This window comes from Lissotriton helveticus, chromosome 7 (genome assembly GCF_964261635.1).
Source record: "Lissotriton helveticus chromosome 7, aLisHel1.1, whole genome shotgun sequence".
Taxonomy (NCBI): Eukaryota; Metazoa; Chordata; class Amphibia; order Caudata; family Salamandridae; genus Lissotriton; species Lissotriton helveticus.
In genome coordinates this window covers 166,736,126-167,889,558 of record NC_136068.1, presented here as the reverse complement: position 1 = coordinate 167,889,558, position 1,153,433 = coordinate 166,736,126, and the positions used below count along the sequence as shown (strand labels likewise).

At 44.2% G+C, this 1,153,433-nt stretch overlaps 1 protein-coding gene across 1 annotated transcript; it reads right to left on the bottom strand.

Annotated features, from left to right (window-relative positions):
- Positions 1–258,352: 258,352 nt before the first annotated feature.
- Positions 258,353–1,032,866, bottom strand: PREX1 (phosphatidylinositol-3,4,5-trisphosphate dependent Rac exchange factor 1). Its single transcript, XM_078651860.1, has 41 exons — positions 1,032,615–1,032,866; positions 1,030,943–1,031,568; positions 748,039–748,110; positions 730,125–730,247; positions 669,777–669,881; positions 653,988–654,089; positions 607,407–607,568; positions 600,320–600,453; positions 585,613–585,728; positions 558,744–558,893; positions 532,252–532,399; positions 513,964–514,064; positions 500,132–500,235; positions 496,106–496,155; positions 474,012–474,087; positions 467,411–467,483; positions 446,049–446,191; positions 432,964–433,056; positions 421,265–421,413; positions 418,912–418,997; positions 407,792–407,928; positions 406,630–406,798; positions 402,424–402,608; positions 400,830–400,991; positions 398,171–398,381; positions 396,108–396,381; positions 395,366–395,572; positions 318,182–318,270; positions 302,970–303,052; positions 302,226–302,316; positions 301,454–301,582; positions 299,961–300,002; positions 284,401–284,618; positions 279,986–280,085; positions 278,884–279,027; positions 277,876–277,993; positions 275,189–275,246; positions 274,593–274,780; positions 270,314–270,416; positions 261,531–261,598; positions 258,353–260,277 (listed from the first exon to the last, which is right to left on the bottom strand). The coding sequence occupies exons 2-41, from the start codon at positions 1,031,078–1,031,080 to the stop codon at positions 260,235–260,237; spliced, it is 4,944 nt and encodes a 1,647-aa protein (XP_078507986.1). The 5' UTR covers positions 1,031,081–1,031,568; positions 1,032,615–1,032,866; the 3' UTR covers positions 258,353–260,234.
- Positions 1,032,867–1,153,433: the final 120,567 nt, after the last annotated feature.

Below are 1,153,433 nucleotides of genomic sequence, written 5' to 3'. Positions count from 1 at the left end.
CCTAACTTTATTAAAAGCAAACTTTTAGTCTGTCTGACATTTAGGCATTAATTAATTCTTTATTCAGTAAAAATCTTAAACTTTATTTCAGAATGATCATTTCATTCAGAGCTCACAAAATAGTCATTTTATTTAGAAATCAGTTAAAAGTTTAGCAAAGGATAGATAGTTCCAAATTCATTCTCTCCTAACATCCCTAACTAACGCCCTCATCTTATCCTTCAGTGTTGCAAAGAAAACAAGAAATAAATCAAAGTATCTTACATCCAGGAATCGATCTGCAATCCGACAGCACTTCGAGATGAAATCAAAAGAGCGACCCTCTCGAAGCAAAATCAGGGGTTTTTATACACTAATTTCCTAACTTAATCTATCTAAAAAGTATCTAACATCACCAACTCGGTTTCTGATTGGACAAATTTGGGATGGGTGAGCATCTCCTCACCATTATAACATCATATTCACGGTGAATCAGCAATTTAATAAAGGGGTATTGTTTAGGAAAATCTTTGGCCTGGTCACTTCCTTGACTTGTAACTTCACGTTTCTTTCCCACGTTCAGAACATTCGAGTGTCCATGTTTTGGCAACCATCCTGACTTCCAGGGCACAGTAGCCTTGAACTTCCTATCCGAGCTCAGGCAGTTCACTCTCTCTTGCAGGCTTTTTGGGTGCGCCTGCGCAGTCCAGCACTTGCTCGCAGTTTACCAGAGCAGCCATGTTTTCACTAGGCCTCAGAGGCCACTTTTGGAACTATCATAGAAACAAACACAAATTCATGTTAAATATGGAACTAAAGCCCTTCTGTTTACCTCCCACCGTACTAATGTTTCCCTATTAGTTATTACCTAGCAAATAAGCCACATAGATGCATTTCATACTTACATATCCAACGACTTTCTGGCACAATAACGTGTACAATAAGCACGTACATATTGCGTTTATTTATGTTTAAGCTGTGCATTAGTTCACATCACAATAACAATACAAATTAGTTAATTATATTGCTTCATGCAAGCAAAATTAGTATTCCCCCGTGTGCATTTGTGTGCATCTTATACTATTGTTGGTTATTTCACCACAACACACATTAGTAAAAGTTAACGTTATGGAACATTGATTTTACAAGGGGTACACAAAATTGTGTTTTGCCACCTTGCTCCATCACAAGCAGGTTGATTCTGGTTCTCAGAGCAGTTTTTAGCCAAAAAAAATCAAAAAACAATGTTTTGGCTTATAGCTATCAGGGCACCATTAGCACCACCACCAAGGGTCTAGGACTGGAGGGGTTCTCACTCAGTCTGAGCCCAGATGTAGATTCAAGTTCATTGGAGCCCTTTCTGTTCCTGGGACTCTGATCAGGAGGTCAGCCAACTAGCCCTTGGTGTCACTCTGGTAGTCCTGGGTTTAAGAAGTGGAAAAGGGCTCAAGCAGAATGGCACGCCTTTGAGGGCTCAAGGCAGGCTTCAGGCAGCAAAACAGTCCTTCCTGGTGCAGCAAAGCAGTATTTTCAAGTACACAACAGGCCACAGCATCAGGCAGTCCCCTGAGAGTCCTTCCACAGGTCCATAAAGTGAACTGAAGAGTGGGTCTGAGGGTTCTATTTTTATACCTGGTGCCTTCTTTGAAGAAGGAAGAGTTTCTAGAGAATTGTCTTTGAAGTGCAAACAGTTTACTCCCTCCCCTGCCCTGATTCCAGGCTGGCTGTATGAACAATCAAGTGGTGTTCAGTTCTTTGTATGAAGGCTGAGCACAGCTTATTGAATTGCAAGTGGGGCTCTGCTCAGCTCCCCCCATTCTGCCAGTGATGGCCCATCGAGGCACACCTAATCCCTTTAGTGTGTGGATGTCTGTGAGGATTAAACAATGTCCAACTGCCAACTACACCCAGTCATGTGACCCAGGAACAGGCTACAGGCAAAAATTATTTAGTGCAAGAAAATTACATCTTTATTAAAATTATATTTTAAAAATTGTAACTTAAAATCCGACTGTGCCATTAAAGAGGATTTTAAATTACTATTTCTCAGACACCAAACATGAAGTATTTACCTGTTGCCGATCAAAAGTTAGTCCTTATTAAATGTAATAAGGCAACCCAATGTTATCCTATTGAAGAGGTAGGCCTCACAGTAGTGAAAAAGGAATACAGGACTTTTCACTACCAGGACATGTAAAGCACACGTCCAACTTTTTAATTACAATACACCCTGCCCTTTAGGCTACCAAAGGCCTACCTTAGAGGTGACATATGTAATAAAAAGGGAATTTAAGGCTTTATAAGGGGTTTACTTTGCCAGGTCGTACAGGCAGTTTATAACTGTATTCAGACTGCAATGGCAGACCTGAGACATGTTTTAAGGGACTACTTAAGTGGGTGGCACTTAATTTACAGGCCCTAAGTATATGGCATATAACTTTACTAGTGACTTATGAGTAAATTAAATATGGCAATCAGGTGTAAGCCAATTTTGCAATGTTTTAGTCAGTGAGCACAAACACTTTAGCACCGGTTAGCAGTGGTACAGTGCACAGAGTCCTTAAGCCAACAAAATCAAATACAGCAAAAATATAAGGGGAAAAGGCAAAATGCTTAGGGGTGAGCCTGCAGAGAGGGTCAAGTCCAACATGGTGCAAAGCAACTTTAGTACTCTAGCTATAAAATTGTTTCTTTGTAGTATGACAATCAACATAGGGAATCCGCAGACACCGAAAACAACATGGTCCACATTTCAGCAAACAGGACAATTAGATCTTCAGTAGTCTGTCATAAATGCATAAGTTACAATTTATTAGCAAGGCTACTGGAATTATGTACCAATTGCTGCATGATTTGCCGATTTCAATGAAAAAAATGCCTAGCTGAAACAGATCAAATATGCTAATTAAACACAAGTGGTGTCAAACAGTCGCGCGTTGGACAGGTTAACCTTTCAGTTGCTGATTGGTGCATTCAGGAATCAACCCGGTACAGAGGGGAAACTTTGGCCGAGACAGTATTAATGTGTGTTAAATTAACAAAATAATTACATTTTACCTCTACGGATTTAGACTTACGCTACATACTTTGCCTTTTCTTGCTGCATAATTTAGGCAATTATGACTGACAATGTGGTTTTCCCTTGCCACGCAGTTCCAGTGACACTGATTGTGAGTTACAATCATTTGTTACCCTGGGGTCAACCAGCCTGTGGGACGACGGGCAGATTTCATGACAGCCAGCACCACTCCAAGGCAAGTAGGGCTGTACATTCTGACACATGACTGATGGTTCCCTAGGAATATCGGCCTTCCAGACTGTTGAGCGATCCCTCGAGTTTCCTACAGGCTAGTCTTTCTTTTATGTTAACGACTGATACATAAAAGAACTCCTTTTACCTTTAAACATTTTAATTGTAAATACATTTTAAACAGCGTTTTTTTATAATATATACCGCATAACTCGATCCAAAGGTATTGTAGGATTGCACTTTACACGAGCACCAATTAAATGACACAAGGGCACAGTCATGTTTTGGGGGGGGGGGGGGGGTTTGTCACTTGGAGTTTAAATGGTTTTTCGAGCATCACAAGATGTTGAGACCGACGTCAAGACTCAAACCTGGTTCCACAGTTCCAAGATCGGCAGCTCTGACCGTAACACCACATCACTCCCTCTGCAATGAAAGGATTCTTTAAATATTACAAAACAGGTTAAATCAATCTATTTTAGCGAGCTTTGGTGTCATCGGTCTTTCTAAACAAAAAAAGTATATGTCTTTTTTTTTGTACGCCAAAGGGCAGTAAACATGTTCACACTTTAACAATGCTAACAGAAGAAATTAGGTTTACTTATTTACTTTTCGAACCTACCCTTACAACCCTAACCCTCTTACATCCCTCCCATCTGGGTGGGGTTGCCACCATACCCAGAAACAAATACCAGCCATCTGTTTTCATTTTAGCTTTGTGCAAAGGCCCGGACATGATTACCAAATAGAACTTTATATTAAATCGTTTGTATTAAGTTTCAACATGCCTTTTACATTTTTGTTTACTTTAATTATCAGTCTGGGTTATCAAGGCAGCTGGATAACACATTTTAAAGTGTTTTCTTGCATTGCTCCTTTTCTCTTCCCGATCTTCACTCTTCATAACTATGGCAATGACACTACCCGACACCGTATTACCCTCAAATCGCTTTTCCAAATCAGGGGTCAATGCTTTCAAGATAACATACCCATCCAACCTTTCTAAACACACTACATCCCGATGGTACATCTCCTTACAAAATAAATTTCGAGTCTCCTCAATGTCAAGCATTCACTTTGGACAAATAATGAAAATCACCTGCCCCTTTAGCTTAGTCAGTAACTAAGACTGGGCGGAGTTCGTGGTGAAAACCTCTGCCGTGCTCTGCGGAGTTCCGTCAGCGGCAGAGTCTGTTAAGTCATGCTGATCGCACTGATTTGTAGCGCCAGGACTTTGTCCCGCACTTTAAAATCAGTGCAAAATGCACTACGCGTCTTGCCAGAGGACGCTGCTGCTTTCTGCTGCTCTAAGAGACATTCTACTCGAGTGGCAGCTTCCTCAACGCAGATGGCAGATTTCTCAATGCGAGCGACGCGACCTGCCATGACCACCCGCAATGAGAACTCTCACCTGGAGGAGATCTAGCTCGTGATTTTTTTCTCGAAAGCTCTCGCCAACTTACTGATGGCGAACCGCTCGAGAGGAAAAAGCTCTGCGCGAAGTGGGCAAAACTCAGTGAACTCCGATGGTGGAGCCAAATTCTTCACCTCCTCCTTACCAGTAGCCTCGCAATATTAATCTTCGATAATGGGTAAATCATGTTCCCAGTGAACTCACATCCCACCCCATCTGGTCTCTCCCCCTCGTACCCCTTCCTCAACTCCCTCAACATTAAACGCTTCTCACCTGTGACTTCTCCACTCAACACACCTTCATCCTTCTCCAATACCTCACACACTTCCTCTTGCCCTCATACACCCTTTTGCTTCCTGGTCTCACTCTTTCACCTGCCAAACATACATTTGCAAGACCTAGACAACCATCCCTTCTCCCAGGACCAACAAAATAAGTCTGAACAGAATTCAAGCTTGGAAGGCAGACAAGCACAACAAACTAAACCCAGTGAAAACAGAATTTTTTCTTATCTTTCAAAACAAAACTAACTCTTCAATCCAAGAGTGGATGGCACTCGATTGGACATTGACGGCTGCCCCTCCATAATTCAGAATGCCAAATCACTTGAATTCACCCTCAGCAGATATCTTAACCCGCGGAGCCAAACCTCCTCCATGAGTGCCCAGTTCCAGCTAAGATTGCTTTGAGGACCAGGAACCTCATCCCAGCACAAGACCCCATATCTGTTGTCCAGGTACTCATGCACTCAAGACTCACTCCGGAATCGCACCATTATCCGGCATTCCCAAACAGAACCTAAGTCCACTCAGAGCAGTCCTACATGTGTCAGCCCATTTCGTAACAGAAAATAAGAAATATGAACACATCACGCCCATTCTACGTTGTCTTCCCATAGAGGAGAAGCTCAATTAAAACTGCTGGCACCACTCATAAAGCTTTCACTTATCTTTACCCTAGGACCTCTCAGAGAAACTGAAAATTTCAGGTACCAATTGAGCTTCAAGAAACACTCAATTGCACCCAGTGGTAGAAGTGGGCGGGAACCGAAGGGCACGGCGTGCCCCTACTTCTAAAAATAATTTCAGTCCGTTCCCCTACTTCTTACTTTCAAAAAAGAATCCCGGGACGGCAAGAAAAAAACGACTTAAAAACAATAACTTTTTTTATTAGATTCCAGGGGCTGCTCGCACTTGCCTGTGAACTCCAGAGGCTGCAGCAGCCCCGCCCCCCCACTGAGCTCGCACAGACCGAGGGCAGGCCCATTGTCATTCCGATTGAGGCAGATTACCCCCTTTCGAATGACAATGCACCCGCCCTCTTCCTTCAGCATATCAAGTGCAAGTGAGATCGGAGTTGGTGATTACAGAGGAGCTTTCCCAAGACAGAGTATGTGGGGAACTTGACACCATGTGTAATTTGTTAATGTTGTACACTGAGTGAATTGGGCAGGAGTGGTGACCAGACAGAAGAGGCGACAGGAGCGACAGGAAAGGAGAGATACTAGGGCAGGAGAGGTGACTGGGCAGGAGAAGTAACGGATAGGAGAAGTGACGGGGCAGGAGAGTTGACGTGTCAGGAGCAGTGATGGGACAGGAGAGGGGACAGGAAAGGAGAGGTGACGGGGCAGGAGAAGTGATGGGGCAGGAATAAGTGAAGGGGCAGGAGCCGTGATTAGGCATAGGCAGGAGCGGTAACCGGCAGGAGCAGTGAATGGATAGGGGCAGTGAACAGATAAGAGCAGTGAATGGGGCAGGAGAAGTGATGGGACAGGAGCGGTGATCGGGCAGGAGTGCTGACCAGACAGGAGCAGTGAACGGGCAGGAGCAGTGAACGGGCAAGAGCATTGAACGGGCAGGATCGGTGACGGGGCAGAAAAAGTGACGGGACAGAAAAAGTGACGGGGCAGGAAAAGTGACGGGGTAGGAAATGTGACGAGGCAGGAAAAAGTGACGGGTCAGGAGCAGTGACGGGGCAGGAGAGGCAACAGGAAAGGAGAGGTGACTGGGCAGGAGAGGTAACTGGGCAGGAGAGGTGACTGGTCAGGAGAAGTGACGGGTAGGAGAAGTGACGGGGCAGGTGAAGTGACGGGGCAGGAGAGGTGACGGGGCAGGAGAGGTGACGGGGCAGGAGAGGTGACGGGGCAGGAGAGGTGACGGGGCAGGAGAGGTGACAGGGCAGGAGAGATGACTGGGCAGGAGAATTGATGGGGCAGGAGAGGTGACGGGGCAGGAGAGGTGATGGGGCAGGGGAGGTGATGGGCAGGAGAGGTGACGGGGCAGGAGAGTTGACGGGGCAGGAGAAGTGACGAAGCAGTAGAAGTAATGGGGCAGGAGCGGTGATTAGGCATGAGCAGGAGTGGTAACCGGGCAGGAGCAGTGAACGGGGCAGGACCAGGGAATGGGGCAGGAGCAGTGAACGGGGCAGAAGTGACGGGACAGGAGAAGTGAAGGGACAGGAGAAGTGATGGGGAAGGAGAGGCAACAGGGCAGGAGAAGTGACCGGGCTGGAGAAGTGACCGGGCGGGAGAAGTGACCAGGCAGAAGAAGTGATGGCAGGTGATGTGACGGGCAGGTGACGTGACAGGACAGGAGAGGAGAGGTGACCGGGCAGGAGAAGTGACCGGGCAGGAGAAGTGATGGGCAGGAGAAGTGATGGGCAGGTGACGTGACGGGGCAGGAGAGGTGACGGGGCAGAAGCAGTGATTAGGCATGAGCAGGAGCAGTGAACGAACAGGAGCGGTGAACGGACAGGAGCGGTGAACGGGGCAGGAGCGGTGAACGGGGCAGGAGCGGTGAACAGGGCAGGAGCGGTGAACAGGGCAGGAGCGGTGAACAGGGCAGGAGCGGTGAACAGGGCAGGAGTGGTGAACAGGGCAGGAGCGGTGAACAGGGCAGGAGCAGTGAACAGGGTAGGAGCAGTGAACAGGGCAGGAGCAGTGAACAGGGCAGGAGAAGTGACGGGCAGGAGAAGTGACGGGTCAGGAGAAGGGATGGGGCAGGGGAATTGATGAAGCAGGAGTGTTGATCGAGCATGAGCAGGAGTACTGACTGGACAGGAGCAGTGAAAGGGCAGGAGCAGGCATTTCCCAGGGTGACTTGAAGGGTAGGGGGCCAGTTTAGTTTGGAGGAACCGGTTTTGTAGAAGTGCAGGAGTTTTAAAAACACTGCAAAGTTCTTTGTATATTCAGCAGGTTTCGGTCAACAATACAAGTGCCAAGATAACTTTGGTGATCAATGTACCTGCTGGAGAGAGATGGGAGCATGTTTTGTCTAGTGGCTGTTTTACTCATCTAAGGTAGTGCCGAGGGGTAATATGCCTGCTGCAAATAACATGTACCATGCATAACAATGAGCAATATGTTATGTGCATAGTTCAGTGGGTCAGTGGCGTAACGAAACTTGAGGGGGCCCCCCTGTGAAGCACATGGAGGGGGCCCCTCCCCAGTGGCCCGGCCCACCACCTACCACTTTGCCCTACCACCCAGAACTCTAGTATATTTTGATTTGACTTCAGCATGACATGGCCACGTTTTCTATCATGTTCACCAGTCCACTGCGTAGTGTACCTCGTTATTGGTTTCACTGCTTTTAATAAACATTATCTGATTCAAATAGAAATACCAAACTGAAAGCAGCATATGCAAAGCAAAAAAACAGGTTCTCTCGAACTAGGAGTCACTAATGCAGACTGAGGGAGGGCCCAGGCCAGCTACTGTTCCTTACTCTTTGTTGCATTGATCATTTATTTCTAGTTTCATTTAGTGCCTACCAGACCCAATTGTGACCAAGGCAAGCGCTTTATATAAAGAAAGGTCAAATATGTGCATATCTATGTGATGGAATCGGACAAAAGCGTTTTAGACTTGGAATCCTAGGAGATATTGCTGGAACAGTAGGGGGTCTGCGTTAATTTTTGGAAACCTCAAAAGAGGTCTGTGCGTCGGATGGAGGAACGTTTCCACTTCCTGAGTGAAGGCCTCGCCTGGGAATGCATCCAAGCCCCTCTCAGCCCGAGGTGGTTCATGTTTGTGCCAGGTTGGGTGCATGTCTCTGTACTCGATGCTGGCCAGATCAGATGCCAGTAGAACCCACAATGACATCGCAGGCAATGAAAGGGGATGTATGACGCTACAATGCATACTTTTACAATGCATACCTTTACAATGCATTTTTTACAACACAACATCCATTACAACACATTCCATTACAACGCATGCCATTACAACGAATTTTTAAAAACTACCTTTACAACGCATTCCATTACAACGCATACTACCTTTACAACGCATACCATTACAACGCATAACATTACATTGCATGTATGGTAAGTATTGGATAGTGTAGGGATAAAAATTACTATTCTAACTCCAGGGGGGTGCAACAGTAGGGTAAGTGTTGGATAGTGTAAGGGTACTATGCGTTGTAATGTTATGCGTTGTAATGGTATGCGTTGTAATGACATGAGTTGTAGTGGTATGCGTTGTAGTGTCATGCATTGTAATGGTTGCATTGTAATGGCATGCAATGTAATGGATGTTGAGTTGTAAAAGTTTCATTGTAATGGTAGTGCGTTGTAAAAGTTGTGTTGTAAAGGTTGTTTCCCATGAAAGGACAACGTCCTTACTAGATAATCCCGAAGGTCTCCATTAACAAGATATAGATTACGTCTGCGAGGTTTACATTTCACTGGTGTGATTAAACCGATGTATTTGTTTTTTGTGGTTTTGCAGAAATATTCCAGACTATGCCCAAAAAATCTCCAGAATGAGTAGATTGGCAGGCTCCTGGCTTAGTGAGTTCCCAGGCCAGGTGTGCAACACCCATTGGGCTCTCCGGGCTTCAGCCCCCCCTCGTTGTGTGTGTCTGAGACAGCTTCGCGGGCTACCGGACCATTAATTGCAGCCATACCCGAGTACTTCACAGGTCTTTAAAAGACTATTTACTTGTTAATGAGGCTTTTGTTGTGTTTTCACCCCTTCTTAGAGCCACTCTGCCTGTGGCTGGAAGAATCCCCCCTCTGAAATCCTTTTCAGCCCCCCAAAATTTGTCTCTAGTTGCCCGTCTGCCCCAGACCCTACACGTGCACAGTGTCAGTGGTAAGACAAACGTGCATGGCCCTGTTGGTTCCTTGTTTACACCCTAGTCCACGCCCCCTTAAGTATCTGAAGTCGAGTCTGGTGGCTTAGTGGATTAATACATCCACTGTGGGGGCCTGTGTTCTTGTGGTGACAGGTTCAAATCCCAGTGGTCCTTTTATCCTTCTGAGGTTGATAAAATAAGTTCCATTGAGTTGGGTAATGATAAACATCTCTTATTCAGCGCAAAGATACAATTGGGTGGATGTGCGCTTTTCAAATACACTTTGTTATCTGCACATCAAGGTTGGACACAGGCCGGTTGCAAAGTTTGGATGTCACACTCGGCATAACGCCAGCCCCTCCGGTGGCACCTGCTAGCTCTGCGCGGAGGAGCCTTTGTATGCCTTAAACATTAAATTTAGGACTACAGAAAACCCACCCACGCAGCTCTGGCTGCACCTTTGTGCATTGTGCCCCTATGCTGAGACCCGCCTGAGTCTAAGAGTGTGCAAAAAGTGGCACTCGCAGGGTGCCGGTGTCCAAGTGGTTCATGAACATTGAAAGCATCATCAACTCTCTACATTTAAAGGTAGTCTGAAACTGGCAAGGGAGATTTAAGTAGTAACACTACTGGCAGGCAGCTGATCGATTGGTGCGCGCTGCAGCTGACACTAAAAAGCACTGCACGCACTGCAGTCTACAGTGCAGAATCGGATTCAGCTTTCCAGGCCATGAGCTGCGGCGGTGGGTAATTACCACAGAGGCGGCTGACCGGGCCTGGTCGCCCGCCTCCTCAGATCCCAGAAGGCCACAACTCTGACTGCACCCTCTTTGTGCCACTCATAACTGTCGAAGTGTGTTAGTCTCACTGTGGCCCCCCTTTATGCCAGGTCTGTGACCTCAGACCGCCGTGCCCCCATCTTCAGTCTGCCTAGAGAGTTAGCACCACTGAACTCTGCTCTAGGCCTCACTTTAAGGCCCCTTGGCCCCTCTCTATTTCCCAAGTGTTTCACTGGCAGTAGCCTCAGGGTGCCTGTCTGCGTTCACCTTTTCTCTCTGTCACTCTCTCCTCCATGTGTGTCGCTGCCCGCATGTCCTCGCTGCAGGCCACCCATCTCCCTCTGCCCCGTGCCCTTCTCTGCAGGACGTGTGTGTCAGTCCTAACAGCTTCTCTGTGCACATCACGTCTCTGCCCCAACACAGTCCGCCGGAGCTAGTTGACTTGTACTGCACCCTTCATGCACCCTTCTTCTCTAGTCTAGACCCTCTCTCTAACCCCTGGTGCTTTCTGCTGCACAAGTGTGCCACAAAGACCCCACGGTGCGTCAGACCACTCATCTCTTTCTCTGCCCCCTCCTGCCCTAGTCTGTCAGCACTAGTGAGCTTATTTTGCAAGCTGCTAGCACTTTTCTATAACCCCCTGGGCGCCCTGTGCTCCACAAGTGTGTGCTGACTGTGACATATTGGTGCAAACCACACATGGTTTTCTCCCATCCTCTCTCCCTTCTTCTTTTGTCCGAGTGAGTCCATGCTAGGGAGCTCTTGCTGTTTCTCGGACAACACCTCTGCACTAATCCTCTATTATGACCCCCCCAGCCCCCATCTCTGCCTCACCCTTTATCAGATGTCCAGGTGTGTCAGTGCCAGTGACCTGCCCCTCTCTGCCCGAGTGAGCCAGTGTGCTCTCTCTGCCCCAGTCACTGGCACCCCTCTCTCTCTATCACTGGGCAATCTTTTAGAGAGTGCCACACCTCCATCTCTCGCCAACCTGCCCTCCCCTGCAGCCCTAGTGTGACACTGACACGGATCTGCTGCATGCCTCGGACCCCTCTCGGACCCCCCTCACACTCTACCCCAGGGCCGAGCTTGCCATGGGCGGTGCATTCTGAATGCAGCCTCTCTCTTTCTCTGCCACCTGGCCCTCTCTCTGCCATTCTCTAAGTGGCTGCAGTGCTTACTTTCTCACTCACCCTCTTCCTGCCACTCCCCGCCTTCTCTGCTGTCCCGGTATGACAGCACTCGGAATCGGCTTCATGGCGCTCTCTGCTCTTACACCCCCCTCATGCCCGAATGTGCCAGTGTGCTCTCTCTGCCTACACCCCTCTTATCTCCCCCTGCACCAGCTGCCTGTTGTGACCTGAAAAATAATATTGTTATGCACTCATTGTAATTCACCTACCTACGTCTGCCATATCAGAGCTGCACAAGGAGTGCCCCCAGGCTGCGCTGAGGTCACATACACACACACTCACTGCATGTGGGGGCGTGGGGCCCTTCAAGAGATTCATCCCCTGTCTGATCTGGGCTGCGCGAGGAGGGCCCCAGTCCTGAGTTAGCAAAGGCGTGTGTTACGCCAGGGCCCGGGCGTGCGCATGCGCACCAACCATTTAATTAACTAAGAGGCCGGCTGGCAGGGCGTGCACACAACACCATTTTATTACTGAACTTGAATAGGCCATGGCATGTGTGCATCGAAGAGGCTTGGTTGCCAGCTCCACTGAGTGAGGGGGCCTCTGGAGCGCGGGGGCTCCCCACACCGTGGGGGCTGCGGGGCCTGTGTTACACCCCTGCAGTGGGTACTGCTTTGTGTTCACTTCCCAAATGAAAGGACACTTGAATACATATGGCCTGGCAGTTCGGGCTAGACTGTTCCCATTGGGCGCAGAATCTAGACTGATTTGCATATGGCTGGATCCAAACTGGAATGGCATGGTGAGCAAAAAACGATGGATTTAAGCCCCGATCTCTGAATTGGGGAGAATGTATGACATTGTTCTGCATTCTGTCCATCAATTGTTCTTTTTTGCATTTGTCACCCGAGTGGGACAGGTATGCTCAGACATGAGTCCTGTGCTCTCCATGCCACTGGAATCAAGCTATCCTGGCTGATGAGGGCTGAAAGCCCGAAACCGGTCCTAGGATGCTTGTTTCCAGTCCAGGGAGGACCTGGCCTGGCAGTTCGGGCTGGACTGTTCCCATTGAGTACAGGATCAAGACTGATTTGGATATGGCTAGGTCCAAACTGGAATGGCATGGTGAGCACAGAAACAATGGATTTATTCCCAGATCTCTGTACTGGGGTGAATGTATGATAGTGTTCTGCATTCTGTCCACCAGTTGTTCTTTTTGCTATATTATAATTGAACAGCTAGCTGGCTGACATGAATATGAAGGAGCCTTTGTGGGTTTCCGTGAGTCTAGATTCTCCGGAAGAGTCCCTTTCTCTTCTGAGCCCTGCTTAACACATGTGTACAGGAGGAGCCCTGTATTCATGCCCTCAATGTTTGAGACAAAAAATACTCATGGGTTTCTGAAGAATGAGAGTAAAAGCATTAAGGTAACATGTTGTTCCTGCTTATATTTCACACGCTTTACATAAACCTGTATTTCCTATGAGTGTTTGCTTTTTCCTGAATTAAACCTCAAATAAACATGTTTATCCATTGTTTTAATTGAATAACGTTATAAGCTGTAACTGGTCAATGAAATGCTAAACGTACAAAAAATTGGTATGTTTTGCTATTTCTAGCCACACCCTTGACTCCGCCCAATCTTCGGTTATTCCTGCCCCCTGATTCTCCACCCACAGTTCCCCTACTTTTTTTTCGACCACTGATTGCACCTCCGGCCTCCTTGAACTCCCTCACCTTCAAGCATGAACAATACATGAACCAGTCCTTCTCTGGAAGTGCCACAGGAATCTGGAACTCCCTCCCGCCGAGCCTACGCCTGACCACGTCATGTCACCTTCAAAAAATACCTCAAAGCTCTTCTCTTTGAACAACACCTGGCCTGAACCCGCTCCCACCTTCTCACGCTCCCTCCAACCTCCTCACGTTCCCTCCAATCGCTTACCAACCTCAACCTGCACAAACTAGTGATGAACCTCAGGAGTTACTGTACCACTTACTTTTCGCCGGTATGATTTGTTATGTGTATGTGTGAAGCGTTCTGCCTCCCGGGAGACCCTACCCCGGCGATCACTGTACCTTTAATGTATATGTATATCTTCTAATTGTTATTGATATGTTCTGGCTATATCATGCCTCCAGACCATGTCGGCACTATATAAAATCACAAAAATAAATACACTTTTTGCTCACAGTGAAATGTGCAGCCACATAAAAAAAGAATATAACTATATTTACTTTAAATAATTTTAGTACAAGGCACATAAAACATTTATCACTAGCCTAAGGCAGCCAGGTCATATTCATAATAAAGAATAACCTGGGCCATCATGTTCTCCTGCTGAAATTGCATTTTGGCAATACTTGTCACGTTTACTGTCTGGATTACTAGTCCATCACTGCCCTCTGCTGCCTGAATTGGGAATAAAGCTGTGCCAATAATCCTGCATTAGCAAGGACTGCAGATGGTGATTGCATTTTGACTTTCCATTCTCTCTCTGCCCTTGCAGCCCTGTTTAATGCGCAGGCACTGCTAAGAAGATTTGTTGCGATGCAGCCCCTCACAATTTAATTTTATATAAATAAAAAAGAGATTTACTGCCAAGTGCGCGCCGAGTTCATTTGGCTTTGTGAATAAATGGATAACGAAAAGGTCACGGGTGAAACACTGCGTGTTATAAAAAATGAAAGAAAATAGATAAAAAGGTAATAAAAATACAGGCAATTGCAATTCCTTTAAACATGCCAATATATTTAGTGCTTAATTTGTAAAGGAATGAGAGCTGGTGGCCTAAAATGTATCTAGAAGCCTGTTGCGGGTGCAATTAAATATCTACGAGCCCGGTATCAAGGCTGAATCAACGTCAGGCCTCTTTGTTCCACTGCCAGACATTCCCTGCCCTTTTACCTCACTCTTGTAGGATTCTCCTATTTCCATTTATGATGAATGAATGAATGAAATAGCTTTTGTATAGCGCAACGTACACTCCAAGGAGTATCTTGGCGCTGTATGCGGAAGGGTGGGGCGGGGGGGGGGGGGGGCGGGAACGGCACCTTCCAGAAGAAAAGAAGCTGTCATGGTCTCAAATGATAGATGTTCAGAGGAAAGACCAAACCGTATTATCTGGGATACCAAAGATCCATGGAGCATATTAGCAAGGCGGGCGATATGAAATTATCGCCGCTTTTGCGGCTGTTTTCGGCCGCAAAGCGGCGATAATTTCATCGCCCTATTAGCAAGCTGTCGCTAACATCAGTTAGCGACAGCTTTTAGGTGATAGTGAGCGGTTTGGGGCCCGCTTTGCATGTCAGCGATATTTATCGCTAATGACATGCAAAGTGGGCGTACCCAACCTGTTAGCGACTGAAAGCAGTCGCTAGCAGTCGCTAACATCGCTATCGCCTATTATCAATGCAGGCGTAGCGATGAAAAAATGTGCGCTAAGCACGAATATCGCTGAAAACTAACGCCTGCTCAGACCACTTCTTAACCTGTATATCCAATGGGATTTGTATATTCAGGTTAAGACCCTATTGGCGTTAATGCCTGCACGTTATCTCTGCGATAAAATCCGGCGATGCACAGCGATAGAAAAATTGTCGCTAAGCTTATTTAGCGATAAATATTGCTAGTTGTTGATAATATGCCCTCATGTTTTTAAGAACTTCCTAAAGTTAAGTTCAGTTTGTGTGTGTCTGAGTTGAGTTAGCAAGGAGTTCCAGGCCTTGGTCCCTATGGCCATCAGAGTCTTGTCGCCCTTGGTTTAAGCGTTTACGTTGAGTGATGTATGGCTTAGTTCTAACATTGAGGTATTCTGGCCCAGTATTGTTTGCTGTTTTATAGATGATGGTGAGAACCTTAAAGAGAATCCTCTTATGGACGGGCAGCCAAAGGAGGATCTTTAGTGCTGTTGCAGAGGAGGAATCGCTCGGCAAATTGAGTACCAGCCTCGCTGGGGTGTTCTGGACCACCTGTTGTGTTCGTAGGACTTTTTTGTTTGTTCCTGCATAGAGATTATTACAGTAGTCCAGACGGGATAGCACTAGGGCTGCTAACACTGTCTTTTTGGCCAGCGTTGCGAGTAGATAAAAAAATGGATGGTTTTTCCATCTTTCTCTCCTTCCTCCAATCCACTCGGTTTGTTTTTCCCTCTCTTGCTAATGCTTGTGGTTAATGTGTGAGGCAGAAAAACAAGTGCACGTCCGCAAAAATAAGTGCCAGGGGCCCAACCGGCCTCCACTCGGGAAACATCCATCACAACGCAACTTTTACGATGCACTACCATTACAAGGCAGGATTTACAATGCAAGTCATTACAACGACTTGCGCTGGAGGGCGCTGTAAGATAGGGAATAGTTTAATTTACTATCCAAAACCTTCCCTACTATCCACGGGGACTTGAGTTGGAATAGTAATAGTAAATTAAACTATTCCACTATCCAGCGCCCCACAACGCAAGTCGTTGTGACGACTTGCGTAGTAAAACCTGCGTTGTAAAGGCATGCGTAGTAAAAGCATGCTTTGTGATGACATACATCCCTCCACTCTCTCAAATTAATCACTGCATATATGTTTAAGAACACCTCCTCACAGCTGCAATAGCAGAATATAAGCGATAGCATAAAAAATCTTTCTAACTCGTTTTATAAAAAACAAAACTACCTTAGTTACATCACATCATAAAAAGATGACCATAAAATCAATGATGTCATTAGATATATAATAAAATCCTACATTTCATTTGGTTTACAGAACGTTTCATTACACAGTGATTTATAACAAATGGGCAATTACTTACCCGAAAGTTTTATTAGCCTGCATTGCCACGCAGACAAGGAGTGGGAGAGAGAACATAGTACTGTGACAAGGAAGGCTAAGACTGGGAGTAACACCAATTTAGAAGCTAAAGCCAGATGCATTTCTATGGGCACAGACTCTGTGCAACTGTAAGTATGATTTTCAGATATACTAATCTCATTTTTGGAGTCATAAAGCTTTCTGACTCCTAAAATGGGATTGAAATGAATAATAATAATAATAGGAAAGCTTAAAAAGTGCCTGGTTACGCACACCGGCATGTCCCCGCGCTGTAGTGAGTGAAAAGCTACATGCCTCCAACTATGCTCCAAGCGCCCTAAATTATTGAAGGAACAGATATGTCTTGAGCTTTCGTCTGAACCTGGCTTCCGACAGTTCCAGACGGAGCTCAAGCGGGAGTTTGTTCCAGCTCCTCGCTGCCAGGAGCCGAAAGGATCTACCACCCATGCGGGCCTTTTTGGTTTTAGGGATCACTAGCAGGCCAGTTCCCGTAGATCTCAGGGACCTGCCAGGCCTATAAGGTGTGACAAGGCTCTGCAAGGGCCTTGGTCCGATGCCTCTAAGAATTCGATGACACGTACATAAAGCCTTAAACACGATTCTCTTCCTGACAGGAAGCCAGTGAAGAGCCTCCAAGGCAGCCTTCGAGGCAGCTCTTCTAGCAAGCCTCAGGACCAGCCGGGCTGCAGCATTTTGCAGCACCTGCAAACGGTCTAGGCTCCTGACCGTGGCACCTAAATACAGTAGGTTGCCGTAGTCTAATCGTGCGGTAACAAGGGCGCGAACTAGCTTCCGTCTAGCATCAGTAGGAAGGAGGTCCATGATTTTACAGAGACCTTTCAGGACACCAAAACACGCCCCCACCACACGACTGATCTGCGGTGCGAATGTGAGGTCCGAGTCTATCCATACGCCCAAGTTCTTAGCCTGTTGACATGGCATGGGGGCTGGTCCTAAGCAGGATGGCCCCCATGCCCAGGACCACACAGACGCCCCCCCTCCCCCATCACGAGCACCTCTGTCTTGCTACCATTCAACTTCAGGAAGTTGTTAGCCATCCAGGAGGCAAGCTCCTGCATGCAGGCTCTGAAGTTGGGTGCCGCCAGATCAGGTGACCGCGACAGCGAGATGACCAGCTGTGTGTCATCGGCGTATGACACAATTCGCATTCCATAGCCCTCAACTATACTTGCCACTGGGGAGACGTAAAGGTTAAACAAGGTGGGACTCAGGGCCGAGCCCTGGGGCACACCCTGATCCAGATTGATCACTCTAGAGTAGTGATCACCCTGTCTAACCTGGAACCCATGATTAGTCAGGAAGGATTGAATCCACTTTAGCGCCGCACTTGAGACACCGCCCTTATTCAGACACTGCAGCAAGGTGAAATGTGCTACAGTGTCAAAGGCGGCGCTCTGGTCCAGGAGGATGAGAGCCATAGTGTGTCCCTCATCCACTCCCTGTCTAATGGTCTTGACGGCCATAAGCAGAGCTGACTCAGTTGAGTGGAGTGACCTAAACGCAAACTGTGTGGGATGGAGAAGATTGGCTTCTTCCACGTAGGCCATGAGTTGAAGATTGACGGCCTTCTCCGCCACTTTAGCCAAATAGGGCAGCAGCGAGATGGGGCGGAGATTATCCAATTTCTCCAAACTAACGTTGGGTTTCTTCTGAAGTGGGAGTACCACCGCCTGCTTCCAGCCATCAGGCACCGTGAGCGTCCTAAATGACACATCTAAGAGATGACTAATATAGGGCTCAAGGATATCGAGACTTTCCGCAAGCAATTTAGGCGAGGCGGGATCCCTGGGAGACCCTGACAGATCTTTCGTAGCGTCTCGGGGGAGGGGTAGTAAAATGATCCAACCTATAATATCCCCCATCATCCCACTTGGACTCCACAAATTCTGACTCCATTTTTTTTGCTCCCGAAAAAGAGGAGTAAATCGTGGCCACTTTCTCTGAGAAGAAGCCAGCAATGCGATCGCAAGATTCCTCTGAGCTTTCTGTGGGCATAGCAGTCACTTTAAGTGAGGACATTTCCCTACAGATCTTAAATAGTTCCTTCGTAGAGTTTTCTGCTTCTCCAATTCTCTCTGCATAATAGGTGGCCTTGGCCCATCTGATTGACCCATGGTAGACCCTACGTTTATCTTTATATTCCAGCTTGGCCTGACTAAGATAATCCATCCTCCACTGCCTCTCTAGATGTTTGCACTCTGCCTTTGCTAGGCGCAAGTCGTCATTATGCCATGGGGCTGATTTTTGAGACCTACTCTGTAAATTATTCAAACGTACTGGGGCAGTGCTATCAAGAGCATCGCTTATGCGCCTATCTAAATTCCGGCAGGCAGATTCTACATCAATACCGCCCGGCTGCCCTCCCTTAGCCAGAGCTGCATTGAACTTTGACTGGGAGAAACGAGCCCATTTGCGACTCGGATAGTTTAATGTCAGCTGTTCCGGGGCTCTAGGTTCTGGGATTCTCACCATAAAGGGCACAAAAAAGTGATGAGACCAAGGGATGGGAATGGGCATGTTCACTTCAACTTCCCCCCAGTTTGCAAATACAGGGTCCAGTAAATGACCATGCTGATGGGTAGGGAGAGATCTTTGAATTCAGGTTAAGTTGAAGTGCCTGTAGTTCCTGACACAAGTCTGTAGCCCCCCTGTCGAGAGAATTCTCTAAATGCATATTAAAATCTCCTAACAGAAGAAATGTATCCCTGCGTAGGGCAGATTCCATGATGCCTTCCAGCAGACTTGCTGTGAACCGAGTATAGGGGCCCGGAGGTCTATAGACCAAGAGTTATTTTATCGTAGTGCGCGGACTCACCCTAATGGTGAAAAACCCAGCCTCGCTATCAGCTACAGTCAATGATTCCAGTTGACATCTTAGCGGTTGTTCGAAGGCAATTACTATTCCTCCCCCTCTACCAGAGGCCCTGTCCAGCCTGACAAACATGTACCCCCTAAAGAGCGCCTCAATTATGTCTGGCTCCGAGTTCAAGTCCAGCCATGTTTCCGTCAGGAATAGGAGGTCGAGCTTATTGTCAGTAAGTAGATCAAAGATATCCAGCTTATGTTTGCACATTGATCTAACATTCAGTAGACCACATGCAATTTTGGTTTCCTCGTGCTTAGTCTTGTCTGCCACACAGAGGGTGTACTGACACTCTTTACAGTCCATATCCTCAGCCACTTTCAGGCTGCGGTAATATGCATAACAGATTTTAGGGTAAAGTTCATGAAGTTGATTAGCACTCCACTGAATTCTTACCGCATTTTGTCCAGGGATTTTGGCCCCGGTCCCCGCACAGCCGCGGACGGGCGCAGATGGGCTTGCCTTTGGCACGCCGCCGGCGCGCCCGCTGCGCGGCCGAGTAAGCATCTTACTTTTATCCCTACAAGCGTCTAGAGCTCAGGAGCACTAGACCGCTAACCGCCCCCGCCCACCGGAAGTAGCTGTCTCTACCCTTCCTCGCCCTCCGCGCAACGGTGCAAGTCACCGCGTCGGACAGTCAAATTGGTATCTGGATGTGCGTGTCTTGGGTATCCCTTCTAAATATCGTCTCGATGTGCTATGTATCAACGTTTTGTCAGCGACATACAGTCGCAAAAAATGTTAAAAATTTAGAGACCTCAAACCTGTTCACAAATGGGAAAGGGTCACTAGGGACACACTTCGTATGGAGTTTGAGGGTTTGGAAATAGAGGGCATGATTCACAAAGGGCCTCTGCATTCGTGGCGGAGGCCCCGCAGTAGTGGGGGAGTCTCCGAACTCGCGCTTGAATCTCGGCAATAAGAATTCTCATTGCGGAGATTATGTCCCAAATGCATAGACTCCCCCAGACTGCGGGCCTTCCGCCACCAGTTCGGAGGCATTTGTGATTCAGGTTGGTAGAATGATTGCAGTATGGAGTATTGACCCCAGAATATTTCGGAACAAGAATATTGAGGACAGATTATCGTGGGACAAAGTATAGAAAGGTAAGTGCATATAGGGAAGCATAAACACAATATTCCTAACTATTCCTAACTCCACATCTACATACCTTGAACATATATGTACTGCATATATGTCGAGCTAGGTAGAGAAAATCTAGACTTACTTGTCTATATTTTTTTCTGATATTTCTTCCTCTATATTATGTCCCATCACGATTCACCAGTCAATATTCAGGCAGCATACTGGTAGAAAAATATCTTGTTCTGACTGAAACTGTGGGACTACTTTTTGTGACAAAGACGAACCTGGTTTTAGAATCACACTAGCTGGAAACAAAATCTAATGTATGGAGCTCTTGGTAAAGTGCTCCTATATCCCCAAACCTTTGGGCTGAATTAATTGGCACAAGGAATAATAACTTATAAGTACAAAATTGTAATTAAACCAACTCCATTGTTTCAAAATGAACTACCTGAAGAGCAGTTAGAAATCCCTGAAGGTCACCCAGAGGGGACAGAATGAAAAGACTCAGATTTCCGATTTTCATTTTTTTTTAACAATCCTGCTGCTTACATTTCTAGCTGAAAAAAAACATTCCCATCTCTCACTAAATATGCCAATATTGATTCACTGCCCTTCTCAGGGAGAAATGGATAAACCAATAAGGAAATAGCCCTTAGAAAATCTAAGGCTCAGAAAGGGTCGCGTGAACTAGCCTCCAAACCATGTGAACCCTCCATTTAAAAAAATGATTCCAATGTTTGCTATAGACCTTCAATGTTGCTGGGCATAAGGATCTCATTATATCTACTGCAACCACATAGGAATATATCAGTTTCCAAGATGCCAGGCAAAGATGAGCAGTGCCTTCCTTTATAGGGCCAGAAATATTGGAAGAGGTGGATCGATCAGCAGAGTCCATGGGAGTTCTACTGTCATTTGTGTGTGAAATGTAAACCATGGGCGAAGAGGCCACCATGGTCCTATCAATATTACTTATGCTTTCTCATGCCTGAACTTCACCAATACTTTGGGAAGGGGGAAATGCACATAAAAGTCTCTGAGACAACTGTGAGGTGGGCGAAGAATGCTTGTCTTCTATGGAATGTGCGAGGGAATGTTGATGTTTGTTTGAGCAGTGAATGAGGGAAGAGATCATCCTTGTAGGCACCTTGTGTTGGTAATGTTTTGAATTTACCAACCATGCCTTGATCTCTTTAACAGCCATGACCAAGACATTGCATTCCACCTCCAGGCTTTGAGACTCAGTTGAGCTGAGAAAAACATTGGAAGCAGAGTATTTCCCTAACTTCTAAACATATCTAAAATCAATAAACCAGACTTCAACCTGATCTACTGAAATAAGGTGAGGTGGAGCTAAATGTAAACCAACCAGGGGAAAATCCTGTGCGGTCTCCCAGAATGTGCATTCTCCCACCCTAGAACCTGTACAACAAAGAAACTATCCTCAACGCGCTCAGCTCTCTGAATCCTTCTAACCATTTCACTGACCCCCTCCCAGCATCACACCTGAAGACCTTCATGCCACTGCTACTGCCTCCATGGACGAGGATCATAAATTCCTCCCTCATGCAAGGAACCATCCCTGACATCCTCAAAGCTGGCCAGGTATCCCCCATCCTTAAGAAAGTATCAGCGAACCCATCTGACTTAAATAACTATCGCCCAATATCCAACATCTCAACCCTTGCCAAACTACTCGAAAAGTGTGTCCACATGCAGCTTAGTATCCACATAGACCGCTTCAACCTTCTAGACCAATTCCAATCAGGCTTTCGATCAGGTCACAGCACTGAATCAGCCTTGACCCACATAATTGATGATGCACTACAAATACTGGATCAAAACAAAGCCTGCCCGCTAATCCTCCTTGACCTTTCCTCAGCCTTCAATACAGTCAAACACGACAAATAACTGGACCTCCTGAAGCATAGAATGGGGCTATCTGGAACAGTATTAAACTGGTTCACCTCTTTCCTCCAAAAAAGAACACAGAGATTCAAGATCAACCAATCATTATCTAATTCCACCCCTGTCACTCTAGGAGTACCTCAGGGATCTTCTCTCTCCCCAACACTCTTCAATCTGTTTATGGAACCACTCACAGAGCTTCTAAAACTCCGCAAATATCCAATATCACATGTACGCAGACGATACACAGCTCTACATTAAAGGTCAAATATTTGAAGACATCAAGTCCCTTAATGCAATGCTCCAAGATACACAGATCTGGCTAGCCAAGAACCATTTAAAACTAAACACACTAAAAACAGAATTCCTCTTAATCGCCCCTCCCAACCAAACAACGATCATCCGCAAGTGGATGGAACAGCTAACGGCACTCGACGGGCAACCTCTCATCATTGATTCCGCTAAATCTCTGGGAATAACCCTAGATGATAAACTAAACATGCTGAAAGACATCGGCGCTGCAACAAAGGGTGCACATTTTCAGATTAACACACTAAGAAAACTGAAACCCTTCATTCCCACAAATGACTTCAAACAGGCAGTTCAATCTCTAGTAATTCCCAGAATTGACTATGGGAGTGTCGCACTCAGTGGTCTACCCTAATCATCAACTGCTCATCTCAGAGCTGCTTTCAATACAGCCGCTAGACTCGCCACAGGCACCAAACGCAACTGCCACATTTCCCCTCACCTTCAGGCCCTCAACTGGCTACCTTTTGAGGCCAGAATCCAGTTAAAAATCACCTGTATGGCACATAAGGCACTTCATCACAAAACCCCGAGATACCTAGCGGAGAAACTAGTACTTTCAGGTGGCAACAGATCTACCAGGAGCTCTAACAATCTTCTTCTGAAACCTCAACACTTCTCCAAGAAAAAAACATACAATCGTACCTTCTCAGGAATGCCACCCAGGATATGGAACGCTCTACCACCAGAAACGAGACTTAACCCATCTACGGCCTATTTAAAAAAAGAAGTGAAATCAATTCTCATGGCCAAATTCACCTGAACTTGTCCTATACATTACTGCAGCTTTGTGCTAATCTTTAATGGTTCCCAGTTCTTACTGTATTCATATATGCCACTGTATTTATATTGATATGTGTTTATATGCCATTACCTATACCTGATCTGTAAAGCGCTCTGATACCCGCAAGGGTCTTGTTCGCGCTATACAAAACCGCCAAAATAAATAAAAATAAATAAATGGCTTCTAAATGCAACTCTGCCCATATTAGGACCTCCATGCAAGTTGTTCAAAGATGGTGATTGAGACCTCTCGTTTGTTGATATGGGAACTTACCACCTGATTGTCTGCTCAGACCAACATCTTGTTCCCTTCCCCCAGTGGATGATTAAATGTAGCAAGTTTGAGAATCGCTGTCAATTCTCTCCAGTTGGCAGACTGACAGGTCTCTTCCTGAGACAACCTTCCTGTACTTTTAATCAGGGCCAGTTTTAGGGCGTTGCGGCCACACTTGGTGCTGACCTGAGGGAGGGGGGCACTGACCTAATGGGGTGTGCAGTGTTTAGCAATAACTAAAGATTGAAGAGCACCTGCTGCAGAGTTCCTTGTGCATCCAGCTTGCAGGAAGCAATACAAATGTCAAGATTACTCTTATGATTAAATTGCTGATAGAGAGAGGGATCAGAGTTTTGTCTAGTGGCAGTTTTGACTTGCCATGAAGTAGCGCAGAGAGGTTATCATGCTTGCTGCAACGAATAGATCTGTATGTTATGTTGATATTTGAGTGGATTAGTAAAGCCAGGCTCTACCAGCGCTTTAAAACAAATGAAATGTATGTGAGGCAAGGGCTATAGAGAGATGAGGGGCCTTTTTGTTGGGTAGTAGTGAGGGAATCCGAGGAGGAGGTCATAGGCGTGGGGGGTGCCAAAAGTGATTGTCGCACTTGGGAGCCACTAGCACTAAAGAAGTATGTACTTTTGGTCTCATACCAATGCCCTCATCCCCATAGGACTGGCATCTGTTGTTAAAACCATTTAGGAAGTAGAGCTAGAGGGTCTTTCTTCATTATGTGCTTTATGACCAGTTAGAGATTCATTTTTTGCTTGATGCTGTTTGATAAAGGAATAAGGCATTTATAGGCATGTGCTGTTGGACACCACCGGACCAAAAAATGGGACAGTGAGGGACTCAGATAAATTCTGACCCATGGTACTGCAGCTGTTCTTGCCATCACACTTATATTGAGACCATGATCTGTGCCTGAGGGGGAAGAGATCTGTCTACCGGGAATAGACCTTGGACCACGTCCATCCTGAAACAAGCTCCAATGACCTGCACATCTTTTGCTGGGATCAAGGAGGACTTTTCCCATTTCACCAGGAGGCCACGCCGTCGTAGAGCTGTGCATGCCAGCTTCACATCCTCTTCTGCCGTTGAAAAAAGAAAAAAGCAGATATCAGCTAGAAAAACCCTAGCCCTGAAATCATGTAAATAGAATATTAAAGGTGGTATTACCTTGATAAGACTCTGCAAATGTTAAGAACTGCTGTCGCATGACAGAATTTGAAGGTAACTATTTGCATCTTTGAGATCCCGAGCTGTCAAGAAATTTCCTGGTTGGATCAGCATTGGAAGAGTCTGTAATGTCATCGTTCTTAAAGGTTTAATTTAGTTTAACCTGTTGTCAGGGAGTAAATCAAAAAGCGGTCTGAACTCTCCTATGGTTTATGGTCCAGAAATAACAGGGAATTTTCACTTTTATCTTCCTCCCCAGAAACGACTGGTCCCTCAGTTTGTTGGCTATCAGTATTTCTGAAAATTCAATTTAATTCTCATTTCGTATGGTTTGCAGTACCCAGCCATCCCCGATTGAATCATGCCATTGGTGGCAAAGTGCTTTTGATGGCCTCCCACAGGCATCTCCTGATGCTTGGCATACTCATGACTTTCCAGGAGGCCGCGGGGTGGTGAGTAGAGTTCAGTACTGAAGCCGGTATTGTTCTGAGAAGAGGACACCCATTCTTGAGTTCTCCCATATATAGGATGCCCTGATTGAGTCAGAGCAGGAGGCTGTCCTTTGAGCCCTGCAAAAGAATATCCTCTTCTAAATTTTTCAACGAAATGGAAGATCTTCCTTTGTTATTTTCACCTTCTCATCTAGATGTTCTCCAAATCAGTGCTCTGCCAGTGGTCAATCAATCAATCAAATAGTGTTTGGAAAGCACTGCTTATCACTGCTGGGGGTATCCAGGCACTGTGCAAGGGTTCTCAGTCGACAAGCCAGGTCTTGAGTACCTTCCTGAAGAGGTGCAGCAAAGATGCAGTGCATAGGAGTGTGTTCCAAGCTTTGGTGGCGAGGTGAGAAAACTAATGATTGGAAGGTGCATTACCTGTTTTTGCCATGCATTATCTCTCTTCCTTGGATGTAACCACATGAGGATGAGTTGCTGCTACAGCTCTTGCTACAGAAACCTCTGAACAAATCTTATCAAATGTAAAGTTTGATGATAGCTCGACTTGTTGTTCCATATTTCCCGACACTTGAAGACCATCAAATGTATTAAATAAACCTCAAACGTCTTGGTCAGTAGGTTGAGATGCCTTTAGCATAACCAATGATTGATGCACCATATTGACTACCAATTAATCAACTTTAGGTACTGGTAGAAATTCAAATTCAAAATTCTCCAGTGGGTACCACTTAGGCAGAATGCAAGGCAATGTAGATTCATCTATTTCTGACCAGTCCTTCAACATAATGTACCAAATGGCTATACACACAGCAAAGCTTTAGGGTATACTGATTGGTTATTGATCAAGCAAAACACTTTCTTGGGCAAGAGTAGGTGTTTGAAAATCTACTTTAGTTTTGATTTGTTTTCTTCCATTTGAGCACCCTGAACATATTTACCCCCACATAATGTTTCATCCATCTATTTATCAACTTGAACTCCCTGCATCTGGACAGATTGGAAAGTTTGTGCCACCGCTTTATCAATTATTGCTTATAGCTAGGTTCTCTGTAATTATGCAATATTGCTGCTGAATTTTGAATTTTCCGAATTTGCCACATAATCTATCATCTGCTGCATAATCTGCAGAATGTAACAGAGAAAATGTATTTCTAGCTCAAACAGATCAAAAGTTACTATAAATGCAGAAACACGTGTTTCCGTGCAGTTGAAGGCCCTTCACAAAGGTTGACTGGGTCACTTTCTGTTGCTTATTGCTGTATTTGGGTGTTGAACTGGTGCTAATAAGGCGAAACCTGGGCCCAGAAAGTGTTAGCATGTAAAAATGAGGAAATTAATTAAAACTATCCCAAAAAGTGCATCATTACCCCTCATATTTTGTCTCTTTTTGCCACATACTTTAGTCAACGCTGCCATATAATTTGGCCCTCTTCTGCCACACAATTCTCTGCCACCTAATTCCAGTGTCCCTGCTTATATTTGTCTCTCGCAGAGCCATATGTCTGCCTTGCTCTTTAGAGTCCTCCAACGTTGGATAGAAATGCTGTCTCTTTGTGGAACACTTGCGAAGCTCCATTTTTTCACATGATCAGAACAAGATACTCAGGGGCATATAACCAAGGATTTATCTCCGCCTTTTTGGCTTTAAAAGCCAAGATAGCGGAGATAAAATGATCTCCCTATCAGCAACAGGGTGCTAACACGCAAATTCGCATGTTAGCACCCTTTTTCTCTACGCTTCCCCTTGCATCTCTAATGAGATACAAAGGGGGTGTTCTAGAGAAAAATAATAGGAGAAATGTTGTTAAGCGACATTTCTCCTATTAACAAGGATTTCGCTAACCCTGTTAGTGATAAAATACAAAGCAGCGCTAACCGTGGTTAGCACTGCTTTTTTTACACCTGGTATTTTCCTGACTTAAAACCAACATAAGCAGATCCAACTCCTTGGTCTGTCTCCCTGGGCACTGTGTTTACTGGATCTCCAGATTTTAATCAATGAAAGATACTGAGAATGTTTCTTTGAATTCTTTACATCATATTATTCCAATTATTTCTTGAACGATGTTGCATTCACATCAATTTTTTAAGCTTTTCAACATTGTATGCTGGTAATGTATTCCATTTTTATGCATCACGTTATAAAGTCATTAATCCCAATGCATTTCGGCGTCTAGCGCCTTCTTCAGGGGATAAATCTGCAAAAATAACAATGATTGTATGACTTAAATGCATATGAATTCCCACCACTAAGTCATGTAATTTAACCTTCATATTTGCTCTCTTTATACCTATTTCCAAACAATTCTAAACGTCAATCATGTATTGCGATAACGAATCCCTTCACTTTGATGACTGTGCGTATACTTAACAATACAAACAAATGAATATTTTATGGCGTATTGTCCTATTTGAACTCAAGTTCATGCACTTCTTAAAAAAACTAACAACTCTGTGGTGCCTCATGAGTTTAGAAACTGTAGTAATAATAGCGGTCTCAAGCCGTACAATAATATGTTCTCGCTAGTCCTAATGGAGCTACATTATAATTCTAACTTACTCTTGTGGGTTTCGCCTGTCGCTTTACGCGCGTACGATGTAAAACTGTGCTTATCGCGTTCGTCTTTACAGCTTCTTCGTGTTTGGCGTTCTGAGGCTGCTGCCAAAGCCGTGTGTGCGGATGCGCACGTCAGCGTCTTAATATCATAGAAAACAGACTATTCAAAAACAGAAAGCTGTTCTTAAAGAGGTATTAGCTAAAGCTAAAGCACGAAGTGCATTCAATTTATTGGTGCTTTATAACTACACTAAAATAAACAAAGCAAGTGAATGAGTATGCGCTGCCATGTTGAATGGATTACGGGAGTGTGGTTACGCAAAATGATGATTAATAAATGCCGACACGTCAATGCCATGTGATATATATTCAACAAGATAATAGCCATCTATAAATAACACAAAAATTCAATCCGTTCATTCAGTCCTTTGGGTTTCATGGTTTCCAAATAATAAATCCAGTGATTTTCTCGTTTTAAGAGAGTCTTTTTGTTGTCTGTTCCAGTTTTTCTTTCTATCACCTCTAAAATGCAAGCTTTTAATTCATCTATTCTATGTCGGGCTTCAATAAAGTGCGTGGCTATTGTAGATTTCAACATCTTGGTCCGTATGTTACTTTTATGTTTGTTAAGTCTGATTTTGAGTTTCCTTTCAGTTTGTCCCACATAATTTTTACCACATGGACATTTAAGAAGATAAATGATGTTGGTAGTATCACATGTTCCATTCGCTTTCAATTTGATCTCTTTGCCCGTGACGGGATGCGGAATGCTGTTTCCTTTCTGAATATTCTCACAATTGTGACAGTTCAAACATGGTTGTGTACCCCTATATTTCATGATTGGTGCTTTTGTATAGGTGGATTTTAATAGTTCTCCTATGTTTTTAGACCTGGTGTGTACAAATAGAGGTTCCGTAAGAAACGTATCTTTAAAATCTGGTTCTGCCGCCAATAAAGGCCAATTTTTTTATGATTTTTTTTTAATTGGTGGCTTTTCGTTGAAAATTTGCTCACACAGGTGATCCTTGACTCTGTTTTTTTAGGTTGTGGTCTAAACAAATCTTCTCTCTTAGTATTCTGAATTCTGTGTTGGGCTTCTTGTAGTATGTTGTCTGGGTATCCTCTTTTCCTAAACCTTTTAATCATTTCATTAGTTTGTATTTCCAATTATTCTGATTCCGAGACTACTCTTTTTACCCTCGTAAGTTGTGAGTAGGGTAGATGTTTTTTCAGTGATGAAGGATGGTAACTTTCAAATCTTAGGATGTTGTTTCTATCTGTGCTTTTTCTGAATAGATTGGTTGTAAATCCCTTGGGCGTGTTTGTTATTTTCACATCCAAAAAATGTATTGTGTCTTTTTTTATTTCCCACGTGAATTGAATCCTGGTGTCAATAGAATTTAACTCTTCAATCCGTCTTGTTAATGTTGCTTGTGGTCCCTGCCATACGATGAATATGTCGTCTATTCTAACTGTGTTTTTTGCAATTTTCACCCCGAGTGGGCTGGGTCTGCTCAGACGTGAGTCCCAGGCTCTCCACACCACTGGAGTCAAGCTATCCAGGCTGATGAAGGCTGATAGCCAGAAACCGGTCCTTGGATGCTTGATTCCGGTCTGGGAAAGACATGGCTTGGTAGTTCGGACTGGACTGTTCCCATGAGGCACAGGGTCAGAGCTGATTTGCATATAGCCAGTGTCTAACCCAGGGTGGTGTGGAGTGCAAAAAAACGATGGATTTAGGCCCAGATCCTTGTACTGGGGTGAATGTATGACATTGTTCTACATTCTGTCCATCAACTGTGTTTTTTGCAATTTTCACCCCGAGTGGGCTGGGTATGCTCAGACGTGAGTCCCAGGCTCTCCACACCACTGGAGTCAAGCTATCCAGGCTGATGAAGGCTGATAGCCAGAAACCGGTCCTTGGATGCTTGATTCCGGTCTGGGAAAGACATGGCTTGGTAGTTCGGACTGGACTGTTCCCATGAGGCACAGGGTCAGAGCTGATTTGCATATAGCCAGTGTCTAACCCAGGGTGGTGTGGAGTGCAAAAAAACGATGGCTTTAGGCCCAGATCTCTGTACTGGGGTGAATGTATGACATTGTTCTACATTCTGTCCATCAACTGTGTTTTTTGCAATTTTCACGCCGAGTGTGCTGGGTATGCTCAGACGTGAGTCCCAGGCTCTCCACACCACTGGAGTCAAGCTATCCAGGCTGATGAAGGCTGATAGCCAGAAACCGGTCCTTGGATGCTTTATTCCGGTCTGGGAAAGACATGGCTTGGTAGTTCGGACTGGACTGTTCCCATGAGGCACAGGGTCAGAGCTGATTTGCATATAGCCAGTGTCTAACCCAGGGTGGTGTGGAGTGCAAAAAAAACGATGGATTTAGGCCCAGATCCTTGTACTGGGGTGAATGTATGACATTGTTCTACATTCTGTCCATCAACTGTGTTTTTTGCAATTTTCACCCCGAGTGGGCTGGGTATGCTCAGACGTGAGTCCCAGGCTCTCCACACCACTGGAGTCAAGCTATCCAGGCTGATGAAGGCTGATAGCCAGAAACCGGTCCTTGGATGCTTGATTCCGGTCTGGGAAAGACATGGCTTGGTAGTTCGGACTGACTGTTCCCATGAGGCACAGGGTCAGAGCTGATTTGCATATAGCCAGTGTCTAACCCAGGGTGATGTGGAGTGCAAAAAAACGATGGATTTAGGCCCAGATCCTTGTACTGGGGTGAATGTATGACATTGTTCTACATTCTGTCCATCAACTGTGTTTTTTGGCATTTATTAATCAGCATTTTGCGTAACCACACTCCCGTAATCCATTCAACATGGCAGCGCATAGGTTTTCCAATCTGTACAATCCCTTTTGGAATCCCATGGGCTGCTGGATGTCAGGGGGGCAAAATTTCCTCAGGATTAAGGATTTACTTATTTTTCTAATCCAGCACAAAGGTACACAAAATTAGACTATTTTCTCATCTCTTCATCTGAGCTACCTAAAGTTGACATTATTAAACTCCCCAGAGTGGTCTCTGACCATAACCCTTTAGTTTTATCATATAAATTAGGTTATAGGGAAAGGGGAAGAAATGCTTGGTCGTTTGAGAGGAAGCTACTCAGTGATATAAGGTTTACAGATCATCTGAAAAAATGGGTTTCACAGTTCTTCGCGGCAAACAGGTATAGCACCTCCTGGAATATGGTTTGGGAAACTTTTAAAGCGGCGCAGGGGCGAGACCATTAGCTGTTCTGTTAGGTTGAGAAGGGAAGACAGGGGTAAGGTGGAGGCCTTAATGGCGGAATTAGTGAAGGCAGAAGGACAACATATTAAGGATATAGCCACCGGGGTAAATAGTACTGAAAGTCAGGAAATCCTCTCAGTAGTTAAAGCAGCACTTCAAAAAGAGGTAGCTAAGAAGGTTGTAGGGGAGTATCAAACCAATAGGGTAAAAAGGTATGAACAGGGGAGCAAGTAGGGAGTGCGCTTGCTCTCCGGTTAAGGCAGGAAAAGGCCAGGAATTCCATTGTCCGTATCGAAGAGGATGGGGTTGTACGGAAGTTAAGGATATCCTCACGGTATTTGAGAATTTTTATCAGCGGTTATATGACCATGAAGGATCTAGTAAAAAACCTGGGGAGGGACTCAGAGACTCTGGTCCGTTATTAGAGGATTCAACTAAAAAAGGACTCGATGAGGACATTACGTTATCAGAGGTTACGGCAGCATTACATGAGCTAGCCTCCGGGAAGGCTTCAGGTCCCGATGGGATTCCCCTTGAAGTGTATAAAGTTATAGAAGCAGAAATTGCCCCACTTTTATTAGATCTGTTTAATGGGGTTAGGTGTTCAGGTGTGATACCTAACTCATGGAAAGAGACAAATATTGCAATATTTCATAAAAAGGGGAAACCAGTAGAAAAAGCAGGATCATACCGCCCCATATCACTGATTAATGCAGACACTAAACTGCATTCGAAAATATGGGCAAAGAGGTTGGGCAGGGTCATTGGTAGTCTCGTATCCCCGTGGCAGCATGGGTTCATCCCTGGTCGTGGAACAACTGATCATACTTGTAGGGCAATATCACTATTTGACGCCCAGGCTGCCGCGGGGGGGGGGGGAGATGGCCATGATCCTGCTCGACGCAGAGAAGGCTTTCGATCGGGTTGATTGGAGCTTTCTCTCGAGTGTTTTAGCAGCAAGGGGATTCGGTTCTAATATTATAGGAGCCCTCAAGGCAATGTATGTAGACCCAGTTGCTAGGGTGACGGCTATGGGCGAGAAATCAGGGGTGATTAACATCAGGAGGGGAACCCGGCAGGGGTGCCCCTGCTCCCCTATTCTTTTTGCCCTGTATATTGATCCCCTTATTCAGGGTATTTTGGCGTGCCCTGGTATAATTCCAGTGATTTGCAATGGTCACCCAAATAAGATCTTGGCGTATACTGATCATCTGGCCGTTATAACAACTAACCCACAACAGTCCCTTCCTTTCTTGGTGGAGATGGCGAAAACGTTTGGTGTTGAGTCCGGGTATTTATTAAACAAAGCAAAAACGCAGATCATTTGCTCCAAAAATATTACTAAAACTGACTACAGATTCGTTGCATCTGCTACATACCTAGGGGTTAAAATCAATGCCACTGTGGGGAAGATTGTTACTGAGAATTACCTGCCGCTTATTAAGAATATGGAAAGGGAATTAAAAAGAATTCATGTGCTATACCTCTCATTGATAGGTAGGGTGAATGCAGTTAAAATGTCTATGTTCCCTAGAGTGCTATACCTGTTCCGTGCTATTCCTCTATTAATAGAGGATAAGATCATGAAACATCTTGAATCTGTGTTTATTAGGTTCGTCTGGAAACATGGAAGGGTAAGGCGCACTACAAACATAATGTCGTTACCCACAGAACGCGGGGGAATGGCTCTCCCGAACTTGAGACTATATCATTGGGCCTGTCTCTTGGGTCAAATGACTACCCTATTTCAGGATGAATCTTTCACTGTTACAGGACTTGGAATTGTAGATGGTCAACACCCCCCCAGATTTATAGGATGTTATTGTGCAGCAAGGCTGCAGGTTTGCTGCAGTGTGAGTTGGAGCGGTGTTTTTCCAAAAAAACTAGGCTGAAGACTCTGTATGGGGTATGGCAGGTGTGGAAAGCTATAATGAAATTGTTTAATGTTCCGAAAGTAAATCCATATGTACAACTGTGTAACTCGTCTCTTCTCCCCCATCTGAATACTGATAGAAATCTGCAGATGTGGAAGAGAAGGGGGATAAGATCTTTAGGAGTATAGTTGAAGGGGACGAAATCCTGCGATTCGAGACGTTGCAGGGAAGATATGGTATTCCAGATAATTACTGGCTCCTATATGGCCAAGTTACTCGCATGATCAGATCTGTTAGACCAAGGATTTCATCGACAGTGGATTTCCCTTTGATGGAGATACTTTATAAAGGATGTAGAAAGATTAAGATTATCTATAATTGCTTGCTAGAACGAATCCAGGATGATATTGAGAAAGTGGAGACTAACTGGGCCTTAAAATTGGGAGACTCTGATGTTGATGTGGATCTTGCTCTGTCACTAAACAAAAAGGTTTTCCGAACATCTAATTTACGCGCGCAACATTACATGACTATTTTCAATCTATATCATACACCCGCTAAATTACATGCCTGGGGTATAGCTGAAAATGATAGTTGTCCTAGATGTAATGAAAATCAGGCCGATATTATACACATGTTCTTTTCTTGTAACAGGTTGAACTCTGTTAAAAAGGAGATAATGAAGTTCTGGGAGGGGCTGCTAGGTCATTCCATCGACCTATCCCCTACTCTAATGTTGATTGGTATAGACTCTAAATTGGGTTTGGGGGAAGATGAAAGATCTTTAGTGTTTTTATCCGTTGCAGTACTTCGAATTTTAATTGCTGCAGCTTGGAAGGAAGCGACCCCCCTTCCTTTCAGATGTGGATGTTTAGACTGTTGGGTATCCATAATATAGAATCATGTGTTTATGAATTTAAAGGTAGGAGTAAACGTGAGAAGGGCGAACGCCTTTGGGCTCCTGTAACAAACTGGAGAGCAGCCAGAATAGGAGGGTCTCTGATCTAGTTATCTGTTTTACAGACTGTCAGGCCTGCTCTTTTAATGCCCTAAATATTTTTTGTCCTTCTTCTTTTTTTTTTTTATCGTTAGGCTTCATTGCAAATTGTGTGTAAATATATGAATTGTTTGACGTGTATTTTAATATCTCTAATATTGAATGAATTTTGTCCTTGTATGTACCACATTCTCAATAAAAAATATTTTTTTTAAAAACAGAAAAACAAATTTCAAAATATGACAATCAAAGAACGTGAAACAATAAAGTCGATCAGCAACAACGAAAATATTGTATGCCAAAAAGCTGACAAAGGGGGTGCACTAGTGACATTGGACAGGACATATTATGAAACACAGGTAAAAGAACACCTGAAGGATGAAAACTTATACATGAAGTTAGACTCGAATCCCACTCAAGAAATACAAAACATTTTACAAATGATCCGAAAGAAAGCAGCAGACACATGAATTATACAAGACCTTGTGAAGAAATACCTCACACAAAGTTATCCCAAAGCCCCCAACTTTTATATGACACCAAAAGTGCATAAGGATTTGAAACGACCACCCTGCCGACCTATCGTGTCCACCAGAAACAGCATACACGAGCCCATTGGTAAATTCCTTGATAAATATCTGCAACCACTGGTCATCTCAGCTCAATCTTACATCAAAGACACCACAAATTGTCTACAGAGATTATCCAGCATTCAAATAACAGATCCTCAACAAATTTGCATGGCAACAATAGACGTTAAAGCGCTATACACCTCAATATCTCACAATCAAGGCCTAGAGGCGGTAGAGAAAGCATTATTGGAAAGTGATTATGAGCAAGACATGAGAATATTTTTAATGGAATTGCTAGAATTCACTCTAATGCACAGTTACTTTGTTCACCAGGACAAATGGTATTTACAGAAAAGCGGCACATCAATGGGAAACTCGGCTGCACCAACATATGCCAATATGTTTATGAAAGAAGTTGAGGAGGTACATATCCTACAGAAAGAAGATTGGAACAGACACATTTGTTTGTATGTACGTTTCATAGACGACATATTCATTGTATGGCAGGGACCACAAGCAACATTAACAAGACGGATTGAAGAGTTAAATTCTATTGACACCAGGATTCAATTCACGTGGGAAATAAAAAAAGACACTATACATTTTTTGGATGTGGAAATAACAAACAAGCCCAAGGGATTTACAACCAATCTATTCAGAAAAAGCACAGATAGAAACAACATCCTAAGATTTGAAAGTTACCATCCTTCATCACTGAAAAAACATCTACCCTACTCACAACTTATGAGGGTAAAAAGAGTTGTCTCGGAATCAAAACAATTGGAAATACAAACTAATGAAATGATTAAAAGGTTTAAGAAAAGAGGATACCCAGACAACATACTATAAGAAGCACAACACAGAATTCAGAATACTAAGAGAGAAGATTTGTTTAGACCACAACCTAAAAAAACAGAGTCAAGGATCACCTGTGTGAGCAAATTTTCAACGAAAAGCCACCAATTAAAAAAAATCATAAAAAAACATTGGCCTTTATTGGCGGCAGAACCAGATTTTAAAGATACGTTTTTTACGGACCCTCTATTTGTACACACCAGGTCTAAAAACATAGGAGAACTATTAAAATCCACCTATACAAAAGCACCAATCATGAAATATAGGGGTACACAACCATGTTTGACCGGTCACAATTGTGAGAATATTCAGAAAGGAAACAGCATTCCACATCCCGTCACGGGCAAAGAGATCAAATTGAAAGTGAATGGAACATGTGATACTACCAACATCATTTATCTTCTTAAATGTCCATGTGGTAAAAATTATGTGGGACAAACTGAAAGGAAACTCAAAATCAGACTTAACGAACATAAAAGTAACATACGGACCAAGATGTTGAAATCTACGATAGCCACGCACTTTATTGAAGCCCGACATAGAATAGATGAATTAAAAGCTTGCATTCTAGAGGTGATAGAAAGAAAAACTGGAACAGACAACAAAAAGACTCTCTTAAAAACGAGAAAATCACTGGATTTATTATTTGGAAACCATGAAACCCAAAGGACTGAATGAACGGATTGAATTTTTGTGTTAATTATAGATGGCTATTATCTTGTTGTATATATTTCACATGGCATTGACGTGTCGGCATTTATTAATCAGCATTTTCCGTAACCACACTCCCGTAATCCATTCAACATGGCAGCGCATACATATTCACTTGTTTTGTTTATTTTAGTGTGGTTATAAAGCACCAATAGATTGAATGCACTTCGTGCTTTAGCTTTAGCTAATACCTCTTTAAGAACAGCTTTCTGTTTTTGAATAGTTCGTTTTCTATGATATTAAGATGCCGACGTGCGTATCCACACGGCTTTGGCAGCAGCCTCAGAACGCCAAACACGAAGAAGCTGTAAAGACGAACGTGGTAAGCACAGTTTTACATCGTACGCGCGTAAAGCGACAGGCGAAACCCACAAGAGTAAGTTAGAATTATAACGAAGCTCCATTAGGACTAGCGAGGACATATTATTGTACGGCTTGAGACCGCTATTATTACTACAGTTTCTAAACTCATGAGGCACCACAGAGATGTTCGTTTTTTTAAGAAGTGCATGAACTTGAGTTCAAATAGGACAATCCGCCATAAAACATTCATTTGTTTGTATTGTTAAGTATACGCACAGTCATCAAAGTGAAGGGATTCGTTATCGCAATACATGATTGACATTTAGAATTGTTTGGAAATAGGTATAAAGAGAGCAAAATATGAAGGTTAAATTACATGACTTAGTGGTGGGAATTCATATGCATTTAAGTCATACAATCATTGTTATTTTTGCAGATTTATCCCATGAAGAAGGCGCTAGACGCCGAAATGCATTGGGATTAATGAATTTATAACGTGATGCATGAAAATGGAATATATTACCAGTATACAATGTTGAAAAGCTTAAAAAATTGATGTGAATGCAACATCGTTCAAGAAATAATTGGAATAATATGAAGTAAAGAATTCAAAGAAACATTCTCAGTATCTTTCTTTGATTAAAATCTGGAGATCCAGTAAACACAGTGCCCAGGGAGACAGACCAAGGAGTTGGATCTGCTTATGTTGGTTTTTTGTTCACTTACACTCCAGAGCAGGGAGTGATACCCGGGAGCACTTCAAAGGTTAAGAATTGTGACAATTTCGCAGTGCATGATAACCACCCATTTGTATTTTCCTGACTTAGCCATGATATCCTATGATATCCCATGGAAGATGGATATCATGGCTAAGTTTGTGAGCCCCTATCATCAAGCTAACGCCAAACTTCGAGAGATTATCGTTGGTTTTCCAGCGATAATCTCTCATTTGGCAGTTAGCGCGAGGATTTTTATCACTTCTGAGATAAACCTTGCTAATAGCAAGTTATCTCTGCGATAATTTCCAGCGATGCTTAGCGTTAAAAAATGTGTTGCTAAGTATCGTTAGCGGTAAATATCGCCCATCGTTGGTAATATGCCCCTCAGTACATGACCTTGTCGATAGCTTCACCCTTCCCATGAGGCGGTAGCGGTGACGCATTTCTCACAAGACATTGCCCGTTGAAGCAAGGCATCCCCATCTAACAGAAAAATGTGTTTCAGGGCTGAGCACAGCTGTGTGGGATCCTTCTGCAACTGCACACACAACGGTAATTGCTAATTTACAAATATTGCGTCAGCTTCATTAGGAACGTGCAGGGTTCGAACCCATCCATCCATCCTCTGGAGACAGGAACAAACGGCGAGGAACAGGAGAAGGATCATTGAAGAAGGAACACGCTATGTTCAGTGAAGTAAAACTAATAGAGCATGTATTTAACGAAGGTTGTCTTTTTTTCAATCAGAAGAAAGGGGGCAGTTATAAAAACCTGTCTGGGGAGGAAGCACTTTTAAATAATGAGGAATGTGATGAGGAAGGCAGATGAGGAGGATATATATTTAACTTTTATTTTTACTTGCGTTGTAAATCTTGTTATGCAGAGATGGAATATATTCCAGGGTGAAAAAAATCTAATTTGCGCGCCCTGGCTATTGTTAGCTAATATCAACCTCTCCAGATATTACCTGTCAAATGCTTGTAGGAAAATAGTGTGGGTTACACAGTTTTATGCAAGACAGGAGGCTAGCATTATGCATAATACTTTTATTTACCACTTCAAAGTGCTAGTTGGAAATCAGGGGCGTGGTTTAAAGGGGGTTTTGGTGTTTAACATCCCTCTAATAAATGCCGAAAGTCGGGTTCTGGGAGCAATGTCGAATTTGCCAGTGTCTGTCAGCTATCACACGAGTTCAATCTATCGTATGCCGACCAAACCTCTGTGGACACTAAAATAAAACATAATGCTTGATTTGTATTTGAAGCACTCCTGAGAGTGTGTGGCTTGGTGCCTGCCTACACACACCGAGTTACTGAGGACCTCAGAGACAGAGCTGAGGTGCATGTGCTGAAGTTTGGTGCTCTCCACTAGGCCCTGCAAAAGGAAAGGAAAGGAAAGAAAGAAAACAAGGGGCTGATCTACAAGAAAGGGCCGCAGAGCGGCACCGCAAGCCCTTTCGCTGCGCCACACTGCGGCACTTTCAAAGCACAAGAATGTGACATATTTACAATGATAAGTCGCATTCCTGTGCTCTCCCCTGCGTTGGTGCACAAACAGTTGCCATGCGCCAGCATAGGCACCCTTGTGCAAGGATGCCTGCATCATGGGAAGATTGTTTTTGTACAGGAAGGGGCACCTTCCTGCACAAAAACAATCACTACTGGTATTTTCCTCTTTCAATGCATGCTGTAGAATGCAGGACACATTGAAAGAGGAAGAAACATGGAGAAATTAAAACATTCCTCCTCTTTGCGCATCGCTACACCACACCTAGGGTGGCGTATCATTCTAACGCATTTCCAGGTTTACGATTCCTCGTAAATCTTGAAATGTGTCAGGTTCCATGGGTGCTGCGTGGGAACACCCACAGAAACACTCATGGAATGCCCCTTTCACGCAAATTGTTGCCTGTAAAAGGGCCGTATTTACAAGGACAGGAAAAGTCACGCAGGGTCGCTTTTTCTGTCCTTGTAAATATGGAGCAGTGAAATGCGCCTCCGGTGCGTCACGAAAAGTGACGCACTGGTGGCACAAGGGGCTTGTAAATCTGCTCCCAAATATACTGCATGGCCTGTAAAATCTGTGGGAGGGCAGAAGACAAGGAGTTCAGTTTTGTAGCCCAGCATATAGATAAGAACTTTAGTTAGTCAAGCTGAGAAATAAAGAGATGCACTGTGTACCTGTTAACACTGTGCCACTTTGAAAAGACATCCTGTTGGAAATTATACGGCCCTGACTATGGCATGATCGTCCACGACATTATGCCGCACACAATGGATTTAATAAATCATTGAAATTAAAAAAGAACATGGCAAAGTGTTCTGCAAAGCAGGTGCTAAATTGGTGCTTTGCAACAGAAACCACAAGAAGTTGCAGGATCTGGTGGAGAAACTGACCACTACCGAGAATAAAGTCAGTATGTAAGACTCTCATAAAATGACCTTTCACCTTGTCAATATTAACGTAGATAGGAATTCCGCCGAGTTGATCCTATCCTACCCTACATGGAAACTGTGGACATCGTCAACTCCACTGGCTTAAGTTATGGAGGCTCAAACTAGATCCTGGACCGGAGGTGGGCAAAATGGTGAGGGTAAACATCTATTTTGGGCCTAGAACTTAATCAACATCTATTTGCCTTCTATTATCGAGAATGCTGCCATGTTAACAGATTGTTGTGCATTCTATGAATGATATTGAGAGCGTGTTGCATGTCTCCTTCATATATATAAATTGTGGAACTCTCTTCCCAAATCTGCCTTCTTGCGTTCTGCAAAGGTTTGAAGATATGGCTATTCTAAGTAGACAGTTCACTTGTTCCATCAAGCTAAGCGTCGGGAAACCCTTAGAGGTAGTTGTGCACTTTACAAGACTATAAAATAAATACATAAATGTATCATATAGAAACAGATTCTTGAGCTGTTCTGTTTCCATTATCCTTTTTCAGGTGTAGGGGTAGATGGAATGATGATAGAGGAGAGTGTGTGGTGGAAAAATCCTCCTATCGTGGCAGGGCTGCTGTAAGTAGTTGCAGCTCTCTTCTGCCCCACCCACTCCTTCATCTGCCCGTGGGAGCTAGAGGCCCTCTTCCCATTAATTTCTCTCTAAAAAAATGATATGTTGGTGAGGGCCCAGCTGCTCCCACAAAAATAAAGCTTTAAAAAAACTATTTAAAAGAAATTAGGGATGCATTAACAAGGTCAAAAGTCTGGCTGCCAAAGCCAGCCCTATTGGTTTTGCCAATGCTTGGTTTTTGTTGGGTACACAACAGTGCGTTTTGGGTAATCTAAGACTCACATCGCCTGGATTCTACTGACTAAGGTACGCCCCTGTGGAAAAAGAGGGGTATTTTCATATTCAGAATAGTGAAATCATTTGTTTTTTGCCAGTAGATCTTTTAAATACAAGGCTTGTTATAATTTCTGGTGCCCTTTGAATATAAAATATGGAAAGTACTTAGCACATAAACGAGTTATAAATTGCTTAAAAGTTTAACCAAACTGTCGTAACTTTTCTCTGTGGTTTGGTAAATTACTTCATCTGGCATATACTTTTTAATAAGCCGGTTTCTGCAGTTCAGTCTTAACCATCCCTTATTTGGGGGCAAACACAGAACATTGTATCCATGAGCTTAACTAGATTAATCAACTAATTTCCTTCTTGGCGATTGCCTAGTGGGCGCATAGCCTAATAAGTACGGCATACATTTGTCCAGGTGATTGGTGTTGGGGTGCTTTACAAATGTGTTCTGGATACAATATCAGTAATTTCTTTAGACTCTGAGGCTCTCTAGATTGGTGCAAAGTCGGTTAAGGGTCTTTACACTTAAGTGTATTGCCTACTTAATGCCCTCTTTTGAAGGCATTAACAGCTTTTAATTTCCCCTAATATGATTAGGGGCCTGAGCTGAAAGAGGCAACAAATAATGAAGGGGTGGGCAATTAACAGACATTAATGTCTGAGATCAAACTGCACAAAGGCAACTAGGACCTGTACCTTAAACATCACCCAAATAGAGGCAGAAACAGATGGCACATGTTCTTTATGCTCTCACTGAACTTAAATATAGGCAAACAATAATAGTAGTTAATGGTAGCTTTGTATGCTTCCCTACTCACTGAGCTATACTCATAGTCACATGAAGGTTGATAATCTAATTTTTGGATATGAACAACTTAGGTAACAGACATATAAACATGAGACAACTTTGGCCAGTTGAGACTCTTGATCACCTGTAGGCCAGCATTAAGTCGCTATTTGACTCTCTCATAAGGAGGATCACCAAAGAGACCTAATTCTCACTTTAACTTATTTATGCCTTCTGATGCCCTTCAGCTTGTCTAAACTTATTTTCTTTTGATCCTGCTCCCTTTCAATAGTACTATCTTACTTAAGAGATGCCTCAGGTTCAATAGTAATTTGTCCAAAATTAAAAATCAGTGTCGGTCATCCTATCCAAATGGAGATAAACAGTAACTGGATGCAGGTATTCTAATCAGTACCGCCAGCTACAGGACCTGAGTGACTAGAAGACACCCCCGCTAACACGGCACATTGCACCTGACTGAGTTACCTGCAGCTTTACACAAGTACAAACTTCTTGAGGAGTGCTTTAAATGGAAAATAATAAGTGCAGGTACTCATTAAATTGTGCTAGGGGCGTGGCTAGTGGGCGGGGCTAGAGGCAGGGTTAGACATGATGATACAAGAACATTTCTATTGAGTATTGATTTTTCCCTTGTGTGTCTAAATGTTTATTTCGGAAATTATTCCATAGAACCTAACATACATAACACATGTCATTCTATAAAATAATCCAACAATAAATACAGCTTTAAAATGTCAACTTCTATCGGCATTTTTTCCCTTGCATTTCTCTTGATAGTAGTTTCAAACTTCCCATATGTACAGTTCAACAGCTGCATATGATAATAAAGAGTGGTGTGAAGACCTGCTTGGAACACGCCCTAAATCTTAATGGAAGGAGCTTTTGAATGAATGCAGTCAATTCATCAACAGGACTGTTCAGGCTAATAATCAGTGTGCCTCAGAACAAAAGAGACTTCGGAATAGCAGCAATAATAATGAGCACCCGTTGCAGGACATACCAAAACATGTGAGAAATGTATCAATATAAACAAAACGTGTTAACTCATTACACAAAATGAAGGCCAAACACGATATGTTAATGTTTTCTTGTTTCACAATATTTGCAGCTTCTAACTGTCATCCTATTCATACTTGGTTGCATTTGGCACAATACTTACATATTCTTGATTGCACGCATACACTCAGAAACAAGCAGACATGCACACATAAAAGCATTCCATGCTGAGAAGTGGTCAAATGTTGACGAACGTGTTACCCTACTGGAACAAAATGTTGTTTCTCTCAACTCTTCTGCTTCCAAGGTGGACCCATTATGTGCACAGGTTTCAGCTCTCCACAAGCAAATCGAAAATTTAGAAAATAGGAACAGAAGGAACAACCTACACATTTATGGTCTTCCGGAAGGCTCAGAAGGTTCCGATCCCCTTGCCTTTTTCAAATCTTTCTTACCAAAACTTCTTCAACTGCCAGAAAGTACTACTCTCAATCTACAAAGAGCACATTGTCTGGGCCCTCCTCCCAATGCCTTGTCTGCTTCTGCCGTCAGAAACTCGAGGGGTATCATCATCTACTTTCTTGAATACACTGATCTGCTTAAAGTTGTATCATCTGCCAGAGCCATGAATCCAATTACCTGATCAGGAAATTCTCTTTTCTTCTCGCAGGACTATGCTAAACCAACTGCAGACCGTCGCAGGGAGTTTTTATCTCTTCGACCGCAGCAATGCTCCATGGGAGCACGCTTTGGGTTATTTCACCCTTGCCTATTCACAGTGACTTTCAATAATAAAACTACCACTTATGATGATCCGTTAAAGCTGAAGAGCTTTCTTTATTCTCACACTATTGTCACGATGGATACTGCCTCTACATCGAGTTCTAAGTAACTTCTTTACGCTGTTGTTTTTTTTTGGCTCTACTGAACTCAAATTATTGTTTATTATTGGCTTTTTTTTCATAAGAATTGCTTCATGATGTATTCTTAATGTGTTTCTTAGCTCACTGATGTTCTTGTGCATTGTTTACTTTTTCTTCCCTTCTTACAGGTTCCCTTCCTGCATATTATCTCCCTTCCTTATGTCTCCGGAGTTCGTTGGGACCGCTTCCCCTTTCCCGCCCTCCTTCCTGAGCTTAGGACCCGTCATTGTTCTGTGTGGCCTCCATCCTCCCACCCTTTGTATGTTTTGGACGTTATGTAAGTTGACTACCCTTTTCATTATCTCATTTTATCCTGTTTTCCATTTTCTTCCTTGTTTCTTTCTTCTCTCATATATCTTCTTTGAGCAACATTTCAGCTTCACTTTCTCTTCTGCTCTACTTCTCTTTCATATTCCACAATTACTATTTTCTTACTTTCCTTTTCCCTTCTTTCCCTCCTTCTTCATCTATCTTCTGTTGTTTCTCATTACATACAGATTGGATGTTGCTGAATACAGCCTTTATCTTCTATGATATTGCTTTTATTGGCTTTTAATGCTTTTTTACAGTCTTTATCCTTTACGATTTTACTTTAATTGGCCTTTAATATGTATTCACAGTTTTCTTGTATGCCTCTAAAAATTATATCTTGGAATGTCAGAGGTTTACACTTGCCTATTAAGTAAGAGACAGAGAGTTTTAACACATCTTGCCAAACTTGGTGCTGATATTGCATGTATCCAGGAGTCGCATTTGTCTGCTGAAGAATCAACCAAACTGAAGAGGGGTTGGGTGGGGGAGGTTCTCTTTTCCCCGGGTGATGGCAAACAAAATGGCGTCCTCATTTTCTTTAAGAAATCCCTTTCTGTTAAGATAATAACTCATTCGACAGACCAAGTAGGAAGATGGGTTCATGTTAAATTCACAGTAGACAATTTCCCTATCTCCCTTTTGAATCTTTATGCTCCCATGTCTGGTGACGCCTCCTTTTGGACCTCCCTAGCTCCCCACATTACGCAGCACTATGACGACAATTTCATATTGGCTAGGGACTGCAACGAGGTTTTTGATCCCTTTTTAGATAGACACTCTTCTAGTTCTTTCATCCCTCATAAATCTCATAAATCCTTCACACAAATCATTAATCAATATAAACTTATTGATGCATGGAGGCTATGCAATCCCACTTTGAGAGAATACTCCTTTTACTCACCAACACACCACACTCAATCACGGCTAGATTATTTTTTCCTCTCCCATCATCTCTTCCAATCACTCATAGGTGCAGATATTGGATCCATTTTGATCTCTGATCACGCTCCCGTCACTTTACTTTTGGATGTACTGCAAAAACCCACACTTCGCGTAAATGGCGCTTTAATAACTCTCTGCTTCTGAATTCGGTTTTTACGACCTCTTTTACCTCTTTCTTGTAGGAATACTTCCTTTTCAATCAAACAGAAGCTGTTTCTTTCCCTGTTGTCTGGGATGCATTCAAAGCATCAGCTAGGGACTTTATTCTCAGATATGTTTCTCGCAAGCGGAAAAGGGCACAGCAAATTTCTACTGACCTATTATCCAAAATTAAACGTCTAGAACATTCCTATTATTCATCTAAGTCGCGCGAATCCCTATCTGACTCATTCAAACTAAATTTCAGTTTAATAAATAAACTACGAATAATGCCTCCAATTTCCTGTTACGATCTAGTGCTAAATTTTATGGTGGCCAGAACAGAGCTGGGAAATTGTTGGCCAATTATCTAAAAGTCAAACAAAATAAACTCAATATAGATTCTATTTATGGCCAGGATCGCTCACTGAAACGCAATGATGATGAGATTCTCAATGAATTCCTTCACTTACGAATCACTATACTCTTCTGAAACTCTTTCTTCCGACACTTGCACAGCTCAATTTCTCTCCAAAATCCAACGTTCTCCCGAACACCCTCCTGATCTTTCATCATTGGAAACTGATCTTACACAGAAGGAACTTTTAGCTGCATTGAAGACTTAAAAAAGACAAAGACCCTGGGCCGGACGGCTTCACGGTAGAGTTTTTTACCCACTTCTCGCATTTACTTATCCCTAAACTACATATGCTTCTGTCTACCTTTCTACAATCAGGCACCTCTTCAGGTTCTTTTTCAGATGCTCTTATTTGCCTTATTCCTAAGGAGGGCAAGGATCCGCAATTCTGCAAGAATTATCGGCCCATTTCTTTGGTCAATATTGACTACAAAATTTTCTCTAAAGCTCTAGCTCTCCGCTTGGAATCCCTGTTGCCTGACCGACTGGGCAAAGAACAATCCGGTTTCATTAAGGGTAGACTGCTTACGGACAACACTTGTTTGTTCTTTGATATCCTTCCCAAGACCTCACATTCCTCTCAACCTCTGGCAGCCATAGCTCTCGACGCAGAGAAAGCGTTCGATAGAGTTGAATGGCCCTATCTTTCTCGTACATTAGATTGGTTTGGTTTCGGCCCGAAAATCTCCGCTTTGATTTCTATTTTGTATTCCCATCCTAGAGCAGCGGTTTCGGCGAATGGTGGTATTTCTCCATATTTCTCTCTTGGTAGAGGAGTACAACAAGGATGCCCACTTTCGCCCTTTCTCTTTAACTCCTTGGATGCTCATGACGAGCTCAGCTCGTCATGAGCGACGGCGCTCCGGTGCTCATGACGAGCTGAGCTCGTCATGACCGCGCCCGTCCCATGGAACACTCGCACGCTAGGCTGATTCCCCTGCTGTGCTGAATGTTCCATTGGAACGGGCGCAGTCATGACGAGCTCAGCTCGTCATGAGCACCGGAGCGCCGTGGCTCATGACGAGCAGACCTCGTCATGAGCATGGGGGCGCTATACGCGCCCCCCGCCCCCCAGCACAGCGGGATAATACCGCGAGCAGCGAAGGGGTTAATCTCGCCCTAGAACCATTTTTGTTAAGGCTACGCCAAAATGACAAAATTCATCACTTTAACTTTCAAAAGACTGAAGTCAAAATGGCAGCCTATGCTGATGATGTTCTATTATTCTTATCTCAACCCCAATCGTCCCTTCCTGCTTTCTTGGATGAGGTTAACTCTTTTGCATCTGTCTCGGGGTACAAATTGAATAAGGACTATTGTGAAATTCTGCCTCATACCAAATATACATTTAAAGCGGATTGTGCGACTTCGGGTTTTACATGGAATTCCAATTCCGTCAAATATCTTGGTCTTCACTTCACACCCTCCCTTTCCAGTACAGTAGCTCGTTGCATGGATGATTGCGTACAACGATTAACTACCCTGACCACGAAATGGCATCCTTTATATTTATCTTGGTGGGTCAGATTGGACACTATTAAAATGATGCTCTCACCTATAGTTCTCTACACAATATCCAATATTCCATTAACCATTCCTTTAAAACATTTTAAGAAAATTAATTCCATCTTGTCTGCTTTTTTATGGGGCCACAGGAAATCACGGATGTCCATTTCAAGATTAATTAGGCCTAAAACAGAAGGGGGGGGGGTAATTTTCCTGATTTTTTCTTGTACCATCGGTCTTTCTTACTAAACCAAGCGTCAAGATGATTATCCGAACCCTCCGCCATTTACCCCCTCTGGACTACTCTTGAACAATCATATATTTTTCCATTCTCCTTTCAGGAATATCTTTCCTTTTCCCGTAAACCACAATCCCTGTCGACTCCTATCCTAAAGTACACTTCTAAGCTTCTTCCACCCCCCCCCTTTGCTTCCATTCTTTGATCATCCTATCTGGCATAATACTTCCATCTTAATAAATAATAAACCAATTTTTTGGAAATCCTGGAGACAACGAGGCCTTATTTGGGTACACCAGCTTTACAATCAAACTCAAGATCAGATTATTTCCTTCCCACAGGCAGCTGCCTCTTTCCATCTTCCATCTAGCTTTCGCTCTCAATATCTTAAATTTGTACGGACACTTCAACTAGCTCAAACTAATTTCATTACTTCCTCCTCTGCTCCTTCTCCTGATCCTACCCATTTGACTGCTTTACGAGCCTTATTACTCCACAATAGCACCACTTCCAAGATTCATAAACTCCTAAATAGTTCATCTGTTCCAAGAATCAAAACCAAGGCGGAGGCTGCTTGGGAGGAAGACCTGGCAGTTTCATGGACTGTGGAACTTTGGAACAAGCTTTGGCTTAAGCTACGCAAATCTTCTAGAGCCGCAAACACTACCCAGACCCTCTTTTTCGTGTACAATCGACTCCTATTGTCGCCGCTCACCCTTAGCACCAGGCACCCTGACACCTCAGACAAATGCTGGATCTGCTCCTCACAACGTGCAGACCTATTTCATTTGCTTTTTACATGCACTCTCACACATCAGTTTTGGACTAGAGTGTGGTCTCAAATTTTCTCTTCTACCCATCCCTTTTCTCTCACTCATATTGTTTTAGGCAGTGTTTCTCACATTTGGGCGGATTGCGACTTTAACACTAAAATAATAGACTTGCTATTAGCAGTAGCTTTCCAACAAATAGCTACTAATAGGAAAGATTTTACCAAGTTATCTTATCAGGCATGGTGGTATGCTATCTGCTACAATCACCGTCTAGACACCACTTTTGTGTACCCACTCCATTTAGCACCAAAACGAGGAGACCTCTGGGACCCAGTTACATTATTCATAGATGCCAGTGCTGGTTGTTCTCTCTCTCAAACTCCCCTCCAGCAAGAAGTACCTAAACCCCCATGACTTCCCTCGAGTTGATACGTTCCATTTATATATATTGTATGTTACTTTCCATTTTATATTTGCTTAATTTTTCATTATTCATTACCAGTCTTTTATGGCATATGCCTATGCTTTTTCTTGCTGAGTTGTATGTTTGCCAATTTTCATTGCTGTACTGTATGTTCTTTTTTATTCATTATGTAATTATCGCTTACATATTGTTATCTTACTTTTTCCAATAAACTTGCTTTGAACTTAAAAATAAAAGCATTCCATGCATTTATTTGAAGCCACCTCCTGAGAGTGTCCCGATTCTCTTCCTCTCTGAGCTCGCTTTTTCTCACACACTTTAACGTACACACAAGCAGGAAAACACACACACACAGTTAGAAAGATACTCACAAAATAAGGTTCACTTTGGAAAATTCCTGCGCTACTGCACAGCAAGCGACAGTATGAATGTGATTGACAGAGCAGGGCCTGTGTGGCCAATAATGTATCAAACTCAGCAGGACAATGACTTTTCTAACTCAGAGACATCCCTTGCATAATGCAAATGAGCCGCTGCTGAATGGATCAGCAGTGACTCAGCTAAGACGTAGAGAGGTGCTTTGGTTGTCAGAGTGCCATACAGATCTGCTCCACTCTGACAGCCTCAAGCTCAGGAGCACTAGCACTAATGAGCTTACCTTGCATGAGTACTGGTACTCTCCTTGGCAATGGAGAAGTATCATATTGGTAAAAATAGGAAGTGCTGGTACTCAGTACCTGTGGAGTACCGGTTCATTTAAAGCACCGGCACGTTGACTCCTAGAGCCTCTCTGGCAAGAAGCAGTTTTTGTAGATGTTTATTAGGTGATGAACATAGTTCTCTGGACTCAACTAACAAGACATTTACTAGGCAATATACAGAAGTGTAGATGATGACTACAAGGACCCAGACTCAATTGACTAGGTTTTCTGAACACGTTTTTGCTGGCTTTTAGGATTCTTTGCACTTTGCTACTGCTGCTAATGGGCCTGCAGCACTGATTGTACTACCCTTTCAAACATGTCCCAGCCCTGCCATTGTAAGCAGTTTTAAAATGTCATTTGACCTGGTAAAATAAACCTTTTGCCATGCCTAAACCTTCCATTTTAATGTATTTAACTCACCTCTAGTTTAGCCCCTAACCAGCCCTTACGGCAGAGAGCACTGTATTTAAAAAGATGGATATGTAATTTGATGTTTTACATGTCCTGGTAGTGAAAAACTCCTAAATTTGTTTTTCACGAATATGGGACCTTTCTTTCCAATAGGATAACAGTGGGTTAACTTATTACATTTAATACATGATAACTGTTGATTGGGAACAGATAGGAATGTCATCTTTGATGTCAGAGGAATTATAATTTGAAACTCTTTTTAATGGTAAAGTTGGATTTCTAACCATTTGGTACCTGCAGCCTGTTTCTGTGTCACATGACTAGGTCTAGGTGACAGTTGGTCTGTGTGAATTCCTCCTAGACAATATCACAAATGAAAGTCTGTGTGTTAATGGGATGGGCCATTTCTGACTTGATAGGCGGGTGGAGCTGTCACCTACCACACTTGCACTTAAAAGGCACTGGCTCAGTTCACACACAAGGGACTTCACATTAGCCTATTGTGCCCCCAGACAATGTGGAACCAGGGCAGGGAGGAAGGAAATTCCAGAAACCTCTGCAGAGGGAATAACCTCAACTCATTCAGTAAGCTGAAAAGGTGAAGAAAACACATCTGCTCAATATGACCCCAAGTCAGTGACACCCCTGTGGAAAATGAAAGAGAACAGCAAGCAACAGAAATGAATAACTGTCATAGACAATATGCTTCCAATAGTTCAGTGAAGCATATTGCGAATAGTGAAATCAGTTCACCATTGTACTCCAATAGAAACATATACCAAACATGTAGAGTTATGTCACTCTTACAGGTAAAGCTCTTTCAATATAAAGTTAGAGGCATAAGGTCCACCCCATACCTTTTAGGTCTTTGGCAAAATTCCCCTCGCATGAACTCCGTAAACGAATCAGGGGGGAGTTCGCCAACGTATGGAAACGAATACCAAATAGCATGTAGAAATTACTCCCCTCGCATGAACTCCCTAAACGAATCAGGGGGGAGATCGCCAACGTAGGGAAAGAAATACAAAATAGAATGTAGAAGTTAAGTGCACTCAATCCTCAAAACACGGTAAATCACCACGAAGGTTATTAATGTAATTGAGCACAAAGATAAGAGCCCCAATCCCTTCGACATCCGAAGAGTAACTGGCTGTGAAAGTTATGAGCTCTGATACCAGGTTACGTCTGATAACTTCAGTGCACACTCCCCCGTAGCAATCCAAAAGCGGGGCGAATATCGCACTGAAGGTCAAGAATCCAACAAGCAAAGGTAGGGAAACAAGCGGTGCCACAGGCACCCTTACCCCAACCAAGAAACAGAATACGGCCTGCAAAATCCAGAAACTCCAAGAATAATCGGCAGCTTCTTTCCTCTCTGCCTCGCAATATCATCGCTTCTGCGTCCAGTGGGTGGCGTGGTGTGTGCGTGACGTCCATCGTCAGGCGGCGCAGAGGATGCCGGGAAAAGTAGTTTTTCCCATCCTCAGCACCTGCCTGCGCGAACGATGCTGTCCCTTGACAGCGCTGGACCTAAGAAGATAACTTTTTCTGAGGAACTAACCTGATCCATGTATCTGGTCCACACTCCTAAGTGCTACCAACCTGAAATCTTTAAAATTGCATATTTCCCAGTCTACTGCTTGGATTTTTGTAATTTTGGCATAAAACAATGTATTAACCCCTTCGCTGCTAGGCCTTTTCCCCTTCTGTGCTAAGCCTTTTTTTGGCGTTTTGGGGTAGTGCGCGCTTAGGCCCCTGTAACTTTTTGACCACATAAGATATCCACGCCAAACTTGCGTCCTTTTCTTCCAACATCATGTGGATTCTAAAGGCGCCCAAGCTTTGTGGATTCCCTTGGAGGGGTCCCAGAAATTAACCAAAATATAGTGAAATGTTTGTTTTTTTCAGAAAAATTGGAAAAACCGGCTGCAAATGAAAGCCTCTGGGTTTTTCCCTGAAAATGTTATCAAAAAAGGGTTTGTGGCGCTGAAATTTCCATTTTCTCAGCTTTTAGGTAATGACAGTCTTTTGTCAGAGAACCGACATTTTTCACACAGTTTTGGCATTTTTCTGGGACATAGCCTTTTTTTGCTATTTTTAGAGCTTTCCACCTCCTTCCAGTTAATGGTAGAAATGAGTTTGAAAGCAATAATGGATCCTGGAAAGCTGTACATTTTCGAAAAGTAGACAGAATTTTTAATTCAGAAAAGGGTCATTTGGCTAAATCCATGAAGGTTTCTTTATAGAAACTAACAGTTAAATATTGGAATAATTGAAAATTTGTTGAAAAAAACAGCCTTTTGTCTCAACGTTTTCACCTATAACTTTTTCTAATTTTGACAGCTCTTGGAAATCAATATACCGTTATATCCGTTAGACCTTCCTGGTTGTGGGGATATATAGGACTTGTAGTTTCACCAAGAACCCGACGAACCCAGATCCAAAAACTGAGAAGCAACTTGCAATGGTATTTTTTTATTTACTGGGTATAGAGCACTTTGTCTTGGAAAATGTATACATGGAAAAATCTGTATGGAAGACACCTATGTATTTCTGAATTGGGTACAAATTATAGAGTTCAGAAACAGTATATAATTGCACATTTTCAAAATTGGGAATACTCATACTAGCATGAGAATTATTGGTCATTTTTCAAAAAGATTTTTTTTTTACACAATGCCTTTCATTGAAAGGGAGAAATGCATGAAAGCTCAATTGGTAATAACAGTTGATTTACAAATCTGGATTACCCTAAGTCTCCTGATAAAAATGGTACCTCACTTGTGTGGGTCGGCCTTGTGCCTGCGACAGGAAACGGCGCAAAATGCAACGTGGTCACACCTCAATTTTGCAGTTACAAATTGACCCTTTTATGGCAAAGCCCCTACCTGTAGTTTTTGCACCCTAGCTCTGCCGGCACCTAGGGAAACCTAGCAAACCTATACATTTTTGAAAAGTAGACACCCAGGGGAATTCAGGATGGGGTGACTCAACTGCCTACCACCAGGTTTTGTTACCCAGAATCCTTTGCAAAGCTAAGAATTTGACAAAAAAAACCATTTTCCTCACATGTCTGTGGTGGAAAGTTCTGGAATCTGCTTGGATCAACAAATTTCCACCCACCCAGCGTTCCCCCAGGCCTCCCGAAAAAAATGGTACCTCACTTGCGTTGTTAGGCATAGTGGCTGCGACATGAAACAGCGCAAAACGCAACGTAGTCGCACTTCAATTTCCCAGTGAAATCTTGCGCTTTTTGGACAAAGAGACTACCTTTTGTTTTTGAGCCCTAGCTCTGCCAGCACTTAGGGAAACCTAGCAAACCTATACATGTTTAAAAAGTAGACACCCAGGGAAATTCAGGATGGGGTGACTCGACTGCCTACCACCAGGCTTTTTTACCCAGAGTCCCTTGCAAAGCTAACAATTTGACAAAAAAAACACATTTTCCTCACATTTCTGTGGTGGAAAGTTCTGGAATATGCCTGGATCAACAAATTTCCACCCACCCAGCGTTCCCCCAGGTCTCCCGAAAACAATGGTACCTCACTTGCGTGGGTAGGCATAGTGGCTGCGACATGAAACAGCGCAAAACGCAACGTGGTCGCACCTCAATTTCCAAGTGAAATCTTGCGCTTTTTGGACAAAGAGACTACTTTTGTTTTTTAGCCCTAGCTCTGCCAGCACCTAGGGAAACCTAGCAAACCTATACATTTTTGAAAAGTAGATACCCAGGGGAATTCTGGATGGGGTGACTCGACTTGATACCACCAGGTTTTGTTACCCAGAATCCCTTGCAAAGCTAAGAATTTGACAAAAAAACACATTTTTCTCATATTTCTGTGGTGGAATGTTCTGGAATCTGCGTGGATCAACAAATTTCCACCCACCCAGCGTTCCCCCAGGTCTCCCGAAAAAAATTGTACCTCACTTGCGTGGGTAGGCATAGTGGCTGCGACACGAAACAGCGCAAAACGCAACATGGTCGCACCTCAATTTCCCAGTGAAATCTTGCGCTTTTTGGACAAAGAGACTACCTTTTGTTTTTGAGCCCTAGCTCTGCCAGCACCTAGGGAAACCTAGCAAACCTATACATTTTTGAAAAGTAGATACCCAGGGAAATTCAGGATGGGGTGACTCGACTGCCTACCACCAGGCTTTTTTACCCAGAGTCCCTTGCAAAGCTAACAATTTGACAAAAAAAACACATTTTCCTCACATTTCTGTGGTGGAAAGTTCTGGAATATGCCTGGATCAACAAATTTCCACCCACCCAGCGTTCCCCCAGGTCTCCCGAAAACAATGGTACCTCACTTGCGTGGGTAGGCATAGTGGCTGCGACATGAAACAGCGCAAAACGCAACGTGGTCGCACCTCAATTTCCAAGTGAAATCTTGCGCTTTTTGGACAAAGAGACTACTTTTGTTTTTTAGCCCTAGCTCTGCCAGCACCTAGGGAAACCTAGCAAACCTATACATTTTTGAAAAGTAGATACCCAGGGGAATTCTGGATGGGGTGACTCGACTGCATACCACCAGGTTTTGTTACCCAGAATCCCTTGCAAAGCTAAGAATTTGACAAAAAAACACATTTTTCTCATATTTCTGTGGTGGAATGTTCTGGAATCTGCGTGGATCAACAAATTTCCACCCACCCAGCGTTCCCCCAGGTCTCCCGAAAAAAATTGTACCTCACTTGCGTGGGTAGGCATAGTGGCTGCGACACGAAACAGCGCAAAACGCAACATGGTCGCACCTCAATTTCCCAGTGAAATCTTGCGCTTTTTGGACAAAGAGACTACCTTTTGTTTTTGAGCCCTAGCTCTGCCAGCACCTAGGGAAACCTAGCAAACCTATACATTTTTGAAAACTAGACACCCAGGGGAATTCAGGAATGGGTGACTCGACTGCCTACCACCAGGTTTTGTTACCCAGAATCCCTTGCAAAGCTAAGAATTTGACAAAAAAACTAATTTTCCTCACATTTCTGTGGTGGAAAGTTCTGGAATCTGTGTGGATCAAAAAATTTCCACCCACCCAGCGTTCCCCCAGGTCTCCCAAAAAAAATGGTACCTCACTTGCGTGGGTAGGCATAGTGGCTGCGACATGAAACAGCGCAAAACGCAACATGGTCGCACCTCAATTTCCCAGTGAAATCTTGCCCTTTTTGGACAAAGAGACTACCTTTTGTTTTTGAGCCCTAGCTCTGCCAGCACCTAGGGAAACCTAGCAAACCTATACATTTTTGAAAACTAGACACCCAGGGGAATTCAAGATGGGGTGACTCGACTGCCTAACACCAGATTTTGTTACCCAGAATCGCTGACAAAGCTAAGAATTTGACAAATAAAACACATTTTCCTCACATTTCTCTGGTGAAAAGTTCTGGAATCTGCGTGGATCAACAAATTTCCACCCACCCAGCGTTCCCCCAGGTCTCCCAAAAAAATGGTACCTCACTTGCATGGGTAGGCATAGTGGCTGCGACATGAAACAGCGTAAAACGCAACGTGGTCGCACCTCAATTTCCAAGTGAAATCTTGCACTTTTTGGACAAAGAGACTACCTTTTGTTTTTGAGCCCTAGCTCTGCCAGCACCTAGGGAAACCTAGCAAACCTATACATTTTTTAAAAGTAGATACACAGGGGAATTCAGGATGGGGTGACTCGACTGCATACCACCAGGTTTTGTTACCCAGAATCCCTTGCAAAGCTAAGAATTTGACAAAAAAACACATTTTTCTCACATTTCTGTGGTGGAATGTTCTGGAATCTGCGTGGATCAACAAATTTCCACCCACCCAGCGTTCCCCCAGGTCTCCCGAAAAAAATGGGACCTCACTTGCGTGGGTAGGCATAGTGGCTGCGACATGAAACAGCGCAAAATGCAACGTGGTCGCACCTCAATTTCCCAGTGAAATCTTGCGCTTTTTGGACAAAGAGACTACCTTTTGTTTTTTAGCCCTAGCTCTGCCAGCACCTAGGGAAACCTAGCAAACCTATAAATTTTTTTAAACTAGACACCCAGGGGAATTCAGGATGGGGTGACTCGACTGCCTACCACCAGGTTTTGTTACCCAGAATCCCTTGCAAAGCTAAGAATTTGACAAAAAAAACACATTTTCCTCACATTTCCGTGGTGGAAAGTTCTGGAATCTGCGTGGATCAACAAATTTCCACCCACCCAGCGTTCCCCCAGGTCTCCCAAAAAAAATGGTACCTCACTTGCGTGGGTAGGCATAGTGGCTGCGACATGAAACAGCGCAAAACGCAACATGGTCGCACCTCAATTTCCCAGTGAAATCTTGCCCTTTTTGGACAAAGAGACTACCTTTTGTTTTTGAGCCCTAGCTCTGCCAGCACCTAGGGAAACCTAGCAAACCTATACACTTTTGAAAACTAGACACCCAGGGGAATTCAGGATGGGGTGACTCGACTGCCTACCACCAGATTTTGTTACCCAGAATCCCTTGCAAAGCTAAGAATTTGACAAAAAAACACATTTTCCTCACATTTCTGTGGTGGAAAGTTCTGGAATCTGCGTGGATCAACACATTTCCACCCACCCATTGTTCCCCCAGGTCTCCCGAAAAAAATGGTACCTCACTTGCGTGGGTAGGCATAGTGGCTGCGACATGAAACAGCGCAAAACGCAACGTGGTCGCACTTCAATTTCCCAGTGAAATCTTGCGCTTTTTGGACAAAGAGACTACCTTTTGTTTTTGAGCCCTAGCTCTGCCAGCGCTTAGGGAAATCTAGCAAACCTATACATGTTTGAAAAGTAGACACCCAGGGAAATTCAGGATGGGGTGACTCGACTGCCTACCACCAGGTTTTTTTACCCAGAGTCCCTTGCAAAGCTAACAATTTGACAAAAAAAACACATTTTCCTCACATTTCTGTGGTGGAAAGTTCTGGAATCTGCGTGGATCAACAAATTTCCACGCACCCAGCGTTCCCCCAGGTCTCCCGAAAAAAATGGTACCTCACTTGCGTGGGTAGGCATAGTGGCTGCTACATAAAACAGCGCAAAACGCAACGTGGTTGCACCTCAATTTCCAAGTGAAATCTTGCGCTTTTTGGACAAAGAGACTACCTTTTGTTTTTGAGCCCTAGCTCTGCCAGCACCTAGGGAAACCTAGCAAACCTATACATTTTTGAAAAGTGGATACCCAGGGGAATTCAGGATGGGGTGACTCGACTGCATACCACCAGGTTTTGTTACCCAGAATCCCTTGCAAAGCTAAGAATTTGACAAAAAAAAACATTTTCCTCACATTTATGTGGTGGAAAGTTCTGAAATCTGCGTGGATGAACAAATTTCCACCCACCCAGCGTTCCCCCAGGTCTCCCGAAAAAAATGGTACCTCACTTGCGTGGGTAGGCATAGTGGCTGCGACACGAAACAGCGCAAAACGCAACATGGTCGCACCTCAATTTCCCAGTGAAATCTTGCGCTTTTTGGACAAAGAGACTACCTTTTGTTTTTGAGCCCTAGCTCTGCCAGCACCTAGGGAAACCTAGCAAACCTATACATTTTTGAAAACTAGACACCCAGGGGAATTCAGGATGGGGTGACTCGACTGCCTACCACCAGGTTTTGTTACCCAGAATCTCTTGCAAAGCTAAGAATTTGACAAAAAAACTAATTTTCCTCACATTTCTGTGGTGGAAAGTTCTGGAATCTGTGTGGATCAAAAAATTTCCACCCACCCAGCGTTCCCCCAGGTCTCCCAAAAAAAATGGTACCTCACTTGCGTGGGTAGGCATAGTGGCTGCGACATGAAACAGCGCAAAACGCAACATGGTCGCACCTCAATTTCCCAGTGAAATCTTGCCCTTTTTGGACAAAGAGACTACCTTTTGTTTTTGAGCCCTAGCTCTGCCAGCACCTAGGGAAACCTAGCAAACCTATACATTTTTGAAAACTAGACACCCAGGGGAATTCAGGATGGGGTGACTCGACTGCCTAACACCAGATTTTGTTACCCAGAATCGCTGACAAAGCTAAGAATTTGACAAATAAAACACATTTTCCTCACATTTCTCTGGTGAAAAGTTCTGGAATCTGCGTGGATCAACAAATTTCCACCCACCCAGCGTTCCCCCAGGTCTCCCAAAAAAAATGGTACCTCACTTGCATGGGTAGGCATAGTGGCTGCGACATGAAACAGCGTAAAACGCAACGTGGTCGCACCTCAATTTCCAAGTGAAATCTTGCACTTTTTGGACAAAGAGACTACCTTTTGTTTTTGAGCCCTAGCTCTGCCAGCACCTAGGGAAACCTAGCAAACCTATACATTTTTTAAAAGTAGATACACAGGGGAATTCAGGATGGGGTGACTCGACTGCATACCACCAGGTTTTGTTACCCAGAATCCCTTGCAAAGCTAAGAATTTGACAAAAAAACACATTTTTCTCACATTTCTGTGGTGGAATGTTCTGGAATCTGCGTGGATCAGTAAATTTCCACCCACCCAGCGTTCCCCCAGGTCTCCCGAAAAAAATGGGACCTCACTTGCGTGGGTAGGCATAGTGGCTGCGACATGAAACAGCGCAAAATGCAACGTGGTCGCACCTCAATTTCCCAGTGAAATCTTGCGCTTTTTGGACAAAGAGACTACCTTTTGTTTTTTAGCCCTAGCTCTGCCAGCACCTAGGGAAACCTAGCAAACCTATAAATTTTTTTAAACTAGACACCCAGGGGAATTCAGGATGGGGTGACTCGACTGCCTACCACCAGGTTTTGTTACCCAGAATCCCTTGCAAAGCTAAGAATTTGACAAAAAAACCACATTTTCCTCACATTTCCGTGGTGGAAAGTTCTGGAATCTGCGTGGATCAACAAATTTCCACCCACCCAGCGTTCCCCCAGGTCTCCCAAAAAAAATGGTACCTCACTTGCGTGGGTAGGCATAGTGGCTGCGACATGAAACAGCGCAAAACGCAACATGGTCGCACCTCAATTTCCCAGTGAAATCTTGCCCTTTTTGGACAAAGAGACTACCTTTTGTTTTTGAGCCCTAGCTCTGCCAGCACCTAGGGAAACCTAGCAAACCTATACACTTTTGAAAACTAGACACCCAGGGGAATTCAGGATGGGGTGACTCGACTGCCTACCACCAGATTTTGTTACCCAGAATCCCTTGCAAAGCTAAGAATTTGACAAAAAAACACATTTTCCTCACATTTCTGTGGTGGAAAGTTCTGGAATCTGCGTGGATCAACACATTTCCACCCACCCATTGTTCCCCCAGGTCTCCCGAAAAAAATGGTACCTCACTTGCGTGGGTAGGCATAGTGGCTGCGACATGAAACAGCGCAAAACGCAACGTGGTCGCACTTCAATTTCCCAGTGAAATCTTGCGCTTTTTGGACAAAGAGACTACCTTTTGTTTTTGAGCCCTAGCTCTGCCAGCGCTTAGGGAAATCTAGCAAACCTATACATGTTTGAAAAGTAGACACCCAGGGAAATTCAGGATGGGGTGACTCGACTGCCTACCACCAGGTTTTTTTACCCAGAGTCCCTTGCAAAGCTAACAATTTGACAAAAAAAACAAATTTTCCTCACATTTCTGTGGTGGAAAGTTCTGGAATATGCGTGGATCAACAAATTTCCACGCACCCAGCGTTCCCCCAGGTCTCCCGAAAAAAATGGTACCTCACTTGCGTGGGTAGGCATAGTGGCTGCTACATGAAACAGCGCAAAACGCAACGTGGTTGCACCTCAATTTCCAAGTGAAATCTTGCGCTTTTTGGACAAAGAGACTACCTTTTGTTTTTGAGCCCTAGCTCTGCCAGCACCTAGGGAAACCTAGCAAACCTATACATTTTTGAAAAGTGGATACCCAGGGGAATTCAGGATGGGGTGACTCGACTGCATACCACCAGGTTTTGTTACCCAGAATCCCTTGCAAAGCTAAGAATTTGACAAAAAAAAACATTTTCCTCACATTTATGTGGTGGAAAGTTCTGAAATCTGCGTGGATCAACAAATTTCCACCCACCCAGCGTTCCCCCAGGTCTCCCGAAAAAAATGGTACCTCACTTGCGTGGGTAGGCATAGTGGCTGCGACACGAAACAGCGCAAAACGCAACGTGGTCGCACCTCAATTTCCCAGTGAAATCTTGCGCTTTTTGGACAAAGAGACTACCTTTTGTTTTTGAGCCCTAGCTCTGCCAGCACCTAGGGAAACCTAGCAAACCTATACATTTTTTTAAACTAGACACCCAGGGGAATTCAGGATGGGGTGACTCAACTGCCTACCACCAGGTTTTGTTACCCAGAATCCCTTGCAAAGCTAAGAATTTGACAAAAAAAACACATTTTCCTCACATTTCTGTGGTGGAAAGTTCTGGAATCTGCGTGGATCAACAAATTTCCACCCACCCAGCGTTCCCCCAGGTCTCCCAAAAAAAATGGTACCTCACTTGCGTGAGTAGGCATAGTGGCTGCGACATGAAACAGCGCAAAACGCAACATGGTTGCACCTCAATTTCCCAGTGAAACTTGCTCTTTTTGGACAAAGAGACTACCTTTTGTTTTTGAGCCCTAGCTCTGCCAGCACCTAGGGAAACCAGCAAACCTATACATTTTTGAAAACTAGAGACCCAGGGGAACTCAGGATGGGGTGACTCGACTGCCTACCACCAGGTTTTGTTACCCAGAATCCCTTGCAAAGCTAAGAATTTGACAAAAAAAAAACATTTTCCTCACATTTCTGTGGTGGAAAGTTCTGGAATCTGCGTGGATCAACAAATTTCCACCCACCCAGCGTTCCCCCAGGTCTCCCGAAAAAAATGGTACCTCACTTGCGTGGGTAGGCAAATCTGATTTTTTTTAGCTATAATCTAGGTTTGCAAGGGATTCTGGGTAAAGGAACGTTGGAGGATCCACGCAAGCCATACCTCCTTGGAAGCCCCCGGGTGTCTACTTTTCAGAAATGTGTGAGTTTGGTAGGTTTCCCTAGATGGCCGTCTCGCACGGGGCCAAAAACTCAGGTAACCCCTCTTGCAAAAGCTGGTGGTTTTGACAATGGTGACAATGTCAAAACCACCAGCTTTTGCAAGAGGGGTTACCTGGGTTTTTGGCCCCGTGCTAGTCGGCCATCTAGGGAAACCTACCAGAACCCACACATTTCTGAAAAGTAGACACCCGGGGGCTTCCAAGGAGGTATGGCTTGCGTGGATCCTCCAACGTTCCTTTACCCAGAATCCCTTGCAAATCTCGATTATAGCTCAAAAAAATCAGATTTTTCACACATTTTTGTGTGGGAAAGCGTGGCATTACTGGGCTCACACAAATTTCCTCCCACCCAGCGTTCCCCAAGGTCTCCCAATAAAAATGGTACCTCACTTGCATGGGTAGGCATAGTGGCTGCAACAGGAAAATGTCCAAATCGTACGGTGGTGAATGTACAATACCCTATAGCAAAATACCCTTGATTTTTGGGGGGGCACCGGAGTTTTTGGCCCGGGGCTCGGTGGCCATCTTTGGAAACTACCAAACCCGAACAGTTCTGAAAACTAGACACCCGGGGGAGTCCAGGGAGGTATGGCATGCGTGGGTCCCCCAATGTTTTCCTACCCAGAATACCTTGCAAACCTTAAAATTAGGTAAAAATATCACTTTTCCAAACTTTTTTGCGTGGGATCTCCGTGCCGGCAAAAATGTCCTACCACCCAGCGTTCCCCTTGTTCTCCCGAGTAAAATCATACCACACCTTAACAGAGTTACTCAAAAGGCAAACATTCAAGCACGGCTATCTATTCCTCAAAGACACACACATACAGGTTGGATTTGGCACGAGGGCGAGTGATGGTTCAGTATATAACATTTTATTAACAAGATATTTCAAAAAAATGAAATGCTCTGTCAATAAATAAATGCATAAAAACCGAACCAGTGACTCGCAACTCGTGAGCTGTAAAGCCACAAAAAGGCACCAACCGTTTTACAGGCCATTCTCGCACCTTTCATACCTGATACAAACCAGACCATTGACACCATCCGGAAGGAAAAGCAACACATAACAACAATCACAATAAGGGACAAGGTACACCCTACTTCAGAAAGAGATAAAAGACAAATATCACTGCACAGCCATCTAATCAGTAACCCTGGGCGTAGTTCGCGGAGCCGCACTCCGCGGAGCTACGCGAAGACGCACTTGCACTCCGCGAGCTACGCGTAGCTGCGCGGACATGCGTAGTTGCTTGCTAGACCCGTTCGCGCGCCGTTTTTCGTCTTCGGGAGCGCGGTGCGCGTGTTCGGGTGCGCTGCCTGCATGCTCGGGATGGCTAGCGCGCTAAGTTACCCAAGAGGTTTGTCCCGCCCGCTTGCGTTCCCTTATTTCCTGTTCCGGGTCACAAGTCACGTGTTCGCGTTGTGCAAGACATGTTCGGGAACTCATCTTCTCGTTCGCACTACAAAAGTGCATGATCGCGCTAAATATCGCGCGAACCTACCCACGCGGTCGCGACGGGCGCAGCCATCTTGGATTTCACACCCTGGCTATGGTTTTGGGCCTACTTTAGCATCTAGCTGATATCTCTTCAATCCTGATCTTTTTACCCACTTTTTCAAACTTTCTTTAGTTATTACCTATCTCTCTCTGTGCCTAGGTTTATATTTTTCCTTTTATTTCTACTTTTACAACTTTTTTTCACCTTTTCTATTGTTTTATTTTACTTCCTTCTTTTACCTTGCTTCTTCTTTCCCCTACCTTTTTGTCTTGAACTTTTCTTCTCCCCTCCACCCAGAACCATGGTGAAGGGCGCCAGCAGCATCGGCGGCTCAAAGGGCAAGGCGCCTGTGCCCCAAAAAAACCGGCTGCCTTGCGGCAGAATGCGCCCCTCAGGGGTGACGGCCCGCCAACTTTTTGGGGAGGAGGAGGTGGCTGCCATGGTCTTTTTTCTCCAGCGCCACCTCCCCTTGACCTTGGCAGCAGGCGGCAGGCCCCGCTCCGGCTACCAGATTGAAGAGCGTCTCCGGCGGTGGGCGAAGGTGCGCCGGGCAGTCTTCCGCTGCTCCGGTATCCGGCGTACCCACCATCAGCTGCCCCACCACTGGGCAGACATTTTGGACCGGGAGCAGGACCTCTTGGACCTGCTTGGTGTCGAGGTCGTTGGTCTTGGTGAGTGGCTACCCAAAAAAAATAAGTGTGTGTATAATTGTGTATATATATATATGTATATATATATATATATATCTCTATTGTAGTATAAGTATTGTTATTGTATCTTTCTAAATCTTGGCTGAATAAGTAACGCGATGAGTGGTGCTCCTAGTTACATTTCCGATGTATTCCGTTATATCTACTGTAATTGTATGACACTGGTCTGTGCTGCTCTTCTTCACTGACTCTTGCGTGTTGTTTCAACTTGGCGCTAGCTTTTGCTGTTTATTGATGTGAGATTTTCTTTATTGTAGAGAACTGAAGTTAGTTAATGCTATTAATAGAGTCTTGTCCTTCCTTTGTCCGTCAGTGAAATAGCGGTGGATGGATAATTGTACGTAGTTTGCATATTGTATCATTTTTTTCACGGCCTTCTCTTCTGCATGAATCCTCCTCTGGCAATGAATGCTAAAGTTACTTTACCTCAGCCAGGGCCGGCTTTCGCATGTGCAAGCTGTGCAAGTGCACAGAGCCACCAAACGCCAGGGGCCACCACATCAATATATATCCTTAATTTTATAATCCTCTGAGGATGGATGGATACATATTTGCGTGGCGGCCCCTTGCAGGGATTTGGTGCCTCCGGCTCTGTTCCACTTCCAAACACCCTGACTCCCCCCACTTCACTGGCCTCCGTGCTCCGCCCCGACCTCCTCTTCCGGGGTCCCCTACCTACGCTCCATGCCCAGGACCACCATGAGCCTAGAGCTGCCCCTGCCTCAGCCCTCCATAGAACTGATGTAGTTTGTTTAGTGAGTGGGTAGGCTTAGCAGCAGGAGCATTCAGTCAGTAGCCGAACTATCTATGCATTTTGCTGGGAAAAATAAAAAAGAAATGCCTACTTACAGATAATTGCTTACCCCATTCTTGAATCGGTGGTGTTGTTCAGGTGTTACTGCCTCTGTGTTACTTAGTAATCTGCAAGCAGAATGTTTATGGAACATTTGAGTTGTTTTCTCCAAGTATACACTATACAGTCAGTGAATCCTGCAAGGCAGTAGTCATGGTAGATCAATGTTTGTTTCTTTTAATGTTCTAGCAGTGGTTTTTGAAATGATGTCTATGTTTCACAGCACTCAATGTTTTTCTCTTTCTTTATTATTTCTTACATGAACCACAGAACCCAGGGGCAAGCAGAAGGCACAGAGCTCCTCTACTGAGGATCCTGCTGCTGTCCCCAGTAAGTCCAACAGTGCTTTCTTTTGGAACAATGATATTTCCCTAACTTTCTAACGGAGCTTTTTTTTCCAACCGATTAATGACATTTCCTTCCTAAATAAATTTTGACAAATGCTTTTTTGATTTTCATTATGTTTTCAAAATTTGGGGTATCTGTCCCTGCCTTTCTGTTCCTTCAAAGAGCCTCTGCTATGACTCTCTGTGCTACTACTAGTATTAGACTGTCTGTAGGTAAGCTTGCCCTGTTGCCCACTCTTTACTTAAGGTATTAATCTTTTCAAAAAATCTGTGATAGAATAGCTGTAGGCACAGGGTCCACTCCTGTCTTATGCTTTTTCCTCTGTAATGTCTCTGCTTTGCCAATTGACACCAACCAAGTATGCATCCAGATGTTGGTCTAGTATTTTGTAAACATTAGTATACCACTACTACTCTTGTGGGTATTCTTCTATGCAGTCACATACATAACTATGTATGCACCAGAAAATTGGATGTTGGTGATAGGCAGGTTGGACCTTACTTACACCTCAGTCACAGAACTCTGAGGAACCCACAATTCACTGAACAACAACCTATATGGGCTCAGTCATTGGTCAATTATTCAATTATCCCACTCCTGAACCCCAATACCAAGATGCCCAATGCTTTTTTATTACACAATCCATAACCTAAGTAACCCCCTTTTGCTCACTCACTCGTGTAAGTCTACAAGACAACAGACACTGAAAATATACTTCAGAGTCAATGTGGTACTTCAAAAGCTTTATTTTGTTAGAAGTAAGTAAGTAACATCAATGTTTTTAAGTTGTTCCGTGAAATACGTCAAGGGGCCCACCAGAAAAAATCCAGAGTTAAAAAGGCTGAATAAAGTAATCTACATTTGTACAGCTAATAGTGCACGATAGGGAAATGTGGGAAATGTCGGAGACCCCTCACCATTGAACGTATACTGGTTACATATGCCTCTTTTTGGTAACCTCTGGAAATCTCTGCTTCGTAGAAGGAAATCTTCTGATCTGCCGAAAAATAATGACAAAAGTGGTGCACATTAGACAGTATGAAATACATTTATGCAAGTTTTTTCCAGTCATGCTAAAAAAAAGTTGTAACCTTTAAGCAAACTCGATTCCACAATCCACATAAAAAAAGTAAATACGGGCCTTTTTATTTTCCAACCTCTTCAGGTGTATGCATTGAACAATCATGTGGCCTCAAAGGCGTCTTCTCGTACTGCGCAACAAGCTGCGAGGTAGCATGCGCAAAACTGTATACATTGATGTACAAAGGTTACATGGTTCAGTTCAAATTTCCAAGGACTAGAGTAGCAGATGAGATGAGCTTGGGTACCATACCATAACAAATGACTCTGCTGTACTATGCAATGTGGACTACAACTGATTACGTTGTACTTAACTGTTTTGCAGAACTCCATTCTTGGTGAACAAGTACAATGGGGGCTGTGCATCCATCTAAAAAGGTGTACTTATTTGTATAGGTGCAGAACCGGTACCATCCACCAGTGCCGACGGGGACAGCGGCGCAGCGTCAGCAGAGGCGATCCCGGAGGGGACAGGAGGACCAGAGGCACCTACACGAGAACCAGCAGCAGTGGGGGAGGATCCAACAGCGGTGGGCGATGGTAAGTTACATTCAATAGTGATCCGCATTACTTGGTGGGAGGGGAAAACTTCCTCACTGTACTCGAACTTGAAGTTCTACTGGACAGTATATGACGCCACCTTTATTTGTCATTAGCGAATTTACCATGCTTAGCATTACCACCGGCGAGAATTGATAAAATAACAGGCCTCTTCTATCTGACTACAACTCAGCTGTGAAAGGTTGGTGGCAGACTAAGTCTTATCCACAACATGACCGCGATGGATTAACAACACTAAGGAGATCGATTTTAAGTATGATGAAAGGACCAAGGAAAAAGCACCAATCATCTAATATAGAAGGATACTTTGGAAACAGCAATGCAGGTGGCTGATAGCAGTCGGATGCATGGGTTGTTGTGGAAGCATGGAAAGGGGAAAACACAGCTGCCTGCGTGGTTGGGAGACACACCCAATATCGGTGGCTAGTATAGTCTCAGCAGCGGTGTTTTGGTCAAAGGCAAGGGAAGGAGGGGACGACTGGATGTATGGGTCGTTGCTGGTGAAACGCAAACCACCTAAGATTTGTTGCGCGATATAAAGAATGATAGTCTCTACTAGACATTTACTACTAGCTGCCCCCTGTTAATTAATGTTAGTTTGAGACTGTTCCCGGAAGCAGAGTATATGATATAAAACGAGATATGAAAAAGACAGTTGTTCGTATGTGTGTGACCGTTGAAGTACACCCATGCTAATAGGGCAGGCTAAAATGCCGTGCCAAAAAGTCCAACAAATTAATTATAAAGGCCGTAGATGCAACACAATTTTTTGTACTCAGCTTGCTTGCTAGTGCTACTGTACTGTGTCACTATGTGTTGAATAAATTTTGTGTTCTTGATTTGCTGGGATTTTGGATTACAACAATTCTGTTTCTTTCTTTATAGTTACTCCTTCAAAACCAACAAGAAAGGAGTTGGCAGTCCGGGCCCGGCAGCGGAAACTGCAGGCCATCGTTGAGGCCTACCGCCGGCTGGTGGCTCAGGCCGAGGAGGAGGAGGAGGCGGCGGCAGCAGCTGCTGCCTCTTCCAATGCCCCGGCCCCCAAGCCTGCAGGAGTATGTCGCCGTGGTCAGGCAGCAGCCCGCCGCCGGATTTTTTCATCATCAGCCGTCCCCCCACAACATGCATGCCAGTGTAGGTGCCGTGATTTTCAAAAAAAGATTCTCCTCCGGGTAGCGAGGCTCGAGGATGAAATGGAGGAGCGGGTGAAGCTCATTGTGGACAAACACTTGAAAGCCCGCCGGCTTTGAGATGGACCCTGTTTGTTTGCCCCTTTTTCAATCCTTTTGTTGGTGGGTGGGAATTGGGTGTTGGGGTTTACATTGAACTTGGAAATTTGGTTGGGGTTAGGGGAGGGTAGGGACAGCTGTGGGGTAAGATTTCATATATATTTTATTTTTGTATCATCTTTCTTTATATTATGGTAAAATAAATGAGACACAAAGTTATTTTCAAAAGAAAACATTTGAAGTTCATTTGTGTTTGTTGGGGGGGTGGAGGGGGGACTGTTTCACCGAATAATGTACGTTGTGCAACATCGCAAGGTTTAATTGGCCATGCAGGTCAGCAGACAGTGCTTTCGAATAAAAAAATATATTGGCCACATCTTTAACATGCAGACAGATAGATGCGGTCAACCCTCACCGAGTTATATTTGTAGTATAGAAGAACTACCAGTCTGTCTTGCGTTATACACCTCACAGCAAACTTATCTTACCTGTGATTGCTGATGATGATTGATGATGAAGTGTGGCACTGCAAGGGCTGCATTTGTTTCCCAAGACAATGGAGAAGAATCTGTGGTTCTGAACTTCTGTGATAGTAGTAGTAGACAGACCCTGCCAGTAGCATTTTGAGACAAAAAGAAAGAGGCAGTCATTTGCGTGATAGACAATGTGGGGGTAGAAGTACACTCATTACATCACTGATCCAAAACAATATTGCAACTGCTAAACTGAAACAAAACAATGCTTTTGGGGTCTGGAAAATAAGTGCAAGAGAAGATAAGAAGTTAAACTGTAGTTGTAGTACTACTCACGTCAACGTCAAACTTTTCTAAATCATAATGCTGTAAACTTAAACCCAAACAATGACGCCAATTAGATGTATTCGTTGTTTGATGGTAATGGTAAATTATTTGGCATTATACACAGAGCTTGAGTTGGGAAGCAGAAGAAGATCCTGGCCATGCCTTGTTGAAATTTCACTATTGTTGCTTTCACCACATCTGCCCCAGCAAGCGCGTGATCAAATTGTTGGTGTGTATTTAATGTAACAAACATCACACCTCAATGAAACCACGCAGCCCTGTGGAAGAGGGTTAGGGTTTGTTGAGTGGATGGGTACGGGGGTTTGGGAAAGGTTTGAGAAAGAAAAACAGTACGCATGGAGACAACAAAAGCAAAACAATGAAGACGATGATTTATGATGTTGATGATCCACTAGCCAATGAATGTAAGGAATACGTAGGAAAAGGACACGCTGAATATCATTCTTGGTTTCCCGCCATCCAATTGCTTGATGATGAGGATTAGTGGTAAGGGTGAGTTGATGCTCATAATAGCAGTGGGTGAAAAACGTCCAGCCTGTGTGGATTGGAAAAGAAAAGGCAAATACCAAAGAATGTGAATGACCTAAACAAATTGTATTTGTAATACAGTGAAGATCAAAAAAAAAATACAAGCGGAGTAGTCGTAAGAGAGGACTTTCAGACTGAGGCGGCTTCGATACAATATGTTATGTATAAGTCTACTAGTTGCACATCATTATTAATCTAGAAGTACAAGAAAAGACAGGAGCCAGCACAGAACAGACCCACGCCCCGACACAGGGTGGCCCGTAACTAATAACACAAACTGCATTTCCCTAAAAATTTGACTGAGCCAGAGAAAGGGGCATAAAAAAGCAACCTAGCGTTTTCAAAATTAATCAACAAAATCAATGCGTCATTCTCAGTCATCAATCATACCACTATTGTACTCTACCACTGCACAGTGCACACACATGAAGTAGCCTGGGTCTACTGTGCTGTGCCTCTTATTTGTATTTACCTTGTATTCCACTCCAAGAAACATTGTACATCAATCAGCTCAGATCCAACTGCCTGACAGCTTGCAAAGATATGGTGGTGTCACCATCATTATCAGGTGTGGCACGTCTAGTCCAACAGCAACAGCAACTCAGTCTGTAGTGAGTGACTACGATACATTAAGTCCTGAGTGCACCTGTAGTAGTAGGAACACAAGTGCGTAAATAATTTATATTATTAAATAACATGGAAAAATTGGCTATCACGTGAGTCTGAAGTTACTAGTATACTTCAATTCCATGCACATTTGCTCAGTCAGCTAAACATCCAATGCAATGCATTGCATCATTCATTTAATATACCTGTCTTGCTCTTGTCTTTCACTGTCAGATGATTGATCACAGATGCTGCCGAGTGCCGAGCCTTTTAAAATTAATGACGAGTCACAACAAGTTGACTTCAGTTGTGGATGCCTGCTCAAGTTTTGACACTGAAGAGTCGTTTATGAATGCCTGCAGACAGAGGTGGTAGCCTTAAGAGTAAGACAGTGATGAGTTGAAGATTTCAAATGAAATAGAGGATGGCTGTAGTCATGACTGTACGGTTCACTTGTTATGGAGGGACTGTTAGAGGCTACATTATTGTACTATACTCCATCTACAACATCAAATGTATGGCTGGCAAGATGGAATTGTATTGACTTGAGTGAGAGTCAAGAAGATGGAGCAAGACTCTGAGGAGTGCAGTCAACAAATGCACAGGCGTGCAACTCCAGTAGGTAAATAAAAAGATACAGTGAAAATAAATGCACAGGCGTGCAACTCCAGTAGGTACATAAAAAGCATCAGTGGTGGGGATGGATTTGGTTGTGGTTTTTATTTGCAGTTTTGCACCAGAAAGCCATTGTTAAGAAAATAACACAAATAAAGGAAGGGAGAAAGTAACAATTTAAAAGCCTAGTTGTCAGGGAAGAGGAGCTCGTCCTCAAACTCTGGGGGTTCGGACAGAAGTAGGTCATGTAACCCAGTAGTGATGATGTCTTCGGACTCGCTTTCTTCATCCTGCTCTGATTCACGTACTTTATAGTCTGGTGGTATGAAGTGTTGATTCATTTTTATCATTGTCAGCCTCTCCACGCTTTTGGGGGAGAGACTAGTCCTTTTCGATGTCACAATGGCACCAGCAGCACTGAAAACCCGCTCAGAAGAGACACTGGCTACAGGACAAGCCAGATACTTTATCACCAGCCTGCTCAGCACTGGCCACTGTCTCCTTCTTTCATACCAATAGACCAATGGGCTTTGCTCCATGAACACCTCTGTTGTGTCATCCAGATAGGCCTGAACCATCCGCTCAGTGTTCATTGGGGCTCGGCTTTGCTGGTCCTCTTTCCCCTTTGCAACAGCAACGGACTTACCCATCCCTTTCTGTAGAAAAAAAGCAGTTATGCTTTTGGTTGTGTCTGCTGAATCATATCGTGTAGGTGCTGCTTTTGGTACTGTTGGTGCCTGCTGGGAAGCAGCCGCACTGCTCTCATGCTCTGAAGAACTTGCCTCAGGAGTACTTTGACTGGCCTGGGCTGGCACTGGCAGGCCTTTAAGTAACAGCCGTTCAGTTTCTAAATCACTAGCTTCCGCAGCTATGGAAGTTTTGTACTTGGCAACATCCCCATCTGAAAAAGGAATTACTGCGCTACTGCTGACAAATAATTTGTACCATGGATCCAACATTGTTGCAGTTATGTAATGTTGACCTGACACAATCATTTGAAGCCTTGCGTTTAGAGATAAGCGGTTAGCTAAGGCCTTGGCCAAGGTATATGCATCAACTTTTTCTTCGTCACCTTCGTATGTTTCACAGACCTCCTTCAGCTGTTGCTCAAGCATGTACAACAATGGGATAGCTTGGCCCATAGTACAGTCCTCCCTGCTAACTGCACGTGTGAAGACCTCAAAAGGTAGTAGCATCTCTGTGAAGCATTTAATGAGGTCCCACTGCCACATCTCAACGGTCAGGGCTTTAAGATTAACAGTAGGATCCCATAATCTTCTTGACATGACATAAGCATTCAGTGGTATGTACTGCTCAAAGAGACGCTCAAGCATTAAATAAGTAGAGTTCCAACGTGTTGGGACCTCCTGGATCAGTGCTTTGACTGGCAAATTATGCTCACGCTGAATGACCCGTAGCAGCTTCCGTGCTTTAAAAGAATGGTTAAAATGCGTGCATATTCTTCTGCAGATGGTCAGTATGTTGCTGACTTTGGCTTCAGTTTTCAGAAAGTCTTGCACGACTAAGTTAATGCAGTGTGCCAAACAGGGTACCCTGAAATAATGTCCTTCTCTCATTGCCTTCACTACATTACTGCCATTGTCGGTGGCAACAAAACCAATCATAAGGCCTCTTGTTTGCAGCCATTCAAAGACCTTGGTGTTAAACTCAGACAAAATGTTTTCAGCAGTATGACTTTTCTCCATAGCAAACATGGCTACAGTTGCATGTCTGGGAGTATAATTAAAAATCCCAGCAACGTCAAGGCCTGAAGTTAACTTGTCTTTAACACCTGCAAAAGAGATCCAGTGTGCGGTGATGCACATGTAATCTGTAGCATCGCAACTGCTCCACATGTCTGTTGTCAGGTGGATACAATGGACAACACTCTGTTGTAAGGCTTTCCCAATCAATTCCAGCACGTCGTGGTGTAGTGCTGGAACAGCAACTCTGGCAAAATAGTAGCGACTGTGAACGTTCCATTTTGGGCAGAGTGTTGCCACTAATTCCCGAAATCCCACAGCCTCAACAAATGAAAATGGGAGAAGGTCCAGTGCCAACATTTTTGCAAGTTTCGCATTGTACAAACGTGCTATTGGGTGATTCCGCTCGTACTTTCCCTCCTGCCTAAACATGCTAGTAATGGTACGCTGCTTTGTATTTCTTTCAGTTATGCTAGACGGACCACCTTGCATCGCAGACTTTGCACTCCTTGGTGTCTCCGGCTGACTCTGGTGCCACTGAGAAGTTGCTGATGCGGAGGATGTGGACTTTACCACTCCAGTGCTGGCGACAGGGCTCATTTGTGTACCACTCCCAGATAGAAGGTCATCGTCTCCCTCTTCTTCTACCTCCTGGTCAACCATGAGTGGACCTTGTAGTACTGTATCCCCACTAACACCAGTGCTCAAATTTTTTAAGCTTGCAAGGTGGTTCTCCCACCTGATTAAGTGTGTTTTTTTCAAATGGGTCGTTTGGTCTCCAGTACCATAGTTTGTACCAATCTTACCACGACTAACATTGACATGACAAATGGTGCATACAGCAATGTTCTCCTGACCTGGGTGAACCGTAAAGAAGTCCCACACTGGGGAGGTAAACTTTTGTCTCCTGCCATAGGAAGAGGAGGACCCACTTCCAATGCCGGATGGACTGGAGGATTTTTGTTGAATTTCCCTATGTGACAGCTCAGTCCTAGTACTGCCACTACCTCCTTCTGTTGAAGTGGTGCTTGTGCTGGATGTCGGATGCTGCCGGGCCTTCGCTGATGAAAAAATGGGAGCAGGTGTTACTTTGGGTGTTGAGTGTGTAGGAGTTATGCGTGCTACCTGCTCATCACTAATGGCAGCCTTTCTGGATAGGGTGAAAATGTTGGTCTCTACATCCTCTGCACCAGGAATAACGCTCGTGATGATGACAGTGTCAGACCCGTCTTTATCACCAGCAGTATCCTGCTCACCTACATCTGCCTCCATAAGTTCAAGCCTTGCTGGAAACTTCCTTTTTCCTAGCCTGGTCTTGGGATGTCTCTCCTTTGAATGCTCAGATAGTTGTGGCTGCCAATCCTTATCAAGGTCATCGGAAGGGATGCTTGGCGAAGAACTCGATGCACTAACCCTCCTTTCCCTTGGTGAATTGCAAGACAATAGATCACCTCCAGAAGTGGCTTCCTCTTCCTCTTGCTCGGAATGAGGCTCTACTTCCTGAACTGCCCCGACTTCGGGAGGAACAACTACTACTATTGCGTGCGGAGATGGTGGTTGTTGTTCTTCAGGAATTACTATTGCGGGCTGTGGTTCTTCAACAACTACTATTGTGGGATTTGGTTGTTGTTGTTGTTGAACAACTCCAATTGCGGGCGGTGGTTGTGGTTGTTCAACAACTGTTGCGGGAAGTGGTTGTGGTTGAACAACTCCTATTGCGGGCGGTGGTTGTGGTTGTTGAACATCTACTGCTGGCGGTAGTTGTTGAGCACTTCCATCTTGCGTGGATTGTGTACTACTTTGAGACAGCGATAAGTTTAGTTCAGGCTCAGTATCACTGCTTCCAAACATTAGGCTGGCTACCTCTTCGACCCTCATCATGTGCTTGGCCCTGGGTTGGTGGCTTGCCCCCACTAATGCGGATGTGCTGGCCCCAGCTTGCACCCCGGACACCGCTGCTGCAGGCGTACCTTTTGGGGTCCCAAAAAAGGTTTTGGGGTCCATACCAGACTTAAGTAACACTTCCTTCTTCTGTTCCTTCTTCTCAGCAACTTTCTTGGAGGTGGAGGACCTGGTAGCTTTCTTAGGGCCCATCTTCTTCTGATGTCAGCACACAGCAGCACAAATTGCAGAGATGTCTGGTCAGATGAGTCACACACCACACGTGGCGTACAACTGAAGGACGTCCGTCTGGCAGTAGAACGGGCGATGGATGGAAACAACCAGCACCTCCTCAGTCTTTTTTTGTGCACCTACAAGCAAAGAAGGCAGAACAACATCAGTCAAACAAGCAGTAAGCCAACATTAACAATTGAAAGACACACAGGCCAATGTATAAAAGACAAAACAGAAGACTAATACTACCAGCACCACAGCTCCCAGCCACATGAAGTCCAGAAAGAACCAATAAAGTCAAGCAGGCCTATATAATATGGACAGAAAAAGGAGGATGCCTGCTAGACATGACAGGTTAATGCAAGGAATAAAAATAAAATACCCCAAGGCTAAGAGGTTGTAAACCTACACCGCAAACACACATCCAAAGGCATAAAATTATTAAACACACAAACAGTTACCTACACCCCTGCCCAGACAACACATTTGGGAATGCAATGCCATACACACATGCCCTAATGATGTTAATTGAATAGACCGAATGGAAACAGCTACATAAAGCACCCCCGCTAACTACTACCTCTGGGACTCTGGCCTACTGTCAGATCAGACCAAAAGCTGGGAGGCCAATGATAAATGCACAAAGGAAGTACACACAAAATGGCCGCCACCACATGGCCTGGCCACCCACAACAACATGAAAAGAAAGAGAAGACAGACAATAAATGCCTATGGCAAAGGGACAATGCTTTGCTTCACAAAATGGACACACCACCGCCCAAATTGGTCACCACACCCATAAACAAGAAATCATTACAGAGGACAGAAACTGGAAGTGGTCCATGCTCCAAAAAGAGAAAAGTACAACCAAATGACAACATAAATGAGGACTTTTTGTAGCACAAGAAACACATTCAACATTTTCAAGAAACTTTTATGCTACTCGGGACATATTGTTCGCGAGATTGCAAAATCGGCGTGTTCGGCAGCGCGAATGGAATAAAACGTCGTTATCGCGTTCCCGAGCAAGTACATTGAGCGCGCGAACAAGACAAAAAATGTAATGTCGCGTGTCCACACTGTGCGAAGTTACCAAAAGTACGCGAGCTGTATTCCTAAGGTTACCTACTGGCAGGGAGTGCCATATTAGTTACACACACCCAAAAGCTGAAAAGTACCCACATAAAAAAAAAAATTGAAGCAATCCAAAGCCATACACGATGTACAAATTAAAGATACACCACAAAAAGAGTTGATTAACTTTAATGCACCTATGGCTATGAGTAGTAGTACCTCTGCCCTACTGCCAGAATAGTCAAAAACCTTGGATGCCTATGGCAAAAGCACAAAGGAAGGACACACAAAATGGCCGCCACCATAGGGCCTGGCCACCAACAACAACATGGAAAAATCACAAAGGATGTATACACAAAATGGCCTCCACCACATGGCCTGGCCACCAACAACAACATGGCAAAATCACAAAGGAAGCATACACAAAATGGCCGCCACCACATGGCCTGGCCACCAACAACAACATGGCAAAATCATCACAAAGGAAGTACACACAAAATGGCCCCCACCACATGGCCTGGCCACCCACAACAACATGAAAAGAAAGAGAAGACAGACAATAAATGCCTATGGCAAAGGGACAATGCTTTGCTTCACAAAATGGACACACCACCGCCCAAATTGGTCACCCCACCCATAAACAAGAAATCATTACATAGAGGACAGAAACTGGAAGTGGTCCAACCATGCTGCAAAAAGAGAAAACTACAACCAAATGACAACAGAAATGAGGACTTTTTGTAGCACAAGAAACACATTCAACATTTTCGAGAAACTTTTATGCAACTCAAGACATATTGTTCGCGAGATTGCAAAATCGGCGTGTTCGGCAGCGCGAATGGAATAAAACGTCGTTATCGCGTTCCCGAGCAAGTACATTGAGCGCGCGAACAAGACAAAAAATGTAAGGTCACGTTCTCACACTGTGCGAAGTTACCAAAACTACCCAAGCTGTATTCCTAGGGTTACCTAATGGCAGAAATTGACAGATTAGTTAAACACACCCAAAACCTGAAATACCCCACACATAAAAATAAGATTTTCTAAATCAATCCAAGCCATCCATGATTTTAAAATTAAGGGTACACCACAAAAACAGTTGATTAACTTTCATGACCCTATGAGTAGTACCTATGGCCTACTGGCAGAGTAGGCCACAAGGTTGGAGGCCTATGGCAAGAGCAAAGTGGCTGGAAACATAAAATGGCCGCCAACACATGGCCAGGCCAACCACAGAAAGTTAATACAATGAACTCAAGCATGCCTACACACTAACTACATGGAGTACTAGGGTCAGCTATTGGCTTAAAAAAAATAAAAACATTTAAATTACACAAACAGAAATTCCACAACAGACATTGCTATTGCATAATGACCATAATCCAATGCCATCCATGATGTTTGTTTACAAACTGGAATAAAAAATAAAAATTTAAACACAGACCACAGAAACATGATTGGACCCATGGGTACCTCTCTATGTAGCCTGGATGAAATAAAAAAAAAATACAAGTTGGGACCTCATAAAAGTACAGGCCTCCATCAATAATTTAAATCCAGGATTGAATACTGTAGTTAAAAAAAATCTCAAATCAAACAAACACAAGTCTACATCATACTCACTCATACATTACTCAAACTTACTTGAAAAAGAGAATTCCAAATCCAAAATTCCTCAATAAATCCAAGAAAAAGCAGTAATGCAGCCAACACACACAGAAAGTGATCCTTCCAGCTCAAAATCCAAATGAAAGTGAGCACCACATGGACAAAGCACTGGGAGGAGCCTTGTGGACAGGAACAGGAAGTTGTAAACTCAAGGGCCCTTCCTCCTTACTCTTCAAAAAAAGAGTAGAAAAAGAGGACTCCTTCCCCCCAAAAAATACAGCCAAAGGTACAACTTTAAGGGGTTTTTCACTTTTTTTGCTAACCAAAATGGTAATTTATTATGGTTTTAACATACTCGTGAGTTATTCTGTGCAAGATTGCAGTTTCTGCGTGTTCGGCAACTCGATCTTACCAACAAGCATCCTCGCGCGTCCTTATGACGCTATCGCGCATCCAAATGACGTTATCGCGTTCGCACAGTCGCACGGGGTTGTGCGGGAGGGTTTACAAACATGGTGGCACGCGCGACCGGGAAAAAGCGAACGCAGAACCAAGGTAAGCCATTGCCGCGCACGTGATAATGTTATTCAGCGCGTGAGAACTACGCTACGCACCGGATCGCGGAGTAATCGACAGCTACGCGTTCTCCGTTGAACGCGGAGTTGCCGAAACTCCGCGAACGGAGCGTAGTTCTTCGCCCAGGGTTACTAATCAGCAAGCACACACACATACTGGTTGGATTTGGCACGAGGGCGAGTGATGGTTCAGTACATAAAATTTTATTAACAAGATATTTCAAAAAAATTAAATGCTCTGTCAACAAATAAATGCATAAAAACCGAACCAGTGACTCGCAACTCGTGAGCTGTAAAGCCACGACAAGGCCCCAACCGTTTTACAGGCCATTCACACACCTTTCATACCTGATACAAACCAGACCATTGACACCATCCGGAAGGAAAAGCAACACATAACAACAATCACAATAAGAGACAAGGTACACCCTACTTCAGAAAGAGATAAAAGAAAAATATTACTGCACAACCATCTAATCCGCAAGCACACACACATACTGGTTGGATTTGGCACGAGGGTGAGTGATGATTCAGTACATACAATTGTATTCGCAAGTAATTTCACAAAAATGAAATACACTGCGTATAATTGAAAGTATGATAAACTGAACCACTGACTCACAGCTCGTGAGCTATAAAGCCACGTCAAGGCACCAACCTCTTTACAGGCCATTCATACGTGTGACACATACAAAACATTCACACCGCCAGCCGCGGACCCATCACATTTCAACACTCACACCAGCAGACAGCGCCATTCAAGGGCCCATCACTTTCACACGCCCACATTTCTGACATTGCAACTACACAAAATGATGGACTGCGTGGAGTGTCACTCAACTAGCAGTGTGTGTAGTGACCAACAGAAAGTTACTACTCACACACCGCCAGCCGAGCGCCAGTCCACCCACACCACCATTCAAGCACCAGACCATGCACACCGCCAGCCAAACACCACTCAGCGCACACCGACAGCCATGTCCCACTCCACACACACCACCAGCCAAGCATCACTCCACCACACCACCAGCCAAGCGCCACTCCACAAACACAACACCAGCCAAGCACCACTCCGTGCACAGACAGCCAAGTACCACTCAACGCACACCACCAGCCAAGTGCCACTCCACACACACCACCAGCCAAGCGCCACTCCACGAACACACCGCCAGCCAAGCACCACTCCGTGCACAGACAGCCAAGTACCACTCCACGCACACCACCAGCCAAGCGCCACTTCACACACACCACCATCAAAGCACCAGACCATGCACACCGCCAGCCAAACACCACTCAGTGCACACCGACAGCCAAGTACCACTCCACACACACCACCAGCCAAGCACCACTCCACGCACACCGCAATCCAAGCGCCACTCCACACACACCGCCAGCCCAGCACCACTCCGTGCACAGACAGCCAAGTACCACTCCACGCACACCACCAGCCACGCGCCACTACACATACACCACCAGCCAAGTGCAACTCAACACACACCACCAGCCAAGCACAACTCCACACACCCCGCCAGCCAAGCACCACTTCACGCACACCACCAGACAAATCCAAACACAACACCAGGCAAGCGCAAGAGAACGCACACCGCCAACCAAACACCAGACCACGCACACCGCCAGCCAAGCACCAGTCCACAGACACCGCCAGACAAGCACCAGTCCACAGACACCATTAGCCAAGCGCCAAACCATGCACACCGTCAGACAATGGCCACTACACGCAAACCAACATCATACTTTAGTTTTTTTCTTAAATAAAACAAAAACAAAAACAAATTGCAAATTGATACAAATCTACTAACTCAACAACTAAATCTAAAAAGACTACACAAATGCAAACTTTGAAACTGAACAATAAGTTTTAAAGAATAAAGGCCAACCAGTTCACTTTACCACTCATTGATACTCCCAAAAATTCTTTTGCGTGTGGTACAATCTAAAACAAGCAGGTACACACAGCCGGGGTTTGAAGGGCAGTCGGGGCAGTACATACGAACCTCCTTCCGCAAACCTCTTCGCCAACAGACTCTACATCTCTGACTGGGAAAGTCTTTTGAGGTTGTAGGAGGAATTGTATCAGGAAAGTGGCGATCTTTCAATCTGGCAACATCCTCCACCACTCCAACTCTAGGAACACTTGCCTGTTCCACTAAAACAAGGCTGCCTACTACAGACTCCTGAAACTTCACAAAAGTCATCTTTGACTGGGGACAAGATTTCTGGAACACAACAAAAGGATTAAAGATTGCCAAGTGGAAAAAATGGAAAGCCAACTTCTTGTACCAAATGTAAGCCTTACGAAGAGCAGCATACGGTTCCAACCTCTGATCTACTCTGTCAACACCACCCATGTACTTATTGTAGTGCATTATGCACACAGGTTTGCGCACTTCTGCAATCTGACCCCAAACAGGCACCGGTTCAGTGCTTTCATCATGTATTGTAGTCAACATGTAGACATCTCTCCTGTCTGAAAACTTCACAGCTAGAATCTCCTCACAACGCAATGCACTGCACTGTCCCCGAGCAAGCTTTTGACAAACAAGTTCTTCTGGGAAACCTTTACGGTTTGAGCGGATGGTGCCACAAGCAACAGTGTCCACTTTGGCCAATTCCCTGAACAACCGCACACCAGTGTAGAAGTTATCGACATACAAATGATGGCCTTTGTTAACAAATCCACGACCAAGTTCCCACACAATTTTCTCAGTCACTCCAAAAGTCGACGGACAACCAGGGGGGTTAATCCTGGATTCCTTACCAGTGTACACCCTGAAATTAGAGACATATCCAGTCTCACTGTCACACAGCATATACAGTTTGATTCCATAGCGAGCCCTCTTACTCGGAATGTATTGCCGAAATACCAAGCGGCCCTTGAACAACAGCAAAGACTCATCCACTGCAATTTCTTTTCCAGGATAAAAGATCTCAGGAAATCGATCGACAAAATGATCAATGACAGGCCGAATCTTGAAAAGACGGTCACATTCAGGGTGATCTCGTGGCAAAGCAAGACTATTGTCAACAAAATGCATCATCCGAAGCAGAAGCAAATACCTATCACGACTCATGACTGCCGGAAATATAGCTGTTGCCATCAAGGGACTAGTAGACCAATATGAAGCCATTGATGGTTTCCTAAGCAAGCCCATCAAAAAAGATAAACCCAAAAACTTTTTCATCTCCTCCAAATTTGTGGGAGTCCACCGGGTAGCTCTAGCGTGGGGCTTAAGGCTGGCACTGTTCACCCTCAAAAAATGTTCAGCATACAAATTAGTCTGCTCTACAATCTCTGCCAAAAACACATCATCCATAAACAACTTGAAAAAATCAATAGGCAAAAAGTTTTCAGTGTTCACCCTACACCCTGGAACACCAGTAAATTCAGGCAATGCCGGCTGCACCATGCCTGGTGCAACCCAGAGGTCAGAACTTTCAAGGTCAAGTCTTCCAGCCGCAGGCTGCCGCACAGCTGCCTCTTGTCTCACTACACCAACTGGAAATCTAGCAGCTCCAGGCTGCAGCCCAGATGTCTCTTGCCGCACTATTGGCACAGCAATGTCCTCCGCAACCACAGGCACAGCAATGTCCTCCGCAACCACAGGCACGTCATCCACACCAAAAGTAGCTTCATCAGCACTCAGAGTGTCTTCATCATCAGATGAAGCCATGTGTAGAGAAAACTCACTACCTGAATCTTCACCTCCCACCTCTGGCTCAGATTCAGAGTCAGTCTCTGGACCATGGTCAGAGGAAGAATCAAAAAGCATTCCAACAACTTGCTGAGCAGTAATCCGGTGGCTAGCCATTATCCTTACAAGTAAAGGAGTCTGCACAAACAACTCAACAACCCCAACACTGCGCAAAGTAAGATAAAAAATGTAAGCCTTTTCACAAAAAACTATATTTAGAAAAAAAATACAATTCACTTACAAGACACAACTACACTCACCAGCACCTACTCTGCCAAGACACAGCAAATAGGCAACGATATCCCACTAGAAAGAAGAAAAAAAAACTTACATCTACAGAAGGACACATCAAAAACAAATGCAAAACATGTTTTACAATCACAGCAAACAGAAACCAAACATACTTGTATTACTACACACTTTGCAAAATAAACAATTACATTACAATTGAACAAAAAAGAGGTCTCTTACCAAACACATGCAACTACAGAAACAGCAGAACAACAGAACCACCAGTAACGGAACGGCACACTGCAACAATCTAAAGAGAGAAAAAAACAATACACATTAGAAGAAACATTACAACAGGGTATGTCACAAGGTATGTCACAAATGGGGTGTCTGTCCCAAAGGGGGGAAGATTATAAATCATTAAAAACGTGGGCACCCTGGAAGCAACCCTACGGAGGGCAGAGAGGCCAAATAAAGACACGATAGAACATACTTTAGAAAACAAATGGGCCCAAGGAAGCAACCCTTGGCCAAGGGGTCGCTCCCTATAAAAAAAAACCTGTCTAGTGGGCTTTTCTATCCCCCCTGGGTCCAGAAACGGTAAAAAAAAACAGTCGACCTGCCCCCAGGGGGGGCAGAACAGTCTACAATATTTATAATGCCCCCTGGAAGCGACCCTTGCCCAAGGGGTCGCTTCCTTTATAAATATAATAAAATCCCTGGTGTCTAGTGGGCTTTTCTACCCCCCCTGGGTCCAGATGCGGCCCAAAAAACGGCTGTTCTGCCCCCAGGGGGCGGCAGACAAGTCTAAAAAAAAATAAGGGCCACTAGGAAGCGACCCTTCCCCAAGGGGTCGCTTCCTTTTCAATTGTAAACAAATCCCTGGTGACTAGTGGGCTTCTCTGCCCCCCCCCCTCTGGGTGCAGATCGGCCAAAAAAACAGCCAATCTGCCCCGGGGGGGGGGGGGCAGAAAAGTCTGAAAATATTTTATCCCCCTAAGGAAGCGACCCTTGCCCAAGGGGTCACTTCCTTTATAAATATAATTCAATCCCTGGTGTCTAGTGGGCTTTTCTGCCCCCCTGGGTCCAGATGCGGCCCAAAAAAAGGCCGATCAGCCCCCAGGGGAGGCAGAAAAGTCTAAAAAAAAATTAAGGCCACTAGGAAGCGACCCTTCCCCAAGGGGTCGCTTCCTTTTTCAAATATAATTCAATCCCTGGTGTCTAGTGGGCTTTTCTGCCCTCCCTGGGTGCAGATCGGCCAAAAAAACGGCCGATCTGCCCCAGGGGGGGCAGAAAAGTCTGAAAAATATTGTGGCACAAAAAGGAAGCGACCCTTGCCCAAGGGGTCGCTTCCTGCACAAATACATATGGCCAAAAACAATCCCTGGTGTCTAGTGGGGCATTCCTGGTGCATGATCGCGACGCTGTGCGCGATCGTGCACCAGGAATGCCGTGCATTGGGACATCAGGGGTAAGCATGGGCGTAAAATCCGCTCCGATCGCGGATTTTTCGGATTTTCGGCAAATTCGCAATCCGCGAACTCTCGCGAATTTGTCAAAAATCCGTGAATCCGCTCGCGGCGGATTTTTTGCTTGGTTGCGGCGCGCGGCGTGGTGCACGGCGTTCACTTTCCGTCATTAAGCGTTTGCTGAGTTGTTTTTCTCGATCATATTTTGCAAGTGCCGCACCATTTTAGATCTTGCTGCGTGATCCCGCGGGAGTTTGGCGCCCGCGAATACGTAATCGCGGCTTGCCACCTTGCACAGCACACCTCGCGAGAGTTCGCAATTGCGAACACGTAGTTGCGGCGGAAAGGAACAATCTCGCACTCGCGAAATAGAGATTTTGCAATTCTGCACAAGAAAATCACCAGCAAACAGGATAAACCTTCAGAAAATTATGATTTTTATCAGAATCACTCCTCAGGTTGACATTTGCATGGCCTTTTTTTTTGCAAGGAGTCCATTTTTGGGGGGGGGGAGGAAGGAAGTGCCCCACAGTCTCCAACTTCCTGTTCCTGTCCAGCAGGCTCCTCCCAGTGCTTTGTCCATCTCCTGGTCACTTTCATTTGGATCTGGAGCTGGAAGGATTACTTTTTGTGGGTGCTGCTGGATATTTGGATTTGAGGCCTTTTTGACTGTCTTTGGATCACTTTTGGATTAGAAATCAACTTTCACAAGTAAGTTTGTTTGGGGCATTACAGTTGCTGCAAGTACAATTTTGGAACTTTTTCAGAGCATTAAATAAATTATATTGTGGGTAGCCACAGTATCCAGTAGGACCAGGGTTGGTTAGGGGTGCATGATACAACTGTTTTGTTGAATTTAAACACCATTGAGGCCATGGATGGGCTGGGATTGTGCTGATTTTTGTCGTTTTTTTGGGCCTGCTGGTGTGGCCCTTTGCCCAGGGGTGGTGAGTGTTGCATGGGCCTAGTCTTTCTGTGGGGTGTCTTCTTGAATTTAAACATCATTGAGGCCATGGATGGGCTGGGATTGTGCTGATTTTATTGTTTTTTGTCGTTTTTTTGGGGCTGCTGGTGTGGCCTTTTGCCCAGGGGTGGTGGTGCATGGACTGAGTGTGCCTGTGGTGTGGTCTCACTCTCTTTAATGTAAACATCATGGATGGCATTGGATTGTGGTGATTTCTGGCTGGTTTTCTGTTTTTTGGGGGTGTACTGTTGATGTGGACTGGCCATGTGGGTGGTGGTGGTGGCCATCTTGAGTGCTGGCTGGTACAGGCAACATGTGCTTGGGGTGTAAGGGGCCATTTTGAAGAGAGGCAGTGTCTGAGGCCTGCACTTATTTTGCCTACTTTTCATCCATTATGCCCAGGGGTAGTGAGTGTTGCATGGGCCTAGTGTTTCTGAGGGGTGTCTTCTTGAATTTAAACACCATTGAGGCCATGGATGGGCTGGGATTGTGCTGATTTTATTGTTTTTTGTCGTTTTTTTGGGGCTGCTGGTGGGGCCCTTTGCCCAGGGGTGGTGACTTGCATGGGCCTAGTCTTTCTGTGGGGTGTCCTCTTGAATTTAAACACCATTGAGGCCATGGATGGGCTGGGATTGTGCTGTTTTTTGTTGTTTTTGTCGTTTTTTTGGGGCTGCTGGTGCGGCCTTTTGCCCAGGGGTAGTGGTGCATGGACTGAGTGTGCCTGTAGTCTGGTCTCACTCTCTTTAATGTAAACATCCTGGATGGCATTGGATTGTGGTGATTTTTGGCTGTTTTTCTGTTTTTTTGGGGTGTACTGTTGATGTGGACTGGCTTGGGGTGTAAGGGGCCATTTTGAAGAGAGGCAGTGTCTGAGGCCTGCACTTATTTTGCCTACTTTTCATCCATTATGCCCAGGGGTAGTGAGTGTTGCATGGGCCTAGTCTTTCTGAGGGGTGTCTTCTTGAATTTAAACACCATTGAGGCCATGGATGGGCTGGGATTGTGCTGAATTTTGTGTTTTTTGTCGTTTTTTTGGGGCTGCTGGTGGGGCCTTTTGCCAAGGGGTAGTGGTGCATGGACTGAGTGTGCCTGTAGTGTGGTCTCACTCTCTTTAATGTAAACATCCTGGATGGCATTGGTTTGTGGTGATTTTTGGCTGTTTTTCGGTTTTTTTGGGGTCTACTGTTGATGTGGACTGGCCATGTGGGTGGTGGTGGTGGCCATCTTGAGTGCTGGCTGGTACAAGCAACATGTGCTTGGGGTGCAAGGGGCCATTTTGAAGAGAGGCAGTGTCTGAGGCCTGCACTTATTTTGCCTACCTTTCATCCATTATGCCCAGGGGTAGTGAGTGTTGCATGGGCCTAGTGTTTCTGAGGGGTGTCTTCTTGAATTTCAACACCATTGAGGCCATGGATGGGCTGGGATTGCGCTGATTTTATTGTTTTTTGTCGTTATTTTGGGGCTGCTGGTGGGGCCCTTTGCCCAGGGGTGGTGACTTGCATGGGCCTAGTCTTTCTGTGGGGTGTCCTCTTGAATTTAAACACCATTGAGGCCATGGATGGGCTGGGATTGTGCTGTTTTTTGTTGTTTTTGTCGTTTTTTTGGGGCTGCTGGTGTGGCCTTTTGCCCAGGGGTAGTGGTGCATGGACTGAGTGTGCCTGTAGTGTGGTCTCACTCTCTTTAATGTAAACATCCTGGATGGCATTGGATTGTGGTGATTTTTGGCTGTTTTTCTGTTTTTTTGGGGTGTACTGTTGATGTGGACTGGCTTGGGGTGTAAGGGGCCATTTTGAAGAGAGGCAGTGTCTGAGGCCTGCACTTATTTTGCATACTTTTCATCCATTATGCCCAGGGGTAGTGAGTGTTGCATGGGCCTAGTGTTTCTGAGGGGTGTCTTCTTGAATTTAAACACCATTGAGGCCATGGATGGGCTGGGATTGTGCTGATTTTATTGTTTTTTGTCGTTTTTTTGGGGCTGTTGGTGTGGCCTTTTGCCCAGGGGTAGTGGTGCATGGACTGAGTGTGCATGTAGTGTGGTCGCACTCTCTTTAATGTAAACATCCTGGATGGCATTGGATTGTGGTGATTTTGGGCTGTTTTTCTGTTTTTTTGGGGTGTACTGTTGATGTGGACTGGCTTGGGGTGTAAGGGGCCATTTTGAAGAGAGGCAGTGTCTGAGGCCTGCACTTATTTTGCCTACTTTTCATCCATTATGCCCAGGGGTAGTGAGTGTTGCATACTTGCATGGCCCTAGTCTTTCTGTGGGGTGTCTTCAATGTAAACATCATGGATGGCATGGGATTGTGCTGATTTTTCTGTGTTTTGTCGATTTTTTGGGGTGTATAACTGAACTGATGTTCCTCTGTCTTCCATTGCTTTTAGGTGCACAAGACTCAAGAGAACCACCAGTGCCAGGAAGAAGTCCTGCAGCGGTGTGTGTGTGCAGCATAACGTCACGCGACGTCACGTCTGGACACAGACAACTCTGCAACTCGTGCAACTGCTGCCTGCTGTTCTGACCTGCTCTGAAGAAGATGGCCCCAAAAAAAGTTACCCGTAGCTCCTCTAGCAAGAAAGGTGCCAGTAAGGAGCAGAAGAAGCAAGTTACCAAGGAGACTGGTGTGCCGCCCGCCCCTTTTTTTGGGAGTAAAAAAAAAAGTATGCCTGCAGCAGCGGGATCTGCTGGGGACCAAGCTGGCAGCAGCACCCCCACTCCATTGGGCTCAGTGCCACCACCACCACCACGCCAACTTAAGTCCAAGCCCTTGAGTGCTGCAGAGGCAGCCAGTATAGTTCTTCAATCACCATCGACCAGTGATGTTGGCTCATCGCAAGAAAGCAGCAGCAATGTCCCTCAATCAACACAGGTTGTTGTAGCTCATCTGACGAGTGTTGAACAACCACAGCCGCAACAACAATCACATGTGCAAGTACAAGCCCAAGTACATGTGGAAGGAGAGGCAGCGCAAGGAGATGCGCAAGCAGAGGTGCATGGAGGGTCACAAGTGCCCACAATAGTTGTTCCTCCCGAAGTAGGGGCACATCAGGAAATCGACAATCAAGGCGAGGTATCATTTGAGGAAGCCACTCCTCCTGATGATCATTCATTGTCTTCCACACCCCTAGCAAGGAAGAGATCAAGGGTGGTGTCTACATCTTCTTCAAGCACACCTCCTTCTGATGATACGGATCAAACTTGGGAACCAGCACCACTGCCGTCTGAGAGTGAGGCACACCATGATCTGACAAAGGTAGTTAAGCGTAAAAGGAAGCTCGTCCAAAGTCTCAGAGTTATGGAGTGTGATGAGGCTCAACAATAAGTGGCGGATACTGCTGCTGATGAAGACTCTGACAACGACGACCCAGTCATCATAAAGGTCACTGCAGCCCCAGCGGGCATGCAGCAAACAGACATTTTGACCCTAGCCCGAAGAGCTGCTGAGCGTGATGATGATGATGTTGTCGATGAGGAGGCAGTGGAAACACCACAATCATTGGAGTTAAGTAGTACACCAACTCGTCCCGCTTCCATATTTCTTTCTGGCAAGAAGGGACCTCCATCCACCTCGACCTTAATTAGTGGCGGTGAAAGTGCACAACGTACAAAAGTTGGGCAATCCAGATCCTCCACTTCATCTGGCATTAGCTTCATGACCACCACCACCAGTATCGCCGCCTCCTCCAGGCCCCACAGACACTTCAAGTCCCCAGTTTGGGACTTCTTTACTGTTTGCTAAAAAAATCCAAAGTTTGCCATTTGTACCCTTTGTAAGCTTGCAGTTAGTCGTGGTAAGTCAGGTACCAACTATGGTACCGGAGGCCAGAGAGGTCATCTTGAGAGAAAGCACACTGTCAAATGGTTTGCGCACCTAGATGCGATCAAGGAAGCCCGAATTGGAAGTCAAGAAAACGTTGATGTTGCATCTGATGATGACGAGGAGGAAGAAGATGTGTCAAACACTTCCCTTACACCCAGTACCCCTGTCAGCAGCACACCCAATGTGAGGCACACTAAGAGTGTTGGAGCGAGTGAGACACCAACGCACAAAAGTTCACCAGCGAGCAAAATTGGGTCAACGAAGTCATTATCAGCCCGTAAATGCTTGGTCCAGGGCAACATTAGAACCATGTTTTCTTCAGACGTGCCAAATGAACGCAACCACCCACTGACGCGTCTGTATAACACTAAGCTGGCTAAAATGCTAGCTGTGGACCTTCTCCCTTTTTCTTTTGTAGAAGCGGTAGGTTTTAATTAGTGGCAACGCTCTGCCCTAAATGGAAGGTTCCTAGCCAGTTCTATTTTGCCAGAGTTGCGGTTCCAGCACTACATGAAGATGTGCTGGAGGCGATTGGGGCAGCTTTGCAGAAGAGTGCTGTTCACACAATACATCTGACAACAGACATGTGGACCAGTGGCGCAGGCGCTGATTACATGTGCATCACTGCACACTGGGTCTCTTTTTCAGGTGTTAAAGCAAAGCTAAACGCAGGTGTTGACCCGGACCAAGTTTTCAAAGCTGCTCGGAAACATGCAACACTAGCCATGTTTGGCTTGGAGAAAAGTCACACATCCGAAAACATTTTGGACGAGTTTAACAAAAAGGTCTCGAAAATGCTATCCCCAAAAAAACGCCAGATTGGTTATGTTTCCACGGATAATGGCGCCAATGTAGTTAAGGCCATGTCGCTGGGTGGCTATTTCAGAGTGCCGTGTTTGGCGCACTGTATCAACCTGGTAGTTCAAAAATTCTTGAGTGATAGAGACAGTGCAGCGTTCGCGGTAATGGCCACCTGCCGCAAAATGTGCAACCATTTCAGCCATTCTTTTAAGGCCCGGAAGCATCTGAGGAGGCTGCTACTTCAAAGTCGAATACCAGTGAAAGCACTCATCCAGGAGGTGGCAACACGTTGGAACTCAACCTTCTACATGCTTGAGTGTCTGTATGAGCAGTATACGGTACTCGATCACTATTTCTTAACAGAGGGTACATCTCAGAAGGAGGACCTGCGGATGGGTGCGGCGCAATGGGACATAGTTAAAAGCCTGACAGACATGCTTCGTCCTTTTGAGTTCTTCACGCGTGCAGTCAGCCAGGAGGACTGTAATTTGGGAAAAGCTATCCCATTGTTGTGCATGCTGGAGCACCAACTGATGGCGGTGTCTTCTGAGTTTGAAAAAGATGTAAAAAAAAAAGACCCTTTTATTTTGTCTGAGAAATTATTAGAGCACCTACGTGGTGATGAACGTCTTCAAAAGATCAAGTCAGAACAGCATTACATTTGTGCTACTATTCTGGATCCACGCTACAAAAAGGCGCTGGCAGGCGAAGCATTCTTTCCTTTTACTGATGAAGATGTTCAAAAGTACAAACATTGGCTAGCCTGGTCAGCCAAGAGGTTTGAAAAAGAACGGCAGGTTATTGAAGGAGAAGGCAGTACATCAGCATCAGCAGGCCATCCCCAGTCACAAGAATCCACTTCTGCACCTGTGGCTGGGGCACAAGTGACCTCTCAGCCGTTAAAGACACCGGCAACTGGATCATCTGCACCACACACAACAGTAACAGTGGCTGCTGTAGAGGATTGGCTAAGTTTGCTTGGGTATGGTTCTCGAAAAAATGTCACAGGCACAGCAAAAAGTAAGCAAAGTGGAGGAAGCGTTGATGACCTTGAGTCGATGATGCAGGACTATCTGAATGACTCAACAGAGGTCTTTCTTAATGATGAGCCATTGCAGTATTGGCATGGCAAAAAACAATTGTGGCCACAGCTCTCCAACCTGGCTATAAACTATTTGTCTTGCCCACTCGCAAGTGTGTCTTCTGAACGTGTTTTCAGTGCTGCTGGTGGCATTGTAACTCCCAAACGGAGCCGCCTCTCGCCCAAAAATGTGCAGCGGCTGACAATGATCAAGATGAATCAGCACCTCATACCACCAGATTACAAAGTACGAGAAAGCACGCCGCATGAAGACAAGGAGGACGGCAACGTAGATGAGGGGATTTGTTCTCTGTTCGGTGGCACTGACCTCATCCTGCCTGAATTCGCAGAGTATGATGACGAAATCTTCTTCTTATTCCCTGACACCGAGCCCTGAAAATGAGACAATGAATCAATAACTTCCTTTTTCGTCCTTATTCACTTTTATTCCTGTGTGTCTCTCTTTCTTTGTTTTGCACAGTTAATTTAATTCAAACTTTAATCACCTAATCCCAAAAACAAGACCATCAGCAGAACTGTCTTCACTTGTTTGCTTATTGACTTGAAGGTGCCGCAGTCTACATTCCTCAGGTTCACAAGTTCTGAAGAACATGCTCCTCTATCCTCCTCCTCCAGACTGCGATTTCCCTCAAAGCAGAGTGCTGGATTACGCCCAATGAAGAAAGACTCAGCACTTGTGGGGGTGTTCTACTTCTTTGCGGGTGAGTTGACGGCTTTGGGCCCATTGCTGTCAAGCTCTAATAATGGATAAAAGTGTTTTGGACCAAAGATGAGGTGGAAATTTCTTGCCGTTTTTGCTGACTTGCTTGCCTTTGAGGTGCTCTTTGGCGGGGTTCCGGGTGTTTGTGGGTGAGTTTTGGGGTCTGGGAGCACTGCTGCGACAGTCTCATCTTGATTGCATTTGCTTTTCAGGAAATCCGTGGTGGAAAACAGGAGTTATGATGATTGGTGACCTAGCTGCACAGCGCGTTTGGACCGAAGGCCGAGAGATATTGTAAGTATGAGATTTAGCTTTTTTGCTGTTTGGGGGTGTTGTCGAGTGCTTTTTTGCGGGTGGGTTGGCGGGTCTTGGCTGGGGCATTCCTGGGAAGGTCTAATACCGGATAGAAGTGTTTTGGACAAAATCCTTAAGGAAAAGCCTTTTTTTTGCTATTTCTTCTGACATCTTGCTCAATGTAGCGTTTTGGGGGGCTTCCTGCTGTTCGTGGGTGGGTTGCGGCCGGGGTCTCTGTCGAAGCACTGCTGCGACAGTCTAATCTTGATTGCATTTGCTTTTCAGGAAATCCGTGGTGGAAAACAGGAGTTATGATGATGACCTAGCTGCACAGCGCGTTTGGACCGAAGGCCGAGAGATATAGTAAGTATGAGATTTAGCTTTTTCGCTGTTTGGGGGTGTTGTCGCGTGCTTTTTTGCGGGTGGGTTGGCGGGTCTTGGCTGGGGCATTCCTGGGAAGGTCTAATACCGGATAGAAGTGTTTTGGACAAAATCCTTAAGGAAAAGCCTTTTTTTTGCTATTTCTTCTGACATCTTGCTCAATGTAGCGTTTTGGGGGGCTTCCTGCTGTTCGTGGGTGGGTTGCGGCCGGGGTCTCTGTTGAAGCACTGCTGCGACAGTCTAATCTTGATTGCATTTGCTTTTCAGGAAATCCGTGGTGGAAAACAGGAGTTATGATGATGACCTAGCTGCACAGCGCGTTTGGACCGAAGGCCGAGAGATATAGTAAGTATGAGATTTAGCTTTTTCGCTGTTTGGGGGTGTTGTCGCGTGCTTTTTTGCGGGTGGGTTGGCGGGTCTTGGCTGGGGCATTCCTGGGAAGGTCTAATACCGGATAGAAGTGTTTTGGACAAAATCCATAAGGAAACACCTTTTGGCACTTTTTGTAAGTTAGGGTTCGTTAGGGTTAGCCCTAGCAGCAGGATTGCATGTGTTTCGCGGTGTTCTATTGCAACGCAGTTCTGGGGTTTTAGAGCACTGTTGGAGCGATGCTGGCTATGGATACTTTTGCTTGCTTGCAAGTGGTTTGAATACAATCCACGGTCGGTAAGGGTGTATTTGGGCCTACTGTTACTTTCAAAGTACGTTTTGTCACCATTTTTCTGCTAGGCATCGTTTTTGGAGATCTGATTGGGGGTCTTCTACATTTTTGCGACTGGCTTTAGTAAGGGTCTTGGTGGGAGCATTGCTGGGAAGGTCAAATTGTGTTCTAAAACACAGTTTACAGTACACCTACCTTGAGGGGAAAGATCCGCTATAATATTTTGGCCATACTTATTTATCCTTAAAAAGGTGACTCAGACAGAGCACGCAATTTCAAAAATATTGTACTGTCTATTAGGGAAATCAAAGTGTGACATTTCGCACCACACAGCGTACATACCTTTTATTTATTTATCAGTGGTATTGTAATAGCACTTCCTGTTTTCCGTTCAATAATTACAGGCCGGGTTTCAGTCAACATCCGCCAGGCAGGCAGTGGACAGGGTGTCTTCTGTCAGTGGTCACCAACATTGATGGACGAAGCGTCAGCTGGAATGGAGGAGTGCCGCTAATAAGAGGAATTGTTTGCTGCATGCAACTTACTTACCAAATTCAACAGGACAACTCCAACAACATACAGAATACAGATACAGTATCCATTGTTTTCTTCTTTGAGTGTGACTGCATGTGCTTAGCTTTAGTTTGTACCCAAAGATTTCTTTATCTTCAATTATTGTTTGTCCAGGCTGTGCATTTTTTTTCTTCGCTCAACAAAACCTACCCAAAAAGAAACCCCCATTCCCATCCATTTTCCAAACCCTAACCCTCTTCCCCCGGGCTGTGTTGTTTTGCTTGATGTCTGACTAAAATGACATCAATAATTCCACACACTTGCTGGGGAGGATAAGGTCATAGCAACAGGCTGGTGAAGGAATACGAGGATATCTTCTAGACTTACTCAGCTTCAGTACTATTTCTTCTAGTAGTAGGAGCCAATGTCAAATAAATTCAACGCAAGTACTAGTTATACTTGCAAGCAAATACTGTACCATTTGTTAGGCTACATTATGGCACTGTTCTAGTGTACTGTCACCTGCTATATTCTCGATCGTACCGTAACTGTTGTAATGCTACAGTAAGGACAAACCAGGAAACGTTTTCCTTTTTTTCCATAGGCATGCAACTGCCACTGTGTCACACCACTAGTACCACCGCAATGAGGAAATTTCACCCGCCCAGGATTGCCAACGTTAATCCCCATTTCACGTGGAGCCAGCCCTGGGCCTAGCCCTAATTTCTAACACAAATTACAGGTAAGATAAGCGTTTGGTGGGAGGTAGTATAATGGAGTATTAGGACCAGACGAGAGATTGACGGTAGTACTACTAAAGTCCTACGACTGTTCAGGAAAACAAACTTACTGTTACACCCCCGTCCCCCACCCACCAGACTGAAAAGCAGTAAAAAACAGGTATGGTCAGATAAAGTTCAAAAAAGTATATTTATGTAGCCCTAACAAAATAATCTCCCTCAAGACCCTCCCTAACCCCAACGATTGTCTTTGAAAAGTCCCAAAAAGAACCCAACTCCCAAATCCCACCCCCCAAAAGTCTCTAAAAAAAGGGCAAGGGTACTCCACTACTGGAGGGTGCTGGTGAATTTTGCGGCCAGGGCATCATACTCCTTGCGGAGGGTGGCAAGGTCGAAGCGGAGGCCCTCCACCAAGTTCTTGTACCTAAGGACCTCCTGCTCCAGGTAGGACATTCGGACTCCTAGGCGGCGCTGGCGTGCCTTGCAGCTCCTGTGGGGGGCAGCTGGTCTTTCTGCTGCTTGGCGGTGGCGGTTGGCTTTCTTAGCCCGGCTCCGTACCGCTGGAGCACTGCGCATGCTGGCGGCCCGTGGGGTCACGGAGGAGGATGCAGCTGTCCCAGTCGAGGATGTTGTGGTTGCACCGGTCGACTGCGTGTCCTCCTCCTCCTCCAGGGCCACCAGCCACCGATATTCGGCGACAGTGGCATCCAGCCTCCGTTGCCGGGCCATTCGAGCCTGCTCCCTCCGTGATGTCGATTTGGAAGGAGCAACTATATGAAGAAAGAAAGACATAGTCTGTAACCAATGCTCCTTAGCATTCATAACACAAAGTGATTGAGCCGAAAGTTGGGTTACAGTACAAGTAGCAAATTGAAAGCACAGTACATAACTATTGAGGACAGTATCTATGTAACCTCCCACTTCTGCATCCTTGCTCTAACATTAGTGGTAGTTTAATGAACAAATTCTACGACCACTATGGACTTCCATTACAGTCGACTATGACAGTACACCAGTCTTATTCTTCTTCTTCTCTCTTGTTTAGGAAAATTGGTACGTTATCTTATGCAAGCCGGCAGAATGGCAGCACAGTGAACTTGCACCCGAGAAAAACAGTTGCACACCATGATGAGTGAGACAGACTGGCGTTACTGTACCGGTCCAGTACATGCAGGTGGTGAAGCTATTACTTTTCTATTACGGATGGCACTGAGAATACTCTGTTACAAGGGCTACTGCTTAATTAATTTACCTTTCACCCTACAGTGCAAATGAGTACTAGAAAAGGAAAATGAAGAAGCTAAATAATTTGATTATCTATCACTTCACATGGGACGTATTTGATGACATATGAGATGACTTTAGGTGCTTTGCTTAATATTGAGTGAACAGTGATACACCCACACATGAATGACGTACTACAACTAAACTAAAGTTATTAAGAGAGGTACGGAGTGTCCACCGTAATAACCGGATATATGCTGTGCTTGCAGTTGCAATACAAAGTACTGCTACTATTCATGGTAGTATTGGACACATTTACAATTTCTTTTCCTTGCCTTCCCTACACTGGAACGGACGTGCGGGTGCGGTGGTACATGCTCTTCAAGGTAACACTTAGTTCATCCAGCGACCATCTACTCTCTCTAGATACACATGTGCTATCTAAGAGTCAGAGAATACCATGCTCCAGGCATCCATTCATTCAAAGTATACGCACACATACAGTTTCTGTTTCACCCACCCAGGCTGCGGTCCTTCCACCCATCCTTGCTTCATCATTGACCCAGCCATGCACCATACCATATTCTTTCCTTCCCAGCCACCTCGGGGGCCAAGCAAACACATATCGTTCTTCTTTGCCAGCCATCATAAAATTTCGCGTCCCACTTACTTACACCCTTCTTTCGCTTTTCGTTCATCCCATCCATCACGTTCATCTAAGATCTTATTGGGATTACACCCGTGCAGAAAGCACACTATGCAGTCTTCAATCTCAATAAGTAAGGAATATATAGCTTACCTGTTCCCGCCACCACCGTGCGAACCCCCACAGGACCGTCCGCCGGCTCTTGCACCGCTTCCTCCCCAGAGTCCTCCGAGTCCTCGCCCAACACCGCCACCTCCGCGCTGGCCCCGCCACCAGATGTTCCACCTACAAAGTACATTTAAGAATGTTAGAATACACCACTCACTACTATATAATATTTGGTCTAGGAGTAATAAAGAAATGTTAAAAAAACAGAATACAATGTAATAATTTGTGACTGTCTACTCTAAAGTAAAAATGTCCCTTTTTCCAGGGAAGGCTGTTGTCTTGCTGCACTTTTATGCACAACTGATGAATGCTTGCTTTTTATTTTTAACACACACCACTTTTTCTCCTAACAGACAGAAGCTTGACTTCTAAGAACACGAGTCCAGGATCAAGTTCAAACCAGGTGAGAGCTCGGCTCGACCACAAGAAATGTGTCCAATTAATCGTCAGCACTAAGCACTTTTCCGTTTTCAGTTAAATAGTTTTATGACAAAGTTGATTTTAATAAATGTGTTTACTTTTAATAAAGCTTTTAAACTTAAATAGACTCTGTGGTTTTTGGTCCTCCAGACTAGAGTGGATGAGCTAAAGGTTTTGGAATTTTTGCAAGCATGAGTGCCTCTGACACTTCTTGACTGTGACTCCGTACTCTTGTCCTGCGTAGGATAATCTAAAGATCATTGGAGATCAATCATCGGTGACTTCGGGAGCTAAATGACTCTGTCACACTATCTAGTCAGTAAGGAGACAGTGCATAGAGCTATTGCTGAATAGAATGGGAGTCCAATGGAATTGCCAAATGTCCAATCTTAGTTAGCTACACAGACAGACTAATAAGAATAATCTAGTAATACCACATGGAGTCATATTCGAGGCAGGATAAGAATTTATATCCAGTCTACAAGAAGATCAAAGACGATTTAGAAAAAATCGAATGAGGAACGCTAGGAAAAAATAGGTACTCTTTATTAAAATTAAACTTACTGGGGCCAGCAAAGGAGCCCTCGCCTGCCCGATCCTGGCCTGCATCCTCCTGAACAGCACCCTCCTCCTCCTCCTGTGTCCGACTCCTCTTGCCCTTGGGGGGAGTTGATGTACAACATGAAAGAAAGAAAGACCAGAAAACATGGATGAGATTTGTCAACCAAATCAAACATTTCAAAAGAACAATAACAAAATATTTTGGAGAAATAGCAAATAGATAGACAACTATTCCACGGGATCTATCTCATGTGGTATACTACGTTATTCGTATTGCCTGATTTGCGGACCGTTGACTTAGAAAGTTCCTATGTAACTCAATAAACAGACTACTAAAGAGGTTTGCCTAGGCCTGGCAGGCAGCAGTCCGCAGCACGCGAAGTGACAGACAAAGTCCATCCTGCTTGCAGATCAGTGAATACTCAAACTATCAATCCACCGACCACCGCCACTATTTCTTCTTATAGCCATGTGTCTAAAGGAAGGACTGGACTTCAGTCTGTTGGGGCTGATTTAGAAGTCCCTTGCGGCTCATTTTCCTCCATTGTTGCGTGACTTTTGTGACACAGCGGCAGAACAAAAGACTCGCCATGGTGTTGGTGCGGCGTATATATGCATCACGTTGTAAAGCCCTGCGCCATCAGGGGGCGTTCCGGCGCAAGGGAGGGCGTACCTGCGCAGGAACGAATCCTAAAAGTGGCTGAGGGAAATCTACAAGATGTCAATCAGTCACTTTTAGGACAATGATGCATGACTCAAACCCTGCACACTTGAAGCCGACGTACGGCTTGATGCAGCATTGGGGAGATAGGGTACCCCAGAGCATTGCTGGAGCTGCGCCATCGTTGGCACGCAACTCCAGCAATGCGCCGCCTTTACGGCACAGATGCGTAAGGCTTCTGTGACGTTTTGGGCCAATGGGTGGTGGTGGCATGGCACACAATTACTGCCGCACCCCTGCTACTTTGCAGGGATGCGCCGGTAATTGAAAATATGACCCTTAGTGTCTAGCATTACGCAGTTCTTATCTTCACACTACACTCATACATAATTTCTCAGGCCAATGAAATGAACACAAAATACAAAACAAATAAGCATAGTAGCAAGCAAGGCTACTGAGAAGGAGAGCAGTGCACCTGAAATGCATAGAAGATTTTGAAATATAATTTACCTACAATGTAATCGGCAGCATTATTGCTCTTGGTAAAGAACAAAGATTTGCAAATGACAGAGCCGGATAAAACAGAGTAGTGATGAATAGCTACTACTACTCACCAAGCCCGGGGACCTCTACGCCGAGCGCGTCCAGCAAGTCCCGTTCCCGGTCCATGACATCTGTCCAGCGGTGGGTGGCCTGGTTATATGTGCGCCGGACCCCAGAGAGCTTAAACATGGCCCGGCACACCTTCTCCCACCGCTTCCGGCGCTCCCGGATGCCATAGCCGGTTGCGATCTTGCCGCCTCCCAGGATCGTCTTGGGGAGGCGGCGCTGGACGTGGAAGATGAGTGCGGCCACCTCCTCCGCGCTAAAGATCTCCCGTGGCACCACTTGCTCCCCCCTCAAACGCCCGCACGGGAGCCGGGCACGGGGTGCGGGACCCTTCCCCTTCTCAGGGTGCTTCCCGGCTCCCTTTACCATGGTCTAGGCAGAAATAAAGTTAAATGATAAAGAAGAAATAGAATAGTGAAGAAGAAAAGAAAAGAGTTTAAAAAAGTAGTTTAAAAGTAACTAAAAGCAGCAGAAAACACAAAAATATAGAGCTAGAAAAATAGAGGGATAGATAATAAGTAAAATAGATCAAATAAACTTCAAACAAGCAAAGGATGGCAGAGATTCAGAGAGGATACAGAAAGCATGCCCAGAACCATAGCAATGAATGAGAAACAAGATGGCCGCGCCCGTTCACGACCGCGTGGGTAAGTTCGCGCGAGATTTTCCTCGCGAGCACGCGCGAAATTGTACTAGCGAGCAGCACAGTTTGCGAGATTACACATAGCGGCCGGAAACGGAATTACGTCACGCAAACAAGATGGCCGCGCCCGTGTACGACCGCTAGGGTAACTTGGCAAACGTATAGCTACAAGCGCCTCGCGAACACGCACAAAATCACGCGAACATACACGTCGCAAAAAAAATGTTGTGTATTCGCAAGCATTCGCGGCTTCCGAAATCGATCTCGCACGGATTCGCGCCCCAAAAAACGCGCGAAATTGCAGAAAAAACTATTTTTGCTAAACTGAAAGCAATGAGCAGGTGCAAAAGTTCAAACTTAACATTAGTAACATTCACTCTAGTGCTTCCTGAGGGGCCCCTCCAGAGTTTGCAACTATTCTATGACCCTGCTATGACCCAAACAGCAGGCTCATAGAATAGCTACAAGTAGACCATAAAGGTCCTGTGAAAAAAAATTGCACTGCAACAGAAAGCAAATTACAGATAAGGAAGGAAGCAGGTGCCAGCCAGACTGGAACTTTCAAAATAACTGACACATTAATCAACCCCAAATTAATTCATGGCAGTTGAAGTAGGGGAGGTGTGCTTGCTTTTTTCAACCCCCATAAACTACAGTGATAAACAAACCTAATGGGTGGCAGTGAGGATGTACCAGAGGGTGGCATGGGTGTCCCAGAGGGTGGCAGTGGTGAAACAGAGGGTGCTGTGAACCTGTGATGATAAACCAGACGTAGAAACAACATAGTCGCGGCCGTTGCGAGCCGAAAAGTAAGTTCGCAATTGCGAAATTGTCCCAAAATCCGCGCGAACGCTCGCCAACCCAAAAAACGGGAAAATCCGCAAATCCGCGAGAGTTCGCGTATTGTCACGGATTGCGAATCCGTAAATCCGCAAATTCGCATACGCGAGATCCGCTAGATCCGCCCATGCTTAATCAGGGGAGAGGAAACACAGTTTCTTCCCCCCCGATGCCTCAAGGCACCGAAAAACGCCCCCCCCGCCCTACCGGAGCAGCACAACACCCACCTCTGTGCTGGACGCGCTGGAAACAAATGGCTTCCAGCGCGTCCAGCGCTTCCTGATGACGTCGGCGCGCGCTGTGCGCGCTGACGTCACCAGGAAGCGCGGGGAGCCAGGGGGTGGCAGCGGAAAGTCTTCCGCTGCCACCCCAGGTACAAACACCACAATCGATGCCCCAGGGGGGGGGGCGCCAGTGCTTTCCCCCAGGGCTGTACTGATGACGGAGCGGTTCCGTCATCAGCACAGCCGAACCGATGCTGATGACGGAACCGCTCCGTCATCAGCATCGAAGTGGTTAAAATGTACTCTATTTGTAAACTAGTGTGGGATTATTCTTGTGCTGTGTTATCCATCACTTTATTACTTTTTTTCTGTTTGTGCACAGCATAAATACTTTACACAGTGCCTCTAAGTTAAGCCTGACTGCTTTTGTGACAAGCTACCAGAGGGTTAAGCACTGGTTTATTTGGTGACTTTTTTGTTTCACCCTGCAATAGATTGTGGTTTTTGCTTGAGAAGAGCTCACACCCCCTCAACCAATAATGTAATTTTTCGGAGGGGCCAAGGAGGGGTCGTTGCCATGATTTGCTTAGAGCTCTTGGAGGCATTCAATATTGTCCCCTATTCCATCAAATCATGCTCAAGCATTTCTATTGGTTCAGTATTCTATGTTGGGCTTTGGCATGGCAGATATCCTTATTCCTGGATCACTGCCAGGCCATTCATCTCACTCCTTTCTGTTCTATCTTTTAAACCTGGATGTAGGGAGTGCCTAATGACACTTTCCTATGTCCCACTCTTTTCAACGTATAATAAGTTTCTTTGCCAAAACTTATTTGCTATTGTGACCACAGACTTTTTTCGGGCTTTGAAGACATCCAAATTATCAATAGGCTATAAAGTAGCAGGGTGCACGCTTCTTTGACAATGCCTTTCAGCTATCACAGTCCAGATTAGTGCCAACTCTTTGAAGAACCTTTTTTTTTTTTAAAAAAGGATTATTATGGTGGTTTGGGAGTCCCTGAACATCTGATTCCCTGAATAGTGGCCTTCAGGCACCTCCCCAACCTGGCAAGCTTTGTTTGGAATCCAGGCTTCCTCTTTAATAAGTCTCTCTATCCCTTTCCTCTGGTAAAGAATGACTGCACCTGCTTTTTGACATCATCAAACTTTTCTACAAGTTAATTCTTGCGTTTCCATTGGCCTGGTGGAAAATAGTAGTCACTCTAACATTTCTTCTAGTATAGATACCAGGAACTCTACCTCTTTGGGTTTTCTGATCTACCTGACCTCCAGACTGTTCAAAATACAGGTGCCAGGCTGACTTTGGACATACTCTGCCACACGCTCATCAACTTTCATCTGGCAAATCTCTATTGGCCGTATGCACTAAATGCTCTAGGATCCATGGTCACAATCGTGACGGATATCCTGTCCGCTAAATTCCAAGTGCCACATATTATAATGTACTTGGAATAAGGAAGACAGGATATCCATCACATTTGTGGCGTAGTAACCCTTCCATCAAACTGTAAATCAGGCACTTAGGGGCATATGTTCAAGGAAATGCCAGAGCGCAGTGTTACGGCAAATTTGGCAATGCTGCACTCCGACATTCCCAAAATTCAGGGATGCGCCAAATTTACTAAAATACAGCGCACCCTGTGTTTTCCCCAGCACAGGCAGTAAGAAATCTGCCTAGGGTCAATGCAAGCACCCTGCCACCGTGTTGCAAGGGTGCCTGCACTTTTGATTATTTATGTGCAGGAAGGTGTCCCTTCCTGCATATAAACAATCAATAATGGCGAATTGCTCTTTCTTTTTGTGTTGCAGAATACAGCACACATAGAAAGAGCAATAAAAAGCAGAGATTAATAATTTCTCCTCATAGCGCCAATCTAAGACCAGGTATTACCTGGCCTTATTTGTTGTCGTTGCCCCAGCCTTGTAAATCTGTGACAGCGTCAAAAAGCAATTGGTGTTGCAGTGGAACGCCCACAGCAACACCAAGTGCATGCCCCTTTGTCGTAGCAGAGTGCAGCGGAAAGGGGCATATTTACAAGGTGGCGTTAAGCCACATTAAGTGGCCTAGCGCCACCTTGAAAATATGGAAAATGTCACAAGGCCACCAGAGCGTTGAAACAAGTGGCTCTTCAGTGGCGAAAGGGGCTGTAAATATGCTACTTAGCCATTTAGGAGCCTCGGCTTCTGTCAAAGGACAATTAGCTTGGGTTCATTCCTTACAGTCCATCCCACTCTCTTCACTCTTTTTCTGAGAATCGCCACATTCACCCTAAAATATTTTTTTTAAACGGTTTGTCGATTAAGCTTCCTGTTTCCACACAGCCATGTTTTTCAAGTGACTCCCTTTTCTTTTACATTCTCAGCAAACACATCAGATCCTATTCAACTTGCTGAAAAACATGTCTTTTCACTGGCTCAGTGTAGTTCCTTCATGTTTTATCTGGTCCATCTAGTGCCAGGACACCCTTTGGCGTAACTGGGCCCTTGTGCAAGCAGAACACCAAACCTCAAATTTTAATACACTTCACAATTCAGATCACCCCAAAATTTACCTCTAGAAGTTATGCTACATCACCCCTGATATTGTGTCAAAGAACATCTTCCTCAACATCAGGCCCAACGTTAATATAGCAGAGTAATAAATGAGTAACTGGGACTACTTAATAACTGAGTTCTAGATCACGGGAAAAGTTAAAGGGTTTTATTATAACATTTAAAAAAAATAAGCAGTACAAAGTAGGAATGTAATCTGCCTTGAAGGCTCAAAGGCAAATGACATAGCCAAAATCAGAATAATTATAAGTCAAGTAAACAGTAAAGTCATTAGAGAAATGGGCAGCCTCCATGGTGAAACAGGAAGGAAAGGCTTTTGGCTCCCCTCAAAAACCAAGGGATTGATAAAAAATGTAAGCAAATCAGAAAATTATATTTCAGAATAAAATATATAACAGTAACCCATTTTTAAGAAAGCTTCAAGCAACTTCAGCACTGTTGCTGTCAAGAGATGCACAACAAAATATGTAACATTACTTGAGCAATGATCCATAAAAAATGTAAGCAAATCAGAAAATTATATTTCAGAATAAAATATATAACAGTAACCCATTTTTAAGAAAGCTTCAAGCAACTTCAGCACTGTTGCTGTCAAGAGATGCACAACAAAATATGTAACATTATTTGAGCAATGATCCATACACCAGTGTATTCTACCAGGCCCACATTGGAACCAGAGAGGAAGTGCCCTTGGATATTGATTGGGTTCCCCAGGGCCTATAAGGCTCTGGTGGGGGGGGCTATGGGACATTTCTCTCCATTAATAAAAAAGGGCCTGGGGGATTGGGTCCTATGTGTCTTATAAAGCTCTGGGGTGAAGGCCATGCTAAAATAAAAAAGCCCCCCCTTTAAAATAAATAAGACCCTGGGAGATGGGGTTCCCAGGGTCTAATTAGCTTTTGGGAGGGGGGATATACAGCTACCTTCCCCTTTAAAATATATATATGGCCCTAGGGGGATGTGGTCCCCAAGTAATCGGGCCTGTGGCCTACCCCTCGCTGTGTAAGGCCAAAGTGTGGTTGGATGCATGCGGGTGGGCGGCCCCGGGCAAGGCTTGGCCAACCCCCCTGTGAAGAACCGGGGTTTAACCCAGCGGCGTCAGGGACACGCCTAAGATGTTCGAGTTCACCTGTCTTGATATTCAAAGACACGGAATACTTCTGGATGGCATCAGAGACCAAGTTTATTAGCTGCAGCAAGTAACAGTGATCCTAGAAACATATCACGGTGTAAATTCTCAGGAGACTGCTCATTTTACTAAGGTGAGACGTCTCCTTTTATACCCAATATTCACATTATAAATGTACACCCACTGCACAAAATTCTAGCCAATAAGATACATTTTCAAACAAAGTATCACATAGCAAAAACTCAATTTACAGTTTCCCAACCCAAAAGTTAATTATTAGGAATGTGCCAAATTCAATCTCCACAAGCCGGACAAACCTATAATTGAAAGCATAACCCATGTAATGAAGAAACATAAAAAAGAGAAACAGTAACAGATGCTGAACAAGATAAAGCACGTGCAAGGAAACTAAAAAGTTAACGATGTCCTGAACATTGATTGACAATCTCAGATAAAGATCGATCAGGGAAATTGGCTTTGCGAGGTCAGTTTCAGGTGAAGAGGTCAGTTTCTTACAGTTCATTTCAGAGTCAAAAAGAAACCTAGTTAATGTATACATGAACTAAGAAGGCCAGGCCACTTCGTTCGCCAGGTTACCTTTACAGGCCTACGTGAGGGCAACACAAAATGGTGGCACAGAACAAATTGGAGTCAGACTCGAGAATTACAGAACCTCACCTGTCATGCACAACCAAAGGCCCTGCACAGTGTGGGATTGGCTGCTTTTACAGGGGTTGGCCACTGCCAGGCCCTGTAGCCAAATTGAAGTGTATGAAGGGGTCCCAGACAAGGAATACACAGAATATATAAAATCAACTGGATTTTCACACAATTATATAAGATCAAACACACAAAGTAACGGTTGACAGTGTTTTTATTTTCACTGAACCCACAAAACCATATAGTGGTTATATATTCACTAGTATTTATACACAATTGTCAAATGCGCCCACACAAGGGAGGGGAAAGGAGTGCAAGGGGAGGGGAAGTGCTTCAATTAGTTAACATCACTAATTAGAAAAATCGTTAAGCACAAGTCCACAAATGAAACCATCATTGTCATTGATCTATGAATCGGAGATCAAGAGAAAATACATGTTTTACAAAAACATTCCACATAACAGAGACTCCTGTAATGATTATTATTATCAATCTTGGGGTGAGGAGTTCGTTTAAGTAGAAAACGGTCTACGTTTCGACCCAGGGGTGTAGGATGATGGATCCTTACTCGCGGGTCTTCTTCAGGGCGTGAGGGGGGTGTGGTGAAGGAAGCGGTGGGGCCGAGTCCTAAATATAATAGTAGAGAAATGCGCAATTACTGTTGCGGTCTCAAAAGAGTCCCGAAGTACATAGATTAAAAAGGCCAGAGGGCCAATAAACAAGATACTAAGCGTAAGAGGGAAGTTAAGAGTTAAAAAAGGAGGGTAGATGCACTGAGGGCAGGACAAAAAATGATTACCTGGCACGCAGGTAGACAGGGCCAAAGGCCTACTGGGCGTGTTATGTCTCCAGACGCTGTCCAGTCCAAAATTATACTAGCGGTGTCTGAAAATATGGAGATAGTTCAGTACAATGCCACCAAACACATAGGGGCACCCGTTACAAAGCAAGAAAAGGGGGTAAAAGGCGTCAGGCGCCTACCTTGTATTAAATGGCTCACCCGTTCTAGGAGGTACAGCGGGTGAGGTCCTTCAATTGCCCAAGAGTATTGTTAGAATTAACCAAGCGCTCGTCTACAAAACATTAAATGAAGAAATTGTGTCAAAAAACCAGAGCGCTGTATATGCAGGCAAAGCTAGGCCCTGTAGCCAAACCTCTGCTGCACACAGCATTCAGTTGGATTTTCGTAATAAAGTAGAAATTGGTAGGGAACAACTATAAAACTTACTACTTACCTCTATTGAAGACCCTAACCCAGGACACAGCCAAGGTGTGGTGAAAACTACATGGCTGCCTTTTACTTTTATAAATATACTGCCTTGTGATAAGCATGTGACATGGTGTACAATTGCCCAATATACAAAGAAGTGTTTTGTCACTTAAAACTTTTAAAGTACCTAACCAATTTTAAGCTAATATCAAACATTATACTTTCTACATCATAATATAGATATGTTCCTGCCAAATGTCATCTTCATCTGTTCAGCCACTTTCACACTACTTCTATTTAAACTATACTGTACAATACCACATGCCACTCTACACTACTCTACGCCACTCCACACTATGACTGAAGGCCACTATTCTCTACGCCATTCCACTCTGTGCTGTTCGACTCTAAGCCACTCCACTCCATGCCATTCTACTATATGCCACTCCACTCTATGCCACTCCATTTAACGCCACTCCACTCTACGTTATTCCACTCTATGCAAAGCCACTCTTTGCCACTCATGGAAACTCCACTCTACACGTTTCCCATCTATGCCACTCAACTGTATGCCACTTCACTCTATGCCACTCTACTGAATGCCTCTCCAGTCTACGCTTCTACACTCTACGCTATTCCACTGTACACCACTTCATGCACTCCACTTTACGCCACTCCACTCTACGCCACTCCACTCCACACTACTCTAGGCTATTCCAATCTATGCCACTTGAGGCTATGCTACTCCAAGCTACTCTATTCCACTTCACACTATTGCACTCTAAGCCGCTGGACTCCACATCACTGTATGCCACTCCACTCCAAGCAATTCCAATCTACCCCACTCCACTCTATGGCACTCAGCTCATCACTATTCCACTCTAAAACACTTGACTCTACACCACTCTACACCACTCCACTCCACTCTATGCTATTTCACTCTACACCACTCCAGTCTTGGTTATTCTACTTTACGCCGCTTCACTCTACTCACACTCAACTGTATGCCACTCCACTCAATGGCTCTGCACTCTATACCAATTCACTCTAGACTATTCCACTCAACGCCACTCCAACCTATGCCACTCCAGTTTACGCTGTTCTTCTACATACCGCTTCACTCCACACCACTTCACTCTACACCACTTCACTCTACACCACTTCACTCTATGCCACTGCACTCTTTGCTATTTACTGTATGTCACTCCACTCTACACAACTCAACTCTATGCTCTTGTACACTACAGCACTCCACTTCATGCCACTTAACTCTATGCCAATCCACTCTACCTAACTCTACTCTGTCATACCATTCTACGCTATTCCACTTTATACCACTTGATTCTATGCCACTGTATGAAACTACACTGTACAGTATTCCACTTTACGCAAATCCACTGTACTCCACTCCACTCTATGCCATTCCACTCTGTGCCACTCCACTCTACGCCACTCATCTTTATGCTGATCCACTGTACTTGACTCCACGCTATGCTATACCAGTTTATGCCACTGGGCTTTATGCCACTCCACTGTACGCTACTCCACTGTTCACCACTTGACTCTACGCCATTCTGCAGCACTCCAGTCTATGATATTCTACTCTGTCACTCCACTTTATTCCACTCTATTGTATGCCACTCATCTCTACGCAACTCCTCCCTATAGAACTCCACTCTCTAATACTATTCCATTCTATGCCACTTAACTTTATGCCACTCCACTCACAATACTTCATTCTAAGCCACTGCACTGTGCACCACTCCACTCTACACCACTGCATTCTACACCACTCCCCTCAACCATACTTAACTCCACTCAATGCCACTGCACTCTACTTTATTCCAGTCTATGCCACTCCTCACTAGGCCACTCCACTCTACACAACTCTGCTCTATGCTATTCCACTGTATGGCACTTCACTCTACGCTACTCTACTCTATGCTATTCCACTCTACACTACTCCACTCTATGCTATTCACTCTATGCTACTCAACTGTACGGCACTCTATACCACTCCTCTATATGCTATTCCACTCTACGCCACTCCATGTCACTCCACTCTACTCTGTTCTACTGTACACCACTCCAATCTATGCTACTCCACTCAACGCCACTCCTCTGTACTCTACTCCACAGTTTGCCACCCCACTCTACATCACTCCACTCTACATCACTCTACTCTATTTCACTCTATACTACCTGACTCACAGCCACTTTACGCCACTTCACTCTATGGCTATTCTACTCTACATCACTCCTTTTTATGTCACTCTACTGTAAGCCACTCTACTCTCCGCAACTCCACTCTTTGCCTCTCTACTGTATGCTATTGCATCTAAACCACTCAACTCAATACCACTCTACTCTGTTATTCCACTCTACACCACTTGCTTCTAAGCAACTATAAGCCCCTCCACTCTGTTCTATTCACTCTACGCCAATCCACATTATGCCACTGAACTCCATGTCACTCAAAGTACTCTACTCTACATCACTCTATGCTATTTCACTTTACGCGACTCCACTCTAATTCACTGCACTCTTTGCTACTCTACTCTATGCCACTCCACTCTATGCCACTCCACTGTATGCCACTGAACTCTATGCCACTCTAATCTATGCCAATCCGCTCCACATTATTCCACTGCACATAAGTCTACTCTACGCCATTCCACAGTACGCCATGCCCCTCTAAGCCACTTCAGTCTACGCTATTCCACTATACGCCACTTCACTCTATGCCACTTCACTCTAGGTCACTCCACTCTGCCACTGCACTCTTGGCTATTCCACTGTATGCCACTACACTCGACTCTCTTCTATGCTACGGTACTCCACTTTATGCCAATTAACTCTATGCCACTCCACTCTACCCAACTCTACTCTGTGTCACTGCATTCTACGCTTTTCCACTCTACGCCACTGTAGAACACTACACTGTATGGTATTACACTGTATGCCACTCCATTGTACACCACTCCACTCTATGTCACTCCACTCTACCCCACTCCACTCTACAGTTCTCAACTTTATGCCACTCCACTGTACCTGACTCTAGTCTACGCTATAACACTTTATGTCACTGCACTCTAAACCACTCCACTGTATGCTACTCCAATGTACGCCACTTGAATTCTCGCCATTCTGCACCACTCCACTCTTTGCTATGCTACACTGTCACTACACTTTATGCCACTGTACTGTATGCTACTTATCCCTATGCAACTCTTCTATACACCACTCCACTCTACATGATTCAATTCTATGCCACTTGACTCTGAGCCACTCCACTCTATGATATTTCACTCTTCACCACTACACTGCATGCCACTCCATTCTACTCCATTGCACTCTATGTCACTCTACTCTATGCCATTCAAATGTTGCACCACTCCACTCTATGCCACTGCACTGTACTTTATTCCAGTCTACACCACTCCTCTCTAGGGCACTCCACTCTACCCCACCCCACTCCACTTTATACTATACCACTGTATACCACTTTGACCTATGCCACTTCACTCTATGCTATTCCACTTTACACCACTGGACTGTACGCCACTCCACTCTACCAACCTCCACTGTACGGCACTCCACTGTATGACACTGTACAACACTGCACTCTACAACACTCCACTTAAAAACACCCCACTCGATGAGAGAACTGTACGATTTGAAACAATTTTTTATGAAAAAATAAAAACCATTGAAATTCAATGAAAAAAAAAGGTTAAAATGTAGCTATAGTTAGGAAAACTTATTTATTTTTTCTATATAAACCAAACTTAAATTACACGAATATTATAAACTCCAAAATCCAAAGTTTTAGTTATACCTTAATATATTTATATATATATTCACTGAAAAACCAAAGGTTACAAGGACGTTATACTTAAAAACACCTTAGAAATTCAATGCAAAAACCAAAATAATCATAAAATATGAATTGATTTATCGAACATGGTTAAACAAAGACGAAGAATTAGCAGTGCATCTGGGATAAAGTTGAACTGAGGTTTTAGAGTACTTCTGTTTTTCGAGATAATGAAATTTCTGTAAATGTTTTCCTATGCAAGTCCACAAGAATAAGTTTGCTTATTTTAAATATATAAAGTCATGTTTGATCTTACACTGTTTTTAGGTCTCACCAGTCAATGCGCATGCGCATTGAGCAGAGCGAGACTATAGGGGCATAAACAGAGCTTACCTAGACTGGCGATTTGATGCAGTGCATGTGTACTTTTAACTCAATGCGCAAGCGCAATTAGTTAAAATGCGCGTGCACAGCATCAAATCGTCAGCTTGGTGCTGCCAGCAGATCTTCCTGCTCCGCCCCCTGCTGCATCAAAGGTTTTGAGCTCTGCCTCAGCACAGCCATTCTCCTCCCCTAATTACCCCCTGCTGCATCAAAGGCTTTTTCAGGCTGGCCGGCCGTGCCTTCAGTTTCACGGCCGGCCGGCCGTGTCTTCTTTTTTTTTTTCATTAATTGAATGCCCTCACAGCTGCAAAGGTCTGCGCCCTGCCCTCCGTCACTGGTAATCTCCCCATCTCTTGCCCACAACGAATGGATAACCAAAATGTATAAAACCGCCTCATGCGAGACCTATTGCATTTCCAATGCTTGTTTATATTGTAGGTGACATGGAAAGAATGGGGAGAAGAGATTAATGCAAAAGAGCCAACATACACCCAAGTCAACTCAGGAAAGCTGAGTCCTGAGGTTTTTAAAAAAGTATTCAGTCTGAAGCAAGATTGGCCCACTGGGGCAGAATTAATTCAAGACCTCAGATATAAATGTAGGAGGATTTAAATAGCCCACTGGGGCACATTAATGATGATAAGGTTAAGAATTGGTCATTTGTAATTGTAATGTGTTAAACAAGAGAATTCACAGTATGTAATTTATCTCTTACAGTAAGGTCAGATGCAGCCTGTTGTGTAATGATTGCAAATGGCGTGTACAGAACATGACATTTGTATGCAATATATGTATATTTGGAAGGAGAAATACAACACAAGGAAATGTTTGCAGCCAGTAACTTGCAGAATAATGTTATAAGATTTCTGCCATGAAAATCTCCCCAAAATGTACATCCAAGTAGTCCTACTTAGATGGTGGTGCGGAAATCACATGTTTATATGATATGTGAATGAAAATACAACTGACCCGTGAATAAGTAGCAGAGGCTTCAAAATGCATCAGGCGTTAAAATTGCTGCTTTGTAATAACTAATACCGCAGAAAGAGTTATGGTAAGGCTCATATTTCACACACACAAAGACATAGAAATACAGTTACCTGAGCTATATGACCTCACATTTTACATCACTCATGACATGGTGAGTGATATCTCAAATGACATCACTGATGACATCTCAAATGACATCACTGAAGACATCATCTACAGAACCATACACACCCCCACTCACAAACCCACAAAATCACTCATACACCCATATGACCACTCACACACCCACTCACACAACCAAACAATAACTTACACACCAACTCACAGATCCATACAACTGCTTACACACCAAGTCACACACCAAGTCACACACCCATACAACCACTCACACATTCACTTACATACCCATACAACCACACAACCAGTCACACTCACACACTAACACATGTATAAAACCACTCACACAGCTACTCACAGACCTATACAACTACTCACACACCCACACAACCTATCACACACCCATTCAAACACCCACACAACCACTCAAACACCCTTACAACCACTCACATACCCATACATCCACTCACATAGCTACTCACACACTCAAAAAGTACTCACAAACACATTCACAGACCTATACAGCCACTCACATACCCACTGACAGTTCATACAGACCTTCACACACCTACTCACACCCCAAACTGTCCCTCAGAAACCCACTCACGCACCCATACAGCCACTCAGATGACATAGGTTAGAAATAGTATAACTCAGTAGTACAGAAAGAATAGTAATTTAAGTTATGCAGTAGCCTAGTATATATACATTTCAGTCTCAGAAACATTTATGAAACACTTATGCTCACTGGATGATGTCATCACTAATGTCATCAGTGATGTCATCAGTGATTTCACTGACCATGCCATGAGGGATGTAATATGGGACGTCATAAGCAGCGCATTGCGGGAGCATTAGTTATAGTTAGCTATAGTTTACTGCTGAATTTCTATGGTTTTGTGCGTGTGAAATCTGAGCCTAACTATAAGGCCCCTGTAACCTTGGTTTTGTTCAGTGAATTTCTAAGTTTTTTCTAAATTCCTTTTCCCAACTATAATGTCCCTGTAACCTTTGTTTTTTCAGTGAATTTCTATGTTTTTTAAAATTTTTATTTCATAACTATAACATACCTGTAACCTTTGTTTTTTTGTGAATTTCGAAGATGTTTTAATTTTATTTTGTAACTGTAACCTGTAACCTTTGAGAGGGGGTGTGTGAGTGGCTGTATAGTTCTGTGAGTGGGTCTGTCAGTGCCTGCATTGGTCTGTGATTAAGGTCTACTTGCCCAGATGCGTGCCTTGGTTGTGTCAGTACTTGAGTATATATCTGAGTGAGTGTATCATTTTCTCTGTGGATGTCTCATTGGATGTGGAAGTAACTATGTCACTGTGTGACTGTCTTTCTTATTAACTCTGTGGGTCTATAAATGTGTATGTAAGTGGCTGTATGGATTGCTTACTGGCTGCCGTAGTGTGTGCTGGGGTGTGTAACTGTGTGTGCAACTGGCTCTGTTACGGCTGTATACATACGTGTTATGTGAGTGTAATATGTAAGTGTCTCTGTCCCTGTCTGACTGGGTGTGTTAGTGGCTCTATTTTTTTGCTCATAGGTATACGACACACAGTATGGGTGATATACTGAATACATAACTGGGCACATGGGTCTGTAAGTGCGTGTGTAACACTCTGACACTTCAAAGTGCATGTCTTACCTTTTAAGCACATAACACCCTGCCCTATGGGCTACCTACAGCCTACCTTAGAGGTGACTCGTGTGAAGAAAAAGGTGGTTTTAAGACTTGACAGGGGTTTTAAATGTCAAGTCCGCCTGGCAGTAACACTGTAGATACAGATTTTGCAGCAGACATGGTTAAATGACTACTTGCCTGGATTGGAGTCTAGAAGTGTCAGTACTTTAATGCATATCTGAGTGACTTATCAGACCCTCTGTGGGTGTTTTACTGGATGTGTAAGTAACTATGCTGATATATGACTGGCACTCTTAGTAACTCTATGGGTCTGTAACTATGCATGTAAGTGGTTGTATGGATTGCTTACTGGCTATATTAGTGAGGGTTGGGGTATGTACAAATTATATACTATTACATTATCTACTATAATCACTCACCCACATCTTCTCCCAAACACCTTCTTTACCAGTACCTTCATAAAATACCTCTACTTTCTCTTTAGATATTTTCCTACCTCCTTTGCTACTCACTATGCTTTTCCTTATCATCATCATCTTCTAACCTCCCTTTTGGTTTTCCTTTTATTGTTGTATACAACCTACTCACTTTCTTTTACCTTATATACACTCATTTGATATTTGATATTTATGGGATTTTGTAAAGCGCGACTATCGCTCCGGAAGGAGCATCTTGGCGCTGAGCGTGCAGAAAAAGAAACGTAGTGATGAGTGAATCAGATGGCTGCGAAGACTGAGGAGTCGGATTGCTGGAATACCCAGGTTTTCAAGAGTTTCCTGAAATGGCTTTCAGTAGCGGCTAGCCTGAGGTTGACGGGAAGGTTGTTCCAAGCTCTAGATACTAGGAAGGAAAAAGTCTTCCCCCCTCGCGTTTTTAACTTAAATCTTGGGATAACGACAAGGTGGGTTCCTGAGGATCTCAGGCAGCGCGTAGGATTGTAGTACATAAAGCGCTTGGTAAAATACAAGGGACCGGTTTTTCTAGTGGCTTTAAATACAGTGAATAGGAGTTTAAACAAAATTCTTTTGTGAAGAGGTAGCCAGTGGAGGGTGTTGAGGGCTGCTGAGGCTGAGGACCTTCTGGGGAGTTTAAGGACGAGTCTGGCAGCCGCATGTTGAACACTTTGCAGTTTCCTCAAGGTGGACTTCTTCACTCCTGCCATTAATCCGTTGCAATAATCAAGTCGGGAGAGGACTAGGGCAACCACGACTGATTTTCTGGCTGAGATGGGGAGGAAGTCGAAGAATTTCTTCAGTGTTCTAATAAGACTAAAACAGCTCCCGGCAGTGATGCGAACATGGTCATCAAAGCTGAGGGATGCGTCGAATTGGATGCCGAGATTGCGTGCCGAGGAAACAGCATTCGGCGGGGCTTCTGAGTTTTTTGGCCACCAGTCTTTTGGGGAAAAGGACAAGTCTTTCCCTAGGGGTATGATCTCAGTCTTGGCACTGTTACATCTGAGGTGGTTACTGTTCAACCATAGAAAGACCTCGGAGAGACAGTTCTTAAATCTAAAGACTGCATCCGTGCATTTTTTATCGATGGTAACGACAAGCTGAGTGTCATCAGCATACGATGTAACGAGGATTCCGTGGGATTCTATCAGTGCAAGGAGGGGGGTCATATAAATGTTAAAAAAAAGAGGGCTAAGTATGGACCCCCGGGGGACTCCTGATGTAATTGGTTTTTCTCTAGAGAGGTAGGGACCTAATGAAACCGTTTGGGATCTATTGGACAGGAACGATGTAATCCATGTCAGCACAGTATCTGACACACCAATCTCGCGCATTCTGTTGATAAGAATGACATGCGAGATGGTGTCAAACGCTGCTGTTAGGTCAAGCAGAATGAGTACAGCCTGTCTCCCCTCATCCTGCAAGAACTTGATAGAGTCAGATAATGCAATCAAGGCGGTTTCAGTGGAGTGGCCGGGACGGAATCCTGATTGTTGGGGGTGCAGAAGGTGATTGTTCTCTACATAGGTTTTTAATTCGCCGTAAACTAGCTGCTCCGTGATTTTGCCAAGCGCAGGTAGTAAAGAGATTGGGCGCATGTTAGTGAGGTCAGTAGGGGATTTGTTATGCTTCTTCATTAAAGGCTTTACTATAGCCTTTTTCCAATCATCGGGAACGATGCCTGATTCGAGGGATTTGTTGATAATGGCGTTAATCGAGGGATTTACAGCCTCAATGAGATAATGAAGAATGCTAGGGGGGCATGAGTCCGTGGGGGCTCCCGATTTGCAGGCCAAGATGGCCTTATGAGTTTGTTGAAGGGAAACTGGTGGGAAACTGCCAAAGATGGAGGGAATTGTAACGGCGTCATGGGTGGTAGTAGGGGGTTGAGGGAAATCTTTCTGAATGTTGGCGATTTTATCTATAAAGAAATCCGCAATTTGGTTGCATAGGGTTTGGGATGGAGGAATTTCAGGTAGGAGGGCTTTGGGATGAGTGAAGGACTTAACTATAGAGAAGACCATTTGCTGTTTCTGCTTGGCTTCCTCTATGGCTTTGGTAAAGTACTCTTTTTTTTGGCCGCTTTAATGTTAGAGAGATAAAGTTTCCTCTGTAGGATGTAGAGTAGCCTGGGGGCTTCGTCGTAAGTTTTTCTCCATTTCCTTTCTAGGATCCTACATTGGAGGTGGCTTTCAGTGAGGGACTGGGTATACCAGGGGGCATTGGGCTTTCTTTTACGGCGGATTGGCTGGCGGCGATTCGGACTGGAGTTGTCTGAGACAATTTTGTCAATCCAAATGTGGAAATTACAAGAGTCGGACACTACATCCCCAACTAAGGTGGGGGGCGGGGCCAAAAGCTGGGAGTCTGACTTGATACGTTCGGCCACCTTCCAATTAATCGAAGAAGGAGGGAGGAGGCCCTTGGCGCTCGGTGGCATGAAGGAGTTTACCTTGATGGCAAAAGGGATAAGGCAGTGATCAGTCCATATTTGCGGAATCGGGGGGAATGTGGTCATGGTTGTCAAATTGGAACAAATGCCGTCTAACGTATGTCCAGCCCTATGTGTCGGGGAAGTAACAAGTTGGGAGAGACCAAAAATACTGAGAGATTGTTGGAAGATGATGGTATGAGGGTCTGTGCCTGATTCCAGGTGCAGGTTCAGATCACCTAGAAGGGTGAAGGTGGAATAATGTGTCAGGAGTGATCCAAGTGTATCGTCGAGGAAGTCCAGGAAAGGGGTGGCATTTCCAGGGGGGCGGTAGATAAGTCCCCCTGAGAAGGAGGAGGAAGCATTAATTTTGATTGCAAAGCCTATGCCCTCACAGTCCTTGAGGTGGCCTAGGTCGAAGGTATGGCAAGTGAAGGATTTCTTGATGGCAAAGGCTACCCCCCCTCCCCGCCCGATGGGTCTATCCCGCCTAAAGATAGTAAAGTCTGGTGGTAGGGCGGTTGCAAGATCGGGATTTGATGAATTATTGAGCCAGGTTTCTGTAATAAAAAGAGCATCTAAATCATGATATTGTATGAGGTCATGGATGTCTTGATCGTGACATGCTAGAGACCTAGCATTGATGAGCCCTCCCTTAAAAGTATCCAGCTTTTGCTTAGATAGGAGGGGCGGTTTAGGTGCTCCGGTGGTGAAACCCAGGGACGTCCACCTACAGAGACGACACGAGAAAGGGCCCCAGAGTAGGTTGCTGCGAAGGCAGCCCTTACTGCGTCTGGCCGCCTTGCACATTTTATAGGAAGGTAAGAAGGCGGGAAGGACGGCCCGACTTGAGCGCTGTCCCCACCTGCCTCACTCAAGATGGCGCCCACCGCCGCCGAGTATCGGCTGAGAAGCGGCTGGGCTGAAGGCGAAGAATGAAAGGTGTTAGAGGTGTCAGAGTACCTAGCAGTTCAATTCCCCTTATACTGACATCCCCCAAAGATAAAATAAGGCGATTTTAAAATTGATTAAAAACGCTCCAGATACGCTATTAAAAACACAATTCTAAATATCACATTGGTAAGATTCCTCTGCAGCTCGCAGCCCCAGTTCCCCTCACCAGGGAGAGCTTCTGAAAGGCCTCATAACTTACTATATACATATACTATTTTAAATGAACACCCTCACTGGCATACCTGTGAAATGTCATTGCTGTTGTCCAATTTTTTTCTCAGTGTCACTTAGAATCGCTTTTTAGTGAAAATCTGAAGCCAGTAGTACTAGAAAGTTATAGAAGACCCAATAGACCCAATAATGGCAACCACTCCCACTCTCCTCTCAGTGATACTGATGTAAGGAAATCATAACCTTTCTTTCTTATTTTATTTTTCTTATTGCACTTCTGAATGGCCAATCGTTATTAACTCCTTATTAGACTCCTGTCAAGAAGCCCAATTTAGTTGAGCTTCTGGTTAGATTTGCCGATCCACTGCAGTGCTCAGCGTGGCACCCCTGAAAATACATGAATCCACACAGAAGCCAGTACTTGCATTTATTTTTGTATTGTCTATGGTTTCCATGTACATTTCACTTTCTAAGAATCTAGTGATTTTGAAGGCAAACAGTTCGCAATAAGCAGCCTGTCTACAACACTCTCCTTTTGAGTGTGATGGTACAGTCTTTTTATGTCCCAACCACCACACCCTTTTAGCTCAGTTTCCTTAGTAACCATGTATAAAATTCTCACAGCTAGCAGCAGGTCAAAAGTTCACAACCCTTTCTGTGAGCACCTTACTACCTTCAAATTGAACTGCAGCAGGTATGGTTGACTGTTTGGAATAATAAGCGTATCTCACACAGCATAACTGTTTTTATATTTTTCCAAAGCCAATCACAAAAATAATAATTTTTTTCTCAAACTCTCTACCTACTTTTAGCTACCTGCATATTAACAGCATCCAAACAAATATGTTCATTTTAATTTAGGTGCTGTCTTCTATTTAACTCCCTTTCATATCAAGACATTACTTGGCTTGGCCAGAGAGGATTAAAATGGCTTCAATTGCTATCTTTGGTTGAAAGCATTGTAGATTGCCAACATCCAGACCTCATGATTGTGCACTGTGGTGGAAATGACCTAGGCGCAATCACTGGGGAAGAACTGGAGATCCTTATGAAGGATACCCTTGGTCAATTAATGGCACTTTTCACTCTCCCTGCCTTGGTGTTTTTCCAACATTTGCCAAATGCAGAAGTGGAAGTGGTCAACTGAATTCTGTCCACAGATAGACAAATCCAGAAAACATGTGAATAAAACTGTTTTTGCATTCCTCAGACACCACAACATGGGCTCCATATATCATAATAATGTACGCTTTGATATGGATGGTATGTATAGAAATGATTGAGTTTATTTGAAAGAGAAAGGCAACAGGGTGTTCCTAAACAACTTGAAAGACTGTATCCTGTTTTATGTGTAGCTACCATCTACAGACCATGAACACAAAAGCTCTTTTTAGAGCTACACTTTTTTCAAAACACTGGGTCTTCTTCTTCTTCATAAAACTTTTTTTAAACATTTTCTTGACTCTGCAGATCCGTTGCACTTCCACAAACCAAAAGCACAAATTCAATACAAACCAGCACATCCAGTATTCACTTGTATGGGTTTGTGAGTAATTGTGTGACAGTATGTCTGTCTGTAAGTGGGTTTGTGAGTTTCCCTTTGGCTCTGTGACTGGGTGTGTGAGTGTCTCTGTGGATCTGTGAGTGGGTGGGTGAGTGGCTGTGAGGACATGTGACTGTGTGTGAAAGTGTCTGTGTGGGTGTGTGAATGGGTGTGTGAGTTTCTGTGTGGGTATGCAAGTGTATTTGTGGGTCTGTGAGTGGGTATGTGAGTATCTGTGTTGATCTGTGAGCAGCTGTGATAGGCTGTGTGGGTCTGTGACTGGATGTGTGAGTGTCTCTGTGGGTCTTTGGGTGGGTGTGTGAGTGTCTCTCTGGACCTGCGAGTGAGTGTGACAGTGCCTGTGAGGGTCTGTGAGTTGGTGTGAGAGTGTCTGTGTGGTCCTGTGAGTGGGTGTGAGAGAGTCTCTCTGTGAGTGGGTGTGAGAGTGTTTGTGTGGGTCTGTGAGTGAGTATGAGAGTGTCTGAGTGGGTCTGTGAGTGAGTGTATGAATATCTGTGGGTCTGTGAATGGCTGTGTGAGTGGCTGTATGGGTGTGTGACTGGATGTGCAAGTAGTTCTGTGGGTCTTTGCATGGGTGTGTGAGTGTCTCTCTGGGATTGTGAGTGGGTGTGAGAGTGTATGTGGGTTTGTAACTGGATGTTTGAGTTTCTATGTGGGTTTGTGAGTGGGTGTGCTGTGCTGGTCCTTATGAGCCAGGTTCACGGCATGATTTTGCAGTGATACAATGTTATGGTTGCACCACACGCTTTAGTTTGTCGCCCTGACATTTCGTTTGGTGGTAAAAAGAGGGGTTCCACACAGTCTTTGAAATAGGTTGGCTTCTACACACATTCTGGAAATGACCAGCCTTGTCACAACCATGAAAGGTTCTCTGCACTGCTGGGCAAGGGGCAGCTGCATCAATTGTAGGCATGTCTGGGGTCTTTATTTATGAGATGAAGGTCTTTTATGTGGTTGATGGGTTCCTCCTTAGCTTGCCAAATGTTTTGCTGACTCATTGTTTCAGTTCCTTGGCACAAGTCATAATTATGATCTCCCTTAATTTATTAGATAGATTTTTTTGCAGGGGTTTCTGGCAAAATGTGACAGATTTGCAGCCTGTAATGATCAGGGAACGATGGGCCTCTTCATATGATTTGTTTTCAAAATCAAAGTTCAGTAAATAAGAATTTATCCCTTAGGTTGAGAAAAAAAGACTGGAGGAACTTAATCAGGAAGTGGATGGATATAAAGAATATCTAATCAATAAGAAAACCATTAAACTTAAGAAAGATATAAACAAGTTCAGTCTAGAACTAGTGTATCCATACACTAAAAACGATTATTACCAACAATCGAGGGTAGAGAGAAATTTTGAACAAAGACCCGTTTATAAAAGAGGGGGGAAGAAGGGGGTCACCTTTTCGGAGACCTCCGGATCTGGGAGTGAGGACAAAGGCCCCTCTAATAATGAAAATGGAACACATGCGGGTGGTTCCAATGGAACACATATGGGTGGTTGCAATGGACCACAACCCTCCTCTTCCTCGTCCTCTTTTTTAGAAAAACGCCAGTCAAGAGGTGGGAAAGTAGACCGGAATCCCTACCAATACAGAAGGCACTATCAAAGGATCAACAGGATTACCAAAATGGACAGAGGGGCAATTATCAACACAACCAGGCACCTCAAGAATATCCAAACACACGGAGTCAGAGATACAGACGGTAGATAACACAGATACAAGAAAGTTTCCCATCATTAATCTCTCATCATATACCCTAAGCAAAGACGAATTGGCAGTATTGGAAAGAGGTTTCACCTTTGCACCTACGGCCAATTGTAATAAATTTAATTTGGAGAAGGATTTAAAAGCTTTTTTTCGTAAAATTAGATTGAGAGACTTTTTTGAAAATAGGGACTACAATCCAGCTGAGAATGCATCAGGCCTTCGTGAAAAGTCTACTTTCACCCCAGCAATCACACAGGTGGATAGAAATATTGAAACTTTCGAGAAAGTGATAGAAACTAAAGTTAGATTGATTATCAGTGAAGCATATCCAGATACAAATAACATGTCAAGAGAATTACGTAAGGCAATGATGGACCTTAAAAATAACCTGTCACTCACGATTAAACCAGCCGATAAAGGCGGGGGAGTGGTAGTGTTCGATACAGAAGATTATGAAAAGAGGATACTGTCATTGTTGGATGTTAAGGAACATTATTCTAGAGTACCCTTCTCAAAACTAGAATCATTAAAAAGAGAAGTACTACAGAAAATCAATACAGCTCTAGATGAAGGCTGGATCTGTGCAGCAGAACATAAATTTTTAAGCAACACTAATGCCAGAATTCCAGCGATTTATGGCCTTCCTAAAATTCATAAATGTTTGAACAATCCCCCAATGAGACCGATAGTGAGCTGCATTGGTTCCTTGCTGGAACCATTGAGCCAATATGCGGATACTTTCCTAAAACTGTTAGTCGCTCAACAAAGTTCTTATGTCCGTGACTCTGCCCATATCATCTCTATGATCGAGGGGACACCATATAACTCTGAAACTCAGATTTTGGTGACCCTCGACATAGAGGCATTGTACACAAACATACCACAGGACGACACCATAGAGGTGATTAGTGACATTTTAGAAACAGCAGACCTCAATGGAGCCAATAAAACCTTTATATCCCAATGCATAAAACTAGTCCTTAAGAACAATATGTTTTTGTTCAAAGATGACCTGTTCATTCAACGCAAGGGCACCAGCATGGGAGCCACATGTGCCCCAAGTTTGGCATGTCTTTATGTGGCACGCTTCGAGGAGAGGCATGTCTTCAATGAGGCGGCGCCATTCTTTGAAAACATTAGGATGTGGCGCCGCTTCATTGATGACATCTTCTTCATTTGGGAAGGCAATGTGGAAAACTTGAGGGAATTCTTAGAGTGGCTTAATCTGGGTGATAGCAATCTTAGATTTACAGCAGAATACGATGCCAACTCTGTACACTTTCTGGATATCATGATTAAAAATGAGGAAGGCTTTTTAGAAGTAGAACTATATACCAAATTAACAGATAAGAACACTCTCCTCCATTGTAAATCATATCACCCAAGGTCCCAAAGAGATAATGTGCCGTTTGGACAATTTCGCCATCTTCGGAGAAATTGCACAAAGATGGGAGACTATCTCAAACATGCCGAAATCTTGAAGGCCAAACTAAAAGACAGGGGTTACCCAAGAAGTTGATTAAGAACTCTTGTAAACGGGCACGTTTTTACAATAGAGAAAGTATGTTAAATCCAGATCCTAATGAGAAAACTACTAAAGCTCCCGCAGACCCCAAGCTGGTGTTTGTCAGTCAGTTTTCAAACATCAGCAACAGACTAAAAAATGTGATCCACTCCAACTGGAGTATTCTGAATGATGGCAGGGAGGTAAAAATTCCCAAACCTATATTTGCATTCAGACGGAACGACAACCTTCGCAAGAATTTAGTTCATACATATAGATAGGGAAGGGACCCAGAACAGTCAGCTAACCATTACTGGAGCTAAAGCAGTTGGAAATGCTAGATGTGGTAACTGCTCAATCTGTGAAAATTGTTGTGTGGCAAAAACTTTTACCCATAACAACTACACTATAACGTCCAAAACTTTGAATAATTGCAGGAGTAGCAATGTAGTCTATTTAATTCGTTGCCCATGTGGCTTGGCATATGTTGGAGAGACAGGCCGCGAATTGAGACTAAGCATGGGCGGATCTAGCGGATCTCGCGTACGCGAAATTGCGGATTTACGGATTCGCAATCCGCGAAGATACGCGAACTCTGGCGGATTTGCGGATTTTCCCGTTTTTTGTGTTGGCGCGCGTTCGTGCCGATTTTGGGACAATTTCGCAATTGCGAACTTACTTTTCGGCACGCAACGGCCGCGACTATGTTGTTTCTACGTCTGGTTTATCATCACAGGTTCACAGCACCCTCTGTTTCACCACTGCCACCCTCTGGGACACCCATGCCACCCTCTGGTACATCCTCACTGCCACCCATTAGGTTTATCACTGTAGTTTATGGGGGGTGAAAAAAGCAAGCACACCTCCCCTACTTCAACTGCCATGAATTAATTGGGGGTTGATTAATGTGTCAGTTATTTAGAAAGTTCCAGTCTGGCTGGCACCTGCTTCCTTCCTTATCTGTAATTTGCTTTCTGTTGCAGTGAAATTTTTTTTCACAGGACCTTTATGGTCTACTTGTAGCTATTCTATGAGCCTGCTGTTTGGGTCATAGCAGGGTCATAGAATAGTTGCAAACTCTGGAGGGGCCCCTCAGGAAGCACTACAGTGAATGTTACAAATATTAAGTTTGAACTTTTGCACCTGCTCATTGCTTTCAGTTTAGCAAAAACCGTTTTTTCTGCAATTTCGCGCGTTTTTTGGGGCGCGAATCCGTGCGAGATCGATTTCGGGAGCCGCGAATGCTTGCGAATACACGTATTTTTTTTTGCGACGTGTATGTTTGCGTGCTTTTGCGCGTGTTCGCGAGGCGCTTGTAGCTATACGTTTGCCAAGTTACCCTAGCGGTCGTACACGGGCGCGGCCATCTTGTTTGCGTGACGTAATTCCGTTTCCGGCCGCTATGTGTAATCTCGCAAACTGTGCTGCTCGCTAGTACAATTTCGCGCGTGCTCGCGAGGAAAATCTCGCGCGAACTTACCCACGCGGTTGTGAACGGGCGCGGCCATCTTGTTTCTCATTCATTGCTATGGTTCTGGGCATGCTTTCTGTATCCTCTCTGAATCTCTGCCATACTTTGCTTGTTTGAAGTTTATTTAATCTATTTTACTTATTATCTATCCCTCTATTTTTCTAGCTGTATATTTTTGTGTTTTCTGCTACTTTTAGTTACTTTTAAACCACTTTTTTAAACTCTTTTCTTTTCTTCTTCACTATTCTATTTCTTCTTTATCATTTAAGTTTATTTCTGCCCAGACCATGGTAAAGGGAGCCGGGAAGCACCCTGAGAAGGGGAAGGGTGCCGCACCCCGTGCCCGGCTCCCGTGCGGGCGTTTGAGGGGGGAGCAAGTGGTGCCGCGGGAGATCTTCAGCGCGGAGGAAGTGGCGGCACTCATCTTCCACGTCCAGCGCCGCCTCCCCAAGACGATCCTGGGAGGCGGCAAGATCGCGACTGGCTATGGCATCCGGGAGCGCCGGAAGCGGTGGGAGAAGGTGTGCCGGGCCATGTATAAGCTCTCTGGGGTCCGGCGCACATATAACCAGGCCACCCACCGCTGGACCGATGTCATGGACCGGGAACGGGACTTGCTGGACGCGCTCGGCGTAGAGGTCCCCGGGCTTGGTGAGTAGTAGTAGCTATTCATCACTACTCTGTTTTATCCGGCTCTGTTATTTGCAAATCTTTGTTCTTTACCAAGAGCAATAATGCTGCCGATTACATTGTAGGTAAATTATATTTCAAAATCTTCTATGCATTTCAGGTGCACTGCTCTCCTTCTCAGTAGCCTTGCTTGCTACTATGCTTATTTGTTTTGTACATTGTGTTCATTTCATTGGCCTGAGAAATTATGTATGAGTGTAGTGTAAAGATAAGAACTGCGTAATGCTAGACACTAAGGGTCATATTTTCAATTACCGGCGCATCCCTGCAAAGTAGCAGGGATGCGGCAGTAATTGTGTGCCATGCCACCACCACCCATTGGCCCAAAACGTCACAGAAGCCTTACGCATCTGTGCCGTAAAGGCGGCGCATTGCTGGAGTTGCGTGCCAACGATGGCGCAGCTCCAGCAATGCTCTGGGGTACCCTATCTCCCCAATGCTGCATCAAGCCGTACGTCGGCTTCAAGCGCGCAGGGTTTGACTCATGCATCATTGTCTTAAAAGTGACTGATTGACATCTTGTAGATTTCCCTCAGCCACTTTTAGGATTCGTCCCTGCGCAGGTACGCCCTCCCTTGCGCCGGAACGCCCCCTGATGGCGCAGGGCTTTACAACGTGATGCATCGCCCATAATTTCTTTTTTTTTAATATATACGCCGCACCAACACCATGGCGAGTCTTTTGTTCTGCCGCAGCGTCACAAAAGTCACGCAACAATGGAGGAAAATGAGCCGCAAGGGACTTCTAAATCAGCCCCAACAGACTGAAGTCCACTCCTTCCTTTAGACACATGGCTATAAGAAGAAATAGTGGTGGTGGTGGGTGGATTGATAGTTTGAGTATTCACTGATCTGCAAGCAGGATGGACTTTGTCTGTCACTTCGCGTGCTGCGGACTGCTGCCTGCAGTGCCAGGCCTAGGCAAACCTCTTTAGTAGTCTGTTTATTGAGTTACATAGGAACTTTCTAAGTCAACGGTCCGCAAATCAGGCAATACGAATAACGTAGTATACCACATGAGATAGATCCCGTGGAATAGTTGTCTATCTATTTGCTATTTCTCCAAAAAATGTTGTTATTGTTCTTTTGAAATGGTTGATTTGGTTGAAAAATCTCATCCATGTTTTCTGGTCTCTTTCTTTCATGTTGTACATCAGCTCCCCCCAAGGGCAAGAGGACACAGGAGGAGGAGGGTGCTGTTCAGGATGCAGGCCAGGATCGGGCAGGCGAGGGCTCCTTTGCTGGCCCCAGTAAGTTTTAATTGTAATAAAGAGTACCTATTTTTTCCTAGCGTTCCTCATTCGATTTTTTCTAAATCGTCTTTGATCTTCTTGTAGACTGGATATAAATTCTTATCCTGGCTCTAATATGACTCCCTGTGGTATTACTAGATTATTCTTATTAGTCTGTCTGTGTAGCTAACTAAGATTGGACATTTGGCAATTCCATTGGACTCCCATTCTATTCAGCAATAGCTCTATGCACTGTCTCCTTACTGACTAGATAGTGTGGCAGAGTCATTCAGCTCCCGAAGTCACCGATTATTGTCCCCAATGATCTCTAGATTATCGTACGCAGGACAAGAGAGTACGGAGTCACAGCACAGTCAAGAAGTGTCAGAGGCACTCATGCTTGCAAAAATTCCAAAACCTTTAGCTCATCCACTCTAGTCTGGAGGACCAAAAACCACAGAGTCTATTTCAGTTTAAAAGCTTTATTAAAAGTAAACACATTTATTAAAATCTACTTTGTCATAAAACTATTTAACTGAAAACGGAAAAGTGGTTAGTGCTGACGATTAATTGGACACATTTCTTGTGGTCGAGCCGAGCTCTCACCTGGTTTGAACTTGATCCTGGTCGTGTTCTTAGGAGTCAAGCTTCTGTCTGTTAGGAGAAAAAGTGGTGCGTGTTAAAAATAAAAAGCAAGCATTCATCAGTTGTGCATAAAAGTGCAGCAAGACAACAGCCTTCCCTGGAAAAAGGGACATTTTTACTTTGGAGTAGACAGTCACAAATTATTACATTGTATTCTGTTTTTTTAACATTTCTCCTAGACCAAATATTATATAGTAGTGAGTGGTGTATTCTAACATTCTTAAATGTACTTTGTAGGTGTAACATCTGGTGACGGGGCCAGCACGGAGGTGGCTGTGTTGGGTGAGGACTCGGAGGACTCTGGGGAGGAGGCAGTGCAAGAGCCGGCGGACGGTCCTGTGGGGGTTCAAACGGTGGTGGCGGAAACAGGTAAGCTATATATTCCTTACTTATTGAGATTGAAGACTGCATAGTGTGCTTTCTGCACGGGTGTATTACAAATCAACCAGGTAGTAGCCTCCTCGAAATGTACTTCGACTTAGCTGTGAAGTTTTTGGTGAGAAGAATCCCAATAAGTTCTTAGACGAACGTGATGGATGGGATGAACGAAAAGCGAAAGAAGGGTGTAAGTAAGTGGGACGCGAAATTGTATGATGGCTGGCAAAGAAGAACGATATGTGTTTGCTTGGCCCCCGAGGTGGCTGGGAAGAAAGAATATGGTATGGTGCATGGCTGGGTCAATGATGAAGCAAGGATGGGTGGAAGGACAGCAGCCTGGGTGGGTGAAACAGAAACTGTATGTGTGTGTACACTTTGACTGAATAGATGCCTGGAGCATGGTATTCTCTGACTCTTAGATAGCACATGTGTATCTAGAGAGAGTAGATGGTCGCTGGATGAACTAAGTGTTACCTTGAAGAGCATGTACCACCGCACCCGCACGTCCGTTCCAGTGCAGGGAAGGCAAGGAAAAGAAATTGTAAATGTGTCCAATACTACCATGAATAGTAGCAGTACTTTGTATTGCGTCTGCAATCACAGCATATATCTGGTTATTACGGTGGACACTCCGTACCTCTCTTAATAACTTTAGTTTACTTGTAGTACGTCATTCATGTGTGGGTGTATCACTGTTCACTCAATATTAAGCAAAGCACCTAAAGTCATCCCATATGTCATCAAATACGTCCCATGTGAAGTGATAGATAATCAAATTAGTTAGCTTCTTCATTTTCCTTTTCTAGTACTCATTTGCACTGTAGGGTGAAAGGTAAATTAATTAAGCAGTAGCCCTTGTAACAGAGTATTCTCAGTGCCACCCGTAATAGAAAAGTAATAGCTTCACCACCTGCATGTACTGGAACGGTACAGTAACGCAAGTCTGTCTCACTCATCATGGTGTGCAACTTTTTTTCTCGGGTGCAAGTTCACTGTGCTGTCCATGTCATTCTGCCGGCTTGCATAAGATAACGTACCAATTTTCCTAAACAAGAGAGAAGAAGAAGAATAAGACTGGTGTACTGTCATAGTCGACTGTAATGGAAGTCCATAGTGGTCGTAGAATTTGTTAATTAAACTACCACTAATGTTAGAGCAAGGATGCAGAAGTGGGAGGTTACATAGATACTGTCCTCAATAGTTATGTACTGTGCTTTCAATTTGCTACTTGTACTGTGACCCAACTTTCGGCTCAATCACTTTGTGTTATTAATGCTAAGGAGCATTGGTTACAGACTATGTCTTTCTTTCTTCATATAGTTGCTCCTTCCAAATCAACAACACGGAGGGAGCAGGCTAGAATGGCCCGGCAACGGAGGCTGGATGCCACTGTCGCCGAATATCGGCGGCTGGTGGCCCTGGAGGAGGAGGAGGACACGCAGTCGAGCGGTGCAACAACAACATCCTCGGCTGGGACCGCTGCATCCTCCTCCGTGACCCCACGGGACGCCAGCATGCGCAGTGCTCCAGCGGGACCGAGCCGGGCTAACAAAGCCAACCGCCACCGCCAAGCAACAGAAAGACCAGCTGCCCCCCACTGGAGCTGCAAGGAACGCCAACGCCGCCTACGAGTCCGAATGTCCAACCTGGAGCAGGAGGTCCAGAAGTATTAGAACTTGGTGAAGGGCCTCCGCTCCGAGCTTGCCACCCTCCGCAAGGAGTATGATGCCCATGCCGCAAAATGCACCAGCACCCTCCAGTAGTGGAGTGTCCCTTGCCCTTTTTTTATAGACTTTTGGGGGGTGGGATTTGGGAGTTGGGATCGTTTTGGGACGTTTCAAAGACAATCGTTGGGGTTAGGGTGGGTCTTGAGGGAGATTATTTTGTTAGGGCTACATAAATATACATTTTTAAACTTTATCTGACCATACCTGTTTTTTACTGCTTTTCAGTCTGGTGGGTGGGGGACGGGGGTGTAACAGTAACTTTGTTTTCCTGAACAGTCGTAGGACTTTAGTAGTACAACCGTCAATCTCCTGTCTACTCCGAAATAATACTCCATTATACTACCTCCCACCAAACGCTTATCTTACCTGTAATTTGTGTTAGAAATTAGGGCTAGGCCCAGGGCTGGCTCCACGTGAAATGGGGATTAACGTTGTCAATCCTGGGCGGGTGACATTTCCTCATTGCGGTGGTACTAGTGGTGTGACACAGTGGCAGTTGCATGCCTATGGAAAAAAAGAAAACGAAACCTTGTTTGTCCTTACTGTAGCATTACAACGGTTACGGTACGATCGAGAATATAGCAGGTGACAGTACACTAGAACAGTGCCATAATGTAGCCTAACAAATGGTAAAGTATTTGCTTGCAAGTATAACTAGTACTTGCGTTGAATTTATTTGACATTGGCTACTACTACTAGAAGATATAGTACTGAAGCTGAGTAAGTCTAGAAGATATCCTCGTATTCCTTCACCAGCCTGTTGCTATGACCTTATCCTCCCCAGCAAGTGTGTGGAATTATTGATGTCATTTTAGTCAGACATCAAGCAAAACAACACAGCCCGGGGGAAGAGGGTTAGGGTTTGTAAAATGGATGGGAATGGGGGTTTCTTTTTGGGTAGGTTTTGTTGAGAGAAGAAAAAAAAAGCAGAGCATGGACAAACAATAATTGAAGATAAAGACAATCTTTGGTTACAAACTAAAGCTAAGCACATGCAGTCACACTCATAGAATAAAACAATGGACACTGTATCTGTATTGCGTATGTTGTTGGAGTTGTCCTGTTGAATTTGGTAAGTAAGTTGCATGCAGCAAACAATTCCTCTTATTGGCGGCACTCCTCCATTCCAGCTGACGCTTCGTCCATCAATGTTGGTGACCACTGACAGAAGACACCCTGTCCACTGCCTGCCTGGCGGATGTTGACTGAAACCCGGCCTGTAATTATTGAACGGAAAACAGGAAGTGCTATTACAATACCACTGATAAATAAATAAAAGGTATGTACGCTGTGTGGTTCAAAAAGTGACACTTTGATTTCCCTAATAGACAGTACAATATTTTTGAAATTGCGTGCTCTGTCTGAGTCACCTTTTTAAGGATAAATAAGTATGGCCCAAATATTATAGCGGATCTTTCCCCTCAAGGTAGGTGTACTGTAAACTGTGTTTTAGAACAAAATGTGACCTTCCCAGCAATGCTCCCACCAAGACCCTTACTAAAGCCAGTCGCAAAAATGTAGAAGAACCCCAATCAGATCTCCAAAAACGATGCCTAGCAGAAAAATGGTTACAAAACGTACTTTGAAAGTAACAGTAGGCCCAAATACAGACCGTGGATTGTATTCAAACCACTTGCAAGCAAGCAAAAGTATCCATAGCCAGCATCGCTCCAACAGTGCTCTACAACACCAGAACTGCGTTGCAATAGAACCCCCCGAAACACATGCAATCCTGCTGCTAGGGCTAACCCTAACGAACCCTAACTTACAAAAAGTGCCAAAACTGATGTTTCCTTATGGATTTTGTCCAAAACACTTCTAGCCGGTATTAGACCTTCCCAGGAATGCCCCAGGCAAGACCCGCCAACCCACCCGAAAAAAACCACCCGACAACACCCCCAAACAGCGAAAAAGCTAAATCTCATACTTACAATATCTCTCCGCCTTCGGTCCAAACGCGGCGCTGTGCAGCTAGGTCATCATCATCAATCATCATAACTCCTGTTTTCCACCACGGATTTCCTGAAAAGCAAATGCAATCAAGATTAGATTGTCGCAGCAGTGCTTCGACAGAGACCCCGGCCGCAACCCACCCACGAACAGCAGGAAGCCCCCCAAAACGCTACATTGAGCAAGATGACAGAAGAAATAGCAAAAAAAAGGCTGTTCCTTAAGGATTTTGTCCAAAACACTTCTATCCGGTATTAGACCTTCCCAGAAATGCCCCAGGCAAGACCCGCCAACCCACCCGGAAAAAACCACCCGACAACACCCCCAAACAGCAAAAAAGCTAAATCTCATACTTACAATATCTCTCGGCCTTCGGTCCAAACGCGGCGCTGTGCAGCTAGGTCATCATCATCAATCATCATAACTCCTGTTTTCCACCACGGATTTCCTGAAAAGCAAATGCAATCAAGATTAGACTGTCGCAGCAGTGCTCCCAGACACCAAAAATCACCCACAAACACCCGGAACCCCGCCAAAGAGCACCCCAAAGGCAAGCAAGTCAGCAAAAACGGCAAGAAATTTCCACCTCATATTTGGTCCAAAACACTTTTGTCCATTATTAGAGCTTCACAGCAATGGGCCCAAATCCGTCAACTCACCCGCAAAGAAGTACAACACCCCCACAAGTGCTGAGTCTTTCTTCATTGGGCGTAATCCAGCACTCTGCTTTGAGGGAAATCGCAGTCTGGAGGAGGAGGATAGAGGAGCATGTTCTTCAGAACTTGTGAACCTGAGGAATGTAGACTGCGGCACCTTCAAATCAATAAGCAAACAAGTGAAGACAGTTCTGATGATGGTCTTGTTTTTGGGATTAGGTGATTAAAGTTTGAATTAAATTAACTGTGCAAAACAAAGAAAGCGAGACACACAGCACACAGGAATAAAAGTGAATAAGGACGAAAAAGAAAGTTCTTGATTGATTGTCTCATTTTCAGGGCTCGGTGTCAGGGAATAAGAACAAGATTTCGTCATCATACTCTGCGAATTCAGGCAGGATGAGGTCAGTGCCACCGAACAGAGAACAAATCCCCTCATCTACGTTGCCGTCCTCCTCGTCTTCATGCGGCGTGCTTTCTCGTACTTTGTAATCTGGTGGTATGAGGTGCTGATTCATCTTGATCATTGTCAGCCGCTCCACATTTTTGGGCGAGAGGCGGCTCCGTTTGGGAGTTACAATGCCACCAGCAGCACTGAAAACACGTTCAGAAGACACACTAGCGAGTGGGCAAGACAAATAGTTTATAGCCAGGTTGGAGAGCTGTGGCCACAATTGTTTTTTGCCATGCCAATACTGCAATGGCTCATCATTAAGAAAGACCTCTGTTGAGTCATTCATATAGTCCTGCACCATCGACTCAAGGTCATCAACGGTTCCTCCACTTTGCTTACTTTTTGCTGTGCCTTTGACATTTTTTCGAGAACCATACCCAAGCAAAACTTAGCCAATCCTCCTCAGCAGCCACTGTTAGTGTTGTGTGTGGTGCAGAAGATGATCCAGTTGCCGGTGTCTTTAACGGCTGAGAGGTCACTTGTGCCCCAGCCACAGGTGCAGAAGTGGATTCTTGTGACTGGGGATGGCCTGCTGATGCTGCTTCTCCTTCAATAACCTGCCGTTCTATTTCAAACCTCTTGGCTGACAAGGCTAACCAATGTTTGTACTTTTGAACATCTGCATCAGCAAAAGGAAAGAATGCTTCGCCTGCCAGCGCCTTTTTGTAGCGTGGATCCAGAATAGTAGCACAAATGTAATGCTGTTCTGACTTGATTTTTTGAAGACGTTCATCACCACGTAGGCGCTCTAATAATTTCTCAGACAAAATAAAATGGTCTTTTTTTCTCATCTTTTTCAAACTCAGAAGACACCGCCATCAGTTGGTGCTCCAGCATGCACAACAATGGGATAGCTTTTCCCAAATTACAGTCCTCCTGGCTGACTGCACGCGTGAAGAACTCAAAAGGACGAAGCATGTCTGTCAGGCTTTTAACTATGTCCCATTGCGCCGCACCCAACCGCATGTCCTCCTTCTGAGATGTACCCTCTGTGAAGAAATAGTGATCGAGTACCGTATACTGCTCATACAGACGCTCAAGCATGTAGAAGGTTGAGTTCCAACGTGTTGCCACCTCCTGGATGAGTGCTTTCACTGGCATTTGACGTTCAAGTAGCAGTCTCCTCAGATGCTTCCGGGCCTTAAAAGAATGGCTGAAATGGTTGCACATTTTGCGGCAGGTGGCCATTACCTCGAACGCTGGACTGTGTTTATCACTCAAGAATTTTTGAACTACCAGGTTGATACAGTGCGCCAAACACGGCACTCTAAAATAGTCACCCTGCCACATGGCCTTAACTACATTGGCGCCATTATCCGTGGAAACATAACCAATCTTGCGTTTTTGGGGGGGATAGCATTTTCAAGTCCTTTTTGTCAAACTCTTCCAAAAGGTTTTCTGCTGTGTGACTTTTCTCCAAGCCAAACATGGCTAGTGTTGCATGTTTCCGAGCAGCTTTGAAAACTTTGTCCGGGTCAACACCTGCGTTTAGCTTTGCTTTAACACCTGAAAAAGAGACCCAGTGTGCAGTGATGCACATGTAATCAGCGCCTGCGCCACTGGTCCACATGTCTGTTGTCAGATGTATTGTGTGAACAGCACTCTTCTGCAAAGCTGCCCCAATCTCCTCCAGCACATCTTCATGTAGTGCTGGAACCGCAACTCTGGCAAAATAGAACCGGCTAGGAACCTTCCATTTAGGGCAGAGCGTTGCCACTAATTCTAGAAAACCTACCGCTTCTACAAAAGAAAAAGGGAGAAGGTCCACAGCTAGCATTTTAGCCAGCTTAGTGTTATACAGATGCATCAGTGGGTGGTTGCGTTCATATGGCACGTCTGAAGTAAGCATTGTTCTAATGTTGTCCTGGACCAAGCATTTACGGGCTGATAATGACTTCGTTGACCCAATTTTGCTCGCTGGTGAACTTTTGTGCGTTGGTGTCTCACTCGCTCCAACACTCTTAGTGTGCCTCACATTGGGTGTGCTGCTGACAAGGGTACTGGGTGTAAGGGAAGTGTTTGACACGTCTTCTTCCTCCTCGTCATCATCAGATGAAACATCAACGTTTCCTTGAATTCGGCCTTTCTTGATCGCATCTAGGTGCGCAAACCATTTGACAGTGTGCTGTCTCCTAAGATGACCTCTCTGGCCTCCGGTACCATAGTTGGTACCTGGCTTACCACGACTAACTGCAGCCTTACAAAGGGTACAAATGGCAAACTTTGGATTTTTTTGACAAACAGTAAAGAAGTCCCAAACTGGGGACTTGAAGTGTCTGTGGGACCTGGAGGAGGCGGCGATACTGGTGGTGGTGGTCATGAAGCTAATGCCAGATGAAGTGGAGGATCTGCATTGCCCAACTTTTGTACGTTTTGCACTTTCACCGCCACTAATTAAGGTCGAGGTTGACGGAGGTCTCTTCTTGCCAGAAAGAAATATGGAAGCGGGACGAGTTGGTGTACTACTTAACTCCAATGATTGTGGTGTTTCCACTGCCTCCTCATCGACAACATCATCATCATCATCACGCTCAGCAGCTCTTCGGGCTAGGGTCAAAATATCTGTTTGCTGCATGCCCGCTGGGGCTGCAGTGACCTTTATGATGACTGGGTCGTCGTTGGCAGAGTCTTCATCAGCAGCAGTATCCGCCACTTCTTGTTGAGCCTCATCACACTCCATAACTCTGAGACTTTGGACGAGCTTCCTTTTACGCTTAACTACCTTTGTTGGATCATGGTGTGCCTCACTCTCAGACGGCTGTGGTGCTGGTTCCCAAGTTTGATCCGTATCATCAGAAGGAGGTGTGCTTGAAGAAGATGTAGACACCACCCTTGATCTCTTCCTTGCTAGGGGTGTGGAAGACAATGAAGGATCATCAGGAGGAGTGTGGAAAATTAGTACGGTTTGGTAAACATTATCTGCGCCATCTTGCCTTTTCCCCGGATGCCACACTTTTGTCGTGTGCACCCGCCATTTTAGGTGCCTCGATCAGAACCACCCTCTGCACACCACTGGCCCCCCAGCATAGCCCTTAGTCCTCGCAAAGCCCACACGCTGACAACCCCCACACTCGCATGCCTTGGGTCATAAACCCCCCCTTCAGCGCAGCTCTGCCTCAGAATCCCATCCTGTTCCCAACGCGACCCCTCCCCTCATTCCTTTCATGGTCCCAGGCCCTTTTGATACAAACCCCCTTTCCTGTGTGCCCGTTTGTCTTCCTCTTTCCCAGGCCGACACCTAGCTCTGCCGATACTGCTTATTGCCCCTCCCCGTACAGTAGAAAGCTTCCCTCATCAAAGGACCCCCGAGTTGATCAAAGCCCCCACCCTATGAGATCCGATCAAACCCCCACATTCTGTGAATCGGCGGAATGTCCAGCTGCGCGATAATCATCACCTGTTGTGACCGGGGTGGGGACTTCAACTGTAAATGTGTGTGGGAACGGGCCTGTAGGGGAGATTCAGAGGATGTCCTTTCATACTTCAAAGCATTACAAGACTGTGTTACCTGCAATAAAATTCATTTAACTGTGTATAAGAGGCCAGGCCTCAGAGATGCGGTTAGAGCACCTCGTGACGATACCTGCTGTCTGAACTGATGTGTTCTCCTCCGGAGAGAATAAACCTTGTTTCCTGCCTTCCAGTCTCCAGCGCCTGCCTCTTCATTGATTAATATTTCGTGGGTTAAAGAGGCGATACCGCCGGGCAAATATTGATTGTCCATCGACCTTTAGTTTTAACAATTGGCGTCCCAAGCGTGGGGCCCATCAGTGACTCGTGGATCCAGTGGGAGAGGTCCTGACGACAGAGTGAACGACTGCAACGATCGGGAGAGCTCTTGCCCAATAGACCCTCGTCTGGCAGCCGATCATCCGAACTTCACTGGCTCCGAACAGACCTCTCTCGAGTGATCTACGGTCCTGACTGGGAACCATCAGGAGTGCTGCGAGGAATACGAGAAAAAGAGGACGATCGGGCGCTGGATTCGGAAGACAAAAAACTGTCCATACGGTCCGGGTAAGGTCGTGTAAACACGACGAACTGCGAAATAATTGTTTAATTGTTCAGAAAATACTAGTATTACTCTTTGTTGACCTATTTGGAGATTCACTGTCTGCACACGGAGAAACAGTAGGCTCTTTCTCTTTGCAAACAGTGAAGGATAGGTAATGCAGCCGTCGTGCCTATCTTTCTCCCCCACTGATTGATTATTTATTAACGGTTTACGGGAGATTCCCTCTCCCACACTGATTAACTGTTTTTTGACCCTGAGCTACTGTTCGCGGATTGTTTTCTGGAGATTCTCTGTCTACAAACAGAAAAGAACAGGTTCCCCTTTGCAGATAGTGAAAAGGTAGAGGACGCAGACCTTTGCGGATCTACTTATTCTCCCCACTGGTCGTTCTTTATTGTTTTCATATTGGTTCATGAGGTATTCACTGCCTGCAAACAACGTAGAATAGAAATATTCTGTCTAGTCTTTGCACGCAGTGATAAGATAGGCAGTGCTGACTTTTTGTCCTCTTTGCGAGCCATCATGTCTGTCTTCTCCCCACTGGTTGATAATTGGTTCAGCCCGGACCGTTTATTAGAGGTGGATCATCTAGCTCCGCTGGAAGGCACCCCTAATAAAGACATGTTCATAAACTATGGATTAGTTACCATAGCCTATAGTAAACTGTGGCACAGGTATACCAAAGAAAATCAAGAGAAACAGTGGCCACTGATAGGATCCTTCGATCTTGATAAAATAGAAACGTTAGAAATAGCCCTTCGTAATAATAAGACAACGCCTATTATGCTCCACAGTCTCTGTATGTGGCGCAAAGAAGCAATGCAACGAAAGAAAAGAGACGAGGACAGAGTAGGTAAAGGAATATATCGACAGGACAACCCCAGGACACAACGACCCGAAAGTAATCCCCCGACACTGCGCACAGGGCGACCAGACTTAGGACAAAACCAATGTGCTTTTTGTAAATATGCCGGGCACTGGAAAGCCCAATGTCCGACTCTACTGAACGAGAGTAGGAGCAGAGGGCCGACAGGAATAACAGGCCGGCAGAAAGGGAAAAGGCGCGAGACAAAGATGAATCAGACTGACATTGACAGGCCAGATAGAACCACCACGTTCAATTATGCCCGATGGCACAGATTTCGCCAGGCCGATTTCAGCGACATGTTCGAGTCCTCATAGATCAAACAACGCTAAGACGGGAAACCCAGTCTAGCTCTAAAATTAAGAAACAGGTAAAAAGAACTCAGAACAATAAGTATGCGCAGCATACAGAAAAAGATAATTATGGCCAATAACTGTTTTATGTTTGTATTGGGTCTTTGTATATAATACTTGTACTGTCTCCCCGTCTGAGTTTGTGTGTACGTGATGCATGAATCTACGTCATCCCTCTGCCTGTGTTTCCGTGTTACTCAACTTCTGTTAACAGAAGCTTTAGCATGAAACAACCTGGAAAGAAAGGAATGGGAAAACGAAATCAGTAGGCCACTGATGAACATGAACTTTTATTTAACATAACGAGCAAGAAACAATAACAATACGTAATAATAACACCTATTAATGCCCTAACAACAGGAAACGTTAGAAACAAGAACGGTAAACTGTAGAAAATGAAAGTCAGCAGAACATCAGCCCCCCCACTCTGGAAACTTCCAAGGTGGGGCAGGGTTGCGGCTACGCCCAGCCGGCAGCAACCCATATAAGGCGGGTCCTGCTGCCAACAGTCGGCCAGGAAATCGTAACATAGGGTGGAGCCGGAGGAGAGACAGGGGCCAGCGGGACCCAGCCAGGGGATCGCCTTGACCACACTGGAGAGTTGTAGGGGGGGGAATGTCTATGTCCTCGACCCTCCCCTCTCTCTCCCAGTCCGGCCGCGGTGGCACGTGACAGTTGCAGATAGTCCCGCCACATGCTCTCCCGGTCCGGCCACCAATGGCCAGGGACTGGGGCCAACTGGATCCGGCTGCAGCCGATGAGCCAAGGAACCCGTTCATGGGGCCAGAGCAAGGGGCGTCCGGCCGACATCCACCGGAAGCCCGGCCCAGAGACGGACGGGACATTTTTTCTTTTCTCCTCCGTAATGGCAGCAGCAACACGCCAGGCGCCACTTCTTTCTTGAATAATGGCTGCGACAACTCTGGGGGGATGTCTTGTACATACCTCCGCGAAAATCAGTCCAGGTCGGGCTGGGAGGGAGAGGCGACGCGGACGAGCCTCTCCCACCTCCACAGGTAGGAGGCTTCCCAGCCCCAGTCCGGCCATCACAAATACCTCTGCAGAAATTTATCCAGGTTGGGCTGGGAGGGAGAGGCGATGCGGACGAGCCTCTCCCACCTCCACGGGTAGGAGGCTTCCCAGCCCCCCGGCCCGGCACCGAAATCCCCCAGGTGGGGGCGCCACAGCTGCACCCTAGCCGAATGTCCTGCTCCTATGACACAGAGTTCCTTTTCTTTCACTCCAAAGGGTCTCCTCCACTCTTGCAGACTCAACGAAGGGCGGCTGCTGCAAGGCCTCAAAATGGCGTCTGGGCCCCCTGGAAGGCGGGTCTAGGCCGCTAGAGTAACTTTGACCAGCAATGTAACTCGGACGCTTGCCCACCGGGGCACGAGCCCCCACCTCCGACAGCATCTCCACAGCCTTGAAGATTCTACAAAAGTCCCAGGAGCCCTCGGCCCCTGCAGGCTTCCGGTGAGGAACAACTGCTTTGATCGCTAACGAAATAAGCATGACATAGCCACTCCTTCTGTTAGCATGAATTCTTGAACTGCCGAAAAGGACTCTGGTCCAACTGCCGGTTGTAGGAAACATGTTTTCCCTGATGCTACTTCCGGACTAACCCGGCCCCACCCAAAATGGCGCCGGAATCAATGAGAACTTGCGAACGCCTCGTGGTGTTTTTAGCTAAAAAGACTCGATGTTCTGAAATATGTATATGATCCTTTGTACACTTGACGAAAAAGAGGGAGGGTTCACTCGACGAACATGTAAAAGGGCCCCGTGAAAAATGTTTTTTTCAAATGTACAATTTATTTTGATGTTTATTGTAGCCGATACATAACCTCGCTTACGACACACGCCCACGGTATACATATAGGAAAGTTGATTGCAACTAGTCCAACTATACTGCCAACTATGAAATGAATGCCCCTTGATCCCTCAACTATCGATAGACATTTTAGTTCCCTGCAAATGACTGAATAAGCCATTTTAATATTCTAAATATTCCCAATACTGCAAAATAACCCCCTACTGTACGCACTTTAGCCATTGCCGTGTCCGGCCAAACCGAGATCATACTGTCATATCAACATGCTGAACGATTGTGCAAATAAAGGTTTTCCAAACTATGAACTGGGTATTGCATGCTTTTTGTAAAATGTGGGATCAGCGGGAGAGATTTTCTGTGCACCCTGCTTTGTTCTCTTTTCAAGGTTATTGAAAGATGGGTGCCCAGCCCCGGGTGAAGGATCGAATCTACGACACGATACCCTGCCCCCAAGTATGCGACTGACTCAGGAACTAACGCACGGAGAAGGACCTCGACTTCTGAGGACGGGTAAAGTGAAGCGGTGTAAATGATAGAATGTTGTAAAGGTACGGCACTCGAAGGTACTAGGGAACAGAGTTGGCCGAAGAGCCGATATGCCTTAGAACACCACAGCGTTGGAAGGGGATTTAAGGACCCCGATAGCTAGATACATCTACAAACTAGATACCTCGCTCTAAGCGCTTCTGATTTTCTTTAACGTTTCCCTATACACGGCCTATGATATCACATTCGGCCCGTCTCCCTCATGAACTACCTACCGCTTGCCATTCTTGCCACACTACCCCACCCCTCCCCCGGCTTCAGAAACCAAGACCCCAGGGATTCTATCCCGAGGAGACAAGACGAGTATGAGGTAAGTAAAGAACTTTCGTGCCCATGCATTTGAAATGCGCGAATGTTGTCCCCCTCCCTTCCCCTCTTTTCCTCCCCCTACAGGTTACACTGGAAATCACGACCGAGGTATGGTGAAGATCTGAAGCCCCGCCATGTCTGATACACGAAGCGGACTAACGTTGCCAGATGGCACCTAAGCACACCCACAAACTGCTCTTGCAACGAAAGAGCTAATAAGTTATATAATGTGATAAAACACGGTCTCCCCTAATCCGTGTTGCGTGAATGGGCACGTGTCACGTATGTCTGAACCTAATCCGTGTTGCGTGAATGGGCACGTGTCACGTATGTCTGAATTTATGAGAACATTTTTTTGTGCGACTGAGGCGCTGACTTGACTGGTCGGCGGACCGAGAGTGCGAGAAGTGCGATACAATGATGTCTTTTACTCAATGCATGCCCCCTCTACCCTGCCTAATGCTCGTCCGTCCCAAACTGCATGTTTTCGAAATTCTAACACGGACCCGTAATGTCTTATGTTGTGTAATGCGCTGAATAGCCTATCTTAATACATGGCCACCCCCATGTCGCACGTGTACTATTTAGCCTATTGTTGCACATCTCTCTCTCTCTCTCTCTCTCTCTCTCTCTCTCTCTCTCTCTCTCTCTCTCTCTCTCTCTCTCTCTCTCTCTCTCTCTCTCTCTCTCTCTCTCTCTCTCCCTCCTCTCCACACTCTCACTCTTCCGAACGACTAGCACCAAAATTGGCAAACCGCCACCCCTAGTGCACCCCCCAATTGGCTCCAAATACCGCAAGTATTTGCACAAAATTTGTCTTAAATAATCACCCTGATGCCGTGTCACTACCTCTCCTTTCTGCTAAATATTGATGAAACCTAGAATTGGCCAAACGGGAAAGGACAGGTAAGACGACTAAGGTTCCCTAATCTGGCCCGTAATAAGGGAACTACATGTCAGTGGCTTCTATAAAAAATTGCCTCAGATAACGCGACCTTCCCCGTCCCGAATTGTCGCAATCCCCAAACAGTAAAAAGTGATCGAAATATCCCCGTCTTCCCAGAAACCCCTCCGTTTTGTATCAGCTGCCCCGGACGAGAGTTTTTAAAAATGTCCCTCACCCCCTGTTGTAAGAAACAAGTCGACTTACAACTAACACGGGCCAGCCGTTGTTCCTAGAAATGATCTGTTGGTGAGCAAGCTACGGAGTTTTAGAATTCGAGAAATGTCACTGAACGCTTACCAACTGAACTGTGGCCTTCTGCTAAATAACGCCCTTATGACACAAAGCAAGCCGAAATGAAGAAATCGTTGCAATTAACCCTGTTGAAAGTAAAATGTTTAGCTGAAAGATAGGATGCATTTATAGAATGGAAATTGTTTAGCCTATGTTCGTCCCTCAGAAAGATACCCATCAGACCATGGTGATAGCACGTTGCACTTTTTTCGAAAAATATAAAGCCCTGGAGAACGGTATAGCTTTGTTAGGCTCGTACTAGGAAGGTGGGTCTCTGTCAGAAGAACTGACGTAACTGTAATACACAAAATACGATGAATAGGTACTAGATTTCGTACCACGACAATGAATGTAACGCCAACAAGCACCAAAGAAATAGTTACGAAGGAAAGTTATAGGAAATCCAACAAGCCCGTCATCAATTATTTATATGATGGTTGTGAACCCCAATGTAACGGATGTTTTTCATTTGCATGGAGCTGGGAGAGAAATAGACTTATGTGATTACCTTCCTCTGCCAATTCTCTAAAGACTGTCTTTTCAAACTCATTTAAGGGTACCGCTGTCGGAGGAAAGAGAGACCGGATGTGGGAGCACGTGGCCTGACTACAGATCGTGGAACATCTGCGATATTGGCCAAGGCGAGACCGCGACAGAGAGGAGTTGCAGGACGAGGCACTGTTTCCGACAAAATGAGAGGAAAGGGCTGACCTGATGCCCCTGCTCGATGTTCAACGTGTGCCGAAAAGTCCCCGCTCTCTGAATTCGGTCATGAGCCCGCCTACCTGAAATTTTCAGCCCCCCTGGTCTGTTCCCGATTTGGCCCTGCTCCATCCCCCTTTTTCTCCGACCTACCCTATGGACTACTTACACACACTCTTCTTCCACCTGAACTTTTTGACAATCGACTCAAAAAGACACAGGGCGAAGAGGACCTTCTTGACCCGGAAAGCGAGGAAAAGGTCATGCCCTGCAACGCGGAGCTCAGAAGAGAGCTGGACTCATCGCTCCACCACGCCAACAGAAGACGACAAAGAATGCCGAGAACTCACTAATAACGGTCCATGACAATAGGACCTCCCCTTCGAACAATGGCGCCTCTGATTATTGTTTTTACTATGTCTCATTTTCTCTCCCAGCCACCATTGTATTGATTATGCTCCAACTAAAAATGAACAGAACTTACATATGTAATAGCCTATCAGTTCACATTCCAAATGAATATAAGTATCTATGAAATGTACTCGATGCTCTCACTACAGAATGTTTACCCGATATTGTATCACTATGACTTTCCTGCGAACGAGTTTTTCCATAGACCCGCCTCCTAAGACGAAAAGATTTTAAATGTAATGTTTATAGCTCCTTCACCTGGGTACCTACTTCTTTGCCTATGATCACCGCAGTAGACATGGATAGGAAATAGGCCAGCAAGATGTCTTGGATATGTTAAAGGGAGGACTGTGGAAAATTAGTACGGTTTGGTAAACATTATCTGCGCCATCTTGCCTTTTCCCCGGATGCCACACTTTTGTCGTGTGCACCCGCCATTTTAGGTGCCTCGATCAGAACCACCCTCTGCACACCACTGGCCCCCCAGCATAGCCCTTAGTCCTCGCAAAGCCCACACGCTGACAACCCCCACACTCGCATGCCTTGGGTCATAAACCCCCCCTTCAGCGCAGCTCTGCCTCAGAATCCCATCCTGTTCCCAACGCGACCCCTCCCCTCATTCCTTTCATGGTCCCAGGCCCTTTTGATACAAACCCCCTTTCCTGTGTGCCCGTTTGTTTTCCTCTTTCCCAGGCCGACACCTAGCTCTGCCGATACTGCTTATTGCCCCTCCCCGTACAGTAGAAAGCTTCCCTCATCAAAGGACCCCCGAGTTGATCAAAGCCCCTACCCTATGAGATCCGATCAAACCCCCACATTCTGTGAATCGGCGGAATGTCCAGCTGCGCGATAATCATCACCTGTTGTGACCGGGGTGGGGACTTCAACTGTAAATGTGTGTGGGAACGGGCCTGTAGGGGAGATTCAGAGGATGTCCTTTCATACTTCAAAGCATTACAAGACTGTGTTACCTGCAATAAAATTCATTTAACTGTGTATAAGAGGCCAGGCCTCAGAGATGCGGTTAGAGCACCTCGTGACGATACCTGCTGTCTGAACTGATGTGTTCTCCTCCGGAGAGAATAAACCTTGTTTCCTGCCTTCCAGTCCCCAGCGCGTGCCTCTTCATTGATTAATATTTCGTGGGTTAAAGAGGCGATTCCCGCGGACAAATATTGATTGTCCATCGACCTTTAGTTTTAACAGGAGTGGCTTCCTCAAATGATACCTCGCCTTGATTGTCGATTTCCTGATGTGCCCCTACTTCGGGAGGAACAACTATTGTGGGCACTTGTGACCCTCCATGCACCTCTGCTTGCGCATCTCCTTGCGCTGCCTCTCCTTCCACATGTACTTGGGCTTGTACTTGCACATGTGATTGTTGTTGCGGCTGTGGTTGTTCAACACTCGTCAGATGAGCTACAACAACCTGTGTTGATTGAGGGACATTGCTGCTGCTTTCTTGCGATGAGCCAACATCACTGGTCGATGGTGATTGAAGAACTATACTGGCTGCCTCTCCAGCACTCAAGGGCTTGGACTTAAGTTGGCGTGGTGGTGGTGGTGGCACTGAGCCCAATGGAGCGGGGGTGCTGCTGCCAGCTTGGTCCCCAGCAGATCCCGCTGCTGCTGCAGGCATACTTTTTTTTTTACTCCCAAAAAAAGGGGCGGGCGGCACACCAGTGTCCTTGGTAACTTGCTTCTTCTGCTCCTTACTGGCACCTTTCTTGCTAGAGGAGCTACGGGTTACTTTTTTTGGGGCCATCTTCTTCAGAGCAGGTCAGCAGGCAGCAGTTGCACGAGTTGCAGAGGGTTCTGTGTCCAGACGTGACGTCGCGTGACGTTATGCTGCACACACACACCGCTGCAGGACTTCTTCATGGCACTGGTGGTTCTCTTGAGTCTTCTTGTGCACCTAAAAGCAATGGAAGACAGAGGAACATCAGTTCAGTTATACACCCCCAAAAATCGACAAAACACAGAAAAATGAGCACAATCCCATGCCATCCATGATGTTTACATTGAAGCCACCCCACAGAAAGACTAGGGACATGCAAGTATGCAACACTCACTACCCCTGGGCATAATGGATGAAAAGTAGGCAAAATAAGTGCATGCCTCAGACACTGCCTCTCTTCAAAATGGCCCCTTACACCCCAAGCACATGTTGCCTGTACCAGCCAGCACTCAAGATGGCCACCACCACCACCCACATGGCCAGTCCACATCAACAGTACACCCCCAAAAAACAGAAAAACTGCCAGAAATCACCACAATCCAATGCCATCCATGATGTTTACATTAAAGAGAGTGAGACCAGACCACACCACAGGCACACTCAGTCCATGCACACCACCACCCCTGGGCAAAAGGCCACACCAGCAGCCCCCAAAAAACGACAAAAAACAATCAAATCAGCACAATCCCAGCCCATCCATGGCCTCAATTATGTTTAAATTCAAGAAGACACCCCACTGAAAGACTAGGCCCATGCAACACGCACCACCCCTGGGCAAAGGGCCACACCAGCAGCCCCCAAAAAACGAAAAAAAACAATAAAATAAGCACAATCCCAGCCCATCCATGGCCTCAATTATGTTTAAATTCAAGAAGACACCCCACAGAAAGACTAGGCCCATGCAACACTCACCACCCCTGGGCAAAGGGCCCCACCAGCAGGCCCAAAAAAACGACAAAAAACAATCAAATCAGCACAATCCCAGCCCATCCATGGCCTCAATGGTGTTTAAATTCAAGAAGACACCCCTCAGAAACACTAGGCCCATGCAACACTCACTACCCCTGGGCATAATGGATGAAAAGTAGGCAAAATAAGTGCAGGCCTCAGACACTGCCTCTCCTCAAAATGGCCCCTTACACCCCAAGCACATGTTGCCTGTACCAGCCAGCACTCAAGATGGCCACCACCACCACCCACATGGCCAGTCCACATCAACAGTACACCCCCCAAAAACAGAAAAACAGCCAGAAATCACCACAATCCAATGCCATCCATGATGTTTACATTAAAGAGAGTGAGACCACACCACAGGCACACTCCGTCCATGCACCACCACCCCTGGGCAAAAGGCCACACCAGCAGCCCCCAAAAAACGACAAAAAACAATAAAATAAGCACAATCCCAGCCCATCCATGGCCTCAATTATGTTTAAATTCAAGAAGACACCCCACAGAAAGACTAGGCCCATGCAACACTCACCACCCCTGGGCAAAGGGCCCCACCAGCAGGCCCAAAAAACAATCAAATCAGCACAATCCCAGCCCATCCATGGCCTCAATGGTGTTTAAATTCAAGAAGACACCCCTCAGAAACACTAGGCCCATGCAACACTCACTACCCCTGGGCATAATGGATGAAAAGTAGGCAAAATAAGTGCAGGCCTCAGACACTGCCTCTCCTCAAAATGGCCCCTTACACCCCAAGCACATGTTGCCTGTACCAGCCAGCACTCAAGATGGCCACCACCACCACCCACATGGCCAGTCCACATCAACAGTACACCCCCCAAAAACAGAAAAACAGCCAGAAATCACCACAATCCAATGCCATCCATGATGTTTACATTAAAGAGAGTGAGACCACACCACAGGCACACTCAGTCCATGCACCACCACCCCTGGGCAAAAGGCCACACCAGCAGCCCCCAAAAAATGACAAAAAACAATAAAATAAGCACAATCCCAGCCCATCCATGGCCTCAATTATGTTTAAATTCAAGAAGACACCCCACAGAAAGACTAGGCCCATGCAACACTCACCACCCCTGGGCAAAGGGCCCCACCAGCAGGCCCAAAAAACGACAAAAAACAATCAAATCAGCACAATCCCAGCCCATCCATGGCCTCAATGGTGTTTAAATTCAAGAAGACACCCCTCAGAAACACTAGGCCCATGCAACACTCACTACCCCTGGGCATAATGGATGAAAAGTAGGCAAAATAAGTGCAGGCCTCAGACACTGCCTCTCCTCAAAATGGCCCCTTACACCCCAAGCACATGTTGCCTGTACCAGCCAGCACTCAAGATGGCCACCACCACCACCCACATGGCCAGTCCACATCAACAGTACACCCCCCAAAAACAGAAAAACAGCCAGAAATCACCACAATCCAATGCCATCCATGATGTTTACATTAAAGAGAGTGAGACCACACCACAGGCACACTCAGTCCATGCACCACCACCCCTGGGCAAAAGGCCACACCAGCAGCCCCCAAAAAACGACAAAAAACAATAAAATAAGCACAATCCCAGCCCATCCATGGCCTCAATTATGTTTAAATTCAAGAAGACACCCCACAGAAAGACTAGGCCCATGCAACACTCACCACCCCTGGGCAAAGGGCCCCACCAGGGCCCAAAAAAATGACAAAAATCAGCACAATCCCAGCCCATCCATGGCCTCAATGGTGTTTAAATTCAACAAAACAGTTGTATCATGCACCCCTAACCAACCCTGGTCCTACTGGATACTGTGGCTACCCACAATATAATTTATTTAATGTTCTGAAAAAGTTCCAAAATTTTACTTGCAGCAACTGTAATGCCCCAAACAAACTTACTTGTGAAAGTTGATTTCTAATCCAAAAGTGATCCAAAGACAGTCAGAAAGGCCTCAAATCCAAATATCCAGCAGCACCCGCAAAAAGTAATCCTTCCAGCTCCAGATCCAAATGAAAGTGACCAGGAGATGGACAAAGCACTGGGAGGAGCCTGCTGGACAGGAACAGGAAGTTGGAGACTGTGGGGCACTTCCTTCCTCCCCCCCCCAAAAATGGACTCCTTGCAGAAAAAAGGCCATGCAAATGTCAACCTGAGGAGTGATTCTGATAAAAATCATAATTTTCTGAAGGTTTATCCTGTTTGCTGGTGATTTTCTTGTGCAGAATTGCAAAAGCTCTATTTCGCGAGTGCGAGATTGTTCCTTTCCGCCGCAACTACGTGTTCGCAATTGCGAACTCTCGCGAGGTGTGCTGTGCAAGGTGGCAAGCCGCGATTACGTATTCGCGGGCGCCAAACTCCCGCGGGATCACGCAGCAAGATCTAAAATGGCGCGGCACTCGCAAAGAAAAACAACTCAGCAAACGCTAAATGACGGAAAGTGAACGCCGTGCACCACGCCGCGCGCCGCAACCAAGCAAAAAATCAGCCGCGAGCGGATTCACGGATTTTCGACAAATTCGCGAGAGTTCGCGGATTGCGAATTTGCCGAAAATCCGAAAAATCCGCGATCGGAGCGGATTTTACGCCCATGCTTAATTGAGACTACGTCTTCTTGAACATAGATCAGCCCTTAAAACATGTAAACCCAACGCACCAATGGTAGACCATTATGGCAAACTCAAACATAAACACACAGAATTCACTTGGTTCATAGCTGAAAAGATCACATGCTCCAAAAGAGGAGGAAATGTAGAGATTAAGCGTAAAAACAGGGAGCAGTGGTATATTTCTACTCTGGACACAGTGAATAATGGACTGAACAGTAAAGAAGACTGGATGAGAATCGCAGTATAATGATAGATGGGGCAGTAGATAAGATCTTAGGTGCCTCCGCCTTATTCAGACTGAGAACTGTAAATAATTAAATGATGAAGTTTGATAAGTTGAAAAATTAATATGATGCATTAGCAAAAATACTGTGAGACCAACAGATTAAATTTTCCCTATGGGTTTCGGTATTCCATCTATTCAAATGAGAGGCGGTACTCTGTAACAAAACATAGCAAGATGCTAGATCTTGGTTTATGACAATATAAAATGGAAATTTTAGTCGTTAATTAATGAGACATTTTAAAACAGAGATCAGACCCGACTATAGGAAGATACTCGAGTACTGGATTAACGTATCTGTTAACGCTTGTATTGTTATCAATAAAGTTGGCCACAAGAATAGGGTGTTGTGTTTACTTTAAATTTTAGAAAAAATCGCTGGTCCCGTGAAAATGACGTCAATTTCTGACGAGGCATAAAGAGCCCGTCACCTGGTGTTGTTCCGTTTGCAACTTGAAATAAACTAAACAAACGAGGCCGAACGGGGAAATACAGTGGACCAAACTAAAGGTAGGCATAATACCGACGTTTAGAATGAAACTAGGGCACAGTTAACTAAGTTCGTGAATACGAACCTTGAAAATGGAGGGATTTCTCAAAATGAGAAGCATAGTTGGGTAATTAGAACTGTCAATATAAAAATGTTTCTTACAGCGAGCGCTTTTTTAATAATTAATAGTTAAAAACATACTGTGTTTAAATAGTAGAATAAATCATTAATTGCCACGAAATTACAGTTACTATACGAGACTAATGGACGGTTTGTATTCCGTGTTTTGCCGCCATTTTAGTAACAAATCTACAGTACCCGCGGCGTGGACCCAAATGAATGGAAAAGGAATCATACCATAACGGTGAGCAAATAGAGACCTTTCCCGACGATTAAAAACTATGGGGGAGGCTTTCACGAATAGTAGTGGGAATGAACTCCCGTTAATATTGAGGGTCGCAAATGGTAATTAAAATATCTCTCCTTGGTTGCATTAGTAAGGACCCTTAAAATCAAGAAGTGGCTTACAACCTCAGTGGAAAGAGAAATAGCACGTCATTCACGTACATTATATAAGGTACTAGACAAGCGTCCCACATGTTAATTGGATTAAGTAGAAATGAGAGAGGACACATTAATCTAACGGCATCCATTGTCCTGTGTATATTAGGAAACACTAAATTCTGACCTCGGGGAGTGAGTTAAAAACAAGAAAGTAACCCCACGGACCTCAAGAGGAACTTTACATTTTAGTAGGTACATTCTCAATTTTTGATCAATTAAGAAATGCAGATGTCATATTTACGCAACTGTTAATACTTGCTTTTTTATCTTCTGAAGATAGATAGGGTCCCCGACATATAATTAAGAGGATACCCATGACCATATATCGACACACATGTGGGAAAATATGGGTGAGTGTAAAGACACTGTTGCAATCAGCTAGAGAGAATGGGGTGAATAGGTATGAATGAACATGATGAACTCGGTGAAATTATCATAAAAACAGAAGGTATAATAAATGGGGATGAGTAGAATATTTGAAATAACATTGAAACATAGGATGTAATATTGAATATAACTAATTGAGTAGATAGAGGGTGAGCTCTCTGTAACACAATATGTGATATCTGTGAGAAAAAGAAATGAATAATGTGCTGCTTTAAAATATATCGCGCTAAGTGAGATAAGACAAGATATAACACAGTAGAAACTCGTGTGAAATGGAAGACTCTAGATTAAGTGCCCCATGAAATATTTGAAAGATTTGTATTATATCAACTGGAAGGGGGGCGAGCCGCTTAGAGTACTAGGTACTGTAATAATATGATAATCCTCAATTGTGTAAATAGCTGTATAAAATTTTTGGGGGGGGGGATAATAAGACAAATGAATATTTTATCTTTGTATTAGGTTATGCTGATTAAAAAGGAGAAGTTATATTAATTTGTCCTGAAGAAGGTGGTTAGAATAATTCAAAAACCGCCGAAACGCGTCGACGCCTTATTGCAAGTAAAATTTGTAGTGGTCAACATTCATGAGGGGATGAGGAAGTGTTTTCCAAACCTGATGTTGAATCAACTGTTTCTAAATTAACTGAATATAAGACAGATTTTATTGTCTTTTTGTGATTTCTCCTGTATTACTGTATGTTTCGCCTTATTATTATTATTTGTTAATTGACTTGATGTACATGTTATTTCCTTTTTTTTAAAAATGTGTTTTTTAATTTTCTCAATAAATAGTGTATATATATATACATACATATATATTTTTTTTTTATATAACTTTTTCGATTATCAAATCTTTTTGTGAGTATTTCACTGTAGTCCATCAGGTTGTATGGGTGTAACCGAATGATCAATGGTGTAGTGTGTTGATGGTACTTAATGATATAATTCTCAACCTAAGGGATAAATTCTTTTTTACTGAACGTATATTGATGCTCCATTCCCTTTGGGTTCATAAAGGAGCAACTCTCATTGTTTTTTGAGATTTCAAAATCAAAGTGACAGAGACATTCCTTGAGTTGTGTGAGAAAAGAATCAAAGGTTTCTCCAGGTTTCCAGACTTCTGCGCAGGTGAGTGAAACTAATTTCTTTCATAGTCAATGTTTTCTTTCCAAAGGCTCTGCGCCATTATAGTCTCTTCCAGCTTTTATTAGGGATCTCTGTCACCTTCTTCTAATTGATATATGATCTCCCTGGTGTCCAGGCCAACACAGTGCATGAGGAGGAGACAGAGCAGATATTTCTCACATTCGATACCCCGAGCACCAATGTATATGTGTTTAAAACGCCTTCACCTACTGTAAACGCCTGGGCCCTGATTATCCGTGTCTCCGCCAGTGAAGGGCGGGCGCAGTCAGTGATGGTGAGTCAACAGGACCGAGTGCACGCAGAGTAGGAAAGTAGTCATCAGCAGCAATCAACGTGGGCTTCAGTGGCGGCTCCTCTGCTAAGGCGGGGGAGCGTTGCCTCACTACCTTCAAGGAGTAAAAAAAGGAAAAAATAAATTTATAATAACCTAATATTATTATTTTATTTTGTCCTCCTTCTGTGGCAGACTTGGGTGGTGGGGTGGCGTGGGGCTGCAGTGCATGGGAGGAGGGGTAGAACCTCCTAAGTGCTCGGTGACTGTTTGGTCAGCCCTCTCGAGCCAGTCAAAACAGTCATGCACATGTTCCCTGTTCTCCATGCACGCTGCATTACAGCCTGCATTCTCAACAAGCCCAGGCCCCCAGTTCCTGGCTGAGCTCCGAATCACGGCACTCAGACCCAATCACAATGATGCATTGCAGCGATGTGATTGGTATGGGGTGCCTGGCTGTGTTTCCTGGATTCCGAGACGGAGGAGAGCAGGAGAGGACACACGGGACACAGCGGCAAGGTAAGTGTATTTAACCCCTTCCGTGCTCATGATGAGCTCTGCTCGTCATGAGCCACGGTGGCCGTGTGCTCATGACGAGCTGAGCTCGTCATAACCTCCGCAAAGCTCGCACACAGGGCTAATTCCCCCGCTGTGCTGAGCCTTCTAAAGAAACGGGTGTGGCCGTGACGAGCGGAGCTCGTCATGAGCACGCGGCCACCGTGGCTCATGACGAGCTGAGCTCGTCATGAGCACCGGAGCGCTGTGCGTGCCCCGCCCCCAGCACAGCAGGGGAATAAGCCAAGCAGGCAAGAGGATAATTTTTTTGTATTTTACATTGTGCCCCCTCCCACTGCGTCCCGTCGCATGCACACCATGCCAGCCACCACTGGTGGGCTTTTTGACAAGGGGCTTGTGAATAAGTCCCATCCTGCCTAGTTCTGCCTTTACTTCAGTGTTTTCTCCTGAGGATATTATTTACCAAAGTCGACAAGCTGTGGTTTTATATCGAGAAGGTACAAAATTCGAGAGATAGCAGAGTATCACGAGGGGGTCGAGAACCGTCTCATTGGCAGAGTAGTGTCTGCAAGCCCAAGTTGGTTAAGGCACACTGCAATAAATATTCAACAGCAGTGCATAATTTGAACCAGTGTTTGCCTGTGGGGGGCACGGGCGCATATTTATAGGGACGGACCAGCGCTTATTTTCCCACATCAGAAATGCACTGAAAGCAAAGGAAGCAAAATACATAAAGCAGAAAGACGGAGGAAGAGAAGGACATAAAACCCGTCGCAAAGGGAGAAAGCAGGAACATGTAAGACTGAAATAAACGGGTACAGGGTGTCTGGTAGTGGATTAAAAAGGCCTGGAGTGGATTTTAGACTACCAGCCTTGGTATTCAGCGTGCCCACATTTGATTGCTTCTGAGCAGAGCTTCGGGCACCGGCAGGGCACAAGTCGTAAAAAAAGAAGTGGGGGGAGGCTGTCACCGGAAGTGACGTCACGACAGGAAGTGACGCCATGAAAGGTGCCGAGCTCCTCGTCCCAGAGAGGCCAAAGAGTGAAGTCCAGCTGTTTGGCAGGGGGAATGGCGTCCCCCGGTAAAATAAGTGGGGGGATGCCATCCACCCGCGTCGTACCCCGACTCGAGCCCTGGGCGCCGGCACACTTTCTTTTACAAATTGAGCGCTGTTAACAGATGTTTTTATTCAATCGTCCCACCTTTAGCAGTGACTGACAGGCGAGAGTCCAGAGTGGCATCAGGAGATCACACAGCTGGCATGCACGTGATCCCCACACAGAGTTGAGCAGTGAGACTCCTTTTCCTCCAGGCTCCAGCGCTGTTTATCCCCTGCCCGTGTGAACTTACTGAGTCTGCCTGACGGTCTCGGATGTACCCAAGAAGCAAAGCCTATACCAGGCAGCATGCAGAAGACCTCATGGTGCATAATTTGGCTGTAAATACATATTTCTAGCTCAAAGGGAGAAAAGGGTACGTAAAAAAGCAAACGGCCCAATTGTGAATGGAAAAAGGCCTTTTCCTATGCATGTAAGTTTTGGCATTCGCAATTTAGATTATCGCAATTAGTGGCGATCGCCTAGATTGCAAATGCATTTAGGGAATCATAATTTGCGATTCCCTAATGCCGATGCATGTAGCCTTTCCTAAATGCGAACTGTGCATTTAGGAAACGCTAATTACCATCAACTTCAAGTTGAAGGTAATATGTGCATCGCAATTAATGGCGATCGCCTAGATTGCAAATGCATTTAGGGAATCATAATTTGTGATTCCCTAATGCCGATGCATGTAGCCTTTCCTAAATGTGAACTGTGTATTTAGGAAACGCTAATTACCATCAACTTCAAGTTGATGGTAATATGTGCATGCTTTGAGAAATGCACAAAAAGGTATTTTTCAAAGTGCAATGTAGCGCACACATGCCTTTAGGGCACGTGTGCTAAAGGCATGTGTGTGCTTTACATGTTCACACTTACCTTTTTTTGTGGGGTGCTTCACGGGGTTTTATGCCCCCGGGCACCCTTTTCTTTGCATTCACTATTTGTGATTACCAATTTGGTAATCGCAATTAGTGAATGCAATGCCTTTCATTCCTATGGGCCTACAGGCATGGAGTCACATTACCTAATACAGACAGGAATGGAGTCACATTACCTAATAGCGATTCGCAATTTCCGAATTGGTATTAGGTAATGTTAAGGAATCACAAATTTTCTTGCGATTCTTACATGCATAGCAATTTGAGATTCACAAATAGCGATTAAGTAAAATTCGATATTTGGGATTCGCAAAATGAAGGCTTTATGCATGTGCCCCCTAAAGGTGCAGAAAATTCACAAAAGTTAGTCACCTTTTCGTTGCTGATGGCTGTATTTAGGGTTAACTAGTACTACTTACTGATGGCAAAATAGAGAAATAGTACTGTACAGAATTGTCGCAATTTGCCACATAATGTGCTTTTCTTGCTGCTTTATTAAGTCACATAATTTTGTCCTCCACTGTCACATAATTACATCCTTCCTGCAAATAGTGCACTAAAACTGAGGAAGGCTCAATAAATCTGAAAGCGTTTCTGCATACAAAATAGTGGTCGTGCACTGAAGTACTGCAAGCTTTCATATAGACAGGCGTGTAGCACCACCTACTGGAAAAATATGAAGTTATAACTCGCATCTTGTTTCTTGTCTGTTTCTGTCGGCCCATAATGTACTTGGAAGCAAAGGTGCTATTGTCTTTTAGCCAGAGTTAAAATTATCTATGGAGCAGCGCTGCTCATTTTACGTTAACGTTAATATTTGTGTATATATGTTCGTGTTGCAGTACAATCCAATCCAGTGGTTACCATATACTGGATATTTTGAAACCCAGCTAGAGAACATTATTTTAATATTGTGCATTTGGGTGGCAAAAAACAGGACTTTGTTGCAGATATTTATTCGTCATTTTAATACTTTTACATAGCTTGTAAAAGCATAAATGCCTGGGACTAGTTTTATCTCAGAAGTCTGCTGTTGCCAGTCTACGCTGCTGCCAATTGTCAGGAATGCCCCAAAACAAGGCTGTATTTCATCTCGTCTCTTTCTTCCCCTGCCCTACTCTCCAGCCTCTCCCTGTCCCTTTACATCACTCTTGCTAGCTCTTTTTTGTGTATGCTGTTGTGTCCTTGGTCCTATACCCGCATGCTGAAAGTATGACTCAATCAATCAATCAATCAATCCATTTGTAGAGCGCACTACTCACCTGTGAGGGTCTCAAGGTGCTGTGGAAGGGACGGGGGTGCTGTTACTGCTCGAACAGCCAGGTCTTGGGAAGTCTCCTGAAGGTTAGCAGGTCCTGGGTCTGTTGCAGGAGGATGGGGAGGGTGTTCCAAGTCTTGGCGGCGAGGTGGGAGAATGATCTGCCACAAGCGGTCGCTCGTCGAATGCGGGGGACGGTGGCGAGGGCGAGGTCAGCGGAGTGAAGCTGGCGGTTCTGGGTGTAGAAGGTGAGTCGTTTGTTGAGGTACGCAAAGAGTGCCTTGTTAGCGTGGATGAGGAGCTTGAAGGTGATCCTCTTGTTGATGGGGAGGCAGTGCAGGTCTTTCAGGTTGGCTGTGATGTGGCTGTGGCGCGGGATGTCAAGAATGAGGCATGCAGAGGTGTTCTGTATGCATTGTAGTAGTTTCTGGAGTTTAGCTGAGGTTCTGCGTACAGGGCGTTGCTGTAGTCCAGTCTGCTGCTGACAAGGGCCTGGGTGACCATCCTTCCGGTGGGGATCCATCTGTAGATATTGCGTAGCATGCGTAGGGTGTTGAAGCAGGAGGAGGAGACGGTGTTTATTGGGTCATTGACAACGAGGAGTCCAGGAAGACCCCCAGGTTGCCTGCATGGTCGGTGGGCACAGGCACCAGTGGAATAGAGGTAAAACTGGTCTTGAGGGCATGCGACCAGCCCCCTTTATTATCAGGGTCACTTGACTGATGACACCTGTGATGGAGGTGTGGGTGGGTGTAAATACAGCCCTAGGGAGGGGAGGGGCTGCTTTGTTACATGTCAAGCGGGACACTACATTCATCCCAAAATCCAAAAGAAAAGACAAGTCCAACCTTTAGAAACAGAACAAAACTTTATATCAGATAGTCTATCAGCCTCTGGAGTCAAACAGCAAAATGTCAGTGGATGCATGGACTGATGAAGCTGGCAGCTTGCAGCAGGACATCTGCACTCACATTCATAATGTAACCTTGTGTGAAACAGGACACAAATACTGGTGCAAAGAAGTCCAAGACCTTCTGGAACCATGTACATAATATAGAGTTGGTTCACTCTGCTGATGCTCAGGATGATTTGTGGTTGGTGTCAACTCTACAAAAGGGGTGCACCAGGAGCATTGTTGGAGTCCATTGCGAAGCTTGTTTTAGTGGTATTGCTTGACTCACTGTAGACAGCCTTATCGTGACTCGGAAGATCGTCTGCAATCTGTTGAGGTCTCCACTCTGAAGCCTCATTACCTCCTGGCACCTGTCGGTGGAACAGTGTCAAGCTCATCTCTTGCTTGTGGAAGCTCCTTTGACAGATTGCCACAGGACTGTGTAAGGGCCGGCTGCCTTCGACTGCGTGGGTGCCACATCTGGGCACTGCAATAACGCCAAGGACCCGCTACATAGTCATCCATGCAACCACAGGGGTAGAGGGGTCTTGGACAAGGTGTGGTACAGCCAACAGGATCTGGGTATGGACGAGGTGAGCAGCTGGTCTCTGGTTAACTGGTTTTTCAGAGTGTCATTGGTGCATTTGGTCTTTGAAGAGGTTTGCAGGACATTCTCTTGTCTCCTTTTATTTTGAACTGTGAAAGTTCGAATTGTGACCGTAATACCCCAATCTACCAGTGGGGGCAGCACACAACCCAGTTCTATAGTAGCTAGGTACTATTTAATTTGCTTGTGTTGGGTCACTGATAAATTCTGCCAATGATGTGGTCACACTAGTTAAAAGTGAAATGACTCAGGGGTGCCTTTGGGCCTGTCCAACACAAATTTTTGCTTGAGGCGGGAGCAGGGTACCAGCACACTTCATCTTCCTTTCTTTTGGTTCCAGAGCGCTTGGCAGGTTTTACTATAGTAGATGTAGTCTCATGTGAGTTAGCAATGACGAAACCCTTGTGGCTCCTGATGGAGTCTGTAGTACTGTGACATAAGCATTAGCACTGTTCCAACGCCATGGCTTTATCCCATAGTGGTAGTACCAAAAAAGGACAGTGAAGGAGCTGTACGCGTCTGCATGGATATGCATCAAGTGCAACAGGCAATTGAAAGAGAATGACATCCCGGTCTGCATACTGCTCTCATGATAACCCAATTAAATGTTGCGAAGGTATTCTCTCGCCTTGATTTGAATAAAGGATATCATCAATTGAAAGTTGAGGAGAATTGCAGGTACATTTCAACCTTTTCTACACATATTGGTCTGTTCCTCTACAAAAGACAAAAGGCCTCGTTTATGAGCCCATTTCGCCACCGGTGCATCACTTATTTTGATGCAGCGGCAGCTTAATGAGCTTGTGCATATTTTCAGGGCCATCTAAAGTCGCCCACCGTGACTTTTCATGGTCATGTTAATATGGGCCCCTTTCATGCATTACTCTGCTTGAAAGGGGTGTTCCATAGGTGTTGCTATGGGTGTTTCAACACAAAATCCATAGAACCTGACACATTCCCAAATTTACAACGTTTTGTAAAGTTAGGAATGCGTTGGAATCCTACGCCACCCCAGTGGAGGAGTAGGAGGCATAGGAGTGGCACAATAAGGAGAAAATCTTCTATTTCTTCTCGTATTTTACTCGTCTGCAGCATGCATAGAAAGAGGAAAATGGCATCAATGATTGGTATTGTGCAGGAAGGTGTCCATTCCTGCACAAAAATAATCATCCGCACAATGCAGGTACCCTTGCAACATGACTCAAGGGTGGGCGTATTGGCGCATGGCTGCTGATTGTGTCACAAGGTCAATAGGGAAATTGTCGTTTTCACTAAGTTAGCATGAGCACGTTGCAGTTTGCCTGCTGCTTTGTGCACGTTACAACACATCCTTATTTTTGCAATATTTGTTATGCCTGTTTTCACTTGAGAACTCATCACTGAGTTCACTCTCTGCATGTTCCTGGGATTTATACTGAGCATTATGTGCAAGGTCGAACAACTATGCCTCTTTTTAGGTCGAGCTGACGTTAGCATTCATGCGAAGCATGAATGCTGTCAGCTCGACAACTAATGTGATCCGTTTTCAGGAGAGTGGACACCAAAGTGTTACGAGCGTCGGATTTGACCTCGGGAGCGAGCGTTTGGTAGCTGCGCATGCGCAAAGCCGCTGCGCATGCGCAAAGCCCTTGCTCACACACAGGCAGCCCCCACCTCTCTGCATGCACGCACGCACACACACACACAGGCGCGCGCATGCACACGCAGGCATACAGCACCCATACAGGCACACATACAGGCACACTATCCCCTACCTCGCATTCTCTCTCAATCACACACAGTCACGCATGTGCACACACGTTCCCTCGTTATTTTGTTCTGGCCAGGCCTTAGCCCTTAGACAAAACATACCTATGCAGCTGTTGTTTGGACAACATACTTTGTTTTTTTAGAGGGATACACGAATGGGTAGCACACTCTTGGAGAAAGACCTTTCCAGGGAGAAGAGCAAGACGGGACCTATGATGTAGATCTATCATCTATAGGCTAAGGCATGGGGTCTGCTGAGAAAGTCCAAAGATCTTCTATTATATAATAATATTTCTTGTTAGCAAGGGGAGGGAGGTTAGGCTGTTAGACCTGACACCTTTGGCGTGGTTCTTCCCCCATCTTTTTGCCTCTGACTTATGTGTTTTGATGCTGTGCTGGATTTCGTTTTTGCTGGTTTAGAATGCTTAGGACACTCTGCCACTGCTGATCAGTGTCAGAGTGTAAGTGCTCCCTCTGTAAATTGTGATATTGATTGAATATACCTGATTGGCATATTTGTATCACCACGAAGTCCCTAGTAAAGTGCACTGTGTGTGCCAGGGCTGGTGATGACAGATGCTACTAGTGGGCCTGCAGCGCAGATTGCGCCACCCACATGAGTAGCTATAAAATGGTGACTCAGGCCTGCCAGCGCAGGGCCTGTGTGCAGTCAGAGACTGCCTGTCCCCCTGGCCAGTGTCTCCACTGGCTGAGCCTAACCCTTCCCTGTCTGTGCACATCAGTCACCCCTATGGAAGGCTCAAGGTACCCCCCTGGACAGGGTGCAGTGTATGGATAAGGTAGAGCATGTACTAGTGCAGGTCACATGCTCTGGTAGTGGGCTGCAGCCATTTTATGTGCTCACTGCTGTAAGGCTATCTTGCTCCATAGAGTAACATGGAGGAGGCTGGGCCCATGTGATACCAGCCTATCTTCCCATAGGAACAAGATGGGACATAAGTGAGAGATATCCCTGAACTCAGAATTTAACGACACATATTTTAGTGAAGGGTGTTTTTAAATCCTGTAATGGAGAATAGCACTTTTAGAAAGTGGCTGTTCTCTTGTCTAAACCTTTCTGTGTGCCTGGGTTTGTGGAATGCCTGTCTGGCCTGGGTGTGACAGGGGGGCTGCAGAGCCCCCGGAGGAGAGGGTCGGAGCCAGCCCGGGGATGAAAGGGCACATCTGCTGCCCGGGAGGTGGGAGGAAGAAAGGCCTGATAAGTGCTGGGCTGTGCCTGCCTGGCCCCCCCATGCTAGCTCCCTCCTGCCGGCCAACTGACACCTCTGGCCCTGAAGCTGACAGGAAGAAGAAAACCAGAGACACCTCAGTGCTCCGCAACCCCCAGAACTGGTTTAGACTGGACTCAGGGCTGCTTGCACAAAGACTTCAAAGGACTTCAAAGACTTTGAGGGGTATAAGGAAAGGACCCCTGACTACAGAAGATTAGATTCTGAATTTCTACAATCAAGGAGGAACCTCTGCTGGAAGGAGGACTGCCGGGGAACTAAAGGAAGATTGCCTTGCTGTGTGCTCTAAGGGCTGACCTGCTCTGCTGTCTAACTGGAAGCTGAGGAGGAGAAAGGGTCTTTGCTGTGTGCTGTGACCCTACCTGCTTGAAACTGCCAAGACTTTGCTGTGTGCTGTGTCTACAATCTTGAATCTCCAAGGCCCTGAGAAGAGCTGGCCCCCTGTCTGCAACCCAGGAACATAAAGGTTGCCCAAGGAAACAAGACTCTGCTGTGCCCCCTGAAGCTGCTGTGTGGCAAGGAGATCACGAAATTGCTGTGTGCAGGGAAACTCGGGGACTGCTGGACTAAGCCTTGCTGATTGCCCCGTGTAGCGCGCTGGCTGCTCTCTGTTCTGCTTGAGAGCGCCGCGCTGACTGCTAACTGCTGTATCTCGAGATCGACGTGTTCATCGACACGTGCTTGTGGGGGCCAGAGGGTTCTGAAGCGCTCCAGCGTGGCGCGGGCTAATTCCGCTTGACCCGCCTCAGCATCGCCGCGGGCCCGGGCCCTGAAATCACCCCCGAGGGTCTGCTCGCAGCCACGAAGGGGCCGCGCTGTGGTTGGCTGCCGCCGTAGGCTGAGTGAGAAACGCCGCGACCGGATTGGTCGATTTCCCCAGAGCAGGCGGTGACGTCACGGGAGGCTCGGCAGAAGCGCCGCGACCGGATTGGCTGATTCCCCCTGAGTGACGGTGTCGTCACGGGAGGCTCGGCTGAAGTGCCGCGACAGAATTGGTTCCCGTCGTCAAGGACCTCGTCTGCCTGCGTAATCACCGCCGGGACCGGGGAAGACTGACCCGACCTCGCCGAGGGAATTGTAAGAGTGCTCGAGCCCCCGGCCTGCCGTCTCTGCTCCTCGCCGCCCCCGAGAGACTGGGAGCGGGCGGAGAACCTGCTGAGACCGGCCGGGCCCGAGCGCGAGTGAGCGCTGGCAAGGGAGGCTCGCCTGAGGCAGAAAGAAGTGCCGGGGGAGGGAAAAGGAGTCCCCCCAGCCTTCGGGTGAGACGCGCTGCCGCGCTTGGCATTCCTGGCATTAGGGGCAGATCGGCTTGGCTATTTTAAGCGCTGACATTGTTTTCCTGGCTCGTTTTGGGAGCAAATTAATTATAAATCAGTGGCACTATTTTTTTTAACTGCTGATTAAGGAGACTTGAGACATTTGTTTTACATGAGAACTTCCTGAAACTACGTACCACCATTAAGATTAAGTGCATCATTTTTATAACCAAGTGATTATCGTGCAACTGCCTTATTTACATTGCTGAAACTAGATAAAGTTATATATTTTTCTAAAATATACTTACCTGTGTGGTCTCAGTTTGTAGGGGATTGGGGATTACTGTTGTGTTAAGTGCAAATGTTATCCACATTGCCTCTGTTTAGCCTAGACTGCTCGCGCCATGCTACCTAGAGGGTGAGCAGGGGTTATCTCAGAGGGTTATTCCTTCACCCTGACTAGAAGCAAGGGTCCCTACTTGGTCTAAGGTACTTACCTCTGCCAACTAGAGACCCCCGGTTCTAACACTAAGTTAGCATGAGAACGTTGCAGTTTGCCTGCTGCTTTGTGCACGTTACAACACATCCTTATTTTTGCAATATTTGTTATGCCTGTTTTCACTTGAGAACTCATCACTGAGTTCACTCTCTGCATGTTCCTGGGATTTTTACTGAGCATTATGTGCAAGGTCGAACAACTATGCCTCTTTTTATTTTGTTCTGGCCAGGCCTTAGCCCTTAGACAAAACATACCTATGCAGCTGTTGTTTGGACAACGTACTTTGTTTTTTTAGAGGGATACACAAATGGGTAACACACTCTTGGAGAAAGACCTTTCCAGGGAGAAGAGCAAGACGGGACCTATGATGTAGATCTATCATCTATAGGCTAAGGCATGGGGTCTGCTGAGAAAGTCCAAAGATCTTCTATTACATAATAATATTTCTTGTTAGCAAGGGGAGGGAGGTTAGGCACTATAATCTCTTCTCCATTGTCTTTCTATAATGACATCTCCCTTCATGTCTTGTGGACTAGCTGCTGTGCGGACTGTATTTTTACTATGCACTTTCTGCTTGTTGTGGCACATATACTGCATGTTAGGACATATTAGTTAAAATAACTATTTTAAACAGTTTTGTTTCTCTGTCAGATCTTATTGTGGACAAGTACAAGAGTGCGAGCGAAAGGGTATGTCTGGGAGTGTTGTGTTCTGGGGTGTCTAATCATTTGTTTCTCTGTGAGTGAGTATGAGAGCAAGTGAGACACTAGAGCTAGTGGGTTCTGGGCTTGTGGGTACTAAGGTGGTAGGAAGACTCAGTACCCATACACCAAGGTCCCAAATTACCGTGCATAGTTTTATATTTGTGCAGAATTCCTGCAACAGTTGTGCACAGCCGCAGGGGAGAAGGACAGGAATGCGCCTTATCTTGAAGATATGCCGCATTCCTGCCCTTTTATTTTGAAGCATGGCAATGCAGCATGAAAGCTTGCCTCAATGTCGATCGTCAAAATATTGTAAATGAGGCCCTCAACTTACATCTATCATCCGCTGTAGAGCTGTTTCAAGATGTCAGTGATTCTTGATGGCACTATGTTGCCCGGTTGGCCACCAGTTTGCCACCAGGTGAAGCCTTTCAGGGGTGAGGCTGATTGAAAGGGGTGGCGGACCTGCCAGTGTCCTTAGGCTTCTTGCCCTACCATAGGTACCCCGGAGATTATGGGCCCGAGTCACAAAGAACCTCTGCACTCATGCCGGAATCTCCGAAGTCATGGCAGGATCTCCACATTGCAGTTTGCCATTGTGGAGGTCCGGCCACGAGTGTAGAGATCCCGCCATGACTGCAGAGGCTCTTTGTGAATTGGGCTCTATGTGAGACGAGACCAAGAGTCACAGAATGCCCCGTTAAGGACCAATGTGCTGGGCGGTCTCTGGAAGTGTCAGAAATGTTTGATGTGTCATGCAAATAGGATATGTGCAATTTCATGTTCCGGTTTGCTCTGTATTTTGTCTTTTGTAATGTTAATTGTTGCAGTTGTTGTCATATCCCCATATCCCCTTCTGTCATGTGCAATAAATGTCCTACGTCCTAACCCAAGAAGTTGTCTATTGCCTTTGCTGAAAAAGAGAAGACTGCACAGTTTGTGTAGGCCCATCCCTGTTGCAAAAGTGGGCGCACTAAAGGAATTTCAACTGGTGACTTACCACAAAAGACCAGGGATACCCAAAAAACTGGAAAACCTGGGTATGAAAAGGGTGGAAAGAAACTGGGACAGAAACTCTCTTCAATCTGCAGGAAATTCAGCAATGACACTGGAGCACATCTGGCAGACTCCCCACCACCACGAAGCCGACAGGGGCGTAACGCAGACCGATGCCCTCCCAGCAGTGCAGTGGGGCCCCCAACCCATCACAAGGCCTCTATTGAGCCTAAGACCAATACGTATCTGTGAGATGTGGGCGACTAGGGGGTCCCAGATCACATTCTGCAGGGGAGGACTACCATTTTGTGCAATACCACTAGAAGCCATAGCAGAGGCCACAGTGTTCAAAACTAACACCAAGTAATATTATATCACACACTGATCTATCTGTGCAGGGAGAGCTCAACCTACTCAACTAACCCAACCAGGCAGCGATGAGGTTTGGGGTCTAGAGAGATTAAAATACATGGAAGCTATACCTTTAAATTAAAATAGGTGGCAGGTAGCTAGTTAAGAAGGCCCTCGGGAAGAGTCCTCACTGAAGATTGGAGAAGTGCCAGCTATTGAAGGAGAAGCAACTTTTGGGGGCAGCAGGCTCCACTTTAAACTCAGAATACAAGTTGGGGGGGAGTTGGAGGAGTAAAGGCTAAGTCGTCCCTCTGACATATAGATTCAAAAGAAAACCCAAAGTGTTGGGTTTAGAGACCTAGTCCACAGACTAATGGCTCTTGACTCGTGGAGTCAGAAAAAAGCCTTGAAGAAAGAAGAAAATGCTTTCTTTCTAGAGTCCCCTCACTCACCAGGGTTTCCCCACGGTGACATGCTTCATCATTGGGGCCATCCCAGTCCTCTACGAACTGGGGCATGCTGCGACTTGCGAAGTTACGTAGGAGCACTTGTAGGTAGACTATGTGTAGTGTAATTTTTGGGGGAGTGGATGGAAGGTGATTAAAAATACCTTGCTAGTGGGCATCAACAAATGTTATTCTTGATCCTAGGTTGGTATGTCTAAAAAGGGGGGTACACTGAGGAACCTAACTATAATGAGTTGGACCACAGTGTGAGATCAACATGTTTTGAGCTTCCCCTAGCTCTTCTTCAGGACCACAGAGGGACCAGCCCTGTGTTTGCCACCCCTAATGTACCTATATATATCAGAAACAAACAATCGTGAAGTGAAGAAAAATGATTAGATAAAGTGAACGCTGCTACTAATAAAGCATGCGCTGTTGATACAGTCTTTCCCTATGTCACGTTGTATATCTGAAATGGTAAAAATGAAGAGATTGCGTTTGAAAACAAAGCCCCTCTCCTTCTTGAGTAGGGGTGGTATTTATTTACTTCCAATGTTGCAGTGCTCCTTATGGGTGAGTTGCTCCTTAATGGTGCCTGCAGTCTTCCCAGACAATTGTGATTGTGCCTAGAAATATTAAAAAACATGCTTGGTAGACTTTCCCAGGTAATCGTGATTGTGCTTAAAAGGAATCAGAGGCATGCTTGTCTGACGCGCAGCGTACGTGTTTTTACACAGACATCAACATTCATTCCCAACTTTAGCAGAGCGATATAGAAAACACACTTTGGGCCAGATGTAGGAACCCAAATACCGGTCGATAACCGCCGATTTCGGCCGTTATCGACTGGTATTTGGGTATTGTAATGTAGGGGGCTAGAAAATTACAGAATCTGTATATTTACCGATTCGGTAAAATACCGAATCGGTAAATATACCGATTCTGTAATTCAATATGTAGGTGGCACAGTTTACAGTGCCACAGGCCCTTAGAAATTCATTATTTACCACCTAATACTATTGGGTGGTAAATTACGAATTTCTGTGTACATGCACATCTGTGCATGTACAACTGTGCCATGTGTGTCACATGGCACACAAGCCTGAAACAGGGGTGCAACAGGGTGTCAAAGTGACACCCTGTCCCCCTTGCAAAAACGGTAATTGTACCGATTCGGTAATTACCGAATCGGTATTTGCTATTGAATCCTGTGGGCTTCAAGGCTCATAGGAATCAATGGCAAATACTGGTAATTACCGAATCTTACTTATTCGGTATTTTTACCGATTTTTTTTCCTACATAGCAATTACCGATTAGTAAATACCGAATCGGTAAAATTCGGTATTTACCATTCGGTAATTTGCTATTACCTTAATAAGATTAGATAATTTGTTACTTTTTGGTTTGAGAATTCTTGCTCCATGGACTCGGGGGGGGGAGGGGGGAGCAATGTCTCCCTATAAAACAATCCTGCCGAGAATGAAATATAACGAACGTTAGCAATCGTGCTGGCAGACATAAAGGTTTGTGGGGCATGTCATGGCCACAAACGCTAGAAATAGAAGTCAGTAATTTTGCATGACTAAAGGCAGAGAAAAAGCGTCCATAGATCGTTTCATAACCGAAGGCTATGACGGACTACATTAGTGCCAGCTGTACCTGTGGAAAAACAAACGGGCAGCAACTTTGCTTGCTGCCCTGCGTTGCATGAAACATTACTAAATATGCCCCCAATGGTTATGAGGACATGTATTGCTTGTGCATGTAATTGCTGGAGTGTTTATCTCTATACACATGTTATTGGAAATTACGTCATTGATAACATCACTGATTACATTACGCATTACATCATAACAGACATCCTCTATGACATCAAAATAGCAAACAACTGCTGTGTCCAAGTGTTTGTTGACAGTGGAAATTTAGCCTTGAGTCTATATGCGGCCTTTTTCTGACATCTAGCGGTTAAAAGTGATATTGCAGCCTTCGAGAAATACACGCCAATCTGTGTTGCTTGTCTCCTGAACTACAGCAGTCTTTGGTATTTCTAACAGATGGCACTGAAAATGACGTCATTGATGACATCACTCGTGCCATTACATTTCATATCACCAGTGACATCATTGTTATCACTGACCCCACAATTCATCTTTAGGCCATCTGCTTGCTGTGGAGATTCAGCTTGCTTCTATCTGTATCCACAGCAAGGACATCATGATTTTGAAAGTGGGCCAACAACTTTCAAACTGCAACTAATATGTATGCCAATATGTGTTTTAAACATACATATACATATATATGTGACATGCCCAGCCATGAAAAAGGAATGTGGTAAAGCAGCCAGCAAAGAGAAGGCAGGGATCTGTGCAAGAGAGCCCAGGCAAGGACGGGGTCGACTGAGACAAAAAATAGGCATGGGCACCAAAATAAAACTGGCACCCATTAGCGAACCACATAGCTAAAAAACATGGACTGCAAATTGGGCCATATTGAACTTGTGAAGACTCGCTCATTGGGTATTTTGCAAGGTGTGGGAGATTGTATTGCATTTGTGCTTGATGAAGGAATTGTTTGTGGTAATATCAAGGAAATCAGCAGTACAAATTGACCACCTGACCATAAAACAGGCCCACAAACTGCTCAAAATATCCACCCACATGCTGATCTGTCAGACCAGCCCGTTGGGCACTGCCTGATGCTCCAATAGGCCAGTCTGACCCTGGGCAGAGATACCAGCAGGGGGAAGGAACAGAGTAGGGAATGGCGACTTTGTGTCTGAATCGGTTCAGCTGACAAGTGCCAAAAGACCGCCCCTGGAGGTAAACCCCTTTCTCCTTGTGCATGCTGATTAATACTAACAAAGGAATGCAGGCAGGGAGGCCGCTTCATGGGAAATCATTTAATCTAACATTGGTGAATGTAATGTGCGGGCATGGTTGCTAAAACATTTTGAAAGGCTTGTAAAGCTAAATTCAGAGACATTAACACCTCTACAGTTTGAGGGAGCATGGCATCAGAACTCCATGCAAACAGATTCCAGGTGCAAAATGTATTCTCTGGATCAGGGGTCTCATACCTTTTCTTTAATGATAGCTATTTATGTTCAATCAACTCTTTGAGAGCTACTAATATTATTAGCATTGTAATAGTGGCCACCATATGCAAGGTTTCTAGCAGTTTAGTACCAGTGATCACCTCAGTGCATCAGGCATGGTTGCCAGCAGTAATCTAAAAAAGGCTTTGTCAGTATGAAATGCCTCTATATGGCTAAGCCATAGCTGCAATGCCTCTACTACCAAGATAATAACATTCATAAACGGTCTAATCAATGCCACATGATTTATCACTCAAATATCAGCCTTTAATATATTTTGGAAATTCAGCCATTTTCCTAAAAATATCTGTTCATGAATTCTGAAAATAAACACATTTTCATCTCAAATATACATTCTCAATTCTGGTATATGTAAACTATTTCAGCTAAGCAATAGCTTCTAAGTAAGTAGGGTTGGGTACACACAGGAGAGCTACTTCTAGGGAGCTGGAGAGCAGCCAGTAGCACACGAACTACATGTTGCAGAAGCCTCCTCTGAATCAACATCAAGAAGCAGAATAATTACATATCAAACTGGCAGTGATAAATATAGAGCAATGTTAACACAATTAAATAGACTGAAAAATGCTTTCCAAGCAAGATTGAAGCAAGACGTGGGAGACTACCTCTAATTATGGGGACAAGGGCTCAGTTTCCAGGGTCTTAAGAATTTTCATATCACCATCATATGAAAGTTCTGAACCCAGGATGCTGGAAGGGTGGACTACAATCTCTGTATCCTGTTCTGAAAGAACACTTGAGATGCTTAGAAAATGTGCATGGAGTTACAGAGAAAAAAATCTTTAAAGAAATTAAAGAAATAGTGGACTGGTGAAGTCAACCAACAGATCAGATATAGAAAAATATAAACAAGACATGCATAAAAGGTTGGATATATTGGAGGATAAGATAAAAATGAAGAAACAAAAAGTTTGTGATTGATCTGGAAGATTTTGAAACAGGAAAGATCTTCACATTCAATACAATATTTAATGGACTGCATGAGTATGGTAGCCACAAAAGAAGTCAAGTACTGCATGACAATGTCGCATTGGACAGAGGATCTGGCTCTGTTGATGATAGCGATACATCAGGAATTGGGCAGACAAGTACATCAGGAGATCAAGATGATGGAGCAAGGACTCATAGAAAAGAGACTTGCTCAGAAGCAATGCTCTCATTTAACTTCTAACCTTGTATTAACTATGTATTGTGTAAACTAATATGCAGCACATTTGACATAAAAGACAGAGAAGCTTGCCTACGTGTTTTACTAATAAGTAACTCAAGCAAAATTTTAAAATGGCCGCTAAAGGCGAACATTTTATTGCGCATGCGTCAACTTCATCTACACAGTATGACGAGCTATCACTTGGAGGGAATTTCTTGCGCCTGCGCAGACGCTATTAAAATGGCTGCTTGAAGGCTCACATGATTAGCATCTGCTTTGCCGAAACGTAACCAAGCTATTTTTCTAATGCTAACGCTAGGAAAGCAATAATGGTTAAAGGGGGTTATAGTAGAGATAAGTGGTATACAGTGAAACCATTTTATTTTGAAATTTTTGAAATATTTGTTTTTCTGACTTTCCTATTAGTATGCATTTGGGCCTCTTGTACGAATCCAGAGTCTATAACCCACCTGAACCTCCACACATGCGTGGTGTGATTGAGACCGAAGAAGTGATGTGACTCTTGAACGCAGTCCAAGGAACCAAAAGATACATTCCCGGGGAACCAGCTCCACAGTCCTCCACAGTCCTCTGAATGAATGGGAATACATGAAAACTATACTTTTGTGTCTAATAAAATGTGAATACAGGTGGGAATAAAGATTTGTGAATACAACTTAAGGGGTGGGATCTTTAAACCATAGACTGATAGACTAAGATGAAAAATAAGCATTGTGTAATGATCATCCTCCCCTTGCCTGTCCAAAAAGAGTTAGTATTTTTAAGATATTGAATTATTAATGGGTGGTACATGAATATTGTAGAGTATAATTGAGGTAGTCTAAGTGCATGAGACTGGGATGCTGTCGGAGAGAGGAGAAATGCTGAAGAAGAATAGAATGCTGAACCAATTACTTTAACTAATTAATTTAGAAGAAGATCGCGGAAGAATCTCGAGGAGGAAGAGAGTGTCAGAGAGGGGTGCTACGCAAGTGTCGGTGTTAGAGAGGTTCTCTACCCTGTCCTGAGTCCTGTCCTGAAGCCTTTATCGCCTGAACTTTCCTGGGGGAACCTTCCCAGCTCATTGGCCAGGGGGTTGGTTTTCACACCATCCTAGGTAACTATACTTTCATGAATGCGTCTGTTCTTTTCTCTCTATCCTCTCCTTTCTGAGCAATGTCATTGTGGAGTATGATATATTTGTTTGATTGATTGATTAATTACGTTTTCCTTTCTATGAGTGACAGAGTGAAGGAGTCTGTACTGTACTTTGAGAAATGGTTTACATGAAATAATTTAGATAAAGATTTAAAACTTTTCCCGAGTCCGCGATTATTTCATTATAAAAGAAAATAATTGATGTCATTTCACCATCATCTACTTCAGCTAATGGTCCATTGACCAGAGGAAAGCACTTTTTGATCAGTGAAAAGATTACTTGAGAACAAGAGATAACTAATCTTGAAATGATAAAATCACAAAACCTTGACTCCAGTGGTTAGCGCCAGGCTGTGTGTGAATTGTGGGTTTTATGGGCCCAGGTGAGTATATGGTATTGGAGTATCTGTTACTGGTTCACTGCGGGATCAGTTTTCTGGTAGCAGAGGATGGTTTCGATCCATCGACACTAACCCGACTCCAGTACATTCTTTAAGGTACTGGTGTCTCTAAGGTGCACTCTCATTTGGAGAAATGGGCAACGCCGCATGGCCATACCCAAACTGCAGCCCCCAATAGGTCAAGGAGGTCTTGACGCCCTGTCAGTCGAGGTGTACATTTTTGCTGCATAATTACAACTGCTGTCTTGCTGGACAGTGGGGCACTATTTTAATGAGATATGCACTGAGACGGGAATCCTGCAGGTATCCACAATCCATGGCTTTCACCTCCCAAGGATTTTGTCCCCTCTCCCTGGCCTTTACAGGTTGTGTTGGTCCAAGAATGCATGGCCCATGTTCACCACATTGCGCTGGGGACCCCAACATACACGCCTTGATACCTCGAGTTGGTCTTCCTCACTCTCTGAACTTCTACACTTGTTGAGACATGGTGCCCTGGTCGGAACGCTCACTGCTTACAATGAGCGACATCTTTTCTGACTGACAGTTTTTCTCATTTGACCAATTGACCACAGACTACGATCTCCCCTGGGGCAATTTCTCCTACATAGACCATTCAGTGTCACATGCCACACCCTTTGGAACTCTACAGAGGTGGAGCCTGCCACACACCCAGTAATACAAACCGTACTTACCATGGAAGATGGGTGACACCTTATCACCTGGGTATATATGGTCATCCGTGACCTGTTGACAATGGCAGTTTCCCTTGGCATAGACAAGGCTTCTAACATGTTTGAATGGGACTCCCTATTTTGAACAATCAAGGAACTGATCTTGGACCAGGATTTATCATCAGGTAAAAATGATTATATACTAAACCAATAGCACAACTCAACTATGGAGGTTTTCTGTGGAGTACGTTTATCATTGTTAGATAAACAAGGCATGGGTGTTCTCTCTCCCCATGATTGTTCCTAATAGTTTTGCACCATGTAGCAGGAGCTATGCCCCAAAATGTTACCATAAAATGTGTCTCCACGAGAGCCAAATGTTCTGAGAGCATGTAATATGCTGATGACATACTCCTTACCCTTACATAATTCAAACTTGATCATGCTCATTACCACGTTCTTGTCCTTCTCCAGATATCAGATAAATTAAAGCAAATGTGAGGTTTTACGTATATCGTGGGGGACTACATGAGCATCAGTGGATGGTTTTGGATTTAGATGATTAGTATCAAACCTAGACTATCATGGCAATCTCGTTAATAGAAAACTGTTTAGTATGACTTCCAACAACTTATGCCCACTTTTTGCAGAAACAGGTAACAACTTTTCCAGGGGGTTGTCCCTGCAACTGCACTTATGGAGTTGTATACGGAGCGTGAAAATGATTATGGTGCCACCTTGTTTGCCATGTTAAACCTACCAGTCTTTTCCTCTCTTCTTGGAATCAAGGAAAGGTGTATCAGGGAATTCTTATAGGAAGGATCGAAACATAGGGTTAAGACTGCCAACATTTATGTTCCCACTGCTTCATGTAGGATACGCCTTATCAACATGGACATCACCCAACTAAAACACTGCCTCTCACAGTTGGTCTTCTTGTCTCCTGACATTTTGGATCCTCAGAGGTGGACGTTCATAGAAAGCTTTTGTCTTAGGATGCTTCCTGGACTTAAGATTCTGTATTGTAGGGGTCCCTGGTGAAACACAAACTTGCCTCCAATGGTCAGGGCAATATTACATGCTGTAATTTCTGCTCACAAACATCTAAAGAAAAAAGCACAAAGTGTGCATGCATTAGTTCTCATATTGAGAAATGTAGAACTTACAATATTACATGAGATTGTCCATTAGTCATTTGGTCCTCATGGGCTGGAATCAAATTGAAGACCTGTTCTTAGATGATTCTATAAAATCCTTCAAGGTTCTGTATTCAGACTTCAGCCTGCTAATGTCCAGAAGTGGAATTACCACCAACCCACACACTGCATTAAATGCCAACATGGTGTGCTGGTCCACAGAAGATACAAAGACACAGGTAAGAGTTGAATCCAGCTTTAATGTAGTTAGCTCCATCAACTGACACACTTCCTCTCCCAGCTCTCTCAACTGCTTGTGACTTTTAAATAGCTATATTCCAATCCACACCACATAATACTGGAAGACTAAACCCACGGTCTTCTAGTATCTGCCAGTCATGAGATGCTGAGACATAACATACAGTCCCTGCCCTTACATTCTACACTAACCGCCACTTCTCTCTTACTTCAGACTATGAGGTCTGTAAGAACACCTGTTACTAGTTGGGGAGGATGTAAGTTTAAAATCCCGGTGCATTAAATAAGCAAATTCAATAATTTACACCAGGGCTCAACCTCTGCTTGATGTGGGGTAGAGGAGACAGGCTTATGTTAGAAAAAGTGTGTAAAATATTTAGCAGTACCAAAACAGTTAAAAAGTCAAAACACAACACAATAAAAATTCCACAACCAATTTCTAAGAATCAAGAACAAAATTTAAGAAAACTTATACAAAAATGACTAAAACCCAGTTAGGGAACTGGAGATATGTACTTTTAAAGTTTTTAAAAATAAAAAAGTGCCAAGAAAAAGCATATGGGTATGGGAGACCTGGACATTGACACAATTTGACAATGACCATAATGCCCCTGAGGCTGACTAAGCCTAGTACGAGGGTCCGGTCAGAGTAGTTACTTTTTTAAAATTAAAATCCTCCAGTCGAGCAAGGTTGAAGGCTGTATCTGACAAAACCTCTCAAAGTTGTATAGAAGTTGAACAAGATCCTGCTGAAGCTGATGTTTTAGTGGGAAAAGCGCTCAGCTGGAAAATTCTAAATTTGGCCCACCAAAGTCCTATTGTTAGCTGGACCCTTTCCGCACCTTTAGCCAGCCAAGAATTTTACTTTCAAACTTCCGGGCATATTTACAAGGGCTTATCGCAACAGGAACATCACTTTTTGCAACGCTCCTGTGGCGATAAGCCCTTTGTCTTATTTACAAGGTGGCATTAAGCCACTTAACGTGCCCCCGCCTTGTAAATAAGGACCCCTTTCAGTCTACTCTTAGCGTGAAAGAGGTGGGCAATGAGTGATGAAGTGGGTGTTCCGCCGCAACACCCATTGATTTTGAAGTTGCCCTCTATTTGCAAGAGTGGCATGAATATGGGACTGCCCCAAAATTAAGAACAGGGAAAAGCTGATCTTAACATGGCGAAACCAGGAAAAAAGTTACATTTCTCCTCGTTTTTGCTGTTTCTATGTGTGCTGCATTGTGCAGCACACCTAGAAACAGCAAATCGTCATGAATGTTTGCTTATATGCAGGAAGGTGTCCCTTCCTGCACATAAACAATCATTAAAAAATGGTGATTTACAACGTCTATGTGTACTGCACAATGCAGCACACATAGGAATTACAAATCACCATTAGTAATTATTTATGTGCAAGAAGGGACACCTTCCTACAAATAAACAATCATTTCCTCAGCATAGGCACCCTTTCACTATAGTGCAAGGGTGCCTGCGTTGGCCCTAGGTAGCTGAATTGAGCACCAGCACTAGGGAACACAGAGAGATGGGCTGTGCCATTGTAAATACGCTGCATCCCTGATTTTGCAGAGTGGCGGTGTGTGGCATTAGCAGTTTTTGCTTAACGCCACACCGCCATTCACTTGTAAATATGCCCCTTAGTGTCTTTTTTTGGAGCTAAAAATCCTCCACTGGAACAAGGTTGAAGGCTGTATCCAGTGAGGCTGTGCCAAATCAGATACCTTTGCCAAGAGGTCTCACTTAAATCGCTGGAGGTCTGTAACTCGAAATTTCTCTAAGTTCAACTTTTTCCAACTTTTTGAAGTAGCTTCTCCTAGTCACGTTCAAGGTTCCCAGGACTTCAAGAACAGCACTTCAGGGCCAGGATGCTCAACAAAAGAGGCCCCAGCAGCGTTCAGTCACAGCTCAATTGTAACTGGTCACACCAGGAAAAGGGGTCTTGCAGCTTTTGATGTCCATATTGTCACACAGGAGGTGGCCAACTGACCCTTAGAGCCCACATCCGGGGTACAGCCATCAGGTCTACACACAGGTCACAGACAGTAGGCTTCTTCTTCTTCTGTTCATCCACAGGTCCAGATGTGCTCTTCTGAGTGGAAGTGAGGTTCCACTTTTGTATAATTCACTCTCTAACCAGTGGATGGGAGGAACTCCTGGCCACGCCCTAACCAACAGGCACAAAGTTCCCAGGCACAACACTTCCCTCATTTGCAATTAATTCTGTTTGTCTTACTGTAATCTATCCCACAGTGCACCATTTCTAGTTAAATCTGCTCTGGTTGTAAATTGCCTCCATGACTACTCTCACTAGATGGGGATGTGCTTCTAGGCACAATGGGCTGTAACCAGGGTGATTGGAAGTATGCGATTCTGCAGCATTTTCTGCTTAAACACGGATTTGCCACATAATCCATCATCTGTTGCATGATCAGCAGATTTTAACAAAAGAAATGTTTCTTGCTTAAACGGAAAAAAAAGTTGCATCCATAAAGTGGAATGAGTTGGATTTAGCACAGTGAGAGCATTGATGGCACGTGACAGAAACGTTTTCTCGAGCTTCAAGTAGCTAGAGATGGAAGGCATTCTGATAAGGGCAGCCACACAAATGGGTTAGAACAGCTTACTGGAGGTGGGCTTTCCTAGGAATATTGCTATGGTAGAAGGCAGATAGTAATGGTAGTACAGATACACGTCATGACTTCATCTTCACCCATGGATTCAAATCCATTACTGCCACACTAGCACTGAATTTACTATAGTACTTATGGATCAATGAAGCATGCCATGTTCATCCTTCAGCAGAACTTTGTAGATGTTCAGTTTTCTATATGATAAGTGTATCACTGTCACTGCACATAACAGGGGATTGGACATATGCTACACTGTCACAGACTACCCTGGGTAGGAAAACATTGGGGGATCCCCGCAAGACATACCTTCCTGGACTCCCCCGGGTTTACAGTTTTCAGAAATGTGTGGGTTTGGTAGGTTTCCCTAGATGGCTGCGGAGCCTGAGGCCAAAAACTCAGGTGCCCCCCTTGCAAAGTCAGGTTGATTTGTGATATGTAATTCTGATGACTCCTCAATGCGTTTTGGGCCCTTCCCTGTTGCGGGCACTTGGCCCACCCACACAAGTGGAGTTCCATTTTTATCAGGAGATTTTGGAGAATGCAGGGCGGGTGCAATTTTGTGGATTAAAGCAGATTCCAGAACTTTCCTTCAAAGAAATATGAGAAAAATGTGTTTTTTATACAAAGTTTAAGGATTGCAAGGGATTCTGGGTAATAGAACATGGTGAACGCCACATAAGTCAACCCAGCCTGGATTCCTCTGGGTGTCTAGATTATAAAAATGTATAGGCTTGCTAGGTTTCCTTAGGTGCCAGCTAAGCGATGGTTCAAAATCCACAGATCGACAATTTGTAAAAAAAGGGCCAGCTTTTACTGCAGAAATATAATGTGTCCAAGTTATGTTGTGGGCTGTTCTCTGTCACAGGCTCTAGGCCTACCCACACAAGTGGGTTTTATGGGGAGACTTTGGGGAATGTGGGGTGGGTGGAATTTTGTGGATCCACGCAGTTTTCAGAACTTTCTGTCACACAAATGTGAGGAAAATGTTTTTTTTTTACAAAGTGTGAGGTTTGCAAGGGATTCTGGGTAACAGAACCTGGTGAGAGCCACACAAGTCACCCCACCCTGGATTCCCCTGGTGTCAACTTTTCAAAAATGTATAGGTTTCCCTAGTTCCCACCTGAGCTATGGTTCTAAATCCACAGCTAGGCACTTTGCTAAAAAAAGGCCAGTTTTCACTGTAAAAATGTGGTGTGTCCATGTTGCGTTTTGGCCCCTTTCCTGTTGTGGGCTCTAGGTACCATTTTTATCGGGAGACTTTGGGGGATGAGGAGTGCATAAAAGTTTGTGGATCCACGCAGATTCCAGAACTTTCCATCACAGAAATGTGAGGAAAATGTGTTTTTTTTTAGAAAGTTTGAGGTTTGCAAGGGATTCTAGGTAACAGACCCTGGTTAAAGCCACACAAGTGACCCCATCCTCGATTCCTTTGGGTCTCTAGATTTAAAAAATGTATAGGTTTGCTAGGTTTCCACTGGTGCCAGCTGAGCAATGGTTCAAAACCCACAGCTAGACACTTTGCAAAAAAAAGGTCCGTTTTCACTGTAAAAATGTGGTCAGTTCAAGTTGCATTTTGGCCCCTTCCTGTCCTGGGCTCTAGGCCTATCCACACAAGTGAGAGTTTTTATTGAGAGACTTTGGGGAATGCGGGGTGGGTGGAAAATTGTGGATCCACGCAGATTACAGAACTTTACTTCACAGCACTATTAGGACAATTTTATTTTTGTTTCCTACAAAAGTTTGAAGTTTGCAAGGTATTCTGGGTAACAGAACCTGGTGAAAGCCACGCAAGTCACCCCATCCTAGATTCCCTTGGGTGTCTAGGTTTAAAAAATGTACAGGTTTTCTAGGTTTTCCTTGGTGCCAACTGAGCTAGACTCCAAAAACCACAGCTACAAAAAGAACAATTGATGGACAGAATGCAGACCAATGTCATACATTCACCCCAGTACAGAGTTCTGGGCCTAAATCCATCATCTTTTTGCTCACCATGCTATTCCAGTTTGGACCCAGCCATATGCAAATCAGGCTTGACCCTGCGCCCAATGGGAACAGTCCAGCCCGAACTGCCAGGCCAGGTCCTCCCTGGACTGGAAACAAGCATCCTAGGACCAGTTTCGGGGTTTCACCCCTCCTCAGCGAGGATAGCTTGACTCCAGTGGCATGGAGAGCACGGGACCCACGTCAGGGCATACCCGTCCCATTCGGGGTGACAAATGCAAAAAGAACAATTGATGGACAGAATGCAGAACAATGTCATACATTCACCCCAGTACAGAGATCTGGGCCTAAATCCATCATATTTTTGCTCACCATGCTATTCCAGTTTGGACCCAGCCATATGCAAATCAGTCTTGACCCTGCGCCCAATTTGAACAGTCCAGCCCGAACTGCCAGGCCAGGTCCTCCCTGGACTGGAAACAAGCATTCTAGGACCGGTTTTGGGGTTTCACCCCTCATCAGCCAGGATAGCTTGGCTCCAGTGGCATGAGGAGCACGGGACCCACATCAGGGCATACCACAGCTAGGCACACTGCACAAAAGGTTCTGTTGTCACTGGAAAAAAATGATGTGCTCACATTGCGTTTTGGGCCATGTCCTGTCGCGGCACTATGCCTATCCACACAAGTGAGGTACCATTTTTATTGGGAGACTTATGGAAACACAGAATAGTAGAATAGATGTTATTGCCAATTGACTTTGACTCAACCAAACCTATAAAAGTCATAAAGAGCATCTATAGGGCTAAGACGCTCTCTGCAACTATTTATGGAGCGGGGTGTGGGGTATGTCTCAAATCGAACAGTTGCAGATCACTGAGGATACATTTCTGAAGCGGCTGATCTCCCACCCGGCATCATGCTCCAATTTTAATTGCCATGCGGAATTGGATTTCCCTTACATAACTGACTTGGTAAGGTTAGCCCCTTTAGTTTTTTGGCATTCAACTTGGAGGAATGACACGCTATTCTTAACACAACACATTTTAAAGGATTGCCTTGAGTTAGATAATGTGCATACAATAGGATGGTTGCATTATGTAAGGTCGACCCTGAGAACTTTGAGTCTCGATGATTTGTACAGAAACCCTAGTGAATGCCTCCAAATATCTAAGAAGGTCTTAAAATAATTTTTGGGGCTAAGCTGATGTGAGAACGTACAGAGATAAACAAAGTTAAACCATCGGTTAGGATATATCGAAACCTCCCTGCTCTAGGAGAGGGTGATTATCGCTATCTAGAGGAAATCCAGAACCACCAGTATAGATTTATTCTAGCAAGGTACTGCATGAACCTGTTTCCCATGATGGTGGGTTATCCGGCAGGGAAATATAATTCTTGCGACCTGACCGTTTGCCCATGTGATGGAATCTCAGATCAATCAGACCTTCATATCATCTTATTTTGTGAACTGTATAAAATGGAAAGACCTAGATACATGTTACCAGCTCCAAGACATTAAAACGTTAGACAATGTAAAGTGGCCCTCTGATGTCTAAAAAAACTCTGCAATCCTTTTATTAGTTTTGGAGTAGCTAACTTCCTTAGGGCTTGTATAAAGAAAAGGATCATTTCCTAGCCATTTATAGTAATATTGAGATGTACTTGGAATTTTATGGATTTTAAACTATATTATTTGATGAGTTTTATGTTTTTATTATTGATGTATTGTGCTTTTATGATCTTTGTTTTGTTCAAGATCGAATGTAGCTTTATGATGATTATGATGACTTTCTATGCATGTATCCTTTCCAAATGTAAGACAGTATGTAAAAAAGAAGTCATTTTTAAAAATTCCCTCTAATTCACATGCTGGTATAGGTACCCACATATATGGGGTTGTGCAAATACCTGCTGCTTCTAAACTCCATATTTTGTTCCCATTTCGGAAATAAATAGTTTTCCTTGATACCTATTTTTCGCTCATTATATTTTACCAAGTGATTTCCTGTATGCCCTGTACACAATGAAAAACAATAGCAAGGTGCAGCTCAGTTATTGGCGCCGGGCATTTCGGGTTCTTGGTGAACCTACAAGTCCTATATACCCCTGCAACCATAAGGCTCCAGTGGACATAACAGTATAGTGCTTGTAAAAATCTGCCATACTGAGAAGAAGTTACAGGTGAAAATGCAGACACAAATGGCTGTTTTTTTCAACTCGTTCTCAATATGTTTTAATTTGAACTGTAACTTTCTATAGGAAAACCTTGGAAGATCTACACAAATGACCCCTTGCTGAATTTAAATTGTTGTCTACATTTCAGAAACGTATAACTGTCTGGGATCCATTATTAGTTTTGTATCAATTTCTAGCACTAACTGAAAGGAGCTTGAAAGCACAAAAAAAATAGGCTATTTCTCACCATAGAAGCTGTATTGATACCATTTGCAAGAAAAAAAAATGATTTCTTCTTCAGCACTTTTTTTCCAATTTTTCACCAAAACCCCTAAATGTTGCTGTATTTTGGATAGTTTCTGGGTCCCCTCCAGGGGAATCCACAAACCTTGGGTACCTTTAGCATCCACAGGATGTTGGAAGAAAAAGATGTACATTTGACATGGATGCGCTATGTGGACAAAACGTCACAGGGGCCTAAGAGCGAACTACCCCAAATAGCCAAAAAAAGGGCTCACTAGGGGGGGGGTGGGAAAGGCCCAGCAGTTAAGGGGTTAATGAATCAATCAATGATTGTGTTATTACTTGCACTGTGCGCAAACTTTGGAATAGAAAAATTTCAGAAAAAGACAGCATTTCCAGCAAAAGTATTTCTTTCTTTTTTAGATTCATTTCACAAGGGAACAAATGAAGGAAAGGAGAGTAAAGAGAGGATAAGAGCCGTTTCTTGAAGTCAGGGTTTTTCATTCAGCAAGTGAGGAGGAGCTAGACAGAGACAGAAAGAGGGAATAAGAGAAAGAAAGAGAGAGAGAAGGGGGTGAAGCTGCCAGCGGCAGAGCAGAAGTGGAAACAGTCCTTGTCTTCTCTGGGCTAGAAGGAAGGGACAGAGTCCTTTTCCGTCTCTACCTACCCCAAAAAAGTAGGAGGATTCTATTATATTAAAATAATATGGGCACACTGTGCCCTGCCGATCCCACCCACTTCGACCATTGGTGTTAGGTTGGTAGAACACTGTGCTGCACCATGTACAATGAGTACAGAACCCAGGGGCTATTTTTTACAGAGTGCAGGATGGGCTGAGCTGAAATCTGGGGAATGCATTACTCACAGGACTGGATCATTTCATGCTTTCTGTGACCGGTTCCTCTGCTTCAGCTGCATGGTGATGTGCTGCTTCCTTCAGGGCAGTGATCGCTGACCGTGAGCAGGGATTCTGGAGTCCAGCTTATGGCATGGCAGTGACAACCTAACAGTGACTAACACAAACTGTGTGAACAGTGCCCTACACATAGTAAATGGACTACGCAAACATGTCTTTCACCCTTAGTTAGGTGATGCGGAGTCACGCTTGTTTTAATTAATAACCCATGTGGCCATGTTTGAAAGGCAAATGTTCTCTATTAAAACTAAACATTGAATTATGTTGAAGGCAGTAAAGATATTAATCTAAGACTTATATATTTACTTAAAATAAAAAGAGAATATTATGTAGGATTTGAGCTAATTTAAAAATTATATTAAAATATAAAGTGGATATATCTGGGGTAACCTTTGGACTTGTTTACCCTTTGTTGCAAATGTTACAATCCTAGATAACTTTACTTTCATGAAAATGTTTCTGTGAAACTGAACATATAGGACATGCGGTCTAGGAAACTATATGTGCTAAAAATTGCCATTTTATTTGTTGAGAGGTTTCCTTTATTAGTGTGTTGCAATTTGTATTAGTCTCTCATTTGTTTCAGTAGCACGTAGCTTGGAGAAAACAGCTGCAGCCTGTGGGGGAATCATCTAGCCAACGTTCTTCTGTGAAAGAGGATTTTTTTCCGGGCCACGGACAGTGGGTTAAAAGTAGAGGCACCAAACAATAAGTGTGGTTTTAATGCTTTAACATCTTTATTACAGTTAACTTATTCTTATAAATGTAAATGTAAATGTATTTATATAGCGCAAATCACCGACACGGTATCTAAGCGCTTGCTTAGTGAACCCGTCCTGGTATTCCCCTGTGAGATACCCCGGCAGGGTATCCACAAGGTGAAAGCCAGGCATCCCGCTGCGAGGGGCCATAGTGGAGATTAAGCAAGCTATTGCCCAGAGTCGCAGAGTGTGACCCCATGAGTCGAGTAGGCACCGGAGCGAGAATTATCGAGTCCGTGGAATTTTAGAGCCCGAGACCCGCCGAGGAGGGGAATCGAACCCTGGTCCACGGCCGATCTCAGCTTCCGGGTCTGCCGCCTCTAACCACTGAGCCACTCTTCTTATGATAATATGTAAATAAAGCAAGTATTATTTAAATACCTCAAATTTCATAAAAACACACACCAATGAAATAGTGGGAGAATTTTACATTTTCTTACCTGGAACCTTTTTTTTTTTTATGAGGACAACTTTATTGTATGATTACCAGTGGCAGCTGGTGACATTTGAAAGAGGGAGGGCGTAAAATAATTGTGGTACTGCACCTACGGGGGTGGGTTTGGGGGGTTTTTCCCCGATGAGAACATTTTGAAAAAAGAGTGTACAAATGGTGCATTTTCAAGCAGATTTGAGAAAGCAGGAAGGTTAATAAAGCAATTGTGAATCTGCTCTAACAAAGATAGTGACTGGCAAAACTGTCAGTCTAATCTGATGCATATCAGACGCCGGCCTACCACATGTTCTGTCCATCTGTGCCACTGTGTGCTATTCTTTCACAAGTGGTGGTTTGTACTAAACTGAGCTAGTATTCCTTGACTTTCACGAATACAATTCCTGCAGATAATGAAACACTCTGAGCCCTTAATTCACTTCGGACGCAAATTACCAAGTAAAACAGGATATGCCTAGTATATGTTCCTGTTGCAGTTACTTGCATGGCTCTTACCTTCTGCATGTGAATAGTACATCTTTTTGTATTTTGTATGAACAGTATAAACCTGCTTTATCATAGAAATGGTATGAAGAGGACCCATTTGCTGCCAAAGACCCCTCAAACCTTCAGAAATGCAGAAAGCATTGAACTACTACCTTGATCATTCGCTTTGAAAGAGCAGGAGGCTGAAAAGCTACCTTTGGGGGGCAGATCTCAAGGAATGCTTATTAAGAACCGCAAAACACATTGGTCATCTGTAGACAGAAATTATATGCTCAGATTTCACCCTATTCACCTTAACAGATTGTGATGAAAATAAACAAATGTGGCACAAAAGGGAAATGCTGGAGAAGAAAACACTTCAGTTGTGCTGCACGATTTCAATATTTGTAAGGACAAGTAATTTACAAGAAAAATCAGAATAGCATCCTATTTATTCCGCAGTCTGACTTTAAGGGGATGGAAGAGGCGCTAACCTCCAACACGAAGCCTCAAACATTTCATTACCGGAGACATTCACTCCCTGAATGCAAACACAAGTGAAGTGCATTGCACGATTAATTCCTATTGGTAGTAATAATGTGATCACGCATGCCCTCTGTTTTTGTCTGTGAAGAAGTACAGGACAGTACCATCCTGCGAATGTGGATGTGTTCAAAGACCAATGTTCAGCATTTCAAAGCTGTAGTTAGTGTAGATGGGCCAATAGAGCAAGAAAGCAGAACATTTGGAGACAGGGAAGCATGGGAACAGAAAGGGGGGTTGGAGTGACATGTGTGCTAGAGAGGGGCTAGCACAAATAAACTACAATCTACTACGCCATACAGTAGCAGTGATGTGGTATTAATTCATCTGAATTTGATAACGGCAAAGAAGGGCTACAAAACCTAAATTTCACCTCAATTCAAACTTTCAAATGTAAAAGGCTTTTTGGGCAAAGCTGACCGCACAAACTCTGGAGTTCACAGTGACCCCACCACAAAAGCCGCTGTGCCACCCTGTATTCGCAGCAGCCTCCAGTATGTGGTCCAATTCAGTATTTTTCCCAGGACTGATTTGGATTTCAGAGTTTTTGGTAATCTGCGTATGACGCACTTTGTAGAAATGCGTAATACATATTTTAATTAGTGTTTTAATGCCCGGTTTTGATTAACTTCCCTGTATAAGATTCATTTCCACTTGTGAAAATCTAATTAATTCACTTCTCCCCTTCCTCCCCGGATCCACAACCACCAGTGCTATTTATGAGGCCAGCTTCATTCACATTAGCTTCCCAGAGAGAGGAGGATGCGAAAAGTGGAAAACATATGCCACTCCACATGTCCAAGGTTGAGCCCCTCAATACATGATTAATACCTAACTCTAATGCCTTGCTGTGCGAGCGATCCTTCTTTTTATTCTGACCCTAATGGCCCCTCACGTTTCAAGTAAACAATATTTTGACTAATTGTTTCTTTGCACAGTTGTGAATCAATGTCCCATTTCAAATACCTCAAAGAAAACTTGTCAAATTGAGCCAGGCTTCGGGCCCTCATGACGCTGGATTTCCCCCACCCTCGCAGTTACCAATAAGGGGGGGTTAGGGGAGCTGGGGTGGTATCAGTTACTCCAGAAGTGAGGGCAATTACAAGTGGGACGAATGTCCAAAGATTGCAAGCCCTCGGGCGACTTTCCAGAGTTCAGGGAGACTAGCTGCATGAAGAAAAGGTAGGACTCGGCGCAAGGGCTGTGGGGCAGCAAAGTGCCCTCCGAGTTCGCAGCAGGCCCTAGCGGTCTGTTGTTAATTATTGCTCGGAGCCAGAGTTCAGCAGTTACCGAAAGAGTCGCCATACAGAAATGCTAGCTACAGTTTACAGCCCCTTAAGGTTGAACGGTGCTATCATGCACTTCGGGATTCCAGCCACAAACTAATGCCTGACAGGGGGGAAACAAACACAATTAAACACTGCTAATCGATATCATGGCTTGCTGAGAGCTGAAACAGGCACATGCATTTTGAACACTTTATTCTGGAAATATATTCTTTTTAATTTTCACTTACCAGAGGTGCGAGGAATCATGGCGCAGCTTCTTTATTTTCACTTTAACCCGCCCTTATTTGATTGGTCACAGGGCATGGTAGGGTGGGGTTAACAGTGAGGCCTGCTGAAGAGTGATTGACGTCTAGCCCTGGCCTCTGCAGAGCTGAAGCAGACAGCACCCAGGGATACCTCTATTTGCGGGGGAGGTCCTTCAGCAAGTAATACAATGGCTTTGCCGAGCTGGTGACATCACGAGCCTCAGGGCTCTGAGCTCATCAGCCCGGCAAATCTCGGATTGCTGGCGCATGCTCAGAGAGCATGATTTGTGCCTGCCATAAACCGGACTTGAGAACTGCTGCCTGAAGTGCATGTCTGCGTACCAGACGGTCAGAAGTTTACTCGCAGAAATTATTTTTACTCGTAGCTAATTGTAGAATAAGAAGCACAACTAGGGGGCAGAAAAAGGACGAGGGTGTAGCCCCTCCGCCCATATAAAAGAACCGCCACTGATGATTACTTAAAATCCTTTACAGAAGCAGAGCAAAATAAATACAAATTAAAAAGGGGACAAATAGAATAGATAAAATCTAAAAGGGGGTAAAAATGCAAACATCCAGTCCCACTTGACGACCAATTTTTCCAGTGAGCTCTATAATCTTGTATTGGCAAAGTTAAGAGCCTCACCATCATGGCATTTTGTAGAGCCTGCCTTCCCAGTCCTGCTTTTAGGTAGGGCTGGCATGCAGTTGTTTCATATGAGTTAATAAGCCCCTCTTCACCCGAACATGTCTGATCCGTTCAAGGTCTTGTTGCCTCGAGATGTTCTTGCCACACTTTTTTAGACTAAGCTTTGTTAATGGTATGACTGTTAAAAGATCAGCTGGTATTCCTAATGTTTTTTTGGCCATCAAGAAATACCTTGCCCAGCGACTGTTGTTGTCTGTAAAAACCACCAGTAGCGCTGCCCTGATTGTGCCCGGACATGCATTAGTCATATTATAATTAAATGTGACTATGGGCCATATGTATCAAGCAAATTTGCATTTGCAAACGCCGAAATTCTGCGAATTTCAGCGTTTGCGAATGCAAATTTGTAAAATGGTATGTATTGAGTAAAATTGGTGCAAAATAAGGAATCGCAAAATTTGCGATTCCTTATTTTGCAATTGCATTTAAGGAATCGCACATTTTGCGATTCCTTAAATGCAATGTATGTAGCACAAAAAAAAGGCAAATTGTCCTTAAGGATTTGCAAATTACCACCAACTTCAAGTTGGTGGTAATTTGCGAATTCCTTGAAAAATGCACATTTGTGCATTTTTCAAAGTGCCATGTGATTCACATACATGCCCTTAGGGCATGTATGTGCGCCACATGTGCACCCATGCTTATTTCAGGGGTGCAACAGGGTGTCCTTTAGACACCACTGCACCCTTAAAATTATTCTCAATTTGGGATTCTCAAATTGTGAATCACAAATTGAGAATAACTTCCCATTCATTCCTATGGGTCTCCTGGCCCATAGAACTGAATGGGAAAGTATGCCTTAATTGCGATTCGCAATTTTCTAATCGCAATTAAGGAATACTAAGAATTCACAAAAAAATTGAGAATTTGTACATACATCCCAATTTGCGATTCTGAAATAGCTATTTCTAAAAAATCACTATTTCAGATTTGCAAATGTGTACCTTGATACATATGGCCCTATATCTTTTTTGCATTCAATGTCCATTGCTGTGATGTTAAACTCTAGTCGGATCAGTGAACGCCTAGTTGAATATTGGAGCTTGAAAACTTTTCTACAAGCCATTATGTTTAGGCCCTCCAATTTTTTGATCCGCAAACCAGGTAAAGCAAGGTGGCCATAGCTGAGTGTGGGCATTAGCTTGGCTTGCAATACTCATCGGATCTCCTCCGTCGAGTGGCTTTGTAGCTTGTAGTGTCATTTACACAAGCCAAATGTGAGCTTGGCTGCTTTTGCCTCCAGTGCTTTGACCTGCAGTACTGGTCTGCAGGTATCTGAGAATTGTACTCCCAGGTAGGTGCACTTGTTGGTCGTGGCTATCCTTAGAGGACCCAGCTGCCATACCAGTGATAGTTTCTTTTACCTGGGACCTGTCCCCTGCAGCCTGACATCTCCAAAGTTCCTGCAACACTTACTGCCGGCCGTAAATCCTTTTCCATGTGGTCTTAGATATCTGGATGAATTCTCAGATGACCAGCTAATCCAAGGACTGGCGAGTTCGGCAGCACGGGCATAAAAAGTACTGTTGTGAAAAGCGCAGCACGAAATAACAAGTAGACAGGTGCGCTTGTGAAAAGCACAGCGCTCTCAAACAAATAATGTATGCAGAAGCATACAAAAGTGGGCGTCCCCATATTGAAAGTGAAAGCGCGAAGCATTAAGTGTGGTCTAGATAAGTAACTTGACCCAAGAAAAAAAAAAGTAGTCCTCGGAGGAATACTTAAACACTGACTTGTCCTGTGCTCCGTAGTTGAAAAATGGAAACAGAAAGGAGGTAAAAGAGGAACATTTGCCCAGTAGCATGGATGGATTTCAAAAGCACAGTGGCACAGACAAATAAAAAGCAAAGGCAACCAGCGGGTGGAGTTTAACGCCACAAATCATCTACAACAGGTCGCTAAGCAACAGCGCAAGCGCTGTTACGCTCGACCTAAAAATAAACTGGTTAACCACATAGATACTTCAAAGTGTGAAAAATTTTGCTTGCAGTTCTGGGAGAGATATTTTGAACTGAAACAGCAGACCCTTCTGTGTTCAGGAGAAGAACAAAGCAAATATTTCCTTCAGAAGGCTTCAGAAGAAGCAAATGATGAGCATGCTTCTAGTCAAACAACACATGATTCAAATGCCAGCTGCATGAAATCACTCAAATGAACATTAGAACAATATAATGTTTTGGGGGAAATATATTCATATAAGAAGTATGCACAGAGGAGCTCTGCATATACACATGGTTGCCAGTCAGAAAATGTGTTTTTAGTCTTTCATCTCCCGTCTGAGTTTATTCTAGTCCGCATGTGTCCCACTCTGGAACACTTAAAACAAAGTAAATCATCTGTTTTGAGTTTGCCCTAGCAGAATATTATTTATTCATTTAAATTCTGAATGTACGCAGTGTTCAAAATGCAATGCTTTTCCCTGTCAGTGGCTTTAAAAAGGATTAAGACTATTTGGTCTAATGACAACAATTTTAACACTGTTGGAGTGTACTGCTTTTAAGGACAATGGTTTAGTTGGCACTTAGTTATTTAACTTAATTTATAGAGTAGGATTAACAGCCCGGTGTACCAGAATCCCCTGTTCTATAACAGGAAAGCATCAGCATTTATAACGCTGTATTTGTAACTGTGAGATAACAAAAACATGCACACATTTGTCTTCATTTTAAACACCAGTTAAGACTTATCCTCACTGCTAAAATGTTAAGTTATGGTGTTCTAATGTTGAGTAAGAAAACGAAAGAGTCAAGGACTACCATACCATAATTCTATGATGCCTTACTGGGGTCTAGCTTGCTGCTCAGTTTTAGAAAGTGTGTGTGTGTGTCTGTGTGTGTGCATGTGCGTGCATGTGGCATGTGTCGTGCGTGTGCGTGTGTGTGTATGCACGTTCCTCACAAGACAGTTGATCCAAGGTAGATAAACAATGCCATGAAGAGGCAACTCTTCCATTGTGTAGAGTCAGTAAAGTGTTTCTGTTGACTACCAAAAGCTGACAGTGATAATGAAAACCTATGTATTTGCTAGGCTATTTAGACTGAAAAGTCAAATGGAATGCAAAATTAGACTCAAAATCAACTTTGTGATGTTTCGCACCAATCACAATTATGCATCTGAATTGCAGATAAGTTTGAAGTGGGAAATTCCTAGGAATTCTCTGACAAAGCCATTTCCATTCATAAACTTTATTTCAGCCGTAAAAGACCATAAAAGTCACAAAATAACACATCACAAAGATAAAAATACATGAAAAAGTAGTTCTCCATAAAAAATTTAAAAAGTTTATTTACAAGTTACATCGACTGATAGCAGCTCATTACATTAAAAAAGAGATATAAAAAAGTTAATTACACAATTGCAATTATTTTTTCAGCAGCTTTTAGCGCCTTTTCCACATTGAGAGAAGAAAGCGAGAGACGGCAAATACCACAATAGTTTTTGTTTCGGTTCTGAAAATTCGATAGGAAGCAATACATTGAGTGAACCTCAGATTTTTTACAGAGTGGAAGGCCAATATTTTCTTAGTGATCTGTATCCAGAACAGAAAAATAGTACATGTATCACTGTCTCATGGGGGCATTACAAGCTGGGAATGTATTTACAGTGGGATTTGCCCAATTCTTTGTAAAATCAAATAGGGGAAGGGTGCCGAGCCTAAGTAGTATAAATAGCTTCCTCGCCAGTGCAGGTTGGATTTCATTCATATAAGGTTCACACATATATTGATCTTTGAACTCCAAAAAGTCTATTGTAAGTTGGCAAATTGTGTTATTTTCCTGCATGACCCTAAGCCTGTACTGTCTCTAGGATTTCGCCAGGTCAAGAGGGAAAATCTGCGTACAATAAACCTCTGGGCTAAACCAGAGGTCAGAATGACCAATTTTGACACAAAGATCTTTAATATAAGCAAGCCAAGAAAATTTCACTATCCCAGTCAGCTCCAGGATCGAGCAAAGCTCAGAGCTGAATGAAGCTACCTCAGGAGTCAGCCAAATTCTACGCCAAAAGGTCAATGGGCACAGTCCCACGTCTTCAAAAATGGGTCTAATGCCCAGATCAAGACGGAGAGGAACAAGGGGAGTGCTTGACTGAAGATTCGGCAGATGTCTCATATACTTATTCTCAGCTAGAGTCAAGCCCTTCATAGGACAATGACCCCAGAGTTCTGCCGCATATAGTGCAGCGCTTCTTACCTGCACTTTATATATCTCTGTGGCAGGGCCAGGGACCATAGTACTTAAGGACTTGGCAACTTTCATAACACCACCAGACAACTGAACCGGCCTTAAAACCGCATTTTCCATTTGGGGTCCCCAGGAAAAAGACTCACAGAGAATGACCCCAATATAGTCAAAGAGTGACACCTTTTCTAATGGAATGCCATTAAGTGTAGGGTTGGGGCGGGATGATTTTACTGGATTAAACACCATAAACTTGGTCTTGGTTGCGTTTATTTCCAGGCCCTTGTTTACGCAGAATAGGGCAAATCTATCTAAAATTAACTGTATCCCCATTGGGGACTTAGATAGCAACAAGGTGTCGTCCGCAAACAACAGTGCGGGCACCTTCCTTTGATCTACTTTCGGGGCATCACTGTACTCGACCTGGTTTAGTTGGGAGACCAGGGCATTGACATAAGGGCAAAACAGGGTGGGGGCAAGAACACAACCCTGCCTTACCCCTCTGTCAACCGGGAAACGTGATGTCAGTTCCCCTGATTTCCCAAATCTAACCTGGACAAAATTCCCAGAGTGTAGGCGAATGATCATAGCTAGTAGGTCTGGGGGTATTCCCAGTTCACCAAGAAGTGCCCACAACTTGGCTCTGGGCACCATATCAAAGGCTGATTTTAAATCGACAAATATCAGATAGAGGCTACCACCCTCTATTGATACGGTCTTCAAATAAAGGAGTTGGAGCCCAAAAAGTTGATCAATGGTCGATACATTTTTCCTAAAACCAGCCTGATAGTCACTCAGTATGTCATGATTTCCATCCACATATGTAGACGATCGAGTAAAATTCTCGAGAACAACTTCTGAGAGACATCAATCAGGCTTATTGGCCTATAGTTTGTGGGCAGTAAGGGAGAGCCCTTTCTATAGATCGGAAATATTTCCGCTTTGAGTCATGTGTCTGGAATTTTCATCCCCCGCACTATAGCATTAAATACCATTCAAAGGTAGGTGCCCCAGATCATTGGTTCCTCCCTGAATAGATCCCTAGGGATCTTATCCAAACCTGGGGCTTTACCAAGGGGGAGTGACTTAATTGTACCTTGAACCTCTAGAAGAGGCGCAGAAGATTGATTGGTTTCCACAGGCGCTAATGCCAGATCACTAGCATTAAGAGATTTAAAATGTGCTTCTCAGGCTGAAGCAGAAATATTCTGTTGTACCGGAGAACATTCGGCAGAGTTGTGGAGATTAGAGACTAAGAGGCCGATTAGGATTGCGGACGGATGCATGACCGCTGGGCTGGATGCGGCGGAAAATGCACCTCATCGTCCACCAGCAGCGGGCCTTCCGTCCGCCATATTAGGAAGGGGAACTAGCCACATTTACCGTCCACCGCGTAAAAACGTGAACCGCCACGGGAACACACCAGACACCACGGCGGACGGAGCCAATCCAGGCTCACCGCCGTGCGGAATGACGTCCCGACCGTCCGCAATATTACGATGTCGAAAACACACCAGAACACCGCAGCGGAAACACCTCCATCTCATAGACAGCGGAAGCACCACAACGGAGAGGGAAAGCATTGCCACGAGACCCACCGCATGGACCCGAGCACCATGGACCCAGCCCTACACGCCTTCCCGGCCCTGTTCCTACTTCACTACCAGCAAGTCATGCACCGTCATGGATGCCGCTGCAGGTACGCAAGCATTGCAATACACACATACCACGCCACAGCATGCATGAACACTGACACCTGTCAACACCAGACACCCTGGTGGGGACAGGAACACACACAAGTGCACCCACACCAGTCCCACCTCAGCACAATCACCCCCCCACATCAGGCACACGCCGCCCACGCAACACCACAGCCAGCCCACGGACGGACTCTGCTGCACTGTCGGCGGTTGGGCCTGTTAACGCGGCCACTACGTCCGCGGCGGTCGGTTTTACTATGGTTCGGTCCGCAGTCGGCGGTCTTTGGAGACATCCGTCCACCACGGTCGGGTTTTGTTGGAGGGGAATCCTAATAGCACCGCCGGTTTCCCCACAGTGTGGTCGGACGGTCATTTCCCGCGAGACTGGCGGTCCGGATGCTTTCCGTCCGCCATCCTAATTGGCCCCAAAGTACCAGAAGCCCTTCATGTCCCTATTGTGTAGGGCTACTCTAATGCTTTCCCATCTAGCACACTCCCAAAGTTGTTTGGCTTGCTTGATAGTTACGCCTTGCAAATGCCTCTTTATTTTTATTTGTGGTCTATTCTCACTCCGTATTGCCTCAATAAGAGCACCCTTGGCCGTTTGACAGGATTTGTCAAACAAGGAAAGTTTATGGGTCATATTCACAGGGGGCTTAGAAACAGGGTTGAAAAATGTATTAAGGTCCACCGTTAGTTCGGCGTGGGTTATTTCGACCACGTTCCTAACCCAATTAGTAGGAAGTTGATTTACCTCTTCCACGACCTTCTCAAGAAAAGGGATGATTAAAATGTATAAAGCTGCCAATTTCTCCGGGGCTAACCTGACCGATTCCTACCTTATCCTTCTTTTTTTATTAGCCAAGACTAAACTAGTACAAGCGTTGGGAAGACTCATCGTTGACATTTGATGGTCCAGGATCCGAAGTTCCAGGCAAAGCTCATGAGAGACTACCTTAGTTTCCAACACTTTTTTGTTGAATAAGTGGCACTAAACAGGAGTTATCAAGTCCAGAGTTATCAGTGTCATATATGCATCTTATAATGAGCTCACTGGAGCCATATGCTGTTAGAGGGATTTCTATTTGTTTGAAACTTGATACTTTCAGGGACAGTGCGATGCACTGAAGAGATTTACCCCATGTATGAACAGGTGCATACATTTTTTTTAAATTGTCCTGCACTATTCAAAGTAAGCACCACCTCACACTGTTGTGTCAGATGATCTTTAATGAACTGGAACATAATAATGCTAGGAGATGACCTCAGTGGAAACTGAACTGCGTTAACTGTCTAAAGGAAGGAGATTATCTACTTGAAAATGTATCATTTGTACTGATAAAGAGTGAAAGGGAAACGAATGCTGCAAAGACTACATCTTACTCAAGTCTATGATGTCTTACTGAAGGTAGATGAGCGCTGCCTCATTCATCAACTGAAACATTTTCACTTCCATCCTCATAAGCACAGAGACTCACTAATAAATGCAGTAGTTCTTCCACTTTTTGGAAAAAGCACCGATTTTCATTCAAATATAAAACTGCACTGACATAATAATTTCTTGTCAACAGCGGCAGTCGATAAAATTGATTACTATATAGCAAAATAACAGCAAGTCTGTTAGAAAAATGCATTTGGTGTTGCCCAACTAGGACAGAGATACCCATAAAACAGAATTATGACAACAATATAATTTCATATCATTTTGTACCATTTGAAACATTCTAGATTGCCCACCTATTTTGAAAATTGTGTATGTCCTACAATAATTTGTCCAGCATTACAGTAAACTAAGGATACTTTAAGTCTAACCAGTTAAATGTGAACAATAGCAGAACTTTATCGGCAGTCACAAACATGAACCCTGCCTGCACTACATCGAGGGACAACGCGACCTGCAACGTTATTTTTTCTGCATCGCGACGAACACCGGAACCGGCTCGCACATCTGTGCCGGCTGCATCAAGTAAAAGGTACTGTGACAGAGTCTGTCGACATTTGAGTGGAGCCGTACCGACGCAGTCCGCTGGATTTGTTAGACTCTGTGTTATTTCAACAATGCCGTAGCCGGACAGGGCTACCAACTCTCACTGAACCTTGATTTAAGCCTTTTCACCCAGAACTCTTGAATTCTAATAGTATTGTGGATTATTTTTGTCGTTATTGGTCTTGTGGTAACTCTATATAAAATATACTTATTTTTGATATAAAACCTTGTGTGGTGTCCATTTGTAGTGTTGTCACTTGATTACTGTATGTGTTCACAAGTGCTTTGCACACTGCCTCTAAGATAAGCCTGTCTGCTCGTGCTAAGCTACCAAGGAGATGAGCAGGGGTTATTCTAGGAGTGTACCCCCCTTACTCTGACGAGAGGAGAGGGTATCTATTTGTCACAAGTACCTACCTGTGCCAACTAGAGACCCCCAATTCTAACATTGGTGGTCAGCGGAGGGATTCTGGACTTGCATTTGTGACTCATATACAGTGATTGGTGAACACTACTTAGTGAGTGCAGACCATAACGTAACCACGTACTTCTGATACTTGTTTTTGCCAGGGATCTCCATTTTTGCAAAGTAATGCCTGGTTCAGTCAGAATGGAAAAGGCAGCATCCATTGCATCTGTTGACTGTGATTGGGAGGAAGAAAAACTAGAAAGCTACACCAATTCCTAGCTCAAGGGCTTCTGCAAAAAGTTTAAAATTTCCGTGTCCGGGCTTACCAGAAAGGAGCAGTTCCAAAAGGCGCTGAAGGCCTGGATAGAGGCAAGGAATGCCCCTGGAGATCTGGTGGAGTATGAGGATGCAGAACAGCAGCTTGGTAGACCACTGGGTCTTGGAAGAGGGGGTGCACCTTCCCCAGTGGGTAGCAGTGTTTCTGACGAAGGTCTGTCCCCAGAAGAGTTAGCAGACAGGAAAGAAAACAGGATGCATGAAATGGAGACGGCCAAGCTCAAATTGAATGGGCAACTGGAGTTAGAAAGCAAGAAAATGCTACTAGAGGAAAAGAGATTGCAGTTAGAATATGACAACGTTTTGAGGGAGTTGGATTTAAAAGCCAGGAGCCTAGAGATTACTCCCTCTGGTGGCAGCACACTGTCAGCACCTGTGGAAGGTAAAGTGTATATCCCCAAAGATGTGGTAAAATAGTTTTTTTTAAATTATGATATTGGGCAGTGGTTCAGAGCCTATGAGGTAGCCATGTCTTCCCACCGGGTCCCTGAGAGAGATTGGGGAGCGGGGTTGTGGGGAAGGTCCCTTAATGAGGGGCCGGACACACTGTTGGACTTGCCTTCTGAAGTGCATAATTCCTGTAGCCACATGAAAGAGGCACTCATGACTAGGTATGGTTTGACCCCTGAACTCTATAGGCAAAGGTTCGGGAAGTGCAAGAAGATAGAAACCAGTACCTGGTAGAATATGTCACTTTCTTTCACAGAGCATTGGATGGTTGGGTGAAGGGCAGCAAGGTTAATGATTTTCAAGGTCTCTTGGATTTGATTGCATGGGACCACTTGTCTGATAATTGTTTTCCAGAGCTGCGCCAGCACCTGATTGATAGCAAGTTGACTAGCCCTTGGAAGCTTGCTGAGGAGGCGGACCGCTGGGTCAGAACCAGGGTCCACAAGGGTCATGTGGGAGACTCAGCCAAAAGTGGGCAGGGTCCCCAGCAGATGAGTGGGGGGACAAGGGTAAACAGAAGGAGTTCCACAGAGGGCCCCAAAGTAATTCCCAAGGGAACCAAGGGAAAGGTTTCCAGTCTCCCCCGGAGAGAAAGTGAGGGGTCCCAACAGGTAATCCTGATCCACAGGGACCCCTGAGATGTTACAAATGTGGGCACCTGGGTCCCAAGGTGAGTTATCCCAGGTGCGGCCTATTTGGAAAAGCAGCACCCCCTGGTGCTCCGCCCAGGCAGATGGCAAGTGTAGTCTTTGGGGAGGAGATTGATGTCCAAGGTGGGTGGGGTCCTGTAGAAATGTCCCTTGTCTCTTTAGGAGACTGTGAGGTTGTTCAAGAGAACCAACTGCCCAGGAACACTAAGAAATATGGGCTGTGGGTGACCATCAATTGCCACAAGGTGGAGGCTCTTAGAGTCACAGGAGCCAGTGTGACAGCTGTCATGTGTCGCCTGGTCTCTCAAGAGCAGGTTGTCTTTCACGCATTTTGGCGAGTTGTTAACGCAGACAACACAGAGAGCCATTGTCCTATGGCTCAGGTTCCCTTTGAGGGGGGGGGGTCTCTAGTACTCTTCAGGTAGCTGTGAGGCCGCCATGCCTGTTGACTGTTTGTTGGGGAACGATTTGGAGAGCTCACCTTGGGAGAAGGTGGAGAAGAGTACTCACGTGAGGATGGTGGGTCTGCCTGACTGGGCGTGCATGACCACCCGGTCAATGGCAGCCTGTAGGGGTGCTCAAGAGGACCTGGAGCCTGAGAGAGAGGCCCGGGAACCTGCCTTAGAGAAAAGTGGCAGGGAGTGTGGGAAACTGGCCCCCAAAGTTCCCACAGCCCAGGAGGAGGTAGACCCTGAGGGGGATGCCCTGGAGCCTACCGGGGAACAGGTAGCTGAACTGGGGGACGTGCATGAGCTGACCCATTGGCAGCAAGAAGGAGGTCCCTCCAGGGAAGAATTCTGCTGGGAGCAGAGAGAATGCCCTTCTCTTGAGGGCTTGCGGCAACAGGCTGCAAGCCAGGAAGCAGGTGATCAGTCTTGGTCACATTGAATCTACGGGGAGAATGGTCTCCTGTATAGTGAGCCTAAGGTTGCTGAGCCTGAGTCAGCCCGTGTGCTGGTGGTACCCCAGAGCTTCAGAGCCTTCCTACTGGGGCAGGCTCATGATGTGCCATTGACAGGACATTTGGGGCAGGACAAGACCTTTGAGAGGCTTGTCACCCACTTTCATTGGCCCCAAATGCGCAAGAGTTCAGACACTCATTGCAGGACCTGTCAGACTAGCCAGGCAAGTGAAAAAAGTGGGAGGCAGCAGAAGGCTCCTGTCCAGCCATTCTACTGGACCCCAAGACAGCCATGGGCAACAGGTTCATTCTGGTCTTGGTGGACCATGCCACCCGGTACCCGGAAGCCATACCTCTGAGGACAGTGATGGCCCCTGTGGTGGGACGAGCACTGATGGGAATTTTCTCACGAGTAGGATTCCCTCGAGAGGTAGTGTCTGACTGGGGAACCAACTTCATTTACAAGTATATGAAGTCCCTGTGGCAGGAGTGTGGGGTAACCTACAAGTTCACCACTCCTACCACCCCCAAGGAAATGGGTTGGTTGAAATGTTCAACCGAACCCTAAAGGGCATGAATATGGGTCTTGAGGAACCCCTGAGGCATAAGTGGGACGTCCTCTTACCATGCCTGTTGTTTGCATACCGGGAGGTGCCACAGAAATCTCTAGGGTTCAGTCCCTTTGAGCTTCTCTATGGGCGCCCAGTCAGAGGACCTCTGAGTCTGGTCAAGGAAGGCTGGGAGCAATCTCCCAGGAAACCTCCCCAGGATGTATATAGCTACAAGCTGGCCTTCAGGAACCAGACTAGGTGTTTCAGGCAACTCGCTGAGGCGAATCTTGAATCCAGCCAGGAGGAGATGAAGCGGTGGTATGGCCAGATTGCCACTCTGGTAGAACTTCAACCTGGTCAGAAAGTGTGGGTCATGGCCCCAGTGGAGCCCTGTGTGCTCCAGGATAAGTGGACCAGACCATTTGAGGTTGTGGAGTGCAAGAGTCCAGTTACCTACTTGGTGGACTTGCGGTCTCCCATGAACCCCTTGAGGGTCCTGTATGTCAACCGCCATAAGCCCCACTTAGAGAGGTCTGAAGTGGGCATGCTCTTGGCGACAGATGTTGGAATGGAGGGGAGACTGAGGCTCTTCCTGACCTCCTGTCAGCCACAGAGCAAGATGGGTCTGTGGATGGTGTTAACCTCTCTTCCACCCCGACCCATGAGCAACAGAATGACTGCCCCCAGTTGCTGGGACAGTGTTCTGATCCGTTCTCCCTGGTTCCTAGTATCACAGATTGGTGCTTCCATGATGTGGATACAGGAGACAGCTTACCTGTGAGGCACAAGTCTTCCAGAGTAACTGACAGGGTAAGGGCTTGCATCAAAGAGGAGGTCTCAAAGATGCTTGCGCTAGTGGTGATTGAGTCCTCCAGCAGTCCTTGGGCCAGCCCAGTGGTCTTTGTCCTGAAGGCTGCGGCGTCGGGTGCCACACCCGAACTCCGGTTCTGTGTGGACTGCCCAGGGCTCAATTCGGTCACGAAGATCGACGTGCACCCCATCCCTAGAGCTGATGAGCTCATTGATCGGTTATGGGCTGCACGGTACCTCAGCACATTTGACTTGACGTCTGGGTACTGGCAGATCGCCTTGACTGAAGGGGCAAAGGAGAGGTCAGCATTATCGACACCAGATGGGCATTTCCAGTTCCGTGTTATGCTCTTTGGGATGAAGAGTGCCCCTGCCACCTTTCAGAGGTTGGTCAACCAGGTGTTGGTTGAACTGGATGAGTTCAGTGCCGCCTACCTGGATGACATCACAGTGTTCAGTGTCAGTTGGGAGGAACATCTGTGCCACCTCTGGGAAGTTTTGTTGGCTCTGCGTAAGGCAGGCCTCACGATCAAGGCGAGTAAGTGCTAGATCGGGCAGGGTTCTGTGGTTTACTTGGGACACCAAGTTGGGAGAGACCAGGTTGCGCCCCTACAACTCAAGATTGAAACCATCCTGGCTTGGGACCCCCCCAAAACCCAGACAGAGGTGGGGGCCTTTTTAGGACTCACAGGGTACTACAGGAGGTTTGTCAAGGGGGAATTAATGTTTATCACTGACCAATCATTATCTGACATGGACCTCGGGCACCACCACTTCAGTACACTACTGGACCTGTGGATACTCTGCTAGGAAGAAGGACTGCTGTGCTGCTGAAGGTTTGCCACTCTGCTGGACTGCACACTGCTTGACCCCTGCTTTGCTATGCTGATCTGCTGCCTGCTGTCCAATTGCCTGGGTGAGAAGAACTGGAACTGCGTCACTTGACCCCAGAACACAGAGTGACTTGAAGGGATAGTTGACTGCCCTCCTGACCAGTTGCCTCAAAGTCATAATATGCTTCCAACTCCTGCACCTAGACTCTGCCATCTGTGAGTCTGCCCTGCTAATTGGTGCCACCCAAGTCCTGGACCTCTGGAAGTGGACCTAAGGTGCTTGCCAGAAAAACCGATGCATCTTCTCGGCTGTGCAATGCACCCCCAAGCAGAACCAACATCTCCTTGGCTGTGTCTCGCATCCCGAGCAGAACGGACGCATTGCTGTTGCTGTGAGTACTGGACCAGTCACAAAAGAAATGCATCGCCACTGCCTCCTGCATCTCGGCACTGATGTACTGCCCTCAGAACAGCCACTGTCCAAAAACCTTTCTGAGCGCAAGCTCCTGCATCCCCCGTCAATGGCTTGACGACAATGCCCAAACTCTGCATCGCAGCTTCATCACTCATCAGAACTGACGCATCGCCTCAGATGCACCTCACATCCTCAACATAGGACTTCACATCGCAAGGATGTGACAGGATCCTCGACATTGATGCATCAGTACCTCATATCGCAGCCTAGCCACATACTGGAAATGACGCATCGCCTTGGCTGCATGTCTCATTTTTGGCGCAGATCCATGCAACACAGGCTCCATAACCAGGATTTAAGGTACTTTGTACAGCGGGACGATCTGGGTTCCTGTAGTCAGCCAAGGCTCCATCACGGTTGGCTCAAACTTGTGAATTTGTCCATGTCTTGTACGACCAGATAGCTCTAATGGCACTTTGAGATTTTTTGCATTGTTTTTCACTATAAACTTTCAAAATCAAGATCTTCGGTTCTACTGATTGGATTTTTGTCATTTTAGTCTTGTTTTATTTATTGAAATCATGGCTATTCTTCTAACCTGGTGTGAAATCATCTTGTGTGGTGTTGTCACTGTTTTACTGATTGAAGTGTTGCACAAATACTTTACACACAGCCTCTAACTGAAACCTGACTGATCTGTGCCAAGCTATCAGGGGGTGAGCGGCAGTTAATTAAGGGTTTGCCTGCCTCTTACCCAGACTGGGATTGTAGTTGGTGCTTGACCAGGGGTAATTGCCCAGTCAACCAGTAACCCAATTTCTAACACCATGGAAGATTTCTCTTAGTGTGAAAATATAGGTAGGGAGATATAGGTGTTCACATGAGCAGTTTTAAGGTTAGTCTGCTTGGTAATGTTATTTACAGCATAAAGAAGTATTAATCTGTTCAAAGTACATCCTATGACTTTCAGTAGTGAACTAGAAATCATTTTGCATAGATCTTACCATCTTAAATGAACCTGTCTGTAAGCTTGTCATTCCAACTTTGTTTTTTAAAAAAATCTGCAATTTTAGCTTTGTCCTGGAATGAAGGGTCTTTTCTTAGGAAATAGTCCTTTCTGTTGCTTCCCACAAATGAATTCAAGTTTCCCAAATGCTTTTATAAAGCTCATCACCAGCCTCTTTACTATTATGGACTTCCATTTGTCTACTAGCTCTTGTAGCGAGTCTGACCTTTCTGGTTCTATAGCTGCTTGCAGGTTATGTTTAGGGAGCTCGATGCTTCAATATATTCTTTATCTTCATTAATTGAAGACATATATGTATCCTTATAGAGATTTCTGTCATAATCTCAGAAGTTGCTAGTGGATAGAATGAGTGAGAGAATGAGATTTTGGTCTCATTGCGCTTAATTTTGTGTGCAAATATTTTGTCCACCCTTCCCTTTGTTTTATTGTTTGCTCCTTTGATCTTCGTTTGGAGACCCCCATAAAGAGCCAAATCAAAGAGATATCCCTATCTATTTTACCCTTAACTCTATCCCAGTGCATGGTTCTGTGCGCTCAGGGCAGATGAATTATTTTTTAGTGTAGAGAAAAGTACATATTCTATCTGTTCCAATGAATTCCACAAGGGGGAGAAAGCAGTGCAGAGGAACACTTACTAACAAGCATTTACAATGCAATGGTCTCGGCAATATTATAGGTAGAGCTATTGGTATTGCTCATTATTTTTTTATCTTTTTTGTATCCCTAAATAAATGGCATTGTAATTTCTATTGGCATTAGCTTTTTTTTGCATATGTGGTACCTATTGCATTAGCAGAGAGAGAGTGAGGTAGTGAGATAGAGAGAGAGTGAGGTATTGACTTAGATAGAGAGTGAGGTAGTGAGAGAGAGTGGGGTAGATAGAGAGTGAGGTAGTGAAAGAGTGAGGTAGTGGGATGTTGTGAGGTAGTGAGATATAAGCATAGAGTGATGTTGTGATGTAGTGAGATGGAGAGAGAGGTAGTGAAAGAGAGTGAAAGTGAGTTAGTGAGATAGAAAGAGTGAGGTAGTGAGATAGAGAGTGATTGAGGTAGTGAGTTAGAGAGAGAGAGAGTGAAGTTGTGAGCTAGAGAGTGAGGTAGTGAGAGAGTGAGGTAGTGATGTTTTGAGAGAGAGAAGTTGTGAGATAGTGAGGTAGTGAGATAGATAGAGTGGAGTAGTAAGGTAGAGAGAGTTATGTAGTGAGGGAGAGGTAGATAGAGAGTGAGGTAGTGAGAGACAGAGAGTGAGGTAGTGAAAGAGTGAGGTAGTGAGGTAGTGAGGGAGAGGGAGGTTCTGAGGTAGTGAGATAGAAACAGTGAGTGAGTTTGTGAGGTAGTGAGATAGAGCGAGGTAGTGAGATAGAGAGAGAGTGAGGTAGTGAGTTAGAGAGAGAGTGAAGTTGTGAGGTAGTGAGATAGAGAGTGAGTTAGTGAGAGAGTGGTGTAGTGAATTTTTGAGGGAGTGAGTCGTGATATAGTGGATTGGAATAATATACACTATAGATTTGACTTAGGACTGAGGTCAGTATGTCTCTATCGAGTACATTAAACTTAATTACTTGTGTGTGCCAGCTAACTCAGAGGTCACTAGAAACTTTCTCTAATGAACAGGAAGGGATTAGGTACTGACAACCGCATAAACATGATAACTTTGTTTCCCTTAGAGTCGGAACAATATCTTCAGAGTTGTGGAAACAATAGATTACAGTTTCACTCAGTCAATCATGCATCCTTCGTTTCTACAGAGTTGCACAGTAATAGAGAGACATGCGTTTCAATAAAAGGGTTTATTGAACAGTCTTATTTCTCATGCAAGAGATATGAACTGCTACAATTGTAAGACAGAATGCAACGCATAATGTGTACAGTGTTAGCAGTAATATAAAATAATACTGCAATAGCATGGTCTGCAGCTATGACATATATAAAAATACATACATAAATAACACAGGCTAAAATATTCAACTGGTGCTTCTAAAATAATCCTACACCAGTGTACCTAACCTAAGTCTAGTATGAGGGAAGAAGTAGGTGCTGTTTTAGCTATTGTTTAGTTTAGTTGTGCCAAGAATTGCCAAAAGTTTCTCTAGGTTCTAATCAGCTCCATACCTTAGAATGAGAGAGGTTGGTATCTCTTTCTTGGGACTCGATCTCTAACACCTTGCAAAAGGAGCCAGATGCACAGGAGCTGGATTCACGGCGAGGAGGATGATAGTGTCTGGTTAGTGCGTCAGTTGGGGAGTTGACTTCCTTCGGGACTTGCTGTGGTGAGCTGCGTCGCTCAAGTAGGTAGCCGAACCACACTGTGCCTTGCCATAGCAAGCGAAGGTATATTTATACCTCGAAGGTGTTTAGGAATGCCTGTATTGACGTACAAGTCAGGCATAAGGACATCATGAATGAACCTTGGAGAGATTAATATCCAGGCAAGGGGAAGTCCTCAAGGCTTAGGAGTCTGGTTTTCCAAGAACTCATTGTGACGGAGAGGATCGGATGTAGTTGACCATGCCTGTATTTGGTTAGGATGAGCAATGCCTAAATACGGCTGGATTTCTATGCCTAAATAAGGGCAATGTGAATTGTACCTATATAAGGGCATGAATCGGGGAAATCTATAGACGGTATCTAAATCGACACACAACACTTTCACTGATCAAAAAGTTCTTTCCTCTGGTCAATGGACCATTAGTTGAACTAGTTGATGGTGAAAATGACATAAAAATTAACTATACTTTTATTTCAATGTAAATAACCACAGACTCAAGAAAGTTTTAAATCTTTATCTAAATTAAAGCATGTGAACCACTTAAAAAATGCACAGTGCAGTCACTTTCATTCATAGGAGAGAAAATTCGATTCATTAGACACTAAGCATATACTTCGGACTCATACAATGATCAATGCTCAGAAAAGGAGAGGACAGAGAGAAAAGAACATCTACAAATAATAAAAATGTCATAATTACAAGGAATGGTGTGAACGCCAACCCCCTGGCCAAAGGGCTGGTAAGGGTCCCCTGGGATAGATCAGGTGACAGAGACTTCAGGACAGGATGCTTACATGTTATTAAATTCAGTTAAACCATTATTCACAAACCCATCCCCTTAATTTGTATTCATACATTTATTTCACACACCCATTCACGTTTTATTTGCAACAATTTTGTCAATATTCTGAATGTGAGTCCACATTGTTGAACTTTTCACCCTCCGTTCCCAGGGTAGAACACTTTGTGACCTTGGCTTTCATTCAACATTCAAGTCATCGTTCCGAGTTAACTTTCAGTAGACATGCACTGTCGTCACATGACTCAGCTTACTTCAGTTATACATGAGAGGGCCAAATACGCACTAGTGATGAAGTCAGAAAGACAGATGTTACTTTCATAAATACATGGTTTCAATGTATACCACCCACCTCTACTCTATCCCAGTTTATTTATTAGACTTATTCCTGAATTAGCATTAGTAAAATAGCGTGTTTTAATTTCAAGAAAGAAGATGCCATGCACGTAAGTCTTCAAGACTCCATTTTAGTGCCTTCTGTTCATGCGCAAGAATTTCCCACCAAGCGATAGCTCGTCATACTGCGTAGATGCAGTTGATGCATGCACAGTAAAGATTTCCCGTATAAAGCAGTTTTAGTCCTTTGCTCGTGTTATTCACATTAGTAAATACATAAGCAAGCTTCACTAACACGCGTATTCATGTGGTGCGCATTAGTTTTACACAAAACAATTTTAATAACTTGTTAGTAAGTTAAAGGAGCGGCTTGCTTTCAAGCAAGTCTCTAATTTATGAGTCCTTGCTCCATCATTTGCAATTTCCTATTTTGAGTGTACCAAAATGCGCTTTTTACAAAGTAGAAATCTAAATTTGCACCACAGTGAATGCGATCCGAACATTCGGAAATCCAAGTTCCATTTATATATATATATGGACCTTGGTTCCCATTAGCCTTTAAACACAGATCAACTTTGTACACCTCAATTTGTTTCACTGTGAGTACAGTGAACTGCTGTTAGATAATGAATTCCTTTTAATATGGCTCAAGCATTATTGTTTAAAATGTACAAGTTATTCGTTTCAATGAAACATAAGAAAAAGAGGAAGTTCATGACATTCAAGAATAAAATGTTGCTTATAAAGAAATACATTTGTTAAACCAGAATATTCTACTTCTGACAACATTTTCTAAGCATGTCAAAATAAGGTCAAGCTTCTAAATCTGGTTGTGCACATTTCAGCAATATTAAGTCTGCTTCTTGTTAAAGATAATTGCTTCATAGCTTTTATATGGCCTGCACGGGTAACTGCCTATTGCAAATCAGCACATTTCAAATGTGTATCTTTTCTACAATACGTTTTTATATTTATCATTGCACATTCAACTACTAGATTAATTATTTTTTATGTTAATTAATTTGCTTTCCCAATTACCCCAACTGATGGTTACTTTAACCTTCACACTATTATGGTTTCACATGTGAGTTCTGTTTCAAAGGCAGTTTCAGCATCCATTGACTCCCTACTCTATCTTTTTAAACTTTGAAATATCATTGACTTTTTAAAGTCATCATTATTAATTTGATTTAAAGTTAAGTTATTTTTCAAATCTTTTTTCTCTTTTTTGTGTCTATGTAATATCCACAGCCTTTAAATAAAGCAAAATGCATAACAAACAAAGCCCTATTATTAGAACTGGTTTAGGTATAGCCTCCAAAGTACCTTCTCCTGCTGTCGTAATCTAATTTACAATTGCGTGAATTCCTTTTCCAACATTTTTTAAGATATTAGGGGTAATAAGGGGTAATATTTACAAAATAATGATGCAGAGCGGAGTTGCAAGGCATCTTGCTGCGCTATTAGGAAAGTGGAAGGGTGTGTCATATTTAGAACAATATGACGCATTCCTGTGCTTTCTCTGCGCTGGGGCTCAATAAGCTGCCCATTCCAGAAACCCTGCGAAACCTTGTTAATCAGGGAATGTGCCCAATTCCATGGGTGTTGAGTGTGAACAACCCTAACAACACACATGCAATGTCCCTTTCACACAGAGTAATGCATGAAAGGGGCCATATTTACAAGGCCATGAGAAGCCAGACAGGGTGGCTTTACTTAGCCTTGAAATATGAGACAACAACACGGCGCCTCCAGAGCATCACAGCGTAAATGTGCCACCGGGGCATTGTAAATATGCCCCTCAGTGAGGGCACTTGGAGTTTTCCACATCAAATCACCATCTTTTAGGGAGTTCTGATGTGAAATGTGTTGTAACTACAGGCTTCAGTGGGATGTTGTTAAGCTTCTCAATTAGGTTTCCTACGGTGGGTCGTACAAATCATTGAGATGGAGTACAAGGCCATCTGATGTCCCACCAGCCAGATGATTGACCTGTAGCAGTACCTTATGAGCAGCTGCTCAGAGATTTAATGGTTTGGCTTAAACAGTAGGTTTTGGGGTTCAGGAGCGCTTGGCCCTGTAGTTCTGACTGTAAATGTTGAAAACAGTATAATGCATTTTTAAACCATTTTAATACAGTGATGAGTCTCTGATGGTGAAATACTAGACCTCAATTTTAACATTATCATAGGTGCTTATCAGTGGCTCTCAATTAATTTCTATTGTGAAGTCCGTAATCCAAGAAAACCAAATTGATATTTATACCTATCCATCAAATAGCTCAAATTAAATGGTACTGGTTAGGAAACGTATCTGGTGACTTCTTTCAAACTCTACCTGGCATTCTGGGGTTTATTGCTCTGCCGCATTACAAGTGGCACAGTGTTCTGGCACCTGATAGGTTACCAAGTGTGAGAACACTGAGCCAGGCTTTACTGTGCAAATCCACACCTTGTGGGTGTTCCGGGCACTGGTGGTCAGCCCTGGCACAGCCTGACCTCTCTCTGGCTTCCACCAACACAATGTGAGGAACAGGTAATGCTCCTACAGCCAGGTTGTGACTTTGGCTCTGGATGGCCCCTCGGCCTCTCCAGCCCCAAACCTGCAACACTCCACCACATTTATTTATCACTTGTTGTGAGCTGGACTCTTATTAAACATAGGGCATACTTTTCCTGTTGTGCCACTGTGGCCTCTTAAATAGGTATGCTGTGCGCAAACAGGGACAGTGCACCATATTGCAGTGAAAGCAGTGCCGGCAGGGCAGTCACAAACTTTTGCCGCCCTGGGGGCAGTGCATTCAAGTGAAATACAGAGCGGTTACTTCAAAGCCTGCAATGGGATCCCTTTTCCTCTCTCCAGAGGGATGCCATTAGGGGGCGCACTGATAGTGCACCAATTTTTTGTGCCACACTTTTAGTGCCTGACATCTTCTTTGCCCCCAAATCCATAACATAGCAAGGGCGCAGTAGCAAAAAGATTCCATCATTTGGATGGGGCCACATCTCCATACAAATGAGAGAATGCCCTCTTGAGATAGTGCCAGTGCTACATGTGGACCAGCACTACCTGTATTACAGAAGGAGTCGCACAAGCATCTGCAGCCCCTTCTGTAATACCAAAATGCCCTGGGGGTGCACAAAGCGGGCGCACATGCACGTTGCACCCAGAGCTGGACTGGCCGTAGCAGGCATCGAGTGTTTCCTAGGGAGGCTGGAAGGGTGGGGGCTGGTTTTTCAGCGGTGGCGGATGGTTTTGTTCCTAGGGGTCAGTTTTGAAGCGGTGCTGCAATATCGGCCCCCAGTAACAAAAGCACCAGTGCACACCTGCGCACCCCCCAGGCGCTGGTCTGACAAAATTGCTTGGGCTGCTTTGGGTTCTGTCTGGCACTGGTGTGGCCCCAGGGGCAATTTTTGTAATACAGCTCCTTATGGTTAATGTCAGCAGAATAGTTTCCATAATCAGGGAACACGTGGATTTTAACCGACCTGCATTGTTCTTCCTACCATTCGCAATGGTTGGATTTAGGTATGAGGGTACTGGCCGGAATCTGAGACTCCGGACTCGCGGTCCCCTCCCTGCACCTAAATTAGGCCAACTTGCAATGAAAGCCATGGTGAGCAAAATAGTTTCGTAAATAGGAGGAAAAATACACCACATACAGCTTTGTTCAAGGCAAATTATATTGTGGTTGCACTCTCACAGTTCCGGATAATTCTGTTTGACTTTATTTAACTCACAAAAAAATGTGTTTTCAATTCTTCAAATTCTACCCTTTGAAAGGTGCGTGCACTTTAATGCTTCCCACATGGCTCTGCTCATTGCTGTGAGGCAGATGCTTCTACTGTTACACCTGTGGTCCTATTGGTGCCAGTTGTGTTTCCATTGTAAAACTGCCTTCAAGATCACATGTCACATTTTGTTGGCCTTGCTGTCCATGGAATGTCTGTGGTACTTACATCAGCATGTTTAAATATGCCTGTGACAGGATCAGCTTTAATTTAACCCTCAAAACAACCAGAGAAGCTTTTCCCAGATTTCCTAACAAGGTACTGCTCTTTCAGAACTTTCCACAGATTATTTTACTGCTTATTTTTCATACTATCTACCACATTTTGGATTTGGGAACCACCGCTCTGTGAAGGCATATTTAACTATCATGAGACGACGTGTCATGTCCTGTCTGTGCTACTGTTTGCTTTTGTCTGTAAGGTGACTCCTACTGAAGCCTATGTTGGTATTATGAACAAGGCTGCTGTTTTTGTGGATGGGGCTGAGTGATGAGGAGGAATGGTTGTTCCAACAACCTGGGGCAGTAAATGGGCTATATAAATCTCTTTGCAAAGCAGTAGCATCTATAAAGAAATTCCTGTATGTGGGGTGAGTTAATTTTACGCTTGGCACACATTTTCACAAAGCTTATATCTCAATTATCAGTATTATATGAGACTGAGTTTCAGGCTCTCATTCTAAGGATCTCAAAAATCCAAATCTTGCAAGTAATGGAAGTTACCGGCAGAATCTGGGGCCTCATTTATGAGGCCTTGCGTCAGTTTTGCGTTTCCGATGCGTCACTGTTTGTGACGCATCGGTGGCATAAAACATGCCTCCTGTTGTGCACTATTTACAAAGTGATGCATCTAAGCAGATGCGTCACTTTGAAAACTCTTGCGCTATATTTTACCTGCGTCAGGTATAATGTATGCGGTGAAGTGACGCAGTGAAATCTATGAGATTTTACTGCGTCACTTCTAGGGCGCCGTTGTGTCAAAATCTTACGCCTGCCTCACAGAAGGCGTAAGACTGACGCAGGCCCTTTCACATGAGGCTTGCCCCATGTGAAAGGACGCATTGCTGAAGTTGCATCACTTTTGTGACACACTCCAGGAATGCGTCACTTTTGCGCCATACAGATACGTCAGAAATGCTGACGTATCTGTAACTCCTTGCAACATGATGCGTCATACAGTAAATATGACGCATCAGGTATGTCACAAGGAGTGCGCACTGAGAAGTGAAGCATCGCCGCTTTCACGCAGTGACGCGTCACTTCTCATAAATGAGGCACCTGGACTCTGAGATGTGGGGTAATTTCTCATCCTCTGGTGTTTTTCACGGGTACATTTAATCGAATGAAACTATAGCTGCCAAGTTTTCAGATTTCTTATATGTGACATTTGCATGCTTTCAGTGTACTTATGAGTGACATTGTGCAGCAAAAGATGTGACAGGTCGAGTGACACTTTAATTGTGCGTAAAGCAATTTTAAAATGCTGACTTTCATAATCGTAGTGCTTTTTCAGAAGCAGTCTGGGTCCTCGTAGCACTGTTAATAAACAATTAACTATTCCACACTGTGCAAGCCAGGATTCAGTTCTCTTTCTCTTTGGTTACACACAGAAGTGCTAACTGTCGCTGTCAATGGCACACATATTCCCTGCGTTGGTAGTCCCGTCAAAAGCGGATCAGCACCTGTCCTGCAATGTTCCACACCCTGGAAGTTGCAACTCAGTGCACCCCTACTCTCAGGGCTGGCTTTGGCGCTGATGGCACCCTCTGTGACAATCACTTTTGGCGCCCCCACATCCCATGACCACCACTTCCGATTCTCTCCCTACCACCTGCCAAAGTGCCCCTTATCTCTCCCATCATAAGATATTGCTAAACACAGCGCCCCCTGAGGTCACAGCGCCCCTCTCCACAGGTCAGCGCCCAGTGCGACCGCACCAGTCGCACGGCTCTAAAGCCGGCCCTGCCTACACTCCTTGGCCAAGAGGAAAATCTGGTACTCGGGATGGGGAGTCAGAAGTGCTGGCACTCGGCAACGGTGTGTAGACGTATATTTAACACACTAATCTTAGACTGAACACTTCACAAAACCACAAAGGCCTAAAAGGTACCTCTATACATAATAGCAGCCAAAATATCTGCAACTTAAATCAAAGACAAGCGTTGAGTTGTGTTTTCAAGTTTTATGCTGTTATTGGTATCCTTTAAAAAGGCAACATCTTAGAAGAAAAGCGTTTTTTTAAAATAGCCGTATACGTCAGATAAAAGGTTGCTTTACTTCTAAGCCAGGTTCATCCACGAGCTAATATGGTCATAAATGCAAATCATTTTACCAAAATAGCATTTTCTGTGAAAAGTACATCTTGGAAATGCTGCTGGAACCAATGACCTGCAACCGGTGCCAGGAAAACAATAGGGGCTGATCCACTTGATGCAGGTTGGGACGCTTGCTTGCTGTTTGTTTATGTATGTTGTTTAAGTCCACTCTTGTTACAATGTGCCACCCAACGCCGGATCTCATCCACACTACTATCTCCCCGAGAAACGGGCCCCTGCTAATTTAGAAATACCGCTTTAAATTAATATACATTCATTTGAATTATAAATGTGTGCAGAATCTAATAACACTGAAGTAATGTGGCGAATTCTCTCTCATGCCACTAGGTGGCAGTGTATTATTGTCATTAAAATAGTACTTGATGATAGCGAGCCTATGGCCCTATGCAGAACTGAAATGATGCCGGTTGCGCCGAAGCGTGTGCGAGGCCAACTTTTGTTAATAATTATTCCTGCAGCAGTGGAGCCTCTCATGATCCCAACTGCGTGACTAATGCATTTTAGTGCGGTAATGCGAATACCAGCACTAAATTGCGTTAGTCTAACCCTTGTAGAGTGGTAATTGGCAAGGCTGAAACCTGGTACACTATGTCAGTGGAAAGTGACTTGATTTGTAGGACCTACCTAAGGAGATTGTGCTGAAACATTAATTCCAATGGTAACACACCATTCTTTAGAGGAAATCTCATAATGTTGCAAGAATAGAGCACTGTGAAATACCACAACATGTGGTATCAGAATTGTCAGGTGCAATTTTATTGCATCACGAGTCCTTCATATCCCGTGAGAAGGGCCTTAGTTTGTAAGACATTCTAGGGCTTCTTTACAAGCCCTTTGCGCTGCCGGTACATCACTTTTCCCATATTAAAAGTGACGCACCGGCGGCGCAAGGGGCTTGTAAATAAGCCCCTCTGTTTTTCCCTCTGCCATATCGTTAAGGGGTTTTAAACCTTCATGCAGCTCCCGTTTCTTTCTTCAATTGGGAATCCTACATTGTTCGCGGTCACACATCTATTTCCACCACGTGAATAACGAGGGCAAATATTAGGAAGATGATATGTTAACTGAGACACACAAAAAGAAATTTCAGGATTTTTTTTAAAATCTGGACCTTTTAGCAGAAAAAGCATGCCATTACATGACATAATTGCAGCGTAGAATACTAAACAATAAATCTTAAATGAAATGTGAGTACAAAGCTAATAATAATTAAAGACATGCTCTGAAGAGTATTAACCAGACAAAGATGCAGATATCCAACAGACATAACTTCACTATAGTGATGAAAAAACATTCCCATCAGAAGATTGAAAAAGCGAATATATGCTGTTCCTAATCAGTGTGAAAAAAAAGGATGTACTTTCCACCCAAAATAGAGCATTGCCACAAGAGTTAATTTAAAGGTAAGAATTAAGTTGACTTTACTTCTCGTAAGGCGCACTTGCCATCCACATTCCCAGGACCCTTCGGACATTTGGGTCTGGAATTGACAAACTGGAACTCTTCCTGTGGAGCCTCCAGATGGGATCCCTGTGAGATAGATATATCTAGATATATCTAGATTCATCACTGCATTCAGTAACCAGGAGAAAAAGATTAGACAAATAATCAATCGCAATTGGCCCACTATTTTGACGGACACGGTGCTAGGAAGCATGCTGCCAAATAAACCTTTGGTAACATTCCGGAGAGCACAGAGCATGGGGACAGTACTAGATCAAAGTAGCCCATAATTGAAGCAAAAGGCTGTCTGGTTACAACCAGCATCGGGGTTTCGTAAATGCTCTACTTGTAGAGCGTGCCAATTTGGCATCAACAAAACTCATTATAGTACCCCTTTTAAATCAGAAGAAACGCCTATTGTTGGAAATCACACATACAAGACTGATTATGCTGTGTACGTCCTGACGTGCACCTGCGGCCTTAACTATATTGGCAGTACCAAGCAGCAGGTGCACGTCAGAATTCTACAGCATATCAGAGCTATTCTGCATTGTGATCAATCTTACCCGGTGGCCCGTCATTTCCAGAGCACACATAATAAAGATGTTAACTGCCTATCGTATTATGTGGTAGCTTCAGTCCCCCCTCTTAGAAGTGGTGGTAATTGAGAGTTAAAATTAAGGCAACTAGAATCTCGATTTATTCTTGAATATGACAGCAAGTGGCCAAGTGGGCTCAATAACACTGAGGATTTGCGTAATTTTCTGTAAAAACTGTATCCCGTGCTTTAATAAATTCTATTCCTCTGGTAGTCAGGTTCCCTGTTACCTAGAGTTGATTACTCTTCATACTGATTCATGAATCCTGATTTTTTCTGGAAATATTCTGTTTTCTCTATCAGTCTATATGCCGTGGTTAGTCAAGTTCCTTGTTAGCCACGGCAACACTAGTCGCCAACTCTTCACCTCTATATAGTTATTTTTATCACTATTTAGGATTTTAGCACTTTTTATGCATGGGTGTTTTTATCACTTTTTAACATGATAATGTCTTTTTACCTGTATCAAATGTTTTATAATGATGCTTTTTATAAATGACAAAATTATTAGGATTCCCAATTGTCAATTCAAGCATTTATGAATTTTTCACACAGGTCACTTTATCATGTACTTGTTATAATCTATATATTGTTATTACCTATAGCACGTATGTTTGCACTTTTTGCACAGTTAGACACTGATCTAGTTCAGCACTGTAATTTGCACTTTATCTTTAACCTGCCCTAACAACACTTGAAATTTTACTATGGACTTAAAATGTTCTTTTGGCTTTTCTTGGATTTATCCTGTTATATAAACATTCTTTTATATGTAATTTTATTATAAAATTGCATTTTAATACATTGTGTATAAAAATAATTCAATCAATGTAATGATAAATGATATATGTTAATAATTAACTGACATATGTATAACTATGCCAGGACGTTTTTTGCATATTTGCACAAAGAATAACTTTGCTTCATAGAAGATGTTGTCTATGTCTATGGTCATGTGACTATGGGAAGGGCGGTGTCTAAGCTAGTCACTTGAGCATTATAAAATTCAAAAAGCTGCACTAGTTCTTTGCATGTGAACAAGGGCTCTTGTAGCCCGAAACGCGTATTGCCCTCCTATTTTTATCAGCTGCAATAAAGTGAAGAACCTGTGAATTCCGCGGTCTGTCTCCTACTTTGCCTCGTCGGTCCTGGGTGGATCAGGAAGTGGCGTTTGTGGAGTTTCTGCATATATATATATATATATATATATATATATATATTCACTGAAAAAACCATAGGTTAGAGACCATATATAGTTAGGAATTAGCATTTAAAAAACCTTGAAAATTCACTGAAAAAACCATAGGTTATAGACCATATATAGTTAGGGATTAGCATTTAAAAAACCTTATTTTACTCACACAAAACCATTGAAATTCCATATATAGTTAGTTGCACTAACTATATATCGCGCACCCGCAATCCACTGCTGATGATGTCACATATTACATCGTTCATGACATGGTCAGTGACATCACTGATGACATCACTGATGACATCTCAAATGACATCACTGATGACATCATCCAGTGACTGTGTGTTTCTGTAAAGTTTAAATATGTTTTACATATTGAAGAATGAGTAGATGTAGAAGTGTCTGGATGAAGGATTTAGTAGGTGCGTGACTGACTGTATGAGTGAGTGATTAAATGTGTCTCACTGAGTGCATGGGTTAGTGACTAAACTGTCTTAATTTTCTGCATCATTATGTCTGTTGTTCTGTAAACTGCTGCATGTGTTGGTCAGTAGCTATATGAGTAACTATATGGGTTATTGATTGATTGCCCAAGTATTTGTATGGGAGACTGAGTGTGTGTGTGGCTGGCTGGGAGGTGTGTGACTCTGTGCAGATCAATGTGTACTTGTATCAATGATTGTATAAGAGAGTAAGTATGTGTTAGTATATGTTTCAAAATGTAAGGTGCTCTATGTTTAACTGTATAGATTAGAAAATGGAAGTGTGATTGATTATTTACAGGACTGACTAGGTGTGTGAGTAACTCCATGGATGAGTGACAGAGTGTGAGAGTCTGTATAGGTGTATGAGTGCATATGATAGTGTTGTAAAGATGAGTGATTGTATGTATGAATGATTGTATGGGTAAATGAGTGAATGTGTGTGTAAACATAGGAATCACTGAGTGCGTATGTAGTAACTAGTATTGGTGTGTCAATGGTTTCAAAAATTATACTCTGTATTTAACACTGGGTGTAACAGAGGTTATATTAAAGTGTGAGGAGATGCATTGTATTGTCACATGAATGATATCATCAGTGATGTGGTCATTGATGTCAAATGAGATGTCATCAGTGATGTCATCAGTGATGTCATTTGAGATGTCATCAGTGATGTCATTTGAGATGTTATCAGTGATGTCATTTGAGATGTCATCAGTGATGTCATCAGTGATGTCATTTGAGATGTCATCAGTGATGTCATCAGTGATGTCACTGACCATGTCATGAATGATGTAATATGTGACATCATCAGCAGTGGATTGCGGGTGCGCGATATATAGTTAGTGCAACTAACTATGTATGGAATTTCAATGGTTTTGTGTGAGTAAAATAAGGTTTTTTAAATGCTAATCCCTAACTATATATGGTCTATAACCTATGGTTTTTTCAGTGAATTTTCAAGGTTTTTTAAATGCTAATTCCTAACTATATATGGTCTCTAACCTATGGTCTTTTCAGTGAATTTCAATGGTTTTTTAATAGCAAATATCATAAGCTGTCGAATGTCAAGTACGTGGTAAGTAAAAACATTTTCGTGTTTATGCACACTGATCTGCTTTGAATGCTGCCCCCCCTCCCCCTCATTTCTATTACGAGTACTCTCTCTTTGCAGATAGTGAAGGGTAGTTAACGCAGGCCTTTGCCCCCGTTGTAATCCGTCGTGCCTGCTTCTCTCTCCATTTGATTGATTGTTATCCAAGCATTTACTGTTTTAGAATTGGTTCTCTTTGGTTCATTCTCTATTTACAAACAAGCACAGAGTCGCAATACTCTGTTTAGTCTTTGCAGATAGCGAAAAATCGTGTAAAAAAACAAAAGGAATCGAGCAAAATCAGTAGGCCACTAATGGGATCTCTTTTTGACCTCGCTAAAATAGAAACATTAGGAACAACCCCTCATGACAAACACGAAACTATTGAGATGAACTGAACTCCACACCATGATGGCTGCAATACAGCTCGGCTCCGCCACCCACCCCGCCCAAAATAACGATAAACTCTATGCAAATATTACAAATATATACAACACACCAGCAAAGTAACAGGGTAAAACATTTTATTAAACAACTATTTACATAACTATTTTATACTTTTTGTTGCCCGATCCGGCTAGCTCAATCGATCGAGCATGAAACTCATGCACTCTGATGGTTCAAAGTTTTGAGGAGTGCTTGTAACACTGTCTGAAGCCTATTTGCACTTGCTTCAGCTTCACTATTCTCAAAGTAAAGTGGGGGCTGTTTGAGGACGTGACTGCATTTGTGAACAATGTAATGCGGTGCCACCCTGAACCGCTTGACGGAGGCCCCCGAGGGACGGTGTGATGGCGCGGACTCGGAGGGGGGCGCTTGGCTCCGGCTCCCTCCCCAAGTCGTGTTCTCCTGGTGTGGCCTGAGATCGCCCCCGACATAGGTGGCCGGCTCCCGGGATCAAGCGGAACTTTTTGCCTTTTGGTAACTCTTCCATTCTTGACCTTGTCCCACAATCCGTTTCACCTAAAGACACGCTGTAGTGGGGCGCCCCTTTACCATTTCAGTTGCCATTCCGCCCGCTTTTGCTACACTGTGCCTCTTCCGCTATTCAGCTGTTTACCGCCCGCTCTTTCGACTACAGCGTCTCGCTCACCATGTAGTTGAGTTGCTCCCGCTCTTGCGGTGCAGCGATAGCCGGCTGCCACAGTACTCTCAAAATGGCGGCCGGCTCTTCAGATTTGGGCGTGGTCCACTAAAATTGCCCTGCGACACCTTGGAACTCGGACGCTTGTCTGCTAGAGATTGGGCTCCATTCTCGAAAGCGTCCCCTCAGCCTTGAAGATTCTACAAAAGTCTTGGGGGCCCCCGACTTCCGCAGGCTTCTGGTGGGGAGCGGCTAGCATTATTGCTCGTGGAATGGCCACGACGGAGCTACCAAATGGTGGTGCTCTCATGCTAACGCCAGCTTCAGTCTGAAACATCCAGAAACACTGTAGACTACCAATTCGATCAGTTCCGGTAGCGCCCCAACGTGACCCGGTAGAGAAGAACTAGCCCTCCCCTCTTTGACTGATGGTTCTTGTTGCCTGTCCCTTCTGTTGTCATTTAACAGAACTATTTAGCCTGCTGAAAGGGGTTGTGTTCCGACCGCTGGTTGGTGGAGACATTTTGACTATATTCTGGACCTGCGTTGTCGCGTAATGCGTCATATGACGCGCCGCGTTAGCGCATCCGGAAGTGATCCGGGGCGTGACGCGCAGCGCGTAACGTAAGCATAACAGGTCATGTGACTTGTTAATAAAACTTTTCATTGGTTCATTTTACTTTTCTTATTCTAATGATGAAAGGCTTGGTCATATGACCTAAAAAGTACGCTTTTTATTACTTTCGAACATTATTTTTTCTTAAATATATGTTATAATGTTCCAGGCTAATGTACTTTCCCGGAAAATTTACAACTGTCGTGCAAGTAAAATATATTCCTTTTTCGAGAAAAAGGGCGTTTCTTCGTCCCATGACGGAGCCGTTGAGCAAAAGAGGGTCGGCCTGCTGTCTTAGTCGCCGATACGCCTGAATATGAGATTCTTATCGATCACTTTATGTTGCAGGAGTAGAAAACACAACAGCCCTTGACCATTTATCTTTACTGCGTTCCTGCGTATTATACCTTTTACCCTTCATGTAATTGGTCTGCTTTATTTCACTTGCCTTTTACTGATTCTAAAACAGTGACTATTATTAAAAACTTTACCAATGTATATACTACTACCATGTTTTCTTTTAAAAACCTTTATTGTGAAAATGTCATTATACAAATACGGGCCTATAACCACGTGGGCCGGCCACGGAGCAAACTATAATCGTATATGATGAGTAGACATTTACACTGTAGAGGAACGTAACGGGCGGGCCATTAGGTTGCAAGAACTAAAGTGTCTAACAGTTGCGGAATCGGTGGACGTACATTTTATAATTAAAATACGACAGGGCCAGTTACAATAAAATTATCTAGATATACATTTGCGGGCAAGTACCATGGGTGACGTTAATTCGAACTTTCAATAGTACAGTAATCAATAACACATCAGAACTTAATATCAATAGGGATATCGAAATATTCAATCTATTCTCGTCCCCGCCCTCCATGTGCTTCAAAACTGCATACGTATCTCGTGATATCAAGGTTGTGCAACCAGTACACAACAAGGAGTTACGAGTCCCATTTATTCCGGCGCCATTTTGTGCGAGGACGGGCAGGTCCAGGATATAGTCAAAATGTCTCTACCAACCATCGACTATGATGATGTTCATATGCTGTATTTATTAGAGTAACACTCATCTGTCCACATGAAATTAATTTGCCACAATCTAAACATGTCATTTTAATCTTTCCAAAGTTCTTCTAAATATTTGGGACCGTTTCCCTTGCCTCTGATGCTGTCAGTGCCACTTCTTTGATGAATGTACTGGCAGGTCGGGGGTTCTCCTCCAAATCTCTCTTTTATGCAGCACTATAATTAATCGGTGCCACCTCTCCATATGACGATGCATGGTATAGTTACCATAACTATATTTTTTTTCGGTTCCTCTGGAGAGTACATCGTGGCAGATGAAGCGTGTAACGTACCGGGCATTTACCTTTTTTTGCATGTAGAGGAAAGGAAAAAAAATTCGAGCGTCCGAGTTCTAAGGTGTCCCAGGGCCATTTTAGTGGACCAGGCCCAAATCCAAAGAACAGGCCGCCATTTTGAGAGTCCTGTTGCAGCCGCCTGTCGCTGTAGCATCAAGAGCGAGCGGCCGAAACTCAGCTGAATGGCAACTGAAACGGTAAAGGGGCGCCCCACTACAGCAGACGAGCCTCCACCTAGGAAGGCCCGTTCACGCCGCCTCCCCCCCCCTCCCCCCTTCGGGCACCCCACGCCGTTATTCGGAGCAGGATTGTAGGATGGCCACACCAGTACGGCAACTTGCTAGACACCACCTCGGTGCCTACCGAATCTCACCGCCTTGTGGTGTCTTCTATTCAGAAAACATTGTTGTGCTGCCTTCGACCTATTCGCCGCAAGTGCGCACGCAACTCAGCTGCATAGCTTGCTAGACACCACCTCGGTGCTAACCGAATCTCAGCGCCTTGTGGTGTCTTCTATTCCGAAAATATTGTTGCGCTGCCTTTGGCTCCATTCGCACATCGGTCCGCTACTGACGCCATCTCACAGGCCAACGGGGCGCCCCACGCCGACTTTCAGCATTGTAGGATGGCCACACCAGTGCGGCAACTTGCTAGACACCACCTCGGTGCCATCCGGATCTTGGCATCTCAGCGCCTTGTGGTGTCTTCTATTCAGAAAATATTGTTGCGCTGCCTTTGGCCCCATTCGCACATCAGTCCGCTACTGCCGCCATCTCACAGGCCAACGGGGCGCCCCACGCCGACTTTCAGCATTGTAGGATGGCCACACCAGTGCGACAACTTGCTAGACACCACCTCGGTGCCATCCGGATCTTGGCATCTCAGCGCCTTGTGGTGTCTTCTATTCAGAAAATATTGTTGCGCTGCCTTTGGCCCCATTCGCACATCGGTCCGCTACTGCCGCCATCTCACAGGCCAACGGGGCGCCCCACGCCGACTTTCAGCATTGTAGGATGGCCACACCAGTGCGACAACTTGCTGGACACCACCTTGGTGCCATCCGGATCTTGGCGCGTTGTGCTGCCTTCGGCCTATTCGCACATCGGTCCGCTACTGACGCCGCCTCACGTGCCAACGGATTTTCTACGCTTTTTATACCCTATGCCGCATAACAGGTCATGTGACTTGTTTATAAAACTTTTCATTGGTTCATTTTACTTTTGGTTTCCTAATGATGGAAGGCTTGATCATATGACCTAAAAATAACACTTTTCATTGGATGAAAACTTTTTTTTCTCCCAAACGATGAAAGCCCCACCTTGTTTCTGGATGTTTCAGACTGAAGCTGGCGTCAGCATGAAAGCACCACCATCTCGTGGCTCCGTCGTGGTCATTCCGCGAGCAATCATGGCAGCCGCTCCCCACCGGAAGCCTGCAGGAGTCGGGGGCCCCCAAGACTTTTGTAGAATCCTCAAGGCGGAGGGGACGCTTTCGAGAATGGGGTCCAAGACCTAGCAGACAAGCGTCCGATTTCCAAGGTGTCCCAGGGCCATTTCAGTGGACCAGGCCCAAAAAGGAAAGAGCCTGCAGCCATTTTGAGAGTCCTGTGACAGCCGCCTATCGCTGCACCGCAAGAGTGGGCGCAACTCAGCTGAATTGCGGATTTTGACACAGTGGACCAAAAGCGGACGGAATGGCAACTGAAACGGTAAAGGGGCGCCCCACTACAGCAGACGAGGCTCCACCTGGGGAGGCCCGTTCACGCCGCCTCCCCCCCCCCCCGGGGCGCCCCACGCCGTTATTCGGAGGGCGGCAACTTACTGGACATCACCTTGGTGCCATCCACATTTCAGCGCGTTCTGCTGCCTTGGAACTATTCGCACAACAGACCGCTACTGACGACCCACCCCCCGGGACGCCCCACGCCGGATACCCAAATCAGTGCGGCACCCAGGCAACATCACCTGGGTGCCGTCCAGAAATCTGGACGTTGTGCTGCCTTGGGACTATTCGCACAACCGACCGCTACTGACCATTGTTCCTTCTTTTTCCCTAAAAATGTTTAAATGTTTTTACTGTTTTTGTTTTGTTGTATATATTTATAAGTTATTAAAGTTTTATAATCCTACTACTTTGTTGGAGTGCTATATATTTTTAATGTGACACATAATTGTAAAAACTTTGATGTACAAAGAGTCATCCCTGGAATCTTCCGCTTCAGGCTCGGTCCCCTCCCCAATCACAATACAGGATGGTTTTCAGATAGTAGGAACGCGTGTGGTGTGACGGATCTCATCGGGTGTGGGCCTTGATCTACTATAACTCCTTTGAAGAGGGGTGATTCTTTACAGCTGGGGCCATAAACTACATCTGCAAGGCTAGCTGATAGCCTGGGACCGGCCTGGACAATCGGACACAGAGGAAGAGGAGTGTCAGAGGGTGCGGTAGTGAATAGGGCGAAAGGGAGGTGTCGGGCGGGCACATGGTGTGATTCTCAGGGAAGAGCAGCGCAGATGGGGGGGAGGTTTATTGCCCATGCATAAGACAGAGAGCGGGGGTGACCAGTGCCTGGGGGAGATGCTTGCGAGGGTGGGGAGCCATGCTAAGGATCGACAGCATGCAGAGAGTGGGTCTGGTCAAGTCATCTAAAATGGCTGCCGTGCACGACAAAAGTGTGGCATTTGAAAAAAGGCAAGATGGCGCAGACAATGTTTTTCAACACTTCCTGATTTCCTTCGAATCGAACGTTAACAGATGTTGGGGCATATTACCAAAGTTAAGCGATATTTATCCCTAACGATGCTTACCAACGAATTTTTTACCGCTAAGCATCGTCAGAAATTATCGCAGATAAACCTTGCTATTATCAAGGTTTATCGCAAATGCGATAAAAAACGGCCGCAATGCATTAATATCGCTGAAAAGTCAGCGATATTCATGCATTACCAAGCTAATGCTCTTAGCCATGTTATCCACCTCCCATTGGATAACATGGCTAAGAACTGCTCAGGGCAGGTGTTACTTTTTGGAGATATTCGCGCTTAGCGCGAATATCTCCAAAAGTTGGTAATAGGAGATAGCGATGTTAGCGACTGTTTCCAGTCGCTAACATCTTGGCATGCCCACTTTGCATGTCATTAGTGATAAATATCACTGACATGCAAAGTGGGGCCCAAGATGGTCGCTATCTCCTACTAGCGGTCGCTAACTGGTGTTAGCGACAGCTAGGTAATACGGAGATAATTTTATCTCCGCTTTCTTGGCTTTTAAAGCCAAAAAAGCGGAGATAAACCCCCTTGATAATATGCCCCGTTATCTCTCCCACACTACCGGTCCCCCTGGGCTTAAACGCCGAGATGGTAGGGACTGCATCCCGTGAAGATAGGCCGAGACGTCACTCAGCAGAAAAAAAAGTTAAAAAAAGTCTATAAACATACAATAAGTTAAAAGTCAATCATTCTTCATTCCTTGTAGTACGCTCCCCAGTCCGCTTCCCGTTACGCTAACCGGGCGCACCCCACCAAAAAAACGAGCCCTTTTAAAGCCTCCACATCAAACCTATGGGGTCAGGGAGGATCTACTATGCCCCCTTATGGTCATTTGCCCCTTCGCTTTGGCCTCCTCTTGTCTCTCGATCCTACCGAGAGACAAGATGGCGGCCGCTACGGACTGTTTGGAATGTTTACAGACGCCGGAGAACCAATCAGCTTCGCTTCACAAAGCTCCGTAACGCGAAAAGTACGCAAAGTGGAGCGCTGCCCGGAGCACTGTTACAGATATATATCTTTTTTTGAACGTTAATTTCTCAAAATCCACTGGAGCACATATATTGAGACCTAGCAAAGGCACATCGGGCTACCAGTCCCTACAATTTTGCCAAGTTTCGTGCAAATCCATTCAGCCGTTCGATTATTATTATTATTATTTTTTTTGCCCCGCGGGGCCCTTTTAAAACCTCCACATCAAACCTAGGGGGTCAGGGAGGATCTACTATGCCCCCTTATGGTCATTTTCCCCTTCGCTTTGGCCTCCTCTTGTCTCTCGATCCTACCGAGAGACAAGATGGCGGCCGCTACGGACTGTTTGGAATGTTTACAGACGCCGGAGAACCAATCAGCTTCGCTTCACAAAGCTCCGTAACGCGAAAAGTACGCGAACTGGACCGCTGCCCGGTCCGCTGTTACAGATATATATCTTTTTTTTAACGTTAATTTCTCAAAATCCACTGGAGCACATATATTGAGACCTAGCAAAGGCACATCGGGCTACCAGTCCCTACAATTTTGCCAAGTTTCGTGCAAATCCATTCAGCCGTTCGGGCTAAAAGTGAGGCCAACCGCCCTATGGAAAACTCAATGTTAAAAACACGTTTTGGGACCCCCCTTTTTTCTCGGCCCCCCCTTGACGAAACCCCCCCAAATTTTCAGGGGCTGCTCAGAAACAAAATGTACAATTTTCCTGAAAATTTCAGCCAATTACGTCCACAAACGCCTAAGTTATTAGACATAGAATTTTCAAAAATCCCATAGAGAAAAAATCCTAACTATATATACCTACTGGCGACCGCCAGTAGGTAATATATATACTTTTTGAGATACACCCTGCAAGGATTTGTTTACACTACTGATAAAGATCGTTGTGAATGCTATTTATGTACTGGAAATCCTATTAGGAGTTTCCAGTAGGGACTCTGTTAATATACTTCCGTGATTTGACATCGTCATGACCCCTGCTAATGACTTACATTGCCCTGAAGAAGTTCTTTTATAAAGAACGAAATGTGTTGGCTGGAGTATGACTGCATGTTCTACTAAATAAAAGAAACTTAAAGGATTTCCTGTTTAGTGTTTGGACTCTTTTCCTGGTGCACCTTCCATTAGTTTAGAATTTCGTGTCTGGATTCCAGTGGAGCCCTACTGCGGTGGACTTCGAAAGTGTTTTGCACAGGACTCTCATATTTATTGAACAGGGATTGAGGTGCTGAACTAAGGGTCAGCCGCAGTTTTGGAGTTTGTAAAGAATCAAGTTGGGTGTTTGACCATTTCCATCTTTTGGGAGAACCCTGCCTGAGGAGCAGAGCATTATAGGCACAGTTACGTTATTGCTCGTGGGGGATGCACAACACGTCATCAGAGAATTTCAGCCCTCTGGGGCTAACAAACTGCAGCCAATAAAAAGACACAAATTATATTTCCTGTCACAGTCCATTCTGTAAATTCCTTCTGATGCGGATTTTAACATTGTGGGAATTCCTAACCAATAACAGAAGATCATGTTCATTAAAGCCTGAGCTCAGCAATACACACTGACCCATGAGCAGGATGTGCAGTCCCTGCACCACTTTATTTCTTATAGTCCGTGGTGGCTGGTAGTGAACAGGTATGGCGGGGAAGTGGCGTTCGAAAAATATATTTTTAAAAAACAATTACGTCTCCCACCATCTCTCCTCGTAGTCTCTCCCCTTCTCTTCCTGATTCAGAGTCTGGAAGAAGCGGGAAGCACGCAATACAATGCAGCATTGTGATTGGTCTGATCGTCATGGTTCGGTGTGCAAGTTCTTCTCCCAGGCTGTGTATTACAGCCCGGTGGAGAACATGCAAAGTGCGAATGACTGTTTGGCCATCCAAGAATGCCGGCCAAACTGTCATGTGCACTTAAGTGCATGACCCACTCCTCCTCCCTGTACCACCAGCCCCACCCCGCCCCAACCCAGCCCAGCGGCAACAAAAAATAAAATGATCATATGGCTGTTGTGATCATTTTATTTTTCCACTGCTCTGAAAGCATTGGGGCGATGCACCTCCACCTTAGCAGAGGAGCCACCCCTGCTTATAGAAACAAATGTTCATAACTTGTATACTTGTATGACTTGTATACAAAAGACTTGAAAGACTAATTTATCAATCTGATGGCAACCAATGACATCAAGAACACATCTCACAGCTAACCTACAGCAAGGACAGAATCTTAGATCTTTTTTGCACCTCAATTACCATAATCACCAGTCTCCCACGTATGATTCTGAGATGACAGTCCATGCTTCCATCACCATCATTCATGCCTGCACCGCGCCAACCAGCCAGGTCCAAAACAAGTTATCGGAAGCTACCTCCAAGAGGATTTCTACAAAGCAGTCACAGCATCACCAGCTTCAATCACTGATATTGATACCCTTCTCCTTCAACCAACAATAAATTCTTCATGATAAACAAAATCTGACACAATACTGGCAGCACACCTCTGTGCTGAGCCTTCCCTCAAAAATCCATTCATGAAAACAATCTATATGCAAGCATAGTTGGGTCATCTCCTTTACCTTCCCAATCATTCTGCTCTTCCCCCTCAACATTGTCAGCCACTTGCCCTCTCCTTACCATCCAACCCTGGCTTTCTGTTGCTTTGTGGTGAGGTTAGTTGTGTGTAGCAATCTACTCGGTTGTTTCTGCTCGACTATTAGAGTGTGGGTATATAGTATGGTCCATGTGAGATGAGTAGGGAACTGAATTGATAATGAACATAGCATCAAATTTGATATGAACAATGACTGAGCTCACACAAACTTGAAGAATGTCGTACATAAAATGTAAAGCAGGTCTCTGTGAGAAATTCTGGGTTTACACTTCTTAGCTGTGGCCTAGTAACAACGTTCTCTCAGGGAAATTGAAAGTTAAGTATGTTTTCAGTACCCAAGTAATATTAAAGTTAAAAGAAATCACATAGGTAAAATATCAAAAACAAAAACAAAATGAAAAAAAATTAGGAACAGAACAACAGTAATGAAAGTAAATAGGTTAAAGGCACCAGCAGCTATGAATTCTTAAAGAAGTATAAAGTAACACCTATAAACAGAAATCAATGCTGGAGTGAAATGTAACTTTTAGTCTATGAAGTACAGGTGACCAAGTCCGAGGCACCTTTCCTGGTCAACAGTGATGGATCGAGGGTCCATAAAAACATAGAAGTAGTCTGGTCCTCAGTTTTCCCTTTTAGTTTGAAGACCAAAGGTAAACTCCTCTAACAGGACAAGGTAGGATGCTGTGTCCCAAGGTAGGTGTCAGGTGCTCATATATGTCAATTTCAAGTTCTAGCAGAAACCATGAACTGTATCAGCTGAAGTCACTTTATCAACTTCTTTTAGAGTTTAGAATCCATCTGCGTGGCAAGTTTATGAGCCACGGTTGGGCGGTATTCCACCAGGTTTGATACCTGGTTTCTAAGGTACTATTGGAGCTTCAAGCTTTGCTGCAAAACGTCAGAGAGAAATAAGCCACGAACTCTTGCCCACGGAGAGATCACCTTAGGCGGATGGTCAAGGCGCCTTGTCCCAGACAGACCTCAAGGAGTCAAAAATATTCAATATTATAATTTTCAAAAGACTGAATATCTTTTTTTCTACTATTCAAGTTTCCCTGATACTATGTTTTGATATGAGCACTTAGATGTTGTTCTTTTCCATATGTAAGGAAACATTATGTCATTATATATAAGACATTAGATTATGACTACTAGGGAATGTTTAGTAAACCTGAATTATGTATATGAATCACACTGTTGATATACTAAAAATCAATTGCTAATACATCCATTGCTATATTTGGATATAGTAAGTTTGTTTAAATGTTGTAATATGATGTACTTATTGATGTTGATTAGCAACAATTTTGAATGTTTTTTATTACTGTTTTTAGGTAATTCTGTGGCTTTTCCTGAAGAAGTCATTTTGACCGCGCCGAAACGCGTGTCGATATAATTGATAAAGAACATAAAATTGCCACCTTTATACATTTTGTATATTTTATCGAATTACAATGAAATGAGAAAAATCAATCTTTCTAATGTGTAATTAATGTTGTTTTTAACTTTATGCCTTTTTTAATATGATTAAAAATACTATGCTTTTCTACATGATTCTTGTAGTTTACTTTTCCCTGATTTATGTTTTGATATATGTATTGACCGATTGAAATTGCCTAGGAAGTTTTTTCACTTAAATGATCTTCTTAGTCACATCTACAGTTCCCACATTTTCTTGAACACCTTTTAATCAGACCACATAAAGCAGTGTCATCAACCACTCTCTTCACCAAGGGCTGCACCCAAATTGACTTTGGTATTTCAGCTGCTTGTGGACATTTAGTAGGTGAGCTGTCTGGGTCTTTAAAATGGCTTTCCAGCTCTAGAGGTTAAAGTCTTTCCTGTGCTACTACCCTTCTACGTTTCAAAGTTTCTCTCTACTAAGGGCCAAAGACATACCAGAAAGCAATATTCCAAAATGGCCGAGGAGAGGATCAGGTCTGTTCAGCATCTAGGCTCCAAAAGGCCAGCCCATGGTTTTGACTATTCTAATCAGTCAGTCCCCTCTCCAGAATCAACTGTGGTTAACTTGTAAAATAAAGAAATAAGTGAAGTTGATCAAAGTTTTTCTTAATAGCACTCCACTGGCGCTGGTCAAATACCACGGCTGCCTTGTCTTGATTACACCTCTTTTCTCTTTCTTCCACCACCTAACTCTTCCTTTCTTCTTATCTCACTCATACTGGTTCCTTTTCATCCCCCTTTGCCACTATTTACTTCATTTTTCTTACTCCTTCTTTCTCTATTTTCTGTCTCTCACTCTCTCCTACTCTGGTAATGAAAATAAGTTCGGGTCTTGAAGAGTGTGTGCTGGTACTCACCTGCAAACACCAGCACAAATTAAGGACTATTCACTATATAATTTGGTATGAACCATAAACGAATGGAATAGGGGTGTGGCTGACTAAAACAAGGTTGTGCCAGCGCCAAACACAACAAAGGACAGGGGGTTTAGAATAAAAGAAAAGTATTTCAGAATTATTTGGTAATTCTGAAAACGAGAGGGACCACACAGCTGGAACGTTGCATTTGCAGGCTGTAAAAAGTTGAATCATTCAAAGGAAAACACCTAAAGATGTGTCATAAAGTGTTAAACCTGACGCCACACTTACTGAGGATGTGATCTCTGCCTTCTCACTTTATTTGAGAGCTAATGCATCTTGAAGTAATGAAGGCAATAAAACAGAAAGTGGAAACCACATTACAGTTGCTGTTGGCTATTGATTTTGCATTCGTGGGATGACAAAAAGCTCTTAGACCAAGGTTGTCCATTATTACTTGTCATTATGTCTGAAAAGCTGGTGTCAGAGACGGTGGGCTTTCCATCCATTTATTGAAAACTAGGACTGTCATTACAGTGATGTGGGTCAGTGCTTGTTAAGGACTTAGTTGATGATTTTTCAATCAAAATTCCATTATCAAGTGAATATTACGGTACCTCTGTGAATTTCTAACACTGTCAACTGTTTACACTGCTGATTTCTTTCCTAAACAGGTACTGGGGTAGTATGTTTCTGGTTGCATGGCACAACCACGCTTTCCCACACATTCCTGAACACCACAGGCGGAACAACGAATGCACCTGAACCACACATTCCATTGACAACGCAAGTCGTTATAATGACTGGCCTTAGGGGTGGCGCTGGACTTTGGAATAGTATCAATTACTGTTCAAATTCCAGTTCTCGCAACAGATGGGAAAGTGTCGGACTTTACCTGATGCATGTGGTTGTAACGACTTGCGTTGTAAATGGAATGCGTGGTTCGCTTTAGTTGTTCAGCCTGCGTTGCAAAGGCAACGGGTTGTTCGGAGGTCGTGGTATTTGCTGTTTCCCTATGTTTCTTAGGAGGTGGTAGCAAGATATTCCGATTTACTCATCTAATTCTTTAAACTTTATCAAGAAGGTAGCCGCTTTGATACCAAATGTAAAATATTCTACCTTGACAGCGCAGCTGCACAGATACGATCCAGTGCATAATTTGCGCTGTGGTCGAGGGTGGAGGCTCCTGCACTTATTTATAGCAACCAGGACTTCTTTTTCATCATCAGACTTTGACCCATAGGTAGAGAGAGAAAGGCAGAAAACAGAGAAAGGGCGAAAATTAAGGTCAAAACAGTAGGGATGAAAAAGAATCTGCAGGAGTGAGATATAGCAACAGGAAGTGTGGTCACTGAAAGTATTGGGCAACTCAGGCATTCAGCAGAATGCTTTTAAAAAGACATTTTAGGCCCCTAGACGTATTATTATAAATGTATTAATTAAGCACCGGTACCATCCTCATGCTTGCATTACTGGAAGAATGAGTGAATTCTGATAAGACAGCCAGGATATTTGCAAAAAAATAATACAAATTAAGGTTCCATTTTATGTTAAAGGAACTTCTAAAGGGCACATACACCAGACGGTTTTATGACGTTAGAGTCCAAGTGACACTACCACTTAAGAGATTTAGACATATGCCTGGCGGAACAGCGAGGCCTTTAGAAGTTTCCTGAACTGAACGGCGGATCATGTCCGTCGGGTAATTACTTTATTTGATTTTGTTAATGTCAGTCAGGAGCCTTTATGTTTAATTTTATTAGACGTCGAAAAGTCGTTCGATCGGGTCTCATGGTGCTTTTTATGGGACGTAATGAGGCGCAGGGGGGTCGGCCCTGATTTTATTACTTCCCTATATATTGAGCCTTTTTTAAGAATGCTGGAATCCAGTTCTAAGATCCCTCCGGTTATGATACAAAACTATTCCTTTAAAGTCCTAGCCTATGCGGACGACGTTGCAATTGTCACGCCATGCCCTGCTGCTGCAATGCAAGAAATTGAAAGTTTAGCTTTGAAGTTTGGGACGGTTGCGGGTTATAAATTGAATGCTGCTAAAACTCAGCTATTATGTGCTAACCTGCCAAAAATACTCGGATGTGCGGGTTTGTAAAGAGGTAATTTATTTGGGGATTAAGCCAAGGACCTCACCAATGGCTTTGGTTAAGGCTAATTGGGAGGTTCTAATATTAGGAGTACGGAAACAGTTAGACCAGGCGGAATGTCTACATCTCTCGTTAGTTGGTCGTTGCAGTCTATTAAAAATGATGATATTGCCACAAATATTATATGTTTTAGGTGTCTTCCTTTAGAAATCTCTATAGCTAGCCTGGCACAGTTACAAACTCTCTGTATGCGCTTTATGTGGGCCGGAGGTAAAGCCAGCCGTGCTGGTCGTTATATGACCTTACCAAGAAATGTAGGAGGTTGGGCGGTTCCTGATTTCACATTTTATTACTATGCTTGCATGCTGCAAGGCATGAATGTTTTACTAACAGGGATAGGTCCTCCGAACCCGGCAGAGAGTCCGTCAATCTATCAGATGTTATTAGGCTCAAAGGCTAAAAATTGCTTATTTCTTTATCAGGATTGGAGTTATTATAAACGCACACGTTTTAAGGTTTTGATCGCTGCATATAAGATTTGGTGAACATTACGGAGAGTGTTGGGTATAGAGAAAATGTCATGGTATACACCATTAACATCCCCGATATTTTTGCCAATTGATTTATGGGATAGGGTTGTGTATGTATGGTGGAAAAAAGGATTAAGATTGCTGGGGGATTTTTATAGAGATGGTTCTCTTAAGTCCTTTGAGCAACTACGAGTGCAATATCATCTGCCCAGGGAGGATTTCGTAAAATATCTGCAAATCAGGAATTTCCTGTCTCAGAAAGCAATAATTCTCCAAGCGAACGCACTAATTGAAGACAATATAAAAAAGGCTAAAATAGGAGTGTTATACGGTCATATGTTAAGTTCTAAGTCTGATGACTTAGTTCAACAAAATATCAAATGGGGTAATAAATTAGGGAGACAGGATATACGGATAGAAAATTCTCTGGAGATGGCTTCGAATTTATTTATGTCAGCAAAGCTATCTGCACAGCATTATAAATCCACATTCAATCTATATTACACACCCGATAAGATTTCTAAATGGCAGGGCGACAATATGGGGAAATGTTTTCGTTGTGGATACTTATCTGCGGATGACCTTCATATTTTTTTTAATTGCCCGAGATTAACAACTTTATTAACTCAGATTCAGAATTATCTTTCTATTATTTTGGGAAGTCAAGTACAACTAAGTGCAACACAGATATTATTAGGTGTAGAAATGGGCGCATCAGTTCCAGTTGCACTACAACAACATGCAAAATTAATATTTTTAGTGACAGCCCTATATCGGCTGGTAATAGCTTCCTGGTGGCTACAACAGGAACCGCCTTCTTTCGAATTATGGAGGGCCCGCTTTTTCGCAGTTCATAATATGGAGTACAGTTTATATGCACTTAAAGGGCATAGGAAAAAGAAGCTCGGTTCAGAAATTTGCGACAGAGTTACCAATTATTTGGAAGCTGCAACTTGATTGGTGGTCCTATTACTTATTTTCTTGTCTTGATTGTACTGATATTAGTTGCATTAATGGACTATCTTACTGTATGGCTAACTCTGATTTGGTTCAACATATGTTTCTGTATGTATTATTAATGATTTACTAAGTGTACCTTATTTATTTATGTAATTTCTGGTGTATGTAATGGTAATCTAGGCTATGTATTCTGTTAATTTCGAGTTATTTTCCGACTAATCCATGTATTTTGCAAAAATAAATAAAAAATTAAAAAAAAAGAAGTTTTCTGAACTGAACATAGGAGGTCAGTGATCTGATGTCCAGAGGGAGTGAATTCCAGAATTGAGGGGCCAAGACCGCAAATTTTAGTACCCCCAATGTCTTGCATTTAAAGGATGGGACGACTAGGAGATTCAGATGGAAAGACCTAAGATCCCGAGAAGGGACGTAACGCTGTACCCGAGAGGATACAAACACGGGACAGTTGCTGTGAAGAGCTTTAGAGGTGATGCAGCCCAGCTTAAATGCGTGCGTTTGGCTACCGGGAGCCACTGTAATTCTTTCATTTATGGGGTGACATGGTGCCATTTAGGCTGGTGGTAGATTAGTCTGGCCGTCTGGTTTCAATGCAGATATACATGTCTTAAATCCTCTTATCGTTTACCATTTAATTCACTCTGCTTCTCTAAGGGCAACAGAGCTACCATTAGGACTCGTCTTACAGACAGTTTGGGAGGTCAGTCATCGAAGACCCATTGTCAATAGTACAGCAAATATATCAGTAGAGGTGGGCGAGCCAACAAATTAACATGGCGAGCCAAGCAAGAAGCCAAGGGTCTGGCTTGGATCTTAGAGCCGTACATAAGCCAAGCCCAGCAAATATTTTCTATGTAAATCATTGAAAAAAAATCGGTAATGATAAAGTCTCTTCAAAACTCAAAAAGTGTATTTCTTTAACATGTGTAAACTTTGACATTAATATATCATATTAAAGAATTGCAAAGAATAGTATTTATTAAAAGTAATAATTTTTTAACCATGACCATAGAACTATTCCCTCTCCCGTCCCCATGCTGGTAACAACAGTTAGTGTCCAGGGAATCTCTGCCACCCTCCCAGTCACCAAAGAGCAGCAGTATACCCGTGAAAGGAGCAGTTAGCCCAGTGTGCTGTCAGGAGAAATCCACTGTATTGCAGTTCACATTGACAAATCTTTAGGTTTTTATATTTGTGGGATGTGTGCAGTAATTAATTTGAACCTGTGGTTTCCGGTGCTCAGCACCTGCACTTAATTACCTGAACCTACCCTTATGACATCTACCACATGGTGGCGCTGTTTGTGTAATTCAAAGGTGAGCAGAAAAACAGTTGTTTGTTAATTTAATATATATTAACAACAACTAATACCTGCCACCCAAGCCATTCTTAAAGCGCCGGTGCCCTCGAACAGTCTGAATTGTGACACTTCAGTGTGATGGTTAGTAGTTGTGTAAGTACAGTGGCAATGTGCAGTGAAAACTGTCGTGGCCTCCTGATGAGGGCCCCGGCACGTACTTTTTTTTTAACAAATTAACCACTGGCTTCGCGAGGTGTGAGAAAAGAACCGACAAGGCGCTGGCAGCCTGCCGAAATAGTGAGCGAGGACTAGAAGTGCAGTCTACCTGAAATTCTGCTTTAAACAAATACCTGCATCATCACTGGCAGAATCAGGAGTTTCCATCATATGACAAAACACTGCAAATAGTGGCTCTGCTGGTGTAAAGAAAGAAACAAACAGATTAAAATACAGCAAGATGCCAACTTTGCAACAGCAATTCCCACTTTTATGCATCTTTTACACTGGTTACATGGACTGTGCTGTAAATGTCAAGAGGATGGTCTGAAAAGGGGGTTGCACGAGCTTCTCTCTTGCATTTAAAAGTTGGTAGAATGCACATTGTGTAAAGAAATGGGACAGAGGACTGCCTGTAATAGAGAGACTCAATCAAATTGCTGAAGGGGTTAATGCACCTTTGGAAGTGTGTGAGATTGCAGACAGAGGTTCTGGGTCTGGCTCTGTGTTTGCCACCAGCTCAGGTGTCTCTCACCAGCACAATTTGTTGCTCAGGCACCCTCTCACTCCCTATGAAGCCGCCGCCACTGTGCACACAATGTGTTGGAATGGCACAGGAGGGGGTCAAGAAGAGGATAATTTCAACCCCAATGGGAGTTGAATCTGCTGAAAACAGCCCTCCACCACCAATGCGCCTGGGTTCCAGGAAGGCTGCCCCTCTTCTATCAGCACACAGCTGTGTGCTCATAATCACTGGTGCAAGATCACCCACATGATAATGGAATAGCCCAGCAGGGGGTGGGTGAAATACACTGACATGTCCTGAGACGGTAATCAAGAGGATGGCAGAGGCCTACCTGCCCTTTGCCGCCAGAGATGGTCTAAAGGGCAGAGACAAACCCCCTTCTTACCATTCCGACCTTGTTTGATAATGCTTTCACATGCGATTGTGAAGTTAAGGAGTTTTGATGAAATAAGAGATATGCCTAAAATCACACAATTCAAGCAGGGAACCCGCGATTTAGCCAAGTCTTTGGTTTCACTTGAAAAAATCAGCCACTAAATAGGTATCTGTCCCTCCTTTTTATGTTAATGCTTGGGTTTTACCTCTCTATTTCTCTGCAGTTTTTATACAGCGCAAACACAACCCAAACGTGTTGGAGCGCTTTTCATGAGCGTCCAGTTACAATGCACATCACACTTTCTTTTTAGCAGAGGGGAGATTAAGTTATTTGCCAGAATCACAGGATTTTCAGCCGATACGGAGACTCAAACCTGGTTCCCCAGTTCCTAAGTCAGCAACTCTGACCCTAACACCACTTCCTGGGTACAGCAGAGAGTGGCACCCAGAAGCCACATAAAACTCGGCTAGCTTTGGGCTCGGGGTTCCAACAGGACCTCGAGCTGAGCCAGAGCCAGATTTCAGGCTTGAGGTTTCAGCGTTAACAAGGGAGCGGGACTTTAATAGCCGGTATAGCCCAGCTACGAAGGGCTATAAAGCTATTAGAACATTCTGCCACTAGAGGGCAGAATGTTCTAACAATTAAAACGAAGGCCTATCGGAGCCCGAGGGGATTGAAATTCCCTGGGGCTCCGAGAGGTCTTTGTTCGAACAACATTGTTGCTCTGCGGGCCTTTATCGGCCCGTAGAAGCTTGGAGCACTCTATTCTATTCAATAGAATGCTCCAGATTCCAATGTTCTAATATATGGTAAGCCCCTTGCTAATGCTTGGATAGCTGTCATATCTACCTCAGTCCTCTGCCTCTTGTCTTAGTTCCACCCCACAGCACCTCTTCTTTCCCATTGTATTGATTGACTCACTTCCATCTTTCCACTGCTGGCCAAAGGGTGGTGAATTTGCTGTACTCTGTGGAAGTATTTACAACAAGGGGTGGTGATGGACAGAGTCTCTGAATTAAGCAGAATACTCTCACCCAGTCAAGAGATCAGGGCTGGATCCAACACCGTTTTTTAGCTCATTGCACCATCCCAGTTTCAGAACCTGGCTGTATGCAAATTAGTCTGTCCCTGGCCCAGTGCATCATGGGAACAGGGCAGACCAGACTACAAAAGCCAATTCTTACACTGGGAAGGAAACAAGCTTCCGGGGACCGGTTTCTGGCATTTCAGCCGTCTTCGGCCCGGCTTGCTTGAATCCTGATGGTGCAATGAGCAAGGGACTCACATCTGAGTATACCCTTCCACGCTTAGGGTGGACAAAAATATTTACAACAAGGGGTGGTGATGGACAGAGTCTCTGAATTAAGCAGAATACTCTCACCCAGTCAAGAGATCAGGGCTGGATCCAACACCGTTTTTTAGCTCATTGCACCATCCCAGTTTCAGAACCTGGCTGTATGCAAATTAGTCTGTCCCTGGCCCAGTGCATCATGGGAACAGGGCAGACCAGACTACAAAAGCCAATTCTTACACTGGGAAGGAAACAAGCTTCCGGGGACCGGTTTCTGGCATTTCAGCCGTCTTCGGCCCGGCTTGCTTGAATCCTGATGGTGCAATGAGCAAGGGACTCACATCTGAGTATACCCTTCCACGCTTAGGGAGGACAAAAATATTTACAACAAGGGGTGGTGATGGACAGAGTCTCTGAATTAAGCAGAATACTCTCACCCAGTCAAGAGATCAGGGCTGGATCCAACACCGTTTTTTAGCTCATTGCACCATCCCAGTTTCAGAACCTGGCTGTATGCAAATTAGTCTGTCCCTGGCCCAGTGCATCATGGGAACAGGGCAGACCAGACTACAAAAGCCAATTCTTACACTGGGAAGGAAACAAGCTTCCGAGGACCGGTTTCTGGCATTTCAGCCGTCTTCGGCCCGGCTTGCTTGAATCCTGATGGTGCAATGAGCAAGGGACTCACATCTGAGTATACCCTTCCACGCTTAGGGTGGACAAAAATATTTACAACAAGGGGTGGTGATGGACAGAGTCTCTGAATTAAGCAGAATACTCTCACCCAGTCAAGAGATCAGGGCTGGATCCAACACCGTTTTTTAGCTCATTGCACCATCCCAGTTTCAGAACCTGGCTGTATGCAAATTAGTCTGTCCCTGGCCCAGTGCATCATGGGAACAGGGCAGACCAGACTACAAAAGCCAATTCTTACACTGGGAAGGAAACAAGCTTCCGGGGACCGGTTTCTGGCATTTCAGCCGTCTTCGGCCCGGCTTGCTTGAATCCTGATGGTGCAATGAGCAAGGGACTCACATCTGAGTATACCCTTCCACGCTTAGGGTGGACAAAAATATTTACAACAAGGGGTGGTGATGGACAGAGTCTCTGAATTAAGCAGAATACTCTCACCCAGTCAAGAGATCAGGGCTGGATCCAACACCGTTCTTTAGCTCATTGCACCATCCCAGTTTCAGAACCTGGCTGTATGCAAATTAGTCTGTCCCTGGCCCAGTGCATCATGGGAACAGGGCAGACCAGACTACAAAAGCCAATTCTTACACTGGGTAGGAAACAAGCTTCCGGGGACCGGTTTCTGGCATTTCAGCCGTCTTCGGCCCGGCTTGCTTGAATCCTGATGGTGCAATGAGCAAGGGACTCACATCTGAGTATACCCTTCCACGCTTAGGGTGGACAAAAATATTTACAACAAGGGGTGGTGATGGACAGAGTCTCTGAATTAAGCAGAATACTCTCACCCAGTCAAGAGATCAGGGCTGGATCCAACACCGTTTTTTAGCTCATTGCACCATCCCAGTTTCAGAACCTGGCTGTATGCAAATTAGTCTGTCCCTGGCCCAGTGCATCATGGGAACAGGGCAGACCAGACTACAAAAGCCAATTCTTACACTGGGAAGGAAACAAGCTTCCGGGGACCGGTTTCTGGCATTTCAGCCGTCTTCGGCCCGGCTTGCTTGAATCCTGATGGTGCAATGAGCAAGGGACTCACATCTGAGTATACCCTTCCACGCTTAGGGTGGACAAAAATATTTACAACAAGGGGTGGTGATGGACAGAGTCTCTGAATTAAGCAGAATACTCTCACCCAGTCAAGAGATCAGGGCTGGATCCAACACCGTTTTTTAGCTCATTGCACCATCCCAGTTTCAGAACCTGGCTGTATGCAAATTAGTCTGTCTCTGGCCCAGTGCATCATGGGAACAGGGCAGACCAGACTACAAAAGCCAATTCTTACACTGGGAAGGAAACAAGCTTCCGGGGACCGGTTTCTGGCATTTCAGCCGTCTTCGGCCCGGCTTGCTTGAATCCTGATGGTGCAGTGAGCAAGGGACTCACATCTGAGTATACCCTTCCACGCTTAGGGTGGACAAAAATATTTACAACAAGGGGTGGTGATGGACAGAGTCTCTGAATTAAGCAGGATTCAAGCAAGCCGGGCCGAAGACGGCTGTAATGCCAGAAACCGGTCCCCGGAAGCTTGTTTCCTTTCCAGTGAAGAATTGGCTTGGTAGTTTGGTCTGCCCTGTTCCCATGATGCACTGGGCCAGGGACAGACTAATTTGCATATAGCCAGGTTCTGAACTGGGATGGTGCAGTGAGCTAAAAACGGTGATGGATCAAGCCCTGATCTGTTGACTGGGTAGGAGTGTTCTGATTAACTCAGATACTCTGTCCATCACCACCCCCTTTTTGTAATTATTTTGGCCACCATGAGTGTGGAAGGGTATGCTCAGACATGAGTCCCTTGCTCATTGCACCATCAGGATTCAAGCAAGCCAGGCCGAAGACGGCTGTAATGCCAGAAACCGGTCCCCGGAAGCTTGTTTCCTTTCCAGTGAAGAATTGGCTTGGTAGTTTGGTCTGCCCTGTTCCCATGATGCACTGGGCCAGGGACAGACTAATTTGCATATAGCCAGGTTCTGAACTGGGATGGTGCAGTGAGCTAAAAACGGTGATGGATCAAGCCCTGATCTGTTGACTGGGTAGGAGTGTTCTGATTAACTCAGATACTCTGTCCATCACCACCCCCTTTTTGTAATTATTTTGGCCACCATGAGTGTGGAAGGGTATGCTCAGACATGAGTCCCTTGCTCATTGCACCATCAGGATTCAAGCAAGCCGGGCCGAAGACGGCTGTAATGCCAGAAACCGGTCCCCGGAAGCTTGTTTCCTTTCCAGTGAAGAATTGGCTTGGTAGTTTGGTCTGCCCTGTTCCCATGATGCACTGGGCCAGGGACAGACTAATTTGCATATAGCCAGGTTCTGAACTGGGATGGTGCAGTGAGCTAAAAACGGTGATGGATCAAGCCCTGATCTGTTGACTGGGTAGGAGTGTTCTGATTAACTCAGATACTCTGTCCATCACCACCCCCTTTTTGTAATTATTTTGGCCACCATGAGTGTGGAAGGGTATGCTCAGACATGAGTCCCTTGCTCATTGCACCATCAGGATTCAAGCAAGCCGGGCCGAAGACGGCTGTAATGCCAGAAACCGGTCCCCGGAAGCTTGTTTCCTTTCCAGTGAAGAATTGGCTTGGTAGTTTGGTCTGCCCTGTTCCCATGATGCACTGGGCCAGGGACAGACTAATTTGCATATAGCCAGGTTCTGAACTGGGATGGTGCAGTGAGCTAAAAACGGTGATGGATCAAGCCCTGATCTGTTGACTGGGTAGGAGTGTTCTGATTAACTCAGATACTCTGTCCATCACCACCCCCTTTTTGTAAGTACTCTGTGGAAGGGCATCACTTTTCTCACTCTTCTTTGCCCCTTCAATCCTGCTTTATTTTTTCATTTATTGTCTCGTTTCTGTTTTTTTTTGGTAGGTCCAGGTAGATGCAACATTTTACAAAGCCACTTGCTTTTGGAACCTGCTTCAACCTCCCCACATCCCACTGTTTGCTTTCTTAATTCCGTCCATTTGTTGTTGTTTTGTTCATTTTAGTTTACCAGGGGCCTGGCAGTGACACTCTGCTACCGACCACTTGCTTTCGAATCACTGCTCTATGACAGTCCTTATTTTGCTTTAAAAAACTTACAGCCTGATTCATCATTCTCCCGTTTTGCGAGCCCCTAATAGCGATTCATAACGAATCGCTATTAAGGACTTGCAAAACGGGATTCATGTAGAAATTGCATAAAGAGATGCGATTCCTACACATTCCTTATTTGCGATTAGCAAATTGCTAATCGCAAATAAGGAATAACTCCCCATTCATTCCTATGGGCCAAAAGGCCCATAGGAATGAATGGGGAGTATTCCTTATTTGCGATTAGCAATTTGCTAATCGCAAATAAGATAGCGATTTAAAGGGTGCCAGGGGTGTCCAAAGGACACCCTGTAGCACCCCCTAAATGCAAATCGAAACAGGTGTTGCGCACACACATGTCCAAAGGACATGTGTGTGCAACATGCAACTTAGAAAAATGCTTTTAAAAGCATTTTTCTAAGTTTTCGCTATTTACCACGAGGTTTGACCTCGCGGTAAATAGCGGCCCGAAATTGCGAATTAGCAATTTAAAAATGGTTGATGAATTGCATTTAAGGAATCTCAAATAGAGATTCCTTAAATGTAATTCCTCGCAATTTAGCGAATTAGCAATTACCGATTTTTGCATTTGGGATGATGAATCCCAAATGCAAAAATTGCGCTCGCAAAGGGCCAGATTCTCAGAATCTGGCCCTTTGCGAGCGCGATTCGGCTTGATGAATCAGGCTGATAATTCTATGCAAACTCGTGCACAACTGGCATCTTGTGATTAAAAAAAAAATGTACTCTTAATTTACTGCATCAAGATGGTAAACAACAAATGGTCATCTCAGAATGGTAAAAAAAAAAAAGAAACAAGCATTGCCGACGCCAGCAGGTTTCAAGGCACATGCCAATGCCTTTAATTAGATCTGACTTTTACTGACCAAAATGGAAAACTATTTACACAGGAATGGTCTGTGGTTATCAAGACCACTGCATATAACAAGCATTAGCGAAGCCAATAGGCCTTGTCTAAATGAGAGCCATTGGCTTTGCCAGTGTCTTTTTGCCTTGTTGTAAATAAGTTTGGCTGCTGAACAACATGTTTAAACGTTATTAAAAAAAAGTGATATAAAAATTATTTTTAAAAGGCACTGTGACACAAGAAGGTTAAAGAAAAGGATTAAAGCACTTTTTTACATACAACCTTTTGCATACTCTTCAGCGGCCACACTGCTCTACAACATGGCTAAAAGACATTGGTAAAACCAATAGTTCCCACATGGGCCAAACCTATTTACTTTGCCAGTGTTTGCATGAGTTTCCCGAAGTTTCAAACATTTAGGGCCAGATGTAGGAGCCCAAATACCGGTCGGTAACGGCCAATTTCGGCCGTTACCGACCGTTATTTAGAAATTGGCATGTAGGGGCCTTTATTTTACAAAATCGGTAAATTTACCGATTCAGTAAATTTACCGATTCTGTAAAATACTGAATCGGTAATTTTACCAATTCGGTAAATCCAAATGTAGGTGGGACTCTTCTGAGTCCCAAAGGCCTTACAGATTCGGTATTTTACCACCCAATCCAATTGGGTGGTAAAATACCGAATCCAGGTGTGCATTCACATGTGTGCATGCACACCTATGCCATGTGACAGACAGACATGCCCTTAGGGCATGTCTGTGTGCCACATGGCACACGTGCCTGAATTCGGGGTGCTAGAGGCTGTCAAAGTGTCACCCCCTGCACCTTTGCAACATTCGGTATTTACCGAATCGGTAAATACCGAATCGGTAGGTCCCATTGATTCCTATGGGCTTCACAGCCCATAGGAATCAATAGGGAATACCAATTCGGTATTTACCGAATCGGTAAATACCGAATGTTACCGATTCGGAATTTCAATGTTGAAAATTAGCTACATCTCCCCCCTTCATATTTACCGATTCATAAATACTGAATCGGTAAAATTCGGTATTTATGAATCGGTAAATACGAATTACCTACATCTGGCCCATAATTCGGAATTTTTCTAAGTTAATACATGAACTTTAACCCCTTGCGTGCTCGTGACGGAACCATTCCGTCACGAGCCACGGTGGGGCTGTGCTGGTGACGGAATGGTTCCGTCACGGCCCGGCCGCCGCGCCTGCGCGGGCTGATTCCGCGCCTGCGCTGAGCATTCCATTGAGCGGGCGGGGCCGTGACGGAACCATTCCGACACAAGCACAGCACCACCGCGGCTCATGACGGAGTGGTTCCGTCACGAGCATGGTGGCGCCGCACGGACCCCCCTGCCCCTAGCGCCGCGGCAGAATTACCGCCGGGCCAAGGGGTTAAACAGAACAACTCGGAAACAGTGATTAGAGATTGCCTACCTCTGTTTTCTACTTGTTATTTCTACAGTTCATACATAGGCTCAGAGGAATTCAGAGCTATATGTTTGAACTTCAGACATGTCAAACACAATAAAAAACAGGCATTCAGCTTTGCGCAGAGCCATTATGATACAGCCCCTGGTTTCCAAATCATTACAGTTATCCGAATGGAGCAAATTAAATTGAGAGTGCTCAGAAACCAGCAGCTCCTCTCCTAAAATAAGCACTATGTAAATAGAAAAGGTACACTTCACAGTACACATCCCAAGGTTCTCTATCAAACCTCTCAAATACTTCCCCATTTCTTCACTATCTAATCTCTCCACCTCCCATCCCTTTCTATATCTGTTCCCTCTACCAGCATCGTACCTCTCTCGCTACTTCTTTCTCTATCTCTTTTCGTCATTCTTACCTTATGCATGATCTCTCAGTTGGCCTCTGTCTATACAATTTCTCTCTCAGGAAGTTGTTGGCAATTAAATGGCAAACTATTCTTCCTGTCTCCCTCCTCTTACTCACTGCCTCTACTTGTCCCTTCTCCACCTCTTTCGCTATCCCGCCTCTACCTCTTTATACCAACTCCAACTCTCTCTCTCAACCTCACATGTCTACCTTACCCTACGTCTCTCCATCATCTCTCAGTTGCTCTCTCATGTCCTCACGTTTCTATCTACTTTCTGTGCCCATCTCTACATCTTTATCTCTAATGCAGCTCTCTCTTTAACCCTCTCTCATTGTGTGGCTTCCCCGAAGTGCACATCTGGGCTTGCTGTAAAGGGGAAAGATCTGCATAGCATTGTACGTGTACCTCTATCAGCCCCATCGCTACCTCACCACTTTCTATCATACCTCTCTACTTAGGACATTACTCACTACCTCAATCTTGCTCCATCCCACAATTCTCTCTCTAACCTCTCAAGTTACTTCACTGTTTTTTCACTATCTAATCTCTCCATCTCCCATCCCTTTCTAGGTCTGTTTCCGCTACCTTACCTCTACCAGCATCATACCTCTCTCGCTACCTCTATCTCTTTTCTCCATTATTACCATCTCCTTTATCTCTCCATCGGCCTCTTTCTATACCATTTCTCAACAACCGCTTACCTATTTCAACTCATCCTCTCTACCCGACCCGCTCTCACGTTTCTCTACACATCCTTCTCCACATAACCTCCCTGCTGTTGAAACTTCTCCCTCTTTATAAATCTCATTAACACTCTTTCTACCTCTGTTTATCTAACAAATCTATGTCACCATCTTTCTACCTCTGTATAACCTCGTCTCTCGTTGTCTATCTAAACTCTTGATAGTTCAACTGTTATACATCTATACATCATCTCTTATACACCTATACATCATCTGTTTCAACTCTTCAATACACTGTCAACTTTTATCTTTTCCTCACTACTCCCTTAACCAGACCAGTCTTTCTGTACCATTTCCGTTTGCGCTTCTTCCTTCCTCACCCTATTCTCTACCTTGCATCTCTGTACACTTTTCTACCTCATCTCTTTTCATTTTTCTACCTCACCTCTATACACCTAGCACACCTCATTCAACATTACCCCTCTCTCTTAACTACACGCCTCAGTGTACTCCACCACTCTCCCTTTCAACATTTCCTTCTCATCTCTCTTTTTAACTCTTGCTGAAACCTTTTGCCTATCCCTCTGCCTAATTCAATACCAACCTCCTCCTTTTACTACCTCTCTTAGTCTTTCTTTCTCACTGCCTGACCTTCCTCTCTTTTCATAATGTCTCACCCTACTTCTCATAGTGAGAGGTCTAGCCAAAGATATGTTCACATGGGCAGAAAGAACAGTGATGAGGCAAAGAAGCATCATCAAGAAGAAAGATAGAATATTAGATTTTACCCGATGGAGTGGTGAAAATCATTGGAGCTTTGATATTCACTGTTTCGGTAGGAATGACAATGGTTAAGGAATATTATTTGTGATTATTAACAACTGGCCATTCAATCTATGAGCATATGTCTTTATTTTACCATTATGCACTAGCTAACTATACATCCATCACGTTATGCTAAATATTTCTTTCCTAGAATTAGAGGAAAAGCCTAGTTAAGCACTGAATCCCGCCTAAAATATTGCAGGCCAAACAATTCTAGATCCAAGCACAAAAATAAATGGCTTTATCAATGCTTGCTCAAGCTTTTAGTTGTTTCCAGTCCAGTATTGGATGATGGGCAGCTTGGACCTTGACCTGTTTATGAACTGTTATAGGTAAAATGTAATATTGTTTGGCATCACAAGGGCTTGAATGAGCTGAAAGTGGGCAAACATTTCGAAGTTGTTTTCAAGAGGTGGCCCAACAATATGTTTTCATTAGTCCCAAGAAACATCACCAAGCAAGTGCACGTACAAAACATAAGACTTGACGAAAACCTACCGCTTTCTGATTTGATGTGGGATCAGCTATTTCTAATGATCCGTCTGCAGAACGGTGGAATCCTAAACACCTCTTTGAGCAGCGCCAAGACACAGAACTTGAAACAAGTCTCCCTGGCACTTGGGATGAAAGCATCCTACTCTTGAGTATTCCTTTCCAGGGTAGGCTTGGGCTAATTTAATATTTTTTCAATGTTCTATGTATAAAATTCTGCATTAGGAAGCAAATGTGTAATTGGAATGTGTTTGAACAATTAGTTGGAGGGATGTGAGATTATAGGTGGCTCTCTACATATTTTGCACCGTGCCTGGTCAATTGTTGGTTGACAAACGGTCAAAGCTTTTTTTGATCCAGTGCACGTTTGTACACCTGACGACTCAGAGTATTATATGGAGCCCTTCAGTGTCCAATGGTCAACACAATTGGCAATTTGGTGCCAATATGCATAAAAACGTGATTATCATTGAGAAGGCAGCCTTTCTTCCATGCCTAATAACTCATAGCATATAGCTCAGGCACTACTTTTTCTTGATTCAGCATTGACATGTGCCTTTCTACCAGAATCCTCTGGCGAGACGGCATTGAAACTTTGCAATAGATGCACAAAACACATCAAATCAATTTGCAAAAAACTGCAAATCCATTTGCTCAATTTTTTTGTGCGTGTCCAATACCAAATGCCTTCAAGGAATTTATTTAGCTATACTTATTCAAAGTTTTGTACTAAATTCAGAAGGTCAAATAAATGATAACCTAAAATAGAAATACATTCCTACTATTTTGTGCCTAAACTTGGCAACAATAGACAATTCGGAACCGTCTTGGTTTATTTCATACAATTTACCACAACAATGTGTCTAATGATCTAAACAAAACATTTCAAAAAAAGCTTCTAAGAAAAAACAATGAGAGGGTGTATATAGAAAAATATTTGATTTTATCTTATTCAAAAAATGCAGGGTACAATTATAAACATTCAATGGACAATGTGACAGATAGGTAACAATATTAATCAGAAACCCTCACTGTAACATTATTGGACACCTTTCATCTTAATACAAATTAAAATTAATCATTTTGGTGCTGAATGACCTAAGAAACCCGCGAGAATCAAAAGAACAAGATTCAAACATTCTAAACAAGAAGTTGCCGCAATAGTGCAGTGTTTCCATCCGCACTTATAAAGTAATTTTCCAAGACTGGTCAATGCGTGGCTTTGCTTCACTTCTTGGAAGCTTAACACATGGCAAATTCAGAAAGCCGCAAACAAGATCTTTTCTGTACTTTATTTCCAAACACGATTGGCTCGTCGTGAATTAATCTCTACGAGTAAAACGAGACCCTGAAACCTGCTTTGGCCGTACAAACTTTGTGCCTTCTCCATTTCGTTGAAGTGAAGTATCACCAGACTTCGAATTGTATAAGCGCCAATATACAAAAATTAAGGGGTCAACATTAACATTTAATCCTGAAGATGGTCCCGTGTATGACAACGTAGAGACCGAAACGTCGACCAACATCTTCTCTTCTATGATTTATTTTAATTTATATTAAGAATAAAGGTGTCCAATAATGTTACAGTAAGGGTTTCCGATTAATATTGTTACATTTCTGTCACATTGTCCATTGAATGTTTATAATTGTACCCTGCATTTTTTGAATAAGATAAAAATCAAATATTTTTCTATATACACCCTCTCATTGTTTTTCTTATAAGCTTTTTTTGAAATGTTATGTTTAGTTCATTAGACACATTGTTGTGGTAAATTGTATGAAACAAACCAAGACGTTTCCGAATTGTCTATGTTACCAAGTTTAGGAACAAAATAGTAGGAATTTATTTCTATTTTAGGTTATCATTTATTTGACCTCATGAATTTAGTACAAAACTTTGAATAAGTATAGCAAAATAAATCCCTTGAAGGCATCTATACCTTATCATTTATTCTGCCCAAGCCCTCAAGGGTTGTTTGGGTTGCCCATTGTTCCGTATCATAATACCAAATGCAGCAAAGAGATTGTAGTCCAATTTAAATCTTGACTGTTGCACCAGGACAAAAAATTAGAAAATGGTTTGTGAAGCTATATGCAACTGAGCTATTGTGCATGAATCGTTGTGAAAGGGTCACTTAGATGTTAACGAAAAATCTTAATACATGTTAATTCTTTTTATAATACAAAATTAAGAAAAGTGTTTTTAAAAAAAATATTTTTGATACTTTTGTTATAAAAAACAGACTGTGTGTTTTGCATTAAATACAGATCCATATTTCACATTTTTAAAGTGGAGGAGATGCATTTTGTTAACTTCGTAGTGAAAAAAGCAGCCAAATTGTGCAAAATCAATTTGGTATATGTTTTGTCTCCATGTAAAACGAATATTTGGCCCATATTACATCAAACAAGCATCCAAAATAAAGACATGGATTTGCTCAATGTTTTCTCGGGTGCAAGGTTTCGGTCATTTAGACATGTGAGAAACTCCCCTGATAGAACATTATGTGGGGCTTTGTTCTAGCAGATCCTCCACCAAATCAGTTTCCCCACAAACTGCAGCAGCAAACCTGATTATTGATGAAAAATAGACTTATTAAGATCATTCTATAAATGTAAGGTATATTTTTGGAGTTATTCCAGTCTAAATTAATAAAGCTCCTGCTGACTCGAAGGCTAAAATTGCGCTCTATACGCATTTCTAGAAAAATGAATCCATCTGTCATGTTAAACCCTGGCCACATTCACTGTGCCAATGCCTATCCCACAAAAAAACATAAAAATGGCAATTGACACAGACACTTCGCAAAGGAATGGCAAGAGCAACATCTTTATTATTGTGCTAAATTCAGGCGTGTATCTGCAACACTTATTTCTTGTTACATTTGTTTTTAATTATAAACAAATTATTAATGGACATGTTCTGGTCAAATATGAATATTTAGTTGCTGTCAATCTCAAAGCAAAACATTATAAAACTGTAGGCAATTATGAATGCATCAGCAGTGCTTCTGAAATCCTTTTGCCTATAGGACTACACAAACTCAGTTTTATAATCGCTACACTGTCTCACGACAGCAGGATGAAGTGCCTGTAATCCATCGTTTAAACATGGTTAAAGTCGCTTATTCTTGATTGGCTCCTTCAACTTACATGTACGTCCCTATATGGTGAATATAGTGCACCCAGAGCCTGGAGGTTCAATTGTGGACAGAGACGCATATTGTGGCATTCACTTCAGCGGCAGTGCAAACACAGCTGCTGGCCCATCCAATGTAGTCTAACTGCTGCAGTGGAAAGCCTGCAGTGAAACCTGTCAAAGTATCCCTTTTTGACAGGTGAAGGCCATCCTTTTAAATATTAATAAGTCACCCCTATGTCCGCCATGCAGCCCACAAGGCAAAGTGCATGCGATTGGGACAGAACGTTGTAGAGAATTAATATTACCATGTCCCTACAGTGAAAGTGCTCAAAAAACTATTTTCCCCCTAGCACAGCCTAGCTGTTCTATGTAGAAAAGCAGAGTGCAGATTTAAATACTAATGGTGCTAGTAATGTCTACTGGTTTCCGTCACAGCAAAATCAGCAGTTCACTTTAATTGAGGTTACTGTCTGTCTTGGGCAACCAAACTGCACTCGACAACTGTACAGGGTCCAGCAGATTTGGGTGCAACTGTTAGGCATCAAGACTCAGTCTCCCAGTCTCTGCTTCAGCGGTCAGTGGTGATCAAGCAATTGTGGCTACCAACTCGCCAGAGCAGACTTCTTCAACTTTTGTGGTCCTGGAGCTGTAACAGGAAGTCGATCAACTGACTAGTGGAGTTCATCTCTTCTCTCTGGGGCTCAGGGACGACTTTCCTCTACAGTTTTTTCTTTACTTGCCCAAGGACCAGCAGGTGCAGTCCAGTATTTGGTTCAGCCTCTCTTCGCCTGGTCTAGGGAAAAGCAGGGCAGTTTTTCTTCGGTCCACTCTCCAATGCAGACATGATCTGAGGTCTGGATGCCACTTTCATGCTCACAACTTGCTCTCAGGGGACATGGTAACTACCAGCCAATGGGCTACAAGATCCATCTTGACTGGTGATGATTTCCTGAAAAGTGTGGCATCTGGCTATCCAAGAGTGCAAAATTCTGCCCACTCCCAAGGTGACAGAACCCTTCTCCTGGTATGTGGAGGCTAGTAACCCACCCTAGAGGTATGGCTACATACCCACGGAAAAGCTGGTTTGGCAAACGTTTCTCCCTCTGTCCCCTGTGGGGCTTCTTGTCAGACAGAGGTAACTCCTCTTCCAATGGCAGGCCTCTATTTTGTCCTTTACTAGGAGTCACTTACATGTTTTCCCAAGAGGGCAGATTACTTTCTCAAGACCCGCATCTGTAAATGGTCACTAGAAAACTTGGGCAACTGAGTGGCAAACTTCTAAAGTCGCTGTTAACTCAAAAACTATTTTTATGCAATAATTCTTATTTTGACTTGAAGTACCAACTTTAGTAGTCCCATTCAGAAGTTAGCACAGCAGAGCTCTCAGTGTACAACTCTGTACTTGCCAATGGGGCTACTAGCTTTTCTACAACAAAAACAATATTTGGAGGGTTTTACTGTTAGAACATATAAAAACACTTGTCCTACATTTTAATATAAAGCACCCTGCCTTAGGGCCTGAAGGCCTACCTTAGGGGTGACATTTATCAAAAAGGAAGGGTCAAAGCACTGGTAAGAAGGTCTGATTAAAAGGCCTCTGTGCACTCGGAGTCAAAAAACCAGCAGCATCAGTCTAAAACTTTGAGGTGATCATGCAACAAGAGGCATTTCCTTGAATCCATTTTTTATCCTTGCTTACAGAGACCTCACTACATTACTTTTGAATCAGGAACTAGCTTCACTTTAAATCTATTATGTACTTGATCACTACAACTTTGATACCTATGTCTGTGTGCATAACAACATACTGTTTCAATTTTCAGAGAAACTTGTGGGTATTATTCACAGGTACCAGACAACTCTTTATATGTGCTATTTATCCAATTTACTAATACCATCGATTACCTGGTAACAATCCAGTTCACTTGATAAAGCCTACTTTAGGCTAACTTGCCTAACCTCCCACTGCTAGCTACTTCTCAATTAGGACACTTGATAGAATCTATGGGATTTTATTTTCTTCACCGCTAGTATTTCACTATCACACACTTTTCTAAACATTGTTTGGTGAACATGTGCTGTATCTCACCTGTGTTGCTCATCTCAGGTTCTAAATTATAAAGCCAATTAGCATTTTTATGTATAAATATTTTGCCGGATGTATGTTTCTCTGATACGGTTTTCATTATAGCATACATATAGAGCACCAGTCCTGCACACTGAAAGCGTCAAAACCTGTGCTGTCTGTACTTTTTAGCTGTGCTAAAGAAGAATTAAAGAAGCACCCTAACACAACCCATTGATTGTCTTATTTTGATAGAATCCTGTTCAGGATGTTACTCTCTGGAAGGATTCAGAATATTAAAGGCCAAAATAGGAAAGTGTTTGGAATCCTATTGTTATAAGTATCTAGTAATGTGTGGGATATGGGCTTTACCAACAGGTGCTATTAAACACAAACTCAGCCACTTTTTTTAAATTACATCAAGAATTCTAACTTTCACATTAAACATGGAGAGTTTCACAAGCGGGCGGAAATCAGGCACGTTGCGCTACTTGCACTGATTTTCAGTGCCGGGAGCATGTTCCGCGCTGTAAAATACACCTGAACAACACCGCGAGCCGCGACAGAGAGCAATGCTTTTTTTCTGCTGCTCGAGTAGATTTTCTACACGAGCAGCAGTTTTCTCAACACTAATGGTCACGACCTGCCGTGACCCCCTGCATTGAGAAATCTTGCTGGGAGGTATTCCAGCACCCGACAATTGTGCTAGGGGATCCAAATTCTTGCTTGCGCACTTAACTTGGGCACGCCTTACACAAGACAAATCTCTGCAGCAGTTAGGCAAAACCCAGTGAACTCTGCCGGTGGAGAAGCATTATTCGCCCACCCCAAATTTTCATTTTGTATACCAACACAAGAAGTGCTTCTGACTGCTACCTGCTCCGAATGAATATGTTGTCTAATCTAATTTTAGCAGGCAATAATTGTAGTGACCATGACCTGGGAAGTTAATGAAGGATTTCAGAGACTAAAGAGGACACAGATTGATGCTATATGCATAGGAACACTAGTCACACCGTTATAGAATGCTCTAATATGTTATACACCAACTTTATTGGCCAAGCAACAAATAAATACAATGAGGGCTGATTTCTTTTCTGTGAAGGGACTGTACCCGAAGCTTCCAAGAATAGCTCCAGATGCCACAATATGCCTAGGTCAAGACCTGGGATGTTTCTTTGAAAAAGACTATTTGACACAGCATCCAATTTATAAAAAGAACAAAATGAAGGCTGTCCCAATAATACCCCTTGTACCCTCAATGCATTTCAGCCTCCTTCTCAACTACGAATGGGAAGCAAACCATCATGGTGGCAATCAACACAAAAGCATTAAAAATGTTAACTTGATCCCTTTTATGACAAAAAATTCACTAAGGAACACAGTAACACCATGGGTTTAGGCATGAACAATGTGATAAATTCCTTCCTCATATTTATTTAATTCATTAAAAACCCCAACATGAGATAGAATAAAATACTGTTGGTCCAAAGGTCTTAGCCAACTATTGCCCAATTTGCAACCTACTGCTCACAAACAAAATGATAGGCGGCAAGGTAGTACAGCAGCTCCTTTTTACAGGAAAAAAAACTGCTGAAATTTGGATCCTTCCAGTCATCACTGCATCATGCAACACAGTAGTCAATGCAACTCTCATCAGCTACCTGGCAAAAAGTCTTCCGTCTCAGGAATACCGCTATAGACAGGAACCAAGAACCAACTTATCAGAATATGTCAATTCGCCTCAAGGACTAAACCCATGTCCTACTGTGTGCCCCAAAGATTTTAGATCGCATGACATTGCTTCAACATTTACTAGCTCCTTTGAAAAAGATCCTGGCTGCACAAATTGCAGTTCTAAATTAACATGGATAACACATCAACATCCAGGTAAAAATAATGAGGTGGAGTTTAAACCTGCTTAAGCCGCATACACCATTGTTTAAAAGAAGATTTTCAAGGTCTCAATCGGTGAGTTCCTATTTATCGGAAAAGTAGTTGTCCATATGGTGTTTTTAGATTCGCCTCTAAAACTGGAACTACCAGAAGATCAATTTTGATTGAAATAAATCACAGGTATACAGTTGTAATGGTTTTTTCCCTTTCACTACATATATGGACTTTAGTTTTGCATTTACCTTGGACTTTGTACTGCTTTGCTCTTTCCTGGAGACATAAGGCACCATATTCCACTGAATCAGACATTGTAAGAAGCTGTCAGTGATGGAGCTTCTCTGGAGTGTGGGTAATCGTGGCCACCTACAAACCTTACACCAGAGGCAGAAACCATTACCTTGGGGATCGCCAACTGGCAAGTGGAGTCTGAATGGATCCTGGCATTGGGAACTAGGTCCAGGATTGAGGTGTGGCATCCTTGCTGGGCTTTCTGGAGTCTGATCGTCTTCGCTGTGCCCTCACCCAGTGGAGGTTTGTGGATGGTATGCAGCAGGCTGTGGGTACAGCTCTGCTGGCTGGTCTGCACCACTGGGCCAAACACTGCTCTGCCTCTTGCTGCCTATGGATGCTATTCATACTCTGGACATTTTTGACTCCACGTCTTGATCCCCAAATACTTTAACACATGGAAGGATTACTCCAGAGATCAGCCTTTCTGAGATGGTCTCCTTTGAAGCAGATGGAAATCCAGGAATCTCAGGCTCCAATAAGAAAGACTACAATGAGAAATTCATTCAGATAAATCTCGACCCCTTTCTCACACTAGAATGTGCTAACCCCTCCCCACTCTCCTCCCACCTCCTCCACCAAGGATAGGAAGAATCCAGGTGTCAAAACACTGCTATGAAAATTATATTCCTGCCTGTGTCATATTCATATATTTCTATATTGCATAGGGTTAAGCACAATGAATACAATCAAGAATGTACCAATCTCAACTAAGGATATCTTTTTATAGCAGTTTGAAGATTCCTGTTCTATTGAATATGTTTGCATATACATGGCCCAAGTGTGCCCGGCAGCCAGAATGCTCAGGGTTGCACATTTGCAAGTTTCCTAGAGGTGAAGACTTGCTTTTGAACTTGGCAAGTGAAATCAGGATTTATTAGAATAGTGAGCCTAGTATTGTATGTATGAATGATATCTTCTCCTCAAAGAAATCCAGTTTAGGAGATGATGGGAGAATAAAAAGGAAACCTTGTTGTATATGTAGGACTGGTAAGAGTCCAGACAAAAAGGAAAAAGAGCATCAGTGCGAACCCAAGGTAAAGAGAAACGTGGGCTCTAGAAGAAGTGCTAGCGGGGACAACAGGCAGGATTGCCAGGACCTCGAGCACAGACCCTTAAAGAATAAACATGTGAGAAATAGAAGCCCTATGATCCGTTTTTCTGACATTTTTATGAGACACTCCAGATGTGGACTGAAGGATCATTGAACGCAAGGAGCTCTTTGGGTGTGAGTGCACAATATCTTCCCTAACCTCAACCCTGAGATCATTTAGGAGAGAAATAAAACTGAAGGGAACCCAATCCCATTTTTAGTTTCCTTCCCTCCATTGGACAATCTGCGAAATGATCGGTAGGACATTAAAAATGCACCATAAATGATATTTCCTATATTGAATTTATTACATGTCCCGAAGCAGGCATCAGAGAAAAAAACAGGATGTGCAGGGCAACTGGGCTTACAGATGGAAGTTGTCAAGTTTAGGCATGGAGATTAATGTGGTGCCTCTCAGAAAGGGGTGAGGAATCTCCAGAACAGTCCTTTATTCAACTGTAATGCTAACTCTGATATCAGAAGTGGATGTCCTACTATCAGCAGGTTTACCAACCTAAGGGGTCATAGTATGACCCGGCCACTATGGGTCCAAGGCTGCAAATAAGCTGCGCTCAACATGAGGTTATCAGAAGGATAACAGAATATGGCACCCATAGGGAAGGTGACTGGGTCATTCTTTCCTTTCTTGGAAGATCCGGTCATGGGACCTAACAGATGCATGGGAGAAAGGTTATTATCCCCTAACAAGACCTCTACAACTCGGTGGAGGTAAAATTAATGCACTAGACCTGCCTAAATATAGAATTTTTTATATAATTGCATTACCCTTATATAAAGCAGGTTACCATTGGCTGGCCGACAGTGTAAATCTGTTGATAGTTTCTTAAAAATCTTAAACTGGAATATAGCAGGCCTTGCACAGAAATTAAGATTGGTGTTATTATGAGTCAATTTTTCTATCTGTATTTAACAATCAAACTTGGCAATTGACCCGGGTCATAATTTGGGGTACACTGAATTTAGTATCCCTGCTGTTAAGGGCTCCAGAGCTATATCCTCAGTAGGGTTGACAGACTGGGTGCGTGCCAGCTTGAACTGTACCACAAATGAAACAACTACACATCACAAGGATATTCGACAACTGCTGTCAACTTCTAAAAAACTGGAAAGCAATTGAAGGTATTTAAAATCTACAATATAAGGTAGAGGCTGCAATTGTATCTACTTGATTCCTGTTTTAATTCATCATTACATGTTTGCTCCATCAATGGTACAATATAGCTGGATCTAGCAGGCGATTTTAATACTGCCTTTGAACCACCGAGATACTGCAGATGATTCTGTGCCTCTGGGTGGCTCGCCCAACCCCAGCCCATGGGCATGAAATGGCAGAGCCAAATCAGATAGATTCACTATCACACTATACTTTCCACACTGGTTTGTGTAAGAGCATCATAGATTATACAATGGTTGGTCTCTATGTAAATGTTTCTAAATGTATTGCGACTTATATAGCGCACGTATCACCCGAAGGCATCAAGGCGCTTGCCTTGGGAACCCGTCCTGGCTTTTCCCTGTGAGATAACCCCTACTGGGTATCCCCAGGGTGAAAGTCAGGCATCCCGCAGCGGGTGGGCCGCCGTAGTGGAGATTAAGCAACTATTGCCCAGAGTTGCAGCGTGGGACCCCATGATTAGAATAGGCACCGAGGCGAGAATTATCGAGTCCGTGGACATTTTTGGGGTCAGGACCCTGCCGCGTCGGGAATTGAACCCTGGTCCCGGGCCAGACCTCTGCATCAGGGTCTGCCGCTCTAATCAGTGAGCCACACTCCTCCTATCTGGCGCCTAGTCCTTAATGTGTCAGTGATAGAAGGCCTACAAAGTGATAACAGCCCTTTAGTTTTACAACTGGCCCCCAAGCTTTGATCTCACAGTCTGGGAAGCCTGAAGGACCAGTAACAGTATTTAGGCCTATACATCAAATAATTGGAAAATAATAAATTTGGATCAGGAGCTGTTTGAATCTATTGTCAAACCAATAAAGAATTCGTAGTCCATATTTGTCACTCCTTTACCATTAGGAAAGCTTGAAATTGTACATGATTTGGTTATTTTTAATTATATATTGAACCATTATCCGAAAATATTTTGTGCGCAGTTCATCTATCAGACAGGGCTTACACTTCTGGTTTAATAAAGACTGCAGACGTGCAAAGGCATTACTATTCACGCCTTTAAAAAGTAACAATAAAATCACAATTATTGACAGCAGAGCAAGGGACTACTGAATAACCAAAAAAGTAATGGAAACATTCTAAATGGCACGCTCATAAGCCTCCTGTTCATTTGAAGGACTTCTGAACCATTTGGCATATCGTAGCCCATGGCAGTAAAAGTAATCTGGCAAAATCAGAAGTTCACATCACCCAAGACCCTTGGTTTGAACATTTCGCAGGTCTATACTGTACCTTGATCATTCAAGACTGGCACAGAATGGTCTGGACTCTCAAGTTTATTTTTGGGAATCGGTGTGGTGGTTTGGTAAAAATAGAGCGTTTCACACTAAAATAAAATTTTGCTGCTATTAATAAACAAAAGAGGGGGTAGGCAAAGTTCCAGCTGAAATATATAGCTTTATGGGGGCTTTCTCAATGCCCAACGCTATTATATTATGAGGGGCTCTGATAACACCTTCTCGGCTTGAAGCTGAAATAGGACCAATGTACAAGAAAGGTGAAAGATCTGTTCCTGACAATTGCAGCAGATCAATCTTTTTATTAATTTAGAAAAAAATGCGTTTTGTAGCACTGTCTAGACATGGGGCTAATCTTACTCGATCTGGTCTATAAATCAGGCTTTGTCTAGCAACAAAGACATGCAGAATTGAATAGGTTTCATTGAATTTTGAAAAAGTTTGCAAAACTGAAGAGAGTACATGTCCCATTTGTGGATCTTTTATCCGATTTTAATAATGTGCAAAGGGACTTACTTTGCAACTCTCTTCAGAAGATGGGCATTCTTCTGGACCTTTTAAAGATCTTAAGCCTCCATGATAGGAGCTTGCCAACCTTTAGCTGAGAAGTTGTATGGGAAAACCAGCCAATCTTTGTCAGTGAGCAAAGGCATCCACCAGGGTTATTCTTGGGCTCCCCTCCTTTTATGTTTGGATATAAAACAGGTAGGTGAGGAGGTATGCCACTCCACTAATGATGCCCCCAGCCTTGGCGGAATGATGATTGCCACCTTAGTATTGGACAAGTCTCCTACAGGCTTTCAGACTCTTCTAGACAAATTTGCAATATGCTGCACAAGTAAGGCAGATGAGACCAAATCAATGGTGTTCAGACCACATAAAGGTGCAAGACCTGAACATCTCTAGCCTGAAGCAGGTGTTCCTTTATCTAGGGATTAATCAGTCATCTCCTATTACTTGGAAGCCACATACTTCATAATGACACAGGAGCCGTTCTGGCTGAGAGGGTGTGAGCAATGGCCCACTTCATGGAAATATGGGATGCAATCAGCTCCCGGTCTCCGGATATCTCCGGATATCTGTTTTTTAACAGAAACATGGCTAAATCCCTCTAATCTCCTAGCTATTGTGTTAGCAATCCCAGATAATTACAAACTTATTAAACTTGATCGAGGCTTAAAAACAGGTGGTGGTATAGCCGTAGTTTTTGCAAACACTATCAATGTGACATGGATTTCAACCTTCCTTTCCGACTGTATGGAGTTAGGTATTTTTTAAATAAAAGTCACCACAACTGATAGTTGGAGTGGAGCCTTGATATATCGCCCCCCTGCGTCCAAGACTGACTTTAGTCAACAGCTGGTGGAAAAAATAGCCATATATGTCCTAGCTTCAAATAAATTCCTTCTCCTTGGTGACTTTAATTTCCATGGGGAGGACCTCACCAACCCGTAACTAATGAAGCTACTAATTTACCTAGAGACTCTAGGACTCTCCCAAAGACTTAGAGGTCCCACACATACAGCTGACCACACACCTGATCTGTTATTCTCCAACTTTGACAGTTTGGATTGTATGACTCCACTACCTCTCATATGGACAGCTAATCCTTTTTGATGTTCAGTCCTCTCATACCCTGTCTACTAGGAACCGTAGACGGGCAGGTTACACCTACAGACCATGGCATATCTTCACTGTTGATGCCTTTCAGGCAGCTTTCCGTCTGAGCTTGACACAAAATAATCGAACGGTCTCGAAGCTGTTGGAGTCTTAACTCTGCTTTGATGGCTGCATTGGATATAACTGTCCCTCATAAAACCTGCTGTTAAAAACAGAAAAATCAAAATGCAGGAATTTAGAGCAAGAGACCCCTAGACAAGGATTTGTATTAACAAGCGCTGACCTACTACCGCCGCAACATCAAAACAGCCAGGCATAGCTTTATTATCTATCAAATCGACCGGGCAGTAATTCTTCCGAAGCCCTTTTTAATATAGTCCATTATTTTATTACGCCTCTGGAATGCTCCCAGTCTCTGTCTGAATCCCAGAGTTTCGCCAAGCTGTTGGCCAATTTCTTTCAGGATAACATTTTCTATATTTATTCAAAATGTTACATTGTCCCCCATCAAGACTCCGGGATCTCTACCTTTAAGCCTAAGCAGTTAACAACTACCTCTCACACTCGAGATAGTTTTGAGCCTTTTTCAGTTGAAGAAATCCATAGCTCTTTGGTATCAGCAAAGTCTGGTTCACCGTTGGATACCTGTCCACCCAAAACAATGTCTCTGTTGGCCACTCTTTGCGACCCAGGGATTGCAGAGATTTTTAACAGTTCAATCAAAACAGGTACCATTCCGCCAGAGTGAAGGACGGCCTGTGTACGTCCCATTCTAAAGAAACCTACATTGGATCGAAAATCACTAAGTAACTATCGCCCTATACCTTTATTACCTCTTTTGGGTAAACAGCTTGAAGGTCTTATTAATAAGCACCTCAGTTTGTATCTTGAACTTAATCATATCCTTGATCCTACCCAATTTGGCTTCCCCCCAGGCCATAGCACCGAGACGGTGCTCTTGGCAGTAACTGACTCTCTGCATGTTGGAGTGGATGCAGGAAACCTATTGGTACTTGTATTATTGGACCTCGCCTCAGCCTCTGACACCATTTCCCATACGAGGCTGATGGAAACGCAACAAGAAATTGGCATTCAGGGTCTGGCATTAAAATGCCTCCAACATTTTCTGGCTGATAGACATCAAACTGTCATGTTTGGTCCTTATTCTCTACCAAAATAATCTTAGATAAGGGCGTGCCACAGGGTTCATGTCTAAGCCCCACCTTGTTTAATATCTATATCACTCCTTTGCCTGTGACCGCAGAGCTCTTTGGCTTTGATATAATCTCATACGCAGACGTTACCCAGCTAATGTTTACGCCAGGCCATGACTTGGTGGCAGAAAAAGAATGGTTCTCGTCAGGCATGTTAGCCATGTCAGACTGGATGAATGAGAACTATCTCCAGCTGAATGCAGATAAGACCGAGCTCATGCTGTTCGGTAAAGCCTCTTCCATCTGGGCTTATGATTGGTGGCCTCAGCAACTGGCTGCCACCCCTGTGCCCAATCAAGCAGTAAATAATCTTGGGGTAAAATTGGACCAAGCCTTAACTATGAGAGAGCACATTCTGGCCACCACTGGCTCATGTTACCATTACCTATGCTTATTACGCAGAATCTTTCCTTACCTCCCTATGTCCGCCTGGAGAACTGTGGTTCAGGCCATCCTAAAAAGCAGACTGGATTATGGCAATGCCCTGTTGGCTAACGACAGTAAAACGCTGATCTCTAAACTTCAGGTTGTTCAAAATACGGCAGCCAGGTTTGTGCTCAACTGCCCTTCTGGCACTTCTTCAGCGCCTCTGCTGAAAGAATGACACTGGTTGCGCCCATGAAGAAACGCTCTTATTTTAAAATCTGCTGTCTCACATATAATGCCATAAAAGGCAAAGGCCCACTTTACCTTCAGAAAAGAATAAAAGTTTATGCCCCCTGACGTAATCTGGCTAAAAAGCCCTGCTGTGGGTCCCTCGCATCCCTTTAACACACAGCGGTGGAAAGGCTTTTTCCTATCTCGCCCGTGTACTGGAACAAGCTTCCTCTTCACGTCCGTTCTTTCCCAAATTACTGTAAATTTAGGAAACAACTCAAAGCCCACTTAATTTAAACACCCTCATCAACTCCTGTTTTTGATCCACAAGCAGTCCCGAGATGCCCTAGGGTGATTTGTGCGCTATACAAAGTCAATTTAACATAACTTCACAGCATAAAACAGAAGAGCACTTCATGCCTCTACTGTGGGAAAGCATACAAAGCATGGTGCCAGGATGTTTTTCTTTACAGAGAGGAACTTTGGGGCCATTCAAATCTTGCTGACCAGGTGGCCTGTAAAGAGAGTTCTTAAAAAGATTGCTGATAATTCCAACTTGTTTGCCAACCCTTCACTTATGTTAGAATTTGAGAATCACAGATATTGCTTGGTGCATCAAAGTTAGACCCCTTACTACTGGATAAGATTTTGGGGCACACCTGAACTGGGCCATCTCAAAGATATTCTTGATGAGATACTATGTTACTCTGGCCGGTTTAGGTATGATTAGGTACATTTTATACAAACTGTTTATCCATATTTTTGGGAATATCCTAATACTATAACGGTTGACAGTGCCTCAGACATAAAGCCAGCATAGAAGCCTGGTCCTGAGTAAAAACATTTTCTTATTAATGATCATTACAGTTTGAACAAGGCATTTTAACGACATACATGTACATCTAAATGTTAGGCATTTTTAGATGATGTTACTTGTTTTTTGCTAAAACTTTCTATCTAAAATTCAGGATGGGTAATTTTGCCCAAGCCACACTGGTTGTACCAAAGACAAAAAACTTTTTTCTAAAAATATTTTCCATTTCATACGTTGGCCCAAGGCATACATAGTTGCTAATCTTCACAGGTGTCAACATTTGAAAACTGCCTTGGAGACACTGAAGACTTTTATACAAAGTGAAATGGTAGTTGTTTAACTCATTGCTTTTTTTAATACGTGGCTCATCAGGCGGCAGACTGTTGGCTTGTGATAGGAATTATTATTAAAAAAAATGTAATATGTTGTTTATAACAGTGTCTGTATAATCTGTATGTGTTTTATGGGTACAACACAAAATAAACAAAATAAAATATATTACAATTATGGGTACTAGACTTTGGAACAAACTGAATCGCTCCCTGAAAAGCCTACGCAGCCTCACAGCCTTCAAGGAAGAGTTGAAGACTTGCTTAATGAAGTTAGCGTTCAGCTGCAGGCACAATTCCATCATCTTTTTCACTAATGATGACCAATCACCCACCTCCCATCTTCACCTCAGGAGTGAGAGAGATTTGAGGTAACTGTCTGAAGTCAATGAATCTAATAATCAGTTACTTGTACCTATGTGAAAAAGGGAGGAAAAATGGTTGGAGTGCCCGGCTCTGAGGGGGCCCGTGGAGCATTGCAGCACCGGCCCCACGAGGAGGAAAAAGCCCAATGATGAAGCATGACATGACACCTACATGGGTGTGTGAGGACAACAGTTCCAAATAAGGAAGATCCCCCTCAGAGCCGTCTTCTCCAACCATTATTCCCCCCTTTTCTCACATAGGAACAAATACCCTGATTAATTATATACATTACCTCAACTATGGAGCGTAGGTAACGGGCCTTTAGCTTGCTCCTAATCCCCCTCTATGTGATTTATGAAGTCAATGAATCTTCATCTCATTTTGTTGACTCAACTGACACTACCTTACAATTAATTGCAGTGCAGTTAAAGGAACGCAACGCTCTGGTAACCTATAAAATGCATTAAATAAATATGAATTTCAAAGATTATTTTCACTGGGTGGTGGGAGACTTTCCTTCTTCTGCTATATCATGGCAACAGTGGGTACTTAAGCTCTCTTGCAAGAGCAATACTGCACCTTTATCTGCACAGAATGCTTTCGCCATACTGAATAATAAAGCAGTAATTAAATCATATCTCTCAAGTTTGCTTGCTAGCAGCTTTGAGAATTTATTTTAAGGCCATTTAGGTTCACAGGTCTTTTACTTAGGTGCTCATTTTGCAGAGTTGAAGGCCAAGCCTTTTGAGTGGCAAAAACAAAATTAAAATTGCTGTCAATTCATTTGAGAAGTCACATTTGTTAGAATTTCGAAAAGGCTGGGGAGTCGCATGAGCCAAGATCCTCCGCCTCCCGCTGAACTGTAGCGAAGATTGCCCTTCATCTACGATTATCTACTATAATTAGTCTAGCCTTACAGCTTCTGCCAGTTCACAGAAGCTTTCTATTTCCAGCACATGTTGGTCTTCTGCTCCCTGTGCCTTTCCTTACCAGCTTGGTGGAGTTGTCTGCACTGGACTGCTCTCTGGTGTGTGTGCAGGTACTGCTGACTCTTCCTGTAAGGAGGGTAGAGAGACTTTCATTAAAGGGTGCGCATGTGGCCTAGGCCACTCCCACAGTTAGTTTTAGCTGGGGCACAGCATATTTGCATGTAAGATTTTATTCCTGCTTACCTGTCTCTCATATAATATTGTGGCTGCAATTTGTTTCCCATTATTATTTATTATTTCATTTTGGATATGGATGGCAAAAACTACTCAAGTTATGTCTACTAAATGCAAGCAAAATATTTCTTCTCCACCAGGTTAAGTCTAAATTAGTGGAACTTATGAACCTTCATTATCCACTTTGAAGTTAAAAATGTACGCAAGGATATGGCTGGCCTTTCCATGAAAAATAATGACAATGCAATTAAAAGTTAAAGATAATAAAACTAAAATTGACCACCTTATGCCTATTGCAGCAAAACAGTACCAATGAATAAGTAAGTACTGGACTTAGAAAACCACAATCGACAATATAACTTGCAAATTTTTTATGTACCAGAGGATGTGGAAGGTAATGACTGCAGGCTATATTTGGAAAACTTATTACCAGGTCTTTTATTTATAAAGTTTACTGGAAAATTTGAGATTGACAAGGCGCAAAGAATTCCTTACCATCATAGCCCAAGACAGGATAAGTCTAGCCAAATGATATTTATAGTCTTGCGTCATCGCCATTTAGGTTTTGATAATAAAGGCAGCCAGATACATTCCTTATTTAATCGTTAATGAGAATAAAAAATGTATTCGTCAAGACTTTGCTAAAGAAACTGTTAAAATTCGCAAATAATTTGCTGATCTTTGACCAAGATTGAGAAGTTCTGGTTATAAATATGGTTAGTTTGATCCATCCACTATGCGAATTTGGAAAGATGGTTCTTCACAGTCTTTTCTGCTTCCAGATCTTCATAGTTTTTTGATCAACAGTCACAATTTTCCATGAAAAAGAACACGGGATACTTGAACTCTATGCTAGAGGACTTCCTTTTTCCTAGCCTTTTGAATTGGATTGTATTATAAGGGCATGTAGAATGAAGTCTTCCTTGACATTTGTGCGTGATTCAAGGGTACTATTTATGCTTACTTGTTGTTTGGTCTTTATTTTCTGTGTCTTATTTTGTTCTATTTATCGATATTATGGCTACTTTTCTTTTCTCAATCTATCTGATTCGTCACTTCTTTTATCTATCTTTTTTCTTTTTTCATAATGTTGAATATTAATGGTATTAAAATTGGTTAATTTAACGTGAAAGGTTTAAGCCACCTTGTTAAATGTACTGAGGTTTTAGATTACTTAGCTAGACATAAGGCAACTATATGTTTATTTCAGGAAACAAAATATAGATGATACGGTTTTATCTTCGTGCTCTCAATAGGCAAAATTGAGTTGCTATTCTTTTTGTGAAAAAATGACATGCATAAATGTTCGGATTCTGATGGTCGTTTCAGTTTAGCCAATATCAAAATTGACAATAATGTTTTATATCTAGTTAATGTATATGGGCCCACAAACAATGATCCTGATTTTTGGACCCAATTTACTTCAAAAGTACTAAAATTGGGCAATGTTCCTCTTATTACTGGAGGTGACTTTAATCTTATTTGTGTTCCATTGTTGGATAGAATGTCCCAAACCAAATACAGTCCTCCAAAAGCTTTTTTCACTCTTAAATCCTTCTTTAGAATTACCAAAATGGTAGATGTTTGGCGTTTACATAATCCTACAGACAAGCAGTTTACTTTTTTTCTAACCCGCATATTCCATAACCGAATACCTTCAATTTTTAAACCAGCTATTCAGAATATTGATATTTCAGACCATGCACTTATATCCTGCATTTTATATTTCAACTCCCATCAGCGTGTTCAATGTCGATGGCGCATGAATATCAATACTGCTCTTAAAGAGAAAAATAAGCCAAAGTTTTTTTTTCTGCAATTCAGGATTCTTTTTCATTTAATCCTGAAAGTTTTATGCCTATTATTAACCAATAGGAGGCATATATCAGAGGATAAACAATATCTATTATGGCACATAATAATGAATCATTTAATTCTGCAATTAAAGATATATAAACAAAAAACTAAATATGAACATCTATATATCACATCTAATCACATCAAATAGAACACACAATTGCAAAAACTTCGTTATGAATTGAATTTTATATTCAGCAATAGAGAAGGCATAAAAATATACAATTAAAAGCTAAATTTTGTTTTGGTGTTAAAAGATCTGGTAAACTTCTGGCAAACTATCTTCGTATTAAAAAACATAAAAATCTAATTAATGCTATTCATACATAAAATGGTTCAGTTGCTTTAGCCCTTGAAGAGATAATTAATGAGTTCATGAATTTTTATTTAACTTGTATAACAAACCACCTCTTAATAATCTTTTGCATATTGATACATTTTTGGACAGATGTGGCTTACCTAAAATTTCACTATCAGACAGAACTAAATTAGATCTTCCAATTACTATACATGAAATACGTTCCGCGATTAAATCTCTGAAGTTATATAAATCTCCAGGCCCGATGGTATTCCTGAGGAATATTATAAGGAATTTTCACCTCCCCTTTCATCTTGCTTCCTTTCGCTATTTACTCGCTTTAGTAGAACTGGATCAACTTCGGGGTCGTTCTCTGAAGCTTTGATTATAGTCCTTCTGAAACCTGATGAAGACCCTTCTTCGGTTAATAAATTGTCACCCTATTTCTTTAATCAATCAAAACTGTAAAATGTATGCAAAGATTATTGCAACTAGATTAACTCATGTGCTTCCTCATATTGTTCAGATTGACCAATCTGGCTTTATGAAAAACAAGCATTCGACAAATAATATTAGATTATTATTTCATGCAGTTGATTCTGGGTCATTACTGCCTTTTACAGCAGGTTTCTTGACCCTAGATACGGAAAAGGCTTTTGATAAAATCCTTCGTCAATACCATTTTCGCACCTTGTATGCTTTTAATTTTTGCACTTTGTTTGTTCATAGGATTTCAGCTTTATACTCCAGTCCGTCTGCCAAACTTTTAATTAATGGACGATTTTCCTGTAAATTTTTTATTTTTAGGGGAACTAGGCAAGGTTGTCCACTATCACCTTTGCTTTTCCTTCTTGCAATTAAACACTTATTAATCGCTATTAGAAATTGCGTAGAAATTGAAGGCCTTCTGATAAACAAAGTCCCTATTAAAACTTCAGCATATGCTGATGATATTCACTTAATATTACTTATCCAGAATCGTCCATCCCTCCATTATTAAGTTTAATTTATATGTATTCTAAGATGTCAGGTTATAAGCTTAAATGTTCATTGTTCATCTGATATGCTCACCAATAAAGAAATTGTTTGGCAAAAAGATAAGCTTATCTAAGCACATTATTTGCTAGCACCATAAAACAATCACTGTTATTGAATTTTTAATCTACTTTTGCCTATATTAAGGCTACATTTAAAAAATGGTCCATATTACGTTTTTCTTGGTGGGGAAGATTAGATGCAATTTAAATGATTATGGCTCCAAAACTCATTTTTCTATGATACCTATTGAACTCCCTCTTAAATGTTATAAGGCTACTGACAAATATTTCTCTAAATGTATTTGAAATAACAAATCTCCTTGGTTAAGTTATAAAAAACTAAAATTGTCTAAAAACAATGGTGGGTTTGGTTTACCGGATTTCCTCATAAAGCATCTATTTTAAAACAAAGCACTTTATGGTTTCAGCATATAGATCCTAATAATCCTCCTTTCTGGCCTTGCGTTGAACAAAGTTTATTGGCACGGTTTCCTTTACCTGCTTTACTCACAAAGTCCAATTATTCTGCTTTGTTAAAGAAATCAGTAATGTTGTAATCTACAAAATTGATATTACAGGATTTGGGTTTTCAGTGTTCTATTTCAAATATGTTAAATGTATCATTGTAGCATGATCCATTATTAAAATTAGCTAGCCACACATCTTTTTGGCTTTCATGGGTTTAAGCTGGTATTTTGTATTTAAAAGATATTTACCATAATAATGCCCGTTTAGGTTTTGATGATTTACAACAAAGATTTAATTTGCAACCTTCAGATATTTCTAAATATGAATTGTTATGTAACTATTGTTGATTCATTTCTGAAAGATTTTCCTTTAATTGCTGCTTCTGATTTGGAATCATATATCCAAACAATAGCTCCTTTCAGCCCATGTAGTGTCATTGTTATACCAAAAATTGAATAATTCTAATGGGGTAATATCAATTTTCTTTCTGCGTTTTGGAATAAAGAATTAAACTTGTTGTTATCTTTTAATATATGGATGAAATTTTGGTTGAAATCTGTTTCGAGTTGGCTGCCTCTTTCTTTCTATCAAACTAATTCCTTTATACTTTTTAATTGTCTATGGACGCCCGTAAAACTATATAATGCAAAACTTTTAAATTTGTCTAAATGTTGGAACTGTTCCTTAAATACAGGCTCATTGAGGTATATACTATATGATTTCCATATTGTAACGAAGTTCTGTAAAGAAGTTTGGCAGGTTACTACTCAAATATTAAATGTCACAGATATTTATCATATACTATAGGAATTTTGAAATCCTCCTCACTCTCCACTAAAATGTCTCTAATGACCAACAAACTTTTTGATTTCTTAATATCTGCAGCTTTAAAATCAATTACGACTATGTTGGAAAAGTGCCTCATTATCAGTTCATGCGTGGTGGGCTTGAATAATTTTTACTAGGAGAGGTGTTAATTTGACGTTATCTGGTATCATTTATAATACTACGAATTATTAAACTTTTTGGAAACCAATAGATGATTATCTAGGTTTAAATAATTAAGTACGTTTTATTATAGTTAATATCTTTCTATGTATAGGTTTAGCACTTAACTTTAGGAACTATCAATTTATAGATATAGAGTTTCTGAATTTGTCCCCTTTTCATTTCTCTTACAGAGATATGATTTTAGTATTATAGGTGCTTTATCAATTATTCTTGGTGTGTATTTATAATATATAGTGTTTATTTGCTTACATACGGTTTTAGTTGATTTCTATTTGTACATTTTCAGAACTCTTTTTTGTATGTACTCTTTTGTTAAAAATTTAATAAAATATTTTGATCCCACAATTTTGTAAATGCTGACTATCTGGCTATTTACATTTTGATGACTTATTTATTTAAAATGTATGATGTAATCAGAGTTTTGCTAAATTCTGCATAACTTAAATCAATGACTTAAAAAAGACACCGCCAATGTAACATGTCAAAATTGAGTTACCAATTTAAATATGATTAGTCTCTTTTGGGAAGTTGAAGTTTGAGCCACTCAGATGACCTCCAATAAAAATGTGCAGATTCTTTATCCGAACTACCAATTGCTTAGCTTGCAAACATGGAGCTCTGTAAATAGCAGATTTCCCATTGGTAGAGATACCACTGTCTCTGCCTATCCAGTCTGCCAAGGTGCAGAGCAAGAGATGGTAGCGGTCCTCTCAGTAGCACATACAACCACCATGTTTTGAACGGTCAGCACCAAGAAAAAATACCAAGAAAAAAATGGTAATAAATATTGTTCTCCTAAAATGCAGGGAATTGAACTAGCTAGTTAGAAACAAGACAATGTACCCCACATTTGAGTGTATATTACAAGTGTCCGCAGTAGGGGTGGTGGATGTTCCATCATCTGACACTGGCAGAATGTCCACCTGAATTTTCCCCAGTAAGGTGGTTTACCTCCCAGAGGCAGCATTTTGGTGGAGAAACCTCAGTACAGACCTCTATGCAGCACAACTGCATGACCGAAATGTTCTACACTGCTAAATGGAAATTCAACCAGAAAAAAACTAAATTATCTTCTAATGTAAAAGGCATTCAATAAAACATTCAATCACACTAACTGAAATGTGTTCTGTAGAATGCAAAACTGGGTTTATGAAAGAAACAAACATGACACATATTAAGATACTATTTATTTACAAAACAAACTGTCCAGAAGTACATTGTGCCGACCTGTTTTGTGAACATGGTTATAATGATCTTCTTGAAAAGATACTGGTGAATATTGTGCTTGTGATAGGTGATGGAGTAATGCCACTCATTTTACGGGTTCACATTAGCGATACAATATAAGCAACCACAGTGTAAACCATCCAACTCCACAAATACCTTTCAACCTTTGTTTGGTAATGCCACCTTCAGAGCTAAAAATGCATATGCCTTTCATTACCGATAAAATCATTCACATCTCTGATGAGAATATGGAATGAAGTCCCAGACATTGCCAGATGTATTGGTGTTTAAGTGGAAGTTAGGAAATGCATTAAAATCTACTAATTCCACCAATGTTGCAAGAGAACACTGACATGATAATAGTGACCAGGCCCCTTTTGAGGAGCACTGGGCTCGAACCAGCAAGTTTGATAACAAAAGCTCTGTCAAATATATGAACTTAACTTACCAAACTGCCTGGTTCCACCAAAGTTGTTTTGCAGTTTAGAATGATGTGGCAACATTGATATGATAAAGGAATGTTTACTTCTTTCCCTCGGGGAAAACATAACATTTTGATAGGGAGATGAATGAACAGGGCTAAGGCACAGTTCATATCAACATTCCTTTTGGTCTGGAACAATAGAAGGTGTAAAGGTTTGAAACTGAAATGGAAATGTAATTACATGGCTAAATTTAATACTGATAAAAATGAATATCTTTCAAAATAAAAAATGCAAATATATACAGAATGTGTTTCCCTTCTCAAACTTCCTATCACAATTTAATAGATTGTATTAAAGAGATTAACTTAAATACTGACGGGTTGTCAATGTTAAATAATGAAATAACTCTTTGTAAACTGGGAATATTCGTATAATTTAAAGAAGGGTGGACGCATTCTGAAAATATAATCTTTAAAATCTGACGTTCAGTTCTGTATAGAATAACTTGATGCAGAACGAGTCCGTGAAGCAAAATAAATAACTATAATTCCAATTTTCTTTCAAGCATGGTTGAACCTTTATATGATTAGACAACAACTACAGTGTTGTCCATTTTCTCTTCAATGCACTGTCTAAAATCCTTCATTTCTTGTCCTCCACCCCCAAATAAAATATCACTGTATTTCCAGAGTACATTTTGATGTATTAGTTCAAATGGTTAGTCTAAAATTGGAATGCCTGGCAAATTGCAATGTCAGCCTGAGGGATTAAGGAATGTAGAGTAGCAAAGACACTAATTCTCACAACGCATAAAAGAAATCTGGAATAAATACTTGAGTTAAAAAATAAATCATGAAAACTTGTGCTATTTAGGATTCCAAAAGTGCAGTTTGAAATATTTTAAGTGGTGTTCATGATCAAATTTGGCTGCCAACTAGATAGATTCAAGACGTGTGCTCTTTCAGGATAAAGATGTTTCTTCCTGCATCGATGATGTTCACCCGTGATGGAAATCCAACAAAGTGTAGTCAACAGCACAGCCACTCAACTAACGTCATGTTGCTCTTCCTTGGCATAACCTTGTCACTGTCCATCAGGCCTTTGGCAGAAGAACAGCTCTGTCCTAGGTCCCAAACATGCAGTCTATGAAATATCAACAACAGACCAAGGTAAGCGCGGAAAATGCCACATTGGTAGGCTTTGAGAAGTTCTAGAAATTGGGTGCCAATTCATCAGCTTTCCTGAGAGAAAGTCCATTGCAAAAACAGCACCATCCCTTTTCTCTGGTCCTCACAGTTCAGTCTGAAACAACAGACGTACTGCCACACAGTGCCAGGGTTATCACAAGGTGGCTTCACTTGCACTGAATGTCCATTACACTCTACGAAGAGTTTTTCTTTTGTTATAGGTCTCCATCAAGTGGGGGCTGGCACAGCTTATAGATCCTAGGCAAAACAGGAATAACATATTACAACACCAAAATGATACATAGTATTTACATATAAACCCTTATTCAAGGAGTGCACAAATAAAACAATGATTTCATAATGGTCAGATACCAAAGAAAAATCTGTACTGTAAGGAATATACTTTAATAACTATCAAAGAGATGATAATGTAGCATTTGGAGATCATACATATTCAGATTACCATTGTCAAGTGTCACATTCTGCATGCACTACCCAATTCAGATACTTGAAATACTACTTTTCTTTGCCCATGTTCGCCTAAGATATTGCTAAGGGCATATTCACTTTTCATAACTATACTGCAGCTTTGGATGATGTCACGCAAGAATTAAAGGGAGCGATCAACGGTGCTGAATGAGGCTGAAAAGTCAGGAAGAAAGAGAACATACATTCTCTTTTTCAGGAAGCCTAGTATTTCCACCCAAATATTTAATCTTATAGTCTTGTGGATGAACTTATTTTAAAGGAGGTGGGAATTGTTCCCAGATCAAATGAGTTCTTGCTTGGAGGCTGGACTGTGGTGTTTGTGTCGATGCAATCAGTTTAATCCAGGCAATACACCAAACATTGATGTTTCAAAACCCACACAATGTTTGTAGATTATATCCCAAAAATGGACACAATGTGTGTACATTATACAACAGATTTTTCAAATCTGAGTTACTTATTTCATTGTCCAGTATTAACACATTCCGTGCTCATGACGAGCTGAGCTCGTCATGCCCGCCATAGCGCTCGCTCACACGCGGAGATAATTCCCTTGCTTTGCAGAACGTTCTGTGGAAACTGGCGTGGTCATGACCAGCTCAGCTCGTCATGAGCACAGCGCCACCGTGCAGCGCGACGAGCCGAGCTTGTCACAAGCACCGTGGCGCTGCACGCGGCCCCGCTCCCCCCAGCGCCGTGGGGGAATTAGCCCCGCGGCGAAGGATTTAAAAAATAAATATCTTGCAAATGTACAAGTAGAAAGTTAAATGAGTGTAATTAATAAAATCACGTGCAACATTGCTCCATTAACTACTTTTATGGCTGACTAACTGCAAGTGACTTGTAAGCACACTTACTAACATTAATTTATGTATTAAAAATTAACGTTAACTATCACTATTACATACTTAATAGGGAACAGCAAGTCCCTTTTGTCAAATCAACATGTAAATCAATTATACCTATTTGCAAAATAAAATGTTCACCCTAATCCTGAATGGGCCTATTATGCATTACCATACCTTGGTGCAGATTCCGGCATTTGATCCATAACTTTCAGGTTTTTAGCAGAGATTTCAACCCTTGGACCCTGAAAAAAAGACAAAATGTGGTTTGGAAACTTGATCAAGTGAGTTTGTTCACCCATGCCAAAATAAGACTACTGGAATCTTTTCTCCACTTAAAATATATTGACATTTAATTAAGCTTAATACACTTCTATGTGGTGGGTAACCCATTATTTAGCATTGACTTCTCAGGAAGCGAGCCCAGTCTGACAACACAAATATCCCTGTCATACTAATATAGTCAAGCAGCACTATGCAAAGAATTAATATGTGCCAAATTAGTTTTACTCCTCTCTTGATCAGCTCAGAGAATTGAATTTCTCTATAACAAGATACACAATTTATCACAATATTCTCTGCAGAGGTGGTGAGGCTTAAAATGTCTATGGTATCTGATAAGGCTACATAAGTGTAACATTTGCATGGAGGATATTCTCCAGCAAAGAATGGTTGCATTTAGACTCACTTGGCATAGGCTCAACCAATACTTCATATTATCTATGCCACCCCTAGGTTACATTAACTGCAGATTTTCTCATCTACTTCTTTTGCCACTAACACTGTTTATGGCTTCAAGCACAGCCGTAAGCGCTTGGGTCTTTTCTTTACCTGCATAATATGTTATGTTATGTTATGTTAATATTTGTTAAAGCGCGACAGCTGCCCCAGCGATGAGGCGTCCCGGCGCTAAGAAGACCGGGTCAGCACATGAGGGAAAGAGGAGGAGAGGGCCAAGGGGACTAGGGGGAGGGGAACAGGTGGGTTTTGACTGCTTTTCGGAAGGCAGTCAAGTTGTCCAAAGAGCGGATGTGCAGAGGAAGGGTGTTCCAGAGTTTGGCTCCCAACGCCTTAAAGGAGCGTCCGCCAGTGCGGGCAAGCCTCGTCGGGGGGACAGTCAGAAGGTGTTGACCTAGCGAGCGAAGGTTGCGTTGTGGCACATAGGGTGTTAAAAGTGGGCGAGTAGTTCTGGGCGTCCAGTTTTAAGTATCTTGAAAATCATAATAAGAATCATAATCGAATAGTGGCTCTGGCTGAGCATCTGCGGGGGAGACCGACTAAGGCTCTTGCCGCAGTGTTCTGCACGCGTTGAAGTTGTGCGATTTCCGCTTTGTTTGCGCCCAGTAGCAGAACATTGGCGTAGTCCAAGCGAGATAGGATTGTGGCTTGGACAATCAGCTGGCGAGTCTTGGGATCGAAGAATCCAAGTATAGGATTGAGGCTCCTTAGCAGGCCCACACAGGTAGCTGCCACTTTTTTTGTGTGGGTCTGGAAGCTAAGTGCAGCGTCCATCCAGACACCAAGGTTTTTGACCAGGGATTTAGGAGGTGGGATAGTGCCTAGTGACGTGGGCCACCAGTGTTCGTTCCAGTAGTGGGTGTTCTTACTGAGGAGCAGCACCTCCATCTTTCCTGCGTTAAGCTGCAGGCAGTTGTCCGTCATCCATTGGGCTACGGCAGCTAGACCATCTTTAAATCTTGAGGCCGTGGTGGAAGGGCCTTCAGTGAGAGTGATGGCTAGTTGCGTGTCGTCTGGGTAAGACACTAAGGAGAGATCCCATGCTTTAGCCACTACAGCGAGTGGTTGTACATATAGGTTAAAAAGAGATGGGCTGAGGGCAGAGCCAAGGGGGACACCCTGTCCAATGGGATGGGGCTGGGAGAGAAAAGGAAGAGCAGACACCCTAAATGATCTGTCTCTTAGGAAGGAGCGAAACCACTCCAGGGCAAGACCTGAGATTCCTACATTGGCCAGACGATCTAGAAGAATGTTATGGGAAACCGTGTCAAAGGCTACGCTGAGGTCTAACAGGATCAGCGCAGCACTCTGACCGGCGTCTAGTATCGTCCGTATGTCAGCATTGCGAACCCCTCCATACTTACATCATGCAATACATACATACTTACTCAACTTGTGAAAGGTACAAGACATAGCTGTCTGAACATTCTCTGTACACTGTTTTTATCAATACCACTTTTTGGAAAAACGTCAACTGTGCCACTACCTGTTAGATTACATATGTGATTTTAAATCACTTCCTACCATGTTCAGCATCATGTGCACATAGTGTGAGTATACTGAATATTATATAAGCAATATGTCTTTCACGAGCACTATCAGTTCTGTGTTCCACAACCTAGCATTAACAGTTGAAGTGTTACATTATGGTCACAGTCTTCCTGTATTTTGAGGATGTGAACTTCATGTGTGCCGTGAGCATATGCTTCTATCGCACTCCGAATGTCACAGCATACTGCCATAATTAACTGTGTGTAGCATAGTTCTTGGACATATACAGTCTGCTGTCTCTTCTCATGCACACAATCAGCTTCAAGCACTATATTTGATCATAGCTGTAATGTTATCAATGTCATTGGCGATGTCACAAGTTTATTTCTACCGAATTTCTGGGGTTTTGGTAAGCATATGTTAACACGCTTGGACAAATATCGAAACTTACATTTAACACATTTTTTCTGGGGTTTTCATGATATACTTTGATACAATTCCAAGAATACATAAGTCACTATTCATAGCCTTGCACCATCCACAGCTACAAATGGCCACAGGACCTGATCAATCGCCATGTCCTGTGCTCAACTTTTTCATGTTCATACATTACATGGATTGAATACAGGATGTTGGAGTTATGGGGTGTTCAGGAAGGTCTTCCCCTGGATTCCTCTCTCCGCCAGGAAAACCCTTATCCAGTCACTCCTGGTGAGTCCACTTGATTACGGCAACTCATTGCGCGTGGGAATAAGGGAAGATCTACTGCCCAAACTACAGGTGGTGCAGAACAAGGCAGCCGGCCTTGCTATCAACAAACCGGCGCAGACGACTTCTGCCCCCCTTTTGAGCCAGCTTCACTGGCTCCCGGTTAGGAAGCGAGCTATCTTTGAGATGCTCTGTATGGTCTTTAGAGCACTACAGGGAAAAGGACCCGCCTACCTTAAAAATAAACTCATTTTGTACCAACCGGTCTGACAGCTAAGATCAAGTTACTACAATCTCCTGTGCATCCAAAGAATACACAGGGTTAAGATGGGGGCGGGGGGGGAAGCCTTCTCCCATCTGGCTGCCAGTCACTGAAATAGTCTGCCACAGAACATTAGGGCCTGCGTGGAGCTAACCAGTTTTAAAAAACTACTTAAGACCTGGCTGTTTTAGATGAGTATGGCCTAGGAACACCCATTTCTCAAAGCACCGAGATAGCCCCCTGGGGATGATTCCCTTGCGCTCTATAAATGAGTAAATAAATAAATACATTGTGCAGGGCTAAACACTCTGCGCGCTCAAAAATGTCAACATGAGGGTTGGGCTTTAGATTTGGCTGACGGGAAAGCCCTTACGTCTACCCCTGCTATGCTAAGCCTTGAACTGTGTGATTTCTTGATATACAAGTGGTCCTACAGCCCAGGCTACCTTCTATTTAATAGATTACAATTACAAGATCATTCGAAAAGACTGCACCGTCCAAACAGGAGGAGTCATCGCCATCGTCCATAAGAACACCATCCGAATCACGACCAGCTCCGACGACAACCTCGCGCCTGCCGAACACCTTCACTTCCAGATCCACATCGACCCCAGGACCACATTGAGAGGCACCCTCATCTACAGACCACCAAGAACCCGCACACAATTCACCGAAGACATCACTGACTTCATCAGCCCACATGCCCTCACTTCCGAGAACTACATCCTACTGGGAGACCTCAACTTCCACCTGGAAAAGAAAATTGACAGCAACACCACCACCCTCCTGGACAACCTGGCCAATCTCGGACTCAAACAACTTGTGGACACCCCCACCCACTTAGCCGGACACACTCGACCCTATCTTCACCTCCAGCAAACACATCTTCTTCGACCACACCTCAGCTCTTCATTGGACGGACCACAGCTGCGTCCACTTCAGCTACAAGAAGACCACGACTCACAACCCCCCACAACCTATTCCTCGAAGAAACTGGAATAAAATCACCGCCGACCAACTCACCACATCGCTTATCCAAAACCCTCCTACCATTTCATCGGACCCAAACCAAGCCGCCACAAAACTCACACAATGGATCACCCACAGCGCTGACGAATTAGCACCCTTGAAAAACCACCAGATCAAACAAGGTAACAAAAAGGCCCTCTGGTTCAACGATGACCTCAAAAAATCCAAGAAGTTATGTCGCACCCTCGAGAAAACCTGGAGAAAAACCCCAAACACCGACAACCTGACCACCTTCAAGGACGCCACCCGCAAACACCACCAATTGATCCGATCCACCAAGAAATAAGCATTCAAGGATCGAATCGACAACAACGCCCACAACAGCAAGGAACTTCAACATCGTCAAAGAATTTACCAACCCCACCGCCGGCACCAACGACATCACTCCCTCCCAAGACCTATGCGACTCTTTATCCTCTTTCTTCCACAACAAAATCGCCGACATACATAACAGCTTTGAAAACCAGTCCGAAGAACAGTCCACTCCACCCACATCCGAACCAAAACATCACTCTCACAACCTTTTCACCTGGAACCCAATCACTACTGAAGACACCATCCGCCTGATGAACTCCATTGACTTAGGCACTCCAACCGACCCATGTCCCGACCACATCTTCAACAAAGCAGACTCCATCATCGCACCCCATCTTCGCGATGTCATCAACTGTTCCTTCAACTCCGCTACCTTCCCGGAAAGCTGGAAACATGCCGAACTCAGCGCCCTTCTGAAGAAACCCACAGCAGACCCCTCTGAACTTAAGAACTACGCCCCATCTCACTCCTCCCATTCCCCGCCAAAGTCATTGAGAATGCCGTCAATAATCAACTCGCCGCATTCCTCGAATCCAACAATTCCCTCGACCCCTCACAGTCCGGCTTCCGAGCCAAACAGCACCGAAACCGCCCTCATCGCAGCTACAGACGACATCCGAACGCTACTGGACCACGGAGAAACAGTTGCCCTCATCCTACTTGACCTCTCCGCCGCCTTCGACACAGTCTGTCATAGCACCCTCATACAATGCCTCAGCAACGTCGGAATACAAGGAAAAGCTTTGGACTGGATCATCTCGTTCCTCGCCGGAAGAACCCAAAGAGTCCGCCTCCCCCCATTCAAATCAGAGGCCACCGAAGTCGTCTGCAGCGTACCACAGGATCATCTCTCAGTCCCACCCTCTTCAACGTTTACATGAGTCCCCTCGCATCCATCGCGTGACAACACAACCTCAACATCATCTCCTACGCAGACGACACCCAGCTGATCCTCTCCCTCACCAAAGACCCAAACACCGCCAAAACCAATCTACATGAAGGAATGAAAGAAGTAGCCGAATGGATGAAAAACAGCAGTCTAAAACTAAACTCCGACAAAACAGAAGTCCTCATCTTAGGACCTTCCCCCTCTGCCTGGGACGACTCACGGTGGCCACCGGCCCTGGGTACAGCACCCATACCTACAGATCACGCACGTAACCTGGGCTTCATCCTAGACTCCTCCCTCTCGATGACCAGACAAGTCAATGCAGTCTCATCTTCATGCTTCAACATCCTACGCATGCTCAAAAAAATCTTCCGTTGGATCCCCACCGAAACAAGAAAGACAGTCACCCATGCACTGGTCACCAGCCGACTAGATTATGGGAATACCCTTTACGCCGGAACCACAGCCAAACTTCAGAAAAAACTCCAACGCATCCAAAACGCCTCTCGAAAAACAGGAGAGGGGCCCTGAATCTAGAGTAAATATCAAGGAGGGGAACAAACCGCCAGGGCGAGAAAACTAGCATGTAAAACATGAAAAGGGTGTTCCCTAAATACCAGGAGAACAAAATTCTATTTTCACTTTCAACCAACCCACACAATCACAACAGAAGTAAATTTATTCAAAAAATGTTTTGTTTTATTTTTTTATTTATCCAAAACGCCTCTGCCAGACTCATTCTGGACATCCCCCGTCAAGCTCACATTTCCAGTCACCTGAAGGAACTCCACTGGCTCCCCGTCAACAAGAGAATAACGTTCCGTCTCCTCACCCACGCACACAAGGCCCTCTACGACCTAGGACCCGAATGCCTCAACACTCGACTGTCCTTCTACAAACCCACCCGCCAATTACGATCTTCCAGTCAAGCCCTTGCTGCAATCCCGCGCATCCACAGATCCACCATGGGAGGAAGATCCTTCTCCTACTTAGCGGCCAAAACCTGGAATTCTCTCCCCACTCACCTTCGCCTTACTCAGAACCATGCCACCTTCAGAAAGCAGCTAAAAACCTGGCTATTCGATAAATAATGCGCCCACCATCCCTCAAGCGCCTTGAGACCCTCTGGGTGAGTAGTGCGCTATACAAATACCTGAACTTGAACTTGAACTATTTATGATCTATAAACTAGCAATCATGTATTACAATAAGAGGTCATATTTCAAAATTATTAGAAATAAGGAAGCTTATACAAAATTGGGATATATGAAGAGGGAAGACAATAAGGGAGCAGTTCTGATTTTCCTCAGTATAGGAGGTTCAGACAAGAACTGTTTTGAAGGGGAAGGCAGTTTCCTCTTCATGGTTTTTCTTGTTTTGTGTTTTTAATTAGTTTAGCTTTTTTTCCTTCAAAACCTTTTAAGGAAGATGTCTGCTAGCTTGCATTCTGTCGGAAAGAGGTCCAAGAGAAATATTATGAAAAGTAACTCAGGTTAAGCCCAGTTACTTAAACTAATGTTTACAACTCTTAAAGTGTTTGTCTCACTTTAAAACAATTTTCAAATTTTGTTCATTGTACCATACATGTGCCTTGCAGTGTACACAGTCGTCTCTCCCTCTCTCTCTCTCTCGCGCAATGACTTCTTACAGTGTTGGATGGTGGGATTCTTCTTCCATTACGTATTAAAAAAATGAATATGCTTTGTTTTTAAATTTCACAAACTTACGCAGAGTGCTTTGAAAGTAAAATATTTATGCACGCTTGAAGTTCCAAAATAATATTGCCCCGAATTCCCTCGTATGAGTACTTAACCATATTATTTACAAGTGACTGTGGTCCATTGAGTCTCTTCATACCTGTTGGGAAAGTATAATCATTCCATGCAATGGACTCATTTGCCTGTTTCTTTGGTGGGTTTTTTGTCTGCTCAACGAGGGAACAACTGTCTTCTGGTGTATGTTTCTCTGTTGGTCCTTTAGATGTAATCCTTTGTTATGCTGAAGGGATCTGCTCTTCTATAAACAAGGTCAGCCACCTTCTTCTGCAGTTTAAGTTGATGATGCCACTCTGTCCTTTTCACAGGTCAGAAAGAAGTACATTTAAATGTACTGAGAACCCTATGCATAAGTAGTTGCCTTTGCACAAGGGGCAGTGCATTTATAATTATCACCAATGAAATTCTTTATTGTTTTTAAGTTTTCTTATAAAACAATGGTGCTCTGCAAAGTTTGGATATGTGCTTCTGGGTCGATAGGGCATGAAACCTTTGGGAAATCTTTTCTTTTAGCTGTGAATAGTGTTTGATGGCCACATGCACCTGCCAATCGCTACACAGTCTTCAGTTCATTTTCTTTTCATTTGTGGTCTTGTTTGCGGTTCAAGGGCATTTCTTTGTGGAGATCACGGGTTTTGCCAAATCACCACGATTGTTCATGAAAGGGAGTCCCGTCCACAACAATCAGAGGAAGCAGCAACTTCCTGAACAATCCATAGATTTCTTTTATGCATGTGGGGGGAACTTACTGCTTTTGACCCGAAAAGTTACCATATGCAGGTGCAGATATCCTAAAAATTAGTATTAAACTTTGAGTCCAGCTTTAACCATGGACTATCAGGGAGATACAGTTTAAGAACCACAAGCATTGCAAGAACCTCCAAGCATGAGAAAGGAGTTGCCATCTACCTCCACTACAGCTGCACCACTTACTCCATCTTGAATGATGCTGTGCCACTAAATATACTGATAAAAAAGAAGATACCATGGCAAGCTTTGCCAGTATGTAGCACACTACTGCATGGTATTTGCCAAATATAAAACCTGTGAAGAACAGAACAGCAACATCCGTCCCAGCTCCTGGCTGCAAACATTAATCTCTGCAAACCTTTTATTTTTTAGGCCTTCTTTCTACTCTTCCGTTTTTAAAGCTTTACATTTTATTTTATCTGTTCTAAAAAAAAAATGTAAAAAAACATAGTAGAATCAAAATAAATGACTTTTTAGTGCAACTTTTCTTGTCCAAGAAGAGAACGCTAAATTTGTAAGTGGAAGTTTAACTCCACCAAGTTTTATACAGGGCACCCACATACTCTCTGCTTGAATGCACTTTAAAATATATATATATAAATAAATGAATATATTTTCCTTTCAAATGATCCAATTTAATACAGAAAATGGTATCTGAAGCAATAAGCATGACAAATCAATAGTAGCCGTGGATAAACGAAGACGCAAATTTAAGTATACACAACTTAAAAAAATAAAGAACATTGTCAAGAAAAGATACTACAGACATTTGAGGGAAAAAAGAACAAGGTGATTTCTACCATGTTTTCCTTCTGAAACCAAACTTGCTATTAAATATCTTTATAACAAGAGTGCACATTGTTATACAGCTATCGTTGTTCATTAGACGCGATGTGAAAATGACGACGACAGCCATTTTAAAAGCAAACACATTCTAAAAATACGAGAACGTGATTTTAATCCAGCGTTGGCTCCCAAAGCACTACGACAATATTGCATATACCTGCTTTCTCATGATGTCCGTGGCCTGCATAATGCATTTTGGTAATAAACCATGACTTCGTGCTAGCACGGCTGCTTGCTCCAGGGATACACTCAACGTACTCCTAGAAAAGAGATATGTACATGCGATCATCACTAAAATCACAACAAGCCGGACATCAGACATGAGTCCCTTTAAAATGAACATAAGTTATACAATGGAATGCAAATGTTTGTGGCACTATAAACAATTACAAGTATCCAGGGAGACTTGGGAGCAGTAATCATATTGGCATGATTCAAGCCAAGAGCAATGATTTGTGGTCTGTCTGTTGCTAGTGATGGCAAACTCACTGGTTTCAGAAAAACTTCTCAAGAGAAGGACACAGGAAGGCATCTAGCCACCATCTCATGGATTTGCCGCAGCAGTGGCATTCGATTTTAAAACCTGGTGAATCAGTGAGTGCAATAGGGTAACATCCATCTACAACACAACTCCCGGTCCAGCCTCTCTGCATTCACATTGGTTGACCTAGAGCGCAGGCATATAGTGTAAATTAATAAAGGGCACAGAATGTGAGATGGCATGATGAAGGCTTCAAACTCCTGATGCTCATCCAGTGGACCACATCTCATGAGCACACCACCTTCAACTCGTAAAATCTGATCATGAGCCTAACACTGGGTATTTTATTTTGGTTCCTTTTGCTTTTAACTCCTCCCCGCAATGCGAAGTCTTAAAATTCATGCAGCATAATCTATCATACAATACAGGAAACAACACAGTTATCTATAACTCGCCAAATTGGAAAAATAAAATAATCCAGACACAGTTTTAGCACCTCCTTGATAATCTCCTCGTGGTGCGCCTACACTGCAATAGTTGCAAAGTCTAAACCCCCAAAACTGCCACAATATAACTGTGGATGAGGCTAAACTCCAATCACTGACTGTCGTAATTCTAAATGACTGAGGGAATGCAGTGAGTGACTGCAGGGTACACTACACCCCAACAGCTGAATACTTGTGAGTGATTACGTTATGTTATGTTATATATTCTTGTATAGCGCGCAGCTGCCCCAGCTAAGGGGCGTCCCGGCGCTTTGAGAAGCAGGAAAATCGGCCGCTGCAGGAATGGAATCGCGGCTGTAACATAACAAAGCAGTCTAGCGAAAAAGATGGGCGACTTTATACCCTTAGTACTTGACTGTGGGTGAATAGCTAGGGCCAACTATAAATCTCTTATAGCCAACTACCCCCAGCAGCAGATTGTGGATAAACTTAAGGCCCAATATCTTTCTGTGAATAAGTAGTTGTGGAGAAGGACTGATCCTCAATAGCGGAATATTTGTGACTTCGGGTAAGGCTAAACACAAACAGCGGACTAGGGGGCACATGCATCATTGTACGATTTTGCGATTCTTAATTTGCGAAAATTACCGAATCGCAAATTAAGAATTGCAAAATGGTATGCATCATTTTTTTCACTATTTATTTGCGATTCGGTAAAAATCGGAATTTTTACCGAATCTCAAATAAATAGCGAAATCCAAAGTGCATTTTCGCAATTCCCATTGATTCCTATGGGCCGAAAGGCCCTTAGGAGTCAATGGGAAGGCATTTAAGAATTCGCAATTTGTTGATGCATTCCATGGGTGCAGGGGGGGGGTCCAAAGGACCCCCCCCCTGCATCCCTGAAATGTATTTGAAAGTGCATGTTTCACACACACATGTCCTAAGGACATATGTGTCTGTAACATGACAGTTAAAAAAATTCATTTTTTTCCTTTTTGAAAGATTTTCGCAAATTAAGACGAGGGTCAACCTCTTGTTAATTTGCACTTCCTATTTCTTAATTCGCATTTTTTTTAAAATTGATGCATTGCATTTAAGGAATCGCACAAATGCGATTCCTTAAATGCATTCGCATTTTTTAGAAATGCAAAAAAATGCAAATTAAGAACAAAAGTTTGATGCATTCCAAAAATGGTTTTTGCATTCGCAAACGGCCGATTTTTCCGATTCGCACCGTTTGCGAATGCAAAAACCAATGATGCATGTGCCCCTAGGTGAGTGATTATCCTCCAATAGCTGAATATAGGTGAAGATGAAACCCCAATAGCTGGCTGTGGGAGACTGTGGGTTAGGTTATACTATAACATTTGACAGCGATATGGGCATGGAGTTAAGGGAAGGGGACTGGTCATCTATATTGAGTAAATGCAAGAGAGTTACATGTAATGCAAGACTAAAACGTATACATTATAAATGCATACATAGGGATTACGTCACACCACAGTAGCTGCACAGACTAGATTCTTTCAGATCAGAACAGTGCCCCAAAAGCAGAATAACAGAAGGAACCTATATTCACATGTGGTGGCCATGTCCAGGTGTGAGTGCTTTTTGGGGTGAAGTAATCAGACTTTAGGAATACCAACCGAATTGTAAATATAGCCAATGATACAGATGTGCTTACTGGGACTAACCGCCCATAATAAACACACTAAATGTGTGGTGAAGGTATTGGTACTAGGCTTAACTGTGGCAAAGAAATGTATAGCACTAAGATGGATGTCCAAACGACTGCCCACACGAAAGAAATGGTTATGGAAGTTTGCGAGGGGGGTACGAGCTGAATGTGGGGCATGCCACAGGTTGGTTTACAACAGAGTGGAAAACAAGAGGGGGAGAGTAGAGGTGTCTCAGATAGAATCTACCTCCTGTACCGCGGCATGGAGGCTCAATAATGGAGTGTGTACCAGCGGTAATTGGCCGTCTGAGAAACTGCACCTCTGATGCCAAGCTCATGGGGCACTATCACGTATAACAAATAGACCAAATTTGGTTATTTTTTCATGTAAGGGCTCATTCAAGCCTTTAAAACAAACAGACTAGCCGATTTTTGCTAGCCTGTTTTAGGAAAGTAGGCATATGACACAGATTATCATCTTTCTAGAGTGTAGTAGGGATCAACATAGGTCCTGATGAGTAAAGCAGTGGGCACTGCTTACGAAACTTGTCGAGTAAATATCCCTACCACAACCCCATTTTAACATTCTCAGCTAGAGAAGTGAATACATTGTTTTTTCTACTAGCCAGGGAATTTTTAAACATCTTAATTCTTGCACATATTTTCACCCCTACCACTCACTTTCTTCACAACACACATAGCCTGACTCCATAAACAACAAGTGCTCCCGCATAGTTCGCAGGTGGAAGCACGCCCGCCCCGTAGAGGGACGGGAAGACCCCCATGATGAAGCATGACACTATGGGATTCATAGTGTGTGAGGAGTATTTTAAAAACACATAGTGCTTCCCTTGTCATCAACAAGGTTTAGCAATACCACTGTTTTTTCACCGTTTATTTAATTTTAAAAAAACTAAACAATTTATAGAATCTTATTGATTATAAAAAATTACAACAGAGTGGAACAGGGAGGAAGAATGGAATGGGACTTAGTAGAAGTCCGGATTCAACAGGAAATGGGAGACCCTGAATCGGGACAAGATGTGGAGAGGACAGTTGATTAATAGTCTTTAGATATGTCATTGATGCTGAGCTACTGTAATTTGACGCAATAATACCAATTATGCTGTATAAGGGATCCAATGTTATGTACGGAATTATATTTATTTGCACATGGTGTGACTCTTAGCACTTTCCTTGTTTAGGGGTGTGGGAGGGGTGTGGGACAAGTTAATGAGCTGTAATGTTATTTTTTTTCTAAAATCAATCAATTTAATTAAAAAATATTGGACTGTGTGAATGATTGCTGGTGACTAGAAATGACCAATAGCTAATTGTTGGTGTGGCTCAACCACCAACCACAGCCTCAACAAAATTAGTAGAAATCATGCTGCAAAAGTCTTGGGTGTCCAGCAAACTCTTGTTTAGTTCCATATGTGGTATATATGATGAAGGACTGATGTTCATAATATAGAAGTCCATCGTGTAAAGAACAAGGCTAAGAGACTGTGAAACAAGCAACTGCATGGTGAGACACTCTTAGATCTTTTTAAGGCATTGCAGGAGGAGTGTGTGGTTGGCAGCAGATTGGTCAACCGAGATACTAAAGATGGTCAGCATGGGTGTCCTTGGTTATCTGGTAATAAAAGTGTCACTCATACTGGACTTCTGCAAAGCATACCTAGGGTTTTAATGACAACAAACCACACTAAGCCGATGTGTCTTATTTGAAAAAACTAAAGAGCTATGGGAATCCCACTTTTAATCAGAAAACTCAAAGAAAACAGCAAAGGTGTGCCAACAAGAATCAACAATGGCAGCATCTTACCTCTGCATTCCTGTGCCGCACATTACAATCTGACAGGATCCGAGACGATAACAAAGTTCTGAAGAAATGGGTAAGAGTCCAGCTCCCGAAATATTACTACTGGAGACACCAGTCACAGGGTTTTTTATATTTATGTAGGACTTCAAGAGTCTGCAGAGCTCATCCATTGCATTTATGGGGCGAATAAGCTATAAAGTAACGAATCAAAACATAGATTTCACTTTCAATTTGATGCCAAACATGGTAATGTGAAGACAGAGCTAAATAGATTTACATAAATTAGGTATTTATCAAGTTTCTCTAAAGCTAAAAGTGTAAAGTACCCCTAACAAAAGCACACATTTCCCTGAATCCTTGGAGCATTCACTTGCCGTGACATCTTGAAACAAATCACATTCTCAGTGGGTGGTATGTTCTAATAGCCGTATAGCCCTTCTGCCTCTGGTTATAACGATTGGTAAAGTCCCTCCTCCTCGTTATAGGCTATCGCCTGTGGCTCGGGCCTACAACTCGTTTCAGGGCCTTTAATAACCGGTACAGTATAGTCCTTGCCAGCAGGATATAGGGCTATATTATGGTGTACAGACTGAACATACCTGATCAATTTTTACAGCTGTTGTATTGGAATCCGTCGATTTCTCAAGGTAAAATGTCCTACAAACAAAAGAATTGCTATGTCAATGTGATGACAGCTTGAGGGAGATCATTTTTTTACATTCAGTTAGAAAATGTTACAAAACTTTAAAGTACGAGTTTCAGTGATGATTGCCCTGCCACTGATGTGCTACTTCTGCTTTGATTACTTATTGCGCAAGTCCCATCAGTGATAGTTCAACATTCATGAATTATGACAAATCCTGCTTTTTCTTAATTCAGACTTAATCATTGTGCCCCTATAGGGAACTCAGGAATCCATGTTCTGAAAATACCCTTTTTTGGATAATGATTTGAAAAGGTGCAGTTGTTTTCTTGATAATTACTTTAGATATATGACTTGGCATTATTAAAAGTTAAATGTTGTAATTTAGCAGGTACAATACATCAAAAATATGGTACCCATGTAGACACTTTATTGATTTGTGCAAAGAGTCCAACTAACTGCTGATTTGTTAGAATACGATATTAAAATTACCATATGTTATTTTTCTTTATATTTAACAACTGAGTATGGGGTGGTGTCACTTTGGTGTACACAGACAGCAGGATTTGTTTTAGGAATTATGCTTATGTGGTCCTCATTAAAATTACAACTTTTGTGATACATACACAGTATATAATTCTGGCTTAGGGATTAGTATATGGAGAGGCTGTTTGACTCAAATTAGAATTTACCTTTTTTTTATAAATATTTATTTAATGTGTTCATTACTAATTGAAAACAACCACATACACATGGCATCTGTTAAATAAACGATTCAACATTCATAATTAAAAATACACTAAAATATCCAGAATAACAATATTTTTGTGTTAACTTAACTGCAACTTATAATAACGTACAAAGATCCTCTGCTACCAATTTCGGAATTAGTCCTTACAAATCAGATCACACATGTACTCCTGTGGGTTTGAAATCTTACTTTGACAAGCACACCTTTTCATAGTGTATTTTGCTAATAAGCTTAATGTAATTTTCTCAAAAAAATAGGAAAAAACTAAATTTTGCCAAAACAGAATTCTGTAGGATGAAATTCAGACTTTGGTTGGTCAATGTCAGACTTTGGTTGGTCAATACTACAAAACCTAAGCCGCACATTTGGGAAGGGCAAAATGCCTGTTGCAAATGCGTAGCCAGATGTTTGTGGCTGCAGATTCAGAATCACAAAGGGGACTAGGTACCTGAGGACAGCTAGGCTGCACGTGCAGATGCTGTGCTTGCATTTTTTCACTTCGCACTGCAAGCAGAGTAAAGTAGTGAGTGACCACTGCTCAGTTATTCATTGGCTCACATTAGCCACATGATGACAAAAAGGACCTACTGATGTCAGCAAGTTCTCACCGCTCTACACCCGCATCGTCAAGGGTAAATCTGGGCAGTGAACTCCGCTCTGCTTGCGGAAATTGTGGAGTTTTCTGCACTCTGCATTGCGCGAAGCTCGTGGAGTTACAAAAAACTCTGCTCCGCTCGCGTTGACAAACTGTCCGTTTGCATTGAGAAAGGTGCCGCCCGAGTAAAAATCTACTTGAGCAGCAGAAAGGAAGCAGCGCCCACTTGCGCTGTGCATGGTGCCATTCGCAATGATTACACAGTGCGGACAAGCACCTGGCACTGAAAATCACCACAAATGGCATTGAGCTCCACGTAGTGCGGCGGAGTGTTTTTTGCACTTTGCCCAGGCTTTGTCAGCGGAGCCACTATCAACAGGCAAGGGTCATTTAAAGTCATGTTACCTTCATGCTGAAATGGAAAGAGACACATAAGGACAATAGTCAAGCATATTTCTTTCGAAGGAAGAACAATGTGCCCTATACCCCTGGCATGCTCTCCCTAGCTCAAAGAGCAAAATCAGAGTGGAGCTAAATTTGCCTATGAAGCAATTTGTGCACACCACCTTCATTGTACAAAAAAAGTGTGTGCACGCACATATGTGTGTGTGTAAAAAGCATTAAGGGCCTGATTATGAGTTCGGCATTCTGGCACAAGGTCCGCCCTGCTGCTGCACGGCCAAAGCTGTGGTCGGGCCACCCGCCAGATCAGGAGTCTTCTCTGGTCTGACGGGCTTTGTTTGGCGTTCCCACGGGGGGTACCTCTTAAAATGGGCACTACAATGGCAACGGCAAAAACTATTCCTGAAAGGCCTGGGCTGTTAAGTTCAGGATGTTTAGGAACTGGTGTGCATGCAGGGGGCACATGTTGTGCCCCCGGTGTGCATCTACATGGCGTGAGGCACCAGGACGCCCTGTAGGAAGGAGGAATCGCAATGAAAACCGTGGCGTGGAGGAAATTTGTAATATGCTTAGCGGGACTGCACGTTCCTGCTTAGCACAATAGTGCCTCAACACCGCAGCAACAGAGCCATGTAACTCATTTTCCTGGCAACTGCAGTGGGGCAATGGCAAGCCGACCACCCTAATTGTAATAAGTTGGCTGGGAGACCGACCCCCGCAAGTCTGGCAGTCCATGGACCGCCAGACTCGTAATCAAGCATTCACTCTGTTGTAGCACTGAACAGGAATCTCTGATCAGGCCAAGATGTACTTGTGACCAACTTATCTGCGGCACTAGAGGAAGCTCAGATACATGTAGGTCCAATTTTCCATGTACAGCAGTAAAGATCTTTACCTGAGCTTGCGGTAGTAGTGTTGCACCTTCTCCAGTGAAACAGCATTAATCTGTTGCTGAAGTTCTTCAAGACACACACCACCATCTGTCTGAGACGGAGCTTCAAAGGATTCCAAAGCTATGGAGAAAAATGGGCAAAGTATTTTTCCATCAGCAACTTTTCCTGTTTGGGTTACAAACTGACGGACATGTAAAGAGCTATTCGTAAGAATTCAACTACTGCATACTCACGTAACATTAATTTCGAAATCTATAGTTAGACCAACGTAAACTGCCATATGTCACACACGCAGGCCCACTTTTATTGACACTGACAACAGAAAGTGATGTAGCCATGTTATTTTTAATAAGTGCAACAATACTCTAGGAACTTTGATATCCGTAGAGTTCAACTAGGAATAATGTTACAGTGATTATGTAACACAGTTTAAACGAGCACTGACAAATCAAATAGGTTTGGCCTTGGCAAGATTGTTTTTCTTATTTTGCAAAGAAAAGCAATTTGTCCCAAAAAAATATATAATTTAAAAATAAAGGAGCTGCACCCCAGCCTTGGCAGTGAAGTGCACCGATATTCCGGCAACTGTGCACGTGTGTTGGGCATAAGCACTAATTCACAAAGCACAACGGCCTATGGATGAAGTTAGCTGGTCTACTGCTCTTGCTGTATGCTGTGATGGGTGGAAGTAAAACATAAATGAGATGTGAACATCTAATGGATGAAAAGAGCTGGCCAAAAGCCTTTGTATGTATACATCAATTGTGCGGTCTCTAGGCCACACCTAAAAACAGACCATGCACCTGCACAGCTCTTCTAGCAGAGACTGTAATAAAGCCCTCTCTATCTCTCCACCACCACCGTCAGAAAATTCCTGACCCTGCCGCTTGATGGCAGTGTAGCATTCAAGATGAGGATTTAAGAGAGATTCATGTAAGAAGTGGTTACTTTGAGACTGTCAATCTATCAACAGAGTCGAGGAAAGATCTCGAAAAGAGCAATCCCAGTACCTTTCGTAAACAACACTGAATGAAGTTTCAAGCTTCCTCCGTTTTGAAACCTGGACGCTAGTTTGGAGAAATGGAAGCTGTCCAGATACAATATGACTTTTAAGGACTGCCGGCTTCCTTCGATGTGATAGAAAACGCTGGTGTCTGTGAAAACAACAATAAAGACACTTAGTTTCACACAAAAAAACTTTCACAATATAAATTTCCACCATTTTGTTTTTACTTTGTGACTCATTCCAGTGGTCCACGCAACATTAAGCAAAGCGCACAATCTCTGATGTATCAGGCGGTACCCGAGGGTGGCATGATATGTAACTGCCAATCCCACCACCCTGCAATAATCAGAGAGCGACAACATGTATCCCCGCAGGAGCAAGAATGAAAACACTGAGGCAGCAAATCAAACTCCTACTTGTCCTTACTTGGGACCATTAACCCCTCCCATGCTCGTGACGGAACCGCTCAGTCACGAGCCTCGGGTGGGCTGTGCTGGTAACGGAGCGTTCCGTCACGGCCCGCTTGGCGCGCCTGCGCAGCGCATTCTATTGAGCGTGCGGGGCCGTGACGGAACCATTCCGTCACAAGCACAGCCCACCCGAGACTCGTGACGGAGCGGTTCCGTCACGAGCATTTGAGCACCGCGCGGCCCCCCCCTCCCCCTAGCGCTGCGGGAGAATTGCTGCTGCAGCGAAGGGATTAAACAAAACAATTGGTTCTGTTGGGAATTTCAATTACTTTTAAATGTTCAAGACACATACAGTTTGCTTGTAACACATATCAACAATTTTAAGAAAGAAGAGGGCATAACACACACCAATTTGAGATTTCAATGATATATTTAGGGAATACAAAATATTCAAGGCTGTCTCAATACATAAATTCAATTGAAAAAAGGGTTTGAGTGACTTGTGGTGAAAAAGTGACATATGCTGATTAGTGATATAGACAGTACACTATATACAAGACAAAAATTAACGTGCAGTCAATAGGGGAGGGTGAAATTTCTGTTTGTCCTTATGATTTTTGCACATATGCTTCAGGGTCCATTGAAAAGTTAAGCTGTGATCATGAGCATTGTGCAGACATATAAGATGCGTCTTACTTGGGACCAGGCTTTCGTCCAGCTGCTTGAAATAGAAGGCCACCTTATCCAGCTCAGAGAGAGTAACGCTGATGTCTTCAAGCATAATGCGCTCTTCTTGCTATGGAAAAAACAATTACACTGGGTCATTTTCAAAAACTGAAATCAAATATTGTACCTTGTTATGTTACCAATCCATTATCAAGCAAGCGTGAAGCACTGATGCTTAACTAAACCAGCCCCAGCACTGCTGATTTTGTTACTGGGGGGCGATATTGCAGCACTGCCAAAAAACAGGCCCCCACTTCTCCAAAACCGACCCCAACCCTTCCAGCCTCCCGGGGCAGCACCTGATGCCCGCTACGGCCAATCCGGCCCTGGGTAATATCAGGGAAACAGAATTACTAGGGGTTACAGGTGGAACCCAGTGGTTTCCCTTAGAAATAAGAAGTTATTGGGGGAAATTATAATTCCGATTCCCTGGTATTCTTTTTATTCTCCCCCCAGAGTTTCCCTGAGAGATTTTAGTGGCTTTCAGAAGCCAAAATCTCTCTGTGAAACTAATCATATCTTTGGTGTTCCAGTGGGTCTCACTATTTCTTACAGATTGAATAAACCATTCTGAATGAGTGGACAAAATATTTGCAGGAAATTCTTAGATTTCAAACCCAAATAAAATCTGGTCTCATTTACCCCCCCTCCCCCCGCCCCCCCAAAAAAAACATTTGAAATATTAATCTTATTCCTACCAAGAATATAAAACAACAAGGTCCAATTTCATTTGGCTCCCTTCCTATATGCATTTCACTGTTGTATTGCATTACAACGCATTCCTATACCATGCATCTATTACAACTGAATGCCTTTCCACACGTTTTTACCACGCATGCCTTTACAATGCAAGGTAGGTATATATAAGTTAAGTGAAAAACCTACTTGATATATGTTTGTGTATGTATGTATGCATACATACATATTACTTAAAATATATTTTTTTTATTGGGGAAGACCCTCCATTTTATTTTAATTATTTTATATTTAATTATTTTCTTAATTTGGGTTGGAAACCCCAACCTTACTACCCTATTACCTTATTCACCCCTAAACCCACCCTTACCACCCTATACCCCTACCTACACCTAAACCCTAAAAAACCCTTACCACCCAAAACCTTTACTCCCCCCTACACCCTAAAAATACCTGTTGGAAATGGCCCTCTCTGCAAGGTGATACCCAAACGTTTTACCTTCCTGCTCCTACTCCTGAAGACACAGCTTTAACACACATGTACAACTAAAAAAATTGCACAGGTCGAACAATGAAAGGAAAAAAAGCATTAGGAAAGTAAAACATTGGCACTGAAATATTCTGTTTTTAGGTGCAGGTGCACATGTAATCAGGCAAAATGCCATCACTCAAAGACCGAGAGAGCTAATATGTTAAGTGGCCTGAGCTCCTGTCCCAGGATGAATCCTCTAGCGGGCAGAAGCAAACTGTGAATGACAACTGAAAATGCAAAGTGAGTGAAGAGATCTCACCCAAAGTGTACATATGTATGTATTTCATATTTTTTTTTTTTGCATGGGGCTGGTGAAACAACTAGAGTTATCTCAAGGCAGTACCTTTCAATTAGGTCTGGGCAGAGTTCCGCGTAGACATAAAAACTCTGTGGAGTTCCACAAGCGGGGAAGTGCGGTGCAAACTGCCATTCGCGCTGATCTTCCTGCAGCTCAGGTAGAAATTCTACCCGAGCGGCAGCTCACGGTCGCCAACTTACTGTTGGTGAGCGGGGGGGAACATTCTCTGCTGCACTACGTGGAGCGGAGTTTTCTGCACTCCGCGAGCTCTGCGGAGTGCAAAGAGCAGAAAAACTTCTCAAACGGAGCGGCGTCCACCGCCCAGGCCTACTTTCAATTGCCCATCTGCGAATTTAAGAACACTTCTGAGGCTCTATAGCTAGAAGTGAGATTTTAAAGACAGCGTGATCTATGCAAATGTTTGACTTCATGGCTTCAACTTTTGTAAGTTTCAGGATTTCTCCTGAACTTAAAACGTTGAAAAAAGGCTTCACGAATGCACATGGGCTATGTTTTATTCAACAAAATTCATAAAATGTACTGAATATGAAGAGCACAGAAATACATTTTTAAGTATCTGGCAAAAACTTTGTGTTAGATATCAAAGCTAAAGTGAGTTCTATGGGTCGCATTGATAGACGGTTGGTAATGGCAAATCTGCCAGCAAGAAGTAATGCAGGAATTTGCACCTTTTACCGCACCTTGACAGATGCATATGTAAAACTATTCAAGAGCATATGAAATGAACATAAGTAGCCCTTTTTCAGTAATTGCAACAAGTCCTTCATCTGTGTTGGGCAAAACAACACATCAGAAAATAACTTCAGTAAAACACACTGAATTAAAACAGTTATCAAAACCATGATATTTTAAGTCCATATTTCGCCACCAGGGAGCACAAGCGTAACATTGTACCGATAAAAAGAGCACACTATTTTCAAAATCTTTCATCCACAGTATTTTCTGCATCCTGCACATACACAAATCAGAGACCATTTCTCCTGATAAATGTGCTTTATGGTTGACCACTAGAATTAAAAAGACAGCAGATCAGTATGAAGCCTGCGCCAGGTAAAAACATCATGCAAATAACTGTAATTAAATAAAAAGGATGCTTTTTGAATAACTGCCTTAATTGCTTAGAGTGTTGCTAATGATATGTTTATGCTCCATTAGATAAAACCTCATCTTTATTTAGAAGAGGTAGTCATCTAAATACGGTCGTAATTGTGAGATCACTTAGAGCTTCATTTTGAGTTATGGGGGATTATTTTGCAAACAAAACAATAGAATATTAGCGTTATTACCCCCTGTAATTGTGTCATTACCACAATGTGGCTTTATATGAGGAATAACGAACAGAAACAGTGCTTACATGTGCTTTTCCGCATGTACAAATGGCATGTTGACAGTAGCCATTAGCTGGTGCCAAAGGGCACATCCTTCGCATGCTGAAATGGTGCATCATAGAAAATGCGATCAGTATATAGCTCATGTCATATTCAAAGTCTGGTAAAATACTTACAGCACATTTAACACTGCTGTTCTACATACCCAGATAACTCTAAACAGGAATCTGAGCCTAAATTTGAAAAAGTTTAAAATGTCATCAACTAGCCACACCTCCACTCTGCAGGGCTCCTACTCACATTCATCCTATGCATGCACAGAACCAGATCAGGAGCACCGGCGTTCTCTTACACCGCTTCTAAATTGTGGAACATACTCCCACTCAACATCAGAGCCTATTCCTCTGTTCTTGAATTCTGCAAGAAGCTGGAGACCTGGGTTTTCAATTAACCGACCTACCAAATGCAGGGCTAGGCTAGGGTGACGAGGTGTCCTGGATTTGCCGGGACAGTCAAAGTTTTCACCAGCTGTCTTGGTAGATTTTGGGAATTTTAGCTCATGTCCCGGTTGTTAGAGAGGATCGACTGAAAACAGTGGGAGGTGCCTTTTTATGTCTTCCAAAGCTCTGTGGGAGGAGCCTTTTTATGTCTTCCAAAGCTCTCTGGGTGGAGCCTTATTATGTCTTCCAAAGCACTCTGGGAGGAGCCTTTTTATGTCTTCCAAAGCACTCTGGGAGGAGCCTTTTTATGTCTTCCAAAGCACTCTGGGAGGAACTTTTTTATGTCTTCCAAAGCACTGTGGGAGGAGCCTTTTTATGTTTTCCAAAGCTCTGTGGGAGGAGCCTTTTTATGTTTTCCAAAGCACTCTGGGAGGAGCCTTTTTATGTCTTCCAAAGCACTCTGGGAGGAGCCTTTTTATGTCTTCCAAAGCACTCTGGGAGGAACTTTTTTATGTCTTCCAAAGCACTGTGGGAGGAGCTTTTTTATGTTTTCCAAAGCTCTGTGGGAGGAGCCTTTTTATGTTTTCCAAAGCTCAGTGGGAGGTGCCTTTTTATGTTTTTCAAAGCAGGGATAGTTAGCAGCTGCTATAAGAAAGCAATTTAATTAACATGTATGCTAGTGGCTTTAAAAATTGCATTTTATTTATGTTCTTCCTGCCTCTTCTGTAAGTCTCTGCTGAGGAGTGCTGTCATTCTGTGAGCTCGTTTGAAGCAAACTTGCAGTCTTTCTATTTTTGTGAAATGTACCAGTTTTTTGCTTTACAATTCTGGTCACCCTAGACTAGGCACACACACATGATCAGTGCCAGGATGCCCTCGCGGGTAATAGTGCACTTTACAAATACATATAACATATGAGATAGACCAGGCACGTTTTTTGGGCTGGTCATATCTATGATTTTTTTTTGGAAGCGCTGTATTTTACGGCCCACAAAAACACTACGTGTGCAGATAGTATAAATTACTGCCGTCAGTAGTGAAAAATATGTGACTGACACTATTGTCCTTACCACATTGGGGGATAAGAGTGACTGGTAATTGAGCAAGACTCCTGTGGCGGATATCTGCTCCAGCCACTTCCGGCTGGCGTCCCGGCTGCTCTCCTCATACTCGCCGTTGTTGTTGTAGCGGTAATTTAGGGCCGCCATTAGCTGCTTCGAGAAGGTGCAAATGGCGGCCACCAGGGACTGGCAGAAGATGACATCGCGTCTCAGCTGGAGCTCCGTATCTGTGACAAAGGAAGACATGGTTACAGTCAGATTGATTTTTATGCATTTTTGAAGTGATCATTGTGGGCTGAGTTGGAGAGACAATGGGATCCTCCGAAACTTGTGAAAGGGGCTTTACAGTTATCTGCATTTAGCTGATTGGAATGCATGCCTGGATGAGCATTCCTGGGGTCACCAGATGACCAAATACCATTTCTCCAGTTGTGAGTTTTGATTTAACATATCAGTGCATTCTATGGGTTGTAGTTGTGGTTAATTTTTATTGAGTCAATTGGATAAATACACACAAGATCAATGATACGTAAAAGCAAAGTCCAGGAGTAGAAAAGTGGTGTTCTGGTGACAAGAATCCATCTGAGCACCTCTGGCATTCCTGCACACCCAATACCACTAACCGCCAAATCAAAATACAACCAAATATAGGGCTGAAAGTAGCATACTGACCATATGCATAACACTGGCGATACAACTCCAAACTACCACAAGTTCAGCTACGGTCAATGACAGAATCCCTGAAACTTGGGTTTGGAGGGCTCAAAGTTTGATAGCGCTGCGAGGCCTTACTAATGGCAGAACTCATGCCACACAAATCTCTGAAACATAACGTAACATTAAAATATGTAATACTAATTTTCATGAGATTTGATTTTACCATCAATGGCTTCCACCAATGAATCCATACTGCTGTACAGTACATGCCAGAATCGTCATTATCAGGGCCACTGGAATTATGCAATTGTGCTGCCATGTTTTTTTATGCAAAAATATAGATTTGCCGCATTTGCCAGATAATCCACCATATGCGGCATAATTTGCAGATTTATATATATATTTTTTTCGTTTTTAGCTCTATTGGTTCAAAAGTTACTAAAAGTGCAGCAACATGTGTTTCCACGCAGTGGGAGGCCCTACCCAAAGATTGACTGGTCACCTTTCTGGTTGTTTTTTGCTATATTTGAGGGTTAAACTGAAACAAATGAGGTGCAACCAAAGCCCAAACAGAGTTAACAAGTGTAAAAATGGGAAAATAATGTTGCAATACTATCATAAAATGTGCCGGCATTACGCTGCATAATTTAGCTCTTTTTGCCGCTTAATTTACTCAAGCCTGCCACATAATTTGACCTTCCTCTGCCGCATAATTCCAGTGGCCCTGGTCATTATCGTAAATTTGTATCATAAAAATAATTCCTTTCCATATGTATCTCATTTCTGAACCTTAAGATTGTATTGCCAGCATTTGTCATTCCTATTAGAATGATGTCGCTTTTTTTGGGTTGACACGGACCACATTTAAACAAAATATTTTCTTTTCCACCCTTGAGCACTGTTCTTAAGAATACACAAATCACATGATACTACGGTACTGTGCATGTACAGACCGAACGGAGCAAACCTCAGAATGACTGCAGACGTGACCACAGGAATCCCCGGTTGCAAGCTTCTGAAGTGCATCAAGTGACGCACAGCTCCGGTGAGCGGTTGGACGCCATTTCAAAGCAGAATCCCCACAGTTTAGTGCTTGTGTAATAGTGTTCACAAAACAACACGTTAATGTGCACACCTGTGTACAAGACGACTAACTGGGAGCAACCTAAGCCCCCCCCCCCCCCCCCCCATAAAAATATATTGTACTATAGGCACCACTGCCACCTACACAAGCTGCAAAATGCCCTTTCACTGCTAGAAGCCACCACTAGACAAACAGCACCAAAGCCCTGGTGATAAGTGATGTAACAATCGAGGGACACCACAACACTCAACAGGCTGCAACGAGTTCTGAATCAAGGGGTCAGAAGGTGCCTGAAGATAAAAACCTGCATTACAAGCACGCAGTTGGCTACGAATGAACAGCAGCGGCTCCTGAGCTAAGGCGGAGGAGCGTCGCCCCACTGCTCTCGGAGCAGTGCAAAGGAAAAATTAAATTATAACAACAGAACGTTATTTTACTTTTAGTGTAGCTTGGAGTCAGGTTAGGGCGGGCGGGTCTCGCAGCGTCAGAAGGAGTGGTATAATGTGCAACTTAAGTGCGCATGACTCTTTGGCCGGCTGTCTCAGGCCGGTCAAACCGTTATGCACACTTAGCATGTTCTCCACTTGGGTGTATTGCAGACCCCGGTTGGAGAACATGCACAGGCTCTCTCTTACAGTCTGAGTGCCAAACGAAGGCACTCAGACCAATCACAACGCTGCTGTCATGCGTCGTCATTGGCTCAGGAGCCCGGAGAACAGGAAGGACAGGCGGCGGCTGGTGACATGTGATGAGCTAGTAAGTCTATTTTTTCTAGCAATCCACCCCGCCCCCCCCCCCGCCAACCAGTCACAGTTCCCTACCACCCGGCACTGCTAACCAAATCAAAATTAATCACACTGATGAGAACCAGGCACAAGGCGCACTTATAGAATATCTGCAGAAGTGGCTTCCTTACTGAGCAAGAATCATCAAGCAGCAAATAGTAAGCACTAACAGAATTAAGGCAGCAAAATCTCAAAGTACAAAAGTCCCCTCCCCTGTTGCTAACACCAACAGGACATTGATTGTTGGTCTAGCAGCTGTCACTTGCGTACAAGGAAGGGCTTTCGCGAAGCAAATTTATCAACATTCTCACACTCTTAGGGCATGGGAAAGAGGGCTTGGACACTAGACATATGGGTGGTAAAGAGGAAGACAAAAAGTGGAGGTGAAGAGCAAAGCCTGACACGACCACTGAGAATTGACTGGAGGTGTTTTCCATCCTTTCTGCAGTAGTGATAGAGAAATACCCAGAGCAGGTCCAAGGGCACATTCAATAATCATGGACTATCCAGAACGAGGCCACTAAACTGGAGGGATTGGTTGGTAAATATACAATAGGGAATTTAGGGAAAAGATGGGCATGTGCCTGTAGCTGGATTGGGACCAGAAAGAATTGCAGCTCTAGAAGGAGCACAATTTGATGTTTGGCACTGGTCAATTGTTTACTGCAGTTGTGTAATACAGCGTTTATTGTAACCTAATCAAAGAGATGATGCAAGGCTCCTTTACTTATTTTAGTAGGGTTCAAGGTGTGGATATGCGGCCATTTGTGTGAGAAGTTGGCCTGAGATATGATGCTCACTAGTTCTAGTGATCACCTTGTATCAGTCCAAACAACCCTTATGGCGATTGGTTGTAAGTCAACCTTATAGACCAGCTATGCTAATGGTAGCATGGACAAAGCAGTCTTAGGCTAAACTCTTTTGGCATGTGAAGCCAGCTGTTTTACCACAATATAACCCCTTGAATACCAGATGAAAGGACACCACACAGGTTGTTATGAAAATAAACAGTATATTTATTAATAATAACAACACCTCTGAACTCTTTATGAGGTCAGAGGGCTAAGCACATGACAATCTCTTACGAAAAATACTACAAGTTGCACAAAATTACAATGGTGCCCTAGGGGCACGACAAACCATATACTAAGTAAGTGGAATGTGAAAGTTGATAAAAGGAATGGAGCTGTCCAGAAGCTGTAGGATCGATGGGACCACGCTACACTAACTTCAGGTAAGTAATAGGAGGCCCACGGAACGCGTGTGCAGAGTGTGAACTCACACGCGAGATGCGTAACAACGTCTATGGACAGTACAGTTCAAGTTAAAGGTGAGTACGGACAATCCTGACTAGATAGGACAACAACGACTGTGGAACTGGACACTAGGACAGTTAAACTACCCTTGAGCACCGAAATGCTCTTGTTACCTCACCCACGGACTGCGGGTGCACAGGTGTCAAAGTGCGTCGGGTTCTCGCATTGAAGTCTATGGAGCCTGAAAGAAAAGATGCTGCAGGCGACCAGGAGGAAGATGTACGGTGCGATCCAAGGGTGGATCGGTGAAGAAGAGGACCTGAAAGCAGAGGGGACAGTGTTCAAAGTCACTAGCCAGTGACCGGTGTGGAACCAGGAAGGAAACAGGTGCTGTCGTCGCGATCAGGTGAAGAGTGGACGCTTGACTCTGCAGCCAGGTGGACCCGGAGGTGTCTTCGACGACCAGGATGGAGGCACGAGCTGTCCCATGCAGGCTCTCGCTGTCGGCAGTGTCGGATCCGGGATTGGACTCAACAGGCCTTGGCAAAGGCAACCCACGCGGTGAAGGGAAAAGACGTCTGGTGCAGACTAGGAGAGTCCGGGGTGCCCCTCTTTTGGAAGGGAGCAAGGGCCAGTCTGGAGCAACCAGACCAGCAGCAAAGATTCAAAGGTTCGTGGTCTAGGAGGCCACTACCCAGCCGGCAAGTGACCAGACAACGCGCCGAGCAGCAAACAAGCAGAAGGGCCCCACGCAGATCTCGTGGATGCTGGAGGGCTGATCTTCGGTGCAGGGGCTGCTCGGGGCTGGGGCTTCTCAGTCCCCAAAGCACTTGGTCGAGTTTACCTCGGGAGTCGTGCTGGAAGCGAAGTGCAGGTTCGTTCAAGATGGCCGGTCCCACATGTCTCGTCGCACCCACGGGTCTCAGCTTTGCTGCAGATGTGAGTTGAGGTCGGAGAGGTCTGGGAATCTGGGTCTCGTTGGGCTCTGAAGTCTGGATCCTCGAGGGAAGACGACAAAGTGAAGCCGCTGGAAGCTTGATGGTGCTTGCAGTTGCAGGGTGGACACTCCTTGTCCACAAGGGAGATTCTTCAGTCTTCTGTGGAGCAGAACGGCGAAGGCCAGAGTTTCTTCTTGTTGAATAGTTCAGGATAATCTAATTTGGAATGGGACCAGCTCCTACCTTTATTCTCCTAAAGGGGGCTGCGCTACTGACTAGGTCCCTCCCCTGGGTGGGACCAGGAAGGGGGGTGGTTACACCCCTATCCTTTGTCCGGTTTCCCGCCAGAGCTGGGGCTGGGATGCCCCAGCAACTGGTTTGAACCGGTGTATGCACAGGGCACCTTGTGTGCCCCAGGCATGTCTTATTCCTTTCAGGCCTATCCTCCCCAATACACAAAGTCCTGTCTGGGGTGGTGCTAGCACCTCCCAAGGCAGGAAACCCTTTGTCCAAACCATCCTCGCTGGAAGGACTCCCAGCAGCAGGAGGTCAGACTTGTGTCTGTGGTGGCAGCATCCATTTTGTGATGCTGAGGCTCGAGTTAACTTTAACCGGGGTTCACAGTTACATACATGTTGTGTCCCTCTAGAAGGGTGGAATGCTACCCCCGTCGCCAGAATTGACGAGGGGGTAGTATTCCAAATCGTATGACACCTTACTCGACATGTTTTGATAATGTTATACCAGAGTTAGCATTTAACCGCGAGGTTGATAATGCACTTAAGAGTATATGGTATAGCGTTATCATGGAACAGCTATTAGGACTTGGTTCCGCAAGCTGCAAACGGGCTCAGCTCATGCCAGAGCACCATCTCACATAATTCCAAGCACTCTGCCTTCAGGATTGATAAGGCCTTCCATAGGAGTGACTGATAGGAATATATGTGTCCATTTTAGGGTTAGATATAGGTATACTATATCTACAGCAAAGGGTGTTTACACCACCTTGCTCCAACTGTCATGCAGCCAGTTGTGTCAGATTTAGATGGCCAGCTAGGGGTGGCATAATACATGCTTCAGCCCCTGGTAGGCCCTGGCTACACCTATGCCCTGGGTACAGGGACTGATAAGGTGGCCCAGTACCAATTGGTAAATGCACCTAAAGTACATGGTTGTCAATTTAGAGAGAGAACAGCTAGGCAGTGGGTCTGATTAGCAGGCCCACAGCCAGGGAAAGTCGTAAACCAGTGAAGCAAAAAGCAAAAATCTGGGGTGACCATAGGATTGCAGACCCCACTCTCCTACAATTTGTACATCACAAGTTTAACGAGATGGGTAAAGACCAAGCACCTGAAGCATGACTTTGCGCACAAACTGGTAGCCTGCCTGAGATTTCCTGGCATGCCCTGCCACAATTTGGTACCCGGACTTCGCTAGAGACCGGGAGGGGAAGGCTTCCATTCCCAAATGCTGGTGATACACTTGGAGGGGTAACAATCTCGCCTTCATGGGGCACTTAGGTTAATTGAGGCCATAAAAGTGACAATAGTGGGAGTGAGCAAATTCATGCGGCAAAGCGAGTTATGGTAGTTGTAGATCATCCACCGCAAGGTAAGGCATAGCTCCAGATCTGAGGCCGCAATTGAAAGCATTATTAGTGCGATATGCAAATTTACTGAGTAAACAGCCTTTGGTTTTCTAAGGTTAGGCACAACTGCTTTGGGGTACTTTGACATGGTTGTAAGCACCTATCGGAAGTTGGCATGGAGATCTTCTTCCCAGACCTGTGGGAGGCTCTGGAGAAGGCTGGTTGCAGGTAATTGGACTGGTGAAACCTAGATATAGTGGGGGGTTAGGGGGGTGCAGAGCTGGTGGTGGCCATCTCCGGGCTGTGGCAGAGTAACAGGGTGCTCTAGAGGTATTGTGGTACAGTAAGCTACCATCTCAAGGAGCCCAGCAGGGGTGTTCTATGCCAACCAGCGAGATTAATTATAGCAGAATCACGAGATGTAAGTGAAAGTGCTCTGTTAGACCCATGGGTAGTTGCAATCCTGAGCAGCTGGAGGCTTGTATGGTTACGCTCAGCCCAGAAGTCATGAGTTTTATGGCTGAACTGATGGTCCAAAGTGGGTCATGGATGAATACCGTTCAACTGGAAGTTAAGCACCAAATGGGTTGCTCAAGGTGCCCGTTGGCTCATCAGGAGGGATGGCACCTTAGGTCAATCAGCGCTCCTGTCAGCCCCAGGATCACAACTATGTTAACAAACTACATTGCCTACTTCATGTTGAAATAAACCAGCAGCAAATGTTTATCTACTTGCAAATGTGTTGTCTCGTTTATTTAGGTCTGTATGTTATTTTAGGGTTATGCATGTGTGTGGTGGGAGGACAACCGAATATCCACACTACGTGGCTGACCACGGCTCATGCAGTGAGACAAAATAAGAGGGTGTCTCCAATAGTGTAGCATTGAGGGGCACAACTCCTTCCTCTCTTTCCTTGCTACTGTGTCTCACCTGGAGGGGAGTGGGTCGCGGGGTCCACCAATCCGTAGCGCTATCTCCAAGTCATGTTCTGCTTGCAAGTGAGGCAGGGTCCAGATATATATGCCTGCCCCTTCACGTGTTCTCCCTTATTTTTTCCTGCTGGCAACGCGTAAACGGACGCTAGTCCTGACCCAGCATTGCCGCAGGAGTTGCACTGGGTTGTTCTTAACAACATATTTTGTGCTGTAGGCGGAGTTACAGGGCAATCTGGAGGTACTTTGGTATGGTAATCTACCATGCCATGGAGCACAGCAGAGGTGCTCAATGCCAACTCCCCAGGAGTCTTTACAGCAGGATCCTGAGATGTAATCGACGGCTCCCCATTAAACCTATGGGCAGTTGCAAGCCTGAGCAACTGGGGACTTGCCAGGTTAGGCCCGCATGAAAGAAGTGAGAATTTCAACTGGACTGGCGTTCCTAAGTCAGTGGTGGAGGGAAACCCCCCAACTGGAAGTTAAGCACCAAATGGGTTGCCCAGGTTGCCTGTGGGCTCATCAGGCAGGGTGGCAGCTTAAGTCAACCAGCACTGCCTGCCCCAGGATCGCCCGTAAATTAGTTAACCCACTAAATTGCCTACTTAATGTTGAATTAAACTTGCAGCAAATGTTTATTCTACTTACAAATAAGTGGTGTTATTTATTGGGGTCAGTGTATAGGGTTATGTATGTTTGTGAGGGAAGGGCTATCGTATATCATAACTAGGGGGCTGGAAGGGCCCGGTAGTGGATTAAAAAGGCCTGAGGCAGGGCTTTAAGTGGGATTGAAAAACTGGGGTGGGGAGGGGGATCTCTCTCAAAGGGGCATGGCTGATATAATTAAGAGTGGCTTAAAAACACAAACTGAAAATCTGGGTTTAGCATAGTGTGCCGCCCGACTGGTATTTTGCTGCATCTGTCCTTGCATCAAGATATAGAATAGAAGAAACATTACTCCTCCAGCAAGGCAGGATTATTTGCTTTGTCAATGGTTGGTAGTTGCATAAAATAAATGAACAACTACGGCTTCGTTGTATACAACATTGAAAATACTTCAGTTCTGACACGATGAGACTGTGAAAGACAGGGTTGGATTGGGATTGAAAATCGGCCCGAGCACGCAAAAAAAAATTGGCCCACATTTGCATAAACACTCCTCAAATGACTGCTTCGGCATAATCTTATAAAACAAAAATGAGCGCGGGGGTGGTGTATGGGGGGAGGAGGAGGAGGGTAAGAAAAATGTAGACGTTAGTTTACACTGCTGAAATGCACCTGGAAACAAGTGAGGCCACTTCTACTCAGGCCCCCGTGCCCCCGCTCATTATGTGCATACATTAATGGGCCGGCCAGCGAAACAAAGGGAGTGACACCTCTTGCTAAACGGAGGTAATGAGCGCCCATCTGCCTATAGAAGGGCCACTCAGACACCTACTGGGCCGCTGGCTGTTCGAACAATAGAGACAGCGCCCAAATTGCCCACTAGACTGCCCAAAAAAGCAGCCCACAGCAGCACTCGGACACCGGCCCCAGGGCCGGCCTAAGGCATGCGCAAGCTGTGCACCTGCACAGAGCCGCCAAACCCCAGGGGCCGCCACGCCAATATATATCCTTAGATACATATTTGCGTGGCGGCCCCTGGCAGGGATTTGGCGGCCTGGGGCCCCCTACCTACACTCCCTGCTCAGGGCCTCCGTGAGCCTAGAGCCGGCCCTGCCGGCCCCTCTGGCATTGCCCGAATGCCCGCGTTACCAATCCGATGCTGGTAAAAGAACTATAACAAATATCTCTGAAGTGACATCAAAGGCAGTGAAGAGCGGTATTGCTGCAGAGTTAAAATTTATTTTTTATTCACCGAGGGCGAGGGCAAAAATGGAGAGCCCGATAGGGACCCGTCTCAGCCTCTGATTTTTAGAAACTCGGCAGGGCCTGGCCCACTTAAGGCCCTAGCCTGAGGTGAATTCTGGACTACGCAGCTTTGGTATTTGGCACGCCTATGTTTAACAGCAGTGTTGAAGCAGCAGAGCTTTGGGTACCAGCACTCAGCCTTGTATAATCCAAGCACCGCGCCCACCACTATGTAATATGCCACAGAATTTAGCTTGTCTTGCTGCATAATTTAGTCAACCGTGCCACATAATTTGCCCCCTTGCCGGTTAGCAGTGTGTTATGCACGTTCGCAAGACCCATTCTTCATCGCCCTGTGCACGTGGAAGCAGATTTATTTTATGTTCATCCATGATAATCAAATCGCCCTCTGGCAGATGAGCGGGGTTTGCAAATGTGCAGATCGCATAGTTTTACGGTTTTGCTCGCGCCAGGCACGAGTGAAACTCCGTCTGCCGTGGCGCGCGGTGTCCTGCATTCCTTCGGGGGCTCGCGGGGTCACTCGTCACTCCAGTATCTCTGCGCACACAGCAGCTTTCATTGACTGGGCTTCCTCCACTGTCATGAATCACGGCTCCCCGGGGGCACGTGAAATGCAAAAATCGAAATAAAGGGACGGCTGTTCTAACTCCCTCTGACAACACAGGCTCCCTCTCATCCACGGAGAGGAAGGGGAGGCGGCTTTTATTTACAGTGCATAACTGTGCACTTCCCATGACCAGCGTGGACCTAAATGCGGCGTAGAGCAGGCCCCGGCAGCGCGTGCCCCCCTCCTCCCTTCAGTGGGACGCTCCATTATGATTATCAGTGTAGTGCGGGTGTCTCATGGGTTCCTCTCAACCATCTTCTATGGGGGTGGAGCGTGGAGGTGTAATCTGTGCGCTACACCACTAATGGCACATTTGATCTAAAAAAAAAGTATGTCATTACACAGGGCCTTTTTACCTCAGCAACTCTCGGGGGAAAAAACAAGAATACTACACAGTGTGGAGTAAACTGAGGAGAAAAGAAACATAGAAATGGAAGGGAATCACGAACAGGGAGACACCAGTGCGGCAAGCTATCTTTAGTATTTTAACTTCAGCCGCTGGTGAAACACAGAGGAGGCATTCACGTTATAATATTTTTAAACTAGGATTTAAAAAAAACGACGGTTGAAAATGCAAAGTTCCTACAGTGACGACCTCACTCCGAGTCATTAAAGGCACTGCTTTCTGTACTGGGCTGTAGTGTAACAACTTAATGAATTCTGGGTGTTTTTGTCCTAGTTTCCGGTGGGGCAATTATTTTAATCAAAATTTCTGCATCATCCACTTTCTGCCTGCAGCGCACTAGAAAATGAATTAATTGGACGCAGTATTTTTGCAGTGATCAATGGACTGCCACAAAATGACTGCCCAGGCACGCCAACTTTTCACAATGGGGAGCGGGGGTGTTGGGAGGAGGATCTTATAGGGGATGTGTCTATGAAGGGACAAAATCATAAGCCAATTGTGTTTACGAGGCATGAGGGCACAGGGGCATGAAGAGGGGTCGGGGCTTTGGGGTGAGAACTGACCCCGACAGCCTTGCCCTCAAAACAAAAGCTTCTGAAGCTACCACTAATGCCTTGGGGAGTTTGCAACAAAAAAATCCCATGAAACTCAGCAGCGCCTACCCTCTAGACATGACCTGGAAACCCACACTGAACATGATTTTCCAGCTTATGTTATTTCCCACCGCATGATATCGCTGCGTGAGCAGAGCCTATATTGGGTGACACACGGTAAGATCATGTGTGTTGGCAGTTCTGTCCCGCACAAATCATGGGCAGCTTTCTTATTGGTTGTTCTGATTGCATGACAGCAGCTAATAAGAATAGTCCCAATTCACTGCTTACTGGATGGAAGGATTAATTTTAGCTGGTGGTTTCCGGTGCTCGGCCCTGGCACTTAATTGTCAACATTGGCGTTTGTGAGCGTGCCACAAGGTGGCACTGTCTGGCTAATTTATAGATGACAACAGCAAAACTTAATTAGTAATTCAATATACATTATAAATGACTATTACATGGCACCCAAGCCATTCTTATAGCTTTGGGAGCCTCGAATAGTCCGAATTGTCAGACTTGTAGGGATATGATGGTTAGCAGTTGTGTTATTACTATCATTGACAGCGCTAGTAGGGGCAATGAGTGGTGCAAGCTGCAGTGGCCTCCTGATAAGAGCTGTGGAACCCATATGTTTTCTTTTACAAATTAAGCACTGCTGGCTGTTGTCTGTGATTTATAGGATATTATCTCTGGACCGTGTCTGATAAGTGCACAAGAGCACGGCTGAGGGTGCATTTGAAGAGTGATACCTAAAGTGAAATAGTGGATCTATGTACAGATTATGATGAAACAAAGGGAGAGTGTTGGAGTGTCAAGCTAAAAATGTATCTAGTGCAGTACGTTGTAGTATTTGAAGTCTTTTTTTTTACATATATTTCGTTCTAGTGTTAGAGTGAAATAATGGCTTCAACTCCAGAGTTCATTCATGGTCACTAGACAGCTGCCATGTTCTAGTGAGAAAAAGGTTATTAGTTATGAGAACTGCCAAACTTACGGAAAACAGTGCATCTAAGCCTACTGGCATTAATTAAACGTATATGCCTCCAGATAAGCAGCACAGTTTATTATAATAAAAATAAAATGTCCAAAACAGAACATAGGACAATAAGCTACTTTTCCTAAATCAATTTGAACTAACTTTCAGTTTATTAATCTTTCAAGTTGGCTTGTAAATATGAGGTTTCATAACAATGGTTCTTGAAAAGCAGCATTTTGCAGTGTCTCCCCTTCCATTTACTCTGAGTAAATTCTGTATGAGCAGCTGTCTGCATGAGGTATAGTTAAAAAATCTTTAAAATATACATAGAATGGGCCTTGCTGCTACCCGGAGGAGTGTCATCCTCTTACCTCATACTATTGGCTGCTTGGTATCTTTTTTTGCCTCCCATCAGTTGCTTCACTGCAATGCATGAGGGACTATTTTGCATCTCAAGCATACTCGGCATCAACACAAATTAAGAGTATTTCCTAGATGCACTGTATACAGAAAGCAATACGTTTTTATTTCGTTTTATTTTTCAGTGTAGTAGGGTGCATTTAGTGTTTCAATCAGGATTCCAACATAAGACAGACCAATCTGCTTTGTCCGAGCTTGCTTTTCATGTTGCCAGACAGTGCCGAGAAGGTAAACATCTACCCAAGTCAAGTCACACCGGTGAAGAACAACTTCCACCTATAATGGTGATAGACTCTGAGTGGGTGACTGCCCTTAAACAGCCCTGGCATCAATCCAGGACCCTGACCCTAGGAGGACTCTATATGTGCTGGAGAGTGTTTGGGGAATACTGTCAATGTTTAGAACTGCTCTCCACTTTCTTACTCTGCTGACAGACTCAATGGTCACAGTATTAAATGCAACATACAAGCCAGAAAACCCATGTCCCGCTAAAAAATACTTCCTGTTCACTATGTCATTTGGGCCAGAGCAACCCTAAGTAGGAGTTTGAAATATATTTGGTTTTCAAGTACTCCTAGCATACAGAACGTAATCCTTGCTCTTCATTCAGGTTTATGGGGATTGCACTGGATTTTGGTGCACCGTCTACACTGATAATTAAGGGTGGGCGTAGTTCGCGAAATAGCGCTACGCGATGTGCACTTCGCACTACGCGAACTTCACGTAGCACTACGCGAGCTGCGTAGTAGCATGTTCGTACTGTGCAAGATGCATTTTCAATGATTGCACAGTGCGAACAAGCATCCGGCACTGTGCAATCATTGAAAACAACATCTTGCACAGTGCGAGCTGTAGTTTTCTGCAACTCGAGTAGATTTTTACTCGAGCTGCAGCTTTCTCAACGCGAACTGGTAGTTTCTCATCGCGAGCGGTCGCGAGCATGCACGACCACTCGCAATGAGAAACCTGACCTCCCCGCGTTGAGAGTCTCGCCGGGATGTCATTTTGCTTGCTCGCAGTCGCGAACATGACGTTGAGGACCGCGAACAAACAAAAAATGACCGCTGCACTACACTAATCTGTGCTACACGTGTTCGCACTGTGCTACGTGCAGCTCGCATAGTGCGAAGTTGCGCAAACTTCACAAACTACCCGAGCGTAGCGTAGTGCTTCGTCCAGGGTTACTGATAATGACTGAAAAACTGAAGGTAGTCATCATGGACCACCTAATAAGCCACAACAATTTTACAGAAACGAAATTAATGGATACTCAACTTGAAAAATACTGTGGGTCAAGTGGAATATTTCTGGGAGCCTGCTGGTAAACCTAAGACATCAAAGAACCTACAACAGAGATTTTATGCACTGACAACAGAGGTTCTCACCATTAAATAACAAAGGAAGAAGTGTAGCAACACTAAAATGAATTGACCACACACTGCAGGAGCAAAACAACAAACTTTGGCAACAGAACTAGGATTACCGAGGTCATCATTCAATGCAACTCTTCAAAATTCAATATGCTGACACATTTCTTAACTTTGGGGTTGTTAATTCGATTTAATGAATAGCCTATTGACAATTTATATTTATACTTTCAAGGACTTTTCAACAGTTTTGACCTGTCACATCGCTGCCACTCCGGAACTCATTACAATATGCAACTGTGACTTTAGAAAACTCCTTAGAATGTTGCATACCGGCCAAGGTGGGTACCCCTTCACTGTATGCAACATTCTAAGGAGTTCACATGATTAAATATATCAATGTTGCAGTTCAGAGTCATGTTCAAGGTCAGGAAGGTTGATTGCCCCCATAGGGTACAATCAGGTGGGTACCCTGGAGAAGCAGTACACATGAGTGTAGGGACAATAGTGATGATTTATCACATGTATATCACTATTCATCGTATAAAGTTGGAGGCTAGCCATTGTACAGGGTTCAAAGATTTGTGTTCAAATTTTGCCAATAGAAGAGGTACGTACCTCAGACGCGCTCTCAAGCTAAGTTTGGGTCCACACCTGCCCCTGAAACTGTGGATCATAAGGAATCTGTTCTTTCGGTTTTCCAGCTTGGAGATTCACTGACACAGGTGTCTCCCTAAAGGCCGAAAGGCCGAGTGCAGGTTCCTTGTAGGTATGCAATAGGGTTCAGCTTCTATAGACTTCATAACCTCATGTTTCCAAACAACATGTACACGCAACATGAAGTTTGAACTTAATTCTGACTTCCATTATGAGACAATTAATCATATTAACTCTGGGTTTGATGAAATTATTTTTTTTCAAATGTAATCTAAGTCTGAGAGCCAGATTTACCCACTCCAGTTATCAATTAATGCAGTCGTATAATTAATCCATGAGAAAGTGTCTGGTCATCTATGTATCTATATGGGGACTTTAAGTATTATATACAGAATTGCCCATTCAGAATTCCAATTTTAGATCAATGCTTGCATGTATGGATTAGGGATAATTTAAGAGGCCAAAACAACCTCCAGATTGTGGCTTTCTGTGCCAGGGCCATGATTATCCTCAAAACTGAGGATTTTAGCAAAATACCGTCTTTGTTCTTTGTGTCCACAAGCACCAGGGTTTCTGTGCTAAAGCTATTAAGGGAAAGATTGTTCTATATTACTTTACTTATACTACATTTATATGATATATGTGAAACAGCATATTTTACACAGACCTTCCAACAAGGTTGTAATGCTTATATAGCACAAATCTATGACTTTATTATTTTTGTAAATTGAAACATAAATGCATTTTGTTGATAGATTAGAAAACAAATATTGCAATATTTACCAAAAACAACCAAGACACCTTCTTTGTAGGTCTTTAAACAACAAATCTCAAATCAAAAACAAGTAGAAAAGGCTGATTTGCACATCTTCTATGAGGGTGTGAAGGATTGAAGCCTATTTTTTCCCTATTAAGATTATAATTTCTAAAGTGAGATAATCGGTCTCTATAAACGGCCATGAGAGCATATTAACTCAATAAAAACAGCTTTTAAGTTTATGTGTTTGTAACTATTTGAATATGAATAGGAAGCTTCTCAACCAAATAATAGAGGACTGAACATCTACCAAAGGACAATTGATTGACAAGATTACAGTTTCCTCAGTCTTAAGCTAAAACATTCTCCTAATATCACACTTTGCTCAGGATTCAACATCCTGTCTTTGGACCAGTACAAACCCCGCTTGACTGTTGTCTCCTTATTGGAAGCTTTACGTATTGGATTTTAATCTACAGTATAACAGCTGGGCTGATCATATCATTGATAAGAGATACTCGTTTTTTGTAACATACCACAATATTCTTGAAAAAGTATAGACCAGTGCAAGGAGCAAAAGGGCCTTGTAACAAGGTTAACATTGAAATTGAAATATTGACATGTAAACACCCATTTTGAGCTTACCATACAACATTAATATAAAGTCTCACCTGTGCATTTTAGCAAAGCTAAAAGAAGCTGATTCTCACCATCTGAAAGACAAAGCAGAGAAATCAATATTATTTGTTTCAGATTAAGATAACTCATGGTTTTAGGCAATAATAAATCAAAATGGACACATGGATGGCTTTCCGATGTGCCCAAGGGGAAACTGAAGTGTTGTGTCAGGGAAGACGTGTGTCTATCATTTCCTTAAGACAGGAATAAAATGATGACCAAGTAAGAGGAAATCAAGGAAGGTATACATTGATATAGAGGAGAACGCTATCTTGGTCCACATTGGGTTGCTCCTAACTCTGCCACCCTTTAGAAGAAGCACCTGGAGAGGACCAGCTGAATAATTTGTACCCATGAACCATGCACAGTAAATCCCTGTAATTTCAAGAAAGGGCCCAAATATTCAAGTGCCTGGATGGGGACAGAAGGGTGTTTTGGACCTCCCAAAAAAGCAACCAGAGAGGGTCTGTAGGCAACACATTGTACAGAGAGCAGTGAAAACCTGAATACAGGAAGGAGACTAGTGTCAATCCTGCAGACCTGTACAGCAGGAACACTTGAATAGAATATGTGTCATGCAAATCTAAAATGAACATTTAACAAAGATGAAGGAACTAATGGGATATGCAAAGGTGCAAGCGAAGTTTAATAAAGTGTTTTGGAGTTAGGAGTAAGGTCAATAAACTAAAATATAAATTCCAGTGCATTGTCTTAGAGAAATAAAAAAAAGCACGAAAAGATCTTAATTTTGGGCTATAAATAAAGGAAGAACTTCATACTTGAGGGTTTGGGAGGACGCTTTATCAGAAATTTTAGGTTTACTAACACTTTTACTTATGATATTCTGCCTTGCCCAGAGAATTACCTTAATATCTATATGTAAATGGAACATTAATATCTTTTATTTATATTCATCGACTTCATCCTTTTTAAAAAATGTTTTTAAATGTGTTTATCTATCTATCTATCTATCCATACGTACATACCACACACAGAACACTGAGGAAAGAAGAATATTGGTGGAGGGTGCTAATGATCCATATAATATAAATGGTGTCCATTGTTTAACAATGTACTATGTAGGAGAGTATTACATAGACTAATGTTATAAAGCGCCAGTGCTTAGGATTGCCAAAGTACTGTGTTATTGTAAAACTGTTGTTAATCGTTATCAGTATTAAGCTATTATCTTACTCTCTCTTTACTTATTCATATCTTTCCAATTTCTTTCTCCCTACAATACTCCTACAAGCAAGAAAAGGGGGCCCGACATTAAACTTGTATTGTATGTCTCAACCTGTATGCACACCGGCGGGTGTCCCAATGGAAAGCGATCCCCGTTTACTGTATGTATAAATACCATAAATAAAAATTTTAAAAAATAAATTTAAAAAAAGCAAAAGACATTTTAGTGCATGATTGCATTTATATGGATAGTGGTGAAGTTGCATTTTGTCTTACAATGTATATTTAAGCATTTACGAACCTTCAACAAACTTTTGTATACTTTCAACTAGAGTTTTGATGGAGTTCGGAAGGTTCCATGGATCTTCCTGGATGCTGAGTTGAATCATGCTCCTGCACCTTATCGTCCATTCCTCTTTGAGTCTAAACTCTAAATATTAAGTCAATATGTAAGATATTAGCACAGGAATGCCTCACATCTTAAACACAGGATAAAAGACACATTGAAGCAACTCTGGAAAAAGGGTGTAATTTCATAATTTACGTTTTTTGGGAAAGGGGATAAGGATCATCTAAGGTATTAAGAATCTGCCATGTTTTGACAAATCAGTTCCAAAAATATAATTGACACTATTTAGTTGCAAGTCGAAAACAGATCGGTTTGTGACATAATTCCAGACTGGTACATTACACAGAAATTAAATAAAAGAAGGACCAAAAGCATAAGCATCGTTGGTAGGAGTACAAGAACCTCCAAAAATGCACTTGCTAGCAGACAGAGTTCAAACTTAATAAAAATACTAATCAGTAAAAGACAATGAAGGGTCCAAGTGTGAAAAAAGTAAAAGGATATACTTCGTCCTCTTCATCTTCCACAGATTTAAAAGTATCTGGTGTCACCACTATGAATACCTTGAGTGTCCTCCTGCTTGGCAATTAAAGTCAGGCACCTTCCCTAAGATATGCCATTTTAAAAACTATTTATTTTAAAGAATCAAAATTCCAGTGCATAGCCATACCCCCTTGCTAATTAATTATTGCTACAACTACCTGTTAAGAATGAATGTCTTTACCTTGCAGACAGTGATCCATTGGAAAATGCTTTGTTTCTTCAAAAGCCCTGGTCATTACTGTTCCTTTAAGAAGTGCAATAATAGCATCTACCTGAAAATGGAAGAATATTCTATTAATTATGCAGTTTTCCGCTTGCCCTGTATAATACAAAAAAGAAAGAAAAAATAAGACAAGTAGTCCTTTTACAGAAAAGGATCTCAGGTGATTTTTAAGGACATCGTGTTCTGCCACTTGTTAAAATCCTTTGGGAATTCATTTGAGTTCTTCCCAATGGACTGACAGCAGAGAGGAGCAGCTTCTTTCTACATATTTACAGTCAACAAAATGCAACAAAAAACTATTTTCTGACATCCAATACAAGACATTAGAAATAGGAACCACCAATAAAGTGGCGAGTTTTGAGAAAAATAATCTTGAGAAAAGTTTATATTTCTTTCATTTAATTATGCTTAGAAGATGAGCCTTTGGCTGTATACAAATTTAACACTTAAAAGTCCCACATGGAAAGTAGCGGGAATTTGTCGAAGAGAAATAAACAGAAATCAACATCATCCGCTTGGCATTTTTGACACTCCTATTCCAAAAACAGGTTAAGAAAATCTGCTCCTATGTTAGTGGCATAAGCCAGTTTAGCTTTAAGGGAAATTATGTGTCCTAGCATAAACAACAAACCACACAGCATCTATAGCCTGACAAAATACTTGTTTCCATCTTTTGCAAGTAACCAAATATGAAAAAAGTACCTGATTAAAAAGGTGCTCGAGACACCCATGCAGTTTGTCCTGTTTATCGGAAGGAATTCTCATGTCACAGGGAAGCTCATCCCCTAAAACCAAAAGTAAAGACAAAGATTTATGATTTTAACCTGAATTGTCTGAGGTGCACAATGGCAATAGAGAGAATTTAGTGATCATATTAAGAGATCATTGTGACAAATGTAATAGCCCTGGTTTTTGTGTCTTTGGCGCCTATGGTAGCAGTGCAACACCAATGCACAGCCAATAAGAGGTTCCATCAATGTTGTATGAACGGCAAGATTTAGGACAGTACAAGTTGGATATGGGTGAAAAAACAACACAGACAGCAAAGTGCAAACATTCTTTCTGTAAAAAAGAACATTTAGATATTGCATATATTTAGCACTTTATGGCGTCATACTTTGTGGTTCAACTTGTTTGGGCCTCTGGATTATAGCACTTTCTAACAATTTTTTGCTTTAGGAACCATTTGCCCTTTATCCTAATATCAGTCTCAAAGAAAAGGGGAAATGTCTCAAGCTTGAATGTCACAACCCTGTCAAATATTTTGCTAGCAAGCACTCTATTTGCACCTCCTACTTCAGATGCTGCAGATAGCTTGTTTCACCTGACGTAACTTAGACACTTAAGTCATAAACACGACTCTATAATTAGGTTGTGCTGGAACTGGTTTGTAATGCTTGGACTGCAGATGGTGAAGAAACTGCATCAGTGGGAGCTTATTACAATGAAGAACATACAGGGGGAGCCCCAGATGCCGGTGAGCCTTAGGTAATTTAGGCAAGGGACAATCCTAGTTTGAGTTAGGCCTGGGCATGAAATTCTGCTTCGCTCGCAGAGTTTTCCCCACTACGCACTCTCCGTAGAGCATCGCGTTCAGAAATACTCTGCATTGCGGAGCGGAGTTGTTCCTCTCCCATGGCACCACAATGGTAAATTGGCTTGCGCGAGCAAGAAAAATCTTACTCCAGACCACCTCCCGGAGACATTTCACAAAGCGGGCGGTCGCAGCTGGTTGCTACCTTTCATGATGAGAAACCTTTTGCTCCAATTAAGGAAGCTACCACTCGAGTAGAACATCTACTCGAGTAGCAGAAAGAAGCAGCGACCTCTTGTGCTGCGTGCGGTGCCATTCACGCTCAATTTACAGTACAGGACAAACAGTAGGCGCTAAAAATCAGCGCAACATATCTCAGTCTGCCGCTTGCAGAACTCTGCTAAGCATGGCGGAGTGTTTTGGTTACTTGAACTCCGCTCAGACCTAGTTTGAATCACAGTGTGCCAACAGACAAGGGTTCCTACAGCACTGGAATTGGAGGAGAACCATCATGTGATAATTTGGATGTTTGCAACTGTGTATTCAAACACACACCCCACAATAGTTTGGCAAAAGTAGGGGTCTAGCTGGGCATTGCGGTTCATGCGGATTTTTCTCTCTTCACTATGTATGCTTCTAAGAAAGCTCAAGAAAATATCTAAAAAATGCTACTTCACGTCTCATCCTCTTAGTTAAAATATGTGGATTTAGACAGGTGAACCTTGAGAAAGGCTAGCACTTTAATAACGTTAAAATCATGGTTAAGCCAACTGTTTGATTGTCTCTGGCTCTCTAGGCTTACCAGTGGCGATGCAACTGCGGTACACTACAAGGGTATGAAGTTAAAAATATTGTATGCAAATTATATTTAATTATAATATTAATTCTTATTATAATACACAAATAGCACACTTTTTGAATTTGATATTCCAGGATAAAACAGCAACAGCACTTTTAAGTAAATGCATTGGAGACCTCATAACATCGCCCAGAAAATTAAATGGGACCTAACAGAAACAGACAATCATAAGGTAGCCAAGCTATGGGAAATCTCATTGGCATCTGGGAAAAAATCCTGACTAAGCACAGGTTGGACAGTCTTCCACAACCTAGGGATCACACCCAGTAATAGTTCCCTCTCATCTATAACTGGTTTCTAACATTTCAAGTGAAGTCTGTGGCCCCCTTGTCACTTGATCAGAGATGTGTCTCATTGCATGCGAATGCTTAGATGTGAACTGGTTAGCAATCTCTAAGCAGAATTTGTAGGATCTGATGTTTGCCAATGTCTCAAGGAATGAACTTTTGCTTATTAGGCCTCAGTCATGGAGAGTGGATTCCAACAAACCTCAAAGTCTAAAAAAAGGATTGTGCAGACTAAAACACTAAAAATCTGACTAAAACAAGGCTTTGTTTTCAATCCCAAATCTATATTATGCAAAATCCCACATAAAACTGGTGTATATATATATATATATATATATATATATATATATATATATATATATATATATATATATATATTCACTGAAAAAACCACAGGTTATAGACCATATATAGTTAGGAATTAGCATTTAGAAAACCTTATTTTACTCACACAAAACCATTGAAATTCCATATATAGTTAGTTGCACTAACTATATATCGTGCACCCGCAATCCACTGCTGATGATGTCACATATTACATCATTCATGACATGGTCAGTGACATCACTGATGACATCACTGATGACATCTCAAATGACATCACTGATGACATCACTGATAACATCCAGTGATTTTTTGTTTCTATAAAGTTTAAATATGTCTTACATATTGAAGAATGAGTGGATGTGTAAGTGTCTGGACGAAGGATTTAGTAGGTGCATGACTGACTGTATGAGTGAGTGATTAAATGTGTCTCACTGACTGCATGGGTTAGTGACTAAACTGTCTTAATTTGTGCATCATTATGTCTGTTGTTCTGTAAACTGCTGCATGTGTTGATCAGTAGCTATATGAGTAACTATATGGGTTATTGATTGATTGCCCAAGTATTTGTATGGGAGACTGAGTGTGTGTGTGTGGCTAGCTGGGAGGTGTGTGACTCTGTGCAGATCAATCTGTACTTGTATCAATGATTGTATAAGAAGGTAAGTATGTGTTAGTATATGTTTGAAAATGTAAGGTGCTCTATGTTTAACTGTATAGACAAGAAAATGGAAGTGTCATTGATTCTTTACAGGACTGACTAGGTGTGTGAGTAACTCCATGGATGAGTGGCAGACTGTGAGTGTCTGTATAGGTGTATGAGTGCATATGATAGTGTTGTAAAGATGAGTGATTGTATGTATGAATGATTGTATGGGTGAATGAGTGAAGGTGTGTGTAGACGTAGCAATCAGTGAGTGCGTATGTAGTAACTAGTATTGGTGTGTCAATGGTTTCAAAAATTATACTCTCTTTTTAACACTGGGTGAAACAGAGGTTATATTAAAATGTGAGGAGATGCATTGTATTGTCACATGAATGATATCATCAGTGATGTGGTCATTGATGTCAAATGAGACGTCATCAGTGATGTCATCAGTGATGTCATTTGAGATGTCATCAGTGATGTCATCAGTGATGTCACTGACCATGTCATGAATGATGTAATATGTGACATCATCAGCAGTGGATTGCGGGTGCACGATATATAGTTAGTGCAACTAACTATATATGGAATTTCAATGGTTTTGTGTGAGTAAAATAAGGTTTTCTAAATGCTAATTCCTAACTATATATGGTCTATAACCTGTGGTTTTTTCAGTGAATTTTCAAGGTTTTGTAAATGCTAATTCCTAACTATATATGGTCTATAACCTATGGTTTTTTCTGTGAATTTCATTGGTTTTTTAACAGCTAATATCTGTAGCTGTAAAATGTATTCTTCTTTAAATCCAAAAATATATTTTATATGTTTATGAATAATTTTTTTTTTTAATATTTTTTTTTCTTCGTTCCCGCTTCGCGAATCGGGAAGCTTCCCGTTAGCTGACCTTGATGCCGCGAAATAGACCGCGAGCCGGTAAACGTTTCTTTACCGCAAGTGCCGCGTTAGAAAACAACATCGTGACGCCTCCCGTCCGCATGACGTTTCACGTTGTCACGTGATACGTCATATGACGTGCTACGTTAGCGAACTGGTACGCGAAGCGAGTCGCAAAGCGCAGGTTTCTGGAAGCAAACCGGGAGGCCCTGCAAAGCGCTTAACGTAAACACAGCAAGTCATGTGACTTGGTAATAACACTTTTCATTGGTTCATTTCACTTTTGGTTTCCTAATGATGTAAGACTAGGTCATATAATCTAAAATGAACACTTTTGATTGGTTGAGAACTCTTGTTTTTCCCAAATGATGAAAATCCCTCCTTCTTTCCTCACTCTGACTTTCATCATTGTGAGAGAAAGACCCTTTGTGATCACTGAGCAATGGCTTCTTTAGTAGCTTCAGCTGGTGCTTCCCCACCACCTCCAAGGAAGAGTGGACCACCTGCTCAAGTTATAATTCAACAAGAAGAAGAAGAAGAGGAACAGGACGACGAGCACGAAGAGAGGCAGTTTTTGCCTGAGCAGCCCAGGACGTCTCACCGGAAAGAAAACTTCATTTGGCAATTTTTTTAAATTCCCAAAGGTCAGAAAAAAGTAAATGCAAGATACGTAACTTGCCTTATATGTCAAGATAGACTGTCCAGAGGAACCGAGAAAAAATACAGTTTCGGAAACTACACAATGCATCGCCATATGACTAGGTGGCATCCTAACAACTACAGTGCTGCACAGTTTCGGAACGACCTAGATAATCTCCCTATTATGGCCAGAAGATCTGTTGTACCGGAAGTAACGGGACCAGAGGGCAGGGAGATGGTGCCAAATATACAAATGAAATTTGGTGAAGTAAAACACACCTGCGTATTTTCGCGATGGATTCATTTCCTACGGAGAAAAAAGCATCACTCTGATCAACAGAGCTATTGACTATCATATGCAAGTTTGTACGAAACGCCCAAAATAATAAATACTTCTTTTTTTGTTTTGTTGCTCCTGTTGAGCCCTTTACAATGAATCGTTTTCATTGCCCCCTCCAAGAAAAACCCCAAAAAATATAAAACTTCAGAAAAATTCAAAAAAAGTAAAAAAATGTTCCGAAAAATAATAAAAAAAATATAAAACAACAAAAACAATTAAAAAAAAAGTTCTTTTCAGAACTACCTCCCCGTTATTAAAAAATTGGTACAATATTTGGAACTGTGCCAACCTCTATTTCTCTTAGTTCGCTTCCCAGTTCGCTCGCCGGTACGCGAACTAGAAGCGAACCAAAAACAGTAAGTATAAGGGAAGGAAACAGACACTTATGTTAAAAGAAAGACAGCTATAGGGGAGTAAACTAGAGATACTATTACCCGTAATCCACTGCTGATGATGTCACATATTACATCATTCATGACATGCTCAGTGACATCATCAGCAGAGGATTGCGGGTTTTTTGGCAACGTGCCTTATCCACGGTTTAATAACGCTGCCTTTTGCTTTATATAAGTTTTCAAATTGTATGAAATATATACCAATAGGTCGTTATGAACCTTTAGGTAGTGCTTTTCTTCATGAGGTCTGGTCGCTTCCATACACATACAGATGTTTCAAAGATGATCAAGAAGTTTATCTGAATGGAGAGGAATGCACTGAGACGCCAGATCATTCACTAATGTGTAGGCACATACAGTTACACGGTTCATGCAACAAACACCGACCAAATATGGCTTGCGTGTTGCAAGGCACGCCAGTTCCTGCTATCATCCCCACGTTCAAGTTGTTGGAAAATGGTAGTTATTTGATGCTCAATAATGAAGATTGTTCTGAGTTAATTGAAAAGGGTCTGCACCTCTGTACGGGTGTTCGCTATGTGAAGCACGAAAGTTTCACGGGCCGAACTCAAGGCCACCTCTCTCTGAGACAAAAGAGCTCTTATTCTTGCCATGCCGTTGAAATCTGTCCCAAGGTTGGTATTTGTGGCCAGATTGAAAACTCCCTATGTTCATGTGTGGGAGGAAATAGAACATTTCTGCAGCAAATAACCCGTTCACTTACTGTTACGATAAAAGGAATACTTTTAATTCAGATTTGCCTTTCAATTTCAGCAAGATGGTTCCGACTATCTTTAACGCATCCTCCACAAAGACCCTGGCGCACTTTTTTAAAGTTGTTACCAGTGGTCTCGTGACTTCATTTGAGAAAATCTTTGGAGTCATCCCTGCTTCCTTTCATTCTATTTTCTCCACTCCGGTTCGTGGATTGCCATTTTTACTTGCATTACCAGCGGACGCTCTTGTGCTTTTTTACATTTTTAAATATGGATGTCCCTCCTATGCAACCTCCCACCCTGCAGCTGCTGACACTGTTCCGCAATCGCATGCTAGAATATTATGGCACAATGCCGTTGGCGATATTAAGCACGGCATATGGATTATCTTTTCGATTCTCCTACTTCACCTGTGTCCAGCCTGTATTTCACTGCCTGACCTGTGATTTCGATTGGGCCATTGATTTGTGTCTCTGCGGACCGGTTTCTCCTGACGTCGACTTTAATCAGCTGATGACTCCTATCATTACTCACGAGTTGGTTTGTCCTGGCGAAAGGATTATGGCTGTGGCATTGATGCATGGACTACTTGGTCCCTGGAATTTACTGGCGGCAGCACAGTCTTTCTTGGAACAGAGCTTTCTTGAAAACCCACCGAGCTGTCCTCTGATGGTGATAGAGGATCCGGTGCTGGGAGAGCACGTATGTTCTTTTCCGCTTTTAAATTGGATGGCTGAACTGTTTTCGGATGAAGTCGGTGACTTCCTATTGGAGGCTGTTGCAGCTTATTTTGCATACACAGTTATGTCATAGACCTTTTTCATGTTTGATATGCTGAGTACTAGCATTTCATTGACAATTCATTGACTTATTTGTCAAGTTTTTATTATTTACCTTGCCTATTGGCTTAAGACTCGATAAAGTACTTGGCTGTTTTATTTTTCTTTAGCATTAAATTTTCCTAGTTTTTAATGCTTTACCTTGCGGACCGTCCACATATAAACTTGCAATCTGCTCTCATGAGATGGCACTTCTATTATCTTATTCAGTTCGTTTCCGGATCATGGGGAGGTGTCATCTAGGTCCTGGATATCTTTACACCGTGTTAAGTTAGCATGGGCTCATTACCGGTTTAAACGCCATTTTTCCTTTTTTGCAACTTCTGCACACGACACTTAGTTGTTGCTTTAGCTTTCCACCTAGTAGTTCATCGTGGTTTACATGAGAATAATATGTTATTGCTCTACTATCTGCTTTGCTTGTTAAACTATATCTGTACAGCGAGTGCTAAAGTTTCAAGAACAACACGATACAGAATTGTTATGAGGTCTGATCTCCACGACTTCATACTCATAACATAAGTGCAACTTCTGCCAATTCTGGGCATGAGGCGGGTTTTATATTGCTTTGCCGAACACACATACACAACAGTTGATGCGGTTCACATGAAGAGAGCTGGTGTATGCTGATGTGATTCCTTCAAATCTAAGACACTAAAGTATGGGCACGCCCTAAACCAACACAAAGAGACCTTCTTAGCAAATAATATAATATGTGTATTAGGGAGGGTGAGATATAAGCAGCCGCGGGCCGTGGAGGGAGTTACGGTGAGGCAGGGAGGCGGGGAGGGGGAGAAGCAGGGTGGAGCCCTCTCTACCTTGCCCCTCCCCCTCCCCGCCTCCCTGCCCCACCGTAACTCCCTCCACGGCCCGCGGCTGCTTATAAGTGTTGCTAACTCTTATTCATTTACAGCATGTTAACATACTGTCACCATTCGCTTTTTATGTACTAGTAACTATGCTGGTAATTTTGCTACTGATAATATGTGTACTTCTATTATCTAAGATACTACGCCTGAGAAGACGGCATTAGTAAATAAACATTTCAAATACACATGTGTTCTTCTTAACTCCATGTTCTGGTTTCTAAGAAATATATAACGACCGACTGTTCATGAGTTCCACGTATCCTGAGGTACTATAAGTTCATATTCTGGATTGTCTAAACATTGAGAGTTTGTTATATCCAATGTGACACTGTACCTAGCTTGCTAAGGAGTTTTTGATTACTAACGTGAGTTTTGGGACACCCTAATTCGCCGAGGTTCCAATCCTCTGTCCACAGTTCTGTGTGAGAACAGAAACCCTGCGACAGGGGCACCCCCGACCCTTGCTGGAGCTTCATCACACTTGCGATACAACTCCAGCAATGCGCCACCTTTACGGCACAGATACATCACGCATCTGTGCTGTTTTTGCCCCATGATGCGCCGCATTGTAAATGCAGCACACCATAGGTGACGGAACAGCGGCACAGAATGACTAACACATCCCTGGTGATGCGCCAGTCATCATAAATGTATCCCTATGCTTCTTATCTTGTTAGAGATGAACCGCCATATGTATCATCAAAGTTTTTTGCATTTCCTAAATAGCGAACTTTAAGGAATAAATAGCGATTCTTTACCATTCCTAGTTTGCGATTAGCTATTTGCTAATTACAAATTACCCATTCATTTCCTTCATTTCCATAGGGCGGTTGGACTCACTTTTAGCTCGAACGGCTGAATGGATTTCCACGAAACTTGGCAAAATTGTAGGGACTGGTAGCCCGATGTGCCTTTGCTATGTCTCAAGATATATGCTCCAGTGGTTTTTACGAAAATTAACTTTGAAAAATATATATTGGGCTACATTGGCCTATATATATGTTGGAGCCCAAATGTAGCCCAATGTAGCCCAATGAAGCCCAATGTAGCCCAATGTAGCCCAAAGATGGCCGCCAGACACACAAAAAAACAAATGTAGCCCAAATATCAGCCAGATGTAGCCCAACTATAGCCCAGTGACAGAATGACCAATCAGCTTCGCAAACCTCCGTTACGCGAAGCGGAGCGCTGTTACAGATATATATCTTTTTTTGAACGTTAATTTCTCAAAATGCACTGGAGCACATATATTGAGACCTAGCAAAGGCACATCGGGCTACCAGTCCCTAATATTTTGCCAAGTTTCGTGCAAATCCATTCAGCCGTTCGATTATTATTATTATTATTTTTTTTTGCCCCGCGGGGCCCTTTTAAAACCTCCACATCAAACCTAGGGGGTCAGCGAGGATCTACTATGCCCCCTTATAGTTATTACCCCCTTTGTTTTGACCTCCTCTTGTCTCTCGATCCTACCGAGAGACAAGATGGCGGCCGCTACGGACTTTTTGGAATGTTGACAGACGCCGGAGAACCAATCAGCTTCGCTTCACAAAGCTCCGTTGCGCGTAAAGTACGCGAACCGGAGCGCTGCCTGGTCCGCTGTTACAGATATATATCTTTTTTTAAACGTTAATTTCTCAAAATCCACTGGAGCACATATATTGAGACCTACAAAAGGCACATCGGGCTACCAGTCCCTACAATTTTGCCAAGTTTCGTGCAAATCCATTCAGCCGTTCGGGCTAAAAGTGAGGCCAACCGCCCTATGGAAAACTCAATGTTAAAAACACGTTTTGGGACCCCCCTTTTTTCTCGGCCCCCCCTTGACGAACCCCCCCCAAATTTTCAAGGGCTGCTCAGAAACAAAATGTGCCATTTTCCTGAAAATTTCAGCCAATTCCGTCCACAAACGCCAAAGTTATTAGACATAGAATTTTCAAAAAACCCATAGAGAAAAAATCCTAACTATATATACCTACTGGCGACCGCCAGTAGGTAATATATATATATATATATATATATATATGTAAATGTAAATGTAAATGTAAATGTGGGATACTTGTAAAGCGCACTGTTACTCTACCCGAGTGTCCTGGCGCTGTAGACCGCTGGGGAACCCGTCCTGGTTTTCCCTGTGAGATGGTCCCTTGCTGGGTATCTCCAGGGTGAAACCAGGCATCCCCAGCGTCTGTGGGGGGCCGTTGTAGAGATGAGGCAAGCTTAATGCCCAGAGTTACCGAGTGTGTTCCCTGGTTAGAGTAGGCACTGAGGCGAGAATTATCGAGTCCGTTGACCATGGTCCAAGACCCTGCCGCGTCGGCAATTGAACCCTGGTCCCGGGCCGTTCTCTGCTTACAGGTCTGCCGCCTCTTACCAGTGAGCCACACCTCTCCATATATATATATATTTATTTTTTTTAAACCAAGATCTATTGTATATATTCAGATTATTTTTTTATACATATGTATTAACATCCATTGTTTTTTAATTGACAACCTATAATTGATAGGTTGGTCAGCAACATGGGTATTTACCATCTATTTTGGCAAATATGAATTTGATATTACTCTGTGTTATTTAATTTATAAATGCATACTTCCACATTTGTCCTTTTGCATAAACTTATCATCTACTGTTGCACTGATTATACACATCTTGCTGCTACATAGCCATAGAACTTCGGCTCACAAAATGATAGTCTGTTGTTTATTTCAGTTTGTTGCACAGGCACTTTAAAAATGGGGAAGTATTGTCGGCGCGTCATGTGATCAAGGTCCTTGTGGACCGAAACGCGTCATGGCGAAAAAAAATTATAAAATAATTTGCACAAAAGAAGAGGTTTCCGTTCCTGCTTTCCGATTCATGCTGCATTTGGACCATATGGAAAAAGGTTAAATGAAAAAAATATATATATATATATATTTTTTTTTTTTTCAAGTTGCCCTCAAAATTGAAGACGCACTCCACAGCTGATTATTTTTTCCAAATACTTTATTTTTGGAAAGCAGAAACCGGCAAATTCATTCAGATTATTTTCTTGCATGACACATTTTGGAGCACCCAGTTTCTTGTTCACAGGCTTTATGAAACTTCGCAGTTGCACCTACAAACACCTTTGTCTACATTCAAAAATACTTTTATTGCCCTACGGTGGGCCTCCCAGGTGAGTTCAGCTGTAAGATGCATGCTGGGACATGTGGTGCTTTTAGTCCAATTCTTACTCTCCAGTGTGTTTTGCTCCGTGACTTTATATTTATATTATTATTCATAGCCTTCCAGTGGGTCGCTGAATACGAAGTGCCCAGTTTATTTTTCTTTGCTAGTGAGCTGTTTCCGCTGGCAGGCACCGATAAGTTCAAAGCCAGCAAGAGAGATATATATATATATATCAAACTTCATCATAGTAAAATAGATGAATAGTGTGGAGGAGGAAAGCGGAATGATGTCGAATCGATACTTCATAGCCTAGGTTTTCCACATCGCAAGAATTAGGTGGCATATGTGGCAGATCCTTCGACAAACTTTGGACCTCTTCACTTATTTATTTTATAAATCAAGCACTACTCCCCACTGGAATGAAAGAAAGGGGCAACTAATGTGTGAGAAACCAGGCAATAGGTGGGTCCATGCTGCATACGTGAATAGCACTTACTCCCACCTCTGCGGTACTGTTTCTGGTTCTGTTGTTGGTTACACACAGTTCATATAAGTTTACAACAGATAAAGGGAAGCTGTAACAGTACTGACTGCTTCAGTTCACTGGTGTATTCTCTTTCAGTCTTTCACAATTTGATGCTGCAGAATTTAACAGGGGCGGCTCCTCCATTTGAGCAGAGGAGCGTCGCCCCACAATTCCCACAGCTGAAAAATAAAATTGTAATAAAGCTTACTTATTACCATTTTAATTTTCAACAACTCGTTCCGAACTAAGTGCCAGTGCTGCAAGTGGCAGCAGCAGCAACCCGTTCCGAACTAAGTGTCAGGACGGGGCAGGTTAAGTGCTGCCGAGTTGCAACAGAGAGCTGTGTGCTTTAAAATGAGCATGTCTCTCTGGCCGGCCTTCTTGGGATGGCCAGCCAGACATGCGCATTTAAAAGTTCTCTAACCTAGCTGGGTTAGAGAAAGAGCAGGCCTCCAGTGCTTTTAGTGCTGCTCTAATGCTGTGAGAGCAGCGCCAGTATTAGATAAAGCAGTTTCCTGTGTCCAGAGTTTCCTAAAGACACTCGAGGGAGAAGGAGGTCACGCTGTGAAGGTAAGTCAACGGTTTTTTTTATCCCCCCACCCCGCCTCAGCACCCACGGTACAAGACGGTCGCCACTGGTATTTAATCACTTTGGGGTGGCAGCACAATTTTTTTTATGTGATGGCAGCAGGCTGCTTCCATCAGGGGGTTTGGAGGTTGGGCCTGAGGGGCAAATGGAGTTTGAACCTCCCCCTCTATCACTCCCACGCCTTTTTACCCAACATGACCCTCAATATTCTCTGCTTCCTTAATGGCTTCACCGGCCCCCCTTTTCCCCTTTATAAATAAAGGGTGAAGTTTTAGTGGGACGTGTCCCAGAAGAGGGCCCACTGCAGCTTCCTCAAAGAGTAAGCTTAAACCTAGCTCTTCATTTTCAAGGTTGCAGGAAGCTTCTATTGGGGACAGTGAGAAGAGAGGTGTACCTGCTTGAACAGACACGTCTCTATGTTCTACGCGGGGTGCAAATAAAGGGGGACTAACATCGATTTGTTCATCCAATCATGCAGGTATAATGGAGGGGGGAATAATGGTGCCTAATTTATTTACTTTTTGTATTTCAAACAGCATTACGGAGAACATTTCCAGCATATGATCTGAACTAAAAACAGATTTCTCCAACAAAGACAAAATAGAACTTAAAAGTCTTTCAATGCATACAAAGAATTCTGAAGGCACACCATCCCTCTCGTTGCTCAACTTTGGTTGTGAACAAGGCAAAAATACATCATGAACATCAGGAGCATCATAGACAGACTCCACGGAGTTACCATTCAGGGGACTTGTACTACAATATAATTAGGGCATTGAGAGGCGCCTGTGGGGGGAGTTTACGGTGCAAATGTTCTACTCCATCGTACTGCTCATTGGATACACGCTCTTCACAGAGTTCTTCGCAGGGTGTATGTTAATGGCTCCCCACCCCCTTGTTTGAACATCAGTGTCAATGTCTGGGAGTGTAAAGTCTTCCCTTAAGTTGGGTTCTCCTTCTAAATGAAGCCTTTTCCACAATTGCAACAATATCCTTCCCGGCATCCTCCCTAGTTCCTACAACATCCCCAAACACACCCTCTACACTGAGTCCCTTGCCGATGTTCCCCTCCATAATGGCAACATATTTACCCTCGATCTTGCTGGATGATTTTTTTCTGCTCAATGGAGGGGATTCCTGATTCTGCTGGTTAAGAGGATGATCCGAACCCATAACTGCATGCAGATCAGCGTCCGAAGCAACAGGTATACCAACAGGAGGAAACTCCGTTTTTGATGGATTCGAAGGGGTGCATAGGCTATGTTTTAACTGTTGAAACCATTGGATAGGATCGTTACCGCAAGGGCCAGGAACCAAGTTTGTCCTTGAAGATATATCTAGTAAAGATCTAATTGGTTCATCTTCCGTGCCTGATCTTATCTGGCCCCTTGCCCCTTCTTGGGACATTTTCGAACTCCCCGTGGAACCATAAGGGTTTCCCTGAACTTCCCCTGTAGACAGGGGGGGGCGATGTTACTAAGGCAAACTTGGAATGCATTCTATCTTGTCCCAATATTGCCTCTGCAGGAACAGTCAGGGGAGCTTTCCGAAAGAAACCCGTAATAGTTGATTGAGATTGAGATTAATAGCAAAGATGTTGTAAATTTTTTGTTCCACTATATGATCTCCTCAATTTCCTTATACAGCTAGGAGATGAGGTAAGTACGCGACCGGAGCGTAATTTTTTAGAGGTCATCTTGCGCATAGGATAGAGACTTATGCCGCTGAAATGCTCTTGAAATATACAGTACGGTTCGTGCTTCACCTGGGGTTGCAAAGGTTGCTTGCTGGGCTTAACTAGTACCTGGTACCCAAACCAAATCAAAACAAAACCGGCACTAAGGCTGAGGCTTTAGCTTAGGGTAAGACCACGGTGTTCTAGGTTCCGTCCCCTGCAGCTCTGCACTCAATGAATCGGGAAGCCTGAGACAGGAACTCTGCTCTCCTGGCAAGGACCGCTATAGCCCCCTCGCAGCCTCCTGCAAATCCCACGACTCCACGCTGCAGCCTCTGTGTGCAGCCTCTATGTAATAGTCCTGCTACAATTTGCGGAATCCGAGGCTTACCGCAACACTGCAGCAGGGAAACTCCTATGCCACTCCTGCTGTGATCCTAGACTTTCGCTATAGCTGTAGCACTGTAGCACCTGGTGTGGCTTGCGGTTTCTCGCTTTCACAGTTCCGCGGTTCTCCTGGGCTCCCACTACCGCCGCCGCTGCTACTGCCAATGCTGCATCTGCTCACGTGATCACTCCACAAGACCTGGACTGGATCTCCCCTCGAAGCTTGCTCTGCCTCGAAACTCACTGGAACACGCCGGGGCAGATGTACAGAGGTGCAGGGGAGCAGAAAGGAAGATGGCCGGGTGGCAGGGTGGAAGGCAGACGCTGGCGTGCTGGAGACTCTTCGCTTGACTCTTCGCTTGCCCCGTGGTCCTTAGACCGCAGCCCCTTGTTGCCCTGGGCAGTCCGCTGTCTCTGGTGATCTTCCGCAGTGGTTCCCGGTGTGTGGTCCGCCTGGTGTTCCCGCTCGTTAGCTGCACACACGCCACGGGGCTCACCACTTGGCACTTTGCCGGCTTCAAGGCCTCTGCCCGGTCGGCGTTTTGCGGGGTTTTTGTGAAGAGAGCTCAGACCGCCGTGGTCGCAATTCGTTGGCGTTCTTTAACAGCTGTCGATGCTGCTACTGCTGTCGCTCACGGCAAACTCAGAGTGCTCTCCACGGCTCCACGGCTCCGCAGAGTGATGCCGTTTCTAAGTGCTACATATGGTATTTGGATTCATGAGTGAAAGCATCTTTCTGAGGAAGAATGCTCAGCAACAACAAGTTGTGTTCAGCGCTGGGTCCTCCTCAAAGAGTCAGCTGCATGAGCCCATGCAGATACCGGCTTCCTATTTTGTATTAGGATAAGATTAATAGCAATGATCAAACGTTGAACTTGAGAGATTTGTTAGGTGTGAAACTTTATAAAATAATCAGTTTTGTTAAATATTTACTGCCAGGGATCAACATATTCTTGTTCAGTTTATTATATGCTAAAACGATTCATAATAGATTAGTTCACAAGAAAGGGTTTACTTGTGTGCGTAGTTTTATAGCGTAAAGTTTACAGGCAACCTGAATTCTTCTTACAGTGGTAAATTTGTTGCTACAGCAAAACAGTGAGTACCATTACATTAAATGGCAGTTTTCTATCATATTTCAAGTAAGAACAATAATCAGACTAAAGTGAACTGATAAACCGCAATATCTAGTCACACTTGGGCTAGTAAAAGATTGAAAGCCAAACGGAAGTTCCTTACCTGACCCCATTTCATCACTTCCGAGGTACGAGCTGTTACTGCGTACGCTTGTGTACGATAGCACGGAGTCACGGTTACTGTTGCCATCACTGCAGAAGTAAAGTATAGTATGCACATTAGAGCTCATATACCATCAGATAATCCTATATGCAACAGTCAGCATTTGATTGTGTATTCTGACCTTGGCAACTCTTATGCTACCCACATATGCACCTCCAACTTTTTTTCAGGATTTACATAGGAATACAGCTAGGTAAACAATACGATGCACATGCATAACATATGAGTGGGAAAATAATTTAATGGAGAACTGTAACACATGCTCTTCAGTGACTCAACAGAAAATTACTGAATTGGCCTTTTTGTTTGACACTAGAATGGACACTTTGGAGGGAGCCGCCATCTTGAATTTCAGAGACTACATTGGTAAAATGTCGAGTTGCGGGTGCAATGGATGTGTGCATCAACTTTTCCATGCCTGAATTTCTTCTGTACTACACATTAGGGCATTTCCTTATTTGCCCATGGGTGCAGCCCCATGAAAAGAAAGGAACGCCTTAGTCACAGAGCCATCACTGCAATACTTATAGGGTGCAGAGCCAACAAGCACTGGCAAAGCACTGGCAAAGCCAATAAGCTGTGTCAATGTGAAAGTCTTTTAGCCATGTTGTCTAGCAGCACATCTGCTGTTCAGCATAGCTAAATGTAACTGAGAGCCCAAAATCACAGGATGTTGAGCCAATGTAGGGGTTCTTGACTCCCCATGTTGAGTATTTTATCCTGCCCCCTATCACAAAAAAGCGCTATGCTGTGGCCTTTCAGTTACTTTCAGCCATGCTGAACAGCAGATGGCTAGTAGACAGAATGGCTAAAAGACAGTCACATTGACAAGGCGAATAGTTCGGGCAGTGCCAAGGTCTATTGGCTTTGCCAATGCTTGTTTGGTGTTGACAGGGTCTTGCTGAATAAATTTGGAGGTGATAGTGAGAAACAGTTGAGGAGCTTTGAAGTGAAGCAAGGATATGGCGTAATGGCCAGAGCTGCTGACACGGGAACTGGGAAACCAGTTTAGAGTCTCAGGGTGTCGGCTGAACAGTTTGTGATTCTCGGCAAATCACTTACTCTTCCCCACGTACAACAATGAATATGTTATTGTGTAACGTAACTGGTGAGCACTTAAAGTGCTCCAATACCAACAGCTGGTGTTAGTACTATCACAAGATGCAGGATGGAACAAGCGTTCCAATATCACTGGATTTTGTAAAAAATAAATACATCAGCGACAAGGTAGTTCCTGGGGAACAGGTCAAGCAGGGAAGCATGAGAAGGATCAGAAATAAAAATGAATGTGTCATTGTGGCATGTAACTGGTGAGCACTTAAAGAGCTCCAATACCATTGGCTCGTGTTTGTGCTATTGCAAGACGGAGGACGGAGCGAGCGCTCCAATACCATTGGATCATGCATAAAAAATAAATAAGTGCTGTTCATGTTTGAACAACTTTGAAAGAAATGCATTAGTTTATGCACATGAATTTTAGTGGTATGTTTGTACATGAACAAGGATGACCAGGGCAAGACGGTGGGCGGAACAAGAACACTAATCTCATTGGATCATTAAAAAAAAATCAACAACGACGAGGGAGGCAGTGGGGAGATGGGTCAAGCAGGGAAGCAGGAGGGGATGGGGAGATGGGCAAGCAATAACGGAAGATGGCGGGAGGAAGGAGTAAAAGAAATACCTTAATTGAAGCAGGATCAGCGACAAAATGAATGTGTCATTGTGGAATGTAACTGGTGAACACTTACAGTGCTCCATTACCATTGGCTCATGTTCGCGATATGGCAAGACGGAGCGAGCGCTTCAATACCATTGTATTGTGCGGCCAAAAATAAATTTTAAAACGCGCTGTTCATGTTTTAACAACTTTTTAAGAAATGCATTTGTTTACGTACACATGTTTTAGTGTGTGTACATGTACAAGACGGGCCTGAAAACACAAATACTATTGAGTTCTTGAAACTATCTGCAAACCGGGAGCAGTGTAAAAAGACATTTACTTGGTCCATGCGCTATTGGAGGGCCAAACCCAAGAAGAGGGCATGACACCTGCATGCCATGATGAATGTCATCAAAGAAAATGAGAGCGACACTGAAGTTTACCAATGGTAGGAGATGGGCAGCCTGTAAGCCCACAAATAAATCACAACACCTCTCTTCAAGACAGCGCATGTGCTGTCTAGCCAAGCAGCGCATGTGCTGTCTAGCCTAGACCTCAGAACAATAGAATTCACACAGGTGCAATCTACAGGCTTTGCCAATGCTTGTTGTGTTTAGAAAAGGGGCGAGTAAGTGATTTATCCATGATCACAAAATGTAGAACGGAGGTCGAGGCTAGGGAGAGGATATGGTGTACTTTCAGGCGAGGATATGGCGTGAATGCCAGAGCTGCCAATTATGGGGCTGGGAAACCAGGTTCAAGTTTCAGTGTCGGCTTAACATCCTTGATTCTGGGCAAATCACTTAATCTCCCAATGCCTACAAAAATGAATGTGTCCTTGTGTAAAGTAACTGGTGCTAATGTAAAGTGCTCCAATACCTTCTGGTGGTGTTGGTGCTAAATAAAACTGCACAAACAAAATGTGAAAAAGAGAGTCAGTGGAGTAGGGGATCTGTGCAACAGAGTTTAACAGGGGCAAGAAACAATAGGCGGGAGGTGGACCAGCAACCAACATCAAATGCGGGCAGCCACTGGGAGATTAAGCGATTTACCTGTAATCACAAGATGTGGAACTGAGGCCATGACTAGGGAGACAATGTGACGTTCTCTCAGAAGAGGATGTGGCATAAGGGCTAGAACTGCTGACTATGGAGCTGGGAAACCGGATTTGAGTTTCAGCGTCAGCTTAACATCCTTGATTCTGGGCAAATCACTTAATCTCCCCATGCCTACAAAAATAAATGTGTCCTTATGTAAAGTAACTGGTGCTTCTGTAAAGAGCTCCAATACCTTTCGATGTTGTTGGCACTACATAAAAGTGCACAAAAAAACAGATGTGAAAAGCAAATTCGGGGAAGGAGGGGCTCTGGAGGACGAGGGGATCTGTACTACGGAGTTCAGTGTGGGCAAGCAGCGATGGACGAGAGATGGACGGGCAACCAACAGCAAATGCGGACTGCCCCGAGGAGATTAAGTGATTTGCCTAAGTTTACGATGTTGTTGTGAAAAGTAACTGGTGTTAATGCAAAGCACTCCAACACTTTCGGGTGGTGGTGACACTATATAAGACTGTACAAAAAAACACAAAAAAGTAACTGGTGCTAATGTGAAGCACTAGACTACCTTCAGGTGGTGTTGGTACTATATAAAACGGCACAAAAAACCCAGAAAGAATCACAGTGTTAGGCTGGTTTACAGTAGTGAACATTAGGAAATACATTGCATCAGAAACCACATTAAAATGACTACTTTTGCCATTAACACTGAGGGGCAGGCAGACCTTGATGACCTTGAGGCTCAGCCAGGCTCCTTTGAAAAGAATTCAATTTAGCAACAATGGCTCACAGAAACACTTCACCTTCACCACAGAATGTGGAAAAGGTAAGAAAGTGTACAGACGGGAGAAATTTGAAGAGCTCGAGTCCCACCCTATGAAATGAGAAGCATCATGGGGAGACACAGACAGTTCAATCATTTCGCACATGAGAAACGTGGCTATGCAATTACAGCAGAAGACACAGGTAGTTTAGAAGCTCTGACGTGCCCTATGACAACGCATACCTGATTCCCTTGAGATCTGCGGTGTAGTCATGCTTAACTCCACCGCACTAGCTCAAATGGTGGACATTTTAAACCTAATTTCAGCAGAAGACTAGATTAGATGAATGTTTGTTTGACTGTGTTGCAAACAGAGTCTCTGTTTAGTGGTCCATGTAACCAGGAAATACAGACTTTAATGATAACACAGGATTTAAAACTCTTAGAGTGTAGACAAGTAACTTCTTTCAGAATAAAAAAAAGACACTACTGACAACAAAAGATAAAAGCCTCCAAGATTAAACTATCTCAACAAAGTATTTAGTCTGACTGAGTCTTAGTTCATGTTTCTTAAAAACCTGCATGGCTTTTCTTTTTTCATTCGCTTTGTTTGTTTTCGTTCTCTTTTTAATATCACTGATTGTAACTATGTTTATGTTCAGCTTTAAATTAGAGAAAATACTAATAACGCCAACTTAAAGAACAACTCGCAATAGGCTTTAAACATATATGAAAAACAAACATGACCCAGAGTTTAATGTCCTACCCTCGGTTTTCCTTCTACATAACTGGTGTCTCAGCAAGGGACCCCACCCCACCTCAAGTCATCCTCTCCAAACAGAAAGTTCTAGGTTTATGGTGAAAACAATCAGATAGAGTCCCACAATTAACGAGTTGTAACAACTCGTTAATGAAACGCACATTGAAAAAGTGGTAGTTTGGCAAAAAACTGTCTTCTTTGAAAAGTATCAGGTGTCTTAAAAATTATCCTGAATGTTTTTAAACAGAAAAAAATACATTAGCGTCACCTCCTGCAAGCCATGAAATTTAGCTCCGAAGGTTTAGAGTCCACTGCAACGTTACAATTGGATAACTAACCTTCACATAGTATTTTCTCACTGTTTACTCCTGCCTTGAGGATTGTGATTTCCTTTTCTCCTCGTGTTACCTTACTCTTATCTTCTGTTTGTACTTTCAGCATACAGTTTGCATATTTCACAACCTCTTGTAATAAATTACATTAAATGTGTGCATCACCCCTTCTCTATATTTGTTACACAAAACAAACTCAATTTCTGTGCCCATCATTCCAATATCACAAACCCCACTGCAACTGCCACTCTCAAGTATTATTAACTTACTTTCCTACTGAAGCTCGATGTTCATTTGTTTTAAAGAAAACAGACGCTGGTTTGGTTGTTCCATAATTAGATTTTTACCAATGTACTGCTCATAGTTATGTGGTATTTAAAGATAGTGAGGCTTTCTTAAGTTTCTAACGCAGGTTCCTTACTTCCTTTCGTTGGCTTCACGGTGAATTGGAACATATGGGAAAACCTGCGATAGCCAGGAATAGCCATTAGGAACCTAATGGGGGCTTGACATGTAGATATGAATAATTAATACGTTGATTTATGGCAATGAAACTGAAATGTGATTTCTGCTGATGGCTGCTCGTTCATTGCTCGTCTGCGGCGGCCCTGTCGAGCTTACAAATAGGTCTACTGAAAAGATCCTAACCCAGGCTTTCAATGAACACTTTCTTTGATCTGCAAAATACAATATAAAACTGCCATGGGAATTCACTGAGTCTATGTACCAAGATAGCAAGCATTAGCAAAGCCAAAAGATCAGGTTTGCAAGCCAGCCTTTCGGGAGGTGCCAATGCTTGTTTTGTCATGGTTTTTGAAAGACATTATTATTCGGGGTGCTGTCAGACTCATCAGTACAAAAAAAACACATTGGCTAAAAGCAAATTTATCTGTTGGGTCTCAAAAGGAAGACATAACCATAATGGTCCCTGCCTCTTAAATTAACGACTGTGTGTGTGTAGATGTGCATGTGCTCCTTGTGAAAGGGCCGGGTTGGGCCACCAAGAGTTAAGTTAGTCAGTGCTTAAAGGGTGGTGACCCACTGCCCCATGCTGTAGTAAGTGGAAGAAAAAAGTGAATGACAATAGCATACCAATTGATGAAGAGGCCTGGCTGAAAGCTCCTACTATATCATGCATACAATTTTAGCAAAATAATAATGTCTTGGCTAACGCCAGGCCTACAAACAAAAATCATTGGCAAAGCCAACAGGTATTGCCTATGCAAGAGCTATTGCCTTTGTCAATGTTTTAGCCATGTTGTACCCCAGCGTGGCTATTGTTCAGCATGGCTAAAGATAATGGCACAAAGGAAAGTGGCGTAGTGTGGAGTACAGTGTCGCAGAGTGATGTGGTGTGGAGTGTTGTGAGGGAGTAGTGTAAAGGGTGGAAAAGTGTAGAGTTGAGAATAGTGTTGTGGAGTAGCAGTGAGTGTCACAGTGGTGAGGCATAAAGAAGAGGGGAGGGGTGTGGAGTAGTGTAGAGTGGTGTAAAGTAACATGCAGTGGCTTAGAAGGAGTTGAATAAAATAGAATGTCAGAGTGGCATAGATTGAAGTAGAGAGTAGTAGACTGGAGGGGCGTGGAGTAGTGTAGGAGGGTGGAATAGCAGAGTGGAGTAGTGTCGCAGAGTGGCTTAAAGCAGAGTAGAATGTCAGAGTGGAGTGGCAGAGTGGCATAGAGTGAAGTAGTAAAGTGGAGTAGTGTGACATAGAAAACACTGGAGTAAACTGGCATGGAGCAGAGTACAGGGACCTGCATAGAGTGTTACAGTGTAGTAAAGTGTCGCAGAGTGCAGTAGAGTTTAATGGAGTAGAGTATCAGAGTGGAGTATCGTGGAGTGTATGGTTGTAGAGTGGCACGTCACAAGATAGCCTCAAGTGAAGTGACGTAAAGTACAGTGGTGCAGAGTGCAGTGGCATAGAGGGCATTGGTTTTGAGTAAAGTTTTTAAAATTCTGCATTAATCATCGCCCTAACCTGAACTCTGAGGGATTGATATGTTTTAATGAATGAATTGTGACTAAATTAGTATTTTATCATGTTTTTACTTAATTTTAAATAAGAAAAACGTTTTTTATTGTACTTTTATGGTCTTCTACGAAAACCGAATAAAGATGTTTTTGAATTTGAATTTGAGTAAAGTGGTGTAGAGTTCATTGGCTTAGAGGGCAGTGACGAAGAATGCAGTGTTTTTATAGAAGAGTACAGAGGCTTAAAGTTGAGTAGTGAAGAAGAGAGTGGCACTGTTAGACCCGTCTGCTTCTGAGAGTCCCCTCACCACTATGATTTCTTTTGTTCCCCTGTACCTCCCAAAATTTGTCGCTTTTTATTTGTCTACCAGGACTTTTTATGTGTTGTTTCATGGGGTTAGATGGTCCTTGACGCCCAGTTGCTCACAAGGTTTGTGGCACCTATTTACAAGGCGCCTGGCCCAAACCTGTGGCATTACAAACTGGGGTTGTCAACCTGTGTAAATGAACTTAAAATGGTGGACACCCTTTTTCCTCATGTGAAGTGACTCCCATTGGAGCCTTCATGAACCCTGGCCTTTTGAGGTTTTGGCGCCCTTTGGTTGGCGCGCATTTCTGACAGGAATTCCTTTATTTTCCTCAGGTACACAAAATGGCTGCTCTAGAACCCCAGTACGGTGGCTGTGAGTGTCCTAAATACCCCTCAAGAGTGCCTTGTCATTGTCACAGCCAGAGAAGGTTCTAGAACCTTCTGGCTCGTGCCAGTACCCCAGGGCACTGGCTATATAAGGCCCAGTCCCTGGCGGCCATTTTAGATGAAGATGATGAAGTTCAGATTAGAGAAGAGATTCCAGACTTGACACCAGATTGACACCTGCCCTGTTGACCCCTGAGGTGGCTGGTAGCGCAGGCAGTAGAGCAGCAAAGGGTTGCTGGCGTTGTGTCTGACTGGCGTTCCAGTCAGCTACGTGAGAAGTGATCTAGCGCCTACAGCGCCTGCCCAGCGAGTACCTCATTGCCCCCAAAGACTGTGGCCCGATTTGTGTGCCTCTCCGCCCCCCCGGTGGTGAACTGTGATCGACTTATCGAGTCGCGAGGCGAGAGCAAGTTCGCCGCGATCGTCAGCTGTGCCCCCTTCGCGTCAGGTGTCTCTAGAGGGGAGCCCGGACGTCTCCGAGCCTCACCAGCGTAGAGCGCTTCCTGCGCAGATAGGTGAGGTGGTGCGCCGGGGCAGGGAAAGGCCGGCCTTCGTTGGGCGGGACTAGCGTCTCTGCCACTCCCCAGTGACCCGGGAGCTGTAGCTGTGGCCGGGAACCCCCCCCCCCCCTGTATGCGGAAGTCAGAGGGAGGTCCGTGGAGCCCCTGAGAGCCCCGTCGCTAATGAGAGGAGTGCTGTGCCCGACTGAATCGTATCTTGACTGCAGCCGATGTGAGGTGGGCCCGTTTCCTCATAGTGAATGCAGCGTTGTGAAGTAACTGTGAACCGGCATTTATTTGACTGTGCGCGAAGGTTGTGTGACCTCTACGGCAGCCCGTTCGTCAGTCTAATGACTTTGAACTGGTGCCGCCTGTGCTCAAGTGGTGCTAAAGCCCGTAGGCGCGCATAGACTTCACCGGCAAAGCAGAGATCCTATCCCGGTGACCGCCGAGTGCAAATGATGTATTTACTGTGTTTCCTTGCCTTCTAGATATACGCGCATACGCCTTGAGTGATTATTAAAGAGTCCCAAACCTTATTTTGTGCTCAGAGAAGCCGTATACCTGGTCATTGAAAACAGCATAAACTGTAAGAGTTATCTTTCCCATTTGAAACGTATTGCAGATGTAATGATTCGAAAGTATTTAATTGGTGGCAGCGATACCAGAAGAAACATGCGGTTGTTTATGTAAATGAACCAATATTTATTCTGATATTTATTCTGATATTTATTGTGATATTAATTCCTGAAGTTATTCTATTTATTAATACTATTTATTACCAGAACTGTATGACCAAAAGAAATGTATATGTGCTTTCCCAGACAACCCTATTTACAACAAAGAACTTTTATATAAAAGAATCGTATTTTTCTACAGCAGTGGTGTGGTGTCCTTCTTTTTGGTGTGGATGTAGAAGGAGTTATTATTGGGTCAGAGCCGGCTTAACACTACAGCCTTCACTTGCCTTGTCACTTGAGCCAAGCTACCCCCTTTGTGCTGGGCTTGCCCATCGCAGGTCCAACAGGCACAGTGAAGATTGCAGTGGCACAGAGTGCAGTCGTGTAGAGTACAGTGGTGGAAGGTAGAGTGGTGCGGTGCAGGATAGAGTAGCATAGAGTAGATTGGCGTGGAGTGCACTGGCAGACTGGAGTTGTGCAGAGTATATTAGAGTGGCACAGAGCGCAGTGGGATAGAGTGCAGTGGCATAGAGTCAATTAGTGGTGTAGATTGTAGGGCATAGAGTGCATTGGTGTAGAAGGCAGTAGAGTTGTGTAGATTTCAGTGATGCAAAATAGAGTGCAGTGGTGCAAAGATGAGTGGCATAGAGTTCAGTGGCAGAGAGTGTAGTGTTGCAGAGTAGAATGTAAGAGTGCAGGAGTGTAGAATGGCATAGAGTGCAGCAGTGTAGAGTGGTGCAGATTAAAATAGCATTGTGTAGAGTTCAGTGGCGGAAAGTGCAGTGTAGAGAGTCCTAGAGTGCAGTGGCGTAGAGTGAAATGGTGCAGAGTAGAATAGAGTGGCATAGAGTGTTGTAGAGTATAGTGGAGTAGAGTGTAGTGGTGCAGAGTATATTGACGTAGCGTGAAGTGACGTAGAGCAGAGTGTTGTAGAGTATAGTACATTTACATAGTGGCAGAGAGTGCAGTGGCATTGAGTGGAGTGGTGTACAGCAGAGTGGCGCAGGATAGACATTCATAGCGCAGGATTGGAGAGGCATATGGTAAATTGGAGTGGCAGAGGGTAGTGTAGAATGGCGTGGAGAGCCTTGGTGCAGAATAGAATAGAGTGGCTCACAGTGCAATGGTGCAAAGTAGATTGGCATAGAGTTCATTGGTTTTGAGTAAAGTGGTGTAAAGTGCATCAGCATAGAGTGGAGTGGCATAGTGTACAGGGGTGAAGAGTAGAGTGCTGTAAATTGGAGTGGTGTAGCATAGACTGCAATGGCATACAGCAGAGAGGAGAAAAGTGTAGGGCGTAGAGTGAAGTGGCTTGGAATAGATTGTTTCAGAGTAGAGTGAAATGGTGCAGGGTAGTGTGCAGTGGCATTGAGTGCAGTGGTGTAAAGTAGAGTGTCATAGAGTGCACTGATGCAGAGTAGATAAGAGAGGCAGAGAGTGGATTACAGTAGCGTGCACTGGCAAAGTGGAGTGGTACAGAGTAGAGGGCAACAGCATAGAGCGCAGTGTTGCAGAGTGCAGTGGCATACAGTGGTGTGGAGTGACGAAGAGTGCAGTAGTGTAGAGCGGCGTACAGTGCATTGGCATTGAGGAAAGTGGTGCAGAGTGGCATAGAGTGGAGTGGCGTGGAGTGGCGTAAAGTGGAGTATGCATGCTCTGATAGTGCACTGCCGTTATAGACAACACATCTTAAATTTGAATGACCGTTACATTTGCACAGAATTACTCAAAAATGTGCTTCATTTGTGCTTTCCTAATTCGGCTATATTCCTAAATACCTGCACAGTTAATTTAGAGACATTTAACTTTTGTTGTGTGCTAGAAAAACATAACATCCTACAGCCTTCCTCCAGCACGCACCCAGTAGTCAGCATGATTGTCACAGAAATCCTCTCACTTTGAAGTCAGAGGAAGAAAGGTAAATACCAAGCTCTCTCGGAACACAGAGCCTGACATTTTACCTCTGTTTTGGAATGCACAGCATAATGTGACTCAATAAGAACACGATTTAAAGCCAGTTTTAAAGAAATCGAACACTGGTGGAAGAAAACAGTAAACAAGGGATGCTCTACGGAAGTGACTAGCTCAAGCTGGATAGCCTAAAATAAATAAAGCCAGCAAATAGAAACCATGCAAATGTGAGTTACAAACCACAAAGCCAATGGTAAGCAATGGGCAGAATGCATTCCCAGGAAACTTTCTGAATGTCCGTAAGATGTCTTTAGCAAACCAGACAACTGCGCTGTCTGGCAGACTTAGACCTAACAAACACAGTATTTCCCATATTATTGGTCATATATACATCTAAGCCTTCAGACAACTTGTCTACTGCAGTTATAACTCCAAGGCTCTGAACCATCAATAAAGCATATACAAAACTCCACCAATAGTAAGAATTGCTCATTGAACTCCCAAACATATCTGCGGCAAATACCTTAATTGATGTCTTATAAATGGTGAAAGATTCTGTACATCCGGGGTCAAATGAGAAGAAACACCATTTCTTACAGAGCTCTGTTGACATATGTACTTAGCTACTAATTCCCTAATGAACATTAGATTGGTTATAGCTGAAAAGGCAGCAGATGGCCAACACAGTTTCTGAAAAATGCGACCTCAGTTTAGCCTTTACCCCCATACACTACTTCAGGCAGTAGAATGCTTACATTGGACTACATATTTCTCGCACTGTAAAAAGGCAATGCCATGCAATGCAAAGGGGTCACACCTAGGCATCATTCGTCACTGCCCAGATATGGGTCCTTTCCTCATTTTGCCACCTGATTCAAGTTAGTCTGGCTGATGAGGGGTGTTACCTCGAAACCGGCCCCAGGGTGCTTGTTTCCAGTCTAGGGAAGACCTGGCTTGGCAGTTCGGGCTGGACTGTTCCCATGAGGAACAGGGTCATGACTGATTTGCATATGGCTGGGTCTGAACTGGGGTGGTGAAGTGAGAAAAGAACGATTATGGATTCAATCCAGATCTGGGGGTGAGTGTCTCAAAAGTGTCAGAATTCCGTCCATATCCTTGTGTTTGCGCAGTTTCCTCATTTACCATCTCTCTTCCCTGCTAAAATGTGCTTCCGACCTCCATAGCTCCCCAAATAGTAATTCAACACTCTTTAATCACTCTTTATTCACCAAATTTACACATTCCAAATGGCCTAACTGTAACTATTTCATCCACACATCCTACACAAAAGCCCACCTAAATAGAAATGATACCTGCATACTGCACAACTCCACATCAGCAAATGCTAACCACTCAAGGATAGACAATGTTACTGTGGCCTGCTTGCGTAGTACAGAATCTGGCTTAAGGTCCACTCCCAAGCCATTATGGGTGCAAAGTTCCATCTCTCTCTCTCTTTCAAAACAAGCACTCGTCCTAAAGCTGCATCTGCACATTTGTTGCTTCAAGTATGGACTTTATTGACTGCAGTATTGTCTACATACTCAAATTCACACAATCTTCTCAAAGCCATTTTCACTCCATGACCATATTCTTACTTTGAACTAAAAAGTTTAAATGTATTACCCCAATCTCTTACACCTTAGATTGGCAATCGACTGAAGGAAGAGCCAAATTTAAACCTATTTGCCTACAAAAGCAAAAGGAACAACTGATGGATGGAATGCCAAACAATGCAAACATTCACCCCCAGTCACAAGGATCTGGGTTTAATGAATCATTCTTTTGCTCACCACACCACCCCAGTTTGGATCGAGCCATATGCAAATCAATCTTGACCCTCTTCCTCATTGGAACAGTCCAGCCCGAACTGCTAAGCCAGTTCTTCCCTAGACTGGAAAAAAGCACCCTGGGGCCGGTTTCGGGGTAACACCAGGCTAGCTTGAATCAGGTGGCAAAATGAGGAAAGGACCCATATCTGGACAGTGACAAATGATGCCTAGGTGTGCCCCCTTTGCAGTGCATGGCATGGGGCCCACATCTGGGCATACCCTCCCCACTTACCTACAAAGCCCGGCACCTATTTATGCCTCAATCCCATGGCACTCTAACATCTTAGAAGGATGGAGGGCTTGGATGCAGGAACTCTTTGTGGTTAGAAATACCTATATCCAAAATGGCCCACGTTGAACACCAGTCTTTATTTGGAGAGACAACATATGTCTGAAATTTTCCTACAGTAGACTTGGGTATCAGATCTTCTCTGATGTTATTCAATCACTGTTTAAAAATGTTCAGTTTCGGCTTGATCAGGCCTATCCTCTTCCTACTCTTCTGTCATAAATTTTCACAAACACCAATTCCTGGAACTGCTTGATAACATGAAGTGCCTGGATACCAACATAGAACTAAGTTTTCTTGTCTAATTCTCCACCTTCTCCTTCTATACCTATCTAAATTGTGAATTATTGTAAATGTTGGTGAAATGGAACACAATGGGGGAACCATTGCAGAATAGAATTGCCGCTGTCTGGACCCTTTGCCGCTTTTGAGGTCATCTGTTGCTGCTGAGTCTGGTGCCTTTGCCCTCCCGCCTCCCGCCGCTGACCCCTGCTCCACCTCGGGGTCTGGCAGCCGAGCGGAGTGCGGTGGAGGGTGCAAAAAACTACACATCCCAGCATCCTTAGCGGCGCTAATCGCGTCAAACGCGCGCCAGGAGGCGCTTAAGTACAGAGTCACCCCGGTCGAGGGGGGGAACCATTGCAGAATAGAATTGCCGCTGTCTGGACCCTTTGCCGCTTTTGAGGTCATCTGTTGCTGCTGAGTCTGGTGCCTTTGCCCTCCCGCCTCCCGCCGCCGACCCCTGCTCCACCTCGGGGTCTGGCAGCCGAGCGGAGCGCGGTGGAGGGTGCAAAAAACTACACATCCCAGCATCCTTAGCGGCGCTAATCGCGTCAAACGCGCGCCAGGAGGCGCTTAAGTACAGAGTCACCCCCGTCTCGCGGGACGCCGGGCGAAGCCCGGGCCAAGGGCGGGCCCGTTTCAGCCCGTTCCAGACTGAACCAGGCTGGGCTGGGCCACCCCTCTTTTCATCTCATCCCCGGGGCTGTGCCCCAAAGGTACTGTCTCCGAACTATTGACTGTGTTATTTGACTGTCTAACCGGGAGATTTAAATTGTTACAATCATGACCAGGGGTTCAAGAAGTAAAACTGCCTCTAAAGCTGCTTCATTTACTGGCCCTATTGATCTATTCATTTCTAAAACAACAGAGGCCATTAATCAGAACATCGCTGTTTTAGAACGACGGGTCTCTCAGGACCTTGCGATTGCCCGGAGATCTTCTCTGGGCCCCATAGCGACTGCCTTAACACCATTACCATCATTTACTCCAATTCCTATTTTAATACAATCAGGCACTACAGCACAAGTACATACCATCCCTAGTGCTGTAGACCTATCAGCTACCAATCTGTCATCGGAAATGGATTTAACGGAGAATCTTGAGACAACCCCTGACCTTGAGCACATCCTATCCGATAATCCGGCTCAGGATTTAGCACAGGTCAACAAGTTAAGGGGGGCTAGAGAAGGCGCTGTTCCGAAGCAGCCTGATGAGCATAAGAAGGGGAGTTCTAAATTAAATCCCATTTTTACCAGAACTAATAATGGGTCTAGTGATCTACCATCTAAAACTGTCCTTTCCAGTAATAATCTTGGAGCATCGGTTCCATCTGTCGCACAAGATTCCAATCCGATTAATGTAAATGTCTTAGAAGGTGAATCCATCCCGCCAAACAGTGATTCATTACAACTTCTTGCTAGCTTTAGGGATTTATTAATACACCATCTTCAACCCTTAGAGAAGAGCATCATGGCAATAGAAAAGCAACTTGCCATCCTCCTTTCCAAATCATCCAATCAGCCTGGGGTGGGTACTATCAAAGCAGGAGGGGCTCCAACTGTTACTAGTTTGGGGTCCACTCCGGCTAATTCATCTAGATTGCTGGTTACATCAGTAGCACAGGCAAAAACCAATGAGCTTCCAACCCCCACCTTAGTCTCTGCCTTGAATAAGAGTATACCTCCTAAATCTAATGCTACACCCATATCGCAGCCTATATCTCAGGCCCACACAACAAGTCAACAAAACTCTACTCAACCCACGCCTGCAGTTATACCACCAGTTGTTAATGCCATCACAACACAGGGGTCACTGCAGCCGCCCCCAGATAAACCCGTGATCCCTCAAAAATCACATCATGCAGATGCCAAGAGGGGGCCCAGGTACAAACGTCCGGTACATCTCCCACCGGAGGTTTCTCCTTTCACGGTAATCTTAACGGGAGTTCCGGAACTCCCAGTAGGTACCGATGAACCTTCCTGGTCCCTTTTGAATAAAATCCTTCAATGGCTTAGCATTAACAGGCCAGTACAGCCTGCTAATACTTGTAGAATATCTTCTGTTCGTAGGGTTTCATGGGTGGGGTCGAGTCCAAAGAGTATTCAGGGGGATTGTGTCATTGTTACTTGTGTTGACGCATCCTCGGTGAATCACATCTGTTCTTGGCCAGAGTTGGAGAAGAAAGGAGGAATTGATACCCAGAGGCTCTCGTTTTTCTATCCCCCAGTATTAAATTTTCATGCTCCAACATTTGCTCCCAATTGGGTTATTCCTCATGAACAACCTTGGAATAATGCCCCCTGGCATCCCAATAAAGGCCACCCTATGGGGAATGGATGGCAAGGCATCCATATCAGTAATAGGTATGACTGCCTGGAGATGGTTGACTGACATAGAGCTTCATCTTTCCCTAGTCAGTTGGTTATCGAGCAGCCTGGTTTAGCCTATGAATGTCAGTCATCTGCCAAGGTCAGAGCTTCAGCATCACCTACGCCGGTCTGTATACCCATTGCTGACCTGGCGGACGGACGAGATGCTATGGGAATAGAGGGCAGCCCTACAGATTCCCCCCCATCTTATAACTCTACTAGTACCACTCCAATTACTAATTCCTGTAAAGTATTCAATTGTAATGGTCCTGATACTAGTACATCCATCGACGGCCCCAGACCAGGCCCAGTCGCAAGCATCCAGGTAGCTAGTTCAGCCTTATCCTGTGTTACCCAGCCAGAGACGGCTACCGCTGACACAAGTAAGCCCGTTGGTATTTCCCTTATTTCCTGGAATATCGCTGGCATTGCCAGTAAAATAGATACACCCTTTTGGACTAGGTTTATTGGGGAAGGATACGACTTAATCCTCCTCCAGGAAACTTGGTGTCTGGACCATATTAATATTGAAGGCTACTCATCGCACTGCCTGATAGCTACTAAATCTAGCTCGGGCAGGGCCAAGGGGGGCCTCTTGCTGCTCCTGTCCAATAAGTTGATTAACTGTATAGTCAGAAGTAGTACATCAGTTGGGACCTACAGCCAGGTTGTAAGGGTGGAATGTAGAAAAGGTATTGATCTGGTTATAGTTAATTTCTACAACAATATCTTTGATGCCACTAGAGGAGATATTTTACCACCTCTTGAAAAAGAAATCGTTAGGGTTATGGGAATTTCGAAAAGAAAGGCAGAGGTCATCTGGGTAGGGGACTTTAACTTACAGCCCTGTTATTTGTCCAATGGGAACCCCTGTGGTCTTGGAACAGCTATGTATAGCCAATGGGGGGGAGTGGGAGAGAGGGAGGATTCCCTCCACTTCCCACACTGCAAATATGGTTCTATATTGAACAATATGTTAATTACGCTAGACCTGACCCTGTTAAACTGTAACAAAAATATTCAGGCAGTTACATGTCCTACCTTTACTGGAAGGGATGCGGGGTCATTTATAGATCACATTTTGTTGTCTAGTAGCGGAGACTTTTGTAATTTACATGTTAAAGAAGAAAGTCTCAGTGACCATAACAGCATTTGTATATCCCTCCTAGGGCATGGTACCCCAACAAAGTCAGTTGAACAATGTTCTACTGACCTAGTACCCATCAGACCGAATGGTCTTAGGATCAGATGGTCTGGAATTAATTCCAAGGCCAAACAGAAGGAGGTTTTAACCAACTGTAAAATTCAAATTAGTTCTTGTCTAGACAATGAAATTAACTCTGGTCCCCTATTATTACTCTTTATTACCATCAATAGTATTATTGATGGTATTTTTACTAGGGTCCCGGCATCCAATAGAGGTTTGAAGCAGGGGTGGTTTGACAAACCCTGTATACTTGCCCTCCGGGAACTAAAGAAGGCATTAGGCATCAAACCACGTGATAGCGAGGGAATCAAACACCTTAGGTCTAACTATAAATTAGCAATTACCAACAGAAAAAAGGTTTTACAGAGTGAGGCCTGGGATAAGTTAAAAGAAGCTGCGGAGACCAAAAACTGCAAACTATATTGGGAAACTATTAACAGTCCTTTTCTCAATAAAGATGGTATCCCAGAATTAACATCCTATGTTGCATGTAGTGACTGGATTACCCATTTTTCTAACATCTTTAACCCTGAAGGGCTACCCTCTGAGTCATCGTCTCTTGAGATTACCTCTTGGCCATCTCTCCCTTTGGGAGTAACACTAGAAGAAGGTCATGATGGACTCTCTAATAGTAAAGGAGGAAAAGCTCCAGGCCCAGATGGGGTCCCGCTAGATCTATATAAAGCCGAACCAGATCTGTGGGTCCCCGTCTTGGTGAGGATCTTTAACTGTGCGGCAGAAGCTGATTTCCCTCCCTCCTGGGGCCAATCTGTTATTATTCCTTTACATAAGAAAGGTAGTAAATCTGAGGCCTCCAATTATCGACCGATTTCTTTGTTGGACGCCTCGGTAAAGGTAATGAGTAGGATTCTGCTTAAAAGGTTAGAAACCTGGGCAACTGAATCGAATATTTTAACTAGAGTTCAATATGGTTTCCGGAAAGGTATGGGCACTTTGGAACAATGTGTAAATCTGGATCTTTTAATTAACAAATACACTGTGGCCAAAAATGGCAATCTCTTTTTATGTTTTGCTGATTTGAGCAGCGCGTTTGATTTAGTTAATCATGTTATTCTTTGGGAGGTTTTGCTAGAATCTGGGGCACCGAGGGAAATTGTTCACTTTTTAGCTAGACTTTATGAAAAACTCTCTTGTAAAGTGCGCTACGGCACCCTAGGCGAATGCACCCCCTTTTTCAAAGTTTCACGGGGCATCCGGCAGGGATGCGTTTTGGCCCCCCTTTTATTTTCCCTCTTTATTAATGGTGTTGATCGCACCCTGGTTGACATCAAAGCAGATGCCCCTTTGATTGGAGGAAAACCTGTCCCACTTTTACTTTATGCGGACGACGCTGTTCTTTTATCTCGCACACAGATCGGCCTCCAGCGTCTAATCGATGGTTTTATGTTGTTTATTCAAAATAGGAGGCTTTGTGTGAACAAATCCAAGACTTATGTCATGTCATGTGGCCAGGCAGCAATAAAGACAAAGCATACCTTCTTCCTGGACGAAGATAGAATGACACATGTTAAAAAATTTTGTTATTTGGGAATTACATATAATAACAGCGGGACCTGGATTTCTGAATTTGATACCATTAGATCAAAAATGCTGCGGTCCACCAGCAGCATTTTTCGATTTGCCACCAAACTTGGTTCGAGAAGCATCCCAGACATGATTAACATATATAATGTTCGTTGTGTCTCTTCTGCACTGTATGGGGCCGGTGTATGGGGCCACAGTGAAGGCACATCCCTCCAAATGGATGAAAATAAGTTTTTAAGGAGATTATTATGTGTCCCTCCTTCCGCCTCGGTCCAATTGATTCATGAAGAGGTTGGGGTCGAGTTTATATCTGACTTAGCAGCCGTTCGGCCACTCTTATTGTGGCGTTCTATTTAGGCTAAGCCAGAGACTCGATTCACTCAAGATATTATTCTTGATTGTATAGGTTTGGACCATTCTTCACGTATACAGTGGTTGAGATACATTCATTTCTGGTATCACCTTTTATTTAATATTGATGTGTTACTTGATCCGGAGCAGGCAGTCTCTATCCCAAAAAAGGAAATTAAGTCAACGTTCCTAAACTTTAAAAAGGTAGAGCGAGACAAAGTACACGGTAAGCTAGCCACCGTAAAGTTCTATAAGGACTTGAAATTAACTCCGGGGCTTCAATCTTACCTTGTGAACGTGACCCGTCCCTCCCATCAATTTGTATTAACTCGTGTCAGACTGGGTATTGTTCACCATCTGGTTGCGTTTCCGAACCAGAAAGTTAGATCTGAGATACCCTGTCCATGTGACAGTATTTCACGTCAGAGTTGTTGCCATTTTTTACTTTTTTGTAAATTTTTTCACTTTCTTAGGGTAAAATACCTCAAACCCATTTTTATAAAGTACAATACCCGTTCCACAAAGACTGCACTGACATTATTATCCTCATTGGAGAATGAGGATATTTGTTTCTTTTTGGCTACTTATATTTTGAAGTGTACAGCTGCCAGGAAAAGTATGGTACTGTAAATTTTCTTATACTTACCTGTCTGTACCTGTGATGTACAGCTGCCAGGAATTGTATAGTGCTGCTTTACTCTTTACAGTCCTGTCTGTATATATAAGTTTTTATGAGTTTTATCCAAGCTTTGTAAATAAGGAATAATTTTATGTGTTGATGTGCACAGCATGAATTGTATGATCCCCTGCTTTCTCCAGATTTACCTTTTATGTTAGTCCAAGTGGCCCAGTTTTATTTTTACCGGAATGTACAGCTGCCAGGAAACTATACTCGTTGTGACAAATCTTTTGATTTCCTGTCTGTACACCTATGAACGTTATATTATTGTATCGGTTAGTTGTTTTTAAAATTAACTTTTTAACTGTTGCCCACTAGCCTTTTCATATGTCTCCTACTCTTCTCCCTTGTAATACTTGTGTGTTTATTGTGTATTAATATTTTAACCTATGTATTTTTATTATGCTTGTATGATTTGTATGTGCAAATCGAATAAAAGCTTATGAACTTGAACTTGAATATTTCCAGTAGTGCATGAGCGCTGTATAAAACTGTTAAAATATATGAATAACACAGAAAAGGCAGCAGGATATTTTATAGTATTTCCTTATGACTGCTTTCTGTGGAACCTTTTCTCCATGTGCAATATTCGTGTTCGGATTTCCCCCTTGAAATAATGTTCTGTTAGCAAACTGGTGTTGGGAAGATTAGGTCTTTCTTTAGAACACTGTTTTATAATGAAACATTTCCTTCTAAAAGGTTTCTACACTTGGGCATTTCTACAATTGTTACTTAGTGGGGAAATGAACTAACTGCACATTTCCACAGTCCTCTAAAGTCAACTTAATATGGAGATTTAACTCTATTGTCTGTGAAGAATCGCTTTTGATGCTTAATTTAAAAGAGTGCTTTTTTCCTAGGAGGTTGTTCTAATGGAAAATACACTCCAAGTGTCTATTTCTAAAAGGAAACCTTTACTTTAACAAACTGCAATACATAATTTCATGTTTAGGCTAGCTTTAATATAGATCCAAAATAGACTTAACTTCAAAAAGTGAAATAACAAAATTCATCTGGCAGAGTCCAGTTAATAACCAGAAAAATGTTGTTAACACTATGAGCTGGCTTTTAGAGTTATAAATATTTGTAACATAAGTTGTGCTTGTGGTTTTAGGAATTTGACATGTGTCCCAAAGGGAACAGGACTGAGGCTACAAACTCAATTCGGACAGGCTGCCAATTACCAGATAACAATTACTTTTGTACATAATGAACTTGGCAAGGTTACAGGTATGGAAACTCAATTGGATCTAAGCCCTCAACTAAATTCTCTACTTCTCGTACTACAGGACTTTCATCTTGACAAAATGCAATGCTCATATGTTCAAACTTATATGAAATGTCCTTCAGGTAGGACTACTACAGCATGTCTGGCACAAACAAAACAAAGGTATCAGTCAACAATATGCCAATGTAAAAATTGGCCACCAAAGAGAGATAAGGTAGGAGAATTATTGAAAAAAAGAAACCGAATGAGACTCGTAATTTGTTTATAGGTTTTTGCAACAGGCAGGCACATTTCATTTTGTGCGTACAAATTTCCATCTGACAATGTTACTGCATTACCGGTGCACTATGGTCTTTATGGAAGAGGTCTATGCCCAGACTTTAACATAGAATATACTGCTGAGTGAGTCTGCCAGAGAAGTAGCAAGCTGACACACTTTGGAATATTCTCCATGGAAATCAGGGACATTCTGCTGCTGCCTCGTCATTTGCCAATACAGATGGTGAAATGGGGCATCCGTATGAGTTAATCAACCAATAGTGATTTTCACGTGGAGACCACATACACTTGCAGTTCCCAGGAATGAAGGCAAGCAATGGGTGCCCCGGCATACAGGCAGAGCAGTGGCCAGGGCCACCTGGCAACACACACTGTCAAAAGTATTTTGTTGTTGGGGCTGAGAGTCCTAGTGAAAAGGAGGTGTTGCTCTTGACTGTATCACCCCTCCACCGGAAAGGAGACTCAGAATACCCTAAATGCCAGATGAGCCTCCTGCCACATATTCTAACGTGTAAAGGAAGCTAAATATGGGAGCACAGTCAATCGTAAGCTACTTCCTACACAATAGGGCTCAATGCAGCCTAGCCCAACAAGTTTTTGATATATACACTGAGTTAAGTGCATCAAGAAATATTGCCTTATCTCTCTGCTGCCCTTTCCTGCCAAAGTCCTCGAAAAGGCCATCAACGCTAACTCACAGAACACCTGGAGAGCAACAAACTTCTGGACACTTTCCAATCTGGATATCGCACCAACCACAGCACTGAAAATGGCTGAGGGAAAACAGCAGGATCCAATCCAGGTCCAGTTGCAACTGGTCAGGATGGTACCTACAGGAAAAGGCCTCTTGTAGCCTAGTGTTTCCATGAAGCTTGAACAGGTGGTCAGTCTTATGATCCTTTGAGTCTACGCTTATTGTTCTGGGTACAAAGGGTAATAGGTCCAGTCCTTCAGGGCTTCTCTAAGGTCACAGACATATGGCCCAGTTGTCGGAGTTATTTTCCACAGGTCCAAGAAGCCTTCTGAAGTGTGTGCCTGGAGGTGCCACATTTATGCCTGGGACTAGCTAGTGGGTGGTAATAACCTTTGGCCGTGTATAAACGAATGGGATGACAGTTTTCGGGGCCGACCTTACACAATCAGGGAATTTTCAAGATGGTGTATCTATTTAGCCACACCAAACTTGGGCTGTGTGGGGTGACTGTATAATGGTGTCTTACCACATCTATCACTAAAATCCAGCAATATTTGAGCCAAACCGAATTTGATCATAGAACTAGATCTCAGTAAACTGAGATTGGGTGCCCTGCGAACAAGGATGCAGACATGGCGTGTGGTCCCAAAAGATGATAAACTGTATATAAATGCTCTTGAAATCTTAGTCACGTCTCCATCTGCAAATCAGGGAACGACGGAGTGAGCGTCTTGAGATCATGGTAAATAATATCTCCACACTCAGGTATAGTAACAGACTGGGAGGCTGAAAATCAATGGTAATTTCTCAGCTGGCTTGTCACTTCGGAAGTTTTATTGAGCTTGACAGATCATGACTCAAGTGATTGATGTTCCTGGCAGGTACAATGGAAAGGTAGACTGGTGTTCTCTTAATTCAAGTGATAAAAAACAGATGGCGACTCCAACCCTTGATTTTATTTCTCCAGAATAGGAGTTTTAGAGTGGAGTTCCATTGACTTTTGTTTTGTTTTGCAGATGCATGGAAAATTAGGTTTACAATCTTTAGCAGCAAGAGTCTGGATATACAGATGGTACAGACAGATGCCTTCCTCCAGCACTGAACTCAAGATCTACGGAATACCTTTCTGTCATTCTCCAAGATTTTGAGAACTTTCACTATGCTGCATGCCAAAGAAAACCAGTAATGCTTGAACCAATCAGTTGTAGTTTCACGTGTTGCTATTTTTCCTGGATGATGTCCATCATCTTCCTTTCAGACTCAATTAACAGAATAAGAGAGGAGACACACCCACTGCAGATGCAGGGTTGGTACCATTGGCAGCATATTTGATATGAGGTTGCAGTCTTCATCCAAGAGCTATTGGCTCCTAGAAACAGGAATGCTTTTACTTCAGATTGGTCCAGCTATTCTGAATGGCACAGCAGAAGACTACCTTTGGATCTCTTACAAGTAAACTTGAGAAGCAATAAAAAAAATTCTGTTTTCAGTTTCACCCAAGCAACATCTGTCTGAGGTTAACCTACTGACGGGACTTCATGGAGCGCAGCCCCAAGCACCCAACGTTTACTAACTTGTGGAATGGTGAGGAGTTCCTTTCATGAAAGAAATTAATTTTGCTTTGTCCATTACATTTGTCTAATCGGAATTGTCCTTCTTGATATCTAGGTTGGTATTCAGGAAGGTCTACTGTCTAACAGGTCAGGAAATGTCTTGAATGTGTCCTTCAGGTGAAGGAGCATTTTTTGTCCATGTGGGAAAGCACTAAAACGTCTCTTTAAGCCACAAGGGTCTACTATGTGTGACAGACAATGTAATGACTTTTCTGGGGAGTACGCTGGCCATTAAGTCTCATGATTCAGATGTTTTTAGGTAAGTTCCATTGATTGGTCTCTCCTGCTTCATTAAATCAATAGCTGAAGCTCATACCTCCGGAGACCGACAAGGATTCACCAGTTTTTGGAGCTCAATTCTTGGGTCAGCAGTTTGGCTTTTGGCTGTAAGAGCACAGGATGGCATTTAAAAGACTGATTATGCCTTAACCTCTTGAGCGCTCATGACGAGGTCAGCTCGTCATGAGCCACGGCGCTCTGGTGCTCATGATGAGCTGAGCTCGTCATGACTGCGCTCGTTACATGGAACGCTCGCACGCTGGGCTGATTCCCCTGCTGTGCTGAACATTCCATTGGAACGGGCGCGGTCATGACTAGCTCAGCTCGTCATGAGCATGGGGGCGCTGTACGCGCCCCCCGCCCCCCAGCACAGCGGGGGAATCCCGCCAGCGGCGAAGGGGTTAAAAATGCACATTATTCAAGTTCGGTTGAGTGCCTTGAAATAGGGCAAGAGATCCACGTCTTCCTGATGTAGGATGTAGGATTGTTTTTTTTTCCTTTGTTTTCTCTAGAGTGATGCTGAAGGGAAGAGAATGGGAAGAGAATCAACAACGGCGATGAGGAGATTGAAGAAAAAGAAGCTTCAGCTTGACAAAGGTTCAAAAATGGATGCTGACAGAGGTTCAGAAATGGATGCTGACAGATGGTGTTAGTCCAAAATGATCACGCTCAGTAAGTCCCTTGTGCAAAAACGAAGATGACGCTTGAGGTTGGTTGTGGGCTCTATGGATTCCGGTTCCTGGAGGTTAATGGGAGGTGTTGTTCAATTATGAACACTTATTTTTCCAGGTTTTGCTGAGGTTGGTTTACTGGCTGCATTTGAAGGGCACTTAATATTATGCTGCGTGTCAGTGTCATCATTTTTACAAATTTGCTTTAATTAAGATTTATATATTTTGTCACAAAATGTTTGCTTGAAGACGTGCACTTGGTGTACATTTTGCTTAAATAGTCTAGTGTGCTGAACGGCTCCAGTCTGTTTAAGCATAGAAACAACCTAACTGCCCTTACGTCCCGCTGGTTACGTGCACTATGTCGGCTCCACCAAGCATAACATTATGCAGTGTGACTAGACTTGAGAGAATTTAGCACTTTCCAAGAAACATTCTCTGCCAAAGACTTGCTAATGAAGCACTGAATTATATGTTTCACTGATGTGCATGGAGATATCGCCGAGCAGCAAAACACTACTTCAGGGAAAATTCTGGAGTGGATAGTTTTCCGTCTCAGTTATTGCAGCTTTTCGGATAAAATATGTTCCTTTTTTTGGTAGAAATACAAGTTTAGTATTTTACTCTCTGCAAGGAACACCGTTGCAAGGGAATAAAGTGAAAGGAAATAAACCCAGTCTTTCTTCATACAGTTTTCCTACCCACATAATTTGGCCACTTTAACGCGCCCATGGATATTTTGTCTGTAAAGGCCACTGAAGCCAGGGGAAATTACTTAATTTGTCCACCAGCATCCAACAAGGCCCTCATTTAAAGGAGGTCAGGTGGGCAACAAGGGTGTTAAATGTGCAGTACACGAATTACCGCATGATTAACACACTTTTCCCTTTTTTTTTAAAAATGTGGTAAGACCACGTTTCTGGAGAGGTGTGGTGCAGCGGCCATGGCAGCTGACTTCGGAGCATAGGGTTCACGGTTCGATCGCCGGCTCCGGAAGCAGCTCAGCACCATGTGACTCTGGGCAATAGCTCACTTAATTGCCACAATGGCCCCCAGCGCCTTGAGACTCGTAAGGATGAGTAGTTTGCGCTTTAAAAATACGGATTTACATTTACGTCAGGAATTGTAAACAAATTACGGGTGGGTGGAATTTGCGTAGTCGCGCTACGCAAAGCTCCGCGAAATGGTAAAAAATCTCTGCGAGCACGCAGAAGTTCTGCGAACACGCAGAATTGCTTTTTCCGTGTGTTCGTGATGATTTTTTCCTGTTCGCGAACGCTGTATGCGTGCTCGGGGAGAAATATCTCATGAACACGTATGTTGAAAGCGCCGTGGATCGCGGAATTTGGGTAATTTTGCGGTCCGCGGTGAACGCGGAATTGCCAGAAATTCTGCCAGCGGAACGTAATTTACCGCCCCGGCCTAAAACAAATACAGCACAAGAAACCAAGTGTAATTAGCACCAATAAAAAGTGGAATTTAACTTTGCACTTTAAGTTGAGAAAAAAAAAAAAGGTTTAGCAAAAGCTTATACCCATTTTACACTAAATTAATGTCAGGGTGCAATAATGTAATTACAGATCTGTGATATTAGCAGAACATTTGTGATTTGTGATCTTCTCTAATAGAGGACCTACGTGGTAAGTTGTTTGTCTTTTCTTCAAATTTCTGGTTTAATAGAAAAAAAATGTCTGTTTTTTAGTTAAGTGTTTATATAGTTTAGACACGGGCTACACAGCCATCCAGCAGACTCCGTGGTTTACGTAAAACCTAGAATATTGCTCTGGAGGGGATACAAGCCGGCCCTTCAGCAAGGAACAGATGCACGTGTAATTGGACCCATCCCAAAGGGCAGAAGGCAATCACGGGCTCCCGAAAGCGCGTTGTTCGACCTTAGGAACAAATCGAGCATTGGCTCAGAGCCAGGTTTCCATTACACTTGCCAGCATTTCAGCACGAGCAATTACATAATTTTATTGGACATTAAGTGCTCTTGAAAGGTGCCAGACTGACAGCTCTGAAATCGTTAGTAATGCATTGGTGCAATGAAAGCAGGCAGCACTAGTGCAGGCAATGTGGTGCACAAAACCTCTAGATTTCAATCTGGTTCTAAAAAGGAATACATGCTGTACACTTTTTGCTGGAGTACTCCAAAAACTCATATTTCTGTTAATATATTGTGGGGCTCTGTCACTATGGTAGTGAGAAAATCATGTGAGGGTCCAAGCTAGATTAATGACCTATCACAGCTTCAAACCTCTCTACATCATGTAAGTAAACCCACACGTTTTAACCTATTTGCCTCGCCCGTCATTTATCTTAGTTACACTCTTAACCACACACCTCTGTATCACCTTCCAGCAACCAATCCGACCACAGAAACACACTGCATTTATTGAAACTTGTTACAGCGTAAGTATCGATTATTCTGTACTAAAAAAAAAACCATATACACTAGATTTGACACTGAAATAATAACATGCCTTACACATGTTGGCGAAAAACATCACAGAAACAGAGAAAACGTTAAATTATCAGCACCGTAAAAGCATGGTGCTTGATTAGCCAGAAACAGTCGGGGTAATCAAATAATAACATGTTCTGATGACTAATGAGAAGTTTAGCATTTCCATTGACTTCAATTGCAGAGTGTTTTCACAAACTCGACATAGATACAAATCAATTTGATAAGGGTTGCAATCATGAATATTTCACTATAAGTACCTAACCTCACTAAGAACATATATTAATGAAAACGATTTTGTTTTAATGACTTTTAGGATTAGTTTACATATTGCTACTTTTAAAATTTATATAAGTAGGCCATATTAAGGATTGTTCATTTGTTTATATAATAATTACTGACAAAACAATTATTATTTCTTAATTTGAAACAATTGATTTACTTTCTTATGGTTTGAATAGTTATTAATGAGTTGATTCGCTAAAAGAAGATTATTTAAATGCATTGACATTTTCCTGCCACCGCTGCATTATTTCATGGCCTAGCGAAATTGACTTTGACATGTTTCTTTTAAATGTTGCTTTAACTGTTAACTGGCGGAAACTGATCCTTGGACTCTACCCATGAAGGGTTTCTTTTAGTAACTAACCTGTGAGGATGGAAAGACTGGTTTCTCATGACTAGCTTGGGAAACAATGCTGCAATGCTGGAGTAGCAAATGGTACCTGAGAAATGGAAGATGATCGCACAATGGACAGACAACTGTGATCCGATCGCTCATGTCACAACTGCATCAGCTATACTATAAAGATGATCGGTGTTCAGAAGAAATTTTCAAAAAGATATTTTGATGGGCCCAGTGCGAAAGGTGAAGTGGAGAAAAAGTTTCCACTGCATCAAATCTTTGGTAGCAGATCTATGGTTTGGTCTAGTGAAGTGAGGGTTTTGGTTGCCAAAATAGATATCCCTGTCCAAGGCCAAAAAAGTTCAAGAGTTCATGTTTCGGCAAAAGAAGTGATGGCAAACTTTTGTAAACTTGATGACTAATAGCAGCTAAGGAGTGTGAGTATTAATAGGAATGCGGGTTGCAATTGCTTCGGCTTAAAGATTGCGTTTTTTAAGTTTTTTCAAATGGCTGTGTGTTATTGAGCAAAGTAAGAACTGGTTAATGTCCATATGGTTAAAGTCCATGTGTGACTGTGGTGCTTGATGCAAAACAGTTGAAATGTAAACGGGTCTGTTGTGTTCTAAGATCTCAAGATATTTACCTACATGGTAGTCTCAGTATGGAAGACACTGAGTAAGTTGACTGCTGTTTGTGGTTTTCGTCATGAGATGATGTCTGCAACATCTTATGGGAAAGGGTTCTCTAATATGTGTTAGTGGTAAATGGTTAGATTAGTTGATCTCAGGTGCACAGGGAATAACGATCAATTAGGGTGAAATCATGGCGGTCGAAATTTAATTTGAAGAGAATGATTAAAGAAAGTTTAGTTACCTGGTGAGAATGAATTTCCTTTAGTGGAGCAGACAGGTTTACTTGTAGCTTGCATTATATTCTTTTTGCTTAGAGAAACCGCGGCAAAGAAAATTGTAAAGGAGGGTGAGCTGCTGCGAGGAGTGAGATTGATGTCACAGTGTTTCGCCCTGTTATTGGTCGGTTTCTGTAAAGCGGCGCTGATGTGGGTTGAGAACGTCATAGAAGGTCGCACTAACATTGCTTGAGATTATCGAACTAGAAGATTGTGGTAGAATTTTGTTTCCTGGATTTTACGGAAGTTCATTTGTGAAATCCGAAATTGAATTAAAAAAAAAAGGTCAAAGCCTTACGCAAATTAATCAAGGAAGTTGAGACAATCCCTCCCAGAGTAGGAGAAGAGGCATCACCTGACGGTACGCCAGGATACATTGTATCCATGTCTTTGTCTTGAATATTTGCACAAACTAACAGGAGAAGATAAGGCACTACATTTTCCTCATATTGGGACATTTAATTTGGGAAACACTTAGAATTTAAGGAGGAATTATATAAATTGAGAATACCTCCTAGAGCTGCCCAATTTGAGTCATTGAATACTTGGGAAGACATAGCAGATCAGAAACAGAAATTAAAATACCAAGGGAGATACAGAAGAACACTAGATCAATATGCAAAAGTTAGATGGGATGCACAACAGAAAGCATAAAGAGCAGATGTTACACAGGGAACTAGAATGTATCCAATGTTATCCATTGAAGGGGATGTTAAGGGAAAAAGAAAAGAGGAAACACAGAGACAGAAATGAGTGATCATGGAAAGGAAGGAGAAGAGCGTGACATAGATGACGAACTTTTAAATGATTTGTTGATGAACCGTCAGTTACAATACAATGAATCCCAGAATGCAGATGTGTCCAGTAGTACTACAGTTGAAAATCCAAATGCCCCTGTAAAAGTTGAAATACGAACCGAGCCAGTACCCGTTACTCCTGTAAAAGGGAAAACAGAAATACCGACTCCAGTAAATCTGATTAAATCGAATACTGCAGATGCATTAGACAGTTCCTGTCACTACTGGACCTGTTGTACCACTTTATAAATCTGGATTACAGGTAAATACTGTATATAATTTGACTGTACCTTCTGGAATAAATATTGTACATATTAAAAATGACGAGTTCTGTGCTTCAGATACCTATCGTCCTGGCTCAAAGTACTACTACATGTAGCAAGAGTACCGGTCATATCCCAAATCAGACACAATCTGACCCGACAAATGGAATGATTCAGAGGTTTACACCTTTCTATGCCCATGGAATGAGTGGACCTCCTGAGATGAGTTACCATCTTCCTGAAATGATTGTATCAAGGTGAAGTTCCTGATACCTGTGCATTAAATCTGCAACCTGGAACTATTGGAAATGTGACCAATGGCGATATGATTTTAAAATCATGAGAGAACAATCAGAATTTACTCCTGAGGAACGCGATGTGTGGCTTTAAGGAGACAGTACCCCAAAGAATAATCCGAGTGCAGAGACTGTTTCAGTTTCAGCTCCAGTTTAAAATACGAATACAGTTCCTGATTTAATTTCAGTGCCAGGTTCAGCTCCAGTTACAATTCCAAGAGGGTAAAATGTATTAGATGTAAGTAGGCTAAAGGTAGAATTAGAATAAATGTTTCAGGGAAATCTTAGTCCATCACAATTAGACACCTACCAGTCTGAGGAAACATTGTTTCGCTGCAAAGGTATTATCAGACGGGCAAGATTGACACGTGAGATGTATTGAGTTGGCTCAGAAATACGAAATTGATATTCAGAAATCCAAGGTTTTACAAAGAAATTACAGATTAGATTTTAAGGACCAAGATTTTGCAAACATGAGGCTAGCTTGAAAGAAATTGCAGATGAGGGTATTAATGACACTAATTAAGAAATGGAATGAGACAGAGAAATGGGAAGGAAGATGGTTGAAAAAGAAAGAAGTAAAGAAAGTCAGAGTGCAGACACCTTCAATGGTGATTGATGGAGGCAGTGGATGAATGCAGATGCTTTCTATGAGAGAAGTACTAGGTGAAGGTTATGTACATGAGCCTTGAACGAGACCTGATATTTTGTCATTTACATATGAATTTCCGAAACAGAGAGAATCCAGAAGAATACTACAGACAGATGGAAAGATTTGTGAACAGTTCAAAGGTTTGGTGGATTGACTTGAATACCCTGTTTGACATTGTGGTTCATGGAGATTTATGGGCCAAATGTAAAGATTCTGTGAATTGGCCCAAAGCAGAACCAGAGAGAGATCCTAGAACAGGTGCACCATCTCCCGTGATAATAAAGAAATACCAACTGTTGATAAATCACTTGAAAACAAATGTTTTTCCTAAATATAGATTAATAGGCAGCACATAGAAAGAACAACCCAAGAGCTTGAGGAATGACTTGATGCCTATTGTGAGAGATTAGTACAATACAGTGGAATGGGAAACGTGGCAGACAAAGCTATGGGACATTTTGTATTAGGTTCATGAATGGTTTAAGAGCTGAGATTGCACCTATGATTCACCAGCAATTAATCTGTTGTCAGAACAAGCTGCTCGATGAGAACATATGATAAACCAAATACTGCGTAAATTAGATTGACATGAAACAAAAAGTTGAAGGAAAATGTAATGGTTGCTCAAATGAGTGTGATTAACACAGGCCAGAATCAGTCAAGTTTTGAAAATGCAGTTCCAGTACAGGGAGGACATATTTAAGCTGCAATGATGCAGGGTGCTAATGGTTTTCAGCACCAGAATTTCCAGACTCAAGGTAGAGGTTGTGGTGTTCTAGTAGATCTTAGAATGGGTATTCCATTTCATGTGTGCGGAACATTAGGGCATTGGAAACACGAGTGTAGATTTAATCCTGTAAATCAGATACCAAATAGAGGAAATGCACAGTTTCAGGGAGATAACCTAGTTCAGACACAACAGACACAAAGTCAGAGAACTCAAAATCCTAATGCTTCCCAATCAATGCAGATACCACAAGCTCTGATGCCTCAGCAGAATGTTTCGGTACAAAGATACGAATCTGAATCATTAATTGAATAGAAATGCTTTCCAATATCAGAATGCATCACAACAGTACTTAATTTAGACACATGATTTTGATCCAGACACATTGGTGTGACTGTGCCTGAGGGGGGAGTAGGAATACGTGCTTGGCGCAGCCTTAGAGGTAGACCAGAGTATTCCCTATTTGGACAGAGAAGCAAATGGGAATCATGTCTAATTCCTTGTTGACAGTGGTGATACCTGCTCTACTGTGAGAACAGCAGAGGTTCCCAATCTACCCTTCTTGGCAGAGAGTATCCAAGATATAGGAGTTACAAATAAAACATTGTCCACCCTAATTTCCAAAGCAGTTCCTGTTATATTAGGTTATTTGAGGATCGACATCGATTTGTGGTGCGCGATTCAAGTCCAGTGAATCTGCTCGGATGTAATCTGCTATGTAAACTAAATTGTTCCACCTATTGCACAGCAAGAGAAATCGAATTTCAACAAATTATGAAGATTTTGTTTTCAAATTGACACAACAAAAAGTCTGAAATGGGAATGTTTCCCTCCTGACAAAAGAATGTCTACCCATTGAATGGAGAGCCACTGTGTTACCTAAAGTTGGGGACTTTATAGATAACGATATTGGACTAGTCAAATGTATTGAGCCAGTCTGAATCACTATAAATCTTCATTAATCACAGTTTCATTTTCAGTCAATGGCAACAGAGTGGATGGATTCAAAACCGTGCATCTTTTATGTCACGTTCTCTGTGCTGAAAGGAATTTGCTCATATTTTGTAAGACAACTATTCGTCAGATACTGTGTTCAAGTATAAGTTAACAGTATCTCCACTGAATGGGGTAAAAATACAGTTAATGGATGTCCCATTACTATACTTTCACAATGCTCAAGACACATGCAGATGTAACCGATTTGAAACATCCTGGTAATGCTGCGGCTATAGGATCAAGACTCGCTGAAAAAATAGGCGTGCAACTGCTTCCATGCATTTGTTTCAACACCGAAAGAGCACAGCCTTCTCTTTCACTGCAAAATGACACAAAGCACTTGTAATCAGGCATTCCCAGAGCTGTGCCCTGTAAAGGTATTCTTTCAGCTCAGTGGAGGCAGTCATACAACTGTAATCCTAGGGTACCGGATCAGACACTTCTTTGTGGGTCAACCTCTGAAGAGGTTTTGCTGTTAGTGAGATATTCAAGAATCCTCTGGAGATTAAAGCCCACCATTCCTAAGAACATGCAACTTCATTTGGGTAGTTGGTGGACTCATGTTAAGAATCACTGTGATTCTTCCTCATGACACTTTCCTTGCTCTTTTCTCAATGTGGTGTCCTAAGTACAGGACTTCAGTTTGGCAAAACTGTATCGTAGTCAGGGATTACTTTGTCTGTTTTCTAGAAGATGATTCAAAAGAGCAATAGTGTCAATTCTACAAGCCTCTTAAGTATTTGACGTCACCAATAGGTTGTCAGTATACTGCACCAGCACTGAATGATATGGCTTTAGCGAAGACTCACGATTCTTTTTAAGGATCTGATTAAAAACCAAGGCGCTTTCTGTATACACTTGTGGATCTCTGCACCATGCCAAAACATGATTGACGAAGTGGAAAGCATAAAGAAACAGACTATCCTCATGAAGAGGAATAGAAAAGACGGCTTGACACAGATCAATGACTGATCGCCTTCAAGTGGAATTTGAAGTAGGACCACAGCTGGATTTGGTATCACAGGATAGCAAGGGACAAAATTGTGTTTATTTTCCTCAAATCTTGCACAATATGAGAATTATATGGATTCCCAGTATCTCCGTCAAGATCCCTTGCTCAATCATTGAGTCAAACACAGGAGTAATTCTGGCAATAGTGTCTGGAGTCAAATTGTATTTTGGGATTCTCTGATATTCATGATTGTTTGGATGTGACTGAATTATGTACCAATCCCCGTCCTGATATCCAAGATGAACCATTGCCTTAATCTGATCATGTGTTTGTTGACAGTTCTTGTTTGAGAGACAGTGAAGGAAATGTGAGCTGCTTATGCAGTTTGCACAGCTGCCGGTGTTGTAGAAGCATCATGGTTGCAAGGAGTGTATTCAGCTCAGGTTGCTGAGCTGATTGAACTGAAGAGAGCACACAGCATATATGAACAGCTTAGAGTTACAATATTCACAGATAGTCAGTACGGCTTTGGAGTCATGCATGACTTCGGGCAATTGTGGTCACAACGTGGGTATATGGCTTCCTCCGGATCGCCAATACGAAACAGGGAAAGTGTAAGGAACCTATTGCAGTCTCTACAATTGTCTGCCCGAATTGCAGTAAAGTGCGTACCACACAGGCAGGGCACTGAATACGTGACCATTGAAAATAAATATGCTGAAAAGACTGCCAAGTACTAAGCATTAAATGTGCTTAAATTCAATGAGGATCTATTGAACGAAACATCAGACATCACAAATATTAATATGTTGTTAACAGCATTAGGCACTTGGTATAAGGTCAGGAAGTTACAGGAGGAAGTGACAGAAGCAGAACAACAATGTAGGGTGCAAGCAGGATGTCCAAAAATGGAAGACAAAGTTTGGGTTTACACTGATGGCAGTATTACCCGATAGGTTGTTGTCATCTATGGCTACACCTTATCATGGTCCTGCACAGGCAGGAAGAGATGCAATGATGCGCCTCTTTCGACAAGTGTGGTTCAATCCCAGATTCGGAAAAACTGCTGAAACCTTGTGCTACTGCTGCGTGGTAGGCCAACAACAGAACGCAGGGAAAAAAACACACACGTTTTTATGAGCCATATAGGAAAATCTGCAGGTCCTTTCAACTGGATGCAAATGGATTTAATTGAAATTCCTCTTAGCAACAGACTGGGATATGTACTGGTGAATGTATGCAGACTTTTTTGAGGCACCCACACAACTGATCTGGAGCACTGCATTGAAGCCCCAGAGTCCATGTGGTTAACGTCTGCTTCCAGCCTTTCCTGCACTATTCTCTAAAGTGCTCTTCTTTCTTTCACCAGCAGGGAAAATCCGCACAGCCTGATCTTGTGCACAGGAGTGTAGCTGGGGAGGAGCTCATTAGTGTGCTAGTGACTTGGGGAGATAACACTTTATGGGAATCTCAGGAAGGCAGACATGTTCCTTGGTTATGGCGATGATGGGTGGCCTCTTAGATCTTCTCTAAGGTGACAATCTTTTATAGGAGATGCACGATGAGTCCAAAGATTGTGTGGGTCCCTCAGGGGACCTACAGCCATACAGCCCCCAAAGGGATATAGAATAAATCCTCCTTTGGATTAACTTGCTGCTATGGGCTATCCTGGGTCATTGGGCTTTCAAAAGCAGTGCAAACCAGTGTCTAAGCAAAATTCAGATATCTCGAACCTTATGGGCCAATTATGATGAGGTTTGATTTTCCTTGCAAATGGTGAGGAGCTCCAGCCACCAAGAGGACTTCTTTTAGCACCTCCTGATCTCTAAACTTTAGAGATGCTTTTCTGATGCTCTATAGAATGATTGCAAGAGCACGTGGGAACTGCTACTTCCTTCTTCTCTGCATAAGTGGGCTTTAAGGCTCAGTCATGCCTTTAGTGGATTCCTGACCTGGGATCTTCTACAGCAGCACCCAAGGTCCACCAGGCAGATACATTCAATGGTTGCTCTCCCCAAGCACCTAAGGACTTCAACTACTTGCAGGGCACCTGTGATTACATCAGGAGTCTGGGGTGCCCCCAGGGCACATCCAGCCAAGACCAGTGCACATACGTCGAAGGGCTCAGTCTTCCATCAGGGTTCCCTACAAGTTTACCCTCTACTGTCCCCAAGAGGGCCATTCGCACTGGAAATGGAACACGACAATGGTGCTGAAATAACATGCCCAGAGTTCTTCCACTCCAGACAGAAGCCCGTCTATTCTGTGGGTTGTCTTTCGTGTGCTTTTGGTCTCTTCCTCAAAGGTAGTTGTTTGGGATGGGGTTAAAAATGGAGGTGGAGAGTTACAGTAGGTGAGAGTCCCTACCCAATCCAGGGCTGCTACATCACGCCACCACCCTAGCTGATACCTCCGAGAAGCAACCCCTTTGCTGCTCAGCCCACCATCATAGCACTATGTGGATTTTCAAATGACAATTCGAAGCACAGTTAAGAAAAACCTCCACTCAGAGCCAGACTTTCCCCAACTATAACTTGTTTCTTTCCCCCATAAGACTGTGTCTACCATTTGAGCATTCTGCCAGACTTGTCAGAGAAGGCCCATCATCACATTATGAAGATTTCTTTAACATTCCTTTCCTCCCCCAGGAGAAGGTTAATTTTCCAAATTAGCCTATTGGTCAAGGTGAAGTTTGGAAGTGCCATTTGGCCAACAGAGTAATTAACTTGAAGGGTAACGAAAAACGTGAATCCCATTATTGGCGACAGACCAAAATAAACCCAATTAAAAAAAACAAAAATGGATGCATTTAAGACAAAATCAACACTCAATGTGGACTGTAAATCAAAAGTTGCATTTTAGACACATTATACCCAAAGAGTAAAAGCAATTCAACTACAGATTCTACACTTCCGGCAAGAAAAATAAGACATTTATTATTGAATGGAAATGAAAATGTATTTGGTGTAAATTCAAAGGTTTTAAAGGTCAATAAATGAACCTTTGTTCGACAATGTCCCTTTATTATGCAATAGTGTCTTTATGCTTGCATAGTGTGTTTGGAAATTATTTACTATGATAACAGACAGGACATAATTTTGAATGTAAATTGGGAAAGAATTGTGATACTGAAAAAAAAACATTTCAGTGAATGTTATGAATTTTCAGGTGTGAAGCTTACGAAATTCTATCATCAGTATAAAAGGTTAACAAATCTATAGTTGAGTTGAAAATGTTGCATGAAAGTTGATGTTTAATGCTACAAATTAAGCCTTGGTTACATTAACGTTATTGTTTGGGATGCGCCATAAAAAAGATGGATGTGAAAAGGCTTAAGAGAAAATACTGTAAAATGCTCTTGAAGCAGCTGTCGTGTGTATCGATGAAGGGCGGCCACACCTACAAGGTGGCAATCTTTTAAAGTTGATGAACAAAGGTGCCAATGATTGTGCTGATCCTCCAGTAGACCCCAAACAATTTATACTCCCCATCAGCATATAGTAAGTACACACATAGAAAATGGCCTTGCGTTATTTCTTAAAAAAGGGAATGGCATCACTTAAATAGTTTAAAGATACCTGAATAAATATGTTATATACTCAAAAAGTAAGTCTTTGTGCACCTGTTTCAACTTTTAAAAGCTCAAGCTTCTAGGAAAGTTTTCCCTGAAATAAATGAAAGCCAATCACCACCAATAACTGCCTTTACTCTAAAGAACCACACTGAGATATTTAGGAAGCACTCTGCAGATCCCCAGGAAGAGATACAGTTATATACAGCATGTTCTTGCAATACAAAGAAGTACATCAGCTTAGCTGATGGTGCCCATTATTAAAAGACTTAACAAGAGAACTGTTGAGCTGTACAATCTCCCCTTTATAACCACCATAGGGCCATGAATAGCTGGGTTTTAGTGTGTTCATATGACAAGCATACAGAGTACAAAATCGAGGAACTTTCAAACCGAGAAAAGAACCTCTTTGTCATGTTATATTTACAAAAGTCAGTAAGTATTAAGAAAGAGACACTCAATGCAATCTGTGTACATCACCCAATCATGTGTGGTTTAGGAAAATGTAATGACTTATTAAAATAAAAGGATTAAAAACGTGCCAGCAATTATACACTCTGCCTGTAACCAATTCACGCGTGTTGCAACAGCTCAAATATTGAACTCTTGCTGTGGAATTAAGTACTGATTGACAAATCATGAGTTTAAATCCTGGCAAGGCTAACAGCCTTCCATGGATTCCGGGATCAGTAAAATAAGTAATATTCACTTGGGTAATAAAACCACCAGTTATTTACATTGCTTAGCAATGACAGGGGTGTTGTATTTAAAATCAAGTTACTATTATTATTTTTGTAAAAATAAAATTCGTTCCACAAAATGCCACAAAGAGAACATGGAAAGAACCATGGCAATTATTCTTACAGAATTCATACTCCGAATACTGGCAGAAGATAAAGCACATGCTTACCTTAGTCCTGTGAACATGTGCAGACTGCATGTAATAAATCAGATCATATGATTAAGTCAGTTCGGATTTTCCTGGGGGCACTTGTAGGCAAATACTATAGTAAAATATCTTACAACTCCTGTTCTTATTAAATCCACTACAAGACTTCACTTGCCCTATTCTTACTAACTGCCTAGTTCCTTTTCTATTTGGTGCATGGTCACTGCACTTCATGCTGGTTATCGTTAGTTTACTATCAGCTCTTACCTCTTAGAAAGACTGGTGCACTATATGAGGAGCAAGGCCTTTAGGTGAAAATCTGTTGTGGTGTAGGGCAAGGTTCTCCAAAATCAGTCTGGAGGGCCGGATCCATGTCAGATATTTTTGCATATTCCTATTTAGATATGTGTAGTTATCTTAAAAATCTGGCATGGATCCGGCCATCTAGGACCGAATTTGAAGCGCCCTGGTGTAGGGTGTGGAACATAGAAAAAAAAAAACATGAGATCCAGGGATCTCAGGATGATCAGTTTCCAAACTAGTAATAGAAATGACACCTTTGAAAAAGAAGAGAGGAGCATGCAAAGAAAAGTAATGAACCTAAGAAGTATGTGCAAATAAGTGAACAACGAGAATCTGGAGTAAGGCATTTGTGGGGAAACAGTGGGGCATTTGATCTGGTCTCCAGACCTGCAATGCTTGCAAGTTCCATGCACATATATGTTTTTTCACCACTAGCATTGACTATGATACTCTGCAGCTTTTATCTTTTAATTGACCAACAAATTGGCCACCGGTGTGTGAAAAACCATACATAATTCTTTCATATGTCAGATGCACATATAAGTTTTGAATATAGCATGTTACAAGGCGTGCTATTACCACACAGTAGGTTACAACGAGATTGTTACAACAACCGCGTTGTTACCACGCGTAGCTTTACATCGCAAGTCGTTTCTATGACTTGCACTAGGTGGCGACCTGGATTTAGGAATAGTATAAATTACTATTCCTACTCCAGTTAGCGCAACAGTAGGGAAGGTGTTGGATTTAAAATCCAACACATTTCCTGGTGTTGCACGCCACCTAGCGCAAGTCGTAGAAACAATTTGCCATGTAAAGCCACGTGTGGTAACAAAGCGGTCATTGTAACGACCGCGTTGTTATCTACTTGCGTGGTAATAGAAGCGTTGTAAACGCTGTTTCCCGTAATTTTCAGCTCCTTTAAACTATTTGTTGCTGTGTACATTAAGTGTCCACCATTTCAGTATCCAATATTCAGGAATGTTATGTTAGCTTGCTTATGAATTGCACCAAATAACCCTCAAGGGAATCCTAGGCCCTAAGATGCCAGTAAGCGCACCAGTAACAGAGCTCTACTATTTTGTAAGAATACTCAGTTTTTTCAGAATACCTAATGATCATCAATTGTTCTAATATGCCAATGTAGATATTTCCTGGCCAATGTCCTCTGATTGACATGTTTGGTTTGACAGTGCTTGGACCCGACCAGCAGATATTATTTAGCTGATTCAATAGATTTAAGTCAACACATAGTGCCCAATCTTATTACTATAAATAACAATAATCTGTTTTTATATAGCATTTCATCAAAAAAATCTACCATTTTGAAGTGTTAAATAACTGATGTTACCAAATATTACTCAATTTAATGGTGTTCAATTTACAAACCTTGAAAGGACTGAAAGTGGACTCAGGCTTCAACGGATTCAAATTTGTGACGTGTACACCTCAGCGGGGAGAGTTTAACCCACTGACCCATGCTGTCGGCTCTAACCTTGGGACTTAAATTATAAAATGGTCAGTGGAATATACATGTAATCTTAAAGATTATTTGTTGTATATTGTGTAATCAAAGTGAGGTAACGATGAGAATCACAGCAACATGATCCCATTTAAGTATACATAATAGTAAAAAGCTTCCATACTTTGTCAACTCTGTAATCTATCAAGATGTTATTGTGACAGTCGTGGGCAGATGTTACATAGTCCAGTCTAGAATATGGAATGCTCAGTACATCATGTATCCTGTGGAGAAGAAAGGTCGGGCTGATCCCAGCAATAATTCTCAGTTGAAAGAGGTTCTACCTGCGCCCACGTTGACATCTGTACCATTAGAAAATGGAAATAATCCAGAAAAAACTGAAATAATCCAGTTCGGACCCAAGTCTGATGTCTTACATACTGATATCTTGTCAAGCGTAAATTCCAAACCCCAAAAATATTTGGGAATTGATTTTTCATCACGAATCTCTGAACTGTACGATTTAAATTTTGCTCCGCTTCTGTTGAAAGTACAGGAGTTATTGCTCTGTTGGAACTCGCTCCCGTTAACTATTATGGGGAGGGTTTCATTGATCAAGATGTCTGTTCTCCCGCTGTTTAATTTCTTATTTTCCGCAATTCCGTGTGTTTTAACAGCACCTTTCTTCAGTAAATTAGAGTCCATGTTTACGTCTTTCCTCTGGGGGAAAAGAACGTGAATTGCACGAAGCATTTATACGAGGAGTTGGAGATGGGTGGGTTAGCCCTCCTAATGTAAGGAATTATTATTTTGCATACTTTGCACAACAAGTCTAGGTTTAAGTCAGAACTGCATTCAGAAGTATTTGTGAACTATTTCATGAGCTTAATCTGTAAAGAGCACCAGATACGTTGTCCATTAAAAATCACTAAACCACCAAAACTAGTGTGCTATAAGTGTATGCATTGGTTCTTTTGCAAAGGTCCGGACATTTATAGAAGATATTCAATCCCAGTAATCAATACTTCAACCCCTTTATCTAAACTCACCTCGGCATTTGCGATTAGAGAATCGTCCAAAATTATTCAAAAATGGGACAAGGCCGGATTCCGGAAAATCTCAGACTTTATTACGATTGATAGGTGGCTATATATTTCCGAAATGCATGATCTAATTCAAAATGATTTTCGTCTCCTCGGGTCCTATAGTATGCTCATCAAGTTCCTTAGTAACCTGGATCTGATGAAGAATAATGAGGGTAAAAATCTGGCACTCACGCTATTTAAAGGTCCGGCAGAAAGCAATAATAAAATGGGAAAAACATGAAGGATTGGATGTAACAGCGAGAATGTGGACTGAATTATATACATTTAACTTCAGTACGCTACAGGGAGCTAATTGGCACCGGATGCTATTTTTAAGCAAATGGCTACTATTTAGAACACCACATTTTTTACCAAGGTTTATCCTAGTCAGTGTTTTCGTTGCTCAAATTAGTCAACAGCCAACTGAACGCATATCATTTCACAGTGTCCTTCAATTCAGGGGTGTGGAATGAAGTTTACTGAAATTTGGAGGCCGAATGTCTAATTAAATTGGATCCTAAGAGTTGGCTGAAAGTCCTGGGTTACGATCCCTCCCTTCGCTTACCTGATGGATAGATGTTAAACTATTATATATCGCAATGGCAGTCGCTAGGTCACTGCTGCTTCAAAGATGGCGATCAGGTTTGGTACCAACAAAAGATGAGTAGGTTTGGAAAATGAAACAGGTTAGAATAGTGAACGTTTGTTTGCAATACAAAGTGGGGGGATGAGGAAATTAAAAAAAAGTCTGTGGGGCATATTTCGACTAAATACTAAATAGAGCTTAACATTTTAAAGGCACTGTTATTATGATGAAATATTATCCGATGTCTTACATGTGGACATATTTGCATACTTTACTGGACTTTATTGCACTATAGACACTTTAGCTCTTCTTAAAACAGGTAGTCAACGTCATGTTAATAAGATTAAATACAATCCGATGTCTCATATGCCGACAGACGTGTATACTTTATTCCACTTTACTGCACTATAGACACTTTAGTTCTTCTTAAAACAAGCAGTTGATATCGTACTTGATCATTTATGGCGAAATATTATCATAGCGGTACAAAAGGGGGTGGTGATGGACGGAGCATCTGAACCAATCAAACACTCACACCCAGTCAAAAGATCTGGGTTTGATCCATCACCGTTCTTTAGCCCACTCTGCCACCCCAGTTCAGACATGGCTATATGCAAATCAGTCTGACCCTGTGCCTCATGGGAACAGTCCAGCCCGAACTGCCAAGCCATGCCTTCCCTGGACCGGAAACAAGCTTCCGAGGACCGGTTTCTGGCATTCCAGCCGTCTTCAGCCCGGCTTGCTTGAATCCAGTGGCAAAGTGAGCAAGGGACTCACGTCTGAGCATACCCTGCCACACTTATGGCGGCCAAAGCGGTACAAAAGGGGGTGGTGATGGACGGAGCATCTGAACCAATCAAACACTCACACCCAGTCAAAAGATCTGGGTTTGATCCATCACCGTTATTTAGCCCACTCTGCCACCCCAGTTCAGACATGGCTATATGCAAATCAGTCTGACCCTGTGCCTCATGGGAACAGTCCAGCCCGAACTGCCAAGCCATGCCTTCCCTGGACCGGAAACAATCTTCCGAGGACCGGTTTCTGGCATTCCAGCCGTCTTCAGCCCGGCTTGCTTGAATCCAGTGGCAAAGTGAGCAAGGGACTCACGTCTGAGCATACCCTGCCACACTTATGGCTGCCAAAGCGGTATCGCTTTGTTCGCCCTAAGTGTGGCAGGGTATGCTCAGACGTGAGTCCCTTGTTCACTTGGCCACTGGATTCAAGATAGCCTGGCTGATGAGGATTATGAATCCGAAACCGGTCCCAGGATGCTTGTTTCCGGTCCAGGGAAGACATGGCTTGGCAGTTCGGGCTGGACTGTTCCCACAAGGCACAGGGTCAGACTAATTTGCATATAGCCATGTCTGAACTGGGGTGGCTGAGTGAACTAAAGAATGGTGATGGATTAAACCCAGATCAGTTGACTGGGGGTGAGTGTTTGATTTGTTCAAACGCTCCGTCCATCATCCCCTTTTGTATCGCTTTGTTCGCCCTAAGTGTGGCATGGTATGCTCAGACGTGAGTCTCTTGTTCACTTGGCCACTGGATTCAAGATAGCCTGTCTGATGAGGATTATGAATCCGAAACCGGTCCCAGGATGCTTGTTTACGGTCCAGGGAAGACATGGCTTGGCAGTTCGGGCTGGACTGTTCTCACAAGGCACAGGGTCAGACTGATTTGCATATAGCCATGTCTGAACTGGGGTGGCTGAGTGAACTAAAGAATGGTGATGGATTAAACCCAGATCAGTTGACTGGGGGTGAGTGTTTGATTTGTTCAAACGCTCCGTCCATCATCCCCTTTTGTATCGCTTTGTTCGCCCTAAGTGTGGCAGGGTATGCTCAGACGTGAGTCCCTTGTTCACTTGGCCACTGGATTCAAGATAGCCTGGCTGATGAGGATTATGAATCCGAAACCGGTCCCAGGATGCTTGTTTACGGTCCAGGGAAGACATGGCTTGGCAGTTCGGGCTGGACTGTTCCCACAAGGCACAGGGTCAGACTGATTTGCATATAGCCATGTCTGAACTGGGGTGGCTGAGTGAACTAAAGAATGGTGATGGATTAACCCCAGATCAGTTGACTGGGGGTGAGTGTTTGATTTGTTCAAACGCTCCGTCCATCATCCCCTTTTGTATCGAAATATTATCATAAGCCTCATCTTCTGCTATATCTCGATGTTTTATTTGGATTTGCACTTTAATGCACCATGGGCACTTTAGTTATTATTTCTCTTAAAACAGAGAATTGGTACTGTATCTGGTCTCTAATGTTTATTTTAATTTTTTATTATGTACTTTTTTTTTACTCGAATATGTATGTTGTATTTTTTGTTTAGAAACGCATTATCGGACATTTATATTGTGATATATTAATGAATTTGTAAATTGTTTTGGATTTTAAAAAAAAGACATCTGTACCACGAGGAATACATCCTTGTCCATTCTGAAACCAAGATGTGCCACCAAAGCACATCATGTGGATAGTTTACCAACTGAAGCTGGCCAGGTGTCTTGAGGTCAGAATGAGTTGGTGGCCTAAATGCCATGATTTCAAATTTCTATTTCTTTAGGCTTGAGTTTGTTATAACACATTCAAAAATCCAAAAACACCAGACATTTAGTGAAGCCTTGAACTACTTCTGGATTGAAGGGTTCAGTTTAGCAATTAGCTTTACGTCATCGGTTTGTAAAAGTGAACTGCAATAGAGAAAACAACTCAATGACAAAGTTACATTTTTGAATGGCCTATCAAAATGTGGACAAATCCACAAATACTTTTAGATCGCTTAGGAAAGATTTATTCCAGTCGAAAATCAATACCTAATCCACATATCATATTGAACAAAAAAGAGAAACTGAGATGAAGGCATCAAATTATGCAGGGACATCAACAAAGATCATGGCATGCATATGGCTGCTAATGACCTCCATCCTCAGATCATGCAATACTGAGAAGATCATTGTCTACACACTATAATTCGTTCTAGAAGCTGCCAGGAGCTTATCAAAGATAATTTATGCAGCTCAAATTGACATAGCTGCATTAACACTACTTGCCTTTATAGTTTGCATGATACTGCAGGTTAGAGACTGCCTGCAAATCAGCCAAATCATCACTTAGATGATTTAGAATATTGATTTTCATAGGGGATTGATTAGAAATCTTATGTGAGCACTGCACCAACCCTGGAATTTGGGCGATACCAGGTCATTCTGCAATCCAGATGCTGTGCTTGGTGTCAATAACTATCCCATCTGAGCAAACATGATTTTTTAAGTTCTTGGCATGATACTTCACTTTGCTTTTGTGAAATAGGATATTCTTTGCATTTGAGTGCGATGACAATGCTGGTCTGTAACTTCTTTTCCACTGGAGATGTCAACTTTCATTGTGAAATGCCAGGCAATCCCTAAAGAGTAGCATGAGTGTCTGGCCGTCACTGAGTAGAGGGACAATAACCTTTTGTGAGAATTATAAATCTTAATGCTGCCCAATTATTCAGTGCAATGATTCTTGGCCAATCTGCCCAAATAGAGACATTTCCCACTATTACTAAAGATTTGCAGTCAGCTTCTCTGTCCGCCACCTGATAGGTGAAAATAGTCATCTATACATCAGCAAGAACTATTTGATCTGCATGGCAGAGTCTTGACAAATAGTGCAGTTTCTAATTTTGTTAACTATCTCCCCTACAAGATTATTTCAAACAGTAGCTCCTCTTTGAAAATGCTAGCAAGGCTCTCTGGTTTCTGTAACCACACTTTATTTTAACCTTACTGGGATCAAGTCCTTGTATAGGCCAGTGCTCTTGTCCCTTAACCACAACATTAATAAATAGTATATTCAAATTATGGTCCAGAATCCGGCAGGTATTCCCATGCTTATTTTCAGCCATAGATCTGTACTTAAGTAATATAAATTTCAAATGCCTATGGCTAATGGCAGCAGCTCTTCTTTTAGTATTGGTCACTTACATCGAGTCTTGGGGAAAATGTCTCTTACTTTCTGTGATTCTCACCCGCCAGCACACCACCTGTGTTTTGTTGCCAAGATGGTTACATTCACAAACAAGTCAGTAAGTTGTGTCATGAGGTCACCTGCAAATGGGTGGCTTTGAAGTACCTGTACCATTTTCTACACCACTGTGGGGCCAAATGCAATATGGGCCGTAAAGGCTTTGACAGCAGGGCCGCATCACAATCGGCCGCTCGTTTTCCCTTCTGACCGCCTCATTATGTTGCAGGCGGTCAAAAAGGAAACTGCTGGTCATTTCGGCTGGCTTCCGACGGGCTCGAAGAGCCTGTCCACCAGTCAGAAGCCAGCAAGTAAACTCAAGGGCGGAAAGACACACCCTTGAGATTACGATCACTGTTTCTGACATGGTTTCCATGCAGGTCTGTCTGACATGGAAACCATGTCGGAGAATATGTTTGGGGACTCACCAGAAGGGCCTCCTTTGGTGCACAGCTTCCGGTTGGAGGCCGAAGGGCCACCTATGGTCTGGGTGTCAGTCCGTCCCATGACAGAGCTGGTGTCGGGCGGAAGTGATTCCGCCCAACACATAATAGGTGTATGCTGTGCATTTTGTTTATAGCTAAACAGGCAGCATCTCTTGCCACTGGCTTGCCACGTCATGTCTGACAATGTATCTGACAAATAGAAAAGCAGAGAGAAGGTAACATTTGTCAGTATACTATCACTTTCTCAAGAAACCTACCACAATCTCTTTGTGGTGTCTTTCAGGGCTCCGCATTTTCCTGCACTTTTTTGTATTTCTCCTTATGTTCGCTATTCTTTTTGATTTGATCCTCTAGACTATTTTTGTATTTATTATGCCAACTGCAGCCAGGCTATTCTAGTTCTAAACCTTTTGACCACACCGCTCCATACATTTATTCAGCATTAAAAGCCTGTATGTAAATAGAAGCTCTTCTTGAGCATAAACCTACCTATCACAAAACTTCTTTGGTCGATTCCACAGTAGACCAAATGGTGCATAGTGGTATAAATGCAGCTCTGCAGAGTTCTGTTACGGGAGGTTGCTCATTCTTTTTCTGACTCCACCCATCTTGGAACCGCCTTCCCATGATGCCAGAACAACTAACAACCTCATTTATTTTGGGGAAAAAGACCAATGTGTGACCTTTCTCCTGTTAGCAAATGAACTAGGCTTTTAACAGTCAACCACCTACTTAACAGCCGCCGATTATTCCCACCTTTTGTTTATGTATAGAATTTTTTTTTTAACTGGGTGTAGTCTACATTTTTACCTCTTGCTTGACAGAGTAGCTGTGGGCAAGATGCACTGTTACCAGTTCTTTAAAATATACATAGCGTGGGTTCTGCTCCAGCCAAGAGTATTTCCTTCTCACCTCATGCTATTGGCTGTTTGATGTATCACTCTGCCTCCAATGGAACTGAATACAATGGTTCCTGTGGCATAATAAATGTACAATGCTAAGTCAATACACAGCTTAATAGCAGTTGAGGTATTAGAGGGAGGATTTCCCAGACAGACGTAGACCTTCTGATAGCGCGATCGAGCACAACTATCCGGCGAACAGGCATTAGCTTGGCTATATCTCGCATTGACTGCATCGACCGCCGCCTCCAATCAAGGACAACCCCTGATATCTACCACCTACAGTGTACCCGGCTGGGTCCACTGTAAGTAAATTAATTTTCCTTTATCACGCATGGGTTGCGTTGCGGAATCAAATACACTTTAAGATGTCCCCCAACGTCCAGTCCTGATGAGACCCCCACTCTACGGGTCGAAACGCCGTCGGCGCCATAGGAAATGAACTATATAACACAGTGCCTATGATTGTAGATACGTAGTAAACACAACAATTGCCAGTGCTGGGGAATTTCTTTAGAACAAACTATTCAACTTTATGGCGTGCATCACAAAAGACATGCACACCTGCTTTAAGAATTGCAGTATTGTTTATTTCTTTTGTTATCTAATTTTTAGATCTGCATCATTTTTTAATTTTATGCATGGGAACAACAAACACTTTCTATATACATTTATATACAAACAACACTAAGTCAACAAGTGATTCGGTATGTACAATGAATAAACAACTTCCATACAACTCATTCATGGCCTTCCATTCATACAAAACATACACTCTTGTCCCAGTGTCAAACAAAATGTTAAATTCAACCAATGAACAGTCTGTTTTTGATCTACTTTAAGTTAAATTTTAACTTTTCAGACAAAAAAGGAAAACAAAACAATTTTTTTCTCGTGTTCCTTTAGGGTGGACTCTAGAGGATGACCTGGGACCTGGTCGGTCGACGCGTTTCGAGCCCTGTAATTGTCAGGGTTCTCTTCAGGACCAAACATTTACTGCAAGGGAAAGGAACAAACTAATGAAAGTGGATTCTAAGGGTTCGACACCTAATATGCACCAAATCCTATCTCAGCCTACCTCTAATGTGGGTCATAACTCCAACACGGTGTTCCGTGATGCAGAAAAAAGGAGGAAAGGCTAGAACAAGTAGAAAGAGAGGCAATCAGTGCACTACATTTACACTTGCACATTCAACTAATTTTGGGTGGCATGGTGTGGTGAGCCTACCTGTTAAATAAGTGTTTTCTATTCGGCAGTTGGGATCTGCAAAAAGGGGGGGAAAAGGGGGGAAGACCGTGAGTGTTGGCTGTTTAGCGGATAAAGCTTTGGGCTGTGTCGGCAAAGCCCCATGGGCGTTGGCTTACCCGTTGCAAAGTACAACTCCGCGTAGATACGTTAGTCGGCTGTCGCTCCAGTCGGAGTCTGTGAAATCGGTAATGTTGTATGGTCAATACATAATCTGGAAGAAAACAATTGGACACGCATAAGCGAACTGTGTATATATCGCATTCTCTCATGTGAAACGGCGGCCGCGGGGGAGCGGTGGGTCTCGTGGTGGTTGATCTTACCGTTAGTTTGAATGCCGTTTAGAGTATATGCCGCGCTGGTTCTGACTCCTTCCTCTTTGGTCTGTGGAGACTGAGTGTGACTCCTACCAACGAAGCGCGCTGTGGGAGTGGCTGACAACCTGAGGATTCTGGGACCTGTAGTCCACAAAGAATTTTTGGAGATGTTTACGTGCTTGGTCTGTAAATTTCTGACAGTTCGTTAAGTCCATTTACTGCTGCATCATATTTCATTATGAGCATCGCTTCTCTCTGGTTTAGTCTTAATTCAATATTCCCACCTCTTGGGTCATTTTCGATTTTAGAGATTACCGTCCATTTTATCTTAGTTTTGTCATGTTTCATTGTAATCCAATGGTTGACCAAGGGTGCATTTGCTACTTCCCTACGTATCCTCGATTTATGTTGGGTGATGCGTTGCCTGATTTCTTGAGTGGTTTTGCCTATATACAGCTTCGGGCATGGGCATATTATTGCGTACACAACATTTTTCGTCTTGCAATTTGTAAACGTCTCATGTTTCCAATTGATATTATTAAAAGAAAACACTGACTCTTCAATTGTCTCTTCACAACAAGTGCATGATCCACATTTGTGATGTCCACTGATCGGTGGGAAGCCGAACAAACTTCTCAATGTCGGTACTTTCTCGCTGGGTAGCGCGGCTCTGATAATGTAATTAGCCACACTTTTTTCTTTCTTGTGTGCAAACAGCGGTACTATTTTCAAGTCTTCATGTAGTCCTTTTATCAGGTGCCAGTTTGATGTGATTAATTTCTTCAATTGATTTGATGCCGGGCAAAATGTAGACACGCACACTATCCGTTTTTGTTCCTTTTTGGGCCTTTTCTGTAGGAGAGATTCACGTGGCGTCCACCAAGCTCTCTTCAAGGAGTTTTTTAATAGTTTGTTGGGATAACCTCGTTGGAGGAGTCTTTCTTTCAGTTGGTGGGCATGTTCGAAATAATCCTCCTTGCGTGAGCAATTCCTTCGTACTCTAAGGAATTGGCCGAAGGGTAAATTTTGCCTCAGGCCGCGTGGGTGATTACTAGAATAGAGTAGTGCTTTATTCCTATCGGTCGCCTTTCGGAAGAGTGTAGTTGCTAGTCCTCCATCTGATGGTTCTACTTTAACGTCCAGAAATGTGATTGATCTACTAGATGAAGTGCAACTAAACTTAATGTCGTTGCTTCGTGCGTTCAACCAGTTCACAAATTCATTTAGGCTCTCGGGGCTACCAGTCCAGATGAGGAATACATCATCGATGTATCTCATATAGTGGGAGATTTGCTCTTTAAACGGGTTGTCATTGTAAATGAATTTTTGTTCATACAACCCCATGTACAATACCGCTGTAGTTTAGTTGCACTTCATCTAGTAGATCAATCACATTTCTGGACGTTTCCTTAGAGTACGAAGGAATTGCTCACGCAAGGAGGATTATTTCGAACATGCCCACCAACTGAAAGAAAGACTCCTCCAACGAGGTTATCCCAACAAACTATTAAAAAACTCCTTGAAGAGAGCTTGGTGGACGCCACGTGAATCTCTCCTACAGAAAAGGCCCAAAAAGGAACAAAAACGGATAGTGTGCGTGTCTACATTTTGCCCGGCATCAAATCAATTGAAGAAATTAATCACATCAAACTGGCACCTGATAAAAGGACTACATGAAGACTTGAAAATAGTACCGCTGTTTGCACACAAGAAAGAAAAAAGTGTGGCTAATTACATTGTCAGAGCCGCGCTACCCAGCGAGAAAGTACCGACATTGAGAAGTTTGTTCGGCTTCCCACCGATCAGTGGACATCACAAATGTGGATCATGCACTTGTTGTGAAGAGACAATTGAAGAGTCAGTGTTTTCTTTTAATAATATCAATTGGAAACATGAGACGTTTACAAATTGCAAGACGAAAAATGTTGTGTACGCAATAATATGCCCATGCCCGAAGCTGTATATAGGCAAAACCACTCAAGAAATCAGGCAACGCATCACCCAACATAAATCGAGGATACGTAGGGAAGTAGCAAATGCACCCTTGGTCAACCATTGGATTACAATGAAACATGACAAAACTAAGATAAAATGGACGGTAATCTCTAAAATCGAAAATGACCCAAGAGGTGGGAATATTGAATTAAGACTAAACCAGAGAGAAGCGATGCTCATAATGAAATATGATGCAGCAGTAAATGGACTTAACGAACTGTCAGAAATTTACAGACCAAGCACGTAAACATCTCCAAAAATTCTTTGTGGACTACAGGTCCCAGAATCCTCAGGTTGTCAGCCACTCCCACAGCGCGCTTCGTTGGTAGGAGTCACACTCAGTCTCCACAGACCAAAGAGGAAGGAGTCAGAACCAGCGCGGCATATACTCTAAACGGCATTCAAACTAACGGTAAGATCAACCACCACGAGACCCACCGCTCCCCCGCGGCCGCCGTTTCACATGAGAGAATGCGATATATACACAGTTCGCTTATGCGTGTCCAATTGTTTTCTTCCAGATTATGTATTGACCATACAACATTACCGATTTCACAGACTCCGACTGGAGCGACAGCCGACTAACGTATCTACGCGGAGTTGTACTTTGCAACGGGTAAGCCAACGCCCATGGGGCTTTGCCGACACAGCCCAAAGCTTTATCCGCTAAACAGCCAACACTCACGGTCTTCCCCCCTTTTCCCCCCCTTTTTGCAGATCCCAACTGCCGAATAGAAAACACTTATTTAACAGGTAGGCTCACCACACCATGCCACCCAAAATTAGTTGAATGTGCAAGTGTAAATGTAGTGCACTGATTGCCTCTCTTTCTACTTGTTCTAGCCTTTCCTCCTTTTTTCTGCATCACGGAACACCGTGTTGGAGTTATGACCCACATTAGAGGTAGGCTGAGATAGGATTTGGTGCATATTAGGTGTCGAACCCTTAGAATCCACTTTCATTAGTTTGTTCCTTTCCCTTGCAGTAAATGTTTGGTCCTGAAGAGAACCCTGACAATTACAGGGCTCGAAACGCGTCGACCGACCAGGTCCCAGGTCATCCTCTAGAGTCCACCCTAAAGGAACACGAGAAAAAAATTGTTTTGTTTTCCTTTTTTGTCTGAAAAGTTAAAATTTAACTTAAAGTAGATCAAAAACAGACTGTTCATTGGTTGAATTTAACATTTTGTTTGACACTGGGACAAGAGTGTATGTTTTGTATGAATGGAAGGCCATGAATGAGTTGTATGGAAGTTGTTTATTCATTGTACATACCGAATCACTTGTTGACTTAGTGTTGTTTGTATATAAATGTATATAGAAAGTGTTTGTTGTTCCCATGCATAAAATTAAAAAATGATGCAGATCTAAAAATTAGATAACAAAAGAAATAAACAATACTGCAATTCTTAAAGCAGGTGTGCATGTCTTTTGTGATGCACGCCATAAAGTTGAATAGTTTGTTCTAAAGAAATTCCCCAGCACTGGCAATTGTTGTGTTTACTACGTAGTATATTGGTTCAGCCTTGCTGTAGTTAGGAGCCAAGACCCTTTCGGTTTCCTAGACTATGATTGTAGATAGCCACTGATTAATGATTGCTTGTATTATTGTTCATGGTCATTTTCCTTTCTCCTTGTAAATACCCCCAGCAGAAACTTGTACATATTACTTATTGTCACACTTTCTTTTTGTTTCGCTCACAATAACACTTGGGACACTGCACTTTTGAATACTATGTGTACGATGTGTATATAATTGCTGAATTAACTGTTTTGAAATACAAAGAACCTGTTACAAACTGGTACAACTGTGGTTTGCTTCTCTCTTTGGCATCCTCCCTCTAATACCTCAATTGCTATTAAGCTGTGTATTGACTTAGCATTGTACATTTATTATGCCACAGGAACCATTGGTTTCTGGATAAACGCATTGCCCTGGTTCCTTTGTGAGTAGGGTCCCCTTGTTCCCCTTTTCGTCCAATGGAACTGAAAGCATTGAAACTCATGAGACTATTGTTCATCTCAAAAGGAGAGTGAATCATCACACATTGAATTATTACTCACAAGCATTCAGTGTATAAAGAAAACCACCCTTTTCATTTTGTTTTTTACCGTAGGAAGCTCTTTTCATGTGTGAGTCACACATGCATGTGCACATACGTTTACACCCAGACATCCAAAAGGGAGCATAACCCAGTTGCTTAAAACAAAACAAGCATTAGCAAAGCCAACAGGTCTAACTTTAATGTGCTAGCATACTGAGAGACGCGCTTGCATAAATGCAGTTTAAGTGACTCAGCACATCAAAGCCAAACCTGGCGGCTTTGCCAGTGCTTGCTTGCATTGTCAAGAACCAGCACAAAGCTGGGGACCCTGTATCTGCCACTGCATTTTTTGCTGCTTTATCCACCACTAAAATCACATGGCAAGGATCTACCCTCCTGGAGACCTTCCTGATCTTGAACTATGGCCACACATGACTACTGAAAAGCAGGTTCTATAGTAGGGAGTTTCACTGTCAACAATAGCTGTTGGATAACGTTTCTTCTATATGCTCACCCTGCCCTGACCGATCTTTCAGCCATGTTCTAGCACAGAAACTAAAAGATTCTGGTGTGTCCACACTGCAACAGTCCCAGTTATGTCGCAATTCAGTTTACAGCAAAAATACTGCCTGTTTGTGATCTTTCAACAAACTGACAAATACAGTTCTTACGGATCCCAGACACCCCGGCGCTTCCTCCAATTTAGGAATATACTTTAAAGCTCAAAAGAAACAGAGGGGTCTGCAGTGTTGCACAAGAGAGGAAAAATGAAATCATCAATTAGGTCAGATTCTGACTTTCTGGCACCACATTCACTGCATCTAAACTGCTTTACCCACACAGCTCAAGGTCTGTTGCAGGAATAAGTCAAAACATGCTCGAGTTACTTACTAGTCAAAATCAAGAAATTCAATTTCAAGAATTTTGACAATGTTGCAAATTAGAATTCCACCCAGGCCTACCTCATGCATACTGGGGAGGTGATTTATGCAGTTAATATGATATATTCTGGCATTTTATCAACTTCTCTTCCAGATTAGGCAGTTGCAATATAAGGAATGCACAACCCCTCATCCATAAAAGTACATTTGTCTTCATGGTATTGTGCTCAGGGTTGTCTTTGACTAGGACACATACTTCCTGATAGCAACTGGAAAATATCGGTCAGGGTGGTCGCACAAAAATTTAAACTCATGTCCTTTCGCAATCATCAGCTCTCATTTTCGAACTGTGCAGCTCTTTGAAGTGACCAGAAAAGGACTCAAAGCGCTATATAAAAATCCCAAATAAATGCGTTTTGAGAACGGTCTGAACCAAAATAATAATAAGGTGGTGGATAATCCGCATCAGCCATCTCTGAGTCACTGCAGCCTCACATTATGGTGGTGCTTCCGGTTTCACCTTCTGAATTGAGCTCCACAGAGCTCTAAATAATAGAATTCTCAATATAATTGTTCGCCACGGTGTGTCCTTTACTGGCGCGGGGGGAACATCCTTTACGACGCAGATGTTACCCCGCGCTACCATTACGTCGCGTCTCTTACAACGCAAGTCGTAACCACGACTTGCGCTGGAGGGCGCTCAAGGACAAGGAATAGATAATTTACTATTCCAACACCTTCCCTACTATCCACGGGGACTGGTGTTGGAATAGTAAATTAAACTATTCCTAAGTCCGCACCCTACAGCGCAAGTCGTGGTAACGACTTGCCTTGTAAAACACGCGTTGTAACGGTACGCGTGGTAATAGCCGGCGTCGTACCGTCATACATCCCTGGCGCGGATGTCATGGGGCCTGGAGCTAGCAGGGAACATTCACCATTTGACTGCAGTTGGGGTAGTAAAGTATAGCAATTATCAGGGGTCAATGGGCTCCTCCGGGCTCTAGGCCCCGGTGCCACTGCACCTGATGCACCAAACGTAGCCGCGCCCCTGCACACAGAGCTTCATACGCAGTCTGTGGATATTGGTAGGCGAAAAAGCTCTGTTAGGCTTCTGCTTTTATACACTGCAAGGTTCTTAGTTTCAGAATACAACTTTCTCTAACTTAGTTTCACAATTATCGTTTCCTCAACGCCCACAGAGGAAAAATATGTATCTACTTTCGACCAATAGAATATGAAATAATTAAATTCTGTGGTATGTTCAGTGTTTTACATTTTTCCTGTCTTGTCAACTACTGGCAAGAGCAGCATATCCGCGGGGGAGGGGGCTGTTTGAAGAAGGCTGCACAGCGTCTTACTTGCATATTTCTGAAATTTCTTAGGTGCCGCCGGTCTTCTGTCAACAGGGAAATAGGATATTAAAAACACATATTTCATGCTAATGTTTTACTTCTGTTGGGTTTCATTTTGTTGGCCGCAGATTTCACGGGAGTTGGGGAAAGAGTAGGTCACAGAAACAAGACACACTTTCCTGAGGAGAGGTGTGGGCCACTGTAAAATGTCAAAAACTGATAGATTGAAAACGCTCGTGCACTAACTCAGGTGCCACAGAAAGGAGATAAATAAGAGTGAGTTATAGTTGCCTAAAGTGTAAAATCAGATTATTCGGTTTTATCAGTTCTGACACTATTTTTATAAATGTTCTATATAATGCACCTTTTTGCGCTCGCGAAACAAGCAATCGGGAATGGTGCAAAGACGTTTAGCGCTCAGGGAAAATATGATGTTGCCAGTGGAGCATTCCCCATCCACACAAAAAAGACAGATTTTCGGGCATTTCTTTATAATCTAATGCCACGTGGTGGACTTGCATTAAAGCTTTGCACCTGGTGACAACGCTGGCCTCGAATAAATAATAATAAAGTATTCCTCATATAGCATTTATAACTCACTTTACTGTTTCTACTCACTATTACGCTGTGATCAACAGATGTTACTATTACTCATTGTAATGGTACTCAACTTTCCTCCATTTAAAGGGTGAAGGACAGATATATGGCCTAGGTGGGATTCGAAATTATGACCCACAGATCCCAGGACATGTCACCTTGCCAGCATGTACACGTCCACAAACAGTTTTGCTTCGAAAAATGGCAATGTGTTTGTAACACTGCATTTTTTACTTAGTTTCCTAGCTTCAAATGATTAAACTACGGTGTACATTTGCAAGCAACCAAACTCAACACAAGGAATATATTCAGTTCATTTGTCAACACATAGACAGTGGGATGGGCATCAAGGGCGTATATTAATTTAAATTATTTGACAACATGTTTCTGTTGAAACAGCAGGCATTTGTTTCAAGAAAAAGGCTTGGTTTCTAATTTAAGAAAATGCTCAAGTACATGAGAAGTATGGCAGGAACTCCAAACAAGCCTAGAGGCTGCGCACGTGAAAGAGGTCTACAGATAAAGATGGGGTCTGCACAAGCCTACTGCTCAAAGTTACTCTATCAAGTGCCTGGCACTGGCGTGAAATGGTCAGAGGGGGCATTCCACCAAAGCACTAGCGGGACAGTGCTTAATTTGAGCCGGTGGTTTCCGGTGCTCAGCACTAGCATTTATTTATCAACACTGGAACTTATGACAGTCTACCACCTGATGGTGCTGTTTGTGTAATTTGGAGAGTAGAACAGTGTTCATTAGTTCAATATACATTTAAAATGACTAATACATGCTGCTCTCATTGCTTTAGAGGCCTTGGAATAGTCTTAAATTATCACACCTGTATGAGTGTGATGGTTAATTGTGTTGTTACAGGCACTGGCGGGGGCAATAGGTGGTGCAAGCTGCAGTGGCCTCCTCACGAGGGTCCTGGCACCTATTTTTTCAACAAATTAAGGAATGGGGCAAAGAAGGCACAGATCCTGCTCAACCTGAGAGACTGGCAGCATTTCCATTCACTGCCGTGTACAGAAATGTTGGGGCGTCATTAAGACTTTTACTACAACCGTCATTGGGTGACTCCCATGGGATGCATGGCTCCCTGATGCAGAGTCACATTCTTTTGTAAGATTAGCCATTGTCCGTTTCCACCAAGTCCCACTTGGGGGGTAAGCCTTTTTTTTTTCAAGCTACAACTACCTAGAACACCCAGGTACACGCGTAGGACATGACTAATCAGCTGTCATTCAAGAAGACCCTTAGAGTGTGTCTATTTCCTTTACTTTTCAGCAGCACCTCCGTTTATGAATATGGTCAGCGATGCTGCCAGCGGACCCTCGGGTGGTACCGGCTCAATAAGTCAAAATAACATAAAACACATCCAAAGTTCTGAAAAAGTGTGCCATCCAGCCTTTGTGCTTTTCTGACCTGCTCTGAGACTTCTCCCTTTCTGGAAGTCTACTGCAGATGCTCTGCATGGTGGATTTCTCATCCAGAGAAGCTCAAAGCAGCACTGAACTGTAGGTTCAACAACAGTATACGCCCATCCATACGAAGAGGCGAATGCCCCCTCGCCAGGCTATGGTAAGAGTGACAGCGGCGGCTGGGTTTTCCGATCAGGGGCCTGGCCCTTGTGTCTGTATCACCAAAAGACCATCTAAGGGCCCTCTTTTGGAAAATCAATACAGTCCCCCTCAAGTCCCACTCAATCATGCCACCCTGGGTGTTTGTGTAAAGCATGGAGTGATTATAGATGCAGAGTGACTTACATGCACATTTGTTCATGGTATGCAAGTGGTGTCTTGATGCTAATGGAAGGTTGATGAGCTCCCCATGTTGTCTCTGTGAATATAACAACATGCTGTACATGCAGCTTCTCCCACCAAATTCTGTAGAGCATGTGCAACGAAGGAGGGAGTCCACATTCACACCAGCCCGATTACCCATATGTTTCACCATTTGCAGTCCTGAATGCACAAAATAGATTCACTATTGTAGACCATAATTATCCTTGGGATGCTGCTGTTCCGCAACCTGGTGGACTAAAAATACCCACAATAATAGTGCCTTACCTTATCCTGATCTGTGGCCTCTGCCGCACTCTTTGGTGGACTCAAAAGACCCCTACACTGTTTTTCCCTGATTTTCCATGGACTGCTCCATTCCTGCACCAGGGTGGCCCTAACATACACACTACTGTGCGCGCCTTGGTTGTCAGACTATTCTATTTCCACTTTGGCTGAAGAGACACTATGTGGACTCTGATTATCCACAGGATGCAGCATTTCCCATTCTGAGTGGGCCCTTCTGTGGTTTCTTCGTTTCCTCAGGCTGTAGCACTTGTGCTACTGACTGGACCCAACAAGCCCACTGCAGGGCTGTTCCCGATTATAAATAGACCACCGCATTCCTGCTTTGGGAGGATGTAACATACCTACTATGTGGCATCTATGATTTCCTTGGGCAACAAAATTTTCCCTCCTAGACAGACCAAACAGACCTGCTTCTCTGGTGGCCTAGATTCTGCCGGGCAGTGGGACTGACACCTCACTCCAGCTTTGAAAATACAAACAAAATCCTTCTTAGAAGAGTGATGAAGAACTGAGTTTCTGCTGCTCCAGAGACCAAACTGAGACATATGTAAACTCAGAACCTATAATTGAATTGAAATAAATCCATAACTACTCTGTAGCTTCGTGACCCTAATAGCTAGCTTCCTCTGCAAGAGAGGTAGAACACCTACATATCCAAAACATCTACACCACTGTAACACCCGCAGAGCACAGCACCACACCCCAGCCAGGAATAATCGGGAACAGATGTACAACAAGGAGCTCCAGGTCTGTCAGCGGGGCTTCTGCCGCTTCGAAACAACCAGTATTTAACAAACTCATAGCCTACACCTAATTACAAACTGCACAATGTGGCAGGACAGCAAAGGTTCCACCACTGCAGGACCAAAAACATCACTGTTTAGAACAATACTAGACAGAGCAATAATAAGAACATCCAGCAAATACTTTACTCTATCTATGAACCAACAACACCCGAAGATCACAGCACACTTCAACAAGCACTCGCTGCGCGAAGCGATTTAAAAATGGCACAAGAGTCACTAACCAAGAATTATCCCTCCTCTTATTTATTTATTTTATTTATTTATTCAACTTATAAAGCGCACTGTCACCTTACAGGCATCCTGGCGCTGGTGGCTACATGAGAGGCAAGAATATGAGTCGGGCGAGCACAAGAGACTATGGCTTAGGAAACAACCAGGACTTCATACATTTCCTGAAAGGGAGAAGTTCCCTAATTTGCCTAATCTCAGAGCGGTGCCACGTCTGTGATCTTCAACTTCTTCAAACAATCCTCTGCAATACCAGCTCCTTCCTGGGCCAAATCCTGCAAAACGCTGTCTTCATTCCATAACACAGCCCAGCCAGCATAGACGTCAATGCACCAAAATGCTTGGGGTAGCAGAAGTGACTTCACATGCCCCGTGACCTTCACTTTCACTCACACATTCACATGCTTAAACATAAACACACACATACCCCCAAACACACACACATGCACACACATTCTGCCTACACATGCACACACATTCACACATACACCAACTCGCTTTTACATAAACACACTCAAAACTGCAAGAACGCACACATCATACATACCTTTAAAAACTTTTTTTTTTAATTTACCTCAGCTGCTAGGGAATGCCACATTCCAGCTATTTGTACTCCATTTTTATTGAATTAATAGCAAAAAATGTAATATTATTCACCATTAGTATAATTTAAAAAAGTTGACAAAAAACTAGGAGTGAAGCACCGACCGACTTCCATAAGGACGAGCTGCTTCTTTTCCTGGCACTGAGTTTGCCACTGCTGCCGCTAGGGGTCGCAAAGGCAGTGCCAGGGATCACAAGGGGCGTGCCAAGGTTCACAGCGGCACTATCAGCTAAATTCAGGCAGTAAGCAGCAGGCAAATGAAACCTTGCCAAATCACACCACCCCAACAGTAACCTACACTGTAGCGCGTCAACCTGCTAAGGATAAAAGAAATCAACAAGAAAAAGAAAAACATAAAAAATAGCAGGTTGGCGAGCAGATCTCTCTGAATTTCTATAAAATCATTCTGCGTGAATTCTCTAGTATCATTCTAGAAAGAGCAACCAGCAATATCTTTCCAGCAACTGGAGAGTTTCCGAGTAAGCGAAAACATTAGTAACAGGCAGTTAAATCATCAACAAAACCATTTGCGCTTTCGCCACATCTGTACAGCGCTCTGATACCCGTAAGGGTCTTGTTCGCGCTTTATGAAACTTTTCAAATAAATAAATAAATCAAAGCACTGTGAACTTGTTGTGCATTAAGACACAAGCAATTTAGCCAGGAGCACAGTTGGCATCACACACCTGGAATGGGAGCATGGTTTTCAAATCCTGAGTGAACTCCAGTACAATCTTGTGCATACTTTCTATCACATCACCTCCTCACAAAAGAGCGAATCCAACCTGTGTATGTGCACGCGACACCCCAAACAAACCAGCAAATAAATGTTGCATGATAACAGACCCGGGACAGGCTGAGCAAGGAGAAGCGCACCAGGGGCCACGTTTGGAATCCCAGGTGGGCGTGAACAAACAAAAAAATATGATGCAAGAAACCCATACAGGTCAGAAGACTAATGAAAACATTGACGACGAGGGAGTATGACACACAGTCTCGCGTCCTCCTCCCCACTGCAGGTCACAAGAGACATCCCTCCTGTGGAGGATGCTCAAATGGGATCCAACAATTATATACACAGAGGTCTAGCCGATATTTACAAGATCCCCCCACTCATAAGCACTATTCATTGGGCCAACCCAATATACCTTGTAGTTGCTTTTGCAATTGATATTGTGATCCTAACTTTAAGCGTGAACATCAGAAGACATCTATTCCAGCATTTCCAGAATCTCCTTTCGACGTGTGTATTGTTTTCTCAGTGTGGTCTCAGATTGCTATGATCACACGGTTTCTTCTTCAACCGAGTGTAGTTTACCATCCTCCCTATTTCCCGGCATATGTATCCAGGCATTACGTTATGCATGCTTCAGACCCCTGAGCTGAACCGCTGACCTCGCTGAAGCTTTGGACTAGTGGCAGACAGACCCTTCGTCTGATGCTGGCACCTACCAAAAGTAACCAACATAGCACCATCTCACATGTAAATAATGTTTTCCTACAATTTTGCATCCTCAGATTGCAAGCTATTACAAAAAGCCTCCTCCCATTATGCTCCTAATACAAGACATGAAAAAGTGATCTTGACCTCAAACATTGGCATTGCTGCCTCTCCTGTTTTTTCTTGTGAATGGTCCTCTCCTTACCTTCCATCCTCTGCATGCATTCGGTCTCTAGAGTATATCCTATTCTAAACCACGACTCTTTACCATAACAAGCATCACTGCATTTCTCCAAATTTTCCATCCCTCAATCTATAGATGACAACCTTTTTCTTTCATTGAAGTCATACCCCTGCAACTCAACAATGCCTTTCATCTTCTTTCATCTTCTAGCCTATCCATTCATCCCAACAATCATTTACATTAACTCCCATACCCCCACTAATGATCACGCCTAACTCCTGCTAAATCAATGTACAACACAGAAGCGGCAGTAAGCGCCTACAGTGGTTTCATTGACAGCACAAGACTAATCCCATAATCCCTATAATGATTGGATTAACCACTAACCTTGCATTCTGGAGCGTGTTACTCACTGTAAAAGCCTTCAGCACCTTGTCAGGGTTTATTTATTTATTTTATTTATTCAAAGTTTTATATAGCGCGAACAAGATCCTTACAGATATCAGAGCGCTTCACAGAGACATGGTAAGATAATAATAATAACATACATAGAACATATCAATATACAATCAGGTAAACAAGTAATATAAGAAGGCACAAGTCATTGATCCCACTACAGAGGTGTTCAGGTACACCCTGGGTGTGTGGATGGTTCACACCAATGTCGTAGTATATAGAGAACACTGAGTGGGGGCATCGGGAGAGCGAGTCAGTAAACCACAGTGAATCATATATTGGTCTGTAGTAAGAGAGTAGCGTAGGAGTGTCCCCATCAAGTAGAAGTATAGAGCCAAAGGACAGGTGAACAGTGATACAAAGCAATGCAGAGTCTCTGATCCAGTACCTATAATGTTCAGGAGATCTTGGCCAGAAGGAAGGTTTTCACCTCTTTTTTGAAGAGTGCAGTGGAGGAGATAAGCCTAGTTTCAGGAGGGAGCCCATTCCAGATCCTGGGTGCCATTCCTGAGAAGGAGCGCTTGTATGTTTTCTCTTTCCGAAATCTACAAGGTTTCAGGAGTAGATTTTTTGTACTTCTATTGGCTCTAGAACCTCCTGATATAGACAACTTTTGCGCGAGGTAGTTGGGTGCATTGTGGTGCATGGCCGCGTGTGTCATAACTGCAATTTTTAGCTGTATTCTGGCTTCAAATGGCAGCCATTTTAGAGACTTTAGGTCTGGGGAAATATGCGAATGTTTTCTTGAGCCAGTAATGAGTCTCGCGGCAGCGTTCAGGGAGGCTCTTAAGGGTGCTGTTGTGGATAGCGGGAGTCCGCTGAGGGCCACAATTCCGTAGTCGATTCTAGGGATGACTAAGGCTTGTACGGCAGTTCGGAAGTCTTCGGCAGGGAGGAAGGGTTTAATTTTCCTCAGTGTGTTGATTTGGAAATTAGCTCCTTTTGTGGCTTTGCTAACGTACTGCTGCATGTTGAGCTTGGCGTCGAGTGTGATGCCTAGGGATTTCGCCGAATCCACGATGGTAGGTTGGACATTGAATGCTGTTAGGTTATTGAGCCAGGTTTGGGTGGTGGAAATTTTCGCCGGGGGTGAGATGAGTAGGAACTCAGTTTTCAGAGCATTTAGTTTGAGGTGGTTATCGGCCAACCACGATTGAGTGTTAATAAGCGTGGAATTCAGGTGTTTGATATCTTCCGGGGATTGTAGTTTTAGGTAAAGTTGTGTGTCGTCAGCGTACATATGGAATTGGACATTGGAAGCTTGGAGCAAGGTGGCGAGCGGTTCCATGACGAGGTTGAACAGTGTGGGGGAGAGGGAGGATCCTTGTGGAACACCTAGATCTGCAGGCACAGGTGTAGATAGCACATTGTCGATCTTGAACTTCTGAGACCGGTTGTGAAGGAAGGACGAGAACCATTTGAGAACAGTTCCCGATAGACCCATTCTAGTGCTTAGCAGCTCCAGCAAGTTCTCATGTTTGACCGTGTCAAATGCTGATGAGAGGTCAAGAAGGATGAGGAGGCAGGACTCATTGCGATCAAGAATTTGGAGGGCGTCACAAATTATGTGTGTCATAGCTGTTTCCGTGCTATGTTTCGCCCGGAAGCCTGATTGATGAGGATTTAGGAGGTCAAATTGGTCAATGTGTTTTGTTAGCTGGAGTTGGACACATTTCTCCAGCAGTTTGGCCAGGGTGGGGATATTGGTGATGGGCCGGTAATTGTTGAGGTCAGATGGATCTGCTGTAGGTTTCTTGAGTATAGGTGTGACTTGCCCCACCTTGAGGGAGTCTGGAATGAGGCCTTGTTGTAGGGAACTGTTGATGATTTTGGTCCAGAGAGGGAGGAGCAAGGGGATGAAGTCTTTTACAGCATTAGCAGGTAGAGGGTCTGTGAGGTGATTAGAGGGCTTCAAGGTGCAGAGTAGTTTGTGTATTGCTTCTTCCGAGTAGGTATCGAAGTACAGCCAGGATGCCTTGTTTTTAGGTTGAGTGTTTGATATTCTGGTGTTGTTGGGGAGTCGGCTCACATCCATGATGAGGTCATTTCTTATATTGTCAGTCTTTTGCTTAAAGAAAGCTTTAAGAAGGGTTAGTAAGCACAACATAAATGCACTGACATACAATTACCAACAGACATCATGATACACACATGTGTAAGTTGTAAGGTCACAAACCTGAAATATCCCTGCACAACACTCTTCATTGGGCAAAGTCACTACAAAGACCATATCCCACCCTGTGAACGCCTAACATCCCAAGAGGTATAGAAATTAGAAAATACTGTGCAACACAAAAACACATAACACTATAAAAGCAAGGTCAATGAGTGTAACATAGTACGTTCTTCCACTTCCTCTGGGTGTCTGATAAATGCAAAATATAACATAGCAACAAACTGCAGACAGAATAAATTTGTATCTTTAAATTCTTAACAAGTCCCTCAGAGAGATGTGGCAATCAGAGTCAGCAAATGTCATAAAATACATGCAACTCTCCTACACGCAAGGCTAGGTTGGTAAAGATCAATTCTCACTGGCCAGAAGTATTTGCATAAGAAGTCAGGGGAACGCCAACTCATATGAATAATGTATGTACACTATTTAACGTCCAAAGCAAAAATGAACTGATAAACAGAATATGATTAATTCTTGCGGTCATAAAAAACACTGAAAATGTAACGTAAACTGAAGCAAATTGATTTTTCAATTGAAGCATTTGATTTGCGCCTCAACGAGTAAGAGAAGGAAGCAGTTGTATCCAATCTGCCAAATAGCAAAATACCACAAACCTATAAAATATTGTTTATATTGGCGTATAGTTTTTCAGTATCGGCCACAGATCAAGTGACAAGTTGGCAGATGCACATGATTATTCTTGAAATGAATAATCTTCATGTTGCTGTAGGTGTGAAACCACAAACCCAACATGACAGCAGCGGCATCAGAGCTTTTAATGGGTCAACGTTTCTCAGAAATTGTGCATATTGCTGGCTTGCAAGAAGCGTGCATCGTAATGTTTCTCTATCTGTAGGAAATCATTCTACCAAGTTATGTGGGGCACGCGTCAGACTCTTGATCTGCGTTGTGATTGAGCCTCATATTGACCAAACAGAAGCGACTACAGATGTAAATTGATTTCATCATTGGCACATCTCTGGACTCTTGATCCAAGTGAGAATTTAACTTTCGTAGAACGTCATTCGAAAAATAAACCAAACAAAAAACAAGCATTGGAAATGCAATAGGTCTCGCATTAGGAAAGTTTGAGCGAATGGTATTGTAAATGACACTTTTTTTTATTTATGTGTTGGTTTTGAAAATAGCAAAATTAATAGCTTTGTCAGTTACAATGTCAATAGTTTTAACTTTCGCAAATGTGACACCTATAGCATTTGTAATGTAATGTGTGTTGTATTTACGTGACTTACATGTATTGATATTACAAATAACAATGGCTTTTAATTTATTGTAATTTATAATGGCAATAGCTTAAACGTTTGTAAATAAATTTTGTGAAGATTATGTTCAGTGTATTTTATTGTGACGAAAATCCAAGAACATTGCATTTGCACCTACACACACACAGAGCCACACACAGACACACACACACACATAGATGTGGTGGTGGATCTGGGGGATATGGTGGTGGATGTGGTGGTGGATGTGGTGGTGGTGGTGGATGTGGTGGTGGTGGTGGATGTGGTGGATGTGGTGGTGGATGTGGTGGTGGTGGAGGTGGTGGTGGATGTGGTGGAGGTGGTGGTGGATGTGGTGGAGGTGGTGGTGGATGTGGTGGAGGTGGTGGTGGATGTGGTGGAGGTGGTGGTGGATGTGGTGGAGGTGGTGGATGTGGTGGTGGATGTGGTGGTGGTGGATGTGGTGAAAGTGGTGGTGGATGTGGTGGTGGATGTGATGGTGGTGGGTGTGGTGGATGTGGTGGATATGGTGGTGGATGCAGTGGTGGATGAGGTGGTGGATGTGTTGGTGGTGGTGGATGTGGTGGTGGTGGATGCGGTGGTGGTGGTGGATGTGGTGGTGGTGGATGCGGTGGTGGTGGTGCATGCGGTGGTGGTGGAAGTGGTGGTGGATGTGGTGGTGGTGGGTGTGGTGGATGTGGTGGTGGATGCAGTGGTGGTGCATGTGGTGGATGTGGTGGTGGATGTGGTGGATGTGGTGGATGTGGTGGTGGATGTGGCGGTGGATGTCATGGTGGATGTGGAGGTGATGGTGGATGAGGTGGTGGATGTGGTGGTGGATGTGGTGGTGGATGTGGTGGTGGATGCGGTGGTGGATGCGGTGGTGGATGCGGTGGATGTGGTGGTGGTGGATGCGGTGGATGTGGTGGTGGTGGACGCGGTGGTGGTGGACGCGGTGGTGGTGGAAGTGGTGGTGGATGTGTTGGATGTGGTGGTGGATGTGGTGGTGGATGTGGTGGTGGATGTGGTGGTGGTGGATGCGGTGGATGTGGTGGTGGTGGATGTGGTGGTGGATGTGGTGGTGGATGTGGTGGTGGATGCGGTGGTGGTGCATGTGGTGGATGCGGTGGTGGTGCATGTGGTGGATGTGGTGGTGGTGGTGGATGTGGTGGTGGATGTCATGGTGGAAGTGGAGGTGATGGTGGAGGTGATGGTGGATGTGGTGGTGGATGTGGTGGTGGATGTGGTGGTGGATGTGGTGGTGGATGTGGTGGTGGATGTGGTGGTGGATGTGGTGGTGGATGTGGTGGTGGATGCGGTGGATGTGGTGATGGTGGATGCGGTGGTGGTGGATGCGGTGGTGGTGGTGGATGGGGTGGTGGTGGTCGATGGGGTGGTGGATGTAGTGGTGGTGGGTGTGGTGGTGGTGGGTCTGGTGGATGTGGTGGTGGTGGGTGTGGTGGATGTGGCGGTGGATGTGGCGGTGGTTGTGGCGGTGGATGTGGCGGTGGTTGTGGCGGTGGATGTGGCGGTGGATGTGGCGGTGGATGTGGTGGTGGATGTGGTGGTGGATGTGATGGTGGATGTGGCGGTTGATGTGATGGTTGATGTGATGGTGGATGTGGCGGTGGATGTGGCGGTGGATGTGATGGTGGATGTGGTGGTGGATGTGGTGGTGGATGTGGTGGTGGATGTGGTGGTGGATGTGGTGGTGGATGCAGTGGATATGGTGGTGGTGGATGTGGTGGTGGATGTGGTGGTGGATGTGGTGGTGGATGTGGTGGTGGATGCGGTGGATGTGGTGATGGTGGATGCGGTGGTGGTGGATGCGGTGGTGGTGGTGGATGGGGTGGTGGTGGTCGATGGGGTGGTGGATGTAGTGGTGGTGGGTGTGGTGGTGGATGTGGTGGTTGATGTGGTGGTGATGGTGGATGTGGTGGTGGATGTGGTGGTGATGGTGGATGTGGTGGTGGATGTGGTGGTGATGGTGGATGTGGTGGTGGATGTGGTGGTGGATGCGGTGGATGTGGTGATGGTGGATGCGGTGGTGGTGGTGGATGCGGTGGTGGTGGTGGATGGGGTGGTGGTGGATGGGGTGGTGGATGTAATGGTGGTGGGTGTGGTGATGGTGGGTCTGGTGGATGGGGTGGTGGTGGGTGTGGTGGATGTGGCGGTGGATGTGGCAGTGGATGTGGCGGTGGTTGTGGCGGTGGATGTGGCGGTGAATGTGGCGGTGGATGTGACGGTGGATGTGGCGGTGGATGTGGCGGTGGATGTGGCGGTGGATGTGGCGGTGGATGTGGCGGTGGATGTGGCGGTGGATGTGGCGGTGGATGTGGCGGTGGATGTGGCGGTGGATGTGGTGGTGGATGTGGCGGTGGATGTGGTGGTGGATGTGGTGGTGGATGTGGTGGTGGAAGTGGTGGATGTGGTGGTGGTGGAAGCGGTGGTGGATGTGGTGGTGGATGCGGTGGTGGATGCGGTGGTGGATGTGTTGGATGTGGTGGTGGATGTGGTGGTGGATGTGGTGAATGTGGTGGTGGATGTGGTGAATGTGGTGGTGGTGGTGGTGGATGTGGTGAATGTGGTGGTGGTGAATGTGGTGGTGGTGGATGTGGTGGTGGTGGATGTGGTGGTGGTGGATGTGGTGGTGGTGGATGATGTGGTGATGGATGTGGTGGTGGATGTGGTGGTGGATGTGGTGGTGGATGTGGTGGTGGATGTGGTGGTGGATGCGGTGGTGGTGCATGTGGTGGATGTGGTGGTGGTGGATGCCATTGTGGATGTGGAGGTGATGGTGGAGGTGATGGTGGATGTGGTGGTGGATGTGGCGGTGGATGTGGCGGTGGATGTGGATGTGGATGTGGATGTGGATGTGGCGGTGGATGTGGATGTGGATGTGGCGGTGGATGTGGCGGTGGATGTGGCGGTGGATGTGGCGGTGGATGTCATGGTGGATGTGGAGGTGATGGTGGAGGTGGTGGTGGATGTGGTGGTGGATGTGGTGGTGATGGTGGATGTGGTGGTGGATGTGGTGGTGGATGCGGTGGATGTGGTGATGGTGGATGCGGTGGTGGATGCGGTGGTGGTGGTGGATGCGGTGGTGGTGGTGGATGCGGTGGTGGTGGTGGATGCGGTGGTGGATGTAGTGGTGGTGGGTGTGGGTCTGTTGGATGTGGTGTGGTGGATGTGGCGGTGGATGTGGCGGTGGATGTGGCGGTGGATGTGGCGGTTGATGTGATGGTGGATGTGGCGGTGGATGTGGCGGTGGATGTGGCGGTGGATGTGGCGGTGGATGTGATAGTGGATGTGGTGGATGTGGTGGTGGATGTGGTGGTGGATGTGGTGGTGGTGGATGCGGTGGATGTGGTGGTGGTGGATGCGGTGGATGTGGTGGTGGTGGATGCGGTGGATGTGGTGGTGGTGGATGTGGTGGTGGATGTGGTGGTGGATGCAGTGGTGGTGCATGTGGTGGATGTGGTGGTGGTGGATGTGGTGGTGGATGTCATGGTGGATGGGGAGGTGATGGAGGAGATGGTGGATGTGGTGGTGGATGTGGTGGTGGATGTGGTGGTGGTGGTGGATGTGGTGGTGGTGGAAGTGGTGGTGGTGGAAGTGGTGGTGGTGGAAGTGGTGGTGGTGGATGTGGTGGTGGATGCGGTGGTGGATGTGTTGGATGTGGTGGTGGATGTGGTGAATGTGGTGGTGGTGGATGTGGTGAATGTGGTGGTGGTGGATGCGGTGGATGTGGTGGTGGTGGGTGTGGTGGATGTGGCGGTGGATGTGGCGGTGGATGGGGCGGTGGATGGGGCGGTGGATGGGGCGGTGGATGTGGCGGTGGATGTGGCGGTGGATGTGGCGGTGGATGTGGCGGTGGATGTGGCGGTGGATGTGGCGGTGGATGTGGCGGTGGATGTGGCGGTGGATGTGGCGGTGGATGTGGCGGTGGATGTGGCGGTGGATGTGGTGGTGGATGTGGTGGTGGATGTGGTGGTGGATGTGGTGGTGGTGGATGCGGTGGATGTGGTGGTGGTGGATGTGCTGGTGGATGTGGTGGTGGATGTGGTGGTGGATGTGGTGGTGGATGCGGTGGTGGTGCATGTGGTGGATGTGGTGGTGGTGGATGTGGTGGTGGTGGATGTGGTGGTGGATGTGGAGGTGATGGTGGAGGTGATGGTGGATGTGGTGGTGGATGTGGTGGTGGATGTGGTGGTGGATGTGGTGGTGGATGTGGTGGTGGATGTGGTGGTGGATGTGGATGTGGCGGTGGATGTGGCGGTGGATGTGGCGGTGGATGTGGCGGTGGATGTGGCGGTGGATGTGGCGGTGGATGTGATGGTGGATGTGGAGGTGATGATGGATGTGGTGGTGGATGTGGTGGTGGATGTGGTGGTGATGGTGGATGTGGTGGTGGATGTGGTGGTGGATGTGGTGGTGGTGGTGGTGGTGGTGGTGGTGGATGTGGTGGTGGATGTGGTGGTGGATGTGGTGATGGTGGATGCGGTGGTGGTGGTGGATGCGGTGGTGGTGGATGCGGTGGTGGTGGTGGATGCGGTGGTGGATGTAGTGGTGGTGGGTGTGGTGGTGGTTGGTCTGGTGGATGTGGTGGTGGTGGGTGTGGTGGATGTGGCGGATGTGGCGGTGGATGTGGCGGTGGATGTGGCGGTTGATGTGATGGTGGATGTGGCGGTGGATGTGGCGGTGGATGTGGCGGTGGATGTGGCGGTGGATGTGATGGTGGATGTGGTGGATGTGGTGGTGGTGGATGCGGTGGATGTGGTGGTGGTGGATGCGGTGGTGGTGGATGTGGTGGTGGATGTGGTAGTGGATGTGGTGGTGGATGCAGTGGTGGTGCATGTCATGGTGGATGTGGAGGTGATGGTGGAGGAGATGGTGGATGTGGTGGTGGATGTGGTGGTGGATGTGGTGGTGGATGTGGTGGTGGTGGTGGATGTGGTGGTGGTGGAAGTGGTGGTGGTGGAAGTGGTGGTGGTGGATGCGGTGGTGGATGCGGTGGTGGATGTGTTGGATGTGGTGGTGGATGTGGTGGTGGATGTGGTGGTGGTGGATGCGGTGGATGTGGTGGTGGTGGGTGTGGTGGATGTGGCGGTGGATGTGGCGGTGGTTGTGGCGGTGGATGTGGCGGTGGATGTGGCGGTGGATGTGGCGGTGGATGTGGCGGTGGATGTGGCGGTGGATGTGGCGGTGGATGTGGATGTGGCGGTGGATGTGGCGCTGGATGTGGCGGTGGATGTGGCGGTTGATGTGATGGTGGATGTGGCGGTGGATGTGATGGTGGATGAGATGGTGGATGTGGTGGTGGATGTGGTGGATGTGGTGGATGTGGTGGTGGATGTGGTGGTGGATGTGGTGGTGGTGGATGCGGTGGATGTGGTGGTGGTGGATGTGGTGGTGGATGTGGTGGTGGATGCGGTGGTGGTGCATGTGGTGGATGTGGTGGTGGTGGATGTGGTGGTGGATGTCATGGTGGATGTGGAGGTGATGGTGGAGGTGATGGTGGAGGTGATGGTGGATGTGGTGGTGGATGTGGTGGTGGATGTGGTGGTGGATGTGGTGGTGGATGTGGTGGTGGATGTGGTGGTGGATGTGGTGGTGATGATGGATGTGGTGGTGGATGTGGTGGTGATGATGGATGTGGTGGTGGATGTGGTGGTGATGGTGGATGTGGTGGTGGATGTGGTGGTGAATGTGGTGGTGGATGTGGTGGTGGTGGATGCGGTGGTGGTGGTGGATGCGGTGGTGGTGGTGGATGGGGTGGTGGTGGTGGTGGATGGGGTGGTGGATGTAGTGGTGGTGGAGGGTCTAGTGGATGTGGTGGTGGTGGGTGTGGTGGATGTGGCGGTGGATGTGGCGGTGGTTATGGCAGTGGATGTGGCGGTGGATGTGGCGGTGGATGTGGCGGTGGATGTGATGGTGGATGTGGCGGTTGATGTGATGGGCGATGTGATGGTGGATGTGGCGGTGGATGTGGTTATGGATGTGGTGGTGGATGTGGTGGTGGATGTGGTGGTGGATGTGGTGGTGGTGGATGTGGTGGTGGTGGAAGTGGTGGTGGATGTGGTGGTGGATGCAGTGGTGGATGTGTTGGATGTGGTGGTGGATGCGGTGGTGAATGTGGTGGTGGATGTGGTGGTGGATGTGGTGGTGAATGTGGTGGTGGATGTGCTGGATGTGGTGGTGGTAGATGCGGTGGATGCGGTGGTGGTGGATGTGGTGGTGGATGTGGTGGTGGATGTGGTGGTGGATGCGGTGGTGGATGCGGTGGTGGATGTGGTGGTGGTGGATGTGGCGGTGGATGTCATGGTGGATGTGGAGGTGATGGTGGAGGTGATGGTGGATGTGGCGGTGGATGTGGCGGTGGATGTGGCGGTGGATGTGGCGGTGGATGTGGCGGTGGATGTGGCGGTGGATGTGGCGGTGGATGTGGAGGTGGATGTGGAGGTGGATGTGGAGGTGGATGTGGAGGTGGATGTGGAGGTGGATGTGGAGGTGATGGTGGATGTGGTGGTGGTGGTGGATGCAGTGGATGTGGTGGTGGTGGATGTGGTGGTGGAAGTGGTGGTTGATGTGGATGTGGTGGTGGATGTGGTGGTGGATGTGGTGGATGCGGTGGATGTGGTGGTGGGTGTGGTGGTGGGTGTGGTGGTGGGTGTGGTGGTGGGTGTGGTGGTGGGTGTGGTGGATGTGGTGGTGGATGCGGTGGTGGTGCATGTGGTGGATGTGGTGGTGGTGGATGTGGTGGATGTGGAGGTGGATGTCATGGTGGATGTGGAGGTGGTGGTGGATGCGGTGGATGTGGTGGTGGTGGATGCGGTGGATGTGGTGGTGGTGGATGCGGTGGCGGTGGATGCGGTGGTGGATGTGGTGGTGGTGGAAGTGGTGGTGGATGTGTTGGATGTGGTGGTGGATGTGGTGGTGGATGTGGTGGTGGATGTGGTGGTGGATGCGGTGGTGGATGCGGTGGTGGATGCGGTGGTGGATGCGGTGGTGGATGCGGTGGTGGATGCGGTGGATGTGGTGGTGGTGGATGTGGTGGATGTGGTGATGGTGGATGCGGTGGTGGTTGCGGATGCGGTGGTGGTTGCGGATGCGGTGGTGGTTGTGGATGCGGTGGTGGTTGTGGATGCGGTGGTGGATGTAGTGGTGGTGCATGTGGTGGGGCAGCAGCAACCACATACCAACCTTTCAATACCTGGCTGCGCAAGTTAAGAGAGCACAACAATAGTCAACATTTAATAAAATCCAGTTAGTTGCGACTGAAGTGGCGCCGGACGTTAACGTGTGTTAAGAATGTTTTTATTCCTTTTAAATCACGGAGAAAGAAGAGACTTCGCATAACTAAAACATTGAAATACTTGCATTTTTAAGCAAGGATGCAAAAATTGTAAACATTGCACACACAAAACAAGATGCAGCGCCTGGAATCCAGAAAGTATGAGACGGGGTGTGTTTCTGAAAGTTGTTGAAGGTATAGAAGTCTGATGCCCTGTCAGTTGGTGGCGATGCTTTAAGTCCCCCGGCCCTGGAAGTACAGAGGCTGCAAGGTAACTGGGCAGCAAGTTACTGGCTCGAAATATTATGGGATAAACTGTTCATTGTCAAGATCACACACATTTTCCAGCTGCACATATTGTAAGCTATATAGATAATTCGGTCAATGTTTATTTGTTTTGAATGCCAACTATGAAATGATGAAAATAGAAGTGGGTGAGGGGGCTGGGCACGAAGGAAGGAGAAATGCGAGTCACGGCCGGAGGCCGCCCGTGAAAGCCTTTGATGCCGCAGGGGGTGGAGCGGCAAACTGAAAGCACGGCCGTCCGGCCGTGAAAGCCTTTGATGCCGCAGGGGGTGGAGCGGCACCAAGCTGGGCAACAGATGGCTGACGATTTGATGCTGTGCACGCGCATTTTAGGTCAATGCGCTTGCGCATTGACCTAAAAGCGCACGGGCACAGCATCAAATCGCCAGTAGGTAAACTCTCGATAAGCCCCTATATATCTCGCTCCCGCTCAATGCACATGCGCATTGAGATAGGTCGCTCGACCTAAAAACTAAAGAAAATGTAAAAGAGATCATTGGAAAGAGTTATTAAGCAGTCCAGATAAACTCGGGGAAATATAAAATAAAAAGGATAAAAATCCCCCAAAAAAGGACATATTTAAAGTCGGATAAAGATTACAGTAAATTCTAGGAAATTAAAATTGGAAGGGAGTTTCCTCTTTGGAGAGGGTCTAACCTTCAATATTCCACAGAAACAATGTCAGGCCTCCAAAAACCAACAGTTTGGTTATCTCCTTGTGCAACTACTGGACATACCTGTCACGAAATCCTAGACAATAGATGAATACAAAAACCTCTCTAATAAAAAGAATCATGAAAAAAGCCCAGTCACAGGTTCCCACCGAAGCAGTTACATGATAACGGATCTGATTTCAAACCCATCTGTGAATTTGCACAATTCAGGTAAAACTACCCGTGCACTACAAGAATCTCCCTCACCCGTTACAAGTTTCATTTAGCTTTAGCTGTATGGGAGAACTGGAAAGCCGGTAACTTGCACTCTAGGTTAACGAGATTTACTTTTGGTAATAAAAATCATACGTTACCACCCACAACTAGTGATGCTTGTAGCTGTACAGGGCAGAAGGTAGTTTCGGTCAATTTACAATAGGACACTTATTAATATTCTATTTTTCTCAGTACCTGCTGAATTATAACAATTTTGCGTCAGCCTATATCTGGCCCAGCAGCAGCTCCTCTAGACAAGAAAGGCATGCCATTATACACAAAGCATACAATAAATGATGCCAGTTTAGCCGGGCTCAGAACAAGTGGTCAAGAAAGAAAACAGAGCCTTGAGTATAAAAACCTGGCGATATAGAATTTCCAAAAATGCTCTTATAATATGTGACCTTTAATACTGGTTTATATAACCTGTACATTAAGCCATAGTCGGATTGCTCATAGATCATCATCTGCACAGAAAAGACTCATCAAGATGAAATACATTTTGTTACATTACCCTGAAAAGGTAACAATATCACACATTTGGATTTAATTCAGTAATCATAAGCACATCATGAAGAAAGATAACTCGTCATGTGGCCTTACTGTTTTTAGAATCCGGTTTCAACATCATAATTGCCTTCTAAGAAACTGTTCACCTAACAAAGACCATGCCCCAGTACATACAAAGCAACAGCCTATTTTTGCACAAATGTGTTGTGGATTTTCTCCTAAAGGATTGATGCCCAGACAATGGTTGAATAAATACAGCCCAAAACACTTTTTTTGTTATCTGCATGCCCAGACACAGGAGGTAACCTAGATACAGTACTGAATATTAGACCTCAGACATAACAAGTACACACTATAATTGAATACCAACTACTAAAATGACTAATTTTGTCTATGTGCTACATTCTGTATTTTAGTATCCAAGATAAATGTGTGGAATTCCACATTTGTGACACTTCCAAAATGATCAAGGCACATTCTGTGTACGAGGGGACAGCAGAAGAATAAAGGCAGGAAATCCTTTACACACCCAGGTATCAGTGTCTTAAAATATGATAGTGAACTAATGGCTTCCAATTTCAGCATGCCGTTTAATCTGCAGTTTTCATGTTATGTTATGTTAAAGGATTTGCCTGGTTACTCCAAGTAGTGTTCCTGCGCTGGAGAAAAAAGCACCGGTCCGCAGTCAAGTAAAGTCAGAGTTGTCTAAACAACCAGATGGTACTACATACTTTACCTAAACAACCAGGTCTTGAGATTTTTACAGAAACTTACTTCTAGAGGATTGAGTCTCAGATCCAATGGCACTGAGTTCCAGAGTTTGGCTGCCAAAAATCCAAAGGAACTGCCTCCCTGGCGCATTCTGCGCATTTAGGAATTACGGTCAGGGCCGCTTCACTAGACCTAAGGTGTCTGGAGGGGGTATAGGCTTGAATCAGAGGATATAAATAACTTGCACCCCTCTGATTCAGTATCCTATGCATAAAACATAGTGCCTTAAAAGAGCTTCTGTGCTTAACAGGGAGCCAGGAAAGTTCAGCAAGACTAATGGCTAATGGCCAGCTGTTTTGGAATTTGCAACAGCATCTGGGCCGCTGCATTCTGAACTCTCTGAAGCATTCACTGACTGCCCCTTGAGACTACCAGATAGAGTATTTTACAATAATCAAGCCGAGACACTAGAAGCGCTTAAATTACCTTCTTTCTTGCTGAGTCCGGTAGGAGCCCTAAAATCTTCCTTTGCAACGTTAGTACTCTAAAACAAGTGCCAGTCATGGCCTTGATCTGGCTCTCAAAAGATAACTGTGCATAAAAAAAAAAGCCCACATTTTTTACTTTTGGTTTAGGGATCAGGGTGGGGCCAAGTTCACCCGGCCACCACGCAGAGGACCATATTGAGGGCTGTTTCCCGATCACCAGGACCTCCGTCTTGTCCGCATTTATTTTCAGGCAACTAATATCCATCCATGCATGCTGCAAGATCTACCAAACAGGACTTAAAGTTCGCTGAGGCACTGCTGTCATCTTGTGCCAGTGATGATCAGCTGAGTGTCATCAGCACACGACACAATCGCCGCGCATGACATAATCATCACGCCATGGCTTTCAATTATGCCTGCCAGGGAACGGAGATACAGCTTAAACAAGGTAGGGCTCAGAGTGTATTCCTGTGGCACTCCGTGCTGGAGAGGGATAATATTGAAGATATAGGGCTTCTCGAACACCAGAAAAGAGCGCTTGTGTAAAAAGTCAGAACGCCATTCATGAGCTCTTCCTCTTATGCCCTGTGACCACAGCCGTTCTAGCAGGAAACCATGCAATACAGTGTCAAAGGCTGCACTTAAGTCTTACATGACAAGTGCAGCAGTTTTCCCTTCATCGGCCACTCTTCATAGCGACTCAGAAACTAGGAGTGACGATTCTTACTGTACTGTGGCCTGAAACCAGATTGTGTCTCAAGAAGGAGGCTGTTATCAGTGAACTTCATAAGTTGGGAATTAACATGCTTTTTAACAATTTTCGCAACAAATGGAAGCAGAGAGATAGGCCGAAAGTCTCTGGTTTTGAGGAGTTCAAAGAAAGTTTCTTCAGAAGGGGAACCACCATAGCATGCTTCCATTCCGCTGGAAGTTGACCTGCTTCAAAGAATGAATTAAGCAAAGTGTATAGTATAGGGGCAAGGGTGGTGTGCCCACGGACTAGATTAGCTGGGGTGCGGAGTCTAAAGGGGAGCCAGATTTAATTTTGTCAGCTAAGAGGCAAATTCTTTCCACTGAGATGTTCTCTATAGTGAATGAGCTTTCTGATGAAGGAAGAAGAATCATTCTCACAGTAGAATGTTTAGGTGTCTTAGCACTTTCCGGGAAACAGGCACAAGGAGACAATATTTTATCAGCAAAAAATGAGTGATCTGATTAATGCTACTGACAGCAGGAGCTATAACTGAAGAAACAGCGACCAAGGACGTGAGAGATTTAACTATTCTAAATATCTCATGGGAGGAGTTATTGGCCTCATCTACTCTGCATATAAAAATCGAGTCCGAGCTAGTCTGATCTCCTTATGATATTCTTTCATTTTTAAGTAGATATCTTTGTCTAAAATACAATAGTTCTTGCGCCATTTACGTTCTAGGTGCTTGCTTGACTTATCTGAAGGAGGTCCTCCGTAAACCAGGTGGCGGAAGATCGGGAGCAAGAAATGTTCCAAGATTTCCATGGGGCTATAGAATCTAAAGCCTCGACAATCCAGGCCGAAACCTGTTGATTATCAACCAGGGGACAGGTGTCTAAGCATAGAGGCCGGTAGATCAAGGCAACCTTAAGGGCCTCTTGAGTAATCGAGGTCCAATTCTGAGTTTTAATAGATTGGACAGAAGATAGTTTTGGCAAGGGAAACGTATCAAGAATCTGAAAATGAATAAGAGGGCATTTGGATCAAGCAATATGAACCAGGGGAGCTTCTTTGACTAGGGCAAAATTGGCAAAAAGGTGGTCAAGAGTGTGCCCCTGAATGTGAGTGGGTTCCTGTTCCAGCCGTTGCAAGTGAAACGTCTTTAAATCCTCCGTCAGGTTTGTGACTAAATGGGAGGTCCGATCATCAAAATGGAGATTAAAATCACCTAGGATTAGAAATTTTGAATGCTGCACAGCATATGCAGGGATGAAATCCAGTAGAGCCGTGAAAAAAGTGAAGGGAGGCCCAGGGTGCCTATAAGTCAGAAAACCATTGAGGGAACAGCGGGCTGTTAGTGAGAATGAAAAGAAGGCTGCTTAAGATACACTAATCTGCACTTCAGAGAAACTGAATCTCAAATGTTTATATATCACCGCCAAACCGCCTCCCCTCCCCTTTGGTCCGTCCAGTCTTAACATTGCATAGCCCGTGGGAATAGCCTCTAGAATGTCAGGAGCGGACTCAGCATGTAGCCAGGTTTCCACCATAAAAAGGGTGATCGGTTGCTATGCCAATATGTGGTGGGCAATTTAAATTTTATGTTTGGGAAGGGAATGACAGTTAAGCAAAAGACAATGAGCAATCTCCGTGGTCCTACAAATGTTACTGCTCTCCCATCTTTCTGCAAACTTTGGGGGCAGCACAAAAGAGAACCTGAGACATGTAGTCTGACCTATGTCCACATTCACCGAATTTCGGCAGCTGGTATTACTCTCAGAGTTCAAAGAACATAACTTATCTGGTGTATACTGCACAAACCAAAACCGGCAGGGTGACTACCCCCTGGTGCCGTCCAGGCACAGACGGGCTTGCCTTTGGCGCATCAGCGGCACAGCGGTGCCAGTATGCTGCGTTTATAGCCAGCAAGACTAGAGCACAAGAGCGCAAGGGACCGAATATGGCGTCACCGCTCTTACGGGAGCCATCAAGGTTCAGGAGCAGCGTGAGCTGGAAGAAATGCCGAGGTGCGGAAGTGAATAAAAAATGTTTTAGTCCCCCCCCCCCCCCTCAGGTAGGGGAGCCTCAAGTAAATGACATATACAAAAGTGCAAAGTCAGATTCAAAACATTTAAAAATCAAGTTCAAGTATCACATTCAATTTACACATGAAACACCAGAACTAACTTGTCCTGGAACCGTAGTACACACTGCAGTACTTTGCTGCCACTGTGCGTTGAAACCTTTTACCGGAGACTATATAAGAAGATCCACTCTATCCCCTTTAGTAGGTTCTACAGACAGGTAAGGAAGTCCTTAGTTTAACCACAATGAAAAATGTGATGTAACCACCAAGTCACACTAATAAATGTTCATTCACATGCCTCTGAATAAATAACAAAATTCAAATGTCCTAAAGAGGGTCATACATAAAAATGATTATCAATGTCTTTGGTAAGACATTCTGAACACCCAAATCTGCCTTTCTTCGACTGTAGATAGGGAGCCACATCGTTCTCTGCTTTTGCTACACATCATCTAACAGAACCTAGAGTACAACTCATTACAGAATAGTAAATTGAGAAAACCTATCAATCCACATGGCCGTTAAATACCAGTGTGCCTAATTTGGATGAGAGAGACTGCATTTAAAAGTATGGATGTAATATCTGTTGAAATCTACAAATGCTTTTCCTTTCCACGTTGCTAGCAATGCTTGCTAATTGGCGGTGTTCTGTACACAAACATCCTATCGACTGTACTGTTGTAAGAAAACTGAACTGAGATATATAAAGGGAATACACTTGCAAATCACAGCCTTTTAATTACCACTGCTTCATTTGTAACTTAGCAACATTTTCTATGTTTACCATGTTCACAGACTACTGCAAGTCTATCAAGATTGTGAACTTCCCAGAAAAGGTGAATAGAGATTTGTGGAACCTACCTGTACGAGTCCCTGTAGCTCATTGTGTCATGACCCGAATCCTCTTGATCTTCTTCGGAAACCTTGAAGCAAACCTTCTTAATGCCGCCCTGTTCAACCTTATCTATGTCTCCTTCTTCGGTAACCACAGATGAGGGTGGCGTCCCCTCCATTGATGGAGGCTCACAGGTATCAGACTCGGAAGGTTCTGTAATGGTGGACAAAAGCCTGGAAAAAAGATCAAAATGAATGACTGGGTAAATCAAACGTCGACATTAAATAAAGTTCAATGTATGAAATGTACAAAACAAACCTAAAACTATACATTTCTCAATAAAAATATCATAGAGAGACCACTGTACACAAGGAAAATTCAGTAATCAATTATTTAAAGTATGAAAATGGATAGCAATAAAATCATAACTATAGCGATCTGAATACATACACTATATTGAAACGTTACATATAATCAAGTATAAAATATGTGGTCTACAATGGGTCAATCATACAATGACAGTGGCCCAATTATGAGACTAAAGTCATAATATGAGAAGACCGTTCCATCCTACAGACAACATACTGTATATGATAACCATTGTATATATGCTCTGTAGGTTTAAACCCTCATAGCTCATAGCAATCCTACTGTGTTGGTGTATGTGGTATTGATATATATAGTCATATCTTATAAAAGCAGTGTACATTTCTAGCATACTCTCACAGCAGTACATAGCTACACACCAATCACACATCAGATTCTCACTTATTAATCTGGGTGACGTATTGCTTCATTTCCTTTACGGCAAAGTCCAGTTTGTTGAAGAGTTGCAGGTAAGAGTCTTGGATGTCTTTGTCTTCTTGCTTCAGCAGGAAGCTCAACCCACGCTCCTCTTTGCTCATCCCTCCATTTAGTTGCCCAAACCCACTGTCCATTAAACTGCTATCTGACCCATCTTCTTCAGGAAGGCACTTCCACGAGGGGGCAGCCATCGTTGTGATGCAATGTTGCGTGTAGGACATTGGATTTAAATTGCCAACTAAACACAATAAACACAGTTTTGGATACTTAAATATTTAAAAGAAGAATAACTATTACATCAAAAGAAGAAATAAACCAAAGTAGCATTTTTTTAAGGTAAGTAGTATTTTGCACATTTGCAAATTCACAAACCAAATGTAGGCAGGAGCAAAATGAGGTGGGTGTGTAAAACCCAGCACAAATTCTACACCTAAGGGCAGGTAAAGGGAAGTGTCAATCTGACATTTCAGCTCATCTGTTTTTCACAAAGAAGTGTGCTTAAAAGTACACCTAAGCACACTTCCCTTTTTCCTATGGTTGATTTGACCAGACACCCAATGTTAACAGGGGACAGTGCGTGCAAGTAAGCAGTGGACTAAAATGTCCATGTACATGCAGGCTCACAGTATTCCGCCACTCAAACACTGTGCTATGTAATTATAGTTCTACCTGTAAGTAAGAGTTAAAAAGTAAAAATGAATTACATGCATGCATTTCCTTGTGTGCAGAAATCCTGTAGAGGTAAATGTCAGTAATATTAGAAGTATGTTGTTAGTAAAGAATCAGAATTTTAAGGAATAGTGCGAAAATTATTGCACATCTGCAGTTTTCGCCTGCCTGATTCCATTAGGAAAATAGTCTGTGGAGATTGTCTCAAAGAAAGACAACAAATGGAATTACAAAGAGTAAATACAAATTGTACAAGTTATGCCTGCCTCATAACCACGCGAAAGCTGCTAAAGACCTGCCTCACATCAGGACTTTGGTGTTCAGTGGGTGTGGTGGTAACACCACTCGTACTCCACACAACTCACAATCTGGCCTAAATGTTTTTCTAAGGGGAAGACCATTCATACCTAGGGAATATACAGTAAGAGTGGGGTAGCTATCTCAAACCTATTATGACTAGACTCCGAAAGACTCAGAAATTAAAATGTACTTGATCAGTGCACAACAGTCAACAACACTCAAAACCTTAGTCGATCAGAGCACCCACCACCTCTCACAGAGAGGAGCAGGAGTGACTCTGTTATAGCAGAGTTGTGACACACTGTTAGGGAAAAATATTTATTCCAGGAAGTTATAAAAGTGTGCCATGAAAGTAAAGCAAAATTATCTAAAGGTGTTCTCATATAAAAATATAAGCTGATAATATTTTTTTTAAATACACATTTGTTGCTACCAATTGCTTATTTTGTCAGAGACAAACAATGTTTTCAATCTTACTTGATTTTTTCCCACTCTCAAATCACTTATTAGGAAGTCTCATTATATTTAGATAAGGATGTGTGCATTAACTGCACAATTAGTGAACACAGTGGTATCTATGCCTTGCCTCTAATCAGATTCTATTTCTGTTAAAAAAGTTTCCTGTATTGTTATTCACTTTTCAGGTTGTAAAACATACTCAAGTTTGGAGTACTTTGTGGCTGCTTTAAAGCTTCCTCATAATTGTATACACTTATTTTGTGTAAATAAAAAATAAATAAATAAATAAAGGATTGACATGAGCTGCCCACATATGATGCACTAATAAGCTTAATTATTGTTGTGTATAAAATGTTCAAGTGTGTCTAATAAGTGTGCATATATTTTTTTAATGCATTATACGCCAATTTTAATACAATAGTGCGTTACAAGTAATAATGCTACTGATAAAAGTTGCTATGTTCCAACATGATAAATGCAACAGTCAGAATGATATGGACACGATACAAAAGCTATAACAAAAGAATTAATTTAAACGCAAATATAAACGCATGCACACCTTTCACATGCAAATAAGGAAATACATTCACAGCACACACCTTGATCTGGATCTAGACCGCAGAAAGAAGGTTTTCGTCCAAAGCGAATACTGAATGACCGTCCAACTGAGGTAGTGCTTTTGGGGTAGGACACATCCATGAGGTTAATGTGACAGTTGGTGGGGCAAAAGTCCATGCTGCCCAGAGGGTGAAGCTCCAGTGAAGCACGCTTGAAGGGGGGGCTCAGCTTTGTCTTCAGTTCATCAGAAAACTAAAATAATGACAAGAAACCTCCTGTTAAGCTTGTGATTTTTAAGTCGTCGTTGTAGGGCCATGCATTTTTGGCAATTTTAAGTTTAAAAAAAGAAAAATGCAGTTTCCTTCATGAGCAGCCTTCACCTGGTTACCAATTGTGGGGAGTCGCATACTATGGCGTGTGGGCCTGGTAAAATTGCCATCTCTAGGCTCACCATTAGGGGTTAGCCACTTAGTAGGGTGAGGTACTTTAGCTATTTGGAAGTAACTTTTGGTTCCTGGGACCTGGCACTCACAGCAACACAATGTATGCCTTAAATTTAGTAGAGCGGCAGGTGCCATTTCCACTCTCCCAATACCCACTGGGAAAGGGACTGTTTTGCCTCTCATTAATGTTTAAAATACCCAGTGTGATCCAGTCGCTACGTACGTGCAGGTATTTGGGGCTACCACAACACCGCTCCCCTCCAAGCAGAGGAAAACTTCATCTATCAGAGCTTTTTGCACCATCCACCATCTAGGTCCAGCTTTATCATCCACTTAGAGCGACATTTACACTACACCACACAAAAGGTTGATTTGGTCCTCCTGCTATTATGGCTCCTCGTATGGGTTAACCCGATAGGCGTCACTATGTACAGACACCATCCTGGATTTTGTCTAGACAAGGGGCGCACAAATCCATGGCTGATTTACATCTCCAAAACCGTGCACGCCCTGTGTTTGTCCCCCCTGTTCACCACTCCTTGCAGCATTAATAGTGAGGGCAAACTAAGGGTGAAGCGATATTTTACAGAATACAGTGCGGAACGAAGGCCGAAAACCGAGTTATTAAAGCCCTCAGTATTTACCTCTTACAGATCCTCTACTTCCGCTGAACCACCCCTTTTATCTTTCCCTAGAGCTTACGAATTGGGATAGGTCTCTCCTCTTTTGGTTCAGAGTAGGGATGGTTAGGTGGCTCCTGAGCTTTGTAGGAGATTCCAGCTCTCTGAAATGTTCTGCCTTGCCATGTCCTAGTGAGGACACATCAGAGCAATCGTTGTTGCATTTAATGTTTTTTTGCAATTATTTCCGCCTTCCGCTCTAACATCTTCTTAAGTCCCTTCTTATGAACCATGGGCAGATGCAGAGAAGCTCTGTTTTGCTTGCAATTGTTGAAACCCTCCGATATCTGCTCAAGGGTTAGCTCCTTTCTCAAAGTGGCTGTTAGACTTAGAATATCATATGAAGGGTAGCCAATAGGAGTGGTTTATTTGTGTGTGCCCCTTTTTATATGCATGAAATTTTATTAACATTACTGTTTTACCGAACGCTTTGATAATGTGCATTCTTAGTTTTAGGCGTATCTTTGGTAGACATGTCATTTAAATCTGCAGGCACATTTGTATGATTCTGTATACTTTTCTATGTATTCATTTGTGTATTTTTGTATGTGTCTTTTATAGCCACATATGGCCGAATAAAGATTTCTTGAATTGAATAATTGCAGTAGAAATTTACTAAATTATTGGTCATACTTCTTGTTTCACAACAGAGTACACATTAAACAACCCCACCATTGTTGGCCACTACCTCGGTATCCAATGAGGTGACACAATGACCCACAATCACTTGGAACAGCCGGGGCAAACGAAGCATGCCCCTCCTGGGTGTAAATGATGGAAGAGGTGTCCAGGAACATGAGCAACAGTCATATTTGAGTTAAATACTTGCAGAGCTCTCATGTTTCAGGGAACATGTGTGTGTAGTTATTCCAGTCGTGGTTTTTCTTTCAATTCTGAGAGTGTTAGCCATTTGGATCCAATCACAGTTCTACAAATCCCAAAATCAGAGACCTGGACTGGAAGAGTTATCAAGTATGTACCCAGAAAATGGGAGAGCTTTTGCTCTAAACCTGCAAAGATGTGTTCCAAACTAGCTCTGCCACTCTCTCAGGCATCTTCCAAGTATGCAAAAGATTCCATAATATCTGCCATCAATGCCCAAAAACCCACAAATGGCAACCACTTGTGTGTATATGTGGCCAGAGGGGATACCTTAAAAGTCCCGACAACCAAAAGATTCCAGCAGGGTACTGACAACAAACGTTCTCCGGTGAAAACACTAAAGGAGGGGTTCTCGGACCAGAGATGCCAATCGGCAGCCATGCAGATGCTAAACATCTGCCAATAAGGATTGCCCTCTCCAGCCTAGACCCTTCACATTTCCCACATTGCTCACAACAGCTTCCATGCAGACATGAGATTAAATTGAAACCCTTGCAATCTGCCTAAGAGGGAACTATATCTTCCCCTTTAAATTATTATGTAGTTATCATATCCACAAACAATATAATATTAAACACTGTACACCAATGGAAGTGTTGTGAGCATAGGCTTTTTGCTGCAATCTGTGTTTCACATTTGCAGTGTTTTCTTATAATGCTTTAGACGTTCACATATAATCAACATATGAAAAGTACCTGTTGATAGCTAATGATCCTTTTGCTGATATTCTCCAGTTTTGTGTCACATATATTCCTGAATTCATACTGCGGCATGGTAACCACAGCACTGCTGAGAGAGATCAAATTTCGACAATTCTGGACAAATTTGTCATCGTCTGCAGCAAAGGCTTCTAATATCTACAGAATAAAGAGAGTGCAACATAAAACTTTAAAAAAATAAAATAAACAAGCTGTATCTCGATCTTTGCTCTAAAGAGTTCTTAATGATCATTTTCATAAACAAATTATCAAATAAACCTACTTAACAATATGTGCAAAGTCATTCTCATGTACCCTATTTGTTTACAGGTGCACATCTCAAAGACACTTGAAGTAGACTGTAATTTGCTCATAGGCATCTGGGGTTCAGCTCTTGAACACTTTGAAGTTATCTAATTTAAATGACTTGGTCAATCAAATATGTATTTATCTCAGCGAAATATGAGTCTCTTTTGTTTATTCAAAACTGGAAGTATGTTTCCTGATGTATCGAAAACAAAAACAAATATAAAAAGAAAAACGTTTGCAAAATCAATACAAATACCTGCTGAAAAGTAAAACAGTTAAAAAAGGATTGTGGTGTGTAATTAATACATCATATAGCTAAATAATTAAATATGTGATGACAGAGTGTTCTTTTGAGATGTAAAATAGTCCCTGATGCACTGCAATGGAGGCGGAAGGCTGCATCCAATCAGTCAAAAGAAACATGAGAGTAAAATGCTTCTATGGGCTGATCCAAGATGTGAGTGACAAAATGCCCAATTTAGAGTTTGACAGACATGGCACTCCGTCGCTAACGTAATGGAATACCCTGCTCGCTAAACCCTCAACGTGCCCACCTCATTTAGAGAGGGGCAGACCCTAAGCATTTTGGCGACAGAGTTCCCAGTGGCTTATTTGATGGACAACTTCCTCCGACAGCCTGACGAAGTATGTCTGTCGGAGGAAGGCTTTTATACAGTCAACCTTATTTAGGGTGGATGATGTAATGTCTTCCAGCAAAAAACTGGTGGTGGGGGACTAGGAAAAAATAGAGAACCCCGCCTCAACATACCCAGGGAAAAAATAAGAGCATGTGGGTCACTTGTTTTTCAGAAAAACACGCCCACTTTGGGAGTTTGTTTTTGAAAAACAAGCAAATTAAAAAAGTTTGGTGAACGGTCATCAAAACCAACCGCAGCAGTCCACCAACCGATTTGAACATTGAAAGGAGTTGCAGTTCCTTTAAATGTACAGCGATGACCTCTGGGCTGGTGGGCATCTCCGAATTTGGCGGATGGATGTTTTTCTCTGCCTTCCTGACAGGCCATACTGCATCTGTCAACCCATAAATCAGGCCCAATGTCTCCAGCCAATGGCGGAAGGTTCCTCTGCTAAAGAAGCAAACAGCTAAAGGATCCTGAAACAAAACCCTTCAGAAGATGAGTATGACATGAAACCTTGGGAAAACTGCAATGATACCTTTGATGCATCATTGCTACTACATGACATCACCTTTTGTTTTCAATGCCACAAAACGCTTCCTGCCAAAGCCCAGCACTGTTGACCTGGCTAAGAAACAACACACCTTGGCAGTTATACTGAAGCAGCCACGGGGCTCAACAGTCCTCTCCAAAACGTAACACTTGATCCCCGCGGTGCTCGCGTACTCATACACAACGCCATGTTCCAGCTGGACGTTGTCCACAGTCAGGCTGACGAGAGGCGCCCCTTCGCTGATTATCAAGTGGGAGTTGTAAATGTGTGCCAGATCTAGAAAAGTAAGACACGTTACTGGAAACTAGGGCATTAGAAAAAAAGCTGAAAGTAAAGCAACTGTCTGAGGAAATAGCAAGAAAAAATAACATGATCAATTTCAAATCAGAAATGTCAGTTACGCTGATCCTTTTGTGCAACGGAAGCGGTTGTTGCTCACAGGAAGTGCAGTACCACACGGTAGGAGACTTGCAAAAGTTACAGTCAATGGTATCATCTAATCAAGGCACATATTTCTTATCTGACACAATCTTTGGTAACATCTTTGCTGCTGCTGATCCAGTATGATATGTATCCTAGCCACAGGAATGCAGATATCAAGTTTAAGATACATTATTATTTATAGTACATCTGTGTAAATTGATTAGCTTAACTTAAAATAAATCTGGACTGAAAATGAATCTGCAACTTGCAATTACCCAAGTAAATAACATTATCTGCCTGCTCAAAGAGCATGATTGGCAGATGGCACTAGGGCTGGACTGGCCGTATTGGAACACTGTAGTTTACCAGTGGGCTGTAGGCTAGGGGTCTGCTTTTAGAGCAGGGTAAGCTGCTATGACCCATATGCTCACCCATGGGTCCAGTCCAGTCACAGTCGCCTGCAGTGTGAGGCCGCAGTGGTCAGGGCCATTTTAACAGCATTATAGGCTCCTGGGCAAAGCAGTGCACTGGGCCCTGCCTACACAACCACTCACAGGATTAAAAATGTTTCACAGAAAATTAGTTTTAAATTATGGTCTGAATGCGGCCCTTTGCTCGTGGGGCCCCCAGGCAACTGCCCAGCATGCCCATGCGTTAAGAAGGCACTGGTGTAGGAAAGTTACCGTGGGCCCTGGAGCAAGCAAATGGGCCCCAATTTACTGGTTTGATAGTAAGAAAACAGATATAATGGAGGTACAGTGGGTCCCTGGGACCACTAGGCCTATGTGCCACTGGTCAGGCTGCAGCTATTTCTCTGCGGGGCCAGTTTTAACAGGATGTCACCTATTCAAGAGCATTTTAAACTAAGCGGGCGAATGATTTAATTAGTAAAATTGGACATCTAATGTCACTGTGGTGATTTAGGACTCGTTTGTAACTTGTAAACAATGGATATGTTTGGCTCATATGCGTAGCAACGGCGATTAACTGGTGGCTTTTTTATTTTTTATAGATTGAGGGGCTTGATGTTTCTCAAGGCACTGTCTCAAATGCTACTTTCTGATTAGCATAAATCATAATGCAAGTTGGGATATACATATACAGACACCACAATTAAAAGTGAAAAAAACACAGGTTCACGAACATCCGAAATCTAAAGAAACCGTTAGCCTATTATAAGTACGGCCGGAGGATACCCCTTTTCCAAATTAATAGTGGTCCAGTGTTTCCAACCCCAAAATTACTGGTTCTGAAAACAATGGATCAGGTTTTAAAGGGTGTGGATAGCACCCAGAAATATACACAGCTGGGGAGGGGCAAAGGAAGAGCCTGTCCCCTACAACACATTGAGGAGAAGAGATAACACCTTCCCCAGCCAGGCCACAGGCTCCCCTTGCCTCCAGACACCCTCCCCATCCCTGCTGCAAAAGCCCTCCCAGCTCTTTGACCAACATTTGCCACCTGCTCAAAGTAGATGGTAAATGTCAGAGGTTTGTCACTGGAAAATAAGTGGAAGAGCACCCACTAATTCTAGGTGCATGTGGTTATTCCCCATTCCAAGGATAACTCATAATGTCCGATTCAGGTGTGGGGATGCTGACTAGGATTGGATATTCCAGGTCCCTTATAATCTAGCCAGCCAACTCATGATGATGGCCTTAAAGGTTTTGTTGTTTTCTTAGAGACAGCTGTGATCTTAGCCCTTTGAAACAACAAACATTTTGTAACTTTAGAAAATAACAGCATTTTTTGCGCACAGTATGAAGACTAGAAAGTGGATAAAATACATCATACGCAAGCCGTACCACATTATTTGCATTCTAGTTCGAGAGCTCAGGCATTCGCTGACAATAAAAGAGCCAAGTAATGGGTACTATTAATATTTCTGAAGAAGGTAAGTGATAGAATGAAATTCAGACTAAAGCTAAATCTCAATGAGCTAGAATATGATCATTTATTGAGCATATAGAAGATACTGACATAATGCGCTACTTAGGGACTATGTAATACATTACAGGGCCTTGAAGAGGCAACATGATGAGTTGAAAACCATTTTCCCCTTTGACACATTTTCAAATAGGAATATTTAAAGTAGAGGGATTTTAGCACCACTGGGTAGTATTAAATGAAGGACACTAGTCTTTATTCTGCCCGGGTAAATATGACCGCTCCCTGCTTTGAGTCCTGGAGTCCCGCTCTGTAACCCGAATCAAGAGATATTATATTTCCAAATAGAAGAGGGATTGTTTTTGCATTTACTGTGAAGAGGGGTATGGTGATGGAATAGGTACACTGACTGTTGATGACAAAAACATTTATAGATATGAGAAAAGAATCAGAAGACACAGAATTATTGTTGATTATAAAGACAGGGAATGATATACGGTGTACACAGAAAAACTGAATATGTGGAGAAGATGGGAACTTTGAAGTCAAGGTAGATTTTGTGAGGTGGACCTTTGGACACTGTGAGAAGATTCAACTCAAACTTCACTGAGAAAGAGAGAGAGTGCAGTGGTTAGTGGATAATATTCCAATAAGCCTAAACTTAGATGGACTGTAGAAAAGGTTAAGGATGAAAAAGCGGCAAAGGCTTGCAAAGCATGGCACTCTTGTTCGGATGCAGAGTGATATTGTGAGCGAGTTGGGGAGGTGGGGGTCTTGTGATGAAATGGAAACAAAGAACAGGAGTTCAAATAATCAAATGATGTTGTGGTTGCAGGAAGAGGTGGTTGTATTAGCAGAGAGTTTGAAAACCTTGCAGGAGCAACGTCGTTGACATTTTTTAATGAGGAGAAGGTGCTCTGCAGGACACTGATTGCAATGTAAATTTAACAAGCAAATTTGCTGAAAGACCAATGTGTTAAGAGATGATTTAGCAGTGAAGGTGCGGACAAAGCTGTTGAATGTTTATTAATTAGAAGTCATTGACTTATAGCCGAGAGCAAGAAAATGCCTGAGTCAGGAGGGAATGAGATGGAGTTGCAGATATAGAAGATGCAAGGAAGCAAATTGTTCTTTCCCTGGAGCACTTGATTATAGTAAAGTGATAGGCATATAGTGTAATATGGCTTTAAAGTGAAGATTAAGAATGAGCAGATGCCAGTATCATAGAGATGACAATATTATCTGTGACGATCGATGACGCCGACCAAAAAACTGAGGATACTGAATGAACCTTTGTGGACATCCATTGGTGGGAGTGCAAGGAACACCACTTTCTAACATGGAGAACCACAATATAAAATATAAATGTATACCTTATCAATGGGGCTGATACATTGGTACACTCTTGAAGGTAGATCTATTCTCAGAGGAAATAATTACCCCAACACGCACCATTCATTTATCTGGGATAGTTACTAGAGTTGTGTTACAGTAGCCCCATCTTAACTTTAATAAAGGCCGAAAGGGGCCTTGTGCAAGATGTCAGCTGGTGAAAAAATATTGTTTCTGCTTTCAGTGCAATCAAACATTGCCGATACCTCACTCTTCACATGCAAATGCTTATTTTTAGATCAAACAAAAACCCATGGAAAACAGTTATGTAGTAGAACATGCCTAGCATGACATTGTAATCTTTCCCCTAGTAAGTGTTCTATCTTTAAGCAGAAGTTAATATATAAATATAGAATTATACCACAAACATGGTGTAGAGGGTTTTTCTTCAAAATATACTAAGTAATTATTTGGATACCATTTAAGAGAAGACATGATATTGACATGGTCATGGCACCCAAAGATTTTGCTACAGTAACACATTATGCAACCTTCTTCAACGAAGACGAACACCTGAATACACATGCCGCAGTACAGAAACACAGGTGTTTCAGATACAGGCTCAAAGGCAGCCATTATTCAGAAACATATTTACCTGCTTCTTGATGGCTGTCATTCAGTGGATCAAGGTCCTCCTCTTCCAGTAAGTTGTCTGGTTTACTGTGATAGCAAAGACTACCATTGAGGCATACATCTGGCATTGTTTTGTGAGCTCTCTGTTCTTCCGCCTCTTCGTGTGTGCGGTAAAGCCATTGGTATGCACCCTGTGAACGGAATGGAGACACATTAGAGGGCAATATGGTACAGCAAGTTTAAAAACATCAACACAATTGTTCCTTACATATGCAGGTTTGCCTGGAAATTCCACTGGTCCCTTCGGTTTTCTTATGTGAACTGGTAGTCCGCATGGGGAAGAGGTGTGCCGCAGCAGCCAGGGCAGCTGACTTTGGAACACGGGGGCTCAAGGTTCAATCCCTGGCGCCGGCGGCAGGTCAGCCTAGCACCATGTGACTGGGCAATAGCTTGCTTAATCTTCCTGACGGCCCCCAACGCCCTGATACCCTCAGGCAATTATTTGCGCTTTATAAATACTGGATTTACACTTCATTCAGTCCAACAAATTGGTCTTTGATTGAATCTATGAACGAATACCTCTGGCACTCAGTCTCCCCATGTTGTTCTAACTTCTACAGAACATCACTGTTTGGCGACGAGGCGTGTCTTATGAATTTGTTCAGCTGATGTCCCAATGAGCAAGCACGCGGTCCCTCTCTGACATGCTATGATATGCAAGAGACACCGCCGACTGAGAGCCTCATGCATATTGCATTTAACAATGTTTCCATGAATTTCCACGAAAGTATATTTTTGCTACAAATATTCTATGAGAAGTCTGTGTTGGTAATCTAGAACTATATATGGTTCTTACTTATGAGTCTCACTTCGTTTGCGGTTTGCAGCTGGTGAGTCGTATTGAAAATGTTTGTAATCTGAAAATCAGATCGATCCTTTCTTACATTTTAGAAATGATCCATTAAATAAGTTATAAAAACTATATAAGAAATACAGATTCTGTATGTACCCTTAATTAGAAAATGAGCATCTGAATTAAAAAATATTTTATTCATGTACTTCTAAGCTGATTTATGTACTCGTAAGATGTTTAAATAGACAAAGAAAGAGTCAGATTTTAGACAAAACTCAGTTTAATTTGCACAAAATATATAAATTAATAAATCAAAATGATCAGGCCTTACCAGTGACTCCTGCTGGCTGGACCTAAATGCTGAAAAATGCTCCAGAACCTCAAGAAAGCTGTCGTTTGCAATACTACTGCCATTAACTTTCTGGATGCACTGCCCAGGATGAAGACCGGCCGCGGCAGCAACTGAACCTGAGAGCGGGAGAACAATCCAGCGTTAGACCAAGACCAAGACCCAAGGACACCATAGAAACATGCAATAAGTCTGTATTGCTTACAAGGAAGGACATTACTAAAGGTACACAATACACTCTGCGCCTCAATATGACAGCAAGCACCAACATTTCAAAAGACAGCAACACCTCCCATCAATGAAAGTGTTACGGCACAAGATTAAATGATCTACTGGCCAAAGGCCTACTCAGACAAGTGTGCTGTCTGTTAGGGATAGTCAAAAAGGAAGATTGTGCACTTTATGTTTATAGCAAAAACACAATTCCCAATGTGGGATATACCACATAGCTAAAGGTGTTTGAAATCTTGCTAAAGTGGCTGATTTCCAATACGATTAGGATAAGAATTAGTGGCCCTTCATAAACAGTGAACGCCTATCTATTTATAAATAAGGTCGGGCTGGTACAAATATATAAATAATGTTTCATTTTCAATGTAATTCATATTCGTTAGTACATAATATAGATAATTTAGTCTCCTAAATAACTGTACTTTTTTTTAACAATTAAAGAGCTATAATTAAGTTTGACAATTTAAGTGAGACAATCTTAACATTTGTCAAACTATTAAGTAATTTTTAGCTCTGGTGTTAAGCAAGGCCTTTTAATTTTAGTAAAGTTACATTTAATATGCTTACATATAAGGACTTTCAAACAGCCGTCTTCATCCATTGGTTAATGTGTCATTCACATTTCTCTTCCACCCACTACACCATGTGGCAATGGGCCAGCCCACTTCAGAAATTGTCTAACTTCACTGTGAGTGACAGCATTCTCCTGTTTAACAAATAGCACATCCACACAAGATAGTTCCCCTCATTATCTGTGACTGCTATAGCAAAGAATGTTTTAAGGTCCAAAAACATTTTTGCTTGTAGCCAATGTTTATTTTCTATACTTTCAAGGGCTCTGAAGCTTCTCAAAGTAAAGTTTAACAAAAACCCTGACAAAACCAAACAAGATTTGACAACGTCAAAAAGCTGGCAGCCAATGCCAGGCTTGTGGGCTTTGCCAATGCTTGTTATTTAGTGACTTGTTTATGTGTTTTTGTTGTGCGAAGCACATCCATTTACATGACTGTTTCAAGTCACTATCCAAGGGTGGTCAAACTCGAATTTGGGGAACTGGGTTCGAGTCTCGGCAATGACGCTGGACATCCTGTGATTCTGGGCAAATCACTTAATCTTCCTGTGCCGAACAAAAATTAATGTGTCCTCATGTAATGCAACTTGTGCTATGTAAAGCGCTCTGATACCAGATTTGGGTTAAGTTCGCTCTATATAAAACTCTGTAAAAAAAAAAAAGGAAATACATGTTCCTGGTAGAAGTGCAAGGACTCTAGCATTAACTACATGTTGGGGAATCGTGGGCTTGACAATAGCCCTACATACCATTTTTATTCCATTGATTAGACCATTGGTAGAAGGTATGTCATTGAAAACCCTGGTCTCATTCTAGGGTAAGAGAGGTAAGCTTTGGCCGCTTTGTTTGAGTATATAGATCTGGAAATTTCAAAGGCCGATATTCATGGTTTTAACTCAGTTAATTCATGGAAGTATCTAGAACCATAGGCATTCTATTTGTTAAAGGAGAAACAAAAGCTACTCTCATTCAATACTTTTATTAAAAGGTCCAAGTTATTGTTGTGTGGTTCCTTTAAAGGTACTAAAAGTTATCAATGCATTTCTTTCTAAACTGCTCAAGAGAAAAATGTCCACTTGTGAAACAAATATTTTTTATTGATAATTCTCCTAAGGACTAGGACATTCACCTTTCCGCAATGCTTACCTCATTGACTATTATGCAATCCCTTTACACAGTATTCTTATAAGACATTCAGCCTAAAATGTAGGCTGAATACTACTAGATCTCAGTAGTCTATGCTAGATTTTGGAAACCAATATTTTAATGTGTAAAACACCTTGGGCACCAGAAAAAAATGTTTTTATTAATTTATGGAATGTTAATGAGGGGCAGCTATGTCCTTACTTGTACTCAAACAATGCAAATGGAAGCATTAATAGGAGTGGTTTTGGGGATGTTTTCTAGAAAAATGTTCACAGGTGTCAGAAAACTCCCACGTCAAAGTCTTATATCGCTTATTAAACAGGGATACAAAATAAATCAAACCCTCCTTTGCGACATTCTGAAAATAACCTGAACAAATCAGCTCACCCACATCATCCTAAATGTCCCTGCTGCATCATAATAACAATGGAATGTTAAATAATCCCATTCCAGAATTGTATGCCCTGTCCAAGAGCAAAGGAAGTGAAACCCAGCCAATCAGAAGTGACAACCAAGTTTCACTAGCAAGCAAAATACTGAAACTAATTAGCTGCACAATGTGGCATTCATACTTAAGAAATATTAGCCATGCTTACTTTGACTCAAATCTTGAAATGAATTTCAATATAACTCGTATTATTGTTTGAATGATGCCTAGTTAACTGTTCCCACTGACAGTATAGAATCTGCGTAATAAATTGTTTTCAGCTGCAACAGCATGATAAATCCATCATACTAAGTCACATTAATTCTATCAAAGACTTTCCTTTCCAAATCCCAACACATGTTCACTTCCAAAAGGATTTCTTAAAGTGACGGTTGTGTGCAAGTGTGAAATTTAAAACAAAGCTAACTATTGGTGAGAAAAGCCATCCATTTATGGTGAAGGCTTAACTGGAGGGAAAATGGATAATTGCTTTCTTTTCAAATGTCCTCATTTGCCTTTGGGACATCTTACGTATGTGAGTAGCTGCACATGTATGGATATCTAAGGGATTTTCTCTAATAACCAAGCAGCTTCAGTTCTCTTTGAACTTAAAGATGAAACAAATAAGAACTGTCACTATGAAAGTATTAAATATTAGTTCTCCATGGGAACGCTTGTTAGAAGGCGACTCGTGTACTTCTTGACTTTATTAAACATGTGTATGCCTGATGAATGCAGCAGGGACATGCCAGAGTGCAAGGCAAGGGAACGCATATTCTAGAGACAATACAAATGACTTCTAAGCCATCCTTCAATTTCCGGGGTAGGAGGAGGGGAATCTGGGCTACTTCGATCTCCAACCCCCCTCACCTCAATAACTAAACCTTATATGTATCCAAGTCCAAGGTCCCTTTAACTTTGTTGTGAGGGACAACGTGATGTGCTGGTTCACCCTCAGGTAAGGGCCACTTTCCTCAAGTTGTCATCTGGCTGGATTGTTCGTGAGACAGCGAATAGTAGCATAGAATTCTTATGTCAGTCTGGCGAGATCCTGAATTCAACGCATGTGGTCTTTGGGGTTGCTAATCTTCCCTGAGTAATAGCAATGGTGGCACTACATGAGCTTAGGAGTTTACTATGTATAGTATATCTTTCCCCTTCCTGCGTAGCCCCAACATCTGCATAACGTTGCTCATTCACTTGTGTCGCAAATGCAGGCCAAGAATTGTCTCAACCTTTGACACTTGCTCCAGATGCTGTGGGTGCAATGCGTAATTTTACTGACCAAGCAAATTGAGAAGTTTGTGGCAAGTTGACAACCCCCTTACAATTTCAAGGTTTGATTTTTTTTTTCAGTGTGATGTTGGGTAATTGTTGGGTTGCTTAGAAACGCAGTTATGTATTATAACATAGTTATAGTTCCACTATGGAACTAAGGGGTTGACAGTTGTAAGGGGACTCCGTGTAGTGATGACATGCTACTTGTTCTTCTCTTGTATATGAAATAAACATGATTTAACTTACGTCTACTGCGTCCTCGTTACTACAATCAGCATGGTCAATGCTCTGAAATACTAAGACATGTACTGCTGCCAAAAGTGCAGTAGTGTTAATCACAAGGACAAAGTACGCTTAGCTGCCTTACGTTAAGTCGACTATCACAGAGTTGAGATGGTGGTCACACAGTTGTTTGTGGTGATGGATGACTGCAGCTGCAAAGTCTAGTGCCTATCAGAGCTTTCGCTGGCAGTTGGATTTTGATGGTGTGATTTTGGCAACTGTGGTTACGCTTATGCAAATTGTGGACATGAGCTCCAGAATGGACACAAATCACTGCAGATTATAGCTTGGGTGCAATAGGAAGGACATGCACCATCAAGAGTTGTGGCCGGTGTGAGTGATGGTGCTGGCAATGGTGCAGGAGGGTCATGCGTGTGATAATAGTCGTGTGGTGGCTATCTCGTACACAAGGCAATGCTTATGTTTCTCTCCCGCTTTTGTCAGATAGCCCATAAAGCTGTCGAAATGGATATTAGATGAAGATAATGTAAGGGGCCTGGGATATTCCGTGAGCCACCATGCCTCATATCTGCAGGGGAAAGGAGAAGGATGTCTGGCATGAGCAAGACCTACAAAGAAGTGGAGCAAGTTCTTCACAGAGTTCAAGGTGAGGCGGGGGTAGTATGTTTATATGTCGCGAGAGAAAGGGGCCAAAGTTATAAACCTGGAGAACAACCTTCTGATGACAAAATGAAATCAAATATTGAGGTTAAAGCGAAAAATAGAATGAAATCAAGATGAACATGAGGCATAGAATTGTTCTGAAGTATCCTGGAGTATGGGAATGTTAACTCAGTATTGACATTTTTGGGTATCAATCTGGATCTTGGATGGCATAGATGAAGCCGGTCAACCAAGGCCTACATTATCCAAGCCCAACATAGGTCAAAAATGCAAATGCACATGTAAGGAGCAAGTTTTATATGGCTGGATCCAGGATTTTTGCAAGATACGATGGATTTCCTGCAAGAGACAGAAATAGTCCACGATGGGCTCATGCCGCCTGCATTTTCACATATCTGTAAAACCAACCTTGGCTGTGTCCCAAAAAAATAGATGGTAATGCAAATTCTCATTAACGGTGTCCTAATTTATATTGTGAGTCTGAATAAAAGTTTTCTTTTTTCCAACTGCCTCAGAAACAGTATAGGTGTGATAGTCCAATTTTGCAAATACTACTTTATGACTTTATTTCCAAGATCCCTACTACTTCAGAAAATATACCATTATCTATATTGATATTAAACGAAGAAAAACTCAAAGGTTGTCTATTTTACCTACACAATGAAACTGCCAATCATCAAGAGAGTAAAATACATGGTTATGTCCCTGCTTGTGGTCCAAGTTCGAGTGTCTTTGTACCTATGAGGTCCCCTCCCATCTCGTAGGTCATCCACCTGTAAATGAGTGTGTCTCTGTGGTCACGGCATGTCCTCAGACACATGGGCACATACCATCATGTTCTGATAAAAAAGGTGCTTAGAGATGGCTTTCACAGGGGAAATTCTGTACTATCTTTGATTAAGGGTGAATGCCTGCATTCAGGATGCACATAGCTTTAGATACTTTGCAGCAGGAAGATACCACCAACCCCTCATCTTCTTACAACCTCACTCATAATGTCTCATAATGGGGAGTGTAGCTTTTGCCCAGGCAGGTGAAGCAGAATTCTTTCATGGCACAAACTCTATCACCTGACCAGCCCACCTGAGAGGTGTTTTCGTCATCAGGGCCATAAAGTTCCAGGTTTCTCTGAGAGCAGTGTGGCTTGGTAGCATCTGCACGTATGTTCCTCTGCCAGATGCCCTGAATCACTCCTCCCTTATTTATCTCCAAAATATGAGCCTTAAAAGATACACAGGCCTATACCTCACTGGGCTGAAAAATTCCCACTAGACCCATTTTAAGAGAGAAGAGACTATAAGAGAAAAGGGAGCTACAATTTCAATAAAAGTAGGTGGGAATATGTTGAGACATTTCTGGGAGGTGAGAGGTTACTCCAGTTGGTACAGGGCAGTGCATTTGGCAGATGCACAGTTGGACCGTACTTTTGCCATATTGGATGGAACCACCTATCCAGTGATGGACGACCAGAGATAAGGAGGCTTGTAGACAACCATTTACATAGACCTAGTCATTCTAGATGCTTCATAAGGGCACAGTTCCCTTTAACACAGTTGAGCTCTTAAAATAAACAAGGAGTTGCTGGGGAAAAGTTGCTAAGTCAGGTTAAGTAATTGGATGTTCTGCCCTAGACCCTCCAAGCAACCACCTTCAAACCCTCAGTATCCACTTTGGATTAGACAATGAAATTAGAAAGCTTTGTGCTTTGTTGGTACTGTCTGCAGGATGATTGCCCCATATAGACCACAAAGGACTTACATGAAGCAATCGATGGGCCATATAAAGTGTTCGGTGAGTGTTACAGGACAAGACCTTTGCTCACACATCCCCAATTCTACAAAAAGCTTTGTCAAGTTCCTATGGAGTCATTAGTGTTTTAATAGGCAGCAGAAGATCAGATGTTTCTCGTCATACACACGCTACTATTGATATAGAACAGCTGGGAGAGGTCCTGCAAATCATCTTTTTCCATCATTGCTCAGCTTCCATTGTTAATGGAAGCACAGCTGGAATGTGATATCACAGAGCTACTCCAGTCCCTTTTCAGCTTCCCTGGGGTCTTAATTTTGTTCAGCAGCTTCCCCACATGATGAATACACTGGTATAAAGGGAGTTTCACATTTTGGGCCAGAATGGGTTGAAAAAACTAGTTTTTGGTTTGGTCAGGTCTAGATTTTGTTAGCACCATCTTCTCCATTAGGAACTCTTCGGTTATTTACATCAGAAATATCAGTCTGTATACATGCAACAATCATTTCAAGTTCAATGTCATCTGTATTTTTAGGGATGTCCTCTACGATGAAGGGACGGTAAAACTTGAGCTAAATAGCTTGCTTTTCATCCCTTGTTGTCACTGGCAACATATCTGGTTTGTCTTGGATTGGGATAATGTAGGATTTTGCCTTTCCACCCTTTGGTCTGGCATCAAGGCTGGGCACTAAGAGTTTGAAGTTTATGATTGAGTGGCTCAGAAATGCGGCCTTATAATCCAGATTATAGTTTAGGAGAAGCCCCACCAGCAGGTAGAGTGGATTTATGTTTGTTTAAAGACCCATCTTGTTCAATATAAGGTAAATTCGGACTCCCTTGCAGCCTCCGATTTGGAGGATTCTAGCATCATAACCCAGTTATGAATCTTGAATTTTCCACCATACTGTGTGAAGAATACCTAAGATGAATTATGGGGTTCCTTTTATGTCAGACATTCTCTATCAGAAAACTGGCAAAGGTTATTCAGCTATGTTAAAGCACCGCAGTTTGTCTTTTCAGGGATACTTTGTTTTTTGTAGCATTAAGAATGGACCTCACTCACTCAAAGGCCTTAGAACACTAGAAAACATAAAAAGGTGATTGGTGCACTGCTTGAACTAATCTCAGCCATTGAGACATACTCTAGAAGCATGCCTGCCCACCCCTACTTTGCCAAAAGAGAAAGGGGCCTGAATTGTGTCTAGTATGGAGATACATATGTTTCTCAGCTGACAATCCTATGGCTGAAAGATCGTCTGAGGTGAGCTTGTTGCTGTTCAGAGAGGAAATGGTCTAGTAAATTCAGACCAGACTGTCCTTAATGGAACATAACCAAGGTTGATTTGCATGGGCTTCATCCTGGTTTGTACCCATGCACTGGGCAGAGCCAGGATGGACTGGAAAGCAACCAATGTGAACTCTCCAGTGCCTGAGTTTAATTTACACTTTTTGCCCATCAACTTTTGTATTTCTCTGCTACTGATTTGGAACTAGAAGCCAAGTGAGACATAAATAGCTGATGTCAACTAATAAAATGCATGTAAAAGTTGTAATTAAGGAGTAGGAAGAGAAGGCATATAAAAGCATTGGAAACTTCAATTGGATCCTTCACAGTGGCCAATGACCGCATCAGTGTCTCAGTTTTCTAAAGATGGATAGTATGTCATTGGTTATATAAACTGCTTAGGAGACCCAGGCTGCAGCTTCCAATCTGACTGGTGTATTCTGTTTAAATGCACTGGAAAAGCAACAGAGAACCAGTTTGGGTTTTCAGTCAACAGAAAAAGGGCATGGAAAAGGCAGCTGTAAGGAAGATTTGTTTTTCTACAATGACCAATAACTTATGGATGGAAGCCACGTAAAACAGTAGGTTCAGCAAGGGCCTATAAATGTCTATTGTCATCATAATTACAACACATTCCATGCAGAAGGAGTATTTGTTGTTACCTTTTTATTACTAATTAGAGAAAAGAGTAATAATGGTGTTGGGAATATGTGTGGCAAAGGACTCCACAGAAATTATAATTGTTGTTGACAGGATGATAGTGCAGGAAGACTTAGAAGATAATAAATCATGTATTCGCTTTCAAGAAAGAAACATTGAGCTGTCATGAAAACTAACCAGAAGTATATTTAGCAAAACTTAAAAAAGATCCCACCCAGTAAATGTTCTATTAAAACACAGTCGAAACACACACAAGAACATATTCCTTCAAATCCATTCATTTAATTTCAAACCAGATTGCTGGGTTGGAGTTTCAGTAGGTTAAAGAGCATTACATTCAGCAAAGGCTCTTATGTTTATAATTGATTATCAAAACAATCTTAAGAAGAGGTATATAAGGGCCTACCAGTTAATTAATGGGATGGCGGTTATTTCAAGCTTACGTCCAAGATCTGTAGAGGTGACTAATGGCCAAGGTGCACCAGCTAACCTCCCTGCAACTCAGAATAATATTCCAGTGTGTTCTGTTAAGGTATACGGGCAAGAACATTTAACACTCTGACAGACATTTTATAGATAATTTAGTTAAAGACAAGGAGGAAGGGGTTTCAGAAGATAGTCACAAACCCACAATGAAACCTTGAATAATTGTGAATTTTTTCCATAATCTTCTGTTTAATAATTACAATTGCCGGTGCTTTACTGTTTTTTTATAGTCACAACTATACATGTGCTTTATTCTAGAAAGTACAGTTTGATCTTTAAAATAAAAGTCATTTAAAAGATATCTAGTGTGCATCCATGCATGTGTCTATGGTTAAAAGAGATTTTGAGTCTGCTATTTACCCTGTGTCTCACATGACTGCTGGTTGCTCTCAAAGTACCACTGTAATTTAAGTGCAATAGTAATTTGTAAATGTAAGGCCACTTTTATAGCGCGGCTGCCACCCAACGGGTATCCTGGCGCTGAGATAACCAAAAATCACTGTGTGTAACTGAATTTAAAAAAACAGGGCTGGAGATTTATCTCTGGGAAAGAGTCTAGTTTTCAGTTCCTTCCTGAAGTGTGACAAAGTGTTCATTTGTCTAAGCTCAATTGGCAGTGTATTCCAGAGTGGGGAAGCTACAAAACTAAATGATCTGCCACCCAGTCAAGCTTTGTTAACATGTGGAATGCATATCAGGCTAGCTGAGGAGGAACGCAGGCTTCTAGCTGGAGAATACCATAGGAATTTCCTTTGTAAAAGCTTAGGCCCCATTTTATGTACTGCCCTATAAACAATACAGAGTGCCTTAAACTGGACTCCCTGCGCAATGGGCAACGAGTGAAGATCTTTTAGGGGAAGCGAGGCTGATGCTGTACGTTGTCTGTGTAAGCAAGCTTAGCTGCAATAATCTGTATCCTTTGTAATGTTTTTAACAGGGAAGCTGGAGCTCCTAGGAGTAGGGCATTTCAGTAATCTAATCTGCTCATAATAGTGCTCCTTACCACTTGAGATCTAACTGAAGCAGGTAGAAAAGGGAGTATGTTTCGAAGAGCTAGACACGTGCTCACTGTTTTATTTGCTTGAGGGTCCACTTGAAGATTACTGTCTAATAGTACTCCTAGATTACGAGCTGTCTTAACAGGCAACGGAGGATTATTAGCAGAGACTGGCCGGAAGTCTGCTGGTAGGGGGCGAGGGACTTTACTTGCAGCACAGCAAAGTACTTCCGTCTTAACACCATTAAATTGTAATGAGTTATCTCTGAGACAACCTGCTGTTTCTCACATACAGCTATGGAATTTCTCCAGAGGAACTGCATTGTTGCCCTTGAAAAAGAAGACAAGTTGGGTATCGTCCGCATAGTTTATAACATCAATGCGAAAAGATTTTATAAGGGAAAAAAGTGGGCACAGGTAAAGATTGAAAAGGATTGGACTGATCGCCGAGCCCTGAGCAACCCTGTGTTTTACGGGGCTATTCTGAGAAAGAAATGGCATCAAGGTCACTGCTTGCTGTCCGTTTAGAAGATAAGACTGTAGCCAGTCCTGTGCCTTGGCACTGCAGTCTCAGGATCTTTCTTCTCAGAATTGATATCTTAACTAAACCTGTATTTATAAAAGAGTTGAGAGTTCCTAAAAGACACACCGTAGTCTTGAAGCCAAAAAACACTTTTAGAAAAGCCACCAGAGAGTTTGGAACATTTTGTGCCAGAAGAGTTTACCATGTTGTACCAGCTGAGAGGGGTATTAATGGAACCCTTTTATTGTATTTTGAGATGGCAGTATAATGCATGTCTCTCACCCATAGGATGAACCAATTACTCTGGTCTATTCTTGGGCATCCAGCAACTTATGATATCACTCAGATAATATGAAGGAAGAAACTGCTGCATGAAAGTTAGTTAGTTGGCGTGGTTCGTAGTAAAAGGAAAGCAAATGTAAACCTGGCCACCTGCACCCGTCACCTCACCTCTGAACCAAAAGCTTCTTTTGCATTCTCCTGCAGTGCTCTGGTGTGGGACGCACTGCCCAAGGCCTTACGAAATAGAGCAGTTTCTACAGATGGCAGGACATTGCATTAACACTGTTTTACATTCAATTGTACCAACTAAAGTTTATCTTATAGTAGTCACAAATTCTTCTTGAACTGACTTAATCTGAAAGGTAACCTCATTTCATCTTTTGTCGCATGAGTTCTTGAGTTTGTAAATAACAACATTTAAAAAATAATTTTTGATAATGTTCCTGATTAAATGCCAGGTACTACAATGACCCAGATGTGTCCGCATCAAAACGGTTCAAAGTCACCGCTTTTACTAAGTTAAAGAGATACATGAAATTATTCAATGACGTGTCATCATACCTCTTCCAACTGCATGCACATATGGGGGAGCAGTTCCTCTGATTTGAAAGCAAAGTGCCTCTGGCAGGTCTGGCACTTTTATAATCCTAGAAAACAAGAAAGGGGAAAATCAAAACCATTTGCTTCAATTAAAGTGAGAAAGCCAGATCTTTCAGATGCAAACAAATTGTACAAAACACCATAACCCTTTGGCAGTCAATCGAAGACAAAGGTCAAGTGCTCATTTTGAATGGATGAAAATTATGTTAGTCCTGGATTCTGAGATCTGCATTACCCTGACAGCAGGAAAATCTAATTGTTTTCCACTCTTACATCATAGACCGAATCTGAATCTTGTGCTTGTTGTTGTTGCCTTGGTTAAAAATCAGCTTCTAGACAGGTGTGATTATAGATAGGTTTCTTAGCACTGGGGAACCAATAGCAGATTACATTGGCATGGCTGCAATGGCCGACAACTTGATTAATATGGATTTTATTAGAGTCACAACAGAGATGACTTAGTTCTTATCAATTTTATGTTAGCCATTTATATTTGTTTTATTTGTTTGACAAGAGTGCTCTGACATTTGGAGTAGAAATGACAAACAAAAAAGTAGACAGTACAAAGCAGGTAGCGACGTAGATCTGAAAGAATATAAACTAGACCTAATGATTTTAGCATTGATACATAGATGCTGATTTGTGGAAGATAATCACCATAACAACAAATGTACATATTACGTTTCAGTGGCAAGGCATATTAATTGATATTCTGGTCATGATGCCCAACTTTACGTTTTCTTCTTCAATCACTAGATTGCTTTTTACACTGGATTTAAAGTTATCAAATGTGGGACCGTCAACAACATCAAGAGAAGGACTGTTCGAGAGTGGAACTACTATCTAAACAATCTGGATAAATATTTTGTTATTTTGGAGCAAAAAAATGAATGGGCACAACTAAGTAAATTAATATATTTCACTTAATAATATCTGATTATTTTAAAATAAAAATCACTCATGCACCAACTACAAGCCTCACTGAACCATGACATGCACAAAGTACGCAAATAGTATACCTCAAGATCACTTAATGGATTAAAATGGTAATATGTACAAAAAGGCAGGGGTTGCAGAATAATCATTTTATTGACTTAATAGGTAGATAAAAGTTTTTTTGCTTATTCAAGCCCTGGCTAAGGCTGTTTCAGAATTCTAGCATATCCCGGCCCAACCACTAGAGTTCATTGCTTCAAGGAGGGTCAGTCATATTAAGTCACTTTAGACACAACTGTTTCAACTACGGTTTTACAAATCAAGATGAATATAGTTGCCAAAAAGATGCAAAAGTTGTGGGTCTTATCAACATTTGGGCAGATGCAGGACATCCACTACAAAATGGAAAATGTGTGCCAAACTTCAAATAGTTCCCAATGTGTTAGGATTTACAAGCATTTTGGAGTTAACCTGCTTAAAAAGTGGAAACAGACTGTCAACTGGAAAAAGCTCCCTAACTTACTATTCATGTCAGTGAAAAAAAATGGAAATACCCATCTGTTCCAGACCATGTACTAGACAAATGTGGCATCCCATGATTGCTCATATGAAGCCGCAGTCTAAATTTCCAGGAACTTCCCAACATATTTGTCTGCCAGCAGAAATTAAGAATGCTTATTAGTGCTTTATATAAGCTTTAACATTGGGTTAATTTTCTTCAGTTACTTACAGAAATATCTATAACTCCATCTAATAGTTACTGAATGATTGGATCTGAAATGTTGCCAGCATGGTGTTTAGTATTAAAACGTATTTTATTCATAGTGATCATTCTTGTGTACATAACTTGTAAATCCATTCTCATAACAATATTTATAACTCGCAAACAAGTGGACACATGGATTTGAAATCTGATCACAATCTTGGTTCACAAATGATCATTCTGATATAAGGTACAGTAAAATATAAAACATACAATTCTTTGGTATCCCTTCACTGATTTAAACCGCCATCATTATTATGTTTACAAAATATATATGATTCACACATACAGAGCTAAATTATCTTAGTTATGAAGCTTACATTTTGTACCAAACAATTGGATACTGGGCGTCGAAAATAAAATAGAATGCCTGTATATAAAACATAATATATTACTCAATAAAGATTGCTCTTAATGTAAGTTAAGTAACTCAATATCACAAACGCATATGAGAAAATAAAAAAAAATACTTAGGCATATGAATGACTCGCACAAGCACACCGTTCTAGTGGTGAAGTAGCTAAATTAGAAGAAATGTTCCATTGGAAGCCTTCAACAATGCTGCCATATCACAGATTAGAAAAGGATCAGAATTTTTATTTTAAAAACACGTACTCTTTTGATTTTGTAGCCACCAATATTCTGAGTGGCCTTCGCGAGCAAAAAGACTGGTTGAACATGGCCTCCACCTCCTGAAAAGGGCGCAGGAACACCAAATCCTCATTGATCGAGTAGATCTTCCGGCCCACCTGCAATCCAGCCATCTGAAGTAAAGTTTGGAATGAACAGAACTGTTAGTTATTGAATAATGAGAAGAGGGGAGCAGATCAACAGGACTCAAAAGCAGTACAGTGATAAGAGTAAGTGATCGAAAGAGTGAAAAAGAGGTATGGCTTGGAGCAAACGAATGGGGAATAAGTTTGTCATTTATTATGTGCGGATTCAGTTATTAAACATCCCTTTAAGAGATACTGTACATACACTCATTAAGTACTGTATTTCTTCAGTCAGCCATTCATCCTTGTATACTTCAAAAATTAAAACAGTAATTTGGATACCTAACAGAAGAAGCATAATTCACAAAAATACTCAAGAAATGTATCTCTCTATAGTTGGCATGTCTGTAAGCTTTATATTAGAAAACAAAACTGTTTCAATATAAAACATATAAAATACATAACTGGCGGCATTATACGTCACGTAGCACGAATCAGTTACCCTAGAAAATGACTTTCTTCTTTTTCTTGCCCAAAGGCGTTAGTAGGGTTTTCAAAATCCCTTAATGGCATCTTGGCAACACAAGTTAATTCATCCTGCAGGATACTGTATGACAAAATGTCCTCTAATTAGATTACCGAAGATCCACTATATGGAGATTGGTCCCTAAATTTCCTATTCAAAGTGTCAATGTAGCTGGCGGCATTTGCAGGATCCTCAAATTAGCAGGTTATTATATTAAATAATTATCCTCGACTCCTAACTCAGACAGAGGAGCTGATCAGTGTATCTTTATATTTTGAGCTGTATGTTTTACGAGTTCAAACAGTCCCTTTACTTATGCTTTCTTTGAGTTGGGTATTAACTTCTGCTCTGCTGTTCATTTATCGTAAATGGAGTGGTTACCAAGCAACTTCATTAGGAATAACAAGCCATAAAAACCTCTTGAACTTAAAAGATCGCATGAAGATGTGATTAAAGCTTCCGGTGACATCATCAAGCCCAAGTAGGTGATGGAGTGGATGTACCACTCGGATAATGAAAAACAGCTTCCCGCTTCCATTACTCATCGAACCTTCTCCGGAACGGAAACGCACAACACAACTTAAAAAGATCCATAAAGCCGCTCTAAGCCCAAATAAACACTATAATGCCTAGTGGATGTTTTGAACATGGTGCCTTTGATTCGTGAAAAAGATGATGCGGGGGCCAAGTCTTGATTCAGAAATGACATCCAACTGAAAAATCGCATGAAGAGATAACAGAAGATTTAGCTTCCTCCATTCAATTTTAGCTATCTTTAAAGCCGCAGACCATTTCCACCGTGGAGCTGGGCTGCAGCTCCGGCATGTTATTCAAAATGTATTTCAAAGATTGGATGGGTGTCTGTCCCAGGGGCTGCTGGGACCAGGAAGAGGACAGGAGGTACGATGCAGGAGAAGGCTGGTGGCTTCAGGTATGTTTAAAAAACATAAATATATTATTAACATCCCCCCACACGCGATTCCCCGTGTTCCTTCCACCCGGACCACCACCTTTGTGGCGGCCGCCAGTGCTTTTAACAGCATTAAGGTAACTATTTAGGAAAGGGGTCAGAATGCCCTCATCTCTATGGGAGTTGCAATGCAGCTGAGTCTCATAATAAGTTTCAAAATTGCACTTTAGGTCTTTTTAAATTGCTCCTCTGTTCTCCCCTGCAAAGCACTTTTACAAGAGCAGGTCGGCAGTGGAGAACACTCCAGCCCAATGTCAATTCTTCCCTTGACATTCCAAGTTGCCATCTTGGTTAGCACACTAGTGTTTTGCGGATGTGCCATACCCATCTGCGCTTGTGCATTCACCAGCCGAGCACAGCGCCAACCATTATGCCTGTTTTCCAGCAGACCCTGGCATTGTCATTTACAATGCTAATAGCTTAAATTTGCGCAAATGCAAGACCTATTGCATTGCAACAGCGTGCTATCCATTTATTTATTTTTAAAAGCCTTAGGAGAGAGCTTGTCCTGCCTGCTGACAAAGCTATTTGAGAAATAGTGCTTGGAGGCTGTAATTAAAGCCTACTGAGTAACAACAAATGTTACAGGCGCCATGGGAGGATACAAAATGAGACAAGGTGGTACTAAGGAGGGACTACTAAGCCTTTTGACCAATGAATAGCCACAGTTTACAGTGGACAATCACACAAGCTAATACAAAATATGGGTGGAGAGTGGGCGGCGCTTCAATTCCCTACCTGAAACAGCATGCCTTGCAGAGCAGCACATGCAAAGCCCAAGCTTGACCTAAAAAAATGGGGTTGGGGCTAAAAAATATACCTTGCTCAGAGTGCTAGAAAACATTGAGCAAACTATGACTATAGTACATAAGGTTTCTAAGGTGCCCAAAAATAATAGATCAGCAAAAATACTGCCATAAAATAACCACAGCCAACTATGCCTTATAAAACAGATGTCAGAATTTAGGAAGATTATTAAAAGTCACTGAAGTACAAACTCAATCTGTAGCAGATTGATGCTTTTCTGCTAATGGTACTGTTGAAACCTGTCCATGTCAAGTCTAAAAAAGCGAAGGTCATCATGAAGTTTGGATGGATGTTGTCCAACTATATTGGTGATAAAAACTTTCAAAAAGTTGTGATCTTTTGTGGTTCCACATACAAATCTACAACCAGGCAAAGCTTTGGTGAGGAAGCTCGCCAAAGTTCAATTCTAGAATCATGTGTTAGGCAAGAAACACCCGTGAGAAATAATGCTACTGAAACCTTAGGCCTATTTACACAGGTTTCAACAAGAAATATGGAGATTCATTTGAATTAGATCACATTTGAAGATGTGATATCACAGCAAAAAAATGATTTAACAAGAGTCTGACTAAGTGTACGCATATAATCTACTTGCCAACAAAACTGATGCCAAGCCAGCTTCTCTATTAGCCAATAAAGATACTTAGCTAGGTCCTCATGTCCGACTTCTCTCTCCAGGTGACCTTTAAATAAATATGTTCCAGCATTTGTTTCCACTTGAACAGTTGTTGCAACACATATCTGGCATGACTAGCTTTTTACATACAACAATAAAGTAATACGTTTTTTCAACTAAGAAAAATATCACTGGAGGTCTTTAATGGAGACCATGCCAATACTTTATACATGCGATAAAGTACTTCCTGCTGTACATTATAATGATATTGCAAGTCATCAAGGAGTATTGCGACAGTACAGAGGAATAAGGCCTAGGTCCTTTATAATGTCACAGAACTCCAAGATAGCTTGCAATATTCTTTTATGACACTGCAGAGGGTATTTTATTCCTCATAATACATGATGAGAACCTAGCCCTTTCTACAAACTGGTAAATCCACGGTGACTTGCTCTTTCCTATGAAAGATAAATGGTTGTAGGCATGAAAATAAAAGAACTCTGAAGCGCCATAATTAACACACTCAAAAGCAGTTACTAATTTGTGGCAAAAAGGTAATTTGTTTCAGTTTTCATTTTTTAATTGTGTCAGATTAAAAAAATGTTGTGGCTCAGAATGTGTAAAAACATGCAGAAAATTCTGTCTTTAATGTAATGACCCGTAGTGCAAAAAATAAGCATGCTGCCATAAATATCTCTTTTCTGCTAATTTTAGACAAATAGATCAGAAGAACGAAAAGATAGTTCTTGTTTTGTATCTACGCCCTGCAACCTGCCTTTCACCTTGGCTGCTGGATTTATGATGTAAGTGTTTAGAGACAGAGAGCCCTTTCAAGAGGAATACATCCACATTGCCACAAAACTACAATCAGGATTGGGTCTATTTCTGTCCAAATGGACGGTATTAGGATTTATTTAACAAAAAATAAAACATGGAAACAATACATTTACATAAAGTGAGCAGGACGTGACGGGGTTTCTGGAAATTAACAGATTTCCTTACCTCAGGCATGGAACTTAAAGTGACTTTTTATTGAAAATAGGAAATAATCATAAATAAAAAGAACATTGTGTACGCCGTATAAATCATAAATGAAGGTTAGGGTTAAGACGTGGTTGTTGACGACGTTTCGATCCCCAAGGAAATCTGTTGATTTCCCTATCATGTCCTGCTCACTTTATGGCAATATATTGTTTCCATGTTTTATTTTTTGTTAAATAATTCCTAATAGCGTCCATTGCACATTGCTCCGTTTACTAAAATCTTTTTACTAAATTGGTTGGGGGATTTTACTGTCCAGCCATGTTAAGCCTGGACTGTAAGATTTTGGGGAAAGTCCTGATGAATAGATTGCTGCCACTACTCCATACCAATGTACACAAGGATTAGTCTGTTTTTATACCAGGGCAAAGCACCTTTCTCAAGGTCTATCGCTCACTTCGGCTTCTCCAGACCGATCTGGCCACCACTGGTGTTCCGATGGCAATGTCCTTTCACATTGAGTAAGCCTTCAATACCTTAGGGTGGGATTACCTGTTTATCTACGCCTTGGCACTAGAGTCAAGACAGGCCAGTACATCTCAGACTCTATTGACATCCACAGGGGCACCCATCAGGGTTGCCCATTGTCCCCTTTACATTTTGCACAAGCCATGGAGCCGTTGGCTTGCCGGTTGCGTATGCAGGTGAAGGAGTGGAGAGTTCGGGCTCAGGGGGGAAGCCATAGAATATTTTTGTTTGCAGATGATGCGCTGATATATTTGAGGGATGTAGAAGCTGCGCTGCCAGGTGTGATGACACTGTTGGAGGAGTTCAGGGCGATGTCCGGTCTTCACATCAACCGGGCTACGTCCAGTCTGTTCCCGTGTCTGCCCTGAACAAGAGAGAGCTGTTCTCCCCAGGACGTGCCTTTAATGTAATTGTGATACTTTAAAATACCTACGTATAAGAATCTATCAGTCTGATGCCGACCTACTGAAGGGGCAGCTCTTCTGGGTACTTAGTTTGGTCCATAGGCCGCTGTCATTCAGGAAATCTCTCCCACTGGCCGAGTGACCATCTCAATGATGTTAATACTGCCACGTTCCCTGTATTATTCCTCAGACCTTCCGCTTGTGCCCCCTCTTGCTTCTTTGCCGAACATAAGTTGCTGCTAGTGTAATTGATCTGGGAACAAGCGTAGAGGCAGGGTGGGTCTGGACAGGCTGTGTACTCCATTACTTGAGGCGGGCTCCCCGTGCCTAATTTTGAATTATATTTTGCTGCTGCTCTGCTGCAGTGGCCCTTGAGGTGACTGAGTTCAACCCCCTGTGGTGAGCACCCGGAGATCTTGCGTATTTTGTCGGGAACTCCCTTGTATACTTTGCTCTCGCCCCCAGTGCACCAGTGGTGACCCCACAGAGGACGGTGGCCCGGTGTTGTTGACTGAAATATATCCAAGGCAGTGAATTTCCTCATCCGTACCGGCCTTTGATTCCAGTGTGGCAATAGTCGGCTTTCCAAGATTTTATACGATCTCATGATGTGACCTGCTGGAAGGAGGCACGAGTGACCCGGATGGGTGATTTTTATGAAAATAGGATGCTTCGATCATTTGCCCACATTTGCGACGAGTTTAATATACCAGCTGGACAGTTCTTGACATACAGAGCTGTCCGCCATTCACTGACCTCCTCCACTTTCGTGGGGGGGGGGGGGGGGGCTCGAGCCGACGGGCCTGTCACTGCACTCCCACTCCACACTATGTTAATATATGGGGGCACCCTTAGACTTATCACAGTACTCTTCTCAGACAGTGGATTAAGCCATTCCCCAAATCCTCAGACTGCTGGACGGCAGATAAACAATGGACCCAAGCCTTAGCATTGTTAGGAATGTTTTGTATAACTACTGTTTCCGCTTCACCCAATTTCATGTCTTACAACAGACGTATCTTACACTATTATCGCTCATGTTCCGCAAGTCTAACCCAAGTTGCCCACGATGCGTTGTTGTGGAATTGTCCAGGAGTGCACCGTGTGAGGTAGGAGGTGATATGGAGTACCTCTGCCCTGGCTGATACTGTGCTCTTGCCCTCTGCAGAGCCCTGCCACCTGGGAATCTGCCCTTGAGCCAAAGGAGACAAATATCCCCACAGATTTATAGACTTAGTATATGTGCTGTGCAAACGTCACATTACTATGGTGTCAGATTGCACCAGGTACCTCTATTCTCTATTTGGCTTCACACCTTACTGGGCTGGGTGAAGGCTGAGGCAGTGGTGCTCTCTCATGCCCAATCAGGGGGGCTAGGGGGTGGGGGGAGGACGGAGAGAGGAATCAAATCACCGGATATCTACCTGCAAATGTTGGAGGTGAAGGTGGGGGAGGCCAAAGATGATGCCAGGACACCATGGGCTGCATACGCAGTCGAGTTTTGTTTAAAGATGTGTATGTTCTATGTGGTTCATGCCCAATACTACAAGGGGGGGTCTCCTGACTGTTTTTATAATTTATTACATATTGTCATGTTTCTTTATTATTTCATTTGCAATAATATTGTTTATTTCTCTTCTTGCTCATTTATCGATGATCGTGCCTGTGCGGAGATATGGTTAAGCACTGCCATTCTGCCTGAAGTGCTATCATAATGGACGCATACTGAAAATGTAAACTATGTTGAGATCATTTGTGTGCAGCGGGTAGGGAGGGTCCACCCTCATGGACCTGTTGGAAACATTATTAGAAATGGAATACAAGAAATGGAAAAAAATGTGATGCTTTGGGAGTTTAGTCTAGCTGTGTGGGGGGCAGAGTTCATATTATTCACTGTCTGATACTGAAAAGCATTGCATGGTGGTCAAGGATAAGTTAGGCATTAGATGACATTGCTTTGGAAGGCCCATCCTAAATACCGCAGAGCTTCCAATGGCATGTCAACCACCGGGTAACTTGAAGTGAGGGCGTTCCCATCAGCAGTCTCAGAAGTGGTCCTGCCCTTAAGGAAATCCCATGCCCATCATTCTAAAGTATTCAAGGAAGGGGGACACGTGCATCTGCCATTTTTGGGGCCCAAATCTATCATAGCCCAACCCTAAATGAGTGCCTAAATCTTAATTCAAGCATGACAAATATGACAAAGGAGCGTTCTCAAAATTAACCGCTGCGCATCTCCCATAATTCCATAGAAATAAGAAACTAGATGCTGAAAACTATATTTAATCATACACTCAGCGCAACAGTTCTGCAAAATAATTCAGGAAATCTTTCAGAAGGCAAGGTTTGTGGTGCAGACATTGTTTGCAGATATTCCACTAGGATATGTATTGTTATCCAGGACAACCACCGCTAGAGTGGGGTATCTTACTTAAGTAGCTCCTTGAGATAGCTGTGCTGTCTATCTATCACCCAAATTAAAAAGTAGATACAATGAGGTCAGTGTAACAAATCTAAGTAATGCTCTGGAAAGAACCCAGCTCAGTTCCTTTTTATGCATCAGAGAATATGTATCGGGAACAGACTTAATTGTATCATCCTTCTGAGCGGGAACTGTAGGCGATGAAAGATCAAATGACACCGCAAACATCAGGGCTTTGCTAGCAAGAGCATATCTTTTATGCTGTCCTCTCACATTCTTGGATACTTCCTTACTTGGAAGCCAACTCAATCCTTTATCAGTAAAAGACAACTAGGATATATAATTAAGTGATTTGTATAAAAATTTAAAATAATGTCAAAGAAGACAAAGATCTATCTACAAACTACCAAATCAGCTCACACATTGCATGGAACATAAAATACAGAAACCATGTACAGAAAACATATCACACCACCTTCCCCAGCTTTGAAAGGTAAACCAGACCTGATTACTTTCATGACCCATCTCCTCACCCTAGTCGTTATTCAGGAGTTTAATCCCACCTTCATACAGAGATCTGGAAGCCTATTGGAAATGTATACCCCCCCCCCACCCACACCAATAGGATTCAACACCTAAGCTGGCACTCCAGACATTTTTCTCTTTTCTCCCTATCTCTGATAGAGGTGAGACACTTCAAAATTAGGAGTCACTGCTTGGCTTGGGACTCTGCCCTCATGCCCTCCTAATTTCTCGCTAGCTAGGAGGGGACGAGGATGCGTGCCGTTGGATAACTAGAATGGGGAGGTGTTGTTGGATCCCTTCCATAATGGTGTCTAACCGTGGTCCTGTGTGAATAGTGATTGCAAACATTTTGTCACCTGGACCACCACATGGCCAGCAGCCTAGGCCACACTTCTATTCTGATGAGGCGATGTAGAAAGCAGCACCTGCGTTCTACGCATACACACCTTGGGCACGCATTGTCAGACGATGTGGGTATGCGTGCATGTATAGGATTTCGCTTTCAAAGGCGGACAACTGGGATTCATTTAGTTGCAGTCCAGGAGCCAGAAAAGTGGTGCAGTGATTAGGTGGTGTCTGACCTGCTGAATGGAGTGCTGTTGAACTGGGCTCCACTGCAGGAAAATACTGTGAGGTTAGCCCAAACATCAGATCTTTTTCTCTACTTCTTCCTCCTGCATTGTCCTCTCCTAATCATTTATATCCCACCCTTGCAAATACCTGTGTTACAACATGCAAGACAAGGGAGAGGAGTTCTTTGATAAAAAAGTAGTTGTAGATGGACCAGTAGGCAACCTGCAGCCTAGTGGATTAAAGATTTGTAAACTGGTATAGGGACATAACACTCCCTATTTAGATACAGGCGCTAATCTGGTAGGACACTAATCTGGATGCTGAGGAGATGGCATGCAAGGAGCAAAAGGGCCTATATGTTAGCAACAATTTTCCTAGTTTGCCGACTCAGAATAGGCACAATACAGATGTGTTGCTTACTTTGTTCAGTGGCAGTATCAATGCACTCCCCAAAAGGACTGGCCAGTCCATCAGCATGTTCTTATTCTGTTCTCAGGAACCATAAGGACCCTGATAGAATGACCGGAGATGTTTTATGGAGAAAATCTACCTATCATGCATGTCACCCATGCCTGATTTGGTGCTTGCAATTCTTTAATATCAACTTTGGTGGATAGGACCTCCAAGGCAGAGGATCCTATTATGAAGGATGCCTCTGGCCAATAGGACTCCTATCAAGACCATGGAGAAGGGTGTGCTTTGCTTGGGTCTCATGGAAATCATGCAACACCAAACTGATTGACCTTTGGACATGGTGTATGATGCTGTGCACAAATCCACAAAACAAATTGGTACTTCTATGGTGCCAAGGCACAACCTTCAGTTGCAAGATTAGTGCACAACCTCCTCTAGAAATCTGTTGCTCTTGTGGGTGACAGAGACTATATGATAAGAAGCCGAATGACAAAATGCTCAAGCTCTTTAACAAGAGGCATCCCTTTACTTTGCATCATTGTTATTAATACACGTGTGTAGGCCTACATCAGGATTCTTGGTCCTCCGTAATAGATGAGTCTATTTGGGGTCTGTATTACAATATTGATCACTAGTCTAACACTTTCCTGAAGACCATAGCCTCCCCTGACGCCGATACCTTACCCACTATGCAATCTATGACAGCCACAGCACAGCAGTTTACCACGGATTCCCTTCCCTTAACCCCTTCGGCGCTCATGACAAGCTCAGCTCGTCATGAGCGTAACGTGCCCTACGCTGATGACGAGCTGAGCTCGTCATGTAACGCGGGTTTTTCAAAATCGCAGCGCGCAGCGGGAAAACCGCTAGCGCGCATGCGGTTAATGGAGGCTAGAGAGGAATTTGGAATTCATCCATGTCAGTTTTTGGCATATGGTAGATTGTTAAAGGCAGATTCAAAGACATGAAGTCAAGAATTTACTGAGCCCCAGGCACATGAATAACTTAAAATAATATTAATGCCTGGCTAGGGCAGAGGATAGTAACATTCCTGCATAAAGCATTGATAAAATCATGTGGTCAAGACCCTCTAGCATTAGACTTAAGCAGGGGAACACTGGGTTAGAAATGACAGATGATTAGGCCAACGCTACAGAATGGAATATAAGGGTATCACCCATTGGCTGCTTTAAACTAATCCAATATCATTTTCTATCAAACTTATCTGTTGTCAGAGAAAGCTTACAAGATGAATGCTGGACTTAAGAATGCATGCCACAGATGTAGACACAATGATGCTGTTTTAAGTCATATGGGTGGAAATGTCTAAATTCTACTACAATGGTGGATTAATGTAAAGAGCATGGCTAATAAGCTAAAGACTAGACTGTATCTCTAGAATAAGCTTATTGGGCCTAATTCCTAGACCCCAAAAAGATGTAAATATGAATATAAATTTCCTGAATAGGATTACTTATAGCAAAACTTTGTATAGCAGTGACATGGAGATCACAGCGTGGATGTGTTTTAGAAGATTGATCCTCAAGACCCAAAAAATATATAACTGGATAATGATAGATATGAGTCTGACGGTCACAATTCAGATGTTATTGAGGATGCATCCTTGTTTGCGGTGCTGAGGAAGAACTGTTGAAGCCGCTGCAACTGGGGTCAAATCGTCAAAAAACGTATGAGTCAACTGCACAAGTGATCAACACCATTGAATAACCTGACTTTAATAATAGTTGGTGCAGTATTAATCCAAGTGTAGTACAGTCAACCAGATAATTTTGTTTCACTGCTATGCACCCTCTTCACATATGTCACTCAGCACTGTGCAGTCTTTTGAAGCACATACATGTGTTTTTTTAATACTAAATGTTTTGTGCGGTATCAGCAGTTAAATACTGTAGAAATAGGACTGTTTTACCAGGTTTATTAATTCTCTATTGCAAACCTGTGAGAACAATTGTTGTTTTCTTATAAATTGTAATACCCTGGTTCTCAGGAATTCTGGGTTTCCCATATTATCTTCACTGATGAAAAAGGTCTGTCTTACAGAGACGTGGAGGTGGACAGAGGCTGAATGGAAGATGATGCACTCGAGGGAATCCCACATGTTAGCTATGTAAGACCCTATAATACTGGATTTAGAAAGTTATGTAAAGCAGAGCTCCAACAATGACATACACATATGCGAATGAGACCAGACAGGCCTTTCAATAAAATCCTCCCTTACAGAAACCCAATCACCAAGTCGGGCCCACTAACAGTCTATAATAATGGTAGTATTAAAATTAGGAAATAGCGCCTGCCTGAAACAATGTTATGAGGGATACTGGAATGTGATCTAAATGAGGGTTTAAAAGGCATTACATTTGAATAGAATGCATCAGACATACCCAACTTGAATGTGTTATATATAGAGAGGAACAAATATACAAAGAGCATGGGCATGTGAGAAAAAAAGGTATACTAAACACAGGGAAGATGTACATGTGTCTTAAAAGAGGAGCAAAATAAAAGAAAATTGAATAAAAAAAAAAAATCTAAAGCATAGCAGATGAGTAAATGATCCCTGCAGACCGGCGATGCAATGTTTCGCATACTGAGAGTGGCCTACAATTGAACAAAGTGATGCTGCATTGCATGCTAAAGAATCTGGTGGACATAACTTAGCACCACTATGCATTGCAATGATGTCTCCAAGAGGCCTCATTACCATAGATCAATGGAAACATTAAACCATGTTAAAAAAAGTCACATTTTACTTTTAATCCCATGTATGTTCTCTTCACAGTATGAATGAGGTCACTCATGTTAAGGTCTTACCTCAGCGTAGGACCCTCTCCTGACCGATTTCACCACAATTGCTTTATTCTTGTCTTCAATATCAAATCCATAATCCTCTTCTTGTGGTAAAATCTAGAAATACAAACACAGTAAAATACTAGTCAATATACACACAAAGGAATGCAAGATACTGCACGCCACCACTGTAGTCCGCTAAAGAATATAGAAATAAAGTGTCATTTAAAGTCTTAAGTCATGAGCTTTGCAGCATCTTAATTCGAATGTCCATCTTCAAAAGCAAAAACTTAACACCAAGCACAATACCACAGTTTTTGTGAGCTTTAAAATGGGTGCTGAACATAGAGCTAATGCAGGAGGACCAGGCAGAAGTTTAAGATAACCTTGACAACGTATTGTTTTATTCCCCCTATATGCTTTACACTGCCCGCAATGTTTTTTAATATTTTTTTGGGGAGGGCCATGCAGCAAATCGCTACAACCCTCTGCTTTAAAGACAGCACTTTCATGCTACTTCAATTTAATTGTTTTTATTTACTGATCCAACCGAGATCAGTAATTTAAAAAATGTTGGCCATGTGATTTCGTAGATGTGCACATGCGTTATGACGCAAGCGTGCTCACAAAACGACGCAGCAGTCTTATTTTTCCTTCGATTATTTTTTGTATTTTGGCCATGCCGCACAGCTTTTTTTTCTGATGCTGAGCATAGGCAAAGCCAACAGGCCCCAAAGGCAAGACCGACCGGCTAAGTCTATGCATGTTATTAGTACTGTTCTGTGCTCCGAGCCAGTCCACTAACAGACTATTCATTTAAAATAAAAAATGCTTTCAGTGGCGTGAATATCAATCGCGCGTACAGATCAGGGTGCAGGGTCACAACAAGCATTTGCAATGCAATAGATCTTGCATTACTGAAAGTTTGAGCTATTGGTGTGGCACTATTATTTGCAACACCTATAGGTCAAACTTTCAGTAATGCGGAACCTATTGCATTGCAAATGCTTATTTAATCTTGATCTTACCTTCGGGATCCCATGTAGAAAAGGGCACAAATGTTTCCCCTCCAGGTAACAACATGGATGGATGCAGCATTTGCACGTGACGGGAGGGTGGGAGGGTGCGCGAGCGAGGAGTCAAGAAATGGCCATAGCTGGCCAACCAAAAGAATCAATTGCTGATGTCCACTGGGTGGGAACCAAGCACCAAAAGGCAGGACAGATGGACAATATTAACCAACCAGAGAAAAGGAATTTTAAAAAGCAGCCCAACTAATCAACCAAAAGCAGTGGGTGTGTCCAAAGCACCCGATAGTCCGTATACCGAATACAGCATGCCACGTAGAGCAGCCTATGCCGTGACCAGGCTCGGCCTAAAAACACTCCAATGGGCTAGTGACAGATCTAAAACTTGGATGGGCGGCGGGATCTCACCCTACTAAGGCCCTCATTATGGGTGGCCAGTTATAATCCCTAGAGTGCCTTCGCCCCCAGGGTATTATTGTAATTAATTCCAATAGGGGAGAGAATAAAAGGCTTACATTGCCAACTCAATTAGTGAGGCATAGGGTATTGCACGAGGATTGGTGTTTTTTTGCCATCTGCCATGGTGCCCATCACCCAAAGAAACTATGGTTAGGGTAGAGATCAGGAGATGTAAATACGCCCAGGCTGATGGTGACCGGCCTCTTAATTTTGATTGAGGCCGAGACAGAAGTTTATGCCCAAATCAGAATTTGTCACGCAGTACTATCACACGTAATACCTTATTTAAGTCCATAAGGTCATCCTGGTGGAACAAGGACCCTGAAAAAATGGGATAGAATTCTGGAATGTCATTCAGATGTCTACATGTTTACACGGTTATTCACAAGATAGTCCTGGCTCGAGATGTTCAAGCGGTAATGGACTTTAAAAGTGGCGTTAACAACGACAGATACTCGTAATACCGGAAGCAGTATTTCCGAACCTTTTTCTATCAAGCCACATGTAATCTGGACCGGAGTGGTAAATTTGTAATGAGAAAGCACCAAAATACTATGAAATAGAAGCAGTGCATAGTTGATGCACTGTTCACCAACCTGAGCACGAACAACCAATAAATAAAAAACGCGACAAGCTGTGTTCTCATGAAAACAGCGTGAAAATCTTTTTTTTATAGTCTAAGCCTGTGTAATTTGATTTAAGTAAAGCGCTCAAGCCATGCCCACTTGCCGCCAAGAATGTAAAACTGCTTCCTTCATTTGTTCAACACAGAGACAAACACGAGAAAGCCCCGTCTGGCATTCTTTGTGTGATAATTATCGTGTTTGACTTCTATTCATATTTTTACATGTCGCTTCAAATTGAGCAAAGTGCTTTCTTCCTGCACGTCATTGCTCAGTCGTATGGCGGGGTACATTTTAAATACAAAAGCCTGGCAACTTGATTGATGACAGAAAAGACTTTAAATGGCTCCACATTATAAAACAGTATTATTATGATAATTCCAGCAGCTACAGTTCACCGATTTAATGTTTTATTGGGTGAAGAAGCATTTTAAAGCAGTAGCATAGATTCATGGTGGCTACAGCGTGTCTCACTTATCACTGGCCCAGTTGTATATTATTCGTTAATGTGCAGACACAATCATGGAAATATGAAAAGTAACAATAATGAAAAGGTGGAAATTCTCCGAAAAATTGTTTAAAAATAAAAATTACCTAATTAAAATTGTTAAAAAAAAAATATATATATATATATATGGTCCTGTGATGCAGAGCAAACTGCTGCTGTGCAAGGCCAAGAGCAGCAGTTGCTTATTGTGTTTGTGGGTGGCGCCAGACCCCATCTCTCTGCCCCTATGGAGGGACCTCTGATCAGGGCATGGGTGATGGATGACATGGCGGCCATTGTGTTTCAGCCTCAAGCATATTTTGCGAAACGTTGTGCTTCTTCCTACACTGTAACAATTAACTCTTCGCCCACCCATACCTTGTTTATGATGACCACAGACATTCAATATGTGACCATCTAAGAGCTGACTGAACCTGAAACTTTAGGAGCAGGATCCAACCTTTGTCTTAAGCTTTGGCAGGTAGTAGAGCTGCCAAAGAGATTTTTTTTAGTTTACAACATACATTGGGTAGGCTTTTGGCCCGTATTTATGAGTCATTGGCTTTTTCTGCCACTGGTAGCTTAGCGCAGTTCATAGGAGTCCATCTCGCACCAGATACTATGGGCTGTCAGTGTATATCTTTCTGACCCCAATCCAGTGCTTGCACTAAACTGCAGGGGGATAACTTTACAACTGTAGCGCCTCTGTCACTTCTACCGGCTACCTCCTGTGGCTCTTCTCGGTCGTCCTCGTATACTCCCACTTGTTCCTTGGCCTTTCTGCCATATGCTCCCACTTCTCCCCCCACCCACCATCCCCCTCTTATATGTCCTTCTGCCTGCCACTCTTTCGTATCTCCCCCCGTCCCTTCACCCTTCCCCTCTGTACTCCTTGTTCCTTCACCCACCATCCGTTCTCGCCACCCCAGCCCACCCCTCTTTCTTGGTGACTTCTCAAACATATCCGTGATTTTTTTTTCATATTTCATAGAAACAAAAATCTCCTGAGCCTTCAAAGCAGCCTTCTTTATCTTCCTATGTCAAACGAAGGGCAGGTGGCAATGGAGACTAAATGATAGTCCTCTTTTTTTCTTCTATGCTATCGAAACTAAAGAAGCACTATAATGAAGGCTCCGTTGGCATCCAATGTTTGACATAGAAACGGGGCTGTATCGAAGGCGGGAGCTGTCAATATGGTCCGCTTTTCTTTTCTTTGTCTGGCTCTAACCTGCTTATGCAGCCTGTTAGGCCATTACACTCAGACTATTGTCTTTGGCACCGTTTGTGAAATTAAAGATAGCAATCACAAATGCCATGCCTGTTCTAGTGTTTATTTTCCAATTTGCTATTGACGTGGTCAATGGAGGTAGATGCAACCATGTTGCTATTTCAGTCCTCAAAGGGGGGGGGGGGGGAGTTGTAGAGTCAACCAAAGGCTGGGACCAACTGAGCCCATGTATGGTCTACAGTTGGGAATCCATTTGTTCGATTTTAATGCCCTCACACACCCGCTCAGGTGTCATGCTTCATCATTTGGGCTGCTCCTCGCTGTGTCGGCGGTGCAATACCCAACGGACTCACCTAAGAAGGGGCACTTTGTCGGAGATCTTTTATCCAACAGCCGTATGGTGAAGTGCGGGTGTAGGGCCAGAAAAGTGTAGATGTGTAGGTGAGTTAAGATAGGGCTCATCAGAGTATAAAGTCTCCTATTAGTGTGTCCGTTTTTAAGAAATAAAAGTTTATTTCTTAAAAACGGACACACTAATAGGAGACATTATACTCTGATGAGTACCTTGTTCACTGTTTTTAATTAGGGTAGGAGACCCCCAGAATAAAATAATCAACGCCAGGTACTCCCAGCCCTATCTTAACTCACCTACACATCTACACTCTTCTGGCCCCTCACCCACACTTCACCATATGGCTGTTGGATAAAAGATCTCCGACAAAGTGCCCCTTCTTAGGTGAGTCCGTTGGGTATTGCACCGCCGACCCAACGAGGAGCAGCCCATATGATGAAGCATGACACCTGGGAGGGTGTGTGAGGGCATTAAAATCCAACAAATTGATTCCCAACTGTAGACCATACATGGGCTCAGTTGGTCCCAGCCTTTGGTTGACTCTACAACTCTCCCCCCTTTGAGGAACAGCAGAACATCACTTCATTGCTACTTTGATTGGGGCTCCTGTTTATGCTGGACCTCCCACTCTTCTGTAAGTGTAAAACACCCCACCATCCCTCTATTTTGAATACAGCTATTTCAGTCCTCCCAATTTTATGGAACAAACAGCCCTTATATGGGCAGTCCCTAGAACAATAGGAGGTCTAAGGAGTAAAAAAGTAATGAACTATATTATTATATAATTATGTTGGTCTAGAACGCCAGCTACCACAAATCGTGGCACTTCCTGCACTGTAATTTACAGGAGATACTATTATAGACTGAGCTGCCCAGATCCTTTGAATGAAGAGTTTGTGTCTCAGAGATTTGGCTCCGCCAAGAAACCTCTACCTTCTGAAGGATCTGGAGTTCCATACTGGAAACTGAGATCAGACCCTTTGTTTATGGGCCAGTCATGGCAAGTCGCAATACTAATTTCAATTTTTCAGGTAACTTAGTTCAATCCAGACTGGCATTATCTATGCGAGCCACGTCATTTACACAATGATACAATGAGGGAAGTTGATAATCTTATAGGGGAAAGATATTTAATGACTGAAGAGCTACATAGTGTAACTTTTCATGATGTTCATTTGTTGGACTTCTTTTCATTTATTTTTTAATTGCAATTCATTAAGTAAACATAAAAGCAAAACAATCTAGCACACAAGCGGGTACAATTTTAAAAAAGTGACATCTTTATAGATGGAGGCAAAATGCAGGATTGGCTGTGCAACATAGCAGTTCAAGTCATTGACATAGCACTTCCACTCAAAATCAAGCAAAAAAGGCCCAGGCAGAAGCCGATCATCACCGCCTCTCGAGAGAAGATATTTGAAGGCAAGCTTACAAGTGAAAACCGAGCTTGTGCACTAGAAGCCTTACTTTTGGGTGAAATTATCCAAGATTTGAGACTTATATTAGCTAATATAAGCTACAGGGATCGATCAAGCAATCACACATTTACAAAAAGGGACAATCTGTGTCTTATATTTTTTTTTATTATGGGCCCCATGAGGGCTGTTTGGAGATCTTGCTTAATTAGAAACAGAGATGATGTTTGGAGATTTTTCTTTATTAAAGAAAAAAAACTTCCACTGCAAATCTCATTGTAATTGCCCATGTAGGCTGAGGACGGCTAAACACTCCAATGTACGCAGCCACACATTGTCTGCCTGATCTGGGAGTGCATGCATAAAGGGTTGATGATGAACATCAGGGAAAACGGCACGGACACATACATAGGCAGGTAAACGAAACCTTAATCTGAGCATAGCAGATGATTGTGTAGCTAGTGAGAAGAACAATCAATATATGGGGGAAAAATTCAAGGGTGGAGTAGAACACAAAACTATCTGTTGGTTTGGTGGAGGCCTTGATAGATAACTGGATAAGAGGCAGTGAAGGTATTAAAGGCTGATACTTATTGATGGCAGACGCATGGAATGAATTGTACAATACCAAGAGAAGACAATACCTCTCCTGTTAGAGCATCAACAGAGGAACCTTAGATTTACATCGGCAGTGGAAAAGCGGTTATTCAGGGAAAGCAACCGTTTTTACATTGGTCGGTCAGATGGAGAGGAGGAGAATTTTAGGAGTTGAGTAGGTGGATGGAGACGGGAACGGTCATGAGATCTTTCCGGAAGGTCTTCTATTGTGTTATAACCACTCATTTATGTAAGATGCTGAACACCCTACCATGAAGTTTCAAATGCTCTGACCCTGCCGTGTGACAGCGGGCTGCTCTATACATTACCAATGAGTTGAACTAAAGTAAACTAAACTTGCATTCCATTTGCTGCTTTTTGCTTGACCACACTGGTTGGCCCTAGCCACAGGAATCATGCTGAGTATCATGAGTGTGGCAAAGTTCAGACCGAAGAACTGCCAACACTGCGACAACTGTCTGCTTAACAGCGAGCAGGAAACATTTTGCTGGCTATCAAGCCAGACAGCAGGACACCACAATGACCACTGATGTGGCTCGTCACTGGCTTCCTCTCCCCTTAGTTATGCATTACAGACAGATAGACTTGTTAAAGTAAACCACGTGAGTCAGACACACCACAAACAACAGCCCTCTTCTCCTCGATGGTCTCCGCCCTCATGACAAGTGAGTAGCAATCAAGAGCAAACATGCAATCTGCCAGTGGTGTGGACGGCAGGCATTCCACAGTCAAAGACAGTGAACATTCCCAATCTAGAGAAGTCCAGTAAACCAGCTGGAGACACCAGACTGCGAAAGCCAGTTAAAACCACTTCAGTGAGGTAGGACAGGTTGTGGTTGATGTTATTTAATGGTTAGAGTGAAAGTAGATCAGGTTTCTCCAAAAGGTGGCCTGTGAGCTACTGGTAGCTCTCCAGCTATCTGTAAGTAGTTCTCCTGTGTGGAGACCACTCTACTAAATTAACAGCTTTTGCTTGGGTGAAATTATATACCTATACCAAAATAGAGAATGTATATTCATAAGGAAAGTATGTTTATTTTGAGAACTCATAAGCTGATATTTGGAGAAAAATGCCTGCATTTCCAAAATATATTTAAAGCTGATATTTGAGTGATGAATCAAGTGGCATTGGAGAGACTTTTAACAAATCGTATTAACTTGGTGCCAGAGGCACTGCAGCTATGGCTGTAATGTGTTACCCATGTACAGTTATTACATATTGACAAAGATGCCTGATATGATTGTAAAAAGTGATCTTGCATATGGTGGCCACTAATGTAATATTTGTGGTCAGTATTACAACACTAATAATATTAGTAGCTCTAGATGAGTTTCATTGAACGTAAGTAGCTCTTATTACAGAAAAGGTCGGAGTAGATGATGCAATGGCTCTGAACTTCTCACGTGTAGTTTTTTATGTTTATATCATAACATTTTGATTAAATGTCTTAAAAATATCCGTCTGTGACTATTATTTAATTTTAAACACTTTCACATCAAAGAGCATATTATCCATGGACAGCACAACTCTTTGCATAGAGCAATGAGATAGAGCGCACTCGCAACCACGTCATTGTGCATGGCTGCCGCAAAGAAGAATACGTAGCACGGGGAGATTCTTCACTCGAAGACAAGATTATCTCACAAACCATGTGTGGAATATACATAGTACATGGAAAAGTAACACAGTGGGGTATGGTTACACAATACGACTCGTGTGAGTTACTGTACATAGAATCAATCAGGTACATCAGACAGTAGTGCAGTTTATAAGTACGAAGAACAAGGAGGTAAAAGAGGGTACACTGAACCCAGTGATTTGGAGTTTGTCCATGGTGACTAGCTTGATTGGGACAGGTGGGCAATCACAGGGGCATAACCCGATTAGATAGTCAACATCCATAGAACTGGGGTTTAACAACGTTGTGTTTTTTCTGGACTTCTCTAACATTAAAGTATGTAGTACAGTGAATGAAGAAAGCATACAAGTGCCTTGCTCAATTTCTGAACACCAATACCTCACAAGGCTAGTTCCAAGGCAGGTACTCCGCCTTCCCAAACAATGTTTAATGGGAAATCTTGTCAAAAATAAAATTTCTTGCAGTGGAGAGAACAGTGGGATCTAGTGTGGCTATAAAGGTGAGGAAGGAACTATTTGGGCACCTTTTGGATTGTTGCATGAGATCAGTTTTGTGCTAGTTGCCATGGATTCATTTTCCTATGCAAACGTTTTGGAAGTTTATGAGGGGTGCACACATTTCTTGCTTTGTTTACTGATACTAGGACATTTTGCCCAACTCAGTAAACAGAACACAAGTGTGTTTTTCACGACAACAACTATAAGGAAGGAATTTCATAGTTGGGCATATAATTCGTTATGAATATGACCAACCACTACTCTTTATATAAAATTAAACAATGAAAAGTCGAAGGTCTACTCTATTCTTTTAAGTGTTTCTTTCACCTTTCTTGGTAGCCCCCTACTACTTCAATTAGCTTTCACCAATCTATAACAAAGTTAGCAAAATACTCAGAGCCGTCTCTGGTCATCATTACCAGCTCAGGATGCGAGAGTGGCAACAAGCAAAACTAGACTTTGGCTATGATCAGGAGGCAGTGAATGAATGAATGAAACTACTTGCAAGTGTAGGTACACTCCAAAGCCTTTAGACATCAGCACTCTCCTGTAAGAAAAATTACAACAGGAAAAAATTAACATAAAGATGGGCTTTTGAGGGCCTTGCGGAAGATAGTTTAGTGTCCAAAAGACCAATGAGCAACCGGTCAATGATTTCAAGGTTGTTGGCCAAGGACCCTGCAGGGTCTTCCCTCCAAACCAGTCTCTTTGTGGCAGCACAGTTAACATGTGTAAAGCTTTAGGAAGCAATGTGAGGGCAGGGGCATTAGGAGGGCAATCTAAAACTGAGGGACTTGGATCCATGGCCATGAAACCCCCGATGAGCGAAGGACAGGATCTTAGAAAGCAATGCACTGAGTCACAGGCTCTGGGCACTGGCAGACAGTCAAGACATGGTCAAATTTATGCAGACTGTGGACAGGTCTTACTCTCATCTTTTGAATCAGATGCAGAGCTTGAATTGTCCCAGGTGAACACGGTTAGCAGACATTAGAGTAGTCTACTCTGGATAAAATGAAACCTCTTGAGAGTTTGGGGGCGTTTTGTTATGAATGGGCGGATCTCCTTTAGTTCTCTCACTTAATAAGCGCAGGCCGAGACTACTGAGTTCACCATCCCCTCAGATGCAGGTCCTGATCAGAAGTAAAAGCAACAGTTTTAATCTTAGCTATAAGTTGAGGTTAGGACCTAATGCCCTCTAGACATATGGTAGAAGCAGTAGTAATTCCAAGCACCAGGAAATTCAATAGAATGAAGCAGGAAGCGAGTAGCTGTACAGACCCCATCATCGCATCAAGCAGCTATGGCAAAAGAAATAAGCAGCAACTCTACTGTCAGCCTTGTTACTTCCAGTTTCTGGGTGATATCAAGTAATCAATCAGTGGCCACTTATATGCCTGACAATCATCAAGAGACCATGAATACCAGGGATGAGTTAAAAGTGCAGAGATCAGAAATGTCACAGGTGGATCCATGGCCATCGGTTGGATGCTGCCCTGCGAAGACGACATGATTCCTTGCAAGATTGCCCCTGCCGGGTCTCAAAGGCACTGCAGCTGCACTCTTTATATGAAAGGTATGAAATGGGTCTCACAGGGTCACCACAGAAAGGGTTGAAATGTCATACTTGTCCAAGGCAATGTTTAGGTCATCTGCTGCATAATGTCTTGGGTCCTGAGCTGAAGCCAAAATAAATGGTACTTAAGAGATGGTGCAAAAGAAGCAATTCCTACAGGTCAGCTTTCAAGCTGGGAAAACACCTTACATACTTTATCTTGGTATATTGTGGTACAGACTTTTGCCTGTTAATGTTAAAATAATTTTATATAGCGCACGGCTACTCCGGGGAGTGTCCCGGCGCTTTGATAAAAACTAGAGACAGACATCGTGGGCAAGAAGGGACCAAGCAGCGGACCTACTGGACAAAGAGCCAGGACTTTAACTCCCTCCTGAAACCCAATAGACATGCTTTGAGTCTCATGGACACTGGCAGGGAGTTCCAAAGCTTGGGAGCCAGATAGCGGAAAGAGCGTCCACCAATCCTGGCCCGTCTAATTGATGGAACTTGAGCCAGAGCCAAGGAAGCTGATCTTAGCGTCCTCGTAGGCAGATAGAATGCCAAACGATTTCTTATGTATTGAGCTCCTGTACCATGAAGCGCCTTAAAGGTCAGTGAGAGGGCCTTAAAAGTCACTTGTTTTTTGATAGGGAGCCAGTGAAGATTTTTTAATAAAATAGTCGCACTAGTTCTGCGATGGAGCCCGTAAATGGCTCTAGCAGCAGCATTCTGCATGACCTGCAGGCGAGAAAGAAGAAGCTCCGGCAGGCCCAGGTAAAGAACATTGGAATAGTCCAAACGTGAACCAATGAGCGCCTGGACCGTAACCTTCCGATGGCAAAAAGCCAACAGAGGAAGAAATTTTCTCAACATCTTAATAATACCGAAGCATTTGCCAACAAGACCCAAGACCTGAGGCTTCAAGGTAAGACCGTCGTCTATCTGAACCCCCAAATTCTTGGCCCTAGAGGACACAGCTGCGGGGGGAAACATAGCCGGCGGCCACCAGGACTGCCATCTGGGGTCGGCGGGACAGCCAAAAAACAGCAGCTCAGACTTGTCGGGGTTGCATTTCAGGCTGTGCCATTCGAACCACTCAAAAACGGCTCCCAAACAGCCTCTGATCTGCCCCCCATCGAAGTCTGACCCCATCTGACTGGTAAAAAGAAGCTGGGTGTCATCAGCATAGGACACAATCTGGGCACCGAAGGACTCCGCTAGAGCTGCCAGGGGTGCCATATAGATGTTAAACAGCGTAGGGCTCAAAACAGAGCCCTGCGGCACCCCAACCTCAAGAGATGGCATCTCAGCGGAGAACGGAGGGGCCCAGACCGTTTGCCGGCGGCTGGCTAGAAATGACTTAAACCAATTAAACACCGCTCCCCGCATGACAATGCTATGTGGTTGATCCTGTAGACATGGTACAAATTGATTTAACTGAAATATTTTAACCTCTTGACAGTCCTGTAGATAAAATTAAATTTTTCTTATACCTTGTTTGTATCCTTCGAGAATGGGACCACGCACACTGAAACCTGTCTTGACCACACATCAAAGGAACAGTCCAATCAGAACTGCCAGACTCATTTGAAGAGGCTCACATGCAATGGCAAAGGCATTTTTCATTTCCTGGGCTTCACCAGTGAGAGGCTGATGAAGTACCCAGGTAAAGGTATTCAGCTGAGAGGAGCCACCCTCGGCGTCACTCTCCCAAGCACTAATCTCCAACCTGTGTCAGGAAACTTTTGTACCTTAGTCATAATCTGTGTCTGTCTCTACTTAAAATAATAGTACAGCATTTTTTATACTATTAAACTATAACTAACAAATGGAAATGTTGTAAGAGCATGCCTGGTAGCAAAATGGAATTTAGTCACTGTCAAAGTAGAAAATTGTCCACGTGTGCCCTAGTCCACAAATTATGCTCAATCCCATGACCTCATTTATGTACTTTATTTATTTATTTATTTATTTATTTGTGCATTTTTATATAGCGCGGACTTTACCCGAAGGTGTCAGAGCGCTTCACAATAGGAACAGAACTGGTACATGAGAACATTACAAGTGAACCAAATAAAAAGGCAATTGTTACATTAAATGAAGCAAAAATGACAATCGTGAGCCAGCAAAATACAAGAGGTAGCAAACGGTGCATTACAAAAGTGACAATCGTGAACCAACAAAATAAAAGAGGTAGCAAACGGTGCAATACAGGAGGAAAAAGTGACGTGTGCAAGTTACAAAAGCGTACAAGGTAAACATAAAGCTATAATACTGCAAGAGAACAACTGATCGATAGATTGATGAACAATGTTAAACATTCACCCCATCAAAGTTATCTGGGTCTAAACCCATTGTTCTTTTGCTCCCCATGCCATTCCAGTTAAACCCAGCCATATGCAAATCAGTCTTGACCCTGCGCCAATGGGAACAGTCCAGCCCGAACTGCTAGGCCAGGTCCTCCCTGGTCCAGAAACAAGCATCCTGGGACTGGTTTCGGGATATCACCCCTCATCAGTCAGGCTAGCTTGATTCCAGTGGCGCAGTGAGCACAGGACCCATGTCTGGGCATTCCCGTCCCACTCGGGGTGACAAGTGCACAAGCACAAACCTAACTATGAGACATAACCACCGAGGACAATTATAGAACAACAAAGTAGCATAGTCTAGGATGCTTTCAACTCTTCTGTAGGAGGCGAGAAAAGAGATGCCGAGAAAGACACAGAGCACGACAGAAAAGGGTATAAAGGCCACTTATAAAGATGCACTGTGGAAGTGGGACAGCAGACCAGTGTCTGAAATCCACACTGCATCCACTGGGCATACACTTTACCATAGACTGGCCCAGGCCAAATCCTATGAACAGCATGGTAAATGGGCATCTCTGTGGGGCATGAATGAGTTGTGCTTCCTGTGGGCTGGTGCCAGTTTTTGGTGATACTTGGCAAAAGATAAAAATTACGGTATAAGTTATTCGTTTGCGCATATTTACAGCCACCATATTTATTCTAAATCATGTTTTACTAAATAATGGAGCTCAGCACATGTCTGAGGGGTACTATTTAGCTGTTTCAGGTGAAAAATTAGATCATATACACAGAGCAGCGGAGCAACGGTTCTAGTTTTAAAAACGTCCGGCTCTGATGACCTCATCGCTCCGACTACACAATGCCATTGTTTAAAGAGACAGCGCCCACTTCCTACCAGCAGGGTCTTGGCCAAGACGTTTTCAATGAGCTTGAAGTCGTTGCGCAGCTGTTTGTTCTTGGAACTGGTCCCTTCCATCTCCTCATCGGCGTAGAAGCGGAAGAACTGTGACTCGTCTTTGAACTCGCTCTTCTCCAGCACTGGGAACCACAGAAGGAGAACAGACAAAAAGGTATTAATTGGAGCGGACAAGAGTCGTCCTGTTCACAAAGGACATAAGAGCAAAGCTGGGGCTTTACAACAGTCTGCTTGGAGTATTTTCAGCCACAAAATCTAAAATAGTAACACTTGTTAAGGGTTTGGAAACAGAAGCAACTTTTTTTCTTTTTTTTAGTTAAAAAGGAAAATCTTACCCCAACTGAAACAAACAAAAGGCTCACACTTACAAATATTGATCCGTATGTACTAAATTATTTTGTTCACAGACACATAGTTATACGTCAAGCCCATAGCTCCTAATGCAAATATGAAAAAATCAACAAAAATTGATTATCACAATTAATTTTTGACTACTGGCTTCATGTCAATACAGAAATAGAGTGTGTGTTGAAATTCTTTTCGATGATATGTTTCAAAGCCCTGATGCTACACACTTGGAAACATCCACCGCACTTTGAAAACAGAATATCATATCTGCCAACTTACAAATTGATGCCACCGTGTGAGGAGGGGGCGGGTCCTTGGAGGGCCAAGAGCTACTTAGGAGGCACTCTGCCCCTCACCAAGACCACCCCCTCCCAAAAAACAACAAGCATTTACAATGCAATAGATCTCGCAATTGCGAGATTGTGAGCTACTGGCATTGCAAATGGCAATGCCTTTAAAAGGCATTGTCATTTACAATACCAATAGTTCAAACTTTTGCAAAAGCGATACCTATTGTATTGCAGAGCGCAGTGTCCCTGAGGTGGGTGCCGCACTCACTATTAAAGATTTCAAATTAAAAGTTTCAAATTAAAAGTTTCAATTGAATAAACAACAAAAAAAGGAAATTGTGGCACAAAACAAAACACTCAACCACAAATAAGACAAAACTATTATACAACTGTTTACAGAAGAAGGGGCAAGCCCACTGCTATAGGTCATATCATATAGAGCCTATGTTGTCACAGGTTGCCTTTAATTGATGTGACCCAAATATGCTGAACTGGTCTAGGGTTCTTCTGGAGTGAAACGGGCTGACAGTTCAGGCTGGAGTGTTACTACAAAGGTAAGAACAACAATGATTTGTACATCACTGGCCGCTTTCCAAAGTGGCACACAAGAGCATCATTTAGGGGTCGCCGCTCTGACCCCATGCTTGCCACTTGCGACCCCTGGCACTGCCTTTGTGACCCGTGGCCTCAGAGGTGGCAAAACCAGTGCCTGGAACACAGGTAACTCGTCCAAATGGATGTCAGTTGGGGCTCTACTTTCCTCGTTTTCTGTCACTTTTTTATTACCCTAATAGTGAATAATGTTACCCTAATAGTGAATAATGTTATTCACTATTAGTGTAATAAAATAATGGACTACAATTAGCTGGAATATGACCCCATCTGATTTTTAATGTATGCTGTATGTGTGCTTGCGGGTGAGAGTGTGTTTATGTGAGAGAGACTGTGTGAATGTGGGTGTATGCGTAAGCATGTGTTTGTGAGTCAAAGTAAAGGTAAATTGCCATGTGACGTCAATTCCGCTACCCCTGGCATTTTGGTGGATTGACGACCTCGGTGGAACACTGGGTGAAAACCATAGGACTGCAACGTGGACCTCGTCGACACTGGCTCAGATTAATTCAAGCATTTTTTTCAATCTTTTTGTTGCAGCCGCCGCCCTTAGTGTGATGAGTGTGCCCAGAAGTGGGTTTGTGGTCAGTGGACTTGAGCTGCACCTTCCTGGTGCGGCCCAGGCAAGCCTAAACTGGTCTGAAGTTGCTTGCGTTCCTGATTGGATGGAATCTGCGTGCCACTTCAGGCTGACCTGTAACGATGGGGGCAGGCAAGAGGCTCATTTGCATATGAATGGTTGCGGTCTTGAGCGGTCCACATTGGGTGAAAAATGATGGACTAGAACACAGGCCAGACCGATCGCCAGATGAAGAGATTAATTTAAGAATCCTTTCACTTTGTCGCATTCTAACTAACATTTGTGTACCGCACAACTGCATATTTTGTTGATTAGCATTTTATAGCGGCAACAGCATGCTGTGCTGATAGCACTTTTTAGAACGCAACTGTATATTTAGGTAATTAGCATTTTATAGCGCCCCACCATGTTTTGTTAGAATTTTATAGCGCAATAGATGTTTTGTTAATTCGTTTTTTATAGCGCACAACTGCAGGTTTCGTTACGTAGCATTTCATAGCGCAGCTGCAGGTTTTATTAACTAGCATTTGTATAGCACCACAGTATGGCCTCAAAGCACTTTGAATGTTCCAAGTGAAATTGTATGTTTGGTGAGAAGGTAGTATTGAAGCATAACCTACTTGGGAAGGGTTGGGTGAAGTCACCAAGATCTACACATGCCGTGATGTCATGCCACACTTGAATGCTGCTGGAATGCATGAGAATGTTTATAGAGATATGGGAAGCACTTATCCTACGTACATGTTCGAAGAATAGTAGCAAAGAGGGTGTGCTATCCCCTCCTCGTTATGGAGGTGGTGGGGCTCGATGAGGTAAGTTGAGAAGGTACAGTCATGGAAGTCCCAAGACTAACTTAGAAAGTTTTATTGGCTCCATCTAAAAGAGGTAAGGGTGCAATCCAAGGAAGTCCAGAGATACCGAAGTAGATGTGGTTTACAGGTTTATGCCCTGAAGCGGGGATCGGAAAACTCAACAGAGAAGGCTAGATTGGGGAATAACCCAGTGGAAGGTATGTAGCAGGAACATGGAGGGAACGGCCATGCAGGACAAGGATCAAGTAAATGGTAGGCGGAGAACGGGATAAGGACTGTGGTCACAGGCCCTTTCCATTCCCTATATGTCCCAAACAAGGAAGAGGTGATAGGTGACCCCTTTCATCTCTTCTGGCTTCTCTTGGACACCTGGCTGGATGCCCAGGGAAGAGGAGTTGGACAGGTGCATGATGTGTGGATGTTAACAAACAAAGTAGTTTCTATCTCAACGGGATCAAAAGTTACTAAAAATACAGCAACACACGTTGTAGCACAGTGGCAGGTCACTTCCATAGATTAACTGTTCACCTTTCAGTTTCTGTTCTGATTGCTGCATTTAAACTGACACTATTGAGGTAAAACATTTGCCCAGGCAGTGTTAACATGCGTAAAAATTACAGAATAGAGAGCTAATGCTGCCACAAAGTGAACCACGGGGTGCCACATAATTTGTCTTGCTGAATAATTTTGTCAACCTTGCCACATAAATGGGTCCTTACCCGACACACAATCCCTGTGGCTCTGAACAAGCATCAAAGATGTGTGCATGTTAGGTGATGTACAAATGTAAAATAAACTCAGAAAGCAGTTTGTTATAAAAGGGAAAGACCAACCATTCCCGTGTATTGTGAGACTGTGAGCTGCTCAGCGTTGTATGAACATTAAGTATTGAATAATTACTACCCACCAAGTGGGTACCCAACATATGGTCAAAATAATGCTTCACTGAAAGCAGTGCTTAATTTGTAAAAAAATTAAGTGCCAGGGCACTTCTTCGAAGGCCACTGCAGCCTGCACAATGCATTTCCCCCGCCAGCGCTGCCAATGACAGAACCAACATAACACCTAATTATCACACTCCTATAAGTGTGACAATTCAGACTATTTCAGGCCACACAAAGCTATAATAATGGCGTGAGAGGCTGGTATCATTAATTTTCAATGCCATTTGACTTAATAAACATGGTTGTTGTTCACATCTCAGACAGTGCCACCGTGTGGTGGGCAGTCACTAGAGCTGGTGTTGACAAATAAGTGCCTGTGCCAAGCACAGGAAACCACCAGCTCAAATTAAGCACTGATCAAAAGCCTTACTCCACTTTGCTAATATTAAGAAAACATAAAGAGATTACTTTTGCAATAAGTGGGCTGCAAAACTGCATTTAATGGTCCATTAGCAAGGAAAGAACTTCAAGCCGCCTCGTGATATCTGCCTGGCTATGTACGTATGTGCTCTTATTAGAGTTTCCAAAAAAATCTTCAAACAAAAACTTCCCAGCAGCTAGTCAATGCCTTGCTTGTCAAGTCTAATAACTGCCATTCATACCAGCAGGTTAACTCTCTTTGCACTGGAATACCTTGTGCAACCGCCAAGTTTTGTCAACTAGTATACGGAGGAGGGGGCTGGACCGGAGAGGTGGGATAGGAAGGTGGAGATGGGACGGGACCACCGGAAAGGGCTTTCTGGCTGGTGGCAATTGGTCAAGATAAGGGAAGCCAATTGAGATGAAGGATTGTTGATGTGGTGAACATACAGGTGTGGGATATTGGATGACATTTGATTTCTGTGCCTCATAGTAACAGAATGTGGTTATAAAACTTAATAAACAGATTTTATTTAAAACAAGTTTTATTGACTAGCAGGTGGACGCGCCAGAGATGTACAATGTACGTTTGCGGCATGGCTTATGTTTGTAGTTACCAATTATTTTTGGATAACACTAATTAAAGATTCTAAGACAAAGTGACGCACAAAGAACGTAATCTAGTTATGGTCTAAATTCGTACAAGAGATATGCATCAACAGGAGTAATTAGATTATCAATTCTTATAAAATATATAGACAATTCAGTTGAAAGGAAAAGGAATGATTAATACACTGACCAACTGAAAAGCGGAGTAGGTCGCAAGAAGTGTAACCCACATTAGGCTTCCTAGCTATGACACTCACTAGCTGATCACTGCTTGTACAAGGTAAAGGTAACCAAATCCATACCACTGCAGAAGGGAAAAGCAGCCAGTCTTTGCCACAGTACTAGGGAAAAGCAGCCCCACATTTCCGACATGAATTTATGCCTATTAAGGCCCAACTTTCAATTGTTTTAGTAGACCTAAATTTGACCTTACGGGCTCTGAATCCCAGAGAGAGTGACATTGTGCATGCTAGGCTCCCCCGATGACATGATAGGGTTGATCCCTTGTACCACCCATTAGATCCTTAATAACCTCTTTGCTCTTGGGTTGCAAAGAAGCGAGGAGCAACCTTCATGACTCTTGAACCCAAGAATAACAAAAACAATGCTAAGGGAACAGAAGGGCAAGCTGCTATCCCAAATTAGCATCCATGACTATGGAGCACACGAAAAAAATGCTGGTAAGGTTGTATTCCTGATTCACAAAACGGAAAATGCAGGGCTTTTACTCCGCCAAATGGGATTACACAGTACAATAAATCCTGCCTGGATGGAGGAACTTCCACATTCACACTTCCAGAGTTATGCTACAGCATGTGTACTCCACTGTGGATCCTCTTGGAAAAGTCAAAGAACATCCATAAACCTGTAAATTATGGTGGATTTACCAATGCTCTGTAGGTGATTTCACTCTCAGGAAATAAACACTAAATTGATAGGGTCTATAGGGATGGAAAAGGCCTCTGCATGGTGAGAGATGTATACCCCTGCCCTGGGTACCCGACTGTATTATTGTCTGGATCCCTTTTGCTGACTTATTGTCATAAGCCGAACATGGATCATTCGTGTGCACCATGACCTAGGCCTGTCTTATGGATTGCGGTCTTGTTGGACCGGGGTAAGGGGGGGGGGGGCGGGGCTACCAAAACGCTACCCTTATAGTGGTGGAAGGCTAACGCCTTCACCAGGAGTTAGACAGCACAAGCGCGGTGGTGGCAGCATAACGATCAGTAGTAGTAACCAGGTCCTGTTTACCCTATGTCACTGGAGTGAAGCCTACCGGCTTACTCACCTTTTTAAAAAGTTCCACTGCTTTGTGTTTAACACACTCTTGGCCTGCATCAAGTTGATATGCAAGTGCATGCATGATAACGTGTTGAGGACATGCATTCTCGCAAGTGGAAGTGTGGTACAGTGTGCATATGATAAATGTGTGTGCACTGGTAGTGTGTGTATGAAGTGACATGCCCTGGTACAATACAGAGGGACTGTAGTCCTGAACACAGTCTGCAGACTAAGTGTGTGTTTTGCATGTGGATAAGCCGGTGGTAGCATAATGCATGAGGATAGCAGTGCTGGAGAGTGAATGTACTATGAATGTACATTTTGGGAAGACCAGGCCTGCCTGGTGAAAACATGAGTAGTAGAGCAAACACCCACACACAGATTTGTGTATTGCTGCATTCCTGTGAGGTGGGTGGGGCAAGCACTGGACAAGGGGGAGCCAGGCTTTCCCTGTGATCTCAAAGGGGCCTGGACAAATCTCTGGAAGAGGGCGATAGGACTGACAACAGAATCATAACGGGTAGGGCTTAGAGCCCAGGATTAACCTTTGTTGCATATATCATAGTAGCTGACAACCAGGTGTGAACTCTGGTCAATCCCATGCATCTTGCTGTGGGTTAATCAGCTTCGGAGTCCTGCCTGCTGTGACAGGCATCCTTCAGGAGGAAGAAGAAAGGAGAGAGATGTCCATTTCAGAGAAGAAGAAACCCAACATCAAACTTCAAAGGTCCACACCCTAAATCAAATTTTTTGGCTTGAAAAGAACTATAAGTAGGGGAATATGAGACTCCGTACTTTGTGATCTGCGGAGCAACCAACCGAGCTGCAAGACTTTAGCCTATGACCAGGACTGGGGACACAGCCTGCTAGTCTCCTTGATGGGTGAGGGGACATCACCCAGGGAAACTATAACCACTAGCTCCTGGAGTCTGAAGCACCAGCGCATGCCTGCTCGCCAAGACCGGTTGCCATTTAGGTAGAGGGTCGTGTTGGAGGAAGCGAGACCCACGCGTGTGGGGCTCCTGAGTGAGGTGTGAGGTGTGCCACATCAATTGGGCGATTACCCATGTGCTGCATTGTGACGTTTGGTGAACCTGTGTGCCAGGAGGGGCTGCCATGCATCAGGAGCAGTGTCGGATCGATCTGGCCATCGCCCGTGTACAGCACTGTGGACATTGGCAACTGTATGCCAGGAGGGGCGGCTTGTGGCAAGTAACTGTGGCGCATTGATCAGGCCATCGCCTGTGAGTGGAAAGTTGCCACAACTCCATATGCCAGGAGGGGCCGTTGGGAGAGGCACCCTGATGCCAGTGTGAGCAGGCTTTAGGTTCGTTGGAGCGACTATGTATGCAAGGAGGAGCCGATCAGAGCACTGAGCCCGGAGGTTCGGGTCATTGGCTGTGACCCAAAAGTGCTGCTACGACCAAGTCCCAGGGGGTTTTGTGTCAGAGTAGGCCCAAGGACAGAGAAGACACAGTCAGAGCCGCTCCGGAGCAAGCAGATTGCCACCAATTCTTAGTAGGGAAGATAAGGGACTTACTGTGTGTGGCTGGAGCCGGAGTTACCACTGGCGTAACGAAAAGTGAGGGGGCCTCCCTGCACGGTACTTAGGGGGGCCCCCTCCGGGCTAAATCAGGAGCTCTCCCGGCCAGAGTTCAGTGCCAAGGGGGCCCCTTGGAGTTAGGGCCCCCCCCCGCACCACGTGGGCTATGGGGGCCTGTGTTACGCCCCTGGGAGCTACTCCGATCGTCAGAACAGTGGTGGGCGTGGGTCAGGAGAGAGTTACGGCACCTGTCAGGAGATGCGTGTGTGAGCACGTGCAGCTCGACTTTGCCGATCCGAGACAAGACCACACTGCACCACTGCCAGGTTACGCACAACTGGAGAAGGAAGGCTGAGAACTGTACCCAACTGCAACCCTATTTGACTCTAAGTGATTACATCTTGGTTTTGTTGGTCATAAGACTGTAACGAATGCAGCAGGGTCCCCCTCCGAAACGCAAACTATTTTAAACCAGTAGTGAAAGATAGCAAGGCAATGGCAGAGGAAATCCTGAAGAAGTTGGAAAACTACAAAACAGCCCCCTACGATGCACGGTTTCCCAATGGGAGCCAGACCAGAAACTGCTTGTTGAATTACCGTGGGTATCACCCTTGTGAGTCCTCTCTGAAGGAGAAAGTTGTCAACCGGTACCCTTACCAGTGGTACCATTGTGTGTACCAAACCTGTTACCCTGTTACCGCATCTCCTGGGTTAATAAGTGGGATGAGGAGATTGCAGCTGGAACTTTTTCTGGAAAGATTTGAATGGAGAGTACTCACTTCCTGAAAATGAACTTGTATCCCACACTGTGGCCATAAAATGGAGTGAATATATAATTTGTGCTGTTTGCTTCTTCTTCATTTCTGGTCCCTAATTCCAGATGGTGTTTATGGAGGTGTTTGTGTATGCCTTGCTTGTGCCACACCACTAACAGAATCAGAAGGAGGTGTTTGACCCAGTTTCGCAAGACCTATAGTAGGGTGTGCCCCGGGGATCAGGAGAAACAGGCCTTAATCAACTCGGTTGGACCCAGTAACTCCTGCTTGCCCCATGGCCTTCTGAACCGGATTCTTACATGAACATTTCCCCATTGGGAAAAATATGTTCCTCCATGGATAAACAACATACAAATGTAATGTACAAATTAACATTTGTGTGGCATTTGCACATCCCAAATTCGATACGTTGCTATATAATTCCACATGATGAAACACTCGCTAAAATGTGTTACTGAGAAACTTTTAAGACATTTTTTTCAATTATTTATCAATTCTAAATAAATGTCAGAAAATAGCTCCAAATGCCCATACATATTTCATCGGACTCTTTGTCAATCAGGTGCTTAGATAACTACCCTCACTGGTTAGTAAGGAGAGATTTCAGACTTTGAGCAGATACACAAAGTTTACTGAGGATTTTGACTAGCAGTGGGTGCAATTGAAGTAATTCTCTCTAGCGCAATCACTGCAAAATTACTCTGCATTATGCACAATTAAGTGAGAGGCATAAATCAGCATTTAGTGCTATTGTCTTAGTACAAAGTGCACCCTTCCAACGCAACAGAAGTACCCAGCAGCTGCTCGCTCTTTCTTAGTTTGAATTGCCTGTGCCCTGCAGTAGGGTTTCGGCCCCAAATTACTCTTAATTTCTCAAGCTGGCGTAACTGCATAACTTTGGTAATTCTGCCACACAAGAGTAATGCGTACTTACTGAAATTACTCTGATTACACTGATGGAGCAAGGACTTGTATAAAAGAGACTTGCTCGGATGCAATCCTCTCATATAACCTGTAACGCTGTATTAATAATGTATTTGTGTAAACTAATATGCACCACATTCCATATTTTAGCAAGACGAAGCTTGCCAATGTGTTTTACTAACAAGTAACCAGAGTGGAACTTAAAATGGCTGCTAAACGCGGGAAATTGTATTGCGCATACGCAACTGCATCGATGTAGAATGACGCTCTTTCGCTTGGAGGGAACTTTCTGCACCTGCGCAGTCGCTCTAAAAATGGCCGCTTGAAAAGCTCACATGCTAAGCATCTGCTTTGCTGAAACTAAAACGAGCTATTTACTAAGTGCTAATGCTGGGAGAGCTTTTATAAGCAAATAGGATTACAGTAGAGATACGTGGTATACAGTGAAATAATTTTATTTTGAAATTAATATGTTTCTTTCTGACCTCTCTATTAGTTCGTATTTGGGCCTCTGAGTGAAACAGAAGTACATGTCACACGTGACTTTCACGCAGGTGCAGTGATAACAAGCCAGAAGCCATGATGTTGTGCTTTTGAAACCAGTCCAAGGCCATCATTGCTACATGACCTGGGAAACTGCTTGACATCCTGCATATTGATATGTATTCATTTTATTGATAAAGGTGAAAATGCGGGTGGGAAATAAAGCTTGGGAATGAGAATTAAGGGGCAGGAACATTAAACAAAGAACCAAAGAAAATTATTAAAACTTAGCATGGTGTGATGATCTTCCCCCTTGCCTGTCCAATCAAAATGAGGAGTTTCATAAAGTTGAAACATTAATGGGTGGTACATGAGCAATGAAAGGTATAATTGAGGTAGTTTAGTTAGCCATGACACACGAAGTGATGCTGAGAGAACAGGATGCTGTCCGAGAGCGGAGCGAATGCTGAAGAAGAATCGATTTTCAGACTTAGAATTTGAGCTAAATAATTAGAAGAAGATCACGGAAGAATGGAGGAGGTAATTGATTAGAAGAAGATCGCGGAAGAATGGAGGAGGAAAATAGTGTCAGAGAGGGGTGCGACGCAGGCCTCGAATGAAGAAGAGGTCACCTATCCTGTCCAGAATCCTGTCCTCAAACCTGTCCTGAAGTCTTTGTCTGCGGATTCTATCTGAGGGGACCCTTTAGTTCTTTGGCCAAGTTGTTGGTTTCCACACCATTCTAGGTAAATATAACTCTGTGTAGTATGTAATTGTACTGCTCTCTCTATCCTCTCTTTTCTGAGTACTGTCAATATGAAAATTCGTTCTAATTTAGGTGACTGATTAATGGAATAATTGATTCTTCCTTCTTGGAGAAAATGGAGTACGTATTGTGATTTGTTTTGTCTCACATCAATTTAACTAGATAAACCCTTTAAAACGTTTCCCAAGTCTGTGGTTATTATAAATAAAAAGAAATATAATTCTATGTCATTTCACCATCAACCAGTTCCACCTAATATGTCCATTGACCCGAGGAAGAACTTTTTGATCAATGTAAGATTAGTTAAGAGAGTCAAGTAACTAATCTTATAAAAGGCATTTATAACAAGAAATTGACCCCCAGCTGTATTTACTAGCCTATGTAAAAGTGTGTGTGTTTAATGGGCCCAGGTGAGTATATGGTGTTTGAATAACTGAGGTTGGTAACTGAGGCTGGCAACACCAGCGCAATTAAAAATACTCCCAGGCTACTTTTGAATGTCACTTATCTATTACACCTCAGTTTCTCTCATTGAATATCAATATCAGGTGCTTTTCAACTGCCTTAGCGTAATATAAAATTTCTTTTAAAGACCAACACCCAGCCAGAGATGCCACAACAGGGCAAGACTGAGCACACGTAATGGGAATGAAAACGGAAAAACACTACACTTCCTCTGAGAAAATTGAGTCAAAACTAACTGCAGCACACTCCACTAGACATAAGACAACAGGGAAAGTTTTTTTATTACACTTGAATCCTGTATAGATATCAACATAGTGCATCCTTTGACATAATTACAAAATATACATATGCTCATAGTAAGGCAGAAAACTCTTGATGGTACTGAAATTTACAATCTAAAGGAATTGCAAAAAATGCTATAATAATTTAGATGTTTCTGTATAACTTTGTGCACAAATGCGGAGACAAAATCAGTGCTTAATGTGAGCTAGTGGAGCCAACTGGCTCTCATTTTTGGGGGGCGGTCCCCAGTACTTGAAATGGAAAAATAGAAGTGAAGGTACTCTGTAACAGAGTACCTGCTTGTTTCTGAGAAGTGCCGGTACTCTCCAATTAAAAATATCATGTCACTCTTGAGAAGTGCAGGTACTCTCTCTCTCTCTCAAAATAAAAAGTGCCGGTACTCAGTCTTCTTAGGATAGACAAGGACTAGAACAGCCTATCTCGCTTTGGAGCAAGATTGTGTTGGTCCTAAGGAGAACCCTGCTAACCAATAGGGTTCGAAACGCATCGACCTTATGCTATGTGTAGCCAAAATCATTTATGTCCAATTAAGTTGCTGTCCAAAATGTTTTTTGCACTGATATAGTTACGCGAATTTTCTTCTGGAGATTGTTTTTCACTTAACTGTTGATAGATCACTCTGTTTAGGAGGCTACACGTGTATTGCTCTTATGTGGTTCAAGCCATTGGTGATTAGTGGCCCACTGGTAAATCTTGTGTGTGTGTTGAGCTGGTTATGTTTCAGGAATGAATGACTGGATGTAAGAGAAGTCGGTATGCGTGTGGTGTCTTTTATGAGAAGTTGTGCTAGGGATGATGAATTTAATTCAATTTTGCTTGTTTGATATCTATGTGATGTATTGTCTATTTGTATTTGCATATATCTATTGAAAAATAAGCAAAAGCTTGCAAATAAAAAACTCTAGAGAAATTAATTTTTCAAGGCACCTTTGACAAATCAGCATTGGTACCGTTGACGGAATAATTTACAAATGAGTTTCAGTACTGGCATCTGTTTTGGTTCATTCTATATTGATTCAGCCTTACTGAGTAAAGTCAAGGCCCTTTGTTGATCCTTAGTACTCAATACCGGCTCATTTAAAGCACTGGTGGCACCTACTATTTTTTCTCATTAGATACTGGCGCGAGCAAGAGAGGGAAAATGTGCAAATGGGAAAGAAGAAGGAAGAGAAAGACGGAAAAACTGTCACAAAGGAAGGAAGTGGGAACCTGCAAGAGTGAGACAAAGGCAGGGTTGGATTGGAAACACAGGCACTCTGTAAATGGCCGAAGGGCCGGTAGCCGAGTTGTAGCTGTGGGCTGCTTTTTTGGGCAGGCTGGGGGCTGTCTGTACTGTTAGGATGCTGTCAGCGGCCCAGTGGGTGCCTGAGTGGCCTTTCTAGAGGCAGATGGGCGGAGGTATCACTCCCTTGCGCTCTCTGGGCTGGCCCATTAATGTATGCTGATTGAGCGGGGGCAGGGGGCCTGACCAGAAGTGGTCTCACTTGCATTCAAGTGGGGCTCAGCATTGTGAACTAATCTGTGCGTTTTTTTTTTTAATCTAAGTGAAGGTAATAAAACATGCCCCCCACCCCCTTTCGTTTCATAAAACTACGCTGAAGCAGTGTTTTGCGGAAAGACAATATGCAAATATGGGCCACTTTTTTTCGGTGTGCCCGGGACTATTTTTGATCCCAATCCAACCCTGGATAAAGGGACATGAAGTGTCGGGTAGTGGATTATAGAGGCCTGAGGTGAATTCAACACTGCACAGCCTGGGTATTCCGGGCGTGGACATTTAATAGCAGCGGCCTTGGGCTTCTGAGCAGAGCTTTGGGCACCGGCGCTCATTGTTGTATAAATTAAGCACTGCTCAAAAGCGGCCCAGACTTCAGCAGTGACTCTGCCAAAAAGACAGGAAGCTCTACTTAGACACATGCAGCGCTGAAGAAAGGGCAGGAGGTTTAGGACAGACATTCTGACCAAAAAACACCAGTTTTAAAGCAGAAATGCCTGTTATTGAAATCTGTCCATGTGCTAAAGGCAAAATGTAACTGGTAAATTACAGCACGCAGCGTCACTTAAAAGCATGTGGTAAGTCTGGAAACCACAGCAGAAAACCACTAGCTAAAATAAGAAGGAAAAAAATGAGAGGGTGGAACAAACAGACCGAAAGAAAACAACCAAAGCCAAGAGAGTGAAATGAAGGCTGGTAAATTCTACACTATTATTGAAGGGTGTGGCACGAAGGAAGGCTTCCCTGAGATGTGAGTTTTAGTCGCTGCCTTCAGCAGCATGGCTCAGTGAGTTGAATGCTCAGAACTGACCCATATCTTGAGATGAAGGTTTTTACTTTGAGATCAGCCTTGCCAGGTCGGTAAATGGAGCACTGTAAATTAGGTAATATAGGGTCAGATGTATCAAGATACACTTTTGCGATTCTCAAATAGCGATTTTTAAGGAATCGCTATTTGAAAATTGCTAAATGGTATGTATGTAGAAATTCACTATTTTTTAGCGATTTCTTAAAATTACTTAATTGCGATTAGCAAATTGCTAATCGCAATTAAGGAATAATTTCCCATTCATTTCTATGGGCCAGGAGGCCCATAGGAATGAATGTGAAATTATTCTCAATTTGCGATTCGCAATTTGCTAATCGCAAATTGAGAATAATTTCAAGGGTGGAGGGGTGTCCAAAGGACACCCTGTTGCACCCCTGAAATAAGCATGGGTGCACATGTGGTGCACATACATGCCCTAAGGGCATGTATGTGCATCACATGACACTTTGAAAAATGCAAAAATTGGCATTTTTCAAGAAATTCGCAAATTACCACCAACTTGAAGTTGGTGGTAATTTGCGATTCCTTAGGGACAATTAGCACATTTTTTTTGCTTCATACATTGCATTTAAGGAATCGCACATTTTGCGATTCCTTAAATGCAATCGCAAAATAAGGAATCGCAAATTTGCGCTTCCTTATTTTGCACTGAAATTTGCTACATACAACCATTTTGCTCAAATGACTTCGCAAACGCGAATTTTGGCGTTTGCGAACCCATTTGAGCTTCATACATCTGGCCCATAGGCATATATCATTTACAGCGCCTATAAGTGTGAGAAGTGTGTTATGAAGCACTATGTTAAAAAAGGTATCATTGCCGACTGAGATGGTCAAACTTAATTCATTTATTCACCTTCCACATTTCCTGAATTTTAAGCTTGCAGTGCTTAGAAGCAGAAATAAGGTCCATTGAAAATGTTCACTTTTGAATTAGAGTTTCAGCTACAAAACGACAGAAGATTAAAGGTGGGAAAGGTGGGTGCCTGACTAGAAAGAAGCACCTATGGATGCAGAAATGTAAAATGTAAGTTAACTTAATCTGTGCTGTTATTTTAAAACCAAATCTTCATAATTTTCCCACCTAATCAACCAGGCCCGGACTGGTGAGTCTGCCCACCGGGCAATCCCCCAGTCGGCTGGAGGGGGTGGGGGGCCGGTTTTCGAAAAGGGGGCCGATTTTCAGTCCGACCGTCACAGCCTGTGACGGTCGGACTGAAAATCGGCCCCCAGCCATAACAGCGTGCGTCACTCACTTAGTTTAGGGACAATGATGGGACATCAATCAGTAGAATAGCAGTGGCGCCGCCAGCAAGTCTGATTGACCGGTGCACATTGCTGAATGTTATGTGCAAGTGCAACCAGGTCTGAGTGCAACCTAACAGCAGAGGAGGAGGTGCCTGTGCGCGCAGTGCGCAGAATTATGCCCCGTCACCGCGTCTGCGCGCCTCCAGGGGGGGGTGTAACTCCTCCGCATCCGCATGCGCATTGCAAGTAAGTAACTCGTGACTGACGAGAGCGAGGAGGCAGAAGTGCGCACAGAGCCACGGACGGACAAAGAGCGGGCACATAATAATTGTAGGCAGCTGCTAGCGCCGCCTAGCCCGACGCCCCCGCTGTGAGGTGAGTCCGTTTTTCCACACACCCCCCCCCCCCTCTGTAAGCAAGCAGCGCGACCGCAACGTCACGTGACTATGTACCAGTACCCTGGGCCCTGATAAGTTATAATACCTGCCTGGTTAACTTACATAGCTGCCAAGGTTTCAGATTGCTGTGTGTGACATTTTCATAATTTCATGGAAATTATGATTTCTCGCGAGCAAAATCACGCAGTGAACATGAGGGAAACTACATATAAATATTAGTAATTGCACTCATTTGAGTAAGGAGAACCTCTTAAAATATGTTAAAACTACTACAAAGCACCAGAAATGGAAGGGCACTAGCAGACTGTGTGCCTGCAGTTTCAGTAGCAAAAGGCAGGCAGGCACTGATGCTGCTCTGAAGATGGCATTGATTTGATCATTCATGAGCGCGCAATAGCCTAAAAAACAAAACACATAGCATAGCAAGTGCAACTAAGAGATTGTACCCTAAATCGGGATTCTCTGAGACTGGTCAAACTGAAAGAGAATTAAACTAACTTTGTTTTCATTTCTGTTTTAGAACTCTCTGACTAGAGAAAGTGCTGAACATTTAACAGCAGACACGATCGTAAATGCATATATCTGCTAAGGCGCCACTTTCAATACTGGGAGCCAGGGGCCCAGTCGCACTCCGAGGGTAGAGGGAGTGTAGTTATGCCCCTGCCATGCCATACACTAAATAGTCCCTGGATATAAGTGTACATTGTTATTACAGCTTTTCTTTCAGCTTGTGTTATACAAGTTAAAAATAATGACATGAATATTTATAGTGCTGCAAGAGGCCAGGACTTAGTAGCACTTCAAATATATGTCACTAATCTACAATGCATCAACCAGGGTTCAATTCTGTGTCAATGATGTTACAAACACAGCTGCAGGGATTACATTAACCAGAAGTCTCAGCACTGCACCTCGGTCCACACATGAGCGCCACCTGCTGTTCCAGAACTGGGGCCACCCATACCACTCACTGTCCGTTATCTTCCTCTTATAATGCTACGGTGGTGCTAACACACACAGGACACTGCTACATATAGCACTGGTAGCTTGCGTTTGCCCAGCACCTGTGCACCAACCATTAACGTACCTGTAAAAACTTCGATTTTTTGTTTACAGCAGTCAGACTCCCTTGTCCTGCGAAACTGCCTTGAATGTGACTGGCCCCATGATCTCCTGAATACCAGACTGCACATGTGGGTCGGGGGTGCTGTGGACTAAAACGTGCCACTCTGGCAGGCAGCGACTGTATTGGCAAGGAAAATCAAAGCTGCCTGCTAGTTTCCCGTCTCCGTCTGTCTCAGGCCAATAAGGGCAGGAGGCCTTTCCGGAAAAACAACAGACAGGGCGCCGGATCAACAAGGGGCTGCGGGCACGCACTGTCTTATGGATCGCATTCATCTGTTTGACAAAAGAACACTGTCACACGTCACGTGGAAGGTTCCTTATCTGTGTGGGGATCTAAATTCACAAATCGGTCACCGGAGCAGAGTTCATTTAATAAGTCTCCGATTTGCAGCGCAGGCTGCTGCAGGCCGTGAGCCACCACTGGCAGCGGAAATTCAGGGATTTGCCGCCCGTACAGCCTGCTGATAGCTGTCCATAGGCATGGGCTGTCTTGACTCCTGTGAGTCCCAGGGGAGAGGGAGGGCAGGATAGGGTTTCCAGTGACAGAGAGTGAGCGCCAGCCAGCCTTAACTCTGCTGGGAGCCCCGTGCTGGCAGCAGGAACAGCGAGTGCCCACGGACAGCGTGCTCCCACACTTAACAGTTTACCTGCATATGCGTGACAATGCATTTCAGTGCGGTAATGCGGAGTACCACACTAAAATGCGCTAGTGTCACGCCCGATGCGTGACACTTGACAGGACTGAACTTAAAAACCTCCCGGCCCGAGACTGGGGGCATATACGGTAAAATGGCTACCGATGCGCAGTGGAGGGAAAATAGGTCAAACCTTTGCCCTGCAATATGCTGCGGTCCCTGGTGGTGCCCCCAGATGACGTCACAGGCAACTCTCCTTCGTGGCGGCACCGTTGAGGTTACAGGTACTCCCCACTTTGCTCATGCCGGAGTGACTAATGGCGATTATGGCGTCCCTCTGCCTCTGCTGGGCCGTCTGTTCATTCCCTTAGTTTGCTGAATTGACAACAATTCGCCAAGCAAACTACTTAGTGCACCTACAATTTTCATCCAGTACTAAAATGGCCTCCTGACTATTACTTGACACACTGTCCTACATGTCAATCATCGAGCAATCACGGGGATTGTGGTTCTATACTATTTCGGAATACTATCAGGCCTGAATACTATGAATGACCAATGCTGTGTTTGTTTACATATAAAGTAGTTTTAAAATGTATTACAGACATTTCCATTTCTCCTGACGTTCTAGCATTCTTCGAGCCCTAGCTTATCGAAGCATCCCTTCCTGACACTAATCTCCTGGTTAACAGTGACCTTAAAATGGGGAAAGGGCAGAGGTGACGGGATAGCGGCGATAGCCGTTATTTATTTTGCCTCAATCCTTTGCAAGGAAATACAAGGCATGTGTTACAGCTATTTTGAATACTTGCTAACTAACTGCATCACTAGCATGGTCTCTTTCCTCAATTTTAAACTATTTATCCCAAATCCCTATTGAATGGAATTTAAAAAAAACAACCTTCCTGTCTACCCGAGTAACCTTCTGTACCTTTTCCCTCACATGACCTACAATGCGATCTGGGTTGGCCGTGTCTCCAGCTGATGTATAACCACTCAAAGATGGCGTGAACAACTTTGGACTCACTCATGTTCGAGAAACCAAACCGCTGAGCAATTTGTAGCCTTGCTATCCTTTCTTAATGATACTGAACTCTAAATCACCTGTCATTGTTCTGTTGATCCAATCACAGAAAGCAAACGGTGTGTACCAGTGACGGATGGTGCAGAGGGGTGCTTGGGCAGCACCCCACCAACATGCACATATGGAGCTGCTGCTCTGCTTTGCGGTGCTGTAATGAAAACAAGTGCCATATTGTGAGTTTGCATGTTTTAATTTCTGTGGACTGGGCACTGGTGGCGAGCATGTTCCCAGCATAAAAGGGGAGCTCAGGAACCAAGTAAGACAGGTATTCTATATGTTAGGGGCATATTTTAGCATTGCGTCTATCATACAAACACAATCTTTAGCTAAAAGGCTGTGCATTCTTCTCCAGGCAGTGTAGCATGCCGTATAGAAGAGGCTACTTGGTCGCTGACCCCTTTAATAAAATTGGCTACCTACATTTAAGGAGCGAGTATGAGGATGGAGCCTGGATGGATTAAGACCAGCTATATCCAGACTACTGATACAGCTGTGAGAAGGCCCCTGCCCTGGCCTGGTGAATCACTGGTTTGATGAGGCCACCTATAGTACCGGATAGGAGCCCTGTATGAGCTTATAGGTGGGATGAAGTGTGTGGTGTGTCCAAGCAGGGAGTTTTATGGTGGCTGTCTTCTGAGGGTGGGTGTGTAAGACTATGGTTGCTGGTGAATGGTGATCTGTGTTATGCGAGCCTGTGCTCGTGTGAAGTATCTGCTATCTGAGTGTGTGTTTCCCAAGGAATGGGTTGGGGTGGATTATAAAGGGCTTGAAGCAGTGGATGTGCTCTTGTTGACATATTGCACTTTGTTGACAACATTCTGTCTGCAAGCACAATAGGGGCCCATCTAGGATATATAGTAGGCATTCCAATGATATTCTGGCTGCCTGGCATTCTAGAGTCACATTCTTGAAATTATGGGGATAATTTCTGTAACACTTTTGGCTATTGCTGGCATACTCGTAGCCCATCAATCTGGCATTCTGGCTATCTGTAGCATAGTAATTGCCCACCATGGTATTTCAAGCACATTCTTATTTATATTGTAGGATTCTGTGGCATTAGAGAGGCTTATCCTTGAAATAAGGTGGGTGCCCATTTTTGCTCTCCGGCATACCACTGGCCTATTTATAGCATCCTGGGGCATCCCTGGTGACATTCTTGCTAACCCTGGCATAATAGTGGCCCATCCTTCTCATACTGTTGGCTTTGTATGTGTCATTTGAGCTATCCCTGGCATATCCTTAGGTCTTGATGTTGGGGGCTGGAGCATCGCATACATTTCTGCTTGTAGACTACAGTAGGCCATGCTGTGCATCCACACCGCTATTGTAGGTCTGGACTGGGCTCCCCAATGGACTGCTATTTCTCTTTTTGCTAACAGTAAGGCAAGTGCTTCAAATCTTCGATAACAGAGTTTAATGTGAATGACCAGACCTAGGAGGCCGAGCCGGGGAGAGGGGATGAGAGGGGCGCCTATAATGTTCGCTATCAGTCAGAAGACCTCTATCCAGTATGACAGGACATGCGGGCATATCCAAACTGCATCCTGCGTCCTGCATTTGGGGCAGTTGGACGATTTGGAAGGGTCAAATTGAGCTAATTGTTGCGTGGTAACATAGATCCTGTGAATGAATTTAAAATGGAGCTTATGCCTGTGGTTGGGTGCCATTGTACAAACTGCATTATGTCGTTCCCTGTTTTGTAGTTTCTTCCCTGCAACAGCTCGGAGTTGTCCCTACTAGCTGCCAAGCTTCCAGTGTTCTTCTCCACCTTTGTCATGGAGTTTATCCTTTTGGCTTTTACCCTGCCCACAGGTTACATGTGCTGATCACTTCCGGAGAATGTCAGGAACTGTGTGCACTGCAACCCTACCTATTCCTGAGCTATTTATAAGTAAATAGACAACCTACATAAGTTCAAGTCAAAATATGTTTGTATAAGGTTGAGACAATTGTGGATTTCAAAGTTTTTCACGCAACGATGAGCAAATGTGCCGGTCTTTTGTGGTATTTCATATGTTCATGATCTATTCATATGGTCACTGCGCTGGGTTTTCTATATGTAGCAATAGTGAATTTGTCAAGGGTATCCCAAGTGTTTCCCATACATATAACAAGTCTAGCATTTTTCGGTTGCATATGTAATGAAAAATGTGCTGTAAAATTCACCATTTTGGTCTGTCATTTTTCAAAATTTTCATGGGGGGAGAACCCCCCCAAACCCCCCTAGTGGCCGTATCCATTATTAGGGTATAGTCCTTTATCATCGTTCTTGGCAACGTCACTGAAAGGCAGCCAATAGGGGTGTAAGGCTAATACGTAGAATAGGCTTTGTAGGTAATAAAGCCTGGGGCAGGGTGTTCCAATTAGTTAGCATTCACTTAATCATTCACACACTGCAATACAGAATTATTAGCCTTGAAAGGTTTCCGTATTGGAATTTCAGGCTGCTGTCAATAGGAAAAAAACATGTGTTTTGACGCATGCTTTTTCTTTTTTTGAAATATTTACACAGTCAAGGAAGGGAGCAGGTATCCTGACCTACTTACTATGGGGTGTCTCAGACTTGACAGGACCAACTGTGTAGAGTCCATCCTACTAAAGGCCCAATCATGACTGAGACAAAATCTGCGTGCAAATTACACGCAACGCTCATTTGCTATAGACCAGGGTGTGCAAAATTAGAAACTGCTCAATTTGCACCGGATTAAAGTTTGCATACCCATTCCCAGGTACATATAATTATATCTTACGCAATGTGTCCACACAATTTGAAGCAGCTTTTTCCTGTTCCTAAATGGAGAGGAACAGCCCATGGTTTGCACCCAGATTGTAATACTGTGTTAGCTTAAACTGGGGCCCTCGTCCTAAAAAAAAAAATGACCAGGCCCACCGGGATCGGGCTTTAGGGTCTGGTGGACAATTACTCCACCACAAACGTGTATCCAGTCCACCATATTACAAGTGCCTTAGGACAAATTGCCTTTCTAATAAGGTGGCTGGATATCCATCATGTTTGTGACCAAGTAACCGGTCTGCCAACCCTTAACACAGGCCTTAAATTTGCTTGTTAGGGGTGTACGACGAACAAAACACATGCCTTCACCACACAAGCTTTACAACGCATATGCCTTAACCACGCATTACCTTTACCATGCAAGTCTTTAAAATGCATATGCCTTTACCATGCATTACCTTTACCACACAAGTATTTACCACGCATATGCGTTTGCCATGCATTACCTTTACCACGCAAGTCTTTACCACGCATATGCCTTTACCACGCATGCCTTTAACGTGTTTCCCGTTTCTTAGTATACGTTTCTGCGCAATAACAGGGACATTATGTGCATGTTCCATTTATTTACTTAGTATGTAATGGACTTATGGTACCCAGCCTATTACAATAAGAAATAAGGGTGAATTACCATGGTGCATGAAGCCGTTATTGCAGAGTCCAACGCCCAACGCGACAGCTTCCTCTCGAGTCTGGCAATCTCCCTGGTAATGAGAAGACACCGTCATAGCTTAACCTCAATATGGAAACAATAGAAGCAAATGCATGTTTAAAGACCACTCTTAGCACAGAGTCATTCAATGCTATATATAGGCCCTCCGCTCCCACAGGACTGGACAAAGGCACGTGCTTCTGGAAACGCCTGGATTACACTTAGACTCATTGAGGTAACCAAATATAGAACTTTTCTTAATGGCTGCTGGGATGAATGGTTGAGGGCCTAGAGTAACAAAGCCGACAGGAAGCGTGCATTCTTCAAAGGACAATTATAAAGAGCGAAAACATATTAAATATCGCGGCCATGTAGTCTGCCAAAAAAAAAAAAAGTATCTGGCCAGTGTGTTGTCTTTCATTTGTATTGTTTCTTTTTTGTCTGCTTTTATGTTTTGGACTAATTTGATCCGATTGTCCCTTTCTATTTCCTGTAAAGCATAGAGTAACTTTATTCCCAATTTTTTTTTTTTTAAACTATGATTGAGTTTTGTTTTATATTTTTTTTGTTGCGAAATTCATTTTTCATGTGCTTATTTTTATGGAGGTGACACTTTGCAAATTCACGAAATTTTCCACCGTTGCAAAAATGTGTTTGAAGGCAAAAAAAATTACATTGTTTTGTGGATATCTTTTTGCAGGACATTTCAGCTGCTACATACTTGTAAACCTTCATCAACTTCCTACAATTGGCGAACTTCAAAACCGAAAACGACTTCATGAAGTTTAGCAAAACCAGCGTTGCAAAGTTTTGCATTTCTCTAGTTGTATCAACAATGAATGGTCACCATACAATGGCCTCTTGCAACTATCTTATGGCTCGATACGTGGACAATTCCCTGCTCCTTACACCAGCTGTGGTGTGGCCTCTGAGTTCCCCAGGTTTTACACTGACTTCAGAGCATGTACATAAAGGCCTTACCCCCTTTAAAACTTACTACAAAGCCTAATTTACCGGATACTCTCCCTTTGCAGTCATTGCAGAGCTTGGCTTCTGATCTCCTTTCGATTACAAGGAATCCAGGCCTCTCAATGTTACACTGACTGCAAAGGCCAGCCTCCAAGCTCTGTTTGCATTGGTTGTATGTCATTACAACGCGGGCTTTTACCCCGCATGCCATTACAATGCGGGGATTACAACGAAAGTCATTACAAGGACTTTCGCTGGAGGGCGCTGGATAGTGGAATAGTTTAATTTTCTATTCCAACTCCAGCCCACGTTGACAGTAGGGAAGGTGTTGGATAGAAAATTAAACTATTCCCTATCCAACAGCGCCCTCCAGCGAAAGTAGTTGTAACGACTTTCGTTGTAATCCCGCGTTGTAATGGCAGTGCGGGGTAATCCCCGCGTTGTCATGGCTGTTCTCCGTTCGCATTCACCTACCTACACAGTGACAGCAGAGAGAGCCTGACGTCTGGGCTCATCTCCCACTACACAGACGGTAGAGGTAGGTCTCTCTGCTCCTTTCCCCTCGTCTCTCCTTGGACTGACCACACAGTCCACCCTCTAGGCTTCCGCTCGTCCAATAACTGCAGAGCCTGGCCTCTCTGCTCCTCTCCCTCTTGTCCCATGTTATACTAACTGCAGAATCTGGCCTCTATGTAGGGAGAGTAAGGAGTTCAAGTGGTAGGTTGTAGATGAAAATGTTTTGAAGGATCTGAAGGTCTGGTCTACTCTTTTGGGTTGATCTCGGTTTGTTGGTAGGATGCTGAGCAGGGAGAAAGATGGCGGGGTGGTGGGTCCAGTCCAGGGCTATAGGCGGTGTGCATTAATTTGTTACTGATGTTGATGACAATATTGTAGATATTGCCTTTGTAATGTGTTTGTTGGTGAAGTGCAGTACTAGAGAGTATGTTGATAAGGTTAAGGAGGGCGTCTCATACATTTGAAGGTTGTGATGTCTCGGAGAATGAAGTCACACAAGAGGGCAGTGAAGGTGTGCCAGATGGATGAGGCAGTGAGGACATCCAAGAATTCATCATTGATGTCGTTGTTCTGCCTAAAAGGCCTCTATATGATATGGAAGGTGGTGGTCTGAACTGAAGGAAGTGGCATGTTAGGCGCTATATGGCGTGGAGTCACTTTCTTGACTAGGAAGCGGCACCAGGGGAACTTTTGGATGACAATAAGGCCGCCGCCCTTCTAAAATGTGTGGTCCTCATGACAGATGTTTTAGCCTGTGGGAAAGATGTCAAGGATGTACATAGATGTGAGGGTGAGCCATGTTTTTATGACGAGGAAGGCATCAAGCTTGTGATAGATGATGAGGTCTGTGATGTCTGGTGCATGGAGTACTGCAGAACAACCGTTCATGAGCATTGGTTGGAATGTGTGTTGTGTAGTCTGGGGTGTGTGTGGTATTTAGTGTGATGTGTATGAGGTTGGGCCTATGTGTTGTGAAGATACTATGTGAACATTTATGTCGTCTAGGTCTGTGTGTGATTGAAGGGACTGACAGTGTGGGGTGCTGGGTGAGGCACGTGATTATATCTAACCTTGTAGATGTCAGTGAAATTGGGGTTCTGGCCTTAGGCCTTTCCTGGCCCTGAAAGGCAAAAACAGGCATTGCCCTCATCTAGATCCGCCCATTGCACTTATGGATGCCCATCGAAAGGGGGACATTGACAAGGGCATTGCCTGATTGGAATACCCTGGTGATGCAACACCATGAGGGGTTGGCTGACATAGGAAGAAAGCAGTAAGTGTATTCAGATGGATGCTGGGAAATGCAATGATGTCCTTTCTTGTGATTTTGGATGATGGGGAATGAAGTCCGCTTTCCTGGCTTCTTCTTTTAACCATGGCTTTGGTAGAAAACAATGATATGACTTTCTGTGGAGCTGGATGATGGGGTAAAATCCCACTTAAGTCTGAACTTGTGTCTCTTTAAAGTACATTGTAGAGATAGTGCATTTACGTATTTACACTTTAGTTGAGCATTGCTTGCAACTTAACAGATGCCGCAGATTCCATAGGGATCAACAGTAAAAGGAGAAAAATAGCTAGACAGTCCACCTGTTGGTATTGGCCATGGTCTGCAGCATTGGGCAGAAGAATGGCTGTCACATCGTAGAGTCCTCCTGTAGGAGAGACTAGTTAAAGACTGGAAACCGCACACAAAACTATTTAACCTGGTTATGGTCTTGCTGTGGTTATTTCAGATAGGAGGTCAGTATTGGGTGTCAATAGGTAGGTGAAAGGTCAGATATGCTATGGATACTGACCCGGACAAAGTAACAGAATCAAAGAAGCCACAAAACACATCAGGCTCCTGGTCTAAATAGACAACCATGTCCAAGACCTAGGCATCCTGGCACTGAAGACAGAGGAAAACTACAAGGAGGAGCTATAGTGAATTGGCAGGTTTTAAGTTGTATCCTAACTGGATTTCAGCTTGGGATCTGTGGATGCCCTCTGGCAGACACTCCAGAGAACAGAGGCAAAATTGCAGAAAGAACGACCACCTTGTCAGTCTTTTTATCCTAGGAATCACTATTAGAAGGTCACTGGCCGAGTGTACTTTTTGCGTAGGCTGGTGGAGGGTGGCCACGCTTCAAAGAGGCTTGGAGGCGATTTCAGTGACAAGCCCCTAGCCCCTAAGAAGAGACAGACTTGAAATGAAATCGCTTTTCGATGGGGAACCGGTGAAAGTCCGATAGTTGGCTGGAGACGGGGTATTTTGTGCAAGAATCTGGCCTCAGGGTGTTGAACCACTTGGAGCTTCTGGGCCAGCGCTTTGGAGAGGTCCATAGTAGTAGCAGGCAGACCTGAGCTCTGCTTTGTGTACAAGTGTAGAGCAAGACACAGCTCGCCCCTACTTCAGATCCCCGAGGCAAACTTGGACCTCGCACAATTCAAATCCAGTCGATTACCAGGGCGAAGAGCTGAGGCGCAGCCAATCCGCTGTTCTTGGCAGAAGCCCTCCCTTTAAAACTGGAACGAATTAGCTCATCACATTAAGTAACACATGTTAATGCCTTTCTTTGCACTGCACTCAAATGGGCCAAGTAAACTTTTCTGTATATGAAATCATATAGCAATTTTTTCTTTTTTAAACACTGCACCCAAAAGAGCTTAAAACGGGCTCTAGTTTCTTTAGAAACAAAGGGCTATTGGCTTTCCGGTCCCTGGTCCTGACACACAAACACTCATTCATTTGAGGTCATAGTCAGGGGCGTAGCTTAGCCAGTAAGATTGGGGCGGGCGAGCTTCAGATTTTCCACCAATCACGCTGACATCTCATGTTAAAATACAATATGTGCAAAGCTGGGCATGAGGGGAGTTTAAGGGGCAGTGGAATGGAAGAGGAGTGTCGATTGTTTGAGGTACTTAAGAACAATATTTTGATAAATTCCAACATTTTTGAGACCTTCAAAACAGAGACGAGATAATGTGTATGTGTTTTTTTTGTTTGTGTGCGTAAATATTTCAGGTTCAATCTGACCGACACCTCACCATTCCAGACTGAAAGCACCTGTACGCAACTGTTTACTAGAAATTGCATTTATTGGGGGTTGTAGCACCCCAAACACCCACTCTGAAGCTACGCCCCGGTGTTGGTTGGAGAACGTGGCAGTTCCCACACAGCACACATTTTTTTAGAGCAGCGTTTTTTGAGCTTTTTCACTCCCAGAGCCCATTAAAAATGTAATGAGTTACAAATATTTTTAATCAAACATTATGGAAGGAATTTCACTGGAATACGTAGCATGCATTTTGGCAACAAGCATTTGGTCGGTTTTGTAGCTCTTTTTGAAATATTTGCTTTATTGGCAAATTGACAAACATTATGTTTTGACTGGGATTTGCACCCAACCACTACTTCCCCAGTTCTACTTTGTTATATGACTTAAAAAAATCTGGCCTGACGGCTACTCAACTATGAGCTTCACCAGGTAAGAGGAGTACATATTAGATTCATGGGGTGAAAGTGAAACATGAAAAGCACTTTAATAGCACCACCCAGAACTGAACCTTGTGCAGCTCATGTAACACAGAGGAACTTCAGGTAAAAAAAAACAGTCTTACACATTTTTCGTCAATCAGCCCTCAGTTAAAACTTTGAAACAGATGGTTTCATGGCATTGGGTGACATCTGCAGCTTGCTGTTCAGCCATTCCTGTATCTTATACTATGTTATCAGAGAAAACAAGTGTTTAATTTGTTACAAACAAAAAAAAAGTGTCTGGGCCCTCTTGAGGAGTTCACTGCAGCTTGCACCACCCATTGCCTCTGCCTGCGCAGCCAATGACAGCACCAACAGAAATATTAACCATCGCACTCCTACACCAGTGATAATTTAGACTCTTCCAAGCCACCCAGTGCTATAACAATGGCTTGAGCAGCAGATATTAGTAATGTTAATGTATACTGAATTAATAAACCGCTGTTGTGGAGCTCATCTCTAAATTAGACAAACAGTGCCACAATGTGGCAGATTGTCATAGGAGTAGGTGCTGACAATTAGGTGTTGGTGCCGAGCACCGGAAACCACCGCCTCAAATTAGGCACTTGTGAAAAAATACTCTTTTGAATTCTGCTTACAGAGTTTGATTCAACCTTTTGACTGATAGACTTGCCGAAAGCATACCAAGAAACTCAAGCAGAAGGCTTGGTGTATAAGGACTCATCTGATCTTCAGAAACATTTTAATGATAATATCAGAACGTAGGAAAATATGTCTGTTTTATGGATTTATATTTTCCATACGGGGCATTTAGGTTGGCAATATGATTCAAATGGAACACAAAAGTAAAGCCAAGGTATAAAACCACCTCCCTTTTTGGACCACGTCGAAATTCAGCTCAAAACCTCAGTGTTATTTAGAGACGTTCTGCTATAAGCAAAAAAACTTTTTGGTAAGGAAAGTGAGAGTGAGTTAAGAAAATAGAAAGATGAAATGGCCAAATGAAAGAGACTAAATACAATTCACTAGCCGCATTTACGAGTTCCCAAGATTAGACAATCAGCATTCAGCTAAATTTGGACGGATATCCGTCTGAATTTAGGCGCAAGGGCGCTAAGAGCCTTATTGCCCTCAAGCGGCCAGGCATTAGCCTCTGATAATTGCTCTTCCCCTTATATGCACCGTCTATCAACAAAGCACATAAATGTGGGCCAGGCACTAGCAGTCAGCAGCCTCTACATAGGGTATTAACCACTATTGATGCCTTGAGAAGAGGTCAATAAGACATCAGTCGTTCATTATTGGTGTTTCTAGTTACCAGTGACAGCTCTTTTTATGGTTAAAGCGACCTCTCAGAGCTTTTATTCTACCAATGCCAAACCTAGCAACTAATATTCATGAACTTATGGATTCGGGTATAGGTATATTGTTTGTGTGAGAGCTACTGAGGTGCTTGGAAAAAGGTGTAACCCTAATACACATGTGTGAACCTCGTGCCACTGAAAAAGTACTTTTTCAATTCTAAGCATAGCTTACGAATTCGTGAACAGAGAGAGAGAGGCTGACTCCTGAATTTGCGTTTTCAGCTCTAAGGAACTGTATTAAGTTTCATACCTGGGATATGAGCCAGTCCACAAGTTTACTTGCCGGGATCACAGATTTATACGTTTTCAAGTGGTGGTCTCGGTCTCTGGAAAGCAAATGAGAATGTTAGACAAGCCCTGTAATTCCCACTTTATTGGTGCACAGCAAATGAAAAGCATGGCTCTCAGGTTACATCAAATCGAATGGTGGAACCACCACTAGCTTTCCCAAAAAAAGCTCAATTTATGATGAGCAATGATTCGCTCAATAGCTCACACACCCGCTTCCCTCACACCCAAATGTACTCACTCTCACAATTTATGGTGGTTCCTTAGACACAACAAATGAAAGCACAAGGCATATGTGACTGGTATGTCCATGAAGACAGACAAACATCAGACTGTGATAATAATAATAATAATAATAATAATCCACATTTGTATAGCGCACAATCACCCGTTAGGGTCTCTAGGCGCTGGGGGGCCGTCGGGAAGATTAAGCAAGCTATTGCCCAGAGTCGCATGGTGCTGGGCTAACCTGCCGCCGGAGCCGGGGATCGAACCCTGATCCCCAGATTCCAGCGTCAGTCGCCCTGGCCGCGGCGCCACACCTCTCCCACCGATATCAACCTCACCAACACTGGCGCGGGGTCATCTACCGCCAGAAACATGCCAAGGAGCAACTGCTCCACCTCGAGAAAGCTGGACATCAGGCGTCAAGGGAGAATTGTTGTCGTCAAATAACAAGATATTTTTTGTCACCGAAGTGACCCAACCATGGCCGACATCCTGCTGAATTCAGCTTCCACACTATCAGCATTTTTACAACGCAACTCCAATATGTCAACGTTGTTAGTGCGTTGTCTGATATCATCAGACTGCTACCTAATTTTAGTTGGTTGGGACATGAAGTTTATTGACTGGTGCTTTGTTAGCTGATTGGTGCACGATGTTAGCTGGCTGATTTATTTGAGAAGATTCCTAATGATTTTTGGCTGGTGGCCAGTGTTATTTGGTTGGTTGCTGGTGGGTATTATTTGGATGATGTGTGATGTTATTTGGCTTCAGGTGGTCCTGACACAGATACTCTTGTGCCATCATGGGTGTCCTCCATGGGTCCCAGCCCTTGTTTCCGTACTGTCAATGTAGATTTTGTATAGTACCAAGGCTTTTCATCATCAACATTAGGGACCACGAGGCTGTGAGTTCAGCCTCGCTGTCCACGTGCAGGTGAGAGGGCAGGATGTTTATTCCTTCTCATAGTGATAAGTGAGGGTTGCCTTTCCTCAGATACGAGTCCGACCCTACTTGCAACCATCTTATGTTTGAGCCTGGGAAGCGGCATGGTGATAACGAAGGGTTACAGGCTGCTTACCTCAAAGACCACAGAAAAGTTCAAGGTTGGGAACTCTTTCAAATTATTTTATAGGGAATGTTGAATTAGAGCACATTCTGTAGCCTTCCTCTTTCAGTTATTCCTTAAATTTGATAAGAGAAAGGTAGGGTATGCTCGGGGTTTTTCAGGGTGTCCCGCTTGCCAACACCAAAATACACAATGATGAAGCAAAGCGGTTGATGTGCAAAAAGTAAACTATCTTTTCCTTGCAGAGGACTACAAAAATAGCCTCAGTGACTTATGACCAGGAAAAGATGAACCAGGCATTTCACATGGCTGCAGTATAGCATTTACAATGGCCCATCATGTGTTCCTTTTGTCTTTGCATCTGCTCTTTCTACCTGAACCGAGTCTCATGGGACCTGTTTTCTATGGACACTTTTGAAGTCTGTAGAGCTTGCCCTTTCATTCCTGCTCATAAAGAAGACAGTGTTTCATTGTTCGAGTTAAATAGCATTTTTATAGCAGACAATCTGTTATCAGAAGGCCTTTCAGTAGTTGGTGCATGACTCTCTAAATGTCCCCGTTACACCATCGCACGCCAGTCTGATTCGCTTCCTGTCTAAAATCTTTCAGCATAACATTTTAGGGGGAAAGTATTCTCTCAGCTGCTCTTGTTGCCACGTCTTAGGCCAGGGTCTTGCTTGATTGGGGTAGCCTAGCTCACCTACACACGTTCCTTGTCACTTTATAGCTCCCAAGACTTGCATTCCGTTTTCTACCCTCATATTCTGTGGACACTTTGCCTTCCATTAACTAACTCAGGTGGGGAAGTAGCCTTGAATGTGGGGTGGGAGGCATTTGTCTTTGGACCTATCCGCACAGATCCATCACACTGTCCATCATTTGTAGGCTCCACCGTTATTCTACGCTCCCTAACCAGGGTTAACAGTGTAATCAAAGCCCCTATATTAGACCAGTCAACCTTAGAGTGGTCTTCCCTCTCACTTTTTGCCTTCAACTCTCCTCTTTTTTGCCAATCTCGTTTTTGTTGACCTTAGGGCTCAGTGGACGTTACCACTGCTAACTAGTGCTAAAGTGCTTGTGCTCTCTCCCCTAAACATGGTGGAATTTGCTTGTACCCAATTAGCATATTTAATTTATGTTTCAGTCCCTAGTAAAGTGGTACCCCATGTACCCATTGCCTGCAAATTAAATGCTATTTGTGAACATGCAGCAGTGATTGTGCCACCCACTTGAGTAGCTCTTTACATATCTAAGGCATGTTATTGCAGCCTGTGTGTGAAGTTTTCAACTGCCCTTTCGAGGCCCAAGCTTCCCTTATTAATACAAATACGTCACCGTTAGGATAGGCCCTGAACAGCCCAGAGGGCAGGGCACGGTGTATTTAAAGCTTAGGACATGTACTTTTAAGTTGTTCATGTCCTGGTAGTGAAAAACTCTTCACATTTTTTTCACTACTGCAATGCCTACCTCCATAGGTTAACCTCTGGGTTTGTTAGGGCATTTAATATGTGGTAACTTTCAATTGGGTGCAGGTAGACAGGTCCAGTAAGGTGTCTGGTGTCTAAATGTAATTTAAAGCCCTCTTTAATGGCAAAGTCTGATTTTAAGTTACAATTTTGAAAATGCCACTTTGAGAAGGTTGGCATTTTCTTGCCTCAACCATTTGGTGCCTGCAGTCTGATTACTGGGTCACATGACTAGGTGTAGCTGGCAGTTGGTCTTGATGTTTTGTTTCCAGACAGTGAAACAAAGGCCATAGGTGTTGGCTGGATGGGCCATCTCTGACTTGATGAGGGTGAGAAGCTGTCCCCTACCCCACTTGCACATCACAAAAGCTCTGCCTGAACACACTCACAGAGGGCTTGTCACTTGTCTTTTATTCTCCAAGACAAGCTCAGGGCAGTGAGGAGGGGGATGCCTGGCACGTCCGGGGGCTGGATACCTCCAAAACCTTCTCCTACTTCAAAGTGCGCACCAGGTATAAATAATGGACCCTCAGACCCAACCCTTCAGTACGTATCTGGACCTGTGGAAGACTCAGAAGGAGGGCTGCTGTGCTGCTTTGCTGCAAAAACAACTGCCACTCTGCTGCATTGTTGTGCCGGCCTTCTGCCATAGTGAGAAGGACTGGACCTGCATCTTGAACCGAGGAGCACCAGAGTGACTCCAAGGGCTAGTTGGCTGGCCTCCTGATCAGAGTCTCAGAGACAGAACAGGCTCTAACAACCTTGTACCCAGCACCAGAACTCTGTCAGCTGCGAATCCTGGCCTCCAAGTGGTGTCACTCCAGTCCTGTACCCTAGGAAATGGGCCTGAAGGTGCTCTGCCAGTCCAGCTGTGGTACCAGAAGAACCGACACAGCATTATGCAACGCCTCCCAAAACTTTGCATCAGAACCACAGCACGGAGCATTGACTCACAAAACTCCACATTGGAACTGCACAACGCATCCCCTGATGCAGGCCTTCTCATCGCAAGTCCCTCATCTACAGCATAGTCAACAATAGAGGACCTCGCATCGCAGCTCCTCTGAACCATCGCTGCCCCATGCATCCTTGAAGAGGGATCTTGCAACACTCCGCAGCTTGGAATATAGCAACTTTTTTCAGCTAGCCTAACTGGGTTACTTTAGCTGGCCCGAACTACTTTGCGGTCGACCTGAAATTGTGACTTTGTTCTGATCTAGCGTGACCATATAACCACAGCTGGCTCTTTGTGCTTTTTAGTGCTATTTTCACTTAAATCTTTAAAATTGCAGATCTCATGTTCTACTGATTGAATTTTTGTTGTTTTGGTCTTAAATATTTATTACATTTTACTCTATTTGTCTAAATTGGGGTGTGACTTTTCTTGTGTTGTGTTTTACTTTATTACTGTGCAAATTGCTGTATAAATACTTTACAATTTGCCTCCAAGTTAAGCCTGACTGCTCTGTGCCAAGCTACCATCCGGTTGACCACAAGTTAATGTAGGGTTTGCTTGTGACTTCAGCCTGACCAGGACTGTGGTTGCTACTGGAGTAGAGTTTCAACCCCCCCCCCCCCAACCAGTAACCCAATTTCTTACGCAGTGGATCTACACCAGACCACTACTCGCCTACTTGCCCCTCTGATGCTCAGTGTTCCTAAATCTAAGAACACTGGATGGGCGGGACTGAGGCTTAGCAAACAATGATGTGTGCAGAACTACATGGTCACCAACCTGAACAACAAGTGGAAGTATCCTGGAGCAGCTACTAAGTCATGTGCTTTCTATTCGGCAGCTTCAAACAGGTTGGTGATTCTGAAGTGCGGACTGTATATCACATGGCTGCATGAGTGCTGCAATGGTATTACTTATGTTGCTGTTAGTAGTGGCAAAGGAGGTGCTGCTGCCAGTTGCAGCTGAATTAAGGAATAGGGAAACTACTGATAGAGCTGGTAAATTAAGATTGGTGATGGTGCCAAAAATGTGTCTTTAATTCGTGGCTGCCCAGGTTGGCGGTGTTCATCCGTTTGGGGCTGGTTTAGTAAAAAATAGAAATAAAAAAATGTGACAGACGGGCGAGGTTGACAGTGATCACTGCATGGGCGGCACTATTACAAAAAATGTTCACGAGTTACACATTCTCATCTAGGACATACATTTACTTTGCCACCATATTTGCAGCATATTGTAAAAGGACAAGGAGACCCAATTCGTAATTGGTCAGGGACCTTTGGGTAATTGAATTTTTTCTAAAGACAGTGGTACCCAGACAAAAAATAGTTGAAAGACAAATATAGACCCATTTAGTACTATATTGTAGAAATCTTTCCAGCCGTACAGATATTTAATGTGCAATCAATTCAATATTTACAATGAGTAAACAAAAGCAGTTTTAAGTGGGACACAAGCCTGTATCCAACTTTAGCAAGAAATACGTACAACATAAAGTGTTGGGTTCAGGCAAGGGAAAATGTTTGTTTTCAGCACATTTCTCATAGAACAAACAGAATATACAGTAGACACCATTATACGAAAATTAGGACATTTTAAACAAGTGTATATGGGGTACAGGGTGTCGACGGCGTTTCGATCCCCTAAGAAAATATTGGGATCATCTTCAGGACATTTTAATAAGCATGCCTGTTTACATATGACTTAATTGCCTGGGTCAATGGCCAGGCTGCCTTTGAAGGCAAGATAGAGAATGTCCGGCGTGGGACCATTTGAATAAAGGTCTGGGCGCAGGTACGAGGGATGACGTACCGGAAGGCTGAGATCGGGTAGCAGGGTTCCAAGGTGATGATAGTTCAAGTTCGAGCAAGCCGCTTGTGCGAACTCTAGTAGGATTCTTGTGCAAGTGCGGTTAGGGAAGATCCGGAATGTATAATTAGCAATGTAAATCAAGCCGCGGATGCGGTCTCGAGTAGGGTTCCGGAACCATGCATCTCCAGTCTTCAGTCTGTCACAACATGAGTGTTGCCGGTAACACTCATGTCTCTCCTCTGGGAGCACCGCCGCCGCCACCACCTTCAAATAAAATTATAATAAAACGGGGTGTAAACCCGTTTTATTATCGTTTTCTTTGACGAGTCTTGGGGGCGGTTCCAGGGGGATGACAGAGCTGGTGAGGGAGTGGTGGGCACTGGTACAGTGCGCATGAAGGTTTGGCTGGCCATCTCAGGCTTGCTAAACCCTCATGTGCACCGCAGCTCTCTCCAGCACCAGCTGCATTGCTGTGGCTGGAGAGAGCAGGCACAGGCTCCCAGTCTGCCTGGGAGGGCTAGCTGACAGCATTCAGGCCAATCCTGATGCTGTTTACATGCAGCGTCAGGATTGGCGGCAGTGCAGTCTGGGAGTCTGTGTACAGAAGAAGAGCGCAGTGCGGCAGGTAGCGGCATTGTTCACGTAAGTACATTTTTTTTTTTTAGTCCCCGAACCCCCATGCCCCTGCGCACCTCTCTCCTCCAGCCCACTCTTTAGCAGTGGACGGGTCGCTACTGCATATTTGGATTTTGTACTATACCTCAGGAATTCTGTGCTATACGTGCACTTCTTTGCATGTTATTGCACACATCAAAAGATGTGACCTCACAAAACCTCTTAAAGCATTTTAAGTCCTGACATATTTATACCACGTTATCTGAGGAGTAATTGCTCCTGTAGATCTGCATCCTTGACAAATAGACATCTTGGACCTATGAGTTCCTCTGCAATGGAGCACTCAACTTAAAACCAATCTTCAATGTGCCTGGCCTATCCCTTTATTTTACCCTTAAAGGATGCCCTTTAACAGCACGCCCCACTGTGGAATATTCCTCTAACTTGAGCCTGTTGTTCCTGCGAATATTAGATTAAACGAGCAGATGATTCAATATGCTTAAGTCACAATGTAGCTTTGCTTCAGTTAATGTTACAAAGAGGTTGCCCTCACCTAGTACTCAAAATCACAACAAAAAAGTAGGAAGGATATTTACTCCTGTACGAATGCTTCTGGACTACATTTCTGATAGTTTGTAACTGTCAATAACTCCAGGAGTACTACTGTAAATATCTGCATGGAGTAGATTTCCAAGAATAAGGAAATAAGTAAAATATCTTCATTCAGGACAATAAACAACCCTGCATGGCTTATTAGAATGTAATTGTGTGTGTTTTTCACATTTGACATTTTTTGTTGCTGTATGGGGGAGCCCCACTTCCGATACAGCACATTCATTACAAGTGTATTTCCTCCCCATTCACACCCTGGAGACACACTTACTCCTGCCCTTGACAGGTGTAGCTCTGAAGACGTACTCAAGTTAAGAAAAAGCCTTCAGAACCATTGTGGGTACCCTACGAACGTCAGTGTACCATGAGCATTCCAGTGCTTAATTTGAGCCAGTGTTTTCAGGTGCTCTGCAGCGGAACTTATTTGTAAACACCAGCACTTATGTCAGTCAGTGACAAGGTGGCACTGACTGTCAGGTTTAGAGATGAGTTCAACAGCAGTTGTTTATTAACTAAATATACATTAAAAATTACTAATACCTGCCACCCAAGCCATTCGTATAGCATCGGTGCCTAGAATGTTCTGAATTGTGACACCTGTAAGTGTGTGGGGTTAGCAGTTGTGTTGCTGCAGTCATTGGCAGCGGTGGCAGTGGGTGGTGCAAGCTGCAGTGGCCTCTTGATGAGGGCCCTGGCAATTATGTTTTTTTACAAATTAAGCACTGGAGCACTCACACTCATCTCTAATTCTAAACCTGCAAATGCACAAGGTTCATTATTCTAACAGACCTTCTCCACTCATAAGCTGCAAAAATTCCAGCACTCAGTCTTGTGTGACATTAGGGAACTGATGTACCAACAGGCACTGACTTTTTTTGTGACTAGTCTGTAATTTTGTGACGCGGCCTATTTACTAATAGGTTGCATCGCAAAATTGCCATTCGCAGAGGGTCCCAGACGGATTTGCCTGATGAATATCAATTAGGCCTGTCAGGATTTTCGAACCTCCGTAGTTGGCTATGAGCAAAGTGATGGAGGCGGCATTCCCAAATAGGACCCCTTTTTCCTCTTTAAAAACAGTACATATTTCTTAACGCCTTGCCCGCGGCAGTAATTCCGCCGCGGCGCTAAGGGGAGCGGGGGCCGCGTGGCGCCACCATGCTCGTGACGGAACCACTCCGTCACGAGCCGCGGTGGCGCTGTGCTTGTGACGGAATGGCTCAGTCACGGCCCCGCCCGCTCAATAGAACGCACCGCGCAGGCGCGAAATGTGCGCCGTGCAGGCGCGGCGGCCGGGACGGAACCATTCCGTCACTAGCACAGCACCACCGTGGCTCGTGAAGGAATGGTTCCGTCACGAGCATGCAAGGGGTTAAAGGAAATAGTGCTGTTTTACAAAACAAATTCCCATTTGGGAGGACAATGGGCAACTGACATGATTGACAAATGAGAATCAGTCCCACTTGGACAGCATTTAATTGGCTAATACGTTCCCACCTCCTTTGAGGCATCGGTAACTTTTCAGTTTTTTGAGACCACAATCACAGGTAAAAACCATTGATACAATCATTGTGAATCGCAATTAGGAGGACACACCGCCTTCCAACCCCCCTCTTAACTGCGGTTCAGAAAGAGTCATAAAAAATCCTTTTGCGATTCAGAAAGGGGTTTGTGAATTGCAAAATGAGTTTAGTGCATAGCAAAGTGCAACTTTGGCCTTACAAGCCTTGTGATTTTGCTAATCACAGCGTTTGCTACAGACATATGCTTTGGAATGTAAGGCCCCAGGTGCTCAAAAGGATTCAGAAATGTTCCCTCGTCCATTCATGCGAATTCATGTTAATGGTGAGAACCAGCAACATTAGGAAGAGGGCTCCCAGCCTTATCAAAGAAAAAGTGCTAAATACAGTTAGACTGGAAGCGGACTGCTGACGCTGTGAAAACATGGGCTCGGTTAGTCATTCGCTGCACAACTGAAAAAACAAGATAGGATGCGAACATAGTCTGAGAGTGATAACGTTAACAGCATCACCAGTTTCTTCTGCACATTCTTCCTCGTAGCCAGGAATCCCCCAGCCGGGCCAAAACACAACACGTTTATTTTTTAAAGAAGTTGGGGAAATATGTCAACGTTATCAAGAAAAAACAAAGTGGCCCATGAAATTCCACGAATAACGAACATCACGTCTCTTAATAAAAGAATCTTTACAGCATCTAGGAAGGTTCAGCAAAAATAAAATGACTTTGGAATTTTGGGAGCTCCATTGAAGATAATGGAGTGTCAGGGGGCAATAATGGCTGATAAAGACCTTCTGCTCCAACATTCTAAGTGTGTCCTTCTGTTTCCCCGGTTTACTATAGAACATTCTATAAACAATGTGTGGAAAACATGAATATATAAGGCTATATCCCTTTTGTCTCAGGATATAACAGTCACCAGTGCCAGCAGTTCAGGAATGTAACTCAGGAGAGGGCCATTAACTACTGCAACAGCCCTAAAAAATGAGCCATAATTCAGCATGTTTATTCAAATCTGTTTCACGTTTTGCAGGTAAAATATGAGACTGAAATCAAATGGACCTTGGAACACAAACTCCGACTCACTCCCTCAAGATTGAGAAAAACATCCAGGACCCAAATTGTTTAACTTTTTTTCCAGATATATTAATATCTACAGAATCCTTTATAAAGTACTGTGACAAAACTGGAGAGGATTAGTTAATTTTGAGAAGAACGAACATTGCAGGTCTTTCACAGGGACTGTTCTTCGAATATTCTGCCCGCGGCATGTGGGGTCCCGCAGGGGTCCTCACTCAGCCCTACATTGTTTAATATATATCTTCAACCCATGGCAGATATGGTAGCTCCTTTTGGGATTTCCATAGTCTCCTACGCGGACGACACCCAGCTGGTGTTGTCTCTTACCCAGGCTCGGACCCTCCTACATCTAATCTAGGGTCCTGCCTGCAGCATGTAGCCAGCTGGGTGAACAAGTCATGTATATGTATATATGTATATGTCCAGTATTTGTAAAGCGCGAACAATTACCCGACGGTGTCAAGACGCTGGGGGCCGTCTGGAAGATTAAGCGAGCTATTGCACAGAGTCTGATGCTCAATTGAGCAAAAACCGAACCAATGATCCTGGGGAATAATTCCTCTGTCCAACAAGGGCCAGGCTGGCGGATGGGTCTTGGTTTCCCTAGAATCCCCAAGGATGTTATAAAAAGCCTAGGGGTGGGGCTAGAAGACTATGGAAGTTTAAAACATTGTGCATTGCCCACCGTGCACTGCAGGGCCAAGACCCAGCCATCCTACGTCAGCTGGTCATTCCTTACAACCCCAATAGAGCACTTCGGTCATCAAATCTCCACATGGCTGCCATCCAAATTGTCATCAGAGCTAGAAGAGGTGGTTGGTCCTTCAGCTTTAATGTAGCAAAGCTATGGAACTCTCTTCCCCATGCCATTCGAGCAACAGATAATTAGCTACACTTCTGAAAAGCGATTAAAACCTGGCTTTTCAAATAACTCAGTTAAAGTGCTCCTTGTGCCTCAGGGTTGTGCTACCTCTTGTTTCAGTGCTGAGATGCCTTTGAGTCGCCATGCGCTCTACAAAATGCATAAATAGAAAATAGAAATAGAAAAACTATTTAATTCATTAAGATGGCTGCCCTAATGTTCACTTGCTTTAACAGCAGAGGCTCAAAAGTGTAGTCCCCTGGCTACATTTCTTGGATTGTTGCAACAAAAGTACTAATGGGCATACACTAATAGGAATGGTAGAGAATCCCACCAATGCTCTGCAAACCTTCCAGCATAAGCCCATGGGCATCCTCCTATTTTACAAAGTTAACAGAAAAGACTCCAGTTTAACTTAATAATTAAGCACTACAGTATCTTGTTATGGCTATGGAGCACTGTAAAAAAGATAAATATTGAATAACTATGTATTCAACACTCTCAAAAGTGCATTTGGCATTCACAAATGTGCAGAAAAGCACGATGCAAATGTGCAGAAAAGCACAATATAAATGTGTGAGAAAGTGTTCCATTATGCCTGGTCACCGCAAATTCTTTTGGACTAATGCTGCTATCATTTCAGCTGAGTACACTGGGACACTGCTCTCTAGGCCCCAGTGCATGTGCTCTGATCCCTAAAACAGTTTGAAATTGGCTTAGCCCTATTTGGCACACTTAATTTCCCCCATAACCCCATAGTATATGGTGCACAAATACATTCCAGGCATGCAAAGGTAAATGCCACCTGTGGACTGCAGCACCCATTGTGCCAACTACTGCACAGGCAGTGAAAACATGGCTTCAGGCCTACCCAGTGTAGCCTGACTGCAACAGAGTAAACCATGCTGAACAGACCTGTCATAATCACTCTTTTGACTGTTAAGAAAACCGGACATTAAACTTTAAATTAGTCCCCCCTTAAGCACACCTTGTAGCCTACAAGGTTGCGTACACAATATTTAAGAGTGGAACATGTGACATTAGAAATGGCATGGTCAACCAGTGACTAGGCCCCAGGCCCGGACTGGCCGTTGTGGGCACCGGGCAATCCCCCGGTCGGCTGCAAGGGTGGGGGCCGGTTTTGGGCCCTGGGGGCCGTTTTTGCAGCATAGCTGCAAAATCGGCCCTGTAACAAAATCGGCTGAAAAGCGGCCCTGGCAAAGCGCTCGCCCCCCTCCCGCCCGGGGGGGGGGGGGGGCGACCGAGCACTTTGCCAGGGCCGGTTTTGGTTCCCAGTCCGGCCCTGCTAGGCCCAAAACAACATTGTCCAGGTCAGGCTGGCACATGGGAAAAGCCAAAGTATATAATCTTCACTTTAATCAATAACTTTTTAGCTGTACCAGCTACAGACTTCATTCAAAGACTTATTGTTATACTTAAAGAAATAACAATCTAATGGTGATGTCGGATTTTTATTATATATTTTGGAAATTAAACGTGACCCTGAAGTTGCTCGAGGCCAACTTTCATTAGATCCCCAGTCAATGTGCAGCATGTACCTTGCCTAAAAGAGGAGCTGCGAAAACTGTTCCCAGAGTCGAGACTATGTTATGTCTTGTGTGTTTACTTCCTGTTGCATGAAGACCAGTTAGGGTGGACCCAGGAACTTAGTTAATTTCAAGGGTTTTGTCTTTTCACTTTCACAAGCAAATGTTAACTGACACCTGGAATGGACCAGCCTTTGTTTCCCTAGTCAGGCAGACACCAAACCCAGTTTAAGGAACTCTACAGCCAGAACCAGTTTTGAGTGACCACAGAGAAGGGGACTGCTCTTTACCCAGGCCACACCTCTGGGTGGGTACACAAGCTCTGCACAAGGAAGAAAAGGCTTCTCTAGCTTGAATTTGGAGAGTGAGGGGTGAGATTAGCTGCAGTAGAGCAAACATGCACTGCTGCAAAATTTGGTAGGGTTGCCTCAGGGAAGTTTTAATTCTGTTGTTCAGCTCAGGAATAACCCCTCCAAGTAGCTGGCACCAGGCATAAATGTGCCACTCCCAGAGACCATCCTCTGACACTCAGGATCTACGGAATAACTGAAGGACAGCATTGTCTGTTTGAGACCTGTGAAGGGCTAGGCCTGCTCCCATGTGTATCCAGGACCAAGAAGTAAACTCCACAGGGCAGTTGGCTGACCTCCAGTGTGGCTAATGGGACAACAGGCTACAAGAGGCCTTTTCCCTGTAGTACCCAGCTGACCAGTAGCACCTGGACCTGACCCTGCTGTTGGCCTCACCTAAGACTCTTAGAGTCTCTGAGTGTCATCCCTGAGGGCCTGGGGCCTTAGAAGAGTACTCCTGTGGTTGTTTGGGCACCAGGAGAAAGTTTGGAAATTTCTGACAACGTTTGCTACAGAACACCAGAGCATCAACCCGACTCATCAGATAAAGGATCTGACTGGCAGTTCCACAGCTTCGGATTTGATTTCAGCTTCATCCCGCTCAAAGGTCCCTGCAACTCCACAAAATACAACAGAGTCCCATTATGTATTGGGGCTTAAAACATTTTCAGGGAAAAGTCACCAAAGCTCAAGAGTGCCAGTGGGACGACCATTCTTCAGGTATGCTTCCTTTAGTTCCACAGAGGCAGCTACAATTTTAAGTAGCGGCCCGAGCGGGGACAATTTTACTTCTCAAAAAGTGACAAAGTCCCTTTCTGTGCTGGAACTTAAAAGATATGTCAAAGCTTTTCTTTTAAAAAAAAAGTGACAAAGAGCTTTGGTGATGTGGGACTTAAAAATGTTTTTGGACTTTTTGACTTCCAAGCTCTGACCAGGACCAATCTGCTTAGTGTACCCAACGCGGGCTCCATCGGGGTTAGCCTCATATCACGTCTCATGTCCGGTCTACCACTTTCCATAGACTATCATTGGTATTTTGTGCTTTTTGGTGCTATTTCTACTGAAAACTCATAATCTCTGTTTCCATGACTGGATTTTGTTTTTGTGTTATTTTGGGTATTAAAATTTTTCTATTTTTAAAAATTGAGTGGGACTTTTATTGTGTTGTGTCTTTGATTTTTTAACTCTTTAGGTACTTCCAAATGCTCTACATATTTTTCTTAAGTTACGGCGTCTGCTCTGTGACACAGCTACTAAGGGTTGAGCTTAGAATTAAATTACTGAAACCTTTGTCTGGACCGAACAGGTTAGTGATTTTAGTTGTGGTGAACTACCATCCACCCCAATTAATAATTGACTTTCTTACACAATGGGGCTACAACGCTGTGCTGATCATCATGAATGAATACCTGTAAACAGAGGCACATGTTTACCCACTGGAAACCGCAGAGATGGCCATTCACACCAAGGCAGTAAAAGACATATCAGCTAGCTGAAAACTACACAACAAGCCGCATTAGTGTCTTTTCCAAAACCGTCCGTCAACTACAATCACTTATCCTGGTAACAGGAACAGTTTTATGTAGGAACTGGGTGATGTGTGATGTAGGGGCGGATGACGTGTGATGTTAAAGTGGAATGTGCCATTGGATGGGGATGTGAATTGTAATGAGGGAGTGATGGACGGCTCTGATGACCTTTGTGGCAGCTGGTGTGGGATTTTTGGTGTTAAAGGACCTCTACTTCCATTGGAATCTTGTGAACCCTTCACTTGGCTCATGTATGGGGTTCTTCTTATTCCTGTTCCAAGACCTTTATCACAGACTTTATTTCTGATTTAAGTATGAATGGTTTCGCTAACATTGTCAGCGACAATCTGTGGTGGTGAAGCTCTTTGGAGTAATCCTTGATTTCTTTTGAGAAGATGTCGGGCATATTACAGGATGAGGTCACTGAAGAGATCTTTAAGAGGTAGGAACAGCTCTGGCACTCAACATCATGGACACTCACCTGAGTCTGCGTGGAGAGGTCAGGGCTGTGTCAGCACAGAGTACCAGCACTCCATAGCATTGTGGAGACATTATGCACTTATGCAACACGCTGTGCTGGGCCATTGAATGTTTACGATAGAGCTCTCTTACTTTACATTGTTTTCAGCCCGCTAAAGACCACATGTTGAGTTGAGTTGAGATAGAACTTGTAAAGCGCAACTTTGCCCATAGGCGTCAAGGCGCTGGGGGTGGAGAAGCTGTGTGATAGGAAAGGTGAGTGAGCCGGTTACAGGTAGGCCTCCCTGAAGAGCCAGGTCTTCAAAGCCTTTCGGAAGAGCGAATGGGAGGTAAGTCCCTTGATCTCAGCCGGAAGGGTATTCCAAATCCTAGGTGCGAAAGACCAAAAGGCCCTCTTGCCCCATCTGACTTTGTTGCTTTTAGGTACAGAAAGAAGATAGTTGTTGGCTGAGCGAAGTGCCCTGCCGGGGACTTAGAGGGTCACCAAGGATCTAATATCTTCCGATCCAAGACCGTGCAGAGCACGGTGGGTGAGGCACAGGACCTTGAACTCTATTCTGGCCTGGATGGGGAGCCAATGCAGATCCTTCCTGATTAAGGTGCCTGATGCGAGCCTCGGGGCATCAACGACAAACCGAGCAGCTGCGTTTTGTACTGTTTGTAAGCGTTATACCTGTGATTTATTGATTCCCAGGTACAGTGCGTTACAATAGTCTAACCTTGAGGAAATTAGGGCCACCGTAACCAATTTGCGGGCATCGGTGGAAAGATAGTGTACTAATTTCCTCAAGGATCTAAGGATACCACAGCATGTGGTGGTCGTCCTACTGACCTGTTTGTCGAAGGAGAGCTTGGTATCGAAAATAACACCCAGGTTCCGAGCGGACTGAGAAGGCGTAGGACAGGCGCCAAGAGCGGAGGGCCACCAGTCCATTGACCAGATCTCCTCTTTGCCTCCGAAGATCAGCACCTCCGTCTTTTCCCCATTTAGCTTGATGTCCATCAAGATGACAAACTTCTGTGACTGTATGTTTTAGGCGAGTACCACAGCCTTCCTCTAACAGCAGGGATAAGAGTGTTCATAAATATTAGCACAAGGTGTAGAGACTAGCCCTGCTCAAAGATACATAGTTTAAAGAGAAACACTGAAAGAATAGAATACCATATTTTAATGGAAGCAATTCTCCAGATTAAGCAAACATACTTGGCAAGCACATAATATGGTATCAGTATAAGTCCCCTGTTAGTGATGGTGACCTTGCACCAAGGTGGATTCCAAAGTGACCGTTAACTAATTGTCAGAGCCAGATCAACAGCTCAGGCTCAGGTATCCAGCACCTCAAAACGTGACTTATTCTACAACACTGAAGCCATTGTAAAGATTTAAGATCTGGCTGTGGATGAGTTCTGCTCAGGTTACCTTTCTCACCCTTCCGGTCCTACAGCCCAACCCTGTCCTGCTCCCTTACAATGTTACACAACCATACTCAACACTAGGGGCATCGTGAACTCCCCCTTTAGCTACTACAACAAGGGTGGGCTGATTTTGGGCCTCTTTAGTCTATAATTTGACAGAAAAATCTCACAATTAACGCTTAAGGATGAAAGAAATAGGTTGATACAACAGGGACAGAAGGCTGAAAGGAAGGAAAGGTTAAAGAAAGGTTAATGAAAGGTGGGAAGAGTGATAGGACAGATGACTGAATGGGAGGATGGACGGGTGAATGTATAGGTAAATGGATGGCAGAGTAAATGGAAACCTGAGTGGATGGATGGCAAAAAGGATCACTTGATGAATGTGTAAGGCAAAGGATTGATATATGGATGAATGCCTCTAGTAGATGCCCAGGCTGGAAGTAGCCACTGCAGCTCCCAGCAATTATCCCATTCGAATACTAACATGTCGCAGCTAGAGCAAGATGGTTAAAGAAGCATCATTCAGATGTCTTGTAAATAGAGAGTGAAAACGGAGATTCGAATGAGAGAAACTTTACAATGGTGCAAAAAAACAAAAAAGCCTGGGCAGACACCTGAAAAGTAACATGGCTGGGCCTCCTCGGCACAGTCATTACCAAGGAAGTTGATCAACAACAAGCAGACCTGCAGTACGCAACCTACGCTTGCGCTGCAGCCCGAGCCCAAATATCCCAACCTCCATTCTAGGTCCCACAGGGCCTAATAAGTGGTGGTGGTGGTGGTATAAGTGGTGGTGGTTGTGGTATAAGTAGTGGTGGCAGTAAAGGAATAAGCGGAGATGGTGGCCTAAGTGGTGGTTGTAGGTTAAGTAGTTGTGATGGTAGTATAAGTACTTATGATGGTGGAATAAGTAGCAGTGACCTTGTATTCTTGACAGCGCATTCATTGTAATGGAGATCATTGTCCTGGTCTGTGATCAGTGCATGTTGTGTGAACTTGTGACAAGACTTGAGAATCCAAGGGTAAAGTTAAGAGTTCTTTCACACACCCTTCCATGGCTCACCCAGCTGGACCTCTTACAAGAAGAGACTGCTTTAGCAGTCTAGTGCAGACCTCAGCAGGTGACGCCTGTGTTGTCAGTGGGTCGTTGGGTATCAGTGGAGTAAGAGAGCTATACAAACAAAGAAACCCCGCATGTAGTCTAGCATTGTGCTAAAAGGCAAAGCAATGTCCATGTTCTGCTTTAGTTGAAGCTGGAGTATTATTTGGATTCATTTATCTTATTGTGGATTATATTCTGCTAAGTAACCATTGCAAGGAAAGACAAGGAAGGTCCATTTGTTAGTGGTGCCATACAATCCTAATCCATCATGAATGGTTACATTTAAAGAAAAGCAACTCATGACACTGCAATATTACATTTATCATGATTCTCGTCAGGCTTATTACCATTGGAGCATATTTTTAATTTATATGCTATGGTGAACAATGAAAATGGAAGAAATACTTCCCTCTCAACTATCACTCTCCTCTTCACCACTGCCTTCTCAAGGCAGCTTTTACCTTGTGGTCTGATCTCGGGCAGAAGGTGCCAGGGTCCAAATTTTCACTGAAAATACTCCATTTTTAACTACGTTTGCAGATAAAAGAATATATTTGTCTCTGAAGCTGGTGACATGTTAAATATGCCATTTACATTCAAAGCAGATGTCTTAGTGAGATGTACTTCATACAGACTTGTCAGAGCAAAGCATTTGACACTTTTTGAAGGTAGCAAATTTGATTGGGTGAATAAATTACAACACTTATCGGTATATCGTAAGATCGTGTAAACCACCAACTAAAATGTAGAATCACCCAGCCGCCTCGTCTACATGAATCAACTATTCTATCCTGTCTTTAGAGGAAGGTCGGACCTCATCCTCTCTCGCCGCTTTGGCCTCCACCTTCACTGGAGGGCCTTCAACTCACACCTCATCTTCCCCACAACTTCCCCACTTCCTGGACAACTAAAGAGCTCAGCTTCTAAAGACTTGATGCCTACAATTCACACGTTCGCCTGATCTAAGCATCTACAAACAGCTCAAAGCCATTCTTAATTTTTCTATAAAGCATGCATTGTGACCAGGAGTAGCTAATGCTTCTCATCAATAACGCCAAACTATGGGGCCCACCATCATTGGGCACATCCCCAGAGGCTGAATACTGCAATGCAAAGTGTATAGCTGTTGCATGAATCAGAGTAGAATGCATAAAATAAATAATTTTGCTGTGTGGGCCATATAAGCGCTTCCACCCACAAAAGCACGTATATTATGGGAACGGTGCCCAAAGCTGTGCTCAAAAGCCCAAGGGCGCTATTAAATTTGCTTAATCTTGATTCCACCTCAGGCCTCCTTAACTCACAACCAGACACTTCATTCCGATTTATCTCATTCCTGCAGATTTCTGCTTTCTCACGTTATGACATTTTTTCCTCCTTTCTCTTCCTCCTCCTTTTTCCCCTTCGTGTGTCCTTTGCTTTTCCTCCTCTTGCTCTCAGAAAATGCATGACCAGGAACAATAAGTGTCAGTCGCCAAAAATGAGTCGCTGTGAGCCCCACCCGAAAACACCGGCTCAAATAAAGCACTGATTATGGGATTGCCAGTTTCTTTAGAAGTCCACAATGGAGTGTGCTTTGGTTAAAGGGAAAATATTGCTTTCTTTTTTTAAATTTTTTTTTAATTTAGATTGTAGACGAAAGACCTTGGCTTATCACCACATAATAGTTAGCATTTCACTGCCCCTGATCATGTACACAATAATTTCATCCTGTGTGCTTTAAGAATTTCCTTATGAAGAAATGTTTTTTGAGAGCTTAACCATATTTTGGTAAATCTACATTTCTCGTTCTCGACAACCTTCATAGTGACAACTGCAAAGAAAATGTCACTTTTCACTTTGTTCCACGCGATTGATGAAGCGTATCCATGTCGCAGATAAAGTTAGCATGACAATGCTGTGTCCCGTGCATCAAGACATCTGCTAAGCAACTCCGGTTCAGAGGTCAAGTTGGCTGGGATCATGTAGGCCGAGCTTGCCCCACCCCCTCCAATCTTCCTAACATGCATCGCTCCATCAGCGGTTCATGCTTGTCGAGTCTGGGGCAGTGTCGTCATACAACAAAGGCAGGAAAGACGGGGGAGCAGTGTATCAGGCGTCGGCCACGGCTTCGGAAACAATGGATCGCGAGCTTCGTCGTGCTCATGACCTCCCTACGCTTGAAGGTCATTTCAAACCAGGACGTACAAACCTGAGAGCTTGCAATGCAAGACAGTTTTTACACTGAGCATATGGGCTCCCGTGTGACTTTGTTCAACTCTATCGTGCGTCATCTAGGAATATGCAAATAAGTCAGTCACAGGTAAAATACAGGGTCTTCCACTTTTATATGCATCGCTCCAGAAAAGGCTTAAACTGAATTTCCACATTCTCTTCACAAAAGAAATTCTCATAGAAACAAGAATGGTTAATTTACCAAGTGACGATTGCTGCAGGTACTCTAGGAGTGGTATGTATTTAGCGTATAGACTGTGAACCCTGATAATTGTACGGGCTGCACTGGAGAGAGTCTGGCTTAACGGCCAGAGCTGCCGACTTTGGATCTGGGGAAACAGGTTCGAGCCTTGCCGTGGGCTCAGCATCCTGTGATTCTGGGGAAATCACTAAATCTCCCAGTGCTGACCAAAAATGAATGTGTCCTTGTGTAATGTACCTGCTGCTCATTTAAAGCGCTCCAATACCTTCGGGTCGAGTTTGCGCTATATAAAACTGCAAAAACCAAAAAAACTAGGGCTGAGCCGGAAGGACAGAAAGACATTAATAGTCACTTTAATGAAGTATCATGGGGTGGGTGGGGTTGGGAAACGGCCTTTACAACGAAGCCGTTTCCACGAAATCTTTAACCACGCATGCAGTACAACGCATGCGTGGTTACCACTAAAGCCTTTACCACACATACCTTTACTACGAGATTTGTAGTAAAGGCATATGTGGTAAAGGTAAAAAGTAAAACGGGGGGGCTTGTGGGGGTCTCCCCCCCAAATAAAAAAACTCACCAGAAGTCACGTCGGGATCTGCACATAATCAGCGTCGTTTAAGAGAAATCGGAAAAAAAATTCCGTTTCCTCTTAACGATGTATGACGTCACCACGCAAGTAGTCGAGCTAAAGGTTATGCGTGGTAAACGAATTCCGTTGTAACGCATGCGTGGTAAAGGCATGCGTTGCAACGGAATTCGTTGTAACGTCATACATTCGTGGGGTTAGGCAGAAGAGTCGATATAAGGAGAAGGTTGCATGGTGTGGTATATGTCCATAGTGTCCTGTGGAATATACTATGTCATGGATAAAATAAATTCTGGGGTTTAACCCCTTGGCCGCGGCGGTAATTCCGCCGCGGCGCTAGGGGGGGGGCGCACGGCGCCGCCATGCTCGTGACTGAACCACTCCGTCACGAGCCGCGGTGGCGCTGTGCTTGTGACGGAATGGTTCCGTCACGGCCCGCCCGCCTAATAGAACGCTCAGCGCAGGCGCAAAATCAGCACCGCGCAGGCGCGGCGGCCGGGCCGTGACGGAACCATTCCGTCACCAGCACAGCACCACCGTGGCTCGTGATGGAATGGTTCCGTCACGAGCATGCAAGGGGTTAATGCGTGTTAAGTAGTGGGTGAGTGAGGGGGCAGCTAATAAAATAAGTAGAGTTCGGTGGAGACAGCGCTCCCGCCCACCCCCATCACCCCCCCTCCTCCCCCCCCCCCCCCCCCCCCCCCCAAGACACAGAGAGACATGGCTCAGCATTCTACTTCCTTCAGGAGTAAATTCTGGATCCTGCACACTCCATTATAAAGGAAAGAACATTGTGTTTTGCCATCACTACCCTTGCACCTGGTCTGTGCTGAATATGGGAGCAGAAAGGATTTTCACATCCTACCGGACATACAAGGAACTAGAAGTTGGCGCGTGTGTCCCTCATCCACCTGTTGCGGAGAGGCACCACTGATTTAAAAAAAATATATATTCGAGTTATTCACTATATCCTGAACTTAGCTCGAAGGAACAGGTGCTAGTTTACAGAGAACATTTTCCTGAAGCAAGACCATCTCAAACCCCAGAGTGCTGGAATGAAGATCAAAGATCCCTATGAGTGCAAACGGCTCTGTCAAGAGATGTTTATATATTAGGCTAATACTGCAGCAAGGACAATGGCAATATATCTCAACTGGGTGGACAATGATACCAAGAGACAGGCCTCTGGCCTGTCAAATGCATACCTGCCAGTGATGAGAAGATTAGCCTCAATGAGAGCCTTGAACCTTATCCAATCTAATTGGATTCAGATCTGGAGGCAGTGTTTTAAAAGATTAGCCTCAATACGAGTCTGAAACCTAATCCAATCTATGTGGATTCACGCCTGGAGACAGGGTTTTAGAAGATTAGCCTCTACAAGAGTCTGGAACCTAACCCAATCTAATTGGATTTATGTCTGGAGGCAGGGTTTTAAAAGATTAGCCTCACCAAGAGTCCTCGAACCTAATCTAATTGGATTCACATACGGAGACAGGGTTTTAGAAGATGAGCCTCTACGAGAGTCTGGAACCTAACCCAATCTAATTGGATTTACGTCTGGAGGCAGGGTTTTAGAAGATTAGTGCCAATTAGAGTCTGGAACCTAATCTAATTGGATTCACGTATAGAGACAGTGTTTTAGAAGATTAGCCTCTACGAGAGTCTGGATCCTAACCTAATCTAATTGGATTTACGTCTGGAGGCAGGGTTTTAGAAGATTAGCCTCAACAGGAGTCTGAACCTAACCCAATTTAATTGGATTAACGTCTGTAGACAGAGTTTTGAGTGAAATGAACTGCTAGTGTGATCAACAATGAAGAAGGAGCACATATCTATCTGTGTAATTTGTAATCAGTACATACGTTTTCAATAGTGGCGGCATCAGCTTATTGTTAGAGTTTTTTTGTTTTTTACAGATTCAGGCACTCATAAAAAAACATCACTTCCCACATTATATTTATTTATTTATTTTATTTTAAAGGTTTTATATAGCGCTGGCTAGACCCGGAGGTATCAGAGCGCTTTACATGAGCATCAGATCATAGTTACAGGTTACATCGTTACAAAGGTTACACAGTTATTAGATATAGATATAGGCGTGAATTTGGCAGAGTACAGTACTTAATCTTCTTTTGTGCAGCGTGTGGGTACTGGTCTGGATCTGAAACCCTGTCACATCAAAACACTAACTGATTAAACTCAGGAAACAGATCAAAGAGGAAATCTTTGCAATATTTTATGTGAAGCAAGAAGCTAGCTTCGAATCTTTCAAAAATAACTCAACCTTTCATCTTTCTGAGACTAATAAAATGCATAACACCGAATTGGATAATAACACCACCTGTTGGTTGCAATGATAAACTATGGTAGTTTGAGCAATATAAAAAATACAAGTTATGAATGAAAAAAAACTTACTTCACCACCGGAACAAAGAGACTGTGAAGTCTGCAGTAAAGTCTCACACCCTGTCAAATGATTAAAAAGAGATGTATTATTGATGTGGTGTTTTACAAGATTGGTTTTGATTATCAATCTATGGTCAATACATAAATATAAAATATTATATTAAACAGACCTACATGGAAATTAAATATACAAGAAATATAGAGGAAGGCAAGCATAGATTATTACTGTAAAATCTCCCAAAGGATTGTAGTCTTACCACCATAAGTGGTCCAGAAAACTGTGCGTAGGGATATTGCTACTAGGATGGACATTTTTGTCCCACACAAGGAAACCTTCTAAGATTCTACCTTATCCAGCCTTAAGTCCTACTTTCAAAACCGGACAGTCCCCCATTACCCTATCAAATTATCCACTGCCTCTGCCCTCTCAATTCAGGCCCTGATGTTACACTAGGTCCACTTCTTTAACTCTAACGGTGCCCAACCAATAACCAAAACACTCATTTAATCCTTCTGTTCTCCAGTCGAGGAAAGTGTTTAATGCCAGACATGATCATCCCCTAAACCCAGCCCTACTGACCCACTTCCCCTTATGGCCGCTATTAGTGCATTCTGGCATTGTACCACCAGGTAGAATGAAGTGGTGCACAAGGACCAGCCCCTCTACTTCCTTTGTTAGCATGATGTAATTTCAGTGCTGGCACTGACCCTGGTATTCACTGTTCTGACTCTGAAGCTCTGCAATAACTTGAGAACATTCCTTTAACTGGCTGCAAACTTAGCAGTATGAAATCTATCAATAAAAAAACTCATCAGAAAAACACATTAATTGAAAACGTTTGATTGAAAAAACTCAGTCGTTTAAGTGCCAAAAGTAAAAAAAGAGAAATTGCATTTGTCACTCCAAGTGGGAAGGGTATGCCCAGATATGGGTCCAGAGCTTGATATGCCACCGGATTCAAGATAGCCTGGCTGATATGGGATGATCCCCAAATCCGGTCCCACTATGCTTGTTTCGAGTCCAGGGAGGACCTGGCTTGGTAGTTTGGGCTGGACTATTCCCATGGGGAGCAGGGTTAAGACTGGTTTGCATATGGTTGGGTCCAAACTGGAATGGCGTGGGGAGCAAAAAAAATAAACAATGGATTTAACACAGATCTGTTACTTGGGATGAATGTTTGATTTGTTCAGCACTCTGTCCATGATCTGTTTTTTTCTGCAAGTAAAATTGTGGGCAGGAGCTCAATTTTATGATGAAAACAAAGACTGAAGAAAAATATCCAACATGTTCCTGTTCATTTCCAAATTTTAGTATCATTGTAACTCAGTCTAGAGTAGCTTTGAACAGGGACTAAAATAATGTTCTAAATCATGAATATGCTTTTAGTTATTGCCAATCTGATTATATAGATGCTTTCAAATGACTACTGAAAAGTTATGAACTCGAGGTCAACTAATGAAAATAGCAAATGTTCAGTTTTACAAAAGGAAATATGCTGGGCATTGTCTTTTATATAAATATTCCTTCAATCATTGTAGCAGGGATCAGTTCCCTTAGAAGGAAGCATATATGACCAGAATTACCTAATATTAAGTAGCAAAAAACACAAATGCGAAGCTGCTATTAAGAGACTGAAGTGAGATGTGACCTTGTAGCATTATTAACATCTTTCAAGTCAAATCTGCAGTCTATTAATAGAAGAATTACAATTTATTGATCTACAAAATCTAATAAGATGATTTTTGGAACATATTTACCCAAGTATTCAAATGAGCATAGTTTGGAATTCTGGACCTAAAGGCATCATTATCAGCAAGAGACAAAAAGCATTCAAAATTATTTTAATTGGGGATGAATATCAACTCATCTTTTTTTTTTATTGGATATGCAGATTTGGAAGGCTTGTAGTCACAATTGATTTGTGTTGTGATTGGGGAACGTTCGGATTTCCAAGATTCACCATGTGTCTCACTGAAACTGGAGTGCCAGCGTCTCCCTGTAGTCCCACTGTCTTCAAGTGAAGGACGCCACTTAGAAGTGCCTATCAATGCCCCAAACGTGTGTACATGGAAAGTGGCAGATCCGGTCATTAGACTTGGATAAATACATCCTAATAACTTCATTTATTCTTTAAGGGGAATGAAGTAAGTGGGATCGCCAGCCCAGAGAAAGGCCTTGCTAAACAATATCACTCACTTTTAGGTGCTATGTATCAGGTCTCTAAGTTACAAATGTATTTATTATTAATATATTTATGTTAAATGAATCAAGATATATATCTTACAAAATACACATTCACTGAGGAAATATCCTGAATGGCATCATTTTAAAATTGACGTCATATGTGTGGCTATGATTAAGGTAACTGTGGGATTTAAAAAATATAGTGCATTTTTTAAACAGACAATTTGTCATTGCCCCTAGAATAGTGACTGGAAGCAATTAACTCTTTCACATTTCCAATATCGACCTGTGTCACAATAAATAAAAAAAATTAAACTTCCTTTAAACTCAAAATGCCGTCTGTCAAGTTTTGTGTGGGGGGGAGGAAGCGAGAGTTACTATTAGGCTTTGGGGAGGATCACATAGATGCGGAATATTTGTTGACAATTTAATGGTCCTATCGTACATATACTACTGTTTCATATTGTGAAAATGCCAATAAAATGTTTATTTAATAGAAATGTGAATAGTGGAACTATAACCTTTCTTAAATGTATTTTTTATTAATGTCTTTGTTAAGTTAAACAAACGTGTTTGAGAAACAGATAGTTGGGAATTGAAGATGATATTCTAAATGGTAACAAATAGTTTACGAGATAAAATCTGTATGGTTATGTTTGTTGTTGATTTGACTTGTCTATTGAAAACAAAATATGCCTGTTTTAATGTAAGCTTTTTAACATATCATTGAAACACAAAACTTATTAACAGACCAAACTTCCAGAAAAGTGAGTCAGGACAAATTAAATACATGGATGTCTAAATATCAATGTAAATATGAACTTGTAATTTTAATTTAGATATAAAAGAGACATGGAAAAGTTTTTATATTTGCATTTTATCAAAAATGCCTAAGTGTTTTACTTTGACTCCTGTCAGCTAAAGGGACATAACAATAAGATGCTTCATATTACCACTAGTACAAAACTTATATCAGAATAGCTTCTAGAGGACCTATTTATACAAGTAATAATTTGATAAAAATATGGTTGCATGTCTAACCAGCTCTAGAAAGTGACTTAGATAATCCTTATTTGTGTATATCATATTAAGTATTTTAGGGCCTCACTTCGTTTACGGTTTTTCTATTCTCTTGTACTGAGTATCCAGTTCACTTTTTAATACTAACTATAGACTGTATAGGAAGTTACCGTAAAAACCTCAATCCATGTGTTCACCAGGATTAGACCACAGATTCATCCTTAGGTTACAGACTTAGAAAGCAATTTGCTAATTGGTAACTTTTCCATTGTAAAACAAGGAAATCAGTATTCTTTAGTTTTCATAGTAGTACTACGGAACACCATCCACTGTGGTCTTTTTTAGAATACCATACTCTTTAACTAGTAGGTTCTCTCTACAATTGTTATTTTAAATGGGGCAAAGAACATAAACAAGGCAATACTACAAAATTATGGCCCAATATCAAGGGATAGAACAGTTGTTAAAAACCCACTGGTAGAGTAATAGGCACGAGCTACAGGTCCTTTCAACAAGAGAGAGTAGGTCTTTAATGACTGGAATAGCCAGAGGGAAATGGGCTACAATGCTATTAGAACCTTCCACTCACTAAGACCACAATGGTTTAAGTTAAAAATGGATAATAACAAGACTGACAGTGGAATTTTGGTACAGAAGACCTATACCAGTCTTATTTGGACTGTGTCACTCATTGTTTTCAGAGGAGCATTCAAAATTCGAATGCTTTGTGTCTTCCAACATCTGATTTGCTCTTTACTAAAACTGTTCAAATTGCAAAGGCGGTTTAAAAGAATGGGGATACAATTATCTAACATTTGGTCACTATTTTACCTTAGACATGATATCTTCCAACTCACTCCTTGGTTTATACGTTCCATCATCATATCGAAACCTGTACAAAACCTGCTCATTCTTAAACTGATGCTTGTCTGAAACTGGAAGAGAAAAAAAATAAGGATTATTGTTAACATGACAATACAAAAAGGCAATGAGTTTCATTCCCTTGCACATAAGTAACTAATAACAACTAAACTTGCTGTCAATTTAATGTGCTGCATTTCAGATCCTTTAAATGATTTACATTGTTTCCTTTTTTGTTAGTTTAAATATCTGTAACAATAACACATTCAGCCTTTTTCTGAGCTTTGTATTGCACTTACATATTTAGTTTACTTGTTAAGCATCATATTATGAAAGTCTGATGTACAATTTGGTTAAATGAAAGGCTGGTTTGTAAAATACAAAAATAAATTATATTTAGGAAGGCCAAGATTTTATTACAGATTGATTTTTGACCTAAAGTGACAGGAACAATCTAGCCCATCAATACATTCCAATCCAAACTAGAGCAATGCCATTCAAATACATTGGTAAGACTCCGCATAAATCAAACTAGACAATATTACCTTTCAAAACTTTAAAAAAGGTGCTCACAATATTTAAACGGAACACAAATGTTACCCAATATTATCTTTCAAAACATTGATAAAAATCTCCTAAAATATTTAAATGTCTTGTAACAGACTTGTTCATTCAGAGGATACTTTAACAATTGAATCAATTCATGAGCTGTATCAATTGTAAAATAAAAAAGTAACAGTGTAAAAAAAAGCATTGTTGCACCCAAATGCAATAAGTGGAACAAGTTCTGAGTTCCCGCATGACAAAGACTACAAAGAGGGGAGTCTGGGGTATTACATTTCAGTCTTAGAGATTTTAGAGGAAGGTTCCCTGAGCAAAGTATCAAGAACAGTATGTTAAGTTCGAAAGGAAGGAAAATGTTGCACTTTGTCGAAAGAAATGTTGGGGTTTATACTTTTATACATTTTCAACTTAGTGTAATGTACCACATCCAAAGATCAGCTTACCTGAAAGGGATCTGGGTTTTAAGAAATAGCCTAAGGTGCCCTGTTGTTCATAATTTAAGAATAAGATCTACAATACAATTAAAGGATTTCAAAGACACTTACATTTCTGTTGTAAAATCTAATGATCAGAAAAAAACCCTGGCTAAATATTCCCTAAGCAGGGATCTTAAAGATGGAGCCAGCAAGTTCAAAAATTAAGTTAATATTTAGGATTAAACCAAGACTGTTTTGTTGAATGGTGACACTGTATTCAGTGTTTCTCTAAGTTAACATAATACAGTGTTACAAATCCTCATGACATCAAATGATTTAAGAAAAGCAATCAAGCACAGATCCCACACAGTCAGAAACTATTCCAAGCAATACCTAATGCCCTCATTAAGATCCATCAGCCACTCATCTTCCGGTGACCCTTATTACAACTTCCCATGGTCCTGAGACTTGATATAGCCAGCATTAAGGGCTACATCCTATAATGATTATCTCTTCATTATTTAGACCTCTTTAACCGCCAAAACACTTCCTACTACACATGCCCTCACCTACAGTTTCCCTCCTTGAAACCCTCCACCTGTTGATAACACTGACACTTTCCTTTTGCGTACATTCACAAACTGATTACAACATGAATATTCATGTCTTTCTTTTTTATTGCTAACCCTCCCCCCCTCCCACCTCCAATGTCCCACATAGTCCTCTAATTATTATGAGGAAACCCAAGCAGGCCAGAAGGCAAAAGGAACATCTCTGGTGTTGTCTACAGGCCTACCACAACCACTGCCGACAAATCTCCTGGATTTAAAAACAGAAATCCTCAACCGTGCCATCTCCATCTTCTCTGTCATACTGAACAAAGCTCGTCTTCGCTACTTCCTCCTGTCACCAACCGACTGTTCTAGTTTCCTCAATTATCATTGCTGATGGTACTCGAAATTCCAGGAGAGTCTCTTCAGAGACCTTCTGTGAAAGTCCTAGACAATGTCTATCCACTTAGATGGACAAATCCCTCATCCTCTTCCGCACCAACACACCACCATGCTCTCCAAACCAGAGACCCATAGTAAAATTATTTCAAGCAACTCATTCTATCATTTTCCCAAGGCTGCACCATTTCCTCTGAGCTTGTCACATTCATCCAATTGAAAATTACACCATGACAGCTCCTGATGCCTCGTCCTCTGTTATACATCCTCCGCCATTTCCACGCGCCCTATTTAGGTGGACACTAGTCTAATCTATGCTACGTCGCGCTGCTGTTAATGTCAATGCTCCCTCTGTTACTTTTTCCCCTCAAAGATGCTCAAGCGCAGTAACACAAAGCCTTCACTCAGCAAAAAAGAAAGAAATACATCTGTGCCATTATTAAGGACTATGCCATAAACAACCCCTATGCATTTCTCCCAGGATTTTTTCTCATATTACAGGACAATCAGTAGTACCTCAAAATATCTTCTGAGAACAGAAAGATGAACTGACGAAATCAACATCTAAATTAGATAAATGAAAGACCAGGTAAACAGTGACTAATGATCTCAACAGAAGTACAAGAACATTCCATGTTTATAACTATTTAGATAAGATATGTTGCAATATTGGGGATACCATATAAGCTCTGAAACAAGCACAGTCTGGGCATGTAGACCAGATAGTGCACTGTTGGGATAGGAGAGTGAGGACACAGCAGTGCAGAGAGTATGCATGGATCACCTTGCAGAAGAAACACCACGGGGAATAGCTTGTGGAGGCATAGCTTTAAGAATCCTATAGGGGAAGGGAACACTACTTTGGGGTAGGGGGATAAATGAGTTAAAAGCAGCACCATAGCTTTTAATATAATAATTTCCAAGACACATTGAAATAGAAAGAGCAGTTATTAAGGGCCTTCCTGAAACAAAGTTAAAAGTTAACATGTTTTAAGAAAGACAAGAACATTAAAGGAGCAGTAAAGTCGTGCACTTCATTTACCTGAAAGTGAATAATATGGTCTAGATCCAGAATGACCTTAACCATAAAGTAACTGTAAATGTTGCTGCTTCTGATGGTGAGGCGTTCACGAGAGTTGTAACTAAGGGATCAGTATCAGGATAAATATCATTAAACAGATGAGATAAGATCCAGAGGGATAAATCCAAAGAAATGTTATGCAGTTTAAGATGACCCTAAATAGGAAATAGTTTGATACATTATAGAAAAGACTGAAGTCCTGCAAACGTAGCTAGAGATGTCAGATGGAGAAAATACTTATATGTGATATTGAAAGGTTCAGAGCCTTTTTGCAGGATAGTGTCCTGACTGTGATAATTTTGATTCTGGACAATTATGGGTCGTGGAGGTACTACTGGAGGGGGGGGATCACTGGGCAAAGGATTGGTGGGAACATTCAATTACAAACCATTGCGGTAGTGATCCTTCAGGTATTCAGGATGTGATCCATGTCTCTGGCAATTATTCTAACTCACTGGTTTGGCCTCTTGTGGAAGCACCACAAAGCGAATGTTATTACATCATGATCGCTATTCAGCCTCTTTTGCTCTGTCTTAAAGGGTTCAAGTAGTGTTAAGAAGCTTGGTCACCTTTGTTTTAAGTTCAGCCATCTCATCTTCCAGGATTGAGATCTTATCCTCCACTTTGGTGACTCTTCCCACCACCTTCTGAAGGTCGTGAAGGAGGAGAGTTACGTCTGCCCGCACCTTTCCAAACTTTGTCTCGATTGCCTGTATGATAGTTTCAACCTCTGTGGAATCCAGAAGACTTTAACTTGAATAGGTCTTGGTAGGCAGGCTCAGTGTCCTTTGTGATGGGGTGATGTATTTTTCCGTTTTATTAATGGTCCTGCATATGGGAACCCTTGTCTTTCCCCATATAGCACATTGTAGCATGTAAAGTGCGTTTTACAGCACTTGGGTTGTCAACTATGAGTCAGCGGCCCACTATATTTCCTGTTAACTCAGCAGCCTCCTCGCCTCACCTAGGCCTCACCACAGCCTACCCCTAGTACTGTAGATTCATGTCTACTGACCAGTTGTATTGCAGTGTGTGAGATGGTGCAGAGAGGATCGTGCACTACAGCATACCAGAGCACGTGCTGTGATGTTCCTAATTCTTCAGGGGCAACATCACTGGGGCCGTTTTGGTCAAGACTTCCTTTGGAAATGGCTCCACTGGCAGTTATACAGCTCAGGGGAAGGGGAGGGAAGTTGCACTCCAGCCTGCCAGCCTAGGGAATGCAGGGGGAGGAGGGAGCACGAGCAGCTGGGTGCAATTTGACCTCGCCGTCATTTGGAGACACTAAGCGGCCTACCCCTAAGGGAGTGCCGCTAGGCTTCATGGCATCAGCTTAATCTCCGGCCCAGGTGAGAACCCCCTCTCCTGCAGGCTGATTCTTGGGCAACGCCCAGACAAAACTTCCGGGAGGACTGCTTCCAAATCATGGGGACTAAGGAAAAAGGCTAGAACATACCCCAGTTCGGGCTCCAGTGGTCCGCCGCAGGTCAGTCCAGCTCCACCACTCCCCATTTACAGCAGACTCTCCCAGAGTGTGAGGCGGGCAGGCTATCTTGTCATGCACCGCCTTGCACCCGCATTGGGCAATATTGCGGAGATGAGAACAATCAGGACCCGTTCTCTCTCCTCAGGACCCAACTCAGCTGCTGTATGAGGTTAGCAGCAGCTCCAGGACAGCTCATACGTGGGCAAAGCCTCTTCAGTGATCGACCTCCATCTGTGGTGGAGCACCAGATCACCGTGCAGAATGGATTGGCCCTGTAGCCTCCATATATGGATCCACAATAGCAAGGCTCCTGGAAGGTCAATGCAGCGCATTGCAACGCCCCCTGCCCACATACAATTAATTAAATGGTAACATTGCACAGGTGCAATAATGTATACCTGGAAATGTTTAGGATAGAAGGGGGCCGCACAAGTATTGGTAGCCTCCTTTTTAGTACAAAGATCAGCCTAAGGATCTGCAGGAGGCCTAGAGGAACATTTGCGTGGGTAAACCTTTTCAGTAATCGGGCACCAGATATGGCATTCAGAACTCAAACCAGCTGGGCCAGGTTTTCAGAACTAGCCCCAGTCTCATGTGCTACGACCGGCCCAAACCTCTTGCTCCAGCAGGAGGGTTTGTAGCCATTATGAAGAATTGAGAGCTCTGGGATGAATGAATCCCTTTGAAACCTCACAGTTTGTATCTCACCAGAGAGGGACAGTCCCAGGCTCCTCTGTGACCCACACCATGGAGTGCCACTCTTTCACTTCCACTAATCCAGCCCATACCGGGAACCCATTGTGAAGCCAGATAATAAGCAATTACATTTCAGGTCCTTGCCTTGATCACCACTGCTTAATTTTAACTAGTTTACCAATGCTGAGCACCACCACTTAATTCTCAACACCATCACTTTTGAAAGTCTGCCGAGTGGTGGCGCTGTCTGCTTTAGAGGTGAGCATATGTTTGTCATTTCAAAACATATAAAAAATTAAAAATACCAGAACATCCATGCCCTTCTTACAGCTTTGAGTCGAATGGAATAGTCCAAACTGTTACACTAGTAGGTGTGTGATGATTGGAAGTTGTGTTGGTACTGGCATTTGGCAGTGCTGGCAGGGGCAATGGGTGGTGAAAGCTGCAGTGGCCACTGATAAAATAGCATGGGGCGGGGCACTTACTTTTTTGACGCCGACAGTCTTGCATCTCGTCTCACCCCTGAAGTAACGTCTATAAAACTCCCCTCAAGCAGAGCTCTGAATTATAGCTACCAGCATTCACTGTGCATACTCGAGGCTGCTTTTGGCCTGTAGCACTGGTCTCCAACAAGTGGCAAGCAGACTCGACTCTTCACAATAATTACATTTAAAGAGTTGAGGCTTCAGTTTAAAAGTAATTCCAGTGGGCTGAAACCCAGCAGCCACTTGGGGCTGGACAGGAAAGATCCTTGTTAGTTCCAAGGACAATGTCAGACACTTTCGTCATTTCTGAAATTGTTCGCAGCAATCTGTCTTTCTAAAGTTGTTGGCTTGAATGAACACCAAGTAAGGTCAAATGCCTTTCCTGAGCTGACCGCAGCAAACACCAGTTCAGCATATTACTTTGTGGTTAAACTAATTAAACTCTAGAGAAACTAGAAACTAAATTGTATTGTGGAATAATTCTAATTTTAGAATATATTTGGACTGGAGTTGCACAACTATCACCAAGAAGCTGCGTTTTTCCGTTGATTTTAACTACAATCGTTTCTTGCCTCTCCTTTAAATCCTCAAGAGACTCCCAGCTGTTGATTTTGCCTTCACTCTACATGGGGCCGGATTGGAGACCAAAATCAGCTCTGCCAAAAATATTACAACTAGCTTCGCATTGCGCCTAGGATGGCACACGGGTGCTTACGTGGTTGGGTCATGATGATTGGTCAGGTCTCAAAGCAGCCAGCCATCTAGCATTCATGTTATGTTATGTTATGTTATGTTATGTTATTCACATTTTTAATGCGCACAGATGCTCCAGCGAAGGAGCGTCCTGGCGCAGGGAAAGGTAGACATAACACAACACTAAAACCAGCAACAGAGAAGCAGGGACACTTAAAACAGGGAAGAATTAAAACAAAAAGGTTTTCAGGGCCCTACGAAAGGATATCAGATCATCCAAGAGACGGATTTCCAAGGGAAGCGCATTCCAAAGAGTTGCAGCTTTCACTCGAAAGGAGCGTCCCCCCATCCGACTGAGTCTAAAGCGGGGAACAACCACAAGGGATTGTCCGAGAGATCTGAGTGAGCGAGTTGGAACGTAGGGAGAGATAAGTTTGTTGAGTATCTCAGGGGCCGACTCTTGAAGAATTTTAAAAACCAGGCTAAGAGCCTTAAAGTGAATTCGCTTTTTAATCGGAAGCCAGTGCAGGGACCGCAGAGTATTAGAGGTGGGACAGGTCCGTGGCAATCCGACCACCGCCCTAGCCGCTGCGTTCTGTACCCGTTGTAAACGAAGGATCTCGGCTTGGTTCACTCCTAAAAGGAGTGAACTAGCGTAGTCCAACCGGGAGATAATCATTGCTTGAATGACCAGCTGTCTTGTAGGAGCGTCAAAAAATTTGAGCAGGGGTCTTAGCCCGCGTAATACCCCAAAACAGCAAGCCGCCACTCTCTTGGTATGAGTCACAAAGCTTAATGTGTGGTCAAGCCACACTCCCAAGTTCCTGAGTTCCAGGACTGGTGCCGGGGCCGGTCCTAGCTCGGGTGGCCACCATCTGTCCCCCCAGAGGTCCGCATCCCTTCCAACGATCATCACCTCCGTTTTTTTCGCGTTCAGCTGGAGACAGTTGTTATTCATCCAGCTGGCCACCTCTCTCAGTCCGTTTCGGAACCTCGGGGCATCCTGCTCGGCATCCCCGCTGATCGTAACCGCCAGCTGAGTGTCGTCGGCATAAGAGACCATGGTTAGGCCCCACTGCCTGGCGACCTCAGCCAGCGGCTGCACGTACAGATTAAAAAGCGTGGGACTCAGCGAGGAGCCCTGAGGCACCCCCAGGTCCAAAGGATGGTACTTGGACTGAAAAGGAGGGGTGGCAACGCAGAAGGAGCGATCACTAAGGAAGGAGCGGAACCATTGCAGAGCCGAACCACAAATGCCAATGTTCTGAAGGCGGTGTAGAAGGATGCGATGGGAGACAGTGTCAAAGGCAGCGCTCAGGTCTAATAAAATAAGCGCTGCCGTTTGACCTGCATCCAGCATCCCATTGGCTAACAGCAAGAGTGGTAGAATGGCCAGCCCAACCCAGTTTCTAAAGTCTTAAAGATTCGATCTGGTAGCAGAAATACAAAACAAAAGGCGATCAATTTAACAATTGACGTAATATCTCAAATTATCTTTATAAAATTGTGTTTGGAAAATAGATGAAATTAGAAGCACATCATTAAACTGACGTAAGGTGGAAATGAATGCGCCGTTACTTAGACTAATTTCAGCATGTAGAATTATGAATGGAACATTTTCAGCGGGAACATGGATACATTGTATATGGTGTTTCCTGCATGTGAAAACACACCAAAAGTCTAGCTTCAAAAACAGCAAACGTGTCAATTCACCATAAACCTGGGAAATCTAAAAATAAGACAACAGGGGATTTATGGCAGCAACGCATTATGGTTTTAGTGACCCCCGACTCGTAGCTTGGCCTGCAACACCCGTGAGCTTGTGAGGTGCATCCCTCACTTTCAAAGAGCTCTGATCACCACAACATACTACTGCGGAGCAAATCCACCGACCACCTTAAGCCTGTCAGCATCTGAGTCTCCAAAATGGCTTCCCAAATTACGTCATGTACTGCGGAATCGCTTGGTGCTTCACTCAGGGTTGCCTGCACCAGCTGCCCCCATTTCCCTCTACACTTGGCTCTGAGCAGAGCCCAGCAAACATCAAGAAGATTCTGGCAAGATCCAGCTTGCCCCACAGGGTTGCAGTCACACAGAGGCCTGGATGCCATAAGGCACTTCCCGTTGGCAGCCCAAGGTATGTGAAACGACTCCCATGACTCGACCATCAACTCGTCTTACACTCAAATGGTGCCACCCAACCTGAGTTTACTAAACTAGACAATGCCTCCCTGAAAAAAACTGATTGCGAGTCAACTAGGGTAAATATGTGCTCCCTGACAGAAACAAGAACCTGACTTAACAAGGTCTTCCTATAAACAATCAAACGTGCTTTCTACACCCCTAACAATCCCCATGCCCATTCAGTACAATCCACACAAACACAACCATCACAACTACCCACTCACATATTATTGACACTACCTCGCATAATGCACTTACTGAAAATCCTTCCCATACAATATCTACGCATCAGGATTCCCATCAAACCACCCCACCATATTTTGACCAACCCACCTCAACACATTAGACATCTGAAATACTATTCATCATCAGTAATCTTTATTCGGTTATAATCATAACGATAAAAGAGCACATCATCAAAAGACATGCAGAAAAAGTCGCAAAACCACCAACGCACTAGGAGACATACATAAAAATATAAAAATCATCAAATAAGCCCCAGTAAAAATAACAGCACCAAATCATAATAAAATCATCTGTTAGCAACTACAAAAATTAATCAATTCTAGTATACCTTAATCTAATTGCAGCTCTTAAAAATCAGGAAACTAAAAATAAAATGTTCATTAGGTAAAAGCTGGAGGAACATAAGAGCAGGGAGCACATTCGTGATAATTAAGGATTTTAACAAAGGTACAATAAACAAACTCCTGTGTAACCTAGAATAACTTCAAAACATCATGAAATGCAAGGTATTCTGCAGAGACCTATTGTTGCAGCCACAGGAGCCCAGCATGCTAGAAGAGCTCCAGCTCCTTGGAGAAGCCAGAAGGTGCAGAAACATGTTAAACCTGAATCTGGTCAATAAAAACCTATCCCTATCACTCTTTACAATAAATAGATACGGTTTCATGGTCTGCACAGATTTTAATAACAAGTAAGGCGGTACCGTGGGCTTCATCAGCTCAGTCTGTTCTCTGTACAACGCCTTACGTACTAAGACAAGATTTCTCACCCACTTCAATTCTGTTGATCTAAAAGTCGGGGGGCCTCAAATAACTCCTATGTGCCTTAACTAATAAAAGTATCTGTAACATAAGAAATGCAAGGTATTTTTATGGTATGGTCAAGAGACAAAAAGTCCTTAAGAATCAACCTATTCAGTTTGGCTTCCACTGTTGGCCAGATTTTAATCCAAATTAAAAGCGGCCTAAGAGCAATCATGTCCCCTTACATACCTTGCTCCCAGCTCTTCGTGTACACAATTTGCCGGGGTGCCTTGGGGAACACACAGCACGTGCCCTAAAACACCCTTTAAACACAATGTGGACCACCTCAGCATTCGTGTAACCCAGCACCTCGCTACCATATAAAATCTTAGAGACACACTTGGCCTGATAAACCTTAGGATAGTGGGAGGTCTGGAACCCAGTCTCTGAGCACAACTAAAAACTGCAGAATTGGCTAACACAAACTCCATTTTCTTGTCATCAATCAGAGACTTCCAATTTCTGTTGGTATCAAACAACACCGTCAAAATAGAGAGAACGGGGACTTTAGCCAGGACATGGTTATCCACCCTAAATGTTTTTGTTCTAGTAGTCCATGGACCTACCACCATCCAGTTCCGGATTACCAAATAGGCACAGTAGGTGCTGGCCTATGGGTCCCACCTCCCACCCCGCCATCCCCAATCCATGCCAGCCACTGCTGCAAAAACACATTCACATATACCTTCCTCCTCCATTCTCTGAAAAACCCACTGGCATTCTGTCCCAAAATGCATCACGTTCAAATACTTGCACATCATTTAGATCATCATGCCCACACAACCTAAGAAAAAAACTCCCTTTTCATAGCTGTACCAGTATACCTGGCTAAAATATTACGACTAGAGGTAAGGACACAATGTCTGCCATTTTGTCGCAGCTTCATGTTTTGGTACCCCTAGGAACATTCCACCGCATCTAGCCCACTATCACATTCTAGATAGGAAGGGGCAAATCTTTTATTTCAAGTGCAAATTGAGGTACTCCAGTTTCCTTCAATAATATCCACCTGGTAGAACAAACATTGACTACTATTTATTTGCAAAGTTTTATATAGCGCTGGCTAGACCCGGAGGTATCAGAGCGCTTTACATGAGGATCAGCAAGTTACAGGATACATAGTTATATCAGTTGAATCAGCGAGTTACAGGTTACATAGTTACAACCGTTTGAATCAAAGAAACACAGAGGGAGGGGTGAAGGAGACACGAACAGGGAGAAGAGGAAAACAATGTCAGATGACCGGCTGGGTAGGTGACGGCCAAGGGGCCAGACTCCTCTATAGCTGCATATGACAGCTCCACCGGGCATTGGCAAGGTTGCTCGGTCTCCGCAGTAGGTACAAACAGATTTGGTATCCGCCCAGGGGGCGTCGTCACTATCTTTTGTCGAGTGGAAATATTGGCGGAAGCTTGAGTAGGGCTAGAAGAAAATGCTCCACGTGGACAGCAATAAGCTTGGCTCCTCACAGCAGCAGGCTTAGCTCCTCACACAAACCGAATGAGTGCAGCAGAGCTATCACGTGATGCAAGCTTCGCTCACACAAAAGGCGGGACAATTTCTTCAGCTTCTAATGCAGGGAATAGGTCTCTGCTGTTAAAAAGTAGGTAAGTGACAATCTGCATAGAGTACCCCAGCATGGAGGCACAGATGACAACATAAAGGAGGCTTTGGAGCACAAGGTCAAAGAGAGGAGGTAGACAAGAAAGGAAGTGCAGGGGACACACCAGCCTAGAGCTGCTGGGAGTCCAGAGGCAAGTAAGCGCAGGGGCAAAAGGACAAGGAGGTGGTGGGGTAAGTGCGTAAGCAGATGCAGGAGCATATTGGCAATCGGGGGCACGTGATGACAGGTGCAGGGTTTGTTGGGAAGGATACACAGGGTGCAATGCATTGCAGGGATCATGGCACACAGATTTTAAAAAAGCCCAGCGTTGCATGCAGTATATGCAGAGGCAATACGCAAGGAGGGCAAGGGCATAATAAAGCACAGTGGCAGGGAAGAGAAGGATGTACAAGAGGGAAGATGGGCAGAGGGCATTGAAGGCACTGGTTGCAGATGGCGTGCATGAGGCAAAGGGGTACATAGGAGGCACAAGGAAAGAAGTTGGGCTACAAGGGCATGTGCAGGGAGCAGGGAAGGCACCATCTCAGAAAGGGCTGGATGAGTTTTGTTAGTGGTGGTAAGGGCACAGCAGAGAAACAACTTGCAGAGTAAGGACATATAACTAACACCGCTCTCAGTTCCCAATCCTCGTCCGCTGGCTCCTCAGCTGCTGTTACTCTGCTCTCTGAGTGACTAGTTTCCCCAGGATAGGACCTACCTTGCACACACAGAAGACCCGCACAGTGCAGTCAGAAATCTTTATTCGGCTATATTCCAAGCCATAAAAGAATACATTATAATAAACAAAGAATTTCTGATTTAGAAAAATAGTCGATATAATCGATATTTCTTAAAAAGGAAAAGAAAAAGCAATTCACAAATGTTCAGGTGGAAAACTCATGAAATTCATATCACCGCCCCAGACACAACAATAATTAAATTAAAATTTAAAATCTACATTCATACTGCCTCATGGCATCATTTCTAAACATCAATAAATATATAATGCAATAATAAGCTGTAATGCGAGCTCATTTCCTAACAATATTCCTAAGTCGCACTGTAGAGGAGATATATCTAAAAACCATCAGACAAATAAATTCTACACAGTGCACCTACAGCATGGCCCCAGACAACATCAGTGCAAGGTCCACTCCCCATAGGAGACCCGCTCAGAGTAGCAGCACAGTGGTCAGGTCCCACAGCGTCATGGGTAGGGCTGCTGTAACATTGCATGGTGACCACAAGGTGTGGGGAGTGGCTATTGGTGGTGGATCCTCCCAAGGAGACCTTGTTCCCATTTTTGCTCTTATTTGGGTTTCTCAAAACGTGTCTATCGGCGCTCTTCAGGTTCCCTGGACGCTCACGCAAACAGTTGAAAGGTTAGGTACCTACCACATCCTCTGCCTATGCTACACACCTTTGCTTCGGTTTTGTGATATTGCAGCTTGTGTGTGGTGGAGTGGGACCTGCATGACTCTTCAGCTGCTGCAAAGAACAGCAGAACATCTCTTCGATAACTTCCATGTTCTATGTATGGGACTTGCAGAACACAAAAGAGCAATGTGAGGCGCTTCGGCACAGGACCTTCCTACTCAATAACCAAACAGAAAAGTGGAGAAAAACCAGTAACACCACCCCTACAGCCACCCCAGCCAATACCAAAACACACTAAACCTGCTACTTTGTGGACACAGATGGGGGGAGTAGCAAGAGTAAGGGGTGTGGCCGATATGAATGCTTACATACAGGTGATATACAGCTGGTTTAACCCCTTGGCCGCGGCGGTAATTCCGCCGCGGCGCTGGGGGGGGGGGGATAGGAGGGGGCCGCGCGGCACCGCCATGCTTGTGACGGAACCATTCCATCACGAGCCACGGACGCGCTGTGCTCGTGACGGAGTGGTCCCGCCACGGCCCCGCCTCTCAATAAAACGGCAGCGCAGGCGCGGAATTGAAGCCGTGTAGGCGGGGCAGCCGTGCCGTGACGGAACAACTCAGTCACCAGCACAGCGTGTCCATGGCTCGTGACGGAGTGGTTCCGTCATGAGCACAGAAGGGGTTAAGAGTGCAGTGATTGACCACTCACCCCGAGTAGTACGTATGTGCATACAACAGCCTGTCCGCCATCTTTCCCAGTAGTCCAGATGCAGCACTAATCCAGTCTGGATAATTCTGAACACAGCAACATAAGGTTTAGCTGTTATGTATATATCGAATACAGAAGATCCCTTTCCCGACTGCTACGGACCACAGCCTTCTGTGAAAAACACGTGTATTTATCCGCAGACATGGGAAGCAGTGCAGTACACTAATGCCATTTTTGGTGCCAGATTCTGTCCCACTGCACATCCATGGCGAATGGATGTCCAGATAACCAGTTTATTTTTGGGGCACATATGTACAATGATATATTAACTTTTGCAAAGTGACTGAAGTGATCCTGTACATACATTTTTCAATTCACTTAGATTATTAGACGTATTCTTCATAATGGACAAACTAACATCAAAAACATTGTGATTTGTTAATTATTTCGTGGATCAGATCTGCTGTTGTGTTATTGGTCAGGTCAGATAGCACACTTTCGGCTTACCATGATGAATGATCCCATTTTCCAGCAAGGCTTGTCCAAGATTGACACCCTCTTCGGGTTTACTTATTTCACCAATTTCCATGAGCCAAGATACAAACTCACTATGAAGGAAAATAGAAAGGCAGGTATAAACAACAACATCCAGCCAACGAAGTATAGCTTTCCAAGTCAATGTCACTTACACTGCACACTAGCATTCTGAACAAGAGCCAGGACAGTCAGCTTTTCGCCATCTCTGGAGGAAATCCTCAACAGATTAGGCCTATTTCCTGTTCATATCCCCCAGTGCTTATCTAGCGCTCTATAATAATTTGAAAATAAACCGATCACAGGAAAAAAGAAAAGAAAATACTCTAGTGGTGGGAAGAGCTTTCCAATAGTTTCAGTTAGGACGCGAGAAATTATCATGTCATACAAAACTGTGTTTATCCATATATATGATAAAGTATCCCCTGCCTTGCATTATAGTTATATTGCCAGTCACTTATGTATTACATGACCATACAGAGGAACAAGGCGAAGGCCAACCTCCTTTATAAGGTAATGAACTCCAAAGTGAATTGCAATATTCTTTTAATGTACCACAGAGAGTATTTTATTAGTTATAAAACATGGTCCCACCATCACGGTTCTCAGACAACACTTAAATCTTTGGTGTTTTGCTCTTTTATATTAAAGAGATCAGATGTTTGCAGACATCAATAAAGTGAAAACTGTAGTGAAAAATAAGCACATCAAAAAGCAGTGTACATCAAAAAACGGTGCATAATATGTTGCAAAAAATATTCAAATAACTTTTGCGTAAATTATATTAAAAATTGTTGTTCCTGAGAATGTGTAGGAATATGTAGAGATTCTTTTATGTAATGACCCACAGCTGGCAAAAAATAAATATGTTGCTATAAATATCCCCGTTCGGCTGATTTCGGTTCATTTAAGAAAAAAATGCAGCTCTTCTTTTCATTGTTTTAACTGCAGCTGTAAAGTATGCCCTATGACCTTCCTTTATCCTTGGCTGCTGGATCAGGCAGCAGGTGTTGTAATGTCAATTCAATTTAAAACGAGCTTTATTCGATTTTAAGTATTAAAATCCTAAAATCATACATACAGAAGAAAAAATTAATCATCAAATAGCACAACAAAAATACATTTATATACAGCAATTGACCGAGTAATACTGGTAAGTTCATAATGTACTTGTAAACGTGTTATGCTTCCCTTGGATAGATTTTCCAATACACTCTTCCCAGAATTCACTAATTGATTGATTTCCTAATCCTTAATACGTTCTTTAGGAATCCCACCATAGAGCCAATACAATAAAAACTATCCAGCATCTGCAAATTTATAAAAGCAGGGCGACATTGCCTTCAGCCTCCCGGTTTTAATAGTGGCTTTAACCATCTTAGCCTCTCGATAGTATAGATCTTGACGAATAAAACCACATGTATTGTACTTTGTTGTGATACATTATCACAGGGGCATCAGCATAATTCCCTAGACCAGTCGTTGATAGTTGGGTAAGTAATTAGATGGTGAATGGTCCCAAACCTAAATCTGGTCAGGAGATATCGGTCGTATCTGCTCAGGACGTGTTGCAAGTATGGTTGAATATTGCACGTGATTGTAATCAATTGATGGTGGATCACCATGGGTTTATTCAATCCAAGAGCTAGCCTATTGTCTTCTAAATGAGTCATAACAACTCTTTTAGACTCTTTACGTTTAATGGCATTCAAGCTATCGGGCAGGGTAAAATATTCAGGATGGCCAATATCCTTCATAAAATTCTCAACATATTTCAGCCATAAAATTTTACGGGCGTTATCTAGTTTAATTGCATCCCTCATTATATCCCTGTTATGGGCGGCACTCTCTGTGGTCCAAATTCTGTGCCACAACAGAACTGTCTGGGCCTTGATCAGGTCAGAAATATATGCGACTCCCAGCTCAGAGTGACAATTAAAAACTGGTGCACTGGTTGGAACACTTAAGAGGAACCTCAAAAAAGCATTTTCCGTATGCTGGATTAAAGTGCAATCTTGAAATCCCCAGATTCCCGCCCCGTAGACAGCTATACTCATGCATTTTGCGCGATAAATCTTTAGCAAGATTTCTAAAGGCCGTTTCCCTATTTATTTAGAAAAGTTAAAAAGAGCTGCTACAGACTTCATGTAAAGATCTAGCCTTAACAGCCGGTGCCCAGGAGCCTGACCTGTCAAAAAGCACACCCAGGTAACTAAATGAGTGGATAGTTTCCACATCGCTCCCCCCGCCTGAAATCTTCTAGTCTTGTTTTTCGTTGTTCCACATGACATCACAAAGCTTTTCTTGGCGTTTAATTTCAGGCCAAGCCTATCCATAAAAATAGAATAAAAAGAGAGTGCCCTTTGTAGACCTACTTGGCTGCGGGCCATGAGGACAGCAACGTCGGCATAAAGGAGGGATGCAATCGGGTGCGAGTTTACGTATGGTGGATCCCTAGTATGTGACACCAACTCCTGTTCCAAAGCATTAGTATATGAGGAGAACAGGAGTGGTGCCAACACACATCCCTGCCTTATGCCTTGTTCTATTTTAAATGGGGCAGTACACTCGCCCTTGGTTCCATAACGGACCTTTGCAGTGGCCCTTGTGTATAATTGTCTTAAAAATTGGATTAAAACAGGGTCAACTTTTAATTAATTTAGGACCCCCCATAGCTTTTCGTGAACTACACAATCGAAAGCCTCGGAGAGGTCTACAAAAGCCAAGTAGAACTTCCCTGCTTTGGCCTTAGAATATTTACCAATTAAAATACTTAAATTTAAAATCTGCTGTTTGGTTTCTAGACCGGCCCTAAAACCATATTGGACTTCGCTTAAAACACAGTTTTCTTCGGTCCATCCCTGCAGTCGATCTAGGAGAATCCTGCCTGCCACCTTCATCAAGGAATCCAACAGAGATATCGGAGGGTAGCAGGCAGGGTTCTCTCGATCGCCCTTTTTAAAAATAGGGACTATGCTAGAATCGGGCCATGCTTTAATAAATCCTCTCTCACAACATGCTTGTAGTACCCTAGATAAAATAGGGCCCCAAACCTCCAAGTTTGACTTGTAAAGGGTCAATAGGTATCCAGTCAGGGCCAGCCGCCTTACCACTCTTACTTGCAATGACTGTGGCGTTTACGTCCTGAAGCGAGATATCGAATTTAATAGTTATAAAAGATTGGTCTGCACTCACTATTTCATGCCTCTCGGGAATACCCTCATTGGACTTCTGTTTTGCATATACGCTAGAAAAAAAGTTGATCCAGGTCTGTTCACCTATAGCCAGCTCGATGGCTGGTACACCGATTGTGTTGACAAGAAAGGGTGCATTTACTGCTGCCCAGAATTTCGCACTATCCTTGGACTCAGCGGCTTCACTGAGGTCCTTCCAGGCCTTCTCTTTCAACTCAGAAATCCTGTTTTTCCTTGCTTCGTGGTCCAGTTTTCTGCATGCCCTTTTCTTGATCATATCTCTCATCTCACAATGTAAGGCAGTCTTTAGATTTGTATAGCTTTGGGTGCAATTTTTATCAAACCAGCCTTTCTTCGCGTTAGGCGAGACTTTATGTTCTGTAAATAAAGTGTTTCTAACAATCTCAGTAATATTATAAAAAGCAGTTAAAACCTCATCGTGTGTCGGGCTATCACTTAGGCATTTTAAAATAGGGTCTAGTGCCTTTACTACTCTTTCAGTGCTCAATTTCTTAGGGTCCCTACTTCCCCAACGGATAGCATATCCGTTTTTTCTTCCCAATTCAATATCCTGCACCCATGCTATTTTGTCCCATTTCTCTTCAACACCCGGCTTGGGACTTTTATGTTCACACTCAGGGCCAGGTGATCACTCATAACATTAGGGTGAATGTCGTAGGCTTTCATGTGACTGTCATACCCATTTGGAATGATGATGAAGTCGATAGTTGTTTTAGCACCTCTCCCTATGAACGTATGACCAAACTCCACTACAGGCATGCACAGACGGTTTGAAAATCCCAAATCATACTTAAACATAACTTCATTGAACAGCTCGCCTTTAGTGGTGTGTTGGAAGTGGAATGATGGGTCATCATTATCCAAAGTTAAGACACACTTCCCAGATCCCGTCAATGGACACAGATTTGTATTAAAGTCCTTGCCCCAGATAGGTACAATTTCAATATTGGGCTTTGAATCCAAGTAAGCAATATCTCCACTTACCTTCTCTAATATGGCTCCCGGGTGTCCTGTCTCAATGTTGTTATAGAAATTAACAAGGAGCAGGGCATAATTGCAATCCATATGTATTGAGACCGTTTGAAAGTAGGTTTCAGAGCTAACCATCTTGCTCTTATGTGTGGCCAACAAGTTAGAGATAAACACACATAGTCCTCCTTTTGGCCTACCACTAGGTGATTGGATGGCAGAGGTGTGGTATGTCTTGTACCCATTTATATGTGTACTATCTATAGCCCAGGTCTCTTGGAGACACAAAACATCAACATTCTTAAGAAAAGTCAACCAAGCTGGATCGTTGACCTTATTCCTTGAACCTGCCACATTCCAAAAAAGGATTCTACATAATCCTGATTGATTATCAATTTGGATCATGTGGCCACCCCCTAAGACATTGGCATTGCTTGGGGTACCTGTCATTTCATCCCCTCGTGCCTTTAAGACCTGGTTCTGTGGCGGTATAACAGCCAAGATCTCGGTATTAGAGATATGGTCATGTACATGGTGACCCCTATCAGTTGGATGTGAATCATTCTCGTCTAGGGAAGTAAGGGGAGCAAAACTCTTTGACACTTCCACTCTATAACATGGTCCCTCTTGTCTCCATCCTAGTTCATCATGATTCACTGGGTTATTAATGAAATGTGGTTGATAAAAGAACCCTAGCGGGCGCACTTGGATGCCAGAATTGGGTAAATTTAATTTGTGCATTCTTAATAGAACTTCCCTAACTAGTGCTGGTGAACCTAATGAAAGGACTATCCAATCTCCTTCATATAGTTTAGTACATTTGCCTGCCCAAGCCACCCTCCTAACCATCTTAAATGCCTTAAAAAGGGCATTTGTTAGGCCTGTCCTATTACCCAACCAATTGATTGTCTTATTTCTTAAGGCGGGCCAGTTTTCCACGGTTACTGTTGAAAGTTGGGGGACATTAACTAATATAATCGTGTATGGTGTTGCCGCTGGGGGGAGATTTAGTACTTGTGCATTGTATCTTTCCCCATAAGCATTGTTGGGCCTTTTGTTGGTATTTGCTCCAACCCTTGGTTCCGTCCTAAATTTCCCATGTTCCCTATCCAGTACGTTTAATCCTAATCGCGCTTCTCTCTGTGTGTGACTTTTGTCAGGGGGGTTGAATGCATTTATTCGCTGATCCTGGCACTCACCCCGCCCCTAACCTCCTGGTTTTTTTTGTTTGTCGATTGAGTCGATACTGCGCTAGACCTAATTGGAAGCACAGATCTATCCAGGGGATTCGAGTTTACCACATCATTGCATAGTATATTATTCTGTTCCTAACCTAAGTTCTATTTTTTTCAATATTGAACCAAGGGTATTAATGGATTGCAACACAAATTCTTTTAGATCTTTTATGGCTCCACAAAGCTCTGCTACTTCGCTAGGCGTTTCAGTGGCCATTTTCTTGCCCCTCGTGGTGGCTGGGTCCCTTTGTATTTTGATCCCACCACCCTGTGCTTTCCCATTCGGCCTTTTTAGTTGGATCTTAGGAGATCTAGGGGTGTGAGCAGGGACTTGATGGATTATTACAGCATCTCCAATAGTGTTATTAGCTACCAACAGTTTTGGCGGGTTACAGCTTTTTTTCTTAGGTGGTATTTGGTTACTTCCTGTAGAGTCATTTAGAATAGCGTCAGGGATTTCCTGTACACACCCATTATTGGGTTGTGCACAAGTGTCATTATCTAATGTCTCTTTCCCTCCCACCTTTATGCCGCTAGCATCACTGCTCGATTTACTGGCCTGGTCTTGTTGTTGGGCAGGGTGGGGGATTACAGATTTCTTGTTTATTGTTTCCTCTACAGTGATAATCTGTCGCTGAATGTCTCCTCCAACGGCCCCTGTTAAATAATTTAGTAGTGTCATGTTAATATTTCTGTGTTTGCTCAGCACTTTGGATATGTGGCTCGCAGCCTGCTTCCTTTTCCCCATTTTCTTTCTCCAATAACTCACAACACCTCGACGTTAATGATATACAGCCCTTATAGCCTAGCTAAATGACTGTGCCCTCACTTTCAACAGAGTGCTTAGATGTGCAGAACCCTTTAAAAGGGACCAAGATTAAAACTGCTAAAAACGTGATAAAAATAATACAATTAGACTCAAAATGAGTCAAGCATGTGCGTAAGAGGAACACTACAAAACAAAATGCCAAGATACAAAGTGCAAAGTGCGAGGTCCAAATAGTTTAGCAGCAAAAAGTTTTGTAGTGTGAAACTGCAATTAAGTTAAGGGCTTCAATAAATGTCAGTGGATAACATAGTCACTGTCACTCAGCCTCTTGTGACACTGCTCTCTTTCTGAAGAGCAAACACCATTGCTTCCAGCCTCTCCTGTGCACATTTCTGATGAGTCTTAGTTTAAGATGCACATAAATCCTCACACTGTTGGAGGTAAAGAGATCTTCAGCTAAAATGAAGCCACCTTCTCTCATCGTGATCCGGGAAGGAATCCGGAGGTCCCCAGGCACCGACAGGGTCGGCCTGCAGAGTCATAAGTCAACTGTAATAAGGTATTACAGCAGCTACGTCCTTTCTTTATTACAGGTGGCTAGATATGCCACAAACCAACTGTAATAAAGAAAATAGAGACCGGCTTTTATACAGGGTTACAGGCTCCAAGGGATTATAAAAAGCTAAAACTCCAGTTATACACACGTTTACTTTGTGTAAAAGCAAATACTTTTCAGACTTGCACAGAGAAATCATCACAGTAGTAGAACAATTCCAGCACAAGGTATAATGAAAAGTAAAGAGATCTATATAGGGAAAAAAATGAGTTTATCTGCCAGTCTCTCCAAGAGTTGGGCCACAGGGAGGTCCGTGTCCCCCTCATTTCTACCACTCGCCTAACATGAAGAGTCGCTGTCAGCCTGGCCTTTGCTCATCCTGTCAGATGCTCTTGAAGTTTACAAAAAGGTGGAGTGTGGGCCGGGGCCCGCCCACCAGCCGCGGTCCGTGCAGGTAACAGCGGTGGGACCGGGTAAGGGGGATTTCGAGAGACGATGCCGAGGGAAAATTAAATAAATAATTAATTTCCCCTTGGCAACGTCTCTCGAAATCCCCCCTTACATGGCCCCACCGCCCACCACTGTTACCTGCATGGACCGCGGCTGCTGCCCACCCTTCAGGACGGACCTCACCTGCTCGACTCGTTTGTTGGGTCACACACTGCTAGGATACATTTACGCAATGTAGATAGACACCTAAACATAATCACCTGGTGCATGGCCGCTTTTCATCAATGCTGAATTGTGAGAGCGACTAAAAACCGAACGTTTCAAAGATGTTGCACCTAATGCTAATATTCCCGTTTTGAAATTTAACTGTGATAGACTGGAAACCCCACAGGTGAGATCAGAAGTGGAAGTGACATTGCAGAATTTCCTAAAGTGCTCCATTAGTGCACCATACTGTTAACTGACTTCAGGGTTTTCAGCAGGGGTGTCCAACGTTGGTCCAAGGAGCCAGATCTATGCCAGGATTTAAGGTTCTCTAGGATTTGTGTAGGTGGTTCCATGAGGCAGGTACTGGATTTCATTTTTAGAGACAGGTCTTATTTGTATCACCGGACTTTGACCCAGAGAAATAGAAACTCAGAAAAGGGACGGTGGTGGCAGAGAAAGAAAAACAAGCATTGGAAATGCAATAGGTCTCGCACCATTCGAGTTAGTGCTTTTAGAATTGTTTATGGTTTTTTTTGTAAATGTTTAGCATTTTTGTTTCCTGTAGCCAATGCTAAAGAATTACAAATAAAAAAAGCCATAAATATTTATAAAAGCTGTAACTGAAATGGTCTGAGAGCTATTGCACTGTGTGAGGGTGAGGTGTTGAGGGTGAGTGAGGGTGAGCGTGAGGGTGGGTGAGGGTGAGTGTGAGTGAGGGTGAGTGAGGGTGAGGGTGAGGGGTTGAGTGTGAGTGAGGGTGAGGGGTTGAGGGTGAGTGAGGGTGAGGGATTGAGGGTGAGGGGTTGAGGGTGAGTGAGGGTGAGGGTGAGTGAGGGTGAGTGAGGGGTTGAGGGTGAGTGAGGGTGAGGGGTTGAGGGGTTGAGGGTGAGTGAGGGTGGGTGAGGGGTTGAGGTGAGTAAGGGTGAGTGAGGGTGAGTGAGGGTGAGTGAGGTTGAGGGTGAGGGTGGGTGAGGGTGAGTGAGGGTGAGGGTGAGGGGTTGAGTGTGAGTGAGGGTGAGGGGTTGAGGGTGAGTGAGGGTGAGGGATTGAGGGTGAGGGGTTGAGGGTGAGTGAGGGTGAGGGTGAGTGAGGGTGAGGGTGAGTGAGGGTGAGGGGTTGAGGGTGAGTGAGGGTGAGGGTGAGTGAGGATGAGGTGTTGAGGGTGGGTGAGGGTGAGTGAGGGTGAGGGTGAGTGAGGGTGAGTGTGAGTGAGGGTGAGTGAGGGTGAGGGTGAGGGGTTGAGGGTGATTGAGGGTGAGGGGTTGAGGGTGAGGGTGAGTGAGGGTGAGGGTGAGTGAGGGTGAGGGGTTGAGGGTGAGTGAGGGTGAGGGTGAGGGGTTGAGGGTGGGTGAGGGGTTGAGGGTGGGTGAGGGTGAGTGAGGGTGAGGGTGAGGGGTTGAGGGTGAGTGAGGATGAGTGAGAGTGAGGGGTTGAGGGTGAGGGGTGAGGTTGAGTGAGGGTGAGTGAGGGGTTGAGGGTGAGTGAGGGGGAGTGAGGGTGAGGGTGAGTGAGGGTGAGGGTTTGAGGGTGAGGGGTTGAGGGTGAGTGAGGGTGAGGGGTTGAGGGTGAGTGAGGGTGAGGGCATTCACATGTACTGCGCGTGGGTGTCCTTCCTTTCCTGGAAATGCTAACTTTACTGTCTTAAAAGAAAGTGAAAGCAAAGCAGACTAAAGATCGAACAGAGATCGTCGGGGACTTTCCACTTCGACGCAAGTGTGGCTTTGTTCAGCTGTTAGGCAGAGGGTGTTTGTGGAGTGTGGGCGGGGCTACCTGTATTTGATGGGTGACATCACCTTTCGTAGGAGTTTGGAGCTTAACATTGGCCACAGGCTAAGCCAATAGGCCCTAGAGCCCTAGTCTTTAAACTTTTTAAGCCCCCGCGTCAATACATTTCATTAGGGCTCCCAGGCGAGCGTGGGAAAGGAGAGGAGGGGAGAGCAGCAGAAGAAGCCGAATGAGAGAGATCGAATGAGGAGAGAGGCGGGGCAGGAGCCCGCTTGTTAATAAATAATCCCCGGAGGTGGTGATATTTCCCGGGATTGTGACAGAACATTTCTCGCTGCACCAACACAAACAGAGGCAGCGAGAGACATGTCACCGGGGGAGGGGGCGGGTGTCGCGCGCTGCTCCGGGGACAGCGGGGGAGGGGCGTGTGTGCGGTGCTGCTGGGGAAGGCATGCGGGGCTGCTGAGCAGGGACAAAGGCAGAACAAAAACGGAGGTTGGATGGGCAAAGGAAGAAAGAGGTGACACACGAACTGGAATAAATAAAACTAAAAAGTAGAAAATTGGGGATATTAAATAGAAAGGGGTGAAAGAGGGGGAGGCAGGAAAGTAAACGGAGAGCGGTGAGACCAAACGAAGACGACTTTCAGGAGGCGAGCGCGGGAAAGGAGAGGAGGGGAGAGCACGGCGGGCAGGGGTGGGGCGGAGAGGGGAGAGGTGCGACACGGCAGGCAGGGGAGGAGAGTAGGAGGAGGAGGGGGGAGGAGAGTAGGGGAGGCACAGAAAGGTCTTCTGCTCGATGTTAATGATAGCCAAATGGCATATATATAACCCAGACGGGGCTTATTTACAAAGCCAGCGGGGATCTTCAAAGGGTAGCACAGCTCTTGCCCCGGTGGAGCAACAATGGGCAATGCAGCCGTCCAGGACTGTGTAGCTATGGAGAGCACAATATTATACCATTAGTTGCCCGAGGCTATGCCATGTTAGCTACAACTGTAGGGTGTTTGTAACACGAGCTCCAGACATTTGTTTCCACGCTCTAGGCATTGACAGTTATAGCCGCTCAGCAAAGCTTCGTGGTGCCTTTGTCTGGTGGAGCGTAGATGATTTAAAAGGCAGCTGAGACATGCAGGATGAAAGAGGAGTGTCACTGTAGAATGCTGGAGATGAGAGGGACTGCCAGCCTAAGATCCAGGAGGCGAGAAAGACCGTCAGTGTGGAGTGCAGGATTCGAGAGAGACTGTCAGTGTGGAGTAAAGGAATGAGAGAGAGCGTCAGTGTGGCGTGCAGTATTCGAGAGAGACTGTCAGTGTGGAGTATAGGAATGAGAGAGCGTCAGTGTGGCATGCAGTATTCGAGAGAGACTGTCAGTGTGGAGTATAGGAATGAGAGAGAGCGTCAGTGTGGCGTGCAGGATTCGAGAGAGACTTGTCAGTGTGGAGTGCAGGAGGCGAGAGAGACCGTCAGTGTGGCGTGCAGGGGACGTAAGATATTGTAATTGCTGGGTGTACGAGGCGTGGGAGACTGTCATGTAGGGTGGGTGCAGCAAATGAGAGAGATTGTCAGTGTGGCGTGCAGGATACGAGAGAGACTGTCAGTGTGGGATGCAGGAGATAGAGACACTGGAAACGAGAGACTGTCAATGAGGCGGGAGAAACGGTCATTGTGGGAAGCCGGAGTTGAAATAGACTCAGCGTGGGACGCCTGGGATAGGAGAGACTGTCGCTGTGAGATGCAGAAGATGAGAGGCAGTGTGAGTGCAGGTGTGTGGGTAGGAAAGGACGGCGTGTACGTCATGAGTGCGGGCACGGTTTCTGTGGGGTGAAAGGGAGAGGAGGGCTGCTGGTCTGGGAGGGTGGTCTGTTGGAAGAGGGGGTCGCCGTGGGAGGCACTGATGACGCAGTACTGAGGGAGAGAGTCCGTATTTGCACCGAGTGGTCGTCGGAGGTGTGAGGGCACAGGCCGCGGTGCCCGTGACATTGTGAGTGAGGATACGAAGCCGGATTTGACGGACGGGATTGTGACAGAACATTTCTCGCTGCACCAACACAAACAGAGGCAGCGAGAGACATGTCACCGGGGGAGGGAGCGGGTGTCTGCGCGCTGCTCCAGGGGACAGCGGGGGAGGGGCGTGTGTGCGGTGCTGCTGGGGAAGTGGAATAAATAAAAACTAAAAAGGAGAAAATTGGGGATATAAAATAGAAAGGGGTGAAAGAGGGGGAGGCAGGAAAGTAAACGGAGAGCGGTGAGACAAAACGAAGACGACTTTCAGGAGGCGAGCGTGGGAAAGGAGAGGAGGGGAGAGCACGGCGGGCAGGGGAGGGGGCGGAGAGGGGAGAGGTGCGACACGGCAGGCAGACAGGGGAGGAGAGTAGGAGGAGGAGGGGGGAGGAGAGTAGGGGAGGCACGGCCTAGCGGCCGTGCAATCAAGAAGTGAGGGGGCGGGAGAGTAGGCAAGGCAGGCGGCTGGGGGCATGTGCACGCGCTTTTAAGCTCAATGCTCATGCGCATTGAGCTTAAAAGTCACGGGCACTGCAAGGAATCGCCACGATTCCTTGCAAGTTGGACAAAGAGTGGATAAGCCCCCATAGTCTCGCAAGCTCGATGCGCATGCGCATCGACAGGCGAGACCTAAAAACCACTGTAGTGGTGAAGAGTAAACTGCAGAAGTGAAATAAAGAGCAAAGCATATTATAATGGGATGAAGTGGCATAAATACTAGTAAGTCTTTGTACTTGGCAACTCAGTATTTTGTAGTATCTGGATCATAAGAAAAACTAAGGCCTCAGCAACTGTTTTTCTTTTTCTTTATGTATTCTTTATTTAAGCACTGTGTCCACATAAAAGAGTTTCCATGAATTGAATTTAGGCGAACTGATTTATTTACATAGTCGGTGGCGATCTACAAACTTTTAAATGAATAATAACTTTGTGGACCTGTGCTAGACAGGGCAAAAACAACAGGTGATGGACAGAATGCAGAACAATGTCATACATTCACCCCAGTACAGTGATCTGGGCCTAAATCCATCGTTTTTTTGCTCACCATGCCTTTCCAGTTTGAACCCAGCTATAACAATGGATTTAGGCCCAGATCTCTGTACTGGGGTGAATGTATGACATTGTTCTGCATTCTGTCCATCACCTGTTGTTTTTGCCTTTGTCGCCCCGAGTGGGATGGGTATGCTCAGACGTGAGTCCCATGCTCTCCACACCACTGGAGTCAAGCTATCCTGGCTGAAGACGGCTGATAGCCAGATACCGGTCCTAGGATGCTTGATTCCGGTCCAGGAAAGACATGGCTTGGCAGTTCGGGCTGGACTGTTCCCATGAGGCACTGGGTCAAGGCTGATTTGCGTATGGTCATGTCTGAACTGGGGTGGTGTGGAGTACAAAAAAACTATGGATTTAGGCCCAGATCTCTATACTGGGGTTAATGTATGACATTGTTCTGTATTTTGTCCATCATCTGTTGTTTTGCCTGTGCTAGACAGGCCTTGTGGAAGGTACCTCAGCTCTTTGCCTGTTCAGAGGATAGGATTTCTGACGTCGGTCTTTTTGGGGTTCCTGTGGCTCGAGGCCCTTCTGGATGTGAAAACTGGAAAGAAGCCCCTCTCAGTACCTACATGTTATTTAAAGCGCCTGTCGTGCACTACCATCTTATAACAAAGTGTATACCACAGAATGAAAACTCAGTGCTTAACCAATTTCAATATTATATAAACTAATGATCTATCATCTGCAATTAGTGATTCCGCCTATGCTTCACGCCACTTATGGGCAGGCATTTCAGAAACCTGATTAAGCGCTCGAGAGCCCCGGCTCCCTCCATGTATCTAATGCCACTGCAAAGTCATCAGTGTCTTGGTAATGATTCATCTTGACAGCTTCTGCGCCAATTTCAAACAATTATCCTCATCATCCTGTTTAGCCTAAATTGCCTTTAACAGCTGCAACTATGTTTCCAGAGCTGATCCTTTCTGACTTACCCGAGATGTCCACATTCACACCACGTGGCTAACAGCCACGGCTTAGGGAGTGCGGTGGGCAAGGTGAGAAAGCAGCAGACAACACCGAATACAGGGCAACATTTGAAACATGTTTGATACTGTGACATGGAAAGCCTTTACATTTGGCTCAGCACGGCTTTGTTTCACAAGTTGGTCCAGTGAGATTGAAAAGTCTGCGATTCCAAGATTGATTTTTTTTTTAATCCCAAAACAGAAGTGTTTATGATCCCAGGAAATAGTGAATTATGACATTACAATAAGCAGCCAGGCTAGCAAACATTCACTATTTCGGATGTCCATGATTTGAGACGGTGACAGTGCTTAATTTGAGCCTGTGGTTTCGGGTGCTCGGCACCGGCACTTAATCATCAACACCAACGTTTATAGCGCAAACTCGACTCAAAGGCATTGAAGCGCTTTTCATGAGAACCAGTTAAGGAAACGATCATTTCTTGTAGGCACGGGGAGATTAACTGATTTGCCCAAAATCACAGGATGTTGAGTCTACGCGGAGACTCGAACCCGGTTCCCCAGCTCCAAAGTTAAGCACTCTGGCCATCATGCCACATCCTCTCCCCACTTGTAGGGTTTCATGGTAAGCAGTTAGTTCTGTTATAGGCGGCGCTAATAGGAGCAATGGGCTGGAGCAAGGTGCCTCCTGACAAGAGCCCCGGCACTTATTTTTTCACAAATTAACCATTGGACAGTGTGATCCTTCGAGCTTTCCCACTGCTCAAAATGTCATTCGAAATTGTCACAAGAGCACATATCGAACCTAGTGAAAGTCCAGTAAAGTTTGCTTCCAACATGAAAAATGTTTGGGCTTGATACAGAATGTCAGGCTCCAATCAGGAAAAACCTTACATTAGGCTTGGACAAGATCCCAAGAACAGGTCATACATTCTACATCACCACTCTACCAGAAGCCAGTATGATCATGATCATCCTTTTCTTATGCATCAAGTATTCGGGCCGCCATCCCTTCAATTACAGACGCTGAAATAGTGACGGACATTGCATCACAGCTGCCTCATATTTTTCGAGTGTGTTTTGGTGACTGAACTTGGTGCTCATAGTCCTCAAAATGAAAATGCAATATCTACCTCTGTGATGTATGGCCAGTGCCAAAACTTAACAAAAAATCGTGAAGACTGGGAAATATGTTCAACTTTGCCAATCACCTAAGTTCCCTGATCTAAAAAGGTTTTAATGAGAGAATTTTTTATTAGAACTGCTATTTGCATGAGAAATTTGCCACCAAAAAACAAATTTTTAAACCAATTTTCACACACAATATTTTTATATATTAAAATAAAATTAAAGTAAAAAAAAAACAATCCATGCCATAGTGAAGCTGTGCAACTTCGCAGACTGTATAAGTCAAGTCAATAGATTTGTAAGTTTCCATAAATGGTGGGTTATCCGGGTACTACAAGAATATCAAAGACACCCTACACTGGGGAATCCTAGATCCCAAAGGTCTATAGCCAAACGGTTTTGATAGACAAGTGATCTGTTGTTTGGATGTCATCCACAAATTTAGACAAACGTGGCGGGCACACGTAAGGGAAGTACCAGCTGCCTCTCTTCTATATAGATGTGAAATAGGACACCCACCTCAACTACACAGTGCCAGGGTTTTTTATGAACGGTAAAAATAGCAAAGCCGTTCACAGTCGAGCCTTGAAACTCTATTTCACGTCATAAAACTACCTCTGATTCGCTGTCCACTTCTCACAACTTGTAAGACCTAATCTGTAGAGAAGACTTCAGACCGCTTAAGGGAGATCATGGATATCCATGTCAGCAGATTTCACCGGTTCAGAAAGGTCCCGTTGTCTGTAGCATCAACGGTGATTGAGAGATCCAGAGGCTCTAATGGTGCCTCAGACCCCTTGCACATCCCTACAGTGGTCTCTCATCAACGTTCAGCAAGTCTGCACCTGTGCTTATGGGGGTGCCTGAACCTCGATCCAGTGCTTACGTGGGGCCTGAACCTCGATTGTAGGTCCCGAGCAGGCTGTACGACTCTAGATGAGACATAAGTTGTTTTGTCACCAACATCTCTAAGTTCTTAATAAGAATGGGAGTCCAAGCAATTGGGCTCCAGTTAGATGGATTGTCTGCCCAGTGATGGTTTCTTAAGTAACTTGGTGACACAAGGCTGTTTCAGGCAATCTGGAACTTGGCCCACCCTTGTGGAACAGTTTACAATCCTGTGCAGATACAATCCTACTACCAAGAAAAGCCTTAAGAAAAAATGATAATTCCTGCTGACACAGACAGTGGTTGAAACGCTAAAATGAGGTACTTTAAAATCTTATGAATATGATTCATGAATGAATGCCTTCTACACTATATAGCCGCAGGTGAAATTTTGAAGGGCTTAGCTAGCTGCATATAAGCAGGAATGGGAAAATATTTGACCAAAAACAAAAATTGGTGAAACCGCGGCCAGTATTATTTTTTAGTACAACAACTGTGGAAAAATGTAAATTTTATAATTGCCAACATCTGACTCCAACCCAAACTAGTAAAACAGAGGATTTTGTGTCCCAAAAAAGAAAAGCACTTGAGCTCAGACCGTGCATTCCTCCCTGAAGTATAAATTGTCCATAGTGTTTGTGTTGGCTGCCACAGCAAATCAGAACAGTCCCAACACAAGCATCTATTCTGTTTGGCTGAAAGTCAAAAGGACAGCAACCTGCACAAGAGCATTAACCAAAACACGTTGCTGCTTTGAAAGCATTGCACTTCTCTATGGTCTAGCTATGTACATCAGCGTTTTCTCCCATTTCTAGAGGAGCCGTCCCATCTCGCGTGCCAATCCCCACATACGCATCTCGTTCCTGCTCGAGGACGTCCAGAGAATTTATAATTTTTGGGCAGTCCGTTAGATAGACATGCTTCGTCCATCTGTCGTTTTTCCCTCAGTGTATTTTATTTAATTACTTTCAAACTTTTTACTATTCAGTGTTAAGCAAGGCAAATTGATGCCGCTTTATGCAGGGACAAGCCTGCCCAAAATTCACAAAACCTGGCAAATGCTGTACGGCCACAGCAGGAGACTTCCGCTGTGCCTTCTACCTAAACAACATAACATTGTTCCTTTCCCTTCCTAAGAACAGAAGGACACACATTTGCAGACGTGACGAGATTCTGTATCTAAATAATTTGCTGCCACGTCATTCTGGCATCCACTAACCCATGAGTGAATGATTTTTTGTCTTTAGCATTTGGGGAGTGTGTAATGCCATCTGCTGTACGTGGTTTTTGCGCTTTTTCCCTCCTTGCAGACATTCATGACTAAATAGCTCCAGACACCAGAGAATCTGGGTTACAAATGTTACATGAACGAGGATATTTGGAATGCTTTGCCTTTCAATTATGTTTTTCAGTCATTTGGTACAGATTTGACAGACAGAATGACTTACGTCTGTTCTTCTGTGATATCTTTCCATAATAAAGTCAGAAATGGAACATTTGCCTTACACTCTTGTGGACGGTCTTTTCTGAACTTTTAGGAAGGCCTGTAATAGGAAGAGGACTTCTTGTCAAGAGAAGGCCAGACACCCACTCTCAACAAAGAGAAATCACTAAATCAATGTACAGCCACTTTGAAGACACGTCTTCGAAATTACTACTAGTGCGAACACCACGCCACATAAGATAAGCACTGTGGCAAGTTTTAGTGATTGTGAAAGCGATAGTGTTCGGTGCTGAAGAATGGTTAGTGGTAAGGTTTAGGTCTGGGGTAGGATAGGCTTAGTTTAGGCAAAGGTTTAATGTTAGGGTACGGATTAGGGTTATTCTATGGTTTAACGTTCAGTTTAAGGCGAGGACAAGACTTGGCTTAGCCACAGATATGGGGCAGATTTAGAGCTAATTCAATGGTAAAGTATAGGATTAGGTTGATTATTATGGTTAATGATTATTGTTGGGCTTTGGGGTTAGTTTTAGGGTACGTTTAGAGACAGGTTTGAAACTTGAGGTTAAGACTCAGACTTGGGGTTTAGGATTATGGTAAAGGTGTTAGGTTTATGGTTAGCTGTAGGGATAGAGTTTGGACTCTAAGATTTATAGTAGTGTAGCCTTAGTCTTAAATTTGGGGGTACATTTAGTGTTAAAACTTGGATTAGAGTAAAGTCTATGATATGATCAACTGACAGTATATTGTTATGGTTGGGCATAGGGTTTGGGCTAGGTTTGAGATACTATATAGGGTGGCCACGGCCTTGTACTTAGGACGAGACTTCGTTTTACTCTCAGAGTAAGGTTTTTTGTTAGGTTTAGGATTGTGGTTATGGCTTAGTGATGGGTTTCGTGGTTAGGTTTAGATTAAGAGACAGGCTTGGAATTAAGGACAAACTCCGAGTTAAGGTTGAGGATTATAAACAGAGTGTTATATTTGGTTAGGTTGATGGTAGAGTGAATTTACCCTTAGGGTTGGGGTTAAATGTAATAGGAATGATAGTGATACAGTAAAGATAAGAGTAGAGTTTGTGGTTAGACTTAGCATACAGTGTATCGTTAGGCGTTGGGTTTAAGCTAGTGTACAAGTTAACAATAGGGTTGGGGATGAGGCTTAATGCTACTCTTAGGATAGGTTTTAGAGGCTGGGGTAGGTTACTTTTTTATGGATACGGTAAGTACTTACCTTATGGGACATAGTGGTACTCTCAGTAATGGTATTGTCAGCAAACATAAGTTTGATGCTGTGGCAACTCTGTAGTGTCATCTCAAAGTAGTGACATACAAACAAATTAACACCACCAATAACATGGGGGCAGACATCTCAGATGAACGCTACACCACCCTCTAAATAAACATTCATCACAGTTTATTCCCATTTTCCCATAGTTCTCCATCTGGAACAACTTACACAAGTGTTTTGAGAATAGACTATGCTGGCAAAGATGGTTTTTTTAACTTCAAGGAAAACCTAACCTAAAATGCAATAATGATTAATTTGAGCAGGTTGAGGAGGTAATGAGGGATAATTCCAGTAATTCATCTCCATCACAGCATATCTGATCTGGCAAAGCAAAAGAAGGAATGCAAACCACACAAGCCCTTTTTGGTTAATTGGGACGGAAAGCTCTTTTCAATCCAACGGGACGTACTTGCCAAGAAAGCACTTGGGAACCGTGCTGAACTTTCTCCTCCTGTCTCGGATGAGGCAGGCCTTCTTGTTCATCATCATGTGATACAGCTTCTCCCCTTTCTCCGCTATCATTACGTAGGCATCCCGCTCCATGCCCAGCTTCAGACCTGCAATACAAATGAGGCTGCATTCAGACACATACAATGCTGGCACATACAGAGGGCAAGGGATGGAAGTGGTTCAGAAATTCAAACTGAAAAGGACACTTTCTTCTTCCTCGGTATAGCCCCAGGCAACGGAGACCTGCAGCAGGCTCATTTACCACGATATCGCGACTATCCGAAACAATAACACAGATATCAAGGTTATAGACCGAAACATGCTTAATGCTTAATTTGTGCAGATGGTTGCAAGAGGTGGGCAAAGGCACTCAATTCTGGGGATCAGGACTTGTTTTTCATCAAACTTTTACTTAGAGCAAGAGTGAGAAAGCCAGAAGAGGGAGGAGGAGAAAGATAGGAAAACTGTTAAGAAAGAAATAGAAAAGAACCTTTAAAGATAAAACAGACAACCAGAAGAGTAGAGTAGTGGAAGAAAGAGACTTGGCAGCATTGGTATTCGTCAATCCTGTCTTTCAGCATTGTTGGTACCAGGCTCCTGGAAAAAAAACTTTCTGCGCCTGCCCCTATTTTTATTATCATTATTATTATTTTTAAATAAATGAAACAGCGGGTGCAGGATTGTATATACATAGCTTAAGTGTGCCCTGATGTGTTCCACCAGTGCACAGACTTCCCTGAAACGAATCCTCTATCAGCCAGGGCCTTTACATCAAGACATAAAGCAGTAAATAGTAATTGTACCGCGGGAAATTTACATTCATTTTTTAAATCTAAAGCTTAAAATGACGAATCAACCACACGGGGAAACTTGAAAGGAAAGATGAATGGTGCATTTATGCCCTCAATGCTAGCTTTCATTAGCTGATTGGAGGGGGTGGGGGGCTAGACAGTTTGTTTGCATGAGTGAACCTGTGACTGACAGGGTCATTGAGAGTGAATGGGTGAGTGTTTAAGCGAGTGTGTAAGATGCTGAGCAAGCCAATGAGTGCTATGCAGCCAGCAAACCCCAGGTGCCTCTAGGTGCTGCAATTCTGAAACTCAATATACCAACTGTGAAACTCTTTTCAAACAAAAACAACAAGTGTGGGCACCAAGAGTCGGCCAGTCAGCCCTCCTCATCCCCTTCCGCATCCCATTCTTTATGAGGAAGTCTGTCTCCTTCCTCTGTACTGGTGCCTCTTGGTAAGGTCCCTAAATCTTTGAATCAGTAGTTTGTCTCCTATACCTCCGGGGGGGGGGGGATCAACCACCAGGGGTCCCGGCACTGCTGAACTCATGCACAAAATCTCCAGGAATAATAAAAACCAAAGAAAGCCTCTACTGGGCTCATCCATTAAGCCCACAGGAGATTTAGGATCAGTTTTTTTAAACATTCCTGGGGAGCAGCTGCAACTCTTGCAGCCCACCACACACACTTAGAATTTTGTTGGTGGTGCCTCTACCATCATGAAGCCACCACAAGAATAAGAAAATAGTCAAATCAGTCCGCCTGATGCTATGAATATGTTATGTGTGGATGACTATCTATTTCTGAATGCGGCTTTGCGATGCATTCATTTTCTTTAGTTATTTGGGTGCATTGACCGATTCAGGGCACCCTGGGGACATTTTTAAAACCTGGGGACCAAGAGAAGGATGGCAAAGCCCCCATGATCCTAGCCAGCTCCCCGCATGCAGTTCCTATGCTGCGCGAGAGATAGCATCCTCCTGTCTGTGCTCCCGCTGGGCCGAGGCAGCGCTTTACTGTGAGCAGTGTAGATTCTCTCTGCCGCAATGAGAACGGGCAGGGAGGCAAGAGGTCGGTGTGCCTGACTCCTCCCTCGTTAAGGCCTCCTGTTTCCTGGAGGAGAATGGGCTCACCCTGTACTCCATGAATGGCACCATGCCCCAGTAGATGGGGTCCTCGGGGCTGAAGTTCTATTACTGGAAGGGGCTCCACACAAGCCCTCTCTCCAGGAGACTAAATAGTTAATAATACGCAGCCCATCAAGCCCTGGTCCACCCTGGGGGTAACTCTAAGCAAGTACTACGGAGCGCTATGCGTCCATTTTTCAGTTTTAATAGTCACATTTTTTTAACTGCATTCGTTGGGTCCCATTGGGTCAATTTCCTTAATCTTTGGCTCATTTTACTCCTGGTGGCCACCAGGAGCTGTTTATTTAGGGCTCCTGTCCTCCCTTCGTATTTAGGGAGCTTAACTTTTACTATCCCTGCCCTAGACCGGCCCTCTGCCTGTGCGCCTAAGCTCTTCTCCGCTGTTTGAGGGGTGTCTTCCACAGCCACTCCACAGCCAGAAGCCAGAAGCAGTACACCCTCTGTGCCTGTGCCCCCATTTTCCCTGGCCTCCTGGGTGGCTGCAAGACAAGGGCACCTCTGTGTCACCAGCAGTGTCAAAGGCCAGTCTTCAGACATTTTAGGGGAACCATCCAAAGTCCCGCAGCAGGTCCGTTTCCCCAATTGATACCCAGAGGTGCATAGGTGGCCACACCACTGGTCCTCAAGACACCTATCCTAATCCATCTTTGCAGGGCATCCAGGTGGGCATCCTTTCACCATTGTAGCTCTCGGGTCCAGGATCTACTCAACTGTTTCTCGTTTGTGGAAGGGATTTTAAGCAGGGTTGGAAAGGTCTACACGCCAGGCACCCATGGCCAATCCTAGGATGCCACATGATCCATTGACCGCTGCTCCAATCCACCTGTACTGCATTCTGGGACAATCCATGATGATGGATTCATGTTTTCTCTGTTAAAAGCCACTGAGGTTCTCAAGTCTGCCACCAGCTGCCTGATCCCTTCTCACCAAAACTGTATAGGGGAGGCCCTCCTGCTTTGGCTCCCTCTTTAATTTAAGTGGCCCTGGGCTGTCCCAGCCAAGGTGCAGTGACAATTTAATTATCAGATGTAGATTTCCTTCACAACTCCTTTTCCCAGAAACTAGGCCAATCAATGTTGATTGCTTCTTTTGTGTGGGGAGGGCTTTGATCCCTCTACGGCGGGCGAGGGGGGCAGGGGGAAGTAATTAAGTTGGCCCAGTATGGCTGATTATGAACTGAACTAGTAAAAAAAAGGCAATTCAATTAGTCTCATAAGATGTAGAGTAGGTTAAAGGGGAGCGCAGATTCAAATTTGTGGTGCATGTTTCTCCATATATTGATTCTTCACTAGGCCCCATAGGCCTAAGAGGAGCGAAACTGCACTTCAAGCAGATTTGGCCTATAATGTGGCTATAATTTATAAAGCACAGATTTTCTGGAAAGCATTAAAGACTATGAATGTCCACAAATACTATAAAGCCTATCCTAGGTCAGTACAAATCATTGCAGAGTCCCTTCTGCGATAGCCAACCTCTGTGCAGATACATTTAACCAGCCCAGTAACTCTGACCCTATATCTTTGCAGCAGAGGCCTCACTGATGCCTGTAATCCTGATAGTTGTGCAAGCTATCACTATCTTTTTTTACTTGCTGAATTTAATTGTGTTTAGACAGGGCATTACTTGGCCAAGATTTATTGTAACTTAAGAATTAGTGATGGTAAGATAAATGGGTGCTAAAACACAGTCTTGCCTGCCACCTCTGTCAGAGCTAAAGGAGTGTGTCCACTTCCCCGTTGTCACACCTCTCAGAGGCACTAACTTTATTAAGATGGCAACTATCTCCTTTCCCAGTCCTAATGAGGCCAAAATCGCCAACAGTTTGAACCTGTCCAGGCAATCAAATGCAGAGGGTAGGTCCCTAATTAATAGATAAAGAGGGGTCCTCTTACATAGGACACATCTGGAGGACACCAAGAATTGTTTCAGACACTGATCCAAAGTGTCAATTCCTTCATGGTAGCTAAATTGAATATCAGACAGGAAGCCTGAGTCAGTGGCCCACCCCTGCACTCTATGCAGCAAAATTCTCCTTAAGAGCTTTATGCTGGAATCCAAAGGAAGATGGGGCGATAACATAAAATTTTGTCTATCACCTTTCAAAATATCAGGCAATATAGGAAGACCATCACTTCGGAAAAGTGAATGACCCAAAAATGAGATACAAGACCCTATCAGGCAATGGAGGGGTGGCATTGCTTTTCGTTTGCAGAAAAAATGTCTAGGGATACCCAGCGTAAGCCAGAGCTCTTATTGCTAGTAGTAGCTTCTACAGCTTTCTTATAATCATCATGACTAAAACACAAATTGCAGCGTACCATGTTGAATGTAAGAAGGCTGTCATTGATTAGCCTTCAAATAGTTCACTAAATTATACAAGCCACTGAATCACAACCTCTAAGGCCTGATCTACATAACAGTTCTCTACAAGTCTTGAAAACTAGCCTTGGAAATGCCCTCCCACTGCTATTGCGCCTCCCGATGCTCAGTCCAAACATATCTCCTGCAGTCCTTTTTCCTCCTTTCTGGATTCTTTGCAATGTTGTCTTCTTTCTGGAACCAGAGCTGGATTATATGGAAAAGCTTTGGCTGCAGCACAGAGATCACATTTGACTTTGCTATGTGTCTGAACCACTTAAGCGGTCTAGGGGCAGGCTGAAATGCCAATTGGTACTGCAAAGAATCTCATATTCAAATCAACTCTGGTGCTCAACTCTGGCAAACCAAAAAGCTCTGTGGCATAGTTGACTATTACTACTTGACCCCTTGTGGATCAAAGTTGCTGAGTCTGCATTGGCCCGGTGACTAATCCAGCGATTATTACAAACGTCCTTCTGTCTGGAGACAAAGCTAGTTACATCGGTAGGAATTAAACCAGAATCATGGATTTGTGATTTCTGTCAGGCCGTGATCTAATTATAAAGGAGAGTACAGGTTTCCACTCATTACAAGACACCAAAGTGTGATCTGTGACTGATGGTATGCCCATTCCTACATAGGTGAAACAAGTGGGCATATACAGCCATCCACGCCCAAAACAATTACTCAAATTGTGGGAAATTAAATCCATCGAGTATCTCCTTTAATGATCAACTCTGAAATGAACAGACCAGTCAGTGATGTATTGTTAAGTGACTAATGAGAGTGGCTATAAAAAACACCCAGTGGAAAGTAAAGTTCTGAAAACGTTCTTGACAGGGCATTGTATTTGATCAAAATCAAGGTGCAAGTAATAATTTGGTTTTTCGCCAATATTTGGAAATTATACGATTGAAATCTCTCTTGCAATCACATTATAAATAAATCACAGCTAATAAACTTTAATATATGTTGGTGCTGCTAAGATAAATCAGCTCACACTTCATTACTAATTAATTGGCGCACAGACATATGCCGGCATAATCATTTCAATATATTGATAGCACAAAGTTAAAAATAAGGAGGAATACGGCCAAGAAGCTGGAAAAATATTTTTTTCAGAGCAACTATATAATGTGTACTGCACAGCCCTAAATAATAGTTTTCCAAGATGCAGCACATACCTGGTTCTCCTGTCTCAATTCTTGATGAATTCGGATACATTTATTTCAGTTACATATGAATACACAACGTCTGTATGCGGTTATATTAATGGGTTCATATAAATTAACTTAGAAAGTTACTGAATTTGCTTGGTATGTTTGACATTTATTGATCTAGACCGCAAATGACTTCTACAAATTTGCTGGCAATTTCGACCTGCACTGGAAAATAAGCAAGCGTGCTGCTGCGTTTGTGGTTTTAAAGAAAGGCAAACTGGGGTAAGTACTGAAGCAAGATTTACTTTCTTTGCCAGTATTTTTCAAAAGCAATTGCGAAAATAAAGATGTCATAATTCCTACAAAAAGGAACTGAGAACTTGGGAGGCGAAAGAAAAACACATAAAAGGGCAGGGAAAAACTTAAAACACACATGGGAAACAGCCTGCCACTGAAAATCACATTTAAACAATAGTGTGTTAAAGCATATTTCATGTGAAGGATTTGAAATGTTGACATTTTTGTGGCGTTCTCGACGAGTCCTTTAATATAACCTGGGGAACTAAAGCACAGCTATTCTCTCCCACCAGAGCACATTTCCAGAATTCTAACATTGTGCATTTTTATAAACTATTGTTGTAGTCTCCTTGGAGAATAGTGGTAGGGTTTATAAAAAAAATAATACTGTAATTCAACTGCCACAGGGTTACCTAGGAGTGTAAAGAGTTTTTAACCTAAACGTTGAAAAGATAAGGTGAACTTCCCCTGAACTGATGTGACCAAATCTTTGTCGGCTTTTTAGGTCTCAGCTAGAGACAGGTATATAGGTAGACTGATTGTTTTCAAAACCTATATTTGAGGGAGCTTTGATTCAGGCCCTTACTCATAAGATTACGTCAATTTTTACTTGCCCTTTCCTTCAGATTCCTAACCGAAGTCACTCAATTAGCACGAACACAGCATCTTGGTCTATCCCAAAATGAGTGTATCTATCTTTTATGTTTCCAAAATGTTTAAATTTGCTCTTTAATTAAGGTGCAGCTACCACGGTCAAACTCTTGGTCTAGCCTGGAAACAGGAACATTCAATTAACTTTGAGTTGCCTCTCAATACTTCTGCTAAAGGAATCCATTGGCAAATTGAACTGGTTACCAGTATACCGTAGCATACTGATTTGTATACCCATATAACAGTAAGTGGCGCTACTGTGTATGAGCCCTGGATGAACTGGGAAACCTTGTTAGGAAGCTTAGTGATGGTATCAAATCAGTTATTGCTTAAGAAATGGAAGCAAGAAATTGCGGCTTACAACAGAAGAGGTTAGAAATAATTGAAATATATCAAAGAATTCAGTGCTCTCTACATCTCAAAAAACAACTGAATAAATTAAAATATATATTTGGGTCTTTAAAACTAACATTTATTATATTGCCTCACCTAGATAAGGAAAGTAAATGTTGGTTTCACTGACAGTGCAACTCCACACAGATAATTAGACAGCTATTTAAATATCAAAATAAAAATGGAGTCTCTAGAGGTTTATCTAAAATACACTTCTATATTCAAATGTATGGCCTCTTGATGAGAGTTTAAAAAAACTAGGAGATTATCTTGTCTTGCATAAGAAACAAGAGGTTACCCTATATGTTTATGTCCATGCTTAAAAATCTTAAACAAATACTGAATATCTTTTTCTTGAATATTTGATGCATGTATGATTAATAGTTCAGTTCAAATGCCTTATGGGGTAATACAAATGTTATTTATAACAGGATTGTGGAATTCTTTAAACTAGCCCAAAAGGCAACATAAGGTTCTTATGCATTTTTAACAATTGGTAAACACTGATCATTGTTCAAATTATCTATGGATTTGATGTTATCTTGGAAAATGTTCTAAAAGCCTTTAGTGATAATTTTAAACTATTTTAGTTTCATTCAGGCTGCCGTTATATATTGCAGTGTATATTTGTATTATATGTATTGATTTCAAACTGAATGAGGGTCAAAATATGGACCATACCATCTCTTATAAATCTAAAGAGTAAAAAGACTTAACTGTAACCTTTGAGACAGAAAATACATTAAATTGGAGAGGAAAAATCTACTGTTTTAATGATTCACGGATACGTTTCAAATGGCTAATGATACACTCTAGTTTCCAGGAGTTAATCGTGCTACTTTAGTTACTCCAATATTTTAAAGCTTTTCTTATAAAGAATAAATATTTTATGCATTGCTTAGGTTTACTTCAAATGTACTGATAAATTACTCCCTCAAAACTAATTTACTGTCCACAACAGAAAACAAAAGACTGAATGCTAGATTTCATTGTCTGCATACCTGATGTTGTTTTAATTAACATATGCATTACAGATCTATATTATATTATTTATTATACAGTGAATTGGGACTTTTCTTATGTACCATATGCAGACCTACAATCACTACAGAATGCTTGTTCACCATATCTAAGTTGTCACAATAGAATTCAGATTTCTGACTCAACCCAACTGTCAAAATAGCAATTTCCGATTACCATTTTTGAAGAAAACAGAATACGTCCTAGCACTAAAGGATCCAAGTTGGTTAGTTATATGATTGTCCTATCATGCATATACTGTGGAATGCAATCATACTAGGAATCCTTCTATTGTAGTAGCTTTACTGGAAGTAATCTAACATTGGGATCCTGGGATGACCTGTAATGTGGCATGTGGATATGCAGCAACATCCGCAAAGCCAGTCACAAGGTTGCACCTGATCTTACCCTCCACAGCACGGAAAGATTCAATTAGCTGTGTCGATGCAAACATAGGCTGGCCACTATGTGATCAGAGTTAAATTAACCAATCAGATAATTTGCTTTAGCCCTGAACATCACAGAATCTGGAGACAAAATGTTCAAAACTATGAAGACCCTTCCCAATTACACCTTTCACCAAATGTCTGCATGCACCTACCCACCAGAAGACACAGATCTGAAACATGCTTCTGAGGTACTGTCACCCCAGGACCTTCAAAGTGCTTGAAAAGGTTAATTAAAGAAATGTTCAAATAATGGATGAGACCAACAAATGGTTTAACTACCAACTAGCAGATTAAGTGTTTTGCCCAAAATCACAGGATGTTGAGCTGATGCAGAGACTCAAAACTTGTTCGCAAGCTCCGAAGCCGGCAGCTCTGGCCATTCCGCCACATCGTCTCCCAACTTTCCTTAGTAGTTGGTTCTGTTTTAGGCGGTGCTAACAGGTGTAATGGGCTGTTGCAAGCTGCCTCCTGAAGAGAGCCAAAGCATATTTTTTTTTTTTACAAATTAACCCCTTTGCCGCGGTGGTAATTCCGGCGCGGCGCTAGGGGGGTCTGCGCGGCACCGCCATTCTTGTGACTGAACCACTCCGTCACGAGCCACGGGCGCGCTGTGCTTGTGATGGAGTGGTTCTGTCACGGCCCGCCCGCTCAATAGAACGTCCGCCCAGGCGCGGAAATCCTGCAGTGTGGGCGGGGCGGCCGCGCCGTGACGGAAACACTCTGTCACCAGCACAGCGCGTCCGTGGCTCGTGACGGAATGGTTCCGTCATGAGCACGGAAGAGGTTAATTAATACACATTAGGCAGGTCATTCTGAACCTCCACTGCAAACGTACAACCTATGAGCAGATGTGGTCCCATTGCAAATTGCATTCCCATTCACAAACAAGCCTGCATGCCTATAGCCCACTCCTGGCTTTCAAATGGGAAGGGCACATCCTGCCCTTAGTTTTCTGTTTGTTGCTTCTGCAGACAAACCTTAGCGCAGTACCTTACTACGGATAGCAAGAGTGAAGCTTTGCTTGTGGTCTGTAGGATGCACCTGAAAAAATAATACTGCTTGCTGCGTATGAAACATTGCTTTGCTAAAGAAAGAAAAGGCCCTTTGGCTAATGGCCTGTGGCGATTCTGGCTGGTAAAAGCTAACTGTAACGTCCTCCCCAGCCCGGTAGCATGTAACAGACCATGCCACCTACTTCGTCACAAACGTTATGAACCACACCCAACGGATTGTGACAGTGGTACTTGTAAGGAGTCTGCCAAGAACCACTAAAGGCCTTGTAAGCATAAACACAGGACACAACAATTACCATCTCAAACTGAGTGCTTTATACTAGGTTGTACACAGTGCTAACCAGCAAAGTCGAGCTTTCATTAAATGGGTCTTAATTTCTTTCAACATTGAGAGTTGAAAGCATTCAATTTTTCACACAAGGCAAGGAAACACCTCCCCTGCTTATTTGCAATATTCAATTAGTGATGACTCAACAAGTGAAAGATTCACATGAATCACAGCAAATCCAAATATTTGTGATTTTGTATTTAATACCAGTGGAGGCCACTGCAAAACAAAAGTGGGAGGGGGAGGGGCAGGGAAGATGGGAAATTTAGGGGATTAATAATTAAAAAACATACCTTTCACTCCCGCCAACACAGACGTCGGCCTCAGTGCTTCTCTCCTGGCAGTCACTGGGAAAGCACAGGCTACCCAGCCAATCCAGGCGCTGCTCTTATGCTATGAGAGCAGTGCCAGGATTGGTCTGAGTGGCCTGGTCTATGGCTCAGACGGAGCCTGGGAGTCAGCCGATTTTCTGCAACCCGGCTGTGCAACACAGCTGGGTTGGAGAAATAGAAGTGTGCATGTCTGTTTTGCCGATCAAACGGACATGCGCACTTTTAAGCGCCCACCACTCCTCACTGTCACTGCCCTGCCCAGGCCCGCCCTATACACGCATGCCTCAGCCAGAGCCAGTGACAGAAAAATAAAATGATATTATTGTTTTATTCTAATTGTATTTTTCTGTGACGGACTCTGACCAGTGGGCCGACGCTCGTCCGCCATTACAGTGGAGCCGCCCCTCTAAATACCTACAGGATGACCTGGTACTATGAAGGGTCATCTCGCTCATACGTCATAGATACTGCTAGGTAGACTGTAACTGGTATGTACCTCCAAAAAAAACATTTTAATGCAGGATAGAATTCCGCATTGTAGTTGCTTAAAAAATATCTAGCAAATGGGAAATATTTTTAAGGCACAGAGAACCTCAAGAGACAGCCAGACACCTTGGTATTTGGCTTCCTGTTTCAAAGAAAACACTTCGGACAGAAATAGCTGCTGTGACTGCAGACAAAATTCATTTCTGCTTGTGGAGTTTAAGGTAGCCATGGGAAGCAGTGAGGCGTGAGGGAATGAACACAGCTTAATGCTGGATAGGTTCATCGCAACATGTGTTTAAGAGCTTATTTTCTGCACTGAGCGAATAAAAACACAACTATTCATTCCGTGTGTCTGATGTCTGAGTACTTTTGGTGGAGCCTGCCTTCCGTCACCAGATTTCTTTCAAGAAAAATTTAAATAGCTACTTCTGCTCAGACAGCCAAAGTTTATTTAAGATGCAACAGTAGCGAGAATGATTCACTTTCTCCAGCGGTATGAATCTACAGGAGAAATTGCCTACTTTACTTAGCAGGCTGGGATGAGGGAATTTCCAACATTCTTTGAAATTATTTAGGGGTGCATTAAATTTATTACTTTTTTATAGCACAAGGAAGGCAACAATAACTGAAGAAAAGATAAAAATAAGATTCTTATTACAGTACTGTTGTGACATCAGATTTCATCTGCAGTAAGAAAATAAAATGGGTATTTAACATCACAGCCCCTGCTGCGAGAAAAAAGGAATCTGCCTGCAGGTTATCAAAACAAATTTTCAAGTGACATTTCTTAAAATTCTGACTGGGCCATTTTAATTTTAGTCTCCGTAAACGGAAGCCAATTTTGCTATGGTAATAGTAATTGTATTTATATAGCATTTATAACCCTGACAAGGCATCAAAGTGCTTTTCAGAGAGTAGCACGCTACTCCGGAACCCAAAAGGATTAGTGGTGGATTAGTACAGGGAAATGTGAGTTAATTTGAGCGGTGGGCATGTTTTTTTGTTAGTTGGATTGAAAAGGATAATTGAGGGATAGAAGAGGGAAGAGTCTAGAAAAGTTTATTTGGGAGATCATAGTAGTAAGAGGAGGTTTGGGATGAGTAAAACGGAGAGATGGATGAGGAAAGAGTCTCTGGAAAGGGATTAGGGAGGTCATAGTAGTAAAAGACGTTTGGGAGGAGTCAAAGGAGGGGTCCATGAGAAAAGAATTAAGAAGGGGTTTTAAAAAGAGGCTTGGGTTGACCCAGGAGGGAACAGTCTATAAAGGGTTATTTTGGAGATGATCGAAGTAGAATGCGGTTTGGTATGAGACAGAGTGGAGGTAGGGGATATATTGAAAGAGGTATAGGGTGAGACAAAGTAGCGCGTTGGAGAGAGTGAAAGTATTTTTTTCTTTATTTGCATACAGGCACGCCTTGTGTATAAGCAAAGGGGCAGTAGGGCACAAGCGCTGGTAAAACCAGCATTAATTAGAAATGGCCACAGATCACACACACACACATACAACCCCACCACAGGCCTGCAAAATGCAGAACAATAAAACACAACTGTAGCGACAGCGCGGCACGCATCCATTAGCACAGACAGCAAGGAAGATGCTGCAGGCTGAAACAACTGCACCACAGTCACTGACAAACAATATAACATACAATGACTGGCAAACATAACAACATGGAGTAAGAGACACCCAACAAAAATATACAGCGGCAGATGTAGCGTTATGCCTCCTTTGACTAACACAACAATATGCTATATTTATAAGTACAATAAAGCAAGAACTCTGTGCATAATTATTGCTAATCCATGCTGTTCTAAATGAATCACATTTACACTACGTCAATATTGGTCGAATAATTGATACAATCTAAAACTACCTTGATTTATATTTATTTACTAACAGAGAGGAACTTTCAAAGTGCATTTAACCAAATACACCATTCAAATAGCATTAGTTTCAAATGCAGAGTGAGGGTTTGGGCCTGATATTCAAATCAGATTTAAACCTTAGTCACACGCACCTGTGCCAGACTCACACACTGGCAGCAATGCACATTATTTTCCATGTCTACGATATTCCTTAAACTGCAACCTGCTACAGTCCTGTAAATGTGCCCGAACTGTGGCATGCAGTAATCCACAGATGTGTCCAACACACATTGATGAATTCATGCTCACTACTGTTTAGTTTTCATGGTGCACCATAAGTCACTCATTTTTAGGTCTCGGCTAGCCGTGCGTCTCCGCCGAGAACCTTTTGTCGGCGTGTGTGCTTCCCAGGAGACAATCCTGGCCGCGCGCATTGCCTTGGAGGCGATTTCAAACTGACACGAGCACGCGAACGAGCGCTGTGGCCAGGCGCTGTCTCCTGGGAAGCACACACACATGCGCATACACACACACAAGCGCCCACGCACATACATACAGAGACACCCACCCCCCCGCACACAAACACACACGCGCGCACACACACGAGTGCACCCCCCTCTCCCCCGCCGTCGCACACATGCATACACACACAAGCACACACACACACACACACACAACGAGGGAATCCTTTTCAACTTACCAGGTCAATTCTGAGGGACTCCGCTCTCCTTCTGGCGTCGTGAGACGCTTTCACTCCGCCTTCTCTTCCGGTCCAGACGCAGCCCCGCCCCCGTCACAGGCGACTTTGCCTGACTTCCGGTGAGGCTGCTAGAAAATAATGCTGGGCTCGTGAGTAACAGTGACTTCCTTGTATATCATTGTTTTTGGGCACGCTCATCCTTCAGGGTAACGGGACAGCATGGTTTTTGATAGACAAAATATATTTTTTAAATATGCCACCTTTCCTAAAGAATGTGACTGTCACACAGGTGCTAATATCCCTATACATTTGGAAAGATGAACTATTCTTCAGAAAAAAACAATGTTTTGGGAACCAGGAGCAATCTTTTGATGGACGTTGTTGCATTCCGCAGGAATATGAAGATGGTGCGATTTCCAGTTAAGGGGCACTCCCTTGATAGAAGCAGAGTGACTACAGACATCAGCCCGAACTATCGGGGGAGGGAGTGTGCGAGGGGGGGGGGGAGTAATCCTGGCGTACATTGCACCCTTCCCCCGGGGCGTTGTGTGCGGTTCAGGAATTTCCCCATTTTGTATCCACACTGAAAATCTCAAAACTCCACTCCAGACACTCGGTGAGAGGCCTGTGTGTCACTGCCCTCCAGCCTAAAACGAGCCGGGCAGGGCCCCTCCCTGACTGAGCATTAAGCAGAAAGCGGCCCCCTTCGTTCTGTCCATCCACGGCTGGGCTTCCCAGTGCTGCGAAGGGCAGCGGGTTGTAGATTAGACGCTATAGTTTTGAAGTGAACGTTGTGGGAGTGCAGGGGTAATGCCAAGTCAGGTGATCGCATGAAGGAAGTGACGTGGGAAGAGTGTCCGTGCCTCTGCCCACCTGTGATTCTGGACAAACCACCCAAAAACACGTGTAACACACTGTGGTGCTCGTGTAAAGACCTCTAATGCATATATATATATATATATATATATCCCTTAGAACCACCATTATTCGAAATATTTTAAGGATGACAAATGTGCTGGACTCGACTCTAGTCAGCTATCGCCCCAAAAAAGGCACATTCTTATTTAATTAAATTTTATACATACATTTGCAACCAAGACTGCAAAGGGAAAACTATTTCTGGCTCAGATCACACCCTGCATCAGGTGAGGTGATCAGAAAGGTGAGCTGTGACTGTAATGTGTATTATTATCGATAACCGGCCCGGGACTGGAAGTGTGGGGCCGCAGAGCAGACACAGGAGTAAAACTTTCACGTTTGAAACGTTCACCTGGATTGAATAGAAGCCAGAGAGGGAAACTGCTGAAGAAAGTTGAATACAAATGCGCTATTAGTACTAGGCGCTATCTACAACATCCGAATCCGGATTTCTTCGCTGATGTTTGCTCTGCGGGTTTGGCTCGGCCTTGGGTACGCAGAGCCGAGCCAGGCCCGTGGCTTGGCTCGTCCCATGAATTCTCTGGCATGTCCCGTTCAATTACCCGAGTTATGAACTCAGAGCAGAGTCAAATCATAAGACGTGCATTTAAACCCAGCAGGGGTCTGTATGCAGCTATGGGGCACGGAGCAGCACTGCCCCTTGGTGGCACCGGGGGGCACCACACCAAGGCCTTCTGTACCCGGGCATCACTGACCCCGAAGGGCCTTTAGATGCGACAGACCCGGAGGTCACGGTGTCTGCTCGGTTATAAATAAAACAGCAGTCCCCCGCCCCCCCCAGGGGCTCTTACATCGAGAAATGAAAGGCGGAGTCTTCAAAACTTCCGAAAACAGATTCGACCACAGACTCTTCCCCGTGCCCCCCCCCCCCCCCCCCCCTCCTTGCATCACTGCTGACGTTGTTGTTTTGGGCGCCAGCTGTGACAGAAATCTGTGGAAAGATGAAGTTTTAAGAAAAACATTACTTGCCACTAAGAACTTTTCTTCTCAATTCCTCAAACCATGCTCCCTTTGTGTACTCTTCCCATTTGTCCAACGTGATTTCTTCTGTTTTTTTATCAGAAATGCCAGCTACAGTGCACTTGATGTAAACGGCACTAAAGAGGGTCCCGCACAAATTCATTCATGGTACTTTTGAAGTTCCCCAAAAAACTAAAAAAGGGGTGGAAGGTTTATGGGATGAAGAGGTATTTTACTCCCACTAAGGTAGCTCAGTTGCTTAATGCAGCTACTTCTCTAGCAGGTTTGATTCATTTTGTGTTGACTCATCCTTGAATCCTTAGAAAGTTAATATTAAGTGGTGTTGGTTAAACAGGCTATTGGGTGAATGATGTCATGATAATTCTCAAAACCCCACCTGATATCGTCAAACAAGCATTTATAATGTCAACATGTTATGCTTTGGTTTAGAATGCAATGGTTTTGTTTTTGCCGTCTTATAACATGTGTTCAGTTGTGCTGTTATAATGTCACCCTGTTATAATATGCTATACTATTTTGTATGCTGCTGTGATGTTATGTGCTATGATGGTGTGTCATTTGTTATAGTGCTTTCTGAGGCTGTTTAATAGAACTGGACTCTTTGTTATGTCTCATAATGTTATATTATCGCATGTTATACGTCAATTACTAGGGAACATATGTATTTTTATTTTGCCTCTTGGTTATTTACATGTGTTTGAGATATTGACATTGCAAATGACAATGCCATTTATTTATCTGTTTTAAAAACCAACACATAAACAAACATTTTGTCATTTACAATGCCAATAGCTCTAACTTTTGCAAAGGCGAGACCGTTGCATTGTAAATGCTTGTTTTGAGTTCCTACAGCGTTGCAATAATGCAAATGTTTAACCACTTCTTTTTAACCCTAGGTCTCTTCTAATACATAACTCACACAGCAAGTGCCCTACCCGGGAGGGAGGCCTGTCACTAGGACTGAAACAACATACACATTTCTACAGCACGGGCATTAAACACTATGATCTATCTATGATTGCAGCCTGTGATGGAGGTGTGAAACATACAGCTCAACAGAATGTGCATTAACACATCGGGCTTTGTGAATGGTTTTAGGACCGGTGACCTGCAGCCTACACATTTATGGCTGCAGTCAGGAGATTAACCACTGAACTATTTCACCAGGGTTAGAGTCGAAGGGTGGTAGATTACACACACTACTCTACATTAGGTGCATCACCTCCTTCTTGTATCCGACTTCTTTTTTACATGTAATAACCAAGGCTTATTTATTTTTCCTCTGCTTTCTTTTCATTTTCATTACTGTCACTTTTCTCTCTTTTTCTGCCCTTTGTTCAAGTTGCTTCTTTTTGTCTGCAGCCGCTCCTTTCACCTTTCACATTTCCCCTTGATCTCTATCTTTTGCTGAGTTCCCTCAATCCTTCCCTAGAACTGTGATAGGTATTTATTTATTTATAAGTTTTGTATAGCGCGAACATGACCCAAGTGGATATCAGAGCGCTTTACATAAGGTTGCAGAGGAAATAGGAACACAGCTCAAAGAGACAAAACAAGGTACAAGTAGGTCAATGTGGAACAAGAGCAAAAATTACATAATGGATGGAAATCGGGAGAAGGCTATGGTAGCAAGAATATAAGGACAATATCCATCAACAACAAAAGGGACATTATGGCAGGCAACTGTAGGTCGCAACAGATGACATGTAATAGTTAGGATATCCAAAAAGTCTCGCGGTAAGAGGTCAAAGTTTCTAGATCAGCCCATTGTTCATTAGTAGTGCTTTTACTTCCCTTTTGAAGGTAAAAGTGGATGGAATAAGCCTGGTCTCCAGTGGCAGGGCGTTCCAGATTCTCGGGGCAGTGCCCGAGAATGTACGATTGTAGGTTTTAAGCATATTGAATTTCTTTGGCTTGAGCAGCAAGGTGCCGGTGCTCCTTGTGGGCGGGAGCCCCCAGAAAGTTCCAGCTTATTTGCCAGGTAGAGTGGGGCATTAAAGTGAATAGCTCTATGAGTCATACAAGCAATCTTTAATTGGATCCTTGCCTCAAAAGGAAGCCAGTTGAGTGATTTCAGGTCCCGCGAGATGTGGTTGTTCTTCTTGGAACCCGTGATGAGTCTCGTAGCCGCATTTAGCGAAGCTCTGATGGGGCTAACCTGAGTTTCGGCAGTACGCATAAAGTAGCACCGCCATATTCTAGTCTGGAGATGACCAGTGCTTGCACTGCCGATTTGAAGTCCTCATGGGGTAGGTAGGGTTTGAGTTTTCTTAGGATGAACAGCTGGAAGTTCGCTCATTTGGTAGATGCTCTGATGTGATCTTGCATGTTTAGGTTTTTATCAAGCAGAATTCCAAGTGATTTCGTGGAGTCAATGAGGTGTGGTGTGCAGTTGAGCGCGGTGAGATTAGAGAGATATTTCACAACAGTGGAGTTTTGCCTAGCCGGTGCAATGAGGAGGAATTCCATCTTGAGGGCGTTTAGTTTGACGTGGTTGGAGGTAAGCCAGTTCAGGGTTTTGAGCAGGGTTCCGTTGAGAGCATTGATGTCTTTGGGGGAGGAAATTTTCATGTATAGTTGGGTGTCATCGGCGTACATATGATATTGGATGTTGGAGGCTTTACGAATTACCGTCAGTGGTTCCAAGGAAAAGGTTAAAGAACGTGGGGGAGAGTGAGGACCCTTGTGGAACACCCAGCATGCAGGGACTGGGGTTGGATATAGTCTGATTGGATTTGACTCTTTGAGTTCTATTGTTGAGGAAAGAGGCAAACAATTTAAGGACCATGTCAGATAGTCCCATTCTGCATTCAAGGAGGTGGAGAAGATTATGACAATCTTCTCCACCTCCTTGAATGCAGACAGTGTCAAGTGCAGATGAGAGATCGACAAGAATTATTAGGCAGGCTTCATTCTGGTCCAGTAAAGTGAGAGCATCATCCACTATGTGAGTGATGGCCGTTTCGGTACTGTGGCCAGTGTGGAAACCCGATTGGAATTGGTCGAGGAGCAGGAATTGTTCAATGTGTCTGCGCAGTTGTTCATGAACACATTTTTCCAGTAGTTTAGCCAGGGTAGGAATGTTTGTGATTGGTCTGTAAATATTCAGGTCGCTCGGGTCAGCTGAGGGTTTTTTAAGGATGGGGAGCACTAGTCCCTCCTTCAGGCAGTCCGGGATCTCGCCTTGACGGAGAGAGGCATTTATGATCTTGGACCAGAGCGCTGCAAATGAGCCTATCATTTCTTTATAGAAGTTGGGGGGGAGGGGTAATTGAAGTGGTTTGAGAGATTAATGGTCGAGAGAGTGTTGAGGATGGTAATGTCATCGAGGGGTATGGTATTTTTATTCAACCCATTTAGCATTGTCCTCTGTACTCCTCATTAATTCTTTAATACATCCAACTCTGTATGTTTTTTGGCTCTGTTATTTCTCTTTATTATTCTCTCATTTTCGCTCCCTCATTTTTACTCAACTCATTTCCTTCTTATTTCATGTTTGCCCTCCTAACTGCCTGCAGCTTCACTTTTTTCCTTCATCCGTGCTCCAGTTTCAGCCCCTCTTACATTTCTATTTCCTTTTCTCCCCACCTTCTTTTCTGCCTTCTGTGCATTGGGAACAAGTTCTAGTGAAGTGGCAAGAGCAGCCGAATGACCTTCACAAATGGAGCCACGGATTGTGAGCTTGAGGTGCTAGGGCTCCCTTTACAAATTCAATGAACACTTGTTAGTAAATGGCTGCTGATTAGACTCCCCAAAGCTCTGCCCTTTCTGTAGATGCTAAGGGAGAGTAGGGGTGGATCTGCAGGTTGAAGGGGACCCTTTAGGTGAGGCCAAGCATTTGTCTACCATAATCACACTTCAGTGCAGAGCCCTCACACCTCTTTGTGCATCCGCTGCGGGTGCTCCAGGCTGGAGACAGCCCTAAGGTGACGGACATCACTACACAAAGGCCATGTCTGGAGAGCAGCCTGGAAGATGTTTGAAATGTAAACCTATTCAAATGTACCTTTCCTTATCAGGAAAGGTAGCTGCAGCAGGCCTTATGTTTTAGCGCATATGGGAAATTTTAAAGGCAGGATAACAGTGTACAAAAACTGCTCTTGCAGAGATAAATGGTTTCAAAGTCAGCCAATCAGAGGATCTGTTATTTTCGTGGGACCCGCTTCTGCTTACAGGAGGCTATAAAAAGGAACAACTTCAGGAGGTCATTCTACAGTGGTGTACATATCACTGCAAATTGCCCATTCCGAAGGCAAATGTACAAGTTTAAAGAAAGACTATTCTAATGGCTTACCAGCACCCAATAGAAATTTTCTCTAACACATGTCCCTACTCCGACTGGGTGAAAGGTGGCGAATGACAATGTATAAAGACAAGCAATCGCATAGGCCACTTTCTCAATCAATGAAGATAGGTTCCTACTGATACTACTGTCAGTCATGGGAAACCCGCACCTGCCTGGTCCACATTTTGAGATCCATAGAAGCATGGACAACCCAAACATATGCAGCTGTGTGTAGGCAAGGAACAAATCCACCAGTTTTACTAGTTTATTTTTGGAGAAGATGTGACATATGTTCCGCATAACTCGAGAGAAGATGAAGCTTTGTGTGAGCATGTATTACAAGTAATAAAATACTCCCTGCAGTTTGTAAAAAGGATTTCCTTGACCTTACATAGTAACTCCGCCTGTGGCCTCATTCCTTTATATGGTTATAAAAGTCCTTTGTTACTGGAAACCTCATTATTTTGCACACTACAGGGTCATTAAATCCTTTTATAGTTTCCTTAGTCTTGTGTTTTTAGACAAATGACGATATCATATACATTTGAAGAGGAGCATTTTGTGGTTTACTACATTTACTTTTGCTTTCTTCATGTAATAAAAGAAAATTTTCTAGGAATCAATAGTTCTGCCTATAAAATATATTTTGAGGTAATCCAACTCGGATCAAAGGTCCCAAATGCTAGAACATGGATTTCTTCAAGGAAAGGAAAGGAAAAAACAGTAGTGCATGTACTTATGCCTTCCCTACCTGGGCCCTCACAATGAAGCACCACACCTCTCTTAGTAGACTATTGATGCAAGATTCAGCCAGACCAGTGTCTTCTAGAGCCTAGATTGAGAATTGAAAGACTCCATTGAAAATACCTACTAGGGAAGACTATTTTATCCCGCGGAAGTCATTTCTTAATTTCTTCTGTGATGTATTGTCCATTGATCCACACTTTAAAACACAAGTCATACCAGAAAGAATAAGGGTACCGGGGAACTGCTCAATAGACAAGCCCCACTGAGACAAACTCTGGAACACAAACCCGCACTGCAGTACTTACTAGATCCTCAGGAATAACTGGATTAGCATCAATAAGAGAACAGTATACCCTCTAACACTGCATAATGCAAATTGCCTGGGGAAATAGATTAATTCTTGCCCAAGTAATCCATTAAATCAGCACTGCCAGCGAGGAGAGAATATGGCTATTTATGGTACAGAGAGGGAATAAAATAAGGACTATCAATCTTTCTTCCCAAAACACTGCTAATCACACCTGCATCCCGAGCCATTCTCTTTCAGGAGGAGAGATCCTCTTCAACAATTGCCTCAGACATTGTTGAAATTTAACAACCAAGACTCCCAGCTGGGACACTACACGAGACTTATCCTTAACCATGGACGTCATTTAGGGGTCGTCCGGGGTCACAGCCGCGGCACCTGCATTGTTTGCCTCTTGCTACCCCTGGAATCAGAGGTGCGAAGATCAGTGCCTGGAACACAGGGGCAGATCTTCCTAATGGACGCTGGTTGGTGCTCCACCTGCCTGGTTTGTCAATTGTTTTATTATACAAATAGCGAATAATCATCATCATCATCATTTAAGCTTTATTTCGCCTGTTCAAGTCATGAAAGCTACAAAAAACATACGCAATAAAACAGTTAAAAATATAAAAGAAAAATATACATGCGGAACTTCGTATCACAAGATTATTGTTTTGGCAGCAAATTGCCAGCATGACTAAAACATGTTAGACCAGTATGTAAAAACTACATAAGGTGCTCGGTTCAACTAACCGCAACAATTAAAATTGAAAACAGGTCCATGTATTTATTAGCTTGCAAATGGATACCATGTCTGATTGACAGCAGCCAATTAAGAATTTTACATCATAACATCTTTCATACATTTAGAATAAAATTAATTGGTCAAAAGCTAGCTAAAATGTAAAAAACGAATAAAAGATAATAAGAGCATCTAACAGAAGATGTCACAGGTTTGACTTTAGGGTCCTCCCTTAGCAATCAGGTTGTGCAATCATTCTGCAATAAAGTGCTTCTGCAGGTAACCTAAATGTAGTCACTGAGACCAGAGAAACAACTCAGACTAAGGGTCAACCTGGCCATTGCTGAGGTGCTCTTGTGAGTGCCTTCCTTCTAATGCCCCACATGTAGGGTAAAAACTTAGCCATAGTGCAGGCAAAGAGGGCCGTGGTGTCCGACTTCAGTATGCGCAGTGCATCCCAGTGGTTCTGTGTGCCCAGTTGTCAGCAGACCAGTTTGAGCCCCTTATACCTGGTCTGTGCATAAGCAAGGCATGCAAACAGGACGTGGGCTAAAGGACTCCACCAGGGCATTGCAACCAGGGCAATTGCTTGGACTTGTAGAGTTAAGGTGCCACTTAGCAGCAACCTCGCCCACAGGGAGGGTACCAATCCTAAATTGAACATCCTGTCCTGGGGGGATCTGAAATGTGTCTGGGTAAGGTTCGAACAACCTAACCTGTTTGGGGAGCAGGAATTCCTCTGTGAGTTTCCTCTGATTAGGCTTGACAGATTTGCGTTGCCCCATCCATTTCCAATAATATTGCTTCAGGACCTCTTTTTGAAGTAGGGTGGGGTCTGGCTTGTCCCAAAGACCCTGAAGCCCGACATCTGACACCAATTTCCTGACGTTTCTAATCCACCCTACCTTATTGCACGTGTCAAGATGGATGACCTCTGCCAGGGCTTCCGCAAAGGGCAACAGCTCCAGTGTCCTTATAATGCGTGCCCAATAAAGCAGCGGGCGGAGCCAATAGCGCGTTTGCCCATATCGAGCACTAAGGGTTATTTTAAAGGCAGGATAACAAGTCACTATTAGTGTAATAAACAATGGAGTACATTAGTTGGAAGCTAAATTAAGAAGAAAATGCAGCTAAATGTATTTTGTATGCATGCTTGCGGGTGAAAGTGCGTTTACGTGTGCAAGAGTGTGAATGTTTTAGTATGCGCAAGCATGTGTTTGAGAGTCAAAGTAAAGGTCAAATGCAATGCAATGTCCCTTATGCTACCCTTGGCATTTTGGTGTATTGACGTCCATGTTCTAATCCCCTCCTCTATTAATTAAATATCCATTTAATGAACCACATGGAAGTTGTTCATGCAGTTAAAATCTGTGGGACTGCAGGATGTGGCAGACCTTTGTTATGGCCCTTCCGGGTCCTTATAGAAAGCAGAATAACCATCCAATTGCCCTGTAGTGGTGGAGTGCTAACCTAGGCCCTTACTGAGAACATACTGTGCATTATCAACCCAGCAGTTTCATACCGATGATTTCAAATATAGCTCCCATGCATACGTGGCTGGCAATGTGTTTCCCTATCCTAGATGGAACCCAACACAATATGCAGCTGTGACTGCACCGCAAATCTCAAAACCATGTGTCCTCTCGCAATCCACTTTATGCCGGAAATGACATCTGAATGAAAGGTGATCAATTAACCTCCTGTGAAATAACAAATACACCACTAAAGCAAAAGGCAACTTCTGTGGGACCACCTAAGGGCAGTATGTGGCTGGGCAGCAAGGGAACACTGGCCTCAATGCCATGTGACCAAGCAGTGCGGAAATTCAAAGGGACTCTAAACCCTGCCAGTTTCAAGGACATGCCACCCCTCCACTCTGAACATACATTTTGAAATTATGAGGAGTCTTGCGGCCAATTTGAATCCACAGAACAAAATAATAAACTAAGTAAGGACTGCAGATCCTGGAAGCATAGGCAGGATGCCTGAGAGAGGTGTAGGGGTGTGGAAGGCAGCACTGAGTGGGATATCTCTATGCTCTATTGTATGAATTCCCTCAAAGTGGTTCCTTGACATATTGGGCCAGCTTCAATCCGTGAAGGCATGCTCCGGTTCACGAGAAAAGCTGAAACGTGTCAGTGAAAAGGTGATCGCAGCAATCTTGCCAACCAGCAGCTGGCAGAACACCTTACCCCATTGATAAAGCTCCTGGCTTCCACATCACCACCCCCACCTTGCGCCGGGCCAAGGCATATCATTTTTAAAATGGTTTAGTGGACTCACGGAGAAGACTGTCGAGATTATGTCATCAAAAGATAAATACAAATCTAACAAAGTAGTAGCGCATGCAACCTCTTGAAAGTGCAGCCCGTTTGAGCTTGCAATAGGATGTAACTGATATCGGCATCAGGAAAGGAGGCTATTGGGGTGCCTGTGTCAGAAGATGAGAACACTACAAGCTTTTGTAAGTATCAGGATGAGGAAGAATTTGAGATGGTGAAGTTCCACTAGATGAATTTTAATGTAATCAGTAGAGCTTAACAGGCTCTGTAATTCATTCATATTCGATAGCACATATACAAGCCCCAATAATTATCTCTCATCTCCAAGCCTTAGGTTAACTGGCTGGTGTATTTATCAAAGTCTATGTGTGTGTACAAAACAGGGTACTCAGAAGGCTTACTGTGCCCTATGTGCACCACAAGACAAAAAGTTCAGCCTATTGAGAGGTGTAGTTTTATAACTATTCTTTGCTGTTGAGATTGGTTTGAAAATAAATCTTATATAAAGTTTAGTTATGAAATCTTAATTTTACCGCCTGCTCTAAAAACATCCTTTATGTTGCCTGCATTGAGATTTAAGTTGGATTTTTGGCATCACACTCAATAGCCTTATTTTTCGAAGCTGTACTTCCAGAAAGCCTAGCAAATAGAATTCTAACTGATTCTAGACCTTTTATGGCATGCTGTTAAATTCTAGTTTTCTGCATTTTTTGGTCATTCTCCATAGAGACTGCAATAATAATGTACACATTAAACATAGGTTACGCAACAACTATCAGGGATAATAACAGAAAACTAATTATATAATGTATCCACATCTCTTTGTGGACAGTAAACTGGGAAAGGGATTTTTTGTCAGCTGTTGTCATTTTAAAACAGTCTATGCATGCATCTTTCTACATTTTTCCAAAGACAATACTATCTATCAGAGAAATGGCACACACCCTCAAATCTATAGAAACGTTCTCAAACCCAAAAAAAAACGGGTACCTTGACGTGAACATTTTAACACATTCACCTCCATCAGAACTGCATTCATGGCATATCTTGAGCTCGCGGAGGAATCCAGGTAAACATGCCTGACCAGAATAAGACATTTCATCCCCAACCAATTTTCTTTTCACAGGTTGTAATGAAACTTGGCTTAACGACCTTGAGTGTATATTATCAAAAGCCTCAAAGATATGAAAGAAAGTGACACGCTGGGAGTTTCAATTATCGACCGGCCAGCATCTTGATCAAAAACAGAATAGAGGATTTTTTATTAAAGAATCTGACAAGGACTGAGTCAGTAATCAGTACATCTGGGACTCACAAAATCTTGTAATCTGACAGCTACAGATCCCAAAGAACCGTAATCACAATATTATGTAATTTTTGCTGATTCACAATAAAATTTTGCTTACAAAAAAAAAAGTATCTGGCAAGAACTGAGTCACTGGATCAGTACATCTGGGACCCACAAAATCTTGCAATCTGACAGGTACAGATATCAAAGCCCCGTAATCATTATGTAATTTCTGCTGATTCATATTAGCGCCTTGTTTGGTACCAGAAACAGCTGTGCCTGCTCCATCGGGTTGCATTACAATGGAGAAGTTCTAAAAGTTGCAGAGTATGGGCACGCCAATAGGCCCATCGGATATAAAGCACTGTTCTTGCAAGCATCACCTGGTTGACTTCCACCTGCTCTCATTCCCACATCCTGAGACTTTGCCCCCAAAACGAAAGCACTACTGACACTCAGTCAACAATGGACACCCTCAATATAGCAGCTGTATTTAATCTACATATGTTAATGCAAGAGGATTTTGCTGTCAAGAACTTTTTGGTGTAGAAATCCCACATTCCAGCTGCATTTACTGAATAACATTTAAAAAATTCAAAATAGAAGTAGACGTTTTTGGGCCATTAATTAAAATTATTACAACTTACATAAACATATTCTGGATGCTGCAGATGACGTATTAGATGACTTATTAAAGTTGAGCCATAGAGAATTAAGAAGATTATAACTTGGACTAAAGAAAATAATTGAAAACAGACTATATAAATGTTCACAACGCACCCAAAGTTTTGAGTTCACCTTTAGAGATAATAAATATGTGTTCACAACACTCCTAGTGACCGGATGAGGATTGCGATAGACATTTTTCTTTGGACACTCCTTTCCCATGGCCATATCAAATTAATTACAGAAACTGACACATCTATAGTTGAAAAAAGCCCAGACTGAAAACTAAAGTGTTTCCCATTTTAAAAGTTGTCCTTTTTTTATTTCAAAAGGGATAACTCAACCATCTTTATCAGCAAGAGATGCTACGGATTCCAAGACATGTCTAGCATTTGAGATCATGAATAAAGACCAGAGGCCTTCATCGTCTCCTGTGTCTAAGGTTTCTCTAAACACAAACCAATAGCTAAGCAGTATTGACAGCAAATAACACCCCTCAGTGCTCCAAAGCCAGTGCATAATATCAACAAATCAAAATCTGCGTCTTCTATGGCAAAGTTGCTTAGGTACTTTGCAGACATGTGTCCAGTTGGGTCTTCTCTCTTATGCAAATACAGGACAGGTGGTCAAAGAAGAAAAATAGAATATAACACCTGCATGAACCAAATGTTTCTCAATCTATTAGGAGCGGCTAGTATCCTGCATCAATAAAATCAGAACATCTTGAATCAGACAGATGCATGCAATTGGCATAGTTAATCGAGCCGTGTGATTGAAGAGAGGGGAAATCAAACAAGGAAAGTGTGCCAATAAAACTGTCAAAGAGGAAACAGACATACAGTACACAAAATACAGATGCAAAAAAGTTGGTCCAGGTGTAACACTACAAGCCCCCCCGCAAAAGCAGCACATGGATTTAATAGCAATGTATTGAAATTATCGAGATGTGATGTCGGCTATCAAAATGCTTAGCACAACATGAACGTTGACAAGGAAAATCTACAAATTCTTAAATTCACATTTTGCTTCTTCTTCTGGACTGTTTGGGTTAACCTATAGTAACTGAAATCTCTCTAGGCAAAATGAGGGTAAATTATTGTAATGTGGTTACCAAATGCGGTCTTTTTCATACATTGAAACACGTTGTGCAAGACATGGAGGGAAACAAAATCTGACCCAATGTATTTTAGACAATCATTTATATCCTTTTCATTCAATTGCCAGAGCTAAAAACTAACTTACTCTCCCTTTGCTCTCGTTCCTTCAAAACAGCGTCCAACCATTTTTGTTTCTCCTCCGCTGTCTTGGCCATGCAGACAAACCATTTGTTTTTGGCAGTGTTGTGGATCTTCCAGCCATTGGTCACTGTGTAGCCGTTGCTGTGGTAATCCGCTACAAGACAGAAGCAGCAGAACATGCAATTAGCAAGGCTCCTCATTATGCAATAAATGCTGAACACAGCGCTACACATGGATCTCATAGTTTTAAAATGAAAAGATCAGATTATAGCAGGAACCAGAGACCATCTAAACTTAATCAAAAAATGTCTGCGCTAAATTTTCTCAGAGGAGATAAACAAAGCATATGTAGTCAATATCCATCTCTAAATGCACAGATGCAAAACAATAATTAATAGATTGTTAATGATCACACTAGGGTTTTTTCATATCCAAGAAAAGAGACTGTCATTCTAAGATGTCGCAGGCTCCCAAAGTCCTTTTTAGAGTCTCCAACATGTACTGTTGTGCATTTTTTTTTATTATTTACAGTTTATTCTTCTATGTTCTGTAAATAGAGTGCATCTCTCTTGCCTTGACTTTTCCTTTACAGAAAACAAACTGGCAGTATCGGGTTTAATTTGATGATCATGTAGATATGTTTACAGTGTAACAAGGGAATATGATCAATAATGCGATTCATAGTAATAACTGCTTTGCATACTGATGTGCGGCTGAACATTTGTTAAATGTTATACCTTCTTGGAGTTCAATCTCATTAATAACATTGAATTTGGGAATATTTATCAGAGAAAAACTTGCATCTTCATTGGACGGTCTGAGTCAACACAACCATACCCGATATTCCAATGTCCTTCTCACATCACCGAGACTTTGGGTTCCACAAATCATGCGGGGTTAAAAGGCTTCTTAATCACCAGCTAATGGACAAGGGCAGTGCTGCAACGCCTACCACTCTAAAGGTCCTGATTTCTCCAGCATCCCTCACCTCACAAGCTATCTAATCTTTCAGATGCTTGCAAACTCATTTGTTGCTCCATATTTTTTAATGCCTTCAATTACCTATTAAGTGCCTAAACCAAAAACACACCCTATCAAAGTAGCAGTTTCCACAGGTCTGTGGTCTTGATAGTTTCTTAAACCTAAATAATCTGTGAAGAGGATGTGTTTTGCTAGAGAGCACACCTATTAACACTTTCTCCAACGCTAGCTTTTTCGGCTTTCATTGCCATTATTAGTTTTGTGGCTTCTGTTTCGGCAAACTCAAAGCAAAGCAGCTAGAAATTTGCATAGAAAAGGTCACATAAAAAAGCCAAACCTGTTTGCCAACCAGGTTTCTGTAGATCATAACCTACTATGGAACAAATGAATACAAATAATTATAAAAAATTTAATCCTTGACCTCAGTGCGATATCCCAGCATTGACTGAACACAGCACTTTCTGTAATTTGCAGTAGAATATGACTGATATCCCAAACTATTGGCACATCCAATAGTTCTGGCTTGCTTTTTTAGTACTGAGTAAACTTTTTTAAAAGCCTGTGGCAGTGAAAAATCAAAGTCAGCTGTTTTATGTGTACATTGCATCTCTGAGATAACAAATTTAACATGTGGTGATGCAGTGTGCATTTTAGCATGTAAAACAGATCAATAGGTATGGCAATGCAAGAGCGCGGTAGGATGCAAACTGATGCACCAAACACCCATGGTTGGGACCGAAGCACACAATAGGTGTTCAGGCAACTGCACATGTCAAACCAGACCTAAAAACGGAGAGCATTGGGCAGACGTGATAGAGTTGACCCTTTGATAATAGAGCACTACACCAACACTTGGACCCACATAAACCAACCAGCAGCTGTCACATATACTTGGTGGGTTGTTAAAGTGAACGGCTAAAGCTGGATAAAGGCTGGTCGTCTCCAGACTGTGTTATTCATTTTACTGGGAATCACTTTTCACACTTAGAGCCTTAACTGTGGAGTCTGTATAGTCAGGAGGTCCAGAGACATCAGTCAACAGGCTGCGTTTGATGGAATGTTTCAAGAAAAAGAGGAGCTTTAGAGGGAAAAGCTAGTCAATAGGTCGCCCTCCACTCAGTATGCAGCAAAAACACAAAGACCTAGACTATGGAAGCACATGTGAAAATTCACCCTTCTTTAAAATATTTCGTTCGTTGCTATTCTTTAGCAAACATAACTCCCCTTGTTACATCATTAATTGGGGTAGCCAAAATATCTGGGGTTAGTGCTTAATTCAAAAAATTGCCTGATTCTCATACAGCAGTAAAATACAGTTGCGAGACCAATCATACCACACTTAATCTCGTGACAAAACAAATATAGTGATAAACCGAAAAAAAGTGGGTGAAAGCGAGATGGCACCTCACGGGCGCACCACCAAGCGGGGACCTGACTGGTACTCGTCAGGACTGCCCTGTTGTCATCATCGGTACCATCAAGCTTAGAACAGAAAATAGTGTCCAAATGCACAAAAGATTTGTGCAGAAAAAAGTGCAGTGAGCATAGAAAAGAATAACCAGTACAGTGTCAATCAACACATTAAAACACTCATAACACAACACAGACACAATACTTTTATTAAATTTCTTGTGTTGTGTATGGAAAAAATAAAAGGAAATTAAGCACTAACCCCAGATATTTTGGCTACCCCAATTAATGATGTAACAAGGGGAGTTATGTTTGCTAAAGAATAGCAACGAACGAAATATTTTAAAGAAGGGTGAATTTTCACATGTGCTTCCATAGTCTAGGTCTTTGTGTTTTTGCTGCGTTTGATGGAAACCAAACATCACGGATGATCACATACCTGCCAACACACACGGTGCCAGGGCCAGCTTTAGCACTGGTGGCACCCTGTTTGACAATGTTTGTTGGCGCCACCCTCAATGACCACCTCTGCTACGGATTCCCTCTCTACCATCATTTGACAATGCCCCCCAAGTCTCCATAAGCACGGTCTCTTAGATTTGTAGCGCCACTCATACCTGTTTAAAAGTGTCAGAACACTTTACATCACACATACAGTAAATAGAGACAGTCATACGTGTGTAAATCAGTGTACAGGAAATGTTACATAAGACCGAGGACAGCAAGGTGTAGGAGTCACATGCCATCCATACAGGTATGTAGTATAGTTTAAGGGTCCTTAGTCTGGAAAAGCACAAATTCAGAATTTAAAATGTAACACCACTGTTAGGGGGTTTCTTTAATATAAAGAATTGATTGCTACCCAAATGTTTTTGCAATATCAGAATAATTAAAGACTAGGCAAAACAAAACGTAGCTTTAATATTTTCCTTGCAGTTTGCATGCAGCGCTTTGATGACAGTAAATAGCTCACTACTCTGTATTAGGATTTTAGTTTATAAACTGGAAGCAACAAAATAATCTCTCTGACAAAAGCGATAACCTATTGACCTATTTATAGTATATGCACCTTGTGATCTGAATGCAACACGTTCATTGCAGTAGGCATATTAGATGAGTCAAAACTTCTACTACCAGACAAAGCTCTTTCCAGGAATTACATTATTAACCTTCAAAATTTTTATTGATGCTTTAAAATTGCCGGGACAAGGAAGGTGATCTCGGGTGCTTTTAAAACAATTAACATGGCGCTCCCACCCCAAGTCAGCGCCCGTGCGGTTGCACCGATCGCACTGCCCTAGAGCCGGCCCTGCACGATGCCACCATGTGACAGACGTTATCAGCTCCCATCACACGGTATCCCGGTGAGAAGCCGATATCACGCAGTGGCATAGAAACGAGCTGGTGGTTTTCCAGCTCGTTTACCGCGCCTTTGAACAGCTGACGCCCAATAAGCAAGCTTGCTTTTTTTTGGGAGGGTGGAGTTCAAAAGTGCCTCGTAGGTACTTCTCGGCATGAGGCCGCGCCCCCTCCTCACACAGTGAGATTGTTCTTCAAGTTGGCAGGCATGTTGTTACACAAGTTAAAGGATAATTTTAGGAGCTACAACAGACTAAAAACATTCCCCGGTAGCCCACAGGGCAAGATGGCTCCATCAGTTCTTGCAGTACTTGTTAAATGGAGACAGTTTCCGGAAAAGCTTCAAAACACAGTTTTAAAATAGAAAAAGATGGGTAAACTGACAAAAATGCCCCATAAAATGCAATTATGATGCCTCGTGGCTTCAATTGCAATAGAGATATTAAAAGAAGGAGTGCGGATGCAGTCACATAAAACAAGCACATCTCAAACAGTTGCAGAGTGCACCACCACAACAAGGCCAGAGCGGCGCCCTCGGAGCTTCCAACAGCAAGAATGGAGGCAGACTTCCAATCCTGAGAGCAGTAAGAAATTAAATTAATGAAAAGCAGACGTTGTATTTGTGATCAGAGGCCAAAAAATGCAGGAGAGAGATTTAGGGATATAGCTTCATTTTTTTTTTGTTTTACCGTAGTGAGATGTTCACATAACTCGAGCAAACAAATAACTAAATATGAAAATGTTCTTTATGAAGTTAAACAGTATTTGGAATTTTAAATAGGAAATATCAGATGTGACAGGTATGGTTGGAATAGTTGGCAATCATCAAACTACCATCATTTCTGCTTGTCAGGCAAAATATATATAGAGAAAGTAATGTAAAGTCATGCAAAGCAGCTGTTTTTCTTCGGCCATAGTAAGGTTGGTAAAATAAGTTTAAAATCAGGTGAAGCAAAGCACACGAGTCGACAGTGAGATATCTCGCATGAAATCACAAGACATATCTCCCCCAAACCAGTGTCAGAATCAGTAGCATTTATTTATTTATAATTTGTAGTTTTTTTTTTATCACTGTGGCTGTGGTCCCGTTTATGTATGCTGAGCCTCATCTCACCACCTCCTGACTCAGCCAGAACACTCAACTCCCAACACATACATTTGGATTTTATGTGTGTTGTGAGACATGGCAGACATCAGCCTCTAAGTCTTTTTTTTTTTTTTTTTGCAGAGTTTTATATAGCGCGAACTAGACCCGAACCGAATCAGGTATCAGAGCGCTTTACATAGCACCAGTTACGTTACATGAGGACACACTTTCATTTTAGGCACGGGGAGATTAAGTGATTTGCCCAGAATCACAGGAGGTTTTTGGCGTCGTTACCGAGGTTCGAACCCAGATCCCGAGGTCCGAGGTCGAGCGCCTTAGCCGTTAGGCCAACTCCTCTCCCCAAGTCATATGTGCAGAGTCACATTTTTTGCAGTTTGATATAGTGTGAATTGGAACCCAAGGGCATCAGAGCGCTTTACAAGACAATCAAATTTGACATTGAAAAGACATTTTTTTTAACCACCCGGGGTTCGTTTAGTGCACAGAATCCCAGGATGATGAGCAGACGACGGGATTCGAACCTTGTACCCCAGTCGTCAGCTCTGGCCATGAACTAATTTCCTGTTGGGATGCCAATTCGAACTTAACTCTGCAGTAGCAGCCCAGCCCTGGAATACACTGGTGAGCGGCATATACACGCGTGCCATCGGAAAGGCTTATTTTCAGCAGCTTTTGCGCTGCTCGTGCTCCTACTTCAGAGCCTGAGCCCTGCTGCTAACTTGGAGTACCGGTACTCTCCTTGCCCAAGAAGAAGTTCGGGTACTCAGAGTGAGAAAACTAAGCAGTACAGGTTTGAGTGTATCCTTCCACCTCCACAGAGTGCTGGCATTGAACTTGCTGGGGAACTACTTGAAAAAAACTGCCCTTTCTATGCACTGCTGCTGTCGCCCACATGTGTCTTGCTCCAATGTGCTAATGACTGGAGCTCCTCTGCAACGGCGTAGGAGCGACACCCCACTACTTTCAAGCAGTGGAAGAAGAAAACATAAAATGATAATAACTTTCACTTATTGTCATTTTAAATATTTTGTGCTGCTTTGCGGGCAGGCGGGTGGGCGGGGCTGCTCTGCTCTCCGAGCAGGGCAGGGAAGGGGTGGTTTGCCCACTCCTAAGTGCGCAATGACTGTTTGGTTGGCCCTGTTGGTCCACCCAAACAAGTCATGCATACTTTCCCGGTTCTCCATGCAGACTGAAAAGGGGGGGCCCTCGGCACCCCCGCACGCATGGCGGCGCGGCGACCGTCGCCCCCCCTTTCCCCTTTGTGGTCATTCGGCGGTGGGGGCGTGCCCTGGGGGTGCGGCCCACCGCCGATTGGCCGGCGGCCTTCCTGACCCGGATCCAAGGTAGTGGGTCCGGGTCAGGGGGGGCGGGCGATAGGAGGGGCCGCCCGGCCCCTCGGGAATAAGAGGTGGGGAGCGCCCAGGAGACCCCCTTGTCCCTGGACGCTCCCTCGCTGAACGTTGTGCCCCGCGCTCGGGGCTTCTTAGTTTTGTTTAAATTTTTCCCTTTCTGTTGCAGGTCGCAAGCGGATCCGGATATTTGCGGGCGGAGCATCGGGGACGCGAGGCGACAGAATTTTGTTTTCTTTCCGCTTGTAGGACCCGGAGGAGCCGCGTCGAGCCCAGCCGCGTCGTGAAGCTACCGGACCAGCCGCCGGGCAGATCACCGTCCTCAGGGGACGCAAGCAGGCAGCGGAGGCGGCGGGAGCAGAGGCGCTTTCCCCAGGCGTTGTGGTATTTCGAAAGCGGCGCGCACGGCGACCGCATAAGGTAGTTGTGTGACGGGGGCAGGGACAAGCTGTGGACCGGCTGTAATTAGTAGAGCGCGGGTCCGATTTCCCGCCGTAAAGGCTGCATCCTTCCTCTTTGGAGACCCGGGGCTCCCTGCGTGTTAATTCATCTTGCGTTTGGCCTGACTACAAAAACGGGCGGTGTACCATCCATTAGGGAGACAGGCTAGCGCACTCGGTAGAGCGGGAGACTCCTAATCTCTGGGTCACAGGTTTGAGCCTCACGTTGGGCGAAAAGGAGGAATTGCATTGTTCACGCGAGGGTTCTTGGAGCTTTTAGGTGTGTAGCTTCATTGGCAAGCGAAGCAGGGTCGACCAGGGCAGCTCCTGGATGGGAGACCCTATGTAATTATAATCATTTTGTGTTTGTGATAAAAAGTGAACAATTGCATGTGTTCAAAAAGAAAGTGAATGATCTTATAAATCAGGCCGCAGAATTGTGTACATTTTAGGAAAGAAAGTAAATTGATGTTTACTGACCTTTGAATGCTGCATGGATCTGTACTATTGAAAACTGCTAACGAAGGAATTTAATTGTTTATCTCTGAATTAAACAGGGTTAGTAGTGCACATCCATTGTTTTAAACGAAGGGTTTTTTTCCCAAAAAATCTGTCCCCCTTTTGATATTACTTGGTGGTAATTCGTATCTCTATTTCAGACAATTAACCATACTACTGGTGCAATCCACTCAGAGACGGACATAAGAACGGTAAAACGCGCGGATATCGCCAGCGGACGCGCAGGACTGATCGGTAAGAGGGGTACGGGGGGCTAGCATTCATCGCTCCTGGTGGCCGCCGGGTGGGTCTACATTAGGTTTACTCACCCCTTACATAAGCGGACAAGCCGCTAGTGTTGCGGTCGCCGTTGCATGGTGCTGAAAGCCCCCTGGTGACCCTCCATCTGAAAGGTACACAGAGTTGGCCTGTTGTGATATTAGGAGAGTAGGCTGCGGTTTTTTGGGGGGGTATCATGCCAGGTCCGCGGGGAGGAAAAAGGGGGTCCAGCATGGAGGCTATGATGCGGGCCATGATGCGTGACATGAGTGCCATTAAGCAGCAGTTAGGGAAAGTAGATGAGCTTGAAGCACGGTTCAATGAGAAGCATGGGGATGCCCCGGGCCCATCGGGTAGGCCTATTCGCAAGAGGGTGGCACCAGTGCCAAGGGGGGATTTTGTCACCCCACCTGGGAAGTCTAAGTCCAAGAGACCCAGGGAGGCTGCCCCCACCCCAGGGCCAGTAGAGCCGGTACCTGCCATGCCGGCGGCGGTCGTCTCACCCCCGCATATACCTATGCCTACGCCCTTTGCCCCCGTGGTGCCGGTAGGTCAACCAGTAGACGCTGGGCCTGCTCCCTCACCGGTGCCCACAATCCCGGGTACAGGCTTGCCACACCCGGCACCCGCCCTGCCAGCTGCGCCAGTACCACAGGGCATAACCCCAGTGGTACCTGTTGTCCCGGGGGGTAATTCAGATTCAATGCCCCCTGAATTGTTATCCCAGATAACGGCCTTGATGCCATGGCTCCAAAAAGGGGGAGCTTTCCCGAATTCTGCAGATCATGCAGCAGAGGCAGCGAGGTTTGTTGAAAAAATCAGATCGGCAGCGGTCGCCGACAGTGTTGCATTGCCAATATCTTCTCCCCTTGCAGGTCCAAGTGTTCCCCAGCTGGACGGAGTTAAAGGGCAGCCGCCCCCGGTGCCCGCACTTGGTAAGGAAGTGGCATTGCCGCTCTTGGGGGACGGTGTTCTACCTTCCAGGGGCGAGAATTTGGCTCAGCATGTGTCATTAGCTGTGAAAGAGATGATTTGGGCGGACAAATACGTTTATATTTATTCTTTGTTGTTAGATAATAGGGAAATGGAGCAGGTAAAAACACTGAAAGAGTGGATGCTCCCAAGCGAATGGAGGGTGCAGTGTGCCAGATTTAGGGTTGAGGAAACTCTCAACAACTGGATGAAAGCGTGGGCTGTATTCACTGCTATTAAAGCTGAGCGTCCTCCAGATTTGCAGGCAGCATTGGCATGCTACTCGAGCAGGATTGTGGGGTGGAGTGAACAGTATTCTGGGGAGGCATGGAAAGGGTATGATGTCAATTTCAGGAAGGCATTGGAATTTCATAGAACATTGGCATGGGACACGGTAGATTCCATGGCTTGGCACAAACAGTTCTCAGACACTGCACCTCCCCCCCAGTTCGGTTCGGTCAAGGTGTTCTCTAGACCTCAACAGCCCTTTCGGCCCCCCCAAACGAGTGAGGTACCTGGGAAGTTTAGGGCCAGTGGTACAGAGAAAAAAGGGGTGTGCTGGGATTTTAATAGGCGCACCTGCACAAGGGCAGCGTGTAAGTTTAGACATGCATGTTCCTCCTGTGGGCACCCCTCTCATCCAGAAACTGCCTGTAGGTCCAAGCAAGGAAACACAGGTCAGAGGGGTAGGGGAAAGCCACTATAAGACAAACAGGTTAGGCCCCCCCACTCCAGTGGATGTGGTGGCAATGATTCCATGGTTGAACAGATACCCGGACCACACATCGGCCACCCTACTCCAAGAAGGTTTTTCTAAAGGCTTTAGGATCCCGGCCGCGGGATACACAGGCAGCGCGCACTGTAGAAACCAATTGTCAGTCAAACACAATCCGGCTGTGGTGGCCGCCAAAATTGACAAGGAGCTATCGTTAGGCAGGATAGCTGGCCCTTTTTCTGAAGTGCCAGTACCCAATTTTGTGTGTTCCCCACTAGGAGTTGTCCCCAAAAAAGAGAAAGGGCAATTCAGATTGATCCATAACCTGTCAGCACCTAGGGGGACGTCACTGAATGATGCCATTGACGAGGGTATCTGTAGTGTTAAATACGCCTCTTTTGATCAGGCTGTTAACTTATTACAGGCCACGGGACCCGGGGCGCTGATGGCGAAATCAGACATAGAATCAGCCTTTCGCCTCCTTCCAGTCCACCCAGCGGATCAGCATCTTTTAGGTTTCACTTTTGGGGATATGTTCTACATGGACAAATGCATGCCTATGGGTTGTTCTATATCTTGCGCCTACTTTGAGATGTTTAGCTCCTTTCTTGAATGGGCCATGAGACAAGTGACGGGCCATCAGCGGGTCATGCATTATTTAGATGATTTCCTCTTCCTGGGTACAGCGGGATCTCAGGAGTGTGCACTGGCATTGCAGGAATTTTGCGTGCTCATGCGGGCTTTTGGCGTCCCTCTTGCGCCCGGGAAGACTGTTGGCCCGACCACCTGCTTAGAATTCCTCGGCATTGAGATTGACTCAATGGAGGGATGTTTTAGATTACCTAGTGACAAGGTGGACAAATTCAAGACAGCGCTACAGTTATGCCTCCGGAAGGAGAAGGTCACTTTGCAGCAATTACAGGAGGTGGTAGGGCAATTGAACTTTGCACTGAGGATCATCCCCATGGCTCGCCCATTCTCTCGCTCTATTGCGCAGGCAATGAAGGGGCTGAGGGAGAAGCACCACCGCACTCGACTGTCGGTTGAAATTCGCCAGGATATGCTTATATGGATGGCATTCCTGGAGGATTTTAACGGCAGGGTAGTCTGGCCCGGCCCGCTGACAACATCAGCAGAGTTGGGCCTGTGGACGGATGCTGCCGGGAGTGTGGGCTTCGGCGCCATTCTAGGAAACAGATGGGTCGCTCAACAGTGGCCGGGAGTATGGGGGACATGGGGCCTGACCAGCAACATTGGATTCCTGGAACTCTTCCCAATATGGGTGGCACTAATGGTCTGGCCCGAACACCTATGTAATCAATCAGTGGTGTTTTGGTCAGACAACATGACGGCGGTGTCCTTTCATACTTCGTCTGATCAAAGAAATTGTGTTGCAGTGCCTTAAATTGAATGTCAACTTTAAGGCCAAGCATGTCCCAGGTGTTCTGAACAATGCAGCTGACTCCCTCTCTCGCTTCAAAATGCAGGTTTTCAGGGAGCATCTTCCTACAGCAGACCCCTCCCCAGCGCACTTCCCAGCAGTACTTTGGCAGATTGGTGCCCCAGATTACAGGACCTCGTGGTCGCTAGCCTAGCCCCCAGGACCAAGACGGCTTACGAAGGGGCGTTTTTGTCTTATCGTTCTTTTTTGGGACAACAATGGGAAGTACTTTGGGCACAGGAGGATGGCTTTGCAGCCTATTTAGAATGGATGCATAAGGAAGGACGCTCGGTGGCAGCGGCAAACAGACATAGGGCAGCAGTGTCATTCTTCGCTCAGGCTAGGGGCTTCCGGGATCCCACTAATACCTTTATGATACGTAAGGCTTTGAGGGGATGGCGCCGTATTCAGGGCCATCATAAGGATAAGAGGAAGCCCATAGGATTAGCCCGGCTGACAGCTCTACTGGCCACGCTGGACACTGTTTGTAGCTCGAAGTGGGAGGTGTTTCTTTTTAGGGCAGCATTCTCTTTGGCATTCTATGGGGCGCTGAGAATTAGCGAACTTGTGGCAGGCTCTAAGTCAGACCTACTGGGCGGCTTGCAAAGGGCTAGTGTGACGATAAGGGAGGACACCATGTGGGTAACTATTCCAAAGTCAAAGACCGACCAGGAGTCCAGGGGCCAAACCATAGTTCTCCAACGGGCCCCCGCCAACCCTTGCTGCCCAGTGAGGCACGTGGAATTATTGCACGGACTGCTGGTGGGCTCAGCGGGCAGGGCATTGCTCTGTCACGCCGATGGGAGCCCCCTGACCAGATATCAATTCAGGAAGGTATTAGAGATGGGGGTTAGGAAGGCAGGTCTTGACCCTAAAGAGTTTGGCTCTCATTCCTTTAGGATTGGGGCAGCAACTGAGGCGGTGGCGGGGGGCCTCCCAGTGGAGAGAGTGAAGACAATTGGGAGATGGTCCTCAGAATGCTACAAACGTTATGTACGGATTGACATGCTATGATTACATGTCGCTCACGCTTGGTTTGTTTCCGCTCTCTTACAGTTTCTCAGACCTGTTACGCAGGGGAGGAATTGGTCGTCGGGCACCGGCAACATACATCAGCACGGAGCGGCACCCAGGAAACAATGAAGACCAGTGTTTGGATTGTGGGTCACTCATATGTAAAACGAGCAGAATGTGTCTTTATGTCAGGTGACAGGAGGAAAAGGGCGGCACAACTAGGGTTGGACATCACGTTCTTTGGCAGAGGGGGGTTGTGTCTGCACGAGTTTAGGGGATTCTTCCAGGGGCTTTTAGCACGCCGGCAATCTCCACCGTCAGTGGTGATACTTCACCTTGGGGAGAATGATTTGGCAACACTGGGTAGGCGCATTCTGATCGAGGAGATTATTTCAACGGCGGGTTGGATGGCTAGGACCTGCCCCGGTTGCACACTAGTTTGGTCACAACTCATACCTCGACTACAGTGGCGGGGGGGACATTCGGTCAGGGCGTTGAATCACTCGGTAAAGAGGATCAACACACGGTTGGATAGGTTGTTTCGAGCCCCCTTGTTACAGTCAATACCTCATGGGTGCATCTGGGGCGACAAGTATTACTTGAAGGACGGAGTTCATTTAACAGAGGAGGGTAATGTCCTATGGTCTGACAATATCTGGGCCTGGCTAGAGGGTTGTGAAAGGAGGAGGGTGTCCTTAAGCAGGGGCTAGAGGGGGGAGGCCAGATCGTCGGTTAACAATGCTGGCCTGTGGCGGTAAGGTCATTATCGGTGATCACATATTTGAGGTCTGAGGGGGCGGGCATCATCCTATGGAGGTTCCCGCCCAGGGGGAGGGGCCTGCGGGCCACTCCCAGAACTCCAGGGGCAAAGTAATAGGCAAAGGAGCGCGGGTAGGAGTAGTTCACGCTTTCCTTAGGCTGGTAGCCACCCCGCGCGCGTGGACTCATGACGCCACCGGCGCAGAGTAAGGGCCCTCCTTTAGTGGGTAAATGGAGTTTAGGGCGTAGACCGGGCAATTCCCGGGGTAACACTGCGCATGCGCACATCTAAGGGGGAGGCGCAGCTTGTAGGACCTGACACCGGTAGTGACCCTGCCATATGGCCAGAAATGTACAAAAATCAAGATTAGGATGTTTAGTCTAAGTTAGGAAACAACATGTATTAGAGTTTTGTTAAGGTCAGGCTCTCAAACTTGTTGATAAGAATTGTGTAACTAAATGTCCTGCTGATTTTTGTATTCATTGTTGATTATGCAATTAAAACCTTTTTTAATTTCATACTTTAATAAATACGGCCGGGCGACTAGCGCCCGCCTTCCAAAAAGTAAAGACGTTTCGTGTCCACGTTCCTGGGTGTTGGGTGCCGGATTGGGGGGGGGGCGGCAGCTAGTCGCTGACCATGTGAAAAGGGGGGGGCCTCGGCCCCCCCGGACGCATGGCGGCGCGGCGACCGTCGCCCCCCCTTTCCCCTTTGTGGTCATTCGGCGGTGGGGGCGTGCCCTGGGGGTGCGGCCCACCGCCGATTGGCCGGCGGCCTTCCTGACCCGGATCCAAGGTAGTGGGTCCGGGTCAGGGGGGGCGGGCGATAGGAGGGGCCGCCCGGCCCCTCGGGAATAAGAGGTGGGGAGCGCCCAGGAGACCCCCTTGTCCCTGGACGCTCCCTCGCTGAACGTTGTGCCCCGCGATAGGGGCTTCTTAGTTTTCCCACCCACCATCCCTTGGAACAAAAGTCTTGTAGCAGTTTTTATGTCTGGTTGAATGGTAAGTTTTGAAGGTACGGTCCACAGGTCTCACAGGGTAGTAGAGATGGATCTGTTGGTATATTTTGTGATGCTTTTGTTTAGGAATTTTTTCCCCTTTTTAGCAAAACATGTGTGAAGTGAATTGTATTTGATGCCATGTGTCTGTAGGCCCTTTTTCCCTTTGTAGCTATACGTTGATACTGTTATTTATTAGCCAGTTTAGCTGTCCTTTAGAATTTTTTCCCATAGGTCGTCGTATTTATTAGGTATGGGGCATGCGGTAAGGTCATTATCGGTGAGCACATATTTGAGGTCTGAGGGGGCGGGCATCATCCTATGGAGGTTCCCGCCCAGGGGGAGGGGCCTGCGGGCCACTCCCAGTACTCCAGGGGCAAGGTAATAGGCAAAGGAGCGCGGGTAGGAGTAGTTCACGCTTTCCTTAGGCTGGTAGCCACCCCGCGCGCGTGGACTCATGACGCCACCGGCGCAGAGTAAGGGCCCTCCTTTAGTGGGTAAATGGAGTTTAGGGCGTAGACCGGGCAATTCCCGGGGTAACACTGCGCATGCGCACATCTATGGGGGAGGCGCAGCTTGTAGGACCTGACACCGGTAGTGACCCTGCCATATGGCCAGAAATGTACAAAAATCAAGATTAGGATGTTTAGTCTAAGTTAGGAAACAACATGTATTAGAGTTTTGTTAAGGTCAGGCTCTCAAACTTGTTGATAAGAATTGTGTAACTAAATGTCCTGCTGATTTTTGTATTCATTGTTGATTATGCAATTAAAACCTTTTTTAATTTCATACTTTAATAAATACGGCCGGGCGACTAGCGCCCGCCTTCCAAAAAGTAAAGACATTTCGTGTCCACGTTCCTGGGTGTTGGGTGCCGGATTGGGGGGGAGGCGGCAGCTAGTCGCTGACCATGTGCACTACAGCCTGCATGGTGAACATGCCCAAGCCCCCATTCCCTGGTTAAGCGTCAAACCAGGACACTTAAAACCAATCGCATTGCAGAGTTGTGATTGGTCATTGGGGTCAGGCTGTGTTTCCTGATTCCTGAGGCGTGGGGCAAATGTGGGATGCGGTGGGGAGATGAGTAAAACTTTTTTTTATAAAATGTTGTGTTGCCCATCCTCGTGCGCCCTCCTCCCCCCCCACCACCTGCAACCCATGCCGGCTGCCATTGGCGCTAATGCATGCATTAGCAGATTAAGTACAGGCCGACTGAGTTGGTGATGCTCATTCTCCCAGCGTCTAACTTCATGTTCAGGTAAAAAAAAATGATACAGGAAACCAATGATTTTTTAAATTTAAAAAAAAAATCTTTTTCCAAGTCAATAAGTCTTTATTGCGATTCATCATCATAAAAGACATCTAAAACAGTAATACAAAATCCATACTAGATAAAATTCATCATATACAAACTAAGAAATTAAATTTTACTTAAAATCCAGTGATACACCAGTACTTAAATATTTAAAATATGCTAAAATTGAATTAAATGTGCAAATAGGCAATAGACTTAGACAGAAGTTCAAGTTCAAGTTCAAGAATTTGTATAGCGCGCTACTCACCCAGAGGGTCTCAAGGCGCTTGAGGGAGGGTGGGTGCATTACTTATCAAAAAGCCAGGTTTTTAGCTGCTTTCTGAAGGAGAGGTGGTTCTGTGTGAGGCGGAGGTGAGTGGGGAGAGAATTCCAGGTTTTGGCCGCTAGGTAGGAGAAGGATCTTCCTCCCATGGTGGATCTATGGATGCGCGGAATTGCGGTGAGGGCTTGATTGGATGATCGTAGTTGGCGGGTAGGTGTGTAGAAGGACAGTCGTGTGTTGAGGCATTCGGGTCCTAGGTCGTAGAGGGCCTTGTGTGCGTAGGTGAGGAGACGGAATGTTATTCTCTTGTTGACGGGGAGCCAGTGGAGGTCTTTCAGGTGACCGGAAATGTGAGCTTGACGGGGGATGTCCAGAATGAGTCTGGCTGAGGCGTTTTGGATGCGTTGGAGTTTTTTCTGTAGTTTGGCTGTGGTTCCGGCGTAAAGGGTATTTCCATAGTCCAGTCGGCTAGTGACCAGTGCATGGGTGACCGTCTTTCTTGTTTCGGTGGGGATCCAACGGAAGATTTTTTTGAGCATGCGTAGGATGTTGAAGCATGAAGATGAGACGGCGTTGACTTGTCTGGTCATCGAGAGGGAGGAGTCTAGGATGAAGCCCAGGTTACGTGCGCGATCTGTAGGTATGGGTGCTGTACCCAGGGCCGGTGGCCACCATGAGTCGTCCCAGGCAGAGGGGGATGATCCTAGGACTTCTGTTTTGTCCGAGTTTAGTTTTAAACGGCTGTTCTTCATCCATTCGGCTACTTCTTTCATTCCTTCGTGTAGATTGGTTTTGGCGGTGTTTGGGTCTTTGGTGAGGGAGAGGATCAGCTGGGTGTCATCTGCGTAGGAGAGGATGTTGAGGTTGTGTTGTCGCGCGATGGATGCGAGGGGACTCATGTAGATGTTGAAGAGGGTGGGACTGAGTGATGATCCTTGTGGTACGCCGCAGATGACTTCGGTGGCCTCTAATCTGAAAGGGGGGAGGCGGACTCTGGGTTCTTCCAGCGAGGAATGAGATGATCCAGTCCAATGCTTTTCCTTGTATTCCGACGTTGCTGAGGCATTGTATGAGGGTGCTATGACAGACTGTGTCGAAGGCGGCGGAGAGGTCAAGTAGGATGAGGGCAACTGTTTCTCCGTTGTCCAGTAGCGTTCGGATGTCGTCTGTGGCAGCGATGAGGGCGGTTTCGGTGCTGTGTTTGGCTCGGAAGCCGGACTGTGAGGGGTCGAGGGAGTTGTTGGATTCAAGGAAGGCGGCGAGCTGACTATTGACGGCTTTCTCAATGACTTTGGCAGGGAATGGAAGGAGTGAGATGGGGCGGAAGTTCTTAAGTTCCGAGGGGTCTGCTGTGGGTTTCTTCAGAAGGGCGCTGAGTTCGGCATGTTTCCAGCTTTCCGGGAAGGTGGCGGAATTGAAGGAACAATTGATGACATCGCGGAGATGGGGTGCGATGATGGAGTCTGCTTTGTTGAAGATGTGGTGGGGACATGGGTCGGTTGGTGAACCTGAGTGGATGGAGTTCATCAGGCGAATGGTGTCTTCAGTAGTGATTGGGTTCCAGGCGTAAAGGTTGTGAGAGTGCTGTTTTGGTTCGGAGGTGGGTGGAGTGGTCTGTTCTTCGGGCTGGTTTTCAAAGCTGTTATGTATGTCGGCGATTTTGTTGTGGAAGAAAGAGGATAGAGAGTCGCAGAGGTCTTGGGAGGGAGTGATGTCGTTGGTGCCGGCGGTGGGGTTGGTAAATTCTTTGACGATGTTGAATAGTTCCTTGCTGTTGTGGGCGTTGTTGTCGAGTTGATCCTTGAATGCTGATTTCTTGGTGGATCGGATCAATTGGTGGTGTTTGCGGGTGGCGTCCTTGAAGGTGGTCAGGTTGTCAGTGGTTGGGTTTTTTCTCCAGGTTTTCTCGAGGGTACGACATAACTTCTTGGATTTCTTAAGGTCATCGTTGAACCAGGGGGCCTTTTTGTTACTTCGTTTGATCTGGTGGATTTTCAAGGGTGCTAATTCGTTAGCGCTGTGGGTGATCCATTGTGTAAGTTTGGTGGCCGCTTGGTTTGGGTCCGATGATATGGTAGGAGGGTTTTGGTTAAGCGATGTGAAGAGTTGGTCGGTGGTGATTTTGTTCCAGAACTAAAATATCTTTAGGTTTAAAATCTCAGTGTGGGTTGCTAGGACTGTAGTAATGCCCAACTACAGTTCCTACCTCGGGTAGCCATAAAGTCAATCAATTAATTCTACAACTAAGCCCCACCCATTTTGATCCGAAGGACCCATGCCCAGCTCCAAAACATTGCTACATTACAACTGGGTTGGCGGTATCATTTTTCAGTAATCTGCTTGCAACCTGTGCTGATCTTGTTCCCATTAGCATACAAACAGGTTTCAACCACACACGGCTAGGTTGTTGGTACGTGGGGCAAACAAATAAAACGTGGTCGATTGTTTCAATGCAATCTAAACAGAATACACATTTATCACTGCCAGTAGGATTCCATCTACTGGATAACCAGCGTAATGGTAGAGTGCCTACTCTAAGCTGATGGTACAATTTGCGATCTAGAGGCTTCGTAATGATATCCCAGTACATCTCCAGGCAGGGTTCGTCCTTGATATCAAGAAAAATTGAAGTCAAGGAGCTACCTACCTGAGAGGAGTACCTCTTGGTTTTAATCATGTCCCAGTACACAGCACTATAGATCTGTTTAGATGGGAACACAGCTGTATCCGGCTTAGCCCAGAGCTCCCCATCCCCATAACTGTCAGTAATGACTTGATTTCAGCAAGCCAAGAGATCTTATGGGAACCACCCAGCCCCTTAACTTCCATCATGGCTATGGCATATAAGGAAAGTTCCGGTGTGGTCCAAAGACGTCGGCAAAATACCAAGAGTCTGTAGCGTGCCACATCCTCGACTGCCTGACAACCAAGATCTAACAGTAGGGGAATACGCGGGGAAGATTGGGGCAAGCCTACAGCTGACCTCAAAAAGTTATTCTGTGCCGCAGTAAGTGGGGACAAATTACTGAAACCCCACAATTCAGCACCATAAAAAAATGCGGGCATCATTTTAGAGCCATAGATTTTAACGAGTGGGGCAATCGGCTTGGTTAGGGACTGCCTATGCTCTTTGATCATAGTGCCACCTAATTGGGTGTGTTTTAAAGCTAGTATATCAATTTAATCTTTTTAAACTTTAAATCTTTTTAAACTTGTGTTTATTGCTATTTATGGTAGAAACATGCAAACATATTCTCAAGTCAATCTAGGAAAATTGCAACAGACATCTACAATGCTATAATGTTCTGGCAAACAGTCATATAGGTCATATAAAGCTTAGGCACCAACACAGGGGGTACATATAAGCTGATAGTGTGTTAGTATCCCGACAGTCTTGTTACAAAGGCCTACTACAAATGTGTAGTCTGGAACCCCACTGTCCATCCCCTCCCCCAGAGGGAACGGCCTGTGCTAAGACCCACTATCCGAGCCAAGTGGGGCCCCTCATGTATAGCTGTAGGTGTGATTCCATGTGGTCAGACAAACCTTAGCTCAGGAGTGAGGGAAAGGGTAAACATGAAAAATTTCGAAACAAAATTCTAACTGTCTAAGGATGTGAACCAATAGAGCGCCTCGAGGGGGTGTGCTCAGGTAGCCCCCGCAGGCCAGGGGCAACCCGGGGTGCAAAAACAATTGTCTTGGATCTCGGTGGATCAACCAGTTCCGCACAGGCCCTGTTACCGCTTACCATCAGAAGCAGACCAGGGTCAACTCAAATAGTCTCATGTATTCCCATTCGGGGATCCCAGGTCTCACATCGAGGATATCCCCAAATACAAAGATTGTTATGTCTTGTATGAGTGAACGTCAGGCCACTCAGAGGAAACCGCCCCAAGCAGAGGTCTTGGGAGACCGCTAGTCAGCAGGGTGGGGGCTTCCCAGCAAAACGCAGCCCTGTGGACCAAAGTTCTAACGCTCTTCCCCCTCAGATCAGTTTATCAACAGTTTGTGGAGTCTCCACCTGAGGGCTAACTCTAGCCACCACTGAGCCCTCTCACTCGGAATCTGCCGATTGACGGTCGGAAGGGTACCTGTCCCAGAGTCGGACATACGCAACACTGTGATCTCAGCTGTTGTCTAGAGCGCATCTGCCCAGTCCTGCTCAGTCTGAAATTTGAACTGTTTCTTCAGTGTCCCCCCTATGGGTTTTCCTCTGGTAGCGCTTACTAGGCCTGCATCTGTTTGCACCTGCCACGGATCGGGTCACTGGCAGAGCCAACCCTGATTGTAAGTGTGGTCATCACAGAAGTGGGTGGAGCCATCTAGCTGGCCCGTAGCAATAAGGAATACTGTAGTCCTTCCTCAATGAGTGCCTTCTTCACCTTTAGGAAGGAGGCTCATTTAGCTTGTACGGCAGCAGTGAAATCAGGGAACGCAGACACTTTACTATTGTCCATGGTGAAAGAGCCGCCCGCCTGTGCTTTTTGTAGGATTAAATATCTGTCTTTGTAGTGGAGCAGTCTAGCCGCTACAAGCTAGGATAAGCGGCCCGGTGTCAATTGTCTGGCTGGTACCCTGTTGGCCCGTTCCAAAGTGAAGGGTGTTCGGTGATTCCGGGCAACCTCAATCCGCAGTCAATGTTCAAGATAAGACACCATGTCTTCCCTCTCCGTTCTCCCTCGGGGAGTCTCACCACATGGATATTGATCCAACAATTGCGTCCCTCCGCATCTGCTGCATGATGTTCCAGAATGTGCATCCCATTAGTCAAGTCCGTAAACTGTCAGTTGAGCATCTGATGTCCTGGTTGCAGTTCTATCTGGAATTCTCCACATCTTTCACCCTGTTTGCAAGTTTGCGGTATTCGGCCCACAAGAGCCGCAGGCCCACTGTGACAGTGCTAACAGCTTATTGGAGGGTGCTCTTAGTATCTGTTATAGCTTGAAGAATCTTGTCCAATCGAAACTGTTTAGGGTTCAGTGCGGGTTCAGATCCCTCAGCCTCCACAGTTGTAGGTTGGGAAGGCTCCCCATCCCCACTTGAGTGCCCAGGGGCCTTATCCTTGGCTTCCCAATGTTTAAAATAGGCCCATCCCTCCACTGTGGCCCAGACCAACCGGTATAGTTCTCCTCCAGTCCCCCTCCTGCAGGCCTGTGGAGGTCACCGACCACAAGCAGGGGGGCGGTGGGGAAACTCACCCACTCTCGTGCCTCACAAGCATGCGCCGCCCCAGATAAGGGACCCCATTCCAGCAGGTCACCAAGGAAATGTGGAAAACAGTCGCCAGGCAACCTGATTTGCTCTCTCCTGGTCTCCCAGCTCTAAAGTGATCCCTCAGGTCCATACAAGGTGCCGATACGCGCCCTGGCCTACCCCAGCTGCTCCGGTCCACACCCTCGCCTCATGAGACCGGTCCCCACACATCCGTCAGAGAAGGCACTCAAGGATATCTCTGCACCTCAAGCAGCGTAGCACTGCAAGTTTGGGGAAATAGGCACAAACCTCCAAGACACCCATGATGGAAATTACAGATGTTAGTCCTGCAAGGTCCTTGGTCAGTGCTCAGCCGCACCACTCACCACCACAAAGTAAAGGAGTTCAACATGTCAACCCCAGGCTGCTTCCCAACTACGGCTGCAGGCACCAGGCCTAGATACAGGCCCGAAGTGCTCCAATCCCCTTCCGCATGGCCTTCTGTTTGGGACCCTGCAACCCATTCTCCATCCGGAGGCGGGCTCCCCAACACTGCTCCACTTCCGCTGCTGGCCTGGTGTCGGCTGCCACACAAAATGGATCCTCTGCAGCTGCAGGGCCTGCAACCCCCGGTCGTCTGGTGCCACTAGAAGCTCAAAAGGAAGAGACTGTCTAGGCGCCGGTCGCCATCTTGGGGGCCGGTTTGTTACCGCTTCGTTGTTCAGGGGCCTCTACAGACTCCCAGGAGTTTCCCGGCCCAGGTACACTGTCCTGGAATAGCAGCCACCAATCCCACTTCCAGTGCAAGCGCCAGTGGCGCAACCAGATGGTGAATACTGCAGGATAAAACACAGGCCAGCGACGAGCAAAAAGCTCAAGCGTACGCCATCTTCGGCTCACAAGCATTGACCCTGGAAACACATTTATGGCATGAGATTCCATCTATGTTGTAGGTGTTTCCTGAGCCCCAAAATTAAAGGGAAGCATAGGAGAGGAGGAACTGAAGGCCCATGAAATGGTTAAGCAAAGAAAAACATATATATGTAGAGTATCAATCCCAGGCATATATTAGAACAATAACCAATAGATTAAACAAAACAAACTAGTACAGTTTTAGAAAATATACATTTTTAATTTGATTAAAAAGGATTCAATAAAAAACAGTGCATTGATCAAAATTGATAAAAAATTATATACTAATACATGTGTATTCACAAGAAAATTTAATTAAAAAGGAGGTCAGGTGGCATCCGGTCGACGCGTTTCGACATAAAATATGCCTTCATCGGGACTTAAACCATCCAATTTCTGTAAAAAAGATTATAACAATCGTTTACTTATTACACCTTTTGTCATTCAATGATATAACTGAACTAATTCTAGTTCGTTACAACATTCTATTGGTATAAACATTCTTTTCGCAATAATGATGTACCGCCTTGTATACAGATATTTTACACCTATGCATATACAGATTTTCCCACCTAAGTCACACTTTGATATGTACGAGCAAACACGGAGATATGATACTCAGACTTCAATTATTTGGCAAAATACAAAAGTTTACACATTTAGGCACCGACATTCTTGTATATCATTCCTTCATCAAGCAATGTTACCAGGTAATCGGATCTAATGATTCAATTGGTGGTTGTCATCCATTTGCCTAGTCCATCTAAGCATTTCAATTGCTTTGTGTTTGCTTAAGGCTTTTACTAAAACATAGGCCCTTATTATTTCTTAAGTACAAGGAGAATCATAAGATAGAGAAAAAGGAAGAAAAAGATAAGAAAGGTAGAAAAATTCCCTATTTGTTACACTATTTCAGTTAAGATCCCTATTCTCGGAAATTGGCGTCTTAATTGTAAGCACTAGTTTATTATGATTTTAAGGAGACAACTTTTCATACGTTTCAATTTCATACGTTTCAATTTCTTACCTAAACTTGTGCTGGTGTACAAGGACAATACTGTTCTCTATTGTTTAAATTGCAGTGCGGCTGTATAGATGCTGTATCCTCGGATTCAAAGCTAGGTGATTTATTTACAGTTTTCTAAAAGGACCAAGATGACATGCGGGTAAGCCATGGGTCAAAAAGTCCAATTCCCTTGTTTAAAGACTTTGTTATTACGCTAACAAGATTACACATAACTGCTCACCTTTTATTTCTATTTAAAGTTCCATAGGAGCTTCCGTAGCCTGAGATTTTTGTTAAAATACGAGCAGATGACAATATCCTATTAGTCAAAAAAACCCAATTGCTTTAGTTTGTAACCCCAGTAGTACTTCCTTGTTATTCAACAGAAACATATTGCTGGCTCTCTTACCCTTAAAGGATTATACTATGTTCTTCATCTGGGGTCTTTTTAAACGGTTATTAGTAACACGACGAGGCCTCCGGTGTGTTGAATGAGGTCCTAACAATATAACATACCAGCAAAGTAAGCCGAGATTCCGTAAAACTCATTTATTATAAAAAAACTCAAACTGGCCAGTATCTAGTTAACACTTACCTAAATATCTTTAGGTGATATTACTGCGTGGTACCAATTCGTTCACGTGGGTTGGGTTAAAAATTGTATAAGGCAAGGACGTCCTGTATTCTTTTATATTCTACTGCTGTAAATGTCGGCTCCTAATCAGAGAAAGGGCGAGCAGCCTGTTAATATGTCTATTTAAACAATCACTATTTGCCGGTTCACTTTAGAGGTCTCGGGCGTCTACCTCATCATGACGCGGCACCGCAACTAAACAGAATACCAATTGCTCGCACCGTTTAAAAGTGCACACATTTTTACATTCTAATACTGCCGCTTACCTAATTATAAAGGGCCGCTGATTCATACACAGTACGGTTTCACCCTCGTGATTCTGTTTTGAGTGTACCATTTTCATAGAATTTGCATTATGCCAAGGCAGATCATTATTAAGGCCATGGCTGAAAGTCTTGAGAGAAAAAATCCAGAAGACTTCTCGTCTTTTTCTTATTTTCTCTCCTCCCTTAGTATTCGGTATCTGTACCTTTTCCAAAATGCGCCACCGTATTTCTGATGGGGCATGATTGAAATCAGAGAAATGCTCAACAAGTGTGTGTTGGCATAATGCAATTCTATGAAAATGGTTAAAAATAAACATATAACAAGAACTCTTTAAATATATACTGCATGTAAATAGGGCCTTCCCCTTTAAGAACCTAGGCTCCACGCTAACCAATGACACCCGTCCTTATAAAAGAACTCCCGATTTGCAAATCGGGGCTGTTCTCTTTGAAAAACCTGACCCATCGGCAGTGTATCCGGATTCATCGGTACTCCCGTGTAAACTCCAGGTAGGAAACCGCGTATGCCGTGTAGCTGTTAACCGACTCTAATTTAGCCTCTTGTATCAAACCGGGTAAAATTAAAATTAAAACCTTGCACCTTTGTTACTAGGAGTTACGTGCGTTTGATATCTAAAAAGACGGAATATCAGGACGTCACCGCCGTACACTCAAAACAGAATCACGAGGGTGAAACCGTACTGTGTATGAATCAGCGGCCCTTTATAATTAGGTAAGCGGCAGTATTAGAATGTAAAAATGTGTGCACTTTTAAACGGTGCGAGCAATTGGTATTCTGTTTAGTTGCGGTGCCGCGTCATGATGAGGTAGACGCCCGAGACCTCTAAAGTGAACCGGCAAATAGTGATTGTTTAAATAGACATATTAACAGGCTGCTCGCCCTTTCTCTGATTAGGAGCCGACATTTACAGCAGTAGAATATAAAAGAATACAGGACGTCCTTGCCTTATACAATTTTTAACCCAACCCACGTGAACGAATTGGTACCACGCAGTAATATCACCTAAAGATATTTAGGTAAGTGTTAACTAGATACTGGCCAGTTTGAGTTTTTTTATAATAAATGAGTTTTACGGAATCTCGGCTTACTTTGCTGGTATGTTATATTGTTAGGACCTCATTCAACACACCGGAGGCCTCGTCGTGTTACTAATAACCGTTTAAAAAGACCCCAGATGAAGAACATAGTATAATCCTTTAAGGGTAAGAGAGCCAGCAATATGTTTCTGTTGAATAACAAGGAAGTACTACTGGGGTTACAAACTAAAGCAATTGTGTTTTTTTGACTAATAGGATATTGTCATCTGCTCGTATTTTAACAAAAATCTCAGGCTACGGAAGCTCCTATGGAACTTTAAATAGAAATAAAAGGTGAGCAGTTATGTGTAATCTTGTTAGCGTAATAACAAAGTCTTTAAACAAGGGAATTGGACTTTTTGACCCATGGCTTACCCGCATGTCATCTTGGTCCTTTTAGAAAACTGTAAATAAATCACCTAGCTTTGAATCCGAGGATACAGCATCTATACAGCCGCACTGCAGTTTAAACAATAGAGAACAGTAATGTCCTTGTACACCAGCACAAGTTTAGGTAAGAAATTGAAACGTATGAAATTGAAACGTATGAAAAGTTGTCTCCTTAAAATCATAATAAACTAGTGCTTACAATTAAGACGCCAATTTCCGAGAATAGGGATCTTAACTGAAATAGTGTAACAAATAGGGAATTTTTCTACCTTTCTTATCTTTTTCTTCCTTTTTCTCTATCTTATGATTCTCCTTGTACTTAAGAAATAATAAGGGCCTATGTTTTAGTAAAAGCCTTAAGCAAACACAAAGCAATTGAAATGCTTAGATGGACTAGGCAAATGGATGACAACCACCAATTGAATCATTAGATCCGATTACCTGGTAACCTTGCTTGATGAAGGAATGATATACAAGAATGTCGGTGCCTAAATGTGTAAACTTTTGTATTTTGCCAAATAATTGAAGTCTGAGTATCATATCTCCGTGTTTGCTCGTACATATCAAAGTGTGACTTAGGTGGGAAAATCTGTATATGCATAGGTGTAAAATATCTGTATACAAGGCGGTACATCATTATTGCGAAAAGAATGTTTATACCAATAGAATGTTGTAACAAACTAGAACTAGTTCAGTTATATCATTGAATGACAAAAGGTGTAATAAGTAAACGATTGTTATAATCTTTTTTACAGAAATTGGATGGTTTAAGTCCCGATGAAGGCATATTTTATGTCGAAACGCGTCGACCGGATGCCACCTGACCTCCTTTTTAATTAAATTTTCTTGTGAATACACATGTATTAGTATATAATTTTTTATCAATTTTGATCAATGCACTGTTTTTTATTGAATCCTTTTTAATCAAATTAAAAATGTATATTTTCTAAAACTGTACTAGTTTGTTTTGTTTAATCTATTGGTTATTGTTCTAATATATGCCTGGGATTGATACTCTACATATATTGTTTACCCTGTCCCAGGATAACTATCCGTATCAGGGGGTCCTTGTTGTTAACATAGTAAGCAAAGAAAAACAAAATTAAACCCAGATCTGTTGACTGGGTGTGAGTGTTTGATTGGTTCAGATGCTCCGTCCATCACCACCCCCTTTTGTACCGCTTTGTTCGCCATAAGTTGGCAGGGTATGCTCAGACGCGAGTCCCTTGCTCACTTTGCCACTGAATTCAAGCAAGCCTGGCTGAAGATGGCTGAAATGCCAGAAACCGGTCCTAGGAAGCTTGTTTCCGGTCCAGGGAAGGCATGGCTTGGCAGTTCGGGCTGGACTGTTCCTATGAGGCACATGGTCAGACTGATTTGCATATGGCCATGTCTGAACTGGGGTGGCAGAGTGGGCTAAAGAACAGTGATGGATTAAACCCATATCTGTTGACTGGGTGTGAGTGTTTGATTAGTTCAGATGCTCCGTCCATCACCACCCCCTTTTGTACCGCATGAAATGGTTAAGAGCAGCACACATTAAGGTAGAACCACTATGAATCCAGGCCTAAGCCGGACTAGCCACACTATAGTAAGAGGGTCAGACCTGGGTCACAGCATCACACCGGGAAAATGAAGCCAAGATTAATGCCTAGCTACTCCTGTTCGTTTGGAGCTGGGAGTAAGGCTCAAGGCCCCGTACTGTAATAAGACAGGGGCTGCAGTGGTGCAGAGAGGGCTCCCACTTTATTCGAGATCCACCATTGAGCGTTGCGTGTTAGGGTTCCCATGCTCAGGGTTGGTTCATAGTCCATCTGAGCTTCTAGTAGTAGCAGCAAGTCCTTCACAAGAGTTCAAACTGGTCTACTAGACACCCAGAACTTATAGAAGTGTAGAGAAATGGGTGTTGGTCATTAGAATGAAATAACACAACATATAAAAAAATATAGAGTTGGGGGATAAGATTTACTTTTTTTTGCACCATTACTCAGTGGCGTAGAAAGCCTTAGTGCCGCCTGTGGCGGTCCCTGCATTTGCCGCCCGGCGGCCACATGCAAGACCCGGGGGCAGGGTAGCGATTGCCACGCCGACTGCCCCACACGCCGCCCCCAAAACTCATGCTGCCCGGGGTAGACCTCCTCCACCCTTTGCTGCACCACTGCCATTACTGACTTTGTATGGCCTGGTTGGTTGTTAAAATGTATTGAAAGTCATTTGTTCATGTTTAGATGAAGGAGCAGTTAGGAACTGTACCGGATAGTGACATATGTTTACGGGAGGTGATGCCTTCACCAATGAATTCCACATTGTAACAAGCAACCCTGGCCCACATTGGCATAACCTCCACACGTTCGATCCAAAATTCTCTCCCATTAACACTTCCCAAATGTTGGAAGCCCACCATCACATTAGCCTTGAAAAAGGTCCAGGGTCAGAAACAATCAACTGTGACAACAGCATCAACACCAACATACCTGTTCCATCTTCCACGTTCTCCACCTCCATCACTTCAGTGTTGATCCTTCCTCGAAATATAAATAGGTTCCCGTTGACCGACTTGGTGCGCTTCGGTGCCTTTTTACCAGCGCCCCTGGAAGCAGAACAGAAACACAGGTCCTTTCATTAATAGTTTACATGTGACCCTAAAGCAACTTTCCCCATGCATTAATAACTCGTTTAGTTTAATACATGACTCAGGTTTCTGCTCCAAAGACTATCAATATCTTTAAGATACTGAAAACAAAGCTGCCACATTCTAGATGCCAGATGATTTCAATTCAGAATGTTTAATTGTGGTAATATTAGCACATTAACCTTTATTGTGCCTGCAATTACAGTTTTCCTATTTTGCAGAACCTTAAATGGGAAATGTGACCATGACCCACCACAATGGTGCTCATTTTATCGACCTCTGAAAGATGAACAGCTGGCTCAGTCATGCAGCAATCTGCAGTCTTTGAGCAGATTTCAGCAGCATGTAACTCACTGAGCTATCGTTTATTCACAGATCTTTTCTACTCTTTAAAACTGTCACTGATTTCCGAGGAGCTCCCTAGCAGACTAGTTTAACATCCGTCACTGTAATAAAATGTAGGTCACTGGTAAAACAGCAAAGCACACCGAGGCATTCTGGGACTGGCCGACTTCGTTTGTTGGGCCTCTGGTAACTCGATCAGAGCGCACTCGAGAACGCCCATCTTTGAAATAGATCAGGAAAGTTAGACATCTGACCTATTGCAGGAGGAGAAAACTGCATTAAAACTACAGCGATAGCACGCAGGTGTGCCAAACAGGAATCAATACACGAGTTAAAGAGTAACAAACACACAGATCGTAAAGCCGATGAGAACATATGCTGAACTGTAAGGAGTTTATGCAAATAAAATCGGTTTGCTTCATTTAAGGCTCCAGAGCAGCGTCTGAAAGGCCACCAGAGAGCGCGACGTACATTTTACATATGCAAAGGAGAACAACGCACGCACTGAAGAGGTGTGCAATAGGGCTGAGCTAAAAACAGCAAAAACTTAAGTGAAAAGTCAAAATACTCTTTGCACCTGAAGGCATCGACCAACCACACAGACTGCATCTTTTTGATTGAAAAATAAAAAAGTGACAACTGGTTTTGAATACTTAAGAGTGGAAGAAAAAGTCTGCCTAACTTTCAGTGCTGTTAGCTAGTCTTGCACGTTGTGGGCAGTTTCTTTTGCAAGCGTTACTACAATAAACACGCTTGCTTTTGTGCCACACTGTATTTTCACACAGAACCTGCATGTTTTAGGTTTCTGTTCTTTTCCTGGGACTTAGTCTGAACACCATAGTCAAGGTCAAACAACAATGCCCCTGGTTATTCTTTCTGGTCAGGCACTAGCACCTAGACATAACACGAGAATACAGCTGCTGTTTGTGAGCAAACATGTCTTGTCAAGGGTTTTTTATGGTGTGTGGCTTGTTAACCATGCTATTTTTAGCATGCATTTTTTTCCAATTGTCACACAAATGCTGCATCTTAGAGCACAATTGTTTAAATGAATATTATAAACTTCCTTCATGTCTCTTGTTTATATTATTGTGGACAAGTATAAGTGAGAGAGCGAAAGAATGTGTCCTACCACCGCGATCCCCGAGAGGGTCGAGAGTATTGTGTTCTGGGGTATCAATTCACCAGTTTCTCTGGGAAGATTAGAAGGGCAAGAGAGGCACTATACCTAGTCAAACTCGGGCTCATAGATACTGAGGGGTGTCAGTACGTACATGCTAATGTTCTAGGGCTCCAAGGATAGTTCTGTTCCTGAGCAGAATCCCTGTAACACTAACAACTGGTAAACAGCCTTTACAACGAAACTTTTACAACGAACTACCATTACAACGCAACTTTTACAACGCAAACTATAACAACGCATTGCTCTGGGGGGCGCTCTAGGATAGGGAATAGGTTAATTTACTATCCAATAACCTTCCCTAGTGTCCACGGGGACTGGAGTTGGAATAGTAAATTAAACTATTTACTATCCAGCACCCCAAAGCGCTCTGCGTTGTAATGGACTGCGATGTAAAAACCGCGTTGTAAAGGCAAGCGTTGTAATAACCTGCGTTGTAACGTCATACATCCCTAACAACTAGATAGTACCAATGTGAAAAAAGAGGCATCAATAGACACTAACTCTACCAATAACAAAGTTACTTCTGAAATGATGACTGAAAAATACTCCACAAAACCAGACAGCTACAGTAGCTCAGGCTGCATTTTAGAAAACAGTACTTACTAATTTGCATTACTGTGTGCCACGTTTATACTGATGCACAGTTAGCATAAAGTAAATTGCATGGTTTTGGAGAATCACGGAGATCTTCTGTATAACGTAGGAGTAGCTCATTGCCTCAAGATGACATCTGAAGGGAGCTAAGGTGATTAGACGGGTAGGGCAAGAGGGCTTGTTGTTGGAGGTACCAGCCATCAGAGGACACATTACATTTCTAGTTCAGGTACTGTAAAATATGTGCTAAAATATACTAAAACAAGTTCAAACAACATAGAAAATCGACTAAGCATTCCAAGGTGCAGTTATCTTAAGATCATAATAGCGCTCCCTTACAACAATCAGCCAACCTCCCCTAGGGTGATAACGACAGGGGCTGCCACACACCCAAAAATCTTAATATCTATTTCAGTTGCCTCAAACGTGGCAATCATGTCAAGACAAAGCCATTCCTTCTAACCAAAGAGACCAGCCTGAAGCAATCAATTTAGTAAAATAAAGATTCAATCAGATGGATATTTCCTGGAGACAAGTTGTAGAAAACAGCTCTTCCAGCAACAGGAGAGAAGAGGTAGTGCAGACAGCAACAAAATTAAAGAACGACCCACGCAGAGCAAGTAGAAACTTTCTCATACAAGTGGAAATTTGGATAATGTTACACAAAGCAAGTGCCCTAAATTTTCTTCCTCTGTCCCAGCGTGCCCTTAAAATAAAGTCAACGTTACATCAGATTGTCCCCTACACTGTATCTCATGGCCCTCTCAAATATTATCCCAAGCAGATTGTGCCGTGCAGGTAGAGTAAGCTGGATCATTTCGTATACACCTTCTATGAAAAAGATATTCCTTCCAAAAAACACCACCTTTAAGACACACACATTAATGACTACTCTTGTCCTTGTCTTGTCCTTGAAAAGGACGCATCAAGGCTAAAGGTAACACCAGATAGATCCTCTCCAACAAACAGGCTTTCCCAGTCAACCATGATCAAGCAAACTATAAATTGATGATGTCAAACACCACTACCCATGCCTTCCTCCTCACAAACAGGAAAAGTAAATGCTAACCAACTGCAGAAACATCCATGGAAGCCATTGGATTGGCTGATATGTTTTTAGACAGAACGCCAAAATCAACTCCTGTAAGAAAGCAAGTACAAGTCTTGCTGCTAGAGCGAGCTAAAGAAGAGGGTTTGAGGACTGAAAGACAAAAGTGTTAATCCCGGGGCCCTTTCTGCCAACTATTTGTAAGAATACTGCTAAGAGTTGAGAAAGGCTTTTACTGTTTAGCTTCTGGGCAGGTATAGTGAAATATTTCCTTAATTTTCAGGCAGGAAATCAACCCCAGCTGAACTCTAGAGAATGTCCATGTACTAACATGTACAAACAAACTATGGTAGATTTTCTCTTTTTTGTGAGTATTATAAAATGTATACCAAAAAATTCCTCATACCGTTTTTAAGGCTTAAAACTCTATGGCTTTGTTTGCAAGCATATAATTTTTTACTGGTATTACCAATCGACGAAACGTGTGGACTTGTGATTCTGTTTCTTAAAGCTGCAGTCCACTCCAGGAGGTCGATGCTTTTAGATTCATTTTAGTAGAGTAGAGTGTATAGCCATGGTGTGCCTCTGGCCTTCCACTCGTGTGGAGCATCACAACTTGCCAAGTGACTCTTAGCCTGGTTTTTGCCCTCACTGATGTACAGAATCTGCATTTCCAAACACCAGAGAAGCCCTCCATGCTAGGCATGACAATGAAAGAGCTCTTATTGACAATCCTTTGACACCAATTTCTCGTTGCAGTGTTAAACTCAATGCACTCGGTTTTAGTCCATCAAAGCCAACAATCTGTCTTGACCATGGCTACTGGAGAAGCCTGAAGCCAAGTCTAACCCCATAGACCACGCCCACGCTGCAGAGCATTGCGAGCACCTTCGGATGCTTTTCAACCATTATTTTGTCATCTTTGCCACAGGGGCCAAGTCACTAGGACCAGGAAGCGTTGGATCCAGGGTCACTCAAAGCTAGTGCCAGAGAACAGAACAAGTTTACTGAATGTGATAGAATCAATGCACATGTAGCTCAAACAATGAGCTGGTTATCATTATCCAAAGGAAATCTTCATAACTGAGAATCCAAGTCTTCCTCGTTGCAGACGTTATAACTTTAGAATTCTTGCAAAGACTATGAAATCGAAGACAGACGAGAGGGTGATGGACTGATTACTTATCAGAGATCTTCGTTCCTTCATTACTTTGAATCCTATAATGACTTATGACATCAAAGACGGAGGAGAGAGTGATGGACTGATTACTTATCAGGGCTCTTCATTACTTTGAATCCTAGTATAACATCAAAGACGGAAGAGACGGTAATGGACTGATTACTTATCAGGGCTCTTCATTACTTCATTACTTTGAATCCTAGTATAACATCAAAGACGGAAGAGACGGTAATGGACTGATTACTTATCAGGGCTCTTCATTACTTCATTACTTTGAATCCTAGTATAACATCAAAGACTGATAAGAGGGTAATGGACTGATTATTTATCAGGGCTCTTCATTACTTCATTACTTTGAATCCTAGTATAACATCAAAGACTGACAAGAGGTAATGGACTGATTACTTATTACAGCTCTTCATTACTTCATTACTTTGAATCCTAGTATGACATCAAAGACGGAAGAGACTGTAATGGACTGATTACTTATTGGAGATCTTTGATACTTCCTTACTTTAAATCCTAGTACGACATCAAAGACTGACAAGAGGGTAATGGGCTCATTACTTTTCAGAGAGATTCGTTACTTCAATACTTTGAATCCTAGTTTCCTCAACATACTCCTCTTGTGGATACATAACTGTAAATAAAGTAATAATAAATGTAATAAAAAGACTGATGAGGAAGATGGACAGAGGCATTGGGGCTGTGCAGATCTTAAGAACACTAGCATAGGGTCTCTTGCATTTATTTAAGCAGCAACATGTTTATCCAGAAAGAGCTGCTTATAGCATGTCCCTCAAACAAGCACTGTAGTCTGCTGCATGAACCAGATACTTTCAATAAAAATCACTGAACCAGAAATTTTCATTAAAAACCACTGGCAACCAATGAATGCGGATATCACTTCCTAAATCGAGTTATGAAGGACTGTGCCACCACCATAACTACCATGTGGCTCTATTACGTTACTCAAGTCCCAATCCAAGCTGGCAAATTCTCAAGCAAAACATCTCCCACCCAACAGTAGGGCTTAATCAGGGCCATTGGAATTATGTGGCAGCGGAGGACCAAATTACACAGGTTGTTGAAATTATGCGACAAGAAAAAACAAATTTGGCGACATAACATGTCACAATACGTTACAGTATTATTTTGTTATGTTATAATTTAAGCAACTATAAATACTGTCTCGGCAAAAGTGCACATTATTAGTAACTGTTTAACAGCTGAATACAGGCATCAAGAACCCCAAAATGACCAATTAACCTTTCCAAGTTATGCACCATGGCACAGAAATACCTTTGGCAATTCTGTTTAGTAAAGTCTGATACGTTTCAGCTTGATACAATTTTTTGGTGGCATCTGCTAACTCTGCATCAGATGCTGGCAAGCGTGGCAAATCCATGATTATGTGGAAAATGTTGCAGCCTCAAAATCCCAGTGACCTTGGGCTCAACTTAAAGAGTATAAGAACAATTTGCAGACATCACTCAATTCAGTGCTTAACTTGAGCCAGTGGTTTCAGATGCTCAGGACGGACACCAGCACTCTCGACAGTGCCACAAGGTGGCGCTGTCTGGCTAATTTAGAGAGGAACACAACAACAGTTAATTATAAATTCAATATGCATTAAAAATGGCTATTACCTGCTGCCCAAGCCATTCCTATAGCTTTGGGGGCCTGAAATAGTCAGAATTGTTACACTTAGAGGAGTGTGACGGTTAGTGGTTGTGTTTCTACTGTCACTGGCAGGGGCAATGTGTGGTGCAAGCTGCAGTGGTCTCCTGATGAGGGCTCTGGCTCTTCAGTTTTTTTACAAATGAAGCACTGATTAATCCAAACTACAGAGTGAGACTCATCACCATAAAGGCAATCTAAAAAAAAGTAAACATTTTTAAACATGTATTCAGTTGTGGCTTATTTGGATCAGCTTCAAAACGTTGCTTCCTACCTTAGTTGGTCATGTAATGTGTAAGGTTGTCTGCATTTCCGTGTGTAATACCACCAAGGATGTCATCTTTGATGGTGAGGTTATTTGGAGGGCATGAGGCTCCTTAGATCCTACTCACAGAAAAAACTTGCGATTCCAAGATTTTGTAGGACTAGAGGCCGCTCCTTTTCGGTAGCGGCCACCAAGCCATGGAGTTCCCTACCCACGTTTATCTCCAACGCGGACTCCTATCCGGTTTTTAAAAAAACATCTGAAAATCTGGCTCTTTTCATCCTAGGTTGTTGTAGCTGTGCTTCATGCCTGTCTTCTCACAGTCCGCTATAGCACCTTGACAACCTTGGGTATAAGCGCACTTTATAAGTACTATCCTATCCTGGCGTGAGTTTTATGTTTGGATAGCAATTGCGTAAGAAAGTGGCTCTGTATATACTGCACCAAAGTAAGCTACAGTGTGCATAGAGTCCACAGTTCCCAGAGGTTTGGAAGAGGTTAAAGTCAGATATACCCTTACTCTCTAAAGTGGCAACTTGGTCGAGAAGTAAGGCAGTATCAGAGGACAGTATAAAGCATTTGTTGTACACACTCAGTCAGCAAATGGTCTCACACACTCAAGAACTGAACTCTAGGCAAATTGTTTTGTTAATAAAAATATATTGTTGTTTTATTTTATAACCACAAATAGGTATAAAAATACTTTCTCAGAATGAGATGCTACAGTTGAATACTTTCAAATAGCAACAGACTTTTCAATGCAATAGATACAGTTGTTTCAATATGCAACACAAGTTAAACACAATTATAACATTGAGTTCAATGGAAATTTTTAGTAAAATGCAATATCAGTTACTTTACGTATGTTTTTCTTACTCAGGGCTGGATCCTGGATTCAGCCCTGGTGCATCTCCTGTAAACAGTTGAAAGAAATCTTTTTTGTTACACAGGTGATTTTTAAGGAATATTTGTATGTTTCAAAAATCGACACTTGGAAGAATTTCTGGCAAAAACCAGCCAATGTTATCCTACGGAGGAAAATCAGGTTATCGGAAAATCACTGTTGTAATTACTTTTTAAGGTCAGTGTTGGGCACAAAGATCCAGCACAAGGATCTCTCCTGGCAACAGGTGAGTAATTTTGTTTTCATTGATCGGATGATTTTGATGAATATTTCAAAGTTTCAAAATTCGACACTTAAAAGAATTTCCAAGTGAAAACCAGTCAATGTTACCTCATGGAGAAAATGTAGGTTATCGGTTTTCATGTAAGTACTCGACTGGCAGAGTTAAGGTTCTGGGGTAAGACTCAGGGGTCTCCCAGGTTCAGGTAGGTACAGTAGTTGCACCCTCAGCGGCACAGGGGCAGCCGGGTGCAGAGAGAGTAGGCCCAATGTTAGCCTATGGCGGGTAAGGGACCTTTGGTTGGTGGCTGCTAGCAGGCAGACCATGTGGCTGTGGGAGCTGAGCTCCGGGTCACTTACACAGGGTAAGTGGGGAAGTAGGATAGAACAGTTGCTGCACTTCCAGTGGCACTCGGGCGGCTGGGTGCAGTGCGTTTTTGGGCCATCGGGCGCCCAATGTATTTCAATGGGAAAGCTACAAGATGAACAAAGGTTGCAGGCTCAAAGACAGAGATTCTTCAGGTGCGACCACCACTTCGAAGGGTAAGTTGGGAAGCTTTAGGATAGGTAGACACCCAGGAGTAGGGCACAGGGTGCCGTGGGGCGCCTGGTGCAGGGGTGTCTTTTGGTGTCCAGAAATCTTACCCTCTGTTGGTCGCGTTTGGAGGGGTCTCTGGTTGTGAAGCTGCAGGCGTCGTCAGGAGTGTCGAGAAGGATCCTTGGGTGCTGGATTCTGGGCCACAGTAACCAGGGGATGCCCTCGTGGTCTTTGTCCACTCAGGCACAGGCCGGGCTTGGCAGGTGCAAAGTGTGCTGGATTCGCGGTTCATGGCTGGCAACAGGGGTTGTAGATCTTTGAGCAGAAACACTGCTCGTGGGAGTCCCAGGCTTTGGATGAGGAAGGAAGTCAGGTCCTCAGGGGTTTTCGAGGTTGCTGACCACAGGAGACGCCGGGATTTAGCAGGATCAGGTTCGAGGGTCGACAGGCCGGTAGGGCTGGGGCCAAGTCAGTTGGTGTCGTTCTCTTGTTAGCAGCTGCTTGGCAGGTCTTCGATCTTCTTGTTCTTCTTTGTAGTTTCGGAATCTGGTTCTTAGAAAGGAAGGTTCAGGGTGCCCCTAAATACTAAATTTAGGGGTGTTACAGGTAGGGAAAGGACATGGACCAATGGGTCCCTTTCCTGGGGTGAGTACACACCCTATCCTGCTACTCTCCAGTGGGAGGGTGGCAGGAGCCTAGCTCTGATTGGATAGGGCTCCCCATCCTCAAGATGGCGAGAGCCCACCTGAGGGCTGGGTTGGCAGAGGCTGGCACACCCCCTTTCTTCACTTTGGTTTTCCCGCCTGTCTTCCCGCCAAAGTGGGGGTCAGAACCGGTGGGGGCCAGTTGCGGAGTACAGCAAATGGCCTGGAGAAGCTTGCATGCCTTTGAAGCGTCCCCTGCCCATCCTGGGGGAGGAGGCTTAGCACCTCGCCCCAGGATGTGCATTGTTGCAGGCCCACAAGAGCAGATGGCTCTCTAAGTTGCAGAAAACAAGAGAGGCTTTGGCGGGCCCACCTTGATCCCACCAAGGAGAAAGAAATACATAAACGTCTCCTTAAAGAATACAAATTGGCAATAATTGAGGAAAAGAGGGCTCATTTTGTTAACCTGACGGCCTCCCTCAATTCTCCCAGAGAACTGTTTAAGATCGTAGATTCCCTTTCTGCTCCCCAGACGGTGGACCCCACAGTGGGATCTCAGGAGTTCTGTGATAAAATTTCCATTTTCTTTCACACTAAAGTAGCAGATATTTATAATTCGCTTGAATCCCTCAATCTTGAGCCGGGTTCTCCCTCTCTCCCTGCCCCTTTTACACCTGGATGTCGGGCGAATTAACTCTGCCCCAGCCTCCTTAATTTTCCCATTCTTACTTTGGAGAGGATCAACCAGCTCCTTGAAAAAACCAAATCCGGTTCCCCTCTGGATCCCTGCCCACTTAAGGTCCTTAAGGCCTGTAGGGAGGTGGTTATTCCTCCCCTTCTAGAAGTGATGAATCTAGCAATCGCGGAAGGACTCTTCCCTCTTTCCTCGAAATTGGCAGTCGTTAAACCTCTCCTGAAGAAGGCCACAATGGATCCTGGGGTTTTGAAAAACTTCCGACCCATTTCTTTGTTACCCGCACCTGCAAAAAAATCTGAATCACACCTTAACCATCACTTAAGCTCCTTCTTGGATGACTCTAGCTCGCTAGACTCTTCCCAACATGGCTTCCGAAGAGCTCACAGTACTGAATCCGCCCTTACGGTGGTCATTAATAAAATCCGCTCGAAGGTCGAAAAGGTCCATACCACTCTTCTGGTCCTACTCGACCTCACGGCAGCCTTCGACACCCTGTCTCCCTCTGTCCTGGTCGGACGTCTTAGGGAGATTGGAGTTGGAGGCTCAGCTTTAAGCATCTTGGCCTCTTTCCTTAATCAAAGAGAACAAAGGGTGAAGCTGGGCGAATTCCTCTCCCCCTCCAAACCTGTGCAGTGTGGGGTCCCCCAGGGATCGTCCTTAAGTCCCACGCTCTTTAACATCTATGTGGCCCCACTTGCCAGGTTAGTGAGATCCTTTGGGTTTGAGGTGTTGTCATATGCTGACGACACCCAAATTATGGTCTCCCTTACACAATCTCTTAGTGACTCTGCTCTTAACTTCAGGAACTGCATGGAGGCGATTTCCCAATGGATGATTCAGAACTTCCTGAAGTTAAACAGAGAGAAGACAGAGGTTTTGATCTTCGGGGGAAACCAGGACATCTGGTCGAGTGATTGGTGGCCTCCGTCCCTTGGGGAGTGTCCCCGTCCCTCTCAATCTGCCAGGAATTTGGGGGTACTGATAGATACCACGCTCTCCTTTGACCGTCAGGTTAGTAGGACTGTCTCCACCTGCTGTGGCATCATCGGGATCTTGAGAAAGATTGCACACTTTCTCTCTCCTGATGCCCGGGAACTAGTTACTGTGGCTCTCGTCTCTTCGAGACTGGATTACTGCAATGCGCTCTATTCAGGTATTAACCGCATGCGCGCTAGCGGGTTTTCCCGCTGCGCGCTGGATTAAAAAAAAAACCCGCGTTACGTGACAAAGCCAGCTCGTCATGCGCGTAGCGCAGGTAACGCCCATGACGAGCTGGCTTTGTCATCCGCACTGAAGGGGTTAATAAGAATCTTATCCAGCGCTTGCAGGTAGTGCAAAACGCGGCAGGATGGTTCTCAATCTCCCTAGACTTTCCTCAGCTTCCTTGGCCAGGAAGAACCTGCATTGGCTGCCCATCCAGTCTAGGATCTCGTTTAAGATCCTTTGTCTTGCTCATGGGGCTTTGTATGGCTCGGGCTCAGAGGGCATCAGGTCCCTCCTACACTTTTGCTCCCCCAGTAGAGCTCTCCGCTCGTCCAATAAAAACCTTCCCTCAGTTCCAAGATTTGGAAAAGCAAGGTGGGGAGGGAGAGCCTTTTCCACTCTGGTTCAGAGGCATTGGATTGCCCTTCCCCCTGAATTGGCAGGACAATCCTCTATTGTGCTTTTTCGTAAAGCATTAAAACGTGGCTCTTTGTAGAGGCTTATCCGTAATTTTGCACTAGAAGAACTCTAAGCTGTACGATCTTTTGGCGCCTTGATGCCCTTGGGCTAAGTTGCGCGTTATAAGTCTTCCCTCATTCATTCATTCATACCCAGGGGTCCAGCAACATGTCTGCTGGGTGGCAGCTTAAGCAGCTTCTCAGTCAGGACGCTGGTTGTGGGATAGTTTAAGGGGGCAACTCTAAGGTGCCCTCTGTCGTGCACTTTACATTAAATCCCACACTGGCATCAGTGTGGATTTAATGTGCTGAGACGTTTGATACCAAACTTCAGTCTTCACTGTAGCCATCGTGGTGCTGTGGAGTTCGTGATGACGACCTCCCAGCACCATATACTCTTAATGGCAGCACTGCACTTACAGTGCCCAGGAATGGACCTGGGTACTGTAGGGATGCAGGGCTCATGCACCTGTATCCACACCACTGGCATAGGACACCCAGCTAGAGGGGTGACTGAGGTATGCCAGGGCAGTGTTTTGTGGGCATGGCACACAGAAATGTGTGCCATGTTGACTCTTTGTTTTGTTCTGCACCCAGACACTCAGCCTGCAAAGGAAGTGTGTGTGTGTCAGGGCACAGGGCCTCTGAGGGTGGCACAATCAGTGTTGCAGCCCTTGGGTGTCTTCTCTGGTCACAGTGCCCTGGGTACCATTTACCAGGGGCTGACATGTGGCCATAGATGCCAATTGGGTTTAGGCTTCATCCCCAGGAATCAGGGTAGGACCAATATGTTTCAATCGGTTACACCAAAAAGGAGGAGTGATGGTATAATTCTGTGAAGAATAACTGGGGAAAGCAGGGGAATTTGAAAAGGGTTCAGAACTAATAATGGAGAAACAGAGCGAGCCAGGGGAATACAGAGAGACCATGAAATGAAATTTAAAGAAGTGCTTGGAGAAGGTGTGGGAGTCTGGCATTACCCTGCACCATGCAAATAAAGTATTAATGATTAGGGTAAAATATATGTGTAGCATTTCACTCTTCTCACGCAGGTTGACACAAAGTTCTTTGTTGCTTTATGTGCAAGATCACACATTGAGCCAACGGCAACATGAGCTTTGATGTATATGACATGAAATAGTTGCAATATCAGTTCAACACTGGAAACAGCAGGCCTGATGTGTAAAATGACGTGGAATGCGCATATTATATACCCTTGAAAAGTGTCTAGTGGAAGGAGGTGGCAGGGGAGGGGGGTCTCCACCTCTTCCCACTTGCAATGGAATGCACCATTTCTTGGAGCCACCTATGCAGTCGCAAAACATGGAGTGGTTACCCACCTCAGAAGACAACGGTGAACATTTACAAACTGCAAGCTGTCAATCACTGGCAGCTTACATTATGCGCATGCAGGCTTTGGGAGGAGCGAACAGGTGTCCAACGAGCCCATGCTACGTCTTCCCAATTCCCCCATCATAGTGTGTCACTTTATGTGGGATTGTGACCCTTGAGCATTAAGAAGGAAGGATTAGCAAAGCTGGTGCATTGGGAATGTGAGTACTTGCAGTCTCAGTTCTGCTGTTTGAATTCACGCACTAGTCTGTATCGCCCCAGTAATATTAATGAGGTAGGTGGTTAAACGCCAGTTCTAGAGAAACATGCATCCTTGATACATGTGTAGGCTCATGCAGCACGAACCGTTAGAGAACAATGTGCAGTGAAGCTTCTTCTTTGAAAACCAATATATAAAAAACAATAGCGAAATGATAGGGATCGCTGCAGAATGTGATGAAGGGACCATATGTTTCCCATTTTTCACAAATATTCATTGACCTTGGGTAGCCCCAGCCCCCGCAGGGGAATGATTTAAACCCCTGATTAAAACATAATTAAAGGTGGTCTGAGTACACCCCAGTTGAGAAGCCCCCACTGCCAACCCTCCAAAGACGATCAATGCTGGTCTTGCGGATCATCTCAAGAAGTTAAGTCATCGTTGGGAGATATGCAGGTGTGTCTACGTCGAATGTATCAACAGAAGGAACTAATGGAAACTATGCACGTTTCAAATGTATGCATGTGAAACTCTAGCAATTAACTAGCCAACTGGAAAGAATTGGTTAAGTGAATACCTTTTAATGGAGCCATTTGCTCCTAGGTACAAATTGCCGTCAATTATATAATGTTTTGCTAAAAAACGAGGTCTCTTCTTTGCCAAAGAATGGTGCGGCTTGATTAAGCTTGCAGTGTCGATTAGGATACAGGGAACCACAAATTAAAGGACCGCACATGTTGAGAAAGCAGATTTGGAGTTATCCTTCACCTACAATCCTTCGCGCTACGAAGGATTAGAGAATTTTCCATATCGCAAAGAGTGAGGCTACTCGGACAGCATTGCAAAGTCTTAAACCCTGCAGAGAGACAATGACGGAATTAAAGGATACAGAAAGAGGCGTAGGAGCGACCCGACATCTGCCAGCTCCTTCTCGTCTTCGTGAAGCTCAGTTTGGATTGTGGCGTTGACCTCTTTCTGCTGCAACCACTCTTGGCCGGCCAACACTTGACCATTAACACTTATCCATCAACAGCACCAGTACAGTTGGCAAACATTGTGCATTATGGCAAGCCAAGTTTAAAAGGAGAGGACTGAACTCAACACACAAAAACATCCACGCTCTTCTCCATCCTATAGGCACGACATACGGTCTACAAGCTGTCTTTTTCCAGAATTTAATCTGACGATATTCCTTCCTACAGTTTACTTCCCATACCTTTTTAATGTGCTTGTTTTATTAATGTATTGAAATGGGAAACATGATAAAACTTATTTTATTCATGAAAAGGTCCGTATGCTGGCTAAATGCCAATGAAAATGTAAAATCTAATTTTAAAAAAGGTAATAATTCTTCTCCTATTCAAACAATAAGAATTTTGAATATTTGAACAGTAGGCATGACAGCAATAGACAAGTTCAACTACAGAAACAGCACGTACCACCGCACAAAGCCCTGTATGGAAGGGCGCCAAGCTATATGAAATCCCGCCTGATTCCTTATAGGCCGGGTAGGGCGCTACGATCTGCAGAAGCTACCCTCCTCACTCAGCCACGCTGTAGACTGGCCACCGTGGGTGGTCGCGCCTTCTCCTTTACTCTTCCAGCATTCTGGAACAAGTTGCCAATGGAACTGCGGAAGGAAACCAACTTGTTGTCCTTCCGGAAGAAATTAAAAACAGTGCTCTTTGAGCAAGCGTGGGGTGGCCTGTAATTCATGACCAGCTGCTTTCTGTACTCGGTTGCGTGGACCCTGACAAAGCGCTTAGAGACCCCTGGGTTATAACGCGCTATATAAATCAAATAAATAAAAAAAACCAAATAAAAAAATAATAATAATATTAAAATTTGAAACATGCTACCCAATTTAATAATGCGAAATATTGCTCTATATATAAATACGCGAAGTACCTAACAGCTTATTATGTACTGGAAAAAAACAGGTAATTGCGCACTGCAAAGGTAAAATGAGAGTTAAACTTGTGAATGGAAAATTGCAAATACACAGTAATTCACGCGAAAAAAACAAGTGAGCCACTCACCTTGACTTCCTCTTGCAGTAGACTAGGAGGCTATCAAACAGAAAAAAAGTTCTCTCCTGAATGTTGCCTGCTGAGATTTTTAACAAGGTCCCCTGGAGTAGGAGCTGCGTGCAGATGTCAGTCAAGTTTGAACCCTAGGGGGAAATAATGTTGAATGTTCTAATTTTTCTATATTTTCACAACTTTAATCACCGGTGTGAGCAACGTAGCTGCTGAAAAAATACACCCCACAGAAAATATCTAGACATTTGAACCCCTCAAAGCCTTTTATCCCAGAATCAAGCAGCAAACAGAAGCTCTATGTAAGTAAATCTCATTTAAAATAGTGTTAATGTTAAATTAGACTAAAGTCAATTGTGCTCCTTTTACCAAGGAACATTTTAAACGTTTTGTTTCAAATTAGGAGAACTTTAATTGTGGTGGCGTTACATTTTCAGTATCAAAGTTCACTGAACAGTTAAAAATTTATTGTGACTCCATTTAAGGGTGTATCAGATGTTTGCAAACTTGCAGCCCCAACCTTGTCCCTAACACTTTTCAGGATGTTTTGAACAGAAACAAAATATCACGTACATCACAGATATAATGTTAACAGAAAATCCGTTGCTGAATTGTCATCCATTCTCTTTAGTGGTTTAATGAAACATGTACCTGCAAAACCAATAGGTGTCGTCTTTTAGTTTTGCCAGTGGAGACTTATTGGATTTGCCAATCCTTTTTGCTCATTCTGTTTAGCATTGGCAAAAATAAAAACAATGGTACTTGCTGATGCTGAACAGCAGTGGCAAAAAAGTGCGAGAATGTATGTGCGCAGTTGCTATGGCAATCATAGCATGATAACACATGCTTCATGATACCGCTATCATTTTGATTATGTTTTCATTTACCATTCAAAGATAGGGGATGCCCATCTTGGATCAGTAAATTAAAAAAATATATTAAAAGTGTGCAAAAGCATTTTTTAGATTTTTTTTAAGGACCGACTAAGCAGCAAACTGCATCTGTCATGCCTTCCACAAAAGAAAAAAACTAATATAAAAAGCGTGACAGGCGGTGGACAACAACAGTGGAGGAAAGGGGGGAGAAGTAAACTCTGAGAATCAACAGGTGTAAACTCTGAAAACCAACAGGAGCAATGAAAAAGCAGGAAGTGTGTTTAATTCAAATAAAAAAATCTTAGCAGGACAGGGAGAGGCGAGTGCAGCAATGGACCAGCTTTTCATTGCTCCCCAAAAGTAACACAAAGGGACGGCGGGAGGCAACACTGACAGAGAGATGGTAGAAGGCAAGGACGTGTGCGGGGGTGAAATAAAAAAAAGCACTTTTTTATTGCTCTCCTGAGGTAACATGGAATGAAGGAGCTTAGATTAGCAGTTTAACCTCAGGATGGCACCCGGCCGTCCGACGTCCCAGTGGGCGTGTGCTAAGGACGGCCGGAGCTGTCCGAATCCCGCCCACTTATTAATTCTCCCGCACAGCAGGAGAATTCGTGCAGCGCCGAAGGGGTTAAAAAGTGCCTGGTTACTCCAATGGAGTTTCCTCGCACTAAGAATTCTTCCACCTCGTTAGTAAGCAAACCCCATTCTGCTGCCTCAACACTAATCGACCTGGGATGACCTAAAAAAACAAATTTTGAACTTCCTACAGAACAGCACTTCTGAAGGCTGCATCCTAAGATCAAGCAGCAGCGGGTTCCACATTTTTGTTGCTAAAAAGCCAAACGATCTACCGCCCAACCGGCTCTTTGCAAGTTTGAGATAATCAGCCTAGCAGTGACCGCAGACCTGAGATTTCTAATAAGTTTATAAGGGGAAATGAAGGGAAACAGATAATTAGGGCCTTTTTCATTTAAGGTTTGGCAGAAGCATAGGGCTTTAAAACTCACTCTGTCCTGCACCGGGAGCCAGTGTAGTTCCGCACGAGACTCCCTAACAGGGGCATGTCTTGAGATGTTCAGTAACAAATGGGCTGCGGCATTCCGTACTCTCTGCAGCATTCTCTTTCTGCCTTTAGTAGCCCCTAGATATAGAATATTGCAGTAAGCCAAGTGGGAGATAATCACCGCCAGGATGATGGGTTTTTTTTGCTACCAGAGGTAACAGATCTAGGATTTTACAGAGCATTTTCAATAAGCCAAAGCGCGTACCGACCAAGCCTGATATATGTTCATCAAACGATAGTGCTGTATCAAACACCCCTACGTTTTTAATCTTGGGTTTAGGAACCGGGGTCGGACCTAATTCGGACAGTCACCAAACATGATACCAAATGGAAGGTTGTTGGCCAGCTACGACAATGTCGGTTTTCCCTGCATTTAATTGCTGACAATTGAAATTCATCCAGTTGGTCAGATCTAGTAGACAAGCTCTAAGCTTAGGAGCGGACAAAGCTTCATTCTGTTACAGCGTGATAATAGGCTGAGTATCATTGGCATAAGATACTAGCTTCACCTCATGTTTAGCTACTACATCTGCTAAAAGGTGCATGTAAACATTGAACAGAGTCGGGCTAAATGCTGAGCCATGTGGTACCCCTTGCCGCAGAGATCGGGTCTCAGAGCTGAACGGCTGCTGGAAGACTTGGAAAGACCAATCTTGAAGAAAATTAGTAGTCTAGTCCAAGGAAGGTAGCACACGGAAAGAAGGAAGGAAGCACGCGGAAAGAGGGAGGGAAGCACACGGAGCGATGGAGGCCAAAGGCAGGAGGCAAGGATGCAGCTGGGGAAGCACACAGACCGCAGAGGTTGTGAAGAAGGGGCTGGGAACAAGCAGAAGGATAATGTAGGGTGGGAGGGAAGGGGATAAGCAGAAGGACAATGTAGGGTGGGAGGGCAGGGGGCAAGCACAAGGACTATGTAGGGTGGGAGGGCAGGGGGCAAGCACAAGGACAATAGAGGCTGGTAGGGAGGGACATAGTTAATGTAGTGTTTTGAGAGTGAGGTGAGAAGTCTGTACTGAGGTGCGCATGCTATCTGTATTTTAAGTATATTACTTCACTATGCCACTCTGCTGAATGCCATTCCAGTGTACGCCACTCCAGTATACATAATTTCTATTTATTCCACTCCAGTATACCAAAATATACTGTACCACAGTACACTTAACAATACTATCCTCCACTATATTCTAACGCAATCCACTCCACACAACTAAACTGTCCCAATATTACACATGTGTTACTAACATAGGAAACACCATGGAAATTCACAGACAAAAAACAAAGGTTAAAGTTAAGTTACAGTTAGAAAAATGTTCTTTATGTTTGGTACATTAACCCAAATTAAGCTAAACAAGCATTAGATAGTCTACTGTTATAGCTATATAATTATTACCATTTTTGAAGGAAGGGAGGGGCGTCGTCAAGGCCTAATCAGTGCTTTGCCTCTCATGACTCTTGACCTTTCCCCACACTCAACAATGAGGGAGAGAGAAAGAGAAAGAAAGAGAGAAAGAAAGAGAGAAAGAAAGAAAGAGAGAAAGAAAGAAAGAGAGAAAGAGAGAAAGAAAGAAAAAGAAAGAGAGAAAGAGAGAAAGGAAGAGAGAACGAGAGAACGAGAGAACGAAAGAAAGAGAAAGAAAGAAAGAAAGAAGGAAAGAAAGAAGGAAGGAAAGAAGGAAGGAAGGAAGGAAGGAAGGAAAGAAGGAAAGAAGGAAAGAAGGAAAGAAGGAAAGAAGGAAAGAAGGAAAGAAGGAAAGAAGGAAAGAAAGAAAGAAAGAAAATAGGGAGAGAGTGAGTGAGTGAGCGAGGTTAGACAGCTAGATACAAAGTTGGCGGGTCAAATGTGCTTCGCCTATTTGCAACAATAGGTATGTGACTACTTTTGAACTGTACATTTTTAGTGGGCTTTCTGCTTAACTTGCCATCCCAAAATGTATCACAGCTGGAGTACTCCAGTTTTAAGCCAGATGTCAAGAACATTTATTCAGTACAAAAATAAACACGAATTCCACCAGGAACATGTTTGAAAAAGAGAAAGGGAGTGAGCGGAAGGGATGTACCCAACAGCGAACAAGCACATGGTCATGATCTCTTTAAAGAGTTCTTCCTTCTATGAAGTTGCAGTTGGCAGCCCTTCCTGCGATCTTTAGTCTGTCACATGCACCCAAATCCCTCATCTGTTTCCTCATAAAAGGTGTCCACGACTGCCAAAATACATACTTTGGCCGCAAAAAATGGAATATGGGGGCCTTATCAAAGTAAATATTCTGGAGATCCGTCCTCCAATTACCTTATTGGAGAGGAAAATGGATTCCAGAGTTGAGAAGTTCACATGCGGTACAACAAAAACACTTAGAGCAGAATTAAAACAAAACAAATCAGACCGTAGTTGTCAGAAGAGGATGAAAAGAGAACGTCAACAATACATACGAGGAAATGCAATGCTCCAGAATTTTTAGAAGCACTTGATTTAAAGTTCTCATTTTATAAACAACACAGAAAAACGAATAACTTGCAACACTTTACCACTTGAGCAAAAGTGATAAAAACGAAAAATAGATAAAATAAAAGGATGCGATATACCTACTGAATGGCCTACCTGCTGAAACCGTAACTTCAGCTTCAGTATGAACCTTTCTCATTGTAACATCTCCAATTTAACAAGACACTGCAAAACTTTAGCATAGGAGCACCTGAAAAACCTATCATGACCCCTCAGCGATTAGGGTCTACGTAACTTTATGCTATGGCCAGCCATATGTTGGTATTACTAGAGAAAGTCAAAGAATCAAAAAATAGCATAGTAGAGCTCCGTAAATATTTTGAGTTTCATAAAATGTATAAAATTGTGACTTTCTAACAACCGCTTCACTTAAAATTTCCATTTAGCACATGGTAACCCGATTATTAATGAATGAAGCGTCTTCTAAAGTACACAAATGCCCGGAGGCAAAATTCAAACCAGAGTCCAATCACCCAGGCTAGGAAATAACCATGTAAGCAACAACAATCTGTCATGAAAACCTTGGAAAGTGGAGGCCTGGGACCAAACCAATACACAAATATGCTTAAGGGGTCAAAGCGCTCTGACCAGGTTATGATGACATGATGAACGGTTATTGTGCTATCATGAAACATCTTCTATAATCGGTAGCTAGCTTCTCAAAAAGAATTGATAAAAAGATGCAATCCATGGCACAATGTTCCTTCAAGCAATGTTGTCTGTGAACACATTCTCAATACCAGAATTTTGCACCATGGCTTCACTATCGCATTACCTAGCAGCTTCAACGTGGTATTTTAATGATTTTGGTAATGTCTATTTATATTCATTGCCTGCGAACAATGGCCCTTTGCCCTATAATTTGAAGCGGTCATGGGATCTAAATGTTGGTGCTAATTGGGGTTTTTATGGCCCTTATTGGTAACAATGGTCTCATTAAAAAGGAAATGTAGCTCACAGTCACTTTGGAACCCTTTTAATGAGAACACACCAAACTATCAATTCACAGTACTACTCAACTTAACCTTAACGTTTCAGCTACCAATGACATTAAATAATGCAGGACCTGCATTACGTTCACATGCAACTGGATTGACTTTAACTGGACCAATTAGAAATGTCTTTTTTTTTTTGCTATCTGTGTAGACACACCAAGGTCTAAGAGAGGCTATCTTACATAAACTTTAGTAGATTCACAACGACTCACACCAGCAAACCAGCAAAACCTCACAACCTTGGATATGCTATGCAATAGTAGGAGGCAGGACATCAGCAAGCCAAAAAACAAGCAGTCCAACATGGAGAAATTCAGAAATCAAGCCTTCATAGCTCTATGATCTGAATACCTGAACCGTGACACTTCTCATATCAGCCTCACACTATCAATCCTACAAATCAGAAAGTAAAACCCACTTTATCAAGAACTACCTTATTAATTCCCTCAAGCAGTATTCCCTGAGAGGGGATGTGTTCTAAGCAATAATCCGCTATGAATGACTAGTGTTATTTAGGTTTTTGAGCTCTCAGTCACCACCTTACGAACCATCAACAAGAAGTCCTTTCGGTTCCCATTTTGGGAAATACATAATTTAGTACACATTTACATTCTTGAGCCACTTTGCTTTTCACACCTCCTTCACTTTAAAGACATTGTGATCAGAATGATCATTACCACAATCAATGATTCTTACCTTTGGTTTAAAAAAGAAAAGCAGGGTCTAAAACATTAACAGAGACTAAGGCAATTGAGTGGCTTGGGTTTAAACAATTAAATAGTTTGAACATGAGTAGACAACAGGTTTAATCTACACTGGAGGTGCAACAAAACGTTTTGCTTTAAAAAAAAAAAAAAGAAAATTACTCAAAAGGTAGTCAAGTTCTCAACTGTGACTCGAGGAAATATTCACAAATTACTTATTAAGATTGTATGGAGTGCCAAAGAAGTCACCACACTAACTTTCACAAACTAAAAGTGTTTCATTTCATAGCTAAAAGTGCTAGAAATCTTACTTTATGCAAACCTCAGTGAGGGTTTTAACTTTGTGCCTTAAAAAATCCAGTGATAGGAAATGAGAAAAAAATTATCTACCATGAATTTGTATAATTGACAAGAAATATCAAACGAAATAATTGTGCTGTAATGCATGTGATCATCAAACGAGGAAGACACTAACAGCCCATTCTTCCAGTGAATAAATGAATAACTATCAGTGATGAGTCAATCTGTTACAAAAGAAAGACTGTGAGGGGCGGGTAAAATAATGACATGAACAATACAATGTAAACAAAGCAGCAGGATAATGAGTTCAATGTAACAGTAATGTATCATTGCCCATTCAAGTATACAACAAAGGGGTATTAATCATAAGAACTCAAAAGGTGCTAGATTGAACGGCATCCCAAACACTTTATGAAGACAATAATTGGACTATTGAAGGTTACTTTTATTGGCTCAATTGGGGCCTCATTATATTAATCTGCAATATTGTGTCTGACACTGTTTCTTTTCAATGTATGAATCAGAAGAACATTTGCACATAGCCTTTGAGTGATTGCATCAGCCTATCAAGTTGATCAACCTTTGGTGTGATAAATTAATGGTGGAGGACACTACAGCATTGCCTAACAAGTGGAATGCACACCCACCTCCCATCCTTCAATGTGGGACTGCAGCTGCTCCAAAGCTTCCAGCTTTTCCATCTGCCTTTTAGTCTCATTGATGTTGGTACACACAGTCTTCATTGCTAGTAACGCATTCTGAACTGCTTGGCTATCCGGGTGCCTAGAAGGGGTTCTCTTTGCCAGTTCCTAAACAAGAATGAAACAAACGACATTTAATTATTGCAAAGAAACAAGAAAAGCAATTACCTTCTAATTAACATGATGCCATTGATTTGATAATGCACTTAAGTTTTAAGTGATTTCACTCCCTTGGGGGCTGTAGACAATGAGTATCCTTGATCCCATGATTCATCCCTGGAGACAGATAGCCACAAAAATAAATAACATTGGGTGGTAAACAGCCAAACACTGTAGTCAGTCAGAATGATGCCACTTTAATAGCAACACAAGCAGGAGAAGCCAATGAAATATAGCTATTTAATCGTTTAATTGTGTGTTGTACGTCAACGGTTATAGGAAAATTAATCACACAATAAATTGGTGTGACTAAAAAGAACCTCCTCTTAACTCAATATAATTAAAATAAAAATACATGCTTGTGGCCCCTCATTATATTCTCTCCCTCTTATGTTCTTTTGCTTCAACAGCATTCAGCCACTAAAGCATACATGCTCTTTTGTTTATTTTTGCATCAATAGTTCTTAGATTTGATGTGAATGTCCTAAAGTTTCAGAAAGTACTAGAGAGTCACCTCTTCCACTCCTGCGATGGCCTGAATACACCTGTCCGGACATTAATTATGAACCATAACTGCAAATGCCTTCGACTGGCCTCATCATACATGGGGACCTATCAGAAATGGTTTCCCCTCCATATATATAAAACTCATGGGTTGAGCTCAAGCATCCTATTTGGTACACTGTTATTGCCCGTGGCTTCGCTGCATCCAGTTGAGCTTTAATGTCAGAAAGTGTAATGTTTCATACCTTCCTCATTTCATCACTTGCCTCTTGGGACTCTGAGATGGCAGCAATGTGATGTGAAGCACTTCATGAAACCTAAATAAATGGGTAATAAAACAATACTATTTTCTCAACCGGTCTGCTTCTCCTGCTGTAAAATGGTGGGAGTACACCAGCTTTGCTTTTCGCCCATCTTAAAATAGGTCCTTATTAAGACAATATTTTAAAAAGTTGTATCTGTATTTGTTTATTTTGTTCATTAATTGTTTTAACTGTTTGACTGCACATCAATAACCACAGATTAGAACAAGAAACTAAGGATTATAGTAACACCCTTACCCTGGAAACAACCAAGATTAGAAGATGTCTACACAAAAATGGTTATCTCACCACCCACTAGTGGTTAATGCAGGGTCCCAGTCAACAGTACAGGATAAAACACATGCTCCTTAATCAGCATAAGTGACAAGGTACAAGGAGGGGTCAGAAAATGGTAGAATCTTGAGTTATTTCTCCTTTAAAAATGTTACACTCAAAGTGATTTAAGATAAATTCTTATGGTTGAGCTGCAGAACTATTGCCCTCTTCTAAGCCAGGACTCACTTTTTCTTTCGGGTTGATTACAAGTTGCGATCTGCGAATGCCGTAATTTTGTTCTGGTTAATAAGCACATACATTCAATCTCTCATACTGTAAAGACAGAGTTTGTGTGGAGATATGTGTTCTTTTCATTGTTTCTTTGAATATAATTAGGGGCAGGGAACCTTTTTCTGGGATGAAGAGGTTTAGAGTACAATGGTTACCAGTGGGGAAGTTGCATCTTTTGGGAAGGAGGAAGGGGTGTTCAAGGGCCATTACTCTTGTCCAGCATTAACTTCAGATAAGCACCCTGTGAAAATTAATTAATTGATTTCTGTAAAATATTTAAACTGAAACTGTTATGTATCGTTCAAAAAAATCAGTATGACCAAATGTTAGCTCGTTTATGGTTCATTTGTATGTGCACATCAGGAGTATGTAAGCTTCCTGCTTCTCTGACCTTACTCATTCCTTTATATGAGAAACTTCTAAGAAATCGATAACCCTCTAACTAATTATTCCATCCAAATATTTCCTTATTTTCCATTATAGTTTTGATTGAATTGTGTCTTTGTAATTTGGGGCACAATAAAACAGTTCTAATAGTTTATTACAGTTTATTAATCAGTTACTTGCCAATCCGGGCATATTGGATGGGTCCTAATATTGGCTTATGTCTTGTTATATTCAACAAATAAACAATTATGGTATTGTTAATGCTTGTTGCGAAAAACCCAATGAGAAAAAGACAATCAGATGTGTTATTGTTGGTTTTACCAACCACATCTGACAGTACAGACAAGAGCTAACAGGAGGTCTACGTGGATTCAGTAAGCTCTTATGATCCATGGTGATTTTCAGGCATGATGGCCTTTTGATCTTGACCAATTCATGAGTTTTGTAAAACCGGAGGGGGAATAAATACACTTACTCCTACATTGTACCATATGTCTAAGAGAAAAGGGGGTTACTGTACACTTTGGGACATTATCATTTTCAATCCAACTAAGACTCAGATGGCCACAACTAAAAATTAACTCAAATGTCACTATACTAATCCACCACTAATTCTTTTTGGGTTCTGGAGTAGTGTGGTGCTCACCGAAAAGCGCTTCAACACCTTGTGTTGAAGCGCTGTATAAATACAATTACAATACAATATGTAAGAAACAATTTGCCATTTCTGAGCATCATCTCTCTAGAGGCTTCCAGATTAGTGTAGAACTACCAGGATCTTTGAAAATCAAATGCTCAAGAACACCGAATCGCTACTCTGCACACATGACCTCGATACTAAGAGAGTTTTGCCTTAACATCAGTCTGGCATTTTGTATAACACTATTGCGGCTCCATGAAGAAGGATCATCGTGTCTGTGATTAACGCAGAATGAGCGTGAATGATTAAGAAATAGAAAACATGATCCAGAACAAGTTCATTTCATACTGAGCTCAACAAGCTTCAGTAGCCATCAGGGATGTTTGGGTTGCAATTAATTTTTGTTGGCTTGAAAAGGATATGAAATTGAGTTTTACGGTGGAAAGGAGGTTTAGGAAAATAATTGAACAATCTGATTAGTAGATGCAGGTCCATGAGGATTTGTTGGAAAATTCCCAGGAAGCAAATCACTTCACACTTAGACATGTTTCCATGACAATCTGCATTTTACTAGCAACACAAATTGAATTTCGCAGAATGCCAAAAGACTAGTCTATTTTAAAAACTATAGGTTTGGCTGAAAAGTAAGGGACTATGATAGTGAAAACGTCCGAATCTCATGATGTGCTGTGGTAGTCACTAATGTATCTAGTCTTTATAAAGATGGAATGCATTGCATACACTAGGATCAGTGCCACTGGAATTATCTGTCAATGGAGTGCCAAATTATGTATTTATTATGTATAAATAAGTGTTGACCAAATGCTAGGATAAGCCAAACTATGAAGCACATTATACAATTAACCCCTTCGACGCTCATGACGAGCTCAGCTCGTCATGAGGTACACCTCTCGTACGCTCATGACGAGCTGAGCTCGTCATGAACCGCGGGTTTTTAAAAACTTCAGCGCCCAGCGGGAAAAATGCGCCGCACGCATGGAGTTAAAGGCAAGTTATGCGGCGAATCCAGTGGCATTATGATCCAGTTATTTTGACATTTTAACAAACATTGATACAAATACGCATCCCGATGCTATTAAAACATAGGATTCCAAAGAAGAGAATATACAAACATTCTGCAGATCCTATTCAAATAATGACTTTGGATTGGATGGAAGCACACAAACACCATTTTATCAACCCTACACTCTGTGCCTCAAAACAAAGTAGGTTGAATAAAGTAGATTAAGCTGCACTTCAGAAAATAAGTCTACATGGACAAGTTTATCATGCACCCTAGTTGTGTTCTAATAACCTTAATACCAGTTTTAGGTTTATCATGTTTACACACGGTAGGCCCCACGGGAGTACCTCTTTCTATTAAGAACAATCCACAGACCAATAGAATACTTTTCATATTGATTATATAGAAGTCCCACTATAAAGTACAAGGATTCTAGAGACTGACCTCTAAAAGAGACGCAGGATACTTAGAAATCTTCTACTGTATAAGGGCACTCTTAAGTAGCTGTCACTTTTGTGAACAGAGTCAGTGATTTAAACGTGACTGTGTGAAGAATAAAATAAAAAATGTTCATGATGAAGGCACAATTCTTTCCAACCTGTTTGAATTACCATCAAATACTTGATGTATTCGATTTCTGCTCCACATTAAAGTTCTCCAATCAATCAATGGTGTATGAGTAAGCCATCAGTTAAATAGAGTTATGAAAGGTGACCCAGTTGCAAAGTGATGCTCTAGTTGTCCTGCCTATCAATGTACTTGTGATTATTCCAAACACCAGGATTGTCTATCTGAACTGCAGTTTCAGAATTCTGAAATATTTGGGCACCTTTATTTTATGGGTCAATAAGGGTCAAATCAGGCATATAGAGCTGAATTTGGCTAAGCCCATGTCAGCGTGTGACTAATTTGTAATTAATGGCTGCTTGGGGATGTCTGTCGACCCTCTCTGACTGACTTCATCCAGACAGGCCCAGCGAACTATGTGTTATTCCTACTTGGCGGGTGAGACCTTGTGGGCCTGGTTCAGGGTCGCTATGCTTACCCAACGTCTGGCAGACCTGATTCTGGGATTGTGGTTGGTGCCGGAAGAGAGACCAGGTAGACTGAGATTTGTACTCAAGATGTGGGGTCACATGCTGAGCAGAGAAAAAAGTGCATGATGCAGTGCAGCTAGGGCCGGCCAACTGTTCACTTGCCTGCAAAGACACAATGTGTGCAAGGGAATCCCAGCCTCTGTATCACAGGTTGGTGCCAAGGTAACTCAGAGATTGGTATGAGGCCACCTATGAGACATACATCTGGCTCCAGCTGGAAACTGAAAGAGATAGTGCACCTGCATTTTTTATTGAAATTTGTAATCTAAAAGCAATTTGACAGCCCTACTCAGGGAATACCAGTTTCAATATGGCACTGGCCTTCACTTCTTTAGTAAGTTATTTAAACACTGTCTTTTGGAACTTTCTGTAGGGTTAGATTTGGGGGTCTCTAGTTGGCACAGGTAGGTACTTGTGACAAATGGGGACCCTTGCCTTTAGTCAGGATAAGGGGATTACACTCCTAAATAACCCCTGCTCACCCCATTGGTAGCTTGGCACGAGCAGACAGGCTTATCTCAGAGGCAGTGTGTAAAGCATTTGTGACCACATACAGTAACTCAGTGACAACACTACAAAAGGACATCACACCGGGTTTATGTCAAAAATAAGTATTCTTTACATAGATTTAACACAAGACCATACTGACAAAATACGCAATACTATACTTAAAGATGGTAGTTTTAACTTAGTTCAATTTAGTTCTTAAGATGCGACACTTTGCGTCAATGTACCTTACAATGCGTTGCGCTTCCACAACAAGTAATGTTGCAGCGATGGAAATGCGGCAACGTTTTGGTGCAAAGAAATACAAACGTGAAGATCTTCCAGATGTAGGACGCTTCTTCGAGGATGCGAGAAGCTTCCGCATGATGCGACAACTACAGCGCCGTCATTCAAGATACAACGGCAGCAGCTTCGACGGCGGCGCGCTTCTCTGGGGATGCGCGAAATCTCGGTTCGATGCGTCAGCTCCAGCGGTGACATCTTTGTTCAGCGATGCAACGGCAACAGCTTCCGCTGCGACACTCTTCTTCGGCGTTGTGAGGAGCTTCCGCACAATGCGACAACTACAGCTCTGACAATCAGGATGCGACTGCAGCAGCTCCGACGGCGGCGCGCTTCTCCGGGGGATGCGACGGCAGCAACAGAGACAGCGACATGCTTCTCCTTCGTTGCAAGACTCTTCTCCTTGGGGATGCGAGGCGCTTTTCTCGATGCAGTGCAATACGACAGCTACAGCGGCGACACCCTCCTTCGGAGTGCGACGGCAGCAGCAGCGACGGCGACACGCTTCTTCTTCGATAAGTCGTGCTTCCAGCTCCTTGCGACACGCAGTCCCTCAGAAGGACCAAAACAGCAGCAGGCACTTCCTAAGAACTCTGGGGGTGAAGTCTGTTGTCTCTGACAAAGTTCTTTCTCCTCTCTTTGGCAGTAAGGCAACCACTGCAGGCCAATCCCCTAAGCAGCACTTCAGCTTAGGAATAGTTTCTCCTCAGTTTCTTCAGATTCCTCTCCTCAGGAGAGGTTTCTTCTTGGAGTCCAAAAGTTATCTAATTTCATGGGATCAGGGTCCCAATATTAATACCCCAAAATCCTTTCTTCTCTGAGGGAAGAGGGGCCTTTGCCCAGTCCAACCAGTTCTGAAGCACTCTGTTTACCAGACTTCTCCTTTCCTTTCACAGTGCAGGGCAGAAACATCAGACGCCCCACAGGAGGTGGAGACAGCATTGTGGAAGGCAAGTACAGCCCTGGAGGACTTTGTTGACAGGATTACTTCTCCTCTTTCAGTGTGCAGGGCAGAGACAACAGCCGCACCCCAGGAGGTGGAGCCAGCATTGTGGAAGGCAGGCACAGCCCTATTCAAGGTTGAGGTGCAACTCCTCCCTCCCATCTAGATGCAGATCTCTCTATTCACCACTGGGCTGACTCATCCTGTCTCTTGGAATCCCCCAGCCCTGTCACTCACAAACTCCAGACAAGGAATACACAACCTAGCAGAGGCAGGCTTTGGATAGTTAGACAAGAAAATACCCACTTTCTAAAAGTGGTATTTTCAAACACAGAATGTTAAAACCAACTTCACTAAAAGATGTATTTTATCATTCCGAGTTCAGGCATAATAAACTCGAATTTCTACCATGTTCCATGAGTCAGTTAGAATTATAAAAATGTAATAATCTAACTGCCCATTCTGGCCTGTGGAGAACAGGTAGCCTTGCAATAGTGAAAAATGAAAATGGCTGTAATTCACTATTAGGACATGCCACACACATCAGGGCATGTCCTACCTTATACTTACAATGCACCCTGTCCTTGGGCCTACCAAAGGGGTGTCTGATATGAAGAAAAGGGAAGGTTTAGGGACTGGCAAGTGGGTGCACTTGCCCAGTCAGTGTGACAGTACCAGACTGCACACAGGCTCTGCAATGGCAGACCTTAGACACATTTTACAAGGCTGCTTCTGTGGGTGGCACAACCAGTGCTGCAAGCCCAACAGCAGCAGTTGGATTTACACACCCTGGGCACACACAGTGCACTATACTAGGGTCTGACAAGTAAACCAAATTGCCAAACATGGAACCACTGATTATTATATTAATTTACAGTAGGGAGCACTTGCACTGTGGCACTGGACAGCAGTGGCACAGTGCCCAAAGCATCTAACACCAGCAAAAATACATGAGGCAACAGCAAAAAATGGAAGGGAGACCCACGCCAATGGAGCCAGGTCTAACAATCATCTTTAAACTTTCTGCCTTCACCCTCCTGTTTTCTGAACCTTTTTTTTGCTTTTAGGTCCTGCACATTTTACAACTCCTAACCAGAGCTAAAGTGCCTATGCTCTCTCTTTTAAACATGGTACAATTGGCTTACGCCCAATTGGCATATTTAATTTACTTGTATGTCCCTAGTAAAGTGAAACTACATGTGCCCAGGGTCTGCAAGTTAAATACTACTAGTGGGCCTGCAGCACTTATTGTGCCACCCACTTAAGGAGACCTTTAAACATGCCTCAGGCCTGCCATTGCAGCTTGGGTGTGCATGCCAACTTGACAAAATAAACCTTTTGCCAGGCACACCATTCCTTTTTAATACATATAGGTCACTGCAGGGTGGGCCTGAACAGCCCAGAAGGCAGGGTAAAGTGTATTTAAAACATTGGATAGGCACCTTTAAGCTTTACATGTCCTGGTAGTGAAAAACTCCTGAATTTCATTTGAACTATTGCAGGGCCTATCTTGCCATAGGATAACAATGGGGGGGGGGCTACCTTATTACATTTAATAAGCTGTAATTTCCAAATGGGAACAGGTACCAGTTCATGTTTGTTTCTTTGGAATTGTAATGAAACATCCTCTCTTATGGTGAAGGTTAAATTACAATTTTGAAAATGACGCTTTAAGAAAGTTGTCATTCTCCTGCCTTGGCCATTTAGTGACTGTAGCCAGTCTCTTGTTCACATGCCTGGGTAGAGCTGAAAGGTGGGGTTTGTGTATTCTTCCTAGACAGCCACACACAATACAGAGCTGGAGTAATCCTAGATGGGCCATCACTGGCAAGATGCGGGAGGGCAGAGTAGGACACAGGGTTAATTACACTTGAATAGGCTGTGCCCTGCCTCCACACTATCAGATGCATACCTCCTGAAGTTAGTCTGGAGCTAGGGCAGGGAAGCAGGAAGCCTCTGGACTTTAAAGCCTCCAGAATCTTCTCTTATTTCAAGGGAAGGCAATGGTATAAATATTGGACCTCATAACTCAACTCTTTAGTACACTTCTGGACCTGTGGATACTCTGCTAGGAAGGACTGCCACTATGCCAGACTGTTGCCCTGCAGTGTTGACCTGCCTCCCTTTTGCCTGGGTGAGAGGACTGGATCTGCATCTCTTGAACATCGGACCCCAGAGTAATTCCAAGGGGTAGGGGGCTGGCCTACTGTCTAGAGCCTCAGAAACAGAAGGATCCAACAACCTTGAACCCCAGCACCTGAACTATGCCATCTGAGTTCTACCTGACCAAGTGGTGGCACCCCAGTCCTGAACCCTTGGAAGGAGGCCTGAAGGTGCTCTGCAAGCTCATCTATGGACCTTTCAGGACCTCGCATCTCCTCTGATGAGAAGGTTCTCTCAGCTCAAGGACTCGCCTTGGTTGAGCAAATCATCTTCGAAGCAGAATCTCACAACAATATGTAACCAGGTACGCTTGTTCAGCTGGTCTGTGGCCCTGCAGCCAGCCCATGCTTCATCACTGTAGATCTGAATTAGTGACTTTGTCCCAAACCAGCACAACCAGATATCCACAATTGACGCTTTGTGCTTTTTAGCACTATTTTCACTGAAATATTTAAATCTGCATAACTCCGGCTCTACTGGTTAGATTTTTATAAGTGTGGTCTTGTTTTATTTATTAAAATCTACTCAGTTTGTCTAAATCTGGTGTGTGATCCTATTGTGGTGCACTTTCACTGTGGTACTGTTTGAAGTGTTGCACAAATACTTTACACATTGCCTCCAAGTAAAGCCTGACTGCTCTGTGCCAATCTACCAGAAGGTTAACCACAGGTTAATTTGATGTTTGCTTGTGAATTCACCCCCAGAAGGTTAAGCACAGGTTAATTTGGGGTTTGCTTGTGACTTCACCCTAACAACGATTGTGGTTTTTGGTTGAGTAGGTTCCCCCCTCCCCCTGAACCAGAAACCCAATGTCCTACACTATCTCATTTGGAATTTCTGATCCGAGGTAAGGCCATATATCAAAATCTAATGGCATTAACTCCACTCCACAAACAAAGCTCTACGAAGTTGCAACCACCCCTGTGGATTTATGATGAGGAGGAGTAAACTGTTAGTAACTGTTATAAGAACCATCAGACCTCTGTTCAAAAACCAAAGAAGCAGCTATATATATTTAGAAAAGGTTTATATTTTCCTGTGAAAAGTCTTACATTTTCGTGATAAAAGTATGCATAGTAAAGGCATATGCTTGCTAAAAAGTAGCATAGGTAGTTCCTAACACTTGTTTTGTATACATAGATATATATATATATATATATATATGAAAAATGTATAAATCTATATGCATATATATTTTATGTATATATATTTTACACATGTAACAGTTCATATGAATGTGTGTGTGTGTGTATATATATATATATATATATATATATATATATATATATATATATATATATATATATATATATATATATATTACCTACTGGCGGTGCCAGTAGGTAGTTATAGTTAGGACCTAGTTTCCATAGGAAATCCGCAACATTCTATTGGGAATAACTTTGGCGCCGGTGGACGAATTTCTCAAATTAGGTGGCCAGCTCCGCTCCGCTCCTTCCCTGAAAATTTGGGGGGGATTCGTTAAGCGGGAGCCGAGATAAAAGGGGTGGCCCAAAACGTGTTTTCCCCATGTTAATTTCCATAGGGCGGTTGGACTCACTTTTAGCCCGAACGGCTGAATGGATTCCCACCAAACTTGGCAAAATTGTAGGGACTGGTAGCCCGATGTGCCTTTGCTATGTCTCAAGATATGTGCTCCAGTGGATTTTGAGTAATTTAGGTTAAAAAAATATACATATATCTATAAGCGCGCCCCGGTACGCGCACCGGGGCGCGTACAAGCGCGCTACGTGAGTTCGCGTGCGGAAAGCTGATTGGAATGTTGACAGACACCCGAGAGCCAAACAGTCCGGAGCGGCCGCCATCTTGTGTCTCGGTAGGGTCGAGACACAAGGTGGCAAAAACAAAGGTGGAAATGATCAAAAGGGGGCAGGGTAGACCCCCCCTGACCCCCTAGGTTTGATGTGGGGGCCATAAAAGAGCCCCGCGGGGCAAATTTTTTTTTATTTTTTTTCGATTTTCGCGGGGGGGAGCGCCCGGTACGCGCACCGGGGAGCGTACCATGGGGAAAAAAGAATGACAGTTTTTTAAAAATGTAGCATTTTTTTATAAATTGGAGGTAGTTCTAAAAAGAACTGTTTCTTCGGGCACTTGTGGTGATCCCAAGCACGGGTGATAAGTGTAATGCTTTGCTCACCATAGCATATTGTCGCTCCACAAAATATATTTTAAAATTGGAAAACTTGGTTTGAATAGTTGTGCTCATCTCCCTCGCTTCTGGACCCGATAGGGTGGGTTGATTACTTTGGGAGGTGCTGGCAGAAGATTGGGCAGGGTTTCTGGCAAGTTCCCTGACCTCTGCCCTAGCATAGTTATTAGGGTGCCGGCGTTGCATGTGCCGAATCATGGTGTTGTTGCCAAAAGAGTATTTTTTGTTAGGGTTCCCCCTTGAAAGTTGAAAACCACAGATTAAACAAGTCGCCTTTGGCGCATTAACTTTCTTCTTGTCCTTTGGGATGGAAAAAACTGCCAGATAAAGTGCTCCTTTGGCTTATATGGGGTATTATCTTCTGGTAGGAACCCCCCCTCCTCTTGCTCCTCCTCTTCTTGGTCTCCGCCACTGTGGTGTTGGGGTGGTCCTTGTGGTGGTGGTGGTGGTGGAGGTGGAGCAGATGCTCCTGCAGCTGCTGCTACTGTAGCCATTTTTCAGACAATTAGGTACAGAGAGGTCTTTGAACAGGTCTTCCTCACTCAAAGTACAAAGTGAGAATGAGGAAAATAGGTGTGGGCTTTCATCATTTGGACAACAAAACTGTCCTAAACCAATGAAAAGTGTTACTTTCAGGTCACATGACCCGACGCGCTTACGCTACGCGCCTCGGGCGCGTAGCGTAAGCGCGTCAGGACGTTGCGCGATCGTATACGTCCGGGCGCTTCCGGGTGCGTTTACGCCGTGCGTCATAAGACGCATCACGCGGCTACGCGATACGTCACGATGTTGTTTTCGTTCGCGGCAATAGCGCTAACGGGATGCTCACCGTAACGCGCCCCGGGGCGCGCCTTAACACTGCGCTCACCGGTGAGCGCATCGGTACGCGCCCCGGGAGCGCTCCGGGGCAAAAAAAAAAAAATAAACATAAAAAAAATAGTATTACATAATTATACAATATAAAATTCATTATAAAAAAATTTACATTTCATACCTATGGAGATTAGCTATTAAAAAACCTTTGCAATTCACTGAAAAAACCATAGGTTTCACACCAGTTATAGTTAGCTGGAAATTTTACTCGCATAAAACCATTGAAATTCCCACGTTATAGTTAGTTGGACTCACTATAACTTGCGCGTGCAATGCACTGCTGATGACGTCATATATTACATCACTCATGACATGGTCACCGAGCACCGTGGCTCATGACGAGCTGAGCTCGTCATGAGCATGCAAGGTGTTAGGATATATTAGAACATTGGAACGTTGGAAGCTCCATTAAAAACAATGGAGTGCTCCGGGCTTATAATGGCTGGTATAAGCCCGGAGCTCCAACATTCCAATGTTTCTTTTTTCACAGCTCTGGCTGTGAACAAAGGCTTTAAGGAGGCTGAGGGGATTTCAATCCCCTCGTGCTCCCTGAAGGCTTTGTTTTATTTGTTAGAACATTCAGCCCTCTAGTGGCAGAATGTTCTAATAGCCTTATAGCCCTTCGTAGCAGGGCTATACCGGCTTTTAAAGTCCCGCTGCCTTGTTAAAGTCCCTCGCCTTCGGCTCGTGCCTTTAACGCTGCAGCGGGCCTTTAATAGCCGGTATAGCCTGCTACGGCGGGTTATAAGGTTATATTAGGCAATTGGAATGTTGAGCGTGCAATTGAAAACAATGGAGTGCTCTGAGCTTCTAGTTGCTGGTAGAAGCCAGGAGCTGTGAACAAAAGCCTCACAGAGCCAGAGGGGATTTCAACCCCCTCGGGCAAAGTGAGGCCTTTGTTTTACAAATTAGAACATTCTGCCCTCTAGGGGCAGAATGTTCTAATAGCCTTAGAGCCCTCTGTAGCGGGCTCTACTGGCCATTAAAGGCTCACTCCTTTGTTAAAGGCCTGAGACAAAGGCCTTTAATGGCTGGTAGCGCCGGCTACAGTGGGTTATAAGGCTATATTACATATTACTATGTGGAGACATGTAGCTTCCTGGAATTTCACTGGAAATGAAATGTCTAGATCAGACCACGTCCTCAATTTAATTTGTTTATGTATTCCTTAATTCTTATTTAGCACCCTCAACCCTGAGATATGAACGTGCTGTACATAGAGCAAGGCAAGACATGCTTCAAGTTATATAGAAACGGATGAAAGAAAAAACTATTTAACAAATTCAAAGTTTCAGTGTAAAGTTCAGTAAGGCTGATTCGATAATAGACGAGAAGGAAGGGAGAGTGCACCTACGCGGGAAGAAGTACAAGGATGAAGTGATAACGAAGAAGTAACAATCATGAATTGGACAAAGTTTAGGGAGGACAGGAAAAAGGGTAAGTGGTAAGTTAAGATGCAGGTGATTTAATGTTATTGGAGGTAAAAGAAAAATTAAATGAGGAAGTAATGTAAAAGCAGTGGTGATTCACAGGGAAAAAGATCAGATGAGATTTTGTCCCATTTTGGATGAGGATAATTGGTTTAGGTTGCTTTTAAAAATGTAAGTTTTTTTTAAATTATTTACAAAAAATTAATTGTGATTTAGACAGTGAGAGTTTCACCAGTAGAAAGGTACAAATCAATGGGATAGCTCCTGAAAAATAATTCTATTTAAAATGAACAGCTTTTTGCCAGAGCTTTCGTAAACAAGCATTGACAAACAGGATTGCTCAAGCATTTTTATTTGTGTAGTTAAACAAAACAACATAAAATAACGGAAAGGAGCAAAAACCAAAAAGCTCTAGAAAAATATAAAGACAAACAAGAAGATAAACGAAAATTAAATGAAATGAGAGATTACTCTTGCCTTTCAAAGTAGAGAATGAATAACCATTTGCATTCTTTTCTAATGTCCCATGTGAGGAGACTGTACTAGTTTTTGTTTGAATGAGTGCACTGGCACTTTATGTGTTTGTTTTCTTTTGCTTGTTTTACAAATTAAGCACTGCACAAGGCCTAAAAAATATAAGTTCCCCTGCAAAAAGCTAGTGAGACCAGCTTCCTCACCCGGTAGAGGCAGACCTGCTCAACAATAAAAAGTTCTGGAATCAAATGGGGCCCCCTGCACGGCAGGCACTGCCCTGCAGGGGCCTATGTTACCGCAGCAGCATGTTACACAAACACCCTCTGCGTGCACGCCTTCATAATCCAGAGAATTGTTAACAAGACTTCAAAGGAAAATGTGTGAGCACGTGGTCGAAGGGAGCGTCAGGGCAAAAAATGCAGGGTCGACTTAGGTTGGGCTTCACCTCAATCGCATGCTTCCTAAAGAAACAAATGTACGAACAAATAAACATTTCAATTAAATGTTTTTGCTAAAAAAAAAAAAGGCTAAAAACTAAGCGTACTATATATACACACAGCAAACTGTAGAGTAATTCAGCAGGCGCCATGTTTGGTCAATTAGTGCGCGCGACAGGCTCATCTTCAGTTAGTTCAGTGAGAGAAGCTTCAGTCCAGACATGTTTACCGTGAAAATTATAACAAGGCCCACAAGTCGCCATGTGTTTTCTTCAAGTCATTTGAATACTGTTGTAGTTTCAAAGCGTACTAGTGAGTTCTATTTTCCACCAAACACAGCTGTAGTCAGTAAAGAAATCCAGATCTGCATGAAAACAGGAAAGCTAAACACGAGGAATGTCTTTGGTAGAGTGCCGAACAAACCACTCGTTGAACCTCTGCTTGCTGTTTTTTTAATTATGTGACTGGTATTCATATGACGCAAATTCTAGCGCTGGCCTGGCCTCGCAGCAGCTCTGCTGTTCTGTTCGGGGGCGGCTCCTCTGCTTAGGCGGAGGAGCGCCGCCCTATCACTCTCAGCACTCTGTACACCTGCCTGCCTGCAAGAAAGCATTCAAGATGTTGTATAAAATGTAAGGAAGGGGGCGAGGCATGTCTCCGCCTATATAGGGCACTTGTCCAGGTTGTGCCAATCCCACCACCATAATCATGCCAGTTCTTGATGGCACCAAACCAACCTGAAGTTTGTGGAGCATGGTCTTGGCTGGCAGCACTGACATTGCATGAAAGAAAGGGGGGGCACAAGTAACAAAAGATCAGAAAGCTGAGCAGATGTAGCCACCCTCCTCTCTGCGATAGCCCAAGATGAGACCGGCAGACATGCTTTTAAAGGAAGAGGAGGAAATGAGCTGAGCAGAGGCCGGCCAAGCATGCATATGAGGTCTTCTTGCTATCCTGATGTGCTGTCCTAGAATGCAGCATGAGATCCTGAAGACAAGCCAAGGGAGAAGCGAAGGAGACATCCTTTAGTGAACCATGGCACTGCTCCACCGGGAGGTTCCTCTGGCCCATGGTGCCATCCAGCAACAGGAGGAAAGATTATACCATAAGAAGGTCAGAGGCGGGGAGGAGCCAAGCTCGCGACCGTGATGGCCGCGTTGTAGCTCGGCTCCGTCGAACCTTCCTGCCTGAACTGTCTATCCTGCACCTTATCCTGCCCCGAGAAGTCTTATTTGCTGGAATATGGACTTATGACGTTTTGCTGGCACTCACCGTCTGCTCCGGATGTTCTTAAGTGCCGCGGATCCTGAGCTGCGCCCTTGTTCGCTTCGTGGCCTCCGGGGCGGGCAGGCCTGGTACTCGTCTGCGGCGCCCAGGCGGGGCGGAGCGCCGGGGCCGACCCCTTGGTGGAGGAGCGGGGTCGGCCGGAGCGGCCATTGTGCGGTTGGACCGGTGGAGACTGACCGGGCCTGGTCTGGCTGTCTGGGGACCTGGTGGTGGAGTGCTGCCTTCCACGGACGGGGGTTGACCGAATGGACGACTCGTCTCCCCTTTGTTCTCCTGTCCGGCCATCTTGAAACCCTCCGCCCGGTCTCGGCGGGCGGCGCCCGTGGGTCGGTGGCGCCGGCTGCCTCAATATTCTGGTGGCCTGCCTTTTTGCCCTGAGGGCTCCATTGCTTGTCGCCGGCTTGTTCCCATTGAGCTCTGTTGGTGGCCGGATTGGGGTTGGAGATTGCCGCGGCCGCGCCGGGCTGCAAAGATGGCGGCCCACACCCTGCATCTACGCCCATTTGGGGACGGCAACATTGGCTCGCCGCACGGCACGTTTGCTGAATACCGTAAAGGTGAGCCTACAGTTGGCGACGTTTTCGCCGCCTTGTGTTCCTGGCGTGCTTCCATGACTGTGCCTGTCAATGGGCTGGATGGTAGCCTTTGTTCCCGGCTCGTTGGGCCGTCCCCCGCGTGTGTGGCTTCGCCGCTTCATGGTGCTGCGGTGCCTTTCCTGGACATTGAAAATACTAAGGCCACCGCTTGTTTGGACGTACAGATGCCTGCTGCCTGGTATTGTCAAGAGTTCTTCCCTGTGGTGGATGCATTGGAGAGCCTCCAGCCGAGATCCGTCCGGATCGGTCTCGCCGGGTCCCCCGGTGATTTTTTGCCTCGGCCTGCCAAGCGGAGATCCTGTAACTGTTTCACCGGGGCAATTTTTTCCCCTTGGTCTGCGGAGCTGCGCTTGAGTTGCCTGCTGCTGTTGCTGTCCTTTTTTGCTCATCCGGTCCGAAGCCGTTATAACTTGTGTACTAGCTCGACGTTTGGAATCCCTGTTTTTCACCTCTGGCCCCTCATGTTCTGGATCTTTGTGCACTCTGTGCCTATGGCACTGGACAGACGAGGACAGGGTTGAGATGAACTTGCACCACCGGACTATTATTTTGTGGCGTGGCCGGATGACCGCCTTGCGGCTCTACATGTATGATTGCTTTCTTTCATATTCCTGGTACCTGTTTATTGTTTTGCAATGACTTTATCTTCTCGTGGGCTTTGAATGTGCTCAGACGGGAGAGTTGGGGGCTGATAGTTTTGATTATGTGTCTCCTCTCCCGATAGTTTTTTCCTTCCTTTCCCCTTCCTCTCTTTTTGCCTATATGGTTTCTTCCTTACTTTGACTCTTCTATATTTCGGGTTTCCGGTTAGGGCGACAGGCACGCTGCTGGGGGGGTAGGCCGTAGCCTTCTGCAGGGGTGCAGGGTGGGGTGGGTGGGGGGGGGTCTGTCTTTTTGTTTTTCTCTTGTTCTTGGTTCTATGGCTCTTGTGTATTCTTTTTCTGGACGCTGCGTCTGCATGTAGGCCTCCTGGGGTGTTTTTTGATAGCGTGGGCCCACGGCCTCCCTGCTACCGATGTTCATTGCGCATCCATTACTCCTGTTTCCTTTGGCTCCGTGGGCTGCCCCTTTTTCGTGTGCTTTACTTGCCATGGGGCATATACTGTGGGGCCGCGTCCTCTTTTCCCTGTTTTTTTCAACCCTTTCTCCTGATGCTCTTTCCCTTTTTTCCCCTTCCTTCTCTCTTTCCCTGGGTTGATGTAGCGGATGGCTTCGTATTGCAATCCTGACTTCCTTTCTATGTGTTGATGCGTATTTTTGTGGTAACGGGTGGGCGTTGGGCAGTGAATGGTATTGTTTGCTGATGTGGGACTCATGTTTTGCCCTTGCTATAATGTAGCTGTTCTTTTTTTGAAACTCGCTGTGTTTTGTTTCACTGCCTGTTGACGACCCGCCACGGACTTTTGGACTTTAATAACTGCAATGTTCCTGCTCCTCACCCTATTATATTATAAAATTAACCTTCACTTTTCCTTCTCACTGTGGTTTCCTTGTGGCTATATGCTTCGCTTTGTTGCATTTGTTATATCGGAGACCTGCTGGAGTTTCTTTCCTGGCCTATGTGCTAATACAGTGTGGTGGCCGGCCCGATGGGTTGTAGGCCCGTATTTGTCAGCTATCTCTGCACAATAAAGGTCTTCAAAAAAAAAAAAGAAGGTCAGAGGCGGGTGACGCTGTTTCACCCTTCAGAGACTGACTTGACTTTTGTGCTGGAACATAAGCAAGGATAATAGCAACAGGAGGGCAGTATATAATGGCAAAACAGCCAGTAGGGACTCTGACTACTATGGGCTATTAAATCTGTACTTGGCAGTAAGGGACTCAGACAATGTTGCCTGAGGTGGCGGTCTCAAAAGGTGCTCTTCATTGAGAGGCATCCTCCCACCACTCCCCCTAATCTTGGGTGTGCACATCTCTCCCCTTGTAGGGGAATCATCAAGGCCAATGTGCTAAATGTAAGTCCTTTTCTAATTGTCAATGCTACCAAAAAACAAATTTCGAAAGGATTTTGGAGGAATTTCATTTAACTCACCACCACCCTAGTGGCTTCTCCGAAGTGCTGATGCTCTCAGGTGCAGTGCCTTAAATCAGAAACCAAATCCGACCATGGTTATCACAAAGGTAAAGTTCTGGATAGCCTAACCAGCTTAAAAAATTGTTTTGAGCAGACCTAGTGGAGAATCTGGCAAACCCAACGACAGACCAGCTCATAAAACAAACCTCAGAAAATATCACTGGCACCTCAAGAAAGCCAAGAAAGCATACATCACCACCCGAATCAACTCCGTGGCCAACCACACAAAGGAACTCTTCAAAATAGTCATATAATTCTCCAACCCAACAGCCACAGAGAACTCCATCCGCCCCTCCCAAGAACTCGGCGACAACCTCTCAGACTACTTCCACAGCAAGATCATCAACATATACAATAATTTCAACCTCCTACCCTCTCCCCCACTCTCAACCTCAAAGACCTCTACCAACCAGCGAATATCAGTCAAACCACAAACCATTACCACCTGGTCTCCACTCCCCGCCCAGACCACCTCAGCCACCATGTTTTCAATCTACTACGGCATGCCCACCTACATCTGCCCCCATCACCTCTACAATCTCACAACAAACCCAATCAGCATGGAAACCACTAGCATCCTCTACACCTCCATCACCACAGCAACCTTCCTGGACAGATGGTAACACACAGATGTCAGGCCCCTCCTAAAGAAAGTCTTTGCCAACCTCAGAAATCTCAACAATGATCATCTAATCTCCCTGCTCCCCTACCTGGCCAACGTACTCAAGAAAGACATCAACCAGCAGGTCACCGAATTCCTGGAACAAAACCACCTACTGGATGCCTCACAATCAGGGTTCCATGCCAACCACAACACTGAGACTGCACTGATTGCCACCGCAGATGACATCAGAACACTACTTGATGCAGAGAAACTGTGGCCCGGATCCTCCTCGACTGTTCCATGGCATGCGACACTGTTTCCCACCAACACCTTCATCAACAGACTCTACAACATAGGCATACAGCAAAAAGCCCTCAAGTGGATCGCCTCCTTCCTTACCGGGCACACACCGAGCATCCGACTGCCTCCTTCAACTCCAACCCCAAAAAATCATATGCGGCGTACCACAAGGATTATCCCTCAGTCCTACCCTGTTCAACATCTACATGACTCCCCTCGCAGAAGTAGTCAGATCCCAGGGACTCAACAAAATCTCCTATGCATAGGACACTCCAATGTTAAATAAACTTCTGCAACGCCATGACCAACATAGCCAAATGGATGAGAGACAATAACCTTGAACTCAATTTTGACAAAACTGAAGTACTGATCTTTGGGAAGAACAACTCTACATGGGACTACAGCTGGTGGCCTGCAGAACTAGGACCTACACCCACACAGACCGACCATGCACATAACCTCAGCATCATCCTAGACAGCCAACTGACCATGAAACAACAAATCAACACAGTTGCCGCCTCCTGCTTTCACACAATTCGCTTGCTCCACATAATCTTCAGATGGATGCCAACCAACACCAGAAAGACTGTCACACAGGCCCTAGTCACCAGCCGCTGCAACTATGCCAATGCCTCTACGCCAGAATCTCCACCCACCTTCTCAGAAGACCCCAGACCCTACAGAACTCCACAGCCACACTCATCCTGAACCTCCCTTAATGAAACCACATTGTCCCCACCTGAGAGACTTCCACTGGCTCCCTTACAGAAGAGATGCCAGTTCAAGATCCTAACACGGCCTACAAAGCCCTTCACGACCCAGGACCTGCCTACATCAACCATTGACTGAAAACCCACCAACCCTCTAGACACCTGTGCTCCTCTTCACTCGTCCTTGTACCCCCTGCATCCGTCAAAGCCGCAGCGGGGGCCACTCCTTCTCCTACATCACTGCCAAGACCTGGAACGACCTTGTCCTCCAGCTCCGTACAGCCTCTTTGCTGGCAGACTTCAGAAAGACTCGAAATCTGGCTCATCGATGGAGAGACAGTGCCCAGATAACCCTGGGGTGACAGTGTTACGCTTTACAAATGCTGATTGAAAGTGAGAACTCCTGAACTTTTTGACCCTCATAACAATAAAAAGTCTGACCCTCCATTCGGATCGCAAAGGTTGGGGATCCATAGAAAGAAAGATGTTGCCTGAGCTACCAATGTCTCACCACAGTTTGGTGGCAGAAATCAGAATGGCCAACAAAATTCCACACCACAAGCTTTAACAGGCAACTTGGGAGTGGCATAAGGGTACATCTCTTGTCGCAGGATAAAGTTCCAAATCTAAATAAGGATAGTCCAGGGATAGAGCGAAGGCTTACTGTAAGGTCTCAATGGAAAATTAAGTGCCCTCTGGATCATACAATCCATAACTCAGTTGTTCACCATGGGAAAAGCCTTTTGGAACAGGCAGACCGCAAACCCCTAGGGTCATCACCTTCTTGCCTTAAGGCACACCTAGTACCCGCAAATTATTTTGGTGTGACCTGTTCTCCAGATCTTCCACCCTGGATGAGAGGGTAGTAAGCTGCGACTCATACTGGACTATCTCCGAACTATTTAATTCCGCTGCCTTTCGGAGGACCCGCTGGGACGATTCCACTGTCCCCAGTGGGGATTGTATGATATCCATGTTTTTCAACAGCTTGCGAAGAACAACTAGGGTTTTCATATGAGCGGCCTTCAATGCAACGGGTCTTTCTAATAATCCTCCCTATGCTGCAAGAGGAGATGGTAGACAGAACCCAAAGTGAGGGCGTCTTGTGCCAATCCTGCTGGTTGTGGTCCTGACAAGTAGGGGAGGTCCCCTCCCATAGCTTGGTCACTGACTGAGATTTGATTAGCAGTAAATGGGATAACTGGGGGCAGCGACACCAGTGGAGAGCGATTAGTAGGTGTCAGCTCTGTCCCATCTGGATCCCATAGTAGCTCCTCTGCCTCCTCTAGTGAAGGGCTGGATCAATTACACCCTGTTCTAAAGCCGGCAACACAAAGTTATCAACTTGAACCGTTGGCAATCCCCTGGGCCCACTCCTTTTCTTTGAGGAAAGTGATGTGATGGCTGAGAGATCAGAGCTCATAGCGGACTTCCTTGAGAGTTCTGAGCAGTTGGTGTGGGCCTTGGTGGCTAAGACTGTTCGAGATGCTTGATCCACATCCACATCCCAGTCACTGTCGGACAAGTCTGAGAAGAAAAACAATGCCTCCTGACTGTTCCCCCTCACAGCCACAAGTTCTAAGCGATCTGGATTAACAAACTGGGAGGGCAGAAGAGGTTGTGCAGATTGTGCCTGGGAGGCAGACCCATCCACCTTACACACCTGGTTTAGGACCAGCTGAACTGAAAGGATGTTTGTCAGAGTGATAGACTCCTTACTGCCTGCTGGGGGCTGTGCTGGAGAGGAGGAAGGAGGAACCAGGGCTGTCAGCTGTGCTTATTATTATTATTATTATTATTAACCTTATTCCAGGAGCCCAGACCATAGCACGCTCGAGGCAGCAAAGGAAGAGGAAGGAAGCCGAGCCATGAAGGGTTCTAATGTGTGCTGTGAGTAGGGTAGCGTATTACCCGGCCCCATCCCGCTGGAACTAGACACCCTGTTTACCAAGTAACATTTGCTTCTTCTCCAACTTTGGGGAAATATGAGTGCTGGCTACACCTGCTCGCCAACCTCTCCTTGGTCCTCCCATGGCCGGCATCTTGATTTGAGCATAGTCCACAGCTAAAAAAATCCCTAGCAATAGTGGCAGAGCCTCCTTAATAACCAGTGAATAGTGGAACAGCTTGAAACAGAGTATCCACAGGAGTGATCAGGCTACGGATTAGTTAAGAGGAAATGTCTGCAACTAAGTAGCTGTAATGGAGGGCAGATCTTTTCATCCTTTCCTTACATCAGAGATGGCCGGTTTTACTGCTCACCCAATTACTGCTGGCTCCTGAAGCTGCCGGACCAGAGAGCAGCATTGGCAATCCTATGCCAGGAAGCATGGAGCATGAAAGGGACTGCCGGCCACAGCGACCCACACCTATTCACATGCTCTTTCAACTACCTCTTCCCTGTAGTCAAAGCTGCTCAGGGCTCACCCGGTCTTAGGTGAGCGAGGGTGCGGAGGAAGTGTGACCAAGTTTGGAAAGCCAGATGGAGTTAGATTGCTGCTGGCCACTGCACCCAGCTCCCACTCTCGTTGTAAGCCTTGCATTTCTTCTCCCCGATGCCAAATGCCTCACGGAATCATCCAAATCGGGAGCGGGTAGATTTAGAGATGCAGTCTCGACCGAGACCTAAGTCGGGTGAAGATGAAGGAGCCAAGCAGTCATACTGTGCACTCCCGGGGAGCCGGACCTCTGAGCACACTCAGCCGTGAACCACCATTTTAAAGCACTACCTGCAGTTCCAAAATACTTATGAGATACTCCACACTATATCTAAACATTATCGGACTCTTTTCATAGCTACCAAGAACTAAGCAACCTAAACTCCAATATTCAAGGAATTTATTTTGGCTATACCGGTGATCACCTTCCACGAGCGAAACGGTTTCAAAAATCCTATTCAAGCCTTGGAAAAACCTGTACACTGCTTTGCGTATAGACTTGTTTGCCCCATTACATATCAAGGCAGACTTGCACACTAGATCCCGGGCTTTCAGACTAGAAACATTACTACTGGGATATATAGATCTAGATAAATTCGACCTTTGTCAAAGATGGACATCACTGTTATAATGTCAGGAGGGTGATCCTTTGGGTTGAAAGGTTAATGAAAAGAAAATATCAGCAATCCTGGTATCCCTAGATGCCGAATAAAGCCTTGGATCATATGGACTGCTCCTTTCTGTACATGTCATGAAACAACCTAAACTGGGATTGATGTTCATTAATATGGTAATGCCTAATTATCATAATCCTACCGTTGGCATAACTGTAAATGGACTATTATCAGAGCCCATACAAAGTACGGAAAGTCAGGACTGTCCCTTGTCTACCATGCTGTTTCACCCAAGCACTGAACCTCTGGAATGTCAGACGCCAAACACAAAATATCTATTTATATCACCTTCAGGTCAAATATACATAAATTAACTCCATTCGCAGACAGCACCATCCAGACTCTGGGAGATCCAGATGTGTCCCATCCAGCTTTGAACATCCCTTCAAATCTCTCAGGCTCTTTCAGGTTACAAAATCGAAATGAACACGTTGGATATTTTGGCCCCGACTGTACCAGAGGACTGGGCATCAAGCTTAAAGGGTGTGTAACCCTTTCAATAGGCCCATAAACACTTTAAATATCTAGAATTGTAATAACTTCTAATACAGCTGTAGTGATTCAGAATGACTATCCATCACTTTTGATGAGGGGTCGTGGAGACCAGCCTCATTCTTCTCACCACATACAGAAAGAGTGGGAGAGGCAGAAAAGCATAGGTAAATATCCCTGACCAGTTTATCCATAGGGCATTGCCCATAGACCGTCTCCAGTCACCATGCCCATGGTGTATGAGCGTGGGTGACTGGAGGCGAAGCTCAGGCATTTTTATGGAGTGGTGAAAGAGTTGACTGTGGTCTCAAATATCTTGGAAGTACCATTTTAGGGCTAGCGCATAGAGTTTTCAATTGTGGGCTTGTTGATGCATCCTGCTTAGCAGGTGCACAACGTCATTGTCTGTCTCTGAAAAGATGTTCCACCAGGCGGTGGTTGTTGTGGCAGATAGCCCAGTGCTAGATCTGTTGTGCAAGATTGGACAGCTTTGGGAATGTGTGACCCCCCCTGCTTTTGTATGTAGCACATCTATGTCATATTGTCTTTACTAGGACTACCTTCCCACGGTCAAGTAAATAAAAGGCTTTGAGGAAATGTGAAGATGTGCTTCTCAACCTATGAGTGATGAGTCTTTGGTAATAGTCACTTGTGGAAGAGAGTCCAAAAAAGGCCTGCCTAGCAACAGATTATTGCGGTTTCACCCTTGCAGAGAGCTTGGAGTGCTGGCCTTTATCAATACCATATCATCCCATTGAGGCTCCCCTAGGGACTTTGACTCACGAGGTACTGCTGAAGTGAACTTATGTGCAATCTGCCAATAGCTATAAAAGATGTCATCATAGCCAGCAACATTACAGTTCTTACAGTTAATGGTGAAGTAGACTGAAAAAGAGGCAGCAGATGTCACCCTCTGCTGCTGTTTGGGGTATGCTTTCAACGGGATAGTGTTTAATATTGATCCTAGATATGGTTGGATCTGTTGAAGCTGTAGGTGGGATTTGTAGAAGACTTAGAGCTGTCTGAGAATGTGCTAGACATTGCTGCCCTCTGCTGTTCTTGATAAGTCATTCGTCAAGATAAGGCAAAAAACGGATAAGTGCTCTCCACAGATGAGGGTCCACCACTGCCAGACACTTGATCAAGAGCCTTGTTGCCATTGTGACCCAGAATGGTAGTGCTGGTAGCAACCGAAGGTACAGGGTTGAGGGTATGCAAGGTTGATGGGTATGCAGAAGTAGGCATCCTTGAGATCTAACTCTATTATAATGTCTCCATGTAGAAGCAAAGGGATAACGTTCCTAAGGGCAGCCATATGAAAGTTCTCCAACAGGGCAAATTGATTGAGCGGCCGGAGGTCTAGAACAGTACTGTGAGAAATTGGGTTGTTGGTAGAGGGGGATAATAACCCTGATCAAGAAACAAACTCAATCACCATCAGGCTGAACAACAATATTCACTAAATTAACCTGCGCTTTACCCTGGGTAGCTTGGCACATAAGCAAGCAGGCTTAACTTATAGGCAGAATGATGTTAATTATTTGTACAGCACATAAACAGTAATAAAGTGAAAACACAAGAGAAATCCCACATCAACTTAGAAAAATAGAGTACATTTTAGTAATTTGACACCAAAATGACATGTCTCTAATCAATAGAACCGAAGTTATGAATAATTAAAGTTTAAGGTAAAAACATGCGCCAAAAATGTCAAAGCACCAACTGTAAACATCTAATTGCACAAGACTGGGTAAAGGGTGAAAAATATGGCTGACAGTGATGGAGCGCGAGTCTGATACAAAGAGTGAATTGGGCCCAGTCAGCGCTTACTTTCAGACTTCAAATACATTTCCCCAAAAATTATCCAAGAAGATAGATGTTCAGCGGGGCAAGGCTGCAGGCGGTGTCCGAGGAGGCGTCGTTGCCAGGTAGCCGCTGGATATAGTCGCAATGAAGATTTACACGTTTAGACATATCTCTTTTTTAAGTCGAAAATCTCCAGTGGGACAAGGCTGGAGGCTGTAGCCAATGAGACCTCAAGAGACCAGATACCCCTTCAGTGAAGGGCCGCTGAATTGGATTTGCTGCAGCGAAGAAGAACGTAGCGGGAGTTGCTCTAAAGTCAAACCAATCAGCTAATGCATTTTGGGCGGATAGACGATCAGGTTGAACCCGGTCTCCTATTGGTTCTCAGAGCAGTTTTTATCCCAAGAATTTTTAAGTCCCAAGTTGTGGATATCTGGGCTCCTTTAACACCATCACCAAGGGTCCAGTACTGGAGGGGGCAACTTGGGTGTGTTAGGACTCACTCATGCTGGTTCCAGGTGTGGGTTAAAGATGGTTAGAACCTTTTTGTCCCTGAGGCTCTGATCAGGACCAGCCAACTAGCCATTGGAGTCACTCAGGTAGTCCTGGGTTCAAGAAGTGGAACACGGCTCAAGCATCAGGGAAGGCCTCTGATAGTTCAAGGCAGGCTTCAGGCAGCAGAGCAGTCTTTCCAGGTGAAGCAAAGCAGTGTTCTCAAGTACACAGCAGGCCATTGCAGCAGGCATTCTTCACAGGGCCAGAAAGTGAACTGAAGAGTGGGTCTGAGGGTGATTTTTATACCTACTGTTATTCTTGAAGTGGGAGAAGTTCCTAGAGAATTTCCTTTGAAGTGCTTGATGTTTCCTGTCTCCTCTGCTCTCGCTCCAACCTGGCTGCATGAACAATGCAGTTGTGCCACTTCTTTGCGTGAAGGCAGCGCACTACTGATTTGCAAGTGGGGCTTTTCCCAGCTCTGCCACCATCTGCCAGTGATGGCCCATCCAGACACATCCAATCTTTCCATGGTGCGGCTGTCTGGGAGGCATAAACAAAGTCCAAATGCCAACTACACCCAGTCTTATGACCCAGGGATCGGCTGCAGGCACCAAATAGTTAGGGCAGAAAAATGGCAAACATTCGAAAAGTGGCATTTACAAAATTGTAATTTAAAATACAACCATTAAAGAGAAATCTAAATTACAATTTCACAGACACCAAGTATGAAATCTTTTCCAGCTCCCAATTAAAAGTTAGCACTTATTAAATGTGATAAAGCAAACCAATGTTATCCTATGGGATAGGCCTTACAGGAGTGAAAAACGGAGTATTTCACTGCCAGGACACATACAACTCAAAAATACATGTCCAATCTTTTAAATACAATGCATGCTGCCCTATGGCTACGTAGGCCTACCTGAGGGGTGACCCATTCGTAATAAAAGGAGAATTTAGGGTCTGGCAAGGGGGTTATTTTGCTAAGTCGAATTGGCAATTTAAATCCCCAGAACTTAAGACAACAACCCCCCCTTATGACTCCACACCCCTCTCAGCAAAGTTCACCCTTTAGGACAACATCGAGAGCATCCAAACTCCAGGATCCCACATAAACCCGAGAAGCTGGAAGACTTTCAACCCACTCAAAGAAGACATATCTTCTCGGCTGGCTACGATGAAACCCTCCATCCACTCTGAAGACCCACTTCCAGCCCACCTGGCAAAAAAACTCAACCACACCCTAACACCTGTCTGGACCAAGATAATAAACAGCTCCCTGAAAACAGGAGTAACACCAGATTGTCTCAAAGTCAGTCAAGTCACGCCAAAAATCAAAAAACCAGCAGTAGAACCAAACAACCTCAACAATCCCAGACCAGTCTCCAATCTCGCCTTCCTAGCCACAACTCTAGAGAGATGCGTTCTCGCAAAGCTTGACCAACACATCGAAATCAACAATCTTCAGGACCTCCACCAATCAGGCTTCAGAAAAGGATGCAGCACGGAAACAGCCATTCTGAGTATAATAGATGACTTACACAAATCCCTAGATGCAGATAAATGCAGCCTACTCATTCTCCTAAACATATCATCTGCCTTCGATACAGTCGACCACAAGCTCATCCATGATTCTCTCCAAAAAAGAATTGGGGCGGATGGAGTAGTTCTACACTGGTTTACATCCTTTCAACACAACCGCACTCAAAAAATAAAAATAGACAATCAGACCTCAGACACGATCGTGATTACCTGGGGAGGCCCCCAAGGCTCCAACTTCTTATTCCACTCCATTCAACATCTACATGCAACCTCTAACCGGCATCCTCAAGCAAGCTAACATCCCCTTCCATCCATATGTGGATGACACCAAGCTCTACATGGAAATCTCACCGCATGAAGGCATTCACCGAGTAAATGCCACTTGCAAAGAGTTCCAACACTGGCTAACTCACAACCACCTAAAGCTCAACCAAGACTAAACAGAAATCCTATTCATATCAAGGGCAAAGCAGTAGCCCCCCCCCCCTCCCCACCCAGAAGCTAGAATGGATAAACACCATTGGCACCCTCAACTGCTCTCTCCCTGTAGCAGACTCCATCAATTCTCTAGGTATCACTTTGGACTCCAAACTGACCATAAAAGATCATATTAAGAACAATGTGAAGGGTGCTATCTACAATCTGAAACTTCTGAACAAAGTCAAACCCTACCTACTGTAGCAAGCTCTCAAATCTGCCACACAGCCACTGGTACTGTCGAGACTAGACTACGGAAATGCCTCCCTCGCAGGCACTGCCAAATCCCACCTTGCACCCATCAGAACCAGTCAGAATGGTCACAAGAATCCAAAAATTCGAACACATCTCTTTAGCCCTGAAAGATCGGATATGGCTCCTGACTGAAGCATGCTGCAGCTTCAAAACAGCCTGTCTTGCCCACAAAGCCCAACACACCGGAAAACCAACCAACCTCGTCTCTAAGGTCTAAAGGACAGGACAAACAAGAAACCTCAGAAGCTCAAATCCTCATCCTGCTCAAAGCCCACAAACAAAAAAACTCTGGCTCGCTCCTTCTCACGCAATGCCCCTAAAATATAGAACTCCATACCAATACATATTAGGATGAACTCCTCTTTTCCTTGCTTCAAGAGACAGTTAAAAGATCTCCTAATCAACCAGCATTACACCTAACGAATCACCAACCGCTCAACGAGACCACATCTCCACCTTCAGCGCTTCGCGAAACTCCCTCCGCAACTTTCCCTATCCTATATTTAACCACAGACTTGACTTGATCTGACCTACATGAGCTGATTTATCTAGTTACTTTGTTGTTTAAACATTCACTGAGTTGCCATAACTCTCTTTCTCGTCGTAGTCATGTACTGATGTAAAGCTCTCTGATACCTTCAGGTCCTGCTAGCACTATATAAAATTCCTATAATAAATAAATACATAAATAAATAAAACTGCAATGATGATGCAATGGTAGACCTAGGACATGTTTCAAGGGCTGCTTAAGAGGGTGGCACAGTGGGTGCTGCAGGCCCACTAGTAGCATTTAATTTACAGACCCTGGTTATATGGTATACCACGTTAGAGACTTATAAGTAAATTAAATATGCAAATTAGGTGCAAGTCAATTTTACCATGTTTTATGGTGTGAGCATGAGCATTTTAGCACTGGTCAGCAGTGGTAAAGCAAGGTAAAACAAAGTTAAAAAAAATAGGAGGGTTCAGGCTAAAAGTTTGGAGTAAGACCACCCTAAGGTTGACAGGGCCAACAAGTACATTAAGTAAATGCCCTTTCTCCACTGGTGTGGGTGTACTGGCAGAATGGCACCTTTCAGAAGGAGTGCATTGACTTCCGCTTATCTTGCAAAAATAGTGAGGTGATGATGACTGAGGGCACCATGCTGCGGTGGTGTAGGGTGATCTGTTGAAATTTAAAGCAGTACTCCTGCTGGATAGCAGCTAGTACCCACTGATCGGAACTGATTCTCAACTAATGAGGGGGAAATCACATATACTTCTTCTAAAAGGTGTTGTGAGATCAGCGCAGAGTGTTGGAAAGTCAGCATTTCTTCCCCAGAGGCACTTGAGGATAACTCCTCAGGACTGGGCATGTGTTGAACTCCTGGTGTGCTAGAAGGCCCAACTCCTCCCTCCTCAAAGTCGAGTGGGTCATGTTCTCAGAAAATGTCTGTGGTGTGCAACAATGCCCTGCATTTTTAGGTGTGGACACCACCTTTGGCTCTAGTACCTTAAAGTCTTCTTACACTGGAATGCAAGATAGAAACTGTATGTTGAATCCTTGTACTCAGGAGAGACACAGAGGTTACAAACCTCATGGTGATCGGTCCAGGGATACTGGGCATTACAATGTGGGCAGAATTAGAAGGTTGTGCGCTCTATCTGCTGACATTCACCAAGGCGAAGTCCTTGGCAATCTAAAATAAGGGCAACACGGTGGCATGAATTCACGCATTTAATCCATCGTCGGTGCTTTAAGTTCTAATTGATGCAAAAAATGATAGCAATTTGGTGGTGGGGGGGTTACTAAAAAAAGATTGTTTATAATGTATTTGAATTTTGATTGACTTTTTAGTGGGTTTTATCAAGTAAATACATACAAGGATATGTCAACCTAATGAAATATTGACATTATTTAATAAAGTTCCTCATTAAGACAATGCCTAAAAAGAAGGTACAGTGGAAAGTAAAACTCAAATCCCCTCCCAACAAATACATTTTTTATTTGAAATGGTTATTGCTAGCTCATGACACTTTTAGGTGTGTTTTTCTCTCTTTTTTGTCATAATCTGTCAATTAAAAACAATTGCCCATCACAACAGCTCTTCGATTTAGTCCAATTGGCTTTGCCAATGCTTGGTGGCGAATGGGTCTCTTTTTTCATCATCAGACTTTGACAAGAGCAAAAGAGGAGGCAGGATGGGCAGTGCTGGCCAATGCTCATAAGGAACACACTGACCACTGAATTTGATGATTCGTGGTGATAATTAGATATGTATGATACAGTGGCTTGGGTATGATTTACCCAATTGTGTCACTAGGCCACGTTTATATTTAGCTCATTAATATGTAACATTCACAAACTCAATCAACAACAGGGTTTTGGGATAAGTGCACGATTTAGCATGTGCTGCTAAAAAAGGTGTTTCTGCCTGATGAAAAGTGGTCCCCTCTTCTCTTGGATAAAGTCAGGTAATTGTAAAGAAAGGAGCTTTGGAGAGTGCCAACCTCTACTCCGCTCTTCTTTAAAAAACAAGCATTGGCAAATCCAAAAGGCTTCGCCTATGGGAAATCTATTGGCTTTGCCAATGTTTATTTACATGTTGCACAGCAGCACAAGCTGCAGTGCAACATGGCTTAAAGGCATTTTTTTTTAAATGCTATGACTCAGCCAGCCTTGACAGCGTCTTAGTGCTTTTTTAGGTCTCGCTGGCGTTGCCGCGCGAAGCGCTGCCGCCAACGAGACTTATAGCTGCCGTGTTTGCCTCCAAGGGAGCCAAACCTGGCGACAGACCTGTGCACGAGCAGACACAGGTCTGTGAACGCCCGGGAACGCCAACGTGCACGCTCACGGCGTCACGCTCCTGTCCTCCCGCGTTTCCACCGAGGCAGGGTCGGCTCTTCCTTTCAGAGGCGTAACCGAGGCAGGGTCGGCTCTTCCTTTCAGATGCAGAGCCCCTGCCCTCCCACCCTCCTCTCCACTTCCTCGCGCCCTCGCCCAGTGGACCCCCTCTCTCCCCTCACCTGGGGTCCTCTGCGGTCGAGCTCAGCTACTCCCTGCCGACGCGGGGCTGCCCATGGCCGCTCTCGGGCGCTGCTGGCGAGGGGCGGCTCGGGAGCGCTGCCGGAGACATGGCGCCGGGCACCTGAGCGCAGGGGTAGTGCCTCGAGTCCCCCGGCGCAGCGCCCGGTGACGTCGGACGGCGCAGCGCTGCCTCTCGCGGACGTCTGGCGGTAGCGTCAGGCGCGCGTCAAACTTTGTGTCTTTGCACGAGCAGACGTGCCTCAGAAGAAGCTCTTCAGTGACCAGAGAATGCATAGGTGAGAGACGGAGGGAGGGGCGGCGCGCGCCCCCCGCCATTGCCCCGGCCGCAAACAATAACTTTTATCGATTTCCAAAGGACGCAAATGACCTCCGTTTAACCTAATGATCTACGCGTTCATTAGAATTAACACTCATAATGAATAACAACACTCCAGTGGGGATTTCCAGCTTCGGGGACAGAACCTGTGTCAAGTCTGCCCGACCGTGCAGTCATTTATAGGTCTGTCAACCTCACTTTCTGGCCCCTTTCTGTTTGCCTTACTGTCTCTTAATCTGTCTATAACGTTGTTTCTCTGTATGTCTCTCTTGTCTATCTGTTTTTGTTGAATCTACAGGTACCTGTCTCAATTCCTGTTTACTAAACTGTTTGTCCGATTGTCTATGTTTGTCCATCATTCTATCTGTCCACCCATGCCCTCTCCATTAGTCTATATCTTTATCTGTCCTTCTGTCCGACCTTTGAATCAATACCTGTCTTTTTATATTCTTCGGCCCTTACCACAAAACCCCCCAAAAGAATACTTACATGTCCATGTCTGCGTAGTGGCTAACCCTACTTAATATATTTTCCCCACCTCCTGCGAATTGACCAACAACCTGCCTCGATCATCCTCCAATCGCATCACAAACATCTTCTGTGACCAAATGGATGCAGCTTAGGCCATTATCTCCTCAACTAATCTGCCCCAGTCATTTAGTAATGGGTAACCACAATAGGTTTCCAGGCCTCTCGCTTTTCAAACTTTAGCCAAGGTGGATAAGATTGTAAACTCCTTAAAACTCGCCACCCACCAACATTGTTTCCTCCACTTCAGCTCGTCCTCTGCATGCAACACAAGTCAGCAGAGTATTTTAGCCTACCATCACCTGAAAAAAGAAGATCCCTAGATGCTGAGGAACACCACTGCTAAAGATATCCATAGCACTTTTCAGAAACACTTGCAAAACTTAGGTTTATCTAGTGAATGTCCCCACCTTGAATGAAACACTCCTGACTGACTCAATCTGGTTTCCTCCTTCCTTGATGGACGGTAAACACTCTCATGAATATTACAGAAGAGATGTTCACAGTCAGAGACCAGGGGTATACTAGTGTATTGATTGTTTTTAATATCTCAGCAAACTTTTTGCACCTTGACCAGAAAACTCTTCTCTATCCAGGACAGCCACGTTTTTTAAGGTCTGGTTACAGACAGCGTTAGCCTCGTTATCTTTTCTCCAAAAATTACAATAAAAAGTGTAAGATGAGAGTAGGTTTTGGGTCAGTCCTGATCAGCGTTTGACTTTTAAGTGTTTTTCAAAGTCTGCCACTGCTTAGGTGGGCTGTGCATGAAGGCCATGGCATTTTGAGCATGGTTACATAATACCATTTGTATTTCCATTAAGTTTTGTTGATGGGGCATTGATTAGTCCTTTGGGTGGACTGAAGGTGTAACATGTAGCTTGTACTAGAGATCAGTGTGTCTTCTTTGACATTGATGTATTTACTTTGGTAACCAATGTTTTAATTGATGATTTATGGATTTTGTTTAAAAAGAAATAAATCATATTCGAAAGCTTTAGTCTGCCAAAGGTACCATGTTTTCCAATGTGTTGTGCTTTCTATTGATTCACTTCACTATTGTGACAATATGTTGATTGATTAATACGTTCTTATTTCTACAAAACAAATGTGCATGCACATAGGCTTGCATAAAGACACCAAAAATACTGGCCCTCTGTCAACAATATCTACCATGCAAAAGTTTGTCGTTTAGGCTCCTTAAGTTGTCACCACCTGCAGCGCAAACTTCATCCTCTGACTTTTTTCATAACACTATTCGTTGAGAATGCAGCATAACTCTGCTAATGCAGTTTGTTCAACAGAGGGGCCCTGCTCATAGTTTCCATTTTTTTTGTAGACCAAGACGTTGCTGCATTATCTGATTTTCATCTTGTGACAGCTGCAATACACACACACACAAACGTGTGCGCGTGCGCACACACACACACACACACACTGGTAACAATTAATTCTCCTAACAAATATTCCAAACTATTGACTTTCCAAATGCTTGTTATATTTTTCAGGGGGTCGAGGCAGTATTAAAACGAAAATGTTACACATGGTAACTGCACAGGTAGTGACACCTCATTAAGTGGTGTCAGAAGAATTATCAGTGAGAAGGGTAATATTAGCAACAATTATTTATAGTACTAGAAATCTGTCTTTCTCTTAGACATACAACACCTCTCTCTAACACACACCCACCTCTCACACGTCTCTCCCCACCCATTCTTGTGAAATGTCTGTCTACTCTGTCTCCCTCAATCTTTTCTATCATATTTGATAGTTCTCTCTCTCCTGTCTGACCTTTCTCACTCTGTTCCCGTTTTACCTTCAATATTCTACCTCCACTGCCACACACCCAGCACTCTTTCTAACCCACCTCTTTACATTTGATCACTTACCCTTTTCGCACACGCTTTCCTGTCCCATATCTTACTTTAACAAACTTTACTTTTTCAAAATACTTTAGTTTCAGCTTCTTCCCCCGCAACAACTGATTTGCATCCTTTTAATTCTCACTTTTCCATCCTCACTCAATCTCCCTCACTCTCCATTTTAATCTTCCTGTCTCATACTTTATTTGTTTTGAAATATGTGAACCCTTTGTCACACCAGACTCTCATCCATCCTGCTTTCATACGTTCCTCTGTCACATCAGAGTCTATCCCACAATCTCCTTGCTTTTACTCTCCTAACTCAAACACAGCTCATCCCCTTCTCCTCCCCACTTTACTTTGCTCGAACACTTGTCTCTGCCACCCTTTTTAGGTCTCGCTGGGGTTGCAGCGCGAAGCGCTGCCGCCAACGAGACTTATAGCTGCCGTGTTTTCCTCCAAGGGAGCCAGACCTGGAGACAGACCTGTGCACGAGCAGACACCGGTCTGTGAACGCGCGGGAACGCCAACGTGCACGCTCACGGCGTCACGCTCCTGTCCTCCCGCGTCTCTACCGAGGCGCGTTCCAGGCCGACTTGCGGTGTGCGTGCTCCAGCGTTTCTGTGGCCCCTTAACCGCAGCATGGTACCAACGGGCTTGGGGGCTGGAGGTAGACATGTGGTAAGTGAGGGCCGGGGGGGATTTGTTTGCTTGTTCTCTTTAATCTGCTGCTATTTTCTCTTGTTTGCTTTACCCTTGCCTACTCCTTTCCTCAGCTGCAGTTTCCTCCTTTATGTCTCTGTCATCCTGTGCTTGTTCGTCAGAGCCTTCCCGGCGCTATAATAAGTCCTCAGCCCTGGGAGTGGAGAAGAGGGACTGGCCAATGTCTCGTTTTTTAAAATATTTTCATAAGGAGTCCATCAAATAAAAAAAATAAAGCCTGCAGCACCGGCCAGTCCTTCTCTACCGCACCCAGGGACAATGTAAAATAGTATGAGGTTGTTGTGCAGGCGAGAAAGTGGTGGCAGTAAGCCGTTCGCCCGAGACGTCTGGTTCAAGACTTAAGTGTCCTTGTCCACCTTATTTGACAGACGATTAAGGATGGGCAAGACAGAGTAAGAAATGGCGTACGTGTATATACTTTCAAGTTTGACAGAGGAGTTTATTGTGATGTGTTGATGTATATAGTTGTTTACAGAACGTTCAGATTTTTGTAACAAGCGAGGGATTCTTTGTTTTTTTTGGGTGGTGTTAAATTCACTTCTGTTTCAATCTCAGTATTCGTATTGACACCATTAAAAGTGCAAGTGTTGAGGTTGAGTAGTTTGTGCGCCTTTTGGTTTTGAATGCCTCCGTTACTAATCATATGCTGGGAAGTAAAAAAAAATTGTTTTCAAATGGATACCCCCACAACAAGCGGTTACATTTTATTCCTGTATATCCCACTACACTCCCATCTCTCCTACCCCAAATTCTCACTCTTTCAAGATGAGCAGTCAAACCGTAGGCAAGTGTAATTTACTCAAGCAAGATCTGATCATTTACCTCTCCATCGCCTTCTCATACCAGTCATTACTTGTGAGTTGAACCCACCACCTTGAGAAAGAAAATTACAGGAACACGCAGCGAATCCAACCCTAACTGGGTGCCATAACGAGGCTGGAATACTCAGCATCCCCTTTATTTACAGGGGATGGAAAGACGCTGTGAGTTCTTGTCAGAAGAAAGTTTTGTTGTGGCCCATGCATCACAGGTGGATGGATCATCTGCGGCTGCCCAACATATTTTGCTTCACAAATCCTGCATATTCAGAAGTCAACTTGCATTCATAGGACTTTTTAGCTCTGTAGTGGCAATGAGGGTAAATGGTTTGCTCTGTGGGAAGAATTCCTCTTCATTGAGATAGCATCAGTAACTGAAACAGTCCTCTCATCTGGAAGATCTTCATTTTGTCAACCCTTGACCAGACTACAAAATTAATTCTCCTGGTCTTGTAAACCGAAATATGATGTATTGGTTGCTATTCCAAAAAATAAACCCGGAAATCCCCAGCAAAGCAACCTTGATGTTGTATATGACAGGTCTAGGTCAGGATTTCTAGTAGGTATCGGGATCTAATGCAGAGTGACACAAGCTCCTCCTGCGGGTGTCTTGGAGCACTCCAGTACATGGGTTCGGTTCCAACCAAAGGGTGCTAATGTGAAATTTCTCAATTGAATTAGATGGACTTTATGCCTGGGTCTTGGGAGAAGAGATGACCCGGCCTGCCACTCTATTCTGTCATTGATGAGTGGTCTTGGCCTGCCGGTGCCTGTGTGTTCATCCTGTTCACCCATCTTGCAAGTTCCGGGTCTGTTGGTTTTCGGGGTGCAGAGGACTGTTCTGAACAGTCATGTGGCTGTCAAATTCCCCTAATTTTGCCCTGCTAACAATTCCAGTCTCCAGTTAAGTGACTCTGATCTTATGAAAGTTGCGGAAGGGAGGGTCGTGGCACTGGTACCAATGGATGGTATGTCCCCTTTGCAAATGTATGCTTAGTCACTCTCCAGATGTTAGAGCCTCTGTTGGAAATGCATGTGCCAGAAACCGGGTTTTAGTATTCTGATCATTCCTTCTGACCATACTTGTAAGAGCTTGCATAGCAGCCACCATTTTTTATTTTTTAGTATTTTTAAAAATAAAAATCCTCAAGTGAAGTTCGTGTATGTGAGACTTCCATGCTTCTTTGGGACTTTTCCTCCTTCGGTGACTGGTAATCCTGCTGTGCCCTAACAGTGGATCTTAGAATTTCTGCTGTTTCATTGTCGACCAATAGTAGTGGCTGCCCCCTGACATTGCTGTAAACAGGATAAGTAAGACTAGTGTAAAATGTAAGAGGCCTGACCCAGAAAACAGTCGAGATACTATTTCTCAAGCCTTTTATCTAATTGGAACAAGTGAAACCATGCTTTTTGATTAAGTCCGGCCTACCCTTCCTACATACACAAAATTAGCAAATTATGCCTACTTTATTTTTCAATTTTGTAAAATACAGTCGTAAGAAGGGTATTCCTGGGTGTGGCAGAGCTGCATGCAGTGTAGGTCCATGCACACCACAACTTTGCCTTGCTTTGTTGTATTTTTGCATTGTTAATGTTCACATGTGTTCGCAATTCGCCATGTGCCTTTCGTTTCTGTCTCACTCTCTCCTACCCCTCCACTGTCTTGACCTCTCCACTCTTCCTCTATTTCTGTCTCACTCTCTCCTGCCCCTTCACTGTCTTGGCCTCTCCACTCTTCCTCTATTTCTGTCTCACTCTCTCCTGCCCCTTCCCTGTCTTGGCCTCTCCACTCTTCCTCTATTTCTGTCTCACTCTCTCCTGCCCCTTCACTGTCTTGGCCTCTCCACTCTTCCTCAGTTTCCGCCTCACTCTATCCTGCCCCTTCACTGTCTTGGCCTCTCCACTCCTTCTCTATTTCTGTCTCACTCTCTCCTGCCCCTTCCCTGTCTTGGCCTCTCCACTCTTCCTCTGTTTCCGTCTCACTCTCTCCTGCCCATTCACTGTCTTGGCCTCTCCACTCTTCCTCTGTTTCCGTCTCACTCTCTCCTGCCCCTTCACTGTCTTGCTTCTGTTTATTGTATTTGCACAAATCTAATATCTTGGTCTATTCCTTTTCAATAATCAGGCATTTTTGTTAATTAGGTATTTGTTTTTGATGGGTTTATTTATAGGCACTATCTACCTATCGCCCTTACTCACTCTATCCATCGCCCTCACTCTATCCATCGCCCTCACTCTATCCATCGCCCTCACTCTATCCTCTATCTATCGCCCTCACTCTATCCTCTATCTATCGCCCTCACTCTATCCTCTATCTATCGCCCTCACTCTATCTTCTATCTATCGCCCTCACTCTATCTTCTATCTATCGCCCTCACTCTATCTTCTATCTATCGCCCTCACTCTATCTTCTATCTATCGCCCTCACTCTATCTTCTATCTATCGCCCTCACTCTATCTATCGCCCTCACTCTATCTATCGCCCTCACTCTATCTATCGCCCTCACTCTATCTATCGCCCTCACTCTATCTATCGCCCTCACTCTATCTATCGCCCTCACTCTATCTATCGCCCTCACTCTATCTATCGCCCTCACTCTATCTATCACCCTCACTCTATCTATCGCCCTCACTCTATCTATCGCCCTCACTCTATCTATCTATCGCCCTCACTCTATCTTCTATCTATCGCCCTCACTCTATCTTCTATCTATCGCCCTCACTCTATCTTCTATCTATCGCCCTCACTCTATCTTCTATCTATCGCCCTCACTCTATCGCCCTCACTCTATCGCCCTCACTCTATCGCCCTCACTCTATCGCCCTCACTCTATCGCCCTCACTCTATCGCCCTCACTCTATCGCCCTCACTCTATCTATCGCCCTCACTCTATCTATCGCCCTCACTCTATCTATCGCACTCGCCCTCACTCTATCGCCCTCACTCTATCTATCGCCCTCACTCTATCTATCGCCCTCACTCTATCTATCGCCCTCACTCTATCTATCTATCGCCCTCACTCTATCTATCTATCGCCCTCACTCTATCTATCTATCGCCCTCACTCTATCTATCTATCGCCCTCACTCTATCTATCTATCGCCCTCACTCTATCTATCCATCGCCCTCACTCTATCTATCCATCGCCCTCACTCTATCTATCCATCGCCCTCACTCTATCTATCCATCGTCCTCACTCTATCTTCTATCTATCGTCCTCACTCTATCTTCTATCTATCGCCCTCACTCTATCTTCTATCTATCGCCCTCACTCTATCTTCTATCTATCGCCCTCACTCTATCTTCTATCTATCGCCCTCACTCTATCTTCTATCTATCGCCCTCACTCTATCTTCTATCTATCGCCCTCACTCTATCTTCTATCTATCGCCCTCACTCTATCTTCTATCTATCGCCCTCACTCTATCTTCTATCTATCGCCCTCACTCTATCTTCTATCTATCGTCCTCACTCTATCTTCTATCTATCGTCCTCACTCTATCTTCTATCTATCGTCCTCACTCTATCTTCTATCTATCGTCCTCACTCTATCTTCTATCTATCGTCCTCACTCTATCTTCTATCTATCGTCCTCACTCTATCTTCTATCTATCGTCCTCACTCTATCTTCTATCTATCGCCCTCACTCTATCTTCTATCTATCGCCCTCACTCTATCTTCTATCTATCGCCCTCACTCTATCTTCTATCTATCGCCCTCACTCTATCTTCTATCTATCGCCCTCACTCTATCTTCTATCTATCGCCCTCACTCTATCTATCGCCCTCACTCTATCTATCGCCCTCACTCTATCTATCGCCCTCACTCTATCTATCGCCCTCACTCTATCTATCGCCCTCACTCTATCTATCGCCCTCACTCTATCTATCGCCCTCACTCTATCTATCGCCCTCACTCTATCTATCGCCCTCACTCTATCTATCGCCCTCACTCTATCTATCGCCCTCACTCTATCTATCGCCCTCACTCTATCTATCGCCCTCACTCTATCTATCGCCCTCACTCTATCTATCGCACTCGCCCTCACTCTATCGCCCTCACTCTATCTATCGCCCTCACTCTATCTATCGCCCTCACTCTATCTATCGCCCTCACTCTATCTATCGCCCTCACTCTATCTATCGCCCTCACTCTATCTATCGCCCTCACTCTATCTATCGCCCTCACTCTATCTATCGCCCTCACTCTATCTATCGCCCTCACTCTATCTATCGCCCTCACTCTATCTATCGCCCTCACTCTATCTTCTATCTATCTATCGCCCTCACTCTATCTTCTATCTATCTATCGCCCTCACTCTATCTTCTATCTATCTATCGCCCTCACTCTATCTTCTATCTATCTATCGCCCTCACTCTATCTATCGCCCTCACTCTATCTATCGCCCTCACTCTATCTATCGCCCTCACTCTATCTATCGCCCTCACTCTATCTTCTATCTATCGTCCTCACTCTATCTTCTATCTATCGCCCTCACTCTATCTTCTATCTATCGCCCTCACTCTATCTTCTATCTATCGCCCTCACTCTATCTTCTATCTATCGCCCTCACTCTATCTTCTATCTATCGCCCTCACTCTATCTTCTATCTATCGCCCTCACTCTATCTTCTATCTATCGCCCTCACTCTATCTTCTATCTATCGCCCTCACTCTATCTTCTATCTATCGCCCTCACTCTATCGCCCTCACTCTATCTTCTATCTATCGCCCTCACTCTATCTTCTATCTATCGTCCTCACTCTATCTTCTATCTATCGTCCTCACTCTATCTTCTATCTATCGTCCTCACTCTATCTTCTATCTATCGTCCTCACTCTATCTTCTATCTATCGCCCTCACTCTATCTTCTATCTATCGCCCTCACTCTATCTTCTATCTATCGCCCTCACTCTATCTTCTATCTATCGCCCTCACTCTATCTTCTATCTATCGCCCTCACTCTATCTTCTATCTATCGCCCTCACTCTATCTTCTATCTATCGCCCTCACTCTATCTTCTATCTATCGCCCTCACTCTATCTTCTATCTATCGCCCTCACTCTATCTTCTATCTATCGCCCTCACTCTATCGCCCTCACTCTATCGCCCTCACTCTATCGCCCTCACTCTATCGCCCTCACTCTATCGCCCTCACTCTATCGCCCTCACTCTATCGCCCTCACTCTATCGCCCTCACTCTATCGCCCTCACTCTATCGCCCTCACTCTATCGCCCTCACTCTATCGCCCTCACTCTATCGCCCTCACTCTATCGCCCTCACTCTATCGCCCTCACTCTATCGCCCTCACTCTATCGCCCTCACTCTATCGCCCTCACTCTATCGCCCTCACTCTATCGCCCTCACTCTATCGCCCTCACTCTATCGCCCTCACTCTATCGCCCTCACTCTATCGCCCTCACTCTATCGCCCTCACTCTATCGCCCTCACTCTATCGCCCTCACTCTATCGCCCTCACTCTATCGCCCTCACTCTATCGCCCTCACTCTATCGCCCTCACTCTATCGCCCTCACTCTATCGCCCTCACTCTATCGCCCTCACTCTATCGCCCTCACTCTATCGCCCTCACTCTATCGCCCTCACTCTATCGCCCTCACTCTATCGCCCTCACTCTATCGCCCTCACTCTATCGCCCTCACTCTATCGCCCTCACTCTATCGCCCTCACTCTATCGCCCTCACTCTATCGCCCTCACTCTATCGCCCTCACTCTATCGCCCTCACTCTATCGCCCTCACTCTATCGCCCTCACTCCATCTATCGCCCTCACTCCATCTATCGCCCTCACTCCATCTATCGCCCTCACTCCATCTATCGCCCTCACTCCATCTATCGCCCTCACTCCATCTATCGCCCTCACTCCATCTATCGCCCTCACTCCATCTATCGCCCTCACTCCATCTATCGCCCTCACTCCATCTATCGCCCTCACTCCATCTATCGCCCTCACTCCATCTATCGCCCTCACTCCATCTATCGCCCTCACTCCATCTATCGCCCTCACTCCATCTATCGCCCTCACTCCATCTATCGCCCTCACTCTATCTATCGCCCTCACTCTATCTATCGCCCTCACTCTATCTATCGCCCTCACTCTATCTATCGCCCTCACTCTATCTATCTATCGCCCTCACTCTATCTATCTATCGCCCTCACTCTATCTATCTATCGCCCTCACTCTATCTATCTATCGCCCTCACTCTATCTATCTATCGCCCTCACTCTATCTATCTATCCCCCTCACTCTATCTATCTATCGCCCTCACTCTATCTATCCATCGCCCTCACTCTATCTTCTATCTATCGCCCTCACTCTATCTTCTATCTATCGTCCTCACTCTATCTTCTATCTATCGTCCTCACTCTATCTATCGTCCTCACTCTATCTATCGCCCTCACTCTATCTATCGCCCTCACTCTATCTATCGCCCTCACTCTATCTATCGCCCTCACTCTATCTATCGCCCTCACTCTATCTATCGCCCTCACTCTATCTATCGCCCTCACTCTATCTATCGCCCTCACTCTATCTATCGCCCTCACTCTATCTATCGCCCTCACTCTATCTATCGCCCTCACTCTATCTATCGCCCTCACTCTATCTATCGCCCTCACTCTATCTATCGCCCTCACTCTATCTATCGCCCTCACTCTATCTATCGCCCTCACTCTATCTATCGCCCTCACTCTATCTATCGCCCTCACTCTATCTATCGCCCTCACTCTATCTATCGCCCTCACTCTATCTATCGCCCTCACTCTATCTATCGCCCTCACTCTATCTATCGCCCTCACTCTATCTATCGCCCTCACTCTATCTATCGCCCTCACTCTATCTATCGCCCTCACTCTATCTATCGCCCTCACTCTATCTATCGCCCTCACTCTATCTATCGCCCTCACTCTATCGCCCTCACTCTATCGCCCTCACTCTATCGCCCTCACTCTATCGCCCTCACTCTATCGCCCTCACTCTATCGCCCTCACTCTATCGCCCTCACTCTATCGCCCTCACTCTATCGCCCTCACTCTATCGCCCTCACTCTATCGCCCTCACTCTATCGCCCTCACTCTATCGCCCTCACTCTATCGCCCTCACTCTATCGCCCTCACTCTATCGCCCTCACTCTATCGCCCTCACTCTATCGCCCTCACTCTATCGCCCTCACTCTATCGCCCTCACTCTATCGCCCTCACTCTATCGCCCTCACTCTATCGCCCTCACTCTATCGCCCTCACTCTATCGCCCTCACTCTATCGCCCTCACTCTATCGCCCTCACTCTATCGCCCTCACTCTATCGCCCTCACTCTATCGCCCTCACTCTATCGCCCTCACTCTATCGCCCTCACTCTATCGCCCTCACTCTATCGCCCTCACTCTATCGCCCTCACTCTATCGCCCTCACTCTATCGCCCTCACTCTATCGCCCTCACTCTATCGCCCTCACTCTATCGCACTCACTCTATCGCACTCACTCTATCGCGCACTCACTCTATCGCGCACTCACTCTATCGCGCACTCACTCTATCGCACTCACTCTATCTATCGCACTCACTCAGCACCACCACTCAATAATCTATGCAACCATTCAACAACAACTGGTTCAAATATGTTCTCTCAATGTCTCAAACTTTATTACAAATGTCAAAAAAAGATCTTAATATTTCACTTCTGTTCTTGGATTTTCGTCACAATAAAATACACTTAACACAATCTTCACAAAAGTTATTTACAAAAGTTTAAGCTATTGCTATTATAAATTACAATAACTTTTATTTAAGTATTAATTATTTAAAAAAATTAAGCCATTGTTATTTGTAATAGCAATACATCTAAGTCACGTAAATACAACACATATTGCATTACAAATGCTATAGGTATCACATTTGCAAAAGTTATAACTATTGGCATTGTAAATGACAAAGCTATTAATTTAGCTATTTTCAAAACCAACACAGAAATAAAAAAAAATGGTCATTTACAATACCAATAGCTCAAAATGTCCTAATGCGAGACCTATTGCATTGCAAATGCTTGTTCTCTTTAAGCCTTGTTGCAGGCCAGCCCACACTGCTGTGCATCATGTACAGAAACGGTGGGGGGAGGGGTGAAATTGGGGGAGGGGAAACACATCGGAGAGTGAGAGGAGGGAGGGAGGTGGGTCCAAAAGCAATGGAGTGTGGAGATTGTTGGGAAACACTGACGGGATGAAGGAGAATTACTTTTGGACATGCACTCAATAAGAGTGGATGAACAAAAGGGTACCGGCAGGAGCCTGCGACAGGTGGAAAGACACAGGAAGCTGTACTTGGGCCATGCTCCACGACATGGATAAACAGAGAAGCCCCAAGAGGAAGCGGAGGATGCAGCGAGGAGGTGCTGACCAATGGTAAGCAAAGAAACGCAAGTGACGTGGGAGTCAACCAGTGGTAAGTAGAGGTAAGTAATGGGCGTGCTCTAAGCCATTTTTAAGATTTTAAGAAATAATAGCTTTCACATGCGCTGTATGTGGAACCGAATATAGGAGATACAAATTTCAGAAAAGAAGCATTCAGGAAGCCTTCACGTTAGGACAGGGTTGACTGGTCTTTAGTTTTATCCAGCAGGGCTGGTGTGGGCCGTGTTTTTTTCTGTCTCTGGGCCTGTCATTTGGTCCAGTACACTGGTTTTTACTATTGATGTCCCTGATATTACCACAAACATTGCCTTCAGAAAGCACAAATACATGCCGTCTCCTCCATGCCTTTCAACCCCCCTATACAGCCTGTTCTTCCAAGTTGAAAACTGCCTTGATTTGCAAATGAGGGTGCATCTTTGCCATCGATAATGGGGACGACTTATTTTAGCGCCCAGGACAATTTTCTGTTCCATTCCGACCCAGAGTTGGGAGTAGGCAGGGGCTTTAGCTGATGGATTTGACGTTATCAACTTCGTTTGTCAACTCAGACATATTTACAAAGCTTTCAAACAGGCTTTTTGTTACCATGCTGCGTAAATGCAGACCACAGAATTAAACACTCAAGGACTCTTCACTTCCAGTGGCCCAGCTACGCTGGGTAATTATCTGAAATGTTAATGAGGCAAAACGCAAGTGATTTTAAATGTTAATTATCTGAAAAGGTAATTATGCAAATCGATAATTATGCAAAATGTTAATTATGCTCATTCGGGCTAACGGGTGGGTTACCTATTATCCTGAGCCTTAGAAAGTATTATTTGACAGACAACCAGATAAAAAGACAGCTTTTTCCAAAAGTCGGGTATCCTACTTATCGGATTTTAATAAAAGTCATCTCAAACACTATTACTGAATCTATGGTGTGCCACTGGTAGAAAACAGAAACTATTTATTGCCTCTACTTAGAGCTTACTGGGTGGTTTGTTACTGTCCTTTCTATATTTTTATGTGTATTAAGGCTTCTAATACCTTTCCAGACATGAAACATGAATCCTCAACAGATGTTTCAAGATTGGACTCTATGGCCCTATTGCATCTGTGGACAAAGGTATTTGAATCTTGCACCCCCTAGTGGTGGCATTACAGACCCATCAATGTACCAGAATCTCGGCCTAGCATGGTCTATAACATGATCTTGTTGGGCACTCAATGTAAATAACTAAGCCAGATTTTAGATTTGGGGCTCTCAATTGCATGGGTAGACAGCCAAATTCTGGGGGCAATCTAGGCTTACCTTGGTGCAATAATTCCTATAATCACTAAACAGACTTAATGAAAAGAGGCGGGAGAGTACTGAAGCAAATTATTCACGCTTGCCTGCAAAAAAAAACAGGATCTAGTGCCACTGTGAACTATGTTGTAGAATGTAGGGCTAAGGATGGGATATGGGAAATAGACCGAACAGACTGCACTGATGCACGGTGTCTGTACATACATGGGCTGAGTGGGTTGTAGAATGTTGAGGGAGGATGCAGGTACTATGTAATGGTGCAAGGAATGTTGAGTTATTGCGGTTGGAGGGAGGATGGGACCCTGACAGGGGCTTTGGTAGTAACTAAGACCCCATAAATGAAACACTTAGTTCCTACTTAAATGACACCGGGACTAAGTGTTTCATCTGGACTGAAGACTCTGCCCACTAACTACCTTTTAGCGGTGGAAGTCAGTCAGTCAAATAGGTTTAGTTCAGATAGGGTGACCAGACATCCCGGATTCCCCCGGACAGTCCCGGTTTTTGGTGCCCCGACAATTTTCTCCATTTAAATACACGTCCATGTTTTTGGGACAAAGGTCAGGTAATTCAGCAAAGCAGAACTGAAATGTATGCTCTCCTTTCACAGGTGCCTCTGAAGACTGAGGAAAAAAGTAATGTATCTGTTTCTGTTGGCATGGCAACACAGCAGGAGGTCGGCTGCATAATTCCAGCAGAAGGGAGACAGGGTGAGGAGGAGGGCAGGGGGCTCAGGGTGGAGCTGTTGTCATAGCTAATATTGAATGTAGCCTTGTAAATGTGTGCAGGTGTGTGCGTGCGCACACACTCATTTACAAGGTCTTCAGAAAAACCGGGACAGGCCAGATATAGAAGTAAGAGTAAAGGCTTTAGTCCTACTTTTATTTCTTTCCTGTTCCAGTTTTTGGATCTCAAAATCTGGTCACGCCAAGTTCAGATAAAATACCGATTAGAGCACAAACATAATAACCACCTTTATAATGATATAACGACATGTAATCTAAATGACCTTTATACACAGGTAATGAAAAGTACAATGTTAATTTTAAGATCTAAATTTAAGTGAGCAGCAGCAAAACTTCTAAGTAGCAAATAAAAGTTCCAAATGGCCGAGGCGATCTGAGTATTAGTGTCAGATTTGCAAATTAACATCATATTCTCAAGAATGCCCTCGGAAAACAACTAGGGAGGAACTAGTCTTGAATAGAGACTTCCCCATAAACACGTAAATAAAGCTTGAATGTCAAGTGTTTTTGGCATCGGATGCTTAATTTTGTCTAAATAACGTTCAACTAATGGATCACTCTTGAACGTCAAAAAGTACTTTAAGTTCATGCCGATGGCTTGATTGCTCCGACAGTCTGAAGGCTGTTCCAATAGGTGGATTTTACAGTCATTTATTTTACTTCTGATGCCACCTACACATTCTCAAGATCTACTATCCCGAAAAGATCAGATATGCAGTGGTACCACCCTTTATTGTGTCCACCCATCTGGTGCAGAACATCACCCAGAGCTTCTCTGTAACATTTAAATTTAGGTGAATTCTACATTTTGGCCCAGTACGTAAGCGTTCTTAGCAGAGCTTGGGCTGCGAGGTCAGACCCAGATCCCAAACCAGAGGGACATTCATGGTTCTCATAGACAAACTCAATGGATTGTTTTGGTTGTAGATCACTGAGATTCCACAAGCTGCTGAAAATTTATAAAAGTTGGCTCTTAGAAGATAGGATTAACAATGGATTGCTGTGTGCTAATGGAGAACCTGTGTACACAGCAAGTGAAGGATTAAAACAATTCCGAGTTATGAGAAGCAGAATGGTACTGTATGAATTACCTTAAGGAGAAGTGGGTATTTGCAAATTCTCTGTATCGGAGTCAGCAGATATCCCTCTAAGGGAATGTCAGTCGTCTTTCTGCCTCCAAGGAGCATGCAACTCTAGAAAAAATAGGAAACTGGCTCAATGCTCATATTAAATGCAAGAATAATACAATTTAAGGTCATAGAGAGCATGCTGAGGTGATAAATTTTTTTTAATAAATATTTTTATTTGCATTTTTAACCAACATAAACACATTTGGCACGTCACCAGCGAAGAACCACAATCCTCTGCGCACCCCAACCCCCCCCCCCATCATAATAACAATACCAGGATCCTTAGCATCCCAGGACTCTGCCTCCACCCCCCGTACAGCTGTTCGTATGAGCTGAGGAGATAATTATGACTTACTTTTCACAATAGTGCTTTTTATTTTTACTTGACATCGCAATATTTATATTTTGATATGCTGTCCATAAAAAATCTTATTTTTCATTAAACACACACACATCTAAACATTTGTGTTACTATTTTTACAGAAGAAATAAAACAGCTATTTGGAAACAAAGAAAGGAAGGGCGAACAGATTGTAATACATTTAGCAAAGTCCTACTCTGTACAACAGGACATCAAGGGTAAATCCAACGGTGATATCTGGTCCTACATAACAAATTAAAAGAATAGTCTTATTGTTAACTGATATTCAAAGCTAGACGTGGCTGGGATGCAAACTAACATATTTGAATGGCAGCTCAGGAGCCAATCAGAATAGTCTAACCCAAGAGGTAATTTGTCCAAATGCAGCCAACTATAACTGCTGACACACGCTACTTTCTTCCCAAACCTACTGGCTAGTCTTCAAGCGGTTCGAGTTGTTTTCTGTCAAGAGGCCTAACAGAATTGTCTGACCACAATCGGGAAAATTAGGGAAGCCTGCAGAATCCGGAAAAGTCTTGTAGTCCCCAAGGAGCAGGAGATGCATTTAATTTTGGTTTTCCAAAAGTACACCTTTAATGCTTCAGGTAAAGATATCGACTCTACAAGCTACAAAAACAAATAATTAATGGATTTCCACATTTTCTAGTTTTGGCTGACAACTTTTAGCTGGCGGGCTCTCCCATTTCCAGTCTGAGGGGTACCGTGACACCTATCAACAGGACCAGAAACAGATTAGAAAACGTTGTATTACAAAGGTTTGGACCACTATCACACATGCAGGACTACGCAGATAATTGGCTGAGGGTAGACAAATAGTGATGACAAGAGAAAAGGGACTAAGCTCTTGGAGTAACTAAAAACTGAATTTTAACATAATCCTAATTCTTAGCTATTGTACCTGGCCCGTTTTGCAGGGTTAACCTAAAATGTTTTGCCTTCCTCCACCTATTTTTCTGTTGATTTTTGGACTCTGGGAACTTTACCACTGCTATTCAGTGCTAAAGTGCATATGCGCTCTCTCCTTTAAACATAGTATTGAGGTTCCGTGGTTTTCGGGACCGGACTCCATTTTGTTAGCGTCGTCCGAAGACGCAATTTTGTGTTGCCCTCACGTAGGCCTAGGTGGTAAACGAACGAACGAAGTTGCATGGGCCTCGTTGTTCATGTAAGCATTAATAGGCCCTTTTTCGATTTGTGAGTGAACTGTAAGATGCTGACCCCGTCACCTGAAACTGACCCTTTTCGAAGCCAGTTTTCTCTAGCTGATCGTTGTCTGAATTGCCAATCAATGTTCAGGATATCGTTAACTTTTAGTTGCCTTGTACATATCTTATCCTACTCAACATCTGAATTGTTTCTTTCCTTACGACTTTTCATTACATGGGTAGTGCTTTCAATTATGGGTTTGTCCGGCTTGTGGTAATCGAATTTGGGACAGTCCTAATAATTAACTTATGGGTTGGTACAATGTAAAGTGAGCTTTTTGGAATGTAATAATGTATGTGAAATGTGTTCTATTAGTCAGAATTTGCCGCAGTGGGTGTGCATTTGTAATTAATTGAAAATACTATAAGAAGTGATGTCTTGCTCTACGAAAGTTGAGCAGTCTCCTGAGTCGTACACCGTGTTGTATTGCTTGGTTTACTGTTACTAGCTGCAGCTAATAAATTTGATCTCTGACGCCACCTAGAAGTATTCCGTGTCTCTGTATGCCAAAACAGGTGGAACTCGAAGACTTTGGGTGTGTCCCTGGCACCGCTGGGTTCTAAGAAAACCCGGTTCTTCAGTATGTTTGGCATATTCGATTTACTAATAAGTCCCTTTTAAAGTGGTTTACCATATATTCATGGCATGTAAATTAAAAGCTACTAGTGGGCCTGCAGCACTACTTGTACTAGCCACAGAAGTAGCCTTTTAAACCTGTCTTAGGCCTGCCACTGCAGGGCCTTTGTTCACAGTTCACTGCCACGTTGACTTGACATTTAAAACTATTTGGCAAGCCTTAAGCCCCTCTTTTATTACACATACATCAGCCCTAAGGTAGGCCCTAGGTAGTCCTATGGGCAGGGTGCTGTGTAAGTAAAAGGTAGGACATGTGCCTTTATTGTGTGGCATGCCCTGGTAGTGAAAAACAGCCTATTTCGTTTTTCACTGTTGTGAAGCCTCCTCCTCTCATTGGCTAGCATTGGGAAATCCATCATATACTTTTAAGGGATAATTCCTGATCAAAAAGGAGGGGTATTGCCATGTTTGGCATGTTTAGAATAGTAGTGATAAATGCTACTTACTGGTGTAGTTGGATTTTACATTAATATTTTTGAAATGCCACTTTTAGAAAACATACAATAATGCAGGGTTGGGCCCTTTCCCACACAGCTAGATTGGACCGGTAGGTGACAATAAGGAAAGATATCTTGGTGACCATTTATTGTGCTGTCAACTATTATACAGACTGACACCAAACTCACTAGTAAGATGATCATCATCATTTAATTATTCATGTTTTCTAATTCTTGTTCATTTAAGAACTACACAAGATAGAGAAGGACAACACTTAATAATTTACATCATGTGAAAATTAGGCTCAGAAAGAATACAAAACAATAAATACAATCATAATACAATCAATCAATGTGTGTTGCACAAAAGCTTTACACATTGCCTCAGATGATAAGCCTGCCAGCCTTCTCAGCGCAAAGCTAGCATACGGTGATCACAGTTTATCTTTGGCATGCAACTGACTTGCCCTGACTAGAGTGTTTGGGTCGGCCCAGCTTAGGGGCATACCATAGCCAACCAGAAACCCCATTTCTAACAATGGCTGACACTTATTTCTAATTTTAGGACAGAGCCCAGAGAAACCTAACAGACTAGCAGGAAAATGAAAAACTGCAGCATTCATCATCCAATGAATTAAGGATGGTTAGCTAATGGTGCATCACCTCGTGAGAAATCTTCAACATTGTAAAGCTTGCTGAATGCTCGCAGAGAGGCCCCTGTAGACACACTGCAGCTCTTTCACCAATAGGTATCCTGCATAAAGAATTCAAGGGAAATTTCCTTGCCTCTAGTGGAGTGTGCACTAACATTCAGTAGGACTGAGAAATAGAGGTTGTCCATCTAGCTTTGGTGATTTGGAAAGCAGCTTCTCTTTCATCCATGACCTCATCAGTGACTAAATGTGGGTCGGAAGAAGGCAGATCCTTGGTTCTGTCCCAGTAAACTCAAAGAGCACACCAGAATTCAATGTTATACAATACTTTCCCAATAAAGGAAGCATGAAGGTATGCAAAGATGATCATAAAATAAATCTCATTCAACAGAACTCACCCAATACATTTGGAACAAAGGATGAGTGAGTTCAAACAACCACCATGAAGATGCTGCATTATTCTAAAAAAACTTAGCACAAAAAAATTGATGAATGAAATGCTTGACGTAACCTCAGCACACTCGTAATCACTCGGAGATGAATTCCTATTCATCATTAAAGCTTGTCTGCGCCATAACAGACAGGGACCAACCTTTGACTGTACCCATCAGGGACAGTACAGACCAAACTTCCAGGCAAGGTCCATTGTGAATGGAAACAAATACACCCAGAAAGGGTACGACCCTGGGGACGTCATCAGTGTGGTGCAGCTGAGAGGTTTGCACTTTGAACTCAGGACCTACATCTCGCTACCCCCTCCTACTTAGGGAAGATCAACATGATGGAGGGACCGCTTGAATTGATCACAGACCATATTCAAAAGAGACCTGTCCTGGTAGTTCAGTGTAGACGTTCCTTTTGGAGCAAGACCAAGGTTTATTTGGATAAAGTCGGTCCCTGCCAATTTTGTACAGGCAGCAAAACACACAATGGATGTGAATGCAACACAGAGCAACTAAAACAGGTACTCAGAGAGAAGACCTAAAGAACCATTCTCAAACACTACAAAAAAAAAATGAAGGTATAATTCATACATCATGGTGACTCAAACTGGGTTATGCATGGTATTTCAGAACGATTTGCTTTCTTCAGAAGTGGACTGCCAAAAAGTGGTACCCATCTAAAGTAGCAAAAACATGCAGTGCTCCAGAGCAGGTCTTGAGATGAAGGTCCATGATGACCTTCCTGTGTGGTTCCATCAGGGTCAATTGGTGGCTGTATATATTAAAGGATTGAGTTAAGGATAGGAAACTGAACCAGGACATGTTGATCTATATCTCTCTATATTATCTTTCTTTAACACCTGTGATTTTTACATATGCCCAATCAGATGCTGCCATCACACTTTGGGGCAATTTTTCATCAAACTCTATTCTGTCTTTTAAGAGCATCTTTGTTACTAAAGAGCTCTACAATGGTAGCTAGGCTGTCCTCCTGCTCACCAATTCCTGTGCAACCCACAACACTCATGATGAATCATTAGTGAAAATATTCACCCCTGCTACCTATTCTCAATAGCCCCAAAATGGCCTTTACGTCATCGCCATCTACCACCTAATATAAGATTGTGCGCCATCAGCTGCACAATGTTGATTTCTCAGACACCTCGCCAAATATTCACAAAATCAAACCTTTATGACTACACCCCAAAACTTCCAACTCACTTAGTAGAAGTGCAAAGACCGTTTCCCTAAATATCACCATTTCATTTCAGTTTCACAAAGGCATCTAAGAGTACCTAAAAGAGTACTACAGGATTAATACTTTACTTACTCCAAAATGCCCTTGTGAATAGACATCCCTATGAACAGTGGCAACCAAAAGCAGCATAGGCCATTTATAACAGTGGTAATTTTGTTCTCATCAACACACCCTTTAAAGGACTTTGCTAAAAGAACTTTAAAAATGTTACACCTTTTTCTTTAAAGCACTTAGATAAAAAAAGCTCTACAAAACCATTATAATAAATACTACCAAGAGGACCTAATAAAGATGTTGCTAACTCAAATCAGTACCTCCTAATTTAGTGGAGTAGCCTATAACAGGAACAGGAAGCTCAAAAGAAGAAGTGTTGGTGATATAATGAGCTGTGCTACTGCAAGGCAGATTCAGCTTTTGTTAAAGCCAACATCTGCACACAGTCCCCTTTCTCCCTTTTCACTGTACAATAAATCGAATTCTATATTTAACGAGTCACCCACGAACACTGACTTAAACACTTGTAATTTCATCTGATTAAGTAGACACATGGAAACAGTAAAACCCGCCTTCCCTCAGGGCTGTTCTGCACAGCTTACCTTCATATCTTAAGCACTACAACCGTCAGCTCCACATTTTCAGAGTCCCCCAAAGGGTCTTTAAAAAAGACTTTTTTGACTGTAACTATCAAGTACAGAAACAGAGGCAGGTTGTTTCACTGTGGGGAAATCTTTCTGATCCATCTCAGGAAGGTAGGAGTAAAGAAGCAGTACTTCACCATAAGAAAGGAAAAGACTTGAACACTCCCTGAGTGCAGGAAGGTGGCGACCATTGGTGCTGCAGGTGCAGTGGCACCACGGCTCACAGTGATGGATCACTGATGACTGATGTACTGTACTACCCCAATAGCAGTCAAAGGGGCCATGACATCCTTGCTATGCTACTGCCTGAGTGACTTTTCAGCTCAAAAGTGTAAGAAAAAGGAGTACGCGACTAAGAGACACTTTTGGAGCACGAATTTGGGAAAATAACGTATCAGTATCAGAGTATGCGGGCACTGTGAAAAGTTACCTTCACTCTTATTTCCAATGGAGCAAAGTTCGTTCAATTGGTAGTTGGTCAGTGCTTCTGTGCAAGCGGAGTGTCTTCTGAGCGCTGTAATGTAGGTTTGTCCAATAAGAGCCTGAGCATTCTCGGTCAGTGCTCATCTATCATGCATAGTTTAATTGTTCTTATAATTCTTTTCATATGTTTCATTTGGCTTCCAAAGCTTTCTTGAGAGAGGGTCACTTACCACCTCTAGACACAGATCGCTGAAATGCAAGACAGCCGTGGTATACACAGGAAGTCCGTCCCGCACTGCTCCAAAGCGACACAACTCTATAGATTTCTACAATCAGCTGAAGCCAACTTAGTGCAGTCCCTTCTGGGATCACTACTTTAAAATAATTATTGGCACAGCCAATAGTTCTGGCAGACTTTTGACAGTGGCAAGACTTTTTAGGTAGAGCCTGCGAGCACCACACATGTGTTGTCACTTGGGAATGATCTGCTGTATCTTAAAAAAAAAACTCTCTAAAAAGGAGCTTTTAGCCCGCCTATTACTAATCATTTGTTGGCATCATTATCAATGTTCTTTGCTGGCTGCTAATTCGGCAATGCATATGAAGCGTCACTTCCTGCATCAGTTCCTTGTCTTTGTGTGGAGCATGGACCAAGTACAGATTAACCCCTTAACCGCGGAGGCAATTCCGCCCCAGTGCGGGGCGTTCCATTAAGTGGGCAGGGGCGCGTCGGCCAACGGATGTGCACAGCACTACCGAGGTAGTGCTCGCGATGGCCATTGGCCGACGGGCGCACTTATAGGGTTAATTAATGTCTGTCTGCTGCTCCCACTGTGCTTTGTTTTTGCATTTTTAAATAGTGCAAACTGGGCCCAACTGGAAGTTATTATGGCGCTTTACATGAGCACCAGTTAAATTGCACAGGTTCACATTCATTAATTTTTTTAAGGCAGACAGATTAAGTGATTTGCCCAGAATCACATGATGAAGAGGCGATGCCGAGACATGAAACTGGTTAAACTTCCCATTCACTGTGGTAGTTGTCACCCTCGAGCATTTGTTACTATTTCTAGCAATTTGTCGTGAATCACGGTGAACGGGCAGAAACTCGAATCCAGCGTGATTGTCGAACGTCTTTGAGAGATCTTTGGGTTTATCAGTGATGCTGTTTTTATGTTGTCTGCAGTGTACAGAGATCTTCTGCCTGGTCATGATAAGTGAACAAGCCAATTTATTGTGCCCAGGTAAGAGATTATACAATGATAATTTAAGACTAAGTCTCGGTGTGAGAGCAAGAAAAAGCAGTACACGGCAGGTGGGGGGTAGAAGTAGGTAAGGGATGGAGTGGTTTATAGATAGGGTGGCTAATTCTCTCCACATCAACACATGCACCGTTTCCAATCCTCTGCTTTTTTGTGATGGCCTAATGTATTTTGGGAGTTCCAGTGTGGTTTGTTTATATTTGATTAGAGGGTGGTTAAAGCCCCAGGACTGGAAACAGTGTCCTTTATCACTTTGAGATTGAATCCCTCTTTAAAGGTCTAAGTATAAGGTATTTCTTGATGTACTGGTCATTGGATGGTATATGACTTATTATATAACGTTGCCACCCTACCAGGGCCATGGCATAACCTACCTTGTGGACATCATATGAAAAGTACCCGCCCTCACCTGTCAGCTGGTAATGTTTGTACGCTGCTACCTGCTCTCGTACAGAACTCGGGAGCTTGAGTTCACACTCAGCAAGCACATATATGTACATCCATATAAATACATATAGAAGCAGCGCTCTCCAGTTCACAAGATCAGGTATATCAGCTCCCGCAGAAGAATATGCATCAATATAGACATGTACCAACAGCACTCTTGCATTCGCAAACTATGTATAGGTGCTCTGGCAGAAGTAGATGTATATGCGTATACATATGTTTATATGTGCATACGTGTGTGTGTGTGTATGTGTATGTATATATATATATATATATATATATATATATATATATATATATATATATTCACTAAAAAAAGACAAAGGTTACACGGATGTTCTAGTTAGGTTCAGATTTTACTCACATAAAACCACTGAAATTCAGCAGTTCTAGTTATCTCAAGAAACAATAACTTGTGCCCTAAGAAAACTATAACTCGTGCCTCTGCCATGCACAGTTTTCTCATGAATAATTTTATTGCAAATGTTGCAGTGATATTATCAATGATTTCATAGAATATGTTATGACTGATGTAATATGTGGGGTAATTAGCAGTGCATGGCGAGGGCGTGAGTTACTGATACCTTAGGACCCCTGATGGAGCAAGGATTCGCACGTTACGCTACTTGCTTGTACTCATGAACCTCGAATAACTATAATGAATTAACTCAACATGTTTGTCTTACTAACTTTCCCGTTATTTTGACATTTGGGTGTCCCAGAGACGCTTGCCTATGTGTTTACTAAAATGTAATAACGCTTGCCACTAAAGATGGCCGCTGCTTTGCGGGAAGTTAGTCTGCGCATGCGTTGGTCACACTCACGTGACGTGACGTACTCGCAGTTCTGGTGGGAAATGATTGCTCATGCGCAATACAGCTAATATGGCTGCTTTGTCTTCTCATATGCTCCGTGCTTGCAAAGCTGCTTTTGCAAAATTGTTTGTTCTGCATTAATCCTAACGCTATAGTTATTATAAAGTAAGGGGTATAGAGTAGCTATTCATGGTATACAGTGTATTCATTTTTTCTGTATTTCTAAATTGTTTTCGCTTACTTTTCATGTATCGTATTATTTGGGGCCCGAGGAACTCTCGTGATTCCATATTGAACAGCCTTACTGCGCATGACAGTCTTCTGCCGGTGGCATTGAAAACTTGCCAACCCGTAGTCCCAGCCAAGATGTGCCTGGGAAGAGGCACCTTCGCCTAGCAGAAGAAGCTGAATTGTTTTCAATGTATCATAATTCATAGATGTACTATTGTAATAAGAGAGTTAGGTCATGGGAACCCCAAATTCAAATAGGCAGTCCCAGATCATGCAAATGTAGGCTTGTAGAAATGAAATGTGGTTGGTGTGTTGACCTGTCCTACTTGAGGACCAATCGAAATTGGGGATTCTTGCACTTGCAACATTTGGGGGGTGGTACACTGACCAGAAAACAGTATAACTAGCCTAGGTTTAGCTAGAGAAATTGTCCGACTTGTCCGAATAGCTGACCTGTCACTGACCCAACGCACTCAATAGGTGACTGATACAGAGGGCTGCGGAGCACTCTGTCCGAAATTTTCCATAGACTCAAGGGCTCTGTTGAGAAACCTTAAGTGCTGGCGGAGCACTTTGCTGGGGAATTCGATAACCTAATCGGGGTTCTGACTGATAGCTGCAGAGAGGGTGGAGCGCAGGCGTTGCTTCCGAACTGCGGGTGCTGGTCTTACCTTGGTGGTCCTGTCCTGATCCTAATCTGGGTTTCCTGTCCTGTCCTGGGGTGTCCATTCTGCACCTGCTGTCCTATTCGTGACTGTCCTTCTTTGGGGTTTCTCCCGTCCTTAACTGACCCGTGGCCAGGGTTGGTCTTCACACCATACTAGGTAAATATAGTGCTGAAAAGTCTACTCTGCAAATCTATTTTTCCGTTCTTTTGCTTTAATAAAGTCATTCTCGTGCATATTTGAATTTCCATGCTTTCCGCAAAACTTTTAAATGAAAAGGTCATACATTATTGTTGTTTTCTAGCATGTTCCTATTTTTCCCTTCCTTTAAGTTCAATTCACTACAACGTTCATGAAATATAGATGTGTTTTATCTTTACCTTTTAAGCTGACTAAATGATGGTCCTGAAATTCTAGCGTGTTCCATTTTTTTCCCCTTCCATAGTTATAGGTTATCTTAGAGCCCTCGTAATTCAAACCCAAAGTTCTTTTCCATTCCCATTTATCAAGGGTATAGTTTTTCAACTGTGACATCCTAGTATATTCCATAAATCTTTCTCGTCTTTAGTTATTTCCATTTAAAGTCTAAAACTCTGAAGTTTCTGATTAGTATGTTCCCTGTTCTTACCTTCCTTTAGACTCATAACTGGTTGGTCTTATATACTTCCTTTATGGATACGTGCTCTTTGAAATCTTAGTTATTGATTGCTTACTTACTGTAAATCTTGTTTTCTCGGAATCTGATGCAGTTTAGATAAAGGTTTTTGAAACTTTTCCAGAGTCTGTGGTCATTACATGAGTGTAAAGAAAAATTACCATAGTTGGTATTTTGTGTCTGCCTTTCTTTACAGCTAGCTCCCTGATCCATTTTGGTCATAGGTACCCGTAACGGTGGATTGGTAAGTCGGGTACTGTAGGAATAAAATAGGAAGGAACAAGGGATACTGGTAGTAGAGTGTAAGGTTAAACGATTAATAAATATGGTAAATTGAAATTTATGGGCCCGATACGTATGTGGTAAAATTGTTGGTCGGGTGACCTGCGCGCTCTATCACCCCTACATATTTCTCAGCCGCCGCCTGACGTATCACCCCGAAATGTTCAAAACAGCAGCTGAAGTGAGTGGCAAACTAATTTTGAGAATTTACCAGTAAGTAAATATATATGTGTGTGTATATATATATATTATATATATTTATGTGTGTATATACACCAGAGGGAACAAATAAAAAAGGAACATGTAATCACCTGGTACCCCGAGGCGAAACCGTTTGTTGTCTGAAGAACTTCCTCCCCCGAAGAAGGCAGAGTGAAAGGCCGAAATGCATTGGGAAAATCAATTTGTAAACCTTGAATAAATTATGAAATCAACCGTGATGAAGTGCGACTCAATCTTTCCCAGCCGGGTAAGGTGTTAAGATATATATATATATATATATACATACATACATACATACATACATATACACATTATATATATATATATATATATATATATATATATATATATATATATATATCCGGTCCTTTCCTGAAAGTTTGGGGGAGATTCGTCAAGCAGGGGCCGAGATAAAAGGGGGGTCCCAAAACGTGTTTTCCCCATGTTAATTTCCATAGGGCGGTTGGACTCACTTTTAGCCCGAACGGCTGAATGGTTTTCCACCAAACTTGGCAAAATTGTAGGGACTGGTAGCCCGATGTGCCTTTGCTATGTCTCAAGATATGTGCTCCAGTGGTTTTTACGAAAATTAACTTTGAAAAAATATATATTGGGCTACATTGGGCTATATATATATGTTAGAGCCCAAATGTAGCCCAATGTAGCCCAATGTAGCTCAATGTAGCCCAAAGATGGCCACCAGAGGCAAAAAAAAACCAAATGTAGCCCAAATATCAGCCAGATGTAGCCCAACTATAGCCCAATGACAGAATGTCCCAGAGTGTTCTAAAGAACAAGTAGAGCGCTAACAGTCTTACTTCTGACAAAAGTATGGCACACCTGAAGTCATCTTGATTGGAATAAAGTGTTAACACTTAAAACATTTAATTTGCAAAGGAACAAAATGAGGGGGTTCATTTTGCCATAGAAATTAGGATTAGTGCTGAAGAAAGAAAAATTAGGGCACATTTTGAGTGACTTCTCAAATCCTCTTATATTTCATTAAAAAAATTCTGATATGCAGTCTCCGAAGATGCCACCAGAGACAAAAGAGCCTGTGCTTAAAAACTCTGTTAGCAAAGCAGGCATTTGAGATTTAAAAAACGTTTTAATATATAAAAACATTATCCGCTAATAGAATTAGCATTTAAAAAACCTTGCGAATTCAATGAAAAAACCATAGGTTTCAGGCCTTATATAGTTAGGAATTAGCATTTAAAAAACCTTGCGAGTTCACTGAAAAAACCATAGGTTTCAGGCCTTATATAGTTAGGAATTAGCATTTAACCACTTGGCTGCTAAGGCTTTTCCCGTCCTGCGCTAACATTCTTAGAATACCATTATACATGACGAGTTGACCTTGTCATGAGCACAGCTCCAGTGTGCCTCATGACGAGTTCACCTTGTCATTAGCATGCACGTGGTTAAAAAACCTTTGAAATTCACTGAAAAAACCATAGGTTTCAGGCCTTATATAGTTAGAAATTAGCTTTTAAAAAACCTTTGAAATTCACTCAAAAAACTATAAGTTTTAGTGGTGTTATAGTTAGCTGGACATTTTATTCATACAAAACCATTGAAATTGCTCCTATATAGTTAGTTGTACTAACTATATTTCGCGCACCCGCAATCCACTGCTGATGATGTCACATATTAGATCATTCATGACATGGTCAGTGACATCACTGATGACATCGGATTAAGAGGGCTGCTGAAACACCCCCCCCCCCCCATAAGTAAGGTAGATTACATCTAATTTTAGTACGATCAAAGGTTTTGGCTAACAGCAGACCTAAAAAGGCTTTACTCTATCAACCACAGAGACTGGGGTTAACACAAGCTGTGGTTTCCCTGAATAAATGTGGCAGCATCCCCGACCCAGCATTTAGGTCAAGTCTATGAAGATCTCCACCCGTACTCCTCTTTTGAGGGCCGATCCAATCATTCTTCTAGCTGCTTTTGAATCCCAGGCTCTCCTCATTCATCCTAAAGTACCACTAGACTCTGATTCTTGATAGAGGATGAGCCATTCTCGATATTTGAGCCCTGTCCACCTACTTCAAAGAACTCAACTATTTTACAACATTCAGTGCCAAGAGACCCATCTGGCAAGCTCGCGCTATACAAGTGGAATCAGTACGCCAGTCAGTCTTATCAGACACACCACATGCAGCCTAACAGCAGCGCCAGGATTGGGTAGAGCTGCCTCCGTCGGCGCTCCACAGCGCTCTGGCAGCTTTGGCTTGCTTTAACCGAGCTGTCTTAAGACTGCTGGGTTAGAGCTGTTAAAAGTGCACGTGTGGATGGCTGTCGCAAGACGGCTGGCCAAAAAGTCATGCACACTTAAACAGTGCAGAGCCAGCCCACCCTCCTCCCTGCTGAGTGACATGCTGCTGTCACTCAGCAGCAGCGGCAACCCCGTCCCCGTCCTGATGCTCAGTTTGGGACGGGGCATAAAAAATAAAATTGTAATAAATTACCATTTTATTTTTCATCTCTGAGGCTTTGGGGGGCTTGTGGGGCGACGCTCCTATGAAGGACCCGCCCCTGCATATTACTGTTTTAAATTTTACTGGCAGAACGATATAAACCACTCAGGGCCGGACTGGGAACATAACCGGCCTTGGCAAAGTGCTCGGACGCCCCCCCCCCCTCACCCGTGCGGTGCACCGGGAGATTGCCCGGTGCCCGCTATGGCCAGTCCGGGCCTGTAACCACTATGCTCTCTGGTCCCCCTCAGTGTAGTGTAATTAAAGTAGAATTAGTGGTTCACAGACGAGCTAATGATGGAGAAAAAAACCTGCAACTTTGTAGGTTGCTGAACCCTTCCTATCACCCCAATCTCCTGAAGCTAGCATTGTATTTCTTACACAGCATAGGGTGTAGAAGTGGATAATGTTCCAGGCAAAGAAAGAATTGTCTGCCTCAAGGATTCATGAAGCGATACAAAAGGGGATGATGGACGGAGCATTTGAACAAATCAAACACTCACCCCCAGTCAACTGATCTGGGTTTAATCCATCACCATTCTTTAGTTCACTCAGCCACCCCAGTTCAGACATGGCTATATGCAAATCAGTCTGACCCTGTGCCTTGTGGTAACAGTCCAGCCCGAACTGCCAAGCCATGTCTTCCCTGGACCGGATTCATGAGGCATAAAATGGCTTAAACAACCTATTTTGCATATTCCCAGATCTTGCTAACCAGAATCCTCTAAATAAGCCACACACTCACTACTCCCAGCAGTTGTGTGCTGCTATGTCACTGGAGTAATATTGCTAATATAAGTGTCAACATGCAGCCCACTTAGAAAACACTTCACCTGGCCAATTTAAAGTTGCCTGCACAGTGTGGAGAACTCTCATGTAATGAGGATGCACACTGCAATATGAAAGTCAAGCTGACTAAAAGAAGACAACATTATTTCATATTAAGAGTTGGGAATGAGGCAGAAAAGAGTAGGGCCAAGGTAAGAGAAGCATTCTTAGGTGTCCTAGTACAACACCTCAAATGTGAGAGGTGATCCGAGTAAAGACACCACTAGAAATCTTTGGGAATATCAAGACTACATTGTGAGACCAACAAAAGTCAGTCAAAGGGATTTGGAGCACCCTGCTGACATGTCACAGCTGAATTACCTCATGCATCATGGTCGATGTGATTCAATGTTGCTCGCTTCACACACAGTTCTCACAGTTTGTTGGCCAGTGCCAGTATTCTTTTCAAGTGTATCCCCAGACACGTGTTTCTAGATTCCTCTTTCATCAGTGGGGAAAATGTTCATAGGTCACTGGACGTGCTGCCGCAGTTTCCGCAGGGTTAGTGCCACTCTCAGCGACCAACAAAAGTCAGTTGAGTTATATTAGCGGTAATGGGAAATGTTAGTTGGATCAAGGCTGGGAGCCTTAGTCAGCACGAGACGCCACCACCTCTCTCCCTCCTTCCCACTATGTGTGTTTACCTGCGACCCCACTGGTCTGTAGATGAAGAAAGAGCTGGAGGGAGTGAAAGTAGGTGGGCGGGGGAGAGGTTTAACTAGATGTACTCTGTCTAATATCTATAGGTGCTTAGTCTTCTGTAAGGACTGACATATCAGGATTCGACGAAAAGCTCTAAAGGGTGCTAAAAGCAGGCTTTGGCACACACCTAGATTAGGAAAAACAGGATAAATCTTCCAACCCCAAAGGCCCAACACTGCATTTCATAGATTGCAGCTGTGTAGAATCGCCATTGTTCCTCGCCTGACGCGTGCCCGAAATTTAGTTTTTTTCAAAACAAGGAGAATATAGGGCAGGGGCATGGCTATGGAGGGGTGAAAGCCCCCAGGTTGCACTCTTTTTGAGGGCACGACTATCACCATGTTCCCTTATATAAGCTGTCCGTTGGCCGCCACCCCCTTCCCTCACCCCTCCCTCCCTCCCCGCCAAACAAGACATCTGTGGGCTGCCACTCACCCAACCCCTGGAACAAGTCGCCAGTGCCTCACCCTGCACTCTACCCTGAAATGGGCAGCAAACTTTGGGGCTGCCCCAGGTGGCAGTAGGTCTAGCTACGCAAAGGGTGCTTAACCCGGTCCATTAAACTACAATATTTATAGGTAAAGTCCACATTTGTAAAGCGCACAATCACCCGTAAGGGTCTCCAGGCGCTGGGGGCCGTCGGGAAGATTAAGCGAGCTATTGCCCAGAGTCACATGGTGCTGGGCTAACCTGCCGCCGGAGCCGGGGATCGAACCGTGGTCCCCAGATTCCAGCGTCAGTCGCCCTGGCCGCGGCGCCACACCTCTCCCCTAGGTAAAAACTAGGAAATTAAGTACCTCAGACTTATGGTTAGAGAGCTTGTGGCACCACAGTGGTAGAGTCTGGATTAAAAAAAAAAAAGTACAAGCAAATGTAGCCCAGGTGCCCCCCTCTTCCCAAACTCAAAATGGTACACCCACTCAAGCGTGTATTGGTAGAGCACGCAACCCCACGGCTTAACTGTGAGTAAATGGAATAAGGTGAAAGAAACACTCAAGCACACGGTCCAAGCGATACACAATGTAAACCAATGACCCGGAGAAAGTTCAAGAAACAGTCATGTTAACATCACTTACCAACAGGAATGCTCTGACCTCCGTGATTTTGTTCAGTTCCATTAGAAGTCTGAGCGCCTTTTCGTGGTTGCTGCAATACTCTTCGTACACGCAGAACTTGTCTTTCTATGAGGAAGAAGAAACAAGTAACGGATTTTTACTACTAACAACCACCATTTTGTATGAAAACGCAAAACGAGGTGAAATTAAACATATACGTTTTTAAGTCAAATTCCAAATATTTACAAATACTTGAGTTACTATGCCCATACCTACACAGTTCATGCAAGGCACTCAAGTGGGCTTAATCTTTCATAAACAGGACACCTAGTGGTTTCAGCAGTGATAGGGAACAATTTTTTAAAATTCCAAATTAAAACCATTCAAGGCCTTTTGTTTTTTCTTTTTCTTCCAGGAACCATTTTGTTGGCATTAACTGTGAGTATTTCACATTTGCTTTCCATTTTTGACACATAATCAAAGTCTGAGGAAAATAGAACATTGTCCGGTGCTACAATGCCCTCCGCTTCAGTCGTGTCCCATATATCTTCCCTGTTCCCTTTAATGAAGGAAAGCAGTCAAGTTCACATTCAGTATTGCACAGTCTGCTTCTGGTCTATATCCACCCCAAGTCCGCTGTAGTACATCCTGCCTTGCCCCACTTCTACAGACAGCCTCAGGATTTATGAATGATGGCCTCTAGGGCCATGCAATAGTCCACACCCAATGCCCAACTAGCCAGGTCTGGTGGCTCTTTGTTTTGAAAGTACATGGCTAATTTGCAACAACCGGGCCAATACATAACAGAGGCCATTTATATCCGTTGGTGTTAAGGAATGAATGTCAATTCACCAAAATGCCAGGGGTACTGGAAGTGACATCACACGCCCTTTCACCTTCACTTTCACTCACACCTTTATAAAGCTGCCAGGGAAGGTCATATTCCAGCTAATTGTACCCCATTTTTGTTACATTAATAGTGAATAATGGAATATTCTGTTCACTATCAGCGTAATTAAAATTGACAGAAAACAAGGAGCAGGAACTCCACCCGTCGTTCATAAGGACAAGCTGCTGCTTGTTCCAGGTACTGATTTTTGCCACATCTGATGTCAGGGGACAGAAAAGCAGTACCAGGGGTTGCAAGGGGTCGCAGCTGCAATCCCTGGTGGCCCCTAAATGACATCTATGTGTCTAGATAGGATAATGAAGGGTCAAATCTTGCAGAAGAGCCTTCTGGTGTGGAGGATATGACTGGTCACCGCATCGCAGGTGCTCAAGGGAGTCAGTCTGCCCAAGCACCAACAATTTTCATTTTTAGTGCTATTAGCCTCCTGAAGTTCTTTTCTATTTATTGAAATACTGAGAAGCCACTGATTAATGGAATTGGTACCCGGGAAAGAAGTCTGTAAGATTATCAATTTGAGGTAATGTGTTCTTTTCTTAACTGGCAGAACAGTCTTCAATGGTTTAGCAAGTTGCCCTGTTGAACTTCGTCATCCCCGATTCTAATGAGGACAAGGTTTTTTTTCTTCTCCACATTGCAAAACCAGAATTGTAATACTCTTTAAATCATAGTTATAGGGTGTTCCACAGCAGATCACAGGAGAAGCAAAAATTCCTGCTTTATGCAAGGAACAGGAAGACCTGGCTCATAATAAGGTCAATGTCTTATAGGAACAACAATGCAAAATGTTGCTCTAAAACTAACCCTCCGATAGACTTGGCAGGTTCAACTCATAATTACAGACAGACAGGTAGATAGATAGACCAACAGAAAGATTCTAAAGGTTTTCGTAGAAGCTCATCATATGCGACTGCGGAGGTTGACGAATACCAAGGCTACAAACAGACTTAATTCTAGGCCTCTTTGTTCATCCACCCAACACTTCTAGGCCTATTTATCTGACTCTTGCATGGTCTCTCCCATCTCTTCTTTTTGCTTTGACAATTCTCTTTGTCACATTGTTTTTAACCTTCCCTTCTTTGTTCAAAATCTCGTTCCTGTTTGGCTCCCTTTGTCCTTGGTTATGGATCCCGATCTGGTGCTGAAAGATAAATCCTAATCCCCAAAAGTGTGTGCTGGTGCCTTCCGACTGCCACCCACTGTCTGCCTGGATACCCTCTCGGGTGATTAGTGCGCTATACAGATTATTCTAACATAACAACCACTGACACAACTTGAACTGTGGCAAGATTACTCCACAAATCATCCATTATAAACTATAGGACTTTATCCCAAGTAGAGATGCTGTGAGGAATATTCATGAGGTTTTAGTTGTATAAATGAAACCATCTATGTCTGCAGCACTCTTCTTTTTAATAAGTGAGCCACAAAAAATATTTGATCAGGGAAACTATAAATATTCATGGTCTACGATGGTTAAATTCTGCTTCAGTCATCTATTTATGAAATCGGACAATATTTTATTTTGTAAGTGAGGCGAATTTATGCACAAAAACTCGTTAGTCTCTCTGTGTGCTTTTCCACTACGAGGTTGTTCGTTCCGGGTAGTATTCCCTCCCGGATTACCCCAGGCATGTTGAACTGCTCCTTACGTTTCATAAGGCTCAGAACATCCATTTTTGGGGTAATCGTGTGGCCCTACATATCTGGGTTTTATACCATGTATGTTCAGATAAGACGCAAACTCTTCCAATGAAATGTCAGGCAGTCCCCGGGCTGAGCCTATCAACTCCATGCAAGTCGCCTCAGTTGCAGCGGACTGAGATGGCCCCTATGATGAAGCATGTCACCGTGGGGAAACCCTGGTGAGTGAGGGGACTCAAGAAAGAAAGTTGTCTTTCCTGCTGATTTTCTGGCTCAGATTGAGAGAGAATCCCTTCCTTTTTGCTAGATTCTTTACCAGACATCTCGGGTTTTTCAGGTCTGATTTTAAAGTGAACCGGTACTCAAGGATAAAGCTGAAGCAGACCTCTTGTGCAGAAAGAAGTGCAGTCCATGAAGAAGGAAAAGATCTCCATTCAGGGCTGTGGACCTTCAGTTCAGAGGACAGGGACAGCCGGTGCCTGACCTTCTTGCATCTACTGTAATTACCCAAATTTCCTTGGGGTAATATTGAGTGCCCTGCTTTTAGTTAAACTGGGAGGACATGGGGCCTAAGGGCCAGAGCTGCCAACTTTGGAACTGGAGAACTACGTTTGAGTGCTGGGGTCAGCTCAACATTCTGTGATACTTGGCAAAAGACAGTCTCCACTTGCCTAAAATAAAAACATAAATGAGAAAAATAATTAATCTGGCCTTGTGAACTGTAATCTGGTGCTCACGTAAAGCTTTCTGATACCCACAGCTCGCACTACACAGCGCTGCAAAAATAAATAAAATTAACTATGTGGGAGGGTTAAGCTAAAGAGAGGAGACAGTAGTAGTGATTGAGTTCGACTGTGAAAGGGCATTATGTGCTTGAGTGTTTAGAGTTACACAGAGGCTATTAAAGTGAGCACCACGACTGTGCTTCTAATATGAAAAGACGGACTTCATTTAAAATTCACTGCATGCTTCGCTCTTGGGGTCATGCCAAAGCTCTAAAGGGTCACAGATTCATTTGTGAGAAGCTCATCCAGTCCACATTTTTAGGTCTTGCCTAGGCGCTGTCTCTTCGACACAGGCTGTATCCAGAATATGGGATTTAAGCTCCGCCCATCTTCCGCTTGTGCTTTTAATTGACTCCTGTGACTGTTTTTTGTTAATGCTTCCTTTTCTTTGGTTAATTTGTTTAGTAGTCCCTCCTTGGTCCCATCTTTCCTACTGTTGTAACCTGCCATGGGGACTGCCCCTGTTGCATGTGACCTTACTCTACTTTTATTTAATGTATCAGAGCGCTCTTTTGTTATGATTTTTTTCGTCATAGCTGGCATTGCAGGCACGACAACTATGCACTTCCCCGACCACACTTTCAACACATGTAATTTGAGTAGTGTTTTTATTTTGTTTCAGTTGCTTAGCGTGGCATGCTTAGTAAGAGTGCGTGCAAGCCAACATTCTATGTTTAATTTTGGCAGCGAGGCACACCACACTTCATCTTTAACATGGCAGACGCGCGCCTTTCATTTGTTCTGCATGGTTTGCGAACTTTACTTTTAAAACATTCGATTTCTTTTTTTCTGCAGTGTGCCATGCCGTGCTTTATCTTTCTCAATGGCTGCTGTGCACCTGTCTTTTGTTCTGCGCGGCTCGCCTAACAACTTTTAAAACATTTTTTTGTTGTTGCAGTAATTCAATCATTTAATTTCTGCATCCATCGACCCCTTCTCCCGCTGACCGATTCACTAGATCTCTGGCTTTCCAATCGTCAACAGCTCACTGTCCCTTGAACTTGTGTGGTGTCCTCCTGGCCGGTGACTGCACTTTTAAATCCTGATTTTAGCGATTCAGCATTGTGACAGGACATCCTCTTTCATCATGACATCATGCTGTCAGAGTGATTGCATATGAGGTATTGTAGTGTGACAGTAGGGTCAGGAATGTGCTATGCATTCTGCTAACCCTGCCATCATCACCACAGGGCATAGTCTTCTTAGTGGGAACCTGACTGTGTTTAGTTTGCTGCACAATATTAAAACTTTTTAGTAATTTATTCATTTCATTTCTACGTCCATCGACCCCTTCTCTCGCCACCCATTCACTAGATTTTCAGTCTTTAGCTGGGTTTCTATTTCTGGCTCTCTTACACTATTCATGCATGTCTGTCTTCATCCAAATTCTTCCCTCGTTCATTCATTCTCTTCTCCTCTCTCCGTCCCTTGCTCTATTACTCCCTTCCGCCTTGCTCTCACTTTTCCTGTCACTCATTTTACTCTGTTACTTCCTCCCCTCTGTTCCTTTATTGCTCCTTTATTCATCCCTTCTTTCTGCCCTTTCTTCCTCCCTGATGCCTCCTTCCCGCCATATCTCCTTTTTTTCAGCATCTTTTCTCCCCTTTTCTTCTCCCCTGTTCTCATTTCCTTCTTTCACTCACTTGATTCATTCATTACTCATTCTATCCTTTCCTTTCTCATACCCTCTCTCCCATGAAGCCTCTCCCCTCTTTCCCATGGGCCATCCCCCTGTTTTCTGCAGCGAGCATTGTGCTGACAAACAGTCCCCACCTGGCTCTGTTCCAAGCTCCAGAGCACAATATATTTTATGTCAATATGTGTAAAATCACAACTGGCAAACACAGACTGTTTATGTTAAACAGTCAAGCAAACTGGCACTCCCCTGAGAACTGAGAAGTGACCAAGGTTATCTTAGGTCAGGTTTCTATACTTCGAAGCAATCAGATCCCATGTAACATGTTTCAGGAGCCCAGTACTATAGGTACATCTGAGGGCGCCACGTCTCCTCTTCCCTCGGGTTCACTGACTAAGCTGACTGACCCCTCCTTTTTCTCGGGGTCATTGAGGGCATGCTCCGCTCTACTTCTTCCATGCCCTTGACGGTGCCTTCCTTTCCCAATTCCCTCAGTGTCCCTCCATTCCTTCATTGTCCCTCAATGCATCCTCTCCTTTCCCTTGCTTCAGTGTCCTGACCGCACCTTTGGTGCCCCTGATAGCATCAACCTCTCGACCTTTCCTAAGGGTTCCTGAGTGAACACTTCTCGATGATTTCCCTCATGGTCTGAGTCCATACACTACTGTACAGCTGCTACGAAAGCTTATAATATGGTATAGCATGCACTTTTTTTTTCTAGATGATCACTCCACTGCAAACAAAAAAATATACGTAAAAAACATTGTCATTTTTAACTACAATAGCTCTAATTTTCACAAATGCGAGATCGAATGCATTGCAAATGCTTGTTTACTTGGCGTTTCGGGACATGCCATCCAGATTTTACAATGGAATACACTGGACCACAAATCCAAGCATGCAAAGCAAAATCCCACAACTGGATCAGGCAAACTTGAGTGCTTTGTAGCATCATGTTTTCCTATGTCTACTTTTAAGTCATGGACCTAATTTCTACAAGGCCATCAGATATTAATCTTGGGTTCTTGCCGCAAACAGCTTCAATGCCTTGTTAGGGGTAGAAAGAACTACATAAATACCATTTATAGTTATAATATGTGACAGTACTGTGTTCGGATTAAAAACAACTTCATGCGTTTGGGGCGTATCCATACCGGCTTCCATCAGAGTGGGACCAACCTGGTTGGGGGGCGTATTTTATGTTTATTTGATCTGAACTTTAGGTGCAGGTACAAGATATCAGCAACAGCATTTTTGGTTCTTGTGGTTACTGAGCAATGAGACCACCATAACAGGCAAACAAATGTACACCGAAGGCACATAACACATCAAATACAGTCTTAAGTAGCATGGCGTCATCCATTCCAAGGCAAATTAAGAGGACCGAATGGCATTAAATAGGATAAGAAAACATGTTGCAATTCTTGCTGGCCAGCCAATGGGAAGCAATGATTTTTGCTCTGCACTGCAAACCCTGTCTTGAGCGTTAGTATATGATGGACTTGGTATCAGGGACTATATGCACGTCAGCCCACAACCATATATTAAAAGACTTTTGCCGATTTTGGAAATTGAAGAAATATTATGTGTTTGTGGCATAGATTGGAGTGACGTAGATGGAAGTAGAATGGCAGAGTGGTGTAGAGTGGCGTAGAGTGGCGCAGAGTGGCGCAGAGTGGCGCAGAGTGGCGCAGAGTGGCGCAGAGTGGCGCAGAGTGGAGCAGAGTGGCGCAGAGTGGAGCAGAGTGGAGCAGAGTGGAGCAGAGTGGAGCAGAGTGGAGCAGAGTGGAGCAGAGTGGAGCACAGTAGAGCAGAATAAAGTGACAGAGTGGAGTGTCGTAGAGAGGTGTGGAGTGGCATAGGGCAAAGAGGCATAGAGTGGTATATAGTGGTGTGGGCTGTAGTAAAGCAAAGTAGAGTGTCAGAGTGGAGTGGAGTGGCGTAGAGTGGAGAAAAGTAGAGTGTCAGAGTGGAAAGCCAGTTGAGAGGCACAGAGTGGAGTGGAGTGATGTAGAGTGTAGTAACATAACGCAAAGGTGAGCAACGTAGCGTAGAGTGGAGTAAAGTGGCATGGAGTGTCAGAGTGGCCTAAAGTGAAGTAGCGTACAGTGGCATTACATGGACTGGAGTGTTGTGGAGTAGAGCGTCATCGAGTACTGACGTGAAGTGGTTTATGGTGGAGGGGATTAAAGCGTTGCAGAGTGGAGTGGTGTAGAGTACAGTGGCTATCACAATTGCACACACAATTTTACCACTAAAACTATGCAGCGCACAAACGACTGTGTGGAATTGGCGTCACCTAGTGTACTGATTTGTTTCTGTCATATTAAAATATCTGTTTCCATTACACTTCCGAATTACAATAAAATGTTTTTCATTTGAGCTTTCCCAATTCGGATATATTGAGAAATATTTACACAGTTTATTTACAGACATTTAGATTTTGCTGTGTGCCAAAAAAAAATTTGTTTCTTTCCTAGTACCCAGCAAAATTGTCACATAAATCTTCTCACTTTGAAATCAGAGCCCGAAAAGTAAACACCAAGCCCCCTTTGAAGACAGAGCCTGGCATTTGACCTCTATCTGTGAACGCACAGAACATGTGACAAGATAATACCAAAATGTAAAGTAAAGGCCTGTTTACAGAAAACACAGACAAGTGGGAGGATACAAGGATCACTGATGAGCAAACTTTGCTCCACTGGACAGATAATGACATGCTGTACAGCCTAAAACAAATAAAGCCAGCAAACAGTAAGACAGAAACTGTGAGTTATGCACCGCAAAGCCAATGGTAAGCAATGGGCGTGATGCATTCCCACAGAACATTTCAGGAAGCCCACAAGATATCTTTTCACAACTAGACAGCTGTGCTGTCTGGTAGGCTTCGACCTAAAATGTTTGAATTGTGTCAGAAACGGTTAATCTGTACAAGAAGAAAAAGTTCTGTTCACAATAAAAGGCAAAGCAGAGATCTGAACGATTTTTTTAAGCATATGGATTGTTATGTCTTTTCGGCTTTAGTACAGAAAGAAAGATATAATATTTTTCGGCTTTAATACAGAAAGAAAGACACACTATCAACAAATTATAAACAAATCTATTCCACATGATTCACCCACCATTAACAACCCACCTTCCTCATCTGGTTTTAGCTATAAATACAAACCGAGGAAGAAAAAGAAAAAAAATCAAACATAAAAAAAAATATATATATTAAATGCTAACCACACACTGTCTGTTTGTCGTGGCATATATTGATGTACTAAAAAGAACTTGTGATCTTAGCAGAGGACAAAAGTTCTAGCTCTCACATGCTTTTAGCGTTAAAAAAAAGCAGTGAGGATTTCTGCGTGATGCCAAGAGAGACAGGGGACAAAGGTCCCAACAACTTTTCTAGCCAGGGCTTTAAGTAGGATGTGTGTGGGGGGAGGGCGAGGTTTCTAAAAGGGGCGTGGCCTATGTAATTGGATTCATGGTTTAAACAGGAAGACTAGCTATGTAAGATAAATGAGTAACAACAATGAATTTCTTGTAAATAAAAAAGTTTTAATTCTGAATTTAAGAGACTGAATTAAATATGATTTGCGCATGTGCGCTCTGCAGAGAGGCCAAGGGTTGGATTGTAGTGTGTTTATCTAGGTACCTATATTGATACTCCTATTTCTGACCCTTGTCCGGTTATTAATTCACTAGTGTCCATACAACGGCACAGAAACCCGTCTTCAGATTAGGTCACAGCGCATGCTGTCACATTAAGCAAGCACTATCCCTTCAGCCCCCTAGAGAAGCACACCGAGTTCTCAAAACAAATCAAACCTCCAACAGACCTGGGAAATCCCCGCGACCATTTTTTGATTTCGCTCGAGAACTCCTGCAAAGAATGTAAGAACGACCAGTCCTTATGACATTCTTGCTGACGTCTTATGTCCATCCTTACGTCAAACACGGCACCTTTCAGGTATAAATATACCGACGTTGCCCTAAGCTAAGACACGGTGGTGACGAGCTTGGAGCAGCGCTACTTGCCGGAGAGCCCAGCTGATGCAGAAAAGCCCACGGAAGCTGCCCCTCCCTTTTGTGTCGCGCTGAGAGAGACGCTGCCTTTTCTCCTGCCGAGAAATCCAGCCTCCGGCGTTTCCAGCCGCCCTCGTGGGTAACTGGGATATCGAGTCCAGAGACAGAGATACCAACCCTCCAGCCTTCCAAATCCCAGGTACTGCACTGACTAACCCCTTACAGAGAATTCTTGAGTCAGATTCTTGGCAAAGCAAACTTAACTTAAACTGCTACTTACTTACTTACTCCCTCCCAAGTATTAGGCTTAGGTCAGGTACACCGGGGTAGGCGTAGTTAGAAGCACCAGTTGAGTACGATTAGTCAATGTATATATGTATGTATAACTTTTATCCATTTTAGTATCATATGCCTAAGAAACCATATAAATGATTTTACAGTATTATTTTATAATTCTGTTTTTACTGTATGCACTTTACTTAACTATAAGTATTGCAATAATAGCGATTCATTTCTCTTGTATGAGAAAAGAGACTGATCAATAAATAACATCTTTTATTGAACCACGCCCATCTCTTATTTCTCTACAAACTGGTGAAACTAAGAATGCACGTACTGACTGAGTAAAATAAGTTGTCTTTTGTTTTCACACGACTCTGGAGATATACTCTTGATTAGGGGAGAGCAAAGTTGTCATGTTCTATGGTTGTCAGAAACTAAATCCCTTCTTGTCTATCCAGGGAGGTTAAACTCCTCCTTGCCTATTCGAGAAAGTTTCTAGTGAACTCTGAGCTAGCTGGCACACATAACTTTAAGTCTAATATCGTCAGTAGAAGACCTAGTTAACCACAGTCCTACGTCTCTACTATTGAAGATATTATTCCAATGCGCAGAGCCTATTGGGAAAATAGGAACTACACTACATGGCGCCCAACGGTTTGGATAGGCGATAAATCTAACGCAAGACATTAAAGTAACTCAGTCGTGCTTTTTCACACAGACCCTTTTTCCCATAAAACTCCAAAGACGTCTGGAGTGGGTGAAAGGTTAAATCCCCCAAACTTAGTAGGAGGAGACTCCTATGTATGGTTTTTGGTTTATTCAACGTTGAAGGATACAGTGTTCCAAAATATTGTGCATCTAATCTTTGTTTCCTTGAAAACCTGATCTGCAACAAAAACCCTTCTTGACAGCAAAATGTCAGAAACTGAAGAAGATAGGGAGGCAGCTAGAATAGAAGCTCAACTCCTAGAGGAAGACACAAGTCTCCTACAGCAAGACCCGGGTGCAATACTCATCCCGGTCAGCATAAGGAAAACTATAACCTTAAAACTTATAGAAAATGGACTAACACCGAGAGGTGGTACAGTCATATTCGTAATTGAGGCACACGAATATCGGCAGGTATTCTATTCATGGATACATTTTCCAGCAGCAAACGCTGTAACAAAGGAGTTCCATTATTACAAGATAGAGGAACCTCCGGATGAGTACACCCCTTTCGAGGAGGTGGAAATACCACTCAAATACCAAGAGCACCTGCTCTGGTTTAAAGGCGCCCTAAAACATAATGATCACATCACCAGGCTCGGTCCACTAGGTAGACCAGGAGCAACGTGGCCGGTTCTAGCCGGATACACACCACATCCAGACATTGAAAAAATGTCAGTAACAGAACTTTTAACACAGTTAAAACAACTGATTAAAATACACAGACAACTAGTCCAATATGTGATGCCGTCTTCAACAGTCCAAGCAGCTATTAAAATTCCACAGCTGACCCCTCATCAGGGGAACACAAATAAAATCACACCACAGAACATACAGTCCTGTCTAGGTAAAGTACCCATTAAACGGGAACAAATTCCATTCTGGTTAGCACAAAAAATCACTCAAATAGAGGCGGTATTTCCAGATACCACACCTGTGGAGAAACACAGAATTCTGACTATCTGTCTCCCAATGGGGATCGCACCACATGTGGAGGACTGTGACACTTGGGGTACAGTCTTTGCTTCCATTTACACAAAAACACATGGTGTTCCGTCCATGGCGGTAATACCAGAAGTGCTAAAACAGATTCAAAATGAATACGGTCCAGAACCTGCTTTAACTCTGGGTATGAAATTACTGAAAGACTTCAAGCAGGTCTCGGCAATATTACTAGCAAACATAAAAGGGGAAGCAGCAAATGAGGCGATCCGCCAAAGCTTGAAGGAAACCGATATAGCAGACCAACCATTTGAACTTGCCAGAATCATAGAAAAATCCTATGAAGAACTAGGAAGAGATAGTTTGGGTGGGAAACCAGTGAAACCCCAACTAATAGAAAATCCTGAAAAGGTATTTATTAAAAATAATCTAAACACTTCAAAAAAGAACTGGGATGGAAATAAACAATCCACTCCCAAAGAAAAAAGATTCCAGTCCAGAGGAAGGTCTCCTCGGTGGAGAGAAAGATCTCCGGACCAAGGACACAAGTCTCCCCAGAGGGAGCCCTCTGAGAAAAAATATAACCTTAGAAATGGGGATAATTTGAAGAAACCTGATAGATATCAAGATATTGATACACGTCCCTCTCGATCTTTTCAGACTTCCTCGCAGAAATCGGAAAGAAGAGGACGGTCAGAACACAGGGAAGAGCTCGTCAAGTCCAAAGACGAAGAACCTGCTCATCAAAGTAAAAAGTTACAATTTCCAAAGAAGAAGGTAGCCAGCAATAAAATAATCAAACATGCCGAGGATCCTGAGGACTCAGCTGAAAAACGGAGAGTGGGCTCAGACAATGCTAGACAGCGCAGCAGAAGTGAGCATAGCTCGCAAGATCCTGATGAATCATCTGGAGACAGTGGACACGAATGAGTACATTCAGGTGGAAACTGCAGATACCAGAGTTAGCAAACCTCATAAAATATATGAAATAACATTACGTATAGAGGGAGATAAGACTAGGAAAATAAGGGGTCTATTTTGGGATAATCTCTCCAACGGCTATGACATCCTTCTAGCTGAAAAGACTGGCCACCAGAGTTTTTCAGGGAGTGCCCTCATGGCGAAGAAATGATTATGCCTGCCATCTCAAATCATATTCCAATTCATAAAAAATATACACTTGCAAGAAAGTGGGCAGTAGCCCAGGCTCCTGCATTATATAAAAATCATGTGGGATGGGATGAGGACTCTCCTCCTCACAAAATCCAGTTAAAATCTCAACCAACTGCACAAAGGCAGTACCCAATTAAGCAAGAAGCTAAAAAACAGGTCAGGGAGATCTTAGATCAACTTGAATACCAGGGGGTAATTGAAACATGCACCTCACAAATGAACAATCCTTTGTTTCCTGTCTCCAAACCAGATGATTCATATCGTCTAGTTTTGGACTACAGACACCTTAACTCATGCTGCAAAACGTTTGCAGTACAAAACTCACACAGTGCAGCACTAATGAATAGCATAGTGCGCAAAAAATACAAAACAACATTAGACATCTCTAATGGATTCTTTTGTCAAAATATAGCACCTGAAAGCATATATTTGACCGCTTTCTCAATAAATGGCTCGCAGAAAATTTCTGTCGTTTGCCCCAAGGGTTCAAGAACAGCCCAGGATTATTCTCAGCGAGAGTAACAGAATTTCTACAAATATATGATGATGAGGCATTATCTTATGTCGATGACATCTATCTAACAGATGATGACTTGGATACTCACTTGAAAAGAGTGAACACCATAATACTTGGGTTCGCAGCAGAGGGTTACAAATTCAACTTCAAGAAGTCAAGAATTGCCCATCTGACTGTCCTATTCTTAGGATATGAATTATCAAGTGAAGGCAAAAGCCTGGCTGACAATTTCCTAGAGAAATGTGCTGCAATCCAAGCACCTAGAACACTGGAAAACTTGCAATCAATTCTAGGTTTCCTGAATTTTGGAAGAACTTACATTATAAACTATGCAGAGAGGGTTAAACCTCTCTATGACCTAATAAAACCAGATTTTAAAAGAATCAATTGGACTCAAAAACACACAGAAATTTTGAGATCTTTACGAACAGACATATTAGTTAAAACAAAACTGCAAACACGCGATAACACACGCAACCTCGTGATTCGAGTCATCCCAGGAAGATGCGGATTCACATACCTAACCTCTAATGAGGGAGAAAAGGTACCAATAGCATAGAAATCACACTTATACACAGAAGCTGAAGAAACATTCAGCATTAAGGAAAACATTGTTCACGCGGTTCAAACAGCTGTAGCAAGAGAAAGATACCAAGCTGACGGCAGACAAATTACAGTCAGAACAGCGGAATCAGCCTTTGGGGCATTAACAACCCCATGTAATTTACCTACTATGGCACTGAATCCTAGATGGATACAATGGGAAGATTCTACTGCTACAGACAGAGTGAAATACTATTTTGATCCAGAGTTGACTAAATTAAAAAATCTAGAATATGAAAGAATATCCTCTGCCAATCGACATTCTGCCCGTACGACAGTACGCCTGTGTAATACATACAGACGGACGTGCTCAGCCCTCAGTTTGGGGTGAACAAGCTTATAACGCCACATGCGAGATTACAAAAGACGTGTGGCGCGGAGGTAAATTAAGACCTCTGTTTTCAAAAACACACTCAGTGGAAAACAATTCAGAACAACAAACTGACATAATAGCGTTAAAAATGGCACTAGATAATGCGGATCGCGAATTCCCGACACTAATAGTGAGCGATTCATATTACTGCGTCAAATCATACAATAACGACTTGCAGAAATGGGTTGAAAACGGGTACAAAGATGACACAGGTGCCACAATAAAGCAAAAATCGCTTTGGGAACAAATAGTTCTTTTAAAGAAAGAACTACCAAAGACTCACGTGATACACTCACTGAGTCATCAGCGTGATGGCGTTCACGTTGCAGGGAATTCATTGGCTGAGACAGCCACAGCGGAACCAACTAAATCGGCTTCCGTAGCTACAAAAAAGCGTTCAGTAAAATACATTGACGGGGAAACAATGCTGGCGGTAAAAACGTCATCAAAAAGCGACTGCTCAGCGCTACCCCTCATGTATCCACTCAATTATACATATATAATCGATGCAAACTCCGTTCCTTTTGCTCGAATCCCTGGAGTGGGGGATAAAGTGATTCCAAACATGGACAGGAGAGGCTTGTTAATAGCAGACGCACATATGGGTGAGGGTCTTAGACACCTTACACTTAAGGATTCTCTAGAAGAATTACAGTCAACATACTGGTGGCCAGGAATGAGCCTGCAACATCATATATTTGCAAAAAACTGCCCAGACTGCAACAGAGATCGCAGTGGTGACCGAGACGGCGTACTGCCATGGCGTTTCACCCAATAGGGATTAGGCTATCGACATGAAATACCCAGTATGAATAATGCGTCATATTAACATGTAGAGACTATTTTCACTTAAAATGTAGACCCCCAGCTCTCGGCTGACGTCTGAACTGTTATACAAAGATTTGCGAGTCTATAATGGCATATACGCAATTTGCATGCTACATTCTGACCAGGGTCCTGCTTTTTAGCTTTCGAGCTTATGAGACGGACATGGCCGGCATGGGCATAGCATTGCGGTACTCTTGTCACCTCCTTTCTGAGGGAAACGGGATGGTGTAAAGAAAAAACCAGGGAATAGAGCAATCTATAACAGCTAAGGTATTAGGTTCAGGAGCTGGGTGGGTCAAACATTTAATAAGTGTCCAACGTAGTCTTAATAATCTGCCAAGAAATTCTCTGAGAGGTCTCAGTCCGTACAAACTATTGTTTGGGACTAGAATGCTAATCCAGGACCTTGATAGTCAAACTTCAGTGGTTAAAGAAAAATGCTTTGATATCAAAGATCGTTTGGCTATTTTACAGGACTTAAACAAAAAGAGAAAAGACCTGAGCAACATAAAGTTGAAGCAACAGCCAACAGCCACTGAAGAGAAACCACCTGTCCCAGCAAGGCCTGTCTGGATTCCAAAAATCGGGGATCTGGTCAGAGAAAAGATCGCGGTGAAGAAGGAATTTGGGCCTTCTTACAGAAAAGCAGTTCCTGTCTTGTCTGTCAACGGGACAAGATCAGTAATACTACCGCCCCTTGCTGGTAAAAAGGAGAACCGAGTTGTATCCATCGACCTGGTTAAACCACAATCATGTGGCCGATAACAAGTAGTAGGCCAAGTGGACTCCCAAGAAGTAGTAGAACACCAAAGTTTGCTACAAACACAGAGGTTCAAACTGAAAGACTAATCACAATTGATAAACCTACAGTAAAACAACAAGGACTATGCAACAAAGCCATGGAACTTAAACCTCTTGAAACCCAAATTAAAATCTTAAATCAAGAAACACCAGTCTACAATGATGTAACCACAGACTATGCTAATGAAACAAAGAAAATTCCAAAAACGAAAAGGAATCCAGAAGCAATTGAAACAATTGACAGAACAGCATCAGGCTACTTCATCAACTTCGATGATTTTTCTGAGGATCCAAGTGAACCTGAGGAACAGCCGACAACAAAAACTTTTAACCACTTGGATGCTAAGGCACTTTCAGATTCTTCATTGAATTTCCATTGAAATCAATGGAAACTCCATGACGAGCTGAGCTCGTCATGAGCGTCCAAGGGGTTAAAGACAAAGCAAAGGAACTCTTTCATCAACTACAAGAAACCTATCTGATTTCTCCATGGATTGAACTTTGGGTGGCACTAGGAGTATTCATCCTCATACTTTGGCTCATCATGGTACTATGCTTGGGACATTTCATTGAGGGAAAATATGTTACAATGGACACAGCAAGTCAGAACATTAACTTGGTCCTGAAACCACACAAGTCTTCACACATAGAGAAAAGAGAACTTTCTTCAGTAAACTTCACAGCCAATCCTATACCCGGTGGGGTAGCATGGGACAAAACTGATTACGAAATCTATGGTCCGGTTGAGCTTCTGAAGTATCCTCATCAATTTAAGATTTCATTAAGTGACTTTGTAAAACCAAGCACATTTGCTGATGATTGGGACTTTGAAAGTATTAATGATATGATGTCTGATCTAGTAATGTCATCTAAATTTACAGAACATGATTATTTACAAGGTTCATCTAATTACGATCAAATGTTTTGTTATAACCATTATGGTAACCATTATCTGCATAAATCTACTCAACCTAGAAATGTTTTAAAATTTAACCAATGGGAACATTGCAACTCCACCAAAAGGCAGTTCAAAGACATATTTTGATAAATATTCATACTTTTCAGGGTTCAACACAAGTAATGCAGAATCATTTTATTTCAAATTGTTAAATAAGACAGGAGTGAAAACCATGCTTACAAACACAAAATTAATATATTCAGACTCATTCTTTGAAAAAATGAATACATTCGGTTTTGATTTCTGGAACAATAACATTGAAACAAAAACGATCTGGGGCACAAAAGATTGGAGATTGGCAAGTGCAAGGTATAGACTCATATATTAGAGCCTGCATGATCCCAGATCCCAGAACAAATTATATTTTTGAATGATACAATTCAACAGACATCCTGTCTTGGCCTAGCCAAAATTAAAGACTTAAATAAACCGTCTATTCCAAAACCAACACCTACCAGTAATAGCACTACGGATGTTGAGATAGACGTATCCCATATTTTAAACCAAAACAGAACACATGCTGTTTGGAAAAAATGGTTGATCTGGCCCACAGACACAAATAACTGTCAAGACAGATTCCTGAACAAAATACAGGGGTTCACATTGACCAGGCCAGACCCAAGATACTCCCAGAGACAACATCCAGGGATTGTAACTACTTATAGTGTGGGGAAACTCTGCCTTCAATGGCTACATACATCCACACTGTCAGAAATTAAGCAACACTTAACTTTACTTAAAGAAGGTGCTGACTTGCGTGATTTCATCATGGGACCACGCAAACAGCGTCTAAAACGTTTCATAGCGGCCTCTATATATGCAGCTTACAACGAAGCTTGGAAAGTAACTCAAATTGAGACTGCAGAAAAAATACGGGAAATTGACTGTGTTAATTTGGAAAAATCACTTTCTGTTGTAGACAATGGGTTAATGACTATGTCTTCCAGAATATATTCACTGGACAGTATTGTATCTTCTGCAATCGATATAATAGAACAAGACTTACTGATGTTGCAACACGGTCAGTCTCAATTACGTTCTATTGTACAGCTTGGCTGGACGTTACAAAATCTGCGTTCAGGCTATGTGCCTTGGCATCTAATCAACACAACGTCACTATTTAATATCTTTAACCTTACTGATAAACAAATCAGTTTGGCACAAAAGGGTGCTGACTATACAATTCTGAGCATTGAAAAACTTGAGAGATTACCATTGACAATGTCAGAACAACCTGTCATTGAATGGATAATACATGGGATAATAAATATTCCGATAACAACTTTCCAGTTTCAATACTGCCAAAAATATATACAGGCAGGCCAGTATGAAAGGTTGGGTAAAGGATACATTAAGTCCACATGGAACTTGCCCTATACACACACGTGTCGGTAATAACGGACAGAGTGTATTTCTTAGTGGTAATAATTGTGAAAGATCGCTAAGTGGCATACTTCTGTGTCAGGGTATTAGTTTACATGGGGCCTGTGAAGGGACTTCGAATAACCTTTCATGTCACCAGTTAGGCACACCTGCAACACAAATAGAACCATTCTTTAGAAGACTTTCGAACGGGAGTTACATTCTAATTGTAGATCACAGATGTTGTGGCTTGCTGCCAGGAAAACCTTATCTCATAAGCGTGACTTCCAGGGTCATGTGCTGTGAAAGAGTATTGTTCCCGAATAATGCTCCAGACAGGGAGGGAAGGTTATGGCCCAGTTTAAAAATCTCTTCTATTCGAATTGATACTTTAAGCAGAATGAAGACTGTGCTCCTACAGACGCCAACCCAATTGACGTCATCAAAAGAAACGTATGATCTCCAAGTTGCAAGGACAACGGCAGAGATTCATTCAATGTTATCAACTAATAGCCCCCTACACTTCGCAGAAATGTTGAACGAAATCTTAAATATTTCTGATACAAGTGGTATCGCCAGTGTATTTAAGACAGTTTTTTTCAGGCGCTTTAACACCATTCAAAGCGATCCTGGGTATTTTTCCAAATTTCGTCCATTCCATCTTTGGCGGACTTCCACTCCTGTTGGGACTCGTAGCAGGCATTTTATTCTTGCTACTCTTGCTTCGTTATGGCAAGCCATGTCACAGACAAGACTCCAGCTACAATGGAAGAAACAATCCTAGCTATCCGCTACCGGGACCGCATACCTAAAGTCCTTGGCTTAGCCCGGCTACGAGATCTAAATATGACCTGGTTTCTTTCATTCAGACCCATCTGGCAGAATTGTGTTATGCCTGTATTAAGGTGCATGCTATGCGGCGAAGAATGCGTGTTAGACACCTGTCTTACACTACAATCAGACGTACCATTGGATGCAGATACTTTGTTGGGTCCGGTAAAGGCTCATGCATTGTGCTGTCCCCAGCGGCTACCTATCCTGATGACGGCATTCGTGGAAACTTCACCACTGCGATTGAAGGGTAGTGAAGTACAAGATGAAAGCAGCATCGACCAGGTACGACCTTCTGTAAGCAGTTCTGATCAAACCATCAGTGAAAGCAATCATGCGCGTGACTGCATGGTAGCGATATTTTCTAACCTAGTCGAACTCTCACCAGAAGCTGTAGACTGTTTCTTCGAGAATCTATCTGAAATGATGTTTTCACCGGAACAGAGAGAATGATTTTAAACAAACTTGCACACGGCGTTCCCTGAACTCTGAATTTGGCCTTCAGTCTTTTGAAAACAAAGTGACTGTGAACTATTTTTTCTCTTCTCCCCTGAATAGCAAAAACTTTTTTCCAAAATTCCAAAATATTTACCTTTTTGGCACTTATCTTCTGCTTAAAGTAAAACTATTCTTAGATAACAGAACTTCTATTCTTAGGAATACTAGAGTAATTACATTACCTCAACCTCATATGCAATACATTGTGTTTATATGTGATGAGATGGTCTCGCAAATTTTTTTCTGTATCAAGAGCCATTTCATGTGTAATTTCGCAAATCATTCATGCCGATATAAGATGTGCATCTCCTTTTTGAATGATTATACTGCTTGAATGCATACAGTACCTATACTCATTTCGTGCATTTTGCATACGCCATTTTTCAAAACAAACATAAAAAAAATAAAAAAATGTTTTTGGGGTGGTCCGGTATACAAATGCACTGTTAGTTATGTTTACTATTGCTTAGGTTAGTAAATATGTACATAATTTCGTGGAGTGGGTGTAGTGTGTTTATCTAGGTACCTATATTGATACTCCTATTTCTGACCCTTGTCCGGTTATTAATTCACTAGTGTCCATACAACGGCACAGAAACCCGTCTTCAGATTAGGTCATAGCGCATGCTGTCACATTAAGCAAGCACTATCCCTTCAGCCCCCTAGAGAAGCACACCGAGTTCTCAAAACAAATCAAACCTCCAACAGACCTGGGAAATCCCCGCGACCATTGTTTTGATTTCGCTCGAGAACTCCTGCAAAGAATGTAAGAACGACCAGTACTTATGACATTCTTGCTGACGTCTTATGTCCATCCTTACATCAAACACGGCACCTTTCAGGTATAAATATACCGACGTTGCCCTAAGCTAAGACACGGTGGTGACGAGCTTGGAGCAGCGCTACTTGCCGGAGAGCCCAGCTGATGCAGAAAAGCCCACGGACGCTGCCCCTCCCTTTTGACGCGCTGAGAGAGACGCTGCCTTTTCTCCTGCCGAGAAATCCAGCCTCCGGCGTTTCCAGCCGCCCTCGCGGGTAACTGGGATATCGAGTCCTGAGACAGAGATACCAACCCCTCCAGCCTTCCAAATCCCAGGTACTGAACTGACTAACCCCTTACAGAGAATTCTTGAGTCAGATTCTTGGCAAAGCAAACTTAACTTAAACTGCTACTTACTTACTCCCTCCCAAGTATTAGGCTTAGGTCAGGTACACCGGGGTAGGCGTAGTTAGAAGCACCAGTTGAGTACGATTAGTCAATGTATATATGTATGTATAACTTTTATCCATTTTAGTATCATATGGCTAAGAAACCATATAAATGCTTTTACAGTATTATTTTATAATTCTGTTTTTACTGTATGCACTTTACTTAACTATAAGTATTGCAATAATAGCGATTCATTTCTCTTGTATGAGAAAAGAGACTGATCAATAAATAACATCTTTTATTGAACCACGCCCATCTCTTATTTCTCTACAAACTGGTGAAACTAAGAATGCACGTACTGACTGAGTAAAATAAGTTGTCTTTTGTTTTCACACGACTCTGGAGATATACTCTTGATTAGGGGAGAGCAAAGTTGTCATGTTCTATGGTTGTCAGAAACTAAATCCCTTCTTGTCTATCCAGGGAGGTTAAACTCCTCCTTGCCTATTCGAGAAAGTTTCTAGTGAACTCTGAGCTAGCTGGCACACAACTTTAAGTCTAATATCGTCAGTAGAAGACCTAGTTAACCACAGTCCTACGTCTATACTATTGAAGATATTATTCCAATGCGCAGAGCCTATTGGGAAAATAGGAACTACACTACAGGATGACCACATGTATTCTGAACCCTGTGATAACCCACTGATGGGTACTGCAAGAAACTCACTGCATTTAGCGTCAACTCCAGGGCTCTCAATCGTGATACCTTATAAACACCTGCCGGTGACCCAGGTCAAAGTATGCGCTTTACAAGTGTAATATGCCACACGGAAAAAAAATACAGAAACGCAATATCATGGAAACACTTTCCTATCTAACCCGTGTTGGCCGTCGCAAAACACAAGTGGGGGGAGGACGGGACTGGGGATTAGGATCATTATTATTATTTGTTTTTAAACATGACTGGTCTGACGCTCTGGGCACCTCGGTAATCCTCTTCTCTCCTGATACTATCCCAGCAGTCCCCGGGACACCAGCACAGGCTGTCCACCCAATCCTATCACTGCTTTCAATAGCATAAGAGGGTTGTTTGTTCTTACAACGCATTCCGTTGCAACGCATGCCTTTACCACGCATGCGTTACAACGGAATAACATTTCTACGCATTAGCTTTTCCTCGAATATTTGCGTGATGACGTCATACGTCGTTAAGAGGAAACTGAAGTTTTTTTCCGTTTTCTCTTAAACGACGCTGATTATCTGCATATCCCGACGTGACTTCTGGTGAGTTTTTTTCTTGGGGGGGGAGACCCCCCCAAGCCCACCTTTTTTTACTTTTTACCTTTACCACATATACCTTTACTACAAACCTCGTAGTAAAGGTATGCGTGGTAAAGGCTTTCGTGGTAACCACGCATGCGTTGTACTGCATGTGTGGTTAAGGTATTCGTGGAAACGGCCGCGTTGTAGTGGCCGTTTCCCGCATGAGAGCAGTGCCAGGATTGGTCTGAGAGGCTCGGTTTGCATTCAGGCAGTGCGTGGGAGCCTGACAGTTTGGCCGGCTTAAGACGGCTGGCAAAACCGTCATGAGCGCTACTCCTCCCCAGCTGTCTGTGACAATCGTCATGCGCACCACTCATCCCCAGCTGGCTGTGACAACAGCCAAGCACCGACCCGCCCAGACTTGGCTAGCTCTAGAGGGAAACATGAAAATCAAATGATAATAAAACCAATTTATTATCATTTTATTTTTTCTGTTTCCCTCAGCTGGCTCTCAGCAGGGGCGTGGGGGGCGAGGCTCCTCTGCCATGAATGAATAAATGAATAAATATAATTTATAAAGCACAAACTCCTGCCCTTGGGCGTCTTGGCACAATAGAAAGCAAATATAGCTACAGTAGATGTCAGAAGCGAGTCAAGCAGATGATCAGGTGTCTTCAAATCCTGCAAAAAAAAAAACAGGTCTTTAAGGCCTTTCTGAATGTAAGTAAAGAGGGTGCAACTTTTAATGTCAGTGGAAGGCTGGTCCAGAGCACAGCGGTGGTCCTGAAAAAGCTCTTCCCGCCCCAGTTGGTCCTCCTAAATGAGGAGATAGTCCGGTTCATGGCAGAGCATGAGCGAAGCGTCCTCACTGGGACGTACCATTTGAGTTTATCCTTGAAGTGGGTTGGCCCCAGTCTGTGCAATGATTCATAAGCCAGACAAAGGGCCTTGAACCTACATCATTGTCTGACTGGCAGCCAGTGTAGTTTCTGGATGGCTCCTCTAGCCGATTCATATTTAGGAATTATAAAAAGGAAACTGGCAGCAGCATTTTGCAAAGTCTGAAGCCTCTTCAAGAGACCTGATGTGAGATTAAGATGGCGACTATAGCAGTAATCGATCCTTGTAAGTACCAGTGCCATGGTTACAGTTTTCAGAAGTCCGGGAGGCAAAAAAATACCATCTTTTTTATGATGGTTAACACTTCCAGCACTCATGATGAGCTGAGCTCATCATGAGGCATAGTGGAGCTGTGCTCATGACGAACTGAGCTCGTCATAACTGCCGCGGAACGCCCACAAGGGTATAATTCCCCTCCTGTGCGGGGCATTCCATTGAGTGGGCGGAGTAGTGACGAGCTCAGCTCCGTGAGCACTGCGGCGCTGCGCGTGGCCGCCCCCTCCCCCCCAACCACGGGAGAATTAGCCCCGCGGGGAAGGGGTTAAGGAGTAAAATGAGACAGATGTAACTTTATTTACTTGGTCCTTGAATTTCAGGTCTTTATCTACCAGGAAGCCTACGTTTTTTACTTTGTTTTAGGGTTCAGGAAGTGAGTCCAACTCGGCTTGCGACCAATCCAGCATCCAAAATGAGGGATTGTTGCCACAGATGATTACCTCAGTTTTAGCTGCATTTAATTTATGGCAGTTGTGGTCCATCCCTTGCTCGCATTGCTCATGCATGAACTGAATGCCACACCAGAGTCATTTTCAGGTTTTGCTAGTGACACTCCGATTTGGGTGTCATCGCCTTAGGATGCCAAGAGAAAACAGATATTTTTAATAATAGTCACGAGTGACATAACAAAGGTTAGTATTGGGCTCAGTGCCAAGCCCTGGGGGACTCTGCAAGGTAGGGAAAAAGTCCTAGATGTCAAGTTGCCCATCGTCACATTATGTTGTCTATTAGCCAAAAAGGAAAGGATGGGATCTAGTGCTATATCCTCTATCCACAAACTTTGCATACAGTCAGCCAAGATCTCGTGGCTGACCGCATCAAATGCTGCAGAGAGATCCAACAAAATCAGGGCCGCTGTCCCTACCCTATCCAGCAGTTCCCAAATATCCTCCGTAGCTACCACCAGCGCAGACTCAGTACTACGTTTTTTTTTTCTGAACCGGTGTTGTGTATCATCCAGTAAAGAGCTTTCCTCTAGATACTCAGAGTTGTTGATTCATTACTTTCTCCGCCAGCTTGGCAGCAAAGGTAAGTCTTGATATTGGGCTGTAGTTATTCAGACCCAGAGCATTCACATGGTATCTTTTTTCACAGGGGCAGAATAGAGGCAAGTTTCCAGCGAGTCGAGAAGGTTTCCCCTGCAAACAGGTTGTTCAGAATTTGGCCCAGATATTGTGCTACTTGTGTAGGCATCATATGCTTTATTTTAGGAGGACAGGGGTCTTGAGATGCACCCAATTTGATTAGTGGGAGTAACTTTGTGAGTTGCTCTTCTGAAGAGGCGTTACAGGTGGAGAATCTGGTTTTACCTAAAGAGGCAGTTAAGGCACGCCCATCCTGTTGACCTGCTACCCTCTTCGCTAAAAGATTATTAAAAATGTTAGCATCCTTTTCTTGGAAGACGTTTGCCAGCGCATCGCAGAAATTTAGATTTATTACTGTGTAGTTAGGGTTAGCTGGTACTATTAATCTTTTTATAACTAAGAAAAGGGTTTTGTTTGCATCACAGGCTGCTTTTATATGCTCAGAGTAGTATGTGGTTTTTTCTGCTAAGATACGTTTTTATGTTCAGCTAGTTTATTTTTATAGATATTTTTCTCCTCCACCTTATAATTTTTTCTACATTTTTGTTCTGGTCTCCAGCAATCATGCCTTGATATCCTAAGATATGAATTTCCATAGTGAAAGAGCCGCCGCAGACTCTAAGGGAATATAGGATTAAGTAACAAGCGAAATATAAAATAGGTAGAAAATCGCTGACATGAATTACCTTAACAATTTTTACATTTATTGTTCAGAAATCGTTCAGTGCTTATGCTATTATGGTTAAGGACATGAAATTAGAGCTCAATAACCTGTTTCAATGTCCATTTTGTATTACTATCGCGTCTGAGACCCCAGAGGTGCCCAGCCCACTTAAAGTTCTGTGTGCAGCTGTGCCAACTCGACCACATCTCCTTTGTGCAATCGGGCTTTTAGCTTTTTGGCAATATTTTGTGGGGGCATGGATCTCAATGGATCCCTTATACTGAAAATGTGCACTCCAAGGGGTTCTCTCTTGTGGTTCAACTTAAGAGCGGAGGCCCCAACTGGCCTCCTCGCTATGTAATCTCAAGGGAGTTGCCTTCCTGGCTTTTGGCAGCATGTTTGTACTTTTGAGGTTCATTGCTGCACCCACCAGAACTGCTTCCTGGTCTGCTATTGTAAATCAAAACTAGAGGCTTCAGGTTGATGGAGATCTATTCGTCATTATAGTTAGGTTTGTGAATACTAAGAGCATAACTTTTTGCAATAACTGATATAGGATTTTCATAACGTGCACACGGTAAATCCTTCAAGGATACTATCAGTGCACCTATTGTTAGAGTTAGCCAAATTCATTGGAAAACATTTTTATTTTGTCAGGATGACGCTTGCAAGATGGAGGAACATTTTGCCTATGTAAGTCACCCCTACACCCCACTTCTCCCTCAGCTGTTCTTTGATGTACAGGGTTGTCTGAAGGGATTACACAATGTTTCCAGAGCAGCCTTCTGGTAGGCTTGTGGGTCATCTGCACATAGGCACCTAGCACCTTATTGGATTCTGGGGAGAGGCCCTTCCCAGGTTCCATTCAGTGGGGGGGGGGCTACAGTCAAGCTGGCTGGGTGGGCCCTTTGATCTTGAGGATAAACTAACTTTAAATGGTTTCTCCCAGCAGCCTCAATTTGGACTTTTCAACTGGAGCTATCCTCCACCTTGTGAACAGCTATTGCTAAAGTTAGAACCTATTTTCAACTAGGTGCTACTTTTGAGGAGTCCAGAATGTGGAACTCCATGTAGTCAATTTACTCCTTTCTAGGAACAAACCCTGTAGGTCCTTCATGCTCTGCTGGCCTAACTTGCTGCTTACCTTGCTTGTGTGCCAATCTGATAAGGACTCAGCAAAAGAGGCAGACATAGCCCAATGAATATTTGATGCCCTCTGCAAGACTTCCAGAGGGCAGCCCAAGAAATATACAGGTGTAAATGTGTGGTGAGTTTGCCTGGTGAGAATTCCTTGAACATTCCATTATTAGTGTCTGGTCTTTGATCCTGTTGTTATTTCTATGATCCAGCATGCAGTTGCCTTGGCAACCAGCTGACTCAAGGAAGGCTTGTGTTGTTTGAGGCAAGCCCTTCATGCTTCAGGGATCCCATTCATTTCTGGGGGTTAGGCAGTGGTTTGCTATCATCACCAAGGATGGTCCCTCCTTAAGGGGAGAGAAGTGGGCGGAGTCAAAGCCAGGGGTAGATTCTCCATTGGGCCCTGGGGCTGCGCCCCCCTGAAATTATTTCCTTCACATCCGGGTTAACCTCTTCCATGCTCATGACGAGCTGAGCTCGTCATGAGCCACGGCGCTCCGGTGCTCATGACGAGCTCAGCTCGTCATGAGCCGTGGAACGCTCGAATGCGGGGATAATTCCCCTGCTGTGCTGAGCGTTCCACGGCAGGTAATGCATCTGTGACGAGCTGAGCTCGTCATGAGCACAGGAGCGCCGTGCCTCATTACGAGCTCAGCTCGTCATGAGCATGGGGGCGCTGTGCGTGCCCCCCTCCCTCCCAGCACAGCGGGAAAATAACGCCTGCAGCGAAGGGGTTAAAATATTAAATAGACTGATTTACTTAGAAATACGTTTGTATCGCTAAACAAATCAATGTATTTAATTCTGGGCTGTATGTCCCATGCGGCTTGCCCCGCCTCGCTCTGAAGCAGGAAACAGAAGCCAGGCAGTAAATCAACTTTCTGAACTGTGGCGCACGTCTTACTGTTCTAAAGCCCTTCATAATGAATCAATACATAAAAGTCATACCAAACGTTTACGCCCCCTACCACTTTCAAATGTCACCAGCTGCCACTGGTCAAAGGCCCCGCTCAGTGCGGCTTCCTAAAACTCTTTATTGCAGATTACAAAAACTTTGGTGACAGATCAAGCTAGAACTAATAATGCACCATATAAAAGCAGATATTGTAACATAACAGATACCTATATTTTGCAGGGAGGACAAATATTTTTTTTAGTCTGCAGGTATGACGCAATTATAAATACAGAGAATACCAAAGACGCATGTAGGAGGATAGATGCTAATATAGGGGCCGATTAGGATGGCGGACGGATCACCACCGCCTGCATTTGCATACACAAAGCGGCAGGCGCCGCACGGTGCCTGCCGCTTTGTGTATGCAAATGGATGCCTGCATTTTTGACACTGCGGCGGGCGGTGCTTTCAGCACCGTCCGCCGCAATGTTAAAAATGCATGATGCGCCCGCCAGTGTGGCGGGCGCATCATAATTGGCATGGCAGGACCGCCGCCCACATGGCGGACGGTCCCGTTTTCCACAGGGATGGCCGACGGGCAAAGTCCGTCCGCCATCCTAATCGGCCCCTAAGTCTTGGAGGTTTTGGCTGCAACTGAGACATCTTACGGTGGTCACATTGAAAGATTCAAAAGTTCAAAGACAGCACTGAGGGTGTGCTCTTGCCACATTCGTCACATACGTCCTTTCACAAATCTAGCCACATTCAAAAACTAACAAGAACCTAGAGAACTGCCCTTATTCCATGCCATTTGACTGAAAATATTTTGAATATATACATTTATACAGGTGTTCCACTCAATCACATTTAAATATGCAATATGCCTGTATGTATGATAGAATTACAACGGTCTGTGTAAGAATGGTAACTGAGATCATAAATGGGAATACATATACATGGTGCATATTTACATTTATTTTTAAAGGTACAAGTAACAACCTCAAGTTTTCAAGAAATAATCTTCGAATGGATCCCTTGAGCACGCATAAACATAGAGGGATCACCGACATCATTCAGAGAGGGAATTACTCCAATAGTACTGACTGGTTTGCAACAACAAAAATCATGATAATCTTTTCTCACCTTGAGTTTTGCTTGACTTGACTGCTGAGTCGACTGTACAAAACGGTGACTGGGCCAGTCATTGACAAGACACCACATTGCCACCCTCGATCGGCTGGTGACAGGCAGACAATGGTGTTGGCATGGTGCAGAGTCCACTCCCAACCACCTGTCCATCTAAGTTCTGTCAACTCCAAGTCACTGTCACCTTGCCCAGCATATTGCAGCAATGTCAACTGGAGACTAGGGTGTGCGGTGGTTCCATGACTCACTGGCAGCAGAGCACAAAGGGAGGCCAGCCTGTTAAAAGAGGCACAGCTAGTTGCCAATCACCTCAGAGGCCCTCAAAAGCAATAGCAGCAGCTTCATCAGGCGACCCGGCCAGACTCAGCCCCTGGCGGTTTATAAACGACCTCGTCCCTGAGTCCTGTCTAAGACAGAGGGTAGCACCCATGAGAAATGATGGGCTGCTACTCACATGGGCACTCCGACACATGGGTAGGTGAAGGTAGACAGATAACACCTAGGACTGAATTACAGTGGGTCGTGTGGGCTGCCCAAAGGAACTTATGTTGTCAGTGGCAAAGGCACAATTGCATCTTTCCAAAGTCCCAAGCTAGTGGTGCATGGACTGTCATACTGCATATAGTCCGCTGCCCTGACCTTGCTGAGTCAACCCACCTGCTCAGTTACAAAAATGGTAGGCTGGAAGTACAGCAATGGGTAGTCTGCAACATCCATGGAATAATGAAGTGCCTGACACATCGTGGAACCTGTGCAAGTAGATCACCCCACCACCATCATGAGATCCTAAACAGAAAACTAATACTACTCTTCAACAGCTAATAGGCAAATCAGTGCCCTGAAGGACTGGAAGCACAGGCAGCTAGCCGGCCTGGGTATGGTTGCGAGTATCCACCAAATTCATTTCTAATGTTATTCGATGAAGTGTACACATGTGGCCAAAGAAACGGGACAGAATGGTCACTTTCCAAGTGCATCAGAGAACCATCTCGTGTCAAAGGCCAGGATGTAATTAATATGACTGGTACTTGTGGCAGGCCTGCAGCTGACCCAAGCAGTAATATAAGAGACAAATCCTCTGTTATCCTCTGTTATCAGTACACAAGGCAGTTCACAAAAGGAAAGATGCTCTTAACTTTTACTGTTAATGCCTTCTTAATTGTAAAATCAGCCACCAATCACCAGCAACAAAGATGTAATCATTCTTTGTAGGCAGAACATACAGAAAAGGGAGGTAACTCATCCCCTCAACTGGACGGATGTATGATATTATGTTATGATGTAAATATATATATCTGTTTCTCCAACGACGTTGGATGGTCTGGTAGCCCGCCGCGGATTCTGGGACGAAGTGTTGGCAGTTATAAGGGTATGCTACCTCACGCTGGGCAGTGTGCACTGTCACATTAGCCCCTGCAGCCATTATTCCTGGACTCTGGGGCTGGAGTGGTACAGGGGACTGGAGGAAGCGCTACTGTTGTGGACTTCAAAGCTGGAACTTTACATTCTTTTTTTGGGCACATGCTGATTCCTGCACCCCCGCACTACCATTGGGTTTGACATTTCTTTTTCCCCCTTGCACCACCGTCGAGAATACATCAAGGAGGATTCTGGGACTTGTAGTTTTCCAGCATGAACGGGACTCTACACAAGTGTGCAATCAACCGGCAGGGGGTGGAGCGGGCTTGTATTAACAAGGTAAAAGGAGGCAGGACTTACTGTTAGCTTGTTCCCTCACTTCCTGGATGTTTTGGGTGCTGAAGAAGGCTACACGATGCCTAAATGCATTCGCCAATGCTACAACAATAAAGCTTCCGTGTATATATATATATATATATATATATATATATATAAATAAACCAAAGTTTACAGCGAGTTAGGCTGACATTTCACACGTACAAAACCATGGAAATTCAGCCGTTAAAGTTAGCTGAGCCAACTATAACTCGCGCCCCCGCAATGCACTGCTTATGACCTCACATATTACAACACTCATTACATGGTCAGTGACGTCACTGATGACATCTCAAATGACATCACTGATGACATCATCCAGTGACAGAATAAAATGTTTTTGAAATGTTTATGAGTGTTAAATATACATAACAAGGTATGTTGATGAATCAGTGGCTGTATGAGTACCTGTTTGGATGATTTACTTGGTGCATGACTGACGGTATAAGTGAGTGATTAGGTGTGTCAGTGAATGTATGGGTGGGTGAGTAGGTTTTCAGAATGTCTGTCAGATGGTGTCTAAGTGGCTGTATGGGTTTGTGAGTCGGTACATGAGTGGCAGAATGGGTGATTGATTGGGTGCTGAACTACCTGTATGAGTGTCTGTGTGACTGGTGAGAGGGTGTGTGACTTCCTGCATGATGAGTGAGTCAGTGGCTGTATGGTAAGTGAGGGACTGTATAGGTGACTAGTGTGTGTATGGGTGTGTCGTGAGTGAATGAATGAATATGTCAGTGGTATATGGGTGAGTAACTGGTTATGTGAAAGGCAGTATAAGTGAGAGTTGGATTATGAGTGCCTATGAGTAAGTGATGGATTGTGATACTTGCTGTATGGGTAAGTGTGTGCATTTGTCAGTGACTGTATAGGTGAGTGAGTATGTGTTAGACTCTGTATGAATAAGTGAGTGTGTATAACTGTAAAGGTGAGTAAACAGCTATGTCTGACTGTAGGCGATTGAGTGGGTGTATAAGTAGCTCTATGAGTGACTGAGTGTGCGAGTGGCTGTATGGGTGTATGAGTGGATATATCAGTGGCTGTATTAGTGAGTGAGTTGGCATATGATTGGCTGTATGGGTGTATGAGTGGATATATCAGTAGCTGTATTAGTGAGAGAGTTGGTGTATGAGTGGCTGTATGGGTGACAGAGTGGATGTGTGTGTAGATCAATGAATCAAAGAGTCGGAGTGTAAGTACTGGTATGGGTGTTTCAATGGTTTTGAGAATGCTAGTGTGGAAGTTGGAGTGGGTGTATGAAAGGTTATATGGGGTATGAGAAGGTGCGTCAGATTCGGTGGATGATGTGATCAGTGATGTCATGAGTGATGTCACTGACCATGTTATGAGTGATGTATTATGTGAGGTCATATGAAGTGCATTTGGGGGGAGGGGCGAGTTACAGTTAGCCTAGCTAACTATAACTGCTGAATTTCTCTGGTTTTGTACGAGTGAAATGTCATCCTAACTGTAACCTTCGGTTTTTTCAGTGAATTTCTAAGGTTTTTCAAATTCTATTTGGCAACAATAACGTCCATGCAACCTATGAATTTGTAATTGAATTTCCAAGGTTTTTGAACTGTATTTTCTATCTAAAATGGCTCTATAAGGTGTATTTCTATTAGCTTGTATTTAATTCAGTGGATTAATAAGCGTTGTTTTTATTTCTTTACATTTTCTTGTATTCGCAATGAAGTCGCAATACCCGAGGGGTCGTCGCGAAAACGGAAACAAAAGCAGACATTCAATGACCATCAACACATCCCAAAATAATATGTAAAAAAATCCATTCTGAACATTGCACTATACATATTACTAAAGACATACTTCTTTCAAAGCATGTTTAAACTCATATTTTTGCATTAAATTTCTTTAAAAACTATCTTTCAGACATATTTTCCATTTTCGCAGTTATTCGGGATGTCGCAACGTCGTTAACCGGGACTACCGCGCATTTTCCATAAAGTTTGAAATACATATATCCACACGTACTTCAGTTTTTTACACACTTGGGGTTTCTTACAGTATTCTCTTAACTCATTTTTCTAGAGAGTTTCTATAAAAATCATTCCTAAAACCTATTTTGTCTTTTTGTTGTGACTCCGGAGATCGTAATGACGTTGGTAATCGTGATTCCCCTGGACACGTCGCAAACACAGAAACAAGAGGAGGCATTCAATGACCACCAACATATTCAAAAATAATATGTAAACTAATCCATTCTGAACATTGCACTACACATATTACTATATACATACTTCTTTCAAAGCATGTTTAAACTCATTTTTGTACTAAGTTTCTTTAAAAATCATCTTTCAGACCTATTTTATTTTTTCGCGGTTATCCATGACATCGCAATGATGTTGTTAACCGCAACGATCGGGCCTTTTCCATATTCTAAAACACATATATCCATAGATACTACACTATTTTACCCAGGAGGAATTTCTTACAGTATTCTCTAAAGTCGTGTTTTTCTAGAAAGTTTCTATAAAAACTATCTCTAAAACCTACTTTATGTTTTCCCGGTGACGACGGAGGTCGCAATGATGTCGGTATTCTGGATGCCCACGGACACGTCGCAAAAGTGGAAAACAAAAGTAGACATTCTATGGCCACCAACACATCCAAAAATAATATGTAAACTAATCCATTCTGAACATTGCACTACACATATTACTATATACATACTTCTTTCAAAGCATGTTTGAACTCATTTTTGTACTAAGTTTCTTTAAAAACCATCTTTCAGACCTATTTTCATTTTTCGCGGTTATTCAGCAAGCAGCAAGGTTGCTGCAAACCACGAAAATCGTGCCTTTTCCATAAAGTGAAAACACATATATACACACATATTACAGTATTTTACACACTAGGAGTTTATTACTGTACACTTCAAACTTATGTTTTCTAGTGTATTTCTAGAACCATCTCTAAAACCTATTTTCCGTTTTCGCTGTGACTCTGGGAACTGCGATGATGTCAGTAATTGTGATACCCGCAGTGAGGTTGCAAAAATGGAAACAAAAGCAGACATTCAATGGGCAACACCACATCCAAAAATTAGAACTATATAATTAATTCTAACCGTCACAATAGATAACTCACTGTATGAATAACTCTATAAAAACATTTATCAAAATCTCAGTATCTCTATAACAATACGTATTAATGATTCACTGACATTTTAATATATTTTCACCAATATTCGCAACTACGTTGATAGTCGCTATGGTGCCCGAGCGGGCATGCTGGTGGTTGCTGCATTGTCGCGAATATCGCGTACAATTAAAAAAATCCATTTTGGACACATAACTTGTGTCACTGCACTCCCATTTCTCAAACATGGGGTCAGAGTACCTCTACTCGGACCGCTCATGTTCGCTTTTTCATAAATTTTCAGCCCTTGAACCGTTCCCAATAGATAAAATGACGGCCGCAACTTTCCACGAAATATCAGCGGCCAGAGATATCACTAAAATATGTAACTTACACATCTCAACAACTACTGAATGGATTTACACCACATAAGCAAAAAACTTTCCCTTGAACCGACAACTACCTCCCTGCCAAATTTGGTGTAAGTCCGTTCAGCGGTACTCGCTGTAGGTGTGGCTAAACCTTCCTATGGGAATTAACATTACAAACGCAACCTTATTTCGTGCCCCAAATTCCCATCCCCACTGCATGGATCACCTCCAAACTTTCCATTACAATAGAACCCAACTTGACACTTTTTGGGGAACTTCATGAAGATTGGTCAAATGACACCAAAGTTATAGCCAAGTCAAAAAATGCTTTTCCTATGGAAACTAGATCCTAACTATAACAAGGCAAAGGCCCTTGTCACTTTTCTTGCGTGGCGTGGATTGCATGCACGTTAATTCACCAAAATGTCAAGAGTAGCGGGAATGACATTTTGCCGTTTGAGCTTCATTTTCATTCACACTTACACACACACACACACACACACACACACACACACACTCACATAAACACACTCTCACCTGCAAGCATGCACAACATGCATTTAAATGCATTATTTACTTACCTCAGCTGCTAGGGAGGGTCATATTTCAGCTAATTGAATTTCATTTTTATAGGGCAGAGCTGCCACTGTGCTCCAGGCACTGATTTTGCCACCTCTCAGGCCAGGGGTCGCAAAGGCAGTGCCAGCAGTTGCAAGGGGCAAGCCAGGGTCACAGCTGCAACTCCTAAATGATGTCCAGGGTACTGTGCCAATTCTATGCTTAAAAACTTTGCTAGAAAAAAACAGACATTTGAGATGAGCAGTGTTAGAGGGTTGGTGGTGTTGTAGAGTGTTTCATATAAAGAAGCAGCTCAAAATCTTGGGGATTAAGAGTTCCCTAACTTCATTTTCTGCATAATGTATGCACCATTCTAACTCTGTGAGGGTCATTTATCAGTTTTGAAATAAAAATATCTTTGACATTATGCTCAGGCTAAGAGTTAAAATCAAGTTCCCTAACCACAAGCCCATGTGCTATCCCCTTATACGCCCCATGCCTTTAGGGGAAATGAGAATGCTTCCAATTACATCAAAAACAAACAGTAAAACCCTAGTAACCTAACTTGAAAACCTCTAAGCATAAAGTCAACCTTAAAATCTCCCAGTGTTAGGCATCAAATGCCATAACAGAGTATCTACTGTACAGGCAGTGTGTAAAATTCTGAAACTGTAGAACTAAATCAAGAAAGCATAGGTCAATACTCGGCCCTCTTACCTATTCAGTCAGTAATGAAGAAAAAAACATAAAAATAAAAAAAAAATGGCCTATACTGCGAAAACTATGCGTTCGGTGCACAAGACACGAGCTGAAACTACAGAGAGCCTGTAAGCTGGGGCCATTAACAGTGCATCCCACACCGACAAAGACTTAACGTCCAGCGCCATATTGTCCGCCTATCCTTCCGGACAAACCAGCTCCGATGTGAAGTACACAGCTGTGGGAAGAAGAGGAAGGAAAACAGGAAAGAGGAGGTGGAATCAAAAAAGAATACTTGGTACTAATTGCACAACTGACAACACTCGCCTCTCCCTCTTCACAAGCCCCCAAATCCTTTCAACCGGGGCAGTGTTGACGTTCAAAGACAACACACGAACCTGGCACCGGCTTTGAAGTGCTAAATGCGTCGCGGAGACTTGGCTTTACCTAATTAGCCCAAAAATAAACAATCGAAACCGAGAGCATTGATTGCAGTGCATATTATCAGCAAGCAGTAGAGTTTTTTTGGTAATAATGCCAGAACTTCACAGCTTTCCACATGCACACGCTCAGAATGCATTCTTAGTACTTGAAGGCAGCGCGACTGTTTTTTTCAAGTTCGTGCGCTTCCAAGTACAGGCACTCTAAACCTCGCCCCGGGCTTGGAATACATATATAATGTCACGAGGGCATGTTAAATGTACCCCTGGGTAACCAGGAGTCCAGTCACGAAACCAGCAGTGTGTCGGCTGTATTTATATGTGCTGGCAGTATTTATATTTGTTAGCGGTAATTATATTTGTTGACGGTATTGGTCAGATCACAAACAGTTCTGTGTCACGTGCATCAAGTTCGCAGCCATTCACCTGCTCATTCACGAGCCATTCAAGTGACCATCATTCTGATGAACCAAACAGGTGTGTGTATAGGGGTTTACTGGAGGAACTCAAACCATGGGTGAGAAAATAAACAAAAATAAATACATATATAAATAAATAAAAAAAATGCACTATAGAAGTATTAAGTAACTAACAGAAAGAATTTCTATCTGAAAGCCAGGAATCTGAAATGATGGCTACGTTTTTAGGTCGAGCCTGGGCATCGCATGCGCTGGTCTGCAAGGCATGCTGATTTGGAGTATGGGTTTGAAGCCCCGCCCACTCTCTGCCCATATTTGTCATTGGCTTGTGTCATTGTCCTTCGTTAAGGCTTCTGATTCGTTAATGGGCTTTTTAATCCCTCCTTAGTACCACCTTGCCTTCAGTTCCTTGCATGAGGACTGGCCCTTTTACTTCCGTTGTTACACGGTACCCCTTATTTAGTCTGTGAGCACTATTTTCTTTAACGCCGTGGTTGCAATTCCGCCGTGGCACTGGGGGGAGGGGGGCCGCGCGACGCCGCCATGCTCGTAACGGAACCACTCCGTCACGAGCGCGCTGTGCTTGTGACGGAGTGGTTCCGTCACGACCCCGCCCGCTCAATAAAACGGCCGCGCAGGGGCAGAATTGATGCCGTGTAGGCTGGGCGGCCGCGCCGTGACGGAACCACTCCGTCACCAGCACAGCGCGTCCGTGGCTCGTGACGGAGTGGTTCCGTCACGAGCACAGAAGGGGTTAATGAGTTTCTCCTACTGCAGGCACGACTTGCTTTCCTGCAACATTTAGCGCACCTTGAGCGCTTTTCCTTTCCAAACAGCCTGAGAAAATGGTGGCTGCTTCTTTGAAATGAAATAGGTCTCAAATTTACAAGATTTTGAGCTATTGGCATTGTAAATGACAATGCCTTTTATGTGTCAATTATCAAAACAGATAAATAAAAGGCATCATTTAGAAAGCCAATAGCTTAAACTCTCGCAAATGCGAGACCTATTGCATTGCAAATTGTTGTTTACTTTGTCGCCATAGATTTCTTTGGATTGTCCGTGGTCCTATTTTTGTAAACCATCTTTCACTGCGCACAAACACACAAGGGTTTTATGAAGATAGCGACACCGTGACTGACAAAGTACATTAGAATCGGTGGTAGAATGTTTTGGGCTCTGGCGAGGGGGACAAGATGGCTCCATGTCACCAGGACACCACTTTTTTATTCCTGGACTTTCTTTCACATATCACTAAATTCTGGGAGTTGTAGTCTTGGTTCATTTTAATAGAGCCAGTTGGACCAAAACACCTAATAACAATGATATGTAGAAACAAAGTCCAGGAATGGAAAAATGTTGTCTTGATGGCATGTTGAATATTTAGAAGGATTTGTAGAGAATGGTTTACGTTGACAAACATTGGTTGAAATGTGATGGGAACAAACTGTTTGCCAGAATGGCGCTATGTTGCTGTGTGGCCGGTTTGGAGCAAAATGTTGCTCCTTCTATTTATGTTGTCACTAATATGGGTGCCATTTGGGTATGGCACTGCACCGACGAGCACGCAAACCAGGAACATTTTGGTTAAGAATGCAATTTCAAAAAATGAACCAGAAGAAAACGGTGTGCACCCCACAACCCCTATTTGAACTTGATGGCATAGAGCCATCTGGTCAGTCTAATTCTAACCCAAAAATACTCCGCGCACTATTCCCAGTTCCCAAAAGGATGCCAAGCAACACAATTAAAATAAGTAAATGCATTTAGTGCGGTGTGCTTTTATTTTGAGGTTTTTAGACAGTTCTGCATATATAGCCTGGGTACTTGTCCTGTTAACCCCTGTATTTCTAGACAAGGACCTGTCTCCAAACCATATTTTCGGCCTCTGCCTCGAACATGATTCCATTATTAAAGGTTGCTACTGAACTTTTCAGGTTCATGTTCATTTGTTTTTGTTTGTTTGGGATGCTCGGATTCCTTGATGTTGGTTTCAATGTTTTTGCTACTGTTGGTGGTACCAGCAGGATTTGTATCTCTGCTTTCACCTGAAGAGAAGACACAATCTGAATTGTCCAGAGAGCTTATATCAGACACTGCTCTAAAAACAACTTCATGGACTGTCTAGGCACATCCCCAGATGCAGCAGGCATCTGCTAGTCTTTCTTGGTCTCTATATTGTCTGGGCAGCCGAGCACCTCAGTATCCTTCACGACACGTGGCTACCGATAGCTAATACTTTCTCCTCATCCCCACTTTTGGGGGGTCATTTGAGCCTTGCCGTTGTTTACGCCTACTTCTCACATGTACATAGGCTTGAAGTTGCTGCTGTCATTTTACTTTCTCATTTGCCTTCTCTCCGAGTTGAACCATGGAGACTGGTCTTACAGCAGAGCAAGGAAACACCTTTATTTCTCTTACAAAGTAGAGAATGTGTTAAAGTCAATTTAGGGTTTAAGCCTCTGAGCCATTCAACTAGTGCAGGCTATGTTGTGCTTACCGGTCTCTAGTGGGCCTGGAGCTGTACGCCTCTACACAGAGTCCAAACCCCCATTCCTCAAATAGTGAGCTTCATGCTTCATCCACCACTCAGCAACCAGATTTGGCAAGCATGGGACTTCAAACCATTTCCTACAAGTACCAAATCAAATCTATTAGCTTGCAACTTTTCAATACCCTGGTTGAGGCATGATCTTGAATGGTGACGACTAATTGTAGCGGTCTGTGTGGCCCCGGCTAGAACTGCAGTAAAGAACTATTCAAAGCCTACTGGAACATGGTCTGTAAATGTGGGAGTGACGTGTAATGTCTCTCAAGAGTTTTAAATCCCCACTTGCCATCAACAAAAGCCGTAACACTACCAGTTCCCCACCCCAAGTGGCATTCTACAAAAAAGATCTGTTTCGATCCTTACTTTCTTGAGTAATGACCCAAGAAATATTGTGAAAGCCAATGAATGAATTAAGTCTCTATTTGGAGGTACAGTATATTTTTTATGCCAGTTTATTGGCACACGAAATAAACGTTATGGAACTAACTTTGTTTAACATTTTTATGAAATTCTTTGCATGTCAACTCATGACTAAGTATCTTATGTACATGGACGATGGACGATGAATACTCTCCTCTTAACCATGAAATTATAAGGTTGTGTGTCAAAGGTTTTCAGTCCACTTGGTTCTTCATTTTGGCCATGCCTTTTTCTAGAATACAATGTCTTTTGTATGGTGTCCTTGGTCTGAGATTGGTTGACATCTCTTAGTGTATTTAAAGTCAGTGTCACTCTAAAAATATATCTTATCCTTCAAATTCCGGTTTCTGAATATGCTCCAATATATTTCCCTCAACTGCTTCGTTCTGATTTGTCATGTAATTTGTCGATTTCTTTCTTCACCAAGGTCACTCTGCCCACCTGTAGATCCCCAACTATGGAGCAGTGCAGGATATCTTCATTAAATGTAACCCAGGACCTCATCATTACCATGAATGTATATGTGATTTCTAACATTATCTTTCTAAATCTTTTATTTTCCGGTGCACCGACAAATTTTGTATATCTGCTTTATATTTCATGTTAGTCTTTCTGCAACATATAACAGTTATTTTGCATTATCTATAAGGTGCTCACACCTCCCACCTCAACAGTGAAAGCACAATTGAAAAAACTAGAAATATAATTAAACAGAGCACTAGTCCCTTACCAAGACAGAGACTCCTAGAATCCAGTATAAAAATAATTCAGTGGTTGACATCAGTTCAACTGCATTCCAGGGCAGCTGCTCACAGTATCATTGCATTGCCAGCCGGGTCTACTTTCTGTTAGGTCCCTTAAAAAAACAGTGCTGAGGATCATGAACCAGGTGAATCAGAAATCTGTCACCTTTCCTCATCTTTTCAAGCCACCTGCATTCAGTGCACAGACCATGCTATGCCCTACATGCTAAGACCTCCTGAGTTCTCCAAGATGGCCTTTGCCCAGTGTCCATCCTTCTGTGTGCTTTCTCTGACAGCACAACCCAAATAGTATCTTTGATATTTCCTCTTGAGATGTGGAATACTTTTTGTGGTCCTCGTTCACCAAAAAGCTCGGATGTCTTAGGGATGAAAGGAAGGAAGGTCCACGTCCACTCTCCAGGTATTCACACTGCAGGTATCATCTTTTGGTCTTACCTCTAAAAGCGGGTTGATGGGCATCAAACTCAGAGAGCTCCTCTGTGGCATATCCATGCAACCGTGGGTCGCGGATAAGCCCCACAAAAATAGCTTTTTATAACTTTTTAAACCATATAATTAACCTGGTGCTGTGAAAATATATATATATATATATATATATATATATATATATATATATATATATATATATATATATATATATATATATTCCACATACGACCTTGTTACCGGAGTCTGTGTCCCATAGACAAGTGGCAAGTTGAAACCTAGCAGGTCTCCCAGCATTAAGTATTTCCACAACAGTCTTCTTGAAAGAATGACTTGCACTCAAAGTCAATACCAAAATGTTTATTCCGCCGTGACGAGTTTCGTCAGTTTACTGATGAAACGCGTTACTAAGCCTGTTGTGGATCATGTTAATGATATATATATATATATATATATATATATATATATATATATATCATTAACATGATCCACAACAGGCTTAGTAAATCCAATTCCATTTGAAATCTGACTCACAGGTTAGTGATATCTCTACAGGAGTTGGCCTAACGGCTTGGGCGGTCGACATCGAATCTGGGAAACCGGTTCGAGTCTCGGTAATCTACCATAAAACCAACAATATTTGACATGATTCTATCTTTCGAAATCTTACCTTTTTTTTTTACAATATCTGTAAATGTGCACTTTAACTTAGCTTCATGATGCATGTATATTTTCAATTCCTTTCTCACTTTACGAAATGCTAGTATATATATATATATATATATATATATATATATATATATATATATATATATATATACGGAATGTTTTGACTTGAATTAATAGAAACAAAATACAGCTGTCCTTCGTCTGCGATGGCTTACTCGTGTAACAATATAACCGTCTTCTCGTTTCAGGGGTCCATGAAAGCTGTATCAATTCTGTTGACTTTTCAAACTTAATTGTTGGACAGGCCACATGAAGGGCTCGCTCCCTCCCCGCAGGACAGGGCCCGGGCCACCGTCAGCACCATTGCCCGGCCCAGCCGCCATCTTGGACACGGCACCACGCGGCCGCGCAGCCTCAGCCCGACCCCAACCCTGGGCCTGGCCAGGCCCCGACATCCCGGCACCACCCTCCACCCAGGAGGTGAACGGACCACTTGGCAGGTCAATGGGAGTAAGAAGTGTCGATGGCTCTCCCCCGCCAGGTGCCGAGCACCCCCAGCCTCCTCGGGCGCTGGCTCCACCCCCCTGCTGGGTGTCTGGACTCCCTCATCCCAGACCTCCCGACCTCCAAGAGCGAGGGTCCGGACATCAAAGGGCGCCAGACCTATAACTGAGGCCGCCCCAGGACAGGAAGGCAGTTGTATCCTGGAGTCGAGAGACACCGCGACGAACTCATCCTTGACGGACTGCTGGCGCTGTCACAGCCCTGCCTTGTGACCTATTGTCCTGCCTGCTGGCGCTGCCGCGGCCCTCTGCAACCTTCATCCTCGTGGGACCTGCTGGCGCTGCCGCGGCCCTCTGCAACCTTCATCCTCGTGGGACCTGCTGGCGCTGCCGCGGCCCGTCGTAACCTTCATCCTCGTGGGACCTGCTGGCGCTGCCGCGGCCCGTTGCAACCTGCATTCTCGTGGGACCTGCTGGCGCTGCCGCGGCCCGTTGTAACCTTCATCCTCGTTGGGACCTGCTGGCGCTGCCGCGGCCCGTTGCCACCTACGACCTCTTCGGGACCTGCCGGCGCTGCCGCGGTCTGACCCATCCAAACACCGAGCTCGAGGATTGTGAGCTATCACCGTTACACCTCAGTACCCGTGGGTACCAAGACTGTCCCGCTACCCCCTTCCCTTATTAGAGACTAGAATTGAGAGGATCATCGTGTCCTGATCGCCTTGTATCGTACCACTCTACTACCAGAAGTGCCTATAAAAGGTGTTACCCTGATCTTTGTGTGGTGTCCATCTGTGGGGGGGAAGTTACCTGTCTGTGCGATCACTGTGCTCGGCCGACCCTCCAGGTCCCCGTCTAACATTGGTGGCTAGCGGCGCGATCCGAACCAATGCGTACCGTACAGACAGTAACTCACCCTACGACTAAAACCACAATGACGACCAAAGAGAGCGGATCGGCGGAGAAGTTCCAGATGGAAAAGCTGGAAGAATACAACCACCGAGAGCTCAAACAATTTTGCATGGACTTAGGCATTGCTACCACCGGGCTAAGCACAAAAGAAGACTTCAAAAACGCCCTAGAGGCCTGGACAGAGACAAATACCGCAACCCCCCGGGACCCCGCAGCCCCGGAAGTCAACACCACCCGGACGGAAGAACGGAGAACAGGCCCCTCCCGTGAAGAGATCCAAGAGCGGGAAAAAAATAGATTACACGAGTTAGACTTGGCACGACTCAGATTAGACGGAGAATTGAAACTGGCGGAACAAAAAATAAACTTAGAACACTTACGGCTCAGAGAAGAGCGAGAGGAAAAACAGAGACAGAGAGACCTCGAAGAAAAAAGACTGGCATACGAGCACGAGTGCAAACTAGCGGAGATAGAAATACGCAAACTGAACAAAAACCTAGGGGTGCCCGAGCAACCGCACTCCCCGGGTCCTACCGAGCAGAAGGTCCACATCCCCAAGGATGTGGTCCGAGAATATCACCGGAACGACGACATACAGCAGTGGTTCAAGGCCTATGAGATTGCCATGACCGCCCACCGGGTCGCTCGAAGTGACTGGGGAGCCGGTCTATGGGGGAGATTCGTCAACGAGGGTCGTGATGCCCTGCTGCAGCTTCCGGACCATCAAATGACGTCCTATGACCACATGAAGGCCGCCCTCCTCAGTCGATATGGGCTTACACCCGAAATGTATCGCCAGAGGTTCCGCAACTGCACCCGGATCCCAGGTACGACGTGGTTGGAATACGTGAACTATTTCAGCCGAGCCTTCGAGGGGTGGATCAAGGGTAACAACGTAACCACTTACGAACAACTCTTCAATCTCATTGTGTGGGAGCACCTCTCCAACAACTGCTTCGTCGAGCTCAGGCAGCATCTCCTCGACAGTAAATTGACTGAACCCCGGCAGCTCGCCACCGAGGCTGACCGGTGGGAGAGCACCCGAGTGGCCCGGAGTGGGCCGAATGAGCAGAACAGAACCAACCAAGGTCATCATCGTCCCCGAGGAGGAGGCCCGGGCCGGGGCCGAGACGCCGTCCCGGCCGCGCCCACTAACGCCACCCCGGCCCCAGCAGGCCGGGGAAACCCCCCGATGCGCCCGGGGTTCCGAGCTAACGTGACGTGTCATCGATGCCAGCGAGTCGGCCACTATGCCAGTGACCCGACCTGCCCGAAGAACCAGGTCCCCGGGCCCCGCCAGATGGCGGCCGCCGCCCTGGGAGAAGAACAAGTCTCCGAAGACACGGAGACCTATGAGTCGGAGCAGTTCGAGTGGGAACCCGCCGCCATGACCCTGGCATGCCTGGGAGGAAGAGACATGGTCCCGCGGACTCCCCTGCCCGCCAACACTCGGAAGTACAGCCAATGGGTGAGCATCAATGGGCGCAAGGCCGAGGCCCTGCGTGACACCGGGGCCAGTGTGACGGCCGTCCGTTGTCACCTGGTGACCCCAGAACAAATCCTACCAAACGTACTTTGCCCCGTCCGATCGGCAGATAACTCGGAGAGCCTGTGTCGGATGGCCTGCGTCCCCTTCGAATGGGGAGGAGTGTCCGGCATGCTGAAAGTAACTGTCCGCGACGATGCCCCCGTGGACTGCCTCCTGGGGAACGATCTCGAGAGCTCCCCGTGGGCCGCTGTAGAAAGAAGAGAGCATCTGGGGATGTTGGGTCTCCCGGACTGGGCGTGCGTAACCACCCGGTCCATGGCCACCCGCACCATCCCTAGACCAGAAGAACCAGAAGGGGCAGCACCTCCGCCCTCGATCACTCCAGGAGAAGACTTCCTCCAGACCGACCACCCGGACCCCACCACAGAGGGGTCCACACAGCCCCCCGAGCTTCCCGACCTGGCTCAGTGGCGTCAAGAAGGGGGGCCCACCCAGGAACAATTCCGGCAGGAGCAAAAGACCTGCCCCTCCCTCGAGGGATTGCGACAGCAAGCGCTCGCCCAGAGCCAAGGAGACACCACCGGGGCCCACTGGGTTTATTGGGACAATGATCTCTTGTACAGCGAGCAGAAAATCGCAGAACTGGGGGCCGGACGAGTGCTGGTGGTGCCCCTCCACTTCAGAGACTTCCTGTTGAACCTAGCCCATGATGTCCCCCTGGCCGGGCACCTGGGCCAAGACAAGACCTACCACCGCCTGGTGACTCACTTTTTTTGGCCCAAAATGAGAAATGACGTCTCCAACCATTGCCGGTCCTGCCCGACCTGCCAGGCCAGCGGGAAGAGCGGCCGCAAACTCAAGGCACCCCTACAACCATTCCCCGTGGTGACCACCCCGTTCGAAAGGGTGGGAATAGACATTGTGGGGCCCCTGGACCCCCGAACAGCACAGGGGCATCGCTTCATCCTGGTCCTGGTGGACCACGCCACCCGCTATCCTGAGGCGGTCCCCCTTCGTACTATAACAGCCCCAGTAGTGGGTCGAGCCTTGATGGGGATCTTCTCTCGAGTGGGCTTCCCCCGGGAAGTCATCAGCGACAGGGGTACGAACTTTATTTCAAAGTATATGAAATCCCTCTGGCAGCAGTGCGGAGTCACTTACCGCTTCACCACCCCCTATCACCCCCAGGGGAACGGACTGGTCGAGCGGTTCAACTGCACCCTCAAGGGAAGGATCATGGGGCTGGAAGAACCCCTACGCCGCCAGTGGGACGTGCTACTACCGTGCCTCCTCTTCGCCTACCGAGAAGTCCCCCAGAAGTCCCTCGGCTTCAGCCCCTTCGAACTCCTGTACGGACACCCCGTTCGCGGGCCTCTCAGCCTAGTGAAGGAGGAATGGGAAATGGCCCCCCTAAAGACCCCTCCGGACGTCTACAAATACCTCCTGACCCTCCGAAATCAGACCCGGAAATTCAGGGAGATCGCTAAAGCCAATCTGGAGGCCAGTCAAGAGGACATGAAGAAGTGGTACGACCAACATGCCTCCTCCATCGAGTTTGAACCGGGTCAGCAGGTATGGGTGATGTCCCCCATCGAACCGTGTGCCTTGCAAGACAAATGGACGGGGCCCTTCAAGGTGATCGAGCGCAGGAGTCCCGTCACCTATCTCATCGACCTGGAGTCCCCCCGGAACCCCCTCCGGGTCCTCCACGCCAACAGGCTCAAACCCCACTTCATGCGCTCAGAGCTCAGCCTGCTGATGGCGACCGACAGTGGCACAGAAGGAGACTCCGAGCCCCTCCCTGACCTACTGAGGACTCGGGAAAGAGATGGCTCGGTGGACGGGGTCCGACTCTCCGAGGCCCTGACCCCAGAGCAGCGCCAAGATTGCCGGGCCCTCCTGCTGCCGTCCGCAAACCTGTTCTCCCTCGCACCCGGAGTCACCTCCTGGTGCCTGCACGACGTGGACACGGGGGACAGTCCTCCTGTCCGACACCGGGCGTACCGAGTACCGGATCGGGTACGTACATGCATCCAAGAAGAAGTCTCCAAGATGCTCGCCCTCGGGGTCATCGAGCCTTCGGACAGTCCCTGGGCCAGCCCGGTTGTCCTGGTCCCCAAGGCCGCGGCACCGGGCACCACGCCGGAGCTCCGATTCTGCATCGACTATCGGGGGCTGAACGCGGTCACCCGAACCGACGCTCACCCTATCCCCCGAGCAGATGAACTAGTCGACCGCATGGGGGCAGCCCGCTACCTAAGCATCTTTGACCTGACAGCGGGCTACTGGCAGATCGGCCTCACCCCCAGGGCCCAAGAACGTTCCGCTTTCTCCACCCCGGACGGGCACTACCATTTCAGAGTGATGCCCTTCGGCATGAAGAACGCTCCAGCCACCTTTCAAAGACTGGTGAACCAGGTATTGGCGGGCCTCGAAGAATTCAGCGCCGCCTACCTGGACGACATCGCGGTATACAGCCGCCACTGGGCAGACCACCTCCACCACCTCAGAGCGGTCCTGCAGGCCCTCCAACAGGCCGGCCTCACCATAAAGGCCAGCAAGTGCCAAATCGGCCAGGGGTCCGTGACCTACCTCGGACACCAAGTGGGGAGCGGTCTGGTGGCCCCCCTCCAACTCAAGGTAGCTGCCATCCAGTCCTGGCAACCCCCCGAAACACAAACAGAGGTCCGAGCCTTCCTGGGGCTCACCGGATACTACCGGCGGTTTGTGAGGGACTATGGCAGCATTGTGGGGCCCCTCACGGAACTCACGTCTAAGAACAACCCAAAACGAGTCAACTGGACTCCCGACTGTCACGCGGCCTTCGAGACGCTGAAGGCCGCCATGTGCACCGCTCCGGTGCTCCAGGCCCCCGACTACAGCCGCGAGTTCATCGTGCAGACCGATGCCTCCGACCATGGTATTGGGGCCGTCCTCTCCCAACTGAACCCCGAAGGAGTGGACCAACCCGTGGCCTTCATCAGCAGACGCCTACTGCCCCGAGAACAGCGCTGGAGCACCATTGAGCGAGAGGCCTTCGCAGTGGTATGGGCCCTCAAGAAGCTCCGGCCGTACCTCTTCGGAACCCATTTCCGGGTACAGACAGATCATCGGCCCCTGCAATGGCTCATGCAGATGCGGGGGGAGAACCCCAAACTATTGCGATGGTCCATCTCCCTGCAGGGGATGGACTTCACTGTGGAGCATCGCCCTGGCCAAGACCACGCCAACGCGGATGGCCTGTCCCGCTTTTTCCGCCTCGACGAGGAAAGTCCCCAAGAAGATGGGTGACTCTCCCCGCCTTCAGCTGGGGGGGACGCATGTTGGACAGGCCACATGAAGGGCTCGCTCCCTCCCCGCAGGACAGGGCCCGGGCCACCGTCAGCACCATTGCCCGGCCCAGCCGCCATCTTGGACACGGCACCACGCGGCCGCGCGGCCTCAGCCCGACCCCAACCCTGGGCCTGGCCAGGCCCCGACATCCCGGCACCACCCTCCACCCAGGAGGTGAACGGACCACTTGGCAGGTCAATGGGAGTAAGAAGTGTCGATGGCTCTCCCCCGCCAGGTGCCGAGCACCCCCAGCCTCCTCGGGCGCTGGCTCCACCCCCCTGCTGGGTGTCTGGACTCCCTCATCCCAGACCTCCCGACCTCCAAGAGCGAGGGTCCGGACATCAAAGGGCGCCAGACCTATAACTGAGGCCGCCCCAGGACAGGAAGGCAGTTGTATCCTGGAGTCGAGAGACACCGCGACGAACTCATCCTTGACGGACTGCTGGCGCTGTCACAGCCCTGCCTTGTGACCTATTGTCCTGCCTGCTGGCGCTGCCGCGGCCCTCTGCAACCTTCATCCTCGTGGGACCTGCTGGCGCTGCCGCGGCCCTCTGCAACCTTCATCCTCGTGGGACCTGCTGGCGCTGCCGCGGCCCGTCGTAACCTTCATCCTCGTGGGACCTGCTGGCGCTGCCGCGGCCCGTTGCAACCTGCATTCTCGTGGGACCTGCTGGCGCTGCCGCGGCCCGTTGTAACCTTCATCCTCGTTGGGACCTGCTGGCGCTGCCGCGGCCCGTTGCCACCTACGACCTCTTCGGGACCTGCCGGCGCTGCCGCGGTCTGACCCATCCGAACACCGAGCTCGAGGATTGTGAGCTATCACCGTTACACCTCAGTACCCGTGGGTACCAAGACTGTCCCGCTACCCCCTTCCCTTATTAGAGACTAGAATTGAGAGGATCATCGTGTCCTGATCGCCTTGTATCGTACCACTCTACTACCAGAAGTGCCTATAAAAGGTGTTACCCTGATCTTTGTGTGGTGTCCATCTGTGGGGGGGAAGTTACCTGTCTGTGCGATCACTGTGCTCGGCCGACCCTCCAGGTCCCCGTCTAACATTAATGACACAAAATTATGGAGTTTATGTTTGTAGAAAACACCCTAAAGATTTATTTTTCTCCTTTTGTGGCTTAGGAACATAAATATGCATCATTATATAAAGTCTGCAAACTGCAAGAAGGACTTTAATAAAACATAACGCCCTGCCAAAAGAAATAACAAAACACCTAAAGACAGCTGTGCAATAAAATGTCTGGGCTTTCAGGGAACACGGACTACATATTCAGATTCATGAAATGGTGGGCTGCAGTGTTTTCAATGATTGAAACTGAATATTTCCCATCTTACACAGCGTAGGTGGCGTGAAAAGCAGATTATTATTATGCTGGTGGGTTAGGCATCAGAAAGTGTATAGACCATAATATAATTTTCAGTGGTCGTTCGGGTGAGGATTTTGCCCACATGATCTTGCCTGAGCAACCATTTGACCAGCCATCAGATATAAGCTGGAAGTGAAGTTTGTGGAATATAAATACAGTGCAGGACCGGAAGTGGGAGAAATAGGCAGCAGGAAGGTTGTAGCTCCGAATAGAAAGAATGTTAGTTTTCTGGTAAGTCATGTTATCATTTCTTTTGAAAATTCCTATAGGAAGAGATACAGAGAGATAGTGGCTTTTGCGTCAGCGCTCTTCACAAGGTTTGCCACTGCTTTGATTGAGTGTGAATCAATCCCATGGTATTTAGAGGGCGTTTATATGGTCATTTATGTTCCAATTATTTTGCTGATGTGGATTAAGAAGTCCTTTTGTTAGTCTGCAGATGTTACATTTTGTGCACTTTTTGAATAACAGCCTGTGTGTAGATTTACTTTGCTGGGATGATGAATGCTCATTGTTGAGTTACAGGTTTTTTTTGTGTGACGGAAGTTCTTGCTAGTTGGACGCTTTAGCGTGGAAAAATCACATTGTGATTCACTAATTACACTTACACATTTATCTGTTGGACTTTGCTGTCAAGATAAGATGCTTTTGCCCTAACAAAGTAGACATTCATGCACACAGCCTTCCTTAAAAAATTCAACCTAAATGTTGGCCCTTTGTAAAACGTATCTACTAAAGAATATGTTGGTGTCTATGCCTTTTAAGTGCAGCAATAAGTGCCGCAATAAGTGGAATGTAGGACTGCGGCACTGCCACGTGAATGTGGGTCAGGATCAGTTCTGACAACAAAGGGCCTGGTTTAGATCTTGGTGGATGGGTTACTCCATCACAACGGTGAGAGATATTCCATCTGGCAAAATATAAATCCTGTAAGATATAATGGGATTTATATTTCAGTGGATGGGATATCCATCACCGTTGTGACTGAGTAACCCGTCCGCCAAGATCTAAATCAAGCTCTAAGTGACCACACAGCTACCCTGTTTTTCGTGAGGGTCATTGCCTCGTGGTTCTGTGTGCCGAGATAGTGCCTGGCGTCTGCTGCACCAAAGAATCGTCATCTGTGGCATATGGCCAACACAACAAAGAAGAAGCGTCAAGTACTGACCGGAGTTTTGGAGTGAGCCGCACCGTGAACCAAGTACCCACTGGAGTGCCAGACTGAGCCACGATCTGCAGGCGGACGCCTGGAAAAGGGTCTCTGACAGAATCCTTCACCCCCTGATTCGACCCTTCGAGAGGCTCGCTGCATGGCAGGCTGCTGTCCAGCTTCTGAGAAGTCAGTCATATGCCACCTGGAGGCTACCTGCTACCGGTGAGCTCCCACAGCAACAGGAGGGCCCAACGCAGCCCAGTGCTACTCCAGCAAACTCGGCGACAGACAATCAGCCTCTGCCTGAGAGTGCTAAGACAAAACCAGAGTGTGAGCACGAACTGCACTAGCGGACCAGTTTCGAACTCAGATACTGGGAGGGGAAACTCAGTGGGAAGGCAGGACCACGTAGAGACAGGTGGAGGCCTATTCGGCAGCGGACACTAAGGGTGCAAAACCCGCACCAATAAAGCGGGTATGTGTACATTATTGGATGCATATCAAAATTCTATCATTTTTGGAGTGATAAAGTACTTGTTTTTCTACATATAGAAGCACTGGGCTGGACAGTGATCTTATTGCACTGCTTGAGGGAGGGCATTGATTCTTGAGTTGGGGTAACCCCCGATGCTAACCTTCATGAGAAGCCTGTAATTGCTCAACCTCGCTACCACAGAGTCAAGAGTGTAAAGCATGGTCCTTGGCCCAGTTTGATCAGCCATAGTAGGGCAGATGCAGTGTAAACAGTGGTAAATGCCTCAACCCCAAAGGTTGCGGCCTAGAATTTGTATAGCGCATTCGACCAAAAACGTATTAAGGCGCTATGCAGGGAGAGCACTGAGAGGGAGGTGGCAACTCAGAACAACAGGATATGCACCAAACTACCCCGAAAAGGCAGGTTAATCTGCAAAAAGTTACGTTTTAACTTGCTTGTGGAACATCAGATGTGAACTAAGGCTCCTGATGTGTTCCGGCAGGGAATTCCAAAACCTGGCAGCAGCCACAGTGAAGGAATGTCACCCCCCCCTCCCACCTAGCTTTCTTAAACAAAGGTACTGCCACCTTGTTTTGTCCACCCAAATGCAGCGGTCTCTGAAGGACATACCAATTCAGGATTGTCCTGAGATAACTCTACCCCCAAGAGTGGAGGGCTTTGTGCGTCAAGCAGAGTGCTTTAAAGAACACCTGGTTCCTTACTGGCAGCCAATGAAGGTATCTCAGTCTGTCCCTGACCGGGGAGAGTTCGGGCATTCCCAGAAAAAGGCGTGCAGAAGCATTCTGGATGATTTGGAGCTTGTTCAAGGCGTATTGGTTGACATTCAGATAGAGGGAGTTACAGCAGTCTATGCAGGTGGTGCGATAAGAGCAATGACCACTGACACCCTGAGCTCTTTGGGAAGAAAAGGCAGTATTGTTTTCAAACCACCAATCATCCACAAGCAAGAACTCACCATTCTATAAATCTGGGTGATGAAAGACACAGTGTTATCGAAAATCACACCCAGGTTTTTGTCCGCAGTCGCTGGGGCAGGTAAAATGCCACCTGTTTCTGGCCGCCAACAGTTTTCCAGATTGAGTTATCCGCTCCAAACACCAAGATCTCTGTTTTTTCCCCATTAATTTTGAGTCAGATCTTCCTCATCCATCTGCCAATCTCCTGCATGCAAACCCTGAACCTGTCTGCTACCTCATCCCAGTCATCGGAGATGGACACGATGATCTGGGTATCGTCCGCATAGGAAGATACCTTGAAATCAAAAGAGCGAAGCAGTTTTGCTAGAGGGATTACATACAAGTTCAATAGAGTTGGGCTTAAGGAGGACCCTTGGGGAACCCCACAGGAGAGCTGAAAGGGTGCTGCTCTGAAGTCTCCGCAGCTGAATTTGATCGATCTGCCCCAAAGGAAAGATTCCAACAGTTTGATGGGCACATCCTTCAGCACGGCCTGTCGCAGCCTCTGCAGCATCAGTGATGTAGATATGGTGTCAAAGACTGCTGTCAGGTCTAGCCTGCCCAGTTGCCACTTTAACGGAGTCTGACAACCATGATAAACTTTAGTCAATATTTTAATATTTACTGGATCCATCTAAGCTGTTTTCCCCTGCAGAAGCCTTAATTCACAAAGTGTGAAGTCAGAATGACATACAGAAGAGTTTAACACTTAGACAATTGTCTTTCCTATTTAACTGTAAAGTTTTCTTATATACTTAATGCCTGGATATCTAATATCCTTGACAAAAGGGGAATAGTAAACCATTGAGTCAGCTCCACTTTAAAGAAAAGGTTTGTGCACTATTGAAGAGCTGTGTAGCCAGTTTACCTAAGGAATCCATGGCACCAGGCCACAACCTTTCATGTCCTGGGTTTTCTTTTCACAGAGTACTTTTTGCCCAATGTGTTAATGCAATTAGGTCAAGTGAAACACATCTACAAAGCCCTCCACGACCAAGGACCAGCATACATGAACCACCGCCTGAACTTTCACCAACCATCCAGAAACCTTTGTTCTGCCTCCGTCACACAGACCCCACACATCCGCCGTTTCCACAGCGGAGGCTGCTCCTTCTCCCACCTCGCCGCTAAGTCCTGAAATGCCCTACCCTTCCACCTTCGGAACATCACCCTCGGTGACGGGTGTCAGAAAGAGAATCAAGAACTGGCTTTTCGACCAAGCCACCCCGCGCCTTGGTACCCTCACGGGTAAGAAGCTCCATTTTATAAGTAATGATTGATTGATTGAAATTAACCAAGACATCAACTCCCAAAATGCACCAACTGCTGGAGAAAAGTCAAAGAGTGTAAACTGGGTGACAATGAGGCACCTGCTCTCCCTCCCATAACCAGGTATCTTTAGTGATTATTGTAGGGAATAATAACCTTCCAGGAGGGTACCACACCCTTTAACAATGCTACAAAAGCACTCTGGGGAGCTTTGTGTACAAGCTCCAGATGTGTGATAGCTTCAGAGCATCTATTGTACATTGCATGCCTGCTGCAGAATCTGGTTAACAGAAGAGGAAGCACTGAGTCATAAATCTCCATTCAGCTGCTGTCAGGTTTTAGCAGATAAAGGACTGAAATAGCTCACAACTCTCCAAAGGATTACTCTGTCTGACTCTGAAGTACTCTGCAGAAGAAAAGTCTATTCTCCTGAGATGCACCGTGGCAGAGGTTAACACAACTGTCTGCTCTCGAACTTTGACAAGACGTGAACACGAAGTTAAAATGGAGGGAGAATCAATTGTGATGGGAAAAGGAGCAATCTCCTTATAAGAATAGAATCCACAGCAGAGGCAAAAGAAAAAAAAAAGCACTGGCTTGTGGAAAGCTTCAGCCATCTCGGTTATGAAATGATACATTCAAATGGCTCATCTTAAAATCACTGAGCAGAAGGTAGCTTGGTGTGGCTCAGTGAGCTGAACACAGCTCTGAAACGTAGTGATTGGCAGGTCGTGAGTTGGAATACTGGCAAAGCTGACTCATCTGTTATTTACTGCGCTTAGAAACAATGAAGTTCAATAGAAGCACCATATAAAACACTTATTATAAATCTCTTAATTATCAGATTTTGCAATTAACAGTTCTTTATACAATGTTAACTGAGATACTTTCAATGTTTATTCTGCAAGCTTTTTTTACAGTGATGAACTTGTAGGTAAGCGGATTTGGGTGAAATAAACACTTTTCAGAAAATGCTGCTCAGCTCTGTAAGCTGATAAGCCACATTTCCCCCAAAACAGCTTTCCAGGTGTAAATAGTACTGCTTCCATTCGGCCCTTTGGCCTTTGTGATCTAGACAAAATATCTTCATGGGATAGGTGGACATTTCAAAGGCAAGGGCACCCACGAGGAGCAAATATATGACCAGAGCGACAAAGTTAAACATATAAACAACAGAATATTCAGTTTAAACGTTTAAGTGATTAAATAAAAAAAGCATCCTTTTTCGAATTATCTACACTGTTAATCAAGTTGGGAAGAGTATCTTCAGAAGGGCTATAAGCCTAAAAACTGCCCTTTATCAGAAAATATATGTCTTAAAATGTAGAAAAGTGATTATTAGGTTAGGAGGGGCAGAGTGCAGAGTACCACTGAAAATTAAAAAGAACTGTAATTGATCAACTCAGTTTTCTCTGGGATGACCCAGTTACCAGGGGCGGCTCCGCCTGCTGTGAGTGCAGCAGGCAAACACAAATAAATAAAATGGCTTGTCAATGCCATTTTATTTTTCCACCGGCCTGCGCTGTGCAGTACGAAGGGGGGGTGGGGGGGGCGAGGTTCAATCCTGTGAATGCAAGATGACTACAGCCCCTGCCAGTGCGCATGTCAGATTGACCGGCTGTCTACTGCCATCCTATCCGGCATGCTCACTATGGACCCAGCTATCTGAGGGCTGTAATACAGCCTGGAGATTGCTGGCACAGGTCACAGCCTCAAAATGAGCACTGGGTGAGCCTGCTCTAATCAATTATGGAGCTGCTCTAATGCAGAAACAGCATGACAGCAGCTCCAGGATTCGTTGGATAGGTGTTCCACAAGCAGGAAGAAAGTTCTTCCCTTTCCTGCTCATGGACACAAGGATCGCCAGCAGAGAAGTGCTGCACCAGGCGGGAGCTGCCGCCAAGTTTATGGCGAGTTGTGCGTCATCGCGCCACACCATACTTTGTTACCGCTAGCCGCCACTGCCTGGTGCTGCTTTTGACAAAGTAGGATCTGAAATTTATGTGTCTGCTAAAATCAGGTTTCATAGCAACACAATCTAAGTATTAAGACTTTCCCTAGAAAGGTAATCTGTTCATAGCACAGGACTCATTCTTAGTATACTCAGTATATATTTGCATGTTCAAATTCAAAAGCACATCAGTAATAGGAGTAGGCTAAGTGAAAGTTTACTCCATCTAATTGGAGTAAAGTGTAAAACCGTAGCTGTTTCGTAGCACTGCTGGATGTTAAGCTTCACTTTATTCAACGACTGCCCTCAGCTGGATGTTCCATCCAATAAGGATGGCACTTCAGGTGGCAGGGGTTGGCACGCCACGATTGACACTAGGGAAACCCAATAACCACCTCTCAGCAGCTGGTTACCTCCCTTCACCCACTGTCCCGCCCTTGGACTTCAAGCTCAATGGGAGGTACAGGGAGTTGCCAGCAGGCGGATGGTAAGAAGCTGCCGAATGCTGAAACTGCGGTTAAGAGCAGCAGCAGAAATGTCCTGCAGCAGCACCTGGTCTCTCGTTTTTGTGCAACCCCATCCCCTCTTTTAGGTATAGCTTGACACTGAAGGTACCTGCAAGAACAATTGTTTATTCTTTAAGCCTTTACGTGCGCGTGACGGCCGGGAGCCGTCACCGGTCACGGTGGGCGTGTGCGGAGGACGGCCCCCGGCTGTCCGAACCCTGCCCACTCATTATTTCCCCAGCAACGCGGCGGAATTTGCGCCACGGTCAAGGGGTTAAAACATAACTTAAGTGTTTTTTTTCCACTCGGGAGTACTTCCCTCTCACCTCATGCGATCTGATGTATCATTGTGCCTCCTATGTAATTCTTGCATTGCAATACATGAGGGACTTTTTAAGATCTCAAAAGCACACTGACTCACCACACATTTAATCATTTATCTCATAGATACACTACATACAGGAAGTAATGTTTTTTTTGTTTCCGTTTTTTCACAGCAGCAGGCTTTTTTATATATTTGATCAAGACTCAAAATCCAAGCAAGATCTATTGGAATTGTTAATGCGTGTTAACATTTGTCAGCTTCATAGTTTAGAAAGTTTTTTTAAATGTCAAGTTGTGAGATCCCCTAAACCAGAATTCAGCTAATTTCTCCCTTGATCTATTTTGGGTTTTGTCTCTGATATACAGCATATATTGGCAAATAACCTACGTAACTAGTCAAATGCACAACACGAGGTCATAAAAAATAGAATTAGAAGACCCCATGACAGCTGTCCGTCGGCACTGAATGATTTAGGTTAGCAGAAAGACATGTCTAGTGTTTCTAAATAGCCCCACCCTCCTGGTACTGCAGAAGGGTGACCAGAGAGAGCTATCAGCAGACTTCCTGCTCTGTTTCCACCCAACAAAAATCAGGGTTGGAAATAGCAGAGAAGCTGCCCTTATGTGCTCTAAACAAATGCCTGTCTGTTCACACAGGATGTCTGCATCTGCCATGGTGACACGGAAAGGATGTATGCGAGTTAAAAATATGTACATCTCTTGCATGTCAAGAGAAAAAACCTTTGTTCGGCCATCGGTTCACTGAGCAGATGTAGTAAAAAGAAAATTAACCCGCTGTAAATCTTCATAGAGGCCACAATATTTCATCAACTTGTCAAGAGGAAGTCACAGTCTGTGTGAATGAATGTGACAGCAAGTGGACCTACGCCCATAAATTATTTCATTGGCTGTCACAGTGGTAAAGCAACCAAATACCAGTCACAGCCATAAAAATGATGAAAAAGTTGGAGACAGATTGGCAGATATAATGTAAATAGGTGTGTGGTGTGTTTGGGAGAGTCCACCAGTTGATACTCACTTCTTTTCTGGGGTGGAGTCGTAATCTAGCGGCAAAACCCTAATTTTTAAAAAAGCATTGGCAAAACCACAGGATCTGGAGTAGCCAGCCAATCTTTTGACTTTGCCAGTGCTTCATTGGTCATGGTTTTTGCAAAATGTTATTTTGTGACGCAGCTAGGCCCTCTTCAATCAAACCACAATATAATGGAAAAATATTGTTTTGGTCTAAAAAAGCACACATTGCCATAGTAGTCCCTGAGAGTTAAGGGAACTCATTTTTGTGTAGATGTGTTCCTTGTGAAAGGGCAGAACACTGTCACTTACAGTGAAGTTGGTCAATTGCTGAAGTGGGCTGATCCACCGGCTCATACTCTTTGCTGTGCTTGGTGGAACAACATGTGAATGACACAATACCAGACCAATGGCAGAAGAAGGTTGGCCGAAAGACCCGGTTAGTAAGTTTATTCTACACATAATTTTAGTAAAATCAAAAGCACCTGGCTAACACTAGACCTACAAAAGCAGTAGTTGATGAATAGCAGGTTTCATACAAAAATACTATCTACATTTCTTTATTTCAGCGGATTTACAGTTATTTCGAGCATGACGCAGCTTGAATTTATAGAGGTGTATTCCTTATCTATACTCATAATCCATTATTCTTCCTTGGCTTTTACGTTCCTGTATCAGAAGATCAAGGTTCTAATTATATCTTACCTCACTTAAGCACAGTGTGTGATCTTGGGCATGGCAGTTCATCCCTTAGGAGTAGATACGGGTGTTTGTACAGTAATAGGTGTCTACCAGCATCTGTGTTTGGCTTCCAAAATCCCACTGGTGGAATAGCAACCCCTAAACGGTTCCTTCTATAACAGAACATATCCACGTGCCTCAATTCCCTTGTCTGTCAAGTGTATTCAGAAAAAGAACAAGCATTGGCAAAACCAATATTGTCTGCCTTTTGGTTTGTCAATGCTTATTTCTAATGCTGAACTATGCTGTTACTACACATGAGCAAGTATGGGTTATGAAGCTGTGGTAGATTTTTTTAATTTAGATTTAGAAAATGGTGGAATTCAGTCTTGATGGTGTAATTAAAAACAATTTCTGCCTTAAAGAGTCTGAAAATAATTGTTACATTTTGCCTTGAGCTTTATGAAAAGTTATGGGTGTGCGTTTTATAATTTATTTTGGGAGTAATTAAAAAAATTTTTTAAAAAGGGTGCCGAAGGTGTTTTTAGGAAAAAAGGATGAACCAGTAGCAAATTTCAGCTGACATACCTCCTAAGAAGAACAAACGGTACAAAAGGGGGTGGTGATGGACGGAGCATCTGAATCAATCAAACACTCACACCCCGTCAAAAGATCTGGGTTTAATCCATCACCGTTCTTTAGCCCACTCTGCCACCCCAGTTCAGACATGGCTATATGCAAATCAGTTTGACCCTGTGCCTCATGGGAACAGTCCAGCCCGAACTGCCAAGCCATGTCTTCCCTGGACCAGAAACAAGCTTCCGAGGACCGGTTTCTGGCATTCCAGCCGTCTTCAGCCCGGCTTGCTTGAATCTAGTGGCAAAGTGAGCAAGGGACTCACGAATGAGCATACCCTGCCACACTAATGGCGGCCAAAAGCGGTACAAAAGGGGGTGGTGATGGACGGAGCATCTGAATCAATCAAACACTCACACCCCGTCAAAAGATTTGGGTTTAATCCATCACCGTTCTTTAGCCCACTCTGCCACCCCAGTTCAGACATGGCTATATGCAAATCAGTCTGACCCTGTGCCTCATGGGAATAGTCCAGCCCGAACTGCAATACCTCCTAAGAAAGCACAAAAAAACAACCAGTAGGGGGCTGGAAAACAACAGAGGAGCAAGGGAGTGGGGGAGCAACTCGACGCTGCTGCATCGTTGAGCACCAAAGGGCAGGAGGATTAACAGTTGTACTTGGGGAGGGTGAGTTTAATTTAAAAAACGTAAAGGTGAAGTAAACCCATGGTAGGAGGAGCAACAACGAGGGCACGAGGTATGGATGTGAGAAGATAGCAGAACCCAGGGAAGAAAGAGCAAACAAGAACATGCATACACATGAAATGCTAAAAGAAAAAGAAAAAAGTAGTTCCATTAATGTAGGCTGTGGAAGAATATAACTCATCCATTTAGAAGGATGATATGCTCAAGAAGGATAAACAGAAGAATTATGTGAAGCGTAAATTAAGAAGCAAGCTAATGAGACTGACAAGAAAGACAACCAATTATAAGTAATGGGCTGACCTAAAGCCTACTGTAAGTATTCTGATTTGTATACAATATGTCTGCTGACAACAAACATCTAAAACGTGGAAAAAGTTTGGATAAAGTCCTTTATAGAATGTATATGGATCATCGTGCTGGATTTCAATCATTCATCGTGCAAGAAGCTAGTCAATTAGTGGCAAACACACATTTTATATTCTTCTAGAGTAGACGTTTGAACAGAAGAAAATAAAACACATCTTACTAGTAAAGGACTTTCACCAAATCCTATAGCCCTAATGTGTTCCATCATGCACACATCATGACAGCACTGTGAAACCAGCTTTATAGAAGGCCTCTCAAAACAGTCCTCCTTCACCTTACATGGAAGACATCACCGATTTAAAGAAATTACAATGTTTTAATGTGGTCTTAAAGTAGCAGATGATCCACCGTTGCCCACGGCTACGTTCTCGTACCACCCACCTTCTTCTAGAGGATGTCAGGAAATCTTTGGCAATTGTGACCCAGTCTACCTCCTTTGAATCAAAAGTTTGCAGTGAGTGGGAAGAAGGAGACTGCAGAGGGGGTAGATCAACATGCTAGCAGGTGAAAAGTTGTGCTCTTAGCCAAACACTAGACCTTGTTTGTCTGCTAAAAGCATTAGGTTGCTGGGATTTGAGATTCCATGCTCAATGTGCAAATTAAAATACAAGTCCCAACAAGTTTGGTGCTGTTGGTTGAAACAGGAGGATCTGAATGTCACCCTTATGATATGGGCTATTGTGATCAATAAGTGCTGGGGCAGGGCCTCTGCAATTCTTGCACCCCGAAAAAAGTACCTCAACTGAACATCCAAGGACTGATGAATCTGAGACGGCGTTAAGCCTCAATTTCATAAGGTAATTTGTCCCCAAAGTAAGGCACCTCTCAACAAATCAAAATAAATATGAGAAATACAGTTAAGTAAGAAAAGGGCCCACTCAATAATAGTGTTCTGGATCCATAATACATGTAAAGGATGTATTACAAAATTCAAAAGATGTTGGTCAGACTCAATGACATGAAGGCTCGCAGCAAACAGAGTATTACGGAGTAGTCTAAAATCAAAAAATATCCAAGTCCTAGAGGGACAACAATATCAACAGAGAAATAGACAGCATCCCAGGTAGAATCGGAAAGTCTTCTGGCTCACAACCAAAATCAGGGTTTATATAGGAAATCTTCTCATAGAACAGAACGGAAACTGCAAATTCATCATGATGTGAGCGATGATATCATCTTATTACAAACAAGAATGCAGTTTTATTCAACTTCATATTGCCTTAGCACTATCCCACTATATGAATATTGATTCTGCCCACTCTATGCTAATGCCATGTGGAGATGGAACAACAAAGTAGACACTTAAACAACAGCAAACTATTTTGAATGAATAGGGTATGGTGAGCTAATGGAAGGATCTGAACATAAGATTCAGTTTTGTGACCAAGATAGAGAGTTTGCTTCGAGAACAGCACGAACAATGGCAGCGAAAATTAATAAACATGCCTGCATGCAAACGTGTTCTGCATAAATACCAAGCAGTGACATGTGCAGGGGGAAAGCATCCATTCTGGAAAACATGGCTGCCAGGCCTAAATTGAGGTCTAGTAAAAGGGGTCTGGAATACACACTTTTACAGATCATAGGATACTTGTTTAAAAAGCACAATATCAGTGGGTACATGTTTAATTGAGAGATAAAGAACATTCCGCATGTTGATAGTGATGCCCCAAAATTTAAATGCACATACATCTTCCACAAAAGTTAAACACTCAACGTTTAGCCAAAATTTCAGATATCTTCTTTAGTCCCAAGTGGAAACACATGCCGCCAATATACATCTTTACAGTATACAAGGCTGAGCACCTTACACCTACATAGTGTCTTAACATACACCTCTGAAAACCAGTGCATTCCATTTCTAACAATTTTGTATTATCTTTTACAGTCCAAAGAACAAGAGCTTGCTTTAAATCCTAGTACTATTATGAAATTAATTAATTTGTTTGAAGTACCTGTAACCAATAGCATAGTTGTGTTTTTGTAGAGGAGTCTTGCAGCATACGTGCACTACAAGGCACGGTTTGCGCTACACAAGACATCCCAATAACTATCAATCCACCAGTGTCCATATATCCGAATAATAAAAGTTTTTATTATAAAAAAGAATGAGTGAAAGGATGGATGCATGCATATGAGGATAAATGGATGGAAAAAAATTATGATTCAATGGGGCGGGTGTATAGAAAGGTTGAAGGAGGTACAGATGGGTGGATGAATAGAGGAAAGTGTGAATGCGTGGATGGACATAAGTGTATAAGAATGTGTCTAAGGAGGCTGGGTTTTTTTTTGTTTTCCATGCTTGTTGTGGTCAGATGTAGTTCACGTTGTGGGTATTTTTCTTTTCTGGCTTTTCCCTTAGCTATCAGTGTTTGTCACAGTGTATCTTGGGCAAATCGTCAGTGGTCAAGATATACCAAGTAAAAGTAACCCAAAGAGGAATATGGGAGAGAATATCATTCAAAGAGGTCGTCTGACCTGTACCTGCAAAAGGGAAACAGTGGGAATTGTAACATGCTATGTACTGATTTACATTTTCATGTTGGTTTGAAATGATGCATTCCTTGTATTTGTTTTAATGTTTATTGCATTTTGAAGTACCAAGAATGGAGCTCAGACCTGGGTTGCTTGGTCCTTTCTTGTCCTGTCTCTTCCCAATTCATAGTACTTGACTTTGTTGATGGACACTAGCCCCATGAACCTCTATTTTGGTTCACACATTCCAACCTTTTACACTTTTTTTGCTGTCTAGCTTTCTTATGGAAAATGGGCTTTGTTTGACCACCATACCCGCAATGCATGATGGGTATGCTTTACCTTACTGCACTAGGTTCTCTTGCCACACATTTTGCAGTACACCCTGCTAGTTTCCTAAAAGAGAAGAATGAAAACAAACCACTGCAAGGGATCTGATTTTATGCAAAATGAAACGCCCAGCTTTTCAGCATATCTTCTGGTGTGACTGTTTCTGAACTCTTCGGCTCACGCGGTGACGCAGATTTCATTGTTTCTACTACATTTACAAAGCCTTTCCCACCAAACCTGGAAGCCCTGTACAGCTCCCTTTCAAATACAACACTTTGCTGTGACAAAAGCAACTGGCACTTCCAGATAAGTCTGGGCCCTGATCAGGCAGCCTTCTGCAGGCTTGATTGAGAGCCAGCGGCCAGGAAGCTGGCCTAAGAGATAGCATTCAAGCATTGTACTTACAAACTGTAAGAAAACATTTCCAAGTTCGTGCTGAGAGTGTGGTTCAGGCTGTAAGTGAAACTCCAAAGCTTCCAGGAACTTTGTGTGAACTTCAAGTATGTCTTCAATGTTGGAGAACAAAATCTTAAATAAAAATAAAAAACAGACAACATTAAATATGCTAATTTAACATAGAAACAGGGCTCCGGTTTTATGGTATTTATTTTATAGACATTTACATTTGTATTTACCAATACTTATATTTTGGTAAATTTACCTGTATTAATGGATATTTATTTTGGATTTGTGAAAATAATTATCCTGAAGCTAGTATAGTTCCACTGTTATTTAACCAATAAACATACAGTCAATTCTATTCAATTCAATTAAACTTTATTCAGTTTTTTGTAATAAAACCATAAAAGCACAGGATACAAAAATATGATACATACAATCCACACGAGGACATACTAGGTTGGACCATAATATATGCAGATTAAGACACTTGTGGTTAACAAGGTTCTACAAACACATGGATTGTACCGGATGGACAAATAATTCTAGATGATACAATAGCACCATGCTCAAGATCAAGTTGTTAGTTATACAGGCGGGTGGAGCACGATAAAGTGCATAATGACAGGAGGTAATATCTGGCAGCAGACTAGTTAATCACAGCTCGTTCTAAGCCTGATGGCGGATTAAAAAAAGTTAAGCGCATAAAAGACAGTCCGTCCGTACCTGCTTAAAATTTGCCTTTTTCAGAATGGAAATTAAAAAAATAGAGTCTTACGTGAATTCCTGACAGGTTTCAATATGTACATCCACAGAAACAATTCAGTATACTTATATTAAAGATGCAAATTTTAGTATCGACCTAGCGCATATCTACTGCTTTTAAGCCTCATTACTAAAATGTTTTTAAACACCCCTTTCATGTCAATCCACACAGCTATTAACCTGGCAGTCATGATGGACAGCATATAGAATCACACTAAAAACAACCTACATTTCGTTTTTATCCTCATCTAAAAATAAATATAGACCGGAAACTAAATAGTTTTCTGTCTGTAATTATGTGTAAAAATCTGTAAAAACACAAAACAGAGAGCCTTACATACAAACAATCTGCTAATTTGATCACTTTTGAGAAACGTAACTTCAGACGCTCCACACAAAAAAAATTCCAAAGTTTGGATGTAGTGGATGGCAACAGCATGAGACAGATTCTTTGCAAACAGAGTTAAAGCAGGAGTAAGCTCAGATCTATGAAATTCAAATTCAAAGAACCGTTCATCAAATTCAGAAATCAATTAATGTAGGCATTACTTGCAGTTTTAGTACATGCATTCTAAGAGTTCCAGAGTGGAGTTATAGGGGGGTGCAGGGACAGGAAGAAAAAAAGTAAAAGGAATGTGCATGTGTGTCTGTTTTTAGGGATAAGGGTAGAATCCTAGTTATTAATTAGACACAGGCAAAGTTTTCGATAAGGCGGCGTAACCGCACGTAAATATTGACTTTTGTATCACGCTTATTTTGCGAAAAGCCCACAATTATGCCTTTATGCCAGGTTCATACCTAGGCAACCGGAAAAATCATAACATGTGGAAGCATGAGAGTAAATGTAACAAACAGAATGTGCATAGCTGCCGTAATGTGCGATTGTGCACTTTTTGTAGAGCAAAATGTGTTTTATATCCAAAAAGGACGCTGTTCATGCTAAAAAGCAAGATTCTGCCTCTGACGTAATTTCCCCGATATTTCACATAATTACATAAGAGGAAACACAGATTTTGCAGTCCTTTAGATGCTAAAAGGCCCTATTGCCCACTGACTGTAGGATATAAATGGTTGGTAACTGTTCTCATCATTATACAACCTCATGTTGAGCTACAGAGCATAATGGGGAGTTGGCTTTTAACAGCTGTTATCACCCTGTGCAAAGGTCAATACAGCTTAATAAACACATGTAACCTCAAATTCAAAGTGGTTCGTCCAATCAAATTTATCAGAAAACAATCTACAGTTATAGAGGTAGGACCAGCGGTGGCTATTCCGCAATGGCAGAGGAGCAGCCCCCACTGGCCAGCAGCTGAAAAATAAAACTATCACTTACTTTAATTTTTCAGATGCTGGCTCTGAGCCAATGCGTGTAGGGAGCGGTGGGCCGGGCCGTGGGAGGGGAGGCTTGGAGGGGGGGAGGATTGTTGTACAATTCTAAGTGTGCATGTCTGTTTACCCGGCTGTCCTACGCAGCCAAACAGACATGCGCAATCAGGTTTTTCGAACTCGGCTGTATTCTACAGCCAGGTTAGAGAAAGGCATAGACTCTCTCAGCCCACTCAGGCCAATCCCCAAGCTGCTCTCATAGAACGAGAGCAGCCTCTTGATTGGATGGGGAGTATGTTGTCCCAGGAACTGCCGGGAGTAGTCTTAACAACACAAGCCTCGCCATAGGTCAGTCGTACAAATATCTAGGTGTCCATTTGGACTCTAGGGGTAACCTTGTAAAACAGCGTAATGAGATTGCAGTTAAAGCCACGACACTTGCGGTGTCACTAACCAAGCTCTCGAAAAACCTCTCAGGTCCAACTCTTTCGCCCCTTCTGGAAGTCCTAAGAGCAAAAATCGGCCCTACTCTATCGTACGGCATAGGGATATTCAAGGGCAAATTGTTTATTTTTATTTATTTTTACATTTGTATGGCGCTACAGCTACCCAAAAAGGGTTTCCCGGCGCCTGTGACATTCGATTAGATTGAAGGAAAATTGCCAAATAGTGGTATTACTGCAGTTGCTTCTGGAACAGCCAGGTTTTTACGTATTTCCGGAATTTCGTATAGCTTTCTTCTTTCCGGATCTGCGGGGGGAGTGAGTTCCATAGAGTGGGCCCTCTCACAGCAAAAGAACGTCCTCCCGTTCTTTGCAGTTTGAATCTCGGAACAGCGAAATTCGCTGCTGTTTGGGATCGGAGATTCCTTGTTGGGAGATAGGGGGGAGGCCAAGGCTTGTAGGTAGCCGGGCGCAGTTCTGGTTTTAATTTTAAACATATATATCAAGGTTTTGAAGCTGATTCGATGTTCTATCCTGAGCCAGTGTAAATCATTCAGATGTTTTGATATTCTGTCAAACTTTGGGATCCTGCACAGGAGTCGTGCAGCAGCGTTTTGGATCATTTGCAATCGTTTGATCACTGCTGGGTTTGAGCTCAGGTAAAGAATGTTACCGTAGTCAATGCGTGATGTTATTAGTGCGTTGACTACGGTTTTTTGGGTGTTTTGGGGCAACATCCAAATAATTTTCTTTAACCATTTTATTATGGTGAAACAGAGGCCAGCCACTTTATTTGCCTGCTGTTTCATCGACAAAGTATTGTCAATAATGACTCCTAGATTTTTCACTTGTGTGGCTGGGATGGGGAGGTTACCCATCTCTGGTGGCCAGTGTGAGGGGCACCAAAGCTCTTTATTTCTTCCTAGAAGGAGGACCTCAGTTTTATCCCCGTTTAGCTTCAACTGGTTGGTAGTCATCCAGTTGAAGATTTCCTGAAGACCATTTTTCAGAAAAGATGGGGTTGAGGGGTTTGACTCAGATAGAGAAAAAATGATCTGAGAATCGTCAGCGTATGACATTAATGTAAGGCCTACGCTGTCGGCTAGATCGGCCAGTGGTCTCAAGTACAAATTAAAAAACAGCGGGCTCAGGATGGAGCCCTGTGGGACTCCATAGGGGGTGGGGAACGTGTCTGAGCATGCAATGCTGGATTTGATCTGAAAAGATCTATCGGTTAGAAAAGACTTTATCCACTGAAGAGCCTCATTACGGATGCCGATTCTCTCTAGTGTGGTCAGGAGAATTTTGTGTGATATGGTATCAAACGCCGCACTCATATCTAAAAGAATGAGTGCGACTGTCTGACCCTCATCCAGGAGCTTTCGAATTTTTTCCGTCACACCCAATAGAGCGGTCTCCGTTGAGTGTCCTGCACAAATTGAACACTGCTTTAAACCAGCATACGAACAAAGTTTATAAAAAGGTTCTCCGACTGCAAAGTTCCGCATCCCCAGCACAGATAAGATTAGAGATGGGGTTACCAAATTATGAAGCTTCCAGTATCGGTGTATACCTTAACCTTTGTCACAAACTAAGACAGGCCGATTCAGGCACATTAGAATCTCTAGTCTGGCAAAAAATTATCGAAAAAAACCCAGGAGGAACATTTGGTTGCCTTTTCAGGGACTACATCCAACAAATGTCAGTAACCGACCTCTAGGCCCTCAACCTTAGTCAGTCCGCATTTAAAATCGCAATCAAAAAATGTGTGAGAATGTGATCACTCATCATAGATAAAGCACTCTTCTCGAAACGCAGTCACTCCTGGGCAGTTGCTAACTCCTATAGTCGGTTAACTCCTGCCACTTACTTTTCCTGCACAAATTCACTGTATCTAAAACGCAGTCTTAAAACCTACCCCCTTGGCGCCGCACGGTGGCGGACACAACATGTAGAGGGTGTGGCAAAGCAGCAGAAACGTTGCTGCATGTGGTTTGCATCTGCTCTGCTTTCAACCTCCAACGTAGGCGCAAGCTCAGGGCCGAATGGAATAGCCTGGGTGTTCGGACTTGTAGGCAAGCCATCATTGTGGCTCTGAGCCCTGCAAACACAGACTTAAACATAAGACTGACAAACTTTATTCAGCAAGTGTACCGTAATTTTAAGCAAAAGAGGTCTGCTACCGCTTCCCCCCTATCTTTTTAACCACATAATGCACTTTACAGCATATTCCAAACCGCTAGGTAGTCTGCAACAAAAAGAACATGCGAAGTACCACCAGAATATGGTTTGTTTTTATATGTATGAAATTACAGTTAATGGGAGTAACACAAAAGGGGCCAAGACATTTGCACATTATGTTTTAATCTTCCATGTTTTTCTCGTTCCTCTTGTGTTTTTACCTCTCTTTTAAAAAGGCATGTAATTTGGAGGCATAGGTCATGTAAGATGACTATTTATATTATGGCTGTTTAATCGATTGTTTCTATTGTCCTTATTTTTAAGTCTGTAGACAACGTGAACTTGTAATCCGCTTTTAAAGATATTTGTTTTATATCTAAATAAAGATTTTTTTGGTTTTTTTTTTGCCGGGAGTAGCAGATAGGAGGAGCGCCGAAGCATGAGGTGGTCGCATGAACATGTGATTTTATTTTCTAATTTAACCCACGGGCTCGCTCCCAATCTGAGGCTCTTGCTGCCCTGCCACACCATAGTGGCAGTAGCTGCGACTGGGTAAGACTACAAAAACACTAGACTCATTCTAAGCACTGACCAAGTCCAACACTTCATAGGAGGAGGCAAAGCCATGGTGTGCTCTTTAGTGGTGTTTCCAAATTAAATACATTTTGATGGGGGATAGTTAACATTTTTGGCACCCTTCTTTTGATCGAGAAGGAGCTTACGCAATGAAATAAAGAAAGAAGGGCTCGGGTGACAGTGCTTTTTATTTTTCATGAGTCATTAAGTACAGACCAGATCCACAATCAATAATGCTACATTATTACCATTCTTGTTTTAAATCCAGAACAAATTAGATCTGATGAGAAAACATAACTAGCTAGATGGAAGATCAGCATCAGTCCCTCCAAGAGTCAAGTTCCTGTTGCAAAAACTGAATGTGAAATTGAATGCTGATAACGAGCATGACTGTAACACAAAATTACTATAAGAGTTCCACTTAATGCTGTTTTGTAAGAAGCAGATGCAGTGCAGGTGACAGCTGACAGAAGCAGCATGACACACACTATGCCTGTGGAGTGACATCACTGGAAGGCAGGAGTTGCCCACCAGTCTGCTGCACATGAGCTCTCCAGCATGGCCAGGCAGTGTTAAATGGGCCTGTTAGTCAGAGTTTTGCTTGGCACAATCTGGTAATGTTACAGAGCCCTCCTGTTCTGATGTTATTCCTGGCCTTACAATTTCCTGTTCTTCTCAACCAATTGAAATCTCAAGTATTATTGGTCTTTTGGGAACTATTGAAGACTGCAGTTCAGGGGTTAGAATTCTTCTGGACGTATTTTGATTATGAGCATTCCTTTTTGGCGACTTTAACTTGAACCTAACAGGGATCCCTCCAATCATACGGAACATGAACAAGTGATTTAAAATGTTCAGTTCACAATCTCTCCCTGGGGCACATTCAAATTCATGGAAAAATTGGCATCTGAATAGGATCGAGAACTTGGCCAGCTGTTCCACTTCAGTACAGTTTATAAATGTCCTCACTACTTTCACAATCTGGAATTCTGGAGATGTAGGTTTGCAATAGTAAGAATTTACTTCTCGGAGAAATATTCTTCTGATTGAGATATGGTTAAATATATGTCAAATATTAGACATTCTTTATAATCGAGGTGGCAGTTTCGTGAGACTCTCCATTTGTTCAGAAATCTTAGCAAGTTGCTATGCATTCAGCAGCCCTGGGAGTGGTACTGATGCTTAATTTGTAGTAGAACATTGGAATGTTGGGAGTTCCACTGAAGACAACAGAGTGGCTCAGGGCCAAAACTGATTGGTTTAAACACCTGCATTCCAAGGTTTGTCTTTCTGTTTCACCCTTTTTAATTTAGGACTTTCTGCCTCCAGGGCGTGGAACGTTCTAATAGTTTTATGGCCCGTCTGCCTCAGCTTATAATGGCTGTTAACCAACATCCTTAGTTTATGGCTTAATCTGCGACTCGAGCCTATAACTTGGTCCGGGCCTTTGGCATCAGGCATTTCTCATGGCAAGAAGCTGTAATGCTTAATTAGAACCCAAAAATGCTGAGAGCTCCAATGAAGAAAATGAAGTGCCTCAGGGCCCATATTTTATGGTGTAGGTGCAGCCTAACATTCAGATGTTTGTCTTTCTGTTTAGTTTAGAACATTCTACCAATCCTTGGGTATTGGGTTATAATAGCATGGCTTGGGCATACACAACTCATTTTTGGGAACTTTAAAAAACATTATTGCCCAAAGCGGATGGGCTATAAAGCTTAAGTGTGTTCCTGTTATCGAGGGATAGACAGCCCTCACACTAAACTTACAAGATTAATGGCCTAAGATATCTGAATAAAAAAATAAAAAAAATAGAGTAACATTTTCCCAGAAACAGATGGTTATACATAAACCACAGGTATCGAAGAAGGAAGTTCTCGGTTTTCGAAATCAGGGATGAAAATGATTGCCCACCAGTATGCAGTGTCTTCATCTTGGAAATGTAGTGTTTTACTGGGGTCACCTCTCTTTCCTTAACCGCATGCGTGCGGCGCATTTTCCCACTGTGCGCTGACTTTTTCAAAAAGCCGCAGTTCATGACGAGCTCAGCTCGTCATGAGCGTACGAGAGGTGTACCTCATGACGAGCTGAGCTCGTCATCAGCATTGAAGGGGTTAAGTATACAAATACAGCATGGATGAACATAGGCACCCTGGACAAAAATTCAAATAGTGCTCACACCAGGTTTTCTCTGTGGAAGATCTCCCATCATCTGAGCTTCTCCTTGTTAAAAGGTCCATCCCTTCTCTGAGTTGGCGTGGATGTGGTCAAGAAGTGTACGTGGTTATGAACCACCTGCATCCCTTTATTGACTGCCATGTGGAAAGTGCACCTTAACAATGATGGCGTCTGGAAGGAGCAGCTGAAAGTGTGGCAGTCCAAGAAAGTCTTGCTTGATGTGGGCGTTAGCCCTTCACCTTCCGGGTTTTGTTAGAGAGATCTGACAAAATATTTAGTGTGATTTGTGAAACTAATATTTGAATTTCTCTTCAGAGACCCTTTGAAGATGACAGCCAGTCTCACTCAGTATCAGTATCAAATCCACTTTATTCGATTATTTTAAAATCATAAAAGTACGCTATACAAACACATGATGGTATCAAAATTAATTAATACAAAAAGAATTAAAAATAAATTACACAAAATGTACATTTCATATATACAAAATACACAGTGGTGTCGAATTATTAAATGTTCGTAGAAGCTTACAGATTGCACATGGTAGTCGGCAAGTCAATGCAGATTTAAAAACAGCAGAATTTACTTCACTTGCGTTCTCAATTAATTGATGGTGTCAATTACGATTTGAGATAATACATAGTCCGGGGATGTTTGCCCCAATAATCTGTTCTTCTTGTTGCGGATGGATGCAACCAGGAAGTTTGCTACCCCAAACATGACGACAGGGGATTCCATTAATTGGAGGTAGAGTAATGCAGGTTTTACCTGCAAGAACCCCTTATCTTTTAATAGTGGGATGGTAAACTTTTTCCTACCACCCATATAAAATGGGCAAAAAAACACAAAGTGCATTGAGTCCTGATATGAGTAGTCATCACACTTGCAAGGAGCAGCGTCCTCTGGTTTGCACCACCCGCTAAAAATTCCCAGTCTCAATCATACAAGGCCTCACTCTGTAAAATTAGTAACCAGCTGCAGTTCAAGTACCATGAACAACAGAGAGGGCACTCTGAGCAGCTCCCAGACACAGAAAGATCTCTTCTGTCACAATGACTAAAAAAGTGATGGATGGAAGGGTCTGATTATTTTCAGCTACTGGGAATTACAGAACATTCCAGTCCATTATTCTGGTAGATTTTGCAAACTACGCTGCTACAGACCGGTAGCAACCAAAGGTACATCACCCGTGATCCTGCACCAGTTGGAAAAGTCAAGATTTTTTTTTAGAAAGCCCACAAATTGGAAAACGTGTATAGGGCTGCAAGTGTAACTAGATAGACACTGAGAAACTGACATCAAGGGGAGTAAAGTGAAACAGGAGAACACGAATTGTGTCTCATCAGCAAAGAAGCTGTAGTTGAAATACAGTGAGGAGTGTGGAGGCCATGATGTTTTGTATGAGGTCAAGTGCAGGGTTTTGAGGGTAGGAAGAACCTCCTTGAGAATGATGGGTGTGGCGCTGAAGCAAAACTAAAATAGTACACATTTTTCACTGTCTGATCTCCTTTGACACCCCGCTTTTTCATAAGCTGGCACTTACTTACTGCTAAGTCCTGTTCAGTTTATAGTGTAACACTAGTTATTCCTTTTCTCCAAACAAAAACCAAATCACCACCAAGAGCAGTCATCACCACCATATCCATTGTTGGTGGGGGACACTGTTTCGGATGAGAGACAATAAGCACTGCCACCACCAAGTATTCAATAGAACAGCAAAGAGAACACTGCTAAAGTCCATAGTGAAATAGAGCACAGTAAAATTGCCTGGCAGCTTGCAGTCATAGGCAAGCGCTAATCAATGTTGCTTTCCACTAGATCACTCGCACCATACCAGCATTTGTGTGTGTACAGCCGCACATGTGAAAATTGGGTGAGTACTAAGATACCAAGCCAGGAGCTACAAGTAGAGTGCTCCAAACTACACAACTCTGAAAACATTAAGATTGTGCAGTTAAGGCTCTATTATAGCCTTAGGCCCTGCCGTAGCTGACTCTTCCAGCCATTAAAGTCCCGCTCCTGCATTAAAGTCCAGAGGCGAAGGCCTTTAACAAGGGAGCGGGGCGTTAATGGTTGGTAGAGGCAGCTACAGAGGGCTCTAAGGCTATTAGAGCATTTCGCCCCTAGAGGGCAGAATGTGCCAATTAATTTAACAAAGCAATCATGGAGCCCAAGGGGATTGAAATCACCTCGGACTCCGTGAGGTCTTTGTTCACAGCAACAGCTGTTAACAAACATTGGACTGTTGGAGCTCCGGGCTTCTACCGGTCATTAGAAGCCAAGAGCACTCCATTGTTTTCAATGGAGCTTCCAACATTCCAATGTTCTAATGACCATTTGTTCTTATTTAGGGTGCCTCCCTAGCCTCCAAAAGCTCGGTCCTTTACGAATTCAAGCATTCAAGGCTTGGTAAAACTACTCTCCTGAGCCTTTGCTGTTACTATGGTTAGGCTTCACAGCTTCCAAATTATCAGACTACCAGGAACCTCAAGTTCCATTCAAAAGACTACTTCTTCCCTCTTAGATAAACCTGGGAGAAGGCCTTTTATCTTCCCTCACATTCGGTCACTCTTCAGGTTCCTCATCATCCCATCCCAGGTTGTCAAGTCCTATACAAACACCAGAAAGGTTCCCCCTTGTCAGAGACAACTGTTTTCCCCACCACCTTCAACTTTTCCCTGTGCCTACCTCAGATCAGGAATCTTGAGGAGCTCGGGCAATGCCAAACATGCTCCGTGTCCCACTCCATCAGGTCCTCTAAGTCCCACTCCAGCTAGAAGTGGCAGGCACTCACGAGAAATTTGTAGCACCCGCTCGATGAACGCCCACCCTGAATGTATAAACACTGACACCGCTAGAAGATACCAATTGGTAGAATGATTAATGAAAAGAGAAATGTGCTGCTCCCAAAGCAGCCTCCTAAAAGAGGTGCTTTAATGCATGTTTCACAATGGTCAAAAGATGTGTTGTAATGCCAATCTGAAAGTCCTACCCCTCTAGGCATGAATTTGACGCTATGGAATGAAATATTTTTTTTTAAATTAAATATATTTAAAAAGAAAAAAATATGTGCTCCAAGCTTGATTAACTCATCTCTGGTGTGGTGGGCTGTACCAAGGGTTCTAGCATCTTCAAACTTCTTCTAGGCAATGGGCAGGCTGATTCACCACTGTCCCATTCCTGTGTTAAGCAAGTGCTCCAGTGCCACTGGGACATCTGCATAGACAAAAACCTCAGGGTCAAATCACTATAGTGAGTTTGGCTCTCGGAGTTGATGTCTAAGGAACAAGCCATCTCTGGGAGCCTTGGAGAACAGCAGCATGTACAGGCCCGATTGACTTTTCAAATTAATCGGAGTCAAAGATAACAATGGACAGATGCCCATGCAATGCCCTTGTTTCAAATCAAATAGTTAACGATGGGCTGGTATTGTTCCAAAAAACACTGAGCCTGTGGTGTGAGATGCCAGCGAAGCCCACTGGACGATTACTATAAATTCTGTAAAGATAGTAATCGCACTCTCAGGATCGATACACTACCAGAGGTTTATTTGCCAGTAACGCGTTTCGACTGTCAAGTGTGAGCAAGGCTGCTTGACAGTCGAAACACGTTACTGGCAAATAAACCTTTGGTAGTGTGCCGATCCGGAGAGTGCGATTATATATCTATATCTATATATCTATATATCTATATATATATATATATTTATTCAAGAAGTTTGCCCAAAAGCTTGGGAAGCACTCAAACAGCAGCTGTTCAACACGAACCTTTATTTTAGGACACCAGCAATTAATGACCCGAAAGCTGCTTTTCCGCCTGACCGGTTTCGGAGTTCTCTACTCCTTAATCATAGGCTTGGTTGCTGGCTGCTGCAGGTAAGTTCAGGTGTCTCAAAACCGCATGCTAATTGATGTTTTTGAACCCTTCGTTGAGTTGCTCAAGTGCGCTTTATATTTCAGTGATACTGGGTTTTGTAGTTTGCCTGAAATTCAATTATTGCCCTCCAGTGGGTCCCGCATTAACAAGGCTATTACTTTTCATTCAATGCCCTCTGGTGGGCTCCAGGGCAATTAAAAACATACTGGATCTTCTTGTTCAGTTCTATATATCTATCCTGCTAGAGCTAGTCTCCTTATTAACACCTAGTCTGTAGCCACACTTTCCGTAATACCCTTCCACTTACTGTTTTCTATTGCACACTATCAGAGGAGACATGGAACGGCACCTCTGTGTCACAACACAGTTCTTCTTCCCAAAGACATACATGCCAATAGGTCCGATTCCGGCAGGCGAATCTCGAATTTACAAGCGAACCATTGCTTTCTTTTAGCTGTTCCCCTCCTGAAATTGCATTTTCGGCAATAAAAGTCAATGGGGGAATTTAATTCTCCCGATTTCTATTTTAAAATCTCCCACTGCCCTGCCCTAAAATGTTGGCATGTCTGCAGAGAGTTCTTTGCTGCTGTGCCTAAGCTCCACCTTTGTGGGTTCTTTTCAGTTCTGTTGCTAATCCTCAGTGCTGTTGGTGCCTACCATCAGGGCCGGACTGGCCATAGCAGGCACCGGGAGTTTCCCCGGTAGGCCGCTAGGGTGGGGGCCGGTTTTGGGCCCCTGGGGGGCCGGAAATATCGGCCCCCTGTAACAAAATTGGCCGAAACGGGCCGTCGCAAATTGCTCAGCTGCACTCCCCCCCACGGGGGGAGGGGGGGCGGGGGGGACTTCAGCTGAGCAGTTTGCCAGGGCCGGTTTCTGTTCCCAGTCCGGCCCTGCCTACCAACCTTGAGCCATCCTTCCTCGAGTCTTCCAGACGCTCCAAGAAATTCTTGCTTCCATAAAACAGAAATATTGCATCCTTGACCCACTTTAGAACCTTCTTTTAACTATACCCATACAGCCGGTAATAAAGGGATACTGAGGTTGTTTTGAGGTATTTAAAAACAAATCTTTTTAGTTACTCCAGCTGAAAATATTCAAAGTGATCCTTGATAAAGGTTGCACCCATCCGGATTTTAAGAGACCAGGATGAGACCCGATGATGAACCAAGCCACTACTAGAGTAAGTGAGGGTCTAACAAAAGAAAAAAAATATTATTTTTTCTGTATCGACAAGGTGTCTTTTGTGAGGAAAGCCTTTACAAGTATAAGGACCAGGCCAGGGATACTTATTTGTGTTGTATTGGTTTGACTAGGGAGAGCGTACCCCCATCTCATACACTGAAGGTCTCTCTTCCCTCTCTGAGAGCAGGGCCATTTTTAGACCCTGCTTAGATTTTTGGGTACAAGAGTACTTGCTCAAATATATCTTTTCTTTGCAGAGCATGGAGGTTTTCAGGGCCGGCTTTAGCACTGGCGGCGCCAAGTGCAACAATGTTTTTGGGCGCCCCCGAATGACCACCTCCACCATGGATTCCCTCCCTACCACCCTTTAACAGACTCCATTACCTCTCTCTCAGATGCATTTCATTAATTTTATAGCGTCACACATAACACGCATGTTAACAGAGACAATCAATCATAGGTGTGTAAATCATTGTATAGTAAATGTTACTTAAGACAGAGGACAACAAGGGGTGGATTCACGTCATCCACACAGGTGTGCAGTATAGTTGAAGAGTGCTTGGTGTGGAGAAGCACAAACCCTGAATTCAAAATGTAACACAATGGATTGGGGCTCTCTTTAATAACAAGAACTGATTTGTGCCCAAATAAATCCTTTTTGCAACATTGAATAATGAAAGTCTGGGGAAAAAATCCATACGCTCTGATCTATACCTAGAAGTCTGCACGCAGTTCTTTGATGACAGTTAATTGCTCACTGTAAACTACAACTAACAAAAGGAAGTCTCTGACAAAAGCAATAACCCACTGACCTGTTTACATTATATTCACTTTGTGATCTGCACAGTACGTGTTCTTTGCAGCAGGCACATTAACCCTCTGCGCTAACTTATCACAAATCAAAACGTCTACACAAAACTCCGATCTTGCCTGGAAGAACATTAATCACCGGAGTTTTTTTGCCATTTTAATTGTTGACTGAAAATTGCTGGAGGCCAGGTACGCAGCAGCAGGTGCTTTCAAGCACAGTAAAAAATAGCAAACAGGCGCCCCATGTGAAGTCAGCACCCGGTGCGGTGGCACCGGTCGCACCGCCCTAGAGCCGGCCCTGGAAGTTTTTCCTATCTCGTGGCTTTTTCCTCCAGTTGGAGGTAACGTTTTGCTTCCACGTGTTTTTGGGTCATGCTCTGCAAAGTTTCTACTTCAGGACATCATCTGTCCTCGTCAAAGACACCAGGGTTCACCTCAACGTCCAGCAATTGACACTGACTAGAAAGTGCGGTTTCTGCTCATATCTATGACCCTTTAATTGGCCTTTATACCATCTAAGATTTTCTGCTTTTATAAAATTGATTTTTTTATTGCATTGTATATTGTGAAGGCTATAACTAACCATACACAGTAAAGACATTATTGTTACTCATGTATGACCCTTTGAACTCAAGTAAAAACTGTATCTCGAGAGCAAAATAATTATGCAAACAGTGCTTTCCTAGAAAAAACCTTTAAGTGGCTTTGTGGGCTCAACCATTCTCATACATTTAGAAAAAAAGTAAATGGTAAGTTCCTGTTTATGGAGGAATAAAAACTATTTTATAGTTTCTTTCACTGCATCGATTTACCCTGCTAAATATACTTTCATGTATTTTCATACCCCCAAACTTCAAAAAAACAATTTTGCAGATTTTTCCCATAGCAAGCTACTATACAACTTAGATGTGACATTTGCAAACGGTTCTCTAAAAAAACTCCAAAGAGTTTGCAGAAGTGAAGTCAAAACGCACTCGTTTCTAATTTCCTCCTTTGGTAAAGAGGTGCTGAAACTCAATGGCATTATGGTGATTTTATGCTACCACTTTCTCGAAAGTGAACTCTACAACATACTCCTTTCCCTGACATTTAAAATTCAAGCCTGATATAGCTAACAGTACAAATGAGGTTTGAAATCAACATGATCATTTATCAGGTGGGTATGAATATTTAACAATTGACCTTGCTCCGAAATGTCAAGCTTTAGGTTTTTTACCCACCTGTTGGAAAATTACATTTTTTAATTATTCATTTTGAATTGCATGTTGTGTCAAACTATGGTGAATCAGTATCAACTGCAGGAGATAAATTGACAAAGTAAAATTAGAAACAAGTTACTCGTGGAGTTTCTCTCTGGATTAGGGCAAAGATTAGGTAGGCTCAAATTGTACCCAGAGTACTTTAGTGTAAGTATAAAAGAGGTACTAAGTCTAGATGAGGTGTAAGTTTAATATCAGTATCTAATATATTTTGCATTTGTATGCATTTTATAATGACTGATTATCTCACTAAAATACTGAACTCACTTCTTCAGTTTAACAGTCGAACAAGAAAAGGGATAAGTGGTGTGGATTGGTTTACTTTGCAGAATCCTCTAAGAGATTGTAGAATCTCCACCATGAACCTGCACTCTATTAAAACCTTTTTAGCAACTAACAACTAAACTGGTTCAAATCCAGACCTTTGTCATGATTGTTTCTGGTGTTTTGTGGAATACCTGGGAGGTTCTGCACATCAATTAACATAATGAAACCTTTCCAAATCCACTAGCTGGGTTCCAATTTTATGCAGATTAGCCAAACAGCACCATGGTTATTACCAAATCAAAAAAGATATTTTCAACCATTAACTATAGCCTCACTATTGTGGACTATATATTGAGCGAGGAAGTACTATAATAATGATTACTATTGTTCAGCACCAGGACGGTTCATGATTCAGGAAAGGTGAAGCCTTGAGTTAGTAATGATCCCAATCCCATCCTTCAACAACAAATTATACTACTTGGCATATGTCTGCCTTATACCATGGTGTTTGCTCAAGTGCAATATCTTTAAACAAAGTTAATTATCAATAATCGGAGCACAAGCAGTTAGATCTCCACATTGAGATAAAATGACAGTTTAAGAAACTCGGTACTGCTTGACAGGGCTGAAACCCTACTCAAGGAGCAACCAGAATCCTTGTCAGGCTGAAGTCACAAGCAAACCTCAAATTAACCTGAGCTCAACCCTCTGGTATCTTGCCACAGCGCAGTTGGGCTTAACTTAGAGGCAATTTGTAAAATGTTTATGCAGCACTTCAAACAGTAATAAAGTGAAAACACAACAGTCAGTCGCTCTAGACCAGGACAGAGTCACAAGTTCCGGCCGACTGCAATTGCACACGGGCCAGCTACAGGGACCTACTTAGGTCATCAAAACACTATACCTTAAATCCTGGTTGCAAAGAGATATGGAGTCATGTGTCGAGCATGTGTCACGCGCAGAGATGGTGTGATGTTCTTGCTTGGAGGTGCCTCACTGTAGCATGGCGCCATGTTACACTAACTCGAGTCGTGCCGCATCAATTTTCCGCGTGAAGATGCATCACGCAGTGCATCGCGCGCATGGTTCCGACGGGTTGCTCTTGGCTATGTGAAGTCCTTGCTTCGGGGAGGTCCATGCTGGCAGAGACGATGCATCAGTTACGAGGATGATGTGCCACGGAGAAGATGCGTCGGTTCTGCTGAATCAACAGATGGGCTAGAAGAGCTCCTTCAGGCCCACTTTCAAGGGTCGAGGACTCGGGAGGCTCCTCTTGGGAGGGCAGGACTCACAGATGGCAGAATCCAGGTGGTGAGATAAAGGTTGTTTGAAGCCTGTTCTGTCCCTGAGCTTTCTAATCAGGAGGCCAGCCAATGAGCCCTTGGAGTCACTCCGGGGTCCAGGGTTTTTAGATGCAGGTCCAGTCCTTCTCACCCAGGCAAGAGGGCAGCACAGCAGAGTGGCAGTCCTTTCAGCAGCACAGAACTCCTTCTTCCTGGCAGAGTCCACAGGTCCAGAAGTGTACTGACGAGTTGGGGTCTAAGGTCCAATACTTATACCTGATACACACTTTGAAGTAGAGGCCGTTTCTAAAGGTTTTCACCCTCCTGAGGTGTAAGTCACCCCCTTACTCCCACAGGCCCCAACTTGGCTCGGGTCACAAGATACCAGTGTCAAACCCTTTGCGAGAGTGCGCAGGCAGGACCATTGTGATGTGCAAGTGCACTTGGCGACAGCGACTCCCCCTCATTAATTCAGAGTGGTCGATCCTGCCAACACCTATCTTCCCTTTGTCACAAGCGGTTTGTCTTGCCGGGTCGAATTGGCAGTTTAACCCCTTCCATGCGGATGACGAGCTCATCAGCGTTACCTACTGTGTGCTGATGACGAGCTGAGCTCGTCATGTAATGCGGTAATTTGAAAAATGCTGCATACCGCGGGGAAAACGGCCGCACGCATGCGGTTAAAACTGCACAACCAGGATGACATGGCATGCCTGACACAGGGCTAAAGGGCTACTTAAATGAGTACTGCAGGCCCACTAGTAGCATTTAATTTGCAGGCCCTGGGTACACATAGAATCACTTTACTAGGAACGTGCAAGTAGATCAAATGTGCCAACTGAGTGTAAGCCAATTTCACCAGGTTTTAAGGAGAGAGAGTGGCACTTTAGGACTGGTTAGCAGTGATAAAGTGAACAGAGTCCTAAAGACCAACAAAAACGGGTTCATAAAACAGGAGGGTGAAGGTAAAGATTTTGGGGATGACTCTGGAGAAAGTCAAATCCAACAGACAGTAATTAGTGACTATGGCCACAGTTGTTTTCTTATGAAAAGTGATTCTGAATGGTTGTGTGATATATTAACCACTGTTTTCTCAAACCAGTTAGTTGTGCTTGTACGTGTGAATCTATGTTTAGAAGTACACCGGTTGCAAATAACATGGGGCACATTTATTTTAAACGGCATGGATTAAACACAATATATTTAAAACCATGAGGGAATGTCTCAAACAATTTACGTCAGTTGTTCCTGCTCTGCTTTTGACCAACCACAATGCGATCTACTGTGAAATATATTTAGCATGTGAAAGATGACATCCAATATCTGTCTCCCGACATGGGAGGAATCTGTAAATAAAATTAACTGGACGCAGGTGCATGGATGTCATCTCTTCAAATTATATCGACCACCACCGACATGCTACAGGTATGAGAATCATTGGATGAGACGTGCATTTCTGTAAATAGTTTCCCTTGCAAGGATATTTAATTGCATTCACTCCTAATGCTTACAGTGAAACAGATACTTACTGACACGGCTTTGAATGCTTATGTCCTAGTATCATTTTAGGCACTCTCCACCAAAGCTGTATTGGACAGATTATTATAACAGATCACATAGTGCATGTGACTGTGATCAAAAATAAATAGCAAACTGTAAAAGCAAACTGGCATAAAACACTGCAGATAAGTTTCCCAGAGCAATCATTCTGGCTGAAAAAACAGTCATGCACATTCCTGCACAGGATTTACAAGAACTGTAGACTACATACCTTAACGTTTTCCTCTGTAATATACTTTTCTGCTTTGTCCACTGCATTTTGTCTAATTCGGTGCAGGAACGCCTGGAGAAGAAACCACATTTTAGTCTTCTAAGAACAGCTTATGTATTTCCTTAAATATTAAATCAATGGGTTTGTTAAAATATTGATTACAGATCGAAAAATCAATCCACACCACCACCAGAGCCATTAGAAAAACGTAATTGTGTGCACACCCCATTTGTTTGTATAATTATGGGTTTGCATGCTCGCCACATAATCCAACATTTAATGCACAACTTGCACGATTTAACAATCGAATGAAAGCAGATCAAAAGTTATCAATATTGCTGTACATGCGGTGCAACACCTCAGGTTGTACATCGCCAATCACTTGCAAAAGTTAGATGTCACCTCTCAACTGTTGATTACTGTAACCAGGCATTACAACTTTTAACATTACTGCTCTAAGAGTGCAAACAATTGAAAATGTCAAAACAGTGAAATACTAATACCATTGAATTTGCCACACAATTCAACATACATTGGCCTTTAACAGTCCTCACACTCAGGACCAGACTGTTGGAGACTAGAGACCTATTCTAGAGTTTGATGGGTGTGGGGCATTTACCAAAAAGCAGCATGCCCCATCATCCGCATTTAGAGTATAGGGCCTTTAAATACATTAAAGAGGGCAGATGGGTCATCTGACTCTTCTTCAATGTCTACGCTGGGATAAAGAATATGTGGTATGAAATTGGAGTTTTGACATCTTTTGTACAGAAGTGCGCGATACGAGTGCCCGAAACAAAGAGCTTTTTCGGTTCTTAAACATCAGTAAGAGCCAAACCTTTGGCATAAATACGGCTTCTGATAGGAGTATTTTGAAACTTAGACAGGCCAGCAGTTATTGGTGTGGGTTACCACAGGTGGGCCTTTCATGACTCCTGTAAAAACAAAATGGCCGCCCTACAATCTAAAAAAACAGCTATCGTTTTGCCGCCTTCATTAGGCACCTTTTTCTGAAAAGCAGTATATCTTAAAGTGCTGCTTCTCTGTTAATTATCTGCGGTTATTCAAAGTGCATAGCACACATTATAAATATGTTGCTGTTCACCCAAAAACATAGAGGCAATAACTCACTTTCAACCTTAGGCTGAACTTCGCCTGGGTTTGTGCTCTCTCAAACAAATATATAATGGGGTTTGGAAGGTCTCAGTGGCGTAACGTGGGGGGTGGGGCCACAGTGGCGGTTTCCCCGGGTGCAAAATTCTTAGGGGCGCAAAATGTTTAAAAGAAAAAAAAATTGTTAACAGTCCATGGGTTAGGGGGAGCAATACTTTACTTGCCCCGGGTGCTGGCAACCCACGCTACACCGTTGCAAAGTCTAATCGATGTTCAAAAACCAATACCGCCAAGTGCAGGCTCCACTTATTAAAGTGTTTTTTTCTGGCTGCCTTACAGACATATTTTTAGGCTATCTTCTCACTTTTTTGCCAAATACCATTCCTATTTCTGAACCAGTGGAGGGTGGTAGATGGGTTATTTGTTTACTCTATTCAAAACATCCCCTTCCCTCAGAAAATACAGCAACTCAGACAGGGTTTCAAAAGACGGGTCCTCTGGTTCTCATCAAAGCGCTAGACATGGCCATTAACAAGATGGCAGCAAACATAATAAAGTTTTAAGCCACTAATGACCATGAGGCGATGGAAAAAACAGCTGTGCTCTGTGCCACTAAAACACTCACTTGCCACACGTGTAACAACAAATGTACTCTAGCATTATACCCCACCCCTTCCACACAGGCTGTGTAGGAGGTAATAGAATTACAAAGTTAATTAATTTCACAGGTTAATTAGATAAAATAACCATCACTAAGTGACATTTGCTACCAAAGTGTACCTGAATGTTAACTTTACAGAAAAGTTATAAGTCAGGGCTTGTGTTGAACAAAAAATGTATGTATGTTACTTGTTAAACCTGGTGTGTAAACACAGCTGCGCAACACATTTTAATTGGTTCTACCGATTTAAGGGAACATCTCCAAAGTAAGCTGCCTTGTTTATGAAGGAGAAGAAGGGAGCGTTCACAACTACCATTTTTTACAGATGCTCGCCCTGTCTCCCACTGGGAATATGAAACGCTCACCTTATAAATGCCATTTGGTAGAGTTTACTCTTTTATACATCTTTCTTCGTGAAATTATTAATGCGCCAAGTGGGCACCGTGTTTAGAACACAAATCAGCAGAATATATTCACATTTCTTCTAAGAAGCAGGTCTTGGAAACATAGAACCTGCTTGGCCTTTTCAATCACTGTAATCTTTTTTCAGGCAGAGATTGCAGGAAATGGGAGTGATTCACAATTTATGAACTTTTTAAGAATCTGTGCACCAATGCACGTGTGTTCCTAGGTGTGTAATGAATGAAACAACGCTTAGGTTACAAACATACACTAATCGTACAAATGTTAGTGCAAAGGGACTGCATTATGGGGTGATGAGTGATGGGACAAGGGATATGAAATGAAAGTTTGATGTATGCACACAACAGAGTATTGCTTTTGGTATCCGGAAAAGTATGGGCTCTGATTTGCTACATATGTGAGGAAGTACATTATAGTGAATATATGACTTTACCACGAATACAAATACTCTGCATGGCATTACCACGCGAATTTTACTTCGCAAGTGGCTTTACCACGCAGCTTTTTAGAACGCAAGTTCTAACATCGCATTTAAAAAACGTTACGTTCAGCAGCTCTTACTTCCATCCACCATGGAAATATGCGTCAAAACACGTCTACCAAAACTAAAAAAGGACTACAATTATGACGTACACGCCACGTCTTTGGTGCGGCTCTTTTCTTTTACTTTTAAATGACACTGTAGTGCGTTTTTTTAATGTATGTAGCCTGCTCGTTTTATTTTTTATTTTTTTATGGGGGGGGGGAGACCCCCCCCCAACCCCCCAAGGCCACGCAGAACTTACAAGCAGGACGACCAAAAGGAATACCACTTGCGTGGTAAAGACGGTCGTGGAAGGCACCCGCGTTGAAGAGACGTTTGCGGGGTAAGTGGATCGTTGATAACGTCATGCGTGGAAAAGACTTCGTTGTAAATGATGTTTCCCCATTATAGTCTACCGAACCGGTGCATGTTGTCAATATAGTCTGGTAAAGTGGGCCAATCCAGGCAGTATTTATATGATGTGCATGGGAAAGGGTGGCATTTAGGACAAAAAAAACATTACTATGGAGAAAAATAATAAGTAAAAATAAATACTAAATATTTCCATTTTGCTAACTGTGTATAAAGTATTGTTTACAATTGCATTGTTTGAATATTTTAGTTACCTCTGTCCATTTTCTAAGGCCTTACTTATTCATCATACATGCTTTACATGTATCACATACTGTTCTCCAGTTTGAAATCAGGTGTACCTTAGATAAGTGTAAAAGTAACTTGCAAAACATACTTTTTTGTTTGCTGATCAGCCAATCCAGGTAAAATGTAGCAATATTTTTCTAACTGCCAAATTAATTAACTCCTTATTTCAGACTGCAATTGGAAACCGTTACTATTGATGGCACAGCAAGATTTACCTTCCTCCGAACTTCTGCGCCAGATTACCTAAATATTGGCGAAAAACAATACATTGGGTATTTCAGGAACTCTGGAAGTGAGATAATAAAGTTTTCTTTAGATTGCTGGATTGACAGAACTACACAACATGTTGTGGTGGTAATTCCACAACAACAGTAATAATATGTGACAGGGTAACCATGGCTCGAACATCTGAGCTACCAGGATGTGGTCCTCTCCTCACGTATTCACCCCTCCCTTGCCCACTCCAGAAGGAAAGATCAACGTGCACCAAGTACCACAACACAATATTGGCAAAAGTGTATGATACCACATAAAATGATCTTAATCTCCAATATTGATTGATTTCCAACTCTCACCAAACTCAAGAGAGCACCTTGAATTGCAATAGTCCTAATTGTAACCTGCACCTACAGCGGGCTTCTTTGTGGGTTCTAGGTGGACCTACTGGGCGTTTATCCTAATGCCATCATTAATGCTTGCTCTACAGTACTCCATATAGCAGATATCGCGGACCATATCACATAACATAAGCTTGATGCAGTCTTCATCACAGAAACATGGTTCACACCCAGACTTTCTTCTTTGTACAGGGTAGAGCATCCAACGTGTGAACCACGCATATTAGAAGGTGAGGAGCCCTGCTGTCATCCATAGGCCCTCCTGATACTACACCCTCGGCAATCTAGTAACCTTGAACTCAATGGAGCTGCTGATATGCCATTTCCCACTCTCTCAGCAACTTAGGCCCTCACCTTCCATCTCATGTATAGGCCTGCTGGGAAGGTCACAGATTGATTATCGGATTTCCTCACCACCTTATCCATGTGACATTCCCACACCAACCGCTTAGGTGACTTAAACCTCCCAAACAACACTAAATCTCGCAAAAGACACAATCTCAAAAAATCCATGAGACACCCTCTTCAACCTCAATATGACACAACTAACACACTACGAAGCCCACATCATCGAAGTTGTCTTCTCAACATCACCAGCAATCTAATGCAGAACACCATGACCCTTGAACTGGACGGACCACTTACCAATCCCACATCTACCAGTTCAGTTTCTTACCAACAAACCAAGGTCAACACAAAAGAGATGCGGGTCTTCCTTAAGTATCAGGATTCACAAATTTGATACAGAATGAGCAAATTCATAAAACAAATGTAAAAAAGAAAAAGTAAAATAAATAAAGGAAAGCTGTACAATACAGCTTTGATGCAGGGCCTGGCCATTCAAAGCAGGCTGGGTGCAGTGCCTGGCTGCTGTTGATTTTTTTTTACCTACGTTCGAGTATTATAACCAAAGCTAAACAAAACTTAATTTAAACCTTTGTTTTTTCATTGAATATCTATTTCTTTCTTTCTCTCTCTATATATACAGCTATCTCTGTACACATACACACACATTTCTTTGTAATATTTAATGGTTCAGGAAGGGGTGGCGCACGACCCCTCCCGATAAAAATCAAATCAGCCCCGTGGGATGGGGTCCCTGAGGCCTTAAAATGGCTCCGCGAGGCTTGTGTCAGGCCCTGGCCAACCAGGGGGGATTTTATTTGGAATGTGTTGACATTTTTCTTTTCATTATCCCATTGATCCCCTGGGGATCTGTTGTACCATTAAAAAAAAAGTTTTTGCTCCCCCCTACCCAACCAGGCCTAGAGGGTCAAGGTATCCCCTTATCCCCCCTAACCCCCCACCCCCATATGTTACATTTTTTTTTTCAGGACATGTGTACTGAGTTCCTAAGTCTTAAAATGGCTGACACAACATCTTTGTTGATGTTGTGGCAATCAATCAGATCTAATCTTTTGATTTTTTGCCTCTACGGATCATGCACGTCATGAAATATACATAGATTTTAAAAACCTTCATTTCTCAAAGACTATTGAACGGATTTACACTAAATCAAAAAAAGCAAGCTTTCTGGATAAAGATCTAGGTTTTTGAAAAATTTGGTGTAATTCAGGTCAGCTGTAGCTGTGTCAAATTTACCTATGGAAATTGCCATGGAGAAAACTTGTTTTGGAACACCCACTTTTTCTCTGACCCTGCTTGAAAAATCACCCCAAAACTTTCCCTGAAGAAGTTGAGCTGGATGACTTAACTCAGTCTTTGTTTTAACATTCTTCAGCTTACAAAATCCCATCATAAAAACAGTTGAATGAAAGACTCACAGATATTGATTTTATTTCATTAATGCAAACTTTATTCATTTTTTTGTGATAGTGTTATTAAACATGGCATTGTTTGGATTACCGAATTATAAATTTGATTGAAAATATTGAAGATTTTTAGACATAGATGATAAATCTGCTATATATATACTGATACTGATATTCTCACTCCATAATAAGACCAATAGGACCGCTTTTTATATTTTGATGCGGTGACACTGACAAAAGTTGCATGCGGGGGAAGGCGGTAGGGTGCTTGCAGAGTGATGGGTGAGCTCCTGGCCACAGGCCAGGCCCTGTGCCCAACTCCATGCTGTGCACTGACAAAGGCCATGCTTGGCGTGGGTTTCCTTGCCTGAAAGTGGTTGGCCGCAGATCACACCCTGTGTCCAACCCCACATGACACATGGTGTGGACTAGCTGCCCCCGAGGGGTTGGATGCAAGTCATGTCCGCATCCGGTATTGTTTTTTCAAGTAACTAGAACACGTGCCCAAAAGTAGGTATATCTTGTGCCCTCGCCATGCACTGCTAATTACCAAATATATTACATCACTTAGAACATGATCTACGACATCACTGATATCATCACACCAACATCCGTAATTACATCATTGATGACAAGACTGAGTATGGCGGGGGCACGAGTTCTAGTTACTTTAGGGCATGAGTTACAGATAACTGAGATTTCTATAACTGGTGAATTTGTTTTGTTTTTTTAGTTTAAAATGTTAAGTTGTCACTGAAATTTTCACCTAACTATAATGTTACATTAGCCCCACAGGGTATGATTATGTTCATCTCACTCATAATCACCTTATCCTTGGAATTTTTTTTTTGCGGAGTACGTTTTTCTCCATATATTTGCTCACATCTGGTTCAAAAACACCCAATCCTACTTGGCCAATCCTGGTGTTCAAGCAAGCCAAAATTGGACCTTGCGAAACGCGCTAGCTGTAGACAGAAATAACTCTCTCAAAGAGTCTTGTAAACCTGAGCTTTAATGGTAAAAGACAGGCTCAAAAGCCTGTGCTTTTCAAACTGATTGGAGCATGAAGCAAATGAACAGCATAGGTGATATTTATTTTCATGGAGTCTAAAAATGCTAAGTAGATTGTTGTTTTCAACAGCTGAATTGTTTTCCTTGTGCTATAACCATTAAATCTCCTCAAAGGCATTACACAATTCACAACCACGGCACATTTAGCCGCACTCAAGACTGATAGATTTCTAATAATAGCAAGATCTGGTACCCAGAGGGCTGGAGTCGCATTCACCGCAGAAGCGCCTTTTCAATCAAAGTCAAGGGAGGCGTTAATTAGGAAGCCGACTCGCCTATGGAGATGAGAGCATCTTGAGCAGCGAAGACTGCATAGTTTGCATCTTCGGTCACTGTTTTCCCTTACAAGAGAATTTAAATACCCAACAAGAAGCCTTGATGTCTCCTCAAAGGCGCATTTCCATGCTTCTTTAACACAGAACTTGTTGGATTTTGATGCTCATGAGATGAAATACAAATGTCCGCCGTTGACGAGAAGCAGAGAGAGGCTTTCATTACAACTGGGCTCCATCAAAGTACCAGAAGCCCAGCAGCAAGAGCAGATGCTCCAAAATCCTAAACACACAACACATTTTATGTGTGATTTAAATTAATGGAATAATATATATTGCATTATCTTAGAATAAGACTGCAAGTGTCCAATGCAAAGCCAAGAAAGTCAATTTTTGCAGAAATTTTTCTGCAAGCTTGGGATAGTTCGATGAAAATAAGGAAAGATATTTATACAGTACTTCAATTGAATGACTCCGTTAAATGGTTGGACGTGTCGGTGAAGACAGTGTTTCCCCACCGCCCAAAAGTGGAAGAGGACAACCATAAAGTATTCTAGGTAAACCACCCTATTATTGCACATGTTGCTACTCAATAGGTTTGAAACGGTGAACAACCACCATCCCCTTAGCCATTTGCCCCAAACTTTGTAAATAGTTTACAAAGTTATGGAATAAAACTCAAAAAAGTTGTATTATTCTCTCACTTTCTCAATGACAGAACAGACACACTAAACAGCATAAGCCTTGGTATAGTAAGCATTTTCACAGATGCAAAAACTGCAGAGTTTTAAGGCTTTTGTTTTTATATTTAATATTATACACTAAAGCGAAAAATAGGCAGTCTTGAATGACAGCTATGGGCTTAAATTATTAAAAGGAAAACAGGCTTGGCCTGATCTCACAAATTAAGAGAACATAATTGGATATTTTACCCCTTATAAGGGTAATACTTTAGGAGCAAATTTCAATTTTTTTATGGGATTCAAGAAGAATCCCTGAAACACAACAGTCATAGTCTTACTGCAATAATGTATGTATAAGATGTACTAATATTGATTTTCTATCCAATGAAATATTCTGCATATAGACATCTGGTATAAGTGTGTGTACACACTTTTAATCTTTTTCCAAGTTTTTCCCACAGGGAAAATGTTTTTCTCATGGAGAAATTCTTTGCACTTACCTAAAATATTGGGTTGTTGACTGACCCTTCCAATACTAAAGAAGCATGCTACTTTCTGTGACAGGAGGAAATATATAACCATTGCAGGAGCAGGCAAACTACCAGTATGTGATATTCGACAGCCCACCAACCTACTTATTTATGGGTACACTTCTAATTTAGCAAGCAGGGCCGCCGAGGAATGCCAGCAAACCCACCCGGCAACTTAGGGTTATAGTTACAGAAATTCCACCTGGTGAAATTTCTCTATTCACTAATCTCATTTTCCAAGGAAACCATCTGCCAATCCAGATTATGTGAATCAGGATTTTGATGTTTTGGTGCCCACAAACTGAATATAGGTCCCTAGAAAAAGCTTTGAGAATTTGGCTAGAGGTCTGTAAATTTTATTAAAAACGTAAAGAATTTAGGTGATGATTTTGAATTTCGTACATCCGGCCTGGTTATAAAAAATTATCAAAGTCATAAGCATTTCACATCCTGATGAGACGGAATCGTATACTTTTGTTATCAGTTTCACAGTTTGAATCCTTTTCGGTGGTCACTGGAGAGACTAGTGTTCTGCAGAGTCCTAAAGGCACTAGTTATCAAAGTTCCAGCCCACTGCATAGGTGAAGAAAAGAAACCGTCCCGATTACTGACAAACCAAAGATGTCTCCACCAGAAGTATCTGGAGATGAAGGTCTTTACTCCTCATGATTTGGACAACTATGGTCAAAATATAAATGGAGTTCAAATCTGTTATCAATTTTCTTTTAACATACAGTGTTGTAGGTACAGGACACCGGAGCTTAGTCAATGGTCCACGTGGTAGACAAATGAAGAACAAGAACATTCAATTTACTTTACAGCACACAACAGAATAACAAACAAGCAGAACACTTGGTCACTATTTAGAGTGCAGTAAAAGGAGGCATAAGCTTTCTGAAACTACTGTTCAAAGAGGTACTTGACTGGGAGGCTTTGATATTGCCATCTTTCTGCACCTCTGGACCACACAAAGAAATAGAGTTTGGCAGGGGGATCTAGAGTGTGGTAGTAGACTAGCTACTGGCCAGCCATCTCATTTGTGGAGCGGACAATCCCCTCAGCTTCCTGCAGAGGATGTGGAGGTAAGCTACCCCTTCCAGCTCCACTGAGATGGGTCTCCACTTACGGCACCATCAGGCGGTGCGCGCAAGGTCTATTTTACTGAAAGTTCTTTCACTATGCATATCCCTTCTTTCGCTATGCATATCCCTTCTTTCACTATGCATATCCCTTCTTTCACTATGCACACCCCTTCGTTCACTTTGCATATCCCTTCTTTCACTATGCACACCCCTTCTTTCACTTTGCATATCCCTCCTTTCACTATGCATATCCCTTCTTTCACCATGCAGATCCCTTCTTTCACCATGCAGATCCCTTCTTTCACCATGCAGATCCCTTTTTTCACCATGCAGATCCCTTCTTTCACCATGCAGATCCCTTCTTTCACTATGCAGATCCCTTCTTTCCTTCTTTCACTATGTACATCCCTTCTTTCACTATGCACATCCCTTCTTTCACTATGCACATCCTACACATCCCTTCTTTCACTATGCATAGCCCTTCTTTCACCATGCAGAGCCCTTCTTTCACTATGCACATCCCTTCTTTCACTATGCACATCCCTTCTTTCACTATGCACATCCTTTCTTTCACTATGCACATCCTGCACATCCCTTCTTTCACTATGTACATCCTTTCTTTCACTATGCAGATCCTTGTCTGTATGCCACCAGGGCAGGAGGCAGGTGGGGGTACTAAAGGAACAAAGAGCAAGACCTCATTATCAATTGTGAAAGCTGACCTGATGTTCAAACCAAGCATGCAAAGTGTGATTAATTGCACGTCCTGCCGGGATTCTCAAGGCAAAACTACTTGCAGATTTCATACACAAAAGCTGGTGGTAGGCGCCATCAGGAAAATGTTTTCTTTTCAAACTAATCCCATCACAGGCTGCTCTGCAAATGCTTGTGAATATAATAAAATCAAGTGAGATACTCAAGTATATACAGATTGCCGAATACATTAGAATAATATTTACTCTTACATTAGTGCTTGGCAGATCTGCAGTCGAAAGCAGCCCCCTTTTTTTTCAACCGGTTCTCCATGGGGCACACACAAAGCTTGAGGATGCACCTGTACAGCCCAGCATTGTGTCTGCTAATTCAATCTCCCCAGCAAAAGCAATAAAGGAAGCAATTATGGGCAGACTGATCCTCAAGGAGGAAGGTGGTGGAAAGGAAAGCAGCAGAAAGACAGTGGATGTGGTACTGCAGCAGGGAAGTCGTGTGCTCCCATTGAGAGCTAAACCACAAATAAAAAGATAGTTCCCCAATGTCAGCAATGGAAGGATACAACTCATCAAAACAAAACGAGGTTAAAGTAGTAATACTCCAGTGGAGGGACAAAAGCAAGGCTAGGGAGCTTTGCTTAATTTGAGCCAGTGGTTTCTGTTGCTCAGCACCGGCACTTAATCATCAACACCGGCGCTTTTCATGAGCACCAGTTATGGACACATTAATTTACAGGATCACAGGATGTTGAGCTGATGAAGAGATTCGAACCTAGTTCCACAGCACCAAAGTCAGCAGCTCTGGCCATCTCGCCACATCATCTCCTAGTTGGTTTCGTTTTAGGAGACACTAACAGGAGAAATGGGCTGGTGCAAGTTGTCTCCTGACGAGAGCCCCAGCACTTCTTTTTTTTAATTTTTTTTTTTTACAAATTAACCATTGGAGCAAAGTCATCAAATCAGGAGCATTTAATTAAGATAGACAAGAAAAAACATCAAATAATTTGCAAGGATCTCACTCAAAGCCTACAGAATGTGCTAGACTGCAGACAGCAGGTCTTCGAAAACAGACTGTCAGCAGGCGAGATGAAAAGATAGGTTTTAAATATGGCACATACTGTTCAATATCAAATCCCAGCGGCAATACCATTAACGGTGCACAGCAGAAAGCTGAATGGGCATCTTTCCTATTCTTTCATCACAATCAAACACAGACACATATGCACCAATAGTGCAACAAGAGCAAAGTGCAGCTGTGCCTTCAACATGTCAATCACTTTGTCTGTGATGCGCATAAAGTATAGAAATAAGAAAAGCATATAGTCAGCAGGATTACAAACTTCCCTCTTGCACAGTGATGGTGAGGACAGAACGAACACAAGTGGGAAAGACAGACACACATGCGCACAACCACAACAACCACCCACCTCACCCAAAACACGCCAGGTATAGAATGGGCAGCACCAGTGCATTTTCTCCTATATACTAGCAAGGCAGCAGTTGTATGCCGAATTATCGAAGTTAAAACAACAACATTGACTGCATAATATTGAAAAACCACTAAATTGTCGTGCTTAGTACAGGTAAGTGTAGAGTTACTACTCTTTGACGAGAGATAGATAGATAGATAGATAGATAGATAGATAGATAGATAGATAGACAGACAGACAGACAGACCACCCCAGTATAGTTATATGCAAGTCAGAGTTTCCATAGGAAGAGATGTTTGTGTTGCTAATTACTTTGGCACTGTATAATGAATAGTAAGGTAAGTTAAAAAAAAATAATATTGTGCACACAGTACCCCCCACCCTCCCGCGCAACATCCCACCCCGCTCACCACCCGCGAGCAATGCCAGCCACCAATGGGAGGATCGCAAATTAAAATTTAAAAAAATTGTGCTTTGATTAGTTGCAAAGGCATTTTTCTCTTGACAACCAGTTCAGTCTAGCAGGGACCACAGAGCAATATCCGTGGCTGCACACAAACTGAATGAAAATGTTTCGGCTGTCATAACAGGACACGGAAACCCACTCACCCTTTTCCAGAAACTTAAAAAAACAAGCATTTGCAATGCAATAGGTCTCGTATTACTAAAGTTTGAGCTATTGGCATTGATAAATAATGCAACACCAATAGCTCAAACTTTAATAATGTGAGACCTATTGCATTGCAAATGCTTGTTTCCCGTGCTTTCCCCTCTGCCTCCGTCCGATCAATTTCACTTTCGTTTGAATCCAAATGTAAATTACCATGGTGTGCAAACTTTTTCGAGTTGCATCAAAATAGTCTTATGAATAAACTTATTGGTCTCAAACTTTGTAGTCTCTTCCATGCACAACAACGTATTTACTCTCCTCGTCAATGCCTACCAACTATACAAATTGGTATTGGGCCTATTTTAATTGCTCCCAACACGCAACTTGCATGGATTACAGTACGCACACATACAAAACCACACACACAACCACACACACACCACACACACAACCACAACCACACACACACACCACACAACCACACACACTGCCACAACCACACAACCGCACACACAATCATACACAAAACCACAACCACACACACCACCACACACACCACCACACACACCACCACACCCACCACCACCACACACACAACCACACACACCACCACACACACCACACACACCACCACCACACACCACCACACACACAACCACACACACCACCACACACACAACCACACACACACACAACCACACACACACACAACCACACACACACACAACCACACACACAACCACACACACAACCACACACACAACCACACACACAACCACACACACAACCACACACAACCACACACACAACCACACACAACCACACACAACCACACCCACAAACAGCCACACCCTCAAACAACCACACATACAACCACACATACGACCACACACACAACCACACACAAAACCACAACCACACACAAAACCACAACCACACACACCACACCCACCACCGGACACACCACCACACACACAAACACACAACCACAACCATACCCACACACAACCACACATACACAACCACACACAACCACAACCATACACACACAACCACACACAACCAAAACCACCACACACACACCACACACACACCACACACACACCACACACACAACCACACCCACAACCACACACCACACACACACAGCCACACACACACAACCACAAACAACCACACCCACAAACAATCACACCCACAACCACACACACAACCACACACACACACGCAACCACAACCACACACGCAACCACACACACACACAAACCACACACACCACACACATACATACACACATACACAACCACTCACAACCACACAACACCACACAACCACACACACACAACCACACACACACAAAACCACACACAACCACACCCACAAAGAACCACACCCACAACCACACCCACAACCACACACAAAACTACAGCCACACACAAAACCACAACCACACACACAACCACACACACACAACCACACACACACAACCACACACACAATGGATGGGGTGGAGGGTAGGGGGGGGAGGGGATGAGAAGAGACAGAGGGGAAGGGAAGGTTTTAGGGAAGTGTGAAGGCAAGGGATGGGAAGAAGAGGAAGAGAAAGGTTAGGGAGAGGGGGAGGGGGAGTGGTTAAGGAGAAAAGCAAGGGAATGGAAGGTAATGAAAGGGTGGGAAGGGAAAAGAGGAAGTGGGAGCGAGAGGGAAGGGATGGTGAAGTGGAAGGGGAATGGGAAGAGGAAGGGTGAAGGATTGGGAATGGAAGGAAAGGAAAACGTGAGGGATAGGGATACGGGAGTACAGGAGGTAAAGGAAGGGACAGCAGGGGAATGGGAGGTGAAATGTCAAGGGGAAGGGAAAGGAAAAAAAGGGTGAGGAATAAGGGAAGTAAAGGGAAGGATGAGGGATAGGGAGGGAAGGAAAGCAAAGGGGGGAGTGGGAGGGAAGCAAAGGGAACAAGAGGGAAAGGAATGGAAGGAGAGGGGAAGAGAAGGGAATGAAGATGAGGGGAAGGGAAAAGGGATAAGAGGGTGGGGATAGAGAAGGGGCTGGGCAAGGGAATGAAAGGAAAGGGAAGGGAGTGGAGTGGAAGGGAAAGGGAAATGAAGGGAATGGCAGGGTGGGAAGTGAAGGCAGGGATGGGGTGGAGGGGAACATTAAAGCGGAAGGTGGGTAATGGAAGGGAAGGGTAGAGAAGTGGAAGGGAAGGGAATGGAAGAAGTGGAGGGGGATGGTGGAGGGGGATGGTGAAGGGGAATGGGAAGGGAAAGGGTGAAATATGGGGAACGGTCAGGGACAGGGAAGGGAGAAGGGTAAGGTGGATAGAGAATGGAAGAAAGGTGATGGAGAAGGGGAGGGGAAAGGAAAGGATGGAAATGAAAGGGAAGGGGTGGAAGAGGAAGTGGGGCAGTGTAGGGTGATGGGATTGCATGTGGTGGGGAGGGGATTAGGGTGGGGAAGAGAAATGGATGGGGGAGGGAAGGGAAGGGAACAGAAGTGAAGTGCATGGAAGGGAACGGTTAGGGAAGGGAAAGGGGGGGTGTGAAGGGGAGGAGGAGGGTGAATGGGAGGGAAGGGAGAGGAACAGAAGGGAAGATGAGGGAAAGGGAGGGAAGGGAGAGTAAATGAAGGGAAGGGTATTGTAGGAGGAGAGGGAAGGGGGAAGGAGGAGGAAGTAGAAGGCAGAGGAAGAGGGGAAGTGGAGGGTGGGGGTGGTGAAGGGAATGGGGGAAAGGATTGGGAAGGCAAGGGGATGGGGAAGGGAAGGAAATAAGTGGTTGAGGGGATGGGTAGGGGATGGAAAAGGGAAGCAAAGGATGGAAAGGGAAGGGAAGTGAGGAGAGGGGAGGAAAAAGAACATGAAGTAAAAAAGGAAGCGAAGGCAGGGCAGAGAAGGGAAAGGAAAAGGGAAGGCACGGATAAAGAGAGGAAGTGGGTGGCAGAAGGGGAAAGGCTAGAAGTAGGGAAGAAAGTAATGGAAGAAAAGGGAAATGGAAAGAAAGAATATGAGATAGGAAGAGAAGGAAAACCCGTAAGGAAATAGAAAACAAGATGGAAGAGAATAGAAAACAACAGGGAAGGGAAAGAAAGGAAAAAGGAGGGGAGGGTGGGGGCAGGGAAGAGAGGGGAGGCAAGGAAGTTGATCAGAAGGAAAGGGTAGGGAATCGGAGTTTCAATCCAGTTTCAAAGTCAGTTTTCAGTTCGTTTTCAGGTCGGATTTCAGTTCACTTTTCATTTGGTTTATTTACTCACCTTGTGCCCCTTCACCCACCACTGCCTTTTTGGAGCTCGATAGGCCCCCTGCAATTTCGTACTCTCACTGGCCTCGGTGGTCCTCCCTGTTTGGTGCCCATGCATGCAATGCTGCAGCTGCCTGGTTACCAGCCTTTCATACCACGAACACGTCACAATGGAGGCTCACAGCTTGTCATCATACGTCATCGGTTTATGGGTGATTCTATTTGTTTTAGTTAAATGAGGGGTCAGGCAAGACACGGGTTTAATAAAAAATTCCTGAAAACAAACTGAATGATCCCTCGAAGAACCTAGCAGACGAATGGGCATTCTTCATCATCAAGGGCCCCTCCCTTTCTATACTGCAGCGTGGCCCCCTCCACCCTTGTGACATCATATTGGAGTGCTTGGCATGTCATAGGTGCTCCATTCACAGGATTCTGTTTATGGTGTGCTGGGAAGGCGCAGATCTTTTATATTAATTGAAAATGTGGCGTTTTCTCAGTCTTCATTTAAAATAAATGATATTTTCAACAGAACGTGAATAGGCGGCAACGACTATTGGGCTAATAATTTCTGAGCTGTTGCGGGCTGCACTCTGAGGCTGAAGGCCTGGAGGCTTAACCCATCGGAAGTGTTCCGCTCTCTTCTACAGACAACATTGCTGTTTTGCACACAGATTAAGAGAGGATTGTGAAAGATGGTCGCAAATAGGGAAATGTAATGGAGAGGCCCCGCGTGAGCCGGTTGACTCTGGGGAGGTCGAAGGGGGGAAATTCAAACCAGGAGATGGCACAGAGAAAATATGAAGCTAGGTTAGCAAAGTAAACAAAAGAGAGAAAGGTGAACAAAAGAAAGAGACAAACTGGAAGAGAGAATTGGGCACTAATGGAAAGACAACCAGGAAAGAATGGGAAGTGGTGGATATAGTGAAAGAAGCACAAAGATTGGTAGTGAAACACACAACATGATGGGTTCCAAGAGACGGGTGTACACAGTGAGATAGAGCGCTGTAGATGGAGTTCAGTGAAACAGGCATAGAAAGGGGCGAGCGTCAGTGCGGAGGGACGCAGTTAAAAAGGTACTGAGGACTAAAAGACACAGACAGGGACATAGAAAAACAAGTGGCACTGAAAGTGATCGCGAAAGCGATCGCTATTGTAAAAAAAAAAAACACGCTCGTGAGTGGTGCGCGAGCGTCACTGCGAGCCATATGTTTTCAATTATCGCGCCCGTGTCTGGGCACAATAATTGAAAACATATGGGCTTTGGTGCGCGTAACAGACACCAATAGGCCATGGGCAGAGCAATGCGCCCGCCTTTGGCCTATTGCGTGCTTTGTATAAAAGCAACACACAAACAAAGCTCAATAGCGGAACCAAAAAGGAAAAGCACACACACAAGCGTGTATGATTCCAGGGTCCGTTTTCAAACCCCGGTCAAACTGGCTCTCGTCTTCAGGGTGCGAGCCCTAAACAAAAGTTGTAGTGGGCAAGCTACGGGTATCCTGACTCACAGAGCAGTCCCAGAGGGGACCCCCATGGTCAAAAGGACCCAAAAATATTTTAGTCTGCCAGTCTTGCAGTACTCTTGCAGGAGATTATGACAGATGCTGCAGAGGTTCAGCCGGGCCCAGCACGCCTCCAATGTCATCCCACAGGACCCCCGCAGCTGTCAGCAGAACCCATATGCTCCCGCTGAACTGGAAAAGAAAATTAAGAAAAGGAAGAATGTGGGGTGGTGGTCCACAGATGGTTGGCCACTCGTGGGGGTTTGACTGCCTGCGGGGTTGGATGCAGGCCCTAGCCACAGGCAAGGCCCGGCGGCTAACCGCACATAGCCAAAGGTTATGTGCAGCGGGTGGTTGGCCACCCGCGAGTTGTGGGGCAGAAGAATAACTTGTACTGCTTTGATGCACTGCTTAGGGCCTCACATATTACATCTATGGTGATGCAAGTTATACGTCGGTCATTAACGTACGAATGTTGAATTTTTGTTTTTTTTAAAACTTTATTAGAAGGCCAATGTATGATTAATTTAAACTTTTTTTGTGACTATATATACATTCCCCCCCAGCACCCACAAGCATTTTGTGGTTTTGACAGTGGTATGACGCTCTACATAAATGCTACAAATACATTACAATATAGCATAGACAGGGGCACACTAATTACAATTGAAAAAAGTTAAATTATGCTCAAATATTTTCCAGCCTCTGAAACTAATAAAAGTATTTGGTAAACGCTGAAACCAGGGAGAGTATAAGCACAAGGCGCATTGACTCTAGTAAACATTAATAACGCTTCAAAGGTGAACATATGAATAACAGGATTATATGCGAATTTCATTTGAAGAGCCCAGGAAAAGACTCTTGGGCTGTGTTTTTTGTTGCCACATTGTCTTATTTGTGTTTTTCTGCATAGTAGTAGGCCAACACCTGCCACAAGGATAGTAGATGCACATAACAATGGGCCCATGTCAAGAGAGTCACTAAAATTTACAAACAGAAATATTCAAAAATCCCTGTAACAAAAATCAAAATATCAAAATGCATGTGGCCTATTCTTAGTAAACCAGATCGATGTACTTTCCAAGCTCCTTCTTTCGCATTAAATTAGGTTTAATAATTCATGCATGCAAGGCTCTCTAAATTCTTTCTTAAGTACAACACTAAGTGAACTGACGTTTGTGAAGACAAAACCATATACTCAAAGGAGGTCAAATCCACATCTTTCTTAGATACCTGCACTTAATACCCTGCCTTTTGAGCCAAAATGGACTTGAATGGACTCCTTGTCCTTTCTCCCCTCCTCAATAATTATCAGCTTAGAATATACTGCCTAGGTGGGGGTAAAATAATACTTTGTGATCAGCCACTATTAGGGCTTCATAGACCCTCCTAGGTTTGAGAGGCACCCAACCATACTATTAGATAAAAAAAACATTGAATGTCCAATATTGCATTTATCGCTCTCTGTATTATGTTTATTGTATTTAGAAATCTGAGAAGTTGACATTTCATAGTATTTTACTGTGTGACCATAATTTGATTTATTGTGGAATTCATTTTTTGATGTATTGTTTATATACAGACATGTACTTCTCAATAAAAATAAACAAAAAAAATTCAATGGTGTCCCACAGCACAGCACCGCCAAATACCACAAACTACGAATCAAGCAGAGCATCGTCACAACGTAAATTCACAACCGACATCAACAACTGCCATGAACGGTCATCTTACCCACCAGATTCACTCTTCAGAAATTGTAGCAGCCTGAAGAGTTCTTTGCATTGTCGAAAACTCTTAGATAATATAAATACATTTTAACTTATGTAGGTGACATGTTCTTCTACCTAGGCATGACTGCATTTCTTGGCTCACCTTCTTTCCTAAGGCATGTGTGTGTCTTCTCCATGTTTGTGGTGGACTGAGATCTCTCTAAGCATTAAATAGCTTTCTTCCTCTTGTACTAATAATGTTCTTCTTAATGTGGGGTTTTTACGCTCAAGTCTCAGATTAAATGTGCCTTTGTTACCTCTGCAACGATGCCTATTGAATATACCTGTCACAACACCACTAGCTTTCAAAAACACTTCTTTGTGTAAAGTACAAGAAGAAAGGGAATTTTTGATACAGGTGTTCATACCGGTCTACTTCCCTCTTTTTGTTGGGCACTCAAGAGGCCTCTATTGTAAGAAACTGGCCAGCCACTAAGTTCTGTGCCACGCAAACAAATAATGGACGGAATGCTGAATAAATCATACAGTCCTCCCTTCCCCCCCCCCCTGGGTTAAATCCATCGTTCTTTTGCTTGTTCCCATTCCAGGGAGGATCTGACCTGGCAGTTAGGGCTGGATTGTACCCATTGGGTGCAGGGTCAAGACTGATTTGCATATGGCTGGGTCAAAACTGGAATGGCATGGTAAAAAAAACGATGGATTTAGGCCCAGATCTCTGTACTGGGGTGAATGTATGACATTGTTTTGCATTCTGGCCATCAATTGTTGTTTTTTTTGCATTAGCCACTAACTTCTGCGCTCCTCAACAGGAACCCAGGTGGCAGGTAGGAGAATGGGGGGCAAAACAATCCCCCCACACTTCTTATTTGAGAAAGCACCCCGAGTTACCTGATGGTGTCTGCTATTAAACGTTTTTTTCCCCCCTTAATGAGAGTCGCCGGCTCTTGTGGCTCAATAATAATAATAATAATCCACATTTGTAAAGCGCACAATCACCCGTAAGGGTCTCTAGGCGCTGGGGGGCCGTCGGGAAGATTAAGCAAGCTATTGCCCAGAGCCACATGGTGCTGGGCTAACCTGCCGCCGGAGCCGGGGATCGAACCGTGATCCCCAGATTCCAGCGTCAGTCGCCCTGGCCGCGGCGCCACACCTCTCCCAATCCAACTAATGCATGCAGTCCAGGGATGTACATTTGATGCGTGGTCATATGTGCGAATCCCGGTGGGTCCCCTCAGCCTTTCATCCTCCTTAGGTAGATAAAATGAGTACCATGGAATTGGTTAACAATAAACATCTCTTATTTCAGCACCAACCTACCCTACAGGGTGAACATGCACTTGACAAATACATGTTTAGGTTAAGCTGCTTTCACCACTTATTGGAACTAGTGAGCTGTACCCTAAAGATGAGCGTGTCCTGTAAAGGGGGTAATTGGGAATGTACTGCTTAACATAGGTTTCTAATAAAAATGTGATCATGTCCTAAACAAGTGAGGCACTGGGACAAAAACAGGTATCCTACCACAGTACAGCAGAAACAAATATTGTTTTATTAAGGAAATAAGGACTAACAACAAACAAAAGGCCACAGAAATTTACAAGTAACGGGAAAATGTAACTTAAAAGAGAAAAGAGTATAGCTCTCTGTGTGACAAAGGATGGTTTAGGGGTCCAGGAGAGCAGAGGTAGGGAGAGAGCGTGAGGTAGGGAGAGAAGAAGAGGTATGGAGAGATGGTGAGGTAGGGAGAGAGGGTGAGGAACGGATGGTGGTTGAGGCAAGGTCAGAGGGTGAGAGAGAGGGAGAGAGAGAGGGAGAGAGAGAGGGTGAGAGAGAGGGAGGGTGAGAGAGAGGGAGGGTGAGAGAGGGAGAGAGAGAGGGAGGGTGAGAGGGAGGGTGAGAAAGAGGGTGAGAAAGAGGGTGAGAAAGAGAGTGAGAAAGAGAGTGAGAAAGAGAGTGAGAAAGAGGGTGAGAAAAAGGGTGAGAGGGTGAGAGGGAGGGAGGGAGAGAGGGAGAGAGGGAGAGAGGGAGAGAGGGAGAGAGGGCACAGTAGGGAGAGAGGGCACAGTAGGGAGAGAGGGCACAGTAGGGAGAGAGGGCACAGTAGGGAGAGAGGGCACAGTAGGGAGAGAGGGCACAGTAGGGAGAGAGGGCACAGTAGGGAGAGAGGGCACAGTAGGGAGAGAGGGCACAGTAGGGAGAGAGGGCACAGTAGGGAGAGAGGGCACAGTAGGGAGAGAGGGCACAGTAGGGAGAGAGAGCACGGTAGGGAGAGAGAGCACGGTAGGGAGAGAGAGCACGGTAGGGAGAGAGAGCACGGTAGGGAGAGAGGGCACGGTAGGGAGAGAGGGCACGGTAGGGAGAGAGGGCACGGTAGGGAGAGAGGGCACGGTAGGGAGAGAGGGCACGGTAGGGAGAGAGGGCACGGTAGGGAGAGAGGGCACGGTAGGGAGAGAGGGCACGGTAGGGAGAGAGGGCACGGTAGGGAGAGAGGGCACGGTAGGGAGAGAGGGCACGGTAGGGAGAGAGGGCACGGTAGGGCGAGAGGGCGCGGTAGGGAGAGAGGGCGCGGTAGGGAGAGAGGGCGCGGTAGGGAGAGAGGGCGCGGTAGGGAGAGAGGGGGCGGTAGGGAGAGAGGGGGCGGTAGGGAGAGAGGGGGCGGTAGGGAGAGAGGGCGCGGTAGGGAGAGAGGGGGCGGTAGGGAGAGAGGGGGCGGTAGGGAGAGAGGGGGCGGTAGGGAGAGAGGGCGCGGTAGGGAGAGAGGGCGCGGTAGGGAGAGAGGGCGCGGTAGGGAGAGAGGGCGCGGTAGGGAGAGAGGGCGCGGTAGGGAGAGGGGGCGCGGTAGGGAGAGGGGGCGCGGTAGGGAGAGGGGGCGCGGTAGGGAGAGGGGGCGCGGTAGGGAGAGGGGGCGCGGTAGGGAGAGGGGGCGCGGTAGGGAGAGGGGGCGCGGTAGGGAGAGGGGGCGCGGTAGGGAGAGGGGGCGCGGTAGGGAGAGGGGGCGCGGTAGGGAGAGAGGGCGCGGTAGGGAGAGAGGGCGCGGTAGGGAGAGAGGACGCGGTAGGGAAAGAGGACGCGGTAGGGAAAGAGGGCACGGTAGGGAAAGAGGGCACGGTAGGGAAAGAGGGCACGGTAGGGAAAGAGGGCACGGTAGGGAAAGAGGGCACGGTAGGGAAAGAGGGCACGGTAGGGAAAGAGGGCACGGTAGGGAAAGAGGGCGCGGTAGGGAAAGAGGGCGCGGTAGGGAAAGAGGGCGTGGTAGGGAAAGAGGGCGCGGTAGGGAAAGAGGGCGCGGTAGGGAAAGAGGGCGCGGTAGGGAAAGAGGGCGCGGTAGGGAAAGAGGGCGCGGTAGGGAAAGAGGGCGCGGTAGGGAAAGAGGGTGCAGTAGGGAAAGAGGGCATGGTAGGGATAGAGGGCATGGTAGGGAGAGGGGGCGAGGTAGGGAGAGGGGGCGAGGTAGGGAGAGGGGGCGAGGTAGGGAGAGGGGGCATGGTAGAGAGAGGGCGTGGTAGGGAGAGGGGGCACGGTAGAGAGGGGGCGCGGTAGAGAGGGGGCACGGTAGAGAGAGGGTGTGGGCGTGGTAGGGAGAGATGGCGCGGTAGGGAGAGAGGGCGCGGTAGGGAGAGAGGGCGCGGTAGGGAGAGAGGGCGCGGTAGGGAGAGGGGGCGCGGTAGGGAGAGGGGGCGCGGTAGGGAGAGGGGGCGCGGTAGGGAGAGGGGGCGCGGTAGGGAGAGGGGGCGCGGTAGGGAGAGGGGGCGCGGTAGGGAGAGGGGGTGCGGTAGGGAGAGGGGGCGCGGTAGGGAGAGGGGGCGCGGTAGGGAGAGGGGGCGCGGTAGGGAGAGGGGGCGCGGTAGGGAGAGGGGGCGCGGTAGGGAGAGGGGGCGCGGTAGGGAGCGGGGGCGCGGTAGGGAGCGGGGGCGCGGTAGGGAGAGAGGGCGCGGTAGGAAGAGAGGGGGCGGTAGGGAGAGAGGGCGCGGTAGGGAGAGAGGGCGCGGTAGGGAGAGAGGGCGCGGTAGGGAGAGAGGGCGCGGTAGGGAGAGAGGGCGCGGTAGGGAGAGGGGGCGCGGTAGGGAGAGGGGGCGCGGTAGAGTGAGGGGGCGCGGTAGAGTGAGGGGGCACGGTAGGGAGAGAGGGCGCGGTAGGAAGAGAGGGGGCGGTAGGGAGAGAGGGCGCGGTAGGGAGAGAGGGCGCGGTAGGGAGAGAGGGTGCGGTAGCTAGAGAGGGAGAGGTAGGGAGAGAGGGTGCGGTAGGGAGAGAGGGTGCGGTAGGGAGGGAGTGAGGGTCAGAGAGGAAGAGGCAGGGATAGAGGAGGAGGCAGGGATAGAGGGTGAGGTAGGGTTAGAGGGTGAGGTAGGGTTAGAGAGTGAGGTAGGGTTAGAGGGTGAGGTAGGGTTAGAGGGTGAGGTAGGGTTAGAGGGTGAGGTAGGGTTAGAGGGTGAGGTAGGGTTAGAGGGTGAGGTAGGGTTAGAGGGTGAGGTAGGGTTAGAGGGTGAGGTGTGGAGAGAGGTTGAAGTAGGGATAGAGGGTGAGGTAGGGAGAGAGGGTGAGAAGGTGGGAGTGTGTGTAAGTGGTTGTTAGCAGTACATTCACTACTTCTTGACCCTTCACCTAAAGAGCGGTCACTAGTGGCCTCCTCGTTGTGCGTTCGCATTTACACCTTCAGTCACTGTGCCCTCTAGCCTTAAACCTGGGTGTCAGAAAAGTGCCCTGGACCCACACAGAAGTGTCCCATAACCCTGCTGGGCAATAGACCGCTCACGCAAACAGAGGGCCAATGCGACTTGGATCCAGTGCTTGTGGCCCAGGACCATGAAAGGTCCAATGTGTGAAATTAAACCCACCAGCCTTGCATTGAGGGTTGGAACTAATCCTGGACAGGGTTCGCAGAGTTGCACTACGTGGAGCTCCGCAACGGGCGGAGTACGGCAGAAAAATGCTGTTTGCGGTGATTTCACAGTGCCGAATGCTTGTTCGCACTGTGCAAGCTTACCTTTTCTGCTGCTCAAGTAGATTTTTACTCGAGCTCAGCTTTCTCACCACGAACGGGCAGTTTCTCAACGCGAGCGGTCTCGAGCATACGTGACCACTCGCAATGAGAAACCTGACTCCCCCTCATTGAGAATTCTCACCGGGAGGTTTATTTTCCGTGCTCGCCAACTTGATGTTGGCGATCGCGAACAAAGAAAAATCTCGCTGGGAGGTAGTTTTTCAGAACTCCGTGAGCTCGGCATAATGCGGAGTGCGGGAAACCCCGCGAGCGGAGCGGAGTTCACTGCCCAGGGTTAATTGGAACCATCATAGAGACTGTTCTGAACCAGAGGTTGAAGGCCCTTTTACAGCTGTCACCAAAATGGCTAGAAATCCCTGTTCCTAAAGGTCAGGGGTCACTAACCATAGAGGGTCCACAGCAGCATCAGGTTGATGGACATTTCTAGCCAAAAACCGCATTAACTGAGACACGCGGTTTTAATATTTTAAGGTCGCTACACTATCTTAAGGTAAGTTTAAGCAAGTTACCCGGAGGATTGAAATTTTTCCTCCACAACCAATTGATCTTGAGATATTGGTTGTGAGCATCCCTGACCTCAAATTCCAGATGTGATGAAGCAAGACATGTAGTATCCTTGAGGAACCTCATCAGTTTTACTATGTTTCAGAGGAGAACTGGACTTCTAGCTAAACTTGATTAGTTACCAAATTCGATTCAGGCTCTGCTTATTTCTTAAAACAACCAGATCAAGAATTAACACTTTGTGGAGAGACATTAGTGAGACCTCATGAGCTCCAGGGACCGCCTCATTGAAGATTTTCAGTATTCTGGACCACTCTAGAGCAGTCTGTGGGGTTGAACTCTCATAGGATGCAACTGGCCATCAGTATCCCAGATTAATTGTTTTGCTGAACCGATCTACGCCAAAGTACCAGAAAAGGTAACATTTGAAGCACGTGGGAAGGACTACAGCCTTATGACCACCATCACCATGTTCCTTCTTGCTGTTCCGTACATTTTATGGAGTTTATTAAAGACTTATTCATGTCTGAGTGAAGGAGTAGACGTCAAGAGGGAGGGAGAAAGATTGATTCAACCTTCATATCACCATCAAAGAGCTATGCCTTCACAGATGGATCACCTCAGACTAGAAATGAGGCTTTGGAATTCTACCTTTCTATCTGAGACCCAATAATCAATATCCTGGTAGCTGGTGAACACTTGCAGACTCACCTTTCATATTCCTAGGTCATCCCTAAGCCACTCAGATCCTTAACACAAAATTCTATTGCATCAGCATCGCTTAAGGTACAGGCCTTATTTGTGAAAGGGGTATGAGGTCTTCTTCTGCCAAGAGTGCACTAAAAATGAACTGGCCACACCTCTACTAATTTACACGCATGTTTTTTTAAGCGGCATGCTGGTATGGTACATGATTACTGGTAAAGTAAAGGCTTTGTGGCAAGAATAAGGGATGGCATATTGTTTCACATTGTGTGCAATACAGACTCTTCTAAAACCTATATACAAGTCATCGTACAAGATGCTAAGGTAATTGTCAGACTCTAAAGATTTCAATCCTAAGCGGCCACACTATGCCTAAATCTGCATAAAAGGACCACATGAAATCCACCCTTAAAGTATTCTATTGCTCGGAGTAGAACCGATTGTCAAATCCAAAGCATTTTTAACCAGCTCTCAATGTCTACATATTGAATCGACAAACATATTTATTGGGTATACAAGGTCCTAAACTCTGGAACACCTTAAGTCTGAATTTGAGATCAGGTCCCAACAATAACTAATTGAGGAAGCGCCTTAAAGTAGAAATATTCAGATTTATTATCAGCTGACACCAACAGAGAACAGATGTTGATCTTGAAGAAGGATCGTGGACGTGTTGCTCAACAACCAATTTGACTGAGCTCAAACTTCACCGTTATACCACTTACTTCATTATTCCCACCTATGTTAAGTGCTCTTAAGTAACAAACACATGATATGTAGTGCACCATAATTTTTTTTAATACATATTTTAGCCTGCGCTAGATATGTGACGAGTACGAGTTGTCTACCCCATTAAGGCTGAAAAAAACATTTTATAAAAGTAAAAAATGGTTATAATAACAAACAAAAGGCTGTAAATTGTATACATAGATGAAATCTGTTTTATCCATGTTTGGAATGAGATTTATATAAATGTGATTGTAAATTGTTTTTATTAAAAAGCTATGAACCATGTATTTTGCTTAATTGTTGATCTCGTAAGAGATCTAAATCAATAAAATTGAATTGACAGACAAAAGGCCTCAGAAAATTACCAGTAACAGGAAAATTAAATTCAAAAGAAGAAAAAAATGAATAAGGTGGGCGTCATGTATTAAAACAAACACTGTCAGAAGTCCTGTTCCGCTGTCAAACCGGAGCACTACGCACCAGGGATTTTGGATTAAATTTACGAATAAATATGCTTTTTAGCCCTTCAAATAAGAAAATGTAGACACAATTGGTGGTCCTATTAATTATAAAGTGGATGAAGGAGGGAAAGGGTAATGCTGAGAGGGCTTGATGAGTTGAATAGCTAAGAGAAGAGCATACATAACTGTCGAAACCTTAGATTGACACGCTGTAATAACGTACTGAGGTAGGGCGGTAATGTGTGTGGGATCCACCGCCACAGGGGACTCGGCTTCCCATTAGCAGCGGGCTTCCAGACTTGCTTATGGAATAATTTTACCCAAGTTCACAATTCACACTAAATGATATAGCTGATTGAACTGTTGCCAAGAAGCTTTGCCGCAGATCCCCACAGATTGAAGAAAAAAATTAAGTGGGCTGGCTTTTGGTATCACAAATAAGCATTACCATATTGCAGCCTTATAGTAAAACTTGAAAGTGCAGACAGATATAAAGTACAAAGCATCCCCGAATAGTTGATGTTATCCTATTTATCAAAATGGACTCCGATCACTTTAAAATGGCCGACGGCCATGCGTGAGGTCATTAGTCAGTCCTTGCTCCTTTGCCTTCTGACAATTTTCAAGTTGTGACTTGTTGGCCCTGGGCAGCGATGAGGAAAGCAGAACAGCAGTTCCCACAAGGCAAGGTGTTTTTGTCTATAAAATCAGGACAAATTTAACGTCACACAAGACATTGGGGACATTGACACCATTTCATGGTTTAGGATGAAGGGGGCTCAAAAAAGATTTTCTTTTCTATTGCGAACATGGACTAAAATAAGAAAGCGTCCACGTACAGATAATAAGCGACTGTCAGATCCACCCTTATTTGTATAATTTTCACCATGGATTCCCCCTCCCCATCCCCTCTCCCCCCTTCAGCAGCTCCAGCGGGGTGGAGTGCTTGATGGGCCTCTTCTGTCTGTCGCTCAGCAGACAAAGGCTCACAATTAATGCGAGGGAAGGGATGGGGAGGGATGGGGAGGGGGGGGGGAGGGGGGGGGAAGGGTAGGGTACAAGTTACAAGTTATAATACTTTTATTTGATTTGTTAAAATTGTAAAAGGGTGGAACTTACCATCATATGATAAACCAACATATTGAGTCAGCGTAAAACAGCATAAAACATGCCAGTGTCCTGGGCGACTTTGCACGGATATACATGATAAGTAAAAACAGGGAGAGCGTTTTTAAATATGCAAAGATAAAAGGAAACAGGGGTAGCACTTTTATAAGGCGATGTCCCTCTCATTAACCGCATGCGTGCTGCGGTCATTTTTGCGCTGTGCGGCTTTTTTTCGATTTACCGCGTTACATGACTAGCTGAGCTCGTCATGAGCATGCGAGCGGCGCAACTCGTCTTGAGCATGGAAGGGGTTAAAGGATTGGGGCCAGCAAATGACTGTTATAACAAGGGGTGCTGCACACATAAGGACTTGTATTTGATTGGATGTAACTGTCCCCTCTTGTCTCAAATAAAATACTTGCAGTGTCTTAAAATAAAAGAGAAGAAGAGGGGGGGGGGGGTGGATGCAAAGAGAATGGTAGGGTAGGGAAGGGAAGGGAAGGGAAAAGTGGATGGATTGAAACTGTGTGTAGATAGATGAGCAAAAGGATGGATGGATGCCCGAGAGGGTTGATGGAAGGAAGGATGACTGAAATGGTGAATGGAGAGATGGATAGGTTTGATGGAAAGGTTTGGAGATTGATGATTAGGTTTGAATTTGGATGGTGCACGATGGATGGATGGATGGACGGACGGACAGAATGGTGAAAGACTGAATGAAGGCTAAAAAAATGAATGGATAACAGAATGTAAAGTTGAAATGGTGGATATCAGTGGGTGGCTGGAAGGATGAAAGGATGAATGGTAGATATATGGATGGACAAGAGAGCTCTTCTGGGGAGGGTCAAGGCGTCTTGCTTGGTGCCAAAAGAGCTTTGGTTCAAAGTGGGGTGTATTTTAATTGTCTGGTTACTCCCTTGAGTTTCACAGATTCCGGTTTGCAGGTAGCACTGAAACTTAACACAGAAAAATACATAAAAGCGGGAAGAGTGTAGAGCAGCTGCATGTTTTAATGCGGTTATATATTGCTCACGGACTAAATCAGAACGTGAGAGCACACGTTCCCATCGGGGTGACATTAGCACTGCATACGTGCATTACCCCCGGATTTACCGCCCATCTTTACATGAAGCTGTACGTGTCCTTGACCAAAGAGGTTCAATTCGGAAATGTGAGCACGTTCTGCTGTCTCTCCGTGTGTTTTAAGGTTATATTATTGAATTGTTGTCTTTTTCCAATGGGCGTCTATTGCGCATCCCTTTAACTCATTGGCTGCGTGGGTTAATCCCCCGCTGTGCTGGGGGGCGCGCACAGCGCCCCGGTGCTGATGACGAGCTCAGCTCGTCATCAGCCACGGTGCTCGTGTGCTGATGACGAGCTGAGCTCGTCACGACCACACCCGTTTCCTTAGAACGCTCAGCACAGCGGGGGAATCATCCCCGCGTGTGAGCGTTCCAACGGCCATGACGAGCTCAGCTCGTTATCAGCATACGAGCACCGTGGCTGATGACGAGCTGAGCTCGTCATCAGCATGGGAGGGGTTAACCTGCATCATGGATGTTCAAGTAAACTGAATGCAGTGTAGGGAAACATTTACCAATGTACCTCAGACAGGATGCACACTATCAAGTGTTTGACAAGTGCCCCCACTGTGGTTCACCCACGTGAGCATCAGGCTCCCCATGTGTCCTACACTGGCCCCTCCCCTTGTGCCACACAGCTGATTATCAACGTGAGCAACATGCTCCCGGTGTGTACCGCATAACTCTACTCCCCATGTGCCTCACGGTGGCCTGGGCCCCGTGTGCCTCACGGTGGCCTGGGCCCCGCGTGCCTCAAGGTGGCCTGGGCCCAGGGCTTTAAGTGGGCCAGGTCTCACCGGGTCTGAGCACCGGCAGTTTTTTTTAAAGGGGCCCTCGAAATGGGTCTCTATCGGGCTCTGTTTTGTGCCCAGGCACAGGAGGTCCTTTTATTTCCGGACAGCAGTGACAGCAGGCACATCGAGGTGCACATGCTCACACTGCTCACTTCTCACTAGTGGAGAAGTTATGGCATGAGGTAATGCCAGGTGAGCAGGGCCGGACTGGGAACAGAAACCGGCCCTAGTAAACTGCTCAGCTGCCCTCCCCCCCCGTGGTGAGGGGGGAGTGCAGCCGAGCAGTTTGTGAGGGCCGGTTTTGGCCGATTTTGTTACGGGGGCTGATATTGCCGACCTCCGGTAACAAACCGACCCCACCCTAGCGGCCTACTGGGTCATCGCTCGGTGCCCGCTATGGCCAGTCTGGCCCTGCAGATTGAGAGTTTAGGGGAAGGGAAATCCTTTAAGAGAGTCATTTTCTCTCTGGATTTACCTTCTCTTTTTGAAACTCAGGGGCAGCAACATTGTTGTGGTGTCACCAGGGCTTTAGCCATAGTCGCTGCTTATTTATCTTATGCAACTAACGACCACTGACAAAGCCAAAAGTCCTGACCTCTTGTACGTATAATGTTACTTGTTATATCATATCTGGATGCAATGACAGAAACTGCAAAATACCAATCTGGTGGCGCACTATATGCTAAGCACAGATTGTTAGCTACGTGTTTTAACCCACACCCTTAAATACATTGGCCACGCCTCTTTGAGAGACCCCCCCCTAGTTTTTTCATCCCACTTAAAAGCCGGCCTGGACCCCATGTGCCTCACTGTGGCCTGGTCCAGTGGTATACCTCACAGTGCTTTGGTCCCCGTGTGCCTCACAGTGGCCTGGTCCCCGTGTACCTCACAGTGGTGTATCCACATGAGTATTCTGCAACCTGGGCGATCCCCAGCAGTTTGTTCACATTGGCTGCCTGCTCCCTGGGCCACGCTGTGTGTTTTCCTTATGCCCCCCCCCCCCTTGCTCCCAGGGCGCCCAACAGCGGTCTGTCGACAGCCTGCCCCCCGTGAGCATCTACAGCGATGTATCCACATGAAGAGCCTCCCGAAGTGTTTGTTCACTCCAGGGGCGGCTCTAGGCTCATTGTGGCCCTGGGCAGGGAGCGTAGGTAGGGGCCCCTGGAAGAGGGGGTCCGGGCGGAGTGCGGAGGCCAGTGAAGAGGGGGGGGTCAGGGTGTTTGGAAGTGGAACAAAGCTGGAGGCCGCCAAATCCCTGCCAGGGGCCGCCACGCAAATATGTATCCATCCTCAGAGGATTATTATATTAAGGATATATATTGGCGTGGTGGCCCCTGGGGTTTGGTGGCCCTGTGCAGTTGCACAGCTTGCACATGCCTAAGGCCGCCCCTCGTCACACGAGTCCGCCTCCACTTCTGCCATTCTCAAGTCCCAGCCATGTAATATATGCCAATATGAACGCCTCTGAGCTAATGAGCAGCTAGAACTCCCCTGAGAGGTCGGGGGAATAGCAGCACTTTACTGAATTACAAAGGTCAGCACAAGTCGCTGGTTGAATTATGGCCTCTCTGAGGAGCAGACTGTGGATGGACTGGTGATGTGGGTTTAAGGGGCTGTTGAAATGAATGCAAGGCAGATAAACACTATTAACCTTCTATGTGTAGATTTAATGTGCTAACACATGTAAACGCGGGCATTCAGAAATGCGATTTACGTGTTGCATTCATAAATGTGATTTACATGTGTTGCATGCACAAATGCCATTTATCTCATTCAGCCTTCCAGATGGACTTTGCCAATGTTGGGTGAAAAAGTACCCAAAAAAGTCAGTTTTGTGTAAATAATGCATCAGACTCCCTGAACGACTTGGCGTGGAGAGATGGGTGAACAGGGGATGCCCTAGGAAATGGGAGAGGGTGTGGGGTGGATGGGCTACATACAGAGGCAGCCCATGTACGGCCCCAGAGCAGGAGTAGTCGATACAACATTATAGGTCCTAATGCTATGGTAAAGAAGGGAGAACAAACGTGTTGCACAAACACCTGACATTGTTGGTAACTGTTACTATGGTCAGAGACGAGGTCTGCCTAAAATAGTGAAAGTACATTTTACCAAATGTATACAATTTATTATTGCTGATGGTACGTCAAAATAACTGTCATGCGATGCACTCCCTTTTTGTGTTAATAAAAAGAATAATTTAAAAAAAAAAAGAATGCATCAGAGGTAAAGAATTGAAGCCCACAAACTGATAATTGAGAATACTTTTCAGATTTAAAATATCCTCTCATGCTTTACAATGGAAGCACTTCCTGGAAGGTAGAACAAAACATCATATATAATCAATGGACTGAGATGAAAGGGGTATGTCTGTGAGCTGGTGCCAGAGCACACTTTATGTATATTTTAGAGAATTAGAACCAATAAGTCTTCAGATAACTGCTTGTGCAGCCAGACCTAAAAAGCAGGTTTTGATGCCAAAAGATGAAGGTGGTGATGGGGATTCACCAAATTGCTTCCGTGTCAATTCGAATTGTGTGTTAATTTACTTGACAGACATACGACTACTGTACAAGGATAGAGACATTTACATATGAAGGACTTTTTTTCAGTGCACAGTAAGAAAAATCAAAGAAAACCCAGTTTTGGCCATGCACAAACCAGCCAGTCCAGCAGGAGGCAAGTCAGTGCCTTGCTCTAGCATCAATACATGGCTGGGAGTAGGATGGGAGGTGCAAGCCCTGCAACTGCTGGCTATAAAGCATGGCTGAGGACTACCTCGCCTACATATGATAGTTGTGTGCCTACCGCTTGTGGAGTATTCCATCACCAAGATAGACCACACCACCTTGTGTGGACTGCCCGTCAAACGGGCTGTCAAAGATCGACACTGATTTACTACACACCCCTAGTGTAACTCAATGACCTATACCAGCAGCATCCTTCTGCTCATGATGGTGGACCACAGGGAACACACTGGGCTACTTACCCACAACTATGGTGGTCGTGGTCCTTTGCTTTGGTATCCAGGCACCCCTCCTACCACAGCTCTGCAAAATGAGCCAAGTATACCCTTTCCTAGCTTGACTCGGAGTAGAAAGGGTAAGTAGTCAAAGACTTCTCAGGTAGGATGCTACAGGACATATCAATGCACGAATCAGTACACTAAAGTAAAGTGCAAGCTCCCCATGGGTGCAAATAAGCGACTTCCCTGGATTTTGTTACCGGTAGGTCAGTCCATTTTTCTTTCACTAGACCGTTCCATTTAAGCGGGTTATTGTTAGAGGATGGATCCCACTCAAATCTATGGTAAAGTTGGCAATGTTCAGTGGAAGCGATGATCTTACCTAAGGTGCTGGGCACTTGTGAGGTCTGAGAATGAGTGTGCTGGCACGTAGCCACACAGACAAGTGGACTCGCTTGTGATCCTGAATGTTCCATTCAGACAAGCCCTGGCACTCCCAGCCGTTGGCTTCTGTCCTCAAGTCTGTGGTGCGGATTTCCGGTCTCAACGTACAGAAGGTAGGGTAACCCCAAGTCACCAGTGGCAGTTGCTAGAGTGGGAGCACTGGAGAAGAGGTGGAGTCAGTGGGCTGGGTCAGCTCACTTTACTTAAACCTTGTTCCTCTCCTGAAAGCAGTCCGCTCGTCTCGGTCCCCCCTTTTTTCAGGCTCAGCAGCTGGACTTCTCTTTCCTCGAGTAGTCCGCTCCTTCATGGCCATACTCACTTCCTCCGCTATCTCAGTAGGTCTAGCAGGCTCCCAGGTCATAGGCAGACCAACAGTTCTTCTAGCAACATGAGAAGACTTAGTGTTACTACCCAAACTTGGAAAAGATCCTTTGAGGACGGCCTCTTACCGCTTTCCTTCATTATTAAATGTGGACCAAAAGATTGTTGGCCAAATACTAGCAAAGCATTTATGCCACCACCTCCCGAAATTGATCCACCCTGACCAATCGGGATTCATCCCCTATAGAAACACGCTCTGAATCCTGAGAAGGTTGGCGCACCTCTCTCATGCACCTTGCTTGGAAGAGGATCAATATGACCTTGCGTGCCTAGATGGCCTAGATGTACAGAAAGTGTTTAATTCGGTTAGCTAGGTGTATATATGGCACGTGCTGGAAAGAACGGTGCTGGGGTCCATGTTTGTTACCTGGATTAAACTGTTATAAGCTCAACCATTGGCGTGTGCAAGTATGGGATGCCTGGTGTCAGAGGCGATCCAGCTACAGCGGAGGACTCAACGGGATGTCCACTCTCCCCCTTGTTGTTTGCCAGGGTTGTTGAGCCGGTGGTATGCAGGCGGAGATCGGTGTTGCATGGACAGGGTATACAGGTGGGTCAAGTGACCCATGTCGTGTCCTACCATGTGGATGATGCCATGATTTATGATTTATCTGCGCTGACCAGATATCTCTGCCCGATCCTGTTGAACGCAATGTTGGAATTTGAAGAGCTCTTAGGACTACATGTTAACCAATCAAAATCGATCTTGTTTTCACTAGGCCAGTTGAGGGAGATTGAGGCTACTCGCCTTTTTGAGTCGGAACTGCCATGGAATACCGACAGTGTGCACTACCTTGGCATGCATGTGGCACATGGAGTACAACAGTGCCATACTTTTAATATAGGGTGGGTGATCATTTCTCGTAGGCCATTCATTAAATTCGGGAATACTCTTAGGTCCTTAATAGAAAGATTGCCCTAATTAAGATGGTGGTGCTCCCCCAATGCCTTTGTGTGTCACAGGGAACCATGTAAGAGATATCTCAGAGTGTCTTTCTGGAGCTGGACAAGCTCCAGGTGGACCTCCTATGGGCTGGGAGGTAATGGAGAGTGGGGCTCACCACACTGTGGCTGGGATAGGATAGAGGTTGTATGACGGTCCCTGAACTCGAACTGTACTATCCTGTGTCACATCTGCAGCACGCTGTGCACTGATTAAACGACGAACCCAATTGGGAGAAAACGCTACTGGCTGGCTCTGCAGGAGGAAGGGGGAGACCTGGGGGCCCTGCTGCGGTGGGTTAATAGAATGCCTGGGATAATACCTCATGTGTTGAGGGTGGTATGTAGACTCTGGGAGAGGGTAGTGCTCCGCAGGGCACCCTATGCACCAGAGCTGAAGATATGGAAAATCCAGCCCTTCTCGCAAATCAAACATCCCATGTCTATGGCCTGCTGGCACAAGGGGGGGTATTTTACTCTGGGGGACTTATATCCACCAGGCTGATTTGTCACTATTCAGGAAGCATCCGAGATCTTTGGACTGGCCACAGGTTAATTCCTCCAGTGTGCCAAAATGGTGGCCACAGTTTGAGAAATTTGACCTGGATTCCCGGATGCTCCAGAACCTACACGATGCTTGTAGCATTGTTGACACTGGTGGGCGATCTGAGACTTATTACCCATATATACCACACCCTAAGGGCAGACAAGCCCAGTGCCCCCCTAGGGTGGAGGAAAGCTGTTAGTGGGTTAGCGAGTTTCCATTCACGACTGAAGAGTGGGTTAGGATTCATAGAGTGTTGCGTGAGGTCTCTGTCAACATACGGTTTAAACTCACTCAATATAATATAGGGCTGATCCATACCTCTAACCTAAACAAATACACACGATATACTCCTCCGGGAGTGTAGTATGCACATGATGTGGATATACAGCAGGGTACTTCTTTCACGTTGTATGGAGATGTCCACAGATTGGTAATGTCTCAGTATACCGTTCCAATAACATAGTGCTACAAGTGGGTGATCCCTAGAAACCTAAAGCAATGCTGGTTAGTGTTGGTGCCTGCTAGGGAGAACAGAAAGGCTCAGTCAGAAATTTGCATTACTCAGGTTGAGCCTGCCCAATCGCTGCCGTATTGCAATCCGATGGCAGAGCCGGAATCCTCCACTGACTGTAGACTGGCTACGAGACATGACGGAATGGACCGGGGTGGAAGAAGAGCACATGAGAAAGGTACGGCGAGATGATAAACCAGCGAATGACCTGCTGGCATGGGTGCCATGGTCCATGACCTTGATACTACCAACCCTGCAGTCTTTCTGGCAACGGAAAGTGTAACTGATGGGGGACTGATCAGGTGTAGACTTCATGGGGAATGATGGTGAAATGCTGTCATGTGTGGGTCCTAATGACCGCAACTGGAGATGGTCTGAGGGATGTGCACCCGGGTTTGTGTTGTAATGTCTACTGTCCTTCAGAACGTGTACCTGTAATGAGCGAGAGCACAGCAGTGGCGTGGTGGGGTTCTTCATATAAGGTGATTCACTGAATTTACTATATAGTACTTTAAGAACTTCTAGGGGCATTCAGAGTTGTAAAATATGGAGGCAATCGTTTTGCCACCTTGCATTCTATCTTTGGTCGTCCTGTGGAAAGACCCAAATAATTTTGGATTGGTATTATTGTCTCTGCTCTGAGGGTATATATTACTAAAATTCCAATAAAAAGATTTGCGAAAAAAAGATGTGCAAACTTCAAGTGATATTACCTCAATTATGTGAGACTAATTGTCCAAAAGACACTAGCTCAGGATTTCAGAAGCACTTTGAGTTCTCTGTAGAGCGCTCCATACCTTTTTCCTGCAGAACCTAGAACTGGAACCAAGTGGGGTACTTTGTGCCCCAATTTTATATACATTTTTCAGACAGGGAGTGTTGATTCAATTGTCTGAATCCAGAAACAGGTTTGGGGTTGTTACTTATTATTTTTCATGTTCTTTCTACACCATAGATAGTCTTTGTGCAAGGTGAGGATACCTACAACAGGAAGCGACAATGCTGACTCGCGTCAGGAGTTCCCAAACGTTTATCACAATGACATGCGAAACCTCTGCATCGGTCTCATCTGTCTTCTGAAGCAGCACTCAGGGAGGCAAAAAGGGGCAGACCCTGCTAAAAGCTTCCTTCTCTCTAACAACAGAATCTGTTGACTTGCCCTCATTTCCCATCATTAACCCAAATTGCAGTTCTCAGGAAGAACCAATCGGCAACACAGCCACACATTTATTTTATCAAAGAATGCTTAAGGCAGCCGAGTCGCCAGCCTCCTACAATTCAGTTTCTAGAATGACACTCTTCAGTTCAAGCATGCACCACAGGCAGGCAACACACTCCCACTATCTGTGAAGGCTGTACCACAACCTCCATCTTGTGCCATGTAAAACTGAGGCAATCCAAAATGGATTCCGTCTGTCTCAGCAATCCCAGCCTCGTCACCACAAATAGTTTTACTACTCTGTATGTTTTTCACAACACACAGCATCAGCACAAGGGTCTGGGTGCTTTACATCTATTAAGCCAGTAGGCACAACAGTTGTTCTGAATCAGAGAAAAATGGTCCGTTCAGTGCTAAAAATATACAAAAAGTTATGCCACCACTGCCTAATGTCAACATCCCAGGATATGGCCAGTTGAGTCCTATATCAGCTAGAGGGCACACGTGGTGTGTCCCTATAGGTGTCGGAAGCAGGATTTGGACCCATTGTCAAATATCAAGCCTAGGCCTCAGGTCGTACACTGGATTAGCGTGCGAGTTAGCCCAAAAATCAAGAACATCAAATAGCACATGAAATTGGGTCACTCGGAGCTGGGGCAAATGCGGACAACCAGTCAGGGGACAATCCCATCCCAATAGATGATGGTAAAATTCCACCCTTCAAGTACTGTATACCCTGGCTAGTCTACACTGAAAACTCTGTCTTTACAAGAGAAAGGTATTGCATGTGTTAAACCTGGAGCCAATACTCAATTTATTTAAAAATTAAGTGTAGGTCTCCAAATCTTTTCTTAGGAGCCTTGGGCAGCTAAATGCCAAGGCTCATAGTTCTGATACCACTTCATGCCCCTTTCTTCCACCACCTGACATTTCCTTTCTTTCACTCTTTAAAGTTTTCTCTTATTCCTGTTTTCCTCCTTTGTCAATGTTTTCCTACATTTCTCTTCCTCCTTCTTTCTCCCTTTGCTCCCTTTTGTACCTTTCTTCCGCATGGTTAAAATGTTATGATGAAAAAGTAGTCCCGGTCCTCAAAAATGAGTTCCACCTGCAACCACCAACACAGACCATGCACTGCCTGGATCTGAGCCTGTGGTAAGGCACTAAAGTATATATTGTTATGATATTTAATTACAAGCCGATAAAGAACATATTGTTTGTCCTCTTAGAGGGCTGGTCCAGTTTGTGAAAACTGGAGCATCGAATGGAGATCACGTACCTGCAGACAAAAGGCGTGACACAAAGCACAACAAGAAAGCTTTCACAACCTCTGCCGACCTTATTAGTTCTACAAGAAACCACTCAAGGGTAACGTTACAGAAGGTTTGTGGTTTGAATGCCTAAATAATAGAGCTCTCTGCATTGTATATACAGCAGAGGGCAAGATGACCCAGCACAACCAGCCTTGGTACACTCAAAAGACTCTCTTTCAAGGAAATCATGCTTAGAAATACATCAATTAATGGCTCCCTGTAAGACGCATTCGAAGAAAATGACACTTCCAATTAAGGCAACGAACTGCATGACTGGCTGCACAGACAAATGAACATCCCCTCACTTAACTTCGATGAAATTTTTCTTAGAATAGGAAGAGGAGCAGATGGTTTAATATTAAACAAAGGAATTTCAATTTAACATTAATTTGGAGCTTCGCAGCTGTGCACAGGATGGCACTTTGCAAAATTATAGGTACCACCAAGGCCCAAGGTATGCCACTGCAGCTGGCATCACCCACAGATCCCATCACTGCTGCTGAATGGCAGTGCCAGCATTAAGTACTAATCATCACACTTAAAAGTGTGAGATGTTGGCCTATTGACAAGCCTGGAATTATCACTTTTTAAATACACCGCATTGCTTAACACTTGTGCTGTGCTCATTAAATAGGCTGAGAGTGCCACCATGTGGTTTACTTTCATAAATAAATGCCAGTGTTTAAAATGCTGGTGCCGAGCACCGGCAAAAACCGGTACAAATTAAGCACTGGCCACACAGCATGAGATCGAAGGCAGTGAGGAGAGCTTATGATGTGGGCCCGTTGTTCCCAAAAATCATTCTGCAGTGTTATGAAATGGAAATAAGAGGAAAGTGGTTCTCGCTTCTGGGACCCAAGCAGCCGAACACTCTTCCGCCCTCCCCAATGCAACCCAGAAAGATAACGAGACTAAAAATAAATAAACCCTCATTTCTACTATTTCGATTCTTCATGGTGCACAAATTCTGCCACCTTTTGTAACTAAGAGTCGCTAGCACTTGCATGCCTCCATGTAAAAGTGCTATATACTTTTAACAGTTATAAGCACTAGTCAGGACTCACTATAAAACAGGAAAGTCAGTCTTGGATTTAAGAGCCTATGTTCGGTCAATACGAGTCATTTCTTGTTCATGTATACATAAGCAGTGTCTTACCAAGAATAGAAGAGGGTGCCATAGGCCTTAACCCAATAGTTTTGTTTTTTTTAAACTAATTTGTTTGGGCACTAAATGACAGCAAAAACTAATGTGCAGTGGTTCATTAACCGGTCCAGGGTCTGTGCCGCTGCACCTGCTACTAAAATACCACTGGGTGTATGCATTCAATACAAGGAGAAACACAGGGTGCCAATGCTTATTGGATTAAAAATACGGTAGGGCTGTGAGTGGTGCTGTATGAAAATTTTGGGACACGTGGTTTAAAATGCTGGTAGACACGTTCGAAGCTTTTGTGGAACAACAATCTTACCAGTATCACAGCCTTTGTACCGAATGCGCACTGTGATGTTTTGCACTGGCACATGGGTGTGCACTGCAATTTTGCACTTGGTGCAAAATTGTAGTGCTACAGATAATGTAGAAAAGTCAACTCCAACTTGCAGCGCAGCCCACACTCATCAGCATGTGGTGGCATAGCAATGCGTAGGCCAACACACACAGCAATGGAAAAAGGACAAAAAAATACCCAACGTCATGCCTCTGAGGCTTATGGTCCCAGTGCATGCCCTTTATGAAAGGCCTTCCTGGAGCATGTGGTACCCATGTGATGTTACTCCAGACAACCCTCAGCCTGGACTAAAATGTGCACTTCTCTGTAGTGGTGCAGGCTGCCGCTTGCTACAATCTTACAAGTGTGCCACTTTTTGAGCCTCCCGTGCTTTCTGTAATTTGTGCCACAGTTTTGAAGTTTACTTGTATAATAGTAGGCAGGGCTTTAAGTGGGCCGGGTCTGTCCGGGTCTGAGCACCGGCAGGTATTTTTAGGGTGCCTCAAGAGGGGTCTCTATCGGGCTCTATTTTCGGCCCTCACAGAGGCAGACCGTTATCTTTTTTTTTTCTTGGACTACAATGAGTAGAACTGGAAGGTTTACAGCTGTGTTGGAAGATAGGAAGCGATGGAACGTAAGTAATGTGGTGAATCTGAGAAAAAGTGGCGAGTGCGTCTGGACTCGAGCTTAGTACGGAAAGAATCTTCTTGTGATGTACAATATGCTGATTTAGAACAGCAGGCACCGTTGGCTGGTAAGCAGGTCTGAATGACAGAACGAGTGGATCTGGGAAGGAGTGCACATCACCGGAAGATACCATCAAGGTTGAGCGATTACGCGTGAGGGTATGTTTGTGGTCCTGTGTTGTTTCCAATGGGCATTAAGTAATAGGTAGCTTTAGTTGCATTATTTTTACGCTTAAACATGAATATATTTGCATTCATTGTTTTATTTCCTATGGGTATCATTCAGTATATAGTCTCATTCTGTATTATTATTCTTAAAGACCGATGTGTTTTATTTTACGTCACCATTCTAGAATAGAGAATCCGAATGTATGAACGAAAATGTTTCCCTCCTCAGCAATTGAAGTTAGGAGCTTGCTCAGGTTGCTGGCAGAGGTGCAACTAGTGCCAGTGAAAGTCAGAGTGGAGATGCAGAGGCTCTAAGAAGGGTCGCGAAGAACAACAAAACCTCTGTTAGTAAGTAAATGGTATTTTAAAGACCCGTGAAGGACTCGCTCGGATACATCTGTGTGTGTGCCCGGGAAGCTGATCATCATGTGCTGACACTCACGATGGGGCGGGGGTGGGGGAGGGGGGGTAAAGCTGGTGCGTTTATTACTTTTATAAGCAAGTTCATTTTTACAGCATCGCTTGGAATACATTTAACAAGTGACGTTTTACACAGGAGCCACTTTCCTGTGCTAGAATTAGTGCCCACTTCGCCCTTACTTGAGCCTCTGCCTTGACATTAATCAGTTCAGTCATAACCCAGCCCATAGCCACTCACCTGCTATCAACCAAAGAAGAGATGGCAGTAGCGACTCTATCAGCTTTTTTTGCTTAACGGCAACCAACATGTGCATGGCAATTTGCAATGCTTGTGGGGGATCAGAGGAAATTAGTAACATATATTCTCATTTAACTGACATGCATGCACTCGGCAGGGCTATGAATGGCTGCGCTCCGAACTACCCCCGATCTCACGAACAAGTCGAATCTATTCGCGACTGCTAGGTTGATGCCTCCTATTTATGTGTTTTTATAAAGCGCGTACTTTACCCACAGGTGTCAGAGTGCTTTAAAATAGAGTGAAGTAAATTACATAAGGAGTTCGGAGTAACATGGTAGTAGATGGCTCTACTAAGGGCTTTAATTGGCCCGGGTCTGTCTGAGCATTGGCAGTTATTTTTAGGGTGCCTCGAATCAGGCTCTATTTTCGGGCCTCTCAGAGGTAGTCAGTTATCCTTTTTTTTTCTTGGACTGCAGTGAGAGCATGCACATCGATGTGCGCATGCTCATTTTGCTCACTACTGAGTAGTGGAGATCAAGGCATGATGTCATGCCAGGTGAGCCACGTTGTACGAGGACTCTGTGGCATGTTTTGACAGGGGTGGTGGCTTTGTTAAAACTCACCCCTGTGAAGCCGCGTTGCCTTCTGGGAGCAGTGCTTCTAGTACACTCAGCCTCACGTGAAGCCACCCTATACAGGAGGTGTCTGTCTGGGCATTTCCCAGGATGACAGCACAGGTCTTGGGGTACTGGGGAGAGTGTATGGCGTTATCCATACATAGCCTTGCTGTAATAAGGAGGGGAGATAGCAAGCCTGAGCGGGTAATTCCAAATCTGATGACACTGAGGAGTCCTAGAGCTGACGGTTTGTCAGAGCAGGGGGTACTGCTACACTAGTTATATTTATTTAGACCACACCCCTACTTAGATAGGCCACACCCCTTTGAGGTTTGCCCCGCCCCTCTTAGAGCACCCCCAGTTTTTTTTTACCACTTAAAGCCCTGATAGTAGGCATCACCACTGAAGGACGTTGCTCAAAAGACTGAGTGCTTTTGATGCATTACATTGATTTACAGAGGGAGAACACCCTTGACAGGCCAAGCAATGGGCAACAGAACGCCTTCAACAGAAACACATGAGACGCACCTTTGACGGATGTTTGGCGGCCTGCTCTGCTACCCCAGAACTGTCTCTACTGATGAGGAAATCAATCCCGAAACACGAGCCATGTCTCGTGTCTTCAGATAACTACACTTCAAGTACTTACTTGCACCGATTGTGGTGAAACACTTTTGAACTTTCGACTCGTTTTTTGAAACACTTGTACTGCATTGAACATAATGCAAAGGGGCGATACGGCGGAGAGGCTAGCAGTGTGCTCCCATCTTCTATTTCAGAAACACATGAGTCCTTCGGTACTCTTACCCTTATCTATCTCCCAAGATCGTACTCCATTTTTTGTCAACACTAAGGAACACAAACTATTTCCAAAGAAAACATTGCACAAACTCTTCTAATCGCAAACAATGCACATCAGATAGAATCGATTCATGTTTTTGACCAGTCTGCACCAATGGCTGCCCAGTAGGAGAATGCACTGGGCTGCCATGGAAATTGTTGCAAGAGCTACACAAATGTGAACCATCTAACAAAGTTGTCTTAGGTGCCAAAGTGAGGCTAAGCCTGTGTACAGTACATTAAAAACAAATGGTTAAATTGGCACAGGTCAGTGACATGCAGTGCAACATCAAAGCTGCAGCTTGTGTCACAGCGTGGACAAAGTGTTCCAGTTCACATGTGGCGGACAGGTGCCACTTTCATGTTTTCTTTAATGCACCACAATTCTCACATGCATGACAGATTTCGGTTTCTGTGGTTCAGGAAGCACCGACCTGACAAACAGAGACATGCTTAGCAAGCATTGGCAAGCGATCTCTGAAAACAGCTCATAACATCCCTACTCCACAGAACAACATGGTTCAAAATAAAAGAAAGCCTTTCCAACAATGTTCCTGCTTTACTCAGCAGTCCTGTGGCCAAAGCTGTGGCTTGGCAGCCGCGCGTTTCTGTACTGGCAGCTGGAGTTCAACTAATGTAACATCACATCAAGGTACACAAGTCATACATTCAAAGTGTGGAGTGGTGTGGCTCACTGGTTAGAGGCGGCAGACCCGGAAGCAGAGAACGGCCCGGGACCAGGGTTCAATTCCCGATGGCAGGGTCGTGGACCAGGGTCAGCGGACTTGACAATTCTCGCCTCGGTGCCTACTCTAACCAGGGATCACACTCGGCAACTCTGGGCATTAGCTTTCCTCATCTCTACAACGGCCCCCCACAGACGCCGGGGATGCCTGGTTTCACCTTGGAGATACCCAGTAGGGACCATCTCACAAGGATAGCCAGGACGGGTTCCCCAGCGGTCTCCAGCGCCGGGACTCTTACGGGCAGCCGTGCGCTTTACAAATCCAACACATTTACATTTACATTTACACAAAGTAATGCAACAAGTAGCAGTTAAGCACTTTATAAAGAAGATTCTTAGGTCGAAGCCGACCAGACCTTGCTAAAGACATCTTGTGGACATTCAGAGAGCTTCCCTGGGAATGCATTCCTCTCATTGCTTACCATTGGCTTTGTGGTTTCCAACTCACATTTTCTGGATTTCTATTTGCTGGTTTTATTTGTTTTAGGCTATCAAGAGTAAGCTCGTCCCTCCCAAGGAGCAAAGGGCTAGATGTAGGTAATTCTCATTTACCGACTCTAGAATACCGAACTTTACCGATTCGGTATTCTAGATTCGGTAAATGAGATGTAGTTAAAAATTCGGTATTTTTTACCGAATCTGTAGGATTCTATAATTACCGAATCGGTATTTACCGATTTGGTAATGGTCATTGATTCCTATGGGCCTTGAGGCCCATAGGAATCAATGTCAATTACCGAATCGGTAAATACCGAATTTGCAAGGGGGACAGGGTGTCACTTTGACACCCTGTTGAACCCCTGATTCTGGCTTGTGTGCCATGTGACACACATACATGCCCTAAGATGTGCATGTACACAGGAATTCGTAATTTACCATGGAATAGTATTCTATGGTAAATAATGATTCGGTAAGGACCTGTGGCACTGATTACAGTGCCACCTACATGTAGATTTACCGATTCGGTAAATATACCGATTTGGTATTTTACCGAATCGGTAAATTTACCAATTTGCCACATTTTCAGGCCCCTGCATCTCCATCTGCAAATACCGGTCGGTAACGGCCGAAATCGGCCGTTACCAACCGGTATTTGCCGACCTACATCCGGCCCAAAGACTTTTCAAACTACACCTCCTTGTATTCTTCCTTGAGTGCTCCTTTCTATAAACAGGCCTGCAAATCTTACATTTTATTCTTATCTCGACACATTTGTTGTGCATTCAAAGACAGAGGTCAAATGTCAGACTCTGTCTTCTGAGGTAGCTTGGTGTTTGCCTTTCTTTCTCTGACTCCAAAGTGAGAGAATTTATGTGACAATTTTCCTGGATGCTGGGGGGTATGGAAAGTTTTTCTTCTAGCACACAACAACATTTAAATGAGATGTGCAAGTATTTGTAAATTGTATAGTTTTATTAGTAAACCTGTATGTCTGTGCAAATGTAATGGTCATTTCAAGTGAAAATGTGTTGTCTATAATGGCAGTGTACTACCACACCATGCATAATCTACGCCACTCCATACAACTCTGCACCACTCCACGCCACTACATTCTGCACCACTCCACTTCACCCCACTGCGCTCTACTTCACTCTGCGCCGCTCCACTCTTCTCTACTCTGCACCACTCTACGGTAGTGCACTCTCCTTTACACGACTGCACGCTACACTACTGGAGTCTAAGCAACTCCATTCTACAACACTGCACTCTATGCCACTGCACTCCATGCCAATAAACTGTCTGCCAATCCACTGTACGCCACTCTAATCTACTCTACACCACTGCACTCAATGGCACTTTACTCTACGCTGTTACACTCTACGCCATCATATTATACGCCACTACACCCTACACTGCAGCACTCCAAGCTGTTTAAAACAATCTACTCTATGCCACTGTACTCTATGCCACTCTGCCCCACTCCACTCTATGCCACTTTATTCCAACCTATTGCACTCTATGGAATTTTCCTCTACTCTACTGCACTATATGCCATGCCATTGCACTCTATGCCACTGCTCTCCTTGCAACTCTATGCTAAAGCACTCTATGCCACTCTACGCCGATACACTCTACACCATTGCACTGTATGACACAACTCTGCAACACTGTACTCTACGCTACTGAACTCTATGCCAATCTACTTTGCACTAGTGCATTCTGTGCCAATTCACGCTATGCTACTTCACTCTACACCACTCCCCTCTACTCTGCACCACTCTAATCTAAGACACTGCATTCTACAATGCTGCATTGTACGCTGCTGAATTCTATGCCACTGCAAGCTACACCACTATACTCTGCAACACTCTACACCAATGCATTCCACCCCAATCTACTCTGTCACTGCACTCTACTCTGCACCACTGTGTTCTACTCAACACAACTCTACTGTATGCCACTGCACTCTACGACACTGAACTCTTTGCCACTCTACTCTGCACTACTGCATTCTATGCCACCGCACTCTACGCCACCTCACTCTACGCCACTCCACTCTGCATAACCCCACTCTACGCCTCTGTACTCTGCAGCACTGCACACTATGGCACAGCACTCTATGGCACTGCACTCTTCTATGTACTAGTCTAATCTGTGCCACTACATTCTACAACGCTGCTTTGTACGCCGTTGAAGTCTATGCAGCTGCACTCTACGCCACTATACTCTGCAACATTATGCCAATGCACTCTACGCCACTCCACTGTACCCAACTCTACTCTATGCCACTCCAATACAGGACACTCCACTTTTCGCCATTCTACTCTACAACACTCCACACCACTCTCCTCTACGCCACTAACATTTAACCATGCTGAACAGCAGCCACGCTGGTGTACAATATGGCAAAACAACATTAGGAAAGCCAATAGCTCTTGCATAAGCGAGACCTATTGGCTTTGCCAATGCTGGTTATTGTGGTGGGAGTTTCATGAACACAATGAGTGGGGGCTGGGCTAGAGCAGGGTGTGCTGTGCATTTGAGGTCTGGATTATACAATTCAGGATGGGATGAGGAGCGGTGTGTTGGAGCAAGTACCGGGATATTACTAAGGGACACACTAGTGTGCTGTCAGATATCCAAGTTCAGTCAAGGTCATCCGCCAACACGTTGACCTCTGCACTGATTTTCATAGATCTCACCATCAGGGATTTACTACCTCGTGTAGCCTCACTGACCATTCGGTGAGGATGTAGTTTAACTGTACCGTGCCACATACAACCACCTGATGTACTCCCACACATCCTGCTTCACAGGAAGGTGCAGAACTACACCATCTGCTTTTAGGCAGCCGCGGCCCGTGCAGGTAAGAGCGGTGAGGCTGGGTGGGGGGATTTTGACAGACGACTCGAAGGAAAAATGATTATTTATTTAATTTTCCTTCGTGGTCGTCTGTCAAATCCCCCCCAATCTAGCCTCACCGCTCATACCTGCGCGGGCCGCTCCTGCTTTTAAGTACACAGCCGCAACACACTAGTTGTAGCACCTCCCTTTCTTGCAACGTGTTTCCAAGATGGATGTAACCATGTGTACTGCTTTGCAAAAAAAAAAAAACATAATAAAAACTTAAAGATGACACGTTATCTTTTTTTTTAATGTTTACCCTGCAGACATTTGTAATTTGATACAGAGTGATATGAACAGATTTGGCCAGAAATATCAAAAACGGGATTAAACCCCGAGCCTGCAGAGTGCAAGGTTAGTAACTAAGCCTCAGACCACATCTCCTCGCAACAGAACTACATTTAATGAGGCGCATTTATGGAGTGACTAACAGCACAGGACAAGCCAGTAGTCACTACGGAAATACTACCAGTCACCAGACAGAAGTGGAGGAAGAGGACTGCAGGAAAAAACATGGAGCTCTCAAATATTGACTTACGCTGCATACTGTGTGCGAAGTGTGAGGTGTGCGGAAGAAAGGCGGCCATGAGTCAGGTGATGGTGGCAGAAGGAAGGGGTTGTGGTTAGAGGAATAAACAACGGCAGGCTGTCTGAAGTTTAATTCAGGTGAGGGGGTAAGAATTTCAAGGCCTCATCCTGGGTAGAATTTCAATTCATTTGCACACATCAGAAGTCTGTGAACATTGGCATCACGTGCACCAACGTTTAGGGGAGAGAAAACAGAACCCAAACACAGCGACCAAGGAGACACCCCCAAATGGAGGACATGATACACAGTTACAAGTACAATTTCTGGTGTCTTGACTTGCACCCTCACATTACAGAAATTCAAAGATTTAGATCTTAAAACCAACAGAAATAGCCAAAGAAATAAAAGTAAAACACTCAGCCCCAAAAAAAAGAATGCACGCAAGAACTTAGCATTCCTTTACATGGTCAAATAATCACTTTAGAACAAGTATTGGGAAAGCCAATAGGTCTCACCTGAGACAGTGGGCTGCTAACTTGTTAGGTTTGTCAACTATTTTTCTCCATAGGTGGCCACCTTATTTGTGGAATGCTTCTTCTTAAAACAAAAGTAAAGGCGGTGCAAGAGGAGGGGCAGGAAGAGACATCAGGGCAAAGCGAAAATAGTCCCCTACGCACAGAATGTTCGGTCCAGACACCAGCAGCGGCAGGATACAACTCAGCCAATCAAAACACGGTGAGACCGAATGTTCAGGAAACTAGGATAGACAAGCAAGCCAATCCTTCAAGAGAAAGGTACAGACAGAGCCAAATCGAAGTCGTTATTGGATACAATAAGTATGTTGCTACTGCAGGAGAAACTTTAAAAGGAGTGACATAACGTAGCCTTTTAAAGGCAGGGTCACCAGTGCTTAATTTGAGCCAGTGGTTTCCAGTGCTTGGCACAGGAACTTAATCGCCAACACCAGCAGTTATGACAGTCTGCCACATGGTGGCGCTGTTTTTTTTATTTAGAGAGGAACACAACAACAGTTGTTTAGTTATTGAATATACACTAAAAATGACTTAATACCAGCCTCCCAAGCCATATAGCTCTGGGGGCCTGGAATAGTGTGAAGTGCTGCACTTGTGGGAATGTGATGCTAGTAGGTGTTTTGTATTGTCAGCAGCAGCACAGGTGGGGGCAATGGGTGGTGCAAATTGCAGCGGCCTTTCGGGCGAGGGCCCTGGCACTTCTGTTTTTTCCACATTAAGCACTGTGGGTCCCGGGAGAGCAAGCACCCCTCATAGGAAGGCAGCATCCCAATGGATTTATTTCAACGTTACACTTTTTCGGTAACAACTCTTCGACGACCATGCTTTGAAACCACCAATTCACAAGAATTTTTAATTCTCATCAGCTTTTTCCTTTCCAGTTTCCCTATCTGGTTTGCATTTACTTAATATGGAAGCTTTCTCTGCCATGTTTTATATGTGAGGCATGCTGTAGCTCTCTCTGTCGTCAAGCTCTCAAGCAATGCAATAGCTAGCACTGGAAAGTAAGACAAGCAGAGAAGTACAAAAAATATAAATGCTAATGCTCGTGACACAAAGTTTAATCGTTGTTCTACAACAAGATCTCATCTCAGCATTTCAATAGTAAGGTGTATTTACAAGGAAAGTTTTATGAAGGAGGTCAATGCAGGGCAATGGTGCCCATTGACCCATGCCCGGGGACACCACCCAAGCACACCGAATTCTAAGAGTTGTAACTCTTCTGTTTCATCTTACTACCTCACAGACTACTCAGCCGCCTATGGGATACTTATCCAGCACACCGCACTGCACCCTTGGGGCATGAACCCACCATACTGCCTCTAGGGCAGGGACAAGCCACATTGAAGCCTAGGGGGCACAGAAATGTCACATTGACTCCTAGGGATACCAATGGAGCATGCTACTATGCCATGTACCCAGGGCCGGACTGGCCGTAGCGGGCATCGGGCATTTTCCCGGTGGGCTGGCGGTTTTGTGGCCGCGAGGGCCGGGTTTGCAGTATTGGCCCCCTCTAACATAAACGGGAAGCGGTCGAGCAGCAATCAGCAGGGCAGATTGTTGTACCAAGGCCGATACTGCATGTATGCTATAACGCAAAATCCTGCGATGCATGCTGAGAGACGAACCTATCATAATACAGATCACTGTATGCATACCAACCAAACACACTACAGCCAACTAACATTACCGCACTGCACTACAGTGCCTTTCAGAGGGACCAAAACCAACACTGCACAGTGTCCAGGAACATGAATTTACAACACTGCATCTGAGACAGTGCTTAATTTGAGCCTGTGGTTTCCAGTGCTCGGCTCCAGCACTTAATTGTCAACACCGGTGCTTGTGACAGTCTGCCACAAGTGGCGCTGTCTGGCTAATTTAGAGATAACCACAATAATAGTTCATTACTAATTCAATATACATTAAAAATGACTAATGCCTGCCGTCCAAGCAGTGCTTTATTTGTGCCCTTGGCTGCAGGCGGTTGGCACCAGCACTGATACTGGACAACAAGTTACTTTCCATCATCTGACTTTACCAGAACAAGAGAGAGAGAAAACAAGAAAAGGAAGAAGGGGCAAGAGGAAGAAAGAAAACGGCGAGAAAGGGAGAAAGTGTGGGGGGGGGGTGAAACGGAACCTGCAAGAGTGAGATAAAGAGACAGGAAGTGTAGGCTGGTGGAAGAAAGAGAGGGAGATAGAATCATGAGTAAGCAGGCCGCCCCAGCCCTTGAGGCAGCACCTTTTGCAGGACCCTGAAGATCTTTGGAGACCTACAGTTTTTTAATTAATTAAGCAGTGCATATTGTAGTGTGGAGTGTCGCTTGCAGACCTCTTCGAAAGTTTGATCCTTCTACTCACAGCTTCGCAATGTGGATGAACTAGAAGCATTGAATGTGGAATAATGTCGTCAGTGGAAATATTATGCTGGACAAGTTTATAGAATATGTGCAAAACTTAAGATTACTATTTCACCAGAAGCATGTGGAGCATTGTTTGGGATACTGGTCCACTCAGGGGATATATCTATCAGTCAGCATCCGCCAATATTTATGTCCATGTTGGGGCCAGATGGATCATTAATATTACTAAACTGGAAATCGGACATAAGTCCCTCAATATCCCAGTGCGAACACCAAGATGCATAGAGTGTATACATATGAAATACTATATTGAAGATGTATAGGGCCTATGATAAAATAACTAAAATCTGGAAAAATTGGGAGGAATAGACAAGAATTTTGTATTGATTAAATACTTCATGGATTATTGGAAGGAATGGATGGTTTTGTATATTTCATTTGATTTACATTTTTGTAAAATGTAAAGGGCTATTTTTGTATCGTTCATGCTGCATAAATAAAAATAGAATTAAAAAAAGTTTACAGAATATATGAATATATTTGAAGAATAATATTAGAAAAGGGAAGTCGTCTTTCCAGGGCGGTTTGTTATCCTTCCTTGATGGATGTATGACGTTTCAACGCATGCTTTTACAACGTATGCCATTACGACGCAGGTTTTACAACGCAAGTCGTTACAACGACTTGCATTGGGGGGTGCTGGATAGTGAATAGTTTAATTTACTATTCCAACTCCAGTCCCCGTGGATAGTAGGGAAGGTGTTGGATAGTAACTAAACTATTCCCTATCCTAGAGCGCCCCCCAGCGCAATGCGTTGTAATAACTTGCGTTGTAAAAGTTGCATCGTAATGGTAGTGCGTTGTAAAAGTTGCGTTGTAAAGGATGTTCACCTCCTTGATAGATCCTGTTTTGAAATGGCTTCATGTTGGCATTTAAAACGACCTGCATGAGTTTATTAACAAATTAGTACTCTCTTATTGGGCACCACGTCGTGCAGTAACATTTTCCTCTCCGGGCTCTGGGTTTCACAAAAAACTCAGATACGGTCAGAAATTCCGATCATCCTGAGCATCTTTAAGAAATGACTGGTCCACAGATAAATTATTCTTTGGTACATCAGAGGTCAAATACTACTTGTAGCGCACACCACTGTACTGTAGCAAGTGCGAAATATATCAAAAACACTGACAAAACATCTCCCCACTTTTTTCAACATTCTTATGTTTTGTTAGCGAAGGGTCCTTTAAGCATTGCTCAAAGTCAAGGGGTTTGGCGATAAAAAAAAAAAGTCGTTGGCCGTGACTAGAGGACTACAGAGTTTTCCGATTGGCTGAGCGAGAGAGATAACTCCCATGCTTTTTGAATAAAGATTAGATCCTGTCCTACAATAATGGGACATCTACTGTTTACATATGTAGCTGTGTTACTTCACTGGCTAGCACTATTACAAATAACTCGCGTTATATTAGGGCTTACTGCAATGAACCCACTGTCTGTGGGGAAATGTAATTGCAGGACAAGTTGAACAGTCCAGAAGTACAAAAGATTTCAAGAATGAGTGTACAAATTGTTCTGCTTTTTGTTTATCTTGCTGCAAAATAGCAAAAGGCATTTGATTCAAGGAAAAGTTAATATTGTAGAAAATTAAATCTTTAAATTCTCATTAAAAGATTCTAAGTGTGCTTTTTAATTGCTTTTCGAAGGAAACTTGGAAACCAAGGAAACATTAAATTCTTTCAAGGCAGCACATCAGAAACAAGAAAACCAGTGAAGCATTTTTTTTCTTAATTTCCCATTCAGCCATGCATGCGTTCTGCATGTTTGCAGTTGTCAAGCGGTCTATGTCGTTTGTGACACTTTCAGCCAGTTGTAAGTTTTGCCCAACAGACCTCTGAATCCTAAGGCTTGTAGTTCTGCTTTTATCATTATAGTATATGGCAAAACAACAGTGGCTCCTGTGGATAAATATTGAACACATACAAATGAGTGTTTTTTTTTGCACAATGGCGATATTAGTGTTTTAGGGTGGATGTCAAATAAAAGAGCTGCATAAACACTCAGTGAGTGGTTTCAAACAGTTCCATAGTTTATATACTCAAAGACAATGGGAATTATCAATACATGATAAATAAAGCAAATACAAACACAATTTATCAAGTGACAGCGAGTCCCAAGTGAATGATTTGTGAGAACCTAGACTCTTATAGGGAAATACAAAAAAGGTTTCTGCTTTCAATTTGGATTTTCATCAGAAAGAGGCGACCAGAAATGAAATGTCTATAGTAAAATTGTAATAGTTGGAGGTATGGGCAACTATTACGCGTGGTCTGTCTCTTTTTCTCTGTCGACGACGTTTCGACCCTTGGCAGGGTCTCTTCAGGACTTGTCAATATGGGCACACCGGAGTAAAGTTTACGCTGTCGGAAAATAGTAGGATGATAAGAGTGGCACCAGGTGAAGGGAGTGAATACAAAAACTCACAGGGTTCCCGGCCGGGAGCCCATGGAGGGGAGCAGTGCAGGGCAGGCAGTGAAGTGTGGAAGCTCGGTCCGAAGGATCCAGAGCCGGAAGGCAGGGGGCGGAATGCGCACGGTGGCGCTAGCTCCTAAGAAATGACTGCTAAGTGTGCAGGAGGTGTTCTTTGTCGATGGCGGAGATACAACCTGGACTAGGTGGTCCCTTAAGCGATGTGCTATTCAATGCGGGCCTCCTCGTTACGCTGCTGCTATCCTTGGTACGGTGACCATTATAGTATCATTATAGTAAGCAAAAGTCTTACAAATCTCAGCGTGTAAAATGCTTTTGGAGAAAAATCTAGGACTGCTGTCCCACTCATGAAATGGTGCCATTTGGTATCTATTCAGGTTCTCATTAGTAAGCCCGTGTGTGTATTTCGCCTCTGTGGCTCCTTGCTTGTGTGTGTTGCGGTTTATGTTGTAGGTGTTTATGGGGGCTTGCATGTGTCTTGGACTGTGGTTGTATGAAAGTGTTTTATTGCTGTGCCTTGCTTGGTCTGGCAATGCATGTCCATGTAGGTTGTGAGCATGCACTTTGACAATGCTGGTTACTTTACTATTACCTACTTGACCTGTAATGCCCACTTCTGCTATAGCTGTAGGTACTGATTGGCAATGCCAATGTGGGCTGTCCATGCCCCTCTTTTCACAATACTGTGGACCCACAACAGTTCCCGACCACACGAATCAATGAGTGATCTTACCGGACCGCTCCCTTTACAGAACCAAACTTTCTCTGGGATGCCAGTGAGGTCAGTAGATTTCTGTCTAAGGGACAGATGTCTGCTTGGATGAAACTCATGCATCTAAATCATGTGACATCTGTTTTTTTAAACAGCAACGAACAATAACTTAGGAAAATATTGCTACAATGCACTGCCATGGCTGATGTAAGGTATACCAATATCCATGTCATGCAGAGTGTCCACGCTTCAAAATATTTATGTTCGCCCCTTGGCGGAGATCATTCAGCCTGGACCCGATATCATATGTGGATGACACACAAATAATTAAAGCAATCAATTCCATCTCTAACCATAACTAGCCCCAGCTTGGCCACTGCTTAACAAAGGTCACTGAATGGATGGCTGCTAATTCGCTGAAATTGAATGACGGAAAGACTTGCGTCATGACAATGGGAAACAATCTCTTAAAATGGTTAGATATTGATTGGCCAGAGCAATTGGGTGATCGCCCCAAACCATATCAGGCCTTAAAGAATCTGGAATTCTGGATTGATGACAGGCCTAATATGGAAACTCAGGCTGGCAAACTCTCAGGAACTTGCTTTGTCATCCTCAGATCCTTGAAGAGATGTCTTACACGGCTTCCTCCGTCTACAAACAGAGTGCTTGTGCAGAGTTTGGTCTGCTCTAGGCTAGACAATGGTAACACCCTGTACATTGGAAGTCCTAAGTATGTTATTAAAAGACTACAGGCACTCCCAAATGCAGCCGCTAGGGTTTTATGTAAAATACCCAAATACCAGTCAACGAGCTCCGCATTAGCAGCCTTACACTAGCTGCCTGTACAAAAGAGGATTCAATTCAAGGCCTTGTTTATACACCAGAAGATAATTCATAGCAACTGCCCTTCAATTATTTAAAAGTTAATCTCCCCTTATGCTCCTATACGAGCTCTTCGGTCACTTTCTTACAGACCTTTGAAGCTCTCTGATCAGATGAGCAAGATATGGGGCAGCTCTTTTTCCTATTGTGTACTGAAATTGTGGAATGGCTTACCTATATCCCTGAAATTGGAACAATTAGAACTGAAGTTCAGAAAATAATGAAAACATACCTGTTTTAGATAGGTCACTTGTGCTGTCATAATTTGAAGTAGCGCTGGGAAGCCTTGATAAGGTAGGAATGCGCTCTACAAAACTAAGTTGAATTGAATGACATACGATGCCAAAACCTGGGTCTTGTGGTTGTCTGGATTCAATTCTGTTTTCTTGTGCAGGTGAATTTATCATCATCACAGTCTTTATTGGCCAAGGGTAAATCACTCATCAGACAATGGCTTTCACTTGTGGAGTAGTGTGGCTCACTGGTTAGAGGCGGCAGGCCTGAGAGCAGAAGTCAGCCCGGGACCAGGGTTCAATTCCCGACGCGGCAGGGTCGTGGACCTTGGTCAGCGGACTCGATAATTCTCGCTTCGGTGCTTACTATAATCAGGGGTTCCACTCGGCAACTCTGGGCATTAGCTTGCCTAATCTCCACAACGGCCCCACCAATTCCGGGGATGCCTGGCTCCACCTTGGGGACTCCCAGCAAGGGACCATCCCACAGGGAAAGCCAGGACGGGTTCCCCAGAGTTATACAGCGCCGGGACGCCCCGTTGCTGGGGCAGCTGTGCGCTTTACAAGTATACTACATTTACATTTACATTCACTTCAATGTCTCCAGGGCCCCCGGAAGTTTCAGAAACGAAGCCCCCTGAATCCGGGATGATACCACTGTGCTGTGGGGAATGTGAGACCAGCACCTCTCAAGGGAGCGGTCAAGCAGACGAGTGACCATTAGACTCAGCCTTCTGCTTTACCCTGGTTATGGTCTTCATTGTCCTTAGTTCTGCAAGCATGGATAGATGAACACCATTTATAAGGTACTCTTACACAGAAGACATCTCAAGGCAAATGAAGTCTTACTAGAGCTACGCAAGTCTAATAAGGAATTAATCAAAAAGTAAGCGGTTTAGTGTAGTTTTAAATATACAAGGCTAGTTGACATCTGGGCTTATCTTGACAAGAATTCCAAAAAACAAAGCCTTCAGTGAATTACCTCTGGTTGGCCTCATTTCTCTGATAGACATTTGGAAAATAGATGAATCAAGCTTTTTATTAGCAGACCGCTTTTATTCTCATTTCTGGTGAAAGAGAATTAGGCACCCAAATTACTTTGTCAGTTGGTCAAAAATACACATAAGCAATACATTTGGGAAAAAAACTGGTTTCATCGTCTAAAGCAATGGAGGGCACCACAGGCTTCAGAGACATTGTTCAAACTCTTTAAATCTCCCACAGCCCTGCCACTAGCAGTTCATGTCCTCCAGCTATTTCCAAGAAGTTTCTTAGCAACAACCAAATACAGGGAACTTCCATAGCCTAACCTGCCTTTACACCGAGGGTTGGTCAGTCGGGTAGAGTACAATGTTCCTTTGTCAATTAAAATAATGGGAAATGTTCCTCATGGTACTGTCAACTTGCTATTGAGGGTTGTTTCTATCATTAAACCTCAAATTATGGATATCTTCCATCTGAACAACCTTCATGTAGAAGGAAGTCTTTTATGCAGACCAAGCCTTGACTGTCACGGAGGAGAGAGAAGGTTCATCCTATCCAAGCTGGTCAGGCTCAATCATTCTACAGACTACTTGCAGAGCCTGGGCAGGTTTTGATTTACCCTGCACCCCATGGTTTCCAGAGCATGAAGCTCTATGAATACTGAGGACCAAACTCTCGGAAGCACAATCCCTCTCAGAACATAGACGTCGGAGATGAAAAAGCAAACTGGAACTTATGTACCCTAGTCTAGGGTCTTCCATAAAAGGCACTTTAGCCTGCTGGGATAAATTATTTTACTTATTGGGGAGATCATAATCCCATGATTTTGATTCCAGTTTAAAGACGTGTTGTTCATGCAACTCCTTCGACCAACAGCCCATGGGACTGGCCATGGGGAGCAAAATTCAAGAGCAAGGCCCGTGACTTAAATGCGTAACGGAAGTAGAAAATAAATTTGCACAACTGATGGCGCACAGATTGACTCACATACGGTTGTAGACACATGCCCTTCCAGGTGGTGGAGCGGTTGTGGCAGAGTACAGATCTGCACTGTGCTCTTATAATGAACACTGACATCTCCCTCTGCTAATGGATTGCAATATTATTCATAAATGTTCGCAGTGTTATGACTGCTCCAAGCAAGTGATAACCATTCGCAATGTGGAAGTCCGCCATTTTACAGAAGAGATCCTAGACCAGGAATTCAGGTTCAGGGCAGACAATATTTGTCCAATAGACCACACCATGCCTCATCTTTTTGCCTCCTGCCTCACCAAAAAAAAAGTTGAGCAATAGCAGGAGATGAGCACCGCAATTTGTTCCAATAGATGTACAATATCTCTAAAAGGATGGCACCTAAAAGAAGAGACCATAACAACACACATAAAAATTCATTAACTTGTTCGCTCATAAGGCAGGCATACTGCGCACCAGCAACTAACTTCAACGTTGCAACAGCAAAGTTGTAGCACAACACTAAGGCATGTGATCTAGGTTCTGAACCAAAATGCAACGATTCATACTTGATATCACACTCATAACTTATTTTTAAGGTTAGTTCAACAAGTTTGTGTGGTCAATACCCACATTAAAGTGCAACCCCCCTCAATAAAGCAAAAACAGTTCATTTTTTTTTTTTTAAGCAGAAGAAAAACACACTAGTTACACAGTCTCCGAGCCCTACAGTTGTACAGGATAAAATGAGGATTACTCCACCATCACACCCAGAGATCGTCTACACATCTGGAGTCTATAAATAACTACACCTGGGGCGAGAAATGTGTTACACTGACTTTCACTGCAAATGAAGCCATATGTTCTACGCTTCAGTTTGTCATCAAGAGTCTATGGGCATACCTAGACATTCAGAATGAACAAGCTCGAATGAAATCCAAGTGCTAATTAGGTTTGTAGCACTTCTCGAAGAAGTAACACATTTGTGAGCGAAGTGTTCGTCGGCATACTACAGCGCGCTACGCCTGGCGGGTCTTCACGAAATCAAATCTGCACACAAAGCATATACCAGCTTCCGTTTGTAGCCTGGCTTAGTGCTTGCATCTCATCACCTATATGTTTAGATGTTATCAAAACCCACAAAACGCAGAATGTTCTCTCAACCTCAAGATCTCCATGAGCGTACTCACTGCTGTTCCAAGTCAGCGCAGAAATTACCACCCAAGGAGAAAGGGTGGGTGGAGAGGGTTAGTAAAAGTAATGGGACCTGTTTCACCACAGCCGTGAGGGCGGAGGGCACACCTGCCGCTGGTAGATGAAGATAGGGGTGTAGTTGCCCAGATAGTTACCCGTGCGGCGTGGGGAGCGACACATTAACAGGGGATGCTGGGAGGAAACAAAACTAGGCAGGAGAATATGGACCTCAGCGTAGGTGTCCAGCAGAATGCCCGCCACACTTGGCTAAGACCCTGTAATCGGCATAGAGTAGCCACGGGCATTTAACATCCCACTGGGATCTTATTTGGGTTGGGCTGCTGTTGCTGTACTGGTTTACGTGATCTTTTGGTAGATCACAGAACATGGTGAGTCAGGGGAAGGCCTGATAAAGTGGGAAAACTCATACAAATAGGCGTGTGCATGATAAGGCTACTACTGTGGTTCACATTGCAGTAGACAAGCAGCACTGCGGTTTTGCAATGTGGCTTTAGGGAGCAAACACTGGTAACACACCACAATTACATATTGTTCTTATGGGTCCATGCATAACGCATCTCAGTGTCTCCTTTATCCAGTTTGGAGCAAGGTAGCCCACGCCACCGTCCGCTCTGGCACATGTGCAGCAGAAGTACGGACTGTGTGCGCTCCATGGAACAATGGACGGGTAAGAAAAAAGATATGACTGCCTCTGCTGATTAAAATCCTGCCAGAGTTCAAAGGCTGACAAATCGACTATCACTGCCGTAAGCACTAGACTTCAAGGTATATGACATTTAAAGAGAGGGAGTGGAAAGAGCCAAGGGTGCACTTGTTGGGACTGGAAAGATGACCAGCTGTAGATGAGAATGCATATCTACTGGGAGATTCCAAAGAAGACTGAGAGGTCCAATAAGCTGATAATGTGGTCCATACAATCTTTTTTAACAGCTTAGAAACAACCAGGATAAAAAGAAAGCTCAAGAGTTGTTCTAGAAGAATGGCATGGTAGCTTTGGTTTAAAGGATGAGGAGAGAAAGAACTCAAGTGGCATCAAGTGATTGAGACTTAAACAAACATTCAGCGAGACGAAGGACTCATGAGTGGTGTGCCAAGTCTTTGCTGTAAAAAGTCCAGCGTTCATGCACAAACGCAACATTCAGCGAGGAGAGAATTAAACTACAATGGGTGGTTTGGGTAGGTCGCCTTGAATAGGAGGCATTAGGAACCAGAATATACACTAGGGGCAAACGTAGGAGGGAAACCGAGATGTTGTAATTTGTCTGCTCCAGTACCAACATTAGGTGGAGACCCTTATATCAGAGGAAGTGGTATTAAAGCGGTAGCTAGGGGTGGGAAGGTGCCCACAGAAACAATTTATGTTGCCCTCAATTATTTATTCATACACATCCTTTTCCTTCGGACCGCCCTCTGAGGATTTTATTTCTGGCGTTTACAGAGTCCATACATTATAGTTGGCAATGGAGTACAACACCTCCGAATTTCCATAAATGAATTTAAAGACAGTAAGATCAATTCTAGAAGCTTTGCTTTTTGTCAGGGGGTCTATTAGTGTGTAGTGTATAAATGCAGCATGATAAAGTCGGGTGAAAATGCATAATGTGGACATGAGTTTCTGGACAGCAGTATGTTTCCCATTCCTCTGAGTCACCAAAATGAGGACACCGTGGTTGATTGTGGTGTGTTCAATCCACAGAGCTCCAATGCATTTGGAGTTTCCATCTCTTTGTAGTTCCTACATGGCGGCCACCTTCATCACTCATACAGGGTCTACTGCGAAGGCTGCCAATGAGTTTGGAGGTTTCGTTCTGTTCTCTAAAACGGGGCAACATTTGTCCATCGTACATTGGTTATCCCATAGGCTGATAATGCACTTGGAGTGTTCACTGCATCAGCTTTCCAAAATTAAGATCACTTTAGACCCTCCTAGAGGGATTAATCCTGAGGTTGCCATTGTGCTTGGAGCCGTCTCTCTTCAAGTTCTTTCACATTGGTCACTCAAAAGATGTTTACCCCAGAGTCTGTCATGGTATTTGGGGCCTCCAATCCTTTGGTTATGCAAAATGGAGGATATCAAGCTTTGAAGCCTCCTGGAAGAGAAGATGTAAATGAGAGCAACACCGGTGTGGGATCTGTAGGAGCTATCCTACACACAACTCATCTCTGTGTCCCCAGTCACTATGGGTCCTGTTCAGTCATCTGAAGCAAAAGAGCCATGATGTAATGCCAACCACAATCTTAGATCACACAGCCATGGACCACAACACGCATCATGCATTCTAGGGACTGCTAGCAGTGCTTAGTGGTTTCTGGTGCTCGCTACCAGCACTTAATTGTTAATACTAGCACTTTTGACAGTCTGCCCCGTGGTGGTGTTGTTTGAGAAACGTAACCCCTTTGCTGCGGGGGGTAATTCCCCCGCTGTGCTGGGGGGGGGGGGGAGGGGGGCGCGCACAGGGCCCGCATGCTCATGACGAGCTCAGCTCGTCATGAGGCACGGTGCTCCTGTGCTCATGACGAGCTGTGCTCGTCACAGGTGCACCGGCTCCCGTGGAGCGCTCAGCACAGCAGGGGAATTCTTCCCGCACCGGAGCGTTCCACGGCTCATGACGAGCTGAGCTCGTCATGAGCACCGGAGCACCGTGCCTCATGACGAGCTCAGCTCGTCATGAGGCATGGAAAAGGTTAGAGATGCACCGAACAACAGTTGTTCATTAATTCAATATCCATTAAAAACAACTAATACCTGACTCCCAAGCCATTCTATACCTTTGGGGGCCTGGAATAGTCTGAATTGTCACACTTGTAGAAATGTGATGGTTAGCAGTAGTGTACGTACTGTCACTGGCAGCGCTGGAGGGGCAATGAGTGGTGCAATCTGCAAATGCCTTCTGACGAGAGCACCGGGCACTTTTGGTTTTTGCAAATTAAGCATTGGGGACTATCACTTATGAGGGACCATCTGAGCAGGATACAAGAGTAGTTACAGGAGAACCTAAAGGCAGCGGCGTAGTGTGGGATGCCAGCGCGCAAGGCAACTACTGCGCAGCGCAATTTGCACCCCCAATTTTGAGCCCCTAAGAATTTTACACTATGCCACTGCCTAAAGGTGAATGAATCAAAAAAATAATGCACAATTACTTAAAAACCATGTGCAATGTTTCTCACATTTGTAAATAGAAACGTGAGTAAAATTTAGCCGAATGCCAGGTTTAAAATTACTTGTTCATCTTAAAAAAGAAAAGGAATTATTTTAGAATCAATTATAAAATAAATGTCCGATTCAATGTCTTAAAGGACTGTTTTCATACCTCTGGGTTATTCTTAGGCTCAAAGCAAATGAACAAGAGGAAGGTGCCAAACCCTCTCCGGGTATATCCAACTTCACGGAACAAGAGGTTATCCTCAGATCTACCAGTGCTTTGGGGTTATCAACAGTCTATCATTATTATTTGAATTAAAATTAAACATGAGTAACACGTATAATTAGTAAAACAGTTCGGTACTAACGTTATCGTGCTCTGAATGATGAAAGCTTGAGCCAGCCCTCCCTGGATTTTTATTACCCTTGCAGTCCCTCACTAGACTCAGGAGCAGCTGTCATACAGGGGCGCTGGGTGTAGCTTAACACCACCAGTAAAGGAAAACACGAGTCTAGCCAACTGAGAGATTCCATTTCCAACATTAACAGCTATAAAAATGGAATACTGCGGGCCGAAAACAATTCGTGTAATTTCAGTAGAATGCAACATTGTTTCCAGGATTTCGTCACACGCGGGAAAAACAATTCCAGGCGGCTTACTCCCGAAGCTCAGATAATTGATAAATTGGGGCGGCCGATGTCTGACCTCGAGAGGAAAAACACAGGCTACCTGATAACGAGTGCATTCCAAGAGAGGCGCTCGCGCCAGGCCTGGAGACTCACGCGCACTCTGGGCCCACGGACAATGCCAGGGAGCTGCCTCCCAGCACAGCTGCACGCCTCCCCTCGCACAAAGAAGGCACTCCTTTAATCAGTGCCGGGCAGATCAAAGGCCACGCGGCAGCAAAGGAGAAAGGGAAAAAAATATAGACAAACCTCCTACATCCGAGGACGTCCAAAGGAACGGTCAATTCTTGGAACAGTAATTTAGATTTCGAACAAAAGGTCGAGGCCCGCTCCTCTCTTGTCTTCTAGAGTGTTCTAGGCACACGGAAGGAATGGTCGCCTGGACACTCCTCGGAGTAGCCGTGTGCTTTATCAATCTATCATTCACCCATTCATTCATTCATTCATTCACTCATTCATTCATGGTCTGAGGAAAGCTCCCACGGTGGCAGTCTGCAAAAGACCTACACGTGGGTAATGTCGGGCGGGTAAGGAAGTTGGGGTGGTCAGGGATGGACACAGTACACATAGTCACATCAGGGCCACAAGAACCCCCCGCCCCACAATGCCCAAACCCGCAAATAACACACTGACACAAGTGTTAAGTTTGGGAAAAATTGCTGGAGGATGAAATTACAATAATTAGTAAAGTTAGCATTCAAAAGAGCCCCGCCCCTAGACTCGCACGGGGACCTAAAGGGCGGGAGCTAGGGACAAACCGACGCCATCTCACGGTGCCAGCCTGGCCCAAGTGAACGAAGACGAGACAAACGTTCAACTCAGGGCCCGGGCCGAAACAATATGATGCGCCCCGACATCAAGGTACTTACACCTTGCCCATTCCCGCGCGCTGAGGCCGTCGGGGAACCCGCCTGGCCAGCGCTAGGGCTCTTCCATCCATGTGGGCCTAGGATAAGAGCCATTCGAGACCGCCCGACTCACGGAGGAGACGGGGCATGGGAGGAGGGGGAGGGACACACAACCCCGAGGGCAGCCCTAACGGCCGCGTGGGAGGGGGAAATATCTCGTTGCCGGGTCGCAATCCCCACCTCCACAGCGGCCCGTCGCTAAGCGGGCCGCCTAGCCATAACTCGTACCTCCGCAGGGAGGGAGTAGGCGTAGGGGGGTAAAGCCCGTAGGCCACACTCACCGCAAAGAGTGTCCCGTAAAAGAGTGTCCCGAAGCTGCAGCGCGACGTCCGGAGCGGCAAAGAGGCCTCCACGATGGTGCAAGGGAGTAAAGTACCCCCTGAGGCTCCTCCTAGCCGCCCCGGACGTGCGTCAGAATCCCGCCTACCTCCTACCGGGCGATGCCTGCCCTGGTGAGGAGTGGCTGGCCACAAGGTGGGCGGGGGCAGCCCTCTGCGACTAGGGGCCCGCCCTCTTTATGGCCACTGCGTGGCCTCGGGCAAGCACAGAGACCCACTGGGGCAGGAGGTGGTGTGAGGGGTTTGGCAGGACACCATTCAGAAACCATCTTCTAAGATGAATGGGATATTGAGTGGGAGGGGAGGGGGCAAACCTTTCAAAAAGTGAGAGAGTGCACGAAAAGGCCTCCTAAAGGAGGAGGGAGGGGGCATGTGGGTATTTAGCAAAGAGACCGTCCACAAAGAGGCCTTCTGAGGCAGGATGAGGGTGCTTACGGAGGAGACAGTCCACAAACAGGCCTGATGAGGTGGGATGAGGCCATGAGGGTGTTTAGGGAGAAGACAGTCCACAAACAGGCCTGATGAGGTGGGATATGAGGCTGATCAGGAAGGTCAATAATGAAGTGGGTAAAATGAGGTCTGAGTATTGTTATGTTGTGTTTTCATACTTGCTTTCCTCCTTCCCACATTCTAGTCCCTCTTGCTTAGAATAGGAATGTTACTATGTTCTTAGAATAGGAATGTACGTGTGATTCCAGGTCAGTTACGACCTGAAGCTGTTGATGGATGAGGCGAATAAAACGGACTCCTGAACTACACTTGGTTTCCTCTTTAATTCATTTGTGGAGAACACCACATTATTATTGGCGACGATCCTACCTCACATCGCCTCAACACCCAGCTGTCCTCTGCTTGAAGTACCTCCCCAGCGGCTGTATTACATTCGAAGGAAGCGAAGTCTTCCCAGCGGCTGAATCGACGGTTAAAAACGAAGAAAGAAAACTCCTTAATCTGGTGAGGAGTTCGGAGGGAGGTTAAAAAAAAAAAATAAAAAAAATAATAATAATAAGGGGACGTAAAAGGAACATAAACAACGCGCGTTGTTTATTTGTTGAGCCGTTAAAGACGCTCGCGCTTCTCGTTTCTATATGCGCGAGAGATTTCAGTGCGTACAGGAGGAAGGCGTCATGCGGTTCAGTGACGCAACACGCAACGTGTGAAGGAAGTCACTGTGCGTTTCAAGCCTCATTGCGCGCAGTGTGTAACGCGCGTTAAAAGAAAGAAGGATGCTGATTGATGAACTTTATGTGCTCACAGTTGAAAGAACGTAGAGTGAAGGAACGTTCGTTTTAAAAAAAAAAACACGGATATTGAAAAAAGAACCCTGATTGTCTTTGTGAACAGTGTAAAGGAACGTTTCTGAAAGGAAATAGAACGTGTCTTTATAAAAAAAAAAAGAGGATGATCTCACAAAGCCTACTCCACTGAGAAAAAAAAAAAAAAAAAAATTAATAGACAAAGAGAAGCTCATTTTTAATACAACTGAATCTTTATTAATGACATTCCTTTATAGAAGAAAATAAAGAAAAGCTTATTAAGGGCAAAATAAAGGATAAAGAGAAGAAAGACTGTATACTATAAATAAAAAAAAAAAAAAGAAAGAAGTTAAATATGCAGAATGTCACACAACCAGCATTTTTTTTGATAAGTCCAGGTGAACCTAGTGTGAAATGGCAGAAATGGAAGAAGATTTTTACAAATTATGCGAGAGTGTGTGGTACAAACCTGAGTGCAGAAAGGAAGCTGTCTTTATTATTACACTGTCTAGGTGGTGAAGGACAGGAAGTACTAGAACACTTGCCGGAACTCACAACTGCGGAACAGAGAAACCTAAACGAGTATGAAATAGCAATAGTGCAGTTAGATCGTCACTATCTTCCAAGACTAAGCACAATAATGGAGAGATACCATTTTGGGTTGAGAGGTCAGAAAAGAGATGAGTCTGTAGAAGACTACGTGTCCGCTCTTAGAAAATTGGCGTCTTCATGTAAGTTTGGACAGACATTAGAAGAAAGGATCAGAGATCAGTTAGTCTTAAAATGTGCTCATGACAGCATTCGTAAAGAGTTATGGCTAAAGGATGAACCACCCCTAGAGGAAGTACTTGTGATAGCAAAACAAGTTGAACACATGACCAAATGCGTAGATGAACTGAAAGGAGAAAAAGAGAAAACAGTAGAACCTGAGAAGAAAACCGAATCCAAAGTAGAAGAAGTAGTTTGTCAGGTTCAGAAAGAGGGAAAAGAAGACAGTGGGAGGAATGACAATATGACGAACAGATATAATCCGAATTTTAATATGTCTAACAAATTTTCTTGTTTCAGGTGTGCTAATCCCGGACATTTAGCTAACTCACCAAATTGTCCTGCCTTGAAAGTTATTTGCAATGAATGTGGGAGAAGAGGTCATTTTTCAAAATGTTGTAGGACAAAAGGTAATAAAAGGGATAATACGTATAAGAAATGGGCACAACCACAGGTGAAAACGGTTACGTTTCAAGTTAGTGATGGAGTATTAGAACACCCCACACATTTAGTTAAAGTAAATGATGCCATGATTGAATTTAAATTTGATTCTTGTTCACAGATCACTATGATTGATGAGGAGCTTCTGCACAAAACCTTTGGGAAAAATGTAAAACTGTTCAAAAGTGACATCTTACCGCTAGGGTATGAATAAGCGTCTCTTGAGAGTTATGGATGAAAGGTGTCTCAGCTCTCCCTAGTTCATTCCTAAGCAAGTGAGACCGTCTTTCCTGCTCAGCAATATGAATGGACGTAGAGGGGGCGGAGCCAAGGCTCATCTGAAGGATTTTTTAAGTCCTAGGAAAGACACATTTCAGTTGTTCTTGGTGACCCTGTTAAGGTTTAACATAATTTAGTATTGCCTGGCATCATACACGCTTAGATTATCAGGAAATGGGTAATACAATTTTAATGTGTTCCATATAGAGACTCTAACAAATATGTCTTCCTCGGGTCCCCACAATTCTTAAGATGACACTGCTGGCAGACGCTCACTACTGGACACTCCACAACTGCTGGAAGCTGCGCAGAGGACAAACGAAAATGCCAACTCACACAGCCCTACTATGTATCACACGCTATCAGCGCCACTTCCAGACAGTCACTTGGTGGCGGGCCAGTATCACAAGATGAGAGACTAACTGAGGTTTCACTGTCTGGGTCTCCTCCCTCCAGCATCTCCCTGGATACACTTCTCTGTCTGGGAAAACAACAGCAGCCCCATCATGTGCACAGGAACAGACCAGGGGCTTTCTAACTGGAACTCACAGGCCTCCATCGCCCTGCTTAACTTATTTGTACAACGCATATACTACACTAGCCACATATACAAACTCGTACAATATGCACTTTGATAGAATTAGAGGACAAAACAGAATATAACGCGGACTGTGCACTGGCGAGACACTCAGCCAGTTCCAAATATTAAAATTTTTTGTGAGTGAGTGGAAAACCTTTAATTACAGTATAGTGAGGAAGGATTTTTAAACGAGACCTTTCATTTTTTCAGTGCCAATTCCCCTTGTGCAGCATATAGAGCCTATACCAAGTTTGGGATACCTCAACCATGTTTCAAAAGGCTGTCCTGGACTGACACAAAACAAGTTATGGCTCTCAAAGTTTAAATGATGTGTACACTTGGAATCGCAGGTTTAAGCTGTCTGCCCCGGATATGGGCACTACGTACAATGTTGTTTCCTTCCACAGCTTACATCCCCCAATTGCTTACCTCAGAAAGACTTTTCCAACTACACTCCTAAAACCCTGCAAGAAAAATTGACCTTGATTTGTTTCCACTGGGTTTTTCTCCTTTCTCTTTTCAGAGAGTGACCCTCTGAGTACAGCCTCGTCTCATGCTCGCATGCTTTAATCCTTCTTATTGTAATACGGCAATTGGCTGCTACCTTATTTCATAGGTCATAACATCTCCTCGTTAATATCCTTTCCCTATAACCTAATGTTACAAGCCTTTCTAGCTCACCAGTCATTCACCTGGGATCACATACCCTTACTAATGATCACACATACGGTATTAAAACAATTCATTAATAAGTCACTGGAAAAAATGCATGCGATTTTTTCTTGCGAGCACATGACTAACCACAATAACCTCTAGATTAACCGCTAACCTTGGGTTCCAGAGTAGCGTGCTATTCAGCGTAAAGCGCTTCAATGCCTCATGAGGGGTAGTAAGCGCCATCTAAATAGAATTACAATATATATACACCTACATTAAAGGACCTAGAGGCCCACCACTCCTCTCTTGCTATAAAACGTTTCTTGAAGTTGGCAGGCCTGGTGGGATCGGTGTATGTATGGGGGCTGCTGTGGCAGAACGCGTGGGTGGTGAAAGGCAAAAGACAAAAGAGATGGAAGTCCATGAAAAATGACAGAATGGAACTGGGAGAAAAACATGAGTGAGAAAGAGCTGCAGGGATGAGAATATCGGAAAAGCAAAGGGTAAAGAGAGAAAAAATATACCGACTCTCCTGCTGGGCTTGCTTAGTGCAATAATACAAATCCAATGTCCGGCACTTCTTTAGGAAATGGAAGGGCTAAAACTCCAGCGCTTCCATACAAAGACGCCTGTGCGTCAGAGTAAAATTTGTGTTGAAAATAGGCCGCTTGCGTCAACGAACAATGCGCGCGCGGCACAGCCCCATTACAATTGGAGGCTCAGCATTCTGTGCAGGCAGCAGAATCCCAACAAAGGGCTGCACGCGCTCTGCAGCGCGCGCTCGCTTTCCAGCCCCAGCACGGGGGGTTTCAGATGCCTCTGAGGTCAGTTTTCCAAGAATTGGATGAGCAGAAAAAAAGCGTGTTTCAGCCAAATATGCAAAAGCGGAAATCAGGCCCTTGGCGTCTGAGTCAGGGGGCACGCAATTTGCCGTTCTGGGGCAAGAAGTCAAAGGTCAACTGTACGAGGTCAAATTCGACGCTACAACCAAATTTAGGAGGCGCACCACTTGAGTTCTCAACATTACACCGGCAGGAATTATCCAGCGCACCAATTACTACTTATTGACATTGAGTGGATCTTTAAATATTTTTATTAAGAGTTTCAAAAAACCGAGGATCTGAAAAAGATTTATAACGTTTTTGAAGAGTGGTTGTAGAGCATGCTTTCTGGGCCCTCTATGCTTGAATTAAAGTTGGACCGAGAGCATTGCCGGGCAAGGATGCCTTCCACCTGTCTATAGTGCACTTTGTTGCACAGTGATAAGCAAATAAAGGAAGCAGTTTGTATTGCCATGGAAGCTTTATTACTCTCAAGATGGCTGCTTTCATGACCATCAAATCCACGCCCTAAATTCGAACGTTTTAATTAGAGTCGAACTGGCATGTAGGGCAGTCAGACAGTGATTATTATTATTATTATTATTATTATTATTATTATTATTATTATTATTATTAATTGTGTTTTGTTAAGTGCAAACAACCCGGAGGCCTCGTAGCGCTGAGTATTGTCTGACTAGTGTGAGCTGAAAAGACCAAGATTAGATAAAAAGAAGATTAGAGGGCTGGTTTGACAGGTCGGGTTGTGGGGTGTTTTTTGGGCTGTTTTTTGGCCTGTTTTATGGTCTGGTGGGACAGTTTTTACTGTTGATTTCTCTGATATTACCACAAGAATTGCAGCAGCAAGCACAAATGTATGCAGTCACCAATGCCTTGCAAAATAAATACAAAGCGTGTCTTTACAAGTTCAAAACTGACCCAATTTGAAGACCTGGGCCACATACATTTTGGTGGTACAAAAGGGGGTGGTGATGGACGGAGCATCCGAACCAATCAAACACTCACACCCAGTCAAAAGATCTGGGTCTGATCCATCACCGTTTTTTAGCCCACTCTGCCACCCCAGTTCAGGTCATGGCTATATGCAAATCAGTCTGACCCTGTGCCTCATGGGAACAGTCCAGCCCGAACTGCCAAGCCATGCCTTCCCTGAACCGGAAACAAGCTTCCGAGGACCGGTTTCTGGCATTACAGCCATCTTCAGCCCTGCTTAGCTTGAATCCAGTGGCAAAGTGAGCAAGGGACTCACGTCTGAGCATACCCTGCCACACTTATGGCGGCCAAAGCGGTACAAAAGGGGGTGGTGATGGACGGAGCATCCAAACCAATCAAACACTCACACCCAGTCAAAAGATCTGGGTCTGATCCATCACCGTTCTTTAGCCCACTCTGCCACACCAGTTCAGACATGGCTATATGCAAATCAGTCTGACCCTGTGCCTCATGGGAACAGTCCAGCCCGAACTGCCAAGCCATGCCTTCCCTGGACCGGAAAGAAGCTTCCGAGGACCGGTTTCTGGCATTACAGCCGTCTTCAGCCCGGCTTGCTTGAATCCAGTGGCAAAGTGAGCAAGGGACTCACGTCTGAGCATACCCTGCCACACTTATGGCGGCAAAAGCAGAAAAAAAGGGGTTGGTGATGGACGGAGCATCCGAACCAATCAAACACTCACACCCAGTCAAAAGATCTGGGTCTGATCCATCACCGTTCTTCAGCCCACTCTGCCACCCCAGTTCAGACATGGCTATATGCAAATCAGTCTGACCCTGTGCCTCATGGGAACAGTCCAGCCCGAACTGCCAAGCCATGCCTTCCCTGGACCGGATACATACATTTTGGTGCCTGGGCCTATTTTCTATGCCAGTCCTAATCTGGCCTCAATTATAGCTATGTGCGGTGGCTGCGGGCCTGCATATCACAGGATGGGCTGCAGAACTAGGACAGGTAATGCAGAAGGGTGGGCCCAAACTAGGCCCGTCACTTCCCTTTAGATTGCAGATTTTGGATTACCAAGCAGTCGGCAGGATATCAAGTAATGTGACAGTGAACATCCTCATTCATTGTGCCAACTTGACTTTGCATAATACCAGAGAACATGCTCATCACTGCACAATTTATACACACTGCATAGTGTGACAGAATGTGCTCATCATTGTGCCAGATAAGACACTTCGCAGTGTGCCACAGAACATGTTCTTCATTGTGCCAACTAGACTCTGCATAGTGCCACAGAACATGACCACTGCACAAGATATACAATTTGCATAATGCCACCGAAAGCCTGAAACCGGTCCTAGGATGCTTGTTTCCAGTCCAGGGAAGACCTGGCCTGGCAATTCAGGCTGGACTGTTCCCATTGGGCACAGGGTCAAGATTGATTTGCATATGTCTGGGTCCAAATTGGAATGGCATGGTGAGCAAACAAAAAAAGCTATGGATTTAGGCCCAGATCTCTGTACTGGTGTGAATGTATGACATGGTTCTGCTTTCTGTCCATCAATTGTTCTTTTTGCATTTGTCACCCGAGTGGGACGGGTATACTCAGACGTGGGTCCCGTGCTCTCTATACCACAGGAGTCGAGCTATCCTGGCTGATGAAGGCTGAAAGCCCGAAACCAGTCCTATGATGCTTCTTTCCAGTCCAGGGAAGGCCTGGCAGTTCGGGCTAATCTGGACTGTTTCCATGGGGCGCAGGGTCAAGACTGATTTGCATATGGCTGGGTCCAAACTGGAATGGCATGGTGAGCAAAAAACACGATGGATTTAGGCCCAGATCTCTGTACTGGGGTGAATGTATGAAATTGTTCTGCATTCTGTCCATCAATTGTTCTTTTTGCAACTGAATAGAATTAATGCACAGTGCCACAGAATGTGCTCATCATTATGCCAGATAAGGCACTCTGCATTGTGCCAGAGAACATGTTAATCGTTGTGCCATATAATATATTCCTCACAGTGCCAGTGAACATGCTCAACATAAGGCTAGAAAAAGATTTGTCAAACCTTGCGAAATAAATATGGGTCTCTATGAAGAGGAGTATTAGGAGCGTGAAGAGAGCCGGAGGAAGGAAATGCATGGGGTCAGTGACGGGGATGGGAGGCAACTCACTGTGGTTTTTACGTTGATGATGAGGTTTAAGTGTCCTTTCTCTTTTCTGGCAAGTATTTTTTCCCTTTTCATGACCAGCTACTTAACTCTGCCCAAGTCCAATGATGCTCAGGCTGTCTCGCATGTTAAAAATGCCTTCATCTCCAAGCTATAGGGTGCAATGAGACTCAAAGTCATGCACAGACCTAGCACAGACCTAGCAAAGCCCATGACAAAGAATACCTACCTCGGGTCTCACATATAGAAGAGCTGTGCTAACTGTGAGGGCTAAGATTGGTCTTGCATGCCGATGACACCCAGAATTTGCTGCGCCTTGATAACAATGATGCCTCTTTTTCCCAAGATAAGTACCAACAGTATTTGTGTTACATAAAGAAGTGGGTAGTAATAGGTATACATTAAATGCGGAGGAGAATTAAGTATTCATTGATAATGGTCTGTGAATCTATAGCAGGATTCCTACCTGCCAACAGAATTGGGAGCATTGCCTTCGAGGGCATCATCTGTGAAAAGCCTGGGCGTCATGATCTCATTGGTCAAAAGCCTGGGCGTCATGACCTCATTGGTCAAAAGCCTGGGCGTCATGACCTCATTGGTCAAAAGCCTGGGCGTCATGACCTCATTGGTCAAAAGCCTGGGCGTCATGACCTCATTGGTCAAAAGCCTGGGCGTCATGATCTCATTGGTCAAAATCCTGGGCGTAATGAACTCATTGGTCAAAATCTTGGGCATCATGATTGACACCCAAGCGTCAATCATGAAAAATAAATAAAAATAAAAGTTTTTGTGAAGGGTTCAGCTTACCATCGAAGGATTCTCAGCAAAATCTCTCCTTGTCTTACATTTGAAAGTAGGGTTACAGCTGTCAGGGTCTAAATATGCTCTTGACTAGTCTATGCCTATTTATCTGTAATTACCCAACTTTCTCTTAAATGTACTTCTAGTTATATAAAATGCTGCTGGCCACTTAGCTTTAGGATATAAAAAATACACTCATACCAAATTCCTTTGGCATAAAGAGCACTGGCTGCCCATTACACAGAAATTTAGTTTCTTGTATTCTTTGCTTGGTCATTACAGATCCGCATCTTCAGTCTATGACTAGCTGCCTGCGGAAAATTCCTAGGGTGGGTAAGAGTAGATCTGTCGCAAGATATTTTTCTTGTCCTGCGAAAAAACACTTGGGAATGCTAGTCTTCTACATCTCCGCTCAGAGGGTTGCTGGTGCAAATGTAGACCTTTTGATGTTTATGGAGGTTTCATATGCTCTGTTCCTAGCCACCCCCAGGAAAGTGTATCATTAAATAATTGTTAACATAACAGGAATACCTGTTCTTTATAGAAAGCTATATTCCACACTTATGCACTTCAATCAAGTTTACTGTAAAGCGTGACTACTCACCCGTCAGGGTCTCAAGGCACTTGCAAGCACAGTAAATAAAAGATTCTACGATTACACAACGTATGGTACTCAATTTTCTAGCTAGAACAGACACCTGCCTATGCCTAAGTGGGATTGAAATTCATGACCTCCAACATACTGCAGATGTCGGCAGCAAACATACAGCTCACAGTGCCTTCCTATGCCATTTTCTTCTGTACTATTCTGAACAAATTAACTCGCCTCACTGCACAGGAATTAATGCAAAGCGACCTGCGCCTATTCACTCAAGTTGTGGGGAAGAGGGATATGCTGTAGAAGGTCACCTTGGTCAGAAGCCTTAGCACGTCACCCCTACGAGCAGGTCTCAAGCATGAAAGAGAAGCCTGTGGCTTCCTCCAGGGCTAGTGACGGGGGAGATGGATTTCTGAGTGCTAATGAGGCTGATCTCTCCCTCCTTCCCCTGTATATGCAGAGATTGCAGAGAAGCCTTCATTAACCACAAGTTAGATCACCTTGCAGCATAGTCAGTTCAACTACAATAGAGTCAATCCGCGGATCATCAATGGTCGTCCATGAACTGGGCCGGCTTAAGGGCGGTGCGGCCGCACTGGGCGCTGACCTCAGGGGGGCGCTGTGTTTAGCAATAATGTACGATTTAAAACCACCTTCTGAAGAGCTCCTTGTGCATCCAACTTTCAGGCAGCAATAAAAATGTCAAGATAATTCTTGTGATTAATCTTCCTCCTAGAGAGAGAGATGGAGTCTAGTGGCAGTTATGACTCGCCATAAAGTAGCGCAGAGGGTTAATGTGCCTGCTGAAAAGAACAGATCTGTATTTTATGTGGATAGCTGAGTGGATTAGTAAAGCCAGGTTTCACCAGCACTTTTAAACCAATGGAATGTATTTGAGAGAGAGAGACTATAGAGAGGTGAGGGACACTTGCCGCGTGGCAGTGAGGGAATAAGAGGTAAACATATGGAGGGGCACCAAAAAAGACGGTCACACCATCAACCCTAAAGCCGGCCCGGTCAATGAATGTAAACATCGCACATTACTCGTCTCAGCTGTGCCTGCTTCTAAGGTTAAAGACATTTTTCTAAGTTAAACACAGGTCAATAAAGTGTAGAAACACAAACACCCTCATTCCATTCTGCCTTGTAAGTGCAGTTCAAGCGCAACAGAAGTTCAAACAGGAGTTTGCACCATAATCCAGATTACAGCTGGTGCAGCAACTCAGCACAGCACCAGTTAGTTGTAATTTGTGCAAGGAAAATGCCACATGTTCCACATTTAGCAACCCAGAAAGGGTGTATATATGCACTGTTATCCTACATTTTACATAGTGTGACAGTGTGTGAATTAGCTTCAGTTCTTTTTTGCGGTGGCTAACACTATTTTGCAATAGCAAATGTCAATGTTAGTATTTTTTTTTCTACATGAATTGCATCTAGCCAACTGTGAAGATGGATGACTTGGCAGGAGGGCTGAAACTCCAATCCTTGGCTTTTTAAGTGTGGACATGGGAGAATTTGTGTCTGATAAGACTGAATGATTATATTGGCTGCTTTGCTCCTAATACTAGATAAGGAAGTGGGCACTTCAGTAGGGAGTTGGAGTGGAGAGAGGGAAGATTAAGCTCTAGTATCTCCAAGCATCCACTACCACCCTCAGTCTGCTCTCCTCCTACACACAACTCCACTCACAACCTTCAGTCATCCATAGCAAATCTGGGGGTCTTCCCACCTACAGCCACTAACAAGCGCACTTGCCTGCCCCCATGAGGCACCCCAATAATAACTCACTTATGTGGAAGGTACAACACAGATATTCAGATTTATTGCACATTAATTTGGATTTGTACTTTCACCCCACTATCAATAAAAGGTCTGACTATTATCCTGATGCAACAATACCCTCAGAAAAATATGGTGAGCATTTTGCATTATTTTCTGAATTTAAAATTAAGTAAAAGAAAGTCAGACTGAATAGAGGGTGCCTCCAAAACCTGATTATGTCTGGGCTGTGGTAGCAGAGCTGTCAAATAGCCCTACTACTCACAATATATAGAGTGTGCTTTAGAGCCTCTTTTTTCAACTGTCTTTCTTCTACCAACCTATTGCAGCCATTGGCTTGAGACTTTGTCAATCACACATTGGCTCGGCCTAGTGAAGTATTCACTTGGCACCTAATGTTATTGGTTGTTTGAGTGTATGCTTCTGCCTGCACTCACATGCTTGCAGTTACCTGCATGGGGGACTACTTTTCAACTAGAGCTTGCTCTGTCAATCCCCTGTTAACTTCCTCCCTTGCTTTTTGCACTAATGTACTAATGCTGCATATGATAGCACATTAAAAATAAATACAATGGCTTTGCCACTGCTTGTTTTCAATGAATCTTTGGGATACTACTACCACATAACTGTTTTACCTATCCACTGGAATACCCACCTTCTAAGCACTCGCCATAAAGTTGCCTAAGAATCTGCCCTCAAAATGGGGAATTCTGTACAGTCTGACCTCAGAACCATATGTTATTAGGGGTCCAATCAGCTGTACGTAGTCGGTGGGGACCGGTGATTATGGAAATGGTGATAAGTCAATGAGAGCCAGAGAACTTAACCCAACAGAAGGTAAACATGTCCCTTTCAATGACCCTCCACCCCATTGGTTTCTGCCTCAGCTATGAGCCTCCCCCATTCTTGCCAGATCAAGGCGAGAGGCGAGGCATGACACTTGGTAGGAGATTTGGATCATATATTAAATTTCTTCAAGTCAGGCACTGCACTCCACAATGCACTTCTCACCAACTGCCTAACATAATTCCACAAGATGATTTAAAAGGTAAACCTTAGATATTTCTTAGTAAATTTTAAAATTAAAAAAAAAACTTCTATAGTTATTCACAAGATCAGCAGCAAATACGCTAATACATGAGAAAATTCAAATAAAGCCATTGTTGTAAATTTATAGCTTTCTGATTACTATGCAATATCTGTAAATAATTCCTGCTATGTGAATTATTTCTGTTATTGAAGGTTAATGATTTCTTTAATATCTTTATTGTGCACAGTTAATTAAAACCATTACAATTACACACCAAGAATGTAACATGAGGAAAATTTATGTCATAGATAGAAAGTGCACAGTTAAAAACAATACAGCTGGCTAAGACAGCTGTTCCAGTGCCATGTCACTTATGTTTGAAAAACAAGCTACTAATAAAGAGGAGAACCTAACAAAAGGAATAAAACATTGATACGTTAAGCGAAGGGTGCTATCGAACATATTTTGCCTAATGCAAGGACCATTAAAACCATTTAAAAAAAAGCACACAGAACTGATTTACTAATGACAGCGGCTGCTCTTCCGCTAAGGTGGAGGAACCTCGCCCCACTGCTTTGAAGCAGTGCAATGGAAAAAATAAAATGATAATTACGGAGGTTATCATTTTATTTTTTGCATTCCCGTTGACGCCATGTTATGGTAGGGCGTGTCGGGTCTGGGCACCTAGACCCAGAGGGAGGAGGCGTGGTTATTGCTCCAGCTAAAGTGCACATGACTGTTTGGCCGGCCGTCTAGCCTGGCCAAACAGTCATGCGCACTTTGCATGCTCTCCATCCCCAGCCCCCCCGCCACTTTCCCCTTCCAGTCGCCTCTGACGAATGAGAAGAAAGTCTCACAAGTGGCAATACAAAAGATGTGGCAACGAGGTATTCCTTAACCCGTTGCGTGCTTGTGACAAGCTCAGCTCGTCATGAGACACGGTTGAGCTGCACTCATGACGAGCTGAGCTTGTCACGGCCGTTGGAAAGTTCACACGCGGGGATAATTTCCCTGCTGTGCTGACCGTTCCAAAACGGGTGTGGTTGTGACGAGCTCAGCTCGTCATGAGTGCAGCTCCACTGTGCCTCATGACGAGCTGAGCTTGTCACAAGCACAGCCGCGCGCGGCCACCCTCCCCCCAGCACAGCGGGGGGAAAACACCCCGCAGCGAAGGGGTTAAAGCAGACATGATCAGAATTATTTCACCCTAAAGGCCTTTAGCAAATCAATTTAGCTCACAAGGTCAGATACTTGTGTCAACGGGACTTAACTAGAACATCAAACAGTTTTTTTTTATTTTCAAAGTATTTCATTATTTTTATAAGCAAATACATTAGCATTTATGTTACAAGGTAAGCCAAACGTAGTTTGTAGAGCAGTGTTTACAGGCACTTGAATTATATGTTTAGCTAACCCCCTCTGGCTAGACTTTGCTGAAAACTAGGCAAAGGATGATAGAAAGAAGCAGGAGAGAAAGTGGTGAAAAGAGGATACCAAAATCCACCAAACTTAACGTTAAGACAATTAACTATTGGGTAAAACAAAGCAATAACACTTAATGAGCAAGAACTGGCAATATTATGGACCTCTGAATCACGCAAAAAAATCTCCAGGTACTTTCACAAACAACATTCTGGCTACTCCATAAAGCTTTCTGGACCCCTGCACGCTTATTCTCACTAGGCTTCAGAGAAGATGCACTATGCTGGAACTGTAGCAATGAAAAGGGAGACCTAGCACATCTTATCTACCATTGCCCAATGCTCAAAACATTCTGGGAGAAAATCTTTGGTTCCATAAATAGAGCACTGGGCTGCACGCTAACAACTGAATTTTCCTCCATCGCCACCGCATTCATGACCACAGAACTAAATTCAGAGCATGACAAAGACCTACTAGACCTGCTGCTGACCGCGGCGGTAAAAGTGGTCCTAGCCAACTGGAAAGACAAGTAAGACCTCATACAAAGGCTGGGTCACACACCTCAGAGGGGCGGATAACATTGCACTACAAAACTCACCCTGGAGGCCAGCAACCAGGGGGATGTGGAAGTCACTCGACACGTACTTGGTAAGAATAGATAAGAAAATAGAGAACAGCATAAAGGGCACTAAGATAGAGTCACTCTGGGCCAATAGCAAGATTACGATATAAGGGGAAATTGCCTAGTCTGGGACACATGGATAGAGGAAGGCATTTCCCACCCAGACCACCTAGAAGACGGGGGATATCCCACCACGTTTGCTGAACTAAAATCTAGACAATACCTAACAGACATTGATTTCTACAACTTTCTGAAAATCAAAACGGCCCTATCCAAAGTCAAACTATCGCCTGCTAAACCGTCAATCTCCCAGTACATGGCAAAAATCAACAGACTAGGACAATAAACAGTTTGACCATGAAAGATCAATTGATAGTTCGAAGAAAATCAACAGCAAGGACGTCCATTCAAGTTAAAAATGAAAAAGTGCTATCAGTCTAATGTGCCTAACGCAGGTGGGCAATTATGCCAGTTTGAAACATACACCTCAGTGGCCTGCCAATAGGCTACGATGACCCTCAGGAGCTAGGGCAAAGAATACAGCAGCAAGTGCTCAAAAACAGTCATCATCGTGATTGTATCATACTAGACGTTAAAACACACAAAGGCTATTAAAATACCAACATTACTTAAAGAGGGAGTAACACACAAAGTGACAGTGTAATGAAGGGAGCTGCAGGTTGGTCGTTGAATGAGTTTCCGGTGGGTAAAGGGAACTAGGCTGGGTCTACTAGGGGTACGCCAGGGCTGGAAGCAGAGCCCCCCCACCCACCCCTGGTGTGGTGGCCAGATGACTGAGCCTGTTGGATGCATGGGAGATTCATTTGATCAGCTGGATGTTCAAGAAGATATGTTGATGTTTTGGTTATATTAACTCTTTTATTCTCTACGATTTTCTAAAACCAATATTAAAATTATAACAAAACATAAAAAACTGAATGGGTTTATTGGTGGGATAAAAGAGAGATAGATGGTGCTGGAAATAAACTCAAGGCCCTCCTGTCAGAGGCTGCTTAAAGGATCTAGTGGCAACAAGTGCTGGTCCAGAGTTGTAGGGTTGGAGAGGTTTGCCAGATTACTCAGATATACCCAATTAATTTAAAAACAGACATTGGCAAAGCCAATAGGTCTTGCCTTTACAATATGAGTGCCAAGCTCATTTCTTTCTCAATGCTCATTTTTAGGCATTGTTAAAAAAAAAGAATAAAAAACACTTGAATATATTTGAGGAAAAGCAAACTTATCTAATGGAATTCAATAGGTTCGGTCTTACTAAATGGCATGGTTCATTTTTCAAATAATATTCATGCGGGATACTCTGAAAAGAATAAGGAACTGTTAGATTTTAGAGGAAGGAAAACACTTTACAAGGTTTAATTTACAGTCAGAAGAATTGGAACTGAAACAAATGCTCCAACCACTTTGTGCTCAGCAGCATCCCAGAGAGCAGCTTTATAGAGCTCCTTGAGAAGAGCAATCTCCTTTCTAGTCATGCTAAGTACACCTTCTGCCTCAAACACCTAATGAGTGAGTGTAGCATCTGACCTCTCAAGTGTCATATATATTGCCAAAGTGTGCCACATGTTCCAAGGCCTGGGCTTTCATGCAAACATATGCAACACAGGAGATAAAACCAAACCAACCTGCGAAAATATGCTCTATAGTCAAACGCTGTCAAAAATATACCTGTTACTGTGCTTTTATGGCTGAGGGTGGGAGGAACACAGAACACAGGGATTTGTCTGGAGCACTGGAGGGAGAGTACAGAAAACACATGCACTGCCATTAAATTCTCAAAGAAAAACGTTTTCGGATGTAAACCATAGAAGGATAAAAGCCATCTATTCAAACGAATGGTAAATAAGGTATGTTCCAGGGGAGAGACAAATGTAAAAAAATAAAAAATCAAGGAATGCCATCAACTAAGAAGCAAGCATAGGAGACTGACAAGAAAGTCGACAAAGAGTAAGCAATGGGCAGCCCGGAAGCCACACCTACGCATACCACAGTCTGAATAAGTATCATATGTAACACATTATTTCCTGAAATAAGCAACAAAACCACATCCAACAACCATACGTTACAAACTATACCAGTTGGCCAGACTAGTACAATTAGCAACGTAACTCTATAATCCAAATATAACAGGAAATCACATGTACACCACATGTAAACAACAACAATGACGTGCGAGATACAAATTTCCCCATCGCAACCTTAACATGCGAAGTAACATACAACCCAATCGCAACCCTGACGTGCGAGGTACAGACGTCCCAATCGTAACCCTGACGTGCGAGACAATAACATCCCCATCGCAACCTTAGTGTGCGAGGTAACATATAATCCAATCGCAACCTTGACGTGCGAGACAACAACATCCCCATCGCAACCTTAACGTGCGAGGTAACGTATAACTCAATTGCAACCCTGACGTGTGATACAACAACATCCTCATCGCAACCTTAACGTGCGAGGTATCATAAAATCCAATCGCTACTCTGACGTGCGAGACAACAACATCCCCATCGCAACCTTAACGTGCGAGGTAACATATAATTCTCTGACGTGCGAGACAACAACATCCCCATCGCAACTTTAACGTGCGAGGTAACATACAACCCAATCGCAACTTTGACGTGCGAGACAACAACATCCCCATCGCAACCTTAGCGTGCGAGGTAACATATAATTCAATCGCAACTCTGACGTGCGAGACAACAACATCCCCATCGCAACCTTAACGTGCGAGGTAACATACAACCCAATCGCAACTCTGACGTGCGAGGTAATATACAACTCAATCGCAACCTGACGTGCGAGACAATGACATCCTAATACTATACTAACTACCAAACTACATTATAAGCGAGATACTAAACAGTAGTCATCTCATACGCAACACAAACATATATAAGGTTCACCACTTATACATAAGTCTTAAGACCTTTGACATAAACTTGTAATCTTCTTATGTTTTCTATTGCTTTTCCAGTTCTGGGACACTTTCCTTTTTTTTTTTTAAGTCACTTCTGGGCTCACATGCTCACAACTGTACAGTTTCGTATCGTCGCCAAATGAAGTAATCAAAGGAAGCTGGAACTGTAGGTTCTTTAAGTTACTTTATTAAGATATTAAGTTATGATGATAACCCCATCAGGAACAGCTGTCCTGCTGCTCAGCCCTCACTCAACTGACATTCACAGCACATCAACATTCCAATCATCCAACATTCCACACGTCATGCATACAAGCTGAGCAGCAGGGAAACACAAGTTACAACATAATACTGTACTCAATAGGTCTTTGACAGCAAAAGGTTAAAAGCAGTCTGTAGGCGAGACCTATAAAAAAATACCCACAGCATACTGCTATGCTAATTTCACCACAAGGTTTGTTCTACAGCCAGTGCAGCGTTCTAAAATCATAGCTGAAAATATCAGCGGGAGTGATATTACACAGAGTTGCACCACTGTCATTTTGTACTAATAAGCCAGTGTGGCAGAATAAGAATGGAGCCTCTGCCTGGACAACAGGTTCATTGCGGGCCCAGCGACATCGCGCAAGTGCACATGGTCCTGGCCCCCGACTGAGTTCCATGCTGAGTTGTTGGCTAAAATCAGGTGTACAACTCGAGAGGAAACACCTCTTGCACATATAAGCACCGTAGCGTGTGCTTTACACACAGGGCACTGACAAACTCATACAAACCCCAGTAACACCTACACATATAAGGTCCTGACGAAAGCCAGTAGAAGAAAAGGCCTGGCTGAAACTAGTTGACCGCACAGGACGTCGGAGGCCATAAGCCTACCGTGCACGTCCGAAAGCCTTTGTTTTTATTGACTGCCTGGGGCCCACCATTAAAACAGTCTTTGGGACACCCAGGACAGCATTTTAAACCTCACTCAGAGCACACTCACTGCACCCTCACGAACCAAAAAACCCACTCCGCAGTAATCTGGCGTCGAAGCACACCTGAGGTACCTCGGGTGGGGCCAGATGATGAAGCATGCCACCAGGTTGATGGGTCAGGGCCTTCATAAAACCTAATGGTTTTCCTCCACCTTCAGACATACAAACAATTTAAACCAGAGCTAGTTCTCATTGATTGCTATCATATAAACTGGGGAAACGGACTAGCCTCTCTAGTTCTCCTCTCTCTTTTTGATTACAACAGAATAAGAATGGCATCACATAATATTTCATGGGACTGCACTGGTGCTGGAACAATTTGCTTCAACACGTTCTCTCATTCATTAGTCTAAAAACTTTTTTATAAAAAAAATGCAGAAATTAGATTTAGAAGGAAGACTGGTCCGTGCAAATGTTGTTGAAAAACTTAGTTGGCACAATTAAAATACTATGTCATTTGAACATATCTGTGTGTAATTACTCAAACGCCAGTGCAATCCCATCTCATATAGCCATAGAAACCACATTTGTTCATCTCTTTTTAACTCAGTGAAGAAATAACTTAGTGCAGTTTACTGATTATTCACTGGTCTTCTACGAAGTGTCTGAAAAAGAAATGCTGAGGTAAAAGTAACAGAGAGAAAAATTGCCTGAACTGTCGGAGTAGAAAATTGAAGATCTAAGAAAGGTTGTCAGAAATCATTACTCTGTTGGAGAAGTGATGCAAAAGCTCGAAACTCTGCATTTTCACAAAGTTGCAAGGTGGATGCTTTTGTAATATTTTACCCATGAGTAAAACATCACAGAAAAGTTTTGAGAGAATTTTTCCTGCATAAGTATTTTTTTTCGGTACAAAAGGGGTTTGTGATGGACGGAGCATCTGAACCAATCAACCACTCACACCCAGTCAACAGATCTGGGTTTAATCCATCACCGCTCTTTAGCCCACTTTGCCACCCCAGTTCAGACATGGCCATATACAAATCAGTCTGACCCTGTGCCTCATGGGAACAGTCCAGCCCGAACTGCCAAGCCATGCCTTCCCTGGACCGCACAAGCTTCCGAGGACCGGTTCTGGCATTTCAGCCGTCTTCAGCCCGGCTTGCTTGAATCCAGTGGCAAAGTGAGCAAGGGACTCACGTCTGAGCATACCCTGCCAACATATGGCAAACAAAGCGGTACAAAAGGGGGTGGTGATGGACGGAGTATTTATTTCCAGCAGATATATGGCTTGCTGTTTTTTCCGCTCCAAAAATTTTTGGGGTAGGTTTTTCATTTTCTATTTTGAAAAACTACTATTAATACTAAGTTATCAAAGCAGGGTGAATTTAAAAATATCAAACATTTGTGAAATTGATTAAGACCAAATGTGTATGCTACTAATTTCAAGCAGACAATTTCCATCTATGAGGGCTTACAAAAGTGGATTATAGTCCTATTTCATAGACTAGGGCAACAATAATATAACTCCACTATAAATTACCACTCAAAAGACGCATTTTATGTTAAATTTAATAATGGTTCTTGTTGGTTAATGTAAAAGGAGAAGTTTGACTGAAGATCTTTGTATAGTGTTATATATGTGTGGGGGTGCTGAAGGAGTATGCAAGTTTCTGCTGAACTGGGTGGTTGGTTGTCCATTCCCTGGCCTCTGCAGGTTGTTTTCTGGAAAGCATTGGTAGCCAGGTAAATAGGACTAATATCATTCTTGTAGGTTAGCCCACTGATGCCTTATAAAACTAAATTATTTGCAGAAACATATCCATCAAACTGGCTAGTCTCTCTCCAACTGCATAAAATATCTATGAGCTTTAAAACCCAGTAAAAGAAGTGGGAGAGGATATTTTAATGCACTGGCAGAAATTGAGAGAAAATCGCTTGACAACAACTCAAAGAAAAGAATGATTTCATAACATTGGGACCATCGCTGATGATTCACAAAAGCAAAGTACCTTATAAGCGATGCCAAGATGAGGCTCGCGGCGGGGCTATTTTTACTGTTAAGGAGCGCGTTGGCTTCGTGAGAAGCGTCTGCTGGCATCATCTGAGTTCCTTCCGCAAAGGCAGCTTGGCTCTATTCTGAAAACTGATTCAGCAGCATTGTGATCAGTATATACTGAAGGGGCGCTTAACAATGCTCACGCCTTCTATTTGCAGACGGGAAACATAGTTTCTGATGGCTAAGTGGCTCTGAAAGCCAGAAATAACTAACATAACAAAGTACAATGCAGTCACCTCATTCATGTAGTTCCTTTGGTCTGGACACAACTTTTTGTAAATATTCACTCAAATTGGTCGAATTTATGATATCTCAAAGTAAAAGTAGGTTTATGGTCAACAGGTCAGCCGCCTCCAGTGGCCTACAAATATGTAAACAAATCGTAACCACCCAAGATGAAAATGTATGCAAAATACATGTTACCCAAGGAATAATAGCTTTTATGCATGCATAATAAAGATGTTGCCAGGACTTAGTACGGTACAGCATTTATCAAAGCCACATGGGGCCATGTAGAACAATCTGTCTGCTTCCCACACCCACATGGAGCCCTGTCACACTCACTCAATAAAAGGAGCTGCTGTTTATGTGTCGATTATTGCTTGGTTTGAATTTTACTGCAGATAATTACAACCCTCACTATTAAACAGTTATTTCCTGCAGAAAAGCAACGGCACTCTAGCATAAATGTATCGATTCTATGCCAATTCTAATGTGTTATATGATAGTGACGTTCTACTAGAACACAGTAATTGCCACAGCTGATATTATGCGACATATTGTAATCTGGGTCTCCAGCACAGTGTGTGAGGCTGGCACTTTCAGGGAAGAGTGTAATATGGCCCACATGGCTTATAATTGAACACAGTTTTGAAAAATGGGCTCCCAAGGCTCTTGCTGTCTATAACTCTTGAAACACTATTTTAAATTAATCTTGAGTAAAAGCTTTCAAGGGAAACTTTAAAAAGAAGCAACTCCCTGTAAACTATCCCCTGCGTTCACCAATAGCATGGTCTTCGGAAATGCCAACGGTAGAATTACCTTTTATTATGAGAGGGAGGTGGGGGTCCTGTAGAAGTAAAGAATTACCAGTGGAAATCTGTAATTCTAAATCAGGTTCCCTGGTTATTCCTCGTTTCTTCCCAGTATTTCATCAAGTGAAAACTCAAGGTGAAGAACCCCAGATTCGTGGAATTGGAAATTCTGTCAGGGTGGGCACCTCTTGTTCCCAAACACAATAAACAGACTATTGCTAATGGGATGTACATTGTTACAACGCATGCTTTTACCACGCATGCTGTTACTACGTAGGTTTTTCAACGCAAGTCGTTACAACGACTTGCGTTGGGGGGTGCTGGATAGTGAATAGTTTAATTTACTATTCCAACTCCAGTCCCCGTGGATAGTAGGGAAGGTGTTGGATAGTAAATTAAACAATTACCTATCCTATAGCGCCCCCCCCAGCGCAATTCGTTGTAATGACTTGCGTTGAAAAACCTGCGTTGTAAAGGCACTGCGTGGTAAAAGTTGCGTCGTAAAGGATGTTTCCCTTGCTAATGAGGGCCAAAGGAGGTATGAACTTTGTCCTAAACATTCACCTACGGCTAATCAGGATGCAAAGTCCTTGCAAACGGGACAGTACTTTATCGATTCCTGCATATCTTGTGCAGAGCAAGGCTCAAGAGAATTTAGAAAAGCAGTTGTGGGGTTGGTGGTATTTGAGGGCTGCAGGGTTCACAGTGAGTGACACAGGATGGGCAGATCTGCAAAGGTTGCCAATGTGAGAGTCCTACCTTATTAAACAATGCAAAAGAATTACATAAGTGGAATCCTCTCTTTAGAACCTTGGGCTCAGGTAAAATTAAATTAAATACCGGATACATACAGTGCTTAGAAACGACAGGAGAGCTATACAAAAAAACACTTTATTAGCATTGTTATTCAGGGCACAAGTCCTAAAAAAAGAAGTGGGGGGACGCTGACGTCACGACAGGAAGTGACGTCATTAAAGGTGGCTTGCACCATCAGGTTCATTGCCTCCCCTCACTCACCCCTTAGATGCGATTGCATCAGAGAAGCCAGCGCGTGAGCAGGGTTCTGAATGAGCTCCGATCTCGCCACAGAGGGGCCAAAGAGTGAATGTGTGGCTCCATTTGCTCCAGTTATCAAGCTCCCGGTAAAATAAGTAGGGGGAAGCCGTCCACCCGTGTGGTACCTCGACTCGAGCCCTGCTGTTATTTTATCACAGCTATAAGAATGCCCCAGAAAGTAAAACGCACACAGCCGTTTACCGAGGGCTACAGAGTGCCCTCTTCTTCCTTAGCAGGTGGCACATCAATCCATTTGACGACATTACATGCTAAATAGCCCTTCCTATATTTTTATTTAAAAAAGACTTGCAAAAGATGTAAGAAATGAAAAGGTCGTCCTCACGCTGTTTTCCAGAGCAGCACATGGAATTTCTTTGGAGGCTGTCAACTGTGCAACATTGATTTAGGTGGCAAGCAGAACATATCCCAAAACATTGTTCAAATACAAATATGGCACCATGTCATAGACAAATATGCATTGAATACATAAAATAAAACCTAATACAGTAAACCTGCCCCTGTTCTGTTGGGTTATTAAATAATTATGGGCTTATTCCTGATTAGGAGTATGTTTCAGTTCCATGTAAGAGTGAAATTTGACAGCATGACCACACTAAATTAGAAATAATTCCAACCCCTTTGGCACTTTGTATGCTGATCAAAGGCGAAATCTATCTGGTCAGCTGAAAGTAGAACAACAGGAGGAAAACACATGTCATGTCACACTCTTTACTCTATAGAAAAAAGTGAAAGACCATCTCACTAGTAAGGCACCTGATACCAACTTTTACAGGGCACTGAAAGCATGGTATGTTTTGGATATCAACATTACATTTCTTATTAACAATAAGATTGCTACTTACATGGAAAGTGTACAAAAGGGCTGCCATTTCACGGATTAACATGAATTTAAAATTATATTTATTTGGAGAGCAATAATAAGGATAATGTTATCAGGGACTGCAGTACATAGAAACACAATGTGTGGTCCCTAGCACAAAAAATAAAGTCTGGATACTAACAAGGTAGGGTTCCTGGTGGTGATGCATGAGCGGGGATGCAGGTTATTTCATACATTAATGTATCTCAAATTATTTACATGGAGATAGGCTGAGGTGGATTGAAATACACAAATGTGTTGAAGGATTATCCCAGCTTTTCTTCTTGGTTGAGAAGGTATGTATTTAAGGCGGCGAGAAGAGGGGAGACACGAGTCAAACGGTAATAAGGTCCAGTAATACGGGCCTAGCAAGTTAAACAACCAGGACTTTGATATTGTGAAGGATGGTTTGTGTGGCAAGCGGATTTCAGTTTGCAGAGTGTGTTATGGGAGAGGTAGAGGTTTAAGTATCTGACAAGGTCTTCAGCTATGTAGGTAGGGTGAATCCACAGCTCATGGCTTTGAACCTATTATTTTGAAACATTAAACAAATTCCATCTATATACTTAAACTGTTAGAGATTAAATGTACAGATCTTTTAGAGAGAGAGATTAGGCTTGCTCAATCCATAGAAAGACACACATGATGATGAAGCAATGATACAGCATCTCCAGATAATAGCTGGTTCCACTGTAAAAAACTCTGAATGCAAAATAAAACACTCTAAAACACAGACTGAAAGGGGGCTTGGAGAGTTGTCTTGCCCAAAAAAATAACATACACTTGTGTAAACAAAAAATAAAATTGAGGGTGGGGGATATCGAAAGGCAGGAGGTGTGTGGCTAAAGGGTCTATGAGAGAATAAAGAACTGTTTTTCAAAGTTAATAACTATGCAAGAGTCAATACTGAAAAAAGGCATTTTATGAATTGGTTTCTGTGAAATGGTAAATCTCATACTTCATGCAAATTTCTATTAAACACTTTAGGCAAAATGGTTTCTCAGTAAAAGTATTCCATGAAATCTTGTTTCAATTAAATCACATACAACCTCTGCAATAGCAAAACTGCTAAGTAGCACTTTAGGTTTAAAACCAACATAAAAGCTTGCTTTCCCCCACCCTCTAGCTGCAGTTTATCTAATATTACCCACTTTATTTTACAGTTTAAAAAACAATTCTCATTCACGTTTTATACGCAGTTGGAGTTGTTAGTCTACTTAGGGTTATTTACTTTCGGTGTAAGAGTACACTCATGCAAATTCACCGAATTGAACGACTCCACCATTTCGAATCTTTTTTGAAATAGTAGTTACGATAGGCTAAAAATCTAAAATTTACATTTTAGCCGTCATCCACCATGCCCTATTTTTACCAAACAAATTGGTTTCTTGTTTCAGACAGATTTAAAACAAGTTTACAAAACCAAGTAGCACAACCAGACAAACTGAAGAGGAAGTTAGGCGAACAAAGACTGGTGAGGAACTTCCTTCCCTTTTTGCAGAAATGTGTGTGCTACACTTCCAAAACCTCTACTTGAATATCTATAGTTTCAGCAAAGAAAATGCTACAGTTTTGTACAAAACCAATGCTCTACAAAAAACTGTAGAGGTTACTTCAGGCCTCCGACAAAGCATTATAAAATTAGAAAAGTGTATAAAAAAGGAAGAGAAAAATCAAGCCTTGTGGTTTGTGAGATTCCACCATATGACAGTGCGTCAATTTTCAACCACACCGCCCGCTTGTCTGGATGTGTCAACAGACCATTTAACATAAAAATAGATGTCTTATTCTACACTGGTTGTCTAAGCATAAAACCCGGAAGTGGCTTGATAGGACAAACATTTAGATATGTTTCATACTGGATAAGTGGCCACATTGAGTAGCCTGGTGTATCCCTTAGGCACATCCAAGTTGTACAGTCACAGTATAGGAGAACACCTTTCCACTTTCCACAGAGACCCCCGGATGTTCAAAGAACATTTGGAGATGTTTCCTGGTTAAGGCCAGTTACTTAAAATCTGACAGTATGTTTTTCTTGATGCATAATCAAATTTAGCACTTTAAAAGGGCTGCTTGCAAAAATGTAAATATTTATGAATTATAATGCACAATGATCGGACCAGAATGGCATTACCAGACTTGGATGACTTTGAACAAAATATCAGTAATGTACAATTGCGCACTGGGGGAAGGGAAACAGCTGCATTTAAGAATAACAAAGGCACGGGCAATATGTCTGGCTTTTGTTTTAACTCCCCTTTATAAAGTATTTTTAAAACACCTTCAGCAGTGAAACAGCAAAACAAAAAACAATTAAAATCTGTTTTTAGCGTATCTACGAGATAAGGAATTCAATGTGCATTTATGTGCTTATGTGTATTTATGAAATATAGAACAGCCTCGAGCATTGCAATGCAAGCACTCTTTTGGGAGCGGAATAATACATCAAACAGCCAATGGCATGAGGTGAGCAAGAAATCCACCTCTCACCAGAACAAAGACCCTCTCTCACTGGCGTAGCATGCGGGGGTCCACAGCCTACAGGGGCGGTTTCCCTGGGCGCAGATTTCTTAGGGGGTGCAAAGGTTTAAAAGAAAGTACTGCACCCGCTAACCTGTGGACCCGTTAGCACTTCAAGAGCGAACGGTCCACGGGTTAGGGGGCACAACACTTTCTTTTAAAATGTTTCCCCGTGTGTTGGCAATCCACGCTCCGCCGCTGCCCACTCTGTATATATTTTAAAACATTGGGAACAATAGGCTACACAGACAGCTGAGCGGTCAAGCCATACGTAACAAAAAAAAAAATCACATGGCTCACTCCTTAATACATATGGAAATCTGGGATTCTTGCAGCTTTCCAGCTGTAATACTGCTCAGTGGTGTAAATAAGAAACAATTTTGCATCTGCTCTCTCTGTATTTCGACTGCTCCTTTTGAGAATTCAGCCCAAAATCTGTTCAGCTAAATTAAATATTCTTCAAAGAATTGGACCACACTTTAAAAGAACATCTGGGATCATTTGCAATATTTGAGACTCGTGGTGGATGTCTACTGATCACTACTAGAAATGCTTCAAAGAAAACCATTTTATACTGCTGCTTGGTGGAGCTGTAAGGATGCCTGTGATGCATTACTATATGAATCGATTAGTACCATCAGATAATATCCATATTCAGACACAGGATGTTTGAGGGAATGAAGCACATTTTAGTTACTTGAATTTAAATGAGCATCACTCTAGTGTTAAGCTATAACAAACAAAACGAGACATCACAAAACTATCAAAAAGACAACCCTTTAAACATGAAATACATGTTATATAAAAAATCCCAGAGAAATAACTCACGCCAAATTTGACAACCCATTTATTGCCCAGACATCAGTCCCGAGATCTAATATTATACTATGTTATTATTACTCAATATGACTATAGCTTTGATTGAATGTAAAATCGCAGGACCATGAAAAACAGTTTTGAGTGTAATCTAAACTCACACACAGCATCCAGGAAGCTGAACCGGTTGGCATGGATGGTTAAAATATTTAGTGCAATATAAGGCAGACTAGAACTCAATTTTTAGGTTTCGCCTGCCGAAGGCTGCGCTCTGCGCAGCTTTTCGGCGCAGGCGAAATCTATTGTTTACAATATGGGCTTCAGGAACGTCCCCGGCTCCAATTGGCTAGCTCCATAAATGGAGGCTAGCCATTGGGAGCCGGATCTGTCCGTCGAGGCCGGACCAGATTCGGGGGCGTTCCCGCGATTTTTTCGCTCCCCACCCACTTCTGTTCGTCATCGCGGCGGTGGGTGTGTGTTATTTTTTTTTTTTCGAGTCGGCCTGTTTTCTTCTTTCTACAAGTGTTTGTTGTTGGAGTTGGCTGCAAGATTTGAGTTCCCACGAAGCGATCAGGTAAGGAGCATTTTCTTTATAAATGTGTTTTCACTTTGTATGTGTACGTATTTTGACGTTTTCGCTCTTAATGTCTTCTTTCTGTTTCCTTTTGTTTTTATCCTGTTCCCGACCCCCCCCTCCCGCTGTCCGTTCCCGCCCCCCCTCCCACTGTCTGTGTAGCCGCCCGCCCCCCTCCCGCTGTCCGTGTGCCCGCCCGCCCCCTCCCGCTGTCCGTGTTTAAGGTAGGCTTGAGCTGCACCTCACGGATCTCAATGGTCGTCTTGGCCTTTAGCAGGACAAGGAGAGCAGCAATGGCGGCAAGAACAGCTGGCTTCCCTTTCACGCTTTCCTTTTCCTTCCGACGGCGATGGTCGAGTGGCGGGGAGGGGAGGCAGCGCGACCGGAGCCCCCACCCCCGCCTGTGCTACAGGTCAAACAGCGATCCCACCCTAGGGAACAAGCAAGCTGGTAGCAGCACCAAGGCAAGGTACCCAGGAACCAGCGCAACTGAAGCAGCATGAGGGGCGGCCGGGCCGGGGAACCGGAATCTCTTGGAGGGAACTCCCCCCCCACTTTGAGGGTCCCGGCCGCCCGCCGTGCCCCCGCCGTTCCAGGCATACCTCAGGAGGGTAACGAGGGGCAGGGTAGCGTAGAGCACCTTGAACCGTTGCGAGCAGCTGTCTACACTCCGCATCAGCAGGCTGGGCAAAGCTCACAACAGGCGGTGGCGAAAGGGAAGGATCCGAGAGATTTAGGAGCCACGCGGTGGTCGGAGCGGGCGGCTGTGCCCCCGAGAAGACAACGGCCAATGCGGGTGGCGGGAAACCCCCCCAAGCCAGGACGGACATCAGAAGGAGGTAAGAAGGGAATATGGAGCGTGCGGCAGCCACGCAGACCGACCAGGGAGTTAAAAGAGTCACCAGGGGGCGAGGGCAGGCAGGGGTCTGTGGCCACACGCTACCCCATCCCCGGGTAAGTTGTTAACCGGCTACATAAGCCCAACAAGCACCCACTGGGGGGAATTGCATGGAGGCTAGTTGCGGGGCTAATAGCGAAGGGAAAAGATCAGGCACTCCTTACAGTTTCGAAAACACACCCGCTATGCCAGGATGAGAGACGTGGTTACCTATGCCCCGCTTCCTAGCAAGCAAGGAAAAGAATCTGTGTGGTAGATTGCGAGGATCAGGCCCGCCAGAGTGATCAGTTTAAAGGTTTTGGCAATATCCTGCCGTATAGAGCGTGGTAGGTCTGCGGGTGTGGGAGCAGGATACTTCTGCACCCTAGCGGTGGGAGCACGGGCTCCGCTCAAGTCAATCGCCCAGAGTGAGGGCGCAGCCCAGCATTTCATCCTTTGAATTCACAAAGGTGTAAGTAGAATAGGAGTGGACGCGTGTTGCTGGGGGAGGGGGCGCGTTGCACACATCTGCTGGTGTGTCTCTGGCGTCTCTGCAGCTTAACCTTTCATCCTTCGGGGTAGCCACGAGTTGAGGCAAGCTAGCGTAGCTGGAAAGGGGCACGCTCCAACTTTAGCAAACGGTCTGTGCCGGGTGAGCCCGCACAAGTCAGCTGCGCGGCTCAGCCTTTCATCCTTTCAGGCTATGGGACGTTACCAGACGGAGCTCGAACTAAGGCAAGTGCGAAAAGTGGCCTCTTTCTTCAGTTGGTTGGGAAGGGGTGCTAATATTGCCAAAGACGCAAGTGCGATCCCTGTACAGGCCGAGAGTTAATGTGCGAAGAAGCATGCTTGCCATTACAATGGAGCGCATTATTTTATGTTTGTTCAGCTGGACTGGGCCCCGACAGAAATGTATAAAACACGCGCAAAATACAAAAGTGTGAGCCCTGCGCAGACTAAGATTTCATTTGCTTTCCATTACGATTGGGGCGCATTCATTTTAAGGTTGCAGCTTGTCTATGCCCGGACAGTAAAGATTAATATGCGTTCAGATTAATCCCAAACCCGGTTGAACTGGAGCTCAAGTAAACCGAAGAGTATATCAATTTCAGGAATATACGCTGAGTTTGTCTCCCAATAGCGCCTCGAGATCGAGGCGAACTCGCAGTAAAGTTAAATCTGGGCCGGATATTAGCACAATGGTTTCTTCTTACCACAACTTGGTTAAGGCAGTGTAGGTTTTTAATTGGTCCCTCAATACAGTGGCAAGTAGAAACACTGGAATCAAACCCCCCCAGCTAATGGCCTGTGTGACAGGTTCACTCAAGCGGGTGCGTAAATAAAGCGCGGAGCCGGCTGCTTGACGGCTGACGGGGGCGCGGGCAACCAGGGTTCGAGGCCGGGTTCCGCTTAATCCCTCGTGCCAAGAAGTGTGAGGAAGAAGTGGGGGCCCAGGCAAATCACACAAATACCGTCGGGACGGGTTCGCGCCATCTGAAAATATGCAATAAATAAAAAAAAAAATGAAAAGGAAAATCGTTCTGGGGTAGAAAGAACCTTTTAAGTTGAAAAACGTGCCCTCTCCCGATCACAGAGAAGTGTGGGGGTGCTAGGACCCAGCGCTAAATGCAGAGCCCAACACGCCTGTGGTTAGGAAGTGGAGCAGCAGGAAGCAGGGACATTGGAAAATTTGGGGGGGCCATGGGGATAAACACAGTCAGGGGGGCCCTGCTCAGAACAGCTGGGTGGACATCATACAAGTTCAGCCCCTTTCATGCCCTCTCTAGTCACTGAACGCCAAGTTATTTTAAAAGCGCTAATTTAACCCCAGAACCAGCAGTAAAGGAAAGAGAGGCCTAATTGTAGACTCGTTTAAAGGTAAACTCTATTGAAAATATAAATGGACTGGGGCGGAGTACTCTCTCTGATAGATTCAATCTTGCGCTTACTTGCGGAATCCTTAAAAAACGATTAACTTTTATTAAAGAGCACCTATCCAACATGTAAAATTATTTGAGATCATTGTTGGAGTTCCCAGCCATACCTCCCCTTTCAGTATGTTTAGCATTTCCGGTACCTAATCCTTGGCCAGTGATTAAATTGGGTAATATGTCGGGCAGAGGCAAGGCAATTGGTGAACCGAGTGAGCTAACAGCATCCTTAGGACAGGCTCAACATAACAGATACAACAGACACGGTTTAGTGTAAGGGGGTCAGTGGAACCAAGGCTGGTATGACTAATATAGGGGAGCAGGGGGATGGCCTGCGGGCCACGGTCACCCAATTTCAATGTACTCAAGTTACCGACCATGGAAGGGTCACTGCCAAAACATTCTGATGTTAGCTGCACCTTGACAAGAACTGCCTCAACTATTCCCTCCCTTCCACAGACAGAATAGTTTTAAAAGACGAAAAGAGTGTGGTCAGGAGGCAGCTACTGCACATTCGAGTGTTGCAGTGCTGCTGTTGCTTGGTGACCTTTACAAGGGGGGAGACTTTAGCAGCATCGAGGCTGGAACGGCATGACAGAGAAGTCAACGCATGTTTCAGCAGGGAGTGCTCAACTCACTGAGCCATCCTGCTGAAACTAACAATACATTATGTAACACGCTGCTGTACAGCATGGTGGCTGGTGGCATAGTCCGATCACAATAGTATCTTTACCAGAGACCAGATGCTTCTCCAGCAGCCCAGTTTGCCTTAAGGCCACTATAATAATAAAAGCAGTTTCTGGAAGGTGAGGTACTGCCGGTGACCCTTGGCGCTGGCATTGGAAGGGGTCGAGAAAGGAATGTAGGCATTTGGGGCTGATAGTGCAGCCACCCCTCCAATGCTCATTAAACTGAATAGCCTCGGGTATGAACGCGCCAAACCCAGCGCATGAGAGAGTCTTCGCACCTGCCTTAGGACTAAGGCCTAGATTTCTTTCCGGATCACACACATTCCTGACCACAAAAACGGGCAGGTCTCTAGAGGTCAATCGATCTAATGAGCAAGCATGACCCGACTGCCACTACCTTATGACGCGTAGAACTTCTCTTTACTGGATGATTGTTAGCAATATAATCCTACAAAAACATCATACTGTTGACGCACATCTCAGGTGTCCACGTCACGTGACAACTGCTACCCGCAAGGGGTGCTGGGGAGGTAGCCGACCGGACGGAATTGGGCCTCTTGGGGGACAGTGGGGCTACAGCATGGGCTACAAGTGTTCGGCAGGTAGCCCCAGGTGCATACAGCCTTTTCAAAGTACACCGTCACCAATTTGGGGCAGCGACACAGGGGACAGAGTATTATCACATGCAAGTTCCGAAGTGAGGCATGAGTACCTACTCGTGTAGCAATATATCGGTAAGAGACATCGGTTAGCGATAGATTCCTTACCTTAGAACATGCCCATGGTGTCAGACGGGATCCGGTAAGCTGCATGCAGCCAAGACAGGGATCCGGTCAACAAATAGGGCACCAAGTTCCGACAACGGTAGTATACGTTAGTCTGGGCCGGATAGACGAGTATGGCGCCAAAAGAGAAAGACAGTGGCCTTGGAACCACTGACCTGCAGACAGGATGGCGTACACCTGACAGAGGAAGACAAGCACACATCCTGGAGCAACCCAAGGGGCGCCATGGCTCTAGCAGGTTGCAAACAAAAAGACAAGACGAGCGAAGGGGGAGCCGCAGGAAGACGTAAGCCTCCCTGACGGCGTGGCGGAGAGCTACGTGGATAATGGTTGGTACGGAGGCACACCAAAGGGCGGTGTGCCGGAATAGGACCACTCACCTTCGGATGCCTCACGGCTGGGTGAGTTGGCCTAAGCCGCTCACCTTGGGATGCCTCACGGCTGGGCGAGTTGGCCTACAAAAAGGGGGTAGCAAACGGAGACGGCGCTCGCAGCCCAGCCCCTGCCAGATGGCAGGGCACAAAAGAGTCCAACAAGGTAGCGAGTCATGGCCTAACTCTGGAGACAGCAGCTACCCCCCGCGCAAAGAGAGCACAAATCCAACCGTGCAAAGAGATGACCCAGAAGGGACAAGAAACAAGACAAGCATCCAAATGAGCTAACCATCGAACTGTCAGCCCAATGTGATAATTGGGGATTTACATATGATTTATGGCCAATATTACGTATGACAAATGCAAATGATTTATGACGCAAATATGACAGTTCTACGATGTTGATTTATGTCCAGGGGATGCAAACCATGCCAAACTATATCTATGTATTCCTAATAAAACTGCGGCCAACAAATGCCACTACAAACACAAATGCATGTTGGCTTGTTCATTCTAAGGAATACAGGGGGGAAATGTAGCATGTACTCTGGAGTGGGCTCAGTGCGGGGGTTATCGCAGAGGCCGGCCGCCCCCAACGGGGGCTAGAGGGCCGGCGCCATAACCGACGCCGTGCAGCCCAGGAAGAACCGGTTTTTTGGCGCCCTAAGGAGCCCTGAAGCGGGGAAGAGCCCGTGCCCCCTGCGTCAGCCGCCAGGAAGGTGCCAACCCCCCGTCTGCCAATGAGGAGGCGAGCGGGGTACAAACCCTCCAATGGGGGAGTCTGCCAGCTAGGCAGGAAGGACACGGGACATAAAAGTGCCGCTCCCCCAGGTAGCTCCGATCTTCGCGGAGTGGGGGAGCAGCAGCAGGAACCACGCCATTTGGATACTGTGGCGAGTGATTCAGCCACACGCAGGTGACCCCTTTGGGCTTGGCACCTCCTTGCCTTTTCCTTCCCCTGACCTCACAGGGTCCGGTGAGTTGACCTTTAGGGTCTCCCGACTCTCTCCCTTACCAAGTGGGCCACTCCTCCTCCCCCACTACTTTTGTTTGTAGATGCATCTCCATGTCTTTCTCTCTCCCTTTCCCTACGACAACAACCTTGAGTTGTCCTACGCCGGGGAGACGACAGGAGTAAGCGCACCTTTTGCTCTGGGTAAGTCAGGCCTAACGACAGTACGCTTCATTTGTGTGTTGTTAACCAGCCATGTTTGACCCCCTCCCGTTTTTAACTTGTCCTCCCCACCTGTGTATCGTTACTATGTAGACTGTATAACACACTGTCTCTTACTGTGATGGATGAACCTTACTATGTTACTAAGTACGCTATGACATAACTGACCCCACGTGCGGCTCTTGGAATTATGCTCTGGGGCTCTGTGTGTGTGGGTGTCTGGCTCTGTGTGGGCGTCTGGCGCTGTGTCTGGGCGTCTGGCGCTGTGTCTGGGCGTCTGGCGCTGTGTCTGGGCGTCTGGCGCTGTGTCTGGGCGTCTGGCGCTGTGTCCGGGCGTCTGGCGCTGTGTCCGGGCGTCTGGCGCTGTGTCCGGGCGTCTGGCGCTGTGTGTGTGTGTCTGGTTCTGTGTGTGTGTGTCTGGCTCTGTGTGTGTGTGTCTGGCTCTGTGTGTGTGTGTGTCTGGCTCTGTGTGTGTGTATGTGTCTGGCTCTGTGTGTGTGTATGTGTCTGGCTCTGTGTGTGTGTATGTGTCTGGCTCTGTGTGTGTGTGTATGTGTCTGGCTCTGTGTGTGTGTATGTGTCTGGCTCTGTGTGTGTGTGTGTGTCTGGCTCTGTGTGTGTGTGTGTGTCTGGCTCTGTGTGTGTGTGTGTCTGGCTCTGTGTGTGTGTGTGTCTGGCTCTGTCTGTGTGTGTCTGGCTCTGTGTGTGTGTGTGTCTGGCTCTGTGTGTGTGTGTCTGGCTCTGTGTGTGTGTGTCTGGCTCTGTGTGTGTGTATGTGTCTGGCTCTGTGTGTGTGTATGTGTCTGGCTCTGTGTGTGTGTATGTGTCTGGCTCTGTGTGTGTGTATGTGTCTGGCTCTGTGTGTGTGTGTGTGTCTGGCTCTGTGTGTGTGTGTGTGTCTGGCTCTGTGTGTGTGTGTGTCTGGCTCTGTGTGTGTGTGTGTCTGGCTCTGTCTGTGTGTGTCTGGCTCTGTGTGTGTGTGTGTGTGTCTGGCTCTGTGTGTGTGTGTGTCTGGCTCTGTCTGTGTGTGTCTGGCTCTGTGTGTGTGTGTCTGGCTCTGTGTGTGTGTGTCTGGCTCTGTGTGTGTGTGTGTGTGTGTGTCTGGCTCTGTGTGTGTGTGTGTGTGTGTCTGGCTCTGTGTGTGTGTGTGTCTGGCTCTGTGTGTGTGTGTGTCTGGCTCTGTCTGTGTGTGTCTGGCTCTGTGTGTGTGTCTGGCTCTGTGTGTGTGTGTGTGTGTGTGTGTGTGTGTGTCTGGCTCTGTGTGTGTGTGTGTGTGTGTGTCTGGCTCTGTGTGTGTGTGTGTCTGGCTCTGTGTGTGTGTGTGTCTGGCTCTGTGTGTGCGTGAGTCTGGCTCTGTGTGTGCGTGAGTCTGGCTCTGTGTGTGCGTGAGTCTGGCTCTGTGTGTGCGTGTGTCTGGCTCTGTGTGTGCGTGTGTCTGGCTCTGTGTGTGCGTGTGCCTGGCTCTGTGTGTGCGTGTGCCTGGCTCTGTGTGTGCGTGTGCCTGGCTCTGTGTGTGCGTGTGTCTGGCTCTGTGTGTGCGTGTGTCTGGCTCTGTGTGTGCGTGTGTCTGGCTCTGTGTGTGCGTGTGTCTGGCTCTGTGTGTGCGTGTGTCTGGCTCTGTGTGTGCGTGTGTCTGGCTCTGTGTGTGCGTGTGTCTGGCTCTGTGTGTGCGTGTGTCTGGCTCTGTGTGTGCGTGTGTCTGGCTCTGTGTGTGTGTGTGTGTGTCTGGCTCTGTGTGTGTGTGTGTGTCTGGCTCTGTGTGTGTGTGTGTGTCTGGCTCTGTGTGTGTGTGTGTCTGGCTGTGTGTGTGTGTGTGTCTGGCTCTGTGTGTGTGTGTGTGTCTGGCTCTGTGTGTGTGTGTGTGTCTGGCTCTGTGTGTGTGTGTGTCTGGCTCTGTCTGTGTGTGTCTGGCTCTGTCTGTGTGTGTCTGGCTCTGTCTGTGTGTGTCTGGCTCTGTCTGTGTGTGTCTGGCTCTGTGTGTGTGTGTCTGGCTCTGTGTGTGTGTGTGTGTGTGTGTGTCTGGCTCTGTGTGTGTGTGTGTGTCTGGCTCTGTGTGTGTGTGTGTCTGGCTCTGTCTGTGTGTGTCTGGCTCTGTGTGTGTGTCTGGCTCTGTGTGTGTGTGTGTGTGTGTGTGTCTGGCTCTGTGTGTGTGTGTGTGTGTGTGTGTGTGTCTGGCTCTGTGTGTGCGTGTGTCTGGCTCTGTGTGTGCGTGAGTCTGGCTCTGTGTGTGCGTGAGTCTGGCTCTGTGTGTGCGTGAGTCTGGCTCTGTGTGTGTGTGTGTCTGGCTCTGTGTGTGCGTGTGTCTGGCTCTGTGTGTGCGTGTGCCTGGCTCTGTGTGTGCGTGTGCCTGGCTCTGTGTGTGCGTGTGTCTGGCTCTGTGTGTGCGTGTGTCTGGCTCTGTGTGTGCGTGTGTCTGGCTCTGTGTGTGCGTGTGTCTGGCTCTGTGTGTGCGTGTGTCTGGCTCTGTGTGTGCGTGTGTCTGGCTCTGTGTGTGCGTGTGTCTGGCTCTGTGTGTGCGTGTGTCTGGCTCTGTGTGTGCGTGTGTCTGGCTCTGTGTGTGCGTGTGTCTGGCTCTGTGTGTGCGTGTGTCTGGCTCTGTGTGTGCGTGTGTCTGGCTCTGTGTGTGCGTGTGTCTGGCTCTGTGTGTGCGTGTGTCTGGCTCTGTGTGTGCGTGTGTCTGGCTCTGTGTGTGCGTGCGTCTGGCTCTGTGTGTGCGTCTGGCTCTGTGTGTGCGTCTGGCTCTGTGTGTGTCTGGCTCTGTGTGTGTGTCTGGCTCTGTGTGTGTGTCTGGCTCTGTGTGTGTGTCTGGCTCTGTGTGTGTGTCTGGCTCTGTGTGTGTGTCTGGCTCTGTGTGTGTGTGTCTGGCTCTGTGTGTGTGTGTGTGTCTGGCTCTGTGTGTGTGTGTGTGTCTGGCTCTGTGTGTGTGTGTGTGTGTCTGGCTCTGTGTGTGTGTGTGTCTGGCTCTGTGTGTGTGTGTGTCTGGCTCTGTGTGTGTGTGTGTCTGGCTCTGTGTGTGTGTGTCTGGCTCTGTGTGTGTGTGTCTGGCTCTGTGTGTGTGTGTGTCTGGCTCTGTGTGTGTGTCTGGCTCTGTGTGTGTGTCTGGCTCTGTGTGTGTGTCTGGCTCTGTGTGTGTGTGTCCGGCTCTGTGTGTGTGTGTATTTGTGTGTGGGGCTCTGTGTGTGAGCAATGCCAATAGCTCTAACTTTTCCAAAGGCGAAACCATTGCATTGTAAATGCTTGTTAATATTCTTCCTAATGTTTACAGAAAACAATAATGTAATCTCATGACATATACCTCCACAACCTCAACCATTGGCTCCATTCCAGGCGTCTACACTAGTTGCTTTAGAATATGAGCATCCATGACATATTAAGACGCAAATGTGAATGTTGATGAACATTCATCTATCTGCCTATGTACAAGAACAGTAGGTTCAAAAAGTTCTAAATTAACGTGTGTTTGTGAAGTGCGCATTCCCCCTGTAGGCCTCATGGCGCTGAATAACAGAGGTTTATTGCTACCCAACTCAATAGCACTCATTTTATAGACACCAGAAGGATGAAAGGCTGAGTGGACCCACTGGGATTTGAACCTGTGACCATGAGGTCTAACACAAGCCCCTACAATGGGCTCATTAGTCCACTAAGCAACGAGACCCGGCCTTAACTTAAGTACACCAATATACATATTATATGAACTGAGCATACAATACAAATGGATAAGTTATTTGAAGATTAAATATCCATGCACGTGCAGTTTTGTCATGCATTCATGACAATTGTGCGCCCTAAACATGATCTGATCTATTTATTTTTTTTTTAAATCTGGAAATAAAAAAATGTAAAATGAACATGGACGAATCTATCAATTGTAGGTAAGTATTGGTAGAACAAGTGAGATTGTTGATCTTAACATGAGCTGGCATGGTGAAGCAGAGTGCAAGTAACTCATCACTTATGGGTAGGTATCTCCAACCCTAGCTCAGTTACAGCTCTGCCATTTCCCTCACATGTGATATCTTCGTTTGCAAGAGTCTTGCTGGTGATCCCAGTAATATAAATTAGGTGAATACCTTTGTACATTATACATATGAATGCGTGTCATTGGAATTCAATTCTCATTTGCATATGGCCGTCACTTACACCTACCACGTTGCATCCTATCTTAACATGGTATAAATTATTAAGTGCCACTGTAAACTGGCGCGGCAAATGCTTCTCATCTCTTATCCTGTAGCCTCAGAGGGTACCTAATTAAATATGAACTAACTCGTTTCAGGTAAACAAAGCAGACAGGCCCTCTCCTCCTGATGAGAAGAAATCCTATACCTTTTTTTTTTAACTGTAAGAACCGCATTTTGCCTGATACTCAACTTTTTCAGAACTGCTGAACAGTGATTATTGATTACAGGTTACGAACCGACTGAAGAGCTAGAATTAAGGTAGCAGGACCCAGCTGCTGTATAACAAGGGCCGAGCTCACATTTCACAGCAACCAGCAGCACTGAAAGTAACACAAGTGTCTGACGTGTTACCTTACACTTCAAAGAACACAGAGAACAAGGTGTTGAAGGATGCAAAGGAAAGCAGCATTGTCCTCTGGATCAAGTCGTACAGTACCTGTCAGAGCACATTGTTCTGCTTTGGGTGTAGAGTTTCCAGGGGCAGGTGTGATCTGAGCCTTCTGCTTCCCAGGATCTGCGGCAGGAGAACACGGACAATCTCCAATGGCTAGAGGTGTGTTTTCCAGAGAATTGGGTATTCCAGCCAGCCAGGGACATAGGACCTATGCATCCCCTATTCCCTGTATTTTGTATTTTGTATTTGGTATTTGTAGGGCGTGTAAATCATCCGTAGGTTTCATAGCGCCAGCAGATACTCCGGGGACATAGACAGGTGGCCAGGCAGAGCTAGAAAAGCCTGTATCTTCGTCTTCAGTGGCCGCCTGCACCCACTGACTTGCCTCGGAGTATCCCATAAGACAATCTTATCCAACTCCATGCCTAGGAGGGACTGGAGTTTAAATCACCCATAAAAGATATGGGCTTGATTGGGCTAAAATATGTAAAGTTATTCCGTGGCCAACATTAAGAACCATCAACATTGCCTCAGGCAACTGATTGTAAATGCATCCTTGAGGTTCACTTGATCTGACTCCAGAGAGCTCCCCCTGACTTGAGGGAGGCCAGCAGAATAGCATCATGATTCAGGCAGGAGCACCAGACGCATGATGGGTGCCTCAACTGGCACAGGATGTGGAACCTTTCATCCTCTGGTAGTTTGGAGGGACCAATCAGCTTTGAAGAATCAGACACATTAAGTCATGTTCTCCAATGGTTGGTGAAAAAAAAAAACACTTATTATAAAGCAACATTCTATGCACTCCATAATGGGAATAATCACCCAGGAATCCATTATTTTTCAAGCTGAGGCAAAGAGGGACCAACCGTGAAGCAACTTTGCATGCTACAGCCAATCAGCATATCGTCTGGATTGTGCCTCCTTTCCCACCTCTAGTGCAGACATGGTAATAATCAGGGCCACAGGATTTATGTGATTGTGTGGAGGCAATGATTTTTGCATAATTATAGATTTGCCGCATTTGCCACATAACCCATTATTAGCCACATAATCTGCAAATTTTAACAAAAAAAAGTGCTGTTTCTAGCTCAAACAATTTAAAAAGTCATTGGAAATATGAGGACACATGACACGTTACCGCACAGTGGAAGACCCTTTGCAAAGCTGGATTGATCACCTTTTTTTTGCTACACTAGGAAGTTGAACTGGTACTGAGGTGCAACAAATGCCTACAGAGAGTAAAACGTTAAAAAATGATAAAATAATGAACTAATATGGTTACAAAATGTGCTGCATAATTTGCCTTTTCTTGCTGCATAATTTGCTCAACCCTGTCGCATAATTTGGCCCTCTCCTGGCACATATTACAGTGGCCCTGGTAATAACCCCTCCCTATTCCTTCTTCATCACAGACCACACAGCTTCAATCGTAGTACAAATCAGCAATAAGTGAAAAAAGTACATTTGTTGTTCAGTAGTTTGCTACTGGGTAGAGTTTTGGTTGTTTTACATTGGTTTATCATACAGGACAAGGGTATAGCTTGTGGCTACGTTAGCACGACCCCTGAACCTTATCTTTCACTTGAGAGTAATAAATTCAGGCTATTAACACTTTGCCTTCATAAAAGTTGGAACTTTACAATATGGAATCTTGAACGACTACTTTGTATATATAAGTTTCCCAATTCTACCGTTAGACAATCGTGGCAACTGTCCCATCAAAAGCCGCTTACCTACCTACAACCAGCCAGGGACTTATTCCTTTACCATTTAAAAGGTACTTTCATTTAGTTAACACACTCTTCATGTTTGTTTTCATCTGCCTAAAAATCCCATCACTTGTTTACTTAATTGAAATATTTGTTGTACGTGTCCTTGCTCTACTCTTGCCAAGAGAGGGCTCGTGCTTCATGCCACAGTGGAAATCTAGTTGTCCGGCCAACTTAATTTGAGTTTTCTTCAACACACTGAGGATCTAATATTTTGCTAAGGTGGTGGTTTCAGTCCTGGATCTAGTGGTTCCAAAGTATACTAAAGTGCTTAACGGTAAATCATGCGCCAGAAATGGGGTTATTGGTTTTGGAGAGTTGTACCCCTACAAACTCAACCCACTCTGGTTAGGTCAAAATACAGTTCTGAGAGAATGTCAGTTCAAAACCAAGGACATCTGGCCATCTGAGCTTCAATCCAGACGTCTCCCACCACCACCACAACCTAGCATGCTCCATCGAGAACCTCAAAGAGTGACTCGCCTCCTGTGCAGACTCCCTGGCTCCTCTGAAAACCTCCCCCATTCCTTGAAACAAGTCACAAGGCAGCCAATACTCAAAAAACCTCAGGCTCTCAAAGGGGCAATGCAAACAGCAGGAAATTCGGTGGCACCACTCTCTCAACAACACTAACAGAGGTTCCTACAAGTCACCTCCCTGGATTAACACCAGTGCCTCAAATCCACAAAGCGACAAGCCCTCACAGAACAAATCCAAACCAGCTCCAGCAGTACCAAAGAGATCGTCACCATCCTGAAGGAATTATCTTCCCCATCTGCCACTTCCACGACCATCACCACATCATGGAAACTCTGCACACAACTCTTCGACTACTTCATGAACAAAATCAACACTATCTACAGTAACTCTGCCCTCCAGCTAGACCTCTCCACCCTCGAAGCACTCTTCTCCAAAATGGGAACACCTTGGAAACCTCACTGATATGCTATTCTGTTATAATTAAAATGGAAACCACTAAGATAAGCAATTCATCCACTCGGGAGCGCCATTGGACCCCTGTCAACACTACATCTTCAATGAAGGACTCAACCGCATCTGAACAGCCCTCTCATCCATGCTTAATGCCTTATTCTTAAGTATTCCGTTCCCGGACTCCTGAAAATATTCCACCATCCTACCACTCATCGAAAAACCTTTATCAAGACCAGCTGCTGTACAGCAGCAACACTGTACCAACTTCTTGGTACAACTCCTTGACCAACTCCTGGCCCATCTCGCTCTCGCTCTACACAGTCACGGTCCTGAAGAAATTAAACAATGCCAGACTGTCCAATTACCTAATTGCAAATAACTACCTCAATCCCCCCAATCTGGAATCAGACTCGGCTACAGCACAGAGATGTCCCTCATCGCTGACACCGACAACATCTGCCTCATCATGGACAAAGGGTATACAGTGGCGCTTCTACGTCTCCTAACCCATCCTCAAACAACACCTTCATGAGGCTGGCATTTGGGGCCTAGTACTTTGATGGATCCGCGTTTCCTCTCAGGATGGATAAAAACAGTCAGTTTCAGCCCCTACTCTACTGACACCTATAACCTGATCCGCGGAGTTCTACAAGGTTCTCAGCCATACTTTCTTCAACATCCACATGCCCCCCCCCACACACACACCCTATCGCCACCAGCATTCGCTCCTATTGATTCAACATCACCTCATATGAAGATGATACTTAGCTCGTAGTCTCCTTATCAGAAAATACTACTGCCACAGAAGCAAACCTTGGCAGCTGCATGTCCTCGGTAGCAGACTGGGTGAAAAGGAACTGCCTCAAAATCAACAGCAACAGAACAGCAGTGGTCCTATACAGCAAAGTCACCTCCCTCTGTTCTCAGGGATGGTGGTTCCTCAAGCTAGGACGGACTCCTCGCCCATCCAATGCTGCCAAGAACCTGGGTATTATGAGTGACAGCCAAATCTCCCGGTTGGTGTAAATACGCACTGCAGCCCACATATGATATTCATCCAGGTCACGCGTCGGTTTAAAACACCATTTATAATGCACTTATATGGAAGTTAAATGGGCCAAATAAGAAGTTGAAATGTACAGCAGATGTTTCAGATGCGGAAGCAGGGACACTTCACTACTTTTTAGCAGTGGTAACGTGCACAGAGTACAATAGCTTGCAAAAATGGGGTGCAGAAAAAGGTGAAAAACCTGGGGTGACCCTGCAGAGAAGGCAGATTTGATACAGCGTAGGTCACAGTGATTGACGTTTTTTGGAAGTTCAGCATCAAAGATGTGGGTGGGCGTCAATGCTTGTTGATCTAAAAGACTCAGTCGACACTGGATCAAAAGGCCTGAACATTTAAACTTCGAGCTGCAGGGAAAACAACGTGTTCGCAGGCTTTGCAAAATACAACTGATGGCTAACTTACAACCTCTGCTGTTCACAAGCTGTTCCAAGGACTTTCCCCTTCTTTCTAAGCCATCAAAGACACATAAAAGACACAAAGAATTTTAAAATAGCCACGTGGATTGAATTCACAATGCAGAGATCTGTATGCAACCTGTAGATTACATATTCAGTCCATGCAAGACAAAGGAACAGCCTAGTGTAACTTTTAATAGAATGTGCTATTATTAACCCTCTTAATTGTAGCCACTACACTGCCTTGAAATGAGAGAAAGGGTGAGTTTCTTCTGCCTGGAGTCAAACCTGTAATGTGCAGATTATACAGGATTCTCTGTATTAGGCAGGTTAATCCACTGATCTCTCTGCCAGCAGGCCTTCACATGGTGTCGCAAGGAGATAACATTCACTTATTTGCCATTAAGCGCTTTTAGTGAGAGTCGTTGGTTGACAAAAGATTTTTTTTAAACTACTCGTACATATCGATGCAAAGGAGCCTATTAAACATAAGAGGTGAGAAGGGTCAAAAGTCTGATGACGTACGAGAGTGGCTGCTTTCAGTTTTACGTATGCAGAGAAGTGTCGTAGTCAGTGTGTCGCGGGCCCTGGTGCAAGGCAAGAAATTAGCCCCCTGGCTACTATTTGAATTGCAGAGTGCATTAATAATCAGGATTCAGTAGGCCCCACAGGCATCTGAGCGCCGGCGCCACTGCACCAGCTGCACCAAAGGTGTGGTAACCGTGCGTGTTATCATTAGAAACAGGTGGTCAAAGTTACAGCGAATCTCAGCCTGGGGGGGTAAATACTCTAGAGATTTGTGGCTAGTCAAGGGGTGGAATAGTGGCTACTTAGCAGAGCATGCTCAGCACTTGTCAGAGGAGGGGAGCTTGGTCAATGCTAACACACTAACTTTATACTTCCAAATGAGGGCCTGGAATTGGAAGGGGGCCTGGTTTCCTACTTAATTGTTGGGGTAGCTGTCGGGCCCTTGCCAATCTAAGATAAACAACAAAACTGGCCAATACCAAAAATGTTTTTGGCCACAAAAGCACACATTGCCATAGTAGTCCCTGGCTCTGCAGGGAACTGCTTTCTGTGTTGCACATGCTTTATGAAAACACAGCGAAGTTAGCCAATGGCTGAAGTAGGATGACCCGTAGCCCTTGCGGTAGTAGTTGAAGAAACATTTGAATGACATGACAGACGAATGAAAGAAGAGGACCATAATACCAGGCAAAATTATCAAGTATAGTATAGACATAATTTTAGTAAAATCAAAAGGTCTTGGCCAACGCTAGCCCTGAACAAGCACTAAAAAATGCCACAAGGCTCTGCCTTTATCAGTAGTTTTTGACACGGTCTCCCACAAAATGCTTCTGATTTTTGAGTTCATGGAGAAAGGCAGTCTAACATACACACTTTCGATCTTCTTTTAAATGTTAATGTGTGGAGTCCCACAGGGGTCTGCCATGACCTCTCACACTTATGTGATTCTCCTGCCTAACCTAATTGCCTCTTTTGGCGTCCAATGTTATGCTTAGGTAAACGATATGCAGATATTCTGCAACCTAAGAGTGGTCGTAACTCACTCCAATATCATTTAAAAAGAATTCCTTGCATCCAGACGCAGAATGGATGAATGCCAAATCATTAAGACTGAATTGGGATAAGACCATGGTTTTGGTGTTTGGCTAACCTTTCCTACTCATCTCTGCTTTGAGAGCCCCAGTCCCTTGGCACCTTCCTACCTACTACTTAAATGCAATGCCTGTGGTCCTGAACCAAATCTTCTCAGATTCCCTTTTTGAATAACACCTTTTGCCTGTTAACTTACAGTTCACAGTGCGAGGACACATACGGACATTTGTGCGCTCCATGAAATCAACAAGTATAAGCAATGCCAACAGATTTCGCCTATGCAAGAGCCATCTGCTTTGTCAATATTTTTTTTAACATATTGCACAGATTAAGATAAAGAAAAAAGCGCTTGCATTCACAAGGGGCTCTTGCAGGTAGCCATCTCTTGAAGGAACAATAACCACCTTATGGCACACACAGAGCCCCCAAATTCAGAGACTGCGCTCTTCGTCTTTTTTTTTAACCCATTTGCTGAGGGGGTCGGCCAACGGCCATCGCAAGCACTACCTCCACAGTGCTGCGCACGTCCGTTGGCAGACATGGCCCCGCCCTTTTAATAGAACGCTCCTCACCGGCGCGAAACGTTCGAAGCAGCAAACGGGTTAAGGCAAGGCTTGCAGGCTGTCAGTCTCTGTCAAAGCCATGTCCCCATAGAAAGTATGGCTGACGTTTACTGACCGGCAGCGACTGCTTCACGGTCGACCTTAGGCTTTGGAAGGTGGCCATTCTAATTTTAGGTAGCTGTGCGTAACATCACTGATAGCCAGTCACACTGTGCAAAACCTAACTAAAAGGTAGCCAAAAAAGCCTTACTCATTCTGACTAATGAAAGAATCTTCGTGGAAATGAACCAATATAACGCTGAAGTGGGCAGACAGAGTTTTGGCAGAGGCCTGGTTTACAAGAATGTAAAACTAGACCCTAATGTACCAGAGAAGGCACACCTGTAATTGACCACGCCCCATCCCGAAAAAATTTGCTATGTTTACCCATACCTAAACTGGCTGCTTTTCGAGTGTGGCTTTGCTTAAAGTAACGGATCACCTCGATCTAGCATTTAGCCTGGGAGACGACTAATTATGCACATGAACTTCAACATAACCAATGATAGTCATGGTGTCAAAAGACTTAGCTAATTGAAAAGTGCTTCCCAGCTAAACTCGGAGGTCGGTGGTATAAAGTAAATGGCATAGGAAATTTTGAGCACTGTGCATCTTGTTATTTAATCCTTTAGAGGCCGGGCCCCAAAGGACAATTGTCCTGGGAGGTTATTTTCAGGACAGCACAGAAAATAAACATTTACACTGTAACTAACTATAGGGGATGCATTTTGAAAAGCATTGGCAAAGCCAATAGGTTTTGCCTATCCCCACATGACACTCTTGTTTGTGTATGTTGTCTTAGACACGTCTGTCGTGGTCACTGGTGCCTCTGCATCTTCAGATGGACCACACTGGTGAACTGTGTGTAAAGTTTTATTACACTTGCACTGTAAAGTGCTGTGTTATTACCGCTGCCTAACATTACATGGCGGTGTTACCTATCAGGCTAATAAAAATTTGGTTTAGCAGTACGCACATCGACAGTCTTGATCACCTTCTGAGCTGCCGCCTTCCTGCCACGCTGCAGTTGGAACTGTGCATCACACAGAGGTCTGTCTACCTGCTCACTGACAGTTTTAAGCTATGTTAGCAGTTACTCCTACTATTTTTTGGGGTCGGGTGAATGCGAGAGCCACTGTGGTGCCGGTCAACTTAACTTCTCAGCATGCCGAGTGTCATTAAGTCAGCAGAGTCTGTAGGGAGAGGCTGCGGCTGGTGTGTTGGTGACTGCCGCCAGCAGGGCAAGGCAGGTAGTGGGCGGTACGCTGGACCGGGGTGGACCGCTTAGTCAGCTAATGATTTTTTTGCTGAGCTTATTTCTATTGGAAATAATACAGCTTGTGGTCTATGATGTGACTCTTCTTGGAGTTTCTCCTTGCTCAAATGGGTGTAATTGCTGATACTTATAGGTTTTCCTCTTCTTTATTGCTTGATTTTGCTTGCCAAAAAGTGTCACTCATAGTCGTTGAAACTTCACTCATATTTACACTGAAATTATAAAAATGTCACACATAGCAATCTGAAACCTTAGCAGTTATGCCCATTATGTCCCAACAAAAGAAGCAATTAAATGCTAACATCGACTTAAAACCAGCAATGCACAAAGTTTATTTTCCAGGGAGGGTGTTTATTCTCAGTTGTAGGGCAGTAATGAGTGCAAAGGTTATGGTGAAATCGCTACAGCAGATATGAAAATCTTCAGCATCTGTTTGGTTAAATTTGTCGAACTCCAAGAAAACTACAACTCCATTCGTGTAAAATTACAAGCAAATAATCAGCAGTACATAGTTGATAAAAATACGAAAGCCGGCTTATTACGATAAGAGTTGTGCCAACTATTCTTCCTAATATTGTGTTTTATTGGCTGCGGAGGGCGTGATAGACGTCTCCGGAAGACAGAAGCGGAAAGCGCGCCGGAGGGACGTCCACGCACGTGACGCAGCTGCGCGCGAAGCTCTGGCTTAAACCAACACACTGCTTCCTGTCACTACTTGATTATTGTCCGGCTGGTGTCCTCGGATGTGAAAGGTCATCCTGGCGGGGCCCCTATGCCCATCCCGTGTGAAACCAGAAACTGCGCCTGCGCGTGGACGCTGTACAGGAGCCTGGAGGCCCGACTTAGCGACCAGAGAACTGGAACTCAGTAAAGCCAACTTCGTCCGTCGTTCAAAGGCTTATGTGGCGGTTACCATTGGTACTCTATTTACTGGCCACAGTAGGATGGCGAACTGAAGGGATTCAGATCCAGGGCATCAACATAAAACCGGTCCCCCAATACTTTATTAGATAGCAAAAACAGAGGCCCATATCTGCAAATTGAGGCAGTTTTTTTTAACTTGCAAAGGCATACTGTAGAAGTGTTTTGCAAGGTATTGAAGGCTGCATGTATTTGCTTCACACAAAGTTTTAATATCGGGGAAATCAACAGTAAAAACCTCCCAAGTAGACTGTAACATCGGCCCACACACACTTACCTATCAGAACAGCCCACTGGGCACTGCCTGAGTGCCTCACAGGCCACTCCGACCCTGCAGATCCGTGACCTGCAAATTACTTCGTCTGTCAGCTGTGTGTGTCGATTCACTCACTCATCCTGTCAACATCTACAAGAACTATTTCTGCACACTTGAACAAAAATTAAGCGTAAAATGAGTCGCATCACATTTTAAATTAGGAAGCCTATTTACAAACTGGTCCAACCATAATTCTTCTTGAAGGCCAGTCGTACATGAATAGTTTTAAGGATATCTTGGCAATCTATGTTAACCAGCAACTTTCTTTTCTTAATTTAGGCCATGGATCGGGTTAGGCTATGCTCCACGGCATGCTTCAACATCCAAGGTGTAGGACGCCATAAGGTGGACACCTTACTATTCACCACATCACACACACGACGCATCAGAGCATGAGTTTGTTGAATGTTTGTTCACAAAACGAGGACAAGGTTCCTATACCAGGGTGCAAAAGTCACCCACGTATCTGAGTGCAAATAGTCACCCATACATTAAAAACAGGGAAGAATGGGGAAAAGTAATCCTAGGTAAAAAATACCCTGATGGGAGAGGGAAAGACATACTACATCCTCTGCTGCCCTCACACACCCCGGAGGATGTCATGCTTCATCATCGGGCAATTTTGCTCCTCGTAGGGCCGGCGCTGCAATTCCCTACGGGTCCTGGCGCTGCAGTACCCTTCCCCACACACCTGCATGCAACATCCGGCTAATCCTCTAAAAGATCTCCGATAAAGTGACCCTTCGGGGACCCGTAGGGAATTGCAGCATCCTCCGGGGTGTGTGAGGGTAGCAGAGGATGTAGTATGTCTTTGCCTCTCCCATCAGGGTATTTTTTACCTAGGATTACTTTTCCCCATTCTTCCCTGTTTTTAATGTATGGGTGACTATTTGCACTCAGATACGTGGGTGACTTTTGCACCCTGGTATAGGAACCTTGTCCTCGTTTTGTGAACAGATTTGGTTTAGGAGCATGGACACTGGACCTTTATTGGCTCCTTGGTCCTCCCCTCTCTTTTGTTGAATTGATTTGTTGAATGTTGCAAGATATCCAAGGAGCACTCCCAGTCTTCTGTTTGTTACTTTCTTTAACTGCTATTTTTCTCGGCTTTCTCCACCAGTTTCTGCAGTAGCAACCACAGCCCAGACTCCAGGAGCGAAGACGTGGACGGTGGCTGGGTGAGAAGCAAGAGAGCCCAGGTGTAGCAGAGTTCCTGCAGCAGAAGCAGATAGGGGCAAAAGCTTTCAACAGTTCCCACTTCATATTCTATGACCGCTCCTCACAGTCGTACAAGAATACGACAGCCGTCTTGCATGGTGTCTTATTAAAGCCCCGTCTGGCAACAGCAAAGCTTATTTTGGCGCTTAAATCCCCCCCCCCCCCCCCCCCCGCCCCCTCCCCATCCCCCGGAGGGCCGAGGGTGGAGGGAAAAGAAGACCAAGGTCAAGGACTGTTCCCATAAGAAGCAGGGTCAGTACTGATTTGCATGAGGTAGGCCTTTGTCTAGAGTGGCACAGTGGGAGAAAAACAATGGGTCTGAACTCTACCCAGAGCGATTGCCAGGGCTTAGATTATTTGCAAGCGTGTGTTCCATTGCCTTTAGGGTGCTTGAGCAGTATGCCTGGAAACCAGAGACTGGTGCAGCTTTCCAACCCCACCACAGCCAATGTTTGCAACTTTTTGGAATTAGCAAATTTGCACACAGTCATGGATTACTTCTATGGATACAGATTTACTACTTTTGTGGTAAACCCATCACTATATAAAAGGTTCCCAATCCCAAAAATTAACAAGTTTAAGCCTTTGGTGAAATGAGGACAATGAAAAAACCAAACACACATACAGCAGACCCGGCTTAGGGCCCCCAGACCCAACTACCTAGCCCGAACAACCCCCTAAAGCCACCCTGTTCAGCTGTCCACACTCGTCAATACGACCTCAGAGAAGGCAGAACTAGGGATCAGATAAGCCAAGTCTGTGGATACCAGAGTCTCTAGGTCCAAAAGGACATAGAGACCCTTCTTTTAGACCAGTACTTGGTGGACATCAAGTCCTTGGAGCAAGTTTTGAAGGACAGCAAGGTCACAAAGAGCAGCCAGGAAGATAGCGAGGTACCTGGTGTGCTCAAGATCCTTTTCAGTGAGCCGAAGATAAGAGGTGTATTTATAGTTGTCTGCCCTTGAAATGTTTCAATAACGGAATAATGGTGTCTGTAACAACACAGTGGACTTTAAAAGAAATTAGTAAATTAACACCTATAGAAGGGGAACTACTTCCCTGCAAGATTCATTTAACAAGAAGAATCAGCAAAAACTAAAAGACAAGCTTATTCAAAGGTGAAGAATAAACATCGCTTCAGTAAGAAACCAGTGAGGAGAGCAGAAAAGGTAAAGAAACATTATGCAGGTACATACACTTATGTTTCTTTTCTCAATTTAAAAGTAGTCTTTGTCACAAGAAGAATATTATTAATACTAGACCAGCATGGTAGATGGTGGATAGAATGAAGTGTCTGATGGCAGCGTGTAAGGAATCTTCACTGCATGGTTGATGGTGGATTGAATGAAGTGTCTGATGATGGCGTGTAAGAAATCTTCCCTGCATGGTTGATGGTGGCTAGAATGAAGTGTCTGATGACGGTGTGTAAGGAATCTTCACTGCATGGTTGACGGTGGATAGAATGTTATGTTAAACAGTGATTTATATAGCGGCGCTGTGACAGAAAAGCTATATGCAAGAACAGTGTACCCAGAACTAAGACTGAGCGGAAGCAGATTAACTTAGCTGTTGAAACATCCAAGTTTTTAATTGTTTTCTAAACTCCAAGGGAGGGAGGTAGATTGTCTCAAAAAGAGAGGCAAAGTATTCCAAGCACGAGCTACTTGTACCTGGAAGGACCATCCTCCGCAACGTGCTCTAAAGAACCTTGGAGTCAAGATTAGATGTTGATGTGCTGACCTGAGCGATCTGCACAGGATGTAGTAAAGAACTCTTTTACGCAAATAGTGAGCCCCAAGCCCATGCAAAGCTTTAAAAGCAAGGGTTAGAGCTTTAAAGAGAATCCTCCACCGGACCGGGAGCCAGTGTAGATTCCTCAAATGAGGAGAAATCCATTCTCTGGCTCCTAGCTTCGGGACCGCTCTTGCCGGAGAATTCTGCACAACCTACAGTCTATTCAGTAAGACCTCAGGTCAGAATGAGGTGTGTGATGGCGGCATGGAAGGAATCTTCACTGTGCACTAGTGTTGCTATTCATCTTTCCTTCTAGGAGACTGTGTTTTGTTGTACATTGACCGTGCAATTACAAGTAAGAACCTCTCCCATGTGAAGCAAGTGCTGTTCTGCGTTAACCCAGCCTGTTTCTCCTGGGCTGCCACCTGTTGCTTCAGGAGAGGTTAGGGACACGTACAGGTCGTTGCGGAGCTACACCGGTCATTCCGATCCGTTGGACCCTTGAGATGATCACTGGTACTCAGTTCGACAGACCATCACTGGTTGCAACAGGGCAACGAAAGTGATTAAGAGAATTCACAACATATTTTGCACATGACAGTATAACTTATTCAGGCAAAACATTAAATGTGGGCAGAAATCTCAGTTCTCGATTTAACAAATCAAAATCTGCAGATATTCACTTTTGCAGGTGACGTTCAGACCTGTACAAATTCAGCCCATGGTGTTGATATTCCAGTCACAAGTGTCAGTAAACTGGGTCTCCCATGGGAGTGCTCCAAGATGGCTTTGCAAAGTGGTCAACAGCCAATGCACTTCTATTTGTGCAACTACTCCAAACAATGTTTTAGGTGTGGTAAAGTGCCTAATCACCCACATTTCCTCAGGAACTTTAGGGAAAGACCTTTCTGCACATGCACAAGTGTATTGCACGTGAAGGGAAAAAAGGGGTAAGACAACTGTTAAAAATCGTAATATCACAGTCAACGAAATTGTGTGTGAGAAATTCATTTAGTTTAAAAATGACAATGCAGCCAATAGAAGTTCAAATGTCCTACACTGTATGATGTGAACAGCAAAGATGTGCTCAGACATGATGTATACGATAGAAATGGTTTCATCCCTTCATTTACAATAGGGATTAAGAGGGTTTCTTGGACCACCTGCAGTGCGTGCATCAGAGTCGTCAGACCTATCAAATCGCTATGTTTGAAGGACCACCTAGCAGCACCAAAGGAAGGACCGCACATGTTTCCTACCAAGCAGAGTAAGGGGTATGAGGTCTGTGATGAAACTAGGGGTCACCGAAACCTCCTTCACTTCCCAAAGTAACTTGATGCAACTGTCGAGGCCTAGTTTTGAGGGAGGGAGTGTGCAAGCTGATTAAGATACGGTATAAAACAAACATGCAAACACAATAAGGATGAGTACCAAAGCAAGATTATTTATTGAAAAGAAATAATTGCTTATTGCACCAAGAAGAATACTAAAACAAGCATTTACAATGCAATAGGTCTTGCATTAACGAGACTTTGAGCTATTAGCAATGTAAATGTCAATAACTTAAATTCTCGAAAATGCGAGACCTATTGAATTGCAAATATTGTTTTTTTCCAAGGCCTCCATGCTGCCCTTGCGCTTAAAAGAGGCGGCGCCCCTTTCTTTAGACGAGCCGCGTCTAAAGAAAGTGGTGTGGCCTCTATTAAGTGCAACGCTTGGAAACATCCCTCACAAAAAATATTTATAAAGCAATAGGTGTCGCATTTGCAAGAGTTTAAGCTAGTTTCATTTATAATGGCAATTGCTCAAACGCTCCTAAATGCAAGACCTATGGCATTCCAAAGAAGCGCCCGCCATTGTCCCGGCTGCTTGGAAAGTGAAAGCGCGCATGGCACGCTGAATGTTGCTGCAAAGCACGCCGTGCCTGCAGTAAGACAAAACTCACTAAAGAAATAGTGCTTACTGACTAAATAACGGTGTAACAACAGAAGTAAAATGGCCAGTCCTCCTGGGAGGTTACAAATGAAGACAAGGCGGTACTAAGGAGGGACTAATAAGCAGATTACTGAATCAGAAGCCAGCATTTACAAAGGACAATGACACAAGCCAATGAAAAATATGGGTGGAGAGTGGGTGGACCTTCAAGTGCGTACTTTAATACAGCATGGCTGCAGAGTAGCGCATGCGCTGCCCAGTCCCGACCTAAAAAAAAAAAATTCAAGTAGTGTTCTGTTTACTAACCATTCAAAAATTCAAGCCAATATAATCTTCATTAGGGTAGTTGTTCCACAGATCATTAGCACATTCTGGTACTGTTCAGTTGTTTAGAGGGAAACCTCAGGTAGAACAGGTTCCTTGAGACTTGGGAGGCTGCTTATTGGGTCTTTTGAGGTCATGACTTATGGTCAATGGTTCAGTGCTTAGGGAAGCTTCTCTGGCAGATAAAGGTGGCTCGTACTGGCGCGTTCAAAAAATTAAGTTGATGGTTCGAGTGCAGAGTGAAAAGAACATACACAAGAGCCTCATGGCATAGAATGCGCTCAGGATCCAGTGGCCTCCTGAGTGCTGGACCACAACGCACCTTGGCAAAGCAGAATCCATTTGTGTTGGGCTGGGGCCATAACAAGCTAGAAAATGATTGTTCCTGTGTTCATACCACAGAGTCCAGGGAAGCACTGGTGGAGCCATAATAGCCAAACAACCTAATGTACAGAAGGGTGTTTGCCAGGCAACGTCACCACTCCTGAGAGGAGATCACATACACTTGATGAAAGATTGTTATCAGTACCCACTTTCTCTGCTGTTGGGTGTGTGGAGATTCAGGTGTTAGGGGTCGGCTCTTCAGGTCTCCTGGGGCTGACTGAGGGGTCTCTATTTAGGTAATCTACTAGACACAATCAAGGAGAACAAAAGGCTGTCAGGCAGAACTTGAAACATGTCCAAACCCAGTATATCAGGCAGCACTTGGCTTCAAACATCCGAAAAGGTGCCACAGAGAAAAAACAAAAGACACACAGATGATGGACGGAATGCGGAACAAATTAAACGTTCACACCCAGTCAAGAGATCTGGGTTGAATCCATTGTTCTTTTGCTCGCCATGCCACCCCAGTATAGACCCATCCATATGCAAATCAGTAAAGACCCTGCTCCAAATGGGAACAGTCTAGACAGAACTGCTAAGCCAGGTCCTCCCAGGACCAGAAAAAGCATCCTGGGACCGGTTTCGGGGTATCACCCCTCATCAGCCAGGCTAGCTTAAACCCAGTGGCACAGTGAGCCCGAGACCCAAGGCTGGGCATACCCAGCACACTTAGGGTGAGAAAGCAAAAGACACACAAATCATGGACGGAATGCAGAACAAATCGAATGGAGAAAAAACAGCCACTCCTTGATCAGCATCATGTTAACTGGCCTTATTTTGAGAGAGCTATTCTCAAGTCAATTTTCTCCCGGAAGAGAAAAAACCTTACATTACTTTATGCTCAAGTCTTAATGTCCATATTGTTATTTTACTGAATTTAGAGTACCCAGTCCAACAACCTTATTATAGGTAGCATGTTAAAATATATATGCATAGGAGGTCTTACTCTGCTTTCAAAACTGTTTATGCTTTGAGCTAAATCTTCCTTCTGTATTTCCCTAACATCATTCTCTTTCCTTAGCATTAAAGTACAGTATTGAAAATCATTTTATTAAATAGATTTAGCATTTGCAATTGGTTTTCAAGCACTACTTAATGCCACATTGGAACAGCAAGCGCCAAGAGGTTCTGTGATTAGCTAATGCTGTCCTACACAGTTACCAAGGAACATAAAATAACATTTTTGATCCAGATTTCACACCCATTAAATAACAATTTCCTTAATTTCTGAACTCCAAGCATGAACCCCACTTGTTATGCAAGATTTATAAACCTACTAAGGCTCTTGAAACGGAGTTTATTGAGAAATCTATGGACTCAATACCATCTACAGCTTTGGGTGGTCTGACCGAGCAAACACAACTCTGAGCAGGCCTGACAGAATGGTGTTTGAGAAATTTCCCCATGATTTAGAAGCTTTTTTTAAGCTTGCTATGACATTTTTCAACAGTTGGCACCTACAAATCATACAAAATGGCTAAAACATCTGTGTTCGCCATGGGCATGGTGCAGGAATGTGTTAGTGCTCACCACTCCAAGCCATAAATCCCATGCAATCAAAGGCTGAGTACAGCCCCTTTAAATCAGAGGTCACTCGCATACTGAGATTATGTTGTTCACAAATCACTAAGTGAGTGGGATATGAAATCCACAAGAAACTGACAGGTTTAGAACACTTGCTTGTGGTTTCATAGCTAAGTAGCCACTGGAAATAGGCAGTTATATAGCATGCAAAGCCACTTCTAAGATATTTCTTATTATTGGGACCAGGCGGCCAAACTAAGCAAAGCTAAGGGCTCTCCCACAGGTTTAAGTAAAGCATGTCTGTAAAAATACTGAAATGCATATCCCATTATGCCAAGCTTTATTACTAATTTCAGAAACTTAGTTTTGAAAATAAAAGAAAGTAAATTCAAATATGCCAGCTAGCAACAAGTAAGAAGAGTATTCATGTAACTTTATGAACATGGGGCCAGGCAAAATATGTACGGTTTGTAGATTTTTTTGCATGTTTTTTTTTTTAAACACAGAAAAATAAGGCCAATCTTTTCGTATTGAGTGTATAAATCAGTTTTTCTCAAAGCTTTGGAGTTTCCTTGCTTTCAGCCACTTGCAATCTGAATTTCACCCGATTCGTGTGGCATTGTCTCCCCATATAGTGAAAAAATGTACATAAGCAGGCACTGTACACAAAGTACCCTAAAAATGCAATGGTAATGAAAAAAGAAATATATTGTGATTATTTTATTAAACTTGTAAGAGTCCTTGTGCTCTGTGTCTTTCATGGAAAAATTGTTTAGGCTTTGTGTTTCACATACTTTTTAAATCACGTTTTTTAACAGCTATACGTTTCTCCATCCATATCAACATCAATCGTAAGGTCCATCATCAATGAAACAAACCCAAGTGTGCGCTATATAAAACTTTATAAATAAAATAAATAAAAACATTCATTACTGTACCTTACACCAGTAGCTATCCAGTGTGTCATGGGCCCTAGTGCAAGGAAGGAAATGGGCTCCCTGGCTGCAGTTTGAATGATAAAACACAGTAATAATCAGAGTTCATTGGGCCCCTAAGGCCTCAGGGCTCCGCTTCCACTGCACCAACAGAATCTACGCCCCTGCTTTACGCCTTCATTCAATAAATATTTTGCTCCTTATCTAAGTGGGGAAAGGGAGGCATAGGGACGGAAGAACAGGAAGGGAGATCCTGAAAAGAAACTGAACTGGAAAGAAAGGGGAACGCGGTAGACAACATAGGATAGAGCACATTGAATCAAACCATAACCATCTAAAAGCAATCCAAACTTCACTAACCCCTAAACACTGTTGAGGCCTTCAGAACTCTCAAACTGGGGCACCGGACATACCACCATTTTATAGTCTAGGACCCTAAATTATCAGTTTGCCTGGAAGGTTTCTTTAAGGATCCCAAAAGGATTGCACTGCCTCAACCTGGACAAAGACAGACCTTTCCATTCTCCACTGCTACCAGCTGACCGGGGAGCCACACTGATGCAGACACCCAAAGCTCTCCAGTTCTTTATGAATCCATTGATTCTCTTTCCTCCTGGTCTACATCGTAGAGGTCAACTAAGGAAAAAGAAGGATATGCCACCCTCTCACGTGCAAAACCAGCTTTAATACGTCAGCCTTCTTCAGGTTTAGATCACAGAGACCTAGGTCACGGAAAACTACAATAATGGTAACTCCTATCGTGGATGAGGACCTGTCATCATGTGGTCTTGTTTAACAAAGAAACCTCCATCATGGCCAAGAGGGGCATGGTGTCTCCAAAGAAGGACCCCTTCCCCACTGTTAGATGTGTCAGTATTGACTTGGATAATTCTCACTAAACATATGTGTGCATTTGCAACAGCGTTTCAGCTCTATCGAGTGACAACATTCCTCTGGTCACACCTTCGCTAAAGTCCAGTCTCTCAGTCTTCTCCTTTGTACAGCCTACCCTGTTTTCCACCTGCATTAGTCTAGAACTTAGTCTATTCACGGATTCATTCGTTCATTTTCCATCCACCCCAAGGAAGTTTCCACTGCTAAGGTCACCTTCTCTGCAGTGTCCAGCTTTCACATTATCTTGCCTAGAGTCTCTTAACATTATCCTGACTGGGGGTCTCCATAACACCATCATGGTCAGCCTTCTCATGGTCTGTCATGGCCCCCACTTCCTGCATTTCACTTCTCTCATCTCTATCTACCTTCGAGCTGTAAGAATTTTTTCCCACTAGGTTTTACTTGTCATTTTCAAAGATGTACATTATGATCCGGTTGTCATGCTCTCTAGGGTGGACCCCCAGTACGCACCAATGCCGACATCAGGGAATATGACAAAACAAATGTATAGTGCGGGCCCCAGTACAGCCCGCATACTCCAAGAGTCAGAAAGATGCCTCTGTTTTCACCGGATTGTGGCGTCACACCAGCCACTCAGGTAATCTACAAGCTATCCTTCTCACACGTGGGGTCCTCTCTTCCCCAGCAGGTTGGAACTCCTTGATATGCTCTATAAGGGAGATAAATCCCTTTTCAGCAGGTCCTCTGCTCTGCTGAAGCCCCACAAGCAACTCTAAAGGGAGTGACCATCTTGGCCACTATCGAGATCACATTCTCACCCCATACCCCCATGTTATCCTTTTTGGAGGTGATGGTACCTTATGTTAAACATAGGCAACTTATAGGTCTGTGCAAAATCCTTTTGGGCGCTCATCGTACCATTGCTGAGCTCAGTAATATTCAGATGTTTTTGCAGGGCCCAACTCCACAACTTCTTGGGGGTGGGGTTATTCCATAGCATGAGCACCTCTTTTTCAGTTTAGAAAGATATATCCTTCTAGGAAAAGAAGCACGGGCAAATATGAGATGTGGTATAATGGTTAGAGCTGCCACCTTTGGAATTTGGGTCAAGACCCAGCCTCTGCTCCTCGACATCCTGCAATTCTAGTCAAATCACTTATTTTCCCTGTGCTCCAAAAGGAAAAAGAAATAGGTAACCTAATCTGGTTCTATTGTTAAGCGCTCTAATGGAGTCAAGTTTGCACAATAAAAGAAAAAGTACAAATAAAAAAGAACAGAATCGGACAAAAAGGGTAGGTTTTTCTTTAAAATCTATAAATAAGTATTCTGTCACGAGTGCAGGGCCTTGAACAACATAGGTCCTGGGAAATAATACCCCTACTGCTTCTCCCTTCTGATGGCCCTATCTCAGACAATAATTAAACCAAATTTGCACGACATGCAGTGCAGACCGGAAGGTCCAAATGGCACATTAAAGCGGTTGCCTTACAGCCCCACCGACAGGGAGTAGCAGTTGGTACAATATTTCCAACCAGTAATCGGCATAAACTGCACTACTGGGAAGGGCATGTGCAAAATCAGCACCAATGCTTATTACCCTACATTTGTAAGAAGTTACTTTCAGTCCCGGACTGGGAACCAAAACCGGCCCCCCTCGCCCCCGGGGGGTGGGGGGGGCTGTGGGTGCCGCCGAGCTCTTTGCCAGGGCCGGTTTTTGGCCTTTTTTGTTACAGGGCCGATTTTGCAGCTATGCTGCAAAAACGGCCCTGTAACAAAAACGGCCCCAGGGGCCCCAAACTGGCCCCCCCCCACCCGTGCGGCGCACCGGGGGATTGCCCGGTGCCAGCTACGGCCAGTCCGGGCCTGGTTACTTTAGAGTATGATCTGGACATGGATAAATCTAGGAATATTTCTTGCAAGACGGCAGATTTAGAGTTGAAAAAAATAAGGGTAAATAATGCCAACACCAACAAGCCAACGATTGCTAAAGATTGAGTTTAAGATGAAAAGGGAGGCAGAACCACAAATAATGACAGGACGGAGAAGAATGCGTGCCTCCAATGAAAGGCCTAAAAGTCCACAATATCAGTCATCTGCATCACCTTAATACGCAGTGTATTTTAAATCATGAACATGCCCTACATAATTCATTCTGTTCCTCTACCTTGCAGAAAGATAGTAAAGGTGTGTCTCAGAAAGTTGCACCCCTTAACAAATCCTAAAGTTTGGTTAAAACCAGTACCCTTGCTGTAGATGAATATTCAAACTCAGGAAAATATTACCTAGTGCTTGAAGGCCAGGCTAGGTTTTTCTAAAATGAGGGCCTCAACTGCACGTTTCAATGCAAGAGATACGACACCCAGCTGAAAAGATGAATTAACAATGTCAAGGAAGTAGGTTATGGGTGTAGAAGACTCCATAGTAGGTACACCTTCAGGGAAATCAAGGGTCTAGGGGACAACCTGATCCTTTGGCTTAGTCACCATCTCTGTAAAGGATTGAAAATCTAAAACATGAATGGGATCACATTTTGTGGCAGCAGCATTGCAGGGATTGGCCAGAACCGACCCAATTGAATCAGGGGCAGTGGCTGAAGATCCAAATGACATTTTATTTGAAAGGATCATGCATGTGGAATGGATTTCATTGGTGAATATAAGGCTACAACATCACAGAGGCTCGGAGTGGGATAATGGATGACAGAGTGAGTAGGGAGACCAAGTGAGGAGGAGAGATGATTCACTAATCAGATTATTGGAAGAGAGAAAAAGGGCAGCTATATGTGGACGCTGTGTAATGGGCTGAGAGTAGCTCATGGCTCCAAAATTACCAATAAATCCTTTTACGGGTAGACCTTGTACAACATCGAACCTTGACTGAAACCTTCAGGTACCGTAACCAAGAGAGTAGTCAGCTGGAATAGGTGCAGTCAAACCTAGAACGACAACAGAAAGAGGAAGGAATGGGAGGAAGAACCTGATCGCTGCTAAGAAAAGTTCACTGAAATACGAAGGTTTCACTAGAGCGGCATCAATGGCTACCTTGTGCAAAAAATTCTTAAGCAAATCTAAGATTGTAATCACAATGGAAAGTTGCAAGTCTTGCACTATCACCCCTAACTCGAGTTGAGAAAATATAAACTTCCGAATGTGTCAATTTCGTATGTATCCTTCTAATCAACATGGTAGTGTTTACAACATTGTTTTACACATTAACTTTTTTAAAACATCAGATTACGTTTTGTCCGAATGGCTTCTCATCGGAATACTTCAAAATAAACACCTTACACTACAATTTATTAAAAAAAATAATAATAAATCTGGCGTACCCTTGAAACGCAGTACTAGCTGGGATGTTGACACGTTTTCAATGAATGCACCAAAATTAAAACTGATGCCACCTAAGCTATTTCCGAGGCAGGATATTTTCCTCTTCATCTGCAAATTAATCTTTCAGTGTGAAAAGTCTCATGAACACCATAGGGCTGTAATTTAGCACCTCAGACAAAAAAACAAATCAAAGTAAAACTTGATATGTATAGATGTGACATTAAATATTCTTTAAATAAAATGGAAAATTAAATATCACTGCCAGATGTATTTTAGTGCTGCCAACAAAGTAGTGCACTAAAGTCCTATCTATTTAATAGGCGGGGACACAATTTTGTGAGATAGTCATTATAATTATTAGATATAGCATGCATATATTTCTGGTACTAATGTTACATCTTCAGTTTAAAGTTTCTGTACTGCATAAAATTATTTGTTCATCCTACTCAGGTATGTCATGGTTTTATGGATGGCATTGGGATTATTACTAGTAAAAACTACTCTGTTGTGTGAATTTTGTTTGCACCCGAAAATGGTTGCCAAATAAGAACATTCTAAAACACATTTCACGGTTACTCAATAAATAGGTCCTTCCACTGGTTACACCAGGGTAAATTCAGAGGCGCAGCAAGGGGGCGGAGTGGGGGGGGGTAGGTGGCCTAAGCCGGCACAAGTTTAGGGGGCGGCGGCCTCCCCCCCCCACGCTCCGCTCTTACATTCGACAGCAGGTGTCAAATGCAGGGCCGCCACGGGCAGCATAAGGCTTAGCTACGCCATTGGGTATACTATCCAAATCAAGCAACTATCAGACTAGCTCCACTATGTAAGGTGACTGTGTTGGGTAAATGATCATCAAGTGCCCAAACTTCACAGGGCAAATAGGAAAGTCCTGGAAATTGTAGTCGGTCTACTAAGCAGTCCAATAAGGGTGGCATGTGTACTAATTATGTGTTTAGTTTTCACTAAAGGACCAATATCAAGGGCTCATTTTTAAGTCTGGCTTGACAGCACAGGTGTCTTGAAGGACTATTGGTACAAATTCTCTAAAAGATCAATGGAGTGAGCTTTAGCTTCTCCCGCAGGAAAAACCTCATGTTATTGGCTGTTTTGTTTATCATTTCACCTCATAAGAAGTACTGGCATTGGGACTAATTTACAATTCAAAAGTACACTGAATCATGACATATTAAATTAGTTATCTCATAGATGCATTATTTACAGAAACCGATCCAGGACTCAAAATGCAAGCCAGGCCTGTTGGTAATACTTATTTGATAGTATGCTTACCGTCTGATAATGACTCCGCAACTACCATTACCGATGGAACCAAGACAGGCTAGAACCGAGTTAAATTAACAAGTTATTCTTTTTCAGGGACGTAATATTATCCACTAGAATCCCTATGCTGAAGAGTGAAAAGGTGCCTGGAACCCCAATATTCATGGTTTTCATCTAGGAACGGGGCGGGGGGGATTTGGGGGAAGTGCCCAACACAGTTGCGTAACAAAAGCCCCAGCAGCCCCACGGTGCGGGGGACCCTCGAGCTCCGTTGCCCTCCTCCCGCACCAGCAGGTCCCTGGCCTGAGAGCTTCGGACTGGGTCTGAGCGTGGGGGGCCCCTTGCATGTACTTTGCAGAGGGCCCCCTCAAGTTTTGTTACGCCACTGGCCAAATGCATAGGTATATCGGTTTGATGGTACGAGTCTCTGCAGTGTTTTGACAGAGTACTCACCAATGGAAGTGAGGTAGTTATACCATAGGTGGCAAGAATTGCAGGGCTCTCACCACATTTAAAGAGGTGCACTAATTTGCACTCGTGTTGCGGTGTACCACTGACGTGTGCCATGCAGGGACATCCTGGACACCGAATATGTTTTTGATTAATGTTCTTCTCTACCAATCAACACAAAGAATTGTTTCATAGATAATGGCTAGATTAACATAGCCCCTATGTTTTTTTTAACAGAGGACATCCTGTAGAAGTTACATCAAACAAGCGTAACCTTTCCACCTCTAACTTTGGACTGATCCTGGCAGTAAGCAGAAGGCAATCAATCGGGTCTCTCTACCCCAGACCACAAGCTTTGACTTGCCTGTTTCTTCACAATAAAGCTATGGTGACCACACCACAACATGGTTCCATGTTTTCTCTTCCCACAGAGAACATGATTTCACTAATTACCAGGTGCTGCTTAGAGGGGCCCTTCAAGAGCTTTTGGTCTAGATCCCACCAAGGCTGGAGGCAAGCTCGTCATTTGATACACACCTAGTTTTCCACCTTCCTGCTATTTACTGCAGAGAATCAGGGATAAGACTGGATAACGTCAACCGGGCGCCTTGAAGGCAGCTTGAGTAATACAAAATAGTTTTGTTTTTTTAAAACACCAAATGACACATTTTTCCCATCTGAAAATATGAGGTCTTCCTCTCCGTACTAAAACATTTGGTAAGAAAACACACTAGTTATTCTATTGCATTACAAATTAACCCAGAATATACAGCTGTGGATAAAAAAACAATTATTTTAGAAGAAACAAAATGTAGGCCCAAAACTGTTAATTGGCCATCTTCAATTGTTCTGATGCATCTTTACATTTTTGCAATGTTCCCACGACAAGAAAAGACCTTGAGCCTGTTTGGCATGCGGCAAACAATGGGCTGTCAAACAGACATCAATACAAATTACAACTGATGCTGAAAAGGAATAACAACTTTGCACACTTCAACTCAATTTACTTTACTAAAGCATTCCTGCCATTTCGTTTCCAAGGCGACACACATTAATGAGGCAGGTCCTTCCTTTAAATGGTAACACATTCCCTTACAGAATTATACTGCAGAGGTAATCTGGTTGTTACCGCCCACCCAAATGCAGTATGTCTGCAGTAGAGCCTGAACGTACACATACACAGCAGCATTTATGTTACACACAATAACTACTCAACAGAGCTTTTGTTCATTTTGCTTATACCAGGAGTAGCCGGCAGGGCTACTGGGTGTTGGGGCAGGGTGGGGTGGGGTGGGAGGTGTCGCAGGCTGCTTAAAAAAAAATAAGAATAATAAAACGTACCTTGCACCGCCGGGTCCAGCGTCTTCTCTCCTGCTCGCCTATGTCCGACTCCAGGTTGGAACAGGAAGCAGGCAGCCAGGCAACCACTCCTAAGCCAATCACAATGGTGCAATGCAGAGTTGTGATTGGTCTGAGCGCCATGACACGGTGCTCAGCCAGGGGCTGGAGGGGTAGGCATGTTCTCCATGCAGGCAGCGAACAGGGAAGTGCGCATGACTGTTTTGGGCAACCCGAGAAGGCCGATCAAACAGTCACTGCGCACAGGAGTGTTCTACCACTCCTCCCCTGCAGCTCCCCCCCATGCACTGCCGCAGCAGGAGGAAAAATGAAATGGTAATAAAATTCCGTTATTTTATTTTTCACTTTCTTTGCTGCTCCTGGCAGTGGGGCGATGCTCCTCCACCTTAGTGGAGGAGCCGCGATTGGCTTATTAGAGGGGCCTGATCAAGTTAACCAAGGTCGAATTCCGGCTTCTGTTTCTTAGTAAACATCCCAGGAAGGTATGACTCCTCTAATATATATATATATATATATATATATATATATATATATATATATATATATATATATATATATATATATATATATATATATATATATATATATATATATATATATATATATATATATATATATATATATATATATATATATATATATATATATATATATATATATATATATATATATATATATATATATATATATATATATATATATATATATATATATATATATATATATATATATATATATACAGTATATTTCTCTGCACTGCCTCGGATTGCAAAAGCCTCACTTCATGCGACTACTAACTTTTGCTCAGACCTCATCACTGTAAACAAAAGCCTTGAGTGAAAACAGCACTTTCAATTTGTCATTGTGTAGAGTAAGCACTATACAAACAATTTATACCACATCTAGAATAAAAATGAAGTAGTGACTGAGAATACCAAGAGATACTGGTTGATTGCACAGATGAATTAAGTGCCTCTGACACAGACCAATGGATACTGCTGTAACATCACCCAAATTCCACCCAAGATCTGAAGCCCAGAAGCTCCTTACTGCGGTCCGTGCTTCACTGAGGTAAGAATTTGACATATTAAGCCTTCTGGTTTTTTTTTTAGATCAGCCCCACATTTTTTACTACATTTTGGGAGGTAAGAGGTGAAAAATTCCAATAAAGTGATCACACTTTAATAGGATTTCACTTTTCATACAATTTTGAGACATTATAAGACTGCAGGATTTTCTTTTTACCAGATGTCTGTTCCCGCCTACTTCCATACTGTAAGATAATTTATGAACTGAGCACTGTAAAAATTCCTTAAGTAAATAAATATTGATATAGTAGATTGGTACTCTGCCTTAGAAGATACAGGAAACAAAAAGTACCATCTTCATTACAGGCTAACTGTGGTACCTAGGATTCCACTATGATATTGCGGAGTATTGAGTAATGGTTTTTATGTTGCACCTGATGGCAATAGTCTAAAAATTCTTTAGATTCCTTACTTCCTCTCCAGCTTCACTTAAATTATTGCCCTGAAATAACATGCATTTGTAATGCAATAGGTCTCGCAATAGCGAGATTTTGACCTATTTGTATTGTAAATGACAATGTCTTTTATAATATTAAAAGGCATTGTCATTTACAATATCAATAGGTCACACTGCAAAAGCAAGACCTATTGTATTGTAGAGTGTGGTGTCCGTGAAGAGGGTGCCACGCTCACTAATAAAGAAAGAAGAAAAGAAAGAGCGTGGTGTCCCTAAAGCGGCGCCGTGCTCAGCATTCAAATTGTTTTATAAAAAACAAAAGGAGACAGAACACGCGGTGTCCATTAAGCGGACACAGTGTTCTCCTAAAATGTAGTATTAATAAAAAAAGCCTGGCAATTGTGCATTGAGTGCTGTGGGGGTAGGGGGCTGCCTGCTGGCATAGCGTTGTATACAAAAAGAGGAGCACCCTGCAAATACAAACAAAAAAGCAGCCGCCATTGTCTCTCCCCATAGTCAATATACAAAATAGTGCTCACCCACATATAACGCCGACAGTGTAACAAGCCAAGTAAAAGGTCCAGCCGTTGTGGGCGGTAACAAATGCAGACAAGGCGGTACCAAGGAGGGACTTACAAGCCTTCTAACAAATCAAAAGCGAGCACTTACAAATGACAATGACACAAGCCAATGACAAATATTGGTGGGGAGGGGCTTCCAGTGTATATCCTAATACAGCATGCTTCGCAGAGCGAGCAGTGCATGCACGCTGCCCTTAGGCTCGACCTAAAAATAATCAATATACGTGATGACTAGGGGGACAAGGAATGTAAATATGTTTCAATTGACAAACACCAAGAAATGCAATTAAATTAAAATTCACATACAAGTGGCGTGCCCCTTTATTCACAGACTTAAATTCCTCCCTACAATATCCCAACTGTGCCTCAATAAGCCATTCAATAATTAAATGGCTTTACTTTGGACTTAACAATCCCTTCCACCCAGGACATCTAACACTGCGCAAAGTTAAGAGATCCTTTTGATTTCAGGATCATAAATCTAGCGGAAATCTATATACATTATACAAAGTGTAGTGAGAAATAATACAACTTCTGACTGTTCTATCAGAGGAAAGAAATTCACATTTTTCTCTCAACCTCTTTAACTGCTAGGTTTGGGGAAAGAGTGCAACTTCACAGCTTTGAGAGAAACAGTCTGCCATCTGTTAACAGTAGCAGCCAAGAGAATCACAACACAATAAGCACAGAGCCGCTAGTAGGCATATTTTGTACTGGATTCTATTAATAAGCCATGCATTTTCTGCAAACAGTAGCTTTTTTATTTCGACAATGTTTACTTTTTTAGTGAAAGTCAGTAATCTCTTTTCCAACAGAAATGGTAATGTTTTGTGCTAACGTGTTATTTTGTTCCTCCACCCTTCCCCATTTGTGTCGGTCATTACATATAGTCATCATGCCCACATTGTAGCCAAAGGCTGTAATTATAATGCATAAGATTGCTATGCTTTCGAAAAATATGATAACAATTACACAAGATACCATCACTCTGAAAACTATTGAGCAACCTGGGCACCATATCGTCACTTTACGCACACACTTAAAGCCAGCTGAAGTTAGCAAGTTGGTGTGTTGTATGTACATGGTTAATTTGCAAGAAACCCACAAGCCTCTAGCTTTTGTGCTATCATTCCAAGAAAGATCAAATACGTAAGCACTTGAAATTGTGACAGAGGTACTAGTGCTGCACCGGCACACTCAAATATCGCATTCAGACTGAGGCGAAAGGATGGGCATATTGCCCCACTCTTCACCTCTCACTCAGACGTTTCAGTGACCTTGGGTAAATTAACCATGCAGCAGAGCAGAGGTTCTATATATATTTCATGGGGGGCTGTTGCACATAGGTAGTTACGAAACCTTACGATCACCATGGACAATGTCCACATCCAAGACCCCGCTCACATCAATAGGACAGCAAACAAATGATGGACGGAATGCTGACATTCTCCCCCAGTCAAAAGATCTGGGTTAAATCCATCATTCTTTTGCCCAATACGCCACCCCAGTTTGGACCCAGCCATATGCAAATCAGTCTTGACCCTGTGCCTCATGGGAACAGTCCAGACCTAACTGCCAGGCCAGGGCCTCCCTGGACCGGAAACAAGCATCCTGGGACCGGTTTCAGGGTATGTCACCCTTCTTCAGCCAGGCTAGCTTGAATCTAGTAGCACAGTGAGCAAGGGACCCACGTCTGGGCATTTCCATCCCACTTAGGGCGAAAAGTGTTACAGCAAACAGATTATGGACGGAATGCTGACAATGCAAACATTCTCCCCCAGTCAGAAGATCTGGGTTAAATCCATCGTTCTTTTGCCCACTATGCCACCCCAGTTTGGACCCAGCCATATGCAAATCAGTCTTGATTGTGCCTCCTGGGAACAGTCCAGACCGAACTGCCAGGCCAATAGGCCTCGAAAGGACAGCAGCGACCACCCCGCTGTGGCAGTGTAGTGTCGCCCCGGCGCTCATACTGTTATAGCAGCGTCAGGATTGGCCGCATGGCAGTCTGGGAGCCTGTGCCTGCCTGCAGTGGAGCCAGAAGAGATGTAATGCGGTGGGATTCAGCTAAGTTTACTTTTTTTAATAGTTTTTTGTTTTGTCTGGCCCACCCGCCACTTTGCCCCAACAGCAGCAGCAACTGCAATAGGAATCTATCACAGACTAACTCCCAGGAAAAAACACAACAGGGGGAAAAAGCCTGTCTGAAAACCTACTGCTGTGGCGGCCCAATGCCTAAATAAATTGCAAAATGAACTTCTCTTTACAGTTTACATACAGAAAAATACACTCCGCATCAAGCCGTTTCCAGCGTCATTTATATGCGCACTCCCTTAGTTCAAACAAAGTCCTTTTCAACATGGGATCATCGCATTATGTTTAATGAAGAGTCCAGGGACTCGATGATGGATGCTGTTGTTGTGTGGCATGTAAATGTTTGGTTTCCATCTTAAACAGAGGACATGCCGCAAGGAACAAAATCTAGTGTTAGCGCAGATGTTATTTATCCAACAGCAATGGGTGGATTTGGAAAGAATTTTCACTCACCCTGGAGATGCACATTTGCAAGTTCTGAAAGCATCTGCAGACTAGCAGTGCCACCCAAAGATGCTCGATCAATGGACTAATCCATGATTGTTTAAATAGAGATGAGCTACTGTAATGTGACTTTAAGCGCTATTAAACATGGGATCTGAAACACGTACATAGTTGCCTGGCTTTAGTGTGGTTAGTAGAAGAAAAGTATTGGTACTTCAAGCTGAAGCTTCATATGGAGTATCTAAAAATATAGGAAGACTATGTAATTGAAGTCCAGAAGCAGAGTTAACTAGTGCTTAAGGTAGGCACATTAGCTCTGGTCGCCCCTGGTACGACAATCATTTTTGGTGCCCCCACACCTCATGATCCCCTCCTCAGATTCTCACTTCCACCGGGCAAAAGTGCCCCCCATCTCTCCAATCATAAGATATTGCTAAACGCAGCCCCCCCCTTACAGGTCAGAGCCCAGTGCATACACCCTGGTTGCACTGTCCTAAAGCCGGCCCTGGGTACGCATGAGGTGAGTTAAACATACACAGCACTGGTCCAAGAAGAATCTTGCTTCTGGCCCGTTTTATCCACTTTTGGACGCTTACTCAGAAAATGTCAGCCAAGATTTAGACCCCATATTTAGATATCGCTAGCTTGCACCTAGTAATGTTGCTGTCATATGTTGGGTCACATCATGAGCTCGCACCAGAAAATGGCTGGCACATCCGCGGTATGCGAAAAAAGTGTTCTGAGCCAGGCTTTGAGGTAGTTTCTCAGGTCCTCCAGTAGATGGTGCGGTGAGCAAAGACCTATCACTTTTCACCTGCCTTTCAAGGAAATTATTAGCAAAGGGGAGTGTGTGGACTCAGTCCATCAGCTTAGATAATGACTTTCTCCCACATATGCTACATGTAGAAGGCTGCTGAGCCACAGCCCTCCTACATGCAATGGGTTTGTAACAACAACAAATAACACCTGCTGAGTTGCCGGAGCGATGAGAGGTGCAACCAACCAACCTTACTCAGACAAAGCTTTAACCGGGTCCAGCACTCATCTCATGATTGAAGAGGCGGTAGGGTCTTGAGAGGGCCAGCAAGTAGTCAATTTCTGCCTGTCCATGGTGCTGTCATGGTGTTATTGGAGGGTCAATGGAGGATCACCAGGTAAGGCAAAATTAAAGAAAAACACATTGGCAGAGCCAATAGTTTTTGCCTATGAGAGAGCAATTGGTGTTATCAATGTGTTTTTTTGGCATATTGCACAGCAGTGTGGGCTGCTGTGCAATATGGCTTAAAGTAAATAAAAATAAAGTGCTGTGGTGTGGCTGAAATTGATGGAGTCATATTGCTTTACTTTAAGGCATGTTCCACAGCAGCCTGCACTGCTGTTGACCAGGTCTAAAAACATTAAAGGCAAATATCTATGCAATAGCTCTAAGGCTTTCTTTTTTTTGTGTTGTACGGGAGAGTCCGAGAGGGCATGTGGGGTGGTGGACAGCGGGAGGAGGGCGAGTAGGACTGGACAGGCAAGCAAGGGAGTTGGTAGCAGGCGAGGAACGGAGGCAGGATGGTGGGATGGCACATAGAAAGTAAAGCATGAGGGAGCATGCAACACGAGGGGGTGAGAGAGGGAAGTTTGGGCAAGACCACAGATGGCGGAAGTGAGCCCGGAAGAGCTCAGACAGCAGATGAATGGAGGACGGACTGCTGACACACGCACTCTTAAAGAGTGCATGGCTACACGTAAAAAGAAAAAGTAGTGCTTCAGTAAGTGTGCAGGCAGTGCAAAGACACTGGCCACAGACAGGAAACTGTAGTTGGTCAATGCTTCATTGCAGGGACAAACGAAGCCCAGGAGGAAACTAGGGGCGTAACACAGGCCCACGCAGCCCCCGCGCGGCGGTGGGGCCTCTAGCTCCAAGGGGCCCCCTCGGCACTGCACTGTGGCCTGAGATCTCCTGATTGAGCCCGGAGGGGGCCCCTCTAATTACCGTGCAGGGAGGCCCCCTCACTTTTCGTTACGCCAGTGGAGGAAACAGGAAGCCACTGACCAATAAGGAGCAAAGAAACTAGAGCAACATGCAAGCCAACCAATGGTAAGTAATGAGAAGTAATGGGAAGGCTTTAAGCACTGTCAAAGCTTTTTTTGTTTTGTTCACAAGAGGTTTCGCAAGGACAGTGCATGAGCTGCATGCGCTGTTTGTTCAGACGAAACCTAAAAAGGAATGAAGGAAAAAAGAAATTCGAAGGAAAGGGTGTGCGTATGCATGTGCATATTTGATGAGGCACGGCAAAAGGGTGTGCGTATGCCATCTCTTCATGATAATGGACAATTCTGTTCTTACAATAGAAATTCTTGACGTCATTATTACTATCCCTAGTATAGCGGTTCTTTGTCACATAATGGGCATCCCTGGTGTTTGACAATGATAAGTAGATATGAAAGGCAGAATCTGTCCATGTATGACATTGGTACACAAGAGCTTGGTGAAAGTGGCAAGCTTATGTTTTGGGGCCAAGAATGCATTTAATAAAAATTAAAAGCTGGCCCTTCAGGATGCAAATGATAAACTTTCCTTGGAGCGCTTGACCTTATTTATATAGTCAAATGCATTTCATGGTAAAACCTCAATTTGTCGATTTGCAGAAAATAAAATCACAGCATTTCTAAAAAGAAATGTAAATTTGATATTTGAGAAGAATTCATGATGAGTATGAAGAATAAATGCTGATTTTGGTACCTGCATACCAGGGGTCCCAAACTTCTATGGTTATTTCATTAAAGACGAGGAGGTATTTTCTCTATGCAGATAAGGCTTTAATGATATTATCACCACTGCTGTCTGAGTCCAAAGCACAAAGGATTAAAGTATTCTGTCTGATCCTATTCTTTCTCTGTAAATGAACAGTAGCATTGCTATATTAGCACTTATGATTTCCATAGATCTACTGGGAATGTTCGTTTTGGGAAGATTAATTTCAAAAACTCCTGGGGGTGTTCAGGCTTTTCTGGCATACCACAAAAAAAAGGATTGGATATTTAATGTGTGCCAATTCAGAACCATTGGATTATTACCCAATTTTTGTGAATAAATGTGTGGTTAGGTGCAACACATTGCTTCGATTTTAAAGTTCACCAAGAGCCATAGATCATACGTGATAGTCAGGTGGGATCCAGGGTCCTGATGTCTTAGGTCATTTTTCCTGGTCATGGAATGGCTGCAAAACCAAACTGAGTAATCCGGATAATTTGGAGCAGCGTAATTTTGGCTCCACCCATACACATCACAAATGCACTTTATATAGTTGCACTTACCACATGTACTCTATGTGTCCTAATGACATAATTTAACGTGTTGCACTGGACATCACCATTGAAGTGCATTCATTGTAGGATTAGAGACTCATCTATACACCGTGAGCCTTTACATTATTAAATGACATTTATTGTTTAGGTGATTGAATAAAAACCTTCTCACACAATTAAAATGTATTTATTTTTTGTTATGAAAAGGATTTATGTAATCTGTGCACCAATGTTCATATTTGCATTTATACGGTAGTTCTAAGTCACATTTATACACATGCACTCAAGTTATTTAATTTGTATGCAATGGTTAGCATGAATCTAATGTACAGGCAATTGCATTCATATGTGGTTGAATGTACATGTATATTGAATGTGCACCATTGATTTAATACATAAAATTGTCATGAATAGGTCAGTATTTTTTTCTGCATAAAATATTGTTTTCCATTTCCTGCTTGCAGGTTTTTCCCCTGCATATACATGGTTTGTTAGTTTGAGAATAGATACAACACTGTACTAGTGATAGAGAGAAAGAGCCTGAGAAAAGGACCTTCACATGGAACATGGAGAACTAGAGAGTCAACTGAAAGTTTTCATTTAATAATGTTGTGGTTAGTCGCAGGTATTCAAGGACAATATTGTTTTGACCTGTGATATTTGGTAAATGTTGCAGCTCACAGCGTGAGTACCGTAAAGGAACTGCTGATGAGGTGAACAAAGGGGTGTTAATTTGGCGACTCTGGTGGCAATAACTGGTGTTCACACTGTCTGATGTCAGAAGCACTTACCTTTGGACTTTCAGAGGTGTTGATCTCTGCGCTTATCGCCTTTGATTTTTGCTGAGTGTGGCTCAGGCTAACACTTATACTCCTATCCCAAGAAGGCTCTTGACCGAGCTTCTGAAATGCTGACACCTTCCCACATTTGCCTATTTTGCTGCATTTTCTTGCTTTTTGAGATCCCTTCAGATTTAATCATCTACATTAGTTCGGAATTTAAATTGGATGATTTTAGACTATACTCAGTTAAAGAAGAGAGGATCAGAAACTCTTCTCTGAGCATCACATTCTGTTATTAATTTGATGTATTGCTGTGACTGAACTTCTTGTGTGCCTTATGGTGGTACGCTTGAACTTCTTTTGGAGGTTGAGTTATCCAGTTGCTATTCTCTATCATTCCAGCATGGTATTGAGATTCATTTACCTTCACCAAACTGCTAACTTGTAATAAATCTTCTTAACTATATTCACTGATTCCTGATCCTTATTGTGTAGCCAATTGGGTTTCACTGTAATTTAATTTTCAGAGAAAAAAGTCTATCCGATAACAAATGGTATGAGGGTTGGCCTAGCGCTGGATCCACCCCTATTTATACAGACCAAGAATCACAAATAAAGCATGTATCCCCATCAAGCAATCTCTGTATCTGGCCTAGCAGGATTGCGTGATTGCTGACATCCGCACCAACATCATGGTAAGGCAAAACTGACTCTGTACAGCGTACTGACCCCCCTGTCCAGTGAAAGTAAGGGAACCACTGCTCACCACCGTTCCAGGGAGCATTGTAAGAGTTTGTGGGCAAAGAGAGTTCCTGTTTTAAACAAAAGGGATCAACTGTGGTACTGGGGAGGGGGGGTTGGGCAGTAGAAATGACCAAGGTAAGTACAGATGCATTTGTTGTGGTCACGGTTACATTTGCAGCGGTTTAACACAATGGTGCCCGCCAGCAAGGGCTAAGTGCTCCAGGCTGAGCACAATAACAGTCTGACCAGGGGCATGATCTACAGAAGAACTCTGGGGCCCGATTGAGAAATCTAGCTCCAGTATATCACCACAGTCTTCTGCCCATAGTTTTCAGCAATGGCTGCCCTACTGGAAAGGTTTGAGTATTCCTCAGATACATAAGGTGGAAGATGATCTATGCACACAAGGTTACAGAAGAGAGGAGAAGAGTTATTGTTGGTTATGGGATTTTATAACATATTTCACACAGCCTCTGTGCACCCACAAAAACATGCAATTATTGCAACCAACCAGTTGGATTCTTGTAAGCCAGCAGAGTGCGACAACCCCTCAAAGCCAATGTTTAAGGAAACCATTTTTATGCCTTTGAGATCTGCTTTTCCCAGAAACAGTGCGGAGCTCCACCTGGGAACAAGTTGAGCCTTGGATCATGTTTGGGGTGTAAAGGCCACAAGAGATGCTAAAGCAGTCACTTTACATGGAAAAATGAAAAGAGTGTTAGTGTGCGGCAGGTTGTGCTGAAGATCGTAGGCTTTTGTTACTGTCCAGGCCATGGCTCCACAATGAAAGCCATCAACCCAATCGGAGTAACCTCTTCAGCTGTGACATTGGTACAGTCAACCAGTACTGCACCCGGTCACCAGACCACACAGCATTATCACCAGCTCACACAGACTGGTCACCGCCATACATAAAACGATACCCACAGCCCACAATAAGATTTAATGCAAGTCCTTGTAAGACGTGAAATGCATCTTTAATTATTGAATATCTATGAGAATTACTGCATCTGGTTGTTATATCACACCTCAGATGTCATTGTCTTTCCACAATAAATTTCTGGTGTTTTATTTACAATCTCCAAAGCTTACATTCTGATGCCGATGAAGATTCGCCAATAATGGGCAGAATGTAGTCTGGATTTTTTTCATGCATGTGCAATTACGCGTTGCAGCTGCACAGAAGATGGTGCTTCATGTGCTCCAAAGTCCCTCTCAATATGTCCCTCGCTGCCCAGGTACTCATATTTTTCTAGATCCAAATATGCGATGAGCAGTGTGGCTCAGAAGGACCAGACCCGCACCACATTTTGAGGATAACCACTGAATATATAAATGATTCCTACTTGGATCAATGCCATGGACATTTATCTCTCATGGATAGTCTGAAAATACGGCATAGCTCTGGTCCTCTTGAAACAATGCCCAACAGCCTTGACTGTTGAGGACACAAAACTATATAACTTAAATATGACTGAAGCAATCCACACTTTGATATGTAAGAAAATACATGCTCCCAAACATTTTAATAAAAGACAGGAAAAATAGTAGGACTATTAATCTTCCAATTCCATCACCTGAATGGATTTCTGTAAGAGCTAGGGCCGGTCACTGACTATCAGATATAGTGCATTGCCAATTATTGAGTTAAAAAAATCTTAAGCGATGACTAGATTATGCCAAGGGCACCACCTTCAATGAGAGTGTAAAAATAAGCTATCTACAAGGTCACTTGCATTTCATGCGACCTCGCTACACTGCAAACACAAGGAGACTTTTCAGACACTCACCCCCAGTCACAGATCTGGTTGAATCCATCATCGTTCTTTAGCTCACTGTGCCAGCCCAGTCCAGACCCAGCTACATGCAAATCAGGCTTGACCCTGTGCCACATGGGAACAGTCCAGCCCGAACTGCCAAGCCAGGTATTCCCTGGACCGGAAACAAGTATCCTGGGACTGGTTTTGGGGTGACACCCTTGATTAGCCAGACTAGCTTGAATCCAGTGGCAATATGAGCAAATGACCCACGTCTGTGCATACCGCGCCAACTTAGGGCAAACAAAACAAACACAAGGAGACAAGGGACGGAGAGCTGAAACTTTTCAGACACTCACGCCAGTCACAGATCTGGGTAGAATCCTTCATCGTTCTTTAGCTCACTTCACCACCCCAGTTCAGACCCAGCTATATTAAATCAGTCTTGACCCTGTGCCCCATGGGAACAGTCCAACCCGAACTGCCAAGCCAGGTCTTTCCTGGACTGGAAACAAGCATCCTGGACCGGTTTCAGGGTAACACCCCTCATCAGCCAGGCTAAGCATGTGTTTGAGAACATCCACAACATTATCATCATAGTGGATAGAGTACAATGTGTAGCACATTTTCATTTTAACATTTACTGAGTACACATACCATATTTTGAGGGCAAAAGGACACAGATTTTTATCAAATGGGGTAATTAATTGATTTTTCGGTGAAAACTACCTCACGAATTCATGCCACAGTGAGATCCTGAGCCGAAAAAATACTTTGATAGCTATTTTTAACCACAGACTACAAATTGTGAACTAATATAATAGGAGGTCCAAAAATATTAAGAACTGGTGAGGCTCTCGAGGGCACATTCCCGCTAGTGATTCTATCATGCCAAATGGGGTATGTGTATACTCAATAAAAACTGGGCTGTCACCTCAAGTAATTTTGTTCACTAGACAAAAATACCCCAGGATGTTTCAATATGCATGGGTAATGGGAGGACCACATCCCTTGACTGTGTTGAGTTGCAGAGTAAAATTTGATTCAACTTCAGGATTTGCATATGGTAGGTCCCGGTCTGCAGTGGTCTAGATTAACTAAAACCCTGGATTGGGATCTCCTTAGAGTATTTACCAAGGGTTTAGATTGATTGATTCAAGCATTTCCATTCATTTTCACTTCTGGCTGTCTACCGGACTTGCCACACTAGCAGAGTAAAAATACAGACAAGGTTCCTTCCAAGTTCACTGAGCAATAGGTCTTTGTGGAAGTCCGAGGATCTGTACTTTATCACAATATCAAATCTATCAAACAGAAAATGTAGACCTACGGCCACATAAAGGTCTCCACAGTACTTAGAGATAGTCCTTAAAAGGCGTATTGAAGGAACAAAAATGCCACTGAATCAGAACACAAACGCAAAATATATATGGTTTGGGTTGGCCTTTCCTTTCTAGGGGTAAGACCAAAGTTAATTTGCAGGTGATTGGTCCCAGACTATAAACACCCAGTGAGCAAACAATGAAGGAAAGAAATGTTGTTGTGAGTAATTCACAGTGGTTAAAATCCATCCAAGCATTTCCATCAACCTGTGAGATGTGTCCTCCTGAGTGGGAACTATAGAGTAACCTCAGACTAAGCTTTACTTTCCATGTGTCTGCAACTGATTTCTAATGGACGAGGTTTCTCTAGCAATCAATTGGAATTCTCTTCACAATTCAATTTTGGCAGTATGTTCTGGCAAACTTATTTTACTATTAAAACTCAAATTTGAAATGGAAGCATTCTTCCCTCAAAGACCATGGTCTACATTCTGACTTTGTTCATCATATAGACAGTTGAAAACAAATGCAGTCACTTTCATGATCAAATAGCACTTCATGAAGTTTTGAAACAATGGCGTACAACTTTTCTTTAACAAGCCTCATCTAAAGTATTTACTTTGATTTTCTGTAGACTAGCACTTACTTAACAAGTGATGCTAAGAGTCACGTTGCTACAAATCCTTATGCAAGTCTGCATACCGGCAGGTCCTTTTGTTAAAAGCAACACATTTATAACACACACGGAAATAGTAAAAATTCAACAAATCTCTGTTTCAGCAAATAAAAAGACAAGAGGGATTATATAGCGTGTGCTTTCACATTTTAAGTGCAGATTCATTTTTGAGAGCAGCTATTACTTAAATAGATTGGTGAAAAAAAAGTATTTTAGCTTCTTTAAGATTCCATTTATCTGACAATGGCCAGCAGTGTAATCGGGTCTTAACAGCAACAGTGAGTGATCGCTCCAACGTCGCCCATTAACAGCGCAGCCCAGTAACCATCAGATGCATCATTTAGGCCTGACAGGCGGGCAGTTAATCGAAAGGTGGATTAAGCTTCTTACTTCAACCAATCACGTACTTGTTTCACAGTAGGATGATCAAACTCTAAGAAACCTCCAAAACTCGAAGAACAAGTACTGCTTCAACTTGGTGTACATAAAGTAAACAGGAATCCCCCTTGATGGATCATATATTACAAACTTATTTCACTTTAAAAAATATATATATTTTTTAAATTATCTTCGGGCAGCACAAACAATCTAGGTACTGAAGAGGTTTGGTTTGAGGACATGTATAGTGCACTTTATGTTGATGTGAATGTGTATATATGGAGGGGGCAGGGGCTGTCCGAAGTGGAAGTGCACATTTTTCTAAGGAAAGAGCAAACTTCTCTTTTACTTGCATATTTTGGCATTTTTTTTTTACATTGAAGTGACTTTTTATCTCTGCTCCATTTCTAAACCGAGCGAAAGGCTTACAAGAATATTAATGAGGATGGTGACGTGGCCAGAGCCCAAGATGCAGGGCTAAAGAAGCAGCTACAAACATAGGTGAGTGACATTGCTGGTTAATAGTAGATCAGAGAAAACTGGGATTGGGCTGAGCAGTGAGCATATGCATAGTAAGTGTTTACAGAAATGTCAACCAGTCTCAGTCAACCACAGCATGGTCGCTTCCACTACAACTGAATCAGCCAAGCCCTTTTCTTAGGAGCACACATACAAATAAAGTACAGTTGAGAACAGGAGCTTGATTGGTGAAGAGATTCCCCTTCCATCAAACCACAGAGAGGCTTACAAAAGGCATATGCTAACGTAGCGACTCCGGTTAAGGAGAAGGGTGCTGGATTAGGGTGCAGGGACATCCCTTGAATATTTGTTAGCTTACCTTCAGGAACATTTAGAAATGTAAATATGTTGAGGTAAATTGAATATTTTGGACAATGCATTACGACTATAGTTTCTACCATTTCATATTTTGTTCCCCAAAGAAACTTAAATATATTTCGTTAGTTACTCAGATAGGATTCAAGGGATTTTGATTAGAGCAACTTATATTGATCAATATTTCTCATAATTTCTTTCATGAAGTCGTAAAACAGTCAAGAAACGGATAACTAAAGAAAAGCACCCCCTAGCACAGTGGGAGAAGCTTCAGTCATTTTCCTGAACTAGGACCCAAAATACCAAGAGGCGGCCTACATAGGCCGCGACTTCTCCAACAGTCACGCGAAGATCTGTTGAAAAACCAGAGAGCGCATGCTCATTTAGGAGTGACCCTGTACAAGGGACTTAAAAAAAACACAAACCGTTCATTCTCACACAAAAGTAAAGCATCGGGGAGCCTTAAAGCTGTATTGCAACAAAAACACCGCAACAAAGAAAATGTATGTAGCTAATGGCTGCTCGAGGAAAAACAGCTTCTCCTGCAGAAGAAAATAATAATTAGCTGAGCACTTTTTGCCACAATTAGCCCTTCTGTGTGTTTAGCGTCTTTCACATCATCAGGTGGCCTTATCCAACAGTGCACCTGTTGCATATTTAATTAACAAGTTTGCGCCTACCTACAATTTTGCACCTTATTTAATTTTAGATATTTGTTATTTGCTAATGGCAAGGCTTGAAGACCCAGCATTAAAGGAAGACGACAGTGAAACAGTAGGCGTGCATAGCAAAAATATTGTAAAGAGCAACAACAAAAATCAGGAAGGATTTGGGTTTTCCACAAATTTAGACACGTAGTATAAAATTACATTTCTACAGATGCCAAGAAAATAAAAGGCGTTAACCATCTTGGTTGATGAGCCATACGAGACACTGCTAAAATTGGTGTTAATGAATTTGTGCCAATTTAACAACTAGTAGGTTTTAAGAGTCAACCAAAAAATCATTCTCACAGGCAGATTGGCCCCACTCGGACTATAATCATTTGGCGTTGTACTATATGTGCACCATCTGCCCTGATCTGCAAATTGGGCGCAAATATCCATGGTCTCCTATAATACATGTAATATGTGATAGGTGGATTTTGCACCCGATCTGGGTTCGGTGACCCCTAAAAGTGTTAATCGGTCAACATTGCCTGATGTTAAAGATTGTACCACACTATGCCTGCCGCATTGTGAAAAAGACCCAAGAACAATCTTCAGCACTCCAATGGCAAACAGTAGATTTCGTACAAAACTTAACTTATCAAAAAGTGGAAATAAGCATGGCTAATCCATACCACGCAAATCACCATTATTTGGAGTGCAACACCGTCCTTCTCTCATTTTCAAACTCCTAACAAGCAAAATGCTTCACGTTTAAGTGCAATGGGATCCCTCACACTTAAACAATTCCCCACCCAAAATGGGTTTAATATTTCCATTGATTTCAAAAGATTTACTCTCCAAAAATTCTAAATCTCATCCAATTTGCAGACTAGAAATGTTGAGAAGAGTGTCTAAACCCAACACAGTATTCACAATGAAGGGAATAACACATAATGCATTATTTGCTAGGTCCGGGTATCTCTTTCCATTTTACACAGAACCCACAAAAAGTACAAAAAAACGAGTGAAACAGAAAGCGACTACCTTTTACTGTTTTTTTAATTCAAACCCAACTGGTGTTACTTAAAAAGGAAACCCACACCCACATCAAATGCACACACCATCGGTGTGGTTCCTCTGCATCACTACCCTATTTCGGGTGCATGGTGGGCTCCAGATGGTGCTCTCAAGAGAGGTCAAAAGTGTCTTCAGATATATGATGCACACTTGTGAGCAAAGTTTAGACATCAACACTGTAAATGTGTGAAGCGGTACTTGAAGTCCACCCTTTAAGTGAAGTTCTCAATGGGACCACAATTGAAATGTTTGTGATTTTGCTCTTGGCTCCCTTTCACATGATTAAAATCAACATCCAACAGAGAATATGTTATGAAATTCAACAGGTATTATCTACATGTTTCTGCCCTAATAAGTGTCAATCCCGAGGTCATGGGCGTTTTTCAGGACAGCACCCCATGTGAGAAGCTTTTAACTACTATGGGGCCGAATCCGATCTCGCTCGGAAGGTCCCCGAACACGATCCGGCCGTACAAAGTACGAGCCGGACGCGTGTTCTCCGCCTGACTCGTACAGCTGTACGAGCGAGCAAGTACGATGCGAGAAACACAAAATCGGCGACCAAATCATTTCCAGGTCTGAACAGCTCAGTACGCCTCGTCCGTAAACAAACCGTGCCGTGCAATGGAGGCGAATTCCGACCAAGCCAGTACGATGCACGCATCGAAAAGCCGAATCGAGTCAAAGTTTCCGGCTCACAAAACGTCCGGGAAGCTGCCTTTGGGTGTCCGCGTCAGACACCCTGTCACCCGCAGCCTTACGACTCAGACACAGGGGGAGACCCAAGGGTCTCTCGAACACAGGCATGTACGGTGCAGATGGCACCAATGCGTACCCACTGTAAGGGACGCCCTTGTGTGAGACGTCCCCATTCAGTCAATGGGAGCCCATGTGCGCGTCATACGACCAGCTCCCATTGACTTCTATGGGAGTCCGACCGAACCGAGTCCGGCAGCATGCGGCCGCATCGTACTCGCTCGGACTGCAGGAGTACGACTCGGTTGGAAAACACTCCGGATCCGGCTCGGTCGGAGAGCTTTCTGACCCAGATCGAAATCGACCCCTATGTGTTATGATCTAATCTAACTATTGTACTAGGAGAAAAAACAAGCAAATATGATAAACTTTATATTTGGTGTATATCCCAGGTCATTTTCTCTATGGCTACATCAAGTGGTCATTCCTTACTTTGTGCCCATTGTAAATAAAGGCTGGGTTTTTCCAAAACATGTACATCTGGTCATAGAAGGTAGCCACATATTACTGATGTAATGGACCCTGGGAAGCCAGTGATAGTCTCTTAATAAAGAAATTTGTATTGTTGCTTTGACCGGTTGTATGGTGAGTGAGTGTATGGTGAGTGAGTGTATGGTGAGTGAGTGTATGGTGAGTGAGTGTATGGTGAGTGAGTGAGTGAGTGAGTGAGTGAGTGAGTGAGTGAGTGAGTGAGTGAGTGAGTGAGTGAGTGAGTGAGTGTATGGTGAGTGTATGGTGAGTGAGTGAGTGAGTGCCGGGGTAGATGGATGGTTAAATGCTAAAGTGTGTGAATGAGTATAATGAGCTAGTGGGTGAATGCATGGTTCACTCTTACAAAGGTAAGACTTCAGGCAGCACTATAACGTAATACCATATTTAACCGGTGGAGAGCACCAGCCATGTCTACAATATGTCAGCTCAAACAATTTGCAGGAATGAGCAAAATCCACTTTGTCAAGAATTATACATCACAGTGCATATCTATATCTACCCTCTCACTTACACATCCTAACTTCATGATTAGATTTGCCACATTCCTCATGAATCGTTAGTACCTATTCAGATGTGCACAATTACTCATTAATATGGGAAGGATATTCAGACTGCACTTCCAAGTCTCGAGTACCAGCCCACACTTTTATTGTCTTAGACATCTTGGCTGAATAACTACATTTGCTGCATCAGTCAATTTTCTATTTACATTTGCAATTGTCCAGATTTATGGCCTTTGCATACAAAGGTGTAAAAATAATTACAACTAAAAGTGCTACCACGACTGCAATCATTAGGCAGATCATAAAATAGCTGTCTTCTCACCCAGCAGTTTGGTCAACAACTGTCCACTCTGGTCTGTTCAGATCTATCAGAAGTCCGAAGTAATTCAGCAGTGCAAAGGACTGTCATATTCACCAAGGAGCGCCTATTCTAACTTTAAGCCGGACCACTAATGTGCAGCATGAATTCTTGCTCAACTCCAGATGCGGAAACCTGGAGTGTCTAAAAGAGATGCCACAAAAAACAAATGGGTTTCAGGTGGCTGTTGTGGGGTGGTGGGCTATCTTAGAAAGATCTTTCAGGACCTGGAGCTAAAGCATCTTGTTGAAACGAAATCCAAGGGCAACGCCTGCCAACAGACTAAGTATTTAGAGCACATATGTACTTGGAAGCAGGACTGCAGCAAAAGAAGAAGAACAAACCCATACCACCCTACCCCTCCTGGGCTAAAGAGTGCTCAGATAATGTCCATTGGAAGCATTATTGGTACTAGGTTAATCACCATCTCGACTTTCTTAGCATTTTTTGCCTAGAACATGGGCACCAGATGAGATTTTCTACAGAGCCTCATAACTCATTTCCAGAGAAGGGTTAAGATTAAAGTTATTTGGTTTGCCATTTACTGATTTAATACCACAAACAGTGGTTTAATGCACAATGCTGGGGTCAGCCTGTAGAATATGTTGAGGGGTCTCTGTGACGCCATACCTCACAGAGTTTCAAAGGCCTTAGGATGAATGCACGGGTGCCTGAAGGGTGGGGCCCCACTATCCACCAGAGGCTGTAGGGAACTATGTTATGCCCCAGCAAGAAACGGGGAGCTGCCTCCCCACATTCCTCAGTGATGTCGACCACATGCTTCAGAGTACCCCACTCCTCAACCATGGTACAACATAACTCTTGAATATGCTGAGGTTTGATCAATCTTACTCCCACATTGACTAAACGTTGTTCCTGGGGGTGTCTCGGAGTTTAGAACCATGGTTATTCCTTCTGGTGATTACTAAATTCTGTGTATACTGGATAAACTGATTGAGAGAGGGTTCACTATCAGGGACATTTAAAATAGTTTTACTCAACAAGGCCATGGTTCCTTAATGCATTCATTGTACAAATTAGCTCACTGTGGTCATTCATTTGAAGGCCGTCAGTGCGACCTCTGCTCACTTCCCAAATATCCTCAGTTTAAATTAATTTGGGAGTAACATATCTTGGCACCCTACACCACTATCTGGTTATTCGCCCCGGCCTTGCTCCGTCCCTGAATATTTTGGGATAATAAAAGAGATGCAAGGACTGGCTGCAACCAACTGCCTTCTGGAGCCTCATCTACATCTGCTTCTCCACATTTGCCACTGGATAGCCGTCGATTATTCAGGCCCATTTCTGTTTACGCATCCAGAACATGCAGTCACTGCCTTTCTTGGAATGTGATAAAGTAGTCAGGATTTAATCTCTGGCGACGTGCCATGAGGCCGCTCCTTCGACTGCTATGGAACTTCATATACAGTTATATCCATTTTTCTGTGTCTATTGGGAAAACATTGCCTTGCAGTCCCTCCACAGCCTTAATCTGCACTGCCCTGGGTCCTTTAAGGGTGGAGTGGGAGAGCCTATCAACTTCCTAGCAATCCTGATGGAGCATGGAATAATCCTGAGGAGTACTTTTTTAATTACATAGTTAAATCACTATGTGGAGTCTTCTCTTGAACTCTATACAGTAGACCTCAGTAGAGAGGATCAAGAGATCTTCTGGCTAGTGGTGTTCTATACTTGATGGCATTAGCCATTTCCAAATCAGTTGGTTCACCTCGTCCCATCCGGGATGAGTCTTCCTCACCATTCAGGGATGTAGGCTCTTCCGTGTGTACAACCTACCAGCATTCCCATTCAGGATTTAATCCTATAACTAAATCACCATTACCAGTCTCTGCACCATCACTCATTCATTCATTTTCAGAACATGTTCAGATTAGATATGTACGATCAATCACTAAGTTTCTTTACATACCACATTTGCACCATCGCTCTGCAATAATAAAGGCTTAAAGATTTATGGACAAGTACTCAGAAATCTTGTGAGCATGCCAAGATTTTAATGATCACTCAATAATCCGTGGTGTGTGTTCAAATTTGCCCCATTGCTCATGAATCCTTGTACATTCATTTTTGCCTCATCGGCCAGTATTCCTTATTTTATGTTCAGATTTGCACCATAACACTGTAATCCTTCCAGTAAAATCATATTTGCACAACCACTCAATAATCCCAAATGCTTATTTAAACTTGCACTATCATACACTAATCATCAGCACAGACCCCAAAGCTGCATCTACACTCAGCACAGCCTCGCGGTATCACTAAGAGATATTGCCCGCATGACCAGAATTGCACTCTCATTTTCACTTGACCCATCCAGGGAACCAGGTTATGTTTCCATGAGGATCTGAGAAAGTCGGGGAGGGCAACGCTACAGTTTAACTGTATTTTCTGCTTCGAGTTAGAGCTGAAAGTTTACAGGTGGTCAACTTAAAAATGATCTCACTTACTGAGCCTGCACTTTGCAGCTGTAGGGCCAGTGTCAGAAATGAGCCAACGCTTAGGATATTGAAAGCTCTTCTTTGTTTGACTAAAATGTCCCCAATGATTATGCACACACGTGTGAGGGTTAGCGGAGAATCAAGATATACCGCTTCAATTACCATCGACAACACGTGCATGAGGGTTTTTTATTGGGACTAGTGAGAACAGAACCTGTATACCCTAGTTTTGCAGGACAAGTGATCCTTCTCTACTGATTACAGGACATCAATAATGGCCCAAAGTTGGTAAACTCCATCTCTTCCTCATCTCCTCTCAAGGTAAACCTCACGAGGTCACGTCCCAGACCTTCTCTTTCAGCCAATTCACACCAGCCCGCCATTTCTGTTGGATTGTTGAGTGGGCTCCAAGTCAAGTGTTCTTGTAACGGCAAGGCTCCCAGGCCCGTGCTACTTATGCAAGGCGAGACCAGTACTGCGGACTACCCAACTAACAATAAAATACACATTTTGTTTTTCTTTCCTACTTTTTCACCCCGGCTACAGTCACGTGACTCAGACTGCCCCATTGCTATCCGACATTGAATGGCTCTACGACAACTCATGCAAAATTCCTCAAAAACCGACGTCCCTTCTCATGGGCAACCATCTTTCTAACATCCTAAAAAAAAAATCACTTCTGACAGCGTGAAATGTATCCCCCGGGCCCAGAAACCCTGGCGTTCTCCTCAGCCCTTACATGAACATAGAATCCTACATTATCAATACAACAAATACAGCAAACTATCAACAACTGACCATATGTAATATCAGCCCTCACATGTCTTGCAGCAAAAGTACTCAATAACTGACTTGTACTCAACAGTCGTTATTTTCGGATTTTCCTCAATTAACCTTTGCACCGCTCCACATTATCATAAATTCTCCTCCAGAACATAGTTTATTTGGCATCTGCATACTCCCACCGCCTCATACCATCAACACATGGGCTGGGTCTCTGCTGAAAACATGGCATTTAATAGGCTAGTGACACTTGTCGCAAAGCTAATGCAAGGCATGGTCCCTAACGGCCTCTTCGACATCCCGTCTCGGCACAAACCTACACAAACCCTGCGATCATCTTGCCACAACCTTCTATCACTCCCAAGCCAACCGGTGCAGGTTTTAAGCTTTGGGCCTTCCACCTCCTAGGTCGGTATCATTGCAACTCCCTATCACTATGTATTCACACAATCTCCTCACCCCAAGAGTTCAAAACTGCATTTTAGACTAGCTGTGTGTGGTCACCAACATCCACCCCGGTGGTACAACAGCTCATAGCCAACGTCACATTTTATATTAACCACCTCACTCCAAAAACTCTATGTAAAGTCAATGCGGTGTTTAAAATGTAAATGAATACCGAGGACCGACCAAAGCATCACCTAGACACTAACCACAGAAGTTCTGGTAAGTAGCTGCTGGGGACCTACCGTCCAGGCATAAAGAATGCACCAGTTGCCCAAGGTGAGAAAAAAGTCTGCCTTTTACTTTCTGCAGTACCTGGACTGACCACAGGCTACAGAAACCCAAGAGAGGGTCCTGTGACTGACACAGAAAGAAGCACTTTGATGTAAGAGCAGCTGTAGCTAAACTATGCTGATTATTTCTCCAAAAAGTGATTGGACGAAGAATGACTAAGAAAGTGCCAAAAACGCTAAACAAGACAAATCACCATCATCGTCAATCTGTATAGCTCAGCTGCAGGAGACTCAGCACAGTACATACACATCACATCATTCTCATACCCACAACCTGATCACACCAGAGACGCCTTCACCATAACTAACATCACTCCTCATCGATAAACACAAACACACCAAAGTCAGCCAATCTAGTCCCAGAAATATTCACTCTTCGGGTTTTGGAAGTATCACTCTGCCTCTTTGGTGGGGTTGGACCATTTTACCATGATTCTCAAAAAAGGCACCAAAAAAACATATACATCGTTCATAACATAGTGCGCTCGGACAAAATCCGGTTTCACTTCGTTTCGGGCACTGCTTAATTTGAGCCTGTGGTTTCCGATGCTCGGCACCGGCACTTAATTGTCAACACCGGCGCTTGTGACAGTCTGCCACAAGTTGCCACTGTCTGGTAAATTTAGACATGACCACAACAATGGTTAATTATTAATTCAATGTACAATAAAAATTAGTATGACCTGCCAACCAAGCCACGCTTACAGCTTTGGGGGCCTGAAATAGTCCGAATTGTCACAATTGTAGGAGTGTGATGGTTAGTAGTTGTGTTGCTACTATCATTGGCAGCGCTGGCAGGGCCAATGTGTGGTGCAGGCTGCAGTGCTCTCCTGACGGCGCCTTGGCACTTATTTACATTTTTACAAATTAAGCACTAGGGTGTATGCCAAACCTACATTACATATGTAGCATACCACATTGTAAACTACTTAATTACATAAAGCAAGCCAGCAGGAGGGCTCTGGGAGCTGTGCTCGCTGCGGGCAGGTATTCTAACCTGAAGGTTGCGTGTTAGACTTCCAGTAACACAAACATAGGGCTATATCCTCCCAGGTTTGGAAAACTGAGTACCATTAAATTTTAATAAGGGCCAGCAGCGGTGCGTCCATTGGGGCGTAGGGGCGTAGCCCCACTAAGCCTGGACGCACCGTAAGCGCAGAAGTGTAATCAAGATACATAAACAACCAGCAGCGGTGCGTCCATTGGGGCGTAGGGGCGTAGCCCCACTAAGCCTGGACGCACCGTAAGCGTAGAAGTGTAATCAAGATACATAAACCACACTAGCCGCAGCGCGGGACACACGGGGATAATTTACCCTCGGTCCGGAGTGCGCAGGGGTTGGGGGCGGGGCTGCTGGTCTGCTGCTGTGACAGTCTCTGGAGCAGGCCAGCAGCACTATGCGCGCATGAGGATAATGGGCTGTTACTTGCCCGAGCATGCGCCGATGCGCTGTCCTGCAGTTCAGCGTAGAAAGAGGGTCAGAAGGGGCCGGGGTGCTGCTTCAGCCGGACCCCGGGTTTACAAAGACCCGGCAGGGCGAGCACACAATGGGCCCCCCTAGCCAATCCTGGTGCTGCATTCAGCGCCAGGATTGGCTGGTCCACTGCGCAACATCCATTATTGGATGCCGCGCATGGGTGGGGGCAGTGGCAGACACTGCTCAGCATATGTGGCCAATCACTGTGTGACTTCAGCATGAAGCCAGCAGTGATTGGCTATTCAGGCTGCGCGCCGGTGACGTTGTGTAAGTTTCTGTTTGTTTCTAAAGTCGCCGCCACATGCACTGACTAGTGCCAACAGCAGCAGACGTCCGACCTGCACCGAGTTCCACACACGGTCACCACACAGCAGAGACTGTCACGCCCGCGTCGTCAGAGTCAGACTGGTCACAGAATGCACTGAGACACAGGTGGGTGCGTGCTGCCTGCATTCCTTTGTGCCCGTTCGAGTGGTTAAAAAACATTTCCCGTGGCCGTGCACACATAACACACAGACTTGGCATTATTTCCCGAGCGTCTTTGCTAATTGGAATTTCAGCAGGAGTGCGCCCGGCATGCCGGTGTTTACCGAGGAATGGACACGTTCTGGCTTCTCCTGTAAAAAAAAATCTAAATATCGGCACCATGTCTGTTTAGGTAGGTCATTACCTGGGTGCTTTTTGGGGAAGTTTAGCTCATCAGAAATTCCAACTGGCAGCGCTTAATTTGTAAAACAATGCGTGCAGGGGTCCAAAGATTTTTTCAGGAGCGCAGTCCCGGTCCTGCTGAATATATTGCATTTGCCGAATATCCTTGATTCCACCTCATGCATCTTTGTGCCACCACCCTCCACTTTCTGTTTCTACACACTTTGCGCCCCACCACTATCAAATGTCACCCACCGCGCCTGATAAGGGCTAGTGTGGTATGAAGCACTATATAAAAATGCACACAAGCAACAATGGATAACATTCAAAGATGTTAAAATATGCCACAACTGTAAAACAATTTTTGGTTGCAAAGGAGAAAGCTTCGGAAGAAGTGTCGGAGACCACCACTACATTAGGATGGGAAGCGGGACGGAGAAGTTATGTTAAGCTGGGAGATGGAGCTTGAACAGGTAAGTCTTCAAGTCTTGCCTGAAGGAAAGGAGGTTTGTGGTGAATCTAATGGCCTCAGCATCTTGTTCCCCTAGTCCGGGGAGCAGAGCGTAGATAAACTATGCACACCCTTGTTTATGGTCTTGCTTTTCTTTGTTTTGGGTATTTCAAGTGGAAGGCAAGAATTTCCCGTCATGAGTCTTTCACCTCCTATGATTTACAGTTTGTCCTTATGGTAGGATTTAAGCCCAGAGTGGAAAGTCATATGGGTCATAAAGGGTACATTGAAGTTAATGTGCGTCTCTCCGGGTCGTGAAGTTCTTTTAGGATAGGTGTTGATGTCAATTTTTGGCTTTGGAGATCAAGCTTGATGTGGCATGTGGGGTGGCCTTGAGAGGTGCACTGTGGATATGGAAAGACCTGCTAACAGAAGTTGCTTCCACTGAGGAGGAAGATCACAAGGGCCTGGGTGCTGTCCTGAACAGTATAGATGGGATGAATTGTTTGAGTTTGACAGAAGAAACATTTTTGAAGGAATGAACAGGTTATTAATAGAAATATCAGTAAGACCAGATGTACTTAAAAGGTGCTGTGGTGAATATGCTCCTTTTTTATATGTGCCATTTGAGAACAAGTGTGTTTTGTATACGTGAGCGGTTACCCCGGCAAAGCTTAGGCAGTAAACTTCATCACTTCAGACACTGTACAGGAAAAAGATCAGCTATTAAGACTGAGATCTTTAGTGAAGTAAGCATCACACCTATCACTCAAAAATAAACATCCTACACTGTACATCTCTAACAAAAAACAAATATTTACAGTACTTTTAAAATTGCTATATTGTGACCTTGGGAAAGGTACACACATGGGTCGCAATGGTGTAAGTAAGGCCCCAGTGGTATAAAGTGGACCCTTCATGGGCTCACGGTCTATAGACGGCTACGAAACCACCCCCCTCATTATGATTTGGCAATGGAGACCCGTGACCTTGCGTTACAAAACTGGTGGTCGAAATGTCCCATATTTCTGCTCATGCACCCAGAGCGGAGGCTTCAAGGTGAGGAGTAAAACCAATATCACTGGAATTGCAGGTGAACCTTTAGACTATCAATATTACTGCAGTACATTTCATGTAATAAGAAATTGCATATCAACTGCATCCACTCACTTATTCAGTCTCTATTAATAAACACTTATTGCATTCATTCAGGCAGATCAGCTACTTTACAACAGAGCAGCTCTGGCGAGGGGGTGGATAATATAACTGGTGCTCGTGTAAAGCGCTGCAATACATTAGGGTCGATTTTGTGCTTTAAAAATTGCAAAAAACATATAAACACTGTAAAAAGCGACGACCAGAAAGTAACAATTTAATTTATAAATGATGGGCGGAAAGTAAGAATGAGTTTGGAAAGGCGGGGGGGGGGGGTTGACAAGGCAGCGTCCCCAGCAGAGCTGCTGTCAGGCAGTGGAGAGCGAGGAAGGACAGCCTATTCAAGGTGCGGGCAGCAGAGTCCAAGAAAGGCAACTGCCGCCTTTATCAAACTGAAAGCGCACAATGACGTGGAGAATGAGGAAGCGGCAGACAGCCTGAATTTTTACGGCAGCCCATGTTTCAAGCTTTCACACTTTTGCTTTACTTAAGTAGTACCGAAAGGAACAAATAAACAGCTACAGCGTAAGGAAACTGTAGTTGGCCGGTGCTCCCAAGTGAAAAACAGAAGTGATGTATCGGGAGGGCCAACCAATGAGGAGCCACTAAAGAAGACCGACAGAGGAATGAACCAGTGGCAAGCAGCAGGCGGGAATACACTGCTGTAAGGTGATTACAGAAGGTCTTGCAAAAAGCGCATGCGCGTTGCCAAGGCTCGACCAGAAAAGTCCTAAAAATACAAAACAGGCTAGGACTCATGCTCTTGCCTAAAAAAACCTTTTTTGAGAGTTAGGATTTTAGAAGTGCAGCTTTTTAAAACGTCTCACCGAAGGAGATTTGTATTACAAAGAAGTGGCTATTCCTCAGTGGCAAGGTTGGGAAGTATTTAAAAGTGTGCAATGCCACCGGCAACAACAAATCAGCATGTCAAACTTGTACCAGTGACTTTGTTATTCTCCTTATTACACAGTGATGTAAGGCCCTCCTGTATTGATGTGCCCTCAACCAAAGTATGCTTATGCAGGTGTGTTGTCTTGGCTCCCAAGATGTAAAACCTAGATAAAAATCGTACATCATCACAAACAAGACCTGGCAAAGCCAATAGGTCTCACTTTAATGTGCCAACAACTATGTAAACGCAGGCATTCACAAATGATGTTTACATGCATTGTATCAATAAATGCTGTTCATGAAAATAACGCAACCTTACTGGCTTTGCCAATCCTAGACAGAAGACAAAAAAAGGATTTTGGTATAGAATGAGAGTAGGATATAAATAACTGAACGAGACAAAAAAGGATTGATTTTGATAAAGAATGAAAATGGGAGATTCATAACAATGTGGCAAACAGTGTGTGCTTTTCACATGCAAAATAGGCACTCAGGCATTACAGTGGAAGTATTCCCTAGAAAGTGGGATGAGACACAAAACAGCCAATGAGATTGAGAAGAATACTCCTCTGGGTAAAGCCAAAGCCTGCTCTATGCTTACATCACAGAATTCGTAACAATAGGAATTGCAGACAGCCACGCTGTCATTCCAGACCTAAAAATGTGATATTTCCCATGTGAAAGTGACAGTGCTAGGAATCTCTTACTATTGGTAACCTCGCATCTATTGAAATAAAAAAGCCCACTGTGTTCCTTGATTCTTCAAATTATCTTGCGTGTATGAAAAATACATCATATCGAAAAAAGTTTATAGAAATTGTAAAAGCTGGCACACTGTGTCAGGAGTACATCAAGTTATTTCAGCACAAGTAAACAGAGGTTCATTTACATGCATAATGTAATTCATGGTAATGTGCTCAAGTCTGACAAGAAATGGGTTTCAACACTGCCATTCTCCAGATATTTCACTCAAATCCCTCTTGGTTAAAGGGCCCTGCATAATAAAAGCCTATGGTTGACTGAAAACCATGGGAGGAAGGAAATGACAGGACTCGGCTGGCGCAAAAGGGTGGAGCTTGCGGAAACATCAGCCAACCTGTTACCAGGGAAACCTGTGTTCAAGCAGCTTTCAAGGCGAGTTTCCAAAGCCATATTTCTCAAAAATCACAGTTAAACGACACATCCCCCAAAAAGGCGAAAATAACCTACAAAATAATTGATATTCATTCTGAAAACATAAAATGCTATTTTTCAATAGGTAAATTTAATTAGGTCGATCCAGGCAGGGGATGAGGGGGGAAAACACTTCTGAACAATGTGCTTCGAACCAAAACAGTCCTGGTTCACAGAAACTGCCTCAAAAAGTGCTCATTATATAGCACTTGGAGACCTTGGCTCTCGGAAGAAAACCTCCCCTTATTAGAGAGAGGCTCGCGGGCTCGGTGGCTTCAGGCTGAAAAAAAGCCCCTTTGTGGAGGGTCCCACGGAGCAGGACAAAGGCCTTCTCTGCGTTGGCAGCGCTCGTGAATGACGGGGATCTGTGGTCCTCGCGCCAGGATCCCCAGGCCTCAACTCCCAGGATACTGCGCGCTTGTTCAGGACTTGGTCGCTGTCCATGGCCGCGGCTCCGGGCCTGTGTCCGGCACCGCAGAGGACAGGACAAGAACTTCTTTTTGCTGCCCTCGTGTCCCCCCACTTCCGAGTTGAATTGAGAGCTCCTGGGTTGTTTGGTGGCGCGCGCAGCTGAGCCTTGTAAATTCCGTATAAAAAAGGTGCATTTCTCGGAAGGGATAATGGGGTGAGGGCAGGGCTTTAAGTGGGGTGAATAAACTGGGGGGGTCTCTCAAAGGGGCGTGGCAAATGTAATTAAGAGCGTTGCTTGAAAACACCTAGGCTAAAAATCTGTACTTAGCACAGAGTGCCGCCCGACTTGTATTTTCCAGTTTCTCTCACTGTCTGTATCCAGATATATGATACAACAAATAACATCATACCTACATTAACTCAGGACTATTGGCTTTGTCAATGGTTGTTAGTTGCATACGATTAATAAGCAGCATATAAGGCTTGTATATAATATTGAAAAAGCTTGCACTTAAAGCCCTGGTGACACCACGAAAATGTTGCTGCTCCTGAGTTTCAAAAAGAGAAGGGAAATCCAGAGAGAACATGACTCTCTTTAAAGGAGTTCCCTTCCCCTACAACGATCACTTGACGTCATGCCGTAACTTCTCCACTAGTGAGAAGTGAGCAGTGTGAGCAGCGCACATGGATGCGCCTGCTGTCACTGCAGTCCGGAAAAAAACGTTCCGCCTGTGCCAGGGCACAAAACAGAGCCCGATAAGGGCCCGTTTCCAGGGCCCCTTTAACAAACTGCCGGTGCTCTGCACTGGTGAGACCCGGCCCACTTAAAGCCCTGGGTGAGGGTTAAATCACATTTCTCTCTCAGTTCTTTGCCCCTTCCTACTGTATCAGGGAAAACTCCTGCTTTCAACCTGCAACTGTTCCTAGGAGGGGAAGTGTTGACACCAACTGATGGGTCACACAAAACTGTACTTGGACGTTATAAATGCTGTAAAGTAACCGCCTCTCACCTAAAAGTGTTTGATGCTACTCAAAAAGGTCCAACTACTTTTCTTTTTTAAATTTATGGAGGGCGTCTACAAGCAGACCCTGAACCCAAGCGCTGTGAAGGGGCATTAAGGCAACATGTTGGCATTATATGAATAAAGCAGTACAAAAGGGGGTGGTGATGGACGGAGCATCAGAACCAATCAAACACTCACACCCAGTCAAAGGATCTGGGTTTAATCCATCACCGTTCTTTAGCCCACTCTGCCACCCCAGTTCAGACATGGCTATATGCAAATCAGCCTGACCCTGTGCCTCACGGGAACAGTCCAGCCCGAACTGCCAAGCCATGCCTTCCCTGGACCGGAAACAAGCTTCCTAGGACCGGTTTCTGGCATTTCGGCCGTCTTCAGCCGTTATATGAATAAATACATGTTATCTTCATGCTTTCCTAAAGACAAAGGTACATATTTAATCAAAAAAAGAGCCTTGCCTAGTACTATAAGAATAATTTTCATATTAAAAGTGCTAACCATATGATCCTTGCAGTCCTTAAAGTTAAAAACAGGATTCTGGAAGTTGCGACGGGTGTTCCGTGAGTATTAGTTTTGATGTCATCCATATGCTATTGAAACACAACCCTCCATTGTTTACGGTTTATGTAAAAGCATGATTAAAGTTTTCTTTTTATATTCTGGGACGTTTCGAACCAACTGAAAAATCCATAAAAACAAAAGGGAATGTGAAGTTGTGATAAGGGTTCAAAATGGGATGCTCTGTTAATGTTTTTTTTAAAGGATTTTTTTGCCTCAAATTACAACCACTGGGTTCGCAAAATAGTTGATAACACATTGCATGCATTGCTTCTCCACATCGTCTAATTCGTAAAAAAATTAAATAAATAGGGTCAGGTCACCAACGTTTTTCCTCTTGCAGATTACCAAGTTTGCTTAGTTTTGATTCCACTGCAGGCCTCGTTCTTCAACCACCCAAAAAAAATATTTAGCACACTTTTGCAATTTTTCATCACTGCTCCATGCTGTGTCACTGTTTCCTCTCTTTTTCCTCCTTCTTTCTTCCTTTCTGCCATTCTCTCCCTTGCTTTGGGTCTAAGTCTGCTGATGACAAACAAGCCATGACCCCAAAAAAAGAGTGCTGACGACCACCAACTGCAGAGATTTAGGACTGCAACTCCTAAGAGACAGGCCATCGAGCATGCAGAAGGTTCAATTTCTTATAAATCTTAGGGAGGGATGCCAACTTTAACAGATTAAAATACCGGCCATCAGTTCACGTTTTAACGTTCTATAAAGACCAGGACACTATTCTTAAATAGAACTTTATAAGAATCTCCCTATTCGTTTTTAAGATTGCCTTTCTGTCTTTATTTACTTTATCAGTAAGGGGACATTGGGATAACTGTATAACACATTTTAAAGTGTTTTTTACGTACATTTACTTTTCAAATGATGCACTTATAAGGGGAAAAAATACCAGCTTTAGGTGATTTTTCAAATTTTTGCAATGGCTGCGACGTCAAAATACCAGTCATGCCGGTATAAAATAGGCGAGGTGGTAATCCTGGTCCTGGGTTGTCCCACAGGGCATTCCAGACACAAGGGCTCCTAGAGAAACAGACTTGGCCGCCAAACTAAAACAATTTGTATCTCAATTCGACCAATCAACTATCATGGCGGACAACTGCTTAGAACCAGTAAGCATGAACTCCCACATCATAAGGTATCCTACCAAAATTTCCAAAAATGCAGCAAAAAAATTCAAGCATAACCTATTGAGGAGAAACCCAGACACGCTGATATCTGACCCCACGTCCATCACAGTCAGAGGTACTAAAGTGATTGACATGATATTCTTTACAAGAAGAACGGCTAAATGGCGCTGTCATTACTAATTTACTAAACGAAATATCCATTACCAATATTCCACATGGCACAAAAATCAGGACAGTCAGCTCCAAGATGCAGAGCTGGCCTCAGCATAACTATATACAAGAACGGTGTAGTGCTAATACAGGCCTCTAACAACGAATTAGAAAAATTTGACAACATATTCCCTACTTTAAAATGTTACACGAACACAAGATCGGAACAACACATACATCAACAAGAATGTACCCCGGACACCAGGAACACTACATCTACAGATAATATAATAATCAGAGAATCGCAGAATACACAACAGTCTACGCAAGTAACAGACATAAGCCGATTAAGAAGCACATCGCCCAGAATTGAAGCAGAGATAACAGAAATAGCTACACAACATCGGAATAACAACAAAGAAGATCAGAAGGAAGTTGCAACATATCGACTCATCCAAGGAGCATCCTAGTCGATTAGGCCCCTCTCTGAAACGCGAGTAAGCCCAGATATAGAAAACCTCAACACAGCTATACCTCATTCTACCCCAACGCAAAGAACTTCTCAAAGATCATATCGTACTACAAAAAAGCTATCTCACCCAAACAGGATAGTAAGTACACAAAATCAGAACAGAACATCCAACAAGAATAATATTAGTGGAACAGACAACCAAAATAATCTCAAAAAGACAAGAATCTCGGTGAAAAGAACAGATCTAATAAAAGGGAAAACAAACGGTAAATCACGCAACAAACGAGGGAACATAAACACATCTCCTCAGACTATGAGAGAAGTTGAAGACCTTCGAACAAAAATGAACAACATGTCGCAAGACATACTAAGATCTCTGCAAGAGATAGAAAAACTCCATGAAAGTACAGAAAGCACCCACAAAAAAATAGAGCGCATCATATAGCTATTACATCACTCCCAAAGAAAAAGTAATGAGACGGCGATGCCATTATCAAACAGGCATAACCGACAAGATAGGAAACCTATAGAATTAACGGAAGAAGAAACCTTATCCTTACTCGGGGATTATGAGATATCGGAACACAGTAGAGGAGAAGAAATCAGAACAATCCAGATCAATGTTAATAGAACGTCTAGACTGAATGATAGGAAATCCAACCTTAATAACTTACACCAAGTTCAGATAATCTCAGAACCACAAACTTTGACTACAAACTGCACGGAAAAATCGTTGAAATGCCTTCTGACCAACTGCAGGTCCGCAGCTAAACATGCATCAGACATAGCTGACCTAATCATTAGCCAAGAAATTGACGTGACAATCCTCACTGAAACATGGCTATCAGATTCATCATCTCCAGTTCTTGACCTACTAGTGCCCCCTCTATACAACATCGTGAGACTGGATAGACGAGAAAAGAAAGGAGGTGGCATAGCCTGCATACATCGCTCGGATATAGAAATCGCCCAAATACATTCGGATCCGATCAAAGAGTGCGAGTACCTTGGTCTCAATTTAAGAGCCGACAACAACCAATTATGCAACCTGCATGCCCTGTATCGCCCACCTGGTAACAATATGCCGTTCATTGAACAACTAATGGAGATCATAACGGCAAATCATAACGCAGATGCAAACAACATATTCCTAAGGGACTTTAATCTACACTGGAACAACAACAATGACAAACAAATACTTTAAAGATTTCCTAGCGGAGCTCAATCTTTTGCAATCATGTACACAGCCAACTCACTCAAAAGGAGCTACTTTGTGCTGGATAATTTCAAAGAACGAGAACATTTCAAATCTAGCAATAGAGCCATGCGACTGGTCAGACCAAATGGAAAAAGAACAAACACTCACAACCGAATAGAATTAAAAAGTGGATGAGGGACACTAAAGATTCGAACGTTTAGTAGAAAGCTGTGAAAAAGACCTACACCCACCAAAGAACTTACAGGACGTAAATGATCTAATGGCTCACTACTATACTTCTATAACGGATATAGTTAACTCCACAATGCCTCTTAAACAGAAAAGAGTTACAGAGAAGATTAAAAATCCTTGGTTCGATGAGACACTAAATGAAGAACGACGAAAACTGAGAAGGGCGGAAAGAAAATGGAGACAACACCCTTCTTCTCCCGTATTGACATCTCTGAGAGAAACCAGGAAAGAGTATAACAAAAAGATCCTCCACTCTAAAAAGGAATTTATCAGGTCGGAATTGGATTCCGCCAAAAACAGACCTCGTAAATTATTCGAAATTTTAAAACAATAATCCAACAAGGCAGCCAAAACGACGCAAGAAATCACAAAAACACAACTAAATTGCGAAGTATTCTCTTCCTTTTTCACAGACAAAGCCAACACGTTGGAAAGTGAGCTCAAGAGTGCAGCAGATAACCTAGAAATCCAAAAACCTACAACGAGCGTTGCCAACGCCTTAATTAAGGAGAGTGGGGAAAAAAACAAGGCCCATTATGATTCTTTCAAGTTATTAGACCAGAACAACATTGCCAAAACGCTACGAGAAATCAGACCTAATAACCATTATAGTGATCCACTCCCATCGAAATGTATGAAAGAAATCAGCCAGGCCGTGATTCCCTTATGGACAAAAATTATTAACGCCTCTCTATCACAAGGGATACTCCCAGGATGCCTAAAAACTGGTCAAGTAATCCCCTTTATAAAAAAAAACGACGGCAGACCCGGCAGATCCGAATAACTTTCGCCTGGTAACTAACATTCCGGTACTCGCAAAACAAATAGAGAAATGTGTGCAGAATCAACTCAGCCAACACAGACAATTTCTCTCTATTGGATGAATGTCAGTCGGGCTTCAGAACAGGACACAGCACGGAAACGGCGATTTTACATATAGTCGATGATGCTCTACAAACCTTAGACCAAAATAGATCATGTCTACTCATCCTTCTAGACCTATCAGCTGCATTCGACACGGAGAATCATGTAAAATTCTTAGTCAATCAATCTCTTTCATCTTCATGTCCTAACACAATTGGAGTACCCCAAGGATCCACATTATCTCCATCACTGTTCAACTTATATATCGAACCGCTCACAAAAATTCTTCGAAACTCCAAAATTTCCTTTCACATGTACGCAGACGACACACAGTTATACCTCAAGATCTCGTCGTTGGAAGACATCAGGTTAATGAATGAGGCCTTAGAAATGACATTACAATGGTTAACAATCAATCATCTAAAATTAAACGCTCAAAAAACAGAATTCCTTCTAACATCACCCTAAAAAAAGCCCACAGAATTTAAGTAATGGGCTAAAATGATTACGGCGCTTAACTGCAACCCTACCTTAGTCGACTCAGCTAAATCACTAGGAATAACACAATGTAAATCTGGATATGAAAGAACATATCAAGGCAATGGCAAAAAGTGCCCGTTTTCACTTGAACTACGAGGATTGAATATGGGTGCACTACGTTAGCAGGCTTATCACAAATCTCCACAACACCACTAAAAGCCGGCCTCAACGCAGCGGCAAGACTTATCTCCGGGTCAAGGAAGTTCGACCATATCCCTCCACACCTAAAAGCATAAAACTGGCTACCGTACGAAGCCAGAAATCAGCTAAAAATGGCATGTATCACCCACAAAGCGCTTCATTACAACACTCCAAGATATCGTGCCCAGAAAATAGTATTATCTGGAGGAAATAGACCTGCTAGGAGTGCTAAGGGGCTGGTACCGAGACCTCCCATTTTCCGGAAGAAGAGAACTTATGATAGAGCGTTTTCGGGAGCAGCCCCTAGAATCTGGAACTCTCTTCCACCAAACATCAGAAAAATAACAAACACAGCAACATTTAAGAGGGAAACGAAAATATTTCTAATGAGCAAATTCCTCCCATAGCTCTATATCGATCTTCTTTAACACAGTGACAGAATTAAGCCCAAGACACTTACTCACAAGAAGCAAAAATAATCACAACAGCGGAGTAGGTCTTACTCGAGGAATATAATCCATGGATGGAGAAGTTGGAAATGAAAGAACAAGATACAGGACAAGTGAACTTATATCCTAAAAACCATATCTACCTCAGGTCACGGACCATACTTTCTTAAACCGATGTATAGATCCATTATTATCTTGGAATACTGCCTAGACTGGTACTTTACTAATCCTGGTATTAGATTATAAAGAATATTGAACACATCGGAAAGATCATTTATAACCTTTCTGCAATCAGGAAATCTCACTATAGAGATAGTTTTATTCAATAAGTTAATCTCAGTCTCTGTATATATTGTGTTTACTGTATTTTGGTTGGGTTTTGATCCTTGATATCTTGAGGTTATGCACACGTAATGTATGTCATATCTCTTTGTTTAACCCTTCCTGATAATATGTGTCTTCCTACTACCTCATGCTATGTAAAGCGCTCTGATACCCATGGGTCTTGTTCGCGCTATACAAAACTCTTACAATAAAATAAATAAATAAATAAAATTTAGCATTGGTTGTTAAGGATCTGAGGGACATTTCTAATGCAGCACAAATACTGTGTCAGTGTGCCAGAACAAAGCTGGGACTTTTGAGGCAATCCAATACGCCAAAGTAGCGACCAGTGATGGGACACCATGGCCAACTAAAGCTGGAACAATGCACATCAGCTTGAGAAAACAGATGAAACCGAACAGCCACGGGACACTGTCCTGTGAATGCCTCCCAAATATACTCATCTGGTGTCCATATTTCCTCAAATGTGGCAGAATGTTGTCCATTCTGCTGTTTTTGCTTTAAAAAGAGTGAGCAGTTTAAAAGGGAAAATTAAAATAAATCATTGTTATTTTATTTTTACGTGGCTCAGCTGGCTAGGAGCTGGGAAGGGCTGGACTGTTACAGAGGATGGGGGTTGAGGAGTGGTTGGAGCACTTAAGTGTGCATGGCGGTTTGGCCGGCCATCTTGCGCCGCCCATACTGTCATGCACACTTAGCATGTTCTCCACCATGCTGTACTGTACAGCCTGGGTGGAGAACATGCACAGCCTCCCAGCCCCTGCTTGAGTGCCACACCATGGCGCTCAGATCAATCACAACACTGCTGTAATGCAGCATCCTGACTGGCTAGGGGATTCTGGGAGGCTGGGTGCTTCCTGCTGCAAGAGAAGAGAACGGAGGAGAGGTGGTGGCCAGAGGTATCCAGATACGTTTTTTCTTGGTTTTTTTATTCCCCCTCCCCACCACACCAACCTCTCTGCCCAACCACCCCATTTGGTAACAACCGCTACTGCAATTGACAGGCACGGAAGAACCTTCTTGTGTATTTTGCTTTGTGGATAGGTTTTTTACAGTTTGTGGGGGTAGGGGGACTGATGAATGGGGGGGAGGAACACCAGCTTAATGATGGCCCTGAAACATTTTGCCATTCCTTGATATAATGGTGCCTCTACCACACTCCGGTCCTCTTTGACTTTATGGTGACCCACCCATGACATAATTGCTACCTTGAAAATTGTGGCCTTCGTTGTCTTAATTGTGGTGCACACTGGCGTTAAGTAGATCCTATCAAATCCTTTACATCGGATTGTATTTCCCTTGTACTCATTTGAAAGTGGAGATTTGGGATAGTAAAGTAATACATAGGTAAAGTTATTACTGGTCAACCAGTTTTACAAAATGCAGATGAATTGGAATTCATGTTTTCCACAAGACATTCTTCTCTGATTCAGTACTATCAAGACCCCACCATACCCATCTCCAACTATTAACTTAAAATATTCGGTAAAGCAAGCCAGGAACATACATGAGCGGTTAAATACCCCAAAACTGTTTGTAAATGTACAATTCAGCAACAAAAGCAAAATGTCTTCAAGAAGGATATTGTCCTCCTTGAATCCACCCAGAACCTGATGACAGATTGGACTTCTCTGATTAGGTGACCTTCTGTGCTCGTGTCCCTTCTCCACACACACTCTCCCATGATATCCTATGACACGCATAATAATCTGGCGCCCCCTGCTGGCAGTAGCCTAGTCCTCCTATGCACTAGATCTGGCCCGGAAAACAACAGTCCTAGAAGTCAGTGGGAGTCTAACTTCTGTACATTACCATGCAATGGCTTACTAGAATGCAATCAAAAGTTTTAGTTTTCAATAAGGGCGATGATTGTTACACTGAATCCAGTAGAACAAACATTTATTTTATTTATAAGGTTTTATGTAGCACGACCATGACCCTTGAGGATATCAGAGCGCTCTACAATGTTCAACGCGGCATGCGTAAAAATATCATCATCAAGGAGGGACAAGGTATGGGAGAAACCTCCTAGAGAGAAAACCACGGATTCCAGGCGGACAGCAACCAGTCAAACAGAGTAAGCACATAGTTTACGAGAAATAATATACTCAAGAGCATCCGTTAAATCAAATGAAAAGTGCCATGAAGTACAGCGGCTTGTTCTGGCAAAAGGAGGCGCAGGACTCTTCGTTCTTCCCAATTAGGAGTTTGCGCGTGAGCACAAAGTCTAGACTGTTGACTTCAGTCATTTTCTAACTTCAGATTACTATTATGAGAGATGAATGAAAGAGCCTGGATTGAAGCCAGTGCATTTATGAGACCAAAACTAATAAATTGTTATATCAAGCCACAGATATTTGATTCTGGCCCAACTGCCAGGGAAGCAAGAGATGCTCAGTCATGTGGTGGAGCACGCAGAAAACAAACGCAGAGGAGATGGAGGTACCTAGTGGACAAGGTTGATGGTCCCTAGGACCTGCAAGCCAGGGCTTCAGTGCTTGCAGTATCCTGGTACATAGCTATAAACTGAATCCACATCTGCTCTGCAGCTAAAGACACGCTACTGTCATAGGGCAGGCTGGCTCCACTTAAGGAAGCAAACGCGTCAAAAGCAGCTCAACATCTGGCTCTCCGTTGATTGCGCAATCCGGGAGAATGACTGCAGCAAAGCTCCATACGTCTGCCATAAGTAAACAAGTATTTACAAATATAAAGCAATTGTACATTTATAGGCTATAACTTTAGTTTGTTTAATAGCTTTTCTTTTGTTTTTTTAAACATAGTCTTTTCTCGAAGTAGCAATGCACGAATAGAGGGCACAGATGTGCAATGGCCATAATATTGTGTGGGCCTGTATTACAGCAAGATTGGATTACAATATGCCATATTCTCCATTACATGGGAGTGTTACAATTTGACAGGTTCTCCATTACACCGGCGGTGCAACACAATACAAAGAAGGCCACAATATGTCAAGTCACGATAATGCCATGGGTGGGTCACCATGATGTCATGGAGGGCTAAAATGTGGCAGAGCCACCATTATGCCAAGGGTATCTACCATTATTTCAAGCAATGGCAGAATATGACAGGATCACCACTAGTCCAGGTTTCGCACCCCCCCCTCACCAGTTCACCTGCCCCCACTAATTGACAGATATTCACAAAGCAAAAGACACATGGACATGCTCACTCACAAAACTTTCTTGGTCACATCATTTATATAGAAATAAGGTGCCACTGCTCATTAGCCCTCCGAAACTTATCCATTCTGGGTAGGAGTATGGTCAGTGGCAGTACTAAACCCTAATACATGTAGCACCCAGTCCAGGTGGTGAGGGTGGGGGTAGGTGCTTGTGGAAGTGTCTATTGGGTCTTTCAATCGCTCAAGCACCATGGAGCATGATGCGCGGTGTGTCGGACCAGTTTTCTAAGCTGAGCTGCTTACCGCCGGTTGTGTGTGGTTTCATCAAGTTGAAAGCCACAGTGCCAATAGTCTGAACATTGGGCACAGTTCAATATGGGAGTTAGGACAGACGTGAGTGTCCTCACACAAGCAGTGATATGACTGGAGCATGCTGAAGAAAGATGGGGCTAATGAACCTGGAATGTGTTGTGAAATGGGACAGTACAGCAGGTAGCAGAGGAAACTGTGGAAGGACTACGGTGCAAGTGGTTGCCTACAATATTAGCTAATATTTAGCAGTGGCGTAACACAGGCCCCCGCAGCACTCGCGGTGTGAGGGGGCTCCCAAGCTCCAGGGCCCCCCCTCATCGCAGTACTCTGGCTGGAACGCCCCTGATTGAGTCCTGAGGGGGCCCACCCACCAGTGCTTAATTTGTTTACAACAATAAGAGCCAGGGCTCTAGTCAGGAGGTCTCTCCAGCTTGAACCACACATTGCCGCTGCCAGTGAGGGTACCTACACAACTCCTAACCAGTACACTGCTGCAAGCATGTCAATTGAGCCTATTCTAGTCCCTCAAAGCTGTAAAAATAGCTTGGACAGAAGGTATTAGTTGTTTTGAATGCCTACAGAGTGACTAAACAATTGCTGTTCAGCTTATCTCAAAATTATACAAACGGTGGCACAAAATGATAAGTGCCAGTGTCAACAATTGCCGGTACCGAGCACCGGAAAACACCGGCTCAAATTGAGCACTGCCATCTACGTACATTGCAGGTGGGCCCTCTCGTTTCGTTCCGCCAGTGGTATTTAGCCAACCTGATGGCATTGCATTTGTGATAATCAATGTACCCTCAAAGCCAGCAAAGATGCAGTGTACACAGCAGTAAGGTACTTGAGTTTTCTTATCAACAACCAGCTCATCAGCATAGCCTTAGTCCTGTGCATACCATGCGCTTAGTTTGAACTCAGTTATGCCATTAAGCGTAAATATAAAATTCATGTGTAAACAGAGCATTGAAACCTACTGATAAAGCTGTTCACAGGAGCGTTAGATTGAGTTGCTTTACATCCTTAGACTCTGCATGGAGACTCATAAGTCCAAATGGTATATAATATACACGCTGCTTGAAATAGGTAAAACAGAGTTGCTAGTTTGAGTGCTGAACCAGGTTTCATGAAGACACAACAATCAACACGTGTTTCGCCCCTTCCCGGTGCACAGGACTGGGGCTTTCTCAAAACAGCAAAAAGGATCAATCCTATCAAAGAGGTATTTGTGTTCACTATGGTCATTGTCTGTATATGGCACGTGGAATATTCTGTGCGATATTGCCAAACTTCAAATCTAATGCAGTCCTGGTTGGCAAATATGAGGCTGTTCATTTGTCAACATTATTCTTTTTGCTGTAGTGGATGTAGGAAAAATGTGAATGATACAATAACAGACCAATGGATGAAGAGGGCTGCCTGAAAGTAGGTATATTGTACATACATTTTAGTAAATTCAAAAGATTATGGCTAGAACCAGAACTAATAAGTTCCAGGGTTAAACTAGACATCCAAACGAGAGGTATTCATGCAGCCTTGTCTCAGCCGCTTATCTTTGTAATTTCTTCGGTTCTCAATGTTCAAAGAATTGGGACATCAAGGCACAGAGACCGTGCCACGCCACCTCAAGAACTCACCCGCATCCATGGCTTGCGTTCAGCCAGCAGGCTGGCAATTGGTAGCTGAGTGGAGAGAAGCACCCAGCTCTCTGGCACAGGGTGTAGCATCTATTTTGAGAGCAGAATGATACAAATATAACTTCTCTGGAGTGAATTAGAGGTAGGGGGTAATTTACTGGTGGCTAAGAGGAGAGCAACCATTCATTTTGTTGTAGCAAAGCCTGTGCCTGCATTGTTAAACACAGTGCTTGAGTGATGCACTCCTGACTTGTTTGTTTACTGGATCCTGGCCCTACAGATATCCCTAATTACAATTTACCCACAACTAACAAGGCAGCAGAGTGACGCACCCCTCCCAGCCACGTGCATCACGATTTTCAAGAGAACAGGAGCATGCGGCCCTTATTACAGTGGTGTAGAGTGAGCGCGGCCACTAGGGCGGTTGTCCTGGGCGCAAAATTCTTAGGGGTCGCAAAATTTTAGCAGAAAAAAATTTGCACTACAATTTTTTTTTCTTTTAACATTTTGTGCCAGAAAGTGCGAACGGTCCACGGGTTAGGGGGTGCCATACTTGCCTTTCCCTAGGTGCTGACAACCCATGCTACACTGCTGTCTTATTGCTCCTGCTGCTAAAGTACACAGGAATGTATAGTTTCTTAAAGGGCTGCAATAAAACAAACTACAGAAAATGGTACTTCCTTCTGCTGGCGGATTTTCCCCTAGCTGGTTGATATCCGGGCGTCCTTTTATTCTTCAACGGCGACAAGCATCCATTTTAAAACCCTCTGCCCAGGACTAATGGAGCAGCCATGTTTAACGTCACAGTGACGCGCAGTCTATACATCATTGTATGTATGTGGTGAATGATCCTCCACACAATCCAAAAAAATGTATGAAGCAATCCGTGTCACCGCACTTGCAAGCGCTAAGAGCTATCCAGAGCTAAAAGAAAGGCCTTAAAATAACAACCATTTAACCCAACCCTATGAAAGATCTAGTTTATTTACCCAGTTTCCTCTAGCAGCATGGATGATGAATATCTCCATCACTTCACCTCCACCTGTTTTGGGTATGACTTGGGCACTGCTACATCTGGCTTTTTGGGACCCTAGGGCTCTGGGTTGTGCATATCATTTGAGCGAATATTTCAGATAATCACAGGCAATCCCATAAATGGCTTGATGAGTTATAGAACTACAAATGCGATCAGGGGCAGAACAGGCAGTCGGTGCAGCCAATGCTGGGATCTTGTTGGACCATCTTGGTGTCCTGTCCCTGATTCAGACTGCACCGGAAAATTGGCTAGGAATTCAAAGAATCCAGAAAATACGGATACAAACCTGCCAACTAAAACAGAAATTTCACATTGTGAGGAGGTGGGCGGGGTTTTGGAGGGGCATGGCCTTGTGGCGCTGACGCACCTGAGAAGCACTTTTGCCCCGCCCCCAATCACCCTCCCCCAAAACAAAGGGAAAAAGCTTGCTGGGACTGGTGCGGATCTCATGGGTGATTTCACACCTGTTAATAGACGTCGGCAGTTCAAAGCTTCGGAAAACAAGCTGGAAATCCCCTGATTACAATGGTTTTCAACTTATTTTCCCTGCCACAGTTTGATATCGGCTACTCACTGGGAGACTGTGTAATAGGAGCAAATATCGTGTGTCACACTGTGGCACCGTGTGAGTTGGCAGGGATGCTAATATCCCAGAGTACAGTAATTGCTGGGCGTGATAAATGCCTTTTACTTCAAATTTTCCATTGGTAAATGAGGAATTATATATGGAATGTGAATGGGAAAGATAGAGATACTGGACAAAGGAAAGACAAAAGAAAAGAAATTCTCATGACTAAGTTGGAAACTTAAGCAGAAACAAATCCCATTACCCTCAATTCCCCACTTTTTCCTGGAATGCAAGGTAAAGGTACACACATCTGTACAGTATGCTTCTACACATTATGTAAAAGGTGCTAGAAAGCTCAACTTAATCAAGATTACTTCAATGTACTGCACTGAGTGTGAGCATACAGGCCTTGCACAACGTTCTTTATTTACCCTGAATGGCCACGAAACACAAAGACTTGCTTCCTTATGTAGTAATGATTTGTTGATATATTTGTAATATCGTTCTCCCTCAATCATTCAAGGAATCAATTTCTGAATTAGTTTTGATCCAGCCCCAGAAACTGCACAAGTGTTAGCAGTCTGGCACTTTCATGCTGCACATAAAAAGAAATGAAGGCAACTACAGGGAACTAAGCATGATTGCAAAGTTGAGAGTTCAATAGGAGGTACCACAAAGTTTGATTATCGGTAGGTGGGCTAACCCTTCAACATAAAGAGGTTGCAGATGAGCTCGAGTTACTGTGCCTGAAACTGCAAGTTGTGGTACAGACATCCTCAAAAAGTATAAACTATTGGAAGATTACATTACAATTCTGATCAAGCATCAACTTTTATCAATAAACTGCACTACACAAGAGTTGCCAGATATACATGACAAAAAGGACTATGTATTGCACATTTTTAGAGTCATTTTAAGTAAATGTATTTCCTGTGGCTATCCTGGAAATCTGTGAAGGAAGTGACTGAACATGCCCACACTGGACCACCAGGGCCTTGAACCTTGCTGGGTATGATCTACCACTAATCTTTATAGGAGTAGCAGGGAACTGTTGCCTCTACTTGAGGCCATATTAAGATGCAACATAAACAAAGTGCTTCCCTTTGTCTTTTTCAGGTAGCTTGTGAGGAGAATTTCATAAACTTCTGATTTTTTTGATTTTTTGTTGGCACCATTCATTATTCTAAGTGCAAACTCGAGGAAATACTGGTAGGGCCAAGAGAAAAAGCACAGAATGATGATCCGGACTTTGTCCCTTCTATTCAAATCATTTCAGATGAGTTCCATTCTGACCTAATGAAGGATTGTCCAAGTTCATCAAGGAGAGCGAAATCCTTGGCAGAGTTTTGGGACAACCAATAACTTAGCCAAGAATTTCCAGTTCAGTTTAGCTCCATACACCTGCTGAGATTTACCACAACATCTGGGATGGATCTTGTGCTTCTGGACCCGAGCTAAACACCCCTGCCCAATACATTTTACTAGCATCTTAACATCACCATTGTATTCTGATGCATAGGATGCGCAACAGGGCTGGGAAATTTTAGGAAGCATTGTGTAGGATCCAGATCTCAGAAAGGACGTTTCACAATGGAGAGGAAGATGAAAACAATGGCACTTTATCACTGTTTTTTGTTTGCATTAGGAGAATAGATTACTGAGGAGTACATAGAAGCCGTGCCAGAAACCATGCTTATCTGCTCTGATTGCAATGACTGATGCCTAGGCACCACTGATCTTCAAGACGAGAAGAGGAACTGATCTGTCAATACCACAAAGAGTGACACCACTTAAAACACATTGCTCAAGCGAGGCATTGGAATTGTAGCCAAATATAGCTATTGCTCAAAGAGCTATTTTGTTTTTCGGTTGCCAACTGATGCAGTGTATTGGCGAGTATAGTTTTTTTTTTTAAGTTGGAACCAATAAAAGTACATCTGTGTCCCAAAATTACAAAAGAGTCTTTTGTTCTGCATTTGTGTGCTCTTTGTTGATTTCCCATTCTGGCCCAATCCCTGGTCCATCTGGCTTTTGATTCTGCGTAATCTGTTTATTGTCTAGTTCTCAGGACCTGCTCTGTTCAAATGCCCCCATATCACCGAGCCTTATGCATATGATTTAAAATGCACACTTTCTTTGCCCCGCACTTAAGGACCGACTCGATGTGAGTTTTCACGTCCGCTGCTGACCCTTTGTGCACCCTTGTTTATAGCCACACACTTTCCCTCTTGCAGTTTGCTTGGTTCCTAACTATCGGGCAGTCTCCAACATGCTCCCTAATGCCAGCTAAAGGTAAATTGCCAGAGTCAAGTAAAATGATCCCTCATCGGCGCATTTAGTGGCCATTTGGGCTCTGGCAGCCTTATTTCAAATTCCCGGCCTTCGCTGTAAGGTATGCCACCAGACCCCGGTACCTTCTTTACCCTTATTTCCCTGACATGGCCCTTATGGTCATGATTCCCCTGTCCTTTGCCAAACATCCAGGGTCATATTTCATGAGAGCTCACTTCCTTCCTTGTCTCTTTTCCACTCTTGTCCCCAGCCCATAACTGAACCGTTGCGCCGTCCCTGGGAAACGTGTTTGGAGCACCACCTGCACATGCTTGGATTAGCATGGTCGAACCATGCCTTAGATAGTTCTGACATGTGGCCTGGGCTACCAGCTTCTTCATGACACTCGGTGCATCGATGCCCAGGCCTCCTTCAGCTAGTGGCATCTGAAGTAAAAGCAGGCTTCTTGTAGGGGCTCTTCTTTGGGCTTGCTTCAGCCAATAGAGCTAAAGACCAGCACCAATGTGCCCAATGGGCTTCTCCAGGTTCAGACTCTAGTGCCATTGTCAGGCCCGGACTGGTCATTGCGGGCACCGGGCAATCCCCCGGTGGGCCGCAAGGATAGGGGCCGGTTTTGGGCCCCTGGGGGCAGTTTTTGTTGCAGAGCCCTGTAACAAAATCGGCCAAAAACCGGCCCTAGCAAAGAGCTCGGTCGCACCCCTGACCCCCCTCCCCATGGGGGCTTGCCGAGCACTTTGCCAGGGCCGGTTTTGGTTCCCAGTCCGGCCCTGGCCATTGTCCAGCTCAAGGCCTACCTAAAATTTGCCATCTCCACATTTGAAGGAGCGGGTATCATATTAAATCATGGTTTTAATATAAATGCACAGACTTACTCAAGTAATGCTGTGCAGCTTTAATCTCTCACAACTATTAAACATATAATGCCCAACTTACAAATCAAACACCATTGGTTAGTCCAAAATCCTTACGAAAAGGTCTATGATGCTAATTTGCCTCATTGACTCCACTTTCAGAGATATCACACCAGGGCTGTCCTTACAAATTTCTGTTGTAAACAAGGTTGTAGCTGGATTAAAGGGATCCGAATAATTCCTCAGAGGTCCCTACTGTGTACTTAAACATTTTTGTGTGGCTGGCCCAATCAAGGACCTTTTAGGTAGGAAACTCACAATTGGTACCCTAGTACCTCATGAATTTGGATGGATGTATGGGTGGATAGGTTTGGAAGTGGGGATGGCTGGACACATGCATTTATCTTAAAGTGTCAAAGGATGGATTCACTGATGATGCTCGAGTATGGATGGCCGGATACCTTGATTCACGAGTGTGATTGTGCACCGGCAGATTCACGAGTGCGGATGGATGAATAGTTTCATCAAGAAATTCGTGAATGAGGCTGCACCAGTGGGGGAGGAAAGCAACACGGATGGGCCCATAGATTCCAGGGTTCGCCCTCACTCATGAATTTATGGGCACATCCATGAGCAGAGGCATATGGTGTCTTGCGCAAAGGTGGATGTATTATTGATCATTAGCGAATGGAGACAGGAGAGAGGGTGGAGACAGGAGAGAGGGTGGAAGTATTCATGAGCACAAATGGATATGAATTAATGGACGATAAACTGTAAACAAAACATACATTTTGTATTTCGGATGTTGACAATCTGACCTTTCTTTTGGCGTTTTTCAGGGTGTTTGTTTGGCGTGTTTACGATTTTAGCTTTTTGCTACAGCCTGTGTTGCAACTGTGTTTAAGAAGAGTTAAGCTGCACTTAGATTTCCTGGGGAATGGTCTACGTTTTGCTGCCATGAGAAACTGTAACACTGAAAAACCTACCGCACGTCATGTGCTGTGATTAAAGTTAGATACATTTTTACATTGATTGAGGAGACAAAGACGTCTCTAGAAAGAAACAATTGCCGCACTTTGTGAAAAAAGCATTCACCGCTCTTTCAGCGAGGCCTGCTGCTGAGCGCATGAGCAAGCACCTACTCTTTTAAAGGCCGCTGTGACGTCAGGGTGTGACGTCAGTGTTACCCTCAAGAGCGCGCACAGACAAGGAAATTATCCAGCAATCATGCAAAAGCTCACCTCAACAGATCATGTACGGTCTGAACAAAGCACCAGTCACACAACGCATAACCTGTACACCTCACCGATACCCTCCTCCTTCCAAATGCTATAGATTTGGCATTAATGCAGCATTAAAGCCAAATCTAAACAAGTATTGGCAAATCAAATTCAAATAAGCTTTATTTCGATATTCAGAATAATATCATAAAAGCAAGCATTATTAAAAATAAATGTATAATCACAAAGTGCCAATTGCGTTACCATCATAGGTATAAGATATATTTTAAAAACAGGGGTATGATCTCAAAGTGCCAAGTGCATTAAAAGCAAAAAGTAACATTGGAACAACAAAAAAGAAGAATCATATACATTAAGATATGATAGGTTAAAAAGGTCTAAGATACATAAGTATATATCATATGTTACATCGAGTTCCTAAACTTTACCAAAAGTTTAAAAAAATTGGCTAGGGTGTGGACCACTTCCATATTTTCCAGCCGTTGTAGTCTAAGAAAAGCATTACTACAAGACCGGAGGCCCCACTCCTTAAAGATTGGTTTAAGTAGGCTCTTTCTTGGAACCACATAAAATTTACAAAATAAAATACAATGCATATTAGTTTGGGTGGAGAGATCATCACAGGGACAGGGTGGTAATCTCTCGACCAGTCATTACAGGCTGGGAAAGTAATTAAGCGATAAAAAGATCACAGTCTAAACCTTAAGAGAAGCATTCTAGAGTAGCAATTAAGAACACTTGCAAGGTACAATTGGAGCCCCGGTTCAGAGGTGATTTGCTGATAAGCTAGTACAGAATTTTTAAGTTTTTCCGTAGACCATCTTTTGTTCACTAGATAGTCCATTGCCAATTTTCGCAGGGCTTTCCTAGGCATCGTTTCCATACTAGACGGGTTCTTAAAAAACTCAGGATGGCCAATCTCGATCAGCATTGTTTCCACATAAGACAGCCATTTAATTTGCCTTATACCATCAAGGTTTAGGCAGTCAGAGATTATATTGCGATTAAAGGCTGTCTCGGGAGTAACCCACAGCTTATGCCATAGCAGGATGGGCTCAATCTTTATAGTATCAGAAATATAGGGGAGACCCAATTCTATATGTGAAAAATAGCTAGCTGAGGATTTAGGGACCCCCAGAAGATATATGAGAAAATAATTTTCAGATTGCTGTATTGAAGTTATAGTGTCAATCCCCCAGATACCAGAGCCATAAGTGGCCGTAGATACGCATTTAGCCTTGTATATTAAAATCAGCTCCTTGACGGGTCTACCCCCAATTTTTGACGCAAAGTTCTGCAATGCTCCAATCGCCCTAGAAAATACTAATTTTCTAGTTTTAATTGCTGTATGCCAGGAGCACTTCCTGTCGAACGAAATCCCAAGATAGGGGAATTGGTCTGTTGTCTCTACCCTTCTACCCTCGAGGAATATGGGACAGGGTGCTTTTTTTGTACCACAGGACATAGAAAAGGTTTTTGATATGTTAACCTTAAGTCCCTTTTCCCTCATAAAAAGTGTAAACTTTGAGGCAGCCCTCTGTAAGCCCAACCTGGTTTGCGACATGATGGCAGCGTCGTCCGCATACAGGAGAATGGGAACAGGGTGACCCTGGACTGAGGGGTAATCATACTGAAAGCCCTTGAGGTGGTCGCCAATAGAGTTAATATAGAGGGAGAAGAGTAGGGGCGCTAAGATGCACCCCTGTCTCACCCCCCTCTTGATGGAAAATCTTGACGAGCACTCCCCTCGTTGTCCAAAGCGCACCCTCGCCCCAGCATCTCTGTATAATTCCTTAATGAAGTTAAGAATTGAAGGTTCCATACCCAGGTCCCCAAGTGTGGACCATAACTGATTATGGTCGACACAATCGAAGGCTGAACTCAAATCAATAAAAGTAATAAAAAGGTTCCCTTTCTTAGCTTGAGTACACTAAGAAATTAAAAAATACAAGTTTAGACTCTGCTCAACCGTTCCCATACCAGGGCGGAAGCCATACTGGAAGCTAGATAAAATGTTGCCTTCCTCAGCCCATTGTTGCACGCGCTTTAGGATAATGCGGCCAGCTACCTTCATTAAGGCATCAAGAAGGGAGATGGGGCGATAGCAAGTTGGATCATGCCTGTCCCCCTTTTTAAATATAGGGACAACTATCGCCTCTGACCACGTTGCGATAAGTCCATGAGTGTTGGCACAATTCATCACAATGGTTAATAGAGGGGCCCAGAGATCAATTTCAGCTTTAAAAACATCAATAGGTATCGCATCCGGGCCCGGTGCCTTGCCTGATGGGCTGTCCCTTATAGCCGAAGTGACCTCCTCACAAGTAAAGAAAATATCCAAGGGGAGGGTTCCCAGGCAGGATCTACTATTATCGCAAGACGTGGGAAGAGCCGGGGGAGATAAATGAATGAGGAGTGGATTGTCATACAGATTTTGGAAATGTGCCACCCAGATATCCCCGTTTATGGCTATGTCTATCGGCTCAGAATTTTTGTTCCGGACAAAGGGGGCATTTACGGCCTTCCAAAAGGCAGTTGAATCCCTGGTTTCAGAGGCAGATATTAGTGCTTGCCAGGCCTCTTGCTTCAGGGATTTCTCCCTATTCTTAATTGCTCGGCGATAAAGGTGTCTGGCCTGTCGGACCTCACGTGGGGATCTAGGTGTGGCGTGTAAAACTTTTATAAGGATTTTAACGCAGATGTGCAATTCTTATCAAACCACCCTTTAGGTTTGTTTGGGCCTGACCTGAACTGACGGCAGAGTAGATGTTTTAAGGATGCTTGTATACTTGAAAAAGAATCCAACATTTTGGAGGGATCTTCCAAGGGGGATAAACAGATGTTAATCTCTTCCTTTCTTGACATAAATAATTTAGCAAGAAGCCCAGCGGGATCAACCTCATCCCATTTGAGGGTGTAACCGTTGGTATGCCCAAGGGAAATAGGTTGTTGGTAGGTGGGGCAATTTTCCCTAGATGCTTGCTTATGTAGAGGCTTGTTTATGGGCACATCCATGAGCAGAGGCAGATGGTGTCTTGCGCAAAGGTGGATGTATTATTGATCATTAGCGAATGGAGACAGGAGAGAGGGTGGAAGTATTCATGAGCACAAATGGATATGAATTAATGGACGATAAACTGGAAACAAAACGTACATTTTTTATTTCGGATGTTGACAATCTGACCTTTCCTTTGGCGTTTTTCAGGGTGTTTGTTTGGCATGTTTACGATTTTAGCTTTTTGCTACAGCCTGTGTTGCAACAGTGTTTAAGAAGAGTTAAGCTGCACTTAGATTTCCTGGGGAATGGTCTACGTTTTGCTGCCATGAGAAACTGTAAGATTGAAAAACCTATCGCACGTCATGTGCAGTGATTAAAGTTAGATACATTTTTACATTGATTGAGGAGACAGAGACGTCTCTAGAAAGAAACAATTGCCGGACTTAGTGAAAAAAGCATTCACCGCCCTTTCGGCGAGGCCTGATGCTAAGCGCATGAGCAAGCACCTACTCTTTTAAAGGCCGCTGTGATGTCAGGGTGTGACGTCAGTGTTACCCTCAAGAGCACGCACAGACAAGGAAACTATCCAGCAATGGTGCAAAAGCTTACCTCAACAGATCATGCACGGTCTGAACAAAGCACCAGTCACACAACGCACAACCTGTACACCTCACCGAGACCCTCCTCCTTCCAAATGCTATAGATTTGGCATTAACGCAGCCTTAACGTCAAATCTAAACAAGCATTTGTAAATCCAGTAGGGTTGGCATTGGAAGCCAGCCTTTTAGCTTTGACAAGGCTTGATTTGTCATGGTTTTTGCAAAACTTTACTGTTGTTGAAGCTGCCTGGCCTTCACTACCATACAAAAAAATAGCGAAAATAATATTTTAGTCTCAAAAAAGCGCACATTGCTATTTTAGTCCCTGGTAATTCAGGGCATTTATGGGAACTATTTTGTGTGGATGCGCTCTTGAAAGTGAAGTTAGCCATTGGCTGAAGTGGACCAATACATTCCCCCATGCTGTAGTGGTTGGGTGAAAAACGTGAATGGCACATTAACAGACCAATGGATGTAGAGGGCTGGCTGCAAGACCCTCTAAATGAGGATATTATATATACATGTTTGGTAAAATCAAAAGATCTTGGCTAACGTCAAACCTACAAAAAAGTTGCCTAGATTACCTTGACAAAATATATGTACCCCCTTTTCTTATTTACCAAATATACCTTGCTTTGCTGAAAAGAATACTTTTCAGGGGTATCACTTATAGTTAAGATGGGATCATATGTGGTATTTCTGAGCACTATTAAACTTAATAGAGTCAGTCTCCAAAGACAAACTATTATTATTAAGAATTTGCACAATGCACTATCTGCTAGAGAATGGAGGAAATATATGTGGCGGTGCCCGCCCACAGGCAGTCGTCTGAACACTGCCGCATTTAAAAGATGCTATGCACATCTCCCTTGCATAATCTTGCACACTCTTTGAAAACGGCTGCTTTCTGTTCAATAGTCTCCACACTCATCTTATTCAAACCCATCAAAGGGAGTTTACAGCCATGCTCACTGTTACTCTATTGATTTTAGGCAACCGCAAGCTAGCGCTGGAAAAGAAAAGCAGCAATTTGATGCATAAAAATCCCAGTCTAATCAGACTATCCTTGCAGAACTCGGGATGGCTTTCTGCTTGATTACTTAAAACCACAGCAGAGGATCCCCAAGCCGCCACTTAAATTTGATGTCCTCCACTTCACAGCCTACATTATACAGACTGCTGTCTGTTCGCAAAATCTGAAAATACTTCGTTTCCAGCTTAGGCGTGTGGTGCAGGCTGAAGCCATTACTATGACATCACCCATCTTCACTGACTGCTCATTATCATTCGCCCGTCAATACATAAGTGGTACAATCATCTGTAAATACACTAAAGAAAAGTGGATTAGTCCAGTCCTGGGCCAGCACTGGTATAAGGCGAAGTAAGACAGCAACCTTATTCTACCAACTAAGAATAGTGCGAAGATACAGCAAAAGGTCCCTAAAGGAGCTTTTGTTTATCAATGTGTCAGGAGTGCTTCAGCGGCAAAATGCTATTTTGCCTAGAGTGCTGAAAATTATCAAATTTTTTGTGACTTAAAAAGGGCTCAATATACACAGCTCTACTTGACAGGAGTTGACTGTCAAAAACGTCTCTTGCATTTCCAGTACTTACTTTGAACCTCTGGAGCCCACCAACACTCATTTTCTGGGAACGGCACATAGTTTGCCTTACCCAAATTTGACCCAGAGCAGGATGGAGAAATACGGAAGGGGGAAAGAATGCAGAAAATGATAGAAAAGAGAAAAAATTAGAAAGAAAGAAAGCAGGGATGAAAAAGAATCTGAAAGAGTGAGATAAAGAGGCAGGGAGTGTCTGGTGGTGCAGTCATGAAGAGGAATCTAGATCACAAAGGCTTGGTATTCGGCGCAATAGACAATGGGTGAAGGGCTCAGAGTAAAACTTTGGGCACTGGTGTTATTTTACAAATTAAGCACTGCATTTAGCACATCCTAACATGCAAAATCCACCCCTCTCCTCCACTCATATTAGGAACAATATAATTCAATGCTTAATTAGTAAAAGAATAAGGGCTCGGGTCCAAAGTTTTGTTCAGAAGCCTGCGGTCCGCACTAAAAAAAAGGTTGGGGTGCCAAATCTACTTAGATTGTATAGTCTTGATTTCACTTCATGCCTCTTTAATTTACCACCAGATGCTCCCTGCTTCTTTACGTCACTCTTGCAGTTTCTTTTTTATCCTTGCTTTCTGCCTTAGGCCCTGTTTTTCCGTCATTGTCTTCCTCCTCCTTTCCCCATCAAGTGTTCTTAGGTCTCGCACCTGCGGACGGATCGCAAAGCGATCGTCGCTGCAAGGCCTATTGTGATCAGTTCTGCTTACAAGGAGGTAAGGGAGACAAGAGATGGGCATGTGCGTAAACGGATCAGGGCACGTTCACCATCTCCTGTCCCCCATGGCTCCTTGTAAGCAGACACACACGCACGCGCGCGCACACACACACACACACACACACACACACACACACACACACATAGAGAACCCCCTTCCCGCCGCGCGCGCTCACACACATACATACACACGTACACACACACACACACACACACACACATAGAGAACCCCCTTCCCGCCGCGCGCGCACACACACATACATACATACACACGTACATACACACGCACATACATAGAGAAACCCCCCGCCGCGCGCGCGCACACACACATCCATTCCGTCCCCCCACTCCCCCCTCACTCACGGGCTCTTCTCGCATGTCCCTCTCCCTCCGCAGCGGGTCACTCTCGGCGGCAGCAGGCTCCAATTCAAAGTCGGAGCTCGGCGTGTCTTCTCCGTGATCCACAGCTTGCACCGGGACAGCCGATGTGCACGCGCACGGCGACGGCGTCTCGTGTGCTCCCACCGCGGTTTCGGTTTCACGGCCAGCTGCTTGTATTTTTTGGATCCATTTCACGGCGAAACAACTTGTTTTTCAGTAGTGACCACAACTTTCACCGCAGTGTAAGGAACAACTTTAAAATGGCATGCAAGGCAGCACACGTGATAGACACGGTGCACAGAAACCCGAATACAGTAGTTTGCACAGTGCAGTGCTTACAGAAACATGGAAGCGGCCATACCGCATCTTTCTGAACATGCAGAGAGAGGGAAAAGACGCGAACATTTCTCCAGGACACGCAGAAACTACAAAATCAAATACCTAACAAATCATACAGAATGGTATCCCCCACGGCGCCCGCTCGCTCTCTGCCACATAAAAAGGCTGTACATTGGTGTACACGCACGCCCAGAATTCATGGGGTTTGTGCTGCAAAATCAATAGACTGAGCTGTTCAAAAAGGCGAGTCGCGCGTTCGATTCCTGAACATAAACACACATTTGATCTTAGGCAGTTTTATAAGGGGGAGGGGGGTCAGGGGGGATGTTTCTCCTAGCATCAACTAAATCTCGACTCACTGTGAAAAAGGTTTTATACTTCTTTTCCAATGAACCTCAAGGGATCACTCGATCCTTTTGTTTTCCAGCTACCCACTCCTTTACTCCAAATCCGCAGTTTTAATTTGGGCGGGGTAAGAAACAGACTTCATGACGCACAGTAAGTATTTTAAGTGTGGGCAGGCTTTGCTCTAAATTTACCAGGCTCAGCCCCGCGTGGAGCGGCATAGACGAGTGGGCCACATTCTGCTTATTGATAGGCGGAACTGAGTCAGATACTGTGTAAGGTCATAACCCCCGTGGCGTAGTTGCTGTTCGGCAGCTCTACCCCTTCGCAGCACTTGAATGTCTGTTTTTTAGGACTGCTGCTCCATGAATTAAAAGTGAGGCCCGCGCCATTACAAATTAAACTCATCGCGGATGGCAGGCCTTTAATGATGCTAGCAATGGAACTAATATTCAAACGCTGATAATAGAGTCCAAGCAGTAACAAAGCAAAGTTAATAACCTTAAAAATGGGTCTCTGCAGCTCACAGTCTGTTTAAAACAATTCCGCGGCTTTCCAGATGAGATCTGAAGATAGTTCAGGGCAGCGGTTGGAATCACAGACAAAATGTGTTTACTGAAAAGCTAGTAAACACAGATCAGAAATCAAATTTAAACCAGAAGAATATTTGGTTAAAAAAAACTAACTGGACCTAATGAAGGATCCGGAATTTTAATACTTACCTGTGCATGACCGGGCTTTGAATGTCAGAAGAGTCCTTTCAACCCACTAGAAAGTTCTTTTAAAAGCCAGATGTCTTTCTTTTCGTCACAACTATATTTACTATACTAAGAAGGCACAAGGGGAATTCTGAGTTTAGGGTAACGGTCTCTGACGCTTTTAAATAATTAGGCTCAGAAATTAAAATATTCGAAGCCTCTCACTTTAACAAAATGTTGCCTAAAGGGCTCTTAAGATAAGCAAAAAGACTGAGGTTACAAATGTGTAGAAATGGCTGGGTGATATGTATAGGAATGACAGCAGTATTTGAAGTGCAGACTGCACGCTTATTAACGCATTTAAAGGTGGTGTCTGTCAATCAATGAACAATGGAAAGCCTACTTCCTTCTTTGCTCAAACAACGTCGAACCTTCTTAACTCTGTGTCTAAATAAAGGGAGATTTAAGAACCGAGAAGGACTTTTTCAGGGAACATGAAATGTCTTCAATAACACATCACACTAATTTAAGACTGGAGTAAAAAATGGAAATGGCTATTGGCAGGTAAGTTAAAACATCCACAAGTGTGAAAAAAGTAATTTCTTCTGCTTTTAAGCACAAAGCGGTTATTCGTTGCTTAGTTACCAAATGTGCTTTATTTTGGAAAAGACGAAGGTCCTCCCCCGCAAGCCACAGAGGGCTATCTAAAATGTGTAGGTGCAGCAGAATATAAAGCGGACATAAAATGTGTTTCTTTAGAGTTGTCCCTGATATGAGCAATTAAAAGGCGTCTGACATTGATTCAGCTTGCTATAATTTTACAATTATTTCAGTAATGTAATGTTTCATCTAGCTTTACCCTATAAAAACCTCCAAGGTACCCTTGACAAATTGTGCTGATAGTCCTCAGAGAAGAAAAGAGACCGCAGTTCAAAACCCAACCAGCAGAAGAGAGACAGCAATAGAGGCTGCCACTGCAGCCATGCACAACCATAGGATGGTGCTTGCATTGCTGCAGCTCATTTGTTGCATTCCTCCCAAGGCATGTTATTTACAAATGTTTGAGCTATTGCCATTATAAAATTACAATAACTTATTTAAGTATTAATTATTTAAAAAAATTAAAAGCCATTGTTATTTGTAATATCAATACATCTAAGTCACATAAATACAAAACATGTTGCATTACAAATGCTATAGGTGTCACATTTGCAAAAGTTAAAAGTATTGGCATTGTAAATAACAACGCTATTAATTTCGCTAGTTTCAAAACCAACACATAAATAAAAAATGTGTCATTTACAAGACCAATAGCTCAAACTTTCCTAATGGGAGACCTATTGCATTACAAATGCTTGTTCTCTCTCTTGCTCTGGATCAAAGTTTTTTGAGGAAAGGATTTGCTGGTCCCCAAATATGAATGCTGGTGGGTGCTTTTGAATGACGTTTCTGAGGTCCACCCTAACCTCCCGCTACCTATATTTTAGTCCTACTGAAGAAGATATTTATGCTTCACAAAAAACTCAGATCAAGTATATTTTCTTTGTCGGTCCATACAACTACAAATTTACAAGATAAAGCCAACTCCGACCAGTCTGATGGCTGACAAAGTCCAACCTGGACAATCATCCACCTCAAGGACCCATCAGGATGAATACATCTCTTGATACCAAATGCCTGGCATTTCTAAGCACTGTAAACAACAGGCGTTGCCACAACCCATGGCAATGACACACTAATCACCTTGAAAAGATGAAATGCTGAGTTAATCATGTCTAGTGTCTAACTGTTGCCCTGCAAGTCACGCCAGAAGTAAGTGGTCAACTTGTTCATACCCATTTTGCACCAAAGATGTACAGGGCTATCTGAGACGGAAGCATAGTCCCAACTCGAAGCTTTTGTCGACATGCAATGTCTGGATGGATGTTGTGGAGGGATACATCAAGAATCTGACAGTGTTCTTAGTAAAATAGGATTAAATAAGGGTTGGAACATCTAGAAGGGGGTTGTTTACTTGCCAGCTGTGAAAAGGGTGGGCTCTTTCAGCGCACAAAGCTTTGACAGCCTTATGCAGACCACGCCTTATCTGGAAAGATAGAGTGGCATAACCAGGCTGAAGTTTAAACTGCATCTGGATGCACAATCTGTCACACTATATATCCATATGCAAGCTGGACTTCGACCCAACCACGCTGCGTTCCATTCTAGCTCTCAATTAGAGGAGACTAGAAACCATAAACTACTAACAAGCGCAAGTCAATTATGCTTTTGTTTCACCATGGGTTTGCAAAACTTTATTCCTGGGGAAGCTGGCGCCCTTCAATCTAAATTAAAGACAATGGTGAAAAGCAAAAATATGTTTTTGTATCAAAAAGCCTACAAAACCTACTTTGCCATAGTATTACTTGGCACTTAAGGGAACTACTTTGTGTGCGGATGTGCTCCCTGCGAAAAGGTGAATGACGTACCTTACATTGCAAGCTAGCCAATGGCTGTAGTGTTCTGACACACAGCGCCGTGCTGTATGCTGCAGGTGGGAAGAAGAGAAATTTGAATGACACTAACAGACCAATGGTTTAACAGGGAAGACTGAAAGCCCCTAGAAGTGTTTTAGGAATACAATTTTGGTAAAATCAAAAGGCTTGGCTAACGCCACTCCTAAAGAATAAGCTAGACTCAGAAACCAATCTCATAATCTGCTCCTTAGAAGAAGCGGGCCGCTAGGTTGTTTACGCCCTTAGGAATCTTTACGGCTGCTTTCATTAGCTGTACTAAACGTTTGAAGCTACAGAAAGCTGTTTTACCATTCCAATAAAAGTTGAAACTTGAACTCCATATCTAGACAGTATCCCAATGATGTTAGCCCATCAGCAATAGTAGTCATTTCAACCAATCATTTTGGCATGTTAAAATGACAACAGGGCTTTTTATAATCTGGGGCATTGGTGTGCTTTGGGCAGTGCCCACAGAATAGATAGGTAAATGGATCACAGCAGGTATAACCGTTTTGCAGGTACTGTCACAAAGAGATCACACAGCCCACAAATGTGATGTTAGTTAAGAAATTCCCAGAACCCTGCTGTCTGTGCGAATGAAACCCATAAGAGTATGGTTGATTGTGATTTAATCAGTGTCACATCGCAACACAATTCAATTTCTTCTGCTTGGGGAATCTGTACAATCTTACCTAAATCCTGTCTGTAGACATTCAACAAGCAGTTATCCTGAAATAGACCCCAGAGCAATGATCCACAACAAGAAAACAGGATAACTATGTCACTGCTACAACTGCTCCTAAAATGAATTGTGTTTAGCACCCAAGTTTCATGACCCGGAACCGCACAGCTGTTTCACCTCTGCTTGATACCAAACCAAACTATAGTGTGCAATTCGGAGTAAATGACTAATTCGAATGCTTCACAAGAGTCAGCATGTAATTTGACACAATTATTTGATATAAATATGTGTCATGTAAAATATATTGTGTAACATGTAAAATACAACTGTCCAGTGTCCAGTCAGGTGTCCAACAGTATCCAAAATTCATATTTCCATCAAATACAAGTTTCCTTATTTCATTTGGGCCTGAATGACATACACCATGCTCCTCTCTGTAAAGCAGTTCATGTCTGAAAAGTTCTTTGTAAGGCTCTTCTTTCCTGAGCCCTCAAAAGCGAACACAAGTGCCAATCGAAGACAAAAAGCAGGAAAAGCTGTTTTCTTACAGGGAAGTCCTGAAATGTGTTCTTGCAAACAGATCATCATCAAGCTTGGTCATAGTTTCTTGAATCTTGATCACGCAGATAGCACGATGGTAGAAAATACCCCTGCCACCATGACTGAAGACATCCAGTAGGCATTTTGGAGAGGGGTGTACATTGCATTCTGGCTTAAAGTGGGAGATCTTTCAAAGAAGCAGGCAGACAGTGCACCTTTCTCAGCACCTCCAATATCCTCTCTTGTGAACTGGTTGCACCAGGCGAGCAGACGGCACCACAGTAGTGCAACTAGGTGCAGATAGTCCCAAACAATCCTGATGGTCAAGCATCCCTGGGTAGGAAAATATTTAAGCAGCAAAAAGCCAGAGGTAGGAGATGGATGTATTGGTCACTGCTCCATCTGAAGAAGTCATTGAGCGAACCGAATCACTATCTAGGCATATGCTTCACCCCTTCATCCATAGTTATGGCAGAGTAACACTCCGAGACGGACAAGATTTTATGCAGAGAGATCCAAAGCAAAATCTATATGTTGATATAATATAAAGGTCAACGAGTTGGGATTAATTGAACCCCAGAGACTAATGTGCATGACAGCAATCAAGATAAATCTGCATAGAAGTTACTCAACAGTATTAATAAAATGTGTGTGTAGTCCGCATATGTATGAAAGCAGCAACCCATAGCCTGAGGCTATTTATGAAGCAGCTAAACACAAATGTTAAACCATGCAGTGAAGCGTGAGCCACATGGGACTCCACAGAATGACAGACTAGCCCAGTACAACTCTGTCCAATACCATGCAGCACCCTCTGGTACATGGAAAAGAGGTAAACCACTCCTGTGCTAGCAAAGGTTTCTCTGCCCTATTCACTAGCAAACTCCAGCAAAAATCTAGCAACTCCAAAAGGTCAAATAATGTATATGGTAGCCTGATCCATTATTACAAAATGACTGCTCTGAACATATCAATCCCTTTTGCTCCATGGAAGCCGATTTGATCATCTCCCGCAAGGCCTTATTCGGGTAGGTGAGCATGTGGCCTGATTGTTTTTATTTTTCTACGAATTTGGGGGAAATTGATCCCATAAATTGATTTACAAATTGAAACTGTGGGGAACAAAAGGGGTAACCTGTATTTCTCTAAGATGCATGGTATCAGGAGATCACAATAAATAAGGAGCATATACCATATTTGTAAACTCGAGGCACCAATATTGCCAAACATTCTGATGATGGAGCTATGGCGGTGCTGGGTTAAAGGTAGCCATACGTTTTTTTTTTAATCATTAACTCCATTGGCAAAAGTGGTTGCAGATTAATATGTAGTGTAGTTTGATTAGAATGGATATATTTGAAATCAGGATGCTTTAATTTTGATAAAGTCATATGTTCTGTTAATTTAAGATGTGCGCAACAGCTACCCAAAAACGGTTTCCCAGCGCCTGTAAGACATACTGTTACCAATTCTTTCACACGTACATAGAGTGGGATGTGAGTCAACCCCACATGAGTGTCACCATCTGACCTCATGCTATTGCTTGTTTGGTGCAGCATTCCTCCTCCTATGGAGTGCTTGCATTGCGAAGCATGGGGGAATATCTTACTTTTCAAATGAACACTAAATCATCATACATTAAATGAATCTCACAGATGCACTCTATACACAAAGCTATCGTTTTCAGGGTGTTTATTCCCTACTGCAGTTGTGTTGCTTTTATATTTTAGGACTCAAAATGCAAGCCAGACCTATTGGTTTTCCCAATGCTTGTTATTTGGAAGCTGTGCTTGTACAGCATTAGGAGGTTTCTTAGCTTGTGTTTCGCTTGTTTTTCCAGACTTTCTCTGAGGCATTTAGTGCGGTGAATATCAAACACAAGGAAGGGTCTGAGCAGGAACTATAATGACATTTTCTTCAAGAACCGTGTATTACTCGTGTTCGTTTAATTCTGAATAATACCGGGTCTGCAGTAACAAAACTTTAATCTACTAAGAGATGTATGGATTAGCTTCACAAATCAACAGCACTAACTTAAAAATATATACATATGAAAATGTCTTCGTGTTATGTTTGTAGTCCAGTCTTAACTGTGCAATAGTTTTTTGTTATGAAAGGCGTCAGCGAGCTAGTTACAATAAACAGTAAAATGATTACTGCATAATACAGAAAGTATGGCTCAAAACAGCAGCTAACCTCTTAGGATGCGTTCACACCGGCCGGTGACGGCCCAGCCCTTCACACCTCGCAGTCTCTCGTTAGCTAATTAAGGGTTAGCTCACATACCCATAACACCCCGCACGCATACTATCATGGAGGTGACAAGGCCTGGCAACCTGCACGCCTGAAACGAGGTCTGCTCGCAGTAGGTACGCGGTGTCTGCAGCACCACATGCCGGATAACAAACATCTGAAGCGGACCACACAGAAATAACCCTCAACTCAACTGCATCTGGATCCCATAAATAGGAACCCAGAGGCCACGTGTGCCCAGAGACGGAGTTTCCGTAACCGCGTGGACGCACGCACATCTAAACGTGAAGAACGTGGCTGGATACGTGCAAGTTTACAAATCAACGTACATCAACGTCCCTGGTTTGACGCACTATCGTGTACACGCATGCACTTTTAATCACGTCGGAAGGCAGTTATAATGCCTTTCTTTATTTCTAACATCTATTTACATTCCTACACCTACCCTGGGTTGGTAAGTGGGAAATAGCAATTTTACGGATCAAGTTATCACATTCCTAAGCACCAACGACAAGGCGCGCAAACAATATCAGATAAAAGGTTATTTTGTAACATATGTGATCTTCATGTTCTCATCAAAAAAGGTAAGTCCAGTGTGGACTCCTCCGCTAAGGTGGAGGAGCGTGGCCCCACAGGAAAAATAAAATTATAATAATGTTATCATTTTATTTTTCATTATTGGCTATGAAAAGGTGCGGGTGGAGCTGTGCCTCCCGCAGAGCAGAAGAAAGAGGTGAGCACTCTTAAGTGCGCATGACTGTTTGGCCGGTCAAACCGTCGTACTGTACAGCCTGGGTGGAGAATATGCACAGCTTCAGAGTCCTTCTCTGAACATCGAACGACCACGCTCAGACCAATCACAATGCTGCTGCAACGCAGCGCCGTGATTGGCTAAATGAGTCGGGAGCCTGGGTGCTTCCTGCTTCGTCAACCTAAGAGGAGGAGGGGAGGCAGCGAAGGTAAGTGCATTTGCTTCCCCTTTTCTTTTTTAACCCCCCTCCCAGGCCGCGACAGAGTAAATCGAAATAGGGATGTAGTGGAGAACGGATGTGTGGATTTAATTCTGGTTTAAGATTTGGGGTTGGTATAATTTTGGGGGATGGATCTTGCTGCATACGTGTTTGGCAGTTCTTGAAATAAATACAGAAGTGCAGGTATTCGCTGTTCCGTAGTACTGGTGCACTACTGAGACGTGCCGGCACTCCATCCTTAAAGGAACCACCTCCGCACTTGGAAGTAGGGATACCCCGCCTTTCAAAATAAAGCAGTTCAGGTACTCAGAACCTGCCCATTTAAAATACTGGTATGTGGAGAAATAATCTTGCTGCATAAACTGGGACAGCACCCCCCCCCCCCCCCCCCACCACCACCACCCTCCTACCCTCCAGGCAATATGGCCGGAGTTAAACTGTATGGCACACCTTGTACAGAGTGTACTAATGACTTCATGATCCCTGGGAGGCTGTTATCTGAGCATGGTTCATAGCAAGTCTACAGTCAAATGAAAGGGTTTATAGATGGGTGCATGGGCGGTACAGTCTGTGAATGGGCTGGTGGTCTCCTACCCATCTTTCAACAGCCCCTTTTGTTTTTCCTTTCTCCTAACCACACAAAATCTCTCATAGTGGATCTTAAAATGTCTCACTCTCCCTACTCAGGAAGCAGACATCTGTTGTTTTTAGAAAGCTAAACAGGTTTGTAAACCTAGTTTGCAAAAAAACATCATGGCACTGGAAGCTTACCACTTACCGTGGCTGGGATGGTTTTACCAAACATTTAAAGTTCCCAAAGTAGTATAAATCTGCTGCAAACAGTGCAGAAATTGAACATGCTTAAACAGTGTTTAGAGCCTAATATAATGTATATGCTGGCCTGCTTCATGTGCAAACATTGGGAAAGAAAAACATATAATTTAGTCTTCTTTAAAGGGAGTCAATGTATTGTATTGCATGTCACACAATTACAGCCATGCTTGACCTCAACATGGCCACCAGGCGAGAACAAACATTAAAGGGGCTGTCCAGCGAAAAGAACAAAACAAAAGTTGGCAATGCCAATAGGTCTGGCTTTAAATCATTCAAGGGTTTTTATAGCGCAGCTTCTCACCCAGGAGTGTATCAAGGCACGGGGTGGGGACTGCTGACCCGTCTGGGTGCGGGGGTTTAGTCAAAGAGCCAGGTCTTAAGATCCTTCCTGAATTGAGTCAGTGACGGGGATTGCCTGTTCCAGGTCTTGGCGGCGAGGTGGGAGAAGGATCGTTCTCCTGTTTTGGTCTTGTGGATCTGTAGGACAGTGGGCAGGGCCTGTTAGGGGGAGCATAGGTTTCTGGCAGGTATGTGGCATGAGAGGCGGTGGTTCAGATATTCAGGTCCTGCGTTGTGGAGAGCTTTGTAGGCGTGTGTGAGAGGAGCTTGAAGGTGATTTTTTTTTTGTGGAAGCCAGTGGTGTTCTCCAAAGTGCTCAGTGATGTGGTAGCGGCGGTGGATGTTGAGGACCAGTCTGGCTAAGGTGTTTTGAGCATTCTGTAGTTTCCTGGTGAGTTTCTAGGTGATGCCCGCATAGAGTGCATTGCCATAGTCAAGTCTGCTGTTGATGAGTGTGTGGGAGACCAACTTCTGGATTCTGTGGGGATCCATCTGAATGTCTTTCAAAGCAGGAGGAGCACGTGGAAGCAAGATGAGGATATTTATTTATTTATTTATTCCATTTGAAAAGCGCACAACTACCCTTGGGTGTCTCGGCGCTGAATACAGTGATACAGTGTTGATCTGGCAGTTCATTGTGAGTGAGGAGTCCAGTATGATGCTGAGGTTATGTGCATGGTCCATGGGGTGGGGTGGGGTTCCCAGTGCAGGGGGCCACCAGGAGTTGTCCCAGGATGAAGGGGTGGATCCCAGGATGAGTACTTCAGTCCTGTCCGAGTTGAGCTTGAGGCAGCTATCTTTCATCCAGGTGGCAACTGCCTTCATCCCGCTGTGGAAGTTGATACTGGCCGCTGCAGGTTTGTTGGTGAGGGAGAGGATCAGCTGGGTGTAATCAGCATAGGAGACGATGTTGAGTCCATGGTTCCCGACAATGGCAGCAAGTGGGGCCATGTAGACGTTGAAGAGGGTGGGGCTCAGGGTGGAGCCTGGGGGCACTCCGCCGCTGATCTCTGTAGGTTCTTAGAGGAACAGAAGTTGTCTGACTCGCTGTGTTCGGTTGGTAAGGAAGGAGCGGATCCAGTCTAGGGCCTTGTCGTGGATGCTGGCGTTGTGGAGTCTCATGATTAGGGTGCGTCAGGAGATGGTATTGAAGGTGGCCGAGAGGTCCAGTAGGATGAGGGCTGCAGTTTTGTCTTGGTCGAGGAGGGTGCGGGTGTCATCGGTGGCGGCGAGGAGTGCGGTCTCGGTGCTGTGATTACTTCAGAATCCGGATTGGGAGAGGCTCCCTTCCATGAACTCTGAGAGTTTGGCTTTGATGGGCTTCTCGTGACCTTGGCTGGTAAGGGGAGCAGAGAGATGGGTCTGAAGTTCTTCAGGGGTTTTGTATGGCAATGTGGAGCATTACAATTTAGTAGCATGGAATAGATGTGTTTGTGTGGAAGCAAAGAACTGTAGAACAATATTGGTTAAGATTAAAATGTCAAGTGACTGCTGCTTTTCAAGCCAAACCAAAACATCCATGTTGGTTAATGAGCGCGCCCTCCTCCCATCTGTGCTACTGCCAGAGAAAAACCACAATGAATTATCTTGTTATCTAAGACACTGTAATAATATTACAATGTCACATGTGAATAAATGAATTAATTTTATTCATGATCAATTACCTAAAATCATTACCTGACACAACAAACACCGTATTTCCTGGGTACAAATATGAGAGATACTTAAACCATATTAAAAGACTGCTGCATTTAAGTCTTAAAAGAAATAGCATCACAATCAACATTAAAATTCTTAAAAGAAATAGTGTTCAAGAAGAATGCATATTAACTCGTCTTAACATACAACTGGAATCAGGTTATTTTTTAATGATAAAATATGATTAGATAAAAATGCTCACAGAGTTAAAACAGAAGACCAGAAAGTGCAGAATGCTCATGGTGCAATTTGACTATCAGTGAGGGCAAAATTGCCTTTGCATATGTCCTTTAAGGCATGCGGGATTCATTGTTTTGCAGTAAGGTGCCAGGGAAGGGAGGTCAGGCTGGTACTCTTGACCCCGGAAAAGGAAGAAAGTGAGTGGGTCACATTGAATCTAGACCAATGTCACCCAGATGTGACAATTGTAGTGCAGACCGTATGGCATCAGTGAATTTCCTCATCCTTGCTGAAGTCGTTGGGAGTGTTATTAGAGAAACACAGGTCCGAGGATTTTCTACAGGTTCTTATTCCTTTGATACTGTATAAAAGGACTAACAATCAGTGACTGTCACTAGAGAGTTTGGGGCAGCAGCACAGTAGGGGGAGGTAGGATTCTCTGTAGTATTTACATCGTCTGCAGGATAGTGCCTCATACTACCTTGCCCAAGAGGGGTTCAAATCCAAGATTCGTAGGGCAAGAAGCTGCATGTATATGATTTTCCGAGTCATGCAGGCTTGGTGAAAGTAGGGCTGGGCTTCCCCTGCATGTAGGTGGTATCAAGTGCCACAGAAATGGGGCAGTGAAGGAGACTTTCAGTGTCTAGTTCAAAAGAGATTTTCTTGACCTGCACGTTCACTGCCCTTTTCCAGGCTAAGAAAGCTATGTCCGGGCAGTGTAGATTAGTGGCCTCGATTTTCAAGTTGTTTATTGCCTTTGCTAGGTATTTTTGCATTGGGGGAGCCACCTGCCTCAAAGATTATTTTGAGTTGTGCTTTGAGTGTGTGCTCAGGAGCCCGCAGGGTCTTGATGTAGTATTCTAATAGGTCCCCTTGGCAATCGGGGTCCATTCTTCCAAGGCCTAGCTCCAGTCTCAGCCTCACTCTTCTGGCTTGCCGAGGTGCATAAAAGATTTTTTTGTATGCTGAAATTAGTGTGTTCTTTCGATGTGTTTGCAGTGTGCCAGGAAAGGCTAGAATGCTGTAGATTAGGACTGGAATACGTTTTACTGTTGGACCTGGCCTCGTGGCGTGGTTCCCCCCGATCCTCAGCACCCTGTGCGCACAGTCCTGCACCCCGAGAACCACTAGTCGGCCTGTCCCCGGTCCGCCCAGAGCCTTACACAACACTCCCCGCATGCCCTGACCCAGTGCTGGGTGACCCGTTCCTGCATCCCTACACGTGGCCACCGGACACCATTATTGCCACACAGGCCCACCGGCCGCCAATTTCCCTTTCCGCCGTCCCTGGCTCTGCAACCTTTGGCCGACCCAGGCCCCGGAGAAGCTTAGACGGCAGACGCGCCTGACCCGGCTGGGGGGTAGAGGACCCTCCAAGTACCCCAGACCAAAGACTTCAATGACACCTCCGGCATCCTCCCGAGAGACTGGTTTCTCTCACACCTCTAGCCTGCCCCTCGGGGCTGGTTTTGATCACACCTTTGGCCTCCCCGAGAGCTGGCTCCAGACCTTGATGGGCATCTGGGAATCCCCGGACGCATCTTCTAAAGCATCAAAGGGCCAGCCGACGGGACACTCGGCCGACCCGCCCCCGGACCACGAGATCTCCTCCTGCGAGGGTCCGGACAACAAAGGGCCACTGGACTATATGAAAGCCCGCCTCAGAACTAGCGGGCAGTTGTATCCTGGACAAGAAAGCCCTGCTGATCTGATCGCGGCTGACCTTGAGGTGAGACCGAACACTGTACCCTACGAGCCCTGCTGACGCTGTCGCGGCTCACCCTCGAAAAGAAGGAACTAAGATCACGGAGCCCTGCTGACGAGGTCGCGGCTCACCCTCGAAACGAAGGAACTAAGATCACGGAGCCCTACTGACCTCGTCGCGGCTCATCCTTGGAACTCTAAGGACTTCGCTGAACATCCTGAGCCCTGCTGACGCTGTCGCGACTCCCCGCGAACTAACAGTACCTCTGTGCACTCCGGACCGAGCCCTGCTGACCTCGTCGCGGCTTGAGGAGTACTCTGGTCCGGCTGGACCATCGAAGCTACCAACACGACCTGACTCGAACCGAAGTGAGTAGAACAGTGAGTACCACCTCCAACTTCCGTATCCCCCCGGCTCGAGGATTGAGAGCTGTGCGCAGGGTACGTGACGTGCTGGCCTACTACTGAGACTGTCCCCGCTTCCCTATTCCTTCCAACCAAGACTTTGTGATCCATCGAGCTTTGTAAATATGGATTCCTTTTAACAGTGATAAAGAACGTGCTTACTCAAGATCCACAGTGTGGTGTCTGTTCATAAGTGTGGTGTGAACTCAATGGGTACGATCATAGAGTCCTCCCCGGCGGGGACCGCACGATAAGACTCAGCAGTAATTGTGGGAGTGGAGGATTCCGGGGTGGTCGGGAGAGTACATCCTGACCCCTGGGGTCGCCCCTTCCAACATTGGTGGCAGCGACGCGATACGAACCTATGTCTAAGAGATCGTACCACTGACACACTACCTGAACGAACGCACAACAGCAACGAGAGAAAGAAGCAACCATGATCTCAGCAGAAATGAGCGAGAAGACCACTTTCGACAAAAACCTTTTGGGAGATTACACCCACAAACAACTAAAGCAGTTCTGCAAAGAACTCAGCATCGCTAGCACAGGTCTGAGCACCAAGGAAGACTTCCAGCAAGCTCTATCAGCCTGGGTAGAGTCCGGGGGCCCCCTTCCCCTACCAGAAGGAGACAACGGAGAGAGGGAACCACGGACCGAACCCAGCGCCACGGGAGGGGAGAGTACCGACTCCCTGGCCCGCAGTCCCAGCACGGAGAGGGGTCTGTCATCAGGGGAGATGACAGACCGAGAACGAAACAGAAGCCACGAACTAGAGCTAGCGCGCCTCAAAATAGAAGGAGAGCTCAAGCTGGCCGAGAAAAAATTGGCCGTCGAACAATTAAGGTTGCAAGGAGAGCTAGAAGAAAAGAAGCTCCAGAGGGAGCATGAAGGAAGAAAACTCCAACTCGAGCACGAGCGCGGCCTGAAAGAAATAGAGCTGAAAGCCAGGACTGAAGAAACCCGACCCCTGGGAAACAGAGAAACGCTTCCCCAGGTGGAGGCCAAAGTACACATCCCCAAAGATGTCGTGAAAGATTACAAGGGAGACGACATTCAGCAATGGTTTAAAGCGTACGAAGCCGCCATGTCCTCCCACCGGATCCCAGAGAAGGATTGGCGGGCCGGCTTGTGGGGACGCTTCCTCAGCGAGGGAGGAGACACCTTGCTGGACCAGCCCGCAGCCGAACTAAATTCCTACCCGCACATGAAGGACGCTCTACTAGCCCGCTACGGGCTCACTCCCGAGATGTATCGCCAGCGGTTTAGAGACTGCAAGAAAATCCCCGGAACCACCTGGGTGGAGTATGTGAATTTCTACAGCCGAGCCTTAGAAGGATGGATCAAGGGCAGCAAAGTGACCACCTTCGAAGGCCTGGTCGACCTCATCGCCTATGAACACCTTTCCGCCAACTGCTTTGTGGAACTGAGACAACACCTCCGGGACAGCAACTTAGCCGACCCCCGGAAGCTGGCTGTCGAGGCGATCATTGGGTGAACACCCGCGTCCAGAGGGGGTCCGTGGGGAACTACAACAGGAACGACCAAGGCTCTTCCTGCCAGAGAGGAGGGGGGGGTCGAGGTAGGTAGCAAGGGTCCCAGTCAGTGCTCCAGCGTAGTCCCCCCTGAAACCAGCCACCCAACTCCCCTCCCTTGAATAGGACAGCTCCTCCCGCAAATAGACAGGGCCCCCGCGCCAGCGTAGCCTGCTACAAGTGTCAGCAACCAGGGCATTATGCCGGTGATCCCCAATGCCCCCTGAACAAGAGACCCGCCGCTGCGAGTCCCCACATGCGCCAACTAGCCTCCGTAGCGATGGAGGAAGAAGGGATGGAGGACCCCGAGGGGTGGGAGCCCGCAGCCATGGTATTAGTCACCCTAGGGAATAGAGAGATGGTCCCAGGAGACCCCTTGCCCGACAACACTGAGAAATACCGTCAACAAGTCATGATCAACGGGCGCAGCGTAGGGGCCCTCCGCAACACAGGAGCCAGCATCACTTCTGTACGGTACACCCTGGTCACGGAGTCCAAGATCATCCCCCACGCCTCCTGCAGGGTGATCACAGCCGACAACTCTATCCGCACCTGCCGAACAGCCCAGGTCCTGTTTGAGTGAGGGGGGGGGGGGGGGGGGGGGGAGTCTCCGGTGTCTTACGGGTAGCGGTCCGCACTGACATGCCAGTGGACTGTCTACTGGGGAATAACCTGGAGAGCTCCCTATGGAAGCAGGTAGAACGAAGGACTCATCTAGAGATGATGGGCCTGCCCGACTGGTCCTGTGTGAGCACACGAGCCATGACGGCCAGGATGGCCACCCCTGGGGAAGTGGAACCAGAGATCCCTAGCCCCGCCTCTGATGCCTTGGAGGGCAACGAGCGACCCGAGGTCCTCGACCTTCCACCAGGCGAAGAAATTGACTCCGACGACGGTCCCCTAGGACCTCCCGTCGAACCGATCCAAACCCTGAACGACCTTCCTGAGCTAGCCCAGTGGCGACAGGAAGGGGGACCTTCCTGAGAAGAGTTCTGCCTGGAACAGACCTCCTGTCCTTCCTCGGTTGGCCCGCGGCAGCAGGCCGCCGCCCAGGCTGCCGGAGACCAGTCCGGCTCCCATTTCATCTATTGGGAAAATGGCCTATTATATAGCGAGCAGAAAACCGCCGAACTAGGGTCAGCACGGATGCTGGTGGTACCCCTACGTTTCCGCGGTTTCCTCCTGAACCTGGCCCATGATGTGCCCCTGGCGGGACACTTGGGCCAGGACAAGACCTATCAGCGCCTAGTTACCCATTTCTATTGGCCCCGCATGCGCGCCAATGTGGAGACTCACTGCAAGTCCTGCCCCATGTGCCAAGCGAGCGGAAAGAGCGGGGGGAAGCGCAAGGCTCCTCTCCAACCCTTCCCTGTGGTCAGTACCCCCTTTGAATGGGTGGGGATCGACATCGTGGGACCCCTGGACCCCCGGACCTCCTTAGGCCACCGGTTCATCCTTGTCTTGGTAGATCACGCCACCCGGTACCCAGAGGCCATTCCCCTCTGGACGGTGACGGCCCCCGTAGTGGGGCGGGCCCTCATCGGGATCTTCTCCCGGGTGGGATTTCCGCGAGAAGTGGTGAGCGACCGAGGTACAAACTTCATCTCAAGGTACATGAAGTCCCTGTGGCAACAATGCGGGGTGACGTACAAGTTCACCACCCCATATCACCCTCAAGGTAACGGCCTGGTTGAGAGATTCAACCGCACCCTCAAAGGAATGATCATGGGTCTCGAGGAGCCCCTGAGGCGCAAGTGGACATCCTCCTACCCTGCCTCCTGTTCGCCTACCGAGAAGTCCCCCAAAAGTCCCTGGGGTTCAGCCCCTTTGAGCTGCTCTACGGGCAGCCCGCCCGGGGACCCCTCAGCCTGGTCAAAGAAGGTTGGGAAGCTGCCCCCCTGAATCCACCCCCAGATGTATTCTCCTACATTCTGGCCCTCCGGAACCAGACTCGAAAGTTCCGGGAGCTGGCTGAGGCAAACCTCGAGGCCAGCCAAGAAGAAATGAAACGCTGGTACGACCAGAACGCCACTCTGGTCGAGTTTCAACCTGGCCAACAGGTTTGGGTAATGGCCCCGGTGGAATCTTGTGCCCTTCAGGACAAGTGGACCGGGCCCTTCAAAGTGGTGGAACGCAAAAGTCAGGTCAAATATCTCATCGATATGCAGTCAGCCAGAAACCCCCTAAGGGTTCTTCACGTGAACCGCCTCAAACCCCACTTCGTACGGTCCGAGTTGGGTTTGCTCCTCGCCACCGACGACGGAGCGGAAGAGGACACGGAGCCTCTCCCCGATCTCCTATGTGCGAAGGAAAAAGATGGCTCCGTAGAGGGAGTAGGTCTCTCCTCCTCCCTCACCCCCGAGCAGCGTGAAGACTGTCACCAGTTGCTGGGACAGTTCTCTGACCTCTTTTCCCTCACCCCCGGTGTCACCAGCTGGTGCGTCCACGACTTAGACACCGGGGACAGCCCTCCGGTACGGCACAGAGCCTACCGTGTCCCTGACCGCGTCCGAGCCTGCATCAAGGCCGAAGTTTCCAAAATGTTAGCCTTGGAAGTGGTCGAGGCCTCTGACAGCCCATGGGCTAGCCCCGTGGTCCTGGTGCCCCCGGCGCTGTTCCCGAGCGGAGGTTCTGCGTTGACTACGGCGGGTTGAACGCAGTCACCAGGACCGACGCACACCCCATTCCCCGGGCCAACGAGCTCATTGACCGCCTAGGGTCGGCTCGATATGTCAGTACCTCTGATCGGACCAGTGGGTACTGGCAGATCGCCCTCACACAAGAAGCCAAGGAAAGATCCGCTTTCTCCACTCCGGATGGTCACTACCACTTCAGAGTGATGCCCTTCGGTATGAAAAATGCTCCCGCCACCTTCCAGAGGCTGGTTAACCAGGTACTGACCGGGTTGAAGGGGTTCAGTGCAGCCTACCTCGATGATATCGCGGTGTTCAGTGCCCACTGGCCCGAACACCTACAACACCTCTGGGAGGTGTTGGAGGCCCTGCGCCACGCAAACCTCACCATTAAAGCCAGCAAATGCCAAATAGGACAGGGATCAGTGATCTACCTAGGACACCAGGTCGGAAGCGGCCTCGTAGCCCCCCCTCCAACCCAAAATCGATGCAATCAATGCCTGGGAGGCCCCTACGACGCAAACGGAAGTGCGGGCTTTCCTTGGACTCACGGGGTACTACCGTAGGTTCATAAAGGGGTATGGCAGCATTGTAGGCCCCCTCACAGAATTGACAGCTAAAAAGAACCCAAAGAAAGTTAGTTGGACCCCCGCCTGTCAGAAGGCGTTTGAAGATTTGAAGTTTGCCATGTGCACTGCCCCAGTACTGCAGGCCCCTGATTAATCCCGAGAGTTCGTGGTCCAGACGGACGCATCCGAGCACGGCATCGAAGCAGTCCTCTCCCAAGTAGACGACAAGGGTATCGATCACCCCGTGGCATTCATTAGCCGGAGGCTACTCCCTCGCGAACAAAGGTGGAGCACCATCGAGCTGGAGGCCTTCGCGGTGGTTTGGGCCCTGAAGAAGCTGAGGCCCTACCTGTTCGGTACTCACTTCCTCGTCCAAACCGACCACCGACCTCTCCGGTGGCTAATGCAAATGAGGAGAGATCTCCAAATTGCTACGCTGGTCCATCTCCCTCCAGGTTATGGGTTTTACTGTTGAACACCGGCCCGGTGCTGACCACGCCAACGCGGACGGCCTGTCCCGGTTCTTCCGCCTCAGTGAAGAGAACGCCCAAGAGGATGGGTAGTTCTCTCCGCCTTTCAGCTGGGGGGGACGAGTGTTGGACCTGGCCTCGTGGCGTGGTTCCCCCGATCCTTAGCACGCTGTGCGCACAGCCCTGCACCCCGAGAACCACTAGTCAGCCTGTCCCCGGTCCGCCCAGAGCCTTACACAACACTCCCCGCATGCCCTGACCCAGTGCTGGGTGACCAGTTCCTGCATCCCTACACGTGGCCACCGGAGACCATTAATGCCACACAGGCCCACCGGCCGCCAATTTCCCTTTCCGCCGTCCCTGGCTCTGCAACCTTTGGCCGACCCCGGCCCCGGAGAAGCTTAGGCGGCAGACGCGACTGACCCGGCTGGGGGTAGAGGACCCTCCAAGTACCCCGGACCAAAGACTTCAATGACTCCTCCGGCCTCCTCCCGAGAGACTGGTTTCTTTCACACCTCTAGCCTGCCCCTGGGGGCTGGTTTTGATCACACCTTTGGCCTCCCCGAGAGCTGGCTCCAGACCTTGATGGGCGTCTGGGAATCCTCGGGCGCATCTAATAAAGCATCAAAGGGCCAGCCGACAGGACACTCGGCCGACCCGCCCCGGACCACGAGATCTCCTCCTGCGAGGGTCCGGACATCAAAGGGCCACTGGACTATATGAAGGCCCGCCTCAGAACTAGCGGGCAGTTGTATCCTGGACAAGAAAGCCCTGCTGATCTGATCGCGGCTGACCTTGAGGTGAGATCGAACACTGTACCCTACGAGCCCTGTTGACGCTGTCGCGGCTCACCCTCGAAAAGAAGGAACTAACAGCCTGATTCATCAACGGGCCGTTTTGCGAGCCCCCAATAGCGATTCATAGCGAGTCGCTATTAAGGACACGCAAAACGGAATTCATGATGTATTTAGAGAATAAAAAGCGAATCGCACGCGGCCGCAAATAGCGTTCCCGATCATCGAAATTCGCATTAAAAACGCTATTTCCGGCAACATCCGTGTCGGAATAGCGATATCTCTAATAGCGATATCTCTAATAGCGATATCTCTAATAGCGATATCTCTAATAGCGAGATCGTCAATAGCGGGACCGCAAATAGCGCGAGATCGGGAAAACGGGAAGCCGCATTTGGAGCACAGCGATGACATCACAACCAGGAAGCAGCCAGTTCCCACCCCCATTCACCACAGTAAGGCAGACCTCGAGGCAGCAACAGAGACAGCTCCTGCAAGGACACTTGCTAAGTTGGACTACCACCTCCAATACCACTGCAGCAATGGCAGAGGATGCAGTACCTGGGCCCAGCAACCCCGGGCGCAAGAGGAAACTCAAGTTTTCGGAACAAGAGTTGGAGCACCTAATTGAAGGGGTGGTGGAGAACCACTCCAAACTTTTTGGTAAAGACTCAAGGAGGGTGCCCGAGCAGGAGAGGCGCAGGATCTGGCTCAGGATAGCGGCCGCAGTGAACTCTGTGGGTGTGGCCGACAGGTCACTGGAAGACCTGAAGAAAAGGTGGTACGACCTCCGAGGTCGTGCCAAGGAGAGGGTCGCCGAGAGGCTGGGAGAGTCCCTGGGCACTGGAGGGGGAGGACCTACAGTCCCTCAAAACACCCCCCTGGAGGATCGCGTTGAGGACACGCTGGAGGAAGAGGCGTGTATTGGAGTCACCCGAATGGACTCATCCTGCCCCACCCAAGAGAGCCAAGGTAAGTGGCATGCGACTGCGACCCTGTCCCCTATGAATGGCCATGACCCTATAGCCTCCCATAATGTTCCAAAGTCATGCCATCGGTGCACATCAGTTAATGCCCTAAAGCATTGTGGGACATGTAGTGTGGCCACAATGTACAAGTACCCCAATGCAGCCAGACAGGGCCAAAAGTACGCAATGCTATAGGCAGTCAGGGAATGTCACCCAGCATGCATGTAGCAAGTGCACGTGTGACAGATACATGCAACTAATGTACGTCCACTTCCCCTCATAGGTGGCGCTGACAGCAGCGACAGCGAGAGGCTGCACATAGATGAGGATGCACAGGATTACGAGGAGGAGCAGTTACACACACAGCCTCCTGCGTCTGCCGCAGCAACAACACGCGCAGCCCGGCCCACCACCACTGTGCCTCCAGCCTCTGCCGCTGCACCAACACCTGCAGCCTGGCCCACCACCACTGTGCCTCTAGCCTCTGCCCCACCAGCAATGCCTAGCTTGACACCACCAGCAGCTGGGGCACCAACATCAGGTCCCGCAACAGCGGCGACACAGCGGCCACCCACTGTGGCAGGCCAGCAGAGCAGCCGTGGCAGGGCTCGCCTGCAGACCAATGCTCCCAGCACCAGGAGGGGGAATGGACAGCGGCTGCCGAGCATGAGTGTCGAACGTCGCATGCTCCGGATTCACCAGATGCAGGCACGCCGGCAAGGGGCCATACAGCTGCAGCTGCATAACATTGGCCGCAATGTGGCAGGGGTGGGGGACCAGATGGACCGCATGACGGCAGCCATTGCAGGTGTGGGGGAGGGGATGACCTGCATGACTGCAGCCATGGAGGCCAACACAGCTGCAATGATTAAACAGCGCAACACGGACCGGCGCCGCCACCGTCAGCTACTGACCCGGCTGACGGCTTACACCCGGTCAAACTATGTGATTGGCAATGCCACCTCGCAGCTATCGCGCCGGTGCCTGGCGCAGCAACAGCAGCTCATTCAATGCTGCGAGGATGTTGCCAGGGTACTTGAGGGCCTGACCACTGCCGTGATGGCACTTCACCCTGCTGTACCTGCCACTGTCGGGGATGACGATGCCAGTGAGGGGACATCAAGTGTGAGCAGCCACTCTGCCTCACACGTAGGGGCGCTGAGACGCAGCACCAGGCCCAATGCAGGGACACGTGCGGTGGATGAGGAGGAGCCGGAGAGGCGCTTGGGTGCTTCGCGCCGGAGGCGCACCTGACTCAATAGTACTTTTACAGGCACAGGCTGAACATAAGCCTGCCCTGTGTATTGGACGCAGCAGTATGCTGAAATACTGTTTGCAATGAAAGGATGTCTACTGGAAACATTATTGTGATTCAAACAATAAGATTTAATTTGGCAGCACACATTGGCGTAGTGTCATTATTAACGTTTGCATGCAATTGTGATATGTTGGGTGAGGGGAGAGGGTTCACTAGAAACAGTTCATTGTGATGTGGTTGCGGCGTCTGTGGCCTTCAGCTGGGTTCTCCCCGCGTGCATGACGCCCATGTGCAGGTGGCTGGTCGTCCCCTTCTGACTCACTGCCAGAGATGTCAACAGGTATCCTGCGCTTGGTGGCAATGTTATGGAGTATTGCGCAGACAGCCACAATGCGGCAGCACAAATCAGGACTGTAATACATGGCCCCACCTGTCTTGTGCAGTATGCGGAACCGGCTCTTCAGTAGCCCAAAAGTCCGTTCTATACAATTCCTTGTCCGTATGTGAGCAACATTGTACCGCCGTTATTGTGGTGTAGCAGGGTTGAGGTATGGGGTGAGGAGGTATTCCCGGAGGGCGTAGCCACTGTCACCTGAATGAGAGGAGCAGAGGGTGAGTGCCTGTGCTGCGCAGCTACTTCATTGCAATGTGACATTGTTGACAAAGTGTACTTACCAAGTAGGTGTCCTTCCCCAAAGTCTCCCCTGGCCAGTCGTGTGTGGAGGCCGCTGTGCCGGAATATAAATGAGTCATGGGTACTTCCTGGGTACTGGGCCACAATGTCAGTTATGAATGTCTTGGCATTGCAGACCATCTGTATGTTAAGGGAGTGGTAGGACTTGCGATTCCGGTACATGTACTCCGTCGCAGCTGGTGGGCAGATGGCGATGTAGGTGCAGTCTATGCATCCTATCACAGATGGGAAATGGGCCACATTGTAGAATTGTAGCTTTGTCAAGTCCTGTTCCTGTTGGCTGGTGGGAAATTTGATGTGTCGGTGTAGCTGGGTAAGCATTGCGTCAACAGAACTCCTGAGGCAGCGTGACATGGTGGGCTGGGATATCCCCCCAGCAGCCGCTGCTATCCCCTGGAAGCTCCCAGAGGCCAGGAGGTGCAGGCTACACAATACCTGTACATGTGTAGGCACAGCATTGGTCCGCCTTGTTGGGTGCTGCATCAGGGGGTCAAGGTCCAGTATTAGCTGGATTATCATTTCCCCATTCAGGCGGTACTTTGCATATATCTGCTCCCTGGTTTGGCCCAGCAGGGTGATCCGCTGGCAGAATATCCTGTCCTGTATTCTGCGTCTCCTCCGTGCTGCTCGCTGTAGCCTTCGCCGCCTGACCACCATGTACATTCCTGGCATTGTGAGACTCCAACTGCTGCTGCTGAATCTCCTTATGTGTGTTTGGTCAGGCCTGCACCTGTTCCTGATTGGCCAACGGTTTTTCAAAAAAAAATTCTAATGGCTTTAATGGTTACCACCTGCTTTGGGTTGTCCTTAATTTGCACCTCGCAAACAGAGAATTTGTGGTTTTTCGCTATTAGAGAATTTTCATGAATACCGATTGCGCTTGTATTGCGAATTCGCAAAAATTTTTCTCAGACTCCGTGGTTTGGCGCACTCCGGCCGGGAATCTGAGAATCTATTTGCGAATTCGCAAAGTTTTTTCTCAGACTCCGTGGCTTGGCGCACTCCTGCCGGGAATCTGAGAATCTATTTGCGAATTCGCAAAGTTTTTTCTCAGACTCCGTGGTTTGGCGCACTCCTGCCGGGAATCTGAGAATATATTTGCGAATTCGCTATTTTTTGTTTGCGCTTTAGATATTTTCTTGATGAATGCCGATTAGGGAAATTGCGCCCGTAATTGCATTTTCGCAGCTATTGCGGGCGCAATTTAGCTTCATGAATCAGGCTGTAAGATCACGGAGCCCTGCTGACGCTGTCGCGGCTCACCCTCGAAACGAAGGAACTAAGATCACGGAGCCCTGCTGACCTCGTTGCGGCTCATCCTTGGAACTCTAAGGACTTCGCTGAACATCCTGAGCCCTGCTGACGCTGTCGCGGCTACCCACGAACTAACAATACCTCTTTGCGCTCCGGACCGAGCCCTGCTGAACTCGTCGCGGCTTGAGGAGTACTCTGGTCCGGCTGGACCATCGAAGCTACCAACACGACCTGACTCGAACCGAAGTAATAGGACCCGGATCCCCCAGCATGCTCCCCGCATCCCTCCTGATAATTTAACAACCCACATTAAATCATCGACAGAGATTTTGTGGGTGTAAAACGGCCATGTTTAATCTTTGACATTTCATAAACATGACAAGACATTTCAAATTCATTATTTACAGTTATCAACACAATTTTATTATTGACTTTCCAGATCTTCTTCGGCGAGACTCTAGTCCTCCAGCACTAAGGGGCCTTCCATCTCGCATCTTCCATGCAGAGCATCCACGCAAGGTGCAACCCACCTGCGCCCCATGAGGAGTGGGCCCCCAAACCTCTGATCCTTGTCCGCCCTCTCCAGGGGCCCACCCTCAGACCACCAGGCTGACCAGGGACCCAGGAGGCTCGTAACCTGTCGCCCTAGCCTCCCCAGCCGGGGTCATATTTTACAGCGGAGAGCTTACCGTCTCTCCCCCCCTCAGTGCTGGCCTAGGGAGCACGCAAGGCGGACTCCCGTCCATTCCGTCGGTCAATTTTACTGTTCCAAGGTCTTTCTACCGCAACACGCCCCTCCAACCTACTGAGCTAAAGGGACGGGTGGGTGGGAGTTAAATAAAAAATTGGAATGAAGAGGGAAGACGCTTCTGAGAGCCAGCAACCGGTCCGGTGTCGTGGAGGAAGAAGAGACTGGGGTCCCTGACCCATGAACCTAAATAGGTCCCCAGTCTCCGCTCTCCACACCACCGGAAGTGCGTCACCTATGCCCCGGAAGTACTAGGCGGCCGGTCGCCCATTAGGGCTGACCGGCCGCCCCTGAGATTAGCTGAGGAAAGGGGTGGGGGCCCGGGGGCCAGGTCCTAAGTGCGCGCTTCACTATGCTCGCGCTTGGCAGTAGAACAGTCAGTACCACCTCCAACTTCCGTATCCCCCGGCTCGAGGATTGAGAGCTGTGCGCAGGGTACGTGACGTGCTGGCCTACTACTGAGACTGTCCTGCTTCCCTATTCCTTCCAACCAAGACTTTGTGATCCATCGAGCTTTGTAAATATGGATTCCTTTTAACAGTGATAAAGAACGTGCTTACTCAAGATCCACGGTGTGGTGTCCGTTCATAAGTGTGGTGTGAACTCAGTGGGTACGATCATAGAGTCCTCCCCGGCGGGGACCTCACGATAAGACTCAGCAGTAATTGTGGGAGTGGAGGATTCCGGGGTGGTCGGGAGAGTACATCCTGACCCCTGGGGTCACCCCTTCCAACATTTGCTCTCAGGACTTTTAGCATTGGTTCAGCGGTTGGGCTTTGCAGGTGACTGTAGAGGCGTTTCAGGCTTTGAGTGACTCCTGCAACCTTGGTTTTGAGATGCTGTAGATGGGCAGTAGGGTTGGCCCCTTTGGTGAGCCTGGCCCTTAGATAGTTATAGCTCGATATCGTTATTTGCAGGTCCCTGAGCTGCCTGTGTGCTTATTTCTTAAGGGGGTATTTCCCAAAGGTGTGTGCCCCTGAAAGTTCAAGCTCAGGCAGCTGGATAAATAAGCAAAAACGACCACATCTGTGTGGAGGGCAAATACTTTTTTGTGGAAGCACACAACTTCTACTCAATCAAAACATGTACTCCTGGCTCCCAACATACGGGTGGTGCCAAAGTCCTTCTCTAGTGATGCCGACATAATTGTATGGCCACAGCTACGCTGTCAAGCCAGAGCATAAACAGTCGTCTTTATCCAGTGCTGCATCCTCATCAGTCATCAACATTAAACAATGCAGAACGCTTCTTTGTTTGATGATACTGTTTTGAATTTGGAAGCACCTGTGACATTATTTATCAGACGGTCCTTATAAAACACCAACATCATTAGGTGATGTTCACAAAAGTAAACAACAGCCTTGTGTGATACTCACCAAAACAAAGATGATCCGATTGTGCTGCGTATAATTAGGCAGGCATTTCATTAGATATTAGAAAGCTCTAGGTCAGTACTTCCCAAACTTTCTAGAACTACAACCCACTTTTTAGCAAGACCAACTTTTATGACTCACCTAGCTTTAATGGACACGAGACAGGTGATTTTTTAATGTAACTAAAGCACAGTGTGTTATTGCACTGTTATATATATATATATAATATTTTCCATTGAAATTGCCACTAAATTTACACAGACATACCGTTTTACTGATAAAACCTTATTGCACCCAAATGAAAATGTGTGGAAATCGTGTTCCACTGAATATTTATCGTGCGCATTACCAAGAAAAAGTGTCACTGAGAAAAAGCCGTTTGAGCCTATTAAAATCTTTGTTTCCATCATACTTCAGAATTCCCAAATATTGTGCTTCATTTTTGCTTACCGAATTGCTGAATGTGTGCATTTACTCTACAGCTATTTATATTTCATTGCGGGTTACAAAAAATGACATCCTACACCCTTTCCTTGAACTCTCTGTAAACCAGCAAGATTGTCACACAATTCACTTTACTTTCTCAGACGACAAAGTGACAGGAGTTTGTAAACACCAATCCCCATGTTAAAAAACATAAGCATCAAATTGTCGGAACAATTTGGCCTCTGTCATTTAAGAATAGCACATGCAAGCAGATAAATACATAATTTAAAGGCATGTTTAAATATTGTTAGGACTTTTCACGACACACCAAAAATCAGCTTGTGACCTAGCAGTGTGTCGACGAATTCACCCTGTAGAATTGCATCTCAAGTCAGCATTTTGCTCTAGAAGTCGGAAAATTTCCCATTACCATCTAACTCTAGATAAGGCCCTAAATTTCAACTGTCTGAATAAATATGTTGGATGTGTTAAGCGGTGTTGGTGGTCCACTGACCAACAAGTTTCATGTATATGTCAGTCAATCAATCAGGGGAATTTTAAGCGCGCTACTCACCCATGAGGGTCTCAAGGCGCTGGGGGAAATGGGGGGGGGGCGGGGAAATATGCAGCTCGGTTCAGTCGAAGTGCCAGGTCTTGAGTATCTTCCTGAAGGGACGCGGTTGATGTCCATCGGGTGCTCATTCCAGGTCTTGGCTGCGTTGTAGGAGAATGCTCTTCCACAGGTTCTGGGTCTGCGGCGAGGGCGGCAGATCATACGTTTCTCTTGGGTATGTTGAAGGAGATTCTCTCGTTGAGGTATTGGGGTCCGGTGGTGTGGAGGCATTTGTAGGCGTAGGTGAGTATCTTGAAAGGGACCTTTTTCTCAACAGGGAGCCAATGGAGGTTGTGCAGGTGTTGGGTGATATGTTTGTGTCGAGGGATGCCTAGGACAAGTCTGGCTGCAGTATTTTGTATGGTCTGGAGTTTGTGGAGCAGAGACTTTTTGATCCATGCGTAGAGGGCTTTTCCGAAGTCCACTCTGCTGGTAATGAATGCGTGGGTGATGGTCTTCCTTGATTCAGGGGGGGATCCATTTGAAGGTCTTTGCAACTATTCCAATTTAAAATGTGCATTGTTTGCCAACAGTGGGGCTTGTTAATGGAAGATGGCATGTTGCACTATTATTAGTTAGAACATGAAAAATGAATCAAGTATTAAAGTAAAAATAAACCAAACTATTATATCTAGGGACAAGCATTGATGTAGTTTCAGAGTGAAAATCAGCTGACCTAAAAAAGACAGCTCTGCATAATGTTATATTAAAAAAATACATATTATTGTCATAGAATCATGGCCCCACATATGCTGGAAAAAAAGTTCATAACTTTTGTGGAAAACTGAACTTTTTTTCTTCCACCTTACAAAAAAGGTCAGTAGTCAGAGGTCTGCCAAGGTAACCTGTATTTAAAATTGACACACGGGTGCACACAATGACAGCGCTAGGATGGCTAAGACAAGAGTGGACATCGTACAAAGATTCTCAAACTTATTTATACATGTGGCATGAGCTGGGATGTGCAAAATATTTACAGAAGGAACAATCCCTGACAAGGTAACAAGATTAGGGTTTAAGATTCTCTAATCCGGACAGACAATCGAATAAACAAGCATAAACATTATTAGTGGACATTGCTGGTTCCTTCATACATTGGCAGACAATCAAACAAATGGGCATAAACATTATTAGTGGACATTGCTGGTTCCTTCATACATTGGCAGACAATCAAACACACGGGCATAAACATTATTAGTGAACATTGCTGGTTCCTTCATACATTGGCGGACAATCAAACAAACTGGTATAAATATTGCAAGTGGACATTGCTTGTTCCTTCTCATGCATAGGCAGACAATCGAACAATAGGGTATAAACATTGAAAGGGAATCCTAGAGCAGGTATGTAAACACCTGGTTTGTAAAGACACGTGTAAAACAAGTCTGTTTGTGCTGACTTGAAACACAGAAAGTCACCAACGTTTGCGATTCAACAATAAGGAGAATACAAAATGGAAGAACTGATGCTCAAGTTTATAGAGAAAAGTATGGTTTTCACACTTTCATTTTGTTTTGCAACATACTCTTAGCACCTTGTAAACAAACCAGGTCCCAGACCAAAATATGTCCTATAAAAAAGGGGTAATGATGGGGAGATGGTGACAGGATCACAACAAAACTATACCATAAACACTCCACGCATCCCTACTCATCCTACACCTTCTGGCCACTGCATGAGGAAGCTAAAAATAGATTATTTCTGATTTGGACCATGACCAAATAAACTCCAAGCTGAAAAGGGGAGCTAGCTGATCACAACAAGCATTTGCAATGCAATCGGTCTCGCCTTTGGGACCTTATATGTATTTAGCAATGCAGCACATTAGCCTGGGTGCTGAAACATCTACTATTCTTTAATGTGGTGGGAGAGTAAGCACTAAACTGCGTGACACACCAGGTATGGGAAAACATGGAGAAAAATATTGGTCTTTCAGTGGGAAATGGTATTGTCCAAAGCTCTGTTTTTGATATAAAATCAGGGCCTTCAATGGTCATATCACTGAAAATACAAGATTTGAAAAAGATTATTGTCTATAGGTTGGTCATGGAAGACAATTTCTATGTACTGGAATATATAGAATGCCTAAAGTGATTCTGGTATTTTACGGACCCCTGTTGGTCGTTTACTATCAAGACAGTTAAATAGAGGCCGTCAAACAGAAACAAAAGTCCCTAAGCGGACGCAGAAAAGTCCTAGGGCTGATCTCCAGAGCCCACAAAGTACATACACATAAGTAAATTATATACTAAAGTATATACAAGAGGTCTCGAATGCTTGACCTAAAAACGCAGCTGTATGCAGTGGGAAAGGATCTGGAAGACTCCATCAATGAGGTGAGATAACACAACACACATCCAGTTGTTCCTTTTAGATACTCATGCCAACAGTTTCATGACCTACATAAAATGAGGCATACCGGTCTCTAGTGGTGCTGAAGCACTTTTCATAAAGGGTGCAGGATCAATGTTAAATCAATGAAGTCCTAGGGATGGCAAAAAATCAACACATCACACAAATAATAAGTATAGCAAATGAACCAGGCTCAGCCTACAGTCGAGTGGTACAGGTGTGTGGTCTGTAACCAGTGATTCACTTTGCAGCAGACTGTCGCAAATATATCGCTTTTAAAGACAGCACATTTTCCAATGAAATAGCCATAAAAAAATTTGCATTGACTCGCGGTTGGGTTTTAGCAAATAATTATCATTTGCACCTCACATAGTAAAAGTGTCTTGATTTGTTTCCATGTTATTAACATCTTTGCTTTCATTGCACTTCAGAATAACAAAAAAGGTGTTTCATTTGAACGTACCTAACTATTTCTGATATACTTTGAAATATTTACGTTAGGAAAAAAACACCCTACAACTTTTCCTTTCACGCATTTCTGTACCCCAAGGTTGTTCACCTTATAAAATACACTAGTTTTGTCGTTTGAGAAAGAAAACTAAACACCAATGTCATATTAAAAGAATAAGCAGCAATTGGTCAGAAGACCTGGCTTACCTTTGACCTCTGTCTTTGAACACACTGTGAATGTGTCAAGATAAAAAACCAATTTAAAGGCATCTTTATTGCTCACTCACTTTCTGAACTCCAACATGGTTATTTTGGGGTGATGCAGCACACTCCACACCACTACATCCAGGGCCTGTGCCTCCCTCTAGGCGGGAAGACGTTCTACCATTATAAAGCTTTTGCACACTCTTGTGAACAAACAAAACCTCGCTATGGTTCATTTAACACAAGGAGAAGGAGGTGTCACCTTTTGGTATAGTCAAAAAGATGGACCACCTGATACTTTACATATTGGCACCAACTAGTCAGGTGCCCCTTTAGCAGTGCACTGAGAATATTTCAAGTACAGAGAGGAGGGGGGGGGGTTGGATGTCCACCTGCCAGCTAGGAGCAGCCCAGTGTTCAGCTGGTAAACAGCAGAGTTGCGACCCCTTTGGAGGCTGAGGGTTAGAATATCCAGAGAGAAAACAATCAAAGAATACAACTTTCACAGGGGAAAAAACATAAGAAAAAAGTTGGCCAGCATGTCCTAGTCAATGTTCGAATTAATAAGGCGTAAATGAGGTTTACTATACTTGCCCCCGCCCCCTCCCAAAACCTCTAGAATTCCTCAGTTTTAGGGAAAGGCATAAGCAACAATGGTCAGTTGGAATTTTTGGTTGCAAATATGGCAAGACTATATAATGGGCTAGCATCAGCTAAACCAGAGCTTATATGTGGCACATTTATTATCATCAATTGCAGTTCATATTATGTGTAATTATAAATACAGAACAATTGAATAACAACCACATTCCTGGCTGGACGGGACATTTGAAGTCATTGTTTGGCCTCGATGATAAAAGGCATCGCTCTGTAAAGACAACTGGCTTCCAAAATGATGAACACAATGAGGAATAAGACACATTGAAACATTCTTGAATCTGCAGTCATATCTGCTCAAATTTAGGTTCTGGCCAACCCACTACTCACGACCTGCTGAAAGCCTACGCATACAGCTTTTTAATTTCACTATTGTGAAACCTTATAATTGTTTCCTGATTTTGCAAGAAAGTTGTGGATGTTTTTTGTTGTTGTTGTGGGGATGGCGGAGGAGGGTTCCGAAACATCTTACAAAGCAGTTTCATCCTGAACGTAGTTCAACGTTTTCATGGCATTGGATCATGGTTGATGCAGTTTAACTACTGAGGTACAGAATGGAAAATTACCATTCAGGGAAACATGAAAAAAGAAAGGAAAACAAACATCCAAACATTATTGGCAGTCCTGGAGAAGGAAACATTTGCTGCGAAACCCATAAATTGGTAGGGTGGTCCGTTTCCCGTGATCATTTAAAGGAAGCTTTGCATGTGTGGAGATCCTTTGCACACGCAGAGCAACCTGAAGATCTTTTTGCAAAGAGGGGCTGGGGGGGGGGGGGGTTATCAAACACTGAGTGCATTTCTGATAATTCTGTCCACCAACACCCTCCTCTATATCTGGCCCTTGGCTACAAAATGCTACCATTGTCCAATAGTTTTATTCAAGAACTCCCTTCTACCGCCATGTCTTCGAGGAAGTTGAGTCCGCCCTGGTGGTATTATCCTACCAGGCGGGGGAGAGAATGCAGATAATGGAGCCTGGCACTGCTAGGTGTGTGAGGCTTCCTATTCCATAAAAGGATGGCTTTCCCACTCGGGCTGATAGAAATTCTATTAAGCCCTTTGTTTGCCATTGCTAAACCCTCTCCTGAAATTTAGGAAACTGTTTGCTTTGTGCTCATTGCCTTTTTCTCCCTTGATGAGACCCCGTACTTTTTATGTGATGTACAAAATGCCAACACCAGGACCTGGAGTGGTAGAAGTCTTATGGACGGGCATGGAAAAAAAGAGGATAAACAGACTCAACTCCAACTGTCTCGCCTTCCCCTACCCACAATGCACTGAGATCCTTAACCACCTTTTTAGGCATCCACTGGAAAAGTAACTGGCCCAGGTGGAAGTCTTTCAGCTCCCAACACACAAACATTTGACAAATACTCAATCACAACCACCCTACTAGCTCAAGAAGCGCTAATCCCCAGGTCTAAAAAGACAAACCATATTCCTTAACCCCTTGGACGCTGGTGACGGAACCACTCCGTCACCAGCCACGGGTGGGCTGTGCTAATGACGGAGTGGTTCCGTCACAGCCCCGCCACCGCCCTGCGCGGCATTAATTCCGCGCCTGGGCTGAGCATTCCATTGAGCAGGCGGGGCCCTGACGGAACCACTCCGTCACAAGCACAGCATGCCCGTGGCTGGTGACGGAGTGGTTCCGTCACCAGCATGGCGGCGCCGCGCGGTCCCCCTCCCCCCCCAGCGCCGCAGCGGAATTACCGCGGCAGCCAAGGGGTTCAGTTGCACAACACACTTGTTGCTTCAGTTTCAGGATTGGGTCATCTCTCTGGGCCAATCAAAACTTCCCAACCCACTTGTTCATCTCTTATCTACCCTCAATGATATGTCAGTCTTAGCATACCAAGCAAAAACTGAAACTTTAGATTCCTAGCACTAGATGGGCCGCTTTGAGCATGCCAAGCAAAAAGTGGGGCATTTGGTGTCCCGCATAAGTTTGGTGTCGACTACAGTAGAGAAGCCTCAAACGTGAGACAGTCCTGTAGAAATCCAGACTCTTGCCACTCTATAAAATGAGGATTCAAGAGGTGGCAGCAGAAAGGTGAGGAGGCATGAAGAGCTGCGTCACGCGAAGCATAGTCACCGACAGTCAGCCAATGCATTACTTTGGACAAACTCCATCCCCAAGGAAATTAGCATCAAGAACAAGCGTGAAAGTAAAGCGGCGCTGGCTTGCTTAATTGGTCACCACTAGACTTCCATTTTCAGATAGCTTAGTGAGATAAGGCACCTGCTGCAGAGATCTCTGCACTTCCTGCAGGTTTCAGGGTAGAACACTGGTAAGATAAGTGATTAATGTTATTGCTAGAGAGATCTGTTTGTAACCTCTTCCAACAGATTTAAGGCATCACGAAATAGCAATTTTTTATTTAACAAATGTGTCTGCTGCAGAGCACAGAGATCACAGTCTGGGCCAGGGACTTATAGTTTGAAAAAAACAGCTCAGTAGGTTAATGCTTCTTTTGCAGAGACCCTTGCATTACCTGCAGGTCACAAATAAACATGGCAAGGCACTTTCCTAAATGATGCCCAATCTCAGTGGTCGAAGTGTCCGGGACATACTTTTTTAATTCAAGGAAAACAGTTCCCCTACTTTCTGTGAAAAGATAACCATCCCGGGATGGTTAATTCCTTGAACTGAAATGGTTAAGCTGAAGTGTAAGGCAGTGAGTCTTCTGTGCTGTGAAACCAAGGGAGGGACAGGCAGCTAAACAAACCTTCTTGCCAGGGGGTCTGCTAACCCAAAAAAAGTGTAAATGTGCATGATGGGTCAATCTGCATATGTAAAGGGAGCTGGATGCTGGTATTGGCTTTACTTAATGGAATCACTGTACACTTCCTGATGACACAGCTTTATTGTTGTTGTGTGGTATTGGAAAGGAGTTATCAGCTGACCTGTGAAGTGTGTGCTTTTTAAAAGGGTCGAAGGTGCTGCAGGGGCCTGTGTTACACCCCTAACTACTCCACTGCTACACCCAGGGTTCAGTCCTGTGGCTCTCTGGATACACACAGACCTCTCATAGAAGTTTGAAAACTACGATAGTGCATTTCCTACTAACTTAATGTGCATTTGTTTAACATTTAAGCAGTGTGTTATTTTATATGTACATACATGAAGGTGAAAGACCGAAAAAAGTTGCGGAAAATTAATTTTTTTAGCCACCCCTTTGACCCCTCCCCATTGCTTACTCCCCCACCCCGATAGTGCACAGCATCACAGTTCCCTTACTTTTTTTTAATACACTTCGACCGCTGCCCCACTAACTAGGGTTTTATCTTAATCTTTGATTAAACGGGTTGTTTTATCTAAATAGTTGTTTTTCCTGCAATTACACACAAAGGTAAATACACCTGGCATTTATAAAAACCATGATCACATCTCATTTTGTATCTTAGCAACTGGGGATGTTAAGTGCCTGTTTCCTCTGATGGGTGTCTGAGTCCCGCTGCAGGTGTAAAGCTGTGGTTCTTCGACTTTAAACCGCTCCAGGCCCAGAGAAGCTTGAAAACATTTACTATTCCTCTGAAATAAGAGAACAGAAGCAAAACTCCCTTACGGTAGTTTACATGGTTTAAGATAAAACAGATTTTTTTTCTGCAAAATTTCACTTCCAGTGCAAAATTTGGTTTGCTGGTATCTTGTGTGACATTTTTGGCATGAATGCTTTCGTCACGCAAGAAATAAGCGAGACAGAGGCAAAAGACATGTTTGAGTAGAAATGCCTCACTGTGAGCCATTATTCTGCGCAATATGGTCTCCCTCAAATGTAAATCACGCAAAATCGCATAGCGCGAGAATTCGAGAATGTTTGCAAATTCCGTTTCTTTTGCCAATGTAATTTACATTTCACCCAAGTCTATCAAAATAATTTTTGGGGGTTTTATATAGCGTGAACTAAACCCGAAGGCATCAGAGCGCTTTACATGAGCACCAGTTGCATTACAGATGGACGCATTCAATTTTGTTAGGCTCAGTGATTTGCCCAGAATCACAGGATGTTGAGCGTCCCTGCCGAGAATCGAACCGGGTTCCCCAGCTCCGAGGTCGACCGCTCTGGCCGTTTAGGCTAAACCTACTTTTAGATTCACTCCAAACACGTCGAGGTGAAAATCCATTACTTTAACAGCTTCGCATCACTAATAAACGAGGGCTTCTTTTACAATAATTTGTTCCGGCCTAAAACACGTTTGACAGTCGGCGCTTCTTCGGGGGCTCACTTAGCCGATCAGCTGTTTCCTTGGGGAGCCGCAGATTCTCACACCGGGAGGAGTGGGAGGTTTAATGGACGAGGGGGCGAGATCAAACCACCTCCAAGGAGCCCCTCTGGGGGAACCCGAGCTCATCGATCGGGCAGCGAAGGTCAACAGAGGCTAAGAATCCGCGACAAGAGTATTAAGAGAAGTGCAAATGCATCAAGACGTTGATTAATGTGTAAAAACCGAAAAATGTGACTGCTTTCAACAGGCGAGACCTTTGTCATTACTCAGAGAGGAATCCCTGGATAGGTGCCAGCGGGTGAGGAGTCGGAGATCATATATATCATATGTCATGTAAAGGTTTCTGAATTTTACAGAAAATAACTGTCTATGTTTCTGTGGCAGTAAAATGAGACTGTCATGTTCACCACACAGTGAAACAGTTTTCAGCACTTCATCTTTCATGTAATTTCAAAGAGGAGTGAATGTAGTCCCCTTTCAAGTGCAGACTGAAGAAAGCAGATTTTTTTATTTTATTTTACCAATCTTAAATGGTGCTTAGTGTCGGGACAACCACAATCCAACTACTTAAGTTAGTACAGCATCCAGACCAGGAGTAAAGTTAGTAGGGAAGGTATTTTCTATGACACAGATAAAACTCCTGATACGAGTAGGCGAGAGGTGTAGCACAGGACATGCAAACATGGGGGAACAGGGGAGCTACATTAATCTACATTTCCCATCACCACATGAAGTGACATCACTGGATCTCCCATCATCCACCTGCACAGGAAGGAACAATACTGGTTTTACAGCCAAAACCGTCTTTAAAAGAAGAAGCCAAGCAAGAGGACATCATTTCCGATCACCCATCAGCATACCTGCTAATATTTTACAAGGGGAAAGTGGAAGATTAAAAAATAATAATAATAATAAAAATAATAATAATAATAATAATAATAATAATAATAATAATAATAATAAATCGGGAGAATGGATTTCTCCCATTGACTTCCATTGAGGCCTGAATTGGGTCTATTGTCATGTATTATGAATAAATAAAAAAATGTTTTTTACAATACCAGTCAGGAGCATGGAGAAACTACTATGGCAGGCAGAAAGAGCGTGGCAAAAATGTTGTGCACTGCCCTGCAGGAGCAGGATACTGGCAGTGCATACTCTTAGTTACACAAGACCAGTCCCTGTCTGCAGAAGCCGGACTAGGAATCGGGTTTTTCCGTATAGGAATTGGGAGGCGAGAAAATAGCCTTGAAATCTGTAGTCTCCCCGCCCGAATCGGGAGGGTTGGTATTTATGCATCCACATGTAAGATGACATCATGACACCCAGGACTCCTCTCCCCTCCGAGGACCTACTAATGACAATTGCATCATGGATGCACAGCGGACGTGCCGCTGGCGTGCCAAAAGAAAGCTCATCCGCACCTGGACAGCACCAGCAACCCTGGTCTGATCACCACATAGCGATACTCTGCAGCACTCCATAGGTCGCTAGACCCTATACGCCATTCTACCAACTGCTGCCACACCGCACCACACCTCACACCTCGGTAGGAGCTTTCACCTGTACCCACTACCGGTTCTCCAGCAGCCACCCAGCCACCCCCCCCACACAAATGCAAACATCGCCCTCAGCACCCCAGTCCCAACACACATGCACCGACAACGCCTACACTCCCACCCTACACCACGCGCCATAGCAAACCTGTATGTCAGCTTCCACTCCCATGCTTGGTTCTCAACACACGATTACTCAGCAAACACACAAATCATATACGGGACTGCCTGAAAAGTGACAAACCCAAAATCCTCTTCATCACAGAGACTTCCTCAACCTATCATCGGCACCAGACATCGCTACAGAAATCCCAGTGGGCTACAAGATCGCTTGACAAGACCACCTTCACAAGCCAGGTGGAGGATTCACTATCATCTACAAGGAATCCATCAAATGCATAACATCCACAGAGAACGCCTCCCCATTCATAGAGCACCTGCACTTCAAGCTGCAAATCTCAGTAAAAAATCCCCCTTAACAGAACACTCGCCTACCAACCACACGGCCCGAGCCACCTTTTTTTAACCTCATCACCAACTTTGTCAATCCAATCACAATCGACCCCAGAGCCTACATTCTCCTCAGTGATCTCAACTTTCACCTGGAAGACCGAAATGACCCCTGTTCCACAGCGCTCCTTGAAATCTTGATTAACATCAAACTCAACCAGCTCGTCACAGAACCACCACATACCACAGAATACTCACTGAACCCCATTACCACCACAAGCAACAGCATCAAATATAACTCCACCACACAGCTCACATGAACCAACTACTCCACATTTACCACTTCCAAATCAATAAACCTCAAGACTTCATGAGATTGGTATGAAAGGATCCTCACAGAAAGAACCCTAAGGGCAAGGTTGCTACACTTCACATCAGAGACCAAGAAACTGATATGCAGTGTCCCACATGAATTGTCCCTCAGCCCCACTCTTTTCAACATATAAATGACACTGCTCGCCAACATCATCTAATCACAAGACATCACCATCATCTCCTATGCCGCTGACACCAAACTAATCCTCTCGCTGACGGACAAGACAAACACCACCAGAACCAGCTTCGCCAACTGCATGACCATGGTAGCAGACTGGATGCGAACCAACTGCTTGAAGCTCCATTCTTACAAAATAGAAGTGCTTGTCTTCGGCAATAAGATCTCCCCATGGGATTCCACCTGGTGGCCGCTGGAGCTTGGACCAACACCCAAAGACCACGCTAGAAAGCTAGGGATCTAGCTGACTAGAGTCATGATGTGTCCAGTCACAGTATGCAGCTCCTGTTTCCACATCCAACACATGTTGCAAAAGATCTTCAAATGTTTGCCTCAGGACACCAGACGGACTGCCACACAAGCACTCATCACAAACAGGCAACACTATATACTGGCCTCTCCAAACTCCTACATAGACTTCAGATCATCCAGAACACAGCTTCAAGACTCGTACTCAACCTCCCACGCCACACCTACATCACACAGCACCTCAGGAAGCTTCACTGGCTTTCCATTCACAAGCACAGGCAATTCAAACTTCTTACGCACACATACAAAGCCCTACACAACACAGGACCAGAATACCTGAACAGCTGCATACACTTTCACCAACCCACCACACACCTATGCTCTGCCTCGTTCGCATACCTGCCACACGTCTGCAAAAGCAACCTAGGAGGTTGCTTTTCCTACATCGCACCCACGACATCGAACGGCCTCCCTCAACAATCAGAGCCGCCTTCTCACTTATTGAGTTCTGCAAGAAGAACTTCATATAAGCACCTTTGGACCACAAACCTACACACCTTGCCCAAGAGCCTGGATACCCTCTCTAGTGATTAGTGCGCTATAGAAATCAACATAACATACAGGGGAGAACCCAATCAGCCAGCGCTCTGGTATATCAAACCGGGGCATTCAGCCCACTAAAATTTTAGGTGCCTCTCGCATACTTTTTGCATAGGTGCATTAATTACGCACTACACCACTCTTATAGCTCAGGATGTTTAAAAACTAGTCCTCAAGGAGCCTTCATGAAGACTACCTGTCCCTCACCTTATGCTGGAGTGTCATACATAGGTTAAGGGAGTCTGGGTCCAGGTCAGATTTTTAGATAAGGTGGCAAGTAGATCAGTCCTTTTAAGAACCCATCTATGTTAAGCATATATCGTGAAAATGTGGCAAGACGCAGCCCCATTTTGCACTTTTCAGTTATAAAAACATACGTTAACCACTGCAACACTACAAAACATTACCATAGTCCAATGTACCACAATGGACAGTTCAAGCTGCAGCAACAAACTTATAAAAAGGCATCCAACACAAGAACGCAAAGCTCACTACCATGTACATGGTGCAGCTGCACCTCCAGTGATGGTGATCCCATCCACCCCATGCATTCTGGTTACATTTCTCTGGCCTGGTATAAAATCGTGTACATAATAAACTATTACCATACTTCCAAATCCAGTCAAGCATATGTGTACTGCATGTGTTACATCACATCTTATTAAAATTAACTTTCAATGTCTAGGATTCTTCTATGTAGACAAGCCCTTTTGTAGAAGCTCTAATTGGCCACTTTCACTTTCTACGTGCCAGAGACTTTGTGGGGGTCTTTGACTTGCACCGCTTACGAACAGTGAAGGAAGACTGCTTGCGTCACCAAAACAGCTTGGAGTAATAAATAACATAGGATTCCACAACCCAACATAGACGGACAGCAGTTTGTGTACAATGTGTACAAAAGTGGTAGAAAAGAGTTCGCTTATTACTATTACCACTGTTCCGTGAAAAACATTCCCATATCACCAAGACCTCATTATTCATCTCTTCTCCAGCGCACGCACAAAAATGAAAAAAACATACTTTGTCAAAGTTGAGGTAGAAGTAGAATTTAAGTTGCACCATTAAATATGCAGCCTTTTGTACACAACAACTTTCACCAACGCTGTATTAATAGCTGTTGTTTCCCCTTCTAAAGCTTTCAAAGGGATCATCATATTTTATGCAAAGAACAATCAACTATTCACTGTCTGTGGCAAACTCACTGATCGGGAAGCCCTTTCAAACCACTGTCCACGAGTAACTGAAATAATTGCCTACAAACTAGCAACCACCAGGCAGGAGTTTGAGCAAGACGAAATTGCACAACCTGGTCATCTGCCAAATCTCCAAGTTTCCTCTAAGACATAGTCACTGGTCACTAAGTTTGTACTTCATTGATTTGCCCTATTCCCTGGCATCAAGTAAAGTTTCTGGCTCTAATAAAGAAATGGGTCTTATAAAAAAACAATTATGAATGAAAGGGCCTTGCTACCATTTATTTATGTGCTAAACTATTTTGGGGCTTAGTGGTTTTGGGATCAATGCAGTGCAGCTCCTGACACCCCCCCACCCTTCCCTACGGTGAATCTTTTCTGACAATTCAGCAAACTTCTGTCCTATGTCAAGACTTCCACTCACTCATAACCTGCTAGAGAGTGCTGCAAGGTACAGCTTCAGAAATAAACTGCTCCACACAACTCCTTTGAGCTAAATCAGGGAAGGTTTAAGCTAGGCGGCAGCACTTAAGTTGCTGTTTTCTATGGTTGGACAATCTCAGGATGAAGGAGTATCCTAATATTGTCAGAAACTTAATCACACTGGGCACCCTACACATTTCAACATTTTTACAATCCATCTTCTTACACCTAAAAGAGGATAGCATGCCCTTCACCTTGCATAGTTAGCTTTGAAAGCAGAGTGTGGCCTTCACCGCAGTGCCCACGATTGAATGGCTCTGCATCCAGCCCGCTTGCAAACAGAAGTTGCAGGGCCTGGCCTTCAGCGATTCCAAGCTGCTTATGTGCACCCCATATGGCTTTCAGCCACACATATCTCACTCAATCGCCCTGCCCATACAGCACAAGGCTCTAGGAGAGCTCTCAGCAAGCTCAAGACAAGTGTGGCCTCAATCCCCACTTATGCTGGGCCGCCACAGAGCACACTTGGCACAGCCTTTGGGTTAGTACTGAAGATGAACATTATTTTAAAATAGAAAAATTACAATTCACACTCAGTGTTGTTTCTAGCTGTGACCACAGGAAGTGAAACGCGGATGAAGTAACCAGACCAGAAGTGCTCCAGTTTTAAAAACTAGGCTTACAGATAAAAAGAGGAAATGCAACCCAGGGTTGAGAGAACCTATGTTTGCATTCACAAAAGATGAGAACTCGTGCCACTAAAGAGTACATTTAGCAACCCGGTCTAGTGAAAAAGAGTGCTTGTGCGAATTTTGTGTAGTATCAGAGGAAAGAGGTATCATTAGGAGGGATGGAACCAATTCTACAACAAGCTTGATGCTCTACAAAAAAATGCAAATAATGATAAATTGGCTCTGAATGATATTCAATTTTGTATCCCAAGGGTGGAAAAGAAAGACATGGGCAGGGCTGATGTCAAATAAATCTGCCCAACAATTTCACATCAATCTCAAAGACAGAGGAAGTTATCGGGAAGCCACTGTCCATTCATTCTGGATACCAACCCCTCATCAAATGTGCGGACAAAATAATTCTAAACTCTGGCGACCCACTGCGGCACATATAAAACCATGAATCACAGGGCTATTTAATCAACGCAAAAATAGTGGTCTAGCTAACAATCACCCAAAAAAGGGTGATCACACATACACATTAAATTTAAGTCAGCTATCTGACGTATTAGTCTCTCTACACGGGGGAAGCCCACCTTATCGGACAACACAATTGACCATCTCATGCTGACAATGGGGCCTCAGAAGTAAAAACACTCTGCAGCTAGAAACTCCAAAATGAAAAAGTCTGTAACACTGAAACAATGACTCACTGGTGCTGCAAATATCATCTGGAACCCCATATCCTATCTACCAAAAACCCATACAAATCTCTTTTTCTGTCAGGAAACTGAAGAAAATACACCTTTACAAGTGCTGCCTTAACGAATACTGAACTCTTCAGGCTTTGCAGTTTGCTCCAGTACAGTTGTTATTGTGTCCTGGTTTGTAATTTCCTTAACAACAATTTTTTCAACAGGAACAGTTTAAGAATGTTTCAATTGAAACTTTTGGTTTCATTACAAAAATATATATATTGAAAGTTATTTTAGGAGTTTTCCAAAGAGCAAGTTGCCAGCATGGAAGCTTGATTTGGAGGTCTTTGCTGGCCTCCCTAAACATCTGAACAACTGATTCCAATGATTACATTGCAGTATTCTAGATGTCTCACAAGAATACATCTCGCAAGCTTGATTTGATGGGAGATGCCTAGACGAGAGAGGTTTCTTTAGACCATGGAGAGTTGCAAGTGAAAACCCCCTTAATCAAAGCATTGGGAAGGGGAAGACATTTGAGAGGGCCAAGTGGAATATTACTCCCTTGCTTTCAGCTTTCGGAGTTGTAGATGCAGCAAATACTAAGCTAGATCCAAAACTGATGGAGAGAGACCTGGTTGGTGGATTGCAACGTTTTCTCCGTTTAAGAAGAGGAAGCGTGCTCTTATCCAATGTAGGAGGTGATCCTGGTGGTTGGAGATCTTGGAAACATTCAGTTATTTCTACTTAAAAGCAGATTTAAGTGTTGTTAATTTACATCTTGAAATGCATCGTGTACTTGGCTTGTAACTAAGTTAAGAGAACAGGTAACAGACGAACAGGAGTTCGACTCTAGACAAGAAGTCACGTCAGATGCCTCCTGGAGCAGATTCTGATCCTCTTTTGGGGTGGAGCCTTCACTGGAGTTTCCGTGGTCACTGATATTCTTCACATATTCTTGCAGTTGATTGGTTACAATTCTTTCCACAGCGTTGCTAGGATATAGAAAATTGGACATCAGACAACAGGTTTCCTTAACTGCAGGTTTCTGTGCATTGGGGACTGAAGCCATTGACAGAGGAGGCGTCATTCTAAATGTTAACACCAGCAGCTAGAGGATGTGAAGCCTTGCTTCAAATAGGAGTGCAAGGTATCCTGCTTGAAGGCAATCTGATATTTGCAACCGCCGCAGGGCTTCCATTACCTGTAAAGCACACTAATGCCCCCTAATATAGCTGGCCACCGAAAAACATTAACTTAAAAGGGGCTAATTCAACATGCCTTCATAGAGCCAGTAGTCACAGAGTTCAGCAGGTAACACAAATAGCTGCACTTACAGCTTTATTTTTTTGACGTTCAGAAACTCGAAAGATATATAGAAGGGTAGTGGAGTCACAAATTTAAATCAGAGTGTGCACTCCCAATGAGATTAGGCAAGTGATTGTTATACACCAGCTAGGACACCACATGTGCACTTCGGTTAAAAAAAATTCCATTCAGTTTTAATGCTAGATCACGGCGTATCACATATCACGAAATACATAGATTTGCACCATTTTTTTAACATTACATGTATTTTACAAAATACTTTTTTTTTTTTTTATTTGCCCACGCCGAGTATTAAGTTTAGTCATTAAATGTATCCGCTCCTGAAGAAGGCGAGACTCCCTTGTACAGAGGACTGTGGCACAATGCTGGGCCGGATGGGCCAGCTTGAAAGAAACGGTGTGCGGGTTGGCTTTTTGGTCCAGTTAACGGCCACGGGACAACACAACGCAGCCACACACTGGCCATTTCAAGCCAGACCATCTGACAGTGCCAACCTGCATGAAAGGCCAGCCCGGCACTGATGTGGCATTTACAAATCCAGAGAACTCACTTGCATACAAGTCCGCTTATTTTTCTAGAATATTTCCTGGGAAGACAGGATGATTTCTAAATTTTACAACTCTTAAGTAGGTTTGTGAAAACCTTCCTCTTTTTAAGATTACCAGTCATACGAGATGCGATCATTAGCATGTAGGAATTTTGCATCTATGTACACCTCATCAAACGCGGCCGGGAGAGCAAACACCAATGTTGGGCTCACTGTGCGCCCGACTTACAAACCCGTTTTGGGCACCAACAGAAGTTTACCGGCCTGACTGTAAAAGGAGACTAAGGGCCAGTTCTCACTTCATGTACTTTATCTCACCCAGTCTAGCACCTCACCTTTACGGTCTCATCTTGCCTCTACTGGAGCAGACCACCCTCGTCTGAGGTTCAGCCTTGCTTCCGTCTCCAAGTTTACTACAAAGTCCCCTAATCACATTCTCAAAATATACCCACTTTTCTGACTCCCAACATAAAAATTATTTCCAGTGGTTTATCATTCGTAAAATTTGAACATGATCTACTCCCTTCAGAGATTGAATCATAACCAAATTACCCTATTTGCATCAATGTAAATTAAGTTTTGAAGATCATGGGTGCTTACCATCTACACGAGTTCTATTGTTGTGGAACGCTGAAGCCTAATTCTGAACGACTTGGATCCCTTATAACCTGACTGCACTGGCAGATTGTATAATCAAAGTCAAATAACGAGTAAATCGAGCATACGAGTCACATGGAGGTGATGGATAAGCTGCAGTAGTGTTTATGTCGAAGCAGTGGTTTATTGACACAGCAGTAGATCGGTGCTAAGACGAGATGTGTACTTGTGGTAGGTTCACATAAGGTCTGTTGGTTTTTAGTCTCACTTTATTGACTGGCTCTCAAAATTGACTATGAATGTTTGTAGGTAAATGCAATTGGTTGATAATTGTTTTTGCTGTTTGTGGGTCAATCCTGCTATTCAAATGACAATGCTGCTGTGCCATTCACTGTGAAAATATAATTAGGGTAGCCAATTTTAGAGTATTGATACTTACATCTGTATTTATCCATAACTGATAATGCTCATTAAATCTCCATGTCTCCATATTTATGTTGTTTAATGTAAAAATTGAGGAGCAACATGTACATACCAATTTTGTTTAAACTGATAAATGTACCCTCACACTTTAATATCTTAGAGGCCATAAACACTTCAATACTCTGTGAAAACATTAGTACTGCACAACAGCTTATATTACTGCAGCTTGTTCTTTAACTTCACTATCAATTACTCTTCACAGCCTGGCCTGGCAATTGTATTTGACAGCACTGTATCATTGAAAAAAACACCGATTTTTTGGGGATTGAAAGGTAAATGCACACAAGAAAAAATAGATGATTTTCTATCCGCACTTAGATGCTACAAAATGAGTAAAAACGGAAAACTGGGAAACTTAATTATAGTGCAGTTCCCAACAGCAATATCTCTACATCTTTTACCCTGCTTCAGGGCAAAAAGCAAGATCTAACACCCTGCAAATAGCACATTATTACCATTTCGAATAATCCTGATCAGAAGGATCCATTATCATTCTTTGGAAAACAAATTCTCAAGAAGCCAAGAAATACAACATTTATGGATGCAGGCTGTTCTCTTTTTAACCTCCCAGTAGAGGATGAGTTTGCCTGAGCAAGAGTGGACCAGCATCACCTTCTTCCACGACCGTGCTCTAGAGGACTAGTTCTAGAGGTTAGTCACCGAGATAGAAACCAATTATCAAGAGAACCAAAAAATCACCAAGAGGAATACGAGGGCAAGATAGCTGAAGAACAGGCAAGTCTAACAATCAGCGACTTGGAGCCAGATATACGATGCTTTTTTGCATTCGCAAATTACCATTTGCAAATTCAAAATGGAGTTTTCCCAAATATACAAAGTCCAAAATGTGATCCAGTAACCCGTTACTGAATCTCAATCTGGGATTGCAAATTGGTACTTGAAAGGAGAATGTTTAGCGCATTCCTTCCTAATACAGATTCACATTGTTATGTCCAAAAGTTTTGCAACTGAAATGCCCCCCCCCCCCAAAACATTAGCATTTTACCATTAACTCGAAGTTGGTGGTAAGCCAATCGCAAAAGGTCCCTGTGAGATGCTTTCCCATTTGAAAATGAAAAAGATATACTTTTTAAGAGCAGTCAGTCGTCCCACGGATCACTGCCTAGTCTTGAAAATGAAACAAACTTATTTTTTATTAATGCATCCAGTTTTCCTTTAAGGAAAATGGGCTGCATTTAAACAAAAGATGTATTTATTTCAAAGCAATCACAGACATAGTGGTCTGCTGACCTTGGCAGACCACCATCCCTGTGATCTCTGCAATTTCCAATGGGTCCCAAACTGAGACCTACCTTATTAAAATTAATGAGGTAGGTCTTTTTACGACCCACTGGGAATCGCAGAAAGTGTAAAACACACTTTCGTACACTGGGGTTTGCAATGACCAAATAGCGAATCGCAAAAATTCGCAATTTGGTAATCGGAAACACTCAGCTTCGTACATCTGGCCCTTAAGTCTCCTTTACAGTCGGGCTGGTAAACGTCTATTGGTGCCCAAAACGGGTTTATAAGTCGGGCACACAGTGAGTCCAACACTGGTGTTTGCTCTCCGGCCACTGTTTGCATGTTATCCATCATGCGGAGGTGTGCAAGGATGCAAAATTCCTGAATGCTAATGATCACATCTTGTAGCACTGGCAATTGAGCAACTCTAGTATTAAGGCCTAGTCTTAAAAATAGGCACCTGTGCGTCAGTTACGAAAGCTGGAAATTTTCTGTTCGGAAAGACCTGGTTGGATTTCACACATCAGCAGTAGCGGTCAGTTTCAAATTCAAGAGTCCCTCTTAACCAAATGTGTGGCCTTTATTCAGTAAAGACTCTTAAAACAAACCAAAAAAACTGCTCTCAGGATTTAAATACTGTTGTTTGTAATAAGAGAGGTAGTGGATTGTAATGAAAGCACGCACTCTGTGATGCAAGAGTCTGACACGCGACAACAAAAACGTCTTCTAGTCTAGGACACACTACAAAGCGTAATCACCACATCAAGAAGAGCAAAGAAGCAAAAAAAATAATAATAAGAATACAGTAAACTATTACATTTAAGCAGACCTCCCTTCCAATAGCCTGGAGATGAAAAGCTGGCACGGATTTCACCCAGGTTTCTTTCATTGCACAAATGGCATGGAATCCGCATACCTTCCAGTTACCACGGGAGCGGCCTGTCAACAGATGTGGTTACCACATGTGCCCATTTATTGGAAGGGACTTCTAATACTTTCTCCTCAGACTTAAACACCTTCTGGAAGCATTTAACGCACGTGGCTTGTGTAGAGCCGCCGGCTGCCTCCTGATATCTGACCGACATCAGATACACGCGAGTCTTTCTTCTGTTTCAGGTCAAGGTATACAGGCCTGACGTCAGTGTGAGAGCAGAACTCGTTTGATTGTACAGTAGAGAGAAAAATAACTATTTTTTACCAGTGTTTGAAGCCAAGTTCAAGAAGGTAACACTTCAGTTTAGGTATTTGTTATCTTGATTTTTTTTTTTTTTAAATCATATGTTTACAAAAAGTTAATACTGGTAGTCAAATGGTGGTGTTAATGCAACAGAAACAAGAAGGCGTGCACATTATTGTTTTTAATCAGTCAGTATGGCATCACTTTTTAAAGTGGAGGCGCAGATTACGCGTGCCCAGAGGAAGTGAAATATTTACCACACAGGGTAAAACCCGACACCCTGAGGATTGGAATTTATCAAATGTGATAAGTAAACCCCATAGCGATTTTTGCCCAAAAAATGGGGAATAACGTGAATGATCTTAAATTATCCATGGCGCTCAAAAATTGCCCCCAAAGATTGTAAAAGTAATACTGCAAGTCATTTTATATGGTAACTTGTCAGTAAGGTCTGTCTTTGAACTGAAACACCAGGAGCAGCAAAGCTTTAAAGGCAATTCACAGAAAATTAAGATACCTCATTTCTAATCCTCTTTCTACAAGGAGCCCATCCCAATCGTCCTGTTAAAAACACACGTGTTTTTTCATAACTAATAACTTAAATCTAGTCTTTGGATACGTAATTTAGTGGTTTACAATGGTTTTTGTTACTACACTCCCCACAGAGTCACTGACATTTAACGCAAGAAAGCAACGAGCATGCAAGTATCCCACAAGTGCCTTAAGCATAAATAAGGAACTGAATAGGAGGAACTTCTGGTGTTCTCTGACGCAAAAAATGGGAACTTAGATGCAGAACTACGTGTTGAAGGCGGTTATAAATGGAATGACCGCATCAGCAATTCACAGGTCTGGCTTACTTCCGTGTGCCCATATAAATCGTTGCAGGCCAAGCAAGGAGGGCGGTCACCTAGCTATAGTCGCCCCATTTAATCTACCTATTATTTCATGTTGATGGTTATTATCTCTTAGTGATGTTATTCACCTTGAAGCTTCTAAATACAAGATCTGGTTTCTTGTCCAGTCCCCTGCAAAAATTCTAAGGTATGTGGCCTTTGTGCCGCATCCTTGATGCCGACAGACATTTTGCGGCCTGTCCTGTACATCGTAATTAAGTAATGTGGTAGGTGCAAGTGGTGAAATGTCACAGGAGGGGGCAAGGGTAAGCAAGGGTATGGGGTTACCCCCCAAACCCAAAAGAGGTAGGAGTACGATAGGCAAAAAATTCATTCATTCACAGCAGAGAGGAGAGAGAGTAGGCAAAATCACCACAGGCAAACACCCACGCCTATTGGAGAAACACCTACAAATCTAGTGCTACCATACCATTGGACAGCCTTTCTAGGCCATGGTCTTCTTCTAAGGTAATCTACCATAACTTTGTGATGAACTTTGTTTTTCAATTTTCAGTCACAACCCAAGCCAATCCTGTTGACAAAAGCCTCTTAGGTCACCTCACTCATCCAACCACACATCACAAAATACTCTCAGTGCTAACCATTGGAGTTTCGTACTAATAAGACACAAGATCATTTTGGTGTTACCCTAAGGTCGTACAAGCAAATGCTCTTATGTTAATTTAGATATCCTAACAGAACCACACAAGACACACACCTATGATTAATGATGCTAAAAGACCACATGAAACATAAAACTCCATCAACTAATTATATTTGTCAGCAATTCAGGATCTAAATGCTGCAGAAGTGTCCCATTCATGAGTGCATCTGAGAGATATGTTGCATCTTTCCTAGGTCCAGTGGAGTTTTGAAAGTGAGAAACAAAGACAGCCAACTAGGACTGCAGGTGGCTACAGTCAGCTCTTCATCAACACACAGACTTTGCCTGATCTCCAGCTTTAGGTGTTTTAAGGTCAGCACAGATTTTGTTTGCCTCCACTGCTTCTTTCGTATTTTTTACTCTGAAAGAGTAACTTCTAGATCTTATCCTGCATACTATCTTCAGTCCGCGAGGTATACCTTGCTTGGAAAACGTCTGAGAGCATTGAATTCCTTATAACTTCTAGAGTCTCTCCGGAAAAATCATGTGACCAGTTCAGAGAAGTAACAAACCGAACTAGACACCACACTCCAGATTAAACCTTATTTTTATTTATTAGCGGTAATTTTGGTCCGCCTCAAAGAGGCAATAATGCACTCTACCATGAACAGAAGTCAAGCATTCTTGATTCGGAGTCCATGTAAGCGTTTTTGCATAGGTAAGGATAGTACGGCGACGTAGGAGGTGTATGATGAGAGGTTTAATCCTTGAGTTGAGAGTATTTCAAGAAGAGTAGAATTTTTCAAACTTTTCAGAAAGCTTTTAGCAAAGTATAGCTTTTATTTGCTAAAGGGGGTTACTCAAAAAGCCCTGGAACACTGGAGCTAAAGGGCCTTATTCTTTTTTGGTTTTTCTTTTTACAGTGTGGCAAAGATGGCGCTGGTAGTTGTCTGAGTTCTACAGTAGATTCTGATCTTGCTGTCCAAGTAGCCTCGCTTATTTTTATGGTAGTGCTTGGAAATCTTACAAAAGTCTTTACAGTGGATGTGTGCTGGAAGAGGACAACTGGTGAAAATGATTCAATGTAGAGGTGACCTATTCCAGTTTTCTATGGTTAATGCTAAGATAGTTGCTAATTGTAGTGCAGACTTTAGAGGGATCAGGAAAAGCCGGCAGGCATATTCCCCCACCAATTCCTAAGAAGTTTAAGACTTGCGAAGCACAGTGAAGTTCATGACTTACGTCTGGCCATACATCACAACATTCTTTAAATCACCTAATTACATTGTGCAGCCTCTTGGAGGCCATCAGAACAAACTCCATTATACCCTGAACTTTGGTAGCCTTCAAGACGCCATCCCTAATTCTGTACACTTACAAGGGGCGCCTGTGTCCTAAAGAAGTGACTATGCATTGGTCTATAATAAACTTTAACCTCCATCTGGGCAATAATCTCAGGCCTGTTAGTACTGTGCCTTAAATTTCCAATGGGTATGAGTAGCACTGCAAGTCTTTGTGTAACCTACATAGAATATTTTTGGACTTCGGGTACACCATATTATCAAAACAATGATCATAACAATTTCCTTACAATTGACGCCTGTTCCCAGTGGTCTCTCGACTATTCAGATAACTTTCAATCTCTTATATCCAATGCGGCTCTCTGTTCAGAACAATATACTTCATTTTCTAATGTTTTATATGGAATTTTAGAAATATATATTAAAGTAAATTAAACAGTAGGACTTATTATGGTACAGATAATTGCAAGTTGCTAAGATTTAATTAGCTTTGAAAACGAAAGGTTTTCAGTGGGATATAAAGAAAACATTGATGATGTAGATTATGGCTTGGTTCCAAAGGTTTTACTGAGACATCAAACATAATACGTCAATCAGTGAACCTAGAAAATGCAGGTATTTACATTTAAAATAAAAACTATGTTAGTTGGAGCGCTCGGGGGAGGAGCCTAGCGCGGGACCAAGATGGCCGCGTGATCGTGTAGCTCCGTGTGACCCGCTCCGCCGCTCGTCTATCCTGTCATATATCCCGCGGCCCGAGGACTACCTTCGATGGGTGATTAGTGTGGCTGTGTCCTGGTGAAATTGTGGCTCGAAGGGTCCATTTCTACCCCTTCAAATCGTTGTCCGAAATTTTGGGCCTGCCCGTCGCCGAAACACCGGATTCTGGTGTCATTGGTGCAACAACAGCGGCATGGTCTACCGGAAGTGGTGACCCGCCCTTTGAATTGACTATCGGCGCTGAACATATCGGAGGGGGCTCCCACATTTTGGCGCGAGGACTCGCGATTTGGCCCCCAAGCGCTTTTGAGTCTGCTCTTGATTATCGCTGGCTTGGTCCCCTGGGCCCCCGGAGGTCGCCCGTCATGGCTGCCAGAGTGGACTCGGAGAAACCTCCCGTTAAGGACAGCAGAGTTCAGAGATCCGTCCAGTCCAATAAATTGGACAAATATACTATTCCTAAGGGGTCCCCGGCTGACCAGAAGCAGCTGCCAGTTACTGAAGCCACCCCACCGAGAGCCGGCGTTGAGCCTTCTTTGCAGGACATCATGGATGTGGTCACCAGAATCGAAACATCTATGGCGACTAGAATGGACGCGCTCGATAATAAGCTTTACTCGGTTAAGATTGACTTTAACCTATTGCGCACGGATCACGCTAAGACGAGCGAGAAAGTGAAATCCCTCGACATCCTGACCTCGAGCCTGGTTGATGATAGCGCTGAGCTGCAGAGAGAGGTCCGAGCTCTCCAGGCGGCACGTGAGGAGACCAGGAGGCTTCTCGATGATTATGAAGGTCGCAATCGTCGAAATAACGTCCACATTTTGGGTGTTCCTGAGAACTCGGAATCGCATGCACCAGGCCTATTTGTTGAGGACCTGATCCTTAAACACCTGAAACCTAAGGGCCTCAGTGAATTTTTCACGGAGGAAAGTGCTCATAGAGTGCCAGGGGGGCCGCCGAAAGTGGGTGCGCAACCTTGACCCATGATCGCTAGGGTGCTGAACTTTCGGGACCGAGATGCTATTCTGCAGGCCTCGCGGACGGACGGCCCTCTGCAGTATGACAACGTCACAGTGTCCTTTTTCCCGGATTTTACTCAAGCGGTGCAGAAGATGAGACAGAGCTTCCTCCAGGTCAAGCGGAGGTTGAGAGACAAAGGGATCAGATACTCTATGTTGTATCCTGCCAAGCTGCGAGTCGAGGTGGACGATCGGACATGGTTTTTTTGATAGGGCCGAGGTGGCGTCGGACTGGTTGGTTACTGTTAGACCGGATGACACGGAGGAACACCAGCCAGACACAGAGGACAAGCAGCAAGACCCAGAATGAGGAACTTTTCTTTTGATTGTCATTTATTATTGATGTGGGGGGGGGGGGGAGAATGGCCTTTCATTGAACTATATTTGCGTTATATTGGACTGTGTTGCTTGTCTCCTGGGATGTTTATTCTTGGGGGTCGGGTTGCGGACTACATGGCAGGCACCTCCTCTTCCTACTTTTAGTAACCATTGTTGGGTGGGGCGACAGGCACACTGCTAGTTGGGTTTGGGGCGTAGTCCTGATGCAGGGGTGCAGGGAGGGGGGCGGTCCTTTGAGTTGGGGAGGCGGGTTGTTGCAGGGTTTTGTTTTCAGTTTCGTTTCACATTGCATTGGGCCTCGAATGATGTGCGCGTGCGCGATGGAGTTGGGTGAATGTCTGGCTCTTCAGTGGGGTTAGGGATTCGGGTGTTGAGTTGGAACGTAAATGGTTTAGGGGACAAGATCAAAAGGGGCTTGGTTAGCCAGTTTATCAGGCGCCACTCGCCTGATGTTGTGATTCTCCAGGAAACACATCTTGTGGGCAATCACTGTATGGCGCTTCATAGAGGGGGTTATAAATTGATTGCACATGCCGGGTTTACAACGGGCTCACAAGGGGTGGGGATCTTGGTGAGGAGGGCCCTTCCTTTCGATGTGCATGCTACGTGGTCTGATCAGAGGGGCAGATATGTAGGGGTGTCCGGGAGACTGGGGGGTAAAGTGGTGACTTTCCTTTCTGTTTATGTTCCCCCTGCTCTCCAGTCCGAAACTTTTAAAGACCATGCCCATATATTCCTTTCTCTCCCGCTGGGCCTTCTGCTATTGGGTGGGGACCTTAATACTGTTTTGGATGGTGACCTTGATCGTGTCCCGCCGAGGACGCTGCCCCCGGCACCCCAGTGGCTAGGTGACTTCTTAGATTCCTTGGGTATGGTTGATGCCTGGCGCCTCTTGAATCCTACACTTAGGAGTAATACTCATCTTTCAGCTGCTCACGGATCTGTGTCACGGCTTGACCACGTTGTTTTACCGGCCGCGATGGCTGATAGTGTGCGGGAGGCGCGCCATTTGGGTAGAGGTATATCTGATCATTCCCCGGTCTGGGTCCGTGTTGAATTGGGACGGCCTATGGTTGGCAGGGTTGCACCTATTAATGCATGGCATCTTCGTGACCCCGTTATTAAAAAGGAACTGTGTGGTGCCTCCGAGCGTTACTTTCAGCATAATCGGGGGGCGGTTGACTCGGCTCAGACACTGTGGGAGGCATACAAAACGGTCCTGCGTGGTGAGGCGCTATCTCTCATTGCCAGTAAGAAGAAGAGGCGTTTGGCGGATATAACGGAGGCGGAGGTTATACGATTGGGGAGGGAGGCCGCGACTTCAGCGTCGGCTGAGGTCCGACATCACCTGCGTCTTAAGCAAGACGAGTATCGTGAGTTATCTAGGGAGTCAGCGGTGACGCAAAATAACGATGTTCAGAGTAGAATTTACGAGCATGGGGACAGGGCCAGTAAGCTTATAGCCTGGCTAGAACGGGGTGATCGCGCGTCCCGGTTGGTCCCTGAGCTTGAGATTGATGGTCCTGTGACTGTGACTGATCCGCAATTGATAGCTGACTCTTTTGGCTCTTATTATAAAAACGTCTATTCTTCGTCAGATGTGCATGATTGTTCTGAACACGCGGAGCTGCTCCGAGATATTATTATGCCGGTATTGTCGGAAGATAACCGGAAGTATCTAGACTCCCCGCTTACGGATGATGAACTTGGGGGAGCCATTGGGAGTATTAACTCAGGTAAGGCGACGGGCCCCAATGGTATCCCCATTGGACTATACAAATTAAATGCACAGAAGATAGCGCCTTATCTGCGTGCTATGTTTCTGGAAAGCCGGGAGGTCGGGGTTCTTCCCTATGATCAACGGATTGCTAACGTTGTTGTGATTCCCAAACTGGGTAAGTCCCGTACTTCTCCCTCCTCCTATCGTCCTATTTCTCTGCTGAATGCGGAGCCTAAGGTACTGGCTAAGCTGCTGGCTATCAGGCTAGTCAAGGTGTTAGACCTGTCAGCCTTAGGGTGGTCTCCCCTACATTTTTGCCCTGGTTGCCTCCCATTTTTACCTTACATTTTGTTGGACTTAGGACTCTGGGCGCCTCACCACTGCTAAACAGTGCTGAGGTGCAGGTGTTCTCCCCTAAAACATTGTGAGGCTGTCATATCTGCCACAAGCCCCTGCTACTGCAGTAAGGCTAATCCTCCATAGGATAATATTGGGAACCTCTCCTTATGGGATAACTTCTGACAGGGACCTAATAAGTCTGTCATGTTTGGTCTTGTTGGACTCGGGGCGGGGAACCCTTTCCAATGATATATAGGGTTTGGACATTACTACGCTAGAGATCCCACTTTTATAAAGGGGACCTTTTCCTGCCTACACTGAGATTAGGGTCTGCAGACTCCCCCCTCCCCTCTGCACACTGATAGCCTGCCCGGGTTGGGAGGTGGGAGTGGTGATTCACACCTTCTTCCCTGGGATGAGCTGTGATGGGCTGCCCACTGTAGCCTTAACGGCCTGTCTCTCGTCACTGTGACAGCTAGGTCAGGGAAGGCAGGGAACATACCAGAACTCCCTGGACTCTTCCAGAAGCCCCTGCCCCCAGACCCTTCCAGAGACTTCCACCACTTTCTAGCCCTTAGAGTGAAAGATATATAAGGGAGGGTCCTGGCCTCACATTCTTGTTACACTGCTGGACCTGGAAGAATCCCTGCTGGAGTGAGGACTGCTGAGCAAGAGGATTGCCACTGGGAAGGAGGCTGACTGCTCCAAGGAACTGCTGCCCCACAACCTGCTGAGCTGCCCTACTGTCTGCTGATCCTGCCCTGCATGGGAGACTGCAACATCACCACCAGAGTGTCTCCACAACTTCCCAAAGGAACTACTTTTCTTTGAACAACATTTTAAAGAGTCTTCAACCTTTTAAGGATTGCCTTTTTGGGACTGCACCCTTTTTAAGCTAAAGGAAACTACCTGTCCTTGGACCACAGCGTTTTAAAGACTGCCCTTTGGAACAGCAACAACACTCTCAAGATTTGACCTGCAACGCTGTGCCTGCCCTCAGCACTGCTTGCCCCGTGATCCTCCCGAGGGCTCTGTGATTGCCTCTGCCTCTGGCGCAAGCCGTCTGAAACTGGCCCTGAGGTCACTGCCACTGTGACCGGAGCGCGCTGTGTAGCGCTGAGAAGCGAAGCACTGTATGGCAGGAGGCTCCGTCGTTGCCCCGGACTTGGAGGCACTGTTATGCGCTGTGCTAAAGGAGCGCTGTGTGGCCATGACCCCCACCCGTGCAGCGCCTGCTGAGCTCGAGGCCCCAGGGGGAGAGGAGCCTCGCACCCGCAACCACCACCCCAGGTAACGCCTCAGTGCAACCAGGCTACTGCGAGGGGGCGGGGTGCGGGTTGGCCGGGTACCTGGAGTGTGAGCTTTGTGCTTGGCTGGGAACCGTCCTTCACTGACCGGCCTACGGGGGCATAATTACTTGGTAATTGACACTGGGGCATTTTTTAGCATTACCAGCAGCGCCTGGGCAGCCACACTTCCTACGCTGGGAGCATCATTTCTATGAGAGGCACACTTATTACGCTGCAAGGGAACTTTGGCCTAAGAACCTTCCCACAGTGAATTTTGACCATAAGAACCTACCTCAAGTGAACTTTTGCCATCCAAGGACACTGTGAGAAAGACATTACCAGCAGGAGCCCTTGGCACACATGAGCTTTTGGTGATTTGATCAGGCCTGGGAACTGGATTCATTCTTATTGATTATTGATCTTGCTTGGAAACTGGAATCCTTTTCATTATTGATCTTGCCTGGAGCTGGATTTACCTGCTTTTGGTTCTCGCATATTTTTTTAGATAAAGAAATTCTTATTCTTATACAAAACTGGTGTGGTGTTCCTTTTGTGAGTGTTTTTACTGTGTCATCGCCGTTGTGTGTTGCATAAATACTTTACACATTGCCTCTGAAGGTACGCCTTTGCTGCTCTGCGCCAAGCTACCAGGTCGGAAGCGGTGGTCCCTACTTGGACTAGGGTGCATACCCCTGCCAACTAGCGACCCCGGTTCTAACACAAGGTGATTACTACTTTAGTGCATCCTGACCAGCCACGCCGTAACACCGCCCTCAACCTGCGACGCCTGCATGGCGTCCTAGGTAGAGCACATACACTGACACAATCCGCGGCCTTGGTGTCCCTTGACGCCACCATGGCCTTTGACTGGATTGAGTGGTCGTATCTCTTCGCTGTGTTGGAAAAACTGGGTTTCGGGCCTGAATTTATCGGATCGGTACGTTTGCTCTACACTGCTCCCTTGGCCCGAGTGATAGTGAACAACTGTCAATCAGGCGATTTTGAGTTAGAAAGGGGGACGCGACAGGGTTGTCCGTTGTCTCCCCTTCTGTTTGCATTAGCTCTGGAACCCCTGGCTGCTTGGATTCGGTGGGAAAGGATGATACGCGGCTTGCGGTGGTCCCCTGAGTGGGAGGATAAGATTTCTCTATATGCTGATGATGTGCTTCTTTATCTGTCTACGCCCCGTTCCTCCCTTGATGTTTTCCTCGACATTCTTAGGGTGTTTGGTGAATTCTCGGGATTTACTATAAATTGGTCGAAATCTGTGATGTTGATGTTGTCGGGCGCTCCACCGGCGATTCCGCAGAACTGTCCGCTCCAGGTGACTACTACCGGTTTTGTGTATCTAGGTATTTACGTTTCCCTTGACGCCAAAACACGGTACGCAAATAACTTGCAACCGCCCTTGGTTAGATTGCGCGCCGATGTGGAACGTTGGCGGGCGTTACCGTTGTCTCTTTTGGGTAGAGCAGTGCTCTTCAAGATGTTAGCTCTTCCGCGCTTTCTGTACGTTCTCCAAAACACTATGGATTTGGTGCCTACCAGGTTCTTTAAGGAGGTTGAGACGCTCCAGAGATCCCTCCTTTGGGGTGGCAGGTCCCGCATTGCCTACACTAAACTTACCCTCGCCTGGTACGATGGCGGTATTAGTCTTCCCGATTTACGGAAATACTATTGGGTTTCCCAACTCGCAGCTATCAACCACATAGTTTATGGTCTTCCTAATGACCCTGGATACGCTATGGATCGTTGCCTGTCCCCTGGGGGAAGCTTTCTCCGACCATTATACAATTGGCCGGGGCGCTTTTCCCTCACGGGCCCCACTTTGCATGCAGTGAGAGTCTGGCATGCAGCCAATAAGTGCCTGGGTTGGGAGGGACGGCTGACCCTTGCAACCCCTCTTTTCGACTCTGCCAAATTGGGTGGTTTGTGGACTACCAAAGGGGAGTTGATTGGGCTCAGTCAAATAAAAAATGTTTGGGGAAAGGGGGAGATGCTGACGTTTGAAGCACTACAAGGGAGCCACCACCTCCACGCTAGAGAACACTTTCGCTACTTGCAGGTCAGACATGCCCTAACGTCTCACATTCCGTTGGGGATTCCCTCCCAGACGCCTCCCCCCTCGAGGATCGTGTCTTAGATGGAAACCTACCAGTTAAGACGATCTCCCTGGTCTACCGTAAACTGATTAATCACATGGATGATCCGTTGCAGTCTCTCCGAGGGGCTTGGACGGCTGATGGGCTGGAACTTGGTGATGAAGACTGGGTTGAAGCGGTTTCCTCCCCAAGGGTTGTAGCGGTGCAAATGAGATTGCGTTTGGTGCAGTTAAAGATCTTGCATAGGTCTTATGTGACCGGTCCTGGGTTGGTGAGAATGGGGTGGACGACGAATGGTGACTGCAAGCGGGGATGTTGCTACATTTCTCCACATTCTGTGGCATTGTAATTCCATCCAGGCCTATTGGCGTGATATACATGAGGTCATGAGGTCTGTTTTGGATTGTGACGTGAGCTTGGAAGTGTGTAGATGTCTCTTAAACATTTGGGAGCCTACAGACCTTAATCAGTACCTGAAACAATGGGTCACGCTTGCCTGTATGATCGCGAAACGTAACATAGCACAGCTGTGGGGGGCCACTCAGCCACCTCGGCGTGCAAAGTGGTCACAGGATCTCGATTGGTGGATGTTCAGGGAGCGGGCGGTTTACGTGGCGAGGGGCTGCCCTGAGAAATGGACAAAGATATGGAGACCATGGAACGCCTATCGGGGAGATATTTGTGTTCCTCCGGCCAGGCGGGCTGACTCCGACGCCCTGGATCCCCCTTGAGCCCCGGCTTTTAATACTCTGCTTATATCCTGTCGCCAGACATCCCTTGCTCCCAGCACTTTCTAATACTGTCGATTTATCTCCAATGCATTGTTATGTTTATTGCTAATAAAAAGAAATATAAAAAAAAACTATGTTAGTTAAATCAACAGAATTTCAGATAAATATCCATTTTGTTTGAGACGTAGGTTCTGTTCTGTCAAGGAAATGCAAATATTTTCGGAGAATTATATTGCCCAATAGAAGCGCCCTTCTGACCCACCTTCAGTGGCTAACTGGTTTAACACTGAGGGACTATGAAAAGTAGAAACTGACTAGGTAATACAGGCTTTCAGATTCACTATAGTGTTGAAAGGACCAGAATAGAGTCGAACACCAGAAAATTATACATTGTTTCCGATTTTTTTTTGGGGAGGATCATCTTCTGTTTAACACTATCAATATAGAGGACTGTATTACGAGCTGTGTAACTTAAGATGTTATGGCCATAGTTCTGTAGTAGCTGAGCTCAATGGCCAATAAGTGCCAAACACATGGTAAAGCAGATCCCTTAACACCATGCATGTAATCTTATTAACTCGAAGGATGTGAGGGCAATGGTATGGTTCCCCAAGGATGTATCCGATTCACTTCAAAGCAGAACCGTATGGGAGTTAAACAATGGTTAACGATATAGTAGTCCATGGTGTCAAGCGCACCAAGATTTCTAATAATGTCCAGCACAGTGGCCAACAGGGGTTTTGGGCTACTTGTTAGGGGTCCATACCAGGTGCTCCATCACAAACTGCAGTACTGGCCCTCAAAATGAGTTTCAAAGCAACGCTACCAAGTGAAAATTAAATGCACCAGCAAAAACCCTAAGAGAACAGAGAGAAGTGAAAATAAAACGGGTCATGGGATCCTCTTCAAAATAAGCAGAAAAGGCTCAAACTCCTGGCACCGATTAAGTCTTGCCGGGAGAGAACAAAGCTCTTGGCTTGACCTACTTGTACATTTCCAGCATGCTCTCTTGGAACCCTCATGTCTAGCCGACCTTTACTCAATTATCGGTGTGAACAAGATGCCTACTGTTCTTCCCAATTAGCCTTCACAGATCAGCTGTGCAACAACATTTCCACAGCATGGAACCAATGAATTCAACTGCGGCCCAATACCATGCAGAATGCTGACGCAGGATGACATTTGGACTATTCTTCCTTCCTATAAGGGCAGCCATCTTCCCACGCAAACAAGAGCGCTGATCCCAGCCCACCGGGCGGACTTTCTTTGATATGTTCCATACTTCCTGAGGTTCCGAAGCCGAGGGTCACATTTTGAAGTGCTCGCAAACATGGTCACCAAGAGCGCCATTTCCATGGTTCAGAAGAAGCCCCGGCCCCCAGGGCCGGCCTTAGGAATGTGCAAGCTGTGCACCTGCACAGGGCCACCAAATCCCAGGGGCCACCACATCAATATATATCCTTAAAATAATAATCCTCTGAGGATGGATACATATTTGTGTGGCGGCCCCTGGCAGGGATTTGGTGGCCTCTGGCTCTATACCATTTCCAAACACCCTGACCCCCCCTCTTCACTGGCCTCCGCGCTCCTCCCCGCCCGGACCACCTCTTCCGGGGCCCCCTACCTACGCTCCCTGCCCAGGGCCACCATGAACCTAGAGCTGCCCCTTCCTGGCCTAAGTGACGTCACTGCCGTTGGAGTACAGCCCTGGTGACATCATGAGCTGTTGGGGCTAAGATCAGTGCTCCCACCTGCCACCAATGTGATCTAGGCGTGATTAGTGGAAGCCTTAAAGGCGAACTCTGTGACCAATCGGAAGGGATGACTCTTGCATATATTCAATGGAAATGCAAAAGGTGGGTTTTCTTTTCCCAGGACCTCAAACATTTACACATGTTGGCGAGCTGGCACATTTTGTCCTACACTGTTCGGCCATATTCCTGGATCAGGGACAGAGATGACGTGGTGAATATACCAATGGGCACTGCATAATTTAAAAATTAATAAGTAGAGGGGGTCAAAGATTTTCGTACGAGCCCAATGATCGCAAGAAAATCTTTCTTTTTTTAATGTCTAAAGCGTCTAGTCTTGATTCCACATTGTGTCTCTTTCTTCCATCACTCCATAATAACGGTCTTTTTATCTCAATATCTTGGTTTATTTTGATCTCTGTCATAGTTTTCCTATCCTTCTCTTATACTCGATCTCTCTCTCTTAATCTGGATCAAAATCTAATGATGCAAAATGAATCCTAGTCTCGAAAAATAAGTCCCAATGCCCACCAACACCTGCACAAATTAAACACTTCCCAGGACTCTCAAAACACGTCTTCAATAACTTCAGTTTCCCCTTTGCACGTCACCAAAACAGGAACGAGTTTGTGACCCACCATATTACTGGGTCATGTCATGAAACTGTCTACAAACATGTTAAATTCATTAACAAAACAGTCTGCAAGGATCGAATTGAGAACAGGTCCGCTTTGGAAGTGGGTTTAGATAAAGAGGAGTTAAAGACATCCTTTGATCTCTGGCATGCTTTCGGTAAAATTGTTATAAGTTGGCCAAGCAGGTGGCCACGTGGCTTCAATAAGAGAACGTGGCGCACCTGAATCTCACCCGAGCACAAACTTTCAATGCTTTGCTGACGTAGGTTAAGTTAAAGCAGATGCGTTCAGCATCAGACGTATAAATCCATGACAACAGTGAGGCGAAGGAGAAACAAAACACTAATCACTGTCAGAGAAGTGAGGGTTCTTTAAATGGCTGATCACACGCTACAACTGAAATTGTGACTCAGAATATACGTACACGTTTAGCATCACGTGAAGAAACCCACGAAGCAAAAATGCAACAGTCCAGAGAACAGGCATACAGAGTTTTGGATAGCAGGTAATAGATAACAAATTCATTAGAGCTGCCCATGTTGACCCCATACTGCAGCATCAACTTAGCTCAAACCCTACCTCCAAACCCTGGGCGTTTTTTTTAACATGTTTACATTTTATTTTGCAACCACACCTCAGACCTGGACGTGATATACTATGAAATTTTTTTTACAGAATTTGTCCCATCAGTATCATCACTGGTGTAGGTATGACCCAGGTTCTACTCTCTGCATCACCAAATGACAAAGCCGTGTGATCTTGGACAAATCTCTTTATAACGGTATGCTAGAATAGTATTAAAAAAGAAAAATACCAGTTCACTTGAGTGGTTTCCTAGTCACCTATGGTGTTAGAGGATGGACGGGATGCTTGGAGATTTCCACTCAACTGCCCAAACACTAACAATTACCTTTGTTTTAGGTGTTAAAGTAGAAAGAACATTCTGGATGAAACCATAGCCTTAAGCCAGTCACGGTAGGACCCTTTCATGATGGGATATGACCACTTCCAAACTGCTTTCTCGTTAGCATCAGACAGCACAGTCATTTTCCAGTAAACTAACATTTTCAAAAAATGACTATTTAGGAACACGAGGTATTTTCAGAACAAAAACCATTCATGAGGCATTAAGTCTCCTTGGCCAATGTGGGGATTGATGTAGCGGTTTCCAGTGCAGAGTCCCAAACCCCAGCCACCTAGGCCTCTGCAGTTAGACATGACTACATCCATCCGCCACAGCAAAGTTTCCAGCTCTCGACTCAAAACAACAGAAATCATTTAAAATCCTTCATCTAATACTACCCACCCAACACCGAACCAAAGCAGCAATATACAGTGGTACGATAATATAGGGAGAAACAAGCACTGGCAAAGTCAATAGGTCTGATATCTGGAGTCCTGACTGAAATATTTTTTTAAGCCTGTAGCAGAGAAAAAATGATTGCATTTTGTACTCACTGCATATATGGAGGTAAAGAATTTAATCTGTGATGATTCCATGTACTGTTGAGGTGTAAATCAGCCCCTCACCCATTGCAAAATGAGCACTAAGTAGGTGGTGGAATAAGACCAGTGCTTAATTTGAACCAGTGCTTTCTGGTCCTCAGCACAGGCTCTTAATTGCTAACACCAGAACATGTGACAGTCTGGCACGGTTTGTCTAATTTAGAGATGAGAACAACAACAAAATGAGTAATATCTGGCATCAAAGACATTTTTATAGTTTGGAGACTGGACTAGTCTGAATTGTCACACTTGGAGAGTGCGATATTTAGTAGTTGTGTTGGTTCTGTCTTTATTAGCCTTGGCAGGGGCAATGGGTGTTGCCACTGCCAGTCAGTGACCTTCTGGAGTGGCCCCAAGCACATTTTTTTAATTAAGTAATGAATAAGACACCAGACCATTACTAGCATGAGCAGAGAAGGGGAGAGAGAAAAATTCCTATCGGCAGAGCCAAAGTCCATCTATATATATATATTTTTTTTTTAAATGGTCCCAATAGGTTTCAGACAGCTATGTAGTCAGAGCAGATTTAAAGAAATACACGAACTGTAAAACAAATTATGGGTAAGTAAAAATACCCTTTAAAGTGGCAGTTACACCACTCGGGAAGAAAGAAGGAGCACTAATGGGAACCCATATAGGGATATTTATTTTATTTTAATTTGCAGTTTTTTAAGGCAACAAATGGGCTAGTTTATGCAGGACAGATCTGCTTAACTTTGATTAGAATAAAAAGCCTGTGTAGAAAACCTCTACAAGAGCTAAAAGGGTGATGTTTAAGACAGATAAGTTTCCAATAACAGTAATAAACATGTTATCAGCTGTAACCCTCCGCCTTCACATAATATTCAAAACTTAAAAAACGTTTTTTTAATTAGTGTTAAGTGTACAACATTTTTATAGCACTGAGTAGTAGAAATAACCACACATGTGAATGAAAGTCGAGATGGATAAATTAGTCTTGAAGCTGGAAGGAAAACATTGGGACAAGGTAAGGTGGGTCCACACATCAGAATAAGCACTTTTGGAAGGGAAATGGGCAGACATGGCCTCAGGAATAAAGAGAACTTTGTGAATCAATATAATTTAATTAATGTGGCCAAGAGCTCACCAAAGCCTTGCTCGTGGCAGCCATGTTGTTTTCCCTTTTTTACCAAATTAATAAAAAGCCCATGCCTAGACACTTCAGTACTCATCCTATTCTGACTTCATATTTACAGCCACTAAATAGGATTATGGAAAATACCCAATACTTAAGTGTCGGCCATTCAGTCACTGGCATTCAATATTTTTGAAAAACAAGTCTAAAAACTGAAAAACTACGGCCCCATGTTTTTCAGTGCAAACTTAATGCTAATTATTTTATTATTATTTTAATAGTAGTGACTTGTTGTTATAGCTCGAAGCGCATGTCACTTCACTACGAATATATACATTAAAATAACAGGGGTTGCTGTGACAGAATTCAAAAGGTATCCAATGTATTTAAGCAAGGAAGGATGAAGGGCTGGAGGTCATGATGGGACACGAACCCGTTCTGTGGCCACATGTGACATTCTGCAGCAAACACTGAATTCATGGAGGGGCAGGGCAACCTTGTGACCAACACATGGCAAACAGAAAATGCATGACCCAAAGAATTTGGAGAGGACCATGAAAGTGGGGGCGAGGGAGGCTTACACAATCTAGCCATCAGAAAACAGATCAGTGCTGCTGTTAAGATGTACAGGAAGTCTGTTTACCTTCCATTGTAGTCCACATGTTGAGGACTTCTGGGGCAAGGGCGTTGCGGGCGGGGTCTATATCAATCTAGGGGAAAGCAGTGAAAACCAGAAGAATTTGTGACGAAGCAAGTCAATAAAAGTGTCAGGGAAGGAGGGAATAATCTATGCCTCTCTCTGTAGATACCCCAACACTGATATGAAGTGTGTTTACAGTGTTACAGAAGTGTTTGTGTGGCAGTAATGCAACCAGAAGGTGCCCTGTACCATTAGCATGGAGCATTGGCGTAGGAGCTATAAAAAGCCTTTCTGTAACATCAGTGTGGAGCATTTGTGGGGCCACATGAGAGTTCCTGTAGCATTAATGTGGAGCATTTGTGGGGCCACATGAGATTTCCTGTAATATTAATATGGAGCATTTTTGGGGCTACATGAGATTTCCTTTGACATTAATGTGGAGCATTTGTGGGGCCACATGAGATTTCCTGTAAAGTTAATATGGATCATTTGTGGTGCTACAGGAGATTTCCTATAACACCAGAATGGAATATTTGTGGTGCTACGGGAGATTTCCTGTAACATTACTATGGAGCATCTGTGGTGCTGCAGAAGTTTTCCTCTAATAGTAGTATGGAGTATTTGTAGTGCTACAAAATATTTTTGCTTCAGAATATTTTCTGTTGCACGAATATGGAGCGTTTGTGGCACTATTGAAGCATTTCTGTAACACCACAACAGATGTGATGCATAGACGATGTATCTTTGCAGATTAGGCATAGTTTGATGCCCTAAGTGTTAGACCGAGCATCCTTGGCATGGTTTCCCCTGACTTTTTGCCTCTACCGCCTGTGTTTTTGATGCTGTGCTGGATTTCGTTTTTGCTGGCTTTGCCATTGCTCATCAGTGTCAAATTGCAAGTGCCCCCTGTGTAAATTGTTATTGTGATTGGTTCTCGCTGATTAACATATTTGTTTTATCAGTAGGCCCCTAGTAAAGTGCACTAAGTGTGCCAGGGCGGGTAAATCAAATGCTACTAGTGAGCTTGCAGCACTGATTGTGCCACCCACATGAGTAGTCCTGAAAAGAGGTTGCAGGCCTGCCACCGCAGTGCCTGTGCGCAGTTTGTTAACTGCCATGTCGACTTGGCAAGTGCACCCACTTGCCAGGCCTTAGCCTTCCCTACACATAGGACACCCCTATGGTAGGCCCAAGGTACCCCCTTGGGAAGTGTGCAGTGTATGTGAAAGGTAGGACATGCACTGGTGTGTGCAACATGTCCTGATAGTGAAATACTGCCAATTTCGTTTTTCACTATTGAAAGGCTATCTTTCCCATAGGATAGAATGGGGAATGTTTCATGACATTTTACAAGCATATCTTCCCATAGAGATAAGATGGAAAAATGTAGTTTAGTACCCCTGAACTCAGAATTTAATAACACATCTTTTAGTCAAGATGGTTTCTAAATTGAGGGGGGCGTGGCCAGCAACATGGCCGACTAGACGTGCCAGCACAGAGCTCCGGCCGAGCCGAATAAATATCCGACTACACCTATCGCCCCACGACCCAGAAACGACACCAACTGAAGGACCTGAACCCCGGGTACCTGGCACAGGCTGCTGAAGTGGCGATCTGGCGTGGATCTCGCCTAGGCGCCGCAGACAACGACCGCTCCACCGCATCTCGGCGACCATGATGGCGGCCGCGGCGCTTGGCAGAGGGAGGCACCCCTCGTGATCCGGAGGTGCCCGGTACCGCTGACGCCAGCAAACGGAGGCTCCGCAGTCCGCCTGGACATCTGGAAGACCCACACCGTCTCCGCCGGATAAACAGAGGGAACGGACCGCGGTGCTCGCCGGCCGCCTTTACCAAGATGGCGGCTGGCGCTACCGGCGGAGGTCGGTGACGGCGAGGTCCCCCCTGCCGCTCTCACCCGAGACGTGGTGTGACCGGGCCTTGCCTCGGTGGCGGCGCGACGGTGGGGCCGAGGCGAGGGGAGGTGAACACTGGACCTGTGCGACGCCGGGAGCGGAGCCCCACCTCTGATGCGGCGCCCGCCTTCACCAACATGGCGACCACGAGGTAGAGAGGCCCGGGGAGACGCCGGCTGACTGGGGAGGCACAGCGGAGCATTGCGACCTGCCGGGAGAGAGAGGAACCGGCCCAGCGGTGCTGGAAGCCTGCAGTAAGAGGGGGACGACTGGGTGACACCTCGGAATCCCCCACAAGAAACCTTGCATCGCCTATGCCCACACCCTGGGACTCGAGCCTGAGGCACTGGGACTTTCGGAGGAGGCCGTCCAGGGGACGTCCGTGGCGGAGGGCCCCCTGCTGCCCCCACCCAGAACGGGGGGTCTGAACGGGCCCTGACCTAGAGGCGGTAGGGCTTTCCAAGAGGCCACCTCAGAGACACAGGTGGAAGGAGGTGCCTCATAGTGCTACACTGCCTCCTGCACGCGGCCGAGCCCCGCGGCCACGCAGAGGAAGAGGACTTACTCAGGGAGCTCTAGACCTCTGGACTGCGCAGCCATGGGAAAGAGGGACACGGCGCCCAAGAACTCGAGACAGGGCCCAATGGACAACTTCGCGGCACCACGTCCAATGATGGAACAACAGCCTGTACAGCCTGGCGCACGCAATGATACGACCATGTTACTGCAAGCCATTCAGGCGTCTAGAACGGACATCCAAGCCTCACGAGCAGCACTGGAAACAAAAATTGGAGAGGTAGGATCCGAAGTGACGCTATTACGCCAGGACTTCCGAAACTTGACCGACAGGGTCACGGCGACCGAATCGAGGTTGACCGACAATGAGGAATCGATCACGACACTTAAGAAGGACATGGCGGAGCTGCAGGCCTCCCACCGTCACCTGCTGTGGAAGGTGGATGATGCCGAAAATAGATCAAGGCGGAATAACCTACGCTAAGGGCGCTCCTGGCCAAACCACCGGAGGGAGCGAGACCGAGACCGGTAATAGCGCGCTTCCTGAACTTTGCCGATCGAGATCTGATCCTCCGAGAAGCCAGGAAAAAGGGAGAGATCCGCTTTGAAAATGCTACCATAATGATCTTTCCGGACTACAGTCAGGAAGTCTCAAAACAACGCCGCTCCTTTGACGCTGTCAAGGCAAAACTGAGATCACTCGACATTCGGTATATGCTCCTCTTCCCGGCCAAACTCAAGGTCATCTACCGGGACAAATCCATCTTTTTTGCGCACCCGGAAGACGCATGGCAGTGGCTCGAGGAACGCCCCATTCTGAACAGTAGAGAAGCAGCGGGCCGGGAAGTTCTGGACAAGGCACTGCGAGAACGGCCGAAGTGGGAGAGGCCGAAGCCACAGCGGCGGAAAACGCGGAAGACGCAGCAGAAGACGCCGGCGACTCCCTACAGAACACGAGATATGCAGGACAGGAGAGGGGGCAGATCGGCGTCCCCGGCCAACGGCTCTGCGGCAGGCTCGAGGTTTAGCTGCCTAAGGACTGGAATCCGCTCTGAAGGAGAAGATCTGGAGGAGTCGGAGGGCCGCGCGTCCAAAGGAGAAGAGGAAGACAATAGGAGCGATTCGTTGCACCCTCTGGCCAAAGAAATCCAGCAGCTAGAGCAGGACTCCACAGGTCAAGAGCAGCACATGGACACACAAGACTCACTATCGTGAATAATGGTGAACTGGGATCGGGAAAAGATGGCGGCTCGGCGATGCGGAGCAAGCAAGTTGACACACCCCCACTACTGTTCTTTGTGTTTTTAGTACTGGTTATGGTTTAGTAAGGGTGGGATGTGTGGGAGGGCGACAGGCCTTCTCCCATGGATAGTTTGGTCCCGGATTGGGATGCGACTGGAAGGGGAGGGAGGTGGGGAGGGGGGTGCGGGGATGAGTTGGTTTCGGTATTGCCTCATGTTGGGCTTGTTGAGAGTAATGGGGGGAGGGGGGAGTTCGTCAGGCAACAGCAGAGCCACGCTAGCCCATACCCAGGGTCTATCCCACTCCGAGGTCCCGCTTGGGGAGGACGCTGTGATCCAATATGGCAAGTACACTAGACACTCCACACAGGAACGACACAGGGGTCACGGTGCTAACGTAGACCCTTTTCATTCTCTGCTTTTTTCTGTTGTGTGGCTGCCGTTTTATGCTGTTATTCTTTGCCAAAGCGCCGGGATGCTCCCTGGAGCAGCCGTGCGCTATAAAAGAAATAAAGTAACATAACATAACATAACGTGGAATGTGAACGGCCTGGGGTCCAAAATTAAGAGAGGCCTGGTTACCGCCTACCTCAAGAGACTGGCACCTGATATTATCCTCCTCCAGGAAACCCACCTAAGAGGGAATCACTGCGCTTTCATAGCAAGAGGGCGTTACACTGTCCTAGCACATGCTGGCTACACTACGGACTCCAGGGGAGTTGCGATTCTCATAAATAAAGCAGTGCCATTCACGGTTACACGCACCTGGCTAGACCCGCAGGGCACATATGTGGGAGTTCAGGGGTTGTGGAGAAGGCGTAGATACACAATTTTGTCAGTATACGCCCCGCCCAAGCTACAACAGCGCACACTAAAGGCAGTCACTACCATCTTGCTGGACAGGGCTGACACTACACAAGTAGTGGGAGGGGATTTTAATGATGTGATGTGCACCATGCAAGATAGATCGGGGTCACCGCACGCAGGGGGACACACGACGGCCTTAGCACAGCTCATGAATACCATAGGCCTCACTGATGTATGGAGATGGCTCCACCCTACACAAGAAACGTACTCTTTTTACTCTGGGGCACACAAGGTCTTCTCCAGGTTAGATTATGTCTTCGTATCCCGGCAGGAGATCTCGGCGGAAGATCTGGCGGAATATAAAGCGAGAGGGATATCTGATCACTCCCCGCTGTATGTACACTTGGGGCGTGAGAGGGGAGCCGGGCGGGCACAGTGGAGATTAACGGCGTGGGACATCCAAATGCCGGAAATACTCCGGGGCATGCGGGCGGACATTAGGGTCTACATGGCCGAAAATGAGGGATCAGTAGACTCCGGAGTTACCCTCTGGGAGGCGATGAAACCGGTACTTCGTGACCGCATCCAGAGTAGGCTGGGTGAGGCCAGGCGGACACAACAGGCCAAGATAGCGAGCGAGGAGGCGAATATCCTGACCTTAGAAACAGAATACCTTCGGCAGAAAGAGGAGGCGCGCCTTAGAAGATTGCTTGACACACAGCGACACTATAGGGAATTGGCCGAAGACGAGGCACGCACCCAGGCACTGGCAACACTACACAGACTATATGATGTAGGCGATAAGTAAGGTAAACTTTTAGCTTGGCTGAGCAGGAAAGAGCGTGCGTCACGATGGGTAGATCAGATCAAGTTGGCAGGGGGCAGAAGAGTAAACACGGATGACGACATAGCGGAAGCCTTTGCGACCTACTATGAGGCCTTCTACAGGGCCAGGGAACTGGGCGGCAGTGAGGACGCCCAACACTACATGGGCGACATGGAGGTGCCTACCCTATCCACAGACGCTAATGTAGCCCTAGAGGCGGACTTAACGCTGGAGGAGCTTTCGGAAGCCATAGCGGGGCTGAAACCAGGGAAAACGCCGGGACCTAATGGCTTCCCGGCGGAATTCTTTAAACGAACTGCTGACTTGTTGCAGCGGCACATGAAGACCCTATTTGTTGAATCATACCGGGCGGGGAATCTCCCTCCTGATCTGGACCTAGCCATCATTGTGCCAATCTACAAAGAGGGGAAACCCAGAGATGACTGCTCCTCCTACCGCCCAATCTCCCTGCTAAATATAGAAACGAAAATCCTGGCCACAGTCTTGGCTAGGCGCCTGCGACGGGTCATCACGGAGCTGGTCCATATGGACCAATCCGGCTTCCTTCCTGATAGGGCGACCAAGCTAAATCTCCGTCGCACCCACAACTGGCTGCAAGAGGTCTCTGAGAGAGGTGAACCCCACTGGATCCTCTCCCTGGATGCGGAGAAGGCATTCGACGCAGTCCACTGGCCTTTCCTGATGGAGACCCTACGACGGTTTGGGTTTGGACCTAAGTACTTGAAATGGATTCAACTCCTTTACTCAGACCCGAAAGCGAGAGTGCGGGTTAATGGGAGGCTCTCCCGCGAATTCCCCAGCGGGCGAGGTACGCGACAGGGCTGCCCACTGTCCCCCCTTCTATTCACCCTTACCATTGAGATTTTAGCGATAAGGATCAGGCGGAATCAGGCAATCAGAGGCTTTACATGGGGAGACTCGGTTGCCGTACAGGAAAAAATATCCCTGTACGCCGACGACATACTACTGTTCGTGACAGACCCAGATACGACCATCCCAGCACTATTTAGAGAACTCGGCGACTTCGGGGCGCGAGCAGGCCACACAATAAATTGGCACAAATCGATCCTCTACGATCCTCAAGGCAAGGAGCGGGGAGCCTGCCTGCCAGAGGTACTAATACACACTAAGGAAGGCTTCAGGTACCTAGGAATCTTTATAACACGAGACAGGGCGCGTTCTTTCGCTTCCAACTTAGCCCGCATAATGCTAGAGGCCACGACGGAGATGGATAGGTGGAGACAGCTCCCGCTCACCATACTGGGGCGCGCTGCACTGTATAAAATGGTCCTCCTCCCCAAGTTTCTTTACGCACTCCAGAACGATTATTATCCTTTGCCGAATAAGACCCTGAATAAAATCCACGCTGATTTACGCACCTTCCTGTGGCTGGGGAAGCAGCCGAGAGTGGCGCTCTCCACCCTACAGCGCCATCAGTACAGTGGGGGGATTTCGCTCCCCAACCTCGAGGCGTACTATTGGGCGGAACACCTCGCCCCAATCAACGAATGGCTGCACGCGGCAGCCGACCACCCTACATATGCCTTGGAAAGGTCTAAATGGTCAAGTAAGACTATACTCCACTATCTCTATGGGGAACCGATGGGACGGCACTTCCTCCCGGCCACCAAGATCACGTTAACGGCTTGGTATAGAGCGTCCAAAAGAATGGGTTGGGACAAAAGGCCCACTGGACAGACACCACTGTGGTGCTGCAAATGGCTGGGAGAGTTGCATAAGCTGAAAGGTTTTAGAAGGTGGGACGACATTGGCATCTCCACAGTGGGGGACGTGATAGCGAGGGGGGACCTGAAAACCTTCCAGGCGCTCCAAGCCGAATTTGGCCTACACAACACCCAACATTATAAATACATTCAACTGAAACACGCATGGAGGGCACAAAACATTACACCCTCGGACCTTCCAGAATATGCCCCGTTAGAGGGTAGACTGCTACAGGAACAGATAGGAAGGGGGGCGGTATCCCTCACGTATAAAACCCTGACCAACAACATACTAGGGGATCTACAGGACCTACAAGCCAAATGGGAGGCGGACGTGGGTGCCATGGAGGATTTGGATTGGGAACTCGCCCTCATGCACCCACAGGAGGTGGCTATCAAGTCGAGGCTCCGTCTTATTCAATTTAAGGTACTGCACAGATCATACTTTGACAGGGTGAGACTATTTAGGATGGGCAAAATACCTGACGCGACATGCCTTAGATGCCGTCAACAGAATGCAGATTTTTTTCACACGATCTGGGGTTGTGCAGTCATTCAGGAATACTGGGGAGATGTGCTCCTGGAACTAGGGGAGGTGCTGGGGGCGGACATACCGAGAGACCCTAGATTAGCACTGCTGGGTACGACCACTGAAGTAGACCTATCCCGTCCCTTGAGTATCTTTCTAGTATTAGCGCTAGTAGTGGCGAAACGAGATATCGCACGGCACTGGGGGGCACCTGAAAAACCAGACTTGGAGGAATGGAGGCGAGGACTGGATCTATACATGGCGGCGGAGCGAATAACTTACATAGCCAGAGGATGCCCCACAAAGTTTCGGAGGGTGTGGGCTAAGTGGAGGCAATACCACGGACTAGAATGAAACATCATGAAGTGGTGCCATGGGGCCTATGAGACCCTGATCGGGATAGACTACATGCCGGGATTCCATAATTGATGAATACGTCCCTTACTGCCCGGTTCCCATGCAAGGAACTGAGGGACCACTTGAGCGGGGGGAGGGGAGACCAGGAGGAGGGTCGCGGGTGGGTGGGGGTAGAGGCCTGCTGTTTTAAGGGACTTTTAGGGTTTTTTCTTTTTTTTTGTTTCTTTTTATGTTGGCTGTTCCAAAGCAAGAGTTTATTGAGGGGTACTATGTTAGACAACATCAAATGTTGCGTGTTTGACGGCCAGAGCGGAATGTTGACGCTCTACCGTGTGCAGATCCTTTGCCTTTGTGATCCTTCTGATGCAACAATAAAAAGAATAAAAAAAAAAAAAAAGATGGTTTCTAAATTATGTGTGATAATAGCACTTTTAGAAATTGGCTATTTTCTTGTTCAACCTTCCTGTGTGCCTCTGCCTGTTTGTGGATTGACTGTCCGGCTTTGGGGTGACATGGGCTGGGGAGATGCAGTGGCTCCAGGAGTCTGGATGAGTCAGCACTAGGCTGAATAGGCCTGATCTGCATTTGGAGTGGTGGGAGGAGTAGCAACTGTACCTGAATAGGGCTGTGCCTGCCTTCCACAATGCTGGCTCCGCCCCCATGTGGTGTGTCTGGGACCAAGGCCCACACTGACTAAGGATGTTGTTGGGCATTGGCAGAGTGCCCCTAGAACTGGGTTGAACTGGGCTCAGAGCACCTTGCACAAAGAGAACAAATACATTTTGGAGAATAAGTATTAGACCTAAAACATCTGAACGTTAGATCATTCCTGGAATTCAAGAGGGAACTTTGCTAAGGAGAAGAGCTGGAGAGACTGAGGAGAAGTACTGCCCTTGCTGTGTGTCTGGGGTTGGCCTGCAGTTGCGGTTTCTGCCAAGGAAAGGAGAAGGACTTTGCTGTGTGCTGTGTCCCCTGCTTGAAGGAGATCTGCAAGGACCTGCAGTGAGCTGGCCTCCAGTTCAGAAGTCTCAGGGACACAAAGACTTCACCCCCAACTCTGATGCTGTGAATTCTAGCCTGCCAAGAAGTGCCGGTGCCAGTTTTAGGCCTCTGGAGGTTGTTGCTGCTGTTTGGGAGCTGGCAGAAAGAAGAAACGTGAAGAACTGCTAAGATCGATGCATCGAGGGATCGCGGTTGAAGAGGACCGACGCAGCGCCGCTGCATCAATCGCTGGCGCATCCCGGATTGCCATGCATCGTACCTGTGCGGCACGCTTTCCCGACGCATGACCTGCAAACCGGAACCGTCATGAAATATTGATGCATCACTGCCCATACAGACTGGATTTGATGCCACTTGCCCTCTGAGTGTCGCAGAACTGTTGCATCGCCTCCCCAAGGTCTCAGGAGTGTCGCATTTCTTTGTTTTCCGACTCTGCAGCCGTTTGGCTTTAGAACTTTGACACATGTACAGGTACTTTGGTGGAAAGTCACACATCCATAGTTTTCTATGGTACAAGTTCTTGAAACCTTTTTAAAGTCAAATTTGTAAATGTGTATGTTGGATTTTTGTTGTTTTGGTCAGGTTTAGTTTAGATAAAGATACTTTATTTTTCTAAACTGTTGTGGTGTCCTTTTGTGGTGTTTTCACTGTGTTACTGTGAGTGTTGTTACAAATACTTTACACATTGCCTTTGGGATAAGCCTATCTGCTCGTGCCGCGCTACCGATCGGGTGAGCAGGGGTTATCTAAAGTGTGTATCCCCCTTACCCTGACTAGAATCAAGGGTCCCTATTTGGACAAAGGTACCTACCTCTGCCAACTAGAGACCCCGATTTCTAACACTAAGTAACCTACATCTAAATTTAGCATGTGTACTAATCGCCTGTAAACTTGTCCTCTTGGTCAGATGTCCCCAACAATAGAACCATTTCATTTGAGCGTCAAAATTGCTATTTAAAACATTTAGTACACAACTTTAAACAATAGCCAACACATGTCCCTGATATCCCATAGCTAAAGCATTAACTGGTTATTGCCATACTCCTTTTAATATTCGCAATAAATAGCATGCTCTTAGAGAGAGGGCCTATTCAAGGATTTTTTAACTCTGAACAAAGTTTTTTCCCACCCTCTCTGCTCGAGAAGGAGACCCATTAGATGCTTGAAGAAGGAATCTGGTACCCGCTTACTGGTGGGGCCCTAGCGTCAGCCTAGAACTGCTTTAATTTAAAGGGACCATCTGGTGAATGATGACACAAAATGTCTCCAATTTCAAGCAGACATCAAAAGGATATTCTAGAATGCATATTGTTGGTGATTGTTATAGACGTCAGAATGGGTAAAAAAAAATAGTTTTTTCTTCTCTACACTGCAGGCCAGGCAATTCAAATGGTGCCACCATTTGTCGCACCTTTACAACTCTTTTCACACTGTGTCTTGGTGAAGTACTGATTTCATAGTAATTACAAAGAGAGCAGGAAACCCCTGTGGAGATAGGGTGTCCAGCTCATGTGTGCAGGTTGTGAGATGTCGACGTCCCTCATGGGATTTCTCTCCTCCCTAGGAAGTTGGCAGCAGCCGCAGAAGTCCCTGATCAGTGCAGACTCTTAGCCCCACCCTCTTTTAGGCCCTGCTCTGCCTATGATTAGCCATAGGGTGATAGGCCTTACCCCTTCAAAGCTCCATCACCTCTTACAGTAAACATATTTTACATTTTGGAAGATCTGACTCTGAATGGTTCTTTTAAAGGTCGGGTCTACATAGAGAGAACAGGAAAAAAAATCTACAGTTCTTCTTTGTTCCCACTTTAGAAGTCTGGGGCAGAGCCAGGAGCACAAATCAGTGTCCCAAAGAGTAGAACTCAACGGAGACAGTAGAAAAAATTATTCAACAATTGAGATTTCAACTATCCAAGCCATTTTAACTTGAAACCACAATCGGTGTTACGGGCTCCCTCGAACCATATGCAAACTGAAGACCTTCATGAGCCCCTGGCGACATGAAGCTCTACATGATTCAAACAAATGAACCACCCAGAATCTCTTTTGGCCTGACATGAGATAGGAGTGTACTACACACATACCACTTCAACAGAATCCTAACTTGGTCGCGGGAACGCTTTGGTCGGAGACACTTTTGGTGTGTTATGCTGGAACTTATCATGGCTCCACAAATACAATAAATGAGGACGACTGTTACTCCTACTAGTGTGCAACCAGATTGAAATAGACTTTGGGCGGAATATGCTCTAAGGGATTTCAAACTGTATAAGCGTTGGTAGATAGAGTGCTGTTAAAATTGGACTTCGGCCTTGAGGAAGCCCGTAAGGGGCGAAACGTGCGTCGGCTGTGAAGCACTTTGTTTTAAAAGGAATAAAATCTGGAATTTGTCTACACTACGTGATTTCTTTGGATTAAGAAGTCGTGTCTGTGCGTGCTGAATGCACATGGATTATAGAGACTATTAATGATGTGCACTGGTGTTTTCTTGGTACATGAATGTGACACTCTACCTTTGGTGGGCAGATTGTCTATGGTTAATGCTTAAGGAGGATAAGCATTCTACATCAAAGTTGCACTCAAAAGTTGGTCTATGTTTACAATCATGTGGTGCTGTTCTTGGATAAGAAAGAGGCAAGTGTTGATGTGCAGATCGGATATAGCAAATCCCTCCCTCTTTTTTGTATGTATATGAGAATCCTAAAGCGGTAAGGTCAGAGGCAATCCTCGGAGACTTTGATGCACAATAAATGTGTCCAGGGTAAGAAAAACAGGCTGTGGGGATCTCTCTTTCACTAGTGACACAAGCCACAAGCATAATGCTAGACAATTTTAAATGCACTAATGATCAATTTTCCTGCAGGTAAAGCTGGAGTTTCCTGCATAGAACAGCTCAATGTAACACGATTCAATCAAGCATGCTGTTGAGTCACTGAGTGACTCACAAACCTGCTGCATTGTTAAGTATTAGTTCCATATAATTGGTTGAAAGCAGTAACTGAATGCTTATTGTCTTAGGTTCAGTCAGTTCTTTATTGGCATGTTAGAGTGCTGGCAACAGGCAAATTAGTGGGCAATTTTGGAAATGCCCTAATGCACTCCTGGAGTACAACAGGGTCTGCAAATGGTCAGAAGCAGGAGACAGATGGGCCTGTGGTGGCCTTGACAGTCCAGCAGAGTTCAGTGGGGCCTATAATGTGTATGCCTGGACCGGCTCATTAGAAGGGGGCGGTACAGCACAAGCGCAGACATAAGGAGTTCCTGCCATGAGCATGTGCAGTACTAGGAAACGATAACACCCACATTACTGTGCAGGTGTTGTGACCAGGTCTGGTTTCGCAGATTTTATCTTACCTGGACCTCCATACTTGAATGAAAACTTATGCAAGGAGTAGGTAATGGCATGCCTGCTCCAGGGAGTCACAGTAGAGGCCCTACCTGTTCTAAAGGTTGTCGATAGTCTATGAGGTTCCAATGCACGTCAATACTGTATAATGTGTCCATCTCATCCTCAGGACGTCAGGCTGAAGCAATGGGCACCAGGGTTGTTTTCTTTTAGGTGGGACTTCACTTTTAGGAGGTAACAAGCATGTCACTCAAATGTAAAGAGCTTTAATCACATTTTAATACTAGAGATTTATAAGGCCATATATGAAAGCATACACAGTGGTGGCTGGCACGGATCAGGGGTGGCGAGGTGGGGGTAAAAAAAATACACTTAACTCTTCCTGGTGCTGTCTCTCCGTCATCTCTCCTCCACTTCTCTTCCTGACGAGTCCCAGAAGCAGGAAGCACACAGGCTCCCCTAAGCCAATCACTATGCTGCTGCAACAACATGACAGCAGCATCATGATTTGTCTGAGCATGGTGGTTCGGCGCTCAGTAAGGGAGTGGGAGCTTGTCCATGTTCCCCACGCAGGCTGTGCAATACAGCCAGGTGCAGAACATGCTAAGTGCGCATGAGTGTTTGGCCGGCCCAAGACGGCCGACAAAATCTGTCAGAGGCACTTAGAGTGCCCACCACTCCTCCCCCCTGTTCTGGACAGTCCAGCCAAGACCTACACCTAGAACTGAGCCAGTACAGAAAAATAAAAGAATAACATTGCGTTATCATTTTGTTTTAATTTTTTGGTTCTGTCGAAAAGCTGTGGGGCGACACTCCTCCACCTTAGTGGAGGAGCTGCCACGGACCATACACTTCCTCGCACTCCTCTGGTGAGAATATCGTCTACTATTAGAGTAGTTTTTAAAATGGTGGGTACTTGATTTAAAACTGCCCAACAGAGCTGCTTCTTATTTTCGTATAAGCGATCTAAATTTGCAATACTTTAAAAGGATCTTAACTGTCACATTTCAGATCCAGATTGGTAACTGGTGATTTAACTGGTGATACTGACACTTACTTACTAATGTAGAAAGGCACCAAGTTAGAACTAAATGGGCAACTTTAACTCACTTCCCACACAAATCCCCTGGACTGTCAAGTGTATGCTCAGAAATTCAGAACATCTTTCTTTTATTTCTATGATTGCTTTCCTTACACAGTCCATCTCTCAAGGCCACAACCAGGTGGATTCTAGTTGCCTCCGTTTGTCACATTTAATACGTAAACTTTACCACTTGGAACAACCCCAGGCAGATATCTATATTTGAGCTGTCAAAAAAACTTAGCCGTTTGGTGGTCATAAAGTGTCACAGCTATGCTTCCCGTAGAAGAACGCTGAAGTCTGCAGCAAACCCACGATTTCCTGCTGAGCAGCACTGCTTTACGAGACGCTGATAAACACAAACAAACAGGACAGTGCAAACACCCAAGAAAAGCCAGTTTGTGTAGTTTACAGAAGCATGCTACCTGCCAAAAAGCACTTCGACACCTCATCAGGGGTAGCAAGTGCTATATAAATGCAAACCCTTCCCTCTTCTATCTCCCCACCATCCTTTTCAATCCAAATAACAAATTCACATGTCCACCGTTCAAATTAATTTCCTATCTCCCTATACTAATTCACCACTAACCCTTTTTGAGTTCAGAAGTAGCGTGCTACTCACCGAAAAAGCAATTTGACGCCTTGTGTGGGGTAGTAAGCGCTATATAAATGCAATTACAGTAACCAGATTTGTTGATTAACATTGTTCCTCGTTGTGAGGTTTCCTAAAACTTTTCAGCGTCTGTTGCAAATGATATACATGCTCAAGCATTGATGATGCTACAACAGGGCAGTACCAGGCAGCAAAAGGGTGCTGGCATTATATATTGCCACCTCAGGAATTAAAAATCCTTGCAGAGGTGTTGTGTGCACAATGCGTCTGTGTGCTCAATAAATGTATTGTATTGTAATTGCATTTATATAGCGCTTACTACCCCTGACGAGGCGTCGAAGCGCTTTTTCGGCAAGTAGCACGCTACTCCGGGACCCACAGAGGATTAGAGTTGATTTAGTATAGTGAAACATGCAAGTACATTTTAAGTGGTATATAGGTTAGTCAGTTATTTGGATTTGGAATGATAGCAGAAGGCTAGGAGGAAGAAAAAGGTTTGTATTTATATAGTGGTGGGACATTGAAAAAAGGGTAGCAGCAATGCCCACAGGGGTGTAGCTGCCATTGGTGCAGCAGGTACAGTGGCGCCGGGCCCAGAGTATAAGGAGCCCTGTGGGCTCCAATTAAGACTGTCTTAATACAAAACTATGGATGTAGGCCCCTTCTTCTTTCTTGCCCGAGGGCCCCGGCACCGTATATTCAACTGACTGTCCAAGGTCAAAAACTAGGATAATTTAAAGGGCTGCTGGGTTTTAAAAGTAGGAGCATGTACCGAAGTAAGGTTCTTTTGAAAAGTGCATCGTCAGTGCTTTCCTGAATTGGAGCAGGGCCTGGGTGGTCCTAGTGGTACGGAGATGTCTTTCCCCATCCTCGGGGCACAGAAGGCCTGGGGCCTTGCTTTCCTTTTCTTTGTACGTCACACCTGCCTGGAGATCGAGCTATTTGCTGCCAGAAGGCCTTTCACTGGATTTTCTTTTTTTCGTACACTATTCAGTTGAGAGCCCTTATCCAATTACTTAAGTGGATTTCTTCGGTTTAGAAAAAAACTAATCTTGCGCCGATAAAAGGCAATAGGATCAAGCTGGGTGTCTCTTACATTCCCCCGTGGCTTGAAAACAAACACGCGGGCTGCCTTGATCAAAAAAATATGGCGCGCTCGCGCCGAGGAGGTCAACACTGCGCGCCTCGCCTCTCAGCAGAGCGCGCCGTCTGTCTCAAGTCACCACATCTGGTGCACCTTCCGGCGGGCGGCCGAGGCCTCTTCTGCACCAAACGAACCTCGGAGATGGGCGGCATAAAGAACATGGCGGAAACCGCAAGGGTTGTAGCATTCTCGGGTCTAGATAGCATGAAATGCCCGTCCAGGCCACATCTGAAACAACATCCTACGCGGACAAACAGGCCTCGAAAGGAGATGGCGGAGGAAGGCAGAAGAAGCGGATGGGCCACCTCTGGAGCGAATGTGATGTGAGGAGAAGGGGGGGGGGTCGAATAACACATTTGGTTTTTGGTCACACTGGTACCTCAGAGACAGAAGAAGTTTGCTCTTCATTGTAAATTTGTATTTTTTCTTGTACATTCCTCACCCCTGAGGGCTGTGTTGGATTTTGTGTACCCTTCATTTTAAGTCAACTGTTTATCTTTGTAATGTTCTATTATGTAACACTTTTCTCTTCTAACGTAACTGGCTCTATTGTACAGCGCTCTGACACCTTCGGGTAATGTCCGCGCTTTATAAAAATGCACTAAATAAATAAAATAAAAAATAAAAATAGAGCGGTGTCCGACTGTGCAGGGCACTGAAGGTGGCTAAGCAGAGTTCTAAACATTGCCACGTTTGCGGTACGGCGCGAGGACCTCCGCTCTCACGTGCCTTGGGACTCGTGCTATTTTCTTTTTTTTTTTTTGCAGAGTTTTATATAGCGCGAACAAGACCTAAACCGAATCAGGTATCAGATCGCTTTACATATTTTCCAGTTTCGTTACATGAGGACACTTTCATTTTTTTTTTTTTTTTTTAGGCACGGGGAGATTAAGTGATTTGCCCAGAATCACAGCAGGTTTTGGTGTCCTTACCGAGACTCGAACCCAGATCCCCAGGTCCGAGGTTTGCCCAGAATCACAGGAGGTTTTGGCGTTGTTACCGAGACTCGAACCCAGATCCCGAGGTCCGAGGTCGAGCGCCCTAGCCGCTCACTGAAGAAGCATAGCGAGTGGTTGGGCGCTGTAACGAGTTTGCTGCTGCATCAAAAATATGAACAGAGTGCCGGTAGCCTGAGCAGCACGGTTCTGCCGCTTCCCAAGGCTATTAAATAACAGGTGACTGCTACTCAATTTAATGGCATCCAATTTGCCGTCATAAGCATGTTGGAAGGCAATGTACGCCTTACCGAGATTCACACTTCTTACATATAGATCATAGCAGATGTGGGCGTTTAACTCACTGATCCATCTCTCGGGCTTTTCTCCCAAAATGCCTTCCCTGTGCTGCGTCGCCCAAAATTGTCCCCTTGTTCCTTAATTTCCTGTTCAACCTTAGTAATTTCCAGTGCCCGAACATAGTGGCGGCAGGCACAGGTTAGATAGGTGAGACGGAGCGGTGGGGGGGGTTGACCGACCACTACCTCAATGCTATGACCTCAATAATTAATGAGGCTGCACCTATGCAGCTAAAAAGAGTCTCTACTAAAATCTCCAATCCATGGTACGACGGAAGTCTCAATGAGGATAGACGAGACATGCGAATGGCAGAACGCACCTGGAGATCAGCTCCCTCTGCAATGCACCTAAAAACGCTGAAGAAAAAGAGAAACGCCTATTTCAGGAAAATAAAACGCTCAAAACTAGACTTCTTCAGCCTCCAGCTCGACCAAGCAAAAAACCGTCCGAGAAAATTGTTTGAGCTAATCAGAACACAATCCAAGGAACAACCCCAACCACTCAGCACTGTGCGCGAAGCTCCCTCCTGTGAAGACTTCTCTGCTTTCTTTATCCAAAAAACTGACAACATAAAGAGTGATCTCCTCATTGACGCAAGCCTCTACTCCAAACCCCAATGCATAGCACTCACTGAACCAAAAAACAATGCTACATGGTCATCCTTTGGCACCTACTCTGAAGAAGAAATTGGTTAACTGCTCAGCACCTTGAAACTTTACAATCACCTCACAGACCCCTTTCCTGCTAACGCTATAAAAGACTTTATCCCTTTGCTTCTCCCACTCTTGACTAAAATTATCAATAGCTCACTTCAACAAGGAACCATACCCGACTCCCTCAAAGGTGGACAAGTCACACCTATACTAAAGAAACCTACAGCTGACCCCTCTGATCTGAACAATTACCGTCCCATTACTAATATCCCCACTCTCGCCAAACTACTGGAAAAATGCGCACAATTACAATTGACTAAACACATTGAACAGTTTGATCTCCTCAACCCTCATCAATCAGGCTTCCGAGCAGGACACAATACAGAAACTGCTATGACTCACATAATGGACGACGCACTTCAAATGCTAGACCAAAACGACACCTGCCTCCTCATCCTTCTTGATCTCTCTTCAGCATTCGACACTGTTAAACATGAGAATTTACTCGAACTACTAAACACAAGAATGGGTTTATCTGGAACTGTTCTCAAGTGGTTCACTTCCTTTCTACACAACAGGTCGCAGAAATTCAAGAGCAACAACCTGATGTCCTTGCCAATACCTGTAACGCTGGGCATCCCCCAAGGATCCTCCCTATCCCCAACTCTGTTCAACCTAGTTATGGAATCTCTCACCACCCTGCTACAGGCATCCAATGTACACTTTCACATGTACGCCGATGACACCCAACTTTATCTCAAATTACAATCCCCTAAAGACATTTTGCTCCTGAACTCAACGATCAGAATCACCCAATCCTGGCTGGCCGATAACCATCTCAAACTCAATGCTCTGAAAACAGACTTCCTTCTGATCTCACCTCCACCACTCAAATTTGGCTTAAACACCTAACAACACTCAATGTCCAACCCACCATCGTGGACTCAGCAAAATCTTTAGGCATAACACTCGACACCAATCTCAACATGCAGCAACATATCAGCAAGGCAACTAAGGGAGCGAACTTCCAAATCAATACCCTGAGGAAACTTAAACCTTTCCTCCCAGCCAAAGACTTCCAAACCGCAGTACAAGCACTAGTCATCCCCCGAATCGAATATGGCAGCGTCGCCCTCTGCGGACTCCCCCTAACTACTACTGCACCCCTAAGAGCTTCTCTAAACGCTGCAGCGAGACTCATCACTGGGTCAAAAAAGCACTGTCATATCTCTCCTGACTTTAAATCCCTGAACTGGCTGCCTTTTGAAGCCAGAATACATCTGAAAATCGCCTGCATGACACACAAGGCGGTACACCTGAACTCTCCCGGCTACCCCACTCAGAAGCTGACAATCTCTGGCGGTGCTAGAAACACTAGCGGCACAAACAATCTTTTGCTGAAACCTCGTAGATTCCGGAAGGAAAAAACCTATAAACGCTCCTTCTCAGGAATGGCACCCAGGATCTGGAACTCACTCCCTCCCGAAACTAGGCTCATCTCTTCCACTACACTCTTTAAGAAAGAAGTAAAAGCTATCCTCATGGCAAAATACACCTGAACTATTACTTCGGACTCTTTCATAGACTCTGCACCGATCTGTACTACCTGTTTGACCCCGTTGTTTATTTGTATTACCTGTATTATTGATTTACATGATTCTGATTTATCTATCTGATTATGCTCGCTCATGTACTCCTGCTGTGTAAAGCGCTCTGATATCTGCAAAGATCTTGTCCGCGCTATATAAAACTTTCAAAATAAAATAAATAAATAAAACGGGACAGGTACAATGACATAAAAAAATATATATATTTTCTTTCCACTGCTTGCAGACAGCTGCCGTTCACCAGAACAACGGGCGCGTCGTCGACTCGGACCTCGCAAGCCCGGTCAGTCACATGAACACCACACTCCTTCCAAATCAAGGAAATGACGACGCCGTGTTCCGAAAGTAGTTTTTAGATTAAATCGGCAAAGTCGCCCGAAAGTAGTTTTTAGATTATTTTAATCGGCAAAGTCGACTTTGCCGATTAAAATAATCTAAAAACTACTTTCGGGACACGGCTTCGTCATTTCCTTGATTTGGAAGGAGTGTGGTATTTATGTGTATATATATATATATATCAGCGCAAACTCCAAAAACAGCCACTACTGGTTCTCGTGAGAATCAGAACCCTCCAGGCAATAAGGAGATGGACCACGAACTGGATACACAGCTGTTTAATGTGCAGGGGGGTGAAAATAGCGAGGGCAAGACGCGTTTCGGGCTGCCAAAGCCCTTGTTCATATATATATATATATATATATATATATATATATATATATATATATACAAATACATACATTCACACACACACACCATGCGCTCGCTGCATCACCAAGGTAAGTTGTGTTACTAATTTTTTTATTTAATTTGACCTATCCCGTTGTCTGTCGACCTCCCCCCCCCCCCCCCCACCCCCAGCACCCTGCCCCACCCCACCCCACCCCACCCCACGCTCTTACCTGTGCCGGCCTGAACTGCATCACAATAAACATCTGTCATACACACTGACATTTACCCAACCAGAGTTGCATTGCTGGATGAAGAGAATAGCAGACGTAGGCTCCCACTCACCTTTGGAGGGGAAAACAAGCCCGCTCATTCCAATCCCAGCGCTTCTCTCATTCATGAGAGAAGCACTGGGATTGGCCTCATGGGAGTCTGGGAACCTCAGCAGAAAGGAGAAGAAGGGCGATTGGCAAGTGGAAGATTCGTTTTTTGTTTTCTTTATTTTTGTCATCCGTACCCCCACCTCACACCCCTCCCCAGCCACGCTGCCGCGAGAGCAGCTGCTACTGTAAGTATGTAAAAATGGCCACACATTCTCTTGCTCCATGGAAAGGAGTGTGGGAATTCTGCCCATCCTTATTGGGTCGTCCTCTCAGAATGTCACAGCCCAGCAGTGGTTTAATGGGATGAAATACAAGTGGGGAATATAAAATATGGTGGGGGTCTAAGAATTGTAACTAAGAATCCTCCACAAGATACATGAGCTATTAAACAAAAGGTGTGGATATATAGCAGCAATCTTGAAATGGTTTTTCTTTGGCTTAAAGAAAATTAATTCCAAATGGCCACTGGGTGTGAGCATGCATGCAGGGAAGCCATCTTGGAACGGTTGTTTTTATAATACTCAACTCTTAATTTACCATTCAATGATGGTCGACAGCTATTTGGGAGTGGTAAATTAAAAAATTAAGTATGCACAGGATGCTGTGGAAATGGGGACAAGCAAGCAGTTCATTAGCAAAGCATAGCTCCAGGGCCCTTGCACAAATAATTAAACATTTTAAAGATAAAGTGGGAAGTGAGACAGGACCAGTGCTAAATTTGTATTAAAATTAGTGCCAGGGACATGGCAGCAGCCCGCTGCACCTTGCACCACTCGTTGCCAATGACAGCACAAACACAACTACTAACTATCACACTCCAACAAGTGCGACAATTAGAATATTCCAGGCCCCCAAAGTTAAAATAATAGTTTGGGATGCAGGTGTTATCCATGTTAATGTCTACTGTATTAATAAATAACCATGTGGCAGCCTGTCATAAGTGCAGATGTTGACAATTAAGTGCTGGTGCCAAGTACCGGAAACCACAGGTTCAAATTAAGCACTGGACAGGATGGCGTTCCATTGGATCGGGAGCAAATACGCAAAAGTTAAAAAGTTAACCGCACAGTGGCAATGTGCAGCTGTAGGGCTGTAACGGGGAGGACTTGGGACCGCCAGGCTTACCTGTCTCACCTCTTTTTGACCAGCATACAGGGGCCTGGAGAGACACAGACGTCCTGGACGACACGGACACGGAAGAAAGTGGCGAGCCCTGCTTCTTTAATTGGGCGGAGTTAGAACAAGACAACGTCACAGGGCACACCCCCTCATACCAGGTAAAGGCCGCCCGGGACTCATCACAGGTGTGTTTTACACTCGGAGGTGACGGAGGTGAGAGACGGCAGGCGAGGTGAAGAGGAGGACGAGTGCGAAAGGGAGTGGAGTTGGAGAGCAGAGGCAGAGGAGAGGCGGGAGCTGAGGAGAGACAACGAAGGCAGAGCGGAGCAGAGTCAGGAGGCGGAGACGAGACCGGAGGAGAGAGAACATCGGAGGACGGAGGCGGAGACGAGACCGGAGGAGAGAGAACATCTGAGGACGGAGGCGGAGACGAGACCGGAGGAGAGAGAAAGGAGGGGAATCGAGGCGACAGTCAGAGACGAGGAAGGAGAGAGGAGCGCCGTACGTAGCAGGTCAACGGGAGCAGATACCGACAAGCCAGGAGGCCAACAGGAAGGCGCTTCGCCCAGCCACCCTTCATCGAGGGAAGTGTGGCTACCAGAGGTACGATCAAGGCTTTCGGGCTGGGCGGGTTTTAAGTGGCGTAAACCCCCATAAGAGCTCCTGACTCACATCCAGTGCACTTACCCTCCCTCACTACCCCGCACTGTGGACCCTAGTCGAATACTTGCTCACGTGTGTTCCCTCACTCCCTACCCTGTGCTGTTGGGCAGAACAGTATCTAAAACGACCTTGTCTTTCCTCCCTGCACGGACGAGACGCCAGGACATCGTGGAGGACGACACCCGGACCACCAGTCCCAGAAGACACCGGGACGAGAGGCGGAAAGCGATTGAGAAACGCCAACAAAGACTAACGGAAGATACAGAGACCCCTCTGCCATACTACAGGAAAACCATACACAGAAAAAGAACCTTTAAATCAATAAAACCTGCTTTACCCAGATTACCGGTGTCTGTAAGTCTATTGGAGGAGTCAGTACCCTCGCTCACACCTACCCCAGACAGACAGGGCGAACCCGAGGCGCCACAAGGGCTCTCACAAAAACAAAAGAAAATAATAAATAAAAAAGTAAAGGTGGGGGAGGGGAAGTACTGTAGCAAAGTTAAAAATAAAAATCCCCTCATATCAGCAGCAGAAGTACACAACCCACCCAATCAAAAACTATGCTAAGAAGAAATGCTCCAGGGATGGGGCAAATACAACAATAGGGAGGCAAGCCCATAGACAAGGAGTTGGGAACTAAGATAGACAAGAAAGCCATCCAATGACAAGCAAGGGGCTGACCAAAAGTCCACAATCAATTACAACGCAGACAATAAGTATTTGAGAACAGACACCCAATGCGGTCTATAAGAGAGAACAAAAAAAACAGAAGCGTACCCATAGATGTTTCATCATTTTGACAACCATAAAGAGCTTCCTCTTTAGAAAATGTAAGCTGGAGCAGCACTGCCAAGAGTGCGGATGTTGAGACACCCACAATGTGGGCCACCACCACTTTTTGTGGAAATCTAAGTCTATGGATTGTGTTAAACATACTGACGTTTCTTTCAACCCAGGCAACAAACAAGTTTTGACTTTTTTCCATTTCCATTACTACCCACACGATTTTTTAAACCTTGACCCTATTGATGGAAAGGAAATGGCTGGGACCATGGCCAGATTCTCCATTAGGCCTTGCTGGCCTCGGCCTAGGGGCGCCACGTCTGAATGGACTTATTGGATCCCCAGTTGGAAAACAGCGGAGTCTATTCCCTGCACTGGATCAGCCCATAAGCAAATTGAGACGAGGCAGTGGTCTGCCCTTTTATTCAGTGTGTCATTTCCATGTTCCCATTAAGTTCATCATTATGCTTTTTTGATATGCATGCCTTGCAAATGTGTGCGTAAGATAAAGTTCCACAAATCCTTCAGAATCCACGCAAGTTGGCATCAGGGGTCCTCAGCTCCTGGATCACCAGCACGAAAGATTAGCTGTACTCTAAATATAAACTTTTAAGAGACGCAAGAGTGGGAACCATGGCAGTATCAGATAACTTTCATGCGGTATCACAGAGAACACATAACCTTCAACCACAGGAAAGCACTTGAATGAATATATCAATGAAAATGACCAAAAGGTTAAAGTAACGTTATAGTTAGATGAAATAATCAGTAACAATGTAACATTTTCAACTCTAAAAACCACAGAAATTCACCAGTTATAGTTATCTCAAGTAACTTTAACAAGTGCCCTAAGGTAAATATAACTTGCGCCCCGCCCCCTCCATGCACAGTTTTCGCATCAATTATTTCATAACAAATGTTTCAGTGACATTATCAATGATGTCATAGAAGAGGTCATGAATGACGTAATATGGGGGTAATTAGCAGTGAAGGGTGAGGGCGCATCTGTTCATGCCAGCAGCTTCCTATTAAAAAAAATGCACAATGCAATCCTAATCAGTGGCATTTAAAATACCAGCTGGAAACAACTTTTGTATTTTACTTATGGGCATAGTTGGGTGCAAGAATAAAATACTGCTGACGATGGTTAGAAAACTTGTGCCAAACACATACCATGGCAACCCATCATTCGGGAAGGTGCCAAAGGGCAATCACTACTTGTAGTGCTTTAAAAGTACATGTTCTAATGTAACAAGTTTATTGGAAGTTCAGCACTTAACTAGAAAGACAACTCACCAATTACTAAAATAGTGCCAGGTTTTTGGGCTATTCGCGGCTGAACTTTACTCTTCGGTGGTTTGGCAGATTTTGCTTTGGTTGCAACAGGCAGTCTGATTGGTTACCTACACCGGAGCAAAGGCGCCTGGAAAGGCCAAGCGTGGAAGAGATTACAAATTCTATGACTAACATGTAGCATATGTCTTGCTCCCACAGACTCCTAATGCTGGCATGTGCTCAGCAAATGTCCACAGCTTGTGGTTGGGCATGAAGTGAAGCAATGCCAGCAATTAGCGCACTCCTGGGTAGATTTGTACTCCTGTAAAAGAGGTGGTTGGACAAAGAAGGATGTCCTCGTTCTGTGAACACTGAGTAACACTGAGTAACAAAGGCCACTAATTATGTCATCAGGATGGCTACTGAAGTCACTTGTTCTTTGACCCATGGATGGTTAGCGTCAGTAGTCTGACTGGCTCACGGCAAATAGCAACAAAGCCTGATAGGAAAAAGCTGTAAACCGAGATCCAGAAAAAGAAGAAATTAGTAACATAACAACCATCTTATCAAAATCAATTAACTTGCAGAAGTAAAACAGAAACTAAACATTTAAATCGAGCTCAGGAACATAACCACCTTATCATAATCAAAATGATAAAATCAAATAGATACTAAAAATTTAAATCGAGCCCAGGAACATAACAACCACCTTATTAAAATCAAAATTATGAATTTAAATAGATACTACAAATAAAAATTGTGCCCAGGAATATAAAAAACACCTTATGATAATCAATAAAATAGATACTAAAAATAAAAATCGAGCCCAACTGAACTGGCAGTCTTTGTAATGGGTTACTTGTCATTTCAGATCCAAATTAAGAGTCAAGACATTCTTAAAACAGACTGCTAAGTATATTACACAGAGGACCAAGGCAGAGCTGCCATTATACGAATGCACATCTACACCCTTCCTCCGTCGGAAAGTAGTTTTCAGTTTCTTAGTATACTGTGGTGCTCTCCAAGCATTAAGTCTCCCTCAGCCTTTCGGAAACCAAACCAACTCTCTAGGGAAAAGAAAAATATCCCCTTTGAGGTTCACAAATATATTGCACAAATGCAGAGGCACATCCAGAATCAGTCCAAATCTGTAAAGTAGGCATTAACCATCATGGTAAGAAAGAGGAAGTCCATAAATCGGCCTTTATTTCCTTCTGTATATTCTTTATTTTATGTCAAAATCCCATTACACAAGAAACACTGGCAGCCGACATCCGTTTCATCCGATATTATGAATGACGTGCTGGTAAATGGCTAACATCTGGGCATCTCAAAAAGGCCAGTCCTAATCCAGTGCTTCAGAAACCAGAGTAATTTTTTAGGACTATCCAATTTATTTTTCTGCCTCACAAACATCAGTGGCAGGTTGCTCAGCTCCCAGTCACAATTTTTTCTTGACTGGCAATGTCTACTCTTCCTCTTGTAATATTTGGCATTTGAGGTTGCAAAGGTAAAGAGTGCCCAGTAGTAGTGGTTCAATTAAATGTAGGAGATTAGATTATCAAACGTTAATTGGGTATAAGACCTATCCTTTGTTTTAGACTAGAGGAATCAAGGCAATTCTCTTTTCAATATACCAGATCCACGATTCTCACAGACAACTGGAGAATAAGCTTGGATGTGGGTGTTACTTTTCAACAGGACATAGCGCGTGACATCCATACAAACTCAGCTGTTTGCATATTCAGTGCTAGTTTTGCAATGATCTTTGAAAAAGAACTTAAAATCAGCATGTTCTGTATTAACTTAGGTATAGAAACAGGGGTATGCGCTCCAGATACCAAGCAGTTTTTCCCTTTACTTGTCCTTAAATTCGATTGAGAAACTATGCGGCGCGGTGGATCATACTGCAAACCACCATTCAGTAGCTTGTTAGAGTGTGAGGATCCAGGTTGGGATTGTTAAGCGAAGTTTTGACTGGCTCTCCAGTGGATCTTAGTTTATAAATCTCACAGCAATCCCGTGCAATTCTTCTCTCGGTTTGTGTACGTGATAGAGATAGCGCAATCATTTTACATAGGTAGAGAACCATCGATTTTCCAAGTTAGTTATAATAGTTTGCTGATCAGTCATTAGAAAATATCTAGAGGTTAATATCAGTAGGTATTTGTCTTGGCTTTGTTTTAAATGGGGGAACTAGTTGAAACCCATAGTGATTGATGGAAGCCCAATTGTAGAATGTGTATTCGTGTACTTGTCATCTTAATACAAAGGAGAACAAACAGCTGGCATTCAAGTAGGCGGTCTACCAGAGTGCCTGCTTTTACAGCACACCTTTTTAGGTCTTGCTTGATAGTGGAGCTGTCTGCAAGGCCCATTATTTCTAATTCTTTAAAATATAGATTGGGGATTGGCTCCAACCAGTACAGAATAAGTCTCTCATATCATGCTATTGGCTGTTTGCTGTAAGACTTCGCTTACTATGGAGTGCTTGTTCTGCAATCCATGAGGGACTATTTTAAATTTCAAAAGTAGACTCAGTCGTCACACATTCAATTCTTTCGGTCCTAGATGCACTGTACAACAAAATTAAGTATTCTTTGTTTCGTTAATGGACGATTTACAAAAAAATGTTAGTACACTCAATATTCAAGCTAGGCATATTGGTTTTGCCAGTACTTTTATTAGTAGAGTCCCGAGGGGTGCACTGAGGTCTTCGAGCGCTCTAAACAATAGACCAATTGTGCTACATCAGATCTGGCCAGCCAACACAAGTCCAGAAACGCTGGAGCTGTGCAGATTCCCAGGACAACCCATGATTCTAAACAATTACCTTTTAGTTTAGTTGTACATACATACATCATGAATAGCTGGCATGGATTTAGGTCTACACTAGACTGTCTGCTCTAATAAGGTTTTATTAGAAAAAATATATTTTCATGAAAATATTCACCAATTGGAATACTCTACATTTATAAATGAACTGCTAATATGCATTCAAACATAAGATACCAGCTTTCTTTTTCTTTTTCTTCTCTGTTGAAAAAATATTTATGCTATAGAAGCCCCCCTTCCCTTACTTTGAATAGTCACTTACTTCGGTCTTTGACGAAGTAAATTTGCGTGAGTGGTAAAAAGAAACATCATGAACAAACAAACCTTATGAGATTGTAGAAGCTCACACCTTTAGAAGAGTCACCCCTTCTCCTCCTGGAACACTCACCATCTGGTTTCTAACCCTAAGCTCGTGAACGCGGCATTTCCAGACGGAGACACAACCTACAAAACATTTTGAGTACCCTTTTTTGCTCTAGTATAAAGGGACCACCATGATGGAAATCTCATATTCCCACCCCTAACCTTTCATGTGCAAATGTGCTCAATTTTGACTTACTCAATTGTTTGTTCCACACTCGCAGTTCCATTTTACGAGAATAAACTTCCACCTAACTGATTCTGCGAATAAGGATGTGGACTTTACGTTTGTCATTCAGAACAACAATCAGGATATTACGATTAAACTCCAATACCCCATTTTTTAACTCCATTTCAAACATAAAAACCTGCCCCACTTTTCTACCGGATTACCTCAATTCAAGCTTTCAAGAAAGCATTCATCAGTTCCACCTACAAAGTTGCAGAAAATCTCGCCTCCCCTCCCATTCCCCCTTTCAGGCAATCCAGTCCATGTCCCTGAAAATTGATGAGCTGGGTCATGTCCAAATCCCTAACAAGAACTTGTTTGTCCTTTTGTCCATCTACAAAAGCGAGTGTGTACTTAGTCTGGTTGGAAGAGAATGCAAATGAGCAAGTGACCAATTAGGACACCGAGAACAGGTTAAGCATTCTCAAGCATGCTTCTTCGGGCCCACTGCACGGAAGCGTGCGGTTGGTATACGGGAGACATGAAAATTGACGGAAGAGCTTTCAGAAAGTGCTTGCAAGTCACAAGGGGTACAAATTGCGACAGAGCCACATGACTAACCAGTTTGCTTAAGAGTACTACTTGAACCAGTTTCACAACACTTGCAGCATTCGTGTGCAGATCTAACTAACCCCAGGGGCTTACTTTATGAGGAATTTAAACTAACAAGGATTGGCACACAGTTTTATCAAATTCACCAGTTGCATGCACACCCTCACCTCCTAAGGTGAAAAAAAACATATCTAAGGACGTTTAGTTTATCATCAAAATCAAAACAGGGCCTTGTTTATGTCTGCTCAGATCTTTCTATTGATTACTTGGTCTGAGGTCCCATGTGTACTCGAAGCTCATTCCTTGGAGCAGATCAATTTGGGGCGGGCGGGGGGGGGGGGGGGGGGGGGGGGGGGGGGTTGATTTAGAACAAAAGCTGAAGTGAAATGAGGAAAGGGGCCAAGACTGATTCATCTGCCCTCCGACATCCCAAATACGCTCTCACATGTCAGAACCGGAAGCCAGAACCGGAACTGACTTGTGCAAGGGCTGCACAGCAGACTCTTCTGGGAAAGTTTCAAAGCAAAAGTAAACTTGTGCTAAAAAGAGAAACAAGCCCCAGGCTCGGATTTCCTGGGCAGTGCCTCAACCAATCATGGCCTTTCTGAGGAGGAAATGTGTGTTGGGGGATGTCTTTTTGCACTTATGCCATCCAAGCAGATCTAAACTGACCGTGAAACTCTCTCTTCTCTCTACCTGGAGCTTTTGAGCATTACTATGTTCAGGAAAGACTTTATGGAGAGATGGTGGTACTACGGGAGTTATGTGAAGGATAGGGAAGTCAATTTGTGTACATTTTGAAAGGTGTTGCAGGTGGGTTTGCATGCTTCTCTAGAGTTGTGGCTCTTAAATATGGCGGTGGTGTTGAGAGACAGGCCAAAAAAATGTGCGAGTGAGAAAGAAAGAGAAAGAGGGCACAAGTCACCAGAAACCAAAAAAAGAAACGAAAATAGCCAAAGTGCGGGGAAAACTGGAAGCAATGGTGTATTTTCAAGCTCTAGTAAGATATAGAAACTATTTTGATAAGTGTTTCCGTATGCTCAAGTGGCGCTATTAAAGCTGCTACAATAGCTTTCAAGGGCCATTTAATTTTACAAGGAACAGTACGTTTTCCCTGGGATGAAAGAAAGGGACATTTTACAGGGGATTCTGATGAGCACAGTGTGGTCCCACCGTGTGAGGAGATGGTGTTGGCGAACCCAAAGATTCGGACAATGACGTTGTTTCTAGTACAACGACCATCAAAAAAAAAAATGAGATTTACAATTGAAGACTCTGGCCCATAAGCAGTCCCACTGCGCCCTGGAATTATCTGGATTATCACTGAAACTTCCTGTTTAATGTTCTAATATGGTGCAACCCTGAAGTGATTTAAGTACTTTGAAAAAGAGATGAAGTGAACTTCCCAGAACTCTTTGTACAGAGGTGGGTATTAGGTTTCTTCCTAAAATCCGTCGCATGCTCCCACACCGAAACCATCTGTAGACTGAAGGGCAGACCAGCATCCGTAGACAGACCAGCAGAAGCGAAGTTCTATCGGAAACAATATCCATTACCTAAGGGATTAAACTGAATTTCCCTAGAAGTAGAAATGTTCAGGTTTCCATATATGACATGACTAGGACAAGTAGGAGCAGACACAATCATTATAACATGCTGGGGGGAGGCGGTGGGGTAAGTTGCTTTTCAGCAGCAGTGAGCTGTGTTAAGCCTCCAAGCTAGCAGCCCCAACTTGCCCCTTAGTGGCAGGCACTACCAAATAGCTCTGTGCCACTGGGACCATCGAGTCGTGTGCTTTATTTTTAAAAGCCTTTAAAGGCCTTATTTTAGTTCCATTGCTTCAACTGATATGAACCAAGACTACAACACTCAGAATGCATTACTTGGTTAAATGGAAGGCCAGAACTAGAAAATAGCATTCTCAATAACCTGGGATCCGTGAGGGACTATCCAGATACAGAAACCCCTAACAGTCCTGGCAGCAATGAATATCAGAACACTGGAATGTTGAGAGCTCCACTGAAAACAATGGAGTGTCAGAGGCAAATAATATAGCCTTATAGCCCACCATAGGGGGATATACCGGCTATTAAAGGCCCTCTCCAGTGTTAAAGGCCCTGAGCCGAAGGAGAGGGCCTTTAACAAGGGAGAGGGACTTTAATAGCCGGTATAGCCCAGCTACGAAGGGCTTTAAGGCTATTAGAACATTCTGACATGAGAGTGCAGAATGTTCTAACAAAAAAGAACAAAGCCTTATTGGAGCGTGAGGGGATTGGAATCCCCTCAGGGTCCTTGAAGCCTTTGTTCACAGCCAGTGCTGTGAACAAAGAAACATTGGCATGTTGGAGCTCAAGGCTTATACCAGCCATTATAAACCCGGAGCACTCCATTGTTTTCAATGGAGCTCCCAACATTCCAATGTTCTAATGGTTGTATAGACCTTCTCAAAGATCATAATGTTTGTTTTACTCCCCGCCACGGTTCGGTTTAAAATAGTTTACACTCCGTTGTTGGAATGTTATACATGTTTTATGGCCCTTCTATCTCAGACTGTTGCAGTCAACAGCTCTCACCTTCACCTACAGGTTTGGCCTATAACTCCCATAGCGGGCCTTTATCGACCAGTACAGCCCTCAGCAGGAGGCTATAATACTGCATGGAGCCAAGATTTGGGAAGATTAAATGTTTTAGACACAAAAGAGTCTCCAAGAAAAGAGCAAGGTAGTTTGTCGATACCATCTGGTTATTTGAGTTCCTAGTTGAGCTAGTCAGTCCAGGGATTTACAATCTTTATCAATGCCAGTTGATTTCATGAGAGGAAAGGATTTCCTTAGAACCCACAGTTCAGCGAGATGTGGAAGGTCTGTTCTTCCAGTTGCAGTCCCTTGCATTCATGCAAGCAGAACATCCACTTCTGTGTGGTTCTAGGTGCACACTGATTTATCGGCGGTCACCTGTAAAGGTGTTGCGTAACCTACAACTTTGGCACAGTTCTGTTAATATTGAGAAAGTGAATGTCAGTTTGAAGAACAACACATTCATGTATAAAAAGGAAATTGCATCTTTATTAACAAATATGCCTGTTGTGAACTCCACGTAAAACTCAACTCAGAAATACATCGGCAGACTCTGAGACTTAGACCTGAGGTCACTGATGGGGCGGCACAGAGCCGGCAGACAAATGCAAAACCAGGAAATCCAAAATCAATTCCACAAATAGGTGCATCAACACCAAAATGGCCCAGGGAGATTGGCTCCAATAAGACACCCATGGCCGGAGGGGTATGCGGTCTCCCAAAACACCATAAAGTCAGTTGCCACATAAGTTAGGAACATATATCCATTCAGGACATAGAACATACAGTACATGCAATGATCATGTGCTACTCATGCCAGACATCTGAACAGATTACCCATTGTCTGCACTGTGTCCACACAAGGTCACGGCCCAGCTGGATTCCCCATCGAATAAACTAATTTATGACTCCAAAGGCAGCATTTCACATTCCTTACTATGCAAGGATCGCCGGAGCCATTTATTGCATTCAATATGTCAAATCACCTCAGATCGGTTGTATTTTAAGACAGTCCTCAGACCCTATGCCTGTAACTGTATTCCCAGACACATTGTTTAATTAAATGAACTTTTCCTGTTTTGACAAATGTCTCTTGTTTTTTCAAGGTATTTCATGTTCAAGCAACAGTTCTACAAAGTGTGCTTGACCACCCACGGGCCATCAAGTGAAATTGGTTCAATGCACCACCGATGAATGTCAAACACGGGTTATTGTAGACCCGCAAAACACTACTCAATGTATAATTGAGGATAGAGGTATTGCTTTTGGGTTACTAACAATCCCATGATAACAGTAACACACCTTATTTAATTATTCACAGTTTCACACACACATTATACTAATAAGTATGAAGATTTTTAAATAAAGGTATTTATTATTACAGGAATAATCTGCTTCTCAATACATCTAAAACAACTACCCAGAATATTACATAAACAGTAAGAAGACAAATTATGAAGAATGAAAATTAAATTATCATTTCTAACATGGGTAAAATGTCATTTAAAACCTTAACACCCTAACACCTACTTCTATGCGCTACATTAAGAAAGCATGGAAGGCAGAGCAACCTGCAGTATAGAGTTTATTAGGGAGAAGAGACGCACTGCATACCTTGTTGACAAGGAAGGCTCTCTTTATCAGCAGAGGTGTGAAGACAGTGTTCCTTGCGAAGGGCAAATGCATGCTTTGGTCTTCCATCCGAGGCTCAGCTTTATCGACTTCAGGCGAGATGTAGCATCCGCAAATTAGTAGCAGTCCACATATACTAATTCTTATCAGCAATTGGAATTTCTGACATAATTTAAGGAATCTCTGACAGATTATGTGCATCAAGGGGTGCATCCCAGATGTTCCCTTATAAACATACATGTTAAAGATCACGTCCATTCAGACCACTATTTTGACAATATGTCTGTATTTGTTCCTATTTAACCTGGACATGGTGAAGAGTAGATTTTTTGACCCAGACGAATGTCTCATCACGTGTTACATCGATGTCATTAGTCGAAGGACTTCATGCTTTCATTATTCTTGGAAAGTTAAGGTCAGGGGACGTCTGTGTCAAAAGGCAAATATGACAATGATTGCATAAATCGGGAGGAAAAAAGGCGACTTCCATTGTTTAAGATTTAGAATGCGGTGACTCCCACAATCTAACATGGAGTCGAGGCCTGCATAAAATGCAATTAGACCCTAGAGCTTTATGCCAAAGGAGAGGGCCAGCATAGTTGTGTCTGGTGACCGGATTACCCATTAGCCAGCAAGGTGTATGCACGAGGACATCCTTAAGATTGTGCCAACCATCCCTCATTATTTTATTCGCAAGTTCCCCTACCTGGCTCCTAAATACAAAGACCGCAAAAGATCAGTAAACATGGTACTAAATAGGTTTACATAATTGACAATGTGCCATCTTCTTGTTACTATTCACAGACTTGGTCCCTAATACAGAGGGAGAGCAACACACCAGCTCACTGCTGTACTGTTCACCAACATATACGTCAAAAGCATGCAAATGCTACCTACACAGCTTGATAAGGGAGAAGCATACAGCAATCAGGCACACTTCAACTCCTGAACCTAAAAAGCAGGAGCCAAAGGGTTCTATGACATCTCAGACATCATTGTGGACTTACATTGGCTATCGCCAGAATCCATATGAAGACCCTCTTCAGCGACTATGCGGTTTATCACATTAAAGTCTGCTCTAGTCCTTTTGCAGTGCTGGGGAAAAAAGTAGTCCAGTGATGGGGGAGAAATTAGCAAAAACGCATTGCTTTCTAAGTAGAATGTATACAGGAGATAGATACCTGATTGTGACAGTGCGATGTTTGAATGTACTTTTCAGATGTGAAATAGCCTATCATGCATTGCAGTGGAAGAACGTCCTAGTAGAAGCAATCATTCCACAGCAAAAGCATGGGACAAGAGTATTTACACCTCTTGGTGAAGCCTAAACACAATCGATATTTAAACCATTGGTAAAAATACACAAGCCAGATCTAAAAATGGTCAATCTGTCACGTCTTGGCTATGTCCCGAAACACTGCAACTTCCTACCCAAAAAACAAAGGCTGACCCCTTCACTCATGTCACCGCACAAAGAATTGAAGACCAGTCTTTCATCCAGTAGCATACACTTGGCTCCGCTACTTTGTACTTTTAATTTTTAGTTCCTATGTATTGTTGTTGTCCATACAGCATGTGATGCCTCCGAGTAAGGTCTGTGCTATAAAAAATGTGGCTATAAATAAAAGAGAATTTTGGAGGACTTAAGAACAGCATGCAGAAATGATATTGTACAACACCTAATTTCAGCCAAATGTTCTCTGTGCATAAACATCATTACATTCCAAATTTCATCATATCACAACAATTCAAAACAGGAACAGCAATTTGTTGGATTATCAACACAATATCCAGCTGGTCCCACCATCTGCTCTCCAGTGCTGTAAAAATGTACGCCTAGACTGTTTCAACAGCATGCACATAAGTCTTGATCAAAAAAATATATTTTAAAACAGCTGCTACACAACTGGGCAGCAAGCTTGATCTTCACCTGGAAGAAAAGAGCACCAGAATTTGGCTCATTGAACTGGCTGCCAATGGGACTGTGTTTAATCTTCAAAGCGTAATACAGAAAATCTTACTGTGAGTAAGAATAACCTGGAGTACTCTTTGAGCAAATAAATGCTGTATGTAGTTAAACGCAAATAATCCAAAATGAATTGAAGATTTTACTCCATAAAGTTCATGATTGTTTCAACAGTTTATTTGTTAATAATCATATTATATTCATATGACTAGATAATCACAACGTATATTCCATGAATAGTTCTCCTTAAACAGTGTGTTAGTGGTCCACATAATTTAGAATCCCCAATGCATTTCGCACAAAAGTGCGCTTCCTCAGGGGGTCGTTGTGAAGAAAAAAGGGTAGTCAGCGTCTGGTAACCGAGTGTAGGCGAGAACCAGGCTCCGTGGTAAACAGGAACCCGGAAGACGCCACGCACTGCTTTGTAATCTTCAAAGCGAACATTGAGTCCCAGTGAACTTGCTGGGTTCTGATCCATGATCAATTGGGTCCAACATCACAAACTGACCTAGAAAGTTGAATCCACAGCAGATCATCCCAGCAGATTACAACCAACAAAGTGTTTGAGGTAAAACCATGGTAACAAAGCCAGAAAAAGAGAACTATTAACACAATTTTCAGATGCGAAGAATAATCAGAGTCCAGGTCTGATACCTCTTCAAGTACCAAGTGGACCCGAAGAACACCCTGCAGTCCTGGGCCTTCCTGGACTAGCAACCTACCGAAGACAGCAACAGGATAACATCACAAACACGCAAAACATCCAGTAAAAAGCATTGAACTCTTAAATACAAGTACAAGTAGTCTACAGTGGAAATGGATCGGTAGAAACCTCCCCCGATACTCCACCCTCAACCAAGGTCTTACAAGGAAGCAGGAATTCAAATGCAACTGCTGGAGCCGGGAAATGACCTGCCTATGCTATTCTTAGGAACCTCTTCGGGTTTCCACCATAACGCAGAGAAGATATGAGTAGATATCATTACCATAGGCCCAATTGTGGATTAAAGAGGTGGTAGGGAGGCAGGTAATATAATGAGTACAATTAGACTAGGCCAAGGTTTGACACAAAGAGAAAGTAAACACTACACTTGGGGAAAACAGTTAATTAGATCAGTGAAATTCACAGAACTGGTAAAAAAATGTTGCTGCTAGAGAGTGCCCTGGTAACAAAATATCTTGCGTCAGAGACCTTTTCTACCCAAACAAGTGTCCTGCTGGTATCGCACCTGACATTTGTTTACACAAAGTAATCCTTCATGTGAAAATTTGACTGGAGAAATTGAAAAACAACATTTTGCGGCATTAAACTAAAGTTTCTAGTAATTTCGCAAATAACCAAATTGTAAGATTCTGCATGCCCTTAGTAAATACCACTGTTACTTACAATTGACTGGGCAAATGCTGGATGTGTTTGCAAATCCCTTTTCTTCTGAGGCAGAGCAGCTATTCTCCCCTCAAGGAACAAGATCTTCACAAGAACTTGTGCGGCTCTTAGCGCACCTATAGGAATCAGACATACCGTAAAATGGCAGTGGCGTCCTACAAAATGGCCTTTGCTGTTGTCGCACTGCAATTCACTTCACCTTTATTCAACTGCTTTAGACCTCGATTGGGCAGAAGCTGAGGGATCCAATAGTCATTTTAGGAATGGAACACATGCATATCTTTCCCGCTCTCAGAAATACTAACTCGATCAAGACTCCATTATCGACCTGCAAATCCCCCAACAAATAGTTAGCAGTGACAAAAAAACTAAAGTGAATTAAAAAATGCAGTAGAAAGCAAAAGACGGACACTACTAAAAGCTACGCCTCCTACAAATAGGGTAGTTAACCAAAAAAAGGTGGATGCAAAGGACAGGAGCCAGCAAAGTAAGACACTACAAAGAGCACGTTGATGTCTTTCAGTAAAGACAGTGGAAAGTTGAAATTACATTTTTAGGCCGGAAGCCCTCAATTTTGCCTTTTCTTTAGACAGAGCAAGGTTTGTACAGACAGAACCACTTAACATGTCACATCAATTCACATCAAGAATTCCAAGCCGCACTCAATATGCCAATGTATGCAGGTTTACATGGGCGTGCATGGGAGATGATACACATAAGCAGATGTACATCTTTGTTTTGGGATGGGGAAAAGCGTGAGGAAGGGTACTGCTAATCTCCACTTAGGTCTTGGTGCTTTCATTTGTAAGATACACCTTGGATTCCACCGAACCCAATGGCGCCAAAGTATTTTTCTTCAGATCACACACGCTACATGAATATTTTAAGAATTGTACTGACTAGGTTTCAGAAAGATCTTCAAAAGCAAAGCTGCAAAGATTAGACATAAGCAGAAAAAAAATGGAAACTCTTGCTCTCAAGGCCAGGCTTTGAGGTCATCCTTGCACACTTCTAGGACATGCACTAAAATCCTAGTGGGTAAGGCTAGCCACGCTGTTGGCTTCTGAAATTGCTAGCCACATTGTTGGCTTTAGAAACTTAAAAATACGCTTTTTAAAAATTTTTTTAAAAAATCCCTAAAATGCGGTCAAGTTTAAAAATTAATTTTCATTTCCCCCCCCCCCCCCCCCCCTCCCCAAGCCTACGTCTATGTATAAAGGTGTTTAGCTTGGTTGAAGATTCAAACTGAAAACATTTTGGCTTTAGGTCACTCCCGAAAGAAGGGACGTGTGCATCAGGTCCAAGATCATTTGCAGTGGAAGTAACTGATAGACAACCCACAAATCTACAATCTAATTCCAATTCAAGCGACATCTCAATTGAAAAATCGACCTTTCGCGGAGCGAGATTGGTGTGATATGTAATTGAAATGACAAAGGAAATGAACACTCTCTGTGGCACCCATAAACAAAAAAATCTAACACATAATAAAACAAATGCGAGCTAATAAACCAGATTCAAATTTATGAGGCATGCCAAAAAAATGTGTTACAGAGACACCATCGCCACGGCTGGAACTTCAGTATGGGAATTCTAGGTAGCGGCCTAGGGCATTATCACCATGTAGGATACTGCAGATTTTCTCTGGAGCTTTACATATGGCCTAATGTGAGGGGTGTGGAACAAGATGCTACTCTATACACAACATCAAAAAACCTAGCTTCGACCATAACTAGTGCAACCATGAACTGCCGTGCACAGGCTCACATATGCATAATTATTATTATTTTTTTTTTTAACTATGCTCTTTACAATGTGGGCTATATCTGCATTTACCATTGGATACAAAGCATCTGGCGAATTGCACGCTTGTGATCCGTTGATTAAAATAAAGCTGACTATAGTGAAGCCGGCCATGTTGTAGGAGTCCACAATAACCTTTTTCTTGGACCACACATCCTCACATGCCTGGATAATGGACACCTTTCACTCAATATATGTTATTTCAGGGATCCAGTAATCCTCCAAATCCAAACATGTCTATTTTTTTAACAAATTGCTGGGAACAGCACCAGATGCCCAAAGCAAACATTTTCTCTTTAATGCTCATGGTATTCCTTCAAGTAAGAAGGGCTGCTGGAGATGAATGACCAGTCTAAAAGATATCCTCTGATGAGGAACATCTAAGCATGTAGCACTCTCGCTGGATCTGTAGACAGCCCCTTGCAGTTACATCTGTAGGACTAAAAGCCTCTTTCCGAGTCCTGCGGAGAACGTGGAATTGGGAGCAAATTAGGTTTACCCTAGATTTCATGGTTGGATGGCCACACACACCACTAGATCTTCAAGTCACTCTATGTAGACACTGAGTTTGATTGCATTGTAGATGCTCCTATATAGCACCTCTTACCACGAGTGAGGGGATGAAGCACACTTGTCGATAGGAATCACACTGTACTGTGGGTTCTGCTTGGCTAGAAAGATGCGACTTTGCAATGTGGCCTGCATGGGATTTGCTATTTTTTGGCACGTGAAGTCTAGATTTGTGCTCCTATTGTGTCACAAGCAGCTGTGCTAGAGCATGTAGTGTGGCAAAGACAAGGGAGATGGTGTGGAGGCTTGTATAGTAGCTTAAAGGATAAAAGAATTTATGAGGATGGGAAGCAGTAATACAGGAGTACTCTTTTATGTAATCTTCCATGCCTTTGTGAATCGGCCTCGAAAAACTTTAATTCCATTAGAGGCCCCTCCGCTTAGGCAGAGGAGCATCGCCCCACAGCTCATTGAATGAGCAATTAAAAACGGAAAAATAAAATGATAGTAACTTAACGTTATCATCATTTTGTTTAAACGTACTGGCTCAGTTGGTTGGGGCAGGGCTGGGCTGTTTAGAGGCTGGCGGAGGAGTGGTTGGAACTTCTTAGTGCGCATGACATTTTGGCCGGCGTCCCGGACCGGACAAAATATCCTGCGCACTTTGCATGTTCTCCACCCAGGGTGCATTACAGCCTGGGTGAAGAACATGCCCAGATCCCCTTCCCTGTCTGATCACTGAACCACAACGCTCACACCAATCACAACACTGCATGGCAGTGTTGTGATTGGTTCAGGGGGGCCTGGGTGCTTCCTGCTTCCACAGACCCCAAGAAGAGAACAGAGGAGAGGCAGCAGCCGGCCGCATCCAAGTAAGTGATTTTTTATGTATTTATTTGTTTTTAATTCCCTCTCCCTTCCGCCCCCCCCCCCCAACCCCACCGACCCCCCCTTTAGATGCAGCCGCACTGCCATTAGCAAAAGTGAAAAGAGGGCACCGTCCTTTCTGTTTGTACGCTAATATTAATTGAATAGTCTTATTTTATTCCTAGTTTAGATGTTTTGGGGCAAATGTATTAAGGCATGTAAAAGTATGTGAAAGAGTATTACTTTAGGTTCTCTAAAATGTCTTTGTTAATTAAGCACAAAGACCCAGGAGATTAGCTATGACGTCAGGAAGTTTCTGATGAGACTCTCATGTTTGCTTCGAGGTCCAGGTGAAGAACCTGGGTAGTTCATTCTTCACCCATAAAATCACAGACACTGATGGACAAAGAATGGGGCAGGGAGTACACTTGGCTCAACATACATTTCATGCAGTTATTCACTCTAGCAGCACAGAAAACGTATGCACGGTCCAAGCCAAATCAAGGTCTGAACAGCTGATATGCCATAGTGCACACCCTCTAGAGGTGTGTCTTATGTTGTGTGGAGAAGTGTGGCTCATTGGTTAGAGGAGGCAGACCTGGAAGCAGAGGTCAACCCGGGACCAGGGTTCAATTCCCGGCTCGGCGGGGTCTTGAGTCCTAAAATGTCCATGGACTCGACAATTCTCGCTCCGGTGCCTACTCGATTCACAGGTTCACACTCTGCGACTCTGGGCAATAGCTTGCTTAATCTCCACAACGGCCCCTGGCGGCGGAATGCCTGGCTTTCACCTTGCGGATACCCTGCCGGGGTTATCTCACAGGGGAATACCAGGACGGGTTCCCTAAGCAAGCGCTTAGAAACCGCTCAGTGATTTGCGCTATATAAATTCCTGTACATTTACATGTTGGTCAAGGATGGCCGGATCAATGCCAGATTTTTCTGGAAAAACACCTGCTCTATAAACAAGTCCATCTAAAGTCAATGCATGTAAATGGGTCTTGAGAAAAATCAGCTTGGCCCTGGCCCTCCTCAACCAATGTTGGACAAGCCTCAAAGGAAAGGGAGGTCAAGGCAAACCAAAGTCTCCAATTACTTGCTCTGCACCATTGCAAAATAGCAGTACATTTGGACAATTTACATTTGATTGACATAAAATGATTCAGTCAGATTCAATGTTCAATCACCTCCAATTTCAAATCGAGTGCACTCAATGTAGGGCCCTAAGCATCTGATCATGTGTCTGGTCCTTGGTGGAGCAGAACCTGTTTTCTGCTTTTTAGCGACAACACGCTCATCTGGAGTGATAGGTGCGCTTTAGAAAACCCCAAAACTAAACAAATAAAAATAAATAAATAAGCACCAGTAACATGTATCTAAACTGGGAAGAACCAAGGAGTTGCATGAAAGCACCAACCTCCATCTAGGGTGAGGCAAATTATACAGACAAACAGGGAAACAGAAACAGGAACAACAAATAAGGGACAACAAAACAAGCACTGTTCAAAGAGGGCACCAAAACTGTAAAAACCAATAGAGAGCAAAAACACAGCAATGAAGGGTGCCACACCAGTGAGAGGCAGTGGGGTTGGAAGGCACATCCGGCCTTCACTATGAAGCTCAAACTTCCACTTGCCACACAATTATGCTTTACAAAGAGAAAAATGCATAAGAAACGAGAAGTTGGTCTCTTCTCACAGCTTCCAGTTTATATACCTGGTCATATGCCAGGCATAGACTGACTCCTTCAGAAATTGCTTGTCTTTTCTTAGTCTCTCACTCCACAACCACACATCTGTTGTTTACCGTGCTCAGGAAGGGGAGGAGTGTGGTATAAAAACACGTGCATCTTATTGTAACTAGCAACACTGCCACCTCTGCACACTTGAGCAAGTCTCCTCAGTGTGCAAGCCGACACGCCTTTTGACAGTTTACACTGTAGACACTTGATAATTGAGATCCTCGCAAGGATAATCAAACACATTGAGAAATAAGATAGGAGTTCCTGCGCGTGGGCTCTCTCAGCACAGCCCCGGGGGCGAGCTATTATTGGCGCGCGCAGCAAGGTGACACGGGTAGCGCAGCACGTGTCCCAACAAGACCCCGCCAGGAGGAGCAGGTGGAAGAGGCCGCGCGCGGTTACCTTACGTCACCGGTGATCCGCGCGCGCGCTTCCCAGCAGGTGGGAACGGGACTGGAGTAAAACAGATGTGTGAAAGCGAGAGGCGTTCTGATGAATGCTGACACTGACCAAATTAAGGATATTAGGACGGTTGAGACTGTACCATTAAAAGCAGGGGGCCCAAACTAAGGAGATCTGGTAATATCCCTTTAAAAAATGAATAACTTTCCTGCTGGGGGTGAGTGCTGTCACGTGAAAGGTAAAGTGTGCAGTTGAGAAGGGTTGCTACTGCATCACTCGGGGTCCACTTAGCAGCTGGGGATTCACACTTAAGATGCCAACCTGATCGTCGCCATGGGCGGTGGCAACAGGCTGCCAAGGTGTGTGCGCAGAGGGGAAGGGTGTAATCAGGGCACGTCTGGGCTACCCACTTATTTCACAGGGGGGGGGGGGCGCCGTCCACCCTGCCAAAAAGTTGGACCCCACTGATAACGATGCTGAATTCGTCCCGGTGTAATTTCCAAACACCAGGACACTTTCAGCAGCGCCTGCACGTTGTTGTTTGCTTTCGATCAGCAACAACGTGCAGGCCGGGATGGGGCTCTCTTATTTCTAACTCCTGCTGGCTCTTAACAAAGGCCGAGTCTGAGGGGTAATCAGGCCTCCTTTTGTTGGAGTTTCCTAGCTGGCAGCAGTCAGGAGCCTCACACCTGATGCAAATGCAGCAGAGGGGAAACAAAGGCTCACACCTTGTTAGCACTTCACACATACTTAAGAGAGCCAGCTTTTCACTTTGTTAAGGCTCTGTTTAGGAACCATAAGAACTGCAGATGTGTTGGTCTTTCCCTTTATTTGCACAAAATAAATAGCATGTATATGGTGCTTACTACCCCTGAGGAGGCGTTGTAATAATTTATATATCACTATTTTTTTTTCTTTCAAAGCACTATGGCTAGAGGAAGCTTTACGCTGACAAAAGGCATCATTGTTTTATGTGTAGCGTACAAAAGTGTGAATCTTCTGCCTAATTCAGGAGCGTTTACAAGTATACTCGAAATGTGCTCCAATGTACTCATGATACACCTGCTAAATATGTATGTGAGGGCTTAAGATTAGATGTCACTTCTTGTGATGCCACTTCCTGTGATGTCACGCGCCATGTCACGCACTGTGACACCACTTGCTTACTGATTAACTAGGCTAGTCCCCCCACTTCTGTTTTTTAGCACTTGTGCCCTGGGTGTAATGATGTAACAGGTGCAATTAAAGTAAGGTTCGGTCATGGGGCCCCCTCCCGCCCCCCAGGCTTTTTAAACCCGGTGCTACTCCACCCTCTCCACTAGCTACGCCCCAAAAGGGTCGGAAGAAAACTCTAACCCTTGCATGTTTATGTGCAATCCTTGAAACAAACTTAAAAAAAACAAAAACACTCACACTAATTGAAATCAGACAAAATATTCAGAGGCCAAGGAAACGATGTGACGCAGCCTGGTGGCTTTCTGGCTACTGGGAAAGATTTCAAGGGTTTGTGGTATTTCACAGTAAAATGCACCAAAGTGACTACAGACAGATGTCTCTGTCACATGCTCTCCGTGTTACTGAAGTGCGTCTGCGGGAGCTACCGTGACAGGAGACCGTGGAAGAGACCAAAGAACCGCTGCCTCGGGGGTGCGAGGGGGATTCACGTCAAAAGAGAAGCCGTAAATCAGAGGCCTGTGTGGGGCGGGGGGATTTCAAATCCTCACACGGTGTCACAGGTCACCACCCCCATAGCAGCATCCCGTATTTTATAACTAAAATGACAGTGTTTAGGGAATACAGCTGTGTGGTCGGTTTAAATAAATCCCCTTGTAGAGTACGAATTCCCTTAAGGTAAACACGTGTCAGCTGGTACTCAGTGAACATAAAAGACAATTTACTTGCAGCAGTCACAACTTCTGTCAAGCGCATTAGCACGTGAACTGCTTTGAATGCTACGTAGTTTAGAGAAATTACAAACGTAATTCAGGGTGTATTAGCGCTCGCCCCCCGTCGTTCAAAAGCAAGGTTGGGTGTTCACCACTCCCCACGTCAGGATGTACCCCCATTCATCCTCTGCACCCCAGGATTGAATCCATATATATGCCAGGGATACACCAGAGCAGCTGTCAATCATCAAACTGCTTTGAGTCTCGCGCCCCCACACCCCAGGCTGCATTGGACTGACCTCCTGGATGCTCTCTGGGGACCCTTTGCATCCACCCCCACCAATGCCAATCACCCCATCCAGTGCACTGCACGCCTCTGCCCCATCACCCCCATGCACGAACGCTTTCATAATGCACTTATCCACTGTGAGGTGGACGACCCCCCCCCCCCCCCCCCGACAAAAAAATGCTTTGGGTCCCCTTTCTACCACCCAGTTTACTTTGGTGCCCCCGTGGGGTGGATGCATGGCAGCTCCCTTGTATGCCAAGGCAAAGTGCCACTAAACACTCGGGAAGGAACCCCACCCCCTCAGGATGTCCTCGACCCCTGCACCCCGGATGCAAAGGTCCACCCACATGCATCTGAACCCCCCTCCCCTGCAGACCTAAGATTCTGACTCGGAAACATAAGATGCATTGGAGCCAGTCCACCCCACAGATAAAAGGTGCAGTGGAGGAACCAGAGACGTAAAATGTTTTGGCGCCCCCGTCCCCACACAAATAAGATTACTGCCCCACAAAGAGAAGAGGCTTTGCCCCCCAGGAGCTCCCACACAGACATACATTTCATTGGAGCCCCGCCCACTCACCCCAGGATTAATATGTATTGAATCCACAGATTGACATACGAAGCTTCCCCCCCTCCTCCCTCCTAAGATGCACTTGACCACCAGACATAACATACATGGAGCCCTACTACCCCAGCATAAGATACTCTGGCAGGAGATCCCGCCACCATCCATCTAGCCCCGCCCCCCCGCACCCCAGGGGTACTCACAGACTGCAGGAAGTGCAGGGTCCCCACATAGTCCCTCTCCGTGTTTAGAATTTCGTTCAGGACACAGAGCCGGAGGCGCAGCTGGCGGTCCGAGTCCCTGCAGCTCTCCGGGGCCGGTGCGGGCACCCCCGCCTCCATCTTGGCCTCACTGACCCCAGATAACAGTCCCGTGCACGATAGCAGCAGAAAGGGTCTTTAATATCCTCCAGGAAACGCGACTTGTCCGCTCGGTTACCATCCAATGCCCATCCGAAGACTGGCCTCCCAACTCCAGTCTCACTGACACCAATCCAGCGCCTTATAATGTTGGCTCCAAAAATCTGTTCAAGGTGCTAGGGTGTAATCCGGTGTGATGGTGGTCAAACTCAGGCCGGACCCTTCAGCTCTCGTGCTACTGTCCACACGCACCGGCTAACGGGTTCCCTCCAGGTTTACTTGTCACCGCCCCAGCCTCTCCCTTTGCATCTGTTCCTCCCGGTCCACTCGCCCGAGCCGCTGCCGCTTGACCCAAACTTGAAGCAAAACTTGTGCGCTTCCTGTGGCGTCCAGTTCCCCAGCCTCGAGGCGCACGGCGTCCTCTCACAGCCCGGTCGGACCCGGCCCCCTGCGCTGCTCGGTCCAGCCCCCTGCAAAGGAGGGGAGAGAGTCACTGCCGGCGGGCTGCAGTTCCGCACACTCTCGCAGTGCCTTCTGGCTGCTCAGTCACTGCACGCCAGCCTCGCAGCGCACAGGCTCACAACGCGCTCACTGTTTACAGGGCGCCTATTTCACAGCACATAACTCCTGTTCGTAGTACACGCGTGCACACACACATGATCACAACACTATCACGCCTCACAGCGCAGGAAGCACACCTCGCTCACCATGCAACACACAAGCCTCCCTGTGCACAGACTCACGCTGTGAAGCACGAGCACCCGAATACAACGCTCTCACAGTTTACAGAGCGACCATCTCCCTGCACAGCACTCCGACCTGTAGTACACGTGTGTGCACACACACACACACACACTCAACACTATCACGCCTCACAGCGCAGGAAGCACACCTCGCTCACCATGCAACACGCAAGCCTCCCTGTGCACAGACTCACACTGTGAACCACGAGCATCCGAATACAACGCTCCCACTGTTTACAGAGCGACCACCTCACTGCACAGGACTCCGACCCGTAGTACACGTGTGCACATATACACACACACTCAACAAATTCACGACTCACTGTGCACAGGCTCACTCTGTGAACCACGAGCATCTGAACACAACGCTCCCACTGTTTACAGAGCGACCATCTCACTGCACAGGACTCCCACCCGTAGTACACGTGTGTGCACACAAACAACACATTCACGCCTCCCTGTGCACAGCTCACGCTGTGAACCACGAGCACCCCAGTACAACGCTCTCACTGTTTACAGGGCGCCCATCCCATCTCACTGCACAGGACGCCGTCCAACCGTGCATGCAGGACACACACGCTGTGCTAGACACTAGCACGCCTCGCAGTGCAGAGTGCACACCGACCCTCGCTCACAATCCTCACTCACTGTGCACAGCTCACAACGTTCACTCACCCCCCCCCCCCCCTTCGATAGCCAGCGCTGCACTCCCCGCTGTTTACATCACACCCACTGCACACCCTCTCCCCAGCTGTGCGCCGCGCGCTGCTCACTGTTTACACGGCTCAGTGCGCACAGCACACGCACGCTGCTCCCGCGTTGTGCACCGCACACCCGTGCTCACTGTGCACGGGGCTCTGCCAGGACCGGGTTCTCCCGCTGTGATCCCCGGTCTGCCTGCGGCTGATGGAGGGGTCAGGAAAGTTCCCGGAGCAGCGGTTTCCAGCCCCGCACTCGGACCACGGGAGGGAAGCGCGGGCTACGGGAGCCCTTATTGTGCAGGCAGCGCCGACTCCAGCCCAGGGACCGTCTGCAAAGAGCACTCCCTCTCACAGGCGCAGAGTCAAGGTGTCAGCCACAGCAGCCAGTGAGGTGCGCTGCTGCCTGGACCTAAGGAGGCTCAAAGGGATTAAAAAAAATTCTAAACGCTTTCTTGGGCACTAAAACCCCATATGACTTTTAAAAATGCAAAACATTACTTACAAAAGTCTTGAATTTTGGTTGTTAGCTTGTATCTTTGACGTTACCATTGCCTGATATCTGATAAACGGTTTCCTGGCATCTGATAATCATTGCCTGTGATGCGGATGTCTGTAGTGTTGTATCAGACAATCCGTGCTCAAAATATTTGATTTGTTTTTGTGATATAAAGCAAAAAACACCTAACAAGAAAGCAAGAGGGGTAGAAACCAAATGAACAAATCAAGAAACAATATAATTTTCAAGTTATGCACGACAGTGTGAATGCGATGGCAGCCTTACATCAGTTGTAGAAATATGAAGACAAGTGATTATAGTTAATAGTAGTTCATAAATGAATGAGAAAGATATATGCTGAGGGGTGAAAACCCCCCAAATCGGTCTTTAAGACAGTAAGTCACCGGGGATGTGCATGTTGCACATATCTCTTGGAAGTGTTTCTAGTGTGGTGTCAGATATGAGAGGCAGTGGCGGCTGCTACTTAATGGGGATGGTGAGGTAAAAAAAAATAATAATAAATAACTTACCTGCAGGCCGGCTACTGCCTCTCTGTCCTCTTCGATCGACTCCAGAAGCAGGAAGCACACAGACACCCCTAGCTAATCATGACAGTGTTGTCTCCAGCATGATAGCAGCTTCGTGATTGGTCTGAGCGCCGTGGTTGAGCACTCAGACATGGACTAGGAGCCTGTGCATGTTCTCCATCCAGGCTGTTCAATATAGCCGGGTGGAGAACATGCTAAGTGCGCATGACTGTTTGGCCGGCCCAAGACAGTTTGCCAAACCGTCATAGGCACATAAGAGATGTGCCCACCTCCCCTCCCCCTTCTCCTGTGACAGCCCAGCCCGCCCTGCATTGCGTTATTATCATTTTATTTTTCCTTTTAAACTGCTCACAGAGCAGTGGGGCAAAGCCCCTCCGCCCTAGTGGAGGAGCCGCCACTCATGAGAGGGAGTGTGGGGATTTGGCAGAGGGGAGAGGAGGAGTCATGCACATCAGGGAGACGGTTTAGCACTTCCTAGAATAAAAGTGTTGCTACCTGTGGCCGGTGGTGAGAGTGAAGGATTTCCCTCAATGCTTGTAAATTACGCATAATGTGGTCTAACGTATGAGAGGTTACTGGGCAACCTTTAGTATTAGATATATGTGTGTGCTTCTCGGATAGGTTACCCAGGCTCACCAAGTGTGATATGAAATGTTATTGCTAGACTTCCAGCTGATGAGTATAACTTTGATGGTGATGGTGATGGTGAGTAATAGGTTAAGTAGGGAGAGATCTGGCTCAGGAAAATCTATTGGAGGATCTGCCAAGTATGGTCTAAGTACAATGAATGGAAAGGACAGTGGAATAGTCGTTTTGAATATTTTCTGTAATTGTGTGGCGATGTCTTGCCAGTATGAGTGTAGGTGAGGACAAGCGAAGAACATGTGTTCTTCGTCACCAGGGGATGAGTCATATGCTTAGCATGTGTTGGCATCCTTAAGTTTTAGGCAGAATAACTTCACAGGGGTCCACTAAAGGAAGTGTGCAGCGAAGAACTTGGTCTGGGTTAGGGAAGGGATCAGTTTGTGTCGCAGTAAGTATGATCCTATCTTTCTCCAAGTGCCTGTGCTCGGAGGTACCATATTCTTAGATGAGAAGGAGGAGGTGCATTTCTGTGTTAGTGGTGTGTAGTGCAGGATTTTTGAGGTGGTAAGGATTCTGTAGAGGCGTGAGGCAGTATGTCCATTCGATGTCTTAGTTGGAGTTTCTGCAATAGGGGAGAGTTATGAATATGGCCTAGTTTGTAGATTTTTGCTTTGATATTGAGAAAACCGTAGAAGTCTATATTCGAGAGGCCATGTTTATACTGGCGGAAGGCAAAGTAGAGCGGTTCAGTATTATCGTAGAGGTCAGATATTGTAATTCCTTTAGATGTCCCCACCGAGCCAAAGGTTGGAGAGTTTGGGATATATAATTTCTTATTGTACCACAGAGATGTGAGGTAGGATTTACAGATTTTGGTATCCAAAATCGTGCTCTAATGCAAGTACGGCGGATATAGTGTCCTGGAATATTGTGTGGGAGTGGGGAAAAGGGAATCGATCCATTGTTAGTATGGAGTGGCGTGAGAAGGGGTGGCAAATGGAGAGTTCTACGTTGATCCAGATAGGTTACTTTAGTGGATTAGGTTCAAGCCACCAAGAGCCTTGGGCTGCTAAGTAGTCCATCTGGTAGGTGATCCAGTTAGGAAAGTTACCACCCCCGTTTTTGATCTCATTCACAGTTTTGTAAAGGCTAATTCTAGGTTTTTGGTTTAGGAAATCAGAGACATCGTTTTCGACTTTAGTGAAGAAGTCTGGGGAGAGTTGGGTAGGTAGAAGGCTTGATAAGAATTTAATCAGTGGAGAAATTATAGCTTTTATGGTTTCAAATCTCCCCCATCAGGATATGGGCTTTGGGGACCAAGCCGACAGAAGCTCTTTTATTTTAATTAGCGTTTTACTCTAATTATCACTGTTTCGGTGAGGGTTTTACCGAACCAGATCCTAAGGTATTTTATTGTAGATTCCATCGGAAATAAGATGAGCCACACACTAAAGGGTGGGAGTGGATGTTTAAAGGGAGGACCTCCCTCTTATCCTTATTTACGGAGTATTCTGAGAATTTAGAAAAGTATTCTATAATGGAAAGGCTCGCAGAGATTACGAGCTCTGGGGATTCCGTAAAATCAGAATATCAGTGTATACGGCTGTTTTATATGGGGTATCGCCAAAGGAAATGCCTGGATACTTTGCGATTCATTAATCATTAGTAGTAGAGGGTCAATGGCAAGTACAAACAGTAACTGGAATAGGGGGATCTTGCCGGGTTTCTTGTTGGAGGGTTAAGGATTGTGATAGGGATCCATTGATTCTAATTCCTGCAGTGGGCTACAGTATAAGGCCATGGTCATCGTGATGAACTCTTTCCCCAGGGTATGTCTGGAAAGAACAGCTATGAGGTATATCAAGAGACCTTACTGAAGGTTTTCTCTGCATCTAGGGCTATAGCCGCGGCCGGGGAGAGAGCGGATTTGAGTTTTTTTCAATAATATGGGAGAAGAGGTGAATGATTTCTCTAGCTAAGCGTCCTTTGATTAATCCAGATTGAGTTGGATGAACAAATTTAGGAATCAGTGTGGAGAGACGGTTAGCAAGGATTTTAGCATACATTTTTGCATCCATGTTGATTAGGGAAATAGGCCTAAAGTTTTTGGAGTATGAGTGGTCTTTTCCCTCTTTCTGGATAACCACAACAGTCGCCTCTGATGCAGACCAATAAACTAAACCAGAATCTGCAAAGTGGGAGAGTATTAATAATCGAGAGGGGGAAGGTTTAATATAATTCAATCAGGAAGCCACCTGGTCCCGGAGCTTTACCAGATGGTATGTTTTTGATGGCTTGGAGGATCTCTTCTCTAGAGATTGGGCTAGCTAGGGCAATTCTGTCAGTGTCGGAGATTTGTTTTATTGGTTGCGAGTTCAGAAATTTCAAGCAGGCATCTGTGGGCATATTAACGGAGGGAGTGTGGAGTTTAGTGCAAAATCGCTTGAAAACCTTAAGTATCTCTTCTGTTGATGTTTTTTTTTTTGTTCATCTTTAATCGATTGAATCAAATTAGAGTTCTGCTTGAATTTTTGATGGGCTGCTAGCGATTTCCCGGCTTTATTTAGGTAGAATTTGTTTTGCCTTTTTGGGTGTAAACCCAAAGATGAGCTCGTTTACTCACTATGGAATAAAATCTGATCTTAAGACGTTTTAGGAGTGCGAGGGTAGTTATTTTTTTTTTTTTTTTAAACAAACTTTATTGAAAGATTGCATAGATCCCGCAGAGCTCTGCACACCAGAAGTATCTGCAGGACAAACATACCACATCAAATGAAATGCAAGCAATTTTCCCTTTTCATTGATAAACAAGCATAAACAAGGCAATACTAAGCACCCCCTTCCAACTCCCTCCTCCCGGATCCCACCCACCCGAGTCGCACCAAATCCGTCACGCGTCTCCTTCATATCACCCATCAAAATGGCTACATGCATGTCACCTCTACCATAGCCCCTTCATGCCACTTCTGGAAGATCTGCCCGGTCCACTGGCGGCTCAAGCCACAGGCCCCTAAAGTCAGCCCAACGTTTCCAAATTCTATAGTGTTTTCTTGGACATCCTCGGGCTACAAAAATCGGCTGCTCCATCCCCATACAGAAGTCTAGCCCTCTCTTCCACCCCACCACTGAAGGAGCTCGCGGATCCTTCCACGCTCTAGCCACGTCTCTCTTGGCCAGGGTGAGGCCCAGCAGCAGTAAGTGTCTCTTGTAGACATTCCCACCCACACCATCCATCACGTGCAATAAGCCCAGCTGCGGTGTACGGGGGAGCTCCCACCCCAGAACCTCAGACAAGCAATCCAGCCCCCCCTTCCAGAACCGATCTAGTGAGCCGCATCCCCAGACTGTGTGTATAAACGTCCCCACTTCCTGGCCACATTGGAGACAGTCCGGAGATGCAACTAGCCCCGCCCGCCATAACCGTTCCCTAGTGAAGTACACCCTGTGTAAATACTTGAATTGCATCGCTATGGCGGCACCCCTGGAGGCCGCAACTGCCTCCCTCCAATCCTCCTCCTCCAATTCTCCCACATTCCTTTCCCAGGTCTCCCGGAGCTGTTGCAATGTAGGGGCAGAATGTGTGACTAGTGACTGGTATATGCGAGAGATCTTTTTTGTCTCTAGGTCTCCCATAAACACGTTTGCTTCCAGAGGGCTAAACTCGGGGAGGGACTCCAATCCCTCGAGACTCGGGGTGAGGGCATGGCGGAACTGAAGATATTTAAAGTTAATTCGTTATTTTGACGTTAGTTTAATTTTGCAGCTTTGATCTCGGTGGTTAACTGGTCTAGGGATGACTTAAGGAGTTTATTTTGTGTGACATACAAGTAGCATTTTAGGGTATCCCAGAGAGTGACTGAAGAGTTCACCGAGCTTTGGTTAGTCTGAATGAATTGGGACAGCTCAGTATGAAGGCCCTTGATCGATGCTGGGTATTCTAATATGTCTTGGTTCATGCGCTACGCTTTTAACTTCGGCGAGGGGGGAAGTAGTCGCACTTGTATCAAGATGGTAGCATGATCTGATATAATGATCAGTTCTATTTTTGTCAAGATGGTGTGAGGGACGAGGGCGGGATCAACTAGGAGGTAGTCAATTCTTGAAAAAGTGTTATGTGGGGGTGAGAAAAAGGTAAAGTTGTTCCCAGAGGGATTATGGAGTCTCCAAACGTCTGCTCGTTTGTGAGATGAGCCCAGGGCGTGAAGTGCTTTGTGGGATCTAGGGATTTTGTATCTGAATGCTGAATGCCTGTGTAGGATAGGGTTCATAGGTAGATTGCAATTGTTGCAAAGGATGATTTGTGTCTCTGGGCAAAGAAGTGCAAGTTTGTCTGAGAGGGTGTTCCAAAATTTAGGATTGTCCGAGGCAGGGGCGTATATATTTACTGCGTAGATTTCCGTGGACCGGTTTTGTAGTCTTGTATTTACCCATCTACCATCGTTGTCTGGCTCAGCAGATATGATAGAAAGACCTAAGTTATTGGAGATCAGTGTAACAACTCCAAGTTTTTGGGAGATAGCGGGGTAGCAAGCAGTTACAGAGACCCAACTTGTATGGAGGCTGATTTTGATTTCCTGCAGAAATACCAGGTCGCCCTCAAGAGAGTGACAATATTCGTTGAACTTTTTTCAATTTATGGGGTGGTTAGGTCCTTTAGCATTAAGGGAAATCACATTACGTATAGCAGCATGAGGGTTATCCATAGGCAGGTGTTAAAATCAATATCATATCAGAAGTAGACACAGGGTGTGTTAGTGTCGATAGGCGAGCATTGATATCACTTGACTCATGGTGTGGGGGGTGGATGGGACAGTTGGTATTAAGGGTAGGGTCGAGGCACATAGGTAAAAATAACATCTCCGACTGGGAGAGGAGTCTGAAGAGACAAGGTGTGGAGTGTGGAATGTGGGGTAGTGGGTGTCACATGCAAGACAAAAGCTGTAGGATGAATGAACGGGAGAACGAGACGAGGCATGAGCCGCAAGGAATACAACCTAACAATGATAAACAGTAAGGCCCTGGTAAAAAACTGAATGCAGATCAGTTATGTTCAGAGCCTGGTATAGATTAACATAGTCAGGAATACCAACTTTAGGCAGTTGCATAATTACAGACCAAAAGTAATCATACAGAGCAATGATGTTTGTTCAATTGGATAATTGTAAACCACAAATTTAGATCCCTCTGTATTATGTAGGTACATTTGGGTTCAGTGTATACTATGGTTGTTTGACAGATATGTTTAGAGCTCGAGGGTGAATGTGGTACGGGGTTGTAAAGAGAATAGCGAGGTCTCAAGGGGGTCCTAGGCTTAGTGATGTATGAGTATGTGAACTTATGATAGAATATTGTTGAAGAGCCGGGCTATCATTTATTTACTCAGGTAATAAACGCCTCTGCTGGGCGCATCCGGTCATGTGATTGGTGTATAATGGATGTATAACCCTGACTAAGTATCATAGTGTATTGTGGTCCTCCTGGGGGTATTAAGTATTGAGTAGGGTACTGAGTAGGGATATTGAGTAGGGCACATACTTGAGTTAAAGTGGGTCGACCAGGATGAGTACATATTGCCTGGGAGCAGGTGTTAAGAGTGTGGGTTTAATCTGTCCAGTATTAGAACTGAGTAGGTGGGAGGAAGCATATGGTGTGCTAAGGTTACCTGTCTTTTGAAGACTAACATTAGTAAACCCACAACAGTAGGTTCGCTAAAAGGTGATGTCTTAATATTTGAACACAACATTTTAAGACATTTTGCAATATTTGAGACAATGTTCAACAAGGTTAGACAGGATGTAAGCAGCTAAAGCCGTAAATCGAGACGCAGTAGACACCTAGACAACAGGATCGAGACCGACAATAACTAAGAGTGTGGGTTTAATCTGTCCGGTAATAGGACTGAGTAGGTGGGAGAAAGCATAGGGTGTGTAAGGGTACCGGTCCTTTGAAGGCCTACAATAGTAAATCCACACCAGTAGGTTTGTTAAAAGGGTGATGTGCTAGTATTTTAAACACAACATTTTAGACAGTTTGCAATATTTAGACAAGGTTAGACAGGGTACAAGAAACTAAAGCCTTATGTCAATCCATAGTAGAGACCTAATTAAGAGCTACAATAGTAGACCGTAAATAGTGGGTTTGTTAAAAGGTGATGTGTTAACATTTTTAAAGACAACGTTTTAGACAGTTTGCAATATTGCAGACATGGTTCAACAAGGTTAGACAAGGTTCAAGAAACTAGAGCCTTATATTAAGCCATAAAGTATTATGGTGAACAGCAAAGGATATTCCTCAGAGTAATAGAGTTGGAAGAGAAAGATGTTGTCTTCACCTGGGGCCACTTAATGAGTCTTCAATGTGAGATTCACAGGAGTTATCCAGGAAGACTTGCAAGTCAGTAGGCTCAGAGAAAACATGGGTGGTGCCATGGTGCACAATCTTGAACTTTGGTGGTACGATGAAGGAGTGTTGGATTGCCCTATCTAGGAGTGACCTTTTACGGGTGAGGAAGTCTTTTCTTTTGATGACCATGTCCCTTGCGTAGTCTTGTGAGATGCTGATTTTTGTGCTTTACCAAAAGAGTGGCTCAATTTTTTTCATATGTGAAAAGATAAGATCTGTGTGCTGGTAATGCAGGGGACGGGAAATTAGCGCTCTTGGAGTGGACATGTTTTTAGGCTTGAAAGAGAGCATCCTATGTGCGTGTTCAATTTCATAGTCTTTGCTGAAGGTAATTCCCAGCATTGTAGGGATCCAAGTCTGCAGGAAGGCAACTGTGGAGGGAGATGTATCTTCCGATCCCTCAGGGAGTCCAAATATTCTAAGATTCCCTCTCCTATTGTAGTCTTCTAACTCTATTAGCTCACGTTTGAGGGTGGAGATGGAGTTATCTTTCTTGAGCAGGTGTTTTCAATGCGCTGACAGACATGCTTGTGCGGTTTTCCGCATTTCTGACTCTTAAGTTAAGCTCTTTCAGCTCTTTTCTGATTGCAGCAACTTCTGTCTTTAACATGTCAGTGTTTGTTGTGTTGCTTTGGGCGATGTCGTGAACATCATGCAATTTTTGAGGATCAATTTCAGGATGGTTTGGATGTCATGTCCCTTGTTAATGGAAGAATCAGGATTCATGGTGTCATGTGTTGAGCCCTTGAGACCAGTTTTGGCTTCTTTTTCTTTTAGTCTTTTCTGTTCTCTTTGGTCTGCCATAATGGTTCTTGATAAGCTGGAGGGATAGCGTCTCTGTTGGTGCGTATTTGGTCTTAATCTGGAGAAGGGCTCCTTACCAATAGGTGTAAGATGCTAACTTTACTTGATGAACAAGTTTCCACTGTGGCAGGAGTTTCCAGCATTGTTGGATCTTTCCAGTACTTGTATGTGTTCTTCCAGGGCCGCCAGTACTGTTGCTGATAGCTGTTAGCAAATTATGAAAACTGACAAGTTGTGGGAGTCTCCCGCCGTTTTACACATTGGGACCGTTTTAGTCAGTCCAGCGGAGCACACTGGGGGGAGTATAGTTGTAGAGTTAGCTTTGTGTAGGATTGTGGGAGCACCGGGGACTGTACAATGGTCTCTGCTTTGTAATGAGTATTGCAGCTAATTCTAACGATGGCGCTGATAGGGTTGGAGTTCAGAGGTGCATAGGCAGAGACCAGCTATTTTTGCGAGAGAGAGGAAGTGTCTGCAAAAGAGGACCGAAGTCAGCATCAAAATTCATCCTAAAGTTGACCAAGCATGAGTATATAATACCAAAGCCAGTATGTGAGGGCAGTGTTTCACACTGGAGTATTTAAGTAAAGCACTCAGGTGTGTAGCGTGGGTGATGTAAATGGTGCTGCTGGCTTAGAGGTAGGCTGCCACCGCTGTTGCTATGCAGGCCGTCGTAGCGCAGACAACGTGGTTTGCTAGCTGTCGGCTTAATGCTGACTGGATGGGAGCTCACCATCAGGAGCTGGGGGTGTAAAACGTTCCAACAGCATCCATAAGGGGTGAATTTCAGAGGCCCCAGAGAATGAAGTGCATGTTGTGGTGCAAGGACCAGGTCCGGGAACCACGGGAGCCGAGAAGCAGGCCGGTGTAGACCGGTTCAGACTGGGATGCAGAGCTGGCATTGTGGACGGCAAGCTGCTGTCTTAGAGGCAGACTCACCAGAGTGCACTGGATGCACCGGAATATTTTAAGATGCCCCAGGGGTCACAGAAGAAGTTGTGGTTGTTCAGCACACAGTGTCTGCGTTCGGTGGCCTGACAGCAGGACCGCCAATTTCATAGGTCTGTAGTCGCCATTTTGTTCAGGGTGTTTAGCCTCGCTACGGAAGGGAGGAAGATCAAAACAGATCTCTGTGAGGTTTTGGGGTTGCAGCAGAACCCAACACTTGTTCTCTTACATCTCATTGCCTCTTTCACTCTACCATGATCTCAGGTGAAAGCCTGGGGATGGATAAAAAAAGCTTAGAGAGCAGCTGGCTTATGGGAGAAGCCGCTATCTTGCGTAGATACTAGCCCCTCCCCCCGGTATCAAATAATCCATAATCTGTAATTTGGTAATCTGAAATTTGGCCTCAGAAATTCCCTACCTTGGTATCTGTTAATGTTTGACCTGGTATTTGATCATCCATAGCTAGCTAGCAGGTAATCCATAAACTGTTATCTAATGCGCTGTCACTTTGCCACTGATAAATCTTATGCTGGTATCTGAACATTTGGAATTTGGTATCTGATAATCTGGATTGAGCAGAAAACATAAAGATGATGATTAGTAAAATACTTGCAAAAAGTCTCAACTACTGGCAATTACTAGAGCCATATCCCACTCCATCGGTTTCCAACCACTATTCCCAGTTCTTAATTTGTGAACTGGCACTTATTTTTCTGCAAAAAGAACATTTGATGGAAAGAATATTGAACAATGTCAAACATTCACTCCAGTACAGAGATGTGGAACTAAATCCATTGTTTTATTGCTCCCCATGCTATTCCAGTTTAAATTCAGCCATATGCAAATCAGTCTTTACCCAGCTCCCCATGGGAACAGTCCAGCCCGAACTGCCAGGCCAGGTTGTTCTTGGACCGGAAGAAAGCATCCTGGGACTGATTTCTGGGTCTCACCCCTCATCAGACAGGTCAGCTTGACTTCAGTGTCATGGAGAGCAGGGGACCCACGTTTGGGCTTACCCCTCCCACTCGGGGTGACAAATGCAAAAAGAACAATTGATGGACAGAATATTGAACAATGTCAAACATTCACCCCAGTACAGATATCTTGGCCTAAACCCATCTTTTTGTTGCTCCCCATGCCATTCCAGTTTTAAACCCAGCGATAAGCAAATCAGTCTTGACCCTGCTCCCCATGGGAACCTTCCAGCTGGAACTGCCAGGCCAGGTTGTTCTTGAACCGAAAACAAGCATCCTGGGACTGGTTTCGGGGTTTCATCCCTCATCAGCCAGGCATGCTTGGCTCCAGTGGCATGGAGAGCATGGACCTACATCTGGGCAACATTCTGTTCAACATTCGGTCCATCAATTGTTCTAGCCTTCTGAGGGCTTCTTTGACTCTGCGCCCGGAGTGTAATATGGTGCAGGCGCAGAGTGAAAGGAATTCCCTCATTTGCATAGGGCACGCCCCTATGCAATTGAGGATACACCCTCTGTTGATAGCGCTGGAGCTTTAGGTGCACCAGCACTATCGGTATTATAGAAGGAGACGCACAAGCATCTGCACCCCCTTCTATAACACCAAAGTGCCCAAGGGGCACGCAAAGCGGGCACATATGGCTGTTGCGCCCCTTGGGGCACCTTATGTAATATGGCCTCTGATGTGATTACTAGCTAATCAGAGACATTCTAAGGGCATGGGCAAAGTGGGCTCTGGCCCGGGGCCCCAGCCTTTCAGCCCCCCCTCCCCATAGTGTCAGCTCTGTTCTGCTGAGTCTTGCCTTGATGACCTTGAGGAATTCTTAAACAAATTGTTTTTCTTGTGAGTGATGTGTGAGAGTCTATTACAGACATTTTGCAGGGAAATGGTATGTTTGTGTTTCATGCAAAATAAAAAAAAGTATCTCTTAGATCAAAACAGGACCTCACATATGAGAAATGGGAGGTATCATAGAGATTATTTGCAGTAATATTAGTGAGCTGCTGCTGTGTTACAATATTAACATACTATCACTATCCCAGAATATTAGATGTAATTAACCGCATTCGTGCGGCCGCGATTTTCGCGCTGTGCGGCTTTTTTGAAAAAACCGCGTTACATGACGAGCTGAGCTCGTCATGAGCATGCGAGCGGCGCAACTCATGACATGGAAGGGGTTAAAATTTGGACGAGTGCGCCTGTGCACTGTCAGTGACCTGACCGAAGATGGCATGAAAGAGCTTTAATTGGATCATAAATTCAAAGCTGTTCCGAACAGGGGCCCCCAAAAATACATTCGGAACGGGCCCCCAAATCCCTAAGATGTCCCTGTTGATATTAAAAGCTAAGTGCTGGAGGCATTGGCAGAGGAATCGGAGGAGGGCTTGGACCGCAAACCAGCCCTGGCAACTACATCTGACCAGCGGGGTGGGGGGGGGGGGGGGGGTTGGAGTGGCACTGGTGGAAAACACTGATGTTGCGCTTCTGTTACAGGAGCCCGATTTTGCAGCACTTCAGCAACACATGCCCCTGTAACGAAAACGACCCCCACTGGTACAAAGCCGGTCCCCACCCTCCTGGCCCACAGGGAAAATGCCCAATGACCGCTACCGCCAGTCCGGCCCTAGGAGTGATAGAGGCAGGGTCATAGCTTGGTCAGTATGACTGGGTGGGGGTGAGCTTCAGATTTTCCAGTAATCACACTGGTATATAATGTTAATCATTATATAGTTCTTAAGGGCCAGTGGAAAGGGAAAGGAGTGCCGATTTTGAGTGGTTCTTAAAGCACAATATTTTGTACAATCACCATGTTTTAAGACCTTCAGATGAGTGTGTGCGTGTTTTTGTCTGAGTATTTAAAAAGTCCAGGCGGAATCGAGCAGACATCTTACCATACTCAACTGAAAGCTCCTGTACCTAACTATTTATTTAATCATCCATTTATTAGGGGGGTATCACATCCCAAACACCCTCCCTGAAGCTACACCCCTGGATAGAGGGTGAATAAACTGTGCTTAGTGGGATTCAGAGGCACACCTCCTCTGGTAATTATAGGCATGAGGAACTTACCAAATAGGGAGAGTATGTGGGAAAACAGAAATGCACCTTCAATAGCTTTTCATAATGGTAGCACCGGTACTCAGTAGCAAGCACAATGCAAATCACTACACAGTGATAAGACAATGTAACATAAGTACTCAGTAGAAAATCAGTCTGACATTAAAGTGTTGTTGGCTATCAGGACAGCTCTGGGGAAGGTGTCACATGGCATGAGATCACGTGGCCTTTTGAAGAGGAACCATATTACAGTAAAGCTCTACAATGCAGATTTTGTTTTTTGGGACAGGGTTACACATTTGCAGGAAAATAAACATAAACATTTCATAATAGCTTCTAATATAGGAGAATTTAGAAATGTGTTATGCTATTTAGGTTTTTGTTATCATGACTGTCTTACTTGTGCTCCAACATACATAGCTGCCAAGTTTCCCAGGTCCATGCGTGATAGTTTTGGCCAGGCACGTTTTTTTCTTAGAATTCTGGGATTTGCATTATTATTCAATTCAGTATCAATCTGGCATACCTAGTCACGCATGGACATGGGCTTGGCGGCTATGATTCCAATCAGGTAGAGTAGTGACTGTCTGTCTCTAAACAGATCTTTCCAGATTTTTTTGCCAATATCAATTTAATTACTTCCTATTTATCAGTACTTCCGGAAGTTTGGCTTTTATTTAAACTGAAGAAATCTACTGTATGATGTGTTATTTTTTGCAATTTATTCGAAGGTTTCATTTTTATGAGCAGCAACTTGACAGCAACCCACAAAAACCATATGCATTCATCATTCACACTGTTTGTTTACACTTTTATGCAACCACAACGAGATGATGGACTAACTGCTGAAACTTTTCAACGAGTCACCCCCAGACGAGAGATCTGGGTCAAAAGTTTCAACACTCTGTCCAACATTTTATTTTATTTTATGTCATTTCATTTTATTTTGTGAAGTTGCTACACTTGTATGCAGCATTAAAGACTCCACAATGCCAAGTACCAGGGGTTCAAAATGTTTAAAATGTATTGAGTTTCTTTTCAAAAACGTACACATTTTTAAGATTGATATCTGTGTCCGAGGAGATGTATTTTCAATCCTAGCCTTTCGAAAGAATGTGTAATTTATCGACGGTCCCTAGCCGCTTCTCACAGTGTTTTAATGGGAGGCAGCAAAGCAAGGAAAGCTCTATAGCGAATAACATTTATAGTACAATCATAATAGCCTACCCTTCATAGCCATTATCTAGGCAGAAGAAATTGGAGATGGTAAAAGGAAATTGAATGAGCACTTCCCTGTAACTATTAGACACATGTGCTTAATTAAAATAAGCCCACCTGTGTGTTAAAGACATGTAATTTCAGATGTGTTTTGTTACTCACTGCTTCAAGCAGGCGTAAGGTTTTGACGCAGTGGTATCGTAAAGGTGACTCCGTGAAATCTTGTAGATTTTACCGCGTCACTTTTACAAGGCTTTCTTACGTAGGAACGCCCACGCTGCCTACATCATACCTGACACTGGTATAATGTAGCGCAGGGCTTTATAACATGACGCATCTCCCTAGATGCGTCACATTGTAAATTTGTTGCAATGTGGCGCATTGTTTACAACACCGCTGCAAAGGAGGCGTAAAGTTGTCGCAAGGGGCTTGTAAATCTGCCCCACAGTTCCTTTCTATCGCGGCGTGGATGGCACGTGCTAATCCTATGCTTAAAGACTTTGATGGAAAATCAGACATTTAAGGTGAGCAAATTTAGAGTGTCGCTGGTGTTGAGGGTGCTCTATACAGGAGCTGCTTTCCACCTAAACTTGAGAACAACTCAGAGTTCTCGGCTTCTTTCCTGCATAATTTATGCGTCACTCTATGCCTGAAAGGGTTTTGTTTTGACTTGTACTGGGTGCTCCGCCACCATGGATGCGTCGCATTTGCAGTGCGACGCACCGTGGTGGAAGGATTGATAGATGCGTGACACATCTATTGGCGTAAAGGCAACGCATTGCTGGAGTCGTGTCGCAAGCACTACGCAACTCCAGCAATGCTTCGGAATGCCTATTTCTGTTATGCTGCATCGCTCCTTATGCTTGCTTCAACCAGGCGTAAGGTTTTGATGCAGTGGCGTCTTAAAAGTGACTCCGTGAAATCTTGTAGATTTCACGGCGTCACTTTTACAAGGCTTTCTTATGTCGGAACGCCCACCCGCATACATTATACCTGACGCAGGTATAATGTAGCGCAGGGCTTTACAACGTCACGCATCTCCCCAGATGCTTCTCGTTGTAAATATGTTGCAATGTGGCGCATTGTTTACGACGACGCTGCGTCACAGAAGTGAGCCAACGGAGGTGTAAAGTTGTTGCAAGGGATTTGTAAATCTGCCCCACAGTCCCTTTCTATCTCGGCGTGGATGGCACTGTGCTAATGCTATGCTTAAAGTCTTTGATAGAAAAGCAGACATTTAATGTGAGCAAATTTAGAGTGTCAACTGGTGTTGAGGGTGTTCTATACAGGAGCTGCTTTCCACCTAAACTTGAGAACTACCCTGCTTCTTTTCTGCATAATTTATGCATCACTCGATGCCTGAAAGGGTTTGGTTTTGACATATACTGGGTGCTCCCTTAAGTCTGGACAAAGCTATATCTCTCTGAAGAGCTCTAATAAGAGCGAAACACATGTCAGGGGTTGCTTTTATTCATTTCAGGTTGGCTTGGTTGGTATTTTACCAAGCTGTAATATTGTTCCTGGAGTGGTAAAAGGCTTTGGCCATTTTACGGCTCTGCATGGATAGCACTGTGCTAATCCTATGCTTAAAGACTTTGCTGTAGAAATGGCAAAAGACTTTGTTCCTTTCTATCTTGGCGTGGACAGTACTGTGCTAATCCTATGCTAAAAGACTTTGATAGAAAAGCAGACATTTAAGGTGAGCAAATTTAGAGTGTCGCTGGTGTTGAGGGTGCTCTATACAGGAGCTGCTTTCCACCTACATTTGAGAACTACCCAGAGTTCTCTGCTTATTTGTGTATATATATCGGCCCACTGCATACTCGTCCGATTCACCAAACTGCGGCACAATGACTCCTCGGCAACCAGGCATTTATAAACTACAATTTATTGAATGTTTAAGCAGCTTTTCATCTGGCAGTAAAGTAAATAGAACAATACAAAGACCAACGCCTTTCAGCAGACATCTTCAACTGGGTCTCCATATATGTTTTTGACTATTATACCTCTCTTAATTCATCGCGAACCAGTAGAAATCAAACAGGTCCACAGGGTTAGAATTTTCCAGATTTATATTTTGATTTCACCATCAGTGCATTTTACATGGAGACAGTCGTCGCATTTTGTCGCTTGTCCATATATATATATATATATATATATATATATATATATATATAGAGAGAGAGAGAGAGAGAGAGAGAGAGAGAGAGAGAGAGAGAGAGAGAGAGAGAGAGAGAGAGAGAGAGAGAGAGAGAGAGGGAGAGGGAGAGAGCGAGAGAAAGAGAGAGATTGATTGATTAATTACAGGAGACAGCTGCGTTTGTCGTGGCAGACCCATAAACAATAAACAAACCTTTCCGAAAGACAACTCCGTTAAGTGTTTTGCTGCTGAACACACATACTGGAGTTACAGAAACATATGCCAAAATGAACCCCAGGTCACCATTTCAACTAATTAAAACAAAAATCTGTTCGACTTCATGCAGAGTTCTGCATCTTTTCCCAAGTGCATTTTTGGAATTCTACCTAGCCTTCAAAAAGGTAAGTAAGTTTCAATAAGGTAGGTTTTTTGACCACAAATGGACAACACTCACATCTGCAGGGCTGGAAGAAGGTCAGAAGACCAAGTGCTCTTATGCAGACATTCACTAGGGTAGCTTACAAACCAGCAGACAACAGGCACTGGACAGAGAGCCTGAGGGGTCAGAAAGCGAATGTTATCTAAGAAGGTAGAGGAACGCAACAACTTTATTACAGCAACGCACTTTCTATGAGTGGGCGAAACAACAAAAGGGTAGAGACACGCGCACACCAGCTTTCAAGTTTCCCAGGTTCAAGGGTGAGTAACTCACCTTTCCATGTTGGCATTTAGTTATTTGTAGCCTGACATTGTGAAGAACAAACCGGACTACATGTCCCAGAATGCAAAGTAAAACCCAAGCTTAATTGGTTGTCACGCACGGACCTGACAACGTGTGAGCTCTGCCCGCAGGCAGGAGTTCGGAAGAAGGTCTGAGTATGCACAACACCCTCCGCTCCCAGGATCGCACGATCCAAAAACCACACAACCTACAATGTTAAAAAAAATAATCGAGCGAAAAATGGTGAAATGTGTACTTAACTTGTGCAAGAGAGCTTCAACCTTGCTTCTTGTCGAATTTTAATTTCCATTTTCCGACAGAAGTTAAACATCTTTGACTTACTGTTTATTGAGAAATTTCTGCGCCGCCTTCCTGCACACAGCAGAAGGGTGTTCTTAATTCCAACAACGCACTATTGACATGTAGTGGGGGTCGATTAAAATCCCGAAGCGAGAAGGTTAGGTGAAATTCTTTCCTCCGCTGTTTGCTTAATTCAGTTAAGTAAATTTGCCTGTATTTTTTATGCATGCAGACCTGTAGTTTGCTCAGACACATTTAGCATTCACGCTGCAGCGCCGTCTGCCTCATGCTGTCACCCGTCTTGGTCACAGATGCTTGTCCTTGACATTTCTAACAATTGTGCTCTCTTGGGGGGGTTGAAGTAAGGTGAATCTGAAGATAGAGAAGGGTTTGGGAAAAAATTTGCTCACGTATGCAGCATCAGATCCCCACCGACCTGAAGATAAAAGGGCACAGCAGGGAGGGCACATTTACGATTGTAGGCCTTCTTACTGTCCTTTTTATGCCACTGCTGCCATAAATCTAAAAATATATTCAAGAATGCTTTATGGCAATGCTGTTTTTATATGTGCTTCTAAGAAAGAGATAGAGAGATGCACAGGCCTCAGTGCAAAAGGCCGCACTTTAATCGCCATAGCTGCCAAGTGTCACAGGACACTTGTAGTGCTGGTTTTATACTGGGTTAAATAAGAAAAAACACGATGGGAGCACACTGCTAGCCTCTCCTCCGGATCGCCCCTCTGCATTGTGGTATATGCTTTCGGAAAAAGTTTGTGTGTGATTCACCAAAGTTGGTGCAAGTAAGTACTCAATATTTCCAGCATCTCTAAACACGAGACATGGCTCGTGTTTCGGGATAGTATCCCTCATCAGTAGAGAAAAGTTCTGGGGTGGTTGAGAAGGCCGCCAAACAACCGTCACAGGCCTCGATGCCTCATAGGCGCGCAGGTGCATCTCCAAAAGCTCGTCAGCTTAGGGGCTCACGGGAGCCCTTTAACAGGAAAACCACGATGGGAGCACACTGCTAGCCTCTCCTCCGGATCTCCCCTCTGCATTGTGGTATATGCAGTGCGTATAACTTGAAGAGTTTCGGAAAAAGTTCGTGTGTGATTCACAAAAGTTGGTGCAAGTAAGTACTCAATATTTCCAGCATCTCTAGACACGAGATATGGCTCGTGTTTCGGGATAGTATCCCTCATCAGTAGAGAAAAGTTCTGGGGTGGTTGAGAAGGCCGCCAAACAACCGTCACAGGCCTCGATGCCTCTTAGGCGCGCAGGTGCATCTCCAAAAGCTCGTCAGCTTAGGGGCTCACGGGAGCCCTTTAACAGGAAAACCACGATGGGAGCACACTGCTAGCCTCTTCTCCGGATCGCCCCTCTGCATTGTGGTATATGCATATATATATGGTCTCTCTTAGGGGGGTTGAAGTAAGGTGAATCTGAAGATAGAGAATGGTTTGGGAAAAAATGTGCTCACTTATGCAGCATCAGACGCCCACCGACCTGAAGATAAAAGGGCACAGCAGGGAGGTCACATTTACGATTGTAGGCCTTCTTACTGTCCTTTTTATGCCACTGCTGCCATAAATATCAAAATATATTCAAGAATGGTTTATGGCAATGCTGTTTTTATGTGTGCTTCCAAGAAAGAGATAGAGAGATGCACAGGCCTCAGTGCAAAAGACCGCACTTCAATCGCCATAGCTGCCATGTGTCACAGAACACTTGTAGTGCTGGTTTTATACTGGGTTAAATAAGACTACAAGTCCCAGAATTTTCAGAAAAAGATGGGTGTGGTCTACAACGTCACACATGGACCTGGGTTAACTTGGCAGCTGTGAATTGCCTCAGTAGTATCTTTGCTCTCTAGACCTACTAATCCCACGCAGATTGGCTTTCGCAAATACCCCTTTACCGAGTCAACTCTTATTCACAAGTCTGGTATTCTAACCTCGGCCCACCCAACCATGCCAAGTTTCTTAAGTCCACATGCAAATGGCGACCCTGGTTCAGGTGTCTTCTTTGCTTTCAGGTACTTTTAGCTTTATTTATCCAAATATAAAACCTGAACTACAAGACCTAGAATTCAAAGAAAAAGCCAGGACCAGAGTAGCTTGTCATAAATGGACCTGAGAAACGTGACAGTTATACTTTCTTGAAGAAGTTTTTCTCCAGTCTGGCCTCTCAGATGAACTCAACACCATTGACTGCTCCACCAAACTCTTCACACTTTCCCCCCTAGGTGTTAGAGGCAAAGCACAGTGGACCTCCCCACCACTCTCTTGACTCTAGCCTCTCTGTTGATTGTTCCACCACACGCTTGACACTAGCCTCCCTAGGTGTTATAGACATAGCACAGTAGACTGCTCCACCACGTTGTTGGCTCTAGCCTCTCTGTTCATTGTTCCACCAGGCTCTTGACTCTAGCCTTTCTTTTGATTGTTCCACTATGATCTTGACTCTACCTCCCTGGATGTATGAGGCAAAGCACAGTTTTCCACTCCACCACAATCTTGACTCTAGCCTCCCTTTTGATTGCTCCACCACACTCTTGACTCTAGCCTCTCTATTGATTGTTCCACTTTGATCTTGACTCTATACTCCCTAGATGTTAGAGGCAAAGCACAGTTGTCCACTCCACCATGCTCTTGACTCAAGCCTCTCTGTTCTCTGTTCCCCCATGTTCTTAAATCTAGCCCCACTAGATGTTAGAGGCAACGCACAGTGGACTGCTCCACCACAATCCTGACTCTAGCCTCTCTTTTTATTGTTCCATCACATGCTTTTCTCTAGCCTCCCTAGGTGTTAGAGGCAAAGCACAGTGGACCGCTCCACCACGCTGTTGAGTCTAGCCTCTCTGTTCTTTGTTCCCCCACACTCTTGACTCCAGCCTCTCTGTTGATTGTTCCACCATAGTCTTGACTCTAGCCTGCCTAGATATTAGAAACAAAGCAGGGTGGACCGCTCCACCACAATCTTGACTCTAGCCTCTCTTTTTATTGTTCCACAATGATCTTGACTCTAGCCTCCCTAGATGTTAGAGGCAAAGCACAGTGGACCACTCCACCACACTGTTGGCTATAGCCTCTCTGTTCATTGTTCCACCATGGGCTTGACTCTAGCCTCTGTTCATTGTTCCACCATGGTCCTGACTCTAGCCTCCATGTTGACTGTTCCACCATGGTCTTGACTCTAGTCTCTCTGTTCATTGTTCCACCTCACTCTTGACTCTAGCCCCCCCTAGATGTTAGGGGCAAAGCATAGTGGACCACTCCACCACACTCTTGACTCTAGCCTCTCTGTTCTTTGTTCCCCCATACTCTGACTCTAGTCTCTCTGTTTATTGTTCCTCCATGGGCTTAACTCTAGCCTCCCTGTTGATTGTTCCACCATGGTCTTGACTCTAGTCTCTCTGTTCATTGTTCCACCTCACTCTTGACTCTAGCCCCCCTAGATGTTAGAGGCAAAGCATAGTGGACCACTCCACCACGCTCTTGCCTCTAGCCTCTCTGTTGATTGTTCCTCCAGATACTTGACTCTAGCCTCACTGTTCTTTGTCCCCCCATACTCTTGACTCTAGCCTCTCTTTTGATTGTTCCACTATGATCTTGACTCTAGCCTCTCTAGATATTAGAGGCAAAGCACAGTTGACCACTCCACCATGCTCTTGACTAAAGTCTCCCTGTTGATTGTTCCACCACACACTTGAATCTAGCCTCTCTGTTCTTTGTTCCCCCATGCTCTTGAGTCTATCCTCTCTTTTGATTGTACTATCATGCTCTTGACTCTAGCCTCCCTAGATGTTAGAGGCAAAGCACAGTAGTCCGCTCCACCATGCTCTTCTCCAAGCCAAGCCTCTGAACCAAAACCACCGTCTTACTATCAGCAACAAGACAATGCTGACTCTCCACTCTCTGATTTGATCCATTCTAATCCTTTACTTACAGACCCTGCAAACTCCACCTCTTGGCTTAAATGCCAACACGTGATCATACAGGACAGAAACTTTAACCAACATCATTGGAAGAACAAGAAGGCTGGTAGTAGGAGGGATGGGGAGGGCAAATGAGAGAGCAGGAGAAGTAAAGAGGGAGCAAAAAAAGGGAAGTCACTAGTCAGAGATATACTGGTGAAAGCCTACTAGAGCCCCAAAAAGCATATGTCTAGCTCCTTCCCTCAGTGATTGGTGGAAGAATTAATCCCAGTCACTAGTAATTACTCTAAATTACATTTCAGAACAGTATTTATTGTTTTGCTTACTGTGCCGTTCCATACAGGGACCAGAGTAATTACAATTGGCTTTGGTTAATTCAAGCATTCCACTCAACACTTGTTTGTCCCTGATAACAAATTATGACATTACTAGGACATTGGTGAGCAAGTGGAATGGCTTCTCCATGTCCACTCCCTCCTGTCTTTGTCACCTTTTATTATTTATGGCTCTCAGATTAGAGGCACAAAAGGATCCTGGAGACTGTCGAGGAAACAGCACGCTGACAACAGGCTGGCTCGGGTTACAATTAAGATGTCCAACATGGTGGCCAACTGGATGTGCAACCACTAAAGCTGGAAGCCCCACACTGGCTTTGTTTCTACTAATGTTAGTATACATTAATTATTGTAGGACAGAGCTTTTTGTAACCACCAAAAACCCACCCAAATACAACTTCATTAACTAGCATGCAGCAATTCGCCCATACATCTAATCTATATGGTGTTTGTCCTAGATTGTGAGCATTAGCTTAGTAAATGAAAACTACTGCTCCATTTGGGAGACCTTCTCGCATATGAGTACATTGTATTAGTCCCTGATTAAATGTGATACTTGACTTTAATTTAGGCGCCAGGTTCAAAGACAGAGACATGCAATCATAATCTCTTATGACAAACAAGAGCAAAAGGCAACCCTCAGGGGCCAACCATTTCATATAAAAACAATCCAAATGCCTTGCAGCTCCATGATCTGAATTCTGAGCTCACCGACCCTTACTTTAGAGGGCAATTTACTAAGTTATTGATCAAGGGAGCTTCCTTTCTCCCGGAGCAAGGTCAAACACGGTTGTAACCGCATGCGTGCGGCGCGAATTCCCCGCCCATGCTGACTCCGCCTTGCGCGGGCGGAGTCATGACGGAACGGTTCCGTCATGAGCACAGCTCAACCGATGCTCATGACGGAACCGTTCCGTCATGAGCATGGAATGGACTAAAAGGAAATTCCCTTATACGAAAATAATTGATTTTTTCAGAATAATGAACCCACTCCTTTATTCATGCTTAATCACACCAAAACAAAAATGCTTTTCTTAAATTACTGCAATTTATTACGTCAAACAATTCATCATCTGCATTGCCATATTTAGGGTATAAGAGGCCAGCTTTCCCCCTCATTTCAATTAATATAAGACCCAAACAGCACGAAATATGTCCCATCTTAGTGCAACACCATAATCTTCATTGTTGGCTCATCATTTGGGAGGGGACACAAAAATTGACCCCCACCAGGGCCATTCACCAACTTTTCCAAGACAATGGCAATTGTTTTTTTTTCCCCATGAATCCTTTGGACAAATCATTCGACCTTCATCTGATGGATAAAGGCTCCAAGCCATGCACTGGTCGAAGTGAGGTCCTTCAGGGGCACCCTGGACTTTTGAAAGACCCACATGGGATAAGTGTACTTACAATTTACACACAATGCTATTTATAAACCTTTAGAACTGTGCAAAACACACAAAGGAATACAAAACTGACTTGATCCGATTACAAATATCATTAAACACAGTATTCTCTCATTGTTTCTCCTTTTTTTCTCAATAAAGACGTTTACCGAGTGACACTGTCTTTTTTTTTTATTTCCTAGCATCCTTTTTAAATCTGCCAGCCTCTGGCTTCTTCTTGTAGGTATGTAATAACTACTAGCTGTAACAAGAAATCTATACAGTAATTGTTTTCCTTGTCACATTAACAGTGTGTTTGGGTGAGCCACAATTTATCACAGCAATCAGTGATTACATTACATCACAACCTCTATTCACTTTAACATCTTTAATGAAACAATAAAACGACTTTCCGATAAAACAACTACACTTGTAAGTGAACACTGTCAGTAACAACCACATTTAGAAGTGAACACCAGAGAATGGCCATCTTCCAGGAAAAGGGAACAATGGTCTCCTAATTTCAGTTCCTCCTTGGTTTCTGACTGCTAAAATTACTCAGAGGGTTAGTGTACCTGTTACAGCAATATCTGTGCAGCTTAGTGCTCCCAGATATAGATTCGTCCAAGATTATATCATTAATTCCAGCTTGGATAATAGCAAAGTGTTCACGGCCATACGAAGCCTCAACACAGCAACATGAAGAACTAAATACCCAACCATTAGCAAAGGCAGTGCATCTGACTTATAACTGAAAATGCTTCCATCCATTGAGTCACTCATCCTTCAGTGCTATCACTCATGTTCCTTGTACTGTATTGCATCCATCCATACACTCACCCATCTATTCATTTTCTCATGGACACATTTTTGTATTCACTCACCTGTTAATTTCTACACACAAGTAAACCAATAAATTAAAGAGGCATTGTCAGTTGTCAGCCAGACCTAATTTGCTGGTAATTTGTGAGGGTGGTGTGAGTGATGTCAGTAGTGTGAGACTGTCAGTGTGTAAAGCAACACAACTGTGAGGGTGTGAGTTTTGTTCATTACGTGCGGCTTCTGCTCTGCAAGTGATGTCGGAGTGCTTCTTCCAGTATTGTGATTGCTACTATAACAGATGTGGCAATGCTTCCAGTTGTGTGGAAATGCTGTTGGTAGTGCAAGACTATTAGATGCATATTTACAATCAAATAGCACAGCACGTGGCCAAGAGCAATTTTGCAGGGCCCAGCTGCCTAATTAAAAAAAACACAGGGATGTGCCATATTTACAAGAATACCACGTACCCTGGTGCTGTCCCCTGTGCCAGCGCTAAAACAGCAACCGTGCACCAACGCAGGCATCCTTGCACCATGTTTCAAACAAAGGTGGCTGCATTACAGGGATGGTTGTTGTTGTGCAGGAATGGACACCTTCCTGCACAAAAACAATCTTTAATGTTGTTTTGCTCCTTCTAATAACTGCAGAATTCAGCACACATGGAAAGAGCAAAAAAACGAGGAGAAATAAAAGTATTTCGCCTCATTGCACCACTTTAACGCCTTCCCTGGAAAGGCGTTAGTTTTTGGCGGTGCCTCAGAATTACTTATCCTTTTAAATCCGGGGCAGTGTCAAAAAGCCATGGGTGTTGCGTAGGAACACCTCCTGCAACACCCATGACACAACCCTTCGACACAAGTACTGCGTGAAAGATGGCCATATTTACAAGGCCGTGTAAAGCCACGCAAAGTGGCTTTGCGTGGCCTTGTAAATATGGGCCAGCACACAGCGCATCCGGAGCATTAAAAAAAGTGACACTCCGATGGCGCTAGGGACTTGTAAATATGCCCCTTAGAGTCGGAATGCTCCTCAGGTGTGACTGGTACTCCGTGAGGGGTGTGAGAATATTTTCAGTAGTGTGTGATTGCTAGTCAGTGAGGGTAGTGAGAGTGTTGCTGGTATTTTGCATGTTTTGCTTTCCCAGCATGAGGCTTTACCAGTTCCCCACGTGTTTCCATTGGGTAAAGCCGCACCTCATACTTCTTTAATGGTGAACATGTCTTAATTTTGAAATAAATGCAGAGCTCTCTTCAGTGCTTGTGTGCTTTGACAGTCTGCTGTCCCTAGGGAGTTTGCAAAAAGATTGGATATTAACCCTTTAGCTACTAACGCTTTTTCATCTCTGGTGCTGATCCTTTTTTTTGATGTTTAAAGCACCTCCCGCTTAAGGCTTCATAAAATTTGTTCCAGAAAAGGTAGCCAAGCCCAATTTGTTTCCTGTGTTTTACCACATCTTGAGTCTTCCAAAGGCGCCCAGGGTTTGTGGATTCACCTGGAGGGAGATATAGTGAAAATGTTTATTATTGGAAGAACAAGAAGAAAGCATATTTTTTTTCTTCTAAAAATGACATCAACAAATGGTTTGCTGTGCTAAGATCACCATCTTCCCCACTTTCAGGAACAAGAGTTGTGTCAGAAGTCAATTTTTTCCCCACAATGTTTTGCATTTTTCTAACCAGTAGTCTATGTTTTTTGTGGTTTCAATCTGTTTGCAGTTTGTGGAGAAAACAAGTATGAAAACCATGGGGGAACCCAAGAAGCCATATATATCTAAACGCTAGACAAAATTCTAAATTCTTCAAGGGGTCATTTGTTTAGATTGTTCATGGTTTTCCCAGTGATGAGAAATAATTGGTGACAGCATTTTCATATGTAAATTTTGTCCCTGTGGCCGATATACAAAATTAACATACTGTTACGTCGGGAAACAACCCTTACAACGCAACTATTACAACGCACACCGTTACAACGCACACCATTACAACGCAGGATCCGTTACAACGCATACCTTTACAACGCATGACATTACATAGCAGATGCTATTACAACGCATGCCATTACAACGTAAGTATTGGTAAGTATGTTATTTTTTTAAATCATTTTTTTTAAATGTAAATTAAATAAATTAATTTAAGTAATAGTATATATTTAGGTTTGGGTTTTGGGGTACAGGGGTATTTTTAGGTTTCAGGGCTAGGTTTGGGTTTTGGGGTACAGGGGTATTTTTAGGTTTCAGGGCTAGGTTTGGGTTTTGGGGTACAGGGGTATTTTTAGGTTTCAGGGCTAGGTTTGGGTTTTGGGGTACAGGGGTATTTTTAGGTTTCAGGGCTAGGTTTGTGTTTTGGGGTACAGGGGTATTTTTAGGTTTCAGGGCTAGGTTTGGGTTTTGGGGTACAGGGGTATTTTTAGGTTTCAGGGCTAGGTATGGGTTTTGGGGTACAGGGGTATTTTTAGGTTTCAGGGCTAGGTTTGGGTTTTGGGGTACAGGGGTATTTTAGGTTTCAGGGCTAGGTTTGGGTTTTGGGGTACAGGGGTATTTTAAGGGTTCAGGGTAACGGGTATTTTTAGGGTTCAGTTTTTAAATAAATAATTTTAAATAATTTAAATAATTAATTTTAATAATTTTATTATTTTGTAATATTAGTTCTTTAATAATAATTGTTCTTTTTAAAATAAACTATTTTTTAAAGTATATATATTTACAAATTAATTATTAAAAAATAATTTAATTTATTAAATTAATTAAATTTTAATAAATTAAATTTTTTTTTAAATAATATACTTACCTATACTTACGTTGTAATGGCATGCGTTGTAATAGCATCTGCTATGTAATGTCATGCGTTGTAAAAGCATTCGTTGTAAATGTATCTGCGTTGTAAAAATTGCGTTGTAACGGTGTGCGTTGTAAAAGTTCGCGATGTAACGTCATACATCCTGTTACGTCTGCTGAACTCTTCTGGTAGTAGGGGTAGAAAGTGTTTGATGAGTGTCCAAAAACACTCAATGCGAAGAACCAACACTAGATCTGCATCTTCTAATAATTTTTCATTGTGTACCGACCATACAGTAATTCATATGGTAAAAGTTAATGAATGAAAAATAGATATGAAAGAAACCCATGTATTTTCAAAATGTGCACAAGATACTGAGTTTAGCGACAGTATATATCTGTACATCTCTGAATAGGGTGTTACCCGTACTATCATGTTATTCAGAAGGTATTTTAAAAAATGTACCTTACATTTGAAAGCCAAAAAAGGAGTGAAATCCTGCAGTGAAAACACATGTTTCCTTATTGTGCCACAGTGTAGAAGTGTAAAACTGCAATTCGATCTGTCAAAATAAACCCTTTCGACTGGTAAAAACCTACCTTTTGAATATTAATATGTCACCGCTTATGTAGGCCTTGTATTCCACAAGGCAGGCTGCATGGTATTCAAAAGAAGGACATGAGAAACTGAATGTTAACACGTCCTTATAGTGACATTTCAGTGTGGCAGGCCAAGTTGTCCTACATGGAAACCCAGAGTGCAGAGTAAAATCCTAATGATGTACCTTGGGATTCGGACCAGCTTGAAAAATAATGAAACAATAAGTTTAATATTTAAATCCAAACCAATGGGGAAGTCGGATTTCTAATCAATATTAAGAAAAGGTAATTTTTAGAAACGATTCCCTGCTTGAAGTACCTGGAGGCTAATTTGCATTGTCTCTCCAGCTTCATCCAGCCAGTAATTAGCCTTTAATAGATGTCAAGTGCTTCCCAGGAGCAAACAAGACCTGAATGGGCAGAGATGACTCATTTGATTAGGCTGTGTATATATCCTGGTGATTCTGTGGAAATATTATTTAAAAGGCAGGTTATTACAACTTGATAGGCTATACAACAGTCTGCTTCACATACAGCAAATGAGAATACGCAGCAAAAAAAGTTCATGTGGCAAAATCTATTTCATCAGTTCAAATATGATGCATTTTACATAGGTATTCCTGCAAGTGAATAATATCTGCAGTGATCATGAAGCCTGAGCACCGGAACACTCTTTTCTGTACAAATTGCTGTAATATAACATATAAACAAAACAACAATGTCTCAACTGGAAGTCATTTAACAAGGGCAGTTAAATACAGTAATATACACCATGGAGGACGAAGGGAAAAAGGAAGGAGACCACAACGGAAGAAGGCGAAGAGAAGCAATTATTATTGTTCAGTAGTTATAGCAGCACTACAGTACATTTAATTGTATGGTGACCATAACACACAAGTGAGCACTGTGCATGCTTGGTGATGGGTGATGGCGCAGTGACACAAGAGTGTGACAGGAACAGCGTGAATGGCAAAAAAGTAGGAACTAATAACAAAGTGGTGAATGAAAACATAAGATTATGTACAAATGTTCTTTAAATTTTTTTTAGGACAAATGAATTGACCACAACTGCAGCAAAGTTCTGTGCTGGATCGTCAACGGCGTTTCGATTGATTAATTACAGGCCATCATTAGGACAATGGTCACAAGTTGGAACAATAGTGCTTGGAGAGGTACGAATGCGTCAAGAATGGCGGTCGAAGTCTAGCCAAGGAGAAGCGCAATCAATGGTGCAGGCCCAGTCACTGGGGTTCTAGATTAGGTCAGGGCGAGACGTAATTTTGGAAAACAGCTTGACGTCCTGCGTGGGAGCCAAGGTGGCTGAGGTGTGTCCCACCGGGGTCTGTGGATCCTCAGGGTCAGCTTCAAAGACGTAAAAATCTTGGACCGGAATATCCGAATTGCTGAAATGCCGGAATGAAGCCGGCGCGAGGATCACAGAGGCGTCCTAATTTTCTCGCCGTTCACGCTGTTCCTGTCACACTCTTGTGTCACTGCGCCGTCACCCATCACCAAGCACGCACAGTGCTCACTTGTGTGTTATGGTCACCATACAATTAAATGTAAACGGGTCCACTCCTGTAACTATTTCTGTAATATAACATATAACATAACATAACATAACATGAAGGTGAGGTGATACAATACAAAAGCATATGAAAAACATCTAAAAATTAAAACGCTTGTTTTAGGTGATCCTAACTAAATTTACCTATGGCAAACAGTCAATATAAAGTTTGGCCCATGCAACACAAATCAAGCATTAAGGTAGGGTCACAACTGCTGCTGGATCTTGCTGTGCCATAGAAGTGGGCACTGTTGCAGACGGACAGTTAATTCTTCAGGGGACACTGGGGTAGAGGGCAAGGTCCCTCTACTCTAGTTAGAGTGGGAATGTAGTGTGGGATGTCTCCAGGCATTTAGAGGTTACTAGGGTCCAATGGTAACAACTGAGCATTAAGTACTCCCTTTTATCCCAATATAGCATGGCAGAGGCGTCTAAGGAATACTCAGTAGGTTGTCATGTGTTACAAACTCATAATTTGTAACGCTCACAATAACTCTTCCAAAAGCAATGTCCAGCCAGTGTTTTTACTCTAAAAAAAAGAAAAGCACTTTCATTTGCATACCACTAGATTTTACACATAAATTTACAAATGGACCCAATAAAAAGCAGACCTCTCTAGAACCTTCTGAAATAATGATCAGTATAAGATAATCTCTCAGCAGTAAACAATTTAAACCATCTTAATATAATAATTGTTATGGGGTTCACAATGTGAAATACCTTTCTCTTGTAGTTGTTAAAGAGTTCAAAATGTAATATAATTTCTATTGTATTTGTCGAGAGTTCACAACATAAACTTCCTCCCCACTGGGTTTGTCACAAGATCACACCATGCAGAGCCCCTTCCAACAGTGGCGGCTGGCAGGGAACTGGGGTGGTGAGGAGGGGAGAGGAGATGAGATGGGGCAGGGTGGGGCGGGGAGACAACAAAAAAAAAAACTCTTACCCTTTCACAGCTGCCGACTCTGCTCAGCTTCGATCCCTTCTCACGGCCGCCTACTCCTCAACTTCAGTTTCAGAAGCACGCTGGCTCCCCTAAGCCAATCACAACGCTGCAATGCAGCGCTGTGATTGGTTTGAGTGCCGTGGTTCAGTGCTCAGACGGAGACTGGGAGCCTGTGGGTGTTGCTCAACATTACAGCCTGGTGGGGAACATGCAAAGTGTGCATGTCTCTTTGGCCACTCCAACCCGGCCGGCCAAACCATCATGCACACTAAGGGGGTCATTAGGATGACGGGCGGACTTAGTCCGCTCGCCATCCTATCGGATAATGGGACCGTCCGCCATAAGGGCGGGGGTCCCGTGGGGGGTATTAGGATGCGCCCGCCACAGTGGCGGGCGCATCCTGCATTTTTAACATTGTGGCGGGCGGTGCTCTCAGCACCGCCCGCCACAATGCTAAAAATGCATGTATGCATTTGCAAAAGCGGCAGGCACCACGCGGTGCCTGCCGCATTGCGTATGCAAATGCAGGGGGGTACCACAGGTACCCCCCCATGTGCAACCCCCACCTCGCCTTCACCATGGGGGCCCCCAAAGTGAAGACCGCCTGCCTGCCACGGAAAGGTATCTGTTTTGGCCCATGCTAATATGGTTGACGGTGTCTGATAGACACCGCCACCATATTAAACCTTTTCCGACCCGGTCGCAAGGCGACCGGGGCGGAAAAGCGGCGAACGGTCTTTCCATCCGCTGCGGTCCTCCCCCCATAGTAATATGGCGGGGGGGAAATGGGTGCTGGGCGGGTAAGGATGTCTGGTGGATCGCCACCGCCCACATGGCGGTGGCGATCCGTCAGACATCCTAATGGGCCCATAGTGTGCCCACCACTCCACCCCCTGTGACCCCAGTCCTGCCCCGCCCTAACCCAGCCCCTTAGCGAAAAATAAAATGATAAAAACAAAGTTATTATCATTTTATTGTTCCTGCTCTGAGAGCAGTGGGGCTACACTCCTCCATTCCAACTATATTTGACAAAGCGTAGGCATTTACAATTTCTCTATCATTCATGAGCAATCAAACTACTTGACAGATAGGCTAACATGCCACTGCAGAATCAAATGCCTGTAGAGTAGAAGATCGACAAGGGACAGTGCGACTTTTGAAAATTATTTGCATGTGGTTATTCGCCTAAAAAGTGAAATCATTTGAGTCTGCAGTTCCTGAGAATTCCTGCTGCATCAATGTGACTGTAATTTCTAATGTCTGGGTGAATTACACTTATCTGCTGACAAGTTGTTGCCATTTCCTGCTGGTGAAAGTGACAGCTGAAGATCAATTATATTTCCTCTTTGTCTACTACTTTCAAATTTGTCATAGATAAGAAGCCATAAAAATCTAAACGAGACATCTTGATAGTCTGCTTTATGGATCTGTCACTATATAACATTCAGAAAGTCTCATTAAAACTCCATTTACCAAATTTACAGCGCAGCTACTAAACTGTGCACCAAGAAGCAGATCCTAGCTCAACAAGGAGAAACTAGGCTTGTTTCAGACTTTATCCACATTAAAAAAAGTAATTTTCAACATATGTTATTCTTTACAATTAGTGTATCACATGCTGAAAATGTTGTTTTCAACAGCGAGGAAACAGCTAATTTAAAGAAACCAAAAAAGAACCCGCCCCTTCCTGTGATGACTTTTGTCACTGCCACACACATGGAATGACCATGTGCCACAGTGGTAACATTCATGAATGACAGTCACAATTCACCAATGTCTGATCAATGTAATGAACAACTCTTACAAACATACAGTGTCTGAGGGGAACTGAGCTCTAAACCCCTTTCTGTATAAAGATGAATGAACTCTATGAAGATGTAAAGCTGCTTCAGCCTAAATTAAACAGACAGCCCATGTAAGAGGTGTGTGTGGAAGTGTTTTAGTAGCTGTAGGTATGGTATGTACAGGGGCTGCACCAGAGTCAATACCTGAGAAATATTCTGGAAGTAAATAGTTTAAATAGGGAATCATCTGAATGAGGGAGGTCAGGCCGGAGAAAGATCTGCAGGATGATTGGTCGGATTGGACAATGGTTTTGACCCTGGTGGCGTGGATGGGTTTTTAACTGAAATAGAAGAGTCTGCATTGGAGTGGATTGACTAGGGAATTGTCTCGATAACAATTGCTCATAAATCCCTTGTTTTTGAACTGCCTAAACGTTGGACCTTTGACTCCACTTCAAAACAACTTTGATCCTCTTTCTGGACCACCGTTCCTAGCCCAAATCCTGGGAAGTTGTGTGAGCAATCAAACAGCTTTCCAATGACAAAAATATTTTTGATGACTTTGAGTCAGGATGAGAACGGTCTGTACGATAGAGACAGCCGTCTTGCAAATCAGTGATACCCTTAGGTTCCTCAATCATAGTGACTCATGCCCATTGATCTTGCTCAGAAATTGGGCAGCTTCTGAGATCCTCATCCACACATTGAAAGATTGCATGGAATTTAAGGCAAAGTTCTCGAATGGCTCACATTCTATACAGCCAATTGATCTCAGCTGATCAAAATAGACAACTGATTGTCCAACCGGGTCAACATATCACACGGTATTCTACCAGGTTCTGTTCATTCCCTTTCTCTTTCCAACCTCTACTAGAGCGAGTCGGTGACATAATAAAATAACCTGGCATTACCTACCATCAGTATGCTGATGTCACTCACACTATTGGGCAAAGAGCCTCAAGATGTCATCCATCAACTATGCAGCTCTGACTCTTTACTATTGGTTTTCAAAACATGGTCCTCTAGCTAATCTGTCTCTGGATGTGCACCCAAAGCCATTTACTATACCACACCCATGCTTACTCTTGCTACCTGACTTGTGTGTAGGCGAATGTCTGGTGTATACTACCGCTATGATGTCACATTGGATGTGTGGAAAATTATTTTCATTAGAGTAACTGTAATTTGATTCAGTCATGTTTTTCTGCTCATTTAATTAATGCCTTAAGGAAGTGCCTAGCTCTGATTTTATAAGCCTCTATTTTACATCTTGGCACCTGAGACGAGAAAGTGTTGGTTACCTTGTTCAGCCAAAATGTTTACAAACTTGTTGCAATCTGAAGGTCATATTCTTCCTTTCTCATGATCTAAGTCTGTGGCCATCTGTATGCTCTATTTGTTTGAATCTATCTTGTGTGCCCTCCAGCCAACTAATTCTATGATTTCAGGATATTAGCTTTTCTTTTGTTAGTAAACATTTTCAGACTTCGGTTGGCTTGAGCAGATACTTTTTAATAGCCCTATCCACTTAACTTTGTAATTACTTAGGGCCTGATTTATATATTTTTTATTTTAATTCCCAACCAAACACAGTAGTGCACTTTTAAGGCCCCAAGGACCGCATGGGTCACAGGGTGTCAGGCAGAGGCCAATTGTGTGGTCCAGTCTAGGTCCAGTGGCCACTGGCCAGCTGGGTACTTCTGGGAAAAGGCCTTCTGCAGCTTGTTGTCTCCCTGTAGTAGGACAGGGGGTCAGTAAACTGAACCTTGTAGTCCACTTCTTTGTCCTGGGTTCAATATGAAGCAGATCCAGTCTTTCAGGGTTCCTCCCAGGTCACAGGCAACAGGTTCAGCCCTCTTCTGATCTTCATCAGGCCCAGAAAGTGTTTTGAAGAAGGTGCCTAGGAAAGACACATTTATGCGTGGCAGTAGCTAGTGGATGCAGTGACCATCCATAAACAATGGAATAAAGTTCCCATGCCCTGACCCTCCAACGTTTGCAGTTTTTTGCCTTACTGCAAACAGGCTCAAAATGAAACACCTAACGGTGAAGGTCATGGCGAAGTTCTTCGGCCACACTAAACTTGGGCTCTGAGGCTAGGGTGTGAGTGAGGAGTACAATATGGTATTTTATAGTACCCCCATGTCTAATACTGAAATCCAGTTTGAAGCATGCACTGTACCCACAACAAACCCGGAAACAGACAGGGGATCCACCAAAATTATCTTGGCATCCTGTTTTCTCCCTTTCAAGTGTGCCCCAAGTGCTACATGTGGCTTAACAGCCCTGTCAGGCAGGATTTGACATGATGCTGTCAAAAAGATACCCACGGCCCTCACCCTGTATACTCTTTTGAGCTCAGAGGAGTCATCTGTGCGTATTCAGTTCAGCCTATCATTTGCTCCTGGGAGGCATTTCATATCCATTTCACCCTATTGCAGGCTGAGATCAGGATGACAGCTGGCAGAGGCTTGTGCTAATTAGCCTTCTGACAGGTCAGACAGGTAAAGGGTAACTTTCAAAAAGTTACCTTTCCTTAACATTTATTAAAACTCCAACTTCACCATTGAATTGGATTTGTAATACCTGCTAAAAATAGGTGGCGGCTAATTCTTTTTTTATGCATCCCATTCTTGACATACCTGTCATAGTAAGTAAGTAATTTATTATTTGCATAGTTACTTAAAACCATTGCAATACAAAGCTTTTAAAATAAACAGTATGACAAATAGAAAATTGTTAATTGCCTCTCTATACAAAGTAGTAAATAGTATATCAACTCACAAATTTTCCTTCTTAAGAAAAGTCATGAAATCTCATGATTTAGTTAGCAATAAATAATATAGATCCATTAAAAAAACGAACTAAAAACAGTTAAAAGCAGGTTTTGGCCAAATTCTTTCCCTCAACCTTCAAAAGTGTAACAAGACTACTGTTCTGCTAAAAGTCAGGAAATACTAAAATTAGTAAAAAACAGTTAAGAGCATGTCATAATTTTTTCTTTTCTAATGCCTTACTGAGCTTCACAAGTGCAAAAAATGTCTTAAGGCAATTAAGAGTCAGCGTTTATCATTTTCTTTTCTACTGCCATCATAAACCTCACAAATCCACAGTTCAACTGGGGATCCTGGGGTGCAAGGCGGGCAAGAACTGCCTGTCTCCGTGAGTGAATTCCTTGTGCGTTAAAGTGGGATTTTAGCAGGTGCTTACGTTCTTCCAGCAATTTGTCACAAGAGCACAGCAAGTGCGGCATGTCCTCAGGCGCCGAGCCGCATAATCGACAGAGGAGGCCCGCCTGTTCTTTTAACCAGTGTGGGAAGTGGCGGATGCAAGGTAGCAGACCCAGCCTGTACTTTAAGAACTTAATTTTTGTTGTTTTTGAATAACCTAGTTCAAGATAGTTCTGCGGTACCTGGGTGGTATATGAGTTCTGGATCATCCAGCAATGTGACTTCTTTGTGAATGATGCCCTGTCTTTAATCCATGAGAGATACTTTATTGTTTTCTTAACCAATCTTTTCAGCATTATATGGCTTGTCGGGGTATCCCGAAGCTGTTGTAAACCAAGATTCAACAGGCTCCTTTTGAGGTACTTTGCGGCTGGTGAGGCTGGGTGTAGTCCTAGCTCTTCCCATAGGTGGTTATTCAAGGTTCCTTGTTTGGTTTTTCGCGTTTTGTCCCACGCTACTATATACGTGCCCTGTCTTATCAGGGTCTGTTTCTGGATGCCAAATTCAAGCCTGATTTGGGCCGGTGAAGTTTGTTTGGGCAGGCTAAATATTATCCTATACGCAGCTATTACAGTTTTGTCCAGAGTCTTAGCATCCCTGCCTCTCAATACTTCACTCCCGTATGTTAGTGTCGGCAACAGTTTAGCTCTTATTACTTGGGTCAGAGGCAGAAGAGATGGGCCCGTAAGTTTGCTATTTAGTGCTTTCAGAGCGATTGCTGCGGCGACGCCTTTGCCCCTGATACTAGTTTTCTGTGCGGTAAACAGACCACTGTTGTCAATTTTGACACCTAGATACCTATATACTGACGTATTCTCGATGCAAGTTTTTTTCCAGAACCAGCTGTGTGACTTGATACATTTATTGCTAATTGTCATCGTCTTTGTTTTTCTAGATTTATTGTTAGATCATTTAAGTAAGAATATCCCTGTGTTGCATCTACGAGTTGTTGAAGCCCAATTTTTGTGTGGCTAATTAAGACTATATCGTCTGTGTAGAGGAGACATGGTAGTAGGATCCTTCCTAATTTAGGTGCATGGGAATTAGAGCTATTTAAAATAGGGATTAAATCCCCTAAGAACAAGTTAAAAAGAGTGGGAGCCAGAACACAACCCTGTTTGAGACCCTTGTTGGTTTCTATGCGTCTTGACAGGAGTGAGCCATCTCCCAACTTTATCTGAAACCATGTCTCCATATGTAGGTTGATCAACAGGTCTAACAGCTTAAGATACTAATACTGCATTCTTAACATACAGTATTAGTATCTTAAGCTGTTTTGTACATAGGACAGCTAGGTCTACCTTAGTGAAAATAGCTTTTCAGCACTCATCACTATACGGACATTGTAACATTAATTTTTAACAGTACCACTTTGAAATTCCATGCACCCTGCCTTGTGAGCTACAAGGCCTACATAGGAGATGGCTTACTAATATTTAAAAGGGAGGTTCTACCTGTTGTTTTAACAGTTCACACTGCAGTCACTGCAAAATTCAGGCTACACAGGGTAGACCATGTGATTTTCTGCGGCTATAGTAAATGGCGCAATAGGTGCTGCAGCATGCAAATGAGATTTAACTTCCAGGCCCTGGGTTCAGTTTTTACACTATACACTAGAGACTTACAGAAAGTTAAAGATGCCAGTCGAGAATAAGCCAATTTAATCGTGGTTAAAGTGAGAGCACAGGCACTTTGCTACTGGTCAGCCGGGGGTGAAGTGCACAGAGTTCTAAAGAAAGGAAAACTATAGGGTCCAGCAAAAGGTGGAAAATCTGGGATTACCATTCAGAAAAGGTGGCCTTTCTACATGAACCATCAGGTAAATTGTCAACGTTTGCACTGATACGTGATGATGTTACTGAAGGCATGTCCTCATTGATAATGGGTGCAAGTGGTTCACTTGCACCAATTTCTGCGCAAGCTTGGCGGTTGGCCACCAGTTTGCCTAATTGCTGATCAATATTGTGAAACCTAACCTTTTAACATATTCACAACTTTATAACAAGCTCTTGTTGCACAGTATAAACTAAGTTCAGCATATGTGGTATCAGAAAAGAACGACTGACAATGTGATTATAATGAGTAATAGCCCTTCTTCTGTGATTGTGGTAGTGCTTCCCATACATTATGAGGTGCATGTGGCATGTTCTTGGCTTCATTTGTATAATATGATTGCCCTAGCAGGACATTGCCATGAGCTTTCTTGTGTTACGCCTTTCGCAATAGTGATACGTTCATTATCAAGGGGAGCACTCACCATTTTATTTAGGGCCAGTGGACAGGGTCTCTAATCACCATCCATGAAGTATACATATTCCTCTTTCTCTGACTTGTGCTTCCTCTTTCTTGGTTGCTTTTCAAGCTTAATCTGATAGGTAATAAGCAGGATTGCTTTGACCTGGAGAATACAGCACTTAAAGTAAAAGTTGTAGCTGCAATATGCACTTTTGTTTGGGTGTTGGTGGTTTAGACTCATACCCTGAAAAAAGTGGCATCAATGGTTTATGATCATCTGTGCATACACAGAATTGATTGAGGGGAGGTGAAAATGGCAACAGCCCCACCATAAAGTTGTAGCTTTTTTCTGATGTGAGAGTAGTTTTGATTGGTCTTGGTAAGGGAGCAGCTGGGAAACAACCATTACAATGCAACTTTCACAACGCAATACCATCACAACGCAACTTTTACAACGCAAGTTCCATTACAATGCATGCTTTTACAACGCATGCCTTTACAACGCAGATGCTATTACAATGCATGCCATTATAACGTAAGTGAGTATGGGTAAGTACTTTAAAAAAATGTATTTATTTAATTTTAATATAGTTGACTTAATTGTGTTAAATGCATGTTATTATCTTAATTAATTGTCATTTTTATTTATTACTTCCCCCCTGGAGTAGGTAGCATAGTAATTGTTACACCTATACTTTTCTGCACTACTCTATCCAACTGTTACACTACTATTACACACCCCTGAAGTTAGAATGGTCATTTTAACCTCTTCACTATCCAACACTTAACCTACTATTACACCCCTCTTGAGAAAGACTAGTAATTGTTACTCCTATACTTTTATGCACTACTCTATCCAACACTTACACTACTATTACACCCCTCTAGAGTAAGAATAGTAATTGTTCCTCCTATAGTTTTATGCACTACCCTTTCCAACACTTACACTATAATTACATCTCCCTGGAGTTAGAATAGTAATTTTAACCCCTACACTATCCAACACTTACCATAAAATTACTCCCCCGTGGAGTTAGAATAGAAATGTTAACCCCAATTGTAATCCAACACGTACTCTACTATTACTCTCCCATGGAGTTAGAATAGTAATTTTAACCCCTACAGTATCCAACACTTACACTACTATTACACCCCCCTGGAGTTAGAATAGTAATTTTAACCCCTACACTATCCAACACTTACCCTACTATTACTCCCCAATAGATTTAGAATAGTAATTTTAAATCCCTACACTATCCAGCACTTACCCTAATTTTACACTCCCTGGAGTTAGAGTAGTAATTTTAACCCTTACAATATCCAACACTTACCCTACTATAACAACCCCATGGAGTTAGAATAGTAATTTTAACCCCTAAACTGTCCAACACTTACCCTACTATTACACCCCCTTGAGTTAGAATAGTAATTTTAAACCCCTACACTATCCAACACTTACCCTACCATTACACCCCCCTGGAGTTAGAATAGTAATTTTAACCCCTACACTATCCAACACTTACCCTCCTATTACTCCACCATTGATTTAGAATAGTAATTTTAAACCCCTACACTATCCAACACTTATCCAAATTTTACACCCCCCTGGAGTTAGAATAGTCATTTTAACATCTACAAAAAATAACAGTTACCCTACTATTATACAATCCTGGAGATAGAATAGTATTTGTTAGTCCTATACTATCCTGCACTTACCCTATAGATGCACACCACTGGAGTTTAATACTTCTTTGATTACATTAATAAATTATAATTAATTAAACAAATATAATAATATTCATTATTCAAATTTTAAAATGCTTAAAAAAATCAAAACAATGTATCTTTGAATTTATGTTATTTTACAAATAATAGTTAATAATGTATTTTTTAAAAGAAATATTTATAATAATTTTCCCACGCTTTTACATTGACTTCAATGGTAAAAAATGTCCTTCTATTATTTCTGCAGATGTCGTATATTTGTTAAATGTCGTATACTTGTAAAGCGCACAGCTGCCCCAGCAAAGGGGCGTCCCGGCGCTGTATACCGCTGGGGAACCCATCCTGGCTTTCCCTGTGGGATGGTCCCTACTGGGAATCCCCAAGGTGGAGCCAGGCATCCCCGGCGTTGATGGGGCCGTTGTGGAGATTAGGCAAGCTAATGCCCAGAGTTGCCGAGTGGGACCCCACGTTAGAGTAGGCACCGAGGCGAGAATTGTCGAGTCCGCTGACCCTGGTCCACGACCCTGCCGTGTCGGGAATTGAACCCTGGTCCCGGGCCGACATCTGCTCCCGGGTCTGCCGCCTCTAAACAGTGAGCCACACCACTCCACTCAGATGTCAAGGTGATTGCCGCGTCTATGTTATTCGAGTTCATTTTCAGAGTAATGCGGGAGGGTAAAGAAGCATAATAGAGCATCTTAAAGGTAAGAATGTTTTTTTAAACTTAAAAACATTTTTTTACAAATTAGTAGTACTATTGATATATAATATATATAAAAAGAATAACGCAATACTCTGTAAATTAGTTTATTATTTGAAAATGTTTATTTATAATATTTATATTTAAAATAACTATTTTTGAAACATATCGGTAAACTTTAAATAACAAAAAATATTATTTAGAAAATAAATTTATTGAAAATATAAGTAATAAATATATTGTCCGTTTTCTTTGTTTGTAGCTCCATGTGACGTATACGCGTAAACGTGAATCATGAAGGCAGCCATTTTGAGGATCGTCGCCGGACAGAGCAGAAGCTTGGGAGAACTGTGCCCTGGCAGGAAACTTTATAAAACTTATTACAATAGTTCATGAGGGTTTGAGTGACATTTATTGCAAGGAGAGAAGAGGGAGGTTTTAGTAAGTTAATACTATATATAGTATGTTTTTTAACAGCATGTCCCCGACCTTATTGTTAGTGTATGCCCACGTCGGGTCACGTGTTTACCCTTAGAAAAGAGTTAGGGTTTGAAAAAAAGTATTTTCCAAAAATATTTGTTTGTAAATATTGAATATTGTTTGTTAAAATGCAAAAATAATTTGATGCTTAAAGTCCGGATACAGAAGAAGATCGATTTTCGAAGGATCGATTATTTTTTGAAAAACATGATGGATTCTTTGGGATTTCGAATCGAGGAGGACTTCAACGTAATTGTTTCTTAATTTTTAGAAAATTTTGCAATGAGTGAGGATTTCTAATGTTTAGATTAATTTTTCAAAAAAGAAGATAGATCGTTTTTGACTTTTTTGGGAATTTTAAAAATTTGAATATGGAGAAGAAATTTTCTATGGAATGTGTTTTGGTAAATCGATCTTTTTCAAAGGGATGCATTTTTGGATGGAGTACCAATTTAATGGAATTGTTTTCAATTAGGAATTTGAGTTTTATAAAGAAGATTTATCGAATGGGTTTACGGAATGTGGTTTTGAATTTTGAAAAAAAAATCAATTGTGGAAAACATTGTTTTGGTTTGGATTATTAAAGTAAAGGAAAAAGAAGACATCTAAGGTAAGATGACCCGACTTTAAATTAAAAAAAAATGTTTTGAAAAATGGCAATTTAAAAAAGAAGTTGTATAATTTAGAGCAAAACAGGAAAGTAAAAGTGTAGGTTGTATTAGTAATGTAGAATGTGTGCAACATTATCCAGGTAGTCTGAAGCCACACACAACGAAAATTGTTGTAATGCAACCAATAGTCTCTCAGACATTTCTTTTGATCTTTTAGAAATTCGTGGGTTTAGACTACCTGTTAATGCTTGTGACATTCTCATTTCTTGGAAACTTTGCTCCTTCCTCAAAGTTTCCAAAAAATGATAAAAGTTTGGGTGGGCTTTGCCAATTGTGTGGTTGAAGGAGTTGTGTCATCCCGCTATGGCATTGTTTGTCTTTGCTCCTCCTTCTAAACAGCTCGAGTAGCTGTTCCACCACTCCATATGGAAACATGGCTTCCTCCTGCGACCCGACCCGCTTAGATGCCCAATCCATGTGTATCCAAAATAATTTAGTAAGGTTGCCAATTTTTCCTCATTTGTGGTGTAAAAATCTGATTCAGTAATTGCCGTGTAGTACTCGTCTACACTATCAGGAGGACAAAGCAAAGTGCAGTTCGTTTTTTTAATTTGAATGGCAGTTTGCTATCCAATACGTAATCCACAACTATGGATGTTTTTTGTATTTTACGCCAAAATGCATGGGAAAAGTGGAAAAAACATCCTTGAATTTGGGTATCCCTGTACGTTTTAGAAATAACATTTATCATTGCGAATTCAAAATCAATAATAATTTTCCTAGGACTTTAGTTTGATGTTTTGGATTTTAACACTGTTAAAAGTTCAGTGTAAGTTGTGGATTGTTTATGAGGTAGCAAACTGTATACTAAGGGTACTACTGTATTGTTCATTTTAGCATGAATAGTGTATATTTGGGTGAATGGATGGGGCGTGATTTTAAATGTCCCATCCATCATCCAAACATCACTATTCTCTAACTTTACTACATTACGGGGTGTGCTAAAGATAATTATTAATTTTTTAGGGTTTTTGTTGTCATGCAGAATGAAAGGTTTGTTAGATAAAGAAACAGAGAGTTCAGGAGGAATAGTAATATCAGAGTATGTTTGAGGTGTAACTCTTTGTGGGTTACTTGCCTGTTTTTTGCGTTCTATAATTCGTCTCAGATTGGGTATGATGGGCATACTGCTAGCAACATGACTAGGGACATGCTGGGAACCTCCCTCAAAATGGAACCAGATGAGTCATTGGAGGTGCTTGCAATATCTTTTATTTCATTTATTGTTTCTCTCACCTTAATCTCTATTACAGAGGCAGAGTGGTTATGGTCTGTGGTTTTTACAACTTTCTCACCAGAGTAACCGCTCTGCCTGTGCAATGGGTCGAGTAGTATTGCACACACCTCCAATGTCTCCTTGGTTCTGTTGTTCTCTCCTTGCAATAAATGTACCCTGCATGCTTCAGAAGGCGGTTTCCTTTGCTCGATGTAATATAATGGGCTGTCTTATTCATTGACATTATCTGAAATGAAAAGAAAATGAAGAAAAGATTGTCAGAATTATTATATTTAAAGTCTTTCATATTTCTTTGGGTCTTCTTCAGTTTGAACACTTGTTTTAAGAAACTTATATGAAACATTATCTGCTTGGTTTGTTTTGTTATGAAACTTTAAATTCTTCCCGTTGATAGAAATATACATTATAACATTTATTTTTTATTTTTTACCTTTTGAGTTGGTTCTTTGTGCTTTAAGATGTATTCTGTTGGTCTGGTTGTTGTTTGCTGGAATTTTCAAAAGTTTGTGCTGAAAGATAAAAGGATATTAATTTGGTTTATTCTAATTCTTGTTTTGGTAATTTGCTCTAAATGGGGAAAAGGGGTTAATTTATTCTTCATTTCATTTTGGGAAAAAACTTACCTTCACAATTATTTTAGGATGTAGTGAAGTTGCTGGTGATTTTCGTTTTGTAGGTGTCCCAAAGCTGATGTTTATTCGTTTTTGATAGAGCTATGTAGTAAATGTTGTTATCTGTTGTAGGATATAATATATATATATATATATATATATATATATATATATATATATATATATATATATATATATATACACAACGCTCAGCTTTAGAACTTGTTTTCCAAAGAACCGCACTCGTGGAACCAAAGTTGTCAGTGCTCTGGCTGTTCACTTGGGAAAATAATTCAAGATATAAGCTGAGCAAACAATTGTCCCTAGATAGACGGTTCTTTCCCTGTTTTTCCTTGTTTCAAGTTTCTGAAATAATAAGAGAACTCTCTAAATCTGATAATGAACAATCATGAACTGATATGATGAGTTAATCTGAGTGATAATGAAAACATTTAGTTTGTGTTACCCTTTAGTAATCCTTATTTCTCTATAATATCCCACCCATCCCAATCTGTGTAGAATGTAAATTAATTGATATAACAGAGAATAAGAAAAAGCATGTTGAAGAGGCGGACGAGAACGTTAGGAATAGTATTGAACACTTGTAAGGATATGATGTAACAGACTGAATGTTTTGACTTAATTTGGCAGGAAATTTTGGAATTTAAAATTTTAAAATTTTAAATTTTAAAAATTTAAAAACTTTATAATTTGAATGACAATGCACTTGGTGTAAATAAGCTGGTATATGAAAGCGTAGACTTGCCAATACATGGCTTGATGGACAAGTGGAAATCTTGATAGCGGGGGCTGTAAGGCCTTACGCCCCCTTTGTATCTCTCCGCAGTGTGGTAACGCGGGGAGCCATGCCGATACACGGCGATATACTATAAATCAAGGTAACACTTTGAGTCTAATAGAGCGCGCAAGTAGATAAAATGTATTAACATGTTCTAAGATGACGCGACCTGAAATAACAACTGAGTCCGTCAACCATGTTTATGAATGTCTGCATTAATACCCAAGCTAACTCGCACAATGTAACTGACACTGATGAAGGCTTGATGCTGATACGCGTCTGTTAAACTTTGTGATTAAATACCTTATGGTGTGAGCACTGACAACTTTGGTTCCACGAGTGCGGTTCTTTGGAAAACAAGTTCTAAAGCTGAGCGTTGTGTTATTGCGGTCGCCCATTACCGCATACTGCACCCACCCGCGAGTGCCTTGATTCCCAGTGGGACAGGGAGCGTCTATATATATATATATATATATATATATATATATATATATATATATATATATATATATATATATATATATATATATATATATATATATATATATATAATTAATTTTGATTTATTAAATCTCTATTTTTAGGAATAAAAAATTGCATTATTTGAAGGAAATAAGGCATTTTAAAATATCAAAATGCAATTTTGACAGCAAATAATTTAAAACAATTTTTAGGAAAAAAACAAAGAGATATCCATTATGAAACTCTTCCAGAAATGTACAGGTTTTTATATATCAATTTTATCACATTTTTGCATTATTGCACATGTTTATTAAATCTTCTTATAAATGTATTTACCTTGAACAGATGAGTCCTTCTTTGATGTTGGTTTACTTTGTTGTATCAATTTAATATTGATTTGGTCAGCAATATTATCTGTATGCTGGAATTATTTAAAAATGATAATAATTAGCATTTTTTACAAAACATGAGTAGATGTAAAAAAACGATTTATTCATTCGTATTCTGATATTTTATTTTTAAATACACAATACATTTTGAATAATATTCAGCTTCTTTGATTATAGTCTGTCAAGTTTTCAAGAAACTGAAAAATAATATATATTCTTTAAATTAATTTATTGTTGGTTTAATAATTAAAGTTATTATTTAAGTAGCAATGTATTATACTTACTTGTTTGTTGTAAATGGTTGATATGCTATGCCACTGTGCTACTTTCTGTGGGAGTGTGAGAAGTAGCGTGAAAAGCGTGTGCTCTCACTGGTAGTCAGATGACCACTGATTTCAAAATGGTGGACAACCTTTATTTATACCTTTTTTTTGTCTCTCACCATTATTTTCGTAAAAATATTCATTTAGATACTCCTTTTTTTTGGTTCCTTATATGTGAGAACTTATAGTTTAATTTATGTTTATAAATGTGCCTGTTCATTGGGTTCATCAGTGTTTACTCCTCCTTTTTGTTTGCGGGAGGCTGTATTTTTTGTCATGGAAACTGTTATAGGACTTATGTTTGTGCCAAGCTCGTAAAATGGTGGTCCGCTTTTACCTATTTCGGTACTTTTCTATGTTATGTATGTTTTTGAATGATTTCTTAATGTATTTATTATATTTATGAAATTTTTTTTAAATATTTTTTTAATTTATTTGATCATATGTTATAATACTCGATAAGTACTCGAGTATTAAAATGTATACCCGCGTATTAATTTTGCAAAATTGGTCAGTTTAAAAAAAATTATGTGCTCAGTTTCTACCCACATTTTAATACACTTACCCACCCAAAACCCCTATTTTCCCTGCATCCCGTGCCAGGATTTAATTTACAATTAAAAAAATATATATTTTTCTTTTTGCGTTGTGATGGCAGGCGTAGTATTTTTTTGCGTTGTAATGGTCATTTGAATGCATTCTATATATATTGCGTTGTAATGGTATGCGTTGTAAAAACATTTGTTGTAATAGATTTTGCGTTGTAAAAAATGTGTTGTAAAGGCATGCGTTGTAAATGCATGCGTTGTATCATCATACATCCGCCCAGCTAGCATATACGATTGTCCATTCTCTTGCTTTTGTAGAAGGACTACACCTAAGCCAGTGAGGCTAGTGTCGACAGATATTTGAGTAGGCCTGGGTGCATTGAAGACTTTCATGGTCGTGTTTCAAAAATGCATTTTTTGTGTTTTGAAATGCAGCTCCTGTTCCTAAGGGGCCAGTAGGTGTCTTACTTCACTAGCTGGTCCATTAGGATGTCGGCCGGTGGCACCACCGCGATGGTGGCGGGGCGGAAAAACAGCTTTTTCCGCCCGCGAGCAGCGGTACTTACGTCCGCCACATTAGGGTAACAAAACATAGGTCAATTCCCGTCCGCCGCGGGGCGACGCGCACCGCCATCAAAGTGCGCCCACCACCGCGGCAGCGGAAGCCAATCAAGACTCTCCACCGTGCCGAATGACGTCCGCCCGCTCGACAAATTAGGATGGCCCAAACAAGCTGACGCACTGCAGCAGAGACACCGCCCAGCCTGAGCAGGTGGAAAGTCGACAGCGGAGCGCGAACGCCGAGACCCGGTCATGAACGCCATGGACCCAGCCCTCCATGTGCATCCCGTGATGTACCTGCTACACCACTACCTGCAGATGGGCCGCCGCGGACGCCGCCGCAGGTATGCAACTACACATATGCAACACACAGCACACATGCCGACACAGGGCCCAAGCACCACACAGACACCCTGCTGGGGGACACAACACATCCACACGGGCACCCACACATCACCCACCTGACAACAAGGCACCCCTCTGCATCCGGAACACACATCGTCCGCCAACCAGCAGCAACGTCCCGGCAGAGCAACAGGGCCAGTGTCCATGGCAGGTGAGAGGCCAACACAGCAGAGCAACGGGGCCAGTGTCCATGGCAGGTGAGAGGCCAACACAGCAGAGCAACAGGGCCAGTGTCCATGGCAGGTGAGAGGCCAACACAGCAGAGCAACAGGGCCACTGTCCATGGCAGGTGAGAGGCCAAAACAGCAGAGCAACAGGGCCAGTGTCCATGGAAGGTGAGAGGCCAACACAACAGAGCAACAGGGCCAGTGTCCATGGCAGGTGAGAGGCCAACGCAGCAGAGCAACAGGGCCAGTGTCCATGGCAGGTGAGAGGCCAACACAACAGAGCAACAGGGCCAGTGTCCATGGCAGGTGAGAGTACAGCACAGCAGAGCAACAGGGCCAGTGTCCATGGCAGGTGAGAGGCCAACATAACAGAGCAACAGGGCAAGTGTCCATGGCAGGTGAGAGGCCAACACAGCAGAGCAACAGGGCCAGTGTCCATGGCAGGGGAGAGTTCAGCACAGCAGAGCAACAGGGCCAGCAACACACCCATGTTCCAAACAATGTACAGGACTAGCACACCTGTATGATGCACAGGCATATGAGGGTGATGTCAACTCACTCCTGGCTGTCATGCGGGCTTGTACCTGGCTGTGTGTCGGGGACAGCAGGCCCACTTGACTGTGGTGACAGAGCCCCAGGTGCTGTGGGGCTAACAGTGGCTTGGCAAGCTGGAGCGCTGTGTGGACCAGGTGGCATAGTGGCACGTGGAGGTGGAGTCATGCAGACCTCTGAGACAGTGTGGTTGGGTGAGGTTGGCGGGGTGCCCTTCCACTTTTTGGGAATATGAAATGGCTTCACTGTTTTGGGGTTGATGGGAAGTGGTGATGACACAACAGGCACACACCCCAACTGACCCACATCAGGTGCAGACACTGGCACTACCTCTGGAGATGTGCTGGAATCCGCGGAACGTTTGGTCTGGCTACGTCTCTGGACCACCTTCCCCTCTTTGCCAGGTGTACCCCCTACAGTGCCCTCCTTTGCCTTCTTGCCAGGGGTGGTCTCTACAGTGCCCTCCTCCACCTGCATCAATGGACGTGGAATTGGGGGTAGATGTTTTTGGTGGATGTGTCCCTGTGCTCTTCCCAGGTGTACCCCTGATATGCAAGACCTCCTCAGTGGCCACAGACACTGCATGTGTAGGTTTGTGTGATGTACTACGGACAGGAGAGTCTTGTGCTGGTGATGCCTCTGCAGCATGTGAGGCTGATGTCTGCCTCATTGCTCTTCTGGCCTTGCCCTTCCCTGACAGGCTCTTGTCTGTGCATTCTGGGGTGGCCATGCTCTTCAGTGGGGATGGTGTCTGTGGGCGGGAGTGTTGGGGTTGTGTCTGTTGTGTGCTCCTGGTGCTGTACCTTTTCGTTGACGCAGGCGAAGCGTGCACACTGTCATGTGATGTGGCCACTGACTGGGGGGGTGGACAAAGGCACCTGAGCTGCAATGGGAGCATGTGCCTGTTGAAGGGCTGAGGTGACTGTGGATGACAACGCCTGGACTGTACGGTGTAGCCCACCCACGTCTGAGTGTATGCCCTCCATGTATGCCACCACCTGGCCTAATTTCTTTTCATGGTCACTGAAGGCATTGAGCAGGGCGGTCTGGCCCACACAAAGCTGTCGCAGGAGCTCAACACACTCTGCACTGAGGGCAGCAGGGGGGACAGGTGCAGCAGCAGCGATGCCAGGTGTGAATGTGACTCGTTCCCTCTTAGTGACACGGATACGAGCAGCACCAGAGGAAGTGGATGGGAGGCTGGGCACTTGCCGCTGGGTGGTAGATGATGATGCAGACTACCCATCCCCTGTACCTGCCAACATGGATGCATCCCCGCTGGCATCTGATGATGTGGTACTCTGTGTCTCTGGCACAGGTTCCTCCTGTATACTTCTGCCCCCTCAGATGCACTGGTGGGCTCTGTGTCGCTAGCCTCCAGGTGCAGCTGTAGTGCTACTCTCTCCACCACTGGTTTCTGGCTCATGCTCCTCCGTGGTCTCTTGCGAATCTGCATGAGAGAGAAATACAGGGTTTTGTAAGTGTCATCATCTGGTCACACGTATTACAAGCAATGCAGTATAGGAGATGCCCAAACCTACATCCTGCAATCACTGTGCAGCAACACACTACATAGACCACAACAGCGTCTGTAACGCACAAATAATGCCATGAATTAGCCATGTTGATGCAACACAGCACTACTCCCTGCCCGTAGATGGAGTGCCCCACCCCCCAACTCTCCCTGCCCTAGGGACATGATGTGGATACAACACTTATTACCAATGTCAGACCTTCAGGGAACAGGAGGGGACAACACACACATCTATTAGGTCATTACAGTCCACAATGCCAAGTAGGCCATAGCAAGCACCATGTGGTAACCTGGGGCACAATGTTGTCTGATGGGTGGGCCTCAATGATCATGGTGCATGCAAAGTAGGCATACATGAAGTCACACTCAGAAAGTTGACACTGCAGTTCACCACATTATGGATTCTCCACACTATCCCAATGAAGAATGACCATGTGGAGCCTAACCCCTCTGGCAATGCGAAAGTACATCAGGGATTATCAGCTCAGTAAGGCCAGGGTGGGCCAATGCCTGATAGAACGACACATCACAGCAGCCACTCACATTACACAGCACATCACAGCACCGCACCGCACGCACATCACATGGATCTCCGGTGCCACAGGCCCTGTACACATGCATCCACTCCCAGCAAATGTTACCCTCCCCAGATACTCACCACCCCAGCCTTGCTGCCGATGCTCCCGCAGACGTGCATCCAGGTCTGGATGAGTCACTGCCAAGATGCGGCCCATCAGTGGAGTCATGCTGCGCCGTGCCAAACGCCCTGTGCGCGGTAGCAACCCCAAGGTCATCTCTGCCACTTGCTTTGCCAATTAACAACAAGGGGTGGTGATGGACAGAGTCTCTGAATTAAGCAGAAAACTCTCACCCAGTCAAGAGATCAGGGCTAGATCCAACACCGTTTTTTAGCTCACTGCATCATCCCAGTTTCAGAACCTGGCTGTATGCAAATTAGTCTGTTCCTGTCCCAGTGCATGATGGGAACAGGGCAAACCAAACTACAAAGCCAATTCTTACACTGGAAAGGAAACAAGCTACCGGGGACCGGTTTCTGGCATTTCAGCCTCTTCGGCCCGGCTTGCTTGAATCCTGATGGTGCAGTGCGCAAGGGACTCATGTCTGAGCATACCCTTCCACGCTTAGGGTGGACAAAATAATTAACAACAAGGGGTGGTGATGGACAGAGTCTCTGAATTAAGCAGAAAACTCTCACCCAGTCAAGAGATCAGGGCTAGATCCAACACCGTTTTTTAACTCACTGCATCATCCCAGTTTCAGAACCTGGCTGTATGCAAATTAGTCTGTTCCTGTCCCAGTGCATGATGGGAACAGGGCAAACCAAACTACAAAGCCAATTCTTACACTGGAAAGGAAACAAGCTACCGGGGACCGGTTTCTGGCATTTCAGCCTCTTCGGCCCGGCTTGCTTGAATCCTGATGGTGCAGTGAGCAAGGGACTCATGTCTGAGCATACCCTTCCACGCTTAGGGTGGACAAAATAATTAACAACAAGGGGTGGTGATGGACAGAGTCTCTGAATTAAGCAGAAAACTCTCACCCAGTCAAGAGATCAGGGCTAGATCCAACACCGTTTTTTAGCTCACTGCATCATCCCAGTTTCAGAACCTGGCTGTATGCAAATTAGTCTGTTCCTGTCCCAGTGCATGATGGGAACAGGGCAAACCAAACTACAAAGCCAATTCTTACACTGGAAAGGAAACAAGCTACCGGGGACCGGTTTCTGGCATTTCAGCCTCTTTGGCTGTAGGCAATGCTCCATGGCGGTGATGCACCGCGGGTGCCAGGGGTGCGCTACCGCGATGGTGCATCATTCAAAAGTATCCAATGACCGCCTCCGCGGTGGTGAAGCACACCTTCCGCGACTTTCAAATCTGGATCATGCCACCGCGATCATCGCTCCCATTGGCTGTAGGCAATGCTCCATGGCGGTGATGCACCGCGGGTGCCCGGGGTGCGCTACCGCAATGGTGCATCATTCAAAAGTATCCAATGACCGCCTCCACGGTGGCGGAGCATGCCCACCGCCATGTACACATGTCCATTTGCCAATGGCTACCGCAGTTGTGAAGGGGGTGGTGCTGGCGTCACACCGCCGGGGACAGGCGGTAGGTACCGCGATGCATGCGGCGGAGCATGCCCACCACCATGTACACATGTCCATATGCCAATGGCTACCGCAGTTGTGAAGGGGGTGGTGCTGAAAAAAATGCACATTATATATATATTTTTTAACTGTTTTATGCGTATTAATGTAACCCCTCCATTTTCTGTATTGTTACTTTTATGATTTTTTATTAATCGAATAAAGTGGTATTGAATTGAAATTGAATTGAACGTGGTGGTGCTGACATCACACCGCCGGGGACAGGCGGTAGGTACCCCTATTTTCATAACCATTAATGGCTATGTCAATCCTGAACAGTGTATCAGTACACAGCAGCAACATGGTGAAGGGCACATCATTGTACACACAATGCCATACTTCCATGTCATCCACAGGTGGACGCACGTTCAGTGTGACACACTTTGGTCTGTGGTCCCTGCCATGTTAGTTATGCATTTGATGGCTGATGATGCTTGACACTCTTGAGCTGGTGTTAATGATGTAGTACAAATCAATTTGTTGTGGGTCAGTGATGACCTTGACAAGGCTTGTGTCACTGCATTGTTTCATATCAGACTGGTGCATTCACAACAGCTCATGCACACAACTGAAAGTTTTCCTGATACTGTGATCATTGTGTTGATGGATGTGGGCAGAGATTACATGATGCATTGAGCTGTGACAGGTACAGCAGATGGGTATGATACAGATATGATAATTAAAAAAAACATTGGCGGATGTTGCAGCACCTTGCCTGCACATGTGAATAGTGTTCTCCAGTATGTGCATATTCACATTCCCTGATGTGTTTGTGGCACTTGTGTATTGTCAGTGGAGAGGTGTGCCCTCTGTGTGTATCAAAAGGCCACCCATGTAACCTGGTGTGCCATGCATCTCTCAGGCAGTCTTTGTTTTTCCATGACCTCATTGATGGTATGTGCTGTGGCCATCTCATGATGGTTGTCACTGACATTTTCAACTTTACATCTCAACTAGGAGGAGGCCAAATCTCCTACGTCACCTGACAGTGCTGGAGGACATGGAGAATGAGGCAATAATACGGAAATTCCTCCTGGATACACCAACACTGAAGATCCTGTGTGATCTATTGGAGCCCCACCTGCAGCCTCGCCGTCACTATTGAGGTTCCGTGAATTCTGAACCCACTTTATAGATATCATGGTTTTGTTACGAATTTGATAGTAGCGAACCGTAATTAGTGAGTGCGACAAGTACGAGTGATTTCGTCATGTTAGATCGATGGATTCACTATGTATTTGGGGATTTCGTTCTGAACCCTGGGTTCCATTTTGTGTATGGCAGCCATTTTGTGGTTGCCCTCACATAGGCCGATGACTGCGGCCGAACGAGTCTTTAGTACACGTACACTTTAGCTGACTTCTGAATGACCTGAGTGAACTGACCCCGTTGCCTGAAGCTGACCTTGTTAGGCCAGTTCCTTGCCCAGTAGCTGATCAAGATTGAGGATCAAAGCACAGGAGATTGTAGAGTTTGGTATGCACACACACACCCCTTATCCTGCTTCTTATCTGTGTTCTGTTCCTTCTTTTATGGTCTGTTTATGATATGGGTTGTGGTCGTTTTACTATGGGTTTGTCCGGCTTGTGTAAGAAGGAATGTTGGGCTTTTCTGTATAATTAATGGTGGGCCGGACAACTGAAAAGTGGGTTTGTCGTCATGCGATACCTTGCGTAATAATACCTATGATTGGACAATTGTAAATAGTGGGTGTTTGTCCTATTGGCTAATGTTTGGCAGACCTTGCATGTCCATGTTAGGCATTTTGCATGCTTGCAAATGCAAGGACTGCCCCTTACTTTTATGCTGAGTTTTGTAACCCTGAGCATATATAAGGCCTCTGTTCTCTGTACTACGGAGACTTCCTCATTCAGTTGCTAAGGCTTCTGGGTGACGTAGCCTCACCTATTTAAGTTTAATAAAGATGTCTTTTCATATTTCAGCTTCTGTGCCAAGTTCTTTTTTCTATTAGTAAGTATTCCCTGAGAATGAAGATTACATACCTAAGGAGGTACTCTGTGCACAGGGATTCTGGAGATTCTTTGTTTCTGCAGCCCAGTATATTTCTGATCTTCCTGATTTTGATCCTCCACATGATGTCACTCCTGACTGAGAACCTTTTTGGCGTGAGTATTCTAAAAAAAGACCAGGTCATGTAGAACTTGACAGTTAGAATTTGGATAACCTTTTGATTAGTGAAAATAAGAAGTACAAGTGGGTCGCTCCCACGACTTTGTTTGGTTTCTTGGTTTTGATTTGGTTATTGCAATTACCAAAGCCGAGGGGTTGGTTTCTTGGTTTTGATTTGGTTATTGCAATTACCAAAGCAGAGGGACTCGTATATTTGCGAGTATATCGTTTTTGATAACCCCTTGAAGTTTGAAGCTAGATTAGTGAGCTATAAGATGCCTGGTCTTAGCAAATTTAGGACTGTAACTTTGGAATTTTGGAATTTGTGTTGGCCAACTTTAGATATGTTCTGGATTTTGGATATGCAAATTGCAATTTGTATAGGCAGGTAATGATGAGATTTTTCTCTATTTGGTTTTGTTGAACGGTGCACGTACGAAAAGTACATTAAGCACTACTTTGATTATAATATTTGCATAATTCTGCAAATATTTTTGGCATGCCTGTTTTCTAAGCTCACATGGAAAAATGTGTTGCTTTTTCTTGGCGGTACCGTAGTGTGATGTGAAATTAATTAGCCGGCTCTCCTAGAAGGAATACTTAAATAGGTTTAAGTATACAAACATATTTCTTCCTTGGTAATTTTGTATCCCCAGGGAATTAAAATATGACATAATACAAAACAAGGATCCTTTGTTCTGCGCAATTTTATAAATGAAGATATGCAGAGCGATTTTTGGTGTTCTGCCAGCCAAAGCTAGTGAATTGAGTGGGTTTTGGCTTCTTGGATATGCAGCAGCCTGTTTTTGCAGTCTTTTGGAACACTATTGAGAAGCGTTTCTTGTAAATATGACTTACAACTAGTATTTGCAAATAGTTTGGTTTAAGTACAGTCTGTGGGTTGTCCTTTGTTTTTGTTCTGAGTATTGATTTGTGGGTTAAATGTGCGTTTAAATGTCTATGTGGTTTTCCCATTAGTGCAACTTCTATAAGTACATAGCGATGGCGCTATTTATGAAATGCATGGCTAAAGCGCGCCGTATTGTGTGTCCTGAGTGTTTCACCCCTTTCTGTTTATGTCTGAAATGAGCTCAAATGTGTGTTTGTGGTTTTTTATGTTTTCAGTCTATTAAGCAAAATTTCTAAATGCTTAAAAAAATAAAATTAAAATTCACATTCACTAGGAATAAAAAAAGGCCCCCAAAAACGAATGGTGTGTTTTTGTAGAAAAACCAACTTATAGCATTTCTTCATTATTTTGTATTACAGGAAGACATTTCAATTAAGGGTTTCCTCTCTTTAAGCATTTTTGTACGCATATTCTTGGCTCTGTTGCTAAATAAAAATTGTCCTTTTTAGAAAGAAAAATGTGGCGCCAAATATTGTCATGTTTTAAGTTAGGCTTCTGTGCTTAGGCTTATAAATGAATGCGTCTAAAATGATAGGCAAGGGTTGCAGCTTGCTTTTATATGTGAAATTAGCCAAAATGATTGGGTTTATTAAAAATAATTATTAATTATAAAAAATAATTATTAAAAATAAGTGCTACAAAATTTGTTTTTTACTATTCATGAAGCTTAATACTCATACTATGACCCCTTAGCATTAAAATTTTATTTGAGTTGTGTTGCACTGCATAATGAGGACATTAGCATATGACATCTCACTTAGCGCAGGCGTAAAAAAAACTCATTTTTCTAAGGATTTACATGAGATATGTCTAATGTCTAATATCTGTAATGTGTAAAGAACATTCTGAGGATGATTATTATGTAACATACTTATAGGATATTTATTTTTAAGTGCCCCAAATATCAAAGTCGAATTTGGGTATTTTTGCCATTTATAATAGCTTTAAAGTGCTTTAGGCTTCAGTAAATGCATACATTTAGGTATAATACAAATTTGCAGGCTGTCCCCATTTGGGGTTTGCTTTTAAATGACCCAGTGAGATCCATTTAAGGTTGATTAAATAAGTACCATTGCAAAAAGCATTTGTTCTAAAAACTGGTATATGTGTTATTAGGTTCTGTGAATTATTCAGAGTAAATGTTGTTTAATAATCTGGAAACAGAGATAATTTTTTTTAGCGCCTAAAAAGGAGACATTATTTTTCAAAATAGAGTGAATTATTGCAGGTTAGGAGGAATTAGGAAGGCCTTTTGCCTTTGTCAGCCTCAGAATGAGCAGAGGGTGGGTGCTAGTCGAGCTGCAGAGGCTTGCTCAAGTCGCGCTGAGGTGTTATCTTTAGTTTCCCTGTAAACAATGGAAGAAGGCTGTCATGTTGAAATTTGTGACCTTTCAAATTAGGGCCTTGTCTCTGTGAAATGCAGAATGACCTTGCTAAACAGGACTCTAAAAGGAAGGGTTTCTGGTTTCTCCACAAAATTAAAGAACTTAATTCCAAATGGAAAATATGAAAAAGGTTTCTTTGAAAGCCCCAACATCATGCTAAATGCTCTGCAGAAATGATATATTTGTATCTCTGCCTCTAAAAAAAATAATGTCTGCTAGTTGCTTTTATTTGACCGAAAATGAAGCATTGCATTAAGTCTTAGACAGAAAATAAGACGAAGCTTTTTTTTGAAATTTTGAAGGCTACATGCCTAAGTGAGAACGATTTGCCAATTAAGAATTATTTTTTACAGTGGAAATTGTGGCCCAAAAATAACATGGAGTGTCAGTGAAAGAATTTTACTTTAGAAAAGTTAAAATAATTTATTGTTGCAAGCTGACTGACAAGATGGTAACAGTTAAGTAATGGAAATTTATTTTTGTGTATGTTAATGTGTATCATGTTTTGTCTTCTGATTACAAGTTATATAGGATATTTGTTTGTTATGAGAAATGTCTCTCTTTTGTGTGTTGTGTATTTCTTTTGCTTCTGCCCACAGATCATTTGTGGATTGTTCTGGGTGATTTTAAGGCTGACAAGACACATGAGTTTGGTTGGTTAAAAAGGGATGTGTTTTTGCGTAGCTCCTTTGGGAAGGAATGTTCAGGTGGTTTTCATGTTTGTGTATTTGGTTCTATCATGAATTGTTATTTATGGTCCTGTATGTCAGAAGTGACACGGTAGATTGTGTTGCCAGCCGATCACGACTGATTAGTGATCAGCTGTCAAAAGGAGGGTAAGGAAAGTAAAAGTAAGTGTGAGGAAAGTAAGAGAAAGTGTGTAAAAGAAAGTGTATTTTAATTTTAAACCTGACAAATTAAGAAGGCCTGAATAGTGGGTTTTGGGCTGCAGGTTCACAGTGCATAAAGTACAGGACTTGAAGTGTGTGCATCACCGCTCATTCACATATGCTATTGTTTGTCTATATTTTTTTGTGCTTGATATACAGCAAGTATATCTGATGGCTTGACATGTGAGTTTTGTCCTTTTCTTTTTTTTTGTGCATGTTTTTTGTTTTATGTTGCTGCTTTTGATACTATTACAAGTTTACCTGTGTTGTGAAGGGATATACATGACGATGTGTATCCTGCAAACAGTTGGGTAGATTTGTTTTGACACTAAATTTCACAGATAGACAGACAACACTTCATCAGTGTATGTCAAATTTGGCTATAATGATATTTGAAGAAAAATAAAAAAAAATGAGATATACAGGATCAATGTATGTTACCTACAGTTAGTCACGCTACTGCCCCCCCCTTCCCTTAAGGAACAGGCAGCCCTAAATTTATGTATCCTGATTCGACGTAAGGATAAATTATAGATTTGTGACTCTTGTACATGGTGACCTAATTTCTATATTACATTAGTCAGTTTTGTTCTGCTTCCTAAGTAGTAGTGTATGGCTTTGTACCATAAAGGAAACAAGGTTTCATTTTTCCCTGAAGAAGGAACTGGAATATTAGCTGAGATTACCGTATATGGTGTAGCAGCCAGCGGTAGAGCTAACATTTCTGAACTATTTTTGATTTCTGTTCACCCAAGTAATTTCTTGTACTTCCTATAGATTTTTCTTTTTCTCCCCTGACCGATGTCGCATAGTGCCTAGCGTTTTGGGATTTTAGCTGTGACCTAGTCCCATTTCCCTTTTCCATATTCCTTTCACCAGTCAGCCCTTTTATTATTGTAGGTGTATTATTTAGGTTCACACTTCCAGATTGCAGTAATGTACTAGGAACCCCTATATTATGTATAATTCCCTTTTGTATGACTAGACTGGTTTTTAAGAATTTTCTTTAGGCCTAACTCGATGTTTTCCAGTCTAACCGACATGGTAGTGATGGACTGGTTAACTGACTCAATGCTATTATAAGACAAGTTTCCACATTTTGATTATTAGCCTGTGTATTGCATAGTGCACTTGATGCACAGTTATTAAAAGGGAGGTATCTACATGTCCCTGATAATCTGTATTATGCGATTTCTCTTTTGAAATGTTTTAGATAAGGAATTTAGGAACACCTATATGTAATTATTGAGAGAAAAATGTGTTTACCCCATTAGATGATGCCACTATGTGTGAAGACATCCATTTAGATAGAATTCTCATGTAGTTATCTACCCTTAGATGGTAGAGGATATGCTCTCATATGGAAACCCAATTGAAGAGATTAGATGCACTGTTTTGCTTATTGCCTTTGTCTTTGGATTGCCTTTGAGAATGACAGTATACTCTAGACCAGAATTGTCCCATTGCATATGGCCACTCCTTTGAAGATTGCAGGCCACCTGCTTGCAGTCCCCTTGTTATACAATGAACTGTTTAAAGCATCGCACTTGCTCCATCAGACGGCATTGGACATCACAGAACAATAATTTCAGTGCAATGAGCGAAAGAGAAGGATTCTTGTTGTTTGAGGCTTCAGTTTTCCACCCACCTGTCATGTGCTGGTAACCTCTGACAGTGTGCATTCCCTTGAGCCCCTTGGCCTGAGTTTTGGCCACACACCCCCTTTTCCTTTGCTCCAACGGAAGTGCAGTGCACCGGAGGATTCGAGTTTGGCAAAAGGCACTACATTCTGGTGCCCATGAAAGAGCAGCCTGAGCGATCTCCGACACTGAGTAATGAGTGTTGGAGCCTGAGAATGCAGACCCGGATCTGCATAAGATGATCTGTGCCCTTGATCAATGAAGAGCACACTATCTGTAGTGCCTGCCGCAGAGGAGAGATATTGGTGCACTGCCTTGAGACATTGAGACTTTCAAATGAGCTGTGAGTGTTTGACAAGAGGGCACTCCAACGGATACTGAAAAACACTATTTTTCATGGGAGGCCTGAATCAAGAGGCCCATGCAACAATGGGAGAAGATTTGATGGACGATAGAAGCCTGCCAGAGAGGCTTGAACGGACTCTGGGCATAATTGTTGCACAAAGTGCTTTCCGTGTGATTGCATAAAATGGGTTTTAGGAGACTGATTCTTATTGTTTTGCTGGCATTGTTTTAAAGTAGTATTCTGTTTAGTAAAAGCAGAATAGAATCCATTCTTTGTGGGAGTCTATCCCCTTTTCACCTCAGAGCATTAATGAGGATCACCACTGTTTCACCTGAACATATAGTAAGTTACTGAAATGCATAGGAGCCATAAAAATGTTACTAGATAATTTTAGGATTTGCTTTCTGCTTAGGGTTGTGAAAAATGATAATTTTGTTTGTAATAGTGGTCATTACTTTCTCCTGTTGTCTATATGTTCTTAATAACGTGTTTTCTAGTATTTTTAAGCATGACGTTGTCTTTTGTGGGTTGGATTGTTTTTGCTACCCAATTGACATCTGTACCCACCTCCCAACCTATGTCTCTTCCTACTACTACTTTTTTGCATTCTTTCCATACTTTACCTGAACATGAACTGGTTAGGAGGTCAGAGTTTACTAATAATTCCTTTGTACAGTTTCTGCATCAACACCAGTTAGTAATGAACACCACTAAATTGTTGGGTGTGTGGTCTTATGCCACATACTACAGATCGAGGTGTTCCCTATCTGATCTTACCGTTTAGTCAGAATGGGTCTTTATGGGCTTTTCAGACGATGTTCATTTATGCCCTCGAAGTCTATCCCTTGCGTTCCATGAAAACTCGAGTAATAATGCCTTAGTGAAGGGAATAACGGATAATATTGATATCGATTTAGACACTGACTGAGTGATTGCCTATGTAAGAGCAAAAGGAGGGTCTGAGATTCCGTGAATTCTGAACCCACTTTATAAATGTCATGGTTTTGTTACGAATTTGATAGTAGCGAACCGTAACTAGTGAGTGCGGCAAGTACGAGTGATTTCGTCATGTTAGATCGATGGATTCACTATGTATTTGGGGATTTCGTTCTGAACCCTGGGTTCCATTTTGTGTATGGCAGCCATTTTGTGGTTGCCCTCACATAGGCCGATGACTGCGGCCGAACAAGTCTTTAGTACACGTACACTTTAGCTGACTTCTGAATGACCTGAGTGAACTGACCCCGGTGCCTGAAGCTGACCTTGTTAGGCCAGTTCCTTGTCCAGTAGCTGATCAAGATTGAGGATCGGGGGGGCGTGGCTAGCAGGCCATCATGGCGGACGGAGTCTGCTAAGCTCCGGTGCCGCCGGGGGAATAAAGATCCTGCAGGCCACGCTGAGGGGCCGTTTTTGCCTGCTGACGACCGCATCCTGCAGATAAAGCTCCCCGCCTACCTCGCTGAAAGCCTCGGAGGTCTGGCGGCAGGGACTGCGAGACGGCGCCGTGAAAGGTCCTGAGGCCTAGCACCACGCCACAAGCCGGGGCCTCGAGTACGGACTGCGCCCGGAGAGCTGGTGGAGAGGGACTGCGACGCGACGAGGCATCCTACGCCGGACACGGACCTCCCACATCTGCGATCCTGCTCCTGTGTCTGTGGGGGAGTGAAGCCCGTGAACTGCGGCTCCCGGTGCCCGGAGAGGAGGAGGTGCCTGGGGCCGGTCCCGAGCTGCGGACCGGGGCCCTGAACGCGGACGCAGGGGACCGCCCGACCGCGCGGGCGGCAGCGGCGGCCAGCTGGTGTTCCCCGCCTCCCCCGCTGAACACTTCGAGGCCCGGAGGTGGGATACCCGGATAACCGACGAGGGAGCCCCTGGGGCCTAGCGCCGAGGTGCGCGCCGGGGCCCCGAGTGTGGCTGTTGCCTGGATCATAGGAGGGGACTGGCCACGGTGCGCGGAGAATCCTGAGATCGGAGTCGCGGGGGCCTGACTGCACGGACGTGGAAGGACACAGCTGAAGAAGTGCAGATCTCGGTGCCTGAGGAGGTGAGAGAGCCCGGAGCCTACCGCTGCGCTGCGAGCCGGGGCCTCGAGTGCAGACTGGGCCCAGGACGCTACGGGTGACACCCCCACAACACTAATAATAGCACAGCCGCCGGACAGGCCTCCTCTACCTGCCCACCCGCCCAATAATGACTGAGGGACCACTCTAACCGGAGGGCTGCCATTATTGCTGCCGGCTTCTGACGGCCGGAGTGGAACTGTTGGGGATCATGACCCATCACCTGCTGGTGGACAATACTAGCGAAAGGCCCAGAGAATCTCTGTTGCCCGGAGCGGGTGGGAGACGATCCCCGGAGAAGCACTGGGGTCCTGACAGCGAATACTCCTGGACATACGTGCTCCAGGCGGCCAGCACCGCGGGTACCGGTGGGACAGGTACGTTGCGGACGACAGACTCGCTCCACGCCAAGCCCCTGACACCGACCGGCCTACGGCGCTAACAATGGTACGAAAGGGGTTGAAAACCGCGGCGGGCAAGGATGGGGCACTCGCGGGACCCACTCTGGATGCGGATCCAGGGGGCTCTACACCGCTGACACTGACCTCAACCCTTTCCGATGCCCAACAAGGGGACAAGCTAGATCTTATACTTAAAGAGATGAGGGACTCCAGGAATGTGATGGAGGCACAGATGGGCACCCTCACCACTAACCTCTCCTTGCTTAAAGCTGATCATGAGAAATTGGCGGATAAAGTCAAGGACCAGGGTCAAACGCTGACTGACCTTGCCCCGGCGGTGGCAGAACACATGGACTCCCTCCACCTGATCCAACGCCAGGTAAAATCCCTGATGGACCGCGTGGAGGATGCAGAAGGGCGCAATCGGCGCAATAACATCCGCGTTATTGGCCTTCCAGAACGAAGTGAGGGGTCCCACGCGACGGAATTCATGGAACAATGGTTCCGAGATAATGTCGCCTCCGAAGGACTGTCGCCCTTTTTCTGCGTGGAGAGGACTCATAGGATCCCTACTGGCCGGCCACGGTCGGGACAACTTCCGAGACCACTGATTGTCAAAATCCTAAATTACCGCGACAGGGACACCCTACTAAGTCAGGCCAGGATAAAATCGGTCATCCAATGGGAGAACACACGAGTATCACTGTACCCAGATTACACCACCCAGGTGCAGAAACAACGGTCCTCTTATTATGAGGTTAAAAAGAGACTCCAAAAGGCACAGCTCCGTTACGCCTTGTTATTCCCTGCGCGCCTGAAGGTGATCCATGACAACAAAACGCATTTTTTCGAAAGCCCAACCGACGTGGCGGAATGGATGGAGGTGATGGAGATTGATGAGCATCTGGACCCGACGCCAGGATCTTCGGCCAACGGATCTAAAGAAAGCTCGGTCCGTGAGGAGAACGAGACCGGCACCCGGCGCAAAGGCCCGAAGCAGCGCAAACCTACTGCCCACCAGCAGAAGCAAGGCCAGGACGATGCTGTCGCGGCGGTGGGCTCCTTCAGAGAGGAACGAGAGACAATTAATACGGACACTGAAGACAGCACTATACACTCGGACTCGGACAATAGTATGGTGTTATTCCCGACTGTGACACCCAGAGCGGCGGACGAACTTATAGACAATGCCCGAGAATAATGCCTTCTATGGACAGGTCTGAGGCGTGGGACACACCTGGTATCCTTTTCTGTATAACCTGAAGATACAGTGGGGCAGTCGGAGGGAGTGGGGGGGTATAATCACGAGGTATATATCTGTGTTTCCTTTATTGCTGATGAGCGCTGTGTGGCTTCAAACTGGGGAGGGACGCTCCCGCACTCCTACGACATACGGCTGTAGACTCTAGTATGCGAAAGGAAATGACCACCCTGCTCCCCCCCCTCCTCCCTTTCCACCCTATGTTTCCCCCCCCCTCCACAAGACGTGGCTACCTGTAATAGACAGCTTCACGAGAACTCTCCCGGCGGCGCCGTTGAGCCGGTGGCTTGACCAAGTACGGCTCTTTGGACAAGGCACATGCTTGACCGACCCCCCACAAGCGTATGCACCGTTATTTGTTTAATTTTGTTCCAATGTTTATGGTTTGGCACAGCAGAGTTCAGAGGCTGCGCCTCCAAAGTTGGGGTTTGGGATAGGGAGGGAATCGTCTCCTGGTTGACACTGAAGAATTACCTGTCACAACATATAGGGACACTCATTACGACACCTACATGGGGCTATGGCTGACGACAGAGGAAAGTTTAGGCTGGTTACCTGGAATGTGCGAGGGCTAGGGGCGGTCCAGAAGAGACACAGGGTACACGCTTTTTTGATTAGACAGAAGGCACACATAGTTTTCCTACAGGAATCACATTTAACGCAATCCGAGGCGCTCCTACTACGAAAGAAATGGAGGGGAACTATATTCTCCACGACATACTCTGCCTTTTCTAGGGGAGCCACGATATGGGTACGACACGGTACTCCGGTTGTGGAACTGGAAAGACGAACTGATGAGCAAGGGCGATATATACTGGTGAGGGGCACCCTAGACGGGGAAGTGGTAGTCCTGGGCAGCATTTATGCCCCGAATTTCGATCAGGATAGGTTCCTTGTCGCAGTGGGCCGGGCATTGGCGGACTGGGTGGATGTCCCCTGGTTGCTGGGTGGAGACTGGAACATGATACTGGATGTGGACCTGGACAAATCACACCCCCCCCTTCAGGCGACAGGGATACACAAACTATCTGCATCATTTGGGACATGGCTCCAAGGGTGGGGGTTGACTGATATCTGGCGTACTCTACATCCAACACACAAAGAATACTCATGCTACTCTCATGTGCACAACCTGCATACCCGACTGGACAGATTTGTGTGCTCGCACTCCATAACGACTAAATGTGTCACATCGGACTACCTCGCCAAAACATTTTCAGACCACAGACCACTAACGCTTGACCTGCACTGGGGACGGGTACCCTCACCGGTCCCTACCTGGAGACTTAACCCCATGCTTCTCGAAGATGGCCCGTTCCGGAAACACTTATCCGATACCTTGACTGATTACCTCAGTGAAAACTGGGACTCTGCATCCTCGAATTTGATAGTGTGGGATGCAATGAAGGCTGTAGTGAGAGGGGCTGCTATCGGCCGACTAGTGGGTGCTAGGCAGGAAATCCACGATAAACTATGCGACGTGGAGACTCGCCTGCGAGACCTCGAATCTACGGCGGGGCAGGACCCTGGTCGTATAGCTGACCTGCAGATGGGTAACATTGAGCACGCTGAACTGTTAGAGACCCTGAGGGTGATGGACTATAGGAACTACCTGAAACGCCAACAGGCGGAGGCGGACCTATCCGGTGCCTTACTTGCTCGGCTGGTCCGAGAGACGCCAGAGAGCCCTACGATAACGAGCATCCGAGATGCAACAGGCAACCTGGTGTGCACACAACTGGAAATTAACGCTGTGTTTAAAACTCACTTGCAGACACTCTATGCTCCCCCATCGATAAATGCCAGGGAAGAAATGATGGAATTCCTGGGAGAACTAACAGTCCCAACCTTGACCCGGGAAGTCCAGGCGTCCCTAGCTGGACCCATAACGCAGCAGGAAATAAAAGTGGCGATCCACACGCTTAATAGGGGCAAGACTCCGGGTATGGATGGATTGCCTGGGGAGTTTTATCAAACATACTCTGACATACTGGCGCCAGTCCTGGAAAAAATCTATAATACTGCTTACGAAGCTGGCCACCTGCCTGTCACGACCATGCAGGCTTTGGTAATTTCTATCCCGAAACCCGGCAGAGATACCTTAGACGTGAGTAATTACAGGCCCCTCTCTATGCTCTCCACGGAGTATAAGATCCTTAGTAAGGCTATTGCTCTGCGGATCCAACACCATCTCCCTGGCCTGATCCATTCGGATCAGTGTGGATTCCTCCCGGAGAGGAGCACCTCCCAAAACTCAAGACGGCTCCACGCCCTCATGACAACCACCCCTCAGGGCTTACCACATGCCGGCTGTATAGCCCTGGACCTCCGACAAGCGTTCGACTCCCTAACATGGGACTTTATGTTCGAGATCCTACACCGCTTTGGTTTTCCAGAGGCCCTCATAAAATGGATTCGATTGCTATATGCGGGCCCGACGGCCAGGGCACGCACGGGACGGCACACTTCCGACATTTATGGCGTTCACAGGGGCACCCGCCAGGGTTGCCCGCTGTCGCCGCTGCTGTTCGTGCTAACGCTGGAGCCCTTGGCAATTGCACTCCGGACTAGAGCTGCGGAGGAGGGCATACGAGTTGGAGGCATCAACAACTTGGTCTCTATATACGCCGATGACATCTTGGTGTTCCTCCGGAATCTACGTGGGGACCACTCCCGCCTGGCGACTATCTTCGAACGCTTTGAGGCCATATCTGGCTTGGCCATAAACCCGGGTAAATCTTTAGGTTTCTTCTTCCGGGAAGGTCAGCAGCCCCCCCACATACAGTTCGGGGCATGTGAGATCCAGGTGGCATCGACCACGTTCAAGTACCTCGGGATCAATGTATACCGAGACCCAGAGGATCAACTTGACGGTAACATCCGTAAGGCGATCACTGGCCTCCGAGGCAGTATAAACTTCTGGACATCCCTACGCCTCTCAGTAATGGGACGAGCGGCGGTCTCGAAGATGGTCCTTATTCCCCGTATACTGTATTACTTTGTAAACCTACCGGTGCAACCCCCTCAGCAAATTTTTGCTGCACTGAATACATTATTGATCAACCTTGTTTGGGGCTCGGGGAGAAGACGTATCAGCCTTAAAAAACTACAATTGAACACCAGACAGGGAGGCCTGGGCGTGCCGGACCTACGGAGCTCCTACTATGCAAGCCAGCTCCAATGGTTGGCACGGTGGGTGGCGGGCAGGGACCTCCATGAGATCGCGTATACACCGGCCGAGCTGGCAGGGGGGGATTCTTCACTCCCTCCTTTTACCCAATGCAAGGATCCCCAGGGACTGCCACCCCCTCCTGCATGTGGCCCTGACCTGCTGGAGGAAGGCACTGACATACACGGCGGGGGCCACTCCCTATGCGGATAACATCCCCCTCCTGGGACACCCGACGACGCAAGGAGTCCTGACACAACGCAGACTGCGACCCTGGACGGAGGCCGGGGTGGACAGAGTGGGAGACCTGTTCGGTGATGACACAATGCTGGATCATGCCTCATTTGTACAACACATGGGAGCCCCGCCACGCTTATACCTCTTACATGCCTCGGGGACACACTATATACGACGCGCTTGGGCTCCGCAGCGCACAAAACCGGTCCAACATGAATTAGTTCACCTCCTGCATTACATGGGGACGGGGGGACACCTGGTGAGATGGTTATATGCGGGTATCGGGGAACATGTAAAGTCGCCGATTGCCACACTTAGGGAGACCTGGACTGCAGACACGGGAGAACCCATAACAGACGGGGAGTGGAATATCATACTTGGGCATCACAGGAGAGTATCTAGGAATGTTAAGTTCCAATTTATACAAGCCATGATTTTCCATAGAGCCTACCTCACGCCCCAGAGACTCCACAAGATGTTCCCCGCCACTACACACTGTTGCCCAAGATGTCAAGAAGATGAGGCACACATCCTCCACATGCTGTGGTCACGCCCGAAGATACGAAATTACTGGGGGACGGTTAAACACACGTTGCACTCCGTAACAACACTCCAGATCCCTGAGGGGGCATCACCCTGTCTGATAGGTAACAGGAAACGACCCAAAACATGTAAGGTGCAACTGAAATTTATGGATCTGGCACTCTTGTTGGCACTCAGGGCACTCACCATGAGATGGAAGTCGCCCAGGTCCCCGCAGGCAGAAACATGGCGATCTGATTTGTTGAAATGGGGAAAAGCTGAATCTGCGGCGCTGCGGGGGGAGGAGGAAAAGGGTTTACGCAAATATCCTATAGCACAAGACTGGGATTTAATGCTGATAGACATAGAAGAGATGGACCTGGCCATATCACAAGACCCGGCGGCGTGACTACTCACACATAGAGGGGGATGACCTCGGCGCACGAGTGCGACCACAAGGCAAGAAGGGTACGCCAGACCTACGCACTACACTGCTCTCTGGATAGCCGGATGCACCCAGACCCGTCGTGTAGAGTGTACGAAGGAAAATGGCCAGGAGACGAGGGGAGGGAGGGCGGGGGGGGAGGGAAGTTAAGGTTTAGCAAATTATGTAACTCATGCGTAAGATATCTCAAGGCTGTGTCTGGAAACCATCCGGAGTATTGTAAGACAGACATCACATGTGGTAAAAGGATATAACACAACTGTTACCGATGATGAAAATGGAAAAGGCTGATATACAGTATAATGCTGGAATGTAACGTATAACACCCTGTTACAGTCACGAATAAAGAGTTTTAAAAACAAAAAAAAGATTGAGGATCAAAGCACAGGACATTGTAGAGTTTGGTATGCACACACACACCCCTTATCCTGCTTCTTATCTGTGTTCTGTTCCTTCGTTTATGGTCTGTTTATGATATGGGTTGTGGTCCTTTTCCTATGGGTTTGTCCGGCTTGTGTAAGAAGGAATGTTGGGCTTTTCTGTATAATTAATGGTGGGCCGGACAACTGAAAAGTGGGTTTGTCGTCATGCGATACCTTGCGTAATAATACCTATGATTGGACAATTGTAAATAGTGGGTGTTTGTCCTATTGGCTAATGTTTGGCAGACCTTGCATGTCCATGTTAGGCATTTTGCATGCTTGCAAAAGCAAGGACTGCCCCTTACTTTTATGCTGAGTTTTGTAACCCTGAGCATATATAAGGCCTCTGTTCTCTGTACTCCGGAGACTGCCTCATTCAGTTGCTAAGGCTTCTGGGTGACGTAGCCTCACTTATTTAAGTTTAATAAAGATGTCTTTTCATATTTCAGCTTCTGTGCCAAGTTCTTTTTTCTATTAGTAAGTATTCCCTGAGAATGAAGATTACATTTCTTCAAATGGCGCGGCCAACGTGGGCTTCATCAGAGAAGTGACCATCTGTGGGAGTGATCTTGTCAGAGGACTGAAATCTACTGAGGAGGACAGAACAGGATGCTACTAAGGAGGTACTCTGTGCACAGGGATTCTGGAGGTTCTTTGTTTCTGCAGCCCAGTATATTTCTGATCTTCCTGATTTTGATCCTCCACATGATGTCACTCCTGACTGAGAACCTTTTTGGCGTGAGTATTCTAAAAAAGACCAGGTCATGTACAACTTGACAGTTAGAATTTGGATAACCTTTTGATTAGTGAAAATAAGAAGTACAAGTGGGTCGCTCCCACGACTTTGTTTGGTTTCTTGGTTTTGATTTGGTTATTACAATTACCAAAGCCGAGGGGTTGGTTTCTTGGTTTTGATTTGGTTATTGCAATTACCAAAGCCGAGGGGCTCGTATATTTGCGAGTATATCGTTTTTGATAACCCCTTGAAGTTTGAAGCTAGATTAGTGAGCTATAAGATGCCTGGTCTTAGCAAATTTAGGACTGTAACTTTGGAATTTTGGAATTTGTGTTGGCCAACTTTAGATATGTTTTGGATTTTGGATATGCAAATTGCAATTTGTATAGGCAGGTAATGATGAGATTTTTCACTATTTGGTTTTGTTGAACGGTGCACGTACGAAAAGTACATTAAGCACTACTTTGATTATAATATTTGCATAATTCTGCAAATATTTTTGGCATGCCTGTTTTCTAAGCTCACATGGAAAAATGTGTTGCTTTTTCTTGGCGGTACCGTAGTGTGATGTGAAATTAATTAGCCGGCTCTCCTAGAAGGAATACTTAAATAGGTTTAAGTATACAAACATATTTCTTCCTTGGTAATTTTGTATCCCCAGGGAATTAAAATATGACATAATACAAAACAAGGATCCTTTGTTCTGCGCAATTTTATAAATGAAGATATGCAGAGCGATTTTTGGTGTTCTGCCAGCCAAAGCTAGTGAATTGAGTGGGTTTTGGCTTCTTGGATATGCAGCAGTCTGTTTTTGCAGTCTTTTGGAACACTATTGAGAAGCGTTTCTTGTAAATATGACTTACAACTAGTATTTGCAAATAGTTTGGTTTAAGTACAGTCTGTGGGTTGTCCTTTGTTTTTGTTCTGAGTATTGATTTGTGGGTTAAATGTGTGTTTAAATGTCTATGTGGTTTTCCCATTAGTGCAACTTCTATAAGTACATAGCGATGGCGCTATTTATGAAATGCATGGCTAAAGCGCGCCATATTGTGTGTCCTGAGTGTTTCACCCCTTTCTGTTTATGTCTGAAATGAGCTCAAATGTGTGTTTGTGGTTTTTTATGTTTTCAGTCTATTAAGCAAAATGTCTAAATGCTTAAAAAAATTAAATTAAAATTCACATTCACTAGGAATAAAAAGGCCCCCTAAAACGAATGGTGTGTTTTTGTAGAAAAACCAACTTATAGCATTTCTTCATTATTTTGTATTACAGGAAGACATTTCAATTAAGGGTTTCCTCTCTTTAAGCATTTTTGTACGCATATTCTTGGCTCTGTTGCTAAATAAAAATCGTCCTTTTTAGAAAGAAAAATGAGGCGCCAAATATTGTCATGTTTTAAGTTAGGCTTCTGTGCTTAGGCTTATAAATGAATGCGTCTAAAATGATAGGCAAGTGTTGCAGCTTGCTTTTATATGTGAAATTAGCCAAAATGATTGGGTTTATTAAAAATAATTATTAATTATAAAAAATAATTATTAAAAATAAGTGCTACAAAATTTGTTTTTTACTATTCATGAAGCTTAATACTCATACTATGACCCCTTAGCATTAAAATTTAATTTGAGTTGCGTTGCACTGCATAATGAGGACATTAGCATATGACATCTCACTTAGCGCAGGCGTAAAAAAAACTCATTTTTCTAAGGATTTACATGAGATATGTCTAATGTCTAATATCTGTAATGTGTAAAGAACATTCTGAGGATGATTAATATGTAACATACTTATAGGATATTTATTTTTAAGTGCCCCAAATATCAAAGTCGAATTTGGGTATTTTTGCCATTTATAATAGCTTTAAAGTGCTTTAGGCTTCAGTAAATGCATACATTTAGGTATAATACAAATTTGCAGGCTGTCCCCATTTGGGGTTTGCTTTTAAATGACCCAGTGAGATCCATTTAAGGTTGATTAAATAAGTACCATTGCAAAAAGCATTTGTTCTAAAAACTGGTATGTGTGTTATTAGGTTCTGTAAATTATTCACAGTAAATGTTGTTTAATAATCTGGAAACAGAGATAAGTTTTTTTTAGCGCCTAAAAAGGAGACATTATTTTTCAAAATAGAGTGAATTATTGCAGGTTAGGAGGAATTAGGAAGGCATTTTGCCTTTGTCAGCCTCAGAATGAGCAGAGGGTGGGGGCTAGTAGAGCTGCAGAGGCTTGCTCAAGTCGCGCTGAGGTGTTATCTTTAGTTTCCCTGTAAACAATGGAAGGAGGCTGTCATGTTGACATTTGTGACCTTTCAAATTAGGGCCTTGTCTCTGTGAAATGCAGAATGACCTTGCTAAACAGGACTCTAAAAGGAAGGGTTTCTGGTTTCTCCACAAAATTAAAGAACTTAATTCCAAAGGGAAAATATGAAAAAGGTTTCTTTGAAAGTCCCAACATCATGCTAAATGCTCTGCAGAAATGATATATTTGTATCTCTGCCTCTAAAAAAAATAATGTTTGCTAGTTGCTTTTATTTGACCGAAAATGAAGCATTGCATTAAGTCTTAGACAGAAAATAAGACGAAGCTTTTTTTTGAAATTTTGAAGGCTACATGCCTAAGTGAGAACGATTTGCCAATTAAGAATTATTTTTTACAGTGGAAATTGTGGCCCAAAAATAACATGGAGTGTCAGTGAAAGAATTTTACTTCAGAAAAGTTAAAATAATTTAATGTTGCAAGCTGACTGACAAGATGGTAACAGTTACGTAATGGAAATTTATTTTTGTGTATGTTAATGTGTATCATGTTTTGTCTTCTGATTACAAGTTATATAGGATATTTGTTTGTTATGAGAAATGTCTCTCTTTTGTGTGTTGTGTATTTCTTTTGCTTCTGCCCACAGATCATTCATGGATTGTTCTGGGTGATTTTAAGGCTGACAAGACACATGAGTTTGGTTGGTTAAAAAGGGATGTGTTTTCGCGTAGCTCCTTTGGGAAGGAATGTTCTGGTGGTTTTAATGTTTGTGTATTTGGTTCTATCATGAATTGTTATTGATGGTCCTGTATGTCAGAAGTGACATGGTAGATTGTGTTGCCAGCCGATCACGACTGATTAGTGATCAGCTGTCAAAAGGAGGGTAAGGAAAGTAAAAGTAAGTGTGAGGAAAGTAAGAGAAAGTGTGTAAAAGAAAGTGTATTTTAATTTTAAACCTGACAAATTAAGAAGGCCTGAATAGTGGGTTTTGGGCTGCAGGTTCACAGTGCATAAAGTACAGGACTTGAAGTGTGTGCGTCACCGCTCATTCACATATGCTATTGTTTGTCTATATTTTTTTGTGCTTGATATACAGCAAGTATATCTGATGGCTTGACATGTGCGTTTTGTGCTTTTCTTTTTTTTTGTGCAGGTTTTTGTTTTATGTTGCTGCTTTTGATACTATTACAAGTTTACCTGTGTTGTGAAGGGATATACATGACGATGTGTATCCTGCAAACAGTTAGGTAGATTTGTTTTGACACTAAATTTCACAGATAGTCAGACAACACTTCATCAGTGTATGTCAAATTTGGCTATAATGATATTTGAAGAAAAATAAAAAAAAGAGATATACAGGATCAATGTATGTTACCTACAGTTAGTCACGCTACTGCCCCCCCCCCTTCCCTTAAGGAACAGGCAGCCCTAAATTTATGTATCCTGATTCGACGTAAGAATAAATCATGGATTTGTGACTCTTGTACATGGTGACCTAATTTCTATATTACATTAGTCAGTTTTGTTCTGCTTCCTAAGTAGTGTATGGCTTTGTACCATAAAGGAAACAAGGTTTCATTTTTCCCTGAAGAAGGAACTGGAACATTAGCTGAGATTACCGTATATGGTGTAGCAGCCAGCGGTAGAGCTAACATTTCTGAACTATTTTTGATTTCTGTTCACCCAAGTAATTTCTTGTTCTTCCTATAGATTTTTCTTTTTCTCCCCTGACAGATGTCGCATAGTGCCTAGCGTTTTGGGATTTTAGCTGTGACCTAGTTCCATTTCCCTTTTCCATATTCCTTTCACCAGTCAGCCCTTTTGATTATTGTAGGTGTATTGTTTAGGTTCACACTTACAGATTGGAGTAATGTACTAGGAACCCCTATATTATGTATAATTCCCTTTTGTATGACTAGACTGGTTTTTAAGAATTTTCTTTAGGCCTAACTCGATGTTTTCCAGTCTAACCGTCATGGTAGTGATGGACTGGTTAACTGACTCAATGCTATTATAAGACAAGTTTCCACATTTTGATTATTACCCTGTGTATTGCGTAGTGCACTTGATGCACAGTTATTAAAAGGGAGGTATCTACATGTCCCTGGTAATCTGTATTATGCGATTTCTCTTTTGAAATGTTTTAGAGTAGGAATTTAGGAATACCTATATGTAAATATTGAGAGAATAAATGTGTTTACCCCATTAGATGATGCCACTATGTGTGAAGACATCCATTTAGATAGAATTCTCATGTAGTTATCTACCCTTAGATGGTAGAGGATATGCTCTCATATGGAAACCCAATTGAAGAGATTAGAGGCACTGTTTTGCTTATTGCCTTTGTCTTTGGATTGCCTTTGAGAATGACAGTATACTCTAGACCAGAATTGTCCCATTGCATATGGCCACTCCTTTGAAGATTGCAGGCCACCTGCTTGCAGTCCCCTTGTTATACAATGAACTGTTTAAAGCATCGCACTTGCTCCATCAGACGGCATTGGACATCACAGAACAATAATTTCAGTGCAAAGAGCGAAAGAGGATTCTTGTTGTTTGAGGCTTCAGTTTTCCACCCACCTGTCATGTGCTGGTAACCTCTGACAGTGTGCAGTCCCTTGAGCCCCTTGGCCTGAGTTTTGGCCACACACCCCCTTTTCCTTTGCTCCAACGGAAGTGCAGTGCACTGGAGGATTCGAGTTTGGCAAAAGGCACTACATTCTGGTGCCCATGAAAGAGCAGCCTGAGCGTTCTCTGACACTGAGTAATGAGTGTTGGAGCCTGAGAATGCAGACCCGGATCTGCATAAGATGATCTGTGCCCTTGATCAATGAAGAGCACACTATCTGTAGTGCCTGCCGCAGAGGAGAGATATTGGTGCACTACCTTGAGACATTGAGACTTTCAAATGAGCTGTGAGTGTTTGCCAGGAGGCACCCCAACGGATACTGAAAAACACTATTTTTCATGGGAGGCCTGAATCAAGAGGCCCATGCAACAATGGGAGAAGATTTGATGGACGATAGAAGCCTGCCAGAGAGGCTTGAACGGACTCTGGGCATAATTGTTGCACAACGTGGTTTCCGTGTGATTGCATAAAATGGGTTTTAGGAGACTGATTCTTATTGTTTTGCTGGCATTGTTTTAAAGTAGTATTCTGTTTAGTAAAAGCAGAATAAAATCCATTATTTGTGGAAGTCTATCCCCTTTTCACCTCAGAGCATTGATGAGGATCACCACTGTTTCACCTGAACATATAATAAGTTACTGAAATGCATAGGAGCCATAAAAATGTTACTAGATAATTTTAGGATTTGCTTTCTGCTTAGGGTTGTGAAAAATGATAATTTTGTTTGTAATAGTGGTCGTTACTTTCTCCTGTTGTCTATATGTTCTTAATAACGTGTTTTCTAGTATTATTAAGCATGACGTTGTCTTTTGTGGGTTGGATTGTTTTTGCTACCCAATTGACATCTGTACCCACCTCCCAACCTATGTCTCTTCCTACTACTACTTTTTTGCATTCTTTCCATACTTTACCTGAACATGAACTGGTTAGGAGGTCAGAGTTTACTAATAATTCCTTTGTACAGTTTCTGCATCAACACCAGTTAGTAATGAACACCACTAAATTGTTGGGTGTGTGGTCTTATGCCACATACTACAGATAGAGGTGTTCCCTATCTGATCTTACCGTTTAGTCAGAATGGGTCTTTATGGGCTTTTCAGACGATGTTCATGTATGCCCTCGAAGTCTATCCCTTGCGTTCCATGAAAACTCGAGTAATAATGCCTTAGTGAAGGGAATAACGGATAATATTGATATCGATTCAGACACAGACTGAGTGATTGCCTATGTAAGGGCAAAAGGAGGGGCTGAGGTTCCGTGAATTCTGAACCCACTTTATAAATGTCATGGTTTTGTTACGAATTTGATAGTAGCAAACCGTAACTAGTGAGTGCGACAAGTACGAGTGATTTCGTCATGTTAGATCGATGGATTCACTATGTATTTAGGGGTTTCGTTCTGAACCCTGGGTTCCATTTTGTGTATGGCAGCCATTTTGTGGTTGCCCTCACATAGGCCGATGACTGCCGCCGAACGAGTCTTTAGTACATGTACACTTTAGCTGACTTCTGAATGACCTGAGTGAACTGACCCCGTTGCCTGAAGCTGACCTTGTTAGGCCAGTTCCTTGCCCAGTAGCTGATCAAGATTGAGGATCAAAGCACAGGACATTGTAGAGTTTGGTATGCACACACACACCCCTTATCCTGCTTCTTATCTGTTTTCTGTTCCTTCTTTTATGGTCTGTTTATGATATGGGTTGTGGTCCTTTTATTATGGGTTTGTCCGGCTTGTGTAAGAAGGAATGTTGGGCTTTTCTGTATAATTAATGGTGGGCCGGACAACTGAAAAGTGGGTTTGTCGTCATGCGATACCTTGCGTAATAATACCTATGATTGGACAATTGTAAATAGTGGGTGTTTGTCCTATTGGCTAATGTTTGGCAGACCTTGCATGTCCATGTTAGGCATTTTGCATGCTTGCAAAAGCAAGGACTGCCCCTTACTTTTATGCTGAGTTTTGTAACCCTGAGCATATATAAGGCCTCTGTTCTCTGTACTCCGGAGACTGCCTCATTCAGTTGCTAAGGCTTCTAGGTGACGTTGCCTCACTTATTTAAGTTTAATAAAGATGTCTTTTCATATTTCAGCTTCTGTGCCAAGTTCTTTTTTCTATTAGTAAGTATTCCCTGAGAATGAAGATTACATTTCTTCACTATCCAACGGCATTCACACCCACACACAAGGTGATGGCAGCAATCCACTTTTTTGCAACAGGTTCCTTCCAGGAGACCGTGGCTAGCGCTGGAGGGATGTCGCAGCCCATGTTCAGCATGGTGCTGAGGGATGTTCTTGCAGCCATGATGCTGTATCTGAATCGCTACATCCATTTCCCATGGGGAGGAGAATTGGCTGCCGTGAGAATTAGTGCAGGCTTCCCTCCCCCATACAGGCCTCCTAAGCAAGATGACTAGCTACCTGTTGGGTGAGGGTGGACAGTGTAATGGTGTTTAGGTATTGCAAGGAAGTACTTCTCAGTGTGTTGTTTGGCATTTGTTTGTACTTACCAGCCTCCGCACCCCTGGCTACTCCTGTGAGACGGAAGCAGTATGGCAAGCACCTTCTCCTCCCATGGTGTGAATGTTTTCGGTGGGATGGGAGGGCCACTGCCAGTCACGTTCGCCAGCTTCCAGTCCTTGCTCCTCCTCTCCTTGACAACCCTCTTGAGATCATGCCACCGCTTCATGATCTCCTTCTTGGATCTTGGGGTGGTCCCTACTGCATTCACCCTTTGGACTATCCTTTCCCACGTTTGTGTCTTCGTGGCTAATGGTGTCTATTGGACCAGGCTACCAAACAGTTGTGGCTCTACTCTCACAATCTCATTGACCATGACTGTCAACTCACTCTCGGTGAATTTGGGCATTTTTTTTGCTGTCATGGTGTGTGGTGGTTGAGGTGTTTGTGGATGCAGGGGTGTGGGTGCAGGGGTGTGGTATTGAGGTGTGAGGTGTGTTGTGTGCTGGGGGATTGTTTGTGCTGTTGTAATGGTGGTGGTGCTGGTAGGGGTGGATGTGTGTGTGTGCTGTGCTCTTTTGTCTCTCCTGTTAGATGTGGTGTATGGCCTTCTCTTCTGGAGTGTTACAAAAGATTGTGGTTAGTCAAGGGGGTGGCTTTATACTCAGCTGTGTGGGTGTGTCCAAGTGGAATTTGGGTGTCAGGTGTGTTGTGGGAGTTGTCCTGTGCTGTTTTATTTTTATTTGCCTTTATTTGTTTTATTTGTATGTGTGTTATGTATTTGGGGGGCATGGCTACTTTTATTTGTGCATTGTTTGGCATCACTGCGGTGTTTTGGCATCGTCCGCCATGTTTTTCATGTCCCGTCCGCTGCGGTGGCTATGCTGCAGCTCTTCCGCTATTTCTCCCATTCACTCCTGTGTACGTCCGCGGCGGTCGGTAACAGCGGTTCCAACCGCGGCACCCTCGGGGATATCCTAATTTCCCGTGCGGTGTGTCTGCTGTCCTTGTGGCGGATTGTTGCTTTTCCGCAGCTTTTCCGACCGCTGCGGTCGGTTTTTGACCATCACCGCCCACGTCGGACGGTTTTGCTTGGCCTGCTACTGCCGCGGTCGGTCTTTAGTGGCCGTTGATACTAATGTGGCCGCCGGTGTATCCGCGGTGCAGGTGGGCGGTTGGTTTCCGCCTCCATGGCGGTCGGGGTGGTTTTCCACCCGCTATCCTAATGACCCCCTAGTTCTCATGTTGGCTTTGTTACGAATGTCAGTCTCTATGAAACTTTACAATTATGTTATCATAAGCAAGAAGAAGCAGACCACAGAGTTCTTTTTTGGTGAAGATTCCGTTTTGAAGTTGGAGACCTTACCAGGATTACCATTGGCTGTTAATCAGTATCCGATGAAGCCAATTTCTGACTTTAGAAATTCACAATTGCTATGCTGTACCATAAGTAAATTTTGGTGGATTCTAGACAGCACAGCCTTTAGGCAATGATGAAGTTGCTTGATGGTTGCAATGTTTTACTGAAATGTATAACCCTTAGCAGTCATAACAGTACTTCCCTAATGCAATTCTAAAACACTTTGGTACAATTGACACACTGCATTGTAGGTGCTTGTGCCGCTGGAGACCCACATGGGTGGAGAAAGTAATTATATACCTTGACAACATTTGTAGGCATAACTGATGATTGCCCGCTTTGAGATCCATTTTTGAGAACCACTTCGATCCGTTCATCTCACCTATTAAATCATCTACTGTTGAAGTAATGTAAAGCTCCCTACTCATTCTTTTATCAGGCATTGTTATGTCCAGGAAACTCCTCACCACCCCTGATTGTTTCAGTTTGTGAGCATCAATTGTTGACAAGATCCACATGGGGGCCCTTCCATGTCCTCAATGATCCCAAGAGTTTCCAGTTTTGTCAACTCCCTTTCACCTTGTTCACATACATCAAACGGAATCCTTTAATGTCTTTAAGCTATGGGTGGAGCTGAGGAATCAATATGTAGCTTGACACTTTTGCCTACTATGCTGTACAGTATGCATGTCTGCACTCCAAATGCAAATGTGATGGGTTAAAGAGATTCTGCAGCTGATGAAGGTGCTGCCATTTGTGTGGGTGCAAAGAAGTTTGTTGTGATGAAATTCTGCAGATAGAAGATTCCTGTAGTGCAGTCTGAGGAAGTGATGTGTCGCCATAGGGACGGTGGCGGCTGTCAGGGGATGGGGTGGCGATGGAAACACTTTGGTACAATAACATGTATTTGTAAAGCACATGTTTAGCTGTAGACATCTTGGTGCTGAATAACGTATTTTTTGTCACCCAGCACATTTCTACTCATTTCATTTTATTGACCTAAGATGGATGAAAGGCTGAGTAGATCTGCCTGGATTTGAACCTGTGACCATGAGGTTGAATACAGGCCCCTGCAGTAGGCACATTAGTCCATTGAGCCACCAGATCCGACTTCCATTAATGTTCGAGTCAGTTTGAGAAATTTGTGGTCTTTATATTATACTCACTGTGGTACCAGTATCTGCTGGAGTCAGTGGTCAAAGTGGGGGAGATTGGAGGGGCACCACGTGCCCAAACTCTTTTTATTTTAGAAAATCAGCAACTTTGTGTGGAAAAAACAACAGTCCTGGATGGTTAATTCAGATGGTTGAACTGTTTCAGCTGAAGTGACACTGAGGGAGGCGCAGACACCTAAATAAGCCTTCTCACCAGGGTGCCTGATTCCCTGAAAGAAATATAAATGTGCACAACACAATCTGCAAATCTAAAGGGTACATGTAAACCGGTATTGGCTTTTAGGATGGAATCACATGAAGCTTCCTCATGACACGCCTTTATTCTTTTTAAGAGGTATTGTCAGGGAGCTACCAGCTAAGCTGAGAACTGTGTGCTTTTAAAAAACCAATGTAAAAAAACAATTGCACTACATACAGTCTGGGTATTACTAAACTCTATATTTTGGAAGCACTTTATCTTAATCCTTTTTGCACATTTTGTAGCAGCCTTTTTTATACTGTGTATACTGCAAGTTAAAGTTATGACTTACATGTTTACAGTGCTATCAAGCACAGACTAGGACCTTATAGCACTAAACATACACGTCATGATTCTCCACTGCACCAACCAGAATTCAATTATGTGGCTCTCAGGTGCAGTTCATTAATTAATGGAGGTTTCATAATGTACGACAGTGCATTTCACATTGATTAACATAACTTGCATTTAATTTTTATTTAAGCTGAGCGTTATATTATATGTAGTTACTTGAAGGTGAAAGTCCGTAAAAAGTTACAGAATCGTTTTTTTTTTAACCATGCCTTTGACCCCGCCCTCAGGCTCACTCACCCCACTCCCATTCCACAGAGCATCAGAGTTCCCATACTTTTTAAAATGCACTTCGACCGCTGGCTGGAGTGACAAATTGTTTCTGTCGGATTAGTAGCTTGCAACACAGGTGTGACGTGCATTTAGTCTTTCCTGGCTCCTCTAGGAAAGATCTCACATGGACATGTTCCTCTTCTCCCTTCATCTTGGATTCTTCACCCTAGAACACTTTAAAGCTGTTTGACTGTCTTTCGTGAGGCAGATGTGTGTTATTTGGGTGGGTATATATATGCTGTTTACAAAAGACACAGTTTATCAAAATTATTGGTTTTCCCACACGCAAATCATTTGTTTCCATTTTCTGGACAGGATGATTCGTGCAGGAATGAGTTGCTATTTCATCCACACACTTTGGAAGAGCTTCCAGCAGACAGTTTATCACGGTGTTCAACTCACTCACTGATTCAACTGGTTCAGTTTCAATGGGGCGGGTCGCTGTAGGAAGCTCACTATCCTCTTCACAGACTTCGGGCCATTAAAAATTTCGCTGTTAGACTCGTCCTCCACCTCCCTTGCCAAACCCACACCACACCACCCCTCACAGAGCTCCACTGGCTCCCCATCCAGAAGTGTTGCCAGTTTAAACTTCTCACACACACATTCAAATTCCTACACAACGTAGAACCCGCATACCTCAATCACTGCCTTCCCTTCCATCCAACCCACCAGAAAATTTTGTTCTGCATCTTTCTCCCTCGCACACATACTGTGCAATCACAGAAGCAGAACTGGAGGTCAATCATTTTCATAGCCACCAAATCCTGGAACGACCTCCCCCAATACATTAGGGCCTCTTTCGTTCTTCTTGAATTCCACAAGAATCGTAAGACTTAGCTTTTCAATCATTCTTCTTGTGGGACCACCAAAACTGCCTGTACTCAGGCCCATCCTCACCACACGAGTGCTTGCACCTACTCAGCGCCTGGATACCCTCAGAGGTGACAAGCAGCACTCTACAAATCCACGTTATAGTATCTTACAGATCTTGCAAGTGCCAGAGCCCACAGTGCGTTGTGCATGTGGATTCCAGTAGGGTTCCACCCTGTGGTTCTCTCTATAAATGTTCAATAGATTTAGGCGGTGGCTGTTAAAATATGTCTCACTCTACCTCTCAACCATCTGTAGGAATGGTGGGAAACAACCGTCACAACGCATGCATTACAATGCATGCTTTTACCCTGCATGCCATTACAATGAAAATGGCTTGATGTAGGGGGTATAAGGTGTAAAAATTGCGTTGCAACGGCATGCGTGGTAAAAGCATGTGTTGTAATGTCATACATCCAGGAATGGTTGGGGAAGAGTAACTTATGTGAAAAACAAAAGGCCATGTTAGGTTAGTCTCTAAAATGACGATATGGATGGGGCTAAGCTGAGTGTACCATACGTCAGATTTTCTAGACTGTTTCTCAGCTCTGACCCTACAAGCTTTTCAGGTGTAACCTCAGTGCAAGCACTAGAATATAAGCCTGTTAAATGTGTTTAGGTCTCCTGAGATTGCAAAATCGTGTTTTTTATTTTTATAACGTGCCTCTTCCAAAGAGATTTTCAATCATGACATATGAAGTGGCCAAGAATCTACTTGGGACGGGTAAGATGGAAAATGGAGTTTGAAATACAGAGGTAAGATTGTTGCAATGGAAAAACGACGGACAATTTGCATTTGCATTTTCTGAGCCGTCTTATCACTTATATTTCTTTAGGCATTTTGCAGGAAAATACACCATTTTCAGGACCATTTTCTTAAAAAGTGGGCGAGCAAACCTGTATCACTTCTTAAAAGTACTGGAATATTTTATTAGTGCTCAATCAAAGCCTATGGCCCATTAACACACTTATCTTAGGAATTGATTTAAAATCAGGGTGAATGATTTTATTTAACACTGGAAAATCAGATGCAAAACCTTGGCCATATTTGCAGTTTTTTCTAGTTTCTCAAATGGTGGAATGTCATATATTCCTTATTCAGCGCTTGAGGATTTCTTTTGATTAAAAGAATAAATAGGCGGTCCAGCACCATCAGGGGCCAAACAGTGTACTTACCTGCCTTAATGGTAACTACTTTAAAATACTTTCTTTCATCCCACTTTTTAAAAAAAAACAGGGGCAGTAACCACCAGGCCATACTTTTGGGCAAAAAAAACATGGCTTCATTCATTTACTGCAATTCGTGACCACATGACACCTTGCCACTCTCAAAGATAACCAACCAACATGGGGTGCTGAAGGCCCAGCACGCTACCCCACCAATGTCTGCCACCAACAGCCCCGCCCTGGCATCAGGCTGGCACAGATGGTGGAAGTAGCCGGTTTCAGCCATCCCAGTGGTCGCCGGCCATAATAGAAAAATCTTGGGCCCTGTGGAATGGTGAGGCACATGCGAGTAAAATAACGTTATTCTTATTCTGTTGATGTGTGCCAGAAGCAAATAGATGCTGCCAGCTCTGCTCTGCAGGTGCCACCTGCCATGGAGAAAATCCTGATGCTTCAATCTGCACTCCAGAATTTCAATTCATGGCACAACACAATCACAAGGAACATGGGGCCAGATGTACAGCCCATTTTTTGCATGCGCAAAAGGGTTTGCGACCAGTCTGCGCATGCAAAAACATGCAGGGCCATGTACAAACCCTATTTAGCGAGTCGCAATTTATTTACAACTCGCTAAATAGCATTTGTGACTCGCTATTAGGAAGGGGCGTTCCCTTCCTAATAGCGGCCCCAAATGCCATGTATGACTGTTTTGTGACCGCAATTGCGGTCGCAAAACAGTCACAGTGTACCACCCTTCACAGAAGGATGGTAAACTACTCACAAACGGAAGGGGTCCCTAGGGGACCCCTTCCGCTCTGTGACTGGCTGTAAAAATGTTTTTAAGGGCAGGCATTGGTCCTATGGACCACTACCTGCCCTTAAAAAATGTAACAAAAACTTTTCATTTTTCTTTTTTTAAATACATACCACATTCCCGTGAGCTGCATGGTGTCCTACAGATGTGGTGCCACATGAACTGCACAGCAGTCACAGTGTGGTGCTCTCCTAGGAGCAGCACCGGGGGATAGAACAACCACCTCAGGTGCCTGGTTGGATGGTAGACCTGGAAAACTTTCGATTGGCATCACAGATTATTAATAATCCCATCATTTGGTGTTTTGTGCCCTACACAATAACAATAAGGGCCTGATTTAGAGTTTGGCAGACAGGCTACTCCACCACAAACATTGCAAAGTACGCTCTCTGACAGACTGTCGGCCTATTTACAGTCAAACGGACCATCATGTTTCCCTTGTCGCCCCTATAGACTCCGTCAGCAGAAACCCTATATGGTTGCCAATGGAGTTGGTAGCATCGGTGTAGGTGCATCAGACCGTCTGCCCTTCGTAGATTGGACGGTCTGACATACTTTTTTTTTCAGTTCAAAACCGCAGGTAAATCCGGGCAGTACTGAACAGAAAAAACCCTCAAATGACCCTCACACCTTAGGAGAAATCTCCCAGGATGTCAGGATCATTAGTTTTTTGTTTTTTCCAAAAACAATACCCGCCTTGGGTGTTTGTTTTTGAAAAACAAAAAAGTTTTCTGAGCAGCAGCCTGGAACATGGCAACTGCTTACCAAACTTTCAGTGCCTTCAGGAAGGCTGCCCAGGCAGCAGCTCCTCTGAAGGCACAGAGGGGAGTTGGATCTCTCTAAAGTTGGCTGGTGGGACCCTGTGGGACCCTGTCACACCCTAAATGAGACTCAAAGTCCTTACTGGTAAACACTCAACATCCTGCCTCTTGTAGTGTTGATTCCTCCCTCTGCCCCAGATCGTCTTCAATCTCCCTCAGTCAATCACTGAAAACCCACTCTCACACCATTCCCTATTTAAATCTTTTGTAAGGAGAATGGAGTTGGCATTGCATTTTGAGTATTCAAAGTATGTTATTTCAACTTTAGCTCTAGAACCTGTGTGAGGCTCACACCAGCAGAGCATTGCACATGGCAAATATCTGCTCAAACTCGATTGAGCTGTGACTTCTTTGCATTCAACTTCCAAAGTTTTTTTTCATAAAAGATGCATCTGATGGAATCCAAGTCATCAATATATCAGCACCGGTTACCTGCCAATCTTCTAGATTTCAATTAGGATGCCAAGTTTCCATTCTCAGTGGAAGCTGCTGCCAGGAAATGGGTAAACTGTCAGGAGGGATGTAACCTAAAGCATGATTGCCTGCCTGCTTGGTTCCATAATGCTGCACTCTCGTGAAAGTCCTGTCAGTATAATTCTAAGCAGCCACTTTAGCATGAGCAGCCACTGACCAAAGAAGTACTCAGACATCCCTATATCAATTAAAACTATAAGTGGCAAAACAATCAGGGGTGGCATCGGCTGCCAGCATCAGTTGCCAGCCTTTTGACTTTGCTAATGCTTGTTTTGGCATGGTTGTTTTAATACTTTATAGTTGTGGAAGCTGGTATGCACTCGAAAATATGCAAAATAAAACATTGGGTAAAAGCTAAACAATTGTTTAGCTCTCAAAAAGCATACATTGCTACAGTGGTGATCTTTGCACTGAAGGGAACCATTGGCGTAGCAAGGGTTGGGGGCAAAGGGGCGCCATACGAATTTTGGGGCAGCGGATATCCCCCCGCTCTTACCTGTGGCCATTATGGTGCAGCAAAGCAAACGCAGGGATCACCAGTACCCCCACCCCTGCTCTTACCTGCGGCCATCGGGGGGGGGGCAAACACAGGGACGGCCATAGGCTGCCAAAGTTCTAGCTACGCCACCAAAAGAAACCGCTTTGGGTGCTGATACGCAGCCATACGCTCCTTGTGAAAGAGCAGAATGTCGTTACTCACATAAAGTTATCCAAAGGCTAACATGGTCTGACCCATTGCCGCATGCCCTATGCTGTAAGGGGTAGAAGAAAAATGGACCAATGGATGAAAAGTCTGTCTAAAAGCATCTAAGTATGTTACATTCACAATTCTAGGAAAATCAAATGGTCATGACTAAAGCCAGACCTCAAATTTCCAAAATTCATTTTATTTGTCTCCTTCATTTACAGTAGGCTGCATTTTCATGACTAAAACCAGCTTGCGCCTTTTCCTAAGAGTGTACCTCTATTTGAAAGAAGTGTATACGGTAGGAGCTGAATTTCCACCATGATTTGTGGCCCAAATAATGTTACCCCGTTATGCCTTCCTATTGCTGCTGGGAGACGGAGCAAAATCAACTTGCACAGCAGAACCTCACAGAAAAAGGTGCTGAGAACTAAGTATTCATCCATTGGTATTCATTTTAAAGGCATTCACCAAGACATTATGCAAGATTTGGTATGTCAGTGTTTAGCTATAAGCAGTGCTTATTTAGTGCCAGTGGAAGGACACCGGCATAAATTTTTGGGGACCAGGAATTACTTTTAGTCATCCGGCCGCCCAATTAGAAACAGAGTTAGTCAGGAATTTTAACGTGCCTGTCTGAACTGTATATACCATGAAAAGATCAATAGATCTTTGAATCTTACAAAGATACTGTGGAACCTATTTGAGACATTTATGATTAGTACATGTAAAAACACCGCCAAAGAGAAGTTAATATACTATGACTGTGAAATCCTTTATGGAGGTCTCAATTGCTTGTTTTTTGTATGTTTTTTGTATTCTGCTTTGTGGAACCTCTGCGCTAAGAGTCTTTCCAAAAACTGGACAATGCGCCTCTTCTTGAAATGTTAGTTACTATGTGTCATATGTCTTCTTTTTTAATTGAGATGAAATGTGAAATAGATATGAAAAAAACTGATTTTAGGGATAAGAACTATGACATATGAAACTCAGGGTAGCTTTCTTTTATTTACTTTGTTTTCAGCCCTGAAGAAACTCCCTGGAAGGGAGTGAAACGCGTTGGCTGATCTTTTCTGTAAAGTGCCTGGTGACCTGTATTTTTAAAGAATGGATAAAAATAAATAAAGAACTTTCTATATACACAAGTAACTATCTTATTGGACTTCTTTTTGGTGCGCCCCATAAAAAATCGAGCAACATTACTTTTAGTCATCCGGCTTTGTCTAAGTAAGATGGAGAAAGAAAGTAAAGTGAGAACAAGGGATCAAGAGGAAGAGAGGAAAACAATACCAAAGGCAGAAACCACAGATGAAAAGCTGCAAGTGTGAGATAGAGAGACAGGAAGAGAGCGCTGGTGGGAAAAAAAGCTAAGACGTCGGTCAAGACTAGGCCGCCCTGGTATTCAGAAACCCTGTTAGTACTGGTGGTGGCCTCCTCAGAAAAACGTTTGGACCCTGCTCTTAAGATTATAGTTTTTCAGAAATTAAGCATAGGTTGAAAGTAGTGATCACAATGTTTTCTTAATCTAGCTTGCTAGCTTGTAGACAAGAAACACAGGGGTATATTTACAAGGAGTTAACGCCATCAGAACATCACTTACTCTTGCTACCTGACTTGTGTGTAGGCGAATGTCTGGTGTATACTACCGCTATGATGTCACATTGGATGTGTGGAAAATTATTTTCATTAGAGTAACTGTAATTTGATTCAGTCATGTTTTTCTGCTCATTTAATTAATGCCTTAAGGAAGTGCCTAGCTCTGATTTTATAAGCCTCTATTTTACATCTTGGCACCTGAGACGAGAAAGTGTTGGTTACCTTGTTCAGCCAAAATGTTTACAAACTTGTTGCAATCTGAAGGTCATATTCTTCCTTTCTCATGATCTAAGTCTGTGGCCATCTGTATGCTCTATTTGTTTGAATCTATCTTGTGTGCCCTCCAGCCAACTAATTCTATGATTTCAGGATATTAGCTTTTCTTTTGTTAGTAAACATTTTCAGACTTCGGTTGGCTTGAGCAGATACTTTTTAATAGCCCTATCCACTTAATTTTGTAATTACTTAGGGGCTGATTTATATATTTTTTATTTTAATTCCCAACCAAACACAGTAGTGCACTTTTAAGGCCCCAAGGACCGCATGGGTCACAGGGTGTCAGGCAGAGGCCAATTGTGTGGTCCAGTCTAGGTCCAGTGGCCACTGGCCAGCTGGGTACTTCTGGGAAAAGGCCTTCTGCAGCTTGTTGTCTCCCTGTAGTAGGACAGGGGGTCAGTAAACTGAACCTTGTAGTCCACTTCTTTGTCCTGGGTTCAATATGAAGCAGATCCAGTCTTTCAGGGTTCCTCCCAGGTCACAGGCAACAGGTTCAGCCCTCTTGTGATCTTCATCCGGCCCAGAAAGTGTTTTGAAGAAGGTGCCTAGGAAAGACACATTTATGCGTGGCAGTAGCTAGTGGATGCAGTGACCATCCATAAACAATGGAATAAAGTTCCCATGCCCTGACCCTCCAACGTTTGCAGTTTTTTGCCTTACTGCAAACAGGCTCAAAATGAAACACCTAACGGTGAAGGTCATGGCGAAGTTCTTCGGCCACACTAAACTTGGGCTCTGAGGCTAGGGTGTGAGTGAGGAGTACAATATGGTATTTTATAGTACCCCCATGTCTAATACAGAAATCCAGTTTGAAGCATGCACTGTACCCATAACAAACCCGGAAACAGACAGGGGATCCACCAAAATTATCTTGGCATCCTGTTTTCTCCCTTTCAAGTGTGCCCCAAGTGCTACATGTGGCTTAACAGCCCTGTCAGGCAGGATTTGACATGATGCTGTCAAAAAGATACCCACGGCCCTCACCCTGTATACTCTTTTGAGCTCAGAGGAGTCATCTGTGCGTATTCAGTTCAGCCTATCATTTGCTCCTGGGAGGCATTTCATATCCATTTCACCCTATTGCAGGCTGAGATCAGGATGACAGCTGGCAGAGGCTTGTGCTAATTAGCCTTCTGACAGGTCAGACAGGTAAAGGGTAACTTTCAAAAAGTTACCTTTCCTTAACATTTATTAAAACTCCAACTTCACCATTGAATTGGATTTGTAATACCTGCTAAAAATAGGTGGCGGCTAATTCATTTTTTATGCATCCCATTCTTGACATACCTGTCATAGTAAGTAAGTAATTTATTATTTGCATAGTTACTTAAAACCATTGCAATACAAAGCTTTTAAAATAAACAGTATGACAAATAGAAAATTGTTAATTGCCTCTCTATACAAAGTAGTAAATAGTATATCAACTCACAAATTTTCCTTCTTAAGAAAAGTCATGAAATCTCATGATTTAGTTAGCAATAAATAATATAGATCCATTAAAAAAACGAACTAAAAACAGTTAAAAGCAGGTTTTGGCCAAATTCTTTCCCTCAACCTTCAAAAGTGTAACAAGACTACTGTTCTGCTAAAAGTCAGGAAATACTAAAATTAGTAAAAGACAGTTAAGAGCATGTCATACTTTTTTCTTTTCTAATGCCTTACTGAGCTTCACAAGTGCAAAAAATGTCTTAAGGCAATTAAGAGTCAGCTTTTATCATTTTCTTTTCTACTGCCATCATAAACCTCACAAATCCACAGTTCAACTGGGGATCCTGGGGTGCAAGGCGGGCAAGAACTGCCTGTCTCCGTGAGTGAATTCCTTGTGCGTTAAAGTGGGATTTTAGCAGGTGCTTACGTTCTTCCAGCAATTTGTCACAAGAGCACAGCAAGTGCGGCATGTCCTCAGGCGCCGAGCCGCATAATCGACAGAGGAGGCCCGCCTGTTCTTTTAACCAGTGTGGGAACTGGCGGATGCAAGGTAGCAGACCCAGCCTGTACTTTAAGAACTTAATTTTTGTTGTTTTTGAATAACCTAGTTCAAGATAGTTCTGCGGTACCTGGGTGGTATATGAGTTCTGGATCATCCAGCAATGTGACTTCTTTGTGAATGATGCCCTGTCTTTAATCCATGAGAGAAACTTTATTGTTTTCTTAACCAATCTTTTCAGCATTATATGGCTTGTCGGGGTATCCCGAAGCTGTGGGAGCCAGAACACAACCCTGTTTGAGACCCTTGTTGGTTTCTATGCGTCTTGACAGGAGTGAGCCATCTCCCAACTTTATCTGAAACCATGTCTCCGTATGTAGGTTGATCAACAGGTCTAACAGCTTAAGATACTAATACTGCATTCTTAACATACAGTATTAGTATCTTAAGCTGATTTGTACATAGGACAGCTAGGTCTACCTTAGTGAAAATAGCTTTTCAGCACTCATCACTATACGGACATTGTAACATTAATTTTTAACAGTACCACTTTGAAATTCCATGCACCCTGCCTTGTGAGCTACAAGGCCTACATAGGAGATGGCTTACTAATATTTAAAAGGGAGGTTCTACCTGTTGTTTTAACAGTTCACACTGCAGTCACTGCAAAATTCAGGCTACACAGGGTAGACCATGTGATTTTCTGCGGCTATAGTAAATGGCACAATAGGTGACATTCCTGGACGTCAAAATAATACCAAGGGAAGGTATTTTATGTACCACCCTTTTTAGAAAGCCGACAGATAGGAATAAAGCTTTACACTTCACCAGCAACCACCCCCGCAGCCTAAGACAGAACCTCCCGTTCGGACAGTTTCTTAGGATACGTCGAAACTGTTCAAACAAAGAGGAATATTTTGAACATGCCAACCAACTGAAAGACCGTTTGATCCAGAGAGGCTACCCGAAAAAACTGCTGAAAAATTCCATCAAAAGAGCGTGGTGGACCCCGCGGGAAACACTTCTGCAGAAAAAAGTCAAACAAGATTTAAAAAGGTTAGTCTGCGTTACCACCTTCTGTCCAGCAGTCAATCAACACAAAAAACTGATCACGTCTAATTGGCACTTACTGAAGGACCTCCATGAGGATTTCAAGACACCTCCGCTATTTGCCTATAAAAAAGACAAAAGTGTGGCCAACCACATAGTGAGAGCAGCTCTGCCCATTAACAAAGCACCCACAGTGAGGAGCCTTTTCGGTCTACCACCAACTAAAGGACATCACAAGTGCGGGACTTGTACCTGTTGCGAAACAACAATGGAGGAGTCTGTGTTTTCCTTTAATAACATCCATTGGAGGCATGATGTTTTTACTAATTGTAAAACACGCAATGTGGTTTATGCTATAGTATGCCCTTGCCCTAAGGTCTATATTGGAAAGACCTCACAGGAAATAAGGCAACGGATAACGCAGCATAAATCAAGAATCCGTCTCAAGATCGAGAACGCCCCGCTAGTTCATCATTGGGAAACTCAAAATCATGCAAATACCGACATCAGATGGACTGTTCTATCTAAAATCGAAAAGGACGCGCGAGGAGGAGATGTGGAGGCAAAGCTAAGTCAGCGCGAAGCGCTGCTAATTATGAAATATAATAGTGCCTTCAGCGGACTCAATGAGATTTCGGAGATCTATAAACCATGCTGAGAGACTTCCTGTACACTAGGACGAAGCTACCACGGTCTATAGGACAAGTTGCGGAGGAACGAACTTTCCAAACTACATCTCCCAGCAATCCTGCGGGGGAGTGGCCTCAGCACTTACATCCAGGAAGCAACTTCCTAGTCGCACCCAAACCCCGAGTGAGACGAGGCTCAAGCATCTAAGCTGCCCGCTAAGGTAGGTCCAGGCCCCCGTTTTTGCCCCCAGCAGTCTGGTTCATAAGTTTGTCCCAAGAGTAATTTTTACCGTGTCTGATCGCGCCACTCTGTCATTTTGCAGCGGGCGCGTGTGGACAGCTGGCTTGAGTCACACTGAGAGGAACCGCAATTGAATTCCAGCGGGTAAGAGCGTTTGTTTGAGCGAGTGTGAATGTGCTGTTGGAGTATGAATCAGCACCCACTGAGATTTTCCGTCACTTTCATTCTATCTCCCTCTCCAGCTCCAGCAAATTAACTCCGGTGGGAATACTACCCCAGTGGCATCCAAACGTGAGGAATTTAAGGTATTGGCGCCTGTGTGTTGCAGAATAGGGGCATGCTCGTGTTTTAGGTCTCAGTCCTCAAAATCATTTTTTATTTTATTTTGTTTGCAGTTCCATGACTGGTCCTGAGGAGAATCTCGGCATTCACGAGATTCGAAACGCGTCGACCCACTTGGTCTCGGGTCATTGGAGTGATAGCAACTCTAAGGACATCCATTAAATTTATAGGGGATCTTTTTTGAGCCCGTTTTTACGTTGCTTTAAAGACAATTTTCACTCAGTTATACTTTGCCTTCGATTATATCGTTGAAAGCCCCATTTTGACATCGAGACCCACCCACCCCCTTTTTTGTTTATCTTCCTACATGAGTGTTGTTTTGGTTTGAAAGAATTGTCGTGTGATTGGATTGGCCAAGAGTGTCTGATATGTAAATACTGTGATACAATTGTGTTGTTTTGCTCTTTCCTTTTGTATATATTGTATATAAATGTTTTTGTATTCCCATGTACTAAAATTGTGTTCATGCAAAAATTGATAAGGATTGCGATAAAAGGAATTAAAAAGTATTGTTTGCAATTTATAAAGCAGGTGTTTTTGTGATACATTCATAACCACCAGTTTTCCGTTGTTGCTTTTGACTTGTTGACTCTCAGCATTGGCAATTGTTTTTGTTCTTCATAAGTTTAGGTTGACTCGGCCTTGCTGAGTTTGGAGTCAAGACCCTCTTCTGTTTTTTTGACAATAGGTGCTGCAGCATGCAAATGAGATTTAACTTCCAGGCCCTGGGTTCAGTTTTTACACTATACACTAGAGACTTACAGAAAGTTAAATATGCCAGTCGAGAATAAGCCAATTTAATCATGGTTAAAGTGAGAGCACAGGCACTTTGCTACTGGTCAGCCGGGGGTGAAGTGCACAGAGTTCTAAAGAAAGGAAAACTATAGGGTCCAGCAAAAGGTGTAAAATATGGGATTACCATTCAGAAAAGGTGGCCTTTCTACATGAACCATCAGGTAAATTGTCAACGTTTGCACTGATACGTGATGATGTTACTGAAGGCATGTCCTCATTGATAATGGGTGCAAGTGGTTAACTTGCACCAATTTCTGCGAAAGCTAGGCAGTTGGCCACTAGTTCGCCTACTTGCTGATCAATATTGTGAAACCTGACCTTTTAACATATTCACATCTTCATAACAAGCTCTTGTTGCACAGTATAAACTAAGTTCAGCATATGTGGTATCAGAAAAGAGCGACTGACGATGTGATTATAATGAGCAATAGCCCTTCTTCTGTGATTGTGGTAGTGCTTCCCATACATTATGAGGTGCATGTAGCATGCTCTTGGCTTCATTTGTATAATATGATTGCCCTAGCAGGACATTGCCATGTGCTTTCTTGTGTTACGCCGTTCGCAATAGTGATACGTTCATTATCAAGGGGGCACTCACCATTTTATTTAGGGCCAGGGGACAGGGTCTCTAATCACCATCCATGAAGTATACATATTCCTCTTTCTCTGACTTGTGCTTCCTCTTTCTTGGTTGCTTTTCAAGCTTAATGTGATAGGTAATAAGCAGGATTGCTTTGACCTGGAGAATACAGCACTTAAAGTGAAAGTTGTTGCTGCAATATGCACTTTGGTTTGGGTGTTGGTGGTTTAGACTCATACCCTGAAAAAAGTGGCATCAATGGTTTATGATCATCTGTGCATACACAGAATTGATTGAGGGGAGGTGAAAATGGCAACAGCCCCACCATAAAGTTGTAGCTTTTTTCCGATGTGAGAGTAGTTTTGATTGGTCTTGGTAAGGGACCAGCTTGGAAACAACCATTACAATGCAACTTTCACAATGCAATACCATCACAACGCAACTTTTACAGCGCAAGTTCCATTACAACGCATGCTTTTAAAACGCATGACTTTACAACGCAGATGCTATTACAATGCATGCCATTATAACGTAAGTGAGTATGGGTAAGTACTTTAAAAAAATGTATTTATTTAATTTTAATATAATTGACTTAATTGTGTTAAATGCATGTTATTATCTTAATTAATTGTCATTTTTTATTTATTACTTCCCCCCTGGAGGAGGTAGAATAGTAATTGTTACTCCTATACTTTTCTGCACTACTCTATCCAACTGTTACACTACTATTACACACCCCTGAAGTTAGAATGGTCATTTTAACCTCTTCACTATCCAACACTTAACCTACTATTACACCCCTCTTGAGTAAGAATAGTAATTGTTACTCCTATACTTTTATGCACTACTCTATCCAACATTTACACTACTATTACACCCCTCTAGAGTAAGAATAGTAATTGTTCCTCCTATACTTTTATGCACTACCCTTTCCAACACTTACACTATAATTACATCCCCCTGGAGTTAGAATAGTAATTTTAACCCCTACACTATCCAACACTTACCATAAAATTACTCCCCCATGGAGTTCGAATAGAAATTTTAACCCCAATTTTAATCCAACAAGTACTCTACTATTACTCTCCCATGGAGTTAGAATAGTAATTGTAACCCCTACAGTATCCAACACTTACCCTACTATTACACCCCCCTGGAGTTAGAATAGTAATTTTAACCTCTACACTATCCAACACTTACCCTACTATTACTCCCCCAAGGAGTTAGAATAGAAATGTTAACCCCTACACTATCCAACACTTACCTTACTATTACACCCCTCTGGAGTTAGAATAGTAATTTTAACCCCTACACTATCCAACACTTACCCTACTATTACACCCCCCTGGAGTCAGAATAGTTTTTTTATTTTTTATTTATGAAGTTTTCTATAGCGCTGTCAAGACCCAGAGGTAACAGAGCGCTTTACAGTAGAGAATAGCATATAATCAACAAAAGCAGCAAAAGCATGACATATGAAGGGTTTTCGACAATATATGAGTGTCACATTGAGAGCTGCATAAGTATACTGCAGAGCTACTTTGGGAGCAAGGGTTCAATACACTTTACAGAATCGCATGTAATCCCCAAAGGTATGACATAGGAAAGGTATTGACAGTCTACGAGAAAAAGTAGGAGCTGTATAAATGAACTGCAGAACTTCTTTGGTATCAGGGTTCCATGCGGGCACAACGTTTTGATGTTGTAGTCCGTTACATCTAATCCACAGCCAAGAGAACGGATGAGGACAGGGACTTGAGTTGTGTTTTAAATTCCACAAAGGACGGGATGGTTCTGATGTGCGTGGGGATGGAGTTCCAAATTTTAGGGGCGTTTCCCGTGAAAGAGCAGTCCGCTGTTCTTTTCTTTTTGGTTTTAGGTATGATGAGCAGGAGGGAGTTAGAGCTTCTCAGATTCCTGGCTTGACCAGCTTTTTTGAGTTTTTTTGCCAGGTATTCGGGTTTGCCGGTATGGAAGGCTTTGTGGGTGAGGCAGGCCGTCCTGAAGCTACTTCGCATTTCTACTGGTAGCCACTTGAGTTCTTTGAGTGCCGGGGAGATGTGATCAGATTTTTTGATGCCGGTGATCATTCTGGCTGCCGCATGTAATGTTCTTTTGATCGGTGCCAGGTGTGATTTAGGAACACCTGTTAGAATTGCGATCCCATAGTCCAGTCTTGACAATACCAGGGATTGAGTGGCCAGTTTGAGATCCTTGTTATGAATGTAGGGTTTGATTTTGTTCAGAAGTTTGAGGTTAAAGAATGCGCTTTTGGCAGAGCTCTTAATGTGTTTCATCATGTTTAGTTTTGGGTCGAGGTTGACGCCAAGAGATTTAACAGAGTCTGCTAGAGTAAGATTCCCTTTGAGCGCATCGATTGCCTTTAGCCATTCGGTGATTTGAGGGTAATCATCCTTGTTCGAGATGAGGAGTGTCTCGGTCTTGTCTGGATTTAGTTTCAGATGGTTGTTTGTTAGCCATTCTTGAACATCTTTCAGGACATCATTTAGTCTTTGGATGTCAGTGAGAGGGGAGGTTTCCAGGTAGATCTGCGTGTCGTCCGCGTAGAGGTGGAAACGGATGTTGGGTTTATTGAGTAGTTTGGCGAGCCGTTCCATATAGATGTTAAAAAGCTGTGGAGAGAGCACCGATCCTTGGGGACGCCCTTGTTGACTTGCTGGGTTTCGGAGGTGAAGTTCTTGATTTTTATTAATTGGGTGCGGTTGTGTATAAAGGATGAGAACCACTTGAGAACTACCTCGCCGAGGCCAGCTCTTTCTTGGAGAGCCTTGATGAGAAGTTTGTGGTCCACTGTGTCAAATGCTGCCGAGAGGTCAAGGAGAATGAGGAGGGAGCATTTGTCTGAGTCTAGAGAACCATGGATGTCATCTATGATGTTCAGCATCGCGGTTTCTGTGCTGCAGCCCTTTCTAAAGCCCGACTGGTGGGGGTCTAGAAGGTTGATGTTGTCCAGGTGCTGTGTCAGTTGATGAAGAACGCAGCGTTCAAGTGTTTTTGAGAGCAAGGGGAGATTGGATATAGGTCTGAAATTGTTCAGATCTGTCGAGTCTAGACCGGGTTTTTTCAGCAGGGGGGTGACTTGTCCCATTTTTAGGCAATCAGGGACCACTCCATTCTTTAAGGAGCTGCTTATAATTTTGCCCCAAATAGGTGCAAAAGTGTGTTTTAACTTCTTGATTAGTAGGGGAGGAATGGGATCGGAGATGTGGGCTGCTGGTTTGGAGGACGCGATCAGCGAGATAATCTCTGTTTCTGGTACGGGACGAAAGTTGAGCCAGGGGGTGGGAGAAGAGCCAGGGGAGAGGGCAGGGGGTACAGCCGAGCTGCTCTTCTTAGGGAGTGATTCATTGATGTCTAGTGATAGTTCGATTCTTGCTATCTTATCGTTGAAGAAATGAGCAAAGTTATCTGGAGTTCTTTGGACGCCTGAACAGAAGAGGACACTGGTTTGGAGGTTTATTGTCTGATGATGCTATAGAGTTCCTTCGGTCTGTTTTTGGCCTTGTCTAGTGCCTCGCGGAAGAAGTTGGATTTCTTATTTTTGATGTGGTTGTTGTACTTCCTGCGGGCAGATTTCAGTTGGTCACGAAGAATGGCAGTCGGGTTATTTCTCCATTTTCTTTCTTTGGCTCTTAGGATTCTCCTTTAATTTTAACCCCTACACTATCCAACACTTACCCTACTATTACACCCCCTTGGAGTCAGAATAGTAATTTAACCCCTACACTATCCAACACTTACCCTTCTATTACTCCCCCATGGATTTAGAATAGTAATTTTAAATCACTACACTATCCAGCACTTACCCTGATTTTACACTCCCTGGAATTAGAGTAGTAATTTTAACCCTTACTATATCCAACACTTACCCTACTATAACAACCCCATGGAGTTAGAATAGTAATTTTAACCCCTAAACTATCCAACACTTACCCTACCATTACACCCCCCCTGGAGTTAGAATAGTAATTTTAACCCCTACACTATCCAACACTTACCCTCCTATTACTCCACCATGGATTTAGAATAGTAATTTTAAACCCCAACACTATCCAACACGTATCCAAATTTTACACCCCCCTGGAGTTAGAATAGTCATTTTAACATCTACAAGAAATTACAGTTACCCTACTATTATACAATCCTGGAGTTAGAATAGTATTTGTTAGTCCTATACTATCCTGCACTTACCCTATAGATGCACACCACTGGAGTTAGAAAAGTAATTAATACTTCTTTCATTACATTAATAAATAATAATTAATTAAAAAAATATAATAATATTCATTATTCAAATTTTAAAATGCTTAAAAAAATAAAAACAATTATTCTATGAATTTATGTTATTTTACAAATAATAGTTAATAATGTATTTTTTTAAAGAAATATTTATAATAATTTCCCCACGCTTTTACATTGACTTCAATGGTAAAAAATGTCATTCTTTTGTTTCTGCAGATGTCAAGGTGATTGCCGCGTCTATGTTATTCGAGTTCATTTTCAGAGTAATGCGGGAGGGCAAAGAAGCATAATCGAGCATCTTAAAGGTAAGAATGTTTTTTTAAACTTAAAAACATTTTTTTACAAATTAGTAGTACTATTGATATATAATATATATAAAAAGAATAACGCAATACTCTGTAAATTAGTTTATTATTTGAAAATGTTTATTTATAATATTTATATTTAAAATTACTATTTTTGAAACATATCGGTAAACTTTAAATAACAAAAAATATTATTTATAAAATACATTTATTGAAAATATAAGTAATAAATATATTGTCCGTTTTCTTTGTTTGTAGCTCCATGTGATGTATACGCGTAAACGTGAATCATGAAGGCAGCCATTTTGAGGATCGTCGCCGGACAGAGCAGAAGCTTGGGAGAACTGTGCTCAGGCAGGAAACTTTATAAAACTTATTACAATAGTTCATGAGGGTTTGAGTGACATTTATTGCAAGGAGAGAAGAGGGAGGTTTTAGTAAGGTAATACCATATATAGTATGTTTTTTAACAGCATGTCCCCGACCTTATTGTTAGTGTATGCCCACGTCGGGTCACGTGTTTACCCTTAGAAAAGAGTTAGGGTTTGAAAAAAAGTATTTTCCAAAAATATTTGTTTGTAAATATTGAATATTGTTGGTTAAAATGCAAAAATAATTTGATGCTTAAAGTCCGGATACAGAAGAAGATATATTTTCGAAGGATCGATTACTTTTTTTAAAAACATGATGGATTCTTTGGGATTTCGAATCGAGGAGGACTTCAACGTAATTGTTTCTTAATTTTTGAAAATTTTGCAATGAGTGAGGATTTCTAATGTTTGGATTAATTTTTCAAAGAAAGAGACGATGGATCGTTTTTGACTTTTTGGGGAATTTTAAAAATTTGGATATGGAGAAGAAATTTTCTATGGAATGTGTTTTGGTAAATCGATCTTTTTCAAAGGGATGCATTTTTGGATGGAGTACCAATTTAATGGAATGGTTTTCAATTAGGAATTTGAGTTTTATAAAGAAGATTTATCGAATGGGTTTACGGAATGTGGTTTTGAATTTTGAAAAAAAAAATCAATTGTGGAAAACATTGTTTTGGTTTGGATTATTAAAGTAAAGGAAAAAGAAGACATCTAAGGTAAGATGACCCGACTTTAAATTTAAATTTTTTTTTTTGAAAAATGCCAATTTAAAAAAGAAGTTGTATAATTTAGGGCAAAACAGGAAAGTAAAAGTGTAGGTTGTATTAGTAATGTTGAATGTGTGCAACATTATCCAGGTAGTCTGAAGCCACACACAACGAAAATTGTTGTAACGCACCCAATAGTCTCTGAGACATTTCTTTTGATCTTTTAGAAATTCGTGGGTTTAGACTACCTGTTAATGCTTGTGACATTCTCATTTCTTGGAAACTTTGCTCCTTCCTCAAAGTTTCCAAAAAATTATAAAAGTTTGGGTGGGCTTTGCCAATTGTGTGGTTGAAAGAGTTGTGCCATCCCGCTATGGCATTGTTTGTCTTTGCTCCTCCTTCTAAACAGCTCGAGTAGCAGTTCCACCACTCCATATGGAAACATGGCTTCCTCCTGCGACCCGACCCGCTTAGATGCCCAATCCATGTGTATCCAAAATAATTTAGTAAGGTTGCCAATTTTTCCTCATTTGTGGTGTAAAAATCTGATTCAGTAATTGCAGTGTAGTACTCGTCTACACTATCAGGAGGAACAAAGCAAAGTGCAGTTCATTTTTTTAATTTGAATTGCAGTTTGCTATCCGATACGTAATCCACAACTATGGATGTTTTTTGTATTTTACACCAAAATGCCTGGGAAAAGTGGAAAAAACATCCTTGAATTTGGGTATCCCTGTACGTTTTAGAAATAACATTTATCATTGCGAATTCAAAATCATTAATAATTTTCCTAGGACTTTAGTTTGATGTTTTGGATTGTAACACTGTTAAAAGTTCAGTGTAAGTTGTGGATTGTTTATCAGGTAGCAAACTACACTAAGGGGACTACTGTATTGTTAATTTTAGCATGAATAGTGTATATTTGGGTGAATAGATGGGGCGTGATTTTAAATGTCCCATCCATCATCCAAACATCACTATTCTCTAACTATACTAGATTACGGGGTGTGCTAAAGATAATCATTCATTTTTTAGGGTTTTTGTTGTCATGCAGAATGAAAGGTTTGTTAGATAAAGAAACAGAGAGTTCAGGAGGAATAGTAATATCAGAGTATGTTTGAGGTGTAACTCTTTGTGGGTTACTTGCCTGTGTTTTGCGTTGTATAATTCGTCTCAGATTGGGTATGATGGGCATACTGCTAGCAAAATGACTAGGGACATGCTGGGCAACCTCCCTCAAAATGGAACCAGATGAGTCATTGGAGGTGCTTGCAATATCTTTTATTTCATTTATTGTTTCTCTCCCCTTAATCTCCATTACAGAGGCAGAGTGGTTATGGTCTGTGGTTTTTACAACTTTCTCACCAGAGTAACCGCTCTGCCTGTGCAAGGGGTCGAGTAGTATTGCACACACCTCTAATGTCTCCTTGGTTCTGTTATTCCCTCCTTGCAATAAATGTACCCTGCATGCTTCAGAAGGCGGTTTCCTTTGCTCAATGTAATATAATGGGCTGTCTTATTCGTTGACATTATCTGAAATGAAAAGAAAATGAAGAAAAGATTGTCAGAATTATTATATTTAAAGTCTTTCATATTTCTTTGGGTCTTCTTCAGTTTGAACACTTGTTTTAAGAAACTTATAGTAAACATTATCTGCTTGGTTTGTTTTGTTATGAAACTTTAAATTCTTCCTGTTGATAGAAATATACATTATAACATTTGTTTTTGTTTTTTTACCTTTTGACTTGGTTCTTTGTGCTTTCAGATGGATTCTGTTGGTCTGGTTGTTGTTTGCTGGAATTTTCAAAAGTTTGTGCTGAAAGATAAAAGGATATTTATTTGTTTTATTTTAATTCTTGTTTTGGTATGTTGCTCTAAATGGGGAAAAAGGTGCTAATTTATTCTTCATTTCATTTTGGAAAAAAACTTACCTTCACAATTATTTTAGGATGTAGTGAAGTTGCTGGTGATTTTCTTTTTGTAGGTGTCCCAAAGCTGATGTTTATTCGTGTTTGATAGAGCTCTGTAGTAAATGTTGTTATCTGTTGTAGGATATTATATATATATATATATATATATATATATATATATATATATATATATATATATATATATATATATATATATATATATATATAATTAATTTTGATTTATTAGATCTCTATTTTTAGGAATAAAAAATTGCATTATTTGAAGGAAACAAGGCATTTTAAAATATCAAAATGCAATTTTGACAGCAAATAATTAAAAACAATTTTTAGGAAAAAAACAAAGAGATATCCGTTATGAAACTCTTCCAGAAATGTACAGGATTTTATATATCAATTTTATCACATTTTTGCATTATTGCACATGTTTATTAAATCTTCTTATAAATGTATTTACCTTGAACAGATGAGTCCTTCTTTGATGTTGGTTTACGTTGTTGTATCAATTTAATATTGATTTGGTCAGCAATATTATCTGTATGCTGGAATTATTTAAAAATGATAATAATTAGCATTTTTTTACAAAACATGAGTAGATGTAAAAAAATTATTTATTCATTTGTATTCTGATATTTTATTTTTAAATACACAACACTTTACATTTTGAATAATACATTTTAGAACAGCACTAATCAACTGTCTTATCTATTTACGAAACATTCACATTTTTGTAAATTTACTCGTTTTGGAATTAAAAATCCTATTATCTTTTTATTGTGTTACTTAATGAAACATATCTATTTTTAATGCATTCTTAACTTTTTATTCACACATTTTGGTAGACCGTATATCATTTAAAAAAAAAATAATTGGTACTGCACATTTAATGGTTTGGCTTTATTTTGAAGAAGTTTGTCACATTCTTTATTCGAAAAATTAATACAAACTATCAATTTTTAATTTATCATATGACTTTGGTTCATTTCAACATTTCACATTTTACCTTATTTTCATTTTTGAAATGAACAGTAACTTCATTTGCAAAACCATTTTAAATTGTATTTAATTAATTCACTTACTATCAAGTTTAGTAATCATAATCAAATATTCAGCTCCTTTGATTATAGTCTGTCAAGTTTTCAAGAAACTGAAAAATAATATATATTCTTTAAATTAATTTATTGTTGGTTTAATAATTAAAGTTATTATTTAAGTAGCAATGTATTATACTTACTTGTTTGTTGTAAATGGTTGATATGCTATGCCACTGTGCTACTTTCTGTGGGAGTGTGAGAAGTAGCGTGAAAAGCGTTTGCTCTCACTGGTAGTCAGTTGACCACTGATTTCAAAATGGTGGACAACCTTTATTTATACCTGTTTTTTGTCTCTCACCATTATTTTCGTAAAAATATTCATTTAGATACTCCTTTTTTTTGGTTCCTTATATGTGAGAACTTATAATTTAATTTATGTTTATAAATGTGCCTGTTCATTGGGTTCATCAGTGTTTACTCCTCCATTTTGTTTGCGGGAGGCTGTATTTTTTGTCATGGAAACTGTTATAGGACTTGTGTTTGTGCCAAGCTCATAAAATGGTGGTCCGCTTTTACCTATTTCGGTACTTTTCTATGTTATGTATGTTTTTGAATGATTTCTTAATGTATTTATTATATTTATAAATTGTTTTTTTTTTAGAATATTAAAAATTTTTTTTATCATATGTTATAATACTCGATAAGTACTCGAGTATTAAAATGTATACCCGCGTATTAATTTCGCAAAATTGGTCAGTTTAAAAAAAATTATGTGCTCAGTTTCTATCCACATTTTAATACACTTACCCACCCAAAACACCTATTTTCCCTGCATCCCGTGCCAGGATTTAATTTACAATTAAAAAAATATATATTCTTTTCTTTTTGCGTTGTGATGGTAGGCGTAGTATTTTTTTGCGTTGTAATGGTACTTTGAATGCATTCTATATCTATTGCGATGTAATGGTATGCGTTGTAAAAACATTCATTGTAATAGATTTTGCGTTGTAAAAAATGCGTTTTAAAGGCATGCGTTGTAAATGCATGCGTTGTATCGTCATACATCCGCCCAGCTAGCATATACGATTGTCCATTCTCTTGCTTTTGTAGAAGGACTACACCTACGCCAGTGAGGCAAGTGTCGACAGATATTTGAGTAGGCCTGGGTGCATTGTCGTGTTTCAAAAATGCATTTTTTGTGTTTTGAAGTGCAGCTTCTGTTCCTAAGGGGCCAGTAGGTGTCTTACTTCACTAGCTGGTCCATTAGGATGTCGGGCGGTGGCACCACCGCGGTGGTGGCGGGGCGGAAAAACAGCTTTTTCCGCCCGCTAGCAGCGGTACTCACGTCCGCCACATTAGGATAACAAAACATAGGTCAATTCCCGTCCGCCGCGGGGCGACGCGCACCGCCATCAAAGTGCGCCCACCACTGCGGCGGCGGAAGCCAATCAAGACTCTCCGCCGTGCCGAATGACGTCCGCCCCGCTCGACATATTAGGATGGCCCAAACAAGCTGACGCACCGCAGCAGAGACACCGCCCAGCCTGAGCAGGTGGAAAGTCGACAGCGAAGCGCGAACGCCGAGACCCGGTCATGAACGCCATGGACCCAGCCCTCCATATGCATTCCGTGATGTACCTGCTACAACACTACCGCCAGATGGGCCGCCGCGGACGACGCCGCAGGTATGCAACTACACATATGCAACACACAGCACACATGCCGACACAGGGCCCAAGCACCACATAGACACCCTGCTGGGGGACACAACACATCCACACGGGCACCCACACATCACCCACCTGACAACAAGGCACCCCTCTGCATCTGGAACACACATCGTCCGCCAACCAGCAGCAACGTCCCGGCAGAGCAACAGGGCCAGTGTCCATGGCAGGTGAGAGGCCAACACAGCAGAGCAACAGGGCCAGTGTCCATGGCAGGTGAGAGGCCAACACAGCAGAGCAACAGGGCCAGTGTCCATGGCAGGTGAGAGGCCAACACAGCAGAGCAACAGGGCCACTGTCCATGGCAGGTGAGAGGCCAACACAGCAGAGCAACAGGCCCAGTGTCCATGGCAGGTGAGAGGCCGACACAACAGAGCAACAGGGCCAGTGTCCATGGCAGGTGAGAGGTCAACACAGCAGATCAACAGGGCCAGTGTCCATGGCAGGTGAGAGGCCAACACAACAGAGCAACAGGGCCAGTGTCCATGGCAGGTGAGAGTACAGCACAGCAGAGCAACAGGGCCAGTGTCCATGGTAGGTGAGAGGCCAACACAACAGAGCAACAGGGCAAGTGTCAATGGCAGGTGAGAGGCCAACACAGCAGAGCAACAGGGCCAGTGTCCATGGCAGGGGAGAGTACATCACAGCAGAGCAACAGGGCCAGCAACACACCCATGTTCCAAACAATGTACAGGACACCTGTATGATGCACAGGCATATGAGGGTGATGTCAACTCACTCCTGGCTGTCATGCGGACTTGTACCTGGCTGTGTGTCGGGGACAGCAGGCCCACTTGACTGTGGTGACAGAGCCCCAGGTGCTGTGGGGCTAACAGTGGCTTGGCAAGCTGGAGCGCTGTGTGGACCAGGTGGCATAGTGGCTTGTGGAGGTGGAGTCAAGCAGACCTCTGAGACAGTGTGGGTGGGTGAGGTTGGCGGGGTGCCCTTCCACTTTTTGGGAATATGAAATGGCTTCCCTGTTTTGGGGTTGATGGGAAGTGGTGATGACACAACAGGCACACCCCCCAACTGTCCCACATCAGGTGCAGACACTGGCACTACCTTTGGAGATGTGCTGGAATCCGCGGAACGTTTGGTCTGGCTACGTCTCTGGACCACCTTCCCCTCTTTGCCAGGTGTACCCCCTACAGTGCCCTCCTTTGCCTTCTTGCCAGGTGTACCCCGTACAGTGCCCTCCTTTGCCTTCTTGCCAGGGGTGGTCTCTACACTGCCCTCCTCCACCTGCATCAATGTCGTGGAATTGGGGTAGATGTTTTGGTGGATGTGTCCCTGTGCTCTTCCCAGGTGTACCCCTGATATGCAAGACCTCCTCAGTGGCCACAGACACTGCATATGTAGGTTTGTGTGATGTACTACGGACAGGAGAGTCTTGTGCTGGTGATGCCTCTGCAGCATGTGAGGCTGATGTCTGCCTCATTGCTCTTCTGGCCTTGCCCTTCCCTGACTGGCTCTTGTCTGTGCATTCTGGGGTGGCCTTGCTCTTCAGGTATATGGCTTTAAACATTTGCCTGGAAAACCCACGTGACACCAGATTCGTATATTTAAAGACGGGCTCTTTAGTACAACAGATGACATTATGCTTAACGGCCGTGGGACGCCAGCAGCCATCCTTTGCAGCACCGCGAATCCATTTGCTTGCAGTTTCCAGCTTCTTTTTAACGGTAAGGTATGCCAAAGGAACTGTGTTAGCATCTTAAACTCTGTAGGTTCGCTTCAGTCACGAACTTAACTGTTTAATTCTAGTTATACTAGTGATCGCTATATATTATGTCTCCTTAGAAAATCGCTGTAAGACACGAAGATGTATTGAACGAAAGTAACTCGTGTACGAAATCAAAGAAAGTGGTTTTCGGTGGTCTCAATTTAGGAACAAGAGAACGTAGTTATCCTCGATCCGAATTATTCTGTCATAGTGATCTGCCGAGAGGTAACGAACATTTACATTTATATGTAAGTTTGGCCTATTTTTTAATAAACAGGACAATCACGATTTCGTGAGCTTTGTTTACATCTTTATAGACATAAACATTATTTATAAATATTAGAGCCTATGTAGCTCATGTTTTGTTCTTTATTATTTTTTGTTCTCCATGAATGTAATCTAGCGGCAATACAGAGAAGAAGACATAATACAGAATATGTTACGTGTATAAGTTTATAGTTATCCTCTACAGACTTCTTCACGTCATAAATAGGTAAGCATTTTTACAAACGGCGGCCTTCATTAAGATACGTAATAAAGGAGAATCTTAGGAACGAGGGACACATAATAGTCCCGTAGGTCTATTAACTTCACTTCAAGCAGTTCGATATAAAAACGAAAGGTTATCCAATTAAACCAGAGAAATTACAACTTCTTACGTTTAATGACTCTACCTTGATAATAAGGAGTATAACAACCCGTCTTTAAACAGAACAATTCTGACATTTAGTCAGACTGTATATACATAATTAATACGTGTAAAACAAATGTTATACTTTTCTTTCGAAAAGATCTTTTGTTTTTGTTCTGTATATGCCTCTGTAGTCTCTATACATGGGGACTAGGATTCAATAATCGAATATTATTTACCAAGAAAATCTCAGCTTAGGCACTCACAATTCCTTTTGTCAAGCATTTAGATAATTGGATTATTTTGTTATTTTAGATATTGCTGTCTGATACATATCCTTTTTCATCCACAGACTCTGCATGGCACACTCTCTTCATCATTAGAGTCTAAGGGCCCCATTAGGATGGCGGGCGGACTTTGCCCGACCGCCATCCTCACGGTACTAGGGACCGGCCGCCATGAGGGCGGGGGTCCCGTTGGCAGCATTAGGATGCGCCCGCCACAGTGGCGGGCGCATCCTGTATTCCCATCATTGTGGCGGGCGGTGCACTCTGCACCGCCCGCCACAATGCTGAAAATGCATTGCAGCATTTGCATGACGAAAGCGGCAGGCACCGCGCGGTGCCTGCCGCTTTCATTATGCAAATGCAGGGGGGTACCATAGGTACCCCCCTGTGTGCACCCCCCTACTGTGCTGCACTCTGGGGGCCCGCAGGGGGCCCCCAGAGTGAAGTCCGCCTGCCTTTCCGTGGCGGCATTGCCGCCACGGAAAGGCATTGTCGGATGCCTATTCTAATATGGCTGGCGGTGTCTGATAGACACCGCCACCATGTTATCACTTATCCGCCCCGGCCGCCAGGCGACCGGGGCGGAAAACAGGCGGGCGGTGTTTCCGACCGCTGCGGTCCCCTCCGCCATCCTAATCAGGCGGAGGGGAAATCGAGAGTGGTTGTCGGGCGGATTGCCTCCGCCAGGGTGGCGGTGGCCACCGCCACCCTGGCGGAGGCAATCCGCCCGACATCCTAATGGAGCCCTAAATTGTTAAAGAAAATACGATCTCCTTTTTAGCTATCGTGCAAAGATTCGAATCAGTAAGTATGCCCATTCCACATTGATGGCTACAATTAAATCTATCAGAGAACCGTTTTATAAAACAGATAGTACGTAGGAACGACTAATTGAGTCTGACCTCAAATCCCCTACCAACTGCTGAATATGAGCAATGTATTATCATGTTAGTACTGTGGCATACTAATAGCATTGCCTAATATTATTTAGTTTTGGGTCAAGGTGGGCCTTGATGGGTTCCCATCCCTTCCGGCCCCCGCGCCCCCCCCCCCACTCCTTTTTTCTAGCTCAATCGAGCTATGTAGCAACTGCTCAAATATAAAAAGATTAATTTTGTATCCTGTCTATCAATTATATGGTTATAACAAGTAGGGAAGGTGAATATTATAAACTTGCCTAGTTTAAGAGTTTGTTCTATTTTACAGATCTGAATTAATATGTTATTAGTGAATGACAACCTTTTTTAATTTCATGTAATTGAAGACAATTGAATGTATTTTTTTATTTCTTTTAATATATGTATTTCAGAGAAAATTTGTGTCTCCTGAAGAAGGCGTTTTCAGAAACGCCGAAACGCGCGTCGAGAATGTATTGTTCGCCACCTGTTGTTTCTTTTAAATATTATGTGATTATAATTTTTATGAAAATTGTATAAATTTTGGTTTTTGATTTTTGTTAGTTTCTATGCAACAATTATGTATGTTATACTTTTCTTTCGAAAAGATCTTTTGTTTTTGTTCTGTATATGCCTCTGTAGTCTCTATACATGGGGACTAGGATTCAATAATCGAATATTATTTACCAAGAAAATCTCAGCTTAGGCACTCACAATTCCTTTTGTCAAGCATTTAGATAATTGGATTATTTTGTTATTTTAGATATTGCTGTCTGATACATATCCTTTTTCATCCACAGACTCTGCATGGCACACTCTCTTCATCATTAGAGTCTAAGGGCCCCATTAGGATGGCGGGCGGACTTTGCCCGACCGCCATCCTCACGGTACTAGGGACCGGCCGCCATGAGGGCGGGGGTCCCGTTGGCAGCATTAGGATGCGCCCGCCACAGTGGCGGGCGCATCCTGTATTCCCATCATTGTGGCGGGCGGTGCACTCTGCACCGCCCGCCACAATGCTGAAAATGCATTGCAGCATTTGCATGACGAAAGCGGCAGGCACCGCGCGGTGCCTGCCGCTTTCATTATGCAAATGCAGGGGGGTACCATAGGTACCCCCCTGTGTGCACCCCCCTACTGTGCTGCACTCTGGGGGCCCGCAGGGGGCCCCCAGAGTGAAGTCCGCCTGCCTTTCCGTGGCGGCATTGCCGCCACGGAAAGGCATTGTCGGATGCCTATTCTAATATGGCTGGCGGTGTCTGATAGACACCGCCACCATGTTATCACTTATCCGCGCCAGGCGACCGGGGCGGAAAACAGGCGGGCGGTGTTTCCGACCGCTGCGGTCCCCTCCGCCATCCTAATCAGGCGGAGGGGAAATCGAGAGTGGTTGTCGGGCGGATTGCCTCCGCCAGGGTGGCGGTGGCCACCGCCACCCTGGCGGAGGCAATCCGCCCGACATCCTAATGGAGCCCTAAATTGTTAAAGAAAATACGATCTCCTTTTTAGCTATCGTGCAAAGATTCGAATCAGTAAGTATGCCCATTCCACATTGATGGCTACAATTAAATCTATCAGAGAACCGTTTTATAAAACAGATAGTACGTAGGAACGACTAATTGAGTCTGACCTCAAATCCCCTACCAACTGCTGAATATGAGCAATGTATTATCATGTTAGTACTGTGGCATACTAATAGCATTGCCTAATATTATTTAGTTTTGGGTCAAGGTGGGCCTTGATGGGTTCCCATCCCTTCCGGCCCCCGCGCCCCCCCCCCCACTCCTTTTTTCTAGCTCAATCGAGCTATGTAGCAACTGCTCAAATATAAAAAGATTAATTTTGTATCCTGTCTATCAATTATATGGTTATAACAAGTAGGGAAGGTGAATATTATAAACTTGCCTAGTTTAAGAGTTTGTTCTATTTTACAGATCTGAATTAATATGTTATTAGTGAATGACAACCTTTTTTAATTTCATGTAATTGAAGACAATTGAATGTATTTTTTTATTTCTTTTAATATATGTATTTCAGAGAAAATTTGTGTCTCCTGAAGAAGGCGTTTTCAGAAACGCCGAAACGCGCGTCGAGAATGTATTGTTCGCCACCTGTTGTTTCTTTTAAATATTATGTGATTATAATTTTTATGAAAATTGTATAAATTTTGGTTTTTGATTTTTGTTAGTTTCTATGCAACAATTATGTATGTACTATATGTGTTTTTTATATGAATATCTATTAAATGGAATAGAGTTTTTAAATCTGAATAAATGTGTTAGTATATTTTTTAGGTCAATAACCTTCCCTCTTGCTTGTTAGAATTGTGCTATTATTCACACACATCTTATGTCCCTGTCTTAGGAACTGACAATTCCGATCAGGGGGTCCTTGTTGTTTACATTATATGTACTCTGTGTCTCTGGCACAGATTCCTCCTGTATACTTCTGCCCCCTCAGATGCACTGGTGGGCTCTGTGTCGCTAGCATCCAGTGCAGCTGTAGTGCTACTCTCTCCACCACTGGTTTCTGGCTCATGCTCCTCCGTGATCTCTTGCGAATCTGCATGAGAGAGAAATACGGGGTTGTGTAAGTGTCATCATCTGGTCACACGTATTACAAGCAATGCAGTATAGGAGATGCCCAAATCTACATGGTAACCACCACACCCTGCAATCACTGTGCAGCAACACACTACATAGACCACAACAGTGCCTGTAACGCACAAATAATGCCATGAATTAGCCATGTTGATGCAACACGCACTACTCCCTGCCCATAGATGGAGTGCCCCACCCCCCAACTCTCCCTGCCCTAGGGACATGATGTGGATACGACACTTATTACCAATGTCAGATCTTCAGGGAACAGGAGGGGAAAACACACACATCTATTAGGTCATTACAGTCCACAATGCCAAGTAGGTCATAGCAAGTACCATGTGGTAACCTGGGGCACATTGCTGTCTGATGGGTGGGCCTCAACGATCATGGTGCATGCAAAGTAGGCATACATGAAGTCACACTCAGAAAGTTGACACTGCAGTTCACCACATTATGGATTCCCCACACTATCCCAATGAAGAATGACCATGTGGAGCCTAACCCCTCTGGCAATGCGAAAGTACATCAGGGATTATCAGCTCAGTAAGGCCAGGGTGGGCCAATACCTGATAGAACGACACATCACAGCAGCCACTCACATTACACAGCACATCACAGCACCGCACGCACATCACATGGGTCTCCGGTGCCACAGGCCCTGTACATATGCATCCACTCCCAGCAATTGTTACCCTCCCCAGATACTCACCACCCCTGCCTTGCTGCCGATGCTCCCTCAGACGTGCATCCAGGTCTGGATGAGTCACTGCCAAGATGCGGCCCATCAGTGGAGTCATGCTGCGCCGTGCCAAACGCCCTGTGCGTGGTAGCAACCCCAAGGTCATCTCTGCCACTTGCTTTGCCAGCCTGCTGATGTCGTCCCACCTCTTGTGACAGTGGGTGCGTCATCTGTTGGAAACACCCAGGGCTCGCACCTTTTCTGCAATGGCCCTCCACAAGGCCTTACGCTGGTGTACCTTGAGCTGCAGGTATGAGATAAAAGAAGGGTAAATGTCCAGTTACACAATGTCAGATACCAACATCTATCAGAACAGTAGCAAGACACAGACTCATGACTAATTGTAACCTCCCTCCCTCCAAAACTGGGGGACCCCTCACAAGGGCACTCTGCATGGCCCAGACATTTGTGATTGCATGCACACATTGGGGCGTATATGCTCCATGATATTCCCACAAATGCATGATGCCTCAACACAATATGCATCGACAGAAGTGTGTAGGTCTGCAGTAATCCAGGGCATAGATGGGGCATATTTACTATTCAGTGTGAAGGAACTGGAGCAAGGAGCATGTAAGTTTGGTGATGTATAATCGTTTTGGTGGGCAGGCACTGAATCTACTCTCTGGGTCACACTGACTCAGACTACAGGTGCACACAGAAGTATTCACACATGCAAATACTGTCCTGGCACCTACATGGCTACCAACCGTTGGCTCTGTATGTCTGACAACGTAACACACACCACACACACATACAAGTCCGGGCATATAAAAGTGTGACATTGTGACACACACACTCCCTTGCCCTGGAGACAGCTTGTCTGTCAGTGTTTCACACAACACCACACCACCAGGCATATACTGCAGCTGCGCAACTACACGTCTGACACCCCCCTGCCCTGCAGCTACCTTCATGGTGACTTACCACTACATTGGGACCACCAAACAGCCTTGGGTACTGTGCCAGCACCTCGTCCACAAGGACCTCCAGCTCCTCACTTGTGAATGGACTGGCACGGATCTTCTCTGTCCTAGCCATCCATGTGGACATGTAACACCTGTGGTGGTAGTGAGTGGTGAGGGGTCCCAGGCAGCAGCAGGAGAGGGTCCCAGGCAGCAGGCTCTTCAGGCAGCAGCAGGAGAGGGTCCCAGGCAGTAGGCTCTTAAGGCAGCAGCAGGAGAGGGTCCCAGACAGCAGGCTCAGTGAGCACTGGAAATGTGAGGCTCACTCCCACCGATTTATAGCCCCCTGGGGTCGTTTGGAAGCTGCAAAGCAGCAACAATTGGTTGTCCAGGTCTGCCTCTTTCAACACCTTCCGCGACTTTCAAATCTGCATCATGCCACCGCGATCATCGCTCACATTGGCTGTAGGCAATGCTCCATGGCGGTGACGCACCGCGGGTGCCCGGGGTGCGCTACCGCAATGGTGCATCATTCAAAAGTATTCAATGACCGCCTCCACGGTGGCGGAGCATGCCCTCCGCCATCTACACATGTCCATATGCCAATGGCTACCGCAGTTGTGAAGGGGGTGGTGCTGGCATCACACCGCCGGGGACAGGCGGTAGGTACCGCGATGCATGCGGCGGAGCATGCCCACCGCCATGTACACATGTCCATATGCCAATGGCTACCGCAGTTGTGAAGGGGGTGGTGCTGGCGTCACACTGCCGGGGACAGGCGGTAGGTACCGCTATTTTCATAACCATTAATGGCTATGTCAATCCTGAACAGTGTATCAGTACACAGCAGCAACATGGTGAAGGGCACATCATTGTACACACAATGCCATACTTCCATGTCATCCACAGGTGGACGCACCTTCAGTGTGACACACTTTGGTCTGTGGTCCCTGCCATGTTAGTTATGTATTTGATGGCTGATAATGCTTGACACTCTTGAGCTGGTGTTAATGATGTAGTACAAATCAATTTGTTGTGGGTCAGTGATGACCTTGACAAGGCTTGTGTCACTGCATTGTATCATATCAGACTGGTGCCTTCACAACAGCTCATGCACACAACTGAAAGTTTTCCTGATACCGTGATCATTGTGTTGATGGATGTGTGCAGAGTTTACATGATGCATTGAGCTGTGACAGGTACAGCAGATGGGTATGATACAGATATGGTAATTTCAAAAACATTGGCGGATGTTGCAGCACCTTGCCTGCACATGTGAATAGTGTTCTCCAGTATGTGCACATTCACATTCCCCGATGTGTTTGTGGCACTTGTGTATTGTCAGTGGAGAGGTGTGCCCTCTGTGTGTATCAAAAGGCCACCCATGTAACCTGGTGTGCCATGCATCTCTCAGGCAGTCTTTGTTTTTCCATGACCTCATTGATGGTATGTGCTGTGGCCATCTCATGATGGTTGTCACTGACATTTTCAATTTTACATCTCAACTAGAGGAGGCCAAATCTCCTACGTCACCTGACAGTGCTGGAGGACATGGAGAATGAGGCAATAAATCGGAAATTCCGCCTGGATACACCAACACTGAAGATCCTGTGTGATCTATTGGAGCCCCACCTGCAGCCTCGCCGTCACTATCCAACGGCATTTACACCCACATACAAGGTGATGGCAGCACTCCACTTTTTTGCAACAGGTTCCTTCCAGGAGACCGTGGCTAGCGCTGGAGGGATGTCGCAGCCCATGTTCAGCGTGGTGCTGAGGGATGTTTTTGCAGCCATGATGCTGTATCGGAATCGCTATATCCATTTCCCTAGGGGAGGAGAATTGGCTGCCGTGAAGGGGGACCTCTATCCCCTTGGGTGCATCCCACATGTTGTTGGTGCCATCGATTGCACCCATGTAGGTCTGGTGACACCACAGGCGACAGAGCACATTTATAGGAACCGCAAACATTATCATTCCATCAATGTGCAGGTGGTGTGCCTTGCGGACATGACCATGTCTCATGTGTGTGCGAAGTATCCTGGCTCGGCGCATGATTCATACATCATGAGGAACAGCATGGTGCCACGGATGATAGAGAATCTGCATCCCGAGCGTGCTTGGATTGTGGGTGAGTATGCCTACTGATATGGCGTGCTGTGTGTTACCTGCTGCACTCTGGCTGTGCAACATTGCAATGGGTGTTTGTCATTCACAGGTGACTCAGCATATCCCAGTAGGCCATGGCTGTTGAGCCCCCTCAGGAATCCAAGGACCCCAGCTGACATCCGCTTCTATGAGGCCCATGGCAGGACCCGCCGGGTAATCGAACGGACTTTTGGCCTGCTGAAGTCAAGATTCCGCTGCCTTGACAGGACCGGAGGTGCACAGGCATACTCGCCTGGGAAGGTGTGCAAGATCGTTGTGGCATGCTATATACTACACAACCTGGCCATCCACAAGGGGGTCCCCCTGCTCCTGGACGAAGGTTAGGAACCAAGGCCACCACCTGCTCAAGGACCTGAGTCCCGTGATGAGGACAGTGGAGAGGAGGAAGGAGTAGACCTGCGCCAGCAGCTCATCGACCGCTACTTCACTTGAAGGTGGGTGACGAGGTACAACGTGTACATTGTCTGATGTGGTTGCTGTTGTTGTGAAGGGTTATGCGCAGATGTAACTGACAGGCACACGTTCAGTCACATGTGTGTGGTAAATGTGACATTGACGTTTCATATGGGGACGTATGCTAGAGCCTATTTGTTCACACCTGCAGCCCATTGTCTAGTATGCCTGTTGTGTCTTGTGTATGTTTTGTGTAGTGTTCTGCCTGTGATGCCACAAAGAGACCAGTGACTGTTGTTCTGTTGTATCTCCCTAGGTGCTACAGAAGAATACTGCCTACATACTGTACATCATTGGGACACATCATGGACATTGTAAACACTGTAAATGTTGCACTAAAAACGATAATGCACAAAATCAGGTGTGTCAGGTATTTTATTTTGAAAGTGGACATGTGAATTGTGCGGGAATATTTACAGGAAGGTGGGGAATGTGCAGTGAGTTGACAGTCCTGTTCGATGAGATGCAAGAGTAGACACCACATGGATGTGGTAACCCAGTCCAACAGACAGGTGCCATTGCCAAGGAAATGTGGGGAAAGACAGTCCAAACAGTGAATGAAGTGGGGAAGAGGGTTGTCATCATGGCTGGCTCCGTGACTGGTGTGTGGCAGGTGCTTTGCCTACGGAGACTGCCAGGCTCTTCTTCGGACGCCCCCTAGATCTTTTTGGCGGTGGGGGGCCTGCTGAATGGCCAGTGGCGTCAGAGGACTCGCCCCTCTCTGTTGGAGCAGGGGAGGATGGTGCACTGTCATCCTGTGGCACAACAGGAGGGGACAGAGGTGGTGGTTGGGACACAGGCCTGCCCCTCTGCAACGCCACTTGCTGGCCCATGAGGTCCACCATCTGTCCAAGGCGGTTGTCGATGGACCTCATCGGCAGGATGAGCTCCCTTAATAGTTCATCAGACCGGCCACTTTGTCCCTGGACTTCTTAGTATGCCTCCACAACTCTGGTGAAGTGGTCCAGGGATGGTGTCCACTCCTCCCGAGGTCTGGTGGTGACCCTGGCCCTCCCACCTGCTCTGCTGCCACGGACCTCTTGCCTCGCCACTGTGGGTCCACGCACTCTCTCCCTGCCCTCCACAGTTGTTGCTGTGGGCTGGTTATCCCCTGGGACAGGGAGGGTGCTGCATGTGGTACTGGTGGTACTAGTGGTAGTGGCGGTGGTGGTGGCTGCGGTGGAGGCAGAGGCCGTGACAGCAGGGGTCTGCTGCGCTGTTGTTGCATCAGACATGGTGGTGGGGAGGATTGGGGCCTGGGACCTCTGGGTCTGTGGCACACCAGATGCGCCGGGGCCGGAGCTCATCGTCCAAATTGTCCTGGGAGTCCACATCTGAGAGTCCATGTGCTGGGGTGGAGACTGGCTTTGCTAGTCGTTGGGGTGGTCATCAGCAGTGAGTTCTTCATCACCTGTGGAGTAGATGGGGAATGGTCCGGTTGGGCACTGTGCAAGTATTGTATCATCTGCGTATCATCGACTGTCTGTACACTGCACAATTATGAAGTCACCAGTAGTACAATTCATGGCAACACTGTGTGTAATATCATAGTGCAGAGGAACATCATTTACTCATACATGTTGAATGTCAATGCAAAGCATGTAATTGTTGTTGCATTTAGGGATGCAGGTGTATCACACACAAACACATCAGGAAGAGTTAAGATAGTTACCTACCTGTTAGGTGAGGGTGAATAGTGCAATGGCTGACACATGCTCCTGGGTGGGGGTGGCCTGTATCCTGCTCAGCTGTTGGCCAGGGGGCATGGTGGGAGTGGTAGTGCAGGGCTCCCTCCAACAGACAGACATCACAAGCAAGATAGCTACCTACCTTAAGTGAGGGTGAAGAGTGCAATGGCTGACACATGCTCCTGGGTGGGGGAGGCCTCCATGCTGCTGGAGTGTGGGCCAGGGGGCATGCTGGGAGTAGTGATACAGGCTTCCCAACCCCAAACAGTGCTCCAATACAAGATGGCTACCTACCTGTAAGTCTGTTTGTTTAACTGTGTGTGAGAAGTTGGCCTGGTATATGATGTCCACAGTTCTGTGGGCACCTTGTATCTGTCCAAACAATCCCTTATGGTGGTGGTTGTAAGTCAACCTTATAGACAAGCTATCCTAGGGGTAGCATGGACTAAGCAGCCTTAAAGGCTTAACTCCAAAGGACATGTGAAGCCAGCTGTTTTACCATATACAATCCTGTAATATCAAATGAAAGGACACCACACAAGTTATATATTATCAAAATATATGTATTTATTCTTAGAATAATCCACACTACTCTTTATGAGCAATGAAGCACAAGCGTTTAAATAAAAGCACAGTTAAACATAGACAAGTTGCACGTTTTTGGATGAGGCCGGTGGCCACTCAAACCATATATCAAAAAAGTGGTATATCAATCACTAATCGATCGGGGGTAAGGCCTAGGGCCTTGTGAATCGCTGGGACTACACTGGACTAACAGCAGTTAGGACGGGAGTAGCCCGCGGGATTCGGGTGCAGTGCGGGAAGCACAGGCTTGCACCAATGTAAAGTCAATGGTGCGTAAAAGTTACAAAGTTATTGCAAAAGGAGTCTTTCGACTGGACTAGGACTACCAAACTTTAGACTTAGGCACTAGAGGTGTGTACCAGTGTGGGAACACCGGCGCTAGTAAGTTAACTCACCCACAGGACGCGGGTGCACAGGTGCCAACCTGTGTCGGGTTTCGTCACGCAGTTCGATGGTGCCTGAGGATGAAGATGCTGCAGGCGTCCAGCAGAGAAGTGTCCGGTGCGATCCAAGGGTGGATCGAAGTTGAAGGGTACCTGAAAGCAGAGGGGACAGAGTCTGGGTCACTAGCCAGTGACCAGGAAGGAACCAGGAAGGAACCAGGCAATGTCGGGCGCAGTCAGGTTGATGTCGGGTGCCTTGTCTCCGCTGCCACGTGGACTCTGGGGCACCAAGGATGTCCTGGAGTGAATCACGAGCTGTCCCACAAAGGTTCTCGCTGTTGGCAGTGTCAGCTTCACGATCGGAGTCAACAAGCCTTGGCAAGGGCAACCCACGTAGGATTCGAAGAAGGCTTAACACTCGGACCAGCAAGGTCTGAGCGGGTGCTCCTTTTCAGGGAAGCGAGGGACAATCTGGAGCAACCAGATCAGCTGTGTAAATTCAAGGTTTCGTTGGTACGGGGGCCACTAGCCAACGGGCAAGCGACCAGACCAATGCGTCGAGCAGGAAAATGCAAAAGGGGCCCACGCAGCACTCGTCGAGTGTGGAGGGGTGAGCTTCGGTGCACAAGCTGTTCGGGGCTGGAGCTTCTAAGACTCCAATGCACAGCTTCGAGGAAGTCTCGGTTGCTGCACGGTCAGCGCTACGTGGTTTATCCAAGATGGCCGCTCCCACGCTTCAGGTCTCCTCCACGGGTCTCAGCTCTGCATAGACTGTAGATCGGGCTGTTGGAAGGCAGGAAAGCTGGCTCTTGTTGATCTCTGTTGCTCAAGTTCCGGCGGGAACTGCAACAAAGCAAACGTTGAGGTGCTGGATGGTGCCTGTGTGCACAGGGTGGTCACTCCTTGACCACAAGGGAGATTCTTCAGTCTTCCACGTCGAGTGGGACGTCGAAGGGTCGAGAGTTTCGTTTCATAAGTTTCAGTCAGGATAATCTGATGTGCATTGGCACTGCTCCCACCTATATTCCAAATCTGAGGGCTGGATTACCTGCTAGGTCCCTCCTATGGGTGGGACCCAGGAAGGGGGTGGTTACACCCCTTTCCTTTGTCCAGTTTGCCGCCAAGACTGGGGCTGGAGTGCCCCAGAACCGGTTTGACTGGAATCTGCCCAGTGACACCTTGTGTGCCCCAGGCAGTGTCTAGTTTCATTCAACCCTCCCTGCTACAATCCACTATCTCCTGTCTGGGGTGGTGTGACACCTCCCTGTGACAGGAGATCCTTTGATCAAGCCTCCTCTGTTGAGTTTCGGTCAGCAGCAGGGGGCCAGACTCGTGTCTGTGGCAGCAGCTTCCATTTTGTGATGCTGGGGCTCTGGTTAGGATTAACCGCATTTGCAGTAAGTAACATGTCTTCTCCCTCTAGAAGGGTGGAATGCTACCCCTGTTGCCAGAATTGGTGAGGGGGTAGTATTCCAAAATGTATGACACCAAACACGACATGTTTTGATAAAGCCAAACCAAAGTTAGCATTAAACGCGAGGCTTATAATGCACTTAAGAGTATATGGTATGGCAGTATCACTGGAACAGCAGTAAGGAAATGGTTCTGAACGCTGCAGACAGGCTCATCTCACATAAAACCAAGCACTCTGCCTCCAGGATTGTCAAGGCCTGCCATAGGAGTGACTTATAGGTATATATGTGTCCAGATATAGGTTTAGACATAGGTATACTATATCTAAGCAAGGGGTGATTACACCACCTTGCCCCAGCTGTGTGAACAGCCAGTTGTGTCGATTTAAGTACCAGCCAGGGGTGGCAAAAGATATGCTGCAGCCCCTGGTAGGCCTTGGATGCACCTATGCCCATGGCACCTATAGTGCACTGTATAGGGGCTGACAAGGTGTCCAGTACCAAATTGGTTATGTACCTATAGTACATGTCTGTGAATTTAGAGAGAGAACAGCAGGCTGTGGGTCTGATTAGCAGGCCCACAGCCACATTAGGTCGAAAACCAGTGAAGCAAAAAGCAAAAATTGGGGTGACCATAGGATAGCAGACCCTACTCTCCTACACTGTGCAATGGCTGACACATGCTACTGGGTGGGGGAGGCCTCCATGCTGCTGGAGTGTAGGCTAGGGGACATGCTGGGAGTAGTGATACAGGCCTCCCAACCCCAAACAGTGCTCCAATACAAGATGGCTACCTACCTGTAAGTCTGTTTGTTGAACTGTGCAATGGCTGACACATGCTCCTGGGTGGGGGAGGCCTCCATGCTGCTGGAGTGTGGGCCAGGGGGCATGCTGGGAGTAGTGATACAGGCCTCCCAACCCCAAACAGTGCTCCAATACAAGATGGCTACCTACCTGTACGTCTGTTTGTTGAACTGTGCAATGGCTGACACATGCTCCTGAGTGGGGGAGGCCTCCATGCTGCTGGAGTGTGGGCCTGGGGGCTTGCTGGGAGTAGTGATACAGGCCTCCCAACCCCAAACAGTGCTCCAATACAAGATGGCTACCTACCTGTAAGTCTGTTTGTTGAACTGTGCAATGGCTGACACATGCTCCTGGGTGGGGGAGGCCTCCATGCTGCTGGAGTGTGGGCAAGGGGGCATGCTGGGAGTAGTGATACAGGCCTCCCAACCCCAAACAGTGCTCCAATACAAGATGGCTACCTACCTGTAAGTCTGTTTGTTGAACTGTGCAATGGCTGACACTTGCTCCTGGGTGGGGGAGGCCTGTATCCTGCTCAGCTGTGGGCCAGGGGGCATGGTGGGAGTAGTGATACAGGCCTCCCAACCCCAAACAGTGCTCTAATACAAGATGGCTACCTACCTGTAAGTCTGTTTGTTGAACTGTGCAATGGCTGACACTTGCTCCTGGGTGGGGGAGACCTGTATCCTGCTCAGCTGTGGGCCAGGGGGCATGGTGGGAGTAGTGATACAGGCCTCCCAACCCCAAACAGTGCTCCAATTCCAGATGGCTACCTACCTGTAAGTCTGTTTGTTTAACTGTGCAATGGCTGACACATGCTCCTGGGTGGGGGTGGCCTGTATCCTGCTCAGCTGTGGGCCAGGGGGCATGGTGGGAGTGGTAGTGCAGGGCTCCCTCCAACAGACAGACATCACAAGCAAGATAGCAACCTACCTGTTAGGTGAGGGTGAAGAGTGCAATGGCTGACACATGCTCCTGGGTGGGGGTGGCCTCCATGCTGCTGGAGTGTGGGCCAGGGGGCATGCTGGGAGTAGTGATACAGGCCTCCCAACCCCAAACAGTGCTCCAATACAAGATGGCTACCTACCTGTAAGTCTGTTTGCTGAACTGTGCAATGGCTGACACATGCTCCTGGGTGGGGGAGGACTCCATGCTGCTGGAGTGTGGGCCAGGGGGCATGGTGGGAGTAGTGATACAGGCCTCCCAACCCCAAACAGTGCTCCAATACAAGATGGCTACCTACCTGTAAGTCTGCTTGTTGAACTGTGCAATGGCTGACACATGCTCCTGGGTGGGGGACGACTCCATGCTGCTGGAGTGTGGGCCAGGGGGCATGCTGGGAGTAGTGATACAGGCCTCCCACCTCCAAACAGTGCTCCAATACAATATGGCTACCTACCTGTAAGTCTGTTTGTTGAACTGTGCAATGGCTGACACATGCTCCTGGGTGGGGGAGGCCTCCATGCTGCTGGGAGTAGTGATATAGGCCTCCCAACCCCAAACAGTGCTCCAATACAAGATGGCTACCTACCTGTAAGTCTGTTTGTTGAACTGTGCAATGGCTGACACATGCTCCTGGGTGGGGGAGCCCTCCATGCTGCTGGAGTGTGGGCCAGGGCGCATGCTGGGAGAAGTGATACAGGCCTCCCAACCCCAAACAGTGCTCAAATACAAGATGGCTACCTACCTGTAAGTGTGTTTGTTGAACTGTGCAATGGCTGACACGTGCTCCTGGGTGGGGGAGGCCTCCATGCTGCTGGAGTGTGGGCCAGGGGGCCTGCTGGAAGTAGTGATACAGGCCTCCCAACCCCAAACAGTGCTCCAATACAAGATGGCTACCTACCTGTAAGTCTGTTTGTTGAACTGTGCAATGGCTGACACATGCTCCTGGGTGGGGGAGGCCTCCATGCTGCTGGAGTGTGGGCCAGGGGGCATGCTGGGAGTAGTGATACAGGCCGTCCAACCCCAAACAGTGTTCCAATACAAGATACCTACCTACCTGTAAGTCTGTTTGTTGAACTGTGCAATGGCTGACACTTGCTCCTGGGTGGGGAGGCCTGTATCCTGCTCAGCTGTTGGCCAGGGGGCATGGTGGGAGTAGTGATACAGGCCTCCCAACCCCAAACAGTGCTCTAATACAAGGTGGCTACCTACCTGTAAGTCTGTTTGTTGAACTGTGCAATGGCTGACACATGCTCCTGGGTGGGGGAGGCCTCCATGCTGCTGGAGTGTGGGCCAGGTGGCATGCTGGGAGTAGTGATACAGGCCTCCCAACCCCAAACAGTGCTCCAATACAAGATGGCTACCTACCTGTAAGTCTGTTTGTTGAACTGTGCAATGGCTGACACATGCTCCTGGGTGAGGGAGGCCACCATGCTGCTGGAGTGTGGGCCAGGAGGCATGGTGGGAGTAGTGATACAGGCCTCCCAACCCCAAACAGTACTCCAATACAAGATGGCTACCTACCTGTAAGTCTGTTTGTTGAACTGTGCAATGGCTGACACTTGCTCCTGGGTGGGGGAGGCCTGTATCCTGCTCAGCTGTGGGCCAGGGGGCATGGTGGGAGTAGTGATACAGGCCTCCCAACCCCAAACAGTGCTCCAATACAAGATGGCTACCTAACTGTAAGTCTGTTTGTTGAACTGTGCAATGGCTGACACTTGCTCCTGGGTGGGGGAGGCCTGTATCCTGCTCAGCTGTGGGCCAGGGGGCATGGTGGGAGTGGTAGTGCATGCCTCCCTCCCCCATACAGGCCTCCTAAGCAAGATGGCTAGCTACCTGTTGGGTGAGGGTGGACAGTGTAATGGTGTTTAGGTATTGCAAGGAAGTACTTCTCAGTGTGTTGTTTGGCATTTGTTTGTACTTACCAGCCTCCGCTCCCCCGGCTACTCCTGTGAGACTCTCAGGAAGCAGTATGGCAAGCACCTTCTCCTCCCATGGTGTGAATGTTTTCGGTGGGATGGGAGGGCCACTGCCAGTCACGTTCGCCAGCGTCCAGTTCTTGGTCCTCCTCTCCTTGACAACCCTCTTGAGAGCATGCCACCGCTTCATGATCTCCTTCCTGGATCTTGGGGTGGTCCCTACTGCATTCACCCTTTGGACTATCCTTTCCCACATTTGTGTCCTCGTGGCTAATGGACCAGGCTACCAAACAGTTGTGGCTCTACTCTCACAATCTCATTGACCATGACTGTCAACTCACTGTCGGTGAATTTTGGCATTTTTTGAGTTGTCATTGTGTGTGGTGGTTGAGGTTTTTGTGGGTGCAGGGGTGTGGGTGCAGGGGTGTGGTGTTGAGGTGTGAGATGTGTTGTGTGCTGGGGGGTTATTTGTGCTGGTGTAAAGATGGTGGTGATGGTGGTGGTGGTGGATGTGTGTGTGTGCTGTGCTCTTTTGCCTCTCCTGTTAATTTTGGGGTATGGCCTTCTAATCTGGAGTGTTGCAAAGGATTGTGGTTAGTGAAGGGGGTGGCTTTATACTCAGCTGTGTGCGTGTGTCCAAGTGGATTTTGGGTGTCAGGTGTGTTGTGGGATTTTTTCAGGGAATTTTCGTTTCTTTTTTCTTTATTTGTTATATTTTTATGTGTGTTAATTTTTTTGGGGGGATGGCTGGTTTTATTTGTGCACTGTTTGGCATCACTGCGGTGTTTTGGCATCGTCCGCCATGTTTTCATGTCCCGTCCGCTGCGGTGTCTATGCTGCAGCTCTTCCGCTATTTTTCCCATTCACTCCTGTGTGCGACCGCGGTGGTCGGTGACAGCGGTTCCGACCGCGACACCCTCGGGGATATCCTAATTTCCCGTGCGGTGTGTCCGCTGTCCTTGCGACGGGTTGTTGCTTTCCCACAGCTTTTCCGACCGCCGCGGTCGATTTTTGGCCATATCCGCCAGCGTCGGACGGCTTTGCTTGGCCGGCTACCGCCGCGGTCGGTCTTTAGTGGCGGTTGATCCTAATGTAGCCGCCGGTGTATCCTCAGTGCAGGCGGGCGGTTGGTTTCCGCCTCCATGGCGGTCGGGGTGGTTTTCCGCACGCTATTCTAATGACCCCCTAAGTGTGCCCACCACTCCACCCCCTGTGACCCCAGACCTGCCCCACCCTAACCCAGCCCCTTAGCAAAAAATAAAATGATAATAACAAAGTTATTATCATTTTATTTTTCCTGCTCTGAGAGCAGTTGGGCAACACTCCTCCCTTCCAACTATATTTGACAAAGCGTAGGCATTTACAATTTCTCTATCATTCATGAGAAATCAAACTACTTGACAGATAGGCTATCACAACACTGCAGAATCAAATGCCTCTAGAGTAGAAGATCGAAAAGGGACAGTGTGACTTTTAAAAATTATTTGCATGTGGTTATTCGTCTAAAAAGTGAAATAATTTGAGTGCAGTTCCTGAGAATTCCTGCTGCATCAATGTGACTGTAATTTCTAATGTCTGGGTGAATTACACTTATCTGCTGACAAGTTGTTGCCATTTCCTGCTGGTGAAAGTGACAGCTGAAGATCAATTATATTTCCTCTTTGTCTACTACTTTCAAATTTGTCATAGATAAGAAGCCATAAAAATCTAAACGAGACATCTTGATAGTCTGCTTTATGGATCTGTCACTATAAGACATTCAGAAAGTCTCATTAAAACTCCATTTACCAAATTTACAGCGCAGCTACTAAACTGTGCACCAAGAAGCAGATCCTAGCTCAAACAAGGAGAAACTAGGCTTGTTTCAGACTTCATCCACATTAAAAAAAGTAATTTTCAACATATGTTATTCTTTACAATCAGTGAATCACATGCTGAAAATGTTGTTTTCAACAGTGAGGAAACAGCTAATTTAAAGAAACCAAAAAAGAACCCGCCCCTTCCTGTGATGACTTTTGTCACTGCCACACACATGGAATGACCATGTGCCACAGTGCAATGGTAACATTCATGAATGACAGTCACAATTCACCAATGTCTGATCAATGTAATGAACAACTCTTACAAACATACAGTGTCTGGGGGGAACTGAGCTCTAAACCCCTTTCTGTATAAAGATGAATGAACTCTATGAAGATGTAAAGCTGCTTCAGCCTAAATTAAACAGACAGCCCATGTAAGAGGTGTGTGTGGAAGTGTTTTAGTAGTTGTAGGTATGGTATGTACAGGGGCTGCACCAGAGTCAATACCTGAGAAATATTCTGGAAGTAAATAGTCTAAATAGGGAATCATCTGAATGAGGGAGGTCAGGCCGGAGAAAGATCTGCAGGATGAATGGTCGGATGGACAATGGTTTTGACCCTGGTGGCGTGGATGGGTTTTTAACTGAAATAGAAGAGTCTGCATTGGAGTGGATTGACTAGGGAATTGTCTCGATAACAATTGCTCATAAATCCCTTGTTTTTGAATTGCCTAAACGTGGGACCTGTGACTCCACTTCAAAACAACTTTGATCCTCTTTCTGGACCACCGTTCCTAGCCCAAATCCTGGGAAGTTGTGTGAGCAATCAAACAGCTTTCCAATGACAAAAATATTTTTGATGACTTTGAGTCAGGATGAGAACGGTCTGTACGATAGAGACAGCCGTCTTGCAAATCA

Bases quoted from the DNA above. Each gene is read 5' to 3' on its own strand.
- PREX1 (XM_078651860.1), bottom strand. From the start codon at position 1,031,080: ATGGAGGCGGGGGTGCCCGCACCGGCCCCGGAGAGCTGCAGGGACTCG. The intron at 446,192-467,410 runs GTAATTCACCCT...TGTGGTTCCCAG, and splicing joins TAACGGCTTCATGCACCATG to TGCTGGAGAAGAGCGAGTTC. The intron at 406,799-407,791 runs GTAAGGCCTGAT...TTCCGTTCACAG, and splicing joins CCAGCCAGCAGGAGTCACTG to GGTGCATACCAATGGCTTTA.